This window comes from Equus przewalskii, chromosome 18, assembly GCF_037783145.1.
Source record: "Equus przewalskii isolate Varuska chromosome 18, EquPr2, whole genome shotgun sequence".
NCBI lineage: Eukaryota > Metazoa > Chordata > Mammalia > Perissodactyla > Equidae > Equus > Equus przewalskii.
Window position 1 is genome coordinate 27,459,419 of NC_091848.1, and position 1,010,438 is coordinate 28,469,856.

The 1,010,438-nt window shown below is 40.8% G+C and overlaps 1 protein-coding gene and 8 long non-coding RNA genes across 28 annotated transcripts; 3 read left to right on the forward strand and 6 right to left on the reverse strand.

The window, feature by feature from the left end:
• Nucleotides 1–27,340: 27,340 nt before the first annotated feature.
• On the reverse strand, nt 27,341–69,079 carry LOC103557271 (uncharacterized). 3 transcript variants are annotated; one of them, XR_011529136.1, is made up of 4 exons: nt 68,963–69,079; nt 52,905–53,019; nt 40,061–40,304; nt 27,341–37,722 (listed from the first exon to the last, which is right to left on the reverse strand). It is a non-coding gene; the product is annotated as an uncharacterized lncRNA (long non-coding RNA). The 3 variants fall into 3 exon arrangements; XR_546432.2 differs by having other exon boundaries at nt 52,930–53,019; nt 68,963–69,071; XR_011529137.1 differs by lacking the exon at nt 52,905–53,019 and having other exon boundaries at nt 68,963–69,071.
• On the forward strand, nt 57,032–68,013 carry LOC139077015 (uncharacterized). The gene is made up of 3 exons (XR_011529138.1): nt 57,032–57,231; nt 57,886–64,210; nt 67,599–68,013. It is a non-coding gene; the product is annotated as an uncharacterized lncRNA (long non-coding RNA).
• A 104,854-nt stretch (nt 69,080–173,933) lies between the features above and the next one.
• Nucleotides 173,934–211,874, reverse strand: LOC139077111 (uncharacterized). The gene is made up of 2 exons (XR_011529405.1): nt 211,736–211,874; nt 173,934–174,204 (listed from the first exon to the last, which is right to left on the reverse strand). It is a non-coding gene; the product is annotated as an uncharacterized lncRNA (long non-coding RNA).
• LPP (LIM domain containing preferred translocation partner in lipoma) lies at nt 210,480–847,906 on the forward strand. Of its 15 annotated transcripts, none has more exons than XM_070583403.1 (13): nt 210,528–211,100; nt 261,655–261,779; nt 282,341–282,463; nt 382,041–382,103; nt 431,496–431,697; nt 499,231–499,343; nt 527,507–527,629; nt 612,953–613,642; nt 700,628–700,754; nt 748,725–748,894; nt 838,797–838,975; nt 844,604–844,724; nt 847,568–847,906. In XM_070583403.1, the coding sequence occupies exons 5-13, from the start codon at nt 431,505–431,507 to the stop codon at nt 847,694–847,696; spliced, it is 1,845 nt and encodes a 614-aa protein (XP_070439504.1). In that variant the 5' UTR covers nt 210,528–211,100; nt 261,655–261,779; nt 282,341–282,463; nt 382,041–382,103; nt 431,496–431,504; the 3' UTR covers nt 847,697–847,906. The 15 variants fall into 15 exon arrangements, with proteins under 15 accessions (XP_070439508.1, XP_070439504.1, XP_070439509.1 ...); XM_070583404.1 differs by lacking the exon at nt 210,528–211,100 and adding an exon at nt 211,178–211,280; XM_070583405.1 differs by lacking the exon at nt 210,528–211,100 and adding an exon at nt 247,272–247,536.
• LOC139077110 (uncharacterized) lies at nt 553,070–560,569 on the reverse strand. The gene is made up of 2 exons (XR_011529404.1): nt 560,326–560,569; nt 553,070–553,343 (listed from the first exon to the last, which is right to left on the reverse strand). It is a non-coding gene; the product is annotated as an uncharacterized lncRNA (long non-coding RNA).
• LOC139077113 (uncharacterized) lies at nt 703,235–711,635 on the reverse strand. Its single transcript, XR_011529408.1, has 3 exons — nt 711,576–711,635; nt 710,242–710,419; nt 703,235–704,835 (listed from the first exon to the last, which is right to left on the reverse strand). It is a non-coding gene; the product is annotated as an uncharacterized lncRNA (long non-coding RNA).
• On the reverse strand, nt 811,064–845,669 carry LOC139077112 (uncharacterized). 2 transcript variants are annotated; one of them, XR_011529407.1, is made up of 5 exons: nt 845,451–845,669; nt 826,931–827,025; nt 820,779–820,839; nt 819,771–819,866; nt 811,064–815,693 (listed from the first exon to the last, which is right to left on the reverse strand). It is a non-coding gene; the product is annotated as an uncharacterized lncRNA (long non-coding RNA). The 2 variants fall into 2 exon arrangements; XR_011529406.1 differs by lacking the exon at nt 845,451–845,669 and having other exon boundaries at nt 826,931–827,469.
• Nucleotides 847,907–871,432: 23,526 nt separating the features above from the next.
• Nucleotides 871,433–911,678, reverse strand: LOC139077114 (uncharacterized). Of its 2 annotated transcripts, XR_011529409.1 has the most exons (6): nt 911,597–911,678; nt 910,501–910,561; nt 890,437–890,673; nt 887,747–887,879; nt 876,498–876,587; nt 871,433–874,607 (listed from the first exon to the last, which is right to left on the reverse strand). It is a non-coding gene; the product is annotated as an uncharacterized lncRNA (long non-coding RNA). The 2 variants fall into 2 exon arrangements; XR_011529410.1 differs by lacking the exons at nt 910,501–910,561; nt 911,597–911,678 and adding an exon at nt 904,587–904,767.
• A 23,463-nt stretch (nt 911,679–935,141) lies between these two features.
• On the forward strand, nt 935,142–938,019 carry LOC139077115 (uncharacterized). 2 transcript variants are annotated; one of them, XR_011529412.1, is made up of 3 exons: nt 935,142–935,329; nt 937,006–937,155; nt 937,712–938,019. It is a non-coding gene; the product is annotated as an uncharacterized lncRNA (long non-coding RNA). The 2 variants fall into 2 exon arrangements; XR_011529411.1 differs by lacking the exon at nt 937,006–937,155.
• Nucleotides 938,020–1,010,438: the final 72,419 nt, after the last annotated feature.

Below are 1,010,438 nucleotides of genomic sequence, written 5' to 3' on the forward strand. Positions count from 1 at the left end.
AGCATTCTTCTCAATGTCCTTATCTAAGTATTTGTTTTTTTAATGTGTTGGTCACATCGAAGCAAAAGGCCAACTTAGCTGTTGCTTTTCTTGCTGAGATGGTCTGCAGAAAGTCTGGAAACCACTGATTTAAGGTGTAAAGGGTCAAGCTCAAAATAGTCACTTCTAGAAGATCTGAGCTCCCTACTCTCATCCTGGGGTTCTGTGCTTCGGTTTAACTGACACATCATGTGCAACTCTGTTTGAGGTGTAAAGGGAAGATTGGAAAATATGATCGCTAACATGCTCTTCTCTTCTAAATAAGTTATTTAAAATACCTCTCCTAGGCTTCCCAGGTACCTGAGTGGTCACAGAATGCAAATCCACAGATTGTTGGGACAGTTAAGGAGAAGAACAGTTCGTTGTTTCTTGGGGCTTGTTGGTGTGAAAACAGACAATAGCCTCTACCCTCAGAGCCTCAGTGTCATTTTGCTCTCCCATGTGGGTCAGTCAACGAACCTACCTGAATGTGACTCTCATAATAAGGTAAGTGCTGTACTTGTATTTTTGTTTTCTCCCACTTCAGACCACCCACCTACCACCGACTGCAAGTTGAAGAGCTTCGAGGATAGTTTATCCAGAAGGTCCACTGCCTGTAGAACCTTCTGAGAGGTCACGTACCCTAAAAGAGACATTCATCCGACAACCTTCTCTGTGATCTCCTCCAGGTTTGGCCAGACCCAATTCTGGTTTCCCATTAGGCCTCAGATCCTGCCCACCGTCTGGGGGCTGGAGAGGCTAATCTCAAAGGGCTAGAAATGAGTCAGTTTCCACGCTCAGCTTCAGGCGTGTGGCTTCCTGAAGCACAGACGAGGAAGCTCTGAATTTCAAAGAGCAATTTTTTTTTCTTTGCATACTATATCCGGAACTGAAACCACCAATTCATTTCACTTAAGATCTCACACTACATTCAGATCATCAATAACATTCCAGAGATAAGATACCAAGGCTTCATCAACCGGGTCCTTCTGTCTGTTTCACTCTCTTTTCTTTTGGTGGTGGTGACGCGGCCTTCTTCTTCTTTTTCTTCCTTTTTTTTAGTCCTGACCACACAGAATTTGGAGGACTTTGTTTTCTTCACAGGTGTTTATGAGAATTAGGAGCCAGTATCTAAAACTCTGCTGAGGGTTTGACCCTACTTGTAACTTTGTGCCTTCCCTTGCTAGTCAGCTTGGCTGGGTGTGACTGAAAGGTCGTAGATGCGACGTCCCGTTCCAGGGGCCCAATGACTTTGCTGCAAGCTTCCACACTGGGGTAACAGGTCATCTCACTAACTCGTGAAAGTGGTTAAAAGATGGAGTCTGTGGAGAGGTTCATGCAAACCACTCTCACGAAACAGGAAAGCCACGGAGGATATACTTATCTTCCTGATGCCAGCATTAACATCGACATGTTAGGCAGAAGAAGGATCTTCACCATTTATACAGTACCTTACAATTTATAAACCAGAATTCTTGTAACTCTCATCTAACCTTATATATAATATAATATTACATCATAATCCATGAGCTAATCCTACACAGTCATTTGTTGACATTTTAAAATTTCAAGTTCTTGTAGGTCAGGGTTAATGGCCATTGGTCATTACTTTCGTATAACCCTTTCGGGCCTTTGCTTTCTTTAGTCAAAAAATTCTGCATTCTGTGGGACCCTGTGTCTGTGACTACTGAATCCATGGGATTACCCAAAAATGTTACCCAAAGGGTTCACTATGGAGCATCAGCCCCCAGAAGGATAGTAGTATTAGGTAAAAATGGTCACCATAGTCAAAGAAGTTAGAGAAACGCAGGATTATTCAAAATGAAACAGGTTTCTTTACTCCAGCCTTTCTCAGAGCCTTTACATGCAAATCTACAAGAGGATGGGGGCTATGGATGGGCAACATTCTTTCACGTTGGCCCTAGGACATGGATCTCATGGAATTAGTATTCTATGGAGCCCATTTTGCTAAAGAGTGGGACATACTTTGATGATCCCATTGGTCTTGCAAAGCAGCAGCACAAATTTCAAGAGAAATATTACAACTACTCCAGCATCACCAGCCTCCACCACACCCCACACTGGTGTGACTCTGAGAGAGAGAGAAAGACAAGTCATGCACCTGCTAGGCCATGGTGGGAGCTCCTTTAAGCCTGGTACCACCTAGCATGGAGCAATCCAGCTTCCTAATCTGGAGCACATCACTTCCGCCACAGAAGCCTTTATGCTGACAAAGCCCACTCAATCCATCTAGAAGCAAGGACTTCCACATGTTGCCTGAATATAGGGCTAGAGGCAGCTCCTTTTATTGCCTTGGAAATTAACTGTCCTTTCATTTCCCCAGAGCAGGATCCCATCATTCTCCTACTATAGAGAAGAAAGGTGAGGCCACTCAAGGATTTTCCATTCTGCTCTTGTCATTCTGACTCCTATGGCTCCTCCAGCATCCTTCCCCTTTGGAAAAATGAGTTCTAGACTCTCAGAAAGGCTCTTAGGGGTGTGGCAGACCACAAGGGGCTTTATCTGCTCTGTAGCCCCTCTTAGCTTGACTCTTCTCCTTCAGCATCCCTTCCACAGCCTCTGTCCAACAGCTTCTGGGATGAGACACTCACTTTCTCAGAGGCAGCCTGGCTCCATGTTTCAACAGTTTAGATTGTTCGAAAGTTGTCAACCACACTCTGTCTTGTGGGAACTTCCTCCTATGATTGGCTCCAAACAAGTCTGATCCTGCTTCCACAAGCATGAAATGTATCTCTGCCAGTATGGCAGGTGATTCTACTTGTCTTAAATCCATATCTTAAAAGTCCCACGAGCAGCGTGTACTTCTATTCTCAAGCCCAGCATATCTTGTGAATCACCCTACGATCATCTCTCCCAGCCTCTCTTGCTCTAGAGGGAAAGTCTTTGTGGTGCCAAAGGTATTATTGACCTGTTTAATTGGAGATCCTCCACTCAGAGTTTAGACTTCCTGCCCCGGGTCTAGGTCAGCAAATGCCGTCTTGAGTGTAGTGTTTCTGCTTTTGACCTCAGCAACACTTGTGCTTGGTTGAAGACTGCTAGCTGTATGATAGACTGAGACACATTTAGTTCTAGAATGACATGAAACTTCCTAGTATTGAACTATGCAAAGGAAACATGAGGCTGAAAGAAAGTGTATAGCTAACAGACATTTAAAATGGCCTTGGGACTTCTGTTTTATTTGCAAGAAGAAAAGAATTCTCATTTTCCCCTTGACTTGGGAAGACATTCTGCAGTCTTTATCAACCATCTAGTTAGTGCTTTAAGCCTTTACATGAATATTTCACATTCATTATCTTATTTATCCCCATAACAGCCATTTCAATTCAGATACTATTGTATCATGTCATTACACTTTATGAAAGCACTGGTGTTTCTGAGGCTGTGATTATGGGCTAGCGTTTTAATCTTTTGTTCTATTGTTAGAATCCTGGGCTGCAATTCAGAAGTCCTGGGTCCTAACCCCTGCATGACCTTAGGCGTGTCACTTTCTCTCTTTGGCTCTCAGCTTCTCCATCTGTGAAATGGAAGAGGTGTGAGGTGAACTAAATGAGCCCCAAGGACCCTTATCCTGTTCAGCCTCTTGCAACTACTTGTCCTTGTTCACAATGTAAACAGAAGAGACAAAAACACAGCCAGATCCAGGAGGGCAAACCGTCCCCACTATTTGCCACACTCACGGAAAGTGAGAAATATCATCTCGCTATCTTCACATCTAAAAGGACGATCATTCACTACAGCTGCACAGTGGTGATTATTTTTTAATGTAGAACTCCTGCTTGGTTCAAGTGAAGAAATTTTTGAGAGAAAGTTCAAGTTTTGAAACTGCTAATGTCTTCCTGTGATGGTATGTGGGACATGGTGGGGGTGGGGAACAATAGGCCAGACACTTCATCTTAGGGGTAACCTCTTTGGTTTATGTAAAATATATGACTCAAAGCAAAGTTATTCTTATAGACTGCCATGCCTGAAAGAGGACGAAGCCTCACTCAAAAAAGGCTGAGCCCTTCCTACGATTAATCAGCTACATCTCTGCGTTGAATGTTGCGATGTCTAATTTCCAGAGGAAAGATCATTTTCAAACCACATAAATGATGATGCTTTTGGAAAAAAGAAAAGCAACAAAAAGGAAAACCCACCTCTCCTAAATGTAAAAATTTCGATATGAACTTGCCTATTGTTTGTATTTCACACCCACAGTCTTGATGCCTATTATCTCTGAAATCATTTCAGTTTCCAAAAATCATTTGAAACACACCTACACCCGGGGCTTTTGATAAACAGTCCAGCTTCCACAGAGAGAAACCAGTTGTGTGTGTGTCTTTGAGATTGAGAGAGAGAGAAAGACAAGTCGTGGGGGAGAGAGAGAGAAAGCACGAGCACACTTGTGAACTACACAGCATAGACACCTGCAAAGACCTGGTAGGTTTCAGTGCAACATATAAAGAAATTCTCTGAGCATGAGTCTCCCCTCCATAGATCTCTCTTTAGAGACTGCAAGAAACTTTGGGATAATTTTATTCTGATGCTAAGAATAAAAATAATGATTAATATTGTTGAGCACTTACAATGTCCCAGGAGCTTTTCTAAGAGCTTTAATACATATGAACTCACATATTACTCACAAGTCTATGGGGTTGATACTGTTATATCCCATTCTACAGATGAAAAAATCAATTCACAAAGAAGTAAATGCCCCAATCTCTGGCTGATTACACTGAATTAAAACTCTGCCTGACCACCATCGAGCCTGAAGATGCCACTTCTCTGGGAAGCTCTTTCAGCAAGACAGAATCTATCTCTTCGGAACAACCTAGAGCTGTCTCATGACATCAAAGTCCTTGCCTTAAACAACAGAAATTTGTGCACATGCCACATCATCTCTGTAAGACCCTAAGTTCCTTATCATCAGGGTGGTATTAAAATTATCCCTTTTTTCCCACAGCCATAGCGGAGTGCCTGGCACTGCCTTGGCACTTAGGAGGTATCAGTGGAGTAAGTGAATGAAGAGACTCAAGTTTCAGACCTGAGTTCTCATGATCATGTTAGAAAAATTAATATAGGCAGATCTCCAGGGTCAAATCCATCTAAATCTTGAGACAACTATCTGTGACTTTTAAAATAAAACATCTCCTCTGTTTTTAGCCCTGTAGGGTTTTCCTCTGATTTCGTCTTCACCTCTTGGATGGTCATGGTAGGTGGCCTGGAAAGTATGTTTCAAAAGAAATATTGTCATGAGAGAGAGAAAGCTTAAGTCACGTCAAGTTCTGAAGTTTGTTGTACTCCCCACTGTTGAAGTTAACTTCATAGAGGATAAATTGATATGTTCATCTTAGCTTTCAAGGAGTTCCTTATCCTTTTAGAAACAGAGCCGAACCCTCTGAGGACACAGGACAAATCTCATCCGCAAAGCATAGCAAGACCACATAGAAAAACTGAGATGTAGCAAGATGCCTCTGATAAAGGTATAATCTTATAAGGAGCTCATTAAAACAGATAATACCCCAAAAATCACATACTTTAGCCCTATCATTTGGAAGATGGGGTTAATGCAGCTCAGAGAGAGGAAATGAGTTGCCAAAGGTGATAGATCAATCTAATAAAAGAAGTGGAGAGATACTCAGGACAGGTAATTCCCAAATGAGATTCATCTCACCGTTACATGTTGCTCCCCTTCATGACTGGATTACAAGTCAGCAATTCCTAAAATAAAGCCTATCTGGTTACATTTGGGGTAAAAGTTTCATTGGGGTTTGAGAAAGTCCTCAGATAAGATGAATCTTAAGGGACTGGATGACAGGGGGGTCTCTAATTTTGATCACTTACTAAACATTTGTACCTACCAAGCCATGGCAGGATAAATTCGTTGGTTGGCATCAAAAGAGCATGAGTCACTGTTCTCACCAGCAATAAATCCAATTGCTGGCACAGAATGGATCAAACGCAAAACGACAGCTGAGATTGGAGCATGTTGGCCTCCCTCCCTCCAGAGTCTTCAGCCCATGTCCACACTGGTAGAAAACGTTACATTGTCCTCACAGTGATGGTTGAGAGTTTTAAAGTAGTTACGATCTTTAATGTTGCTGGTGGCTAAAAAGCCAGCAAAAATGAATAATGTCAGAGCAAATGGCAATGACAAGCAGGTGAAGTCCTAGCGTTGATCCTGACTCTGTACATGACCTTGGACATGACATGTGCTTATGTGGGCTGCATTTCCCCCATCTGAAAATTGAAGGGGTAGGCCAGGAGATGTATAGAGTTCCCTCCACTTCTAGGATTCATTGAGCCTATGAATATGTCAATTCTTTTTTTCCCTAGTTTGGTTCTGTGAGTCCTTGGGCGAGCAGCAGCTCAGAAACTTGTCATTTCAGCTCATGGTCTTGACATCATCAAGGAAAGACCATTTTACTGGGGCTAGAAAAGTGCACCAATCTTAGTGTCAAAAGCACAGGCTCAGTTCCAGTGTCAGCTCTATACCTAAGGCAATCTTGAACAACCTCAGTTTCCTTTCTGAACCTGCAATTCTTCCTCTGAAAATTCTGAGTAATAATACCTATTTCAAAGAGCTGCCTTGTGGGTCAGATGAGATTATGGATGCCAAAGTGCTTGCAACCTGAAAAGCATAAGGGTTGTGTGGGAGAGGATGAAGATGAAGATGTAGGTGAGAGTTAAGAGCATCTTTTGATTTTCCATAAAGATACAAATGAGCTATAGGTTCAGGGTCAACAGACAAGCGTAGGGAGGGAGATGGTCTGTCTAAGCGCCTGTGCTCTGCCCACCCTGAGAAGTGCACCGGAAGCTCCCATGTAACCCTTTCCTCACTCACCACCATCACTCCTCTGTCCCCTCAGTCCAATAGAAAGCATCACCTGGCTTCCGTCTTGCACCTTCCCTCCCTCCTCCCTCCTCACTGCAGCCCCAGCTGGAGCGTCAAATCAAAACTTCTGTACAGATATTTCACCCTCACTTCTTCAGTCTTCTAGACCATCTAAAAGAAAACAGCAGAGGCGCTCCCTCCACCCACACATTTCCCTTTGTTTTGAGGGCTGTGGCAACTTGGCTTTGTGGCAGTTAATGCTCCTGACCAGAAAAGCTGCTCCGTCTCCAAGTCGTCTCTTGGCACCAGCGTTCTGGGTATTCAGCAGTCTACCTGGCATTTTTCCCATGGTAAATCATGATGGTATCTGATTGGAGCAACACACTAGGTAAAAAAAACACGGCTTTTCCCATGGATCCACAGCTTATGGAACTGCCAAGGACATTAGGAATGATCTGGTTCAAGCCCTCATTGTTTACAGATGCACAGACTGAGCCCTAGAGAAGAGAATCACCATGGAGTGTCTTTTAGAAGTAGAGCCAGAAAGATCTTCAGAGGACATCTAGGCCAAACTCTTCACTGGACAAATGAGTAAACTGAGTCCCAGTGGTCTTAACTGACCTGCTCCTCAGTTAAATAACTAGAAGTGAAACCCATAAGCTCTGATTCAAAGTTCAGATCCTATTTCATGACACCAAATATAAGACATAGTGTGGAAACTATGTATGTGAAATCCAGGTTCTGAGGGTATGCAATTTGGGGAAATTTATATCCATGTTTTGGAATTCCCATTTTACTCTACAAGAGATTCATCATGTATTCTTATGTATAGGATGTGATGAAGATCATAATTAAACCTGTGGTAGAGGTTTAGGATATTTGGGTATAGGCATAAAATAGCTACTAAGAATTACTTTCACTCCAAACTTGAAGTGCAAAGGAGCCTCGTAAAAGTCAACTTTCTATCATCAGGAAGCAGCTTGTCTGTGATGGTCCAAGGCTAGTCCCTACTAGGTGAAGGTTAAGCCTGGAAACAAGTCTGTGTGTGTCTTGGGCCCAAAGCCTATTACTTATTGAAGTATTGTCTGGCTTTGGGGCCAGATCAGTGGTATGCTGGTAAATGTTTAACAACTGGCTCCAAAGGGAAGGAGTGTGGTGAGAGAAAGCCCTCATTTGTTGTGTTTTCCAATATCCCTGGTATAAGTATTCCCACCATGGCCCTTTTCAAGCTAGTGGTGCAACATCGCTGAATGTGGAATTTGGAAGAGATACACAGCAGATCACCACTATATAATATTTCTAACATACAGATCCAAGAAATATTAATAACCTCAAGAACATATATAATAATAAAATTTCATAAAATAAATAGAAAGTTGTGAATTCTGAGTATTACCATCATTTCAAATATAATTTATTTATATGTTTACATGATTTAATTTTTAGTAATGGCTGTACTTTTCAACCAGTTCACAAAATTCTTGATATTTTAACAGTCAGCTCTTAGAAGGTGGGACGAGGCAGCTCCTGAGAGTCAGACCTGAATTTGAATCCTGGCCTATGGTTCTGCCAGCTATGTGACACTGGGTGAGGTTTTGAACTTCTTTGAGCTTTGGTTTTTCCAGTTGTTGAAGGTGACACAATAATTATAACTTCATGGATTTATTGATGATGCTTAAATGAGATAATGCTTAGCACAGTAGTTATAAATAATAAATGCTCGGCAAATCACTATTAATGCATTGCAAAGCCAAATTCATGCACGCCATAAACATTTTGCAGCAATGGATTTTATCAGTGCTTCCTATTGTACATTGTTTCCAGTATTAGGTACTATGGGGGTACAGAGCACCTCAAACAGGGCTCTTGCCCTGCCTGCAAAGAGTTCACAGTCTAGCACAATGGGAAATAACACATGGACACCAGTTGATGTAATCCAGAGCAAGCTATGATCAGCTCATAAAAAAGCAAAGAGCTTGGGAAGGGGGGAAAACGAGAGAAAGAAGGATTCATGGGGGTGGTTGCATTTGAGCCATATATTTCAGAATAGACTTGGACATGCAGTGATGTCCAGGAAAGGATGTCCCGCGAGGAAAGAGTGAAGAGAGCAGAGACAAAACTAAGGGAACACGGAGGCATAGGCATGTGACATTTGGTGGAGCAAAGAGTATAGAAAGGGGCGTTGAAAGGATTTTGAGAAGGTAGGCAGCTTTCAGCTCATGTTACCCTTGAATGCCGAAGAATCTGGTGTAAGTTCCCTTAGGTAATGATGAGCCCAGGGAGCTGTTTCCCTCTAATAAGTGACACACATCAGATTTTTTCTTTACCTATCATATTATTTTAAGTATTTGTTCACTGAGTAAATTTTTATGGTAACTGTTCTTCTTTCCTTTAACAGGAATAGTTAAGAGTTAACTAGGTATCAAAATATATTTTTAAACTAAGTAAATTTCCCCTGTGGAAAAAACTCCTATGTTCAGGGGTAGAAGGTGGCATTATAATTCCCAGTTGAAAACAAAGTCATTGTTTAAAGCCTTTGATAAATATTAGGAAGGCTCAAGCCAGTGGCAGTATTTCATGAGTTTTGAATTGTCTGCTGCGTCCCTCTTGCATTATGCTTCACACACAAAAAAGTCATATGACCTACATCTTTATCTGCTCCAGTCTTAAGCTTCTATATATAGGCTTCGGTTATGAATGTTTTTTCCTATGAAAAGGTCAGACCTTGCACATGCACCATCAATGCAAAGCCCTGCTTATTAAAAAGCAGGCAGGCGAGTTTGTAAAAGTCATTGAAATATGACTGATGTGGGGAAAGGCTTGGCAGTTTGCTGAAAAAAGAAATGGCCTCCAAACTTTCTCAGAGAGGAAACGGGGAAGCCTCTATCTTCTGATTACAGAAGCATTTTCCTTCTGGCTAAAGCGACCTGTAGCTGTCTGGGGCACACGCTCACAGAAGCAGGCTGGGACACTCCCACCCCCAGCTCTCTCTCTCGTGCATGGTAGTGCACACACTTGCCTCTATCAGAGAGACAACAAGCTCCGTTAACTCCTCCTCCACACCTCAAACCCCCATGGAACATCTGGAGGTGGAGCTGGGGAAGGTACCTCGGTCAGACCTATGCAAACCCAATTTGGGGTTTCCGGTTTTACGCAGAGTGCAGCAGCCACCCTTGGCCAGCATTGCAACACCAGAGAGAACTTGGGGAGAGCCGAACTCTTACTTTTAAGCCAAAAGTTCACGGGTTCAAATACCCTTCTAATGTCAGCGGCTCCCTAGGGCTAACCTTTGAGTCTGAATGCTACGAAAAGATCCAGCTGCTTCAGAAAAGAGGCCTGCTGATTCAGTTTGGATCCTTTCTCAACAAGGCCAAGCTCTGTCCCAGAATGAAATTATTTAATAACTATATAAAGTAGACTTGATACGCCCCTTCTTTAACAGATAGGAAATTGAAGTTCGAAGAGGATAAGTGACTTGCCTAAGTTCACTCAATGAGTCAGGCTCTCGTTGATTCGACATGTGGCCAAGGAACCAGCACTGGGATGGTCAGTGTTGTCATATAAAGCAGTAGGTTCCCTTGTGCTCAGTTGGTTAATATCAGCTTGCTAAGACAAGCCTCACAGAGGACCTTAAAAAATAGGGATCACCAGGTTACAGTGAGTAAAATATTAAGTTTAAGTTGGAAGAACCTCATTATGGTTTTAGAGCAGATGCTGTCAGATACTTGTTCATTCACTCACTCACTCATTTATTCATCCAATAAATATTTATTGAGAATATGCCAGGCTTCCTTCTAGGCACTGAGGATACAGTGTTGTGAAAAAAAACAGGCATGGTCCTGACCTCATGGAGCTTAGACTGGTGGCCTCCTTGTATACACTGCAGATCCTTTGTATAATTTTGGTGGGGCTTACTCCTTCATCTGCCCACTAGAGCGTGAGCCCCTCAGAGACAGAACCCACGTCTAGCCCATTCGTGACTCTCTCTGCCTGGTACCGACTAGGTACTGATTGTAGGAATAGTCTGTGAGGTTTCCCCAGTCATTCATTTAAAAGAAGTAGAGGTTTCTTAAAAGGAATTCGAGTTGGGATTCATTTGGGGTACTTCACCTCTTTCTTGACTAACAAAGTGATTCCGGAAGCCCTGCTCTTGGGCTTTGGCTGAAGAGGCCACATGGACAGTAGCTCCTTCTTAACTCCCACCTCCAAGCACCATTTCACCCACCTGGCTGGACTTCTTTCCCCTGTTCTGGCTAAATCTGTCTCACTTAAGGGTCCCCAGCCTCCCGCATCCAACCCCTTTTGACCCCTACAAAATTCCCTTGCTGACAACTAGGACAGGTTTTAAGCCTGTGAGGGTTACCAACACTGAGATACTGAGATAAAGACATTCTTAGATTTGAATAAAACAGTGCTGAGCACCTGTCATTAAATAAGAAAGAAAAGAAAAGAACAAAAACTCATCCTAGCAGTCAGAGCTGTCCAAGGATAGCAGGCTGCTTCACAGGGTAAAGGTTCCCCATCACTCTGGTGGAGGGGTTCACCAGAAACTAGGCCACCACTCCAACAGTGAAGTGGGGAAAGTCAAGCATAGGATGGGGACACGTCACTCCTGAGATCCCTTTGACCCTGTCTTCTGGGACTACCTCTCCATGCTTCACCATTTTGAGTATCAATGATGTACTAAATCCCTGAAATTTCAACTCCTTTTTTCCCTGATGAGTCCAACTTGAAAAATTAATTTTCTTCTAACTTTACCTTTACCAGTCCACAGAGTATGGTAACAATGCAGGTCCAAAATGAAGGGTTTTCTCCTATTTTATTAATTTAACTCTCTTAAATTCCACTTTTGGTGCACTACATTCTCATCTGCTCTGAAACCTTTCATAGTTTCCTAGCAAGTCCAGGCCAAACCCCAGTCACATTAGCCTGGCATTCAAGATCCTTCACCAGCAGGCTCCAACACCTTGCTGTTTCAGCCTCACCTTGAATGATTCTTTATCCACCACCCTAGTTCCCTAGTCTGTTAAATGAAGAGCATCCAGAACACTCTTCATCTTTTCCATCTCTACATTTTTCTTTACATTATTTCAATACCAATCATATTTGCAGGATCTATTTCCTTATTCCTTGGAGTGTTTCCTTGTTTGCTTATGCTCCTGTGTCTTCATCATCATGTGTCAGTGCCCAGTCCGGCTCTCAGGTTACATTTCTTGACTGAAATTAACTCAGATTAGAAAACATTTTTCCATGCAAGGAGGCAGAAGGACACGTTGCTTAAGAGCATAGATTCTGCAGCCAGCCTCTGTGGTGTGAGTCTTTGCTTTACCAGTTACTGGTTGGGGTGACCCTGGTCAAGTTACGTAAACTCCCAGCACCTCAGTTTCCTCATCTGTAGAACGGGGAAAATAATAGCCCCTGCCTCATGTCCTGAAGTTTAAATGAATTGATTTGTGTGCAGTGTTTACTTCAGTGTCTGCCAGACAGCTATCCACTTAGGTGGTGTCTATTCATTCTTTAAGGTGCCCTTTTATTTCTCCCTCCCTCACAAATATTAATTCTATTTTCCATGTATAAAGCACTTCAGAGTTTACGAAGACCTTTCATATGTGTTTCACATTTAATCATCGCAGTAATGTGTGAGGTGGGTGTTGCCATCCCCGGAGACTTTTGGTGGCACAGGTAAAAGCAGAGGGAGGGGGTTTGTGACAGGAACTCAGAGATTCTGGTTCTCTGTCCTGAGTGTGTTCAGCTACATGTCGCTCCAGTCTTCACCAGTGGGCCGGCTGTGTCCTTGTCCAGCATGGTGCCAGATAAGCCTCATCCTTGCTCTAGAGGAAGAGGCCAGAGACCCAGAACCACTTCCTGCAGTGCCTAAGCACACCTGTGTGCGTTTCTGGACCAGCCTTTATCTCACAGTCTTCTCGGGGAGCGGGGTCTACTTGTTTCACGCACTCCCCGGAGGCTGTGTGGTTTCATTTCACCTCTGCTGAAGGTGATTCTGTGACCTTTGCTCCATCTCTGTATGCAAACCTTGCTCACTGCAGGATACCAGGTGTTCCTGGTATCATTGCTGATACCATTCCTCATGTTCAGGCACCGGAGGAATAAGGACAAGACGCTTGCTTTTAGGAAATACATAGTCTAGTAAACTATGTCCTATTCAACTTTTTATCACCAGTGCCTAACGCAGTGTCTTACACACATAGAAGGTGCTCCATAAATGCTTCCTGATTAAACAAAAGAATGAATAAATGAATGTCACTGGTCAGTCACTGGCTGAGCTGGTGCTAGACCCTGGGCTCCAGATTACCAAGCTGGGACTCCCCACTGCTTGTACTTTCTGCCTCTCTCATTCAGATGCACTTCATAGTAAGGCTTGAGAAACAGCTCATAAACTTGACCAAAAGGTATTGCAAATAGTCAGTACCCATCAAGTTTATTCATGACCCTCAAGTGGATTCCCAGGCATCTGTAGAAGAGTTTGCATTCTGTCTGTCTCCTAAAGTGACAGAAGCTAAACAGGGAAGCAGAGATCCAGCAAAAGACCAACAGTGACAGCCCCGGGACCTGCCAGTGCTGTCTAAAATGTTCCCGTGTCTTTGTAGTACTGACAGAAACCAACGCGTGATGCATGTTGGTTCATGATGAATAATTTAACACATTTCAAATGTTTCCTGATTTCATTCACTTCATAGAATGTCCAAGCTGGAGGGTGCCTTGGAGATAATCGGGCTTAATAGTAATCCCTTTATGAGACAGGTGAAAAATCAGAAATCGGAGGGGAAAATTGAGTGGCTCATAGTCACACAGTGTGTCAGCAGCTCAGACTAACCTGGAACCCAGGCTTCCTAGATTCCAATTAAGAGATTCTTTTCATGCTCCTTACTGCTGGACTTGGAATTCAGTCAGCAGAGTACCCGAGGGTGAGCTTCTCCAGAGCATAGGTTCTGTGTGACTTGCCTTCCTTTCTCTCTTGCAGTGCTGCCATAGGGTTTTGCATTCACAGATACTCCTTCCCTGCTCAACACTGTGGAGCTCTCAAAGCACTTTCTTGTTCATCATAGATCAGGGAGCCGCAGGTGGCCCAAAGGGGCAAAGGGTTCATGGCCTGGGAAAAATGGTAGCAGGACTTGAACCTCTGTCTTCTGACAAGTAGTCCATGCCCTTCCTCTACACTGCATGTCCAATCCAACAACTATTTGATGACCAAGTGAATGAATGTTGATGGGATGAATGAATGATTAAAATGCTGACCAGTGTAGGACTCAAGGAATTACTCTTTAGAAACAGATTTAAAAAAATAAGTAATTCCAGATGCTCACTCTACTTGGACCCATGGTGACCTGCTTCAGCTCTCTCATCTCTGGTTTCTCTTCGCTTGACACCTCACAGGTGTGTTTACAGGAATAGGAAAAGCTAACAACACTGAGTCTCCCTGTTCTTTAAGGGGCCAATTTTTCTAATGCTTATTCTGTATAATTTGGATGATTCCAGAAAAGCACGGAGAAAGAAATTTAATCCATCCCAATGTCATCATCCAGGGATTGCCAGTAGTTAACATTTTGGTGAACATCCATCCTTTTTCAGTCTTTTTATCAGAGCCTAAATATAATTGTGTAGTGTGTTCATACTAAACAAACTGCTTAGTAATCTGTTTTTGTCGTTTAATAATAAATTCAAAATATTTAGTCAGGTCATAAGTGGATCAAATGAGAGAATGAGCATAATATTTAGACAACATTTGATCTGTTGAGTAACACATAGATGTGGAGCTTCCCAAACACTGCTTTCCGTTGACTGTTTCAAGGGCCCAACGAAAGGCTATGCCTGAACTTTTCTTAAAGTCTCTAAGACGGCCACGGCTGTAACATTGTTAGGACATGAGTAATTATAATAGCTTGGAATAACAGCTTTCAATTTGCTAACCTCTTTTACACATGTATACACACACACACGCACACACATGCCCCCACTATTACATGTCAATCAGTGTGCTCAGTAGACAGAGAGAGACATCACATATCTCATACGCTCCTTGTAACAACCTGGAAGAGAAGCACGGTTCACATCATCATTTTAAAGAGGAGAAATTGAGGATCAGGGAGATTACAAATATATACCTGGGATTTTGTTTTTTAAACAGTCTCTTCAGAAATAAAATTGAGCCGATGTTCAAAGGCGAGTTTCTTATGTTTGAAGGTTAATAGAAGGTTTAATTCGTTGGTAGTGGATTGGAGACTTGAACCCATTTTTGATCTTTCCTTCCAGACTACTCTTTATATCATGCTACACTGCCTTCCTGACTCAAAACACGTTTGAAAGTTTTGGCAATTTTATAGTTCATTTCATAGAATAGAAGGTCCATATATGAACGTGCCCCACCTCTATCAGCACGAGTGCTGACAGTGCATTCTGTGGCCTCTACAGATGGGCTGACTGCCTGTCACGTCTGTCAACGAGGTTTAATTTGATTAACGTGGGCCACTGGTCAGGACAACCTCCCCTGCTCAGTGAGGCGAGGGCCACCGGGGCATGGCTGGCTGGTGGGCCAGAGAGAGGTTGTGATTCATTTCTGCCCCAGGCATCCACCTGGCTGGCCTAGTGCAAAGGCTGTGGGACCAGGGGAAAGTGAGAGGCTGCAGGCGCCCTGCCTGTGAGCTGGGCCTTGGGAGTAATAGTGAGAAGAGGGGTGAGAGGAGCAGCTGCTGAGGTTGATATTTATATAATGACTCTCTGTGTTTGAGGCAGGAAGTGAAACCAAGGTTCTGCTGAGACACTTTCCTTCCCCCACACCACTGCCCACGGGCACATCCAAAGGGTTGACATGGGGAGAGCCTCAGCAGGTTATGCCCAAGTGTGTGCAGAGACGCAGCAGAGTCCAGGCTCCCTACTGAAGGCTCTCTGCCTCGGCCCCTTCTTTCTCTCCACCTGGTTCCCCTCCATGATGGGGAGAGTCCTACTGTTCCCCGGCAGCTTTGAAGGAATGCTGTAAGGGTACCTGAGATAATATCTATAAAATGCAGGCCACTCATGCATCTCTGCAGAACTAGCATTAAACTCTTTGTTGCTTTTCTATGACCATTTCCAACACCATCACCTGTGGTTTCAGTGGATGGTTGTTCCCTGACTTTTCTACCTGCCTCAAGCAAACTTTCTGTCTTGCTCGTCTCCATTCCTTGCAAGTATTGATATCTTTTCAGACTGTCTCAGGCTTCAGAGCAAATATCCCCATCAGTGCCCATCTTCTCCCTTGCTTAAACCTAGGCTTAGGAATTCTATCCTTCCCTCCTTACAACGAAAGAGTATTTTATATAGATGGTGTACGATCTAGAGAGGCCTTCTTATTCTGCTTCCCATCTTAGTATTGGGGACTATTTGAATCAGGGAGTGTTCACAGCCCAAAAGCACCTTAAAAATCGTCTAGCCCCTTGCTTCTCCACCAGTGAAGGACCAGCAGTGGCAGCAGCAGCAACATTAAGGAGCTTGTTAGAACTTCAGAATCTGAGGCCCCACTCCAGAATTACGGAATCAGAATCTGCATTTTACCAAGATCTCTAGATGATTCATATGCACGTTACACTTTGAGAAGCACAGCCTTAGCCCCAGACGCTCAGCAGGTGGAGGAAATAAGAGCTCAAAGAGCGAGCTAGACCTGCCCAAGGTCACACAGCAAGAGAATGCCAGCAAGATGGAACTTAGTGGGCTGTCTGGTTCAAGTCCCTTTCCTCTGCAGGAGGCCCTAATGAGGATATAGTGCCAATGCCAATGCTGTGAAACAAACAGAACAATCTCTTTCCCCTTTTTATTTTTACTCTAAATTTCATTTATGAGTCTTTTTGCAATTTCCTTGACTAATAGAAAATTAATATAAATGATTTTCCCTCATCTCCTTTGAGCTCTTATCTGGTCTAAGTGGCCATCCTAACTGCTGAGTTCCGCAGACTAGTGTGCTTCATTAGGGATGTCCACCCAGGGTTTATTTGAAGGCAAGGGAAGGGACGTATGTTATCAGATGTTTCAGGCATCCCAGCCATGCCAGGAAGAACTAAGAATGACAGCATATTTTAAAATCACAAAATGATAAAACTGGAAGGTATGTTAGAGATCATCTCATCCAACCTGTTCACATCTCCAATGGAGACGCTGAACCATAGAGAGAAATGACTTGCTCAGGTTTATCCAACAAGTTAGTATCATATTTGGGGCAAGAGTTCAGATCTCTTGCCTCTCAAGTCAGGGTTCCATGCTGTAGTAGTTCTGCTCCCCTCCAACTAAATGGAATGGACAAACTAAATAAATAAGTCACCTGGGCCAGATGGCGTTTACCGCAGGATTCTGAAGTAAGTCATGGGTAGAATTGTGGAGCTGATTTTCCAGAAGGCACATCCTCTCTTTGTAAATGGCCATTGAACCAGGGGGGATATCACACTGCCAATGGGATTCCATCCAAATGAAGGGCTACCTGGAAAGTATAAGCCACTGAATCTCACTGCCATGTCTGGAATCCACAATAAAGAGTGGGATCACAGAAATGTGAAAAACACAAGCTATTATGCAAAAAAAAACTAGAAGGACTTTAATAAACCAATGTTCTCTAAAAGACTAGGGCAAGGGTCTAAGTGGGGGACTATCGACGTACAATCCTTTCAATTTTCATAGATTTAAGATATCTGTAGCTGCATTTTTACATCAAAGAGCAGCTTGATTCCAGAATTTGCTGGCATGGTACTATGTCATCTTTGACAAGGATCCTGGAAATAATATGGTAATATTGTTGCAACCTCCCTGAATAGAGTATATTAACACAAAGACCTCCAGAAATCCTAAATCACCCTGAATTGGGTTTTACTTCCCCTTTTAATAAAAGACAGGGAAAAAGGAATACAAAACAGTGAAACCTCCACTTTTGTACATGTCACTGAACGTTTCCAGTCACCACGATGCCTCATTTTCAGACTAGCTTGATGGTTTTGCGATCACTATCTCATCAGATGCTCAAGGTGCCCCATGAGGTAAGCAAAGACAGGCTTATCATCCCCATTTGAGAGAAGAAACCCAAGCCTCAGGGAGCAGAACTTCTTTCCAAAGCTTTCATCACTTCCATTCAAGTTGGACTCCAAATCTAGTGCTCTTTCCACTACACAATGTTGTTTCCAGGTAAAGAAATACAACAAACAATAGCTTCTAATATCTGCACACCTCTTTAGAAGTTACAATGCATGTGGACAACTTGCAACAGGAAGGAATACAACTAATTGTTGAGATCCTGCTGTATGTGGCCAGGGGCTACATTAGATGCTGCACATAGCTGTCTCATTGAATTATGACAGTGACTCTCTGAGATGGGTGCTATTTTTTCTATCTGTGTATTAGGAAACTGAGCAAGGTTAAGCAACTTGTCCATGGTCAGAGAGCTACAAATTGGTAGAGCTAGGATTTGAATCTTGAGTCTATTTGAGTTCAAAGCCTGTGTTTCCAGGTTGAATATTTCTATTATCTCATTGCTACATTGGGGAAATGGACTTAGAGATGTGGATGAACCAAAATTGTAGAGCTAATAAATCATACAGAAAGGATTCAAACCAGAGTCCCCTGACTTTAAATCTCGGGGCATAAAGATCTCAGGAGAATGGGGGAAAATAAATGTAACAACTGAGCTTCATTTTGGGCAAATCTAAATCAATGCTCTTAGGTAAAATAGACTCCAATCTCTATTTATGAAATGATGAACTCTAATGTATCACAAGTCAATAAATGCGTTTATTTCGTTTCGCTCCCACAACCAGGTATGGAGCATAGACTCTGGACTATGTACCACGGAGACCACTTGCCTGGATCTTCTCTTTCTTGAGTCTTTTAACAAGTTTTTGAAGTACTATTTCCTCCATTTTATAAATGAAAATTAGACACTTGTCCAGGGTCACACAGGAATAAATGGCAGGGAAGAAATTGAGATTAGCTCGGACAAATCTGAACTCCAGTAGCTGCTTAAACTGAGGCACTCATGGGAGTGTGGGATTTCATCGGAAGAGCATGGAAGCCAAGTAGAAAGGCATGAGGCCATGGTCAAATGTAAGCAGTGCGTGGGCTCAGGAAGAATGTGGCAGTTCTATTCAGGGCCTTCAAGAAAAATTCAGTGGAACTGGGTAGGTTAGGGAAGGACAGAGAATTATTCAAATCAGCAATATGATGGAGCTTGGTTGGTATAAAGGTAAACAACAAAATTAGATTTCCTCAATCAAAAAGAGAAGACCGATGGGGGATATGACAAGGCTGGATACAATGGAACTATATACTTTAATCAGCAAATCTCAGAAAAAGCAGAACTATCCCAACCTCCCTTTACCCCAAAGTTTGCAAGAGTTAAATTTAGAGGAAATAAAAGGAAGTACTACTTTACATAGTAGGTACTAAACTTAATGAGCCCAATAGGCAGTAACTGATGGGCAGTGCAGATGCACAAATGGGTTTAAGAAGGGATTATTTAAATACCACAAATACTCATAAATTCCACATAGGTTTATTAAAGAGGTATGAGACATTCAAGATCACTTTATCCAACCTATTACCACATGGGCATCCACTTGGTCACTTCCAGTGGCAAAAAGCTTACCCTCTCTCAAGGCAGATCCTTCCACCTGTTGACAGCTCTGCATGTTAAAAAGTTCTTTCTTAGTTTAAACAAAACTTATCTATCTATCACATCCATTTTGGCTCTATCTCTGCCTTTAAGATTTTGCACAACAAATTTGAAGTCTCTTCCTTTTTATATCCCTTCAGGTATTTATCTACTTATTTACGTGTGTGTGTGTGTGTGTGTGTGTGTGTGTGTGTGAGGGAGATTGGCCCTGAGTGAACATCTGTTGCCAATCTTCCTCTACTTTATGTGGGATGCCACCACAGTGTGGCTTGATGAGCAGTGCTAGGTCTGCACCCAGGATCCAAACCCAGGAACCCCGGGCCACCGAAGTGGAGCGCCTAAACTTAACCACTATACCACCGGGCCGGCCCCTCCCTTCAGGTATTTAAATTCAGGAGCTCTTACTCCTAATTATTGAAGTCAGTGTCATGAACAGAAATCATATTTAGCCAGCAATTGTTTAAGGGGACTTTCAAAATTCTAAAAAAGAATGTAATGTGGCATTTCCAGCTGTGAGAAGGCTAAAGGAGTAAGTATTAAACTGGAAATCAGGACTCTTAGGTTCTAGTCGGGATCTGTGACTTTTTATATGAAGTCCATGTTGCTGTATCTGCCACGAGTAATCAGATGGATCTTAGATGGCAGGGACCTCACATTTCTGGACCACAGTTCTCTCTTTTTCATGTTTTTGGGGTTTTTTGTTTGTTTGTTTGTTTTTAACACATCCCTCTCTCTTTAGCCTTCAGAATCGTTTTCCAATTGCCTTTTGAATATCTTTATTTTCATATCCAGTGGGCAATTTATACTTAGTATGTCCAACACCAAATTCACTGCCTTTCACCCCTACATACACTCCTTTTTTCCAGTTTAATTGAGATATAATTGACGTATAACATTGTATAAGTTTAAGGTGTTGAACTGATGCATTTATATATTGGAAAATGATGACCACTATAGCATAAGCTGACACCTGTAGCACGTCACGTAATTACCATTTCTTTTTTATGATGAGAACATTTAAGATCTACTCTTTTAGCAACTTTCAAGTATATAATACAGTATTATTAACTATAACCACTATGCTGCACTTTAGATCCTCAGAACTTACTCGTCTTATAACTAGAAGTTTGTACTTCTTGACCAAAATCTCCCCTTTCTCCCACCCCCCAGTCCTTTTCAACCACCATTCTAGTCTCTGTTTCTATGAGCTCGGCTTTTTAAGAGTCCACATATAAGTGAGATCATACAGTATTTGTCTGTCTGTGCCTGACTTATTTCACTTAGCATAATGCCCTCAAGGTCCATCCATTTTGTCTCAAATGGCAAGATTTCTTTCGTTCTCATGGCTGAAAAATATGCCGTTGTATATATATTCTGCATCTTCTTTACCTATTCATCTATTACTGGACATTTAGGATGCTTCCATGTCATATGGTAATGAACCACAGGTCTTTTAATTGTAAGATAAAGAGGTTGAACAAACTAGAGTTTGTTTTCCTTTCTGTCCACGATTCTCTGGCTTGGACTTAGTTAACCAGCGGTGGTTCTGAGACCCAAATCCCTTTCTGAAACTCCCTTCAATATACGGTCACTGGAAAGGAATTTTACCAGTCCCCTAAGACGGACCAGCACAATTGGGTGGAAATTTCATTGACCGTGATTATTGGTCACTAACGACCCCACTCCCTTTCCCTAGGAAAGCAAGTTCATCTGAGGATAGAGCAGATTTTATCTGATTTTGTTCGTTTTCAGCTAAGCTGCTTACTAATAGCCAGAGAAAAGTTAGTAAGGAGAAAGCAAGCAAGAAACAGAACGAACTGCTAGAAATTTAGTTTCATATATTGAACATGATCCATGGGATAAGGATCATTCAATAATCATGTTTAGGGTCAATAACCCTGGTCTTGTCCCTAGACGAATGGGAGTTACATGAGCAAAGGAGTTTCCTGTCTGTGAAAACCCTATGAGACGGTAAAGCACAGGAGGGTCTCCAAGCATTTGTGCTGAAGGTCCCTCTAGCCAGGGGGCAGTGCTGGAAAGCACAGAGGCGTCCAGAGATTCCCAAGGTCTCCCAGCTGGCTAATGGCATAACTAGACTAGAGCACCTCTCTCAGCACCCAACGTTGTGAGAGCGCCAGCTTTATAGTTTATTAAGTAGCTAGTACATGCCAGGCACTGTGCTAAACTCATTAACAGATGTTATCGTGCTTAATCTCTATTATTACATAAACTCTGTGGGGGCAGGGATTTCTGCTGTCTTGTTCATGATTTTATCTCACTCTCAAGAACATCACCTGGCATGTCACAAGAGCTCAACAAACATCTCTTTGATGAATTTAAATAAATTAACTAATAAGTTAGATATTCTTAATATCCTCATCCTAATTAAGGCTCAGAGAGAGAAATTGATTTGACGAAAATAAAAAAGGTTAGGAAACAGCAAAGCTGTCATTTGACAAGCCCAGGTTTCCTGATGTCAAGGTTCGTGCTCTTCTCAGTAGAGCATAGCTGCCTCTCAGCTTAATCACTTTAAAAACCTAAAATAAAATTGAGGTTAATCTCTTCGAAACATAAAGTTAAATTTGTGGAACAAGCATAAATTTCTTAATGCTCATCTTTTTGCCATTCAAATCCTTCAGATATAATTGGTGACTGTAAATTCTCTGCCCACGAAAGCAACATTCAAGAGATTTAAAAGGTTCCACTAAACTTAAAAAAAAAAAAGCAAATGAACAAAAATAGCTTGCAAATTTCATGGAGATTGTGAATATCTTTCTTATGGAAGCATATTCCCCCCAAACTTCCTGTGACCCTGAAAGAATGATGGCTTGGAATGTGAGTGGGATAAAGACAGAAGCTGGCCTTCAGAGAACAGCTGGTCAGCAGCGAGGGCCAGCCTATCTCGTAGGGTACCAGGAACTCTTCTCCCCTAGTCATCTACCGTGCCCATCCTTCTCTTCCACCCCAGTCTTGCAATGGGACAGGATGCAGCACTAGCCCTCAAGTCAGAAGATGTGGATTCTAGCCAAGTTCCTGATAGTCATTGACTATGGGACCATGGACAAGCCCATTGCCTCTTGACTCAGGTCGCCACGTGCGAAATAAGAGGAGTTAGCTAAAATGACACTGAGGCCCCTTTCGTCTCTAGTACTTTCTCAATCTATTATTCCCTCATTTCTTCTACCTAGCCCCAAACAGTGTGGGTGCTGGTGGCCCAGAGTGGCTTCGGGGACTCCCCGCCACTGCCGCTGCCGAAGCTTCTCCATGCAGCTGCACAGCGACAGCTGCCTCATCCTGCACTGCTGACCGCTCCGATTTACCTATGCAGATGAGGCTATGAATAAACACAGTCTGCAAAAGTGAAAAGGCTCTCATTCATCATGCTCTTCTCAGCCTTTCACTTTCCCTAAGCCAAGAGTGGCCAAGATGAGGCTCCCTTTCCAACACCCTCTCCCACAGGGACTCCTGCATTCCACCTGCACAGCAGGACTAGGTTTGGATAAGGAGGAATTGATTTCCATTTTTCAGTAGGGTTTTCTATTTCGTATTTTATTTAGCGTTCCTACTCACCACACAGATACATACTCACACACATAATACACACAAAACAGAGTGGGCTTATTTAGTCATTCTAAGACATAAACACTGGCCAGTCAATACCTGCTGGTCTTGGAAAAGACAGGCCAGCATTACTGCCTAACTGGGCATTATAGTCCCCTGTGCCCTGACCCAGTCACGTTTGCCTTCCTTGGACAACCTCCCAACTTTAACTCATACCATAGCTCCCTTTCACAGGCAACTTCTGGAGATCGGTGGAAATCTGGCCCATTACTGAAGCCTCTCCTCCTCAAATATGCACTCTGTAACATCATGCCTCATCTTTGTCCTTGGGACACCCCCTTCCCTTACTTTGGATTACCTGTTGCTTCTTCCATAGTCCTATGGCACATGTTTTGTACATTCTTATGACACATTTGACGATGTGTTTTGTCATGATTATTTAGAACCATGTCATCTTTTTCCAAGTACACTGTGAACTCTTTGGGAACAAGAGTTGTGTCCTACCCATGTTGATATTCTTCACTGGCCTGACTCAAGGTAAGTACTAAATGTGGATAATTTCAATAACTCCATGCCTGCTAATGTGCCAGGCAATCCTCCTTCCTATGGCTTCTACCATGAGGAAGACACATGGAGCCAATTAAGGGTTAAATGGAAGCCTTATGATTCATCTGGTCCCGCCCTAAGATGTTTCTTCCAGCTTCTGTTGACTTCTCCTGTTACCAGGCATAAAACAAACACTGTCGTTTCCCTCCTACCTATTTTTTTGGTCCCCTGGGTTGCACTCCCATGCCAGGTTCTTTTCTTTCTGATCCACCTTTCTTTGAATGTATTTATTTGCATTTCCCTCAACACGTGCCTCAAAATGACATCGTCGGTTTAATTTTGGTTTTATGGTTAACTTTATTTGAAGATTAGATGCTAGAGCTCCTCTCTCTCCTGTCCCAACAAGCACTCATTCACTTATGTCTTCATTAATTCATCAAATAACTAAATAGCAGCCAAGACACTGAAGGATACAAACTTGAAAGTGATCCCTTTCTTGACTGCAAGGAGATCTCAGTCTAGTAGGAGAGACAAGACACACAGAAATCATTATAATATCAGGTAAATAGCAATAGAAGTAGCCTTAAAAGAGGAGACCGAACCATCAGGTATTATATACATTCAGAGGCATGAAGGATCACTCCCCTCTGGGAGAAGGGAGAGGGTAGGACCAGGAAAGACGGCATAGGGGATGTGGCATTGAAGTGGGCCTGAAAGAACGAAGTTGGATTTGCACTCACAGGGAGAGATGAGCCAGAGAGAAAAAAACACCAGCAAAGCCCGGAGATGGAAAAGTACAGGACCAGGAAGAGTGAGTAGTTCGCCCAGGCTGCAGCACTGCATGCTCAGGCAGAGCCCTGAGGAATATGGCTCAACAGGCAGATTGGGATCCATGTGGGGGTGGAATGGAGCAGGAGGAGACTGAAGCAGAGAGACTAACTGAGAGGCATTTGAATGTGTGAGAAGTGAGAGGGTAGTGGCAGTGAAAATGGAGGGAAGGAATGGGTGTGAGGGAAGTTTCCCAAGAGACGAATAAATTCTTCCAAATCTCCTTGACTACTCTCCTCAAAAACTCACACCCATTTTCAGGGCATCATACTACCTTCCCTGCCCCCTTTTTGGAAGAGTATCTTTTTATCTTCTAGGTGCATGACTTTCTGCCCAATTACTTGTCTTCAAGCCATCAGAGCAGGTCAACCGTGCAGCTCAGAAGTCTCACTGTCACACTTGGCCTAGGTTACGCCGGTGCACCGTCTCTGTCCTCAGCACTCTTCATCTGCGGACTCGGAGAACGATAGCTCTAAGTCTCTTGTGCCCTCACATGGAGGTTCAGTTGGAAAGCGAAACCTGGACAAAGACTTTAGCACAGGATGGAGGAGGAAGTGGCAGAGGGGGTGAAACGGAGCTGACTTCATCTGGTGTACCCATCCTGGACTCAACTCCACCACATCCCTCTCTTACTGGGAGGCCAAGCGAGGACTAAGAGGACAGAGTTTGAGCAGAGGAGGGAGATCAGGAGGAACCAAGAGGGGCTCATTTTGGCCCAGGGGACCAACCCAGCAGTATTACTACCACCAGTTCTGAGAGTCACTGGAAGAGAAAATCAGAACTGGGAATAAAAAGGCACGGCTTTGCCACTACTGGGCAATGTGACCTTGGGCCCTTTCTCTCTCTCAGCTTCACTTTTGATGTCTATAAAATAGGGATTATAACATCCATCTTATCTGACTTTTGTTGAGTTGTTTGTAAAGCCAGAATAAGGTAAGTGAGTGTGGACCCACTTTGAATATGTAAAACACTATTTCGTAGGCTTATTCTCATTCGGCTCAGACCACTCATTAGGATAGGTAGACATGGAGAGAAGAAAGAGAAGTATAGTTGCCTAGAGAAAAGAAGCTGAGGGGATCCCTGTTTTCCACAATAGAACTAAGGTGACTGGCCATGTGAAGCATCTAGTTCAGTCTCCTCATTTGACAGATGAGAAAACGGAGGCGCAAAGAGAGGAAATGAACGGTCCATGATCACAAGGTGAGTCAGAAGACAAACCCAGGTCCTGAGGATCGCAGGCCAGTCCTCTTTCAACCCCACATCCCTGGCTGTTCAAACTGAAGCCAGAATGGAGACCACCGGCCCAGAAGCTGGGCTTGCATAACTCTTGAGTTATTGGTGAATAGTTATAATAATAATAATAATAATAATTGGAACTAAGGAAGAATTTAGTGAGGGTTAGATCAGGCCCCATTCTTTCAAACCTTGTGTTTAGAATCCTGGATAACCATTTCCTAAGATCCAGAGCATTCATGTCTTGAAAAGAAAGACCCCAGTTCCAAATTTGGAAGTGCCTATTGACCTTCTTGCCTCTTCCTCAGACATGAGTGAGCTCCAGGCTAGGAGAAGAAAGGATGGTTCTTCCTACTAGCTGGTAGCTGACAAATAGCAAGGGCTTTGAGGTGCCAATCCTCCAATAAACATTTTACACGTACCTCACCTTATTTCAGTTTCATAACTACCCAAGGTGGTAAATAATCCCAGTATCCTCACTTTCAAGTAAAAAAAAGGAACCCTGAGGCTCAGCTAACTTAAGTATCTTGAGTCATAAGCCAGTGCCGGGTGTGTGCCTAAGACCTCTTGAAACCACAGGGAGATTTTTCATTAGGGAGCTGCAGCTTCAGCTTCAAATGTTTTTTCCATGGGCCTCTGCAAAGTATCAGAACCATCCAGTGACGTGCTGCTTACACCCGCGAAAGACCATGAGATACAGACTCTCTGCTTCATCCACTGGCTCGAATGTTTCTGTCTTTCCATTCAATCATTATTACACAAGTATTTTCTGAGGATGGCACTGTGCTGGGACTGAGGAGCTCAAACACACCCCTGCCTTCAAGATTTTGAAGGCTGGAGAAGGTAGGGCATAGGGGGAGACATATCTTCAGAAAGTGTCAATCAAAGGAGGACAGTCATGTTACCACAGAGGCACAGATGGGTGTCTGAAGGTATAGAGGTAGGCGGATAGAGAAGGGAACACGTCCACACAACTAGAGGGCCTGTGTGTTCAGGGAAGGAAGACAGGGGTGGAAGGTCTGGACTGAGAGTAGGATGTAAGACGAGGAAGAGCGAGAGTTCAGGCCAGAAAGTCTGGGGCTGGTGTTCTAAGGACTTCTTCCCAGAGTCTGTCAGTGCTAGATTAGGCCAGATGTAAGTGGCGCTCTTGTGTGGCTTCTTAGAGCCTCAGTTTCCCCTTCTGGAAAATGGAAGCCATGAATGTCGCCTGTAAAGGACCTGTGTGAGGGTGGGGCAGGGGGAGCAACAGCAGAGTGCATTGAGCTTCTCCAGGGTGGGATGTGAAGGGAATGCAAATCACAGATATTTATAATTGCAGCAAACTGAGACTGAAAAGACATTGCTGCAGGCCCGCCAAGCACTCCCTCTGGAAATCCTGAAAACCTGCTGCCGCAGGGCTGTGCCCAGATCCCAGCTGGAAGCCGACTTATCTCCTCTCAGCTCCTGCCAGGCTGTTCCTCACACAACAAACACTAAGCTCCCTGCATAATGCCACCTACAGAGGAGGAAGCTCGCACCCTTCTGCCCTCCCGTTTCAAAGAACCAAGCTGAATCCTAAACTCCCAGGTCATCACCAACTTCTGTTTCGTCATCAGTGCCTCACCAGATAGCGCTGTCAAGGCTAGACCCTCGGAGCTGGGAAAGGCATGGCCTTGGGAAACAAGCCAATGTCCCACTCGTCTCCTAACACAGCCCCTCATTTATGGTGCCTCCACTGGTGCCAGACTTGTGCTAGGCATTCAAGGAACTAATGGGAAAAGCGGGCAGTTGGTGGTGGGGTGGGGGGGGGGGCATACCTGGCCCCCGAAGGAGAGACAGGGAGCAGGGTCCTAACATCAGCAGAATTTCCTCTTCTACCAAAGGAAGGGAAAGACCACATTGATTTCAACCTTTTTTCTCTTTTTTCAAATTCAAATAGAACCCCTTTTGCAAAACTGATCTTTTATGGGACTCCAAATATATAACTCGAGAGCACCTATTAGTGACCACCTCAAATAGTTAGGCGTTCTAGAACAGTGCTTCTCAAACTTTAACGTGCATGCGAATCCACAGCGGATCTGGCTAAAATGCAGATTTTGATATAGAGGTCTGGGCTGGGACCTGAAATTCTGCATTTCTAACAAGCTCACAGTTGATGTCAATGCTGGTGATCCATGGATCAAACTTTGGCTACTTAAAAAGTCTAGAGCTCTAGGATTTTAGGTTGAAATCCACTGATCTTTAGGCTAGAGAGACCATGAGACTCCCCACTCCCCATCCCTCAAGATATTAAACCAAGTCTCCTGGGTTAGATTCTCCTTCTCTGGTTTGAAGTCAGCTTCTGCAATCAACTCCAAACCAAGATCCTAGCATTGTCTCCTTCTTAACTCCCTCTGGCTCTAGGTGTTTGTCATCTCCACTAGGCAGTCTGAGAAAATTCCTAAGAGGCTTGGCCATGAGGAAGAGCTCTAAGGTGTAGCCTTCACTTTAACAGAAAAGTTCAAAAGGTTGAGGTCAATCTTCTCCACCCCCACCCGCCACCTCCCCACACACAGAGGAGAGACAGAATGACAGAGATAGAGAGATCAAGCCAGTGTTCCCAGTGGCTCTTGAAAAGGACAGACTTGTGACAGCCACTTTCTCCCTGCCCTCTCCTAACTGCAGCTGATAAATGATGGAAGCCATTTCCCTCACACCCTCCCTTGTCCCTTAGGCCCACCCACTTCAGCACTGAGATGCTCCCACTGAGGTCAAAGATATTTTTAGCTATGCTCATGTGGGCTCATGCTTGGCCAACCCTCCCTGGACATTAATCTTGGATTCCACAAATGCCAGGTCTTCTAATCCAGGAGGCACAGAGGCGACAGGGAAATCTGAGTGCACTGGAAAATGCAGCACATGGCCTTTTGAGGATTTTGTCCACATGCCACATATGATAAAAACAACAACAGTAATACCTAATGCTCAGAAAATGCTTCAGCATTTACAGAGTACTTCCACCAGCATTGCCTCATTTGATGTGCCCAAGAGGCTTATGGGAAAGATAAGGCAAAAATGATTTTTATTTCTATTTAATGGAAGGGCCAAGTGCTTGGGAAGATGACAGAGCTAATAGGTGACAAACTTGGGTCTTCAGCCTCCAGGTCCAAACTCAGTGCCCTTTACCATACCCCAGGCAACCCCAACCTTTTGCTTCTTCCTCTAGCTTGGTTTTGTTTTCTGGTTAAACATTGCAAGGAGCAATATCTGTAGACCTTTATATTAAAAGCCTGGGGTCACAAATACTTTTAAGAAGTGGAAGACTAGAGGCAAGGAAGAATGAGGCAGCTTATATCAGTCATGGCCCTGGGAGGAAGCAGAGGACACACTCAAAAGAGGGTGACCAAAGAGAGATTAGTTAAAAGATAATTTGCAAAGGTGTGGGTGGGGTTAAGGAAAACCAAGAGATGGTGATGCACCCTGAGGCTAACAACAACTGAGAGCTGTTACCAGTCCTTGGTGTGAAAGGGCAAAGGGAGAAGCACTTACCAGAATTTGACAACAGTGCTGGTAAGCTAGGAGAGGGCTGCCCAACAGGAGCTGTGACCTTTGACAGAGGTACACAGCCACTGCCAATCTACAGCCAGCAGAGAGTGGCCTAGGGGAAGAAATATCCACCCTTCCTTCTCACACTCTCAGATTACCTAATCAGTGTTGGGCTGACTCCAACCAGAAGCCAGAGGACATGGGGACGTACCGATTTCCACAAAGGTCAGCCTCCTGGAGAGGCAGGAAAAGAAGGAGGGAGAATGGATTTGGAGGGTCACACAGCTTCTGGCAGCTACCATAGCCAAGAAATTAGGGGAAGGGGAGATGGTACAGAGTCTGAGGGGTCAGAATTTGAAGGGGAGGTCATAGCCTGGGTCCTCCTAGAGTAGAGTCACCATAGAGCCCAGCTGCAGCTCTCTGGGAGCCAATCTGGCCCTGGGTCTCAGGGGAGCATAAGAAAACCAAACCAAGAGCTCCCAAGAGACCCTACTAACCCCACAGGCAGCGTTGGCCATTCTGGGGTCTGGGTTTAATTCCCAGTTCCTCCATTTTGCCTTGTGTGACCCTAGACAATTCATTTAATCTCTCTGAGCCTCTGTGCCCTTGTCTGTGAAATGAGTATAATAATAATCATGTCTGTGCTGCCTGTCTCAGGACAGGCCAGCACTTCACACACCAGGAATCCCATAAAAATGCCACATAAGGAAGCCATGTAAGAATGCCGTAGATTCCAAACAGCCTAGACCATATAAACCTCATTTGCTCTCTGTAAAATACAGCTCCTACTACTTAGATTTGAGGAAGGCCAAACGCAAAGAAGCCCTAGAATTATCTCAACTTTCTCTCATATAAAAAGAAGAAACGAGAAAGAGGTCCCACAGTTAGTGGCAGAGCTGGGACCACACTGGTGTATTCTCACAGTCCCTTGGTGCCCCTCCTACCTGCCCTTGAACGTGACAGTCAAATGAGATAAAGGATGAGGAAGTGTTTTGTCAACTGTACCGGTGGTTGTTATATCTGTAGTTAATATCAATCTTTCCCCTACAAACCTATCCCAGGGCTCAAAAATCCCACGGTTAGCTACATCTTCACAGGCTTGGTAAAATGTGAATATTTTACCAGAGCAAAGCACATGAATACCCCAGAGCACACCAGCAGATGTGTTTATCAGAGTAGCTAAGAATAAATGTCACTTAGCAGAGGACAGGATCCTGAGGGCACAGGACACAGGACAGGTAAGTTGTGATGGGTAGCCTGGGCAGGAAAGACCGGAGCTTGGTATGTGCTCAACGAAGGAAGCAGAGCTCAGTGGGGACACAGGGGATGGGGGCTTAGTCCTGACCCCATCTGGCTGGAGGAAGAATTGGATAGAGGAGGAAAGCCCAGCCCAGAGAGGCTGGCGGGCTTTGCCAAGGCCTCCCCAAGAGCTGGCAGAACCGGGCTCTGCTCTCACGGCCCTTCTTTAGCAGCCAGACTTTACGGGATAGCCTTCAGCAGACATTTCCATACGTCAACAGAGAGTTTGTTTGTGACAAGAGGATCACATCCCACATTGCAGCTTTTAATCTGAAAGCAAACATATAAACTCTTAGCGAAGATCCCCAGCTTTCAGCCTGTCTGGACGAGTTCACACACCAATGAGCTAATTCTGTTCTGCGTCTCTCATATTTCCCAGCACTCCAATCCAACTGCTCCTCTGCCCCACCGGATGCAATCATTCTTCCACACGTTCATTCAACAAACATTCATTGAGCATCTACTACAAGTTGGGTACAGTGCTTATCACTAGGAACACAATGGTGAATCCCTGCCCACACAGAGCTGACTAACCAGAGGAGGTTAATGGAAGCCACCAAACTGCAGGGAAACAAAGATATGAGCGAAGACTGGGTCAATCCAGAGCCTAGTGCTGAGCAAAGCCATTTGCTGCTCTTGGAAGGGCCACCTTCAGCACAAATGTCCTAAACAGGATTGTACGTAGTACATCCAGAGAGCCTAACTCTCCCTCTATAAAGACAAGGGCAGTCTAATGCTGTGTCCCAGAATATGAGAGGTAGTCGGACACTCTGGGGACAATTCCCAACCCCACTGCTTAGTGTACCACCTTGGGTGAATTCTTTCTCCTCTCAGAGGCTCCCATTCCTCCTCTGGGTTACAGCAATAATTATAATGCCTCCCTCATGGAACTGCTATAGGAATTAGATACAGTAATACATGTCAAGCTCTGAGAATAGTTCCCGGTATGGCAAGTACTCAATAAATAGTCACTGCTACAGGTAAACTGAGGCTAAGGGGGGACATGACTCACCTAATGCCTCTCACCTAGTTAGGAGCAGATCTAGGTTTGGAAGCTAGATGTCCCAACACCAGGTGAGTGTTCTTTCCACTCTGCATAACTTATTCCCTTCCCACCAGGGAATCCACAATGTGAATTTAGCCATGTCCCATTCTGAATGTTTAAACAAACTAGGAAATTTGAGACTGTATTATCATATAGAGCCTTTCTTGTTTGGGCCACTGGAAAGATTATATTTCTTCCACTCAAGTAACCCCATTGCCAACAGCCAATCATCTGCCTCACCCTCCTTGCTAAGGAACCTGAAGCCTCTGACTCCATGGCCAGCACTCAGGGCCAAGTATTTCCTCCCAGCCTTATCTCGCTGAATCACTATACCCCTACAGCCCAAATCTTTAACAGTTACTTCCCCATCTCACTTCTTTGCTTAGATTGAGTGCTGTTTTCACAATCCCATTGGCTAGAGGTTTGCAAACAGGTGCAGAATCTGTGAGTCCCTGACATGACGATCAGAGGTCCTGCAATGGGTCAGCAGATCCACCCAACTCACAATCAGGGCGGCGACGAGCCATTGCCAGAACTCAGTGAAATTAACAGACGCAGGGATCTGTGTCACACCAGAGCATATTTAACAGCCCACTGACAACTTGCATTCTAAGCCCTAACCACTTAACAATTCCACGGAATCACAAGTGTTACAGCTTCATGCAACTTTAGAAATGATTGGCTCTGCTCTCCCTTTTTGTAGGAGTGCTAGAGTTTTAGAGTGGAAATTAGAATGAAGAGGAAGAGAGTGTAGGGGTTCAAAGTTTGGACCCTGTAGCCAAACTGCCCAGGTTCAATCCTGATTCTACCAATTATCATGAGGCCTTGGCCAAGTTACTTCATGTCTCTGTGCTTCTGTTTCCCCACCAGCAAAATGGGGTAAAGGTACTTACCTTACAGGATCACTATGAAAATTGAATAAGGTAATAACTTACAAAGTGCCTGGAACAGTTTCTGGCACATAACAAGCATCACGTGTTTGTAGAAGAGGTAAACTAAGATGACGGGAGACTAGGTAAGTCTCAGTGAGTCACGTGCCCACTCGGGGCACACACAGATTGCATTCAACAGTGTCTAGGGGCCCCTGATTTTCACTATCATGGTGACAGCATTCCTTGCTGGGACAGTTACGCTGGAAATCCCACCTGTGCTGCTCTCCGAGATGTCAAAGCAGCTCTTTGGAAGTGCCAAGGAAGAGGATGGTCACCTGAGGCTGAACTCATGTCTCCAAGGCAAAACCCTCTGCAACCTTCACTTTGGCCTTGGCCTTAGCCAAAGCCATTGCAGGAGGCTCCTCGGGAGGTTGGAAACGGAGAGTGTGCCCACGGCCACCTCCACAGAGCCTCTGTCAGACATCAGCACACCGAGCAGTCGCCGGGCACTCTTCCACCGCTGGTCTTCCCTCTCTGTCTCTGTCTGATCCACCTCCTGTTTGATCTCTTGAAGGTGGCTGAGGACTCAGAATCCTCTCGTGGCCCCACCCAGGTATTCTTCTTCAGACCTTGAGTCCACAAATATAACTCTATGATTTATTTGATTCTGCTGCTTTGGGTTTTTGGGAGTGAGGAGAAAAGGGTGACAATGGAGAAAAGATACAAATTGGATGTGTACAAAGAGTTCTAATTCAGCAGGTGCACTGCTCACTGAAGATGAGGAAAGAGTGCCAGCCTCACTGGTGCCTGACACAAGCCTTGAGTGACAGGAAAGCTCCCCGGAGGCCTGTGGACCCTCCCTAGAGTGCAGGCTGTCTTTACACACCTCCTCGTTTGCTCTCCCTTTGACGTCGAGAGCAGGGAGTGGATGCACAGGTGTTCAGACTCAGGGCACTCCTCTCCTTCCCCCTCAACAGCCCTGGCTCAAGCTCTCGTCACTCTCACCTTATACTCCCATCTCTCAGCCACCCCTCCGCTTCCAGTCCTCCCTGCAATCCGCCTGCATTTCCTGTAAATCACCACTCCAGGAGCCAGCTTCTTACAATGCCATTGTCCTACTCCACACTCCCGGTCTCCCTATAGCTTCCAGGACACAGTCAAACTCCTCACTGGCCCTCAGATCCCACTGGTCTTAACCCCCAGCTCTCCTACTCACCCAAAATGATGCTGTGCTTTTCCATGCCAAGCTGTCATTCTTCATCCTCCACTGAGAATACCTTACCTCCATTCCTCTTTGGAAACTGTGGGCTCTAATCATTTACCAACTGGGTGACCTGGGGAAAATTACTTAACCTCTCTGAGCCTCATGTTCTTCATCTACAAAATGATGCTATCTAAGAGGACTGCCCTTTTCCCATTCCATATTCTACGTGGTATTATGGTGGTTTTCCCACTTATCCTGTCTCCCTCTTTGGAAGCAGGGACTGTGACTGACCCACCTCAGATCCTTTGTCTCATCTAAAACTAGATCCTGGCATTTAGAAGGTGCTCAGTAAAGGTTTTCTTCATTTCGATGTCCCTCTAGACCCTGCAAGGAGGGCAAGAGAAAGTCAGTGGTGATCCTGAACTGCTCGGGAGTAATGGGTCCCTCTTCAGAAATGAGGCAGAGCATCTCACTGTGGGACTCTGCCTGCGAGGACACACAGCACAGCCTGGGCATCCAGAGGGACTAACTGGTCAGCTCTGTGAACCTTGCGCTCACGTCCCAACACCGTACTTCACAAAGCTGGGACCAGTGCTGTTCTTGGTCACCAGAAAGAACAGGGGAAGCGAGTGCAAGAAAGTGCTGCATTTAGCACTGACAGTCTGCTTGGGAAATGGGAGAAGAGGAGAGAAGAGATCCTATTCTCTGAGACTGGGGGAAGGAAAATGAGAGTGGGAGGGAAAAGAGCTGTGGCTTATGCTCTGCCAGGCTCAAATGTACATGGAATTGATTAGGGATCTCCTCCTCCTAGTTACCTGGAGCTCCACAGCTTGATGAGGGTGACCTCAGAGGGGTCCCAGCTCTCTGATTCACCTGAACCACAAGCCTTGGTTGGCAGGCGCACAGCTGCCTCTGCCCTAAGCTGACCTCATTTGAAATTCTCCAGGCTGCTGTTGTGGCCAGAGCTAAAGCATGGTCACGGGACTCAGTCGCTCTAGGCTGTAGGTCAGCTGAATCACAGTAGCTGTCTCCTCTGAATTCCAATCTGAAGAGAAAGGCTGGCCTGCCCCACACCTCCCAGGAGTCAAGATCTGAAGGGAGCCCAGGGACCATGCAGTCTAGTCTAAGCTGGGCCCGGAAAGAAAGTGTTGTACCACTGGGCAGTGATAGAGCCAGACCTGGAACACAGAGCTCAGGCTCTCAGCCCCGTGCACTTTCCACTCCCTCAAGGTGCTCCTGCTGGCTGTTCAATGCAAGGACATAACCCGTGAAGAAAGGAGGAGGTTGTGAAACGCTTCCACTAGAAGCCCGGGGGCGGCTGACAGCCAAGTGGTTCTCTCCCAACCCTCCTAACCTAGTCTCAATTCAGCACTTTTCAGCCCACTCTTTGGTGTTACCCATCTTCTCCACGAGGCCAAGGCCTGCCTTCCACCGAGCAGCCCCTGAGAACAGCTAAGTTCACTTCTGCTTGCCCCTTCCCGGACACCTTTACTGGCAAGACCTTTCTATTGAGCAATCACCTTGTGCAAACTGACTCTTCCTTGCCCTCCACAATTACTCGGCAACTCTGCAAAACAGTAACCCAACTGTTTATTTTTATTTCAAGTACAAGATTGAAAAGCTAGCTTTGTAGTTTTTTTCTTTCCCTTGAGGAAGTTACTAGGCACCTGAGGGATTTCTGGTTTTTGACTCCTGACTACCAACTCGACATGCCTCCATCTTCTGCTAGCCCTCTGTCTGTGCCAGATGACACAGGAGGGGCCAGGGAGGAAACAGGATATCCCTCTAGAGGGAAGATACCCCCCACATGGAGACTTGCCATTCACTCAACCTCTGCCCAAACCACTCGTCCCCAGGGCCACCAACCAATTCAGGCTTCCACTGCATCCCACCAGCCCGGGTCATTATCTTCTATGTTTGTTTTCCATTTTATAGTTTACAAAGAATTTTAACCTCATTGCATATGATGTCCAGGACCTCCTTGAAGGATAGACAGGGCAGATTTTCACTGTAGAGAAGAGATAATCATATATATTTATTTACGTATCTGGGACTGATCTGACCAAGTTGACCCAGTTAGAAAGCAGGACAGTCAGCCTTCTGACTCCAAGTCCAGTGCTGCTTATGATCTTTCTTCTCCTATTTACTCTCCTGATTATCTGTCTTGCATACCCAGCTAAAAGAAATTTTCTAGAACACCACTCTTTTCAGACTACTCTTGCATTCACAAAGCTTCAGAGACTCCTAAATAGCTGCAGGATAGAATTCCAATGGTTCAGTGTGACTCCAACATGTCTCCCTAATACTATTTCCAGGACTTCAGCCTGATAGGTCTATTTGAATTTCCTGCAACATCCTATGCACTTGTTAAACCTTTGGACCTTTATTCTATTGCTTTCTTAGACCTCCTCATGCTACAGTTCGGATTTACCCTGCAAGATGCCGCTTCATTAAGGGCTATCTCCTGCTAGAAGTCTCCCCTGGAAAGCCTCAGCCCACAGTGAAATTCCACAGCCTGTGTCAACCACACTACTGTCTGGGCCTAGAGAGCAAACCTGCATCAGGCAGGGATTGAAAGTTGACTCTACCTGCACTTTGCACATCAGGAAAGGGTCATCACGTGCATCTCTTGGTGACTCTCTGCTAAATATCAGGTTCAAGAAGAGTTTGGGGCAGGAATTGCCTTCTCATGACTAAACAGGAAACACTATAGAAAAAATGTTGGATCAAAAGTAAAAAAATTTCATTCCGTCACCAAAGTATTAAATGTGCCCTCCTTTGTCCAAGGAGGAGAAGGAAGAAGGGGTGGAAAGAGTACCCGAGTTCAGAGCAAAAGGGCCTGATTCCCATCTCTGGCTCCTCAGGGCCCCATAATGAACAGACAGCACTAGGAGTGGCGTCCCAGCACTGTGGGTCACTAGCGGTGTCCCTATACCATTTCACATTGGAGCCTCAGGTTTCCTAACTGGAAAATGGGGGGGGGGGGGGGTTACCCCTGCCATGCCCATCTCACTGGATAACAGATATGAATGTGTTTTGTAAGTGTAAACTCTAGACCTATGTGAGGGACTGTTAATTTCCAAAGTCCAGACCACCCTCTCCTCCCTACCCCTGCCCAACGTCTTTCCTCTGCTAACATCCAGGAGACTGTTTGGATCCACAAGAGTGAATACTCCCTTTTGTACCTATACAGTTGACTGATGGCCCTCTGATACTGGAAATGTCCCAGGATCCTTGAGCTATTATTAGAGACGGTTAAATTGGCAGAGGGAGGCTATAAACAGCCAGCATGGCCATCTCTAACATTTTGGTTTCCCATTTCAGTAACCAGTTTCAAAATAAAACCTTTCCTTTAAAGAGAGTGCATATCAGCAGTTCTTCAAACACTGAAAGGAAAGAGAATTGCATTTTGCAAGATTGGGGAATTGGTCTTCCGTGAGCTTGCTCAGCCCCGGGCCATAACCCAGGAACATCAGTTCCAAACTGCTACTTGAGCCTTGAAGTTCAGCCAAGTTGGGTGGGCTTTTGGGAGCCTCCCCTGCTGGCTTATCTGAGGTGCCGTGCCCTGTCCTGGGATAAATGTCCATGACTCCAAATGGGGCAGAACCTCAGGGGAGAGCAAGGGCATTAAAGAGGGAGGAATTTGAGGCAGAGGGTCTCCAGGGTTCTTGCTCCTGAGTCGATGCCTGCCTCTGAGCTACCCTCAGGAATTTACAATTCCCACATTTTTGTCTGAAGTACCCTTGGGTTCCAGGCTTCCATGGCCTGGCAGGCTGCTGTCAATCATCCTTAACCGCCCCCCTCCCCTAACATACATTTGCAACCTCGCTTCATTTACCATCCCTACCCCCTCTAAAGCAGCCAAGATATTTTAAAACCCTTGTTTTGATCTTCTTTGCATATCAGTTACACTATTTCTGAGCGTGTTTATTTTTATTTTTTTTTCCGGTGGTGAGCCCGTTGCTTTGAGCCCTCTGCTCACACGTTTCCACTTCCTCTCACTTTCCTGCACACAGGCTGTGGCCTCCGGGCGTGTGGCTCAGGCTAGGCTGGATGGTTCTCATGGGTCTGTGGCTTTGATGGAGCCAGGGGAGGTAGGTTCTCCTAACACTGGTGCTCCATTGCTCCTGACATCTGCAGAGGCAAGAGTGAAATTTCAGTTATGTTTTCTCTGCCTCATCTCCCAAGGAAGTAATTCTGACAATCAGTCAGGGGTGGAGGGGTGGTGGAGGGGAGGGGAGGGGAGGGGAGGGGAGGGGAGGTTAGGGGAAGGACCCTGGACGGAGCATAAGAGAGATCAGAGTTTTAGTTCCATTTTTGACACTGACCTTGAGAAAATCCTCTACTCTCTTAGAGTTGGACTTAAAATTTCTAGAGCTCCTTCTGGCTCTAACTTTCTAGGATTCTAACCAACATAGGGATGCTGCTCTATCAACATAGTAAGCAGCAAAACAACTTCTTTATTGAGGATCAGTTTAGGGCCGTGTTCTGAGATGCATGGGTTAAAGGGACAGGGATAGTTGAGGTATCCCACTCTCTGGGAATGATGGCTGAGATCTGTGGGATAAAGCAGCCCTTCGTGATAGGTTCTTGTGAAATACGTGTGATATGACTTATGAAAAGTCCATGCTGAACCCTGCTAACAAGTCATGACATATATCTAAACCCACATGCTTCCCAACATTTTTCATATCACGGCATACTTAGAAAATGATATTATTAGTATAGCACATGGTGCAAATGAACAAGGCTGCTCTTGATGGCTGGCAATCAACCGTTAATTCAGTCTGTACTGGGTCCTTTCTGACCCTCCAAGGACTGGGAAGACTATATTCAGGTCCACTGGGGTCCAGATTTGGGAAGACTTTGTTGAAAGGATTAAGACAACTCCTTGTTTAACCAGGAAAACAAGGGCATTCTGTTCTATGAAAAACCACAAAATTCTAGAAAAGGTAGAACAGGTAAAAAGGTGGGTCCTGAAACCAGACCCATATGATTCAGATAGAGAATCCACCATTTGCCAACTCTGTGCCCTCGGGAAACACTAAAGCTCAGTTTCTTCTGTCTTGGAAAGGGAAACAATATTCTCAACCTCCATAGGACTATATAAGGTAATGCACCTCAGCACATTCTAAGGACTCAATAAACTTTAGCTATTGTTATTATGGCTAGTGCTAGACAGGAAACTAAAGGTCATCTCCTCCAATCCTGTCACTGAAAGAAGAGGAAACTTTGACTTGATCAAAGTCACACAGCTAGCTAGCAACTGAGCTGGCACTAGAGCCCAAGTCTTCTAATTTCAGTTCAGTCTTGTGCTTTCACATAATAAAGGGAATGATATATCACTCTGTATTAAAAAGTTTCCAAATTCCTAAGTATTTAGGGTGGGTTCTCCTTCCCTGATGACGTTTGGAAGATAGGACTGTTCACATTTGTTTTAAATTGGTTTACCAGTGACCCTGCCTTTAGGCACGGGCATGAATGAGATGACCTCCTGGAAGTTTGCCTCGTATTACAAGTAGGTAGCCAAGGACCTGCTTCCTCGGCTTCCGAAGGCATGGGAATGGGTACAGCAGCTACACATCTACTGTTCCAGATGCCAAAGGTACTCGGTCATCAATCCAGAAGCCCCATTTTACGTGTGAACATCTTGCATCTCTGGTTCACTCAGAGCTGCACATCATATTCAACAGCAAAAAGAAGACTAGAGCTTGGATCTCAGACTTCCTGCGGGTGCTCATTCTACACAGCTCACAAAGAAAATGGGATTTAAGACTCATTGTCTGCATATACTGACCGTGTCACCCAAGTGACTTGCCCTGCAAACTCAATGACCAATTTAAACGTGTTTTCTTCCTTTCTTTGTTTCCTACCAACCACAAGGAATTAAGGCAATTTATAGGAAATAGAATAATGAATAATGAAGCATGCATAACAATAAACTCTAATATCATAGAAATAAACCATAGGATACCCAGGCCCATGCTGTCTGAGGTGGTAGCCACCAGGCACATTTGTCTATTTAAATTTAAATTAATTAAAATTAAATACAGTAAAAAATTTAGTTCCTCAGGTTTACTAGCCACATTTCAGGTGCTTAGTAGCCACATATGGCTAGTGGCTACTTATTGGACATTGCAGATACAGAGTATTTTCATGATTGCAGACAGTTCTACTGGATAGTGCTGTCTAGACAGGTAACCAGGTCCTACAGTCCCACACATTTACAATAATTCAGCCAAAATTGTGCCTCTGAGCTTTGTGTCAGCACAGCCAAAAAACCACATGAAGTTAGTTGTGCCGCAACCAGTTCCTCAAGAGAAGCAAAGCTTTTCTAGCTCTTAGACCTAAAAGAACTCCTCATATGGGGCTTTACAGAGAAGGTCACCGAGTGACACAACAAATAACGTCCTTGGAAATCACAAGGGACGAGGAAGCACAAATTTCAATGTCAAGTTTTATATTAACTCACTGTAAAAGTTGAGGGTGGGGCCGGCCCGGTGGCTCAGCTGTTAAGTTCGCACGTTCCGCTTTAGCGACCTGGGGGTCACTGGTTCGGATCCCAGGCGCAGACAGGGCACCGCTTGGCACCCATGCTGTGGTAGGCATCCCACGTATAAAGTCGAGGAAGATGGGCACGGATGTTAGCTCAGGGCCAGTCTTCCTCAGCAGAAAGAGGAGGATTGGCAGCAGATGTTAGCTCAGGGCTAATCTTCCTTAAAAAAAAAAAGTTGAGGGTGTAATTCACCTACCTTCAACTAAATGAAAGCACTTTTCCTGTGGGGGTGGGGTGGAAGTGGGATACTTATTTCCGTGGTCCTGGAGAGGAATACCTTAGCAACACTGGTCAGGGGAATGACATCTGTGCTGAGGCCTGAATGGGAAGGGGAAGCCGCCATTGGAGATCTGGAAGAAGAGCATCTAAACAGAAGAAAAAGCAAGTGCAGAGTTCCTCAAGTTGGAAAGTATTGGTAGGTTTGAGGGAGAAAAAGCCCAGTGAACACTGTGGACGGGGTTGAGAATGGAGGGAGATGCTGCTGGACAGCTAGTCAGGGGCCATGTCCTGTAGAGTTTTATAGCTCAAGTTAAGAAGGTTTAACAGAGAGATGACATTATAATTTATGGTTTTAGAAACATCATTCTGGCTACTGTGTGAAAAGCTGACTAGAGGGGGCAAAAGTCCAGACAGGAAAAACATGATGATAGTTGGAGTAAGATGGTCAGCAGGAGAGATGATGAAAAATAGTTTAAGTTGACATATATTTTAGATGTAAGGTCACTAAGACTTGATGCTGGATTAAAAGTGGTGTTTGAGGGAAATAAAGAAAACTAGGACAACTCAGTTATTTACCCCGAACAAATGGCTAGGAGGTTCAGTACCACTTACTGTGACAGCGAAGACTTGGGGGCGGGGGAAGGGTAGATCGATTGCTTGGTTCGGGTCATGGTTTGTGTGAAATGCCTACTAAATAGGCAGTTCGAGTTATCAAGTCTGGCGCTCAAGGGAGAAGTCAGACGGAGATAGAGATTTGGAGTTATCTGCATATAGATGGTCTATTAAAGCCATGGGACTCAATGAGTTCACCTAGGAAGCATACAGACAGAATAGACACAAGAACCACACAGCACTCCAAATTTGACCCAGAGGAGGGAGAGCCAGACAAGGAGACAGGAAGGTGAGGGCAAATGAGGTGAGTATAGAATTGCAGGAGTCTAGAGCAGAAAATGTTCAAAGAGGTAGGAAGGATCAGCCATGTTGACTTCTACTAATAATCCAGTTAGTTGAGTACATTTTGCCTTTGGAAACGTGTAAATCATTGGTGACCTTGATAAGGGCTATTTAAGTGGAGTGATAGGATCAGAAGAAACTTGGAGAAGAGTTGAGGAGAGAATGGGAGAGCCGACAAACGGAGACAGGAAATATAGATCTTCCTTTTTGATGTTTTTTGTGAAGACATCAGAAAAATGGGGTGGTAGCTGGAGGGACATGTAGGATCAAGGGAGACCTGTTGTTTTTTAATGATTTTTATAAAGGCATATTTGTGTCTGGATAAGATGGATGTAACCGAACAAGAGAAAAGGATGTGGCAGGAGAGAAGTACATGAAAGGGGTTAGGATCCAGACAAATGGAAGGATTGACCTTAGAAGTCCTGACAGTCCCTCCACTGTAATAGGAGGAGGCAGTACATGTGGGTAGGATGCAGGTGAGTTAAGAAGTTAGTGGTAGAAAAATGGAATAATTCTTCTCTGATAGTAAGGAAGGAAGGTCATCACCCTGGGGTATAGAGAGGGTAAAGCTTGGTGGAGATTTAAGGACGAAAGTGATGGTGTGAAAGAGCTGATCCAGAGACTGAAAAATCAAATTTTCTAGAGGTGTTATAGGGCGGTCTGGCAGGGTCCATCTGAGGTTTGTGGTCATAAATTTAAAGTGAACGCATGCAATGTTCTTCACAGCATCCTGCTGCTTAGGAGCAAGCAAAGGAGGAGGGAGAGGATGATTACAATTCACCAGGACTGGGGTTTTACCCCAAGTTAGAATAAAAGGAAAAGCAGCAAAGGAATTTAAGGTGTTGGAAAGAGTGATTATGATACATAGCAGAGAGGGTTAAGGCTGGGATAGGGGTTAATGCCAGTCGGTAATGCCGCATCACCGGGCTCCACATATTTCCAAACTATCTGCCTGGACCACCAAAATGCCAAGAGTTTTCCTTTCCCCAAAAAGGGAGCTCATTACTGACATCTCTTGATTCTCACCACATTTAAAATACCCACTTCAGAGTTATGCGTCCAATTAGAGACTCGGTGTTGGGCACCAGACTGGGAGGAAGAGCCACTCCTGAGCACAGAGGGGAACATTTTTCCTAGTAACACAGACTCTGCAGCTGAGTCTCACCACATCGCTTATACCTAGGAGACAGTGTGGCTGGTGGGAAAACACCAGATTTGCAGAAAGAAGTCCTGGGTTTCGGTCAGTGTCTGTCACACTTACAAAGTGAGAAGGTTCCCTCACACCCTGAGCCTCTCTTCCCTCTTGTCATAACTCTGGCCCTGCCTAAATTGCAGCGTGCTACACAGATCTGACGAGATGGTGAACATAAAACCATCTCAAGTGCAAGAAATTACGGAGATGTGAGAAATTACGTTAGTATTATGAGTCTGTACCTGGCACTAAATGCAAATCTAAGGCAATTACCAGTATGGGATTTTGATTTCAAATGTCTGCAAATATGGGTCACCATGGCTTATAAGCAATTTGCCTTAAAATTTGAAAATGATGAAATGCTTAAAATGAAAGGCAAGTGCATTTCAAAATAGAAGCAATGGGCAGCAAGTTTCTCTTTTTTGTGCAACATCCTCTGAACTCATGGCTCTCACAGTGCAGGATATTGCTGCAGTTGGCAGTCCCGTGTGTTTTGAACAGCACAGAACTAATGCCTGAGTCACTCTGCAATCCTGAGTGAATGACTTTACCTTTCAAAACCTCAGTCACCTTCTCTGTAAAGTGGGAAGAACTGTACCACCTCCTACTCAACTTAAGGGACAACAGGAAGATTCGATGCTTTTAAGAGAAAGAAAAGTCACTGGAAAGTACTCTTGGTTACTTTGAGAAGCGGTTGGTACAAATGTGAAGTGTCACTATTGTTGAATGTGAGCAATCCTTCCCACCCCCACCATGTCCCCGAGCTACAGTGTGAGCTGTGTTAGAGGCTATTTTTAAATTCTCATCTCTGGAAGCATATGGTCCTGCCCAGTGCCAAAAAGAGAAAACGGACCTGCTTCTGTTTGCTTGCTTATTTGTTTCGATCTGATAGAGCATTTTCTATGTTCTGGTAAAGATTATCCTTCCTACCCCAAACTTTTAAAGTGAGCCCTAAAGATTTTTGCAACACAGCCTGAAATAGACGGTGGCAATAAAACTTGCTTATGTAACAATAAAGGCCATTGGAGGGCAATGGCGTGTTTATACAGATCTCCTTCCCTCTGTATCAGTTCAGAAGTTTCAGGGTTTGCCTGGTTGTTTATTATTATTGTTATTTCTTTTGTTTTTGTGCCTTATTAACGTCAACTACTATTGCTAGAAGCCCTTTCCTGCTCCAAATATACAGTATGTCTATCATAATCTTCGGTTTTGCTGCCCCCTCTAACTGACCTGACTTCACCCTCTCTGCTTGGCTATTTGGCAAGACTGTTCTGAATCTAGTTAAACTTCCCACTCATTGAATTTGATTTCTGACAGCAAATCCCTGGAAAGATATCCAGCTGATCAGTTGAAAAAGGAAAGAGATGAAGACACCTATATCGCAGGTTCACGGGACCTGAATTTTGTGCAAGGGCAAAAAAATCCTCCAGTTGAAATAAAGAAGAAAGATAAGGATTGCATAAGTCTTTCTTTGTTTTTTACGTATTTATTTATTCTGTAAAGTCCAGAATCCAACTCTCTTGTCTCTGGGTCAAGTGATAAATAGTGAGGAGATTTCGTGGCACTTTGCTTTTCTAATGTGAAAGGTAATTTATAAATAAGGGTGATGAGGAAAACTCAGGAAGACAGGGCCTGCAACTTCAATTAAATGGCTTAATCAAGAAGATATAAGAGGATTTTAAAGTGTTCTCTATGACCCTGAAGGCCAATAAGAGAGCCAATCAGGAAAATTCACAAAAGCTCAAAATAAAAACATCGTGAAACTATAGACACATCCAACCATGGGAAGGTCTTCCTCAAGTGGTAGTGAACTCCTTTCATTAGAGAGATCCAAGTAGAGGATGGGTGAGCACTTGCTGAGGATATTGGAGCAGAGATCCTTAAATTGGCCAGACGTGTGACCAGGGGACTGTTATGTTCCTGTCCCACTCTGAAAATCTATGATTCTATGGATCAGCTTGGAACTTCAAAGTCTTTTTGATAGATAGACAAATAGACACTGTGAGATCAATTTGGGTTTTCAAGAACCTTCCAATGTACATATAAAGATGCTCCTTACTTTTGCCCCTCCTTTTCCAATTTGACTCAAACTCCAAAGATTAGACATCAAGAGAGGAGAGAGGGTTAATCACATGACTTGTCCTCCTGCCACAACAGAACTATCTTTCACTCACACATATTTCTCTCTGTTACCGTGCCCATTGGTCTAGTCCAGAACCACATCAGACCCAGTCTGGATTCCTACAGCAGCCTCTTTCCTCCTCTATCTCACCACAAGTCCATCGTTTATATACAAGTCCTCCCAAATCCTCATTTCAGCATAACTCATCATTGGTCTAAATGCTGCTCTGACTTTCCCTTACCTATAACTCTCTTCAAATTCTTAAATCTGTAACTCCAGGTTGACAGGAAGTCCTAACTCCGAGAAGTTTGGTCTACACAAAGTCTACCAAGAAAACCCTCCACTGTTGACTGAGTTGTGCTGCACCCATAAAGACCTTCTTTATCGTCTCTGTCTACCACATTACCCACTTCAAGCCACACTTCCTCCAGAGGTATCCTCAATTTCTCCAGCCCATTAACGATCTCCCCCTTCTGTGCCCTCTTAAAGGGCTCAAAGTCTTTAGACATCATTTAAGTAGTAAATACAGCCTTGAGGTATTACATATCTGTTTCGTTTGCATGTACCTTGGTTTCCCAACATGGAGCTGTAAGTTCCTGGAGGGTAGGGACCACTCCTTACATTTATTTTGTAAGCCCCTTGGTGCCTAGTACACTGCTCGGCACAGAGTAGAAGCAACAATCCTTCGCAGTCATGGCAGGCTTTAGAGTTTAAACAGCACTTCCATGTGTCATTCATCAGATACTCACAACTAGGACAACTAGGTGAGGTCTGCAAGGCTGAAAATGAATAGTATCTTATGGGTGAGGAAACTAAGGTTCAGAGAGCTTGTAATAGGTACACATGTAACAGGTTCTCGAGTCCAATACTCTCCCAATGATAACTATTAATTGAGCAAACAAATGAACAGATCTTACAGTTCAAAAATTTGTGAGGAGCCAAAGGGAAGTGGTCACATATTTGGCAACTGCCCCATTTTGTTGATATAGGTTGACCTCCAAAATAGGTCAAAGAATCCACTTTGTATGGATGGACTCAGTTTGAGAGACAAATGGTCCATGTCTCTTTGACTTTGGTCATGTTCTGCTAATGGGAAGAGATTCCAGAGAGAACCATGAGTGCACTGGGATGTGTTTGTATGGGAGCCTAGATAGAGACCAGCAACCTGAGACATTGCTCTGGGCAACAGCAGGGCCTGCCCACCTTGAGGCTTCCAGGACTCTGTGACCAAGGCAGACAGAAGGGACCTATCTGGAAGAGGGCTTAGGCACCAAATGGTCCTCAACATCCTTCATGTTTTTAACTACTAAATTCACCCAATCACATTTAAACACATTTTAAGAGCCTTGGAAATGTGTTCCTGCTCCTCCAGAAATTACCTCTGAATTTTCTAGTAAAAAGTCTGCCAGCTTTGTTCAGCCAAGTTCCTTTTCCCCCTCTTTTCTTTGACAATGAAAGCAGCTTTGGTGCCAACGCTCAGATCTAGCAGGTGTTTGATGACACATGTTCTGTGATAAATGTTTATTACATAAGTTCATTCAAGCTAGCTGCCATAGCTTTTGAGGCATCATTGCTATTAATCATAAAGCTGTCCTTGAAAACCAGAAGCTCAAGATATTCAACAAGAAGCTATTTTTTTCTTTCTTCTTTTAGGTTCTCCGTGTTCTCGCCATGTCTGGTGTAATGGAGAGAGGACACATTAGAAGTAGGAGACAGGTCCCTGAATCCCGATTCTGCCCCAAGCTGGCTGTGTGACCCTGGCAAAATCACTTCTCAGCTCTGAGTCTTAGGTTGTTCTTTTGTCCAATGAAGAGTTGGGAGCCGTGCCTGCCAGGGTCTCTGCAAGTTTTGACGTGTCCTGACGAGAGGACAAACTGGTGGGGAAAAAGCAATTTCAGTCAAGTCGAAACAAATGTTTGCCTTTCCTCACCCAGAATGTGCTTTACATAACTGAATATGCTTCCTTTTTCACTGGCTCATTCTCTAGTGAGGAGCAAGGAGAGCAAAGCTACCCACACCAGCATGGAGAGAGTGAACACAGGTACATATGCTGGGGAGGTGGGCTATGCCGATGAGTAAAGGAGGTATCACTAATTACTTCAACTTCATCACATTTGTTTCTGTGATTATATTATATTTAGAATCAAAGGGCCTTCAGGGTATTTAAACTATAAAACCCTACAGAACTATTAAGAAACTTCCAGTCCCATGACTGTTCCTGATAAGGCATTTAGAAACTCTAATTCCACAAATTAGATTATTTTTTGAAAAAGAAAATGTGAGAAAAATATTTCCTATCAAGAAGAAAAAAATATCACCTTGATCTTTGGAACAGCCTTCGGAAAGAAAGCAGTTGTCAATGTCTCTATTTTACAGGTGAGGAAACTGAGGCTCATTAGTGTATTTAAATGGCAAAGGTGAGAGTTAACCCAGATTCCTTGCCTCCTGGTCCAGAACTCTCCCTGCTACTGTGCTCTAAGGCGTTCTTCCACACTGTCCCATAAACAGCTCTTCTTGGCCTTGAGCAGAGAGGTAAATAATTATTTACAAGCCTGGATCAGGGGTTCTATCTTTTTCCTCTAAAATGCTGATGTGGAATCACAGGCTATCAGAGCAGCAAGATTCCCCCTGGAATTAGCCAAGGTTTTTTCGTCAGCTCAGTACGTCTCTGATACTCAGGTTCTCTGGGACAAGTTAGTGGCAAAATCAGCACCAAAATCCTTTAATTCCCATCTCATATTCCTCAAGAGACTTGGTCTTAAAAAGCAAAGTGATCCAGTAGCTCAATCACTAAATAGAAGATCAAGAATTATTTTTTTCAAGCCACTGAATAGTCCAGCTGGCCAGGGCTGGACAGAGTTAACTTTTACCTCAGCCTCTTCAATGATTTCCATTAACCAGCCCCACCAACATCGTATAGAGGGGCCAGAGCAGGAAGAAAAGTGACGGCCTGTGAGTCATTAATTCTTGACCTGTGGCATGTTTTGAAAATGTTATTGTGAAATGCTTACCAATCAATAATTCCATCCGCGGGCAGTAGAGAAGCTGTGAGTTGTGCAAGAGGGGAAGCAGGGCACTAATGCCGGGTCACTCAGAAGCTTCCAAACTTCTACTGAGGGCAAGACCTACAGCAGGACCCAAAGATACAAGGTCCCCATAAAAGTTCTTCAAGGAATCAAAGAGAGGAGCAAGGACGAAGGGGGAGTGGAAGTACACTCCTTTCCTTGCAAGGGCTCAATAACGTGGGGCCAGGAGTTGTCTGCAGACACTCCCAAGCTAGCATGTCTGTCCCTTTCTGTCAAGGGCTAATACAAATGCTCTTCCCAGACTGCTGCCAGGTGTTCATTCTCTATGCCCCAGCCAGTAGCCTGAGCTGCAGGTATTACAGGTGTCCTGAGTGAAAGAGGGGGCCTGGGACAAGGGAAAGGAGCACAGAACTAGGAGGCAGAAGATGCAGTTCAAGGCCCTGTCTGCCACTTGCTGGGCCTATGACTCTGGGAGTGGTCACATCATTTGTCAGATCTTCAGGCCCTTCCTCTCTACCAAGAGGAGAAAGCATCTGCCCCGCAGACCACACGAAGCTCAGAAGTGATGAGGGATGGGAAAACACTTTGCAAACTATACAAATATGAGGGACTATAAGTAGAAAGCCATCCGTCTGATTTTGCAAGCTCAGACAGAAAGAGTCTCCAGTTTAAGGAATGGCATGATCCCATGAATGGGGTATGACTTGTGGTTAGAGGCAAAATTGACACTGAAGATGATCCCATGCAGATGACAGAGGAGAACTTTTGAACTCTTAGTTTGTGTCAGTCGCTGTCAGCTGTAAGCAGTGATATGCTGGTAAATGTTTAACAACTGGCTCGACGGGACAAAAAAGCCCTGAATTGTAACGTGCTGATTTCCATGGTGTAAATTCTTGCGCCATGGCTGATTTCAAGCTACCAATGTGATATCACAAAACCGTGAAGTGAGGAAAAGATGCCCACAACTGGCTCCCACCAGTGGGTGCAAGCCAGCTCCAGCACACCACAGAAACTTTGCAGAAGGCTGACATTGGTGTAATGAACTTTGGAATCCTTCTCTATATACGGGGTACAAATTTTAATGTACAGCTACAATGTCGGATCCTCCAATAATTCAAAAACAGGAATTCTTATTTTTATTTAAATTTGTACTTGGAATTTTTATAGCAAATCATAATTGCAAATTCCGTTATGGACATTGTTGAGGCCTCAGATATAAATCTATCATCCTTAGTAACATTCCTCAGCTTTCAAATCTGATAACATAAGAGATCAGTCAGCAAGGTGGAATGGAATACAGCATGAAAACGGAGTCAGAAAATGGAGTCGGAAAATCAGGTGTTAGCAATCCCATCTGTGTGAACTTGTACAAGTCACCTGCCTTCTCTGAGTCTCAGTTTCTACAACTATAGCATGGGAACAGCTCTGGGTTGCCTGTCTCACAGGACTATCGTGAGATCAAGGGAAATAATGCAAGTGCAAGAATTTTGAGAAAGCAAAACCCTATTTGGCTTTGCATGATGATTATTTACTTCAAAAATTGATTACTGGACATTGTTATTCATAATAATTATCACTCTATGCTACATTGGTCAAGCCCTGCACAGGAGCTAGCATCCTCTATGCAGAGTGCAAGCCCCTACGGTGTCTCTGCTAACTATAGCCGTGCTCAGGTGGGGCCTGTGTGACACGAAGAGAACAGCCCCCGGGGCCTGTGGGGCAGCTTAGCTCTATTGCACTGGGCTCAGGGGCAGTGGAAACTGACTGTGTCTACACGCCTTCACACCAAATGGCCCGTGGAGGTTAAAAACAAGATCGAGTCCATGCTTAGTCAATCTAGAACTGTAACAGAACCACGGAGGAGGTAGGCAATGGGGCCTGTTTGAAAATTTTCCCCAGCCAACTTTAAGACCATCTTTGAGGCAGAGGTCTGGGGTGTGTGTGTGGGGGGGGGGGGGTGGAAGATGGGGAATCTGCGTTTGAAACAAGCGCCCCAGTTAATTCAGATGCACTTGACAAAAATTCTATATGATGTGAAACTTGATGCAGTGGAGCAAGGAAAGAATTCTCCATCCAGGCTATGCTAGGTACTTGATAGAAAGTGATATCTCTTGAGGGAAACCCGGGGTATGCAGAGAGACACCCTTAGAATTCATTTCCTGGCGGGGCTTCTTCTTTCCCTTAATATAATATTACTGGCCCTGCCCCTCGCCCCACACACACGCAGGATGGTCAGGTATACAGATTTGCCTGGTCGGGCACACAGAAAGTCAGCCACTGAGGCCTCTGCAGACCTCTGCAAAACCATTCATTGTCAGCCACCAGCTCCTACCAAAGGCCAGCACAGAGAGATGATTTCAGAGAGGTTTATCTAAAGCTCTGGCTATTCACTCACTCCTCTAGATATCTTAAAGAAAAAGTTCTGTCGATCCCTGTACCACTAGTCAACACATCCTAAACTCGACCTCACTGAGCCATGTAAAACAGTGCTCTATCTTTCTTCCACCCATTCTTTCAACAAATACTTATCAGCCTCCACGTATGTCAGGTACATGTGTAGAGTTGGAAATCTAGGATGGGTGGGATTCCATTTCTATCTTCAAGGAGTTAATATTCTTGGACAATTTAGAAACTAAGCAGTTACAGCTTCATGTGGTAAACATGCTAAGAGACACCCAGGTACCAGGGGATACAGAGGGGTGAACCTGATGCTGGTGGGTTTTGAAAGGGGATCAGAAAAGCTTCCCAGAATGGAGGTCACCAGGTTTGCAAAGAAAGAGGGATTTCTGGACAGAAGGAATAGCATGTGCAAAGCACAGGGGCATGAGCAGTGATGTGTCCTGAGGAAAAAGGAGACTCTGTTAGAAAATTTGTCGGAGGTGTGGCAGTGGCCGAGGCTGGAAACTAAGCAGGTGAAAGGACTTCTCTGCCAAGCCAGGAGTTTAGATTTCCCTTGAAGGCAAGGGGCAGCCTTTGGAAGGTGTCCAGAAGGATTAGATTTGCATTTTTTATAGACCAGTTTCTAGAGAGGCAGAGTGGAGAACAGGTTGAAATAATAAGAAGGCAAGTTAAGAGGACATTGCAATAGCCCAGGTGACAGATGGTGAGGCCTTGACCGAAAGTGGTGATGATGAGGGTGAAGACGAGAGGAGGGATTTAAACAAAACCAAGGAGACAGTCTCCAGAAGAGACTGGGTGTGGGCTGGAGGCTGGGGAAGGGGTCATCTAAACAACCTGAGATTTTTCTAACAAGAACAGCTTGTGTGTATGATGTTTTAACCAAGATAATGAACACAGGAGGATGAGCTAATTTCAGAAAGAAGTTAACAAGTTCAGTTTGGAATGTGTTCAGTTTGAGGGGACTCTAGAATATCTAGGTGAAGAAATTTAGTCAGTAGTTAATATGGGTCTGGAGTTCAAAAGGGGGAATGAGATGGAAATGTAAGAAGAAATTTCCTGCATTAGATGTAAAACTCTTCTAGGCATATTCATTACCCTTGAGAATTACTCAGTATTAAATTCATTTTCAAGACTAGTACCAGAAAAAAAAATTTAAACAATCAGGACACTCCCTTCAATCAGAAAACGAAAATTAAAAATTACGTAAGTCATCATGGGTTTTTTTTTTTGCCCTGCCTCCCAGGAAGCTCAGAGTTATATTTAATACTCAGTTGCAATATTTATATAAGCCTCATAACTAACATAGTTGCTTTCTTGCCATTTTTATCGCTTTAATTTTTGATTTACAATTTAATATCCTCAGTGTTTGTCCCATATTATAAGTTGCCTCCCCTTCTCTTTGGAAATAAAAAGTATGTATGTTTTTATCCGGTATTATTAAGTTAAGGCTGGACCCTATCCACTTTAAACATTTTTTAGGCTCCTGAGAAAGAGTTTCTCTTTACAATCTGTGAGAGTAACTATTTTTTTCCCCAGGTACAAGAGAGGAAACAAAAAAGCCCTCTTTGAAAAGGTCCGTGGGGACCAGTTAGAGCCAAGGGGGCCAGAAACTTACAGATCATTATAAAAAGCTAGATCCACTGATTCAAAGAGAGCATCCAGAAGGAATGAGGAACAGTATCTGAGCAGACGAGGCCAGCCCAGCCCCTTTCCTCCTTCTCAGCCAAGTGGCACTCTTTCCTCCCAGGTTGAGGCAGGGCCACAACATAAATAGCATCATAGATGGTTTGAGTAAATTCCTTTCAGGTTATTAAGGGCTGCTTTTAACCTTTGAGGAAAAAGAAGATGCCAGAATAATAGCGATTGTTATACTTTTAAAATGCCCTCGCGTCATCATCTCACTTAATCCTCTTCAGTGTTCCGACAGGTAGGTAGGGTGGGAACTGTGATTATGCACACTTTGTGGCTATGTGTCCTCTTGCATAACGTTCTTGGAGGCACTTTTAGGAAAAGAATGCTGGGCTGGGCTTCCTTCCCTCCTCTAAGACCGTTCATGGTTAAGGAAGTGTAATAACAAGAGTAAAAATGATGCCCCCTGATTTTCAGCTAGCACTTTCAGTTTCCAGAGCAGTGTCACTTCCATCATAATATGTGACCCTCACAACCACCCCTTGAGGTAAGCTGGGAAGGATTTATCACCTCCGTTTCATGGACACAGAAACTGAGTCTCTGAGAGGTGCACAAATTTGTTGTGCCCCCTCTGAGCTGGGTTTGCAGAATTAAAGGGAGAATCCTAAAACGCTGTGCTCCGAGATGTGCCCTCGCTGTGCCTAAAGCTTGGAGTTCGCTCTCACCTTCAGAGGGAGGCCCCACTTCAGGCTCCAACAGCCCACTTACTGGCATAGTGAGATGCTAATGATAGAAACCACCAAATGAGCAGTTCTAACTCATCTGACTTCCTTCTTCACTAATGAATGCAGTCACTTTGTCCCACAAATTCAGGAGAGGGTTAGGACCCCGTCTTTCCTTCTGAGAGAATTCACCTCCCTCCGGTTTCACCAGATAATGGGCCTAAGCAGTAGCCAGTCAATAAAGCAGCCATTTAATGAATTTTCAAAGGAATCAATGAAATTTAGAATAGTGGAGAATAAATAGGCCCCACAGAAGATCTTCTTAGCCATGTGGCCTTTTGCAAGTCACTTCACCTCTCTGCGTCTTGGTACCATCTGCAAAATGGGTCAATAATAACCTCTGTCCTGCCTCACTTCATAGGCTGGTTATGAAGATCACAGTTGTGTATTATTAGCACCTTATAAATGTATTCTCGGAATATGAGGGATACTTAACCCTGTCCATGCAGAATATTCCAAACCTGTAACTCCAGGGGCAGGGAGGTAGCCTGGGAAAAGCATGGGTCTCATGGGTCGGGTTGCAGTGGGCCTGGCCTGTGCAGCATGACGGCCTGTATCGGTGGGAAGAGAAACATGGGGTGATGTCACAGCTACACAACGCCCCCCCATCCACATACATCCAGGCTGACAAATGTTATCAGAAATACAGTCAGAAATTCCTTTCAAAGAATCAATTAATTCAATCATTTTATCCCCTGGGGAAGACAAAATGTATATACTTCTTGTAATCAATCTATCCCACAAATTTCTTGAAACTTTAGTCAGAGAATTTGCAAAATGCTAAATCATAAACATTTTTTTAAAGGTGACAGACAAGAAGTGGGAAGGAAACAGAGGGCTTGTTAGTACATGCAAATGAAACCATCTCCCTGGTCTTTAAAGAGTTCTGAGGAACTCTTAATGTTCTATCAGGAGACTAGAATTTTAAAATCATAGGCAAGAGAGCCAGAAAACCTCGTAGAGGCCGTTTTTCTCCCTTATCCTCCCCCTACCCATTGAACAGAAGAGGAAACTCAGACTCAGAGAGATGTGACCTGCGTACAGTCATACCACAAGGCAGAAGCAGATGAAAGCATGAGTTGTAACTGCTGCATCGAATCCCACACAGATTTACTGAGAACCGACTAAATTCTCGCAGTGGAAACAAAGCTTAACAAGCCAGAGAATCCATCTTCAAGAAACTCAGAGTCCATTAGGGGAGATAAACATATAAGCAGATGATTCTGGCATAAAGTGGTATGTGCAACATTAACAATGATAGAAAACTTTATGGGGACACACAGAATGCAGAGTGGCTGATTCTGCCTAGGGTTCTCAGAGAAGGCTACAGCAGATAGAGTGGAAGAGTATTCTAGGTAAAGGGAACAGAGTGAGCTAAAGCAAGGGATAGAGAAAGAAAGAACACAGCTTGCGCTGAGAGCCACACACAAATAGTTTGAAACGGCTGGAGGGTTTATAGAAAGTGCTTCAGAACAATCTCAGGGGATGTCAACAGGTCTCAGCTGCCATCCTCCACCTGATTTGGCATGTTCCCTAGGGCCGTAGCTTGCATCCACCTAATGGACCAGCACAACACCTGGCCAAGTGCCGATGGCATTGTGGAGCTTAATGAATTCCCTTTGAAGATAAAAGATTGAGCAGGAGAAAAAAATTTGCCACTCAAGTGAGTCAACTGGAACAGAAGGTGTGTCCTGGCTTCTCAGGCCCAGTACTCTGGCTGGTTGACCAGACAGCTGGGGTCACTTCCCCTGGGCCACTGGGTTCCACTTGGAAACACTGAGACTTTTTTCCACAAGTCGTTCCTAAGCCACAACACTTCTGGCTCACCCCTTGCCTTCGAGTTTTACCAGCATAATTGATCCCAGAGCTCAGTTTCCTCCATACCTGTTGGTTTCCGAGGGAATGATGGTATAGTCAGGATCCCTACAGCGCCAGCACACCTCAGCCTTGGGGTAATGGCACAGAGGGACATGTAAGAGGCAGACATAAATAGCCCTGAGTTGTGTTGTCATCCTTTTGGGTGCTCTGAGCTTCCTGTCCTGAGCTAAGCTTTTCTCTTGGGGTTAGCTGAGGCATGAGAGACAAATAAAGCTTTAAAGTGACTCTCCCTATTGGAAAGCTAAAAGCACTCCTGACACACTGCTTTTTCCTACATCCCCATGAATGTGTCCCAGCCTTCCCAACCTCACACCTTGCGAAGACTCTCCAAGGTACGTGTGGGGAGAAGAGTGACCACTTGAGTACGAAACTCCCCTCGGGTGTCCTTCTATATGTTGGGTCTACAAAATGTCAAAACAGCCAGGCAAATCAGGCCAGGATCCGTCGTGGCAGAGGAAACCAGCCACCCCTGAATTTCAGCACTGAGAAGCCCAAACAACCCTTAGTGACTAAGGGTTTTTCCACTTACACCTGGTTCTTTTGCTTTCACTACACAATTGTCCCAGCAAATGAGATCCTTGAGTAAACAAAATAGATCCTTCACAAATTCTCTTTTAAGAACACATTCCTTAGCCTACTACAGATATTTAGAGTCAGAGAACATTCATTCACACAGGCTTTTCAAAATACACCTCCAAGCCATTTTTGCCATGCAGAGGCTGTGATCTGAAAAATCAAGTGTGTGCAGAAGCAGGCTGGCTCGCAAGAGAATGAGAACTGAACAATGAACAAAATTAAAAGCAAGTCACAGATGCATTTACAACTTATGTAACTGACAAAGGATTAATACCCAGAATACAGGGAGAGAAATCTTACACATCCGCAAGAAGAAGGAAAAAACAACAGAAATAAATTGGCAGACTGTGAGAACATGCAGATCACAGAAAAGGAAATGATCCTTAGCATATGGAAAGATGCTCAACTTCACTAATAATCAAAGACCTGCAAATTTAAAACTTAAGAGATGTCATTTCACATCCATCAGATTGGCCAAAATTTTTTAAGTCTGGCAATATAAAGTGTTTCTATGAAGATACAAAGCAACAACAAAGCCCAAACACACTGATGGTAGAACTGCAGATGGGTACAACCACTTTAGAGAGAAATTTGGTGATACTAAATTTGAGGTGGCATATACCTTATAGCCCAGCAATTCCACTCTCAAGTATACAACTGAGAGAAATTCTTGCATATATACACAAAGAACTTTATAGAAAGATGTTCACTGCATCATTGTTGATAAGAGGGAAAAGAAACTTAAAAGCCCATTATTAGGGAAATGCTTAATAAATTGTAACACATTCCTAAAAAATGAATATGATATAGAAGTTAAAGTGAATAAGGTAAAACTGATGTACTCATATCAATGCAGGTAAAACAATAACAATGAATGAAAAAAGCAATTTGGAGAATACATCAATATTATATCATTTACGCAAATTTTAGAAGTGAACCAACACTATGTATTGTCCTGGACACACACTTATGGAGTAAACGTACCAAACATGGACAGGACAGAAGCTTACCATCTTTGGGTTGGTAGTTGTTCTGGGGGAAAAGGAGAAGGGTTGGGAAGAGGTCAGCTGCAAAGGAACTCAGTTATTTTTGGTGATGTTTGTTTCTTTAAAAGGCTGAAGGAGCTGTAAGGAAGTGTTAACATTCCTGAAAGTCAGGGTGGTGGGACCATGAATGTAGAGGTTGGGATAGGTTAGGTTTTGCTGCAGTAAAAAAACCCTGAATCTCAGTGGCTTCTGACAACGAAGGTTTGTTTTGTGCTGATACATGTTGGACTGGCAGAGGAGCTCTGCTTATTGTTGTCACATTGGGACAAAGGCTGACAGAGTGGTCAACACCTCCTTGCCGGTGGCCATGCAGAGGGAACGAAAGAGCAATTACATGCTCCCTCCTAGAAGCGACATGGGTAGCCTCCTCTCACAAGGAATTGGCTAGAACTAGTTATATGGTCCTACCTTGCCCAAGGGGGCCAGGAAGTGTAATCCCACCATATGCCCAGTGGGAAAGAACTGGAAATATTTGGCTGACAGCAAGAAAGTTTACCACAATGAGTGTTTATTACAGAACTTGTTTATTAGAACTTGTCATCCTCTTTTACGTGTGTGAATTATGTTTCATATTTTATAAAACAGAAAAAAAAAAACCTCTGGTTTGGGAATCAGGAGGCTTGGGCTTTGGTATGAGGAATGGGAGACAAGAGAGACAAGGTGGGTGGACAGAGGTAGCAAGGCTGTCACTCCAAGGGCCTGTTCCGGGGCCCGTCACCATGACTGTCATACCCACACTGATGCTGCAATTAACCCTTGTTCAGAAACAGATCTCCGTGTAAACGACTCTGAGCGGGTCAACCTTCCTTGCTTTTATTTGTACCCGCGGAGGCTGAAGTGGCAATAGGAAGCCTGTAACAAAGAGGTGTGGTGCCAGAGCATGGACGATAAAGTCCAAAGATTGAACTAAGTCTTAGGTCCACCACTCACACTTCCTGCCACCTTAAGCAAGTTACTCTGCCTCCAGGGTACCTTTTCCTCATCTGTAAAATGGGCACAACAATAACACTAACATCTCTGAATAGTTGTGATAAACAAATGAGGTATGTAAAGTGCTTTGTAACTGTAACGTGCTGCACAGACGTTCACTATTATTAATGACCTAAATTTTGCTGCAAGGGAAGCCTCAGGCCAGATTTACATTTCTGGCCGACGATGACTCATACAACTTCCCTCACCAGAGCCACCTGGTTGACAAAATAGGCCCCGGCATCATTCTGTGGTCCAACCGCTTGAAGAATCTATTGATTTCCTCTTGTGAAAGTGAGTCTGGGAGAAGGGATTAACTTTATTGCAGTTTCCCTGGGGAGAATAAGGGAGGAGGACTTGGAAGGGGAGCTGGCCCAGGCCTAGATTGAAGCCTGGGTCCCTGGGATTCATCAAATAATTAAGCTGGAAGAGTCTAGAAGGGAGAGAACAGCTTTTCCAATCTCTTCATTTCCCAAATGAAGAAACTGAGGACAGGAGAGACGAAAAGGATGGTCTGTCTCCAACAGCGATAGATAGAGAATCAAGAGAGCCGGCACCCACCCTGGGTTCTTCCATCAACTCAGGGTCACCAGGGCAAACCTTTTATGCCAAATCCTTCGATTTCCTCACGTGCAAAGCAAGGGGATTGAACTTGACCCCCACAGTTACTTCTAATGCTTGCTGTTTTAAGAACACTCAATTCTATCAAATATGAAATGCAGTAGAGTCCTCCTTAAAAGTGAGCTTTCTGGTTTGGGTTATTGATTTTACAGTTCTGACTCTCAGGATTTCTCTTCGTGTCTCCGCACACCCTGAATGCCACCTGTTTGCCTTGCTCACTATCTGCTGAATGACTGCTTCTTGGTGTCTTGCCTTTCTTTCTGTTAGCCCTTGCAGCCCTAAGGTTCTGGACTTGACCCTTCCCTAACAAATGTCCCTACCTTCCAGTGTTACCTGCTCTGGGCATACGGCCAGAAGGACCTTCACTGGGCAGCAGAGAACATAGGACATAAAGCAGCTCACAGGCATCTGAGTCTGGCCCCAAAAGCCACTCCCAGAGGATGCTTTGCACAGCAATATCACTGCTGATAATACTTCCCCAGAGGTCACAGGAAGTTACACAGCCAGATGCAAGGGTAAGTCTGACCCGCCAGCCGCAGGTGCATCCTGCTCTGACAGGGGAAGCAAAATCCACAGGAGGGTCTCACACCGTGTTACCTGGGGCCTTGTCCCAAGGCTGTCACAGGCCCCTCCCCCTCCTTGCTAAGTCATTCCACCAGCAATTCCCAGGAGCAGAGAAAAGATTAATGTCTCCATCTGTAGTGATTAGAGGTGGCCCTGACACCTGTAAGGCATGTCACCTGCAAGGCACTTCTCAGTCTACAAAGCACTTTCATATCCATCAGCTCATTTGACTTGTATGAAGAACTGAGAGTTAGTCGGAGAAAGGATTATTCTCCCCTGTTCTAGATGGGGAAGCTCATGGGAGGCCCAGAGAGGCTGAAGGACATAAGTTCAGAACTTCTCACTCTAATTCTACTTCTTTCTCTGTAGTACAACTAAAGTATTGTCATCTTATTATAAAACTATATTAATGACCGAGCAAGAGGGCCTGTATTTAAATCATGTTCAAATATAAAGGCACTCATTAGCTCACTTCTGCCCTTCAATAAACAGATAAGGAGGAGAAACCTTTCTGAAACCAAAACAACATTTACATTGTGGTTTGTGTTGTATCTGGTTTCTAGAATCCAGGTCTTCAGCATCTTTCTGCCCCTTGTCCACTTTCACCTTCTAACTGGATTTTTATTTTGAGTCAGTATAACTGAAGAAAGGAGGATATAAAGCAAAGCTCACACGAATCTCGCTTGCTGTACCAGTCGTGTGTGTGTGTGAGCAACCTCAAGTGTCAAAGGGATGTGTAAGGCTGGTTATAGCAGGACCTCCTTCCCTACTGTTTAAAATCCTCAGTGATTCCTTGTTGCTCGAAGTGGTCCACATCCAGCAGCAGCAGCATCACCTGAGAGTTTATTAGAAATGCAGAATTTCAGGCCCCACCCCATGCTTACTGTATCAGGAACTATATTTTAATAAAATCCCCACGGGTTTGCAGAGAAAGGTTGAGAAACACTGATGTAAAGAATCTGACCCAGATTCCTGACCCTGGTGGTGAAGTCCTTACTCATCCTGGCTGCCTGAAGACAACACTCACCAGTCCCCACATCCTCACACTTTCCCTCTCACCTTTGTTTCCGCAATGACCTCTTCTCCTGTTTTTTCCCTGGACCAAATCCTTCCCATTCTTTGAAGTCTGGCTCATAATCCACCTCCTCCAAGAAGCCAAGCCAAATCTTCCCACTGGGGAGTGATGTTTCCTTCCTCTAAATCCCAGGGCCACAGGCCCTGCACTTTCTGTCTTGGATTATAATTTTTACGAGCATGATTTATCTCGCTCTCTAAATTATGAGCCCTTCAAGCTCAAGGTCTAGGTCTGATTCATTTCTATATTTCCCAAAGTCACATGATACTTTGCAAAGTTCCTACCACAAACTGATTCCTCAATACATTTGTCTTTAATGTTTATTTCTATGTCTAATTGAGGTATCCAAAGAGATTAAGATTCAGATTATTATTCTTATTTTAGACAGCCATTACCATGTATGATTATAATCTAGACTTGGAAATGTTTATCTAAAATATTCAGTCACTGTCATCACGCATATATACAGACGTCCCCCCACCCCCAACGCACATGTACTTGGTTCATTTCATTTATTCTTCACTGTTAGAAGAGCAATTGGCCATAATTTACTGAGATCACTGCTATACACATGCCAATTCCAGACCGATTTAGAATGTTACCGAGAGAAGAAAGAACTTGATCCTATTACAGAATGTAACATAGTACCCAGATCCCGAAGTCTCTATCAGGACCTGCACTTGGGACAAGCAAAGGTCCCCTGGCCCTAGTTCAGGCACTTAATGGAGAGGACTCCAAAGACAGAATGCCACTGGTGTTCTTCCAATTATAGAGTCATCTGATTAGAATTACAGTAAATGCATAGCTCAGTTTGCATTGTCCTGAGGTGAACCGCAAACCAAGCTGCTCTGGTTGGAGTATCTGAGGGTACCGGACTCTGAAAGTCCACTGCCTCATCACAGTGGGGCATTCATGCAAGGGCTAACCTGGAAAGGAGATAGACACAGGTTGGGACACACCATTCCTGGGGACCCTGGAGCTCTGGGGGCCAGAGGTAGATGTATATTTCATCCATGTTTGGAAGAAAAACTGAAATAGCACACACCGCAGATGTTCAACCAACCCAGACCTTTGAAAAAAAGGTTTGTCTTTGGGATAATTTTAGAATTAATTATTCTAGTTTATTTCCACCCTGTCAGCACTAAGCCTTGAGTGGTGGTCTACAAAAGCACAGGGCTTTCCAGCCATGGGGTAGTATTTGGGTCCATGGCTAAATGGGTTTTCTTGGTCTGTCTGACTGTAGAAGACACGGCAGGAAGTCTATGGAAGAATCACAAACCCATCCATCCCTTTCTACCTATTCCACTTACAGCATGAAGGTTGGAATCATTAGGGTGTCAGACCAAACCTGAATGCTGTGTTGTTGTTTCTAATTTAACTACCAGACTGTTAAGCTTTACTGCCCCAAACCCAGCCGGGGGGTAGGCACCACACTTTGAAGCCACCAAGTCAAAGTGCTATTGGATGAAATTCCGCTCTACTGGACCATGAAATGGGTTTTCAAAGGGACAGAGAATGACAAACACGCAAGCCATGATGAAAACTGTCTCACCAGAGTGGTAACACACATAATGGAGCTAAAAGAAGCACCATCATGTGATGGGAATGTGCCCAAGTCCTCAGGAGAGCCAGGCCAAATAACGAAGCAGAGGACACTGTGGAGATTAGCTATGGAGCCTCTGTCTCCTCATCTACAAAACTGGATTAATATGTGCACAATGAGGGACGTGTACGGCTCCCATTACTTTTTTTAAGGTAGCAGTTGAGTTCTAGTGCTGCAGCGTGCTAGCTGGGCGACATTCCTCAACCTCTCTTTCCTCATCCAGGTCTACCCACCTCCCAGGGTTGTCATGACCATCCAAAGGAAATGATATGAGTTGCAGGTGGCTCTGATTCAAGTCGGGAGAATGAAGTCCACTTTCTTATTTTTTAAAAGTCCTTAGTATAGGAGAGACGAGAAAGCTCCTCAGTAATTGGCTTTCTTTTAGCATAATGGCTCTTGCCACTTTCCTTTCCTGGTCTGCACCAACCCCAGGAATCAAAGATGTATCAAAACCAGGGGATACAGAGAAATCAAATCATAGAATATGTATGTATGTACATGCACATACATGCACACACGTACGTACAAGCAAACTCTTAACTATCAAGGAAATCCATTCTCAGTTAGGAGTCGGGACAGAGAGCATTGGATGGTGGGGGTGAAGGGGAAAACTTTAACTACTGGTTGTTTGGGGAAAACCAATCTGCCCATCCCTACCTGGCTATTCTTGATCGTGCTATCCATCACCTTTCCCTTGGCCTACTCTGATTGATCACTGCACTGCCTGTATTAAAAATTTAATTTAATTTGGCATGAGTTCAGACTCACTGTACCCTCATCAACAGAAGATCTTGAAATTATAGAGAAGTCATCGATGAAATGCTGGTACTGAAAGGGTTGTGGAGAAACCTTGTTTGTAGCTTGGGATTAGGAGATGGGACAATAGCAAGAAAGAGAGCGGGCCCTTCCAGATAACAAACATAGGCCAATGGTGGTCCAAAACCAGGATCTCCCAGGATCTAAATAGTACCCAAGGTCTTCCAGTGATGGCTTCAAGTCCTAGAAACACAGCATGTCAGGGGCTACAAAGACTCATAACTCTTGGACCAACCACCTTGCTTTGGAGATGGGCAAACAGGGCTTCATCTTGGGGAAATCACTGTGTCCAAGGTCACACAACCAATATGTGGCAGAACTGAGGCTAGAGGCCAAACTGCCCACTGACATTCTGAGGACTATCACTGCCCTTCAAGCTCTCGGAGATGGGAATTTATTGAATAACATGAACACATTTTCTAACTTGTCTCTGAAGATTGCAGAATCTAAGTGTTCTTAGGCTCTTGTACAACAAACCAGAAAACTCTGCCAGGGCTTCAGCTCTCAGAAAGTGGCAGTTCAGTGCTGTGGAAATCTGGATTCTACTCCCAGCTCAGACACTAATCCTTGTGTCTGATGTGCTTTGGCTCCAAACTGAAGCCTCTTTGTAGCCCAGGGGAAAAAAGGGTGCTAGAAATTAAGGAAAATGAAGGCAGCTTTCTCTTTTCAGGAGCATCCCAAGAAGAACAGTGGTGGTGTCAGTACCCTGCATCTATTCAAAGCCCATCTCGTCATTTAGAGATAGGTGGACATGGAAATGAAAACCCACACCTGTCTACTAGAGGCTGACAATATTAAGTCCTAGCCTCTGTGTGTATGTGTTTAATTAACACTCCAAAGCTTTTTCCTGACTTTTAACCTCAACTCCAAATTGTTAGTCCTTGAGTGAATGTCTATAGAAAACTTATATTTTGTCATTTCTTATTGGTATCAGTATTCTGAAAGGTGCATAGGTGTGTTCTACTCCACTTTACAGATGAAGATACTGAGACACAAAGGTCCTAGTCACAGAGCAAAAGCCAGGAGTGGAAGTCACTGAAAGATCCAAGACCAGGGCTCAGCTGCTGCTTTTCAGGATGTGTACAAGGACAAGGGTTCAATAACCCAACAAAGGACCATCAGTTTCCAAACCACCGTGCACTGTTATTTTGCTGGGATGCTTGTTATATCATCTGTCTTCTCTTTGTTAATGCCCTCTTTCTGGAACAATATTCCCTCCCCCATCCCATCTCCACCACCCCTCAACACACACATGCACACACAGTCTGATTACTCCTATTCACTTCTCAGATTCAGCTTAAGTGCTGTTTCTTCAAAGAGGTCCTTCCTTCCCATCCCCACACCCCAAAACAGGTCCCCTGTCCCATGGTCTTTCATACCGTCTTTCTTTCCTTTTGAACACTCTGCAAGTTTGCAAACATCCACTGAATTGTGACCATCTGATATAGGTCTCTAACCTTGATGGCAGGGACTGTCCCTGCTCTTTACTCTCCATTGTAGCCCCAAACCCCCAGCCCAGCATCTGGTGGCAAGGACGCAATCAAGGGAATGCATGCAATAAAGACCCAAAAATGGGTCAACAGAAGAAAACACTAATACTCAAATTGTTAGTAAATCATCTCTCGTTAGTAGGGCTTTAAAAGCTTGTCTCAACAACCCAACAAATACTCAACATCTACCAACCCATACTACTCTCCCTTTACACCTCATGTTTTCTGAACTTCCTCACCACAGTGAGTTTGTGGTCCCTACAGCCCTGGCTTCCCTTCCCCAGGTTCTTTGTCTATGAAAGCCTCAACTTTTATGTCGGTCTAAAAGTAACTACAAAATCTTCCTTGAACTCTTCATAGAATATGAAATATGCCTTCCTCTGCCTGACCCCTGCATCTTATGGTCAGTGTTACAATGTGCCAGGGCTGAGACCCTGGGTTATCTATCTCCATAGCCCCCATGTGGGCTTTGCTCGCAGGTGGTGCTCAGATGATATTGAGAGAGTGAATCAAAGGATCAGGGGTTTCCAACATTAGATGTTGAGCTTCTTGAGAGCAGGATGCCTCTGTTAACCACTTCTGGGCAGTGTTTTGTACATAGTAGGTACTTAACCACAAGTTGACTTGAATGCCATCCTTCCCTAGAGATGATGTAGGGAGGCAGAGCAATATAGTGGAAATAGTGTGAGTTTTTCAGTCATTTAGATAGACCTGCTATGCGACATTGGGCTTAACCAAATGAGCCTCATGTTCCCCACCTGAGGATAACACCTTTGCCCTAAGGCCAATGTGATGGAAAGAGATTGTTAAGGCATCTGGCATTTGCCTGGCACTCCGGAGGTACTAAGTCCATATCACTCCTTTTTCCCTCTTCCTTCCTGGGAGTCACACAGACTGTCCAGCCTCGCTCCTCCCTCTGCCTCTTGGGACGCAAACAGTGGTAAAAGGATTGGAAGCCAGAGTCTGGGACCCTTCTCCTGTTCCCATCTGGCCAGCAGATGGCAATACCTATGCCCTGTGGCTCCTGCCCAACCCTTTTCCGTCCTGATGGAGGGGAAGGTGACAAGAATAGGCTCAAAGGATGACTCAGCTCCAGTGACTAAGGTGAGGAGGAGGTGGTGGTGGGAAGGGCATGGGGGCTGGAGAGGAAATGAGTGAACACTATGTCTGACGAAGGATGGCTCCCAGATAAAGGGATTTGGCCCTGGTGGGTTCCTGGCTCTGACATGGTGCACATGAGCAGGAGCCTGAGTGCTTTCTCTTGACTCCTTCTACCTCCCCTCATGGTGAACTCACTGCTGGCCCAGGGGCACCTTCCAGAGCAAACACCAGGCATCTTTCTGCCCTCTGGAGCCTTTCAGCCCAGGCACTGAGACACATCTGAATACCACCTTTGATGAACTGGTTTTTAAAAAGCATTCCTTATCATCAAAATCACTGCGCATGGGTTCTAATCCTGACAGCCACCTGATTTCCAACCTCAGCTTCTCTCCTGGACTGCTGACTGTCTTCTCCACTCACACCACCACCTTGACTTCCCCAAACATTGCACATTCAACAAGTTTAAAACTGAACACTCAATGCCCTCCCGACACCTGCCTCCCTCAGCCCCTCTCCTGGTTGGCTGTCCCAGCATCTCCCCAATCACTCAACCTAGGCCCTGAGATATCCCGGGCCCCTCCTCCACCCATATTCCCCGTCCCTCCAACATCCATGTCAACTCAAGTTCCTGAATTTCTCACATCCATTTCCTCCTTCCCTTCCCCACTGCAGCTGACTCTGACCAGACCTTCATCATTATTCACTATGATTCTTTCTGGCATCTTCTAACTGGTCTCCCTGCCTCCACTCTCTCTCCAGTCCATTTTCCAGACTGTCCTCAGAATGATATGTTCAAATCTCATTTCTAAACTTGTTATCACCCTGTTTGGCATCCTTCAATGCTTTCCCAGTTCCTACAGGAAATAGTCCAGACTCCTTAGTCTGGCATATGAAGCCCTTCACGATCCAGAGCCTGCCCACCTTCTGGTTTTGCCTGCTAACCCCACCCCACAAACTCATACATAAAGAGACACACCCTAGATTCCAGGCAGCCCACAGAGTGCTGGTATCACACTGCTCTCTTCCCACCTCTGGGTCTTTGAACATGTCGTTCCTTCTCACAGGGAAGCACTTCCCTGTCTTTGCCAAAATTGTTCGTCTTTCCAGATTTGGTTCAAGTGTCATATCTACTGTGTGGCCCTCCCAGGCACCCAGAAATGAGTCGGCAGCTCCTTCTCTGAACTCTCTCTAAACACGGTCACTATTATGAAGCACCAGTTGGCACTGTGACTTCTTGTTTATCCATGCCTGTCTCCACTAAACTGGGAGATCTTCAAAGGCAAGTCCTTCCAGAGAATGCCTACTCAACAAATGTTTTTTGAATAAATTATTAAAGGCAGGCATGAGGTAATGAAGAAAGACACTTTTGTCCTCTAATCCTCAGTGTTTCCAACCATAAAATAGGTATCTGATCCACATACCTTACAACTTGACCTGCCTCAGATTCTATACTGCATTATCATTCAAATATATAGCTCACACTTCTGGCCCACTCATTAGTAGGAGATATTGCTGAGTTATTTTTCCCAAGGAAGGAGTGGGACTGTGGATCTACCCACACTGCAAAATGGCTGGTCTCAGAAGCTCCAATTGAAGTCACAGAACTGCTCAAAGCCAGTGCTCTACATAGGGACCCAGAAAACCAGGACCCACACCACCACAGACTGGGACTTGGGCGATGTCCCCAGCATAGTCATGGGTATTGTCCACCCACATGGGTGCTCGTTTGTGGGCACTCACACAGTTATTGTCACAGTGCTCAGGCAGGCACAGAGGGTGACACATCTGTGCAAAGGAAGCCACCCACACAGTCTCACCTCCCACGGGTCACTGTCTTCGTGATCCCCGCACCTCCCAGCACCACCCACACACTCACACACCCACAGAGTGTCAGACTGTCTGTCTGCAAACCTGGTGTTTTACCCATCAGACCTCAGCATCTTTCAGCAGGTAGACAGGTGCACCTGCATTCTGATGACTCTCGTCCTCTGACTTCCCATCAGCCTGCCCCTCGGTAAACAGCTTCTGCCAGTATGCTGGCAGACACAGACCTGAGTTCACCTTGCAGCTTTCTCTGGGAAAATTATTTGATCCCCTTGAGCCTCAGTTTTCTCATCTATAAAATGGGACTAGTGGCCCTGCTTACCTTCCTTGCATAGGTATTACCAAGACGCAATGAACTAAAACATGTGAATGTACCTCGTTAACACAGCACAATGCAAACGTGCAGGATTCATAGAAGTAATAATATTGGCAGACACCAGGTTCTGTCTCTGAGCAAAACCACCTTTTCAAATACAAGGGGACAATTCAAATCCAAATATTGTTTGAGTACTTACTATGTGCCAGACACAGTGTAAGAGATTGTCACCAACCTTAACTGTAATTGTTCCGTGGCTGAATTCAGTAGTGCTCTCACTTAATATTTATAAGTCTAAAGTCAAATGTTTCATGTTTCGAGGTTTTAATTTATATGCATGTCCATGCATTTTACATATATAGGAATAGAAACAATATTTGCATATGTACAGATGTGTGTGTGTTTGAGAGAAAAGAATACTTGTCCAGGAGTCAGGAATGAAGTGTAACGAAAAAAAACATGAGTTTGGGAGTAAGACACACATACCTAGGTTCGAATCCTGACCGCGACTGACTAGATTTTTGACAAATTTTGAAGCCTCAGTTTCCCCATATTAAAAATGGAAGTAATGGGGCTGGCCCCATGGCTGAGTGGTTAAGTTCACACGCTCCGCTTCGGCAGCCCCGGGTTTCATCGGTTCAGATCCTGGGTGGGGACACGGCACTGCTCATCAGGCCATGCTGAGGTGGCGTCCCACATAACACAACCAGAGGGACCTACAACTAGAATACACAACTATGTACTGGGGGGCTTTGGGGAGAAGAAGATGGAAAAAAAAAAAGAAGATTGGCAACAGATATTAGCCCAGGTGCCAATCTTAAAAATAAATGGAAATAATGAAAACTCTCTCACCAATCTGTTGTGCAAATTAAATAAAATCATGCACACCAAATATTGAAAACTGACTAGCACAGAGAAGACTCAATAAACGTCACTGCCCCCATTCTTAATTCTGCCCCTGTGTCCTAATCGGTTCCACTCACTCACGTGCTGTGTGACCTGGGGCAAGTCACTCAGGCCCTGGCACATTCTCATCTACAGAATGAGAGGGTTGGAGCTGATGATTCCGAGGATTCCTTCCAGCCTCAGGATGCCAGGGTCGTATATCGAATATCTATTTTATGCATGTATGTGGATTTAAATAATGAGCTTCACCAAAGGAAAGCCCCATCAGCCTGGTGTTTGCTCCATTTCCAAAGCATTTCCTTTCTCCGAACGTGCCATTTGCTGGCTCTCATATTTTCAATACAGGGCCCATTGATGGCTATGAAAAGGAATGTCCAGTGCAGCTGCGGGTCCACTTGAGCCCCCCAAGCAAGCGCTCTCAAGCCCGCTGTCTTTGAGCCCAGTGTTTTCAGAGCCTGTTGCTGCAGCGATGTCTGGAATCCTCAACACCTGCACGTCAGCTTCCTGGGCATTTCCACTCCCCTCCCTCGGCCCCCACCCTCCTCTTCCATTTGCATCTGAAATGCAGCTGCTGGGGCCCTATAGAGGGGAGCCAAATGGACAGGAATCTCCTTGTTTGCTCTCCCTCCCCTGAGTCAAACAGAATCTGAAGCTCCTCTGTGCGAGGTCTTTTGTTGCCTCCTCATTATGTTTAAATGAGCCTCATCTGCAGGAGAATTTTTTTTTTAATAAAATAAAATAAAACCACCACAAAAGACCAAAGCTGATGACATCTGTTCTTTCAATGAAAGCTTTTTTGTCCTGAATTAGATTTAAAAAAGAAGAAAAGAAAAAAAGAACAAGGCTAGGCCTCATTTGTACCATTCCTCCCCCAAAACAAAACAAACACAATTAGTGTATGCTGGGGGTCAAGGGATGTGGAATGGATAAGAAGAAGAAGAGAAGACGGGAAAAGAAAAAATGAAAGGAGCCCTTCCCCCTTCTCCAGCAGTTTTGCCATCACTCCACACCAGGAATATTCAGACATCATTATTTTAAGTGCCACTTATTTTGAAAGAATATTCAAATTTATATTCTCTGTGCTCATTTCATGGGCAAAATATTTAACAACTCTTTAGCTGTTATCCCAGCCTTCTCCAGTAATCTCTATTTATCAAATACCACAGGTGGGTCTGCTGCAGGTGGTACCTAAAATACAATTTGAGAAACAATGATCTACATGCTGATAACCCCCAAATCTTTGTCTCTATCTTAGCTCTTGTCTGCGTACTAAACCCCCCAACCCAGCTCACACACTGAACTTCACCCCTTCTCTGCCAACACCTGTTTCTTGTTCTGGGTTCTGAACTCTATCCAGCACTGAATCCCTGGGTATCACCCTCAAAACCTCTGTCCTCCCCAAGCACCCCACATCCAACCCACGGCCAAGTCTTGTCAATATTCCCCTGGAGCATCTCTTGATCCCTCCTCTTCTCTCCTTCTCCATTGTCACTACCTGAGAGGCCACCTTCATATCTTGCTTGACATGTGTCTAGACATGCCCCATCCAGCAGCCAGCACTGCTGATTAGAATCACTCTTTGAGCAAAACACTCCATGGTTCAAGGATAGAATCTGCATCCCTCAGCTTGGCTTCCCAGAATGTTCAGGAGCTAATCCCCAGCTACTACCCTCTACTCCAGCCCAACCAAACTTCCTTCCGTCCTCTACCTTGCTTCACGCTCTTTCACCTGGGGCCTTTGCATGTGCTGGTTTCTCAACCTGGAACACTCTTCGGACTCTCTGCATGTAGGTTTCCTTCACTCACACTTCAGGTCTCAATTTAAATGCCACTCCTCCAGGAAGACTTCCCTGACCACACCCACTTCCCCTACCACTGCCACCAAACTAGGTTAGGTGTCCCTGCTATGTCTTCTCAGGGCACTGTGTGTTAGCCCTCTCAGAGCACTTGCTCAACTTATTGTTATTACTTATTCAATATTCTTTTTTCTCTGCTGAAAAGTCAGCTGCAACGAAGTGGGCATCTCTCTTATTTGCTCTAATATTAACATGACATGAGTCCCTTAACTGACGAACCTCCATGCTCCTGCTCCTTTGCTGAAAAGCCCACTTTCAGGAAAAAAAAAAAAAAAGAAAGTCATATATTTTTTTAAATAGAATTCTTCCTCTGGGACTTTCGGTGTATTTCAAAATAGCACCATAAATCCAGACTAGGAAATTTGTCTAGAGTTTCTATTTCATTTCCAGTCCCTGCCCAGCTAAACTTTGGTGCAAGTTCCAAAGATAAGACTCCTTCACATACAAAATTAACCTGATAAAGGGAGCTCCTCACCTCCCTCTTCAAGCCCGTGAGACCATTTCCACCTGAAATTTTTCTACTCTACCTTCCTCATAGTCCCTGATAGTTGCCAGGTTCCTTCAGCAACACAGAATATGGTGGAATATGAGGAGGTAGGGAGGTAGGAAGAGGTACCAACTAGCCTTGATTGCTGACCAAGTGCCAGGCACTCTCAGTGTCATACTTAATCTCTCATAACAACTCTGTGAGGTAAACCCCATCTTCCTCCATTTACCAACATGGAAACTGTGGCACAGATAGGTAAAGTTACTACTGTGGTTACACTGCTGTAAGTGGCAGAACTGGCACATGAACTCAGATCCACCAACTTAAATTGGCCAAATTTTCAATTCCAGGCTGGTACGTTTCAAGGAGTAGAAATCCGGGAAGAGAAATCTAGCACAGAGCTGGAAGCTGTCTCCCAGCCTCAGAACCTTAGCAGAATCCTACAGAGGAGAAAAAGAAAAAAAAAAAGCAGCAGGGCCAAAAAACTAGTTCTACTGGAAAGCACGCAGCATTGGAGAGAAATACCTGGAAACCAGGAGGTTCTCTCACTCCTTCCAAATGTTGCAGCCTAGTCCTGTCTCCCAGGCAGCCATCATATTGTCCAAGGCAGATCCTTGGTCTTCCATAAGCATCTTTCCATACCCTCTACCCACTTAGCTTCTTTGAGGTCAAGGACTCTACTGTTTTATGGGAAATGATCTTTTTAAAAAACCCTCCCTGATTGAGAACCAAGCCATTTTTCTGTAGGCAGGCAAAATAAGCTTGAAGTTCTATTTTGATGGTGGAATTTGCCAGTAGTTAAGCTACATCTTCTTTGTTTCTCTTCTGGTCATCGCACATTCTTTCTAGGATTTTCTCCCTTGGGAACTGGAAATGGAGCATGTTTGCAAAATCAGACAGTGGGGTGGTTCTACCAAAGACGGCTTTGTTCACTAGATTGCAAGTTATGAATGAGTGGGGGAAACTGAATTTGCTTACCATTAAAACCCCTCCGCATACTGGAATTCTAGAGGCTGAAATCTAGCACACATACAGAGCTGAGATGGAAAATCCAATGTGAGGTCAATGCTCCTAACTGATTCATCTTTTAGACTCAACCCACTTTTCCACTCTCTTGACAAACAGGTGAACTTACTGTAATGAAACTCTCCTCCCATCCCGGGCTGAAGAAATCACGTGGATTCTGGAATGGCCAAAAAAGAGTAGTGAGAAGTGAAAGTGGTTAATAAACAGTTGACATTTATTGAGCATTGAGTGTCAGACACTGTAAAAATACTCTTACATATGTGATTTAATCTAGTCTTAAATGCCCTGTAAGGTTGGTATCTTTAAACCTCATTTTATAGGTAAATCAAAGATCAGAGCAATTCACTGGCTTTCCTGGAGACGTGTAGCTCTTATGATTCTTCTTACTCTCACCTTCTCTCAGGTTTCTGTATCCACTCAGAAGGAAACTTGGGGGCTAGAAAGAAATCAGAGCCATGGAGTCTGTGGGAACACACCTGGAGAAAAGTCTAGGCTCTGGCATCTCAGATCTGGGAGGGATGAGGGAAGGGGAGGCCAAGCAGAAAGTAGAGGGACTGGACCTGGAGCCTTTTGAGAAGGGATTGGGAGAACAGTGGCATTTTGCACTTAGTATCTTCTCCAAGACTTTTTGAGCATCTGTTTTAGTTTCCAAGGTTATCTAGACAACAAGAAAACTCCTAAAGAAACAGGAGTGGTAAGGAGCGATTCTTGAACTGTTGAGTTACGTGTTCTCTGGTTAAAGGCAGAGACGAAGACTGAAGGGGGCTCCAGGAAAGCAGATGCAGCAGTGGCGTGGCTGCACTTGCCTGCCATGGGTTGAGGAGCAGGGGCTGTGTCTAATGCCTCCAACAGGAGCGAGTGAACTTTGAACAAGGGGAAAAAACAAAACTCTCAGTCTCACATTCCTTCCGTGTCCAACCAATATCCTAACATCTCAAAGTTCAGTGTAAAACAAATATCAAAACGAATTTCACGGCTAGCTGTAGAATAAAGATGATTATTCCCACTTTGTGGTGAAGGAATTTTAGGTATGATGAAAGTCAATAGGTTGCCCATTCTTTTCTCAACAAATATTAATTAAGCTCTTACTATATGCCCAAAAATGGATACAGTGGCAAACAAAACAGACATAAAGCTTACAGACTCATGAGTGAACAGACATTAAGTAAAAATTAAGGCTAGAAATAAATATAAAATTACAAATTATGATACAGTAAGGAGAGGGAAAGCATAGGCAGGTATGAGAAAGCATAACAGGTGTCATTTACACTGGTGAGTTAGGGAAGTCCTGCCTAAAGAGATGACGTTACACCGTGAGCCCAGAAGGAGCAGAGGGGCAAACGGGCAGCAGGAACAGCCTGTGTAAAGGTCCTGAGGCTGGAAAGAGAGCTGCCAATGTAGCAACAGGGGCAGGATAAAAGAGAAGGTGAGAAGGCAAGGCAGGGGGGCATATTACGTAGGCCCTTCTAAGCTATGGCAAGAACTTCAAACTTTGTTCTAAGTGCTAAGTGAAAAGATAAGCCACTGGAGGGTTTTAAACAGGGAAGAGATATGATCTGATTAACATTAAAAAAAAATTACCCCACTAATTGTGGAAAATGGATTGGATGACAATGAGATACTATTGCTGAAGTCCCTACAAAAGGCGATAAATAAAGCCCAGGGAAACAAAATTCTAGTCCTTGACTCAAACCAAAAAAGCCTTTTGTTTAAAAAGAAATTATTTATGATTTATAATCTAAAAAAAAGTCATTTTATTAAACAGAAACATATTTTTTCAAATTTCTTATCCACCAAAATGACCTAAAGTCCTAAGGCATTGCTTCAGGGCAATGCCACGTGTAGCTGGCTTCCCTAGTCACCCTTTTCTACTTTCCAGGTTTTCCAAGAACAGAGGTTGAGAAGAGCAATCATAATTGGGGAATAAATATATGGGTCATTTGCATCTGATTCTCCCACCCAGCCTGACCCTCATTACACAGCAGCAGCAACAAATGTCAGTGGCAGGAAGTATACAACAAGAAGAATTAACCACAATTTTTTTCAACCAACCTTAAACACACACTGTCACACACACATACAGTTGACTTGGAGTGGGGTGAGGGGAGGTAGCAGGCTTCTCACATTTTTAACCAATAGAATTTCATGTCGGTCATCAAAACAACAGGCTTGCAGTCAGTTGACCTTTCATGATGGAGACTTTTGTGAGGAGAAGGGAGAGGAAAGAGAGAGAAAACTTGGGCTTTGCATCATTTGTCATTCTAATGGTTGAACACTGAATCAGTCTTATGTTAGACACATTAATTTGATTAAGATACAATCCATGGGTCATTCAGGCATATAAAGTACTCTTGCTTAATTGCAAAATTAACAATGAAACAGGATAAATCATTACCAAACTAGAAGTTATTCTGGGACTCATGGATTCCCTCCCCCTACCCCACTCAATTCATTTTCTTCATCTAGAGTTGGTTTTGACACTTAGAAGGAAAAATCAGGGCAAAGGCAACAGCCCATGGGACACCAGCATTCAGCTCTCAAGGCGTTAGTTAAGGCAGCTTGCTCTCACTCAGACCAGGAACTGCTGGGAGACCTGTCTCACAAGAGGATCCAAGAGGCCCTCAGCCTCCAAAGTGTTCATAACCACCTCAGATGCACAGCATGAAGGAAGTTATTTATAGCCCCAAAAAATCCACTTAGAAATCTGAAGGCTGGGATCCTGGGTCCATTTTTATTATGTTACTCTTTGCCTGCCACCTCATTTCTTTTAAGGTGCAGGCTAATTTTCAGGCCCTGGGAAACTTTTTATCAAACATCTACTGTATTCCAGGCACTATGTTAAGTGATGAAAATACAAAAACAAAGACCCAATCTCAGATCTCAATAAGCTTGCTCTGTAGCTGGTCACTGGGTTCTGTCTCTGCTGTGACTCCATAAGAAACACCTGGCTACGGCTTAGAGCCCTCTGACGTGCTACAGCAGAGGCACGCAGAGCGCCATGGAGATACAGAGGAAGGAACGCATCAGAGAACGTGTGGAGAGTACGTAGGATTTGAGCTGGTCTTAAACTGAATTATGAGGTGTTGGTCATCCAGAGAGGGGAGGGGAGGTCATTCCCAGCAGAGGGAACAGAATGAATCAAGGAAAGGAAGCTTGGGTGCACATGTGGTATGTGGTCATTACTGTGGTGCAGTAAGCAACAGCCAGGTGTTTTTCCCATCTTAGGAGAAGGCATTAGTGGCCAAACATATACTCCAAATGTGGGAGAGTTAAGCACTTCGCCCATACAATACAGAGGAAAGAATTCTGGATTGGAGCTCAGGAGACCCAGTGTTCCTGTGTTCTAACATACTGTGCGACCTTAGGCTCGTTATTTCACCTGCCTGTGCCTCAGTTTGCTCATCTGAAAAACGGAAATAAAGACCCCACCTACTTCACAGGGTGCTTTTGAAGCGTAAGTGGGAAACACATGTGCAAGTTCAACTTCAAAGCTTCCAATCGTTTTTGATAAGAGTGTAAAGCACTGATAACAAGTTGAAGAAGTTACGAGTGTTATTCTAGGTGGGCATTACCATGACGTATTCAGGGACCAGCAAGCCATCCAGTGGCTGAATTATGGAGAACATGACTAAGACTAGCTTGAAGAGAGCTGTGAACGTGTGCAGACTGTACATTTCATTCAATGTAAAAATGTGAGTTCATCCATTATTTTATTCACTTAACAGATAAATGAAACTGGCTCATACAGAATATTCTAGGTGAAAAGTAGAACTGCTCATCTAAACTACTTATTCTGCGCCCTCACAAAGGACGCTGACTGTGGCTCTATCAACAGGTTCACAATCTGAGAATTTCTGAAGGCCACTGGTGAAATGAAAAACAGGTAGGACTGGACTCAGAAAATAGGAGTTTGAAATAGCCTCCAAGATCCCTTTCAACCCTAACGCTTCTTAACTATCCCAAACATGGCGGCAGCCGGACCCCAGCACGTAAAACTGTTGCCGAGTTCGGAGACGCCAGATTCTGGGCAAGCCTGTGTGTGGCTCAAAGAGACTGATGTTTATGTTATGGCTGTGAATGTAGACTACACACTCCCTAGAGACTTTGTGAGACAAGACAGGGGCATTTCTAGAAGAGCTTTCTGCTGGAACCCCAAGCTGTTTGGAGAAAACCAAGGAATGAGAGAAGCAAACTCATCACTATGTTGAAGGGAAGATTTAGGGGTGGTGACACCTAAGAGCACAAGATGATGAAAGTAGGAAAATACCAGTACAGTTTACTCTCCTCCTGAACCTTTCTTCTGAGGGGCTTAAAACATTTTATAGACATAGAAGTCCATTTTCATCATCGGCAAGTTACTTTATCTTCCAGAACGGCAAAGCTTCCCCTTCCCTCATTTTTAAGGGATATTGAGCATGTCAAATGAGAAGCCCTTTGAGAACTGCCATGCCTATAGTGAGCATCGCTCAGAGGCCGAGCCAGAGCAGGCCTTGACATTGGTTGCATTCATCCCAGACGGCAATGATAGCTCTGTGTTTCCTGCTGTTACATGGAAAAGAAAAACAGGTCCACACTGCAAGCCCAGAGGCCTGGGTAGAGGTGCAAGCTCTGCTGTGTGTCCTTGAGCAAATTAATTCATGTCTCTGGGTTTGGATCTTTTTTCATCATTATCCTCACAGGTAGACACGACCTCTAATATCCCCGCCAGTTCTGATACTTTGCAAAACTAGGATTCCTCCAATTGTGCTCTATTAACTTAGCAAGGACCAAGAACCATGAAGAGGAAGATCATAGCCAGTGCCGCTGCTTCCTCACCTCTTCAGTGAGGAGAATAACACCCACTTTGCACAGTGGCTGGAAAGATTAGATGTAATATATGCAAAGCTGCTAGCACAGTGCCTGGCAACCAGTAGGTGCCCCATAAATGGAGGTTTTTAAATCAAAATCTAATCAGTCTAAGGCTCTGCCAGCCTGATCTTTTGTTTTCACAGTCCCAGGCATCTGCGTGGCTTGAGCACTTGGCTCCTGGCTTACTGCTGGCCATCGTGAGCTCCAAGTCCAAACATTAGAACAATTCTTTAGGCTCTTCTATTCCATCCAGAGGCCCCATGGAAAGTCTGTGACGTTTTCTGTTTCTTTCAGCTGGAACCTTGTGCCCGTGAGTGCCGCTTACCTCCAGGTGTCTGTGAAAGAGCCCCAAGGAGACCCACCATTTGCTCCACCTTGCTTGAGCCTGCAAATGCTTTCTCCCCACCCTGCGATGGCAGGAGGAGGCCATGCCGGGGACTGGGAGCTTGAAGCAGGGAGCATGACGTCCTTCTGTGTCGGCTTTGCCAAGTTAAGCACCTCCCAGGGTGATAAGCACTTGAGAAGGGTAAGTCGTCATCACAACAGCGATGTCATTGCGGTCCTGTGCAGGCTGGAAGCTGTAGAAATGTGTCTCACTCGCTCAGAGTCCCCACCCGCTGCAAAACCTGAAAAAAAAATCAGAAAATTCCACTTGCTTTTTCCTATTTAATGAGGTCGAACATTCTTAAGGAATGAAAAGCACAGCTCCAGTCTAGCTTTTAATTAGCTTCAGGAGTCCTTGTTTCAAACTAGCCTTGTTCCCAAAGCTATTCTCTCTCTGCTCTGAATGAAATGGAAATTCAATTGCATTTGCCTTGTCAAGTCATAATAAGATGCCCCCCCCAAGGTCACATGGGGAAAGACACTGGGTAGCCAGACAGACTCTGTACTTTTTGACCCCAGCAGGACACCAGAACCTGAAAACGGCAGTTAAAAGAAGTCTAGTTGAGCCAAAATTGATGTTGTTTTTTTGTAACCCACCATGTGAACTTGGGCCTGTTTCTCCATGTGTACAACGGAAAAAAGATGGACTTCAGAGCCAAATGGACAGGGATCAAATCTTGCCTTCTCGTCTGAGTGCTGACACATGTTAAAAAGCACCTGCAGCTTCCATCCCCTCATTTGTGATACAGATATTGATGTCTACCACGTAGGATGACTGGGGAGACCAAATGAGATATTGTGAGTCAAGGATAATGCCCTGGACATCATCTCAATCAATGCTGTTCTTCCTCTTTCCTCCATCTGTGCAGCGGCATTCCTCACCCCACTATGTTAAAGACCCACTTCAGAGGGTATATGTATTCAGAGGCTGGGAGCCTGGCTTTTATAGTCAGAGGTCAAGGCTCCAATCCCAGTCCAGCTCCCTCCTGCCTGCACGACCTTGGGCGAGATCCAGAGCCTCCTCATTTCCTCCTGTTGAAAGTGGGGGATAATACCAGGAGCTCCTCCATCAGATTGCTGTAAGGACTGAATGGGACAGTGTACAAAAAGCCCTTGCCTAGTGCCTGGCACATGATAAGAAGGCAATAAATATTGGCTAATAACTGCAGCAGCAGCGTCTGAGAATGCGTTGTAAAATTTAAAAATCCTCTCAGATGCCCATCTCAAATCCTTTTTGGAAGGAACGTGCCAATGTTACCGGTGCTTACGTAAATGTAAGTGGTTATTATTTATGTAGGAGAACATTACTGAGCATTATGCAGGAAGAGGGAGAGAACAACATAGAGAAAGAAAAAATTTATGATGGGCTTCCAAGGGGAAAGAAGAAAAAATAACTTCTCACCCAGCACCGTAGAAGCAGCCCCATATATTAGCTCAGAGCTGCCTGTCTGAAAACATTCCATCAATAGAGTGTTCTCCGAAGAAAGAAAAAAAGGAAAGGGAAGCAATAGAAAAGAAAGGAGAAGAAAACCTCATTCTATTTCCTCTAAAATTAATCCTAAGGCTGTATTTATCCTACAGAAGCTTACTAAACACCCAGCTCAGGGGAGAGGCAGAGACACAGCAGGCCTGGCTCTGCCCTCAGGGAATTTGCAGTCTAATGAGGACCTTACGACAAGTACATAAATAACTAATTACAGGTAGAAAGTGAAGCGTCATGAATCATTATCACCATCATTATTAGGAGTCATTTTTATGGAGTTCCCTTTATTTAGTATACCATCCTTTTTTAAAAAAAGAATTGTGGAGGATTTATAACATAAAACAAGATATACAGTGAGGTATAAAAGGAACTAGAAATTGAGATTAAAGCAAAAAGCAATGGCAAAGGCTAATAGAATTGTTGGATTAAGCATCAGATTCATCAGAGCTTCCTGGAAGTCAGGGCAAAATAGGAAACACATTATGATAATTTAATATTTCTTGAATGTCGATCCTCTCTTAAGCAATATACAGAAAACTAGGCAAGGCCTAATCTGGTAATCTTGCATTATCTATTCATTTGGCAAATGCAAAAGGCAGGCAGGTCTTGGAATTTTGAGAAATTCAGGTAGGCCCTAACCATTATCAACATTTCTGACCAATATTTTGGAAAATTATCCATATGAATTACTAAACTATTTGTTGCTTTTTATTTCTGTTGGGACTGTTTCTCAGCTAGCAGCTATGCAGAATGCAAGCTGTTTCACTTCTTATGTTTATAGGAAAAAAATGTATATACTTTAAAACACTGAGCAATCTTCCTGTCATTATGCTAGACCTGCTAACTTTATTTTCAATGAGATTTCAGGGCTCCAGAGGGCTTTGATCTGTCACAGGGCTCTCTTGGGTTAATTGCTGCTATTCTCAAGTCATCCCCACTTAGACAGGTAGGTGGGAGGGAGTAGAATTAGCCAATTGCACAGAAAAATCAAAGACACTTGCTTGCAAGGGTACCTACTTCTGAGAATTACCATGAATTTTGCATGCCACTGACTAAGAAAGGAAGGAAGGAAGTGACATCTTTCAGATCCTGGGCTCGGGCGGACTGCGGTGAAGCAGACCAGCTGTTACTCTTCTTCTGGCTGGTTTCTGCCTTGTTGTGATGTCTTTTATGAACCTGGGAGAACTTGAACTTTAAAATCTGTTTTAAAAGATCATGTTTTGCCTACTTTTTTCAGGGATCCTTAAAAGGTTCATGAGCTTGATTAATGAGCAAGAATTTTTAAAAAATAAGACAAGTAGAAGAGATGCTGAATTGAAAAAAATAATGAGAATTGCAAGAGGAAGGGGAGGGAGACAGAGGGTCAGAAGGCAACGGCATGTGATGGCCTCTCTGCTCCAAGCTCTGCAGTGTCCCTGAATGGGGGTGCCCAGCCTTCGACCAGTTGAGAGAGAGCCCTGGTCCGGCACAGGGCTGGACAAGGCCTGGTAACACGTGCTGGTCAATACCACACACATCTGTTTGACTTGGCACTGCTCACTCACCAGCTGCTGGCACAGAATCAAAAGGGGCAGGTGGGAGTGCTGGGGGTGGGGAAGGAAGGGGAGAGGGGATTATGCACAGTTGTTCCAGAAAGGGGGAAAGGGAGGAGGCTGGGATGAATGAGGCTGAGAGAGGCCCTGGGGCAGGCAGGGGCAGGAAGCCCACAGCTGTGTTGATGGGCACTGGTCTACTCGCCCCCTGCAGCAGGTGAAGGCACTGAGTCAGAGCGCAGAGGCACGGGGATGTGGCTTCAGCAGAAAATCAGGCACTGGGCCAGGCGGGGGCAAACTGTCAGGAGTGCTTCATCCCTCTCCCCTTTGACCCACCCACCATCCCACTAACTGTGAGCCTTTGCAGACTGCCAAACTAGCCACCATGTTGTTTCTCTCTTTTTCCTATAAGATTAAACCTTTTACTTCCTACTTTAAACAATGTTTGTTTGTTTTCTTTCTAAACTCACAAAGACTTACTTTCCCTAAGCTATTAAGAGTCTCCCAACTGTCTAGAGAGAAAGCTGGAAAGAATAAGCCTGTCCTCTTAACGGAGGCCCTAGGAAGTGTAAGCAGTATTCCTGAAGTCATCCGGCTCAGCCAGTGGAAGAACAATTTGGGCAAATGCTGACTTTTCCACCTCAGCACCATTGGCTCTGCCAAAATGTGCTCTGGTCCAAAATTTCAACCCTGTGCCGAGAGGTTGAGTTGGTGAGTGGCGAATGTATTCACTAGGAAGAGGCTTATTATTATGTAATCTCAGCGTGAGATCTTACACAAACCTCAGTTCTTTGTTCATCATTGATTCAACACTATGTGCCTAAACCATGCTGGTTCTCTCTAGCAGCGCCCCATGTGGACAATCCCTTTCTAGGTCTCTATCCAGTGTCCATTACCTGAAGGGAAGCCATTCATGTAACTTCTGCAGGTTTGGAAATCTCGCACATTCATCACCTTGGCTCCCGAAAAAGTTCTCCCCCTGCTAACATCTCATGGGACACAATGCCGCCGAGACTGATGACCAGATCTGCTCACGGGGAGAGCAAGATCTGTTCACCTCTCGGACACTCAGCACCCAGAGGGTCAAAATAGCATGATATTCAATCTAAAAGAACGCCCATTTCATATGGTTTGCCCTAATAACATAGGTTCTGGCTTTGAAGAGTGTCTGAGACAAATATCCTCCCTCTGACACTCATTAGCAGGGTGACTTTTCCTCTCTGTGTTACAAAATGAAAACAATAGAACCCACCTCATAGGGTGATTATAGCAAATGAAATCACCCATGGGATGGCATGGACTTTGGCTACTGGTACCCAAGAGTGAAAAGGGAGGCTTGTCTTTCACACACAGGATATCCACAACCACAGCATCCCACCTTCTATCTCCCATTGGTTTTTAAAACCCTAATTTCCCACCTTGTGCCACTGAGATTCAACACACACAAATACTGACGGTCAAGAGATTCAATTAAGCTCTCCTACTCAGGGAAGGAACGTCATAACATAAACTGTCTACAGTTAAGAAATATCAGCATAGTTAAATCGGACTTCTCAGCAACTTCTCACCCCCCAGGCTTCCCTCTCAAACCAGCCCACATTAAGTCCCTGGATGCCTTTCAGGCTTTTCCCAGTCCTGGGCCTGCTCGATCCTCCACCAGGACGGTGATCTTCCTCTGGTTTTCTTTAACACAATTTCCAGGCTTCTCTTTCTCCTTCTGGATTTCCTCCTTAGGCTCTCATTTCTATCTAATTTCTGGACACTTTGTTGCATCCCTCTCCCAATACCCCACTCACAGTGACCACACAGCTCTCTCATCCAACCTTCATGCCTTACATGGTGCACGGTTGCCCAACAGCCTCAGCTCTGCTTTTGAATCATGTAGTGTCATAAGGAATTTATTCATTAAATACACATTTGTATTTTCAAACTAGTTCCCACAGACTCTATTATAGTTTTGAAGTACTGTAAATGATATATTGATACAAAATACAGATATCTATAGTCATCCTACATACAATCCTGCCTTAGAAGTCCCAACGGCCACAACGAGGACTTGGTGACTGATACCCCGGTAAGCTGGTGCTCAGAAAGTTCCCTACTTAATAATGTTCAACTCCACTCCAGGGCTGAGGGCCTTCCCTGTGACCCAGCGTCAAGTTCATCCCTTTCTGACCTTGCACCCTAGGTCCAATGACTCATCTTATCCCTGATACTGAATCCCTGATTTCATAATCCACCCAGTGCCCTCATTCCTACAGAGCTGTTGGCCCTCCCAGGAATGAGAGCTGGGCACCAGCAGCCGCATATCCTGTCTGGCACGTTTAGGAACAGGACTTGCTCCCAGCCACCCCCTGGCCTGACGGTATAGTGGAATCAGACTCCAGATTTGAATTCTCACTCTACCACTTCTTACACGACCAGCCATTTTATCTCTCTGGGCCTTCATTTCCTCATTTGTAAAATAGAAATAAAAATACCCTGGCAGAAATGCTGTGAGAATTAGCGACAACGCAGACAGTTTGACACATAGTATTGCTCAGTGAACAGCAGCTGGTTTTTTTTCAGCTGACCGTCTATTATCCGAATAGGTGGCTGGCTTGATGCTGACTGCCCCCTGGCCTGTCACCTCTTGCCTGTCCCCATGTGCTGCTGCACTGCCTACACCCAGACCTATCTAACCACCTCGTCTGGTCTCTGAGTTCCAGCTCCTCTGATGCTCTGGGTGAGTTCTGCTGTGTCTATTCTGACTGCTAGCTGGTGATGTGCTGGGCAGCTCCTACCTGTTCACGAGAGCTGATCCTTGGCCTCTCTTTCCAACTCCATGCTCAGTGACCATCATGTTGGTAACTTGAAATCAGCCATATTGGGACTATTTACACCACAGAAATCAGCAAACAATACAATAGGGCTCTTGCCTCTGGAGAGTCTCTTGTTCGACATTTACATGCATGGTAGTGGGGACCCTTCATTCTTTCTGCAACTCCTCTGGGCCTGATCATCTGACCTGAAGACTCAAGTGTAGCCCTTTCAAGGGAAGACCTCAGAAGTTTTCTTATGTACACAGACTGGCCTTGCATTTCAGAGAGAATACAGCTAAATCCATGCCAAAGTCTACAGAACAACTCTCAACTTAGCTATGGAAACAGAACACCAGGAAACAAAAAAGTCTAAAAGTATACATTAATCTCAGGACTAACCCCACCACTAATGACATCTGCTCAGCACAGCCAAAGCATTTTCTTTCTGCCAAGCTCCCTCCTGGTGATGCTGGCTCCAGGGGCCAAGGCCTTCACCTGAGCTCTCTGATGCAAATCTTCCAGACCCTAAATAACTGTGCCCTTCATGCCACTCTTTGAATGTTTCTGGCTTGGAAACACTGCTGTCCCATAGCAAGGAGAGCCTGGAAGAAAATGAGTCCCTTACAGGGACAAAAGGAAGTATTTTGAGTGCTCAAATCCTGTTCCAATTTGTGTCCCTCTGAAGCCTGAGGAACTACCCTGCCCCTCGGTGGCGTGCAGTTCAGATTTGCTGGACTTAGGACCACATTTGTGGTTTACAATGGCTGCTTAGTGCTGCTCCACACTTGCCTTTATATCCCTCTGAAGAAGGACTCATTAAGCTACTATACAGGTGGGTGAGCATGTGCGTGGTCGTGTGGAGAGAGGGATGTTTTTCCTTGTGGGGAAGCGTGTTCTCATGGATTTTAGAGGGCAAACCATATCTGCTGTAGTGGAATCCTACTATCTATGATGGCTATCGTGGGTCTCCTTTTAGCAGTGTTTTGTTCCTGCCGGTACTTGGAAGGACTTCCACAGCCCAAATGGGAATACACCTCATCTTTCAGCCCGTTAAACATTAAATCCTCTGTTCTCCCCACAGGATCCATAAATTCTATGCATTTTCCTCTCCTCCCAATTCCAGACTACCTGCAGAAAGCAAAACATTTCTCACCACCCTACTTCCTCCCATATACCCACCCCTCGACCTGCTGCCTCTAAAATAGGCATGTAGAGGGGCCAGCCCTGTGATTGAGTGGTTAAAGTTCCACGCACTCTGCTTCAGTGGCCCAGGTTCGTGGGTTCAGATTCCGCGTGCAGACCGATTCACTCATCAGCTGTGCTGTGGAGGCATCCCACGTACAAAATAGGGGAAGACTGGCACAGAATTTAGATCAGGGCTAATCTTCCTCAAGCAAAAAAAAAAAAAGAGGAAGATTGTCAACAGATATTAGCTCAGGGCAAATCTTCCTCACCAAAAAAAATAAACAAATAAAATAGGCACGTAGGCCAAGGTTTCATTTGACACCTTCAATGATAATCTTCACAGGGACACCAAATGAGTGACAAACGTAGAGAAAGGACAAAAGTTCTAGAATTCTCTCCTACATTCTCCTTACCCAGGTCTCTGGCCCCCAATAAATGTGAAATGTGAGCCATCATTCTAATCACCCTTTTTCGCCTCCCCCTTGTTCTCCACTCTGGCCTTCAGGGCAACGTCTCCTGTCACCAGATTACTACTATTGTACTTCTAGCAATGGCAGATGTCATGACCTTAATGAGGCACTTCCCAGCTTACAAAGCACTTTCTGTCCATTACTTTGGTGAACCTCAGAACTTCCTTGTGACCTAGTCACTAGTGCGACTGCCACTATTTTAATAGACCAGCGAGGCAGTACAGAGTGCGTGGGAGATGCCTTGTCTGATCGGAGCCCCTGCATCTCTCTTCCCCCGACCTATCATGCCTTACCAAGGAAATACAGTGATTACGCACTGGTTATATGTGATCCTTAGAAAGAATCTGATTCGAGAGATTTTTGGGTTTTTTTGTTTTTTTTTTCTTTCAAGGAAAAGATCTCAAATTATGTTTTAGCTCCATTTGACAAGGAAAATCCACACACGCTTTCTCTTTTCCGTTCCACTGGCAACAGCTTCTTGGCTGATGGCGAGATCCCTCCTTCTGTTTTGATGTAGTAAGGGCAGGCTGCCCCAGACTGGACATCCAGATGACCTCAGGCTATACTTCCAAAATTTAGGTTTGAGCCAGATCTGGATCAAGATGAAAAAACTGCCACTATTCCCCTACTGTTTTTTATTTCTTGATTTATCTTTCCACACTTTTTCTTCATGCCTTCCTCCCAAATTGTCAAATGCACGAGTACTCCAAACCATAGAACTTGACTCCCTTAATTTCTCATCCTACTTTCTAGTCCAAACTAACTCAGGAGCATTTAGGTTTGAACTTCAGGTATGGAATACCTACTCTTTACTCTATGTAGTAATAACACAATTTATTTTAAAATATTTATCAATTTAAACTTTTCACTAACTCTTACTGACCTTTATAATTAGATTGTTTTTTCCTCCATATAAGTCAGGTATCTGCAATGCCTTCAGCATATTGACATCAAATTATAGAACAGAGAGGACCAGGGGGCTGCTCAGTGCCCAGCTTAAGAGGTCATCTTATTAATCAACTGGATAGATTAATTTATTCATTCAACACACACTTACTAATCACTTAACCTGAACTACAGTACTTGAGCTCCAGTAGCACGTACTTATGTTATCCACGCCTTCCAATTAGACTATGAGGCCCTTAAGAAGAATCTGGTCTCAGCTTGCCATCACTTGTCTTATGACATTGGGCAACTTACTTCACTCCTCTGGGCCTCAGTTTCCCCATTATGGGAGAAGAGTAAACAGAGTCTTCTAAATCCACTGATTCACCTTCTTCCCATGCAATTCAGCATATATGGGTTAAGCACAGAACTTAAGTGCTACTAGAGGAGTTCAAAGGAGAGATCGAGTGCTGTTTAAGGGGAAGCAGGTGATTGTTGAAGCTGGGAGATGAGTACATAGAAGTTCATCATACAGCTCTGTCTACCTTTGTGTGTATTTGAAAACACCTCTACTAAAAATAAAAATAAATAAAGAAACCCAGCAGGCTTCACATAGCAGGTAACAGCTGAGCAGAATTGAAGCGTGGGTAGGATTTCAATGAGCCAACATTGGGTCAGGGGCCATTCCAGGCAGGGAACATCGTGAGCCAGAGCACACAGACTGGAAAATACAAGGTGTTGACAAAGATCTGGGAGTAGTCATGTGTAGCTACAGCACAGGGTGCAAGAATGGAGCGGTGGGAGATGAGCTGGAAAGGTATCATCGGGTCAGAGCCGAAGGACCTAGAGAGACACAGCAAGGGACCTGTGCTTAATTCAGTTCCAAGGGAAAGTGACCTCACTGGCTAAGCTAGAGCTGGCTCTACCCCTTCTCAGTCGCTCTGGGTGCAGGCCCGGGAGAAGGGCATGTGGCAGAAACTGGCAGGGGAGCACGCTGGCAGCACCACCAGGCTTGTTTCTTCACCAGGAAACAAGGTTTCCTGTAACTCAGACCCATGAATCAGCATTTCCTCTGTCAATAATACACAGCAAGAAATGCAACAGTACAGGGCTTGGGGGAATGGAAGAAAGGAAGGAATATTCCATGACACAGCTGGGCTCTGCTCTCCTTTCCCGTCATGAAACACTCCTGATAAGCTCCCAAATAACACTCAGGTTTCATAAGATAACTTTCTCAGAGAACCTCACAGTGTTTCATGAAGATTAAGTCCTACAGAACACTCAGCTCTCTTGTCCTATTATGTGTCTCTACCACCATTAGGATAAGTAAGAGGGTTTTCTGAATTCTTTCACTGCATGATGACTACACATTAATGCAACAGTGTTTTCTTCTTGCAGAGGTTTGAGAGTATGTGTGATTTGCCTTTTAGTTTTTATACTTCCGTGTCCAATATTTTATTTGATTCTCATGATAATCCTGTGGGGCACACAGGGAACATTATACCTATTTCACAAGTGTGCATGCCGAGGTAGGGAGATGAAATATTTCTTCCCAGCCAGACCTGTTTTAAAGAGGCCGGAACTGACCCCAGCTCTTCCAATCCCAGTCAAGGTTCTTTTCACAGTCACAGATCTTTAATAAACAAATAAATAAACACGGTGTTTATTTGAAATACATTTAATAATTGTTAAATTAATAAAATGAATATATTTAATCTAAAATATTAAATTTTAGTACATATGTCCTACCTAGCACCAGAAAAAAGTCCATTCACTCCCTCACTCCATTCATTCATCTATCAAATATTTATTGACTGGGGGCCGACTCCATGGCCTAGTGGTTAAGCTCTATGTGCTCTGCCTCAGTGGCCTGGGTTCGGTTCCCAGGCATGGACCTACACCACTCATCTGCAACCTTGCTGTGGCTGCAACCCCCACACAAAATAGAGGAAGATTAACACAGATGTTAGCTCAGGACGAATCTTCCTGAGAAAAACAATATATATATATATTCATTGACTGCCTGCTCTCTGCCAGGCTCTGTTCTAGACTCATTCAGTAGTGAACAAAACAGACACCAAGCCTTGCCTTCATAATGCTTACATTCTAACAGAGGAACTCAGACAGTGAATCAGATAAAAGTGAAATACAGAGTATGTTAGAGAGTTCTATGTGCTTTGAAGAATAAAGAAAGCAGAGAAGAGGGTAGCAAGTGTTGGGAGGCAGGTGATACAAATTTACATGGGATGTTCAGTGACAATCTCCCTGAAATGTGACATTGAAGTCAAAATCTGAAGAGGTGAGCAAGCATGCCATGTGGACATTCAGGGTGGGGAGGAGCCAGAAAGTGTCAAGCCCCTGAGGTAGGACCTTCCTGACGCATGCAAGGGACAGTAAGGAGTCAGGTGTGGCTGGGCTGGAGGGAGAAGGGGAAAGGGTAGCAAGGTAGCGAATGGAGGCTGGGGATACAACATGTAGACCATTATAAAAACTTTGAATTGACTAAGCAAATTTGCTATAATTTACTGAAAACCAAAATAAACAAAGACAAAACTAAAATAAAACAATACAAAAGAGTAAAATGCAAAACAAAACAACAACAACAACAAAAGCACGTAAGGCAGGTTAAGGTTGGTAAAGAAGACAGGGAAAGAAAAAATGAGAAGCGGAAGAAGAAAAGAGGCAGGAAAGAAGTGGCCATATCCCATTCACTTGTGCTCAGTCTCTGTCTCTCTCAGATCTGGAATCCTGATCCAAGATCCAAACCCTCAAGCCAACCAGCCGTGGCCTCTTCCGAGGGAGCCACTCGGCGGCAAAGTCAGGTGGAGGAGCAATTTATGACCAGCCGCTTGGGTCGGGCCCAGGGGCGACCCAGACTTCAGTTAGGCTCCCGTTGAGCTGAGCCACTAGGACTCCTCAGACCTCCTCTTGCTCAGGCTACAGGCTGAAAGCAGAACAAAACCCTTCTGAGCCTTCTTCCCCCAGGCCTTCCAAGGGACAGTCACCTTCCAAGTAGAGCCCCCTCCCAAGCAGCAGGAACAGAGCATCCAAGATCTGAGCTCAGCCCTGCAGAAGCCCCCTCCCTAATTTAGGAGCCCATAGTATCCTGGCTTTGACCTTGACTCATCCTTGAGGGTGGAGCGTACATAGGCATGCGAAAGGAGAGGGGAAAGTAACCTCAAACTCACTCTAGAAGCTAACATTCTCTCACTTTTTGTTCTTTCTCTTTATTAATCCTATGGACTTAGCAGGCAAGCTCATGTTCAATTCATACCCATCCTGCCTCCACTACCACTCCCCTGGCTTGGAGAGTTTTAGAAAATTTCTTTGTGTGACTTTTCCAAACTCTGACACTGGGACCAATGAGAGGGCAATTCGGCTGCTCAAAGCCTTTCGTGAATGTCTCTGATTTGCCTCCAGAAGTCACTGACATAAATTGGAACAGGACAATACTCCAAATCAACAATGGACATTAGGTGAAGTCCCTCACCATTCTTTTTATCAAGTAAGTGAGCAAACAAGAGAGATGCTGTCACTCCAGAGACATATGAACCCAGGTCGACCCAGAGATGTCATGATCAGGGCAGGGGAGTAACAGCTAAAATAGTTTTTCAAATTGGTTCTCTCATTCATGCCTTTCTCTATCCCCCCCCCACCACCACCCAAACCAGTCCCACTACCACCATCTGTGTCCTAGTGTGATTCACCTCAGAACTATTTTTTTAATTAACTTTTTATTTGTAAGTACTTATAGATTCATATGTAGTTGTAAGAAATAATACAGAGAAAGTCTGTGTACCCTTTACCCACTTTCCCTCAATGTTAACATCCTGCAAAACTATAGTAAATATCATAATCAATATAGCAGTGTTAATATAGTCAAGACAGAGAATATTTCCAGCGCCACAAGGATCTCTCATGTTGCCCTTTTATAATCAAATCCAGTTGCCTCCTGCCCCGACTCACTCCTTAATCCCTGGAAACCACCATTCTGTTTTCTATTTCTAAAATCTTGTCAATCAAAAACGGAATCATACCATATGTAACCTTTTGGAATTGGCTTTTCCTATCAGGAGATTCAACCAGCTTGTGTGTGTATCAAGTTGGTTCCTTCTTATTATTGAGTAGTATTCCATGTATGAATGTACCACAGTTTATTCACCCAACGAAAGACATTTGAATTGTTTCCAGTTTGGGGCTACTCTAAATAAGTTTGCTATAAATGCTCCTGTACAGGATTTTGTTCGAGCACAAATCTTCATCTCTCTGGAATAAATGCTCAAGAGTGCAATTGCTGGAAGTATGGTGTCACATGTTTACTTTTTTTTTTAAGACACTGCCAAACTACTTTCCAGAAAGAGTATGTCTTTTTACACTCCTGCCAGCAATGTAGGAGTGATCCAGTTTCTCTGCATACTTCTTAGCACTTGGTGTTGTCACTATTTTTTGTTATTTTAGCCACTCTGATAGGAATATAGTGATATCTCACGTGTTTTTAATTGGCATTTGCCCCATTGCTAATGATGTTGAATATCTTTCCATGTGTTTACTTGCCATCTGTACATACTCTTTGGTAGAATGTCTCTTCCCGTATCTTGTTGATTTCAAACTGGACTGTTTGGTTTTCATCTGATGAGTTTTGAGAGTTCTGTACATATTCTAGGTATTAGTTCTTTGTCAGACATGTGATTTGCAAATATTTTCTTCCCGGTTAATAGCTTGTCTTTTCACCCTAGTGACAGCGCCTCTTGCAGAGCAAAATGTTCTTTAATTGTGAAGAAGTCTTATTTATCAGTTTTTCCTTTTAAGGATTGTGCTTTTGGTGTCAAGTCTAAGAACTCTTTGCCTAGTTCTAGATCCTGAAAATGTTCTCATATTTTTTTTCCTAAAAGTTTTATAGTTTCATGTTTTACATTTAAGTCCATGATCCATTTTAAGTTAGTTTTTTACTAAGATGTGAGACTTGGTTTCAGGCTTGTTCTTTTGTTTATTTGCTTGTTTGTTTTTGCCTACAGATGTCAATTACTCCAGCACCATTTGTTGAAAAAGACTATCTTTCCCCCATTTAACTGCTTTTGCACCTTTGTCAAAAATAGATGGGAGGAGTCGTGTGAGTGCATTTCAGGGCTCTGTGTTCTGTTCTATTGATCTGTGCGTCTATCTCTCCGCAAATCCACAGCCTCGCTTACAGTGGCTGTATAATATGTCTTGAAATCGGGTGGACAGATTACTCTTATTTTGTTCTTTTTCAAATTATTTTAGATATTCAAGTTCCTTTGTCTTTGCATATAAATTTTAGAATACTCTTGTTCATAGCTACCAAAAATCTTACTGTGATTGTGAGAGAAATTATGACAAATCTGTACATCAGTTTGGGGAAAACTGACATATTTACTAGTATGGTAGACAGAATAAAGGCCCCTTAAAGATTCCTATGTCTTAATCCTTGGAAACTGTGAATATGTTCCTTTATATGGCAAAAAGGACTTTGCCAACATGATTAAGTTAAGGACCCAGAGATGAAAAGGTTGTGGATGATCCAAGTGGGCCCAAAGTAATCACAAGGTCCTTAGACAAGGGAGATAAAAAGGTCACAGTCAGAGGAAGAGAGATGTGACATGCAAGCAGAGATCAGAAAGAGATTGGAAGATGCTGTGCTGCTGGCTTTAAACATAGAGAAAAGGTCCATAAATCAAGGAGTGCAGGTGGCTTCTAGAAGCTGAAAAGGCAAAGAAGTGGACTCTGCTCTCTGAGCCTCCAGAAGGAACCAACCTTCACCACTTTGATTTTGATTTAAGACTCAATACCAGACTTTAGAAACCCAGAACTGTGAGAAAATAAATTCACATTGTTTTAAGCCGCTAAATTTGTGATAATTTGTTATAGCAGAAATGGGAAACTAATACAACTATGTTGAGTCTTCTAGTTAATGAATAGAGATAGTATGTTTCTCCATTTATTTAGATCTCCTTTGATTTCTTTCTTCAGCATTTTATAGTTTTCAGTGTATAAGTCCTGACATGTTTTGTTACATTTACATCTAAGTAGTTCATTTTTTGAGCAATGGTATTATTTTGTTTTTAATTTCAATGTCTTTGTGTTCAGTGCTAGTATATAGAAATACAATTGATTTTTGTATGTTTATTTTATATCCTGCAACTTTGCTGAACTCATTTATTAGTTCTAAGAGGGTTTTTTTTTTAGATTTCTTGTAATTTTCTATGTAGATGATGATGCCATCTATAAATAGGGGCAATTTTCTTTCTTTCTGATCCTTATTCCTTTTATTTCCTTTCCTTGACTTATTGCATTACTTAGAATTTCCAACACTATGAATAAGACAAGTGAGAGTAGACACCCTAGCCTCATTCCTGGTCTAAGGAGGAAAGGATTTAGTCTTTCACCATTAAATAGAATAGTAGCTGTATGGTTTTTATAAATACTATTTATCAAGTTGAGGATATTTCCCTCTACTTCTAGATTTCTTAGATATTTTGTCACAAATGAGTGTTGAATTTTGTTAAATGATTTTTCTGCCTTGACTGATATGGTTGTGTGGTTTTTCTTCTTCAGTCAATAAATATGGTAGATTAACATTAATTGATTTTTTAATATTGAACTGGACTTGCATCTCTGGAATAAACCCTACTTGGTCATGGTGTATAATTCTTTTTATAATTGCTGAATTCTATTTCATTTTCTGTTCTATTTTGTCCCATTTTTTTTAGGACTTTGCTTCTATATTCTTTAGGGATGTTAGCCTGTAGTTTTCTTTATTTATACCATGTTTGTCTGGTTTTAGTATCTGAGCAATATTACCTTCCCAAAATGGATTGGGAGTTGTTCCCTCCTCTTCTATTTTCTAGCAGATGTATTGAATTGGTGTTAACTCTGCTTTAAATGTTTGGAAGAATTCTTCTGTGAAAGCACCTGAAACTGGAGATTTCCTTTTTGAGAGTTTTTAAAATTATGAACACAATTTCCACAATAATTATGGGGCTATTCAAATTATCTATATCATATTGGGTAAACTCTGGTAGTTTTGGAGGAATTGGTCCATTTCATCCAAGTTGCCAGATTCTTGTGTGTAAAGTTACTGTGTCTGCCTGGCATTTACAGTCTTCTCATTCTAACTCTAACTCACCTCCTCAATCTCTTACTACTTCAATGCCTTCCACGGGCTCAGTCAATCTCAGTGAATCGGGATCTCTGCAAATTGGACTCCTCTCCGGGATTCCTTGCATACTCTATGCTTTCTCTCTGCCTCACCTTGCTATTTGACTTGCTACACCTGGAATACCCCAAAATTTCAAAAAATTTTTCCTTCTTATTCAAGGGCCACTCAAAAACTGCAACCTGTCTTTCCTATTTCCCTTTGAACTCTACTGGCGTATAATACCTGTGGCAATTCTGTGCTATGGACTGGATACTGCCTTGTATAGAAGTTATTCGTGAACACGAACGTATGTCCCCTACTAGACTGTGAGCTCTTTGAGGGATGAAATCTTGTATGATTCTTCTTGGCTTCCTAATAGGCCCTGGCAAAGCATATGGAGCAAAATACATCCACAAAGGACATCTGAAGAATTAACTCACGTGATAGTCCATCTAAGTAGTCTCTTAATTGCCCATCTTCAGGTATTTAGGGAGCTATTTTCCAGGACCAGCTCTTGAAACAGAGATTGACTTAGCATCTGAAGACAGCCCATTCCTTGAGCAGTTGGAAAGAAAGTGTCACTCTCAGCACCAAACCAGATCTCAAGGGAAAGACATACTGTGGCTTTCAGAGCTGTAAAGACTGTCTCATAAAACTAAAGGTTCATTATGAAGAGATGGAACACAACCAGGGATCCAGAAATCTACCAGTTTACAGAAAGAACACCTTCGCCCACCATCCAAATTAGTGGTTCAAATTCTCCTTAGCTGCACCATACTAAATGAAGATGAATTAAGGAAGCAGGATGGGAAAGTGATCTCCGTCTATTCTTAGCTCAGTAGGGCATCTGCATCCAACGGTATCTTTAAGATTGACTTTGCATTGAGAGGCCCAGGCTGGGAAAGAATATCCTCCAGGGCATCATCCCACCATCCCAAAATAGGAGAAGGTGAAATGGCTAGGAAGGGAGGCAGAGGTGGGAATGAGAGAAAGAGGAGAGAAAGGGAAACATTTTCCACTCTTGTGACTGTCAAGAACCACCTCTTGGTGATTCCAGTGTCCCTCTCTTAGTCTGGGCCTCTTTGCCTCCCATCATATCTGCTGCTGTGTTCTTTAATTTAGCTTCCCAGCATGTGTGTTTCCCTGTATCAATCCATCCTAAACACAAGCACCAAAATGATCTCCTTAAAACTTAACTCTGATTGTACCACCTATGTCTTCGAAGAAACCTTCACACATTCCCTTTTGCACAGGGATAATGTTGACATGCCTTCACCAGGCGTTCAAGGCCCTCTCTGCATGTTCTAACTTCACCTCCCACCATCCCAGTTACATACTAAGCAGGGAAAAACAGAATGGAAAGAATATAGAATCCAGAATCGGATCTGAGTTCAAATCTTACTCAGTCTCATACAGCCTCATGATCTTAGGCAACTTATTTAACCTTGATGAGCCTCAGTTTCTTACCGAAAAAGTTGCTTAAAGAATAATAACTCAAAAGGTTACTGTGAGAAATAAATGAGGTCATGAGTGTAAAGTAAATAACACATAATAGTTGCTCGATAAATGGTGACTATTTTTACTGTGCTGAAGCACACTGAGCAATTTCCCTACTGCTGTAACACCCTGAGTCTTTCCTCAGGCCTAATGGCCCTGGAAGGTTATCAAATGTCCTTGCACAGGGGTAGGGAGAAAGGACCAGCTGAAGAGGAATGGTGGGGGAGAGGCAGCATCCATGTAAGATAAGCTGCTCACTGTTAGAAAGAAACAATGGAAAGAGCTCTGAGAGGGGCTGTGTGAAGCCCTGATGAGAAAGCAGAAATTCAGAATAGCCAGGAAAGTTCCAGCAGGTTCAGCTTCTGATTTTCTTCCCTGGGCATCGGAACAAGTCCAGGCCTGCCTTTCCACAGCTGACGAGGACACCTCTCTCATCCCTTCGTGTACATGAATTGTCTGTGTTTCTTTAATAGAGACTTATTCGAATGCTGTGTCCAGCCCAGAGGAGAGGTTGACGGTGGGCAACTCAGCCTGAGGTTTAAATCTGAAGTCTATTCACTCTGGCTTGTATAACTATCATACCCATTATGTATGTGTGTTATTATAAAGGGCTCAAGGAAATAGTGTCAAGAGACCCACTTCATAAGTACGTTTATTATTATCTCCGCTGTTCAAGCCACACAAAATAAATGTCTGGCATTTCCAGAAATTGCTATCGATTCAGCAGCAGATTTTACAAGGCCAATCAATAACAGTTTCCTCCATATCCCCCTCCCCCAGTGTATATTTATTTGTAATCAAGCTCTCTCCTGTGCTTTCTAGTGCTTGTAATTGGTCCAGAATAAATGGATGATTTCATCTTTTTCCAGGAAAAAAAAAAAAAGAGGAGACAGAAACCTCTGCTATTAAAAATATCTTCCTCTCCTAACCAAAAACAAAGCTGTGTGCATATATGTATATGTGTGTGTGAGAGAGACATTGCCTGCATTCCAGCCTGCCTGCCAGGGTAAGACCCTCAGCACATAAGCCACGTGTGGACTCTTTTCCCTGAACCTAAGCCAAGCCATAATGGGAGATTAGGGACCCAGAAAGCCACAGAGACCCTTCTAGTCATGAGGTCTTCTATCATGATGGTTTTACATCTTATAGGGTCACCAGCTGTATAATAGAGGCTCAGAGCAGGCTAGGACTTTAAAGTTCACCAGCCCGACCCCTTATTCTTATAGATGAAAGTGCAAAAGTTCAAAAAAGGAAAGTGGGTCTAAACTTGGGTCTCTTAGCTCAGAATGTGACCTTATTTGGAGATAGGGTCTTTACAGAGGTCATCAAGTTAAAATGAGGTCATTAGGGTGGCCCCTAATCCAATATAATTGATGTCCCTATGAAAAGGAGAGATTTGGACGCTGAGAAAGACATACAAACAAGCAGAACATGAGCTAAAGATGAAGGAGAGATCAGGGAGATGCTTCTTTAGGCCAAGGAATGACAAAGACTGCCAGCAAATCACCAGAGGCCAGGAGAGAGGCAGGGGACAGATTCTCCCTCATGGCCCTCAGAAGGAACACCTTGGTCTCTGACTGCTAGCTTCCAGGACTGTGAGACAATAAACTGTTTTTTTTTTTTTTTTTTTTAAAGATTTTTTTTTTATTTTTCTCCCCAAAGCCCCCCGGTACATAGTTGTATATTTCGTTGTGGGTCCTTCTAGTTGTGGCATGTGGGACGCTGCCTCAGCGTGGTCTGATGAGCAGTGCCATGTCCGCGCCCAGGATTCGAACCGACGAAACACTGGGCCGCCTGCAGCAGAGCGCGCGAACTTAACCACTCGGCCACGGGGCCAGCCCCTACAATAAACTGTTTTTTAAGCAAACCAGTCTGTGGTACTTTGTTACAACAGCCCTAGCAAACTAACACAGTCCTCTTCCTCAACATCAGCTATTCACGAGGCCCAGTGGTAAGGAATCCAGAGCTGAAAGTCAGAAATACGTTAGAACTATACTAGACGCTCCGAAACCATCTTTGTTAACCCTGCTCCAAATAAATATAGCATCAGGAAAGAGGGTCTGGATGTCCATGGAGAATACGCACGCCCAACTTCTCAGACATGACAAACTTTCTCAACTGTGGAGAAAGTAAAACAACTGCTAAAACTACATAAAGTCAGTTTTTTATGTGGTAAAGGATAAGTCATGTTACAGTTTGTTCTATTATGGGGTAAAGTTCACATATTTTTCTTCAAGATAGAATATAAAAGTAAAGAAAATCCAGAGGCCAGCCCTGTGACCAAGTGGTTAAAGGTCTGCATGCTCCACTTTGGCAGCCCAGGGTTTGAGGGTTTGGATCCCTGGTGGAGACCTATACCGCTCATCAGCCACGCTGTGGAGGCATCCCACATACAAAGTAGAAGAAGATTGGCACAGATGTTAGCTCAGGGTGAATCTTCTCCACGCCCCCAAAAAAGTATAAACAATCCATGAGCACCTCAGCAAAACATAATGCTATAGGTTCGCTTATCCCTTTCTAGGGACACAGGAAGACTGATTTCTCACTCTCCTTTGCAACTAGAATGGACCATATGACTAGTCCTGACCAGTAGACAATAAGCAGAAGGGACACAAGTAGAAGCACAGGAGAATTTCTGTGAGTCTTCCATGCTCTCTTCCCCTGCCGTGGAGCCCACAGAAGCCACGTACTGACATAGGGAGGTACAAAATTAAAGCAGGCTGGATCCTTACTGATTGAAAGGGAGCTGCCTTGGAGAACCATCTGTCCTTCAATGAAGTTTCTGTGACAAAGAAACAGATATTTTTGAGATTTGGAGAGAAGAGTCTAGCATGACACCTTGGCCTAACTCAATTAATGTCAGCCTCCACCCTTGCGATCTCTATTTGATTAGTATATTACTTTTTAAAAAGCCATTTGCGGGGCTGGCCCCATAGCAGAGTGGCTAAAGTTCCGTGCACTCCACTTCTGTGGCCCGGGTTCATGGGTTCAGATCCCAGGCGAGGACCTACTCCACACATCAGCCATGCTGTGGAGGCATCCCAAACACAAAAAATAGAGGAGGACTGGTACAGATGTTAGCTCAGGGCAAATCTTCCTCATCAAAAAAAACCAAAAAGCCATTTTAAAAATATTAACTTGGAAATTTTTATGTTTCTTGTTGCTTAGTACACAGCCATTGATAGAGCAACCCACCTCAACTGTGTCCATGAGGTCCTCTCTGAAAATACAGACCCTGGGCCCCATAATTAAGGAAACGCCTCTTCAGCATTCCTGACTACTCCTCCAGTGGGAATTTGGATGCTTACAGGAGAAAGGGCATTTCCTACCTCAAAAGACAGCCATTCTTAGCACAACTTTGATTGTTAGAAATATATTCCTTAAGATCATTTATAATCAGCCTCTCTGTTACTTCCACCCATTAACCTTAGTTCTGCCCTCCAGAGTTCTGGAATAACGAAGAATAAGTCCATACTTCTCCCAAACTCCTCTCCCTCAGGCTGATGTTTTAATCAAAGGAGATTTCTTTCCAGAAGCCTTGTTAATCAAGCTATCACTAATAAGTCAAATCCCAATAGAATGTAGGCCAAAGCATTGTCCCAATTATTTTGTTGTGTTAGGATTTTACGAAATCAAAAAATGTTTCACATAGATGGAATTCCACCTGGGGCCTCACATTCTTTCAGTTATAGAAAGATTTGCATCATGGCAATATTTGTTTTATTAGGATTTAACCTGTCTATCATTCTGCTTAGTGCCTGAGTAGGAATGTGGGAAATAACTTTCTATCACCATAAGCTCGGAAAACATGTCAGTGAAATGCAGGCACATAGATTATGATTGCATCGACAGCTCTTTTCATAAGCTAATGGGCTGTCTAATCTATTCATGACTGCTGTCCCCCATAGGGTCTTGTAAGCACATTGCCAAGGAGTTTGTTGAATTTGGCAAATTGATACACTGGGCTTGTTTGTCTTCCCATTTCTATGAATGATCATTAGGTATTTTAACAATATGTGAATGTGCTTAGAACGCCTAATGGGGCATTAGTTAGGTAAATAAGCGATTCAGTTGAGAACTGTAGTGTTAACACAGACAAAAACGTACTCTCCTTTTTCTCAATAATGGGTTCCCTACATGTTTTAAGTGGAAAATTTTGAATACCTGAAATTTACGTTTCGTCATCAGGACTCCTATTGGGGAGATAACATACAATTTTAGTTGAATGACTGAAAGAATCAAATCAACATGAGAGCTAAAAAAAAAAATTGAAAATGGAAACTTACTAGTAAACAATTTTTTTTTCCAAACTAGAATATCTACTATTGGCATGGCTAGGGGAAACACTTTTATACTCTCTCGTGGGAGCATAAATTGAGACAATTCTGAAAGGCAATTCGGCAAATATATCAAAAGCCTTTAAAGTGTGCATACCGTTTGACCCAGACCCAAAGTTTCCATTTCTAGTAATTTATTCTAAGGAAATAATAGCAGCTGTGTGCAAAGATTTATTTACAAAGATGCTTATTGCAACACTATTTAAAATTGCAGTAATTGGAAAAGAACAAATAGCCAACAAAAGGAAATTGGCTTTTTAAAAACTATGATACAGGGGCTGACCTGGTGGTGTAGTGATTAAGTTTGTGTGCTCCACTTCAGCAGCCTGGGGTTCATCACTTCGGATCCTGGTTGCAGACATGTGCACCGCTCATGAAGCCATGCTGTGGAGGGGCCCCACATACAAAATAGAGGAAGATTGGCATGGATGTTTGCTCAGGGACAATCTTCCTCAAGCAAAAAGGGGAGGATTGGCAGCAGATGTTAGCCCCTGGCCAATCTTCTTCATTCCCCCCGCCCCCCCCCGCCAAAAAAAGATACATCTATTTATACAAGGTTATATTACACAGGCCTTAAACATTGTTATAGCAGAATTATTAATATGAAAAAAATATTCACAATGCATTGCTAAGATTAAAAGGCTTCAAAATAGTGTTCTTAGGATATCAATTCTGCAAAGACTTTTTAAACAAATGTAGATTAAAAACATACCAAAATTTAACAATACTTATCTCCAAAGGTTGGGATTGTGGTGGTTTTTATTTCCTTCCTTATCTCTCCTGAACTTTTCTAAATGTTTTACAATGAACACATAATAAATTTTGTACAAAAATGTTATGAGATTGAATCTTATATGTAAAAGCTTCTGATTTTTCAAGATGCCATCATTACCAGGAAACCAGGTGCATCTTTCCTACTGGTTTAACTCACAATGCTAAGTGAAACTTTCTTTGGCATATTTGACTAGTACAGAGCCAAATGTTCTTCTTCTTTTAAAGCAAGTTTGAAAACTAATGGACAATTCCACAATCAGCCAAGATATCCAACTCAGTTCCACTTGAAATAAAGAGTTCTGTGGAATTTTTAAAGCTGAGAATAGAAGATTAGTATTACCATCTAAGAGCATTAGATGGGGAATCAGAACACCTGGATTGAGTTCTAACTCTGACATTAGCTTGTGACCTTGAGCAGGTTTCTTAGTCCTTCCATGGGGCTTTCAGACTGGGACTTTATATAGATATTGATATTTTTTAAATAAGGAATTGAAAAGTCAGTTTATCCAAAATACCACCAAGGCGGTGACACGTTACATATGGCATGGCTTTAGCCACCTCTAGGCTAGAATCTCAATAACCAACAACCAATCATGGTTGGAATGACACAAAGGAAGGAACTGATTTTCTTTTCTTTTTTGGCTTTTTGTTTGTTTGTTTGATGTGTAAAACAAAACACACTCTCATGCATAAAGTGCATGAGTCATAAATGTACGCTTAACAAATTATTGCAAAGTGAACCACTGTGTAAGTTCCACCCAAGTGAAGAAATGGAACACGGCCGGCCCCTCAGAAGGCCTGCACTTTCCCCTTCCCAACCACACTGCTTTTTCCCCCCTAGCATCACTACTTTCCTGACATTATTGTGATCATTTCCTCAACTTGCTGTACCGTTTTACCACCTAAGTATGCATCTCTGAACAATATGGTTTACCTGAGTTTATTTTTGAACTTTATATAAACGAAACCATACAGAAAAAATATTGTCATGATAATGGATGTAAAAAAAATTTGTAAAATGTAATGTATACACAAGTGAATGGAATTATTATCAGTAATCCTGTTGTGTGGGGACATAGGCATTGAATTTCAACCCTCTGCAGCAGGTGGCTGGTCTTACAATTTGGGCACTGAGTCATTTCCAGTCAGATCTAGACCGGCTCATCCTTCCAGGTGGTCAGCACAAGCTCACAGGGCCCATCAGAGCTCTGTGCTTGTGACTTCATATGCCACTTGGATGGAAAAGTACTCACCTGAGGCTGAGGGGGTCTGTAAATACTTTCTTTGCCCATAAATTAGCAGGCTCCCTCTGTTTAGTGAGTTCCCCAGCTATTATCAAGGCTCTAAGGTCACATCTGGTTAATTGTTGGCTAGAAATCAATACACGGAGAGAGATGGTTTATGATAAGGGCTTATAATAAGCAAATTCAAGTTCAAGAGAGCTGGCTATCTTTTTGCTCTTAGATGCTGAAAAGAAGCTGCTAATCCCCTTTCCTATTGGAAAAAATACAACCTCACTTATGTTGCTACTTAAGTTAGGAACTATTTAATATATTTTTTTATAGATCGCCTTCCTCTCTTTTGCCAGTTCATTGTGTCCTTAGACTCAGCTGATCAAATGATACCTAAAACTTTTTTCAATCCCAAGGAAATGCATCAGCTTATTCTCTGGTATCACAGGACCTCAGGGTTACGGCTACACTTTGTCCCAGTTCTGGAACAATCCCCAGGCTCTTTGATGTTAGCGGCTACATTGTGAACTGACCCATGGTGCTCCCAGTGCCTGAGGCTTAGTATCACTGTGGGTTTCCCAGCTGGCATTTGGCCAATGCTTGCCATTCCTCCTGTGCAACCACCCATGCATGAGTACATGAGCACATGCGTATGTGAATGGGGGGGGGGGGTATGTTCAAGCGTGTGTATGCATACTATCTGCTCATTCCACAAGTAGACAGCATCACTGTGGACTGCAGCAATAACAGTAAGAATGCCTTTCATGTAGTAAATGTTGGGTAAATAAGTGAACAAATGATCAATGCTCCACCTGGCTTCCTACTCCAACATTCCTCCTCTTCTCACAACTGAGGCCACTTGAATTCCACCTTCAGGCTCAACACTGTACCATTCCTAGGACCAATTTAGGATTTAGTCAAGTAGAATTTCAGGAGCCTTAGTCCTGATCCTCAAAAGACTCAGAATTTAGTGTACCTGGCCAATCTTCCCAAAGTAATGTTGAGTTCATATTTGGATCACTGCTTAGGTCCTCTCCCATAGCCCCTGTGTGCACTCCTGGGTAGCATCTGGAGGACTTCCTACCCATCCCAGGTGCTTGCTAACTATCTCCACTCCCACTAGAGACTGGATGTCTCCCCCCTGAATCACAATAGCTAGGACCCTGCTTCTAGACCTCTTATGATGCTCAGGCCCTGCCTGAATTGGCATGTGGCATTGTCTCATCATGGCAGATTTTCTGGTGAAACCTCCACCTCTCTCTGGTACTCCTTGCTTCTGAACATCAGCCATCCCCCACTACACTCTCCAGATGCTTCTGGAGCATCTACTGGAATTCCCCACCCCACTGGCAACAGGGTCTGCCCCCAGCTCACCATGAAGGGCATCTCTAACCTCCAGTTTCAGTCTTCTCCTGATCTGCCCTGTCCATTGCCTACTGAAAGCCTTCCAATCTTTAAATTAAAGATAAAATTGATTTTAAAAATAAGACACTATCAAAGTAAGCAAATAAGCAAAAGGAAAACGATGATAATCTAAGCAAAAGATTTGTTAAAATTTTAGTGCAAATGGAGAGATATACCATGTTCGTGGATTGGAAGATTCAACACAGTTAATGTCAATTAAGTTGACATATAAAATACCAATAAGAATTCTAGCAAGTTTTTTTTTTGTAGATACAAAGAAGCTGTTCTAAAGTTTCTATGAAAGGTGAAGAAATAGAATAATCAAAACAAATTTGAAAAAGAAGAATAAAGTTGGAGGATTCACTTTATCCAATTTTAAGACCTACTATAATTAGATAGTGTGGTATTGTCAAAAGGCTAGACACAGAAATCATTGGGACAGAATAGAGTGTCCGTAAATACACTCACACAAGTATGTCCAATCAATTTTTCACAGAGACACAAGATCAATTTAATTTATTTTAAAAAAATCATAAGGAACCATTCAACATCTATAAGCAAAAATATGACTCATTTCAACCTCAACCTCAAATCTTATCAAAAAACATTAACTTAAAATGGATCTCAGAAATAAATATAAAATGTAAATCTATAAAACTTTTGGAAGTGAAATAGGAGAAAATCTACATGACCTGGGGTTAGACAAAGATTTCTTAGTTATGAAGCTAAAAGGCATAAAAGAAAAAAATAATAAATTAATCAGACTTCATAAAAATTAAAAACTTTTTCTCTATGAAAGATACTATTCAGAGAACGAAAAGACAAAGTAAAGACTGCAAGAATATAGTTGCAAATCACATATCTCACAAAGGACTTGTGTCTAGAATATGCAAAGAAGTTCAAAACTCAACCATAAGGAAACACACAATCCAATTTTTCAAAATGGACAAGAGACTTGACGGATACTTCATTACAGGGGATATGCAGAAGGCAAATAAGCACATAGGTAGATGTTCAACAACATTAGCCATTAGGAAATGAAAATGAAAACCATGGCAAGATACCAGTACATGCTTATGAGAATGGCTAAAACAGAAAAAAAATACCAATCAGATAGTAACAAGTGGTGACAAGAATGCAGAGCAACTGGGACTCTCACACATTGCTGGTGGGAAAGTATAGAGGTAAAACACTCTGTAAAACAGTTTGGTAGGTTTTGTTTTTATTGAAGTAAAATTAGTATATAACATAATATAAATTTCAGGTGTACAACATTATAATTCGATATTTGTATACACTGCAAAGTGATCACCACCATAAGTCTCGTTACTCTCCATCACCAAACAATTGATCCCCTTCATCCATTTTGCCCACCCCTCCACCTCCTTCTCCTCTGGTTACTACCAATCTGTTCTCTGTATCTAAGGTTTGTTTTTGTTTTGTTTAGTTTGTTCATTTGTTATGTTTATTAGATTCCCCATAAAAGCAAAGTCATATGGTATTTGTCTTTCTCTGTCTGACTTATTTCACTTAAGATACCACTACCTTCAAGGTCCATCTGTGTTGTAGTAAATGGTAAGATTTCCCTCCTTTTATGTCTGAATAGTATTCCATCGTGTATGTATACCACACCTTCTTTATCTATTCATCAATCAACGGACACTTGGGTTGTTTCCGTATTTTGGTTATTGTAAATAATGCTGCAATGAACATTGGAGTGTATATATCTTTTCAAATTACTGTTTTTGAATACTTCGGATAGATACCCAGAAGTGGAATGGCTGGATCGTATGGTAGTTCTATTTTTAATTTTTTGAGAAATCTCCGTAACGTTTTCCTTAGTGGCTGCATCAATTTACATTCCCACCAATATTGTACTAGGGTTCCCTTTTCTCCACATCCTCTCAAACGCTTGCTATTTTTTGTTTTGGATAATAACCATTTTAACAGGTATGAGGTGATATCTCATTTGTGGTTTTGATTTGCATTTACCTGATAATTACTGATGCTGAACATCTTTTCATGTGTCTGTTGGCCATCTGTATGTCTTATTTAGAAAAATGTCTATTCAGATTTTCTGCCAAATTTTTAATTGAGTTGTTTGGTTTTTTGTTCTTGAGTTGTATGACTTCTTTATATATTTTGGATATTAACCCCTTATCAGATATGTGATTTGAAATATCTTCTCCCATTCAGTAGGTTGCCTTTTGTTTTGTTCATGGTTTCCTTTGTTGTGCAAAAGCTTTTTAGTTTGACGTAGTCTCACTTATTTATTTCTGCTTTTATTTCCCTTGCCTTTGCAGTCAGATAAAAAAAAAGAAAACATTGCTAAAACTGATGTCAAGGAGCTTATGGCCTGTGTTTTCTTCTAGGAATTTTATGGTTTCAGGTCTTACATTCAAGTCTTTAATCCATTTTGAGTTAATTTTTGTGTATAGCATAAGATAGTGGTCTAGTTTCATTCTTTTGCATATGGCTGTCCAGTTTTCCCAATACCATTTATTGAAGAAAGTATCCTTTCCCCATTATATATTCTTGGCTCCTTTGTCATAAATTAATCATCCATATATCTGTGGATTTATTTCTGAGCTCTCTCTTCTGTTCCATTGATCTGTGTGTCTGCTTTAATGCCAATACTATACTGTTTTGATTACAATAGCTTTGTAATATAGTTTGAAATGGGGAGAATGATGCCTCCCGCTTTGTTGTTCTTTCTCAAGATTGCTTTGTTTATTCGGGGTCTTTTGCAGTTCCATTCAAATTTTAGAATTATTTGTTCTAGTTCTGTGAAAAATATCACTGAAAGTTTTTTATAAAGTAAAACATACACTTACCATATGACCCAGCAAAACATACGTTTACAGAGAAATCTGTACACAATGCTTATAGCAGCTCTATTCATAGACCCCCCCCCAAAGTGGAAACAGGCCAATGTTCTTCAACATGTGAATGAATAAACAACTGTGGTACAGCCACTCAGTGGAATACTACAGCAATAAAAAGAAAGGAACTTTTAGTGCCATGTCTCAAAGGCATTACACTGAGTGAAAGAAGTCGGTTTTTAAGCTACACACTGTATAATCCCATTTATATGACATCCCGGAAAAGGTCAAACTATAGCAACAGAGAACACATTGGTGGTTTCAGGGATTTGGGTCTAACTCCAAAGGGTAGCATGAGGTTTTTTTCAAGTAATAGAACTGTCCGTCCTTACTGTTGTGGTGGTTATACAATTCAGGCATAGTTAAAACTCATAGAACTGTATGCTACAGTATGTCAATTTCAAAACAAAAACCAGAAAAAAGTCTTAGCACACTCCACCTGAATCTTTCCCTGTATGCATGTATATTAATAGAATCATTTTGTATTAGATAATACTGTATAACCCATTTTTTCCAGTTTTACTGAGAAATAATTGACATACATTGCTGTATAAGTTTAAACCATACAGCATGATGGTTTGATTTACATATATTGTAATATTATTACAACAGTAGGTCCAGCTAGTGTCCATCTTCTCATATAGACACAAAAGCAAAAAGAAAAAAAGAGGGAAAAAATTTCGCCTTGTGATAGGAACTCACAGGATCTATTCTCTGAGCAATTTCCCCATATATCATACATCAGCGTTAGCTATAGTCGTCATGTTGTACATTACATCCCTACTACTTATTTATCTTATAACTGGAAGTTTGTACTTTTTGACCACCTTCCTCCAATTTTCCCTCCCCCCACCCTCTGCCTCTGGTAACCACAAGTGTGATCTCTTTTTCTATGAGTTTTGTTTGTTTGTTTTTTAGATTCCCCGTATAAGTGAGTTCATATAGCATTTGTCTTTCTCTGTCTGATTTATTTCACTCAGCATAATGCCTTCAAGGTCCATCCATGCTGTCACAAATGGTAGGATTTCCCAATTTTTTATGGCTGAATAATATTCCATTGCACATATATACCACAACTTCTTTATCTATTCATCCATTGATAGACACTTAGATTGTTTATTGCAACAATGCTATTGCAAACGATGCTGCTATGAACATGGCGGGTGCAGATATCTTTTCTAGTTAGCATTTGGTTTCCTTTGGATGTATTTCCAGAAGCAGAATTGCTGGAAAATAGAGTAGTTCTATTTTTAATATTTTGAGGATCGCCATACTGTTTTCCACAGTGGCCGTACCAATTTACGATTCCAGTGGTACACAAAGGTTCCATTTTCTCCACATCCACACCAGCATTTGTTATCTCTTGTCTTTTTAATAATAACCATTCTTACAGGTGTGAGGTGATATCTTACTGTGATTTTAATTTGCATTTCCCTAATGACTAGTGATGTTGAGCATCTTTTCATGTACCTGTTCCCTTTTGTATAGTTTCTTTGGAGAAATGTCTATTCAGGTCCTTTACCCAATTTTTAATTGGGTTATTTTTTTATGTTGAATTGTATGAGCTTTTTAAAATATATTTTGGATATTAACCCCTTATCAGACATATGATTTGCAAATATTTTTTCCCATTCTGTAGGTTGTCTTTTCATTTTGTTGATCATTTCTTTTGCTGGGCAGCAGCTTTTCAGTTTGATGTAGGCCCACTTGTTTACCTTTTATTTTGTTGCCTGTGCTTTAGGTGTCCTATCACTAAGACTCATGTCAAAGAGATTTGTTCCTATGTTTTCATCTAGGAGTTTCATGGTTTCAGGTTTTACACTTAAATTTTTAATTCAATTTTGAGTTAATTTTTGTGAGTGGTATAAGATATGGGTCCAGTTTCATTCTTTCAAAAGTGAATATTCAATTTTCCAAGTAACATTTATTGAAAAGACTGTCTTTGCTCCACTGAGTAGTCTTGGCTCCCTTGTCAAATATTAGTTGACTGTATATTCTTGGGCTCTCGATTCTGTTCCATATAATACATTTTAATTTTAAAATGTTATAAATAGCTTTCAATGTAATTAAATATGTATGTAGATACCAATTTTTAATGGTTGGGTTGTGTTCCATTGAATGGATACAATACATATTATATAAACAATCCCATGGTGTTGGAAATTTGAGTCGTTTCTGATTTTTCAATATTGAAAACGATGCCGTAATGATCATTCTTGTAGCAAATATTTGCACAAATCCTTAATTGTACTTTAAATAAATTTCTAGAAGTGGACTTGCTGGGTCAAGATATGAACTTTTTAAAGACCTTTGACATATTTGTCAAAATGTCCTCCAGAAAAGTGCCCAAATGCCCCACCCCCCAGAAAAGAATGAGGGTGCCCATGTCCCCATATGCTCCTCTAAATCCTCACTCACATTCTACTGTCGTATTACATAGAGTTAAAATTTCTTCAGAGTCCTTCCACACGTATTATATTCGTCTTTAAACAACAAAACAACCCACAGAGCCTAGCACATTGCTTGGCACATAGAAGTCACTAGTTAATATTTGTATTTATTTAATGTCAGGAATAAATTAATGACCAGCTCCTTCTTTCATAATGAATTTTCCTATTTACTACCAAATACTTCAGAGTTACTTCATACAACAATCATTAATTCAACGCCTAGAGCAGTGGTCCCAACCATTTTTTAATCCAACCTCAGAAACCAAAAGATTTTAAGCATTCATCTCAATGCACGTATTTATATTTTATATGTACATAGTCTTGTCAATCTATACATTAAGAAATAATAAAGTTTGATTTATTTCTTATTTGAGGTTAGAAATAAGCATTAATGAAGTTCTAATATCTTCTTCCCACTCTCCAAAAGCTTGTTCTTTATATCCCTCCAGATTCCTCACACTTGGCGGATCACGTCCCTAAGATGCCTAGACACCCAGGGTTCTGTGTTGGACACCATGAAGAATACAGCAGTGGATAACACAGCCTTGCCCTTGGGATTTCACAGGCAGTCCAAGAACAATGCCATGAGAGCCTCACAGAGGCTCATGTAAAAGCATCAGAGCATCTTGTAAAAGCAGAGAAGGGAGAGACTTCTTCCCTATGGGGAAGAGAAGAGAGTCTTCAGGGAAGAGGGAGCCCTGGAGGAGGTCACGAATGATAAGAAGAGTTTTGTGTTCTCTACCCTGAGGAAGTCCCTCCTCCACTTCTGAAAAGCCCAGGTTCTACTTCGACCTCACCAGTGTTACAGGACGGCAGGGTGGGGGAGGGCTGTAGAATGGGGAAGAGTCTGTACACCTGCTATGTATGGCTGTTGGTGGGTTTTTCTTTGTGCCTTTTTTTTCCTGTTTGTTTAATGCATATTTTTTCCTCCTGCCTTCAGGACACAGTGACCTATATTTCAGTTTTGGCAAGGGACAATGCCAGAGTGTGGGAAGGAAGAGCCCTGGGCAGAGATAGTTAAACTTTGGCAGGCTAATGTTTGATGCTGCTTCATTGCCTTCTTACTTTTAAATATAAGAACCACACCATCCAGAGAAGGAACAAAGACAGGTGACCTCTCAAGACCCTTTTCCACTACTCTGACTCTGAAGTGCCCAGGAATATATTTTTTTAAATGCATGTAAACACTAGATGCATAGGACCCCTTGAGCGTTCCTAAAATATGTCTTGGACCCTCTTACTGCTCTGCTTAACAGCTTCAATGAGTATCTCCTATCTAGAGAATAAAACTTCAAATTCCTCATGGTGGCATTCAAGACACTTCAAATTCTAGCCTCTACCTTGGCACCTGCTACTTTCCTCCGATCTCCCACCAGACATACCAAGCCATATGTTCCTCCCTGCACATACTGGCTCTATCCCCCATGACAGCTCAGCCAATTCTCTACCACCTTGCCCCATCTCTCTAAGTCCCACTCACCTTCCTGCCCCAGTTCAGAATTCATCGTCTTTGGGAAGTCTCCCCCATCCCATCTGCCACCTTCCCAGGCAAAATCAACTTCTTTCTCCTTTGAGTTTCCATTATCATTCAATTTTTTTCTGTTACACTTTTCTTAACCTGCCTTGGAATCCAGCAAGCTGTGCTCATTCCTGTCTGTTGCTAAAGACTAAAAGCTCTCTGAGGGAAGAGTAAAATATAGACTTCTCTCTTTCTGCCACATAGCATCTCACACCAAGGAAAAGGCAGGTCTTCTAACCTGCCTTAGTAAGGTGACGAAATTCTCACCTCATCTAAGAACCTGTTTAGATTTTCCTAAATTCCAGAGATTTTCTTCAAGCTAGAAGAAGAACAGGTTGGGCAGGATAAGAAGGTTTCAAAAGTTTTGTTTGTTTGTTTTTTTATGTGTGAACATTTTGATGTATTTCTTTCCATTTTTTTATTGAGTTCATAATAGTTTACATCAATGTGAGGTTTCAGTTGTACATTATTTCTTGTCTGTCACCACATAAGTGCTCCCTTTCACCCCCTGTGCCCACCCCCCATCCCCCTTCCCCTGGTAACCACTGAACTGTTTTCTTTGTCCACGTGTTTAGACATGTTCCATATATGAGTGAAATCATCCAGTGTTTGTCTTTCTCAGTCTGGCTTATTTTGTTTAGCATAATTCCCTCCAGGTCCTTCCATGTTGTTGCAAATGGAATGAATTTATCTTTTTTTATGGCTGACTAGTACTCTATTACATATATATATATATATATATACCACATCTTCTTTATCCAATCATCAGTCGATGGGCATTTGGGTTGTTTCCATATCTTGGTTAGTGTGAATAGTGCTGCAATGAACATAGGGATGCATATGTCCTTTGGATTGTTGATTTCAAGTTGTTTGGGTAGATACCCAGTAGTGGGATGGCTGGGTCATATGGTAGTTCTATTTGCAGTTTTTTGAGGAATCTCCATAGTGGCTGCACCAGTTTGCACTCCCACCAGCAATGTACGAGGGTTCTCGTTTCTCCACACCCTCTCCAACATTTGATATTTTTACTCTTAGTGATTATAGAGAAGGCTTGAAAGTTTTGTTTTGACTTCTTGTATTTGACAAGCCTGTGGGACTTTCAAGTGCCGATGTTTGGGAGTGTTTGGATATACCTGGCTGGATCTGAGAAAAGCTAACAATTTAATATTCATCAGCATACAGATGACAGTCAAAATGATGAGAGTCTATGGAACTTCTCAGATAAGGAATAAAGAGAGAAGAGAAGTACCCTGAAGATAGAACCTTAAGGAACACCAGCATTTTATAGGCAAGGAAAGAAATGCCCACAAAGGAAAGTAAGAAGCTATACTCAAAAAGATACAAAGAGAGCCTGGCCTGGTGGTACAGCGGTTAAGTTCCCATGTTCCGCTTCAGCAGCCCAGGGTTCGCGGGTTTGGACCTATGCACTGCTTGTCAAGCCATGCTGTGGTAGGCGTCCCACATACAAAGTAGAGGAAGATGGGCACAGATGTTAGCTTGGGGCCAGTCTTCCTTGGCAAAAGGAGGAGGCTTGGGAGCAGATGTTAGCTCGGGGCTAAACTTCCTCAAAAAAAAAAGTTACAAAGAAAACCAGGGATTTGAAAATTTCAAAGAGGAAGAAAGAGAGAAACTGTAGTATGCTAAAAAGTCCAACAACGTAAGGTCTGAAATGTGATCACAGAGTTTGGTAGTTGGAAAGTCCTTCATGATCTTAATGAAAGCAGTTTCCATTATGGTTCAGTTATGAACTGGTATTAAGCTAAAAAGAGGACAACCCTTTCCAAGGTTGAATAAAAATGGGAGAAAAGAGATAGAGCAGTAGCTTGGGGACATAGGGCCCATGAGGTAAGTTTGGTTGGTTCTCTGTTATTATGAGAGAAATTTGAGCATGTTTATTGGCTAAAGGAAGGAAATCAATAGAGGAAAAATATGGAAGCTATAGGAGAAACAGGGACTCCAGCAAGATATAAAAAGGATTATACACCATGGCCAAGTGTGACTTATCCCAGAGACAGAAGGTTGGTTTGACATATGAAAATCAGTGCACCATATTAATAGAATAAAGAAAAACAAATGATCATTTCAATATACACAGAAAAGGCATTTGACAGAATCCCAAACCATTTCATGATAAAAACACTCAAAAGCTACGAATAGAAGGGAACTTCTTCACCCTGATAAAGGTCATCTATAAAAACCCACAGCTAACGTTACGCTTAATGGTTGAAGAATGAAAGCTTCCTGCGTAAAATGAGGAACAAGACAAAGACTCCACTACCGCCTTCATTCAGTGCTGTACTGGAGGTTCTAGCCAAGGCAATTAGGCCAGAAAAAGAAATTGAAATATACGCAGATTGGGAAGCAAAAATAAAACGACCTCTAGTCACAGATGACATAATCTTGTATATAGAGAATCCTAAGTAATCCACTAACAACAAGTTCAGCAAAGTTGCAGGATACAAAAATCAATATACAAAAATCAATTATATTTTTATACACTAGAAATGAAAATTTTTTTAATCAAAGTAAGAAAACAAGTCCATTCACGGTAATATTAAAAAGAATAAAATAGGGGCTGGCCCAGTGGTCAAGTGGTTAAGTTCACGTGCTCCACTTCAGCTGCCCGGGTTTCGCTGGTTCGGATCCTGGGCGCAGACATGGCACCACACATCAGGCCATGCTGAGGTGGCGTCCCACATAGCACGACCAGAGGCACTCACAACTAGAATATACAACTATGTGCTGGGGGGCTTTGGGAAGAAGAAGGAGAAGAAAAGAAGATTGGCAACAGTTGTTAGCTCTGATGCCAATCTTTAAAAAAATAAAAGGAATAAAATACTTGAAAATAAATTAAACAAACCAGCCCTGATGGTCTAGTGGCTAAGATTTAGTGCTTTCACCACCATGGCCTGGTTTCACTTCCTGGTCAGGGAACCACGCTATCCATCTGTCAGTTGTCATACTGTGGTGGCTGCAGACGTCCATGATGCTAAAGCTACGCCACCAGTCTTTCAAATAACAGCAGTGTCACCAATGGTGGATAAGTTTCCGGCTGGCCACCCAACCCACTTCCAAAAAGATTGTCCATGAAACCCCTATGAACAGCAGCAGGGCATTGTCTCAGATGGTGCCAGAAGGGGAGGAGATGGAGCGAAAAGACAGGCAGGGTTCCGTTCTGCTATACACGGGGTCTCTAGGAGTCGGAATCCACTCGATGGCACTAAAAACAAAAAAAATTTACCAAAATAAGTAGAAGATTTGTTCTCCTCTACTGATAACAACAAAACATTATTAAAAGAAATGAAAGAATATCTAACTAAAGGGGAAGACATCCTATGTTCTTGGGTCAAAAGACTGACTATTAAGATGACAATACACCGCAAACTGCTCTACAGATTAAGTGCAACACCTATCAAAATCCCAGCCTTTGCAGAAATTGGTAGTTGATCCTAACATTCACAGGGAAATACAAGAGCCCCAGAAAATGCAAAACATCTCAAAAAAGAACAAAGTTGGAGAACGCTCATGTTCCAATTTCAAAACTTCCTACAAGGTTGCTGTAATCAAGACAGTGTATACTGGCATAAACAAGACATATAGACCAGTGGAATAAAACTGAGGATCCACAGATAAAGCCTGACATTTATGATCAAGTGATTTTTGACAAGAGTGTCAGGACAATGCAATGGGGGAAGGAATAGTCTTTTCAACAAATAGTGTTGGGACAACTGGATATCCACATGTGAAAGAATAAATTGAGACCCCTAATTTATACCATATGCAAAGATTAACTCAAAATAGATCTAGACCTGAATGTAAGAGGAGAGCTATAAAACTCTTAGAAGAAACAGGAGTCAGTCTTCTTGCTATTGGACTAGGCAACGGTTTCCTAGATAAGATATCAAAAGCATAAGTAATAACAACACAAGCATATAAATTGGACTCCATCAACTTTTAAAATTTCTGTGCTTTTAGAAGCACAGGAAAGCAAAAGTGAAAAGAAAGTAGAAGTGAAAGAACAATCAAGAAAGTAAAAAGATAATTCGCAGAACGGGAGGAAATATTTGCAAATCATGCATCTGATAAGGGACTAGTATCCAGAAAATATATATATATTACAAGTCAATAATAAAAAGATAAAAATCTCGATTTTAAAACAGGCAAAGCATCTGAATAGACATTTCTCCAGAGAAGGACTTACAAATAGCCAATATGCACGTGAAAAGATGTTCAATGTTATTAGTCACTAGGGAAATACAGACAAAAAGTACAATGGGATATCACCCACCAGGATGAGTATACTCAAAAAGACAGATAATAATAAATGCTGGCAAGGATGTGGAGAAATTAGAAGCTTTATACACTGCTGGTGAGAATGTAAAATGGTGTAGACACTTTGGGAGACAGTGTGGCAGTTCCTCAAATTGTTAAATATAGTGTTACCACATGATTCAGCAATTCCACTGCTAGGTATATACCCAAGAGAACAGAAAACATATGTCCACAGAAAAACTTGTGCATAAATGTTCATAGCATCATATTCATAAGAGCCAAAAAGTGGAAGCAGAAGTGGATATCCATGAAATGGATAAAAAAACATGTGGTGGGATATTATTTATCCATAAAAAGAAATGAAGTGCAGTACATGCTACAGCATAAATAAAACTTGAAAATATTACGCTAACTGAAAGAAGCCACTTGCTCATACTTATTGTATGAGTCCTTTTATATGAAATGTCCAGAACGGGAAAAACTGCAGAGACAGAAAATAGATAAGTGGTTGCCTAGAGCTGGAGGGAGGGTCAAGGGTAAGGAGGTTGGGGGAGAATGGGAATGAGGATTGACTGCTGATGGGTGCAGGGTTTCTTTTTGTGAGGCTAATGATATTCTAGAATTAGACAGTGGTGATTAATGCAAAACTTTATCAATATATTGAAAAACACTGAATTTTATACTTTAAAAGGAGGATCTTTTTGTTGTAAGAATTGTATCTCAATAAAGCTGTTATTAAAAGCCTGTGGGGGGCAAATTGATGGAAAGAAGACCTGGAGGACATAGAAAGGCTGAATCTCCTTGTCAATGGCAGAGGCAACTTTGTCTGGCTCTATGACTGAGAGAAAGGAGAAAGGATGGGTATGAAGGTAGGTTTGCAGGTGTGTGTCGGGGGTGGAGGGGGGAATTGAGGTGCCTCAATTTTCTAGAAATTGGAAGTGATCTGGACTGCTGGGAACAAGGAGTTGTGAATTGGGTAGGAACTTGAAGAAAAAGATGATAATTAACAAAAGTAGATGATGCCCCTGAGGAAAATGTAAAGGAAGCTGCCTAAGAATAAATAAAAGAAGGAAGCTAGCATTTGCTAAGACGTTCTTTGCATGGCATCTGGCCCTGGGTCGGGCACAGCTTGTTCTGTTTTCCTTTTGCACCTCCGTATTCTAAAACCAGAGGCCTGAGAAGATGGCACTGCCAGTGAACTGTTCAATAGGCAGGTCTGTAGGGTCCCCCAGGGCTGCATGCGGCTCTGCTGTCAACATCGGTGGCCTAAGTGCAGCAAGGTCCAGTACTGCAAATATTTGTGATTAGGAGGAGTCTTCCTCCAAAACTTGCTGTGAGATAGTCCTGCAGAATGTAAACATTAGAGCAGGGTGATTGACAGCAACTGAGAAGTCAAACGCAGGCCATACAGCCCAGCATCCTCCGCGGTCCCAGCAGTAGGGGAATTGTGTCACCATCCTGACAACGGCTGAGAGTGCTTCTCCCATAGGGGTAAGGCTGGGAGGGCAGGGCAGGACACAGTCCACTCTGGTGGCCCTTCTAGCTCACCGCTGGGTACGCAGAAAGCTTGGCTTCAGCCACCTCGACAACCCAGACTGCTCCCCCTCCATGCCAGCTGATAAAACAAATCATGCAGTGTAAGGGGGCGCTCCACTGTTCTTGAGCATGGTTAAGGACGCACCAGTGTCTCCAGGCCAAGTGGCCTCTTACATAGTTTAGTAGGTTGAAGAATAGCCACCGAAATAGACGAAGCCCTCATGTCTAGAATTTGTAAATGTCACCCTTTTGGAAAGAGAATCTTTGCAGATGTAATTAAATTAAGCATACTGAGATGAGGAGATTACCCTGGATTATCTGGGAGGGCCCTAAATGCCATCACAAGTGTCCCTATAAGAGAAAAGCAATGGAAGATAATGCAGCCACACAGGGGAAAGGCTTCTGAAGACTGAGCAGAGAGAGATTGACCAACGAGTCAAGGATTACAGACAACACCAGATGCTGGAAGAGGCAAGGAACCGATGCTCCCTCAGAGCCTTCAGAGGGAGCATGTCCTGCCGACACCTTGTTTCAAGACTTCTGGCCTTCAGGACTGTGAGAGAAGACGTTTCTGTTGTTTTAATCCACTCAGTTTGTGGTAATTTCTTAAGGCAGCCCTAGGAAACTAAACACCTGGCAAAACTGTTGTCTTTACTGTCATCAATCCTATCAGCACACATCGGATTTTGAACCTGTGGGAAGTGAAAGCTTGCAAAAGTCAATGGGTCAGGCCAGTCGGTGACTCAGCAGTTAAGTTTGCACATTCCGTTTCGGTGGCCCGGGTCCGCAGGTTCAAATCCCTGGTGTGGGCGTGGCGCCGCTCACCAAGCCATGCTGTGGCAGGCATCCCACATATAAAATAGAGGAAGATGGGCATCGATGTTAGCTCAGGTCCCGTCTTTCTCAGCAAAAAGAGGAGGTTTGGCAGCAGATGTTAGCTCAGGGCTGATCTTCTTCTTCAAAAAGAGTCAATGGGTCTATCATCTCAATGCATCTGCCTCCTTTCAGGAGGTTTGTCAATCTCCTTTCTAGTCACTGCTGCCCCCACGCCACCCCTAGAAGCCACCTTTACAGGAAAAGCAACAGTTCGTTGGTTCTTCTTGTAACTCTTGATGAAAACTTATATTCAAGTACAAGAAAAACACCCAATTTGGAGCCAAAACAGGTAGACTGAGCCCCGATCTACCACTTACAGTGCAGTTTTGGCCTTGGTTAGTTCCTTTTACCTATAGTTTATTCAACTGAAAAAAATTGACAGCAATAAGTCCTAACCCATAGAATGACCTTTTGTGAAAATCAATCAAATAAATTAACGCCTGTGTCCTCAACTGGGGTGTCTAGGAAAAAGAGGAAGCAAAGCTTACATAAAGTTTCCATGCTGATGCTTTCTTGAAGAGGTTGTAATCCCAGGGTGGCAAGAGCGAGGGGAAAAGAGAAGGGAGGCAGAAACAAGCTCAAGAAGGTGAGCACCATACTGGCCCCAGCATCGCCAGAAAATGCAGCCAGTGCTCCTTGGTTAGATGTCTTCAGATAGGCCTGAGGGACCTTCTGCTCTGTGCAACACTCTGTTCTTGGGGCAGGGAGGGGGTGGAGGAAGGGTGAGGGTGTAACAGTCATCTCTCTTCCACTTCTGGTCTCTCAATGGTCAAACTTCACCCCGTGGAGAATGAACTTTCCTGGACTTCTGGGTGGTATCACCCTGCTCCTCCGGGCAGCCACTGAGGATCCAAGACCTGACTCATCTGAATCTAGAAAGAGTGAAAGGGGAAAAACGCACGTGGTCCTGTCTGGTCAGTCCTGGGTCCTGAACTGCTACAGTGCAGGTCTCGTGCATTGAGTGTGGTGGAGGCCATGCCACAGCCCAGCCCTGGAATGAGGGAGATGGGGTGGCTGAGAAAGCTGGCAGTGGGAAGAGATGTAGGGGCTCACCCCTGAGCTTGTTGCGGGCCCAGGGGGACAGGGTAGGCCAAGCAAATGGAGCAGCACATAAACAGGTCCCATGCTTCGTGTGAAACAGATTTGGAAAATGTCACCTGCTGCACAAATAGTACTTTACTTTAGCTATGTTTGCTGCCTTCCTTTAACTTTAACCTTTATTGTCTTGAGTAGTTTTAAAGGAATGAGCCTCTATTCTTTCAGGTGTACCCACACGTCATTCATTTGGATATGGCTTGTCTCAACTTCAAGTACAGGAAGTAAACCTAACAAAAGGCTTTGGTGAGAAATTAGTTCTCATCTAGGCAATAGGGCAACTGATTGCGGAGGACAGAGCCGATTAGTGTTTTACACATGTCCTAAGGTTCCCTGGGAAACAGACTCCAAGATGGAACTTTGCGAGCAGAGAGTTTATTGGGAACGTGAAGGAAGTATGATGGGATAGCAGGCAAGTTTGGTCTAGAGCTGGGATGGCCCCTCAGAGCTGTCCTCTACTGAGGCAAGGGCCAGGCCTGTGTATCCCACAGCTAGATGTTGAATGTGAACTGTCCTCAGGATGGAGGTGTTACCTTGGGTAAGGCATCTCCCTTCAGCCTAGACAATTCCAATTAGAGACTCAGCTGTAATCCCAGTAGGACTGAGTGGTAGGAATGAGCACCTCTGAAGGGGGGTCAGAGAGGTGCATTACAGCATCCATGACAAAGTGCATCTCTGGAGGGAGGGGGAGATGGAGAACATTGGACTTCTCCCTCATCTTGGATTTCTTCTGTGGACTGATTCCTTTTGCAAGGAAAACCATGTCCCCTCTCTTCATAAGTAAGGAGACTTTCACTCCCCTTCCCAGTTCCCATTTCAAGGTGTGGATTGGACACTTTCAGGTTTTTCAGCATCTTTTACTCCACCCCAAACCCAAGGAGAAGAGGCAGGAGCCAATCTGAGAGAGGCTGGACAGCCTCAGGACCACGTGATTCCTGTAGGTGGGCTCTCTGGGCCACCATAGATGCTTGTGGCTCCAAGAACAGAAGATTGGCCCTTGGCCTGTTCTCTGCTCCCCTCCTGCCTCCTTGCTGCAGGTGTCCTCTAGAAGCAGGTCTGGCCCTCCAGCTCTCCCTTGTCCAGCTTCTCTCTCTGTGGCTGGGTGGGCAAATGAGCTGGCCACTGCGCCTGTGAATTGCAAGGATGGAGCTGGAGGCCCCACGGCGTCTTCACCTCTAAGCTGCCTTCTCCAGCAGCTGATCAAATGCATATTAGGGATTACCAAGGAGTTGACAAAAACTTTATTTTAATCCTGATTTTACTGGTGACCTATGTGTCTATTTTCTACAGTTTTTATTCACTTAACAAATATTCATGGAGCAAATTTTATGTGCCAGGCCCTGTGCTAAGTGCTGGGAAAGGGGAGTAAACAGGAGAAAACATCCCTGCTCTTACAGAGTTTACATTTTACTGGGTATGGAGAAACAATAAATAAGTCAGCAAACAAGCAAACAGACCATGTCAGATCTTGAAAAGTGCGTTGAAAGGGCTGAAACAAGGAGTGACTGAGCAAGGTGGGGTGGAGTGGGGTGTGAGACAGCAAGACTAGATGGTTCCCTAGGGAGAAGACATCTGAGTGAAGACCTTAATGTCTAGAGAGAGCCAGGCATGTGAAAATGTGGGGGAAGTGTTCCTGGCAGAGGTAGCAGCCAGTGCAAAGGCCCTGAGGTAGGAATGAGCTTGGCAGGTTTGAGGAACAAAAAGGTCTGTGAACCTGGAAGGTTGTGGGCAAGAGGGGAGGGGCAGAACATGAGGTCGAAGAGAAAGGCAGTGGACAGATCATGGAGGACTTTTTATAGACTATTTAGTATTTCCCCAAACATGCAATGCACGCCACCAGTATGTGGGCACATATTTGCAGTGGTATATGTGCAAATATTTTTATTGGAATAATTGCAAATTTATTTTGGAGTATATTAGGAAAAATATAATTAGCATGTCAAAACCACAATTTCCAAGATATTATTATTCAGGTGAAACTAAATTAAAAAGTGAATCGATTTAAAGAGAATATTAAGTCAATTATAGTACAGGTGTTATGAAGAGCTAGCCAAAATCTCATAGGTGGTGTTGGCAGAACTGAAGTTTAGGAAAACACACCTTGCCAATTAGAAACAAGAGGGGGCCCTATTCTCAGCCTCTCAAATGTCCCCCACGGTGGCAACTCAGAAGTGAGAGGAGGGAGAGTCACTTTGATGCGACAGAGATGGCCCGCTGCCCTCCAGATGTCCCCCGTCTCCCACTTCTGCTGCGTAAAGTCACCCCCAAGGGGCAGGAGACCAGCCAGGGACTGTTTTCCCCAGCTCATGTCAGAGTGAGATGAGGCCACAGGACTGGTTCTCACCAGTGGCATTAGAGTGGAGAGGCAAGTGTCCCTTTGAAGCAGGGCTCTCTGGGCCTTCTCTGCCCCTCTCCCTCCGTCACTGGCAGGAGATGGTGGAGATCCAAGTTAGCAGGGACCCAGGACCCTGAATCACCCCATGTAAGAGACCATCCACAGACCAGGACCAGATAGAGAAAAGAGAAATAAGCTTCCTTTGTATTACGCCACTGGCATTTCTGGTTCGTTTGCTACAGAAGCTGGTTAACTCATATCTGGAATGTTTCGGAGGCACCACATCCTATGAATACGGGAACCATATGACACAAGAGATACGATAACCTGCAGGAGAGAAAAGAGCTCAATGGGTGTAGAACATATGATCTTTTCTTCGTACACTCAAAAGACTGTCTTGCAAGAGAGGGATTTGGTATAATCTGAGAGGACCAATCATTGGGAGTTACAAGAAGGCAGTTTTCATCATTATCTGGAAGACAATTCTGAACTAGGACAGGACAAGCTGCCCTGCACAGTCACACGTGACGTGTATGAAGTGATCAAATGAAGGTTAAGAGACTAAAGGACAGGAAAGTGAAGGGGGATTCTGCACTGGCTCCAAGGTGGCCCCGAGGCCTCAGAATTCCTCACGCCTCCTCTGCATCCTGAGTCTCTCACCTCCTGCCACGTGAGAACAGGGAAGGTGAGAAGGGAGAAGAAGAGGATTTGAGAGGAAAGCACTCCTAAACTGCTTTTTCTCCTTGAGATCTGCCCCTAAGGCACCTGATCCAAGAGACTGCGATGCCCCAAGAGAGCAGGCGAGGTGGGCTCCCTCCATGCCGAGGACCTTGTCTTCACAGATCACGGGCCCCAAAGCTGTTTCCTTCCAAGAGATCATGACCAGAGTCACGCCTGGGACCAGCAGACACGTCAATGGATCCACAACGCCCGCATTTGGTGACATTGCTCACCAAAGAGAGCAAGGGAAGAGAAAGAGGCAGCCTTTCTGGACCGGAGAGGGGGTGGTGGCCCAGTGCTGGGGGGCAGCTCTAAGAGATGGTCTCCTCTACCCCGACAAGACCCGACTGCTCGGACAGCAGATGGAGAGCCTTCGGAGGAGATGTAGAGACGCCATGCCCTCAGGTCCAGGCAGATCTGTATGCACAAGTGAAGTGGGTCTGATGCAAAGCAAGAAGAAATGTCAAGGGACATAGCAAAATAAAAAGTAAAAAGCCAGAAAGCAAGAGGGGAAAATAATGAAGAAGCCCCCCATTTGCAGGCCTTTCATTTGGGGGTGAGAAGACAGAGACTCAAAGATGGGAGAGTCTTCCTGGAGGTTGCTGTTTTGAGGGCAGTGTAAGTGCAGAAGGCAGGCCTCCTCTGCCCAGCGTGATGCTCAGTCAGCAGAGGTGGGTGGAGGGCAAGGTCACAGCAAAAGGAGGGCGACCACAGTAGAAGAGAGAGCCCTGGCCACCGGGACTTAGGGAAGTGGGATCCGGCACTGATCTGCCGCCAACTCCCAAGCTTGGGCAGTAAGCACCTTGCATTCTCTTGGCCACACAGACAGTTGAGCAGGTGGTCCTAAACATCCCTCCAACTCTGACATTTGCAGGGGACAAGAAGTAGGAGTCATCATTCAGACCTTCCTTCTCTCACTCATACCTCCCATCAGAATCTAAGCCTTTGTGATTTAACTTCTACACATCCCTCGAGCCCATCCTTTACTTTCCATCCTCATGACCCAGCTTTGGTGTAATTTTCACCCTTCCTCTCCCAGATGATGGCAATGGCCTCCCTGCCAGTCTCTTTCCTCTACACTCTTCCCCATCTTATCCATCCCCAGCTGTCAAAACACCGTATCAACAACAGAGTTGATTACATCATGCTCCTGCTTACACCCTCTATGGCTCCCCATTACCTTCTAGAATAAAACCCAGACTTAACACAGTGTCTTGGGCCTTCAAGGAACGGGCCCAGTTTCATTTTCAGTTCTTCTCCAGCTCTCTTTTTCCAAATAGCCCAAGCCCCATCATACCAAATTGCTTGCCATTCCATTTATATGCTCTAAAGTTTCATACTTCTGTGCTTTTCGTACATGCTGTTCCCCTTACTTCAAATGCCATTCCCCATCTTGTGTGCCTAGTACTAGTGGGGTGAGGGAGGGGGAGAAATCCAGCCCAGTAGAGCAATAAGGGGTGCACTGTTTGTAGGAACTTAAAATCAGCAATAAAAGTAACTAAAAGTCAGTCTTCTTTTTATTGTCACCTTGCACTGGCAATTCTAAACATCAGCAGTGATAAACTACTTCTCCCCACTTGGGTAGACCACTTTAAGCATCACACTCCCGTGGAGCAGCACAGGAACGTGGAAGCTCCCATTGTCCTTCGAAGTCCATCCTAGGTGTCACTTCATTGGTAAAGATCTTCCTGACCCTCCACCCCAGCCCCTCACCTCCACCCTTCTCTCCTCCAGATGGCTTATTGTTGTGTTTATGCTTTTTTTAATTGCCCTTGTAATACTGTGTTTCCCTCTTGTTTACAAGTCTGTTTCTCCCAGGGGACATTGAATTCCTTGAAGACAGACGCTATATCTATGTCTTCCTGAAGCTTAGCACAGTGCATCGCATGTCACAGAGGCTCAGAAAAGGGTAATAAGTGAACGACTGAGCACAGTCTGAGCTCTTCTGAGCACTGATTTAAGCATGATGGGTTTCCAAGTCACAACCCAATTAAAAGCTCCAATTTGTGTTGAGAATGTTGCTGCAGGTCAAGTCTTAACGTTCTGGCTGGAGCGCCTCTCCTTGCCGGCGCACCACAGGAAGGGGTTTGAGTGATATGGAAATGACTCACTGCCCTGGCTGCTTCACAGGATTACCAAGGGGCTTGCGTTGCTCAATGAAGCGTGGTGGGAGCCCCAGCTGTGCCAGCCGGGTCAGGAGCCAAAGCTGTTATCTGTGTGACTCTTTCCCTGGTGCGTGGGGACAGAGGAAATTAAAAATCACCGCAGTCCACTAGCCAAGAAGAGAAAGGTTCAAAAGAAACTCAGAGAATGCCTCCCTCCCCTCAACTGTATTTCCTCCCCCTTTCGGCCCTCAAGCTCCCCAAAGGCTTACCTGGGAGGGATTTTGCATAAAATCTGGGACAATCGCCTCATCTTGCGGATTGGGAAGTGGAGGTATAAACAACTCAAGTATTAGCCATCGCACAGCTAAAAAGTGACAGAATTGAGAATTGACTCTGCACATTTTCATTCCCTGTCCAGGGAGGGAACATCACGACCCGGAACCGGGCAAGGAAGTATAGAGCAGAAGGCACGGAGAGTAACTTCACACCTTGTGTCTGTGTGTTGGTTTGGTTTTCCTTTTTTTAAAACAGAAGGAAAATCACATAACATAAATGAACCATTTTAAAGTCTACAATTTAATGGTATTTAGGAGATTCACAATGTGGTGCAACCATCTCCTCTAGCTAGTTTCAAGACATTTTCATCACCCCGACAGAAAACCCCATACCCATTAAGCAGTCACTCCCATTTCTTCCTCCCTCAAGACTAGCAACCACCAGTCTGCTTTCTGTCTCTATAGATTTGTCTCTTTTGGACGTTTCATGTAAATGGAATTACAGAACATGTGACCTTTTGTGCCTGGCTTCTTTCACTTAGCATAACGTTTGAGCTCCATCCCCATTGTAGCATGTGTCAGCACTTGATTCCTTTTGGTGGCTGAGTAATATTCCATTGTGGGTATATACCACATTTGGTCTATCATGCCTGGCTTTAAATAAGAATGAGCCCTGGGGTGATAAGCAGTCCCTCTCAATATTCATGCATCCTCCACTATGCACTCTTTGAAAGCAGGCACAGAGCAAGTGTCGAGAATGTTTACTGAATGGGCATTGATTGATGCCTGCCATGGTTGAAGCTCCATGAGGCACCCAACTGTCTGGCAGTGTGATACGGAAAAGGACATATACTGAGCCCGGGGGAGATCTGGGTTCTGGTTCCAGCTCATCAGATAATCAAATGAATAGCCTAAGACAGGTTTTTCGCGTCTCTGAGCCATAGTTTCCAATCTCTAAGGCAGGATAATAATCCCTGTCCAGCTGGTCACCTGCCAGGGCCACTGGGAGGCCCGACTGAGATGATATCTGCAAAGTACCCTGCAAACCACTCCTCATCATGTAGACTTTTACCTCATTTAAAAAACCAAAACTCCCCGCTAGCCACCTTCCTGTAAGGGCATGGTTATTGATAGTGGATGGAGAAATATTATCCACCAGAGTTCCTTTCAGGAAGTGACATGTATTTACTTGGGGAAAATACCTGGATGGGCACAAAAGGGGCCTGAATATAGGGGAACTCTTCTGAGGAAGACAGGGGGAAATCAGTTGCTCAGGGGAATGAAGTGCTGAAAGAGAGACAGGAGCGGATGAAAAGAAAGCAAAAGGCTGCCCAGTCTGTGATAAGACTCCTCCTCAAGACCCTGCATCTGCAGTAAAATGACCAGACTCACAAAGGCCCGGGTGCGAGTGGACTTTTGTGAAGAGCAGGGATGGAACTGGGCTTTGCTCCTTGAATTGATGCAGGGCAGCACCAGGCAGCACACTCAGACGAGAGGGTGTGATGGCAGAGCGAGGCATGACAACATACACTACGGACACTCATGGAAATGGGGGCGTGGATTCCAGGCTCTCACAAGGCTTGGCTTTGGGGTTTGGGTCAAGTTTAATCAGATCTCTGAGAGCTTTGGTTGACTTCTGGGTTGCACATAACTAAACATCTGCCATGAGGGTTGTGCCCATGGGTAGTACCACTGATGAGGGTCACGGTGTCCTCAGGCCAAGAATGTACTGACTTGCACCCTGCACCCCATGCAGCCCTCACCCCTGCAGCCACAGTACAAGAAGTGGGAAGTCAGCACTGGTTTGCTTTTGTTCCCAAACGGTTATCGGTTGACAGGCCCTTGTATGGTAGCCACAAATGAACAACATTTGCAAATCAGGCAGACCCCTGGAATGGCACCCTGTATGTTCCACTGCCAAAAGCAGAGAACTTGTGCAATAACAGATCTCCCTCAGGGCCTCGTACACCTCTGCTCTTCTACTCAGTTGCCAGGTGCCATGCTATTTACTAGCTTAGAGCACCAAGCCAGTAACACCAGTACGAGGCTTAGAGCTCTGCCCCACACAGTTAGCTCTGCACCAGAGGGAATGCTGCTCCTCATAAGGAGGTTTGTACCCTTTGCCCAAGTCATCTTCCTCCTTGAATCTGATCCTAAGAAAATCAACAAAAGCAGAAAGTTAAATATCATAATACAAAATTATCCATAACACTAAGCAGCTGGAGACATAAAATTACAACAATAGGTAAAAGCAAGAAATGTATTGTGAATCACCACAATGGCATTTCTGCAGCCATAAAATAAATATTGGAGCAATATGGCAAGCGTTTACAATATTAAGTGAAAACATAGAATATGAATAGTATTTGCAATATGATTGCAGCTACATAAAAATGTGCATCGTTTATGGACAAGGAGATTAAGCAGACTATGAAAAACAAAAATTATTGCAAAAGATGAAAACAACCGTAGGTAACTTTTTCTTTAATACTGTCTTTTATATCACCCTCTTAGCATTTCAGTAGGCTCCAACCTGTATTCTTATCCAGCTGTTTATCTACATCTGATTTGCCCCCAGGTAGATTTCATACATCTGTCTTTATCAAGACATTTATATTTCTGTTTGTGCTGACTTGTTCCTACCTCACTTGCCATGTAGATTCTTCTGTAAGTGAAACCTATATGATGCGGGGCAAGAAGTGACTAGACAATATTGTTCCAAACTGCTGTTGCTTGGGAGATGCGTAACAATACTGCACTGGAAGTGCCATCGTGCTTGCAAATGGAGGATCCATTTGCAGTTTGGACTCTGATCAGGAAGAGACTCTTCCCACTAAAGAGGCTTTAAAACCCTTCCCAGCAACCAGCATGCAGAGACCAGAGTTGCCAGGATGGTTGAATCCTGATCCTTACTGAAAAAATTGCAGCTCCAGCACCACTGGTGAAAAAGATAGTGCTCCAGCATGATCAGTGAGCAAGACAGTGCTCCAGCATGATCGGTGAACAAGGCAGTGTTCCAGCATGACTGGTGAGTAAGGCACTGCTCCAGCGTGATCAGTGAGGAAGGCAGTGCTCCAGCATGATCAGTAAGCAGCTGTGGCATTAGTGGAGCCACCGAACCTGGGGTAAGCAAGCACAGACTAAGAAGTCTCTGTGATCAGAAAGTGGCGATCTAGAACAAGTGATGCGCATTTCAGTCCAGATCAGGCCATGAGGAACCAGAGAAATATGGCCCAAACAAGAGGATGCTAACACCACAAGGACTCTTCCACTAGCCACCTGGATACCAGATCCTCCTCAGACTCTTCATAATTTGGCACCAGAACTCACAGTACAGTCTCTGTACAATTTTTTTTTCTATAGGATCATGCAGGGGATGGTATTTAAGTTTCACTCCAGAGAGCGTGCTCAGGCATCCTCAGCACATCGTTGTAAACGGCCAGGCTAAAGGACATCAGGGATCACTCTATAGGCACCTGGGTCAGAGGAAAGCGATCTGACATCTAGAATCAGGGTTCAGCACCCCAAGCAGGCATACCTGGGAGAGCAACTTCCCCTGGAGAATTTTGTTGAACAGACTGCTTCCTTCTGAATGAGTTGTGTCCACTGGATGAGGAAAGTCCTTCATAATTACTCTGATAAAAAACACCACAGAGGAGAAGGATACACAAGAAACTGGTAACATGGGCTGCTTTTAGGGAGAATATCAGGGTACTTGGGGAAAGGGTGAGAGGAAGACTTTCCTGTCTTCTCCTTACACTTCTCAATTTTTTGAACAACTCATTACCAAATAATATAAATGGGTGAATAATGAATGAATCATTAGCTAAAATTAAATAAGATGAAAATCTACATAGGAGATTTCCCAATGACATTTCCCTGAAGTGGAGGCTGAGGTTAGCGGACAGTTCAAGTAGTGGTGGTAAAAATTAAGGATACCAAGAAAACTCCTGCTTCACGTAATAGGACCCTAGCCATCATCTGAGTTTGTTATCTGAAATTCACTCTTTAGAGTTAAGATAATATCTCACTGTAAAATGCTCACATATGCCCTTAAAAGGGAAGAAATAAATTCATTTTCATCTAATACAAATTCAAAATGAACTCTATCTATTGGAGGGATAAGGCAGCGGCCAGTTCCTCCAAGACTGGAACTGTAGCTCTGTGGCCCCAAGTTCAGTGTCTGCATTGTGGAGGAAGAAAAAGTCGGTGAGAAGCACAATTTGCTACTGAAATTCACAGCATCAGCATCTCAGGTTCAGCTCTCATGGCCACGAGGCAGGAGCCAGGTGTGAGGATCGAGTTCAAGTCCTTCACAATCCTGCAGTGGAGCAGGCCATGCTGGGCAGTGGACATGGTCAGCCTGACTGGCCACAACCCAGGGCCAGAACACTGAGGAACTGCCCACGAGAGCACCTCAGGTGTTCCCCACAGGCAAGGAGTTACTCCTGCTCTCCTCCCACCGTGGCCCAAGGCACCCTGCAAAGGCCCCAAGCTCCTCAGTGTGGTGGTACCACAAAGGGGGCAGGCTCTGAAAAGAAGGGAAGGAAGCAATAGAGGGGAAAACAGGGAGGAGGCCACTGGTCTGTTATCAGCATCAAGACAAGCACAAGAGTGTGAACAGTGGAGGCCTAATGAAGGGCAGGCTGGCTGAGATGAGACAGCATCACTGTGTCTTTCCTTTACATCCTGGTGCTTTTTGATAACCTCCTGCCAAAAAGGACTGAAGATTGTGGTTCTTAACCCCATCTGAACAGAATGACTTGTGTATGAAAAACCTCAGCACAAAAAGAGAAATGAACCAAAGCGGCCAGTCCTAATCCTGTCCAGGGGAAGGGTCCTGGTTGTTCAAAAAGCACCTCTAAGACCCAGTGGCGTTTAAAATCCTGTGATTGAGGTGGCTGTCCGGAGAGCTAGGCCTCCACCCCCTGGGAAAGGGAATATGACCCATCCAGAGCTCTGCATGGAGAAGGAACACTTTTCTGACTTCACTGAAATGGGGAAAGGATGCCCCTCTCTGCAATTCTTCCTGCACGTGCTACCAGAACACACTGCCTAAATCGCAGCACTGGGCTCATCTCCCTGACACTCAGTTTTCAGTGGCTATCAGCTGTCTTTCGCATGAATCTCCTCTTCCCTTTGGCATTCAGGGACTCTAAAATTTGATGCTAATCCACTTCCCAACCATAGCTCCCTCCACTCCCAGCTGTACCCACCTAGCCATCCCCATCTCTCCCACAGGGACCAAACAAGCCCCAAGCTTTCCCACCACCACATGCTTGCTCATGCCAGCCCCTCCCCTTGGAAACCATTTCCCCACTTTCCAAACTCTCAAAACGTCCCTTTCTGAACTCTTATATCTTTTCTTCACCCCAAATGTCATCTCTTCAATAAGACTTTTACTTGTCCACTGCTCTGCACGCCTAGTTAAGAGGAATTTCTCTCTCATCTCGACTCTAAGATCATCCTCTCTGTATTTTTCTTAGGGCTCATAACCTTCTCCTTCACATTTTGTTCATTGCGTGCTTCTCGTGGCTTTGCTCTGGACAGTACCGTGGATCCATATGGCTGACACACAGGGGGTCACCTGTAGATACTGGAGGGACTGACTTGAGGGACTGAGCTCACGGCGAATGAGAGAGCACATGGCTGAAGGTCTGCCAAGCCTGCTTTAGGCAGAGAGCTAGGCTGGCTGACCTGTTTCCTTGAAACTCCAGGGTTTCATGAGTCTCTGAGTCTATGAATAGGCAAAGCAAAAGGCCACGCTAAGCATCTTTCCAGCTCCTACCCCCAATCTCAGGTTCAGGGAGCTCCCTGAGGGATCAGCGCTTTGAATCACCCCTCATGGCTCCTCGCCGTGGAAAGGCGCTCCTTCCAGGAGCTGACTAATGCTGACTGGCCCTTCCCAAGGCGCATTCTCTGTTGCTTTCCGGGCAGGCTGTTTTTCTTCTGCGCCACAGTCTTGAGACTCTCGGGCCCTCTGGCCTGCCCAGCACAGGGAAGGAGTCTGAAGAGAGTTGCCCATCTCCTAAGAATGTTCCCCTGGCCCCTGCCCTCCCCCCGGGCACCCACACGAGGCGGCCTCCTTCTCACTCTGTCTCAGGTCCTGCCTTTCGGTACCGGACAGGGCCCAGTGCTGGGCATTCCGTGCTCACAGGGAGGAGACGACAAGGGTGCGGAGTAGGGAAGGACGGCAAAGAGTGACCCCTTTACTCATGCACCCTTCAGGGAAAAGAGAGAGAATTTGACTTGAGCCTGTTTTCTGGATAATTCGGCATCAAACAGCGATGAGGCCTGGGATCTTGCCAAGCCTTTGTTTTGTTTTGTTTTTTTCCTTTCCTCCAATCAGCCCAGGGCACTGGGGAGTGGGAGGGCATGGAGGGGGTGGGGACTGCACACACAGTGGGGCTGAGAGGGAATGCTGAGCCTGCAGAAGTGGCCCATTGAGAGCTCCTGCTCACAGCAGAGGGGCAGATGGCACCCCCAGCCTACCACCACAAGGGCAGCTCTGTCCTGTGGGCACAGGGCTCCATCCCAGCCCCACTGGCTGGGAGAGAACAACATTTCCTTATAAGGCCCCGACCGCCTTGCCAAGGCTGGACGCTCCGACAGACTGTAGCTTTCCATTCTCCCTGCCGGCTCCAGTGCAGGCCTTGAATGCAGCCCTTGTTGTCAGGCTCCGCCTCCCCTCCATGGCCCCCACCCCACCCACTTCCATTCCCTGCCAGAGCCAGCCCCACTGAGCAGGATAAACAGCCCAGAGGCCTCTCCCACGCAGGGCCTGCCTCGGCTCAGGCCTGCTGGAGGCAGCACAGGGTAGCAGAAAGAGCAACAGGACACAGGGTTCCCCCGGCCCTGCGGTTCCCTTACCTGTGCATGTGGCTTCAGCAAAGGTCCTGACTTCTGTGAACCTGTTTCCTCATCTGGAAGGCAGAGATGGAATTGCCTCGGGTCCAGATTCTTTCCATTGCATTCAAAGCCCTTCCCAGTCAGGCTACCTTCCCAGCTTCACTTTTATCTGCTACCCCGTGGCCGGTTCCCCCAACTCCTCCCCTCTCCCCTACGTGTACCCTGCTTTCTCAGGCTGCCAGGGCTTCATGCATATGGAATGACCCCAGTTAAATGCCTAGGGGACTCAACCTGCCGGACCCACCTAGAGTATGCCTTCCTCCTCTCCCCAAGAAAAAGGAATCATTTTCTCTTCTCTCCTCAACATTTATACACACCTTTCTTAGAGCTTCTCTACTCTGCAATTGTAAGAATTTGTTTAAATGCCTTTTCCTTTATCAGATGATGAGCTCCTTGAGGCTCAGATGATCTCCTCTTCCTCTTTATATTCCTGAGCTTTACCAGGCATGTAATCACATCATCGGTGCTTTGTGAAAGATTGTTGTGTAAATGTCTGAATGTACAGTGTTGGGCAAGCTGAGAAGAGACAACTGATATGCAAATACTTTGTAAACTATAAAGTGCTGTGCACCTGTGAAGGATAACAACTGTATCACGCTGCCCTCCACCCCAAATTATACTCTTTGTTTCACCATCATAACCCCTCCCCGTGTCTGCCCACTTCTGTTTCCTGAATCCCAAGCTCACTGCAAGCCCTCAGGTGTTTAACATCTACCACCAAGACATGACTTGTCCTTAAAATGCCAGTGTTGGGGGCTAAAAGGGCCTTTGGAAATTATCCAATCCTTTCCATGCAGATGTCACGTGGCCACACAAGTGGATTAAATGAAGGAGCTCCTATTTCTCAGCCCCACCTCTTTTATCATTTATCTGTGCTAGGTTCCCACAGCGGTCTCAGAAAAAAGAATCTGGTGGCTTTAGAAGTTACATGCATACTGATTAATCTAATCTCAACATTTGACAGTTGAAAAAACTGAGCTCCCTAAAACAAAAGTGGCTTTCTTAACATGGCACATGTCATGCACAGAATGGGGACTGCACCTGGGGCCCCTGATGCCTGCCCACCCAAGCTCTTGGCCCTGCATAGTTGCCTGCTTGGGGCAGCGTGATGATGGATGAAGCCACGTATCTTGTAGAGCTGAGTTCTTATGGTCTGAGATGTGTCAAGTTCCAAATACAGAATTTTAGTCTCCACCAGAACAAATCTCTCTAAAATGGGGTTTCTGCAAATTATTGGGTCAGTGATTTGCAAGCACAGCACATTCAGGTACCATAGTGAGACTCTATTCCCGGTGATCCTAGCAACAATTTTAAAGAGAAAAATCTTAAGCTGGGATGAAATACCCTGTTCTTCATCCATATACTCATTTTCTCAGAGATGATGTTTGTAGGACGAAGCCCACAGTTGATCATGAACCATGTTCTAACATCATTTGCCACAGAGCCAAATTCAGGATATAAGGTGAGTCTCCCTTGGGCTCCATCCAAAAGGATTTAGTTACTTGAATATCAAAAAGATTTTATTATAATGAAGTTTCACCTAGAAGATGCCTAAGGGTAGACCTTGCAGGAAGCAAAGAGAAGTAGAAAGAATATTGAGCCGGGAGACAGGAGAGCAGGCTCTGCTCTCAACTCGGACACTTACCGTGAAACCTAAAGCAAGTCAAATGTCTTTGTAGGTCTTAGTTTTCTCAACGACAAAATAGAAATAATGGTGCCCCCAAGGTCATTTCCAAAGGCAGTAAGAATTAGATCAATCAAGATCGTGGATATGAAAGTGCTTTATGAATGATTGCAAAAAATCTGTGTGCCTAAATAAGGACTAGTTATTAATAGGCAGTGGTTCTCCCCTTGAGGATGTTCTTCTGGGTACAGAAGTGAAAAAAGCTTCCTTTCCAGGATCCTGTAATGTTTGCTCCATCCCCCAGCTCCCTCATGGCCACTGGCAGCCTCACTATTGCTGATCACTTTCCAGGAAATCGAGAGAGAGAGAGAGAGAGAGAGAGAGAGAGAGAGAGAGAGAGAGAGAGAGAGGTGGGGCTGCTCCTGCTAAGGAGCTGCTTCAGGAAGCTGGAGAGCACACAAAGAGAGCCATTCTTTCATCCTGTATTCCCCTCCCCTTTCTTCCCGTGTACAAAGAGAAGGGGCTTGCCAAGTCCAGGCTCTGGGCAAACTCTAGGTGAATTTGGGAAGTCATTTCTCTTCTCTAAACCTCCATTTTCCAATATGTAAAATGAAGAAGTTGAACAGAACGATATTTAAGTTTAGGGGTAACAATGCAATTTATTGCCAAAAAAGAGGCACTTCTGAAAATGAAAAAGTGTATTATTAGTAAGTACACTAGCATGACAGTAGCAAATAGCACTATCCCAGGCAAACTGGATGCATGGGCATTTTATTAAGCCCTATTTTAACTTGCACTATTACTAGAAAACCAAAATGGCCTTGAGAAAAAGAAATTTCAGTTCCCTCAGTGTCATCTTGGCCACGCTGAACTATTGATTGGTTCTACAGGGTCTTTTTACGCTGTTCTCAGCCACCAAGGGCAAATTCAGTATTATGTCACTTATGTAAAAGAGCCTGTGTATCATAAAACATTTCTACATCCTTTTTCTCCATGCAACAGCCCTGCGGGGGAAGCATGTGAAGGTGTTAACCCCATTTTAGAGATTTAATTAAAAGTCCTAGAGAAAGTCAAAGACTTGCCCAAGGTCATGGAGCAAAGGGAAAAATAACCATGTCCTAGACTCTTAGCCCTCTGCTGTTCCATTGTGCCGGGTTGGGAAGGAGAGCGCTTAATTTGCAAACACACACTAGTTTTAGGCCGGCCACCTCCCACACAAAAAGTTCCATCTCTATCCATAACAATGACACTCAAAGCTAAAAGCTTTTTGGACTACCCCCCACCCTAAAGCTTGAAGTTGACCAGAGTCTTAAGAATCAGCGAAATTGCAGATGAGGAACCAAAACCCAGAGAGGATGCCTTGTCCAAGATTACCCATCAAGACTCACATCCAAATAGAATTTTGATCCCCAAACCCCTCCTTGAGCACACTTTTAATATTAACTAAACACAAATACACTTAGGAAAATAAACGTAATTTATATCTTCTCATTATCTTTCAAAGACTCATAAAATACATTTTGCTTTTCTAACATTGGGGAGCTTCAGGCTATTACTTCCTTCCTTTGGCTTGGAGAAGTGAGAGTTGAGAATATTTAAGTCTAAGACATTGCAACAGCCAATTATTTCTCTTCCCTGCACTTCCAGCGAAGATCAAATTCAAGGAAGTTTCCTCGTGGGCGAAGTTTCCAGAATTCAAAGCAGTTACCGGAGTCCTGTGGGCAGAACCAAAGGGAACTTGCCATGCAGGGATGAGCATTTGGAAAATAATAAGGAGCCTTGGGTTTGAGCTCTGGTTCAGCAACTCCTTTGCACTTGACCAAGTTGCTTCCCCTCTCTGGGCCTCAGTTTCTTCACCTGTAATACGTAAGAGTTGGACTAGGTAACATCTAAACATTCTTCCAGCTCTAACAAGCTATGACTATCCAAACTGTAAGTATAGATGTTTTTGAGTGGAGGGCTGATCAATTCTTTTCTGTCCATCAGCCTCATAGCTGTCACTGCTCAGGGGAAGCTATGTCATTATATCTTGCTGGTGGATATTTCCTGCCCCTTTGCCCTCTGCCCCTTTTCCCTACTGCTGATTGGCACAAGTAATTATTTGTGTCAGCTAAAAGCAGCAAAGGGACTGGTCACCCTCTTCAGTACAAACCTTGGGTGTTGAGTTAAATCAGAGGCGTTAGCCAAGTTGCCTAATTAGCTGATTCCTCATAAATTAATATGGCTCTGGCAAACTTTGCTCAAAGCCTGATCATTTATTTCCTAATTTATTACCTGTGCTGAGATCATTGCTGTATATATTTCTCCAAGGAACTGTAACTACAAGGCAAAGTAATGACTCCATGACATTCATTGATGTCACTGTTTGGGTCCAAAAGTCCCTGAAGATGGAGGAAAACTTTCCAAAAGACATATATAGCAATGACTCGTTTCTAATACTGAAGACCAACAACACAGCTAGTGATTCTGAGCTGAAAGTTTAGACCCATGATGCCCATTCTGTCAGTCTTCCTTTTAAGTGGGAGGTGAAGCTGGTTGGAGTCAACTTCTGTGTTTCTACTTGCCCAGCATCCTCTCTCTTTCTTTCATACAGAAAGTTCTTATTCAGTGGAAAACCCATCCCATACATTATGTACCAGGCAGACTCCTCCCACATAGCCAAAGAGGCAAACCTATGTCCTGGGCCTGATCCCCATATGAAAGTGAAGGTCATGATGAAGGTAAATATGAGACCAGAATGAGTCAACCCCAGTCCTCACCATGACTTTTCTGCTTTCAGGGAAGATGATTATTTTTCCCCATTGGGTTTCCTTAGTGGATAGAATGTGAGCCTTGAAGGTAATTCTCCTGCTCATAAATAGAGAGAGCTGGAGAGAAGAAAACCTGATGATATTATCTGAGCCCCTGATACAACCAAACCTAAAGCAAGTGTGCTTTTAGGTGTTTCTATTACTGAGCTAACAAATCCCCTCTTTGGTTTGGGCTAGGTTGAGTTAGATTTCCTGTAATTCGCAACCAAAAAGAATCCTGACTCCTCTCGGCTTCTTGTTAAATCCTCTATAAAACCTGTGCATATCAGAACTGAAAGGACTTCTAACCTGTTCAAGTCCATTGTATATATAGGGAGACGGAGAGGATCCGCTCAAGATTACCCAAAGAAGTTACAGGACTAGGAGCCAGATCTCTGTATTAATTTAAAAGGTCCCTCAGAGGTCACTTAATCCAATCTTCGAGTTGATTCTCATGTCAATTCTACAATGTGAAACACAGAAAAAAAGTCTCTCCAGCAGCAAGCATCATTCTTTTTTTTTGAAGATTTTATTTTTTCCTTTTTCTCCCCAAAGCCCCCCGGTACATAGTTGTGTATTCTTCGTTGTGGGTTCTTCTAGTTGTGGCATGTGGGACGCTGTCTCAGCGCGGTCTGATGAGCAGTGCCACGTCCGCGCCCAGGATTCAAACTAATGAAACACTGGGCCGCCTGCAGCGGAGCGCACGAACTTAACCACTCGGCCACGGGGCCAGCCCCTAGCAAGCATCATTCTTTTTAAGTCCTTAGGAATGCCAATCCCTGAGCCTCCCAAAAGTGTGCTGATCATACATTTGCATCATCCTTTTATTTTTTGATAGCACTTTTATTGCTATTATAATTCCAGAATAAAATGCCTAGTTTCAAATCCCATCCACTGTTTACTCTCAGATTGTATGAACTTGGACAGGTAGGTTATAGTCTTGTGCATCAGTTTCTTCATCTATGAAGCGGAGGAGATAAAAATAGTTTTCACTTAATAGAACTATTGTAAGCATTGACAAAATCCATGCAAAGCATTTAGCCCAAGGCTGGCATACAGAACTCAATACTCTTGACTGTTACTGTTAGTTTATGGTTTTTGAAACAACACTGAGAGGTAAGATAGCTTATGGACAAGAAAGTCAAGGACCTGAGACAATAAAGGGCATGCCTAAGGCAAGCTGGTAGTTAGTGCAACAACTGAAACCAAGTCCCAACTCACGTGATTCTTACTTTAAATTGTATTCCATAAATCAGTTGCTCATTTCAAATTGTGTTCACTTGTTCGTACATCCATTGATTCTTCTGTCATTATTTCACGTACTCGTTAATTCGGCAAATATTTCCCAAGAACCATAAGTCTTTTCCAGCCCTAAGATATATTATTTAGACAGCTGGGTTCTAGTCCCAGTTCTTCACTAATTCTCACTGTTGAGGCCAAGGGCAAGTGACTTCCCTTTGGAAGGCAGTTTCTTCAAAAGACTGAGCAGGATGTCTCTGAGGATCTTTCTTTGAGGAAGATTAGCCCGGAGAAAACTGCTGCCAATCCTCCTCTTTTTGCTGAGGAAGGCTGGTCCTGAGCTAACATCCGTGCCCACCTTCCTCCACTTTATATGTGGGACACCTACCACAGCATGGATTGCCAAGCGGTGCCATGTCTGCACCCGGGATCCAAACGGGCGAACCCTGAGCCACCGAAGCGGAACGTGCACACTTAACCGCTGCACCACCAGGCCGGCCCCTCTAAGGCTCTTTCCATAGCGAGCTCCTATTTGCCATCCTCAGTACCACATGCTTGGAGGATACAAAGATGCAGTCATGGTGCTTGCCTAGAGGAGCCCACAGCCAAGTGGGAAAAACAAGTGTAACTGATGTGCACCTACTCCACCATGCTGGAGTACGACATATGTCACTGAAACTGCGTTTCTTAATCAAATGAATTTGATGTGGCTTCCACATGCCAGGTTTGACAGGAAAGTTGACTTCTGGCATATTTTGGGGGGCCCTCTCCACTCCCCGAGATGGATGACCATGTACAAGAACTTCAAATAGAGTTGCACACTGTTAGCCCTTGGGCCCGGTGAAGTCAGTGCAATGCTTTGTTTTTGTTTTCTTTCTTTGGCCCACAGTGCTCTTAAAAATGTTAAATCAACTTTTAACAGCTGGGAAGTTTCTCATTAAAACCTAGATTTCTGACTTCTCTTGCAAAAGCGTAAGATCTAACAACACTGGGCTGGAATCTTTACATCTGACATGTTAGAGTTTTACTCTTTTACAAAAGGTGCGTCTCTCCTTAATTAGAGGTGAAAGTTTGGCTTCGTCTTCAGGCAGACTGTATGAATTCACGGAAAATGTCCATCATGGCTTTTCTTCCATGTGAATTTAAAAATGTTTATGGAGTGGCGTGGCACAGCAGTTAAGTGCACACATTTCACTTCTGGCGGCCCAGGGTTCTCTGGCCCAGATCCTGGGTGCGGACATCACACCGCTTGGCACGCCATGCTGTGGCAGGCGTCCCACATATAAAGTAGAAGAAGGTGGGCATAGATGTTAGCTCAGGGCCAGCCTTCCTCAGCAAAAAGAGGAGGATTGGCAGCAGTTAGCTCAGGGCTAATCTTCCTCAAAAAAAAAAAAAAAATTATGGAGTAGGGTGAGAAGGGAACTGAATGTTTTGTAATAACCTGAGTGTGTGTGTATATATATATTTTTTTTTTATTGAAAAATTTAAGTTTCTGGACTTAATTAGGAATTAGGTTTAGCCTAGGCAGGGCCCAGCATGCTTTGATGTTTCATTGGGAGAAATGTTTCTAGACCTAGGCAAATCAATTATAAATTATCTTCTTTTCCCCAAAGGGCATTTGAGTTGGTGACCCTGGGCATGATTGTGATATACCTGGAACCTGGCTCTCTGAAGAAAAAAAAGTCCTGATTTGTAGAGTTTGCCAAATTCCATGTGTAGGTACTCCCACTATAACTAAATGCAAGGATGGTTTAACAATTGACTCACAACATTTCTGAAATTTTAGCAAGTGGGTCTTGTGAGTGGTGCAAGAAGACTCTGCACACCAGGCCATTCTAATTCCAGAACATGGGAATATGAAAATTTTGTTACTTTCCTCTCACTCTGAACTCTATGGAGGACACAGAAAACATATGAAATATAAGTCATGCCTGCCTTCAGGGGAATTTTTGTCTAGTTCAGGAGATAAAGCTAACACCTTTGAAATAGTTAGAGAGCCTTTCAAGAAGAATCAGTGCCTTATCCTACACCTCTGCTTGAATGTCCACTGAGAATATCAAACTCACCATATCCAAAATAGGTTTCTTGGATTTCCTCCCAAAGCTGTACTGTATTGCCCCAATCTTCCCATCTCAATAAATTACCTTCCACCCAGGTCTCAAGCCAAAAGAGAAGGAGTCATCCCTGATTCCTTCCTATTTCTCAACTCCTTGTCCAATCCAGAAACTAGTCTTGTGTATCCACCTCCAAAATATATTCTAACCCATCCACTTCCCTGCATCCCACTGCAACAACCCTAATCCAGCCCCTTTTTGACCCCTCTCCTCCTTCCAGGTCTCTAAACTCTCTCAGCTCTTCCTCATCACCACTAAGGTCTTACTATGGTTAGCTCCTTCTCATTCTTCAGATACCTGTGTAAATGTCACCTCCTCATAGAAATCTTTTCTACCCATCCTATCTAAAGTAGCTCTCCTTACCTGACCAGTAATTTTCCATTCCATCAACCTGTCAATTATCACATACTTTATTTACTTATTTATGGCTTGTCCCTCCCCGCCCCCCAAAAATTTAAATTCCGTGACAGCAGGAACATTTTATGCCTTGTTTTGCTCTATATCTTCTGTCTAGCACAATGCTTAACACATAGTAGGCATTAAATAAATACTTGTTAAGTAAATGAATGAATAAGCAACTGAATGAATGATAAAGATGAGGTGAGGAGATTTGATATTTCAAAGTTCCTTTTTGGCTCTAACATTTTGGGAGTCTGTGACTTTGAGAGAGTAATGCTGTACCTTCTGATGTGGATCCAGCTCATAAAGTAGAGCAGAATCCAATGGGGAGGCAAATGAATGCGGCCACCAGCAGTCAGCAGTAGTCAGGGGTGACTCCCTGGAGGAAGTGGTAAATACACTAGGCTTTTCCAGCCTTCATAATTACTTACACAAAAGACCTCTGTCACCTTACAAAAAGTTTCCCTCTGGTCTTCATTTCCACTGACTACTACTCCACTTCATTTCAGATGTGATTGTGTTTATAAAAACTTGATAGACACACTTTTGAGGAAAATGTAGCTTCTAAACTGCTGTGCCCTTAAATGTCCATGTGTGTGTGTGCACATGCACTGATTATTGGGTTTAACTTGACACAAAGAACGTGCATATTTTGCCCAGAGGCCCATGGACTCGACCCCCTGGGTTGGCTTGATATCTGAAGGAAGGATCTGTTCCACACCGCAGAGAAGACCCACTTAGGACAGGAAGTGAGTCATCTGTGTTCCACAGGGGACCTCTCATAGGTTGGACTACACTAAATGTGAAACAGATTGAACTGGAACGAAATCATGACATAGTTGTTCCCTCCCACACTGTGGGACATTTCCTAACCCCTTGGTACTTTACCCTGAAACTTGCAGAGCTGGAGAGGTCTTCAGAAATCACCTGTCCAACCCTCTTGTTCAATGGAGGGGGAAACTGAGGCCCAGAGAAGGCTGGTGCCTTGTCCAAGTTCACACAGCATATTTAGAGCAGAGCCAGCATCAGAACCCTGTCCTGAATCCCAGTCAAATGTTCCATAGAAAAATATACATATGAGCTGAATTTTTTAAGAGAAAGCCTATTTTTTCTTTTGTTTAATCCTTATTAATAACTTGGTGAACTATGTATTGACTTTTTATAACTGAAAAATAAAATTTTAGCCACTAACCTCTAGTTCCCTTGGGTTTCTACAACATCCCAAAGGAATCCGTCTGAAAATGCTCAAAGAAGTCTTTACATAACGAAATATAAGAGAACACACACCAATCTATAACAAGAGGTAAATGTTATTTTAACTTTCAGTAAAGAACTACATAATTTTAAAAACAACAGAGAGAACCAATTCTTTCCATTTTAATTCTGTAGTTAAGATTTAGAGATCATCTCCTGTGGTTTTCAGCAACTTAAGTTTGTTTGAGATGTGAAAGCCATAGGAGTGTTGGAGACTGGAGAGGAACCATTAACTTAAAAAGAGAGAAAGACGAGTTTGTGTGAGTGTTTTCATCTGTCAAATGATCAGCTGGAGTTTAGAGAGTAACAGTGTTTCAAGACACATATATTTAAACATCATGGTGCCTGAAGGCAAACAGGAGTCATTTTCTCAATTTCTTCACATCTAGTCTACAAAGATGCAATCAGGCCTTCTCAGACTGCAGGAAGAGTTAGAAACAAGACCTTACTCTTCACAGTTCCCCAATTCACCCTCCTGGGTCCATCTGTGTCCACAGTCACCAGCTCCCACAGGCCTCTGGTGTCAAAGAGAGAGCACCGAGTCTGGAGTCAGGAACCTCTCTGCAGAGCTGGTCATGAATCAGCTTTGGCACCTTAGATTAGTGCTTCTCAGACTTCAGGGGTCTAGGAATCACCTGGGGTGCTTTATAAAATGCAGACTCCTGGGTCCACTTCCAGAGCATCTGATCTCATAAGTCTGGGATGGCTCCCGAGAATCAGCATTTTAACCAGCACACCTAGTTATCTTGACACAACTAGATGGTGGAACAAGCATACCAAAACCCTGCCAGCTGTAGGCAAATCTTCCTCTTTTCTCTGAGCCTCAATTTCCCCATGTGTGGAATAAGGACATTGGACAAGGACTATTTCTAAGATCTCTTCCTGATCCAGGCAATAGAGAGCCTGTGACTTAAGACCAGGCTGGGTCCCTACCTTGCTCTAGGTTACCTCCGTAGCCCAAACAGGCCATATTACAAAGAAGCATTTAATTCAAATGCAGGTACTCATTCTCACAGAGGTCAGTGTGAACCATGGAGAGATTCAGGGGTTCTGTGCCAGTTTCTCCTCACTGCACGCCATCCACAGTGTGCTTCCCATGACTCTGTGACTGCTCTCCTCTTCACGACTGCAGGTCCTCAGATGGAGCCTCCCCAACCCACCACCCATCCTCAGGCAGGAATGTCTAGGAAGTGCCTGGCTCTCTAGACCCCTGCTCCTGGTCAGATCCACCCCCTCCAGACTACTACACAGGATGATGCCCCAGATTAATCAAATTGAACTACACAGAAAAAACAAAACCTGAAGAGAGAGTGAGTTCCTTAAAGATAACGGATGTTAGGCAGAGAAGATGTTCTTTTTTTCTTCCTTAAGATATTCTAATGCTTATATAAAGCAATTACAAAATTTTTCTTTAACTTTTGTAAATTCTCAAAATTGGAGAGCCAACTGTTGTAGCTTGGCCCCAGAAAGAGGTTACTTCCAGCTTCTGGCTCCCTTAGGCAGTGGATCTTCTGGGTCCTTCCAAAGCCCTGAAGCTATGACTTGCCCTGGCCATGACTTCTCCTACCTATAATTACAAGTTCTTCCCCACTGGGCTCACATGTGCTTACCAAGCCATCCCTAAGGTCAAAGAATTTCCACTATTGCCTAACTGCTTCAACATCTTGACTCTGGACCCTTTCTCTGAAGGCCTCTTGAGCCTTGCATTTAAAGCTCCAGTAAGTTATTCAACTTTGTTTCTTCATCTTCCTGCAACACTTATACTCCTATACCCCTTCAGGTGTAGATGCTAAAGCTGTTGACCAGAGCACAACATATACGGCAGAAAGAGTGGATCCCAGTGGGGAAAAAACACAAGCTGCCAAAGACTCTCAATTCTCAAAGTGCTATTGGAATGCCCATTGGCTGAGAGCCCCTTATAGTATAGGGCAGTGGCGATCACTGGTTGAAAGATCACAGTCAAGTTTATTCAGCAATTATTGGCTGAGAGCATGCACTAGCCCTCTAATCTCAGGTAGAATTATTTATGATATGATATGTATGATATGATATGTTTCAAGGAAAAAAAATTCATAGGAATTAGGGTTGAAATGAATCAGCATTGTTAAATGGGGTATGCCAGAAATTCACTTCCTTTTCCATTCTTTACAAGGCAAAGAGCTTCTGATCAACAAGAGATATCCAGTGTTCCCAAAATAAGATGATATAATTTGAGACAAAGGCAAAAAAAACTTGACATGTTCATTAGCCTCTATGGCTTTAACATTGGTAAATGGTCTCCTTCTGTTAGGCTTTTTGAAACACTGAAAATATTTTGAAGACATATTTTGTGGGTTTTACTGTGAGCCTCAATTCCCCTTCTTCCAGTTCTAGTGCTGACCCCCTTTCCCTTTAGGTACCCTCTCCAACCTCAGTCCCTATACCTCCCCCATCTCCAGGGGTGGTTTAGGCCAAAGTCAATAAGAGTATACTTCCCCTTTGGCTACAAGGACTGTTAACTGATAATGACCTTTGAGAAATAAGCCCAGCACTCTTTTGAAAAAGTTAGGGAAGAAATGGGATTTCATTTCTTCTGGGGTTGCAACCCGCTATATTGCCACCACGAGGTGTGTGCCTGAGCATAGAACCAACAGAGAAGGAAGCAAAGATGAGAGATGGAGAACAGAAGCTGACAAGAGCTCAAGGGCCTTGATTGCCAAACTAGAAGCCAACTCTGCCCCCTAAAATACCCTTCTTTTTGCTTTAGGCCAGCCTGAGTTGGCCTTTGGTCAACTACAACCAAATACTTCTATTTGCTCCCTCCTCACCCTCATTACCATCTAAACAGATCTCTGGGATCCAGGGATTCCTGGCTGGAAATCATTAACCAAGCACCAAGGAGATCATAGAAATGGGCTTGTCACATCTGTACAATCTAAATCCATATCTAATTCAAATCTCAATCTCAAATTCCTCAGGTCACTGATTCGTGTTTATGGAGCACCTACCATGTACAAAACTCTTCCAGAATCTACGGGAAGCCAGATGACTCTGCTGGCCCGCACCACACTTACAGACTGCTAAGAGAACTAAGAGGAGGATGGAGGGACAGAATCTTCTGGAAGGGACTCTGGGAAAGCTTCATAAAAGAGCGTTCACTGGAGATGAGCCTTGAAGAGATTAGGTGAGTCACAGCTGATCTAGACCAGAACCTGTGTTCTGCCTCCTGGTCCAATATTCAGCTTAAACCCAACAGGGGTCAGTGCTAATGCAGGATCAGGCCCTGGAGAAGCAGGGCTGCTGCTCTTGGTCCCCCAGGCCTTGCTAGTGGATATGTGGGGCCTCATGTGGAGACAGGGGCTCAGGCCACTCAGAGGTACATTGGGGGAATCATAAGGCAAAGCTACATGCCTATAAATTCACCTCAGAGTATCCAGGAATCATAAAACAGTTGGATATCATAGAATTACAAAATGTCAAAGCTGGCAGGGACTTTGGGAATGAATCAGCTTGCTCATTTGACAAATAAGAGTCTGGAAAACTGAACAGGTCAAGGACTTGTCCAGATCACTCCTGCAGAGTCATTCCCAGCCCTGGGAGTCAGACGCAGGGCTCCAGGACTCTGACTAGCTGAAAGGAGATATCTCATTACTTCAATTCCATGCAGGAGTGAGAGGAGGAGTCTGGAACTGCATTTTGATAGATGCTGTCTTTCGTCTCAGATACCTGCCTGTGCCTCACCTTGCTGCAGCTCATCCCTTTATTTCAACGTGGAATGAACCTCTTCTGGGGTGGAGTCATGCAGGCCTGGAGGACTTTCACTGGCTCTTTGGCCGATGCCTGTTGTTTTACGGGCTTTGTAGCCAATAACTATAAAATTCCCATAAGAAAACCCCTACGGGGGATGCACTTTTCCTTGAACTCCATGTGAGCGCCTCTGACATGTGGACGCGCCATATGATGGCAGTTTGGGGATCTGGTCCCACTGCTTGCCAAGCCACTCCTCTAGGGTCTCTGAAGCATAATAAATGGAAAAAATAATTATTCTAAGTACAAAAATGAAGGCAGGATGTACAGCTATGGGAAGGCTTTTTTCCAAAGCACATGAAGGGTCCTAGGGTAGGATGAAGAGGGAGCCGCCTTATTTTCCAATAATCTTTGCTTTCCCCAGTGCAATTTTACCATTCACACCCATTTTCATAAGAGTCTTTGAAAACCTTTGTGAAGAAAGCAAAACAAGAGTTATATTACCACCATTTCCCAGATGAAGAAACTGAGACTCAGAAAGAGAAAGCAACCTGTCCCCTGTCACCTATCTCAGAAGTGGCAGTCAGAATCCAGCCTGCCCCACCAGTGGCCAACACTCATTTTACAACATCCAAGGGGTCTCTCTTGTCCACAGCCAATTTCGAATCACCACTAGGACTGACAAAGGATGAGAAGCCAGGGGCCTGTGTGGGAGTGACAAGGGAGCTGAGGCAGGAGAGTCCTTTGTCCTTCTTCATGAGCCACATCTGACATTCATTGTGAAACTACTCCTTTCTTAAATCTCTGATGTCAGTAATAGGCCTGGCTAGAGGTAGTGTTATATAACAGAAATTAACAACAGACATTGGATGATGAATGAACGAATGAACAGACAAATAAATGACTTTGCTCACACATTAATTTAGTACACAAACATTGATTATGTTTCAACTGGGCCCTGAAGACGGACCTGAGACCACATCTAAGATCTGGTCTCTGCCCCAAAGGAACACACATTCTCATGGGGAAGAAACAGACACAGAGACAAATAAATGACCACACATGGTTACAGAAGCCAGGGTGCAGATAGGTAGATGTTCCCTGTAAGCCCAGAGGAGGAGGATGTGACTAAGCGTCCTTCCTGTCCTTCCCGTGTGATCAAGCTTGCAACCCTCTGTTGGCTTGCACTTCCCTGGGGTAGCGAGGACCGGCATGACTCATCTTTCTCTCCCTATCAGACATTACCCTGGGAGCATCCGAGATCACCAGTTAGTGCTTGCTGAATAAATTTTCCTGGAGGAGTCAGGAAAGAGTCTGCAGTACAGGTGACCTGGGCCATGTGACTAAGTCTGCAAAGCCCTCAAACCACATGTCCTGCAACAGGGACCCCAGCCATCACAGCCTTCCCTGAGATCTGTGCTCAGAATCAGCTGGCCCCGGAGTCCTCTCTCACCTGCTACAGATATCTTAAAAGGTGGACTAGATCAAGGCACAGTGAACATCACAGTCACAGGGGCCCTGCTCATCCATCAGGGCTAGAACACCTCACCTTGAACAAGGGAGATAAGAGAATAAAATAACACCTGACACAGCCTTATCCCCTGATAATAGAACCTCAGTTTTTCCATTAAAATAACTGAGAGCCATAGTCCTGTACTTTGGCTGATAAAGAGATCACAGGAAACAAAGCTATTAATTTTTATCTCTACTGTGCAACTGCACATCTGAGTGAATACAATATATCCAAGGGGGAAAAAAATACTTTTTCTGACGATAGAAGTTGGATATGAATTTTTTTCTCCTCCCACCTTTCATTTTTCACACCTCGTTCGTCCACTAACCTCTAGGAATTTTTAATCACAGATATGTTGAACCTAGTGGGTCTGGCTATGCCATACCATTACATAATGTTATAAATCTCTCTCTTTACCTCCATCCTTGGAGGACTTGACACAAATATTTAGATTACAATTTAAAGGATTTGAACCAATTAATTGCCTCTCTCGTCCTCAATATTGCCGTCTTTCAAATGAGGAGTTAGCAATTCGTCTCCATAATCGCCTCCAGCTTCAGTACTCCAGATCCCATGACTGAACAGGACAGAGAGCAGGTCGGTTTTGATGACAAGGGCAGCCTTTATAAGCAGGAGGATTGCCAGATAACAGAAGAACCAACGACCCACCACACCTCCCTGGGCCCCGTGCCTCAGAGTGTCCAGCTCTGGCCCTCCCCAAATGGTGGGAAGTGCATTGGGCCCACGAATGTGTGTACCTGGAGCCCACATCCCCCTTCCAGAGCAAACTCTGAATACCTGGGACCCTGAAATTTCCTGTGCAAATGGCCCAATGTCTGCTTCCAGGCCCTACTTGATCTCTCTCCCTTGGTTCCTCATCCCCAGAGCAGATCACAGCCCCAGGGTGCACACTGCTAGGACTAGGGTGTGGTCCAAGAGCGGGAGGTGTGACTGATGCTCTACCTCCACATCCCACTCTTCCCCGCCCTCGGGAAAACTTGGGCAGAGTTTGTGAAGCATTTTTCTTTGGCGTGCCACCATCCATCAATGCCAGTGTGTAGCAGAGTTGGGGGTGGAAGAGATTGGGTGGAGGAGTGTGACTGGCAGCCTCCACTGGTTCTCTTACCTGGCCTGCAAATGTTGGGGTGGGGGGGCTTGCTGCCACAGAACAATAGGCTGCAGAGGACCCATGTTGGGCGAGGTGGTGGGAAGAAGAATGGGCCACTAAGAGGCAATGCTCTTCCTAAGCAAAAACTGTGTAATTGTTCACTTCAAAGGCCCACAGGCAAACCCAGCCTTCTTCCCAAGCTTGCCTCAGGCCTCACCTCTGGAAGAATCTGATTTTATATTTTATATGTGAGTCTTAGCACCTCTTCCACTTGCTTCAGAATAAAGCTATCTCAGAATTGCTTTCCTTATCATTGATGCCCCATGTATTTCTAAAAGACCAAAAACAAAAAACTGGAAAAGGCTCATAGTAAAGATACCAGGTGGCTAAATATACAGACCTGCCACTGTATGAAAGAAAGGAGATAATCATGCCAGGAAACTCAGACACAAGTTTTACTAAATACAAGAATAAAACAGTGCTAAGCCTCCTGACTGCCAAGGTAAAAATAGAAAAGGGATGAGTTACGTGGCTTTTATTATGTGATCAAAATTACAAAAGTACAGATATCCCCCACCCCACATAAAAAAGTACAAATACCCATTCTTCAGAGGAGACAATCTTCTACTGGGAAGAAAATTTGAGGAAGAGTTTTATCACCTGCACCCTTACGTAGGAGACACTAAGGAACATAACGGACCAGATCTTCAACAGTGATTTTGCAGGCAATGCAGAATCGTTCTCCATATAACCATTTATTTTACCGACACTTGATAAAATCTAAAGACACAATATTAAAAAAAAGTTGTGAAGTTGAAACCGGGTACCTGAGGGTTACTGTAAATATTCAATAAGAACCCTTCTTGATCACCCTTGATTACCTTCTTGATTCAATGATTATCCTTCAACCTTGGTCCCAAGACAGACACAGATGAAAAGAATTTACCCTTGTTAATTTGCTGTTTTCTCCTTTAACCTGAGGGGTGATTCAAGGGCCCCAAGGATCTATGAGCTTGTTTTGCAGAAGAAAAAGAATGTCCCCAAGGAAGTTACGATCACCAGATAAAAAGCTCTCAGCTGCCATTGAGGCCCAGAAGTCTGATTGCCCAAGAGCTTATCTGGAGTGAAAGGAACATGGATTTCCCCTTTGTTTCTCTGAAACTCCTCCTCCCAAGCCCCTTAGCTCTATAAAACCCAGTGCTTTCTTCTTCTGTTAAGGAGGATTTGAGAGAAACTATCCTCCTGCCTTCTCTTTTGGCCAATTTGAATAAACCTTTCTCCATCTCCAAGAACCGATGTCTCAGTGACTGGCTTACGGCACATGGGCACACAAACTTGAGATTAAGAGGTTTGGTATCAAAGTCATTGCTTTGAGCTAATACCATCAAGTGACCAAAACTGACAGAAGAATACAACTCAGAAAAATCAAAGGAATGGATCAATTAGACAAACACTTCTCAAACTTCTCCATCCAGTATTCTTAATAGCACCCAATGACTGAGAAAAGTGAAATTCTACCCTGTGGGATTTGGAGGTAGAGGATCACTCATGCTCCCCTCCATCTCTGTGGCAAGGTGAAACTTATCTTTAAATCTATTCAATTTTAGCTTGCTACTTTATAATAAACTTGTGCTTATTTTAATATAAAATTAATTTTCCCAAAATCGTTGCTAAAGTTGATACCATTATGGCTTTCAGTGTTCCCTGGTACTATCAAGGATCCCGAATGTTTGGAAAACCATGGCTGGCTTATATGGTCTCTTATTTGTTCTTCATAACAAACTGATGAGTCAAGTATTACCCATTTTTATGAATGGGGAAATTGAAGAACAGAGAGATTAAGTAATTTTCCCAATAGCACGTGGCACCAGAACACATAATATTTGAAGAAAACCTAGATCTCCTGACTATAAGACCAGTCCTTTTTCCTGGGTTCCATAATGTCAATTTTATCACTTAGGAAATAATTAAGGAGTGAATTGAATGGTCCAACTTAGGTTGCTGAGGTTGTATTACTGAAGCACAATACCCACTGAGCCTGTAAGGCCCCTGCACCAGGCTTCCAATGTCCCCACATACTCCACTCTGGCACTGAGAAAGCTCTCCTGACCCATTGCCAGATTCCTCCAGAGGATGAGTCACCCCTTGCTCGAATTTTTCTCTATATCAGTTCATACATCATCAACTTCATGAGCCTGGAATAAGAGAGAGGAGTCTTTTCTCCCAGACATCCAGCAGATGTCTCAAAACTTTACAACAGTGATGGTAAATTGTCTCTTCTCCGTGAGGCAGGTCGTCAATCCTGAAAGCTGCATGATGCAATCAGCAGGCTGGAAAGCCAGAAGTCCGGCGGCCTGAGTCCTGGTCCTGACTCTGCCACCCGATGGTTGTGGGAAAACCACTTAACCCATTGGAGCCAGGTGTGCAGGGAATGACAATGAGAGAAAGTGAGATAATGTCTGGGAAGTCCTTTGACCCCCTCCGAAGGAGAGGCTACATAAATATAAGGTGTTATTACTTCCCAGCCTGCATCAGCCAAGGACATCACAGTTAAGGTTCCGGCAGAAACCTCCTCTCTCCTCTCACGTGAAAGGACTGGTTCATCCTTCAGTTTCTCATCCAGCTGAAATTCCCCTGCTTTGGAGGATTCGGGGGGAGTTGACCATCTGGCTAAAGATCAGGAGTGTTGTTGAAGTGAAGACTTAGATCTTAAAATCACAGACCCTCATGGCTGAAAGGATATTAGCAGTTTAGCCCACATTCCTTAGAGAAGGAGAAGCTAAGACCAGCAAGTTTCATACACAGCTCATATTCCCTGAGGGCCTGCTAGACATTAGATAGATGCTGGGGTAAGAAAATGACTTGGGTCTGGTCTTTAACATCACAGAACTCTCCATCTAATAGGGAATATGGACACATTCACAATTTGTGGACAATGTGATATAAGCATTATTGCAAAGTGCCACCAGGACTGTGACAAAGACTGAGCCAAAGTTGTCTTGCAGCCACGTGTCTTTAGGTAAATTGTTTCAACTTTGAGGCTCAGAAAATGGAAATAAGAGCAATGACATCACTCTCTTAACATTTTTGTTATGTTTGACAGCTCCCTAATAATTTCATAATTCTTACAAGAAAGAATAATTTAATTCTTATAGGAAAGTAGGGAAAGAATTATGATGATCTCTTCTCTACAGAGGCAAAACCTGAGGCTTTGGGAGATGGAGTCCCAGGCATGCGGCCCTGACCTGACTCATCTGGAAAAGAACCAGGAGGGTAACTGGACTCCAGTCCCCAGTGGTCTGCCTCTCTGGAGGTGAACATCAGTGATCTCTAAGTTCCTTGCAGCATTCAAGTTCCATAAATCTACAAACTTATCAAAGGACTGAAGGCTACCTGGTACGGAGGAGGCTTTTGATGAGAATTTGTGATGATCAGGAAACTGTGGAAGGAGTCAGCATTTTTTCCCTCTAAACTTAGCTACCAATAAAACTTTTCTTAATGCAAATGACTTATGTTTTAGTAAGAACTCCATGTTATTTTATATCTTAATATTTTAAATTACACAAATAGAATGTAAATATATTTTTACTGCCAAAAATTCAAATATCTAAAAGCAAGCATCCCTTCGACTGCCCCTCCGGATCCCATCCCTGCTCCTTGCTAACTCCCAGCTCCCAACCTCTTCCTTGTCCCCACCCCACTCCCTCAGTTAGTGTTTATCAGTATCATTTTAGTCTTTCACTCTAAGCAACTAATTACATGCACTCATGGAAATATCTCAATTTGTTTTGCAGTTTCTTATATAAATGGTCTAACGTTGTATATATTGTCCTACGATTTTTTTTTAACTTAACGCATGGTGGAGATCTAACCAGCTTAGCTGCCATAGATGTACTGTAGCCCCTTGTATTTCATAATTATCACCACGCCTCAGCTAAGCCATTCCCCCGTGAATGGATCTTCAATGGGCTTTTTTTCCCTATTACAAACAATGCTGCAATGAACATTTTTATATGTCACACCTTTGAAAGACACACGCACAAAATGCTGTATATTGCATTCTAAAAGGTAATTGCCAAATTTGACTCAGAAGGTATTGTACTGATTTGCAGACTGATCAATAGGGTATGAGAGGACCCATTTTCTTACACCCTTGCTGAAACTTGCTATCATCAATTCTTTTAATTTTTTTTTTTTTTTGCTAATCTGATAGTAAAAAGAACATGCATTGTTGATGTTAATTTGCATTTCAAATATATTTCCCTTTTAAATGAGAAATAATAAAAAATGTTAACACTGAAAATGTGTTAACCTTCTCCAGAGAAAACATGACATATTGAAAGATAGAGTTCTCTGGGGTCAAAAGGCCTGGGTTGGCTGCCTAGATCTGCCACTGACAAGCTGGGTGGCCTCTGGCAAGTTGCTCAGCCTCTCTCAGCCTTGCTTTGCTGGCTACAGAATGGAGATTGGCGGTACTTCACCTTCTTCCAGGTTGTGAAATAGTTGTCATGAAAGTGCTTCCTAAATAGTCAGGTCTGTGCAAGTATTAGATATTACCTGGCTTTTACAAGGTGAATAGCCTGATGCTCAGTGTGGTGGGTTGCACATTCCCAAGCATCAAGAAATTTCATGTAGCTACCATAGCCCCTGTCTTATGTTGGAACGTGTTTAGTCCCACTTTCTTGGGAATCTGAAAGATTAGGCTTTCGAGTTTTTGTTTATTTATTTGTTGGTTGGTTGGATTGGGGTTTTTTTTTTTTTGCTTATCTCATTTTTTATTTAATAGAAGCACATGCAGAGCCAGACCTGGGTTAGCTGGTGGACAGTAAGACATCGTGTTATCTAAACCCCAAACCTCCACTTCGCCCAGGGAAATGCTCCAGTCCCTCTTGAGTTCATTTTGACTGTCACTACTGCACTATTTACTAGACAGCAAAGCACTCCCTAATTTGAGGAGATGGAAGATTGGATAAACCTAAGACACAATCAAACTTATTATCAGACATGGGAGCATGGTGGAGGCACACAGGACATTTTTCATTTTTTGGCCCCTGAGTCATTTGCCTTTCCTAATGGCACCCTACTCTCAATCCACAGGATCTGAGCGGGGCCCAGCCCAAGCCCTGGGGGGAAGCACATGGCCCAGGCCCGCATCAACGAACATGTGGCACTCCCCCTCCCCCAGTGACTGACTTACAGCAGGCCACGTGATACAAGAAGACAATCAGCTTGAACTTTGGGACTTCTGCAGAGAAAACTAGGACAGAGAACTTTCATATTTTCCCATGGCACATTATCCTGAAAGGATTTAGCCCTGGAACCTTCTGATGGCCTTCTTGAAGGAAAAGAGAGTCTTAGAACGGAAGTAATATAAAGGAAGAGGACCTAAGAGATGGAGACAGTGAAACCAGATCCGGAGAACACTGACAAAGCCAGATGTCCTCCTGGACACCTGTTACACACGCTAACAAATCTCCCCTACACACACATACTCTTTTTTTCCCCCCGAATCTGATGTTCTATCATTTGTAATAACTGACACTGCTGGAACCACACATACACATTCATGCTTAATGTTAATTTCTGTGCACGGAAGGCAGCATGGTGTCACGGCAGAGGCCAGGCCTGGAAGGCAGGAGACCCAGGGCTGTCACTGGCTTTGTCTCTTTGGGCCTCAATTTCCACAGCTGTAAAGTGAGAGAGTTGAACAAATAAGCTCAGGACACCTTCCTGCTGCCACTCTCTGAATCTGTAAACCTGAAACTCTTGGTGCTCGTGCGACCACCGGAAGCTGAGATTGTCACATACTGAAGTATTTTATTCCTTGTGTTAAACGAGGGCATAAGTAGCCACCAGTGGAGGGGACCTGAAGAACATAAAACAATTAGGTTGTCTGTATCTCCACCAGAATTGGCTCCAGAAGAGGGTCAGGCTTTGGAAAAACACAGGACATTCTTCCCTTGGACTCCTTGGGAAAAGCTCTCAGCACCATGGAGGGTGTCTCTCTCGCTATTCATGGCTTGCCAGTGGGAACAGCCAAGAAGGAGAAGAGGTCACATGACCAGGCCTGCGGCTGGCACAGGATGTTCTATGCAGCTGATGACTGGGCAAGGAAGAGGACTGCCCAATCCCCTACTGAGGCTTCCTGTGAACGGAGGGCCCAAGAGTTGCCAAAACATATTCTGCAATAGTCTCTATAAAGGTTCCTACAAAGCAGGATTCAAATTCAACAGTTGTTGGTTGTCTCTTCTATGTGAAGCATTATGCTGAGCATTTTCATATACATTCTTTTTTCAAACTTTACAATAACCCTACTGTCCACTAATATCACCTCCAGTTTATAGTTATAGAAACTGAAGCTCAAAGACGTAAAGTTGAAGTACCTTGTTCAGGGTCTCAAAGCAACAAAACCACAGTTAATTTTACTGATTGAAGACAAGATAAAGGCAGGCATGGCTGCTTGTGTCTCACCTTCTCCTGCCCCTCCACCACAGTGTGAACAGCACCCACAAACACAAAGTCACTGCCATTCTTACAGCTGCTTTTGTAAACACTCTGGGACTGAGTGTTCTGGCCATTTACGCACGTCACTTCTTTGACAGGACTGTGAGTTCTTCACCAGGACCTGTGTGATCCAGCTCTGTGGCTCCCATAATTCCTTGTACAAAATAGGAATGTGAAAGGCAGCCCTTCTCTCTGGTCAGCCACTGACTCCCAAGGAGGGCTGGACTCAACTAAAGGTCAAAAACTGGATGCACTTAGGGCCTAGGCAGGCTATGGAAACACAAGAAATTCCAAGCCAGTTGTGAGACAGTAGGGAGTTGTAGGAGACTGAGGGAACAAAATGTGCAGGACCCACCTAAGGCATTCAGGTCCAAAAGTTTCAGAAAGAATGTACAGCCAACAAAAGTTGCAGACTGGGCCCCAGAGCCAACAGTTTACAGCCTTTACTATGACTCCACCCCTGACCATTCAGCTTGGCCTGGAATTGATGAGCATCCCTCCCACACCGTAACACCAGTCTTCCAAGATGGAGACTACATCTGAGAGGTTCCATACATGGTTCTCATTTAACGTACTGTATGGCAGACAGTAGACATTTAATAAATGTTTGCTAAATAAACTTTTTTAAAAAATCAGATTAAGGCTTACTCAAATCACTATATGCCTCACTAAGCCATTTCTGCAAAGGAAGGTATTGACTCAGTTTTCACTGCTCTAGGAATCCGAATATTGATCATACAGTGTTTGCATGGAAAACCACCAATAGCAAGTATCTATATGTACCGTGATACTTGGAAGAGCCCTCGACGACAATAAAGTGATCCATTTAGAGTATGAGTTGTCCCCATACTCTGAAATAAGAAATAAGTTCATGATTCTGTAGGATACCCAATCAATCATCCAGTCACTCAACAGTTATGGTACTGGGACCATAATGGTGAGCAAAACAGTCATAGTGCCTTCCTTCATGAAACTCAGTCTCATAATCAGCTCATCGCACAAATAAATGTAAAATCACAATGCAATAAGTGTTCAGAAATACACAGTACTTTCAGAAGCCTGGGCTGCAAGGACCAAGGAAGTGATACATGACGAGGTTGAAAAGGGGAAGAAACAGCATATGCAAAGGCCAATGGCAGAAGCGTGGCAAAGAAAAGGGTATATAAGGCCAGAGTGGCTGAGCAGAGGAGAGAGCACATAATTTTAAGAGATCAATAGAGGTCAGACCATTCCAGTCTATGGTAAGAATTTTTACCTTTATCCTATGAGCAATGTGAGTTATTTACTCTGCTAGGGAGAAAAAAAAAAAAAAACCCATTGGGTGATGCCACAACTCTCCATTCCTCTAACCTGTACCTTCTGCACAGGCAGTTTTTTGCCCATTTCTCTATGAGATCTTGGCAAGGGAGAAGAGTTTTAAACTCTTTTGGATGGGAAAAGTTATTTTACTCTTAGAGTCTGAGCTGGAAATGAGATTTCTCCTTCCAGTGCACCGTGACATTGCCACAGTAACACCATTAGACACCCTTCTGGCAGCAAGAGCTCAGATCCTATTGCTAGTTACTTCATGTCCAACATCATGTAAGCCAGCAGTTTTTCATCTTTTGGATTATGCAGACCATATTTGAACCTGAAACATATCACAGACCTCTCACTTGATACTAGTTACAGTTTCCAAATTTAATGACACAATATCATTTACATTAGCACCCAAAAAACTGAAATATTTAGGGATAAATTTAACAAAATGTATGCAAGATCTGTATGAGCAAAACCACAGAACTCTGATGAAAAAAATTAAAGCAGGTCTAAATAAATAGAGAGATACTCCACGTACAGGGATTGGAAGACTCAATATTGCCAAGATGTCAGTTCTTCTCAACTTGATCTATAAAGTCAATGCAATCTCAGTCAAGGGATTATTAATTGCAGTAAGTCATTTTGTGGACGTCAACAAAGTGATTCTGAAGTTTATATGGAAAGGCAAAAGACCCAGAATGACCAACACAATAATAAAGAAGAACAAATTTGGACAACTGACACTACCCAACTGCAGGACTTACTATAGAGCTATAGTAATCAAGACGGTGTGGCACTGGCAAAGAATAGACAAATAAACCAATGGAACAGAAGACAGAGCCTAGAAATACACTCACACAAATATAGTCAACCGATCTTTGACAAAGGAGCAAAGGCAATTCAATGGAGAAAGAATAGTCTTTTCAACAAATGGAGAAATGCTGGTACAACTGGATATTCACAAGCAAAAAAGTGAACCCAGGTACAGACTTTACACTTTTCACAAAAATTAACTCAAAATACGTCATAGACCTAAATATAACTCAAAACTATACAACTCCCAGAAGACAACATAGGAGAAAATCTTGCTGACTTTGGGTTTGGCAATGACTATTAGAAACAACACCAAAAGCACAGTCCATGAAAGAAAAAATTCGTAAGTTGGACTTCATTAAAATTAAAAACTTCTGCTCTGCGAAAGACACTGTTAAGAGAATTAAAAGATAACCAGACACTGGGAGAAAATATCTGCAAAACACATACCTGATAAAGGACTCATCCAAAACATACGAAGAACTCTCAACTCAACAATTGGAAAACAAACAATCAAATTTAAAAACGAGCAAAAGATCTGAACAAACACCTCACCAAAGAAGATATATCTATATGGCAAATAAGCATATGAAAAGATGCTCAACAACATACGTCAATAGGAAATGTCAAATTAATACAACAGTGAGATACCACTATACACCTATTAGAACGGCTAAAACCCAAAACTCTGAGAACACCAAATGCTGATGACGATGCAGAGCGACAGGAACTCCCACTCATTGCTCAGGGAATGCAAAATCATACAGCCACTTTGGAAGACAGTTTGGCATTTTCTTACAAAAATAAACGTACTTTTACCACACAACCCAGCAATCACATTCCTTGGTATTTTCTCAGATGAGTTGGAAACTTATGTTCACACAAAAACCTGCACATGAATGTTTATAGCAACCTTTTTCACAATTGCTAAAACTTGGAAGCAACCAAGATGTCCTTCAATAGGAGAATGGATCAACAAACGAGGGCACATGCACACAACGAAATATTTTTCAGCGATAAAGAGAAATAAGCTATCAAGCCATGAAAAGACACAGAGGAACCTTAAATGCATATTGCTAAGTGAAAGAAGCCAATCTGAAAAGGCTACATACTGCGCGATTCTGACTATATGACATTCTGGAAAAGGCAAAACTATAGAAGCAGTGAAAAGATCAGTGGTTCAGAGAGAGGAAAGGAGGGATGAACTGGTGGAGCACACGGAATTTTTAGAGCAGTGAAATCATTCTATATGATACTGTATTGGTGGATACACGTCATTATACATTTATCAAAACCCATAGACTATACGGCACAAAGAGTAAACCCCAATGTAAACTACGGACTCTATTTAATAATAAGGTATCAATGCCGGCTCATCAACTATAAAAATATACCACATTAATGCAAGAAGTTAATAATAGAGAAACTTGAGGGGAAGGAGCAAGGGTGTATGGGAATTCGCTGTACTTTCCACTCAACTTTTCTGTAACTCTCTGCTCAAAAAATAATGTATATTAATTAAAAATTCTAATGATTGATAAAATATGTGATGACAAAAATACCATGGTTTTGGTAGCATGGTTTTAAAAGTATATTTGATTAATCACAACAACACCCACACACACTTGAAAAATACAAGTCCATATGAGCAAAATATGCCTGTCTTTTGTGGTATCTAAACAATCTTGAGCACACATATGGATTCAGGGATTCCCTTGCACTAACTCCATAGGCGTGAAAGAATCCAGAGTTTGGGAACCATTGCTGAGGGCTTCACAAGCATTTTTTGGTTAATGGTACATGCTCCCTTGGAAGATGAGGAATGCACTAACTCTAGGTCAGTGTTGTTGATGTCAAATCTCTCTCCACTTTGGGAGATGGTAACTCTTTCTCATCACACAGAAGGGAGGATTAAGTAAGAGATTTGTGTGTAAAAGCTTCTGGCACATCATAGCTACTCAGTAAATAGTAACAGTATCAGAATCCGAGGTAATAGAGGAGATCAATCATCAGGTGCTGGACTGGACTGGCTGACATCCAATGTCTCTTCCCCTTGGATTTGTACTCAGGCTTCACCCCTTTTTTTAATGCTTTGGGACCTCATCTCTGTTGCAGGCCAAAAGTTTTGTGACTATAAGACTGAGTGTGAGAAAAAGCTACAATAGCAGTACAAGAAATCTCTGGATGGCACCTTATCTGAACCACTCTCTAATTTGCTCTCATATCTCATTTTGTTGTGTACACCTAAAGCAGGACACCCGAAGGCAGAACTTTGGAGGGAGTCAATATATCTCAGTGTTGGAGAAGAAACAAAAGTCTGTCCTGTCCCTCCATAAGGACATAGTAGCTGAAAAATTATTAACAGATACTCCAAAATCACAGTGTTCTGGAAGAATAAAAATAATACCTATTATGGACAAGAAAGCTTTCACTGCATTTATTCATTCACGGTATTTACTCATTCAGCTCCAACTGGGTGCAAGGCACTGACAATGATGGGTGCTGAGCTAGCTGGCTCTATGTGATAAAATGTCTTTTCCATGCTATTCCTTGTAACCTTGAGTACACAGGGATCCAACCATTCCCACCCTGCTCCACTGCTGTCCCCGGGCCTCTGCTTCCCCGATTTGTTGAGCAAATCACTGATCCTACCCCTGGAATGGTATAAGACCTGAAACAGCATCATGAAAAAATTAAAGGAAATGGGGAGTTTTAGTTGGTAATGAAAAAACCCAGGAGAGACATGATCCTAGATTTCACAAATCTGAAGAACCATTATAGGGAAGAAGGTTTGATTTTCTTCAACTGGAGCCAGGGACCAGAATTACAAATCTGTGCTGAAAGTGACAGAGCAACTGATGTCATATTAGTCAGAGAAAGGACTTTTTAACAGTGAGAAGCTTCCAAGTATGAAATAGACTGTATCAATAAGTAGTGAGCTCCCCATGACTGGAGGTGTTCAGAGGTCAGATGATCAACAAACAGGGAGTTTGTAGAGAAGATTCTTTCAGCAAACTTGCAAGCAATGGGGCTCATCTTAGTAACTCTACTTCTTACTCCAAATCTGTTTCTATGAGCATTGGCTGTATCCATTGATTCCTGCCTCACAGATCAAATGATACTCTACCTCAGCTCTGTATATCTATGCATCCTGTAGAGTTGACAAAGTGTTTCCCATCATAAGATCTCATTAACTCCTCAGGACAAATTTTCAAGAAAATTAATAGAATAATAAGTATACTCATTTTGTAATTGAGGAATCTAAAGAAAGGAAAGGCTGAGAGAAGCTGATCAATGATAAAATCAAAGGGTGTTATCAGACTTCAATGGGGTCCCACTCTTCCCGCTATGGAATCACAGGCCAACAATATTCATCTCATTTGCAGAATGAAGAGATGAAGAGTATCAGATTCCAGACAAGGGAGATTTGTTTTCTGAGGGGCTTAAAAGCTGTCACTGATATCCAAGATTGAGCGTCGCATTTTCTCTGTAGCTCAAAAAGCAAAAACTACTGAGTCTTTGAGTTTAATAAACTTACTACTAATGGGTCAGGTGCTTCTCATTTGTAGCATGGTCTAGGGTGAGACCATGTCGACCACTAACCAGGTATGAAGAAGCAAGGCCTTTACCTCGAGGGTGGGGAAAAAAAGAAGAGAGAAAGTGGTAGTTAGGGATGATGTTGAACTGAGAATGTCCCAGAGGATGATCAGGAATCAAGAACCACTTGTTTGTTCCTGTAAGAATGTTTTGCATCTGAAAATGCAGTCCAGTGACCCCCAAAGAAGGCACAGACTAAACAAACAGAGAACTCCCAAAGGCTGATGAAGGTATTAATTCTTCTATAATAATCATGTTGTGTTCTTCTCTAAGGTCTTTCATCTGTAGATCTCAGAAGGTTTTTCAAACATCAATTAAATGTTACAACATTCCTTTGAAGTAAGTATTATTACGTCCATTTTCCAGATGAGAAAGCTGAGAGTCTAAGGGTCTTGCCTAGAGGCTACCCAACCAAGATTCTAGGAGGCCAAGCATTTCAAACTTCAACACTGCAGAGCTCTGGGCCTCACAGAGAGAGAGAGACTGAGACAATCTGACAACGCTATTCCCAGGCTCTGAGAAGGATTCCTGAAGATGTGTTCTCCCTCCTGCTCCACAAACTCTATAAGAACCTTGGAGGGTTCTTACAACCCTCTCTATCAAAGAACCACAAGACTTGGAGATAGACTCCATGAGTCATTCCTCAGCCTTCCAGTGGGATGTCATTTCTCCCCTTCAAAGCTGTCAAAGACCATTGTTGTTACTTCTTTGATGGTCTACCTTGGGTTATAATTATTTGTGTCAGCGTCTGGTTTTTCTCTTAAGACTTCAGACAAAGCTATCTTACATTATCCCTTATGCCTGGTACATAGTACAAGGTCATAAGTAGATATATTTTGATTTTATTTGAAGTGGGGTTGGTGGGGAAGTCAGAACAGCAGACAACTTCTACAAACTGCAAGGACCAAAGGTGATAACATTTGTCCTGCCCAGAGACAACAACAAGGCTTGCCCACAATCCACATTTTCATGTGAATAAATGCACTTCTGGGTTTTCATGACTGCTGAAAATCTCTATTTTTACCGTAGGAACCAATGTTCAGTTGGGATAGTCAAGCCTGGCCAAAATTCAGTGAAGGTACTTCATGGAAAGTCACATGTATGACAAATATATTTAATAATAACAGACCATTATGTGAGCATCATCCTTTACAAATTTTACAAAGCATTCTTATAAACACTTTCAGATCTCAGCCTATTAAGATACCATGAGGTAGGCAAAAGAAATGTCATTGTCTTATTTTATTGATGAATTTTATCAAAGTTAAGTGACCTGCTCTAGGTCACACAATTATTAAATAACAGAAATATGACAGAAAACAAGAAACCTGGAGAAAGAGAAGAATAGCCTGTCTGTATTCCACCACTTCCTTTCCCTTTCCAGCCTTCCAAACCTGGAATTTTCCTTGTGCTTTCTTCTTTGCCACCTCTGTTGCTTGCAGCCAATGCCCCAGTGGGGTCCATGTTAAACTACTTTTGGTCCTTTTGAGCTCTCATCACCATGTGGGCGGTGTCTGTCCCCTGGAGATCTAGAGCTCACCCGGATGTGACTTGTCTTTCAAGGAAAAGTTGAGCAGCAGGTTTTGTTGGTTTAGGAACCCACTTCAAAGAAGACAAAAAAGAGGAACGTCTCCATAAGAGCTGTCAATTGAAAATCCATTGGACTATTTTGGTGCAGTTGTCCAAGCCCAACATGGAGAGATGGGAGACTTTGGTTACAGTCCCAGTGCCACCAACCAACTGTGGGCCCTTGTTTTCATTCCACGGATATTTATTGAGTACTTAGCATATGCTGAACATTGTGGTAGATGCCAGGGACACAGAAATGACAAAGACTTGTTTCTTGCTCTCAAGAAGCTAACAGTATATTAGACAAGACAGACAAACAAGCAATTACAAGGTAGTGCCTGCTTTTACAGAGGTGTCACACTGCTGAGAGTCTTCCCCATGGAGAAAACTAAACCAAGTGATGGCCTCTTCTGAGCACAGGGTGCTGTGTGCACAGTTTGCACGCCCCTGAAGCCAGTCCTGCCAACAGAGATCCTCTGAGTTGCATAGTTTCTTTCTTTAGGAAAGTATGAGCACAAGTGGAGACAATAAAAGAAATGAGACTCTCAGAGACCTAGGAATGAGCTGAAGCACCAGACAGGAGAAGCCAGGAGCTAGGGGAAAAGTAGAGCAAAGAGGTCAGTAGCCACTGTAGGAAGAAGCACTAAAAGCGAGGACAAGATGAGGCCTGGCAATGCCAGAGGGATGGAGGAGCAGCAAAGCGCCTCCACAGATGAGAGGCTGGCCGGACATCACGGCAGCTGTTTCTAAAATGACAGCAAACATTTTCTAATAGCCCGAGGCCAGCCTCATAGCCACAATGAAGCTTTACTTTTAGTTGTCCCCTTACACTCCACTCCTGAGGTAAAAAGCATTTCTCTGACTTATAAACTGGGCAAAACTAACCCAAATAGACAGCAGTGTTTTAGACACTTATGAAACATCCCACTTTATGCAAGGGAGACTTGCAGCTGAAGGACTCCACGAGCAGCCAAAACAAAGACAAAATTAGTCCTGCAGGTGGGAGAGGATGTAGGCACAGGCTACTCTTGACAGCGCTGTCTGCACCTTTCAGAGACTCCCCCAAAAGTGCAATCATTGTGCCCACAAGCCCGTGCCTACTTCTCAGACACTGTCTCTGCTCAAACAGAAAGCTCTGACTACTTGATAACTGGCAAGTACTTGATAATGGCAATAACTCAAGGGTTGGCCAATCCACTCTTATTCCACAATGAGCTTTCCGTGCTAGGCCTTTGGGCCAATCAGCTTTATTTTTCTCAACTCATTAGCATGCCGTCAATAATTACAGATTAAACATTAGCAGTTTTTCCCCTCTAATAACCCTAATATTCTAGCTATCTATGAAGATAATTAACTTCCTTAAAGAAAAGTGCCCTGGGAAGCTTTCCTTGACACAATAGACAATTACCTCTGGTAATCACCTTTTTCTTTCATTGGAGTATTAGTGTTCAGGTTAGTCCTCTTGTACAGAACAGTGGTGGCTGCTCCCCATGATGCTCTCCCCTCCTAAATCTCATATAATAGTCATTATCATCCCCAGCATGCTTCCAGGAAGTTGCTTTATTCTTGCTAAAATTGGCAGTCCATTCCGGAGACCTCCCAAGCAGCAAAGGGCTCACAAGCCTGTAAGGCAGATCAGATTTGCCTTTCCAGTGTCCTGATGAGAAAAGAAGGAAAGTGACCTGGCCAAGGTCTTAGAGAAAGGTGGACTTCCTCTCTTTAGAATCTGACCCACCCAATCACACTCCAAACACAAGATGACCTTACTCAGTGATTCCCTCCATGACATTTGCTGAGTGTCAGCTGTGTGCTGGTCCTCTGCTAAACCCTGGGCATTCAGACATGAAGAAGAAGAAAGAAGACCACAGCAAGTTTGTCGGACAGGGCTGGATTCAGCCAACCATGTGGCTAAAAGTAATTCTTTTGTCCATCTTTCAGGAAGTAGCTAGCAGATGCTTGTGTCAGGCCCTTTAAGGACCTGCTTAAATACCCCCTTCTCTACTGAACGCCCCTGCAAACCACCCTCATGGGAATTAAGTCCTCCTTCAACAAAGAGCCCATTCGCACTTCCGCCTTTCATTAGAATTATTTGTGGGCTGTAAGAACCTTTCTTACCCAACTCTGTATCCCCTGCAACAGTGCCTGGTGCACAGTAGGCACTGAGTCAGTGCTTGTTGAATTAAATATATGCAAGAGGTATGAGGCTCCAAATAGGGAGAGGTGGGGTTACTATTATGTATGGTCATGGCTGTTAAATGACAAGAATGATTGAAACAAACACAGCAAAAGTACTTTTTCCTAAGAGCTCTTGATGTCTGTGCATCTCCTAGGACACAGGCAGATGTGTCCCCTGTTCTCTTGGGCTCTTCTAAGCAGAGTCATGCTCCTCCTTTCATGTGTGGATAATCCCACCAACAGCTATCACATCTATCCTGTTATGTATGCCCCTTAGCAAGGCAGGAAGATAGATACGGAAAGGATGCTTATCCCAAAATTCCCAGGGTCAGATAGAGGAAGTGACTGCACAGATCCAAGAGTTAATAAATAGTAGAGGCTGCACTCAGATTCTCCATTCTTGGTTTCGAGTTCTCGGCAGTGAACATACGTACACACTCTTACAAATCCTAATAATTATAGAAAGCCAAAAATTGACAGAGCTGCAATAAAGATGGGCTTGTTTTTACCTTCAAATATTTTTTTGGTAACTCCTCTACTGTAGTTGATTTGTATAAATCTAAACTGGGCCATACATTTGTTAATAGTCTGTAATAAACAGACACAGTTGCACCACCATGCAAAGAACACAGGTGAGGAAGGGTTTACTGAGGCTCATTTGCATTCAGTTATCCAAATAAGATATGAAAAGCACCTCACGGGAGAAATCAGAACTTTTGAACACTGATAATTCACAGGTCAGTGATTCTTAATAATTCTAGAGACACCGATGCCTGTCTATATCAGCCACTGTTCTTCACGCACACTTATATTTAGTTGGAGAGGACGCTGATGGATAAATAAAAGCAAATTGCAACCGACACACAATATCAGTTCAGGTTTATGCTCCAACAGCTTGAGGACACTTTGTGGTCAAGTTTCTTTTATCGATCATGTCAAGGTTCTAATCTATTTCAGGTTAGAAGAACTTTGTTGCTCAGTTTTATAATATGCCAAAAAATTAGAACTGGATATGAGAACAGTTAAGCCATTACATTTTAAATGAAATTAGTAAATATCATTTATATCTTTTTATAATAATCTGAAACCAGGTAGATACTGGAGCAATCTTTTGATCCGCATTTAATTATTTCTTTCCCACTAGACTGTGTTGAGATTGAGGTGCATACACCACTCTTCTTGATTGGTCTTAGTCCCACTTTGCTCTCATTTCCTATCCAGTTGAGAGGACTATTATCCCCGTTGGAACTGATAAGACAGTTATGGACTAGAATCGATCTCCCTATCATGTGTCTGTTAGGAGGGGAAGACTTCCTCCCTATTCTCCATTCTGATGGTTCCTTCAGTGTAGGGAGCTACAAAACTGGGATACTCCTGGTCTCTCTGCACCCCTGCCTGGGCAGAGAAAACCAGAGCAATTTCTCTGATGGGCCATTTGGAAGTGGGGCTGTGGCTTGTCCCACTTCCCCTGCTTTTCTCTCCTGAGCCTGCATGCCCTCAGAGAGTATATGCTCTCCATTGCTCTCGTCCCAGTGTAAGTGTAGCAATCAAGGCCTTGGACACCTGGGAGACCTCTATTGGTCCACCACTGTTGGTGGCAGGATGGATAAGTCAGCATAACCCTGGGATCAGTATTAGGAAGTCCACTGCTCAGAAACACAAGCCACACTCTCCAGAGAGGTTAAGTAACACAACCACAGAACACAGCAGGTAGGGACAGCTGGTTCCTCATCTGACCCAAGCTTCTCAAGATATCAGCATCACTCTTGATCCTCCAGCACCTATCACCAGGCCTGGCACACAGCAGGCACTCATTACACATTTAGTGAACTAAAGTAAAAGTCAGGATAAGATCTTTGATCTCTCCATGTTTGGCCTCTGACACCACACTACTGCTGTGGTCACCAAGAAACACACTGCAGTCAGTCAAATACCACACGCACGCCCGCTGTGGCACATCCCCACACACAAAGCGCTAGTAGAAACCAAAATGGCTGTCAGGGGGGCTGTCTTTCCCACAAGGCTTCTTTCCCCTCAGGGGATTTTGCATTTACCAATCTTCCTCCCTTCCCCCCTCCTTTCACCACTTACCACTGAGGTGATGGCCCTCAAGCCATTTCTTCTTTACATATGCAAACACAGACCCCAGCCCTCTCCTCCTGTCTCTCTGTCTCTTTAGCTCTTTCCCATGGACCACAGGAAATCTCTCTTCTTCCTTCTCTCTCCTTCATCAAGTTGGGTGTGGACACTAAACCACTCTCTCAGACTGACAGCCCTAAGGATAGTGCTAATAATACCCCAAGTGAAAGGCTAAGGAAGACTTTCGTTTTGAGTTGAAATCAGCCTTACAAAAAACCTGTTCCGCCGCTTAAAGTCCTTGAAAATGTCCAGAAGATATTTTGAGAAATTCTGCAAAAGTCCCTATCAATACTCTCATCTTCTATTTTCTTCAAGAACAATGTGCCACCTAAAAGCTCAAACAAAAAAATTACCCTATATTTTAAATTACTAGAGTGTCTTTTACTATTTATAACACAAACATACTATGCTTCAATTATATGATGGGGCCCAGAGCCTTTAAAGAAATGGGCTGGGGCTCCGCTTACCATTAAAGCATTATCCGGTAAGCGCGCCCTGAGCCCCAAAGAACGGACTCGCAGGTAAGCGGTGCATGCTTTGTGATCCTTAGAGGATTCCTGGAGAGCCCTGGGATGGAGCTGAAAAATGGAAATGTGCAGGCTAACCATTTTGAACAATGTTGAACCTGTTTTCAAAAGAGGCTGATTTGTTGAATTCAATCAAACAATTTTTGCCAAGGTGAAGTACATATCCTGGGGCACTGTTAACATTTCCACTTTAGGCTCTGTGTTTCACTCTGATCCGGGGTGTTCTTAGTCTTCCCGTTTGACTCCAGGGCCAGGGTACCTCTAGCAGGCCTTCTGCACGGCGGTTCTCCCATCTCCCTAGTCTGAGGAGTGGCACAGTACATCTGCGCCCATGGTGGCTGTGCTTAGCAAGTCTCTTTGTTGTCACACCTGTCATGCAACATGCAACAGGGCTCAGGGCATGGTATGGGTTACAGAACAGGGCTTCTTAGGAAAACTTACAATGTAAAGGTCAGCAGTAGAAGGCATGTGAACCAGTCTCTTCCTCTTCCATGGAGAGACATGCTAGGGCCAGGACACACTGCTAGATCGGCCAGACCAGCAGGCTCTCTTTTAAAGGTCACACTTGAGAGCATACTGAAGTTGGAGGGGTGAGTGGGGGTGGACTGTGGATTGCACGGGAGTCAGGCTGTCTGGTTTTTATATGCCAGTGAGTTCTGATGTTTACAGGAGTTACCTAAAAAAGCTAACTAGTGCCTGCAAACCCTGGGGATCACAGGAAATTGGGTACGGAAGCACACCCTTCTACCTGGGAAAGGAAACCTCCTGCCAGGTCCCACTGGAGGCTGGATTGAGTGCAACTCCTTTTGCTGGGAGAAGAGGAAGGCCCTGGTCCCCAAAATTCATTGTCCTGGAAATCCAGAATGAGCTCCCAGGGACATTTCTAGGCAATCCTGCTTGTTGCACCAGAGTCGGACACTGAATACAGTCAAAAATCTATCTGCAGATCGGGGCTGGCCCCGTGGCCGAGTGGTTAAGTTAGCGCGCTCCGCTGCAGGCGGCACAGTGTTTCGTTGGTTCGAATCCTGGGCGCGGACATGACACTGCTCATCAGACCACGCTGAGGCAGCGTCCCACATGCCACAACTAGAAGAACCCACAGCGAAGAATACACAACTATGTACCGGGGGGCTTTGGGGAGAAAAAGGAAAAAATAAAATCTTTAAAAAAAAAAAAAAATCTATCTGCAGATAAATCTAATTGTTTGCCAAGTCCTGTGACTGCTCCAGTTTCAAAGTCATCTTTGAAAGTCATCAGATCTATATCTTTCACTCCATCTTCCTGGCTATTGCCCTCCTGCATATGTTCATTATCTCTCGTTTGGCCTTTTTTCACTCTCTGCTAACTCTGCTTCCTGCCTCCAGTCTCTCCTAAAGATAGCCTATCTTGCATACCACAGCAAGCTTAATACTCCTGAAGTACAACCCTGACCTGCTGCTTGGATCAATCGGTATAGGTTAGGCTATGCTGCAGTAACAGACAAACCCAACATTGCAGTGACTTAGAACAGCAAAGGCTTATTTCTCACTCACTCCACATCCATCTTTGGCAGCAGGGGATTCAGCTCCATGTCATTATTGTCCCCTCTCTGAGACCCAGGCTGATGACAGCCACTATCTGAAACATTGCTGAGGCTGTAGAAGAGAGAAGAGAGAGCTCTAGAGGGTCTCACATTGATAATTAAAGGTTTGCCTGGAGGAGGCAAAAGTTACTTTTGCTTACAGCTCACTGGGCAGAACTAATCTCATGGCCCCACCCACAGGTGGCTAGGAAGTACAATCCTATCATGTGCCCAGAAGGTGTGGACCCAGAAATATTCAGTGAACAGCATTAATGACTACTATATTACTCTTTTGCTTAAAAAGCAAGTGAGCAAACAAACTGATAACCTCCCATATTTTTCAGGATAGAGTAAAAATGTCTTAGGCTTCAAGATCTTCCGTCTTCTAATCTAACCTCAAATTACTAAATCAGCAATATCTCTCACTTTCCACATCACACTTCAAAAAGAATAAACCACTCACATTTAGCTATCCAAATGGTTCCCTGCATTGCTGCCCTGCTCTCCACACTTTCACTCCTGCTGTTCCTGCCATCAAATTCCAACCACTTCTCCAGGCCAAACTCAAATGACATCCCTTCCGTGAAGACTTCTACAACTCTCCCAGCCAGAAACAACCCCTTCTCCTCGTGATCTCTTTCTAAGGGCCCAATCTGTGCCTCTTTATGGTACTTAACACAATTTCTCTTCTTTTATAATGAAGAATATTTATAATTTAGTCATAAGGCTAAAAAGGGACTTAAGAGATCATCTAGTTCTTAAACCTTCCACACACCACTGCCAAGTCTTTCATCATCTGTTTAAAAATCCACAGTTTGGGGGGAACTCGCTACCTCCCAGGTAGTCCATTCTACCCTTCCAAACTTGAACAGCTCTGATTATTTAAAAGGCAACAATAAGAACACATTTGACAGCCCTTCACCGTATGAAGCTAGTACCTACAGGCTTCATTTCCAAACAAGGAAACCAAGGCACCATAAGAGAATAGGACACTTTTTCTTAAGTAGGAAGGAACGTTCTGGTTTAATTTATCTTACTGTGTTGCTCAGATGCTTCTCAGCTTCTGGACTGTGATGTGGGTAATCTCCTAAGAGACTGAGAAGGATGGAAAGACACCAAGGCAACCGCCCTGCCTTGTTTACCGGAGAACTCAAGGGTGCCTTTCGCACAGCTGTGCTGAGTGGAAGTGTTTAGACAGAAGGCTGTGTGGTCCCGGACAGATGTGGCTGTGCCGCCACTCACTGTCAGACTGTCAACCTGAACTGCTGGGAACACCATACAACATGCTCTGGGTGGCCTGAGCAGAGCAGCAGAGGAAGCCTGCAAAAGATACTCCCTCGTTACCAAGCCAACACGAGGACAAGAGCTACCTAGCATGCTGTGCAGGCTGACTGACTTCTGGCACCAAAAAAACACCACCTCTGTCTAGAAAGCATCCTGAGAATTGTCTGGTGCCTTGTCCAGTTGTCCATGGAAAAACACAGCTCTTGAAAAGAACACAGACTTTAGAATCACTGCTACTTGCTTGCTGTGTGGCCCTACATAAGCCACTTCACTTTCATGAGTCTCACCTGTAAAATGGGACAAGTAGTACTTTCTCAGATTGTAATAAGGATCAAACGACAAACAAAAAGGGTCTTTCCATGGCCAGGCTCAATGAATCATAGTTCCTTCTAGTCTTGCTTTGGACTAGAGCAACCCGGGCTCCCGATCTGGTTGGTCCAGCAGGACCTTGAACTTTCGAGGCCCCAGGCTGGCCCTTCTGCAGGTATTCTCCTCTCCACTGGGTGAGGAGTCCACACAGCCTAGGAGACATGTCCACCCAGAGTCATATTCAGCTTCTAGACCACCCTCCACGAGCCCAGGACTCCAGAGCTCCCTGCCCTCATGGCACTGAATCCACTGCTAGGAAGTTTCTTCCCCAGATATGTCCTGTGGAAGACAAAACTGGAGCTGATGTGTGTACCCCTACGCCAAGGGGCAGCTGCAAACATGGTATAGGGATGGGCTGGGATAGGGATTGGGTTGTGGATGTATCTTTGTCATGAGGCTGAGCCCACGTGCATACGTGTCCAGCGCTTACAATGCATTAGCAAGCATGGGTGGGAAAAGGAGACAAGCTACAAGCCAGGGGCCTCGTCTTGTACACTCACCTTGGACTTCACAAGTGTTAGGGGCAGACCTGGTTCCCTCTCTCTTCCTCACTTCTAATCCTAATATAATCTCATCTAATGCATGATTCTGAAGCTATAGTACTTCTTTCCTTTTTATGGCTGAGCAATATTCCATTGTAGGTGTATGCTGCAATTTGTTTATCCATTTATCCATTGATGCACATTTGGTTGCATGCACCTTTTGACTGTTGTGAATAATGCAGCTATGAATATTGGTGTACAAGTATCTGTTTGAGTCCCTGGTTTCAACTCTTTTGGGTATATTGCTGGATTGTATGATAATTCTGTGTTTAACTTATTGAGGAACTACCCAACTATTTTCCACAGTAGCTGCACCATTTTACATTCTCACCAGCAATATACAAAGTTTCCACTTCTCCACATCCTTGTCAACACTTGTTATTTTCTGTTTTTAAAGTATAGCCATTCTAGTGGGTGGGAAGTGGTATCACACTGTAGTTTTGATTTGCATTTCTCTAGTGACTAATAAGATGGAACATCTTCTCACGTGCTTGTTGGCTATTTGTATATCTTCTTTAGGGAAATGTCAGGGATAACTTAATGAAATAACTAACATTCTAGGCATAAAGGAAAGGGAAGAAAGCTAAGAATAGCTTAAAGTTACTGTTAATGCCCAGGGGACTTCTGGAGTATCTAACAGAGCCAGTCTCCCATCTTGCTTCTGACCTGCCTCCTTGAGGCCAGGGTGGCAAGCTCCATACCAGCAGAACCACTCAGGCATCACCATGCCTCAGAGTTTGGGCCCACTACGCACCACTCACTACACACAACCCAGTGAACACTTCTCCGCAGCCCCTCCCACACACACACACATAAACACACCGCATTCTCATTTTCATCCCAAAGATTACATACCAGCAGCTGGGACTTGAATTCCCTTTGTGGGGCAGCCCCAACCCTTGGGACGTGGTCTGGTCCAAGGTTCCAACAAATCTATTCCACAGGATGCATGCGGCACACTCCACAAAGGCTGGAATCCTCAGGGTTAGGGAAGCGAGGCGCAGCCACGTCGCCTCAGGTGGGCTGCTCCAGGCTCAGCCCTGTTCCTTTCAACCTCTCCACACATAACTTCCAATACAGAGAAAGGAGCCATAGGGAGAAAACAGCCAACACCCCTCCCCTATCCATTGACCATATGGGGGAACTGAGGCTCAGACCGTGAAGCACCAGCCCAAGGTCATCACATCCCAGGTCTAAAGCATGAGTCCTCAACTCCCCAGAGTTTGCTCCTGGAACATGATGTGATAAAACGAGTGTTTAGACATTCTTATGCCAACACCACCAATCCAGGCCATGGTTTGAGTCAAGATCAGTTTATTCTGTGCTATAATTTTCCCACTACAAAATGAGGAGGACCATCACTGATCTTCCTTTCTCCCCAGGAGAACTAATCAAGTGTGTGTGTGTGCATAGATGTGAATGAGTGTGTTTGTATATATATGTGTGCATATATATGCTTTGAGCTCACTGGAAGACAGTAGCTATATAAATATATGTGTATGTCTGTACTTACACTTTTTTTCTTCATGACCTAGTTGAAGTGGAGAACCATTTTGGGACTAGGTGAAAATGGCACGTACTAATTCTACCTGTTTCTTCCTGCACGGTCTTGTCCAATGTTCCCGGGTAAAATGAGTCCCTTTAACTCTAAAAAAGGAAATAGATTTTGTTCTGTCAGGAGCATTCAAGTCACCCTAGGGGTAAGCCCACAGCTGCAGGCCTACATTTGGGACTGGGGTTATGTCAGTGAAAGTGACAGCTGGGGGACAAAGCAAACTGCTGGCCTGCCAAGAGCCCCAGACTGGCACCCAGAGACCAGGATTCAAGGACGGATGGGCCGCCCAATCGCTGGAGTAGAACTTTGAAGAAGTCACTCCCCTTCTTGGGGCCTCAGTTTCTCCATCAGCAAAATGAAGTGGTTAGACTGGACTAGCAGATTTCAATTTTTTTAACAGTAAAAATCCTCTTTAAAGATAAATCTCATGCAGATCTCCAGTGAATAAAAGCAGTTAAAAATGGAACCGCTTTGACTGAAGGGCCCCTCCCCCCTCCCCACCTGGAAATATTTGCACAGCCTCCAGCTCACTGGAGTGAAACTCTTCTAATTAAAATAGTGTAGGGCTCTATGTCATGAGAGTAACCAGTTAGATCTAGAGAAAAAGAAGATAAGCTAAATAGAGCATGAGGGTGACAAGGACAGAGGCCTGGGGAGACAGGAGGGGCCGGAGGGCAGAGTGGGAAAGATTTTGGACTGACAGAGTTCTTAGACAGCAGGCTGCTTTCTCACCTCAGATTCCCAGAGAGGAAACTGAGGCCAGACTGCTAAAACATAAACTTTGTAACTTTTTGACCCAGGAAGTTTTGAGAATCATAATAAGGAAATGATTATAGTGTGCTTTGAGCGCTTCAGAGACAAGCAGTATTTAAATACAAGGTATTATTACCTCCACAGAGCTCTCGTTTGATTACCACTGTGCTTGAAAATGTGGGCAGACCACTTTTATTTTTCAAAACTCAGGTGTTTAAAAGAAATATTCACATGTACAATACCTACCCTCTTCCCCTTATGAGCTAATTCGCAGCTTCCTTGTCACTGGATAATTTAAATGTTCAAAGAGATATTATACTAGCTTTATCAGCTAAATTGGCAGTCCCCTATTAAAGACGTCTATCCTTTCCAGCTCATTCTCCTCCCACTATTTGAAGGCCTGCTAAATTAAAAGTGAAAATAATATCATATTGGGGATTTCAAATGTCAGTAGCAAACATCATTTAACAGATGTGCTAGGTAGGAACTTATCTATAAGAGACCCTGAATAAATCAAGCTTGCCCTGGGATATTTGGTTCCTTGAATCAAATATTCTGCTGCTGAATCTCAGAAGTCAACCCCCCAAAATTCAGAATGTCCTGCTTTCAGAACGGAGGAGCTTGAGCACTCAGCTTCTCCTGGAAGAGCACGGACGCAAAGTCAGAGGTGTGGTTCAAGTCCTCGTTTACAGAACGTGGACTGGTTGGCCTTGGCAAATCATTTCCCCTCTCTAGTTGTCCGTCCTCTTCTCTGTAAACTGAGGTAGTCTCCTCGCCCTGCCTCCTTCACAAGGCTGCTCTGAGGATCAAAATGAAGTGAAGCAGAAAGCCGTGTATGATTAGCATGGGCAAAGCCTGAGAGCACAGCCTCTGAATGGAATCTGACCGATCTTGCTTCAAATCTCACCGCTGCTACTTACTAGCTGTGTGACCTTAAACAAGTTCACTATCTGCTCTGAACCTCAGCTTCCTCATCACAGAGAGGAGGCTATTAACAGTATTTTTTTCATGGGTTGTTTTGAGGATTTAAAGCAAAGCCTGGCCCATAGTAAAGGCTCCATCAGTGCTGGCACTTATTAAAAAGCTGTAACACTCCCTCTGCCCAACGAGTTACTGTTGTTTCTCCCTAGTTCTGCTTTCAGTGCACAACAGACCTAAAGATAACCATACATCTATTGTCTCTGAACCTCCTGGGTGCTCTTACTCGAACGAAAGGAAAAAGGAAATACATTGTGGCCCAGAATGGGGCTCTAGAGAAATCCAAAATGAGCTGTGGTCTAAAAGTGACTTCTCTCCAAGCCTATTTTTAACCAGCTGTGAACTTCTCTAATACGCAAAGAGTGATGCTGGGCTCCCTGAATAGCTCTGCTGACGAGCTGCTGCCCGCTTCTGCTACTATGTGAATTTATGGAGTTCTGGTCTCACACTTCGTTAAAGAAATATACGATGGTGCTGAGACAAGGGGCCAGACACCTATAACTCTTGTCCCAGTCTCCCTGTTATAAATCTTGGTGCCTCATTCACTGAAGAGGAGCAAATGAAGAGATGTTATCACCTACTCCTTTGTAGTAGGCTCTCCTCTTTAAGCTGTTTGCAACAGACTTGATGAAGAGCTCACCAAACCAAAGGCCTGGCCCCAAGCACACTCCCAACTTTGTTAGGGATGCTTTCAGTTGCAAGGTACAGAGGACTCAACTACCATGACTTAGACAAATGAAAGTTTCTTTTTCTCATAAAATATCCAGAGGTAGATGATTGCTGGTGCCAGTTTAGAGGCTCAATGCAGTCACCACAGTTCTATTAAGTTGAAATTCTCTGGGCTTTTTCCTCATGGTTACATTCTGGCTGCAGCAGCTATGACCATTGTACATATAGTCTAGTGAGAAAAAAGAGGAAAGGAAAAGGGTGGCATCTATGTCGGGGAATCAAAATATTTCTAGGACCCCTGCAGCAATTTTCCCTTTTTACCTTATTGCCTAGAATTGGGTCAGATGACCATCCTTGTTTGAAAGGTGATTAGGAACAAATAAAAGGATTGGAAGTGAAAGTTAGATCAACGAAGAGTGTCTGCCACAGCTCCCAATAAAGGTCTTTTGCTTGAAGGAACAAAAGTAAATGATTGAAGAATGACTAAAGAAGCAGATGAATGAATGTCTGATGCCGAGAGCTACTCTTAAACTGAGTCAGCTCACCTACCATTTTTTTCTCCTCTTCTATCCAGGTGTCACACATTCCCATCCCCTTGCTAGCTCTCAATATAGTCCCATAGTACCATTTTCTTTCTATATTTATCTTCCCACTCACTTGTCTACTTTGTTGACTAATGTTGAAGCCTTTTAGTGACAAAGTCTGTCTTATTCACCCCAGCACAGAACCTACAGAATATACCAGTTAATCTACAAATAATTGTTGCCATATTTGTTGACTATACTCTCAAGAAAAATTCCAGAAAACATAAGTCGCATTCCTCAGCACACATGCATATGTAAAGCCTTTCATATTCCTCTTCTGGGTTGGTCTATCTAAAAAAATAGAGCAAGGTTGTTTGGGTGACACAGTCAATTAAACATGAGAGTATATTAGTGTAGTTTCCCTTGTAAATCAAAGAATTCACAGAAATTATTTTTATCCTGTTTAATCTAAAATATTACATATTAATTTTCTGCATTAAAGCTGTTCCTGGTTCTGAAGTCTTTGATCTAAACAAGGAGTGATGTATCAAAACCAGAGAAGTGTGTTAAAAACAAACATTAATAAGAACACTACGGGTAGGGTGTTAGAGAGAGAGGGCACCCTGTAACAGGGCAAGAGGTCCCTAAACGGGTTATTGACTGACCTCCCTGTTAGTCTTGGGATAGCTCCTGACCGCATCTCTTCAATTGCCCACTGACTCTATCCCTCATGCCTCTTAGTAAGTATCTTCATTGTGTTGGGCCTTGGAAGATAATTAGGGTTTAGATATGCACACATGTGATAGGAACAGCATGAGAAAAGATACAAGAGATTTTCACATATTGAGGTATATGGGTTAACTATTCGGGTTCAAAACTGATTCAGTGTGAACTAAAGAAGCATGAGTTATGCCCTATCAAACATACACTTTAAACCTGCTTTAACCACTAAAGAATGCACTCTCTTGCACTCCCCTCCTGCACCCTATTGGTAACATCCTATTGGCAACATCAGTATTAGCCACTTTCCTGACATCAGGGTCATGTTTACCTGCTAATTTGTGACTGAATGCCTCTTTGATGAATATGTATCCTGGGCACGTTTAATTTATGTTCTTTGTCCTAAAAAGATATCAGATTGTGCTGAAAACCATGCTTCTCCAGAACGCTTTCTTCCTCTCTGGAAAAGGCCTTCCTGGATTATAATCCTCACTCTGGTTCAAGTAAAACTCACCTTATCTCTCTTGTCTATAGAATGGGTATTGGTTATTTAGCATTGACAGGCATAACAACATGAAAGCATAGAATCAGAGGTGTTATCTGGGGTTAGAGTACATGAAACTAGAGAGGGTGTGAAGGAGGAGATAACACTGGGGAATCCAGTAGGAATCAGATCATAATTAACAAGGGCCTTATATTTGTGGCTAAAGTGTTCAGACTTCACAGCATGTGCGACGGGAAGCCCTTTTTGTGCAACGAATCACACATATCAAGCTATACTTTTATAAATTTTCATCTTGTAGTAGTTGTGAGTATGGAATGGAGAGCTGAAGAGATGAAAGCTGGAGAGATCAGTTAAAAGCCTATTGCAGTAATCAAGGCAAGAGATGAAGCAGATAGAAGCTAAGGTCATGGTAGTGTGAGTGTGGCTGAGGGGACAGCTGGAGGGCATAGTGTGATGTTAAAGTAAGTGTGTAACTGGTCACTCCACCAGGCATGCAAACCAGACCAGCTGAAGTGCAGCCCAAGGAGAGGGAAATTTAGAAAGAGTGGTTAAAGAGAGATAGAACTAATCTCAATTATGGTTTCAAGATCATCTTGGAATTGACTCTGACTGATTGAACTTTTATCTCCCCTCATAGAAAAGAATTGAGCACATCTTGTTGTCACAGAGGTTATTCCCTATTGCAGTACAAGAACCAGATAGAATAAGGACTATGAACAGATCTGCAGGGGTGCATAATAGATCTCTAATACAGTCCACCCCTTATACCAGGACAGAGCTGCTTGGATGTTTCCTATTTCAGTTTTGTGCAAATTCTGGTGAACTGTATATGTACAAACTGACAGTCTGTTGTTCACACTGAACGCTGCTCATCTCCTACTCCAGGGCTTTATAATTAACATTGCTGCAGGATCAGGTCAGCATCTCTGAATATACATGCAAAAGCTGGAAATGTAGGTGATTTAACACCCTGTAAAGTACACCTGTGACCAATGGAAGACGGAAGCCGGGGGATAAACTCCTCTTTTCTCCCCTCATTAATGGATAGTCTTTAGATGCAGTTTCTAAGGCTGTTTAGAGGTGTAGTCCCACTTATTGAGCGATCATTATTACTTAGTACTGGCCAGCTCGATGTCCATTTTTATACTGACTCTCCCTCTTTCCCTGCTTTGCTCCCTTTTACACTCATGTTGCCTGAGATGTAATTCTTTAATAAAGTAAAATGACATAATTCCTCTACTTCAATTCTGACTTCTGGGGAACCCAGGCTAAAACAAAGAACAACAGGAAAATTACTGCTCACAAAGTACAGTAGAGGGCTAGTCAAGGATGTTTACTGCAAGGTTGGTTGTAGTGGAGGGAAAAGAAGGAGGGGGAAGAGATCATTTAAATGTCAAATAATTTATTCAATAACTATACATCCATACAAACAAATACCACTCAACTATTAGAAATGACTTAGAGTGTCTTCATGTGCAAGGTAGTTTGAGCAAGAATGCAAATTGCCTAGTAGAGTGATCTCGTTTGTTTAAATAAGACAAGGATATGTACTTTAAATAAATCTTCTGCGATTAAGGGTGGCCATGCGACAACATTTGACCAATAGAATGTAAGCAGAAGTGTTGTATGGCAGCTCCTGGTGACTTTGCTTAAAAGATAATGAGTGTGCTCTTTTGTCGCTTCTGTTATCCTGATGCCTGGAATGTTAATGAGATGGTTAGAACTCTAGCCACTATCTTGGACCATGAGTATAAGGTCCATGTTTCAGGGATGGCAGAGAGGCAAGACTCCAGATGAAGGGCACACGAACTCCGAGAGCAGGGCTATTATCCAGTGAAAGTAGTCTGCATTCCAACTCACAAGATTTCATTTGCCTCTCCACAGGGTCTGGCTTCAGGTTTGGCAGCCATGCGCAAGAAGGCTGCTTATCAGGGATGACTGCAGACCTGAGCCCAACAGTGTCTTTCCAAATGTGTGTCTTCTCTCCGTATCTTGAGTACAAAATATTCCTCCTTTTACATGATAGAACTTTTTAAAAGAGCCCACATTGGGGCTCTTTCTCTTCCCTCATCTCCAAATGAGAAGAAGTCATTCCAGGCTTGGTATAGGTCCCTAGACAGGGTAGAGGGTTCCCCCAGGTTCTGCTGACAGTCCTGTGTTTCTGCAGAACTCTTCTCTAACAACCTGTGCTGGAGGGGCGGTGTGTCTGAATATATATCCCCCTGACCCAATGTCTGCTGTTGTCATTTCTCTGGGGTGGGAACTGTGGTGTGTTGAAAGGAAACTTCTGCTTCTGCCACCCAGTCCTCTCCCAGTGGAGAGGGGGAGGTATTTGTTGCTAATTCGACACGGTCTACATGTTTTCACTGGTCAGAGGCTAAGCTAGAGTTTTAAACTAGGTGTCTCCTCCACTTCTCAGTGACTCGAAAGAGACAGGTCCAGGGTGCATAATAATTCATGGTGTGGACAATGCTCCTAGAGCAGATAATCACAATTCCTCTTGGCATGCCTTGAACTGTCTTTATTTTATTTTATTTTATTTTTCATTTTTCTCCCAAAATCCCCCGGTACATAGTTGTGTATTTTTAGTTGTGGGTCCTTCTAGTTGTGGCATGCGGGGTGCCCCCTCAGCATGGCTTGATGAGCGGTGCCATGTCCACACCCAGGATCCAAACCGGCGAAACTCTGGGCTGCCGAAGTGGAGTGCGTGAACTTAATCTCTCGGCCACAGGGCCGGCCCCTTGAACTGCCTTTTAATCCAGTGTTATTCCCTAAAAAAAATAATAATAAGTTTACAATCAATGCACCAGTAGCCATGCAACCTGAACTCAGTGTTCTTTCAACGGTAGAAAGTATAAAGAAGAATATTACAATTATAAAATTATATTTTGTCCAAACGAATGGGTAAGTTCTCACTCATCCACTTTGTGCAAAATCAGTAACAAATGTTTCTTCCCAAGTCACTTTCTTTCAGACCTGAAGCCAGCTCTGCACCATGGCTTCATCAGGTGTTTATATGTGGATCTGGGATTATCCACTATTTGTTGTCACTTGTTATCATTTTGCCACCCTCCCTCTGCCCTCTCTCTGTGTGTAGAACGGTGAATTAACCATAATACTGTTTCTACCTCTCTTGTCTGTACCCCGACAGCATCCACTTCAGACTGCCACTATGAACCAGACTCTGATGCCAGAGTTGAGAAGGAGAGCCTGGAACTCTCCCTGTGATGCTAATTTAGGCAAAGCACTCCCTACTCCCACTGTAAGGTAGGTCACCTGCCCGTCACCTTCTCTGCTTTCCGTTCCTCCTCAGAGTGGCAAGAAAGAGAAAGGTCGTGGCTCTGCTCAGCTGGTTCTTGCTAAAGAGATCAGAAATGCCTTTGGAAGCTTAAGGGAGGCAGAAGAAGGGCAAGCTCCCTTCTTTGGAAGGATCGTAATAGGAAATGAAGCTAGGCATGAGAGTGTGGAGTAGTAGTAAAAAGAGATGAAAGGTGGGATGGATCAGTCTGTTCTCCAACTACAGTCTTCATCTTCAGACTCTGTTTCCCTCACGTGGCAACCTAGCAGCTGTCGTTTTTTCTCCCCTTCATTTCTCTTTCTTCTTTTCCTGAAACACGTCTTAGAAAGAGAAAGACTTTCTAATGAGGCAAGACAAGCAAGACGTTAGCCCCTAGCACCAATTTTAGCACAGGCAGTTGAAAGCATCCCAGTTAGTCAGTGAACACTACCTGCAGGGGCCATCTGCTCGACTTTTGAAATGTTTGGTCTTTGCTTTGAAACTTTTTTTAATATAACCAAGCATTCTCTTTATCAAAAGAGCTCTCTCTGGCAGAGGCAAGAGGTTGGGCTTTCTAAATATTCCTTTGCTCTGGACAAAAGAAGTAAAAGGATGTTTCCTAAATTTGCAACATGCAGTCCTTCATAGCCTCTCGTTCGTTTGGCATTCACTTCCTGAATGCATGACACGTCCAAGGTGCTGGAGGTTAGACATACAGAGATGAGTTAGACACAGTCCGGTATTTTAAGGGTTTAGTCTATGTGAGTGGAGAAAGGTACACACGCAAGCGACTTTAATACAGGATAGGAAGTGAACATCGTAGCTCTCATCAGGGGCAGGGGCAGAAGAGATGGGGGTAAGAAAGCATTCCTATTGGAATCACTTAAGGAGCTTTTCCAAAATATGTTGAACTCCTCCCCACTTGAGCTTCTTATTCAGAATGATTTTGTTATTTCTTTGTTGGTTGTTTGGTTAGTTGGTGGATGGGTGGGTATGAGGAGCCTCAGACTCTCTGTTTCTCTGTGTGTGTGTGTATGTTAAGATATCTATATATCTGGGGGCTGGCCTCGTGGCATAGTGGTTAAGTTCACGCACTCCACTTTGGCGGCCTGGGGTTTGCAGATTCAGATCCTGGACGTGGACCTACACACTGCTCATCAAGCCACGCAGTGGTGGTGTCCCACATACCAAGTAGAGGAGATGGCACAAATGTTAGCCCAGTGACAATCTTTCTCAAGCAAAAAGAGGAAAATTAGCAACAGACATTAGCTCAGGGCCAATCTTCCTCAGCAAAAAAAGAGAGACATCTGTGTATAGATATAGGCGGATATATCTATATACATCTTTATACACACACACACACATATATATATATATATGTTTATTTATATAAATGTTCAAGTGATACTGATGTGACCAGGCAACCATGGGAACTAACTCAACTGATGCATTCATTCATTCATTCAAGAAATTTTTATGGACTACCTATAATATGCCAGGCACTGTGCCCTGGTCATACAATAAGTGACCAAAAATGACATGGACCATGTCTTCATGGAACTTACCCAGGATTGGAGAAGTAGACCTTAGCCAATAATTATGCAAATAAATATAAAATTACAAATAGAAAAATAAAATTCTGGAGGATCTTAGGAGAGGAGGGGGAATTGCTCCCACCTTGGGTACATGAGGAGGAGCAGCATCAAAGAAGTTTCCACAGATAAAGTGCCATTTGTGCCAGTTTTGAAGGCTGTGTGAGATTTGACTATTGAATGGTAGTAGGCAAAGGGGACTCCATTTAAAGGTCATAGTGTGAACGAGGGCAGCCAAGCAGGAAAGGGCAGGGTTTGGACGACGTTCTGGATTAATGGAAGAGCCACTGATGTTTTCCGAGTGATGGGATGATTAGCCACATTTTAGAAAGTTAGTTTGACAGCATTGCAGGAAAGAAGAAGGAGGAACAGAGAGGAGGAAGGTTGACCCTTGAGTAGCTACTGAAATATAAAACAGAAAAGCAGTGGCCCTGGGAATGCAAGAAAGAAATGGGTAAAAGATGTGTTGCTGACTTATAATCCATAGGGTTTGGCAATAACTAGATGATGAGGGATAAGATGAAGGAGCTGGTAAGAGAAGGAGGAATAAAAGACAATCCCAACATTTCTACGTGGGAAACATAGAAATAGAAACTATCGTGACAGGGGTAGGGGGTGAGGAAGTAGATTTTTGGAGAAATTCCATTTGGGGCATACCATCATGTCAACACAGGTACTAAGAATGAGGAAGCCCACCTTATAGCCGACCCCTGTCCTTGTTTTCTATCTCTTCTTCTGCCACTCCTACTCTCTGTGCTTAGCACTCCATATTACAGGTAGTAAATTATAAATTGCCACAATTTTTGATAAGTTAGAAAACTTATTCCAGAATATGATCATTAAACTCATTTCCCATCCAGGGGCCTGGTTAGCAATGCAAAAGGACTCTGGTGCAATTAGGCAGCTACTGCTCAGCCAAGCACCTTTCAACGTTGCTCCCCTGCCATCCATCAGCTGGGACCTTGGTCAAGTCCCTTCACCTTCCTATGCTTCATTTTCCTCATCTGGAGGAAACTGGGCATAATTATACCTACTCCGTCTACCTCAAAAGAGTGCCCAATGCTTCAGAAAGAATTCAGACAGGAGGTGACGAGGCTCTGCCTGAGCAAAGACAGGGGCAATAAAGGCAGAGAGTGGTGACCTCTAAAAGGCAGCTAAGTGGAAAGGAATGCTGAGAGTATGTGTTAGGCCAAGAAGAAAGGGTTGGAAGACAAGCAAATAATGCACTGAGAGGCTACAAGCTTTTTCACTGTGCGTCAAAGCAGATTTTGAGAGTAGAACTCAGATCCTTAAATTCTGTTTTAGAGAGAGGAAAAAAGACTGTCATTATTGTGCCAGAGTCTGCTAATTGCTTCCCAACATCCAGTCCCTCCTTTCTCAGTAACTGACTGGGCACAAAATCAGTCAGCTGAATTTCCTAGGCTCTCCCAGAGCTTGATGTGCCCATATGACTAAGACCTAGTCAGTAAGAAGTCAGCAGATGTATGTGTGACTTCTAGACACTCTTCTTAGAGGGAAAACTTCTCTCCTCATCTTTTCTTCTCTTCAGACTGCATATGTAATGGTTGGAGCTTCAGCAGCCATCTTTGTCCTTGAGGTGGTCTTGCAAATGGGAGTCATACAGTAGAGCAAGAAGAGAAAAGGAGCCTGGGTCCCTGATCCCTGGGACTGTAACTCCTCAGCTCAGGCTGCCTAACTCAGATGTCTGTTAGATGATAATACTAGTGTCTGATTGCTGTGCTGACAAATTACCACAAATTTAGCGGCTTGAAACAAAACAATTTTTTCTCTTTTTCTGTCATACAGTTTTGTAGATCCGAAGTCTGACAGGGATCTCACTGGGTCAAGATCAATGTGTCAGCAGAGTATATTCCTTTCTAGAGGCTTGGGGAGAAATCTGTTTCCTTGTCTTTTCCAAATTCTAGAAGCTGCCCACATTCCATGGATCATGGCCCTCTTCTTCTGTCTGCAAAGCCAGAAACTATCTTCAAAGCCAGGCTGTCGTCTCATGCTACCATCACTCTGGTTCTCTCTTCCAAATCCCCCTTCCACTTTTAAGAGTCCTTGGGATTACATTGGGCCCACCTAGATAAGTCAGGATTATCTCTGTATTTTAAGGTCAGTTTATTAGCAACCTTAATTCCACCAGCCTCCTTAATTCCCCCTTGCCACATAACCTAACATATTCACAGGTTCTGGAGAATAGAACATGGACGTCTTTGGGAGGCCTACTACATGGTGGTAGGGTAATAAACTTCTGTCTAGCCCAAACCACTGTTTTTCAGGTCTTTATTGCCCACAGCTGAGCCAAATGCATTCCTGTAGCAGGAACTTGCTGAATACCCACTGTACATGGCACTGCTGTGCAGTAGTGGTACTGGCTGTGGTCTGATAATCCTGGATGATTCTGATACTCAAAATCCTCCAAAGGCTGTGAGACCCACCTTGCAACTGCACCTGGCCCCAGAAGCATCCACACATCCACACTGATGTCACTCCCTGCCACGGGAGCAGAAAGAGTCTGTTCATCTGGGGACTGACCACAGCTCCTGCTCCCCAACATCTGCAGACTTGCCTCAGCACAGAGAAGGAAACTAAGGCCCAAAGCTTGCCCACGTTCCCACAGCAAGTTCTTGGCATTTCAGGACTAGAATTCAGGTCTCTGAATACCACTCCTGCATCACATTCTTTTCTTTAAGCCACTCTAGTTTTTTCAAGGGAAGACTTTGGACATACTCGCATAGGTCCATAGTGCCGGGCACCCAGGTGACAAACCTTGGCATAGGCCAAAGACCATGTTTACCTCTAACGCAATGATTCTCATGACACCAAATGTTTACAGCATTTGGCTGGATTTCCTATATTCTCTCTGTCTCTTGATACGCATAGTAAAGTTTTCTGGTGTGTAGATTATCTGTTTTCCTGCCCCTCACCGACATGCTCCATTTCTCATATTTGTTATATGAGGACCTATCAAGACTTAATAGCACTTACTAGGTAACATGGACCTGAGAAGACCAACTTAAGGGCTCAGGCCAGGGAGGTTATACACTCCAGAGCCATCTCTTGCTTTGCCCTCGTCTCTTTGAGTGTCAGCACTTCCATCTTAAAAAATGAGGAAACAGCAAATGTGCTTCAAAATAATTGCAAGTAGCAGTAATAAAACTCATTGTAAAGCACATTAGCACCATATACAGTGTCATGGAACTGCTAACAATAAAACATTGAGCAACTAGGAATCTAGCTTGCCCGTTTGGCTCTGAGTCACGCTCCCTAGTGACACTGAGTAAAAGTGAGGGGGACTAGGACCAGGCCAGTATACAGAGTCAGGAGGAGCCTGCCAGCCAGCCTAGCACAGAGATGCGGCCGTAAGCCACTGGGCTAGGAAGACCTTCACAAGGCCATTTGCCACAACCTTTTGCTCTGCTGTTCCTAAAGATCTGATTTCCCAAGCTCTCTTTAGTAACTGTTTCTGGTTTACACACCCCGGATAGTTGGAAAGACCTCCCTTATGCAATTTCAGTGAGCTTGCTTTGGCTCTGTCTTCAATGGGAATGGAAAAAAGCTATTCATACTCCCCCAAACCCCTCCCCTTACACTCATATCCTTTCTGATGCCTACTGACCGGTATTGAGATAGTTCTTCCGTAGCATTTCCCAATGCTCATTGCACATAAATGCAGTGGTTTGGGGTTCTTTTTTTAATCCAAGAGCTTTTACATTGAGTTAAAAATGCTAAACTCTGAAAGTTTTAGAGCTGGATGGGATCTTAGAGATCACTTCTTCCAAACGTCTAGATTTTGCACATGAGAATTGAGACTTCGATGTATACAGTCTTGCTTCAATTTACATGGTTATGGTGTTGAGACAAAGAACTATAAACAAGGCCTAAGGAATTCTGATAATAATGTAACACTGAATAATATTTAACTTATTGTAATTTTTGCATTCTTCACATAATACCTCCTGATATTTGTACAGTACTCTGATATTTATTTTGAGCATAAGCAGTCATCTCCCTTTCTTATATAATAATTGTTTACTCCTCTTCTGTCAGAGAACTCATTTTCTCTCAATTAAGCATAATCCTGCACATTCACGTCAACTTCTCTAATTTAAGGGGTCATACTGAATTGCAATTCTACTTTACTAGCTTCACCGAACATTTATGGAGCAGCTCCTATAAGCCACACACTGTCACATAGTACCTCATTCGATTCTCAGAAAAGTCCTATCGTGAGGATGATTATTATCTGCATTTTAGAGTTGATATAAAATGAGGCACAGGCAGGTTAAGCAGCAGACCCAGGATCGTCCATCTGCTGAGACCTACATCCTCTGTTTTGTGCTCATAACAGCATGTGACCTCTCACATAATGTCAGCCATCCCACCTAATTTTCTTTCTTTCTTTTTTTTTTTTTAAAGATTGTAATTTTCCTTTTTTCTCCCCAAAGCCCCCCGGTACATAGTTGTTCATTTTTTAGTTGTAGGTCCTTCTAGTTGTGGCATGTGGGATGCCGCTTCAACATGGCCTGATGAGCGGTGCCATGTCCGCACCTGGGATTCGAACAGGCGAAACCCTGGGCCGCCGAAGCAGAGTGCGCGAACTTAACCACTGGGCCACGGGGCCGGCCCCCGACCTAATTTTCTTATACCAGAAAGTCAAGGAATAATATTTCTTTTCCAATATCTCCACTATGGGTATAAATATTAAGTAGCATAATTAGCCAAGGCTGATACATAGAGGAGGCTATGTACCGTTCAAGTTGAAGGTGAATGATAACTTCAGCACTCCCCAAAATATAGGTCAAAAAGAAGAAAGTGTGATTTTTTCCTTTTAATATATCGTCACGTGTATGCAGACAAGGCAGAAATGAAGACGGTAGACAGTAGAGCATGGCTGGAGTCTGAATGAAAGAGCAATCATTTCTGAGGGGCTCAGGAAAGTGTCTTGGAGAAAGGGCCCAGGCTTCCGAATGGGAGGACTCAAGCAAGAAGATGTTAAGGGAGAAGCAGTTGAGTCGGAGGTTAAGAGAGGAGACCTGAGGGAGGAAGAGTTTGGGGGAAGGGGTGAAATGAGGAATGCCTGAAGGAACTGGAAATAATTCATTCAAAAAAAGAGAGAATTCTGGGTTTCCACGTATCTGAAGGATGATCAAACCAAAGGCGGGTAAGACCTGCTCTGCGAAGTTCCTATTCGGAATATCGGTTAGCTGGGTCTAAGGCCACAGGGTCAGTCGCCGTCTCAGAGAACCAGGACCACGTCCAGGAAAGAGGCACATCTTTTCTAACAATTAGACCTGCTCAATAACGGCATACTTTTCCCTTGGCAAGCTGAGAAACTCATCAGGGAAAATATTCAGGTAGAGGCCAGGAGACCTCCAGCCGGAGGAGCTGGGTTGTAGAAGGTACTTCTGCACTCTGTGGGGGTGGCCTTAGATGAACTCCAAGGGAGCTTCTATTTCTGAATTTCTAAGATTCTAAAAGCGAAAGGAGCAGACTGTGGCTCCAAACAAGTAGGAATCTTTTAAACTTGAGAGCTGCCCCAAGGGAGACTGGATCTCCTCCGAGGACTGACCTGTGCCAACAATGCTCAGCCTCCCCACGGAAGGGACTTTTTTTTTTTTGAGGAAGATTAGCCCTGAGCTATCTGCTGCCAATCCTCCTCTTTTTGCTGAGGAAGACTGGCCCTGACTAACATCTATGCCCATCTTCTTCTACTTTATATGTGGGACGCCTGCCACAGCAGTGCGTGCCAAGCGGTGCATAGGTCTGTACCCGGGATCCGAACCAGTGAACCTCAGGCTGCCAAAGCGGAATGTGTGAAATTACCACTATACCACCAAGCTGGACCCTGGAAGGGACAATATTCTAGGTATCTTCCAACCCAGGTCTTAAACTAGACCTGAACAGATGTTTTTGCATCGTACATTTTTTATCTCAAAAAAATTCCTCAAGAAAAGTCTTATATTCCTTCCAATCTTCTGTTCTGAATTTTTCTGATTGTTGCACTATAGGTGAATTTTGTACCAAATATGTATGATTTGTCTAGTAAACTGTGTTTTGATTGAATATACTCCATGTGTATATTTATTAACTAATTTTTAAAATAATCACATATATGAATCAGCTAACTTTTAAATAATCTGTATAATCACATTTTGTAGTCTTGTTATAGTTTTTATTACATATTCGTGACCTCGTTTAATTCTCATGCACATCTATGATGTAGATAGTACTGTTTCTACTCTTAGAATGAGGAGAGCATGCCCACAGGTGGGGCTACAGCTACTGCGATGTCAGCCTGAGTAACCTGAAGCATGGCTCTAGAAGCCCCATCTCCTGACTCCTGCTCCAGTGCTCCCGCCCCCAGCATGGGCCTCCCACAGTGACTCAGAGCACTGCAGAATCGCCACAGTTTTCTGAGGAAGAAGCTAAGACAATGAAAGGTCAGTTGATTGGGCCTAAGGTCACAGAGTTAATCTGTGATGGAACCAGATTAGCCCTGAGTATGTAGCCACAGGATTTTTATTTTTGAAAATCACCCTTAACTCATTCCAGGTTTTTCATCTAGACAGATCTGGAGATATAAATTGACTTCTCCCAGTGCCCTAACCACAATCACTGAGTCCCCAATCTGTCACTCTCAGCACAATAGATTTCTTACTATTAATAAGAAGCCAAAGAATGAAAATTAAGATCGATTTCTTAAGAATCTCAGCCATTTCCATAAGTGTCTGCACTCTAGACTTGCAAACCACACCTTGATTGGATTATTAAATATCGACATCATCTTTCCAAGCATCTTAGTAATGGTTCTTTGTCTCTCAAATGAATATTGGGTAAAATTCTCTATTAAGAACCATAGGGTAAGTCAATTATAATGAAAGCAACTGAAAAACAAAATACACAAACAAATCGTATCTTTCTAGCCACTTCTCTGAGATCTCCCATGCTTCTGTGTTTCAGCAAAGTTGCCTACCACTACGCCCTAAAAATACCCAGACTTTCCCGCTTGCAGTCCTTTATTCATGTCATTATCTCAGCCTGGAATGCCCCGTTTTCTTCATTCTCCATCCATCACAACCTTACTCATCGTTTAAGTGCTAGTTCAACGTTACCCTGTAGGAAGCCTTGCCTAATCCCCCCGGTTGGAATAAATCCCTCCTTTTTCCAGTTCTTATTTTAATAAGTCTTGTAGAATGGCTTTTTTATTACGTCTGTCTCCTATACTAAACTGTGACTTCTTGAGGACCCAAATCAAGCGGGATTCACGTGGGCCGAGCGCACAGGCTCACACTGTGCACTTGACATATGTTTATTGAATGAATAAAATTACCATCAAATGCCATTTCCCCTTTTCCCTTTTCTTATCAGACATTCAAAGATATTCAACATCACGAGTGTCTTCCTGCTTACAATCTGTACCTTCTTTTTTACAAATATTCCATAAGGGGTGAGCAAGCTGCTACTGTTATAAAACATTTGCCAGGGATTGCTAGAAATGGTGTATAGTTCACTAGTTCTGTTAAATCTTAAAGCTTGCTTTTCTGTTTTTCTTTCTTTCCTCTTCTTCTTCTTCTTTTTTTTTTTAATTACAATTCAGCATAATCTTTTCTCTCCTTGTTAAGCACTAAGGAGAATATTCACAAATCAGAAATCACCAAATATCAGAGTCAGAGGAGAAAATCTAGTAATCTAGCCCCCCTCTTGTTATTTAGCAAAAAGGAAATTGAGCCTTAGAAAGAGTAAGTGACCTGCCCACCGTGAGATAGCAAGCTCCTAGCATGCTGAGACAAGGTTGAGATCTCCTATCTTCCAGACCAATGATCTTCCCAATTCTGGTAATTCCTTATATGGTTTACTTTTTAAAACATGGGCTGACCCCACTTCCTACTCCCAGCTGTGGATTCCATTTCTTCATTTGAGAGGAGGGAATCACAGCTTTCTGATGCATCCTCAGTTAGCCTGATGTGAGTAGGCCTGATGTTAGGCCCTCAGTGAGCAGGTCTGGCCAGCCCTGGCCAGTCCTGCCCCCCACTGCTCTTTGCCACTGCCATTGCCCAGATCAGACACCCTCTCTTCTCACTATCCTGTCACCCACACATGCACCTCACTCCAGCTTCCAGGCCTCTGCTGTGGCTCTTCTGTTACCAGGGAAGCCCTCTCACCGTGCCTTAGATCCAGCAGTTCATTCATTCCTCACAACAAACTTATGAGACATGTAGCAGTCTTATCCCCATGTGAAGTACAGAGAGGTTAAGTTATTTGCTCAAGGTCACACAGCTTGTAAATGGTAGACCTGGCAGTCTAGGTTATAAAAAGTGGAAATAAGAGATGAGCCCAGGTCTTCCATCCCAAGGAGGCCCCTGCTCTTTCACATTCATTCCATTCTCTCAGGAAGTGACATCACTAGTTTCCAAACTCTTCTTTCTTGAGTACATTTAGGGAAACTGGTTCTTACCCTAGAGAGTCACTTCCGAGGGCAATTAAGATGTGGGAGAGTTGGATCTTCTGGTTTGGGAATTTTTTTCCCGCTAGAAATGTCAAGCACAGTCATGATTAAAAAAAAAAATCTGTACATGGGATATTTGCATTTCCTCACTAGAAAAATTCACCTTTAGGGTAGAGCATTTGATGGAAAATTCCAGTAGAGAGAGGAAAATTTCTCAAAGAGTGGTGAGCAATTGCAAAGAGGAATTTCGAAACTGATAGGAGAGGCATTTGGTAACCTCTGATATTTGTTGCTGCAAATGCTAAGCCTTGCAGAGATAATAACTTCAGAACAAATGAGTGTGTTAGTCAGACTTAAGAGAGATTTTGCACTGGCTTTAGGTGTAGACTTACCCGAAGAAAAGTGTCTGATGGCCCAGTTCTCTAGAGTTGTGTTCTTAGATGGGCAAAGAAGCTGAAAGGCAGAATAGAGCATCCTTAAATTGGACCAATATGTACAAGCTCTTAGAGTGAGAACACTTATTGTTCAATTGATGAACACCTGCAGCCCTTACTTAGAAAATTCAAGTGGAAAGGAAGGAACGTGAGAGGAATGGAGAGAGGGAGCAAGGGAACGAGAGAGGGAGGAAAAGAAGGAAAGAAGGAAGGAAGAAGAAAACAGCTAAATGCTGTTTCTCTCCTCACCCCATTAAAAAACTCTCATCTATTATAAAGATAAATTCTATTCTATTCTAAATTCTATTTTCCACCCGTAATACTAACTCTGGTCTCCAACACAAATACACACAAAAAACTAACCCAGGGAAGGATTAATATGTAGAATTACCCAGAAGAAAGTTTAGTCTGTTATTTGAAAACCTCAGTAATGTGAGTTGCAGTTTATAAAACACCTGAATTTTGCTGCATCCTTGCAGAACTCTTTATGGAGCCATGGCAGCGGTGCACACCTTCCAAAGGCCCAGCTTAGAGTGAAGGTGGATCTGTGCATGACAGGGCTGGCCATCTATGAGCTCAGCTGCAGCCTCTCTCCATCCCATGGCAGAGAGTACTGTCCTTGGTGGGACAGATGGAAAGAATAGATCCTCAGTGAAAAAGAGTCGGTGACATGTGTAACCAATGAGAACACTATGCTGAGAGACAAGGGCCTGGGCTGCAGTCTCGGCCGTGACCACTCACTTGGTGATGGCAGGCAATCACTCTCTTCTCAGGTCTCAGGAGAAGGAAGGGGCATGGCCAGATGGTCCCTTAGATCCTTCTCCAACTCTAACATTTAATTATGGTAGTGATTCAAGTCACTTATTTCACTGTTTCCCCACCTATAATGTGGCCAGGTTGGACCAAATGACCTCTAAGTGCCCTCAAGCTCTGGGCATCGGTGGTTCTATGATGAAATCAGTGCTCACTAAACAGATGTAAAAGGAGGCTGTAGTTGCCAAAAGCATAAAGGGATTTCAGGCTGCTCCCAGGGTTCTAACTCAGCCTAAAGCACGAGCTTCTCCAGTACAGGTCAGAGGGCAAAAGGGTGAGGCTCTTGACCACTTGGGCACAGAGTGGGAGCTTCCCACGTCTGAGGTCACCATCTCCCACACAACTCCTGCCTCCAGATATGCTGTTCCAGTAATCCTGAGCATCAGAAGACTGGATGGGCCTGGGTTTCATAAGTCAGTATCTCTTCCAGGACCTCTGATTTCACCAACCCCAAACTTCTTGCCCTGCATTCCTGGTAAATAGTTTTCCAGCCCCTGCCTGAAGGCAGCCTGTTCCATCTTAGAGGGCTTTGACCATAAGAAGTATCTTGAGTCAAGGTGTGTGTCAAGGTCGGTCTCCCTGGAACTTCTACCATTGGCCAGATCTGCCCTCTGTGGCCTCCCATGGCCAGTCTGTCCTCTCTTTTCCCATAGAAACCCACCAGACCTTTGGAGATAGCAGGTAGGGTCTTATTAAGTCTTCTCCAGGATAAGACTCTGGTTCTTCTAATGACATGGTTTTCAGCTACCTTACTCTCCTGGTCTGTAAATTCTCCACATGGTCAAACATGACATGGGATTTTGGAGATAAAAGAATTAGGTTTGAGCTGTACATCCACCATGGGCTGTATTCCATCAACACAGATGAATTGAATTATTTATTTAGGGTAAATAAAATGTTGGACACAGAAAGCTTGTAAACAATGAAGTGCTCTATAAAAAATTATTAGTGGGGCCAGCCCAGAGGCATAGTGGTTAAGTTCGCACATTCCGCTTCGGCAGCCTGAAGTTCACCGGCTCAGATCCTGGGTGCGGACATGGCACCCATCATCAAGCCATGCTGTGGCAGGCATCCCACATATAAAGCAGAGGAAGATGGGCATGGATGTTAGCTCAGGGCCAGCCTTCCTCAGCAAAAAGAGGAGGATTGGCAGCAGCTAGCTCAGGGCTAATCTTCCTCAAAAACAAAAAATTATTGCTGCTACTATATATTACTACTAAAAATGACAATTACTACTATTGAATCAAGAACATAATCCATTTGTCTTCCAAGAGTACAGAATAGGAATGGGGGTTGTCCTCCCCTGCTCTGGACATTGCGTTCATTTGCGTCAGCCTGACACCATCATCTCTATCTTGATGGGCTGTGCCTCAGAATTAGTTCACCCTTAAGCTTACAGAAAACTAAATACTGCAGATTTATTACACATGCTGTTGTCAGCTAGGTTTTCCCAGTTCTTGTTATTGTAATGTGGAGGAGTTCACATTTGTCTGACATTTTATCTTTTGTTCATCCTTTTCAGATACTTTTGGACTATGATTCAGCCATCAAAAACAGTGCTTTCCAATCCTATCAGAATCATCGTGGAAATTTTTTGAGAATAAATATCCCTTTTAAGCTCTGTTCTCAAGATTCTGATTCATTTGTTTTAGAGAAGGACACAGGAAGCTATACCTAAAACAAGCATCTTAGGTGTTTATCAGTCAGCGTATCAGGATCCATTTGGAAATCCAGGGTATTCCACCACCTCCTCTGCTCAGTTTCACCTTCACACTTGATAAACCTGATTTTTCTAGGGAACTGCCCAGAGGGTAAGAAGATACCTACATGGAAGGACAGGCAGCGACTCTTCCCTACCTTTTGCATTCTGTTAATGTTGTTCTTTTACAAATCATTTACTTCCTCATTCTGTGAAATAATGTAGATACGGCAACCCATAAGTGAGCAGGGCGTATGGGTTATCAGACACACAAGCTTCAAAATGTCCCATTTCTTTTGTATCAGGCAGCAACCTACCTGCCTATCCCAGAAGTGTGCAATCTGTCCTGTCTGAAAAGCCAAGAGCAGTTGACCATCTCTTTGGCCCTTCTGCATCATGATTTCACAATGAAGCCCTCAGTTTGATTAACAGTTGAAAGGTCCTAGATGCATTTATCTTCTGGCTGAGAGATAACACATGCAGCAACTTGCTGCTCCAATGCCCGTAACAGACATGGCTAATCAATCACAGTCCTCTTCCTGGCTAAGCCCAGAGGCAGCCTCCAAACCCTTCTCAAACTGGAGCACAATTCAGCTACTACCAATTGATCTGAGTAGGCGTGTAAGTTGAAACCTATTTACCATCCCCCATCCAGCCAACACTTTACCCCTTCATTTTACAGGAAAGCCCCAGAGAAATGAATTTACTTCCCAAGTTCACACAGCTTTGTCTAAAGGGATCTAGAAGAATTCTTCCTGGACTACAAGGAACCCTATGTGGTCCCCATTCTGTTAAATGATTCATTCATTCGGCACACTTACTGAGTATCCTCTAGGCGTTAGGCAAGCATTGTAGGGAGAAGAAAAGGAAAGGAACAAGATATAGTTTTTTCTCTCCTGTGTGAAGTCCAGTAACATAAGACCTAGACACAAATAAAGATCCATGGGGGTTGGGGATGGAGGCCAAAGAAGCTCGAGGGAAGAAAGAATCACTTGGTGGTCATTCTAAGGAAAAGTGTTTTTCCCATCTTTCAGTTAAAAAAACCAAACAAACATGAATTTATCATAATAAGAAAACTCACTATATTAAATTCATGCCTGTGTCAGTGTGATCCCTTCAAATCTCCTGCAAGGTAGGGACCCTGTCATTTTATTATCTCAATGACGCTTCACACACTACCACGTACACCCAGAATTTCACCTCTACCCTCAGCCTAAATCTTCTTATATTTAAGTTCCGGGCATATAAGAGCACAATTGTGTTTCTAAAAACCTTTTAAAATGTTTTAGCTCTGTGACTACTGGATTTCTTCATATGTATCTACGTTAAAAGGCTTTGCCTGCATTACTAAGGCTGTGGTCTACTTCTTATATACCTCCTAGACAAGAGCCTCCTTGTTACGTTAATCCAGAGATCATTTCTCTGGCCTGCTCAGGCCCTCACAGGCCTACTCTAAACCCTTGATTCATTGTTCTCAGAAATAGGCATTTCTGAAAACAAGATGCCATTTTATTTTTGGGGTCAGAGCTCAAATCTTTCTTATTGCCTCTGGTGAGATGATATTCTGTTCCCCTTCTCCCATTAAGTCTAAAACATGCCCTAAAATATGTGCTAATTAATACATCTGTTTGTCTTACAGAGCAGTTGAAAAGCATCTATTTAAACTGTGATTCACATTTTTCCTTTCAGCCTGTCTGCAAATTTTTGTGCATGAATCAAATGAGGAGCCTGATTGCGCTACCATTTTAAAGAGCCAATTAAAAAGTTCATTAAGTGATACTGGTGTGTTTTAGCGCAGGTAATAGAAGTGTAAAGTTATACACGACATTAATAAGCTGGAAGGTACAACTGACTTGATGACAGAATTCATTTCTTCACCTTTTCAAAACTGTCTTTTGGAGGAGAACTGTGTGTCTCTACTGGAGACAGCACTGGGCACTTAGTCCGTGCAGGGCACAAAAGTAAGCCATATGTGTGTACTCAGAGGGTTCAGTGACAACAGCTTTACAGTCACCCCGTTAGAAGAAGGACTGACCTATACATCTAAATTAACGCCAAGGCCAAATGCCAAATCTAACCTACATGACTTGTGTTTGGCCAATCACAAACTTGCTCCCAGGATTTTGAATCTTTAGTGAATGAGGTGCAGATGGAGGAAACATTTGCAGGTCTGGCAGTTCAGAGCACCTACACATGGACCAGACCGTTCCTGACATATGACCTTGATGTTGACTGTAGACCCTGCCTATTGCCCACGCTTATTCTTTCAGTCTCCCACTTATTTTGTGATCCCTAATATCTCTTCCATGTAGTACCTTTTCATACGAGACAACCAGAGTCTGTTTCTGTTGCTTGTAGTCAACAATCCTGATTAGTTCTAAAGGAGATGATTCCTCCCCTAGAAAGCTTGTTACAAGTGAATGATAGAAAGATATCCTTTAAGTTACTTATGGAGAGACTGCAATTGCAGTATAATTTTCTAACTAATTGCTCTACAAGAAAGGGACCAGCCGCTGCATTAAAGCAGTACATTTCCAATTGCTAGAAAAGTTGAAACAAAGAGGAAGTAATCATTTGCCAGGGATGCTCTGGAAAGGATTCTTGGATTTGGCAGGAGAATGGACTAGAATCTAGTCAACGTCTTGGAAAATGTTTTCCAAATGCTAGAGACCTATGTTCCTTGTCCAGCTACATCTCTCAACTGGCTGTAACTCACCAAAGGCTCTCCAGCTGGAAGACTAGGGACTTGGGCTGAGCACCAGTGGGAAGGGCTAAGGTTAGCACCTTTCTCTGGTCTCCTTGAAACAGAGTTAAATCTAGATCAGTTACTTGATTTTTTGTGAGAGGCAGCCAGCCCCATTCTCAGTGATGAGTGTGTACTCTCCCCATAGCCATTTTTGTCTAATTCAAGGTCCTTCCCAGTTGGTTCTTTGAACAATCTTAATAATGCCTTTTTGCTCTATAAAGAGCAAAATCTTATTCTGTTCCTGGGGTTGGAATCTTGAAGTGGATAATCCACAAGGTAGTTAATTCACAGGCATGTCATCTGTAAGGTGGACTAGACCAGCCCAAGATGATCTATGAGGCTATAAGAGGGCCCAGAAGGCATATTTTCAAATCCAGCTCTAAAGGAGTGAAGTCTAGAACCAATGAATGAAGTTATATGACCATACACAGGCCATCTTATTAGGTTCCTTAGCCATCTGTCAGCCAAAGGGGCTGGAGAACTCTTAGAGTTGAGAAACTGGAGGCCTGGAAGAACCGTGTCTTGCCCGACATCACACTCTGAGTTGGAGTCCATGCTAGAATGGTATCTCGTGATGCCTAACACTGTGCTCTTCCCAGCTGTCTCCCACCACGTTCCCTGTCACCTCCAGCCCCGCCTGGCAGGCTGCTATCTTCTCACCAGAGGCTGAGCAGGGCTCTGCTCGCACCCCATCGGAGAGGTGTCTGTGATGCTCATGTGTGGGGGAAGCTCTCACTGAGGTTCCTGCTTATGCCAAAAACACCCTGGGAATAAATAAAGGTCCCCGCTCTGACACCTTCTACTCGTACCAAGTATGCATGTGAAAAAAGAAGTTTAAAAATAAAACTCACAGTGGTAGGGATTCTCTGCTATTGAAAGAAATTCCTTAGTACACATGACTCAGGTAATAATTTCTTTGGCTGATTCCACGGAGATTTTTTAGAGCTAGAAATATGGCCTAAGAAAGCAAGTAGTCCAAATCCCCTTATTTACGAGTGGACAAACTGGAGCTAAGACCAGAAGGGTGTTTGGTGAGTTCAGTGGGCTTTCCGCTGAGTTAGAAGAGTTTTCCCGTCCTTGGGGGCTTCCTGAGATGGTGAGAGTTTGCATGGATGACACAAATTAGTGGCTAAAGAATACTAATACATCATTCTTTTAAATTCCACTGAAGAAACTGAGCTCCTTTTACCAAAACCTTCCTATGGGGCTGCTGGGGTGAAAGGTAGGGGCTTTCAAACAAGCTTATTGCTTCTAGAAAGGTGACCTTGGACAAGTTAATGTCTCAGAGCTTCAGTTTACCTGTCTGCAAATAGAGAGAAAAAAATTGGCTGTCTCTACTGTTGGCTGGAGGATTAAGGAGGATCACTTTTGCAAAGCCCCTAGTCCAGGCCCTGGCATACCCTCAAGGATCAGTACAAATTCCTTCCTTTCCTGCCCCCTTCCCACCTGGCTTCTTCCTGCCTTGGCATGTGTGAGAGAACTGAAATAGACAAAGCCACGAGGAGCCCTTTCCTCTTGTAGAAGCCTATCTCTCCCAAACGGAAGACATTTGGGCAAGGATGTTTGAGACCCCTGAGGACCCTGCTATAAATATTTGTGGTAAAGCAGTGTGCCCCTATGAAGGGCTGGTGAATTTCAGGTGCCAGGCTAACCGGTCAGAATAAACGTTCTGTATGTTCTAAATGAGTCCTGAATAAAGAACGCCTTAAGGTTTGGGGAAACATATGCAACAGCCCTCTTCTTTGGGGACAAGATTTCTCAGAGATTCAATAAAAGCGCTAATCCTCACTTAAGACCAAGGACCTGAGTTTTTATAAGCTTCCTTATAGGAATCTTAGGCGTCAGATTATCCACCCTCCTAACCGGCCCTGGAGTCCTGTCTGCACCATTCTGGACACCTCAGGGACAGGAGCTGCCAATTTTATGACAGCAATTAGGTTCAAAACAATTTTTTTTTTTAAATGTAAGCTATTGTCTACCTCCTGTTACCTCCAACTTTTGGCTCTTCTTCTATACCTCTGGGGTCACAAGGATAAGTTTGTTCCTTTTCTGCAGGTTGCTGGAGGAAGAAAGCCTTTGCTCTTCTAACATTAGGGCACAAGGGTTTCTACAAGAATGTTAAAACATAGACTATTTCATTCTCTAAAAATTAATCACGAATTTTGGTTTCTGGGGACCATGACAAGTGGGCAATTATTATATATGGCGTATAATTTTCCTGTGGTTGAGCTTTAAGTCAACAGAGTTACCAGTTCCCAAACATCATTGGCAAGGGTGAAAGATCTGGGTTTAGAATCAGCAAACTTGTGTTAGAGCCTTACCCGGTCTAGATGATCTCAAGTAAGTATCTGAGCCCAGGCCCTCATCTGTGGAAAATGGAGATTACAATGGAGCTGTAGAGTGTGGTAAAGAAGTCTGGAAATCTGCGTTCATGTGGGGGTGGTCGGAGGGGGTTCGTTAAATTTAGTTTCTGTCTGTGAATGAGCCATTTGAGCTATGTAAGTATCATTGTACACATTTGTAGCCACTCAACTCTTTCTTCAAATGAAATCTCAATTGGGTCTTTAACATTTAAAAATTGATAAAAGGGAAAGTTGGGGGGTCAGCCCCCAGGTCGTCTCTAACTCTGTGATGCCAAGTTTGAAAACCCCTGAATATATGGTCCTGGTCAGCTCTAACAATTTCTTTATTTCAAGCCATAAGAGATATTGTAGTTGAAAGTATTTGGGAAACTATAAACTGTACTCTAAATGTAAAGTTTATTGTGAATCATTTCGAAAAGCCAATTCTTTGTAAATTCTGAGTATGTAGTTACCTCATTCCCACAAAAATCCAGAGCCTCTGCAGTAAAAACCCTGTCCCTCAAAACCACACACTGCTTATTTTTTTCTCTGTGGTGAGCTTGTGCCCATACTTTTATAGTGGCCACTTTCATTTCAGACCCCTTTAAAAGTCCCAAAAGGCCAACAACAGTCTTCAACAGTTGGAAGTCCTTGACAGTTCAAATATCTTCACTGAACTAAAGGGCAGATTTTCGTTACAATGACACACACTATGTGTATCAGTTCGTCTTTGCCGTGTAACAAACCAGTCCAAAACTTAGTGGTCTAAAATAATCATTTTTTAGCTCACAATTCTCATGGTTAGTAATCTGAGCTGGGCTCAGCTAGGTGGTCGTTCTGATGAACTCATCTGGGTACACTCCTGCAGCTACAGTCAATGAGCAGGTTGGCTTGGAGCTGATTAGTGCTGGAGTTTAGTTAGGCTGTGTGTCTCCAGCATCTAGCAGGCTAGATCAGGCTTTTTCACATGAACTTGAGTTGTAAACACAGCAAGAGAGGGGAAGAACAGAAGCTGCAAGGTTTCTAGAGGCCTAGGTTCAGAATCTGCAAAATATTACTTCTGCTGTCTTCTTCTATGGATCAAAGTTACAAGGCCAGCCTAGATTTGAAGGATGGATAAGTAAACTCTGCTTCTTTATGAGAGGAATTGCAAAAGCGAGTGCATACAGGGATGGGTGAGAGTATTGTGGCCATCTTTGGAAACATGCTACTGCCCCAACCAATGCCAGTTTTTGCTTAAAGATATTACATTTGATATTCTTGCTCCTTGATATTTAAAGAGGTATAGCATATGAAAAGTGCAGTCTGGGAACTAAAATATATACAAATTACAGAGAAAGTGAAAATAAATCTGAGTCCTTAATTTGTCTGGACCACTGTGAAGACTTATCTCCTGTCCACAGCTTCCTCATGTCTGGCCCTGTGTGCTCACTCGCCTCACTCACTGAGGCTTCTGTCAGGATTCCAGTTTGTCACATGTCACTGGGAAATGACCCGTGAAAGTTCCTCTACTGGAGGACTCTCAACTCGTGGCATGGTTAGGTCAAGGAAGTCTTGAGAAATGCCTTGTGCTTTCTAAAGAAAAAAATTATGTGGTGCACGAAGGAACTTTGCCACAGAAAGAAGAAATTAGTCAGTTGTTGTAAAAACATAAAAACAAAATAATGCCTGTACTAGTACATAGGCTTTGTAAAGATCACAGAGTGCTCTGATTTATTAACCTAAATCAATTAGTCCCCCTAAGTCTCCTGAGAAATATGTGATACAAGTATGTGCATGTAGTTGTGCTGCAGATCAGCAGGAGTGGGTGTATAGGATTTTATACATTCAATCAGACAGCATCTCCTGGGCAGAATCACCACAGGGGACAGTAACAGCTGACAGACAGAGCATATACTAAGTGCCAGGCACTCCTAGTGCTTACACAAGTTGACTCATTTAAGCTTACAATAAGCTAATGAGATGGGTACTACTATGTCCCCATTTACACTGTAAGTTCACAGTGGTTAAGTGACTTGCCGAAGGCCTAACTTGTAAGTGGAGGAGCCGGGACATGAACCCCGGGCATGCCAGCACCTGGGCTCTTAACCACTATGTTCTACTGTCTCTCAGGGGACATATGACTTATGCATGTGGTTCCTGCCCTTAATGCAGATGTCCCTGGCTCCACATGTGACTCATGAGGCTCCTTATAATCACAAATGTCCCTTAGACTCTGATTCAATGGATCTAGGGTAGGTATTCACAGAGTGGTATAGGATATAAAATATGAATAGGAAAAAAATGCAATAAATTTTTTTAAAATATAATAAAAATAAAAAGGTAATCAACGAGGTATAGGAAAAGTGCTATGTAGCCTGAAAAGGGAAGATATTTCTGGATAGAGAGGTGGAGATCTAGAAAGGCTTTACAGAGAAAGAAAATTTGATTTGAACTTGGGTGGTTGAGAGGATGTAAGGATAGAATGAATGATCACCTAAGGCTGAATGAACAAAATAGACTGTCTCCACCTCTCTCTGTGTGGCAGTGCTGACTCCTGGACTCTGCTCTGTGTGGGCCACAACAAAGAGCGGGGAGCAGGCCTCTCTTGATACTTCTTACCACACATTCGAAAGCCAACTCAACAATCATTGATATGAATTCTAGGAGATAATATGGTGCACACACATGTAGAAACCATCCATAAACTGTAAAATTGAAAATAAATGTTACGGGGCCGGCACTGCGGCCGAGTGGTTAAGTTGGCGAGTTCCGCTTTTGTGGCCCAGGATTTCGTGGGTTTGGATCCTGGGTGCGGACATGGCACCACTGATCAGGCCATGTTGAGGCGGCGTCCCACATAGCACAGCCAGAAGGACCCACAACTAGAATACACAACTATGTACTGGGGGCTTTGGAGAGAAGAAGAAGAAGAAGAAAAAAAACATTGGCGACAGATGTTAGCTCAGGTGCCAATATTGAAAAAAAAAAAGAAATGTTAGTTGTCTGGTAGGTCACGTGTTACATATCATCCACAGTTAACAAGGTATAACTGTGTATCTAGTAGATTATCAGTAACATTTCCACTGAATCTATTAAAGGTTGGTTATTTAATTGGAGCTGGAGATATACATTGTGAAGAAAGTGGTACTTGCTAACAAAGAACTAGTGCACAAGGAGATTTAATTGTTGATTGTCATGATGCTGGGCTCCTTCAGAGGCTGGGATTGCTGAGTAATGGGGGCCCAAGCACTGGCCTGGCAGCTAGGAGAAAGATTAATTGGGGACAGCTGTGGCTGCAGAAGGCGCGTCTCTACTTGAGAGGGCAAACAGATCAGAGAGGAAGCCTTTGGCTTTAGATTGTTCTAGAAAGAAAAGTAATACTATAGCAGAGACTAGATGATATGAGAATCAAGAAAGAATCAGATTGAGCACTTTGTAAATACTAAGCATTATTAATAATTATGGTACTTTGACATTATGATATTTGGAACACAATAACAGAAGTCTCTAAAAGCCAAACTTGTTTTTCTCATCACTGTAGGATTATGGGGAAGGCTAGATTTGGAAGGGACCTTAGAGAACCCTTAGTCCAACTCATTTCTTCTAATTTTAGAGCAAACAGCTCCTCTGGAGCCCAGGAAGCAAGTTGACCAAAGTAGGATAGTAAGTTGTTCTAAATAAAGAGAGATACAATATGTTCCACTGGCGTTTTTGAAAAAGAAACACATAAGTATTTTCTTGGGATTTCCACTTGTCAAGCCTAAAAAGCTACTGATACTTAAACCACTGGGTTGCTATATTGAGAGAATTCAAAGCTGTGCTACACAGCTGGCAAAAGATAAGAGAAGAAATGGCATGATGTTTCCACAATCTTTTGGACCTGCCTCAAATGCTAGGACAAATTGTTAATCTTTCACTTAAAAATCACTTATGAATGCTTACTATTAATCAAGGCATTTTCAAAACTCCAAAAGGCCTTGAAGAGCTCAAAGTATAACAAAAGCATTAGACCATTACTACCTACTACTATCACTAATAATATAATAATATGAGATATAAAGTGTTAAAGACCTGAAGAGACATACAGGAAGTTGAAGAAGGGTTAGAATACCACTGGTTCTAACGATCAGGGGTTCTAAGGATCAGGGAAGTCTTCATGAAGAAGGTGTCACCTGAACTGGCATTGAAGGACTATAGGATTTGTACCCACAGATGTATTTGGTAGGCTGGGAGAGGTGGATTCCCCAGTATGCAAACACATTGCGGTGGAAAAGAAGGAGACGGGTTTGTTAGAGCACAGAATGCAGGAAGAGGAACAGTGAGAGAGAATGCTGGACAGAAAGGCTTAAGGAAAACATCACATGTCAGTTACAATTTCCTTTCTTGATTAATTATTCTCATGATGATAGAAAATATTTTCAAAGTTTATTTTTCTTATAATAATCAGCTCATTCAAGAAAACTTGGAAAATATGGAGAGTTAAATAGAAACAACTTTTATTATTTAATAATTTGCTCTATTTCCTTCCAGTATTTTTTTTACTAGACATAGCAGCTTTGATTTTGTAAAAATATTGTTCTAATCATATTTAATTGGTTTTCTCAATAATGTTAAACCTTATGTGAGAGAGAGGTCCTGTGAGAGAAATTTCTTATGTCCAGTTACAGCATTAGTCTCAAAGAGATAAAAAGCCACGATGAATTAAACGGAAACTCTGATCCAGATGCTGCTGCGAGAGGGCACCAACCTTCCCTGCCGTTGCAGAGGCATCGTGCCCCCTGTTCAATCATGGGTGATGCTGACCATGCTCCTCAGGGATCTCCAGGCAGGGTGGGGACTCTGTTGACAGCTCGCAGAAAAGTTTGCTAATCATTTAAACCATCACCTCACCATTCCTGAGTTCTTAACTTTGGCTCCATTTTTGGTCTGTAGGGTATGTCTTAAACCAGTGTTTCTTGGACAGTAACATGCATGGGAATTACCTGGGAACCTGGTTAAAATGCAGATTCTGATTCAAGAGGTCTAGGGTGGGCTGGAGATTCTGCTATTCCAACAAGCTCCTAGAGGATGCTGATGCTGCTGTCCATAGACCACACTTTCAGAAGCAAGACAGAGTGTTTTCTTTTCTTTTTTTGAGGAAGATTAGCCCTGAGCTAACTACTGCCAATCCTCCTCTTTTTGCTGAGGAAGACTGGCCCTGAGCTAACATCCATGCCCGTCTTCCTCTACTTTATACGTGGGACACCTACCACAGCATGGCTTTTGCCAAGCGGTGCCATGTCCACACCTGGGATCTGAACCAGCGAACCCCAGGCCGCCGAGAAGCAAAACGTGCGAACTTAACCGCTGCACCACCAGGCTGGCCCCAACAGAGTGTTTTCTTTTTCATACCAAGACATCTTTTTGTTGCTTCCACCAGAGTAAAACAAATTCACTTGGCCAAAACCTTTTTCCCCACAAATCTATATAAATAGTGTTTTATTTACTTTTGATGTTTTCTTGTGGCTGAAAAAGCTGAAGCCAAGGCGATTTTGATCCCTTTCTAGGTAAACTCTTTGCCACCTGGATGTTAAAAGGATTAGTTGTTGTTGTTGTTTTGCTTTATTTCTGTGATATGAACATTTCACCCTGATGTGTCGAAGTGTGAGTCTCTTGTCTTTGATTTTGCCTTAAGCGGTGTGGGCTTTTTGGCTTTCATTGTCAGGTTAGCTCTCTGCAGCTCACAAAGCTTCCTCTAATTATGCCCCATCACTGTTTCTGACCAATGACTGTTTCTGACCAAGGTCCTGCTTTCTTCCTAAGGACTTTCCATAATTCTCAGGTTGGATCTCTGACCCCTGTCTTCTATAGACCATTTTCTCTTTTTATTTTAATCTCTTTAGGCTTTTCTCTATAATCTAGAAGAGATTCTCAAGCTTATTCTTTACATTACTGACTAGATTTTTCCTGGTCATTTCTGCTCTGGGTTCTCGCCCTGCAAAACAGCTGTTAATTCTGCTATTACACTTTTAAAATTTCCTAACAAATGTTTCCGTTTTATCCATTTCGCGTTTCAGTCATTCTGCTGTTTTTCATATTGGACTCTCTCTTTATTACTTAGGTTCATGTTTCAAAAAGGCATTGCCTTTAAACTTTTAGAGAATGCCAAAAACTTCTTTACCATTTGCTTCTGTTCCTCCAGCAAATCATTTCCAGAAGGTTGTTCTCCCATTGTATTTCCAGGATAATGTTCTCTTTTTCCTTGTTCTGTAGTGTAATGTAGTGTAATTTGTCATTCTTTTTGTGTCTCAGCATCTGAACCTCCTCCGTCTTGCTTCCAATGTTGGAAGCAAAGCATATCTTCCATATATAAACTGAAAATGCCTGAAACTCAATTTCTGGGTCTCGCGTGCAGTTAGGGCACATGGAGCAGGCTCTAGCAGTTCCATATATCTGCTCTAGGCATTGAATTAACACAAGAACAGAACTAGTCAACTCCAGTTTCCAGAGGCAGCATGACAGCAGTCCTAGAGGCAGCACCCAGTGTTAGGGATGTCAGTGGTACAAGTAGCAACGTCCATAGCCAGCTGTGGCATTAAGAATGTCACCACTGGACCAATTAAATAGCTTCATTCCTAGTTATATAGTCTCTGAAGCTGTTCTTTAGTCTCAAAGAAGACTCTGGAAGTTCCTCAACATAATTTCAATAAATTTATTATATTTTCAGAGTCCACTTTACTTATTACAACTAAGAACTCTGCCTGATACAATCCATATCTTTTAAATAGACCCTATAGTGGTCTTACTTTCTGTTTATCATTCCTCAAATGAATGGTCATCTGCTAATCTGACATGGCAGACCTTTGATTCCATTCTGTTCACCTGGGTGTTGGTCAAACCCATTCCCAGAGAGAGCTGGACGGCATACTCCATTTCTGGCCCAATTCCTGGTGTCTTCAGGTTTTCATCCTTTGCATGTCTATTGGTTGGGGATGGGATTTTCTAGCTCTGAGAAATTAGACATAGAGGTCTGACTGGGGAAAGGGATAGCTACACTGTACTCTGTCTGGTCCAGATCTTGCCCAGAGGCTCAGCTGCCTTACCTGTTACATTGGAGGATGGGATTCAGTGATTTCTAAAGGCTACATACTTGTATACACATGCAGGTTGACCCACGGGGGATGAGGCAGGCTAAAAGGGACTAGAGATAGGAACTGAACTCCCACACTGCCAGTCCCTCTGCTTAGAACAACCATCCTGAGCACAGTTCTGGGAAGCCCATCCTTTGCTCAAAAGTCCTCCATGGACTTTGGATAAAGTCAATGGCCCTGATTGATTGCCTGCTGCTCTGCCACATGCTAATGGCTTTCCCTGTTCCTTTCTCTGAATTGTGTTCCCTCCTCACTTTGGTCCAAATTTCACTAGCTTCATTGCCTTCTCCCTCATAAACTCATCTTTTCTTATTCTTCTCATATTCTTTGGAAATACGAACTATTTTTAATTCTCTGATCCTACTGTGATCTCACAATGCCCAATCTTTGCTTGTGCTGTATCATTTGCCTGGAACACTCCTTCTTGCCTTACATTTCTTCATCTAATGCTTACTCTTCTCTTGGGTCTCATCTTACCTGCTGTTTCTTTCAGCAAATCTTCTCTGTCCTCCTCCTCTGCATGACTGAGGTGTCCCTCCTATGGGTTCCCATGACACTCTGACTCATCCTTTTCTTAACCCAAGTCACTCTCTATAGCAATTGCGTGTGTGTATTTATTTATTTATTTATTTAGAACCCTAACTAGCCTTTAGCAAACCCCTTGGCTGTGTCTCATTCCCTGTTGTATCTCTAATACTTGGTCAAGTGTCTGCAGATACTTGTAGCATGTACTTGAAAATATTTGTGAAAGAATAAAATAATAATTGTCAGTACATCCCCCACAACTCTGAACATGCATAGCACTTTAGAATATAATGATTTCCTTCTTTGTGTGAAGTATTTATATACAGCTTATTAAACTTCATTCTTTTGGAGTAGAATTCATGACCGGTTAGAGTAAATGTTGTGTTCAGGGGCTTCCACATTAATAGGTACTCAAGAAATATTTATTTGAAGATGCCCTGTGCTGTAGGGTAACCAAAAAAATCAATTGTTCAAGTTGGGTGACTATTGAGAGTGAAAGGCAGTGCTATTAATAATTGCTCTGAGAGGCTGGCCTGGTGGTATAATGGTTAAGTTAGCACGCTCTGCTTCAATGGCCCAGAGTTAGCTGGTTCAGATCCTGGGTACAGACCTATGTACCACTCATCAAGCCATGCTGTGGCAGCATCCCACACAGAAGAACTAGAAGGACTTACAACTAGGATATACAACTATACACTGGGGCTTTGGGGAGAAAGAAAAAAAGAGAAAGATTGGCAACAGATGTTAGCTCAGGTCTAATCTCCCTCACCAAAAAGCATATCTTAAAAAAAAAAAGAAATGCAGATTTAAAAAGAAAAATTGCCCTGAGATAATAGATGTAAGTTGGGATTGTCCAGGGAACTGGGACAAACAATCAGCCTATTTAGATGGTGACATCCCTTTGCCAGATCACTAATAGTTGTTCTGTAGACTTTAAGATAGAAGGTGTTAGGTCAGGGAGAGCTTCTGGCATTATAGCCACTTTCTAAAAGGACAAACTGAATATGAAAGATTATCATCTCATACTCAAAGAGTAAGCAGTGAGTTAGTGACAGGGACAGATAAACTACCCAGGATTCTTGATTCTCTTTTTAATCTTTACCCCAATGAATACTACTTGCTTTTTGATTAAGAGGGTCACATGCAATGGGAGACATTGCAATTTAGATAATTTTTGAACTGCAATAATTAATCATTATAAAATAGAAGGAAACAAAATCAAATCTGTTTCTTCTACCTCTGCCACGGTGATCAAGCATAATCCTTTAATTGTAATCAAAGGAAGGAATAAAATGTCAAAGCGATGCGCTAAAGAATCTAATTGGAGATTCAGCCTTCATCCAGATGCAGAAACCACTTTTTTTCCTTAAAGGAAAAGCATTAAAGCATTTAGACATCAGTGCAGTAATCTCCAGTCAAGAGCTTGATGATGGAAACTCTACTGATCCACGTTCTATTTGGGGAAATGAAGGCTCAATAGATATTGTGTTTGAGTCAGTTTGTGGTTTAGTAGATCCCTTTTTATCAAGAGGTTAACAAATTAAGGGTCAAAAGACCAAGAGAGAACACTGGAGGCTAACTTTGAGAGGAGTGTTGAAAAGGCTGAGTGGGGATAGGAAAAGCAGTGCTAGGAATCAAGGACTCCAATAACAACAGTTTCACACATTTGTATAGTGCTTATCGTTTGTAGTGTGCATATACATTCGTTACTCTATCTGATCCATGCCATAAAGACACACAGGGAGGTGAGATAGTAGATCCTCAACTGGTAGATGACTTAATGAATGACTAAGACCCTGAGAGAGGAAACGACCTGCTCAGGGTCATGCCTTTATCAGCGGAGTTGAGACTAGAACCTACGTCTCTTCACTCCTATCTCGAGCATCCTTCCTTCTGCTCAGTTAAGAGGTTAAGTGCTTCATGTGTTCATGGTATAGGGGACCTAAAAAAAAATGTAACCTGTCCTACTTGGAATTTGCAGATACCACAAAAACCATTTGCATTGCTTATATTTCTGCTCAGGAAATCCTGAAGCATTTCGGATCTTTCCTGGCCTGTCGCTTATGCCGTGTGTTGTGGGCAAAGAGAGAACTTATAATAAATAGGCTGCTGAAAGGAAGCTAGATATTGTAGCCAGAGCTTTCGCAGTGTCCCGCAGGTATCAGAGCCTCAAGTTACACAATTGTAGCCACCTGAGTGATCTGGAACTACAGGGGCTCAGGATCTGAAGGTGAGATATTAAGGAAGTGTGGTGCTCCATGAGTCAACCTGACAAATGAAATAATACCCTGTACCTGACTGGGACTTTGTAAGGTTCAAGTGGATCAGGAAAACATCAGCCCCTTTGGTTTAAAAAATCATTCTACGGATGCAAACATGAATTACTGACCTATTGTTCTTATATGGATATCTCTTTTCATTCCTTTGCTTTTCTTTTTGGTAGAATTGAGCTAATATTGTGTAGTCAAAATGCATTTGAATTTTCCTGGTGACCATATAGTGGAGCCCCATCTCATGTTAGGCTTAGTGATTGAAATGAAAGCATATAGTGGAAATTTTTGCCTGAAAAATACTTAGGAAGATGTCATGTCGGAGCCCAACCCTGCCCATTTTTCTTTCAGCTTTGGGACTGACGGCTGTTTATTGGTTGGGCACCAGAAGCAGCAGCTGGCTTTTAACTGGGGGCCATGCTGAATAAAAAAGGAGTATCTTTAAACAGCAAAATAAGAGAGGTGAGAGAGTGCACTGTGAAAGGCTGGCAGAGATGGGGAGACAGTAGGTTCACATCTTGCATCTCCTGGACACAAGAACCCTCCCTGGTGGAGAGGACCACGAGCGGTATTTAAATTTTTACCTCTCCCTCTCTCCGCTCACATGCTGAGTTTGGGAATGTTTAATGCATAATGACGGGACTGCACTGTAATGAGAACTTAACCTCAGAGAAGGGGACAAATGGGAGAGAACTTTGTAGGGCAGAATTGGTCAGACTTGACAACTCATTGGAGAGAGGAGCTGGAGAGAGAAGTCAAGAATGATCCCAGGTTGTGATTGGAGTGGCTGGAAAGGGAGGTGCGGAGAAGGGAGGACTGAGGCATGTTCAACTTAGAGCAATGTTGAGTTTCAAGGTTCCCAAATAAAGGTTGGATAACCCATAGAGGATACTAATTTTAGTCCACAACTCAAAAACAAGAAATAAAAATTTGAAAATTGTCTGTAAATGGGAGCTTCTAATTAAAATTAAATTTACTCTGCAAAGTAGGAGGAACCTAGTCTCATTCAATTTGAAGTTTACCCTACCCTGTCTCTGGGGAAGTACTAACACACAATATCTTAGCTAACTGGGTGAGTGAAGGGTCAACGGTTAGAACTATAGGTAAAAATCTCATTAAATATTTCAAAATAATATCCTACCAAAAACCATCTGTCATGGATTACTGAGAAGATTCAAGTGTCAAGAGAGGGATTGCAGCTTTCCAAATATTTGTTGGTTTGTCTTAAAAAAAGAAGAGCTTTATTGTCTTTGTCTTATTATAGATACATAGGAAAATTTAAAGTATATGTTATTGTAAGAAAATTCAGATAAGTAAAAAGAAGAAATCATTCTAGCATTTAAGATAACCTCTTTTAAAACCTTGATTCATACCATTTCAAATCCTTTTTTATACATCTATGCTTTCTTTTCTAATTTAAAAGATCATATACCCAAGGGAAATAAAAATATAGCACTACACAGAATTGTACGTGAAATGCTCACAGCTGCATCATTCATAATAGTCCCACATATTCAGCAACTGAAGAATGGATAAGTAGAATATGGTATATCTACACAATGGAATATTATTCAGTCATAAAAAGAACAAAGTATTAATACATGCTACAACATAGACGAACCTTAAAAACATTACACTAAGTGAAAGAAGCCAGATGCAAAAGTCCACAAATTGTATGATTCTACTTAGATAAAATGTCCAGAATAGGCAAATCTATAGAGACAGAAAGTAGATTAGTGGTTGCCTGGGGCTGCAGGTAGGAACAGGGAATGACTTTAAAAGGGTGCAAAGCTTCTTTTTGGGCTGGTGGAACTGTTCTAATATTAGAATGCAGTGACAGTTATACAATTCCATAGATTTATTAAAAATCACTTGTATGCTTAAAATGAGAGAATTTTATGGTATATAAGTTATGTGTCAATTAAGCAGTCAAAATATATATGATGGACCTCTTTTCACTCACCTAAAACTGCAGTTGGAACTATAAATCTAATCAAACGCATATCATCAGGCAGAGATGCTCTCTTCTGCCCTGATGTCTGCTGTGATTCCTCAGGAGTGGGTGAGGCTGTATATGACAGTCATGAACGAGGCAAAGCACATCCTAACGCCTAGCCCCACACATCCAGGCTGCCAGCTAGCAGATCTTCTTCAGCAGTCGTGCAACTCTACGCAGCTTTGTAAAGGAGTCAGTGAGGCTGTCAAGACCAAGGCTGCAGACATGGAACCCTTGGACGTCGTCCTCTAACTCCCGCTGCTATTGTGTGAAGACAAAAACGTACACTTCATGTTTGTGTTCCCTCAACAGGCCCTGGGGTGTGTCTCTAGGCTCATCATTCTCTGCTCCATCACCATCAAAGGAGTCTTGCAGCTGAAGGAGCAGGTCCAGTCCACCCAGCGGTCCATTGGGAGGTCTCAGCCAAGTTATCTCATGGACACTTGCCCTTGGAGTTGGTATGATGCCTTATTCTCAGGTTAGCAAGTAGGATAGGGACTACGTCTATTTTTCTCAACACTGTATTCCTAGGCCTAATACAGTTAGTAGGTGCATAGTAGATACTTGTTAAAATAAAAAGGTGGTGCAGACTGTCTATACCTTTTGTGTTTGAACTGCTTTGAAATCGTTCATCGTTAGTGGACCCAAGAGGGATAAAAGCTCCATCCCTCAACATTTCTGCTACCACGACTGGCCCCCCAGACAGACTGCACTGCCTGACCTCTGAAGGCTCTTTGGTTTCCAGGCCTGGTGACAGCTCTCCTACTTCCTGGGCTTACCTGAGGTCCAAAGCCAGCTGACTTGTGCAGGGGACTGGGTTGGGACAAGCCAAAATACATGATAATCTGATCCTATGATCTGGGAAAATGCAAATAATGATCACTCTACAAGCCACAGGCTGAAAACTGGGCCTGAAAACTGGGTAAAATTGTGCAGAAATCTATGGGCAGATACAAGTCATCATCTGTTCATCATCATTATTGACTTGATTCATCTAAAACAACAAAGAAAGTAGCTTGTGACACCATTTTTCCTGTAAGAAAACACCTAGTACTCAAAAAAGGGAGGAAATATTCATTTGGGAAGTCTGATGATGTGTTCTTTTTTTACATTGAGATCACTTTTTCCAATTGTACAATGATGTGTGAAGAACAGAGAGTACACAGACCTTTTATAAGCTGCTTCATTATCTTTAGTGCCGCATTTACTGAAGGCCTCCCACTACTGTTTACCATATCAACTTTTCATCTCTTTATGAAACGCTGATGCTTATCTGACTGGGCCGGGGTCACTGTCACCCAGAGGTCTTGTTTGTATCACACACTGGTACAATAGTCTTGGGAAGAGAACTAAGCTCAACTACAGAGCAGGAGACATCAAATATTAAAACCGTCACTTGTGCTTAGTTCTTCCTGGAAAAAGATGACCTTAGATATTTTTTAAAAGAATTTATTTCATATAAAGTTGCAAAATAATGATTGCTTTAATTCTGTGTCTACTATAGCAGAACTATACTCTTAGATAATTTATAAAATTTACATATGCTGAATGTGAGAAGCCTAGAACAATGCACACAGGGCACATTATAACAGATGACAAATACTAATCCTCTTTCTCTCCCTCACCCCTTCCAGAGCCTGACCGGAGTCATGGTCTAAGATGACATGACCAATCTTCCAGAGACAGGGCATTAATTGTGTTGCTTTTCTAGCTAAGATGAAAGATTCACTCACTCACTCACTGGAGAACATTTGGTCATACGTCCCTAGTACTGCCTTGGCTGCTGGGGAGAAGAAATGAATAAGACATGAAGCCCTGTTGTAAAGGGTTTTATGTTTGAGAGGAGGAGATCAAATACACCTATGAAAAATTACAATGCAGTGAGATAATCGTGTGTACTTTTCCTAGAAGATAGAGAAATTCTCACATCAATGGAGGAGGTTTGGAGGGGATGAGCAACAGGAAAGAGATTCCTTGAGAGGGAGCTGGCAGGACATCTGCATTTGTGGAGAAAGGCCTGGGAGAGTATTTCAGGAGGAGGAAACTAAGTGAAAAAAAGCAAAGTCAGGAAGTGCAGGAAGCTCTGTGCGTGTGTGTGTGTGTGTGTGTGCACGGTGTGTGTGGTGATGGTGGAAGGTTGGAGGCGCAGTCTATAGTTGGAAAAGCCCATCAGGGCTTGATCATAGAACAAGAAAGGGGCAGCTGGAAAGCCTGGACTTAATTCGGTTTATATCATGGAAACTTTACAAGTTTTGGAGTATAATGGGGCATGCTATGCTTTGGGAAAATGAATTTGTCAACAGGTAGAAAGTAGCATCAAACTGAAGAGCTGGGAGCGTGTTGGAGAACATCAAATCTGAGAACCTAATTGTATGGATCAGGAAACTGAGAGGAGAGAGGAGGTGACTTGCCATGAGGTTACACAGCAGTTTTAGGGCAAGGAAAAGATGACCTACCTTCCTCTCCTTTGCCTCCCCATGGCAGTCCTGGTTCTACTCCCAAATGGCCAGATCCTCTGATTCTTTCTCTCCTTTCCCACTGGTCTGCTTAGAGCCAAGCCTCATCTCTTGAACAAGTTATCTGACTGTATTTAAACACCCAGGCCCATAGCTTCTCCATCTTCCTCTGCCTTCAATCAGGAAGAAGACGGAGGAGGAGGGAGGGGGAGGAGGGGAGAAGCTCCAGGAGGAGGAGATGGAGACGAAGACGAAGACCACGATGAAGACGAAAACAGTTGAATGCTGACAGTGGTCAAGGCAGGCACTAAGTTAACGACTCAGAGCAACTACACTCTCAGTTCAGTAGCAGAGAAAGACAAGGTGACAAAGACATGATCCAGAGTCGTATGGACTGAGGGTAAGTACAGAGTGACAGGCACACTCTGTAGGGGCAATGCATCCCCTGGAGGGGGTGGGGGGGGGGGCGGGAAGACCTCAGACGACGTGATATTTAAGAGGAGTCTGAATAGGCTACGTAAGGGTTGCCAGGTAGATGGGGAAGAAATGGGGCTCCCGGGAGAAAGAAGAACCTGTGTAAAGGCAGATGAGCATGGACAGGTAAGAGGTATTTGGGAAACCACTAGAACTTCAGTTGGCTGGAGGGTGAGGGCATGTGAAAGTCCAGCAGAAAGAAGGCTGAAGGGCCGTAAAAACCACATGAAGGAGTTTGGCCTGATGGGTTTGAAGCTGGGGAGAGGCAACATGAGACTGGTATTTACCTTCCATCTTCCACTCCCCTCTTGTCCTTATTATTTCTCCAGGAGCCTCTTCATATCTTTTCCTTTTGGTCAGCTGTGGCAGATTATGAGTTCTGCACATTGGAGTGTTCCGACTGAAACCAGATGGTCACTCCGCAGTGAGTGAGCAAACCTTCAGGCTGCCTGGGCTCAGGGGGGAGTCTCAGCTTACCCACGCACTGGCTGTGTGTTAAGTGCAAGATACTTAACCTCCCTGGACTTTACTTTCCTCATGGGCGAAATAGAGCAAATAACAGGTGACCTCAGGAGGGTTTTGGGAGGGTTAAATGAAATGCACATGAAAAATCCTTAGAACATTGCCTGGCATATCATCAGCACAAAGAAAGCACTGACATAAGCTAACAAAGGCCTTTGGGTAGGGGATGGTACTAAATGCAAGGGAATGGTGGACCACAGCCCAGCCCTCCTCGAAGTCTTCTGTGCCGTCACTGGACCAAAAAGCATGCTTCTATAGGCCTTCAGGCCACCAGGGTGCAATCCTCGGATCACGTGACCTCCGTCCCATCAGAAATTCCATGCTTCTTTTAGTCTCTGAATTGGGAAACCTGCATTTCTCTAGCACTGACTCTACAAATTTACACAGCCTTCCCTTCTTTCCCCAGCCCCTGCACACAGCAGGTTTTAATAGGGATGTTGAGAAAAGTGAGAAGGCAAAAGAAACCAGAGCAGCAAACGAGCGCGAGGCTTTTGGTTTGGGTTGGCACTGATGACAACACCGCCTGCGGTTTGCCACGCATCCAATTTATGACTTTGCCTCTTATCCGTCTGGTGAGTGCCTCGTCACTCGAAATTATCTTGTGTGATTAACTTTATGGAATGCCCTTGCTAACCCTATGCCCACCTGAGCAATTCATAAATATTTCAGGAGAAACTCAGTGATCTTCTCCAACACACCCATACGACAGTTTCAACATAATTAGTTAGCATTTCTGGATCCAACACAGCACTCTTATAATGTGTATGATGGAGGAAATGAATGACTCTAATTATACCTTATTAAATCTTATTAATCCTCATTAGAATCCTATTATTCTTTATAAGTAGGTTACTGGGGAAAAGAAAAGAGAGATGCTGGTCAAGTCCCGTTATATCTGATGGGGATTGGGTAAAGCCGTCCTTACTTTGGGTGATACCAGAATTTTTTCATATTAAACAGCAACACTCAGAATGTGAGTTTGTTGGAATGCTGAAGACAGAGTAAGTGAATTGTGTTGTAACAGGATCTGATGTTTCTAAAGCTCCAGAACAAAATCTCTTTAAGAGCCGATACTTCCTATTTCAAACTATATTAGTTGCAAACAGAAAAATATTTCATTACTGCACGGAATAGGTACTCCGGACCCTCTCTCTCCGCTACTATTTTCCTGTTTTTGTCTGTGTAGATGAGAAATTGAGAGTAAGAGAGATTAAGAAATTTGAACCCAGGAATATCTTAATTCAAAGACCTTGCACAAAGATGGTGCTCAATAAACGGCAAGTGCAATAATATCTAAACAAATTACTACATTTATTTCTTTAATTCTTGATCAAAAAAGTCCCGGCAAATCCCCCAAAAACCAAGTTTCGGAAGTGTCATGACGAGGTAACTCAGAGCACTCTTAACATTCATGAGTGGGAATTAGGTCCTGCTGGAGGTCAGGGTCTCCTGGTTGGGTGGAAATATCACAGGATTAGTCAGGTGACCTGGATGCGGGGAGGTGAGTTCAGGTGCTTCTGTGTGGGGTAAGTCACTTTACCTGAGTTTTTTCCTCAAATGTAAAAGAGGGACTACGATGCGTCCTACCTATCATGAAGATCTAAGAAACCGGTGAGAAAGTGCTTTTCTGATACGCTGAGGGGAGGGATTATTTCAGATATCCCTAGGACAGAAATACAAGGAAACAAAGTCCCCAGTCTGGAACCCTTCCAGGCAATGGCTGCCTCGCGCTATACGCATTATAGGTGACCCCATGACATAGTAAATAGTAGTTCTCATGGTTGCTCATATTTACAAACGTCAGAGGAAAAAAATCCGACTAAAACTTTCCAAGAACAGGCTTGCCTTTATTTAAACTCGTTCACCCAGTTCACAGATCTTTTTTGAAGCTCTAAGCAGAGTACACTTTCTCGGCTTCCGGACAGGGCTGTGAAGTAAATGAACTCCAGGGGTTTGTTTCTTTGAGTATCGGTCAGAGGAAGTTGCCCTGAAGGAACTGATTGTCATTGCTATTCAGGGTCACGGTCAATCAGAACCTTCCAGGAACTGACTCTCGGGACAAGGGAAGTCTGAAATCTCTTCACAGGGTGGTCCGCCTTGTCCGCTATCTAAGCTAGAGTGTGAAGGAGGGACTCAGGGCCCTGCCTGGCGGCGAGAACACTGGGGGGCTGAGTATCTGGGTCCTGCGCCTCCATGTGTGGCATGTATGACTCTGGACAAGTCATTTCTCTTCCGAGAGCTTCAGTGTTCTCAGAGTGAGTGGACGGGCTGGAAGCTGGTTTTTGCCAGCTCTGACAGCCAGTATGTTTTGAGTGTTGCTGGGAATCCAGGGCGGGGCTCACGATCGGAAGGGGATTCCAAGGCAGGCTCTCTTCAGCTCAGGCTCAGAGCCCTAATTTGGTGCCTTCATAGCAGACGCAGGTTTCCCCCTTGCTCCTGCAGCCCCTCCTCTCGGCCGCTTCCTCTTTCTACGTCTCCTTCCTCTTCCTCCAGTGCAGCCAGAGCCTCCACACCTCCCTCCTTCCCTTCCTTCTTTCCCAGCTCCCTGCACCCCGCGTCTCCTCCTCTTCCTCCCAGGAAATAAAATGCCCTCTGTGCGCCCACCTTTTGGCGAGGCCGCCGCCCGCTGCGGGCACCCCCTCCCCCGCCGGACGAGCGCGGCGCGGCAGCCCCGCGGGCACCCGCCTTCCCATACCTTACATGGACAAATGCGTGCAGGCAAAGTCAGGAATTCAGGCCCCTGACGTCAGCCTCCAGCTCTCAGGGCACCGCACGGGAGACCGAGGGGAGGGGGTGGGGACGGTGGGGAGGAAGGAGGGGGAAAGGCACCAACCAGCAGCCGCTCCAGCCCTGCCGAAGTTTCACTTTTTGTCTGTGGGTTCGCTCCCGGGCCCCGCGCGAGCTTTCCCGGGATAAGTAGCTTTAGCGAGCGGGGGAGAGCCGGGCGCTGCAAGGTAAGGGCTGCCTGCACGGCCCGGGGCGCGGGGCGCGGGGCGCGGTGCGGGGCGCGGGGCCGGGCCTGGCCGGGGCTGGGGACAATGGGAGGGGGAGTGCCCGGCACCTCCTCCTGCGCCTCTGCCTCCGCCTCCAGCCGCCGCCGCCGCCGCCGCTGCCCCGGCTGCCTCCTCCCCGAGGTATTGTTGCAAATCCTCCTTCCTTTCCCCCACCCTCCGCCCGCGGGCGCCGCGGGAACCCCCAGCCCTCCCCGGGCGCGGGCGCCTCCGAGGGGGCAGGACCGCGGGCGCAGGGCGCGGAGCGTGCGCCCTGCCCGGGCCGCAGGGCCCGCGGGGCGGAAGTGCCGGCCGCGGCGCAATCACGGGGTGCACGCCAGCGGGGAGGGGGCCCCCGAGTTTTTCGGGAAGCGTCGACTGTGGGCTGGGCGGGGTTGGAGACCTGCGCCGCGCGCCCCCTGCCCGGGCTTCTCTGGGCGCCCAGGGGGCGGGGCCACACCCCGACGCTTGGAGCTTTCGCGGAATCACAGTTGTCACCGTGGAAGGGGCCTAGGAACCCAGTCATCCAAGTCCCCCCAGTTTACAATTGGAGCAACTGAGGTCCAGAGAGAAGGAAGGTCTGCCCCGCAGTCACTCACCAGAGGCCCAGCCGTAATTGAGATAGATGGCTCCCGACTCCGCGTTCCCCTTCTTCCAGCATTTCTCCAGCACCCACTGTGTGCCAGGCTCCCTGCTGGGTGGTTGGGTTAGAGAGGCGGAGGAGGCCCAGTTCCTGCTCTCAGGGAGCGCTCAGTCAACCGAGGAGCCAAACCTGATCCAAGATAGGATATGCCAAGTGCTGGGGAAAAGGTGTGGATAAAGTTTTTAAGGGGCTCAGGGAGAGGAGTCTGATTTCCTGGTCCCTGGGGTGGGATCTGAGCTGGCCCTTTTGGGGGCCGCTTCATCAGGGCTTTTGAAGGATGGGGAATTTTCTGAAGCCAGACGACGACATGGAGGAAGGCCCTTTGCACGCGGGAACTGCAGGCCAGAGAAGACTAAATAAAATGCGGAGAGTGGAGATGACAGTGTAAATGTTACTGTGTTGGGGACATGATGTTGGGGGTCTGGGGTATGTTGGATGAGATAGTCAGTAGAATTGTGCTTAAGTACTGGGACAGAGCAGTGTCTTTGGGACTCCGGGGTGCTAGGGGAACTGAAAGATCTCTGGCTTCCCATCTCTTCCCAGGGATCCACGCCTTCCAGCCTTCAACACAGAATTCAAAAATGTAGGGTCATCTCTGAGTTACTTTCCAAGTACCATGCTCACTTAACTTTGCTTTCCACCACCTCCACCTTTTCTAAATTGTTCGCCTCCCAAGACAACTCATTCTTGCTAAAGTGTTAGTGACTTTGTGGCTTACCTCTGCCAGACTCGTGCATTTTAAGAAATCCTTTAAGTGGAGGACTAGAAAGCAGCTAACCCTCCCTCCCTCAGTCCTCACCCTCCCTCCCTCTTACTGAGAGGGAAGCAAAAATAAAGGCCCAGAGAAGGTGGGTGCTGGTCTTAGAACCTGCAGGAGTAATGGTGGACGGTGGGGAGCCAGAACTCCCAATAGGGTTCTCTGTACCCAGTCACCAGCCTTCCTCCATCCAGGGTTCCTGCCAGCACCAGGGGGCCAGTTGAAAGGAAGAATGTGTATCTTGCATTTAATCTGTGCAAGGCCGTCCCCCAAGCCCAACACTCAGGCCTTTCTAGTCTAGAATGTAGACTCTGGATGAGAGATAAGTAGTTGAGATTAGCTGTCTGAATGGTGGGAGGGAACCTAGGCATTCCCCCCGGGTCGTGCTCCCTGTCAGCACTGGGCACATCTAGAATTGGCTTTGCGGGTGAGCAGAGGGAGGAGTAGCTGAGCTGTACTATCACTGGGACTGAGTAGGACCCTTTTTGGGGTGGCATATTCTGGTGGAGGGGTCATTGCTCTGGGGGAGGTGGATGCTCATTTTCAGGCAGTGGTTGGTGGGAAACAAGGGTTGATTGTGAAGGGCCTTAAAAATGCCAGGCTGGGGAGTTTGGCGCTGACTTCAAGCATCCTTTGGAGGGTTTGGAGCAGGCTGAGACGTGACTAAGAGGGGAGGAACTGGCGTTGGGAAGCCTGCTGCTGCCCAGTTCCAGTGAGAGAGGCAATCATTTGGCCTACAAATATTATCAGTGGGTGTTTTCTCATTTACTTGACATATATTACTGAGTATCTATTATGCACCATTGGCAAATATAATTTTATAGCAGTTTCTTGTATTTTATTGAGACAAGTAAGTTGTATTTCATCAGTTGTGAAACACACGTTTTCAAATTTTAATATCGCTGAAATTGGGTTGTCTTGTAATCGCAGATGTGTCATAGTTGAGCGGTTTTTCTTTCTAAGTTGGTAATGGTACATCTTACAGTCCATGGTTTAGATTTGATAAAATTTGTTTATCAAACCCTTTATGAATGTGCCAAGCTTTCTTCTTTACACAACACTTTACCATCCAATATTCCATTTGAATCTCAAAAATTCCCTGAGAATTGGGCCTGGTGACACTGTCGTCTCCATTTTAACCCAAGGTTACACAGCTTATTAGAGATGTCCTTAAAATTACAAGCCAGAACTTTGACTCTTGGTTTTAATATGTGCTTTACCCTGCTGTGGAGCGAACATGGGTTAATTGGGAAGTGAGGAAGAGTCAGATTGGATTTGATTTCAGAACTGTGGCTTAAGATTTTGGAGCGATGATGGGTTTTTGGCCAAGGGCAGAGAGTAACTCAGGAGGACTGGGAAGTCCCCTTAGCCCAGAGACTTACTGTGTTAAATAGAAAATGGACAGGGAGATAGAAGATGCCAGGTCATGTGGTAAAGCCAGAGGATGGAGCCCACTGCTGTTCTCACACAGAAAAGAGAAGAGCAGTGCATGAGGCACATTAGTGTGGAGCTTACCTCCTGTGAACCAGGAACAGGCTGGCCCTGGGAGTACAAAGATAAGAAGGACATGGTCCTTATCCTTGAGGAGCACGTGGTGGGGTGTGTGGGGAGGAGGGTGCTGTTCTAGGGGTATGTTTTGGCTGCTCTGTGCTGAGGAGGGTCGACTTCAGGGAAGCCACCACAGAGGAGGGGTGTCCGAAGAGAATCTTTAGGGCTATGTAGGAGTTGCCCAAGTGGAAGAAGGCCCCGTTAGGCATATGCAGACTCAGGAAAGCAGATTTATTGTTGACGCTGTATTTGGAATGGCTGGCATGAAGGGGGCTGTGGAAAATGGAGACAAGAGAGGACTTTTATTTTTTGCTAAGTAGATTTAAATTTATCTTGTAGGCTGTAGAGCCCATTAAATGGTTCTCTAGAGACTGACAGGAGGACGAGCCTGGGCAGGGACTCTGGAACCATCTCTGGGATTAGGTATTGAGATGGTAACGCAGGAAGAAGAGCAACGCATTTAGTAACTGGTTCAGCGAACCCAAGACTTTGACCCTGGGCAATAATTAGGAGTCCTAGCTCAGAACGCACCTTGGTGGGTGGGGAGTTTTCCTGGAGTACGGCGTTGGAAGGCTGCTTCTTGCTAGAAGAAACCCAGGTGAAGAAGGGGGAGGTGAAGTTGTGCTGTATGTGGTGTGGGAAGCTACTGTCTGGGTGGAAATCCGTGGGCTTGAGGTGTGTATCAGGCCGAGGTGAGGGGAAGGGAGGAAAGAGTGGAAGTGTGCTGTGGGAGTCTGCTCTAGACTGCCTGGAGGCGTGGAGGAAATGGCTGATGCATTCCTAACTCAGGTCACAGAAAAGAGATGTATATGTGAGGATTGCACTGCTCTTGACGTTCTACAAATAGGGTGGGTGGGTGGCCAGAGGGTTAATGGCATTTGTGCTTAGTAGCAGGTAAGCCACAGAATTGAGGCTAGAAAATGTTTATCTTCCTTTCATTGTTTCTTTCTTCTTCTTTTTTTCTTTCCTGAGTAAGATTGACCCTGAGTTAACATCTGTGCCAATCTTCCTCTACTTTATATGTGGGATACTGCCACAGCGTGTCTGACAAGTTGTGTAGCTCCGTGCCTGGGATCTGAACCTGTGAACCCCAGGCTGCCGAAGCAGAGTGCACTGAACTTAACCACCAGGCTGCAGGGCTGGCCCCCCTATTATTCCTTCTTAATAGTAATAATAATAATATAATTTTGAAAACATTTTATGTGCTTATTAATTCTCATGCTGATTCATTAAAATAGATTTTCTGATTTATCAGTCTCATTTTGAAGATGAGAAAATGAGTTTGGTTAAATAAGGTTGCACAACTACTAAACGACATGGTTGAGTTTGGAACCTTTGCCTGTCTCTTCTGTGCCCACAGAATGAAAAGTGCACCTCAACATTGTTTTTCTGTGTTCTTCCTTGAAATTTAATTCATTGACCTCAGTGGGCTTGCAGTCGAGTGTTCATGTGGGCTCTCAGGCTTCTCAATTCCACCTTAGTGCTGTCCCAGCCTCTTCTCTCTTAAGATGCTACCATTCCCTCTGTTCTGTGGGTGTCTTCCCTCCCCAAACCTAACTGGAGAGGACGGAACCTCTCTAGCAAACCATCTGCCCCTCCTAACATCGTCCCTCCCCAGTCTCTTGTAGTGATACGGATTTTTTTTTTTAAAGATTGGCAACAGATGTTGTGCCAATCTGTTTTTCTTCTTCTTCTCCCCAAAGCCCCCCAGTACATAGTTGTATACTCTAGTCGTAGGTCCCTCTGGTTGTGCTCTGTGGGACGCCACCTCAGCATTGCTTGATGAGTGGTGCCATGTCCACGCCCGGGATCCAAACTGGTAAAACCTGGGGCCGCCAAAGCGGAGTGGGTGAACTTAATGACTCGGTGGCCTGGCTGGCCGCACTGATAAGGATTTGATGTATCTCTTTAGAGAGGCAGTTGGGGCAATAAAATAACACAGTAGTAAAGTGTTGGAGGGTCTTCATCTCAGTCATTGCCTTGATCTATGTATGGCTGCTGCGACAATGCTAGATGTCCTCTGGAGCTGAGCCACATAGCTTCTGTTGAATCTTGCCGTCTGCTGGGCCACCTAGACCCCTTCCTCCAAGAAGGCTTTCTGGCTCAGGACTCTGAGGGATCAACACAAGTCCTTCCTGTTGCTGCCCTGCCTCAGGTGTGTCATTTGCATTTTGATGACTCACAGATAAAGGTATTTTCTGGTGAGAGGAGACAGATCCTAGGAATGGCACCCAGCAATGTGGTAAGACCTTGGATTTTTCATCTTTGAATCCCTCTGTCTCTGGTGCCCTGAAAATGTTCAGTAACTATTTGTTAAATGAATGAACGTTTACTGACACAGTATAAGCACAAATCACCACTTGACCATATATATTTGCTAGTCTGTTTCCCCTCCACTTTCAAAGAAGCTTCATGAGGATTGCAAGGATCCCTGCTTTGTTAATGGCCATATTCCTGGTGGCCACAGGAGTGCCTGGCACATGGGAGGCACGCTGGAAATAATTGTTAGGTGAGGAAAGGGGTTGGCTTGATTTATAGCAATGATGGGGGAGGGGGACTGTTTTTGCTGACCCAGAAGCTTGGGCCTGGGGGGTCCCACGACTGGACTGAAAATCACCTATGTAGTGTCTGCCGCAGGTGGCAGTGGTGGTCCCACCTTCATGGTCAAGATTAGAGTGGCATCTGGAAACGAGACCTAAGAGTCATGCAGTTGACACTGCTTTATCTCTTTTCCCTCACACAGCCAAGTGCTTGTGCTGTCTTTGAACATTCCTCGGTTTTCTTATCCATGCCTTTGCTTCTGCTGTTTTCTCTATCTGGAGTTCCAGGCCTTTCTGTCATCTCTAACCTGTTGTAAACCTTTGATCCTTTAAGTTCAAGGTGAAAACCCACCTTGTGGCATGAAATCATTCCTTCTACCTCACATATGTGTGATCACACACCTCAATCTCTTGTGTCCGGTTCAGCACGTGTGTACTCAGACATATGAGGCTTTTTCTTCAAGGATCTTCATTCCAGGGGCTGGCCCAGTGGCGCAGTGGTTAAGTATGCAAGTTCTGCTTCTCGGCAGCCCAGGGTTTGCCAGTTCGGATCCTGGGTACAGATATGGCACCGTTTGGCAAAAGCCATGCTGTGGTAGGTGTCCCATGTATAAAGTAGAGGAAGATGGGCATGGATGTTAGCAAAAAGAGGAGGATTGGCAGCAGATAGCTCAGGGCTAATCTTCCTCAAAAAAAAAAAAATTAAGGATCTTCATGAGGGGGGGCAGGAGGGCTTTTGTTACTTTGTGAGCAAAGGAGGGTGTTGTTGGATCGCTGTGTCAGAGAGCTCTGGTGGCAGAGAGATAGCAGGTCAAGACCAGAGCCAGGGACCCCTCCTAGGAGGCTGCTGAAATGTTCCAGGGCAGGAGATGCCGGGCCTGTACCAGGTCAGCAGAGAGGGAAAAATGGATTCCAGAAGCTATTTGCTGTTACAGTCATATCAGGCAACTCACTTCCTACTCTGGTCCTTCTAATTATTTGCCAGCATTCAGCCTTGGCTGGAGAAAAGTTGTTTTATAGACACCAAAGCTTGTAGGCAACAGGAGAAGCAATGAGCTGGAGCCAGTTCCTGCCTTAGAAGTGTGGGCTGGGGCCTTGGTGGCCAGAGTGACCTGATGCTCCCTCATTGCATAGGTGAGGAAACCGAGGCCCTGGGAAATGGACAGACTTGCTTAGTCACCCTTTTGTCAGCAGAGCTGGAGTTGGACCTCAGCCCTTACTCCTCGGCCAGCCCTCTTTCAGAGGTGTTTTTGATTCAGTTTCTGCTGAGCCTAGCCTGACACATTCCTTCTCCACCCTGCCGCCCCACCCCCAGCCCCACCCCCAGGGGCTTTGCTTTGCAGAATTTGGGAGGAGATGTAACTCCGAGATCATTGTTACTGGGCATGAACCTTGTGCTTTGCACTTTGAAAACAAAGTGATTGAGACAGTTCAGTTTGAGTGTGTTTGTGGTTGGGGATTTATTTATTTTACTGCCATTCATGCCTGTTGCCTACTTGCGAGAACCAAACTTCTGACTCCAGATAGCTTCCAGATTCCTTGCCTGTGACAGCCCCCATCGTCACCCCGGCCATCCCCTTTTATTTTTACTGATTTTTGCTTGCCTGAAGGTTTTCAGGGTGCCAGTATTCAATCCATGACAGGGTAGAGCCTCCTGATTTTCCTTCCTTCTTAAACCTGCCCATCACAACCCATGTCACAGAGCCCAATAGGATTTCATAGCCCTCGTAGCACTTTTTACGTGGCGAATGCATTGTACAATTGTTTTTATTACTTAGCTCCCAATTGCAATCCATGAGAAGGGTCAGCAGGCTCAGTCTTGTCTTGCAGAGTGTGGGCAGGTATTCAGGTGTGAAGAAACCTTCCCATGGAGGTGCTCGGCCTTAAGTGGCAGCATGAGAATCAGACTCCCATCTCCAAAACTCCTGTCCTGCCCCTTAACTTCTACAGGTAAGCATGAGAAATTGATGCGAGAGTCCTTAGCCAGCCCTATCTGTAGGTGAGAAACCATTGTTCTTGTTATTCCATTGTGTGCTAATTAGTAGCGTTAGCTGCCTGTGTCTGTGACTTTGGAAGACCAGTGAGAATCAGGTTGGAGACCTAGGAACCCTAGGGTCTGGGCTTCTTCATGCTGCCATTTGTCAGTACCATCCACCAACAGTTTTTGGCTTAGGAAGAACAAAGACCTGTGTTTGAGTCACCCACTACCTCTGTGATCGAAAGCGAGTTCCAGAACACCCCTGAGTCCATTCCCTTCAAATAGAGATCATGTGATATATCACAATGCATTTATGAGAACCAGAGAAATTTCCATGACTTTATGCTTTATGGACAGTGATATAATGTGTAATGTGGCCATGTTGTGTACAAAGTCCTGGTGCCCAGCATGGTATCTAGCAAACAGTGATGACGCCCTACTCTACTGGTGGAGATCATGGGATTCAGACCTAGGTAGCTCCCAGTTCAAACCGTAGCTGTGCCACTTAGTGGAGGGTGCTCCCTGGAGTAGCCACAGGCCTGATTTGGTTTACTGATTTACTCATTTTTAGGCTTCTTATTAATGAGGGCACCACTGTTGAGAATAGTGTGCTCTGCCAAGGGAGATGAACGCCACAGACGTTCACAGCCGTTTCCAGGCTGTGCAGAGAGATGGTTAGTCACCAGTGAATGGCTGTGCAATGTCCCTTCTTCCCTTGTGACCATCTCACTCTCTCTTGGGCTTTGTCTGTGTTGTGTTTGTGTTTTTCAGCCCTCGTGGTTTGCTTCTACTGCAGTAATTCCTTGTGTCATGGCCTCACATCAAAGCCCCCTGTAGTTCAGATGGAAAGCTGGTGCTGAGGGTGGTGCTAGGCGTCCCTGAGAACCCTGTGTGGGAACCTTTCGTGGGACAGGTACGCAGGAGGGTCAGGGCAAGGCAGCGTTATTTCACTGACTTTCAAGAAGTGTGCTTTGGCCTCATTCCACCCCCAGTATAGGCAGTTTTCCTGCCATAACCATTGTCAGCATTCCTTGGTCACTCAGGCCATTAACCAGCAGATCAGCTGCCATGTTGAGATGGCTTCAGGAGGTAGAAGTCCCATCCCCCTTAAGAGAAGATGGCAGTGGACATATGTAGTGTGGGTTTCTCGGCATCTTTAGCAGACCACTTTTTGGATATTGAAGGATTCCTATCCTTAATGTCAGCCTCAGTTTTCTTGTCTGTAAAAATGGCTGTAGCAACAGATCTTGCTTCACAGGTAGAGGGACTATACTTGCTGCTTTGCCCAGCACAGCCCTGGTTTATATCTGTGTCCCAGTGTAATATTAAGAGTGTCCCCTTTCACTCAGAGGTTTTCTGATTCGGAGGAGAAATTGCCTGGCCACCCTTCTTGTTGGTGAGTATTGAGTGAGGTAGTCCAAGCAACGTGTATACCACTAGGCCTAACGTAAACACTCAACAAGCATCTGCTGTTTTTGTTAGAGGAGATGTTGGGTGCTCAATAAATGTTTGTTCAATGAACTACTTTTAGAAAGGTTGGGTTTGAGGATGTTTGAAGGGGATGTCTAGATTGTAGAAACTTAGAGTTTATTAGGGTTGATAAAAACATGTAAATACCTGTTTAGAATTTAAGAAAGTGCCATGAGAGTGGTACAGATGGAGCACTGCTGGTGCGTGCAAGTCTACTAACCCATGTGTAGAAGCCCGTTGGAAGTGCTGGGCCTTGGGTTAGACATCAAAGGGCAGGAAGGCTTAGTCCAAGATATGATGGGGCAGCTAAAATTGCTCTGGGTACTAGTACTTAAGAAATAAGATTGGGAGCCGGCCGCGTGGCCCAGTGGTTAAGTTTGCACGCTCCGCTGCGGTGGCCCAGGGTTTCGCTGGTTCGGATCCTGGGCGCGGACATGGCACTGCTCGTCGGGCCACGTTGAGGCGGTGTCCCACATGCCACAACTAGAGGGACCTGCAACTAGGATATACAACTATGTACCAGGGGGAATTTGGGGAGATAAAGCATAAAAAAAAAAAAAATTGGCAACAGTTGTTGGCTCAGGTGCCAATCTTTAAAAAAAAAAAAGAAATAAGATTGCTTCTCTGTCCATGTGTGTACTTTTGCTGGGTTTTTGAATCTATTATTTTCTATCCATTGGCCCATCTTGATAAAGGTTTCTGGCTATAACCATGAAAGCCCAGTCAGTCCTAAATTCTGTGCCCAGAGGTCACCAATGTAACCTGTACTTATTCTTCCTAATGAATTTCCACTGAAGGTGGTTCTTGTTTAGTTCCCAGAAAGAAAAAAATTTAGTTGGTGCCTGCAGCTTCTGTCTTGTTTGGTATGAAAAAGAATCATTTTCAGGAACTGCAGTAGGGAGCTGCCACCCAGAGGGCGGGGTGTGCCCTGACTCATGGGAAAGGCAAACTCTGCAGTGACCTGGAGGGTAAGTAGCACCTTTTCTTAGAATGAGGTGAAAGGTAGGTCAGCTTTCCAGTAGTCTGGTCTTTTCCAACCTGGAAATCTCTCTTCTTGTCCGCAGCCTAGCAGCTTCACTTGGAGAATATGTATTAGGGTTCCAGTAATGGCAGCTGGACAGGACCGTAAAGATACCACATATTTGACACATTTGTGTGTTCATTCATTTGACACCACATGCCAGGTGTCACTGTGAATGAATGAGTGACTCTGGCTTTGGTTTTGGGGATGAAAACATGAATGCCAAAAACATCTGCTGGCTCTGATTGGACCATGACTAACTCTGGGGACCTGGGGAAAACTTCACAGATGAAGACTGTCATTTGATTGGGCCTTGAAGGATAAGTGGGAATTTGTTTGGTGGGCTAGAGGAGGAGAGGGTAGCTCTGTCCCCATCCAAATAACACGGGTGGACATATGGAGGTGAGAAAGTGCATGGTGCCTTGGAAAACTGGAGTCATTGGGGATGGACTACATAGTAGAGAGGCCATGGGAATCACGGTGAAAAGTTGAGTTAGGGCTTATATTGCTGACTAAGGAGTTGAGGCTGCACTGTGAAAGGAGCATCAAGCAGGGAAGTGAGGTGATTGGATCTGTGCTTTAGCAAAGTAATTGGTTACAGTGTGCTGGATTGGTGGATCGGGTACTAGAGATGGTGAAATGTCTAGGACTATTGCCTGCAATCATCCAGGCAAAAGATAAAGGGAAGCTGTGTACAGGCTGAGGCAAAGGATGTGAGGGACGTTTGACAGGTAGAATAGAGGTCACCCAATCTTCTCATTGAAACAAGAGGAAATCCAGACCCTGAGCAGGTGACACTTGCAAAGTCCACAGCCCCGGTCCCAGCATAACCCCAAGGTGATCTCATCCTCTTCCCAGTCTCTTTGGAAGGGTGACAGAGACATGGTTGTTGAGATAGCTGTTTGTCAAGAGGAAGATCTCTTTTTAGGAGTTCTATGAAATCTCTTAATTCCGAATGAAATTGGCTCTTTCTAGAGTTATTGAATCTCTAATCACTGGAGATATTCAAGTGGTGGCTGGTTGGAATGTTAGAGTGAAAACTCAGACATTGCTTGAAGACTTGATCTAGAATGTCTTTGAGGTTTGTTAACCCTGCCTCTTTTTTGTTTATCCCTTCCTTCTTTCCTTCCTGCCTTCCTCCCTTCCTTCCTTCCTGGGAAAAGATACTTATAATGATCTTACCCAGGGATCTTCTGTGCATTTGGCTCCTCAAGAGCATTTTAGTCAAATTGGACAGAAGGCAGAGACAGTTAAAAATGGATGATTATGTCCTAAGAATGGAGGGCAGAGTAGTGAGGGAACATGCAAGTATCAAGGGAACAACCATTTTGGTGCCAATAAGTTAACACACACTCGCCAGGGAGATCTTTGTGGCCTGGGCCAGCCTTCATGATCCTAATCAGCATGGAACCCATCAGTATAGTTATGACACTTTCAACCAGTCGCCATTTTTATAGTGTTTTGGAGTTAATCGTGTATTTTCCTACAAATTACAGGTAAATCCTCACAGTAGTCCTCTGAGTAGTTATTATTATTGTCCAAGTTTTACTGATCAAGAACATGAATCTGAGAAAGATTAAATGACTTGCCCAGCACCCAAGCTAATTGGACATTGAAGCAGGACTTGAACTTGGGTTTTCTGTTGGTTCAGTTTCAGGTTCTTTCTGCTCCAAGACTGTGAGGATCCCCTAGACAGGCTCTAGCTTTTGTTCACATTCATATTCTTAATATCCATTGTGGATCCAGATAGGTGGTAAGAATTTAATAAATGTCTGTTGAGTGAACATATGAATGAATGAATAATGTAAATAAAGTTATAAATGACAACTTGAGTTTTAAGAATATATTTAGTAATAAAAAAAAACCTAACTGAGCTCCTTTAAACCTTATTCAGTGTGTTACCAAAAGATAATGAAAAAGAACTCATTTAGAATACATTTACTCAACTTCATTAAAAAAAAACACCAAAAATCCCCCACGAAAACTCTTTCACCTGAATACCTCTCTCTGATCTCTTACGAGACCATAACCTTAACCTTAACCCCCCAAAAGTACGTACGTACTTTTCTGTATGTGAATGATGTTTCCGTCCACTTAATATTATTACCAAAAAACTCTTTCTTGTTTTTGCCTCGGTTTTATATGTATCTTTTACATAACTAAGGGTTTGTTGAAATTGGTAAATCCTCCTTTAAATGTTACCCGTGTGGGCACTAGGATAGTTTTCAGTTTTTAAAGAAAATTAAATGCATTTCAATATGTTAAAAAATGCGGTGTAAACATCAGTGGACAAATTTCTTTCACTTCCTTCTAAATTATTTCCTAAAGACAATTATTTCCTTGGCACTTCCACTTTCCCTTTTGGTGGTTACCGTTTCGTCCCTTGTATTACGTGGTTCTGTGAATATGTATCTTATCTCCGTAGGGCTGTGGTAGAAAATGCATGGATGGTTGTAGAGTCAGGCTGGTTTGGGTTCAAATCATGGCTCTCCCATTTGTTAGCCATATAACCTTGTACTGGTTACTTAGCCTCTCTGATCCTCCAATTTCTCATCTGGAAAAGGGGGATAATAGTGTCTTCCACATGACAAGATTGCAGAAGGAGTTCTGTGGTCACGGTAGTAGAGCACCAAAGCCCATCATGTGGTGCTGCTGAAAAATGTCCTCTCTGTCCTCTTTCTCTCTGTGAACCGACCAGATGATAAGACAACCAAGACCTTTTCCGTGGTATTACTTCATAGAGTATGACCCACAGTAGGTAGACCTTAAATAAATGTTAATTGGCTGGTTAGATGAGTCTTAATTTCTTTCAAAAGAGAATTATAGGCACAGAACACTGAATATTTTTATCACTTTTCATACCAGTTGCCATTCAGCCTCCAGAAAGACCGTACTAATTTGCAGAGTCATTAGCAGTGTGAATCTACTTGTTTCTCCGTATCTTCGCCAGGATTTAATTTTTTAACTTGCATTTGTCTTTGCTAAATTAGTGTATAAGAAATGATATTTCGTTATTGTTTTAATCTGCGTTCCCTTAATTACTGAGAAAACTTCTCAAGTAGTGGTTTAGAGTTGTTTTCCCTTGTGTGAATTGTCAAGTGGCAATATTAAAAATGGTCAGGGCTGGAGATGCTTGGTATGAAAGGGCTAAAAATGTTCTTGTGATGTGCTTAAACTTTATTTACATAGTCATTCATTTGTTCTTTCAGTCAATGTTTATTGAGTACCTACTATGTGCCAGGCACTGTTCCAGGGGCTACGCATACTACCAAAAAAATAAAAAATAAATGAATAAAGTCAATGAGGTCCACTCCAACCTCCCCATTTAACATGTGTGTAGCTGAGATCTAGAAGAGTGAGGTTAATTACCTGGGGTCATATAGCTTGTTCGGTAGCGGAGCCAGCCGTCTATTGGAATAGTAACTGTGATTTCATGTTTTGTATGAGTAGCCTTTTAAACCATGGAGACATCGGGAAATTTCAGAATTGTGACATCTAAACAACATCTCCAAACGACATCTACATTGAGAAAGCAGAATCCTGATTTTTGGTTTAGAAAATATGATGACATGGTTCTTCAGCCTTGTATATAACTCCTTGCTACTCTTTCTCACATTTACTTTCATTCTTAAATGAATAAACTTATTTTTAAAGCAGGATTAGAAAACAAAATAACCCCCACCCAAGTAGTTTGGGCCAACTGTGACCATTTTTGGACATGCTTTTGGTAAATGGTAAGAAAAGATGACATATTTCTCTATCAAATAAAATAGTCAATTTCGATTTAATAAGGCAGTTATCTTCAGGTAATAAAAATTAAACTAACTTGCCATAACTACCTTGTTTAAAGTCAATTAAGAGCCTCATATTCCTTACTTGCTGGGTAAAATTTAATAGAACTTCAGTTAAGCATTTATTGCGTATTTAATTCAAAATTAAGTTAATCACCACAGTTGGTAACAACCACTGAGTATTTAATTAACATTCAGCAAACTATCTTATTAAGTCTAAATTCGATACAGACAGGTCTTGTTTATCCCCATAAGTTTGCAAACACCATTTCCCCACCTCCCACCCCAAAGGGCCTTTGGTTTTCCCATGGCTTTCCTCTTTGGATTTGTCATCTTCATTTTCTCCTGGTTGACATTCAACTTGGGCGAAGGAGGAGGAGAAGAGACAGGAGTCCATCCTGTTAAGGGAACTTCTGGCTTGGGGCATAGGTGAGAAACTTCCATTTCATTCCATTCTGTTCCATTCTTCAAGAATTATTGAGAACATTCTCTGTGTAAGATATTCTTTTGAACACTAAGCAAAATACAGAAGAGGTCATGTTGACATATTTGGTTTTATTTTCTCATCTTAGAAATGAGAGAATTGGGTTTAGTTCATTCAATTAACACATATTTATTGGCCGACAGTTTGTAAGGCTCTTTGCTGGGTGTCAGGGGTGCCCTGATGATTCGGACAAGGTCCTTGCTCTTAAGGAAGACACACAGTCTAGTATGAGAGGTGCAGGAGTAGAAATATTGGATGAGGTGCTGTTATAGGAGCACTGAGGTCCCTTAGAATGCTGTGATTCTGTGAGACAGTGTTTCCCAAAGTGTTGAGTGTTCTATGAGCAAAAGATCCTGTAGCCAAGTAAGTTTGGAAAAGTCTGAGTTAAACAAAATTAAATGGCTACCTTTACCATGGGACTTTTCTGAGCCTTTAGTAAACGAACACACACGGTGACCTCCCAAGAGATTTGTTTCTCAAAGTTATTTGCTCCTAGAATCCCTGCATCGCCACTCTCCTTTTTTCCCCTGGGACATTTCTTGGGCTTAGGGTTCCCATATACTTTGGGAAGGGCTGCTGTGAGCCATGGATTCTGTCTCCCAGCATCTCAGCCCAGGAGGGGTCCTCAGGCATGCACCCTAGTAACTGATACAAGGTTGGAAGTTCTAATTTGTATGAAAGGTGTGCGGATAGAGTGGGTGATTTCAGACCTAGGGACTTCTGGCTGGGGTTGAGGGTGTGAAATCAGAGCAGGCTTTCCTCATGGAGGAGAGCGAGGCTTGTGAGAGAGAGACACTTTTATATAAGCGGAGAGCCCTGGAGGATTGCCAGAGAGTCCTTGGGAACAGAACAACTGTGAAATTCTGACGTGACTGATTTTGGTTGAGACACCCTAACACATGGATACAACTTAGACCAGTTTTCGTGAAAGCCTAAATCTGGAGAGGTAAGAGGCAGCAGACTTTTTGGTGTAGAACTCTGCTTTAGGCCTTGTTCCAACTGAGCGACTGCCCATCTGCGGAAGTGATCACTTCTGTAAGGCATCCTGACACTTTGTCTGGGGCAGGGCCTCTATCTGGTGACTCATGATCTCTTTTAAGAGTGAGTCTTGGCTCCTTTGTGGACAGCTTCATTCTAGCGGCTCTAGTTTCCATTTACCCCATCACATACCACTTTCTCCACCTTTCCTTCTTCTCTGCCTTCCCTTGTTCTGATGAATCCCCTTTGTCTTCATTTTTCGTTCTTAGCTATCTGTATCATCCTTTTCATCTAAGGCAAACTACCCTTTTATCTTCTTCTTGAGGAGTCATCTACTTCATTTAAAATGATGCTACCAATTTTCTCCTCTCCAGTAGCAACCAGCAGATGGAATATGCTAGATGAAATGGAGGACGGTCTACAAATCTGGTCCACCATCAAATGGGAGATTTGACCTCAGGCTGTGTTCTTTCACTACCCACCTTGTTATCCACATCTGTATGTAAAGGAGTACAGGCAAGGATGGGTTCTATTTCTGAGCATGAGTTTTTCCCTGTCTGAGGCTCAGTTTAACCATCTATGAAATGTTAGGTGTAGTGTCCTTTCAACTAAAAATGTTGAGTGTTAACATTTGTTAAGTTAACATAAGCTGAAGTCAATCTGGATTGTTTGATGAGACATATATCTTTGAGCCTGGCAATACGAGGAAATGTGCAATGAGCAAAGCTCCATGCCCATACACAGTAGGCATTCAGTGAAAACTGGTTCTTCTATACCCAGCCTCCTTCTGGACTCATTTTCTTTATATTGTCACTTGCTTTTTAGTCATAGTTCCTTCTCCTCTGCCACTCAAGCTTCTCTCTTCTTTGCCTACACTCTCCCTGCTGTAAATTTTCCTCTCCATTCCCCAACTGGATAGCCCTGTCTCCCCTCATCTCTTGAGGATTCCTTTTTCCCTTCTGTCTCTGCCCATGGAGGATGTCCACTGTGGAAACTTCCAAAGACAAATGGCTGCAATGGTGGGGCAGACTGGGGAGTGGCAGTCCCGGGCAGCTGCAGATCTTTCCAGGAGACCATCTGTTCTTCAGAACCATTTCTTTATTGAACAGATATTGTTCGATGAATGAGACCAAGTCTTGCCCTTAGGGAGCCCACAGTGGAGGTAAGAAGCTGTCCGACTTCACTTTGACAGTTGGTGGAAACCACAGCTGGTGAGGAACATTATAAATGGGAGAGGCTTTTTGCTTTCTAGAGTTGGGCAATGCATTAGGTTCTCGGCATGGATTCTTGAGCATCTAGGAAAACTATTCATCTGGAAAGCTTAAGCTTGTTTTGCAGACTTTGATAAGGCAGCCTGCTTGTTTCATTTCACCATCTACCTGGACAACACTTTAGGGATGTCAGCAGGCAGCCTGGCAAGTGGCAGACCAGAGGGCTTAACGTGGGCTGTTGATGCAAATCATCAAGAATGATGTGGCAGAAAGCACAGGATACGGCACAAGCCCAGAGATGTCGTTCACGTGTGGAGAGGCCATTGGTAATGGTGGTGAGGTTTGGTTCTGTTCCAGGAAAGATTTTCAAGTTAGGAATTTACCTCGGGAGTCCTTTTGCTTCCTCTTCTTTCTATTAAATGTAATACTCAGCTTTCAGTCTTTTGGATTTGTCCTTTGGATTCTCCCAGTTCTATATGCCCAACTTGAAAAATCCAGAAACATTTCAAAAGTTTTCATCTGTGTAGTGCTTAAGAGCATGGGCTCGGAGCTGGACTGCGTCCTGGCTCTACCATTAATCCTGATGTTGCTCAATTTCTTTAGGCCTCTGTTGCCTCATCCATAAAATGGTAATAAGAAAATTACCTATCTCCTTCTTGTGAGGATTAAATAAGTTAATACATGTGAAGCCCTTAGAACAGAGCCTGGCACACGCTCAGCACCCATTAAATATTAGCCACTGTTATGTGTTGTCCTTATAGAGTCAGAAAGTTGTCATTTGGAAAAGATATTAGAGATGCATGAGGGTTTTTTTTGGTCATCTTTTTAAATAAACTTAATTTTGGGATAGTTTTAGGTTTACAGAAAACTTGTAAAGATTGTACAGACGATTTCCATACATTGCTCACCCAGTTTCTTTCATTTTTGACGTTTTAAGTTACCACAGTACTGGTGAGAAACTGACCTTGGTACATTACTGTTAGCTAAACTCCAGACTCAATGTGGATTTGACCCGTTTTTCCATTAGCGTCCTCTTTCTTTTCCCGGATGCTGTCCAGGGTACCCACTACATTTAGTTGTCTTATCTCCTAGCCTAGAATGGCTTTAAAACTTTCCTTTTTCTTTGAGTAGCTGGGGAAGGATTTGTTCTAGAAAATCCTGTTACAACCTGTAGTGGTGAAGGAATAACCTGGAGCAGCTGTAAGGATCAAGTGGGGTGGCATGGGACCCACCTTTCTTGCCCTGCCCTTTTCTTTCTTTATGAAGGGGCTTTGGCAAAGCAGGGCTCAAATGTCGCCACAGTGCAGCCTCCTTGTTTTCAAGGGAGGAGACTGAGGCCCCAAATGCGGAGTGACGGTGCTGGGCGAAGCTGGAAGTCCAGAGAAGGTCCAGAAAGCATTGTGGAAATGCCCTAGTCCTGTCGCTGTTGTTGAATGGATGAGTGGGTGACAGTCAGGGACTCTGAAAGATCTGGGTTTGGATCCAGGCTCTTCCACTCTACTCCTCAGTTTTCCTTTTCTGTAAAGTGGGTTCAGCAGTCAGCAAGCGGATTCAGCGGTCAGCAATGCCTCACAGTACTTAATGCTCAGAAAGTACTACCATGTTACCTCGTGAAGGTTAAGTGAACCAAGGTGCTTACTTTTTTTTTTTTTTGTAGGGGAAGATTTGCCCTAAGCTAACATCTGTTGCCAATCTTCCCCTCTCTCCCCGACCCCCACAAAGCCCCAGTATGTAGTTGTGTATAGTTGTAAGTTCTCTGGTTCTGTGTGAGCCTGGCTACTGACAGATGGGTGGTATGGTTCTGTGCTCAGAAACTGGACCCAGGCTGCCAAAGCAGAGTGCACCGAACTATAATCACTAGGCCATCAGGCCTGGCTCCAAGGTGCTTACTTTTAGCATAGCCTGAAACATAGTCAGTTCTCAAGAAATGCTTGGAAAAAAAAGCTTTGAAAATTAGGAAACTTTAGAACTTATTTCAACAAGACTGGGACAAACTGATGCGAAACAAAAAACAGTCATTCGTCAGAAAATCTGTGACATTCAGGAATGGAACCAGTGTTGGAGTTTGTGATAAGCAGCCTATACTGTCTGTTTTTATTCTTGGAGCCTTTATCATACAATACTACATTATGTTGCAGTCGAATTTCACACAAATTGAATCCCAAAACTTGTTACAGGAATTAAAAATACAAACTCGTGGGCAGTATGTGTTTTATAAATTACAGAAAACAGTAGTGCGAAGACATGGCATAGTGAGTACAGCAAAGCCTGTGGCAGACACGAGACCCAGGGGGAAGACTTGCGTGAGGTAGGAGAAGGCATGGGATCCGGGAACTGGATGAGGCGAGCGGGTGCGTAGCCTCGTGTTCCGTGCCAGGAGAGACGGAGGGAGGCCCTCTCTAGTGGGGAGGCTGAGGGAAGAAGCTGAGGGCAGTGTAGGCGGTGGAGAACCCAGGGAAGTTAACCCTCTGTATATCCTTAAAAGTTTTTTAAATCTTAAAGACTTTGTTTTTGAAGAACAGTTTTAGGTTCACAGCAAAATTGAGAGGAAAGTACAGAGATTTCTCATATTTCCCCTGCCCTCGCACATGCATACTAAAATACTCTGTCATCAACCTATTCTTCCCTCCCCCTGACCTCAACCACTTGCAACCACTGATCTTTTTACTGTTGTCCATGAATATAGTTTTTTTTTTTGGTGAGGAAGATTGTCCCTGAGCTAACATCTGTTCCAGTCTTCCTCTATTTTGGATGTGGGGCACTGCCACAGCATGGCTTGATGAGCAGTGCATAGGTCTGCACCCAGGATCTGAACCCTGGGCCACCAAAGCGGAGTGTGTGAACTTAATCACTACACCACTGGGTCGCCCCCATGAATATACTTTTTATCATGCCATTTTTGGTCCTGTTGAATGGGATCAGCTGACTTTTGGAACCTCATCTCCCTTGCTTTCCCTCCTCCTTGCCTTTGTCACAGCATTTCCTCAGTCTGGATTGCTGTTCTCTGCCATCATCACCTGTTTCATCTGAATTCATCTTCAAGGTCCAGCACCTCCTCCATGAAGCTGGCCTTGATTTTCACCATTTTCCCTAAGCAGGAAATAATCCTTTCTTGGATGATCTCCCATGGAGCTTTATCTGTACTGCTTGCCCAGCCCTGAGCACTTTGTACCTCTTATTGTAGTTATCCTTGTGCTCATCTTATTTGGGGCTTTTAACTTCTTTAAGACATTTAGTCCTGCCTGGAATCTGGCAGACGTGTGGCAAACACTTGTTGAATGGATGAACGGATGGATGGATGGATGGGTGGACAGGTTTGACACTGCCTGCACAACCCTAAAACTTAGTTCCTTTAGAGTAAGATTTTAACTTGCTCATCTCCACACCCCCCCTCTACCAGCACTGAGAAGTTGCCCTCTCATTCATTCATCCATTTATTCATTCATTCCGCGCTAGACTTTCAGCCAGTATTTCAGGGTTGCAGCAATGAACAGTCCATTTGTTGATAGTCTGCACAGAGAAAATGGTACTCTTTGGGATTCGTTTTCATACTTGTAAGGTTTATCTGGATTTTTTTGTCTTTTGACACATAAGGACTAATCAAGAAATGGTTTGTTTCATCTCCACGTGTCATTGATGTACAAGCAAATGCTCTCTCACTCCTTCGGCTGGCTTTGTGCAAAAGGGAGATTACTGGGTTTAGAAAGGCCCCGTCTCTTAGATTTTATGGCAGTTCTTTACTGACTTGCCTCTGGGATAAACTTTTCCAATTTTTAAAGGATGGTGCCAGGATGCCACAGTGCTCGTGGCTGGGCTTCCTTGCTAATGTTTTTACTTTTATTTTTTAATACAGTGACAGAATGCATACCGCTGAGGTGGTAAATGGAAAAAAGAAGTGCAGCGGAGTAAACTGTGTTTCTTGCGGCCTTCTGGATTAATCACAGGAGGAAGCGTCATGCATGGCCAGACGAGAGAGCCAGATGACTTAAGTTCATGCCAGATCGAAATCAGATGGGCAAAATTGGGAGAAGTTTGATGATGCTAAATTGAGAAAGCTTAAGGTTCTCAGAGTGGTAGAGCTGGAAGGATCTTAGAGATCATCTAGTCTGGTGGTTCTTGAACTCGAAGAAACATCAGAGTCATCCAGGAAGGTTTGCTGGTCCCCATCACAGAGATTCTGACATAGTAGATCATGAATTTGCATTTCTGACAATCTCATGGGTGGTGCCAATGCTGATGAGGACCACTGACCTAGTCCAACTGCTGGTTTGTTGGTTTGTGATGGATGGACAAATGAGACCCTGACATAGGTGGAAAGGTCTTGTCCAGAGTCACACAGCTGTCAGGAAAAAAGCTAGAGTCAAAACCAGGAATCCTGGCTCACAGTCTGTTCCACACCTTGACCAGAGACTGACCCAGAGAAATATTAGTTTTGGTTCTACTGTAGAGTGATAGCTAGGTTTCACCAGCTTTACTGATCTGGTCATAAACTTATTTTCCAGGGCCTTCACTGGGCTATCTCCAACTACATTTTCTTGTTCAGTTAACCTGTATTTTTGACCACTGCTATGCACTAGGAATTGCCTTTGAACTGGAGGTGGTATAGTGCTGTGGTGGTTTGAAGGGATGGACTTCAGCTAGTCAGATTTGGAGTAAATTACTTTTTCATTTTCTCAACTGAAATTGAGGACAGTAACACCTCCTAGGGCAGCCCGTAAAGCAGTGAGCATGTGCCTGGCCCTCAGTGCACACTCTGTGAGTGTTAGCTCTTGTTGCCATCATTATTATTGGAGAGGATAAGATGTGGTCCCCCACCCTCTCATGCACAAGTGGCTTCCTGAGTGTTGCAATAGAGAGAAACTGGGAATTAGTGGAACAGACACAAGGCTTAGAATTAGGAGAGCTGAGTTCAAGTCCCAGCTTTGCCACTTATTAGCTGTGTGGACTTGGGTAAGTCACCTGACCTCTCCAAGCTGTAATTGGAAGCTGGCAGACTCAGTCTAATTGGAGAGCATAGTGAGCAAGCAGAAGGATGGAAATTGGGAAGAGGTAGAAATCTGTTTACCAGGTGCAAGCTTTGGGAATGAATCCTACTGAAGGAGGAGCTGAGTGGCCTGAGGCTTAGTGTTGGAAGGGTCAGCAGGCCTGGGACTGGTCCAGTGATGGTTGACTGGGCAGGCTAGCTCAGAGAGGGGCTTGCCTGCAATCCAAGAGAGATGTCCTCATTCCCATGTTAGGGTCCCAACGCGTGGAGAACCTCCAGGACTAGGACTGGTTGAAGTGAGGTGGTTACCACTATTGGAGCATGGCTGGGGAATCTGGCCAGAGTGAGGGCATCTGCTTTGCACTGGGGCCTTGGGACACATTCGTGGTTTTGCACCCTGGACCAGCACGGGAGAGTGAAAGACAGTGTGGTGATTAGAATCTGGGATTGACCTTGGCGTCTTGATTTCTGGATTTATTTAGCAGCAAAGATATTAGATTAGAAAGGTACTAATGATGATTGTCGTATCTTTCATGATTGGTTCAGGAGCTGGGAGAGGCGTGGCTAGAATTTGGAGTAGTCCTGGGAAACATAAAGATAAGGTCTCCCACAGCCTCAGTTTCCTCATCTGTAAAATGGGAGTGATGAAAGTGATTATGCTGATGTTATCTATTCTGTCCAGATTAAGGATTAAAGTCATTGTCTGTAGGAAGGCAATTTATGATTACAAAATACCAGAAAAGTGCATAGTGATGTATTACAGGGAAGTCCCAGAGAGCTGGAGAAGAATGAGGGATGGAGAGATGGAGCTGCCCACAGGACTCAGGGAAGTCATCCCTGGGGAGGATTGTGAGAGCAGCTGCCCCAGGCAGGACAGGGATGCTGGGAGGATGTGACTGTGTGATGATTGTGTAGCGTTTGAGTCCACGAAAATGGTGCTGAGCCCGGGCTGATTCACACCCTAACTTTCACACCCATACAGCTTTTGGCGCTGGTGGGCCCGGGGGCTCTGACGGGGCGGACACTGCAGCACCCTCATTCACAAGTGTGAGAAGAGCGAGGCCCTTTTAGTCTCCCTTGGACAGGGGAGTCATGGCAGTGGAGGCAGCTCCCAGTGTGTCCAGGCTCTCTTGTCGTTTCGTAGCCAGTCTGTGCTTGGAGAGACCTCAGGATTCAGCTTATTTCACAGATGGGGAGAGCAAGCCATGCTGGGAAGTCTGTCCTCTCTCAAGTGCCCATAGGAAGTGACTCCTCCTCCTCTTCACAGCCCCTCCCTTCATGCTCCTCCTCCTTTCTCCCTCGTGGTCCTAGTTCCCCCCAGTGCTGTACCCCAGTTACTACAGTACAATGCTGTACCCGATCACTCATGTTTTCCCTTCTCCACCACCTTTGCGAGTCTCCTTTCTTTGTCGCCCAAGGACGACGTGAAGCACCTTGCTGGTTGCTGGCTCCCATTTGTTTTTCCAAGGTCTCAGACTCTCCTTTTCTTCAGATCTTAACTCAAGACAATACAGCATCATTCTTCCACTGTTTGTCTTCTGTCCACTGCGTCACACTCCTCTTCCTTGGTTGGAATTAAACCTCTAGTAATCATTTACCTCTGTGGTTCCCTTAACTGTGGCTCACACCGTTGGTTAGTCAGAGTGAGAATTCGTCAGACCTTTTGATCTTTGCAAAAGGAGGGTCATAGCTGACTTGGGCAGCAGCGAAGGACGTTTGTTGACTCCGTGTTTCTTGTTGGCCATTCCAGGGAGTGGGTGAATAAGATGAATAAGGTACCATTTCAGCTGGCTAGGAGGTTGTGGTCTACACAGGAAACAGACATGCAAACCAAACTGGGGCAGCGGGTGAAGTGTCGTCGGATGGGTGTGTATGTACAATGTGCAGAGGAAGTGTCCCAGCAGCAGGGTGGTTGAGAGAGCCCATGAGGTTGCACATCAGTGACTCTATGGACATGCAGACATGTTTGTCCACCAAGAAAGAAAAAGAGGGAGACATTTTGAAAGGACTGATGTGGGCCCTACATAGGCACATTTCTCCCCATTCCTTGTTAATCATGGAAGCATGCTGACCTCCAGGGCTTTTGAATGTGATGCAACCCCCAGGGCTTTTGACTGTGACATGCCTGAAGGGTGTGCTGGCCCTCCCACAGTGGCCTCCTTCTGCGCTGCCTCCTCCTCTCTGGCTCATCCCCGTACCTCTGACGGGCAGCCCTCCATCGGAGTGCTCCTCTGTCTGCCCAGGCTCCTGCCTCAGCTCTCCAGCTGACTTCCTGACTCAGTCCCAGTGCCATGGGGGCTTGGAGGGCTGGCCTGACTGGTTTCTCTCCCTTGGTTTCTCCTGTGCTTGCAGAGCCCCTGCCCCTGTGAAGTGCCCATATCTGGGACACGGTTGTTTGCCCAGCTCATGCTCTGCCCTCACAGTTTCCTCCCTCGCTCTCATATTTCCATTTAAAGCCCTCTTGAGCAGGTTGGAGAGTCTTTTGCCAGCAGCATTCCTACTGGTTTACCGGAACCCCATTTCTCATCCTGCCAGGAATGCAGCCATGAAGGGGACTTCAGCACAGCCTCTCTGCAGCCTCTTCTCTGAGATCATGACCCCCGGCTGGGGAAGTGACCCTCCTGGCCCTGACTTACTTCATTCTCCTTGTCCCTCTTGTGCGAGGCTTTCTTTCTCTTCCTTCTCTTCCACTCAGCCTTGTCCTGCCTTGGGCCCATTGGACAGACAATGGCACCTTCAGGCCTTGTTCTGCTTTGTGTGGCATCTGTGCCTGACGATCAGAAGTAACATCTGAAGCAACATGGAGGGTTGATTGGGTCTACTTTTAGGAGGAAGTCAGAATGGCCCTCTAGCAGTGTCTGGGACAATAAGAACCTGTTGGTTTGATTTACGAACGAATCTTACGTCTAGACAAATATGTGCACCGCCCTGTTGGGAGAAGATTAAGGAGAACCGTTTTGTGAGTGGAACCGAGTGGAAGACACTTACCAGTTCTCTTCCTGCTTTGCCCAGCATGGGCTTCCTCCATCTGACTCTGCTTCAGGGAAAGCGTTTCTCCTTCAGCTTCCCAGCTGGCCTCCTGCCTTCTCACGCACCATCTCCCATGGCCTGTGGGTAAAATCTACCCCGTGCGTGACTTCACCCTGCCATCATCTTGACAGCCTTGGTTCCAGCGTTATCTCCTGCCAGTCACACTCTGTGCTTCAGCTACCCCGAGTATGTTACTGGTCACACTGTCTTGCACACCACTGTGTCTTAATGTGTGCTTTCCTGTTGGTGTGAGGCCCCTTTGCTTCTATCTGCTGAACGCCTGCTCATCCCGCAAATGCAGCATGGCTATCTTCTGCCCCTGAACCTCCTCTCAATCCCTCAGGAAGAATTGAGAGCAAAAACAAACCCAAATTTTATTATGCGTAGTATTGTTCTAAGAGTATACATGCTGCTAATTAAATATCTCAAAAATACAGAACCAAATAAAGAAGAAAATGAGAATCACTCATAAATCCGTTAGATACAAGCACTGTTTATGTTTTTAATATTCTCGAGTAGTTCTTTTCATTACTTTTCGTGTATTTGTATTTTACTGACTTGACATCTTTCTGTATATGCAGGTTTATATATTGCCATTTCACCAAACGGTAGAGGATGAGCACCTTCTCCTGGCATTAGGAATTCTTCAGACATATAAGTTTTGATGACTGCATATTATTCCATCTTAAGACTTTACTATAATTTTTTAATTGTTTTATTTGGCAGCTGACATTTGAGTTTCTAATTATTCATCATTTAAAAAGCACTGTGATGAACACCCTTTTTACAAAATTCTTTTTTTTCTTTTGAGGAAGATTAGCCCTGAGCTAACATCTGCTGCCAGTCCTCCTCTTTTTGCTGAGGGAGACTGGCTCTGAGCTAACATCCTTGCCCATCTCCCTCTACTTTATATGTGGGATGCCTGCCCCAGCGTGGCTTGACTGCACGCTGTGCATAGGTCTGCACCCGGGAACCTCGGGCCGCTGAAGCAGAACGTGTGAACTTAACCACTGCGCCACTGGGCCCGCCCCACAAAATTCTTTATCTGCACCTCTGATTATTTTCTAAGACAGATTACTAGACATGAAATTGCTTGCACAAGGAGCAAGAATTTTTTTCACCCTTAATTTCAAAATAACTCATGGTCACTGAATAAAATTAGGAACATATGGAAAAGCACAGTGAAGAAAATAAAAACCACCTGTAGCCACTTGCAATAACCAATATGAAGCGTGGTGTATAATTGGATCTGTGTGTCTCATAGTCTTTCTAGCCCAGAGACTGGCAAACGTTTTCTGTAAAGGACCAGATACTAGATATTTTAGGCTTTGTAGGCCTCATACAGTCTCTGTCACATATTTCTTACTCTTTTTTTTTTTTTTTCTATCTTTAAAAAATATAAAACCCATTCCTGGCTAGTGGGACATATAAATATAGTTTGCCCACCTGGTTTTAGCCTCTAAAGTGGGAGCATCCTGTATGTACTATTTTGTAATTGTTTTCCTCCACAAGGCAACTACCTCCTCATTTTCCTCATGGTTTTCTGTTTCATGCTACCCAAATATTATTAATGGCTTCTTGCTGGAATGCCCATGATACCTTGGCTATGCCTCTGATAGACAATTCAAAGCACGTTTTATTGTGACTATTTGCTGAGATGTTTCTTTTCCATGGCTTTTTGTCTCTGTCTTTCCAGCCCCAGCACAGTGGTACTGTACTGAGTGGTACTTAGTAGGTGTTCAGCTAATTCGTGTGCAAGTTTGCCTCTTCAAAATGCCTGTGCTCAGAACGTTGCTGTTCATGGTTTATCTCATGGGCCAGCAGCATCAACATTACTTGAGACTTGTTAAAAATGAAGAATCCTAACCCTCCTTCAGCATCTACACCTTATGACTTCCTCCAGTGATGGGTGTGCACATTAAGGTTTGGGAAGCATTGCTCTAGAGCTCACCTCCACTCTTTGCGGCATATATTTATTTCTAGGCATCCCCTCCTCATTCTTGCCATGGGTAAGAACCTCCTGGGAATGGACCATGGGTATTCACTAATTGAGGAATTGGCCTGGTAGGCCAATACAATTGGTTTGACGTGTGGTACCAGCTGCCATCTTGCCTAGTGGCTGCCATTGCTTTTGGCTGGGGGTAGATGGGATAGCGGAAGGAGCAAACATTTAATTGTGTTCTAGGCCTTGTGCCACGCTCCTCACATACTTTCTCCCAAGGGTGAGGCATGATGGTCTCAGCGGAAGGAGACGTAGGGATCTATAAGGCTGGTGATTCTTAGCCTTCAGAATCAGCCAGAAAACTTAAAAAATACATACATGCCTGACCCCCCACCCCTAATCCTGCATCAGAATCTCAGAGGTAGGCCTGGTCACAAATACTGAGAAAAAATTCCCTAGGTATTTCCATCAGGCATCCCTGGTTATGGAACCAGCAGTCTAGGCCAGTATCCTGTTGTATATATGGGGAAAGCGAGGCTCAAAGAAGTCATTGAGGCACCCAAGGTCATACAATTTTAGGACAAAGCCAGGCCCGGATGCTGTGTCTTTTGCCCGAGGATGCACTTCTCAGCATGCGGGGCTGCTTGCTATCTTGCGATGAGGAGTAGGAAGTAGAACTGGGTGAAGAGGTTGCACTCTCCCTGGTGCTCCCAGGCAGACATGTCATACTGCGGCGAGTGACTTGTCAGCCTAAGCGTAGAGAACAGACACTGAGTCACGCATTCTTCTTCCCTTTCCCTCTCCACCTTTGCCCTCCTTCCTGGGGCCTGTTTTGGGGCTATGATTGGAGAGTGTTGAGCAATGTTGACAGCTCCAAGTGACTGAGGCAGCTGCTGCGGTGTCTCACGTCCTCCTGCACCTTTGCAGAGTGGTGGACAGCACCCTTAAAGGTGGTAGTAAAAGAAGCTACATCCCCTCAGTGCCAGGGTTTTTAATGGGAAGCCTGGTCAGTGCTTGCTTCCAGTCACTCCAACCAGCCGCCAACAGAATGGGATGTTGGCTGAGGCTTTGCAGAGACATCCTATGCAAGTGTGTACAGACATCATAGAGAGGCCAAGGGTGTGATTAGCACTCTGATTACGTGGTGGGCCGGAATGGGAAACAGGAATAGAACTAATTACCATGATAGCTGCCTTTTATCGAGTGCTCGCTGTGCCGGGCACTCTGCCTGAATTATATTTCCGTTACTGCTTTAATAGCCATGAGAGGCCTAGGGGGAGTTGATGCCTTCCCCCAAGTGGGAGGCTGGGATGCAAACCCGGTTCTGCTTGATTTCAAAGTCTACAATCTTAGTTGTCCTGCTACGCGATTCCCCAGCTGGTCTTGGGCTCGTCCCCCGTCACTTGCTGCTCCTAGGGATTTAACCAAAAAGCCCAGGGAGACAGATTGAACTCAATATTTAAGAACACATAGTAAGAGATGTCAAAACATGGAGTGGATTGCATCAAGTGGTGGAAGATTTCTGGTCGTTGGAGGTGATCAAGGAGAGATTGTGTGTCTCTTGGTGGGAGACTGTCAGATGGGGATTCGACTGGCCAAGATGTTGTGAATCTAATTGGAGGATCCAGTTATTAAACAGTAAAAAGTACATTAGGTAAAAATGTATAGATTGGGCACTAGAGAGGTGCTGAGGTTTTTGATTTTGTACAACCCACCTCCAGCTATGAGGGCTGTGCGGTGGTGGTTTCTGAGTGCCTACGATGTGCCATGACTGCTGGGGTCTGGGAGTGTCCTGAGTGTGAGGACCTGCCTGCCCACAGGGAGCTCCCCATTTTGTAGAGGTGGGAGGACATGCTCCCATGAAAAGATAAACTATCTGAGACCAGACAGTGTGGGGAAAGTGGACAAGTTGTGCCTTGGGAGCATAGAAGAAGCGTGGGTTCTATGAGCAGGGGACTGTGCTTTTAAAATAGTGGACTCGAAGGATGCATGCATCCTTCAGCTGGAGCCCACTGAGCTGCGCGCTGGGAGGGCAGGGCAGGCTCTAGAGTGGAGGGCTTTGGATGGTAAGAAGTAGAAGAATGAGTCTCTCGGGCTTTTTCTTAAAGTTAATAGGGATCTGTTAAACCCTTTGTTTTGCTGTGTGGACACTGTGGCTGGAGCGAGCTGAGCTGCCCTCTAAGGATGGATGAGCAGGAGTGAGCCAGAAAGAGGGGTAGGGCAGGGGCCCAGCAGGAAGAGGGAGCTGTGAAGGGAAAGGTGTGGGCGAGACTTGGTTCTCTCAGTGGGGTAGAGGTGCAGAAGCTTTGCACTTCTCTTTGCTCTGCTTGATCTTGACAATGCTGGCAGACCTGGATTCAGTGCCTTGGTGTGTGGAGCCAGAAAGAGCTGGGAAATTCCCAGGACTTCGGTCTCTTTCTCGTTGGTACCTTCTAGTAAGTGGAAGCCGAGGAAGAAGAGTGACTTGAAGCTCTTGGAAAAAGTTCCTTTTTATCTCTATCTTTTTTCTCCCCCGCCACCCCCCCCCTCCCCCGCCGCCGCCTTCAGCATGAAATGGATTCCACTGTGTATTACTAACCTATCAGGTGCCTTATCTTCCTCCCACTGCTTCCAGCCGGGAGAAGTGCTGGACGACTGAAGAGTAGGTTTGAACATTCTGTTGGGATAGTCCAGGAATGCTGGCTTATGGGAAATAGGCATTGCTGCCGAGAGGAGGCTGGGGACTGTGAGTAGATGGCGTGGTTTTAGCTGTGCCAACCCTTGTTTAATAATTTGCTTGTCTGTGCCTTCCTAATAGGCTGTATATTTTGAGGGCGGCTTCCATGTCACTCAGCTCTGTATCCAGGTACTTAACATAGCATAGTGTCTACGCCAACTAATTGCTCAATGCGTTTTTGCCAGATGTATGAGTGGAGGACTTTCCTTGTCTGCCTTCATATACTCGTCCCCACTGTAAGTTACCTCGTACCTTCTGTTCCAGTATAAGCCCCTTATGGATGGGTGAAAGAATGCCTGGAAAGTACCCTTAAGTTCATAAGCTGGAAAAGTTAGAAGAAATTTCATGGAAAATTCTCATGGGAGTATCTGGGTAGCTGGTAGCCAGGTGAACACTTGCTAATGTGTAGCAAACTTGGAAACATGGGCGAGGCATGCAGTACACAGCTATATTTAAGTAGCTAATCCCAGCACCAACCTTGGTTCAGGTTTCATGATATCCAAATAAAGAGCCAGGAGTGTGCATGTGTATACAAGGGCTGAGGTGAGAGAAACTGATGTAATGGAGGGAGAACAACCCTCAGGCTGTTTTTTCCGTTGAACTCCAGACTTTTTTTTTTTTTTTTTTTTAAGATTTTATTTTTTTCCTTTTTCTCCCCAAAGCCCCCTCGGTACATAGTTGTGTATTCTTCGTTGTGGGTCCTTCTAGTTGTGGTATGTGGGATGCTGCCTCAGCGTGGTTTGATGAGCAGTGCCATGTCCGCGCCCAGGATTCGAACCAACGAAACACTGGGCCGCCTGCAGCGGAGCGTGCGACCTTAACCACTCAGCCACGGGGCCAGCCCCTTTGGGTCTCTTTTTTGTACAGGATATCAAAGCCATGTCCCTGAATCGTGGCATTGCTGTGTGTAATAGGGACATTGGTCCATCCTGTAGCTGAGTTGGATCTCAAATGTTTGTTTCATGACAAGGTCATGATCCAGTCCTATTTGAAGCTGCTTTTCTGCTTCCAAAACAGAGGAAATTTGGCATCATTCCCATTGGTTTTATGAGGAAAGTTTTTGGTGGATATGGAGGGAAAATAAGCAGGCGGACACAGACTGCAACAGGCAGACCTCCCTGTGCCATGTTTTAAGAGACATGTGCCAGGCAGAGCTGCTCTCCTGGGCCACTCACCTGAGGGGCCTGGCTGTATTTGGAGGGTCTCAGGATGCTGAGATATGAGACAGGGGCGTGAAGCCAGAGCTCCTGATTTCTGAGGCTCATGGTGACAAGGCTCAGACCTCTGGGTTTTGAAGGGTCGTGCTGTGTGATGTCGTCCTACTTAACAAAGCAAGGATCCTGTGGAGTGTGAAATCCTGGGAGATGAATGCTGCATCAGTGCCCAGGTTTTGAAAGGCTCCAAACACTGAGGTGGTGACAGCTAAGGTGTTGGACATTATGAGAAGCAGGCATTAAACAGAGGCATGGGTGCAGTGTGAATTTTGGAAATCCCTAAAACCAGAAGATTTCAGAAGCATTCATGAGAATGCTGCTCTGAGCTGGGAGAAACGTGTGTACGTGGTCACTGGCCCATCTCCTCAGCCATGTTTGCAGAGATGGCTTCATTTTCTACTCCTTTTGGTGGCACAGGGAGAAAAGGCTTGGGCTTTAGAGCCAAAGCAGCCTGGTTTTGAATTTATGCTGTTACTTTACAGCTCTGTGACTTCAGGAAAGTTGTTTCTCCTCCCTGAGCTCTAGATTCTTCATCTGTAAGATAGGGGGAAAAATATTCTTACTGTGTAGTGTGGTTGCAGGGAAAGAATGTCTATCAAGAATCCGTGCTAGGGGCTGGCCCGGTGGCGCAGGGGTTAAGTGCGCATGTTTTGCTTTGGCGGCCTGGGGTTCACTGGTTCAGATCCCGGGTGTGGACATGGCACTGCTTGTCAAGCCGTGCTGTGGTAGGCATCCCACATATAAAGTAGAGGAAGATAGGCATGGATGTTAGCTCAGGGCCAGTCTTCCTCAGCAAGAAAAATAAAGGAGGAGGATTGGCAGAAGATGTTAGCTCAGGGCTAATCTTCCTCAAAAAAAAAAAAAAGAGTCTGTGCTAGCACTGGGGAGGCACCCAATTAATAAGAGTTGTGAACATTAATCTTCTTTACTTGCCCTTGTTCCATCCACAGTGGACAACTCTCTCGTCCTGTATGCCGCACAGTTTGCAGACTTTGTGCCTTCTAGAAAGCCACCTTTCTTTCATATGTTTATATTATTTCCATTTGTTCAGGTCAAGCCTTTGCATGGTTTCTAGGATGCCCTCCCCAGGCATCCCAGTAGGCAGTGGCCTCCTTCCATCCTCTCATGATGTGGATCATTTTTTTCTTTTCTTTTCTTTGGGTGAGGAATATTCTCCCTGAGCTAACATCTCCTTCCAGTCTTTCTCTTTTTGTATGTGGGTTGCTGCCACAGCACAGCCACTGATAGATGAGTGGTGTAGGTCTGTGCCTGGGAACTGAACCTGGGCCACGGAAGCGAAGCGTGCTAAATAAACTCAACCACTAGGCCACTTGGACTGGCCTGATGTGGATCATTTTTTGTCTAGTGCTGTGTGCTATGAGTTCTGTTTATGCCTGTCTCATCTGTCAGCTCCCTGAGTCAGGATTCAGGTCTGATTCATCTCTCCCCTCCTTAGCACTGAGCACATGCCTGGCACATAGTTGGTGCCTGGTAAAGGGTCTTAGGTGACTGAAAAAAAGAAGTGATGGGGCTGATGGCTGGCATTCCTCTGGCTTTAGAAACTGGTGAGGACAAGAATAAATGGTTTAGAAACGGAGTGTCAGGCCTGCGGGTTCCTATTTCCTCATTCAGGGTGCAGGTTGGGATTGCCCGGAGCCACAGTTCCTTGAGACTTACCACCTCAGGCCTAAATCTGCCTCCTTTAATTACCTCCTTTCCAGGGAACAGGAGTCCTTGTTGTCTGCCCAGAAGCAGCTAATTATAGCTCCAACCTCCAGGCCTGGGTGCACTTCTAGGCCACAGGACTGCGCAGCCTGAACTGTCTGTTGATTTTGGGGTTTCCTCAGGGATTCGGTACATTTTCAAGTTTTCAGTGGGGACTGTTTTTATTTTGAAGCCAGCGAAGAGAGATGAGGGGCATAGAGTGTTCAAAATGTTATAGGAGCATGTTAGGACAGAGTTAAAGAACTTGGAAAGACGGGGAAAAGGGGAGTTTTTAAAAGGCAGCAAGGTGACTTCAAAAGGGGACCTCATCATGCATTTAGCGACCTCCACAAGAGTGGCATTTTGTAATGAGCTTCCCAAGAAAGCTCCTTCACATTTGACTTCTGTGACTGCTGGGCCATGCTATTGTAGCTATTCCTTTCTTTGAAATATTTTATTTAAAAGATGTTAAAATAAATGCTCCCAGCAAAAATAAAATCAAATACTACAGAAACATTTATGAAAAACACAAGAATTTCTTGTCCCATCTCTCCCCAACCCAGTGCCATTCCCCGACTGGTAACCATTTTTTGTTTTTAATTCCTGTTGTCATGTCTCTGATAACATGCTTCTGCCTTTATGTTTTGAGTTAGTGTCTCTTCACTCACCATTTTGTAAGGTGAAGATGTTGCAGTTTCTCACTATCTTTCCTCGCTCACCTCTACTCTTGTAATTTGTCAGTTAGGTTTTAGGTTACCTTTTGCATCCCCAGCATTTATGATGAAAACATGTATCTATGCACTTGTCTATGGTTTGTAACCATAACTGAGTTTTCTGTGCCGTGTCAGTGGGTTGATTTCAAAAGCTGAAAACAATCAACAACATTTACATTATGATTTCTAGGTAAATATTGCTCAATGCAGGCCTTGGTCATGTGCTGTGGTTTCATTTCCTTTTCTAGGGTTCTGAGGTCACCACCTTTAAGCCACTCACAGGGGACTGAACTTTCTCTTAGCATCAAAATCTAATAGATTCTTCTAATTTTCCTCTCGTTGTTCAAAATCACCCCAGGCTTTTATTTATTTTATTTCTACAATTAGCTTCTTGTTTTTTTTAAAGAAATATTTTTGGAGTTTGAAGTTGTATTTTTTTGATTGGGAGAAGAAAATTAAGTATTTAAATTAAGACTTTTATACCGTATTTTGTATTTTCTACCCTGTGTATCTTCTGTCTTTCTAATTGTTCTCTTCTCTGCTTGGAGTATATTCTGCTTTTCTTGAAGTTCCATCAACTTTTTCTTTTATTTTGGATTGGTTTCTCCAAATTTGGGTCATGATATCGTATACAGTCTTTTGTTTTTTCTGGAGTTTCTGATTGCTTTCTTCTTTTTAAACCCCTGTGTCTTTATCACAGCTTCAGATATTTCCAGGCTATCATGGAGGAGTCCTGAGTCATGGCATTAGCTGTTAGTTATCATCATTGTTATTCAAAATAAGATATATTATTAAAATATTATCCACCAATCTTTTCTTATACATATTCTTATTAGGCAGATTTTTTGCTCTTTTCTTTCTTCATTAAATATTCATCACCATTTCTAGATTATTTTATAATTCTCATATTTTTAATGGCCACTCTCATATTCCATTGAGTGGATTATTATTTTTAAAATTTATCCATTTAAATATTTTTTCCTATGCATCATTGCCAATTATCTGCTCTTATAAATAACACTGTTATGAACATTTTAATGTATAAGACCTTTTTGATTAATTTATTTTATGACTCCTTAGTAGGGAAAGAAAACTTGGAAGCCCATGTCATCATCTTTGAGGACATATTCCAATGACTGTGCTTGTGTTAGACCCTAATAGGGATCATCTGGCATTACTTATTAAAAAAGTTTTATTTTGGAAAGGAGCAGTAGGAAGTGGGAGAGAGTTACCACTTCTGAATCAGCATGTTGGGTTTTCTTGGCAGCTTTAGGAAGGTTTTAGGAAGGTTTGCAGATTCTGCAAACGTGGTACTGCCTAGGAATCCACTGAGTATCGCCCTCTTTCACTGAGTCCTATGGGGCCAGCCGAGGCTCTGTGACTTATGCCTGTGATTCTCTTTATCACCCAAAAATTTTATGTAATTTTTTTTTGGCCAAGTATTACTCAGAATGGTCACCTCCAACTGGATCACCTCCTTTATTCACAAGAATTCTCTCTCAGTGACCGCTGAAAAAATCAAAATCATTCTCAAAAATCAAAGAGGTACTCCTATGAGGAATATTCTCTAAGATATACAACTGCTTCTACACATAGTTGATAAGGAAGGGATTTGAGTAATGGCAGGATTATTAGAACAAAGGGACCACTGTGAAGAAATACACAAGGGCTGACCCCGTGGCCGAGTGGTTAAGTTCCTGCCCTCTGCTTCAGTGGCCCAGAGTTTCACAGGTTCGGATCCTGGCCGTGGACATGGCACCGCTCATCAGGCCACGCTGAGACGGCATCCCATGTACTACAACTAGAAGGACCCACAATTAAAAATATACAACTATGTACTGGGGGGATTTGGGGAGAAAAAGCAGAAAAAAAAAAAGATGGCAACAGTTGTGAGCTCAGGTGCCAATCTTTAAAAAAAAAAAAGAAATCCACAGTCACGAGAAGGGTACATTTTGAGATAGTGAAGAGACTGTCTTATTGTTTTCTTGTCACCCAAGGGCATTGCATTACTATAAAACTTCATCAGTCTGGCAATATTTACTCTGTGGTATTTACAAAGTCTGTGTGACATAATTACATAAAAATGGGTCCCTTGTCTTTGAAACGCTTTACAATTCATTGATGAATACTTGTCGCTATATGCTAAAGGATATATATCCAGTTGCACTATGGAAAAATTCTGAGCTTAATGAGTCATAGTCTAATTATTTTGGATAGTAGGTGATAATATTGTATTGAAGGTGATGATGAGACACATAGGTCCAGAATATCACAGCCTGGAGTGGATCTGGTCCAACAGTCCCATTTTAATATGAGCGAAAGGGGACCTGGAGGGAAGAAGGGCTCACTCAAGGTCATATAAGGAGCTAGTGGCAGAACGAAGTCTAGACTCCGCATTTCCTCGTTTCTAGTCCATTGTTCTTTTCTTATGCTATCTCTTATAATTTAAAACATTTGCAATTTTGTTTCTGGCTGTGTAAACTGTACTTCATGGGGCTGGAAATTAGAGAAATTTTCCATCATATAGAGAGATGCAGAATATTTAATAATGGAGAGAATACATTTGTGTGGAATGGAATCAGAAAGAATTTAAGCTGAGACATAAAGGAATCATTTCTGAGATGAAGGAAGGTGTTAGGCAAGCTAGGGCCCTTTCGTAGAATATAATTGGAGCCATGCTGGTGTTTTTCTGATCTTTGGGGAATTTGGTGGTTTCTCTTGGCTAAGATACTTCCATTCTCTGGAACACAGATTCCACATCTAAAAAATAGGAGAGTTGGAGCTGATGGGCTGGGCTTTGTAGACCCTGGAGCTCTGAGCTCCATAAGTCCATGATTCTGCCTTATGTCACATGTCCACTATGCCTTGAAAAAAGAAAAAAAAACCTTGCTGAATCACCACCAGTATCACCTGCTCTGGTCTAGCTGGGAAGTAGGTCAGAGCTTGGCAGACATGAAAATGTGGTTGGCTCCAGCTGTGAGCTCTGCCTGGGTCCCCCTTGCAGACACCTGTCTCAGAAAGGATCTCTGAGAGGGGCTGACACTCAGAGATGGAGAAGGGCATATTTGTGGCCCCAGTGTTGCAGGCAAGGAGAAGGAGCCATTTGGGGGTGGGTGGGGGATGAAGGAAGCGCAGCTGGGGACTGATAGCGAAAGCGAGAAGCAGGCATTTATAGACTGCTTGTCTTGTGTGGAGCCCTGGCGAATATTCGTTTTTTTAACTCCTCCCAAACACACTGGGAAGTAGGTGTCATTATTTGGATTTTAAGAATGAAGAGATTGAGGCTTGGAGAGGTTTATTTATTTGTCTGTGGTTAGGCTGCTGGTAACTGATGGTGGAAAGGGTCAGTGTTGGGTCTGACTCCAAATTCCCTTTTCTTTTCACAGCCAAGTTTGCTGTGCTCTGTTCTAGGTGCTGGGGACTATTATAGTGATGAAGGAGACAGGCAGAGTCCCTGGCCTCATGTTGCTTGCAGTCTACGCATCAAGACAGACAACAAAGTAAACAAAGACCAACTTTCAGAGAGTGAGAAGTGCTGCTCAGGAGAATACACAGCATTAGGAGACAGCGAGCCAGAGTTATGTGTTGTGTTTTGACATCCCGGTCCGTAAGATTGTGCGATAATGAGATGAGCTGACCCGAGGAAACCAAACAGCTCTGGATTGCAATGCCTGAGGTGGGAATTTAGCCCCGGCCATGACGTGAACCAACTGTGTCACCTGGAGAGGTCACTTCCCCATCATTAATATCAAGGAAAATAATCTCTGTCCCTCCTACTTCACTGGATGATGAGGGAGGAGGAAGTGAATTAATTTGATGTGTGACAGGTTTTAAAACCTCAATAGGCTAAAAATACAGGGAGCTGTTTTTAACAGCTTTGGTTAACTTTTATTGGGATAACTTCTTTTCTTTATTTAACATCTTTTGTGTGCTTTGAGGAAACATGTTTCCTTGGGTCATTTCGTTATTCCTAGAGTGAGGTCAAGAGTGAGGACCCCCGTGCCAGCCTCAGGAGAGTTTGGACTGGATTTGTCAGCATCAGGGGACCAGTGGAGGGGTGGAGTAGAGAGCTGGCCTCCAGCTCGTGTCACTGGAAGGAGGGAGGGTAGACTGGAGTCGCAGCAGCTGGGATCAGGGAGATGGTCTGTGTACCTGGGGAGGCGGGAGTCAAACTGGGTCTGACTTTAGATTTGCACACAGTCAGGCTGTTGGGCAACAAATACTTATTTGAAGGCCTACTAGGTGCCAGGCCAGGGCTGAGGAGCGAGCGGTGGAGGAGACCTTGTGAATCAATGCAGCATTTCTTATGAGCTTGCTCTGTGCGGGGTGTTCTGGATGCCGAGGAGCCATGTGCTTCTGGCTGCCAAGGAGCATCCTGTCCAGTAGTTAGTATCTCTCCTGTTCCAAAAAGTCTGTGTAGCAATATTCAGTTTAGTAGGTAAGTTGTCCATGTGGATGGAGATGATGTTTAAATGTGTATAATACCCTGAACTGAACAGGCACCGGCTCTGCCGGGGGAACCTTTCCATTGCCAGATTGTGGGAGGTTCAGGGAGTCCTAAAGGAGGGATTGGGAAAATGGGGTGGTGTAAGGACACTTGGGGGCCTCGAAACAGAAGCTCTTTACCAATGGGCAAGGAAATACTTAATTACTTTAGCAACCTCTGTTGCCATATCTCTGTGTGCTGGGGAGTATCATCCTTGCATATGGTTATTCAACTATCTTTTACTGTCAACAGTGTAATGATTGATGTGCCCTTGAGGCACAGAGGCGGGAATAATTAGACAGGCTTGGTGGAGTCAGCGATGCTTGAGTTGGTCTTTGTAAGATGCATAGGAGTTTGGTAAAGAACCATCTAGGAAAAAGGGGGAACAACAGGCAGGATCACCAGTGTGTGGAAGAGCAGAGAACTTGACGATTGAGGAGTTGGGGCTTAGGGAATTTTGTGCTCAGGAGACTCTGAGGACAGCCATTGAAAGAGCAAGGAGGAAAGGACAAGAGCCGCCCATCCGTTTTATCTCACCCACAAGGGAAGGGAAAGATCCAGAGCAGGGGAAGAGGCAATTTTTATTTTTACTTTCATTTTAAATAATAACTGCCACGTGCCAGATCGTAGGCAGTTTACCAGCATTGTCTCCAATCTCCTAGGAACCCCTAATCTCCCAGGAACCCCATGAGGTGGGGATTTTATCCTTCCTTAATCTTACAGGTTGGAAATCACAACTCAGGCTGTGACTTGCATGACTTCACACAATGGCAGGAGCAGGATTTGTCTGACGGCAGAGCCTGAATGTTCCACTCCTGCGTGTGTGGCCTCTGTGTCCTGAGAATTTGTAGTGATGTCCATGAGGAACAAGGTGCTTTCCTTGCATAGAAGTGTAACTTGTAACCGAAACTGGAGGCGTCAGTATCCTCTTCTGCAAAATGGGGACCAGAGTCTTTGCTTCAAGCCTTGGCGGTGCTCAGGGAAGAAGCAGCCTTGGCTTGGGTGTCTTCCAGGCCCCTCAGCAAGACCACTTGTGGGGACATGGCTGCTTTGGTCTGTCTCTCCTATTGTCCCTGAGCCTTTGACTTACTTTCACTCTCTCAAGACCACCTCCTGCTGTGACAGAGAGAAACCACTGATCACCTGGACACTGCATATTTCTGGTGCTGTGACAGGGCTTTCTCAGAGTAAATCAGTAGCATGGCTCGTGAGTAAGACTTGGCCTCTCCTATAACTTGTCTTTAGGGAGAGAATGTGACCGTTGTGCTGAGGGTGGTGTGTTGGTCTGTGTGCCCTTCATATTTCTTACTGTACATTCATGTTGGTGTGCTGGCGCCCCTCCCCCAACAATACAAACAAGCATGACAAACAAAACCAACTGAGTGGCAGCAGAGCATGGCTGTCAAGAACGCAGACCTTGAGCCAGATTGCCTAGATTCAGTTCCTAGCTCTGCCACTGTCTAGCTGTCTCCCTGTGCCTCAGTTTCCTCATCTGTAAAATGGAAATAATGATACTGGTACCTACGTCATAGGGCTGTTGGGAAGGTTAAATGAATTAATCTTTGTAAAGTGGTTAGAATATTCACTGGCATATAACAAGTGTTTGTTAATCAATAGCAGCAAATGTCCACAGACTGGCCCTGCCTTCCCCTGCCATTTAAGATACTACATGACATGGTATGTTGGTGCCTTCTGGTTTTTCTTTAAGACCTGGCTGCTGAGGGCACAAGTCTGACTTCTGCTGTGTGAGGTCAGGCACAGAAGTGTGACATGTTTCTGTGTGTGGTCTGACAGAGACTAGTTGTGATGGCTGTTTTGTCGTAAGGACTGTACTGGGTCTGGAAAATGTGTGGCTGAGAAATACCAAGTGGAACGATAATTTATCTTTTGCTGGTAGAACGGAGTTCGGATTAAATGGCCTAACAGCTGAGTTTATCTATTTTTTATTTTCTCCTGGCGTTGTAGTCTGCAACCTGTGTATCAATAGCTTTATCTGGCTGGTCTGTCAGTGGGGGATTTTTAATTTGGCTTTTAAAAAAAAAGTCAGGAGTCACATAAAAGGAAACAGCAATGATTTGGATTCTGACCAACAGAGTTTAAGGCTCTGCCCTGCCACTCACATATTGTGACCCCATGGGTCCCCCTCCCTCACCTCTCACCTGTCTCAGGGGCTCCACTTCTTCTTCTTCTTGTTTCTTCCCCACTGAAGTTAGGTACCTGATGGTCAGATGACCTGCTTCATCTCTGGTGTCTGGGAGAGGCCCTCATTCTTGGTCAGTTAGCTGCAGAGTGTTGACGGAAAAATCAGGTCTGTTGATGGTGACCCAGGTCAGCAAAAGAAACAAATTGATCATCTGAATTTTTTTCTCTCCGCTGGACAATTGTGCTCCTTAGAAGTCCTCATTTCAGCTTCTTTTTTTTTTTTCGGTAAGGAAGATTGGCCTTGAGCTAGCATGGGTTGCCAATCTTCCTCTTTTTGCTTGAGGAAGCTTGTCACTGAGCCAACGTCTGTGCCAATCTGCCTCTATTTTTTGTATGTGAGATGCCGCCATGGCATGGCTTGATGAGCAGTGTGTATGTCTGCACCTGGGATTTGAACCTGTGAACCCCAGGCCACCGAAGTGGAGCGTGTGACCTTAACCATTACATCACTGGACCAGCCCCAACAGCTTCATACCTTTTTTAATCCCCAAAATATTTCTGTGTATCAAACTCAAAATGCGGAATGAAACCAAATAGTTATTACTATTCATCTCTTGGAAGTTAGGTGGAATGGAGATGATTTTAACTATTAAACTATAAGTGATGTCAGTCCACTACAGGACATTTTCTGTGCCCCATCTATAGAAAGGAGTTTGAGCTCTCAACCATACCGTCTCCAGGCTTGCTCATGTCCTGCCACAGAACTTCTAAGTCTCTAATTTGTAGGCAAGTTTTATCCAGTTTTGCAAACCTCAGAGTGTGGTGGCTTAGGGAAAACCTAATTGTTTTTCCCTAGGAAAATCAGAGTGACCACATCTTCTGTGGTTTTTAAAGGGAGAACAGAAGAATAGTGATGTCGCAAATTAAAATACTAGTGTTAATGTAGCCACGCAAGATTTTATTTGTTTATGCATGTGTGCATATAGACTTGTTTGAAGTTTATAATATTATAAGCTCATATAGTATATATTTATAATATAGGGAGACTTCTGAGTGGTACCTTACGTCTGTATAATACTGTAATGTTTCCACTATTTTGAGTTTTACAGTGAGTCTATGAGATATGCAGAGTTAGTTATATTTTTGTGGTAGGGAAAATGGAGACTCAGGGAGGTAAAGTGGCCTGCTTGAGATCCATGTGGGTGGTAGGTCTTCTGACTAGTGTTCGACAGCATTGTTTTGCTCTAAGAAAATTAGGGAGACTGACAACATTTGTGATTTTTGAAGGAAGAGGGGAAATTTTGAAGGAATGGAAGTTAAGCTATTTATGTTGGTATTAAGCTATACCAAGGCTCCAGTCACAGTGTGACCCAAGACTGGAAATTTAAAGTATGGTTGATACAGGGAAGTAAGTCATGGAGAGTTCACTAACTTTCTCAATGGAATGACAGTCCATCCATCCTTCCATCTGTCACCCTTCCATTCATTTCATTATTTATTTTTTTTAAATATGCAGTATGCCAGTGACTAAGCTGAGCCTGATTCCTCAAAGTTAAATCCGAATGACATGTGGCTGTTGAGTACTTAAAGTGTGGCCAGTTTGAATTGAGATGTGCTGTGAGTGTAAATTGCTCATTAGATTTCAAAGGCTTAGTATAAAAAAGTAAAATATCTTATTAATAAGTTTTATGTCCATTAGTTATGAAATGGATATTTTGGATATATTGGGTTAGATAAAATGTATTATTAAAATTAATTTCTCCGTGTTTCTTCTTGCTTTTTAAAAACGTGGCTGCTAGAAAATGAGGAATTACGTTTGTGCGTTATACGTCTGTTAGGCAGCACTGCTTGAAGCTTGTTGTCTGGTAGGGGAAGTAAGAGATATACCCATACGCGCTTCTCTGACAACGTGCCAGCCCTCGTCTTTCCTTCTCTGCCTTTACTCTTGTCTCTGCTTCCTTGCCCTCTTTTGGCTTCTTAGCCCGTTTCATTCAGAAAGAAGGTCTGACTCAGGTCTCTCTCAGGTCAGGGGGACCGAAATTCATTGCTTTCTAGCACTGCTCTGATCTGGCCTCTGTGGTATTCCAACTGTTGACCACTCTTGCTTCCTTGGCTTCCTTCATTCTTCCCCCACCTTTCTGACCTCTCCTCAAGGTTCCTTGGCTGGCTTTCATTCCTCCTTACCACCCGTAAGTGCCGAGATGGTAGAACTTTGTCTGCACCTTCTATATCTTTGTGCTCATGACGCCTAGGGTGTTTTTTTTTTTGGTTTGGAACTCTTGTGCTCCAGACCCATATATGTAAGTGCGTTTTGGACACTCCATTTAGAAATCTTCAAGTTACCTTAGACTTACTGTGCCTTAGAATTGTCACCTTGGCCAATGATACGACCATCTGTCTACTCAATCACTCAAGCCTGGACATCGAGACTCATTCTGAATACCTCTTCCTTTTCCCTCACCTTCTATCTAGTCATCCTCAGCTCTTAGCGAGTCACTATGGTAGCTCCGCTTCCCCACCCCTCCCCCACGTTCACTGTCCTGCTTCCATTCAGACCCTCAGCATCTCTCTTCTGCACTATTTCAATAATTGTCAGCTGGCCTTCGTTTTCTATTCTCAACTTCCTCCATTCTATTCTCTGTTCTTCTTCCAGAACAATTTTCTAAAAATGCAAATCCGTTCATGCCACATCTCTGTTTTTAAAATCCTTCAGTGATTTCTTCATTCAGGGTAAAAATCCAAAATCTTTTGCATAAGTTAGAAAACTCTTGACAATTTGGCTCCTGCCTCTTTCCATCCTCATTTTACTAATCCAGAGACAGATTCTATACTCCAGGAACATAGATGGGATTCTCTGTAGCCTCCATGACTTAATACATACACTCCCTTGTTGCAACCGCCCCTCTCCCCACCTTATCACAGTAGCTCCCATGTGCCTTTCAAGACTTTGCTCTGATATCACTTCTGCTTGAAACATACCTCTGACTTCTGATATCTCCACTTCCCTCATTTTCAGCTGTTTATTGAAGTTAGTTGCATTTTCTTGAGAGCGAGGGTCATTTCTTTCATTTCTGTATCCTCAAGTCCAAAATAAGTATGCAAGAGATAAAGGCTAAATAATAAAGAGTAGAGATAAAGCATGGGGGAAATTGTGATGGAAATTCTAGCTAAGTAGGGATGGGAGCAGGAAAGGCCCCAGGATAGGTGGCGTTTGAGCTCTGTCTTCAAGTCTGCTGGCATTGGGTTGGGAGGATGCAGAGGAGACCCTCGTGTCATCATCAGTGTGCTATGTTCTACAGGACGCAAGAATATAGAATAGGCCCTTCTCCTGGTCAATACCATCATCGCCAGAGTAAAATAAGGAGGGTAATCTCAGAAGTCCATCTGGCCAGTGTCTGTTTTTGGTCCTGAGCTGGGTTATATAACTCAGCAGAGCTTCCTTCCCCCAGTATACAGCTGGCCTGGCAGGCAGGCACCCCATCCTCGCTCGTGAGCTGCCCCGGAGGAAAAGGATGCGGAACAGTTGCTTGCATTTTCATCTTTACTTCTCCTTTGGAGCTGCCTTTCTGGATGGCAGAGAGGTGACCTCAGCAGCCAGAGACAGGAAAGAGCAAAATGAGTCATCTCAGGTCCTAATGAGGTGCATGAGGGACCCTTCCTGGGAGTGAGGGTCAGGTGAGGTCGTGCTGTGCCCGGGGTGAGTTTTGCCTCAGGGCTCCAGGCAGCACTGGAGCAGAGCTGAGCTAATTTTACCCAGAGGAGCTGACTGTGCTGAAGGGCAGGGCTCATGACATTGGCCTTATCATCCTCTGATGCCCAGAGAGCTCCCAAGGTACAGCCCCGTTAATGTCTGGGTTGTTTTTCCTCCTCAGTTTAATACGTTTTTCCATTAGGTGTGCATGTCAGCAAGCAGGATGCAGAGGTGCAAAGAGCTTCGGACTTGGTGGAAGGCCATGGAGCTGGATTGGGATCCCTCCTCCTGTCTGACCTTGGGCAAGTTATATAATCTCTCTGAGGCTCAGTTTCCTCATTTGTAAAATAGGGCTTATACCTGGATCCTAAGATTGCTCCTGGGTTTACACACAAGGTGACACTTAGCAAGCAATCACTGTGTGCCAGTCACTGTTGTAGCGGCTTTATTTATAGTTCTTCACCCAATCCTATAAACGAACCTCTGAGGAAGGTACTACTGCTCTCCCTATTTTACAAATAAGGAAACAAGGACAGGAACAGACATTTCTGGAGGCCTGCTCTGTGGGGCTGCACAGAGCAGATGGCTAGGTGTGCAGCTGGCGTGGCTTGGAGGCACTGAAGTATTCAGTGGCAAATCTGGAAAATGAAGAGGTCAAGCCAAGAAGTCTCAGGAAAGAGTCAGTAATGATGCTATAACCATGCTTCATTTTGTGTGAACTGGAGTTTACATAGACCATAAGCTAGTCTGTGTATTCTATTTGCTTATGACATCTGGTATTTATGTCTGTTAGGTCTGTTTGGCTCGTGACAGTCGTCTGAGATATTTTTCTTCCCTTCGCAGAGGCCAGGGAGAAGGTCTTTTGTATAGATACACATAGGTCTTGAGCAGATCAAGAAATAGAGGAATGGAGCCCAGCCCTGTGGCCAAGTGGTTAAAATTTCATGTGCTCTGCTTCAGTGGTCCTGGTTTGCAGGTTGGGATCCTGGGCACGGACCTACTTCACTCACCCCCCATGCTGTGCAAGTGTCCTACATACAAAAAAATAGTGGAGGATTGGCACAGATGTTAGCTCAGGGCTAATATTCCTCAAGCAATAAAAGAGGAGGATTGGCAGTGGATGTTACCTCAGGCCGAGTCTTCCTCAGCAAAAAAAAAAAAAAAAAAGAAAAAGAAAAAAATGAAATAAAGAAATAGTCATTTAATTGATCTATTGTTTTTGTTTTTGTTTTTGCCCTTTTGCGTCTATCAGGCTTAAGTGCAGGAAAGACATCCCACATAATTTAAGTGGAAAGAGATTGATTCATGGGAAGAGATGCTAACAAAATTGTTGGAGAGGCTGGAACAGCCGAAGCCAAGAGGCTACATCTGGAGCTATTGAGTTTAAGAATTTATTCCAGAGCCACACTTCAGGGATGAGGAAGATGGCATTAGGAAGTCACTGCTGGGGTCTTTAAAACTTTTCTCAACATCCTCATGGTTGGTGGTGGGGTGTTAGATTGCCAAATGGAGCTGCATTTGACTCCTAGGGTCCCACAGTGTTGCTTGCCAGTAAAGATAGCTGCAGGAGGATGTAGCTTCACTTTTACCTTCTGAGTCTCACACAAGTGCGTCTTATTGCTGGAACCTAATTTACTAGCTTCAAGGGAGTGTGGGAAATGTAGTCTTTAGCAGTCTGTTTCTGCCATGCAGGAGGGCACTTTAGCGGGTGGAAAGGAACCCTGGGCCACATCAAGAGAATCTGTCTACCACCAACATGTCCATTTAAAAATGTGCAGGAGTTATTATCCCAAAGCAGTTAATATGTATAATTAATTCTAGTTTTATAATATAATTAGATATAATATTCTATTTAATATTTGTTTATTTACATAAAATATATAACGTTAATATACTTAATATCCCCAAAAAGCAGACCATTTGCCCAATTTCAGATTCTGAATTGGGTTCTCCTGAGTTTTGACAACAGTGGTTGATTTGCAATTTTCCAGTTCAGTTTAATCTCCTCCTGGGAGTCATGCCCTGGGCAGTTGTCTTGTTTACATAATTTGTTCACAACTGTTTATTAAACACTTACTATGAGCCTGACGCTGTGCTAGATTTGCCACTATGGGCTGAGGAAAGTCATGAATTCTTCCACTGGGAGTCGTCTCTGGAAAGGGAGTAAGTCAAGTATATAGGAAGAATAGTATAAGGAAGGTGGTGATTGATGTCCTGGAGAGCAGGCTGAGCAAATTCAAAGAGAGGTATTCCAACCGGACTGAGAAGCAAGGGAGGTGTCGTGTAGGGTGACAGTGGTCGGGTGATTTTCAGTTGGGGGCAGCGTCATCTCTTTAAGGGGCATTTGCAAATGTGGTGGAGTGTTTTTGGTTGTCTCAATGCTGGAGACCAGACCGCCATCGTCATTTAGTGGTCAGGGCCAGAGGTGCTAGGTATCCTCTCATATATAAGACACTGCAGAAATAAATGCCTGTCTTCAAAGAGCGACCTCATTCCTGTTGAGAACTACCAGTAGACCCTGAAGGATGTGTAGGATATCCATATTTGATGTTGGGATGGGAGAGGAAATAGGACAAGCAAAGGGAGTAATGTGAGCTAAGAGTTCAGTCTGAATAAAGCAAAGAATGTGTGCTGAGTGGCAGTGGGAGGGGATTTATGGTGAGAATGGAAGGGTGAGTCCAAGTTATTGAGAAACTTGAGATATTAGATAAAGCACTTGGCCTTATTCTCTTGCCATTGGGAAGCCACTTAAGATATCAGCGCAGGGTCCTTGAGAGTAGAAACCTAGCCTCGTGTTATCACTGTGCATCAAGTAGACATCAGTGATGTTTTTTGAATGAATGAATGCCCCAGGCAAGTCATTTGCAAGAGTTGGACCAGTTGGTACCTGAGTTTTGCCATATCTAGGATCCTATGGTCCTAGCAGATCCTGGCAGTCAGCATTTGGACTGTAGGAGAATAGGCGAAGAGGGCACGACAGCCTGCCACACAGATACTGTCTCCAAATCCAGGTGAAAGTGCGTGCTCACTAGTAGTTGCCTACACTAAAGAGAGAAGCGAATGTCTTAAGAATCTTGAAGGAAAGAGAGATTCTTCCATTGCCCTCCCTCGTGGAGCCCACAGGCCTTGAGGTATGTAAGGTGCATACTGTGCAGTCTGCATTAATGCTCTTGCATTTTGAGCTTATTAAAAATTGCCAATCAAAGTAGCAATTTGCTGACAAGGTTCATGGGCTGTGGCCATGACTGCAGTGCTTCTTGGGGAACGGCTTGCTGGTCTGTATGGTGATGCTGTCACATAGTGTTCCCTGTGCCATCTGTAGAGTCATGGTGGCTTTTGTTGTTTGTAGTTGGTGAGGAAGATTGACTCTGAGCTAACATCCGTTACCAGTCTTCCTCTTTTTGCTTGAGGCTTCATGAGCGGTGTGTAGGTCCACAACCGGGATCCAAACCTCTGAACCCTGGGCCAGTGAAGCAGAGCATGCGAACTTAACCACTATGCCACTGGGTTGGCATGGTGGCTTTTTGACACTTGGGTGGATCCTTCCTTTTTTTAGCAAAGTTCGGGTGGAACTGACCAAACACATATGTAAGACATTACCTTGTTTGTTCCTCTCTAAGGTTTCATTTCTGAAATCTTTCAGGAGGAGAGAGAAAGGGGTGTGTAGATGTATGGCATGACCCCAGAGTCCTCATTTTATGGCTCAGAGAAAGAAAGTGATTTGGGCAGGGTCACAGTAAGCTAGCCGCAAGGCCAGCACCTTCTATAGCAGGGTTTCAGTTGCGCTCTGCTGCTGCAGGAGAGACTGTAGTGTGCACGGGCTCTGGAGCCAAGAGCCTGCACTGGCTGCTGGCTCAGCTACTTCTTATATTATAGACCCTCAGGTTCTTCATTTGTAAAATAGATGTCATGGTCATATCTGACATTATGCATTTAAAAAGGTGGGGCATGTGAAAAGATTGATCAATGACACAGAAATACAGAAATGTCTATTTATCATGATGTGCCTGTTTATGGACCAATAATTGTTGGGACCATCTTTAGAGAAAGGATGGGGCAGTGAAGACACTGCTGACCGCACCCCAAGCACAGAAGACTCCTAACAGGTCCGCTTCTCCACTGCACAGTAAAGAAATTTTGTGCTCAGATTCAGAGGCACAGCATGGGGTGGGGGGTGGGGGATCATGGCCAAATCTTGGAATTGTAAGGAATTGGGGGTATGCTCTTGCCTGGAGCCAGGGGTTCACGTAGCAATATAATGGGAGATGTGGCTGGAAAGATGGGTTGGGGCCCATTCTGGAGGCCCTGAGTGCTGGCCTGAGGGCAGCTGGGCAGTATTTTTTGTGCAGTTCAGGCCACTGGTGAGGAGTCAGCTAGGAGAGTGGTGATGAAATGGGGGTTAACCCAGCAGCACCTTCAGGATGTCCGGGGAACCTATGGCAAAGCTCAGATGAGAGACAGAGAATCTTGAAGTTGGAACAGGGGCCTCAACACGGGGGGATTCCCAAGTTTTGGTCACATTCTAAGTTATTTTTTGCAGTGGTTCAACTTTTTGCTTGAGGTTATAATAAAAATGATAATATTTTATAGAGGTATAGAGCAGTGAAGTTTTCAAGAGCTTTCGCAGTTGTTAATTTCTTGGTCCTACTCAGCATCATGGGGAGGTAGAAGGTGGATTGTTCTTATCCCTGTTTTACAGAAAAGGAAATCGAGGCCCAGAGAGCAGATGGCATTTCTCAGCCACTCAGCTGGTGGGTGTGGAAGCCGGGAGCTGGGATAGCAACTCTAACACTTCCTCCTGTGCTACTGACCTGGAACACTGTTTTTCTCAAACTCACTTTCTGCACGCTTGACATCCTTGGAAGCCTAAAACGGCCATGAGTGTCAAAGATTCCAGAGACAAGCTGTAAGAGTTTTCAAAGATGAGCTGTAGGGAATTTGGGACACAAAATATGTTCCTCCCTCCAGCTTATTATTGCCATCATATTGTTTGTTCAGGTTGAAAATGTCCATGAGAGCAAGGAAGGAAAGAAATGGGCCCCTATCCTTTATCGAGTATCTTCTTTGCCTTCAACACAATGCTACCTACTTCTCTACCTGTGGACTTAGATAAGTTTAGCGATGTGGTGATCGTAACACAGTGTTTATTGTGGGCATTGTACAAGGTAACTTATGCATATTAAATTAGTTAACTTTTATGAAAACTTATTAGGTGGATAACAGTATTATTTCCTATTTTACAGATGAGAAAACTGAGGCTTAGCAAGATTTAAATAACTTGCTTGTGAGAACACAGGGCCTAAATAGATTATAATGCAAGCTTTCTAATTTGAGAACTCTTTCTTCCCTGTTACACCATGTATTGCCCATTTCACTGGTAAAAGTGCAGAGCTGCTTATGAAGGAGGTACTTCTCAGACAGAGGTTACTGGAATCAGAGCTGGAAGGTACTATGAAGAGCTCAGAGGGCTGGTGGTTTTCAAGCAGTGCTCCCCTGAGCCTGGGAGACTCCAGGGGTGGCCTTGGGGTTGGGGTGCTGAGTGTGGGAGATGACAAGTGGTGAGAAGAGTACGAGCGGACAGGAACTCAAGTTCAGCCTGAGCAGCTCTGCTGTTACCTAATTTACAATCTGAGCATCTGCAAAGCACTTTGTTCAAAGCAGAAAAAAAGTTTGAAAACCACTGTGCTAGCCCAGGCTGGCCTTTTACCAAGGCTGAGAGACAGAGTGGCTTAGCACAAGTCACAGTTGTGAGGGATCCCGGAGCTTCTCCCCTTTTTCTAGGAAATGTGCATTCTGCCCACCTCTCTCTGAGGCTTTTGGAACGCCAGCTGCAGTTTCATGGTCATGCAGCCTCTGAGTAGCTGCAGAACCTGAGGCTGCCCCATGTGCGCCATCCTTGACCTGTATCTTTCAACTTAGCTGTGTGTCCCTTTGGACCTTGAGACCTTGCTTGAGATTAGTTCAATTTCTGTGCAGAAGAGAGTGGAAATTACAGCCAGTATTGTGTGACCTTGCTGGCCCAACCTTCAGAGACATTGTTCAACTGAAAACATGTAATTATTGAGTGTCCACTGTTTGCACAGTGCTGAGAACACAGGCAAGGTTTCTGACTCCAAGGGTCTGGTGGGGAGACAAACAAATAAGGAATTTTGCCAACTGTTTTTGGAGATAGTTATGTTTGTTCTATACGATTATTATGTGTGATAGTTCTGTGGGGATGAGTTCATCTTATATGAATAGGACAGGGAGAGTGGGCAATGGGAAAGAGGGTTAGAAATTGGAGAGCACGTTCTAGAAGTGCAAAGGGTTGAGTTGGCATTGTGAGTTAGTTAATCCAGTTACTTCCAGTTACTCTGCAGTTAATTCTCTTCCAGTTATTCTCTCTGAGACTTGCCAGGTTTACTTTTTCTTTAATACTTCATTTCCTCATCTGTAATGGGGGATGGGACTGCCTAGCTCACAGGGTTCTTGATGGGATTCAATGGGATAATATATGCAACCTGCTTAGTACGATGCTCCGCAATGGAGTAAACGCTCATTAAATTGTAGTTGTTATTGTTGTTGTTATTATTATTTGGCAGTGAGCAGCCAAAGAAACTACTTTTTTAAGTTGATCAATGGTGTGATCAGAGCTTTACTTCTCAGAAAAATCATTCTGCTTTTAGAAATAGAATCTCCCCAAATCCCCCCAGTACATAGTTGTATATTTTAGTTGTGAGTCCTTCTAGTTGTGGCATGTGGGACGCTGCCTCAACATGGTCTAAAGAGCAGTGCCACGTCTGCACCCAGGATCCAAACCCTGGGTCGCCGGAAGCGGAGCGTGCGAACTTAACCACTCGGCCACGGGGCCAGCCCCTAGAAATAGAATCTAATCACCTTAGCCTACAACAATTATTTGGCTTCAGGTTACCTTTCTGAGTTACCTCTGTTTTGTCTCCAGCCATCTGCCCACTTCTCCCACTAGTGGCTCACACATCTTCCAAACTTGCTCTTCACTGGACATAGCTCCTCATTGCCTTCAAATCTTTCCTTTCACCTGGAAAGTCTATGCTCCCTCACCCCCTCCTCTCCCTGTCCCATTCTCTTTTAATACCTAGCCTAGAAGTCCATCCCTCTCATTGAGGGAGAGACCCTACTGAAGTCTGAACTCATGGAGTCTACTACGTCTTGTCCTGCGTTATGATCAGCCTCTCTCTCCTACTGTGCCTGCGAGCTCCTTGAAGTTGTCTGCATCTCACAGCCCTTTACTGTGGCATCCCTGGGGGTGCTGGCACACACTCTTATTAGGTGCCCAAACATCTATGCAACAAATTAATTTCGTGCCTTTCTTCAGCGTTAAGCACAAGGAAGTAGATGATAAAATGTAAACCAGAAAGCAATCATCTTTGAGCTGTGTGCTCATCAGCCTTGGGAATGGATTTTTGGGGAAGATCCGGCCCCTCCATAAATGACATCAATGACTTGGATCTTTGCAGAAATTGAAGAGAATCCTGATGACCAGTGTATTGGGAGAGGCCTGAAGGAAGATAGACCAACGGCTGCACTCTCAGAGCTTCTTGGGTGACCTCTGGCTCCCAGGTGATCTGCCGCAGGACCTCTGGTATGTAAATGGTCGTCTCTGCTGCCTGGGATGCCCAGAATTCCAGGTTGAGCCTCTGTGAGCTGGGCTGGGAGGCTTAACGGGTTGGAGATTTCTATCTTTTTGGTATCTGCAACGTGAAATATCCTGTGCCCTTGATTAATTCATGCTTGGTAGCTCCCTTCGTGCTCTCTGGTAAATAGCTCCTTTACTGTACGTTTATTTCCCCGTGGATTAATTGCAGAGAAACTGGAGCCTGTGTTTCTAACAGCTTCTCCAAGGAAAACATCACAGGTCACGTTTCCAGAACTGAGGCTCTCAGGGGGTCTTGCAAACGTCCTTCTCTCTTACCTCCTTTTGGCCCGGCATTTGCTTGTAGCTGAAAAGGGAGACTTTGTCTGGAGCAGTCCTGTAGACATATGTGACTTGGCGGTTGAAAATCTGACAGTTGCTGCTGAACTTCAACTGCAAGAGTGAGTAGCATATAGACAGAACCCTGTAGAACCTCAAATCGTTTCCTTTTAATTCCCAGAGCCTTAATGTTTCTTTGTCTTGAGAATGACCTCACTGCTTTTTGTATTTGTAATGGAATGCACAGTCATTTACAAGTAATCACACAATAATCCCATACGCGCTTGTAAAGCCTTCTCCGTTTTCCAGAGGGCTTTCACTCCCATTATCTCATTTGATCCTCATTACTGCTCTGAGAGGTAGACAGAGGGGCTATTTTAATCTCTAATTTTCAGGTGTAGAAGCCGATGTTTGGAAAAGTGAAACAGTTGGCCAGAGGTCATATAGTTAGTATGCAGCAGAACTGGAACTGGGAGCTCCAGTGGTCTACATCCTAAACCAGAGTCCTTTTTACTACTTACTGTTGGGGTGACCTTGGGAAGATAACCTCTCTGAGCCTCAGTTTCCCTATCACTAAATTGGGTATAACACTACCTCTAGGGGTGATGGCCAGTAGAGATGAAATGAGACTGTCTGGGAAAGCATTTACTGAACAGTAAAGCGTGCTTCTAATGTGAGGCATCAGTACCTTGTGTACCTTGAATCTAAATAGTGCCATCAGAATTGTGGCAGAAAAGAACATTTTCTTCCCCCTTTTTGTAAAGATCCAGAATGGTGCTAGAGTTGTCAGGGATCACAAGCTCCCAGCCCTGGGATCAGCAAATTGGCCCTGCTGTCCTGCCGGCAGGTCACTTTGTTGTTCTGAGAGCTCTTGTCCTGGCAAGGCCCGCTCTTCCTACACAGCTCTCTCTTAATGTCCCTTGGAACAGCCTTGTATCCTGGAGACAGTTGTAGGTCTGGCAGGGCCCGAGAGCAGGAGTGGGGAGCTGGGAATTGGATCTGCATCCCTGAGCTTTGTCCATAAAGAATGGGAACCTGGCGTGGACGATGGGGTAGAGTTGGATGGAGAACTGGTCTCAAAGGTTTATCTTCTCTTGTTTCTCAATGACTGGGATTTAATAGGGTATATCCTGTGAATCCACAAGGCTAGAGGTACATGTGCAGAATGGGTTGCTTGGCAGTAACGCTTATGGAAAAACCCAGAAAGGATGGATTTCAAGTTGGCAACAGATGCATTAGGACTTAGCAATGTGGCATGGTCAGGAAACAGCCCAAGTGACCAAGGGATGAGATGTCACACAGCTTCATTTCTGTATCCATATTCACTTTCAAAAATTCTAAACCAGTGAGACAGGTATAGGTTATTTCTATGGTTCCAAGAGGCAGAATTGGGAGCAGGAGGTTGATGGCTAGGGAGCCAGATTCTGTTTCAAGATAAGGAAGAACTTTGTTGGGAAGACGGAATTTACAGCTTTAGGAGATGATGATCTCCACCTCACTAGAGACCTCAGAGATATCACGGGGGCGGTTGATAAACAGGAGGGACATTGGGCCTCAGTGGCCTTTATGATCTTTTCTCTTCTTGGCATCCCAGAGCCAGTGGTTCTCCATGGTCAAGAGGAGGAGAGGCCCATCCACATTAAGGAATGAAGGGCCCTTTGGGGATATGGAAACTGGTCTTCAAATGCTATTTGCGAAGTGGAGGGTGGATATGGGCCCTTCAGTTCTGGATTTCATACTTATCCCTGTAGCTCCTTCCTTGGTCCTTGGCTTTCAGACTTCTCGGGTCATCCTGGGCAGCTATTTTCCATGGAATATCTCTTTCCTATGCTGAAATGCTCCTGTTAGGATATTAGAAGGGATCCATCCTTGATAGGATGACAATCTTTCTACAGAACCACCAAGGCTGATGGCCGGCTAGTCTTCTCAGTTACAAATGAGGAGCATCCCTTTACCTTCTTTTGGCCCACCTCTAGGATCTCCTGGGAGTACTGCAGTGGCAAGAATTCTGTACTGAGTTCTGGTTCTGGCATATGGTGGAAGATTCTTGGATCCTGTTTCCTTATGTCATTTAATGGTCACTTATATTGGTGCCCATTTATTAAACATGCAGTAAATAATTGTTTGCTTTTTTTCAAGTACTTGTGGCATGCTTGCAAAAATATAAAACAAGTAATCAAAATAAATGTTACGACTATTTGGATAGACCAAGTAGAAGCTGCTTTTAGAGCTCACAGTTGGACAATTTGGGGATATCTATCCAGTTTGTAGATGAGAGAATATAAGCTAGAAGAGGAAAACTGATTTGTCCAAAATCTTAAGGAGTGCCTCTTCTGGGCTTAGGGCTTGGGTCCCCTCACACTCTGACCAGTGCTGTTGATTGCTTGAAGATTCCCTGAGAATGAGAACCAGCAGCCTCATGGGGCAAGCCCAAAAGTCAGGAAGTAGGTGATGATTCTGAAAAATGGCTCATCTGACCTATAGAAGCCTTTATAGCCTACAGTAGAACAAGATCACGCTAAGAAATTAGAACATTGGGAAGCCAAGATGTGCTTTCCCTTCTCTGAGCAGATCCCTCCTTCCCACTTTGCTATTTTCCTCAGCTGCTCATCTCTCTTCTTTCTCATCCTCTAATTCAGTCTGGAGTCATTTATGTTTTTATTTTTATTATTATTATTTTATTTTTTATTTATTTTTATTTTGAGGAAGATTAACCCTGAGCTAACATCTGCTGCCAATCCTCCTCTTTTTGCTGAGGAAGACTTGCCCTGAGCTAACATTCGTGCCCATCTTCCTCTACTTTCTATGTGGGACACCTGCCACAGCATGGCTTGATGAGCAGTACCATGTCTGCACCCGGGTTCTGAACTGGTGAACCCCAGGCTGCCGAAGAAGAACATGCGAACTTAACTGCTGAGCCACTGGGCCCACCCCTATTTTTAAAATTTTTTTGTGAGGAAGATTGGCCCTGAGCTAACATCTGTTGCCAATCTTCCTCCTTTTGCTTGAGGAAGATTGTCATTGAGCTAAGACCTATGCCAATCTTCCTCTGTTTTATGTGAGATACTGCCACAGCGTGGCTTGACGAGTGGTGCTAGGTCCACGCCTGGGATCCAAACCTGCAAACCCCGGGCTGCTGAAGTGGAGCACGTGAACTTGACCATGACACCACCAGGCTGGCCCTGGGAGTCATTTTAGACCAGATTCATTCCTGACTGACTTCACTGGTCCTCCTTCACTTCACAGGACCTTCGGATTGGAATTAATCTTATAAATTAAATTAGACATTCCACCCTCCTACCCCTGAACCCTCTAATGCTGTCCTGAAAGTCTGCTCTTATTCTGGGTCTTCCTGCTTCGTGTCTGTCCTATGAAGAACTCACCCGAAACTAAGTTCCCAGGAGGACTCTTGGGCAAAGAGTCGGGCATTGGAGTCCGAGGGTGGAGATTGCTTTAGGACTCGTCTGCCACCCAAAGAACTGCCGCCTGGCTTCTTGGTGACCTCTTCAGGTGCATCCCCCCAAACACCTTCCCCAAATTAATAGACTGACTTCATAAATGTAGTTGCATTCTAGGTGGCCTCATTCCTAAAGTGAATTTAAATCCTTTCAAACCAGTTGCTTCCTTGTTTGGGCGGGAGAGACTTTTCTCTGTAACAGGGGGGCATGTGGCAGAGTTAAGACTCCACTTCTTTTGGGGTTAATCATTTACTCCGAGTAAGGAATTCTGTCTTAAGTGGGGCATGTTCTTCAAGGGCCAGAGGAGAGAAGGGTGATTTTTCCGACATCCTCCAGCCTGCCTCTCCATATATGGAAATGTTTACCCACCACGCTGATCTATTGGAAGGGAAGGAGGTGACTCAGGGTTTAGAAGCAGGATTTGAATTCTTGTTTCCAGAAACAAAGTCGCCCCCCCACCCCCGCCACCACCCCCTCCCCCTCCATTCCTTTGCCCCTAGTTCTGGAAGCCGAGGGTAGAATATCTCAGTGCTGTTCCCCTCGGGCCTCAGGACCACCTCCTTGCAGTGGGACTCAGGGTGGATGAGAGGGAGTGAGGGCCAGCGGAGGGCCAGCTGCCTGTGGGGCCTGACATCGCGTGAGTACATCATTATTGCCGGAGCGAATGGCATTTCTGCTCGCAGACCCGGGGCTTACAGCCCTGAGGGCCGGCTTGCCTGCATGGTAATGGGACACGTTGCTGAGAGCACTGGCCGCTTTAATTTGGGGTGTGGACAGCTGCTTTCCCAGGGGAGTACTTGAGTTCTCCAGTGGGATTTAGAGAGGGGCTCTGCCTGGGGAAAAATTCTATTTGTATATAAAAAAATGAGACAGATTTCCTCCTACCTGAGGCCTAGAGTTGGCCAGAGAGATGGTTTGGGAGTGTTGTCATCTGTCTGATTCCTCCGGCTAAAGCAACAAGCCAGAAGGGATGTTCGTGGACACTGGGGAGGGATAGGTTTAGCTTAAAAAGCGGAGTTATGGTTGAACGTAAGAGTATGCAAAGTGTTGCAGTATAGCGTTTAGACGGCATCCACAGGCTGGAATCAATACCTGGTGTGTGGGACATTGTGTAGATCTGATGGACTGTCAGAGTTGGAGGGAGTCTCAGATTATTCAGTTCATCTGTCTCATTTTACAGCGTGATAATGGGCAGTGGGCGCCAGAGAGTGCAACTAATTTGCCTTGCAGATACATTGCTAATTAGGAGGCATTAGGACCCAGATCTTGTCCCTCCCAATCATTCCTCCTTCCACTACACTTCAGCTGCCCCTTCAGGCAGGCAGGGAAGATGCCCATTTTGCAGAGGAGGAAATTGAGACTCAGAGATGCCCCAGTTGCCCACACTTACTGATCTGCTTGGTGAGAAATCGAGAACGGGAGCAAAATTCTCCCAGGTCAGACCTTTTTCTGTCATGTTACCTGGACTCAGATGCTTGAACGCATTGTTTTTAAAATTTTACTTTTTCTCCCCTTTTGGTTCCTCCTCACCTTTTTCTGCTTTCAGTTATGTGAATGTTGTTTGAATGTGAGCTGCTACCTTCTGATGTGCTTTGCTACCTGTATCTTTTCTTTTCCTGAAATGGATGATAGCTTGTCCAAAAGGCAGAACTGAATAGTGGAGACCTTTATTTCAGTTTCATCGATGGCGGTAGAAATTATGCACGGGCTTTGAAAGAAATTGATCAGGGCTTTCCATCTGAGCCTCAACTGATATTCTTGAAGCTGCAAGAATTCTGGGGTATTATGCCCTCTCATTCAAAGGTGAGCGCTGATTCTGAATAGATTTTACACACACACACACACCCCTTTAGCTTTCTTTGATGCAATGGCAGCATTCAGCACAGACTGAGAGGGCTCCACCTTATTACAGTCCACCAGATGTTATATGACCATAACGAGTGACTCTCTTGTCAATTCAGTTTCCGATCAACATGGGGGGCCCTTTTGCCAATGCAGGGAAGACAATGGAGATGTGTTTTGGGGAAGCACTTTGATGCCAGTGGCATTAGGTGGCAGATTTTAATAGAGTAAAGTGCTCTCAGACCTGCATTTCTCCTGGTCAGTGTGGCAGGGCAGGGAAGCAGCTTTCTAAGCTGCTGTGTGGAGGCAGGAACCTGCTCAGGACTCCCAGGAACCTCCATGCAGCCTGTCTCCTCCTCCGTGACCTGTGGCTGGGCCGTGATTGTATGCCCTGCCCACGAGGCGGGAGGAGGCTGCCTGGAAGCATGATGGCTTGGGATGTTTTCCTGCTGTGGTGCTGACAGACACGGGTACTGAGAGGTGAGGGTTGGTAGTACCAATGTGAATGCTGCTCCTGTTTATAAGGACAACTGACGTCAATTGATTGTTTCCTGGGCACCGAGCAATGGGCTAAGCACGTGACCTAAATCATCTAGTTGCTACTACAGCTACCTGTGAATAGGTAGTATTTTTTTAAAAATTTTATTTTAAATTTTGGTAAAATATACATAACATTTACCAACTTAACCATTTTTAAGTGTATGACTCAGTAATGCTAAGTACAGTCACATGTGCAATCCATCTCAAGAACTCTTTTCATCTTGTGAAACTGAAACTGTGCCTATTTAAGCAACTCCCCATGCTCCCCTCCCCCCAGCCATGGCAACCTCCATTCTCCTTCTGTCTGTATGAATGTGACTACTCTAGGTACCTCATATAAGTGGAATCATACAGTATCTGTCCTTTTGTGACTGACTCACGTATTTCACTTAGCATAACGTTCTCAAGGTTCATCCATGTTGTAGCATGTGTCAGAATTTCATTCCTTTTTAAGGCTGAATAATATTCCCTTGTTTGTATATACCATACTTTACTTACCCATCCAGGTACTATTTTTCACCTTCACATTATAGAGGAAGAACCTGAGGCTTCGAGGGGTTAAGTAAGTTGCCCGAAGTCACACAGTCAGTAATGGAGCTGGAATTTGAACCCAGATAGTCTGACTTAGTGTGCATGTGATCAGGAGTAAGCAGGTATTGGATTTTAGCTGGCAAGAGTGTGACAAGCCAGGGTGATTCTGAACTGGATTGTGACACCTCCTCACACGTGGCTGTGACATTTCATTAACGTGTGTTCCAAAGGACCATACACAGGTTTTTTCCTCTATTTTGTATTGGCCTCTGGAAAGCTTAAATTGGAAGCCCACCTCTAGCAAATGGCTCTTATTTTTTCCTCCCTTTCTTTCACTTTATTTTTCCATCTCCCTCCCCAAATTTCTCACTTAAAAGATGCACGCAGTTCATGATTTTGTTTTTGTTAGGTACTTTAGATCCTTTCTGGAACAAGGCAGGAAATATATAAATCAGTGGTGTGATATCAAGTATTTTCATTATTATGTCTAAGAAACAGCTGGTCTGCAGAGCAGTGGGCAGAGGCTGAAGATGGAATTTCTGACCTGGCTCTGCTGCTAAGTCACTGTTTAATGTGGGTGATGATGCATTACTCCTTTCTGAGTCTCAGTTTTTCCACCTGGAAGATGGGGTTGCTGTTGATGACAGTGAACATTTCATCTGTGCTGAACCCTACACTAGGCGTCTCCGTGATTTAACTCCTTCAGTTCTCCTTGCACTCCCAGAAGGCACGTGCTGTTATCCCCATTTTACTTGAGAAAAGGAAAGTCTAGAGAAGTGGGAGAATGTGCCCAAACTCCTCCAGCTCCTGAGTGCAAGCTGTAGTGATCCATGTCTGAGTCAATGCCCAGGATGTTAGCCATGGTGCTGGGCTACTGGCCCTTAGGCGGGCTGGAAGGTTTCTTCCATTTGTGGCATGTATTCACCTGATATTATTAAATCTTTATCGGATTCCCATTTATGTGCCTTGTCGTGTTCTGGGCGCTGGTCCAGCACTGGGGTTAGAGCAAAGAAAAAGACACAGGAAATGGTGATCCCTTGGAACTTGCATTCTGGTAGTGGTGTGTGGAGGAGGCAGATAGTAAATGAACATGTAAATAGGAGAGAATGATAAGTGACACTCCTAAGCAATGATAAGTGACACTTAGGAGGATTCACATAGGGCACTCAGATGGTGAGCAAATGGAGGAAGGGCTTGGGGAGGTGATGTTGAAGCTGAGATCGGAATGACAAGGAGCCAGCCATGTACAAGTCACAGGGAAGAGCATTGCAGGCGGAAGGTATGGTCAATGCCAGGGCTGTGGAGTGGGAACGAGTTTGTGTTTGAGGAACAGCCGGAGCCCAGTGTGCTAGGAGTTTGTGGGCTGCAGGGGGAGAAGCATGAAGGGAGAGCAGGGCAGGGCTAGCAGGTGTTAGTGAGCTAGGGAAAGGGCTTGGACCCGAGTCTAGGTGTGATGGGAAGCATCTGAGCTGTTTTGCTTGCATCATGCTGGCTGCTGCGGTGGGGAATGGATTGCAAGGAGGTGGGCAAGAGTAAAAGAGGCAAGAGGGTTAGGAGGAGACTCTGGCAATAATCTGGTTGAGAGGTGGTGGGACCTTTGATTAGGGCGATAGAAGTCAGGCCAGAGAGAAGCAGATGGGTTCATGACATGTTTTGGAGGGATTGTGTACAGGATGTCAAGTGCTGTTTCCTTCAGAGCAATGTCAAGCTCAGTGGGCCGGAATCTGGGAGACCTGACGGAGGTGAAAACACATGCATTGGGGGGTGCACAGACTTGCAGCTGATCTGAACTAACGAGTCTGTGTGCTCCCCGCTTTGGTTTCTAACCTTGAGCTTCTGGCCAAGGAACGGAGGGCAGTGGCTTCCTGCCTCTGACTTCCTGGCTGAGAGCTGCTGGAACGCCCCAAAATAAGCCCTGCAGAACGTGCTGCTTCCTTTGCTCTCCCTCGGTATTTGTGTGAAGCATTCTTTCCCACCAAGAAGACAGAACATTCAGAGTGATGTTGACATTATGGGCCATATTTAACATATTGTTTTTCCTTGATGTGTCCTCTGTTCTTGTACAGAGATTTCCTGCCTCCCGTAAACTCCCTGGTGAGGAGCCTTCCACCACCCTGTGAGATGGGTCTAGAAGGCTCAGAGAGAGCCTAGAAGAGCTGTGGCTTCAAAGCCCCATCTTGACTTGAGGACCCTGGTCCCAGGGCACCTCCCAGCCCTTCTGTTTCATTTACATTTGAATTCATACTTGCTGGCTCTTGCCTGCCCCCTGTAATTCCTTTTAATGGGCTAGGCTTTCTTGTAAATGCTCCCTGTTTCAGCGAAGAAATAGGTCTCAAAGAAGTTAGACGATTTAGTCAATGGGAGGTGGTGGCTGAGTCAGGTTGGGAACCCAAGATTCCAGATCGAACTTTGTGCTCTGGCCACCAGGCCAAAGTGACCTCACATATGACCGCATGCTCTTGGATGTCTCATGGCTGTCTTATACTACACTTGGCCTAAGCCTAGAGATGCTCAGAGATCATAAATTAAATCATAAATCATAAATATAGATCATAAAGTAGGTCATAAATTCCCTCCTGAGGCTTCCTCATGTTTCTCTTCAATAGTTTGCAGTCTATATAGTTACTAGTTTTTTTTTCAAACTCTTTAACATCATCTCTTAAAAACAATGTTTTGTTTTTGTTCATTTCGAATTTCTTTTAAAATTTCTTTCATGTTACCCATTCATTTAGTCAGCGAACATTTATTGAGTTCTTACTGTATGCCAGGCATTGTGCTAGGCGCTGGGGATTGATTCAAAGATAATTTGGAGGCGTATGGAAGGGGAGTGGATAATTACAGCACAGTGAGATAAGTGCTATAATAGAGGGATATATAAAAAGCTAGAAATAGCACTATGAATAACATCTCCGAACAAATTGCCTTCTTTTTTCCTTTTGGATTATTCCCTTATGTATATTGCCCAAAGTGGGATTACTGGGTCATTTAAAAGATGAAAACAATTTGGCACAAAAAGATGTAACGACTTGCCTGGGAAATACAGCTCAATTTTCAGCAGTGGGGTGGAGGGGAAATTGTTGACAACTCCAGATTTAGAGACTTCACCAGGAGAGTTGGGCAGTTTTCATATTATTCCTATCAAAGTGGTGGCTGTCCGGGGGAGCACCTATTCGAAACGTGTGTCGGCCTGCATGTAGGAACACATATCCTTATGCTTAATCTCACAAATTCTTTGTTAATTCTCACAAGAACCTCGCGTTATAAGAATGATTATTTTGTTTCCATTTTACAAATGAGGAAACTGTGCTTTTGTTAAGAGGAAGTGACTTGCTCAGGATTCCAAAGTTAATTAATGGAGAATCCAAGAATCAAGTGCAGGTCTTTTGATAATGTGACTTTTCTCCTGTTCTCCATGCTCTGCTCGCCCATTGTGGGTACTCATGCTCCAGCTCGGGCCTGCAATTTATTCAGTGAGCTGTAGGGATTCTTCTCAAATAGGTCAGGATCTACGAAATAGGTCTAGAAGTCCTAACCTCCAGGTTCCAGTGTCCCTCTGTACATTGACCTGAAAGGACCTGAAGGCCCATTATGCCTGACCCTGACCCTGGCCCAGGCCCTGAAAGGTTAATGCACGGCTTTAGCACTGGAAGACAGAATTCTCAGTAAAGCTGAAACATGCACGGTTCTGCTTTGAAACGTTTATTAGTTTCCCAGTATATTCAGCTGTATGTTCCCGACTGTAAATTCATGTATTTTGTCATTCATAATATTTTCCTAGTATTTTTGGCATTAAGCAAAAACTCCTGCCCCTGGTATCCAGGGCTCATCACAACCAGACAGCAGTATCTGTCCACCGTGAACTTCCTTGATGCGTGCTCATCCCTGAGTCAGCCACGTTCCCTGCCATTCCCCGACATGCACCTGCATGTTCTCGCCTTCGTGTTTTAGTTCATGTTTTCACCTTCATGCTTTAGTTCCTTTAGCCTGAGGTGACCTCTGCCATCTTCATCCGTAGAACTCTTGCTCCTCCTATAAACTTCTGTGCACATGAAGTAATCTTGTGAATGAAGTAATCTCCGATCACCATCCGCTCCCCACCATCTGCGCTCCACCACCCTACAAGTGGTCTCTTTGTTCTCTGTTCTGCTAACTCACACGACAGTGGGCTGTGGGGCCATAATCGAGTATTAGTGTGTGGTGCATATGGGCATGGCATCTGGGTTCAAATCTTGGCTTTGATGCTTCCTAGCTGTGTGATCTGTCAGGTCAGTTAACCTGCTTGAGCCCAAGTTTCCTCACCTGTCAAATGGGTTCAAACACTCACACCAAGTCACAGGGTTGTTACGAGGATCTGTGTTGTTATCTCTGCTTCTTCTATGGCACTTACCAACTCCTACTTCGTTTCTGTCTTCTCTCTCCTTCTAGACCGGCAGCTCCTTAAGAGCAGGAAGGGAATCACATCTTGCCTGTGCCTCTGATATATGGGACCTGCTGCAAAGGCTTCTTTAAAGGAAAGGGTTCCATACACACTAACTGATGACACCAGTGCAGGCTCATTACTTGTCGAAGGCCCTGGTCATGCAGTGCCAGGCCTGGCCAGGAGCTCTGTGATATGGAGCTTTGGGCACACATGGTATGGGTTAGGGTTAGGGTTCCTGCTCCTGCTTCTTGAGTAACTGGAAAGAAGGTAGAGCCTGTGTGCAGCCTCTGTTCTTCTGATTCGTCAAGTTGGGTAGTTCTGGCATTTCCCTGAGGCAGAGTGGGAATCCTGCTTGGAGCATGAGATTTGGTCTCTTTCCTGGCTTTTCCATGGGTGAGAGTTCTAGATTAGAGGAAAGGGTCAAGGGAGGTATGAGTTTGGGGCAAGTGTGAAAGCCACCTACCTGTCTGACTTCTCGTGGGTGGGGCTACAGAGAAAGGGTCCCTGCAGAGGAGCTCTCCTGTAGACACTCCCATCCCTGCTAGGCTTGGAAGCTGACCATGAAAGGGGATTCAATTCTTAAAGGGACAGCATTTAGCTTTCTCTTGTGTCATTTCCCCAAATGCAATACCCACAAGTCTCAAGATTCAAGTATTTTAGCCTGGCACACAAAGTCCTCCATGTTCTGGCCGCAACATTCCTTTCCAGCCTCATGTCCCACCGCGTCCCTCCATGTTCTTTGCCACTGGCCTCACCAGATTAGTCACTTTTCCCAGGAACACCCTGAACTCATCCTCCTTAAGGCCTTAGCACATCGTGTTCCCTGGGCCTATTTTCCTCCTCTTTATACATGGAAATCCTCTTGGGTATTCAGGCTCAGTTTAGAAGTCATCATCTGCAGAGCTCTTCCAGACCCTTAAAAGGACATTGCATGTACTTGTGCTTTGCACACTTTTCATTCTGTCTTGTGTATTTGAGTGGGTCTCCAGTAAGCTTATGAGCTCTTTGAGAGCTCAAGGCATTTCTAACTCGGCGCCTACACCTGCTAGGTCCATATACTGTGCCTTATTAAGGACAGGAGGTGCTAGCAAATGTCTGTTTGTGCACCTCTGAATACAGGGCACATGACATCGTGTCAGCTAACAGTTGCACCAGAAGAGTGTTCAGAAGCTCATACTAGGGTTACCCACGATCGTTTGATCTTGAGCCCAGCCTTTTGAACTCTGTTTTTGAATTGGCCTGATATCAGCTCATTGCTAACCTTTCTCAGGCCTGTTTCCCACATCCCCAGCAGATTTCTGTATAGTGTCTGGGCTCTGAGCTTTTTCTTTTGCTTAAGAACATAATAGCAAGGTGGAGTTCAGGAAGGATCTGCCCGCTTCTAATATGCACAGTTTTTTAGTTTGAAAATTTAGGCTTGGTTTTTTTATCCTAAAGCTCCTTAAAATGTGAAAATAATAGAAGAGTTTCTTAGGTGTATTTTTGCCTCTAGCAGAATAGCTATCCATAGTATAGTTAAAACTGAAAAGTAATAACCTGGTTTGTGGAGCTTGATTTTGAAGACTTGGGTTCAAGTCCTGGCTTTACCATTTACTAACCCCAAAACCTTGAGCAGCTGCTTGACCTCCTTGACCATCAGTTTCCTCAGTGGACGACTGGGAAATCTTTTTCATAGGATTGATGGAAAGTTTAAATGAGGTTTTGGACATTAAATTTGGATTTATACTACTATCTGGTTCATAAACTGGATTGGAAGTCCATTTTAATTTAATTTAATTTTTTTTATTGAGGTAACGTAGGTTTATAACATTATATAAATTCCAGGCATAGAACATTTTATTTCGACTTCTGTGTAGACTACATTGTGTTCATCACCAAAAGTCTAGTTGTCATCTGTCATCACACATGTGCCTCTTTACCCCTTTTGCCTTCTCCTCACCCCACACTCCCCCCTTACTCTCTGGTAACCACCAATCTGTTCTCTGTGTCTATGTGTTTGTTTGTTGTTTTTTTATCTTCTACACATGAGTGAAATCTTAGGATGTTTGGCTTTCTCCATCTGACTGCTTTCACTTAGCTAAATATCTTCAAGGTCCATCCATGTTGTCACAAATGGTAAGATTTATGACTGAGTGGTATTCCATTGTATATATGTACCACCTCTTCTTTATCCTTTCATTTATTGATGGGCACTTAGGTGGCTTCCAAATCTTGGCTATTGTGAATAATGCTGCAATGAACATAGGGATGCATATATCTTTTTGAATTAGTGTTTTCATGTTTTTTGGATAAATATCCAGAATTGGAATAGCTGGATCACATGGTGGTTCTGTTTTTAATTTTGAGGAATCTCCATACTGTTTCCTATAGTGGCTGCACCAATTTACATTCCCACCGGCAGTGTATGAGGATTCCCTTTTCTCCACATCCTCTCCAACACTTGTTATTTCTTGTCTTTTTAATAATAGCTATTCTGACAAGTGTGAGGTGATTTGCATTTCCCTAATAATTAGTGATGTTGAATACCTTTTCATGTGCCTGTTGGCCATCTGTATATCTTCTTTGGAAAAATGTCTGTTCAGATCCTCTGCCTATTTTTTAATCTGGTTGGTTGTTTGTTTATTGTTGAGTTGTATGAGTTCTTTATATATTTTGGATATTAAACCCTTATTAGATATATGATTTGCAAATATCTTTTCCCAAGTGATAGGCTGTCTTTTTGTTTTGTTGATGTTTTATTCTGCCAGGTAGAAGCTTTTTAGTTTGATGTAGTCCCATTTGTTTATTTTTTCTTGTTTCCCTTGCTTGGTGAGACATGGTGTTCAAAGAGATACTGCTAAGACTGGTGTCAAAGAGCTTACTGCCTATGTTTTCTTCTACGGATTTTATGCTTTCAGGTTTTATATTCAAGTCTTATTCCATTTTGAGTTAATTTTGGTGTATGGTTGTAACATAGTAGGCTGCTTTCATTCTTTTGCATGTGGCTGTCCAGTTTTACCAGCACTATTTATTGAAGAGACTTTTCTTTCTCCATTGTATGTTCTTGGCTCCCTTGTCAAAAATTAGCTGTCCGTAGATATGTGGGTTTATTTCTGGGCTTTCAGTTTTGTTCCATTGATCGGTGTGTTTGTTTTTCTGCCAGTACCATGCTGTTTTGATTACTATAGCTTTGTAGTGTACTTTGAAATCAGGGAGTGTGATGCCTCTAGCTTTCTTCTTTTTTCTCAAGATTGCTTTGGCTATTCGGGGTCTTTTGTTGTTCCATATAAGCTTTAGAATTCTTGGTTCTATTTCCATGAGAAATGTTCTTGGGACTTTGATAGAGATTGCATTGAATCTGTAGATTGCTTTAGGTAGTATGGATATTTTTACTATTTTAATTCTTCTAAATAATGAGGATGAAATAATTTTCCATTTTTGTGTCTTATTTGATTTCTTTCAGTAATGTTTATAGTTTTCAGTGTACAGGTCTCTCACCATCTTGGTTAAATGTATTCCTCGGTATTTTCTTTTTGTTGTGATTGTAGTTTTGATTTCTCTTTCTGATATTTCATTGTTAGTGTATAGAAATACAACTGATTTTTGTATGTTGATTTTGTACCTTGTAACTTTGCTGTATTCATTTATTATTCCTAATAGTTTTTTGGTGGATCCTTTAGGGTTTTCTATATATAAAATCATGTCCTCTGCAAACAGTGACAGTTTTACTTCTTCCTTTCCAATTTGGATCCATTTTATTTCTTTTTCTTGCCTAATTGTTCTGGCTAGGACTTTCAATGCTCTGTTGAATAAGAGTGGTGAGAGTGGGCATCCTTGTCTTGTTCCTGTTCTTAGAGGGATAGCTTTCAGTTTTTCATGGTTGAGTATGATGTTGGCTGTGGGTTTGTCATATATGACCTTTATTATGTTGAGATTACTTTCCTTCTCTACCCATTTTATTCAGAGTTTTTATTGTAAATGGATGCTGAATCTTGTCACATGCATTCTCTGCATCTATTGAGATGATCATGTGATTTTTATTCTTAATGTGGTATTTCACATTGATTGATTTGCAGATGTTAAACCATCCTTGCATCCTGGAATAAATTTCACTTGATTGTGGTGTATGATCTTTTTAATGTATTGTTGTATTTTATTTTCTAATATTTTGTTGAGAATTTTTGCATCTATTTTCACCAGTGGTATTGGCCTATAATTTTCCCTTTTTGTGTTGCTCTTCTCTGGTTTTGGTATCAGGGTAATGTTGGCTTCATAGAATGAGTTAGGAAACCTCCCCTCCTCTTCAATTTTTTGGAAGAGTTTGAGAAGGATAGGTATTAAATCTTCTTTGAATGGTTAGTAGAATTCACCAGGGAAGCCATCTGGTCCTAGACTCTTGCTTTTTAGGAGGTTTTTGATTACTGTTTCAATCTGCTTACTAGTGATCAGTCTAGATACTCTGTTTCTTCTTGATTAAGTTTTGGAAGGCTGTATGAGTAAAAAGAATTTATCCATTTTTTCTAAGTTATCCAATGTGTTGGCATTTAGCTTTTCATATTATTCACTTGTAATCCTTTGTATTTCTGTGGTATCCATTGTAATTTCTCTTTCATTTCTGATTTCATTTATTTGAACCTTCTCTCTTTATTCTTAGTGAGTCTGGCTAAAGGTTTGTCAACTTTGTTTATCTTTTCGAAGAACTAGCTCTTAGTTTCACTGATCTTTTCTATTGTCTTTTTAGTCTCTTATTTCATTTATTTCGACTCTGACTTTTACTATTTCTTTTCTTCTACTGATTTTGGGCTTTGTTTGTTCTTCTTTTTCTAGTTCCTTTTAGGTGTAATCTTACATTCTTTATTTGAAATTTTTCTTGTTTTTTGTGGTAGGCCTATATTGCTAAAACTTCTCCCTTAGTACCACTTTTGTTGTAACCCATAGATTTTGGTATGTTGTATTTTCATTTTCGTTTGTCTCCAGGTAACTTTTGATTTCTCCTTTGATTTCTTTGTTGACTCAATAGTTGTTCAATAGTATTTTGTTTAAGCTCCATATATTTATGACTTTCCAGTTTTCATCTTGTAGTTGATTTCTAGTTTCTAGCTTGATATTATTTCAGTCTTCTTAAATTTATTGAGACTTGTTTGTGACCTAATGTGATTTATCCTGGAGAATGTTCCATGTGCATTTGAAAAGAATGTGTATTATGGTGTTTTTGGTTGGAGTGCTCTGTATATATCTCTTCAGTCCATCTGGTCTAATGTGCCAGTATTTCCTTATTGATCTTCTGTCTGGATGATCTATCCATTGATGTAAATGGGGTGTTTAAATCCCCTAGTATTATCATGTTACTGCTAGTATCTCATTTTATGTCTGCTAATACTTGCCTTATATATTTACGTGGTCCTATGTTGGGTGCATAGATATTTACAAGTGTTATATCCTCTTGTTGGATTGTTCTCTTTATCAAAGGTAACGCCCCTCTTTGTCTCTTGTTACAGTTTTTGCTTTTAAAGTCTATTTTGTCTGATATAAGTATTGCTACCCCCAGCTTTCTTTTTGTTTCCATTTGCACGGAATATCTTTTTCTATCTGTTCACTTTTAGTCCATAAGCGTCTTTAGATCTAAAGTGTGTCTCTTGTAGGCAGCATACATATAGGTCTTTTGTTTTTTTTATCCATTCGGCTACCCTATGTCTTTTTTTTTGAGGAAGATTGGCCCTGAGCTAACATCTGTGCCCGTCTTCCTGTATTTTATATGTGGGACACCTGCCACAGCATAGCTTGATAAGCAGTGTGTAGGTTTGTGCCTAGGATCCGAACCAGCAAAATCTGGGCTGCTGAAGTGGAGTGTGCAGACTTAACTGCTATGCCACTGGGCCAGCCCCCATCCTGTATCTTTTTATTGGAGCATTTAGTCCATTTACATCTAAAGTAACTATAAGTATGTACTTATTGGCATTTTGTTGCCTTTTTTCTGGATGTTTTTGTAGTTCTTATGTGTTTCTTTCTTCTCTTACTCTTTTCTCTTGTGATTTGATGACTTTAGTGTTATGTTTGGTTTCCTTTCTCTTTATTATGGATTTTTGGTTTGTGGTTACCATGAGGTTCATATATAACAACCTATGTGTATGGCAATCTATGTAAGTTGATGGTCACTTAAGTTTGACCTCATACTATAAGCCCTACATTTTTACTACCCCTCCCCCCATGTTTATGTTTTTGACATCATATTTTACCTCTTTTAATTTTGTGTATCCCTTAACCTCTTATTGTAGATATAGGTGATTTTAGTTCTTTTGTCTTTTGACCTCCATACGAGCTTTATAAGTGGTTGATCTGCTACTTATACTAATATATTTGTGAAGGTCATTTTTAAATAGCGGTTTCAAATGTTTGCTTTTGAAGAAAAATGCTTGGATGTGTAAGTTTTCATGCACATGTTTTATTTCATTTTATTTTTTGAATGACAAAATAATTGAATTTATAGTCAGGGGACATAACAGCATCTAAGAAACTTAGGGAACACACATGGCTTATAAGAGTCAGTTATAGGGGCCGGCCCCATGGCCGAGTGGTTAAGTTTGCGCACTCTGCTTCGGCGCCCCGGGGTTTCGCCGGTTTGAATCCTGGGCGTGGACATGGCACCGCTCATCAAGCCATGCTGAGGCAGTGTCCCATATGCCACAACTAGAAGGACTCACAACTAAAAATACACAACTATGTACTGGGGGACTTTGGGAGAAAAAGGAAAAATAAAGTCTTTAAAAAAAAAGAAAAGACTCAGTTACAGTCCAGATAAATTAGAACCGCAGAACTACAGGCTTTGAGAAATTATAGAAACCTTGGAAGATAGGGGGATAAGCATTAATTAATGTATACTGTGGGCAGACTGTGCTGCGTATGCTGGATATGGTATCCCAGGAAATGATTGCATACACCCTGATGGGTAGGTGGTATTAACCCTGTTTTACAGACAGAGAAGCTTGAGCTCAGGGAGGTTAAATAATTTGTACAAGTCCAATGTCAAAGCCTTGAACTTCATTCGTACTCATGATGGCTTCTAGAAATTCTTTCCATTTACAGATGTGACAACACCTGCCTTTACTTTGTTGGTACTTTATCATCTGACTCCACTCATTCTGGACCAGATAAAGCAGTGAAAGTCAACGTTCTAGATGTTCCATAACTTGTTTAATGAATCTAGAAGCGTGTCTTGACTTTTACTGCTAAGAGTCTGCTCATTTTGAGCCCCTTTGACTATACTCATTCATCAGCCTTTACATCTTTTTCTCTTTTTTGGGGAGATATTTGCCATTGCCCGTCTCTGCTTTGAGATCCGGAGTGTATTTGAAGAGGACGTCATATTTTCTTTTAAAAAATTAAAGGTGGAAAATAAAATTCATTGAGAATTTCCCATCATCTCCTCTAACAATGTGGTGGTGGGAAGGGGTAGCACGGGACTGGGAGTTAGGAGCCATAATTCTCGTCCTGAATCTGTCACTGACCAGTGAGGGGACTTTGAAGCAACCCCTCCTGTGTCTTCATCTGTAAAGAGTGAGAGCACTACAAAGTGATTCCAAAGATTTTAAAATTTTGCATGTTTTGTGGTGTCAAAACCATCAATTTCTGCTGAGCTGCGTAATCCTGCAGCTGTTTCTCTGATAGTTTTCAATCTTTAGATTTAATCTATTCAACAATGTATAATTTTTTAAAGGGAAGCTTTTATAGACACTTCTGAAATATAAGAGTGGTGGGGGGATAAATGGATGTTAAAAAATAGAAAACAACCAATTAAATAGTATATAGCATGTAATTCTCCTTGGAAACTTACCATGAAATTGAGGAGCACTTTAACAACTGGTAATTTAAATTGCATTTGAACTCTGCTAATGGTTTGTTTGCATGGGAACTTCAATCATTTCACATCAGTTCTTTAGCAAAGCTGCTTGTTCTCTTTATGGAAAAGAAGAAAAAAAACTATTAAAAGAAAAGTTGACTATGGAAAAGGGAGACCACTTTGATTTATGCATAGAGGGAAGCTGGCAAGTATATGAGAGATTCCCCCAGGGCCAAAGGTGGAGGGGTTTGTCTTTCAACGAAGTTTAGAAATCTGGGAAGTCAGATACGCTTTGCTACTGTTGTTGAAACTATTCTGATTTATATCTCCTTCTGCAAGGAGAAGCTTAGGTTTCCTGGGCTTGGGGTTGGGGGCTGTCTTTTTGTTTTCTATGAGATTACACTGTCCCCAGGTCCAGTATTGGCCTTCTAATACTCCATTCCTCAGCAAGTTTGAAATTATGCCTTTCGCTCATTTCAGTGGAATGGCTTTGAGAGTTTGAATGTCCTTGAGACCCACTAGCTCTCAGGAAACTCATTGCTTTCTGGATTCATCTTGATTATTCTCCATTTTCCTAACTGAATTTCTTTCTACTATTGGCTATACTTTGAGAGCTTTGAAGCAGGTGTTCAGAGTTCTCAGTGTGTAAGTCTTGGTTTGCTCCAAAGCTGATTGTGTGACCGAGGGCAAGTCCCTCTGCCCCAGCGAGTGTCAGCGGCCGTTTCTGGGTACATTGGAGCAAGCCCTAGACTGGAGCCCTGGACTGCCTACCACCAGTGGTGACTCCTGGAGTGGCCATCTCCCTGCTCTGGCTCCAGCTTCTCCTCCTGTCGGTTGGAAGAGTTGAGGTGGGTCATTTTTAAGGTCCCTCCCAACTTGGAGCTTATATGGGTATTTGAAGACTGAATGAGATAATATACAAGCAATTGTATGATTGGTTAAATAATGTTTAAAATGACGAAATGAAAATAGGTGTTGTAGTTTTTCTGGCATGTGGATTTCTCCTGTATACACAAAACACATATTTTATGACAGCCCACTGCCTTGGCATTCCTATCTCTTGGTATATATATATATTGCATAGTCCTTAGCAAGATGGTAATAGCTCTTAATGAAATAAAAGCTGTAATGAGGGGGTACCAGGAAGTCTCAAGATTGTCCAACTCTGCTGTTCACTGGCTCTTATTTTTCAGGTGGGAAAACTGAGGTTCACAGAAGTTAGAAATTTGTCTGCAAACTTATATTCCATGTCTCTTTTTATATGTTGTAGCTCAGATTTTGCTGTTAATTTTTTTCTTGGCTGAAATGTGAAGATTTAACTAACTGATTTATCTCTTTCTCCTCTGCTATTATGATGAAGCTTTTTTCCCAGGAGAGCTGAGATATGAACACTGGGGTACCAGCATCCTCTTTCCCCATCATTCTGAGGCTACTTAGTAAAATAGAAGTGCCAGGAGCTGACTGAGGGCTTAGGAAGTGTAGAAGGAAGTTACTAGATTTGTGGGTTTCAAGTCTGGCATTATTCCCGGGATAGCCTAACCAGTGAGTTCATAAATCTGGGAACTTCTAAAGCTGGTAAGATTCTAGAGATTCATAAGCAACCTCCTTCTCCCATTTTCCACAGGTAGGAACATTGAGACTCAGAAACAGAACTGAAGACAGAATCCAGTCACCTGATTCGCAGTCTAGTGCCCTTTTCATTGTTCTGTTGTGTGCTCATTGGAGGGAAGATATTTTTCCTCGATTGGTGAGTCCTATGCAGAAAAGAAGACTTTCCCTTTTATGACCAATGTGCATGTTTTAATGAGTTTTAAAAATCATGTCTTACAAGTGTGGGGACTAGTAACTGGGATGGACTAAGAACTGGAGAAGAACTGAAATGTTCTTCCTTTTTTTCTTGAGTAGACTTTGTTGGCAATGGACAAAATATAATAATGCTAATAAAACGTGTGGCAAAGCAAAGGCAGGACTCAACTCTTGGAAGGTGGCATCAAGAGATATTGGAAGAAAACTTGGAGTAACAATGATTTCGGGTTGCCAATAAATGTATCGCTTCCTTCTCTCTCCTTTGGCATGGTGCAAAGTGTTCTTGAAATTGAAAGACCAAAATGAGAATGTCGATGAACAGCGTAATGGGTATTTGCGAGGAAAGAAAGTAATATTTCTGAGTGGCTCTTGTTTATCCCTGTGCAAGGTGCTTCCTCTTCTGTGATCTCATTTTATTTTCACAGCAACCTTTGAGGTAGGGGAGGCTAAATTTGCTTAGGCAAAGGGTGTGAGCTTGTATGTTAAGGAGACTGCTAGAGTTCCATTGAGATCTGAGTTTGAATCCCATTGCACAGGCAGAAAGGGGAATGGTGACCAGGTGAGATAAGCTTTTCTTTGTGTTTTGAAATTCCTCTGTGTTTAGCAGGTACAATAGAACATTATGTCCTCAAAAATGGGGGTGATGAAAAGAATCAATGGTGTGGGCTATCCTGGGCTGTGGGGAGATCTGAGGAAAATAGCTGGGGAATTCTGAGACAGGCTTCCGTTTAGAATTCTAGATCTGTGGTCTTCATCCTGAAGGCCAGTCCACATGTGCGCCAAGCACTGGCTTTATACTGAATAAACAATATGCCTTCCATGTTTGTAGTGTTAGTTTTCCAAAATGGACCAGGTGCTTTTGTGATCGATAAAACCTAATTTCATTTAAAAGTATGGCTGAGTTTATGGTTACATTTTGTCACCCCTTTTTTTCTTAATCAATGTTATCTTAAAAGAACAACTGACTTTCTGTGCATCTGTGGATCTGCATGAGATAAAAGGCTGGAAACCACAGCTTTGACTCTTGAAGATTTTTGTTTATTAAAATTTCAAATATGGGCTTGGACATTTTGCCCCTAGCAAGTACGTTATCTAGAACAAATTGGGTGGGGGATCCTGCTGGAAATAGGCAGGTCCTGAGGTAAGGTGGGCTTCGGGCCCAGTTTGAGAAGCACTCTGGCTCTGTTTCTCTGAGGTGTTCCATGCTCTGCCTTCTTCTGTGTGTTGGTTTCATCCTCAGGATGTTTCACCTCGTGGTTATGAGATGGCTGCCCACTGCAACCTGGCCTGTAGGCTGCCTCCTTCCCATTTGGTGGAAGAGAGCATTGTGTGCCATATCCCCATAGACTTAGGTTACAGCACCAGTGTCCTGCACCAGACACTGATGCCACAAGGAGGAGACTGTGCTCATTGGCATGTATGAATTGGGGCTCTCTTCTGAATTTGGAAATAATCCCACTGAAACCTCACGGCAGCTACGCAGTGAAGAGGTAGGCCCTCAGAAGAATATCTAGGTGCTGTTAGGAGAGGGACTAAGGACTAAAGGTAGGTGGATGACCATAACCCTATGCTCCCCTCCTGTCAGAGTGCCCCTAGAGTGTCAGACTTTAGTCCTTGCCTCGTCCTTGGAAAGAGACCTTAGGCAGCTGGGCTCTCCACATGAGGATGCTGGAAATGGAGAGGACTGGAAATGATGCCCCACCAGGAACTGTAATGGGAATGAGACCCTGGAGAAGGCAGGATGCAGGGCACACATGGTTATGGCATTCAAGAATATAAAACCTGGTCAGAAGAGGGGCAGCATCTCTTGTCATGTGGGTATCCCCAGAAGCTAGTGGGATCTCTGGCACACAAGAGGTGCACAGTGCATTTTCATGGATAGAAAGAATAAATCCAAAGGTGGTGAGTGTCTCTTTCCCTGAGGGTGTTCCATCAGGCACTAGCCAATTCTCTGTTGGAGAGTTTTAGGAATTCTAGTACGGGTGAGGCTGGACTGCATGGTTTTATGAGAATAAAACAAAAGACTGGACAGAAAGAGGCTTCAGGGACCAGTATGGCTTAAGACGTTTGTGAATGCATAAAAAGGCAGTGAGTATGGTGGGATGGGGTATCAGAAGGTCTGCCAGTTATGAGATGTGCAACCCTAGAAAAACAACGTCCCTCTGCCCTCATTTCCCTGATCTGATAATTAGGAATTATCATCACTGCCCTGCCTAACTCTCACGTTTGTTTAGAGTAAATGGGTTGGTAGGTGCCCACTTGTTTTTCAAACTGTAAAGTATGATCCATGCATGATAGGTTATTACAGTTGTTTTCTTCTTTAAAGACTCATCTTGAATATAAAGGAAAACAAGACAATGTAAGGTGCCGTCCCCAGCTTCGTGCCTTTGCATAGTGTGTGCTCAGAGTATGTCCTTCCTCCCAACTCTGCACCCTCATCCCAGGATTGGATGGACACTAATTTGTTCTCAATCTTGGAAAGGAGCTAGATCTGGAAATTTGCTTGACGATGGTGGTTGAAGTTGAAATGAAATTGCGTATTATTATTACTTTTCACATTTGCTTTTGCTCTAGGCAGCAGGAGGTGGAAGGAGGTGCATTTGGAGACTGAGGATGTCTCAGTGCTTGAAAAATCCCCTAGAAGCTACGTCTAGCCGATTGGCTCTTGCTTTGTTTGATTAGATAATCACACCTTCTGCTCCAGGCTTGACTGGCCCAGTGGGAGTCAGGAAGGAAATTATTTCCCTCAGTTGATACTGGTGTACAATTGTTGACGGTAGCCAAGGGCTTTCAGTTTTAATATTTCCTCTTTGGTCCTCAGAAGAATCAGGTATTAGTCTCGGCCGGAAGAAAAGCATTGGTCACTTCCACTTCACTTTCAGAGGTGAATATCTTGGCTCCCTACAATCACTTGGTCAGGTGGTTTCTGGGCATCTGTGACCATCTGCTTAGCCAGCTTGTATTGCATTTATATTATTGCTTTGAAAATTACAAAAGGACTTGCTGAGTCTGATCAGGGACCCATCCAGTCTCCTGAGGCTCAGTGGCTCTTCTGTAACCCAGGGATGTCTTGTAAGAGATCCATGCTGTCCATGAAGGTAAAAATATCTCCCTTTCTCTCTTTGGCTTTCTTCCTCCTAATTCCACATTCTTCTATTTCCTGACCTCAACACAGTGCAGAAACCTCTGCTCTACCTTGGGGAGGGCTCTAGGAGGTCAGAGGAATTTTCAGTTTCTCCCTCCTAGATTACTGTGTGGTAGAAGGGGTCTGATGTCAGATGGATGGAGAGCCCCATGAGTTCTTTGTAGACTGCTGCCAAACGTTGACCCTTGGTTAACAGAGAGTGTGCTTGTTCTCTGCCCTGATCCCAGTATTCATCTGGAAGTCAGTGAACCTCAAGATCTTTTAGATACCATGGTGAATTAGGCATAGTCTTTGACCTTGAGAAACTATAGTCTAGTTGGAGAGAAAAACACACACAAGAGAACTACTAGTTAGAAAGGTATTGTTTACAACACACATTTATCAATCACTAGATATGTTTCAGGCCTCCTGCTAAGTGCTTGGGAAATTGAGGTAAGATAGAGCCCCCTATCTCACCGGGATTAGAGGAAAGTTTTGGAGAATGGAAAGAATTGGGAACATTGGGGGAGGTTTCCTGGGGAAGGGGATTTGATCTTAACTTCTCAGTGAGCCATGGAGCCAACCCCTTAGGCTTGGTAATGTGGGCCTGTGGACATAGTTTGGCCCACTAGGGATGGACAGCTTCTGAGGGCGGATGTAGCTCTTAGCAGAATACGGCTGGGCAGGTAAGGAGTCTCTCACCTTCCATGTGTGGTTCAGTCTCCAGTTCATTTCCCATCAATATGCTGCCACTGAAAGCGCTGTGTTGCTTTGAGCTACATTATTTCCATGGTCATCTCTGTGTGGCCAGAGCATGCCTGAGTATATGTGACCAAGCTGGAAAGCATCTCCGCATCCTGGGAAACAAGTGTTCTTTTCAAGAGTTCCTGATAGGGAATCTCTTTTAGTCTCCTTCCTAGGCCTTGTGAAAAATGGTGGCGTGGGGTAGGGGTCATTAAAATAATCCGGGACTGGACCTCTCAAACTTGGATGCTGTCTTCGTTATCTATTGCTGCATAAGAGATTACCCCAACTGTAGCACCTTAAAACAAGAAATGTTTATTATCTCACAGTTTCTATGAGTCAAGAATCTGGGAGCAGCTTCCATGGGTGCCTCAAGGTGTCTCCTGAGGTTGTAGTCCAGGTGTCTGCTGGAGCTAGGGAGGATCCACTACCAATCTCACTCACATGATTGTTGGCAGGATTCAGTTCCTCGTGGGTGTTGGACTGAGGGCTTCAGTTCCTTGCTGACTGTTGGCTGGAGGCTGTGCTCAGTTCCTTGCCATGTGGGCCTCTGCATGGGGCAGCTCACAGCATGGCGGCTGGCTTCCCTCAGAGCAAGTGAGCAAGAGAGAGCCCCCAGATACAAGCCACAGCCTTTTTGTAACCTAATCTGGAAGTGACACACCATTCTCTCTGCCTCATTCTGTTTGCTAAAAGCAAGTCACTAAATCCAGCCTGCACTCAAGGGGAGGGATTGCATAAGGGCATGAATACCAAGAGATGAAGTTAAAGGGGGCCATCTTAGGGGCTGCCTATCACAGATACCCTAGGTTACGTGTCATTTGCTAAGGTGGGAGTAGGAATTACATAGAGCCACTGAATAAACTCAGCACATCTCTGTGGATCAATTTTACTTGAAGGCTTTTTTGGGGGAAAACTCCATTTAAAATCTGAATATAAACATTGATGTATAATTGTGCAGAAGGCAAAATTGGCATGGCCTTCAGAGGAGAAACACAAGTTTTCAACTGCTGCTGTGTTCCCATACTCTACATTTTACCTTCCTTCGCAGTTAGAGGTGCTTTGGTGGAGATGTCTAAATGTTCTTGCTTGAGTTCTTTGCTTGTACAGGTGAGACACCGAGACCTGGAGAGGAGACAGACTCTTCCAGGGCCGTGGAGCCCTGGGAGGAACCATCCAGGACACCTTTGACTCTGGTCCCGTGCTTCCTCTTCACCTCTTCTCCCAGTCTCTGCTTCAGAATCGGTCTGCACAGCTTTTAGGCATTTCTTTTCTGCTTTTTGCAATCTCTATCCTGTCCCAAAAACAGATTGGGGAAAATAGGTCAAAATTTGGAGTCCTGAACCTTGATATGGTCCCTTTAGTTAAATTTCAGGGTCTGCATCTCCTGTTGGGTCACACTGTGTCCTGAAAAGTTGTATAAATCAGTATTACTTGGCTCAGACAGTGTCTCTCTGCAATAATGAATAACATTTGTATTAAGAACAGTGAGCCAATACACAACATTACTGTGAGACTGACAGGATCAGACATAAAACCTCAGTTAGTACCTTCTGTCTGGGAGAAAGTTCTTTTCCAGAGCATCCGTCTCTTCCCCCCACCAAAATAGTCTTTTTATAAAACCAGGCTTGCAATACATTTTATAGAAGATGACAAGTTGCCTTAGAGTCTACCTTAACATTCTTAAAAAATTAATGGAAATGGGAGATATAGTTATGGTCAAGCTCTTTATTAACCCTACAGCCAAAATCAGGAAAGCCAGCTTTGGTCACTCAGACTGTCACTGGCCAGAATGTTAATACTATCCCTGCTCCATTGCCCCTTTTTTTATAATCTTTTTTTTAAAATTTAATTTTCAAATTTTTCCTTTTTCTCCCCAAAGCCCCCAGTACATAGTTGTGTATTTTAATTGTGGGTCCTTCTAGTTGTGGCATGTGGGACATCGCCTCACCATGGCCTGATGGGCAGTGCTATGTCCGCGCCCAGGATCCGAACCGGCAAAACCCTGGGCCGCTGAAGCGGAGCGCGCGAACTTAACCACTTGACCATGGGGTCGGTCCCTCCATTGCCCCTTTGACTCTCAATATTTTTGTACTTTTAGTGCTTTCAAAGCATTTTCTTATTAATTATTTAATTCTTATTGAATGTCCATAGTAGGGAATAGTTTTAATTGGGTGAAGGCAACATGGTAAATTGGAATTTGGAGTAGGAAGACTATTACGTATTAGTTGCATAATCTTACCAGTCATTTAATCATTTTTAAACCGATTTCCATAACTGAAAAAAAATGGGAGGAATAGTGCCCACCTCACAGATTCCTTTGTGCTCACAAAGCAGTGTAATATTTATAAAGTGCCTACTGAGTGTGGTACTTAGTATGTAGTTGGTGCCCATTAAAGCTGGTTCCCAATCACCTTAATAGTCTCTAACTCTTCACTAGAAACCACTCTCAGTTCTTTTCTTTGTCAGGTCATTATCTCAATGTCCCCATTTTGTATTCGCTGGGACCAGACCTGCAATATTTCCGTATCTGTCATCCAGATTTCATGTTTTCCTGAATAACTAAAAGCCTTAACATTTATAATTTTGCTCAATGGCTCCCAAGACATAAATACAGACATCATAATATGCTCACGTTGTCTGGTATTTGGGAATACAGTAGTTCTGGGAACAAAATATTCACGCACTGTGTTTCATGAAGAAGGCCTTTTGGGCATCGCTGCTTGAACGGTTTTGGTTTTCATGACAAGATGGTCTAGTCCAGAGGGTGAGCTTCATTCAGCGCCATCAGCCACCTCGTCCTTTGTAAATGGAAGCTTCTCTGGGATGTGTCCAGCACTGACCCTCTTTGGTTCCTCTTTGGACTTCTTTAGGATGACATCACCTCACCCTGCTTCAATGGCGACTGGCTTGAGTTATATCAGTTATTAAAAATGATCTAATATTTTCCTTTTACATCTAGGGCCCTGGCTCATTCTATGATTAAGCTAGTGATTTATTTATACTATGGTACGAGACGGCTGCAGCCGCTCTATGATGTAATCTAAGAATGACATGAAAACAAAATAGGCTTTTACATAATGAAAGTGTTCCTGTAATAGAGTTTATAGGAAGGCTTTTTTTTCATTGAGGATGGAGATATATTCTTTACTTTCTCTCCACTCCTTTCTTGTCTTCTTTTCCCATTTATGAGTCCTAAGGCCTTTAAGTCAATTAGAAAAAAAAAAAACGCAGCCCTTAAAACACCACAAAGACTCTGGGTTACTCTTCTAATCTTGTCTTGTCGTCGTCTTCGTCTGCCCTGCCCCCACCGTGCTCCCTGGCTTCTGTTATGGCTACTGCTCTGCTCGGCAGCCCACAGCCTCCTCTCAGCACGCAACAGCCTTCACTATTCCTTTGCTTATGCTGTTCCTTCTACTGGAAATGCTTCCTGATCCTGAATTTTCTTCTGCTAAAGACAAATGTCCTTCGCTAGTTCCTACAGATAGCAAGCTTCTTCAGACCAGCTCAGATGCACTTCTTCCTCTGGGCCTTCTCTGAAGCTTCTGCCCCCTACTTAGAAACCTTTGTCTGTATTTCTTATAGAACTTAATACAATTGCAAGCCCCCCATCCCCACTCCAAGGAACATTTATAGAATATCAGAGTTAGAAGAGGAGAAGTGACTTAGGAGAATGGGGGAAAGAGCTTTAGTAGTTCTGGTTCTGCTCCTAACACTGAGGCATGGGAGGGTCATGGCCCATCTTTGAGCTTCAGTTTTCCTCCTCTGAAGAATGAGTGGCTTGGATTTCAGTTAGTGTGGCCACGTACTGTGTTGGTAGTGGCTCCTTGAGATGCTGTGTTGAGAAGGATTCTGAAGCTGTATCCTGATGGAGTAGGAAAGAGTCCATGATCATTTAGCCATATCTGCCATGGGCGTGGGTGGGTAAGGGAGGGTGGAGGTATACAAGAGGTCTCTTGGCTATTTTTGGACTAGATGATTTAGAGATCTCTTTTTGTTTTACCTTCTGGGATGCTTTGATTTGCTGACTTTAAGTGTCTTGCCCAAGGTTATACAGCCAGTAGTGTCTAGAACCCAATTCTCAGGTATAGAGATGGTTAAAAAATACCTATTCAATTGTCACATTTATCCATGCAAGCTTGCTTTGGGCGATGAGAAGCTGCCACAAACAGGACTAGAGGGGCCATGGTTTATTGGAGGCACAAGACTCCTTGAGGTGGCGTGGAGTCAGGTGATGTCTCTCACCCCTCTTTGTCTTCTTTGCTTTTAAGGAGTTAAAATGTCTCCACTACTCTAATTTATGTCAAAGATGGCATTTCAAGGTCAAGGTCAGAAAGTTAAGCAACTCTGCAAGGGTCTAATTGAGTGAGGGCTCACAGAGTTAACCCATAAATCCTTTTATCCTCTAGACCCCTCCCCTTGACCCCAAACAAAATGCTTAGCTCTCAGCAGAATGCTAAATTGCTTGAGCACTAGCTCAGCTCCAAAAAAAAAAAAGATCCTGGAACAGTGAGAGAGAGAGATAGAGAAGGGAAAGAAAGAGGGCAGTTTCAATGGCACTGGAAGCCGGAGCCTTTGAAGGGTGAAAGAAGGAACTGGAAGTGGTTAGTGTGGAGAAGAGAGAAAGAGGATGGAGAAGGAGAGAGCAGAGTGGGACTCTGCCGTGGAAGGGGACACAAACTTGTTCTTTGTGAGCTCAGAAGGAGTTCTGGGAGCAGGGGGTAAAAGCAGGAGGAAGACAGCATGAGGAAGAACTTTTTAATATTAAGAGCAGACCACAAGTGAAATGTTCCATTTTGGGGGGTTCTGAGTTCTCCATCACTGCAGGTATTAGGGAGGGGCTGGTACTGATGGGTCCTTTGTAGAAGGGATCAGAAGTTGGACTGGATGCCCTTTAAGGTCCTCCTTGTCGAGTCTGGAATTTTCTGAAGACATGTTTTGTGTGCATTTAAATAATTTCTATTTTAAAATGAAGGCTTTGTGGAGGAAAGTGATTCTTTCTTTCTCCGTGGTCTTGGCATACATAACTGCTGACTTATCTTGGGCAATCTTTTGTTCTACTTAGCATTATTGATGAAGGAATGGAGGCTAACTGAGGATGTCTTAGTGCATTTTTGTACTGAATGTATTTTTGAAGATGATTTCTGTGCTGCTTCTCAAGATAGTTCCAGAGAATTCTGTTCTGTTGGCCTCCCTCAATCCCCCCAGCCCATTGTCAGCAGTTTGCTTTTTCTGTACTCTCAGAGTGCTTCGTTTATACATGCAGTAGAACATTCCTGTCACTTTGTTCTGCTATATAACCAGATTTTCAGCCTTCCTTCTCCACTAGATTGTAGAAGCTTCTTAAGAGCATGAATCCTGTCTTATTCCACAAGAGGACCTATGGTGCTTAGTGTAGTGGTTTGCAAATAATGATGACTCATTAAGTTAACAGCTGTTTATTGAGCACCTACTGTGTGCTGGACACTCAGAAGTAGAACTGTGAACAAAATCACACAAACCTTTTATTTGATGGTGACAGACAAAACACAAATTAATGAGTAAATATATAATATATAGGTTGTAGTCTATTTTCAGAAGAAAAATAAAGCAGCTTAAAGGCACAGAGGTCACGGAAGACTCAGATTTAAATTCATTGGTCTGAGAAGGTCTTACTGAGAAGAGTACCTGTGAGTGGGGACCTGAATGAAGTGAGGCAGTCAGCTGGAGATAAGAAGGGCAAGAATGTTTCAGGCTTTGAGAAAGCATTTGCAAGGGCCCTGAGGCCGAAGCGAGCTTGGTACATTCCAGAAAAGTGACAAGGCCAGTGTGGCTGGAGTTGAGTGACCCAGGTGAAGAGTGTAGGAGAGGAGGTCACTCAACGCTCATAAAAATAGTTGCAACAACAAAGATTTGTTAAGCACACGTTGAAGATGCTCAGGAGAAAAAAAATTGCCTTCGTGATTTAAAGAATCCACAGAAATCTAACAAAAGGATGACAAAAGGTATTTCTGGTTTTTGGTTTAAGATATGGGGCAGTGGATGGGGAGCTGGGACAGGAGCTGTGGGCAGCTCAGAACAAGTCCAGTTGCGCAGGGTGCTGGTTTCTCTCCTATCTGTTGCCCTTCATAACTGAGGACTCTCCTTGCCCTTGCTCTGCTCCTGTGACAGTCACACCTGCAGGGCGGCTGGGGCCCTGGGCGCAGATGGGCAATTGCATGCCTAATCACCCATTCAGGCACCCACTTATTTGTTTTCCACATGCAAATATGGGTTTTTTGCAGATGGATTTAATATATTTGTTGCTTCCCCATTTTATTTAAAACAAAACAAAACGACCAACCATGTCAGTTGAGGGCAACAAATAGAAACATGAGTATTACAGTCTTTGCTGTTCGTGCCGATGACACGGCTGAGAGGGATCCTAGGCAAATCAGTCTTTTCTGCGCTCGATTTTATTTTTACTTTATATTACCCCTTCTTACTATCATTATTGGTTAAAAAAAAGGTTTTAAAGAAGGATGTGGTATTATTTTCTTTAAATCATTTTCTCAATATTTCAGGCTCCATATTTTTACCATGTGGTTTCCACTTTCACCGTTTTAGTTTCTGAACTTTTGGCCCATTGTAGAAAAGAAAAAAAAGGGCATCATGGAATCTCCAAGGCCTTGGCAGGTGGTACCTGCAACTTCTTTAGCCTGGAACTAAACAAATAAACAAACACAAATTAGAACTATGTGCCCCTATTGATACGCTATTATTATTTATTGTGCAAGATCATGCAAAAAGTCACTTCCATTTATCTGGGAGCCCGTAGGTAAACACCAGTGCCAGATGGAGGGTTTCGGTGGGTGTTTGCTTTGTTTCCAATGACATCTCAGAGCTCTAGAGGAGGATGTCAGAATTGGTAGACACCGTGGCATTTATTTTATCTCAAATGCCTCCCTTTACAGTTAGGGAACCTGAGGCCCAGAAAGGTAAAATGACTTGTTCAAGGTCTCAGAGATTAAGAGGTAGAGATTGGACTTGAGCAGCTGGAACCCTGGCAGATGGCTGCCTCTGTGGCTTGGGGTGATGAAGACATTGCTGAAACCAAAGAGGATCTCATCGCAAGGTGAGGTCTGTGTGTCAGTGGTGTCTGTGTGTCTCATTTTTCTCTCGTAAACGAATTTAAAAGTCTTTCTGGTGTCAAATCTTAAGCAGAGAAGCAATGATGAGGAATATGGGTAGGAATTGCTGGTTGCTTGTGTAACAAGGTTGTAGACTGGATTAGAGTGAGTGTTTGGGGTGAGAGTGTGTGTGTGTGTGCAGGAGACAGAGAAGGTGAAGGGGAAACGAACAAACTAAAGGGGGAGAGGGCAGACCACTTGGCAGAAGGGACTTCATAATTAGGTGCAGAATTTGAGCCAGAAGGAAGTCTAATGCTAACTGAATTTGCTTGCTTTATTTTGGAGAAAAGGAAACTGATGTTCAGAGTGTTTGAAGTCCTTTCCCCAAATCGTCCAACTTTAATTGAGTAGTTAGAATATCAAACCAGCAAAATCCTTCGATAGAAACTTATTTGGAAAAGTACAAATCAGCACTATTAAATTGTATTTACTGGTCAGCCTATGTGGTTGCTCATGTGAGATGAAGCGTCTGCCTTCTTTGGGGTTCTTGGCTCAGACGTGGTTTTGTCAGAGGGAGACGTCAAGGGCTGTGAGAGCTTGCGAGCACAGGCTTTCTCTGTCCTAGCAGACACGACAGACACATAATCAGACAGGAGATGAACACTTAGGTAACTGGCTTCACCAAATGCTAGCTTACAAATGATCCTCTGAAAAAGCTAGGTTTGGAGATCAAGGCCTGTTAAGTTAACATTTTGTGGATCTGTTATATGTTTTTTTTTAAACTTTAAAAACAAAATATTTATTTATTTATTCATTTTGAGGAAGATTAGCCCTGAGCTAACTACTGCCAATCCTCCTCTTTTCACTGAGGAAGACTGGCCCTGAGCTAACATCCATGCCCGTCTTCCTCTACTTTATATGTGGGATGCCTACCACAGCATGGTGTGCCAAGCAGTGCCATGTCCGCACCCGGGATCCGAACAGGTGAACCCTGGGCTGCTGAAGCCGAATGTTCGAACTTCGTTGCTGAGCCACCGGGCTGGCCCCTGTTATATGTTCTTAAATGTTCTTTCACTTTTAAACGTAAAACATTAAGATGCTGAATTATGGGGGATGTTTGCAAAGTCCAAGGGTTATTTTTGGAGGTAGCCTGAGAACAGGAAGGTCCATGTGTATGAAATGGGCAAACTTTTGTCAGAAACATATTGGGAGAGGGTTACCATTCTGTGTAGTGGCTGCAAGAATGATAAATGGTCCCGGAGACAGCCTTGATGCTGCATGCCTCGGGGAGCAGAGAGTGGTGAGTGAGGACAGGATTATTATAGCGTGAATTCAACCTGCTGTGTCTGCTCTCTGTGCAGGGGGCCTCGCTGCCACTGTTTGCCCTAAAGTACATGCTGTCCGTTTCTCCTGCTGATACAGCATGGCTTGATATAAATGCTTCCCATGGTGTGCTGGACAATCCCAGACACCAGTGGCAGCCTCTGTGTCTGTGTCAGACACAGCATGTTAGGGGTTTGTGTCTACGTACTTGTTTGCTGTGATTTTTTTTTCTCCTCCCCTCCCATCCTCACCCACCTACCCCTTTGACCAAAAAATCATCTGAAGTATTTGAAGGTTCATTTATGTTGATTTGTTTCTATTTTGTAACTAATTCGTTTCCTGTTCATATCTGTAATTAATTCACTTTGTGCAAGACTACATTATAATATACTTGAGTTCTTTTTAGCTCTAGGATTTCTTTTCTTTTTTCTTTTACTTAAAGAAAATATTATTCTTGTCTCCTCGGACCTCCAGCTTTCTCGTCTAGGCAGGCGATCTATTTTTGAAGAATCTTTAGGGAGCTATTGACTTTGTTAGAACTACTACTGTGGAAGCAATTCAGATGACAGAATCCCACATTTAACTTGCTTTTCTAGAAACAATTTATTATTCATTTAGCTTCAAGGAAGTAGTAGTGGTGAATAGGGCATTCTGAAAATAAGAAAAACACGCCAAACGAGTTGCTGATTTCCAGCTAGGCACGTGGAAAAAAGGTTTTTATTTCAGTGACATCTCTACTCGTTGGAAAACTCTGGGCCGGTGGATTTCATGATCCCGAGATTGTGAGTGCTCTCGAGTTACAGTGAGAGATGAGGGTAAGCCTCACGGTGGAGGCTGCTGCCCTAGTGGGCTCAGGGGTGTTATGAACACATGCTATCCTTTGGCACTAAGACACAGCATTTCTTCCAGTTGGGTAATATTGAAGGACCAGCTCCATCAGATCCCCAAATGTGTCGAGCATGTAAAGAATGCAGAACTTTTAGAGAGTCAACTGAACCTGGGTTAAGTTTTAACATGGCCAATGGCCAAACTTGGTGATTCCTACTGGATTTCTTCAATACATTTCTTGCCTATATACACAGCCCTATATCTTAGCCGTTCTTGCCCAATCCTAACACTTTTTTGGAGGCGTCTCTGTTTAATTCTTCTTGCATTCAGGTCCCTGGGGTGTTATTAAAAATAACGCTCTCAATAAGAGGCTAGGAGAGCTGAGCTCAGCCGACCCCAGCTCTGCCACAACCACCTGTGGAACTATTCGCAAACATTTTCATTTATTCAACCAATATTTAAATGAGCCCTTTTTACACATGAGGTCCCAGAGATACAAAAGTATAGAAGACACGGTTCTTACCTTCGCTGCTTACAGTCAGGGGTAGACAGCTAACTACGCAAATAGATCACAACGTGACTTCTCCTTTCTGGGTCTCCCTTTTACATATGTACGAGCTGGAACTGGGCTAGATGATGGCCAGGGTCCCTTCTGATGCCAATATGCAATCATTCGTACAAAATTCGTTAAACATCCAAAAATCACTTACCTAACTGAAAATTGGCCAACATTTCCCCTTTCTCCAGGGTTTGTAGGGGGTGATGTTGAAGATGAATGAGGCAATATCTAAAAAAATGCTTTAATAAGCAAGTTGGAGAAAGATTTGATATAAGTTTGAGGTATTATTATGGGAAAAATGAAAACAAGGGCCGATGTTTTTAGAAAGAGAACAGATGGTTCCTTTGTTTAGAATTTGAGTATAAAGGAGAGAGAAAAAGAGATATTTGCCATATTGTTTAGGCCCCGATGTGAGTGACTTTAAAATGCCAAAACAATCTGGTTAGGAAAGTCCCATGGATTCAAAATAGCTCCTACACTGATCAAACTATAATTAATGTAACAAAAAAATGACAGTAAGAAGAATCCTAATAAAAAATGCCACGGTGACAATTGACACAACCTTACAAAAACTCCTATTTTGACGTCAACTCTAGAAACTTAATTTTTTCTGTCTTCAGGAGTTATACCACACAGCGGAACAAATTAGTGGGAACGGATTTAAAACTGTGTTTCTTTCTAAAGTCATCCCGCCTCCCGAGTTATTTCAGTTTTCCGTGACTCATAAAGGAAATCTTCAGGATTCACAAGAAATTGGCAGTCCTCTGCCACCTTTGCTGTTGGATACTGATAGAAAAATGGTGCGAGTCGGGGCAGGTTAAATAGAGGGCACACCTCAAAGGACGGGGGTAGTGTTGCAGAAGGCTGGATCTGGGAAGGACCTTTGAGAAGCTTGTGAGAGAAGAGTTGTGAGATGGTTTCTTTCTCTCTCTTCCTTTATCCCTTAATTTCCTATCATCTGTCTCTGCCATGCATTGTCTATTAATGTATCCCTTGGCACCATCCTTTCCTCCTGGTGTCTATCACTCTTGTGGGCTGTGTGACTGAGGTCATAGGCCACCAAGCTGGGAGCATTTAGTAAAACATGCTTGATCCTTAGTTCAGGTGCTGTCTCATCTGTGATGTGATTGGGCAGAGAGATCTCAGTCTCACCGGGTCTCAGTTTCCCCACTGTGGAGAAAGGAGGTTAACCAGAATGTTCATTCTGACTAAGCTGAGTTCAGATCCATATCTTATATAGAGCTGTAGGAATGCTGGGAATGGCTTTCATTTGGGACTGTTTATGTACGAGCATGTCTCCTTAAGACAACAATAACAAAAGGTCCACATTGCCGAGGTGGGAACTTCTCAACCACAATCTGAGCCTCTTGCTAAAATGGTTCCTCACCCCCTGCTAGCCTGGGATGGCCATGTGGCCTAGCTGGGGGTGACCAACTCTTTCACAGATCCAGAGGAGGCTGGTGGGCTTGGGCAGGAGCACCATCTGGTCGTCTGGAGTTCTGCATTCTGATCCTACTTTTGCTGCTCGCCATGTGCCACTTTCTCTAAAGTTTCTCCCAGCTCTGACCCACTGGCTGGTTTGTGAGTCATCGAAGCAATTAGAAGACTTTCTGCCCTGCCTTCAAGGCTCAGGCTTTGCTCAGAATACTCCTAGGGGTCCTCTCATGGTGTGTGGCATGTATTCGAGTCAGAAGTACAATCATTAGTTGTAGAGGTGCCCTTCCCATGTCGTCCCTGATAACCAACCCCCTCCCTTCCCAGGAGCCGCTTCTCCTAAAGCTCCTGGTGCACATACCTCTCCTTTGCCCTCAGCATACTGCGTGGTGCTTACTTGGTATTGTGCTGTCTTCTGCCCTGGACTGTGAACTCAGCTGTGTCCTGCTCATTTCTGAAGCCTCAGCATGTCCTTCGATACCTGATGTATAGTAAATTTTCAATCAATGTCAGTTGAATGAATGCCCAGTGGATGGATTCTTCTGTATTTCCTCACCAGATCGTGAGTTCCTTGAGGGCATGGACCGTGTCTAATGAGTTTCTTTCTTCCACCGAGTGTCCAGCCCAGGGCTTTGAATGCAGTATGTGAACAACTGCTGTTTGTTGAATTGCGTGAGGAGAGGGGGAGATGGATCTGGAGCAGGGAAGGCACATTTAGGTATAAATTGTTTAGCTTGATCACATTCAGTATCTTGGAAAACTGGGCTGACAGAGGTCATAGAGCATTTGTGGGTCTCTGATTGAGCCCAATGGGGTGGGGGTCAGTGCTCCTCCTGATTTCCTCCCTGTCTGTCACGCTGGGCCCCCTTGAAACTATTGGTTTCTTATCCGGGGTCTGTTGCCGGTGTTAATTTTTTTCCTCTTTTTTACGCTCATCACTCAAGGCTTGAATTAGGGTAAATTGTTTGCATAATTCTGCCTCTTTTGATTTTAATCAGGTTGTGGGCAGGGATGGTGTTTTCTCATAATTGTGTTCCCCCCGGGTTCTGGCACAGAGCTGTCCACAGAGGAAATACTCGGTAAAGGTTTGTGGACTTGAATTTCATTCCACCACCAGCTTGTGTAATAATGCTACCCGTACAATGAAGATTGCAAAGTTTACTTAATAATCAAATAACAGAGCACATTTCCTTCTCCAGCCTCTGTATTTTTTATACATCAGAATAACGTTGCTTTTGGGTGTGCCCTGATTTAAAATAATCTGATAATGGTAAATTCATTGTGCCACCCATACTGTTCTTCTTGGTCCATGGAATCTTAATTTATTAGGAAAACAAAATCATTGCCGTTTCTTGGCTGAAATTGTTGAAATATATATTCAAAGTTTTCCATTTTATTTTTTGGCTGGTACTATAAAATAGTGTGACATGATGTGAGCATTTTCTAGTGGAGAAATGACTAGAATATCCCTGGGATGTTCTATCTGCTTCTTAATTGTTTAGTCATTTGAGCAAGTTTTTTTTATCCCTTGTTATTTCTTTTTCTCTAAAATGAGGTTATTGAACAAGATGATCTCCACAACTTTCTTTTTTCATTAACATTAAATCCGTGAAACATGAGGGCTTCAGCAACAGACAGATATTTCCGGGCATCTGTTTCATTTTCTGCCCTTGAGGTGGGAATGGTGACCCATCAATCCATGCAATCAACTCAGTAACTTTAAGAAGCCTCTGGAAAGCAGACACCTGCAATTCGTTGCGTGAATTTGTTTGTGATTAGCACCCCGTGCCCCTTTTCATATCCTAAGCCCAGATTTTGGTATTTATTTATAGAGAATTCTTCCCCTCTTCTACTAAATATCTTGCTGAACGTTACTAATCCATTGAGCAACTTAATTTATTGATATCTAAGGCTTTTCTTTCATTTTACAGCCTCAGATGAGAGCTTATCGGGTCACAACCTCCTTTGCTAGAGGTGAGTGAACCATGGCCCAGAGAGGCGACCGTGGTTGTCCCAAGTCACCCAGGTGAACTAGAACGGGAACTATATTCAGTGTGTATTTAAAGGCTCAACAGGAAAGTCTCTGACCTTCAGAAGTCAGAGAGGTGAGTCAGTGTGGAGACCTGAGTGTGACTGAGCTGAAATCCCTTGAGCTTTCTGAGCCTCACTTGACCTGTCTGTGAAATGGGGCACCGACCTCTTTTCTGCATGAAGGCAGGAAGCTCTTCCTACCCTGGGATCTATGATTCTGTGAGCGAGTACAATCCACACCCAAGGTACTAGTTGCCAGGTACTTTGATAAGGAGAAAAAGGTTGAGGCTATTTTTAGAGCCTTGAACTCTATCTAGATGAGTTGAGCAATAGCAAAATAATATCTTTGAAAAGTAGAGGGAATAGTTTTATATATTATTTAAGGAAGTTGATAAAAACTGATATTCACATATGCAAAGTACTTTAAAATTTATTAATACTTTTTTCTATAGACTGGTGAAATTGGTTTGTCATTTTTGCCACTTTGTGGGAATAAAATGATGCTATCAGTGTCACTCTTAAGGACAGTCTAAAGCAGCAGATGGTTGAAGCTTTTCCTAGAGCTGAGGAGCTGCAAAAGAGCATAGAATCTTCTAGTCCAGTGGTTTGCAAACTTGGCCATCTATAAAAATCTCCAGAGGAGCTTTAAAAAAATGCTCTGTCCCTAAGTGGCTCACCTCAGTCACAATGTCTGTGGGTGGGGCCTGAGCTCCAGGCTTTTTTTCAAGCTCCTGGGAGAACCATTGATCTGATCTTTGATCTGCATCTTTGATGGTATCTTGGTTAACATCTTACTCCGTGGGCTGCCCTTCTGGGCTGGTGCCCTCCCTGACACCTAAGCGAAAACTGCTGGATGACAAGAAATGCAAACTCAACTGCTGGATGACAAGAAATGCAAACTCGACTGAAAAGACTCATAAGTTCTGTGGGGCCATGAAGCAAATGTGTAAAGGGAGAGAAGGAGTTAACATTTTTTCACATCGAGACGTGCCTTCTTTTTCTGCTTCTAAGAACGTTTAAAAATGATAGCAAGGAATATATTTCATTGCTTTAATTATTCAAGGTCTTTTTAAAGTATGTGCAATAAAATACCATTCAAGCTAACTGACCTTTATATTTTAGTGCTTTTTGGAAGGGAACAATACCTAGTATTCAGCTGCAGTATAATTTTTAATTTTATATATATATAGTCAGTCAGCAGAACCTGTTTTGCAATCAGAGGGCTGAGAGTTTTGCTGCCTTCCCAGATATTTTACCTGTTTCTGTTAAATATCAAATTCCATTTGGTTGATGGTTCTTGACCTCATAATGTCTAACCTTCATATCTTCTTTTTTTAATTCTCCAAACTTATCCAGGAAGGAAACTTCAAGGCCTGATTCACTAATGTTTCCTTCTGCTGGAAGTTCAGGTGTGTAGTGGAAGGCAGCACACGTGACCTGTTCCATGTTTTGACCAGAAGAGTGCTCTCTGTCCCACGCCACCCCCATCCATTTGGTAAATCTTAACCTCAAAGGCCACTGTGGATAGATTTTTAAAAATTGATGCTAGCTATTACCTGTTTAGATATAGCTCATCTTCCAGCTCTAAACTTGCTCTTTCTAGAAGGGATGTAGCACTCAGATGGCATATGTGGTGAACTGGAATTTCAGAGGCTTGAATTGACCTACAAATCTTGTAATTGTAGCCTTGGTTACATATCCACTGTGGCCTTGGACATCTTAGGTGTTTTCACCCCTAGGAGTTTTAGAAGAAGAAATTATAGAATCTTTTTCTATGTTAAGAAATTAAAATATACAAATTTTTTTTTTTTTTGTATCTGTGAAATATATGTACACATAAATGTTACAGGGAATGAAGTAGCTTGGGCTTCATTTATTTATTATTTTTAAATCCTATTAGAAAATAGAGCTGATTCTTAGTTATGTTTTTCCCCTTCTCTTTCTCAATGGTTATTTTTTCTTTAATTTTTTACTGTAAATGATTTCAAATTCATTAAAATGTTTCAAGAATGAGAATAGTTGTCCAAATAATATCCATATGCTTTTATCCAGATTCAATTATTGCTAATATGTTATTCCATTTGCATTCTCCCCCCTGTGTGTATATGTACATATAATATATTAATATTATATAAGATATATATTTTTTCCTAAAGTATTTGAGAATAAGTTGGATATATCATGGCCCCTAACCCCTAAATAGAATCTGGATTTCTTAAGATTAAGGGGAGTTTTTTCATATTCACAATATAGTTATCAGCTTTAGTACACTTAACACTGATTCAATACTTAATCTACCCTCTGTACTCCTGTTTTGTCAGTTTACCCAGTTCAGTTCTTGATAGCGTCTTTCCCCTCAGTAGAGAATCCAGGCTAGGATCGAGTAGTACATTTAGTTGTCATGTCTCTTTAGTCTCTTTTAATCTGGAACATTTACAGAGTCTTTATCTTTCATGGCGTTAACATTTTTAAAGAATACAGTGCTCCTTCGGTGGCCCAGGTTCATGGGTTCAGATCCTGGGCACAGACCTATAACACTCATCAGCCATGCTGCGGTGGTGACCCACATAACATATAAAGTGGAGGAAGATTGGTACAGATGTTAGCTCAGGGCTAATCTTCCTCAGCAAAATAAAATAAAATAAAATATAAATATAAATAAAATAAAATAAAATAAAGAAATATATATATATAAATATATATAATATTCCTCATTGTCTTAGTCAATTGTTTCTTCATGTTTAGATTCAGTTATGCGTTCTCCGTTAGAATACTGCATCGGTGATGTTGTGTCCTCTTCAGGTATTACATCCGGAGGCTCATGTTGTTGATCTTGATCACCCGGTCAAGGTGTTGTCCAATTTCTCCACTATATAGTTACTAACTTTTCCTTTGCAAATATTAAGCAATCCAAGAGGAGATACTTTACTCCTTCTCCTCATCACCATTTTCCCCTAAATTCTTACCTACATCAATCTTTACTATGATGGTTGTGAAATGTGATTTCCCATCTGTAGCACTTCCTTCATGCTTATCATTCAGTATTCTGCATTCTACTCTAGGCCAGAGTCCCTGCCTTCTCTCTTCTCTCTTTGTGTTCATGAGATAATGACCTGACAAAGAAAAGAACTGAGAGTGGTTTCTAGCAAAGAGTTAGAGACTATTAAGGAGATTGGGAACCAGCTTTAATGGGCACCAACTACATACTAAGTACCACACTCAGTAGGCACTTTATAAATATTACACTGCTTTGTGAGCACAAAGGAATCTGTGAGGTAGGCACTATTCCTCCCATTTTTTTTCACTTATGGAAATCAGTTTAAAAAATGATTAAATGACTGGTAAGATTATGCAACTAATACGTAATAGTCTTCCTACTCCAAATTCCAATTTACCATGTTGCCTTCACCCAATTAAAACTATTCCCTACTATGGATGTTCAATAAAAATTAAATAATTAATAAGAAACATGTCCCCATCTTTGTTGTGGTTGTTATCACTTATTTACCTGTTAGAATAAAAAGATGTTCTCGTTTCCTCTTGTATCTTCTCTGCCGGAGCCCTGAAATCAACATTTCTTTGATATGTCCTGGTTCTTTTTAGTGGGAAATGGTATTAGGGATCAATATTTGAGTGCTAAACGTGCTTGTTGCTTCTCTGGTGCCTTTGCTCATAGCCTTTCAATGTCCAGAGCCAGGAAATTTTACACATGAAAGTATATGGCATGCATATATATGTAACACACCTGCATATATGCATACCTGTGACTATATGGATGTGTCTACATGTATGAGTACACAAGTAATAATCATGATTTTTTTGCCCATGCTGCTACACAAAACAAACCTGCTATAAAGAGTTTGGGATTTGCTTGTAATGCCCCTCCTCTAACTTTAACTCTGTCCAAGACTGACAGCATATTGTCAAGTGCTGTGCTCAGGAATTACCTGGATGGTTCTTTTTTTCTTTATGAACCCTCCCCCAACCCCCCAGTGTCATTCCGTTGTTCATTTTAAATATATCTGGATTCCATTGTTTCAGTTTGCTTTTAGTTTTCCTCCTTCCTACCCTTACCTTGTTGATTTAATTTTTTTTGAATATGTAAAATATTACCATATGCTTCCAGATGTCAACTCTATACAAAAAGCTATGCTCAGAGAAGTGCCCCTCCCCCCAATATTCCTTCCACCCCATGACTCCCTGCATCTCTTGTAGGTAACTAACCTCATTGTTTTCTTGGTTATCCTTCTTGAGTTTCTTTGTTTTGTTTTTTGGTGAGGAAGATTGTTCCTAAGCTAAGATCCGCGCCAATCTTCCTCTATTTTGTATATGGGATGCCACCACAGCATGGCTTGGTAAGCAGTGTGTAGATCCGCACCTGGGATCCAAGCTCGCGAACCCTGGGCAGCTGAAGTAGAGCATGTGAACTTGACCACTACACCACTGGGCCACCCCTCTGTGTTTCTTTTTAAACCTGATATATGTATGTTTTCCTAGTTCGTCTTCTTTCTTACACAAAAGGTAACGTGTTATATATATATATTTGCACTCTCCTTTTTAAAAAAATTTTTTCTTCTTTCTTTTTATGTCTTCCCTCTTCCCTTCCTTCCCTCCTTCCTTCCTTCCCTTCCTTCCTTTTCTCTGTCTATCTGTCTGTCTCTTATTTAACCAACTGATTTCCTATACTTGGACAGTTGACTAGTTTTCTGCAGTGAATACTGTTCTGCATATTTATTTTCATATCATTGGAGGTATATCTGCAGGCTGTATTCCTAAAAGTGGGAATGCTGGGTCAAGGCTCAGTGTCTTGTAAGGTAGTGCCAAATTCCTCTCTATGGGGCTGTCCTGTCCGCATTCTCAAACGCAGAGAGTTATTATCAAACTTTTGAATTTTTGCCAATCTGATGGTGAGAAATGATATCTCAGTTTAGTTTTAATTTGTATATCGTGTTGTGAATGAAGCTGAACATTTTTTTATGTGTTTAAAGACTATATTTGTTAATTTTATAAATTTCATTTTTGTGAATTGTCTTTTCCTGTGTTTTGCCCATTTTTTCTGTTGGATTTTTGGTCTTTTTTTCCTCAAAAAAGTCTTTGGATGTTAGCCCTTCATCTATGAAATATATTACAGATTTTTTCCAATTCATTGTCTTTTGACTTTGTTTACAGTGTTTTTTCTTTTTATTATCGTGGAAAATGTTTTATGTTTATATAGACAGATTTTATGATCTTTTATTGCTTCTGGACTTTGATCTTAGTTAGAAAGCATTTTATAACACCTGTCTTCACTCACGTTATCTTCCAGTATCTGTGTAGTTTCATTTTTCACATTTAGATCTCTGATTCATTTGCAGTCTATTCTTGTGTATGATGTGATGAATGGATCTAATTTTATCTTTTTTCCAAATGGCTATCTAGTGTCCCAGTACCATTTAGTGGGAGAACTCTTTGCTTCTGTAATTTGAGGTTGGTGGTTACTTTTTAACTTACACCGTGACTAGATGTGAAGGAGGATGAATGATGGTGAACAGCAGAGCAGGCTGATCAGAGGAAAATGAGGTTCTGGCTAGATAATGACTGAGACCAAGTTTGAACCTAAATCTCCTGACTGTCAGCCCAGAACTCTGTCTCTTTGCAAGTCAACCTCTCTGATCCATTTCTCCGGTCCATAAATTGATGAACATATTTAACAGGAAAAGTGTTTAAAAGAAAAGAGAGATTTAGGCATTATCTGGCCTTTCCCTCTTAATGTCTGTAACCCTTCCTCCTCCCTGAAATAGATCATGAGAACTTGGCTGTATACATTTTTGTGAGCACCTGTGACTCTGTGTCTGCTGTCTCTAGCACCTGGGCACATGTTGATTACACACTGTGCTCTCTTCTGCCAACTGCTGGGGTTTCAGTGATGTCATAGCTACACTGGGTGAGAATTAGACTTTGGAGGTTTTGGGGTTAGGGGGTGCCTAGCTTTCCAGGTCCTTAATTCTCTGGCAAGTTGGGAAGAATTCCAAATAAATAAGTTTTCATACCTTCAAAACTTAAAAATGTATTAGTTTTTATAGAAAGCATCATAAACGTTCCCGTCTCTTTTAAAGGAACTCATTTGATGATAATTTAATATTGATGGCACAACCGTTACTGTGTATTTTGCAAGCTAAGTTTTGCTAAATGTTAGTCTTCTCTGAGCTGTTGATAGATATCCCATGAAAAGGGGGATTTTTGTGGTCAAACATGTTTAGGAAATGCCAGCTTAAGCAAATTTAGCCATGTTTCTTTGCTGTAGGACTTTTCTGAGCTCTTAGTATGAATTTTTCAAATTTATTTGATCAGGAACAAAAATCTGCTCCCCACTCCTACATCCATTGATAGCTTCGGTACTCTGATCTGCAAGGTCCACTTTATTAGTGTTGCAACATTATATCATATAGTATCAGGATTCTGCATTTACATTTTGGTTTTATAGCTTCCTCCTAAATTCTTCTAAAGTTAAGCTCTGTGAAGGCAGGAACTGTGCCTGTTTTATTCATTACCGTGATACGAACACCTCCCCCAGTACCTGGCATTTGGTAGGTTCTCCTGAAGTGTTTCTGAGCTTGAAGTTGCCAGCTCTCACTTAGCTTGTTGCAGTGTTCCTGGTTTGGTTCCCCTTCCAAATGTATGTTTTTAACAGCAGTTTCTTCCTTTTCAGTCTAAAAAATTAGATAAACATATTTGCAGAGAATTATGTGTATAACTCCCTGGCTTGTCTAGAGGTGTAAAGCTTAATCATGAATGATTATTAAATAAATGATTGAATCGTTGCTGCTTGTCACCCAGGAATAGGCACATAGAATTGACCGTGGGGGGAAGCAGCTAGTTCAGAAGCTCATGCCTGCAGTTGGGAGCTCTGCCTTACTGCTTTCAGTTTAGGGGTCACACTGGAAATCACTGTTGGTTTTCTCCATCCCGTGCATCTTCTATGTTTGAATAGCTTTTCTGATCAGGAGACACTCTGTTGTGCTCCAGTTTCAGCCTCTCTGAGAGATCACTGACTATCTCCTGGAGCTTGTCCAGTCTTCCCTGCACCCACTCTCATCCCAACGGGAACCCACATTTTAGGTTAGTCTTAGCCATGCATGTGTGCTCAGGCATGCACATGCGCGTGCGCACACATACACACACGGATCTTCTGAGTAGGGACTGGGTGTCAGATGTCTAGGTTTAATACAGGAGCTCGTTGGGAGCTCAGAATTCTGAGTCTATTAGTTTCTTTTTCTTTTATTCCCAGTTCCTGTCTCTAGAATGCTACTATATTTTATTTCCAACATTTTATTGGTGCTCTTTTTGAATATACAAGTAATTAATTTTTGTTGTAGAAAATTTGGAAAACATAAAGTATAAGAAAAAAAGATCTAGATTGCCTGTGATCCTATTACTCCAAAATACATTCTAGTGAATAATGTTCTATCGTGTGTGTGTGTGTGTGTGTGTGTGTATACATTGCAGACTGCTGTTCTGGGACTTGCTTTTTAAACTAGTCCTTTATTGTTAAATAGGTTCTTTACTTTTAACATTAACATTAATATTTATAATATTTACCTATTGCAACATTCAACAGTTAACCTTTACTTAGTGCCTGCAAGGAACATCATTGTGCTGCCTGAGTCAATGATTGTATCTTAATTCACCTTTGTACTTCCAGGGTCTTTCTCAGGGCCATCTGTGCACATGGTTTTTGCTCAAGAAATGCCTGATGAATTTAAGTTACTAGACATTAAATTAGATCTGCGCGTTTGTTCTCATGAAGTTCAATTCTACAAATGATATATTCCAAAACTATGAAAGAAGGTGAGAGCCAAAACAAATGGAGCTGCCCTTGTAAGGGCAGGAAGAGTTCAGTAAGATTCTACAAGTCACTCGGTATCGCCCTTGGGGATTTAGAAGTGTCTGCCAGTTACAACATAGGGCCTCACTTGATTGTGTGCATCTTGTCCTCATCATTTTAGACCTGGAACTCCCCACCCCCTTTTTTAAAATAGCAAGTCAGGCTTTCAGTGGTGGGATGGGGAGGAAATTGGCTTGCCTTAGTCAGATGCATAAGGCAGCCCAGGATCAACTCAATGCCACTTTCCTATATGCCTTGGAGCAAGAGCTTTGCATTAATTGGCTTGCCGGTGTCTGTGCTCTGCTTTGGATGCTGTGGAAATGGAACTCCTTGTCAGAGGCATTGCCTGGTGAAGGAAGAATCAGAGCAAAGGGTCTGAAGGATCTAAAGGAGAATATTCCCTGTTCCACAGGCATCTTCCTCTTTGGGGCACCAACAACCTCATGTCCACCAGACGCAGTGGATAGAATTCCTTCAACGCTTCTCAGGTGAAAGATGTGGCATGTGTAGCTGAATAATCAAAAATCACCCAGGGCAGCTGTTACAGAAGGATTGTCACCTTCCTGCAGTGTCATCTCCTAACAAGACTTCTAATAGAAACTGATACCTAAATATTTAGACCCTGTGAGGCCTTGTCTTTCTCAGCCATACTCACCAGTCACATCACAGTGTCACTCTTCTCTGAGCAGTGCTGGATAAACACAGATAAATTCTCATGTCCTGACTTACTCCTGCCTCATGCCAGGGAAGTTATCAAATGTTGGAGTGGCTTACTTAAGTATTATTCCTGTCATGGATTCTTGGGAAAGTATCCTCTGCGTTGATGGAGGTATGGAAAGCATCGTGGTTGCTTCAGAAACAAGGTTCTGAATGATTTTGTAGGGCAAGGTACTTCTCTAGTTGGCTGAGCTCATCTACTGTGTGTGGATTCTCACTGTGGAAGAAGCAAAGAGGATGGGGAATGCCGTGTCCACGGCCGATGACTGTGCTGGGTGATTTTGCTGGATGCCTCATACAGTCTTTCCCACACCCACTCAAAACATAGATGCTACTCCATTTTGTAGAGGAGGAAGCTGAGGCTCAAAGAACTTATGTTACTCTCCCAAGTCACCGAGGTAGTCGTCATAGAACTGAGTCTCAAAACTAGCTCTGAAAAACCGTGAAATTGTGGCCTTTCCTGTACACCCTGCCACCTGACATGTGATTCCAGAGCATCACTCTTTCTCTCATCTTGTTCTTGGATTCTGGGCATGCAGCCTCCATTTGGGGCTTGAATGTCCTATTTTGTGAAGCCTTTCCTGAACCTTGTCTCCCATAACACATGCTTCCTATATAGACCTCTAGGAACACTGTAATGGTTAATTGTGTACTTATTTGTCTCCACTGCTGGACTGTGAGTTCTTCTAGAGGTCTTACTTAGCATAATGTCTGATTCGTGGCAGGCTTTTGATGTATATGTATTGAACATGCCAGTTTTTGTCCCACGTTGTGTTTCCATGCTAAGACACTGAAAAACTAGATGTGCCGTCTTGGAATTAGGCGACTCAATTTCCTTTAAGGACGCACTGACTTTCTGTTTTGCTTTAATATTTGCCCGAAAGCTGCTCTTCGGCTTAGATCTCTGCTTCAGGCTTTGGAAGGGTAGGGTAGCCACACGCCTGCTTCATTAATATTTTGGGCATCTCTGAGTTTGTGCAGGATAATGATTGATTCCATGATCAATGATGCTAACATCACACAGGTTAGTGTCATATCAGCATAAAGACGTTAGTAACATGAACAAACATGTATTTCAGATTTGTTGTTTATATCCAGATATTAGCTGCAAAGTAATATAAAGTAATAAAAACTAAGTTAACGTCCAGATATTTATTTTCAAAAATAAGTGAACCTTTTGCATGTAAGTTGGAGAGAAAAGTCTTCTCAAAATGCTTTATATCTTGATATTCTACAAACCAACTGAAATATAAAGTTATATATTATAAGAGTAAAATGCTAAAATATTTGATGATGATTGTGAAAGCTATCACTTTTATGGGTAAAACAATTATTAAGAATGTTTGAATAGCTCAACAATTAGGAAATAAATTGATAGTTAATACCAATATTAGATTAGTTAAATCTTAGTTAACAGAGCACATGAGGTAACTTTGAGAAGAACATCATATTCATTCTTAGCTAACAAATGTTTATAAAAATGTGAATTGTAACAGAGATATTATTGTGAGATTAGATTATATCATAATTCTAATTATTATAGGATTGCTTGGTGAATGCATTTATAACATTAAACAGTATGACCATTAAGAACTGTTTTAAGTTTTAGTTATTTAATTTTATTTAAGACCATGAATCTTTCCAGAAAAGACTTATTTAAGAATTTTTCATATTTTGTAAAGATAATTAAAAGTAAGATGCCAACTTTGTCCCCTTAACATTTCCTAATCAGAAAAATATCCAAAGGCATGTACAGCAACATCAATGATAAATTATCTTCAACACAAGAGAAATTTCATATTTATTTTTGTATCCAGGAAGTTCAGGTGATGATGGTAAGTGATTTCAGTCTCAGCTTTGGCTTGATATTGATTTTAACACTCTGCTATTTGGCATTTGGTCAAAATGGGTAATGGGTGCAAATCTTCTATCAGTGGATCTCTATGGTTTTGTACCTGGAGGCAACATGTGGGTGTCTCCAGTTCAGACTAGAACAAATCCCTCACATTTATCTACTTTTAATTTGTTTTCAAATTGTTTCCATGGTCACCATCCACTAATTCTCCAGTAATCCTTAAAGGAAGTCTAGGAGTATTATCTCGCTAGAGAGAGGGAACCTGTGGCTTAGAGAAGTGAAGGGCATTAGTTGTCCGAGGGTACCAGGCAGTGCTGGAGCCTGAGCGTCTGACCCCATCTCCATCCCAGGGCTCGGAATCCACAGACTTGGCTTTTAGTTCTGGCCCTAGAGCTGTCTGTTCCTGGCACACATATAGAGTAAGGCATTTCATTTCCATACTGCCTGTCTTATGAGAAGAAGTGTTGGTAAACTCATTAATGAGGGTTGTGTTTATAGTTTCCTTGAACTGCTAGTGTCTTCTTGGTGTAATTAAAATTGACCACCTTCTTGAGGATGGCCGTGCTTCCCATGCATCGTGTGGCCCCATTAAGCCTGGGCTTCTTCTCTTACCTGCACAGTGGAGGAGATGGTCATGTCACCTGCAGAGACCTTTCGTCTTTGTCATTCTCTTGTGTGATAAGGGCTGAATAGAGGAAAGGCAAGACCTGATGACTTGAAGTCTAAGTCAGTTTGTGTTTGCTGAGAGGCACGACTGAGGGCAAGGAATTGATATCTAGATTTAAACAGGCTGGTTTTTAGTCGACATTGCACGGGTAAATAATACTTCTTCCTGGTTTCTGAGATATGAAATTGGTTGTCTACCGCATGTATTTCTCATTTTTGTCTTAAGTTCACGCTTTGGTCATGGAGTGCCATTTTGGAGACAATTTCAGTTTGGTTTATTTGCTTAATAATAATAATAACAACAATGTATTCCTGTCATTTTTTGAGCACCTGGTATGTGCCAGACTGTGTACACACATCATTCCTAATCTGAAAAGAAAAACAACATGCAAAGAGTATATTCTAATTCCCACTTTGCAAATAAGGAAACTTGGGCTCAGAGAGATGAAAGGACTTGCTTAAGTTTACTTGGAAGGTGGCAGAACTAACTGCAAAACCTGTGTCCTACTTACACCCCCTCACTGCCATGGCATTGAGGCTAGAAATTGAGATCCCCATCTTCTCCTTCCTCCTGTCCTATCACAGTGATGAGCAGGACTTGGAATGGGCCATGGCTGGCTCCTACTGCCTCGGTGTCCTTGACTTGTGTTCTGATGCCAGGACACACTTTCATTGATTACGTGATGCTGATGACCCTTCCTGGTATCTGTTGACAGGCCCAGGGCAACCTGACACCCCTCCTACAAAGAGCTTACCCTGGACTCCCCAGCCAGAGGGAAAGAGGCCTTGAAAAGGAATAGGTCCGTGATTAACGATTACTGTGATGTGTGAGCTGAACAGTCTGTCCGTTCTTCTCATTTGACATCTTGCTTTCTTTTGAGCATTTTATCTAAACTTCCAAGAGTGACTCGCAGCCCTGTCTACACATTAAAATCACCTCAGGAGCTTTTTAATAATTATGCCTGGGTCCCCCCTCAGAACATTCTGATTCCAATGGGCTGGAGTAGAGTCCTGGGTATCGCATTTTTTAAAAACAAGTACTCCAGGAGATTCTATTGTCTGGTCAGGGAGGAGAACCAATGCTTTAGGGGCAGAAAGCCCTCCTTTTACTCTTTTGTTAGTGTGGCATAGTTTTTTTTTTTCTGACCCCAGTGAACTCTTAATTTTAAGATATTATCATTCCACTGAGAGGTAGAATTTACTCACCAAGAGCATTCATGCTTTTTTGAGGTGGCGTCGGCTGTGGAGAGGGTGTTACAAGAATGGACACAGGTGCTGAATTTAGTGGCCCAAGAGGAGGGGAAAGTGCCACTTTGTATTAGATCACTGGAAACAAGGAAAAGACAGAGCTGTGACTTTGGCCATCCTCCCTCTTAATTCATTCTCCTCATCCTCACCAGATTTTCCACATTGAAGGGGCGTGTTCTTTAGTTTCTGGGGCATTCACAATAATTTCCAATGATTTTACTCCAAAACATATTATGGCTTATTTGCAATAGCTTGGATATTTGTTGTAGTCTCTTTACTTTCTGTTTACTAATTTAATTTACTACTACGTATAAAAGAGTGGCTTCAATTGAAATAAACACTATGGCGCACAGTGTGCATACAGAGACACTATGCTCTGGTGGAAGTACACCCACACTCTCCAGCCTGGCATTCAGCATTCTCTCCGCCCTCTCATGCCAGTCTTTCTCTCCAGAATTAAGGCCACTCTTTACTGTCCCTGGGCTCCAGCAAGCTGAACTGTACCCTGGACCAGGGTTTGTCCCATCCCTCCCTGTGTTCCCGTCTCATCCTGCTGAAACATTACCTCTGTCCTGGAGCCGTCTCTCATCCCGGCAGCTAGAAATAACCTTTCTTTTCCTAGAACCTCCACACTGCTCAGAGCGCGAGCACTTTTAGAACTTATCACTTTGTACCTCGAGCTATTCTTGTTTATGCGTGTGTATAATTCCTCTCCTTCTGTACGCTTCTGGAGGATGGGGCAGCCTCTTAATTTTGGTGTCTCCTGCTGTGCCAAGAATATTAGAGGCATTCCCTAAATGTTTTTTGAATAAATGTGTTCCTTTTAGTTCAACTCAGCGGTTGTCCAAAATTAACCTCGTGAGAGATGGGTGGCTTCGGTGAACATTTGGAGAGGTCTACCGTGATGGATGAAATCCGGTGACCTAGTTACAGGATATCCCTGCAGGCTCACTGTGAGGAAGGCTCAGGTTTAAACTCTGAAAGGAGAGCCTGGCTTATTTAGGTTGGCGGTTGTTTACATGTCTTTTAAAATGACCCACCCTTTTTTTTTTTTCAAAGTATAAAAAAATGCATCGTCATGTAGGCAGTTCAGAAAATGTAGATGAGGGCTAAAGAAGAAAATAAAAATCGTCTTTAAATATTAATAAAACATTAATAAAACCTGTCCTATTTTAACAGTATCTGATAATGTACGGTTTCTTGTGCTTGGAGAAGGGAATTTGTTTCTTTATATTTTTTTTTTTTAAAGATTGGCACCTGAGCTAACAACTGTTGCCAATCTTCTTTTTTTTTTCTGCTTTCTCTCCCCAAGTCCCCCCAGTACATAGTTGTATATTTTTTAGTTGTGGGTCCTTCTAGTTGTGGCACGTGGGATGCCACCTCAGCGTGGCCTCACGAGCAGTGCCATGTGCGTGTCCAGGATCTGAACCAGTGAAACCCTGGGCCTCCGAAGCAGAGCGCCACGAACTTAACCACTCGGCCATGGGGCCGGCCCCATCTTTGTATTTTTAATAACTGGTAGCAAGTCCAGTGTGTCCAGTGGGTGTGCTCTTATTATTATTATTGATTTTTATTATTGTGGGTGGGCTGTTTTTATTATTATCGTCATCATCATCATCATTGTCATCACTGAAACTAAACCAAAGTAGATATTGTCACCATTGCTACAGCCCCAGGAAGGACTTCACGGGCTGTGCTATGGTTAAGCACCTTATATTTACAAAATGCTTATAGTCTTTTGTTAGCAACTGTGCCTGAACAACAGCTGTGTGAGGGAAGCCACATCGCAGATGAAATCGGTGGAGCCACTGTTGAAATGGGCATTGTTTCTGGAGGAGGGTGGTAGTGTGCTGGGCTGGGGCCCTGGAGGGATCCAAGTGAGGCCTGACTGAGGGCACTGAGGGGCCCAGGAGGGAAATGGCTCCTGGGAGAGGCCCCCAGGCTCTTGCTTCTCTCTGGAAGGTGCCGCCAGCCTGCTGCAGTTGCTTCCACCTTAGCATCCACTGTCCTCACAGTACTTTTCACCACAGACCAATGGATTTCAGCTAATTAGGAAAAAAGAGGTGATTTTAAAGAATAAGGGACCCCCTCCCACAGTGTATCATTTATATACGAGATCTGGCTGGGGTGGGCAGTAAGATTTGTGTTGAGAAAATATGTCTGGGCAAATGCGTAGGGCTGGTGGGTATGTTTTTATTTTTAAGTTTTCTTCTTTTTGGTGTAGCCTTGTTCCCTTTTATTTTAAAATAGTTTTATTATTAAAAAAATATTTTCCAAGCACTCAAGAGAATTTGAAGAATGCAGAAAAGCACAAAGAAGAGAGTAAAAATTTCGCCAAATCCATTCTTCAGTGAAAATCATTGTTAAAGTTTTAGAGAACACCTTTTCTTTTTTTTTTTGAGGAACATTAGCCCTGAGCTAACACCTGCTGCGAATCCTCCTGTTTTTGCTGAGGCAGTTTGGCCCTGAGCTAATATCCCTGCCCATCTTCATCTACTTTATATGTCGCCTGCCACAGCATGGCCTGACAAGCAGTGTGTAGGTCCATGCCCAGGATCTGAACTGGTGAACCCTAGGCCACTGAAGCAGAGCGTGAGAACTTGACTGCTAACCCACTGGCCCGGACCCTGGAAAAGACCTTTTAAAGCCTCTCCCTCACTCTGTCTGTCTGTCTGTCTGTCTCTATAGATAAATACGTATTATATATATGTGTGTGTCTGTGTGTGTAGATACATACACACATGCACACACATGACATTTACAGGAATGACTGCATTTACAATTACATGTATTACTGCAGGCTTTTCTATGATGTACCTTTTCACTCAACAACATGGCTTGAAAAAACTTTTATATCAATAAATATGTATCTCTCAGACTCATATAGTGTAATCTTTTTTTTTTTTTTTTTTTTTTTTTTTTTTAAAGATTTTATTTTTTCCTTTTTCTCCCCAAAGCCCCCGGTACATAGTTGTGTATTCTTCGTTGTGGGTTCTTCTAGTTGTGGCATGTGGGACGCCGCCTCAGCGTGGTCTGATGAGCAGTGCCATGTCCGCGCCCAGGATTCGAACCAACGAAACACTGGGCCGCCTGCAGCGGAGCGCGCGAACTTAACCACTCGGCCACGGGGCCAGCCCCTAGTGTAATCTTTTTTAAGGACTGGTGGTGATCTTTTAAATCATTTATTTATATTTTTTTTTTTCTTAAGGACTGGTGGTAATATTTTAAATCATGTATGTATATGGCTTCATGAATAAAAAACCTTTTCTTCAGATATAGTTGGATATTATCTGCGTCTACAACTGTAGTAGTTCTTAGCAAGGTTGTTTGTTAATTTAGGAAGTATTGACTAAGCGTGGAGAATGGGGCAGCACTGAGCGAGGCGCAGGGATTAACAGGAGCATAAGATGTGCTTGTGTCCTCGCGGACTCAGCCTGGGGGGAGGCGGGCACACCAAGAAGCCTCATGTGCTGCGGGCCATGCATGGGAGCACAGCGGTGGTGATGACGGTCTCCATTCTGTTCTTCCTTTATGAAAATGAGGAGACTGCTTCTCACACTGCTAGGGAGCTACTTGTCTCTCCTGATGTTTCCTGTCAAGCACAATTCTGGGTATTATGAAAATTAATTAATAATAAGATTAATATTAAAAAGTATTTCTTTTTTTAACAGTCAAGGTAATATGTGCTCATGTTATAAATTTAGAATGTACAGGAAAGTATAAAAAGAAAGTGAAAATCTCCTGTGATCTCACCTTTTACAGGTAACTTCCATAACATTTTATTTGTCTGACTATGTGACCCGAGGCTTTTTACCTGAACTCACCCTCTACAACCTAGTTCTCAGCTCTACTTTATATACCACTTTTAAAGGATTCAAGATTAAAAAAAAAATCCTGTCTCAACCAAAATGCACTTGGGTCTGTTTTGATGCCCCCATTCCCCCTTGAACCTGAACTTCACACACACACGAAGGGGAACCGGCATTGTAGTTGACAACTAACCTCTCATTTTACAGATAGAAAAACTGAGGCCTAGAGCTTGTCCAAGATCATGTACAAAAAAAAAAGAGGCAATCAACATTCGAACCCAGGTCTCCTGAATTCTGTGCCAGTGCTTTTTCTCTTGACAAGTGATACCTCCTTACTAGGTCACAGAAGCAGTGGTAGAGAGAGAAAAGGAAAGCCACGTCAGTTCTAAAGAGTGCAGTTTTTTCCTTGTGTCCTTTAGCTGAGCTATTTTTGTGACTATTCAGTGCATGGACTGAATTTTGTGACTTGGAGCATTCTGGCTAGACTGAGGCCATTCACACTGACTGCAGCCATGCTGTCCCTCCATGGCAGGCTCCATGGAATCCTTGGCCTGGAAATCAGATGGGAACAGACTATTCCAATATAAAAATCAAATTTCAGGGTCTGAGCGTACACAGAAAAAAATTACTGTGTATCCTGTTGGACCATGTACATAACAATGAAAGAGTGATTTATGAGTATGTGACTGGCTGGCCCGGGGAGGAGGTAGTGTTGGGGTTGATTCATCTCTGAGTCTGTAATCCATTCATAAGCTCCCATAAATCTTATACACAAATGCAAATTACTCATTCTCCCTAAAGGTGACCCTGTAGTCTAGCTCTCACAACCTTAAGTTGTTTCTTTTGGCATGTAGAACAAAGCATAGACTCCTCTTTCTGGCATTTAAGGCCCTCTATAATCTGTCCAGCAGACATTGATATAATATGGAGATGTAATAATGTAGCACTTAAGAGCCAAACTTTGCAGCCGGGCTGCTCCACCATGAACTAGGACTTTTTCCTGGCAGGTTTCTGAACCTCCTCTGTTTCGGTTTCCTCATATGTGAAATGGAAATAGTTGTTAGGAGGATTAAATGAGTTAGTATTTGTAAAGGTGTAACAGTGACTATGTCATAATTCATCACATAGAAAGTGCATATTAGTTTATTAAATGAATATCTTTCCAGCTCCTCCCCTGATAACATTCCCCTTTGCACTGGATTTCTGGTCATTCTTGAGATGGTCCTTTCATTTTCCTGCCTCTGTGCAGCTATGACCCTCACCTATAAAATGTTGGCTCTCCCCTTGCTGCCTGTCCAAATCTTCCTCATCCTTTTAAGGCCGGGCTCGATGCGTCTCCATCCATTTATTCACATAATCCTTCATTCCTTCAACAAGGTTTGGGAGAGGGTCTGCTCTGTGCCAGGTCCAGTATCTAGGAGGCTTCCACAGTGTCCGGGCTAGGAGAGGTCTTCCACGTATGCCTCTCTTGTGACATCACCATCCGTGTCACTTTACAGTTTCTGATGGGTTCGTTTGATCTCCCTTACTAGCATATTAGCTGTTTGAGAGTAGGGTGCTTATTAGTAGCTGCTTATTAAGCTCTACTTAAAATGAATAAATGAATGAATAAACAGTTACCCTTTGTGGTTATTTATTACTTGCTAATAGAGGGAAGAAAATAGGAACAAAACTGTGTGTGTGTGTGTGTGTGTGTGAGAGAGAGAGGAGAGACTTTGGATGACAAGAAGGATGAGGCTGGGTCTGAGAGCAAAGAGCCACTTCCAAGTAGAAGCGAGGCAAGAAGACAGGCGAGAGTGGAAGTGCGGAGGTAGAGAGGAACGGGAGGAGACGGTAGGTTATTCTCTGAACCGTAAAGCGTTCGCTCTAAGAAATGGTTTTCCTTAAGTGGTATAAAATGTGAAGTGAATTGGGTCTCACTTTTTCTTTCCCTCTTTAGGAGGTTGGAGCTGATTTTTAAAATGAGGTGGGGGAGGGAGGTGGGGTTTGGAGAAGGAAAGTAAAAATTGTTTTCTGAAGCTCTCTTTGCCAAATAACTCTCTGGAGAGAAAGTTTAGAGGGCGGGCCTGCCAGAGCGGACCAGCAGTCCGCTGGCCGACTCACTATTTCATTTGTCCTCATCCTGGTCACTCGCCCATCCCCATTCTCCACTTCCAAACACCTCTTTTTTTTCCTTCACTTTCTTCCTTCCTTCCTTCCTTCCTTCCTCCCTCCCTCCCTCCCTTCCTCCCTCCCTTCCTCCCTCCCTTCTTTCCTTCCTTCTTACAATTAAGAAGCTGGAGGAAAAAAAATCAAAACAGAAGGCAAAGTAAGCAGATGATTTCAACCTGCAATTATTTGCCAGGTTATAAAAATGCTGTGTTTTAGATTTAATCTACCTGATCACCTCATCTGTTTTCCACTGAAACCCTCCCCTCCTGCTTCCCCTCTTCATTTTGTCTCCTAACCTTTTACCCACCTTCTGACTCAAAGCATGAGAGGAGACTTGAACAACACAGCCAGATTTGAGAAGGGAGAAGGGCAGCTTTCAAGAGCTGACTCGAAGAGTTTAGCATGAGCAAATTCCTGACCTTTTTCTTCTGAAGGTTTTTCAGCTGTTTTTTTACATCTCTCGAGTGTACTGCTAAAGCACTGTGCTGTGGAAGGCACAAGGGTTCAATGATGGACATGCATTCACGGAGTGCTTGATGGACGCAGGCCTCCAGCTACTTCAGGGGATGACAAGATAGAAATAGAGGCCCTCTGACTGCAAAGTGCTCAGTGTTTGTGTGTGCACGCTGTGGGTGCCATGGGGAGACTGGTTTCTGGGGAGAGGGAGGGAGGAAGGGAGGGCTAGGGACTAGGTAGATAGGTGTGCCAACACCTGATGAGGACATGGAGGCAGGCTGCAAGGTGATCAGTGTTAGAGTTCCGAGCACCCACTGGGGAAGGCTTCACTGGGGGTGGAGGTGCGGCTTGGTGTTCTGGGCCTTGAAAGATAGCTAGGACTTTAATAAGCAAGGAGGGGAAGAGATGAGTCTTCAAGACAAGGGGACAGCGAGGCATGAGACTACGTAGAGGAGTGGGAAGTGGCAGGCCGAGTCTGGAAAGTACATGAGGCGAGGCATCTGTATCAAATCGTAAAAGTTTTAAATGTCCCCCTGTTGTGTTGGGGCTTTTTTTCTGTAAGCAGTAGGGAGCTGTTAGGGGTTTTGGAAAGAGCTGTGATAGGATTATTCTGGTGTCTCTGTGTGTGCGTGTGTCTGTGTTGTTTTGCTTTTACTTTTTAATTTTCCGAGTCTTTTTAGGAACTGTTAGGCAACCTTAACTCTGGGAAGTGTGCACTGCCTGTCTTTATATGTCATTTCTCCTCTCTTCCGGCCTGGCTCCGCTCCTTCTCAGGCTTCTGAGAAGGAAGTGTGGCAGTGCCAGCTCCTCGGAGCTGATATGAGGTCTCTGAGCAGACCCTGCGCCTGGTCTTCACTGCTCTCCAGCCCGTCCCCCCTCCTTTTCTCTTCCTCCTCCTCTTTCTCCATCACCACCCCCACCAGCAGCAGCAGCACTTCCCTCCCTAAAATAAATAAACCGGTCGCTCCAAAAGGTTCCAAGCACATTAGTCACATATCCCAGAAGTTTAATACAGAATTATTTTGACAGCGAGAACAAGAAGTGTTTTCTACTTGAACGCACAGAACTTGCTTATTCCAACTGGGCTTTCTGCCGCACAGACAGATGATATGTTTTTTAGATGGATCGGCCACGCAGGAGACTGCGTCGCTTCCCTTGGATACATGACAAACTGCTCACTACCAAAAGTGGTTGGGGAAAAGATGTGAAATGAGAGGGAGAGTGGGAGAGAGAGAGAGAAGAATGAAATCGTGTCCTTATTGCAAACAGAACTTTCTCCCTAATAACTTCAGTAAGCCACTGAGAGATTTCTATGTGTTTATTTATTTATTTGGCTGCCTCTGGAACTGTGAAGTTCTTTTTTAAACCCGGGCTTATGCGTGTTCTAAGAGATGAGGACAGATCGAGTTATTGCAATGCGGGTGGCTCTCCAAGCATTCCAGTTGAATAGCTCTTCCAGAAATATTTCTTGACTCACTTATTTAGCACTTTCTATTGCTGTTACTAAGCAGATTGAAGAGTCCTCCGTGTGCTTTCGCCAGACTACTCTTGGGTTGATGTGGATCCCCTTATCCCTATTTGGCATGTGGAAAGATGGAGCAATGAAAAGCTGAAGTGCGTTGTCACCCAAGAGGGATTTTTACCTGGGGTGTCAGAGCAGCATCTGAAGAGTCAGAGAAAGAATAAAAGCCTGTGCTCACCTCTTTCTGGCTTTGTCCTTCTCCTTCAGGGTCCCACCGCTAAGCAGGAAGACCTTATTCTGAGGCAGGTCACCTGGGTGTGAAGACCCAGAGATAAGCATGTTGGAGAGAAGCTAAAGGAGTTCCAGACCTGGGATGATCACTGCTTCTGGCTCCCATGATTTTGTTCCATTCTGGCTCCTATGATCTTCTGGCTACTGTGATCCTTTACTTCTTCCTTCTCAAATCCTTCGAGAGATTTCCAGCCATTTGGGGAGCTGGGCTGACCTTTCTAATTGCAGCGCCTGCTCGCTGGAACTTTCTTAACCTCCTCTACTTGTTTCTTATTAGCCCCTCATTCCCAGGCCTTCCTCCAAGAAACCTCTTTGTGGTCTAGACATTAAATGGCTTATGACCTTGGACAGTAGACTCTTTGGGCCTTGATGTTTTCAGATATTTTCCCTTCACAGAATTCTTTTTTAAATCTCTCATGAAATGTAATGTGGAATCCCAATATGTAAAATAACCAAAATGTAGTCATATGAGGTGCTGTCATTAGATGGTAGAAGACTGACTAGGCTTCCACCTAAGGCCAAGTTCTTTTTCCAGAACTCTCTGCCTCTGTGGAACCCATTTTGAAAACCGCTGTATTGGAGGTACTTCAAGCCCCTGTCAGGCAGCTCTGATGACCATGCTTCTGCTTTCTTTAAACTTTCTGCCTTTCTGTACATCTCTCAAGTGGCATCTGTACAGGTGAGGAAGATGAGCCCAGTGGGAGACATGACCCTTGCTGGTTTCCTCACAGTGGCTTTGCAGTTCCATGTGACAAAGACCTTTTAGTTTGTCCTCTTCAGGTGATTCTTCTCACGGGGGGCTTGTCAAGCCCCAAGCCTCCTCAGGCCACTACACCTGTGCCTGGACTTGCGCGCCTGGGCATCCCTTGGGCAGCACTTCCTTATTATTCATTACACTGTGCTGAGTGGTACTTGAGTATCAATTCTTGCCACTGTTGCTGGGGCTCTGGGCCTACAGCCTCTCTCTCAGGAACATTTGTTAGAGGTGTAACATGGCGCTCAAGCTATTTTTGAGGAAACTTTTTCTTTTAAAGTGCTGAGTTTACTTTTTATGAGGAAAGTAAAGCATGGACCATCTCCCATTCCTCCACCACTCTTTATGTAGCACCTACATTCACATGACACTCTACTATTCCCCAAAGAAGTCCTGACCTTTACGGTCATACTTTACAGTTTCACATGGCAAGGCAGTTTCTAAAGAGCTTTTCCCAGCTAAGATCTCACTTGAGCTTCACGACAACTCCAGGGCAAAGGAGACTCAACAAGACGATGCACTTGTAATTGCTGTAAGGCTCACAGGTCACAGGTTGAGAAGAAGTGTGGGGATTTGAACCTTAGGCTCCTGGCTCATACCACCGCCCCAAACCATTCGTTCTCCTTGTAGCAGGCATTATGAATGAATAAGCTATTAACAGGTACTATTTATTAAGTGCTCACTCGTAGGTCAAACATCGCTAGGTTGACACTTTGTAAAAAGCCCATTTAATCTTTTCAGCTACCTATAAGGTAGAAATGGTTATGTCCAGTTTGTAGGTGTATCACTAGAGATATTGAAGGGATAAATAACTTGCTTACGGTTCTTCTTCACAGAATTGGTGGACCTCAGATTCTAACCAGGACTGTTGGCCTCCAGAGGCCTTTTGAGTATAGGATGTGATCCTGCCCATCCTTCGTCCCCATCCTTCGTCCTCACTAGGGAGACAAAAAGTGCCCTCTTGAAAATAACAAAGTTAGGGGCCGGCCCGGTGGTGCAGCGGTTAAGTTCTCATGTTCTGCTTCTCGGCAGCTGGGGGTTCGCCGGTTTGGATCCCGGGTGCGGACATGGCACCGCTTGGCAAAAGCCATGCTGTGGTAGGCGTCCCACATATAAAGTAGAGGAAGATGGGCATGGATGTTAGCTCAGGGCCAGTCTTCCTCAGCGAAAAGAGGAGGATTGGCAGTAGTTAGCTTCAGGGCTAATCTTCCTCAAAAAAAAAAAAAAAGAAAATAACAAAGTTAGTTTGTGGATGACCACATGGGATAGTGATTGCTATATACTGTTAAGGGTTAACAGGGGGCAGTTTTCTCTCCTTGCTCTTGGAGGTCATAATATCATTATACACTCCCCTCTGCTTTCTTTTTAGATTTTATGTGCTCCACATTGACATTATGAGTCCTCCATTCTCCTGGTTTCCCCCTCTATCAAAATACCTATCCTTTCCTGCTCTGATCATTCTATCCTTCTAAATTTCACACACCTAGGGAACGTGTTTGTTGAATTCTCTTTGTATAATTCCCTTCCACAACATTGTTTGGAATGATGGATACTTAATTCTTGTTTTAAATGGGAATGACAATTAGAGATTATCCCTGTTTTCAAAGAGATTTTCTGCTTCTGAAATGTACTTTGTAAAAGTTTGAAAGTCAGACACCACATGAAGAGATACCCAAGTCATATCAAGAAAGATGAATGCCTAATGAATGTTCTGATTGGCTAGCTGGCCATGTCTTGCTTTTTCAATGTCAATTTTAACTTTCTAACTCTCGTGTTAGATAGCTCTCCTCCCCTCCCCCCAACCCACGCGTGAGCATGCGTCCGCACACAACACACACACACAAACATGCAATTCTTGAGAAGGAAACCCTCCTACATTTGGTAAACTTGCCGCTTTCTCCTCAGAATCTGGTTAGCGTACCTTTGGGTGAGCAAAGGAAAAATCTTTTTCTCCGTGCCAAGTTCAGGGTGTGAATCAATTCTCCCTGCCGTTCGCATTTTAGTAAATGTTTCCTAGATGGATTCCTCAGATTTCCAGTAAAGACAAACAGCTCAGAAAGCAAATTGCATTCATACCCCAGGCCTGAGTTCTGTGACCCAGGCACAGGAGCTCAGTTCCATATATGGCCAAAAGCCGGACTGGGAGAGGGAGTTGAGGGAGAGTACCAGACATACAATGCATTCCTAAGAAATGTGCATTCACAACTGACAAAACAGGACCCTCATTGATTTCTATCTTGTGCAGAACATGAACTGCGAAGTTTTGAGAAAGAAGCCAATGTTCTAAGCATCTGCCACTGGGTACAGTTTATTTTCCCTTTCCCTTTCGGTCACATGTAGGTTGAATTTGGAGTCAGTGTTCAAGTCAATGCTAGCATGGAATGAAGACTGAGAAATTATTCTTGGAGTCAGCAGATGTGGGTTCTCAGCCCAATTCGACCACCATCCAGCTGTGAAACTCTCTCTCTGGCCTGTTTTTTTCAGTGTCAAAGTGGCAGGGCTGGATTTGATGATCTCCAAGATCTCTACTATTTCTGTTTTCTTTGGTTCTAATTTTGCCTGAGATTTTCCAGTTCCTGTGGAATTCCCCGCAGAAAGTAGTTTCTAATTCTCCCAAAGACTTTCTGTGGTTTGAACTTAAAAAGGCAAAATAAAACCCTGGTCTTGAATTTTTCTTTTTGATTTCCTTAAATATGTTTTGGACACATTATTAGCCTTCACTTGGCAGAGAACTTCTTGCTGAGGGTGGAGAGGAATGCATTCAGCGCATCTTCATGGTCTTTCCCCTCTGCCTTCCCCTCTTGCCGTTGGAGAAGAAATGAGGGTATCCCAAATAGAAAATTGTAGAAACAGGTATGCACTTAGCAAATCCAGCCTTTTAATGGCCCTTTTAATTATCTGCTTCTCTTATAAATTCTGCCTTCTCTGTGGGAGTAGTGGGACCAGCAGGAGGCAGTTCCCATAGCTTCCTCACACCTTAGGAAATGGAACTAGGGATGTGAAACTGAAGTGTTGGCTTTCCAGTCAGTAACTGGATGAGTCACTTGGCTGTCACAGATGTTAAGAAGGTTAACAAGAAATAGAAATGCAAAACTCTGGCCATAGAGAGGACTACAGTCATTTCTACTTTATGAGGCAAGGCATGCTTTCTAATGCTCTTTGTCTTTTTGGGTCTGTAGTCTATTGTCAACAGACTAAGATAGTCATGTTGCAGAAGTTTGCAATTTTCTGCTCCTTTTGGAAGGGGTTCTAGCCAAAGTTGAACTCTTCTCTTTCTTTTCTAAAAGCAGGGCATTAGTTTCTCTGCTGAGATAAAGGGAGATTTCTTTGTTCCTTGACGAAATGTTTTGTTCAGTCCTTGAGCTCTAATGTCGTGACGGTAGCCGTGTGCCTCACCGGCACATCGATCAGTTGTAGAGAGTGATTGCTCTGAGGAAGACGTGGTGGTTCAGCAGGCACCCAGAGAAGTTCCCCTTCCTCCCCGTGAGGCTGAAGACCCAGGTGTAACTCTGTCTTGCCTTGCTGCACTGGACCCTTTGCTGGGAGCTGGCCATTGCACAGCCACCAAGTCCTGGGAGGAAGAGAAGGAGGCAAGCGAGCACGGAGAAAGCAGAGAGCAATTGCTCCAGAGAGAGCGGGAGCTAAGACGTGTGTGTCCTTGATCAAGATGCTTCAAGTCTCTGGGCCTTCATTTCTCCATCTGGAAAGTGAAATGCTAGTGGGCCTTGAAGGTCTCTTCTAGCTCCTAAAGGATGAATGTAATATATTTCCAAATTGTCTCTTCATGTCTCCTATTGCTCCTCCTTGGTATCCCCAGTAATATTGAGCTCGTCGACTTGTACAAAGTTCTGACCATGTTATAATCCTCCTTAACGTCAACCAGAACCAAAACAAGATGCCACCTCTGTGCGCTGCTGCTCACCACAATATTATGACCAAATTGCTTAGCTCAGCGTTCAACTCTCTTCACAGTTGAGTTCCAACTGATGGTTCTAGTTTTAGGGAGTGGGGGCTTCAAAAGCCTTCCCTTCCATGTGTGGCCTTCATCTTGACTTTGAGCTCGCTGTGCCCCTTTAGTACCACGGAGGAAGGTGTGCGTATAAAAAGAGGAAACTGTGCACGATGACATGGCAGCATTACTCGATTAGGAGTGGATCAGAGAAGAGTAAATCAGGATTCTGGGGTTCTGTGATAGACTCTACCAATAATTTAGGGGAGATTTAGGGAAACTGAACACAGTGTATCTTCTGCTTTGGTAAAAAGCATACATTTTAATGATTACAAGTTCTTGGTGCTATTATGAGAAAACCACAGGGAAGACCAATCATAAACAGTAATAATTTATTAACCATGACTAATGCTTTGGGGAGTATGATATGTGATGTAGGTTTATGCTGGGCTTTACAGTAGACCGACCCCTTTCAAAACCCATTAACTCATCAGATCCTCACAACAGGTCCATGAGAGTGGCAGCCTAAGGAATATTACCCTCCTTTTACTTAAGAGCAAAGTGATGCTTGAATAAAGTGAAGAGGCTGCTTAGCATCACGTGGTAAATAGATGGCATAGCAAACTTCTCTAGTGCTCTTATGCCTGTACCGTGTTTCCTGACTTTTAAAGCTTCAGCTGAGCCAGTAAAACAGGATAAGCACATATGCACCCCTTATTCCCCCATCAGAGGATGGTAGAGGATGGTATTTAATTACTGGTGAATTGTGTGAGCCATAATATTTCGTGAATCAGTGTTGGTGATTATTGGGATGATGTGTCAGTCGGTTCACTTTCATAGCTGAATTATTAACTAGGGCACCATGACGGATAACAGAATCGAGGATTTCTAGTTTCCGACTGTTCATTCTTGCATGTGTACTTTCATTTATTTAAGGCAACCAAGAACTAACAATTACTGAACATTTACTATGTGCCAGGCTTTGTGCTAGGTGCTGATTCATAGAAATGAATCATAAAGCAAGGGTTGGAAAGGACTTTAAAATTTATGTAGAATACCCCATCTTCCCTCTCATCCTCAGTCCCTTCCCTGATATTCTTGCCAGATGTTAAGTCCAGCTGTACTTGACCATTTTATGTGATGTCATATAGTAGAGGGTAGTTGCTCCAAAGGCTGTAATCTCTCATGTTTAGAATTATACACAAACTATTTGTAACTTCCATCAATGGTAATTCATGCATCTATTAAAATGGCTCTATGAAACCCTTCTCTTAAATTTATGTTTTCTTCTTAGAAGAATGAGTTTCCTGGTTGGCTCTCTGTTCTTGAGAGAGATTATTAACTCTCATTTATCTTAAAATTCCCTTTTATGTGATTTGGAGCTGCCTATCTTGATTCTGGAAACTGAAAATAGGGGAAATAAGCCCATACTGTATTCTTTCATTTCAATTCCATTTTTGGGACTAGAATTATATCTATATAATTGCTCAGATTTTGAGTCATGTAGAAACATGTTCCTGCATATGATATTTGAAACCTATTTATACTTTCTTAGAACCACAAAATTTTCAAGTTGGAAGGGACCATAAAAGTCTTCTCAAATAGCTCTAGACTATAAATTCCTTGAGGTCAGGAGCTGTCTGTGTCAGATTTATTTCTGTACCTCCTCTTGCTGCAACTCCAAACACCTAGCCCAGTGCCAGGTGGCCTCAATAAATGCGTGTTGGGTTGCATTGGATTTCTCATTCTTAGTGCTTTCTTTGCCTCTTCCTCAACTTGTCCAGTCATTGGGAGGAGGTGTGTGGACCTGCTGAGTGTGATGAAAAGTAAATCATGGGGTTGCCTCCCTCTACTAGGACTTTAGCTGTGTTTAGATTTAAGAATGCTGAGTAACTAATAAAAAGTGATTCCAGAGCACTCTGCAGATGGAAAGTGCTTCATGTGTAATAAATAATAACAGTCTCTCAAGATTAGGTACAGCCACAGAAAGAAGTGCTGACTTGCGGGATATAGAAACTTCTGATAGACCTTCCAGGGGAAGAGTGAATTGGTTGACATTGACTCCTTTCATCATTTCGTAATTAGTACTTTTATCTCCAAGTCACTGTGTATTCCTCATGATGGCCAAAGTTTGCTTTCTGTTTAGGAATTAATCCTTCTCACTATCATTAGGAGAGAGACTGAACAAACACCATGAAAACTGATAGACAAGTCTTCTAGGCAAGACTTAAATTCAGTCCTTTAATTGAGTGCTTACATCCAGTCCTTTCTAGATTCTGTCCTCTTCCTCAACTGTTATTTCCTTTAAGGAGTCTGTGGTCACCTCTATTTTAGTTCCAGAGTGTTGGTATTCTCAAGAGGTGGAAATTGGCACCTTTCTCCAAAGGAAAGAGTGGAATGGCCAGGCCCCCTCCTGGCTTCAAACCATCAGTTTCAGAGTAAAACATCATTTGCCTGTGTAGACTGCATTTTTCTTCAGATACCCTTTCTGTTTTCACAGATCAGCCCTGCTTTTTCTCTTGGGGTTTCATCCAGGGACTGGCCTGCCTTTCTTTTGTCCTGGAGTGTGGGTCCGTCTGATTGAAATTTGGTGACTGCATGGCGACTGCCCACCAGGAGCCATGAACTATGTTTTCACCTGTATTATCCCATCTTAGGAAAGTGCATGGACTGAAGTATAGACGGAATCTTGCTATTTTTCTTGGTGACTTTAAAAGCCTCTTTCTTCTCAGTAAGAGTGACCTCCTATAGCTGGGCATTATTCACTCAATCAATAAATATTTATCGAGCACCTACTATATTCCAGGAACTCTTCTTGGTGCTGGTCAGTGAACAAAACAAAGTCCTCTCAAGCTGGCATTTGAAGGATTTAACTGAGGTATGATTAAAAATAAAATGGTTTCACAGAAGTATGCTTAAGGATACAAACACAGCAAATGAAAAACACAACAGTACTTTCCTCCTGGCCTTTCCTCCTCCTGTTTCTTTTCTCTCCCGTTTCTTTTTCTCTTCATAACCTGACTCAACAGCCTGTGTTATTCTGTCACCCTACCTTGCCAACATGCCTGGATTTTCTTCTCATTCCCTTCTTTGTCTCCTTTTTGCTTCTGCTCGTGTTTTGCGTGTGGGGATGAAGCAGTTGGGGCTTGATCCCAGCTTCATATTCATTCCTAGCTGCTCCTTTGCTCCTTCTTCACCTCCAGGCATGGTGTGGTGGGTAGACACCCATGTTGTGAATCAGAACCTGGAGTTGAGGGTGGCCAGTGGCCCTGGGGCTTTTGGGTGCCCATCCAGCAGCACTACATTGCCGGGATCCTGCTGAAGAAATGGATGTGGCCCAAAAGCCTAGGTACCCCAGCATATTGTCAGCTTCAAGGGGCTTCTCTCAGGAGGTCTTCCCTGATGCTCTCGTTTCTCTTACGTTTTATAATGCATCTATGTGAGAGTAGGAGCTCAGTAAATTTCAGTTTGTTTTCTTCTCTGAGGTCTCATGTCTCTTTATCTGGGCTTGACTTAATGAGACTAACTCTTGAATTTCATGGTTATTGTGCCCATTTCTTACCTCCCTAGGAGGCATGGACTATGTCCATGTGTTTTAAAGTGCGTTAAATGAACCGGGGGTGCGAGGAGCATTTTTCTCCTATGAAAAGTAGTTCCTTGTTCTGGGATGAGGACCTTGGATCCACATCCAGTATTTAGTCCTAGATTTTAGTGGCTTAAATGCAGAGAGCTGACCTCTATATTGACCAAGTGGTTGGATTTCCAAGTGCCCCTGGATTTCCACTCAAGCCTGAAGTTTGCAGGTGCCTCCATTCCTGGGCTATTGTCATCTCCCCCAAACTAAATATTTGGGAATGGGACCAGTGATGACTCCTTAGTAGATACAAAGTAGAACTTGTGGGATAGATCTTTTCCTCTCTGCCCCCATGACCTATGCCTCTAACGTCATGCTCTACTTCTCATTTTCTATTTCTGTGTTGGACTCCAGCCTCCAGACTCTCTGTAAATCATGCCTGGTTACCATAATTATCGTTATTGCACGTGTACTAAATGTCAGGCCCTGAGTAAATGGCTTTTCATGCTCATTTCATTTAATCCTCAAAGCCGACCTGTGTAGTAGATACTAGTATTATCCATATTGAATGGATGAGGAAAGTGAGGCTTAGAGAGGTTTAAATAACTTGCCCAGTGTCATACAACTTGTAATGACAGGGTCAGGGTTACAAGCCAGATCTCTCTGACACCAGCTTTTGATTTCTGAAGGACTCTACTTATCCCTGGCTTCCTCTTCTGCCCTTCTCTGCTTACCTTGCTTGGAGTGGGTTCTTGTCCGCATATGAGAAACTGGGACCATGTAGGTGGCTGGAAGGAGTCCTCCATCCTCACCTCTTTCTCCTGTTGGCACCTGTAGCCGGAGCCCTTGAGTGTGTGCTCTACTCTTCCGACCTCTCACCAGATTCTAAATTGGCTCTCAAGGCTAAATTCGCCAACAAGCACCTTCTAATGGGTTCATTGTTTTTCATGGTTTACTTGGTTTATCACCAGCTGGGGACAGCTTGACATTTGCTTTCCTATGTGTTGGATTCAGATCTCCTCTCAGTGATTCTCCCCGCTTAGCAAAGACTCCATGACCGTATGAACTGACAGCAGGTACGTTTCTACATATCCATCATAATACAATATGTTACAATAAAATCCAGAGGCATATTGAGGATTTGGGAGCAGTCTAAGAAACGAGACTGAGGTCTGGAGAGAGGGGTGGGCTTCACGTCTTCTGGTGGATGATGGTGGGCACAGCCTAGCCACTTGAAATCATCATGCTCTCCAGGGAACTGCCTCAGCCTGGGGCACTTATGTTATTGGTGCTTAGCATTTTTGTATTACTTTACGTTTGCAAAGTGCTTTCCAGTGATTTATTGGCTGTTCTTGTTTTTAATAGCCCCTGGAGGTAAGTTGATATTCAGCCTTCTGAGAACATAAATGCATAGAGAAAACTCATCTCATCAGATATTATTGGACCTGGGGTCAGGACTCTGAACTCCTGGGATGAGGCTGTTTGGGGTCATTGCCTCATGAGGATTAATAGGAGATCAAGTGGACTTAACTTCAGCTCCCAGAGTCTCTAAGGCAGAGGTAGAATGATGGCAGCTATTTAAGGAAATCACATAGAAGCTATTATCAAAAGACGTGAATTCCAGTTCTGAGTCTGCTGTTGACCAACTGTATTGACCTTGAGCAATTGCTTTGTGTATCTAAGTATTAGATTCACCCTCAGGAAAAACAAAGATCATCTCTCAAGTCCATTTAGATCTAACATTGTGTTAAATATAATTCTATGACTTTGGACCCCTTCTCTGGAACGGGTAGCCAATGCATTATATGACAGGGAACATGGATATAGATCTAAGTCATTATGGGATATGTCATAACAAGGTGCTCATCTTCTTTTTTCCAGGATGCAAGGACTAACTGACAATGTTATGCCTTCAGATTCCTTTCAAGAAGCATATAAGCCTCATTCACTATAAAACTGAGATAGTGAGTGGAGCTGCTAGAGGAAAGTCAGACTGGAGCCAAGACCATCAATCCTGTCTCTTATGGGTGTTGTAGAAAGTAATTAGCAGGCTTGATTATCTCACTGGTTTAACACACGTTTTAGGGATGTGATGTAATGCGAGGAAACATTTAGTTGTCAGATTTTAGGGCCGTATCAAATTTATTCTTTCAGGAAAAGTCTAGTTGTCCTGGCAACCTGAAATTGATTTTCTTTTTGCTCTTGTCAGCTGAAACTGGTCCCCTTTGAATCATTCCTCTAATTTAATATAGAGAACTGTATGTCCCCACCTGGTGACCAAATCGTTCTTAATGACAGGTAACCCCAGCAAATCCTTCTCTTTTTCTACCTGAGCCAGAAGCTATATTTTATTACTGCCCTCACCCTATGTTGTTCTCTCTGTGGTTATTTATTTGTCCGTGGAGTCAGGTGTACAAGTAAAGTGGCATTCAATTAATTAAGAGTTTAATCAGGCTTGTAAAGCAATGATGTAATTGGCAGCCAATCACGGCCTTCCTTTTTCAGTTACTGCCTGGGCAGGGGTGGGATTAGAATGGGCTCAAGGAGAGGAGTCCTTTTGTGGGGATGCCTGGCATTCTGTAACCTGGCGACTGTGATGTCATGGCCCAGATGCCAGAGAAACTACAGAGCTGCATGGCTGTTTTCTCCCTTTGTCAGTCATCTCTTTCAAGGGAAAGGGGATGATTTTTAAAGTAGGGAGGGTAGAATTGACATCATTAAGAAGAAATTGATGTTCACAACAGATGAGGAGGTTGTTAGAGAGCAATTCGCTCTACTAAATAATTGCAAAGTTCGTGGGCCGCACCTACTGCATCTCAGGATACGGAGTAAAACTTCTGATGGTGTCCGTGGAACTGCTGCCAGTAATTTTGAGGAAACCTGGAAATCAGCAGAAATGCCAGAAGTGAGAGATGAGGAAGTAGATATCAGTTATCGAAAAAACAGGTATCCGGAGTCTAGAATCTGCTGACTTTATTGTGATTCCTGGTATATTTCTAGACCGGCTTATTAGACAGGTGATTTATGAGTCTTTGAAAGGAAGTTGTGTTCACCAGGAGCCGGAACAGGGTCACTTAGCCATTTCCCTTTTTGTTTGGTTTAACCAGCTGGTGGATTAGAGTGACATCACAGACACAGTGTGGACAGTGCAGACTTTGGAGTCAGATTGTCTGGGTTTAAATCTAAGGTCCTCTGCTTGTAGCCACATGACCTTAGGCAAGTTATGTAATTTCTGTGACTCAGCTTCCTCTACTATGAAATGGGGCTAATGATGGCACTGACAAAGGATGCTGTGAAGAGTAAGTGAAATAATATTTGTGAAGTGCTTAAGAGAACACCTTGCACATATTAAGCATTCAATAAATATTGCTATCATTACTCTTAGCAGGAAGGCATTGGAGTTTCGTAAAACATTTAACAATATTTTACATATTTATGGATAAGTTAGAGACATGTAGGCTGGATTATGGAATAGCCAGTGGGTGAGTTTATGGGTCCATGAACGAATACATACTCCTTAGCGGGTGGGGAAAGAGTCTACTTCTTGGTGAGAGAGGATTCAAAGTTATATTGGAAGGGTGAGGATGCAGGGAGGGGGAGAGTTTGTGACCATTTTTGCAACTTTACCAAACCTCTTTCTACTCCCTCATTCTTTTTTCTCCCAAGAAGTAACCGTCATTAACAATTTGGTATGTGTCTAGCTTTTCCTTATACATTTACATTCCTATAAATATATATTTATTTTTTAGTTAAAAAAACTCAAAAATTATTTGTGCAAAGTTTTCATTCTTTATTCCTTCATAAAATACAAGGACTATCAAAATTGAAACAGTCACTTGGAGCTGGAGCACCATGTTTGACTTATAAGTAATTGTCCTTATATCCATAGACCGAGTGGTACCTGTGTTGTTTTCCCTTCTTCTCACCGTGGCCCTTGGGAAACTTTTTTTTGTTTCTTCCTTTGTACCTTCCTTCCTTGTACCTTCCCTTCCCTTCCTTTCCCTTCTCATCTGTCCCCTCTCCTTCTTCCCTCCCTCCTTTGCTTGCATCCACATGCATGTTCCTTGGGCTTGTGGAGGGCTAGGTCTCATTTTGGTGGGGTGCCCCTGAGAGCACTGAACTCAGCACCTCTGTCATGAGACTGGCCCTGGTGTTTTCTGGCTTCCCAGTGTCCTTAACATAAATGATATCCTTGCACAGGGCCCTACCTGATCTGACTTCAGGCCACTTCTCCTCCTGTTCTCTGACTCCTCCCTGTGCACCACATACTCATGCTCTTCGTCCCATGTAGAGGGCCATCCTGCATGGCTGGCTCTGCCAGGCAGCATCCTTCCATACCCAGCTCAAATTCTACCTTCTCAGAAACGTCAGCCTTCCCATTTGGAGTCAGTCTCCCCACTCCTACATTCCCCATTACGTGGTTTGTACTTTCAGAAACACTTTCACAGACCACCTTGTGTTTTAGTGGGTGGTATCTATTTCTGATCTCTGATCTCCAGAAGGCAGGCATCCCTGAGCCTTTGGAGCCTAGCTCAGTGGCTGGCATTTATAGGCACTCTGTAAATGTGTGTTAAATGGAATTACTAAGAAGGTCTGAGGGGTTGGAAGGTTAACTACAGTTAACCCAAGGAATTAAACCAAGGGCCCCTGGAGACTGGTTTAGGAGCATATAGCTTTTAGGAGCAGCTAACAGCTTTTCCTAGGCTCTTTCTTTCTTTCTTTCTTTCTTTTTTTGTTTTTGCTGAGGAAGATTTGCCCTGAGCTAACATCTGTTGCCAATTTTCGTCTGTTTTTGCTTGTGGAAGATTAGTCCTGAGCTAACATCTGTGCCAGTCTTCCTCCACTTCATATGTGGGTTGCTGCCACAGCATGGCTGACAGGTGGCGTAGGTCCATGCTGGGGATCCGAACCCATGAACCTGGGATGCCGAAGCAGAGCATGCTAAACTTAACTACTATGCCGTGGGGCCAGCCTCCTAGGCTCGTTCTTAATCCTGTTTCTCTAGAGGCAGAGGGAAAGGTGGTGTCTGTTTAAGAAGCTGGTGATGTTCCCAGTGAGATTAGGTCAGAATGCACCATCTCTTCTCCTGGCTCTCAAGTTTTAGAGTATCGACCCTCCTTCTATGGGAAAAGCTTAGCTTTTGACGATGAGGAAATGCTTTACACAATGACCTCTGAATTTCTGACTTTATGAACATTCTTGAAGAAGACTTTGCCGTTGCCCCTCTAACAACAGAGGTGGACCTGCCAAGGTGCTACGTTTGTGAAACTGAGTGAAATTCCAGCCTCATTTTGTGATTCCATCCTTTGAGAACAATCTGGGGTCAGGCAGTGCTCACACAATGTGCTCAATAGATCCACTTTCCACCATTGCTCTTGGGATCTTAACTCAATTGCTGCTGCAAAACACCTTTTCCTGACTTGCAGTTCAGATTCTATATGTACTGCTGAATGTTGCTTCCAGTGACTCGTGCACAGAGAAACTCTTTACGTTTTTTTATTTTTGTTTTTTGGGTGTTTTTTTTTTTTTGCTGTTGAGGAAGATTCAGCTTGAGCTAACATCTGCTGCCAATCTTCCTCTTTTTTTGCTTGAGGAAGGTTAGCCCTGAGCTAACATCTGTGCCAGTCTTATTCTATTTTCTATGTGGGTTGCCACCACAGCTTGGCTGACAAGTGGTGCAGGTCTGCGCCTGGGATCCAAACCCGTGAACCTGGGCCACTGAAGCAGAGCATGCTGAACTTAACCACTGAGCCACGAGGCTGGCCTCAGAAACTCTTTATGTTTAACATGCTACAGACAGAGATTTTAGGTGGAAAGAAGATATGCATAATGCAGAGGAAAGAGAAAAAGGGCACCCCCAGGACACCTGGTTTCAGTCCTAAATGTGCTAGAGATATATTGTATGACATGGGGCCTTTGTTTCCAGATCTGTAAAATGGGGACACTAATAATTATTAGGAAAGGTCATTATGTAAAGTAACTGAGATTATTTAGGTACTGCATCTGGCAGAACACCTGACACTTTGCAACGAAGAGTATCCCTATGAAGTTGCATGGACTTGGTTATAAGCCCTGCTTCCAACAGCTGGTTGAATGGGAGGACGTACATAACTTCAGTGAGGCTGAGTTACTAAACTGGTCTGAATCCCTGTTTACATGGATTTTATTTGGGATTAAATATACCTTGCACACTAAACTGTAAATATTAGAGAATGTTTGTCGAGGGCCTAGCCTAGTGGTGTTTCTCAGCATCTGGCCTAGGACTGATACTCACACTACCCCAGCTTCTCTGGAGTGGTGATATGCTCTGGGGTGATGTGCCTCACAGGGGTTGACTGAAGTCCCCCTCCATGGCCATATTTCCTTCCTGGATCATGGGCACAAAACCTTTCTCTCCAGCAACCAGACCCATAGAATAGTAGTTATGGAGATGCTGATTTTAGAAGGATACACACCATAGCATGTATGGAGAAGTGCAGCTGGTATAGTGGAGCATGTTCTAAGAGCTTTCATATGAAGAGCCATTGAAGAGCTGGCAGTATTTTACCCAGAGAAAGATGGATTTGGGGTGGGAGAGGAAGGTTGGGATTGATAATGGAGAGATAGTTAGTGCTTGTCCACAGTGGAGGTGAGCAGACCTAACCTAAGACAGTGGCAGGTGAGGATGGAGACGCGTGGCTGGAAGGAGGGGCTGGGCAGAAGAAGGGGGATGGGAACTAGGAGGCTTAAGGCAGAGGTGGAAGGTTCCGGTCAGAACATTGGGTGCAGAGGTTGGAGACACTATATGAACAACTAGGGTATAGCTGCAGTGCTTGGCAGGATAAGAAGAATAGGGGCTTTCTGTTGTCACCATCCCGCTGGTAAATGAAGGGATGCTCCTAGGTGTGTATGTATATCTTTGTGTGCATCTGTGTATGTGCATGTGCATGCGTGCATGAGTGTGTGTTAGTAACAGGACCAAAGAGGTCGGGGACTTACCCAAGGCCATAAAGCTAGGAAACATCTTTCATTTGCTTAAAGTGCTGAGTTTAGTAATGACTGTGAGTGACAGAAATGGGCATGGGGAGCGAGTAGGGAAAGGGCCTCGGCCCCGTTTCCTGCTCTCTCCCAGGCGGGTAGTGAGTAGGAGTTTTAAGTTTCACTGTTTGATAGCATCACCTCCTCTGCTTTCCCAGAAATTATTCCTCGAAGTATGACTCGAATCGTTACTCTGTTGGGAGATGTCTCAGTTCAGAGCTGACTTTCTGCTCTGGTTGTTTACTAAAGAAATGGTGGCACTGGCTAGTCAGAGACGGCGTAATCAAGTGGAAAGAACAGGGCATTCAGGGTTAGGGGCCCTGGATCTGAGTCCTGACCCTGCTTTGAGAGACCTATGAGAACTAGGCAAGTGAAACTACTTCTTAGCGCCTCTGCTCTTCCTCCTGTAAACTGGGGGATAAGGATTCCTCCTTGATAATTTCTTGTGTCAGTTCTTTGCAGTGTTGGTCATAGTACAATAGAGATAAAGGGGTATCTGGACTTGGGTTCTGTTTCTACGTGCGTGAAGGAGTAGGGGGAGGGGGTGAATCAGTCAGCAGCTGTGGGTGTTGCCGATCTCTAATATTATGGTAATACCAGCATCTTCTTTTTTTAGGGGAGGTTCTTGGAACATTGTGATTAACAACTGTAGAATCTATTGACTACTTGGTTCTACCCTGCCCTGGGCAGACCACCAGTACCAGCATACCTCCCACCCCCTACCGGGCCCTGCCATGGGTTGAGGATCTCCTAGCTCCTGTGTTGTCTTGGGAGAATTTCTGAACTTCTAGGCCTTCATTTCTTCATCTGCAAAATGGGACTAATAATCAACTCACCTTTGCCTGCATTGTGAGGATGAGCTGAAGAAAGGGATATGAAGACCCTTTGTAAGCTCTAGTGAACTCTTCGTATTTTTGGAGCCCATTTTCTCTCTCTTCTCCCTTATGCTAATGGCCAAGGAACATCCTTGGTCTTGAAAAGATGAACTGATTCAGAGGAAGAAATGAGGGCTAATAGAGGAAGGTGACTTCCAAAGGCCTAAGAGTGAATTGGAGTCTTGGGATCCATGCTCAGTTTTGTCACAACATGTCAAATTCCACCATTCAGTGCAAGTCTGATTTGTTCATACCTAAGACCTACCCAGGGGGAGATAGAAACTTCTAGAAGGGGTATCAGTTCTTTGAAGCCTTGAAGAGGGTGGGAGAAGTCTGGCGTGGCTGCTGCTGTGGGTGTTGAAGTTCCTCTTCACTGCTCCCCGTGTCCAGCAGTGACTAGTTACTTGAGTATTTGGGTTTTCGGTGAGTCAACAGGCCCGTGACCCAGAGGACTTGTGGTGTGCTTGGCAGCAGGCTAGGATTAGTCAGGAGGCAAAACTGCTTGTCCTGACCCCAGAACCCACGTACTGTGGATGGATGAGAAAGTCCTCTCTGATCTTCAGTTGCTCTATCTACGGCAACTTCTGGAGGATAGGATTTTCTATCTTACTGCTTCATGAGGTTCATATGGAAATCAAAGAAGAGAAGAATTTTTTTTGTAAATAATATTGCAATATGCAGATATCATTAGTTTTCGCTGCTTAAAACAGGTGACTGACTTCTCTTCTTTGCTCCCTCCCAAAGTAAATGTATTGATACCAGAAAGGAAAACCAGTTAATTTCCTGAAGACAGTTGGTAAACAATCTAGTCTTTTTAAATTTGGTGTCTGAGGTCTCTGACTTTAATCCTGGATCATTTCAAATATATATTTGGGTAAGAAGGGATCATGTCATGTAAATCAAAGCACAAGTTCGAGAATCTCTGGTTCCCACTTGGCTTATATCTGCCTTGGCTTATGATATTCAATTCTGGGGCCTTGGCCTCATTTTTTATGTAACCTGCAGAGATTCGCTTCTCATAGAGACTCGATCCTTGGGCTCCAGAAGGTCCCTATTTAGGAAACTGAGGGCTGGCAAGGCCACATGTTGAAGAAATAGCAAAATGAAGACGAGAAGCCAGCTCTTTGGATCCTCGATTCTCTGCTCTTTCTGACACATCATTCTTGCCTCCTGTCAGGTGAAGAGAGAAGCCAGATGGTTTGACAAATGGTTCTTGTTGCTGTCAAATCTGCCTTCTCTTTCTGCTCAGACAGGCAGTTCTTACCTTCCGTTTTTTGGGGGATTAAATGGGGTGGGCAGAAAGGGAGGGAGGTGGATGAAGGAAGAAAAACATTTTATTGCCTGATTCTTTATGTGGCGGAGATGACCAACAGGCTCTTGTTTCTCCATCAAGAAGCAAAGCTAAAGGCAAAGAGTAATCGTCACCTTGAATTCAAAGCACATAGAGGCCTAGAAATGGCAGGCTGTATTAGGAGACAACATTGATTTCATATATATTCATCTTAAAAAACATGTTTAAGATGCCATATCCATAAATACTAATAAGGCTGTCTGATTCCAATTTTCAGGTGAGATTAGCATTTTATTGAGTATTTTATCTGTCAGATTCAATACTCGATGTACCATCCTCCCAGGCTTATTAGCATAATTGCTGTGCTTAAGCAACAATAAAAAATTCAGCAGTAAAATAGCAGTTAGTGCAGGCAATTTGTTATCAAAAGCTTTTACTTAAGGACAGCTCCAGCCTGCATTTATTAGCAAGTTAGGGTTATAATTTATTTTTATTTGGAAAAACAAAACGGGGGGGAAAAGATTTTGCTCTTTTGTTTTGGAAATAATAGAGAAATTAAAAAGCATTGCCTCTCTGGAAAATTGTCCGCGTCTCTTCTTCCTTTGCCGAGAGCAGCCTGTGAGAGGAACAGACTCTGCTTTTGAGGCACCATGGCTCAGAAAAAGTCGCCATCCTTGGCATTGGAATAAATGATAGTAATGCCCAGTTGTGTTTGTACAGGTGTTTCCAAACACTTTCACGTCTCTTTTGTTGCTTAACCAGTCCCGTGAGGATTGAGAATAGAAGAGTGAGTTGAAGTGACTTGTTCTGGATGAGGCAGTTGAGTGGCAGAGCTGAGCTACAAGACCTGGTCTTCCAGCCCCCAGGCCCATCTAAGAATTGGACCCTTCACTTCCTTGTCCAGAAATCCTTGTGTGGGCACTGTTTCTCTTGCCCTATGGTGGATGGTTTTCATTTTAGCTCTTACCATATATATGTGTGTGCACGCGCACACACACATCTATATGCACACAAATACATGTATATTTTTTCCCCTCAAATTTAATGATTTACTCTTCGCAACTGTTTTTTCCTTGATGTCATGGTTGAAGCAATTCTGACATATGAATTTTCTCTTGATATCAAATGTCTTCCATTTCTTGCATTTACAATCTCTCTGTCTCTCTCTAGCTACTGACTGACTCAGGAAAGACTCGTGATTACCATCTGTGAAGGACCCAGTGCAAAATAAATGATTTTATGAGTAACGTGGCAGCCTTTGTAGAGAAGACAGATAAGATTTAAAAATGTAGAGATTGGGAAATCATTTTTCTTCTTTATTTCTTGAGAAATGTATCAAGGAATAAATAAGAACATTAAATGGAGGCTTTTTAGTGTGTTTTAGGCTTCAATTATGGGTAATAATTTTCAAATTGAAGATAAAATTTTTGGTGAAAATGGACAACTGAAGCTGCCAGACTTTCAGAGAATTTGTCTTAGTGTCTTGAATTTTCTTTCCTCAGTAAATTCAGAGAAAGATCATATAATCATTAACTCTGAACATCCCTAATATGCAAGATACTGTGCTGGCCACTGAGGGGTTTACAGACTAGATCAGACAGGGCCATGAGACTCGAGATGTGTTTAGACTATGAAAGAGGATATTCACAATAAATGAATATCGTTTTGGTTTTTGAGCAGCTATTCTGTGACAGGAACTCTAATAGGAATTTTTCTTACATTATGCCATTTAATCTTAATGTTTCACCCAGTTATTTATTGAATTAATTTTTATTGTGTACTTATTGTGTACCGGTCACTGTCGTAGTGTTTTACATGCATCATCTCATTTAATTTTTATAACAATTCTCTGACATAGTGGCAGGTACTGTTATTGTTCTCATTGGTTAGACAGAGAAACTGAGGCACAGAGGGGCTGAGGGGTGGGACCTCTTTGGTCTCCCCGTCTCCTAAACACATGTTCTTTCCACTGCACCACTTGGCAAAAAATGAATGAATATGTAGATAGGTAGACAGTGCTAATGAGGAGTAGAGAACTGCGTAGTTTATTGATGTCAGAGCTGGTGTAGAATCTGGATGTTTACAAAGAGCACTAAACTTGAAATTAGACAGAGGTTCAAATCCTAGTCTGCTTCTTAGTGTTTGTAAACACCTCGGTTAAATTATGTCTTAGAGTCTCAGTGTCTTCCCTTGAATCAGGGACAATGAAACCTCTCTTCCAGTGTTAATGTGAGAGTAAACTGGGAAGTGTATGTGAGGGTCTCCACAGGTTCCTGGTTTAATGTGGGTGTTCAGCTGGTGTCAGGAGTCCCACGAACAGGCAGTTTTACGTACTGGTTAGAACATCTGTTCCACCACATGACATTGTATGACCTTAGGCAAACAACTTCATCTTTTGTGCCTCAATTTCCTCATCTATGAAATGGACTTACCTCATAGGGTTGTTGTGGGAGTTCAGTAAAATATGTGAAACACATAGAACAGTGCCTGGCACAGCAAACCCTATATGTGTTTAGCTTTTATTATTCTGTCATACTTCAGTGATGAAGGACAGGTACAAAGTGAACTGTTTAGGACTGTTTCAGGACCTTGGCCTATCACTCAAGGACATTGAACCAGTTTAGCCTTGGAGGCAGGAGTTGCATTTGTATAACCAGCCATGACCTTGGAAAAGTTCTTGACTTCTCTGTCCTTGACCTTTGCTTATCTGTACGTGGTAGCTGAGAGAGTTAACTTCAGAGGATAGAGTGTGTGGGGAGTGGAATGCGTCCACATCCTTGATAAGTGGCTTAGTGCAGAGTTGCCATGTGGCCACTGAGGGTCAGTTTGCCAGTCAAAGATGGCCTGTGGGATGGTATTTTTTCTATGTCATCCAGGCAGGTTCTGTCTTCCCTCAGTCCGCCCGAGCCTGGCTCCTGTCCTCAGAGCTGCTCCCATTTTCCTCCTCACTAGAAGGCATGATATACTGGGGCCACCTCTTCCTCTGACCATTTCTCTGGCACCAGAGGGAGGTGGGTGGGAATTGTGGCGTACCATCTTTTGAAAGGTGATTCAAAAAATAAGAATACACTGAAAGACATTTAATTATAAAGTTGTGCTGCTGAGGATAGCTCAAAGATGGAAGATTCTTCATGATCTTGTGCTTTCTTGGGCTTATTGTCCTAAACAATAATTATCTTTACAAAGCTTGTGTGTGTGTGTGTGTGTGTGTGAGTGAGTGAGAGAGAGAGAGAGAGAAGCTTCCTGGAATCAGTAGTGTTTATTTTGAGGGTGTTTCTTTAGCTTATTCAGAATAGAAACAGAAAGGGAAAGTGTTGTTCATGTCATTTAAAAATGTCTTTATAGGAAAGGACATTAAGATAATACGTTACATTGTATATGGGGCTTTGTGGTTTTCAAAGCACTTAAATACACATTTTCTTATGTGCATCTTATAGCATCCTATGAGGCAGGCAAGGCAGAACTTATTATTATTTCCCTTTTAGAGATGATGTAACTGAGGTGCAGAGAGATGAAGCGAGTTTTCTTAAAGCGGTGTTGGATGCAAACCATTTAACTCTGGTTCTCTGCTTTAACACCCTGATTTGGGTGTAATGAGGTCATTCTTACCAAGTGCTACCCAGGCTATATAGAGTTGTAATAAATCTAAAAAATGCTTGCCTTTATTTTCCTTTATTCAAATCATAAAAGTTAATTATGATTTGATATTAACTTGTTTCTCCCCAAGTATAAACAGCAATGAATTTCTAGGACTTTCTGTTAATCCAGCGTGTGTTTTTCTAAAATTAAGAGTCGAGTATTTCCTGAAACTTGTTTTAATGAACAAGAGTGGTAAAGGGAAAATTCCTTTTTTTGCATGAGGTAATTGGGAAACAGGGTGTGCAAACTTGCTATAGGAATTTAAAGGAGAACACTTGTCCTGATGTGCAAACTGGATGAGTATATTACAGAGGGTTTCATGCCGGCGGAAATTTTAAGTGGAAGAAGTTCTCATTAAGCGTAGCAATTGTTTTTAGTTTGCATGAAAACTTAATCTTTTCCGGGAGTTGGAGCCAAGCGGGGTATACATCTCTACACTTCATAAAACAGAAGCAGGAACTGGACTTCTAGTTTTGACTGCCAGTTGCCTTTGTCTGGAAGCTCAGGTGTGTCCTCAGAATCCAGAACAGAGGAATGGAAGATGCTCTTGCGCTTCCTAATGACCAGGAGGCTGCACTGTGCTTGCTTAGGGGGTGGGAAGGACTGAGTTCTCTTTGGCAAACGTCTTTGAGTCCCTCAGACACATGGCACCAAGTAAGCCCAGTGCTGTACTTTTAGCCTCGTGTACTGGAGTATGGGTTAGATTGCATGGATTTTGGAAGCTTATTTCTTTCCTTCACGCTACATGATTTCTTAGGTGGCAACTTCTGAGCGAATTGCCATCTTCCTGACATTGTCTTGAAAAGCCGTCTTTAGAAGGAGACAAAAAGTGTTTCAGTTTGGACAGATTACTCCCTTGACTTTCCATCTTTGATGTTTTCCTAAGTCTACATTATGTGGTAATGTAAGCTATGTGGGTGCTGAAACTGGCTCTGACTTATGCCCCAGATAGAGACCAGCATGCAGTTTTTCAGGACATACCTAGCTCTGAATTTTCTATCTCCATGAAAATCTATGTACCATCTATGTTTGTCATGTAATAATTAGTTGCAACTCTACAAACAATGTTAGAAATGAAATCACTAGTGTGACAGATGAGATGTAGCAACCTGAAGATTCCTGTCTCTGAGTTCCTCTCAAGCCCTAATTCTATTTAATCTGGCATTGATTTGTCCTGTGTGCGTTAGTTTGGTCTCTTCTGCTAGAGTTTGAACTCCTGGAGGGCAGGAATTCTATCTTATTAATCACCATGATGATGCCTGACACATAATAGGTGCTTATTACTAAGTAGTTGGGTCATATGTTAAGAAGCTGAAAAAGATGGTTTTCCTTTTGGTTCCTTTTCGCAACCAAAGAGATGGTTGCGAGTGTTGCTCCTTCAGTGCACTCCAAGCTATGCTGGGCACCTTGGAGAAGTCAGAGATGCAGACACCAGGGCTCCTTCTTAGCGAATCACAGTCTAGCTATGTCATGTCATTGAGAGTGCTTTGTAAAGTGTGAAACGATCTCAGATGGGTCATCCTGATGAGTGTTAAGTTTAGAATGGCTTAGGCTACAAGGCTCTGCCACCTCCTCCCACATTTGAGAGATCCCTAACACAGCCTCACTTTCTTCATATGTGTTACTGGATAATCATGAATGGATCATTGAGGGGATAAGCAAACTTGCTGTCAAACTGAGTGCTAAGTAATTTGCTATTCTTTGGTAGATGGGGGTCTGTTTTATTTTAAAAAGGTAGATTGCTGAATGGATAAGTAGAATGTGATGTACCTAAAAAATGGAATATTATTCAGCAATAAAAAAGGAATAAAGCACTGATATATGCTACAACATGAATGAATCTTGAAAACATTACGGCAAGTGAAAGAAGCCAGTCACAAAATACCTCATATTATATGATTCCATTTATATGAAAAGTCCATAATAGGCAAATTCATATAGTCTGCAGAGACAAAAAGTAGCTTAGTGGTTGCTGGCAGGGATGGGAGAGGGGATAAGGAGTGACTGCTAATGGGTATGGGTTTCTTTTTGGGGCTCTGAAAATGTTCTTAAATTAGATTGTGGCGATGGTTGCATAACTCTGTGAATATACTAAAAACTGAATTGTAGACTTTTAAGTGGGTGAATTGTGTGGTGTGTGAATTATATCTCAATAAAGCTGTTTAAAAAGAAAAAGGAAAATTGCCTTTCAATCTACAGTCTCTGAGGGTTATTTCAGCAAATCAAATTGTGTATAGTGCCAAGTTTTTAACTCATCTTGATTTGTTTTGGGCCAAGAAGTCATGCATACTTAACAGTGATGACCACACCTAAGGAAACCCAATTTTCCTTTGCCTTAAGCAACCAGAGCTACCAAACTTGAAATCTCTTTCCTCCCTACTTCATGCACTATCTTTTCAGAAGCTTTAAAATTTTATACTTCCAGAATGTTGATTAGTGAGATATCCGATAAGAAATAACAGGGTACTGACAGCCCTGATTGTATAAATAGGCGTTTGGGATTGTGTTCATGGTTTGCTTGTCAGTACAAGAGAAATGTGTGATTATATTGAATGATGGTTAATTTCCTTATCCACCTATTTTAAAAATAAAGATGTATGACTGGAACAAGGTGCCCAGAGAAGAAGGGAACCTTGCTGCTTTGGTAATGAACCCCAGAAAGGAACAAGTTCCTATTTAGGAGTTGGCATTGGAGTCCTGGCTGATTTCTGGTTATAGCTGATCAGTTAGGGAACTGTGGCTAGTGCCTCACAAAGGATTTTTATGTCTTTTGTTTTGTGTTTATCTGGACAGCTTTTTCCCTTCCTCCTTCAAGATCATTGTTCCACTCTTTCTGACTAACTTACTATGTCAACAGAGTTAGAAGAACAGCCAGTGGATTGTGTAGAGTTGGTAGGAAAGTTGTGCTTTCTAGCTTTACATGTGAATAGTTCATACACAAACTCTTCGCTTTGATTAAGTATCCGGTGAAACCAATTCACATGAACTCCAATTAAACTTTAATGAACAAGTGGGTGTATTAATATCAGCTGAGTAATGCAGGCAGCACGGATTCCAGTAAGTGACTCACTTCTCTGAGCAGCTCATTCCCCATGCACGGTTAGAGTTACTAGAAAGCTTCCAGCTATATTCGAGTGGATCTGGTCTGGGCCTTGTAATTCTAGCGATCCTTGGGGCTTGTTATTCATCTAGTGACATAACCACAGTTACCCAGACCTCTGTTTTCAGAGGAAGGATTAGTGATGGGGAGACATTCATATTGAGCAATTAGGCCCTTCATGGAGCAGTGACCATATGGACTTTTATTTTCTCCATCTTCCTTTTTATTTTTATAGCGAGAATTCTTTTTCTTCTTCAACCCAGGGGCAGTGTAGGTAAAGTCAAGGCAGTGAAGGTGGAACCCTCAGTTTTGAACTGAACTTAGCCCCCCTGAGTCACTTCTCATCCCTGTCTGCTGTTCTGCCTCGAGTCTACAAGCCTCTCCATAGTTACCCCAGAGACAGCAAGATGTGCTAGGAATGGTGAGCTTTCTTGATCACAGACCCTATTCCTTCTAGAGAATGATAACTATACTTACTTCCTAGGGAAGATTCAACAAGATCATGAATATAATGCTCTTAGTTTCATTATGCCTTAGGTGCATAATAAGTTCTCAAGGAAATGTTAGTTAACTTGTGCCACTGGACGAGGGCCAGGGAGGAGGACATGGAGATAAATGGAGCTCAGTCCTTGACAAGGAAGGAACTTAGACTCTCCTAGAGATTTGACTTATACTTAAAAACATCTGTAATTACAGATTGTAAAAGACCAAAAGCTTGGGAGAGATAATAAGCAGTGAAGATTCAGGGAATGGAGAGATCCTTGAGGTTGGCTGCTTCTGAGAAGGCTGGGTGATCTTGGCCTGTGGGTCAAGGTAGGGCAAGGTAAGGGTTTGGGAAGGTGATTTGAGGATGAACGAAGAGCATAAACAAAGGCAGAGGCCCTGTTGTACCCAGGTACAAGGTAGGGTCCATTCAGCGTGGTTAGAGTAGACGATATGTCGGGGCTTGAGGGGACTAATTAAGATTGAAATTAGCCTCTGCCTTGGGCCCCACGCCCCAGTCCCAGCTCCGTTCGCTGTTCTGCCTCCTCTTCTTTTGCACTCATCTAGAAACCAGTTGAAAGTAATGCAGCAGACAGGCAGCTGGGGAGATAAGACTTAGGTTGTAGAATTGGCTTTAGGTCAGTTGGCTCAGTGGGCTTGCTAACAGAGCATACCTGAATCAAAGTTTCTCTCTTCCTCTCAGATACCTCCTCTATTTGACAGCTCCCCCTTAGGGAACTGTGCCTGTGAAACTCCTTACCTTGAGCAACAGGGAGTGTATGCTTCCAGCAGTCAGGTAAATACCAAGACAGCGAGGAATGGGCTATGATGCATGTGCCCAGTTCCTTTTCCAAATTCAATAACTGAGTAACTCACCCACTCATCACCTGTGGACAAAGAGGGTGGAGGGAGGCCACCGTGAGAAGGCAAAAAAGCAAGATAGAAAGGAGATTTTCTGTGGCTGCCAGGCTCCTCGCCCCCATCTCTTACCCAAATCTCAACGTAATACCTTTAGGGAAAAAATGGGAGGCTGGAAGGTAGGACAGGGCCAAATTGTGGAAGCGAGGGACAGTATTTTGAGCAGAGAATGATGTAATTCAAACACACTTAGACAACTCAAACTGGCGTACATGGGTCTTGTGTAAGGCTATTAAGGTTGGTGGTGCAAGACTCAGCCCCTATTTCAGAAATAGCAACCACCCCTCAGTGTTAAACTTCAGACATTGTATGTGAGTATAAGACTCTGCTTCGCTCCCAGACATCTTTTTAGAGAATGTCATAAGATAAAGAAATGCACAGGGTAAAGGCATAAATTCCGTATTAATAACTGAGGTGGGAGAATCCAGTTGAATAAATAAATTCTATTTTTGGAATTTTGGATAAAGCAGAAGGGATTCTTGCAAATCGGGAAATAAATCGATTGATCATGCAAATCAGGAACTATATGTTGCTTAGAGAAAACAAAGGAAAGTAAATTACGTTTTAAAAATGTAAGCCAACAGTTTATTTAGCAATTACAGCCAGGTGTTGCATTATTTAACAACTACCCAGGGCAGTATTTCTTTTTGTATACTGCTGAGAAAAGTCTGTTATTCCCATTTTATAGATGAAGAAACAATAGACAAATATAAAGGTCATTATCCAAGGACCCTTGGACTAGGTTTTATTAGCCAGTTTAATCCTGTTTTATATTGGGGATTTCACATTGAAGTGAAATAATAGGATTTGTTTATAGAGATTCACAAGACAACTGAATTGGCCTTGGTTTTGACATTCAAAGGAATCAGGAGGTATAATTAGCTAAGGTCTCTACCTTGTTTTGGCTGAAGAGATTTGTCATAGAAATTTAGTAGCCATGATGGATTATACATCCTTGATCTGGGGACCTGTGACACGTTCTTCTAATTCAAGGTTTCTCTGGAGCCTGATGTTGCTTCAACAATATTTAATGCAAAATGTAGAGGATATGCTCATCTACTTCCCCTCTGTCATCTTTTTCAAGGTAATAAACTGAATATATTATGTAGTTTGATTAATTAGCCTTCTTAAGGTGAGTACCTCTTGCAAACCCATCCCTGCAAACCTGCCCCAATTTCCCGATTTCCCTTACTCCGGAGCTCCTAAGTGGATTCTCCTTTCTGGAAAACTTTGACATCATACTGCTCTTCTCTTGGGGGCAGCTTTCTGTCGCCTTGAGGACACTTCTCTGTTATCCAGTTGCTCTCTGGTCCTCCTTTTCTCCATTTGTCCACAATGAACATAGGTTACTTACTGGTCACTTGATCTTCCTGGGGACACTAGCTTGGGTACTCCATTGCTTTTCTTACCTTTGGTTTGCTTGAATACCTGTGTTGATGATTGCTTCATACAACGAGAGTTCTCACCTGAGTTTGAGGATCAGCTTCGCTTGGGGAAGTTTTACAAGAACTCAGATTTTCTGTCTGCATCCCTAAATCTTTGGGTGTGGGCCTGGACCTTTGCTTCTTGAAAACCTTGTCAGGTAATTCCTCTGGGCACCTCTGCTTAAAATCTACTGTTAACAGTTTACTTATGGTGTGCAGTACTTAGAGCAAAAGCTTTTTAAAAGACATTTAATCCATTGGTTTCAGGATGAGAAAGACACACTCAGGGCGAGAAAACAGAGTGAGAAGATCTCACAAAGGGTGTGGTCTCAGCTGGAGAGGAAGCTGGATGGTGCCACAAGGGAACAAAGGCTCAATGTCCTGACCATCTGCTTCTTTTATACCTCAGGCTCATTCTCATAATGAGTATTTATCCTGCCCAGCCACACTCTTGTTCCTGTATGTATATGCTATGGGTTCTGTTCTAGAAGTTTCTACAGGAGGGGGATTGAGGGCAGGAATTTTTAGCTCACCCCTGCTAAAGGTAAGGCCAATCATGAGACTCTATCATTCTCTGGGTTCCAACCTTTCCACAAAGACTCAACTTCTCTTCTTGCCCCCAAGCCCTAAGCAGACCCAGCCTTTTTCTATATATATTCTCTACGTAATTAATCTGTCTTATACCTTTACTAATGCACCAGATTTGTCAGAATTAGTTAACTCTTTAGTAAAAAATGTGGAATAGACAGACTGTGGTTTGCTCACTGGTGGAGGTGTAATGGAGGCCAGTGTTCCTTCAACCTGCATCACCTTCTCCCTGGGCTTTTTGAGTGTACTATGTGGAATCAGTGTTTGTCATATCTTCCCTATTTTAAAACTGCAGAATTGATCTTACCACCTTACTGGGGAACCCATCATCAGTAAATTCTAATGGAAAAACCTGTCTGATGAATAGGGCAGGAAGGCGTCACAGCCGTACCCGTGAGTCATCCCAAGACCAGCTAGATTTGAGCTGTGGTCCTTCTGCGACGCTGACTCTAAACCTCCCTCAGTGTTCTGTCGTGTTAAGCAGCTTTCGAATCTTTGTCTCTGATTTCCTTATCTAGGTCAGACTGTCTTTTTAAAAATTGTACCTGGACACCCCTTTAATAGATTGGACTGGTCCCGTTAGGATAATTGGCTTTATACGTTTATGAAAATAGCAGCAGTGGGAAGTTTTGTGGTTCCTGAACAGAGACTCCCCCTCCCAGTGTGGGGTGAAGTGTTGAGGGGCCCAGGCAGGCTTATTTGGGTAGTGTTGTTTGTTTTAAAGTAGGATATTGGTACTTTGGGGTGAGAGGAAAGCAAAACAGTTTTGGAGCCCCTTTAGAAAAAATAACAAAAAGCAAAACTTTTTTCCTGAGATAAATGAATAGAAACTGTAAACAAGGCAATAGGACACCAGGAAACCATGAGTCAGTCTGCTCTGTCCCATTTTGCTGTATGAGGTTGACTGCTTGGCTGTAGGTGGGGATCCTTGAACTCAACTCTCCAAATTGTTGAAAGGATCAAATGAGTTAATGCCAATGAAAACACTCTGTAAACGGAAAACAAACAAACAGATAAACTCTTCCTATTTGTTATCTTAGCACAGGTGCTGGCATTTTTCCTAAAACAAAATAAACCTTTCTTTTTCAATTATAAAAGTTATATATACTCATTTTAGAACGTTAAAATGCACAAAAGTACAAAGAAGAAAATTAAAACACCCACAACCCATCATCCAGAGATAACCACTGTTCTATTTTACACATATAACCACTCCATTCTTTTTTTTAAAGGGGGAGTCGTGTTCTACATATTTAGTTTTATATGTTTTCTTTATATAATATTATATTGTAAACACTTCCCATGGCATTAAACATTCGTCAAAAGTATACATTTTAATCACTGCATAATATGCATTATGTGAATGATGTATTTGCATGTATTGTGACATATTTGACCATTGTTTCCATTATTAAGTGCTGACTGTTTATCGAGAAGGGAACTTGCTTTAAAACAAGACTGGGACATTTGACACTGCTTTTACAGAAGAGGAATTTAATGTGTTTTGTTTCATCATAAATTAATATATATTAGGCTGGAGATCTTTTAGTTAAGATCTGAGTCAAGGTAAAATTCGACCTGTAGAATTTTTAATTTCGAGAAAATTCTGACTATAACAAAGTCTGTTAGGCCATGTTCTCTTAATTAACATAACATTAATTAGAGAAATATTGAAAAATATTACGGTTAGTCTCATGAATGTACTGCATTAGATAAGTTGCCTTATGCCTTCTGAAAGACTTTTCATTTTCTCTTATAGGAGGATGCAGTAAATTTGTTTTGCCCAAAGCGTTCATTTTCTGTTGCTGGGCATATACATATTACTATAGTTACCACATTTTGGGATGTGATGACATAATGATGAAGAGAGACCTTTGGATATTTTTTTAAATGGAGATTTAAGGAGTAACAGGCTAGGAGAGGGAATTGTGCTAGTATTTCAGTCCTGAGAATGAGCTTTTTGTCATGGATTTACCTCTTTGCCTCTTTTTATGCATTTATTTGTGTCTGCTTAGCATCTTGTCATCTCCCTGAGTTCCGTCCCTCTATTTGTCCGTATGCCAACCCATCCATCCAATAGTCTGTCCTCTGGCCTTCCTTAACTACCTCTCTCATTTATCTCTCTCCATCTTCTTCTGTCACTCAAATCCATCTATTTGCCCATCCATATCTATCTGTAAAGTGAATGGAGACTACTTTGATGGGAGCATATGAATTTTTTTGTTGCCTTTTACAAAGGAGATTGCAGCAGCCAAGGGCCTTAGAAGCAGAAAGTGAAAATGACTAGAACGTGACCACTTTTGTTTCACTTCAAAGTCAGGAGGGATATTCAGAACCCACCTGGTTACCCATTCTATGATGCTCATTGGGATGTTCTTAATATAATGCCTTTTGGGGAATATTGTTTCAACTAATATTTGGCTAGAAATCAGTCACCCAGAGGTAGAATAAACAAGAACTATTGTTTGTATGTAGCTTCTGAGTAGTAAATTCAGAAGGGAAAAGAATTTTCTTGAGTTTGGACTAAGAAAGTCAAAGAAGTACAAATGCCATCTCTCCAAATTTATTAACTTCAAAAAAGTATGTTTTGACATTTTCGGAGAGTTTAGGTATATCACACAAAGGTATTTTTGAGGTGTGGGGACCTGTGTTGTACTTTTATTGGACAAAATGGAAGGAGAGGAACCAACTGTTATTGAAAACCTATTTTCTTCTGATTCTGAGAAAGCTGCTTTCTGCTTACTATTTTATTTAATTCTCACATCGGCCCTGGGATGTAATTTGTATTATTTCCATTCTGTAGATAAAAGGCAGAGACTCAAAGAGGCTAAATGATTTGCCCAAGTTTACATGGTTAACGAGCAGCATAGCTTTCGTGGAATCAAGACTTGATTCTAAAACTGTTACTCTTTGCTGTAAACCATACTGACACTGTGCAGAAAACCTGTAAGATCTTAGCTGTATATCAGCTCGCCACTTTAAATTTTACAGTAACTCAGCCTCTGAAAAGGATGCTGCAAATAGCAGTTTTCACTTCTTGTCTTGAAAGATGAGCGGGTTATCATGTAGATGTGATAAAGAAGACAGTTCTTAGGATATGGATATAAGCTTGAATCTATAAACTTGACTTTGGTATTTGATGGAATGGGGTTTTCCTCATGTGCAGCTGTGTGTTTGTGTTTGACTTAACCCGAGTCTCATTAGTCAGCTTGATACAAAAGACACAAAGGTCCGGTCCGCAAGAGGCATCTAATGAAGGCAGACAAACGCATGAAATACAATAACAACTCCCCCCAAGTGTTTGTAAGCTCTAGAAAGCCAGAAAAGATAGCTGTTGTAATCTATTTTGCCAGGCCAGCTATTATAATCACAAATGAGCCTGAAATAGTAATGGCTTTTGAAGACACAGCAAATTTATTTAGTTCTTAACTTTTCCATAGATTTGAAAGCCCCCCTCCCCCCCCCGCCCTTTATATCACGCTAAACTGTAGCATTGCTAATCATCTTCTACCTGAGTGGAAATTAGTTTTGGCATAATTAAGAATAAAGATGGACACTGGGTAAAGGAGGTTCTGCCATGGGACCTGCCTTGTATGAACTTATTCTCACTTTCTATCTTTATTTTATTCTCTAAACATTTATTAATTGCCTACTGCCCAACAGGCACTGTGCTATGTGGGAAGAATATGCTAGAATGGAGGTCAGCAAACTTTTCTGTAAAGGGACAGATGGTAAATATTTTAGCCTTTGTGGTCCATATGGTCTCTGTTGTAGCTACTCATTCTCCTGTTAGACAATACCTAAAATATTCAACTCTGCCATAGACAATATGTAAACAATTGAGTATGTCTGTGTTTCAATAAAATTTTTTGCTATAACATGGAGTGAGTCAGATTTGGTCTGTGGGCCACAGGTTGCACACTTGTACTAAAACATCCATGACAATAGTGAACTTTGTCTTGTTTGTTGCTATGTCTGCAATGCTCAGAGCAGTGCCTGGCCATATGGTAGATGCTCAATAATTATTTGACGAATGAGTGAACTAGTGAAGGAATGAATGAATGAGACTTCTTCCCTGATCTTTAAGAATTCATAATTCAGTAGGGGGATAAAAAGCATGTGTATGAGAGTGTGGAGAAGAGTGGAATCAGGTGGTCTATTAACTGGATCCTGAATGATAGATAAGTATATGTCACCAGCCAGGGATGGGAGAAGGACACTGCAGAAACACACAAAAGGGACAAGAAGCAGCACATTTGTAGTGAATAATGAGTAGGATTTCCCTTACTTGCCTGATTATCAAAATTGCTCTTTATTGATAATACAGATTCCCTTTACCCTCCCTGGAGATTCTGATTTTCAGGCAAGTTTGGCCAATACTTGTTTATAAAATAAAGATTTGAAAGGAAGTAGTAGTGGGAAATGACACTGAAAGGTATACTGGGGTCATTTCTGATGGGAAATAAAGTTCTTACTTTTCCTACTAACAGAACCAGTATTGACTGATGGCAGCTGGACCCAGAATTACCTTGTGCCTTCTGTGCCGAAGAATAGAGGGGGACCTGGTGGAAATCCACCCTACTTAACTGCCTGCCTTCGTAGATCCCCTGTTGATCTTGGAGGAATACTCCAGCCTTTATGATGAAGTGGCATGTAATTTAGTCAGTTGTGTAAATTACAATGAAAATATCAAGTTCTGTGTAGCTACTAGATTTATTGCTTTTGAATCTCTTGGTTGGTAAATGTTTAAGAGGGCAAATGGATTCAAACAACACAGGAGAAAACTTGCTTTATCCTGCTGTAACGCCACTTCAGAAGGCAGTTTAATTTAATACCCAGAATTGTAGACTGTCACCATTGGGAGGGCTGTGTGTCGCCTTTTTCATGACAGGGGAAACTGGAAGTCTAAAACGTAGGCAATCTCTTGCTCAAGTTCTGTCACCAAATTATTGGCAGAACCAGAAATATAATGCAAACGCCAAGTTATGCAATTTAGTTTTCTTTTCATAGCGCTATGCCATATTTATCAATAAAGTTCCTAATTTACATAATTGCTCTCCCCCTTGAATCTCATAGCCTTTTGCTCACACCTCTTCTATGCTGCTTGTCACAAAGTTACATCTTAATGTCATCTCCTGGACCAGTATCCCACTGTTATCCCAAATAAAGACTGAGCTCTGTTTCCCTGGAGAGCTTAACATATTTCCTGGCACTTAGCATGTATTCAGCAAATAATTGTAGACTTGAAATATCTTGAGCATCTTTTCTTTTCTTGTGTGTTTTGACTCAAGTTTCTTTGCAGTTATCTTGTCAGAAAAGTCAAGCTCTTCCAGAAGTGCTAAAATACAAAAATACTTTCTCTTAAACTACCTTAATAAAAACACAAAGTTGAATTCCCTGTTATAGCTAAGACCTTTCTTAACAGCTCTTTTGATAGTTAAATGTCAGCAACTTCAAAAAAGAAATGTCAGTAAATTATCAGAGAAAGAAATTGCATATTTATTTGGTAGATGTATTTTAATTGACCACTTAAAATAAAGATTACAGCAGAATCTTGAGAAATTTCATATCTTGCACATTTCTCTCAACTGCCAGAATTTTTTTTTGTTTATATCTCTTAGGAGACTTAATTTTTGTCTCTTCTGCGTTCTGGTTATATACGTACGTTTGTCTCTTCCAGTCAGTGGTGAGCATCTTGAAATCAAAGCACTTAAACAAATTAATCTCTGCATCTCCACAAAGCCTAGCTTTGTAGGTACTAATACTAAATATACATTTACTTAAAGAAACGTAGTTAGAAAGTGGTCAATCTTATCTTCAGTTATTCACTTAATTCGCTCTTATTTTGCATCTGACTTTGTGCCGTGCTTTGTGTTTAACACTCTTGGTAGGGCTGGATTGGGGCAGGTGTTTAAAAGGGAAGAAAACATAGTTGCCTCTTTCAGGAAACTGTAGTTTGGTGGGGATGTTGACACATAGCACATAAATATAATGTGATAAAGAAATCTGAGATAGGTACAAATAAGCTGTATAGAATCTGGAGGCAGGTTTGTTCTGACAAGCTGAATTAAGGGAGGCGTCAGCAAAGAAACAATGTTTGAGGTGAACCTGAATGTGTCTTGTTCTTCCATTTTGGTTATTGGTTTTGATCGTTGTCAACACAACACACACAAACACACACACATACAAAGTCATAGTTTTTTCTTTTTGCCATCTGTTTGGCTGTAGATTTAAGAGTAGAACTATGTTTATGTGGGACAAAAGGAAGAGAGGAGCAGGTTTCATGGTGTAATCTGCAGGTTTCTCAACGTCTCAAGTTATTGGGATGTTCTTCGTCATCAGTGACATAAACAGCAAGTATATTGGCCAGAGAGAGATATAGTATACTGTTCTGAACTAATGGTGTTCTTTCCAAGAATTTTCCCATCTAATTGTTGCTCTTCTCAATAGTTAAATTACATGAAATTGCTCCCTGGGTGGAGGAAGCATAGTATGGTGGAAGAAGTTTCAACTTTGACGTCAGCCAGTTCTGGTTCCATACCGAACTTTGCCATTTATTATTTACGTGACCCAAGACTGTTACTTATCCTTTCCAAGGTTCAGTTTCCTCATCCTTGAAAATGATGATAATGGAAAATACCCAACAGAGTTGTGGGATTAAAGGAGCTAATGTTTGCCAAGATCCTATTTCAGTGCCCAGGACACGATAGGTCATACGCCTACAGGGCCAGGTAAGTTATATAAAAGAGTGAGCAGGTGACATATTAGTTTTATGCTATTGACACAGACACACTGCCTTTGCACAATTAATATAAAGAGATATTCTTGACTTCTGCAGAGAAATCCTTCCAGGCTTGTTTCTTGAAACACAAAAAGCCCTTTCTCTAGCTTCCCCTTACCCACTTTAGAGTCTTGGGTACAAGAAGTATTTTGTTTTCCTCTTTAGGGAAGATAACAGCGCGAGTATGCTGATGAAATGCTACCGGTTGCTGGCCACAGTCTGAGCATACTTTGGGGACAGAGCTGTAGGGCATGGTTGAGGACGTGGAGAGCTTGAGAGGGCTTTCTCTGAAGAAGGTGGCAGCTGCCTGGCACTAATCAGTTTTGCCACGTGGGAATGCATTGTCAGGTTTTTATGTGAAATCTTTAGGCTTTGAAATGTTCGCAACTCACTCAAATATTTTAAAAACACTGTAAGAGATATTTCCTCATGGAAGGAGAAAAATGTAATTTATGATCTGACTCAATAATGTCAACTTTGGCTCAAAACAACAACAAAGTGCTTTCAAAGTCCACACTGTACATGGCAAACAGAACTCATCTAACAAGCAGATTTGATCTGCAGCCCTCCAGTTTGCATCTTCTGTGCATATATATTTTTTTTTAGGAAGATTACCCCTGAGCTAACATCTGCTATCAATCCTCCTCTTTTTGCTGAGGAATAGTGGCCCTAAGCTAACATTGTGCCCATCTTCCTCTACTTTATATGTGGGACTCCTGCCACAGCATGGCTTCATAAGCAGTCAGTAGGTCCGCGCCTGGGATCTGAACCGGGAAACCTCAGGCCGCCAAAGTGGAGTGTGTGCATTTAACCACTACGCCACCAGACCAGCCCCTTCTGTGCATATTTTTAACTGATAAAGATAATAGTAAATGATGGACAACACTTACTGAGTCCTTTCCATGTGCTAGGCACTCTGCTCTGGGCTTTACATACATCATTTAATTCTTATAATAACCTGAAGAGGTACGCATTAATATTATTATCTCAATTTACACACAAGGACACTGAGGATCAGAGAGATTAAATATCTTTCCTGAGATCACACAGATGCTATGCAACATTTCAAACCTAGGCCTGTTCACCTTCAAGACCAAGTGTACCAGTGGTTCTCAACCCTGATGATCTGTTAGAATCACTGGAATACTCTTAAAAATACTATTGCCCAAGCCCACCTCCAAACTAATGAAATTAGAATATCTGGGAGTGGGACCAAGGCATGGATATTTATTTATTTATTTTTTTCCTTTTCCTCCCCAAAGCCCCCCGGTACATAGTTGTATATTCTTCGTTGTGGGTCCTTCTGGTTGTGGCATGTGGGATGCTGCCTCAGTGTGGTTTGATGAGCAGTGCCATGTCCGAGCCCAGGATTCGAACCAACGAAACACTGGGCAGCCTGCAGTGGAGCGCGCAAACTTAACCACTCGGCCATGGGGCCAGCCCCGGCATGGGTATCTTTTAAAAAGCTGAATCATTGGTTAGAAGAAGTAATATGGGTAACGACTCCAACTTCCCCCTCCACATCAAGCACTCCCTATCTCCTGTACCTTATTTTATTTTTCTTAAAGCATTTATTGCTCTCTGAAAATTATGTGTTTATTTGCCCTTTTGAATTTTCTGCATTGACTTCTGGGATGTAAGCTCCAGGAGTGCAGGAATTTAGTCTTTTTTCATTCTTTGCTGTATCCCCACCATCTACATTAGTGCCTGACACAAAGCAGGTGCTTAGTAAATATTTATTTGAATGAATAATTGGTCCATCACTGCGGGGAACTCACATTCTAGTGAGGGAGACAGATATACTTGGTCCTGTGAGATAAGCTGATAACAGTGATGGTCAAGCTGACCTCATTGAAACTTGGGATACTGTTGTTTATCTCTTAAATGTTAGGATGAATTGTCTTGATGTGTGCCGAATGGACTGTGGGGCAGTTTTAGTTTTCTACAGTACTAGACTGGATCCATTCTGTGCTCTGGGGGGGGTGTGTGTGTATGTATAAACTGAGTAATATGTGACACATGCATGTTATCTCTGTTTGGGCACAATCTTTTAGTGAGACAGCTAGGGATTACAAACAGGGCATTCTAAGTTTTGTTTCTCAAACATCAGGCCATAAAACAAATTCAGTACTGATGGTAGAGGTTTACTCAGCCTAGAGAGAATTCAGATATTCTCCTCTTTCTAGGAAAGCCAACTTCTGTCAGCCACTCTGCTCCCGCCCATACAGCAGTATTTCTCAGCCTTTATTCATCACAGATTCTTATGATGGATAATGTTCTTATAACAGGACACTATGGGCTCTGACCAAGAGAAGGTAGGCTGAGGTTAAGTGGAATAACTGGAGACCTATCTATAACTCTGCCTCTTGTTCTCCCATTTAAGGACGTAAATGGACGTGTGAGTGACAATATCTTAGGGATAACCTTGAAAGAGCGCTTGTTTCTATATAAAAACAATTCATTTGGAACTTTCGGACTTTACCAATAACTAGCAACAGATTGCTTAAGACATATCTGACAACTGGTGTTCTCTGGTGATAGTGACAATACTTAACCACTGGTATGGCCCAGGCACTGAACAATCAAAACTGACCCTGATGTAAACAGTTGTGCCATCAAGTACAAGCTGATGGGCAGTCTGGCTGATGGAGTCTTAGTGTGTTGTGATGAAGCAGCTAAGAGCCAGTGATGTACAGACGATCCAGGGAAACTCTAAGTCGCTCTCCTTAGGCAGAGCAGAGAGTGGAAAGAGCCCTTGCTCTAGAATGATAACACCTGGGTTGAGGACCTGTTCTCGCCACTTATTGCTGGGGGCTCCTGAGCACTTCACTTGCCGATCTTGACCCTAAGTTTCTTCTAATTCATATTGAGGGAGAGCAATTTTGGCATCCCCCTATTTCCCAGGCTTGATAGGATGAGTAGGCATCTCCGAAGGAACTTTTCAAGATGAAGCACTGGAACCAAGGTAAGGATGATGATGAAGGGAACAATGACAGTGATGATTTTTCTCCTGTTATAGACTGACCACTCCTGATTTATCTATTCAGATTAAGCCAAACATGAAGGTTGAGAGGACTTTGGGGGAAAGGAGAGATCAGCAGAGGCAGAACTTGGCTTTCTTCTGTGCTTCTCCAGAATGGTTATGTTTTGCGTAGTCCAAAGATAAAATCTGGGTAATCTGTTTCATAGTTTAGATTACTTAATGCAATAGCTGGGCCTGAATAGGTTCATGCCTCTATGATATTCATGAAAAATGCCATGTCTGAAGTGACCTGGTTGTTTTGAAAATGGGCTGATTTTGACAAAGGGGAAAAATTGGGATTCATTTACTGTAAATTGCAAGTAAGAAACAACAGAAAGTTGAATATTAGAAGAACTTGGCTATCGCAAAAACCACACACTTTCACATCAGTAAAACATGGAGTTCTGATCTGAGTGATATGTGAAACTCCTTGCAGACCACAGAGAGTAAAAAGGAGCACTTTTGTTTCGTTATTAATACCATTGTCCTTGTTTCTTTAAATGAGAATTGATAGCAACCATAATAGAATCTTTCTCAAAGACCAAACACAGAAAGAAAGAAAAATAAAACAAAATAAACACAAAAACCTCATCACCACCATCACCACTAACAAAACCCAGTGCTCTAAGGATGCATAGCCTCTAACTATCCATTGTTAAGTCATCAGGCTCTAGAGAAAGGGGCCCACATTTCTTTCTATCAGGATATAGTCTTCATTAATTTTCTTTTTACTTTTTTCTTTTTTCACTATTTCTGGAAGACTGACAAAGTTGGCCTCTTATTGCTGCAAAAAGAGCAATTTTGTCTTCTAATGGGCATGAGCTTTGGAAGTGATGAGTTTGCATGTATTGTGACTATCTGTGTTCACCAAGAGAGAGAGGCCAGGGTGCCTGATTGAGGGGTGCTTTAGGTAGATGCTATAGAGTAAAAACGGGGCTCTGTGGAAGTAAACTAAAGTAACCTTTACAAATGAGGAGGGGGCCAGTGGAGTTGAGTGAAAGAGGCCCATTCTTTGCCAACTCATGAAATGTGGTGACAAGTCTGTGGCATGGAGGACAATAGACTTGAGATTTCATCTCTTTGGCTAGCCATTTAACTACAGCTGACCCTTCCTCATTTCTCAGTGAAATGTGGCAGTTGAAATAGATGTTTTCCAGTCATTCTCCTGACTCCTATTTGGAATGGTGATTAGTTATTCAACTCTTGCTTCATGGCATCTTGGAGTGTTGTGGCAATGGGAGGGGAAGCTGAGGCCAGAGGAGTTGGGGTGGGTGTTGAATGCACCCATATGGTTGAGCAGAACTGTATTATTATTATTATTATTATTATTATTATTATTATTTCAGGAACAGTCCTTATAGTAGTAGGAGCTAACATTTATTGAACATATGTTCCTTGCCAGGCCTTGGGCAAGGTGCCTTATATATGCTATCTTATTTAATTTTCACAGCAACCTGTTGAGATGTAAATTTTAGCTTTCTGTTTCATAGCAATGGAAACTGAGACACTGCAAGAATAAACTTCCAAAAAGTCAAAGCTATTTAAATAGCTACATTAGGCTTCCAAACCTGATATCTTCGTCATTCTCATTCCAATATGCCGTATTAAATTGCAGAGTTGGAAAGTTTCAGGCCTTCTAGCCAGCTTCCTTCCTCTGGATTTGAAGGTCTCACTGATGCATTGTTGTCTAACCTTCCTTTAGAGAAAACTAAAAATTATTTGAATGAAGCAGCACAAAAGTATATCACAAAATTAAAAAGTTACAAAAAGACTTATAATGAAAAATAAATCTTTCTCCTATCAATGTCTCATCTTTCCACTTTTCCTACCCAGAGGCAAAAACTTGTATCAGTTCCTTATATCCTCTTTTAGAAATAAACTGGGTATACACAAGCATATGTATGTATTTATATTCCTTTATATTCCAGCATATAAAGAGTATTTACACAAAAGGGAGCATACTACACACATTATTTTGCATCTTACTTTTTTCGTATAATCATATATCTAGATGATCATTTCTGTATCAGCATCTTATGTCTGGTATCTTGTAGTTATAACTTGCATTTCGTTTGTTAGTGACTTTGGACATCAATTTAAATAGGCTATATCCATTTGTATTTTCTTTTTGTGACTACCCTCTGCCTCCTTTTCTGTTGGATTCTTGGACTTTTGCTTATTGATTTACTACAGTTAAAAAAAATTAACCCTTAGTCTGTGATAGTAGGAGCAATACCCCATCATTTTGCATTTGTCTTTTTAACTTGCAGATCAAGAAAAAAAATTTTTATGTAGTCAATTCAATCTTTCGGTTTTATGGTTTTTGGGTTTCGTGTAACACTTAGAAATGCCTTCTCCACTTTGTGATGTTTTTTTAAAAAAATCTTCCAATTTTCCTTCTAGTTATTTCGTCTGGGTCTCTCTCTCTCTTTCGCTCTCTCTTTCTCTTTATTTCTGTTTCTGTCTCACATCACTGATCCATTGAAATTATATTTTGGCAAAAGATGTGAGGTAGGAATCCATTTTGATATTTTTCCAGAACCAACTGTCCAGACACTATTTATTGAATAGTCTACCTTTTCCACACTGATTTGAAAAGATAGCTTTATTGTCTATTAAATTTCTTAATGCTTATTTACTTACGTACTTAATGCTTAGGAATTTACATCATTTTGGGAACCTGCTGTTCCATTCATCTGCAACGTCATGCACCATTATCGTGCTTTCAATTATTGTAGCTGTATAATGTATTCCATTATCTGATGGGGCTACTCCACTCTCATTAGTTCCTCTTTTTCTGAATTTTTCTGTCTTTTAGCACTTGTTTATTTTTCCATGAACTTTGGAATGAACTTGTCCAGCTCTAAAAATAATGTTCTGTTGATATTTTTAAGGTGATTACTCTAAATTTATTCATTAATATTATACATTATGCATTGTAAAGACGTTATTTCTTTTTCTTAACACTATGCCTTTCCATTTGTTAAAGTCTTCTCTTACGTCCGCAGGAGCATTTAAATTTTTCTTCCGGTAGACCGTGCGTGCTTCTTAGAGGTTTATTTTCCTAGGTATTTTCTGCTTGCTCTCGTTAATGGAATTATTTCTTATATTATACCATCTAACTAGTTGAACGTGTGTGTGTAGCCTCTTGATTTCAGTATATTCATTTTCTACCCAGCCACTTAACTCAATTCTCTCATTATTTGAATAATTTTTAGATGGATTTCTTTGAGTTTCTAGTTAAGTAATCATATCATCTGCCAATAACTATCACTTTTTTCTTTTTAATTTTTATAACTCTCACAGCTTTCTTCTAATTATATTGTCTCCTACCTCCAGAAGAGTAAATATTAAATAGCTGAGTGAGCATCCTCCTCTTTTTCCTGACTTCAGTGGGGATGCTTATAATGTTCCCTGTGAATTGTGATGTTAAGTTTTGGTTGGAGAAATATATTGTCTTAAAAACTATCCATCCCTACTCTGAGAGTGTTTTCTTATTTTTATTTTTTGAAATAGAGGGTGGTTGTTAAATGCTTATCTAATGCCTTTTTAGAAATTATGGAAATAATCGTACATTGTCTCCTTTTCTCTTTTCTAAGAAAATATCTTACATTTTTCTCTTTTGTCCTATAAGTTTGGTGATATATATAAATACATTATTCAAACAAGAAATCATGCTAGTGTTCTTGGAATAATATCCGCTTGGTCATAGTTTGTGCATTATTTTTTTAGTGTCATTGGGATCTAGACACCAGTAATTTATTAACAATTTTTGCATCAATTTTCACAAGTGAGATTATTTGAAAGTTATGTATGTGTGTGTATTAGCATTGTCTGTGTTATGCTTCAATCATTGTAAAAATAATTTGGAAGCCTTTCTTTTTCTTTGTTTCTTTTTGAAATAGTTTGAATAGCATTTATATCATCTATTTCTTAAAAATGTGATAGAATTCCCCTGTGAAACTGCCTTGACTTGGTGCCTTTTTGGTGGGGGGAAGTGTTTATTCTTTAACAATTTTTTCTTTCTTTTATACTAATTGGACTAATTTGCTTTTATATCTCTTCTATGGCTACTTTTGTTAATTGTCTTTTAGGAAAGTCACCTATTTCAAATTGATCTGCATGAAGTTAAATAATTTATTATAATTATATTCATTTAATCTGTGTTTATGGTTATTTCCAGATTATTATTTAAAGTTTTGTGCTTTATCTATCCCTCCTTTTGATTAATCAAAATTTTATTTATTATTTATTCAAAAAAACAGTTCTTGCATGTATTTTTTAGCTCTACCATTCTTTATTTTCTTATTAAAATCTTCAATAATACATTTTTTTCTTTCCCTAGAATTATTTTGTTTTTCTAGTTGTTTGAGCTTGACTCTCAATTCACATATTTTCATTTCTGCTTTTTTATTAATACAGATAAAGGTATATATTTTCCTGTAAGGATTGCTTTAGCTGTACGCCACGCATTTTGTTAAGTAGTATATTTGATTTAGTTATTTGACTAGGTACAGTTTTTTAGAAATGCCAAATCCAGTTATAATGTAAGCCTCATGGAGATAGAAATCTCATCTGTTTATTCATTTTGAGCCTACCATAGTGCTTATCACATAGCAGGTGCTTGAGAAATATTTTTGTATGAATAAATAAAGCCCTATGAAATAATTATGGGGTTTGTGGCAGGTTCCCATCTGTTACTCTGGTTCCTTTCTGCCATCTTTGGACATTCTCTCTAGGTATCTACTAATGTGGAGGCATAAAAAAATATTAGACATGCTTCATATTACGTTTTCAGAGTATGTTATTAATAGATTTATTTTTAAAGTCTACCAATACAATTTCCCTTAAATCAAGTAAACCTGGTTAAAAAGACTTTTGTAAAGATTAGCCCAGAGGAAACACATTTGATTAGAACCAGAATGTTAGAGCTGACGAGTTATTAGAGATCATGCCCATGATTTTTGTGTTCCTGGACCCTTTGTTCCAGCTAAATCTTGCAGAGAGGTCCAGGTCCAGAGTGTAAAATGATAAAACAGGCCTGCTGTAGTGGGGGGAGGGTGCAGAGCCAGGGGAAGCCCAAACCCTGCTGTGGGCTGTCTTCCCTCCTGACCTCCTCCCATGTCTCATGTGAAAACCAAGAGTGATAGTTCAGAAACTTTCAATGTTCGGATGAGAAGGAAAACAAAAATGCAAAGAAGGCAAATGATTCATTCAAAGTTACTCAGTGAATTAGAGGCTTAACGTGGGAATACAACTCCGGCCTTCTGTCTCTGCATCTAGTGGTATTTCCAGGCTCCCGGGAAGCCTCCTGTACCTTGCTCTAGTGTGCATTTTTTGATGGACCTGATATTTGATCGCCTCCCTCGGCAGGCCCAACAATCTTTGCTAAGGCACAGACTGCATATTTGCTAATCCTTGAGGGGAAAGCTGTGATTCAGGCTCTGAGGTCTAAGAATTGCAGACTTAGTTTCTAGTCTCTTGGTGAAACTGCTAATCTCGGTGCCAATGGTGTTTCTGCTACACGGACACCTGCCCACACAGCATGATTAGAAATTATAATGATGATGACGATGAGTCTTCCAGGACACCCACGTTCTTTGCAAGATATTTCTGCTAATCGTCTCTACCAGAATCAGTTGGAAAACTTTTTTTTTCTTTGAGTTTTTTTTTCCCCCTTTCTAAGTCAACTGAAAATGCTGGTCTAATTCTGGTGTAGGTTAAAGATTTGTCCTCAGCATTACTGGTGTGTCATTTTTTGTGCAGGGGATCCTAGAATCTTGGGAGCATGGGGTAAATGGAAAGCACACAGGGCCAGGTCTGAGGAGTTTGGGTTCAAGTTCCAGCGGTGCCAAAAATTTCCTGTGAGCCCTTGGTAGAGGTTACTTTCCATCTCTTCAACGTTGCTTTCCTTTCTGTTAAATGGACATCCAATTCTGTTGTACTTAATTCACTAGAGGGGTGGGAATCAAATGATTAATGAGTAAGGAAATACTTCATTAATTCTATACTATAACTTGAGAGGGTTTTTATTGAAGTTATTGTTGCTATCTTAGTCTGTTAAGGCTCTATTTAGTGTAGTACAATCAAAGAGTGTAGGTGTGAGGGCTGGGTAGGCAGATTGTTATATTAATCCAACATTGGGATGGGTCAGGGCAGATAAAGGACCAAATAATGCCTGAAATGTTGTAGTATACGGGCTCTGCCTTGAACTTGGAAAAAATGTTGCCATGACGGATGGCACAGAGGGAAAATAGAGAGGATCTCAGGAACTAGAAGTCTCAATGGAGAAGTAAAAATAAAACTTAGAGGTGAGAGAATAGGAAGCTAAAGTCAGGGTGTGTAATAGTGGAGTAATGGTCTAGAGGTGACAAGAGATAATTAGAAAAACACCAGCAATGGCTTTGGACCTTGTGCATCTGGAGTGTAGGAGGACAGGCAGACACAAATAGAGAGGCTACAGAGAGAAAACAGCATCCTCAGAGAAGAGCCGGCTCCAAGAAAGCCCTCCAAATGCCCTCCAAGGAGGGTAGGAGTGGTTCCAAAGCTCCATGGGGTTAGGAAGAGTCTTATCTTTATTTGTGCTTTGTTCACAGTACTTGCCTTTTTTTAAAGTTGTTTTGGGCCTTGCTTTTTAATTTAAGGTTTGAGTATCGGAAGGACTGGTTGGGGAGGGGTTCTGATAGGGAAGAGCTGAGTTGGTTTATTCCATTTCTCTTTTTAATTCACTGTTTCCTCATCCAAAAAGTGTTGGGCTCCATGACTTGGTTTCTATAACTCTCACTACCTTTGTTGAAGGAAAAACAGTTTTCTAAAACTAGGACTAAAACTCAGTGAATATGTTGATATTTTTGTTAATGGTGCTTAGGGTTCGGGAAGGAGTAAAATGTTTCCAAAAGTCCTTTTCCTTTAGCAGAGGAGTTCAGCTTGTACACTGGGCTCAAATAATTTTAGTTTTTATTCTTATGTATGTATGTATGTATGTATGTATGTATGTATGTATGTATCTCTATCTCTCCAAACATCCATCCACCCATCCATCCATCTATCCATCCATCTTTCTGCCCACCTAGCTTACCTGCTTATTTATGGAAGATGGTAGAATTTGATTTCTCTTATTCTTTAGTCTTTGGTTGATTTGATTAATCAAGTAAACTGAGTTGAAGAAAAACTGACTTCTGAAAGAAAAACTTGAAAAAAAAAGGTATCATGATTCTTTGCAAAGCATTTTTTCCAGGCTAGATTATATAATTTCCCAGACACTTGTGATGGGACTAAGAAGTGTGCACAAACTGAATCTCTGAAAGCCCTGTGAAGGTGTTGGCTAAGCTTTTTTCCTTCTTAGCGTAGAAGGAGACAGACTTTTTTTCAGTAAAACAAAGATGGTATAATCTTTGAAACCTAAGGTGATTCTCTCTATAATGTCAGTCCAAATATAAAATAAAAATTTTCAACAATTAGCAAAAATATGAATTTTTCAATTACCAATTTCTTTTTTGGCAAAGTTGGCCTTTCTCATTCTACTCCTTTATTCATTTATTTATAATTTTTAAAAAATCAGCTAATTTCTAGCTTCCAGTGAGCCTTTTACCTAATCAAATGCATTGGAAATGCTTTTTAATTTATTATGAGAACAACAAAAAGCGAGAAGTCACTTTATGTAATGTCTTTTCTTGTAGTTCGGTGTTGTCAGCTCTTTTCCTGATTGAGTTTTGGTTTGGCTGGAAGCAGACTGAGGGTTTTCATCTCCCAGTACTGTTTAGCTGTTGTTGCTGGTGAGTTACAAAAATAGAAGAAGCTTCCGTAATACTGTTCACCTAACTTCCTCTAATGTTCATATTTTACGTTTATCAAAGCTAAGAAATTATCATTATTCAACATGAGTAATTAAAATACGGATTTTATTTGGGTTTCCCCAGTTTTTCCAATAATGCTTTTCGTCTTTTCCACAATCCGATTCAAGGTACTACTCTGCGTTTCGTCATCATGTCTTCTTAGTCTCCTCCCGTCTGTAACTGTTTCTCAGACTTTCCTCGTTTTTCATGACCTTGACACTTTTTAAGTGTATGAGGCAGATATTTTGTAGAATGTCCCTCAATTTGAATTTATCTGATATTTTCTCATGATTAGACTGGGATTGTGGATATTTGGGAAGACCACCATAGATGTGAAGCCTTTCTCTTGGCTTCCTGTCAGGGAGTACATGATATCAACATCACCTGTTATTGGGATGTTAACATTGCTGCCGATCAGTTTTGTTTTATTGTTTTAACTAAAGACCAGTTGTCTGGGACTATTGACACTGTGATGCCTTTACAAATTAGCAGTGACAGTCACTGACAAGTCTTCAAACTGCTAGCTTCATTCTAATGGAAGGCCAAAACTCCCAAAGCGGGTGGCTTCCAAAGCTCAATTAGAAAATGTGGTTTGGACCTGAGGCCCATGTTGGGGCTTGCTACAGTTTCTCCTCCAGTCCCAACCCTGGGCCTGCTTGAGGGGAAAGTTGAGCGACCATGCTGGTTTTGTGTATTCCTACCCAGTGAACCATACAGGGATTGGGGCCCACCTCAGAAACCAAATCTCCAACAGAAAGGAGGACATTAAGGAAAGCAGGAGGGAGCGAGAGATGGATTCCGCCCATTCTTCCAGATGATTCTGAAGATGATCCTTCCCCTTGATTAATATGGCTTAAAGGATGTCAGCCATTATCATCCCCCCTGCTATCCTGGAGGACCAAGTGATGGAAGGAGAGCTCTTTGTTATTTGACAAGGGAACAGAATGTTCCATATCCATGGGCAAAACCAGAAGGTGTGAAAGGTGAAGAGTTTCTTTCCTCTTTTTTTTGGGTAGCTTCTTGCATTAATGCATTGCAGGTTTCCTGAATTTTTACTTACCCTGTGTTATTTTCAGAGGATGCACAGTGAGGTTGGGAAGCAAAAGCACTGATGGCTAGAGTTGGAAAATGAACCTTGATTCAAGCCAAAACAGATATGAGGGTAGATCTCACATCCTGTATGTGATGATATCAGTATCCTAATGGGTAGAGTGGCTAAGTTGCCATTTTGTTTGTGGTAATCCTTCTCCTATTTGATTTTCCTCATCTTCACATATGGGACGGAGCCATTTTTCCTCTCCAGCATTTGCTGTCACTGTGTCCTGCAGTCTCTTGGTCTTGAGTATAGGATTGAGAGAAGTATTTTACAATATTGGGTGGGTTGGGTCAGCCTTTGGGTGTCCATGTATCTTGACAACTATTGTAAAACTTAGCGCCTTTCTCCAACAAACGTTTCACTCTGTTCACTTACTAGAAGTGAATGTTTGGGAGAGATTAGAGATGTGCTGTCCAATATGATAGCCACTAGCCACATGTGGCCATTGAACATTTGAAATAGGGCTAGTGCCACATGTCTAAAGGATAATATTTTGCATATATTTGTAAACCAAATTTCTTTTTACTATTCTTTATAAATGTGGTGACTAGAAAATTTAAAATTGCATATGTGGCTCAACTTATTTTTTTATTGGTCAGTGGTTAGAGCCTGAGAAGAATATGAAGCACAGTAAATTGACCTTGTGTTCTCCTCTGAGTTCTAATAATGTTGGCATTAAAGGGAAAAGCTTCAACAGTCATAATTTTCATTAAAAAAAGTCTGATTCAGGAGAGTTGGCTCATTTTAGAATATTGCTTGGACTGGAGAAGAATCTGACATTTGGTATTTTCATAATTGAGAACATAACTTGCAGACTTAAAAAAAATCACAACATTTTGTGCTTGGCCTTAGGTACCAGACTTTGAGCTCTTTGAAAATAGGGATTGTGTCCTTTTCTCTTTCTACCATTTTTCCCCCCAAAACCACACACTAACTAACACATAGAAGGTGGTTAACTGGCATGTGTTGAGAAACAAAATCACTTTTAAAAAAGAGAAAACCTTGTGAAGCTACCCTATATTTATGGTTGGAAGAGATAAATATCCACCTTTATAAGTCAACCCTTGTTTTAAAGTCAGCCACCAAAAGTAAAGAACATTGATCCCAGTGTTTATTTACTTCTTGATTTAGTTATTCCCATCAGGTGTCCCTGTCAGCTTTGCTTATGATAAAGAATCTTTTCAAAATGCTTGACCTCACCACCCCTCTGGGTAATGGGAGACAGAAAAGGATGCTGCTTACACATATTAATCCTCACCTTGTTCAGATACCATGTCTAAGGGCCTGAAGACTGGATTGTTCCTATTTTTGCCTTTGTTTGATCCTTTCCAGCATCTATGTATACTATAGAGGAGTAGGAATAGTAATGAAAGATGAGTTTAATCTTGGACTATATTAACTTTTCATTTGGTTTTTTAATTTTATTCTACTTCGTAATGAGCCAGAGCTTCTGTGAACACTTGACTTATAGGCCCTCGGTCTTCCATTATGTCCACTCCTCTGATTCTCCCTTCTTCAGTACAGCCCTGGGGCTGGGGAGGAAGGAGGCTTTGTGTGATGTTGTTATTTGGTCAGAGCCCTGTGCTCGGAAATTCAAGAGCCTCAGTGATTCCATAGCAGGCATGGTGCAGACTCTGAGTGATCCCTGAATCCAGATATAGTCAAGAACTTATTGCCTTGGTCAGAGGCAAGCCTTATAGAATCTACAATGGCTCTGTTGTTCACTATTCCTAGAAAAGGCCCCTTGGAAGAGACCTTTTGGTTATGTATAGCCTTATTTCTAAGAAATATTTGAAGCTTTGATTCTTCTGCAGAACAGAATGGAAGATTGTGGATTCTCTTGGGAGTGTGTATAGGGCGGCTATAATGAGTGGAGAAAGTATTGGCTTTGGAGTCAGAAGACCTATGTTTACTTCTTGGCTCTACCATTTTCTAGTTGTTGAACTCTAGACAAATAACGTATCATCTCTGAGCGTTAATTTCTCTATCTGTCCAAATTGGACAATATCTACTTCACAAGGTTGTCATATGTTAATGTATGTGGAGTACCTGTTAGGGTCCAATACTTAGGCTTTGTAAACACTAAATGAATTGGTTTTCTCACACATCTTATGATTTTGCTGGTGATAGACCAATCGTCATCTTGTGTCTTCATTTTGGAGGTGGGGAGGATGGCATTGGTGTGATTGTGTGGTAAAATCCACTTTAATTCTAGCTGTGAGAAAAAGAGCAGGGAAAATGTGGTAAGCAATTGCTTCTAAAAAGCTCGGACTAAAAGCACTTGATGGATTTGTGCTGGCTTCCCGGTAGACTCATCTCTCTACTGCCCGCATAGCACAATTAATAGTTATTACTCAAGAAGGAACAAATAAAAAAAAAGAGAGCAGGCATAAAAACATCCTTTCATCTTCCTGAAGACGGTCCCCTTTGTCAGGTCTGTGGAGCCATACCTGTGAATCATCCTGGGAAAGCACAGTGTGGGTGACTAGAAGGAAGATCTTGTGGTTCATTTCTTACCCACTTCCTGGGCTGGGGAAATGTCTAAGCTCATCTTTCTTATCTACTGATGCCTTGTCAATATCCACTACCGTTCACCATGCATCTTCACAAAGGAGGGCCTCTTTCTCACATCCTCACTCCAAATGCATCACTGTGTAGAGAGCTGGTTACTCTCTGGGCAGAAAAAGTTGTGAAGCAAAAGCAGAATAAAGTTGAGAGGCTGAGCATAGGGCTGTGGAAAAGCATTGCAGTAGGAGTATAGAGACGTGAGTCTGAGCATGAGCACAGAAACGCTCAGTCCATGTTTATTTTGTGAGGGTATGAAGTGAGTCATAGTCCTGCTACAGGCTGGCCACTTAACCTTGGGTATTTCACTTCTATGCTACTAGGGTCCACGGATTAAGTTTTGCCACTTGCCCTCTTGAAGCTTAGTCAGAGTAGAGGAAAACCCTGACTTTGAGGATGAATGTCCCAAGTAGGCATCTAATTTTTCTATAGATTCAACTTCTTGGGCAGAATGGAGGTGAAGGTCATGGATTTTAGGGTCTATTCCTGTGTTTGAATCCAGCTGTAGCAGGAGTGATTCTGGACAAGCTATATATGTCTCCCAGGTTGAGTTTTGTCATCTGTGAAATAGGAACAGGGTTGTTGTCAGAACTGCAGATAGTACATGTTATAATGTGCCTGGCACAGAATAAACTGTCAATATACAAATAATAAATAATAATAAACAAATATACCGATCTCAAATGATTGTTATTGTTATTATTATTACCTGTAACCACAATCATTTTCCCTGGCCCTATCTTATAGGGATAGACTGTGGCTATAGGAAATGTTAGTTGTGAAAGTGCTTTGCATTAATAGATAAAAACTATCTATATATTGAACAATGCCATTAAAGAAAGCTCGGAATCAATTTCACCATCTTCTTCTTTATTTTTACTCATGGATTATTTGTCCTCAAGTCTTAGATAGTTTCTTTCTTGCTACATCTCTTGGATTTTTCCCCTTTTGTCTATGTCACCTATTATTACCCTCTGCCTGGCTCTCATGGCCTCCTGCTCTACAGGTGTTCCTGTCTCCAGACTCTCCTCGAGCCCTAGTTCTCAAAGTGTGGTTCATGGAGCAGCAGCATCACCATCAAGCCTCACAGCTTGCTGGAAATTCAGCATCTCAAGCCCCACCCAGAGCTACTGAATCATGGGGCATATTCCTCACTGTTTGTAGAGCCTACATCCAACTCATTTTGCTACCACTCTTGCTCAGAGTACCTGCGTGGCTAGTGCGTGTTTGCTCTGTCTCCAGAATATTTCCTGATTCTGATTGCTTTCACTCTCTCTTTTGCAAGTTGAGAGGGTAAGCATGGAGCCATGGAAAAGCACTGGAGTAGGAGAATAGTGACTCAATCCAAGTCATCATCCATTACCTTGACTTGGCAATGGAGTCTCTGAAACAGTCTCTGTGCTTTTATGCTTTCCCTTTGTCGCTCTTCATACCGCACAGAGAGATCTTCTAGAATTGTTAATTGGATCGTATCAACTCCACAACCGCCCCCTCCTGCCCCCCGCCTCCCCTTAAACCATACAGTGGTTTCCAAGTATCTAGAAACATTCGAAAAACCTTTCTGTGGCCTGCAAGGCCCTGTGAGGTGGGCTCTGTCTTCTCCTTTACCTCCCACTCTCAACCACTTCACTCAGTAAGCTACAGACACTCTGGCCTTCCTTTTGCCCGTGTATAAGCCAAGTTTGTTCCCACCCTACCTTTCTCTGATTCTGTATGTGGCTGGCTTGGAGCCATCATTCAAGGCTCAGTACCAATGTCATCTCCTCAGAGAGATCTTCGTTTATCTCTAGCTAAAGTAGCACACCTTTCCCCTCCCCACGGCTTTCTCCCATTATCTTGTTTTATATTCTACATAGCCAGTAGTCATTGTTCTCTGAAAATAGGGTTGTATGTCTTTGTCTTCTTTATGTTCATTGCAAACTGTTTTGGTGAAAGATATCTTAGTTATAATAATAATAATGATGAAGATTTGCTGAGTGCTTACTGTATGCTAGGCAGTAAGCTCTGATGGGTCAGTTCATTTGGATGATTTCATTCTTTTTAATGGATTATTTATTTGTATTTTTTTCTTTCTCTTGTCTTAGAATGTCAGTTCCCTAAAAATGGGACCAAATCTGGTGGTTGCCACTCTATTCCCAGCCTGTAGAAGGTTGCCTGACCTAGGAGAAGTGCTCAGAAAATGGTTGGTTAGGGAATGAATGAGTCCCAGAAGGTTGTCATTTGAGAACAAGTCCACGTGGAAGAAAAGAAGAGAGAGTCTGTCTCACCCTCTATTCCAGATATGTTCCAGGAGGAAATTAACCTTAGGTTCATCTTTATCTTTAGCTAAGACAGGGAGCAAGAACCTCTAGGAGAGAGGTTCTTGAGTAGTACCTTAACGAGAACAAGTTTTTTCTAAAGCCTTATTAAGTTTGGCATTTGGCGTGGCTGGAAATACAAGGCCTTCCGACTTTTACATTCTTTGTGCGCACGTTCTCGATGTGCGCATGTGAACCTTTGATTATTATGGACTCAAGTCGGCAGTAACCATGGTGAGTAGACCTATCACACAGCATTTTTCTGAGTCAGTTTAAAATGCTGACAATTAAATATACCGTACTCTTTTAAGCGATCCATCAGTCTCCCTTGTTGTCATGGTGACCGGAGTATATTTAGAATTGTGACAAGTACACTGAGTTCAATTGCACTTTTGCCAAAACATAGTTTTGCAGCTAAAATTGAATTTCCTGATTGAAGATCCAAGTGCTGTTAAGGGGGCATGATCATTTCTATACATTATTCTGGAAGCATAGCTTACATCATTCTATTAAATCAGCAGTTAAAGTCTTATCAGGCTAGTAAGATATTGATATTTGAAGTGGTGGTACTTAGAGTTGATGAAATAAAGTGAAATAAAGGTGGCACCATGTTTTCTCCTTTAAAAATGAACCTGGCCCCACCAATATAACTAGTTTAATGATTATTTCCTTTATATAAAGAAATTATAGATAAGTGTGCATGTGTCCGTTCCTCCAGATATTTTTAATTTGAAGAAATTTATCAAGGACCTGCTCTCTCCTACTTGTAATCTATTCTTAGCAATATGAGGGCATCCTTTTTTCTTTTGGTCTGACCTCAGATTGACAAGCATCTTTACTTTTACCCAACCTCATTCCTTCTGGGTTTCTAATGAAGTGGAGTAAAGAGATAAAATGAATATGACTTTTTGCCTGAAGAAAGGAAAAGTCAAAGTCTTCTCTCTTGTCTAACTAGGAACTTGGTTTGACTCCTCACTCCCCTGTTGTCTCTGTCCTGTCAACACAGTGATGAGAGTGATGTTGAATATGAACTGCTTGCTCGTTTGACCTCGGAAAGTTTAGGAATTTATGCAGTGGCTGGGTCGCTATTACAACCCTGATTTCATTCATTCCTGACCAAAAACAGATTCTCTGCTCTTGAGGTGAGAAACAAGGACTCCTGGAAGCTTTTGCTTCTCTGCTTTCATGGAACTGAATGCTTCAGCAACTGGGGTGGATTCTGAGCCCCTCATAGTCTACGGTTAAACTCTTTATATCTTTCATGTACGTTACAAACAGTCTGTTCTGGTAAGAGACATTCTGGTTATAATAACAATGGGTAAGATTTACTGAGTTGTTACTATATGCTAGGCACTGTGTATAGTAAGCTCTTTAATGGATCATTTCATTGGAGGTACACGTGAAATAGGTCCTATTGTCATTCTTATTTTACATTTAAGAGACAAGTTTAGAGAGATTTTGTATCTTGACCAGGAGTATACCTCGAGTAATAGTAGAGTCTGGATTCTGATCCAGGTGTCCTGTGTGCCCCATAGAAGGCACACAATGAATATTTGTTACTGATGAATGGCTACTCCGTGATGAAGTCATACAGATGTTTCAATGTTTCCAGTTGCTCACTGAAGTGGCAGCTACATAAAAGTGAACAGATAGCTGGATCTGAAAGTCGAGCTGAGCCACTCTGTATCTTCCCTCATGATTGAGAACCAAAGGAGATGAGTACTGAGCAGGCAGGGAGCATGCAGAAATGCCATCTAGGCCAGGGATGTGGTGTCAGGACCCCCTTACACTCTTCCACATGAGTTTTTGTGTATGTGAGTTGTAGCTCATAACATTCATCATATTAGAAATTAAAACAGGAATAAAAAAGATATTTTAAAGAAAAATATCTGTGTGAAAATAAGTACATTTTCCTAAACAAAGAAACTAGTGAGGAAAGTGGCAACTGAATTTTTACTTCTGCATTTAATTTGTTGTGATATGTGTTTTGACTAAAGTTTATGAAGAAAATATAGATAAGATTTATAGGAAGGATGGGAAAAGGAAGTAAAAAGGAGGCAATTGTGACTTTTCTTCTTTGATAGTACACCAAAACTTGACAAGTAGTAGTTCCCTAAAGTTTAGTTACAAAATGTAATCTGAAATCATATCAATAAACTTTTGTATACTCTGTTATATTAAAATCTATTGGTCTAATTTTCACTTTGAGTTGATAATCATCTATGATTGTGTAACATCACACATTGGGCATTTGGAAAATATTGGTTCACCAAGTTATGTGTATCTTCCAAATGTTGACATGTTTCATTCTATAACATAAAAAGACCACATTCATTAATATCATCACTGATTTGATCAAAAAAGTATTTTAAATATTAAGAAGATGTCAAGTGTACAATAGTAGATGCGAGATTTTCAGAATTCGAATATTCACTTTAAAACTTGTGTTTTATCCTTAGCAATGATTATGGTTAGTTGTTTTCCTTGGAATGATAGGTTCTCTTGGTTTATTTTTGAGAAAATGTCTGGCATGACCCAGTCGGAATGGCCACAGCTTGTCAATCATTCTTTCCGATAAAAACGGTGTCCCATGCAAAGAGCTGCTAGTTCAGCTCTCAATTCAAACAATCAACAAGTATATTTCCTGGGGACAATCATTGTAGCCTGGGATTCAGCAGAAGTGCTTCATGCATACTTCCTATTTCGTCACATGGAATATTTAAAAGGTCTTTACTCAAGGATGAGCTTTAATAAAATTAATAATTTTTAATTAATAATTTTTAATGCATTAAGGACAGGCTTAAGTGAAACTAGTCTCCCTTCCTCCCTTTACTGTGGGTGCCTAGTTTGGTACCACTGCCTTGATTTGTGTTGAAACTTCAGCCATTTTTACCCACCATTGCTTTTGCACCTTTGGTGCAAATGTCAACACAGTGAAAAAGGTTCATCACATCTTAGTATTATGAACTTGCAGACCCCTGAATAGGTCTGGAGGACCTGCTACCTGTTTGTGGACTGCATATTGAGAGCCGCTGAACTAATCCAGTCCTTTGACCTTATGGGCGAGGAGAGCTGGAAGAGACCTCTCAAGACAACAGCACTAGTAAGTGGTGGAGCTAGGACAAGGACCCAACTGTTAGTGCATTGCTCTTTTTTTTTCTTTTGATTTCCCGTTTTGGTTTCAGGAGTTTTAAGGTAGATGTTTCTGGACTTCTTTCATAAACATAGTGATGCCAAATATATGTACAGTTATTGAACGAATTTGGGAAGATTTCTATATCTTTTGCGTATTAAGCCATTTGCATATTTTCACCACTGCTCGCTCTTCTGCTTTTCAATAGTAACCGCTGCTGCCCCTTTAAACAGAAGTTTGTCTTTGCCAAGACTGAGAGAGAACTTGAAGGAGTAGTTGACTACTTGTTCATTTTCTGGTTTAGAATTCCAGCTTTGTGGGGAAAAAAGAATCAGTGAATCTGAGTTGAAGGAACCACTCTTTTCTTCACCTAGATTAGTTAAGTCACAGGAAAGGAAATTGTACACACAGCTATTATCTTTATATCACTGCAAACTATCTCACTGGGCACCTGCTCTCCCACCTGCCTATTCTTTAGTAAACCTTCTCTCTCTCTCTCTCTTTTTTCCTTCCTGCAGGAAGGAGGTTGTCCAATAAAAATTACTCTTAACTTAGCTTTTGCTTATGCTAATATTTTATGTGATCTATTTTCTTCAATAAAAACTGGCCAGGCTGTGAAATTGTAATGAAGAATGCTGAGAAAGGCTACAGAACCAGACCCAGATATTATGTTTTCTCTTGAATACCTCCTTCCTGTTTTAGAGTAGCTTTGTTTTTGGGGGGGGGGGGGGGGTGGTGGGTCTTGAGAGAGGTTGCCGTGTATGGAAATGAGTAAATTTGGCAAATCCTGAAAGTAGGCTTTCAGACTCTCAAATGAATTGTTATCTCATTTTCAAATAAATTGCATGTTCTTTTGCAAGATCTCACTTTTTCCTATTTCTCATCCAACATTTGACTGCTTTCCCTCACCTGTGAGCTTTTTGAATTAAACTCTGTTTTCTAACATTCTTCTGATTCTTTCTCCATGTCTCTCTCGGTTACCCAAAAGTGAGATCTGATTTGACCTTTGGTCACCCCTGTGAATTAGCTCTTCCCTAAATCTAGGCCTTTGGTGACTTCCTTTCTTTCCACAAAACTGATGTTTCCTGCCTTTAGTTACTTGCAAACCATTTAGTCTTTCTTCTTTCTTCCTTAGACTTCTAGTTATGGTTTTTCGCAGCCATTTATTAGGCTCACAGATTGCCTGACAGCAGTTCTGTTTTAACTCTTTAAAATGTGTTTTCTGCCTCCTTGTCTAAACTTCCTGAGCATGGAGACTGTCTTGTGCTTGGCATATTGTCGGCGCTCCATGGATGTATTGAATGAATGTTATTTTTATTCAGGGGTCACTTCTTCAAAAGGCACTCTTCAAAACTGTATTTAGAGATCTGAGCTGTTGTTTCTCTCTCAATATTGGGCAGCTAAATCTCTGAAACACAGAACTGCATTGGCCCATCTTTTAATGCAGACTCTCTCCCACTGTCAGGATGTGACACATGCTTTCCCTGACGGATGGCCATTTAGCCTCTACTTGAACACTTCCAGTTCTTTGTGAGGCAATTTGTTCTACTGCTGGACAGCTTCATGTTTAAAGTTCTCCTTTGCATTGCTCATCCATGACAGTCCTCAGATACTCAAAGGTAGCTTCAATTCCCCCATCCACCCTCTCTCCTCCTTCAGTCTTTTTCTTGCTACTTACCTCCCAGGACTTAAAAAGGTGTGGATGCTCATGTTCTTTATGCTTTCTCTCTTTACACATCACTTTCTAGATTGCCATCATGCATCCAACTCTAAAGTCCTCTTTCAAGCCCACTTCTTTTGTCTGTTAGATACTAGGAACAGTATGAGTTTGTGGGTCTAAAAGCTGGGATATAAATTCTAGTGCCACAATTTACTAGCTGTGTGAACTTGATCAGATTACTGAATCTTTCTAAACCTTGGTTTACTTAGTTACAAAATGGATATAATAATGACTTCTAAGAATATTTTTGAGAATTAAAGTATGTAAAATGCTTAGCTCAGTTACAGAAAAATACTGTGTTTAATAAATACTACTTTTAGCTTGAGTAACTCTTTTGTCTTGATCTATCCAATGATTTCTTTCTTTTTCTGTTTAAAACACATGATTTAGTTTTTAGAATTCATTATTTCAAGAATTTCTCCCTCCCTCTCCTTTTTCTTCTCCATTCCTTGTTTTTTTGACTTTATTTATACTTACATTCCTAAAAAAAATTCTATTATCTTTAGATTTGTTTTCCCTTTTATTTTGTAATTTTCTATCTAGAACTTAACATGATTTTCTTGACAAATACTGTTTTTCTCTACATGAATTTTCTCAACTCCTGCCTACATTTTTACTCATGTGTTCAGCCTTTATTATTCTTCCTGTGAAAAACATTTCTTCACCCCTTTAGTGGATTATTGATGACTGGGTCATTGCAGATTACTTATCTCCTCACTGAACCCCTCAGTTACTCAGTAGCTTTTAAAATCATTTAGTTGAATATTTTACTTTTTAAATTAAGTGTTCAATTAATTTCAATTCAGCCAACATTTACTAAGCCCATATGCCTTACATTGAGCTAGGTGCTACAGGAATTACATAGGATGCTTTTTTCATTTGTTCATGCATTCATTCAATAAATATTTGTTGAGCTACCAACCAAGGACCAGAATCTTGACTTGGGGTTCAGATTCAAGAAACTGAATTAGGCAAGATTTTTCTCTTCAAGGCACACAATCGAAAAAAGTGATACGACGATGTGGTAATTTTAATGATCCAGATATGGAACCCGGCATTATGGTGGTCTTCAGAAAGGCTGTTTCACCAAACTTTCTACGTCAGGAAAAACTTCACATCAGGAGAGACACTTAAGGGTTAAGTAGGGGCTCAGAGTCCACTGGAAAGATAAGACCCTACTAGAGTTTTTTTATGTCTAGTTATAAAGCCATTTTTGTGAAAATCAACCTCTAAATTCTATGTTTTACCCTTGACTTCCCCGCCCCCCAATTTGCATGCATGCAGCCTTTTTCATTCTTCTGTTCAATTTAAGGGCCTTAGAACCAACAGAATAACTGAAAGATAGGCGTGATGATATCATTATAGGCTCACTTTTGGGACCTAATTACTGCATGAATACATATTTCCATATTCCAAAGTAGGAATGATTACATAAATGAAAAAAATAATCTCATGATGGTAGGACACGTTATGAAGTATTTCTCTATCCATCATTTCATTCACTTCTTATAGAACAGCTTAGTGCTTCTGAATTTCCTGACTGTCTTAAGCACTGTTACTGATAGATATTAGCACAAGAATTAGCACTGAATAATTATGTATGGAGGATTTGCAAAGAATTTTTTCTCTCTTTATTCCAAAGCAATCATGCTGCATTTTCTGATTTTATTTAGATCACAAGACCAGGTCTGCTCATAATCAGTTGTCTAGGGAAGAATCGCTTTACCACTCTTTGCCTCCAGTTTGTCAGTTGTCAAATGGGAATATTGCTACTGTTATTAACAATAACACCAATTTCACCTCACTGGATTGAGGTGAAGAGTAAAATGATTAACTGTGTGAAAGCATAATGTATGTAACTGGTCACAATTATAAATAGAAAATGCACCTTTTGAGTGGCCAGATTGTCAGCTACTTTAGTCAAGGTGAGTTCAGCTTAATTAATTAATTTTTACCTGATTCTCCAAACTTCTGAGGTAGCTTCATATTTTACTCTTCTGTTTACCCAAAATGACTGCTCACAAATGCTATATGTTCAGTAAGCACTTGTTAGTTGCATTTTTTTGAATTCCTGATCTTTTAAAAGTCCAGTGCTGGAAATTTTCAAACTACTTATATTTCTACTTAGGATTCCTAAAACCTCTCATTTCATTTCAAGATTATAAGTTCCATTGATAGAAACCTTATAAATATCACATGAAGAAGTTGAGCGTTACCTTTAGGCCAAAGCAATTTACTTTTTAAAAATCTGATTAATTTCAACACAATCAGCCAGGATGTCAGAAGATCTCAGTGCCTCTGATAAATGCTGACAGGTGAGGAAATTAAAATCAGGGAGGGAAGCAATTAAATACTGGCAAATATTACTTTAATGAGACAACCAAGTCATTCATAAGCCATGGAATATGTTGTATTCTTGATAGGTATCTTAGCTTGGCAGGTGAGAGAGTGCATTTAAAAATGTTCTTCCTACGGGATTTGATGATGGTGGTGGAGGACATTCCATGTTTGTCATCTAATGCCTTTGCCCTAATCTAACATTTCAACTGCTTTTGGGAACAGACTTGCTAATAATCATGTTTAAGATAATGACACTGTTTAATTTAAACAAATCTTAGGAAAGGTAATCCTCTCACCACTACTTCCACCACCACACAAAACTTACCAAAGGGCACAAAGTGTAGACAAAATAATTCCTAGCCTTTTCACAGTGGTTTAGAGACAACCATCCTCAAGACCTGTGAAAAGAGAAACACAAAAGTGTATATTTCATAGAACTTCTAATTCAAAAGATTTGGGAATTGTAGTGCTAACAGCAGAACCCAGGTCCTCAGTGCTCATGTGGGTGTTCTTTTCAAGATAACACCCCCTGTTCAGAAAGAACATCTGGGATCACAGGGCTAAAGAGTTACCCATTTATGGCCTTAGTGGGAGTTATATTGCCCATTTGTACTGTTGCACTTGTAAAGTATCAAGTATTAAGAGACATCTTTACATTGGTCCTAGCATTTCTGATGCCAGTGAGTTGGAATTTTTGTTCATCATGTTAGAATCATCATCTAGATGATTGCATAAAAATTGTCCTCAGGATGCTGGCCCGGTGGCATGGCGGTTAAGTTCACATGTTCCACTTTGACAGCCCAGGGTTCTCTGGTTCAGATCCTGCGTGTGGATCTACACACCACTTGTCAAGCCATGCTGTGGCAGGCATTCCACATGTAAAGTAGCGGAAGATGAGCATGCATATTAGCCCAGGGCCAGTCTTCCTCAGCAAAAAGAGGAGTACTGGTGGCAGATGTTAGCTCAGGGCTAATCTTCCTCAAAAGAAAAAAAAATTGTCCTAGGGTACAGCCGTTGATTCAAAAGATACCATGGTTTGTGAAAAACCTGTCAAAACAGGTCTCTCTGCTCTCTTCATTTCTCATGTCCTTCCAGTTTTCTTTGCTTTTTTTCCTTACTCCCTATCATTTTTCTTCCCCCCTCCTCTTTTTTCTTGACTTTATTTGTTCCCTCCTGTTTTTCCCAAAATTCGGTAGAAATTATCAATTATTCTGTCCTAATCCCAAGTAGGTTTGGTGAGTCTTGCTTTTGCATAGATTCTAATTAATAGGTTGAGGTTTTATAAGTTAGAGGTTGATTATGTAGGTTTCTTTATTTTTGGTTGAAATTGCTTCTGGAGATGAGAACATTTTTCTTGGGAGAGGATGGGTGGTTTGACAAAGGATGCAGACCAGCCAGGTTCTGGGTCAGCAGTCATAACACACAGAGTTAGCCAAGGATACCTGGCATCCTTACCAAGATGCTAGAGTGGGATTTGTCAGTTGTCCCAGATGTCTTAATAGGTCCAGTGGAGAACTCCATTCCATTAGGAAATACGAATTACTGAGGACACATGGCACTCAAACCATGTGAAGAGGGCTTGTGAACTTCCTAGCTAGAAGGCTTCAGCTTTTCTCCTGCATAACGTGAGACTTATTGATGAAGGCCCCTTCACAAAAATTCAGCGGTGCCGACTTCTGTTGTTTCTGTGGCTTGTGTTTCGATAGCTTGCCCAAGGATGTTGCATCTCTGAAACTTCACTGGGGAGAGCTGAGAAAGTGTTGATGGTAAACCTGCATCGAGCACTCCTTCTGCCTCAGCATAGTAATGTGTCACCTTCTGGTTAGACCACAGATGTGAAGTCTTCTCTTTCTCTTTTCACTTGCTAGTGAAGTGGGACTTGATATTAAATGTGCTTTGGTGCCTTGACAATTGACTTTATATGATCTATGCTCATTTTCCCTTACCCTCCACATAGAGTGCTCCCAAATGGGAGGCTGCATATGAGTACGAGGGTCCTTACTGATTTTGGTATCCAGATAAAAGGTTGAATTTTTATCTGCTCCATATTAACTGTGTGATCTTGGAAGTTTGGTTTCATTATTGGTAAAATTGGGGTAATAAGGTTTCATTGGGGTTATAATGAGTATAATTTAAAATATGATGGTCATGAAATAGTTTTCAAACTATAACATATAATGTTAAGAGATGATTCATGATTTGATTTTGATGGCATGTGACAAGAATTTCTTGTAGGGTGTCCTATGAACTGTGCTCTTTTCTTAATCGGATTTGAGTCCTATGTGAAAATGGTGTATTATAATAAAACTTTCAGGAGTTCTTAGACTTCTTCATCAATCTAGCCATTGTATTGAAACTAATTCCCTTGTTCTTGCAGTTCCGTTCGAAGCTCCATCTCTCGGATCCTAAGGCACCATATGGGCACAAACTTTCAAGTAGCATGTGACACACCTGCAGTTCTTTCACCCAAAGCAGTATCTCTTGCTTTTGGGGGTTGAGGGGACACTTGAGTTTTAAATTTTGCGACTTTGTCTTTTGGAACAAAAGTTCTTTGTGTTGTTTGTTTAGGTGAGGCCATATGAGATTGACCTACATAAATGTTGTGGTATTTTAAAACGAAGGGCATGAATCCAAGAGATGGCAATAAAAAGAAAAGCCATACTTGATGCTTATAACATCATTCTTTGATCATATAAACGTGGCTTAGAAAGAAATGGTATTGTTTTGTATACCACTGCTGTCCATATCTGTGGATATGAAATAATGGAGGAAAATCTTCCAAAGTTTAACTGAGCTTTGGCTAGGAACTAAGTGTTATAATCCTCATTTACACATAAGGAAATTGACAGTCAGAGAGTTTAAGTAACTTGCCTAAGGCCATTGGTAAGAGGAAGACAAGTCTGACTGGCTCTAAATCCCATATGTTTTTCCTACTTCCTCACATCAGTCAAATAGCTGGTTTTATTTTATTATTCCCTCCTCTACTAAGCCTAGTGGATCAGTGAGTTGTTTGTCTTTGTATTTTCCTAACCCTGATATCCTATGAGGGGCTGAGATATAAAGGAAAGACCAGTGGACCAACAGCAGAGCCCAGAGGGTCCAGACGCACACCCTGCCATGTACTGTACTGTGTAGTCTTGGGCAAGTTATCTGCCTTTTCTGAACTTCAGTTTCCACATCTGTAAAATGAAGACAATGATGCGGTATTTGTGAAGTTAATCATGAGAGAGATGTTAGTTCCCGTCCTGTCCTCCCTGCCCCTCTGCCAGCTTCTGTTTCCTCACCTATGAAGTGAGCAGAATAATCTCTTCCTGCTTCTCCACCAGGTTGTTGTGGGGTGAATTGAGATAATGAATGTGAAAATATTTTTCAAAACAAGAAACTGCTATATAGACATGAGTTTATGATGATGATTGAATAAATATAGCTTAGTACCTAAGGGTAACTTTTCCCTATTTCATTTACAGACCTTGCACTGCAGTTGGCTGAACCTTGTGTCTACTGACCATTCTAAGAGCTAGCTATCTGAGGTAAGAGAGGATTGACACCTTCATATTTATGAAATGCTAATAGCCGTCTTAGCCAATAATGATTGTTTGCTTTTACTCCCAACAGAAGAAATACAAAGATATTTCATGAGCACCAAAACCTGAAAAATGGCTGAGACAGAGAACTGCCCTCCTTTTATGTCTTCTTGGTTTAATTTTCCCTTTCACTTCTTAGCCCTTAATGTTTGATACCAAAAACACAAAAATCTGGGTGACACAAAAGATTCAGATTTAACGAGTCTTTAAGAGTCCATAATGTGCATGTACTAGGATGTTCTTGTCCATTGCCTTCTTGTATTTCCAGCTAGTATGTGGCAGGAGGGCTTTCTCTCCAGCTTTCTGGCCCTTGGTTGAGTGCATTTTTCACCACACTATGCTGCCAGTGTTACCTGGCTCTGAAGGGGTAAACTTTACTAGTTGCATCCATCACTGTCTCTTAGCTGCCCCCCAAAATCTCAAAAAGACATAATCCAAGGCTGAACAACAACAAAAAATCCTGAGAATAGGGAAAATGAGTTAGACTTTTTTGAAACCCAGGACTGTATCTGCATGCTACTCTCCTGGGGCACCAGTGTGAAGGAGATAGATCTTTGGCAGAAGAACGCATTCTTTTTGAGTTTGTCAAGAAAACAGAGGTAAATAAAAAAAAATTAAAGTATGATAGTTGTAAAATTTGCAAAATGTGAGTTTTCTCCTATAGCTCACCAGCTGATATTTGCACTTCCCACTTAGCTTTGCTGTGCTCAGTGTCATCTTTTAGAAGACTTAGCAAAGAGTAGTGAAGTAGCCCATATGGTGTCTTGACTACAGGCCCTGTAGAATAGCAACTTTGTGAAAGATTTGATGTCAGCATTGAAAGTACTGTAAACATTTGTTCTTACTGAGTATTTTCATAATTCCTTTGGTAAGTTATTTCCATGATCTTGAACTATAAACATGACTTTAGTTATACAGACCTCTGAAAGAATTGAAATTTGTTGGTACTGCCCCATATTTGTAGGAGTTAGCATTTTAGAATTAAGTAGAGATTATGGTCTTCCATTAATTTGGTTTTCAAAGCTCATATTCACCATACACATGGAATAAGAACACGTCATGTGCAAACAAGGTGGGTGAAGTATAGACTGTGAAACTCATCTATATCTGGATCAGACATAGCAACCAGTTGTGTGTTGTTGGATTTTATTCTCATTCCTACAAAAGATAGGATTATTCAAAAAAGTAGTGACCAAAAATACAGGAATGGCTCCTGCTCATCATTTTCTAGTCCATAAAATGCCCCTGCAAGAACTTCTTTCTCATATATTTCATGTATTTTTGTGGATAAATATATCAGACGAGAATGTACTGTAGATGTGTAGTATCATAGTTTTTGATAGCTCTGCTAGGCAGAGATCTAACTTATTCATTTAGAAACTGCAGTTGTTAACTTTTCTCTAAATGCTGATTGTCTTTTTCTTTTTTTTTGTAAGATTGGCGCCTGAGCTAACAGCTGTTGCCAATCTTTTTTTTTCTTCTTCTTCTTCTCCCCAAAGTCCCCCAGTACATAGTTGTATATTCTAGTTGTAGGTCCTTCTGGTTGTGCTGTGTGGGACACTGCCTCAGCATGGCCTGGTGAGCAATGCCGTGTCCATGCCCAGGATCCGAGCTGGCAAAACCCTGGGTCACCAAAGCAGAGCGCGAGAACTTAACCACTCGGCCATGGGGCCGGCCCCATAATTGTTAAATATGAATAGAATAAGCTTTGAAAAGTGGTTAACTATGCCCCTCTTCCCCACTGGAACCCATCTTGAAACTACAAAGAGGAGTTTAAGCGAGCCTTGAAAAGTTATGAAAAATTGTTCTCGGGAAAGGTATTTCATCTGTTTCTATCTATCTTCTATCTATCTATCTATCTATCCATCCTCTATATTTTGGAGGTGGGGGCTGATGGGGTGGGAAGGATAAAAACTTCTCGAATAACATTTGGAAGGTGGAAGAGTAAATATTCTGGGGTCATGCTGTAGAAATTTAAAATAATCTTGTAGTCATCATTAGTATCAGTGGCAGAAATGAAGAAAGAATAACAGTTTTAATAAATAATTGGAGTTGACAGTAGATATGTCAACAGGTACCCCTTTAATGAGTATAATCATTGTTTTTCTCTTCTTTCAATGTTGATCCACTGACTGTGGTGTGTTCCCTGTCCCGTTTCCAAACCAAATCTATTTAAAGCTGCGCTTCATGGAATCTGAAATGGTATACCCTGTTTACTATTTAGAGTTGATACCCAATGTTCTTTAATAGGCAAGATCTGTACTTGAACAAGAACAGGCTTCTGACCTCCTGCAGACTGTTGATTATCTGTTTTCCACAGGGTGATTCATTAGCAAGCCTGAATAATACCCAACTACTTCCCATGGACATGTCTATATTGCTAGAGTGAATGGTTTATTAGAATTTGATGGAAACAGCCCTAGACTGCCTTAAATCAAATTAATAAGTTATTGTTTTTTGAGGTGGAGGTGGAGGCAGTAGTTATAAATGAAATTATTTTCTTAGTTACCTGGATAGAATCCCATTGTTTTAGGGAGTGAAGCAGTTTGTTTTATGTTATGTGAACCAGAAGCCACAAGAATCTAATTCTAATTCCAGCTCTGGCTGAGTCACCTTGGGCAAGTCACTTTCCTTCTCCAGGCTCCATGTCAGCATCTAACAACAGGTGGAGTCCGACCAGTTGATTATAACATTACTTTGAGTCAAATGTCTTATTAGCTGTGATTTTATTTCATATCTAGTCCTTTCTCCCTCCCATACTGCCACTTTTCCAGAGTCATAGGAAAGTCCTATGACTCTTCTACAGAACCAGGGTGGGAAAATGGTTATTCTTTTATTTAGGCTCTGATTCTTTCACATACCAGAAGAGCAGTTGGAATTTGAATTGTATATATACAGTAGTTGGCCCATTTAGGCATTGGTCATCTCCTCCCTCCAGCAACACTCAGTTTCTGATTAGAAAGGAAAAAAAAATCCACCTTCCCCCATGTTTCTCTACTCCGTCATCTGGGTCTCATTTTTAGGGGATCTGGTCAACTTATCCACTGGCAACATTGATGGGTTCCTGTTCTGTTGTTTGACCTTTTGAGGATGAGTCATTGATCTGTAAGGAGAGGTCAGAATCTTAAAGTCAGAGGGGACTTTAAGAACCAATCTAACCAAATTCTTTCATTTCAGAGATGGAGATTTTGGGATCAGGGAAGGAATTTGCTTTGTCTATGGTATTAGTGGCATATCCTGGTCTAGAATAATTTCTTCTGACTCCATAGTTGTATCTCTGTTTTAGGAGAGAAATTTCTTTCTATAAACTATTGTTTCTTTTCCCAATAGTTAAAGGACCATTGTCTTTCAGGCAAAATCAATCTCACTGTCAATGCAGTTGTGACATGCCCTTAAGACATACATGGATGCCAGCCTTCTTCGTTAATTCCATGGGGCAGTGGAATAGAGAATTCTGGCTGGCTTCTGCTATCTGTGCTTATTAGTAGACTGTGGATTCCCCTGCAGTCCTTCCTGTAAGAGATTACTTGACCCTGACATCACCACTGTTTCCTCCACCTGCCTCCTGCCCTTTTCTTATCCAGTGAATTATAGGAAACTAAGGATGAGTTCCTAGCTGCCTGTGTACTGCTCATAGTTGGGAACATTAATAAAGAGAAGACAGATGAAGGATTAATAAGCAAGAAGACAGGAGAGTAATAGCCAACACAGTGAAATGTAGTTCAAGGCCTGCAGTTTCCAGTCGCTGTGCTACACAAGATTAATAGCAGCGTCTCTTGCTCTTTCAGACTTCTTTCCTCATTCTTGTGGGACTGGCTGGGATTGAGAAGCAGCTGGAATAATCTTTGCCAAAACCAAACTCATGTTTTCATGAGATTTCCAGGTCCAGGAAAGAGAGTAGTAATTATGTATCAGTTAGAAGATAACTTAAAGGCCACTGAGTTTAAACCCTTATCTTGGACGTCATGATACTGAGGTACAAACTGTGGAAATCATTTTACTGAGTCTGAGGTTCAAATCTTGGCTTTGTATAATTTGCTATGACTTTGGTGAAGGCATGACCCTTTCTGAACCCCAGTTTCTCCATCTATGACATGGGAAGAGGAGGAGGGGGGTAGAGGAGATGATGTCAGAGGTTCCATTGACCCTGATTTTCATGGGTCTCTGATTTGCCCAAGGTCCTACAGCAAGTATGCAGCGAAGCCAAGTCTTGAATTCAGAGCCCTTTCTCTGGTTTGGAGTACTCATTGTGGATAACTTCTACTATCTGTACTTTCTAAATAGCATGTTTGTATAGCTCAGCCTTGTTTTATTAAATAAACTTTTTTCTCTCTCAGTTGATAGATCCCTTTCTGTCAAGGGACTTGCCTAAGGCAGTAGTTCGTAATTTGTGTGTGTGTGTGTGTGTATGTGTGTGTGTTGGGGGTAAAGGAGAGGATTATGGAATGTTTGGAAACTCAGATCAATCTATGAAGTAGTTAGAAAGTGCACGTCTGCATGGAACGTTGTCTACAATGTCAGGAGGTTTGTAGACCTTCTGGAGGCCATACATAGGTTCTAGGCTAAGCAAAAGTTGTTTTCAGCTTGGCAAGTCTGAGATGACATTTGGGTAACATACATTTCCTGTTGCTATTGGACTTTTCCCAGAGTTCACCAGTTGTTCTATTCTGAGTGTCAGACTCATTTACCAGTGTGACTCTGGACACTTATGTCTCAAACTGTCGAGTGATGTTTTAATATTGAAACTCTTATTCTGCTCGCTACATTCATTCATTCACTCACTCACTCACTGAAATGTACTTTTAACCCAGAAAATGCTAAATGCTATCCATTTTAATATATTATTTTGTTTAATCTCATACAATAGAAGATTGTTTTTTCACATTCAGAAACTGAGCTCAGAGAGGTTGAGTAATATGCCCAAAGTCATACAGCTAGCAAATACTAAAGTTGGATTTAAATCCAGATCTGCCCCAAAATGTGTGAATTCCCTCAGCAATAACACTGAATATGAATAGGGACAATAAAACAATTCTGTAAACTGTACAAATCCCTGGTAGAAAATGCCCACTGCGCCCGAGGAGTGCAGCGAGTGTGTGCTGTGGGAGTTCAGAGAGGGACAAGATCACATATCCTGTATCATTTATGTGATAAGGTCATTAATTAAATGCTTATTTGGTACCTTAAGGCAGAATAAGAAATGTTGGGCAGTTGTATAAAATGCATTATAAATAATTCATATTTTTTCTTTTTTTCAAACTTCTAACAGGTTAGTGGTCTCAGTTTCTCCATTTTTGTAGGTCAGATGAGGAGGAGACAGTGATTAAGGTCATCACACCCTGATCATACTGTGAGTTATCAACTGACTTGGAATTTCAATGCTTTGGGGAATCCCTTTGTTGTTTTCTCCCTGTTATAGTGAGCGTGGGATTTTTAAGAGAGAGACTTCTGACCGTGCACAGATCAGCACAAATGCAGATGTGAGCAGCTGGGATTTGGATGGTGCCAAGATGTAATGACTGCCACATGTGTGGAGTTAGTGCTCAGCGCTTGGTGACCCGCTGTGACTCTACGTGGGAGCCATGAGAGGGAAAGCTGGTGTTAGAGATGGAAGAGGACTTGGAGATTGTCAGGGGCAACACATTTACCTTACAGATGGGGAAGCAGAGGCTCTGGGAAGTGGCGCGGCTTCCCAAAATTCAGGCAGCGGGTTGATGGCAGAACAAGAACCAGCCTCTATACCAGCACTCTACAGTAGCATCTACTTATATTTTCCCTCTTCCATCCGCTTATCACACTTGACTGGTAGATGCATCTGGATCGGAAACCTGGTGCTACTAGCTGTGTGACTTTGGATCCATTGCTTGATTTCTTTGGGTCTCAGTTTTGTTGTCTGTAAAATGGAAGCCATACTCTCTTGACAGGACTGTTGTGCAGATAAGTGAAATACCATTGTGCTGTACAAACACACAGACATGTTATTGTCAATAGAATTAATAATCCTCATCATAACCTAATGAGACGGCCACACTTAACCCTGTTTTTACAGATTCTACTTCCTAACTTCGTCTTGATAGTTTTGAGGTCTTTGCTTCTCAAAGTTTGGTCTGAAGATCAGGAACATGAGCATCACCTGGGAGCTTGTTAGAACTGCAGACCTGAGGCCACACTCCAGCACTCCTGGATCAGAATTTGCATTTTAATAAGATCCCTAGGTAGTTCTTTTGCTCATTAGAGTTTGAGAAGCATTGTTTTAGGCCCAAGACCGATTTCAAGGCTGTTGGCCATGGCCTGCTGACAGTGACTGGCACACTGCCAGCATTCTGGGGCAGGCCTTACCCCTGCCTTGAGATAGCAGGAAGGAGCCCTGTGAGGTCCCTCCTGGGGAATAATGGAAGGCTGGGTTGAAGGAATCCAGCAGACTTTATCTTTTCAGCGCCCTTCGTTCCCTCAGAAGTACTATTCACCAGGGGTCCAACTGGGATTGGATCCCAAGGCTGCTGCTCCCAAAGTCCATGTTCTTTTTATTAAACCATGATGTCTCAGTCAAGAGGAATGCTGGGCTGTGTGTATGGTAACTCTTCGTTCCCCATAGTGCGAATATTTCCACACTGCCTGTTTTACTCTATTACTCAATTCCTAGAGGGGAAGAATTAAAAAAAAAAAAAAAAAATTGAAAAAACTTGAGTTGAAAGCCAGGATCCTGCCGCTTAATCAGTTATTTTCGTTTTTTAATGAGGGAGACTATTGTGAAATAAGTAATTATTAATTACTCAAAACTAATGAAATATTTTAGTTTCCTTGCTAAAAAAGCATATGGAAGCTAAAAGAAAGCATATGGGTGTTTTTCGGGAAGCATATTGGTGAATGGACAAATTACAGTGGTGCCAATATGCCTTTGCTGTCTGGCTGGGGCCATCCCTGCGTGTGCTGGCATCTGAGTCCTTGTGTGTTTAAAGGGATTTTTTTAAATTCCCATCTGATGTGTGCCTTGAGTTGCCTCTGGAGTTACACAGCTCTGCCTCATAAATCTTTCTGCCATGCTTTCACTCCAGTATTACTGGTTGAGTGTTACTTCCGTATAAAACCTTTGCTATAGATGGCTGCCATGCTTGTCCATTCTGAATGTCTGTCATCCTCTGCATTTGACTGAATGGGCCTGCCCAGCTGATGGTTAGGTATTGAGACTTTGTCCATCTGACAGTTTACCGCCGTGGTCATATCTGTATCCTTTTTGACTGCAGAACTGGACCTGCTTGCTCCAGGGGACTATATGTGAGAACCTGGGTCTGCCGTTGAATCTCTGCACTGCAGATTTCTTCCTCATAAACCTGGAATGATAATACTAGTGCTCCTCAGCTCATAGGCATGGCTGTTTACCCAACTTGTAGTCCATGCCCTTTGCTTCTTGTCTCCTTTCCTTTATGTCTCTTCCCTCTTGCCACATATTTAGTCAGTCTGGTAAATAGTTTGATGGATTTGGAGGTGGTTGAAACGATTCTGGCTGTCCTGGGGATTGCACACATTTAGGCTTGTCAGGATCAGAGGCAGTATGAGATGTTTGAGAAGGTACTTGGATGAGTGTCAGAAAACCGAGGTTCAAACCAAGCTGACTTAATAAGCATTAACTTAGCAACTACCATGCAAGGTTGCTTGCTAGGAAGTTGAAGGAGGCTGCTGGCAGGTGTGTGGAGGTGAGTTTGGTTCAAAGCCAGCCAAGAGTCAGTGTGCTGTGTAGGCTCAGGAATTATACTTTGTGAGTGAGAGAATTTGGGGAACACTTTCTACCTGGAGATTTCTTATAGAACCAGGTACTGGAGTAAGCTTTGAAAGATGATTAAATGGAATTTGATGGGATATTACAGGGAGTTGAGTGGAAATCTCTGGCCGGCAAGAATCAGCTTGAGGCAAGACCCAGAAGCAGGTGAATACTAACCATGTCCAGAGAACTGAGCATAGATGACAGAAATGTATAGCAGAGAGAAATCACTTATTGTTTGGTGGGCCTTAGTCTCCTCAGCTGTAAAACATGAGTTCAGGACAAGATGGTTCTCAAGAAGCCTCGACAACTCCGACTGGAATTCTATAAGATCTCCTATTCCACAGGCAGATAAGCCGCTTAGCTAAAATCTGGCAGCTGAGCGTGGCAACAGAGCAGGGCCCAGAACCCAGGTGTCTTGTCCCTGTCTCGGTGCTCTTGCTCCCACCCAGAGTATTCATGATGATTGATGGGTGGGTAGGGGGACCATTGTCATTCTAGCTTTTAATGGATGAAGCATGGAATGTTAAAATGATCTAAAACATGAAACAAATAAGATATTTAATATCTTAGATACTGATGATCCTTCCGCTGGAGAGGACCAGCTCTTAAATGTCACCTCCCTCCATTTTGCCTTTGTGGGCCTTGCCTCCCTGTCTGAAGGACCGACACATATCCCTCCTCCTAGGGAAGACTTCCCCTCTCACCCCTTGGCTCTGAAGTATAGTCTTAGCATGGGACTTTGTTTTAGAATTAAACTTTATTTTGGATTGCCATCTTTTCATGTTTCCTCACACGGTCCTCTTCCCCGGCCCCCGCCTCTTCCTGTGCATGCCTGTGCGCATGTGCGCGCACACACACAGACACACACATACACACGCACGCACACATTATAAGGTTTCTGAATCTAAAGACTACTTTCTGTTTCTCTGAATTCCATTTCGCTCCTGGCACAGTGCCCTAGATATTATACTCAATAAAGAAGCTCATAACTATGTTCTTCAACAGTTTTTCCTTCTGCTTATTGCTTGTTTCTAAGATGGATATGAGACTTATAGGCTTATAGAATTTCAGAACTGTGAAGAAAGTTAAATACTCTCTGTCTAGTTGAACCCCCTCCTAAGGGAGAAATGAGTTACCCTAGTTTACCTGATCCGCTAGCGGCAGGTCTGAGAATGGCGCCCCCATGTGACCAAGTGGTAGAGGGATGGTTGGGCCCTCAGCTCCTGCCTAACACTCAGCAGGCATTGGTTGGGTTCCTCCCTCCTTTGAAGACCATTGGTGATAGAGGTGGTACACATGGTGCTGCTGCTTATGAAACAGATGGAAACAGACGTTTCTTCAGTATCTACTATGCGACAGGCCCTGTGACAGGTGCCTTCACATAGTTTAGCTTGGTCAATTGTCATAAACTAAAGTTCCCACTCCTACATGTGGGAGACAGGTTGTGAACAAGACGTTTAGCAAAAGCCACTTCCTCTAAGCTCACCTCAGTGGATAGGTGCTTCCCTCCCAGAGCATGGGCACAGTGCTCTGCAGAGTGGCATGCGTGACTGCTCCAAAGGGAACGGACTGTGGAGACAAGTGAACTTAAGCAAGCTGGTGTTCGAAACTGAAGTTGGAGGACCTGTGTTCATCTGAATATAAGAGTGGACTCAGCTGTCGCATTCTCTCCTCCACACGTACATCTCTGAATCTTTGGAGAGTTGGGACTTGAGTGCTTTGCACTTGAGTGTTAGTAGTGTGGGCTTGTACTTGCTCTTATTACATCTTACTCCCTCTTCTCCCCTGGCCTTCAACCCTACTGAGTATATTTCTTTCCCTCCTATTCATTTTTCTTCTCCCCCTCCCTTTTTCTCCTGAGTTAACCCTGGGTGGCCTAAGGTCCTGAAGGCTCTCCAATGGCAGAGTCCTCTGTACTGGACAGTGAAAATGCTGGCAGGGAAGACGATATACAAATCTGTTAAATACACTGTAAAAATAGCTTATGATCTATGGGACTCGGTATTAAGCAAGATGATATTAACGAGGTTTGAGTGCTGTTCTGAAATGTGGCAGCTGCACGCGCATATTGGCTGCTTTTCCTCCCTACCTCTGGCAGCTTGCAAGCGGTGTTGCCATGACACTCCTTGGGCTCTGTTTAGACCGGCTATTTTCTGAAAGAGTCCCTGACCTTCCCCATAATAGAAACCGTTGATGTGGTCATGTCAATGCTGCTTCAGGAGCTATGTGACTGGTGAGCCCCCAGTCGTCACTTGCAAGCTGTTGGGGACTGTAGGTCAGGACAGACATGGAATGTTTAGGAGCAAGAAAGGCTTTTACATGTCCTCAGCTCTCCTTTGATGGTGAGGATACTGGAGCCCTTTGAGTGGAAGTGACTTGCTCAAGGTCACAGAGTGAAGTTGCGACAAGGCTGGGACAGGAATGCAGGTCTCCTGATTCCCATCCTGTAATGTTCCAATTGTGCCACACTTATCCCTACCCAAGGGCCCTTTTCAGCCCAGAAGGCTGTGGATGGAGATGAGTCGGGCCCAGGGGCATCTCTCTCCCTAGGAATGGGCAGAGGAGGTAAAGAGAAAGGAGGCGCTCAGTGCAGAGGAAGGAATGAGGAAATGAGGGGGGGTAATGGATAGTGCAGGGGTGATAGATGCCCGAGGTGCCGCTCAGTAATGCCCATCCATAGAGATGCTTTCCAATCGTATTCCCCAGACTGGTTCATTGAGAAGTAGGTGCTTAAAGGTGCAGGGGAAAAATCATGTCGTGTTCTCTATTGCTCTGAACCCTTTTCTGACCTCACGTCGGACCTCACAGAAAACTACCATAAGAGCCATTGTCAGCACCAACCTTTCTTTTGTACTTTATTGTGTAAAGTTAAGTATCCTTCAGATAGTTCATATGTGAAACAGTGTGTCTTCCATAAGGTACAGGGTTCTAGGGAACAGAAATCATGACTTAGATGGACCTCCCAGCCACCGACCCTGCCCCAGCCCCTTGCCAGCCTTTCAGTCATGGCACCTGGCATAGACCTAAATCATGTGTGATAAGCATCCAGTAAATTTTTTTTCTGTTTTGTTTTTTTTGGTGAGGAAGACTGGCCCCGAGCTAACATCTGTACCAACCTTCCCCTATTTTGTATTTGGGATGCTACCACAACATGGCCTGATGAGCAGTGTGTAGGTCTGCTCCTGGAGTCCAAACCCATGAACCCCAGGCCACTGAAATGGAGCCTGTAAACTTAACCACTACGCCACTGGGCTGGGCCCTGGTAAATTTTTGTCGAGTTGAATTTAGTTAAATTCCGATGATTTCATAAAATATTTTTAATTGATGGAGAAAGTTGGCAGATTATAATTTCGGGGAATAGTGTTCTCACCAATTTGGATTCCCGTAAGACTTCTTGTATACTCTTAGTTTTTGTAAAACCTAGTATGTTGCCCAATATTATCCTCATTTTATGATGAAGAAATGAAAGTCAAGTGACCTGCTCAAACTCACTTCAGGTAATAAATGGCGGAGATTTGATTTACATCTAGATCTTCTGTCTCCAAATGTTGTAATGTTAGTTTAAGTCTTCCCTGGTACTTACGGAGGGGGCATGGTTCCATAGGCAGTGATGCAGCCTACTATTGAGGAGTCTCCACCGTCTTTAGGTTGTAAGCTAACCCTTAAGAGTTTGGGAAGATAGTTCTGAGGTCAGGTTCAAACGGTGGTTTATTATAATGCCTTGGATAACACTTTAGCTGCTGTTTTTTTTTTTTTTCCCCAGTAAGCCAAGGGAAAAATAGTCCATTTCTGTATTTTTTCATTTGCTTAGTTTGAAATAAACCTCGAAATAGTGTATAAGACTCTTTTAACTTTTAATAAATTTGGATACATCCAGAATATGGGGAAAAAAGGCCTTCTGCCCTAAATGAATTGACTAATTTAGCTAAGAACAAAATTAGACCACTTCTTTTGGTTTTTACAAAAGAAGGATGCAAGAATTTTTGAATGCTGCAGCTAAAGCCTAGATTTTGGTTGACATTGATGTTTTGTAGATTTTCTCAATATTTGATTTCTTAGTTGATATCCATTATACTTTTCTAACTATTCTAAGATTTGGATGAGTTTGATTGGTAATATTCTGCATTCTTTCTGAAAAAGCATAAATGTGGAACAGTATTCTTTTTTTGTGTATGTGCTCAGGAAGAACACCGTTGCCTAATTTAAATTTCGGAACAGAGGCAAAGCTGATTTGTAGTGAGTATAATATCTTGGTATATATAGATCTCATGTTTTCTTTTTGTATCTGACTTTCCAGGTTCTTAAGGAGGAGGATGAGTTGAATAATAATGGCATAATGTCCACAGAGAAAGTTGAATACCTAAGACAAATATGCTCGTGTGTCTATTTTTGAATTTTGTGTGTGTATGTACTTTGAAATTACATAATAACTTTGGAATTACCAAAGAAAAAATTGGTATTGAACTATGGATGTTCAAGGGGAATGAATGTTTTATCTTTTGTTTTAGAGTTGTAGGTAAAGTGAATAGTTAGAAAATTGTATTGTTTGGTGTTAGATGGAAATCAAACACTATCTTTATATTATCTTTTCTTTTTTTCTTTTGTGAGGAAGATTCACCTTGAGCTAACATCGGTTGCCAATCCTCCTCTTCTTTTGCTTGAGAGGAAGATTAGCCCTGAGCTAACATCTGTGCCAACCTTCCTTTACTTTGTATGTGGGATGCCTCCACAGCATGGCTGATGAGTCGGGTAGGCCCACGCCTGGGATCCGAACCTGTGAACCCTGGCCGCTGAAGCAGAGGGCATAGAACTTTAACTGCTAGGCCATGGGGCTGGCCCCCTTTATATTATCTTTGAGAAGAAAGCGTGCCTTGGGAATCTGAGTGTTCTTCCAAGCTTTCTAAATTTCTTCAGTCCCCAGTGATGCTCATGCTTTAATTGAATTGCATCGGTTTACTCTGAACAGTGGCTTAGGGAACATGTTATTTACTATAAACAGTGCACATATACACAAATAAAGACAAGAAAAAAAGAAAAATTAAAAAAAAAGCAGCACTTTGCACCTTTCTTCCATGGTTGAAGCAGTCTGCATTACTTTAACACTGCATGTGTACGTGTCTGCCTCTCCAGAAAACAGATTGTGAATTGGGAGCCCACTGAAGACAAGAGAAGTGTTTATGTACATTTGTGACAATGATTTTGTGAACTCAGGTGCAGTGAATTAAAACTTTTATAACATCCTTTGCTTGGAGTTGGTAGGCTTATTCAGACTCTCTTTAGAAGTCATCCTATTACTTTTGAAATCCCTCTGCTTCTTAGACTTTCTGTGGAAGGAAGAAATATTGTCCATCTGCCTACTTGCAAGAGAAATGGGTAGTTGAGGAGTGCAATAGTCTGTTTACACACTGGCCCAAACTGTCATTGTAAGAAAAGGTTTCGTATATTCTAAAATGTCAGAGAGCTAGGAAAAATATACACATCTAATATATAGAGTGCATATACATATATATATATATATGATCTGTTCCTTGTCACAATATTTAAACCAACGCGCTATTTACAGTAATGAATCAAAATGTCAGTTTTAAAAATATGAAGTGTCAAAGTGTTCCCACGTTGCGGGAAAGTTTGATGTGACAGTTTGTTAATCATATGACTATTATATCAAATGTGTCTCACAATGTGTTTTGCTCAGTGCTCTTTCTTGTAGGCTCCTCACACTTTTTTAGTGAATTCCTGGTTCAAGTTACTAACCCGAGGAGCACATTTCGGTTACGTGTCTCCCACACCTCACACAAACGCTGCTATGTTTGCTGTACTGAAAACTGAATGGATTTAACATCATTTGAGAGTGGTTTGATTTTGTGTCTGACATATTTATGTATAGTAGCTAGAAAAAAAAATTCCCTACTATAATTTTGTTGTTTTCACTGCAGAACCATCACATGAAACTTTAACTTATAGAATGAATGTTTTGTGTTTCTCTAAGTTGGGTTTCCCCAGGGGTAATTTACATATTCTTATTTGCTATTGTCCGCTCTTTGACCTTGGGCACATTTTTGAATTTTGCTTGGCACATCGATTACACCAACTTCTTCATCCTACTAAAAGGGCAGAATCATAGGACATAAATATTATATATTTGGAAAAAGGCGACATGGTTTCTTTCAGGAGAATTATGGCTGTGCTACTTACTAGTTCTGTATATACACGGGCCACACTTAATCTCTGGTCTTCAGTTTCCTCTGAGGAATTGTTAAGGTTGAAATTAGGTTCCATCAGTGAATTTTTACACTTATGCTCTAAGGAGTCCCAGAGTTCTGGGTAGATGTACAGCCTCGGATGATGAGGTGTGGAACAAGTGGTGAGGATTCTAGGTCCTTCTATCCAAGCGGCTCCATTCTTAGATTTGGTTTAAATTTTGTATGCTATTTTATTTAAATAAAAGGTTCTACTGCTTAAATGACCAACTTGCCTACCTGTTGGCAACCATTCTACTAGATGATCTAGGTTCAGTGTTCTCTGACTCTCTGGCTCATTTCCTGAGAGTTTTCGGTGGGCAACCATGCCAACAGATCTTGGCTAATCGGGCCTCATCTTCTGCCTGTGCATCCATGAGTCCTCCATGGAAGTCCTTCCGGTGGCAAAGGATTCTCCATACTGAGATCTGAGGGAAGGGCCACTAACTGAGGTCACATCTATGTCTGATTTTGATTGTTGCATCTTTCTAGTCTTAATAAACTTACTTTCCAATTTAGCCAATTTTTCAGGTCAGCAAAGACCATTATTTAGAACAAGTACAGACAGAGAAAGGTGTAGAAGCTTTGGCAGGTATTTCATCTGCTTCTGGTCAAGGATATGAATGTTACTGCTCATGTTAGAAAGTTTTAGCCAGTTTAGGGAGGTGGGTGGGCACTCACAGCTTGAAACTTTAATTCATCCATCACTTTCTCTTTCCCTCCATCCCATACACTTGCAACCGCCACCACCTCGATCCACTGTGCAGGCCATATCCCCATATATAATCCCCAGAATGGTGGGATAGGCAAATAAAAAGTTGTGAATTACAGGGGCTGGCCCGGTGGTGCAGCAGTTAAGTGTGCACATTCCGCTTTGGCGGCCCGGGTTTCACCTGTTCAGATCCCGGGTGTGGACATGGCACCTCTTGGCACGCCATGCTGTGGTAGGCGTCCCACACATAAAGTAGAGGAAGATGGGCATGGATGTTAGCTCAGGGCCAGTCTTCCTCAGCAAAAAGAGGAGGGCTGGTGGCAGATGTTAGCTCAGGGCTAATCTTCCTCAAATAAAAAAAAATTAACAAAAAAGTTGTGAATTACAAATCAAGGCAGAGACTGTAAGAATGGCAAATGATCAACGGACATGAATTAGTAACACTACGGAAAAGCCTTTAAGTGTGAATGTAATGAAATCAAATTGGAGAAAATATTTCTCATAGATGAAAAACATGTCCTAATGATGGGAGAGAGGATGAAGGTCTAGATGCAGAAGCATCATTTTCAAAAAATGTTCCTCAGGAGTCAAATTATGGGATTAGTTTGATTTAACTCTTTTAATAGCTGAAATCCTGAAGGGAGAGATTGGTCAAGTCTACAGTTTTGTACATGACACTTTCTTCTAGTGAAATGCCCTCTGGTAACAAATCTCATAAAAACAGTGTGAGCCAGAACCAGCAGCTGAGCATCAAGACAGAATGTTCTTTTATTGAGTCACCTATCAGCAACTGGGGATGCGCTTGGGTTTATTGGGGTGGGGCACAGGGGGGATGACCCAAAATACATGTATAGGATAATTAGGAAAAACCCAGGAGTGATTTCTTGCTCATTCCCTGAAGAAACTGGTGAGATGAGGCAAAACGTTCTAAACAAATGCTGAACTCTAGAAAATATATTTTTAAATCAAACAAGAAGCATCACGTATAGTTTGGTCAAAGTAGAGTGTTCGAATGGATTGTTGGGATGGAGGGGTTGAGATGAGGGCAAACCAAAACAAAAAACAATATTTTCTATCTAGTCTGTTTAGTTCTTTTACTTCTGCATTGACTCCCTTCTGCCTCCTTTTCCTCTTTGTTAGAGTGTACATTTCTTGGTTGCCTAGAGTCACACCTGGGTCGTCAATGAGCTCAATAAATATTTACTGAATGGATGAGCGAGACTGAAAGATAGCGTTGTTGAGGAAAGAAACATGATATAAATCTGGAAAATTGTGACCTGACCACTTCTAAACTCTCTGGGACTTTTGCTAAATGCTTTTTGAGTTAGGCATTATTCTGAGCACTTTGTATCATTAACTCACTTAATCCTCACAGCCAGCCTCTGAGGAAGGTACTGTTGTTCCCACCATTTCACAGATGAAAAATTGAGAACCAGAGAAGTTACACAACTTGCTCGAGGTCACATAGTTCATAAAAGATAAAGCCAGGACTTGAACTCAGGTAGCCTGGCTCCATCAGCTGCTCTCAACCACTAAGCTACATTGTTCTCCATACTATGAATATAATTATACCTGCCAGTTCTGCCTCCCAGCATGTTAGGGGCGTAAGACAAGATGATAGGTGTGAAAGTATTAGGGAAGGAGGTGAACTTACTGGTGAGGGTGACCCAGCACACAAAGTATAATTTAAAGTAGAAAGTTGGAACTTGCAGACGAAGTTCTGAGAAGAGAAAAGAATGATCACTTCTAATTAGGGTGGAGGGCAGGGTATCAAGAAGTCTTCATGGGAGAAATGACATTGGGTTGGTCTTGAATGAGTGGGAGTTTTGTAAAGGAAGATGCTTTCTAAGTGAAGGGAATGAATGATGGAATAGAGGTACCAGTATGAAGGGTGGTGAAAAAAAAGGTGTTAGTTCATCGAATACTGATTAGTTTAGCAGATCCTTTCCAAGACAGTGTGCAGTGAGGAGTGGGGAACAGAAGGGGCTTGTGGAGGAAGAGGAGGATACAGTCAGTAGGTCTTGAATGAGAAGATGAAAAAGCACAACAAAAAAACTTAGCCATCTTCACAGTCTTTCTGGGAGTTGATTATAGGCAAATAGATGATCCCCGCCTTAACCTGTATCATGCTTTAACTCATCATTTTGTCATGCATGGTCCATGAATACTAGTCCAAGGAGATACAACTCTCAAAAGAGTGGTCATGTAAGTCTGAAAAATGTTGCATACTCTGGCGCCCTCTTAGGTATTGACATTGTACATTAGCATACTAAATCTCTTAGGAAGTCCTGTGGGCTTCAACAGTCAGCTTGCTTTCGCTTGACTCTGAAACTTTGTTTTTTCCTTCGGGCAACACTACTTAATATCCCCTGGCCTACTGAGGAATCTTCCTCCAGCCAGCCAGTCGGACTGATTTGTGTCTACTTTCCAATAGACCATCGAAGAGTAGAACTAGATCATTCTCAGGGCAGCCAAAAGTACCATTCTGAAAGAAGAAGTTAGACCGAGCACTTTTGCCTGTAGAACTTGTTATGCGTCATTTAGAAAGAAAGCTGTGCTCAAGATAAACTTGAGAACCTGCAGCCCCTCTGAAAAAGTAAGAGTGAGAAGCAGGAAGTGAAGGAGCCTCCGGTCTTGAAATGGAATGTGCCTGAGAACCAGTTACCAACCACGGGAACTCCCCTAGCAGGCTGCCCTGTGAACATTTTATGAGAAAACATCCTTAAAGTCAGTCGCTTACCGGCTAGCCCCAGAGAGGCTCAAAGCCTGTATCAGTCTTTCACCCTGCATTGGCCTGGATGGGAAAGAAAGGCAGTGGCTGTATTGAGTGTCTGCTCCAGGCTGGACACTATGCTAGGAGCTGTCATGTAAAATTACCTCGCTTAATCCCCTCAACAGTCTGATTGTTAATCTCTTGCTTTATAGGTGAGGATGCCGAATTCCAGCCTGCCTCATTGATGCTGAATAGAATATGTTTTACTTCTCAGAACTTTGCCACATTCCTTTCCTGGTGACCTCTTGTACCTCCAGGTTGTACAAGAGATTGTCCCCTGAAGAGCCTCACGTGACCTCTTGTCCTGAATTGCATGATGATGATGATCTTGTTCCCCATGTGGCCTCCAGTCCAGATCTTGTTCCTTGTGTCTGCACACTTTCTTTTCTTAAGATTCAAAACTTTGAGTGACTCCAGGCTCCATGTGCTCATGGGCACTGCTCTACCTTCGTTCAGCATTCTCTATAGTACTATTTCATCATAACTCTCTAGACCCAGTCCTTCACAGGACACCTCCTCTCCGGCCCATCGTTTTAGACCTTCTTTGTTTGGATATTTTGAGTTTTCTGGATTCTGGGCCTCCTTATTGTTAATGTTATCCCCCCGCCCCCCCCCCCCCCCCCCGGAACATACCTGTTATCTTCTTGTTATTTGCCCACATCCTACCTTAAGTTCCAAGCCACACTTTTTAAACTATGCCCTGGAATCACCTAGGGAGTCTCGCTCTCAGAGATTATGGTCGAGTAGGTCTGAGAACTTAGTGTGGGAGAATTTGTACTTCTAACGAACTCCTAGATGCTTCTGAAACTGTCAGTTTGTGGCCTTTCTTTGATTCGTATGCCTTTAAAATATAGTTCAGTACCCTTGTTTTCTAGGAAATTTAACTATCTTAACCCAAAGTGGTTTCTTCCTTCCTTTTTCCTCCCTCCCTCCCATATTCATATTCCCATGGGACTCATCTGATGCCCTATCTGAATTACATAACTTTTCATTCATGTAAGTCTCAGGGGCTCCATTATTGCCTTCTTGTGCCTGGTTAAACACTTTAGATAAGAGAGACAACTTTGTATAAACACACACAAGTCTGGATGGGGAATCTTGAATTCTGAATTTACACCTTGTCATAGCCTCTTCCGAGCTGTGTATTTTGGGGCAAATCACATCTTGTGGGGTTGTTTCCTCCTCTCAAGAGTAATTATTCCATTTCCTCCTGCTGCAGAAGCTCATGGAAAAGATCAAATGCGATAGTGGTTATAGATAAAGCCCTATACAAATGCAATGATGTGTATAGGATATTATTTTTGATGTTTTGTTTCTTTTGTGCAGTTGACTCATTTACTTTATCATTAATGGTGAGGCATAAAGGAAGAAATGCTGTTGGTTTTCAGTGAGACGTGGAGTGGAGGGTGGGGCTGAAAGGATTCTGAGAGTTCAGGAAAGCTCCTTTAGATTCCTGGAAATGATTTTCACACCAACAGTTGTGAGCCTGTGCTTGGGTCAGAAAAGCTATGTTACATTTATATTGTACTTTTTCTTCAGGTAGACCATGATTATATTATGGAAATTGTGTTTATATTCTGAACTTCTCATGTGAACTTGAGTATAGCAATGAAATATTAGTAATGGTTGTCATTTACAAGGGTTTGTAGGGTGTTTGCTAGTGGGTAAATTTATAAATATTTAAAATTCTGTTTCCTATAGCAAGAATACCTATAAAAGGAATTATCCTCTTCTAGTTTTTCTTAAGAAAGCACATTCATTCCTTAAGTGCCTACTATTCAAAGCCTAGCTCTGGCACTAAGGAATAACAATATGGTTAAAGGTAATTTCTTCTTTGAATCCAGTGGGAGACACAGACGTAAATAACTAGTCATTTTACAAAGCAAAATGACCTAGGAGACAAAGCAGAGGTACAGACAGTACTTGTGGGAACCTGGAGGAGGGTTTCAGTGGGTGTGCAAATGGGGAGGGACTCCCCGAAGGAGGTGGTATTTGAACACACGTTTAAGAACCGTGAAGGGATTTCAGCAAATGAACTTTAGATAAGAACATGCCAGGTGAAGAGACGGGATGTTGGTACTCCAGGCATTTCCTATAGTGTTTCCCAGCCAAGGTTATAGGAAAAGTATCGATACATAGAACTATGAGAATATCTCCTTTGAAGATCCTCTGCTGATATTCTGGTCCATATGACCATGCTCATTTTATTTCTTTTAGAATATTTGGCCCCTCCTTTACAGGATATTTCTTTCTGCCGCTCCTTGAGTTTTCTTTCCTGGTCATTAGCCTTTCTCTTCTGCAAAGTTGGCTCACTCTTGCTGCTGTACTGCTTTGGACCTCCTCTTTCTCTTGTTCCCAAATGTTTTAAACCCCCTCTCCATCCTTTGCTCCTTGGCTCTTGTTTCGATTTGCAGCATTAATGATAGCCTCTCTTTTCTTTCCCCATATTGATTAGATCAATGTGTCTGCGATAGGGAGACACTGATTTTCTCTTCTCCAGGCTCTGGATCATGAAGCTCATAATGCCAAGTCTAGTCAGTACTTATATGTGTATAGTGCGTATTGTGGCCAAGGGGAGATAAGGTCACAGTGAAAGGAAACAGGTTGTTAAAATCTGTTGGAATGAAACCTCAGGTGTCAGGCTTGTCTGAGAACGCGATGTAGACTTTACATTCTGCGGCTGGCGTGTCAGAAGCATTTGATGTTCACAGCCTTACATTTTGATACTTAGAATAATGTAATATACGTTTACATCTACTGAATCCAGGCAATTTCACCATCCAATACATTATTAATTCCAGATGGGAAAATTCATTAGGGCTCAAGTTTTGTTTGAGGCCCAACTGTTTCTTAAATTATTATTACAATTATTATCTATTTACTTTTTTACAACTGATGGGAAGGGAAATTTAACAGCTGTGTGATTAGCAGGGCATGAAATTAAAAATGTTTTGCACAGAATCAAGAGGTTGTTTACTACAGAATTCCTCATCTGAGAATTAAGTATCATTAAGATTGGCCACAAGATGCTCTCTTTCACCATTGAGGTTCAAGTTTTCACATCTAGTTCTTTGCTAAAAGGGCTTTAACCTTTTCTGGAAGGAAAATGCTGGCCACATCATCGCAGAGCATTTCTAATGTTAACAGTCGCGGTAACCACATTTCTATCACTCACAAAATAATAGTGCAACTAGAAGTTGAGGCTCACGACTCTCGGCAAAGAATGAGTAAGTTCCAGTTTGAGGAAGTCAGGTAAATTAGAAAAGGCTGCAGCCCGATTAGTGGCTTTAGTCTTTCCCTCTCAAACTCCAAGAGTGTTGCCTTTCAGTGAATGCAGGTGCAGACGTCTAGAATGTGATGTTAATCCTTACCTTTTCCTTTACTTGTGTGATGTCACTTCTTGGCCCCTTTTGCAAAAATCCCTCCTTTGCCTGGGTTATGGAAAGTACCACATCCCTCTTCATTGTGCAGGATGTTGGCCATCTTCTGCAGAAGCAGTAGAGCGTGGTGATCAAGCACATTTGCTGGAGTCTCTTTGCTGAAATTTGAAGCCAATTCTTCTCTTTGCTTAGAACAGGTGGCCTGAGTTCTTTGCAGTTCATTTGCCTCATCCCTTTATTTAATGGAGGTAAAAACAGTACCTACCTCCAGGGTTACTTTGAGGATTATAAGAGTTAATACCTGGAAAATGTTTAAGGCTCTGCCTGACTCATAGCATGCTCAGTTGATGTTAGCTGCCTCCATTTTTTTAGGGCAACGTATGGTTCTGTGTCTGAATGTCTTATTACACATCTGACACAGACTTGCTCAACTTCCAGCCTGGAATCCTTCACTTATTCTACTTGTCTTTAATAGAGTCTTTTTTGTATGACGAGTATTTATATACTTGCCTTAATTCTTTCTTTAGACAGATTTTATGTTTATATTTGATGAGGTCAACCAGATCCAGTCTCTGCTCTTAAGGGATTTTTAGGGTGGGGAGACTGGTGTTGGTGAAAGTTAATGCAGATAACTCTTATCGGAGATAGACTAGAGAGAGCTCCGTTAAGAGTTAAGATATTTAGATAGTATCTCAAAATAGTCAGAGGTATAGTTAAGGGGTTTGTGGTCTTTAGAGGAGAGAGACATTAGTTTTGCTTGGGACTGGAGACAAATGTAGAGAAAATGAAGGAAGTCTTCCTGGAGGAGGAGGGATTTGCTCTGGCACGCGAGGGCTGGGTAGAATTTAATCCAGTAGAGAGGGGGAAAGGACTTCCCAAGCTAAGTGAGGGGGGTGAGTTGCACCCCTTTTTTTCCACATTTCCCTCATCCTGCCCTCTGGCCACCATCCAGGCCCCGGGAGAACTGTTATTGCAGGTGGGACCTTGGGTGGAAAGCCAGTAAGTGTGTGCGTGAGAGTCTCCAGGTCCTGTGTACAAGAATGAGTGGACGAACCAGCCCCCTCTGCTTCTGGTGCATTCGAATAAATGTCTTTTAAAGGGGATTTGCTTTTCTGTAGGGTGTGAGAGAGGAAGAACAGGAGAGACAAAGGTGGGAAATGTTGGATGTTTGTGGAGGGATTATCAGGAAGAATCTTAAGTGCTTTTTATCTTTCTCAGATCACTTGTAGGGGTGATAGGAGTACTTTTGCGCTTTTTTTCATTTTAGTATCAAAGTGTTACTTTTTTCTTGTTATCTCTTCTTTTTCTTAGGAGCCAGTACTAAAATCACTCTTGCCCTCTGTCCTTAAAAATAAATCTGGGTAGGGTCAGGCAAGAGAATATTTCCTGGGACACATTATATGCTGGGCAGTAGATCTGGGTGTTTAAATACCTTTTCCTCAGAAGAAAACCATTAAAAGTCAAGATGACACCAGCATCCCTGTGGTGGTTGATGAGTGTGTTTCAACCTGGTGGCTACCCCATCTCAACTCTCTGCCACATCAAGGTGGTTTTAAATTTACTATTGCTTTTAGCAAGCAACCTGATGAGGCACCGTGATGTGCCTGTTGCTGGCCAACATTGCAGGGCATGGTTGCAAAATACCGAGAGTGGAGTTTTAGCCAACACCCTGGAATGTGTCCTTGCAAGCAGTAGAGTTATTCAAGCAGCACTCTTTGTAGGGGTGTCATTCTGGCACAGGGAGCACTTGTTCCTAAGTTGCTGCCATTGCTCAAAACATCCTTGGATTTGCCTTCAGGATAATGATGAGCCACCCCCAAAAGTCTTAGAATCATGAGATGTGAGACCATGAAATCCAGGTACCTCATTCTGAATGTGAGAAAACAGAGGCCCCAGACAAATACTGATGTGTACAGCAGTCTTTCATTTAGATAGGGGAAGCATCAGTTCTCACTTACTTTGTTAGCCCTCTGCCTGATATTGTCTCATTGTCTTTTTGCCTTAAAGAAAATTGATTCTGAGTTAAGCCTTTGAATAATTAGAAAGAAAAAGAGAGAAAGAGAGAGGAGGTGGTGGGGGGGTACTCCCCTTAGCATTGCCTAATATCACGGAGTGTATCTAGCATAGGGAAAACCCAGCCTTCCTGGGATGGGGCTCCTTCTGTATTACAAGAAAGCCTCAAGAAATAGAAATGACTTTTACTGTCAAAGTTTTTAGTTGGTTGTTTTTGTATCTACTTAAAATCTGATGTAGATAAAGATAGAGTTAAACATGCAAGTTCTTTATTGGATTGTAGGCTTTACCTTTCATGGGCGGGGATGCTGTCAGGGATAAAGCTATGTCCTTGTCATAATCCATGGTCATTTTCATGGCAGCATTTCCTAAAATGTGCTCCATGGAATACTAGCTCCACAAATGGTCAAATCCATTTGGGAATCAGTTGCTCTTAGAACCATCCGTTTTGGAGATTCTCCATGCATCTTTAGCAAAATTAACTCTGAGAAATCCTATAGGTAAAAACAATAACCACAACATTCCTTTCTGTTATGTTAAATTCAGGTTTTGTCAAATTTATTTTATAATGGAACCATTTTGTGGACGATTTCCCAGACTTGTGTTTTGTGGAACATTCTTTGGATAGCATGACTTTATTGTTGAAATTCTTAAGGTTCACATCTGTCATCTTGTAATAATCTTGTGTGAAATATAAAGTCATTTGGGCTAAACTACAGACCTCCATGTGCCCTCCTTTCTCCATAGGAGAAGTTACAGGTTTATTCCAGGATCAAACACTTTTCAGATGAAATGTTGTTAGGAGGAAAAGAAAAAAAAACAACCATTTTAGAGCCTAATAATTGCAGAAAGAAGACAGTGTTATACCAGCCAAACCCAATTTTGTGAATTAGGGCTTTAACTCAGAGAGTTGTTCCTGAAAATAGCTTGTTTTTAAGCAAAACTTTGTTGGCTTTTGGTGGTGGACTTTTTCACCCTCAAAGGCACGAATATGGATGATTTTAAACTGTGACATGTTTCTTATGTTCAAAACCACGGCTTCTGGAGGAAACAACACTTTCTTTAACTTTTCTGAAACAGTTGGCTTGACCATCATGGCATTTTCTTCTGTTTATTAGGATATCAGCTTTTTTTTTTTTTTTTGAGCTGGAAGGGTCCTTGTCGATGTTGTCCAAGCCTGCACTTGACAGATGAGGAAATAGAGGCCCAGAAGGCTTTCGAAACATTTCCAAGTCCCTCTACTAGTTACTAACAAAACCAGAAGTAAAGTCACTTACCTGTTGAGTACCTTTGTTCTTCAATTGTATGCTCCGTTAAAAAGAAAGGAGTTAGTTGCTTCTCTTGATTAGATAGTACGTAGATAGACAGATACATCCATCCATACAGAGATACACACACACAGAAGTGATAGATAGAAAGCCGTGATTAGAAATTCTTTTACCCTCGTGGTAAGACGACCCTCCCCAGTCTTTGGCTGACTCCTCTTTAGATGGGCTTCACGCACCTCAGGCCAGCCCTTTGTTACTGCTCACTTGAAAAATTGATTCACTTCGACAGAAGAGATGTGTGTGAGAGAGGGGGTCGTGCCCCACATTTGATCTCTCTGTCTTATTTCAGGCTGAGAGATTCAGTACAGCAAGGCGGTGTTGAAAGTTTTCGACATAAGGAAAAGAACTGGCTCATCACCAAGCGCTTGAGGGATATGGCTTAGTTATAAATCATGGTGTGGTTAGTTCTCTGCTCTTCCCCTCCCCTTCTCCCTATCCCAGCCTCTCCCCGCTTTCTCCATTGCCCATGTCTTCAGCAGGAGGGCTATCTCGTCCCTAGACGGGAAAGCAAGCTCACATCCAGAGAAGATTTTCCTTCTAGATTTAGCCCAGCCGTAGCAAAAGCAAAGTTCTCAGGCCTTTGAATTTCTTCCTTTAGGTAGAAGGATTAGATAGGTTAGAGATCGTGGGAAACTCCCATTAAAAAGTTTCTCCAGAATCTGTAGTCTGGTGCTAGCTCTATCTGTGACGAAGGGAAGCGCGTTAAACTCAGTGATGGAAAATGTGGGTTCTGGGCTGCCCTTCTCTGCCAACTAGCTATGAGATCCTGGGAAAACCAAGAAACCTCTCTGAGCCTCATTTGACCCCATCTCTTCATGTGGGCTTGGGGGGTTGTGATTCCTGAAGTTGTTGTGAGGACTAAATGAGATAATGCATATGAAAAGGCTTTGTAAATTACAAGGCAGCCTATAAATATGCGTAAGGCATTATTATTATCAGCAATAATAGCAAACACATACACATCCTGCCTTTGAGCCAGGTACCATTTTGACCATTGTGCATCTATTAGCTCACAATTCTGACAGCAGCTCTTTGTGGTAGTGGACAGCACCAGGTGTCATAAGTTGCCAGGCCTGGCTGTTTACCTGGATCAGATGGTGATTTACTTCCGGGTCGTGGGCACACCCCTTCCCTTGCTTGGGCCTGAGTTTTACTCTTAGGAAAGAAGCACTTGGCCTCTGGGTGAACGTCAGGCCCCATTCTGGCATTTGTAATTCTGTTAGGCAGTTTTTTGGCCTTCATAGGATCAGTCACTGATTATTAATCAGAGCTCACATTTAAGTGAGGGCTGTCATAACCTTCATTTCACAGATGAGGACACGCATAAGCACAGAGAGCTCATGTAACTTTCTCAAGGCTGCACAGCCAGTGAGTGGTGGAGCCAGGATTCAAACCCCACTGTAGTGCACCAGCATGATGGCAGCTAGATAGATTTGCAGAACTCTCCAGAGATCCCAGGTGTGTCATGTTGTCAGACTCCTCATCTAATCAGCTTCGTGATTATCATTTAGCTCTGTAGGCTTTTGGTTGCTGTTGTCATTTAACTCCAGAATTAGGTTCCCAGCGTCTTGATTGCAGGTTTTCAGTACCAGAAGGTATATTTCCAGTGTCTGATGCAGGGTTTGGTATACGGGAGTGCCTGCCTGTATACACCTGGTTTGTTTTCTGCCTAACCTTCAGATTCTTTGAATGCTGCAGGGAGGCTTGCCATTGGCATCTACCAAAACTGTGTTGGGCAGAAAGACCTTTTCCCATCAAAAGCCACTTGAGGCTGCTGTGGTGTGACTCTGGACAAGTCTCCACAGGAGAGACATGTTTCAAGTTGTGGCCCGTTTGTTTTCTGCATGGCGTGGGCACTCTAATTTTCTCATGGCTGCTTAACTCTACCAGAGCTGTGGCTGCTTCCGCTTAGTTTTTGCTTGGCTGTTATTTTATTTTTCTAAAGGCCTGTTTTTGGGGCTATGCTTGCATACAACATAAGATTTGTAGCCCGGTTGCATCTGGGAAAGAGTCACACCCATTGAAACTGAGAGAAAATTGACTCTTAGAGCCCAAGAAAATTGACATAAATCTTAGACTGCGGACATCCCATCTCTGACTCTGCCTTTCTTCTTTGTGTGGTGCTGTTCCAAGACCTCTTATTGGGACCAGCTTTCTTGGAGAGTTGCCTTTAACTCCTAATACACTCAGCATGCTTATTTTACTACTAACACACCGTGAATAACCTCTCCAGTCCCCATAAGAGACCCACTATGGAATTCATTTATTCTTTTATCTACATGTGAATTATGTGGTATTATCTACCTGTTGACATGGAAACAGGTACAATAAGTGATACCAAAATTAATTAGACACAACCCCTGTTTTCCAGGACCTCACACTTTGAATGGAGGAGATTCATTAATTCTATCAACAACTAGTTCTTGAGGGCCTACCATGACTGGTGGCCCTTACCCGGAACTGTGGCCACCAGGAAGATACCAGCCCTCTCCTCCCAGGGTTTGTGGTCCAGGAGCGACAACCACCACATTCATAATTTTGCAGATAAATATGTAATTATGGTTGTGAAGGTGGCACAAAGGAAAGGTACAGGGTCTTGTGGGAAGATTGAACAGTTTTTTTGTTTTTTCCTGGCCTAGTTTGTGGGGTGAGGTATGCTTCCTCCAAGAAGCTGTAGTTAGCCAGGTGGAGATGGGCACAGGAGGGGAGCTTGGACATAGCCACCTCTTGTAGAAGGTAGAAAATGGTCAGTGCTCAGTGCAAGTGTTGTGGAAGTTGAGAGGAGGAAGAACATTTTACAAACTAGGGTTGATAATAAAACTGCTTTTGGTATATAGTTTTGCTATTCCCTTGAAACATGGTGGGCTTTTGTAGTATCATAACCTATTTTAGCAACTATAAATTGACTTAAGGAAAAAACTTCTCTCTCTTTCCTCTCTCTCTTTTTTTTTTTTTGGGTGAGGAAGATTGGCTCTGAGCTAATGTTCCTGTTGCCAATCTTCCTCTTTTTGCTTGAGCAAGATTGTCTCTGAGCTTACATCTAGGCCAGTCTTCCTCTATTTTATATGTGGGGCGCCGCCACAGCATGACTTGATGAGCCATGTGTAGGTCCCCAACCAGGATCCAAACCTGCGAACCCTGGGCTGCCAAAGTGGAGCATGTGAACTTAACCACTAAGCCACTGGGCCGACCCCCAAAACTTTTCTGTTTTTCCTTACTACCTAAATGTGTTAAAATAATTCATTATATTTGATATATACACCCAAAGTTCTTAAATCCAATTAGTAAGAAAAATATGTTTTATGTCATTGTTCAGTAATGCAAAAATAAACAACTGGTAACAAAAACCCCAAATATGAATGCTTTGAGCTTTCTGCTGGAATCTGGGAGTGTCTTGTTGTAAGACATGGTTTTGACTTGTCATTTTCATTCCTCATGTATTTATTTATTTATTTACAGAGAGTGCTTCCCGTGGGTTAAGTATTTTACTGGACTGTTGGAGGGGTAGAGCAGAAGGGTATAGGCAGAGCTGCTGTTCACTGCCCTTCACGTTATGTCCTGCTCTAGGGCAGGAGGGCAAGTGGGACTCAGATCCTGCCCTCCCTCTGTTTGCCAAGCTAAGCACAAGTGCGTTTTTCTAACGTGCACAAAAGAACCTAGCGGTTAGCAGAGGCCTAGGTGTGGAAATGTCTGACGCAGGTTTGCTTTTCTCTGAAAGCACTCACGGTGTGGTGGGGGAGGCAGACATAGGAATAACTAAACGTAATTATATTGCCATCCAGAATGAAGTACGTTAACCAGAGGTACAAATTACATACTGAGGGGGCTCGATTGAAGGATTTTAACTCTGACAGGATGGGGAGAATGAATTTTTATAACATTTGAAGAGCCTAGTTGGATGACTAAGTTTTCTTTTCCTTTCTTTCTCTCTTCTTATCTCCTTTTCTTCTTTCCTCTCCCTCTCCTCACTCCCTTTTTCTTTTTCTTCCTTCAGCAATCATTATTGAGCACTTACCTCATTCAGAGCTAAGATAGAATTATTAGCAATTGAGTGTTTTCATGTTTCTAAAATGGTTTTATGGTCAGGGGACCTGGGGACTGTCCTACTCCTTTGTGGCCGACACCTCTTTACTCGAGAAGGTCTCGGTGGAGCTGCCACACATGAAACAATGTTGAGGGAAAGCAGACTACCTGAAGTAATGCCTTACCCTAATACAGAGTAGGCTTCTGGTGTCTGATTTCGGGGACTGAATGGTGCCATTCACTGACACAGGCAAAGCTGAAGGAAGCTCCAGTTTTACGTGGGTATGGGCTAGAATAGGAGTTCTTTTCGCTTTTCAGATTTGAGAGTTTTGCAAATGAATTGCTGGATGTTCAAGGCTGGTGTTTAGAAGAAAGGTCAGGACTAGAGATGGGAACTGTCAGGATACTATGAAAGCACACACTAGATGAGGTGAGTCAAGGAACTTTTGAAGAGAGAGAAAAAAGCCCTTCCTCCACAGGGTGGCACCTATCTCAAGTCCCGTTTGCTCTGATAGCCCTTCCTAATTCTAACCCAGGCAATGTCCACCATTCTGTGAACTCCTGTAAATCTCCTTTGTCATTTAATCACGTGTTCATCCAGGTCACTTACCTATCTACTAAAGCTGGAAGGGAGGTGGCACGATGCAGTGGAATTCATGTTTCTTTAGAAATCGGTAGACCTGTTCTTGAAGTCTAGGCTTTGTTTTTTGTGTGTAATTTGTGTGATTGATTGACTGATTGATTTTCTCTCAACATCAAATTCCAAGTCTATAAAGTAAGGTTGATAGTAATGTCTACCCTGCCAATCTCAGAATTGGTGTTTACTTCTGCCTATGATAATGGATATGAAAGCCCTTTAAAAGGAGTCTTTAAAGAAGCCACCTTTTCCCACATTTACATACAATAATGATGATGTTGTTGTTTTCATGCTCTGGGTAAACTCTAAGTTCCTTTGGGTTTATATACCCCGTCTGTTTTTTTAGTCTCCTCAGTACCTAAAACGATGCTATGTGTATTAGATGTTCATATGTACGATGATAATTAAGGTCTTATTTCTTTCCTTTTGCTTTTTTTTGGGTTGTTGTTGTTACTGTTATAGTAGTTTTTGCAGTTTTTCCTGGAAGTTAGTGAGATGTTAACTTCTCCTTGAGGAGCTTATTCTTTGATTTTCCTGGCTCTCTCTTGTGTCTTACCCTCTGCTTGTGTGCAATCCTCTCACCCTCTAAGATGGGTGTGCCCTGATATCCTCTGCCCCAGTAATGATGCCATTAGAGTGTCTGCTGACACTTAAAACCCTGTAGGGACATAGGGTCCAACTGCTTCCTAGAACATTAAGGCCTAGAGAGGGTTTCTCTGTATTTGATTCGAGTCAATATGGGGGCAGGTTTATGAAGATGCCCATTCTGTGCTTTCCACTGAGGCATACTGATGTTTAGCTTCTTGCTTTTCTTTTCTTTCTTTCTTTTTTTTTTTTTGGTTTTTAGGATGAAATTACTGACTTTTGTCACATATTAAAATTTTATGAGGATTCTATTTTTGAAGCCAATTTCATTCCTTTCTATCCTAGCTCAAATTGCATTCTTTTTCACCCTGTTGTGGTACAGTTGTTCTGAACATAATCAGGGATGACACCAGACACAGAAAATATTTTGCCATGTATTCATGGAAAGTATAGTATGTTTGTGTTATCACGTTGAATGTGGACGCTGTGAACACATATAATCCATTTTAGTTGATTTTTTTGTTAAACGTCACTCTCAATTTTCTCTACTTTCTCCTCTCCTCCTCAACATTGTTTGGCACAAATAGATATATGCTTTATTTAATAAAATGTATTTACCAGGCACTGTGTAAGATGCTTTATGACTTGAAAAGATAATTAAGGTATAGTTCCTGCCCTCCAGAAGCTTTACATTTGGTGGAAGAGACAGACATTTTAATAAGAAGGCTCTGATCCTAGCTGGGCTAGGACACTTCCAACATTAAAGGCACAAAGGTGTGTATTAGAAGACTGACAAGAAAAGATTGAACTTGAGTGGGGCCTCTCATAAAGTTGCCAGTATACTCTTCTTTCATTGTATATTTAACCTCAAAATTCAAAATACTTTCTCTCTGCTGAGAAGATTCTTCTGTATATATAACATAAAATTATGTACATATATAAAATATTTCATTATATAAAATTTCACCTGACTTCTGCCTTACCCAAACTCCCAGTCCTCCAATTTTTATTTTATCGTGATTTGAACAATATCAAAGTGGTATGAAAGATTTAGGCTTTTTTTCAGAAGGTGAATAAAAGAAAGCAACAAAAGCAAAAATAAACGTGTGGGACTACATCAAATTAAAAAGCTTCTGCACAGCAAAGGAAACCATAAAATGAAAAGGCATCCTATGGGATGGGAGAAAATATTTGCAAATCATATATCTGTTAAAGGGCTAATATGCCAAATATATAAAGAACTCGTACAACTCAATAGCAGAAAAACAATCTGGTTAAAAAATGGTGAGATCTGAATAGACATTTTTCCAAAGAAGACATACAGATGGCCAACAGGCGCTTGAAAAGATGCTCTACATCATTAATCATCAGGGAAATGCAAATCAAAACCACAATGAGATATCACCTCACACCTGTGGCTATTTTCAAAAAGACTAGAAATAACAAATGTTGATGAGGATGTGGAGAAAAGGGAACCCTTGTTCGCTGTTGGTGGGAATGTAAATTGATGCAGCCACTATGGAAGAGAGTCTGGAGATTCCTCAGAAAATTAAGGATAGAACTACCATATGATCCTGCAATCCCACTTCTGGGTATTTATCTGAAGAAAACAAAAACACTAACTCGAAAAGATAAGCACCCCCATGTTCATTGTAGCATTATTTGAAATATCCAAGATATGGAAACAACCTAAGTGTCCATCGATGAGTGAATCAGTAAAGAAATATTGAGATACACACACACACACACACACACACACACACACAGGAATATTATCCAGCCATAGAAAAGAATGAAATCCTGCTATTTGTGACAACATGGATGGACCTCCAGGGCATTGTGCTAAGTGAAATAAGTCAGATAAAGAAAGTCAAATACCATATGATATCTCTCATATATGGAATCTGTGAGCTATGAACAGGCTCATAGATACAAAGAACAGATTGATGGTTGCCAGAGGCACGGGTAGGGGGTGGGGGATGGGAGAAATGGGTGAACTGTTTTTGTTTTACTTTTTTTGCTTTAAATAAAGTGAGTAATTAGAAAAGAGGTATGAGAGATGATTGATGTGTATCTCAAGGTTTGGAAAAGCATAGGAATTAAGGAGAAAGGTCTGTAGCATATCAGGAAATAGGAAACTATCTCACCAGTTGCCGAAGGAGGTTGCTCAAACTCTTGAAAAGTATGCCTTCAGTAGATAATGCTTGAATCACAGCATATGCGTGTATACACATGCAGTCTCTTTGCCTTATTAACCATTTATTCTTGACTGTCTTTTGTTTGATGAATTCTTTTACCTTGTTCCTTTCTAAATATTACTACCACTAGGACCTAATTCGAACACTTCAAAATTCACAGACATTAGAATACATGTGTGCTCCAAATGTTATCTTTAGGCATTACAGAATATTAGAAACTGATCATGGTTATCCATGGTGTGCACAGGTATATAAACACCTCTTCTGGCAACTTTGTTGTCAGGCTGTGGTGAGAAATATCAAGATAATAGTTCTCATTATCTTTTGAATTTCGAAGGCATTTTTTTTCTCCTAGAGTGATAATACTGTAGGTTGAAACTTCTTAGGTTCTAAAGTAAATGTCCACAGCCAAAGTTTACCTTTGTATTAAGTTAATGCTTAATATAGCACTGAAATTATTTTGTGACTTCATGAGGAAAGGACTATTTCTACAGAAGCAAAGACACACTTTGATGTCCTGTACTCTGTTGAATAGTTGTATTTAGAAAAGAAGTTTAATTCAAACTCCAGCACATCAAAGCATTTGTAGGATTCTTAAAGCGATTGCTCTCTTAGAGAGGAAATTGAACATTGTTATTTTCATTTACTTATTTATAATATATAAAAATATTAAAATAACCTCAGAGTTGGTCTTCCCTCAATGACACAAAATGTTGTATAGGAATGGTTACTACCTCTCAAGTCTGGAGACCTAGATTCTAGTCTTAATTCTACCTATGGCTTGATCTGTGGGCCTTAAAAACGTCGGTTCACACGCCTGAGCCTCATTTTTCCGCCTTTAATAATGGAGGAATTGCGCAACTTAGATCTGGAAGGCACCTAAAAATTGTTCCCCTCTTTTTTTAATCATATAAGTGAGATTGCAACATTATATCAAGTCAGAACACTTACAGGGAAAAATATCACCCATAATTTCATCACCTCAATGCACGTACAATTTAACATTTTTGTGTATTCACTTCCAATCTTTAGCTGTTGCCATAAATTACCTATAGTGCTTGGTGTCACTTGGCATCATACATTAAGCATTTTCTTTATTACTGCATATTCTTGAATAATTGCAATTTTAATATCTGTGTAATATTTCATTGAGTAGTTATACCACATCATAATTAATTATTCCATTATTTTTATATATTGCTGTGATTAACATTTTTATGCATGAAATATAGCTTGGTCCCTCAAAAATCTTACACATGATGTCAGAATTTTGAGATATCAGGGTCAGAAGGGAACATTTTACGGTTATTCAAATCCTCTGATGACTTGTGTTCTAAGAGAGATGTTTCTGGGACTCTGCAGCAGGAATGTGTGAGTGAGTCAGTATCTCCCCAGTTGTGCCAGGATTAGATACGTTGTTTTTTTGGTGTTAGCATTTCTTTGGTTATTGCAAGGTTCAACATGTCTCCTCATGTCTGATTTCCAGTTATATTTTATATATGGCATTTGTAAAGGAATACTTTACGATCTTTGGGAACCTATTCACAGCAAAACAAAGCGTAAATATTTTAATGAGAAGTGTGCTTGGCTTGTATAAAGGGGTTCTAGAATTTTCTGAGTCATATTATGGAGACTTTGAATAAATTGAAAGGCATACCTTATTACTAAATGGAAATATAAAGGTTAAGTAGTTATTTTCTTCTACATCTCATGTAATCTCAGCACAACTTTCAAGGTAATTATTCTTGATTCTTAACAAAAATGTCTAAATTGCCCTGATAATAAACAGGCAAATTAGCTGAGAGAAACTTGAAAAACAAGAGTTATAAAGAACAGAGACCAGCCTGGACAGATGCTAAAGCACATCATAGGCAACCCTAATTGAAATGGTGAAGTGTTGGAGCTGGAATAGATGGAGAATTTTACTGTGACATAACCCACTCAGAATCAGAGCAACTGCATGTGGCATTGAACATGTAATAGATGGACCACTTCAAAACATTCTGAAAAGGAAAGATTATTCTAATGGCATTGGGATAATTGGTAGGCCTTAATGAAAAACATATATCATGAGCATATATCAAAATAGACCCTGATATGAATTAGAGATCATGTTAAAAAATTGCAGAAGACCTAAGAAAAAAAAATAGATTTATTATATCTGTAGTAATTGGAAACAATAACTTTTTGTAGTTTAGAACTGGGGTTTGCAACATTTTTCAGTAAAGGACCAAGGAGTAAATATTTAGACTTCGAGGGCCAGATGGTCTCTCTGACATCCATTCAACTCTGCCATTGTGGCACCAAAACAGCTATAGATAAGCTGTACATCTAATCAATAAGTAGAGAATATGTCTGTTTATAAGAAGAAACATGACATTGTCTCATTTTCCCCACACATCCATTTCCAAAGCGAATTTTATGAATCTTTTAACTTCTTGCCAAACTGCGTGAAAAGTAATGTCTCTTTGCTCTTTTAATTTGCGTGTCCCTGACTACTGTTGAAGTTGTGTGTGTGTGAGTGTGTATTTTATTTTTATTTATTTATTTATTTATGTAGTTAGTTAGTTATGCTATACTTGTTTGCCATTGAGGCCTCCTCTTCCATGAATTGTAGGTAGGGTTAATTTATCTCACTTATTTGATCTCCTTGTCACCAGATGTCCCAAGGCTCTGGAGACCTCTGTGGTATCTCCAGCCCATTGCAGACCAACGAGGTACCATTGTGCTACATGAACTATAACTCTTCCTGTGACTTAGCTCCCAAGGACCTGGGAATTGATTTTCCGGTCACATCTTACCTGTGCGCTAGGATCACTCTGCCTCTCTCAGCCTTGAGTGGTTTTGGCTGTGCTGACCTACTTCTTTGGCTGCCTCCAGCTCCTTTAGAGTTAACTATCGCCTGAATGTTACCCGAGCCTGCCTATGCCCTTTGGGTCCTGAAACCCAGTTGTGGGCAGAATCTGCCTTATCATTTCCATCCATCCAGGTGAGCAGACCTAGAGCTGAGCCTCTCTTCCTCCAGTCGCACTACTTTAAAGAACTGTCAGCATTACGTTTCACTCCTAAGTGATGGTAATCCTGTTTTCCAACAGATATGACTGAGAAAGTAGTGAGGTCACTTCATAGAGCCACCCAAAATTCTTCGAGGGCACATATTATGAGATTATTCTAATTACTGAGGTGGAAATATCATTTTCTTGGTCCACTGTCTCCATGATCTTGGTGTGCTGCAGTCACTAAGGCTGCTCCTGCCCCTCCCTGCGATCTTTCCATTGTTGTGTATGCTACAGGAACTGAGACAATTATGACAGAGCTGAGCTGGTTTCTCTTCTCTTTTGGACATCGTTGTTTTTCACAATTCTGATCACCCTTTCTTCCCCCAGAATATAAAATTGTAAAATTACTGCTATATTTATATTTCCTTTTGTTACCTGGGCTTGAGAAGTACCATTCTTAGTTTTCCTTAGAAATTCCTTTATTAACAATCCTTCTTCTTATATATATCATCTGCTGTTTATGAAACGCTTTTGTGTTCAGTATATCACTTGATCCCCATAAGCAAACCTCACTTACCTATGAAGTAAGCCAAGGGGAAATGTTGTCACCATTTTATACATGAGGAAATTAAGGCCTAGCAGGGTCTGCAAGGCCCTGACCTGAGGTCACCCTTGGAGCTGGTATCAGAACTGCCATTAGATGTATGACCTTGTCTCTCTTGATATTTTTCTTCTTGTCCACGAAACTGCTTCTGTTTTATGAGTTTCAGGGATTTTCTTGTCTGAGACATGAAGAAATGAGTGACTTCTCTTGAGAGATGTAAGCATTATTGCATTTGCCTAATATTTCTTTGTCTTGTTATTGGTCTGAGTACTTTCAGAGAAGACAGTACATGTGCATACTCCCCTTTTCTTCAGACAGTGAGGTAGACATTTTCAAAGAAGACAGAGACCCTGAGGAAACTGTTTGTTCTCTGGTATTCTTAAGAACCACTGCAGCCACGATTTTGGATTTTTCTCCCTGAGGCTTTCCAACTGTAGGCTGCCGCAACACATAACATTTAGGGGTCACCAATTCCTGTTCCTATTTTAACTATATGAGGTTTCTGTGTTATGTGACCTTTGTGTTCTGACCTTCAGATTTAGGGAACTGGAAATTTAGGAAGTTTTGTTAGGACTTGAATCCAAGTAAATTCCCTCATGATTACAAAGACTCATAGAGTTGTGGAATGTTCGAGTTTAAAGGGACTTTCATCCACTTTAGCCTCCTTGATTAGAAAACGTGGCCAGTTAGTGATAGAGCCAAGGCAGAATGCTGAGATTAGATTAGGTTTCCCAACGGCTCGCTCCATGTCGCTTAGTACTTCCGCTGTTGTAGCAGGCCTCTTCCCGTCAGACGGGGGCTCTGAGAGGGGATCACTGTGTCTGCTCTGTGCATGGCTCTGCTCCCCACGGATGATGAGAGCACTTAGCATAGCACTCAGGATTTGTTTGCACAATGAATGATTTGAACCTGTCTCTTGTTGATAATATGTCATTATTGTTATTGGCAAACGAAATTTTAAGGATATCGAGGGGGATTTAGTTAGGGTTTACTATGGCAAACAAACCTCTCTAGATATTTTAAGCAGAAAAGATTTAATACAGGGTGTTAAGTGCTTCGAAATAAATGGAAGGATTGTACAGAGCAGGCTCATGGCTGAGGTCCCGCTAACGAATTCCGGAACCACGCAAAGTCACTACCTTTTCCACAGTCGGGACGGCAGAGACGCATGAGGCTGTCATAGAACTGTTGAGTTCAATACAGCACAGGACTTGTGAACCAGAGATTCAGAAGCTGCAATAAGGAAGGTGGTAATTGGACCCTCAGACATGGAGTCCAGCCCCCACACCCTGCCGCAGCTGCTTCTTGACAACCACAAGACTGAAAACGGAATATGGGAATGTGGATGCAGAAAAATCCCTGTCTCCATGACTGCGCTTCCAGCAGAGAACAAGCCAAAGCAGCGAAAAATGGCCTCTGTCTTAACTTTTGTCTTCCAAATCTCAAGCCGGTACATATATTTTGGCAGAATCTCTTTTGTAATCAAACCCTACCTGTAAGGCAGCCTCTGCAATATGTCAAGTTTGAGTGCTGACCCACCATATCCAACAGAGTAAGGGTTATGATTTTCATATTTTGGGCATATCTTCCATAGGCGCTTTGTGTAGTAGATACTAAATTCAGGATAGATAATGATTATGTTCTATTATATCTATTTGTCAGTGTAATTATTTGTGCAACAGAAGGGAATGTGACAGTTTTACTTTAGGAAATCCCTAAGGGGAATTCCTATTTATCAGAAAAAATGCCATAAGGAGGGAAGATCCTGAGCTGAGAGAGTATTCTAAACTTTTGGTTTCAAACATCTTGGAAAGTACTACAGGAGACATACAGTATTATGATATAACATTGCTTACCATGTCTGGGGGAAGTTCCATCTTTGGCAAGGGTTGTCAACTTTCCATCTTGAGGCTTCCCTACCCCACACCCCCCATTGCGAAATACACATTTAGAATTTGCAATGGAAATCAATATAAAATGGTTTTAAAAAATAGATTAAATAGACATGACGCCTATGGGCCTGCATTGAATTCTTTTGACTTCGTCTCCCTTAACTCTCATGAAACTCCTACTTAGAAATGTAAAACAATTATAAGTAATCCCCTCCACCTTTACTCTTGTACCCTAGTGAATAACACATTTTATTTATTTATTTTTGTTCACTCCCTTATTTTTCCTCTTCCAAATTAAGAATCAGACAAACCTGTCGTCCTTCTATTTGAACCCAAGTAGACATGACAAAATTGCTAATATTATTGATGAGGGTACGGGACAGGAGTAGGCAATGGTGAAGACATAACTGAAATAAATAATTTGATTTTCTTAGATGATATTCTTTGCTTCAGGAGAAAGAGGCTGAGTGAGTGGGGTAGTTGATACTAGCTTCTTCTAGATTTCTGCAGTATCTTGCATTCATCTACTCCTGCAGAATCGTCCCAGTACATTCTTCCCTTCTTTACTGAGAAGCACTTGCTTCTGAAGCAGGGATGCCCCCAAAGCTTCATTTACTTCCCACTGCTAATTGCTCTGCCCTCTTAGCAAGTTCAGTAATAAACTCAGAGAATGGGAGGTCTTTGTCCATATGGACCTTTGGAAGAAGACCCTGTCATATACAGAATTTTCTTGGACTCTGACTAAAACCCCATTATCACAATGTTATAAGTAAAGTGACGATATATGTAAGATATCATTTTAACTGGGACACTTTTGAGAGTGAAAAGGGGCACTGTTAATAATTAGACTGAAACAGCAGGCATAAATTGGATGTATGGTCACCTTAATTATAAGGAACTGCAGAGAACAGTTTTTGAAATGTGAACTAACATGATTCAAAAGCAGAGCTTAACTCTTTGTATTCCCAAATCTTTAAGTTTGCCTTCTCTTTTATATAATAATCACTTGCTGAGCACTGATGATGAGACAATCTCTGTAACGGGCACTCGGAGAATAAAGGAAGACACCATCTTTGTTCTTTATTTACTTACAATCACTGTTGTAATATTTAGAGCAGTGGATTTTCATCCTGGCTCACTGCATAGCCCTCATAGGAAGGCTAGGAAAGTAATGCATTTTATACTTCTCCCCCACTGAAGTATATTCTTCCCAAGGATGAGGATGAAGATTTAAATAAAGTCCAAAGAACTCTTTTGTTTTTAAAGGTATGCTTTTCTTTGGTGAGATAGATTGGTCCTCCGCTAACATCTGTTGCCAATCTTCCTCTTTTTGTTTCCTCCCCAAATTCCCAGTACATAGTTGTATATCCTAGTGGTAAGTCATTCTAGTTCTTCTGTGTGGGATGCTGCCACAGCATGGCTTGATGAGCGGAGTGTAGGTCCGCGCCCAGGATCCAATCTGGTGAATCCCGGGCCGCTGAAGTGGAGCGCGTGAACTTAACCACTCGACCATTGGCCAGCCTCCCAACAACTCTTTTATCTCAATTCATCTACTTTCTTGGGTATTTCTTAAAGATTTGGCATGAGGAAGCAATTTTTTGCTAAGGAAAAGTTTGAAAACTACTAGTTTGAGATTTTAAATTTTATATTATTGTTCTAAAGCTGTAAGGCTAGTTGGAAAAGGGAGAAATGGACTTTTTAAACTTGAAACAAGGAAAAAATAAACAGAATAGGAAACTAAAAAATTATTTTAAGTATCTGGAGGGCTGCCACGTCTAAGAGGGCTTACACAGCAAAGGACAAACAAAAGGCAAAGGATGGACCTATAGGTGGTTCTTTGGGAATACAGGTTTCAGCCACGTGTAACTTTCTAGCAGTTGGAACTTTTCTGCCATGGAAAGGGCTGCCTTGGGAGGTAATGAGTTCCCAGTCATTGGATATGTACAAGCAAGCTCACAGATGGTGGCTATGTTTCAACTTCAGCTCCACGTTAGAAGAAATATCTACATTAACAACTTCATGCTTCTTGGATATTAAACTTCTATATCGGTGAATGTTCTGTCATTAACTATTACTTTACAAACATCTAAAGAGTGTGTGTGTGTGTTATTTCCCCAGAATAATAGCCAAATTAGTACATTCTTCATGCATTATGTTGTCTTTTTTTGCGTGGTGGTTAATAATTGATAAAAATGCAGAAGGCACAACACCAACCCTCTCATCGAGAGAAATTTAAAAGGGAATAACATCCACTCACGTCATTCTGAAACTGATCCGAAACTGCCTGGCTCATTTTTACTCTGCTGCCATTGGTCAACGCTTCCACAGATTTTTGTCTCTGTTTCAAAATTTTGAAATAAAAGTGGAACAACTTCCAACATGACTTAGGAAAAGGTCACCAGTTGAAAATGGTTTCAATTGTTTTGGTATTAAATGTGAAATTGCAAAACTAGTCTCTCTTACATAATTTGAATTTATAACACATTCTAATGAGAAGCCTATCTGTTTTTCATACCATTTCAAATGCTGAGAAATTTCTCCAGGCTCTTGGGATTGGTGTTAAACAAAATTATTATTTCAGAGCATATAATGCATGAAGTAGAGTCTTTCAGTTTTCTAAAACTGTATCTTATGGTTCTTGAAAGTTGACAATTTGTACCTCTCCTCCCCCTCCTTTATTTTTCCAATATCTAAGCATTTTTATTTAATTTAGCAATCTCCTTATATTTTAATCTTAGAATGAAATAAATTTTCTGCTTTACAGAAATTTAAGATGAAAATTAAATACTAGAGAAACAAAGATTAAATTGGAAACTTTATAATAATAATATTGTGTAAATTCAATAATATTAATTCAAATTATAGTGTCCAAACTCTATGCATAAGCTCTAAGCTAGTTTACAACCAGCGATTCTGACAATATACAAACAGCACAGTTGACAGGTGACAGTTTTGTGAACAATATAATGTTCAGAAGGCTGAAGTGTAACAGTTAACTCTATATCTTGTTGCTATGATTACTCTTAGCAGGTTATGAATAACCTGAATAAACATTAGTTCACAGGGTCACATGTGGTATTGTCAGATGTAAATATAGCCTGAGATTTGTCAGTAGTGGACTCATATTCACTGAAGACAAAATTAAATATTTCTACTTTTTCAAGTTATATCTAAAATAGAATGTTTTCCTATTATTCTATTTACTTTTATTGGAATATCAAAGTTAATTTGAAATAAAGGAAAAATAAACAAAATTGTTAAAAAAATTAAAACATCTCTCAAATGCTAGTAAAATTCTGTGGCCTGACTAATGGGCACAACAGACTTGTAAACAGATAACTAAAACACTGTGTTTGTGTGTTTTCGTACAAGTTTGAACAGGCTGTCACTGGAATGCAGAAAAGTGAGCAGCAATTAACTTGTGGACCTACCCACTTAGCAGTGGGTTTGGAATGAGAAGATACCACCAAAGAGATTGCTAGGCCTCATTAGAGATTACATTGGTGATTTTTCCCATCATCACTTTTTCATCCTAGTGGAAGGGCAAGATATAAACCAGGACTTTTAAAACTCTTATGAGTTGGGCACTCAGAATCTTGTCTTTATAAATCCAGATTTCCACTTTTAGAAGTAGATTTATCGAGCTCAAAGGGCTCAAGGTATTATTTGCCCCTTTCTCTCAGTCTTGTAGAGAAAAAGTCTGTTCTTAGAATCAGAGAGTTAGAAGAAGCCTCCTTCAGAGCACATTTTATGCAAGCACAGCACACTCCACAAACGAGCTATACCATTACAGAACATAAAACGTTGTGGCAAGAGGAGATTTTGGTGATCATCTTCTTAATGCTTATTATTTTAGAGCTGGAGAAATTGAGGTCCAGAGAGGGTAAATATTTTCTTGATCACTTAGCCAAGTAGAAACATTGCTATTAAACGTGACCTAGAGTGCAAGTTTGGGGTCACATGACTTCTGTGCTAATTTTCAATGGCGTGGGTGCTGACTCTTTTGGAAGACAAATTCTTTACTCTTTTGTCCATTCCAGTGCCTTTTACCCCCTCTTTCTAGTTATCATCCAACAGTCCATAGCATTATTAGCTTGTTTTGTGAAACTTTTCCACCAGAAATGCGTTTTGGAAGCAGAACAACTGGGTTTGAATCCAGTCTCTGATATGTACTAGCTGCTGCATTACCCTGGAGAAGTCACTTCAGCTTCTCTAAATCTTGGTTTTTGAATATTCACATTAGAAGGAACAGATGAGTTCCGAAGATTTCTCCCAGCTGGGACTCTTGATGACCTCTTCGCCATTGAATAGCCTGTCCTGGCTGTTGTCAGCCCATGACTGATGGGAGTTGCGGCAAATAAAGACCAGTCAATTAGTAATGGATTTGGTTCCATTCTCTCCTTTGCCTTCTCCTGCGAGTCCTGGTCTCTTAGGGCTGTTGTTTCCCTATCAGGGTGGATTGTTCCCTTTTCATGTGACATTCTGAATCTGAAGTGAAAGTGCATTGTGGGGCTAGGTCTCTATTCTGCCTCACTTCTTTATCAGAGACCAATGTTTATTTATCTGGACTGATGCTTCTCTCCCATGCTGCTTCTTCATCTACTTGGGATCTACAACGGCATTTGAGTTTTTCTTGCCACCAACAGTGTCACCATTAATAAGGATTACACCTTTACCATTGATTTGTATTCATACTAACTCTGTGCAAGGCAGGTTGACATTTAATGTGTTGATTCCTAGCCTACCTCCTTTCACTCTACACTCCCTGGTCAGTGGAACTCATAGGAATTAAGACAGTTTTGTAAGAAACCTCAGCTTACTCAATTTGCAGACTTGGAGGAGGAATCAGGAGCATGAGAGTTGGAGGGACTGGTTGCAGACATCTAATCTTTGGTTTACAGAGGCGAGAGACTTGGAGGTTCAAGGAGGTCAAGGGACTAAAGTCATAGAGCCAATTAGTGACTGAGCTAGAAATTATACCAAGTCCACTACATCTAAGTCCAGTGCTTTTTCCACTATTTCCAACTGACTCTCAGATGGCCTATATAAAGGTTTGGCATTTCTGTAGAGTGTTCTCGTCACCCCTTCCGAGTAATGCCAGCTGTCCATGCAGAGAGTGGGGCACTTAGCCAGTGCTGGGCCAAAGCTGCCTGTAAAGAGAAGTTGAGTGAATACATTGACATTTTCAGCCCCTGGTAGATCCTGCTCTGGCCTTCCGGCTCTCATCTGACCCGATGCTTCAGAGGAAGAGTGATTGCATTTGCTGTTCAGCTAACAATTGTGTGTAATTTTCAGCCTGCCTTATTCTTTAACGTTCTCTTCCCACGCTTCCATCACATGCCACAGCATATCTGCTTCGTAATTACACTGGTAGGGACTTACCTACATCGTTTGGAAAAGGTTTGCCTAAAGTACTTATTTACTTGTGCATAATAAATCTTGATTGATACCTTGGTAATCTGTGAGATCAATCTAAGATTCCCTCCCACAACGGTGAAGATTGAAGAGTCAGGGAAACGGGTGATAAGAAAAAGAAGAAAAAAAAAAAGAGAGCTGAGCTTCCTCACTGATGAGCTAAGAGGAGAATTATAGATGATTCGGAATCTCCATGGCTGACTTTTGTTTGCTTTTGGCTAGTTCTAGAGTCCGGATCTTGCATAGAATCGTAAGAGTTTGTGAAGAGTTGTCATTAGCAGTCATCTAATCCAATCACCTCATTTTCAGAGGAGGACACTGCGGTCCCTGAGAGAGCAAAGGTTGCACTATGAGCTCATGGCATAGCTAAGACTGGAAACTGGGTCTGAATTCAGGAGATCCATCCAGTATCCTCCAGCTGAATACCAAGATGTAGAAAAAGCTGATCAGCAGTAGCCTGGAAGGTGAAGCACGTTGTGCCATTTTAATAGATCATTAAGAAAGCAGTTTTGAAATTCTAGGATGGTGGTGACTTTTACATAAAGAGGAAAGATAGTGAAAAACCTCCAAAGTTATAGGAAAGTGTTATTTAAATCTTAATTGCTTGTTTAAATGAAGAAAATGTGGCTAAGGGACATGAATCCTAAACTTTAGTTTGCCATCAACTACATCTGATAAGTTACACAGCACCTCAATGTCTTTATTCTTCTACCACTAAAATAGTGATGTTAGTAATCTGTCTCTTCCTTCAGTATCATTCATTTATTCAGCAAACATTGACCAAGAGCCAGGCCTTGGGTTAATTGCCAAGGGAGATTAGGGACTAATGCAATGTGATTTAAAGATTATTATAAATGCTGTTGGTCAATTCTTCTCAACCCTTGAATCAGAATATGTACATAAAGAGTCCCAGATGAGTCTAGTGTGCAGACAGTTTTGAAAACCAATTCTGTAAGCTTACAGCACTTGGTGTTAGATAATACCGTGCAATGATTGGTTGATTGTTTTTAAATTTGGTGATCTATGTAAATGTTTAAAGAAGAGTACAATGTTGATTTTAGAATAGAAAAACAACTTGAGCAAACACTAGTTAGTTCTGTTTTTATGGATGACAGTGACTTGTCATTCACGTGGTCTCTTTAGAGAGGCTTAGTAGCTTTTTTTAGTGTTAAATGTCACTTTCCCTGTAGCTCTGTTTTCCCACCTGCAGAGGAAGGTCTTAGTCATCATAGGAACTTTGTAGTTATTTGAGTTATGTTGTGCCTTGATTAGTTTGGTCAGACTTTTGACTTCTTCAGTTTGTGATCCTGCGGCTCATGATGGTTAGGTCTGATGGAACACAATAGAGAAGATCCAGGAGCTAGGAATGGAGATACGAATAAAATCTGCTGTTTCAAAGTGATGATTTCCTTTGGACTGTGGTATTTTCCTTTTGCCTCCAACCAGAGAAGTGGTTCCGTGGTGAAGACCATGGATTTGGGGTCAAAGACCTTTGTCTAAGCTTCAGCTTTGCTATTTGTTAACTGTGTATCCTTGAGTAAGTTATTTAACTCTTACAGTCTTACCATCTTGATCTGCTAAATGTGGAGAATGATAATCCTACCTCATATAATAGTCAGAATATGTAGCCATTAGAAAATAGCTTGGCATATGGTAAGTCCTTAATAGACGCTTGCTATTTATTGTCAGCCTGTGGCTTTCTTGTACCCACTTAACAGCTAGAAGAAGAGGACAGAAGATCAAGAAAGAGGGTGTAAGTGAAACCTCTTAGGTTCTTAATTGCTTTGCATTTGACGACAGTTCCTGAAAGACCAGTGCTTAGGGAGCCCCAGCTCTCTAATTCCCTTCATTAGTAGGCATTTTGCTTAGACGAGGGCCATTTCTCTTGTTTGCCTCTCTTCTGATGGTGTTTGTGTATCTTCAGAGCCTCTGTGGGGATCTTCCCTTTCACTTCTTGCTTTCGTGATCGTTGTAACCTTAGAGTGAAACCGATCTAGAACCAGAGGAAGTAAGAGCAGAGTAAGTTTTGGTCCAGCAAAACCAACTCTCTTCACTGATTATCTTTGTGTTTACATTGGTCTCTCTGAGAAGCTGAGAAACCCCAACTGACATGTTCTAGTTCATCTGTTCACTACACTTGTGAGGTTTCCTCAAACCCGTTTATCAAAATGAAGGGCTGTAATTAAGATCTCAGAGAAGGAAAGCACTGTAGAGTATTAGAGCTGACTGGGACTTTACAGACATTCCTTCTGCAAACGAGTATTCTCTCTGGTTAAAGGTCACACTGGCAAAGTTGAGACTAGAACTTGGGCTACAGGGACTCTGTGTCTATGTGTTGTATTTATTGCCTTCCTTGGATCTATCCTGCATGGATTAATTTTTCTTACATAGAGTTTTCACTCCTGTCAGATTACTGGTCAAAGATAAAAGTTCTAGTCCTTATTTCTCTATATAAGTTCTTTAAAAAGCAAAGCTTACTTTATCTTTGAAACCTTTTCCCTAAGTATTTTCCCTGAGTCCCTCATTTCAGTACAAGTGGTCTGCTCCTGTCCCACAGAAATTTCTTGCTTCTTCCTTGAGCTCACCGTGTTTCCAGCCATCATGCTTATTGCTCCCTTTATCCTTCACAGCCACCCAGCTTTCAAAGTCTTTGTTAAGGCCTACCCCTGCCAAGCCTGTGCTAGCTCCTGTGATGTACTCCAGGTTTTTTTTGTATGCTTTGTGTTGCTCTCTCTCTCTTTTCACAGATACAGATATATCTGCCCACAGGTAGGTTTCAAGCTCCTTGAGTACAAGATGAGAATCTGATTCATCTGGAGCTCCCCTGCTAGGCAAATCAATTTATTCATTCATTAAACTAACAGATATTTTTATTGAGTGCCTATTATGTATTAGGCCCTGGGATTAGAGAATAATTACTTCCACTCTCAAAGCTTCAAGAGTTTAGTTTGGGATACAGACAAGCAGAGAGGCAGAGTGACACATGATGAGTGTAAGGATGGCAGTACTCCAGGTGCTGTGGAAGTGTACTAAAGGGTATGCAACTTGAACTGGAGGATAGAGAACACGAATTATGTCTTTAAGGGCTAGAAGGAAGTGATAGTCAGCATCTAAATCATGCAGAGTAGATGAGAGATCATTTTTAGTTGAGAGGTAACTTGGTTGAAAGGGGGCGGAGATAAAACCTAGAGGAAATGGATGAAATTTCAGCAGAATATAAATGCTGAAAAATAACCTCAATACAAGCATAAAACTACTACATTTATCATAGAAGTTATTGGAAATATGATTAGGATCTATTATTAAAGTATCATATCTATATGACTTTACACTGAATTCTGATAAACTTTTAAAGGTCAGGTAATTCCAATCTCGTTATTAAACTAATCCAAACAGTAGAAAAGGATACAGAACCCTCATATCAAAACCTAATAATGATAAGTAAAACAAGTAGGGAAAAAACATTACAGAATGATCAGTCTTATGATTACATGTACAAAAATTCTATATAAAATAGCATATTTAATTCATCAATATATCAAACAAAACACTACAATTGTGACTGAGTGGGATTCTTTTTAGAAATGCAAAGATGGTTCAATATCTGGAAATCTGTCAACATGATTCATTACATTGCTAAATTAAGGAAGGGAAAAAGAGATGATTATATCAATGGATGCTAAGGAGGGAGATATAGAGATTCTAGAAAGGGATGAGTAGCCAAAGAGATCAGCATTCATTCATTCACTCCTTCATGCATAACACAGTTTTCAAAGGGTTCCTAGCCAAGCATTGTGCTGGTATAGTGAGACCACTCAGGAGCTTCCAGCTTATTGGGGGAGACAAGCAGGTGAATAAATAGCTTCCGTGTGGACTGTTATAAGTATGAAACAAGTACTAAAAGAGCCCAGAATTAAGCTACTCTTTTTTTGGGGGAGTTAGGGAAATGTTCACAGCATCAGAGACATTTGAGCTGGGTCAAGATAAAAAAAATAGGACTTGATGGAAAATGAAGGGAGGGAAATGGCATTGTAGATTGTGGGCACAGCATGAGCAAGGGTTTGGGTCATGAAAATTCATTACAAATCCTGAGAATGGTGTCACTGAGCCACTGTTAACATACAGAAGAATGGTATGAGAGGATGCTGTTAAGGTCATCTGCAAACTGGCACTCTCAGGAAGTAGAGCTAGAAGTCTCTCCATGGGAAAGGCAGTGTTAGGGTAATAGATGGTGCTGAAGACAACTGAAAAGATGATGGAGTCAATGATTTGCATATCGATGCTTAAGTTTTTGTTTTTCATACTCTCCCAGAACTTGCCTGTTCCTTTATATCTATGGCATATCTGAAAAGGTCAGGATTCCACAGTTAATTGGCAATGTGAGATTGCTCTGGAAATGTGGCTCTTTGGTTTAGAAATCACTGCATCCTACATTAACTCATTTTTTAAAGTTTCTGCTTTGGAATAACGTTTGATTTACAGAAAAGTTGCAAGGATAATATTAACCCATTTTTTAAAGTGTACAAATAACATTTATACTACAAATGTGCACAGTGCATTAGAATTTTCAAACCTTTATTTTATCCTACTTGTTCCCCACTTAGACTCGCTTCGGTTATGTTGAAAGCAGAACAGACCCTTTTATCCCCTTTTAGTAGAAGACTGAGACTCAATTAAAAAAAAAAAAAAAAAAGCACGAAACCAAAATTAGTGTTTCTCAACCCTGAGAGATGGGCTTGGTTTTGGTATTAAAAAAAAATCTTCTCAAATGATTCTCATGTACAGCCAAGTTTAAGAACCATGAGTAAACCAGACATTCATGGTTGTTTTTCTGTATTGGTTTTGTGCTGGGCCTTATCATGGTGGTTTAGGGATGTGTAGATATCTCCCTGCCCTTTCAAGGAACTCACAGTTTATCAGGTGGATATGTACATAGCATGTGCACAAGGTATAGTGGGGAAAGAGGAAAAGAAGGGGCCTGCAACCATAGTGAAAAGCCAATGTCACTACTGGCTTCAGTGACAGAAACCTCATGGTTCCCAATTCAGAGTCCTCTTCATTGATTCATGTCATCCTCTCTTATAGAGAAAACTACACCTCTAACAATTTTCCTCCTCTCTCTTTGCATAGCGCTTTACTGTATATAAAGCACTCTAATGTTATTGTCTCGTTGGTTGTCATAAAAACTCTGTGAGTTAAAGAGGACAGGGCTTTGATCTTAATTTTGAGGGACTGGAGGTACCTGAGGACCAGACGGGGAGAGGGGGCTGCTCAAGGTCGTGTCACTCATACTGGTGTGGCCTGATACTAATACTCAGGCAACACTGTGCCGGGGCCCTACCCCTTCCCCTCCAACTCTTCATTGTCATGGCACGTGCTAAGGTTTTTATTTTTTCCTGCATTTCCAGTCTTCTTTGTCTCTAAAGACATCTGGAGATAATCATGTAGCTCTCTCAATTAATTCAGTTCAATTAATAAATTACTGGGTGGATTTGGGGCTGGGAGCGGGTGCAGGGTGCCTTCCGGGCCTCCCCGTGCTGGAGAGCTCTTGCAATCAGGCTTGGAGAGCCCTCCTCAGCAGCAGTCTGTGAGGCTCAGCCCCAGCCTGCAGGCTGCCTGGAGTGGTGATTGGCTTACCTTGACACGCTAGACATCCTTTTGCTTTCCTCACATAGTGTATTGTAATCTGATGAGAACCGCACCTGGGCTGGGCTGGTTTGTCCCCCTCCCAGTTAAGTTTTGCGTAAAGGTCCAATATCCTATCAGTTCAGCATAGCTCCTAATGCTGCATTTCTTTGACATGTGGGGCTGACCTGTGCATTACAGGTGTTGAATATTCTAGTCCCTGGCTACTAAGTGCCAGTAATTGTCCCGCATTGTGCAAACAAATGTCCCCATTCCCCCAATTTGCAAGTGCCCCTTGATGGGGGCATAGCTTCTCCAACCAGAGGGATGGTTTTCAAGTGTCCTGACATTCACTTATAATGTCCTGGTTTCAAGAGTAAACTTTTGGTGGTTCCTTGATGCCTACCGACTAAATTCAAACTCCTCAAGCTTGCATGCAAAGCTGTTTGGGTTTTGGTTCCATCCCACGTTTTAGTTCTTTGCTAGCTACTTTTCCTTGTTCCCCCTCCAGCCACGCTAAACATAAATTGCCTGTGCAATTTTGCTACATTGTTAAGGCCTGACCTCTACTCAGCACTCCAGGCCCAGTCTGAAGGTCAACTCATTAACAAGGTCTTCCTTCTGCTCCCAGCAAGAGGTGAACTTGTCTTTTTCTGCATCCCAGCAACACTTTTTTTTTTTACCTCAGTTAGATAATATCACCTCATTTAGGTAAGTTACCACCGTTTAATTGGTGTGGTAATCATTTTAATAAATTATTAATGAAATTGAAGATTTTTTCCAACTTTGCTGGTATAAGATTCTCCTACCATATGAACTTCTTCAGGTTAGGGAGCATCTCTTATTTATATTTATTTCCTGAATGGTGCTGGGCACTAAAATAGATAAGTGTTGAAAGAGGTGGTCAAGATTGGTTTAAGGAGTGTTTAATTTTTCTCCTTCTCCAGTTAAGGTAAGCTTTCCTCACTGTCCTCTGCCTCCTTCTTCTTTCTGCCTTCTTCCATCTTTTCTCTTTCTTCTTTCTTCTTCTCAGGCAGCTTCATCAAGTCTTCATTAAGTATGGATTAAGATGAAATAATAATGAAGTGAGGTATGTCGCCTCCATTTTCATGCTTCTGTAAAAACAATTGTGTTAATTTCTTTTCAATTCCAGATTCCAACCATGTCTCACCCATCTTGGCTGCCACCGAAAAGCACTGGTGAGCCCTTTGGCCATGTGCCTGCACGGATGGAGACCACCCATTCCTTTGGGACCCCCAGCATTTCAGTGTCCACACAACAGCCGCCCAAGAAGTTTGCACCAGTGGTTGCTCCAAAGCCCAAGTACAACCCCTACAAGCAATCTGGAGGTGAAGGTCAGTGTGGGGACATCAGGGTTGGGTGCCCAAAGTGGGACAGTTCAATATAATAAAAGTGGCTTACAGCACAATGTTGTGTCAGAAAAAGCTAGCTCAAGAATTCATAATGTGGTTATCACAGTTTATAGACTATCAAAGATTAAAGAAACCTAGAAACCATCTAGGCCACCCCTTCTCGTAGGGATAAAGAGATTGAGACCTTTTAGGGGTTATATGGCTATGTTTATACTGTGAGTTAGAGGTGGAGCCAAAACTAGAACCCTCGTCCCTTCATTCATAGCTCAGTGCCCTTCTACTGCATCATCCTCCATCTCCTTCCATTGTCTTCTAGAGATATGTCTACCACCCAGTTTTCCCTCCCTATTGCCCTTGGTCAAGTGCCCCAAAATGCTGCCAAGCAGTGATCTGAAGGGAAACCCATACAAAGTGAACCTAATAAGGCACTTGGAATCGTTTTGCCTTCTCTGGCTATTTTTCCTTCTGTAGGCTGCTGTAGGGTAAAATGGTCTAGAGAGTTCTGTGAGGTCTGCTTTTGTGGAAGCTCACGGACAAATTTGAGTGAAGCCTAGTGTTAGGCATTTTGGATAGCAGTCCATTCAGTTTACATCAAGTGGAGTTTGAAGATCTGCATGAGCTCAGCATCGCAGGTGTGTAAGGACGTGCCCACTCACACAGTAAACCCATAGGCAGCGTGAAGAGCACTGTGCTTTTTGTTGAAGAAGTCTATATTTTTACCAATCAATGTCAGCAGCTCATCCAAATCCATGAACACTAATGCATAACTAGCAAACAGAAAAACGTTAGGCTTCCGGGAGCTGAGAGAAAAGGGGCAGTGAAAGGAGATTCAGCACCCCTTTTTTTATTTCTCCCTCATGTCTGCCTCCTCCCCATCCTGCTTTTAAAAAAAAATCATGTTACCCTCTCCACGATATTTCTAATTGCTTCTTGCATGACATTAGTGTGTTCGTTTAGACAATATTGCATGAGACTCTTTCACATTCTCTGACACAGTTCAGTTTTTCTCGTTTCCTCCTAGTCCTCTCACTGCCCCCAGTACACACTTTACTGGTCTATTGGTACTTTAATTAGTATCTAATGACTTCTGAAGTCAGAAGCCTAGACCAGTTGTCTAGCTTATGTAAGGTGGCTGGCTGCTTAGGCAGGTGATAGGGAGGTCAGGCATCAGCATGCACACCTGAGCTGTGGCTGTGGATCTTTGGGTATCCTTTCTCCAGAAAGGGCAAGAGCAAGACCATTAGAAAGCTGCTCTGGAAAAATAATAAATGACATCCTTGGTGGTCTCCTAATCTCCACGGCAGTGTCTGGAGTTTTATTGGCCTTGAAGGAGACTACATCATTGCTGTTAATCAAGGACTTAGTGGAACTGGTTTTCCTTGGCTCATCATTCTTTAGTGGTTGCAGGATTTGGGAATGGGATTTGGAAGAGAATCCCTCTTTCTAAGGACAGGAGGAATCATGTGTTGGCTTTCTCGATGTTTCCCATTGTCTGCTTACTAGGTGGATTGTTATTTTCTCTCCTAACTTTAGGGGAGAGATAAAACGGACTCCCCTACAATATGAAGGGAGTAAGACGGGTTCCCTGCTAGAGTAGGAGGCAAACATGTGAGGAAGGCTTAGGAAGTATGACAGTCGATGCACACCCAAGGGTTAGCATGGGGGCAGGTCCTGTGTTAAGTAGGCTAGTAGGTGATGTGTATGAAAGGAAGGAGAGAAGCATGTAATGGTCTCTTCAGACCCCTTCACTTCAAATGCTATGAATTATGTGCATTGGCCCCTTGGGTGCCTCTCCTTACGTTGAGATGCCCCATTCTCTTCACTGCACTGTGTGATGTTTGCCCACTGTCTGTCTTGTTCTCTAGGGACACAGACATAATCTCTACTACTCTGCAGCTCAAACTCTTTGTTCTTTCTCAACATGCCATCCCACACCCTTTTGTCACCTGTCAAAATCCTTCTTATATCACCTTCTCCAGAATATCTAGGCATGGCCTAGATCAGAAGTGATCACTCCCTTCCCTGGGTTGCCACATACATCTTATTCTGACTATCAAATTTCTGCGTCTTTTGTTATTCCTCCTGCTCTTCCTCTGTCATGTATTGGACATGTACTCTATATAAGGCACTATGTTTTTTCATTATCATTTTACTGTCTTCTCATATAGCCCTATGAAACAAGTGGTTTTTTACATAAAGAAATGGAAGCTCAGAGAGGAGAGGTGACATTCTCAATGGTTTTGTGGCCAATGGTTTCCACACTGAGGCTGTTGTCCTTACCCAGCATGCTCTACTGCCTGTCCTTCTATTCATGGCATATGTGGCACTCAGGCCCCATATGATGATGATACTTCCCTACTTCCTTGTAAGAATGTAAGCTTTGTTTCCGCATTTAAGCAACAAGACATGGTTTCTCGCTCGTCCTTATGTTCCTCTTGGCTCTTATTACGTGACTGTGTTTTTAGTAGGAATGATTGTGTATGGTCAAATGTATGTCTGTATGTTCTTATGTATATATATATTTGGATGGATGGCGGATGGCTGGATGGGTGAGTGCACTGCTCAGTAATTCTTCTCTTGCAATAAACAGTTTGGAATATGGCATCCTCATTTGAAGCAATTCAGTCTCATTTAATTTCTGAAGTCTTGATTCTTTCTTGCAATTCTGCCAATCTCTCTCTCTTTTTTAATGTAACCTTTTTTGAATATGTGAAAGAAGAAATTTCCCTTGCATACATACATTTTAAAGACAAATATGGGGAAAAGTTCGTGGATATTCAGACTTCTTGTTTAAATGAAGCTGCATCTCTTCATCTGCTATATATTATGACACGATACTTGTTAGAAGTGTAAGATTTGCTTTACTTTGTATTTAATTTACATGTTAGTACATTCTCTGGTATTCTAAACATTTTTATAATTCATGTCATTTTTTGTTTAAATTTTTATACATTTTTAAAATTTATATCTATTTCCTTTTTCTCTTTTTGTACATTTAGAATGTTCTATACCATTAGTGAAATCCCCAGATAATAGGTAACACAGTTTTTATTTGCAGCATGAGTTGGTGATGCCAGAGTCCTGTGCCTCAGCTCACCCTCTTCTTTGCTTTCAGCCCACACTATCCCTCAATTTCTAGTCCATAAAGTCTTTTCATTCATAGCTTAATTCAGAGCCTGACCTCCAAGAACCTTGGCTGCGAAGACAGAAAGTTGGAACTAATAGAAATCACACAGTCCACCTTTTTCTGGTATAAATGTGAGAACTGTAGTGTGGAGAGTGTAAGTTATTTGCTTAGATATGTGTGGCCTGCTGAGGGCCGAGTTGGCACTGGACCTCAGGTACCCTCTGTCTGAGTCCAGGGTTTGTCCAGGACCTTGTATTGTATTCTACTGAGGACTCTTTTTCACTGTGCCATAACCTCTTTATGCGTCTCGTATGATTTTTATCACAATGTGCCTTAGACTAGATTTACTTGCATAAGAGCCTATCTCCTTCAATGGACTCAGAACTTTTGGAGCAGGGCCTGTCTGACTCACGCCTTTACTCCCAACAGCAGCCAGCAGGATACCTGACACATGATAGATATTCCGTGTCATATTTGAGGTAGTAGTTAAACCACAGCAATATAAACCTGCTTATCCAGGCGCAGGTTCTAGCTTCTCAACTACTTATTACGCTTTATGGTTCTGCAACTCAACCTACGTGTTTGAATTCTTTTACCCTCCCATACCCATTCCTTGAGCTTTTAAGCCCAGGAGTTGTTTAACCACTGTTCCCTCGAAGTTACTGATTACATTTCTCACCTTGGTATTATGTCTGTATTCTCTGGGGTGTGCTTTCTCATTTTTTAATTCTGACTGTGAAAATGGAAAAGTACTCACATGTTTTCCACATCAACTTATGTTTATGTGATACCATGTGTTATAATTTTCTTTTATAAGGTATTTTTCTAATAACCCTTCTCTAAAGGGCTTTGGCACACTTAAAAGTGAGGTGTGCTTTTTCCCCAGTTAGCTCTTTCGGCCTTAGGCTCCTTTTATTCTGCTACCATTGTTCTTATATTTTTTACTGATTGTTTTTTTAAGAACTTGTGTTTCCGCACCTGTCTTGGAATACCCCTACATTTCCAAATGGCTTTTTGTGTCCTGTACTATATGCTTAAGAGCTCGTATATATTTTTTTATTAAGTTTTGTCTTTGAATTTTACCATGTTAAGTGTCTATATCATTTTTAGTGGAATGATTCTTGTATGTTCACTTGGTTTTGTCCCATCACCTTCTATTCTCGACTGATGAGGGCAACAAGATGATGTGATTTTTCTTCTGGTCTTTAAAGTACTAGCCAGTAGTGTTCTTTAACCTATAATCTGAGTCCCCTCTCTGCTTCAAATTTGCAGAAAACCACAAAGCCTTAGACTTTGATGGCAGACAGAGTATAAATCTTTCTTTTTCTGTTCTTGGTAGATACCAAAGTAAGTGAGCTTTCCTACTTTACTAATACAGTATTTTCTTGAGATGGTTTTGAAATTTTCCTGTTATTACAACTCTGGGAATTGGAAACGTTCTCTATCTCTTAATAGTTTGGCTGAATGAAATTTAATAATATTTCTAATGCATTATTACAAGAGATTATCATACAGAATGATTTGTAAAGTTTGCAAGTTTGTAAAGTTGGAGTTGTCTTGTGGCTTAGAATTGACTTTTTCCAATCTCTGAAGTTTCTCTTAAAACCATTTTTTATGTAAGATTTTTGAAAAAGTGAATCCATAGGGTACAAATTCAAGGTGACCTTTTTGGTGGAATCTCTTTATATTTGTACAATCCTTTATAGTTTATCCAGCACTACCATATTCATTGTCATTTAATTCTCGAAAGAGGATTCTTACTGTAGTTGTGTGAATTAGGTAGAACAGATGTTATTGCCATTTTACTGGATGGTAAATTACCAGAAGTGAAATAACTTATTCAGTAATCATGTAGCTAGCAAAATAGTAGAACTAGGCTCTGCTCTTCATATCTAGGGCTCTTGCTGATTTTAAAGGGTTCTGTTTATTGGAGAATGGGCTAAACAGCCTTTTCTGTTCTAACTCCATTGTTTTATTATTTCGTGGTTCTTCTTTAAAATTAATTTCAAAATGATTACTCTTTCCACAAATATTCCTACATATATTACGTTATACACTTCTATGTAATATAAATAAGGCCTCTGTTATCAAACTTTGCCTGTCTTGCTTCACTCTGACTTGTAAAGTCATATCAGAATGGGTGAAATGAATTCTATTCAGTGACAGTCCTAAACCTGGAAATTTTTTATTAGATCTCTTTGTGCTTTCTGCTACCCTGAGGTTATTAATCCATTCCATGGAGAGGGACTAGTTATAGGTGATTGCTAATGTGGGGTAGACCTAGTAACTAGAACCAAATACCATCGTAAACAATGGAGTCTCCCATGATGGAGATGACAGCCAAGCTTCTTTCCTTTCTGCTGGCATGCTAGAGCCATTCTTCATGCCTTTATCACAAAGTCTCTGAGCAGCAGAACTGGAAAAGAGTTTGAAGGTTCTCTAGTCCAGTTCTTTCATTTGTCAGATGTGAAAACTTGAGTCTGAGAGGGAAGAGAATGGATTCCTGAGGTTAATCAAGAGTTTTGGGCTGAACTGGATTCAGAACCCGGGTTTCCTAATTGTGCTCATTCCACTGCATCTCCACCGTCTTGGATTGGAAGAGGCAAGATTGGGCGTGGTTCCTAGGAATTGTTGAGTCCTGGGTTATTGATACTTGGTGGAGAACTAGCCTTAGTGATGTGAGGTCATGTAATATGGTTAGGCAAGGCATATTTGTTTTATCAACATATAGCTAAAATTTGATGGAAATGGATGGCCACTTATGGAAATATATTTAAAGAAATAATTTAAAATGGATTTTCCCTACCATTTTAATATTGAGTATATAGACTGGTTTGGTGCTGCTTCTTTTCTTACAGTTAGTAAAACTTTTTTGTTTTTTTTAACCTGGAATAATTGGTGGTAGAAAATATATGATGGGGGCCGGCCCCATGGCCGAGTGGTTAAGTTCACGCGCTCCGCTTCAGCAGCCCAGGGTTTCGCTCGTTTGGATCCTGGGTGCGGACATGACACCACTCATCAGACCACGCTGAGGCGGCGTCCCACTTGCCACAACTAGAAGGACCCACAACTTAAATATACAACCATGTACTGGGGAGATTTGGGGAGAAAAAGCAGAAAGCAAAAAAGAAACAAAAAAGAAAATGTATAAGGACTGATTGTGAACTCTGAACAATGATATCTAAATATTTACACTAGCAGTGTGCTCTCCTGTATCTGGAGTCCTGTAGTCTCTGTTCCCGACCACGAAAGGTAAATCAGGCCTGTGACTTTGGAGGTACAAATGGGAAATATCTTCTATTATGTAGTCCTGACAGTCCTGTGAAGTTGCCGGCAATCACAGAAGAGCAATTGCAACTTCTCAAGACGTTTGTTATAATTATGCATGGTCTATCCTGAGGATAGTCACAAATTCACTGAGAAATCAGGGACTCTAAGGAGACTCAGGTTTGACTGGCATGCCCCTTTTCTGGTTCAGGGTAAGCATCTTGAGCTCATCTTTCACTGTGGAGTGCAGTACATGAGTTTTAATTTTCAGAACCCTCAGGGGGAAAAGAGGACAAGCTGTTCATTCATTAAAGGGTCAGATAATAATTGTATTAATTTGATCTTTACATTGCATCTTCCTGAAGAGAAAAGAACTTGTAATTCTTTGGCTAGCATCAGATCTTATCAAATATTCGTAGGCCTTATTGACACTCACAGGAGCCAAGTTTCAGTGCTGCTTTGATGGTCAGGGCATTTACGAACAAGCTTCAGTTTCACCACTTGACCTTGGGCATGACAATCTTCTATTTCATGTTTCCTTAATTTACAAAATTAGCTGGTAATATTAATTGTCTTATAAGATTGTTTTGAGGATCAAATATAACAGTGAGTGTGTAAATGTTTTATAAACCATAAAATAACTTACACCTCTAAGGAATTACTATCGCTTACTTTCTCAACAATTATTTACTTGATACTTAGATTTTGTCCCAGAAACGCTAGGGGCTAAAGTAATGGCAATGAGCAAAACAGAAATCAATCCCTGCCCTTGTGGTATGTATGTACTGCTTGCTATAATAAAAATAGCGAATTGTTTTTATTAATGGTGAATAATATTGTTAAAATTATAAAATAGTAAATGCATTTCATATTCTAACACATACTGTTACTAATACTTATTCTAAATTATACTAGTACTATAAGACTAACAAATGTGTAGTAGTATGAATACAACTATTACTAATAAAAGTATTCATAAATACTGATGAACATTATTCTAATAGTGATAGCAATCACAATGCCTCAATATTACATAAGCTATAAAATTCTAGAACCAAGGTGAATCTTAAAAATTATCTAATACAACCCGTTCATTTCCTAGATGAGGATAGTTAATTTACTAATACGTTTCTAGGGGGTATTGGGCCTTTACCCTAGGAACGCTGTAAATAACAAATCAAAATTGTTGAATACCGGCAGGGGTTATTATCCCAGGTTTGAGGCTCAGAGAGGTCAGGTGGCTAGTTCAATATTACAGAACAGTAAGTGGTAAAGCTGAGCCTTCATCCTGTGGATTCCTTCCGTGGTTCCCACAGTTCTGTGTCACCAATGTGTTTTGGGTGACTTACATAGAAGCTACAGTGATAGAATTAATATATATGGATAGAGTGGACTAGGTGTTTTAGAACAAAAAGAAGTTCATGTATTGTTACAAAATTTATTTTATTTTGTAACCTGTCAGCTTAATTAACTGCTGAAATGAATTCCTTAATAAGGTTAAGAAGGTAGTAGATTCCTCATCCTTGTCTGACTTCCAAAACTGTGAATAATACAAAGTTGTGTGGTGAGGTGCTCTTTAATCTTCTTTATTTTTAAATTATATAAATGGGTAATACTAGTGGCACTCCATATATTAAATCTGAGCAAAGCTCAATTTGTTTTTTGAGAATAAAATTAAATGTAAAACCACAATAAGGTATGACCACACTCCTGTTAGAACAGCTAAAATGAAAAATCATATCATATGTGGTGAGGATGTGGAGAAACTGAGTCTCTCATACATTGCTGGTAGGAGTGTGTAAGACGGTATAACCACTCTGGAAAACTGTGTGGCAGTTTTTCACCAAAGTGAATATGTGCTAACCACATGATTCAGCAGGGTACCCTTGGGCATTTAATCCCAAGACATGAAAAGTTATGTTCACACAAAAACCTATACATGAACGTCCTTACCAACTTTTATCATAATGGTAAAATGCTGGAAAGAACCCAAGTGTCCTTCGAAGGGTAAATGTTTAAACAGCCTCTGGTACATCCATGCAATAGAATAATTTATTCATCAATGAAAAGGAATGAACTAGTGATACATGCAATAGCCTGGGTTGACTTCAAGGGAATTATGGTTAATGAACAAAGAAAAAAGTTAATCTTGAAAGGTTGCGTATACTGTGTGATTCCAATTATAAGACATTCTTGAGATGACAAGACTCTAGAGATGGAGAGCAGATTAGTGGTTGCTAAGGGACAGGAATGGGGGATGGAGTGGGGCAGGGTGTCGGTGTTCATACCAAGGAAAAGCAACAGGGAGTCTTTTTGTGGTGGTGGAACAATTCTGTATCTCGCTATGGTGGTGGTTACATGAATCTATACATGGGATAAAATTGTGTAGAACTATATACCCTCACAAATGAATGCAGGTTATAAAATGATGAAAACCAAATAAGGGCTAGTTAACAGTAATGCAACAATGTCAGTTTCTTGGCTTTGTTTTGTCTTATTTCCTTATTAGATGTTACCATTGCCAGAAGCTGGGTGAGTGGTACATGGGACTCTATAGTATTTTTATAGCTTTCTGTGAGTCTATATTTCAAAATAGAAAGTTTAGTAATAATAAGATAAATACATGCATATAGATTTCTTAATGTTTTCTTCTCTTTTTCAAGGTGCCATCTTGCATGCATGCTGAATTGCCTGCCCCACACTTTGAAGATCATCGTTAGAATGTATGGTTTAAATCAGTGGTTTTCAAAGCTGGCCAGTCATCAGAAAGACTTGGGGAACATTTTAAAAAAAGGAAAAACACAGTCCCTGGGGCTCATATCAGTTCTACACAATCAGAATCTCAGGTCATGAGCCCCAGGAATCTGTATTAAAACAAAAGAAGATAAAATATAACTCCCCAGATAATTCTGACTGATGCTCAATCCGAGTTTGGGAACCATTCATTTATTTTAGTAACTCCAGGGGCCAATGTTTTGATGCCCTTTGAAACTTCTCCAGGCCCTATGAGTGCAAACTCTCTCTTTGGCTAATGACAGTGGCTTTTGAAATCTTAATACATCTTTTATCAATGAACAATGTAGAGATTCTGGGACTCAAATCATCCTTCATATTGCTATGCTTTTCCTTCTGCGCTTTTATCATAAACACCAGTTTCCTGCATATGTTGTCCTAAGGAATTTTAATTGGGTCCCAAACACAGAAAAAGAGGCAAAAAAAAAAAAAAGAAAAGAAACGGATTCTTCTAGAGTGCCTCAGCAATGCCCGAGCTTCTGCATTGTAGAGCTCTTGCTATTATGTAACTTCAGGTTGCAATGCCTGAAATCTCAGAGGATTTTGGGTCATGACAGGCCTATGTAAATCATCTATAAATGGATTCATTATGGATATTATAAAAATAGATCCGACATCTGAGCCTTTGGGCAAATATACCATATAAAGAAATCATACCCTGGGACAATGATTGACCCTAGGAGCTGTAAAATAAAAAAAAAAAATCGTGGCGCTATATTTTTATCATCCTTCCCTAAATTTTCTGTAGCCAGAGACTGGACGGCTGAGGACAGCACCAGGGACAGAGGATACAGGTCCCTGAGTGACTCCTTGAGCCTTCTAGCACTTTGACCTTCCAGCATTCTCTCTTATTATCCATTCTTTACATTGTTCTATATGTTGCTGTTTTCAGACAGAATAGACAGTCTGCTAGTCAAGATAGATATTTAATAGCCACCATATACCCACAAAGTTGCATTCTGTAAATTCAATGCCATAAAAGAATATAAAGGATATGTTAAAGGAGGAATTGGGGAAAGCTTCACAGAGGAGGGGATATCTGAGTTGAGTCTTGGAAAATGAGTTAGTTGTTAACCAGGCAGAAGAGGGTGGTGGGCAGGATAACACACCAAGCAAAGGGAACAGCACGTGCAAAAGCAGAGAAAGGCAACCATTCTGACTCTTGTAATTTTGGCGGCTCTTTACTGATGTCCTTAGGCAGTGTATCTGGGCTCCTGGGAGTCGCTTTACAATATGAGCAGAGTACCTTCACTATGGCTAGACTCAAACATCTAGTATGCTCTGAAACATACCTCTAGGAATAGCTCCAGGAAGTTGGGTAGTTGCAGGGATGAAGCACCAAGAAACACGAGCATAGGGATCTTATCATACCATGGGCAAGAAGCACCTTCCTGGTGATGCTGCCCAGAAGAGTCATGCCCTTTCTCCCCAAGCATCTAAAGCATCTATCATACCTGAGAATGAAATGTTTCTGTATATACAGGTGCTAAGACAAAAAAGAAGGGGAAAAAAACAGTTCTCACTCTTAATTCTCCCAAAACTAGGTCTAAGCAGCCTTTTTACCTAGTCAAGCACACACTCTTAAGAACGTGAGATGTGAGCCAACTAGAAACTTTTTTTGTCGTTCTGTTTTACTCTCTTACTTATCTCCACTTTGGGATCTCCTGAGAAAACAGGAAGCAATGAAAGGAGGACTTTATTATGAAATATTTATTACAACTTCCAACTTTACAGATGTGTGTGTGTGTGTGTATGAGTGTGAGAATAGATTTTGAAGCACTTTCCCACATAATATCTAGTTTAATCACCACAATGTGCTGTAACATTATTATGGTTCTTACATTATTGTGGTTCCTAGAGACAAATGAAAAATCCAAGATTCAGAGGACCCATGCTGAAGTTTGTAGAAGCCACATTTGACTGAATTTTAGTATCTTCCCTTGAGTCAAGTATCAGTAATATAGCATAACCACTATATAATAATCATTGATTATTACTATTGCTAAAACAATTTCTGTAGCAGAACATTGTCATAAGGATGTGAAAAGCTTTTTAGTGGATTTATTAGTTTATTTTATCTAAATCCATTCGCTTTATTGTTAACCTAATCTTTTCAGCTACACTGTAAAAGGTAGATATCATCAGTCTCTATCTGAAGAGAATATAACGCAAAGTGAAACAATCAGCACAGGGGAAAGCTGGGACTTGATCCCTTGGCTTCTAACTCTAAGTCCATGCCTTTTCCTCAGCACCACACTGCCTCTCATGTTAATGCTATTATTATTTTTTATTAAAAGAAGAAAACATTTTCAGTGTTATTTTCCCCTATCATTACCATTCAGAGCTGTTTGAAAACGGAATTCATCTAAATAACATGTAAAATTACTTAGAATCACCTGTGTATGGATATGTACAAGATGATGTATGAAAGTATAAAACAGCCAACGTAATCTCTAGAAGTCATTACCAGGAAGGCATTATTTCAGAAGGCCTTTGAAATAACCATTTGAAATATCCATTAATTCGGGTGAATTGTGTCATCTTGCTTAAACTTGTTAGATATGATTGAGAATTTTATTGACATTAGAATGAAATTAAAATGACATTTAAATTTGCTGACGTTTTTCTTATTGATTTGTTCATATATGTTATAATGACTTGGCTTTTATTTAGTGCTTCCTTCGTAAAGATTATTTACTGAGAAAAAAATATCTAAGTTATATGATGCATATCTAGAAATATCATCTTGACGTTTCATACATGCCCACCCAATGTGGTCCCCAGTAGATGGATTTTACTTTTTCATATCTCACCCTCTCCATTTATTTCAGTTCCTCTACTGGGCCCAATTCAGATGTATCCCATCCCATTTTTATTGAACAGAGCTCTATCATAGATGGGAAAAAGAGTAAAAACTCATCCTAACCGGTTCTTAAGCAGTTTATATTTTCGCTAGAAATTTGACATCTGAAAATAACCAGTTAACTAAAACTATAAAGCTGTAAATTCTGTTTGTAAAGTGGCCTATGGTTAACTTCTTAGAGGACTCACAAAGAACAGTTGACTTGGGGGCGGTACAGGGCTGGACAGATGAAAGAGGGAAGACTCATGGGGAGGCAGTGGCTAAGCACATAGACTCCAGCATCAGATAGATCTGGGTCCAACTTTTGATTTTTGCCCCTTACTTCTCCAGGAACTTGGGCTAACTAGGTTAAGTAGATACTTAAACTCTCTCAATTTGTTCTTACGTTAAAACAGAGATATATGTATCTCAGAGTTGTTTTCAAAATTAAGTGAATAAATTGGCACAGTATCTGGCACAAAAAATGGCTAAGCCAATGGAAGCTGCCATTATTATTGTAGATATTATTATTATTATAATTAAAGTCTGAACCTTTGCTCTGGGAATCATAAGCTGTAGTTTTTTCTTCTATAGATTTTTAATCATAATTGTCCAAATATAACTCATGCTGGCCAATTTTTAAAATAACCTTAGTTTTATCCTTTTTTGTTCTATGGCAATGTTTTGCTAATTGATATTTTAGGATTGGCTTGTTTTGCCCTTTTCTCTGCTAGAATTATGATGTGTTGATATGTCCATTTTTGAATTTGTATAACACCTTTCTCAGAGAGAGACTTTTCTTGAACTACGCAATGTGGAGAAAAGTAAGATTCATTTTTTTATGATATCTCTTTAAGAAGGAGATTTTTACTATTGAACTATTATTACAGAAAATAATGTGAGCAAACATTGTATAAAGCAAACTATATAAAGTAAACCAGTGATTTTTATTAATTTTTAAAATCTTTCGTTCTCCAAAATATCCAGTGAAGCAGGAAGATTTTAGAGATGTTATTAATTATATCATCATGGGAAAATAATTAATTAATTTAGCTGGGAATTTTATCTTGGGTTCTCTTTATCACTGGGATTCGCACTTGGAATTTAGCCAGTCTCCTGCAATTGCATTTAAACTTGGTCCATGTGTATGTCTTTTTCAGGGAAAGGGTCCATATGTCATCAAACCCTCAAAGAGATGCCTAAGTCACTCATTAAGAAAGATTAAGATTCCCTGCCTAAGAGGTCACCAGTCTCCCAAGTCAGTTCTATTGATGTTGCTTAAATAAAAGCCAGGTTTTCATTTTCCTCTCACCAAATTTAGGAGGCAGCGTCAGAAGAGAGCACTGAGTATTTCGTAGTGATGGTGGTGGGGGTTCTAGCAATTATATTCGAAAATATAATGTATATACAATATAATATATAGTATATATACGTAATTATATCATGATATATGGTTTCAGTACGCCTTAATATGTATTTGCACCTCTCCTCTGAGCAGTGCATGTGCAAGATGAGGTGGGGAGATGGACAAGGCGTGGGTTCTTTGCTCTGAAACGGAGGCCACACTGAGATACTCATCCCCATTTGCCAGTTGAGGAGCTGGAGACTTAGTGATGAGACTGCTCCGTACCTGGTCCTACAGGTAGAAGGTAGTCAGTAGGAGATTCTCAAGTTCTTTACACGGCAGTATACTTTCTGTTGCTTAGCATATAATTATTACCCATACATTTTTACTTATTTCTCTAATATGTGAATTTAAAATGTCATATTTGTTCTGCTTCCATTATTGCAGTTTTGAATGGTGATTCATCAGTGCAGTGGCCTATTTTAGTGAACCACAATAGCTTGGGTAGAAAGAAAAAAAAGATTCAACATACTCAGGAATGGAAAGCAGCCATCTTTTTATAGCTAAAATTGCTAACATCTGGCAATTACTCTATTCTACCTCCCTTCAAAAAAGAAGAATCGTCCCTTCAACTGGAGCCTGCTGCTGTGTTTAATCAAGGAGCTATGCAAGCCTCAAGGAGCAATAGGTTTTGATTCAAGGAGGCCATTGCTTCACCCAGTTGGCCAGAGTCTCTTTGGAAAGTACACCATTTAATGCTCCCCATATGCTACTGTGTTATATAATGATAATAATGGTAATATGGCAATTAATGGCTGTAGAAAATCCCCTTTTGCTTTTCTGCCCTGGCTCATTTGTGGCTCTTCTGGCAGCTTTTATAGTTTGCAAGTTAACTGTTCGGGTCACGTTCGCCTCTCTCCATTCTCTGAAGCTTTTTGGACTCCTGAGCAGACTACATTGATACAACCAACAGTTACTGACTTGCCTTTGTTATAAACTGGTCTAGTAAAATGTTGAAGGAACAAGTCAAATTTCTTTTTAAAGCCTGACAGTGATCTTATAGTCAGAATCAACCCAATCCCTTCATACCCCACCCTTGTTTCTTATTGTGATAATTGTTTGTGAAACTAGTTCTTCCCTCCCTGGCAAAAGTCAGCTCTGTTGGCGGGGGAAGTGAGAATGGCTGGTGGTTGCAATAAGGGCTGAGAGTCAGAACTTCTGCATTTTTCTCTTGGGGCCAATGCCAACTTTCACTCTGTCCTGGACCAATGCGTTTACCTCTCTATTCCGCATTTACCTTTCTCTTCCTCTGAGCCACTGAAGGGTAGAGTGGACCTTTCCCTTCCCAAGTCCTGCCAATCTTGTTACCATTGTTCCTTTTCCCAGTGTGGTGTCTTGGTCAATAATTTTCAGTAATTGTGAAGGAATGGAAAAGATGTAGTAGGAAAAAAAACCCAAGTTTCAATGGCATGGTGATTTTCAAAAACAACCTCAAGGACTAAAAATAGGCTATTTTCTACTGTTAGCACATTATGATGCTTGGAAATCGCAGACATTCAGTGGAGGCCTTGACCTTATTTTTCAGGCCTGCTTTTTGCTTTTCTGCCTTTAGTAGAACTGTGTTCAATACCCAAAGCCACAGCTTTACCCTTGATATAATAATTTTGCTAAGTTGTCTCTCCTGCCAGTCTACCCAAAATTCCAGTGAATTTTGCAAACATCTCATTAACCTAAATGCAGCTTTGGAAGAGGTGAGATTGTGACTAAGGAGTTTTATGGTTAAAAAAATAAATAAGGGAAAGAAAAGGAACAGGAGCTCCTAACAACCGAAAATTCACGTCTTACTCAATACGGTTATTCCATGCAGAGCCAGATAGAGCAGCGGTCTCTGGAATCTCAAACTGTGTGTGCCTCCTTTTCTCCGTCTGCATTCGATGGATTATTGATAGTTCTGGCTTTTCTTCCTCATGAGCACCTCTTAGAACTTTAACTCCTTTATTATAGCCCATGCTGTTGCTCATTTGCTTGTCTTGTTGATGACCTTGCTAAAGAGGAAAAGGTTATGCCAATGGCCCTTACCATATTTTCCTTTTACTTTAAGGTTCTACAAACTTTCTAGAATACAGCCAATGCTGTACTGTGAAGTGCTTTAAACGTCTCTCAGTGGTTCTCCACCCTTATTATATTATTATATATTATATTATTATATTATATTATTATTATATTATATTAATTAATATTATATTATATTATTATATTATATTAATTATATTATATTATTATTATGAGAATCACCTGGGAGCTTCAGAAAATATCAAGACTTCCATCTCCCCCTCAGATATTGTAATATACTTGGTCTGAAATAGGCACCTTTTTTTTTTTTAATACATCCCAAATTTTAGAAGTACTAGGGTAGTCCAATCTCTCATCTGATATTTGAGTTCCTACCATCTCTGACAAGGTGTTTTTCGGCCTCTTTTGAATATTTCTAGTGCAGGAAACTGAAACTGCCCTTTCTGTCTTTGGACAACTCTCATTTTTTTGAAGGTTTGTCTTTATTTTGATTTGAAAGCTGGCTTGGTAAAGTGTAGGCATATCTCTTCGTCTTATAAATTTAAAATGTCTAGCCATGGAGTTTAGTTAGTACTTAAAGTTTCAAGCACCTGCCCTCCAGAAAAGAAAACAAAAAGCTATAAAGATCTGAAAACATCTCCTTAATTGTGATCCAGTCCTCATTAAATGGGATCTCTCCCTTCACTACTTTTGAGTTATTAATCTCTGGCAAAGGAACGGTGAAGAGCCAACAGACAAACAAATAAAACAGGTAGTTTAGTGAGATGACATCAGAGTTTCCTTGTCAACTAGACAATTTGGCCTTAGGAGCAGGAACTCTGTGCTGGTCACCATTAAATTCTCAGTGCCTAACATGTTTGAGGCACAGAGGAAGCATTCAATGAATATTTATTGAATAAATAATAATTACGAAATTTACTAAGGTGGCTCAGTTCAAATTAAATATACAAAAAGTGATAGTTTTAAATATAACAATACTTTAGAAAATATAGTGAGGAGAAGGTCCCTTTTGCAGAGAGAATAAAGCATAAGATATCTAGGTGCAAATTTAATAAGACATATGAGGCTTGTATATCCAAACAACAAAATCAAAATAACAACCTTCACGCTCTCTGGGAGGACTTACGGCTTAGTAGCAATCCCCCTGGTGCACATATGTCCTCTTAGGGAATCTTAAGTTTGCTTTGGCTTGAATATATGGTGGAGGAAGGAGCAAATTTTATTTATACGGTTGCACATGTTCCTTTTGAATTAAAGGGTATTTCCCCATATTTAGATGAAACTGACCTCCAAATCTACCTTTGGCCCCAGTTCTGCCCTTGCAGATTACAAAGAACAGGTCCTCTTCCTTGTATGAGCCCTTCAAGCCTTGCAAAACAGTGAATGTCCTTCACCCATCTCTCCTCCCCTTTTTCAAGCGGAGCAGTTCCATTGCAGGGTTTCAAAATCTTTTAGTGATTTTATCCATCCTATCCTAAAATCCTATCCTCATTTATCAGGACCCAGAACTGAACATAATGCCATCAAGTGCACATGGAAAATGGCAAAATTCTCTAAGAGAATTCCTTTTCCTAAGAAAAGGTGCAAGTACCAGGAGTTGCCTTTCCAATTTCTGCCCAGTTTGTCAGGCTCACTTTATAGGACTGTTCCATGTGGTATTATTATAGTTGACTTTTTTAAAATCGTGGATATATTTTTGAAAATACTTTTTTTCCTTCACTATAAGTGGAAAAGAATACAGGGTCTTGGAGGGTAGGAAGGTCAACAGGTGAATTTAGACGTTTCCTGTGATTAGATTCAGTGACTTGATTAGGACAAATAAGATTTATAGTTGAATAAAAAAGCTGGTGTTCTGGGAACCCAAGAGAATCTAAATTTTGAGAAACAAATTGGAAAAGCTAGAGTTAGAATGAGTAATAGTAAAGGCAAAACTAAGATCATTAAGAAAATCATCAGAATTACCTATGTGATTGTTTTTTGCAACCACTTTCTTGGGCTTATCTTGTTTGTGGGTTTAAGTTGCTTTACAGCTATTTCATTTTTCTTTATTTGTTTATTCTTTTAAGGAGGAAGAATAATCTGTTGTTTTCCCTCTGCCTTTGGCAGTGATTTGTTATTTGGGTGCTACAGTTCACTGCTTCCCCTACCTGGTTGTAGTGTGCCTAAAGCAGAGGTTAGTTGCAAAGGTGAACAAAAATCTTAAAACTCAACCTATACAATTAAGGTGATGATGTGGCAACAGTCATTCCACACTTATTCCTTCCTTCGTGATTTATTATTCCATGCGTTTGTGTGGAATGTATAGAACACATAAAGTAATAGAGGCAGGTGATTCAACACCCATAGACATCTGGAGAGGAAGCGCCGGCAAGATCCTCCCTGAAACTTCTAAAAACCTTTCTGTGGCAACCTGAGAAGGCACAGGCGTAATTCAAAGCCCAACAGATAAAGCCAAGTTCAATAAAATTGAAAACAGTTTTACACCATCACTGATGACTTTGAGCCCTTCAACGCCCACCCGCCACCTAACCACAAATGATATTTTTTGGCGTATATAGATTTTATTTGTTCTGATATTTTTCTTTCAATTCCTTGAACCGTGTCATAATTAAGTTTTATTTTCTTTCAAGTTTCTTGGATTCCACATAGTTTTATTGTTTCGGAGAGTTACAGCCATAGTTCCCTTTAAAGATAGGTCTTTTCGAGGCATCCTGTTTTGCTAGTGATGAATCTATAACATTCTTATGCAGTTTATCTCATGCAGTTTACTCTATCTTGAATATAGCTCACATAGAAATTAACCTGTATGAAAATATTGTCAGTTCTAGACTGAAATTGTCCTCGGGAATTCCTACCTCTTATTCTGGAAAACAGTGTCGGTCCGAGGCTGAGGAAAGAGACATCTTAGGATCTGTACCCATTTTGGGGACTACCAGGGAATTGTCCTCCTCTGGAACAGCTGCCAGGGCAGTTGTTTGTGTGACTGGTGCATTAGTTGGGCATTTTGCTGGAAGTAGAGGAAGGACAAAGCTGAAGTCACAGAAGGAATCTCAGCACAAAAGCCTTGTAGTTAGAATCTGGGCACCATGATTGAAGTGCCCTTCAAACATCCTGTTTTCAGAAATAAACCCAATGTTAGTAGCACTTGTTATTTTTTCCCCAGATGGAGTATAAAGAACCAGGATTCTTAGTTAATAGCTAGGACCTTTTGCAAAGTTTGACTTTGTTATGAACACAATCTTAGGACTGTGAGTGGATACTCAGTTGAAAAGGAGAACAAAAGGGCCTGCTGGAATAAAGGTAATTTTTCCTTCCCTGCACTGAAAAGGAGGCGGCAGCCAGTCAGGAAGGCGACCATCACGTGGTCCACATGACGAGAGGTAACAGAGGGAAGTGCAGTCCAAAGGAAGCGACGCTTCCCCGCTGTGCACTTGTGGCCTGTGTACATCTCCAGACCACCCTGGGTTGGCTTCCCCGATTGTAAAACAATGAGATTGAACAATATTGTCTCTTCACTTCCTTCCTGCTCTAAAATTGTATGAAAGTATGATTCAGCTACAGAGATTACGTAAAACTGGTGACTCCTGAAAGGCGTGGAGTAAAATGGTTCCCATGGAGTATCACGAATTTAGTGAGGCTGTGAGGTGGGCCACAGGCTGTCCATTTTGTATGCCCTAATGTGTTCCTCTGCCGCCCCAAGGCCCTCTCAACTCTTCCATTCTCGGCTAATATCCTCAAATGTTCTTTTCCCTACACCAGAATAGAATATAAATTCATGTTCTTAACTACACATAGTTCATGAGGGAGCTAACATTTTATTTGTTCCTACTATCTGATGTATCATCTTTACAGCATTATTTGAAATTTGGTTCATTAATGTTTCGAATATTCAAATAATCAAATTGAGACTTAGATTTATTAGTTACCTGATGTCTCGTGGCTAATAAATAAAGAACCTTTGATTTGGATCCAGCTATCTCTAAATCCAAATTTCATGATCTTTTTATTATATTTTGTATGCTGACTCCCCAAATCTATATAAGAAATATTTGTTAAAAGTTCTCACTTTAAGATACAGATATATATCTAGGTCTACCTATGTCTGTATATCCATATTTATCTAGCTAGCCAGCTATCAAAAAGAGAGAGGTCTACGTCTTTGAGAGCATGCCAAAGTGGCACCTTGCCAGAAGGACTTCTATTTTTAATAGAAATCAGAACCTTAAGCTGTGAAGTGAAGCTTAAGTTAAGCATGTGAAGCGTGCTTAAGTGAAGCATGAAGATCTAATGAGAAAAGTTCAGATCTCAATTAGGGGGAGAATCTAGGGGGAATGATGTCTTTGGATATGTGCTATAGATGATATGTGAACTTGACCTTGTGGTAAGATGAGTGTTAAAATAATAAAAGTTCTTCCAAGTTAACCTTATGGTGGGGAAAGCAGTAAAATAAATACATGAATGAATGGCTGGCTGGCTACCTGAATCTTCCAGGTAATATAAGGGAAATACAAACTAGGAAGATACAGTGGATAAACATCCAGAATCTTTGTTACTTTCTTACATTGGCTTTTGAAAAAAAATTCTAGTCTGTTTTTAGGACATCAAAACCTTTAAAAAGGTATCTATAACGATTGCTTTTTCCTTTTACTGAAATGTGTGGGTTGGGGGAGTGGATAAGCTGTTCAAAGGATAGGAAGAAGAGCTTAATCTGAACACTCAGTCATTTATTCATTCAGCAAACATCCATTGAGCACTTAGGACATTTAAGGTGTTCTGCCAAGAGCTGTGTAGGATGAGAGATAAACCAAGTGTGAACTTTACTTTGGCTGTGTACTCTGGAAAAAGGAAGGTAGATGGAGGACTCTGGCTAAGAAGCTATGTAAGAGTTCCCTTGCAGACTTGTCCTTACTCAGGCTAGAGATGATCTCAGAACATTTTTTGGTCTATTTATTTATGTATGGGAAAAATATAACATTAAAAATAAAGAGGTGACATGGAGCCTTTATTGAAATGTATTTCATTTTGAGTATTAGCTACTATAGTGATGAATACGGTTAATGCATCATGACCATGTAAACGAAGATGGGTAAATCCTTAGACTCTTGTGAAAAAGAACTTTGGAAATCTGATGGTTGTGAGAGGGTTAAGAGAGTCCATCCTTTTGTAACCAGGCCCTGTGATCTTGTATGAGCCGTGTCAGGATGTTGTCTGTATGCCGTCTTTGCTGATCGCAGTAATCGGGTCATAAGAGAAAGAGAAGTAATAGAGTGTCTCTTAGCAACCAACCCCAGGAGAAAGAGAAAATTACTCAAACCCAGCCATCCAGCCAGGGAAGTAGAAAGAAAAAATATTCTGAAGATCTGCTGAAAGCGCTCAGGGACGTGACTCTATGTGGTAGCTCCTATAGGCTGGTTTGAGTCTCCTGTAAAAAAGAAAAAAAAAAGAAAGGAGAATGACAGAAATAAGCAAACAAACAAAAATCTCCAAAACCGAAGCCTTTCTTTTCTCTGCTTTCCTTCCTCTCTCTTTTGGTGATTTATTTTTTTATTTGTTTGACTTACTTCAGAAAGTAGGAGAAAGAGGTGAAGGGTGAGCAGGGAGCTAAGAATGCTTGCCTCCTAAAACAGGAACTTGGTCATCCAAAGCATGAGAGGATGTGGGGGAGGGAAGTGGTGTCACTTCATTTGCCGAGTATTTCCAATTGAGATCTGGATTGCTCTCCCAACGAACACAAATTTTAAGTCTAGATGTGGTATTATTAGTTTTATAAGACCTGCTCTTGCCCGCCCTGCTTGTTAACTGCGAAGTAGTGAGCTCTGTAGCTATTAATATTTATCACTACAGACTTTGGTCCAAGGTAGTGGCTTTAAAACTTTTTTTTGGACACAAATGGCAAGAAGAAATAAATTGTACATTGATAATTCCATGCACGCACACACACACGCATATATATATTTGTATAAAGATATGAAAGAAAATTTCTTTTAGCAGGATGTGCTCTTACTTTACGTGATGTGCATTGATTTTTTTCTATCTCAGTTTTTAAAAATACTTTTGGAGATTCAGTACATTGATTTTATGACCCATTAATGAGTTGCTTTCTACAATTTGAAAAACACTAGTCTAGGGTCAGCATTTGCCTTCCATTTTAATTTTGTAAAATGGTGCCAAGCAGCAAGTTCAGCCATGGTGACAAGCCCTTGGCCAGCATTGTGATGTTCAGAATAACAGTTGTTTAAGCTAAAGATTTTCTTGTAGTCTGATAAGTAGATGTATCGTAAGATCCTGGCTTGAAATTTAGAGAAATAAACCTGAGGCCGTTGGACTGTCAAGAGTTTAGAAAGGTGGCGTAGTGTGGCCAAGAAGCACTGGGCTGGACCCGGGACACTTGCTTCCACTTGAACACATCCTTTTCTCACCTGCAGCCCCTCGCTAAATGATGTGATTGAATTAGTTAATGTCATAAATTCTTTTTGACTGTAACATCTTGGAATTTATAGCTGGAAGGGGCCCCAGAAATCATCTAGTCAAATCTCTTCATTTGCAAGATTCAGTTCTACAAAAGACCCGTGATAGACTCTCCTTCCTTTAAGGCTCTGTGTTAGGAAGAAATGTATATGAGAGAATGAATCCTAGTTCTTCATTGCAAATATCTCAGTTTGGTGTAGGAGTAAAGATATGTACACAATGAAGTTCAAGAAAAGACACGATCTGTTAAATATTACAGTTAGGGTAGAATTAAAATGTAAAAACTTAGAAGAAAGGATAATTTAATCTGACTGGGAAGATAAAGACTGAAGGCTACACTAATATAGAAGGAAGAAGCTTTTGGGCTGGACTTGGAGGGAAGGAAAAGACTCATGCATGGAGAGGTTGATGATGGTAGGACATTCCAGGTAGACTAAACATTGTAAGTAATGGAAGAATGGAGTCTTAATTACCTCCTCTGAGTTATGTTTTTTGACCTCACTGAACACCCCGGAGTTGATTGTTTTTCCCCCTGAAATTTTCTATATTTTATGAGTTTTTTTTCTTAATTCTCAACTAACATGACCCCTTAATTAATAATGACTGATTGCTCACTGCCTAGTGATAAGGTGAAGGGTGATTAAATAATGTCTGTGTAGTACTCTCTACTGCTAGGAGACACACGCTTATATAAATACAAGGTGTTATTACACATTTCTTTCTCCCCTAGGAGGAGAAAAAATAAATAAGGAAATACCAATTAATACATGTGATCTTTTCAGAACAAATAATGCTTGAATGTTTTTCTTTTCCTTTTTTTTCCCTTTAGACAGGACTTTATTTAGTTTGATCTGATCTTTTAGCAGTTTATAAACCATGGAAATACCCTGCATTATTGGGGATATTGGAAATAATGTTCTCAATGATGTCACTTTCTGACGAGACTGATTTGGTTATTAAGTCAATTAAGGGAAATAAGTGCAAAAACCAGAATGAATCTGGGGACTTTTTGGTTCTAATTTTGCTTCCATTTGTGCCTTTCCTCGAGGAGGCTCCAGGCACTCACATATCTTACTCAACCATCCAATTCTTTTCTTTTTTTTTTTTTTTTTTTAAAGATTTTATTTTTTCCTTTTTCTCCCCAAAGCCCCCCAGTACATAGTTGTATATTCTTCGTTGTGGGTCCTTCTAGTTGTGGCATGTGGGACACTGCCTCAGCTTGGCTTGATGAGCAGTGCCATGTCCGCGCCCAGGATTCGAACCAACGAAACACTGGGCCGCTTGCAGCGGAGCGCGCGAACTTAACCACTCGGCCACGGGGCCAGCCCCTCAACCATCCAATTCTTTAAAGCTTTCCTGTCTGCATAACAAGACAGAAGGTTGTATTGGTCTCTTAAGGTTCATTTACTGACCATCTTCCTCTCCACAGGCTTCTTTTAGAGAATGTTGTCACAGATTATACTCCGAATACTTCCTCTTTCCCAAACCTAATATTAGCACTGATGGGAGTAAATAAAATTCCGTAATATTACATGGTATTTTACATTCCAAGCACACATTCATAGCCATTATTTTATTTGATCCTCAGAACTCTCCTTTGATAGGTAAATGGCAGGGGTTACTATTCTCATTTTGTGGATGACTAAGCTGAAGTATCTAGAGGTGATGTCACCCTGTATCAATCACCTATAGAGTCATGGTGCCAAAACCAAAATAATAAGGCTCTTGACTTCTGACTCAAGGGAGTTTAGGTGGATCATGGAGGGTCATTGCTGATGTCCAGTTCACATGATCTGATAGAATACTTTTCATTTTAGATAAAGAAATTAAGGCTGAGAGAAATGGAGCTACTAGTGTTTTGGAGGTCAGTATGCAGAAGCAGATCTTCTATTCCCTGTCTCAAGTGTTGAACATAGTTCCTCAGAGAGTTAACACTCCCCAGATCCCCTTTTCTGATCATAGCAATGTGCAGTGCCAGTATCACTTGAGAAATGTGTGTGCATTTCATAAATACCTCTTGTTTATTTTTGCTATCTTCTATGTATAATTTATGTTCTTTTAAGCACATATTTACTTAGGACCCAATATTTACTATTAATTGCCTTGGGGATTTATATTTAAAAGGCTCAAAAGTGCTTTAGGGGAGATTTAAAAATAATGAACCAATTAGAAAATAATCCAGACTTGAAGTTCAGGAGGAATTTTGAGAAAGAGTATATAGTTTTAGGCCTGGATAGTCAAAAGCAGGTAGGTTCTGAAGGTTGGATGAATACAGATTAACTTAGGGGTGATGGACAGGGAGAGGGGTGGTAGGTGGCAAGCAGGCAGAGTTGGGAAGGTGGGCAGCTGGAATAGAGACATGAGACTCTGATGGGAGTACGAGATGAGGTCCATAGGCCAACAGGGAGTGCTAGGTCTCCTAGGTGTGGAATGGGTGAGCAAAGAGAGGGAAGGGTAAAGACTTTCATCCTGGAGCCTAGAATCAAGTGTGAGTTCAGGATGTACACTCCTTGGAATTAGGGGCCACACGTCATGTAGCCATTTATGTAGCTGCACACAGGGTAATAATTAGAAATTAAGATGATGCTCTTTGATGTGAGCAACCTTCCTAAATAGCACTTGATGCTGCTGATGAATGAGACTTAGGCTCATTGCTTCTTCTGTGAGCTTCAGGCCTAAATGGGTCTGGGAGGATGTGAGAGCTTCCGTTCCGAAGTGCCTGCCTTTGAATGACGTGCTAAGTAATACCTGGATATAATTTGGGGAGTACTTGTGTATCCTTCAGGAGGAAAAGTTCCTGCTATTAGGATAATTTGTTATACACTTGAAGTTTTCTAATATATTTCAATCATATAAATCCTTCTTGGATATGTTTTTCTTTGCGAACTTAGATAAATTTGAAGATTTTCCATACATCTAAAAACGTACACAAGCTGTTTTATAGCAACAAGAAAACAAATTCATTTAAAAAATATACCCATAATCCTATCTCCCCAACACATCACCTCCATTTTCTATGTACTGATTCTGTCCTCAGCGATATGCATCTATAGTTTTTTTTAATTTTTAAAATTTATTTTATTTTACTTCTTTTAGGAAGATTAGCTCTGAGCTAACATCCATGCTCATCTTCCTCTACTTTATATGTGGGACTCCTGCCACAGCATGGCTTGATAAGTGGTGTGTAGGTCCATACCCGGGATCCAATCTGGCGAACCCTGGGCAAACCCCAGGCCGCTGAAGCAGAGCGTGCAAACTTAACTGCTATGCCACCTGGCCTGCCCCACATCTATAGTTTTTATAATATGCAATCAAGAAGAGAGATAATTTTGCATTGTTTTTTGTTTAATGTTATAGAATAAGAATTTCTTCCATCGCATTTAGCAGTGGCATTATAGTCCTTGGAGTAGATATACCAGAATTTATGTAACTGTTGTCATCTTGGTGGTCATACGTGTTGCTTCCAGTGTTTTTTGTTAGAAAACATAGTGAAGGTCTTCATGGGTATAGCTTTTTGAGGAGATAGCATGTTGAAGACATTAGGAGCATGTTTATTACCAGCTTATTACTGGTACTTCCCAAAATATCCTTTTAATTAAATTCCGTTCTGCAGTAAGTACAGCAGCTGTGGTGATGTTTCAACTGGTTGGGGCCAGAAAGGATGTTTCAGCTGGTTAGGTTAGAAGATTTTTATGTGTTTGAGGTGGGTGAGGATGGGATGGGCAGGCTATTTCCTTAGCCACAGCCATTGAATTGAGATAGGCAATGGAGGCAGGTCAGCTGCCATGAGGGAGAGGTGGTCCAACTGGATTGCCTGGAGGTACGATCCTTTTCAGCTGGATCATATAGTTTCATTGCAGTTGGGACAGCCGAGCACGGTGATGGATCATAAGTGAGCAAGCAGACAGAGATCAGTTGGCATGCGTGACCAGAGTCGTAGCTGTGCAAGTAGGAGGAACTGATTCTATTCCTGTGAAGAATAATGAAAAACCCTAATCTTGGACTAACTGGGGTAATAATAATAATGAGAAAAGTAGTAAAATTTTCTTAAGTGTTAACTGTGTTCCAAATACTCTTGCAAGCATTTTTTAATATATATATATAATTATTATAGAAATATATTAAATTATACATAATAATATATAATTTATATAATATATAATTTAATGTAGTTATGTATAATGTATATGCAATATATAATATATAGCTTGATATATAATATATATACATTTTTATATAAATATGTCCTAATTTAATATACATATGCTCTTTAAATCCTCATAATAATCTTATGAAATAGTGCTATTATTAATTTCCATTTGATGGATGAGGAAACTGAGGCACAGAGGAGTCACATAGCTCTTATGTAGTAGAATTGGACTTTGAACCCAGACAATCTGGTCCCAGAACTTAAACACATAGGGGCCACACTATGCTGTCAGGTTTTGAGGAGATGAAGCCATGAAGGCAGACTTCGCATACCTTTAGAGTAGGACTAAAATCTCTTAGGTTTTTAGATCTATTAGATTGACCTGAGTTTCCTTGCACTTTTTGAGACTGCAGAACAGAATTAATTGCTTAGCCCTAATGTCAGTATATACTACAAACAACGTGAAGAGATTTAGCCACAACAATGAACAGAGATCAAAACATTTATTGTAGCTGTTACCTCTTTTATTAGTTCTTTGTTTCTTTGTTTCTTTTTTTTTGGTGAGGAAGGTTGGCCCTGAGCTAACATCTGTTGCCAGTCCTCCTCTTTTTGCCTGACGAAGATTGTCCTTGAGCTAACTTCTGTGCCAATCTTCCTCTATTTTGTATGTGGGATGCTGCCACAGCATGGCATGACAAGCGGTGTGTAGGTCTGTGTCCGGGATGCGAACCCTGGGCCATTGAAGTGGAGCGCACAAACTTAACCACTACATCCCCGGGCTGGCCCCAGTTCGTTGTTTCTTAGGAGTGTGAACCTGAAATACAGCGATAGGTGCCTATTAAATACCTGTTTATTTAAGGTTTAAAGGAAAGAATGAATGGATGATTGAGTCACTTAATGCATATGTCAATCTCTTGGAGGTCTGATCTTGACCTCAGAACGTTTGTTCCACTATAATTAGAGTGGAGTATGTATGGTCATTTTGGTAAAGCAAAATCTTAGTGTAGGATTAAAAGATAACTGTACAGACTGTGAAAGGATGCTGTTAACTAGTTTCAAAATGTATTAGTTTGATTTATTGTTGTCTTTTTCTGATAAAGAAAGGGAGTAGTCTCCCTTAAAGTTGAGTGATTAAGTCACCAGCCACCTTTTCTATTTTGATAGTTGTGGTAATTGATGTTTCCTGGAAATTTTCCCCCTGTTCTATTAATACTGTCAAAGGGGGTTACAGCCGTGACTCACTCCAGGAAGTCAACCATCATTCGCTTCCTCAATCTCACCAAACACTCCTCGTGTACAAAATCAACGACTTCTGCAAATGAGTTACTTTATAGCTCTCAAGAAAGTTCTAGATAATACAGCTTTTGTGGTTCGCTCTGTGCTTCCTGCCATGATGGGGAATATAGCAAAAGTTCATGTTTTGCTTCTTGGTATTCTTGAAATCAGTGACCGGTTCGGTCACCAGTGTGGTATCTTGATTAAGAGAACTCCCACCTGCTGTCTAGCAAAAAAGTCCCTTGGCAGTCATCTTTGCAAAGTTACACCTGGGGACGGGGGCTTTAGCAGTCAGGGGACTTGAGTTCATGAACTCTGGTATAGTCTACACTTCTTAATAGTGTTCACCTGGCTTTATGTTTCTGTATTCATTTGTTCACTTTTTAATTAATTAATTAACACATTACTTCATTCAACGCCTAAGTCTATATCTCTTGAACACCACTATGTACCAGACACTGTCCTAGGCAGCGAGGATACCGTACAGAGTACCTGCCCTCAGGAAGCATCTAGTTACTGTGAACTGTATTGCTGAATTACCCACCAGGAAAACAGATTCAGAGAATACTTAGCCCATAGGCTTATCCTAAAGGAATCAAGCCCCAACTGAAATATGTAAGGTTGTGAAGAATATGGTTATTCATGTTAATTCTATAATTTTTTCTGCCTGGAATTCATCTCATCTGTGACCCATCCCCCTCCTCTACCCGCGTACACGTAAACACTGAAATGGAACTGTGTATTTCGTGTGATACTTAAAATTTTTTACCTTAGATTATAGTAATTTATGTTCATATCTTAACTTTTCTGTAAATTATTTGGGTAGAACCAGGGTGTGGCTCATTTCTGAATCAGGGATGTCTCCTTTTTGACCTTTCCCCTCCCCACCTCTCCCGGCCTCCTAGCATAGTGCCAGATAAATGGTAGCAGTTCAGTATGTTTGATAAATGCTAGCTGTGTGATCTTAGGCAAGTTAGTGAATATCTCTGAGTCTCAGTGTGCTCTTCTGTAAAAAAGAGTATAATAACAGTTCCCACTTCCCAGGCTGTTGTGAAATTTAGTTATTATATTAAAAGTTCTTTTCATGGTGTCTGGCACTTAGTAAGCACTTTCCTATCATTAATAAATGATTTTACTGCTGCTTATGAAGGGTAGCGTTTCCTTCTAGGATTTTCTTGTAGTTCTTTATGATTGATAGAGAAGAGACATGCAGTCTAGGATTTCGTATTACCCTTCCTTATATAGGAAACTAGATGTAAATATGCTGTTTCAGTTGTATACATTTCATATTCTTGTATGGTTGCTGACAAAACATTAAGTCAAATTTATGCTACCGTTTCCCCTCAATGTCAACTCATGGTATCATTAAGGTCTCAGAATTTTTCTTGATACTTATTGCTGACACCAATTTTACCAGAGGTTATGTTAATCAGTGTCATCATTGAGTGGTGCAGCTTGACCTTTGGGGTTTGACTCAGGTCCTTGGTCCTTTGTCCTTTGTTTATTCTGCCTGTGAGCAGAGGAGTCAGGCAAAAAGATTCTGATATCTTCTTACTTCCCTCTTCCATCTTCCACTGGCAGAGAAAAACATCGGGTAAAGAAGGACAACAGAGTGACTGAGAAATTTCTGTGATAAAAAAATGACAACATAATGAGAAATCCAACATTATATATATATATATATGAATATATGTGTATATGTCTATATATATATATATCAGACATTTGGGTTGACATATTTTTGTGTACAAACAATATGGACCTTTCAAAATGTGTTTATATTCTACCGACATTGAATCCTTACACATCAACCCTGTCTAGTGTCACAGCAAAGATTTATGGTCTCCATTTTACAGTAGGGGAAGTTCAGTGTCAACAACTAGTGTGTTCTAGAGCAAGGACTGAATCCAGATTTTGAAAGTCCTAAGGCAGTTACAATCTTTGACCATGGTATATATCAGAATATACCCGAAGATAATTTAGAAGCATGGATATGGGTTGAAGTTGAACATTCACTTCTTCTTTTGTAATGTTGCTTAAGTTCCTAATAAAAGTAAAACTACAGCAAAGCTGCACTTGTCATCATTTAGGAGCCTTCCTACTCCTCTCCTTCATGTTATCACAAATGCCTCTGTCTATGTTCTGATAACTGGTCCCTGGAAGGTGCAGTCTTAGAGTTGAATGGATGTTCTCAAATCCTCCTAAACTTATTCCCTGCAGTACTCATCACAGTTTCTAATTGCATATGTGTGTAATTCTTTAATCACTGCCTTCCTCCCAAACTCAGCTGTAATCTCCATGGGGGCACCATAGAGTACTCACTCACCTAGTGAGGACTGATGTCAGGCTCAGAGTGACTATGCAAAGTTAAATATGCTCATCATTCTTTCTCCTTTTCCACCAATTATTGTTTCTTTAACTCCTCTCTCAACTGTCCATGCCACCATTTTCCTTTACTCCTCTCTCTCTGTTTTTCTTGCCAGAATCTGATACTTAGATAGTGAATAGTTGGTTGCAAAAACTTCCATTGTTCATACATTAATGGACAGATGGGCAACCTGGGCGACAACATACTTTCTATAATCTGTAGCATCAGGCCAAGTAGGGACTTCCTGAAGTAGGTTTCTTTTGCTTTTCTTGCTCAGATTGTTATGTGACCATGGCTTCAGTTCATACTTTCACTGTGGAAAGTTTTCTAAACTTAAGAATCAAGCTCTGTGTATGGGTTGTTTTATATAAATCCCTTTTGATGGAAACTACTCTTTCAAGGTGCCCAGTGATTTTTACTGTCCTGTCTCAGACTGAGGTGTTTTGTCCTGAGAAAGTCAACTGGTTTTACACAGCAGCGGAGCATCGGAGTGACCCAGTGGAGTTCTGATTGGCTCCTAGGGCTCTTCTCTTATGAACATACTGAAGGGGTTTATGTCTCTATTTGTAAAACCAGTTAGGGGATGACAAAAGCACTGTAAGAAATACACATTTTTCTTTTATTTCAAAGGCAGGATGGAGGCAGATGGACAAGTCAGTTAAGGCATGTTTGTGGTCTGTCCTCTCAGAACTTGATTTTCGCTGCTTGAACTTCGTTTTCCATGCTTTTATGACCGACACACCTATGCAGAGGAACACAGAATATTTACTGAAGGTAGACGAAGCCATTTCTGTACTTGGGCTCCATTTAATGGTTCATTCATTTACCACTATCCCGCAATCCCTGTCTGTTACTGAAAATAATGCAAAGTAAAAGAGCAGACGGCAAGTTCCTGCCTATGTAGCTGCGGTTTAATGCTGTATTGTATAGTGACAAAGTACTGGCCTGCTTTCGAGGCTTGGCTTCATCACTTGCAGGCTCTGTGACATGGGAGAGGTCACTTATCCTGTGGAACTCAGTCTCTCCATTTGTCAAAAGGGGATAAACAGTACTGGCCTGTAGTTCTACTTCAAATCGTAATTGTGTGCAAAAGGGAATTGTAAATTGCAAGTGCTGAACTAATATGAAGAGCTGTTATTATTTCACACCGTGGCTAAGGAGAAAATGGTAGCATGAGTCTTCTTTACCTTTCTTTGCTATTTTGACTCCCGCAGCACAGAGGACTTCAGAACTTCTTTTGCTGACGTTCCTAATCAGCAATGCTGAATCTCCGTGTTGTGTCAGTCCTCCCCAGTCCTTAAGATGGAAACAAGTGTGCCTGTTATAGCTCTACCATGTGCATGACAGGAAAGAATCATGTTGCCATCAGAACCTTAATTTATCAATCTTGCTGACTTAAATTTTAAATTTGCAAGCTTAAGATGATTCATTAACAAAGTATTTTTCGTGCCTTAGCTTTTCTCCAGGGAACAAAAGAAAAGGGCTCACACTCGCGCTTCTCAGAAGCTCTCATTCAGCAAAGGATGGTATGCCCTTAATTTTGTCAGCATGTGTATAAAGAATGTACTTTAAGCAGAGAGTCTTCTCTCTGCAAATACAGTGCATAATTTTCAAATACGCCTTGAAATCTGCCGCAAACCTGTTCAGAATCTCTGTTTTTCTTCCCTTCATTAAAATGTTCCAACCTGGAAATTTCATCTTTGGATATCCAGACATTTTTCACTTCTTGCGAAGAGAACAACTAAATGATTTCAACACTTGAACTACAGGGATGATATCTTTTCAGCCTGCACAGCATTGATACGGTTGAGTTGTATTCTTCTTCTAATAATACAAATAGTCTATGTGTATCTCTGTATGTTTGTATCTATGCATGTATATTTTGAAAAGATAAGAGGTATAGAAATAAATTGGGAGAAGTTAAAAGACAAACATGGGTAAAGTAGTCTTACAACTTTAGCTATGCATCTAAATTCTAAACTTGAAATCAAAAGATTGCATCTGCTTCTTTGATTGCGTACTAACTAGGAAAACATAGCTCTTATACCTGAACTAGATTGTTCTCAGGACTTTGTGAAAGAAAAGATGCAAGCATAAATTAGTTATAGAAAAAGGAAAAGAGACACTAATTCGTTTATTTGTTCATTCATTCATTTAGTCAAGCAATGTTTGAGAACCCATGATGTGTCAGACACTGTTTTAGCACTAAGAATAAACAATGACCAAAGTCTTTGCCCTGCTGGATTTTATGTTGTAAAAAGGAGGAGAATACACTATAAAGAAATAAATATGTAATGGCAAAAATCACACACACACTCACTCACGCGACAGGGTTACGGGATACAGAATTCCCGGTTATTTGTGATATAGAATAGATGTAATTATTTGCTATCAGTTCGTCACTCTTAAAGACCTCTGTTGTTATAATAAATTCTTTACTTCATTTACTCCTTCTGCGTCCCATCTGGTGGGGAGTGGGAGTTGTCTGCACCTAACGCTTTTACTTTTCAGAAAAAACAACTTTCTCATCCTCTGCTTGAAGGTAGTGTCTGCACACGTGTGTTTTGTGCTTAATAATCTCAGGAGAGTCCTGTCCACAATTACCTTAAAAAGGCTTCTGGGGCCCCACTGAAATGACTAGAAACAGCTCTCTTTAGTAAGCACACTGGAATTGTCTCATCATTTGAAGTGAGTCTACAGGTTCGGCTTCCTTTTGCCACTCAAATCTCACATGGCCTTTATGAACCAGTGAAAGTAGCAGGTGGCGTTTGGCTTTTGATTTTTCTTAACTCTGTCTCTTTCTGCCCCTCTCCAGGCTCTGTGCCAGTGGGCTATCAAGGTCAACACTTCATGAAACAGACTACAGATCATTCCAGCTCTTTCTTTGTGAAGGCTTCTGTTGGTTACTGTGAATGACGTTTAACCTCTCTGTCTTTAACTCCTAAAGTGACTGCTTTTATAATGCCATCTGAAAGCTTCTGTGGCTTTTCTTTTTCTCGGTTATTTTTATTTAATTTTTAATAATCTAGCCCCTCCCTGCTTTTTTAACCTCATATCCCTGAGTTTTCTTAATTTTTCACTGACTGATTAAATTACCGTACTTATTCCAAAACTCGTCAGCCTCCCTTTGGTGCATTGCTCTCCTTGCCATTTCCTGAGTCCCAGCTCTCAGAACTTTGCTTGCTAACATGTATGTTTTCAAAATATCAATGAAGTAAAGTTGTCTGTAGTAGAATTAGACAGCTTTTATTACTCTGTTTACCTTTTCTGTGTGTCTTTTTCAGCCTTATTTCTCATTTCTAAGCTTTCTAGAAATGTTATGTTTACCATGGAACTGCTGTTTTCATCGTTCTTTTCTAAACTGCAGATGCTGGTGACCACATGACTATTGCAAGAGGAGATAATATCTCTCCTTCAGTTGTTGGCATTAAAGAGATTTTCCAAAGCGTGGAAGCTTCAGGAAGCCTAAGTGGGAGCTGTGGCCTGAGTGGTCTAACTCTTTGATGCTTTTGGGTAGAGAACCTTAGAAAGTCTTGAGAAAAACCTCAAAGATCATCTGGGCTGACTGTACCCTGGCTATACCTAAGAATCAGGAGTGGCGCTTTCATAAAATACAAATGTCAGGGCTTCATCCTCCAGAGGTTATGATGTAGTTGTTCTGCAGTGGGCCTGTACATCAGCACTTTATGAAAGCTTCCCGTATGAACCACTGACTTCATCTCACCACCTGATTTTACAAGAAGAAAATTAGATCCAAAGCAAAAGTGACTTGCCCAGGCTCTCATAGCTACTGCTGGAGAATAGAGACAAGAACACGTCTCCTCATTTCTGGTCAGCACTGTTTCCAGCGCATTCCTTAGCATTTACTCTCATTTGTTGTGTCAGCTTGTCTACTCTGGTGCTGAGTGGTGGGGAGAATTCCTGAGTCTGAACCACACAGGAGAGTAGACCAGAGATTGTTCAGTGCTCAAACTATTCAATGTTTTAAACGTGTTGAGTTTATAAGCTGTTGACTCAAGATATAAGGGGAATCTGCATAACCGGTGTATCTGGTTAATCTGATGTAGATAGGTTTCCAAGGAAAGGGTTATAGGATTTAGGTTTAGGACTTAATACATCAAAATGTGGGATGTGTTCATAAGAGGTATTTGTGGCATGTTGTATAGCATCATATTTGTTGGCAAATATCTCAGGTTCAAGTGATGATTCTGTCTTTATGTGGTTTGAGACCTTGGAGAGACTCTGTTCCTTTTGAGCTTTCTTTCCTTTGTCTTTATAATGAAGATATTATTCCCATCTGCCTGCGTTTTAGGAGGGTTCCTTGAGATGACGTGTGTGAAAGCTCACAAATGATAGATACTCAATAAATGTTAGTGGGTTTTGGAGTAAGGCAAGTCTATTTAACATTTGCTACAGCAATAAGATAGGACTAAGTATGTGGACAAATGAAAAGGGTAATTTCTGTCAGTTTTGCCTAGGACATTCAGAAGGAGTAGGTGACAGACTGTGGACAAGTCTCACCTCATGAATCTTGCATGGCCTGTGGTACCAATGAGAGGAAATGTTTGAGCCCCTAGGGAAAATGCTAGTCTTCCCCTCCAACATTAGTATCAAAAATGCATTTTGTACTATTTCTTAGTATACCTGAGGCTTTTTATGTTCATGAATATCTTAGTGAGTCCCAGAATCATACATTCCTGAAAACCCTTGGAAATTAACTAGTTCAGCCTCCCATCCAGAACTTGCATCCTGGATAAATGATTGTGTAGACTCTGCTTGCACATCCAAAGTGATAAATGATTCATTACTCACTGGAGCTTGTTTATTTGTTGGGTAAACCAAGTGTTTGAAACATGTTTCTTATACTGGATTCTGACTTCTTAAATCTTTTGCCTTCTGAGTTAACACATAGCAAGTCTAATCTTTTTTTCCACTTGAGGGCTTTTCTTGGTTGCAAGAAACAGAAACTAACTCACACTGGCCAAGTGAAGGTTGGTTTGCTGTAAGTTGGAAAATCCGAGAGGTCAAAAGCCATGAAGGTGGGAACCACAGTAGCTCTTGGGTCCTTGAAACTAAGAGTTTCAAGACTTTCACTCTGTTGCACTTCCATCGCATGAGTCCATGAACATCCTTGCTCTTTCCTCCTTGTGCACATAAGATCCATTAGACTCTATGACTCCAAGGATGGTAAATTTTCGTTACTGGTCCTCGCAGAGCTTCTGTTTTGTTTTTGTTTTTATTTTTCTTTGCCTCATCCTTTAACCTCATTCCAATTTCCCTTCCACCCAACAGATTCCTGCTGTAATGTGTTTGGAATAGTCTTTATATATCTATGAATCTTTGGAAATATATAATATTTTAATTTACATTATAACAATATCTAACATTTATCATCCACTTCCCATGTGCTAAGTTCTGTTTCAAGTCCTTTAAATGTGTTAATTCCAATAATTCTCATAACAAACTCTATGACACAGGGGCTGTTAACTTACGTGTTTAATAAATTAGAAAAGTGAGGTGCAGAAAGTCACTTTCCTGAGGTCACATAGCTGATGAGTTAGTAGCTGAGCCAAGATTCGAATCCAAGCAGTCTGACTCTGGACATCTCACTCTTGGCTCTTTTGCCTATAGATCACTGGACTGTGCTGTAGACCTGGTCCTGTTTCTTATCTTTTTCCCTCTTATTGTGGCTCAGCATAGCCTTTTTTGGTTCCCAAATTAAATAATACAAGTATTATTAATTATAAGACATAGATAACATTTGTAGACGGTTTAGATTGTATCAGACATTAAATATATGGATTAGACTGTTTAATTTGAATAGTATTAATTTTTTTCCACAGATGAAAAAAGTTGCCTACACTTTAAAACTGGTCAAGCATGTATGAGACATGTTTAATCATTTACACAAAGAATGCTCCGTGAACATATAACGGTTACTGTACGTATGGTATCTCCGAGACACACTTTGCCTACAGAATGGGAACTACTGCTCTACTCTTGCTAATGGGTTTAAACAACTATATTAATTTGCATTTGTTTATATGATCAGCATGGTCTTTTAAAGATCTGTTCACATTGCAGGCCTCCAAGGAGTTTACTGCTTCTGACACTGCAGAGTATTCCAGAGTGTGTATCCACTGCGTTTCATGGATCCGCTTCCCTAGTGATATACCTCAAAGGTGTCTCCAACTCCCTGTTCCCACAAATTTGGCTGTGATGAACATTTTTGTACAAGTGTTCTCAATGATTGGTAGAAGTTAGCTCAAGGTTTGTGGCTAGGAGTGGGATGCTTGGTCCTACTGCATTTTCATACTCAATTTCACTAGGTCTGCCAACAGTTTTTAATATATAGGCTACACTAAGGTCCATTTCCCCCAGCCAAGCAATAGGGTTTTCCTTTTCTCCAAGCTTTCCTTTTCATCCGCGCTACATGGTATCATGACACTTTATAATTTTTGCCGGTGTGATGGATGTAGAGTGGTAACTCCTGGTTTCTGCTTCTGTCCCATGCATGATAAGCTGACTCAGTCTCTCAAAATTACTGGGGAGAAAAGTGACTTGTCTCATAATAGTAGAGTGTCCATTTCTGATCAAATATATATCTAGGATTGCAGTCATAGAGAGGCATGTTGCCTACTCAGTGGTTTCTGTGGGTGGGAATAGATTCTCTGAGAAAGTGTTGTTGCCAGGGTAGGCCATTCTACTGATATTACTGAGGGGTCCTTCTTTCTCCCCTTCATTTTTTCAGTATTTATTGAGTGACACCCACATCCTAGGGATTTTTCTAAGTACAGGTACTTGCGACACAATTCTGAGCAAAAGAGACACGGCCTTTGGTTTTTTGGAACCTCTAGTCTAGTTGGGGGGATAGCTGTTGATCAGGTACCCATGCAAACATGTAACCACAGCAAGTGCTATGAAAGGGAAGCAGAAGGAGCTATGGTTTATAATAGGGGTAGGTGATCTATTTATGATGATATTTTTCAAGGATGTGGGAATGCTGACTGCTGGGAAAGTTATGCATAAGGCAAAGAATATTCAGACAAAGAGATTAATCTGTGCAGGGAGCCAAAGGCAAGAGGGAATCTGATATCTTCAAGGACTGGAAAGACCAGCGTTATTTTGAGGGTTTGGATTCACTTATTTAACACATTTTTATTGAGCACTTACTAGGGTCCAGAATCTGGCAGTGAACAAGACATAGCACTAGGCGGTGAGTGAGATGGAGCTGGGAAGGGAGGCAAGGAGCTCTACCATGCGCTCGTCTCCCTCAAGTTTTCTCTAATTCAGGTAGCCCACGTTCCAATGATAGTTCTTTTTTTATGATCTGGTTTCAGAGCTCTCTTAACCTTCTGTTTACCCTCATCAAAATGTGGTTCAGTTTGTCTGGGACGCTCTTCAACAGGGGCCTGTAGAACTAAGTGTAAGATTTTAAGTCTTACTGTCAAGAAGAGATGTATTGTTGACATTAGTTAAGTTTCCTTGCTGTTATCAGCAAATATCACTCCTTATTTTTCTTCTTTTGCCATAAGCCCAGCAATATATTATGTGTGGTTCAAGGGCACACATTCTGTGCAAAATTGCTATAAAAATAGATCTCTTTTGGGCTCTGAGCTTGGTGTTTAACTGACTGATCTCCACACCTCTTGTTTCTTCTTTTTCCCAGAAAGACTACACTTGCTACATGACAAAGATAGGCTGTTTCTCCTCAGTGTTGTCAGACAAAATGCTTAGTTCTGGGAGTTTATTTTGCTTTTGTCTGGGGTTGATGGAGTCTCCTTTTCTTTTAATTGACTTGTGATGAAAAGGGAAAACAACAATTAAGAAAAGACCTTGGACAATTTCCACCCATTCCTGACTCCCTGACCTTGCAACCTTTACACCTACCGCTTTTGCCCCCTGTGCTCAAAGCCTGTGAGAGGAAAATGGCTGATATTGAGGGGAGAGTTTGTTTTTTTTTTATTGGCCCTTGCTTCATTTTCTAAGGGATCAAGTGGACGTATCACATAATGCAAGTGGTCCGTATCAGGGGATAGAGACACCAGACTGGTTTTGCCTTGTCTGTTTGATGGAGTCAGTTTGAGTCCTATGAAGAAGACCTGCTTTGTCGCATCTTGTTCATTCTTTGTATTTCATGCATCTCTCTTCTCCAAATACTCCCCTACTCTGAATTCTGTTCCTTTCTTGATGCTAGACCTTTTAGCTCCAAACTCACCTCTAACACTGTCAGCTGAGAGAGCCATACGTGAGCATGGTTCTCATTTGTGCATGGTGGCCTGCAGGGCGTAGATTTTAGTTGGTTGCTTAAGATTCTTCCTTAGGTGGACCTCTGTTCTGGGTTCTTTGGTTTCATCTCTTTTAAATCTGTTCCTCCTCAGGCGTCTGTTTCTGACACTGTACAGTCCTGTCATTTCTCTTTGACTCTTCCTTCTTCCACAGGTATTGAGATCCACCTGTTCTACTTCCCCATCATCTCTGCCTTCTCTTGACATCACGCCCCTCCTCTCTTTGGCAACTGGCTTAGTTTTGGCCCCTTAAAGGAATCTGGAACTTCTTATCTCCAGGCCCTTGGCCTCCAACCACTTTGCACATTGCTCTTAATTCTTTCTGAATTCCTTCTGTCTAGAATACACTTTTCATTTTGACCTGATCCTGTTACTGGCCTATTGCCACCTTTACTATATTGACAGTGCCTGTGGGAATAAGTCCCAGTGTGGCCAGGAATCTGTGATCCATTGCTGATTGAATCTGCTTGTTTAACTTCAACTCCAGTTGCATCCCTTTATGCCCTTTGCTCTGGCAAGATTGCACCATGCACTATTGCCTGAAAACAGCACATGAACACCTTCCTTGTGTCTTTACTTGAATTGTTACCTCTGTCTAGAACACTCTTTTTAATGTTTTTACCTTTGCATATCTATTGTACAATCTTTATTAAAATACTGCCTTCTGTAATAAGCCTCCTCTGATTCCTTAGCTGAAGTTTATTTTGATTTCCTTCAAGTTTCTGTTACACTTTATGGGAACTTCTTTTGCATTTCGTAGCATCCTACAGATGAGGAAACGGGGCTCAGTTTAAATAATTCCAAGTCATAAATATAGCAAGTAGAATTAGGGAGGTTCGAACTCACATTTCAACTAAAAATGCCATATTCTTTCCACCATACCATCTTCTCATTCTATATAGTTCTGCCTTATGTAGTATAGTTGAGGGCATGTTACTGGCATCATGGCTACCGTTTTTGGGTGCTTAGTATATTTCAGGCACTGCTTTGCATATCTTGTGTTTATTTAATTTAATAGTCATAAAAATTATTTGAGGCAATCCCCACTTTACGTATGAGGAAGTGAGCCACAGAAAGGTTGAGTAACTTGTCCAAGTTTATGCAGCCAGCAGGTGACAGCCAGAATTCGAACCCAGGCAGTCTGGCTCCATACCTATGCTCCTAACTGCCCAGCAATGCTATAGTGAGTAGGAGCTCAAAATAGAAGCCCAAAGTCATCATTCTCAGTTGACAATATTTGAGAGTTGTGGGCTGGGATATTCCTCAGTAAATTTTCTCAGTGGAAAACCAGCATATCTCTTTGATGTGTGTTTCAAGACCTGAATATTATCCACGATTTCTCAGTAGTGGATATTTGAGAGTTTTAATTTGAGATAAACTAATTGTGAGAACTTTCTTACCTGGAAAGAATTCCACTGTAAAATCTTTATTTGTATTATTTGAAAATAACTCTAGTTTTATGCTTTATACACAAGGATGAGCTAACTGCTCATGTTATGTTCTAGAAGGGATTCACAGTATGTTATTGGAAGAACAGCTTTTAGTAGTGAGCATTTGGAGAAGTATCCCTTATACGAGTGGGATGACACACATTGTTAATATCCTGTTTTTATGTTCATCTTCACAAGAGCTGAGCTTGAATGGAATCATAGTTCTAGGGCCAGACAATTAGAGTGAAAGAAAATTTAATCAACGACATAGGTGCTACTTTGTCAAGTTGTATGGTTTCAAGGCAGTTTACATAGACATAATTTTTAATTGGGAGCCTGATGAAATCTCAAGACTATTATTAATAGTAACACTTGTTGACAAGCAGTGCTAACGTGACAAACCTGACAAGGAGGGAAAATGAGGTACTGACCAGCTATACTGACTTCTGTTCCTAGAAGGATTCTTAAATAGTTTATGTAAAATGAATTCTACAGACTCCCAGAAGAATGTGATTTTCTTGAAACCGAAGACTAGGTTCTATACATTCCTTGTAATAGGGCTCAGTTAATGTTTGGAATGAATAAAACACACTCAGAGGGAGAGTGCTCAAATCTTTGGTTTCCTTGATTAGTGAACTAATTGATATCACATTTGAAATTTAAGTCAGTGAAATTTTATCATTCATTTGCTCTATGAATGACATGAGCCATGGCTGGAAACAGTAGATATGTGTACTAGATTTAAAAATGAGGCATAAAGTGAACTCTTTATCATAATATACTGACTGGAGAATGAGAAGGGCAGTGTTGGTGAATTTTTTGGGGAAAAAAAATTAAAATAAATGGGACCTGCTTTGGATATGGTAAAACCAGTTCTCAGTGCCTAACCTGTAAAGAGGATGGTAGTTTTGTCCCGGATTTTGCAAAGGATCTTTTAATTAAAGGAGCAAAGAAAACTATGGTTGACAAATATGATTATGAAGAAGTAAATCTGCTTTTGTGGGCTCGCTGATTCATGCATGCAGCATTTATTGACACTGTGTCAGAAACCGTGTGCTAAGTACTACTGAGAGTGTTATCAAAGTGGGTCACCACCAATTAGTAGTGATGAATCAAATCAGTGGGTTGTGATAATGACCAGTGAAAACAAACACTTCAGTTATGCATGCATGTGTGTCTGTGTGTATGCATGTACTTACTGTGTATGTGCTGGATCTCGGTGCAAAATGCATCTTTTATTCTGGGTCATGGTCAAAAATATGTGAAAAACCGCTCTGGGGGACATAGAAATCAACCATAATTTTCACCAACAGGGAGCTTACAGGTGAGTAGATATGGATATAATTATAAAACAGAAAGTGATAATGCTATAAGGGAGACACAGGTAATCTACTATGAGAATGCAGTGAAAACAGAAAATAATTTGAATGAAGAAATCAGCAAAGGCTTAGTGGAGGAGACGACTTTTGTGCTGGACTTGAACTGTTGGTTAATTTTGAATGGGATTTGGCAGATGGGCGTCAGGCTGGGGATTGGTGCATGTGGATATGCTGAAAGGTGTGAAGACATTCCATGATATTTCAAAGAAGCGTTGCGTCTATTTTGGCCACTGATAACAGAGCCACCCTTGACTCTCGAGTTTAAGAAGAATCTGAGCACATTGAACAAATAAATAAGCTAAAAAAATGGAACTCGGGTGTTAGGAAATTCCTGTTGATTTATGAGAAAAGAAACTAAGTCCAACGAAGAAAAGTGCATGGAGTGACGTGATAATAGTCCATAATTACTTTGCTTTTAAGATTGCTTATATAGTGATGTAGCAGTCCCTTAGTTCCTGAATCCTTTGAGGAAAGGGCAAGAGGTAACTAGCCAGAGCTGGAGTTAGTCCGTGTAGAAAATTAGGCAGCTCTAGTATTTGCTTTCACTCTTCAGAAACTCTGGCACTACCTTTGGCTATCTAAAGCAGAAATTTACTAAAGAATCGTAGAATTTTACAGTGGAAGAGAATCATTTTGAGAACCATTAAAAGAAGCATTCAGTTTTCTCTGAACATTCAGAATGCCTACGAGCGGTAGATGTGGAATGATGGAATCTTCCCCAGAGTTTGGTCCTATTGAAAAACGGAGCAGGCTTCCTCAAAAGGTACTGAAGTCTTTGAGTTGAATCTGGACAATACTGTTCCTGAGAGATCTGGGAGAGGAGAGACTTCAGTAAGGTAGGAGGTTCGTGCCATGGCAGTAAGATCTTTTCCTAGTCTACAACCTCCCCTTTCTAAACTTGCCGTCTTGTTGTACAGTTAAATAATGGAATTTTAAAAAGTTCCTAGTGCATAGGAAAAATGTACTGGGATATTGGGACATTTGGGTGCCAATCTAATTCTAATTATGTCTTGTTTTTCAAAGAGAGGAAAAGCCGTTAAACTGCTGGAATTTGTCTCAATAGAGTTTCCCCACTGAGAGTGGAATATTAGCTTTTCGCTGTGATGGGTCTAAGCATGTGAAATGCTCCCATGTTTGGAATCACATTAAGTGTCAGTTCTCCCAACACTTGTATTCCTCAGGGCAATGATTTGAGAATTAAAATCCGGTAGTGTTCCCCTTATCTTTTGAGGTCACTGGATTGGTGCTATCCAAATAATAATGACATTATTAATGATAGTTGTGTGCAGCATATTGGTATTAAGCCATGAGCTGATATATGAAGCAGTAGGTTTTGTATTTTTAGTTCATTTCCTTAGGCAAATGCAAATATTGTACTTGCACAGTTACCTCAGGCGTTCACAAGTTAGATTTCCAGTGCAAACAGTTTCCAGTAAATATGAACCAAGTGGTACTATTAGTTTTTCATCCACTAGGCGCCTTTTTAAGCTTCTGAAGAGATAATTGAAGGGGAACTCGGATATGGGGTAAATTGTGGATGTGTATAAAAGATTCAGCAGAGATTTAAGGCACTTCCAACCCACATGAAACATTAAATATAGTGACTGAGACTAGCTTGAAGATGGGCTTTTTCTTGATCCTGAAGAGTTGTCTACTTTTTTATTTTATAAAACAAGATGAGGGCAGTGCGTTTAAATAAGAAATGAAGTGAACACAGTTAAGCTGCTTTACCTTTCTTAGCTTTAAGATTGTGGGGCTTGCTATCATAACTTTTAAAAAACATAGACTTTTCATCTTTTAAACATTTTACTATGGAAAAATTCAAGCATATACAAAAGTAATAAGAATACTATTGTGAACCTCTATGAATATATTATCCAACTCGGGCAATGATTTGACTTAGGTCTCTGTTGCTCCATCTATATACCTATCCTTCTCCTCCACCTAAGATTATTTTGAAGGTAATCTCAGATATCATATCAGCTAATTGCTATTGTAAATTTTCATCTTTAGTAAGCGTGTCTAAAAGATTCCTTTCAATCAACCATGAAGAACGTGTTAGGAGGCCTCTTTTGAAAGGTATTTATTGATCTTGTGGCTTTTGCATGAGCATAGGTGTGGCTGTGTTATAGTAGAGGGGACTAGAAAATGCATTCTTTTGGTTTGCCTGTTTCTCTGTTTCTGGAGGTAGGCTTAGCTTTGGTGGCACGATATGGGAGTGTTATTGGATAAGCGTTTAAACTCTAAGTGGCATATTTGGTTGGGCGAGACCCCAGGTTGGTCTGAGTTTACTGTAGTTACCTAGTCAGGTAATCTAGTGCCATCATTTTGCACTGAAAGCAAACAACTAGCATTCTTAAATTATGTAGAATATCTTTTAGTATTCTATTTATAGCAGAGTTGTGGTTTTATTTTAAAAAGTACTGTAAGTAAAGATACTGAAATGAGCCCAGGTTGAACACACTCTCTAAAAACCCTTTATTATGCTGATTTTTTCCCATTCCCTAAGTGGAGGAAGTGGTCTTTGTGTACCAAGTGCAGTGCAAAGTAAGTGTTTGTCTTAGACAGATTACCTAGAAAACAGAGCCTGAGGCAAAAGTGGTTGTTGCTTGACTGGAACAAGCAGACTCAAGGAAGCAGGAGTGAGGGAAAAAGACGAGTGGGACTTGGAAGGAGGACAAGCATATATAAAGGGGTATGTTACGAAGCCGACCACAGCTCCCTAATAGGTGCACCTGATTGCTTGGTTTTACAGCACATCTTCACAAAGGCCTCAGGCACTAGTGTGCCTCAGAACACTCCATTAATAGGAGGAAGGGAGAAGAATGTCTGTGCTGGTTCCTGATTCCCATTGCTCAAAGCGTGTTCCTTCCTGTTCAGTACTGAGTTTTCCAGCAAACCTGCTTTATTAGCTCCATTTTCCAAAATAATTCTCTTAAGTATAGTTTTACATTTTACAATAAAAACCATGGGAAAGAAAATTCTGGGAATCTATTTTCACGAGAACCTGTCTAGTCTAATGTGACCTCAAGGGAGAGATAGGGTTTCATAATATTCCACACCAAACCTAGTTCTGAACTTTAATGTCTGATTATTATCAATAGAATCAGATTAAGAGCATACTTTTCATTTGGGAGCCTTCACTCTGAGATCAAGAGAATGCCTCAGTTACATCATGTTCTGTTTTAGTCAATAGTTTTTACTTTTCTTGTATTCATGAATCTTTTGCTTAAAATTGGAATGTCTACATTCAAGGAAAGATTGCCAGAGAGATGGTTGACAGTTTCACAGCAGCAGTTTGATGAAATCATTTCCTGCACATTGAGAAGTTAGTCAAATGTGTAAAAATTCTAGCTTTAGTTTTGTCTGCCTTATGATGAAAGTTTTTAGAAAGTAAACAGTTGCTTCATTAATTTTAAGACATCTTTCTATTCATCAATGCTAACACCAACTTTTTTGGGTATGTGCCTTTCTTGTTTTTGAATCTGAACAAGATCCATAGAAAAAGGGTACATAGTTCTTAGACTTTGGCTGGGGTTGGAGTGTAGATTTCAAGGCTGTTTAGAGCTCTCCTCACAAATTATCCATATACCCTTGAGAATGGCAGTCTACTTTAGACTGAGTTTCATCCATTCTATACAAAGAGATTGAATGAGATGGTCCTTAGGTATTCTCTCTGCTTTGTCCTTTGAAAATTTTAAATGACTGATCTCCAGGTGAACCTTCTCATCCTTGAGAGAATGGGACTTGAAAACCAAGCTTTGTTTGTTGCAGAAATCTTGACTTGTTCCAGGGCCAGGTACTGTTGCAACAGCATCCTCCTTAATCCATTGGCCTCATTATCAGCAGTGATTTTGTTCCTGGAGAGGGAAAATAGACTATTCCACCTTCTTCATTTACGACTTATAAACATGGTAAAATTTCAGGACACCATGTTCTTAGTTTTTAAAACCATATGTGTAAATTTCACTTCTCAACTTTTATTTGTGAAGAACATTGGTAAAGTGTTGAAAACAAGGAGCATGATTAAGATGGTGAAGAACCAGTTGGTGATTTCTGAACTTGTGTGATTGGGTATGTGTTCCTTGGATAAACTTAATGTGAATTAGCGATAGAGAGCAAAGAGTGTCCATTAGTGGAGTAACGCTCACCTCATGTCTAAGTTTACTCCCCTCTAGCCACACCTCAACGGGGAGACTTGGTATTCAATTCTGAGCACTCTGTTTTAAAACAGATAATGCCATCCAAAGAAAATCAGCCAAAATGGAGAGAGTGCTTGACACTATGTCTTATGAGGAACTGTTGAAAGAAGTTGCAATGTAACTTCAAGAAGACAGTGGTCAGGGGTCCCAGAGTGAGATTTGGAGGGCTCCACAGGATAGAGACAAACCAGAAGGCAGAAATAGGAGAGGAGCAGATTTCCATTCAATATAGGGCAAAACAGCTTCTGACAGAGTAATCCAAAGATAGAATGGGCTATCTTAGGAAGGGGTGAGCTCCTTCCCACTGAAGAATTTTTAAGCTCCAACCTAAAGATCCAAGGATGAGTTTGTGGTTTAACGAGCTGGTCTTCTCCTCCAACCCGAAGACTCTTGAGGTGCTACTATGCATTTCTCACTTCCCATAGTCCTCTTAACATAAAAGTATACAGATGATACAAGATGTTTCATAAAAGAAATTACAAACCATACTCTCATCACTCAATAATGAACGTACTGGTATGGTTCCTTCAAGTATTTTTTTTACATTTTATAAAATATAGTACACATATAGAAAAGTTCACATATCATAAATGTACCGTTCAATGATTTTCCTAAATTGAGCTCTTTTGTGTAAAAAACACCCAGATCAAGAAGAGAGTTTTACCAATATCCCAGACTACCCTACTTCCTCAAGAAAATTACTATTGTGGTTTCTAACAGCATAGATTAGTTTTGCCTATTTTTGTAATTGATATAAAAGGGACAATACATGTTTTTCATTTATTGAGTCAGATTTAAATAGCTATACCCTTATTGTTGATAATTTTTATATATACCTAGCCTTATAACAAATGTATTAGAGGTAGGATTTTAATGTCCATGACACCAATATTCTAACATGGGAAATTTAGGTTGTTTTCAGTTTTTCTCTATTAAAGTGTTGTGTATGTAGCTTCCCCATCCCCTCCACCCCCATCTCTCCACTCCTATCGTCCCAAACAGTATATCAGATTGATTCTCATATACGGAATTATTAGATCAAGTGGTATGATGGATTTTTAAAGCTCTGGATTTATTTTACCAAATTTTTATCCTAAAGTTATCAAATTATACTTCCATTAGTAATACATGATAATGCCTATTTAACCGTATGCTGATAATTTTTTAAAAACATGCCAATTTTATGAGAAAATACTTTTTCATTTCTTAAATTATTAATATGGCAACTTTTTCCACATATTTGTAAACCAGTTTTATATTTGGGACATTTGGTCAGCCATTGTGCTAAATTCTCTTTACACATTACCTCTTCTACTTCTTTAAACTAACTTTTAAAATAGATATTATTATTATTATTATTAAAATTATTCTCATTTTTCAGATGGGGAAACTAGTGGAGACACTAAGTAATATGCCTAATGTATTGAAGCTAATGAGTGGCATGTTCGCGGTTTACTCTAAATTCCAGTGTTCAGCCTAATGCCCTTCTGCCTCTCACATGGATCTCCTTTTCATTGAAATGTTTTTCTTAACTCACTTGTGTATTATTGTATTAGCATCTTTACAAAATTTATATGAGCTTTATCTAAAAGTGTATGTGTATATTACCTTACTGGGCGTTTATTTTCCATTTTGTTCCAATGTGGAAACATGTACAAGTTAGTTTCAATTATTTTTTTTGTTAATATTCAGCTTTTAACCAAACTGGAACTAAATTTGGTTTAAGGTGAGGATCTAAATCAATTTTTTAAATGACTTATGTGTTTTTCCAGTTCTAGTTAATGAATAAGATTACATTTACTCATTAATTTTATCTTTTACTATATATTTATTGTGTACGCATGCATGTTTTGTTCCATTAGTGTCTATCTATTCTGTGTAAACACCTCCCGCCCGCCAATTTCATTTTAGATTTTCTCAGCCACCTTTGCAATATCCTTAAAAAGAGGACTTGCGTGAGTCCTGTTCTGGCTAACTTAATTTTGTGAAATGCTCTCTTCTGTGTCGGAAGACTTGAGCAGCATGCTAGCTCGCCATGGCTGGGATAAGATCTGAGTAGAAACGTTGCCAGCTGTACAGACGTCTTGCTCATCCACCTTTTGGTGAGATGGAGAATAGCTTTAACCAACTTTTGCTCATTGCCTATTCTGTGTTAGACTTTACTGAGAAACTTTTGCCTCATTTCTGTAATTTGGTCATCGTACCGTCCTTATGAAGCATGAGAACTGTCTTGTGTAGGGATTTTTCCCAGGTTTACATCAAGCCCATGGAAGAGCCAGCACTGGCGCCTGGGTCCGTTCAGTGTGTTGCTTTTTACTTTGCATTTTCCGGTGCACACTAAGAAAACTGTTCCCATTCACAGTCTCTCATTTGTAAGTGGTCTTCACACAGTATTGGAGTTTTGAAAGAAAGCAAGGCATAATTCTTCTTCCCAAAGGTATTACTTTATTTAAATAAGTGGAAATGCAGCTGTGTGTTCATCTTTCTAGCTCTTAATCTAAAATCTTTAATAAAGTTTAAGTTATTTGTTATTGAAATCTTGAGTCAGACAGAAAAGTTGGATATCTTGCTTTTATAGAAGAATATTTTTGAGGGGATAGGGAGTGGAAGGAATCATTTTAAGTATAATATGACTAAATCTGCAAGGTCTGATGTGGTCGCTACAAATTGGAATTTGAATGTAAATTAATTAAACAAATAAAATTTAAAAATTTAGTCTTTCAATCACTAGACACATTTCAAACTCTCAACAGCCACACATAATAAGTATTGGCACAATATAGAACACTTCCAAAACTGCAGAAATTTCTGTTGCACAACGTTGGTCTACACAAGTCTACAACTGGATGATTTAGGAAAAAGGAAGAGCAACTATCGAGGTGTACTTTATCAGTTTCTGTACGTTTTAGAGCAAAAAATCCTTTCTTTAAAATATTGGTGATTGATGAAACATTGAAGTATCATGATTTCAAATGATTTCATAGACAATAATCAACAAAGCAGCAAGACAGATAAATCACTGACTACAGGGATAGACCAATAACTATTATACTATCTTATAACTGAGGCGATTAAGGGGTATGCCACAGCCCAGCACCTTAATTATCAGAGGAACAAAGGCAGCAGGTGTTTGAACGAAGTGTCAGAAGTCCTTCTGTTTCTAGACACAAGTGGTCTTCTTACATTTATACCTCTGTTGGTTTGGGATGAGCTGCCATTCAGCGTCCTTTAAATGTTAAGGAAGCTTAAAATGAGACTTTGAATTCCACACCCTGGTCTAATTTCAGACCCAATTCAAGGCTGAGAAAACCTTACAATGAAAACAAACAAACAAAAACAAACTAGAATCCAGAGAGTTGCCATGATCTTTTATCCAGTTAAGAAAGTATGGAATCAGAACATGTAGTGTGATATGTTCTGAGAATTTATTATTTTAAGAATATTCCTGACTGAAATTTAAATAAAAATAAGGCCAAGAGTATATCTTTCCCTTTAGTGACGGATAGAAATGAAACCTAGTTGAATTCCATTTCTGGAATACTCTGCTTTCATTTTCATCCATGGGCAGTTAGGATCTTGTATTTGGTTTGTGACTAAGACGAGTGGGTGGGGATTAACATGAGAAATTCCACAGTGAATGAGTTGGAACCATTTGGTGTTATGTCCAAGAAAGCTCACATGTCCTGGTTAAGGCTGTGTGAAGTGAACTGGACTCTCTTATGTGGTGACCCCAAAGATTGGGTTTAATCCTCTGGTGTGACGGCTTTCACAAGTCTTTTCAAGAGCCTAAGTACCACAAAATACTCTCACAAAAGCCTTCCTTCCAAAGAATGTGTGTGTCGGCTCATGTCAAGAGCTCTTAGCGAAGAACAATGTGCCTAAAGCCATAATCTAATAAACAAACAGATAATCCAGTTCATTTTTGTCTAAGTAATATAATGTCTCTATCAAACTATTTCCTGCACCTTTAGCTCTATTCACAAGGAAAGGGTTCTGCGTGGGAACGTGTGTACCTTTTCTCTTAAGAGGAGGGTGTTTAGTTCCTGTGACTGAATGGCTTGTTTTTCTCTTCTGGGTAGCTCTAGTTGTTTTCGGTGGGAATTTTCCGTCTTGGTAATTTGGTATTTTCCTTGGTTTTTATTGTAAAGGGTGGAAATGTGTACACCTTAATTTAAGAAATATTGTTGCATCAACTCCATCTCAGTTAACAAGGGCCAGGTCAGAAAGTTCTCACATGTTTTGAAACCTTTCTGCCAGATCTTTATATACCTATTAAGTCAAAGGGAATAGGCTATTTCCGTGAAGCAAGTTGATAGAATCCTGGGGGGTAGGCTTTGCAAGGATTAACAGCCTAGGTGCTCCCCTTCACCCCGCTGCGTGAGCACTCATTTGTCCTTCGTAGAATTATGGCCTGAGACTGAGTAGAATATAACTTTTTGGGAAATTCTGAATATAAATAGCTTCATTTTTAATGGGGCAGTGAGACATGGGAATCAAGGCCAGGCATAGGTATTGTCCACATTACAAGTTGCTTTTTGCCTGGTCTTGCCTAGAGAATTATTTTTATGTGCTCTCCCTGGTAAGCACCTACTTGCAGTTAGGGTAACTGTCGTGTCATGGCATCAAGGGACATTTTCTGACTATTCCTGTTAAAAAGAATCCTGAGTCTCTTTTTGCCATTAATTGGCCCTTGTACTTTGAGCCTTGGAATCATAAACATATCCGTGTTGAAAGGGCTTTTAAAGGCCATTTACTGGGTTTCTTGGATTTATAAAGCTCGGATCTCCTTTATAATATTCATGTCAAGTCGTCTTCTTGCCTCTACTTGAATACTTCTAGTTATTTGGCACTCGTACATTCTCAAACCAGGCAATTTCTCTTCAGTTTTCGCTGTTATGCCTCAGCATTTGTAAGTGCAGCTCCGTCCTATTGATATACCTTTGTTAATGTTTCTGTGAAACTCTTCATATTTTTCTAAACAAACTTGTAATTTTTCTTTCAGATCGTAATAACAGTAAAGGCACATTTTTTTGTGTGTCTTTTAGTCTCAGTTATATTTTTGTCTAAAGAGCTAAATATGCTTGAAAACAAATGTTTCCATCATTTCAAGTATATGCTGTAGATATCTCCACCTTTTTGCTAAATCATAACATTCACTTTTCTCAGTGTAATAGATTTTATCATCCCCTTTTTAAGGCATTGCCATATACCTCATCACAAAAATGCTGCACTACCATTTTTTATTCTGTTTGTGAAGTTCAGAGAGGTGAAGTCACTTTCTCTAGGTCTTAGCTGTCGTCTGTGTGGGTGGGTTCCTAGTCTTTCTGAGTTTCCTTATCGGCAAAATGGACCTAAGACAAGCAATCCCACAGGGAGAGTATGTAACTGGTTTTGCTGAAATTCTAGCTCAAACGTGCTCCTAAAACTCCTCAATGTAATATCTAACAGGGTGTTTCTTTTCTTAAATGTGATATCAAGATGATAGTTGCAAAAAGAAAAGAACAATGTGTATGGAACCAAATGGAACTAATTTAAATAATATATTTGAATTTAAAAATTTGTTGAAATAGCCAAGACTTGGAAGCCTATCAAGGGAGGAATGGATAAAGAAGATGTGGTATTTATACTTTATGGGATACCACTCAGCCATAAGAAAGGATGAAATCCGGCCATTTGTGACAACATGGATGGACCTTCAGGATATTATGCTAAGTGAAATAAGTCAGAGGGAGAAAGTCAAATACTGTATGATCTCACTCATAAGTACAAGATAAAAATGACAAACAAACACATAGCAACAGAGATTGGATTGGTGGTTACCAGAGGGGAAGGGTGAGGAGGGCAAAAGGGGTGATTAGGCTCACATGTGAGGTGATGGACTATAATTAGTTTTTAGGTGGTGAACATGATGTAATCTACACAGAATTCGAAATATATTATGATGTACATCTGAAAGCTATATAATGTTGTAATCCAATGTTACTGCAATAAAAAAAATAAAAATAAAAATTTGTTGAAATATGGTGAAATTTTCAGAAAACTGGGAAACTCCAGAAAATTTGTACCATGAAAGAGCTTTGGCTCTTGTCTTGGCTTTGCCCCTGTTTTGATGTTTTGAGTCCACTTTGTGCACTCTTCCCTTCTTATGGCACTTGTTGTTAGCACAATAATTTGTTCCCTCTGCCCTCAAAAATGTCCACATCCTGATCTCTGGAACCTGTGGATATGTTGGGTTACAGGACAAAGGGGAATTAAGATTGAAGATGGAATTAAAGAAAGTTGCTAATCAGGTAACCTTAAGATAGAGAAATTTTCCTAGATTATCTGGGTGGGCCCACTGTTACCACAAAGATGGTAGAAGTGGATGGTGGAGTGATGTGATATGAGAAAGCACTCAATAGCCTTTGCTGGTTTTGAAGATGGAGGAAGAGGGCCACAAGACTAGGAATGAAGGTGACCTCTAGATGCTGGAAAACCAAGGGAGTGAACTCTTCTTAGAGACTCTAGTAGGGAATGCAACCCTGCTGACACCTTGATTTTAACCCCACAATATCCATGACAGCCTTCTTGTGTATAGAACTTTAAGATAATAAATTTGTGTTGTTTTAAACAACTATTTGTGATAATTTGTTGCAGCAACAATAGAAAACATACACACAACGCTATGTTGAAATTATCTATTTATATGTCTTTTCTCTCCTCTAGACAATGAATTTCTCAAGGGCAACAATATTGTCTTAAAAAAGAATCCTCTTAGCGCTGTTCCACATTAAACGAACATAAAATTTCCTGTCAGACACTGGAGAGAACTAGTATTTACTCAGTGTGCATGCACCATATGCCCAGCACTGCCCTAGTTATTGTGCTTTGAAAATTTTACTTACACCCTTGGAACATTGTTTAAGCTTACTGAATCATAATCTTCTCATCTGTAAAATGAGCTCAAGGACTAGACCAAGGATGGCAAACTTTTCTGTAAGTCCAGATAGAAAATATTTTAAATGTTACTGGCCATAAGGTCTTTGTCTCAACTACTCACTTCTACCCACAAAACACAAAAGCAGCACAAGATGATAAGTAAAAGTGACTTTAGCTGTGTTCCAGTAAAACTTTATTTACAAAAACAGGAGATGGGCTGGATTTTGCCATTGTTTGCTGATCTGTAGACTTGCAGACTTCCTTATTCCATTCTAATTCCCTTCTAATATGATGACTTTTTGAGTTTCTAAAGTTGTACCATTAATGCCAGTTAAACCATGAAAGCACCAGTAGGACTTGGAGAGGTAACGCAAGTGATGGGATGGGTCTGTTTGTAAGAAGAAACATAATATTGCAGACTCAAGTGCCAGGAAGGGAACTGCCACCATGTCCTTGGCAAACGTACCTGAGACAAATGCTCTTAAGGATGAGACATAGGCAAACTTTGAATGCCAAGGCTGAGCTCACTGAACTTGAAGCTCAGAGAAGTGGAACTACCGTTGGAGGAATAAAAGGGAGCAATAAATCCATTGCCCTCCGCAATGAAAGACCTTCCGAGGCGGCTGGCCAAATGAAGCAGGAGGAGGAGACGAGTTCCTCCCTCAGCTAAATTATGTCTTTGGGAAGCCAGACCAGGTCTGCTAAAATAACAAGGTGCCTGAATTTCTGCCCAGAACACGTCACCAAGCTTTGCATTTGGGACTTCCGTCACATGACTTCCTAATCTGAGGGAGTGAAGAAAGCAGAGTGAATGAAATACAAGGAATGGGGCTTTTCTTGGAGTGCCTCCCTAGAGACAAAACTTGATTTTTCAAGTGATTATTTTTAAAATTCTCTATTCTAATTCAAAAAAAAACCATGAGTTCGTAAATGATAAGCATCTAGTAGATTTTGGAGGCCTTTTGAAGTTTGCTACTGATGTGGGTCTTGCCCGTTGTTAATGTGGGAGTGTGGGTTTATAGATTCAAAGTGGGCCAAGAAGAACCTATCCAGAACTAAGCAAAGAGCTTTGGGATTTGGGGAGGATCTTTTTTGTCTGACTGCCTGGTTGTGGTGGTGGTTGTTGTTTTGACTTGGCTATTTCACTGGATTTTCAGGATCAAACTGACCTCTTTGATTGATTTGTCACAATGCTTGTTTATGTCTTGCAAATTGTTCAAGAACAGTTTGTCCATTCAAAAAAAAAAACTGACCTAGTAATACTCCCAGACCCGAGGAAATGCCGAGTTAATCGGTTGCAGGAGCTTTTGATGTGCCAAGTTAGTGCCACCTCAGGGCTCCTTCCATGGTTCCTTTCCAAGATTTTTAAACATTCCAGAGAGAGCACAGTATTTGTTTATTTGGCTGCTAGGACTTCATTTTGCTGTTGTTTTAGTTACACTCTTATGCCCTCAACCCTGCACTTTCTTTCCCTCTCTGCCTTTACCCTTAGCTCTTTGGAACCACTGTATGAAGAACCATGTTAAGAGTGTAGAATATACTCAGTAAATAATTACACTTTGTATTTGAGTTTCTAAATATGAAGAAAACGTTTATGGTCACATTGCATAGATAATCACATCACAATAAAAACAATTTATATTTGTGTAGGACATTTGTGGTTTTAAAAGTGTTCTTAAAATTATCTACCTGGGGCTATAGAACCCTGGGTGGCATAGAAGATAAGTGCTGGTACTCTCATTTTACTAATAAAGAATTGAGACACAGAAGTTTCATAATTTGCCCAAGTTCACACAGCTAGTAAATGGTTCAGATGTGACTGGAAGTGAAGTATTTTAATACCACAGTGATATTTTTATATATATCTATCTCTAAGTCACCTAACTGAGTCACTGATCAAGTCAAGAGCAGGTTCCGTTTGTAGAAATCATCCCCATGGGGATGTTCACTTGAGTCTCTTTCAGTCTTTCAACCTCTCTTTCATTCTCTCTCACTGTCTCTCTCTCTCGCACACACACACACACACACGCACACACATCCCACATACATACACATATTTTGAGAGTGATAGGCACTCAAGTTCTTCCTTTAAATAATAGTTGATTTGGCTGGGATGCAACTTGTAGTTGTCAACCATTCATGCATATACCTGCTTGGCAAATCTTTCTTAACTCTTCTCTATCTCATCTCTGTGAAACATGGGAAAAGATGCTATTGAGCTAGAGTGATGAATCGTACATGCTGTGTGCCCTCACGGAACACGAGGTTCAGTAAAGGAAATGGCTCCTGTATTATCAACAAGATGCACCATGAATGTGCTCCAGAAGTGCTCCAGAGAGTGAGCGTTGGGAAGGTGCCTTTGTCTGGGGGCAGCGAGGAAGGATGTATAGGGTTGGCAGATGACCTTGGCCTCCAAGAATAGCTTGGGTTCCAATATGAAGAAATAGTGGCAAGGGACGTCTTGATGGAGAGAAAGGAATGAGCAAATTCTTGGAGTCAAGGAAGCTAGTTAGGCAGATCACTGGGTACGTGGCTTAGCAAAAGTGAATATTCTGAAGTGCAAAACTTTGAGAGCTCCTGTTTGCAGCAGTAATTTCAGAGAATGCATACTCACCAGAGCATGCTAGGGAGGTATATGGTGAACTGAGCTTCTAAGTTGCTCTCCATTTTCTCATAAGAGGCCCATCCTGTTTCAGGATTATCCTTGTCCAGGATGAGGTCTTGTCAGATCTTGGGAAGCCTGGAGCAGGGGCTTTACCAAGCACTAGTATTCCCGAGCCATCACTGTCTCAAACTCCAACACAGTTGCCATGGAATTAATTGGCCATATATATGAGAGTTTATTTCTGGGCTCTCTATTCTATGTCGTTGCTCTTTATGTCTGTCCTTATGCCAGCACCACGATGTTTTGATTACTGTAACTTTGTGGTGAGTTTTGAAATCAGGAAGGGAGAATCCTCCAACTAGGTCCTTTTTTCAAGATTGTTTTGGCTATTTGAGGGCCAATGTAAGTTTTTAATCTGGCAACAGTATATAAGATTAGTTGGAAAGGACTAGATTAGGAATTATGGAAACCATTTAGAGTATTTCTTAAGTCTAGAGATGAGGTAACTGGGCATTAAATATTTTAGTGGCTGTAGAAATGCAGAGCAGTAAATGGATTTGAAAATTTCGAAATAATTTAATATAGCTTTCTATATTCAGTGTGGATGGGTGGGACAAAAAAAAGAGAAAAAGAGTTTTCTCTTAGACTTTGTGATTGGGAGAATTGTAATGAAGTAAGTAGAAAAATAGAGGACACAAGTGGAGGTAAGTAGAACTGTTGGTTAGAGTACCCTAATTTAGTTTTGAGCAATGAGCTAGAAATTCAGATGGAGATGCCCAGCCGTCAATTAGAGATGCAGACATGGCATAAATGAGTACTCTGATTATTTTGGGTCTTACGTTGCTTATAAATGGTATATCTATGTAGAATTACTTTTCTAATGTAATGCATTTATGGTTACCATGGTGCGAGAGCCAAATGGAGGGAAGTGGTTGGAGACGAGAAAAGTTGGAGATCTGGTTGAAAGTAATGACGTGAAGCTTCTGTGCCTTGTTTTAGCTAAGAGTAAATAGAATGCTGGATGCTGCTGACATGTGTTTTATTTTGAAGTGACTGTTATTACTAGGGTCTGAAATCCTTAGCCTTGATCTCTTGAAGCCAAATGTTCCTGTTCTCCAGCTGAGAGAGACTAATTCACCATCTTGTGTTGTAAACACTCACTCATTTTAACTGATTACACCTCCAATGATTCTCAAATCACTAAAATTACTAATTGCTATTCCTTACACATCAAAGAGTGAATCCTGAATAATTAACCCCAAATAAAATTAGATGAATTGGCCCTTTTAATTAGAGTCCCTGCTGCTGTTTGTTCTGGGCTTCCTTTTCTTACTGTTAAGAGACTTTTAGTATGATTAAAACTGTTTAAGACTTAAACAGCCAGTGACCTTTTAATACAATATAAATCCAGGAAAGCAATATTTCAGCTAGCAGGTGGTGAAGTAAATTTTTAGAGCAAGTACCTGTCAGCTCCAGTATTCCTTTGGAAAAGAAAAAAAAAAAATCATGCCAAAAAACAACCACCTTGCAATGAAATGAGTGTCTCTATTTGATTATTTTTAAAGCATTTATGCGTTTCCTAAGCCTCAGTCTGGATGAAATGGCAGGGTTGAAGGAGAGTGAGTAATGGTTGGCATCATTTTATATAAATAGTAACAAGAATTTCTCAGTGCGAAGAATTCGAAGTCATTTGTGCATGAAAGAGGAAGACTGGAGAAATCACAGAAGGCCCCTGGGCTCCTGTAGCCATTCTTATCCTCAAGGAGTCTCCTGAATTAGGGGAATGGGCTCCAACAGTGGGGGAAAGGAAGCTTTATGGGATTTCATTGCTGCTGATCTTTAAGCTAGGCTTACTGGCCTATCCATGCTGCCGTCAGCCTGGATTTTATTGAAGATGTTTCATGTGTTCCTGATCAACTTTCCCATCTCCTAAATAGTAAGACCCTCTTCCGTGCTTCCTAGTCTTCTGAAGCTGTAGGGGCAAAGCCAGTTTCCTCCCCCTTCCTAAGAAGTCCCAGTTCTCACACTGAATTTGCCATGTGCTGTGGTAAATGTATCCTCAGCTAGAAGTAGGAGATGGGGGTCACAGTGGGTTTCTTGATATGGTTCTACACCATGTGTTTCTCTTTACCACACTGGTTGAAAATTTCTCCATCTATGAAGTGCAGTTATTGGACTAGGCCAATGACTTTTTTTTTCCTTAAAATTTAAAAATAAAGTTTTACTTTTTGTTCTGAACTCATTTCAGACTTTGCACAAACACTGAAAAACGGTGTAAAGGATTTAGCTTTTATCTAGTGTCCCCCAATGTTGATGTCTTATATAATCACAGTACTGTTACCAAACCCAGGTGATTACACACTGACACAATACTACTTATTAGTGTATAGACTTTATCCAGATTTCATCAATTGTCTCAATACCCCTGTTCTGGTCTATGATCCTATCTGGAATCACAATTTGGATTTAGTTGCTGTGTCTCTTTAGTCTTCTTTAATCCAGGATAGTTCCTCAGTCTGACTTTGTTTTTCATGGAGGTCAATGACTCTTATCCAGCGCTACACGTCAGAATTATCCAGGGAACTTCCCAAGATGTTTGTGTCTGGCTCCCAATCCCAAAGATTCTTTTTTTTTTAAATTTTTTGTTTGGTGAGGAAGATTGGCCCTAAGCTAGCATCCTTTGCCAATCTTCCTCTATTTTATATGTGGGATGCTGCCACAGCATGGCTTGATGAGTGATGTGCAGGTCTGCACCTGGGATCCAAACCCACTAACCCTGGGTCACTGAAGTGGAGTGCGTGAACTTAACCACTACGCCTTGGGGCCAGCCCCACAACCCCAAAGATTCCAATTTAAGAATTCTAAAGTGGGGCCTGATATATGTAGTAGAAGATAATGCCCTATGAGATTCTGATGCACACCCTTGGTTAAAAGTCAGATTTGTTTCAACACCTTAAGCACTAACATTTTGAGATTCTGTCCATATGACATCTCTCCTTCCCCTTCCTTCATTTCCCTGATGCTCTTCCATTCCCATCTCTCCTTTTGGGGGAAGAGATTTGCCTCTCCAAAATTCCTGGAGGATTTGAAGGGGTTTCTAGATAGATTGTGGGGTATAGATGCTTTTAAGACCTGTCTACAGATCTTTTATTGCAGAAGAAAGATCAAGTACAGTACACAGGGTTGCAATGTTTCTGGAGGTAAGATGCTCCCATTACCAGGTGGTGACTTAGGGATGAGGACTCAGTCCCTGTGTCTTGAAGACATGCTCTGAGTAATATATTGTGTAAAAACAACAATGACAACAGCAAAATGAGGTGGCTTCTTTAAGATTGATATTATTAACTTAACTCTTCAACTAGTGACATCATGCAGGATCTATGATCCACCAGTACTGCAGTGTCTTGACGTTATGTCGATAATTGGAAAGGGGCAAAGTTGTCCATGGTAAAAATACATATGCTCATTCTTTCAGAGTTTAGTATAGATTTGTGTTTGTATTTAATATAGATTTAATATGTTGATTTGTAATAATAATTTATAATAATATTGTTACTATTAAGCATCTCCTATATGCTTTATGTAGAGATTAGTAAAATAATCTCCCCTCAAGGAACTTATAGTCTTGTAGGAGAAACCAATAGATGTGCAATTAAACAGGCAAAGAGCACATGATATGCCATATTTGAGCTAAATCAGGAAGGAGCGATGTGTTGTCATTGGAAGTGAGGGTAGTTCACTCTTTTCAGACAGAGGAGTGATGAAATAAGTGAAAAGAGCGATTTAAAGTGTTTTTATTGTGAAACCACACTCCCTCAGCTTCATCACCAGTTTTGGAGGGAAGGTAAGCTTCTGGCCTTAATGGCCACCACAGGGTGATGTCCCATCCCTAAGGAAAGGGGTATTTTTGGAATAGTCTCTCAGCACACTGATATTTGTTTGCCAGCTTCCCTTTGCAGTGGTAAATCAAAATTTTTTGTTTCTCTTGACTGTTGCCTCATTCTTTGTCCACAACATGAATAGTTTATTTTTCTTTCACTTTTAAACTGAGAAAATTTCACTTTTTGGTGTTGTGGCTGCAGATATTAGAATAGCTGCTAGAAGATTGATGCTTAGGCTTCACTCATTGCCCTATTTATTTTGAAGGCCCATCTTTGGAAGTCAAAATATATGGTGTGGTTTGTTGTTTGGGTAGCAATTACTATGTTTTTGTAAGACAAATGACACTTGGTAGATTCAAAAATGCTATTTGGTTTCTAGTCCATTTGCAGAACCAGACTGTCTTCCTAATTTCATATTATTTGAAAATCATTCAATGTTTTTGACTAAGAAGTTGAATTCCTTTTTCAACAAATGGAAACCTCTATGTGATGGAGAAATGCAGTATGCTTAGACGTGAGGCTGTGAGGTGTTCCACCTTCATACAGACCATTTATGTGCAGTTAAACATGAGCACTTTTGAACTCAAAGAAGACCCAGGGATTCTCTTTTAGCTAAATGTAGATTGAAACTGTCCCTTTGAAAATCAGGGCGACTTCATCTGCTTTAGGATAATAATTCTTCTTGCTTTTAATTTGAGAATCTCAAAAAGCATTTCAAGCTAAGTTATTTAGAAAGATGACGGAGACATTACATTTTGGCTTGGGTAAATATAGTGGTGCATTAAAATTAAACACTGGGTTTGAGTAGATTCTGCGATTCATTTCAAAATATCTTCCTTTTGATTTTTTAAAAATACATGCCTGTAATTCACATTTATTGTATAACAATTAAACCAAAAGGAGAAGGAATTAAAAAAACCCAACGCTTGCCATCCCATGAGCTATAGACAACCATTGTTAACATATAGGTTTATATAAAAATAGGACCATATTATAAACCCTATTCAGTAGCCCACTTTTTTCCTCACACGATAATATGTCAGAAGCAGTTTTTCATGTTCTTCTCCCAGATACTCCATGACTCACTCCCTCACTAGATTTAAGTCTTTGTTCAAATACCACATCAGTGAGGCATTTCCCAACCTTTCTGTTTAAAATTGTTACATTCCACTGCCACCCTAACAGTCCCTTCCCCCTTCCTTACTCTATATTTCCATATAGTTCTTATCACCATTTGATATTAAATGTTTAATTTATTTTTATTATTATTATCACTTTTTGCTGAGGAAGATTCGCTCTGAGCTAACATCCATGACAATCTTCCTCTTATTTTTCAGTATGTGGGCGGCCAGCACAGCATGACCACTAACAGAACGGTGTAGGGAACCAAACCTGGGCCACCGAAGCAGAGTCGCCAAACTTAACCACTAGGCCACTGGGGCTGGGCCTAATTTAATTTTTCAAGTTTTCTTCTCCTCCTGATAAAGTCTATGAATCCAACACTTTTTGTTTGTTTTATATATTTGTTTGCTTGATTTTTACCCTGGTGTCTAGAATAATACTTGACACATAGAAGACACTCAAACAGTGAATAAATAGGTGTCAGATCTAAATCAGCATCATCATTTTGATGACTACACAATTTGTGTGTGTTACTGACTACAACTGATTTTTTTGTTGTTGGTGGTGAGAAAGATTGGCCCTAACAGCTGTTGTCAATCTTCCTCTTTTAGCTTGAGGAAAATTGTCCCTGAGCTAACATCTGTGCCAATCCTCCTCCGTTTTGCATGTGGGATGCTGCCATAACATTGCTTGACAAGCAGTGGATAGGTCCACGTGTGGGATCCGAACCTGTGAACCCTGGGCCACCAAAGCAGAGCATGTGAAGTTAACCACTATGCCACCAGGCTGACCCCAGCAACTGATTTTTTTTCACCAATATGTTATTGATGAACATTCTGATTATTTCCATTATGTTTTGTTGTGATGAAGATTCTTTCACATGCTTCTCTGTATATTCTTCAGTTACTTCTTTTAAAAGTGGTATTGCTGCATCAAAGACTATAAATGTTTATAAGGCTTTTGATACCTGTTGCCAAATTTCCTTGAGAAAAGTTTTATCTTTAACACTCCTATTTATATACGAGTAACACACAAGAATGCTGATTTTTCTATATCATCATCAATATTGTGTTTTGTCACTATTTTTAATCTTATTCCTTCCATTTAAATGGCATTGCTTAGAAAATTAAGTACAATCAGAATCAATAATTTGTTTTTTAGTTAAGCAGCAGGAAATAAAATGGAAGAAAAATAGAGAGGCTGATTTTCTAATGTATAATAATATCTAGTGTGAGAACTAAAGAATTGAAGTTACTTGGTCAAAGTCACATATCTACTCACTTACAGATGAAGATGTGTTCTTTAAGCAGGAGTGTGTTGCTGCTATTTTGATGACAATGAGAACAGGGAACCAGGACTGCCCAGCCTTGCCCTGATAATTATCAGTTCTCCCAGAGAGTCCTCAAAGGGGTTGTATACTCAAGGAATAGGAGCAAACTGGGAATCCAGGAGCTGCTTTATTAATAGCTGCATGAGTGTTTAATCTCTCTCCAGGACAGAAGTCTGTGGTCACACAGTGATGCTGCCCAGGCTTTAGCTCTAGGAATAAGCAGACTTTTTGTCCTGTCTCTACTAGGAACAACACATTGAGTACATCAGGACAATCCCTTTCATATTTTTGGTAAGAACAAATAGATAGTAAATAGGTTGAGAAGACTGAGAGGTGATGCATGGAATGGGGCTTTACTGCAATGGCTTTTTGACCTCTTCCATATCCTACTATTTCCTGGTGGTTTTTAAAACCATATTCAGCTTAACATTTGCAGATGACCCATTTCTAGGTACTGAAAATTTCTCTTTTGTTTTATATATATGTGTTATTTTAAAATTATAAGTGGGTAAAATATGATGGGTAAAAAAATTGTATAATGAAAAGTAAGTTTCTCTTCCACTCTTGTTCTCCAGTTGCAAAAGTCAGCTGCTTCTTAGAGGCAACTTGCTGTTAACAATTTCTTGGGAATCCATTCAAAAGATACTCCATGATAATATAGGCATAGATGTATATATGTTTTCACACAAATGATAACATTATACATGCTTTCCTAAATCTGAGTGCTTCAGTTTTAAAATATTTCAACCATCATGCTTTCTGGTGCAGTTTTCTTGGTGGCACTTGTGTTTTCATGTATACTGAAGATGAAGTTGAGGGTGCAATTGTAAATAAAGTCATCAGTTACTTGGTTTAAGTACTTGGTACTTAAGTACTTGGTTCCATTAGCTGGTTTAAATTGCCTGTCATCTATGAGGAGAATGCTATAGCTGTGACATAACTCAGTCACCTTATGGAGATTGTTATTTCTGTTATATTTGATTCATCTTCTTGCTTGCTCCTTTTACTCAACTTTTTTCAGAGAGCTTCACCTTCTCAGATTTGGTCTCCTCTACTAAGTGGTCAGGTTTAGACTCAGTTGCCCACTTTTTCATTAGTGAAAAGAAAGAATTGTCATCTGTCATGTAGACATTACACAAATCACTTTTATACAGTTTAACTCAGTAATGTTCAAACTGTGGATTGAGCCTCATTTATGGGTTGCAATCACTTTAGTGGGTCACAACCAACATTTTTAAAATAAATAGATATAACATAGAAAATGTCAACGCGAGTTTGTAAGTATGGGTTCATGAATCCCGTGTTTCAGATATACATGTCCTTATAGATGTCCAGATAGTAGTATAGCATCATGATTGAAAAGGTGATTTCTTCACTCTGGGCTGTGGTCAGAAAAGAGCCAAAGTCTGTTTTAGCTGCTTTGATCTGCAGAGTGACACTGAAGTGGATACTGTTATCCTCATTCAATAGGTGAGGGAAACGGAACCTGAGATGGTAGCATTGCCTTTTGTGAAGTAAAGGGAAGAGCTGGGGTTTGTGTAGTTTTTGGGTTTGAAATTTTGTACTGTTTTCTTTCGAACACATTTCCTTTCTCTATTAGTTACTAATAATGCAAATGAGTGGTGTCTTTTCTTGAAGCTTATGATTTAGTTATCATGATTAATTGTTTTCACCTTTGTGTGAGTGTGTCTGTATCTGTATGTTTCAACCTAAGCTCTTTTGACTACATAATTTAAATTCTTAATTTGAGGATCCCCTAAGTGATTTTGTTTATACTTACCTCAAAGTTTAGATTTTCCTTAAACTACCAAAAATTCTCCACATAAGGAAGCTGGAGAAGCAGCAACTGTCAGCCAGAAGAACCCTAGAGCCATGCCACTCCATGTGCAGTCCATGGATCTGCGTCACATTCCTGGGAGCGTGTTAGAAATGCCGGATCTCAGGCCTTCCCCAAGACGCAGCAAATCAGAGGCTGCAGTTTATCTGGATCCCTCTGTTGATTTGCCCACTGACGTTTGAAAAGAATCTGAGGCGTCAGGTCATTTTTTAAAAACATCAATTGAGTGATTAAATGGCTTTTTATTTAGTTAGTTATTCAACTACATTTACTGAGAGTGACCCATGGCCCAAACCTTATGCCAGGTGGTGGGAATATAAAGATAAATTGTGATTGGGCTCCACTCCTTAGAAGCTTCAGTTCTAACCAGGAGAGAGTGACCCTAAACAGTAAATGCAATCAGGTATTAAAGAGGCTATGATAGAACTGTGTAAGAGCACAAAGGGCTACTATCTAAATCCCTCAAATGGGTATAGGTTTACATGGATATTTGGATGAAAAAGAAAGAGAATTATGCTTTGTTTTTTAATTAATTAATTAGTTAGTTTATTTATTTATTTTTTAACCATAGAAAATGAATCCAGACTTTATTGATGATCTGAGTTTAATTACTCCCTTATGTTTTTCACTACAATTATGCACAAACAGTAACATCACCTTCTTTGCTGGTAAATTCTTGTTATTTTTTCCTTCTCATAGAAGCCCTTATGTCAGGAAAGGATAAACAAGCTCTGCCTTCAGGTAGACGCTGTGCATATATTCCCTACTCATGTTGCTAGGATAAGTATAGTGGTGATAACTCAGCTGCTGCCAGGTAGCCACATCTGCTTCTCAATGCCACCTTATGCTAGAAGGGGGTACCTTGGGAAAACTCCTTGGGAGTTTTTCTTCACTCTCTTTTCAAGTTAGGAATATACGTAACAGGCTATTTTCTGAAGTAAATTGGCATAAAGTAGTGTTTGGGAATCTGGCATGTAATACTTTATTTGACCACTCACCCTTTAACTGCCTCATGGTGCTACCTCTGACGCAAAACAAAAGGCCTTTGAATCCTAGCTGAATGATTTGGAACAAATTAAGTGAGATCTTCGTAGCTTCTCTCCAAGGCAGAGTGAGGATCCATTTCCAGCTCTGTATTTTATTACCTGTGTAACTTTGAGTAAGCCCTGTTACCTGGGGACTGAGGGATGAATGTATTCCACATGTTGATAGGCTTTGGATGGTGAGGAAAGGGCAAGGTGGGAGCCAGGTTTGTAGGCATGTGTCTGTGGCCACTCCCCTTCTTCTAACACCAGATGTTTCCATCTTAGATTTTCTGTACCACCGCGCTGCCCCAATTGTCTGATGGTGTGTTCTTTTTTGGCTGCCTGCTTGCTTTATTCAATGCCCCTGTAATTCACATGGTCTGAGAGTTGCGTTGGGATTTCCCTGGCGAGCAGAGAGGACAGGACATGCCATGATGTGAAGCTCTGCAGCTCAGACTTGCTAGTTGGAAGGCACTGCAGCTGAAAAGCTCAGATGCTTTTCTCAAGGAGGGTCACCACCTAGCCATCTAAGCCAGATGCTCTTTGACTGTTTTAAAAATTCTAGAATGGAAAGGATCTCCTCCCCACGTCCCCTACCCCTGCCACACACGCACGCATATTTTGTACCTTCCATTTTGCCATCTTCCTTAAAAATTGAAGTTTTGCCTTCTCTCTTAAGCTGAACTTATTTTTACTCCAACTTATTAACATTTTTCTTTTTTTTCTTGCCTATTAAAATGGTGAGCTATAGTGTGAGTTCTCACAATAGTTCTTAGTCTGGTTTACGACAGTTGTTAAGAGTTTTTCATTCCAACTATCTTAAGTCATTATGCTTTCCTCTAAAGTTCCCATTTTCTGTCCTTTATCGTGTGTGTGTCTGTTTTTTAGACATTTACCCATTCCTCCACATCATTTTAAAGTGTGAACTCCACTCAAAAGAATGCAGCAGGTATCCTATGATGGTTGAGCTTGAAAAATGGAAAACTTTGGTCTAACTTCATAACTGATGAAAATAAAGCAGATAATTATTATGAGGTTATCATTACAACATTTAAAAATCTGCCTAATCTTACCTAGAATATATAATCTTACCTAGAATTTATATTCATGTTGTTTTCAAGTTATTTCTTTAAAAAAATACATTCCATTTTCCTTTTCTATTCCTTTTCACTCTCCTAGGATTGTCGTCAACCTGTGCCTCACTATGTTTAATTTTTATTACACAAATAGAGTCAAGAAGAATATCATTGGAAGGGACCTCAAAGACAGGCAGTGTACTTTTTAGTCTAAAACTAATTTGCTGTGAGAATTTGGACTATTCTTGTGGCTTTTGGGGACTCCTGTTTTTGCCTTTATAATATGATGTCTAAGATTTCATTCGGTTCGGATACTGTTTAATGCCCTGACAATTCTCTAAGACATAACAGAATCTGATGAAGTATAAGGTGCTCACAAATCCTCATTTATATTGGGTATGAAGATGACATAGGTCCAGATATAACATTTCAACCTGAAAACTAGGCTGTGCACTAGAATTTGTTAGGTCTCCATCAACCTGGACCTCGTTTACTGATCACTTGAGATCTTCTTGTGAGCATTCTTCTCCTACGCTATGACTTGTAAAGGCAGAAAAGAAACTGGGTGACAGTTTTTTTTAGTAACAGATGTTAAATATTTTTTAGTGCAGTATTTGACCAAATGAAGGCCAAATGAGTTGCTCAATTGTGGCTGCGCATTAGAATTACCTGGGTTTTAAAGGAATACTGGCATCTGACTCCTCCTCTCACTCCCTTTCCTTCATCCCAAGATCCTGACTAAATTGGTTTGAGATGAAGTTTGGCATCAGCATTTTTAGATAAGCTTCCTTGGTGATTATAATATGTAGACAATGCTTAGAACTATTGGGTAAAGTTGATAAAGGTTTATGGGACTTATAATCCTAATAGGGATATGGACAAAATATGTCTCCAGATGTGCATACCCAGAGGGTAAGAGAAGTACAAATGTTTCTATATGACATAAATAATTGACCCTTTCTAATCGTATGGGGTCTAAAATAGGTATGATACAGTACTTTGCTTAATGCAGTGGTTCTCAAAGTGTGGTGCCAGGACCAATAGTGTCAACATCACCTGGGAATTTATTGGAAATGCAAATTATCGGTCTCCCCCGAGACCTACTGAATCGGGAGCTTTGGGGTAAGACCCAGCAATCTGTGTTGCAAAGACCTTCCTGAGATCCTGATGAACTCTAAAGTTTGAGAACCATCAGCACAGAGAGTTGTTGTAGGAATAAGAGGTAGCCTATGAACGATCTAAGCACAGTGCCTGGTGCATTGTTAGAGTCCCAAAAGCAGAGTACTCTACAGATAATGTTTGCTTGGTGGTGTGAATATGGCTGGGAGCTGTACTTGACAGCCATTAGCTATGATTCCAGTTCTAAGACTGTTATTTGTAAGGCAAATGGAGCCCAATGAACCATCTCAAAGGTGTATCAGAACAACCAGTCCAGCTCAGCATCCTTGCACTGTGCAATGTAGACTCTTCTTTTTCTGAAGACCTAAGTTGTGATGTTTTGGTCCTATCCGAAAGCAATTCATTGAGTGACAGAGACTCTTTCCCTACCAGTAAGTGTCAAACAGCTGAAATACAAGGAAAATTTACTTATCCTCTATTTATAGAGAACATTTCCTCAACGTATCTAAAATATTTTTAAAAGGAGAAGGACAAATAGAGAAAAGTTTAAAAAAAATGGGAGTTTCCTTTTCCTACTAGAATTTCTTACAGAGAGTATTGAAAAAGTTTCCATACCATACCCCTTAGAGCTCTTGGATAAATGTCTACACCTCAGGTCTCAGGGACGAGGTGTGCTCTCCCAACAACTCTAACTTCAGTGGTGCTGCTCTTGATGGTCAGCGATGCCTGGGGTTCTTGATATCCTAAACCCTCATTACTTCCTGCCTGGATTGTATATATATTTCCAAACCAGATGTTTCTTACTCCAGTTTCTCCTAATCTGTCCTGCATGTACTTTTAGATCAGTCTTTAGTAAATCATATGGCATCTAAGTGTTCCCTTCTCAGAAATGCTTGGTGGATCCCCACTGCACACATGATAAAATTCAAACTCTTTGCTAGATACGCGACACACTTAAAAGGTGATTTTCATCACTGCTCTAACTTTTATAACCCATTAGTGTTATTATACATTCCTATATTATGCTATATTGTAAGTTGTTCTTTATTCTGTATGCTTTTATTCCCCTGTTTTTCTGCCTACAGTAGACTTACTGTCTACATCATAATGTTCGGGGGCCATTTAAGTGCTTTAATAAGGCCTTCCTTGTTCCTCCACCTGGACATGAGCTTTCCTTTATCCTTACTTTCAGAAGAGTTTGTTTGTCCATCTTAATAAATCGTGTCTTGTACTATCCTTACTTGTGTACACAGTTTATTCCTCCTCAAGTTGATTGCAACTTTACTGAAGGCAAGCACCAAGTCTTTATATTTCATTTAATCCACCACCCCAGGCACTTCCCTTGTCTAGCTAAATGTATCCAATCCCTCTAGACTATTTTATGTCACTTCTAAATAAAATCTGGTCTTCATTTTTCTGAAAGTTAATGCGACTAATTAAACTGAGCAGAACTAAGATAGGGAATGACTGCTGTGCTAGACAAAAAATTGTTGAAGCCAATTACAAAGCACTAAAATGCCAGGAAATCTGTATTTTTTAGGAGTGCTGTAACATTGCATCCATATTAACTGCATGTGTGTATTTCCTCTCTGTAGGTGATTTTCTCCCACCCCCACCTCCACCTCTAGAAGATCCCGGTGTTCTTCCATCTGGCTCTGGAAACTTCCCTCCTCCACCACCCCTCGATGAAGGTGCTTTCAGGGCACAGGTAAGCCCTGTGGTTGAAGTCATGTTTATAAGCCATGAGAGGGAGCTCATGAATTCTGCTGTTATTTCTGTAGTGGATAAACATTTATCCAGAGCCTAAAGAAAGCTTTACAACTCACAAAGAACTAAGGTTCTTTAATGCAAAATGCCCAACCCAAGCTTCTCAAAGTTCTGCTGGCTTGCACTCTGAAGCCCTAGAAATCCTTGTACCTACTAATTTTTTTGAAATTGAAATCCATTTTTTAGGAATACCATTTGAGAAGTCCACATTTTTTGGTTGTCCTGGGGACACACAACCATGCTTTCTTATTGCCTTTTTTCTCTATCCACAAACATTGAGTTCTACATTAGTAGGGTTGATATTTTCAGGCTCTGGTTGGTCACTGTAGGTCCTAATTTGTAACCAACATCTTTCTAGCAAAAACAACAACAGACATCCTTAGGGTTTGCTCTTCTGGGTGAGGTCAAGGAAGCATATTATAGTGTGTATGGTTACATACAACTATTGTGCTCCTGAGAGTGTTGACTGCAAAGTAGGTCAGGGCTGAGGTCAGAAGCAATGATAGAAGCAGTTCTCAGGGGCCTTCCTGGTGGCGCAGCGGTTAAGTTCCCATGTTCCGCTTTGGTGGTCTGCGGTTGGCTGGTTTGGATCCCAAGTGCAGACATGGCACTGCTTGGCAAGCCATGCTGTGGTAGGCGTCCCACATATAAAGTAGAGCAAGATGGGCACGGATGTTAGCTCAGGGCCAGTCTTCCTCAGCATAAAGAGGAGGATTAGCGGCAGATGTTAGCTTAGGGCTAATCTTCCTCTAAAAACAAAAAAGAAGTAGTTCTCAGCCTGTGATCCTGTTGGGGCGCTGGTGACCAGCTGATACCATTTAGGCAGCTAAATGCCATTCATGTCAGGAAGGAACACTAGATAACAAAGTCATAGAATTATTGTTATTGGAGTGAAAATGTTACTATAGATATGTTGAGAAAAAAAATAGTCCTTATCTTTTAGAGAAACATCATAAATATTTGTGGATGAAATGGAATGGTGTCTGGTATTTGCTTGAAAATAATAAGCGTAGGGAGCTGCTGAGTGAGAAAATAGATGAAAAAAGATTATTAGTTGATAATTGTTCGGTGCATGGAGGTTTATTCTTTTATTTGGTGTATGTTTATATATGTTTAAAATTTCTCTATATAATACGTTGTAAAGAGGAATAGCCATAGGAAATAACTGCTGAAATAGTTCAGTCCATTGTCTCTGGCTTTCTTTCTCCTAAATTTCAGCTTGGCAGAGACAAAGGAAGAAATGATTCATTCATTCATTCATTCATTCAACACTATTCTGTGTGCCTGTGTGTGTACCCTTATAGCACTAGGAATTCTGTAGCAAAAAGCCAGACTGGGTTCTGCTCTCATGAAACTTATATGTTAGTAAAACTAGTGGAAGTAAACAGAATATATATATATATATACATATATATATATATATATATATATATATACATTACAAAGTACCTTAGAATGAGACCACTGCCCTGGCTCGGGGAAAAGGGAAGGGGATATGCCCTACATGGGGCTGGCATGGTCAAGAAGACCTCACAGAGAAGGTGACCCCTAAGAAAAGCAGTGGAGCGGGAGAGGAAGGAATCAGCCGTGTGGATTTCTTACCGAGTATGTTTTCATATACTAGACCTTAAGGAATACAAGAAGCTTTTTATGTAATTGATCAGTTGAAATTAGTAAGTTGTAGTTATAACCAGTGAGCTCCAATTCAGTTTGGAGACTAGATCTTATAAGGTGATTGAAAATTTTATGTCTTAGACGTATATGTCACAAATTTCCTACATTTTATCTTGTGGTAAGCTTGTAAAATCAAAGATCAGGTGTCGGTAGTGGACAGGACTTTTACAAAGTTTATTTTATGCAACAGATAGATCCCTTAGCAAATAAAAGTAATATGATTGATTTTCCTTATTTTTAGTCATTTTTTCTTAACACTGAAAAAAAGTTTAAAGTTTGCCTTTTATATATGTTTACTCATTTTTTGGGGGGTGGTTCTTTGCATATTATTTAATTTACACAATTAAAACCTTCACTCGGTCTATTTGTTTACTTGGCTTGTTATGGAAACTGTTTTGTTGCATTTAAAATCTTTAATTCCAAAAAATTTGTTTGATCTTGTGACAGAAGACTTGTGTTTGAATACTAGTTGAGGAATAATTCTGGTTATGTGATCCTGAGCAGGTCACAGTAAGTCCCAGTTTCCTCGTAATCAAAAATAAAGCAACTATATCTACCTCTCACAATTCAATGAAATACAGATGGATTTGAAATTGCTAAACTATCATAGCTATACAGATAGTTCGATGTTATAATTATTACTATATAAAAATAACAACAGCAAGAATAATAATAAGCCTTTGCCAAAGGATTTCATTAAGAAAAATTCAAACATGGGGCTTTCATAAAATTACAAAAAGACTTTTTCTGTGTGGACCTTGTCCTCATAGCTTTCCTGAAACCATGGCTTTGTTTTTGAAAAGGAAGGAAATAAACAAAAAGTCTGTTGCCATGTTGGCTTACGTTCTCTGCAAAACAGAAGGATAAAAAACGAAATAGAGTTTGCCAAATGGAAAAGGACAAATCTGGTAGGAGAGGCATGTTATTCTCGAATATATGGAAGATTGTTGGCAAGTTCAAAAGAAAACAGGCATGCCTTTCCCTGGGGTGGCAGGGATGTGATGTGCTAGGGGCTTGGCCCCGCTCTGGCCATATTCGTACCACTTTTAGATATGAGCTATAAAGGAACCCAAAGTAATACAATCATGGAGAAAATTTTGCACTTTTTCCTCTCAGCCATGGTGAAACCTCATGTTGCCAAGTCCAAATTATAGCTGGTAAATGTGTGTTTTTACGGAGAAGTCTGTTTATGTTTCCAGCCAAACTTTCAGGTCATAGCCAAAAGAACGTCTCCTAAGTGTGACTATGAGAATTATAAGATTTTCAGGGCTGGAAGGGACCTTACAGATTATTCCGTCCAGCCCTGGCGCCAGGCATCTAGTTATAGCCTTTTCAAGCAGTTGCGAAATGAATTAATTTTCGGTCTTTGCAAATGGGGAAAATGAGACCCAACAAGGTAGGGATCCTGTAGTTGCTGAGAGAACTCTTACTGAATATGAGAAATCTCAACTCCTGGATTTGTCCTTCTTCTCACTGAACCAAATGGCCTGTGCACGTGCCTTTGCTTTACTTCTGTATCAGCTTGTAGGGCTGTGGTTCAGACAAGGGCGTTACATGCTTTGATTTGGAAAGCCCAGGAGTTTTGCTTGGCTTTCTGAATTTTTGATATATGCGATACACTTTTTTTTCTTTACAAAAGGCAGATAAATACTTACTGTCAGGAATTCTTATTTTGAGAATCTCATTTTTATGGGGAAAAAATGAATCTTCGAAAACAAATGAGGGCTTTGTCTTTTTTTTTTTTTTTTCTGTCGGGATCAGTTTGACTTCGGTGCCTGCGAGGTTTGGAGTGACCACTGAGCAGTCACTTCATTCATTCCTTTGTTCTTCATTATAAATTGAATACTTTCTATAAGTCAGGCACATATGCTAGGGATTATAGTCTTAGAATTTGGCATCCTGGGTCTAGTGCCCTGAGTCTCAACCTGGGGACTGTTAGCTTGGTTCTGATCCGATGCTATTGTTGGTGATTTCTTCCTATTTTTCCAGCTAATGGGAAAATATATAGCATTGCGTGGTTTCAAAGGGGAAGAATGTCTCATAGAATTTCAGGTTTGCAAGGAAATTAGAGATCATAACTCAAGTCCCTTTCTTTTGTTTGAATCTGCTGATTTTTGTCAATATAACAAAATATTTATAATATAGTGACTATAATAGGTGAGGCAATGTTGAAGGATAAGGAGATGGATCAGATGTAGTACCTCCAAGTCAAGTTTGGGAGATGCATATATACTCAGCTTTTAAGTGAAGATGTTTCATGGTAAATTTTGCCTTAGTCATCATGCTGTAATCTGAAGCGCAGTCTAAGTTCTATGTTGTGGTGGAGGGTGGGGGGGGGATAAATGTACTATGACTGGAGATCAATAGAACTGAACTTTGGATCACTGGGTAGGACGTTAATTTTCAGGTGGGGAAATAAACTTTTCAGCAATAAAGTAATAATAGAGAAAGGAAAGCATAAAGTAGATGTGATAGGCGTGCCTTTCCAGAAGGGCTGTGGAATTTGCCCTTTATTCTGAAACCATTGACAATGTGTTGCAGGTGTTTGTTATTATTTTAAGTAGAAGGGTGACATCTCCAGATTTGTTGTTGGGATGCCAAGTGGTGCTGTTAACACACCAGAAGGGAAAAATATGTTGCACTTGTGGGAAACCCCATGCAAATAGCTCTGAGTTGTCTGGTAGACTTCCTTGAGCTCCACAGAGACTTATCTGCTCACTCCTCATGGCTTTGAGTTCAGGTGCCTGATATTTAGCTTCCTCTTTTCATGCCATCTTTGCTCGCCTTTTCTTCATGACCGCCCGATGATATCTCCTAACTCTGCTTCTGTCACTGTGCCCCAGTCCTGTGGCTTGCTTTTACTTGACGACTATCCAGTGATTGTATGCTGCCACTTTCCCTCTCTCCTTTTCCACTCATTCAGGCAGGATGGTCTCATTTGCTACTGTAACTCCAACCCTTCCACCTCAGAAAACAGACCATTTTGTACTTTACTGGTTACTCCAGATGTTAAAGACTTCCTTCTCTTATTGAAATGAAATTTGTCCCTTTGTGATTTCCTCACAGTGATTTTCTTCCTACCCTCTTACAAAATGATGCGCATTCACAGGAACTGTCAGGGCGGGAGAGAGAGGTGGTGTCTACCACCATGAGTTGATCAGTAAAACTACAGAAAGAGGTGACGTTGCTGAGGAGAGAGCGAGAACAGTTGAACAGTATGCACTGAACTTCAGGGGAAATGCCCAGAGTTAGCTGAAAACAGAAACAAGGAGAGAAACCTCCAAACTCATTTATGGTCTTGTCTTAAAATCAGTCTCCAAAAGTTTGTAGGCTGACTCATTTCTGTTCTTGTGAAAACATTCAAAGCTCATATATGTGTATGGTGAATGGTGGATTATAGTTATTTATCCACTTACCCATTTTGTGCATTTTATTTATCAATAATAATTATAAAATCTACTGTAGTTTTAGCAGAACTGGCACTGGAATCTGTGTCTTTCGACCCTTAGTCTAGTACCATCATGGTTACAGGGGTGGAATGACAGAATTTTACTTGTAGACATGCAGGACTCAGGCCCACAGTCATGGCCACATCCACTCGTGAACTCACAGAAATAGGCAGCAGGACTTGCTTTATATGGTTTGGACACAGACTCTCATCGAGGTCATCCCTTCTGCTGCCTGGTAGTGGGTGAGGAAAGAAAAGCCTGGGTAAAAGAGGAGATCGGGGCTCTAAAAGTAAAGAGTAGAAGTAATGTGCAGTGTTGCCAGAGGAAAACCAAAACGGTCAGCAAAGCTTTCATCCACTCTGAAGTGCCTGTCGTTTCTGTGCAGCGAGAATACAAGAATATCTTCATCCACGGATATATACCCAAGGAGTGATTGAGATGCTTATTTCTTCCTGGTCCTTCTTGTTCCGTTGGGCCTTGGGTTAGCAAGCCCAAGTTGATCTGTAGGGTTGTTTATGAGCCTGGCAACAGCAGCGGCCGCAGCAGCTCGCTTCGCGATTGCCTTCTCCGTTTACGGTCTGTGTATGTAGGTCAGTGCATGTTTAGCAGGCTGGTGGCTTCTTAGGCATGTTGCTGGCTCTGGTCAATGTGACTTTCTAGAAGCGAATGTCAAAGTTTTCCTGTTTGTCTTTCGCTCTGAATCATCCTGATTAGGTATTCAAATGAGAAAAGAGAGATATTTTGGGTGTCTAGACTTACAAAAACTTCTTTGAAAGTAGCAGGCCTAGAGCTGATAGGGAGCATTCCAGTGTTTCATTTAGCAGTTTGAACCTTTTTCATGGAATGTCATAGTTTCCTCTCACTTAGTTTTTAAGCTTCTATTGAAAGAGATAAACCTCTTCCCTGGGCTCAGTAGTGGAGTACATGTGAACACACACACTCGTTCACCCTCATCGACGCAATTGCCACGGCCGCCACCACCTTGAAATGATCTCACACTCATGCTCTCGGCAGTGAGTGATGAGTTAATCGCTGGACAAGAAAAGTCTTATGGGAAATTGGTTGTGGTCAGTTCTGCTCTATGTTGGGATAACCAATGAGGTTAGGTTTGCTTTGGCTCCTGAGTTTCTTTATAGGGAGTAATTTACAATATTTGCATATTTCAGAAAATTTCCTTTGCTCAAAGTTAAGTGAAACTGTAGTTGGTTCTCTCTGAGTCAGTGGAAGTTTTTATCCCATTTTGTGTCTCCCGTCAAGAATCCTAGTGGTTTCTTCAAAGCTGAAATATGTTTATTTTTTCTATGTCTAAAACGTGCATATTTTTTCTAGTAATGTAAATAAATCAAAATATAGATGAAATATTTTCAAACATGTTTATCAAGGAAAAATTAAGATATGCATATATACCCCACCCCATATGAAATTTGAGTATTCTTTTCCTCTCTGCTTCATCAAAGTGTTATTAAAACAGTTCGGAGTATGTGTGGTAATATTTTAAGCTTTCTAACAATTGTTTTGTAAGAATCATTTCTCACATTACATTGTACCACCACATTATTAATAAACTATAACTTTTACTTGTTTGTTGCACTGCTTCTTGTTTGCTATTTTTTTCTTTGCTTGAATTCATCATCCTGATTCTTTTCTTTTCTGACACAGTACTTTATCAAGTAATTCTTTTTGGAAAGGCTACGTGGATGATGCATTTCCTGAGTCCTCATATATCTGAAAATGGCTTATTTTTGCCTTTATAGTTAAGTAAAAGTTTGACTGCAAGTAGAATTCTAGGGCTCAAATCTTTTTACCTCAATATTCAACAAAGATTTCCATAGTATCATTTAGTATTTAGTGTTGCAGATGAGAAATCTGATGCCAGTCTGATTGTTTTTCCAATGGAGTAGATTTTTCTGGTTTGAGCTCTCAGCTTTATTTGTGGGAGTCAGCAATCTTACACTACGTCTATGTCTAGATACAGGTCCCCTCACACTCACCCCAATATTTCTACTCAGCATTCAGTGCATCTGTGTGATATGAGGAATCAAGTTTTTATTTAGCTAAGGGGGATTTTTTTGTGTTTTTGGGAAAAAGCATTTTAATTTTTCATTTGCCCTTTTCTTCCTTGTGGAGCTCCTATTTTATGATTTTGGATTTTTGCTCCATCCTTCATATTGGTGTTATTTTTAAATAATTCTACCATATAGAAGAATCCCTATTGCTTGCTTCCTTTATTTTATTTTTTTGCTGAGGAAGATTTGTCCTGAGCTAACATCCATGCCAGTCTTCCTCTGTTTTTCAGTATGTGGACCACCAGCACAGGATGGCTGCTAACAGAGCAGTGTAGTCCTGTGCCTGAAAGCAGACCCAGGCCGCTGAAGCAGAGCATGCCGAACTTAACCACTAGGCCACCAGGGCTGGCCCTACTTTCTTTATTTTTAATTTTTTTGGTGATGGTCTGCTCTTGACTTATATCCCCCTTTATTTGGGGGGGAAATGTGGTTGGAGTGGCTCTGGATCTGCCGTTCTGATAGACCTACCCAGATTGTACTGCAAATTTTATCTTTTATCTAGATCAGGAACGTACAGTCCTTTAAATAGCAGGTTATAGGATAGCTATAGGATAGTATCTGCATCCAGCCTTCAGCCTATGTTTGTAATAAGGGGAGGCAGGCCAGCCTAAGGGTTTCCCTTAGTACGCAGACTGAGAGCAGACTAGCAAGATTTACCCCAGCCCTCAAGGCTACATATCAGTTGTAAGGATCCATAAGCAGGTAGCAAAGGCCCCATTTCACATGCCCCATGTTTATACCAAGGGAGCACAACAGCAGGCTGTGGCCAGCCCTTCTGTGAGATGCTCGCTGGTTGGGTTCTCCAGCCTTTTCAGTTTCTTCCTTCACTCTTTCCCCATCCATGCCTGTTAATAACTATGTGACCGGGAGTGACCATGTCACCAGGAGTGTCAGGGAATGTAGCAAAACACTTTTTATTAGAAAGGATGAACTCATTTAGTGATTTTACTGCTGTTTTGACATTCTATACCCCAACCATCCTTTCCTAAGTGGCTTCTCCAACCCCCTCACCCTTTGTGTTGTGGCAGCTTAAAGTCAGCTCAGGTATTGCTACTTTTTGCTATTTCCCTCAAGGTCATTCTCCTGCCTTTGAGGGCTCCACCACAGAAAAACTCTCCCTGGTTGCATCATCCAAGCCAGTAAAGCTTCAGGGACAACGTAGTGTGATGGCTGACACTGTAGGTGCTCGACCCAGGCTGTCTGGGTTCACACCTGGCTCCCCACTCACTAGCTGTGTGACTATGGCCATATTCTTTTAACCTTTCCATGCCCTAGTTTGCTCATCTGTAAATGGTCATAATTATTTTACTGACCTCCTTGGGTTGTTGTGAGGTTTCAAAGAGATAATGCACATAGAGAAAATTGTATGTACCTGGCATACGCTAAGGTTTAGTAAATCTTTACTGGTGATGCTAATACCGCTGGGCTCTTCTTAGCTAGTCTCTGTGCTGAGTTCTGGCAAAGTTATCACTGTCCTTTGGTTTGTGCCACACCTCCCCAAGGTTCACCAATGGTCCCATCCCTTGCTCTTATATGGTTGGGAATTTTAAGTCTTTTTGCTAAAGAAATATTCCCACAAACTTCCTTTGCAAAATGAATGATTGAATTAAATAATCTTTTCCATCTCTTACAGCTGTAAAATTCAAGACCTTGGTAATAAAATATCACCTCTTTATAACTTCATAGTGATTTGCAAATTGTAAAATCCTTTATATGACCTTATTTGATCTTCACAAATAAGAACAGCCCAGATATAATTTAACAAATAAAAAAAAAAATTAAGGCCCAAAGAGTCAAGGCAACTTGTTTAGATCTCACAGCAAGCGTCATCGAAGCAGTGATTTATTTTTAAATGGACAAAAACAAAACGAAAATGTATTTGGGGGACTTTTAAGCCTCTTGGCTCAGTATCAATTCTCTTACAAATGAGGGAAGGCAGATCATTTTAAATTCTAAAAAAGCAGCCAAAGTCATCAACAATATGTGTTCATGGCTGGTGGCCAGGGGCCACCGAGATAGTTTTGTCTCTAATTCTTTAGTGGAAATAAGCACATCTTCCATCGCAGCCTCTGGCATATTCTCTGACAATCCCCTCACAGATTGTACCATGTTCTTCTTATCCATGGATTTGGGAAGGAAGCCCTGTTGGGCTCACAAATCCTTCAGTTCCTTTGTAATTTACATAATCCACTCAACATGAGCACAAAACAATTTGATCTGAAAGAAGGGGTAAAAGAGCGAATAGAGGATGCCAAGACCAAAACCCAGGGCATTAACTCATTTTTTATTTTTGAAACCCTAATGTTTTTGGGAGATTTTCTGTACATGGGTGAATGTGCTTGATCCATTCAAAAGTCAAGTATTTACGAACTTCCTACTAGATAACAAAATATATTATTGCATATAATACTTATACCAACCCTGGAGGGGTTAAGCTATTATTGGCAGTGTTTTATTATTAGCTTTTGTGGGTTTGACCTGTCCAAGGCTCCTGCCCCGTAAATTCCAAAATTGACATTGAGATTTTTTTTTTTTAACAGAAGACTTTCATTTACTTTATCTCACTTTAGCCTTTGAATAACTTATGAAAACGAAAGGATGGGGATAATTCTCTATCTTGTGCTAGCTAAGGGACTGAGGCTCAGAGAGGTTAAGTAATATTCCAGGTTTTCATGGTATGAAGTGTCCCAGGCAAGGATCAAACTCTACAGTCTTCTGAGTCATGCTTGTCCATTTCTCTCTCTTTTGTCATCACTGTTTTATTGTTATTCTTCCTTTATATTCTTTTTCAAGGAAGGACACAAAGCACCAATTGTCATGTTTCTCTCCAAGTATTCTCATTATTTGGAAACTCTTGCTCTTGAGAGTTCTGTTGTAGAATTCTCTATTACAATGTTGTCTTTGGCTTCTTTTTTTTTTATTTTAATTGTCTGTATCTTTACAGATTGGAAGAATGTACTTTGGTATTAAAATAGCGGAAAGCTGTTTATAGACCTTTAAAACGGAATTCTTTCTATAACTTTTGTTTATTTTAATATTTATTTTACCAATAAACTTTAGTGAAGATGCCAATTTTTATTACTATCAAAAACAAGTAAAATTGGTGGTACCTGGTAGGAAAAATGTTGCTGTGGCACTTTTTTAAAAGGAGGCTGGGGGTAACACAAGACAGAGAAGAGTCACATTATAAGAAATATAATTTTACTGTTATTTGTGGAAGTAAAGGATTTGGTTTATCAGAACCTCCCACTCCCCCAAAAAAAGATAAAGAGAGAGAGAGACATAGGAGGAATTCAGAAATTCTCTTCTTTCCCCAAGTTTATCTCATTCCCTTTAGCGCTTAAAGGAGTCTGTGCCTGTCCTGTAACCACCTTCTGTCTTGAACTGTAGATGATACATCAAGATGATAGGTGAATTGGGGCAGACCATCCCGAAGAGCCAAATCTCAGTTTCTTCAGTGATAGAACTAGTATGATAATCCTATTTCTCCTGTCTTCTGGGTTTTTGTGACGATCAGATGGAAATTACCCATTTGGTAGCACATTCTACATCAGTAAGTAAGTAAAGGATTTACCTTCAAAATAATTGTTTTGTAATATTATTTCGACATCCTTGAGCTTTCTTTCTATTAGAAATTATATCACCTCCATATTTAGAGCAATAAATAATTACATGGTCTTTAAATGGTATATTTGATGGTATTGTGTGTATTGGAAAGAGAATGATGAACTTTCCCTTGAACAGAGCTTTATGGATTCAAGCCATAGCTTACTACAGCATGTGCATGTCAGAGTAAGGGTCCTGACTTTGGAAGACCTGTCTCTGAACTTCCTAGAGTACCTGGCTGGCTCAGACTCAGGTATTCCATGAAGAGATGGTCAAACAATTGAATACAAAATATGACAACCAGAGGAGTATTTCATGGTGCACATTCAGGAGATTTCATCATTTTTATCACCATTTCACATCAGGCCATTTTCTAAGTTGAAATGTGCTTAGAAGATGGTTTTCATTTCCTTTTAGCTCATTGAGAATCATGCAGTGTCACTTTAGTAATTCTCTTCTGACCCAGTGGGGATAGAAACCACTTTTGGGCCATGGCAACTACAGAGAAGTATTTTCATAGTTACAGATTCAGTGAACGAGACTCTTTTCCTTCCCCTCCCCTCCCTGCCCCACCATGTTTCTCTCTGTGAACTGGGATTTAAGCCACAGTCCTAACATGAACTTAGCTCATTTCAACTCTACTGAAATGGCTCTTGTGTGTGTTTGCCACCTCCTCTGATGCCCCGATGACTGTTGTTTTTCCGACATCTTCTTCTGCCTCTTTCAGGCAGGTAAGACTCTTGATGATTTGAGCTTCCTTGCTTCCTCCTTCAATGTTCACTACACAGAACTTCCTTGGTTCCTCTGCTGTATCTGCAAGTATTCCTTTTCTCTCTTCTTTACCAGATCCCCCTTCTTCCTTTTTCCTGAACTTAAATTTAGGTGTTCACTCAGTATACTCCCTTTTGACCTTCTGTTTTCTCTCAGTAGAAGTCGCCTTCCATCTCTATTTATTTAATGTTTTGAACTCGTTATGACTCTTGGCACTGTGCTTTTCTTTGACACCTGCTGTGCCATTTAGCCATAGGATCTTTCCACAGGGAAAACTGTCAGTCTCTTCGCATTGAACATGTCCCAAAGTCTGCTCATCGTCCTCCCCAAGGCTTCCATTCTGTTAGAGGTACCACCATATTTTCCATTCTTCCAAATTCTAAACTCTGTGGTCATTGTTGATATGACTTTTTAAATATATCTATCACCAACATTAGACATTTTTTGGTTTAAAAATGACTCTCAAGTTTGTTTTAATCTCTTCATTTTCCCGTTCATTGTTCTAGCTCATTCTTTCTCCATATCACAATAGACTCATTACTTTGATTCTGTTTTTTTTTTTTTTTTTTCCATTCCAGCTGCATATCCCTAACCAATTAGTCTTCAAAAAATACTGTTTTCTTCCTATGGCTTTTATTGCCTGCCACATTAGGTTTTCTCTCTTGGTTGATTTTCAGAGTTCTTCACGACCTACCTCTTCCTTTAAAGCACACCTTATCTCTCACTATGTTCTTTACAGTCTTTGCTCTTGTGAGGCTGATGTCCTCATTGGCAGCTTCCCATGCTGAGTTAATTTTCCTTGTGTCTTTCCTACTGCCTGAAGCATCCTCCTCTCTCAGCTGATCAGAAATCCTTTCCATTTTTATTTTTATTTAATTAGTTAATTAATTAATTTTGCTGGGGAAGATTCACCCTGAGCTAACATCTGTGCTAGTCTTCCTCTATTTTATATGTGGGTCACTGCCACAGAATGGCTGCTGATGAGTGGTGTAGGTCCATGCCTGGGAACCAAACCTGGCCCACCAAAATGGAGTGCACCAAACTTAACAACTAGGCCATGGGGCTGGCCCCTCCTTCCCATTTTAAAAAGCCTAACTCAGATCCCACTTTCTTCCTCATAACCTCTGACACCACCAGCTCATCCCGATCTCTCCCTTCTCTGCATCCTGACTCTGTTGACTGGGTGGTGTGCTGTGGTGACATGAGCCTAGGGTTTAGTGCCAGGAAGCCCTGCCCTATTTCTTACTGGTTGCATTATCCATCTTCACATGCAAAATAGGAATGATAACTTAGATAGTTATTTTAACGATTAAGATAAAGAGTATAGAGAATGCAGTAGTGTCTGGTTCACAGTAAAGGCTACAATGAATTGGTTAATGAGTAAATCAGTTAATTATGTTTTATTTCTCTGCTCCTTAATATATGCCTTTTTGTGGACTGATGTAATTATATCATATACCTCCAAACTATCTATCATAAAGCCAGAATCAAATATGACATGGGGGATACCTGTAGAAATCACTTAATATCACACGTTGTAGAGCCTCAGATTTGAATGGATCATAATCCAGCCCATCTTTCTTGTGATGTGGAAATGAGGTACTCAGATTTTTTAAGTGAATTCCCAAAGTGACGCACTTAGTGGAGAGCTGGCCCCAACCCTAAGTGGAGGTTTTTGGACTCATAGGCCTGAATTATTTGTATTCTCCTCTTGTTTGTTCCCCTTTTAGAAACTATCTGAAGGCTAAATCACAACTCACATTCTTACATCACCCATAGTCTTTATCTCATTGATGGATACTTGGTTGATATTTGTGGATTGATTGATTCATTCTTTGACTAGGCAGTAGGAATTCTCTGGAAACATCTATGGAGCACATACTATGGATAGGCTTATCACCCTTTTGATGCTGTTGTAAACATGCTAACGGTTTACCATGTACCACTTCTGTGCACTGACTCAGGATGGTGGGGAAAGGAAATGGGAGAGGAAGTTATATACATCTTGAGCAAATCAAGCTTTTCTATTTTTAGTCCTCGTTACTGTTTGGAAAGTACAGCCCCTGTTCATGGCAGTCTGGCATGTGTTTCCTTAGGGCCATTTCAAAAAAGAGGAAAAATAAATATGGGAATTTTTTGTAGTGAAAATAGTTACTCAGTGAAATCGCATAAGTTCCTTCTTTTTCTCTTGATGAAACCTCAAACCCACTAGGCACAGATTCCTCAACCTCAACTATGCATGTCAAAGGCTCCTGCAGAGTGGGAGACTGGAGTCAGCAAAGCCTAGAACAGTAAGATGTGCCCTTGTTCCTGAGATGGCAAGGCAAGGAAGGCAGGCGGAGGGAATGGAGGCACTCTTTCTTGATCAGTGGATGGACAGCTTGCCCAGCTACCAGATTGTTGCCCCCTGGAGAAAACTGAACATGGACTACGCAGATAGAGAGGCATACAGCTTATAACCCTTTGCTTAAGCTGTTCCTTCTGCCCGAGTATCTTTCTCTCTTTCTGCTGTCTGTGTCTGGTAAAAATTCCCCTGAATGACTTACAGCCACTCCCTCAATTCAAGTAAATGAATTACTTCTCTTTAGTAGTTTTGATGACAGTTTTGGGATTTTCTCAATCTGAGGCTGTATTAGTTACCATTAGGGAACAATAAAGAACTTTATGAAGGAGAATAAAATTACCTGATCTCTATGTAGATGGATTTCTACCATAGATCAGGACTTGACTGGTCCGAATTGGTGATGGTAGAATGGCTTGGGGTCGACTGCAGGAGTCTAGTGAGGCAGAAAAGGGCTTGAGCTGGAGCTATGGCCATGACCATGGTGAAGGGGAGCTGGGGTCCAGAGCAATTTGGAACAAGAGGGCTACAGGAAATGGACGAGTCCAGGATGCTTTGCAGGATCCTGACTTTTTTCAGGGGAGAAGTATTTGCTTCCTGTCCTAGTGTTTGACAAGTAGAATGATCCTTTGAAAAATCAGAACTTTGAGGCAAGTGTGATGTGAACTTTACTAGAGGAAATTTTGATATCACTGAGCAAAGATTCCCCCTCATTAATGAGAGAGACTGTACAGTCTCCAGACGTAAACAGCTCTGCCTAGATAACATTGTGGCGGTAGGGTGAGAATAATACATTGCTATAATTAATGCTAATTTGTGGTTATTGCTGTATTGTTGTCATTGTTTTTTAATTGAATATGTATTAAGCTCCAACAGGGTGCTATGAATAATGCCAACTTATAATTGATTTATCAGATCGCTCAGAAGACTTTATAAACACCAATAAGTGGAAACTCACAGCACCCCTTCGAGGTGGTAAACATTGTTGCCGTTTCTACAAATGAGGAGAAGTGAAGTAGGTTGTGTTTGTTCTGCTGGCATTGTGGGTGAGAACACAGAACTGTTGAACAAGAGAAAAGTGTTTTCCCTGTTCCTGGGAATTGGGTTAGAATATATTAGTAAAGAATTCTCCTTAAATGCATTCAGAGTTGTGGGATTTTAATTAAATTGTTCCAGTTATTGTTAGCGCTTGCATTAGTACCAGGCAACCAAATCCTAGACCAGCAGATTTCAGATTTAGTGTGGGAAAGAACTGGGCGAGGGATGAAGGGCTTGTTAAAGGCAAATTACTAAGCCTTGCTCCCAAAGGTTCAGATTTGGTAAATCTGGGAGCGAGATTAAGTCAGAAGTTTCCCTTTCATGGCCATCTGAGGTGCTTCTGTCCTGAGAGGAGGCTCAGCTTCCCTTCAAAACCCCAGCCTTTTCTTTCTTATGGGACCTGTCTTTGGCCACCAAGATGTAGCCTCACCCTGAGACCAAGACTTTTCATTTCATAGTTGTAGGGTCTCCTAGAACTCACCTAGGACGTCCTGTAATCCTCTCGTTTATAGAGCATACTAGCCAACATGTATAGAAGACCTACTGTATACTTTGCATTCTACTGGACACATGTTTCCCAGGTTGGAACCTTATCCCGCCTGGTTTTCAAAATGTCCCTGTGTGGTTTCTATTATTATTCCTCTATTTCATAGGAGGACACTAAAACCTGAGAGGTGCCATGACTTGGTCAAACACCTCACTACTTTACATCCTTTCAATTTAAATCCAGATGGGGGCCCGGTTTCCACTTTGAGTTTGAGCCACAGATGGGACAAAGCCTCTAGACCTGGTTTAAGTGGAATAGATCATAAAGAAAAAAGTTCACACTGGAACAGGGGAGAGGAAGGAAGGGAAGGGAGTAGTGACCGACTCAGGTTTTCTTTCTTCCTCTGTTATTTGTCTGGTTCTTTAATATAGACGAGGTAGTATTGCTAGGTAAATAGTAGTCATTTAATTATCGCTTGACTCTGAAAATTCTATGAAAAAGGAAACATTTCTCGGGAAAGGCTGAAGTGAGGTATGAGCAGAATTCTGAGCTGGAGAAAGGATTTTTAAGTTGTGATAAGAATAGCGAGGCTGGAGACCGATCATTCCTTGCCTCCTTTAGGTTTTCTTCAGCCTCTACCTAGGGAAATGACAGTCTTTTCAAAGCAGTCTGTTAGTTTGTATTTCTGAGGTCAAAGGCAGAAATGTTTGTCATCTTGTGGATTCACATTCACTCCCAATTAAGGTGAGATCAGTAGCTTTCTGATATGGTCCCGTACTCACTTTTTATCAATGGTAACCTTTTTCATAAAAATAGGAATTCCTGCTGGGAGTGTTGTTAATGTAAATTGTGCGCTGCCTAGAATATATGTGATTCACACCATGTGTTTGTTCCCACATCAACACTAAGTCCCAAGATACAATTACCCTGCCCACTCTCTCCTTCGTCATGGGGACCGTGTTTGTCCTTTAGATATCTGTACTCTGGATGCCAGCCAAGCTCCTTCTCTGCCTAGGGTTTGCACACCTGCGTAATCTGACCACAGCTGACCCTTTGAGTCTGATCTTCCTCTATTTTTACTTAAAAGAACACTTGCATTTGCCAAGTGTTAGTGCACATTGCAGCATTCCTCCTATATCTTTATGCTCATATGGTAAATATCTTAAATTTTTTTTCTCCATCCGAGATCTTCTTAATTCTTAGTGCATCCATGCAGCTCTCTCTGAGTTTTCTATTTAGCTACTCTCTCTCTCTCTCTCTCTCTCTCTCGTGTATGTGTGTGTGTGTGTGTGTGTGTGTGTGTCTGTGTGTCTGTGTGTGTCCTCTAGCATCTTGTGTTTCATATACTTTAATATTGACCTGTCTGTTTTGAGCCCTACGATATGGTTATTTTTGCATTACCGAACCTCTTTAATGCAATTGTAAGCACTTGGAGGGCAGAGAACCACTGATTTTCCTTCCTTCCATCCATCCATCCATCTTCCCTTTCCTTCCTTCCTTCCTTCTTTCCTTCCTTCCTTTCTTCCTTCCTTCCTCCCTCCCATCCTATCCTTTCTTTCTTTTAATGATTCCTGTCCTTCATATCAATGTGTCCTAAATATTTGATAAATGTTTATGGAAAAGTGAATGAAAACTGCTAAATGAGAAAGGAGAAGGCAAAAGAGAGGATGGGGGCTTAGCTTTTAACTGTAGTCACAGCCATGACCTATTCTGTGGTAATCTAATAGGTCTAGATAATCTCCCTTTGATGCTTGAAGGCAAGACCTTTCCCCTTCTACATTTCCAGCCTAGTGTCATGGAAAGTACAAGAGCTAGAGCTTTGGAGTGAAACATTTGAGTCCCAAATTCCGGTTCTTCTCATCACTACTTGAGTGACTTGGAAAAGTCTCTTTTTCTTTGAACTTTAGCATCCTCTTTTGTAAAATACGAATAATATTACCTACTACTTTCCAGGATTGCTGGGAGAATCCAGTGAGATAATATTTATGAAAGTGCTTTTCTAGACTGAGGCACTTCTCTGTTGACAGTGGCATGCAGACGGAGCCATGATTTTCTTTTCCCATGTTCTCGGAAGGAGTTGTGTCCCAGGCTGTGTATACTAGACTAGGTAACTGACTAGTAATGCTACTGGCACATAACATATTGCCCAGAGTGTGTTGGGACAACAGTTTCAACCAAGAGAAAATGATGAACAGATTTAGGATGATTATTAGTGAGCTAATGCATCTTTTATTGTTAGAAGATATGATTCCTACCGTTTTAGATAATTTCCCCCTCATCTTTTTCATTCTTAGCCATTGAGATAAGACATGACGTGTGTTTTGTCTTTTCCCCTCCTGCCTGCTTGCTAGGATGTTGTCACTCTCACTTATCTTTTTCCATTTCCATTAATCAGCTAGTGACTCTCAAAACAATGTAACCGAATGCAGCTTCCTCTATAAAGTTGTTATTGGTGACCATTTTTTGAAACGGGTATTTCAAATTATATCTTGTTAGTATCTGATCTGTATCTTCTGTATTTTCAACTATCAAAGAAACACTTACACTAAATAGAAACAGGTTAATCTGGTTCCAGTAAGTGGCTATAAGTGAAAAAAATATCATCACCACCAACAGAAAATTTTAAGCTCCTTATAATGTTACATAGGTTACATTTATGCGACCTTGTTAGAATAACAGAACTTTTAAACTAGAAGAAAACATAAAGATTAAGTCTAAACCCCTCATTTTGCTGTTGGAAAAAAACAAGCTTAGAAAGAAAAAGGGATTTGCCCCGGTCACGCTACTGAATTATGGCAGAACCAGGGCAAAATGCCCAGTTTATTGTTTCTCTACTGTCCTTACTTATGCGTCCACCTCCGTGTTCACTAAAAAGAATTCTGTGGTCGCACTGGATAGGTAATAAGTATCACTTTTTTGGGGTCAATCTTTCTAAGTTTTCAGAGTTCTCTTCTGACATTAACATACTTATAGGTTTATTGGAGAAAAATGCCAATACTGTCTTCTGTTACTTGACGGTGAGTTTTGAACAGGAGGACTGGGACTACGAAACATTGATTCAAGTCTTCTTGTTGCATCCTTATCACTTGGCTCTTTGACCATTAGCAAATCACTTCAGCTTTCTGGTCCTTTGTTTCCTTTTGGTACAATCATGGGATCGTAATAGATGCCAGCAAAGATTCTTCCTGTCTCCAGTGTCTGTGACTCTAAGCGTCTCCACCTGTCCTGACTTTACTGTAGCACTTGTTTGCACCAGTGTGTCCGTGTAGCATTCTGAGCTGGCTTGAGGATGGACTCTGCTCCGTGTCTAACTTGTTGATCTTGTCCCACCAGTGAGACTGGAAATCCTCTGACAGCGCCTGTGTTCCTTTTTCCTATAAAGTTTCCTCATCTGGAAGGTGGGACACGAGTAACTTTCCACTTATTTCATAGGTTCTTAAAAAGAACAGTTGAAATGATGTATGAGATATTGCTTTGGAGAAGATGTTTCACAGTATAAGGTGTTCAGGTTTTAGTTCTATTTCAGCCCCCTCCCTGAATTATTACCCCAGATAGCTAAATAACCTCTTTGGGGGAATTTTATTACCTTGAAATGAAAGTGTTGGATTAGCTGCTTAAATTCCCCTTCCAGCTCTAATAGGTCTAACTCGTGAGCCTGAGTTACCTTTGCTATGCTTACCATCTATAATCTATTCATACTTTCCGAAACATCGTTTATCTGCAAGTCCTGATTGATGCTGCTTAGCACATAGAATCAGAGCCACAAATGTTTAAAGGAATTTCTCACCCCTTATCCACTTCGATGGCATGACCCTTTGCTTTATAACTCTGACTACCTGACGTGAAATTCTTGACATGGGAAGTGAACACTTTCTTAGGTTTTCAATTTTGGTAACATTTTAGCAGGTCACGAAAAGATGCAAGGAGAAAAAGTTTGAGGATGATAAGCCAATGTATAAGTTAACATCGAATTTCTAAGTATTCAAACCTTTGTTTCTGTTTATTTCTATTGAGTTGTTGAACAACGTGAGAAAGTGGCTTCTGAAATTTATTAGGCCCCGACTCATCGGCCCTGTATTATCATAACGCAAAATAAGAAAACTATTTTACTTGAGATTTTAAAACAAAATCAATAGCAAAAATACCTGGCATGGTCTATTTTCTACTGCATGCTACAGTGGGGACCAAAAATTATTTTAGTCAGTCTATTTAATTCATAGGTTCAAACAATTATTGTTCTTCTCTCCCCTTCCCCCAAATTAATATTTCCTTACTGGAAGACCAAACTATTTTTTTCTCTGCCTTTTAAAACTTGTGGTACTTATATTATTTTGTGTTAATTGTATTGTGCAAAGCATTCCTGGGAAAGTTTCCATGATCCTAGATGATTTTGTGGATATCTTTATAGATATTTCACTTGGATGGTACCCTCTATTTACATACACACAGGCACACACAGAGTGCAGAAAAGGCAGCTTGCTATAGTGTTTACTAAACTATGTATGTGGACTGACTGACAAGGTGGCTCCTGTTTCTCCATCTATCGCTTGCCTAGAAAATCTGCAACAATAATTTTCAAACTATCTTTTGTAGAAGTGCTTCAGGGGACATTGCTGAAGGCAATGGGGAGGACCCAGTGAGTGGAACCCTAGGCTTCCCCTGCTTGTACTTGAACCTGAGCAGCTCTGTGTTTATCTCTTTTAAATAACGGGGTTCCAGGTAGGATTTCCTTTTCACCAGAGGCTTCTGCTGCTTTAAGAAAGACATACCACGGGCCAGCTCCATGGTATATTAAGTTCCCCGAGCTCCGCTTCAGTGGCCCAGGTTTGTCAGTTCAGATCCTGGGCACAAACCTACACCACTCATCAGCTGTATTGTGATGGTAACCCACATACAAAATAGAGGAAGATTGGCAACAAATGTTAGCTCAGGACCAATCTTCCTCAGCGCACACACACAAAAAAGGCATACCAGATGTCTATTTTACTGTCAAATAATTAATATTCTTGTGGTTATACTTATAGTTCTTATTTTATCAATGGATAGATGGGTAATATATGTATTTTTTCATGTTACTGTGTAGCCATTCTCATTCAAAATGACTTTTATTTTAATCGTAAGGGGCTACTTTAAGAGTACATTATCAATATTATTTATATTTTATAAAGATTAGAATAAAGCTACTATTCTACTTCGAATAGTAAAAATATTGTCTCAATTTTGAATGCTACGGTGTTTGCTCCCAAGGTGGCTTTTGGAGGCACCGTTCCACTGCCCTTGACCTGTGGGGTCAATGAATCTTCTAAGATAATAAGGAGACTCAGGTTTTACCCTGGTTTTGCACATTAGAAAAGTTGAGTTGTATTTCTCTCAGCCATTAGATAATAAGCATCTTAGAGAAGGGAATTGTTTTTGTTTTTAAGTCATGATTTTACAGAGAATCTCAAAGAACATGGTATATTTTGTATCACTAGGCAGATGTGAAGGTAATGTATACAGTAGACTGTAAACCTCATGCCTTCTTTAGACTGCATGCTACTTGGCACAAACTGTTTCCCAGAGCAGCGTAGGAGAAGAGCCATTCACACAAACCAACAGGAGAGTTCTCCTCTGAGCATTGCTATCCTAGAGAATTAGACAAAGAAGACTCAGTTATCAGATCAGCTGGGTTATCAGTAACGTTTTCATGGAGGAGAATGCATTTGGTCAGATAGATGACTGGAACGGCATGTCCTTCACCTAAATGATTGGGAAGGAGAGTGCACAACTCAACATGAACAAAAGCATTTTTTTTCTCTTCCAACATATTGGGTCTCATTCAATAAAGTGACATTTCTATTAGACAAAATAGGCCATATTTTCTATAATTCCCACTACTGAATGCTGCCTTTCTCAGCCTGACGTTAACTGAATCAGTGTGATGCAGGTGCTCATATTATATAGCATGGGGGATTATATTAAGCAGCAATGCTACTGTTTCCATCTTTATTTTTAGCCAGATCTCTCTTACCCATTATTTGGATTGTCTGTTGGTATTTTCGTGGCATCATTAACCATGTAACATGACGTAGATTGCTTTTAAGATAAAAGTTTATAAATTCACTTCTGTTCACACACACACATACACACATTCACACACTTACTCTTTTGAATGTTCATTGTGTTAGAAATCTACTTAGAGCAGTGATTCTCTAAGTGTAATCCTCAGACCAGCCCCATCAGCATTACCTGGGAACTTGTTAGAAATATAAGTTCTTGGGCCACACCCAAGATCTAAGGAATCTGAAACTCTGGGTGGGGTCCAGTGATCTGTGTTTTAACAAGCGCTCCAGGTGGTTCTATACAGGCTAAAGTTTGAGAACCTCTGATCTAGAGTTATGTTCTTCACAATTAATTCATAGCGTCATCACATGTGTTAAGAAGTACAAGAGCCTCATAACTGAAGCCCCCAGCAGTGAGTTTTACTTTGAGTCAAAATATTTTTAGAAATTATATAGTCAATTGTATGTCAGCCAAAGCATTTATTTTGAGGCTATGGTCAAGGTAATAATTGTGTAGTTAACATTTATTGAATACTTATGATGTGAGCAGTACTTGACATGTATGAACTTGTTTAATCTTTACAACTGCAAGATGAACTGAGACCCAGAGAGTTTAGGTAATTTGCCTAAGGTCACAGAACTGGCGAGTGGCAGATCCAGATTTCAAAGCCCTACAGTCTTACTCCAGAGACTTCACCACTAGCCTGTTTGTGTTAGGATAGCTTTGGGAGGAAAATTTAATTTAAATGATCACAAACAAAAAAATCCGTTGATTATATACTTATCCTCATCAAAGATAGAAAGATGATAGATAAACAAAAAACAGATCCTTAATTTTGTTGTTTATAGATAGTATAGCTTTTTTTAATCCCTTTTGTTATCGCCAACTGTTGTTTTTCTTACTGATATTAGACATAAAGGAATAAAGAACTTAACTGACCATAAAAGAAAATAAAAATGAAATGAAATTCATGCTGCGTTCTTAATGCTTAAGTAATACCATTGAAAAGAAAATCAAAATTGTATGCAAAAAAATGTACTGTTTTGGGTTGTAACCTTCTAGGTTTCCTTAAGATGAAATAGTTTTATATTCCTAAGCTATCAGGGCAAGCTTTTGTTTTCTAATGAATCACAAAACAAAGCCCAGGCTTGGGTAGGAGCTGGCAGTCCCTTGGTGTTACACCTGGAGTCTGGAGGAAATTGTTGAGCTTGTGAAACACGATTTAAAAATCAAGGGTTTAGTATTTCTACCATCAGGTTTTCTCGCTGATTATTTGGTTTCTTTCTCAGGTCTGTTTTGAGCAGTCACATACAAATCTTGGCTCTTCAGATCCCCCTTCTGTGCTGTGTCAGTGAGATTGCTTGGCCACATCAAAGATTCCGGAGGTTGTTGCTGATTCGGTCAGGCTCATGCATATTTTGAGTCTGACACTGGGTATTGGCTCTAATTCTAGGATGTAAACGTCTTAGAGGAAAGACTGGTTCTTAATTAACTAGACAATTCCCTTTGATTGTTTGTTTTTCTTAACAGCTTGAACAAGAATTCCCTTTTAACAATGTTGATTTGATCTTCAGGTTCCTGATGTTTTTAATAGCAGAGGACTTTGCAATTAGTCCTGTTCCCCTACCTCAAAATGGAAATGAATACTTAATAAATAAATTGTTATTATGCTATGCAGGATCCATTTATTTCCATTCATTAATAATGAAGACTCTCACCATTTTGCAACGACCAATGCAATAATCAATTCAAGTAGGGTCATCTCTGGATGGTAAAACCATTGGGTGAAAGGTTCTTGATGAGCAGAAGATTAGCAGAGTCTCAAAGTATTATCTCACAGATGGTTTATTGATTTAAAAGGGAAGAGGCGCTTTTACAGTGGAGAAATATGGTGGACACCACCTTAGTCAAGTCATCAAACTTAGCATCACCAAACTGGGCCGAACTGATGTTGTGAGTTTCCTGATGTGATGCAGTGGGAAAGATACAGTATTAAGCATGTGATATCCCCACGAAACTTGTTTAATCTGAATGTAATCATTAGACAAAGGCAGATTGTTGAACGTTTTATAAGACACTTGGCCTGAATTCTTAAAAAAAAAAAGTCAGTTTCATGAAAGACAAAAATAGGCTAGGGACCTGTTTTAAATTAAAAGAGACTAAAAAGACATGTCACTTCCATGTGTGATCTCTGGTTGGATTCTGGATGGACATCAACAACAACAGATAAAAGGACATTGTTGTGACTGCTGGTGAAACGTGAGCACGCATGTATATTAGATAGTACTGCACCCATGTTAAACTCCTTAGGCGTGATAAAGGTATTGAAAAATTAGGCATTCTTAGGATATGCAAACTGACGTATATGGAGGGGAAGTTTCTGCTACTTTCAAATGGTTTAACTGCAATAACAAACATCTCTATGTATTCTGTTTATTATTAGAGAGAGAGTGAGCACAAGTACGGCAAAGTGTTGGGCGTTGATGAATCTGGGTGAAGGGTTTGTGGGTGGAGTTCATTACGCTACTTGTTCAACTTTTATAAAAATATTTTTTAAAATAAGATATTTAGATATAAAGAAAAAATGAATAAATAAATAAATACAAATGAATACTCTTCATAACTCACTACTGGTACTCCTTGTCTATCACCTGTAGTTAGTGGATTAGCAATATTTGAGTACAAGCACGACCTATCTAAAGTCAGACTTTTGAAAATGGCCTCATATGCTGTACATTTTGGTTCTGGGTTCTGTTTTACAGTCAATTCCTATATATTTACAATGGGGGAGTCATCACCCTGTAATTCTACTAGTGATGCTAAGAATTATGATTTTCCAAGTTATAATAAGCCCCAGTTCTGGTTTGAATAGTTTTTGTTACCTACATATTTATTGAATGAATGAAAATAAGTTTCTTACAGAAAACAATATCTTATGAATGGCTTATTCATGCAGGTGTTGTAATTGTTAGTAGAAGGACACAGTCACTGGACACCTTTTATTCTCCACCTCTCATCCTCTCGTCCCATTTTCATGCACTAGCTGTTGCTGCAACAACCACTTCTGCATAGATATGACCTGGCAGCACCTTGCCTCTGCTGCAATACCTTTCTCCAACTTTCTGTCCTGGGGCTTCTCTGCCACCATCTACTTCTTGGGACAAATGTGAGGGAGTTTATAACCCCATAGGCAATTCCCAGCCAATGGAGAACTGGAGCCTGAGGATGGATACTCTCCAGTCCTTCAATACTGTTTCTTGGGATTGATTCCCCAAATAAATGACCTGCATTTAAGCTTTTGTCTCTGGCTTTGCTTTTTGGAAGAACCTGGACTAAGACAGTGGAATCTCTCTAGTTATGTTTGAAGAGTATGAGAATTGTTATTATTACTATGACTGCTTTATAGCTGTTCATGTGGTATCTAGAAAAAGCATTAAGCAAAGAGTCAGGAGAATCTTCTTCATTGTTATTTGGGCTCAGGCAGGTCATTGAGCCATCAGGTGACTGGTAAAGCTACAGTGAGAGAGAGTTAAGGAGAAGACTTGTAGGTATGTATGTAGGATTCTGTCAGCTGGTTATAGGACTGCGGCTTCTGGTATCTAGTATAAAGTGTGGAGAGTAGCAAGAGAGTTCCTGAATCTAAAGGTGCTGAGAGAATAGATGAGAGTACTGAGAGAAGGATTGGTGGTGGGACTTGGGCACGACTTCAGTTATTTGAACTGAGACATAAAATAGACACTCCATGGTAAGAAAGAGGCCTCTTCTATTCCATAATGGAGATAAAAATGGAAGGAACAAAGCTCTTATCAGAAGGTCAAGTAGAGCAGCAAAGGGAATCTTCGTGCAAAATCCCACAGTATTAGGCTGGAGCTTACTAAATTGCATCAACCTAATAAGAGAAACTAAAATAGGGGATAGTTCCAACTCAGAGGGAAGGGTAAATAAGGAGCTGGATACCAGTTGAAGTCTTACCTGCACAGGCTGGTTGCGCACGATAATTACGTGTTTCACTGCATAGCTCAGGGTAATTCTGTGACTTTTGAGTCTCTGTAGTTAGATATCCCAGTGACTTAGGGCAGGGGCCGTTGAAGTGCTTTCTGCTAGAGTAAAGTACAGATTTTGAAGACCTGATTAAATCCTGTCTCTTTACTCATACCCCAAGGGAACACTTAATGAATGATGCTCCCCTTAAAAAGAAGAATAATTAACAATAGCTATATTATTCATATTAATTTATAGTTACTGGTTGCTATAATTAATGCTATTTATGAAAATCATCATAATTATAGCACTTTACAATTTACAAAGTATTTTCCCATCCATTTTCTTATCTGAATCTTGTAACATCCCTCTGGCTTGGGGAGGGCAAGGTATGTTCTCCTAGTTTTATGGATGAGGAAACCATGGCCCAGGGAAAAAATTAACCAGACTCCAATCCCCCATCCCTACCAACATGTGGTGTTAGCTATGGGTATATGGAAAAACGCCTGCAAATTCATGTTTATTATAATGTTTTATATCTGCATGTGAGAGAATCAGGTGCATACACTTCTCAGTTGCCTTCCAACACTATAATGTCCTGCTTTGCCTTGTTGTACTAGGACCCATTGCCAGAATGTTCAGGTGAATTTTAAATGTTAGCAGGATTTTTTTCTTTAAAACACCACAATATTTTATAGTTATTAATATGCATTGGAATAAGGATGAGATCACCTCTGATAGAGAGATTAGCACTTTGAAAACATGTGTTCCTAGGACAAAGACCCACTGGCCTTATAGGGCTTGGTCAAACGGGAAATTCAGACTCTGAGAAAACATAACCAACCTGTCATTTCAGTTTTTCCATTTTTGGCTATGGCTGGGGAACTGAGGAAAATGTCTCAATTTTTGCAAAGTCAGCCTTCAAATGTGGGCCTTACAGTGTGAAATACACAGACACATACTCGTGTGCACACACGCACACTGAGCCTTTTGGTTCTCTATTTCCCACTGTGTACTTTGTATGTTAGAGCGTCTCCTGTTCCTGTTGTACCTCCAGGTGCTTTTACCCAAAAGATATTGATATGAAAAAGGTTACTGGCTAGACCTGTTGCAGAGTCTGTCATTATTTATTCATTTATTTACTCAAAATATTTATTGAACACTTCCGTGGATCAGGCCCTGAGCAAGATTCTGGGGAAACAGCAAGGTGTGAAACAAAGTCCTTGCCCTCATGAAGCTTACATTCTCCTGGAGAAACTGAAGATAGACAGCCAAATATGCATAAAAGATAATGTTGGACAGTGATAGATATTATGAGAAAAAATAAACAAAACTGGGTGAGGGGTTAGAGTGCCAAAGCAGGGTCATACAAATATATCCAGAGTGAGAAAACGAAGAGGAGGCTGCTTTAGATTAAATAGGTTCTAGGACTCAAGAAAGGTAGTTTGGGGAGCAAGCTACCAGGGGAATAGGAACAAGTGGTATTAATGGGCGATTCTATTATGCTATCATTGCCTGATGCTGCATAGTCACTAAAAAGATAAATTTACCTAGAGAATTGTAAGATTTAATGCTGGCTTGTCAGAGTACCCTATTTTTTGTTGTTGCAGAGGATATTCTGGTTTCTTGGCTCATGCTTTTTCTAAACTATTCCAGACCGTATCCTGATATTTAACTTCCTTAGACAAGTTCAGTGGAGTTGATTAGATTACGCTGACTTTCCATTATTTCATTCGGGTAGGGTCTTGCTGCAGATACAGTTTTGTTTCTTGGTGGAGTTTTATGAGACATCCCCATTACAATCCATGATCATCATTACTGTGTTACCTTAAAATATTATTGTAATTCACCCTGCTTCCAAATCTTAGGATCCCCTCACTTTATATTTCCTTGCCTTTCACTTCAGGAAAACTGTTTATCTTGGTTTTCCCAAGCCTGCTCACAGTTCTTGGGAATGCCCTGTGGCGGTGTTATTGCCTTCTACTTGCCCGATATTGATTCTGAGTGAAGGTGGAGGTCAGTGCTTCTGATAACACTAGGAATTGACATATGCAATCCATAGATGGCCAGCTTCATAATCAGTGGTCACCACCCCATGCTTCCTCTGCAGCCACATGGCTAGAACCCTGAGCAGCCTCATTCTAGTTCACTTTTGGGCATATCACTTAGGACTTGTCATCTCTCTTTCACATGGACACACCTAATATCCACTGATCCCGCTCCTGGACTGTAAGCTTCCTACCCCTTCCCCTTCCTGCGCCGAGTAGGATGTCGTCATTCTGTGCAATGGTTCCTGAACACAAAGAACTTGCAATGTCTCCCCAGCTGGATCTGAATCTTGACTACAAGGCTGGAGGCATTTATTTCCTTTTACTTGTATATTCATCAAAAAAAAAAAAAAAGCCACTGAATAAGTGTGCGACATTAAGGAAAATCACCTCATCTCTTTCAGTTTTCTTACTTGTCTAAAAGGGATAATTCTACTCTGGACTACTTCACCAAGATTTTATAAAAGCTAAAAAAACCAAAAAATAAGATGCAGGAAAGCTTGGATGAAGCCACAGTCTAACTTGAGAAATGTGATCTCAGACTGATATCAATGGAAACTGGAAATTTCCTTTTTTAACACGTCTGTGTTCCTTCCAACAGGGAAATCCTGGAGGCAAGACACTTGAGGAGAGACGCTCCAGCCTGGATGCTGAGATAGACTCGTTGACGAGCATCCTGGCTGATCTTGAGTGCAGCTCCCCCTACAAGCCTCGGCCCCCACAGGTAAGAGTTGGCCGTGATGGTCTCTGCATTGCCAGCCACAGGTACTCTACAAGTTTCACAAACAAGCTGCTTCATATAGCCCTTTCATTCTTTTTTGTTCTTCTCAGAGTCAACAGTCTACCTTGTCTTTTTGTTTAATATCAACATGTATTTGTTAACAGACAGAAACTTCTTAAATGATTTTATTAGTATTTGCTTTAAAATAACATAACAGCGTTATACAAAAATGCTATGAAAATTAAATCTCTTCTTATTCCATTGGCCCGCTCTCTTTCTGGTTTTGCCCATATGGATGTTTTGTTCCATGTTGGTATAGTCTTCACCAATGTGGTTCAACATGGCCATGTTCAAGTTAAGGTGAAGTTATGTCTTTTGTAAAGAAATTCCTTATGTGTTGGATATCAAGGTGGCATCCATTTTTGGGCTGTTTTTCATAAGTAATGCTGTGAGGGACATGTTCGTGTCTATTTTCTTTGGAGCTCTTTCCCTGGCTCAGATCCTCAGAGTGGGATTTCTACCTTGAGGAGTATGACCACCTTCGTTACTTTCTTTCCAAAGGTTGTGAATAGCTTATACTGGCACCAACAGTTTGAATGTACCAGTTTCTCCTCAGCCTCACCGGAATTTGGTGATAGCAATGAATCTGTGTTTTTCAAGTGCAAGTAGTGACTCACTGTCCATTTTTCTGTGCATTTTTTTTTTTTTTTTGCTTACTTTGGAACTTGGCTATTTTTCTGCATCTTAGTTTGTTATCTACCTTTCAGAAGCCGATTTTCCTCTGCTAGTAGTCATTCGCTGCCTTGCTCAGGTCTTGAGAAGGTAATGGCAACTTGATTTCAGGGCTTCCAAGTCCTCAGGGACAGCCAGCAGAACTCTAGATGCAAACATTGCCGTGGCACTGTTGTCGCTGTGTTGTTTGACTCTTGCATGATGCCTGACTGACTAAGTGACAGTGCACACGGCACTCTGAGTCTCGCTCCTGTTCTTAAACAGCAGTTCCTATATTCACAATGTTCCTTTCACAAATTAAAAACCAATCTTGCTTCTCTGCTGTCAGTCATTTCAACACAGAACTGCACGTAAGGTGGCAGTGCTTTCCTCTTTAGACATATTCCCATTACCTTTCCTAGACACATAATGGAACTGTCATCTACTTGGAGGCACAAGGCAAAACAGACTAGAGTTTAGGGCTTCCTTAGCTATCTACAGACTTGCCAGTGGTGAAAATGCACTTCGTTTCTGAAAACATGCACTGAGCTGCAGGTATGTAGCAGACACTCTGGTCTTTTGGGGGAACTGTTAGGAGAAGGAAAGTGGATGGTTGAAAGGGGGAAAAATAGGACCCAAGACCCAGAAGCCCATAATATTGTAAGTTAAACTATGTCAGATATTGTAGAAGTGCAAGAAAGGGAGTGAAACATTCTTTTGAAGGTGGCAGAATCTGAGAAGCTTTATCAGAAGACTTGCATGTTCAGCTGGAGGGATGGGTGCAATTGTAATATGTTGCAGGCAAGAGGGGAGAGCAGCCTAAGCCATAGGGCAGGGAGGTCCAGGCTGCCTTTGGAGAACTGCAGAGAGCCAGGTGGCTGCAGATGAGGCCATCGCAGGCTTGAAGTGGGCTGTAGGACGGGAGGTTTCCTACTGACAGCCTGTGGACTAGTTTAAATGCCAGAGTAAGATTTTGGCCTGCCTTTTGTAGATATCGGGGAATACTTGAAGGTTTTCAAGCTGTGGAAAGCTAAAATTCATTCTGAAAAAGGAACATAGGAAAGAAGACCAACTCTGGAAAGCTGAAGGAGGATGGGCCCAGGTCTGAGAAATATTCTCCAGCAAACTTTGTGTACTTCATGGTTTCTGACCATTGTTTGATGTTAAGCATATTTCCCATTCCATACAAGCAATTACCTCAAGCCCAGTTTTTCAGGACAGCAAGGCCGCTGACTTTGCACCTGGACTCACCCATCTTGCGTTCAGATACCTCTATGGCACCCCCTCCCTTTTTCATTAACAGAGTTTTTGTTTAGTCTTTTTTTTGCCTCCTAAATTCTCATACCCTAATATATGTTGGGGAGATTCTGCTTAGAGGTTTTTGCTTAATATAGCCTTCATTCTTTAAGGCTGTGTCTCCACATGCCTGCCATAAACCGCTGCATTTTAATGGGTTTATTCAGCAGCTATGTTTTTGCTTGAGCAATCTTACTCTGCACACAAACTCATGATCACTGATACTTGGACTGTACTTGACTGCCTGTGAAGCACTTTCACACATATTCTCACTTGAGTGAGATATAAATATCTCACCTCTGAGGTATAGATGGTGTGCTTATTTTGTGGGCGAGGAAACTAAGACTGAGCAGATAAGTGACTTGTCTTGGGACACGTGACTACAGTACGAGCACAACTGGACTGTGAATTCAGGGCTATGTTTGATTTTTAAGTTCTGGAACCAGATTGAGAATATCAGGATTTTCTTTTTTGATGTTTTTACCAATGACAAAAATTATGAAATCAGTCATATGAGTAACAGTGTCCATTGAATATGGCTTTTTCATAAAAAGAAGAACATTCAGAGGGTTAAAAAACAATAATGATAACCTTTAAGTAGAATAAGTTGAGAATTAAGGTCAAATCTACTTCTGATTTGCCTGTTCCATTTAGAAATTAAAGAGCGATCCATTCTAACTTTTTAAAAAATTTTTTTTAAAGATTGGCACCTGAGCTAACATCTGTTGCCAATCTTTTTTTTTTCTCCGTCTTCTCCCCAAAGCCCCCCAGTACATTGTTGATATTCTAGTCGTAGGTCCTTCTGGTTGTGCTATGTGGGACGCCACGTCAGCATGGCCTGACCAGCGGTGCTCTGTATACACCCAGCATCTGAAGTGGTAAAACCCTGGGCCGCTGAAGCAGAGCACGTAAACTTAACCACTTGGCCACAGGCCCCGCACCCATTCTAACTTTTCTTATTCTAACTTAGGAAAGCAAGAGTTAATTGGGAGATACAGCTCAGTCTTCTGAATTATCTTCCCTCTGATGGAACTGAATTAGATATGTTAGTATTTATTGGTTAACATAATTATATGCTGTGAGAACAATAATCACACACTTAAAATATTAAAAACATGTGCCAAGAGAAGATGTTGTCTGCAGTAGACTGTGTTGTATTGTAATTAAAAGGTACTTGAGAAGTCTTAGAAATGTAGACTGTTAATGCCCAACTTTGATGTTTCCATTTTGGAGCCAAAGCAAATTGCGACACTTGTTGAGTCCCCTGACGACTTAGAGTAGGCTAGTGGGTCTGCACTTTCTCGTTGTTTAAGCACATTGTGTGCCTTCCCGAACCCACCTCTGAATCACCTTAGTGAGGCTGCTTTGACTCATGGATCGGGGTGGGGGGCGGGGGGATGATCGTATATGTGGAATTTTCGCACAGTAAGAGGCCCAAAGGAGCCCTACTCACATACAACTTTGAAAAACGTCTAGCTCTTAAAAATAGATTTTGTGGGGCATTTTCCTCCTTTTTCCAAAGGAGCATTTCCCACTCACGGATTTTCCAACTTTAGTTCTGTTCGCTTATTTATCCATAATTCTATTTGGGAAATATGGCTTAATTTTCCAGTTTCACTCATTCATCTAACATTTATTGAGATCCCACTGTGGATTAGGCATGTGAGATGTCAAGATTAGCATCAACATGTCCTAGAGTAATTCCTAGTCTTACAGATGAGATAAGCACACAAACAATTTAAGAGGACACAGAAGAAAGGCTTCAGTGTGCTACTTTAAGTTGTCATGTGACAAACCAGATGTTGAACTTGTTGAAAAATCAAAAATTTAGGAATATCAGCATTATACTTTATACCTTTCTAAGGACGTGTCAGGGAGCACGGCACAGAGCAGGTAGCATTTGAGTCCACTTGGCTGTGTATGTCATGGGAAGGGCATGTGATTCAAGGGATGGCAAAGTCAAGGAATGTTGAAAGTGAATGCCTTATTTGAAGAATAAGATAGTTCAATTGCAATATAGGACATGTGGAGTGCAAAGGGGACTGGCAGATGCAATCACATGCACTCGGTGTCTGAGAAGCCCTCTGGATGCCCAAGGACTTTTATAGTAAGGGGTGGAATTTAGGGGGTATAGCAACAGTGCTTCTGGCTACAGTAGGTTTGGGGAGAGCTCCTTTAGCAAATTTTACATAACATGTAAAAATATATATCCGTGCCACTGCACAGAGTTATGCAATTATACTACCTTAGTTTTTGGAACTAAGATTTGTAATTATTTTAAAATGTGTGAATAGTTTTAGAAGAACAGATATGGGAAGTTTGGAGGTGGTTGTGGGGTGAATTACAGACTCATATCATCACAGATTATCAGAGTTTAGGTGGGCCTTCAAGGTCACGTAGCCAAACTCTTACTTTACAGAAGGAAAGTTTTTGCCCAGAGAGGGAAAGAATATTGCTCAATGAGGCTCAGTTAGAGGCAGGATGAATGATTCTTTCAATTTTTCCTGAACCATGACATAATGGTTCTCTGTGGATAATAACAACAACCAAGGGACAGTTTGGTTCCTTTTAGCATTTCAATTAGTTTATTCCAAAATATCTCTGTTTTGTGGTACTTTCTCTAAAATATGTCTTGGAAACATAATAAAGGAGTAGACAAATCAAAAATGTAACTCAAAGGTAAATAGGAAATTGATGACAGTGTAGCGTCTTTGAGTTAGTGGATGTCTGGACCCCACCCATCTGGCATCATTTATTAGTAGAAGTGCAGCTTAGACTCTGAAAGAGCTACACAGGGGGTCAGAGGGAAATTCTCTTGATTTCTTAGAAGACAAAGGATAAATCATGGACTTTTTATGATTTGTTTTCCTTCTCTTGGCAGAGCCAGAGCTAGAATGCTGGTCTTCTAATTCCTAGTACAAAGCTGCCTTTTCTTCCTCACTGTGAGTTGGTAGGGTTGGAGCTGGTGCCTAGGTGACTTGGAAGAACTTTCAGATATTTTATATTAATATTTAATGGTAACTGAGGATTTAGTAATTTTTGAATCAAGTTGCTTTTGAATTGGTTAAATGCAATTTCACTATCCTCATTTAGACTGGTGTGAAAAAATTTGGAGAGATTTTGGGGATAAGGATAGAGTTGGGTATCGTTTGACAGTCTAGACTCCAAGTTTGCCAATAGGAAGAATATTGTCTTCTCAGTTCCATATGATCACTTCTCCAGAAACAGCTCCATTTGTGTGAACTGTCCACATCACCAATCTGAGCTTCTTTTTCTTTATTTCTAACACGGGCATGGTAACTACAATTATTCCCCTTTTGCGGAGATAACCATATTGTTCTAGAGTTACAAGAAATAAATGTTGGCTTTCAGCAACAGTCCACTCAATCCCTCCCATTTTGTTTTGGGATTGTTAGTTTGTGTCTGGAGCTTCCTTTAAAGCTTCGGGTCTTTGAAGGTTTGGGGCTTATCCTTTCTAAATGCTGGTTACCCTGTAAATGATATATTTATCTTTCTCATTTAAAGCATTTAAAAAATATTGTAATTTCTTAGTCTGTTTGGGAACTGAGCACATAAATGCTATTTGGTCACATGAACACATCTTTAATTACCATCCCTGCGCTCCCACACTGAGTTCCTTTCATAGAGCAATAATCTATGAGGCAACCTGAGGAATTATTTCAGGTGTGTGTGTGTGTTGTATGGAAGGCTTTTTATTAGGAATTCATGTGGCCTGAGGGCTTGCAGGCAGCATAATGAGGGTGGAGTCTGGTGGTGCCATGAATCTTCTATTCTCTTGTGCTCCGTGTTCTAGCTTGCAAAAGCCATGAACAGCTGCAGGGGAGATTAATTAGTAATTAAATTTTTAATATTTCATATTATTTAGTGCAACCCAAACATGTAGGCTCCTGGGAGATGAAAGCTGCGGCAGGCTAATACTGTGTGATGCGATGTGGACGCTCCTAGCCGAACGGGGCCTTGCTGGTTTTTGTTTGGCTTCTTGGGATTTGAGACCAGAACTGGGCCTTCTGCTGTAAAAATAATAATAGGTGTGGATGGTGTCATCTTCTTCCTCCCATATTTTCCCGAGAAAAATCTAGAAGCATACTGTGATTTGCTGGAAGACAAGATTTGTCTATGGATCTGTATTGTCTGCTTACTATGAGCTTTCTTTGAGAACTATGGTAAAAGTTGAAACATTGTGGAAACCTCGTATATAAGATACTAACTGGAGTACAGTAAAATAAATGTGCAAAAATACCATTTTCAAAGAAGAAGGGATCTAATTCTTTGCAATGCCCATATTTAGAAGATCTGGGTTATTTTGAATTAGTCTGTACCTGCCAGAAAACTTCAACAGTTAAATAACAATGAGGTGAGGGTGGAGGGGTGGTTAGCTGACTCAGAGTTTCACGCCGTGAGTTTGATGATGGGCAATTAATTTTTAGATTGTGTATAATTGCATCTCAATAACATTTATACCTCCTCCTTCTTTTTCAGAAGATGATGTTTGTGTTTGTGTCATATGTGATGAGCATAATAAAGTTAGCTTTTTGATCTTTGTTTTGAGTGGCGTGAAAATGTAACATTTTCAGAGTAGAAATTTAAGCTGAAAATCTTCCTTGGATTGCACATTTACAAAACTTTTGTACAAAAATGTCCATTTTGCATGTCCCAGTGTAAGAGAGTGCTCCGAGTGTGTGGCATAGGTTAGCTCCCAACAGTGATATAGGAGGAAGCTGAGCAGGCAGCTGCTGCAGAGTACCATGGAGAAGCCAGCTCTGCTGAAGCGTGGGGTGGGGTGAGGGGAATCGTCTATGGTACCCTGGCCATGGTCCCTGTGGTCACCTTTAGCTGTGATTTGTTTGCGAGACCTTGGCTCAGAGATGATTGTGTTATATTTCACTGAATCACTCAATCCAGGCATTGCTTTAAAAAGAAACACACAAAGCTGCCTGTTGAGCTTCTCCATTTTACAACAGCATCTTAGTGGAAATAATTAGCCCTATGTCCATGCAGAAGCACACATCACATTTGCAAAATTAAAGGGCTTTCTTGTCAGAACTGGTTTCCCTTTTTCTTTCTTCCTCTCCCACTGTTTAAATATCTATTTTGGTAGTAGCCTTGGTCTGGAACCCCATGGTCCCATTTTTTTTTTCTTTTTTTTTAATTTAAAAAGCAAATAAACAACCAAATACAAAGCCAGCTATATTTTTTGCTCAAGATGATTAGACTTGACCATGGCAAATACATAGGAGTGTTGTGTTTTAGGAGGAAAAGCCATACCTCAGATAAGATATTGTCACTGTTTTGTCCATTTTGACACCCGTCTTTTTTTTAATATGCTTTATAGCTAAACTAAAGCATAATGATGATGAAGGTGATCTCCCTAGACAGAAGGGTGGAGGTGGTTCATAACCCGTCCTACATACCACCATTTATCATGGTGAGTAACTGGTCTGTCCTCCACACAAAATATCACAGTGGAATATAACTGCTAAGGTTCTTTTCACACTGTGGAAAACCTACCAGGAAGGTCATACATTACCTTTCAGTGAATACATTAATTATAAATATGAAACTTGAATTTGTTAGTTACATAATTTGAGCATTCATATTTTCTTATAAAACTGTAAACTGGAATTTTATTGAAAGAAAAGATACAAATTGGGCACATACTGCTGGTGATCCAGCAGATATAGTTTTCATTTGTAAGTTCAGACAGGGCCACTTGTGAATTTTTAAATTTGTCTCTGCTTTGGTCCCTGGGCCCTACCCAAATATGCACCTTAGCTATGCTGTCATAGTGGGGTTCAGGACCACAGAAGGGAGTTGGGTTGTGTTTTGTTGTTCTGAGTCACAAAGTACTCAAATGTAAAGTAAAAATTCTAGTAATTTTGCCTCACAGAGTAAACCTTGTAGAGATAATATATGTGTATAATGCCTTAAACTTGAACAGCAAAGAAATGATTGTGATAAATACCAGACTGTGAAGTTCTTGAGGTAAGATTATCTTTTTTGTCCTGGCACACAAAAGGCATACAAATTCATCTTTGCTGAATAAATAAGTAAATGTTGTCCTCAAATCCTGTAATGGTATAAGTATCCATACCCTAGAAATCTGCTAGAGAATCCTATCTGGAATTGACATTGAGTTAGTGCATGACCAAGTTATGGCTGCTTTCTGATTTTTCCATAATTAACATGTATTCGCACCAATGAAAAATAAGTACAGCTGAGGCAAATGAGTTTTGTAGGGACAACTTAATGGTAGCCATTGAGTCAGCTAATTTTTCTCTTTATCCCTACATTCCCTTATATCACTTGAAGGCAATGTACTTGGTTGAGAGATGACGTTATCTTGGGTTATAATTCAATGCTATACTCATTCTCTTATTATTGGGATGATATGAAAATAAACATCAAGTTCTTTTCTGTATCCTCTACAGAACTACTGAAAATAGAGGACCATTCTGTTACTCAGTGTTTCTTAATACAAAGATCAGTGTCATAAATTCTTTGGATTCAGTGGTACGAGACAAAAAGTTATCTGACTGATGAACTGATATATACTTCCTTTTTCAAAAAAAAAGGGGAAAAAGTCACAGAATTATCTATGCTAACTCTTTTGTTTGAGCTTCTATGCGTCATCTCCTCCTTCCTTTACATTGCTTCTGATACCTCCTGACCCGATATTTGAAGCGTCATAAGTAAATGCCAATTACAAGCCATTTCAAAACTAATTAATTGCTTAAATCTAACTTGTGCTTTTTAAAATGGAAATAAATTTTCTATCTATATGTGCTGTGACTATCCTTAAAAATCCGTCAGACTTTTTTTTAAAGAAATAATTTAATTCTAAATAAATTCTTTGCTTATATTGATGGTAAGCAATGGATCCACTGAAGTAACATATTCTGCTGGTATAAACAAAATGTAAGACTTAAAGGGGGCTAAAGAGATAGAATATTTATTTATTCCTTTAAGAAATGTGTTTCAAAAAGCTTGAAGTACCAGTAGTCAGATGCACGAGCCCATTATTTGAATCATTTGTGAAATGTCTTGGACTCTTTCTAACTCCATCTTGATATTGTACTACTTAGATGAAAATATTGGAAAATGTTGCTTCTTTTAGGTACTGCTAGAGGTGCCAAGCTCCTTAGCAATAAGGAATTTTCTTGGCTCTCTTTACCACCCAACCTAAAGTAAAGTTTTATTTCCCAAATGGCCAACTTATGTTAAATTGATCCTTACAGGGCATTCAAAGCCCGGGAACAGGTTTTATAAACAGCATCCTGTATGACTTAATATTCTATGTAGTACTAATTTTAGGGCTCCTTTTCTCATCAGCAGCCTAGCATAGCTAAAACTTATGATGTTTAACTTTGTTTATGGGGAAGTCTACTTTTACAGTCACTTGTAGATCAGACCTCACAACGAAGAGGAGAAAGAAGAGAGAGAATCAGGGTGGTCTGTTGGCAGCTGTGTTAGAACAACTAGAGTACTTTCTGGAGGAAGGATATGGATGAACATATGTCCTTTAGGCCATTGCCTCTCTGCTTTTATGCATCATATTGCATGGGCAAGGGAGAAAGAAACACTAGAATTTATGGCTGAAAATGTGAGAAAAAGATTGAAATATATCTTGAAAACTGGGACAAGTAAAGGGTGGCTCTCCAAGAAGGGAAATGGGATTCAAGAAATTTGCCATTGTGTATATTGTTTCAAGAGCTGGTTGGATTATTTCTCTTTCTTATTCATTGGTTGGTTTGTTCACTCATTTATTCATTTTTTCTGTTATTCACTCACTATAATTGAACATAAAATCTGTGTTGAATTGGTTAAAGATATTAAGGAAGACCTAAATAAGCAGAAAGATATCCTGTGTTTATTGCTTGGAAGATATAATATTGTTAAGATGGCATGCTTCCCAAACTGATCTGCAGGTTCAAAGCAAACCCTATCAGAATTCTAACTTCCTTCTTTATAGAAATTGACAGGCAAATTATAAAATTCACGTGGAAATTCAAGAGACCCAGAATAGCCAAAACAATCTTGAAAAAAAGTGGCAAAGACTCACACTTCTCAATTTCAAAACTTATTACAAAGCTACAAGAATCTAGCAGTATGTTACTAGCACAACATATACATATATATTGATGGAATAGAATCAAAAATCCAAAAATAAACCATGACATTTATGGCCAATTGATTTTCAACAAGGGTGCAAGATCCTCAATGAGGAAACAATAGTTTCTTCAACAAATAATACTGGGACAACTGGATATACACATGGAAAAGAATGAAATTGGACCCCTACCTCATATCATATACAAAAATTAACTAAAAATGGATCAAAGACATAAATATAAAAGGTAAACCTATACAACTTTTCAATGAAAACATAGGAGCAGTCTTCATAACCTTGGATTAGTCAGTGACACCAAAAGCACAAACAGCTAAAGAAAAAATTGATGTACTGGAATTCTTCAAAATTAAACATGTTGCGCTTCAAATGGCACCATCAAGAAAGTGAACGAGCAACTCATGGACTGAGAGAATATGTTTACATATCAAATATCTGATAAAGTATTTGAGTCTAAAATATATTGACTTAATAAGAAACATACAAATAATCCAATTAAAAAATTGACAAAGGATCTGAATAGACATTTCTTCAAAAATATACAAGAGGCTAATACGCATAGGAAAAGATGCTTGACATCGTTAGTTATCTGAGAAATGATTAAATCAGAACTATAGTGAGATACGATTTCATACACATTAAGGTGATTATAATACAAAAGACAGACAATAACATGTGCTGGCAAGGATGTAATGAAACTGGAATTGCCATACATTGCTAGTTGATGGTAAAATGATGTAGCCACTTTGGAAGAAGTCTAGTGATTCCTCAAAAAGATTAGACATAAAGTTATCAGATGATCAAGCAATTCTCTCTCTCTCTCTCTCTCTCTCTCTCTCTCTCTCTCTATATATATATATATCTCCAAGAGAATTAAAACATATAGTCACTCAGAAACCTCTACGTGAATGTGCATAGCAGCATTATTCATAATAGCCAAAAAGGGAAAACAAACTAAATATTCATCAGTTGATGAATGAATAAACAAAATGTGATAGATCCATAAAATTGTATATCATTTAGCTATAAAATGGAATGAAATACTGATGCATGCTATAACATGTATGAATCTTCAAAATTATGCTATATGAAAGAACCTAGACACAAAAGAATTTATATTGTATAATTCATTTATACGAATAGGCTAATCGATAGACACGGAAAGATTAGTGGTTACCAGTGGCTGGCAGGAGGAGAGACTACAGAGTGAATACTAATGGGTACAAGGGTTATTGTGGGAATGATTAAAATACTCTGAAATTAGATAGTGATATTGATTGCACAATTCCTTGTATATACTAAGAACCACTGATTGTACCTTTTTTCCTTAAAGATTAGCACCTGAACTAACATCTGTTTCCAATCTTTTTTTTTTCTTCTTCTTCTTCTCTCCAAAGTCCTGCAGTACACAGTTGTATATTGTAGTTGTGAGTGCCTCTGGTTGTGCTATGGGGGACGCCACCACAGCATGGCTTGATGAGCCGTGCCGTGTCTGTGCCTGAGATCTGAACTACGGAAACTCCGGGCCGCCGAAGCAGAGAGCACAAAAAACCACTCGGCCACGGGGCCGGCCTCTGACTGTACATTTTTAAAGGGTGATTTTTGGGGCCGGCCCCGTGGCCGAGTGGTTAAGTTTGCATGCTCCGCTGCAGGCAGCCCAGTGTTTCGTTGGTTCGAATCCTGGGCGCAGACATGGCACTGCTCATCAAACCATGCTGAGGCAGCGTCCCACATGCCACAACTAGAAAGACCCACAATGAAGAATATACAACTATATACTGGGGGGCTTTGGGGAGATAAAGGAAAAAAATTAAAAAATCTAAAAAAAAAATAAAGGGTGATTTTATGGTATATGAATTATATCGCAATTAAAAATTTTTTTAAAAAGCTCTTTATTGAGCAGTGTGCCTGGAATAAGCAGATAAAATTGTGTATGGTCCCCTTTGTTAACTTAAAGAAGCTCATGCTCTATGGGGAGAATACAAACTGACAATTACAGCTCACAGTATACATCATAAGGAAGATGTTGCTTGAAGCAGAAGAGGTAGAACTCAGCGTGGATGTCATGGAAGCTGTCTCTGCCTTCTATCCTTACTTGGTTAGGAATCTCTGCAGGTGGTATCAGACTCTATGCAGCTCCAGAGAGCAGAACAAAGATCAGTATTTAGAAGCCAAGAAAGGCAGCCAACAGTATAAGGACAGCACCTTTCTAACAGTGGGGGCCGTTGAAGTTCAACGTAGGCTGCCTTAGAAGATAGCAAGTTTGCCTTGAGTGGAGGCATTTGAAATGATACTCTGGCAACTACCAAGTGAGTTATTTAAACTCTCTAAACCTCAGTTATTAAACTGAGCTAATAACACATCTCACAGTTGACATGAGGACCACATGAAATAATGGTGTGTGTAATGTGTGAATATACTAACTTGCACATAATAACACTATTATAACTGTTGCTCTCACTAGCATCATCATTGTCAAATGAATGTTGGTTATAATGCTGGAATAGGAATTCAGGCAACAGATGGGAGAATTGATTTAAATGATGCTAGGATTTCATGGTACTCTCCTTCTTGGTTACAGGGCTTAGAGTTTTCTGTTCCCTGATATAAAACTTGGAAGGAAAAATAAAAGACCTTGATTCTATTCCAGGCCCCCAAATTGACTATTTCTGTGCCTAAGGCATACTACTCAGCCTCAATAATGGCTTTGCGCTGTTTGCTGTGATAGCTAGCATAGATGTGTGATTTACTAGAATTGTTACTGACAAGAACCTCCAATGACCTTGGAAGATGATCTTTATGAATATCAATAGGACTCTGGTGAACACCAAGAAGGTTATAAGTGACACAGTATGAGGGTCAAGTAGAGGGAGATTACTTCCTCAACCTTGCAGAGAACATGACATCTCTTAACAACAAACAACTGAAACAACTTGATTAGATCACTGGAAACAATTATTTAAGATTTCTTAAGAGGTCCAGAATTTCGATGATTGGCCAAGATATCTAGTGAGTAGTCTCTACCTCTCTCTGGTCTATTTCAATATCTGCAAATTGAACTAGAGGAATGAGATGATCTCGTATAATGATTCTAGCTTTGAGTTGGTATAGCTTTTATCTTGTATAAAGGAAAAACTATATTGATTTTCCTTTCTGTCCTTTTATGATTTCACTGTAGAAGATTTTTCTTTAAGACTGGGTTGAAGTTCATGGGAGTCATTATGTGCAACTAGAGTGAAGTATCTGCAAACTGAAGGACCAAGTTCATGTTTTTCAAGATAATGTGAACCCAGATTCATGGTGCTCAGGATGGTTGGGAACCAACCTTATAGAATTTAAGACTGTTTGAAAGGCAACATATTTTAGTGATTAAAATAATCGATTCTAGGACCAGACTGCCTTGCATTCAAATCCCAGCTCTACCACTTTCTAACTGTGTGACCTGGGATCAGTCACTTAAACATCTTGTATCTCAGATTTTTTCATCTCTATAATGAAGATAATTATAGTATCTACCTCATAGGATTATAATGAGGAATAAATGAGTTACCATGTATAAAGCACTTAAAACAGTGTTTGGCATATAGTTAGCACTATTTGCGTTAGCAGATCTTATTATTGGGAATTAGATGCTTGTTCTTAAATTGTCTAAATTACTGCTTTTATGCAAAAAGATTGATTTATAAATTTGGCCTGTGATATCCATCCAATTCCCTAAAACAGATTATCTGTCTCATATAAACTGGGCATCGTTCTTTCAATACTCCGAAGACTGTGGGTCTGGCTGTCCTTGAGCCTTTGTCCAGTCCTTTTGGTTATTTCAGTGGCTTCTAATGCATGGACTCTAAAGCCAAAGCTAGAATGATAACCAGTCTTGTCCTTTCATCTGATGTATGCATGAATCTTCAACATCTATTTCCGTGGATTACAAGGTAATCTCTTCGATAACTGAATAAGGTTCGCTTTAAAAACCAAAATCATGACTCATAGATTATGAATTTGTCACAGTTTAATAAGCCTAACATTGGACTATTGGTATAATTTATTCTCATTATTTCTCACCTGCACAGAAACTACAGCATGTAAAACTATGGTTCAAGCCACTGTTCTTCAGAATGCCCTGGAGGGCTTGTTAAGCACAGAGTGCTGGGCTCCAATCCCTGAGGTTCTCATTCCATACGTCTGCAGTGGGGCTCAACAATTTATATTTCTAAGAAATGCTCAAATGGTGCTGATGTTGGGGCCACACTTTGAGAACCCTTCAAAGGTGCTTGTCAATCAAATGTTTTGTAAGCAGTACCCTCTTCCCCCGTTCTCTCATCTCCACAGCTGTATACTCTTAAGGCTTGCTGTAGTGTCACCGACAGACACTAGTCTAATGTCTTCATTTTTTAGAAGTGGAAGCCCTAACTTAGAGATGTGTATTTCCCTGGTTATAAGGTAAATTGACAGAATCTGGAAGGTTGGTTTTTTCTCTTTTTAATTGAGAATGATTTGCACCTGCAATTGTTGGACTAAGCATTTTGATTTAGAAAATTAGAATTCCAGTTCCAGCTCTGTATGTTTGGAAGTGTGAATTTCAGCTGTTTTGTCTTTCCAAACTTCATTTTCCTCATCCGTGATATGAATACACCCTCTGCTTACCATATATGGTTTTGGGGGAAGTTAATGATATACTGTGCATTTAAGTGCTTTGTCAATTATGAAGCACTATACAAATATTTTTCAAAGTCATCCCAGTTATCAGATGCAATATCATGTTAAACAAGATACATTTTACCTTAGGCACATCCTTTCCCCACTCAGCTAAGGTAAATATTGACTTTTCTAACTGTTTTCGGGAGGAAGTAGTGCATTATAAACTTGTCACCTTTTGCATAGAATCCTTTCATTTCCTTCCTACATTGATTTCTCTCCCAAGCTGCTTTTAAAAATAAGCAATTAAAACTTGTCATTTGGTTATTTATGCATGTGAATACCTACGTATATGTGCAATGTGGTCACACATATATGCACATATTATGAATTTTCTCCTAGTATCCTTTTATGTAAGATGCCCTACAAGACACATTTATTAAGAATGAAGTAGTGAGTTATTTTGCTTGAAATTTAATCTTTTCTTTTGGCATTTGCATTGGAGAGAGAACTGGGTTGAGCCAAGAGAAATAGATTCTCCTCCCAGTTCTGCAATTAACAGGCTGTGTAAAATAAGTCAGTTCCTCTCTCTAAGTTCAGGTCCCTGTTTATAAATGAGGCTGGTTTTTACTTATTCCTTCCACTCTCAATGTCTACATATTAGAGTTATAAGGTGGCTTTTAAATGACATCTCTTACCTTTTTGAGAAACTCGGAACAGAGGCTCCACTTGGAACAGACCTACATCTATTGTAGTAAGATATTTTCCCTTTCTTGCCTCAGGCCCAACTGCTGTACATTTCATCCCAGTAGAGGAAAACTTCTCCATACCTTTCCTTCAGAATATGGCTAGTCCCTGTGGGGACCTCTTTGGGTTTTTTAGGGCTGTGTTTCAGTTGGTATCATTGACAATGTAAGAAGACTCTGTCCTGTTTTTGATTCCCTGGGATAGAGATGTTGGGTGGTGGGGGTTGGGGCAGGCTTTCACGTTTTTTATTGAATTTTTCCCTTTAGTGATATTCAGAGGATCTACTTTATTATTTCATGGTAAAAAAAAGTCTTAGTTTTCTAGTGCTGTGTAACAAATTGTTTAAAAACCTAGCAGCTTGAAAATACATTATTATATTGTTTTGTGGGCCAGGAATCCGGGCACAGCTTATCTGAACCATCAGTTCACAGTTTCTCACAAGCATGAAATCAGGATATTAGCCCAGAGTCTACAGTCTCATCTAAAGGCTTGACTGGGGAATGAGCTGCTTCCAAGCTCAGGTGGTTGTTGTCAGGGTTCAGTTTCTCCTGGGTTGTTGGACTGAGGGTTGGTTTCTGTCTGACTATCAGCTATGGACTGCCCTCAGCTCCTTGTCATGTGGACGTCATCAGCATGGCAGCTCATTACATCAAAGCATGGAAGCTGAGAAGGCAATAGGTTGACCCTGCCCACAGATGTAAGTCATAATCATTTGTAACCTAATCATGGAAGTGACACCTCATCATATTTACCATAATCTGTTGATTAGAAGTGGGGAACTAAGATCAGACCACACTCGGGGTGAGGGAATTGTGCAATGTTGTGACTACCAGGAGGTGGGGATTATCGGGGGCAATCTTAGAAACCTGCCTACCACAGAAGAGGGTGAAGTTAGATTTATTGTCACAGAGATTTAGCGAAAACGTGAATTTGCTTGTGGAATCTGGTGGATGTATTAAGTCAAGGAGTGGAGGAGACAGGTGGGATATCAAGAGAAGATTATGGTCTGGAAGGAACAAGAGGTAATGGAAGGCTTTAACAGATGTAGGAGATATTCCACTCTCTGAGATTAGAGCTGGATGGGGTTTTAGAGGTCTTTTGATCTAACCACCCCATTTTCTCAAGGAATCTAAAGTATATAAAGGCCTTACTCAGGCCACAGTGATTGTAGCTGAGCCAAGAGTTGGACCAAAGTCATCAGATTTTGTCCAGTTTGTTAACTTGGTATAATGGCAACAGCTTTGGATTTGAAGTAAAAAGATCTGGCTTTGTGACTTTTGATTTGTCTCTGAGTAGCTGTGTGACCTTGATCAAGTTACTTCCTTGAGATATGGTTACTCAGTCTATAACGTGGAGTTATCTATCATTTGTCATTGTATATTTATTTATGTTGGGTGAAGAATACATTAGTTCTTTATAGACTATAACAGCAATTAGAATAAAGAATGACTTTGTTGAAATTAATGATGTGTAATTTGAGGCAAAGCATGCACCTCCTTTTGTCAGAAAGGATGAGTATCAGTTCATAAAGATATAGATTATTTTATCTATCTCTATATCTGTATCAGTCATCCATTGGTATATGATGAGCTACCCCCAAACATAGTACTGTTTTTTTTGCTCACAAATGTACAATTTTGGTAGTGCTCCGTGAGGATGGCTTATCTCTATTCTGCAGTCATCTCGGATGGCTTGACTTGGGTGCAGAGGATTCACTTTCACCATAAATAGCTTATGGCTGGCAGGTTGGTGCTGGGAGCTTGGCTAGAGCTGTGCATCAGGAACTAGGGTTTCTCTGCATGTGGATCTCTCCACAGGCCATGAGGGCTTCCTTATAACATTGTGCCTTAGTTCCAAGAGCAAATATCCCAAGAGAATACGTTGGAAATGCATGCATTTTTGTGACCTAGTTTTAAAAGTCACATATGGTGTCATTTCCACTGTACACTGTTGGTTGAGGTAGTCCCAAGACTTGCCCAGGTTCAAGGGCAAGGAACATAGACTCCACCTTTTGATGGGGTTGTGGCAAGGTTCTAGAAGAGCATGTGTGTGAAAGATACTGTCGTAACCATCTTTGGAAAATACAATCTGTCATTGTATTATAGTGTATATTTTATATTGTATTGTATCATGTTGTATCATGTCATAGTTTATCATATCATACTATAATCATTTATGTTATATTATATTGGTTTCCATTGTTGAGTACTTACTAAGTGCCAGACATGTTGTAAGTTCTGTAATTCTCTTAGGGTTCACTTAATTCATGCAACCATCCTGTGAGGTAGTCATTATTATCGTTTCAGCAGATCAGAGAACCGAAGCACAAAGATGTTAAGTAAGTTACCTAAGGTCAAATCAGTTCATAAGTGGCAGAGTTCAGATTCGAATCCAGGTGATCTAATTCTGGAGCCCATAGTATTAGCCCCTCTGCCATATTGCTCCTGTGTTTTTATCTATATCTCAAATCGTGTCCATACCATTCTCTTACCCACACCTTTCCCATTCCCATCTCCATCTGTCTATTTTAGAGTGTGGATGGAGAAGCAGACTGAATAGGGGGGAATCACATGCAGGAGTAGTATTACCTTTGAAAGTGATGGGTCTGAGCCTGTCCCCATGCACGCCAGGGGCCAATGCTAGGAGGTTCTCAGGAGAAAAACCACTTAACATCTCACTGGTTCCGTACAGAGTTTGGGGTGGCCATGATGATTTTGCCTTTAATTTAATAAGACTTATGGGAGTCTGGGGAAATCCAGGGAGAGCAGTTGAGTAAGAAGAGATAGATCAAAAAAGGAAAATGGGAAACGGGCCAATATTTCAAAACCAGAAAAATGAAGAGACATCTATTCTTGTTCTTCCAAAGTTCAGCTACCTGGTGTCTACCTGGTGGTATATCTGGTAAGTTAAATCCTACTAGTTTCTATATTGGGGTTTTTATAGAGTCCAGCCCATATATTGAGAAACCACAGTCAATTATGGGCTAGTTTGTGTCGATTTTTTAAAAATTTATTTATTCATTGAATCATTTACTTTTATGTTCAACCAGCAATTGTTAGGCCCCTATTGAATGCAGAGCACTGCAGATTAAAATCAAAGGAGCACAGTTCCTACCTTTCCCCATCCCACAAGGAAGTTGTAATGTAGGAAACAGATGTATAAACAGATGATAGTGGTACATGATAAATACAATGGAATGTGCTCCAGTATCCTCCTGGAGAGGTCAGAGGAAGATTTTCAAAGGTGGCATTTAAGTAGATATATTAAGGAACTGGAAATAGTTCAGCCCACTTGGAGCTCAAGGTATGTAGGGCAAGCGCTATGAGATAAACTGGGAAGGAAGGTAAGTAGAGATGTTTCTGCAAATGCATTTCCTCCTTCTGTCTTCCTTTCTGCCTTATATACACAGTGATGACTCAGTACCAGAAATTTCAGGCAACAAACAACAAACATACATAATATTACATTTCTCTGCAATTCCTCCTATCTGTCCTCAGTGCAGTTACCTCGATGACAGTAATTCATCTGAAAAACTGTCAGGATGGGGTCTAGAAAGTCCTGTGTGCCATCCTGGTAAAATCACACCAATCATAAGTCTCTAGCGATACTAGGGTCAGCCTTCTGTCCTCCAGCATCCCCTCTTTGTAAAGCTGCTGAGCCTGTCCATAGCAGTAATATGGTGACACGTCATTAGGAAGAACTTTACTGCACGCAAAGCACATTTACAATACATTGTCCCTTGTATTACTTGTCACATATGAATTAGTTGTTAATCCGTCTGATATATGATGAAATCGAAGCCCAGAAATGTGAAATGACTTGCCTTAATTCTCACAAAAATAAAACTAGAGAACCCAGTGCTTAAATTCACATCTTCTGTCTCCAAATCCCAACATATTTGTAGTACATCAGTGGTCCTCTATAGCTGGGAGTGCTGTTTAAATGAACTCTTAATTGGAAGCTTGATATATAAAATGGCTAAAGTGGAACAGATCTGTGCTTGAAATATGGAGCTGGGGCTCTGGAGCGTTGCTGAGCATCATCTTACTCTCTCTGCAGGCTACTCTGAGACATCTCCATCTCTAGTGTGAAAACTCGCCCCATTACACTGTGCTAATTCTTCATGTCCTTCCTTGGAACTCTCAGGAAGGACATGATGATATTTTGCTGCCCAGGTTGGGATTCATGTGGGAAGTGAGCCACTGTCCATGTGGGGTCAGCCACACCATTCTCCCACTGATCTTCCTATGACTTCCTGCGGGTCAAGGCCCAGCCCATGAGAGAATAATGGGGAGAATAAAAAAAACAGAAGATGATGAAAGCAATTTGGTACAGTGCACAGAACATGTGAATTCTCCTCCTAATTCTGCCCCTAACTTACTGTGTGATTTTTGTCAGGCAAGCTACTTCTCTTCTCTTGTGCCAGTGTTTCAGTTCACGAACTATAGATATCAACTCCAGGTCCCCCCAGGTTCTCATAGAAATATTCCATGAGGCCTTCATTCCTTGAGGAAGAACATAGCTTCTGCCACTTCGCACCCCAAAACGAGGATCAGCCCTGGTGTTTCACACTTCCTTTCATGACCTCCTGTGGTAGATGTTTTGAAAGTGTCATATTTCATGGATAGAGGGAACTTCACCTGGTGAGTTGGACAAGTTATCATCATGCAGGAATTCAAGTTCTTACTCACTTTTTATCCATGAATTGGTTCAGCATTTCATTAGACTCCCTGCTTTATTTTGCTGTCTTGAATATGGGGATAATGAATGAGGAAATCCTTGGGGTGAAGAAGAGGGAGGGAAAAGGCAGGAAAGGAGGAGGGCTCTGAGTGTAAAAATTGTTAACCATGGGGTCTCTTGTCCTAGAAGAATCAGAATAGATTTGATTCAAGTCTAAAAGTAGGAAGAAGAAAAACATAGAAACCAGGAGGGGCAGAGACGGTATTGATGGCAGAGCCCTTTGAAAAGGCTACATGGTTCAATTTTTGTCTTTCCAACACTGCACTGTGGGAAGGGTCATTGGAGATTTTCTGGATCAAGACCCTCAGTCTTACGGAGGAGGACAACGAGGCCTGGGCAGGGTACTGACTTGCCTGCTCACACTGCTTCTGCACATCCCTTCCATAGGGTAGTTCCTGGAGAGTGTACTCCTTTGGGAAGCAGTGGGTGCAGGGGTGGGGTGGTCCTAAGATGCCCCAGTACTGGTTTGACCTCTATGGGTGCACCTAAATAGTCACCAACAGTCACTGGCACTAGGAGTCAGAGCTAGTTGAGAAGAAACCAAGACTTCTACTGGAATGACAGGTAAAGGAAACCAAGGGCACAGTATTTTGATAACAGTAGGCTCCACTGTCACGCCTGCAATATACTTGATGTGTTTAGAGGCCTTGAATTTATGAAAATAATTATAACATGCTCCAATACAAAGCATTTCGCCATGTAAGCTGGATGTTGGCCGACCTTTTAAGAGAAATCTCTATTTCTCAGTTTTGTTTTGTTTTACTCATTGATTCCTTTTTTTGGCCTGGAACATATTAAAATATGATTGCAGTACTGGACCATATTATCTCCTCTTGCATATTAAAGTTCTATATTATTATTATTATTTTTTTTAAGATTTTATTTTTCCTTTTTCTTCCCAAAGCCCCCCGGTACATAGCTGTGCATTTTTAGTGGTGAGTCCTTCCAGTTGTGGCATGTGGGATGCTGCCTCAGCATGGCCTAGTGAGCAGTGCCATGTCCGCGCCCAGGATTCGAACCAGTGAAATCCTGAGCCGCCAAAGCAGAGCACACGAACTTAAACACTCGGCCACAGGGCCGGCCCCCAAAGCTCCATATAATTTTTTAAAAATCCAAGAAAGATATAAAGGGAGCCTCATTGTGGTGCTTTTTCCTCTCCAAATGTTTTTTCTGGTGCCATGGACACTGTCTAAGGAGATTAAAGGACGTTGGTTTGACTGATAGCTCAGATACCTGAAAAAGGTGATTTTTTAAAAAATGGTTTTACGTAGTTCATGTATTTTTGATATCTCAGAGCCTGGTTACCAGAAAATTCTACTTTATAGTAATACTTTGGCTTTACCGCTGAAGGGTGTAGCATTGTGCTTTATCTCATTATCTCTAGCATGCAGCATCTGAGATGCAGAAAAGACTGATAAACCCAATAAATATAAATTCAGCTTGCCTGAGACTGAGTAGCACAGAGGCCACCATTACCACCCATTTCCCTTTCTGCACAGGGGAATGTGGTTTTTCATTAAAAATAGAGTTTGCACTCTTATGACCACCTTGCACCCTTTCTTGAAGTGGGTAAGAAACAATAAACATGCGCAGGCTCACACATCCATTCTCGTTCCATGTTCAGCACCATTTGGGAAGAGAAGGCCTTAGAATGGGAAACTTAATCAAAAGATTTGTCACTGTTTTGATGTGAAATATCTAATTGCCTTTCTGCTTGGCAGGATATGTGTTTGTAAAGCTATTATCTGTCAAGACCTTTATTTTTATTTGTAAACTAGCTTCCTGAGTTCTCTAAATTTCCCTTCTCCTCTTACCTAGCTCTCCCCAACTCCACATGCCCATGAGCATACACGCACACACACACTCACACACACACATTCACTTATACATGCATACTCACACACTTGTACACACACATGTATACACATGTGCACACGTGTAATGCACGTATACATATATACATGTGCACACACCTACACATATGACATATATACACACACAGAGACTCATACTTTCTGAACATTCGCTGGCGGTACAGTCTTTAGTGTCTGAGGACGTAATAGTCATAGTTGGTATCGCTCAAGTTCCTGTTTTTTCTCAGGATCTCTGCTAAATGTTTTGCATGCATTATTTTATTTAATGTTTACACTTAAGAAGTGATACTCGTAGTATCCCCGTGGAACAGATGAGGAAACTGAGGCATGGGGCAGGTAAGTAGGTTTCCCAAGATCACACAGCTTGTGACTAAGTGGGAATTACAGCTGTGGCTGTCTGATTCCAAAGTCCATGCTCCTATCCTCTACACAATGGTACTCTGAAATAGTACTCGAAAAGATTTGGCCCCCTCCAAGGAAAAATCTTCAAAATAAATCAGAATTCTTGCACATTGAGATTCATCACTTGTAACTTTTCTACACAGGGCCGTGACCTATTGTGGTAGAAATAGGTCTGGACTAGAAATCACATCTATGGGCCTTATCACTTTCTCTGTCTCTTTCTGGTGATTTTGGGCAGGTACATAAATGGAGAAAATAATCTAGTTCATACCCTCATAGAGGTATAATTAAGCTCTGTTGAGATGATGCCAAAAAAGTTCTGTTAGAAAACATGCAGAGCTATCTGTGTTTGAGGTATGACTACTCTGGTCCTATTACCTCTTACGCCATCTTCCACTCTTGCCACATTTACCTGGTTGTTTGCTTAGGGAGGGGAAGAGATCTCAGGTCTCTTCAGTGGCCTCTTGTTTATTTTAGCAAACAGTTGGAATGACTTCGCTATTACCTCATTGCCTGGACAGTCAGAACCAAGACACAGACTCTTAGTTGATGTGTACGATTCCATTCACTGCAAGAACTAGTGTTGTAGGCCTACCCAGCGTTATCTTTTCCAAAGCACTGCCACATATATGTTGTGCTTATTGTAAATGAGAAAACTGAGACATACGACTGATTTAAAGTTATAGAGTTAATGTTTAGAAGATAGGGAATTTAGAAAATAGGACTTAAAATTAAGTTCTCTTTTCATTAGATCATCATTCCTCCTTGGAAGTTGATGGACACAGGGAGGTTCAAGGTTGTAGTGTATTAACATATTAGTGCTAAGTGTTAATTTTTACTTTCATGGAAAGTAGTGTTTGTGTTCTCTCTTAGTATATTTACAACATCAGTTTGCACAGTGGTTGTGAAGCTTTCCCAAACTTCCTGTAAGTCTCAGATGATGTAGTATTTTGACAAGACACTTTTTTGGTAAGAGAAAAAGGATTCTGTTTTGGTGTTAATGGGACCAAGGTACTTCAAAGGCAATCTTACTTTATCAGAATCCCCCTATTCAACACTCTCCACTTTAATTGAACAAAACCCCTGTGTTATAAATAGCAATTTGTGCAACACTTAAAAAGTGTAATTCAAGAGAGAGCAGAATAATAAATCAAATAAAGCAGCAGCTAGCAACACAACAGTTTCTGAAAAATAAAGTGAATAAAACAAGTCTTTGGATATTAATCATGGTGGCCATACCCTAAGCACTCATTTATTTTTGGTAATTGAGATCTTTGAAAAGCACAAATTTGCTGGTCCGTTGCACTTACAGGCTTCAGGTTACCAGTGAGTTGACTGGAAAGGCTGTTGGTTAGAGGTGGTAGGGCACATAGGTCCTGGTGAGAAATGTTGAATGAACAGATATCCCTATTTCCTGAGTGGAGACAGTGGTAGCTGTGCTGCCTAACTCCTGGGGCTATGTATTAAATTCGATGATATCAATGAAAGTGCTGTTTACGTCTCCAAACATTAGTTGGTGTCCATGTCTCTTTTGGCAAAACGGCCCCTTGTGAGCCTCAGGGAGCTTATTGTATCTACAGAAAGGAACTAGGTCATCAGATATTTTCAGTAAGAATTGCATAAATTTCTATATAATGTCATCCAAACTATGAGCTCTTGGAGAGAGTTAATAATCTATTATTAAACTTAGTAAACTTAATTGCATATAAAGTATCTAATATTTCCAAATATTTTGGCATCTCATCAAACTAGTAGGTATATATGGGACAGATGCTATGTTAGTCGCCAGGAACTTACCTTTTAATAGGAAACTATAACGTATACATGAATAGAGAACATAGAGGAAGAACTTTGATCTATGAGAGAATGGAGACTGTATGGCTTGGTGTGTGTTTGGGAGTGGGAGGGATGGTGGTGGCTGTTGAGGAGTCACTTTCTTCCCAGGAGATTGTTCTCCATTGAAAAAAGTCATGTCTGAGCCTGGCCTTTATTAACTGGTCAGTTGTGGGCGTTTGATAGCATGGTTGGAGTGATGCTCCAGGAGAAGAGATCTCTAGCATAGACCCTTTCAGGAACCTGAGCAATTTAGTTTTGTCTTGGAAGTAGAGTATGAGAAGGGAGGGATGGTAAAGGCCCAAATTAGAAAGATGTGATACCATCTTGGAGGTCCTTGAAAGACAGATGGAAAAGCTTGTGAAAATGCAGTTACGCACCACATAATGACGTTTTGGTCCACATATACAAACGTGGTCCCATAAAATTAGTACCATATAACCTAGGTGTGTAGCAGGCTATACCATTTAGGTTTGTGTAATTTTACTCTATGATGTCCTACAATGACAAATTCACCTCATGATGCTCAGAACGTATCCCCATTGTTAAGTGGCACATGAATATAGTTTGAATATTCACTGATCAACTGAAAGAGAATTACATTGTGTCCGTGGGATCTTTCCATTGGGACCTTCAATTTCGCCATCTATCAAATGAGGGTGTTTACTTTCTAATCTCTAAAGTTGTGACTCTAATCTCTGATGTTTCATAATTCTTTGAATTATTATATCTTAAACTCCCGCTGAAAATTATTTATTCAATACATATTTGTGGTACAACTGCAGTTGGTTTTTCAGTAGATCTACAGCACCATGTGCTAAATACTAGGGACCCAGCATTGAATAAGCTCAAGGCATGAGAAGTCCAGTGGGAAATAGGTTTGGGAGATCAATCATGTGTTGCTGAGTTAAATATGATCTGGAAAACTCTGTGAGGATACTGTAGGGACCATTATCTGCTCATGAAGCATCATGAGCAAAAGCCAGAAGGTAGGAGTGAGCTTGATGTATGTATTAGTTTTCTATTATTGCTGTAACAAAATGCTACCAACTCGGTGACTTCATGCAGCACATTTATTTATTGTCTTACAGTTGTGTAGGTCAGAAGTCAGTACCAGTTTCATCAGCTAAAATGAAGGTGTTAACAGAGCTGCATTCTTTCTGGAGGCTCTAGGGAAGAATCAGTTTCCTTGCATTTTCCAGCTTGTAGAGGTCGCCCATATTCCTTGGCTTGTGGTCTCTTCCTCTGAATTCAAAGCCAGCAACATTACCTCTCTCTGACCATTCTTCTTTAGTCATGTCTCCCTCTGACCACAGCTGGGAAAGGTTCTCTGCTTTTAAGAAGTCATGTGATTAGATTAGGCCCACCTAGATAATCCAGAATAATCTCTCCATTTCAAGATCTTTAACCTTAATCACATCTGCAAAGTCCCTTTTACCGAATAAAGTAACATACTTACATGTGCCAGAAATTAGAGTATGGCCATCTATTGGGGCCAGTATCCTGCCTACCACAGCCTGTTTATAGGAATATAAATAACTTCATATTGTTGATGCATAGAGAGTGAGAATGCAAGTGAGTAGACATGGAGTAGCCAGATCATGAAGTATGTTTTGTGCTTTATGTACAGTTTTGAAATTATCCCGATGGCAATAGGGAGCTATTCAAGTCTTTTTAGCACAGGGATATTTAATCTATAATGAAGTTCAACTGTTGGAGTAAGTAGCTCTATGGTCCCCAACAATCCTCTGCATTTATTTTATGGGAAAATTAAGTCTCTTTTTGACTCAGTGTTCTTGGGACACATTTCAGTGCTATGTGTGTATCATTAATGTTCTCATCCCTTTTTTTGTGTTCTTTTCTACCCTCTCCCCTGACTTGGTTTTTCTGGAGCCTGAGGTCCATTCATGGTCTGTGACTTGTTGGGTACAAACTTCAGGAAGGCTTTCATTGGGCAGAGGTGTCTCAGATTTTGTAAACTAGTACTTGGCAGCAGCAAAGGATACTTAAGAGGACAAAGAGATGCCTTTTCCTTGGAACAGCAACACATTGAACTTGTGTTTCCTGGGGCTGCAATAGCCTGAGTTAGGAGGTGGATGGGCTCTTCATATATTCAACCCAGGAACAACACCCAGCTTTCTCTGGGGTCCCCAAGGAACAGATCTAGGAAGTCTGATGAAAGAATTGGCCCTGCTTCACTGTGACTTTAATGTAAGAGTGGGAAGTAAATTTGTGTGCTTGTTCAGGAATGACTCGGAATACAGAGGAGGAACTGGTGAATAGAAGGAATCTAGTAAATTAAAAGATTCTCATGATGGAATAGGGAAATTGAGATTTATTGTTCAGTCAGTTCCAATTACACCATTAGGTTGCATAGGAAAGCAGCTAAACAGGATGTTGGCTTGTAACACCACCAAGGTGGAATCAACCTCAAAGGAGATGGTGTCAGAGCAGTGTTCAATGCCTGAGCTTCTACCAAGTGAGTCACTTGTGTGAAAATATCTTGACACAGATAGAATCGAGGTGCCCACATTATATCTGATCACAGAAATGTTAATGCAGAATAGCACACTGGCTTTGATCTTCATGGGATCGCAGGCTGGGGAATAAAGAGGGGGGTGTATTTTTAAAGGTCATCTCTGCTAGTTATGAGAAAACACATCCCATGCATCTGTGAGACTGCCTATCAAGAATGGGAAATGAAAACATTTGAAGGAAAACTGCAAGTTGTTTTTCATGTGTGAATTTCTTCTCTTTCAGTTTTTTTTTATGTTTTTCTGGAATAGTTAAACATCCTGAATACTTGTTCCTTCTGTGTTATAGTTGATAATATCTGACACCCATTGTGGGTGCATGGAGAGGAAGAACCTTCCATCTCCTACTTTAGATGTTAATGGTGTGACATAATTTTTCAGAAAAAGCACACAATTTCAAATGTGACTTCTTTCCTAACTTGCAAGTAGAGTTGACAACAGTGAAATCATCTCATCTATACAAACTGAGAAAGAGTATCTTTTGAATAAGTGGTGGTTGAATTCATACCAAACCATAGAATGTTGGAGATTTGAAGTGAATTGTTCTTTATTTAGTTGAAGTAGGAAAGCCCATATGGATGAAGCTGCTTGTCTGTGGTCGTGCAGTAGATCAGTGGCATTACCAGGACTGGAGCCATCATCACCTGACTTCCAGTTACTTACTTTCTAGTCCAGCACAGCTGCCTCCTGACTTTATTAGTCTATGACTCACAGTCCAAATCTATGATGACATATAATATTTTACTCTGATTCTAAATCAACAAACCACTTTTAGAAGTGCTTACACTGCTGCTTTACTTTTTTACATTATTGGATTTTTCAGATTGATTCTTATTTCTAGAACTCCAATAAGAGTAACTAGAGGAGCCATTTATTCATTATTATGACAAATACTTATTGAACACTTGTTGGGCGGCAAGCTATCTTCGAGAGGGTGAGGGTACAGCTATGAATTAGACAAAGTGTATTTCCTTAAACAGTTCATATTCTTCTGGGGAGAGGCATAATAAGTAGATAAATAAGTAAACATTTAAGTTTGATGGAGTTAAGTGCCGTAGAGAAAAAATAGAGCACGATAAAGAGGAGAGGGAGTGCTTTGGTTGGAATGGAGAAATAGTTGCTTTTTGACATAGGGTGGTTAGAGAAGGCCTTATAAGGAGGCAAGATTTGAGCAGGAATCAAGCAGGTGAGTGAGTGAGCCACGCAGATATTTGGGACAGAGGGAAGCATGTTCCAGACAAGAAAGCACAAATGTGAAATCCCTAGGATAGGAACCTGGCTGGCAACTGGGTATTTAAGAAAGAGTAAAGTAGTCAAGGGTATTTGGAGCTGAGTGATCTTAAGGGGAGAGAGAAAAGATGAGATCATCTAGGTAACAGGGACCTTGACCATCACATAGGGCCATGTGGGCTGTCATAAGGGCTTTGGCTCTTACTCTGAGTGAGATGGGGAGCATTTGGAGTCATGTGATCACTCTGGCAGCTTTGTGGACAATAGAATGTAGGCTTTAGTGGTAATCCAAACTACAAATGATGATTGGTAAGTGGATGGGGCCAGTGCTAAGAAGTGGGTTTCTGGATATATTTTAATGGTAGCATCAACAAGTTTTGTGAACAAATTAATGTAGAATATGAGAGCAAAAGAAGAATCAAGAATGGCTGTTAGGTTTTTAGCCTGAGTAATGAAAAGAATGAACATGCCATTCAGTGAAATGTGAGGACAGCAAGAGTTAGTTTTGTTTTGTTTCTTCAAGAGGAAAAGAGAAGGGATGATTAAGAATTTGATTTCGGTTATGTTAAGTTTGAGCTATCTGTTAGACTTCCAAGTAGTGATTGAGTAGACAAGTGTATGTTCAACTCTGGGGTTCAAGGACAAAGTCTTGATTTGATACAGATTTAGGAGTCAGCAGATATAAATTTAAAACCTTGAGACTAAGTGACTTCATCTAAGATGATGGGCTAAGTCCTGGGGCCAATATTGTGATGTTTCAGAGAGACACAGAGGAACCATGAAAGGATGTCGTGAATAGAGGAACCTTAAAAGATGTCGTGAGCAGGGACATTGAAGTTGGAGGGAAATCAAGGGACAACGCTGTCCAGAAATAAAGTGAAAAAAGTGCTTCAAGAGTGAGTGAGCTAGTTGTCTGCACTGGTGGATCAAATGTGTAAGGATTAAAAATGGGAGTCCTGGATTTAGACCTTTGATGGGGAATGCCTTGACAAAAATGGCTCTCACCACTCTTCTGAGCTGTTGGCTCACACGTGCTTTATTTTTCTTTTGTCCAGGTGGAGCCCACACTAAATAATGGCTCCAGAGTTAGTTCTCGTTCCACATTTACTAGTTAGTTAAGCGTACACAACTTATCTCACCTTACTCTGTGCTTCTTTTTAAAGGGAAGGAATTATATTATCCACCTGAGGTTATTGGGCTGACTGAATGAAGTAAACACTTAGCACACTCTGTCACATAGTAAAGGATCAATAAATGTTAGCTCTAATGATTAGGAATAAAAAATCCATAAAATGAACGAAAATAAGCCCACTTTATATTTTCTTCTTATCTTGGAAATCATATAACCTCTGTCTAGAATGGAGCCTGAACTGGTTGTCCTATTTTACGTTCTCTGGGTCTTTTTTTTTTTGGTTTTGCTTTTGGTGCATTTTCTCATTATGACGTGAATTGACCGCATTGTAATCTAGTTACTTCCACATAGTTCTTCCCTCTAGATTGTGAGCTCCCTGAGAAGCTTATAGCCTGCTCATATCTCAGACCTTAACACAGGGCTCAGCACTTTGGGCACTGCAGGCTTGAAATTAAAATGGTTTCTGAATGTTCTGGTGATTGATCAGGGTGTCACCTGCAGGGTCATTCCAATACTCAATGTAGTAATGCGGGGATAGAGTCTTAATTACTGTAATTTCTTATAAATGAATTTTAATTCCTAAAACAATTCTTTAGTGTCTTTTTAAATCTATCTTTCCTTTCTTCTATAGATTATTTCAGAAATAAACCCTTGTAATTTTCTTAACCCCTGCAAGGGCTCCTGAGCTGTTATTCAGGACACTTGACCTTTGGAGTTGGTGGTCTTACTCTATGGTGGGTAATTCTGTGGAGACTGCCCTTTCTAATACATAGAACTTAAAATAGGCCCTCCCTTTGAATTCTTCCCATTAATAATTCCAGAAGCTCAAATATTGATATGTTTAACAGTTTTGAAAACGTCTTTATTAATTAGGAAAAAACAAAGGGTTTGATATTTGTTTTCTTTCTCTTCTTTAAAATACGTGAGTAAAGGCAACTCTTACAAATCTGAAATATAGCAAAACTGTGTTTTATTGGATTCTTAAAGCAGGTTTTCAAATCTACATCAACACTGGGCCAGGAGAAGTGCATTAAGCAACACCTCCAGGAACGAGTGATATATTTTAAGAACTGTGCCTATGGACCAAATGAGATTTCATGAGCAAATGTCTGCACCAACTGCTGTGCTTTCATTTACCAGTTCAGAAAATGGCAAGAGGTATTTCTGGCCTGTCTCACATAGATGTAGTCTAGGTGGTAAAGGTAATTCCTTCAGCTCCTCAGTTTGCTTCATGAAGTGTAATAAGTTTCTAGTGAGGAGTCTATATCCATACTTCCCACTGGCCTGTCCTTCCTCAGAACACTATTAGCCTGTGCCACAACCACAGTACATTGGCTAACATGTTTTTGTGAGTAAGGGTTAAGAGTCAAGAGGAACCTGAGGGAAATTAGAGGTTGTAAAAGTCAAATCCTATTGTTGCTAATGCTGTAATTTATTCAAGATATTGTCAGGTCCCTCAAATGTGCTTGTGAATGTTCTGGTATCTTTTTTTCTGTTCTTGTAATTACACAATAAGCAAAACGTCAGAGGACATAAGAGTTGAGATGGCCCAATTTTAATACTTCATGTTGTAGATCAAACAGGCTCAGAGAAGTGAACTGACGTGTACAATATACCACAAACCAACAGAGAATGGATATTATCAATATTCTTGAGCGGAAAACATGCAAATGTGTATGTACACATGCTTGTTCACCCCTAGATCGACACTCAGATAAAATAGTATCTCCAGTCCCGGCCAGTGAGTTCCTTGTTTGTCTCTCTTTTGCCCTTCTATAGAAACACAAGCTTTTCCCTTAATTAATTAATTGGGGTAAACTATTACATGCTAAAAACACCACGATAAAAACCCTTATCTTCACACTTTATCCTTCCACCTCACTGTGATGTAATTTAATCCGTTCATAGTCTCTCGTGGCACACCTCTCCAATGGGCTCCATAATTTTCCAGCTCTTGGTCTTTTCTCTATAGTGTTTTCTGCCTGTAATGCCACTCAGCACTATCTACCTGCCACTCTCATCCTTTGCCCTTTACCTTGGGACTTGCCGTTTGACTCGATGCACGCATTTCTTCTGGCACTTGTCTCATTCTATGCTGTATTACATTGATGGTCACCTGTGTACATTCTACTTCTCTGACTGGAAACTTCTTAAGTGTGGGGATGGTATTTTTCTGTGCTTCCATTTCTGGGTTTTCCAGTGTATCTAACACTTAAGCTCTTGGTATGGGTTAGGCACCCAGTGGATGCTTGCTGAACAAATGAAGACAAATGGAGAAAAAAGATCCATATTCTTCGAAACAGTTCAGTGACTAGAGTTACCTCTACTGCCAGACCATAGTTATTTTGCCTCCCACTTGCTGTTCTAAATAAAAGCAAAATAAAACCACAGGTTCCCCAAAGGTCAAAAATGAATGTAATGATCTAAAGGACAAGGGGATTATACTAATTACACTTATTAACTTTCTGTCTACTGAGAGACATGTGTATGTGACTCTGTTTTTCTCAGAGCAGCAGTGTCTTTGTTGTATTCCAGATTCATGGGGGAAAAGAGGAGTTAGTGATAGAACAAAGATCTTAACTTTTTGTCTCAAACAGGAGACAAGAAAGTATTATAGAGATTAGAAAGCAAAATCTCTGGATGCTAGTAAGTGCTCTGCTTTTGCCCCTGTCTAGCTATGTGACCTTCAACATGTCCCTGCCCCCGTCTGGGCCTTAGTCTCCCCAGATGTGACATGAGGGAACTGATGTAGTTAATTGCCAGTGCTTCCTCCAGCCTGGAATTCTAGGTTGGGATTCAGGAGTAATTCCTTCCATTGACATATGGCCCAACCGTCAGCTCTTAATTGGCCCACCCACATGATCACAATCACCTGATTATTCACACATTTTTGAATATATGCATTGCATAAAGCTGTTCAATGATGGTGAAAATTGAGTCCTAAATATTCTGTCAGATGTATATGTAATGTAACCTATTCAGGATCTCCTTAAGGTGTAAAATGATATGTGAAATATGCACTGAGTGGGAAAGACTTAGAACATTATGATGGGGGTAATACAATTTGATTTTTATGAGTTAAGGATGATGATATAATAAGAACTCCAGTTATATGAAACCTGGAGCTGAAGTATGTAGAACTGTGTCAAGTAAGGAAAACTAATGAGAATGTGTGGTTTTCATTCTTGTGTTTCTGTGTCCACAGGATCAACTATTTTGCTCGAAGCTGGAAAACAAAGCTTCCTATGAGCCCCTTTGTCCAAGTCATTCTGACTCGTTACCCACACAAGTTATATTTATATTTATGCATATTTTATTATTCTTTTACCATGCCAGTACCACAAAGAGAAATATTTTTAGTTTGAAAGAGGTACCCAGAATTCCCTTAATTTCTCATCAGAGAAAATGAAAACACTTACCTCACATAAACTCACTTCAGAAAATGTGAATGTAACACTGTTCCCCAAACCACTTTCTCCTTTAAATGCCAGCTGTCCACACAGCAGCTCTCCAGCCCTCCGCCTGCCAGCACCTCAGACAACTTCCGCCTGCTGGGCTGGGACATGGTACGGGGCTGTGCATCGGGTGAAGCAGAAAGCCCCTGGTCTTACACTGGTATCTGGGCCCTAGATTCTTCTTCTACCACTCAGCAGCTCTGTGAGTGTTAGGAGGATATTTAACTTCTCTAGATTTGAATTTCCTCATCGGTTAGGGAGGAATAATTATATTTGCATTTTGACGTGGCTAGAATTATGAGAGAGAATTCAGAGACAGCACTCAACCCAGAGACTGACACCTAGTAGGTGCAGGTTCAGTTCCCCTCCTGTAGATGGCCTGGGGTCCCTATTTCTTCACCTGGTGTTTCTCTGTGTTGTGCTACCCCCAAGGGGTCTTTCACTGCCTAGGTAAGGAGGGAAAAATGGCCTGCAGGCATCCTTCAGGATCCCATTCCATTTAATGGGGCCTTAAATCACTACCCAGCAATCTCGGCAGCACTGTGACGTCAGTTTTCTTAGGTGTTTTCAGCCTTCTGTTGTTTGCTAGTCTCCTACAAAATGTAGTGTGGGATCCAGCAGACCCAGGTCCCAGTCCTAATTCTCAGATTAACCTACACTGTGACCCATTCCAAGCCATTTCTTTCTGCATATTTGAATGACAGTCCTATCCCTCAGGTTTCTCCATTGCTGATTTGATTATTCATGTTCATTCATTTATGTTTTACTTTACTGGATATTCAAGTTTTGAGGGCCATCCTCTTCCATGTTTCTTTCCTTTCCCAGGATTCAAACTTTATATGCCCCCATCAGTACCCTGGAAATAGTCACTAGGTAACATTTCTCAACCTGGTTGATCTAGAGGGCCTTCAAGGGCTAGTCTTCCTTCTTGATAATGATAATTCAGCTCTTTCACCTGATATCTTAGGATTTACAAAGTATCTTCATTTATTCATTATTATTGAAATCTCACAATAGGTCCTGAAGATGGGGATTCTTCCCCACATTTCAGAGATGAGGAAACAGGCTGAGAGATGAAATGATTTGCTCAGGAGCCCTGTAGTAAGTGCTACATATCCTAGATTTCAAGCAGCATCCTTGTTCTCCCAGACCAATGTCCTGGCCTCTGTTCTGAATGCAAATATGACTCCCAACCCAAGTTAGGATGTCTGTGTGCTCATTAGTCCGTAAGCAAATCTGCCTTTTCTTGCATGAGAATCAAATGAAACTTTCAACATTTTCTTAAGCCTATAGGATCTACATTTTTTCTCCTTTTTTCTAATATTTTCCTAACCTTAAATGTCTTGTTAAGCTCAAAGAACGTTTTACTCCAGTGTAGAAATTCACTGTTACCGTTGGATTCTGCAGAGCTTAGTCGTACACATTTCTTCATTGTGATCAGTAAGAGAGGTCCAGTCGGTACCTGAGTGTACATTGTCTTGGGTATGCCTCGAGAAGCAGTCACTGTAAAAGAAAATACCCTTGTTTTAATAAGCACCCTTGATTTTTCTCCTCTCTGTTTGATGGAATGCCATCCCATACTTACTAATCCATGGAGCTTGTCAGTACACGCCCTTCTCATTACTCAAAAATGTAAGGGACCAGCATGGTGTAGAAAGAATACTGGACTAAAACGTCAGAAGAGCAGATTCCAGACCCTCCTCTTCCACTCATTATTTGAGTTTGGCAAATCACTTTACTTCTCTGAAAATGTAGTTCTTCTTTGCTAAAGTATTGAACTACGTCATTTCTAAGGTCAACTCTAATGTTTGGTAAATTCTCCAGCATGTTGTTCCCCTTCCTAATTTATTGGAATACTAGCGTGGATTTTTTTTTTTTTTTTTTTTGAGAAAGATTACCCCTGAGCTAACATCTGCTGCCAATCCTCCTCTTTTTGCTTAGGAAGACTGGCCCTGAGCTAACATCTGTGCCCATCTTCCTCTATTTTATTTGTGGGACGCCTACCACAGCGTGCCCTGCCAAGCCATGCCATGTCTGCATCTGGGATCTGAACCTTCAAACCCCCGGCCACCAAAGTGGAATGTGCGCACTTAACCGCTGCGCCACCGGGCCGGCCCCCAGCCTGGATTTTTTTTATTTTTTTTCATTTTGCAAAGAAATGCTTCTTGCATATAAAGTTAAGAGGCTTTCCTTATTCCACAGCTATTTATTGAATATTGACTATGTGAAGTATTATTAAAGCATATAGAAGTTTGGAGGAAGGAGACACACAGAAGAGGAGACTGTGTGAGTAAAGATGTAGCAGTTTGAAAGTGCAGGTTTTAATGAGAATGGGACATCACCGAGAATCTATCATACATGGAGGGGAGCAGTTAGAGATATAGTTGCAAGAAAAGTGGTTTGGCCTGAGTTTAGAGGATCTCTGCAGTATGTACTATATGCACGTGCACACGTGCGCGCACACACACACACTCACACCCTTTTCAGGGTCTCCTAACTGCCTATTGGTCTTTTTACTTTAGCAAGCAGATAAACTGCCAAGATTAAGTAGATTTGTCCATTTTAGAAGGAACTCTTTAAAAAAGCTTGGAAAAATCAAGTGTCTTTGATCCATTTGAGTGTCATTTTGAGTTGTAAGAATTTCTCTCTCCTCTTGGCTCTGACTTCCTGCAGGACAGGATTCCTTATATATTCTTTCTTGAATTTCCAACACCAGGCATGGTTCCACCATAGCTGGTGCTCAGTCATAAATGCTTGTTGCACTGAATTTCTGTCTGCTTAAATTCCTAGGAAGGAAGGAAAGTAGGTAGTTTCTCTTTCATAGAGTAACTAGGGGATTTTTTTTTTTTAATGAGCTACCAATAACAAAATAAAACTACAATGAAAGAATTGACAGCCTGGATCTGTAATCTGCCTGACCTGACAATTAAAAGAACTTTTTACTGTGTCAGCCTGCCAGATGGGGCTTCTCCTTGAAATGTAACGTGCAGCGCTTCTGAACATGATTCAAGTGCAGGCTTCATTTTCTCCCTGCTTCGTGTTTGTTGAGTTTGGGTAAGAAGCAGTTTTATTTGAACTAAACCCACTCATCTCAAGTGTGTTTAATGACAGCAGTATGTGACAGATAAAATAAAATCCTACAGCCTCATTTGATGTTTATTTTAATTTCAGACCTTAGTGAAAAGAGGCAGAGAGGATACATCAGTGTGGCTCCCACGGAGAGTTTATACCAAATTATTATCACAAACTTACAATTCCTCTCCAGGGAAATTTGAGAGGTCAAATACTACAGACAATAGTAGTAGTAGTGGTGGTTGAGAGTTATGTAGAGTGGCTTTCATGTTCATTATCTCGTCCCTCTGTCACGTGAAGTCTGTGTCTTTGCCTGGCCAGAAACTATTACCCCAGTATTACACACAACCTTGAATGAAGTGCCCCAAATCCTATTTCTAAAGTGGAAGAGCTGGGCCTCATGCTTGATCTTGTTATTTGAATCCAGTGAGTCCTCCATTGTTCTGTGCCGGCCCACCACCACCACCACCAGCACTAACACCACCACCACCACCACCACCACCACCAGCATCATCACCACCACCACCACCACCACCAGCACCAACACCACCAGCACCAACACCACCACCGCCATCACCACCACCATCATCACCACCACCAGCACCAGCACCACCATCACCACCAGCACCACCACCACCACCAGCACTACCACCAGCACCACCACTGCTGCTACCAACACCGTGCAGTATGTTGGAGGTATCCTGTTCCTGAACTTTATTGAAATACTTATATGCATGGAGTATGCAAATAAATTCTCTTCACAACAGATTCTAGCAGTGAGAAGTATATAGAGTCAAACCTAAAAGCTTTCCCTCACTGTCCACTCTGTTGATTTCTCCTCTACACCCTCAACTCCACTGTTTTTCAGAAAGTAATTGCCACCATCTGTTTGTTGTGTATTTTTTCAATCTTTTAGCAATACATTCATAGAGATAGGTATTTATTTTAAACTTGAATGGTATGATGATATTATCTGTTATCTTCAATTTGCTCTTTCCTTCTAGATCTTTTCATGTCAGTAAACAGGGATTTGCCATCTTGCTTTTGATACTTGTCCAGTACTCCATGGTATGAGTCAGTGCTCTGTAGTATGAGGGTACCATCATGTAACCTCTTCCACACTGATGGGCATTATCATAAATAACGTTAAGATGTGCTTCCTTGTATGTGTATCTTTGTGTTTGTGTGATCCAGTCTTACATGTCCAGAATTGGAATTGCTTGGTTTTTTAAGGTTTATCAAAAGTCAGTTTCAACTACTATCCCAAATATTAGAATCCCCATATTAGCTCATGTTATCGACTTGAGCTTCCCCGTAGTTGCTTGGGGATGTGTTGTTCAGACCAATGCAGACACTTCTCTAAACAGACCCTGTGGCCAGGAGAGTAAATGTTGGGGAGGTTATTTTCCATGACTCTGTGGTTTGGATAGAGGCACTCACCATGGAAGAAGAGTAGGGTATTCTTGAGACAGTTTTGTTTATTTAAAACAGCCACACTCTTCACTTGGCTAGAATAAGGTACAATGCAATAAAAATATCTACCATAATTAAAAATGCAAATGATGCAGTGCACTAAAAAATACCTTTAGCTTATTCTTTGTTAAGAAACAAGTGTTTTGCATAATCAGCCTTTTAAAAAATATGATTAAACTTTCTGTACTGATTATATAATATGAAGGTCCAAAGAGTCAATTCTACTTCTGAAGCCATCCTGCCTTTTTCCACATTTCCCAGCTGCTTTGTATTTATACGAAGGTAATTAATAGGGGCTAACATCTGAAAATGCGGGTACGGAATAGAACAGAGCTAATCTGAATGGCTTGTATGATATTTCGATTGCAGAAGAGCATTCTCATGGAGATTTCTAAATCATGGATAATGTGTTGCAAATAGAGAGACACAAAATACCCTCTCCCTCCATCCTTCAATTTTTTTCATTATGTTAAAAAAGCTTAATTATTTTTTAAACTGTAATATGTCAGTGTGGGTCAGAATCCTGTTTGTGTAAGTTCTTTTAGGATAAAGAAATTGTTTCTCAGGTCTGTTATACTTAGGTCCTTTCAGGTTGCAGGAAGCCAAGATGTGCTTGACGTTACCTTGGGTGACTTTAGATGGTGAGAATTTATGGTAAGGATACAAAGAGAAGGAAAGAAGTCCAAAAAACCATGTCAGCAGCCAGACAACCCAGCCTCATGGAAACTTGGAAGGTCATTGAGGACACAACAGTAGCTGATTTTGTCATCCCCTCGAAAGTAAACACCCAGTGTTTCCTCATCCAGTGGGTCTCCATTCCTATGACTTCGCTTCTCTCAGTTTTTCTTTCTGTCGCCTATTGCTCCTGCTTTAGGTGATTCTATTTAGTCTTCTTCTGGACACCGTTTTACTATATAATGTCCTCTTCTGCCTCAGTCGTCTTCATACTACTCTGTATATCCCTAACTTTTGTTCCATTCTATTTCTGCTACCAGCTGTTCTTTCTCTGTATGCCTTGCGCTTAAATGCTCGAAGCAATATGATCCGTTATTTTAGCTGGTTCTTCTCCAGTACAAATTGGGAAGGAATTCTTCCTCCAAAACATCTCATGGATCTGGTTTTGGTTCAATCTCTGATCCAATTAGTTGTGGCGAGAATTCAGAATTACCTGTTACAAAGCTGTGGTGATGTATTTATTAAAAACAAACAAACGACTTTTTGAGGCTCTTTCCTTAAACAGAGCTGTGGATGTGGTAGAGACTCAACATTTTATGCACTCCTGTCTCACAGTGAGTTTTTAATTCAGCCAAATGGAAGGTTTTGCGGATGCAGCATTCAAGACCACATGCTCAAGAAATATTCAGAAGACTTCGATTCTGGTTCTGACATTACTCTAACTAGCAGTGGAACTTGCTTTGAGTTTAGTTCTCCTCTCTTAGCTTCAGTTTTTCCATCTTCCCACAAAGTTTGCTGTGAAAAAGGCTAAGGGTAGTTTAAAAGAAGAGGAAGACTGAAGTGTAGTGCCCACTCTCCTCCAAGTGAAAGTGAGACCTGTGTTCAGGTACTGAAGGGAAGGCCCTTGTAGAGTGGGAGCCACAGAAGATACTGAGTGTGGAGAAGGAAGTAAATGAGGGAACAAGTTTCTGAAGGAGGCCGTAGGGACTGGAAGCAAGAACGTGATTGGAAAGATTTGCTTTGCAAGAAGGTTGGGCATCTCTTCCTCTTTTCCTTCAGAGAGAGGAAAGAGAACATCAGTGGAAACAGAGAGAGGTTGATGAGAAGAGAGTAACTAGAGGAGACAATTTACGCTAAATAGCCTTACTCTTCTCAAAAGTAGGAAGGGAAGTTACGTGTGATTCACTTCAGGGGATGCAAGAAATAGTACTCCCTTCTTTACCCATGTCAGAAGCCATTGAGAAATAGAGGAGTCAGAGAGATGGAGACCAAAATGTCAGCTTTGTGACTGAGAAGAGTACCTTGGGTGGTTGGCGTTAGCTTTAGGTCAAGGGAAATTACTGCTGTTTTACCTCTGAATAGACAAATTTGCCCTCTTGATAGGGGTCAGCATGCAGGCTCCTCCTGAGGTGCCCCCTTCCAAACAAATTAGAGTCTGAAAAAGCAGAGAAAAGAAAAGCATGGTCTGGCAGGCAGCAGATTCTGAGTGGAACTCCAAAAGAGGCTGAACCATACGTGCCCTGTTTCTTTCCTCAATGTCACCAATCAGTTAAATCACTGTTCCTCCTCAGGAGAACAGTGAGGCACGGACAGATGTTGTGAATGTTTCTCCACAGAAGGTCCCTCCAAATGGAAAACTCAAGGAGTAGGGAATGAACTTTCCCCTTCATTTAATGCCAACAGTATTCAAAGTGTTGCTAATGGGATCTAGCCTCCAGCCTGGTGTTACCAAGTAGGGTTTCAGGGACTAGATAAAAGTAGAGTGATTTGATGTCTTATGAAGGCAAAGAGACTCCAGATGGCTAAGGCGAGTGTGATTAAAAAGGGAACATATTCCGGATGTAGTGTGGTGATATGTGGAGGTGAGGTCTGGAATGTAGCTAGATGGCAGGTATTGCTGAGTGGACATGAATGGTCAGTGGGGTAGGAAAGAGGGAGGAATTATGAAGTGAGGGTGAACTGTATATCTGAGGTGGGATTTCTCTCCCAATGCTTGCAGGTTAACAAATGCTATAACTTAGAGATCTGCTCCTCTCATTTTTCACCTGCCTCTGCCTTGGATTCTAGATCCATGTTCCACTAGTACTTAGTTTTTACTATGGTTTCAAAAGCTGTTTATCTGTAACACTGTTGGTTAGCACTCTCGCCAGTTTTATGTTAGCTGAAAGGCAGTGTAGACCATACGATTATTCCTAATGTTCAAGTTTATACAAAAGCTCATGTGGGCTTTCCTCCAGTGGAAGTATCACAGCACAGCCTTGTTCCTTTATCTACAACAAGATATGCCTACTTTGATAGATTTTACAGTGAGTTTGTAAAATAATCATTTTGGCTGATCCAGACATTAAAAGGAATGCTTCATTTTCTGATGTGTAGTCTTCGTAAAATTTGTTTAGCATCTCAATTGGAAAACTTCTTATAAAAGTGTGGTTAGTACAGAAAATTACTGTCAGTACTAAAAGTTTGTATTTCAAGTAATGTTCACATCTTAATGGCTCTTTAAGGTATACCAAAACAACTTTTTGTATTTGCCTTTTTTTTTTTTCTTGTAAGGATAGTTGACCCTGAGCTAACATCTGTCGCTAGTCTTCCTCATTTTTCTTAAGGGAGATTGTCACTAAACCAACATCTGTGCCAGTCCTCCTCTATTCTGTATGTGGGATGCTGCCACAGCGTGGCTTGACAAGTGGTGTGTAGGTCCACGCCCAGGATTTGAACCTGTGAACCCCAGGCCACCAAAGCAGAGTGTGGGAACCTAACCGCTATACCACCAGGCTGGCCCCCCTGTATTTGCCTTTTTTATAGATGATAAAACTAACAGCCAAAGAGGTTTAGTTGAAGCTTATAGAGTAAAATCCTTGCAGGAGAAACTGACTCCCTTGACACTTCTACATTGCTTATTCCATCAGGTCAAATGCCAAGTTCCCCACAGATAGGGCATGCCCCTTCATATACAAGCACACCTATGAGTATAGGGCAGGTAAGCTCTTGTCCAAGTAAACATTCCTTCAAAGTGCCAATATTCCTCAAAAGGGACAAATTAATAATACACACACATACTTTACAAATTTCTGATAAGCAGAATTAACACATCAATGAGCCCGTTGAAAAACAATTGTGAGATGTTATTTGAGCTTTGATAACTTTTAAAAGGTTTTGTTGTATTTCTCTCCATTCAAAGCTAGTATTTCCAATAGTTTTTTAAAATTCTGAAGGATTTTTATTTGTTCATAAATATGTTAAGTGTATATAGTGTCTTACGGATTGTGGGGAAAGAATTTGAAGAATCAAATAGAATAAAACATATTTGATATTAAAATAATTGAAAGCGTTTAACATTTAATGACTCAGAAGGGACTTTTACTATGCCTCAAGGTTATTTTTATAAGCATGTATGGTTGGAAAATGTATAGAAGTTCCTTTACTCACAAATTTTCAAAGTTTTACAGATATGGACAAAGCCGTTCGCCAGAATTTGCAAGTCATCTCTATCTGCCACTACGAGATGGTGTGGGTGGAGAATTTGGGTACTTTCGCTTGGGGTTTAGAGACAAAGAGATTTGGGAACAGCCTCTAGTTCTTAACCTGTATGTGAGGAAGGAAGCTTTTAGAGTGTAGTTAACAGAAACTTTCATATTATAGAAAAATGGATGAATAAGATTTAACTTTGTATTCTCAGTAGCTTCTCAACTAGTCAAGATCTTTGATGAGGAGCAATTAGAAAAAGTATACAATTGTGTTTCTTTTCAATCTTCTTGTGCATGATTATAAGACATTATAATACAGCTTATCCCTTGATTGCTTTTCTTAATAAGTATGTTAAAATTTCGCAGATCTTGAATGTCACATGTCTTGACTTTACATATGTGGGAGCAGGATTCTGCAAACAACTTTTCTGTGCTTTGATGTATTTTATACATAAAGGAATATTGTTTTGAAAATGAGCATTGATAAGGTCGCTGCTCTTTTTAATCTGTGTCATATTTCATATGTTAGTTTCATTAGCTATTTCTTATAACCTGGCTGAATAACTCAGAAGTTTGTTTTGTTTTATTTTAGTCTCAGCTATGATCAGTCTAAGCACTCTATTCAATGATCAGGTCTTGGCAATATCATAGTCACATCTCTGAATGTGTTGTATGTGTTGCTTTTGACACCCCCCTCTATATCCCCTGCCAGCATACACACCGTACCCCCGGATTTTCTGCTTAGTTCAAAAAGCGATGCCCTCTCTTTATGTAAATTACACTAAGATTGCCACTACTCATATGCCAGAAGCTAACGATAATATATGCTTGAATTATGTTTTTTTTAATATCATACTGTGGGATATGATGCCAAATCAGATCTCTTTTTCTTTTAATTAGTCAGCAACATTTATTTAATGCCTACTAAGCTAAGAGTAAGGAGAGTGGAGAGTGGAGAAGGACAGAAAGTAGATCTAAACACAAATAGACTCTCATCTCTAGAATAACTCCCAGTATCTTTATGAATACAGAAGACAGATAAATGAAAGGATTAAGAAAACTTAAAAGTGAAATCTAAATGAGTGCAAATTGGTCTGGTAAAAAGTGAATTATATAAATGCAAAGAAGATGCAAATTAAGAAAACTTGAAGTTCAGTGTTTAAAACTGCTATCTTTCTACTTTTATTTTTATAATACTTTACCATGAGAATTGTTAGAATTGAGAACACCATATACTTCAGTGAGGAAAATTTCCTGGTTCAACTGTATCATTTAGAGAAGCAAAACTAACTCTTGATATTTTATGGAGAGATGAAGCTATGGAGCTTCATGAGTCCCTGTTAATCTTTTCTCATCATCATTAAAGCTTGTTGTGTAACCTTGAACAAGTTACTTAACCTCTCTGTGCCTCAGTTTCCACAGCTGTAAAATGGGGATGGTAACAGGACCTATATCATAGGAATGTTAGAAGTATTAAATGTATAGTACTACTGTATTTTTTCTATTTTATAAAGCACCTTTTTTTCATGCTTTAATTTCTTTGAGATTGAAATGCATCCTATAATTTATATGATAAGAAATCAACGTGTTACAGATTAACTGGCACCAGTTATTTGTTTCTTGGTCATAAAAATAAATTATACTCTTAGAATCAAAGGCATCATATTGCATGTGTAAAGTGCTTATTAGAACAGAGCCTGGCACGCAATAGATCTGAAAGAGTGATACTGTTATCGTTCTCTGAATACTGTATTTGTGGTGTGTAAGACATTTGCATCTCATCTCATTGACTTCTGCACTATGAGGCAGAAATGCTTAATGATTCCTGATCTTTATTTGAGTAAAAAGAGCCTGGAAGACTTTCCAGAGATCACGCAACTGGTAAATGAAAGACCTAGGCTGTTTTACGTATGCTTCATTCATCACACTTTTATTGAGTCCTACTATATTGTATGAAGTCTGAGTATTAGGGATGAGGGATAACGAAGGCAGATGAGGTTCTTTCTCTGACTGACCTTAAATGCTGAAGAGAGGTTAAGGGAATGCAAAGACATAAACAATAAGCCAGTAAACAAATCCAGATAGTGAAACAGGATAAAAGTTGCAGATGGGGGTACCTGGAATGATGTTTGCTGAGAAGGTCAGGCAGTGCTTCTCTGGGGACTTGACTTGTCAAGTGACACCTCAGTGTCAAGGTGAGAACTTGTACTTGCAGAACAAGGCATGTGCCCCAAGGCAGGAATGAGTTTAGATCTTGTAAGGAAGTGGAATGAGCCAGAGTGGGCCAGGTGAATAGATGCCTACAGTCCTAAGAGAGGGCGGTAGATAGCTGTGATTTTAGGCTTCAGATAGCAGGTGCTGAGTTATATGTCTCAGGAGCAAAAGAGGTGAGTATTCTTGACTACACCTTATAAGCTTATGTTTTTTGGGTGCTTTAGGGAAATTCTTGCCTTCTGCAGACAGATGTGAGCACATGGATTGTTTTATCCTCTTTTCTAGATGAGCATGCTAAAGAACAAAGATATGAGGTGATTTTCCCTAGTTAGTTTTTAATGTCGTATAGTGCTAATTGTATCTAGCTGAGTCACATACTTACTCCTAGATGTCAGTTTTGGAGGGTTTTTCAAAAGCTTAAAATCTCCCAAGCGGAAATTTCCAATACTACAAATCCATAAGTGGTAACTTTTCATAGTCTATGGAATTGTTTTTTTTTTCCCACTGCTGTGGCTCTTTGGTATTCCCTCTCTTGCTATCAGCTGTTTAGAAATATCAATTCTGTCTTAAAATAGCCCATCAAGTAATGACTCATGTCAAACCAAGAGTTTATTTATTCCTCTTTTCATGATTATCAGCACCTGTTTAATCTGATCATATTAAAAAAAAAAAACTGATGATATATTTATTTCCAAATATAGCTTTTAGCACCAGTATTCGATGCTTGCATAGTCCATACTTATAATGCTAAATCTGACTTCAGCAATGACATGAATCTTTCTAAGTCTGATACCACTGATAATATTTATTTGGGAGGAGGCATTCTTCTGGGATCCTATCTGCGTGATCTTGGGTAATTCATTTCTTTTCCTGAGCCTGATTCCTTGTGGATTTTGAAATAAATGAATTTTCTAACTGTATGATTTGTGATCTCATTATCAATTTACCTGCTGAGGAGCATCGCATAAATTGATCATTTGTAGAAAATGGTTCAATGGCTTAGACTCTGTCATAACATTTCGTTTTTATTAAATCACAGCTAATATAATTGAGCATTTATAGGTACGAGGCTCCACAATAGGGATGCAAGCATATAAGACCTCTGTCCAGCAACTGAGGGGTTAAACTACAATGAAAAACATAGATTAGTGACTCAGATTGTTTTTTAAATTTTTTTTCCTTTTTCTTTCTTTTTTTTTCTCTTTTGAGGAAGATTAGCCCTGAGCTAACATCCAGTGCCAATCCTCCTTTTTTGCTGAGGACGACTAGTCCTGAGCTAACATTCGTGCTCATCTTCCTCTACTTTATATGTGGGACACCTGCCACTGCATGGCTTGACAAGTGGTGTGTAGGTCTGCACCCGGGATCTGAACCAGCGAACCCTGGGCCACTGAAGTGGAACTTGTGCACTTAACCACTGCGTCACCAGGCTGGCCCCTCAGATTTTTTTAATAACAGATTTTTTTGAGATGTAATTCGCTTATCATACTATTCACCGACTCATTATTTTCAAAAGAGATGATTAATACATTCACTCAACAAGTATTTTATGAGCATTTGTCATGTGGCAGGGGTTTTCTAGATGCTGGGGTTTCAGAGATTGACAATAGTTCTACAAAACCTAGCCTTTCAAAAAATGTCCATCAACAGACTCTTTTTCCATGTGGTGTTAGAGACCAATATTCAGGGTCAGCAGGGTTACTCTGGGAACACATCAGAGAGACAAGGAAAAACCAGACTTAGGAGTCCTGGGGAGGATTCTGAGAGGTGGTCATCTCTAAACAGAGGTGTGAGAAACCTGTGGGAGTGTGCTAGGTTGATGGCATGGAGAAAACAGAGAGCGGAGAGTTTTTCAGGAAGAAGAAAGAAAATGTGCCAAGGCACTGAGGTGAGACGTAAGTAAACCACAGTAGCTCGGTAAGGTTAGAGCATGGGGGACAGTGTGGGAAGGCCAGTTTCTACTGAGTCTGAAGGGCAGAGAGTCTGTGAATGTGTGCTTTCATAGAGAATGCATATGTCTTACTGTGAGGTCACAAAGAAGGATGAGGCCAGCTAAAGGATGTGACATTTGAGTTAGGTCACAAAGGCTGTCTAGGAGATTTTTGAAGCAGACTACAGTTAGTCCAGGCAGAAGGACTGCAACTGCAGAAAAAAAATGTGCATAAAAGAATAATGTTTGCAGCTGGGTAAGGAATTTGAAGTATTTGGAGGATGAGGTAAGTGAAACAGAAAAAGAATATAGCCAAAATAATACATTGGTGAGAGTTGGAAGAACAGCTTATCATTCTGTGCAATGCAATGAATTTCTACATTGTGCTCTTCATCCTGTAGGCAGCTGGGGGTGTAAAGGCACAGTTTGGGACAAGATTGAAGCATTGAAGGTTTGAGAGAAGAAATCAGAAGTGTGCTTTAGAAAGATAACTCTGGATATACTTGAAGGAGCCCTGGATTGTGGGTGAAATGAGTATGTCTTCTATATTGTTTAGGATAGTGCTTATAGAGCCAACATTTATATAAAATTCTACCTGTTCATTACTCTTCGCAGCAATGGTTAATTGTTTCCAATATTAGGAAATTATAATTAAATAAAAGATATGGAATGAGAACCAACATTCATTGAGAACTTACTATCTAAGTCATTTCCATGCATTAATTCACTTGATCCTCACAGCCAGCCAAAGAGTTAGTCTGTCATTTCTCCCATTTTACAGATAAGGAGATTGTGGCCCAGGGCAAGGTGACTTGGAGCTAGTGAGTGGCAGAGCTGGCATTGAAGCCAAGACAGTCTAGCGCCTAAGCCTAAACATGTGAACTGATGACTGAATGCACAATAAAAAATACTAACGGTAATTGTGTTGATGAAGAGGGATGTTGGGGAAACAGGTTTTTGTTTTGTTTTTTACAACTCAATAATTCAGTGATTTTGCAACCTTTACCCCAATCTAATTTTAGAACGTTTCTTCCACTCCTAAAAGAAACCTCATCGTATCTGTTAGTAGTCACTCGCTATTCTCTTCTCCAACCCTAGGTAACCTCGAATCTACTTTAGTGCTCATCAGTCTTTAAATGAATGTGACTTCAGTTTAGTGATAGTTTGTTTTGAATAGTAGAAATCTGATAGCCTTACTCAGTAATTCAGGAGTATAACATCATTTGAACTTCTAATTTCTAACATCTGCACACAATTAATGTCCTCTATTCATAATGTGAGGCAGAGAAGGGTAGAAGTGCCAGGCCCTGTGTCAGTCACTGGTCATATGCACATGAGTAAGCCTGCCCCAGGCCCCTCCCTTGAGTTCTCTGTCTTTCAAAGAGGCAGAAATGTAAATAGACACATTGAACCACATTGAAGAATGAAATTCTTCTAGAAATCTTGATGTATTTGTTGAAGGACTTGTGTTAAACTTCTTTCTGCTAGAAGCCATTGCATTGTTTTTAAAAATCTAGTATGTATGAGGCATTTGGAATGCTCGGCATTTTCAGAATAAAATCCACATCAATTTTAAATAAAATAAAACTCTCCATCCAGAATAGAGTAGTAATTGCCAGGCGTAAAACAGCCCAGCTGTGGAGTGGCTTAAAGGACAATTGGTCTCAGGCAGAGAGTACCAAATACGACACCACTACACAAGTAGCTGTAATGCCTGAATTACTCTACCTATTTGGTAGCGCATATATCCAAAATGGCTTAAAATAAAAATTGCAAATGCACCAGATTTGATCAATCTTAGTATTTCTTTCTCTTGTTCTCTCAGTCCCAAGTTAAAAATAAAATCCGCCTGCCTCATTTTCCTGTGTGCTAGTTAGTAGGATTAACTGGAGTTCTCAACAGGAAAGCAATAGATAGAGTAGACGACATTGTATAGTGGGTGAGAGCCCGGGAGATAATTATACAGTCACTCCCACTGTATTACCCTTCAAAGAAACTGAGCCTAATGTTCTCCTCCTAAGCAATTTAACCAACTTCTAAAAAAAAAAAGTATGAGATATTATTTAGAAAATGAAATAGCTACTATATATAATCAGGAGGGAGAATTATAGCAAATTATGATACTCACTTGATAAGTGTATAAAGAGCTACGCTCAAAGCTTTGTAGTGTACCTCCTAAGTAATTGTTCAGTTGTGCTAACTGTCCTTAAAAAAGGAGAAGAGATAAAGAACTGCTGGGAAAAAAACACAAAACAATTGTTATACTTGTTTAGTAAGGTTTTCCCTTCTGGGCATAGATTAACTCTAATTTCACGCTCCATGAGGATCAAGCACACATTTGGTCTTCAAATATTTAACAGCAGTGATTTCTTTGCTTTTCCAAAGATAAAGTCCATGTAGAAACATAGACACCAATGAAACTAAATGTGATAAAAAAAGTGTTTAAAGATCTACCACATGTGTGTACGTGTAGGTATAGAAGTTACGTCTATATATGTGTTCACTGCATGTACATCCCACTATTTTCAAAAGAGAGGCCTGTGCAGATCTTCCAACAATTCTTTCAAGATAACCAAACAGAAGCCCCAGATGTCTACTGAATTGTCCATTTATATCAAAAAGGAGTTGGCAGTAATACAAGGGTCAATTTCCCTTTGGTTTGCTTTGAACAAAATAAAATAAACAGCCCAATGAGTAAACTTTAAGGGACTAAGTTTTTGAGCACTTTTCTTGGAGTTTGTAATTCTTGTGTCCCCACTGTCCAAAAGACAAAAGAACAAAAAAGCGCTGATCTAATTGCTATTATGAATATTCATACTGCAGAGTCACTAAGAGAGTACTCTAACGATGTCAGCTACCTTAGAGAGAAATCTCTGCATCTTCCGCTCACTAGCTGTGTGACCTTCAGCAGGCAACGTAATCTCTCCATGCCTCAGTTTCTGTTTTCAAAATGGCTATAATAATACAATGGCTACCTCATGTACTTATTACGAGGAATAAATCGTACTATCCATACAGCAGTAAGGCCACTGTGTCTCTCACAGACTTACATTTTGTCAGTCTAAGACCCCTATTTATTCACATCCTGACTATTTCTGACTAATTACTGTTAGTGAGGTGGCACTCATGAGATAGTTGTCATTGTTGCAAATGCTCATCAAAACTTGCTTGGAAGAAAATCCTAGAGATCATGATGGACCCCTCTTTTATCATTGCTCTTAATGGCCCAGAGGTAAGGATTATGGGAAAAAACATAGAATTCCCATGATTTTCAGTTGAAAAGTGGTTCAACGGGTTGAACTCTAAATATGAAGAAGCTTCAGGAATGCTTCAATTTGTTTCATTTATATATTTTTTTTGTATGTATGTAGTGGAGTGACCTGATTAAAAAAACTGTCTAAATAATTTTTTTTTTTTTTTTTAAAGATTTTATTTTTTCCTTTTTCTCCCCAAAGCCCCCCGGTACATAGTTGTGTATTCTTCATTGTGGGTTCCTCTAGTTGTGGCATGTGGGACGCTGCCTCAGCGTGGTCCGACGAGCAGTGCCATGTCCGCGCCCAGGATTCGAACCGACGAAACACTGGGCCGCCTGCAGCGGAGCGTGCGAACTTAACCACTCGGCCACGGGGCCAGCCCGAAATAAATAATTTTGACATTTCTTTCAATAAGCATATAATAAAAATTCTGCATAATAACAAAATACTATGTCATAATTTAAATGGCAGTGTTTTTTGTTTCTAATAGTGCAATATCTGATGGTGTATTTTATAATTTGGCATCTTATTTTGATGAAGATTCTCTCTGAGCTAACATCCATTGCCAGTCTTCCTCTTTTTGCTTGAGGAAGATTAGCCCTGAGTTAACATCTATGCCAGTCTTCTTCTATTTTGTATGTAGGTTGCTGCCACAGCATGGCTGGTGAGTAGAGTAGGTCCACACCTGGAATCCGAACCTACGAACCTGGGCCACTGAAGTGGAGCACACAGAACCTTAATCACTTGGCCACAGGGCCGGCCCCCAGATTTGACATCTTTTGAAATGGGATATTGTAGTAAGCACTCGGTAAATATGAGCAGTTCTAATTAGTGTTTGGGTTGGGGTTAATGTGGGTAGGTGCATAGTCATAGTTAAGGGTTCTAAGGACTTTGAATCTGAGAGCGTTAAAAGAATACCTTGGATTTACCAAAAGTCTAGAGAACTTGATTTGCAGCTAAATCAGCATGACTTGCCTAAGTTTATTCAGTGGATATGGCACTAACTTGGGCTGGAATCCCCGTCTGCTAAATACATATACACTGCCCTTTTCTCTTGATTAGAGAGTTAAATTGAATAATAGACGTGAAGGCACTTTGTAAACCACAGTAAGAAGTATCAGTCAGGATAATCCAGGCAATGCTGTGGTAACAAATATTCTCCAAATCTCAGTGCTTAAAAGAAGGATTTATTTTTTTGCTTATGCTACTTGTTCATTGTGTGTCAAAAGGGTTTGTTTGCAGGCTGATGGAATAACCACCATCTCAAACCTTGCTGGCCCCCTTTCCAGAGTGAAAGAGCTTTGAGGGTCTTGGCCTGGCACTTGTATGCTTTGGTCTGTACGTAACACATGTGGACTTCTGCTCACAACTCATTAGTCAAAACTATTCATATGTCTCCACCTAACCCTAAGGGTGCCAGAAAGCAGAGAGCTGGAAATATTTGGAGAGCAGTATTGATGACTACCACCAAGTTTGTAATAATAATGATGGTGAGCAATCAATGAGTGCTTCCTGTATACCAGGCACTGTTATAAATGCTTTACATGTGTGGAATCCTTTAGCCCTCTTGAAGTAGGTGCACTCATCATGTCCATCGTACAGCAGGGAAACCATGGCACAAATAGGAGAGGCGATTTTGCATCGATTGCATTGATATGTGTATCAAACTATAATGGATTTGAATGCATTTTTTTAATCTGTAAAAGGAAGATAGAAATATAGTTGAGAATTCTTCTGAAAAACAAGAGAGTGGACTAAAGTGATCCCTAAGGCTCCCTAAAATTTCACCTGGGTCAGCCTAAAATGACCTGCCGAAAAGATGACTCCTGTGTTTCTTTTGCAGCTTGAGTTCCTCAAGTCTGTGGGACTGAGAGAACAGGACTCAAAAAACAGAGCTAGTGACCAGCTATGAGTGTTGGGCTGAAGAGGGTTTGAGGAGACATGTGGAGGAAAGGACTGAAAAATTTGAGCTTGAAGAGAGAGCATCATTAATCAACACTTTAGGCAAGTTTTCAGGCTGAGGTTAAATGATATGACAGTGTTTAATTATTCATGGCATGCTCTTTCAAGGTAAAAGGTGAAAGGAGAGATTTGTTGTCAATGTGTATCAAAATCATTGCCTTTCTCCCTAGCTAAGACTGTAATCTTGCCCGCCACTGAGGTAGTTCATAAACAGAGAGAGCTTGACATCTGAGGTTTGTTATCCAACTGTGGCGGGAGAGCTCTGTGTTCCAGGCCCTACCACCACGCAGAGAAGGGGCTGAACTGGAAACCACACTGCCTTCAGCACCTGGGGCTTCCAAGTCAGTAACATCCAGAGGGCCCTGGGTCAATGAACCTTCCTGCCTCCTTTTGAAAGACGTGTATCCTAACCGTCTGGGTGCCTCGCAAACCTATTATAGCATTTAATTAACAAATGTTCCTCAAATGCTCTGAGCTCCCCGTTCAGATGGATGTGACTGAAATGTAAAGTACCTTTCACTGCCTTATTTATTGCTCCAGCAAACACGCTATATGTTGGCACCGTTTATCTTCATTTTAATTTTATCTCCAACAAATATAGGCATTAATTTAAATCACATACAGAACATAACAGTTTTTATAGAGGCAAACTTATTCCAGTGTGCTGCATTTTAATATCGCACTTTACCATCTTTTCTCACTTGATTCAAGAATAGTATCTCTTCCTGCCTCAGCATTTAATCTTAGGACAACAGAAACTTTTTTTGTGTGTGCATGTTCTTGCTCTCAAACTTTATTTCTCTCACTGCCTTGCTGTTGGTTGCCTGGACGTAGTTTTGCGAGTGTGAGCACGGGCATATATTAGTAGCTCTCTCTCTCTTTTGCCAGCGTAATTTCCTGTGGGGAGGACCCGGCATGATGGGTTTTATATGTGAAGGTATTTATAGATGAAAGTGTTGGTATCCATCTTCACATACCTGTTCTAATAGTAATAGACAGAAAGAAAGTTCTTCCCCGCCTCCTGGAATTCATACATTGTAGAATCTTTGAAAGTGCTCATTTTTTCTGGTCTTTTTTTCATTCAAAAGGAAAATTCCCCTTTTTCTTCATAACTGCTACTTTTGCAGCAGCTGAGTCTTTCTCTTGAGGGGAAGCATGTTAAATGGGCCTGCTGTATTTATGGCTATGAAACATTCCAGTTAACTGTTACACCCTAAGCAAGGAGGATTTCCCAATCCTTAATTTGTGGCCTGAAAAGCTGTGTCCCTCCTCAATTAAGACTTGCCGAATTGCCTCTGACATGGCAATGTGTTCCCAGAAGTCAGGACCGTGGGGGCAGTAATAACATGAGCACGACCGTAAGACAACGTGGTTGTGTAAGCCATTCCAGGCCCCTTTCAGAATCTCTCAGGGTGCTTTCCCTCCAAAGTGGTAAGTTAAAAAGGAAACAAAACTTATTTTCTAGTTTTCCAGACCTCTGAGTCTCTAGATTTAAGGCCATCTATCATAGCCTTTTAAAAAAAAAACACATTTTGTCAGGGTTTAAAATGTACCAATTACGATATCAGTTCTCAAGTTCCCTGTTTTATCCTTGTGACAACCCTATGAGACACAGACCACGGTTATGCTCATTTTACAGATGAGGAAACAAGGCCTAGTCCAGTTAAATGTTTTTTTCTGAAATCATACAGCTAGTACGTGGCAGGGCTGGGATTTTGAATCCAGTCCACTGTAAGTATTTTGCTTTTGGTGTAGCTCTCTTCAGCCTGAATTCTTGACCTCTTGTTTGATGCCAAACTTCCCAAACTCTTAATCTTTGTGCTACTAGGTGAATTTTGTCTGTGGCAGAACACGGTTACCCTGGAAACCCACTAGCTAGAATGGCAATCCAATTATAGCACCACCACTCTGCTTTTATTAAATTAGCGTTGCTGATGACGTGGACGTCTCGATTGAAGGATGCCCAGAAATGGGTTCTCACCAGTTGTCTTGCCTCTCAGGACCACTTGGTTTATTCTCTCCTTCTCCACCAAACAAAACGAAAAGGTGCATCTTTGAGTGACTGATTGGATTTGGGGGATAAGCTGGGATTGTCTTTTTGGATTATGGGCTTTCAGCAGTGGTTGGAGATGCGTGCAAAGAAGCCTGACTGCATCCTGCCTGCCCTTAGAGTAGCCACCCCTACCCCCAATGGTCTGTTGATTTAGGGCCCTGATCTGAATGGCTGAGGCCATGATGGTCTGTTTGAGTGGTTCTTCCACTTCTGGCCATTGGTTTATATCCAGTTCAGGAAAAGTTGCAGCTCTTTGATATTCTTTGGCCCTTTACAGACTTCTGGTAAACCAAGAATTTGATTTGGTCAAGCTGATTGGTGAGTTTCCTTTAAATAGAATTGGATGAGTGTAATCAGTGCTTAGTCTAGTGGAGGAAATGGCATTCTTCATGCTAGTTAGTTTTCAGCTTGCTCCTTGAGATGGTGACTGGTAGGCTGGTAGAAGGTTGCATTAGTTCCTTCTACATATTATGCTCTGTACCAGGCACGTTGCCTATTACCTAGTTACTTTCATCGGCTCTATTATTAGTTCCATTTTGTAGAGGAGGTAAAGGTAAAGCTGGAAGAGATGGCTTGCTCCTTTACAGGGCTTTTCAGTGAGGATGAGTTTTGAGTATGGCTTCCTAACTTGCAGTCCAGTGTTCGTTACTCATTACTGTAATGTCTCAAGTCTTCTGTATCTCAGAAAACAAAACAAGTATTAAAAACACTGAATCTGGGGGCTGGCCTGGTGGCACAGCAGTTAAGTGCGCACATTCCGCTTTGACAGTCCGGGGTTCGCTGCTTCAGATCCCAGGTGTGGACATGGCACCGCTTGGAAAGCCATGCTGTGGTAGGCATCCCACATATAAAGTAGAGGAAGATGGGCACAGATGTTAGCTCAGGGCCAGTCTTCCTCAGCAAAAAGAGGAGGATTGGCAGCAGATGTTAGCTCAGGGCTAATCTTCCTCAAAAAAAAAAAAAAAAACCCAAACACTGAATCTGAATTATTGAAGTTCTAGCATCAGAACTATTTTGTCTTAAAAAAATTATTGTAGGCCTGATCTATCTAGAATGATAATAAGCAGGAGGAGAAGGGACTGCATCTTACTCTGTACCCCTGGAGAGGTGATATTTCCATGACAATCTGTCACCAGGGAGCAGATTTCTGGAAGCAGAAATTCGAAATGGCAAAGAGACTTCTACATCTTCGTGAAACATAAGACATTCTGTGTTAGCTTTTCTACTTGTAAATAATTTAAGGCATTCATTGAAGTCCTGGCTCCACCATTTACTCTTGGTAACCTTAACCAGTGTAGTCGACATCTTTAAGTGTCATGTCCTCATGAGAAACATGGAACAACAATAATATCGGATAAAAATGTTGTGAAGAAATGAGTGAGAAACATTTTATCAGCTGCAAAACGGTGATCTCACGTGAGTTAGTAGTGTTATTCTTAGGATCACCCAGCTCTCTCTCTCACATTCTCCTCTCTCTCTACCCCAAGAATTTCTGGTTGTACAAAACTTAATCTGGGAATATCTTTGATATTCCTCATGTATAATTGTAGAGTCCTAGATTTAAAAATCCTAATTTTGTTTTTAATTCCCTGATAGTAGCAAATTCTTCTTATCTAATTTTCTCTATTTGAAATGGGAAATAACACCCTGGTTACTTCCACATCTACTAAATTTTTCTCTTACTTAGATATAAATCTATATATTACATGAATTGTGACATATATTTGCAGTACACATAAGTGCATATGAATATTTTAAAACATTTAAAAGAATATATACACTAACAGTTATTTCTAGGGTTAGAAGAGGTAAGACTTCTTTCTTAGACTTTTCTACATATTTTTGAAGTTTTTATAATGAGCCTGCGTTGCTTTTATTTTACATGTATATTTTAATTTATGTATTTTTATAAATGTATATATAATATAATGTGTATATTTTTTTATTAAGGTTATGAAAGTTAACATCCTTGTGAAATTACAGTTGTACATCATTATTAGTCATGTTGTAGGTACACCACTTCACCCCTAATGCCCTTCCCCCACCCCCCTTTCCCCTGGCAACCACTGATCAGTTCTCTTTGTCCGTATGTTAACTACCACCTATGAGTGGAGTCATACAGAGTTCGTCTTTCTCTGTCTGGCTTATTTCACTCAACATAGTACCCTCAAGGTCTATCCATGTTGTTGTGAATGGGGCAACTTTGTCCTTTTTTATGGCTGAGTAGTATTCCATTGTATATATATACACACCACATCTTCTTTATCCAATCATCGTTGCTGGGCACTTAGGTTGGTTCCATGACTTGGCTATTGTGAGTAATGCTGCGATGAACATAGGGGTGCATGGAACTTTTGGAATTGCTGATTTCAGGTTCTTAGGATAGATACCCAGTAGTGGGATGGCTGGGTCATAAGGTATTTCGATTCTTAACTTTTTGAGGAATCTCCATACTGTTTTCCATAGTGGCTGCACCAGTTTGCATTCCTACCAACAGTGTATGAGGGTTCCCTTTTCTCCACAGCCTCTCCAACATTTGTCACTCTTGGTTTTGGATATTTTTGACATTCTAACAGGTGTAATGTGTATATTTTTATAAATTTGTATAAACATCTGTATGTATGTGTGTTTGTATATTTGCATGCTACAGTATTTTGGCAAAGTAAAACCCCTTTAGCCATAAACATCTACAAGAGCAAATTTTAAAACTATTAAATGTTTTCCTCCCTCCTTTCCTCTTCTTTCCCCTCTCTCTCTCTTCTTTCTCTCTTTCATCTCTCTCTCTCTATCTAACCTCTCTTTCTCTCTCTTTCTTTTGTCACTGCCCATCATCTTTCAGAATAGAAACTGAGACAATCTTGACCTTAAATATAGTGTGTTAGAAAAATAGAATGAGTTTTTAAGAGGAGATGGCTTGTCCTTGTATCATTGTGATACTTGAACCTATCTCAAAACAAAAGTATAACTATGATTTTTAACACTAGTTTCAATATTTAATGAGTAGAGTGATCCTCCTTCCCAGCCACCTTGATGAGAGAGAGAACAGAGCACCAAAATATGTCTGCTGGTTACAGTAACCCACTTCGAAGTTGAGTGACCTTCATGGTTCCCAGCAACCGTTGTGATTTCTTTTCTTTTCTTTTCAAGTTGTGTGTAAGATCTTCATTGATTAGCTTTGTAGCAGCCAGGAGTTTGGGTCTTAGTAACTAAACCTTACGTACTTTATTTTCTCTCTCCACATGTCTGCTCTGGGTATGTATTTGAGTCCCTCTTCATGGGACCACTTCTGCTCTACTTAGACCTTTTTCTTTGTATGATATTTTCCTCATCAGTCCATGTCATGCCATTAATTTTACCTATTATGATCCTAATTTAATCCAGAGTGATGGGAGCAAGTGTTTGTGTGTCTCTCTGAACTTTTTAAGGGGAAATATTATTTTTCACTTGAAGGAGACTGACTTTAGCAGTCCATCCTCTCACTTTTTTCTTTTTTCAATTTGATCTGTCCAGCTAAGGAGATCACATTTAGTACTTGCTAGTTGAGACTTACGTTCTCCAATTCTGAGTTGGTTCCTCATCTGGCCCTCTCTCCCCATGGTGCCCTGAGTCACAATGCGACCACCAGCTGCTTGTGCTGCTCTGCACACAGCAAGTTAGATAGTGGAGTAGCCAAGATTGAGCTTGGGAAGTATTTTCAGGAAAAGGTGGAGACCCTTTCTCCATGCCAATCATCTTTGAATGGCTTAGTATAGCTGGTATTGATGTTATAAATGATCATCCCTAAGTCTGTCTCCGTTCCAGCCCAGATGGAGTTTTGATTTTAGAAAATCATTCAGTGAAATGTATTTCCTGTGCCTGGTAGTCAATGATCACTTACCAAAAAAAGGGGGTGGTGGGAGAATAAAAATAAACTTATGATAACTCATATACACTTAACCTTTACGGAGTGAGTAATACCAAAAAGGGAGTGAAGCAGGCTCTGCTGACCAGCATTTGCAAATGGATTCCAGGAATGTGGTTAGAGTTGCCAAAGCAATCTCTGAATCCTGCCAAAAGCATCCTGTGGGATTTTGCTAAGGGTAGGGAAAGCAGGGGATGTGGAGGTGTGTATGCAGAATATGTTTTTAAGTTTTCTTACCCAGCATCGTGTAGTGGAAAGAACACAGGCAAAAAGCTGGGAAACCTACATTCTAGACTTGGTTGCCCCTAATCTCTGTGACACTGGAAAAGTTGCCTACCTTCCCTGGAACTTCAATTATCATGTGTAAAATAAAGAGTTCAGACTGAGATCTTTCGTCATTGGTATTCTGTGCTTCAAATTATTCCAACACAGAAGGATCATGCATGTTCATCACATCTCTGTGTTAACAAAATAAAACTAAACCAAACTAAAAAACAACAAAAGCAATCACATTTTAAAAAGTGGAAAAAGAAATATATGGTACTTCCAGTTATTCATGATCTAACTTTATTAATAATTCTGAATCTAACTATACTTTTAAAGACCCTATTGAGTTAAGAGGTCAGGTTTAAACCATGGCTTATGAAAACTATTATACTGTATGCAATACTTATTGACAAGGTACCAAGAGCTGTTTTGACAAAAGGTAAAACCATTTGTCATATTTCCCTTGAGAGTAATACTACTGAAATTAAGTATGTTTCTCCATAGATCACTCCTTTTCCAATTTTTAAAAATATGACCCAAAGCTTTGAATATTAGTTATAATTATAGACAGATATAACCTATAAAGGATTGATGTATCAGTAATGTCTAGGACCTCTGCCTCTTTAATCATTATGTATTTATCCATGGTTATTACTACTTTTGTTCTTCTCTTTCTGATTTTAGCTTTCTGTGTCAGATAATTGCTTCCCCTCTCCTGTGGGACAGCTAAAACTTTCCAGGGGACCCAGGAAGTCCTCATCTTGTTGAAAGGCCTTTGGGGAGATATATTCCTAGTATTTTCAGCTTATAATAGGAAGGCATCTTTCTTCAGAAGCAACCTTACAGTTTTGTTGAGGTTGGAACTCATAATGCAGCAAGAATGGTCTGCCCAGATTCTTGCAGCAACATTGGCAGGCCTTATGAATGGTTTGCTTTCTGCCAAAAGTCAAAGATCAGCTGGTGTGACTGATGATGCTCATAGAAGGTATATTAGTCAATGTTTTACCAGAACCAGTAGAATATAAATATTAAGAAATTTATCACAAAGAATTAGCTTATGTGATTGTGTGGGCTGGCTAGACAATCCAACAACCACAGGGTAGGTCGTTAGGAAGGTCAGGCTGGAGCTTTGCTACAGGAGCGGACACTACTGTCCACAGGCAGAATTTCTTCTATTTTAAAGATTCCCCGGGACCAGCCCCGTGGGCGAGTGGTTAAGTTTGCGCGCTCTGCTTTGGCGGCCCAGGGTTTCACCAGTTCGGATCCTGGGCATGGACATGGCACCACTCATCAGGCCATGCTGAGGTGGCGTCCCACATGCCACAACTAGAAGGACCCACAACTAGAAATATGCAACTATGTACCTGGGGGTTTTGGGGAGAAAAAGGAAAGATAAAATCTTTAAAGATGCCCAACTCTGCTCTCAAAGCCTTTCAACTTTTAGTCAGGCTGACCCTGGTTATCTACAGTAATCTCCCTTAAGGTCAATTGATTATGGCTTTTAATTACATCCACAAAATACCTCGACAGCTGTGCCTAGATTAGTGTTTGACTGAATAACTAGGACTGTAGCCAAGCAAAATTGACACATAAAACTGACCATCACAGAAGGCTAGCCATTTGCTACAAAAGATCAATCTGGTGGAGAAGCCATGGGCACTTGGAGGCAAGAATCAGGAAAAGCAGAAAAGGTGCAGGAGGAACTGTGAGAATGTAGCATCATCATCGGGATTGATGGCTGGAAGTGATGATAGACGTAGGGGACAGTAAATGTAGACAAACTAGTGTTCTACCTCAGGCATGTTGAAACCTGAAGAGCCTTCACCCACCTGCTCTGGGAATAGAACTCTTGTTTGTCAAATATCACCTTTGTGTTAGTTCTAAGTTACAAACAGCAGAGTTGATTGTAGTTTCTCTTGCATTCTTAATTTGAGTTACAATTTAGTAATATGTTTATATGCTTATTCAAGGTTCACAGCATTTGACTAAAATACTTTTTCCTCCACATTGCCATCATCCCCAAATCTCCCAGTCCCAACTGTTACTCACTGACCACTTGGCAAATGGGTCACTATCTCTCCTCTGTGTCCAGGCTTTCGGTCTTATGGGAAGATGTCAGGGTTCAACTCCCTGGCTTCTCAGTCCCTTGACCTCTTGTCTCCTGTGACTTATCTCTTCTCAGCTGTAGCCACCATTCCCAGGGTTACACCTTGGATCTTGTTATTGCTTGGTTCATTAATCATGAAATTTAAAAAAAAAAAAAACCTCCCTCTGAACACAACCCTGTGTTCTTTCAGCTCTCATTCAGACAACTCCTACTCTCCTCTTCTTCAGCATCTTTGCAATCCATTACCTTTAATTCTATTTCCCCATCAGTTTCTGTCTGTATTTCCTTTCTTATCTAACTTAGATTCTATGGTTTAATTCTTCAGCCCACTCTTGCCACTGTTGACCTTCTTTCACTAGGCTTTTTCCAGAGTTTCACTTTGTGCATCTGCCCTGTTTAAGCCTGTGGCACACTCAGTCCATCTTGCCAACTTCTCTAGGTTTTTCTATAACTGTACTCTCTTGGTTTTCTTCCTACTTTTCTAACCAATTCCCCTTTCAGGGATCTCCTTAGCTCCTCTTCTTCTGTGTCCCCTTAGATCTTGGTTTTCTTTGGTGGCGGTGATGGGGGCATCTTTCCTAGAGTCTTGGTCTTGTTCTACTTTCCATATTTGGTTTGGAGACTCTTATTTCTGTGGCCTCAACTACCAGTGTTGTAATGTGGTTGTATAAATCTGTTTCAGCAAGCTTCCTTGTACTTCAGATCCAGATCTTTCTAAATGCTTATTGCCCAAGTACATTTGAATATTTTGGGGAAAGCATAGCCTCAATTTGTCCAAAATAAATTCATCAACTTCTCCCTGGAATTCTCTCTACTCCTGTGTTGTTAAATTGATTTGTATCACCATCTAACCAGTTTCCTAAGCCAGAAATATGGGTATTATTTCTACACTCTTCTCTCCCTTATTGTCAATTTTTCCTCCTAAATATTTCACCAGCCTTTCTACTTCTCCCCGTCTCCACTGCCTCTAAACAATTTCAGATCACCATCATCTCCCATGCACTATTGGTAATGCCCTCCTAACTGATTTCCTTATAGATACTTACCCCCAAAATTTGTCCACTCAATTGTTCCTAAAATGCAAATCTCACTGTACTACTCCCTGTCTAATAACCTTATCTCCTTAGCCCAGTAGTATAACAGAGTAATTAAGAAAACAAGCTCTGAAATCAAATAGAAATGGGTTTGAATCTCACTTACATGTTCTAGATCTCAGACAAGTAACCATTTTTGCTTCATTCCCATATTTAAAATAGAAATAATAATAGCGTTTTTCTTTTTAGATATATTATGCCTCTTTTTGCTTCTTAATACTGCCCTTTTTATGATCCGTGCTCTAGCCACACTGGACTTCTCTGAGATCCCCAGAGGCATTGAGCTGCCACTGGACAGTCACATGCTATTCTTTCTGCCTGGAACACTGACAGCACTCCAAGCCCTTGATTGCCGTGTCTCAACAGAGATGCCATTTCCCTTGAGAAATGTTCAGCAACCTCCTCTGATCTTACTTAATTTAGGTGCCCTTGCTATGTACTCCTATATTTTCCTCCTTGAACTTCCTAATCCCTACACTTTCCACCCTGTCCTGTAAAAGCTCATTTACTCACTGCCTCCTTCTCCTACATGATCACCTACTCTCCGCCCATTTCGAGTTCCATGAGGACATTGATCATTGACCTTGACCATCTTGTAAAGCTTCCTGCCCCTGCTGCCCAGTGCTTAACACATTGTCTAGCAAAGATGGGGCATTCAGTAAATAATTGATGAATGTTTATAAATGAGACCATCTCACTAGTTTATATACATTTCCAATAAAGTGATCACATCTTTCTTTCTGTAGGAAAAAATGTGTTATAAAATATAGTTCTCCTACCTCTGTAATGGCTCCCTTGGAAGCTTGCTGCTTCTAGAGAGCTGTTTGCACAATCAAATCAAGTGGTATTTTACTAGGAGGGAAAGCCCCAGGACAAGTCCCTTCTCTTGACCACAAAGTTCTATGTTTTCTTTCTTTCTTCTTGAAATCTTGGTTTCAGCAAAGCAGGATTTTTGTCATATAAATGCAATATAGAAATGTGTATACACTAAATCCCCAATAGATTATAACCTTAGGCCTAGGATTGGGGGCAAACAACAAACCTTTTTTTAGCATTACTTGGAAGGAACCTTCTAAGTACTAACCAGCAAGCATTCATGGAGAACTGCTTTACTTTTCTATGGAGCTATTGGGGGATTTCTCTTTTTTTAACAGTTCTGCATGCTGAAGAAAGTTCACAAATTTTAAAAGGAAATGTGGCCCTTTTCATTAGCTCCTTTTACCTCATGCTGAGTCATGGATGAGAGAGAATTTGTAGGCGGCTGAGCTGCAGGAAAAGTAATACTGTCATTTACACTTGCAGGCTGTTATGCTTTCCAGAAAACTTTTTCCGTAGGTTGCGAAAGTGATTAATCTGCTGTTAAAACTGACAAAGAAGGTCCTCAGATAAGAACAAGAATTAAATGAGGGATTTTTTTCTTTAAAAAGTAAGCTCCCATTGCCAGTTTTAGACTAGAAAAAAATAGATTTGGATTTTTTTCTTTTACTTTTGGTCTTTTTGTGTGTGTATGAATTTGGTCATGAGTTAAAACAATCACAGAACATTTTTTATTTAAGTTAGATCTATTTATTGGTGGTTCATTCCTCATGTTTGATATCTAAATTATTCATTTCTATATCTGTTCCCTCCCTGGTTTTTTTCTTCATATTTCTGTATTTGGGTCTTATTTTTTGATACTTTCTACATCATCTTACTTCTCAATCCCCGATCTCTTCAATTTAGTTTTTCCCATTAAAACTGAGGAAGATGGTCTAAGTTCCTTCTGTGATATAAATTCCTCCCTCTGAAAAATTCCATTCAGATAACAATTCTCAACACTTTTAAAAACTTGAACAAAAGTTATTTGGTACAAATGAAATGAAACATCATTGACTGAGGAGTTTAGAAAATATGTTTTAATTTTTTATGTAAAAAATGACTGAGAAGTAAAGCTTTTCCACTGTGTTCTGGGAAATATACATGTAATTTGAACTTTTCTCCAGGGACCCCACATTTCAGCTGGCAACCTAAAGGAACAGATAAATAAATAAGTCACATGGCATAACTTAACTTTTTTATAATTCCGCAGGGAGCCAGTGACTCATTTAGAGGCTTCAGAGTCCTCAAAAGGTAGAATAACATGTTAGAAGCTTATTAAACTTGCCTTCAGCATTTTAATGCTTGGTTTTTATAACAAGTTCATATGGGTTGTTGAAATGTGCTAGCTTGACCCTCTTCCTTTTTACATTTTTCTGCTCCTAAGCCTCACCATTCTATGTTAGGGTATGTCAGGTTAATTTACTTTTTTTCTTCTTCCTCTCCCTAGTTTTGAAGACTGTCCTCTGAGTTTGGGCCATTCCCTTGGCAACTGAATGGATTCATGGGAGTATGATAGAGAGAAGGGGCTCTCACAAGTCTGACAGCAATGCCTCCCAGTGAGGAAGGGAAGAGACAAAGAGAAATGGCCCCTTCTTTAACTGAATGGACCAGCCTGGGGGACTGGCATTCTTCGTTCAGTCCTAAAGTTTAGATATATATACTGCTTTTGCCCCTGGGCCACAAATCCAGGTTTTAACATTCTACAGTCAAAAACGTCAAAACCATTTACAATTGAAAACCTGCTAACTATTACTGTATACTTATATGGGTATTTCATAGGAGAAAAACTAGGGAGCGTGTAAATGGACTTGTTTTATAACTGAATTGCCAGAATTATTCCTGTTCCTTCATTAAATCTGTATGAAATATATGTAAACACACACATAAACACGTCTTTATTTATCTACATCTGTATATCCAAATAGAAAGCATATATTAGACAACGCTGTTGTGTAATTTCTTCATCCATCTTCAAGGTGGTATCACATACAATCCATGGCTGCATCTTGTAATTAAAGATTGTGGTTTTTTGGAGGGGGTCTCCTTGGGCCAGGATGAGGTGTCGGGATCCTTTACATTCCGCTTTTAAGTAGAGCAAGTTTCATTGCTGCCTACAGAAGTGTCTACATGCAGGTTTGTCTCAATTTTCATAGCAACATGGAATGAGTTTTAAACCAGAAGAAAATAACCCTCTTTCGTTGTTGTTTTCCTGGTTGTTGTTGAGATTAGCTGTCTTAATTTGACTGCAGTCTTTTAAAGTTAGGAATACTTTGATTTGACATTTTTAAAAGGAAAAGGTTCTATAGATATTATGGAAAAGTCTCCTTCTTAACTAAATGCCAGCGACAAAATTTAGACCAGAAAGTAGTTGTGAAGCAACAGTAATGAGGTTTGATTGAGGTTTAGTGGGAGAAAAAATGCCCTGCAGGGAATAGTACAAGTGCAGTAAATTATGAATCGCTCCTAAATAAGGCTCATTAGTCCACCGTTGACTATGTTTAATTGACATTAGAAAAAAATCTAGAAAACTTTGGGGGAATATATACAAGAAAACTTGGTGTTAAACTAAGAAAAGTCATTAGAGTGTCTATTTTAAAAATTAGAAACAGTGGATTGTGTGTGAGGGTCCACGAGCAGCAGCCATGTCACTAACACATGCTTATAGGAAAGCTGTTTATATCTCCTAAGAGAAATGGGCCCTCCGAATGCTGGGTGATGTAATATGTGACAATTGTAGATGAGTTTCTCCCCTCGTCCTAGATGTTTCCCCAAAATATAGACCTTAAATATTGTTCTAAAGTTGACTCTGCTGGGGACTGGAACTCAGGAGAGCATTTGTAGTGATTATTTTCATGTTTGTTACTCTACACGTCTGCAAATCCCGAGTGCCAGATGTTAAATCCTATCAACATAATATATCTTTAATTAAATATTATATTTGCAATACAATTAATAATGTGACCTGTTTCCATAACTTTATTAAAAAATTACCATAATTTCTGTATAACAGGCTAATAAAAAGGCAGTGTGTTTTGAAACAGCCTTTCCTAAAGTGGTTATGTGCTTTGTGTCTGTTGAATTTTGAATTTAGATTAAGAGATTGATGGCCAAAATTATCTGATGCAATGTACTCAGGACTTTAAATTAGGAAGGACTCTTGAAGCGTCTAGTATTATTTTGTTTCCTTTAAAATAAAATAGATTTCTTTCTTTTCGGTGGACTTACCATTTCAGAGGTTTAGGGAATAATTCACCTATTTGCTTTGTGCTGCCTCTTTCCTCTAACTCCCTTGGGTTTTAAAAACCCAAGCAATACAAAAAAATGTTAATTTCGAGGATACAGTACATTGGACTGTGATGGTTCCTAATGAATGGGAGGTCATGCTTCTGGTTCTGTGACTATCATTGATGTCGTTTTAATTTTCACAATGTGTTAACATAATAATTAAATTTCCCTCGTTGTCCTGTGAGGAAAGAATTTTAAATGGCACCACACATGGAGAGAAAACTTTGATATTTAAAAATGTTATCTTTTAAACTGAGATCATATGTGGATACAGACTAATGTATAAAGCTATGACAATAGGGCTTTAATAAAAAAAACATTTTGTAAGCTGCCTTTTTCCAGACTGTTTGAAAATGTCACCCTCAGCTGAATAGAAGTAATTTGCATCAGAGATGTGTGTGTCCTTACTCTAATGAAACAACAGTCCCCCTCTTCGGAGAGTAATTGTTCTCCTTGTCATGTATTTTTTTTCTGGGCATTCAGTGTCCCTTTCCTGCCCTTCTTATACCCTAATATTTGTCCCTTAATTCTATCAGATTAGTTGTCAACTAAAATTAAAGGCAGATGTTACCCTTCACAATCTGTCCTGATCCAATTTCACAGGCTTGCTGTAGGTCGTTGCTTTTAGCGTAAAAGTGGCTAATAGAACAACTTTGGAACCGCAGAGTCTAGATTCAGATCCCAGCATTAGATTGTTCTGTGACCTTGGACAAGTTACTTCAGCTCGCTGGACCTCAGTTTCCTTGTCTATGAACTGGGAACAATAATAAGCGCTTCCTCAGTTATAAGTAAAGCACTTAGATAAGGATGGCACACAATGTGAATCAGCTATTATTAAATTCTTACCACCTCGTTCTCCCTATGTTCCCTATCCTTTTGTCTGTACCACTGCTCACATCATTTGCTTGAACCAGAATCCACCCACCTCCTGCAATCCAGGCACGAGCAAGCACATAACACGAAGCCATCTTTGTGTTCTAATTTACCCCACAAGATAGAACTCAGGGAGCTACTCTCTTCCTGCCAGTTTGGAAATAACCCATTGGGAACCTTAATAACTTCTCTGGTGTTGCTTAGCATTCTCGACTGTTATGTGACAGGCATTTACTAGTGTTGTTTTGTCTCTTTTGCTGGTATGTGAACTCCTTGAACCCAGGGAAATCCTGTGATAAATTTCTCTCTACTCCAAAGAGCCCAGCACCTTGTGATCTGCTATGTTTATTTAATTAGCAAAGAGCACTTTTCTTAATATATCTCTTATTTGAGACACTTTTGAATGCACATGCTGTGTTCCCTTATTTTTGCATTAATCCTATCACTTCTGGGCATTGGCAAAGATCAGAAAATTAGGAGGAACAAAAGTAAATATATTTAGTCCATTTAAGCAATATGTGAGTTCCTCTTGGGTTTCCTTCCCTCATGTAGTTCTCAATAGTTTTGCAAAAGAATGACAAATTCCTTATTTAAAGGAAAATGAAATCAGATCCCTTATTTCTATCATATGAATGACACTTTTTATCAATGTATAGATAAGTAGATTATTTAACTACGTATGGTTTATGCACATTTATACTGAATTTATGACAGTTGTGCAAGAAACTCTCAGTGCCCGTATAATTTTTTTTGGTCATTTTTACATGGGTTATAAACCATTCTGAAAACTCTAATGCTGTTAAGTCTTTAAAAATATTATAGTCTGAAAAATAAGGTTTTAACACTCTATATTCCACAATACAAGTTATGTTGCATTATTTCTTCACCACTGAAAACTTGTGAGGCTCAAAATGCTTTAATCTTTATACATGGATCTCCATACTTGGCCATATTTTAAAAATAAATCACAAAATCATCAAACATGATAATTTCACTAATTGTATTGGGGGTATTTTATTATTGGACTTTTTAAAGACTGTAGAATTTATTTAAGAAAATAAATTTTGAAATAAAGACATGAAATGTATCATTTATATAGCTCCATTTAAAAATATGAAAGTTTTACTATTGGTGTTTACATTTTTGCTTGATTTTGTTTTGTTTTTGCTTGCTGTTGTTGTCATTGTTTTGTTTGTTTTTGTAGTGTTGTGGGCATGTATGATTCTTGTTTCTGTTAACATCACACAGCACTCTTTTCTACAGACTTAAATAACCTCTATGCTTCTCCAGTGAGGACTGATAATTCATTTATTCTAGGTGGTTATTGCAGTGGTGGATCCAGGTAGGTGATCGAAACCAAGCAAACATATGGTTTGCTTTAGAATTATATTTTAGGTTATGTTCTTTCTTTATAGATGCTTCTTGTTTACGTAGAGGATACCTAAGCATAATCTACATTTTCTTCCATATTTCCTAAAGCAAATATTCTTTCCATTTTTTTAAATAGACAAGTTATTACGAAAGAAATATTTCCCTTTACACTTCATTAGAGGACAAACCATAGGGTAAGCAAAGAGACAAATGATTCATTGATACTTGGCCTCTGGTTGGGGAACACTAGGGAGTGGTGAGGAGTGTGGTGGCTTTAACCCAGGCTCTATGTAGGAATGCAAACTCCATGTTTCTAGACCCCTGGGAGTGAGTTCTATTTAGTGACCCATGACCTCTGAGGACTTCACTTTGTGAGATTCAGCACTCCTGGGGAACAGTTTAGTGCTTTATTTGACAAAGCCAAATTGGCAGTTCTTTTGTAACCCCAAATCCCAATTTTAGTTAAACTATTTAGACAAAGTTTAATAAGTATGTGAGATAAATAGAGTATAATTTGGGGGATTTTGCTGTTTGTTTCTCCCCTCCCCCTGAGGAATCTCCACAGCCAGATGATGACTTTCAGAATCAGAGGCAAGATTATATCTTTGAATTTTGGCCAGAAGTAAAATCATTTAGGTCGCTTGTAAACATACATCGTGCTTCCCCACAAAATTGTCTAGCCCCACTGTTAAGACTTCTGTGTGACGGCTCTGCTACTTGGATTTCCGAAAAGAAACAAATCACCGTCCCTCTTAAAGGAACCATAGACTACTAAATGTGAAATAATGTCACTTAATTTTTACTGCCAGAATTGAGGCCTTCAGTTTTAACATAGCTTTATTCCATGATTTTGTTTCTCTTTGGTCTGACACCCCAGTTTAGTATGTGTCTTAACAATGATCATTTCAAGCATATTTTCTTGGTTTCCGTCAAATCAGCCACACCCGTGGATCTTATTTGCTTCATATCTATTCATGGTTAGAAAGGTCGTTGTATAAAGTAAAAGATGCTAAGAAAAAATATGCTGGGACAGACCTTATGCAGGTATCAGCTCTCTAATTAATGTTCTAGGAGCTTTTTCCTTCCAACTCTCTGTCCCTCATTCGGGCCTCATCTTTCTTTTCTTTCCTGGACTTTTGTTGCCGTAGCTTGTTGTCTGGCTCCCTTTATGCTCTTCATAAACATGTGGCTTCCAGATTAGTATTTCTTCAGCACAGCCCTGCTCCTGTCCTTCTATATTTGGCTTCTTAACAATCTACCTGTTACAAAGAGAGAAGGATTGTGATAATAATGATAATAAAATGATAACAAACAAATGCTCTTAGATGCACCATCTGCAATATCAAATGTTGAGACAGCAAGGCTTTTAGAATTCAGTACCACAGAGTTGAACACTGAGGTATTTGGCACGGATCTGGGTCTGAATTGCATGTGAACAGTGTGGCTGATTGAGAGAAGATCATCTGATATACATGAGACGTAAGTAGGTGGGGAGTTGACATTTTGTTAGATGTGTGTGCCTGGTATTTAGATGTACCATCAGGCCTCCTTAAATCCTTGTTATCAGAAACAAATTACTTTATGAGGAGAGTGTAGCATAACTTAGGACCGTGGGGACATCTTAATGCGTTGCTTCCTGGTCTTGGTTTTGCAGTTAAATATGAATGATAAACGGTAGCTTATTGCATTTAAGTCTTCGTATCTGTTAAGGCACATTGACCACTTGGTTGCCACACTGCAAACAGCTTTTTTGAAAATTTTAAATTTGTAATCTGTCTTGATACACTAAATGAAAAAATTGATATAAAATTGCATACAAACAGGGTTCATATTTAAACACCAACACCCATACCTATCACACGCATGTACACATACACACACACACACACACAAACATATGTGTAAATGCATAAGGAAAAAAAGCTTGGAAACATACCAAAATTTAACAGTTATTATCTCTAAGGTTTTGAATTATGGGTGTTTTCCATCTTCTTTATTAATCTTATTAATATTTCCCGTATTTTCTACAATAAGTATTATTGTTTTAATGAAGTAATATGTCTTACGTGAGAACTCACCCAGCACTCTCATTCACAGGGCTAAGAAACAGTGAGTGATACCATGTTGTTCAAACATCGTTAAAAATCTATGAAATGACAAAGAAATAAATGCAGTCAATGTTAAACTACTTTTTTTTATAATAACAAAATATTTTCTTGAATAATTCTGTTGCCTACCATGTATGGATGATATCCCTGGGAAATTGTATGTTTTGCTGTTTTTTTTTTTACCTGCTGTGGAATTGAGTGAAGAAATCTATCAATAAATGGATAGCTCTGTAGATTATACCTCTGATGCCTGGGATCACTTGTGTTTTTTTTTTTTTTTTTTACTTTTTTTCTTGTGATTTCTCCTTTTCTCACCAAATAATATTATAGTTGATGCTGCTTATCTTTTTTTTTTTTTTTTTTTTTTGTGAGGAAGACCAGCCCTGAGCTAACTGCTGCCAATCCTTCTCTTTTTGCTGAGGAAGACTGGCCCTGAGCTGGCATCCATGCCCATCTTCCTCTACTTTATACGTCGGAAGCCTACCACAGCATGGCTTTTGCCAGGCGGTGCCATGTCCGCACCCTGGATCCAAACCGGTGAACCCAGGGCTGCCAAGAATCGGAATGTGTAAACTTAACCACAGTGCCACCAGGCTGGCCCCGATGCTGTTTATCTTGTTCCTATACTTCTATAATGCCAATCATCCTGGAAGCCACAATGGATATCACACACACACACTAACTAAAGTGAGAAAATCAGTGATAACTTCATATTTGAATATATCCATTTATTGATGCATTCATTCCTCAATGATGGGGTGTTTTTTTTTTTTTTGAGGAAGATTAGCCCTGAGCTAACATCCACCACCAATCCTCCTCTTTTTGCTGAGGAATAGTGACCCTGAGCTAACATCTGTGCCCATCTTCCTCTATTTTATATGTGGGACACCTGCCGCAGCGTGGCTTGATAAGCAGTGCATAGGTCCGTGCCTGGGATCAGAACCAGTGAACCCCGGGCTGCCAAGGTGGAGTGTGTGAACTTAACCTCTATGCCATTGGACCCGGCCCCTCAATCATCTTTTGATAGCCTACTGTAGCTTAATCTTTGTGCTACCATGTTCTAAGTGTCATGAAAGGATGAACTGGCGAATATTAGAACATGGTCCCTACTCTTGAGTTTTATAATTTAGAATAACAATTCTCAAACTTGAGAGTGCATAAGAATTACCTAAATGATGGCATTTATCTGAGATACATGGGATATCAGAGGAAGAGCAGGCTAGGGGAAGATGTTGGAATTCAACTTCCCGTGTGAAGTATGAAGAAATATTTTTAACCAGCCCCTTGGAGGGAAGGAGTTGAGTAACAGAGAAGACAGGAACTTGCCTGATATCATCCATAGTTACAGATTAGAATGAGGGACTCTGGTCCTTGGCCCTTTAAACCACTGGTCTTTGGTGGGCTGGAACTCAACTCTATGTTTAAAACACTCCTGGGTTGCAGTAGAGCACTGTGTTCCAAGTAGAGTTTGTCAGACTTCTGGGAATCTGAGAAGTTTCCCCTGGTTTTCTGCCTGTTTCCCCGACTGTAGTTGAATTCATTGAGGCCAGGAACTGGAGCTTGTTACCCAGCAGCTGGCGAAATCCCTGGTATTTAGAAAGTGGTCAGTTAATGGTCGATGACTGTATGAATGACACCATTTTTCAAAAAGAAATTCTAAAGTCATATATTTGAAGGAAACTAATATCATATTTCTTTGCTTTTGGGTGGTTTTAGAAAATGCAATGTATTCTCTGAAAGGAAAAGATGTTTGGAGATACGATTGTTTTTCTCTGTAAACAAAGCAATTTTGTTTTCAATATAAATATACTTGCTCATTTTATAAAAGAAAGTGAAGGAAGAAAAAAAGAGCAAAATACCTATATTCCTAATAGTAACCACTCAAGGTTTTTTTAAATTCTTATTAGATATTAGACTTTAATCATACTATCTATACAAGTTTATATCCTGTTATTTTCATATAGCATTGTAGCATAAGGGGAGTAAGCATTTTGTAACATATATGGATCTTGAGATTTATCAAAATGAATCTTGAAAATAGTATCAGAATGAGAAGGGTCTCAGCTTACGTGTCATTCCACAGGACCTCAGGTATCAGAATTTATCTAAGATCAAAGGCATTCCTTGGACACTTTAGGCTACCAGAGATCTTTGAATTCTTCTGATCAAATCCCCTTATCATATAAAGAGGAAATTGAGACCCAAAGAACAACATAAGTGAATTTGTTTTGATCCAGGGCTTTCAGACCTTGTTGTCCCGATTTAAAATTGTGTCCCAAAGAATATTTATCTTTGAATTTTTTAATGTCTGCTGTGTTGTAATTCTAAAAAGAAAGAAAAAAATAAATAAAATGACTCTTCATTTTACCTTCTGAAGGAAGTTCTACTGGAGGAATAAGTCCCAAGTAATTGAACTCTGGCAGCCCTTTGTACTTCTCAGCTGATGAAGAGTTTCAGTCGTGGTACTAATTAATACCCTGATCTTGGCCTGGTCACCATACCCTTTCTGTCTCATAGAGCTTGGTCACCAGGTACCGTGGTCAAAATAATGGTGATCTCTCCCACAAGCCTTCCTCAAATTTCCAGCTGACAGTGGCTATCTAGAAAAGGGAAAACGTAAATACTTTACTACTCCAAATTCTAGCATACTTACCGCACTCCATCATCTAAAATAGCAAAGAGACTCTAGCAGCAAAGCTTTCAATAATATACATGGACAAAATAGCAAGGGGTAGCTTGAGGGACCATTCAGACCAGGGCTGTTGTTGCTCTTGTCATTGTTATTTTTAAGAAGCCTATGCATATCTCGCAAAACATTGCCAATTTCCCTTTACCTCTGAGGATATAAACTCCATCCTATTATTTAAATAGTTGCCCAGAGAAAGCAAGAAAGAATCTACCTCAATTGTGCTCTCAGTGATTGAGTGACAAAGACAGGCATGAGAGAAACGTTTGCTTCCAGATCGACTCTTTCATCGCCTCACCCTTCTCAGACCACACCAACTACCAGAAATGAATCTACCCCATGTGGTCAGTGCAGGATTTATCTGGGCATTTGCTGAACCTGCTTGCAATTTATTTTTATTTCTTCCGATAGACGTGGATTTGGCACAGGAGAGTGAATTCTTTCTGAAACAGCAGATGTGCCCAGTACACTCGTTTGCTATAACCATTTGTGCTGTGGTTGAAAAAAAATTTTTTAAGAGTGCAGAGTTGTTGAAGGGGGAGGGTTAAAAAACCAGAACCATTTTAGCGATTATGCAAAGTTAGAATGGGAGTAATTTTGCTTCGGTTAGTCATTATGTGCTTTCATAGCCTGTTTTACAAGGATAAAGGGATATGTACAGGTTTGGTGAATAGAGCTCTTATTTGTCCCTAATAGTCCCTTTTTATGAAAACATTTTCTACCCTTTCTCCTACTCATTGGCAAAAGTGCTCTCTCCTTAGAAATTATACCCTTCTGTGATTCAGCCCTTTATCTGTCTACAGTAAGTAGACAAACAGCCTCCATTTCTGAGAACAAATACGTGCAGAGATGAGAAACTTTTTTTCCGCATACAATATATAATGTGGATAATGTCCACTCAAATCATAATAATACAGTGATCGTTTAAAAATGAACATGTTTTCTGCAAAAAGAAAAAAAAAAACTGAGCAAACATCTAGTGACTTTGCTATGAGCTTTATGTGCTGTAAATATGATGTTCTTTCAGTATTTTCTTTGAAATATTTGATAGGTCTTAGCAAATTTTGCTCACAGAATTCTCTAAGGACTATAACGCACCAACTATTCCTTTTTTGCTTTGCTTTCGGTCACCCAAATTCCTTTGGAAATATGTGAACGAAGGTCTGTTTGTTTCCACTGGGGCAAATATAGCCACTTGCTCACACTGGTGGCTTCCCTTACTGAATTCCACTACTATTTTGGAAACTCCTGTATGAAAACACAGCAACCCAACTTGTCCCCATTGAGCCTTGTTGGTGATTTCCATGCAATGCTGTTTGGTGTCTATATGCTGAATTTCACCTTTGTTGGAAAACAAAACTGGAATTCTTGCCTTTTTGTAAGTCTTATTACTAAGTTATTACTTATTAATTATTCCTTACTTATTACTAAGTCTGCACATTCTGATGTGATGGCAGGATCACTGGTCTTAGAGTCTGGAAAACTGAATTTCAACTCTGACCCTGTCAAGGCCTTATCACTTTGGCTGAATCTTCCCTCAGCCTTGTTTCCTTGAGGAGAAGGTAGAAATTTATGACCTTTTAATTCCTTCCAGTTCTAATACTCTATGATTCTCTAAAGAATATTGTGTATTTTAATGATGCACAAATAAGTCAACGTTATTTCTTCTTTCACAAGAATTCCTTTGTGCCTACATCTGCCCCAGATAACTCTTTTCAGACTGTGTGTCAAAGGTGTCACATTTTAACTTTTACCACTGACACGCAAATTTCAGCAATGAGAATCCCCCTAGGACTTGGGGGTTTCCTGAGAGAAGGAATCCCACTCTTTTAGTCATCTTTTTGTCTTTTAATGGCTTCTGAGTAGCAGTGATAGACTGGAATGGTTGGCCTATTACAGTAGTTGGTGGTAACCAAAAACTACTGAACCATGCTCCTCACCACATTTCCTGTTACCTACAGCTAAGAAACCTAAAATGCATAAACTAACTCAGAATATTTTTTTAAAATTAGATTGAATTACAGAACCCTCTATCATACTCAAATGCTTCTTAGATGGATAACTAAGGGTTTAGCTGAACAAAACTGATGGGGAAAGGAGAAGAGTGTGGAGCAGTTATAATTTAGCCAACTACTGTGATTATTTTATTTTATTAACCATGTCTCATAGCATTTGCCAATAATGCTTTATTGAAATAACTTTCATTCATTGAATAAATATGTGTGGAGTATACGTTTGCTAGTCATTGAGGATGGAATGTTGGATGAGAAAGACAAAGTCTTCGCCCATGTGAAGCTTAGAGGGGAAGAGAACGTTAATGAAAGAAATACAAAACATTGGACAAGGGTTGTCATAAGGGAAGTACAGTCTGTTAGAGAGACACCCGTGATGGACACTTTACTTAGACTTGAAGACTCAAGACTGGCTCTCCAGAAGAAGTGTCTTTCATTTGAAACTGAAGGATGAACACTACTTAGAGATTGGGAAGTTGGAGCAGGTTGGAAAGTGTTCAAGTCGGGCGACCATAGGGTGGCTGGAGTATAGGGTTCCAGGGAGAGAGAGGTAGAGAGGAGGCTACAAAGCAAAGCAGTGGCTCTATTGGGAAAGAATGGGACTTCATCCTAAGAGCAATGAGAACCTTCGGGAGATTTTAACAACAAAAAGCAATGATCTGAATGGGTTTTAGAAATATTCTGGGTGCAGCATAAAGCTTGTACTAGAGGTCAATAAGAGGCCAGTTTTTAAAAGATATATATATATATATAATCATAAGTGTATATGTATGAAATATATATATATAATGCAGTAAACTTTAGGGCATCAAGGATAGTGGACTGAACTAGGGTATCAATAAGTTGACGTTGAGAACTGGAAAGATTGGAGGTAATTAGGAGATAGATAGAATCAACAATCTTTACAGTACCAAGGGAAGAAAAAATAGGATGGCCATATTTATAACATTCAATCACATTGCTCTAAGTCTTTGAGATAACTACTAACCTTAAAATATTACTGGTTTAAAAATTTTTGTCAGTATACATATGCACTCATTTTGCTTTTCTTTATAGACTATTGTTTTGAATACATGTTCCCTTGCTTACCAGCTGCATGGCATTCCATCAGATCACTGTACCATGATTTCCCCAACCATCCTCTAATTTTTAAAAAGTAAACAAGAAAGCATAAGTTACAGGCATTTTAATGGCTCTTCATTGCCAGTTTACCCACAAAAATTATTATTCCAACTTCCAGTACTACCAGTCATGTAAAACTACACCTGTGCTATCATATTCTCACCAAGATTGTGTTTTATTATTTCTTGGCTAATTGGTTCAACTCCCAATGGTTTTCACTAAACCACCAGCCTGATTGAAGGAAAGTACATAGGCCCTTGAGATGATGATTCAGTGTATGAGGTCGTTTGCTGTGAAAATAGACTCTTCTCTCACTACATTCCTAGATTATAGAACACACTCAGATTGACTTAACCCTCATCACAATGACATTTTATCCAGTGCCAGCCACATGCATACTAGAGACTAAGTGTACTGTATTATATAGGTATTTATATAAATAGGAGCCTTGGAGACCTCTCAGGTTCAAAACTGATGACTTACCATCTTGTTGGACAGTTATTTGATGGGGGGAAACACTCCTTCAAATGCTGGCTTTCTTGGTTTTAATTTGATGACATGATAGTTTTATGAACAGGTGAGTGCAGGGTCTCACCTGGATCTTTGTTTCTCTGTTTAATCGTTAGGGATTAAGAAATGAGGACCTTCAAGGTAGCATCTTGGTGCTCCCAAATGACTTGATTTTGTTTGCGAAAAAACAAGCTGACATACTGACATTGGTGTCTTCAGTAGTCCAGGGAGAGCTTTTTGTCTTCAAAGTATCTTATACCCATTCTGAAGTGTTGCGAGAATTAATTAAATGGAACAGCTTCTAAGACAAAAACTCCGGAGTGCACACCAGACCATACCGATTTTGCTGTCTCTCCCTCTGACACTATTAAGAATAGCCCCTTGCTACCTGCAGTACGTGTTCACAGAGCGCTGCGCTGTGAAATGAACAAGTGCTGATGCAATGCACAGAAGTAGGTCATTTATGTCTGCATCTCTCCGACAAGACTCTGGGGGACTTGTAAGGTGTGTGTGTGTGTGTGTGTGTGTGATTTAAGTGTCCATCAGTGACTGAAAATTAGTGTATTAGTAGTGTCCCTGTATTGGCAATGATGTTTTGAACTCAGTGGCACCAATTAAAATCCTGTGATTTTAATTTCAAAAGTAATTTTTGAGATCATTTTAACCATTTACCACTTTTCAGCTATCATTTATGAGGTAACTTTTTTCTTTAATGTGGAAAATACAGAAAAATATGAGGATGAAAATTAAAATTTCTATTGATTGCATCAGCTGATACAATTTTAACCTTTTGCAAATATGTTTAAGCCATTTAAAATTTTTTACTCTATTCCTTTTTTTCTGTGTATACACACACACCAGTTGGGATACTACAGTATTATTTTTTTGGTATGTGTTGACTATTAAAGTAATGTATATATGTAATACATTATTAAAAAAGTATATATAGATATATAAATCTTCCACTGATTAAAATAATAGTTAGAAACTTTGGAAAATAGGAAAAATATATAGAACACCCAAAAATCACTCCCTTAAAATAACCAGTGTTATAAGCTTGAGAATAAATCCTTCTGGCTATGTATATTAAGGGCTTGGAGAAAAGGATGAAGTAATTTTTTTATTGAACAAAAAACAAATAGCAAATAAGGAATGCATGGCATTTTAACTGAAATAGGTAAGCTGTGTTTGAATTGTATCTCGTTGTACAAACTCAGAAACCAAGTCTATCCATTCATCCATCAAGCCTTTATTTACTAAGGACCTACTTGGCCATTAAAACTCATTGGAAATATTCAGAATTTCCTCTTGGAATCACTGTATTTTGAATGTCATTATGTCTTCTTTAATAGAGGAGTAAAAGAACAGCAAACATGTGGACAGGCTCCCCTCAACCCTGTGCCTCATCCAGCTAAGCTCATCTTTTATCTGGATTACAGAGAGACTTTTATTTGAAGAAAAAGATAGACTACTCATTTAAAATGGAGAAGGAGAAAATAACAGTATTCCTATGTCGTCTTCATTATTCAGATGAGGAGTCAATCTCGAGAAGTAATGTGACTTTTTCAGTGTCACTCCACTCTAAACAGTGGCAAAACTGCAATTTTTCCCCCTCAGTTCTAGTGCAAGACACTTCAATAGAATTGATCATCCTCCCTGGTTATATTTATCTTTGCTAGCATCCTTAACTTAGAATGGCAGTTGCAAACTGCACCTCATGCATTACATTTGGCCTATGGAAATTCTTTGTTTGGCTTCCCAGCATTTGCAAAAAAAGTAAGCAAAACTTTAAAGTCAGAAGAGGAACATTGGGTCCATATTTCACACAGCGGTAATCAGCTGGCACAGTATAGCAGCTGCCTTTAGACAGAGTATGAACTCTTTAGCTTTACACAGTCCACGTCACTCTTTGTTTCCCAGATACAGACAGTGAGTATCTTTTACTGTCTCTTGTCCCATTTACTCCATTATTTTTCTTCTAGGAGAGAGGTATTTTTCTGTATCCACATCTGGATTGCATGTCTCTTAAAAATAGGAAAACTATAGGTAGACTGAGGAGGCTTCTTGTTTTTTGTTTTTTGTTTTTTTTACATGAGTCCACTTTACTGTTTCTTTACCTGAGAGAGGTAGGATGGTTTTTAAAACCCCAAATTATGGGCCCAGGCTACCTGGGTTTGAATCCTGGATCTGCCACCTGCTAGCTGTGTAACCTTAGGCAATTACTTAGTTCCTCTGTGCTTCAGTATCTTCATCTGGAAAATAGGGATAATAATAGTTTCTGTCTCAAGGTTGCTTTTGAGGATTAAGTACAAACTGTATTCACCACATAATGTTTACACAAAGTAAATCCTACATGAATGTTTTCTATTATTATACATTTTTTCGATACCGATAGTATTTTAGTTTGTTTTTCCTGCCAGGAAGGATTTACAGACAAAGTAGGTAACTGCAAGGGAAAAACTGTTCATCAGGTCTTGTTCAAATAACTTTAAACCATTGTCATGAGAGTAAAACTGAAGTTGAAATACCAATAATCCTTTCTAACAAATCAACCATCTCCCTTTCCACAGTTTGTCTATTCTTTGTCCACATGGAAATATGATTCTATGTAGCTTCAGTTGTGTTGCACATGTACTTGATTTCACATTCTGTGTTTTTCATTTAACATTTACATTTTCATTTAACATCATAAGTATTTCTCAATGTCATTATAATAGCTGAAATCAGAATGTGATGAAGGGACATTGAGTTTCATATTGCCGTTTATATGTAGGGCCTTAGTTTTTATATACTTTCTCCTTCTGTTACCTTCAATGTTTCCTTTCTAAGCAGAAATCATTTCTGCTCGTCACACTAAATTTTGTCCAAAAAATTGAATTAGCTAAGAATTCTGTGAGTACAGTGACTCTGATTCCATTTGTTTTGTTGTGGCTTTAGCAGCTAGCTTGGTGCCTGACATACAATAGAATTTCAATAAATTTTTAAGGAATAAATAATTTGGGTTAATTAAATGTCTAGATGTCGGGATATTATTTGTGAATAAAAATGCAGAGTGCTATTCCTCAACGTGGCTGTAGAAAAATTTATTTGGATGAAGTGCAGTAATTGAGATTAGGCAAGACTGCGGTAAATGCGTACTCACCATAACAACTATAATTTAGTCCAAAAAGAGAGAACCGTCCTCTTCCCAAAGTCTAACAGTAAATGAAGATAGAATGGGAAAGCTGGTAATCTGTGTGTTTTACCTTGTTTTTAATATAGGGAGGATAATGCATTCTTTAGATTATCCACATTAAATATGCGTTAGTAACAAAATTCTGCTTGATATTTTGGCAAACCCACCCTACATTCCTTAGATTAATTTTTACATTACTAGTCATTGTATTGTTATAGCTAAATCAACTAAATATTACTAGGGTTTGGGATATAGTTGATTCAAAATGTATTTTGTTTCAGTACATGTTGTTAAAGATTATTTTAAAATGCATTAGTATCTTTCCTTTCATGGTAAGTTTATTTAAAATTTATCCCTTGACTATTTCTGTAAGAGACTCGAGCCAGCATGAAGTAGAACTTAACATATACAATATGATCATTAAAATGAAAATAAGCAGCTCAAATGCTTCTTTGAAAGATAGTAGTATTAATCAATTCAAAAAGTAAAGTCATTAAGGGGCTGGCCCCGTGGCCGAGTGGTTAAGTTCGCGCGCTCCGCTGCAGGCGGCCCAGTGTTTCGTTGGTTCAAATCCTGGGCGCGGACATGGCACTGCTCATCGGACCACGCTGAGGCAGCGTCCCACATGCCACAACTAGAAGGACCCACAACAAAGAATATACAACTATGTGCCGGGGGCTTTGGGGAGAAAAAGGGGAAAAAATAAAATCTTTAAAAAAAAAAAAAAAGTAAAGTCATTAAACTATTTAGAGGAAGAGGGAGACTAATGAGATTACTGTAATTAAGCCTGCTTTAAATATATCGCAGAGTTTCTTGATTGTCAAGTAATAAGAGAAATGAGATAGCTCGATTTTGTACATTTGGTTATAATCTGACAAGAAAAATGCATTTTTCTTGGAAGACCATTATTCATTCATTCAAATATTTGCTAAATGTCTGCCATGCGCTACGATATGAAAAAGGCATGGGAAAGCAACAGCAAATGAAAGGGACAGTCTCTAACCCTATGAAAACAGATATATACAAGTGTGATATGTGTAGAAGAAGAAGAGTAAAAAGCGTGCTCACTGTGAGGATTCCAGAGGATTTGGGCAAAGTTTCACTGAGGAACCTGACACTCAGATTGAGACTTACAGAGTTCTTAGGAATTAGCTAGACATAGAATTCAGAGAGAGGTGAGGAAGCACATGAGTATAATCCCTGAGATGGGAGAGAGTCTGGCGCACTGGATGTGAAAGTAAGTCAATGTCAGAGAGTCATAGAACGTGTAACTCTCAAGGAGAAGCAGAAGAGATATATTGTATCCAAATCATTCCCCTAAGCTATTGAAGACTTTTAAGCAGAAAAATTATGTGATTAGATCTGCACTTGAGAGAAATCACTCTGTCTACAGAATGATTCATTGAAGGGGGAACAAGAGTAGACACTGGGAGACCAGTTTGGATTCTGTTGGAGAATTCTTGATGAGAGGTGGTGGCATCTTGGAATAGAGTTACGACAGAGTAAATAGTGAAATGTGGATATATTTGAGAGTTATAGAATTCCCTATTTAGGGAATAAGATCAACAGGATTTAGTACACGAATGGGATGTGATGGAGGGGCTCAAGAAGGACTCCTAGTGTTCTCTTTTGAGCATCCACCTGGGTGGGTGAGAAAACCATACAAAAAGCATGAGAAGCAGATTCAAGGAAAATGATGAAGCAGTTTTTAACGTGCTGAGCCTGAAGAGCATATGAGACATCTGAGTAGACACATGAAATAGACAATTCGATACCTGGGGCTGGCATTCAGAGTACAAATGAATTCTAGGACTAAAAATTCAAGAGAGTCTTCATAACGTAAAAGGTATCTCAAGTTGTGGGTGTGGTTCTAGAGAGAGTTAATAGGAAGAAGAAAGGAGGTCCTATGTCCGATAAAGAGGATCATTATTCTGGGACCTTTGGGCAATATGTTGACCAATGTCATCAGTAACAATTTTATACAAAGATTAGAAAAGTACTTCTAGCAGAAAGCTGGAAAGATCCTCAGTCCCTGCTCTCACTGTTGAGCAGACATACTAGTTCTTAGCTGCCTATCCCTGGATATGTCTATTTGACAAAAAACAAATCTCTCTCTGTTTAAGACCATGATAATTTGATTTTTCTGTAGTTTACAGTCTGACTTCTTCCCAAGACATAAAACATGCAAGTCAATTATTAAAACATTGTAAGGTAATTGTTTTAATGGAGATATGTCCAAACTCAATTAGGAGTATAACTGAAGGACCATAAAAAGAACCTCTAGGTTCTTCTAAGGCAGTGAAGAAAGACATTGCAGAAGAGGCATCATTTGATCTGAGACTTGAAGAATATGCAGACGATTGCAAGGCAGAAGTGGCTATGTTTGAGCAACAGGGGGGAAACATGGTAGAGAGTCAGATAGAATGGATCAGAGATTGTAGAAGGGGGTTCTACCTGACAGATATAAGTGTATGGTCTATTCCAGTCCCTACATAAGCTTCATATTGTTGGAGTGTATGCTGTGTGTGACGGAGGAGAAAAGGAGGGGGCTAGGCAGGAAGGCAAGGACTAGATTGGAACGACTTTGTAAGGTATATTTTAAAGAAACACACAGAAAGAGAGAGCAGCATAATAAAAAGAGTTCAATACAAGGCAGAGTCATTGGCGATTTGGATCAGCAAAGAGCCAGGGTCAGATGTCCATGTTAGAGAGATCACTGTTGACCATATTGAGGAGGAGAGAGGAGAGGGAAGTGAGGTTAGATGATGGCAATAAATAGCTTGGGGAAGTGATGATGCAGACCAAAACTAGGGAAGAGAAAGTGAGACCGGGATATGAGAAATAATCAGGATTATAAAAAAGATACAGTAGTAGATTAAGTTAGGAGTGTGTGTGTGTGTGTGTGTGTGTGTTTATACATGCGGGTGTGTTCAGGGAATAGATAGGCAGGGGAAAGGGAGAGAGAGAGGCCTGAAAGGTGTTATCCTGACATGGGCAAAAGAAAGTTGAGGGCCTGCTCCCAAAGATGAGTACAAGAGGAGCTCTCGCCCCTTATCTGTTCTTGTCTCATGGCCACAGCCAATTCTGCCTGGTGATGGAGACACCCATTCAACAGTTATTGATTATGTATTAGGCCCTCTACCAGACCATAAACCCCTGGGACACAAGAGACACACACTGTTCATCCCAGGATACATCATCGATTAACCTCACAGAGCTTTACACGTTGAAGGTGCTTAGAAAATAACTAATGGAAAAATAACCACATAAAAAGACTGCTACAGAGATTTAAGTCTCAGAAAAAAAAAGATATATTTATATATCTGTATGAGTGTAATTTTTAAATGTGCTTGATTTTCAAAATGAAAATGTTAAATCATGATAAAGCTTCAAGGATTCCTGCAAAAACAAAAAGAAATGAAATGCCAAAAATAAATACTTGGAAGCGCCAACTAATCCTGTAAGTAGAAAAGATTCACTATGTATTTAGTTGAATATGTGGGCCAGGAAAGTGTTGCCATAGCTTTCTTTAACCATGAAGAACATAAATAAATATGCTTTAAAATGGTTTCTGTTCTTTACCCCTTCCACCTCCAGTGAGGTAGAGGATGTAAAATTGCAGGGGAAAAAATATAGCTAACTGTGCTATTTTCACACACATAGTCAGAAACTTGCAGGCACATACACAGCAGAATTCTTAATAAAGTTATGAGAACCCTCGCATCCCCCGAAGAGAGCTCTACTAGTGAGATGTTTCCTAGAAGAAAGCGATGGCTTCTCAAATCGTGCCCTCATGCCTTTCTTCAAAGACTTTAAGAATGTTTGAAGTGTACGTGTGTGTTCATTCTCCAAGAAAGAGAAATAGAGAAATTTGTTGAAAAGAGTTGCTTCTAAGGAGTCAGTTCTCTATTAATTCTTTTTGGTTTGCTCTATGAATGTGATTAGTTTTCATTTTCAAAACATGTGACTTTTCAAGTATCTGTTTTGGGGGCAGAATTCTTTGCAGCTGCACAGTCTGCCTGTCATTAGCCCAGTTGCCCAGTCACTGTCTCCATTTATAGTTGGGTTTGTAAAGTGTTCAAAATAGGAACTCTGGGTTTCTGCTGATCTTGAGTCATCAAGGAAATGCAAAGCTTTATTTCTTCTTGTATTCAATTCATCCGTGCTGACATTGTTGAAGACTGACATGGTTGGCTAGAGAAATCTGACCGTACATTTTTTTCTAAGTTTGGGCTGACTCTGCCATGCTCTCTACTACAGAATGTCAGGGTCTTAACTGAATATTTATTTAGGAATTTCTTCAGGATATATATTTTAATAAGTTGCTTAATGAGGAAACGTTTCTTTCTAGTGGGTGCTATTGGGGCCACCTTCATGCTGAAAGGAAAGCCTATTACACCAAGACAAGAATCTTCAGGTTGCTTAAATTACAGAAGTAAATGGCAGGTTTGCCCCCTGAAAGGCTAGTATCAAAAAGGAAAAATAGATAACTGTGTTCAACAGCCTCCTGTAACTTAACCGAGAACTAAATCTAGAATTACAAAATCCCTAGGAGACTACAGTTGAAACAAATGATATGTGAAAAAAGTAGCTGTAACAGTCAGGATCCCAACAGAAATGATAGCACCCTGAAACCATTTCCTCCCAAGAAGCTGATTTATAAATGCGTTGTGTAAACAGGCTCATTTGGGCACAGAGAAGCCGTAAGGGACTGAGAGATAATCTGAGGCTAGCAGGGTCAGAGCTCTAGGCTCCAGGGAACCAGGGGAGAGAGTAGGTTTTTGAACCAGGAAGGAGAGAGTGTTGTAGAGGAGAGATCCAGTAGTAGGATCCTACGCTGATCCTAGAGGACCAGTGACCTCCTAGGCTGACAGCTGGGAACTTCACAATCAGATTGACAGAAGAAATGTGACCCAAGAGTGTATCAGTGTCTCCCAAGAGTGTATCAGTGCCATCTTGGATCTGATAATCATGTGTTTTGCCCCCTACCTATTCAATGATAATAGCATCCCCTAGTCACTTTGACAATAAAAAATATCCGTACTCATTTCCAAACTCCCCTGGTCAGTATTTGGTTTCCTCTCTAACTGAGAACCACTGTATGTTAACCAAATGTCCCTGGCAATGTTGTAATCTTAATCTCTGGATCAACCTAGATCACTGTTAGAAAGCTATATATTTAAATCAGTAGACTTGTATATTGCGGTGGGGGCAAGATGGCTACACACTGTCTACAGCCCCCCGTCCACATTCCAGGCAGAAAAGAAGAAAAAGACAAAGTAGGAATGGATGATGCTTGTGTCAGGAGAGCCCTGCTTTTCCCAGAAATGCTAAGTGGACATCTCCTTGGCCAGAACAGTGTCACCTGGCAAGTCCTACCTACAAAGTAGTCTAGGGAAGTATTTTAAGTGAGTGCACTGCTGGCCTGAACAAAATTGAAGTTCTTTGAGTAATGAGGAAGGGGAGTGGGTACAAGGAAGCAGTCAGCAGCATCCGTCCCGCAGGTATACATCTATAGTGGCTTGCTGTAGATAAATGAGACTAGAGTAATATAAAGTCTTGCATCCTTTCTTCCTATACATACTAGTATTTGCTTGGAAATCAATAAACAGCAAAATTAGGGTGTAGTCATTCATTTGTTGTATCAACAAATATAATCATAGTAACACAGAGCAAAATTAAAGCATTCTGTTACTGGTATATATGCAGATCCCTAATAGACTAATGCCTGAGGATGAACATTTGAATCACCAAGCCTTCCCTAAGCCTTTACTTATCTCCAGCCTAACCAAGGCCTCGTAGTTTGGCAGCAAGGTCTTTACGTCTTTGTGTCCTCAGGACTTTGTTAAGACTTTCAGTAAGTATTTCTGAGTTGAAGGAATGAATGGAACAGAAATCAGGAAGCTATAAAAGGAGGAAGAGGCTGCATTTGAGTTATCACTGGTAAATCACTCTCTGATGGGAATCTTTGATCTAAAACTTAGCTCTCTTTGGTTTTGCCAGAGATGTTTGTTTCTCTCAACACCCTACTTGGCTTTTTTTGTTCCTTCTACTCAGTCCTCCAGCTCTCTTTCTCTAGTTCCTCCTTTTAGCAGTATGGTGAGTAAGTCTTTCGATAGTTTGATTGAGATAGAATTTTTCAATTTATCTATTTTCTTTTATTGCTAGTGATTTTGGTGTTATATGAAAAAAATCATTGTCAAATCTAATGTCACGAAGTTTTTCCACTATGTTTTCTTCTAAGAGTGTTATAGTTTTAGCTCTTATATTTAGAGCTAAAATTTTGGATGACTTTTTGTATATGGTATAAAGTAAGGGTTCAACTTCATTCTTCAACATGTGGATATCCAATTTTCCTAGGACCATTTGTTGAAAAGACTGTCTTTTTCTCATCAAATGGTTGTGGCACCCTTGTCAAAAATCAGTTGATCACAGATATGAGGCTTTGTTTCTCGGTTCTCTGTTCTGTTCCATTGGTCAGTGTGTCTGACTTTATGCCACTACCACACCGTTTTGATTATTGTAGCTTTATAATAAGTTTTGAAATTGCAATGTGAGTCCTGCAATTTTGTTCTTCTTTTTCAAGATTGTTTTGGCTATTTAGAGTCTCTTGAGATTCCATATGAATTTTAGGCTAGATTTTTCTATTTTTGCAAAAAAGTGCCATTGGGATTTTGATTGGGATTGCATTAAATCTGTAGATTGCTCTGGGTACTGTTAACATCTTTACAATAGTAAGTCTTCCAACCCATGAATGTGAGCTGTCTTTCCATTTATTGTGTCTTCTTTATTTATGCAAACTTTTATAATTTTCAGTGTACAAGTCTTTCACTTTTTTGGTTAAGTTTATTCCTAAGTATTTCTTTTTTCTTTTTGATGTTATTGTAAATTGGTTTGTTTCCTTAATTTCTTTTCCTGGTTTTTCATTGCTAGTACACAGAAACAGAACTGATTTTTGTGTTAGTCTGTGAACTCTTAGAGGGCAGGAACCGTGCCTTATTTGTATTTTGCAAAGTTAATACAAAAATAATAATAGCACTTACTAATATTTGTTCATTTACGTATTTTTATTTTTCATTGGCAGTAATCTTTGTCCTTTTTTTTCTCTCTCTCCCACCTTAGGGCTCTACTAGTTCAACAGCCTCTCCTCCAGTCTCCACCCCTGTCACGGGACACAAGAGAATGGTCATACCAAACCAACCTCCTCTAACAGCAACCAAAAAGTCTACATTGAAACCACAGCCTGCACCCCAGGCTGGGCCCATCCCCGTGGCTCCAATTGGAACCCTAAAACCCCAGCCTCAGCCAGTCCCAGCCTCCTACACTACGGCATCCACCCCTTCAAGGCCTACCTTCAATGTGCAAGTGAAGTCTGCCCAGCCCAGTTCTCATTACATGGCTGCCCCTTCACCAGGACAATTTTATGGTCCAGGGCCAGGGCCCCAGGGCTATAACACTCAACAAGTTCCTATCTCTGGGCAGGGCCCACCTCCTTCAACCCGGGGAGGCATGGATTATACATATATTCCACCACCAGGACTTCAGCCTGAGCCTGGGTATGGGTATGCCCCTAACCAAGGGCGCTATTATGAAGCCTATTCCCCAGCAGGGCCTGGCTATGGGGGCAAAAATGACTCTGATCCTGCCTATGGTCAACAAGGTCACCCAAATACCTGGAAGCGGGAACAAGGCTACACTCCTTCTGGAACAGGGAACCAGAACCCTGCTGGGATGTATCCAGTTGCTGGTCCTAAGAAGACCTATATTACAGATCCTGTTTCAGCCCCCTCTGCACCACCACTGCAAGCAAAGGTAAGAAACTCATTAACATAGTGTTAGAAATAAAGGGACACCTGTCTTGGCCTGTGTTCCCCAGAAATCAGAGGCTAAGGCAAAAGCATATGTGCTACTTTTATTTTATAGAAAGTGTAATCCCGTGGAAACATGAGTGAAGCTGGAAAAGGGGGAGATCCTATTTGGGGATCTGGGGCTATGTTACCAATATGTCCACTCTTTAGTATCAAGTGCAACTAATTGTTCAATCTTGAAGGATCATCTTCCAAAAGACTATGTAAATCGTAGCAGCTCAGGACAGTCTTGTTCGGGGGGAGGAAGGGAACATAAAGTATCATGCAGTTCTTGTCTCCTATTGGTCAAAGCTTCCCTCTGTGGATCAGAAACTTACTCACACTTAGATAGTGTATTTACTTGGTGCTAAATAGATCTGTAGCATCTCATGCCTCAGCAGGGACAGGAAATCCGCAAATCTGGAGGTGAGAGGTGTGCAGGGCAACATGAGGTGAGCTGCTGTCAGGTTCGGCTCGTGTGAAGGTGGTCAGAACCCAAGCAAAGTTGGTACCACAGGGGCTGCTGGGGCAGAACAAGTGGCCAGGGCCCAGGAGACACATGAACAAGGGGACCTAAGAAAATACAGGCACCTTGTCTAGTTCTTTGGTGAAGGGGCCACAGTATGATGGCACTTGTTTATTACCCCTTGTTTATCCACATTAGTGATCCTCCAGGAAGAATCTTATTCTCCAGGCTTTAACCTGGAGGGGCAATCATTAAAATTATTAGGCAATTTAAAAAACACTTTTATGAGAGTTATCTTTTTTGTTGTTTGATTTCATTGCAAGCATGTATGTCTTTGAAGTCAACACATTCAGTTACTTCCTATGAATAGGTAAGATATAATACTACACAGACCTACTCACTTATGACTTAGATTTTCCATGACAGTAATAGAACCAATATGATAATCTTTTCTCCTACCATGACAAGAAGAACCAAGGAGAGTTACTTGCAAAGGGTGAGATGGAGAAACCAAGCTAGTTTCCAGCCATTGGTTTGGAACTGAGTCCTCCTTGCCTTTTAGTTAGAGCTGTGAGAAATCAAAGATTGAGGAACACTTGATTAGCTAGAAGTTGAGGGGTAATTTGGGGAGATGGGTTGGATAGAAGGTTGGGCTACACACTTTTTTTTAATCCTTTACACATTTGAAATTGTCAGTTTACAGACATATCCATTCACATTTTCAGCATTTTAACAAAAATTTGTCAGGTCCTTGCTCTCTGAATAAGGTGTTTACTAAACCACTATTCTCACATGAAAGCATCTGCTCTGTTAATGGTACTCCAAATGAGTTTTGGTTCCTTAGAGGAAAAGAACCCTTCCCAGCAAGTGGGGCCCATGAGTAGGTGGAGGCATCCATCAACCTTATGAACGCCCAGTACATGAAAGTGGGCTCGCCATGATCATTTCCAACATAGAAATTCCAAGTTAAAGTGTTGTGTTTTCGAAACATTACTCTTAGAAGGCCTTTCTTTCCAAAATCTCTTTCTGAAAAGAAATATTATTAAGGGTTTTTTTGTTTTGTTTTGTTTTGTTTTTAAATAAAGTGTCTCCAAAACAGCTAAGCTGGACAGTTTTGCCGTTTGTTAACATTATAGTATATTTTCATTAGTCCCTCCTGGCCCCAAAAACAACCAGTTCAGAAAAAATGGAGTTAGTCAACTTTTTCTTACTTTGCTACAACCGCAACAAATTCCCCTACTTAAATTAGATTAAAAGTTTAGTTTGGGATAATTGCCATCAACGCAACTTCAAAGAGGTATGCAGTTTTGCCCTTTCCAAAGCAGCCTGACTGACAGGATGGCTGAGTGATGTTCCTAAGGGAAAGAGATGGGCCCTGAGTTGTTTTAAGGATCCCGTCACCCCACCTGGGGAAACAGACATGGGACAGTGCAAACGAGCGTCTAGGTGGAGGGAATAATATGGTGAGAAGTACTGAGACAGTCTTTGTGTTTCTTGTTTTCCCATCAAGTCACTGGGCACTCTGGATGGTCTCTCTTCAACATTTGGAACCAATCTAGTGGTGCAGGAAAAAGAATTAGCAAGACCTAGATCTAAGATGTTAGGTCCAGCCACATCTCTAGCATTTGGTCTGTCTTCACCAACCTACTCAGGGTGATGAATGAACTTTTATTAACCACTCACCAGAAAGCATGAAACTTTATCTTCCTTTTTATTAGAGTAATTATCCAAGATGATCGATTATATTTTTAAGGATTCTGGATATCAGTGAATTTCATGTCATTTTTTAAAAATTTTGAAATATTTGTTTCTCCACAGCGTCATGTGTTTTAACATCATATTGTGCATTTTAAAAATGAAAATCAAATCATGTACTTTTCACTGCAGATATTAAGGAGAGTGGTTAGAGGTTGATATTTAGCCATCTGTCTGTGTTTGGGGAAAGGGGAAAGAGGCTGACGAAGCTACAGATTGTGTGTGTGTTGTGGAGGCATTGGTGGATGAAGGGGTGGGCTCTTCCACAGTTGGTCTTTGAGCAGAACAATGCCGTATTCAACTGCACCTGTGCACAGAGGACCTTATTGTCCCAATATTGACTCTGCGTGGCTTAATGATGTGACTACTGGCTTGAGAAATGAGCTCCTAATTCTAAGCCCAGTTCCGCCATTGACATTCCTCTTTCAGCTTGAGGAAAGCCTCTCGACCTCTTTCTGTCACGTTTCTAGCCTCAGTAAAGTGTAATGTCATCCTTGCTAATTAATTAATGATTGCAAAGAGCTTGGAAATTTCCAAGGGCTGAGTAATTGCCAAGTGAGGACTATTCAGCTTTTTCACTGGCTTCCATTTATTTCCAATCTTTTAGTCACTGATGGAAAACTTACCTTCGTGCCTTAAAACAATTATCTTTTGTTACATTGAGATGTTCTAAGGAATTTGGCATTTAACCCATGAAGGAAAAAGTTTTAAAAAAATGAAACAAATGAATCTCCCCTATATTTGAGATGAGCTGCTTTCATTTTCCCACATCATGGGGGGCTCGTGATTGTATTTGTCTCCCATGATGTGCTGAGCAGGGAATTTGCATGCTAATTGACCATAATATGTTTCCTGTACCATCTGAGCTGAGTTCCTTGAAACATATTGTTAAAAGCAAGTCTTTATAAGAGAGAAATGTTCTCTTCTTACTGGAAATCCACTTAAAGACACAGTAGAATCTTTCCTCTTTGCTATTTATATAAAAGCTAATATCTGCTAGTTGCTGTGCAGTTCACAGAACTCTTGTCTTTTGTGTTATCTTCCCATCCCTGTGAGGTGGGATATGTATTTTCTCCAATATTCAGATGAGGTGAGTTAGCTTGAAAGCCCCAGAGCCAGGACCTGGAGGCCAGTCCTCACCCTCATGTCCACAATGGCAGGGCAGTTTTAGCACTCATGTCTTTGTCATGAACCTAATCTATGTCAGCCTCAGTTCCATTGAAGAGACAGGTGTTTGCTCTGTAGTGTGTGAAGAGCACAGGTGCTGTGATCTCAAGAAACCTGTAGAGGCCCACCTAGTGTAGGGGTTAGGTTAAATTTTAAAATCATCTGTTATTAAAATTTCCTTGGAAAATCCTTCAGGAAGGTGAGACCTTGGAGATCAACAAAACACCTTTCAATAAATCTAACACAAAGCTTTTCTTATCCAAAGTTAGAACAGATCACTGCTTTTCATTTAGTTTTTGAATCTGGGGGATATTTAATGGGTCAGAGAAGAGAGTAAAAGTAATGAACTGCCGGAGTCAGTGTTGAAGGGTCCCCAAGACCTGTAAATTGTTATGATTAAGAAAATATTTGAGAATGTTGACATAGTAGCATTTCAAACATTCAAGTAATATCAAAATGTTTAAATTTTTTATTGTGGAAAAGAGAGGGGTGTATTTATTAGGTGTACTGCAGAGAATTGGTGGCATTTTGGAGAGAACTATCTGTGGTAATCCTTGTGCCAAATATCTCTCAATTTCAGAATCAGAGAAACAAAAGAGAAGAGATGGTTAGAGTGGGGAGAGAGATGGATGCAGTTGTAGCCTCCGGTCAGGTGCTAAAACCTGAGTATGTGTAAAGATGAGAATGGAAGAAATTACTTGAGAAGACCAGTGACAGTAATATTAGTAATTCCCCTTTGTACGAAGTTTTTCTGTTTCTAGAGTGCTTTGTGGAGCTCATAAAATCCGTGAGCGTTAAGCACAGATAGAGGTTTTTGTCTCTCTTTTACTGATGAGAGTTCAAAAGCTCAGTAATGAGAGTCGCTCACCTAGGTCAGGTTCATGGGAGAGCCACAATTCCAAGTCAGGTCTTCTGACGATTGTCCTCATGCTTTCTCCCTTGTCAACCATGGATGTTGGCATGCTTTGGTGTTTGAGTGGTGGGAGAGCCATGTCAGCATCACCAACCACTGAACATGGCTCCACTATGGCCCACATCACAGGCACGTATATAAGTGGGCTCCGGCTGTCATTGTGCACTGTCATGAGATCAGCAGTTGGAGGGGAAGCACCCGTTAAATTCCTGCTGGACACCCAGTCTTGGGGCCATGGGGCTATACTTCCTCTTCCCCATCATCTGTGTACGGTTTGTTCCCCTTCTTTTTACCTTCACAATATCTCAAATCTATTTTCTTGTCTAAATCCCCATGCTACTGTCCTAGTTTAGGTGTCCTCGTTTCTCACCTGAGCCATTGCAATAGCCCCTTAATGGGCATCTCCATGTCTAGTTTCTCTTCACACCCGTTCATTTTACACATACGAACAGTAATCTCTCTACCATACAGCTCTCCCCTTGTCATTAATTGCCCTTTTTAAAAACCTTCAGGAGTTCCCAGCCAGTTATGGAATGAGCTAAAACTTTAACTGGATTTCCAGTTTTATCTCCCCCTTTAAGCATCCTGGCTGCCAGCCGAGAAGTTATTTTCTAGTTACTTCTCATCTCTATAGCTTTTCTCATGGATTCCTTCTTCCTGGAATGCCTTCCCAGATCTCCTCCAAATAAATAAAATATTTGCACATCTAATGTGACCCATTAAGACCAAGCTAAAGTGTTACTCTCTCTTGAGAAGCCTTCTCCTCTTTCTAAAATCAAGTTGTACATAGTGTCATCCTCTTTTGTAGAAGTTTTCACTCTTACTATACAGTCATGCACCCTATAGCAAGGTTTCAGTCAACAACAGATAGCACATGTGAATGTGGTCCCATAAGATTAGTACCATACAGCCTAGGTACGTGGTAGGCTATACCATCTAGGTTTGTGTAAGTACACTCTATGATGTTCACACAACGATGAAATCATCTACTGACACATTTCTCAGAATGTATCTCTGTCGAGTGACACATGACTGTACTAGAGTCATTTACGTACCTGTCTTCCACTAAGCCGTGCCCCAGCATATATTAGGCTCTAAGATTTAGAGGATAGAGATGGTATCTGCACAACTCTGTTTCTTCCAGAGTAACTAACAGTATATAATATATCCTGAGGAAACTTCTTGTATCCTACTAAAATAAGGAGCAAGCTCTGCTTTGGAACTTAAGAGGTTTAGCAAAATGCTGAAACCCAAACCTACTCCACAAATCAGTTTAGGAAACCTGAGTAACACAAACATTGTCACGTTAGCAACTCAGTATCCAAAGTAGCTAGATAATTTCTCATGTTCACTGTTGCCCTATCATTTGTCTGGGATACACGCGTGTGTATGTGTGTGCTGTTATGTACACAATCTTTTTTACTTTCTTCATTTGCCAGTCATCCGTGGAATTTATTGATTTATATTCTTTAATTGACTTTTTGAGGTTTAATTTACAAACAGTAAAATGTGCCTATTTTAAATGCAGAAGGCAGTGAATCATTCAGAAATGTATGCACCTGTGTAGCCACCATCACAAACAAGATAGAGAACATTCCAAATACTCAACAGAGATCCCTCATGCCCTGTAGCAGTCTATCCCCTTTACCCTCAGCCCTAGGCTCTAACATAGATTATTTGTACCGTTTTTAGAATTCCGTATAAATAGGATTACATAGTATGCACTCTTGTCTCCGAGCTTCTTTTACTCATTATAATTTTTTTAGATTCATTTATGTTGTTGTGTGTTTCAATAGTTCATTCATTTTTATTGCTAAGTAGTGTTCCATTCTATGGATATGCTACAATTTGTTTATCCATTCACCTGTTTTGGGGCATTTAATTTTTTTTCCATTTTGAATTATGAATAAATCTACTATGAACATTTATGTACCAGTCTTTGTATGGATATAATTTTCATTTTTCTTGGATAAATACCTAGCAGAGGAATTGCTGGGTCATGTGGTAGCTATTTAACTTCATAGGAAACCGCCAAAATTTTTTCATAAATGTACCATTTTACATTTTCTTCAGCTGTATATGAAAGGTGCAGTTGCTCTCCAATCTCGGCAACACTTGATGTTGTCAATCTTAGTTTTAGCCAGTTTCCTGCTGCATAGATGTATCTGATTGTGGTTTATATTTACATTTTCCTTTTGACTAACAATGTGGAACACTTACTGTTCTTGCACTATTGACCATTTGTATCTCTTCTTTTGGGAAGTGTCATCAAGTTTTTGGCCCATTTTTTAATTGGATTGTTTCTTTTTATTGAGAGGGGTAAGAGTACATTATATATTCTGAATAAATCCTTAGATGTATGCATTGCCAATATTTCTTCCTAGTTTGTGACTTTACTTTTCATTTTCTTAATGTTGTTTTCTGAAGAGCAGAATTTGTAATTTTGATGAAGGTCAATTTATCACTTTGATCTTCTATGGTTTATGCTTTCTGTTTCCTTACATATTTTTGCCTCCTCAGAGTCACAAAAATTTTATTCTATGCTTTCTTTTAGATGTTTTACAAGTATATTTAGGAGTATAATTCACTTCAATTTAATTTTTATGTATTGTGTGAGATAAGGGTCAAAGTTCATTTTTCCCCCATTGGGATATCCAGTTTTTCCCAGCATGATTTGATAAAAAGACTCCTTTCTTTCATTGAAATACCTAAACACCTTTGACAACAATCAAATATATGTGGGTCTATTAGGACTCTATTCTATTCCATTAATTTATATATCTATCTTTAAGCCAGTGACTTTCATAGAAGATCTTGAAATCAGGCAGTGTAAGTTTTATGTCTTTGTTCTTCTTCAAACGTGTTTTAATTATTCCAAGTCCTTTCTATTTCCATATAAATTTTAGCATCAGCTTGTAAATTCCCACACAGTAGCCTACTGTGATTTTGATTGAGATTTTGTTGAATCTATAGCTCAATTTAAAAAGAACTCATTATCTTAACAATATTGACCCTTCCAATCCATGAACATGATATCTCTCTCATTTTCTTTATGTTTTCATTAATTTCTCTCAACAGTGTATTGTAGTTTTACACATATTTTGTTAAATTATCCCTAAGCATTTCATGTTCTGGATGCTATTGTAAATGGTATTTTAAAAAATTTCAGTTTGTCGTTGTTTGCCATTAGTATATGGAATATAATTGATTTTTGAATGTTGACCATGTATCTCACGATCTTGTTAAATTTAGCAATTTTACTACCTTCTTTAAGACTCCTTAGTCTTTTCTACCTTACCATTTCATCTGCAAATAAATTCTTGATTCAGTTTTTATTTTTTTTATGGATATGAGTCTATCCATCAACTTCCTGTGTCTGGAAGATTTGCTTCTTGATTGAGGAAGAAGCAGTTTCCTACAAATTTAAACAATGTAAATTGGAAAAAAATAAATCTGTACTCTCTGCTTCTCTAGACTAGCCTGTTGAAACTGTCAGACATAGAAGTCACCTTCAGAATCATTAGGCCATACCCCTTAAATTTATGGATGAGAGAACTGAAGAGTTACAGTGACTTGAAGAGTTAGCTATACAATTAGAAAGTGGCACATTTGAGTAGAAAACGAATGCTTTTTTCTATACCACAATTCCTGTCTGCATTGGTTAAGGAACGGTGAGATGGGAAGTATAAAGGACCTTTAAAAGGTTTAATAACCGTAGCCCAAAGGAGCTTATCTCCTAGCTTTAGACCTCCACAACAGTTTGTAGGGCCTCTTAATGGTAGAAAATGGCTATCATTCTAGTTCTCCTTGTTCTGTCTCACAGTTGTTCCTGTGGAAAACTTGTACTTCGGGTCTATCTGACTTTGACTCAGTCCATATTTTTCCTTGCCTTGATTTTAAAAGTTATCATTAGGATGGACACTAAAATGTCTGTGAATATTATTTATTCATCTTACTCATCTAATCTTTTTCGTAGATTTAGATATTTAAAAATATCACAGGTCCCTAATCTTTTTGGAATATTAAATAAATCATTTTAAACAAGTGATTCTAGCTTTCTGTATTTCTTTTTGTTTTTATAAAACGAGAGAACTCACTTCAATTTCCCAGTGTCTTGTCTTTGTTTTCTTTCAGTTCTATTGTAAAACAAATACCCAACTGATGGATACATCCTTCTAGGAATCTCACTTCCTTCTTGGCCAGCTGCAAATACTCATACCATCCTATATCAGAGGAGAGATGATAGTTGTTTTCTTCCCCAACAAACAAAGAAGCTTGACCATTATTGATCTATAATGATTACTGGTAAATATTAAAACTTTGAAAGATTCTGCACACAAAATATTAGGAATTATCCCATAGTGAAAGTCAAATAATTGGTTTTCCAAAAGTTCCATCATCCCAGTAGTAAAAATTAACTTGATATTTTAGCTCTTTGATTTTCTGGAATACAGAAAACCCATCTTTTAGATACACTCTTAGCAAATGATAGAGTTTGCTCTATTTCGTCCTTGGAATTCAGTGAATGTTCTTCAGAAAATAAATGTGGTTTATTTCTGAAGGTTACTTACTTACAATAACATTTTGAAATATACAATAATAACATGTAACATTTTTATAACCCCTTACAAAATTTTCCAAACACTTTCCTATATGGGGAAAACTCTATAACGTCCATAGACAACTTGCCTAGTGTCCTACCAATACTGAATGCCAGAGGGAGGATGAGAACTTAGGTCTCTGAATGCCAGCCCAGTGTTTTTGCCTCTCCATGACACTTGCCTCCATTCAAAGCTATCTGTGTTTATATGTATTAGCTTAGTGTACAGTTTTCCAAACATCAGATATTCCTTGGACTCAGCAGTTTAGAGAATAAAACTTTAGAGTTATGTTTCTTGGACATAGCATATATTTAACACTATTTGAAACCCAAGATTCAGTCAACATTATATCCAGAGTCAAGGAGTTGAAACTATACCCTAAATCTAAGTTCAAGATAATCGGCCCCCTTTTCTTCAGTGTTTATAAATATTTGGTACATTTATATCTCCTCAACCATAGATACCTCATTTATTTTTGAGGTACCTTCAGGGATTCCTGTGAAAAAGGTAGAATAAGAGGGTGTAGGTATGCTAGTTGTATTCTTTCTGGAACTGTTAGCTATTATGCTTATTTTTCAAGGTGCATACCTGCAATCTTTAACAAAAAATTGTGTAGAGTTACTATAAAGATATTCGTAATTTTCACCAGAGGAAACCCCATTTTTCATCCTGCTATCCAATCCATCCAAAGGACACAAAGTATTAGTTAAGCAGGCTCTTTAGGAGACAAATGATGCTAGTGATCCCTGCAGAGGTAGGGAAATTGCTAATGACCAGCAGAAAACTGGAGAAGAGTTCAGAAAGGCAGGCTGAGGAATCTGGACCTGGGCCCAGCAAACTGCAGCCCATGGGCCAGATCTCACCCACCACCTAGTTTCATAAATGATGTTTTATTGAAATAACAGCTATGTTCACTTGTTCCTGTGTTATCTACGGCTGCTTTCACACTTCAACAATAGAGTTAAGAAGGTTGCAGCAGAGGCTGTGTGTTCTTCAAAGCCCAAAATATTTCCTGTATGTTCCTTTACAGAAGAAGTTTACTAACCCCTTATCTAAAATATGGGAAGGACTTTGCAAAATTTACATTCTCATGAAAATTACTTGAATATTCCTCAACTTGTCTCTGTCCCATACAGCATAGTGTTATGTGTAAAGCTAATGAAGCTTTTTTCCTCATTGAGGGAAACATCACCTTGATCTCCTCCCTGTCCAGGCCCACTCCTCCCGCACACAGTTGTTACCCTTTTCAGTAATGATTCTGCTCTTCCAGGAGTTCGAGCCTAAAACCTGAAGTTGTTCTTGACTCCTCTCTTTCTCTCACACAGCAAACGCTTTCATTTCCACCTTTAAAGTATGTCTAAACTCTGATCACTTCTCACCGTCTCCACTGCCTGTACCATGGTCTAAGCCCCATCGCATCTTGCCTGGGTCATCACAGCCACCTCCTGCTGCTCTGCTCTTTCCACCCTTGTACAGTGCAATCATATATAAGTCCTATTATTTCACTTCCCTGCTCAAAACCCTGCAACAGCTTTCCGTCTCAGCCTGAGAAAAAGCCAGAACCGTGCCTACAAGGCCCAACTCTGTCCACCCATTCTATCCACGCCCCTCCTTCACTCTATTCCAGCCACACTACATCCAGGTGCACTCCGGTTTCAGGGCCTTTGTTTTGCTGTACCCTCTGCCCGGAATGCCTTTCTACTGGTATCCACAGGACTCCTGCAGGACATTATGCAAATGTTACTTTGTTGGAGAAGTCTTCTTTGACCACCCTGTCTAAAATACCTCCCCTGCCCCAAAGTGTCCCTGTACACCTTTATTTCATTTCTCCTGTGATATTTATCACCATCTAACATATTATATATTTTAATCATTGATTCTTTGTGTCTCTCCCCCTGAAATGTGTCACAAGAGCAGAGATTTGTGTCTATTTTGTTAACTACTATCCAGCGAACAGTACCTGGCAAGTAGTAAGTCCTCTGCGAAAATGTGTTAATAAATGAATGAGCAAGTGCTGGGCACAGAGTCATTCCCTCTGATAACTTTTTATCCAAATAACTATTATGTGGGAAAGGGCACAAAGCCCTGAGGTCCTCCCATGTATGACACCCACTTTATGTATGATTTCCCCAAATTTTGTGTTCTCCATCCCACCCACCTTCCACTACCTAAGCTTCTCAGCCCTCCCTTTCCCAACATGTGTGGTCTATTTTGATAATGTCCACATGGTAGAAAGACCCTAGTATTTGAAATCAAATCTGAGTTTGAGTTCCAAACTACAGGGATAGTTATGTGTGATGATAGATGCAGAGGTACTTTTTGACTGTAAAATGCCACACCCATGCAAGAGATTGTTACTATACTTTGAAAGGCTTAAGCTAAAGGAGGGAGACTAAAAGTCTAAGTGATAAACGGGACTGCTGAATATTTTAAAGCAGTATGGATTAATAGCTGCTAGTATTGATTGGGCATTTGTAGCAGGTACTATGCTAAGCATCTTCCATGGATTGGCTCATGCCATCTTCTCAGTAACACTTTTGGGTAGATAGTGTTATTATTTTCATTTTGCAGATCAAAATTGAGTCTTAAAGAGATTAAGTAGTTTACCCAATCCAGAATCTCTTTTATAAACTTTCATGAATATAAACAAAGCTAAATGTTAAAGCAAATGAGATCAATTTTATGAATACCAATAAATATGGCTTCATTTGTTCATTCATTAAAAGGTATCCAATGTTTATTTTTTACTACTGAGGTTAGAGTCAGAAACGGGATGATTGCTTTCCTCTTAAAGCTTGTATTCTAATTGTGTTTTCAGAAGAAAAGCAATAAGACGTAATTTTAGACAGTGATACTTGCTCTAAATAAAATAAAAGAAAGATCTTAATATTGGGATAGAGAGTGACTGATTTAGATAGCCTACTCAGGAAAGTCGTTGAATACATGACATTTGAGCCAAAACCTGAATAATGTAGAGGAGCCAGGTCTTCTAAGTTCTGGGTGAAGAATATTACAAGCAGAGAACAGCAAGGATAAGTCCTCTGAGCTTGGCCTTTACGGGGATAGAAAGAAAGCCAAGGTGGCTGGAACATAGTCAGTGGAAGAGAATGAAATAAAATGAGGTGGGAGGGGAGAGCAGGGTCCAGTTCTTATGGGCCTTGGTAAGGAGTTTGTCCTTATTCTAAGAAAAATGGAAATCCACTGGAGCATTTTTAGCAAGGGAGTGATAGGCTCTGCTTTTGTTGTAAGATAATCCCAGCCACTGTGTAAGATCAGAGTGGATGTAGCAACATTTGTTAGGCTCTGGTGCTTCTGTGTTTTCCCTTAAAATTGTTGAAAAGATGGGCTTATGCACTTTCTTATTCATAAATAGAAGAGCTTTTATATTAAGAAATGTGAAGGCGTGGGACACCTTATTGGTATAGAATTTCTATCTACAGATTCCTGTAGTTGTATACTTAAGCAGACTCACAGCCTCTGGCTCCAGGGGCAGGGAAGGGCCTTGGTTGTTGAATGAGAAGTGAAAATACAAAAGATACACCACCTATTCTCTCACAAGTAGCAGGGAAAGTTTTCCTGACACAGGCAGTAATGGAAGCAGTAATGGTTTGAGACTTAGGAGTTTGGGGGATGAACTACAGTTGCCTGTTTTTAAAAATCTTCAAATTTTAATTGCTTAGCCAAAAAATATGTAGTGTGACACCATTATTTTATTTTATTTTATTTTTGGTGAGGAAGATTGTCACTGAACTAATATCAGTTGTGGATCCTCCTCTTTTAGCTTGAGGAAGATTGTCACTGAGCTAACATCTGTGCTAATCCCCCTCTATTTTGTATGTGGGATGCTGCCACAGCATGGCTTAATGAGTGGTGTGTAAGTCTGTGCCCAGGATCAGAACCCTCAAACCCCGGGCCGCTGAAGCAGAGCACGTGAACTTAACCACTATACCACTGGGCTGGCCCCACATTTTTTTTTTTTTAATGGCAGTTGAGCAGTTAAAAATTGAATACTTTAAAGTCAGGGAACATGGACACAGATGAGGGATGAAAGTTTCACCTACTTCTATTTTTATGACAAGGTCAATAGGTTAATGGGAGCATTCTTCTAAGCAGCCAGCAATCTTTCTGGTCTGCTCATCCAGTCTCTACCCTTGGTGGCAATATAACCAATAAAAGGCAAATAGTGACATCTGTTCTTTGAGACTTCCTGTTCACACCAAAAGTGTCATTCACCTTGAGATGTGCCTCTCATCAGCTTGATTTTCCTTCACCGTCCTCTCTCTTCCCTTTTCAAATTATCTCTTTGCCTTAAAAAGACTTCTGCAATACTTTGGAGTCGCCATAATAGTTCTTTGTGTAAATGGTCCACAGAGTATTATCAAAAGGGGGCTGCTTTCTCAGCACCAATATTGGGACATCTTAAGGGCTTTCGCTGCAGCTCATGAACTGCTACCAAGTAATTCTGTCTAGACAGGGGCATATGTAGGTTAGCCACATTATTTATTCCATTAGCATCACCAAGCATATATGAATTATATAGTAATTTTTAGGAAAAAATGTTGACGATATATGTAGTTTTAGTTATAATTCCAATGTTACACTATATGGCTGCATAGAACTATTCTGAAAATTTTACTTTCAATTAGTAACACCTTCCATCTAGATGCTATTGTTCTAGATGCCAAAGAACATACAAAAATCAACTAAAACTTAGGTCATCCTCAGAGAGCTTAAAATCTAATAGGGAAGATCAAATGTGTATTACTGGTGACACTGACTCTGACCACTTACCTTCTTATTCATCAGTGTGAAGTATTATAGAAAATAGAACTAACATCACCACTTTTTGAGAGAACAGAGCGTCTCCCCACATGATCAGATACATATGAGCAAATAGTTCATAAAAAACAAGAATTATAAAAGCTAAAGGAAAGGCCCTAAGAAAGTTCTAGTGATATTCAGAGAAGGCAGAGAGAGTGGATCAGTTTTGCAAGGCTTCGTGTGGGATTTGCCGTCTAGTAGTCTTGAATCAATGGAGATGAGCCGTGGGAAAGTAGGCAAGATTAGATTGTGTAATTGTCCAGAGCCTCTAATGTCTGGAGGATCAAAAGATCTTTCTCAACTTAGATTTATTTTGATATTACTTGACTGCCTTTGTGATTCTTCATGTTTCTAGCCATCTACCTCTAAAAATAAGATCAATTTCCAAGCTGGCTCGCCATTTATATCTTTGCATCTGATAACACAAAGATAAGCATGTATAGTGAAGATCTTAACGTAACTTTTTGTTACTGGCCAAAGTTAGTGGGTAAGTAACACCTAACCCAATGTTGTATATTCTACGGTAGTGATTCTTAACTACTGCGAGCCCGTGGCCCCTTAGGAAGCACATTCAAATCACTTGGGGAAGTTCAAGCTTAAAACACTATAGTGGTAAAATGTCCAAGTGTTCTGAAATTTAAAACCTGCTGTCAAGTATGAATGCTGGAAATCACTCAAGATGAGTTATTGTTTCTCTTTGTGCTGCCTTCATGTGCATAGACTCATTTAGTCCCCCCCCCCAAAAAAAATATTATTAATATCTTGTTTTTTTTTACGGAGTGGGAAACTGAGATAGAGAGGGATGAGGTTATTTGCCCAAGACCACGTGGCTCAGGCTGTTTGCCATTATACTACACTGCCTCTTTGTAAAGGGATGTTAACAAAAATCCTCACTGATGTGCAGCAACCCAGCTTTAAACCTTAAATCAATTTCTCTTCTGATCTGGAGCAGGTCTTATATGCCAAGCTGCTGAAGATCCCTCTTCTTAGCATGAGGCTGTTGGGAGGTTATCTGTCAGGAGAGCTTCCTAATTGTTTTTCTAATAGAGGACTTAAGCTCATCTCTTCATTTTTTATCTACCAGTCTGCCTTACCAGACTATGAAGCAAGTGGCAGCATGAGGGATGTGATTGGTGGGCTGTGGAATGGAGCTAAGCAGAATGTCCTAGAGGAGAATCTAGCCAATAACCTTGAACCTTAAAGAGGGAAGTGGTACTGAGCTCTGAGATGCAAGACAAGCCAGAAACAACCTCAGAGCTAATGTACTGCATCAGCACAATGTCTCCCAGTGAGAAGGAAAGACTCGTGGCAAAACCAACAATGACCAGTTTTTAAGAGTGGGATAATTTCCTCCAAACATGTAAACTGCTTGCCAAATGCCAGGACTAACTTTGTTTTGTACATTTGCATGAATAATTTGCATCGTCGTTGAAGAGCTGATCGGAAAATGGTAGGGGGAAAAGAAAATGTTAAAACAAGCTGTAAAATCCAGCCTATTTTTATCTGAAGTTTAGAGTTAGACAAAGCAAATGTTCTATTTACTGCTCACATTTCCGATTGATTCAAAATGAGCCTGTCCTGAAGAGGATTAAATAAATAAATAAATATCCAAAACTGTCATTCTTGAAACCTTTGGGTAGAACATTGAGTTGCATTCCTAGAGAAATGCCAAATGAATGAGCCCAGGCCAAGTTTGTTTGGAAAGCCTTATTTGGAGAACCATGCAAGTGTGAACTTGATCACGTGAAAAGTCCAGGCCTGTTCAGCCTTCTGTGGCAGTTCTATGAGTTCTGGTACCAGGCTATTAATAGGGAGTCAAGCACAAGTGTGCTGCTGCTTGCTTGCTTGCTTGCTTTTTTTTTAACTTCATGGATCATATTTACAAAGGACCCTTTCCTTTAGCAAGAGGCTATCAGGTGAGGAAGTCATTGGTTTCCGTTTTATATCTACTTACTCCATGTTTTATCCATGCTCAGTGTTAGAATTCTATTTTAAAAAACAGAAGTCTGATTTTTTTCTGTTTTGAGTATTAACCAATTACAAAGTCAAATAGAAGTCCTAGAAATTAAAACAAACTTTCCCAATAGTCTTCTGGAACATAACAATTAGCACAACAAATATACTCAGTGCTGAGGAGTTTGTAAATGTTTCAGCCATCAGAGATGGAATAAGGGGGTTGCCTTTGCTTCTCTAAGAAGCCATCTTGTTCATTCACAAGAAATTAAAACTCAGAAAATGACTGACCAAGATCTCACAGCAGAGGTCAGACTTTAAAACAATTCTGAAACCTCTAAATTTGGGACATTGAAGACTATTGTATGTCTTCATTGTTAAGTACTTTATCATTGCTTTTGATAAAATAACTGAACATTTTAATGCAACACATTTTCATATCTGTTGTCTCATTTGCTCCTCAAAAAAAAAAATCTTCTTGAGATGGACAGAGAATGAATAATCATCCTCTTTTACAGATAATGACACAATTTCAGAGAAATCAAGTCACTTCCCCAATTTTGCACACTGCATAAATCATAGAATCCTTGTTCCTTGTCTATAAAATCTATAGCATGAAACATGTGGAGCTAAAAGAAATTGCAATTACCAGCTTTTCTGTTTACAGAATGCCTCTTGCAGTTGCTTAACATTTAGATTGAAGAATAGGATATTCATTAAACAGGACACTGAATAAAAAGCTTGGGCTGATATCTAGTGCTATCTAGGTGTTCTTCAGTCCTCCATCTGAGAAAAGTCTGTGGACAGTGACTTTATAGATGACAAGGTTACACAAACCTCAGAAGCCAAATAACCCTTTGATTATATGATGGAATTCTATTTACCAATTGGTCATTAGTACAATAGAAATGACTGTTCAAAATGGAAGGCGTTTGTAAAGCAGTATGTATAAGAAGTAAAGGTCTCTGACAAAATGACATTGGCCTTAGCTACTACATAATTGATATGACCAACAGTGAATAGTGAGATTATTGTGTGCGTGTGTGTATGTGCATGCGTTTGCATGTGTTTGTTTATTGAGATATATTCAGATTTTGTGGGACCTATAGCTTTGAAGCTTATGAATTTGGGGAGACTTCTTTAAAAAATTTAAAATTGTGACCAGAAAATTATTGTATTAGTATGCTAGGGCTGCTCTAACAATGTACCACAGACTGAATGGCTTCTACCACAAAGATTTATTTTCTCACATTTCTGGAGGCTAGAATTCTGAGTTTAAGGTGTTGGCAGAGTTGGCTTTTCCTGAGGTCTCTCTCTTTGGCTTACAGATGTGTGGTCTTCTCCTATCTTCACTTGGTCTTTCCTCTGTGTATGTGTCTGTCCTGATCTTCTCTTCTTATAAGGACATCGATTATATTGCATTAGGCCCAACGTAATGATCTCATTTTGCCTGACTTGTCTCTTTGAAGGCCTTCTCTCCAAATATAATCACACTCTCAGGTACTAGAGGTTAGCACTTTAACATGTGAATTTTGGGGAGACATAATTCATTCCATAACAATTATATTTAAAAATGAATATTTATTTCAAATGAGAAAAGCAAATACAACACATTTGAAATTGATAAAAAGCTGTGAAATATGACAAAAATCCAGAAAAATATTCTTTTAGTTAGTTCACTAATTAAATGCCCGATGACTTTTTCTTAAGTTTTGTGGCTACATGCTTTCTGGTTACCTCTCCATGCAACCTAATTTTGTAATATTTTCTATACGGAGAATAGAAAGATAATTTCAGTGTTTCCTCTAGCATGGTCAATAGAAATTTATTAGTATTGTTATAAGTTTGGAAAACTTCCTTTAATCTGCACTACCTTTTATCAGTAATATCCTAAAACTTGAGATGATTGTTGAATTTGAGGAAACTTCTATCAAGTTGTTGTTTTTATTTGTAAGCTGTTACAAAAAAGTTCTTAACACTGATAAATTCTATTTTGTGAAATTTACATCAAAAAAGAAAATCAAATCAGCGGTGCATTTATCATTGCTTCCAGTTGTTGCGCACATTCCTGATAAGAGAAAGCATCTCCATTTCCATCATTGAGTACGGAATCCTCCCTATGTGTATTCTTTTATACATTTGACAATTGATAGAATGTTTGGCTGACTTAGCTTCGGACTTCATACGTTTTACACCCTGCTTCTCTCCTCCACCAGCATAATCCATGTGCTGGGCGTTGTAGGACACATTCGTGTCACAGGATTTCTGGCTCCATATCTCTGAGTCCCAGAGCTAGGAGAGTAGTGGACCCAGTGGCCTTTAAAGTATTCCAGGACAATGATAACTGGTGATGGCTTAAGCACACACCACAGTGACTGCAAACTTTATAAATGTATCCCACTATGCTCAACCACATGTATCCGCGACTCAGCTTCTCCTGGCCAAACCTCCCAATTCCTGAGGCCATTCCAACACTGCCCTACTCATGCCAGAGGGCAGTCAGAGTGGGAAGAGACAGCAGTAGACACACAGCTTGGGCCACTCCCAGGACCGTAGAAGTGAGGAAGTGGCATTTGGTCTGGCATAAAGGATGGATAGGATTGGTATTGGTGATACTGGGAAGAGAGAAGGGCCTTCCAGAGGGCTGATGCTACACATGGCTGCACCTATGTCTGTAACATTTAAAGTTTTGTTTGCTTACGTGGCCAAAACAAATGAACTAAAGGAAGTCCCTGCTTTCGTGGCCACCTCAGTTCTGTTGAGCAATGTCCTCCAGAGTTTAAGGCCTCTTTCAAGGCTCAAGGTTCAGGACATCTGATCACATCTCTGTTCTGGGATGCCGTAAGTAGTTTCTGTGACAACGTCTGAAGGAATTAAGCTAGTAGCTTTAGCCGCTTCACCAGAAATAGATTTCAGGCAACCCTTTCACTGAGACCCCATGCTTCAGTACTAGCCCCTGTGGACGAGTGGAATTCGTTCTTCAGTGATATTTGATAGCAGCATTGATGTTACACTTTTGACTTGCTCCTTTTCTCTCTCACTAGTCCTCAACTCTCTCCCAAATTTGGTATTTGCTTTTGCTGTCTCTTTTTCCCATTTCCTGTTTGCTCCTTTGTGTTGTTTATGCCAGTGACTCTCCTCTCTCCTAAGGAAGACAGTCGAGGCGTAACCTTCTTTCTGAACTTTCCTTGGCCCAGAGAAGAGTCTAGCAAAGTGTCTTATTCTTATGCAAACTAGGGCAAGTGGTTAACCCAGTGTCACCCAGTGTGACCTGTGACAGAACCGGTAGGGCCATTTGAATGTTCAATCTTTGCATGATTCTGCCAAGTCATCTAGATCTATTGGTTGTTTTAATCTTTGTGAAAGAGGTATTTTGTCTCCGACACACTGGGTTGTGAGCCTTTTGAGAGGAAGGTACTGCGTAGTAAAATACACACTACCTTGATGACTGACAGTGCACAGGCACCAACCAATCTAAACAGAACTCAGCCAGGTACCTCCCTCTTCGTGCTGAAACACAGTTATTTGCACAGATCACATGTTCAGTAAATATTGTATTGATTTTTTCATGGCTTTCTTAACTGTTCTTACTGTAACTTGAGGAATAGAGGTAGTGATAAATTAGTGGCTGACATAGCTGGTATTATAAGGTTTACTGGTGGCAGACAGCAGCCCTGTGGGTACTATTACTACTAGTCTCTGGTGGGAATGGCTGTCTGTATACCGAGTTTTTAGGACTAATAATAGGAAAGACCATTCAAAGACTACTCTTCCATTTATAGTGAATGAATATGCTTGTCTCAAACACATTTAGATCTCACATCATTTTGCTCCCTGTTGTGATTTTTTCCAGATAACTTATTCCAATGGCACGAGTATATTAAAATAAAATTGGATGGGGTGAGGGGAACATGCCAATAAGAAGAATCAGTCACTCTTGTGACAAATGACAGATAATACAGTCACAATATTTACAAGTAAAATGACAGGGAAATAACTGAAAAATATATCTGTATAGCATTCATACAGTGATTCTTCAAGCTATCACAGGTCTATGCTTGACTGATCCCTTGTCAATATGCTATATAATGTTATAGAGTGCTCTTCCTTTTTGCTCTTTTGCTTTCGGTCGTGGGAATTAATTTGAAGGCTTTTAGCGTTCCGATCTCATTTTCTACTGTGTCCCAGACATGGCTCGTTCTGTCTGCCATGGAACTATCAGATAAACCACAGGGCTTGATTAGACCAGAACCGCACTACCTGTTTCAGTCAGTCCAGTGATTCAGCACAAGATAGATTTTCAGGGGGTCTGTGCAAAAGGCTGAATGAAAATGTTCCATATAAAGTGTAGTTACATAAACCTTAATAAAAAGAAAGTACCAGGAAGCACTTAGTGCCTCAGACTCTGGAATCAAAGTTTTCTTCCTTTTTATCCCTTTTCTTAGACATTCAAGTGACCACCGTGATATTTTCTTGGCTGAACTAAACTTGAGCGCTAGAGAGGGATTTATAGAACTGCTGGTTCAAGCCTTTATTCTTCTCATTTGTCCACAAACACTTCTTGGGCACTTACCGTGTGCCAGACCCTATACTAGGTGTTGCCTATGCCCAGATGGAGACAATATAGTCCCTGCTCTCAAACATTTCAGTGGAGGAAGAAATAGGTGAGGAACGAAGGCCTGGGGCCATTTGCTGAAGACCCTGTAGGCATGGAAGATAGGACAGAGGCTAGAAAGAAGATCTCCGGCCCACTATTTGGTTCTGATTATCCTCAACCACTCCATCTCCCTAACTCAGGACACAGCAGAGAATTTATAGCTGGATTGAAATAATTAAAGTTCCTGGTTACAAACTTCATGGACTTTGTGTTGAAACTTTATGCTTAAAATATGCATTTTGTACTCAATATTATCTGGAGTATTATCTGGAAGGAGAAAGGTAGATTTCTGACTTCTCTAAGCTTTCAGAAGCCTCTGATCTCACATTCTGGGTTGTTAGAAAGCTTTCATTTTGGGATAGTGCATCTTGGGACATCAGCGGCAGTTTAGAAAGCCTGCCATTGCATCTAGACAGACACAGAGTTTGGATGTGTTTCTCAAGCCCTTTTGTTTGAATTGTGGAGCATAAATCTCACAAGACAGCTTGTTCTCAAGAGGTTACCGGTACGTTTGGTTCTAGACCCCCCACAAATACTGTGAGAACAGGCTTTGTCAGACTATTTTGACATGCTCAGACGGGGCGTTCTGAACCGTGTGAGAGCTGAACATTTGTGTACAAGGGAAACACAGGCAGTGCTGCTTGATTCTCTAGGCTGCTCCACTTCAGATATCGAGGAAGTGGGCATTGCCTCAATAAACCAACGTCTCATATACCATTTCTGATATATCAGAGTCTGAAAGTTCTCTTTTTTGTAATTTGCTGCCATGAGAAATGAGAGGATCTCCTGGAGAGTAGGAGAATGATGAGTACGTCCCTTGAAATAATGAACATTTATTCCTTAACTTAGAATCTCGCAGATGGCACAGTAAGCACTCAGTAAATGTTTAAGTGAACTTTAATATCTGATTTGAGTTTGGTGTTACAGGAGTTTCAGTGACCAAGCTGATAAAAAAGAAGGGGTGTGGGACACAGGAAAGAGACCTAAGCTGGATCAAGAGTCCCGGTCTCTAGTTCTAGTTAATAATAATCCATAAGTAATTTTAGACAAGTCCTCTATCTTTCTTTTCCTGTTTTGTAAAATAAGGAAATTGGACTATCATTTTTTTTTTTTGTAAGGCTTTTTAGGCCCTTACAAAATGTCAAAATGGCAAATGGCAAGTTAGTCCATAGTCCTTATCTTCTTTTAGCCAAACTCTAGGTTTATATCTCATTCCCTTTGTGTTTCTAGTTAACACCTAGCATATTTCTGAGCACCTAGCCAGTGCGCAGTAAGCATTTATTAAATGACGACCGTGGAATGAGATAATTGTGATTGTGATCTGCTTCTATTTCCTAAACACAGGCCTATATGTTTAGAAGCTACTTGAAAGTGATAGTCTTTTTTTTTTTTTTTTTTTTTTGAGATAATATGCTACTAGTCACCTTCTCTGCCCAGGGTTTGGTGTAGATCTTTGAAATGAGAGTTGAACGGTATCACTCATTGAAAACTAGATCCCTAATGACATCCCATAGTAGTCACCTTAAAGGTGAAAATCCAACCCATTCAATGTGGTTACCTCTTTTATAGCATAAATGATTTACCCGAGCACACTGCCGGTGGCAGGATTCTCATTGCCTTACCACGTATCTCTTTTGAGCAACTCCAATCAGTCAGAATGACAGTAACTGGCAGAAGACAAGAGCAAAAGGTCTAACCTCAGGTCAAAGACCATGTCTATCCCATGTCTTCATTTCTATCCCATGTCTTCATGTCTATCCCATGCCAGGGATTATTGATAGCCAGCGATTTTTTTCCAACCACACCTTTCCACCCAGAAGTTACTGTCCATTTATGTTATTCCTGAAAAAACAAAGTCTAATGCCATAATGTGCTCTTTCAGAAACAGTAGAACATACTGTTAAAATGACGTGAGTGCATACTCGATCTCATCCCAGTTTGTTCTAAATGAGTAATCTGAAGTGAGTTTTCTAAATGTCACCAGTCTCTAGGGAGGAGGGTACATTTGCAGTGGATTTTTCTCAGTAGGGTAAATCTAAAGAAGTAATTAAGACTCCACATTTCTGATTTGCAGGAAACATTATTATGCATTTCCCTTGGATGAGAATAAGTAAGGAGGATAAAGGAAGACTCTCAGATTGCAGTCTGTGTGACCTGTTTTTGAATAAACATCATCATATTCCACAGTCAATTATCTCCAAAGTACATTGTGTTCTCTAGCCAGAGAGAGAGAGCGAGCGAGCACGAGAGACTGTCAGTTAGAAGTGTTTAGAGAAAAGGACACATGCACTGGAGTGTACATTAATCTATTGTCCTCTGAATAATTTTATACAATTTGGGAGGGGGTAATCAGAAGGATTATACATTATTTTTATGTGATTTCATAAATATCGAATTGCAGTCATCAGTGAAAGAGACAAGCATGGCTAGGAAAATAAAATGAGGTATGTTATGTTCAGCTCAGTAATAGGGCTCCTAATACCCAAAGAAAAACAAGTCATTAGTTACAACTATTGAATGGAAGTGGTTTAATCGGAGCAGCAGGATAAGTATCCCATTTTATTATGGCTTCGTTATGTGTTTTGCAAGACTCTGGCTCCCCATTAAAATTATTTTCTACAGCGACACTGTGAGGGTTCAGAACCCAGGAGTGTAACTATTATTTTTGTTTACACCACACTGCTCTGCTGGCAGAGTAAATAGTATTTTGAGTTTTGTTTTCTTTTATCCTTTCCTTTCTCTTCACCTATGAAAAGATCAAAATTGCAGAGAAATATTTGCTGGAGAACGATCTTAAAAGAAGTTTAGGTTTGATCAAAATAGCGTTGGCCACAGTGAAGGCAGGTATATTACCATTGCCTCTATAATCGTTTGGGGCTGTTTTCTTTTTCTTTTTCTTCTTGTTTTTTTCTTTTGAGGTACAGTTGGCAGCAAAAGAAGGTTTCAGATGGACAAATTACAGACACAACTCTTCTCTTCATTCACTTGGGGACCGGGCAGCCTCCCACAATAGCTGTGACATTTGGCCTGTTCTGATAGAAACGTGTTTCTTTCTGTGTGACCTGGGATTTGAATCTGGAGGCCTTTGGTCCTTGTCCTCTCTCTTTACTGGTTGCTGGGTAGAGTGGCCCTGATCATTCATCCTCCCAAGGAGGCCTATTACCATCAGAAGCAAACCGCATCCTTGCTTTTACAGTAGTTAGACTTGATAATTATCGGTGATACTGACCTCTGCTCACTCTTACTTTCTTATTCCTAAACCGGAAGTATTATTTAAAAAAGAAATTAACCTCCCATTTTTGGGGGGAAGAGAGCATTTCTCCCTTGTTAACCCTGAGGCTTACTACAGAACACCAGCAGAGGAATACCCTCCTTCTCATTGTGCCAACAAATCCTCACAAATTATTTATTTCCCATTTTAGACACTGGACAGTGACTCAGTGTGCCCTGGAAATACTATCACTGTAGTAATTTTCTTGTGTGGCTCAGCTTAATGTTAGAGAAATGGGTAGTTACAAGTCCAGACACTATAAAGATGGGGCTAAATATTCTTCTAAAAATAGGATGTTTGGTTAACGTTTAGTAGTCAACAACTTTCCTGCAGCCACACACAGTGCAGGACTAAGAAATGGAATAAATGTCCTCATGCACTGTTTGGTAAGGTCTCCCTTTAAGAGATTAACTTTTAGTGTTAAGGATTCAGGACATGTTGGCTTCATCTAGGAGGCTTGTTATATAGTGTTATGGTGTCTTTAACTCAAGGGATCAACAACTGGGAGGAAATGCTGTGCTTATGGGTGATGGATGGCATCAAACTGACTATAGCAGATTCATTAACTCAACAAAAGGACAACCAGTTCTTCTGAACCTTATAACTGTTGGAAATATTTATTCCTAAGTGGCTGTGACCTGGCGTGGGATGCAAAGAAGGAAAGGAACGGGAAGAAAGGGGTTATTATAAATTTTGAAATCAGGCAAGACTGGGCTCAAAATTTGTCTCTGACTTCTATTAGCTATGTGAGGTTAAGTGTGCTACTGAATCTCTAAGCTTCAGCTTTTTTATTTGCAAAATGGTATAATAGCATTTACCTACAGGATTGTGGTAAAGAGTAAATGAGAAAATACATGTCAGGGCCCGTCCGCTGGCGCAGCAGTTGAGTGCACACGTTCCACTTCGGCGGCCCGGGGTTCACCGGTTCGGATGCCGGGTGTGGACATGGCACTGCTTGGCAAGCCATGCTGTGGTGGGCGTCCCACGTATAAAGTAGAGGAAGGTGGGCACGGATGTTAGCTCAGGGCCAGTCTTCCTCAGCAAAAACAGGAGGATTGGCAGCAGTTAGCTCAGGGCTAATCTTCCTCAAACAAAAAAAAGAGAAAATACTTGTAGACAGTTAGCCCAGTTTGACACATACTATGTACTCAGGTAAGGTTATGTTAATTACTATAAGCTTAATCATTCCCAGTGATGAGTTGCTTCTACCTTTCCAAAGCAAATCTTCCCATCTTTGAATAATCTATTCTACTTTTATTAAGCTAAAGGTTTTTTCCTCGTTATTTCTAAACCCTGGCCCCACTTCTAAGATCTGGAACTTTTTTTTCTGATATTGGAGGAAGGGAGGAAGGGCATACCTGTCTACATGGCTTTCTTTTAGTACATTGAAGACAATACTCACAAATGCCTTCAATATTCTCTCCCTCTGGGTGTCCATTGCTAGTCCCTAAACAATTCTTCATTAACACGGATTTGAGGACCATCTGTATTCAGGTTATTGCCGTCATTCCTGTTAAGAGATGATCTCACTCATAAGTAGAAGATAAAAACAATGACAAACAAACACATAGCAATGGAGATTGGATTGGTGGTTAGCATAGGGGAAGGGGGAGGGCAAAAGGGGTGATTAGGCTCACATGTGAGGGGATGGACTATAATGAGTTTTTGGGTGGTGAACATGATGTAATCTACACAGAATTCGAAACGTATTACAATGTACATCTGAAAGTTATATAATGTTATAATCCAATGTTACTGAATTAAAAAAAAAATTAGATGTCGTCCTTGAGGTGTGGACTCATCAGTGAAGTACACTGTCACCTTCTTTTTATTAGATGACAGGTGCCCAATAACAGCTGCTATGTGGGAACCTGGATCCCTTCCCTTTAACATCAGTTTTGCCATGTGGTCCTTTTAACCATGGGCAGCTTCACAGAAATCTACTGAGCCCTTCTTTGCTTGCTCATAGGAAAACATTTATGAGGGAATAGTACATTTAGTAGAAATGTATTGTATGCTTCTTTTACCCTGAGAGGATTATATAGTTCACCTTGCCCGGAACGCCAAATATCATTCCTTGAACAACAAAAATAGGGAAGGAATTCCCTCAAAATATCTTTAGATATTTTAGATAAAACGAATGAATGTGGTTCTAAACAAAATTTGCGGGGTCGGGGGGAGGAAATGTTTCCAACCCTTAGGAAAATGTTGAGTACCAAACTTTATATCTTGTTTAAAATATATAAAATTATATATATATATACATATGTATGAAATATATCTTGTTTATATCTTGTTGATGTTATAAAACCTGTTGATGTATAAAAAACAAGCATCAACATGTTTGTTGATGTTTTATATCCTATGCTTATACAACACATCTTTATATCCTGTACTTCTGCCCTCATCTCCCAAAACTTTGATTTCAGTTTTCCTAAATTTAAACAAAGTAAAACTAAATCACTTCTAATATTTCTTCTGATTTTGACATTATATATCTTTCCTCGCCTGTAAAGTAGAAAAAATGTTCTTTCCTTATATCAGAGGGTTGCTGTCAGGAAGGAATGATATTATTGATATGATAAGGCATTTTACTGGGGAAATATTCTATAATAGCTTCAGTCATTTACCCTAGTATCCTAGTTATCGATCTGCCCTCCATCTTCCTTCAGAATTTACCCAGGGGAGCAGCCAAGAATGGCGGTCAGACCCTCAGGTGGTCACCTGGAACGGCAGTTGCTTAGACAGAACCACACCCAATGTTCCGCATATTGAGGCAATGATGGCTGTCAGTGAATGATCAGGAAGCCTACAAGCTAACCCTTGGAGGAGGAGGAGGAATGCTGATAATATTTGCAAAATAATTCTTTGTATACCAAGTGCTGGAAACTCATTTGACCCTCCCTGAAAATGTGTAAGTTAGTTAAGGCAGGATTATTACTGTCTCCATTTTACTAATGAGGCAACTGAAGCCCATGGATATAACGTCGCTCATTAAAGTAAGGATATCCAAGTAGAGTTACTCATGGTAAGCTGGTATGTTGTGGAGCTCAACCTCAAAACCACTGGTATCTTGCCACATTTAGGTTCAGAAAGTCCCTAGAGTTCCATAGAATTGGAACATTACCAGATCTGAAAATGTTCCTTAGAAATCGTTTCAACTGCCCCCATTTGGCAGAACAAGGCCAAAAAGCTTCTGAGCTGGGAACAAAAGACAACTTTCTTTTATATCAAGTTGTACTGAAGGTTAGATATATAAACTCAAGAAATCATCAGTTTACTGTAAAAGGACCAAGTGCAGTCTCTGGAATCATTGTGACCTCAGTGAAATCTCTTTGTCACTTCCTGGGAATTTCTGTCTAGCCACGTTACTTTCCCTCTTTGAGCCTCATTGTGAATAATACGTGCCAAGCAGGCTGCTGGCATTTTTTAAGCAAGATAACATGGCAGTGCATGGCATAATATTTGGCCCATGATGGATGCTCAACTAATATTTACTTCCGTTCGTCCACTCACTCCTCCTCTTATGTTATTGGGACTGCTGTTTTGAACTATTTATTTCTACTCTGGATTTCCCTGTGTAACCTCACTTGTAGATGAGCACAATGCACCCCACCCCCACCACCAGCACCCACCATGACAAGTCTGGGCCTGTCTTGTGCAGGACGCTACCTACCTTGGGATGCTCGCAGTGGGCCTCATACAGTGCTTACTGTATCAGGGGACCTGGCCTGATCTGGCTAAGGGGCTTCTGCTGCACTGTGTGGTTGAAAGCGCCTTAGGAGATAGGCCTTCATGAATGGATCTTTCACTAGTAACAAAATATTTGCCAGGAAGGACTGTAAACAGAAGAGAAGACTTGATTCACTTGCTCCTTTTCTCTTGCCCTCTCTTAGTTTTTGTTTAATTTAGTGTGTTTACACCTCAGGACACAGCTGGTGCTAAGGTTCTTCCAAGGTTAGGTGAAAGCTTTCTCTGCCATTCCTCCTGTTCCCCCTTGGGCATTTTTAAGAGACAATAAAGGGGTATAGGTAGGAGACAGAGCATGCATTCAGATGGGTCCTGGTTATCATGGGGACCTCAGAACAAGCACTTCACTCTGTCCACAGGGATTTAATAGAGACCATCTGAGCACCCAAGCTTACCTCGAGCACATTCTTTCAAAAAAAGGGTCACTGCTGTCCTGACCTGATCCTTCTCTGCTTTACCTTGGCTACCCTAACATATTTATCCCTTCTCAAAAAATGTCCCTCTTTCATATAGACGAGGCACCACCGGGTGAAGCGAGCTGCATGGTTTGATGCCAGCTCACAGGTTCTGCAGACAGAAGATAGGACTTCAGTTAAGTCTTTTGGTCTTACTGGGCTTCCATGTTTTGCTTAGGAAATCTGAGATAATTATATTTGACCTATCTATTCCACTCTGCTATTGTGAGGTTCCACTGTTACTCAGTGAGAAAGAACTTCATAGACAATAGAGCATTGTGTAAATAGGAAAGTTTTATTTGACTCCCCTCATGGTCCATCAATAAATTGCCACTCTGCATTATAGTGGTAGTTGATCTGAGCACATGATGCAGTTGACTTGAGATTAAATTTTACCTGAGGGTTACTTGGAGAAAAAGAGCTATTGGTGTGATTCTGTGGGCTTTGCAGGCTGCATGAAGAATGATGAGTTCTTTGCACCACCAGCATAAGCTCGCAATTTCCAGTCTATAGAGAATGAACTCAGGGAATTCATTGAGCTCACAGTGGTTTACATAATGCCAAATCAGGATGGGAAGTTAGATCCTGGTTAGTGCTCTTGACTGGTCTATGGGTCTGTCTTTCAGATAATGGATACTCACTAGGGAAGATTGGTGGGGAACCACGAGATGTTTGTTTATAGGCCTGACTCAGCTCTCGTCAAGATCACCTTTGGCCTATTGCAGTGAAAGCTTTGTCTTCTATCATACTGAAGTCCTTCCTTCATTCCTTCTATTGCTCTCTCCAGCCCCCACACTTCTTCAACCATTTTAAGCATGGTACCCTTATTTTAAATAAATGGTACTCTTCTTTGGATATTTGTTTCCAGTATTCCTGAGGCTGGGAGATTTCTCCAGTTTACTGATGACTCTGGTGCTAAAGCACCGAGAAAATTTCCACTTGAGGTGGATCTGGCACTGGAGGTTTATTTTTTCCCCTTTCTATTTTATTGTTGGCCAGTTTGGGCCAGCATGTTGCTAGGTTGTGTTGGTTTCTTAGCTCTTGTAACCAAGCTAAGATGCACATGTCAAAAAATATTTTTTCTTTCTCTCTGAAAAGGTCTTTCCTCTTTCCTATAATGCTTCAGGATGGGGAAAGAGTTTGCTTGATTCTGATTCTGGTATATGAAGTGTTTGCTGCAAAATGTTTACATCATTGTGTTATCAAAGTGCTATCATTGTCATTTTCAGCTTAATAGCAGGAATGTTATATTTGTACCAAGGATATTCCATATTTTAAGTAAATTCAACAAAGGAAATTTCAAATGCAAAAAAAAAAAATTGATAGTGAGAAGCTAGTTTTACATTTCTCGAAACTCTGAGGTGAAAATAGCTTTAAGTTTCCAGTACCTCATGCTCTGACAGTACCATTTACAGGTAATACATGGTGCTTAACCTAGACTATTGTTACACTGTAATTACTCAAGCAAAAAAAAGTGTCCTTGGAGGAGAAGGATAGGCTATTTGCCAGCACGGCCTCCAGGTTTTGGATGACACTGGAAACACTTTGATTTAATGCTTCTCTAGTTTCAGCAGTTACAACCAAACCAGGCCTCATCTCAACCTCTCCTATATGGGAAGTGATAACCACAGGTGGAATTGTGAGCTAGATAAAGACCATCTTTCTAGAACTGCAGAGACAGCAAAATCCCTGCATTTGTCTCTTAGGCATCCAGAATCTTTCAGTCCTTAAATAGTTATGGAGGCTTTCACTATATCAGGCCTTGCAATGAGCCACAGAAGAGATGAAGTGGGGTCTGAGGCAGAGAAAGAGAGATGAATGAACCATGATTCCTGAGTCAATTATGATACCTGTTGTCAAGGGACTCGTAATTGAAGAATGGAGACAGATGTGTAAATAGCGATTTCCAAATTTGTAAACTAAGTATCATGAACAGGATATCAAGAAAACGCATAGGGGGCTTTGATGAATTCTTCCTGAGGGAATTTGCCTCAGCCATAGGTAATAATTATTAATTTGGCTTTTACCTTGTCCAGTTTCTATATCTCTATTGCCATTTAATATTTATAGCTTGCTCTATCTTCTATCTATCTATCTATCTATCCATCCATCTACCCACTTACCTATCTATCTATCTATCTATCTATCCATCCATCCATCTACCCACTTACCTATCTAGCTATCTATCTAGCTGTCTATTGAATTTCCACCTAATGGTATATTTCAGATTGGGAAAGATTCCTCACATGATAACACAGTCTAACTGGTACTTTGCCTCCATCCACCCATCCATCTATCCATTTATCCATCTATTCATTCTACAAAAGCTCATGCCTTCTATATGACAGACATTTTGCTATATCCTAAAGAAAATACAGAATGGTTAGGCAGTAACATGTAAATTAGTAATGGAGACAAAAACAGCTGAGAAAATATTATAGAACCATAAAAGATTTAAAGAAAACACGTGGAGAGTTGCTTGAAGGTGATGTTATTATAATCGTAAACACAGGCAGTCCTTGCTGAATATGATGCCTGTGAGCTGGAATCACATTTTCTTATCATTTATTCTGTGAGTGTTTACTGAGCATTCATTCCATGTCAGACACTATACTAGCACAGAGTGAGGGCATATGAGCTTCTGATATCTTTAGACCTTTTTTCTAACCCTGAATGCTTCTTATTGTGATTGGGCCTCTGCTTCTGCCCGTCAAAGGATGTACACATTGGCTCCACTGTTCACCTTTCTATTATCTTCTGTCCTTGTGGCTGGGTTTCAATGGACTTATACCAGGTGGTGTCAGAAGATGAGAGACTAAAACTCAGGATACACAAGCATTTTCAGAAGTGTTAAGCACCTGGTTGCAACTTAGGATTGGTTGTCAGAGCAATAGGGCATTTGATGCATAGCATTTCACATTAAGTGACTTGAAACTGTTGGAAATTTAGAAAAAGAGATTTGTGTTATGTATCTAGGACAGTCATCAGCAAACTAAGACCCATGGGCGAAATCCAGTCCACTACCTGTGTTTGTAAATAAAGTTTGTCAGAACTCAGTCATGTGCATTTGTTTATGTGTTGTCTATAGCTGATTTCTCTCTGCAGAAATTGAGTAGTTGTGAGAGACCAAATGGCCCACAAACCCTACAATATTTGCTATCTGGCTCTTTCCAGAAAAAGTTTGCCAAACTAGGAAAACTTGTGAATCTCTGGAGGAGAGCAGACAAAGAAAAATAATTCTGGTGTCCCTAATCATATTTTTCAAATTATATAACATGTGGTTCTAAAACTCTCAGTCAATAAATCTCAGAACAGTTAAAAAAAAAATCTGGACTAAGAGATGATGGAGAAGATAACCATAGAATATAATTCCCCCTCTACTTTAGCCAACTCCTTCTGAGGGTATTGTATGTTTTAGGAATTTCTGCCAGATGCTGGATATTCAGGCAAATACAACACAATCTGAGCTCCCAGTCTGTTAGCAAAGATGGACATGCAAATCAGCAAATGCTTCTCCCAGCAATAGATGCTATCCAGGAGATAGAATCAAGAAGCAGAGAGGAGGCATGGCATAGGAGTGGCCTGCCTTCTTGGAATTCTGGGAAAGATGTCATAGTGTTGTTGAATTTTGACCTATGTCAGAAAGGATGAGTCTTGATGGATGAACAAGGGTAGAAACAAATGTTTTATTTCTAGAAGCTTCACCTCTACCTTGAAATAGTTTGGTATTCTAATAACTGCATCACAGTTTATGAAATACTGTTTCATCTATTATCTCTTTGGCCTTTACTGAGGAGGTTGGTTATAATCATCTTCTCCATTTTATTAAAAACTAAGGCTTGCTCAGGGTAGTTATGTTACTTTCTCAAAGTGCCCCTACTTGTAAACCGTAAAAATGATCTGACCCTACTTCTTTGACTCCAAAGCCACAGAAGTGTCCCCCTGAGTCAAACTTCCCTGGCCTAAGTCTACAAATGTTCCTTGGAACTTTTAATTGGTCTGAAATATAGGAGAAAAGAGCCTTTGACTATTCCTGCACTAGAGTAACCTGCCTTATTTCAGACATCACCCAGAAATGTTTTTTTGCACCTGACATTATTTCACATGCTGCTAGTTGAAGTAATAGTGGTCTGGACTCCATATGCTTTCCTCTTATATATGTACAAGTGCCCTCATTAGATTGTGATAGGACTCTCTTCTAGTCTCAACTTTCCTTGGCAATTTCTCTATTTTCTGTTCTCCTTTTCCCCTTCCTTGTTGCGCATACCAGCTCATAGACACTCTACACCAGTTGTACCCCCTCATCACAGATTTCCCTCCTTCACTAACAGACTCTTGGGCAGAGGGAGGGGAATCTGTTTAAATGCCAGCATCCTCTGGTATGTGAGAGAAAAGGAGGGGCCTCAAGTCCCAACATTCACCAAGTTCCATTATCCGCAGTGCTGGTAACCATAGGCCTCCATCTCATTCTCCCTGCACTTGCTAAATGCTAGTCCAGATGCCTCTTCCACCTGTATGCGTTCAGTCTTCTCTCCAGATCCCTAGCACTAAATGTTCAGGCTCTTCACCCCCAAACCTCGGTTTTCTCCTTAGTTCTCTGTCTTGGGCCACAGAAACCTGTAACACTGTGCTAGAAATGTGTGTTGGAAATGCTTCTTTTCCCACTGTCCCCCTGCAGCTAGGGGAAGAACAGGTTCTACTGTCAATTTTTACCCCAACAAGAATGGTCTTGAAAAAACTAAGTTGGAGCTTTCAGTACACTTTTTCTTAGCCAGAAGCCATAAAGCATAGAGGTTAAGAGGTGGGCTCTGGAATCAGACTGCCAGGATTCCGATCTTGCTGCTTCCCTTAGTAGCCCTGGACCTTGAGCACCTCTCCTAACCTCTTTGGGCTAGAATGCTCCATAATGGGCTGTTGTAAGGATTAAATGAGCACATGTTAAGTTCTTAGAACAGTTTCTGGCTGAGCAAGTTTTAGTTGTTATTATCATTTTTCAAAGTACTCGAGCTCTTTGTACCATGTCTCTGTTTTGGGTTCAGAAAATATGGTGAATATAATCACAGGTTTAATAGAATTTTGGGATTAGCTGTGGAACCTAACATTCAATTATAGAACTGTTTTTACGAGAGAATGCATTCTTGAGTCTCAAAAAGGTGGGTTGCAAAGAAACTTTTGGACTGACGGCACTCATCTATAAGACATGGTCCAACTTGAAGAAGGAGCTTGATGGTGAAAGATAATTGAAAGCTGGCAAAAATGTTTTTACTAAAGGTACAGTTCTTTTGAATTTGCATTCGTAAGCATTTCTAATGAACCTGCCCCAGTGCGACCAATCAGGGTCATGTACACAGTCCTCAGTCATTTTGTTTATGAAGTACATTTATTTTCCTTGTTGGTGTTTACTTCTTTGCATTTTTATCTTGTCTGTTTCTTCATTCGTTAAATAAGAAATGACAGTCAGTAGTTGAATGGCATCTGCTCATGGGTCTTAGATGTAAAATTGACAAATCTTTAATTGCTTGTCCTATCATATCTGTCCTAAGGTTTGTGAACTGAGCTCAGTTGGTGATTTCCCACCATCACCATTGCTTGGTAGTAGAATGGGGTGACAGATTACCATACCAGCATCTCCTGTGCTCTGTGAGCTCAGTCTTAATGAAGGTATTCCATTGCTTGCCTTATAAAATGTCCATGACCCCTATTTTATACTTTGGAAATAAAGTCTTAAAAGATTTTCTGAGGACCCCATCATATGCCCTGAACTGGGAAAAGTACTATGGTTTATGCAAAGATAAATCCAATTTGATTTCTAGCAATACACAAATAGAAAGCAGAGTATATTAAGTACTAGGAAGAGGGACAATGTCCTTTGGGAGTTGACAGGAGGTTCAGGTGGAAAGTAGTGTTGATTGGGTCTTGCCAACTGAACTTGGACAATCAGTGACCTCAGAGTGGGAAGTCTTAGGAGAGTGACATTCCTGATAGAGGAAATAATATGAGTAAATGTGGAGAGAGAGGAAATTCTGGAGACTAAATCTGTTTGTGTTTGTTAGTGTGCCTTAAAAATGGCACATCTTATTAATGTAGCCACATTTTACTTCAAGATTCCTATGTACCTTAGGGTGAAAAATCAACAAAACCCTTAAAACGCAGACAATCAAACTCTTTCTCTCTGAATTGCCTGTGCACACATTTCCACACACAAACTCCACGTTTCCACAAATCAATGACAATATCAAATGGAGCAATTTTCCACAATTTTCTGCAAATAACTGCGTGCTTAAGCACTGCGTTCAGCAAAATGATGTCGTCCATCAATACTTCTCCGTCCTGCTGAGTTTCTACATGGTCTCCAATCCCTTAGCCAGTCCTTTTCCTGAATTAGTTGAAGATAAGAGATTCTGCATCTGCAAGTACAAGGAGCACTTGGCATATAAATTCCAGACCCCACCAACCTGCTGTACCTGTTGTCAGTCTGGAATTAGAAAGATAGCTTCCACTTGGTTACACCAGCAGGGAGGAAACAATCCTAATTATACCCAGAGAACAGACCAATAGAATGATTTCAGGCCAGGAGTTTCATGGAGTTGGGCTGGTATCCTGAAAATTGTCCTGGGGTGGGGTGGAGGGAGGCAGATGATTTATATGGAAAAAACATATATATGTATAAAATAAAATGGTAGAAGATATTAATGAGATAGAGGCACTTATATTATTGGGAAGCCAACTATGAACAGAAGATGCAAAATGAACTGTTCTTAGGCTCCTGTATTGTTTTGCAGTGAAGGGTATAATATACTATTCCCTTAGCCTTAGTTGACATATCTGCATGATCGAGTCACTCAGTGTCGGTGTAGGTCTAAAATATGGCCCTGTTCCTCTCTTAGCTGCAGAGTAGGAAGGTGCCCAGAAGAGAAGGTCCAGTTCCTAGCAGCACCTAGGAAAGAACCCAGAACTTGGTAGTCAATAAGCGCTATCAGATTCACCATGAGGGAAGGGACTGCAGAAAGGGCAGAATAGTCCTGCTGGGCTTCAAGGAAGAAATGAAGCTTGAGGTGGGTTTTAGAAAATGAATAAGACAAAATTGGCAGACAGACTTAGGGAGATTGCTTAATAAGCATCACAGTAGAATAGTGAGAGAGACTGCTTAATAAACATCACAATAGAATAGGGAGAAGTGGAAGGTGCATGGATTAGCTCTCAATGACAGGAAAACCAAAACGTGTCTGTCTGAAAGCAGACTCCATTGCCTTTTAAAGTACCACGTTTGCCATGCCTGGAGAGGCTGGAAGATTGCAGTGGGAATTCAGTCATCAAATGAAGCAGAGTTTGGGGTTTGAATAGATCACCAGGGAGGTTGTTTCCAACCTTAAGATTCTAAAGTTCTAGTGGTTCAAATGAGTTCTTCTCAAAGGATAGAGGAAGGTACTTATGAGAGATTAGAGAGAATTGGTCAATCTACAAGTTTATTTAAGTTAGGTAATCCTGACATTGCTCTGAACTTTTCAAGCAAAACCTACTGTATGCAGCTTTTCACTATGACTTCCGAAGACATCAACCTGTGATGTTGATGTTTCCTTGTGCAAATAGCAAGCAGTGAAAATCTCACATTTGGAAAACACTTTGATTTTAAGAAGAGGACCCATGCCAAGGAGTACCCAGGCGCTGCCAAGGCCTCCAAGTGAGGGTCCTGAAGGCAAACCTGAGCACTCCTTCCACTTGCAATGCCTGCAAATATTGGCTGCTTTTAATGCTCACAGTCTGTGACAGCTCGTTGGTTTCGTTTCTTAAAGCTGATCCTCAAAGCCGTGAAGCAATAGCAAACTGTCTGAGATCCCAAATCAAAGAACAGATTGTGTAGACTCAGAAAAAGCAAACAAACAATTACATTTAAAAACAAAGTGTTGGAAAAAAACAGCGACAACCTTTTTGCTCACCTGCCAAGGCCTCGTGGCTACTAAGCTTCTGTTTTTGCCAAATTATAGCAAATGACATCAGACAATGTCCTCTTGACAGGTGAACCATTTCTAGTAATTAAATCTGGAAGGGTTTGGGAGCCCTCCCTCTCAATGTAACTTTCTCACTGGCTAGAGTTGTGATATTGAGCAAATCAAGCTGATCATGTCCATTCAGAGTAATGGTTCCATGAAAGCTCTCTGCTTGAGGAAATAATGGGGAATAATAACTAACATTGGAATTGTACGCTTGCTAGAAGTATGCCACCGGGGGTTCACAACAGCTCTGTGAAATAGGCGAGGAAACTGGGGAGTAGAGAAGAGACTTGCTCCACATCACAGGACCAGTGGAATATGAAGCGAGAATTCAAGCCCCAGCTTTCCAATATCACATCACTTGCCCTTTCTACCACCTGATCCCGCTTCTAGCTAACTACCCATTCAATAGCTCTTGAAGAGGAGATTCTGTTACCTCCTTTGAAGATAATACCAGATCCTTGCTTTCTCACAGGGCTTTCCAAACAGAGTACATATTGGCCCATTTCCATGGCATATTTTGCAAGTTTTCAGGTATTTTATTAATTGACTAGTTGTTTGAGAGGTTTAAGTTGTCCCAGGACATCATATCTGAATTCAGTTATTTTCTCCTCTTTCCCTTCCAATGTGCACATTCTCCCTAATACTGTAGTGATACGCAGTTTCCCAGAGCTGACAAGGAATGTATGCCCCAAAACAGAGTACAAGACATGTATAAGAGTTGTTTTACTTTAATCTGGGTAAGAAATAATATAAAAAGGCAAAGAGTGGCCGGCGTGGTGGTGCAGTGGTTAAGTTCGCACATTCCGTTCTTGGTGGCCCGGGGTTCACTGGTTCAGATCCCAGGTGCAGACATGGCACCGCTTGGCAAGCCATGCTGTAGTAGGCATCCCACATAAAGAGTAGAGGAGGATGGGCATGGATGTTAGCTCAGGGCCAGTCTTCCTCAGCAAAAAGAGGAGGATTGGCAGTAGTTAGCTCAGGGCTAATCTTCCTCAGGAGAAAAAAAAAAAGCAAAGAATTTTTTTTTTATTTTTGAGGATGATTAGCCTTGAGCTAACAGCTGCTACAAATCCTCCTCTTTTTGCTGAGGAAGATTGGCCCTGAGCTAACATCTGTGGCAATCTTCCTCTATTTTATATGTGGGATGTCTGCTACAGCATGGCTTGATGAGTGGTGCATAGGTCTATGCCCGGGATCTGGGTGAGCGAACCCTGGGCCACCAAAACGGAACATGTGAACTTAACCACTATGCCACCAGGCTGGCCCCAAGAAGGCAAAGAATTTTGTGACTATGACTCCAACCTAATTTCAGAACTTTTTGTCCTTAGATTATTTGCTATACTTGGCCAACCTGTAAGCATTGATCACAGGTTGGGATAAACTTAGCTTTACTACTGGTTTCCTTATATTTTATAGGCTTTTTCATTTTGTTTCCATCACTTTGCTGCTCATTAATTTAGCTTGGAACAGCTCCCCATGACTATGGGATCAAGCCTGTACTCTTGATATCCATGGACGTTTTTTTTTTTACCTCTCCAGTCTTGTTTCCCAATATTCCTTCATAATCCCCCCAGTTTACCCAAACCAAGCAAAGAGCTGGTCCCTATGCATACTAACCCATTTTGTTCATTCCTCTGCTTTTAATGAAATTGTTCCTTTGTGAAGAATGCTTTTTTTTTTTTTTTAATGTAGGTTAGCTAGGCTCAAAGACGTCACCTCTGTGACACCTTCACAGATTCCTCCAGAAAAATAATTTCCTCATCTGTGTAACCACAGCATGTTATTGAACCTCTCTTATGGCCCTATGAGAGTGTGTTCTATAAACTGAGCAGCGGCATATAAAAATATATAATGGTGCAGCTTAAATGAGTACAATCTTAATATCCCTGCTAAACTTTGATCTCCTTGACCTCCTCAGGGTTATCCAATATATGTGTTTATTAATCAACACAGTGACAATGATGATGAATGAGCAACCAATGTTTTTGTCATTTAAACATATGGATAAATGTTCCATATTTCTCATCTTTTTAAAATTATTTTATTAAAGTAATACATACTCCTATCTTAAGAAGTTTGATAGGACCAATAGGTGTAAAACACACAATATCCTTTTTCTTCCTCACCCCTGTCCATTGTCCCAATGCAACTTCGCAAAAGACACTCCTAGCTACTTCTCTCTGGCGGTTATACTGCTTCATGTTTCAAAAAAAGGCATGTTTTCTATCTGCGGATTCATGAATTTTAGACATTATCTGTGGGTTAACAATACAAAAGATATGATATGCCATTCATATGTGTATGTTCAACTTTTTAGAGCCTCCTACTTTTGGGGGCATTCGCCTTTCTCCCTCTAAAACCAGGAAACTGTGATAATCGGATCCTTTCTTGCTGCTAGCTTCATGGCTAACCCAGTGTTTTAGGTTGATTATGTTGCCTTTGAGCCAAAAGAGTTACTTGATGATCCTCTAGGGCCCCATTTCCACACAACACTTAGGCTTGAAAGTTGCAGGAGTGGATTTAGAGAAATAATGATAGAACGACTTCGAAATTGTTAATGTCCTTACAGGAAATACAGGGTGCTCTTAGTGACCACAGAGCTGACAGCTTGTCCTATATCTCAACTTTGTTGTTAACAGATAGAGTCTAGACACAGTAAGTGTTAACAAATCATAGCATGTCTTGATGGATTCTTTGTGGTGTAAAACAACTTATTAGGTATCGGGAATGATTTTTTCTCCAGCATTAGATTGGTTATATATGATTTATTTCTCTGCCTCACAGGGACTAACAACCATTGTATAGAGGTGACTGGAATATGATACAGTAGATAGGACGTTACTATCAAAGTCCAGAGACCTGGGTTCAGCTGCTTTCTAGCAAGGCAGTCTTCATGTGTTACATCTTCTTTCAGTGCCTCAGTTTTCGCATCTGTAAAATAGGATTACTAATCCTTACCCTGGAATCACTTTTGTGTAACAGTCAAGAAAGCTAGTGTATTTGGTTATCTGCGTAGCTCACAAGTTGCTAGCAAGAGAATCTGGGGTGGCTTTTAATATATTATTTTGCCATTCATGTATTCGACAAATGTTTCCTCAGTTGTTCCGCAAAGTTCAATTTATACTAAACAAGCATCTGACAGGCAAGCAGGTGAGTTGGGAACTTGGGGTAAGATCGTGCTAGAGCTCAGAAGTGCAGCCAGAGTCTTGCTCCTCGGGTCCCAAGGATTGTTCCAGATCCTTGCTCCATCTCACCGCTTGGCAAAAGTTTTCACTGTGAGGCTTCTTGCATGGAATGCCTTGTGCAGATAAATATTTGATTAGTTTATTCAGTTTTAATTTTGTTACTAGTTCCACTTATGGATTGGATCCTACATACACCCCCTGCCTCCACAGACACACACAGTCTCCCCAACTATCAACATCTCAACACCAGAGTGGTACACTTGTTACAGTCAATGAACCTACATTGACACAGCATCATGACCCAAATTCATGTAAGGTTCACTCTGATGTTGTACACTCTATGGGTTTGGACAAATATATAATGACATGTTTCCACCATTATAGTATCATACAGAATAGTCTTACTGCTAAAAGTCTTCACTAAAAATCCACTCTCCTCTGCCTATTCATCCCTTCTTCCCCCTCAGCTCTGGCAACCACTCATCTTTTTACAGTCTCTATAGTTTTTGCCTTTTCCAGAATGTCATATAGTTGGAATCGTATAGTATTGTAGCCATTTCAGACTGGCTTTTTTCACTTCGTAGTAGACATTTACATTTCTTTCATGTCTTTTCATGGCTTGATAGCTCATTTCTTTTTAGCACTGAATAATATTCCATTGCTGGATGTACCACAGTTTATCCATGCACCTACTGAAGGACATCTTAGTTGTGTCCAAGTTTTGGCAATTATGGATAAAGCTGCTACAAACATCCATGTGCAGGTTTTTGTGTGGACATAAATTTTCAGATCATTTGGGTAGATACCAAAGAGTATGATTGTTGGATCTTATGATAAGAGTATGTTTATTTTTGTAAGAAACTGTCAAACTGTCTTCTGCAGTGGCTGTACCATTTTGCATTTCCACAGCAATGAATGAGAATTCCCGTTGCTTTACATCCTGGACAGATTTGGGGTTGTCAGTGTTCTGGATTTTGGCCATTCTAATGGATATGTAGTGTATCTTGATATTTTAATTTGCAATTCCCTAATAACATTAGATGTTTAGCATCTTTTTATATGCTTATTTGCCATCTGTCTATCTTCTTTGGTGAAGTGTCTGTTCAGGTCTTTTCCGATCTTTTAATCAGGTTGTTCTTTTTCTTATTGTCAAGTTTTTTATATATTTTTGGATAGTAGTCCTTTATCAGATATCTCTTTGCAAGTATTTTCTTGCCAACTGTGGCTTGTCTTCTCATTCTCTTGACACAAATATGTTTTTGACGAGTTGTATTTGCTCCAATGTACCCTCCCTCATCTGTAGCCTATCTTGAAATAGGTTTAAAATTTACCTTAAAAGCAGCTGATTTTTCTTAGAGAACTCTGTGTGGTCTTTTTTTCTCTTTTATGTAATAGAAAGTAGCTTTGTGGGGGGCATACGAGAATATTATGATGCTCAGTGGGTGCTTAATCTCTTTTTTTTAACTCTTAAGTAAAACTTTTGACTATTGTTGCAATGCATTTGTACACATGTGCTGACATTTCAACACCTGCTATTAGTGTGGCCAGAAAGAGATAGGGGAGAGAGAAAGGAAAAGAAGGAAGAATTATTGGCTCAATTCTCTGCTTATGTGAAACAATAACAGTATTTACATAATTTCTCTCAGTTATATAGACATGGTACTTGTTTCTTCCAAAACTTGAGCTCCCTAAGAGTAAGGGATTTATCTCATAGAATCTAAGAGTCCCCAGCAGGTAGTAAGCATTTAATGTTTCTTGAGTTAAACTGGCCAGCCTTATTTATTCTGAAGTGGCATGGCCTCATTGGGCTTCTTCTTACCGTCTTATCTCAATGTGTTCAATTGACACAAAAGGTTATAAAGGTTTGAGGGAGCCAGCTGGGTGGTAGACACTATGCACGTCTCTGAGTTTTGGTTCTTTCATTGCGTGTACTTGGAAATCCTTCCTGCTGGGGAGGCTATGTAAGTGACAGAACTGATGGATCAATTAATATTTGTTTCATTCATGTTTGTTTTTATTCTTCAGAAAAGCATAACAGAAAAATCCTGCTTGATGAGATAACAAATAGAGAAAAAAACTTTCAGAATTGCACTTACTATTTAAATTTAAAGGTTAATGTTATTGTAGCTGTTAATAAACTCAAACATCTTATTAAAAACCCAAAGCTTAATTACATAAAAAGTTTCTTGTTGCCTCTCCTCTGCCCCCCTCGTTTTCCATCTCCCACAGTGCATACACAAAACTCAAAGCTATTTAGGGGTGTATGAATCAACGTATTGCCTGTATCTTTGCGCAATGCACACATCCCTGAATTTCTCAAAGGCATGTGACTTTCAAGAATTCTTTAAATATGTAAATAATCTTATAAAGCCTCTGATGAATTCCAGACACACTGCATTATTCTAGGTGTCTGAGTAATGCAAAGAAAGGCTCAAATTCCTGGCTGAATTACCCGTTTCACAAGTTACATTAATAAACATCAGTCAGCTTGCAAGAGTGGTGTGTTATCTGAATTTAATGAACTTCTGAACTGAATGGAATGCATCTAATTGACAAGGTGTCATCAAACAGAACAGGAAACCATACAAGTCCCTGAAAAACCAAAGGAACAAGAAGTAGGAGGGGAGGAAAAAACGAAGACAAGCTGTGGCAGGGTGTCAGCGGGGAGGGCAATATGAAAATCCCTGAAGGGTGTCTCTACCTGAACGTGAACCTGAGCAGTGTCTGTATGTGCCTGGATGTCCCATTCCTGTTTCAAGAGTAGGCGTCTCAGATCTGGATGCTTAAAGAGCCCTGATATCTCTGGCTGTTAGGCTTTGTATCCCCTTTAGTTGCAGTATACAAACTCCAAAAAGAGGTGGGGGAGCCTCTCATAAAAAATCAGCCATAGTCCAGATTTCAAGCTGTTAGGTAAATGAAATGTTTCCACAGGAGGCTCTGTTTTTTGTCTTCTAAATCTCTTTGTGCTCAATAAATTAAACTCTTTCAAAGAAGTTTTTGCTATTCCCTTCTCCACTTTATTTTGTCATATTAAGTATCAAGCATGTTGCTGCTTAAGACTGCAGCAAATGGGGTGGCTATTGTATGTGGTATGAGTTCCCATGGTAATTACCCATATATTCAGAACACAAAGCTATGACACTGTTTTCTGATTCAATAAGAAAAGCTATTGTAAATGAGAAAAAACAAAATATTGTCATTTGTGTCTGCAGGATGATTTTTTGAAGAATGTAACTGGGACATATGATTTTGTGAAGTACTGTAATGAAATTGGCTGTAAACTTATATCGTTAATATTACCTATATACACACTAGATCCATGACAAGCCACCTGTTGCGACATGCCATACTCAGACCTTGTGGCAGGGAGGGTAGAGCAGAAATCTTTTGTTTTCAGGGGCCACCTTTCCTGTGAGCCTTTCAGATCCTTGAGCTAAGAGTGAATGTCCCCTCTCTGAATTCCCATTGCCCTTAACCATTTCATGGAAGCTTTAATGGAAGTTTTAATTTTCTGCTTCATATTAGAGTTATTGTCTGTACATCTTAGCACCCCTCTTAGATGTAAAGCTCTGTGAAATGAGCTTTTACTGACTCATTTTGGTATGCTGCTAAGTGCATAAAACCTAGAAGGAGTCCCATAACTTTTTTTGAAAGAATAAACAAAACACACAAAGTGTTTCAAGTTGACCTATTTCTGTGACTATCAAAAGACTTCTGTTTTTATTAAAACAACTGTGAAGTTCAAGTACTGTGTATTCTAACATTTTCATATACTCAGTGGGCTGATCAAGACAATTTTTAAAATTTTACTTACCCTTACCATTCGAGAGAGAGAGAGAGAGACAATGTGTGCGTGTGAGAGAATCCCATTGACCCCTTGGCTCAGACCTCTCTGTATGTGAAACAAAAAATTATTAAATAATTTTGAAACTGTCACTGTCTTCTGTTTCATATTCTGTGTTAGTGATCTTTTTGATCAAAGATTGTTTTTTTTTATGTGAAAGGTGTGTTAGTCCGGGTTTTCCAGAGAAACGGAACCAATGATGATGATGCTGCTGCTGATGATGATATATAATAGGAATTGGCTCAAGCAATTTCAGAGGCTGAGGAGTCCCACAGTCTGCCGCCTGCAAGCTGTAGAACAGGAAAGTTGGTAGTGTAATTCAGTCAGAGCACAAAGGCCTGAGGATTAGTGTGGAGAGTGGTGGTAAGGGGTGGGAGTGGGGCACTGATGGTGCAAGTCCTTGTCTGAGTCCCAAGGCCTGGAAACCAGGAGCACTGTTGCTGGAGGGCAGGAGAAGATGGATGTCCCAGCTCAAGCACAGAGCACATTCACCCTCTTGCACAGTCTTGTCCTATTCAGGCCCTCAATGGATTGGATGATGCCCACCTACATTGGTGAGGGCAGATCTTCTTTACTCGGTCTACTAATTCAAATGCTAATCTATTCCAGAGACACCTTCATAGACATACCCAGAAGTAATGTTTCATCAGCTATCTGGGTATCCCTTAGCCAGTCAAGGTGACACATAAAATTAACCACCAAAATAGCTGTAGAAATATTACCAGGGATCAAAATTTTGGAAAACTGGTGAGTAAATTAGGGTAGAGTCTGGTGTTTTTCAGCTGTTGCTATTCACAATTAGGGCAAGAAAGTTCTTCAATTTTTAGCAACGTCCAATGCATGGCAAGATATTAGCATGCCTGCTCTCTACCCACTAACTGCCAGTAGCACCTCACCACACACATACATTCGTTGTGACAACCAAAAACACTCCCAGTGTCTTAAGTCCCCTGAAAGAATATATCCTCTCACTCTCGCGTCTTTTGAGAACATTGTCTAGATTTGTGCGCTAAGAATGTGATTAATTGTTGCCTGAGGATCGTGTGCTCTTTTTATCTTTCCTGCAGCCACTCTCAAATTCAGAATTTGTTGTTATGTGCCCTACTTGACCTATGTAACTATCATTTTAATGGAATTGAGTGTGTTGAATATTGTTGTAAATTGTATGTGCCCCTTTTCTGTGCTGAATATTGTTAATTTCTAGAAAATGTTAAATTTCCAGAATTCCAGAAAGATCCTAGCCTATCGGAAGGAGTAGGATTTTAGGACAAAAGAAAGAAGTGTTCTGGTAAATCATTTTATTTCATCATAGTTTCTACAACTCATGTTTGAGTAGTTACTGTTTTATTAGAAAATTATAATTTCCTCTCCAAACATAGCTAACATATTATTTTGTTCCTAAATACAATTTTAAAAATACATGTCTTGAGGCCAACTTGTCTTTTCCTTTGTAACGTGAATCAGTTTTGTTGAAAAAGTAGATGGAGAACTATGAATTTTGCATTTAGTGCATAATTTTATCTTAGCCTCTGCCTTATTAGGCAGGCTGTGACCCATCCGGTAATTCTACAATTAATGTTTTTGCAGAAATGCAGCCATTTACATTTATCCCTGTAAGATTTCATCACTCTTATTCATTTAGCCAGTCATTCAATCTCAGAATGCCAACTTTGCCTGAGACTATTTATCAAGTGCTGGCCAGTTCATTCATAAATGGATGAATAAGATAAGTGCCCTGACTCAACAAGCTTATAAAGTAAGAATCATAATGTTAGTAACTATTAATATTTCTGTAGTGTTTTATAACTTACAAAGCAAAATCACTCATTCCTATTAATCCCCAAGAGACTTGAGAATACATTCTTTTTTCATCATTGACTCACTTGTGACGCAATCTCATTTGCTCCAAGGACTCTCTGAAGTATGCTGTTATCAACTCATTCTTACAGGTGTGGAACTTGCAAGGACAGAAGGATTCACAGCCTTATCCATGGTCAAATGAGTTGACCCGGTGCCTTTTACTTGCAAGGTTCATCAAGGCAGTATGGCTTAGTAGAAAGAATAGGAAACTGTGAGTCGGGATGGGATCCTGCTTCAGGCACTCTCTGGAAATGTAAATTTAGGTAGGATGCTTAATTCTGAACACAGTTCTTTTCTTATTTGGGAAAGACAGCATACCTTACAGGTCTTTTTAGAACAAAGATTTTTCAGGAAGAGGGAAAGCAATTTACTTGAATGGATCTGTCATTTATTCAAGTCATCCAGAAAATATTTTTGAGTGCCTAGTATGTGCCAGTCACTCTGCTAGACACTGGGGATACAGTATTGAATTCAATAATCAAAAATGCCTGCCTCCTGAGTGCTTGCATTCCGACTGTATTATATTGAAGGCCCCAGCTTTTCAAAGGAAGTGGTACCTAATACGTTGCCAAAAACCCTAAAACCTTTGCTCTACACTTCCAACCCACCCATCCTATTTGAGAAGTCTTGCTTTAAAGGAAGCCACTGTTTGTAGTGTTATATCCCTCAGGTATACACAGAAAAAGCACTGGTGCAAGTTATCATCTCAAGGCTTTCTTAAGATTTTCTTAAGATTGATGTACATTATTTGTGAACGAACAATATGAAAATTTTGTTCTGATTACACAGGATTCTTTTTAAATGCATAAAATAGTTTGAAATTGAACTTGAAGTTCAGTAAGACTGTTGGCTCCATTTTATCATAGAGTGAACTAGGCTCAGGCACAAGAAGGAAAGGCTGGGAACCTTGAAAGTATTGTAGGTGCTTTATTTGCTTTTGACACCCCCCACCCCAGCAGTTCTGTACAGTAGTGATTGGTAGGCACATCTTCCAGTTCTGGAAATTGAGGCTCAGACATGCTATGGAACCAATTAGTATGGGAGCTGAAATGAAAACTAGGGCTTTCAACCACCATCCAGTCCTTTGTGTTTTTCTCCTGGGACACATATCATTTGTGGCCTGTTGATAGAGATCGAGTTCGTCCACTATGTTAACTAGAGAAGTTTTCATGTTTTCCGTGTCAATTTGAAACATGTACAAGAATCTGAAAAGAGAGTTTCTGAGAAATTGTGTGCAGCTCCTGTTTGAAAGAAAAGATAGACTTCTCTCGATGAAGCCTTGACGACAGCAAATTTAGACAAGAACTGAAAGCAAAACAGCCTCCTCAAGGTTAGAGAGTGACTCCAGTCATCTTATGCACTGAAACAATATTTAGGATGACCCTATGTAAACTCACATTATCACTTAAAAGCCAGTATAAAAATACTACCCATCTGCTGTGCTAGTCCTGCTGTTTCTTGCCACATTTCTCTGACAAGCTGTTACCTCAGTATATAGAGTATACATTTTGGAATCCGGAGTTTGAGTTTGAAAAAAAAATGGTATCTGGTACATATGGACTAGATTCTGTTCTTCCAAATGTAGATGTGTAACCTCATTTATTCTTAAAGATGATGTGTTAAATTGAGGGTTTTTTTTTTTTCTATTTCCTCTTTTTTTTGACTCTGAAGATGGAAACTCTTATAATTTTAGCCTGTGACATGAACAATGTACAATGGGAAGTCATTTAGTTTACACCCGCCATGCAATATGCAGAGTGGGTGTTGGGAGGTGTTTATAGCAAACACCATAACTAAGTTTGAAGCCACCTTCAGTGGGATGGCTTCTCTGTGAACTATTAACTGTTCAGGTATTAAAAAGTTGTTAGATGACTTAAGAAGCGCAGTATGTGTAATCACTTCCAAACAAGTAATTTTCAGTTCTGAACAAATCTTAATTCCAGGATTACCAGTGGTACTGACACAACCATGATGTAATCGGCCTCCTTAATAGGTATTTGAGCATAAGAGGCAAGACTGGAAGTTAAATCCTCAGGGCTCATACTTCTCTCACCAATGTGTGAATCTGTGGGTGCAGCCGTTAGCTAGGAATCACAGTCTGGCACAGAAGTGCAAGATGGCTAAATCATTCGCTGTTTTTCCATGGGACAATTGCTTCCTCTTTTTGTGCCAATTTCCTAAGGAATATCCAAAAGTAAAAAATAACAGGAGCAGCGATGTGTGATCCTCCTTGATATTTATTGTTAACACTTCCTCCAAGATTTTTCTGGAAATTCTCTTTGATGAATGTAACCTGCTACATTACTCAAAAACTCTGGCATTTCATTCATCTTTCACTCCACAAATATTTATTGAATGAGCATTATTTGTAAGACCCTGGACTCGGGGCTCTAGCAAAGACAAACGTGAGTCCAGCAGAATGTTAAAGTGGTATATAGACTAGTAGAGAAGGAGCACATGAAGATATAATTTTAGGAAAGGTGAGAAAGGAAGTAGGGAGCCTTTTGATACTGGGCAGCAACAATGGGATCATGATACAGAAGAAGCCATTTCACATTCTGTGTCCAGCCTGAGGTGGTTGTAGAGTCTTACCTACTCAGAGTATACAGCATGTGAAGTCAGATTATTGAAGCTGAAAGACATGCTCTAAATCTTCTAGTCAAAGCTCCTTGCTTACAGATGAGAAAAGCAAGGGTCTTGGTAAAGAAGAGATTTTCCAATGGTCACATAGATATTTAACACTAATAAAAAACCCGGATGAGAATCCAGCTTTCTCATCATTCAAGTCTTTCCACTCTTTTAGTTTTGTATTTGTGTTCACTGTTACCCAAGGCTACTTCAGGCTGGCCATTGGGGTTTGAACCAATTCCAAATGAGGGCATTTTTGAGACAGGGATCTCCTGTTGAACTAAACTCACCTCTGTGTTGGCACACACCTCACTTCCTCTTCTCCTTTATAATTTTGCTATTAGATTTAATACATGTGGTTGGTGCTAAGTTTTGACCACAAACATATTTGAAGATTATACTTATTTTTGGATACAGCCTCCATTGCCTCCAAACTGGAGAGCTGAAAGGGGTGGAGTGGGGGACAAAATGAAGTCAAGCGATTCTGAACTGTCACATCTCTTGGCCTCAGGCTTTTTATTTTCTTCAATTGGTGATTAATGTTGTCCCCAATGCCATCCTAAGCCTTCCATAATTGTCTGTCACTGCCTTTTTGTCCTTGACTCCCATTGCTACTTCTTGGCACTTATTTGTTTCTAACCTGATGGACCAGTTTCAGTTTCCTCCACATATTCCACCTAAGTTGTCTTTTCTCCACATATTTCTTCATGCAATTTAGCTTTTCCTGGATTGCTCTCTCTACCTTTTAAAATCCTTTCAATTTTTAAGTCTCAGATCAAGTACCACCCAGCCTAAAACGTGCCTCTGCCTCTTTTATGGCATTTATTAAAGTCTACTTTGGATTATAGTTCTTATTTTGACCCTAGATATTGAACGCTTGAAAAGAGAAATAGTTTATATTCATAGTTACTATCCCCATAGGACCTAATTGCCTCTTTCACTTAATAAATATATGAGGAATAAATTATTTTGACATAGTATCCCTTATCCTTAAAAATTTCACATGACTTCCTTTGCAATCAAGTTAAAAACTATAAAAGTTGACATCTGGATGTGTTGGCAGAGCTGTCAGCATTTCCTTCAGTTTATCACATTTCAATATTTACTTGATTGAAATTGAAACAAATTCAGCCATTTTCTCCACAAAAAGCACAAATCCAGTTGATTAATGTCTTCCCCTTGCCTTTCGCTTCACAACAGCAGTAGGAGGAATTACATCTTGATGTAATCAAAGGAGATAATTTTTTGTTAATATTGAGTTGTCCCATTGCCCCCATTCACCTGCAAATTCATGATTTCTAAGAATCTGGCCTAGATCACTCCTCAAACCTGAGTGACGCTGGAGTGAAATGGGTCAGGGCAGCTCTATCCAGTGTTGCCTCTCACAGCTTCTCCTTAGAACTGCCTGATTAGGTATAGGAAGTAAAGTGATGTGTTCTGAAAATACAGCTTTCATGCCACCTGAAATAAAGGTTGGTCAAGAGGGTCACTGAGGTTCCATGCAGCTCTAGTATCATAAGGAAGTAGAATAGTGAGGTTATGGAATTGACGTCACTGTTAGTTAATAAATCAAGTGCTCTTAGCATTCCCCTTGTAGGTGATAGCTAACATTTTAGACCTTATGTGTCTAGATCCTTTTATCCTTTAAGGACCTACCTAGAATTTTTTGAGTGCCTACCATGTCGTAGGCATTGTCCTAGGTGTTGAGGTATTCACCCCATCGGTGAACAAAATAAAAACTGCCTGCTTTGATGGAGCTTAAATTCTGTAGGATATAGAAGGACAATAAATAATATAATACACACACTAGGTTCGATGATAATAAATGCTAAGAAGCAAAATAAAGAATGAGGTCAAGTATGGATGCCATTGGGTAGATTGTGGAAGTGCTTTTTCAATTAGGTGCCATTTATATTGAGACTTGAATGAAGTGTAGGTTGTGTGAAGGATCTGAGGAAGAGCTTGCCAGGCAGAGGGAACAGAAATACAAAACTCTGAGGCACAAGCATGTTTGAAATATTCAGGAACAGGGAAGTTCAGGTGCCTGGAGCACAGTGATAGAGGTGAGTGGCAGGAGATGAGATCAGAGAAGCAGCAAAGAACTAGATGCTGTACAGTCTTATAAGCCATGCTAAGGACTTGGATTTTATGCTGAATGAATTAAGAAGGCCTAGGCAGATTTTGAGCTGAGGCGTGACATGAACTGACCAACTTTTTAAAGGGATGACTCTGGCTGCTGTGTGGAGATAGACTGTAGGGGTAAAGGCCAGAAGCAGGAGAGCAGTTAAGAGGCTATTACAATAGATTGGGCAGGAGCTGATGGTGTCTTGGACTAAGGTAGGTGGTAGCTGAGATGCTCAGTTAGTGGATATATTTTAAAGGTAGAGTTGATGGGATTTGCTACTGGATTTGGTGTGGGGTAGGAGAAGCAGAGAAGAGTCAAAGATGTCATCATTTTCTGTGTGAGACTGACAGAGTGCCTTCTTTTTCTGAACTTCTATAGTATTTCTATAGATGTTTAAGATTACTTACCATTTTACATCTAGTATTACCAGTAATAACTGAGTTTTGAGAAAACCCCTCGAGCTAAAATATAGGTGTAGCACACAAATGTTAAAAGTTGTATGAGTGTCTTGTCCCTGTACTTGTACACTTCTGCATGGACTGGTGGCACTTGTATCTTTTGATTCTCCACACAGTATAGAGCACAATGTCTTTTGCACGTCAACATGCAGTAAATTATTTCATGAATGAGTGAATTAGTTTCAATACCCATGTATCATCGATTTTTCAAAAGAATTGCCTAATGCTCTGCCCCATTCTAAACATGATTTTCCTTCTGAAGAGAAGATAACCTAATTAACACTTTTATTGAGCATATGTGTGCACGTGTGTGTGTATGCACATGTGTGTTTGTGTGTGGGTTTAAATAAAGAAGAAGATTTACTGAAAAGCAATCAAGAGGCAGTTACATATGTTAATGTTTTGGAAAAAAAACTTCTACTTAATTCTCTGCTGTTCCTTATTTGCATTTTTAAATGTAACTGGTGTAGAGGGGTTGACCCATTCTCTCCTGAAAGCAAGGAGTCTGTTTTAGACAAATTACTGCATTCAGTGGAAGCACAGAGCCCTTCAGGCCCAGAATGGCTGTAATACCAGAGGTAGCATTTGAGTGTAATATCGACTAATTATTTAACTGTAAGCGACAGCTCCGAACATTGTGTTCTTTTTGCATCATTTACTGCATTTGTGGGACATCTAATTATGAAAAAAATAAGTAGTCTTCAGTGGTCTCTAGCAACACTGCCGCAGAAGAGTGAGAACACATTCTGTGCAAAACATTGTTTAAATAGAAGTGCTTGAAAAATCCTCCATTAATCTTCATTTTTGCATTTTGAATGCTTTCCTGCTCGCACTTTAGGTATCAAGGGACTGAACGAGCCTGAACTGACTGTACAAGAATTTAAGTACGAACTGGGAGGAGCAGAAATGAGGCAGCTATTTGCATTCCTGGAAGGCAGAACTCAGGTTTATTATAATCTTACATGGTCCTAATAAAAGATGGCTCATTTTCCAAATGCTGTTTAGAGTGAGCTTTTTGTCTTTAACTTTAAATTGTTATAAAAGATGTTATTTTTTAAAAAATCATTCAGTGCAGAAATATATGAAAGAAAAAGTGTCAGGGCACCCATATTCCCCTTCACTCCCCAGGGCTCACCCCGTTGAGTTTGGTACATTGTCTCCTAGGCTCTTGTTTTGTTTTAATATGTGCAACTTTTTTTGATTAGTAATTTTGTTGTTGTTGTCATTGTATAGAGATAGTTAAAAGACCCAAGTAAAAACACTATTTGTCTTTGCCCCCTCCTCACATCTAGTGTACTTACCTGTGTGGTGTGAAGAGAGAATGAATTACAGACATCATTTTCTTCCTATTTGATGCTGCCAGCCATGTCCCTAACTCTGGGAGCTGCAGGCAGGTGCAGAATAGCTGTCTATGCCCTCCCCACTACCCCCTGCCTTTGTAGATTTGTACCTTCACTGCTCTCGAATCGTTCTTTCCATAAAAACGTTGTTCATTCTCTTCTCTGCTTTGGCAACACCTTTTAGGGTTGTTCCCTGAGCCACTGCTAAAGGAATAGCATGTTTCTCTTCTACATGTCTGGACCCTCGAAGGAGAAGAGCTGGAGGAACTGAGTCGATACAGTATAAAATCGCATTATACTTCATTACGTCAAATTTAACTTACAAGTTCTGTATCCAAGGATAAAACTGTCTCCTTTTTTTTTTTTTTTAATTTTGGTTTTTGTTTTGCTTCCATTCAGCACTCATTTACTGCAAGTCCCCAAGCTGTCTTAAGTCCCATTTGGGACACTAATATGGATGCAACATGGTCTGTCTGTTCAGGTAGAGGAAATGTAATAACATATAAATAACTTTTCTGCAAGTGATGAGTAGGTGCTTAGGGAGGTTCAAATGAAACAACCTTTGGAGGTTTAAGTAAGAAAGAGCTTATTTCTTGCCAAGAAAAGTTCAGTTTGACCTTGGCAAATTTGTGATAAAGAATGCCGTCTTTCCTTACTTTTACTCTGAGGGCCCCTGTGACCTTGGTCAGTTTACATCTTCTCTTGAATGACTGAGGGCCCTACATGTGAAAACAAACAAACAAACAAGAAACAACTACAGAATAATGTCAAAGAAAGAAGAAGGTGTGTTCACCCATATCAACATTTGTATATGTTACTAAATGTTTATAAAATGGCATGATAATATACAGGCTCTATAATTAATGGACATAGCACTTTCTCTACTCCACGTCCCCATTTTAAATTAGTATCAACAATATCGATGATAATTAGATTCATGTTTTCTGTCTCTCTGAGGCTTTTAAAACATCATGGGGGAAGATTTGGCAGAGTACACTTCATCAGCTAAGGGTTAATTTAGCTCACTGATCTTGACCATTCTCCTCTCTCTGAAGCTATGGTTCTGGATTCTGTGCATCTTCCCTGCCCCTCTTGGAAAAGAAGAAATGGACCAGGTTGCTGCTTCTCCATGCTGAGGACAGGAAATGAAAATTTAGCATGCTCTGCTGAAACTGAAGCAGGGTTTTTTAGTGGTGGAGTGAATGAAAAGAAGCAAATTGGAATATGACCAAGACCAACACCCAATCTCTTGAGGAAAATTAGAGCCCTTTTTTTTTTAGTAATTATTTTTTTTTTCCTTTGTCTTGTCTTCAAAGAAGATTGAGTAAGAGTCAGTCTCTCCAGGAGATGACTGATGAAATATACCCCTTGGGTCATTTGCATCTCATTCCTGTATAATGTGGGGAAGAACATTCTCAACCCATTATAGCTATGGGCATGTCATAACAAACACAGCAGCTTCCTGGAATATATTATTGAACTCTTGGTTTACTGAATTTGCCTTAAAAGCGCTCTTTATTGAATTGCCCCCATCATACTTAGTTAAGTGTCCATATAGTACATTCTGGGACCCTAGGAATACAACAGTTTACATAAGTGTAGTTGGCCAATGTTTAACCCCTAATTTTGACGCAAAGGATTTCCCAACTTTGAAGTTTCTAATAATCTTTATTCCTACTACTCTTCAACTCATTGTTTCTCAGTTTCTTTTCTGTGAACACTTAGGGTAAATTGTTACTGTTTTATGCTTGATTTCTTTCCCTTCTCTCTTCTCACTTTTCATCACAGCAGAAATGGCTTGGCTTTCCTCCCTCTTCTCCATCCTGCCTTGGAAACACAGTGATGCATTTAAATCTTTTAGCATACCACAATATAATTTAGATTAGGAAACTTCTTCCTGTACAATTTCTCATTTAATCTTCATGAGAACCCCTCTAAGTGTGGATTACCATTCCACTTTGCAGTGTGGAATCTGAAGCTCAGGCATAGTAAATGCCTTGCCTGAGGATAGGTGGCAAAGCTGAGCTTTGAACCCAGAGGTCTGTGACTTCAAAGTCCACACTCTTTCCACCTCATGGGAAACCATATGGAAAACCAAGAGAGGGAGCCATCAGAGGTTATGACATATTCATTACTTCAACATTTAAAACCCCATAGCATGCATGCTGCCTTAGCAACTAGAGGTGTGTGAATGAAATATTAGTGTTGTGTTGTATGAGTCATTGACAAAATGCCCTTTGATGCCATTCTAATCCTGAGCTGTTTAGAATGATTATGATTATAAGGCCATAGGAGTAATGCAGAAATATTTTTAAGCAATTTCTACATGCCCACCATTAGGCTTAGTTATTTGTATAATATAAAAGAAGAGGAATAATCCTTCTGGATGGTAGATAAAAAGAAGGAATAATTGAAACAATTAAATAACAAGTGTTCAGACTTGTGGCACTGATTATTAGATTCATTTATAGAGATGAGGCAGTGTGTCAAGTCAGTGTTGGCTGGGGTATACTGAGAAGGCCTCACAGAAGGAGAGGGTGGGTTCACCAGTCCTGAGGAATGGTAAGAGCTGAGCAGGTAGCCTGGATCTCTATTTCCATATTTGCCTTCCTTACCTATTCAAAGTCAACAAAAAAAAAACACAAGAAGGAAGGATGGAAGAGATAGGGGAAGGAAGGCAGGAAGGGAGAGAGGGAAGAAGGAAAGAAGGAAAAAAGGAGAGAAAGAAAGAGAGAAATTATGAATCATTCAAGCAAACTAGAGAAATAACTTCAAGTTTATATTTTCTGCATCTTGTTTGTGTGTCAAAGACAGCAAGTCAAGAAGTGGTGGTGGTAAAACATGCTAAGTTTAGAAGCCACTAGACTGTAATTCTACTTCTGGCTCCACGATCGAGTTATGATACGGCCTTAGGCTAATCGTCTAACATCTCAGGCCCCCAGTGTCCTCCTGGAATTGTAGGGATTAGGCTGGATGGTCATCAAGTTCTATTTCGACTCTAGCATTTAATGAAACTCAAGTTCTTTGTGTGCTTGGATTGCCCATTGCATTACTTGGACACATATTAACTCCTTTCGTATGCATCAGAAGAGGTGTGTTCTTTCTCCTCAAAAATGCTAAAGGCTCCCCTTGTTGTAGAAAACACTCTGGAATCATACATTCAGAGTTCCTAATTTTAGGTTCTTCTCTTTGTATTTTAATGTCACTGCTTCTGTGTTCCTCTGTCTTATGTTGGAGGCCAGTTTTAAGTTTTGATGATTGGAATCCCCATTTTTACTAAAGAGAAAGAGTACTAGGAGTAAAAGATTACTCATCCCTTGTTCAGAATTTATTTTGAGATAAACTGAATAAAAAAGATAATATTTTTAAGAGGAAAGCATTAGAAAAGGGAACATGTTGGAGAAAAAATAGGTAGCAGTCACTTCCATGTTCTGGCAGAATCTGATCCTTGAATATTTGTGTATTCGTGAATCACTCTAGATAAAATCCTGCTGTATAGTTTTTTTCTTTTTTTTCTTGCTGATGAAGATTTGCCCTGAGCTAAGATCCATCAGCAATCTTCCTCTTTTTTGTATGTTAGTCACCACCACAGCATGGCCACCCATGAGCAGTGTAGGTCCACACCCAGGAACCTAACCTGGGCCGCTGAAGCAGAGCACACCAAACTTAACCACTAGGCCACCGGGCTGGCCCCCTGCATTATACTTTTTGAGAGGATACAAGTCATTGAAACAGGATCACTTTATCCCAAGGGCAGATTGTACCAGCTCTCAATTAAGTGTTCTCGATCATCTACCCTGCGTGTCCCCACTTCTTAAGTGATTTAAGGTAGGTATAGGATGGACCATTAGCATTGAAGTTGAGTACAGGGCTAGACTTCAGAACAGGAGTAATGCATCTCAACAAAAACCCCTGAATTTTCTAACTCTGTCCAGGGCTTATATTGTAAATGATTTAAAAACAACAGCAACAAAAGTGTTTTCTCCATTCTTTTTTTTTTTTTCTTTTTTTTGAGAAAGATTAGCCCTGAGCTAGCATCTGCCACCAATCCTCCTCTTTTTTTGCAGAAGTCTGGCCCTGAGCTGACATCTGTGCCCATCTTCCTCTACTTTATATGTGTCATGCCTGCCACAGCATGACTTGACAAGCGGTGTATAGGTCCACACCTGGGATCCGAACCGGTGAACCCTGGGCCCCCAAAGCAGAATGTGTGAACTTAAGTGCTGCACCACTGGGTCTGCCCCTTGTTTTCTCCATTCTTTGTAGGACTTTGTGCTTGACAGAGAAAAACATGCACTCTGTTTCAAACAAATCCTAACAGGGTAAAATCTGCATCAACACCTAAAGTTCCTTCTCAATCACAAAATGAAAACTCCTCTCTTGGATTTTAGACCAATGTGGCCTCATAGACAGGTATGGATGCAGAAGGCAGAAAATGGCATGAAGGCAGACAGACTTTAAGGTGGCTCCCAGTTATCGCCACCTCCTGGGATTAATGCCTTTGTGTATGGCCCCTCCGTTGAGCGTGAGCAGGCCCTGACTTGCTTCTAACCAATAGAATAAAGCGAAGGTGATGGGATGTACGTGATGACTTGTAAAGGATTAGGTTACATAAGGTTGTTACATCCATCCTGTGAAGGGACTCCCTCCCTTGGTGGCTTTGAAGAAACAGGTTGCCATGTTGTAAGCTACGATATGGAGAGGGCCATGTGGCAAGGAGCTCAGGGCAGCCAGTAGCTAGAAAGAAACTGAAGCCTTCAATCTAGCGGTCTGCAGGAACTAAATGTTGCCAACAACCTTGTAAACTCGAAAGCAGATGCTTCCCCAGTGGAGCCTAATGGTGAGACCACAACCCTGGCCGACTTCTTGCTGACAGTCTGTGAGATCCTAAGGCAGAGGACCCGGCTAAGCCATGACTGTGCTCATGACGCACAGAAACTGAGATAATAAATGTACGTTGTTTTACTCCACTAAATTTTTATTCTTATGCAGCAATAGTTAATACAATCATGTTGTTTTTAGAATTTACCATTTTCTTTATTTTTCATTCTATACAGAGTAGTTACTAAGTGAAAGTGGCTCGTTATTCTATCCTCAAGATCGTTAAGGGTATTTTATTTAAGAGTTGATTTATCTGTGGCTTTGTGTAGGTCATAAATATGGCCTTCCATTTCTGGTATCTCTTCAACTGAGATGCCCCGTGACTCTAATTTATAAGGAAGATGGGTAAGGTTGAAAATCAATGATAAATACTTGTTGAATCCAGTTGAATTATATGAAAATGAATTTCTCTGAAAGCTATTTTTAAATCTTCCTGTGGCTATGTCATGGATGGTGTATCAGAATTTCTCCTGCTGGGAAATGGGGTGGGGAGATCTTCTCTGAACTTCTCTGTCATTTGCATACTAGTGAAATTAAGTTAGAAATCACATTAAGAGGAGCCTTAAAGTGAAGCAGCTAATTTACAAGGTCACTCTTCAGCTTAAAGAATGTTGGAGAAGTGGAGCAGGCACCCAAACTGGCCAAATGATGGATGTGTCTACATCGATGCTACCTCTTTCACCTCCCCCAGGCCTAGGTGACCCCCCCAACCCTGCCTCTGAGTGCAGTTTGCTGGAAGACAGGAGCTTGACAATTTGGAAATGACAGAGGATCCTAATACTCTGAAACAAGTTGTAGCCCTGGAGTAGCCCAGACATGGCCCCAGTGTGGTCATGCCACTTCTGACTTACGTGGAAAACTGCCAAACCCTCGACTGTACTCTCTAGCATTTCTTTACTCGCCCAGCCAACTAGAAGATAAAGAGCTATTTGGAAAATTCCCAGAAATAGCACTTGTACTGCTTTCTTTATGACTCATCATATCATTCTAGCTTCTGTTGCAGTATCAGCAAAGCCCCTCTTCTTGGGTGCCTCAGTTTCCATCATGGTACTGTCTTACAGCAGGTTTCCCTCAGTCCTGAATGAATAAGTGAATGAGTGAATGAATGAGCAGGTGAGGATGCTTAAATGGTATTATAACAAACAAATCTCTTCTTCCCTTGAGGGACATTACTTTTGGTGTAGCTATCTGTAGCTCAGATTTATTTTTATAGGTTAAGCATTTTGTTAAACTGTTCCCAAAACATTTCTGAATGGATCACCCAAAAGAATGTGGGGAAATCAATTGGGCTGTAACTGAATCGGGAAAGTATTGATTATTTCCTAGGCTCAGAATAAGTCATACAGTTCTGCCGTACTAGTGAGCAGAGAGCTCCTAAAGGTTATGAAGACTTGCCCAAGGACACATTGCTCAAAAGTAGTAGGGAAGCGATACAAATTCTAATCTTTCTGATTATAAACTTTATACTCTTTCCAATATACATGTACATATGTTTAGCTAACATTTGCTGTGCACCCACTATGTCCTATGTACCATGTTACATATGATGAGGGATATGCAAATGAATAAGGACTAGAACTTGCCCTTATGAAGAAAATGATAATTAAATAGGCTAAATCCTGAGTTTTGTGAGAAGAAAGAAAAAGATGCAAAAGCAGAAGGCCAGACTCGGGGCCAGCCCAGTGGTGTAGTGGTTAAGTTCACATACTCTGCTTCCGTGGCCCAGGGTTCTCAGGTTCAAATCCCGGGTGTGGACCTAGTGCCGCCCATCAGGCCACCCTGTGGCGGCATCCCACATAACGTGGAGGAAGATTGGCAACAGATGTTAGCTCAAGATTGGCCCTTCGCTAACTTCTGTTGCCAGTCTTCCTCACAAAAAGAAAAAGAAAAGAAAGAAAAGAAAAGAAAAGGAAAAGAAGGCCAGGCTCGAGTGCAATTAGAGTATAAATCTGCTGATGTAGGGAGGTAACTTGACCTTTCTGAGAACCGTTTCCTCATGTGAAGAATGGGGATTAACAACCTCTGCTTTACAGTTTGGTCAGGAAGATTGAATGAGAAAACATGGGAAGTGGCTGGCATTTAGCAGGCCGTCCATAGCTGGAGTAACACCGTGAGCTTTTGGGTGTCTTTGGTAGAGAAGCCGCTGACTAGGGGAGGAGTAGAGCTGGGCAGAGGAAGGCATGTGGGGTTGGAACTCAGTGGACCTGGACTCCAGTCACCCAGCAACCTTGTGACTCTGGGCCAACCACTAACTGCATGGACGCCTCAGACTCCTCAGGTGTAAAATGGAGACTATTGGAAAACCTCACAGAGCAGTTAGAAAAAATGCAGATAACAACACAGGTGTGGTTGTAAATGGCGAAAATATACGAGAAAACTCACCCATTATTGTTTTTTACAGTGAAGAATATAATAGCAGCCACTTTCTTTAAAATTCTATCCTTCCACCTGTTTTAAAAATCCTGGGTTTTTTTTGTTTTGTTTTGTTTTGTTTCCATTGCTGTGTCCACTCTAGTCAAGCAAAGGAGCATTTTAGTCTTTGTCGTCTTGCTTTATCTTGCCAAGACTTTGAATACTGTGTGTGTGTATATGTGAGTGTGTGTGTGATGTGTTTAATTAGTTTTAAAAATATTTGGCCTCCGTGGGGAACTAGTGAATTTACATGTACTCGTGAAAGTGTTATATGGATGCTCTCTACAGTTGCTTTGTACCTTACGCCTGACTTTTCCACAAAGCTTAAGCTTCTCCTCCATCAAAGGCAAAATTAATAATAATAAAACAATTTTAATGATTTTGGATGAAAACCTTATTAAAATGCATTTCATATTTCTCTCCTCCCATAGAGGCCATTCTAAGCATTTGAAAGCTTGATGATTCAAGGTCGTCATCATGACCATCTATTATTGTGCTCTGCTGAAATTCAGTAGTTTCTGTCTCCTGTCCCCTCAGGCTGTCAGCTGCCATTTCTGCTGTCACTGTGCTGCCTTTCACAGTCTTTCCCACCACTTTACAATTTCTTTATTGGTTCTAATCTCCTCTGGTATGAGGAAAAAGTAGCAAAATGGTCATTAGAATTGTTGGTGAATATGAGTCAATAAGTACCAAATGCTTATTGCTCCCAAGGGAGCATCTATCAGAGGAAGGAATCATTGTATTCTGGCATTTTCTTAAGTCACTATTTTATAAACACGGAGCTGAGGCTGCTCCTCCTTCTCCTTCCATCTTCATCTTTTTCTTTTCTTCTCCAACTCTTAGGGAAATCAGGAAGGGGGCTATGACTATATGCTTTCTTACCCTCTACTCGGGTTTTGTTCTTAAATCTTAACAATTAGAGGAGTGTTTCTAAATTGGATCATTTCAAATTGTCTCAGTTCTTTGCGGCTTCAAGAACAAGCTGAATCGAAGCCACATACTGTTGGCAGCTTTCATCCATTTATTTGGACTATCAAGCAAGAAGGCTCACAATCTTTCAGATGAAAGAAGACATCTTTATTTCCAGTTCACACCCTTCATAATAAGAAGGGTATCTGAAATAAAGCCAAAAAAGCAAAACTTCTCTAACTTCATATTACGGATGCCTGTAATAATGGAAGAACATTTCCTTACTATCAAACCTTATCCCCAAATCAGCAGCGGAAAATGACAGTGATACATTCCGACTCAAACAGCAAAAAGAAAAAAAGAACCATTTGCTTAAATTGGTAGGCCTCCGCTGTCCTGAAAGTCTGTTAGGAAGGAAGAAGAGCTACAGACCCAATAGACGAAGATGCCTTTACTTAGCGTTTTACTTAGAAGTTATCTTTGAAAGGATCATTTTTGTGTCACTGTTACTGAAAAGGACCCTGTGTAATTGCTTCCAAAAACTTTGAAATTAGGGAAAATCTCATTATGAAACACAGATCTCATTTCATTCTGGTTAAGACCAGAACTTGGAGGCTGGAAAACTGAGTTTCCCGGCAGAGGTGAGGACTTTCTGTTACGGAGTAAATGGAGTGAGAACATAAGTGGGCCAATTCTCCTCTGCGGGGAGCTGACAGATCCCCTCCTCCGTCTTCCCAGGTTCATTTTCTTTTTGTATACTGGCAGCCAACCAGTGTCACCAGTCCCTGTTAGGATACGCTCCTGTTGCTTACTCCTTCCTTTCTGCCTGGGACAGCCCATGCCGCCCCCAGGCTCGGCATTCCATTCACCTCCAGCAGGGGCTTCCTGAGATTTCGCCCTCCCAAGTGGAAAATGATCTCTCTGTGGAGGAATTTCCGTGGCATTACAGCTACTCTTCTCTGAGATGGCATTTATTACGATGTACCTAGGACGACAGTAGTTTTTATAATGCCTTATCGTTATGCCATCTGTAAGCTTCCTGAGGGTAGGCTCTGCTTCTAAGTTATCTGCTTTCCTTATGGATCTGCAGCCCAATGGGATTCACAGCTGCACCCTGATGCAGTTTTCAAAGTATGCTCTTAACCAGCATATATGGAAGAAAGGATGGGAGGGGAGAGTGATGGAGGGAAGAAGGGAGGGAAAGTTACAACTACAGAAATCTTATATCTAGGGCCCTAATTTAATATTAAATAATGCTTTAGACTTCTATGCTATTTTACTATTTAGAGTTTTTTCCACATGTATTTATGTAGCATTATATCACAATCCTGATATTGTGTGTGTTGCTTCTCTCTTCTCTCTCTCTGTCTCTCTCTCTCTCACACACACACACACACAAATACACCAACACACACACATACATGTACACATGCCTGTGAGGGCAGGGACATTGTTATGCTCAGAACTGTATCCCCAGCTCTTTGAAAAGTGCCTGGCAAAGAGGGAAAGCTGAATAAATCTTTGCTAAATGAATGAAGCTATTACCTCATTTGATCTTCACCATAAACTTGTGAAGTTAATACAGTATCCATCCTATATCCTCTTTTTTGGCAAATACCAAAACTGAGGCCTTGAGACCTGCTCAAGGTCACGGAGCTAGTTATTGGCCAAACCAAGACTTGAACTTAGTTTTTCCATTTCTATATTCTTTTCTTTCTGTCTTCTGGGAATCTACTATATTAATAGCAAAGCAAGAAATGTCACACCAGGAAAATTTGTTTCCAAATTTAAATCCATGATGCGTACACAAGAAATTACTGACTCTTCAATCCAGTGGTAACACAGATTGTGTGATTTTTAGGAGGAAAAGCCTTTCTTTCCCATCCTCTTGCCTTTATTAGCATATGTGTCAATGCACACCACGCATGCTACGCAGCTCTCAGCTTGTACTTTTCCAGTCTCTTGTTAATTCCTCTTGTAGGCTCTCCCTGCCCACACTGTCCCTGGTACCTGTCCGGGCTGTTGCTTTGTCAGGCCAAGGCCAAGTGACATGCAGCAGGGTTTGTTATGGTTACTTTGGCAAGTGCAAAGGGCTTGAGGGAAGCAGGACAGCAGGCGTTTCAAGAGTGGGACTAGGCTGGGTTGTTATTGTAAAAAGTTTATATTCACCCTAATTGTAGCTCACATTGGCACACAGAGAAAACACCCATGCAAATTACTAAGTTGTGTTGAATGTCCAAGGATGTCAATAATCACCTTGAAATCCACATGAAATATTTTTTGCTGAAACAGAAGCCAGGCACCACATGCAGTCTCTCTCTGTCATTGCAGACAGATCTGGTACATACACAACAGCCAGGAAAGGGCACCCCATAAGGCCCTAATGCATGGAAGGGACTGGGGACATGTATGTCGTACTTGGCAGCAAAATTGAGCTGGAGCAACAGTCACTTTCTATTGTCTGGCATCTCTCTGCTTTCTTTTATCTTAGAACAGGATGAGTATGAAGGGGAGTAAGGTATACAGTGGTATAGGATCCTACATTAAAGTACAAAAGAAAACAAGCATTCGTTTTTATCTAAAGCCCATTCGAGTAGGGATGAGTCAGTGAAAAACTGTACAAAGGCGATCTTAAGTTACACATTGTCACAGACTCTAGCAATGGCAGAGTAGTCCGGGAACTCTGCAAGGCCTCTTTTCATATCCACTCAGACACAGCATGATGACGTAAAAGGGCTGCCTGTACAAATGCATGAATCTGATTCTCCACTTGACCACGAGTCAGGCTGTAGTCCATGCACTTGGGCTTCTCAGTGGTGGTAGGACTCAGTTCCTTCCCTGTTCCTTTCTCATAAATGACTGAGGAGACTCCGTGCAGAACCATGTGTGCTTCTCTTCCCAGAATATCATTGTGGAAGTGCATGTCCTCTAAGCTGACTGGATTCACCCAATGAAACATGCCTCTACTTTGATTTCACCTCCTGTGTGTGGTTTGCAGAGATGGGCTGTTGGGGTTTCCCATCAGTCCACGACTTGAAAGTTTCAATTTCCACATTTTGACTGCCAGTTCTATATTTGGTCAAAATCCTGCTTTTTGCCTGGTTTCCTAGGGAAACAGTTTGTAAAAGCTGCTGCTTTTTTTCCATCTGCCTCGCCTGCCTGGGTTTTTGATTGTGCACTCTGGTTATTTCCTAATCTCACAGAAAGGCACAAGACCCCAAATGAGGGGAAACCCCTTGAAATTTGTTAAAAATAAGTTTATGAAAATGAATGGTCAATTAGGAAATCACAGTTGTGTGTGGGAGTGGGGAGGGTGGTTTGTATTTGTGGTTGTGTGTTTCTAGCTATCTGTCTGTTTATAGCCTACTATAATAAGAAAGCCAGTGTAGGTGAACAGTGGGAGGGTCAAGAGATCTTATCCGATAGACGCCGAGGCATTACATGTAAAATATGAACATAGACACAGTAACATCCCTGCAAGGACCTTCCAGTCAGAAGTCTTAGCTGTGACGTTGTTAAAGAAACACTAGACTTGATGTCAGGAAACCTGAATTGTTGCATCATGTAAACCTCAGGCCGGATCTCTTCCATCAACAAGAAGGTCTCATTTTATTTTTGGATTTTGGACCCCTTGTGCTGAAGATTCTATACAGCAGACTGCATTTATTGAATAAATATGCTTTCCTTTTTCCAGTTTTTATACCCCAGGGCATACACCCATTGACCAATCAGAACTGCCTAACCAACATCATGGCACCGAGTTGATAATCTGTCAATAAACAGCCGAATTCCAGGTAAATGCTTGTATACTTTAGGGTTTCTTTAAAGTTGAAATCAACCCCTGAATCTTCATTATATAAGTATCATGGACACACCAGCTTCCAGGGGCAACAGGTGGACGACGATTAACCTAGACAATTTCTAAAGTCTTCTCTAGGTTTTCAGTTGCTAAATTCTATCTTGAACTTTTTTGGGGAGAGAAAGTTGGCAGAGAAGGAGAAGGAAGTATGCTTCCTTACAGTATGAAACACCTGTGTTCACCTTGCCCATGGAGTTGTAAGAGTGAATCCAATGCCTGTTAGGTCCAGGCATATTCCTAAAATATTCCTGTATTCCAGAAGTCATAGGTGAGCCAGGTCCTTCACTGTGGCTCATGGATAGACACTGTCTGGGGGGAGCAGCTGTCCAGGTCTCACTTCGGGACATCGTCACACACCTAGTGTTGGGAACAGAACCCTCAGTAGATAGAATCTGTTGTTTCATCTAATTACTTTTCAAGATGCCGTTACCAGAAATTTTTATGTAAATACATATTTTATTCCCTGAGGCATGTTAATATGAGACCAAAATTATACAACACTGAAAGGAAAACAAAATTTCCTTTTTGCTAGTTCTCTCTGTGTGTTATTGGGAACATGCTATAAGGTAACGAAGGTGCTCAAACTCAGCCAAAGCCTCTTTCTTTGGTGTTCAGTTTGCAGAATCATAGGAATGTGGTAATGATGTTCAAGTTCAACATAATTCAATTCAATGAGCATTTCCTTTTTGCCTTCTCTGGATCAGGTGCTAAACCCATGCTCTGGAAAGTACGTACACTATTAATGAAACAAACACTTAAGAGTCCCCATGATGTGGTAAAAGCATATAACTACACTACTGGCTGGACAGTAATTCGTGCCTCAGAAGAGGTACTTATGTATTTATCAAGTACTTATATTGCACTTATTACATGTCAAGCACTTGCTCCACGTACTTTATTAACCCATGTCATCCTCAAAACAGCCGTTTGAAATGTGAGTATTATCATTATCTCCATTTGGATTGGGGAAGCTGAGGCACAGAGAGGGTAAGTAATCTGCCCAGGGTCACACAGTCAATAGCAGTGGGTCCAGGCAGTAGGCTCTGGTGTATGTGCTCTTAACCACTATGCTATGTTCTGAGGGGCAAGAGGACGAAAAAATTGCTTTGGACTCAGTGGATGAAGAAACGAGGCATCTGAACCAGGATTTGAAGACTAATAGTACTGACCCTACAGAGGACGTCTAGGAATGTCTGGCTCTTGGCATTCATAGCAGTGGACATAATGTGAGCAGTGGGCTTGCCGTGGAAAATGGCCTCTGTGGTTGTGTTGAGAGAATAGTAAGTGGACTGGTCTGCAATGGGGACTATAGCTAAGTAGAAGATAAGATTGAAAACAAAGCTTAGTGCCAGAATATGAGGGGCTTTGAAAGTCAAACAGGTAGCCCATTCACCTCATTTAATTTGTCTAAGTGGTACCTATAAGTGGCACTAGACAATTACAGGTCTGATACCAACATGGCAAGAAGAGCGTGCCTTGTGTTCGCAGCAGCTCTCTGCATCAGGTCCGGAAGTTAACTGCTAAAACCTGCTGTCCTGAGAGAGAACACCCTCTGATGTATAAACTCAATTAAGCAAGCTGCACCATTTTCCTAAGAAGTACTCCTGACTCTATGGGTGAAGGAAACTTCCCACATTCACCCATTTGCTTTAGTGCAACCTTGTGTCCCATTAGATCCAAAGAATTCTGAGTTGTATACATTTTTTTGCTCCCTTGGTCAACCTTCTCTGCTCTTCTCAAAGGAAATAATTTCTGGCTTATCCCTTCCTAGATAGGGATAAATCTCCACTGAGAAGAGGATAGCCAGAAATAAAGAGCCCACTGAAGGGGGCGCCCTTTAGTAGGACACAGTGCTGACGAAAGCATCTTTGCACTCCCTGGTGTCAGTTCTAACCACTCACACACAGCTGTAGCTCCTCTTCCTTTCTTCATGGAACTTGCTTGATCAACCAGCAAGATAAGCCCGCTGCCTGGGAGCTGCACAGCTCACATTTTCAGATGCCATTTGAATCTTTTGGAAAAACATTTGATATCACGCACAGCCTGTGTTGAGTTTAGCTGCCAACTCTATCACCTATGCTTAAAAAATTTCTCAATTTGCAAACTACTTTTCCTCTAAAGATTTTTAGAGTCTCTTGCCTCCACCACCCCTTTTTTCCCTACTTAGTTTGGCTTTTATTTAGCCCAATGTCAGGGGTATTATCAGGCACATAAACCGGTCCAAAGGATGACTTCTTACTCTTGGAGTCAAATGTTCACATCCTGAGAACTTCATTTTCCCTCCATCTTTGTGAAGACAGTGATGCAGTCAGGGTATCACCATGGCCTAATGTGTAGGATTACAGGCTTTGGGATCAGGCAGCCTGGGCCAGAGTGTGTCCTGCACACTCACTGAACTTCAGTTTCCTCATCTGTGTAATGGGTATATTAACTGTACTTACCTCAAAGGGATTTTTGGATTACTGAGGGCAGTAATCTATGTGAAATACTTAGCCTGGTGCCCTGCACATAATAATTGGCCAATAAGTGTAGCCATTATTTTTATTGATAACAGCATGAAGCTTTGAGGATGAACCATGCCAGTCAAAATGCATGACTCTTCCCCTGGATGATTTTATTCTGTGTAGCCACAGGCTTATACCAAAGGCAGTGATGATAAGGGGAAGGTACAGAAAGTTCTAGGGTCCTTTAAACTAGGGTGAGTGGCTCCAACTTGTCCCCACAGCCTCTCTTGCAACTCTTACTCTGATAGCTGTCTCCCTCTTCTCGCTGTCTCTGGGGAGAAATGGAATGGGCATGATGGAGGCAGGTTAGATGGACGACTCCCCAGAGAAATGCCAGACTGTAAAAAGGATCGAGAAGTTAAAATAGTGTATGACTTCCAATGTTTAAACTAGCACTTGTTCTTGTCCCCATTTGCTCATCAGAATTATCTGAGGAGTGTTCTAACCACATCAGTTCCTGAGCTTCACTCCCAGAGATACTGGTTTAATTGTTCTTGGGTGGGGAGTGGGAGGGAGGGCATTATTATTTTTTAAGCTCCCCAAGTGATTCTGATGGGCAGCAGGGATTAAAACCCATAAATGAGATAGAGGATGGGCAAGGTGCGGGAGGAAATGGAAATGCTCTGACGGCAACCATGAGAAGAATCGAGGTAAAACAAACTCACCAGTGTTCATCTAGCTGAAGCCTTGCTTCTGCTCTATCTCTTATCTCAGTGTGGCATTTGCAGGCGGTACGGAAGAAAAGGAGGGGGGCCTCAACATCAAGGAGGTGAAGGCTGCTTCTAATCTTCAAATAGATATTAGGCGGGGGCTTTAAGACGTTAGCTTGGGGAACAGCAAAGGCACCTGGTGTATGCGTGCTGAGGTGAAATCTGTGTACTGATATGAGAGCTGCAATGTCAGGTTCTCTGAAAGGACAGAGATTTTCTTAGCTTTGCTTGCTGTCAAAATAATAAAGGAATTCTGTGGCTTTCTTATGAGTCTGTAGATTTATATGCTTGGTTACAGCTGTTCTCTTTTCTCCATGCTTTCTCATTTCCAGTTTCCAAATTATGAGAGATCATCTAGTTCAGTTCCAGCTGCGTCATTTTACAGATGAGAAAACTGAGCGATACCTGACATGTCACAGTATGATAGAGGCAGATCTCCTGCCTCCTGTGTAGTACACCATGCTCTACTCAATACTGAGTTCAAGGTGGAAGGACTAACTTTGGAGTGTCTCCGGTTTTCATCCTGACTTTCTGATTTCTTGACCTGAATATTTCTATCCCATCCTGGCTAACCAGGTGTCTTATTTTCAAAGTTTCTCCTTTTTGAAAACATAGTTCTTACCTTAACTGCCCCTGACACCACTGCAGAAGAACCATGACCTTGCTGAGAGCCGCTGCATGCCAGACAAGACTTCATTTTCCCTAAGTACTTAGGAGAAGCAAAACAATAATGTGTATGATGGGCTTTTGGCCTGTACCCATATCCTTTAGGAGAAGATAGAATTTGGCACAGTTTATATTCTGATTTAAAGAAAAATGTTTTGTTCTGATGTCATTTGTATAATTAATAGTAAAAAAGGATTGAATTTTTCCTATGCAATGTCATCTAGCCTTTGAGATTTTAGAGTTAGATGGCCCAAATCAATGGTCTTGTCTTCTGTGAAGCTTCCTAATGGATAAATTAAACTTTGGTGGTCACAAGGCATTATTATATCCATGGCTCATTTATAGCTTAGATCTATCGCTTCTCATATTTGTTTGTTCATTCAGTGAACATTTGTTGAATACCCCCCCGTATGCCAAGGTGGTTGGAAGATATGGAGGTGGTGCACAGGAGATGTGGAAGGGAATGAATCGAGGAAGTTGTGGCTATGAAGACAAGACTGTAAAGAACTTTTTAAGGTAATTCTCAGAGAATAACAAAGAGCAGCCAGCAGAAGTTTGTGAGCATAGAGGAGTAATATAATTAGATTTGTATTTTAAGAGGGAAAACATCTGATTATGGTTTACCCATTCAGCAAACACTGATTGAGGACCCTCTGCATGGCAGACACCATGCTTGGCTCTGAAGATACAAGAAAGAATAAAAAATGGTCCTTGCCCTCAAGGAGCTCACAGTCTATTGAGTTGCCTTTCTGACTTTCCCACTAGATTGTGAGCTCCTGGAGGGCAGGCACTTTTGTTCAACTGAAAAAAAATTGCAAGTTTCAGAGTTCAACCTGGATTACAATCCCAGCTCTATTGTTTTGACCATATTCACCTCAAGTTAACTGATCTGTACATCAGGGCTAATAGAGGATTAGTCATTGAGGATGTAGAAAGATTAAATGAGAGAAGGATAGGTTGCACTTGACACAGCAGGAGCTCTGTCGAGCTATTTCTTTCCATATCACAGTGCCTGGCACATGGTAGACATTCAGTGTACTTCTGCTGCCTGGCTGGTTGGAGAGCCTGTGTACTCTAGTGCCTCCGCGTTGAGAGGATTTCACCCTGGGGTCTGTAGCTAGCAGACTCCTTCTCAGCTCAGTCAGTGGTCAAATGGCTTACTCCAGGCTATGAACTATAGGCTGGACCAATGTTGGGTTCTGGATGCTCAGTTCCTGAATCCCAGGCATGCATCTTGCAAAAGTCAGAACCAAAGTCAAAAGAAAATGACGAAATTTCCTCTCTGGCCAAAATGCTATTATTTCACCAAGGGCAACAAATATTTTTGGCAAGAGAAGTTGATTTACTTGTGCTTGTGTAATCAATTGCATTTGCAAGTGACAGAGTCCTTCCCACAGTGGCTTAAAGAGGAGGTGTTTGCTGTCCCTGGCCTTTGTTGGACATTTTATTGTTTTCAGAGTGTTTTCACAATTCATGATCTCACTCACTCCTAATAAAGTCTCTCTGAGCCCACATGGTAGGAATTTGTACCCTTCACTCTATTCATTCAATCCCTGGGGAGTTTGAGACCCACAGAAGTAAAGTGACTTGCCCAGAGTCTTATAGCTCCTTGTGCTGGCTGTTTGTAAGAGTTTTTGCTGTTATCTGAGAAACTGTCAGAAAGACATTCGTCCTTTTTGTCTGGTTGGCACATGATGGCATATCAGGAGATCTGAGCTCATTTTTTGGCTCAGTGGATAAGCTTAGGAAATTCAGAATGGAATTCCTAAGACTGATATGCTTCTGTGACCTATGAAATCACTGTGTCTCTTCCCCTGACTAATCGCAAAGTGAACCTTCTCCAGCATAAGCCATGTCTTCTGTTCAAGATATTGTCAGTATTTAATTTGACAAACTCTAAAAGATTATATAATGCTTCCAAGGGTTGTCATCTTCAAACCTACCTTGTAAAGTGTAGGGAGAACCCACCTGGTCCAGAATAGGCAAGTGAAGTCTAGAGAGATGATATGACATATGCTAGGGCATGTGACTAGGATCTGGCAAATTTACGGCTTAAATCCTAGTCCTCCAGCTTCTGAATCTGGTGTTTGTTAGAGTGCGTGACATCCAGTCTCAATCTGACCTCTTTGCTATTTGCTGTGTGTTACGCTTTCCCTTTGGAAGTGAGAGCTTGGTAAACCTAACCTATAAGCTTCGAAGTTTGCTATAGTGATGCTATTGTAAAATACCCTTTGAAGTGAAAAATAATGCATTGCTTCAAAGCGACTGCTCCACTTGTTTAAAGAGAAGTTTTCATTTATTTCCCAATTTTACCTCTAATTTTTCTAATGTCCCAAAAAAATGTTTCAAGTTCCTTTAATCTACAAGTTGGAAGTGAGAGGTTGGCCTAATTTTTATGTTCCCTTCAAACACAAGCAATAACACATTTTAAAGGATGATAAATAGCAGTGAGAAATATAGATGGGTTCTATAAATACTCACCAAAAGTCCCTGTAGTCAGAACCAGGTAGAATAAAAGAATAGTCAAGGCATTCTTCTCTCCTTCCATATCATTCTCCCTCTTCTAGAGGTAGTCTGGTGGTGAAGAACACAAACGCTAGAGCCATACAGACCTAGATTTGAGTCCTGGCTCTTCCTGTACTACCTGCAAGACTTCAGGCAACCTATTTAACTTTCCTGGGCCTCTGCTTCCTCATTTGGAGAAGGAGGTTTAAAGATATTACTTGTAATTTGTAGAATATTCATTTAGTACAACGCCAGCACGTTTTTAGTTGTTAATTATCGTTACCTCTTACCACTGCTTTCATCTTCACCTAAAACCCTCTCTTTTACTTTTTAGGATACTCTATCCATGTCTTTTTTCCATAGAGAGGAAATAGCATCAGCTATGTTGAATGTCAATTTAAGTGACTGTGTCATGGAGTATTTTGCATTTCTAATTTTATCCTTACCTTTATAATCAAAGTGCTGACTAATGCAGTATCCGCCACTGTGTGCCTGCTCAGTAAATACGATTTGGATTAATGAATTTTAATTTTTAGTTATGAAAGCAACATAATATAGCCAAAAATTTATAAAGTAGAGAAGAGAAAACCAATACCCACACTGTGACAGTTATAATACCACATATGGTATAGCAGTTAAGGCCATGGACTGTAGTTCTCTTTGGATTCTAGCTGCAATTCTTTGAGCATTATGCTTACAACTCCAGGCTTCAATTTCTTCATCATTGAGTGAGGGCAGTAAGGGTAACTACCTAAGCAGGAGGTTGGGAGGATGAGGTGCATTTGAGACATTTAAAATAGGGCCTGGCTTGATAAATTTTAGCTATGATGATGATGAGGTTGATGATGATGAGGATGATGATGAGGAGGAGGAGTTGTGTGTCCCCTTTATTCATGTTCCTGTTCACAAATTACTTGAATGATGTGATTTTTTTCTCCCTTTATTTGTCGCAAGAAATGTGCACTAGGAGATTAAAGGTTATACCCATTTGAGGGAACCAGGCTCGGAGGGAGTAAGTGATTGTCTAGATAGCACTCAGCAAGTCTATGGTCAAGAGGGACCTAAAACTCCTCACAACCAGGCTACTCTGTCCTTATTTTCTATAGACGTTTCTTAGTTGGAAAAAGAAATTCTTGACTCCTAGTTACTATCTGAGATTATAGCTTAAGTTACAGAGACAGTAAAGTACGTTGAGTTGTTTCAGTCTGGCTTTTAGGATAATGCTGGCTTTGTGTGATAGTGCTTCATATCCACTGGACCGTAGATGCCTCAGGAGCAATGGAGAAGACTCCTGGAAACTTACAGCCATGCTTTTATGTAAAAACAGCGCATAACTCCATGGAACCTGCAGAATTAAACAAAGAAACAGAAACAGCTTCCATCATGATATTCACCCCCTATGTATCAGTATAGCCCTTGCAGCAAAATCCCAGGGCTCCCGTGTTTCTCCATCCTGGCCTTCCTTTAAGCATTGAGTTGTTAGCATCAGATGCCATCACAGCCACTTTGTTGCTCATTTTCTTCAGCATCGCATTAAAGCAATCATTTTTTAAGATCAGCAGCAAAAAGCATACATTGCAATGTGCAGCGTTTGTCTGAGTCTGGAACAGCTGACTTGCTGTGCTGGGGTCCTGCTGATCTGCAGACATCTTCCCCCATCCAGCTTCATATATGGGCTGACTGTACCAGCAGACAGTTCCATCACTTTCACTAAAATATTACTGATGTCTTCATGCACAGCACAGACAATGAAACAAACAAAAAGGAACACAGAGGGACATCAGAGCTGGAGGTCAGTTACGTGTGTTTTTACCTGAAATGAAAGGTGGTAACTTGTCAACTTGGCTGTCTGATGCATACCTCTTGGGATCTTCACCTGGAATGTCATTCTTCTGTAGCTCTGGATCTCCAAATTCTATCTTCATCCAAAACCTGATTAAAGTGCCACCTTCTCTTGTGTCTTTTCATCTCCCCACCTTGAGCCATCTCCTCTTTCTCTGTGTCCTGATAGCAATGATTAAAACATTTTACTTTGGATATTTTATTTTTGGATATTTTACTTTGGAATATTTCCAAACATCTAATATTTCCTACTGTATCTCCTAGAGGGCAGGACCCATTTTTCAATTCTTTCTTTAGCACTAGCATTTACTATACACTCAGCAAATGTACATTGAGTAAACATATTATTTATAATCATCTCCTCAGGTATGTTTAGTTTTTGTGTTTTTAGACACTTGGCTAGGTTGCATCTCAGACATGAAACAACGAGGTCCTTAACATGCTAAATGTACTGTGGCATCTAATAACCTGTTCTTCACCAAAAGACTTTCTTTATTTTCAAGAAGCATTGGAGGCTGAGTCTATGACATTAAGCATTGTCATGAGGGTTGAGGCACTGCTGAAAGACCTGGATTGGTCACTGTGTTACATTTCTTAATTAGAAAAAGAGTAAAATCAGTCATAACTTGCTTCCTACCTATTACCCGGGATAGTTAGAATGAGAGCGATGGTGAAGTGTGTAGAGCATTTGATGATATTCACAGTGGTGTTATAATAATAGCCCTTTGTATGTTTATGGCACTTAATTATATGAAACCCATTTCATTCTGATTAGAATGACACTCTGGACCTTGTTCTTCTGGATCCTAATTTTTAGTCACTAGAACTTGGGAGGCAGTTCCTAGAATCAGTGTGGTTGGGTACAAACCCTAACTCCTTCTCATACCAGCTCTGTGACTTTGAGCAAGTTATTTAGCTTCCCTGTGCCTGGTTCCTCATCTTTAAAGGGAGGCAGCAAAAGTACTTATGTCACTGGATTCTTTCAAAGGTTAAAGGAGATAATACACATACAGAGTTTTGACTCCATAAATGTTATTATTGTAATCCCAACACATTGTATAAGGCCCTAGATCAAGAAAATGCTCAGCGTGTAACAGGAGTATTTCTTTGTGAAAGGCATGTGATTAGGAAAGAGTGGTTAAGACAAAAGGAGAGAGGAAAGATTGAGGCCAGCTTGATCAGGACTCTCGACTCACCTGTCACAACAAGAAGCTCACAGGGTCTGCATAAACTGAGGAGAAACGTCCTATGTTAAGTCGAGGAAAAGGAGACTTGCATAGGTATGGCACCAGCACAGCCTGACAGAATCCTCTGGGGACCACATCTGTTTGTGCCAGCTGTTGTCAGTCTGTGCAGGCTCGCCGAGAATAACAGCATTGATTTTCACTTTGCAGCAACTTCCATCTCGGGATCTCAGAATGCTGCATAAATGTAGATGAAGGCTCTCAAAATTTTTGCCAAGAACGAGAATACTTTATAGGGCATCAAGAACGCATCGCTGTTCTGAATGAATCTTTCGTGGTGGAAAGAGAACTAACTAGTTTCAAATCAGGCGTGCTCTCCTGATTTGAGCCTTCTTCTTGAGTCTAGCACTCATTTTCTAGGTGACCTTGAACAACTCACTTCCCTCCTTGACTCTTAGTGTTCTTGTTATAAATGAAGGGATTCATCCACCTCTCAATGATCTCCAGCGTGTCTTCTGTTTCTGAAATTTGCAGAGTGCAGAGGATCTAGTGGGACATCCAAAATGGACTACTGCTTGGCACGTTTGGAAAGGCCCAAGTTCTTGTAGAAGAGAATATTTTCATAGCATTTTATTCATGGTTAGGCCATAGCCCAGCAGAAAAAAATTATTACTTTGGTTACTAGGAAATGGCATTATCATAATTTTTCATAAGAAAGAGTAAGAGTGTCTTTTACATGGTTTTCCCTTTGCCCACCTCTACGTATAGTGCTGTTTATCATTTCCTTTTACTGTTTTAAGATTTAGCATCAACCCACCAGCTTGTATCAGAGGTTGATAAAGGAAGCAGTCTTCTGAAGAGCCAGTCTACTTCTCTTGCTGAATCGTGAGTGAAGACATCAAAAACAGCCATGTCTCTCCACGATCTCTTGTACTCAGTCCATCTACATCAAAATTACCTGAATGTTTGTTATTTTCTGGTTACCATCTTTCTACATAAAAGAGATATTATACCATAAAATGTAGTATTTGTCCCTAAGAAATCTTCCTTTAATAGTTCAGGACTTTGTAATATATGATTAAATTCCCCTAAACACAAGCAGATAGGTCATAAAATCCTACCGAAAAAATGCAGAGGGGTTGAGAGGTTGGGGCAGTTGGTATGTGAGTTAAGTGCGCTCTTTCTGGAGTTGACGACTGGATTCAAATCCTGTTTCCAGTTACTGTCAAGGTGGTCTCAGTGCCTCAGCTTTCTCATTTGTAAAATCAGAGTAGTAAATATCTGATGGGATTGCTGTAGTGAGAAAATGAGCTAGTGTAAAATATTTTGAACGTCGGCCCCTGCTAAATACTCAGTATACCCTAGTTATTTTCAATCTCGTAAATTACAAATCAATAAATATATAAAAACTTACATATTTCTACCTTTCAGAGTTTATGGAAAGAGCTATTCCTTCAATAGAATTACTATTATCTGAATCATGGTTGATGGTCAGTTAGAAATCTTGAATGCTACTGGTCTTCAGATTCAGCGTCAGAGCATGATCTTTTTTCCCCTCTGCTGCAGTGCTGATGAATGACACTGAGTCATTCATAGTCCCTCATCCACCTTCCTGCCACACTTGAAAGACATCCATAGCTCAGACTTGACAGACTGTTTGTGAGCATTTAATACAAGTCATGAGCCCTATTAAATATTAGCACATGCCATGTATCATCTCAGGTACTACTCACAGAGTCCCTGAAATGGAGGCATTCCTTCTACCCTGCCTACCCCCCAACTCCATATATAGATGAAGAAGCTAATGCTAAGAGAAATTTTAAAAAACTTGTGAAATGTTACCCAAAATAAGTAGTATAACTTAGTGTTTGAACCAGAGTTTTGTGCTTCCGAAGCCCACACTTTCTCCATTACACCACAATCAGTGTTTCTGAAAGTAAAAGGGGCCACATTGGTCTCCAACCTCTGGTATAATTAGCACCATGCTTTAATCAGTGAGGTTGACTGTCTTGATTAACCTTTATGATAGATCATGTAAGTTTCGTATTTCTAAATGAATATATAGAGGCAGCTGTAAATTAGTGGAAAAACACTGTGCTTGGATCAGAAGACTCATGGTTAACTCCTGGCTCTGCCACTTACTATGGGTGTGATTTTAGCTAAGTCAACTTAACGTTGTCACTTAACAAACCACTAACTTGGTTTATTTCTTTATACAAAAAACACACACTGGAAAGTATTAAATGATATCTAGCGTGTGTGAATCTAGCAGTGAGGATCCTTATTGCCTGTGAAGGAGCACAGAAAAGTGAAGAGTTTTCTCTCCTTCCTTCAAGTCCTATTCGAGCCCCTCATCTCTTTGGCTTGTTGTTGGTATGCTCCAGTCCACTGTAACCTCTCTCACCTCTGAATCCATATCGTCCGTTGATATGTTCACATGCTATCTATACAGCATAGCTTATCTTTAAGCATGTTTTTAAGGATAATAATAATTTCTTAATCAGTACAGCCAGTAAATGGTTTACATGAACCATCTCATTTAACTCACAAGGTAAATCCTATTGACCCCATTTTATGGTTTAGGCAGCAAATATTTAGTAAAATGAAGCATCTTGCCCTGGGTCACACAATTGGTAAGGAGTGGATGTGGGATTTGAACCTACACAGATAACCCCTAGAGCCTGCGCTCATAGGTGTCTAAGCCATGCTCATCCATCTGTCCATGTTTGACTTCGTTCTATTTCTCGCTCACATGCCTTGATTTCCTGACTGGATTATAAATTCCTCGAACAGGATGTTATCACACTTATTTTGATGACTGCCTTCATGCCTAATTACTAGTATTTGTGGCACATTTAATGTAGATTACGCCAGAGGCTACAGTTTTCCATACTTCTCGAATATCCTGGAAGCAGAGAATTTTGACTTCTTCCTCTTCTTTGTCTCTGGTCAGGAGCGAATCTCCCCACCATGTTGAACTACAGTGATTTGATTTTCACAGGTCAAGCAAAAGACCTTTTCTCTGTTATTCTCACTGAGACACTTTGCCTGCCTCCCCAGTGAGGCCCAGAAATCCACAGTGATCAGTGTGTCTGTCAGAGGCTGGACTTGTTTGCCGCGGGTGGCATTGTCACTGAACAAAACACATGCCCTTTCTTTGCATCTGAAGTGCCTTGGATCGCTGAGCAAGGACCTGTCTGACTCAAATGAAAACCACCTTGTGTTAGGTGAAATATGAGGAGTTAACTATTTGTTGGCTAGTGTGCATTTCCCACGAAAAACTCAAAAACAGAAATTTACCTCAGCCATGGAAAGTGATGTGCCAAGCGTCATATTTGCATATTAAAACCGAAAACTGATTTGCATGTTATTTCAGTGTCTTGTGTCACGTTCAGGCATCTGTCGAGCCCACTAGATAGAAACAGCTTGTACAGTAGGAAAGTGTTTCTGTGCATATCAGACTGAAAATCTAGGTGCCTTTATTTTTTTCAACAAATTGTCCCCACTTTAGGTTCTTCATTCTCTCCTGGCTTCATACCTGAAAATACCAAAGAGAAGACTGAAATCCCCTGTTTTATAAAGTATATTATTATTTCCTAAGGGCTATCCATTTTTTACCATATTTATTTAGATAATTTAAAACTCATAAAAAATTTAAATTACTCATAATCCCACCATCGTAACATGAGCTATTAACATTTTGGTATGTTTCTTCTTAGTATCTGGTTTTCTATACCTACATAGACACACACATTGGCACTCTTGCATATATATTTTTATACATTTATAATAATCAGATGCACTATTTTAATATCCTCCCTCTTTTTAGCATGATAATGGCAAGAATTATGAGACAATCTAAGTATCTAACAATAAGGAATTGGTAAAACCCCATTTTGAACACAGTGAGTTAGAACCATGGTCAGAGCTGGAGCCCTGGCAAGAGAAACTCTCTGTCTGTTTAATAGAGCTTTATTAAAAGTGTAGCCTCTGGTTGAGGATAGCTTTCCTATGGGACAATGTGTAGAAAGCAGTGCATTGTAAAACCTTTCTTCCCAATGTTGGAGCAACTAGCCTTTTCATTGCACCAGGCAACCAAAGAAAGATGAAACTTCTTCTCAGAGGTCACTGCTGGGCACTAGTGGGGCACAGCAAAGACCAAGACCTGGTTTAGTTTAAAAACACAACTTTGAGCAACAGTTCACTCCATTCATCGAACTTTTGTATCTTGAGTCTTGTTGAGGTGAAACTTACCAATGGAAATAATGTCTTGTAATTATCTTGGTTTGGTTATGTCAGATCCCTTCTGCATAACAGGCATAAAGGCTAACGATTAGGGGGGAAGCACATGTAGATTTTGGCTATAGTATTGTGGAAACAGCTTCTTTTAGTCTCATTTAGGAACAAGGTAAGGTGGTATAGAAAAGGGGGGAAGATTGAGAGAAATCTTATCACCCCACAGAGGCAACTCATTTTCTGTTACTCATCTTTCCATCAGAAACCCCAGAATCTCAGGGCCAGGAGAAGCTAGGTCAAAGATCTCTTGCCAACCACTTGCCCACCAGGTGGGAGAGCATCCATGGTTGTGCCTTTTCTGCCTGGAGTTCATCAGGTGGGAAAGCATAAAGAAGGCTAATTTCCTCTGAATAGCCAAACATGAGCCCTGCTTTATTATTTATCTTCTGGTGCCAAAAACTACACCATAGAAAGGTTAACAATTTGGAAAGCCAGCAAAGCTTATATTCACCAAATGTCGTGTATGTCAAGATTTATAGTTAAAAGAACTCAGTCATTACATCTCTTGATAAAACAATTAATATAAAATTCAGGTATCCTACACTAACGTATTTATAGGCAAATAGGAAAGTAGAGAGCTACTGGAGACACATTATTACTCTGCAAACATTCCACTTCCACTGCAAACATTCCAAAGAAAGAAATCATTTTTGTTCGTAGTTTGTAAGTGTCCCTCCTGGTAATCAAAACTGCCATGTATTTGATGTTTAAGGTTTTACAAAGCTTCTTCATGTGAATTAGATATTATTGTCTTCCACTTTATGGATGAGAAAATGAATAATAGAGAAACAAACCCTTGGGGAACTGAAGTGGTTCCCTAGACATCAGGCCTAGGAATAAGCATGCTCCAAACCAGGGCACCCTGGAGGTTACAGGAACATGAGGAGACCAAGAGTGGTGGGTGGGGAGGGAGGCCACTTTTCCTCAGCTCAGCCTATATCACCATAACACCCTGTTGTTTGCATACCATGGGCCCCCTTAGTGGACACCCAACACGTTCGTCTGTCAGTATAACATCCAGCAACTCCACCATACTGTAATTCAGAATCATTGCTCCTTCGCCATGGCGCTGAATTGTCTTAAGAAAGCTGATTTTGAGGCAATACACGGCATGAAAAAGAGGTTGTAAGAAAATCAGGCTTTTGAAAGTGAAGATTAATTGGAATGGGTTAGAATCCAACTTTTAAAGTCAAAATTTCTGGGTCTTCTACCATTCATTCTCCAAGGAAATGGAACTTATGAATAGAAGAACTAAGAGCCCGCTTTTCTACCCCCATAAAGCTGTGAGGAACATTCATTTATGGGTTTCTCATTGTTAACAAATGGTTCTCTCCTGCCCGTTCCTTCTGTGTGGCCCATTGCTTTAACTGGAAGCAGAGTGAATGTCCAGAAAATCTTCTGCCCTTGGCTCCATTCAACAGTGAGACGTTGAAAGTAGAGTGTGATAATTCAGTGAGAGTCAGAAAGTAGAAGCAGCCTCAGGAAATTGCAAACTGCAAACTTGACACAGTTAAATAGGGGGCGAAAAAAAGAACAAAAATATCAGAAATATATTTTTTCTGGCAGGCTTTCAGCTCCAAAATGGGGCTAATTCTACCTTTTGAAAGAAGATAATTTCAATGTTTCTTTTTTCAAGAACACATAATTGAAGTTATTTTCCCTCTGAGAGAAGGAACCTCTTGTACATCATTACAAACGGACAAGAAAAATGAGCAGCTCTGGTAGCCGAGTGATAGAGTATTCATTATCCTGTAATCTGTGAATATCTTGGCTGTTTTCTCCTGTGCCTGGGCGGTGCTTTTCTGGTAAGGTTCAGATGCGCCCTAGGTTCAAGTTATCCAGCACTATGGAACTAGGAGATCAACAGCAGGTGAGGACTAACAGGAGAAAAATGACGCATACTGAGGTCAATATCAGAGTAACTCAAGAGGTTGACACGATGACAGGTATTGGGTAGCCATTTTGTCAAGTGGAGACTTAGCACGTATATTTAAATAATTAAATTGGTGGTAACAAAGATTAAGGTTGTGAGTGTTCTCCTGCGGGGGCTCTTTGCTTTTTGCACCTTAGTGCAGCTATTTACCCTGCTTCCTTTTCTCTTTAGTAGGGACAGTGGAAGTCTTTCTCCATCCAGGGAGGGGTGGCGGTAGGGTAGGGTGCTTAACCTTTTGTCTTCTTGATTTCATGCCCTATGTGTAGTGAAAGTTCAGTAGGCTGCAGAAACCCTGTGACCTGCCAGCTGCTTACTCAGATTCAGAATGCTGAGTGAACTTCTAGATTGTTTCAGGGGATGCTGACAAGTGGTTTAAGTCCTCCTGTAAATGGAAATCTCTGTAATAATGAGGTTTCCACTTACTCAATGTGTGTCTGTTTTTATAGACTACAAAGTATCCATAAATATGAATATCTGTGATTTCACTATAAATATCTGTAATGATATGCACCCTGCATATTATGGGCACAAAAATATGATAGAATAGAATCAAAGGAATCTTTGAAAACACCATTTTATACATAAAGATACTGGGCTCAGGGAATAGAAATGATTTAATTAAAACTCCTGGACAAGTTAAATGCAGAACTAGGATTAGAGAGATAAATAGGTCTCTGTACTTACGGATTCCTATGTAAGAATATATAAAACACTTCAAATACCGTGAAGTATTATAGAAACATGGCAGATATTGTTATTTGTGTTATTCTTAATCTGGCAGTTTTCTTACTCACCAAGGATTCTATCCATATATATTTTCTTTGCAGAAACATTCCTCATCTTTGCACAGTCTCATTCATAACCTTTACCACGGACCTAGATCCAAATTTGGCTGCAGTATTCATATTTAGCCATTCCTGGAATGATTTTTGGCTGGACCCAGAGCAAGGAAATAACCGTGGCAGAGAAGAACCAGTTGCAGATACCTGGACATTTTCTATCTTCTGACACTTTCATGTCAGGAAAAAAATGACGTATAAAGAAACAAGAATATATGCCATTCTCTCATCACTTTCCACCATTCACCTTTTCTTTCTTTCCAGTCTCCCTTCTGTAGCAGATTGAGACAGGCCAGCCTAGTCAGTGGATGGCTGCCCTCCACAGAGTAAGCTCCTTCCTTCTTGTGCCTCATATGGTCACATCTAACTGCAAGGGAGAATGGAAAATGAAGTCCAGCTGTGTGCTCAGAAAGAAGGAGACAGATTTTGGTGAGCAGTTAGCTGCCTCTGCCTCACTTAGTAAATATCAGAGTCCTTCTTAAGTATGTCAGCTGTTAAATTGCTCAGAAATACCATGATATCTGGTTGCATCTTTTAAGGCATCGTGAGCCGTGGTTGAAGATGTTGCCAATATGCTTATTTCGGAAGCATGACTTTCATAAAATCAATCCCCATTTTTAAATCTCCTAATGATTCCCTGTTGCCTAAAACAAAATGTAACATTGACCACAGCCTATTTCTCTAGCCTCATCCTAATCCGTTCCTTCTCTTTCTTAACATTTTTTTTTTTTTAATATACATGTTCGTTTATACATACTGTTCTTGGAATGTCTTGACTTTTTTTTTCTCTTTTTCTTTCCTCCCCTCTCTTCCTTCCTTCCTTCCGTCCTTACTTCCTCCCTCTCTCCCTCCCTTCCTTCCTTCCCTTTTCTTTCTTTCCTTCTTCCTTCCTTCCTTTCTTCCTTTCTTTTCTTTCCTTTCTTTATCTCTTCCCCTCTCTCTTCCTCTCTCTGCCTCTCTCTCTCTCATCCTCTCTCCCTCCCTCCCTCCCTCTCTCCCTTCCTCCCTCTCTCCTTCCCTTCCTCCATTCCTTCCGCCCTTTCTTCTTTCCTTCCTTTCTTTCTCCTGGTGAAATCCGATTTATCCTTCAAGATCAAACTAAGAGGTCATCTCCTTTCTGACAGCTTTCTCACATCTCAGAACTCTGAGTGCATACCTGTGTCTTAGTACTTACACTTTATTATAATTATCTATTTTCACGTCTCTTTCTTCCTAAACTGTGAGTTGTCAAAGGCAGGAATCCTGAATAATTTTACTTCATAATAACAGTGCTTGGCACTTGGCAGTTCCTTAGGAAAGATATGTTGAGAGAATTTTGAAGGCGTCCTCTGAAATCTATTTCTAAGTCATCTGTAGGTCCTATAATACTTGCCTTTACTAAGAGGTACAGCCATTTCAAAGAATACGCATATTAGTGATTAATATTGATACTCGTAAGAATGTCTCTTTCTTAGAAAAGTCTAGAGGCTTTGCTTATATTTGTTTTGCAGTGTTTTTGTGTCACTATTTAGCAGAAGACCTCCACTCTGAAAAAGTCTTTGCTTAGATAATAGACTGTAGATTAAAATCCACATTGCTACAGGTGATTAGAGCTAGAAGGGCTTGGAGACGACGATGTTGGAACCCTGAGAGGCATCGAGGTGTAGCAGGAGCATGCCCAACTCAGCACCCTTGGTTTCAGTCAGGGCTCTGCGGTCTTCGGGGAGGTACTTCACTCAGGTTGCTCACTTCTCTTCTGAACCTCAATTTCCTCATCTGTAAAATGGGACTACGGATGGTACAGGGTATAAACACTTGAGATTGCGTGTGTGTGAAAGCAGGCACTTTGAAAAGGGTCATACAAATATGAAGAATTATGTCACAGTGAATATACTGCTGATGCTATTCACATGTCTACTTTTGAAGAAATAAAAAACAAAATAATGCAACTCATCTCCATCCAACCCCTCACTCCACAAATTTCCTGTTATGTTCTATTATTCAAATGCAATGCTGGAAGCTGTTTATTAAGAAATGAGTTAGGGGCCGGCTCAGTGGCACAGAGGTTAAGTGCGCACATTCCGCTTCGGCGACCCAGGGTTCGCCAGTTCAGATCCCGGGTGCGGACATGGCACCGCTTGTCAAGCCATGCTGTGGCAGGCGTCCCACATATAAAGTAGAGAAAGATGGGCACAGATGTTAGCTCAGGGCCAGTCTTCCTCAGTAAAAAGAGGAGAATTGGCAGCAGATGTTAGCTCAGGGCTAATCTTCCTCAAAACAAAAAAAGAAATGGATGCAGTTGTTAATTTTTCTTGGCATGTGTTCAGTCCTAAGCACTACTGAAAGAGAGAAATTAAAAGGTGTTTCTTCATCCCAGTGAGAAAAGTAGTCAGCTACCATCTATGGGGCTTGAACCCCGAAGAAAGTCCTGGGCTATATCTTCCTCAGTGTGAGAGACAACTGGAAACTGAGGAACCTGTGTTTTTACCAATATGTATTCCCCAGATGTTAAATATTATGTCCTGGGTGTGGGGAGGGGGGAACGTAGGGGAGTTTGTAGCCGGATAAGGTTCAGAAACACTGGAAGAAATGATCTCTGGGGCTCTTTCCTCATAAGAAATACCAGGAATCCAAGATTAGCATTATATGAGATTAGAATCTCAAAGAAAAGAAAGTAGCTTTTTCAAATGTGTTGTTTCAAAAACAGTATTGCTAGCAAATAGGAAGGAATATTTGGAGATTAAAAGGAATGATGTGTTTGTTTTAAAATCTGTGAAATATTAACAAAATAAGTACTTTGAAGTTAAACCTCTGCTTGAAATGTAAGCGCTGAGAGCAGAATGTGAATTGCTGGCTTAAAGTTGTAGAGGACAGACTTGGCCTTCTTCCTGCCTCTGTTTATGTTAAAAGGGAAGCAGATATTGGGTGTAAACAATAATAAATTGTGTCCATTCCCTGAGGATCCACCCTAAGACTAGACGCAGGAATTAACAGGTTTTGCTTTAGTGGTTGTTGATTTAAATTAAAACAGCCAGCACCATTAATATCAGAGGTAGTATTTCATAATTCTCTCCACTTTCTCTATGGGAAGCAATGTTTGGTTGGAAAAAAATGCGTGGAATTAGGAGTCACATGACACCATAATTTGGACACAAGCTCTTGAACTCAAGCTCAAGCTCTCTATTGCAAACCTAGAAAAAAAGGTGTAGGTCATTTTTCCATCTTTGTCTTCAATTTTGTCACCTGAACTGGGATGATCCCGTCCCTCAGAGGCAAAGTGAGAGATCCAAAGAGAGTCCCTTTGTTAGCATGGTTTGAAAGTAGTTAAGCTCTGCATAGCATGAGATGCAAGCTGTTTCATTTTAATTCTCACAAAGACTGTGAGGTGGCCCTGGCAAGCCCATTTCACAGAGGGAGCCTGAAGTTAGGAGAGGTTCACGAGCTCACCGAAGGACACCAGGTTAGTATCAGAGTTAAGCCTGTCTCCAGCCATCGTGTCACTGCCACGTGGGATATCCCTTCACTCTCGTGGGCCACAAATACATTACAATAAATTCGCCATTCACTCTAGTCTCATGGCTGTCCCATCCACTCTCCATTCCAGAGACAGCTTTCTAAATCTGATTAGCTCACTCCCCTGCTGAAAATCCCTCCTGCTGTTTCTATTGCCTGGGTGTTCCTATCTGAGGGTCTTTGGATATGTTTCCTGTGGTCTGTGAATCTCCTGAAATTGTGAGTAAATTTTATGTGCATTTTTATGAGTGCCATTCTCTGCCAAAAGGGAGTTTAGCTCATCAGATTTTCAGAGTTGTCCACGGTCTCACACAAGGCCTGGAGCCTCAGGCCCAGAGAGAAGCCCTAAGCACCTCAGTCTGGTGTGGCAGTTATCAGTTGACCCTTCCTATCTCCAACTTCTCCCGTCTTAAACTCAGAACCACCTACCGTTTTCCCCACTCACCCCTAACTGCTTCTCAACTCTGACCTTTTGCTCCTCTCTGAGTCCCCCGCTTGACCTGGGTCAAAAGCCTCCTCTAGGGTTTTGTTAGTATCCAGTGTATCTTTATCACTTGAATTCATCACATTAAAAACATTGTACTTCATGGATTACAGAAGTAGAATTACAAACTGTAACAGAAACAAATTTAGAAAGCGAAAGCCCTCCAAGACTCCAACCCCAGAGATAATCCCCTTTCACACTAGAATATGTGTCCTTTAAGGCTTTTTTTCCCTATCTATGTATAGATCTGAGGATAATTAAACTATTTACTTTACGAAAATGACACTATCATTTAGATTTCCCATTCTATAACTGGATCTGTTCATTTGATAACATGGCTAGGTCATCTTTTTCATATTTGTACATATGGATTTACACTGTACTCTTTTTTGTGTGTGTGAAGAAGATTGGCCCTGAGCTAACATCTGTTGCCAGTCCTCCCCTTTTTGCTTGAGGGAGACTGTCGCTGAGCTAACATCTGTGGCAATCTTTATCTATTTTATGTGGGATGCCATCACAGTGTGGCTTGACGAGCGATGCTAGGTCCACACCCAGGATCCGAATCTGCAAACCCCAGACCACCTAAGCAGAACACACTAACTTAACCGCTACACCACCAGGCCGGCCCCTACCGTGTACTCTTTTATGACCTGTTCATATTCCATTTTAGGTATCTATCATTGTCTATTTAGGTGATGCCTTACCCACAGATGGATAGTTTATTATCCCTTTTCATTCCTCCTTCTCTCAAATATAGTTCCTGTGACCTGACCAGCCTTGGTCATATAATTTTATGAGTTTGTTGTTAGGGCTGTCGAGTTGATTCCTACTCCTAGGACCCTGGGTAGAGCAGAGTGGAACCCTGCCTGGTCTTTTTGCACCATCCTCTCACCCTCCAGCGCTGTATCAGACAATGCTCTGCTGCTATTCATAGGGTTTTCATGGCCAATTTTTTCAGAAGTGAGTGACTAGTTCCTTCTTCCTAGTCTGTCTAGTCTGGAAGCTCTGCTGAAACCTGTCCACCATGGGTGACCCTCCTGGTATTTGAAATACCACTGGCATAGCTTTCAGCATCAGAGCAACTTTTATTAGTATTTCTGTAAAATTTTCCCAGAAGCAGATAGCATATGTGCAGTTTAAGCTTTAATAATACTGGCAAATCACTCCTCCAATGTCCACGTCTACATCCCCTCCCATCAATATCCTGTGCTTTTTATAATTAATCATTTATGCATGTTTCTCACCCAAGCCAGACTCCAATTCTCTCAAAGGCAAAGACTGTGACTAATACATCTTTGTGTCCCTCCTTGATGCATGCAGAGGCTACACAAAATAGACACTGCAAGAATGAGCGGAGAAACTGATAAGCGAAAGAATAAATGAATGATTCAAGAGTTCCTTTAACCCTCACACCAACCCTATAGGGCAGGCATTATTTGCAGTTTAGAGGAGGCCCTAAGTTTAACATTTAATGTTTATTGAATAAAGGAGTGATTCTAGGAAGGGCTCATGTCCTGGCTTTATCATAACTAGCTCTGCCCTAATCTTTTTGAGTGTCTATTTCCTCATCTCACAATGAGCAGATTGAGGTAATGATTCTTCAGGTCCCAGCATGCAGCTCTATTTTTTGTCTCTGTCTCCTGCCACATGCCATGATTTATTCACTGCTTTCCTGTCCCCAATCCAAATTGTCCAACAATGGAATAAAATCCCAGGGGTAAGATTAGTGATCAACATAAAACATTTGTGGGCTTTTCAGCCTTTTGCATGTCTGTCCTCCAACTTTCCGTACATTTCTAAAATGGAAAATAATTATAGAGAAGAGGCCAAATAGATACCAGTCAACAATTTTGCTTATGTTTAGAAGGCATTTCATGCCATAGACATCACACAAATAATTAATACCCATCTTGGAGTTGTTGAAATAAATGTTGGTAGTAAGAATGAGACATTGGTACTTTATAGCATTTTAACACCCAAGAACTTATTTGGTATAGTGAAGATAACAGGTGAATGAATATGCAACTTCAAGTTTTGTTGAAGCAATTCTTTATAAACTATTCATGAAAGGAGAAACTCTTGGTCAACGATTTTAAGAACACGTAAAGATCAAGGAATCTCATCTCTTCCCATTAGCCATAGTCGACATCATCATTGTTTCTAAAACTTTTGTAGCAGTCTTTCTATTTTTAACGTTTTAATTATGGATGTTGGGGTGTGATATTGGAAATAGTCAAGTTTATAGTCTACGCAAAGAAAAATATAATAAAGTCCCTTTTATTTACATAGCGCCATGCTATCTTACATCTGGCATCTGGCCTTTCTTCTTTCTCTCTGTACTTTGGATTCTTGGTTGATCATGTCACGTGCTCTTTCACCTGACACTCAGTTTCTTTGTATTGCCAGAATATTTCTGGGTCACTCACCTATTTAAACACCAACCCAGTGTCAATGCTGCTGATTTACCTCCCCCATATGATATCAGGCTGTTTGCAGTGCTGGGGGAAACAAAATTACTCAGCCTCCTTAACCGGATCACAAGGCCCTTCACTTTCTGGATCCCTGTACCTGATAAGATTCCTATTTCCTATCTCAAACTATGTGCATGCTCCAGAAATACACAACTGCCACCTGGCTTATACTACCTGGCTTTTTCCTCACCTGAATGTGAGAAACCTCAGTGTACATGTTTCCTCTCCTTTAGCTGAATAAGGCCTCATCTGTGCCGCCGCCTCTCCTGTTGAATTCTTCCTCTCAGGCTCCAAGAGAAGTCCCATTTGCACCCGTTGATTGTGCATTTGCTACAGTTGCTTTATCTTTAATTATTAGTGTGCCTGTATCTCTCACTTGACTGCAAGCTCCATAAGGGGGGAGGCTCTATTTATTTTTCTTTTGTGTAAATATACAACTGGTGTATAGTGACTACTTAGCAATTGATGAATGAAATGGCGTCCTACTGTTCTAAACATTGATTTCTAAAGCCTGGTATATGACTCATCTACATAAGTCAGGGGAATAAAATGGTGGCTCCAAGGTAGACCCTGGATAACTGATAAAACTGATTCTAAAACGTGGGATTCCTAATAGCCGCCCACGTCCAGTGCTTTTTCCTCTACACTGTGAACACCACTTGATTGCCTTCGTTGATGTCTAGATTGCATTTAAAAGACTATGCATCTTCTGCCTTTCAGGGTGGACAAACAGGATCACTGGGGCCTCCGGCTGCTCCTTCCTCATTCCGCCCTGAGGATGAGCTCGAGCACCTGACCAAGAAGATGCTGTACGACATGGAAAATCCACCTTCTGATGAATACTTCGGTGAGTGGGTCTAGAGCCGACTTCTGAAGTCAGTGTCTTGTTCTGTTTTCCCTAATTAGTAATTAGGAGTATTGTCAGCTCCACTGGTAAAGGATTTGAGTCTGGGTACATCGGAGTTTGGTATGCATGCACACGTAACTTAGTGTTCTGGAAATTGCTTTGTGAGACTGTCGTAAATGTGGAATCTGTTTAGCTTGTCCTGAAATCTCAGGAGTACTTTTGTGTTTCTTGAGATACAAGTTTGATTTTAAAACTTAATTTTTGACAATTTATTAGCTTCTCATTAGGGAGAAAGATGGTGTCTGCATATGTTCAAGTTTCTTACTAATGTAAATATTCGTATACAAAATGTGGAATTGGGTAAGGTCTAAACTCTGTACTCTCAATTCTTTCCCTCTCCGAGTTCAGGAAAAGATGTCCTCTCTATTTTTTTGGACTTCTCTCCAAACCTGTGACTAATTATGAGCAGTTAATCCATCTCATCCATTAGTGTAACGTGAGTTATGAATTATATGCCAATTATGAAGTGTTACAGATATATAACCGGTCCTCAGGAAGGTTGTAATTATTCGGAAGAGAGAAGAAAAACACACAAATAATTACTAGTCTAAGTAGAAAGTTATAAGAGGCATACGAGAGGCTGAGGTCAAACTTTATAAAATTTAACAGCTCTGTTCATCAGGAACATGAGGAATGCTTTACAGAAGAATTGATGGCGCTTGAACCTGGACCCTGTAAAGCAGGGCCTCTCAAATTTTCTGTGATGAAAACTGTCTCCTCTCCAATCTGTTGGAGACCAATATTTTTATAGAGTACAATTAAAATTACTTACTAAGAAAATGAAATAAAAAGAATACAAAATGGAACACCAAGTTTTACCATTATTAGATTTAGCAGGAATAAATTGCTCTATTAAATTGCTATAATATTTTCTAAGTACTCACTCTCTGTTTCTGTGCTGTTTCATCACAAGGTGATAAACCTTCCTTAGTCAGACACCCATCTGTGGACCATATTTTGAGTGGCACTGCTTTAAGGACATGTAGAGAAAGGACATTACCTCTAGGGAGCAGTGGGAGCAAAGGCACAGAGGTAGAAAAATTGCACAGGGCTTTTACTTCTTCAAATATTTCCTATTTTCATGTCTTCCCCCCTGCTTCCTATTGGAGAATATATAATGGCAAGTAAACTGAGGGCACTGGTCCAAAGCCACACCATAGATGGACAGGGTTAGGATATGAAAAATATTGCATTTATTTGTATGCAGGAGGAGTGTAGCATAGCTAAAAGAACACAATAGTTGGAATAAAGTCTTCTGGTTCTGGTCCCTTCTCTGCCCCTTGCTGGCTAAGCAATATTGGCATGTTCTCCATCTGCCTGAGCCCATTTCCCACCTTGGTAAATCAAAGGTGTGGAGCAAGTCTTCTCTAGCCTTTCTTTCAACACTAGTAAGTTCACTGTAGGAACAGCATTAATCCAAAGAAGAATAACAAAGCTGAAAACCAAACATAAGCTGATGGAGATTAGCACAAAGCATGGAAAATAGTAAAAAAAAAAAAAAAAGAAAAAAGTCCTAGTTAATATTAGAATGTTCTAAAAGTATATCATGCTCTTGTCATTGACGTAGCAGAGGAGTTTATGTTGGAGTCTAAGATAAACTTTTTTTAAAAAGCATGTTAAAAGTGAAAAATAAGTTCTCCATATTAAAATAAATTAAAAATGAAAAGCTAGGCGCCCGCCCAGTGGCATAAGTGGTTAAGTTCAGCATGATCCACTTCGGCAGCCTGGGGTTTGCAGATTCAGATCCCAGGCATGGACCTATACCACTCATCAAGCCATGCTATGGCAGCAACCTACATACAAAATAGAGGAAGATTGGCACAGATTTTAGCTCAAGGCCAATCTTCCTCAAGTAAAAAGAGGAGGATTGGCAACAGGTGTTAGCTCGGGGCCAATCTTCCCTGCAAAACAAAAGAAAAGCTAACATACCAAGGATATATACTTCATATATCATAGCAACAAAATGCATAGCAATAAAGAAAATTGAACATAGATAATAATTGTGTTAATGCATGTATATTAGGCATTCTCAGAAACAGATACAAATTGAGTATTATTTTTGCCTTCAAGTATTGTCCTAGCTCTACTACTTACTAACTTAGACGACTTGAACAAATTGCTCCCTCTCTCTAAATCTGTTTTTGTTTTGCTCCATCTATAATATGGAAATAATAGCTAGCTTATACTGTTATTGTGAGTATTGAATGAAATATTTATAGAAAGCACTTAGCCAAGTTCTGGGCATGTAGAATATGCTCAATAATCAAAGTTATCTCATCTTTTGTTTAAGAAAACAAGATATGCCCATTAAAAATCCACTAATAAGACAATTTAAATATAGCAAAAATAGAACATATCACCAACTGGTAAATAATCATTACCAAATGAGGATTATAAACCATGAGAGAGAACCAGAGAATGTGGAATAATGATTAACTTTTATTGAGTGTTTATGATATGGAAGTACTATTTTATATGCTTTATAGGAATTAACTCATTTCATCCTTACAGAAAAAATATAACACTGTGAAATAAATGCTATTATTATTTAAGATTAGGAAATCTAGCTGAGTGAAATAAGTCAGAGGGAGAAAGTCAGATGCCATATGATCTCAATCATAAGTAGAAGATAAAAATGACAAACAAACACATAGCATTGGAGACTGGACTGGTGGTTACCATAGGGGAAGGGGCGGGGGAGGGCAAAAGGGGCGATTAGGTTCACTTGTGAGGAGATGGACTATAATTAGTGTTCGGGTGGTGAACATGATGTAATGTACACAGAATTCGAAATATGATGTACATCCGAAAATAAAAAGAAAAATAAGATTAGGAAATCGAGGCACAGAAATGTTAAGTAATCTGCCCAATATCAACAGCTAATAAATTTTAGGACTGGATTAGAATCTAGACTCCAGGTCTATGCATTTTTCTTTCTTCTAAAAGCTTTTTCCCAAGCTTTATTGAGGTATACAAAAAACTGCATATAATTATAATGGATACAATTTGGTAGGTTTAGACAGATGTATACACTTGTATTGCCATCATCACAATCCAGGTAATAAACATATCCATCACCTCCAAAAGTTTAGACTGGATATTTAGAAAAGGTTTTATAGAGGAGATCAGCTTTGGATAGATGGAAAATAATTGAAGGGTATTCTCTTCTAAGTAGGTAGAATGAACAAAACTTGAGTTGAGGCCAGGATTATTCAAGGAATATTTACTTTATGTGAAAACATCCACCAAGTGCCTCTTACGTGCAGGCTACTCTGCTAGGTGTTGGAGGCATATGGAGATAGACAGACATGGGTCTTACCGTTAAAAGTACTTATAGTCTAATTAAGGGGATGTGTGCAGAGTTATGGGGTTTCATCATAACACAAGACGGAAAATGAGAAGTGTCTTAATTGAAGTTCAGCCAAAGTTCTTTGAGAATTCAGAAAAAGGAGAGAGGACATCCTGAGGCAGGAATGGAAAAGTGTTTATGGAGTAGTTAGCCTTTGAGTTACGTCTTTAAAAGTATGCTAATAGGGATTTGGAAGTGGGATAATAGTAAAGAAGTGATGTCATTTCTAATGAGGGGACTTTTAACATTAGGGAATAAAGTCATTGGAGTGAAGCGCCTATGTGGGAAGGAATAAATATTGGGAAATGAGGTTGGGGAATTAGGTTGGGACCAATGTGGAGAGGACTTTTAATGCCTAACTAAAGGCTAGGGACTTTATCTTATGTAATGAGAGCCCTTGCATGTTGAGATCAAATGCTATGGGAACTGTTTCATGAACAGTATCTAAGAATTTGGGCTCCAAAGCCAGAATGTGTTGGTTTGAATACCAGCTCTACCTCTTACTGGCTAGGTAAAAGCAGGAAACAAAGGATGCGTTAACAGAACTGTTGTTCACTGTTCCACACTTTAAACATCAAACATTTCCCCAGCTCGTTCTCCATGCCTGCTGCTGTGCTGGGTGTTAGAGACACTCAGATGCAGAGGCTGTGTCCTCACCGAATTCACCAGTTCCTGGGAAGAACAAGAGAGAGGCAGACATGTAAAGGATGTCAGTGCAGATGTCAGCACTGCGTTGGGTCTGCCTGAGGCACTCTGTGAGTGTAGAAGTCCATAAGTCTGCCTGGAGAGGACAGAAGAAAGGCTACACATCAGTGTGTTTGCAACAGGAGGGTCTGACCCAAGAAAGATGGATGAGTCCTCTCTTGCTGCCCATCAGATTTTTACTGTAGTTCCATTTGGCTGGAAATAGCACTGCCAAGCACCACCCTAAAAGAACTTCACTCTCTTGAATTAACGTCCCCAGCCCTACCACAACCCATCGCCTATTCTCTTTTTCCATCATTTTGCCTATTTAATGCTGGAATTTTCATTGATGCTATAAGTGATTTTCTGAAGGTCATTGAGTGCTGTCATGTCAAAGATCTCCTAGATTCCAAGCTGCAACAGGGAGTGAAAGGGAATAAAATGTAAGTATATTCTGTCAACAGAGTCGGTTCCCCTGTGGTCACATTGCTTTATTTCCATGCAGCCCCCTTTTTCTTTTTTTTTCCTTAAGTGGAATGATTCATGAATACATTTTTGTGTGTTTGTTTTCATTATGGAGCTTCTCATCACTTTTAACATTTAGTGTTTTATAATTAAAGATCTATAATTGTGGTATGCTTAAAAGTATTGGGAGGGATATCAAAAGATCACTTTATGGATGACAAGTAAAAAGGAGAAGAGATACCTTTACAGTGAAGAGGTCTGGAGGAAACCTTCTTAATCTAAGTGACAAAATTTAGCATCACCCATAATGGGACAAATTGACATGTGCCTGCTGATATGAGGAAGTAAGAAATACAGAACATCACCTATGTAGTAGTCTTGCTAAAATATTTAACTTAAATCCAACCATTGGAAATAGACAAATCTAGATGATGTGACATTCTTCAAGACAATTGTCCTGACTTCTTTAAAAATGTCAATGTTATAAGAGACTATGCTAGGTTAAAGAAAATTAAAAGAGACATGCTATTCAAATGCAAGGCATCAGTCTTGATTGGATTCTAGATCCAATAAAACACTATAAAGGATTTGGGGCAAGGTTAGAGAAATTTGAATATGACATTTATATTGGATAATACATTAATGTTAATTTCTTGAGGAAGATAATAGCATTGTGATTATATAGAACAATAGTATTATTTTTAGGAGCAACATGTTGAAGTATTTAGGGTGAAGTAGCATGATGTCTACAACTTACTTTGAAACAGTCTAGATGAATGATTGATAGACATAGATATGGACATCGATATAGATATTGTGGGGAGGGCAGAATCACTTCAGATTAAAGCAGGTAGAGATGCTACCACTGCACAGCTACCCAGAACACCCTTCTTCCCAAAAGAGTATGGAAGCCTGTCGCAAATGAATTATCCTGACTCCTTTCTTGGATGGCAGAAGTAGAGAGAGTCACATTCCTGTGCCTTCTAAACTTGACTGTTTTAAAAACTACAGTGGATCTTTGAAATTTCCCTTTCTTGTGTATGTTTATTTATTTTACATACCCTTTTTATTATTGGTGAGATGATAACCATTATGTTGGTGACGATAAAAGCTGATATTTACCTAAAGCTCTACAAGTTTAAAAACTTATATTCACAGCCATGGTCTGACTGACAGATCTGGTGATGATGTCTTCATTTTTCAGGTGAGGAAACAGAAATTCAGAGAGGCTCAATGTGTTGTTCAAGGTCACATAGCTAATAAGTTTCAGAGTTGGATTTATTTTTCTGACCTGAAGTCCATTCTGATTCATAACTACTAGAGAAAGGCGTCTGTTGTTCCTCCAGCTTGTCAATAGTTGGCTCTCCCTGCCTCATGTCATCCTTTCCCTCCTGAAGTTATGATATTCAAGTGAGAGAGACCACCTGTGCCCAGAGCCATGTGTTTTGTAGCCTGGACTCCAATGTCACTGACTATGTATTTTAACTATCTATAATTCCTGAATTAACTGATGTGACGCTAAGCACAGCCCACGGCTCAGATACTCACTTTAGGAAGATAGCACATCTGGTACCTCCCTATCAACCATGGTAGCTGACCTTGAGGGGAGGCAAATCACTGATAACTACAGCTCATCTTGTTTTCTGAAGTGAGTCCTTGATAAAAGATTGCAAGCAGGAACCTTCAACTGAATCCCAGCTGCATATTTTTTTTAATGATTTCTTCTAAAAAGGTGCTAGTTTGTGTCCATGCTCTCCTTCTTCCATCTTCATCAAAAATTGTGACTTTTGCATTATTTTATTATGTAAATGCCACAAAGAACCATAATATAGCAGTTGGGTAAGTCCATATCTCGAAGGGAAGATAAAGTCTCTCCTGCTTGTGAACGTTTTCCATCTACTTGGGCTCAAGTTTGGACGATAGCAGATTCCCAAGTGTCTTTGCATTGGCAATGGGGTCCTTCACTAGGCCTCGAAACACTAGCCAGTAGGGGGAACAAAGGAAACATAGAAGAAAGTTGGAGGTAGGATAAAATTCTAATCTAATTCAATTAACCAGGCAGTGGGTTGTTAGCCTAAATCATTTGCAACAAGGCTGCATGCCCTGGTTCAAATGCCTGCATCTTGGAGCAACCTGTTTCTCTGGGCAAGTAGGAGAATATGTTTATACTAGAGGAGACTCTCAGTTCCAGGGGTAGATGCATAGAAAGAAAGAGTTGGTGAACTATAAATTATACTAAGTTAGGGTAAACTTCAGAACTTAAGAGAGGAAGAATATTAAAATTAGCTATTAAAATGAGTTGAGGAGAAAGGTATCTTTGCTAGAAAATTGGAGAGCTTACAGGGCTAGTTGCCAGCATTGGAGCTTACATTTTTCAGATAGTTTTGAGGAAGAAAAGAAAGTTGTTTGCCTCTGGATATCCTTGAAACATGTCTGATTTTATCCAAGAATTTTCCATTTTGGTTGATAAACCCACAGCCTCTAAGTTTTGTGCTTTCATTCATTTTGAAAGAGAAAGAATGTTTGTATGTGAGAGATTCCACATGTCTGTGTCTGTGACCATAGCATGATTCCAAAATGAGTGTTCTGGCTATGTGGACCCTACGGCTGAAGACAACGCTGTTGGAATATAATATCTCTAGAAATGGATACTGTATTATATCTGAGGATGGACTGAAAATACTTCCAGCTTATTTTTAAGCATGAAGTTGTAATTATCTTGGCATTGTTTACATGGTGTTGTCTTATTCTTTCTTTTCAAAAAACTGAAGTGTGAGTCTTAAAATTGTTTAGTGAGCTATTTGAAGAATTCCTGTGCCTTCAGAGCAGCAGTAGATACATTCTCTTCACAAAACTTGACGTTTGTCTAAGAATTTTTTGTTTATCTCTTGTTAGTGAGGTATATTAAGAAAGGTTGCATAAAGCCAGAAGTATGTTCTGGAGGAGCTAGTCTTGACTGCTTAAAGGACTGTTGGACAGAACTGGAAGATGTGAGGCAGTGGGGACCTGGCACATGGTAAGCCTCAAGAGAAGAAAGGCATGGATGGGCATGTGCTATGATTCCTTTATCAATAGAACCAGCTCACCATACATGGTGCTACGTATCTTCTCATTTGAGAGCAAAATGGAGGTCCAACAAATGTTCATGATTAGAAGCAAAGTGCCCCAAGTGGTGGGGGTGTAGTCCATTTCTTTTCTATACTAGTAAGACCATTGATAAGTGAGCATGTCTAGAGGATTTGGACTAAGATACTTAGGAAACTGGAAACCACTATTTGAGGTACGGTTGAAGGTGTGGAGAAAAGAAAACCTGGAACTTTGATAGCTATTGGAGGACTGCCATGTGAGAAAGAAGCTAAACTTAATATTTGTGATTCCAAAGTTAGCAACAAAGGCAAGTCAGAGGAAGCTGGCAAATTCCCATTCAGTATAATGAATTAAATTTTTTAACAAACAGAAGTAAGTTCTTGGAAGAGTCCAAGCCAAAGCTCAATAACCCCTGGTTGGGGAAATGGTCATAGGATTCAAGCATCTCATGGACTATGAGATTAAATTTCAAAAGTACTGTCCAACTCTGATCATCAATGAATTAGGCGTCAAACTTGTCTGGGAATCAGCTGCTTGCATCCAATTTCTAGTTCTACCCCTAGATTATCATTATTATGACATGATTACGACTAACATTTATATAATGTTTTGGACAGCACTTTTATACTTCTTATATCATTTGAACTAGACAGCAGCCCCGCAAAACAGCCAGTATGTTTATTTCCATTTGGCATATGAAGACACAGAGGATCTGAGTGATTATGGGACTCTCCACTCTCCAGAGCCACCACCACCCCTACAAGTCATACATCCCATAAGCAGCGGAATTCCCTGGGACCCAAGGCTACTGACTCAGATCCTATTCTCTTTCCACCCCATCATGCTCCCTTAGCACCACGTTGCTATGTTGGTAATGGAATATAAGATACATCAGTTAACGTGCTCTGTGCTTTAGCTTTTTCATCGGTACAAGGAACAATGTGATTGCTTTGAAAAGTGCTTAGGGGGTCTCAACTGAGAGGTGCTAAGTAATTTGTATGTCATTGTTTTTATTATTCTGTGTCAAGAAAATGTTTTCCAAAGTGTTCCTATCAATTACAAATTTGGAAATGACACTAGGTGGGCAGCTGCCTTTAGTACGGGTGGAAGCTAAGGCCTTAAGGATCTTATTTTCACAGAAAAATGACCTAATTAATTAAAAACCCCAAAACCACAAGGGAAGAAAAATTAGAAAATGAGTGGTTTAGAGAAAAGGTATATCGATTTGGGAAAAAATGGATTTCTTGGTTTTGTTCCTCTCCAGCTTTTTGTTTAAGGTATTGTGGGTCATGGGAACAGAATGTTTTCTAGTTAATGAGACCTCTTAAATATATTTCCTTTTGTGGTAGTGATTTCTGGTAAAGAGTTTGCTCAGGGCAAGATATGTTTACAGCACTAAATAAATAATAATCCGAAGCATTTTATGTGTTCCATCTTAGCACACGTTAATTTTTAATTAATTTGGCTATATAGTGTTTTTTAAGCATCGATTTAGAAACCTAGACTTATAGTATCATAAAGAAGAATTTAATCTTAGAAACTATCTAGGACAACCTTTCACTTTCCAGAAAACTGAAGCCCAAATGACTCATTCAAGGTCGTACAGCTGGGAGTGTTTTGAACTCTATAGCCAAAATTTCCTTTCTGAGTAAAGAGTAGAAATTAGTGTGCTGGCGGGAAGGCGAATGTCAGGGCTGTTTGCAAATGTGAGGAAGTAGGTGGGCCTGCTAATTTTGTCAACTCAGACCTGGAGACTCCTTATTCAAACTTGGATGAAGAACACATTGCTCTTAAAAATAATAAAATAAAACCAGTAACCTGTTAGGGCCTAGGTATACCTACCATCCTGAGCGCCTTGATTTTCAAATACAAAAGAACTGAAGAGATCCCCAGGATCTTTTTCTCTCATCCTCATCAGATTATTCACTTGTAATATTTATTGTCTATCTTCCTCACTAGAACGGAAGTCTGATTGAAGACAATTCTTGTTTAGTTCACTGCTGAGTCCCCATCTTCGGTCCTAGGACAATGCCAGGAACATAGGAGATGTGTAATATTTGTTTAATTAATTAATGTACCTATACATGAAAATCATAAGCAGACATTCCATATTCCCTGTGGCAGGACATGGTGTACAGCAAATACTGGGGAAAAATACCTCATTCACTTAACAGATATTTATTTAGCACCTTATGGAATCGTAAAATGTTAGAGATAGAAGGAATCTTAGAGACTATCTAGGAAAATCCCCTCATTTTTAGAGATGATGAAAATGAGTGAATTTTCTAGGTTTCCAAACTAGTTAGTGACAGAGCCATGGATTATAACTCAGATTTTCTTATTTCTTTTTTTTTTAATCACTTAAAGGCACTGGAGAATGTATACTGTAGAGTAAAACATAGTTGCTACGTTCATTGAACTTCAAATAAAAGTTAAATTGACATCCTTGAATTTGGATTTCTTTTGCACATGTTTTCTGTGATAATTAAGGATTGAAATTGGTCAATGGATAGTTTACACAGATTTCCTTTTTTAGGTTCTAGATCACATTTTCCCTCACTCCAGGGTTCCTTCATAGTCCTTGGTTCCTAAGACAATCTCTTACATCCTCAATTTTCTTCTGTTCTAATCTAATTGGGTCAGATGGGCAGGGTATCACATTGAAAGCAACGTTTTTTCCTATGTTTACATGTGTTTTCCATAGCAACCAGTTGTGAAAGGTCATTCACTTAAACTAGGCCCCTTCAAGGCTGTGAAACACTACCCACGGGTGGCGTTTCATAATGTCTTAATAGAAGCAGCAGACACCCACTCATTCAGTTGCGTTGGGATCACCATTCCTTTTATCAGAGAATGAAAAGAAAAGTAGAAAATTATTACTTCATTATCAAACATCCTTTGTCTAATAACTGTGGAGGCAAACTTGACATTCTGGGAGAGAAAGAGCTGGTGGAGCACACATTGTGTGTGGAAAAACCGTCTCAGTTCGTAGGTTGCCTATGGTTGTGTACCGAGACGTGGTGGAGTTAAGACCTGAACCTACAAGTGCTAATTATGCATTTTCTGATCTTAAACACACAAATACAGATAACTGTGAACTCAATTCTCTTTCCCTTCCAAACAACCCCTTCTTCCCCCCCACCTGCACTTTCCCCACAACTTTCTCTAAAACTCACAGATAATCATCTCCTTCCAGACTTTGAAGTGACATTAGAATTGTCAGTTTAGAATGTCACAAGGCATAATTAATTGCCTGTCAGCAAAGCCATTGTTTGAACATCTGTGGAGTTCTACTTGGTAGGCATCTGTTGTACTTTTAATTGAGTGGATTCATTCATCTACAAATATTTATTGAGTGCCTACTATACACCAGTCATAGTAGTGTGTACTATAGGAGATAACAGAAATGAGGTAACATAATAGGCAAGGAGAGAAAACATTTATTAAATCCTTTAGCACCAAGGGCTTTGATGGAGAACAGAATCTATGCCTGGCAGTGGAAAATACGTTATTTTTCTTCCAGGTTCAGGGGCTTTTGCCACTATTACCAGCTGACCTGTGCCAGGTAAAATGCCAAAGGAGTTCACATGAAGAGATACCCATTGCTGGAGAGTAAAGACTGGTTGGCAATACACTCTCTGTGGTCAGAGATCTCAGCAAAGACATTTGAATGCTTTTAAAGGAAAACAAGCAGAAAGTATCCAAGGCCGATAAACTAGGAAGTCTCAGAAGCAGGTCCAAATTAATGACCTTATCCCAATTCTATTCCTAACTCTGACTCTGACGTCAGTCACGTTGCATTAAGTAATCCCAGATTCATTACAGCACTGCACAGCTCTGATCTCAGTCTTCCTTTGATTCTCTGACCATCAAACCTTCAATTTATATGGGTCCTGAACCCAGCTCCACTCCTACCTGGAAGTGAGCATCATTTGTTAAAATTCAACAAGAACAGACACACTGTACTGGAGTGACTTTTTGAAGAAGCCTAAGAGGATGCATTAGGCAGGAGGTAATGGAAAACAGTTATTAACGTCCACTGCCTCTCTTTCTGCCCTATTCAGCCTTAGGATCATGACACAGTTAAAGTAGTACTTAGAAATCATGTATCTTGAGAGCTTTCCATTCTTTGGTCATTAGAAGGCACCCTCATAATTTTTTACCATATATGTAAACTCTGTACTATTATTTGCCTGATATTTTGGTTTAAATCAATTAACTTTTAAAACTACTTTATCTTCATCTATGTCAGTAATATCCATAGTTTGATTTTATAGGTTGAAGAACTAGTTGCTTTTTTCCCCTAAAAGACATTAAACTAATGTTTATCCATGAACTCTCTAATGTTTAAAATATTGAGAAATGTGGATATAATTCAATGAGAAGACAAACTGATGGAATGTCATAGACAAATGATGTCAAGTTTACCCACTGAGTTAGGTTTTATAAAATAAACAGTTTTTTTACACCCAAAGTCCTCATGTTATTGTGAGAGGGCGGGAAGTGATGTAAAGAGCCAGACATCAAGCATTCAGAGGCCTAACATTGTCCTGCTGACTTGCTGTGACATCTTAGGCCAGCCCCTTTTCCATGGGCCTCATCTCTTATATTAGGAGATTGGACTACATGGTCTATTGGGATCCTTTAGCCTCTTAATTTCTTTGCCTCAAACACTTTTCATATATTGTGCTCTATACACCATTAAAATGTAGGTGAATAGGAAAACAGCTGCTCTGTGTAAAATTACAACATTGCTTACTTCAGAGTTCTGCAGAAGAATTGGAAAAGAAACTCAAGAATTATATTTCCTAGACTATTTTATATTCTGCCCAGTGCTGTTGCTCATTTCTTAAGGTTTATGAGAAGATTCCCTGTGTTTAAAGTAGCTTTAAGTGTCAGTTAATAAAAATAAAACAGGATTGTAGAATATAAGGAATACTGTGTACTGAGTTGGATGCCCTAGCATCATTGTTTAAGGATTTTCCTGGGTCAATAATGTTGTTCACTAATGGTACTTGGCATGCAAAAGTGATATTGATATCAGTAACCATTAATGCGACAGTAGTCTTCAGTGTAGATAATACAGCGCTCCCATAAAAATGAATAATTCATCTTTTATTACCTGTCATAGTGAAACAAGCACTGGATTTTGGAGTCAAGAAATCCAAGTGTAATTCCTGTATCTTCTTTGTGTGGCATTGGTGACATTGGACATTTGTAAAGTGCTTCAGAACATATTGGTATGCATTATTTAAAAACACTATTTTAGCAGTGTTAAGATTAGAGTTATCATTTTACAAGAGAAACCAACCTATCTAAGGACAGGTTAAGAGATGGAACCAAATTCTTGATTTACGTTTTCTGGATTAAATTACATGTACTTTAAGCAATTTTATACAATCTCATAACCTTCCTGAGTTTCAGTTATTTCACCTATTTAAAAAGATCTTTATCTCTATTTTATATGTTTATTGTGAGGATCAAGTTAAATAAACAGATGTGAAAATGCATTGTAAATGATAACAGATCAAAAATGTCAAAGATGTTAGTATCACTTCCCAGTGTAGCCTCTGACTTGATTTATGCCGTTTATGATTAGTGTGTAATAATCAACCCCTCTGAATTTTTAATGTTAGTGTTTGTCTCTATTTGAATTAACATGTTGTGTTTTCTTATGGTGTTCTCTTGTTATTGGAATATCATTAGAGAATACAAAAAAATGTTTTCAGTCATTGTGTGTGAGAAAGCAACACACAAAGACATACCACAGTATTCTCATTTGCTGAGCAAACTACTCTTGCTTTTTAATGTGGAATGCAGGAGAACTAATTGAAAAGACACAAAAATGAATTTTGACTCAGATTGTGCAGGATGAATCATAACCCACTTTCTCGTCTGAGATGTGAATAAAAAATCTAAAGAAAACCAGCCACCACACAGCTTACTGTCAGTGTCAGCATAATCAATATAGAGTGTTTTTCAGCAGAATAAAGACTGTATTACTACTAGACTGAGAATTGCAGGTAGTAGAAAACCCAGTTAATTTTCCTTTGTCTATGGTTTGCTGAAATCATCTTTCTTTTTCTGCCCTGGTTAAAGCATTGCAATCAGGAGAGTTTGAAACCCATCAGCAATTGTTGCCCAAACCATTCGGAAATGTACCTGTGATCTCTATTGAACAATGAAAGACCAGTCAGAGGCTGGACAAGCTTGGACCATATCTGATCCTAGTGTCCTCTTGTCAGACAGTAGAGATCAGGGAGACAGCAAAGTAACAGAAACCAGGCTAGGGTGGAATTGCTGCTTTTGAATGTAACTTACTTGTGTTACTGATGTGAATGATTAAAGAAAAGTGAAGACTTTATCCTGCTGGGGTCCAGGATCCAGATGTATAATATACTTCACTTGCAAATGTAGCTAATTTTTTTTTTAAAAAAAAAGGGGGTCTGGTTATACAAATAGAGAGATACTATAAACCACCCTGGGACTTAGTCTGCAATTCCTAAGTCAGAATTAATTTCTTTCTAATTCTTGTCACTGTTGTGTTTTATTCAAACTTTGATGGCCTTTATTTTTCATCTATATACAAATAGACACACACACATATATATGTTATATATACTATTTAATATGCATATTATATATTATATATAATATATATGTTTATATGTCTATATCTCCTACTTTACTGTAAGATCGCTGAGAGAGACCACATCTTCCTTATGTTGCTCTTTCCCAAGGAGTAAAGTAAGTAGTGAGAGCCAGATGAGTCCTTAAATCTCTGCATGCCGCTCCACCAAGACTTTTACTGGCAATAGAAATTCTCTAGTCTGACTTGATCCTAAATGTTCCCACTAATGGTTTTGTTTAAAATAAGACTAACACGTATTGAGCACTTACTATATACTATCAGTTTTATTTACATTACTCACATTTTTGAACTATAAACCTATGAGGTAGGTATTGGTCTTTTACAGATGAAGAAATTGAAGCAAAGAGGAGTTAAATAGTTTGCCTAGGGTCTAGTACTTATTGGAGTCGCAATTTGAACCCAGAGCCTGGCTCTTAACCCCGCTACATATACTACGCCTCTGACGATAGCTTGCAGAAGGTCAGCTAACTAGACTTGGCAGAAGATTGGGCCCACAAAATTTCTGCTTATCATATGGCTTTCCTGCCAAATCCCATTCTCTTTCTCCCCCTGCTTCTCTCGGGGGATTTTTTTGGTGTGATTTGATTTCCTCTGATTGAAGGTCCCATCACTGACCAGGCAGCGGGGAGAAATCCAGATGCACCATCTCTCTGTTCGCGCTACATCAGATACCTGCTTGGACACTGTCTTGGCTCCCCTACAAGAATAATAGTGCCCAGCTGGGCCATTTACTCCAGATGATATAAGACAAGTGCTGAATGTAATTCTATTTCTGTTAACAGCACTTGAGATGTATATCTCTATTCCTCTGTTCCCACTTGAAACCTGGTTCTTGTGATTTTAGCAATACCTACATCCAGAAACCCCCTTTCCCCAGTGCTCATCCCAATCCAGTGCTGCCTTGTTTCCTATATGGAAATAGTTATTTTAAATTTTTATCAATCCATCTGCAGTGGCATCTTCTAGTCTAGTGAGCCTTAGAAAAAGCCAAATCTAGTCTCACCGCTGAAGTGGAAATGAGAGAGAGCAGGGAGAAGGGAACTCATCTTGAAAATAAGGTCACCCTATTGACATGTCATCAAGCAGAAGAGTTCAATGCAATAGCTAGCAATTGGCTCGCTCGGTCGGAAGTTGATGCTATTTTAGGCTGTCAGCAGGAGTGTCAATGTATCTGCGAATTTTGGCATTTTATTTCATTAAGGTGGTTCAGGAAGCCAGACACTGATTAACTGATTCTTCGACTTAGTTCCCACTCCTAATTTTGGATATGTGGTGTCTTCAGGCAGCTGTTGTGACACCCTGATTCTCAAGAAAACTTCTCTTGTGCTTCTAAAGCAATTCTGGAAACAGTCTACCCCACATCCTACTATCCTGGAATCTCCCAGGCGCTACATCTCTGGTCACAGGTGGCGTGGGGATACTACTGCTTCCGGTTCTCCTCTGGCAGATCAAGGAAATACAACTCAGGTGTGTACATCCGGTTGCCATCCAAATTTGTCTGTAATAGCAGCATTCTCCCTGATGCATTGGGCTCAAGGTGGATTTTCATTTGAAGATCACGTAAGAAGATAACCTGTGGAAGGAATGGCCTCAGCATTGCAGTTACTTTCCAACTCAAGAGATACATACCCTAGACAGGCCACAAGATTCGTTTAGGTAAGACTAGGAAAATTCTAAATGTGTTTTTGTTAAGGATTTGGGATCTGATTTCATTTATAAACATGCTTTAAATGAGAATGCTAAAGATTTCTAGATAGGATATTATATGGTATTCGTTTGTTCTTTCCTTTATTTATTTAATTGTTATTGAAGGCCTACTGTGTGCCAAGCACTGTCCTAGATATTTCCGTTAAGCAGTAGTCTACAAAATAGAGTCAGGCATGTTTACAAATAACTCCATTACAATATGATAAATGAATTGCTGGAGTTAGGTAAAAAGTACTGTGGAGGAGGACAATTAAAGTGGCTTACTATGATTGGAAAAGTGGAAAAAGGTTTTCTAACATTGATCTTGTTGGGACTGAATGGGAATGGAATTTTCCAGGTAAACCATGAATTTAAGGGTGTCTCAGACGAACAATTCAGTGGGTACAAAGAGACCAAACAGAGAATTGTAAAAAGTACAGTATGACTAGAGAATAGTGTCTAGGAGGGGAAATGAGACTAAAAGGACGATCACCAGTGAGATCAGAAGGGCTTCTTGTTTCCTAAAGAGTCTAGAGTTTGTCCTGAAGGCCCTGAGGACCCATGAAGGGTTTAAACAGGGGAATGATGTGACTGGTAGTTACTGATTAAAGATCACTCGGGTGCTGTTGAGGGGCCAGGCGTTGAACAGGGGAGGATTTAGGAGACCAGAGGTCAGTCTGGGTGTCATTTGCATTAGTCTAAGGGGAATGATGAGAGCCTGAACCAAGGCAGCCATGTTGTGACCATTCACGGGAGAGTAAAAGAGGAGGATGAGACTTGTTCCAGGGCTTCTGTCTTAGGTTGATGATGATATCATTAAGCAGAGTGAGAAAACAGAAGCTCAATAGTGACATCCCATCAGTCCCCAGAGATCCTTCTTATCGGGAAGCAATTTAGTTCCATTTGTCAATGCCTATTGAACACCTACTGTGTGCAGGTACTGTTGTAGACATTGGCACAACAGCAGTGAGTAAATCACACAAAGAGCCTCTGTTACGGGACTTCCGTTCTAGTAAGGACAGACAACACATAAATGAATCAAATCTCTAGTATGTCAGATGGTGGTATGTCCTATAGAGAAAAATTAAGCGGAAAAGGGAGATGGTGAGTGATACAGTGCAGGTCGTGGTGGAAATTCACAGAAAATAATGGGACAAATGTAATTGTAAGGTTCCTCTTTTTGGTGAAATATGGTCTGCCTAATTTTGTTTCCTTTCCATTTGTGTTTATTTTATAAATTATTGTTTCCCCAAACAAAGGAAATAAACACCAAATAGCAACATAAACATTTATAAACACATAGATGTATGCACAGTGCTTGTGTTGCCAACATAACACATGCCAGGAAAAACAAAAGAAAACAGCAACTAAAACAATAAATATAAAAAAAGGGACAAAATGGAGATTCCCTCAGACACTAATCCTTGTCATTCAAATCACTGGATAGTTTGAATTAGAAAGTCACAGAAAGAAGAGAGAGAATCAGTATTTGAACCAGGGTAGTAATTCTGATTTTCATGGTACTGGGAGACCTTAGATTTAATCCACATCCCTTAGTTTAGACAGAGAAACTTGGGCCTAGTGAGGAAGTAGCTTATTCAAGGGGACCCAGGTAGGTCTAGAATTCAGGTTTCCTGATGGCTCATCTGGGGATCCTACCATTATCCACCATACCAAAGAGGCCAGAAGCTTGGGATCTGGGATCTGACCTCCTGGATTTGAATTTCTACTTTGCCACAGTGACCTTGAGCAAATTTCCCCTCTCTTTGAACCATTTTCCTCATTTGCAAAATAGAGATGTTTATAATAGTATTTATGGTAGTGTTTTTGAGGTTTAAAGAAGTTAACAGTAATACATATAAATTACTTACAGCAGTGCCTGACACGTAGTTTGTGTTCAGAAAATGTTCACCACATTATTGCAATACCAAGGGTGTTGGAACATCATAATGTAGATTACTTGGGCTTTGTGTGTTTGGGCATAAACTTGAAACCAGTCTCTGATGATAGCCACACATAAGATCTTCTGGAATTTCCAGTTAAGATATTAAAATATTAGCCAGTTCGTTTGGGTCATTGAGTAGATATAAAACACATTAAAATAACTTTGATATGCATTTTATTCAAAGAAGTTCTAGACAATCCATTCTAGAGGTGAGTTATGTGAGATTCTAAACCAGAAGTGAGACCCTGGCCTTTAAAGACAGAGACACGTCTTACTCGTTTCTGTACCTCTAGCACAGATTGGCCTCATAATTGTTGGCAGTACTCATTTATTGAGTACTGACTACGTGCCAAGCACCATGCTGAATGCTTTACACGGCTGACCATACTTACTCCTCACTGCAGGGAGGCATTCATATCTGGATTTTACAGATGAGAAAATTGAGTCCGAGGCAGTTCAGTACCTTGTCCAAGGTCACACAGATAAGATAGGAAGAGGCACAGCCTAGATTTTCATAAACCAATCCCTGTTTCTCAGCATGTCTGTTTTTAATGATGATACTTTTCTCAACTGTCTACTATATTCTGCGATTAGTCTACATTTTATGCTACTGTCCTTTCTGTGTCATTCCTACTACTCATTCAGAGAATGATAAAATTATAGATTGTTTTTTACTGGAGGGAGTTTCCTGGTTCTCAACTTGAAAACTAAGAATCACCTGAGGGAACTTTATCACTATACTTACACAGCCATGCACACCTACCCGGTACATACATCTGATTCTGGCGTAACCCTGGGCCCACCTCCACTGAGAAAATGCTGTCACTCTGAGAAAATTTAGCTGATGCAGTATACCATATTCCGCAGGTGTGATGAAAAAGAAAAAATAAAAAGGTTTGAAAGTTACTAATCAATTTTCAGGTCGTGAAAATTGAGAACCAGCCAGTGGCAATGACTTCCCCAGAGAGTGGCTAATATGTGACATCTACATGTAGAACCTGGGTCCTTCTGAACTCAGTGTTGGGTAATTGTCTTGTTTATTCCTCAGAACTACCCTTGTGGAATGCACTGTGTTCTCCTTGATGGTTCTTGAAGAAAGCAAGACGGAAAGAAGGATGTGATTAATTTGCCTGGAATCCTATAATAAATCAGTTGGTCCAGGGAAGACAAGCTTATTATATTATGCTGTTCTATAACTAGTCACTTGGTTCTAGTTAAGTAACAGCTCATCAATATGGAATGTACATTTTCATAATAGTAAGTTTGTGGGTTGCATAGCTTTTTTGTGTCTGTTTTCAATTTCTGTTCCTTTGATAACTGAACAAATAGCAGAGCTGGTGAAACTCAGCAGGAGAATGATCTCCTCGATTTTCTGTGATCTCTCTTCTCTAGTGAGTCAGTATGTCTAGTAATGACGTAGGATATTATAAGGTTATTTGGTTTGTTTGTTAACCAAACATTTGTTGAGAGCCTACTATATATCATCACTGACCTAGGTGAGATGAATCTAGAGTTGCTGTAAATCCTTTCTGGAAAAAAAATGTGCTATAAATAATTAAATTCAGAGGTCTTTGCTCCCAAGAAACTCATAGACTGTTAGAGGTTAAGGAATCAAAAATACGTAATAATCCCTTTACCATGGGATGAATGTTATAAAGGAGTTGTGTACATATGGCTGTGAGAAAGAATGTCTGGAGACTCTGTGGTGACTGGGGTTATTAAGGGGTGATATCTGAGCCACATCTTCAAAGAGGAGCAGAATGTTTCTAAATAAAGGAGAGAAAGATGTTACATAGAGAAGAAATAGCACATGCAAAAGAACAGAGGTAGGAAAGCAAGATGTATTGCAAAACAGTAAGACACTGCAGACATCATAGCAGAAGTTCTCTGGGACTGAAGCAAAGTTGAGTTGAAGGAAAAGTAGGACATGGGAGGATAGAGAACCCAATGATGAAAGATCTGATGTGATATATAACAGAAAGAATCTTTTTCTGTGCAAATGGATGTTAAACAGATGGTAACATCAGATTAGTGAAAAAATAGAGGGGATAACTACTTTTATTCCCATGTAACACTACTAATACCTTGGATAACTTTATGAAACCACTTCACAGGGTATAATGGAGCTGGAAATTTCATGAGAACAAATTTAAGAGACTTGTCGGGTAAGAAAAGACATGTTGCTATCTTTTTTCTCATAGTTCAAAACAGGAAGTGCCTAGGTACGCAGAAATGCAAGTCAAGTCAACTATGTTTTTGGTGTGTTTTGTGTGTATTTTGATTTTCACACATCAGCAATACTACTGCTGAATACTACCATGTGAATAATCCACCAGATTCAATTGAAAGAGGACTGTCAGATTTTAAAAGTGCATCATTTGAACAAACAGATTTAAAGATTGCTTTCAGTTTTCAAAAAATAAGCAGATCCTCAGAAAATCATCGTGTGTGCAATGTGTGTGTGTGTGTGTGTGTGTGTGTGTGGTTAGTGCTGGTCCCACCTTCCAGTATTAAATGTTTCAAGGTCTTGGTGCCTACTTAAGAATTTATATGTGTTTAGAGTGAAAAGTACCTTAAAGTCATCTCCTAATTCTGTCATTTCTTGGATGAAGAAAATAATGGCCAGAGAGAAACAGTTGTCTAAGCCCCAGCCACCAACTGGCAGTGCCAAGGTTAAAATTGGTTCTTTCCATTATCCCTGGAAACCTCATTTCCTTTTTGCATTACTTATTTGCAAAGTGTTTTGTAGTTATGAATTGAGTGAATTCTCCCAAGGTAATAGATATTTTGGTACTCAATTGTAAATGTAGAGACAATAAGAAAGGAATGTTTGGGGAATTTGGTAAGGAAATATGATTGGATTTATCATATGTAACCTTAGTTCAAATCATCTTTCAAAAGAGGAAGGGGTAGGGCATTGGTGGGCAAAACACGAGAATACCTTAGGCTTTCTCGTCCATTCTTTACTCTTGAAGTGGTTTGATATGATATGAGGGTATTTTACCAACCTTAAAGGATTGTGTCAGTATTAGTTTATGATGGTTGTATTCGTTTTCTGTTGCTGCTGTGACAAATTACCAAAAGTTTAGTGGCTTAAAACAATACAAATTTATTATCTTACACTTCTGTGGGTCAGAAATTCAACGTGGTCTCAATGGGCTAAAATCACGGTGTTAGCAGATCTGCATTCCTTCTGGAAAGAATCCATTTCTTTGCCTTTTCCAACTTCTGGAGGCTGCCTGCATTCCTTAGCTTGTGGCCCTCTTCTTCCATCTTCAAAGCCTGCAACATAGCATCAGTGACCATTTCTCCATAGTCATGTCTCCCTCTGACCACAGCTTGGAAAGGTTCTCTGATATTAACCACCTATGTGATTAGATTGGGCCCACTTGGATAATCTCTGATAATGTCCCTATCTCAAGATCCTTAACTTAAACACATCTGAAAAGTCCCTTTTGTCATATACAGTAACATATTCACTGGTTCTGGGGATTAAGACCTGGTCGTTTGGGGGACATCATTATGCTGCCTACCACAATGCCCTTCTGGTAAATTTCCAATGGTCTTCTAGAGATAACAATGCCAGGCTGGTCCTTGGGACATGCATGGGGGTGCCCCCCAAAAGCCTGACTCTTAAGGAACCGAACTCTTCCTGTGGATTCTAATCTTGGATTAAAGGAAAGCTTATAATTTGCCTACAGTGTTTATGGTGCTGATAGCTCCACTGTGGGAAAGGTCATTCTGACTTAACAACCACATGAGGGTTCTGGAGCATGTAGAACAAATTTGCTGATGCCCAAGTAAGCTTGATCCTTTTAATGGAACATTTAAGCTCATAGGTTATTAGAATCTAAGCTATGGTTTCCCTTGACATTGGTCATCCTTGTCCACTCCTTCACTTAATGCGTCTAGGCTCCTTCCTTCCTTTCTTTTTTTCCTTCTTTCTTTCCTTCCTTCATCCATTGTTTTCTTCCTCTCTCCCTCCCTATCTCCCTTCCTTTCCTTCTTTACATTTACAGAAAAGTGCTGGAAGAAATGAAGGAGAGGAGTGAGGGAAGAAGGACGAGAAAATAAATGTGTTAAAGAGTATATGGGTAAAGAGAAGAGGTCAGGAGGAAAAGTGTTCTATCCTCAACCCCTACCAATCTCAGGTAGTCTTATAAAACGGTTTTGTTTTCCGAAAATAGTTAAGACAGGAGTTCCAGAATTGAGTAGTAGAAAACTCCATGAAAGACACTAAAGGGAATTAAGGAATGTTGTGACTGATATTATGGGACAGGCTGTGTTCATCAAAGCATAGGGTGTTTCTGAATTAGAAAACAAACATGACTCCTGAGTGGAAATGTTAATTTCCAACAATGAGAACCAGGTCAGACCCAATTCAGAAATGAATAAAGTTATTCTAAGATCTGGATAGGAGGAGAAATAAAGGAATGTGTTCTAATAGTTCTAAAGATACACTTGCATTGACGTTCCAAAGTTCCCTCTTCCAAGAACCACTGTGCACTGTAAATTTCCATATTAATGCTGATTATGATGATTAAATTAATATTGATCATAAAAGGATATCCTACTAAAGAGAGAAAAGACAAAAATTTCTAACGTGTCAGATTCAAATTTCGTCTTTATAAAATGAAGGTGAAAAATATATTTCCAACAGTACTGGGATATAAAACAAGCTGAATAATGTCAGTGAGAATGCTCTCTAAACTGTTGGAGTTGTAAAAGTTCTTCTTTGTGCCCCTCTTCATTCTCTTATCTCATCTTAAAGGTAATTTATTTTCTCTTACTTGGGCCAGAGAGAAAAGTTGGATCAGCCACTACTTTGGCTGCAGGTATCAAAGTGGAAGAATCCCAAGAGGAAGGCGAATTCTGAAAAGTGCTAGGACTGGTTGTCCTTGACCTCCTGCTGCCACAGTCCCCCACAGATGGTTTGAACTTTGCTACTTTAGAGATGGTTACCTTGACAGCGGTCCTAATTCTAATCCAAGTCTCATTGTACTATGTATAGGTGGAATCTAAGGGAAACATCCTTATATTTCTGTGCTGCAGAGTGGCTATGTCTATAGTAAAGAATTCTCAACCTATCTTAGGAATTTTATTTTCTTTCGCCAAAAAAATCTATGTATATGTGTGTATATATACATATATACATGCTAGTATGCTTCAATTAAGATACAAAAACCTCTGTAGAAAAACTGAAGAATTCTGTAATACTTCTGAAATGGAATTTACTGTTTGCTTGTTGCCCCGTAAATCTGTACTAAGGTCATTTTTTAAAAAACTAGGCTTCACTGTGTTATTCTCTCCCTTAACTTAAGTTGTATTTCACGCCCTTCAATATATTTTTATAATTTTCTTCATCTGAGTCATATGTCTTTTCACAATAACTTTATTCCAAGATAAATCAGGTTTTGTTGCTATTGTATAATCTTTTGGTTTGTTTCCATTTCTAAGTGGTTATTGCTTCTATAAAAGGAAGCTCTTGACTTTGCTTACCTATCCAAATGCCTTACTAAATTTTGTTACCAGTTCTATAACTGTTGTTGAGGTTATTTGCATTCTGCAGCTTGCAGTGTTAAATAACCCATGTTTATATTGCTTATCTCATTTTCTTGTCTTATGGCTTTACTACAATTTTTGGAAATATTATTGAATGATAGCGATGGTATTGGACATCCCTTCTCATTACTCATTCTAATAACAATGCCTTTAGTATTTTATTTTGATAGAATGTTCATTGTTTCAGTTAAATACTTTTTTAATAGGAGATTTTATTCTACTTCTCTTTTGGATTTTTAAAATTAGAAATAGCCATTAAATTTTATTGTTTTCAGGTTTACTCAATGTTTTTTTTCTCATTTTACTTGTTCATGTAAATGAATTGTTAGTAGACTTCCTACAGTTGATCCATCCTTACATTGGTGGTATAGATCCTATTTTATAATATGTGCTACTTAATAATCTGGTAGCTTCAAGTTGTTAATGCTATTCATTTAGAATCCTTGTACCTATATTCATAAATTAGAATTGGCCTATATTTTTCTTTTTGCACAATATCATGGTTTGGTGTTAAGCATAGGCTAATCTTCTAAAATCAGTTTGAAACTGTCCCACTTTTTCCCCCGTTGGTGAGGAAGATTGGCCCTCGGCTAACATCTGTGCCAGTCTTCCTCTATTTTGTATGTAGGACACTGCCACAGCATGGCTTGATGAGCGGTGTGTAGCTCCGCACTCGGGATCCAAACGGGCAATCCCCAGGCCACCAAAGCAGAGTGGTTGAACTTAACCACTACTCCACCGGGCCAGCCACCCCATTTTCTTTATATGATCTAGAATAATTTGAGTAATTTAGAAACGATGTATTCCTTAAACATTAGGATGAACTGACCTTCAAAGCTCTATCAGTCTTCTTTATTAGTAGATCTCTAACAAACTTTTAAATTTTTTCAGTGATTATTGGGCTGCTGAAATTTCTTTTTTAATTTCTATTGGAATCCATTTGGTAGTTTAAATTTTGCTAGAAAATCATCTATTTCCTCAAGATTTTTAACTGTGTTAGCATGATGTGGGCATGTTACTTACTTATAATTTTTAAAATATATTTGTGTTTATATCTTTTTATTTTGTCTATTTTTTCTATTTTTTTTTAAAGATTTTATTTTTTCCCTTTTTCTCCCCAAAGCCCCCCGGTACATAGTTGTATATTCTTCGTTGTGGGTCCTTCCAGTTGTGGCATGTGGGATGCTGCCTCAGCGTGGTTTGATGAGCAGTGCCATGTCCGCGCCCAGGATTCGAACCAACGAAACACTGGGCCGCCTGCAGCAGAGCGCGCGAACTTAACCACTCAGCCATGAGGCCAGCCCCTTTATTTTTTCTATTTTGCCTTTAGCTAAGCTTTCCTAAGAGTTTTCTTGTGTGTATATGTTTATGAGTGTAGAGTTTGAGTATTTTCTAACTTATTACTTTAGTCTTCAGCTTTATTAATTTCTACGTCCTACTTTTAGTTTATTTAGTTATTCGTTTTTGTTGCTTCTTGATCTGAATGTTAGTTCATTCATTCTCCATTTTTTTGTTGATGTTTAATAACAAAAGCATTTAAGTTATAAATATCCATTTGACATGGTCTGGATCCCATGGGTTTTGATGTGTCTTTTTAAATTTGTGATGAATATTTTATAATTCAGTGTTCTTCCATCTAAGAATTATTTAGAAATTTATTTCCAAGTCATTTTTATCTTTTTTTATTATTTCTCTAATTTTTGAAATGCAAAGAAATGAAGCCTTGAAATTTATTACTGACCTGTAAATTCCTGACTGAGCATTATAAAGCTTGCCCAGCTCATTGCTGAATTTGGTATTTTGTCAGCTGGGAACACTAAATACCCCCACTTAACTTGGTATTTGTAAAGCTCAGAGCAGCATTGGGTTCCTTTGCACTTTGGCAATTGCCCCATGGCTAATTTGGCCAATTTCCAATTCCTCAGGGAGAAACAAAGAATTGTCTCATTGCCACCTGCTATTAACTAAATGCTTAGGATTCAGTGTCCTAGGGGTGACTGGGAGACATGGGAATGGATTATTATGGCAGCCTGTGGAACCTCCTTCCCTGGGGAATTTTGAGAACAGCAAAGAACCATCTGTTTAGGGTGGTTTAAGAGCAGCCCTGCCTAAAGGCAGGTGCACGGATTAGATGACCTGTGAAGATTGTCATCCATCCCAGTGACTTCAATGGAAGGGATGCATTTGGTGAGTTTGAAAAGAGTCCAGGAGGAGCACTGATAGGTTTGGGGAGCATATGGTCAAGAGCCTGGGTATTCAGCCCTTCTTGAAATTGGAGCTACTTAGTGTCACCCTGTGCCTTGACTTTACGAATGCCACCCTCTACGTGTGAACCTGGCAATCAGTTATTCCACCCTTGAAAGTTATATGAAAATGTAGTTCAAACTTGGAGAAGTTCAAATCTTTCATCATAAGCAGAATTCTTTTTTCACAGAAAGCTCAACCAATCCCTACCTAGACATTAAAATACACTGTTGAGTCTGATTCTTTTGGTTAAGTCAGATCATTATGCACTGACCCACTGGTCTCGACTTTTCTAACTTTGGTCCTCGGAGGTGATTCTGTGTTTGTTACAGGCAATTAAATGGCTCAATTAATCCTTCAGAAGAGCTGTCCTAAGTATACCAACAATAAATTTATTGCAGGTACAAAGACAAAATGAGCCAGCAATGAAGTCTAATGGTTAAGATTCACTGCACCTCCTGCCACAGCCTGGGTTCATTACCCAGTCAGGGAACCACAGCACCCATCTGTCGGTTGTCATACTGTGGCAGCTGCATGTTGCTGTGATGCTGAAAGCTATGCCACCAGTATTTCAAATACCAGCAGGGTCACCCATGGTGGACAGGTTTCGGTGGAGCTTCCAGACTAGACAGACGAGGAATAAGGACCTGGCTACCCACTTCCAAAAAAAACGGCCATGAAAACCCTATGAATAGCAGCAGAGCATTGTCTGATAGAGCGCCAGAAGGGAAGAGGATGGTGCAGAAAGACTGGGCAGAGTTCCACTCTGCTGTACACAGGGTCACTAGGAATCAGAATCAACTGAGCAGCACTAACAATAACAAAGATGAAATACTTAAATGAATTAACCAAGTTAAATCACCTTTATTGTGATCAAATTTCCATTGTATGTAATAATCTATTTTAAAGTCATGGAGGAAAAGAAATGTCGCCAAATATTTTCACAATGATGTGTCAGAGGTAAGAATTGGAGTTACAGCCCAACAGTTGGAAAATCATTGGTTGTCTATACAGGTATCGAAGTAGCCAGATAGCAAAGGTGGGCATGGAATAAGCCACCTGATTCATTTGACCATCCCAGCAGATTAGTGGGATTATGATTTAGGGGAGCCCTGAGGGGAGAGGTGGTTTTGATGAGCAGAATGGGGAGAGTAGACTAATTAGGAGAGGTTAACAGGGCCAGCCACAAACCTCTCCTGAAGTTTAAACTTCTTTAAAAATAAAGATTGTATCTTATCAAAAAAGTAGTACTTTCAGGGGCCGGCCCGGTTGCGTAGTGGTTAATTTTGCACAGTCTGCGTCGGAGGGCCAGGGTTCACAGACTCAGATCCCAGCACGGACCTCCACACTGTTCATCAAGCCGTGCTGTGGCAGCATCCCACATACAAAATAGGGGAAGATTGGCACAGATGTTAGCTCAGGGACAATCTTCCTCACCAAAAAGAAAAGAAAAGAAAAGTAGTGCTTTCAGAAAAAGAAAGATAGATCCTTAACCCACACTATCTACCCAATCCAAACAGATTAAAGAATTCAATGTTTAAAAACTAACAACAACTGTTTCAAAAACGTAGTGTGAAATATAAATATTGATCTGATCTAGTATTCAGGATTTTCTTTATGCTTTAAGTTTATAAAGTAATAAGGAACAATCACAAAAGAAATATCAATAGATTTGACAAAAATTTAAAAGTATATGTAAATGTCAGAGATAAAATTAATAAACAAATAAATAGGAAATATATTTGCAATAAATATGATACAGAGTTAATATCCATATGCAAATTTTCATGCAATTGCAAAAGTCCCAATAGGGAAAGGCAAAGGATGTAGACATTCTTAAAGGAGTAAATAAAATGGATAAGTAAGTTAAAAGAAATCTCATTCTCACTGGTATGTAATGAAAATTAAGACCCCTGAAGTCTAGTTTTTCATCTATGAAATTAGCAAAGATTTAGGAAAACTGCTGTCATTTGCAGTTGATGGGAGTGTAAATTTGCCCTATCCTTCTGGAAAATTATTTGGCAATATTCCTCAGGAACTTTAAATATTTCATATCTCTCAATCCAGATAGAAAGATAGATAGACAGATAGACATACATGTAAGAAGATATATCTATCCTAAGGAAATAGAAATTTGAACAAAATCTATTTACAAAAATATTCACTGAGGAACAATTTGTAGTGACAAATTAAAAGTCTAAATGACCAAAAATAGGGGATTTGCTTTATAAAATATTGTGGATCCCAAATGATGAGATATTATTAAATACTATACAGGTATTTGAAGAATTTAATATATTTAGGAAAACTCTCCTTTAGGGAGGAAAATAGGTCAAACTTGTGTCTTTAGTATGATCAAACTTATATAAAAATTATATACCAAAAGTCATTAAGGAAATACATTAAAATGTAAGCAGCCTATTTCTCAGTAAACAGATTATATATGATTATTCTTTTCTATGTAATTTTCCTTAATTTTTAAGCTATCTACAGTGAACATGTGTTACTTTTGTAATCATAAAAGACTTTTAAAAAGCAGAAATAAATAGAACTAACTAGCAAAGTAAAAATACATGGAAAAGCAAGTCAGGGAAGTTGTGTGTAGGATAGTGAAGAGATCCTTAGATTGAGAGTCAGGGGACCTGGATTCTAAAATCCAGAGAGATTCGTTGAGTTTGTCTCTTCCGGCTCAAAGATTCTATAAGCCAACATTTTACCGAGGAACCTTTCCTAGTAGACCCGGGGGTCTGACGACCCTGGTAGACAGGGAAGCAGCCCAGATTAAACTTTCCGTGGGTGAATTTCAGAACTCCTCCTCATCAATCACCCTTTTTCACTCTTCTGGAAGAGAGCTAAGAAATGACTGATGCCATTTAGCCCCTTCCCTCTTCACCTCAGCGATGAGATGGGGGAAGCGAATATTCAGCAATGCTTTCAGTCTTAGGCAGTTTTACGCCCAGGCACCACTTTAACACCAGAGCGATTTGGGGCTGACTTTGGCTATGATTTCTTGCTGAATATGCCCCTTATGGAATATTTTGAAATGTTTGGTAGTCTTAGGAAATGTGGCAGTGCCCTCTAGGTATGGACTGTGGAAGCCTTAGTCTATCTTTTCCCACCCTGTGATCAGATTGAAATTGTAGTCACTATGTCTAGGAAACCGTTAGTTGAGAAAAATCTGTCTTACTTGAATGGTCTCCAGTTCAACCTTCATTTTACCTCCTTCTCAACTCCAACCTACCTTATTCTAAGGTGTGACTTGTTCCAATTAATTAACCTGTTTTCATTTGCTTGTTTTTATTCTGGACGTAAATTGAAATATCTTATCTGTTGTAACCTCCCTGCTCCACATAATTCTTTTTCTCCCGTCTCTCTTTTTGCTGTTATTATTTTTCATAGCTGTATGCTTTTATTTCAAGAGAGTCTTGGAATGCAATTGCCCTCCTAGTCCACCACCTTGATGTTTTATGACAAGGAAATAAAATTTTATAGCAAACAAGTCCTCAGCAGTGTTATTTCCAAATGATAAGGTTGGTCATGTAGGTAATCTGTGGCTTCTTTGGCAATAATAATAACAATAAAGGTGGTATTTACATTTGTGCCAGGTGCTACCCAACATTCTTTTTGTGCATTGACTTATATAATTCCCACAGCAATTCTCATTAAGTAGGTATGATTATATTCATGTTTTACAGATAAGGAAACTTATAGCTCAGACAGGTTAAGTGACTTACCCAAGGACACTGAACCACTAAGTGACAGAGTTAAGTTTTAAAGGCAGAGAATGACTTCAGAAATTTCTAATTGTTCTTTTTTAAGTATAGTAATATGACTTGGACTGTTTGGAGGATTTTATTCTCCCTTAATGGTGAATTTAAAGTTCTTTATTTCACCATAGGGATATTTATATAGGTGCAAGGGAGCCCCATTTCCAAACATAGTCACTTGATAAAATGCGGATTGTTTTTAATCACAGTTATAAATAGTTTCTTAGTTGCTACACTGAGCTTTCGGTGTTGCCTAACTCTTAACTGTGAACATATAACTGGATCCCTGGTGCTATGTGTATTTGACTCTTGTTGTGAAAGTTACATTTGTTTTATTCCTTCATTTAACATTGGCAAGACATAATTCCTATAAACCGATTAGCGATGTGCCTTTCAACTCTTAATATAAGAATATTAGCTGGCATAAATATAAAACTATTTTCTTGCAAAAAGACTTTCAGTCCTGATTAAGTTTTTAAAATTTCTTTCAAAAAGTGATGGCTTGCGCATACTTATTTGAAGTCTTTCTGATGTCAGCATTGGTTGAGTCCTCATGGGGCACATATACAAATAAGCATCATTTTTGCCATAAAGATTTCTCAAGATAATGTAGGGGAGAGAGGCAATTGTATAAATGCCTGTAGCACAAAAATGGATTCATATGATTGCCTGAAAAGATTTAAAATCCCTACAGTAATTTGAAAAAGGGAAACATCACAGTGTCTTTGGGGGTTTAAAGAAAGGCTTCATGAGCAACCCAATAGAAAAATGGGCCAAAGATGTAAGCAGACAATTGACAGAAGAGGAAACATTGCAGTATGCATTAGAAAGAGAGAAGGAAGTGAAAAATGGAAGGAGGAAAGAAAGAAGAAAAGGACTGATTTCTTGCCTGGCTTCTTGGAGGAGGCAGCATTTGAGATAGGCATTGGATAATAATGTATGTATATTATTGTTGAAAATGGGATTCAGGGCATCAGGAAGGTAGGAATAACTTAAGCAAAGGCATAGAGATTGGAAAACATGGAGCACTTGAGAAACAGAAGTTATGAAGGCAACTCATGAAATTCTCTGTAAGACTAAAGAATCTGTGGTAGTTCTTAGGATATGGGTAGGGATCACATTTTATAGAGCTATAATGGAGGGCCTTAAATTTCAAATAGTGTGTCATTGCATAATTTTTTAGGAGATGAAATTCTGGGGAAACTAGGAAAGAGGTGATAAGATAAATCTAGAAGTTCTTGAAAATTGGTTCCCATCCAAGAGACTGAGCTAACTCCTAACTAACGATGGGAGTTAGTTACTTCAGGATCACAAGTATCCTTAATAAACCACCTCTGCGTGGATGTAGCAGTGTTATCTATGAGGCTGCTGAAGACCAGAATTTGCAATAACCCTTTAAATTGCAGTCTTTATCACCTGCTGAAGGCCAGAATTTGAAGTAATCCCTTACGTTTACTTGATAATAACACAATTGCATGACAACAGTGTCATTTTATAATAATCTCTGAAAATTATTTCTTAGGTTTTCTGTATCTCACATTTCATGCAAGTAAATAATCAATGACTATCATTCAATGGCCATCGTTGGCTTGAGTTTGTTGATACTAAAGAGTTATAAAAAATTTGCCTTTTGCTTCTCAGACTGAATGTCCACAGAAATCAGCAATGGTGTATCCATGTCAACCCAAGGCCAAAATGTATCCCCATATATTCTAACAGACTCTGTAAGACAGTTTCCTCCAGGTTGTCAATATTAGAACTAATGTGGACATTAGCACAGGCATCATCAAGCCAGTTACTCTGTTGCTATAGTTCACTAAATGTTGCTTTTGCAATGGGGACGATGTTGCCTAATGGGCTCTGAACTTTAATTTGCTCCTGATAATAACAATGAGTAAATGGATCTACCTGTGGACTTCAGACTATACACTTGCTTTATTGGTCTGGAAGAAAAACGTAATATGTTTTATGCTGTGCTACATTCATATTTTCTGTTAGAGCATACCTATCCAAACCCAATATCTGACATCAATTTTCATAAAGAGAAATTACATTTAATTGTGTCCCTATCCTTTCACATTAATCCATTATGAATATTTTATGCCACAGTTAGAGAAATTACATTCACTTATTAGTGAAGAACATTCTTTTATAAGGAGTGCTTTATACTTTACGACCTCATAACTTACTTTAAATATTTCAGGCACGATAAATGGTAAGAAATGAAAAATAAGCCTGAATTCATAGGGTAAGGACCATTTACAAGTCTTTTGTCTTCAGATTGTGATTGTACAGTTAAACTTATTTGATGTGCTCAGCAGGTTGTAAAATTCATATCTTTTCTGTAGCGATCCATGAGAGATGACTTCATCATAATGAAACACTTTTAAATTTGGTTCTTGTGAGCTGCAAAATGATTATCATCTTTCCCCTACCAGGACGAAAAGGGTGTGTGCTTTTTTTGTTCGATAGTTTATCAACAACCGGGGACTAATTCCTATTTCTTGGCAAAATGTAAAATCTCTCTGCGGATCCTCGCCCTCTTCTCAGTTTCCATGACCATGCACAATTGTTGTTTTTGGCAAATAAACAAATTTGAGACAGACATTAATTTATTTGATATGATACATATAAATTCCCTTCTGGAGGAGAAAATAAATAAAAAGGCATTGGTATGTTCCACTGCTATGCACCATTAAAAATAAAATCAAAACACTAGTTTTTAATGTCTTCCTAGAGGAAACGAGTAAAGGAAGCATGGTGTTTTCTTGAACATGTTATTTAAACTAAAACTTGGAAATTTTATGGAAAAACTTTGTGGGAAAAACATACAACAGAACCTTGTTTAGTGCATTTGGGTCCACTGAGCTCCTCAAAATGCACTTCGAATTGGGGAATCCCAATTGAGAGAGAGAGAGAGATTACAATACTTAATTGTAATATATCTTTATGTCTATCCTTGTCAGTACCCCCGCTGTATTAATTATGGTAGCTTTAGAGAAAATCTTGATATTAGGTAATATAAGTCCTCCAATTTTGTTGTTCTTTTTCAAAATTGTTTGTACTATTCTGCATTCTTTACGTTTCCATATAGATTTTACAATCAGTTTGCCAATTTATACCAATAAAATATGGCTGGATTTATGTTTAAGAAATCAAACGGGGGAGAAATAACACCTTAATAATATCGTCTTCCAGTCCATGAACAAGGTATATCGCTCCCTGTATTCAGATCTTCTTTAATTTCTCTCAGCAATGCTTTGCGGTTCTTGTTGTAAACGTCTTGCACATATTTTGGATCGTCGATCTAAATGTAAAAGCTAAATTACAAAACTTTTACAAGAAAACAGGAAATCCTTATGATGTTGGGGGAGGCAAAGATTTCCTAGAGAGGATGGAAAAAGACACAAGCCAAAAAAGAGGAAAAAAGGATAAATTGGATTTCATAAAAATTTAAAACTTCTGCTTCCCAAAGGTACCATTTAAAAAGCAAAATGACGTACACTGGGAGAAAATAAGTGCAATTTATATGTATCTGACAAAGGACTTGTGTCCAGAATACAGAAAGAACTCTTACAACTCAAAAAGAAGGCAAACAATTCAATTTAAAAATTGGCAAAATATTTGAACAGACGCTTCTCTAAATAAAATATACAAATAACCTTGGGGCTGGCCGGTGGCTTAGTGACTGAGTTCGTGCACTCTGCTTTGGTGGCCCAGGGTTTGCTGGTTCAGATCCCAGGCACAGACCTATGCACTGCTTATTAAGCCATGCTGTGGCAGGCGTCCTACATATAAAATAGAGGAAGATGGGCACAGAAGTTAGCTCAGGGCCAATCTTCCTCAAAAAACAACAAAAAAATAATATATATACATACAAATAACCAATAAGCAATTAGTCTTTGGAGAAGTAAAAATTAAAACTCCATGAAGTACCTCTACACGTTGATGAGAATGGCTAAGATTTAAAAGAAGGATATTACTAAGTGTTAACTAGAAGATGGAGCAAGTGGAATTCTCATACATTGCTGTGACAATGTAAAATGGTACAACCACTTTGGACAACAATTTGGTAGTGTCTTAAAAAGTTAAACATATATTTGCCATATGACCCAGAATTTCTTCTCCCATATATTGACCCAAGAGAAATGAGTCCAGACAAAAAAAAAAAGATTCTTTTCATACAAAGACTTGTACACAAAAGTTCATAGGAGCTTTATTTGCCCTAGCCAAAAACTGGAAACAACTCAGATATCAATCAACAGGTGAAAGGACAAATTGTGCTATATTTTTGCAGTGGAATGCTACCCATTAGTAATAAGGACATGAACTACCCATAAGTATAGCAACATGGGTAAACCTCACAAACATTACACTGAGTGAAAGCATCCAGACCCCTTTTCTGCCCCCTCCCCCCAAAAAGAGTATATAGTATATAATTCCATTTTTATGAAATTCTAGAAAAGGCAAATTTAATCTACAGTGACAGAAAACAATCAGTGATTTTTCTGAGGCTGAGGGAGAGGATTGACTCTAATGGGGCACAAGGGAACTTTTTGAGGTTTGGGAATGCTCTTGAACTTGATCATGGTGGTATTTACAGGGCCTGTGAATTTCTTAAAATTTATCAAATTTATCAAAATTTCTTAAAATTATAAAATGGGTTCATGTATTACATGTAAATTATACCTCAATAAAATTTATTTTAATAAATAAACAATGAAAAGCACATATCACCTTTTTTTTTTTTGGTAATATGGCCAAAGGTATTTGAGTGAAGGCTGCCTTGTGTCTGGTGTGAGTCACAGCGCATAATGTCATAATGGTTCCTCTACAATTTCCAGTTTGTGTTCCTTCAAAGGAGAGCAAGAACCTAAAGACACTTGTAAAACTGTGTGTGCAGAATGCTTGGAGATTTTTAAGATTATTTTCCCCTAATATTTTTAAGTTGCTTATTCATACTTAATTGAACAATTTATCTTTTTTTTTCCTAAATGTCTTTATGGAACTTTTCCAAAGCATTCTACTTAGATATTATTTTTAAAAATTAAAACATTTTTACTAATTTTAATAAATTTTTATTAATTTACCTAACAGTTAATTAAATAGCATAATTACAGTAAGTTCAAATGGTATGAATAGGTTTGGGATCAAATACAACTGACTCTAGTAGCACCTTGGAGTAGGAGTCAGGCTGTGCTTATAGCTGTGTTAGTTGGTTGTGCACAAAGACACGTGACCGAGGGGCGACTGGGATAGAAATTGAAGATTCCTAGTCTGACACACAGTGCCTGACATGCAGTAAGCGCTCAATATCTGTTTAATGTGAATGTTCAACCTCTACATTATTGATCTTGAGTCATAAGGGTTGATAGCTGCTCAATAAATGTTAAATTGAATTAATTATTTTCAATCTTACAGGGAATTACAGGAGTTATTCCTCTATTCATTTATGAATTTTTGGCAATCCTATAGAAAAGTTGTGTTTGGAATGTGCGTTCCACAAGGGCATATCTGTCTTTCTTCTGTATCTGCTATGTTGGCCCATAGTAGGTACTCAATTAACATTTTGTGAAAGTGTAACATTGATGAGTCTTCTGCCTTCTCAAGAGTCTTTTGAACAGGAATGAGTCTAAAACTGATCTTTCTTAAATTTGAAGCTTGTAAATTTCTTGTGCAAACTTTTTTTGTCGGTAAATTCCTGGAAAATTATTTTGAGGGAGTTGGTGGTATAGAGATGAAACTCATAAAGGGGCTCTCATCAGTCACACTCCCCTCCTCTCTTCTTCCCATCCCAAGGATCCAGTACAGCTGAATCCTTAGAACCCTTAGGGTTCTTTGGAGCACACTTTAAAAATCTCTAATTCTGGTTCACACTTTAATTTACAAAGGAGGGATTGGAGGCCCATGGTGGTTAAATGACCTTTCAAGGCCACACAGCTATATAGGGTAAAGTCAACCCATAAGCTCATGTCTTCTGACTCCTATTCCATTGCTTTCTCAACTACCCTTCTGTTCCAATTTTGCTGTATCCCATCCATAACATTGTATACATTTAAAATGTTTTCTTTAATAGAGATCTTCCCTTTTCTTTAAGGTGCACCATCACTCCCAGTTGTACCACCTGCACCAAGCTAAATTATCACTCGGTGTTTACACCTTTCGAGTATTTATAGACCATCCTCACGGCACTCCTTAGTCATCCTTCAGCCTCGTTTTATGTGCATATGCAGCTCCTTTAATCTTTCTGTAGCAGCCAGTCTCTCCAGTCCCTTCATTGTTTGCACTGTTCTACTCTCTAGTGCCTATAAGAGAACAGTTTGAGTATATTCCAGATGGGAAAAAATAACCCCAACATGTTGTAACAGGGGGGAGAAAAGCACACTGAATAGATGAAAGGAACAATCTACAGGTTAATTAGTAGTATGGCCACAAATATGTGCACAGTTTTGTTTCAGAAATAAAGCAAGCTGTATTTGTTGTAACTCTCTCTTCTTTGAACTTAACAGAATGCTGATAATGCCAAGCTGTGTTTACAGTCCAAATTTTTGCTAAAGACCTTCAACTTTGCACTCCCCTCATGTGGTATCTCTTGCCCAAGACAGAACTACAAATAAAAGCATGCAGCAGGAACTGATGCAAGAACCCATTACTGCACTTATCTGTTTTTGTGCAGTTTCTGTGAATTTACATAGTTTCTGGGAGCTCCCTATAAGCCTTAGTAAGAGAGAGCCCTTGACTTATCTAACTAGTTATTAGGCACTTGGGTATTAGTCATCCTGTAAAAATTAAGTGTATTTACCGAATATGATAATCTAAAAATGGAAACTACGTTGGTACAAGAGGAATTGCCCAGAAATACTCTGCTGACATAAATAGAACATGCCTATTGCCTGGTTTTCTTGTTTCTTATTTCCTAACTTTTATAGCGTTTCAACAAATTTGGGATCTTGAAGGGCTGTCTAAAGATCACCATTGGGCAGATTCTCTTTACCCTCAGGCAGCCATAATCTAACTTCAATTGCATGCTCATCGTATAAAATCTGTCTTAGAAGGAAAAGTTGAAAACTGGGAAGGTGCTTAGAAAAATGCTTGATTCAGTGTATTCCTTTTATAAGAGAAGAAAGAAAATATATGCCCAGCCCAGGTACATGGCTTCTAAAGGAACTGTTCCGTTTTTCCAAACTCTCATATGGTCCAGAAAGAGTTCCTTTAATCCCAACCAAATCCTTCCTGTAGAACTTTCTATGCCTTTCTTCTGCAGCGCTCTCCTGGTCTCATAGCCCTATAAGCTCCTACCAAGTAGAAATGCGATTTCTTGCTCTCTTCTTATTATAAAACATTGTGCTACGTGGTAGAAATAATAAAAGCTAGTAGAGTTTATTAGAATGGAATTTAAACTCTTCTACTTTTAAATCCAGTGATTCTGCTAATCTGGAGGTGGCAAAGAAGGGTGGCTATTTATTTCCTCTCTCACACAAAGCAAGATTGTGAAGGGACTTATTCTCTGAATGAAAGGGGAGAGGGGAAATGTAGGAACCTTCTCATGTTTTATTCAGATGTTAACAAAGAAAATTGAGAAGTGTGTTTCCTTAAAATTGACACCATTTTTATCCCAAACATTCTGGTAAGTCATAGCAGACGACTGTGGAAGCTTCTTGAGAGAGAGAGGAATTTTTCCAGGAGCATAGTCCCGGTGGAGAAGTATTACCTAAAAGTAATACACTAATCGCTTTCAATCTTGCATATTTTCACATACTGTGTGCATACATACGTGTATTAATAACTGTTCCCAAGACGTCACTTCAGCGCTCAGAGAGCTCAGTGTTGCTATGCAAGTGCCAGAAATGGAATCGATGCAGATTGCAGTTTAGCAACAAGGATTTTATAGACACCCAAGGGCGAAGATGGCCTGAGGTCTAAGACTCTGTGCCTGGGTCTCCCTCTGAGCTCTGATGTAGCATCATGTATCAAACATTCATGGCATCCATCTGCCCACTCCACTGAGAAAATAAACAGCATCACCAGCATTTCCAAGATGCTTAGAGCCTCAAAATCTATCCACGCACATCCAGTACTGCAATCCATCTTGTAGCTTTTGCATAGGAACTCCTTAGACTGTGATCTCTGACGGAAGGCCCAGATATATAGTACCTTCTGCTCTATTGTGCATGTGATTTATATCAATATTCATAACAAAATTTATCTTGTAGTGATGTGTCTTAAAGGAATTCCTTACATTTTATTGTCATTTATAATTCAATACATGTATTCTTCCCAGTAACGCTTTGAGTCTCCTAGGGCTGGGATTGCTATCAAGGTACCTAGCACTGTCTCAGATGAATCAAGTAGTTTGCCTAAAGTCACAGAGCATATATATAGTAGAGCTAGGATTAGAACCCAGTTCTTCAAACCACAAATCTACCACTTATTCCATTCAAGTTTTTTTATTCTTACAAAAAACAAGTAACAAAATAAAACTGGAAACCTTCTACCCAGTAAATATTAAACATAACTCCACTGTACAAAACAAATCAGTTCAGACCAGCTAAGGTCAAACAGGGACCAGAGCCTGGCCTTCTTGGGCTCTGAGGTACCTCTGCAAACCCCACTCCCCCACATCCTGCTGCCATTCCTTTGATTTTCAGACACAGATGTACAAATCCAGAACATACCAGGGTGTCTCAGATAGAAATGGAATGGTTGTGCTGGTTCAGATGGTAATGGAGTTAACCTTGTTCTGCAGTGGTGTAGGAGTCATCCTTGTGGACTGCAGTGTCCTACGCAATACTCCCATTTACAACGAAATTTTACCATATATAGAGGGAGAAATTCCTTGTGCTCAGGCAGCAGCGCCTACTAGTGGAAAGAAACGAATATTTGAGGGAGCACGCTTGGGAGAGAGTTCTGTGTAGCTTGAAGACCACTCTACTAAGAGCCTGAACGCCTGGATTCAGGTCTCATCAATGCTGTCGGCTTGCCATTGCATCTTAATTAAGGCACTGCCTCTCTCTGAGCCTGTGCTTTTGCATCTGTAAATGAGGTTGGACTGGATGCTTTCTAAGTTTTCCACATGCTCTTACATTCCAGGACTTTTTAAATCCTGTTAATAATGTATTATGGGCATTTCAGCACTAAGTAGAAAAGGGAAAACCCAAGTAAGACTAATTGGCTTCCCCGGGATGTAGTGTCAGGTGAGAATATCATCCATCTCCGGGTCCAGCACCACATGTGCAGGTAATGTGGTCCAGCTCAAAGACTGCTAGACTTGGGGCCGGATGAACTGAGCTTAAGTTCGAGTGCTGCTTATCTACCTCCCAAGTCACACAGACGGTTATTCCTAGGTTAACTCATTTGCTAAATGAGTATAATTGTCTTATCTAGCTTTTAATTACTGTAAGGTTCAAATGAGAACATGGAAATGATGAAGCAGCTCATGACTGTTGTTGGGCGTTGAACTGCAACAGCGTTAGAAACACCCTCTTGCATTACCTCAGCATTAGGTTTGCTTTTAAATAACTAGAATAAATTCGGAGATTTCCCACCAAAAGAACCTAAAAGTAACGGGGCAAATTTAAAGCTTCTTCAGCTTTGAGTGGAGCTTGAGGGAGACACAAATTCCCATGAGAGCTATCACAGAGCAGATTCGAATCCTAAGTCAGAAATAAGTGTTGCAGTAGCAGTTGTAACAGTACTAGTAAATATTGATTCTTTCTGTTAACAGATAATCATGAAATGAATTTTAAATATAGTAGAATAGATTAAAAATTGAGTGGGAATATGAAAATACCTATGTATAAAAATTAACTTGAAGAGAATTCTTGCTTTAGCCAAAATTGATACTGATATTCCTGTCGGGGATGTTGTAAGGTTTATATAAACTGCCTGCCAGCCCGGATGTTTATAGGAATTTTAGAGTTCTAAAGTGAAAGAAAAAAAAAGCCAGGTTAGAGGGCAAGTTAAGTGGGCTCTAAGCCGGACTGCCTGGGCCGCAATTCTAGCTTCAGTATTTAACTGTGGCCTTGGGCGAGTTGTCTCTTCTCTCTAGGGTGCCATTCCTTCAACTATGATGGAGATAATGATATGAGCCATGGCCTCCGATTCGTGGAAGGATTACATGAGATAATACATTTAAATACTTCAAACAATGTTTGGCAGACCATAAGTGTTGAATAAAATATTGACAATTATCATCACCCTGGGGTCCACAAATTTTTTCAGGATTGGGATTGAATTTCTAACGAAATTCTATTAGTAAACATATTGGTAAATATAAATCTTGCAGAACTGCCTCACAGTTGCAGCTGCCTCTTTTATCCCCACACTGACCGTCATCTTTAGAGGGTCCAGAGCATACATCTCTGATCCTCGTCGTAATGCTTCATTTTGAAGTTGTCCTATACCTCCTGTGGTTGGAGGGAGAAAGAAGCATTTTTGTAGCTGTAAGTTTCATTGAATTTCATGGCCAGGGAGTTAAGGCAGTCATCGTCATCTCCTTTCTACAGAGGCTGAGAAAAGGTTACTACCATGCAATACTTGGCACACAATAGGCACTCAGTAAGTGTGTTTGTTGAGGGGTTGACAGAATGGCAGGATAGATGACTCAGCTAGGACCACCTGTCCTTTGAGGGAGTCTACTTAGTTGCTTGTTTTGAAAACAAGGACCTCGGGCTCAAAAAATTTAGGAAACTTGTCTAGGCTCCCATATCTAGGGAGTAACACAGGCAAGACTCGCAGTTCTGTCTGATTGCCTTTGCACCATGTGATATATAACTTTGTTTAAAAGGTACCATGTATTATATCCCAAACGGCAAAGCCATGTTGTTTTTCATTTTGCTTTTGTTGTTGTTGTTATTGTTGGTTTTATTTGTGCTGGTTTTCCTCAAAATAGAAGTTGTCACAAAGTCGTTGACCTGACTACTGTGCATGTGTATGTTGATTAGTTTAGTGAAGGCTGGGGCCAGGGTACACGGTGCCCAACTCACTGCCTCCGTCAGCCCAGCAAAGTGCCCTTTCCTAGGAGATAGCTCTGGAGGGCCAGGGCTTTTGGTCCTAGCTGTCATTGCTTTCTAAGAACACTCCAGGACGAACTACACTCGGTGCAACGCATAAACAGACAGTTCCATTTTAGAGCCATGGTTCTCAAACCCTTTGCACGTTAGCATTGTTATTTCAAGGCCCCACCCCAGACCAAACAGATCAGAATCTCTAGAAGTGGAGCATGGGTGTCAGTATTTTTTTTTAAAGATTTCCTGGTGGGAAGCCAGGGTTTGAGGTTCAACACTTCCAGATCCTCTCCCAAGGACGCTCACCTGTACTGACTTCCCCACCTATAGCACATCCTGACGTTCACTGAGCGCTCCTGAGGCTGGGAGACTTGGGGGATTGGAGAGGCGATGCTGTGCTGGCTCTCCTCCTTTCCCTGGGAGTGAGAATGGGCCCCACGCCTAAGCAATGCTGAAAACATCAGAGCTATGATTGAATGATAAAATGTATTCATAGGAAAACACATGCTGAATCAGAAGATGGGCTTTAGAAGTCTAACCTGTTTCCCATTCCAGCTCTACCTCTTTCTCCCTTTGAGACCTTGGCCGGCCGAGTGACTTAATCTCAGGTTTCTTATCTGTCTAAGAATAGATATGGGTTGATGGGACTAAAGGAGAGAATGTATGTAGATTGCTTAGGTCAGTGCCTGTCACAGAGAAGAAAACTCAATAATTTTCTTTTATGTTTTTGTTATGCTTCTTCACAATGCAGTATATTTAAATCAGTGAAACATGCTTGCTTTGCAACCCTATGTGGGACTCCCCCTCCCAGGTTACCTCCTTACTTGAAGGTCCAACCTAAGCAAATATATATCTATAAATGAATCACCTCCTGTTAGACTTCCTTTTATCAGTAGTCACCTCAGCCTTCCCTCCTCCTCGTGAGGGTTATTGCCCAGGCCTTTGTCCATTCAGTCCTGAACTGTGCTGGCAATTTTGGGGATTTGTTTGTTCTATTTGGCTTTCTGTTGTTGTTGTTACCCTAGCTTAATTTCTTATTTTGTACTAAAACGTTTCTTACTTTGTCTCTTTCAGAAAGCTTCATATGTCTAGCACTGGTCCTAGTACTGGAGCAGCCATTGCTCGTTTTCCTGTTGTCTGTCTGTGCACATGTGTGTGTGAGACAGAGAGAAAGTATAGAGAAGAGAAGGCGGGGGACAGCCACCTGCCTGCCACCTCCTTCTCCCTGACATCCATGTGCCCTTTGAATCTGCAAGCACCGTCTAAGCAATAACATAGTGAAGGAGTATAATGCAGCTATGTAGACACAAGCACAGTGACTGAACTGATGTATCCTACGATCTAGCTTTTAAGATAGGATAAGGATTACAGAACTAAATTGCAGTCACCACAGGAGACTGAATATTGCTACGTTATTTAAAGGCAGAGTCCAAGAAAACAAAGCTCAATTTGATGTATGATGTAATATGTGATATCACACCTCACGTAGCTCTCAGTTGACATTCTTTGTGGGTTCTGTATTGTCTGAGACCATCCAGCTATACCATATGATAAATTCATTTATGACTCAAGGAAGCCTCTTCTATAGGAGCTCTTCTAATTAATATAAGTGAACAGCTTTCTCTGGCTTAATGCCAGCAAAATATTTTATGAGAAAACTTAACGGATTCTGTTCATATGTGTTATCAGTGGGCGGAAAGCCATCAAAAACTCTCTAAACTAAGACATAAAGGAACAGCATTAGGAAGATTACTCTTGTTGGTGAAAAGCAATGTATATTATGATGCCACAGAAATTTCTTTTTTTCAGCCAACTCATTGTTAACAGTCTTCCCTGAACTGTTTTTCATGCAGATGAAACTGGGCGATACTAGTCAGCTGTTATCCTGACAAGCGGTACAGAAATAGGCACCCCTTGGAACAGTGGCTCAACTTGGCTGAACGTTAAAATTACCTGGAGAGCTTTTAAACGTTCCAGTCCCAAGACCTCCCACCTCAAACCCGTGAAATCAGAATCTCTGGAGCTGAGACCCAGAGATCATACTTTTTTAAAGTTCCTCCAGGTGATTCCAACATACAGGCAAGGTTGAGAATCACTGTCCTAGGACTTAAGCAATTTAAAGAACAATTTATAAAAATAATGTCTATTATTACATGCGTTAATACTACAGGGTTCCATAAAATAAAAGCTTTGGTGATTAGAAAATGCCATCATCCTAGAACCCTCAGTGAATGTCATGTGGACCTGTGAGATAAAGAATGCAAACTTGTTCCATTATCTTTTTGTACCTTCAATGGAAGATAATTTCTGAATCAGCTTAATGGAGGCTGTCCTCTAGGAAGATAACTCCAGTGGCCATATGTAGGATAAAATAGAGCAAGCCTTGATTCTAGGAATATTTTACCATCATTTCACTGCCCTGCTATAACCTTATTGATTCAACTTTTAGAACAGGACTTTGTTCAGAATATATTTTAAAAGGTGCTTAATGAGAAAGCTGATATATCAAAAAATGGCATATAGAGTTTCAATTTGTTATCATATTTAAAGATAGAGTATTAATTTTGCTTATGCCTAAAATTTCTATTTAAAAGCAAGGAGAACCTGAAGACAAATGTGAGCTGGTTTGGTGTCTGCATAAATTTACTATTTTACTTTTTTTTAAGGAAGACTAGCCCTGAGCTAACATCTGCTGCCAATCCTCCTCTTTTTGCTGAGGAAGACTGGCCGTGAGCTAACATCCGTGCCCATATTTCTCTATTTTATGTGTGGGACACCTGCTACAGCATGTTTTGACAAGGATCCAAACCGGCGAACCCGGGGCCTCTGAAGCAGAATGTGTGAACTTAACCGCTGCACCACTGGGCAAGCCCCGTATTTTACTTTTGTTGTTGAATAATACTCAGGTTTGGGAGTATGTCACCCCTGATCAGCATGTCACCAACTCTTAAAGTGGTTATGGACGTTTTTGGTCCCACCTCAAAAACAATCAGTATTTGCTAAAGAGTCTTTATGGCCTGTTGTATTAATGGTGTAATGATAACAAGGAAAATATTTTTTAATGAAATGTTTTCACATTCTAAAGGAAAGAAATTCACATTATGAAAAGAGAAAGCTGGAACCATTAAATACGAGGGCCCATATCTCGCTACTCCACCTCCCTTCTCAACCTGTTGATTTACCTCGAATGTCACCGTCCCCCCATGCCATTCCTAAAAACAGCTTGTTCAAAAACTGTGTAACCTTCCAGACTTAGCTCAAGTACTTAGACTTCCTTAAAGCCTTTCCATCTGTCAGAGGAAGTAAATCAGAGATAGTAGAACCATCAAGAAGCCATTGCAATGGCCCATGAAAGATGAAAGATAATGAAGTTCTATTTAAGCAGTAGGCTCTGGCAGAAAGGAAGTGTTTCAGAGACATTGCAGAGGTTGCTATAGTTGGGGGGGCAGGTGGGGAAGCAGGGTAGAGAAGAATCCATGACTAGCTTTACAGTCTATGTAAAGCAATAGATATATAATAAATAATGATATATAAACAAGCTTTGTTTTTGGTTCAGTTATCTCAGGTCACTGACAAAATTCTCCCCAGGCTGTCTGATCCTCTGTCATTGGAATTTTTAACTTACTGGACTAAGCTTTGCCAACAAGCTCCTCTTACCGGCCCTGGTCTGAACTGGACCCTGGGCTTCCTACTGTCCCCAAATCAACTATGTTTCCTTCCTGCTCTGGTGCCTTCAAGTCTTGTACCGCCCTCGTTTTTCTCATTTCAAAGTGCTGAGATACGTGTCTAAAAGATAGGCTTAAGATTGTGATGTGCTGTCAGTAATGTGCAGTGTAAGCCCCTTTGGGGGCAAGGATGTGCTACACTTGAGTAACTTTCTTTCCATTGTCAATGCCTCCCTAAAAGGCACAGTTTGTAAATTTTTGTTAATCTGAAAAGGGAACATTCGGGCACCTTTTCTATCCTGCTGATGTGTAAGACTATTTTTAATTTTTGTTCTTTGCTCTTTTTCTGTGCTTGTGATTTTCAAGGTGCCAGACTGACTGCCCTCGAGCCTGGTGTCCCCAATTTCTCCCAAGAATAGGAAAAATATGGGAGGCAGCAGAGCTGGTCATGTCTGGGTCCAGCCTATTAGCCTGACCCTCTCTGGAAGAATATTCTCCAAAACATAAAGGAGAAGATTGTTCCTTGTGAATACGGTCCATCTGCTTTCGTAACTGAGGAGACAAAATCTTGTTGTGCCAGTACCAGGTCACTGCAGAGTTTTTAGACCCAGTAAGCCCAGCCACTCATTTTCTCTTGGGAGAAACTAGAATGGTTTTGTCTCTTCCATCCCCACCTGTCAAAATTCTGTCCTTTAAGATTGGGTTTAAATGCCTATTTCTCCACAAAACCTTTCTTGAGTCGCCTCAGATATGATTTTCCTCTCTCTTCTCCATAGCACTTTCTCATACAACACTCTGCACATTTTGTCATGTGATTGTGGGATATATAGAGCCTCATAATGACGGTAAAGGGCACTGACATTGTCTGATCCATTTCTGTATATCATACATAAGCAGAATATAGTACTGGGCAAAGAGTAAATACCTGGGGAATGTCAGTTGAATACAATGAGAATTCCAAAGCTTATCTTTTCAGCCTGACCTTTAGGGCTCTGCTCTGACCTTTCCCTCTAAGCAGTGATTGAAATTCTCTCCCGCATCCTCATGGGTAGCTTTCAAACTCTCCATAAACCATCTAGGCTCAGGCTCTTGATTCCAGATATTACACTTTGGGCAGCCCTAGTCTGGATCAGAATTGCTACCTCTGCCTGCCTCATAGACCACCATGACCAATAGTCGGTAACATTTGGCCAGAATAATTTTTTCCCCAAGTGTGGTCCACAGATCACTGGTAGTCCCTGAAAGACCATCAAAGAGTACAATTTGGCATCTAGAAAGGGAAAGAAGAATAAATAAAAATATTTTTGTTGACCTGCATTTAATAAGTTTAAAATGTAAAACTACGGTTTTCACAGGAACCCAATATGCTCTTAGATAATCATCACATTCTTAAAGATTGCACCTGTACCGCAAAACCTGTGTTGATTTGTGATGTTTAACCACTGTTAAGTAACAGTGCTGTTCAACTCAGATTATTTTCATGTCATTAGTATATTTTTTCTGCTGCTGCTAAACCTACATTTTTCATTATTACTGTTGTATTGCATTATTTCTTCAGTTCAGCAAAATAGATCAGTGATTTGAATATGATTCGTTGAAGGTGGAAAAAAATAGTAATAAAGATAATACCATAAATGCCACTTCAGATTAATATTACCAATGTAAATTTTAGTGAACAAGATTCCAATATAAATATTGGAAATGAATCTGTATATACTGAGATGAATGTGATGATTTGCACAAGCGGTTGAAAAGGAAAGGTTTGAATACTAAATATGATGACGACTCTTTAAAAATTAGACCTTATGGATTGATGATCCATTTGCCTATAAACCCCAAAATCTGTTCGGCAATGAAGTGTTGTCAGATGGTGGCATGAAGCTCTCAGAATTTTAGCATCATTTTCAAATACAGTCCAGTGAATTTTCTAGTAAACCAATGAAGTTTTTTTTACCATGTGAAATAACCTAATTTTATTCCTAAAGGCAATGAAAGTCCAAAATTTTAAAGGCACCTTTCTAAGATTATACATCTTATAATAAAAACAGGTACAAGTTAACTCTTGGATAGAAGTTTGTAAATCAAGTCAAAGTTTATTACAAATATTATACAAAAGTTTTTATCGGATGCCAAGAGTATGATATCAAGACTTCATAATAATAGCAACTATAGTGGAGGCTGCTCAATTTCCAAGAATTTAACTCTTTTTCTGGCACTTGATATTTCTTATTCCTTAGAGGGGAAAAACGCTGTATACTTTGGGCTGTATTTTAAAGATAGATTCAAATCCTGCAAGAGAATATAAAGAAATATTTTCTAGGGCCAATGCAACGAGAGAGGATTAGAAATATATTTGCCTCTTTTCTCCCAAGTTGAGACATTTAGCCCTCCCATTTTTAGGTGTGAAGTGGTTGTCAATCCACTGTGATGGAGTGCTGAAAGCAGTGTTCAGTGAGAAGTCTGTCCATCATGTCAGCTCTGTGTTCAATCCAGAACTAGGCAGAGCTGAGAGCACAGTGCTTAAGATCCTGAAGCCAGACTGCTTGGATGTGAAGTTAATTAATCATTTTTGTGACTCAGTTTCCTCATCTGTAAAATAGGGATGATAACAGTACCTATCACATGGGTGGTTGTGAATATGCAATGAGTTAATGTATATAAATTGCCTTGCAAATGCCTGACGCAATGAAGCACTAGATTTCCTATAGTTTACCTGTAAAAGCCTGCAGATTACTGTTGCCATTCCCAGTGACCCGTGATTACTTAAGACTTTTTTTAGCTTGGTAGAAATAAAGAATAAGAAAGGAAACTGGATGTGGCGCTCACCTCTGGCTCAGGATTCCCATGACAGAGCCAGTTACAGATACAGATTGCAACCAGCACAATGCCTCAAACTAACATAAGCATTTTTCTTAAATTATGTTTTATTGTTATCATTTAAAACAACGTGAATTTTTTTAAAGCTAAACCTAATGTCTGTATGTGGTCCAGATGCCCTACGGATCAATTTAAGAATGCTAAAAGTTTGCAGAACCCAGAGCCATGAGGGACTCAAAACCCTACAGTTTGTGGGACTGTTGCAGGGTTTAGGGATGTTCAAACTAAGAACAGACTTTGAGGCAATGCTTACTGAATTGTAATATCTTAAGGGATCAAGTATAAGAGACGAGACTTGTTTCACGAGGCCCTAGAAGACAGAACTGGAACTGTTGGCAGCCGTTAGAATGAGGAAGCGTTCCGACTCAATATGAGAAAGAACTTTCTAGCAGTCAGAGCTGTCTGAAAATAAAAGGGACTACTTTTTCATCTGCCTGATGCCAAGGGCTGGATGCAGAGGTTTTACAACCCAGGCTTTTGTGAAAGGAGTTGAAGTTTGAGTTTGGACCCGGTTCCTTCACAGTCTAATGGGACATGTAGACTGTCCGAGGAGAAGATTTTCCTAGACTGTGCCTTCTCCTACCGTCCTGAATCGTGTTGCTCTTACACTTGAGTGTGAGATTAGAGGCAGGGTACTGGCCTCGATATCAGGAGGCCTGAGTTCTACTCTCTCACTTGTGTGACCTTGGCTATGGGGTCAGCACCTCAACTGACTCAAGTAAAATTCCCATCATTCCTGCCTTACGTGGGCTAGAAGTGGCTAATCCTGGTGATCCTACTTGTGATGGTGATGGCAATAGTGGTGGTCCTATTGCTGCTGCTGACATTACAAATCTGCTGTCTCCCCCAAAGTGGCTTCTTTAGAAGTACTAAAGGTGTCCCTTGGTGTGCTCTCAACAGTCAATCCGTTTTTTCTTCTAGGCCGCTGTGCTCGCTGTGGGGAAAACGTAGTTGGGGAAGGTACAGGATGCACCGCCATGGATCAGGTCTTCCACGTGGATTGTTTTACCTGCATCATCTGCAGCAACAAGCTCCGAGGGCAGCCCTTCTATGCAGTGGAGAAGAAAGCCTACTGCGAACCCTGCTACATTGTAAGTTCAGATTTGGCCCTCAGGTGCTTTGCAAACATGTCTTCTTTGGCAAAATGCCAATCACTCCAGCTAGAATGTAGCCATGAGATCTTTGCTTCTTGCCAGACTGCAAAATATGTGTGTGTGTAAATTGGCATATCTCAATTTTCTCCATATGTCCATAGGAAGTCAGAAAGGTGCGTTGGGATGGGGCTGCCATTCAGTTAGTGGTCTGCTGGGAAGATCATCACCCAGTGGCTTGTAAGCATGTATGTGCAAGTTAGCATCTTTTATCCCGAAGGATCAGAATGTTTCCCAAGTAGCAGCGTCACACCTCTTGTTACTAGGTCTCACTGTGTTTGTAGAGAAATGTTGCAGGGCCTCTGGACGTGTCAGTGCTCTTCCAAATTCCTGGGCCCTTTGAATCACCTCTTTTCTACCCAGATGATTTCTTACCTGTCATACCCAGTAGGTTTTCAATGATGCAAACAGAGAAATCCTTTATGATGGAGCACCTTAAAGGGAAAAGAATGGTAATGCTGACTGAACTAAAAGTGGTTTTCTTTTTTTTTTAAGAACGTAACTGTATTTTAATAACATAGCTGAGTGACTCAAAAATGCTATGGTCACATTATCTTAGCGTTTTACCAGGCTACTTAAATCTACATATTAAGCTGTCTTCTGATAGAGCAATTTGATGAACAATCATAAATTTTTTTATAATCTGAAGTAACTTTCTTTGCAATCCTTCTGCATGATTTTAAATCTTTGTTTAATAATTGTTAGTGGAAAAAGTAGTGCCTTTTTGCAAACTCTCAGTGGAGGCATGATTTGGCCCTCAGTGGCCGGGCATTTCAACATAAAAGAAGGCTTGGGTGCAAAGTATTGGGAGTTATACATAGCTTTTCAGATCCCCAAGTTCAAGTTTATTGCGGAAGTTTCTGGCCTCATTGGTATTTTCCCATAACCTGACAGGTCTAACTCATTGCCGCCCTGGGGTCTGTAGCACAGATCTGAAAGTTAAAGATTAAGATCTGGCAGGACTAAATATTGTTTTGCATCTCTTAGGTTCAATTTTATTTCATTTTTCTCCCCAAAAGCAACTTAAACGCATAAAGCATTATAGTGCCACACAATGTTGGAGCTGGGAAAAAAAAGTCTTAAGATCATTTGTCTAACTCCTCTCCTCACAAGTGAGAATACAGAGACATGGAGAGGAGAAAAGTAATGTCTTATGTTCTATTATTAGTGTCAGCCAGGGCTACATCCAGTTGTTCACATTCCTAGACTCACATTCTTTGCCGACACCAAATGGTTTTAGTTTGTCCAAAACATGAACACAAACACAGTAATGTCCTGTTGATGGGGGGAGCAATTGCATATCAGGAAAAGTCTAGTGGACAAAAGCTTACCTCTTTAATAAATAAGAATATTTCAAATATCACTCTTTGAAATCTTTGTTGAAAAGAGAAAAATATAAAATTCCCTGCCTCTGTAAACAGACTGTGCAGACGGTCATTCACAATGACTTAGGACCATCACTATGAAATTACTCATTGCAGGAAGCTCTGTGCCAGTGATGTCAGCAGAGCCTGTGGAAGCACCTATGGCTGTTTGTCCTTACACTAAGTGACCACAGACTACTGTATTTTTTGTAGTTCCTGTGTCTATTTTTCATCCTTTTTTGACTTTTTTGACTGCATTGTTGATTCTTGCTACTTTGATGCTCCTGTGGCAGCATCCTTCTGTTTTTCTTTTAACTCTTATGTGTAGGAATCGTATGAACAATATTGGAACATAACATAACATGGTGTGAAGATCATAGGTTTGAATTTGGTTTCATCACTTAATGCTTTGTCTCCTTGGGAGAATTACTTGATCTGTCTAAGCCTCAATTTCCTCATCTATACAATGGGGATGATAGCAGGATTTTCCCCAAAGGCTTGTGAAGACGAAATGAGGCAATCCATATAAAGCACACTTGGCTTGCTCAGGGAATGGTAGTGGGATGAATGTTACTCTGAGATTAATTTTGATAAGATTTCTGGCCTATTTAGTATTTCTGAAGATAAGGACCTTACATGTACAGTGAGATTTTTTGGATTTTAGTAAATTATTTAGACATCTCAGACATGCCCCTCTTCCATTTTTAAATGCTTTGCTTACTCTCCTCAGTGTGTAATAAGACCAAAGAGAGTCTAATCCGACTAAATTACAGGTTTCTACAGTGTGTGGGCTCAAGTTTCGATTTCCATTCCAGGCATAAGAGCTCGGTGATTCTTTAAGATGTAGCTCCTCTGCTTTGGTTGACTGATAACTACATTATACTTATGACAAGGAAAACCATATGGGAGATATTCCGTTACATCCTTGGAAGACCTGGGTGAATTCAAATAATGGAAATTCTTACCATCGTTTTTGGCTTCTCTCCTTCATAAGAACCTTTAATCAAGATTTTTCTTTAACGAGATCTATCCATGGTGACTCTAAGATGTAGTTTAATTCTTATCAGAATTCAGCTAAGCTTTATTCAAAGGCCCTTGCTCAATATTGATTTCAGAGTTCTGCGCAGCCCTCACGCCCTCAGATGGATGCTTTCACATTTTAATTTCTTCTGAACTTTCGTAAGTCCAATAAGCTGCCACACTAGAAATGTAAAGAGTTTTCTTTTAGGGAAGCTGGGGAAGCTGGGAGAATAAAATGAAACCAGTTTGTTTTGAAGATAGAGTTTGTATTAAGGAGGACCCTAGGGATGTGTGTCTCTCTCTTGGAGCCAAAGTCCTTAGAACAGGAAGCACCTACGATGTCATCCAGTCTAGTTGCTTCTTGTTCCATTGGTGGAAACTGAAGTCTGAAGGACATCCTGTACAAAGCAGAGAAAACCCAGGCCCTGGGCCTCAGTCTGTGCCTCTTTTTTAACTGATGGAATAAGATATTGAAGATGGTAGTTTAATTATTTCTGTGTAACAACCACCATGTTTGATGCTTGAAACCAGGAAGGAGACCAGTCTAATATAAATTTAATTTATTCTTACCTAAATTGATCAAGTTTAAATCATATTTAAATTAAAAATTTACATAATTTTGAGAGAAAATATACCAATAATGTCTTCATCTTTGCTTCAATGATTATTCCTGTTTTCCTATAGTCTCTTAAATCCTTAATCCTTACACCTACATAGCTGTAATTAAACAAATTTGATTCTCTAAGGCATTGCAGTTCTCTTCATCATTTTATGCATGCTTTGTTTTGTATTTTATTGATTGACTTAATATAAATAGGTATATAGCTTTCCATTGTTAATAATCTTCATTTTTAGCTTTTTGTCTGTTTAGTTTTACATTATTTTTACACACTATATTTTAAAACCATTTGCCACTAGAAAAGTATTGGGTATTTTCCAATCTTTCAGTATTATAAATAACATACCTATAAATAACTTAGTGAAATTTTTGTATTTTTTTGTTTTAAATTACTTCCTGAGCATAAATTCTTTGATTTATATTACCAAGTTTACTTTATGGCACTTTGGAGAACTTTAGCTAGATTTCTTTGGAAATATTTTTCCGATTTACAGAACTGTCAGCAATAATGAGACTATATGTTAAAACTATAACCTATCCACTATTGAAGAGGTTTATTTATATTTATTTTGAACCAATTTAATAAGTGCCTTATATAATAGTTACTTTAATTTGTTTGTGTTATCATTAGCAAAACCAACAAGATGCTTTTCTACTTTGGTGATAGATCTTTTGGAATCTCAGTTTTGATTATTCTTATGGATTTATGTAAATGAACAGATTAAAATTAAGAGTCCTAAGCTTCCTTGGAAAGTAAAGTGATGTAAATAGAATATATTGGTTCTAGTCCTTGCTTTTCTGGTGTGACCTTAGGTAAGTCATTTAATTTCTGAATGTTGGTATCCTCATTTATTAAAGGGAGATATTGACTTCCCCCCTTTCTTTAAAAAGAAGGAAGGAATAAGTGTGAAATTTTATAAATCATGCAATTGTTTACTATTAGAAGGGCTTAATCTGATTAATAACATTATTACCCTTGCTTTCTTTCTTAGCATAATCTGATACAATTTAGAAATCCTCTAAGTTTGGGGCAATTTCATAGCTGTGGTTGCTATGGAAATACTGAAATAAATAGATGTCATAGAAGGAATATGAGGACATATATGAGAAGAAGACATTCATGCTTTACTTAAGAAGATTTTAATCTTGGTCTGAGTATGAAAGACAGCAACAGTGCCTCCCACTTACATGTCCTCTGCCTTTCATGAGACAGGTTTACCCACAAGTGTAGATTTACTAAAGAATTGCTGTGTCTTAGCATCACCAAGGACTCTGGGCCTACAGACACAGCGCATCAAAGATTCTCAGCAAGTCTGTTTATGAAATGGCGGCCAAGGATCTTCCGCTAAACCAGAGCTCTCAAATCCGACTCCTAACTCTCCAGCAGTGGAAGTTGGGACAGACATTTTTATGAGAGTTAAAATCCAAGTGATTAAAAAGTCTCAGGAAACAGGAGGCCAACTCCACAGGAGACTAAACACTGTCAGGTTCCTGCATTTGACGCATTAGTGCCCAACACACTAGCGGCCTTTTGCTCCCTTATGTTGCTAAATGGCTACAGTTAAAACATTCTAACTTTTCAACCTACATTAAGAGGTAGGTTTTGTACCGCTGCGGGAAAGTTGTCCTTTTATACGCTCAATTGCTCCTAATAAAATGTTTTAAAAGCAGTTACGGCCAGTGCTTTATGTGAGTGTTGGGAGAGGAACTGAGAGTTTGGACTAAACCGGGGAAATCCACATGAATTTCTCTCTTTCTCTTTTCTTAGTTGCCCGCTTCTGCTCTCTCATCTCCAAGGAGTGTCTGTCTGTCTTTCTCACACCACACACACACACTTTCTTCTTGATGTTACATCATCATCCCACAAGCACTCTCCCAAAAAGGAGAAAAATGGTTCAGGAAAGAGGAAAGTTTGTCAAGTATTCCCATAAGAGATTTAACCCATGCTAACTCCTACAAATAGTTATCTCTTCCATTCATACAGTCCCTTATTTTTCACCATGCTCCTGACCATCTATTATTGCCCATTATCATACCTATTAGAACCTTGTGAAATAGACAAAGGGGAGATTATTAGTCCTATTTTATAGTTGCTTTGATGTTTTTGAAGTAAAAGACAAAGACTAGGAACAGATCTTCTAAACTTGCACTTTATTGCTGGGTCCATACTACCACCCTGATACTAATGTTTAGCTTCCTAAGAACATACAGATGCTGACAGCCCCCTGTGATTATGGCCTTCTATTACCATGATTTTAATTGATGACCACATGAATCATGACTTCCAGTATTACAGAACCTGAAATGCTGAATTTCTACCAATGAAAAACCATAAGCCCCTGTCTTTTCTTGAGCATTTACATGTGGCTCTCCCTGAAATGCCTCAGGTTTTAAGGCAAAAGTCCTTTTTTTATGGTCAAAAATAAGGATAATAATAACTAACATTTGTTTAGTGCTTTAACTTTTACAGAGCACTTTTCCTTTATCTCATGTCACTCTCTAATTATCCTAGAAAATAGGTACAATTATTACTGCCTTTATTTTCACTAGTCAGAAACTGAGTTTTAAAAAAAAAGTCAGCCTGTTGGGGTCCATAGAGCATGAGTGTTAGATCCAAGCCTTGATCTTCACCTTTGATTCTCAAGTCCAGCTTTTTCCTCATATCCGACAAATTATTGGACGTCTCATTTGTTATTACTGGGTTTCCTCTTTCCTAACTAATTTTCTCTCTATTACCATTTCTTCATAATGTCAAATTAAAAGAAATATAGTTATCCCAAACTCTTTTGCCTTATTTTTAGACATGTTAGAATATCAGAATATTCTTTCTTATGGTAGTAATTCTTTTTTTAAAAAAAACTTTATTTTTAAGTATTACATGCTTACTAGAGAAAAATTAGAAAATATATTTAAAAAGTAATAGCCCTCCCCTTTAAATACTATAACAGTTTACATTTTAGCACATACCTTTTCTATTTCAATATACTTGCTTATAGATATATGTTTATCAATGTAACCACACATCGTGATACATGTGTTTTACACACACACACAATGGGGTCATACCATTCCTTCTAATTAGCAACTTGCTTTTGTTACATAACAATACATCAAACTTTGCCTTCTACAAAAGTAGTTTCTTTTAAATATTCTATGAGCATTCAGAAAGAATGTATATCCCCTACATACCCTTTCTGAAAAAAATGACTCAAAGAAATATTCCAGCATACAAATAAATTAATCAAAATAAAGTGTGTTGGAAATCCAGAGCAAATAAAATGGTGATAATCAATGAACCACTAAAACAAATAGTTAAAAATAGATAGGAAAAGATGTAATAGCAAATTCAGACCAAAAGAAAATAATATTAGTTACCTACTAACTGCAATATTAATAGCAAAGTACAATTCAGGATAAAACTATTAAATAGGCCAAAGTGCATTATTTTATTGATAAATGTCACAGTTCCTGAAGAACAGCCCTGAGCCTTTCTTCATTAAATATCATTACATTGAAATATATAATACAAAAATATTGATGAAATATGAGATGAAAACGGTGAAACCATATTCTTTATAAAACTTTAACACATTTCTTGCAGTCTTTGACAGACCAATTATAGAAGTTGAATAATATGATTAATATGATTGATTTAATCCATACAACCAAAGAGATTATCTCTTCTTTCCAAATCTCCATGGAAGACTTAGAAAAGCCTCAGATTTTGTCTAAAAGGAAAATGTAGACAATTCCTACTTTAGCTGGCAGAGTTGCCCATGGCAGTACAGTAAGACAAGAAATCTATAAAAGGATAAACAAATAAACACACTCTTGGGTTAAAGAATTCTTGGGTAGTAGTGATAGTGATAAGACTGCATGACAACGAAAATGCGATGCAGCCAAAGTTGAATTCTAAGTAAAGCTAGGGTCATTAATTGCAATTAATTGATTCTTTGAGAAGAGTATATCTAGTGAAGATAGTCAAAAGAGAAAGAGAGAAACAAAAATTGCGGAAAACTAGGAATGACAAAGAAGCTTTTAGCCTAGGTATGGAAGACCTTTAAAACTTATTGCACTTAAATTTTTGTATAAAAGAGGCTGTTATCTGTGCAAATCTGAAATACAGGGGAAGAAAACCTGAAAAACCTCATAACCATGGATGAAATGCAGAGTTACTACCTGAGAAAGAACCAAGAAATTTCACTAACTGGATCTTTCAGATCTTTAAGAAACAGCTAATTCCTGTGCTATTTCAATTTTCAGAGCCTAGCACAGGAAGAGAAGCCTGCCTAATTATTTATAAAGCTAGCCTGGTCCCAATTAATAATACCTAACCTAGATTGCCCCAAAAGAAAACTCTATCCTTATCTAGCTTTCACAAATGCAGAAATCCTCAATGAAATATTAGCAAATTGAATGCCACATAGTAAAACATCCCAGGTTATTCCATGACTGCCATGTTAGGACAATATTTGGAACCTTTTAACATAATTCCTTGTATAACTCTAGTCATCTCCATAGATGCCAAAAGGGCATTTAATGAAATTTATCACACACTCTTGTTTGAAGATAAAAACAATTGCAATAACACAAAACATGCTCTAAGTAAAACAGAAGAAAAAAGGAGACGTGTTTAATAGGATAAAATAAACTAATGGCCAGCCCTCTTCCTGGATCTTCCTAGGTATGCACAGCATCACCACTTTTAACGTTTTTCTTAAGATTCTAGCCTTTGTAATGAAAATTAGGAAACAAAGGAAAAGTCAGATATATGTGTGTTTCATGTATATAACTTTTTCTTTGCTGTATATAAATATTTCAATTTATTATGTAATATTTCTAACACAGATAAGATATAAAGTATAATATGATGACATTACTTGTATCAATTACTCAATTTAAGAAAAAAACAGGGGCCGGCTCTGTGGCCAAGTGGTTAAGTTCGCGCGCTCCGCTGTGGTGGCCCGGGGTTCGGATCCTGGGCGCGGACATGGCGCTGCTCGTCAGGCCACGTTGAGGCGGCGTCCCACATCTCACAACTGGAAGGATCTGCAACTAAGATAGACAACTATGTACTGGGGGGTTTGGGGAGATAAACCAGAAAAAAAAAAAAAAGATTGGCAACAGTTGTTAGCCCAGGTGCCAATCCTTAACAAAAAAGAGAAAAAGAAAAAAGAAAAAAACATTAGAAATTTAGTTGAAATCCCTTAGGTTCTTCTCCCTAATTACATTATCAAAACTCCTGTACAGAGGTAAGCATTATGCTAAGTTTTAAATTGGCCCTGAGCTAACATCTGTTACCAATCTTCCTCTTTTTCCTTGAGGAAGATTAGCCCTGAGCTAACATCTGTGCCAACCCTCCTCTATTTTGTGCAGGGGATGTTGCCACAGCACGACTTGATGAGTGGTGTATAGGTCTGCACCCAGGATCCGAACCCCGGGCCACCAAAGCAGAGAGCACAAACTTAACCACTATGCCACCAGGCCAGCCTCTTCTTAAATGCATTTTTAAATGCTAATATCTATGCCTTTCTTTATATTTTTACTACATATTGCTAAAAAAAATATAGTGTTGTTTGCATATAGTGTTTCTTAATTTTAAATGAATGGCATTGTATCATACCTCTTTTTCTGAGACTTTTTCACTCAAAATTATAAGACTAGGATGTATAAATATTTAGATGATAGGATTATTCTTCTAGAAAATTTAAAGTGTTAGAATAATGAAAGTTTAGTAACCTGACAAAATAAAAATAATAAATTTAGGTTTATTAAGATATCACAGGAAAAAATCTTTATAGAGAAGCAGCAAAAAGTATAAAATAGCTAGGTAAACCTTTAAAAGCATAAATGATGTAAGTGAAGAGTGCTATAAAGTTTACGGGGATAATTAACTCCTGAGCAAAATGATTTGGGGGCTGAATATGCTTTGGAAAGCACCTCTCACTTTTAACAGGCATTCGTATTATCACCCTGTAATTACACAACAGCAGGCCTTTCAGTGGGGGAAGAATAGTTACCACACTGTCCTTTGCTAATAGTTTTTATTTAGCCCTTTTCCCCAAATAGCCCCCAGCCCTTGGCTGGGCTTGGTTACTGCTCACCGCATCCCTGCAGGCTCCAAGGGGCCCCTCGCTAGGGATGTGAGGCACAGAACTTTAAGCAGACTACCCAGAGCAAGAAAGAGACCTAGCTGAACAGACCCTTTTCCTCCAGTCCCTATCCCAAACCGTGTTAATTTCCATTGTCATAGAATTAAAATGCTTTTTAAGGGCCAGGAGGAACCTTAGAAATCCAATAACATCATTTTATAGCTCAGAAAACCTAAAGCCCAAGAAAGATGACTGATTTGCCAGAGGTTATATGGTTTATTAATGACAGAGGCAGGAATAGAAACCATGGGCCTTGATGATGCCTTCAAAGAAGTGCTTTCTTTGGGACTAACATGAAGAAGTTTACCCATGTGTGGCTACAGGCCCCAGAGAAACATCCCTAGAAAATGTTGGATTCCATAAATTTTGTCTGGAGAGTGTAGAAATAGGACAGCGTTTGCTTCAGCCTCAACCAAGATGGAGAGTCTCGGATTTCCAGGTTAAGTGCCTCTGAAACTTTATGCTAGAACGTTCCTGCTGCCCTAGTTTGTTTATTTTTAAGTCAAGCATGAACTCACCACTCTGTATTTGCCAGAGCTTGGATGAATGTCAGCATCAGGCCACTGTAATAATGGTTTAAGATTATTTAATCTTATTACTTATACACTTCATTAGGCTGAGTGAATTGTTGGCAGTGATTCAGTAAACTTCCTACTTTAGAGATAAAAGGATGGAAAGAAAATAGGAAAGGAGTCTGTTCCTCATTTTCTTTCATATTTATCTGATATCTCTTAAAGGATAAAGGAATGATAATTACCCTCCTACAGCAAGGAATCTGTGTTAGTAGGGTCTTCTGAAGTGCTCCATACTCTCAGAAGAGAAAAATGTCTATAACCTTACATTCAAATTAGAAGAGAAAGGACTAGGGCAGAGATAGGGGTGTGTGTGCGTGCGTGCGTGTGATTATGCTTTAAAGTTGATCTTAAAAGTAATAAAATGACGATTATATTATATATTTTTAATAATTATTATTAATGTATTATTATAAAATAATAATTTAAAATAACCTGAAAATAAGTTGAAGAGTCCTAGGTAAGATATTCAGTCTTTTACTTAGGAGGCCTGATGAGAAGCAGCAAATGATTTTAAAGAATGAATATGGAATTTAAAGTCAGACCTGGTCCACGCCCAGCTTGACCAGCTACTATCCTGCATTCATTTCGTTTCTTTTAAATTTCCCCATAAATAGAACGAAAGTAGTATTTCTTACCTTGTAGCTAAATGAGGGTTCAGAGAGGCTGGCAGGGCTGAGCAAAAATCAAACTGTGGGGGCTTTGAGCAGCAAATAACTGCACAAGACCAAGCCCCAGGGACGTACATACAAAATCTGCAAAGAAGGATTTTTACTAACTTGAATCACCAAAGGACAACTATTAGTCTGCATTTCAGTCTGGAATGCTACCTGCACATTGCTGGCTTGAGAGCTTGCAGAGTCTGAGGGGCAGCAGCAAGTCATGAGACTCTGGAAGCTTGGTTTTCCCAAAATGTGTCAAAGGTCACTTGCTTTGGGATGGCCTTGCAGTCCTCATTAAAAAAGTAATGTTCTGGACCACTCCCCAGAATTTCTGCACAAGGAGCCAGGAAATGTGCATCTTTTACAAGGCTCTTGGGGAGGATTCTTAATGCACACTCAGCTTTAAGATCCTTGTGTCTGTACTTCCAGCCCAGCTCATTAAGAAGTAGTCCCAAAATACTTAACTTTTATTTTGCATCTCTCTCCTACACATTCTTTTGACAGCACTTAGGCAAACTGGACTGTCTTTTCTGGACATTGATATCTTAGGCTTCTCTGTCTGTGCCCTTGTGCCTTTCCCCATCTCCTCGTGCCTTTCCCCATCTCCATCTTTAGAAAATCTGCATCCAACAACCTTAAAAAGCTTTCCTGGAACTTCCCCAAATTAGATGTAGCCTTTCCTGCACTTGCAAGGCTTTTGTTTCTACCTCTCTCATAGGATTTAACCCTCTCCAACTGGTGTTATAGTCATTTGACACATTCTCTTACAGGATTTGAAACCCTCAGAGTGTGTATGTGTTGTGGTGGGGGGGTGTCACATTTTATTCCTCTTTGTTTTTTTTGTAGTTCTTGTCACAACAGATGAGCCTGTTGCTGCTTTGATATTTACAAGGAGGTGAGGCTGGAAGGTTTCACTCTAGACCCCAATGTCTTCCCAGAGTCTTTGCCTCTTTGCCCTTTGGTGTACCTTGCATTTGAGACTCTTACGTGTATATAAAAAGCAAAGAGGAGAACTCGGCTCTGGGAGCCCGGGAGCAGTCATCGCTGAAATGTAAATATAAAAGATTGAAGGGAAAGATGTGCGAGTGAAGCCAGCTGTCTAGCTTCCAGCCGTGGAATTATCACAAGAGCTGCCGTGCTCAAGGTCAAACACACAAACCCGACTGGCAGATGAAAACTGCCAGAGAGTGTGAGTGGAAGTTCTCTGATGTTCTGATGACTTTGAATGGGACATGGTAATTCCTCTCACAGCCAGGCTTACTTAAAAAAAAATCCGCTCCCTGGATCTCTCTTTTACTCACCTCCCTGCAGAATCAGAGGATGCCAGCCGAGGTTGGCGTCATCATTACACAAGCGAGTTCTCTTTCTGAATACTTCATAGTGACAAGGGCCTAGTGGTATATTGTGGGTCTTCAAAAAATATTTGTTTACTTTTTTAACTTACAGATTATTTAATAATTCGGTTTCTGTGTTTACAATATGGGAAAATAGGATGCCAAGAGAAGGGAAAAGACTTGGTTAGGGGTGTCACAATTGAATGGATGCCCTGAGAACTCTTTAAGCAATCTGAAAATCATAAATGCACATCTGTAATGAGATTTTAAATTATATCAATTTTTTTTGAAAGGAAAGTAAACATCTTCCACGGAAGTTATTTTTACTTTATGAGTTCTTTAATAATGCTAAAAGATATTTGAGGTAATTTAGATTAATAAAGCTATTGGGACACGCTAGTTAAAATAAAACTGGATGCTGGCCTGGTGGCGGAGCAGTTAAGTTCCCACGTTCCACTTCTCAGCAGCCCGGGGTTCACCGGTTCGGATCCCGGGTGCAGACATGGTACTGGTTGGCAAAAGCCATGGTGTGGTAGCCATCCCACATATAAAGTAAAGGAAGATGGTCATGGATGTTAAGCTCAGGGCCAGTCTTCCTCAGCAAAAAGAGGAAGATTGGCAGTAGTTAGCTCAGGGCTAATCTTCCTTAATAAAATAAAATAAAATAAAACTGAACATTCTAAAACTTATCCACAAAAAAGTGAAAAATTATGGGGCTGGCCTGGTGGCACAGCAGTTAAGTGTGCACATTCCGCTTTGGCAGCCTGGGGTTTGCCGGTTTGAATCCCGGGTACGGACATGTCACCACTCGTCAAGCCATGCTGTGGTAGCCATCTCACATATAAAGTAGAGGAAGATGGGCACAGATGTTAGCTCAGGGCCAGTCTTCCTCAGCTAAAAGAGGAGGACTGGCGACAGATGTTAGCTCAGGGCTAATCTTCCTCAAAAAAAAAAAAATAAGTGAAAATTTATATTTTTAGTCTAGTTTAGGCAAAGACTCTAAATTCTATTATAAAGCATAGCAAATATACAAATAATTTTCCACAAAATGAATAATACTAAATGTGTTGGGACCTCAGGAAAGAACTAGGGGAAGAGTAGGGACATTTGTGAGCAAAAATGGAATTCAACAAGAGGTCTTCATGGAGGAGGGGCCTGTACCTGTAAATCTTATTTTCTCCTATGCCACATATTTATTCCTTTTCCACTCATGAAAGATGAGTGGAAACTGTTACTATTCCTTTTTACAAATTAACAAAATCAAGGCTTAGAAAACCAAGAGCTTTGGAAAATGGGGAATTAGGATAGGATTAGAGCAGAACTTTGAGCTCCTGCGCTCTAAATCTTAGCTTCTACCTTTCTCTTAGATAAATTCAAGCTAACAGATGGCCTGCCATCAGATAGGACTTGTTTTAATCAGCAAGGCTCTTTTTTACAGCCCTCAGGTCCCAGTTTGGTTACCACTGCTTTGAGAATCCTTCCCTATGCCCTTCCAGCTGAAGACAAGCACTCCCTCTCCTGTATCCCCAGAGCGGTTATCTGGACCTTTGTTTTCATCTTTTGCTTTTGGTTTAACCCTTTACTGTCCCCACCCATTATTGGCAGACCGTGTATACAGACTGTGAGCTCCTTAGGAGCGGCTCATTTTTCCTCTTGTTCTTTGTTTCTCTTTTCCATATTCACCCCCCACACTTTACTTAACATCTCCCAAAATAGTGCCCAGAGCAATACCTCTCATCCTTGGGGGGTATTTAGCATTTTTTTAAGAAAATGAGTGTCTTAGTCAGCTCAGACTGCCATAATAAAATACCATAAACTGAATGGCTTAAACGACAGAAATCTATTTCTCGCAGTTCTGAAGGCTGGGAGTCGAAGGAGGTGCCAGCATAGTGGGCTTCTGGTGAGAGGTCTCTTCCTGGCTTGCAGAAGGTCACCTTCTCACTCTGTCTACACAAGGCAGGGGGAGAGAGGGACCAAGCTTTCTGTTATCTCCTTTTATAAGGCCACTAATCTCATCCTGAGGGCCCCACCCTCATAACCTCAGTTAAACCTAATTGCCCTCCAAAGGCCCCATCCACACATGCTTTCATACTGGGAGTTAAGGCTTCTAAATATCATTTTTGGAGGCACACAGTTCAATCCATAGCAATGAGTACACCTTTTGGCTGCAGGTCTGTGAATGCATTATTGGCACTGGTTGATGGAGTGGCGATTAGAATATCCTGTGTTTCTAGGTACAGAAGCTACATACTTAGGTATCTAACAGGTGTTTATTGAGCATCCTGTTGCCTTTAAAGAATTTTGCTAGACACTCAGTAGGGCCCTGTTCATGTTTAAAATATTGTGTAGCCTCACTGCATTTTAATTCAAGGATGCTCTTTTACCCACTAGATCTTAACTCATTTTTAAGACCAGAGAAAAGAGAAAGACTTGGTGCTTTGGAGGGTTGTTGCACATTCCTATTAGATCATTAGGAAATTGGCACAAGTGGCAGGAAGCCAGACTGGCCTGAGTCTGGCTTAGGCAGTGTCTGCAGGTCATTCCAGCAAAGTTGCTGGAATAACAATGTGTTCTCCTATAAAGTGCCTTTTGTCAAAGTCCCTTTTGGAATTAACTCCTCATGCATGGATCAATAAACCTCACCAACTTGCCAATGTAATTAAGATGTGGCAGGTTAAGCATTACTATTAATTAAATTCAAAGTAAAATAAAACAAAGAAGGTTGTTTTTGTGAAATTGTGCTGTCAGACTTTGCTCAAAGGTGCCTCTGAGTTCTTATAGAGGAGAATCTAGGAAATGGAGGGGATTGCTGTCTTCATTGCCTTGAGAAAAATGTGCATTTAAACGTATGTCTCTTGAATATTTTTAACTGAAGAGTAAATGCTTTGCTAATTGTAAGAGCCATTGAATGAGCATTTTCTGTGTACAACGGGCTGAGTTCAGTGCCGTGGGAGATACAGAGCAAGCTGAGACTCAGTCCATGCCCTCATGGGACCCTTAGATAAATGAGAAACACCAGACATGCACACAAATATAATACAAGGCAAAATCTATCTGTGAGAGTGATCCGGGCAGTGGTGAGAGCTCAGAGAAAAGGGTCAGGGGACGAGGGGAGGACCAGCACCAAGAAAGATCCCCCAGATGATGCAGCATTTGAGCCAGGCCCTGAAAATAGAGTAGGATTTGATAGGAGAAAAGAAGGAACCAGACAAGTCCGATTTCTAAACATTTATTTTCCATGTTGAACTCCTTTACAACTTCTGAGGTCAAAGGAAAAGAAATCAGCCTGTTGCTAAGTAAGGATTTATTGAGCATTCATTATATATGCATTATTCTGCAGAAAATTTGGGAGTGGAGAAGGTCAAAAATACCTTCAGGTTCATAGGTTTTTCTCTGTACGTGACAGATAGTCTTGGACTCATCACCTTCCTCTGATGTCATCTTAACGGGGTTCATTACAAAGGCCAAATTCCATTGTCTTGAGACCATAAGAAGCAACAGCCAAGGGAAAACCCATGTTGATGCTATCCTTCCTTTTCTGAAAAGATGGATACTTAAAAGCTAGGAAAGAAGCTCTACTGTACTTCTATCCAGTTTAAGTCCATTTCACTGGTAGAATTGAGTGAAAAATCCATGTTGATGCCACTGAAGCTGGAAATGACCTTGAAGATCCTCTAACCCAAGCTCCTTTTGCAGATGAATAAACTGAAACCTGGTAAGAGTACAGTTTTTCCAGGTAAAAAAGAGCCATGTGAGTTTCTTAAATCACATAACAAGCAGTTTGTTATTTGACATTTATGTTAGCTTCACATGGAAGAGAATGATTAATTAGGCTTTTTCAGGAAAGAATAACTTGATTCCCACTTCCCTGAGTTACCGCTGGACGGTATTAGACAACTTCACTTAATAGTCTACCTGTTTTCCAGCTATGTTAATTATATATCTTTTAACATTAACCACCTGTACCAACTGCTTAGCATAATAATAGCTTAGACTTACATGCATGTGCCCAAAGTACTTTTATAGTTGTTTTTCACTTGATGTTCACAACAATCCCACAAGGCAGGTGTTATTCCTGGATTAAACATAAGAAAACTGAGGCTCAGAGAAGGTACCCATAGTGCTAAGAAACTGAGGGCTCTAACATCCATTTTCTGACTGCAAGTCTTGTTTTCTTACCTCTGCATCTCAGTTGCCTGCCTAAATGGTCTTCAGTCATTTATCCATCCAGTGAATATTTATTAAGCACCCTCTATGTTTCAGATATTGTAATGGGCACTGGGGATACCAAGTTGAGAAACACACACTCCCCAGACCGTGGGCAACTCACCATTTGAAAGAGATAGCCATCCAAACAGACAAACAAGTAGAATGTTAAGTGTATAATGGGTATATGAACTAAATGTTACTGTTACATTGAAGTTTTAAGTGGTATCAAACACTCCAACTGTTTTCCACAGGAAGAGGGTGGATTTCAGTGACGAAGAACACCCATATTTTCAAAAATTATGGGAAAATTTTTCCTCGCAGCAAAGCTGTGATTAAATTTGTGAATTGCACAAGCTGGGAATTCTGCTGCACAGTGCCTGTCTTCTGTATTGCTTTATTTTGGCCATATATTACAAACAGAATATTTCCCAGCACATTTATATACATTTCCTGGTTTCTGAATCTTACTGGCAAGATTTTTGAACAAATATTAATTTTCAAAGATACTAGAAATAAAGTGAAAATGAGGTATTTTCTCTCATATATCTAAAAGAACTTCCTTTAATCATTAAATTCCCAAGATGTAATTAGTCCAATTCTGCTATAGATAGGAGCTCGTTATAAAGATTCTAGGTGAGCATTCTCTCTAGCGGAAGTGACCTTTTTGATTCAGTCTCCCAGCATTTCCTAAAAATGCCAGTATACAGAGTGAATTGGAAGGTAGATGAGTAAATTTCCTAAGAACTCTAGTGTATGGAGTGAATTGCAAGGTAAATGAGTAAATCAGACTTCATTACCAAACACCAAGAATACAACCATGTGTGCATACAAACACAAGCACAAACTCACACAAAAGCCGAGAACCCTACAAGAAAACAAAGCTCCATTTACTCTTAGGAGAAATAAAAATTTATGCCTGCCACAAAATTATTTTCTTGAAAAATAATGTGGAAATTTATAAGCAGACACTATAGCGCTAATTTATTAACCAAGCAACAATTTAAATGGGACGAGAAAGGAGAAACTAATTTAAAGATTTTTGAGTGCACTACTTTGTGTGTGTGTGTGTGTGTATGTGTGCAGGCATGTATTGAATTTGAGAGTAATTTATGGAAAGTGCTGCCAGCATGGTATTTCAAATGCTCCACAATTTGAATTTAAACTGCTCAATGGGATCATTAAGATTATTATGCATGTTTTCCAAAGAGTTTGAATTCAAATGACAACTTAAAAAAAAAAAGGAAAGATGCCCTTTAAAAACTGAGAAATGTTATTGCACTTATAGAAATTCATGCAGTTTGAAGTAATTTGCCACCCCTCTTCTGAAAAAGTACCTGATGATAACGTACTCAAAAGGTAGGGATGTTGGAGAAAGTGCATATTGCAGACACATTCCGTTGATGAGTAAAACTGGATTGTAAAGCAGACTTTATAGACAATGAATTATTTCATTTAGTACAATTGACATCAGGAAATCAGGAAGGGATGTGGATCCATGTGGCTGGAGCACAGACATCTGATGATGGCAGAGGCTCACTGACTGCTATATAAAAGGCCCCTTTAAACCCATCAAGTGTGCCATGTGGTTCTCTTTCCATGGGTGGGTCTTGGAATATGGAAGTCTACTTTCAGATGGTGCCAGTTAGCCAAGTGAACAACTTACAAAAGAAACAGAGAAGTGCTTACTCACTTCTCAAAAGGAGCCTTTTTGCAATGGATTTTGCAAAGTTGTTTTGCAATGGATTCATCATTATATTCCTTTAAGTAAGTGTAGTTCCAGTGATGGGAAATTTACTAGCTCTCAAAGCAACTTTTTCCTTTGTTGAATTCTCTAAAGGTTATAAAGTCACTTCTTATTTTGGACGGAAGTTTATTTCCTTACACCATCTACTCATCAGTCCACAGAGAAGACTGCTAATACAGCTTCCACTTGAAAGCCTTTTAGGCACTTGAAGAAAGTTCTCAAGTCCATCTGACTCTTCTCTTGTTCTGGCTAAATTCTAGTTCTTCCATCTATTTGTTGTCTGTCCTGATATCAAGGCCTCTTAACCATCCTGACCACATCTGGATTCATCCAGCATGTCAATATCATTCTTCTAGTGTAGTGCTTAGAATTTCCATTGCCGTAAATAAAGAAATTGACCTAATAGGACATGTAGAACTGCATTTAAAAGACAAATAGCAACAACAAAAAGAAACAGGAAGATTCTGAGTTATGTCACACTTTTTAAATTGAAGGAAAATCTTATAATCCACTTCCCACTTCTAGTAGAGTAAAGTAAGATCGCTCTTCAATCTATTTTAAGCATGACAAATGAGATATATGGCATTTATCATTTTCTAACATATTAAAGGATATGTTTCATCTCCATCCAGAGGTAACTTACTCATTTCTTTATACCTGTAGCATTCAGTGTTTCTTAGAATATGTGATGTTCATTAACTGTTGAATTAAGGAGCAATAATAATAACCATTTAGTGCTTTGCAGTTTATAAAACATTTCCAACCTAAATTTGGTGTGCAGGCATCTTTTTTTTTTTTAGTATAAGGAAATCAAGGCTCCTAGGGCTTAAAGGACTTGCCCAAGAACAGAGAGCTGGTCAGAGGATTTGAATGCAAGGTATTGTGGCTCTAAACCCTGTCATGTCAACTAGAACATCTGTAAGTCAGTTTCCCGTCACTTCCTTGGTTTCTGCCTGGATAGGATGTATTTGTAAATGGTTTGGAGGGAGGGGGAGTTTAGATTTTTATACCTTTGTCAGAGGCGTTATTCAAATTCAAGGACTTTTGGTAAATTTGAAAGCGATCCTTTGGGTTTCTAGGAGGTATTAGAGCAGCGTTTCTTTGGAGCATTGAAATCTCTCTCTCCGAAATGAATCTGCAATAATGTGTGAGCAGCGGTAGTCTGTGAGGGCCAGAACTAAGGCAGCAAAATGAAACCTCTCAGCTATGGAGTCAGGGAAAGCGCTCAAGTTTGGAGCTCCTAGTCTCCAGCCAGTTTCTCCAGCCAGTTGGACACAGTCCTACAGAAGCCCAAGCTTGTGCTTAGTCTGGACTTTTAGTGAAAATCCAATGTTTCTACTTGTTTTTCCCTCCTAGTGAAAAACCTCTTCCTCATGCATCCCTGACCTCACCACCATCTCTCCACACCCAACCTGCCTCAGTATTGCTCCTGCGCCTTCTCCTCACATCATTCTGTTTCCACATCTGTGTCCTTATCAAATGGAGCCCACTGTCTCTTTCAGAATGCTCCTGAAAATTTGCGTATTTGATTAAGTGTCCCAGTCATAACAGCCCTTTCCAGTAATCTCAGTACTGGGAAGCCAATTCCAGTAATGGAGGAGACATTTTCTGCTGTTAGGCAATGGGTTACACTTTCAAAGGAGATTGAGCAATCCTCCTTTCAAGTATTTAAAACATAAATCTGGATGCTGAAAGGCTTTTCTGGACCCAGACAACAGCACTGGAGAGCTTTTGGGTGAAAGGGTAGTTAGACTGATCCTGTGTGTGTTTATTGGACAGAACCCACTGGGAGAGGTAAACAGGGTTTTCAGTTTCTTCATTTTGTAAAATGGCTGTAACAATATTTATAAGGTTTTGTGAATATCAAATAAAACTTCTTGGGGCAGTGGCTAGTGCCGTTTGTGGGACATATTCAGCTCTCAGCAATATGTACTGCATGAAAAGGAACGTAGACACTTGAGAGATATCCAAAGAAATTGGATACACCGTATGAAACAGGTGTGTCCTCCCACTGGAAGGAAAGGGATAGAGACTATATGACCACTCATCAGAGATGTGGTGGACAGGACTCTTGTCAAAGATGGGGGAGTGGAGAAAATGACATATACCAAGGTTTCCAATATGAAAGTGGAACACAGAAAAAGGACATGTTTCTACATGAATCCCCTGACATGCTCTCACCAACAGCCCATATGTTATATCTTATCTTCTTGAAAGAGTAGCATAGTTATTCATGTGCCCTGGATGGATATAATATGGTAATGTCAGTCACTTCCTTTTGCAATTAAAGAGTTCTTGGCTTCACCTGCAATTGCAAAATCATATCAAGAAATATCAAGATGCAAAAATCCCAACTCGGTTATTTCATGACGTTCAAGACCATCCTTGCCACTTGGCTCAGTTTCCACATGCCTGAAGCCTGCAAGGCAATGCACAAAACTCAGCCTTTGAATCAAAGAGACATTGATTTGAATCCAGACCCTACCACTTTCTACTTCATGACAAGGGTCAAAGTTCTTTGGTTCTCTAAAGCAAGGGTTTCTTATCTATAGTACTCACCATGTGGGACTACCGGGAAGATTCAATAAGTTCATGTGAGTTAAATGCCAAACCAGTGCCTGTTTCCCAGTAGATGTTTAATAAATACTAGCCTGTTATTATTGAGGTTCACCCTGAAGACTTACCCTACCATATCTTTTCTATCAAATAGATTATAAATACACCATAAGAATATATATTATAAGGTATTCCCTCAATCCTTTGATTTTCTCTCCTATCACACTCTCCTGGCAATATTACAATCTGGATGAAACCCAACCACTTGTCTTTTGCTCACCAAAGCAGCTGAATGTTGCTGAAGGAAAACACACAACCAGGGATGTTGATGTCATTATAAATTGTGACCAACCTTGACCACGCTCATGGCCTGTGTTCTTACACTCTGCTCTCAACTGTTGCATACTTTCTCCACTCTACCGCGATTTCTGATTGCCCCCATCCCCAACCCCTCCTCCTCAAGTGATGACTGCCTCATTCTTTGCAGTGAAAATGGAAACCACCAGAAGACACTCCCTCAGCTTCTGCCATCAAATATGTGCCCATCCTCTTTGTTCCTTCTGTTAGAATAGCAGAAGCGCCATCAGATTATCAAATGCCAGTTGGTCTACACATATGTGCTGATCCCATCCTCCTCCCCCTTTCAGGGCCCTCACTCACATAGGTCATCTGTTCTTAATCCTGCATCTTCTGCCTTTCCCTCTTGATTGAATTCTTCTCATCAGCACCCAGTTGTGTTTTAGCATGGCCTATATCTCCCTCCTTTGACTGCACAGCTTTCTCTCCTCCTTACAGCCAGGCTCTAGAAGTTGTTTATTACATATGCTCCCTCTATTTCCTTACCTCACACACTGTATTTCCTTCTTCCTGGCCCCTCTCACCACCACTCCTACCTCAACTACCATAGCTGAGGACATCTGTGATTTCTGACTCCCATATTGCCAAAACCATAGGCCAATATCAGTCTTCCTTTGACATGATATCTCAGCAGGGGATGGTCATTTCATCCTTAAGAAGCTCTGCTCCCAACTTCCTTGGCATCTCCAGCCTTCTGATGTTCTATTTATCTACTTCTCAGTTTCCTTTGCTGTCTTGCCCCCTGTTCCGTGACTCCTAAATTGTCTAGTTTTTCTAAGCTACTTTTCTCCCTCAATTCTCCGTTTAGTCAATTTGAGACAAAGCTCTCACAATCACTCTCATTTCCTCCAAAGCTTTCAATACCATCAATATGCTGACATGTTTCAAATAGGTATCTTGATAGTGTTGTTACAATTTTTTATTTTAGCCATTCTGATAGGTGTGTAGTAATATCTCATTGTATTTCTAATTTCCATTTCCCTAATGGCTAATAATGTTGAGCATCAATACTGGAAAGGATGTGGAGAAACTTGATCGCTCATACTTTGCTGGTAGGAGTGTAAAATGGTATAGCCATGCTGGAAAATATTTTTGGAGTTTCTTTAAAAACTGAACATGCAGCTACCATATCACCCTGCAATTGACTCTTGGGCATTTATCCCAGAAAAATGAAGACGTGTTCACTCAAAAATCTGTTCATAGCAACTATATTTGTAATATCCCCAAACTGGAAACAATCCAGATGCTCTTCAACAGATGAGTGATTAAACTGTGGTACATTCTTACTCTGGAATACTATTCAGCAATAAAAAGGAATGTATTATTGATATACACAACTTGGATGAATCTCAAGAGAATTGTGCTTAGTGGAAAAAGGCAATTCCCTAAGGATACATACTATATGATTTTTTTTTATTCTAGAAATGACATTCTAGAAATGGAAACCACAGATGAGTGGTTGTCAGGGGTAGGGTCGAGGGGAGGAGCCAGAGGTTAAGGATGGGGGGAGTGGATGTGGTTATAAAAGGGCAACAGGACGGATCCTTGTGGTAAGGGAACTGTTCTGTATCTTGGCTGTGATGGTGGATACATGAATCCTCACATGTAATAAAGTTGTCTAGAATTAAATACGTGTATGCGCATGTGTGTGCTCCAGTACACACACGTGCACTACTAAGCTTTGTTCTCTCTGCTCTCTCACCTCCTACTCACAAGTCAGCTCCCTGCAATCTGGCTTTTGTTCCACCTCTCCACTTACACTCTACTCCTCAACATCACCAGTGGCCTCTTTGATGCTAAATGCACTGAGGGCTTTGCAGTCCCTATCTTTCTTGAGCCCTCTGCAGCATTTAAAGCTGTTGACACTCTCTCCTTGAAACATTTTCTTCCTCTGGCTTCTGTGAAACCATCCACCCTGGGTTTTCCTCCTACCTTTCTACTCACAACTTCCCACTCTTTTTAATAGATTTCCCTTCCTCTCTTCATTACTTAAATTCAGTGTTTTTCTGAGTTCTGCCCTAATCCCTCTTCTGGTCTCACTCTACACTCTCCTGAGTGATTTCATCTGCTCTCGTGACTACAGATATTATCTATGTGCTGAAAACTCTCTGGCCAGGATCTGCAGCCAAGATGTGTCTCTGAGCTCCAGACTACGTATCTGTCAGCTTACCAGACAGTCTTCATAAACAGGCTTGTAGGCCCACAGATTCAACCCTTTCAAAACAGAACTCACAATCTTCCCTTTTATAACCTGCTCCTCCCTGTGTTCCTGTTTGGTGAGGGGCACCACCTGGTTGCCCTAACCAAAGACAGGGATGCTCTCCTGGATTCCTGCCCTTCTTTGACTCTCTCCTCTTGTCCACTTATTCACCAAATTCAAATGTAATGCTCTGGATTCCTTTATATCTACCTTCATTTATATGGCAAGTTCCTTCAAAATCCTTCAATGACTTTTCATTCCCTTTAAGGTAAACTTCAGACTCCTCAGACTGGCATATAAAACCCTATAGCCACATGCACATACATGCGCATGCCCATACACACACATACATACACATACATTTCCAAAACAGAGAGATCATCTCTTACCTCTGGGGTGGGACAAACGCTTTCCCTTCTTGGAATGCACAAATTTTTCACTTCCATCTCCATCGTCTAGCCAAGAATTTTCCTCCTTCCAGCCTCAATTTAGACATCACTTTTCCCTCAAGAGTGATTGTGGTTCTTGTACCTTATTCTCCCAGCATGCTGTGATAGCATCTCCTGCTTCACTCCTGTCATACCACTTAGAAGATGTATTTAAATTGCCTATGTATTTCTCGTGTACCCCATTAGCTGTAAACTCTCCCTAAGGGCAGGGATGGTATCTTCTCCTTCGTTCCATCCTGTAGTAAGCACTCAATAAATGTTTCTTGACTGATGGATTGTACTGAATTGAACAAAGATGAGATCACTGACTACAAAGCCATATGCATAAGTACTAAAGGGTGGCTATGGGGTAAGTGATCATGTGCTGGACAAATGATGGTAGTTTCTATAACTCTGCTGCACAGCCCCCGATTTCCAAACCGTTTAGTCATTTCCTCTGAATCTTGCCAGCACTCTTTTCAATTGTTTTTTCAAGTTCTCTCCTACACTGTATAGACCAGAATGACTCAGGGTCCAAACAATCCTGACTGTAAGTGTTGCATCATCAGCCTTTGTAGCCCCTTCTAAGGTTGTGTGGCTGCTGCTCTGCTGGCCGGCTCGTCGCAGTAGGAGCTTGCTGATCCTCCCAGTCTGTGGTCCCTCTGACCTCGGCTGTTTTCACCTAAGGCGGTAGATCCACAGTGAGCCGTTTTTTGTTTTGTAACAGTTATTCTAACATGGCTGGATTAAGGGAAAGTACATTGAACTGGAAATCAATAAAGCTGAACCCACCTGACTTAGGGGGCGGCCCTGGAGCAATTGACCAGGCCTGTCCATTTAATTCACAAAGAACTATTCAGAATGCCTTTAAAGGGTCTTTTTATTTTATAGCCATAAGCGCTTATCTCATTCTGTCCCACTGTGTGGCCAGATTATCTATGTGCATTGATTTAAAATACTCCAGTGAAGAAATCTTTATAAAATACAAAAATTATGTGTCTTGAGGGCTTGGCAGTTCTCAAAGTGCTTTCACATCCGTTATCTCATTTAGTCCTTACACATTTGGAAACTGAGGCTCAGTGACTTGATCAAAAATAAGAAACAATGGAGCCAATAACTTCAATAAAAATAAGAAACAATGGAGCCAATAATTTTCATTATAAAGATCTCATGAAAATTGAATTAAAAAGCACCCTCCATTAGACAAAAAATGAGAACATCAACAAGAAATTCATAGAAAAGGTAAGAAAAATAGCTAATAAACCTATGAAAAGTTGTTCTACTTTACTTTTTAAAGAAATGTAGTTTAAAATACCATTTTTCCCTTATTAGAATGGCTATGGTTTACAAGTTTGATGCTTGGTTTTGGGAAAGGTGTGGGGAGACATGTATTCTCGTGTACTTTTGACTAGAAAACAAATTAATAAAAACCTTTTGGGAATAAAATTTTGACACTATGATTTAATTTCAAACAGTAAAATGCTGTTTGATAGATTTGCTCAAGAGCACAGCAATACCTGTTCAAGAATACAAATTGTGGCATTGTTCGCAATAGTGTAAAGTGACTAGTTAAATAAAATTACAAAATACATAGGATATGGCAGATTCATGCAATAACATGGAGGCTATTAAAAAAATAAGGTGAATCTGTATGTACTATAAAAGACACTCAAGAAAAACTAGTTTAAGAAAAAAACAGTTACAGAACAGTACATAAAGTATCTCATTTGTGTTTAAAGAAAAACTTTGAAAATGCATGTTCATGTGTGCATGTACGTGTGTGTGTGCATCTCACTTACACACACACACACATATACAGGTATAGAAAAATTATAGGAATAGTTAACTTCTTGGTGGTTACCTCTGGGAAGGAGTGTTACTTTTCACTTTATATCCTTCTGTGCCAGTTCAGTTTCTAAGTGAATACACATATGTATGCATAAGTTGGCATCCAGCCTTTCTTATTCCAGTGAGCTACAGTGGTTTTCACTGGTTTGCCCAACTTCATTGACCGAAGGTTTAAAATAAACCTTAAAGAGAAAGAAAAAAAAAACCGCTTTGGAAGCGTTAGATTTATCTAACTTTTAAAGTTAAAAACAAAAACCTAATAATTCCACTCAGTAAGTCAGAATTCCCACCTTTGGCCCCAAAACAATAGCAAGCAGGTGACGAGTCTTTGGCCTTTTCTGCACCTTGTCATCTGTTAGCTGTCTTGGAAGGTCAGCCTCAGAATGGAAGGGCCCAGAGGCCCCCCCATCAGCTCTCAACAACAGTCCCATTCTGCAGATCAAGGCCCTGCCTCTGAGAGAAATGAGTGCCCATACACTCTTTGCTCCCTCAGGCCCCTTTGTCACCTAGATTCATGCACTTGCCTCCTACGTCTAAATATCTTCCTCAAGGAAAAATGAATGATCATTCTGAAACTCAAACCTCATTGTGTTGCTCGTCTATTTCAAACCCTTCAGTAGGTTCCTCTTCCCAGTGCTCCCTATTGCCCGTTTTTCTGTATATAAAAGCAATGCTTCTTAATGTATTTTAATATGTCCTTGTTTATGTGACCTTTTTCACTGGCCTTGAGCTGGTGGTGAATGTACTGAATGAATGAGCTCCTGCCACAAAGTGGCTGAGATAAGACAGACCTTTTGTATCCCTGCAACCTCATCTCTTCCCTCCGCGTTTGCTCTGATCACATTGAGCTACTTTCAGTTTTCCAGTTGCACCATGATTGGTCTACCCACGGCCCTTTGTGCAGAATCCCTCTCTGCCTAGAACACTCTTTCCTGGGCTTCTGCCTGGCCATCACGTTCCCATCCTTCAGGTGTCAGCTGAGTTTTCACTTCCTCCATGGAGCCTCCCTGGCTGTTTTGTCCTCGTGATAATTGCTGCTCACAGTGCTCTGTGGGTCTCCCATCAGAGCACCCGCTACTTTGTAGTATGGATTTGGGTCTTGTTTGTCTGCATCCACTCTGTGAGGACAGGAAAGTTTCTGTCCTCCAGTTGTCCTGAGGACACTATTAATCCCTTGCTGTAGCCTGGCGCCTGACACATAGAAGATGCTGTATTAGTGTTTACTGAATGAATGAGCTGTAGACAAGACAGACCCCATGTCTCTGAGCCCAAGCACCTGCTTTTGCTCTGATACCAGGCTCTCTTCCCACCACCATCCTCTTGCTCTGTTCCCTCAGCCGGGCACTGTGTGCAGGCCAATCGTGTATATCCTTTTCTCAGAGTTCGTAGGACAGGGTAGGAGTTAACAGTTTCATGTCCTTCAAGATTTTGTTTAACGGGGAAAGGATAGAATACCTGGAATGATTCTTGCTTTGAGAATTGTTTTCCATCTCTCCTAGTTTCAGCTCCAGTCAAATGGATTCAACCTGTGCCTGTCAACATTGACTGCTTTGGGGAGTAGCATCATAATAACTCTTCCCCTCCTGCCTCATGCACGCTCGCTGCCTCACCTCAGATTGTGCCGGGCATTGCCGGTTTTGCTACGGGTGAGAAGTGGGGCCTTGCTCCCAATTTATATATGCCTAGATTCATATTAGAAGGCAAGAGACCTTTTTAAACCCAATTCTTTAAGTGTTTGAAGAATAAGTCATTGGAAAAAGCCATGGAGGAGATTTGGGGCTCAGCACAAGAAATAATTTTATAACAATTAATACAGGCTGAAAAGAGCTGCCTCAAGGGGTCCTCGTGCTATCTCCCCTACAAAGGTCTCAGGCTGAGGCTGTTGATGACCTGCACTGACGAGCCTTGCTTTCTGCCTTTCTGTTTAGGGTCTCGGTAAACTTCTCATTAGAAGTCTTAAGAATTCAAATTTGCACTGACACAATTTTAGAATTGCTCCTTCCTTCTTCTTCTGAAGAGGCCTGTTAAGCTCCTCTAGCAGGGCCAACTTGTCTGACGCAGTGCAGTGCAGTGGAAACCATCTAAAAGTATACAGATTTCTTCTAGGAGTAAATAAACCTACCTGGCCAACTCAGGCAGAGGAGAAAGAGCAAAAAGCAAGAGAGAATGGATAAGATTAATTTGTCCTGCCTCTTCCCCACTCCTCATAATGTGTGCTGAAATCAGAAAGAAAGGAAGTAAAATCTAAGTGCATTCCTCTGCTCAGTAACCCCACCCTGCTAATAAGACTTTTGGGATACATGAGGCACTGCATTCAAGCCTCAGCTGTATGGATAGTAACATAAAGACGATGCTACATTTAGTTTAAAACTTCCTCACTTTTTGGCATGAGGGAAGATTTTTATACAAGTAGAAGCAATAGCATCTTGAAGCTTCCGTGGAGGGGAAGAAGTCAGGGCTGTGGATTGTGAGTGAGTGTGCCTCTAGTCCCTCTGGTGGGCACTGGTCCACATCACAGGGAGCCCAGCTGTGGTGGCTGTTAGTGTCAGAGGCACAGAGAAGTTTCTTTTTCTTTAGAAGTATATAAGGAAGAGATCATAAAGCTAATGGAATCAAGTCTCTCTTTCCCATTGTACTGATGGTGAAATTGAGGCCCAGATGAGGGATGTAACCAATCATTTCACTGATGTTCTGAAGCCAGGGTAACCACCAGCCTGCACTTTAAGTGAAGCCTGCTCATCTAGGGGCATGTGAGGTTTATTAATTAGCAAAGGGGTATCCAGGACCTCTTGGAAGCCATCCCTTACCCACTGTGGGTGAGCTGGCAGCTTTGCAGTCTCCCATCCAACTGGGTTCAATATCATTCAAAGAATATTCAAGGAGAACTTGCATCCTTAGGTGCTGGGGCCAGTATTATAGGTGTTAGATAGAGCCAGGAGCAAGGTACACTGGTCCCCGCCCTAATAGTGCTCACATTTCATGTCTAAAAAGGGCTTTGGGGGGCTGGCCCCGTGGCTGAGCGGTTAAGTTCGCGCGCTCCGCTGCAGGCGGCCCACTGTTTCGTTGGTTCGAATCCTGGGTGCGGACATGGCACCGCTCCTCAAACCACGCTGAGGCAGCGTCCCACATGCCACAACTAGAAGGACCCACAACAAAGAATATACAACTATGTACTGGGGGGCTTTGGGGAGAAAAAAGAAAAAAAAGAAAATCTTTAAAAAAAAAAGGGCTTTGGGTTTCTCCTGTGCAATAAATAAGGTGATTCGTTGGCATAATTTCCTCTGGAGGTGGTTTACAAGACATAAGTCCTTGTCCTAGTTGAGCTCCAGCCAGGCCTTTCTCACCAAAACTCTTCAGCAGCCTCCAACCTGGGGTGCCCAAATAACGAGAGAAAATCATGGCAAGAAAAGATACTTTTCTTTTCTTCAGGCAATGAATTTAGCTTGATTTTAGGGATGATTTTAGACAGATATCTTTGTAAACAATATTGCGTTTCATTCCCTGTGGTATTCCTATATGGATAATTTATATTGATAGTTTATAGTTACAGACAGGTACATCTCACTGTTTCTCAACTCTGGCTGCACGTTAGAATCACCAGAAAATTTTTTTGTGAAACTCTGATGCCCAAATCCCCACCCTAGAACAATAAAATCAGAATCTTTAAAAGTAAGGCTTGGACATTGGCAATATATTACGTCAAACCATTTAATAATCAAATAGCACAGAAAAGTCTGAGTTTTAATGGCTCATTTTTAGGGAAGATAAGTGCCCAGTCCCCAAGTAACACCTGCATAACAAGTGAATTTAGATTTATTTTCTCAAATTTTCTGGGATATTTTGCAACTATAGTTTTAAGTGACTCTGTGGTTGTCCCCCACCACTCTATCTTGCTCCCATTTATATACACCTAGATTCATATTAGAAGGCAAGAGACCTTTTAAACCCAATTCTTTAAGTGTTTGAAGAATAATTCATTGGAAAAAGCCATGGAGGAGATTTGGGGTTCAACACAAGAAATAATTTTATAACAGTTAATACAGGCTGAGAAGAGCTACTCAAGGGGTCCTCGTGCTTTCTCTCCTACGAAGGTCTCAGGCTGAGGCTGTTGTTGATCTGCACTGACAAGTCTTGCTTCCTACATTGGCCAGAAGCTAGACAAAATGGCCCCACGATCCTGCCCAGCCCTGAGAATCTACAACTGCTGAAAAAAATGGAGTAGACCTGGGCCGAAAAGCTGTGTTAGAAGTAGATTTGATTCATCTAATCTACCCTTATGCTTTCACCTCAAGAATTATCAAGAAAGAGAGCTTAAAAAATAAATATAATTTTCTTAATGTCTTACCTTATGTGTTATTTAAGCAAATAATGCTGTTGTAGCAAACAATAAACAAACCCCAAATCTCAGTGATTTAACACAATAGTTTATTTCTTGCTGATAAAATTCAATTGGATATTTGGCAGGTGCTTCTACTTGGGGAATCAAAGGCTCTGGATTATTCCATCCACTGGCTCCAGCATTCCCTAGAGCCTGGGGGTTCTGTGCTAGATTCTCTGCATCTGCACTGAGGATCTCTTGAGGTCATGGTGGGGATGGTTATAAGCCAGATTGGGAAATGTGGCGTAGTGTTCTTTCTATTCATATTCCATTAGCTGGGACTCAGTTACTTGGCCATAGTCACAAAGAATGCTTGGAAATGTAGCTACACTGTGTGCCCCAAAAGAAGAAGAAGTGGTTTAGTGTACATCTATCTAGTCTCTGCCATGCTTTAATCATCATCATAGCCCAATTTGAATCAGTGTACTTTCCTGGAGTTTTCCAAATCAAACTGTTTGGGTTATTTAGCATAATAAAATATGTAAAAGACACTTTTCCTACATGATATAACTTATTTCTATTCTTAATGTGTTTTCTATCTTGGTCTGATTTAAAATAATGACTAACAGGGGCCGGCCTGGTGGTGCAGCGGTTAAGTTTGCACGTTCCGCTTCTCAGCGGCCTGGGGTTTGCTGGTTCGGATCCCGGGTGCGGACATGGCACTGCTTGGCAAAAGCCATGCTGTGGTAGGTGTCCCATGTATAAAGTAGAGGAAGATGGGCATGGATGTCAGCTCAGGGCCAGTCTTCCTCAGCAAAAAGAGGATTGGCAGTAGGTAGCTCGGGGCTAATCTTCCTCAAAAAAAAAAATAATGACTAACAGATAGATTCAATCTGCCCCAACTAGATAATTTAACCTCTAACTCCTCCATGTCCACCATTGAGGGTGTACCTTATTTTTGAGGAGGAAAATGTTTATTCAGTAATTGAAGAAATACTAGTTGAGAACCTATCACATGCCAGTGCCTGTATATTCAGTGGTGAGCAGAAACAGACAAGTGGCCTGCCCTCGGGAAGTTTGTGTTCTATTAAGGGAGATGGACAGAGTGTTTTAAAAGAAAACACTACTGTCTTAAAAGAATTAAAGGAAGCTAACCTAGACATAGGGGTCAAGAAAGCATTCCTGAGGAAGTGCAGCTTCACTGAGCTATGAGGAATGAGTAGGAGTTGAGACATCTCAGACAGTGGAGCATGTTGATTTGAGGAACTGAAAGAAGGTCAGTGTGGTTAGAGCTCAGAGGGTGAGGGAGAAGCATGATGCAAGATGAGTTTTCAGAGATAGACCATGAAGGACTTAGGCCATACTAAGGACGTTGGCCTTGCTCCCAAAAGTAAAGGAAAACCCAGCCATTTCGTTACTTCTTACACCACCCATCCATCACAGGCTTTTCCTGAAAGGTCTTTGGCAATGGGGGAGGTATGGAAGCAACATCATGACTAAGTGAATGGCGGAACCTTTTCCCTAAGTGTTGTGGTTTTTAGCCACACACCATGTGTTCCACATCTCTCCAACTCTCCTCATTGTTTCCTAGAGCTAGAAGTAAGATGAGCTTGAAGGAAACATGGCTTAGTTGAGAACACAACCTGAAGAGTGAAAGGTTTTTCCTGTTCCAAATGTGAGCCACGTTGCGTATTTTCCACTACGTGATTTAGTAGAAAGACACATTGGGTTTGGAGTCAAATTTCCAGGCCATTTCTCTGCTAGCCAATTCCATCTTATCAGCAACTTTCCAGCAGTTATTTTCAGAAATGGGTCTAAATTACCGCCTTCTGACCCCTAGTCCAGTATACTTTGCACTTTTCCACACAGATCCAATTGTAGTTCTCGCTTATCCATAAACTCTAAAACATCCCTTCTGATCAAACCAGGTCACTTATTCTTCATCCCTTTTTCTCCCCACTGAGATGACCTTTCTTTTTCTTTTAAAATTCGAACTAACTTTAAAATTAGAGTTCAAGACTCTCATATCCACAAAATCTGCCCTGACAACAAATTTGTTGATTTTACTCCCTTCTCACAGAATAGAAAGGCTGCTTGAGGGAATTGTCTTCAGCTGTTTCTCATGGAGACACAACACCGGGCTCTGGACTGCTAAGTGAGGGCTCTGGTGACTTAAAGCAGGGGCAGGCAGAAACTAACAGGACGCGAAGTCTGTCTTTGTCGTGGATTTGCTAGAAAATCATGGTCAAGTTATTGAGTGCTCTTCTTTTTATTAATACATGGGCTCGTACATCCCATGCATTATGATACACATGTAGTTATACTTCCCATGCAAGAGGGTTGAAATTCGTAATGATTAAAATTGTGGTAAGGCATTTTGCAGTTAATCGAGTCCATCCTGTCTATGCTGCCTAATGAGTATTCATTCCTACAAATTAAATGTTGCCTACAGATTAAAATCATGGAATCTTCTAGACTTCTAGATATAGAGGAGTTGAAGAGAACGAAGACTTGCATATGACCCGAATTATCTGATCTCATCTCATTTCACATATCCTACACACCAACCATCCTGACCTGCTTTGTATTCCCCAAAAAGTCCCACCCTTTTCTGACCCTCTGCTTTTGCTCGTTCTGTGCCCTGCATTGAAATGCCTTTCCCCACATTTTTATGTCTAAATCTTGCATGGCCAACTCCACTGCCACCTCATCCCTAAAGCTTCCCTTTGTCTCACCGATTGGAAGTAAACGTTACCTCTCCTGCTCACTTTATGATGTACATTATCTTTATTTATATACTTATGCATCTCTCTCTGTATATGTCTTACGTTCTCTATAAGAGCAGCTTTTGAAAGAAGGGCCTGTAACTTATCTTTGTATTTGTGTTTCCTCGAGCTCCTTCTAGTGGGAAAAAGTCTTTTGAGGTCAGTAAGAATTAAGTTCAATTTGAGCTCTGTGAGTAAACCATTTATTTATGACCTTGGACAAGTTTCTTAACCTATCTAAACCTCCTAAATTCTTCAACAGGAGAATGGGAGTATCTCCTTGGTAAGGAATAAATGAGAAAACTTATAACTCGTCATTTGGGGCTTTACTTATGGTTGATAATCAGAAAGAGTAGCTTATAGCCTGCTGACATTTACATCTGCAGTTGGTATTTAATTTTTATGTGAAATACAAAATATCTTACAAGTAATAATGATAATTTTAATATTCAGCAAATATTTATGTGGTGCATTTCATCCCATGAGACGGGTACTCTAATCTATCTTATTTTTTTAAGATTTTTTTTTTTTTTTTACTTTTCCTTTTTCTCCCAAAGCCCCCTGGTACATAGTTGTGTATTTTTAGTTTGGATCCTTCTAGTTGTGGCATGTGGGATGCCACCTCAGCATGGCCTGATGAGCGGTGCCATGTCCGCACCCAGGATTCAAACCAGCGAAATCCTGGGCCCCCGAAGCCGAGCACGTGAACTTCACCACTCGGCCATGGGGCCGGCCCCTATCTTATTTTATAGAAGAGAAAACTGAGACCTAGAGAAGCTTAGTGATTTGTCCAGGTTGGCACAGATATTACAGGATCTGGAACTTGAATTCAGGCAGTCAGACTTTCGGACCTGTGCTCTTGACACTGTTTTCTTGACACTTTGTCCATATTGAACTATCACTTAATGCAACTCATCAATCTAGCCCTGTCCAGGGACATAATGAAGTCTGTTCACTCTCCCAGATATTCGAAGATAAATCTCCGTTCTCCCCTAAGCTGCTTTCTCTGCAAGGTAAACCTTGCAAGTCCAGTCTATCTTTCCTCACAGGTCAGATTTTCAGCTCTCTCCCTGTGTTCATTTTGGTCTCTCTGCCTTGGATAGGCCCCAATTCTTTCAGGTGCCTCTTAAAGTGTAAGATATGGTTGCTTTGAAATGCTACTCAGAGAGGTAGGATAAATGCATGGAAGATATAGTTCCTGGTGTCAGGGAACACTTTAGTGAGATCCTAATGTAGCCACTTGTTGACTTGAGTCAAGCACTTGTAATAACTGGGAAAACCCAAGCTGGGATCATGCTGAATAGAAATAAGGGAATGATGCCTCAGAGAAGGGAGATTTCACCCTCTGTGAAGCCTCTACATGTTTAGATTTTACGAACTCTGTCACTTGCTGGTGAATTTTCTTGCTCAGGATCGTAAAATACAGCTGCAGGTTGGGTTCCACCCTCTACACTTAAAAGAGTGATTAACTATTTGTGATGAATAATTATTTAATTGCCGGTTCAGCTACATGTGTGTAGTTGTTTTGCTTCTTTCCCCTTCGATGTAAGCCAAGTCTTTCTCAATAGTGAAAATAATCCAGAATTAGTCAACTGCCTTTTAACAGGTTTTCCTTCAGTCTGGCACAGCGAGAAGGTTCCAATTTTACAACATCACCTTTAGTTTAAAATAAATAAATAAATACAAGCTCCCACTCAGCCAGTTAGATCTTTAACTCTCACGGCATCTCCTCTAACTGTTAATAAAGTCTTTACCTCATTTTGGACATTTTACTCTCTATCTTTGGATAAAAATTTAATCACAAAGAATTAGTGCTCTTTTAATACCCATTTCACCTTTCTATTTGCAACAGATCAAAACTACTTAAAAATTAAACCTCTCTTTTTAGGGCCTTGTATGCTGATCCACTTTTACTCAGAGAGATTTTTTGCAAGAGTTGTGGGAGCCTGACATGGGGGTCAGTGCGAGCTTCCAGACTCCGCTATTCTCTGCTTTCCATTTCCATGTCCTCTCGCTCTATTAATTATTTTAACAGTGACTTGCTGTTTTAAGGAGGTTCTTTATTCACGCCGCCAAATCCTGTTTTATTGTTGTTGAAATCCTTTTCCTTTCCATCATTAAAAATATCTAATGTTTTCTCTCTTCAGAATGTGTAAGTGCTGAACTCCCCATAAAGTATGCCAGCTTCATTTTGAAGGCTTTACCAGCCAGAGTATGTAAGTGGGGTCAGAATACTGTCTTGCACTTCATGTGTAACTTAACCTTAAGTTTCCTCATTCAAGCAATTTATGTGTAGAGAGGCAGGATGCTATACAGTACAGTTATTTTTTAATTATAAAAGTAATTTCATCTTCTAATAAAAAATCAAATTATGTAGAAGCATCTTAAATTATAAGTGAAGTTCTTCTCAACTTCTCTTCCTAGAGAAAGCCATTGTCAACAGTTCTGTGTGTCTTTTTCCAGCATCTAGAATTTTTTATGCATTATAAACACATATATGCACATATGTATACACACAGACGGTAGTATACATATTGTTCTGCCTCTCTCTTTTGTTTTTCCCCTAAGAATGTATGCTTGATATCTTTCTGAAAATGATAGTACATATGGCTGTACCTTTGTCTTTTTAATGGTGCCAGAGTATTCCATAGGATTCAGGAACCATAACTTAGTCCTCTCTCTACTGATGGGTATTTACATTGTTTCCATTTTTTGCCATTATCTTTGTGCAAATATCTTTATGCAGTTTTGAGACTTTCTGTGGATAGATTTGTAGAATGAGGTTGCTGAGTCAAAAGTGTATATGCATTTCCATTTCGATGCCTACTGAAACAGCCCTCCAAAACGGGAGGCTCAGCTTATTCTTCTCAACGGCGGGTAAGAATATCTGATTCCACATACTCTAGGATAGAGTTGGAGCGACAATGAATGTTCTTACCTTTTGTGAATAGCATAGTACCTTACAAAAACATGAGGAATAATCCAGGTATCTATTGCCCTTTATTATGGTTTTAAAAATTAAATTGCTAGTTTTGGCAGTAACTGCAATAATTAAACGTGCTTTGTTTTTAGCATATTCCCATATCATGTACACCAGTGTTGATATTTTAGCTCTAGTCCCTTCTGAAATGGATTTGATTTTTCCAAGTTTCATTTTTTAGACTTGAAAGAAAAAAAGAAATAATGTGGCTATGGCTCTCATTCTTTCGTTCTCTCTGAAAAAAGAATGGAGTAATAACTCTAAATGGTCAAGGTGTAGCCTGAGGGCTTTGAATGCTGCTTTCTGTGTTCGTTCATTTAAAAAAGGCCTAATTTCTGCAGTTGCTTCCAGGACTCTGTTATACCAGTTTAATCGTTAAATAAGACTTAGAGCAGATTTACTCAGATTTATTCAAAACAGATTTTTCTTTTTTACTTTTTATTTAGGTTATGATAATTTACAACCTTGTGAAATTTCAGTTGTACATTATTATTTGTCAGTCATATTGTAGGTGCACCACTTCACCCTTTGTGCCCATCCCCCACACCCCCTTTCCCCTGGTAACCACTAATCTCTTCTCTTTGTCAACGTGTTTAACTTCCACATATGAGTGGAGTCATGCAGAGATTGTCTTTCTCTATCTGGCTTATTTCACTTAACATAATACCCTCAAGGTTCATCCATGTTGTTGTGAATGGGACAATTTTATCCCTTTTTATGGCTGAGTAGTATTCCATTGTATATATATACCATATCTTCTTTATCCAATCATCAGTTGATGGGCACTTAGGTTGCTTCCATGTCTTGGCTATTGTGAATAATGCTGCAATGAACATGGGCATGCATGGGTCTTTTTGAATTGCTGATTTCAAGTTCTTTGGATAGATACCAAGTAGTGGGATGGCTAGTCATATGGTATTTCTATTTTTAGTTTTTTGAGAAATCTCCATACTGTTTTCCATAGTGGCTGCACCAGTTTGCATTCCCACCAGCAGTATATGAGGGTTCCTTTTTCTCCACAACCTCTCCAACATTTGTTACTTTTTGTGTTGGTTATTTTAGCCATTCTAACAGGTGTAAGGTGATATCTTAGTGTAGTTTTGTTTCACATTTCCCTGATGATCAGTGATAATGAGCATCTTTTCATGTGCCTATTGGCCATCCATATTCTTCCTTGGAGAAATGTCTGTTCATATCCCCTGCCCATTTTTTCATCAGGTTGTTTGATTTTTTGTTGTTGAGTTGTGTGAGTTCTTTACATATTATGGAGATTAACCCTTTGTCGGATATATGATTTGCAAATATTTTTTCCCAATTGGTGGGTTGTCAAAACAGATTTTTAAAAGGAGAAAGTAGTGGATATTTATATTACAAGGTAATTTACTTGTGCATACTCAAAAATCTTCATTATTCCTTTAAAAAAACATAGTTATCTGGAGTTATTTCACAATTACTCATTAAGTTCTTTCAGCAAGCATCCCAGGGCCTTTGGATGCATCAGAGAACAAAACAGCAGAAACCTCTGCCTTCCTGGTGCTTACGTTCTAGCAGGGGAAGACATACCATAAACACTAAACCTAACACAAAAGTAAATCCAACAGCATATTTGAAGGTGATATATGCAATGGAAAGCAAATAAGCAGGTAAACAGAATCAAGAGTGCAGTACAGGTGAGGATTGCAATTTTTAATTGGGTGGTTAGGGTAGACTTCTTCAAGAAGATGATCTTTGAGCAGTCAGTTGAAAGTGGTGAGGGAGGGTGCCATGTGCTAAAGACCCTAAGTCAAGAGTGTGCCTTCAGTGTTCGAGGAACATCAAAGGATCCACGGTAACCATGGAGAAATGAGCAAGCTGGGGAGCAGTAGGAGATCATATCAGAGGGGTAACATGGGGAAAAGAGCACTGATCTTTTAGAACCTTGTAGGCTCTTTTAAGGATCCATTTAAGGACCATATTACTTATATTATATGAGGTTTAACTCTTCATCTCAGGTTGTGGAATCAGTGCTAGAAATTTAAATTATTTTTTTCCATCAATCCTGAGGATATAGTATTAAATTCACCTAAGAAACATTGATCAAGCTACCATTTTGTTCAAAACAAGGAACCAAGATGGTCTAGTTGAAACTCCTTATTTTATATATGAAGAACTGAGTCTCAAGGGAAAAGACTATCAAACAGCATTCGTGGAGCAACCAATGAGGGTCTTTCCAAAAAATACTAATAAACAGTGTTACTGATGTACTGATGTAACTTACAGATAAGTTAACTCACAAGTGTGTAGTTGTTTGAATTATCGCCAGAGGGGAAGAGGGGGAACATTTGCAGTGCACCATACCTCAGAAGCTCCCCTCATGCCAACCCAACACTAGCCCTTCCTTCCTTCTCAAAGATCACCACTATTCTACCTTATAGTGCTACATATTAGTTTTGTCTACTTTTTTATTTTTTTAAAGATTTTATTTTTTTTCCTTTTTCTCCCCAAAGCCCCCCGGTACATAGTTGTGTATTCTTCGTTGTGGGTCCTTCTAGTTGTGGCATGTGGGACGCTGCCTCAGCGTGGGCCGATGAGCAGCGCCATGTCCGCACCCAGGATTCAAACCAACGAAACACTGGACCGCCTGCAGCGGAGCGCGCGAACCCAACCACTCGGCCACGGGGCCAGCCCCTATCTACTTTTTTTTTAACAAAGTGCCGAAGCTTGCTTTTTATCCCTGTGGAATGTAATCTTTTCTTTTCTTTTCCTTTTTTTTGGTGAGGAAGATTGGCCCTGACCTAACATCTGTGCCCGTCTTCCTCTACTCTACATGTGGGACACCTGCCACAGCATGGCTTAACAAGCAATGTGTAGGTCCACACCCAGGATCTGAACCGGCGAACCCCGGGCTGCCAAAGTGGAACATGCACACTTAACTGCTGATCCACTGGGCTGGCCCCACAGTTTGTCAATTTTTAAGAAAAATCCTACTGGGTTTTTGATTGGAATTGTCTTGAATCTGTGGATCACTACGAGTATAAATAGCATCTTAATAGTGAATCTTGGAATACATGAATACAGTGTATCTATCTATTTATTTAGCTTTTTAATTTAATCAGTGTCTTTCAATTTTCAGCATAGAAATCTTGGACGTATTTTATAAGATTTATAATGAGGGTTTTCATTGCTTTCGTAAATGATAATTGTTTGTAGATTACTACTAGCCTCATAAAAGGAATTGACAAGCGTTTTCTCCTCTCTTATATTCTGAAAGAATTTGTGGGAATTGGTGTTACTCCTTAAATGTTTGGTAGAATTTGCCAGTGAAACCATCTGGACCTGGAGTTTTCTCTGTTAGAAGGCTTTTAGCTACAAATTTAATTTATTCTTAAGTGAACTTTAACAGTTTGCATATCTCAAGAAATTGTTCTAGTTAATTTAAGTGACTGAATTTATAGGCACAGTGGTGTTTACAGTATTCTCTTATTATCATTTTAATGTCTGTGCATACTGTGGTGTTGCTCCTTCTCTCATTCATGATATTTATAATTTATTTCTTATCTATTTTTTCCCCTTGGTCAGTCTGGTTAGAGTTTATCAACTTTATTTTTTTTTTTTCTCAAAAGAATCATCTTTTGGTTCCATCAATATTTCCTCTATTGTTCTTCTGCTCTCCGTTGCATTGATTTCTGCTCTATTATTCTGTTCCTTTTTCTTTCACCTTGAGTTTAATTTGCTCTTCTCTGTTTCCTTAACGTTATAGCTTCGTTGATTTGAGATCTTCTGTCTTTTCTAATTTAAACATTTAATTAATAAGCACTGCTTTAGCTACATCCTACAAATTTTGATATGTTGTGTTTTGATTTTCATTCAAAATGTTTTCTAATTTCCCCCGTGATTTCCTTTTGACCCAAAGGTTATTTGGAAGTATGTTGTTTAATTTCCAAATATTTGGAATTTTTTCTATGCCTTTCTGTTATTGACTTCTACTTCATTTCCTTATGATCTGTGAACGTATGTTGTATAACTTCAGTTCTTTTAAATTTGTTAAGATTTGTTTTATGTAATCTATCTTGGTGAATGTTCCAAGCATTTCAAAAGTATATGTATTCTGTCATTGTTGGGTGGAGTGTTGTATAAATGTCAATTACATTAAGTTGGCTGATAGTATCATTCAGTTTTCTCTATCCTTACTGATTTTCTATCTGCTTGTTCTATCAAGAACTGAGAGAGGAGTACTGAAACCCCCACCTGTAATTATAAATTTGTCTATTTCTCTGTTTAGTTGTATAGTTTTTGTTTGCTTTAATGTATTTTGAAGCCCTGCTGTTAAATGCATATATAGACATAGGAGTGGAATTAATGAGTCATAGAGTACATGTGAGTTATAAGGTATATATGTATAGTTTTTGTAAGTTTTTTTAAAAAGATTTTCAATGAAGTATAACTTATAGAAAAGTACACCCATCTTAAATGACCACAGGACATCTTTTAAACTGTAACAGGATAGATCTATGGATATTCACATACTCAAACGTTAACTGAGAACCTGTTGCATAATAGGCACTTAGGAAATGAAAGATGAAGTCACTACCGTTAAGGAGCTTGAAAGAATAGGATGTGATCAAGTGCTGTACCAAAAAAAAATGAGGAGAGAGAAATCATGACTGGGAAAATCAGGAAAAGCACATTGGAGAAGATGTCATTGAATTTGGACCTTCAAGTCTAGCAGTGTAGAGAGCTGCTAAGAACTAGAATCTGGAGATTTGGGCTTGAATCCTAGTCCGCACATACTAGCTGGGTAAAACTCAGTCCTTCTTTCTCTAAGATGTGAATAATAGTAATAGCAACTTAAATTAGGTAATGCACCATCATGCACATCTTACATGGTCAAGAAATGTTAGCTGCCATCAGCAGCAGCAACCTACATCAGTTTTATCTTAGTCATCTTCTTCAGAGGTTTCATAGAACTTAGAGTCATTATGTCAGGAAAGAAACATATAGCTTTGTTTATAGAAATTGCTGAGGATATCTGGGTCTTTTGCCCTGGAATAAATAATCTTACAACCATTCATTAGAAATGGCAGACCCTTAGATCATTGGGTCCAAAACTCTCAATTACAGATGCTAAAACTGAGGCTCAGGGAGAGGAAAGGTTTGCCAGGGTTGCACTCTGCTAAGATGTGTACTTGATTAAATCCCTCGGCTATACTCAAAGCTCAGCGTGGTGGAACGACGTCTTACTCATCTCCTAATTCTCCACAAAACCCTGTGTAGTGTACTCTGTGGAAATAAAGAAAGAATTCTTATTCCCTTACTTTCCTCGTGGCCTGTTCGAGGGCAAGGGTGAGCAAGTTTGTAGATATTCTGTAAATATTTTCTGTTTTTCAAAATCAAGTGTAGTTTATACAGATGATGATGTAGGCAATAGGGAAGAAAATAAAATCTGGAGAATCCTGGTTAGTCTGTTTCCCTCTGTGTGTGTCAGCTTCAAAATTCTTCATTCTAATACTTCCCAATTCCTTTTATTGGTACTTGCCTTGTGAGTGGCCAAACAGCATTCTTGACCAACCAGAGAATTCTGAAAGCTCATTTCTTGCAGCTAGCATAAAGCTCTGATTCCACAATGGTAGCAATGATGGATTTTACCCAGGTTTTTAATGGTGAATGTAATCAGAACATAAAAAGGTCTAAATGCATACTTTGAAGGAATTTGCAAAAATGGCTAGGAGAACCAAAAAAAGCACAATTCAGTTTGTTTCTTTCGCATCTGTGTTTATTTTTCCCCTTCTCTTGTGCATATTGAGGATTTTTTAAGATTATATTTTAAAAACCAAGTAAATAGTTTCCTAAATGTTCACTGATGGAGTAGATTAGTGTGTTCTTTGTAGTTGTAATTATTAAATAATTCAAAGGCTAACCCCAGAGTGACATTTTTTCCCTTATTCATGGATAATGTTTTAGAATTCCCTCCACCCCTAGGAGCTAATTATATTTTACTACTTTTTTGTATTGTATCTAATAAACTTTACTCCAGACATCTCATGTTACAGGTTTGACTCAAGAGAAAAACCTACACTTCTCCTAGTGTCCTTTATGTTCTCTCTTTAATAGTGTATCAGTCAGTGAGGGTAGGGGAAGGAGAGGAGAATGAACCCAGACAAATAGGGGAATTGATGGGTGTTTATGAACAAAACATAGCTTCATCAGTGTGAAATTTTCTGTTGTTGCCCCCAATTTCTAGAGCTAGTCCTGGCAATAGATGTACCATTTAGAGTTCACAGAATTTTCCCACACAGATATTTACAGAATTCATGAATTGGATTGAAAATGGTCTTTGAATAATAGAAATTAGACGCTGCAGATAATCTCATATGCGTGAATTTATTAGTCTCCAGTGAGATTAACAAATACCTTGGCTATTTAACTGTAGTATCGTTAACACCCATTTATTCACTCATGCATGTCCCTCTGAATTCTTCTGTAATATCACTTAATGCATGCTTTCTTCTGTGCTGGTTTTTGTGCTGAGTATTTTGCATCCCTGATCTTATTTAATCATATCAGTAATCTATTAAATCAGTACCATTATTATGATTGTTTACTTGATATCTAAAGAGGAAAGTAGGTTAATATTAAGTTAAAAGACTAGATAGGTAGCCATAGAATTTAATTCCAAGCAGTGCCTACATAATGTGAATTCTTAATCGGTACTCATTTGTTCATTCATTTGATGTATCATTTGACGACTACTATGTGTCAGGCCAGAGTTCTAGGCCCTCTTCTAGTTGTATTCTTAAGCTCCCAGCCAGAAAAGACTAGACACCACACAAAGGCTACACTCTGCCCTTTGGAACTGCCAGGCTCCACAAGGTTAATGCTGTTGCAGAGCTCAGGATCCCCTTGAGCAAAATCTACCTTATTTTAAAGGAACTAGTTCCCCAAGGGAATTTGGTTAACGAAGCATTCATTTAGTGTCTGTCATAGGCAGTGCATCCCAATGTCACCTTAGGAGTTGTTAACAGGCCTTTAGTTGGGAGCACATCTGGTGTAGCTCTCTCACTGAGTAGAATGAGAAGCTTGCCCAAAAATATACACTGAGATAGTCACTGAGAAGACAAGCCAGAATAAGGAGTCAGTTTGGGAGCAAGTTTGCAACCTCACTTCGCCGGTATCGTTTATGTGGCACTGCCTCAGTTCAGAAGTAGAGGTGAAGATCATTAGTACTCCAGCAGTAAATTTAAAATCTCTCCTCCCCCATTCTTTCTTATACCCTTGCAGTATTATAGTCCACTCTCATGGAAATGGCTCTGGATTAGAGGATTAAGCTTTTCTACTGACTTTTAGTCATTGAAATTTCACTCAACTGCCCCCTCACCTGGATCCCATGTATTCCTCTCAGGTAAATTAAATGGCTTCCTCCAGGTCAAGTGGGATTAGAATTCCTCTTTGTTGTTCCCCAACTTCTTCTTTCCACTCTTGAGCATCAGATTAATTCTGGCTTGGATGAGAGTTGTTTGGACATGTGTGTATTCTCCACCCCTCTTTTGCTCTCATGCACACATACACACATACGCACTTAAATGCAGACCATTTTGTAAGTGCTTAGAAGATAGAAACAATGTGTGATTCATCTGTTCCTTGCAGGACATTAGGTCCTGTCCAAAATGTCCATAAGACATTTAGTTCATGCCAGAAGGTCCTTGACATTTGGTCCCATCCAAAACGTCCATGAGCATAGTCAATGCCAAATGGTTTTCAACAGGACCAAATATCAAGGACCTTTTGGCATGGACCCAATGTCTCCATGGACGTTTGGACAGGACCAAGTATGACCAGATATCAAGGACCTTTTGGTGGGGACCAAATGTCTGATGGACGTTTTAGACAGGACCAAATATGAAGGAGCTTTTGATGTGAACCAAATGTCTTATGGATGTTCCAGACAGGGCAGAATGTCTGTTAATCCGTCTGTCACCCACTGTGGGAAGTTGGACCTTGCATTGCTTCAGTCTCTCAGCATTGAGAGGCAGTATAGTAGAATGGTTAGAGGCAGGCCCTAAGGAGACAGGCTTCCCTGCCTGTGAGCTGTGGAGCATTGGGCAAGTTACCTTATCCCTCTCCAAGACTCAGTGCTCATATCTGCAAAAGGGGGACAGTGATAGTATATCCTCCTCCCTTTGGGTAATTGTGATGATTAAATGAGAAAACGTATGCCAAGCAGCCAACTCAGTGCCTTGCATATAGTAAGAGCTTAATACACACTAGTTATTATTATCCTTAGCCAACATATATTAAACATCTACCAAGATCCAGACGTTAAATAAGTACTTGTTCAATGGACTAGAATTTAGTGCCCCAACACATCATTCTGATGTCTACCATATGGATAACAAAGCTTTGTCATACCGCTTGGATTTAGTTCCAAACCCAGCCCTATCCCTTGCATTCAAGCCAGCTCCTAGGCCACCTGGATAACTTTTCTGGCATTTTGGTAAACACACAGATGTGATATAGGCATAATTAGACTTTGCATCTATTCCCAAGATTATTTTGTGAGGAGAGCCAAGATGTTCAAGACTACAGAGCCAGGTATAGGTTTGCTATTAAAGCACTGCGACATAGACTCATTTCCTTTCTGGCTGATGTTGGTTAAAATAATGCAAGTCTGGGCTTAAGATTATATCTCTGAATGAGACAAAATAACAGGGGATTCTAACTGCTTTAAAAAAAAAAGAAGAAGAAGAAGCAGTAATTGACTTTTATGTTTAGGCCAGGGCTCCACAATGGATTTGTTGAAAAAAGCACTTGTTTTCATGGTTGTATGTGTTGGTTTGGCTTTTCCGTTGTTGTGCGCGTGTTTTGAAAGAAGACTTTGGATAATCATTGTGATTTTCCAAGCAGCTGGTCCTCTCCTGGCATTGTTACAGGGTCAGTCTATTTCCCCCTAATCTGACCATAATGTCATAAAATGCTGGCTGTTCCCTTGGCAACTGTTCAGGGTAGGCTAGCTGCTTTCTCTGCCTCAAGCCAACGGTAGGCTGCAGGCAGGCTCCTACAGGCCACGGGGAAGCATATTTCATTACTAAAGGCCTTCGCATCAACAGCTCACTTATGTTATTTTCATTCTGTTCAGAGAGATCCAAAAGTAAGTTTCATAAGAAAAAAAAGAAGATATATCTCACCCATAGGATTTTTTAGTTTTTTTGAGGTTTTTTTCTTTTTGGTTGACTAAAGTTTCTGCCCACTTTTGACCTTATCTTCAAATGAGATAATTGATATGAAATCAGAAACTATAATTGATAAACTATAAGATGCTCCATAGGTACTTTTGTACCTCATACTCATCGCTTTTACTCTCTTTATCTAAGCCAGAACTCAAAGGTCTCCTTCTCATCCGCTGGGAAGTTTCTCTGACTTGCTCTCCCAATTCTACTTCCTAAATCAGTCAGAGCTTATACCTCCCTCCGTATATGTTAAAATCAATATTAATGAAACCTTTCCTGTGCTCTTCTCTCTTATGCATCCTCCCCCTTTTCTGAAATCCTATGCCATTTGGATTCAGAGCCAAACAATTTTTTCTTTTTTTAAGGAAGATTGTTACTGAGCTAACATCCATGCCAATCTTCCTCTGTTTTGTATATGGGATGCCACCAGAGCATGGCTTGACTGGTGTTGTAGGCCCACACCCAGGATCCAAACCGGCAAACCTCGGGCCGCAGAAGTGGAGCACACAAAGATAACCACTAGGCCATCAGGCCAGCCCCCAAATTAATGTTTTTTATTTGGTTGCTGGGGAGTGAACAGAACCTGTATGTGCTTGGGAAGCCAAGACCAACTTATATGAAATAACTAATCTTGTGTTCCTAAATAATGTAAACATCTTATATGTAATCCCCAGTAGGGGTACTAAAAATATTGCAATAATCTGAATTACTTATAAGACATTCGTAACAACTCCTTCATCAATAGTGGAAAAGCTACTTCTGATCTTTTCCCTTTGTCCCTCAAGACTAAGCAGTGAGAAGCAGGCAGCATCTTGCTGCTCCTTTTGCCTCTGTGATTGCTGCATGGAAACAGGCATTCGTAAATAGAGAAGGGAAAATTTGGCTCCTTGAAAAGAAAAGACTGTGCAAATAAGTTTGAAATGAACTAACCTAGAAGCCAACATAAAGTTTTTGGGGCAGATGGGTCCATTTCCTGTCATCTCTTCATTATTTGTAGTTATTTGTAAGAACAGCCTGTGTCATGGGTGCTGGCTACCAGGGTGGTGGGGCTGGAGTAGACGTGGGTGCATTCTCCGGACCCTCCCAGCAGCACTAAGCCTGTTTTCACAGACCTTTATTGAAGTTTGATGTAGACTCCAGCGTACAATGGGCAGGGACCTGCCAGATGACCTTTCTGAACAAGAGCTTGTTTGAGCCAATGTATAGCTCTGAATGAATGGAAAACCCATTTTCAGATTTTGAAAGGGCTGCTAAAGCGCTTAACTCTGTAGTATGGAGATACACACGTGAATATAACAAACTGGATGCCTCTTCTGCAGCTGTTTCAGTTAGGATGCCAGGTTTTCACATCCTTGCTGCTCCTGGCGCTTCATCCCTTTTCAGCAGCATATCGCACCTTCTTCCATCTTAGAAGTATTTTCACTGCGACTGACACTCCCCACCCCAAAACAAAACCCAGCCCTGTTAGAATTCTTGTGGGCTGTGGAATGGAGCGGAGTTCTGCTTGAATTTGAAATCGTTGTAACGTCGCCGTGTATATAGAACAAAAATGGAAAACCAGAACCTGTGTTTGTCTCAAAACTGAAATTCCAAATCCTAACCCAAAGTGAGGAAACAGATGCTACACAGCAGTGAGATGTCTGGGCTGACTTCAAAGGAAAGCAGCGAGGGAATCGCCTTCAGACACCCATCTAAAGAGTTTACATTTCTCTTCTTCCTCCTGATTCTTGGCTTAGTATCTTCAACGAGCTTTAAATACTTTTAGGAAAGTGGTGTGGATCATAATTTGATGCACCTCAAATAATGTGCAGAGCGCAGGCACGAACACTCTCTCTTCATTGTGAGTGTGATCTTGTGGATCTATCGGTTAGTAACCTCTAGGTTATAGAATGTTAAAAGTAAAGGGCACATTGAAAATCATATGATCAGCCCCTTTATTGAGCAAACAGGCAAAGACAACAACCCAATGAAGGAAGTGACTTGCTCGAGATACTACAGCCAGTCTATGGTTTTCTGTACTGAAATCCAAGTTTCGTGACTTCTAATCAGTATTCTTTTTCTGGTACATCTTCTGATGCTTTTTTGTGAATATTAACGCAATGTGCGTAATCTAACAACTATTTAATAGCTGATAGAAGTATGCATCCTCATTTTAATAATTTTCAAGCTCTTCTGAGTGCTATACTCGTTTCTATTGCTATTTTCTGTCTTGAGCTATTTCTTCCCTTAAGTGCCTAAGCAATTGCCAGGGTTTTGCAGTTCCATGTCAGTTGGACAGGTGTTATTCTAACGCCCTGCAAAAATATAAGCTGGTATGAGAATCACTGTCTTTTTAATCTTCAGGTAAATTCTTCACTATGCATGTGTGAGAGGCTTGGTGGGGTGGAAAGCGTATAGATTTTTTAGTACTACAGCCCAGAGTTTATACTATTTTTTAGCAATGTGGCCCTGGGCAAATTTTCAACCTTTCTGAGACTTAGTTTCTTCAAATAAAAAAGTGGGGTAAGTCTTTCCCTTACAGTGTTACTGTTGGATTATACGTGTGAGGTACCTTACTCCTTGTAAACACATAATTCATGCCAACTTCCTTCCAGCATTCTATGGTCAGCATCTGTTTTCATTCCAGCTTGGGTCGTAGGAAAATGAGAAGGTGAGTTGTCATGAAGATAATCGTCTGATAATTGTCATGAGAATTGAGTTGATGATAATTTAAAGATTTGTTTTCCCTTACCTCTAAAGAGTTGCAACACATATGTTATTTGCATATGTATATAATTCATGAAGTTTTTACCATCCTTGTTTTTCCTGTATGACTATTTGATTGGCCTGGTCTTAAAAATCCAAATGCATTTTTAGAACTATGTGATGACTACCTATGTTAATGCCTCGCTATAGGGGTTCCAAAGACTCACCCCACAAGGCTCTGCCCTCTGGGAGTTTGTAAAAGGAAGGAAAAAAGTAGTTTGCAAAAAAAAAAAAAAAAAAGTTGAATTTGAAGGGCGTTATAATAGAGGCATAAAATTGGGTGAAAAAGGGATTCATTGCCGGGTCTTAAAAGATTGAAGAGCCTGAGCCAAGTACCAGACGTAGAAAAGATCAACATGTGGGTGATGGTCATTGGCCCGTGGGACGGGAATGCGGAAGGTAAGAGTAGAAAATAATGGTAGAAAGATCCTTTAGGGCTGGTTCAAGGAGGGTCCTAAATGGTGTACTCACCTCTGGTGGTCACCAGAAAGGTTTGTGAGCACCGGCTTAGGTGGACCAAACCTGAATTTTAAGCAACGAACTCTGCCAGCCACCAATTTAAAAGCCTAAAGAGATTAAATTGTAAAAATAAATATTTATCTTTGGCCATCTTATCTGAAAAGGAAGCTTTGTGTCCTAACTTGAAGCAGACTGGAAGTTTCAAAAGGTTACATCGTGTCTGTGACTTCAGCTACACATGCGTTGTCCACAAGACGCTGGAATTATTTTCACTGTTGTGTAATCGGGTCAGTTTTGTTTTTAGCAGATTCTCCCAAGGAAGTGTGGTAAGCATATTTTCTAAAGTCATCACGTTAAGTACTGTTAGCAATAAATCATAGCTTCTGTATTAAAGGTCAAAAATTCCCCCTTAAAACTTCTTTAGTCTACTCCCCACTGTGTTTTGCAGTCCTGTAAACCTGTGTGTGTGTGTGTGTGCACGTGTATGTGTGCACACGGGGGTGTGTACAATTGAGTAAGGATCAGAGGAGATTCAAGTTGAAAATTTCAAGTTATTTCACACCAAATGTTTATAAATATACTTTGGAAGTTATCTCTATAAACAAAAGTGTGTGCATATCTTTGTTTAAGTCTGTGTGAAAATGTGTGGCTAATTAGGGTAAAGGGTGTGGAAAGCAGTTCTCAAAAGTTCACATCAAATATTCTTCCCCAAATCTCTACTTTCCTATTTGCTGATATGAATTACTACATTCTCTGTTTGCGTTTTCTTCTCCCCTCTACACTCCCCACCCCCCGACATATCCCCAAATTAAATTTCCTAAATCTGGTCAATTTATGTATCAGAAAGTGCTAAACTGAGAAATCAACTTCTGTGTTACAGGTATCTAGAAGTTCAATGAAAAGGATACACATTTTAGTTTTCAATGTTCTTGTATTTTATTATAAATAAATACAGTATCACCTATAGTAAACCCAGATCATTTATTTCAGTTCACCACTGACATGTTTTCACAAAGGTAAAATCCAACACTTAGATTTTGCTTTTATTTTTACCTTTGGCTTTTGTGAGAAGGCAGTGTAAGAAACTTCTCTAAGAAAAGATGTCTCTGTATTTTTTGTGAAACTATTGTTAAAGACATTTTCCAATATGTCAATGGCACTTTTTAAATGTACAAGATGATTTCCTCTTAGAATTTAGTTCTAGGCTTCTTTAACAGGAATTATTTTTGGTTCATCTTGTTTCCTTCTTTGTCCTTACTGCCAGGAAGCTCAAGCCTGTAGATTCTAATTTTTTTTTTTTTTTAAAGATTGGCACCTGGGCTAACAACTGTTGCCAATCTATTTTTTTTTTTTCTGCTTTATCTCCCCAAACCACCCCGCCCCCATACACAGTTGTATATCTTAGTTGGATGTCCTTCTAGTTGTGGGATGTGGGATGCCGCCTCAACGTGGCCTGACAAGCGGTGCCACGTCCATGCCCAGGATCCGAACCCTGGGCCCCCGCAGCGGAGCACAGGAACTTAACCACTCGGCCACGGAGCTGGCCCCTGTAGTCTCTAATTTTTTTTTTTTTTTCAGATTTAGTTGCAACAATCCTAATGAATGTGACTTTTAATCGTAATACAAGTCATTCTGTTTTGAATGTGTATATTTAAAATAAAGTATATGATTGAAAAGAAACAATTTTAAAACTGTGGTTCTCACTTACACTAAACATGAGAATTGCTTCTGCTACCCAAGCAGTACCCTACACCACTTAGAATATCTGAACGTGGGTCCCAGGCATCAGTATTTTTAAAGCTCTTTAAATGATTCCAATATTGAGAATTATTGGTTTAAATCTTTTTCATTGTGGTGTTCATCATTTTTACGGAAACACATTCTTAAAAAGATAAGGAAATTTAGGGCAGGCCCAGTGGCATAGTGCTTAGATTCATATTCTCCCCTTCAGCAGCCCAGGGTTCGCATGTTTGGATTCCAGGTGCACACCTACGCACCACTCATCAAGCGGCATCCCACATACAAAATAGAGGAAGATTGGCACCAATATTAGCTCAGAGACAGTCTTCCTCAAACAAAAAGAGGAAGATTGGCAATAGATGTTAGCTCAGGGCCAATCTTATTCACCAAAAAAAAAAGAGAAAAGAAAAGAAAAGGAAATTTCAAATAACCTGTAATCCCTTAATCTGCTATTTAATCACTATAAACATTTTGTAATAGCTAAGCTGCTAATCTTTATTTTTTAACACAATTGCAATCATATATATAATCATATGTTTATATATTATATAAAATTTGTATATTTATGCTTATATATTTGACATCTATTTACATATTTGTGTGTAAGTTGATTATAGTATGTGTGTGTGTTCTTATTCCAAATCCAGGCACATTTTCCTATATACTTCCAAAAATGGTCTCTAAGAACCTAGTTCTTAATACTTGTATAACATTTATACTACATGATTACACCGTGATTTACTTATTCCTCTGTTCTTACACATTAAGATTGCAGGAAACACCCTTAAACAACTTTTAGAGTATTAATGCAATTTTTACCTTGGGAATAAATTAAATGATCTATTGATTCCTTTCTATATGGGCTGTTTCTTTCATGGGAAGGAGAGCAGTTGCTCCCTAAGAGATCCCTGGTGCCCCATGTCTTCCTGGCATTTGAAGGAATGGCTATTTTCTGCTCCTCCAGACTCAGAACTTAATGCAGAACTGCCCTAGCTTTTAGAAGCATTGAATCTTGGCATCGAAGGAGTCCCTACTAACTGACAACATTGTCTTGGAAATAATTGGGTACACTTCCTCCTCTGAGACAGGAAGGACATGTCATGAAATGACAACGAGGACTCTTTGGGGTGGAGTGGAAAAATATTGGGGAGTGTGGCATGTGAACACTATCTTCTCTGCTACCGAAAGCTGAGGGCATCTGCTTAGGCTAGGGGAAGTGAGCCTAAATTTGGAGGCTTGAGACATCAGGAAGCTCTGGGACAAACTGTGGGAGGAATGGGTCAAGAGTGATAGAGGAAGCAGCAGATTGATGGGAGCACTGAAATCCCATTGGAACTTAGGTCACCTAAGTCTGACACGGCCTCTGTTCACAGGATGCTGATAGTCTGCTTGGAAAGTAAGGCAGAAATAAAACATCTGTGTCAGGGCGTGGGGTAATATATGATTAAATTCCAAACTCAGTGGTCCAAAGGATGTCCTCGAGGTCCCCACTCTTCACCACTCCACTGCTCTGCTCATTTGACACTGCCTGATAAACACTTATTTCTGCTCTTACTGCCTTACCCATTCTGATGCTTGGATCATTTTTAGGCCATGTAAATGGGACAGAGCTTGTCATTGTGCCTGGGACATAGTGGGCATTCAGTAGATGTTTGTTGAATGAAAGAAGCCGGCACAATCACAGCTTTCCCTTCTGGTGATCTGCTTTACGATACAATTTCCAGGAATGCATTGTGTCTAAAATTGGGGACCATATGTACAGGAAATTCTTTCTTATGTCAATGTGAAATCCCTCCAAAGTAAATCCCCCTTCATAATTGTTTTTTTATATATAGATATACAGAAAACTGTAAACCTTACACTAGAGTAGTTTTTTAAGGAAGGGAACAGTCCTGCACCAAGGCTTGAGTCCAGGTTAGACAGCTTATCTGCTTCTGTAAAGGTCTCACTTGGACATTTTCTGATTCAATTACTTTCTTCTTTACAATTCCTGTTTAGAATTCCAGCTAATCTGTGAGCCAAAGAGGAGCAAGCCAGGATAATAATTGAGATAATGTGGCAAAGAGGTGTGAAATTTCTAGAAGAGATGGGTGAGCATAAATGTCTTCAGGATAATAAGCAACTTTGCCTAGTAGCCAGAAAGGTAGCATCACTGACCTTGCTGAAGCTGGCCCTTTTCCCTTGAAGAACCCCCTCCCAGTGCCATCAGGCCTGGAGGGCTCCTCAGATGGCCACAGGATGACTTATCTCACTGTTGCAACAGTAAATCCATCCAAGCTTCAGTGTAAATCTTTGCTTTAAAGAGGGTTCACCCAGGGATATAAAATAAAATAGTATTTGAATGGAAACTTGGCATCCCAGTTTGGAAACATTTTTTATTAGGTACAGATTTGCACGGGGGGAGGAAAAAAACAAACAAAATGTCTATGTTGTAAATGTTAATAAAAAAAGAACAAGTAAAACAAATTAAAATGTTTTGTTTTGATGAGGCTTTTTTGCATTCCCATGACTCCAAAATACTTTTGGATTTTATGACAATCTGTAACTGCTTTAGTATAGAAAGACGAAGGATAAATGAAGTTAAATAAAGTCAGCGAATAACAGAGGTAAGATGTGGAATTATAGTAGTTGGTGAGCAAAGATTCTCATGGGTTTTTTTTAGCATATTTTTATTAGTCCAAAAAGATTATGCTTTTAATAATAATTTTTAATATAGGATTTTCAAATTATGTCTTCAACTTGCCAATTCTGTTATTTGTTAGTCATAAACTTTTATATTCTGCCCTGTGTGTATCTACCTAGTCTCTGAGGCTGACTTCTTTTGTTGTTGTTGTTGTGGTTGCTAATTCTTAAAAACAGATCTTAAGTATACTCTACTACCAAAGTCATTAATTTTAAGGAGAAAATAGGAGATTAGCAGTCGTGATATGACTCACAACCATCTATTTATTTGTATCATAATTTCATCTCAGAAATATGTATTTAACTGGAAGAAGAACCAGAGTAATCAAGAGGTTTATATTGTAATCCTGGCTCTACTGTGGAATGACTGTGTGATTTTGAGCAAGTAATTTATCCTCTGCAGTCCAGTGTCATTCTCTGAAAAGCATACATTCACTCATTTGGGTGCTGTGAGGTTTAAAAGGGATGACTTATGGTAGGAATAAAATGAATATGCTGGTCTAGGGACCCAGAATTGCACTGTCCAATGTGGTAGCCACTAGCCACATGTGGCTTATTTAAAGTTAAATAAAATTTTAACTTTTCAAATTAAGAATTCAACTTCTCGGTGGCACTAGCCACATTTTAAAAGCTCAACAATCGCATATAACTAGTGGCTACCATATTGGACAGTACAGAAGAACTATTTTATCATCACAGAGAGTTCTGTTGGACAGCCCTGATCTAGAATGACAGCCCCTTCCAAAGTTCTGGGAATTACTGTTTGAGTTTGCATGGTATCTCTTTGAGTTGCTCTGTGAGCTGCTGGGAATGGTGCAGTCCTCAAAGAGCTCTGTCTCTCCTTGAACCACATGCAAGATCGTGAACCCGGCATGCACGAGGGAGTGGTTACTTTGTGCTGAACAGCACGTCAGCTGCATTACCACAGATGTGGAATCAGTGGGCATGCTTATTCTGAATTCTGTCAGAATCATTTTTAAGTACCATATGTCCAGCGTCATCTTTGGCACATTTCTCTGGCTTCATCTGAGTTCCAAAATGAAACCTCACAGTCCCCTTCATAAATTTAGCCATCAAAGGCCAAGGTGATGATGACATACTGAGCTTAGAAGGCTGAAATAGAGTGGGATAGTGGTGCTGGGAATGAGGACGAGGGGACATCTGAGAATCGTGTTGCTATTATGGATTGGCAGAAACTCATCTTAAGTGACCAGAAGCAGCTGCATAATAAGCAGAAAACATTTGCCTCTTCTGTTTATGGTTTTCTACCTCACCACATTCTATGTTAATGTCTGATTTTGAAAGTTGTTTATGAAGTATAAGACCATATGCCAAAGTTAGTACTGATTATTAATATCATCAATGATTTTTTTTTATAACTTTGTGATAAAGTCGTAGAGTGATGATCATCTATGTTGCCTTTATAGTCTGAAGTTCGTTTCTGTAGAGGTGCAGTGGTATCTGACTTTCTCTGAGTGTTCATATGTGTGTGCATGTGTATGTGTGTGTGCATACTTACACTGGAGCTCACATGTGTGTGAAAGTACACTTTCTCGTTATGTTTGGCAGATGCACCTGTTTTTTTTCCAGCATGGACATTGAGGCTGTCTATGTTCAAAATCCCAGTTCCACCATAAACTAGTTAGTCGATCTTGGCAAAGATTCTTACCTCCTTTGTGTTTTAGTTTTCAAATCTAAAATGAAGGTAGTAAGAGTTCCTGTAACAGGCTTGGTATGGGGATTAAATGAGAATGTGTGTAAGTGTGTATATACAAATATATACATATATTCATACATGTATACCATTTACATATATATTCATACATATGTAAATACATATATATGTGTACATGCATATACATATATCTCAGTACAGTTCCTGGCACATTATAAGTGCCCTTCTTAAGTATTAGCTATAAATTAGCCATAATTCTTAGGACACTGATATGCTAATTTGTGGACATACAAAGGCCATTACTCTGTCTCCCCAGAACCCTGTGGTCTGCCAAACTGAGGATGATAGCAAGATGTCTTCATGTTCTCTCTTTGGAGAGTGTGGGTTGAGCCCTTCCCTTGCAGGATATCTACCCAACCCTTGAGTTGATTGGATGCTGCCTTCAGAACTAGTGAACCCCAATGCTCTGGGGCCTTCACAAGACCTCCCTCTAAACTTCTGCACTGTGAGAGCTTTCTTCACCACCATACTCCAGTACAACCCTCCACTACACACACACACACACTCCAACTCTGTGCGTTTCTTTTCTTGCCAGATGCTTAAGATTTAAAGGCCTTGGAAATCTCTGCTCCCACCTTGACTGAGGTACAGAGATGTCCTGTTCCCATGCTGTTGATGTTGACAGAAGTAGGGCACATTTTTCCTCCATGTGCCACTGAACTCCCAGGCAGAATGTACAAGATGTTTTCTGGTTACCTAGGATACCCGGTGAGCCTTTCTTTCCTCTCTCCACCCCCTCAGCCTCTCCCCTCACCCTCTCCTCCCCTAGGTCTTTATGTGCCGCTCTACGTGGAGTACAGCGTGTACTCTATAGCCTCTCACTTATTTTGGTTCAGAAGCAGCTGCCAGAGGACTGGCTGGAGAGAAGAGTACACTTGCAAACACTTCCAGACTCCAGTGGACAGGTTACCTCTTGAGAGAGAGCAGCAGCTCATGCTTTCTTATACACTGAGGTGTTTTTTTTTTGCCATTTGTGAACACATCCAGTTTATGTTTGGTTTGGGTAAGAGGGCTAACAAAATACTCTCTGGTTTCTGCAGATTTACTTATTGGAGACATCCTGCCATCCTCAGTGTACATTCTTGCCCCGTTAACTTTTACCAGTAATTAGGTGAAGGTCTCATCTGGAAAGTTCTGCCCTATTAATCTTGTATGGTCAGTGTGTCTTAGGATAGACATTCTACATTTTAAAAGGCAGAAGACTTCCTACAAACAGGAATGTGGCTTAATGTGCAGTATCAAATAATATCCATCACATAATCTCTAGATATCTTAGACTGGTGTTCCAGGTCCTCTGTCATCTGACTTCTAACTCCATTTCCCCTGACTTCCTCATTCTTCCCTCACATTAGCATAGGTTTTCTCATCACCATGTCTTTGCTTGTATTGCTGTCTCTGCCTGGAATTCCTTCACCACCATCACCATCACCACCACGACCACCACCATAGCCATCACCACGACCACCACTACCATTATCACCACCACCACCACCGTTACCACCACCAGCATGTGCGTATACTATCCTGTGAGGCCCAACTCAATTACCTCTTCCTCTGAAAAGATAGTGCCCTAATCACCCTGGCTGAAAGTGACAGTCCTCTCCTCTGAACTCCCACTGTCGTCTCTGTAGCTCTCCCCTGTGATATCCTCAATCACGTTGGTCTTGTGTTATTTGCTATTTAGTTGAATATACCTTGGCTCTACTACTAGATATGAAATCCCATGATGATGGTAGAGTCTTATCTTATCTCCTTCTGCCCCTTCCCTAGTCAGATTTGGGGCAGGTTTAGTTCCTCACACACTGTAGCTGTTCAAAGAATACTTACTGAATAGGTGAATGAATAAATGGCAGAAACCATATGTAGACTGCTGATGCAAGCATTTCCATTGACTAGGGCTATTGAAAAGAGATTGATTATATAGGAGATTTGAGAAATTTTAATATTAATAAAATTTTAATATTAATGGCAGAAACTTCAAAACAATCTAACAACTACCTCCCCTCTCATACCATCTTTATTTTCAAATGAGGAAACAAGATTTGTATGTGACTGGTCCACATCACTCCATATCACATAAAGGAATAGTAGAACTAGAGCTTGTCGCTCCAATCTGGCATTCTTTTGAAACAAAGCTAGAATAATAGTGACATAAACATACTACTGCCCACATGCATGCTTGTGGGGAGATAATTTCCCACCCCGCAGCACATCACCCCATACATTTATTTCCTTGCTGATATAAATAGTACAAACAAAATAGCAGTAACTTAAGAGGGAAACATGACTACTTCCATCATATGGTGGTTCTGCACAGCTGAATCAGAAACCCGGGTAAGAGATAAGACATCTTACTCAATTTCCTACTTGGTGAAAGACTTAATGACTGCATTTCAGGCTGTCGGGTCATTGACAGCACGAAAGGAAGTGGAAGTTGAGCTGACTGACATTCCCACAACGGGCAGAGGAGTGGAGAGGAAGAAAATATTGGGAGTCCTGCACTTCAGCAGTAGGAGGGGTTGAGGGCAAGAGCCAAATGGTAGGGCGGGGGAAAGATTCCTTTCTTCAACTATGTGAAAGAGCAATACGTGAGTGAATTCAGAGCTCCGAGTGTGTTCCGAGCTGAGTGCCTGCTGGAATGTGGACTGTAAATCTCTCTCATACTCCTTCTCCTCACCGACCTGCAAACAACCTCTCTTCCTCCCATCTGCTTCCCAACCACCTGCGTTTCAGTCTTTCTGTGTCTACATTACTTTTTCCATTCTTCTATTTTCCTCTCTGTCTACCTTTTCATGGTGCATCTCATTTCTCTTCCAGGTGTTTCCATCTGGCCACGTTTCCCTAGGCAGGAGACCCACAATAGGATAAGGTGATTTCTTAACATTTATTCATTTATCTGATCAACAAATTTTATTGAGCACATACTGTGTCTCAGGTACTGTTCTGGTTGTTGAGGATACAGCAGTAAGCAAGACAGTGAGAAACAGACAAAATTCCTGCCCTTGTGGAGCTTCCATTCAAATGGGCAGGCAATAAACAAAATCATTGGTAAGTTGGGTAGAATATTAGAAGGTAATAAGTGCTGGGGGAGAAATAAGCTGGGAGAGAAAAGAAAGTTCTGGGGAGAGGGGACCAAAGTTCTCAGCACAGAGCCAGACAGATGGGGCTGGAATTAGAGTCTCAGCTCCCTCCTTCCCAGTCGCAGGGCCTGGGCAGGTTTATAGACCTCCCTGGGCCTCAGTGTCCTCGTCTGTGTATCAGGAATCTTAAGGGACACCAGCATCTTCTCGGGTTGTTGTGGATATTAAATGAGGTGATATATGTAAAGTGCTCAAAACAGGGCCCGGTCCCCTCATAACACTTCATGGCTGTTAGCTTGTATTATCATTAATACGATGGCATATATTGTATTGTATGTATTACATATAATATATATTGTGTATATATGTATATGTTATGTGTATAGTATTATGATCTAACTTTGTGCCTGTAATATTCCATTTTTCTCAAAATACCTATATTTTCCTCTGTCTCTTTCTCCCACTGGGCTATGAACTTTTGAAGGCAAGGACCACATCTTGTTGGTCCCCATATCCCCCCTAGTGGCCAGCACATAGAGGATTCTATATTGCCTTGCTAAATTAAAAACAAATGGGATACCCCTTTCCTAGGCACAAGAATCTTCTGTGAAAGCCAGTTGTTAGAACCCTTCTCTAGTTCTCATCATTCTTGTGTGATCTGAACAAGAGCTTCACTCTCTCCACCTCCTCTCTCTACCTTCTAATCACCATTCCTTCCCACCTCTTACAGAATGCCAAACTCATGGTCCTTGTCTCGCTGAGTCACACACTCCTCTGCTCCTTCCCAGGAGCTTTTCATAGACTACTTTGTGCTGTGGATCCAGCCAGTTCCTATAGCCTCGTTCCACCTTGATACAACCTCAACCATTTCTGGCCATTGGGAGTTACCCACTTCCCCTCCCCAAATCTACATGCATGCCCTATACCTCTAGTAAAATGCTCTTCTACAGCTGTTTAACACTTTCTAGTAGAAGACCCAATTCCATGCCTTTTCTCATTTTATCCTTGGAACAACTGTGTGAGGTACAAACTTCAGATATTACCAGCTATATGTTCCTAATAAGGAAACAGTAGCTCAGAGAGGTGACGAGAATAATCCGAATACATGGCTAAAAATGGCAGAGTCGACACCTGAATTCTTATGATCTGAGGCAATAACACTGAGTTGAAAAAGTTCATGGTTGGCACAAGAATGACCTTAATTCTCACCCCAGCTTTGCTGTGTACCTACCATCTGACCCTGGAAAATGCTGTAAAGCCTCAGTTTTCACTTCTGTAAAATAAAATTAACTCTTGCCGTCTCTGACTCAGAAGAATATTTTGAAGATTAAAAGACATGTTAAGAAATTTCACCAAGTATAAATTGCCATGTATAAATGTCAGGGATATGAATAAGCTCTGTAAAAATATAATGACTGATGTATGCAAAGGGAAGAAATGGACACTTTTTGTAATTTCCACACACACCAGAAAAAACAGAAGCTCTTTATCATTTTCAGGCATATCTAAGCTTTGACACTGATGGTAAAAAATATAGAACTCAGGAAAGCTTTTTTAAACTTATATGATGAAAAAATAGAATATGCACCATCCCCAGAGTCTAAATATTGTTTAAAAATAGCCCTGCTGCCAACAAACACACACACTTGAGAAACAGCGAAGGAGATTTTTTCTGGGCAACTTCCAGTGCACTCAGCAAACCCCAGAGGTCTCTATATGTACCTGTACAATTCTGAGTGACGTGTTGATCTGTCTTGTTATATATAGTAAGAGGCTCAGCATTATGGGCCAAGATCATTGCAGAGTCTGGGAACCTATTCAAATTCCATGGTTATCCTGGATTGTTGAACTGACTGTTGCATCACAAATCAACCATCCTTTGGGACATGGAAATATTGAAGTTGTGTCAAGATTTTTGTGAAATCTCAAACCTACAGTGTTTTATATTTTGTAATAGATGGGCAATAGATTTAAGTAAGATTTGCAGCAAGGGTCTGTGGCCTGGATTATGAAAGTAATCTGTGCGAGGATGCTGAGATTTCTTTATCATCATTCTGTTACGCTCCCCAAAATGCACAAGGGGCTACTAGGAGATGGGGCCAGGCAAGAGCTCCATATTTTAATGGACTTTGGTTGAGATCATCTGAGTTGGCAAGGGATGGAGAGGAGGGAGATGAGCAGCACATTCCTACAGCATGGCAACATCCCTATAGCTTTGAAAGCAGCGATAGTGCAAAGACCGAGAGTGTCATGGGGTACTATGGATAGGATCATCTAGATATCTGTCTGGAGAGCAAAATTAGGGATTAGAGCTCAAGGATTTGAGGCCGGACAGCCAGGGGAGAGGGGAGTTCCTGGTAGTAGTTGTCTCAACAGCTGCTGGAGATTCCTGATTATTTTAGGCTTGAGCAGCCATACCTCATCCCAGTCCCACTTGCCTGGATTTAAAGTGACATTTTTGGTCTCTAGCTGGGCACATATCCAGTCTGTACTATCTGACCAGGGTACACTTTCTAAGGAGGGAGCCTGGACAGCAAGCAGAGAACCCTGTGGGCCTGATCCCCCAGTCCCTCTTGGTATTAGATGTACACAGTATGGATTGGGTGGGGACCTGGGTCAGAGAGATCTCTCAGAATTTACGGGGTTTTTCTCAACATAATGTTAGAATCATAACATTTTGGATGTGGCTTGTCCAAGATCACAACGAGTCCTTGGGAAAACTGGATGAGAAACCAAGTCTTTTGACTCTCAATCTAGATCTCCATGATAAAGCAGTACCTCCTTCATTATGATAATGTATCAAGCTACATGTACTTACTATGTATCATCAGGATGACTGTTGTTGGCCATATGAGCTAAGCACTCCACTCTCTGGATATGCATTACCACCTGCTCCCCTCAGAACAATAAAGGAGGGTCTCATAAGGATGATGTTAAATATGTGTCTCCTGGATTTCAGTGAGGCTCCAGTAGATGGAAAGTTGCAGTATTTATTCTGAGAGATTAGAAAAGAAAGTTGCAAAAGATCTTATATTTTCTACATAGACACTTGTGGGGGACAGGTTCTAATGTGACAGCCGTTATTAACATCTTTGTGTAATTCCCTCTCCTTGAGTACAGGTGGGGTCTGTAACTTGCTTCTGATCAATAGAAGATGGCAAAGGTATTGCAATAACTACCATGATTACAGTACATTATATCAAAGCCCATCTTAACAGACTGGAGTGAGAGACTCTTCTTGTACGCTTGAGGAAGTAAGTGATCATGTTGGAGAAACCCATGAAGTGAGAAACTGTGAGTGGCCTCTAGGAACTGTGGGCACCCTTTAGGACCTAAGGGTGGCCTCCTGCTAATAGCCAACAAAAAGCCAGGGCCCTGAGTCATAGAACTAAAAGAAAATGAATTTGGCCAACAACCTAAATGAGTTTGGGAACATATTCTTCCCCAGTCAAGCCTCCAGATGAGAATGCATCTCAGCCATCTTGATTGCAGCCTATGAGACTCAGAGCAGAGGACCCAGCAAAACTATGCACGGACTGTCAGAAACTATGAGATAATAAATGTATGTTGTTTTAAGCCACTAAGATTGTTAGGCAGCAATTAAAAGCTAATACTCTTCACAATTTTCTAAACAGAGATTATTTTGAAAAGCCTCACTCAATAAAGGAGTCCCCTCTACAGTTGTCCAGGTCGGTGATTATCAACGTTCTGCTTAAGCATCTTCAGTGGCAGGGAGCTACCATTTCAAGGGCAGCCCATTTCAGCATTAAATAGGTTTGCATGTTGTCAAAGTCAGCTCTTCTGAAGGTAATACACTGCAGAGATAGCTTAGGTTATACCATGGATTCCTAGGTAGGCTGGTGAGGGGGTCCTGGTTCTCTTGCCTCTGAACTATCTCAAGTGGCTAACAGTCCAGAGTCATCCTCCTTCATAAAAGAAGGACTAGAGGGGAAAGCATGTGACAGATCAATAACACTGGATCTCCTGCTCTAAGTTTTACCACTCGGCAGCAGTGTAAACTTTCATCCAGTTAAATAAATTAATGAGCCCTACTCTGCGTATTTTCCTCACAGACATGTAGCCATCAAGTGAGATAGCGTCTATGAAAGTGTTGTTGGCTGTAAATCAGCAAATGATGGCAAATGATTATTACTATTAAAATAATAGTCATTTGTCAGTAAATATTTGTCAAAGCTGGCCTACACTTATGGAGACAGGCTCTCCAGGGAAGCTGATGATGTGAAGATAAGGAGGAGACAAGCCCCAGTTTGGAATTGCATCACTGATTCTGGATTCCCAGCAGCACATTTCAAGTCTTGCTTCAGGAATTTGGTTTTTGTTTTGTTTGGAAAGAACAAGAAGCCCCTGGAGCCAGTTATACTGTCATCAAACTTAGTTGGTAATTAGGCTGCAAAGCAAACCTGTGGCAGTGAGACAGAGTTGAAACTTGCATTCCTTTCCACAGGTGGAGAGTTGGATCCTAGAGGCAGTGTATACAGCTTGGCTATTTTTATGCTTCTGCATGCAAGAAGGTTCAAGAGAATCTGGGTAAAGCAATTAGCATCCTTCTGTCTGCAGGCAAAACTGGTTTGAACACGTTTGTCTGTTCTTGAAGGGCTGGTGGAGCCTTGGCAGTTTATCTGATGAAAGATTTCACTAAGCAAAATGTCTTCACTTACAAATCCAGCCACTTTACACTCTCAGCCAGCCCCAAGTTCACTTATTTTCTTTAGAATCTTTCCTACAACCAAGAACCACAAAGAAGTAAATTAATCCCTAGGTGCCCAAGAAATTATGAGGATGTTTAACCTGTCTTTTCGAGGATACCCCCAGCAAGCACTGTTAATTCTTTTTGTATAGACTATTGATGTATTGTGATTCTCCTCATTCGGAAGAGAAAAATATGTTTAGACATATATTTTTCAGGGTATATTCCATGTTTATATGTTTATATTGTACTGTTCACATTACTATTAAAAGGATCGCTATTTTATCGTAGGTTAGTTTTGCCCACTTCAGGAAGAACAAGACTGAGATTTCATTATTAAACCAAAATCCTCCACAAACCCCTCCTTTTAAAAACTTAGATTAAAAAATGGTCAGTCCATCAAATGTCTATATAACCTGTATATTCGGTCCCACAAAAATGTTTCCTACCTTGGGTCTGAAGTTTCACCTGTCTCTGTACACACCCTGTTCTCTTGTCAGCATGCTGATGCATGTTGTGGTATCAAGTGGCTGGAACATAAAGAAATGTTCTCTCAGGCTGCATCTTGTATTTTCATCCTTCATCAAACGTAGTTTTTGTCCATGGTTTCAGTTTTCGTTTTTCGGTTATTTCTTTTGCTTGTTTGTTTTGAGTTTGTCTGGGTTCTTTTGGTTTTTTATTTGTTTGCTTTCCTATATAGGCCTGAGGTCCAGTGCTAATTTGAATGCTAGTATAAAATATTTGAGCCTGGTTCCATGGAGTTCCTCTGGCTGATTATCCCAGCAGTTCAGATGTCATGCCATCAGCCTTCCCCACCGGGGAAGTTACCTGCTTTCTCATCTTTGACCCTAAAGAACTTTTCACCATCCAACCATAAAATGCACCATTGAAATTTTAATTTATCTGTTTATTTCCTCAGTTTCTCCCACCAGGTGGTGAGCTCTTGCAATGCAGAGAACCTGTTTGTCTAGTTCATTATAACAGTGCCTAGCACAAGCCCTTACAGAAAGCTGATGTTCCATAACTGTTTATTTCATAAATGGATGAATGTTCATAGGTTACGTTTTTCCCATGGACCAGATAATGCAATCCTAGATCTTGCCATAGCATCTGGGACACCAAGTGAGAAGAGCTGAATGATCAGTGAAAATACATGTGGGCAGCTCCCAAATTACAGATGGATTGTGTCCCAGTAGTTCAGAGATGAATGAGTATAACAATTCATAGAGCTTAACAGAATCCATTTCAGCCTTCTCGTTTCACCGAAGGGGCGACTCCATCCTGAGAAGGAGTATTGTCTCACTGAAAGTCCTGGGAAGAGTTCGTTGGCAGAACTAACTCCTACCTGGTTCAGTATATTTTCCTTCCTGCCTGTCCTCATTGTATCACAGACACATACAAATTAGTTGCATCCTTTAACCCAAAAGGAAGCACATTTAATTCAGTGTTAGATAAAATAATTATTCACAGAGTCCTGACACTACTAGAGAATAAGCTATGAGGCAAGTGAGAAATAACTCCAGCAACCATCACTAGTGGCAGAAAGAAAGGACATTCACTACTGTAAGGAAAGGCTGTATCTTATGCGTGGGCAAGGTGACTATGCTCATTCCTACCTAACAGAAGAGTGTCCATAATAATAAGGTAGCAGTTCTTGAATCAAGGACAAGGCTTCTGCCCAGTCTTCATAGGCAAGGACAATAGTTTGTTTCAGGGAAACCATTACAATTGTCTCATCTGCATCTTGTTCCTGTACATGTCTTTGAATTTTTGATAAGGAAACAAATGCTTTGTTACATATAGTGTGAACACCTGTCTGCTAGGATTTAGAACAAATGCTTTCAGGCAATTTTGCCTTTTATTTCAGATAAATTTCATATATTACTTCTGTCTAGAACTGTAGGGTCATGTTAGGTTTTTCAAAACTCTGGGAAATGTTTATTTTAATTTTCTTTAAAGAAGAGGGAGAATAAAGAAAAATGTATCAAAAGCTTCTACTGCCAAACTACTGTTTTGATTTCTCTTTGTTTGAGCTTTGGCTTCCCCACATCTTGAGCCTTAAACTCTTTGATGTTGTCCCTTTAAGCATAAAATAAAAGCTTATTCTCTTTAGTCTACAGACTTGGAGGAGGGCATGCACAAAACATTCCTGTGTGTTCATATGTCTATAGCAATAATTGACGCTGGTCTTAGGGTGGTCATATTTGCCCTCACCTTCTACAATAAGCATTGGGTGTTCCATGACTTTTCAGCTTTGTCAACTTTCCAATCCTGTATGGAGTTTCTTCTTATTGTTTCTGTGTGAGCAACTTGACAAGGGCGGCATCCATGATCTATCCCTGAAGGGCTTATAATTATACCTTGTACACAATAGGGGCTCAGGGCACGAATGAATGCATGGATGAATTTTCCAGTTTGATTCCATGAGCTGCTTAATTCTATTGGAAGCACTACCTAGGTTTTCATAAAACATTTAATTGATGCATATTTCTTATTGCTTGTTAATACTCAATAAATGGTTTGTATTACTTGCAGTAGAGCCCAAATGAATAGAAATTAAAATATTTCCAGTTACGGAGTTAATCTTTTCCATATCTTTCCATAAAAGGGCCTTGGACTCATGAGACTCGATTCGTGGGTTTTTTGGCCAGCTTGGTTGCCTAACTTTGTGTTTATGTGGCATAAAATCCTAACCTCTCAGAGCTTCACAGGCTTTTCAAGATACTTTCTAAATCCTTATGATTTAAAGATGAGGAAGCTGACATGTTTGCCTTCTTTATGGTTAATGAATGAAGTAGGAATTTGCACTATCCTTAATCAAGACACTATGTGTATATTCACGATATTTTTTCAATAAAAACATAATATTATTCTGTTTTCTGACTGTTCCTAGACTGATGGGTTCTAGAGGTAGAGAAGAGCTGAGAAATAATCTGGGATCCCTGCCTAATTTCCAGCCTAAGACATCTGTTCTTTGTGTTCATAGCTACATGGGGTTGCTTTTGGCCAGGGGAAAGGAGAACAATAGTCACCCTCATAGCCAACTGAAAAATTCAGTCTGAGCTGCTGACCTTGTCCATGGTTTGTGATAAATCTTGAAAGTGCCCCTATTTCAAGTTTGATGGCCAGTGATTAAGCATTTAAGCCGTCTTTTGCTTTTTCTGCGCCTGCAGCCCTGCTTTCTGGAATCTTTTCCACCTTAGAGGTCTGTCTAAGTATTGTCATTACTTTAAGAGTAAAAGAAAAACTTAACAAGAATAAGTTAGGAAATATAAAGGGGTCATTGCTCGAGTCAAGAAAGGGAGGCAGAATGGTAATGAAATAAGGAGAGCCTTGCCCTTGGTTTTATAAGATCTGGGTCTGAATCCTAGCACTGCGTCTTTTTAGCTTTATGACTTTAAGAAAGTCAGGAGCCTTGGAAACCTTGTTTCTCTATCTGTCTAGTATGGGAAAGTGTGGAACAGCTTCGGGCCAGAGATTAATCTATGTTAACTCGTATTATTAAAAAGCGCTATCTCTAGTGACGTAAATTTGCTTCTAAATAATGGGGGAGATTCAAACCCACATTTGGAAACTCTAAACCCATGTTCTTTCCTAAGGCTCTGTAGGTACTAAGCATTTGACATGGTCAGGGTCACGTAGAAAAGCTGGGTTTATCCCGCCCCTCACCCCTCACTGTCTCCTCTTTCTCTCAAAATACTCTAGAAAGAACTTTGCCCCTTGAAAATAGACAGCCTCAGGTTAGGAGCAGTTTCATTTCACATGAGTAGTTTTCATTCCCTATTTGAAAATCTGAAATGCAATTTCTTATAAGACTTTGGAAGTTAAAACCAGGGGACAGGAGTCACAATTTGCAGTCGTATCTCCTACACGTCTATCTTCTCACAACTTGATAAGAATCACCAAAGAGGATTCCTTCCTTTACCTAAAATTCTCTAGGAAAAAGAGGCCTCTGACTGCACCTACCAGTAGGGAAAGGCATTTGGCCTATACAAGGCTGCTTTAAACTCTGAAACTGGCAGACAGTCTGGTGTATAAACAGGGAGATGGATTTATTAGTGCTTTTAATAGAGTCTTATCTAAATATCTAAGAGCCATCTGCAAGTGTCGATTGTTACTCTAGGTTAGATTTCAAGGCCCAGAACTCCCTTATGAGGTCGACAAGGATAACTGATGTTTACTCTATAGTTAGAGCCCCCAAGATTCCAGCAAACATTTTGCACATCTCTTCTAAGACGAGCAGTAAATGTGGTAATCATTGCCAAGACTGGGCGAACACATCTGCTAAAAGGGTAATTTGTTTGAGGAAACAGCAAGAGAGAGGAGGAGAAGCCATCAGGTTGAATCAGATAGGCCTGAGTGTAAACCCACTTTCACCACTTCAATGTTATACAGCCCATCGAGGATATGTACTTTTCTGAACTTGAGTTTTAGTATCCACAACTAGTAAATTATAAATGTCTCCTTTACATGTAAGATATGAGAAAAATGCACCAACCAATCAACTTAATTTAGGGTAATTGGTATTGTTCCAGTCCTAGTTCCTAGAATACCCAAGGACATAAAGATTTAACACTAGACAGAGGTAGTTTTTCCCAGCCCTGTGTTTTCTTATTCCTTCATATTCTCGGAAACTCAAGGTTGCCTTCTTTTTTTTTCCAGCTGTTGGTGGGGGCAGGGAGTGGTAGTTCAGTTGCACCCCTTATCTGTTTGGGAACCAGTATGTGTAAATTCAGGGGATAGTTGGGGTCACTTGAGGCTGAGTTTGAACTGCATCCACCACATCTTCCTCAGACCTAAAGGACCAGATATTGACCATGGGGAAGGAAGCCATATTGCTATTCTCAAGGCGAGGGGAAGACATTCTGTCACCTCTTACCACAGTGAATCCATGGATTTGTAGAGGGCTGGACTTGGACTTCCACTGTGTCATTGAGTTTTCTCAACCCCACAAAGAGATATTATCCTCATTTTATACATGAGGAAAGTATAGCGAAGTGACTTGCCCATGATATGAAATGGCATGAGCCATACTTCTCTCCCGGCCTGTTCTGAAATGCAGTACCATTCTTGTCCCCGTCCAGCCTTGTTTCTGGCTCCCTCCGGCCTCCAGAGCAAGCTCAGGCTCATTTTGTGCAAAGGTGTACCTCTCTGATGTGGCAGGCATCCAGGGTGCTCTGTTGGGGATTTGCTTTTCTTCCTCTCAGGTCCCAATGCAGAGGTTGCTGTGGGCTGTGGGGTCGTCAGACTGTCCCTGACCTGTCAGGGGATTTAGGAGAGCACCAGGACTATGGTTATATGATCCTTCATTAAGACCAGCCCAGCGATAAAATGTGTTCATGAGTCACAATCTTTGTGGATTCTTTTTGTCAGCCACATGAAGACACTTTAGAAAAACAATCTCTGTAATCTGTACCTTAATGCTTTTAGTGTTCTCAGTGATAGTGCTCTATAAAGTTGGATGTCTAAATGTGGGCTAGCTTTAGGGCATCTCCCAAGGCTGTGGGACAGTGTGGTACACTGAAAACTGCTCATCCTGAAACCTTAGAAAACTAACTACTAGTCCTGCCTCTTCCAGTAAAGTCACCTGCCCTTTCTGAATCTGATTTCTCAACTACCCGGTTATATGCTTGAACCAGATGATTTCAAATATCCCTTCCTCCTCTAAAATTGTTGTTTAACTTTTCTCTGTAAAGGGTTGATTGAAAGAGATGATTGAAAGAGCTACAGATCTCATTATGAAAAAAAGGTTAAGTTATGAATAGGAGCTATTTAAGGCAGCAAAGAAATAGAGCATCCCTTTCTAATGATGTCCTTCCTTAAAAAAGAAAAAAACATAATTTTGGATTTTTTGTTTTTTTCTTTTTTTGAGGAAGATTAGCCCTGAGCTAACTACGGCCAATCCTCCTCTTTTTGCTGAGGAAGACTGGCCCTGAGCTAACATCCGTACCCATCTTCCTCTACTTTATACGTGGGGCGCCTACCACAGCATGGCTTGCCAAGCGATGCCATGTCCACACCAGGGATCCGAACGGGCGCACCCCGGGCCACTGAAGCGGAGCATGCGAACTTAACCACTGCACCACTGGACCGGCCCCTAGATTGTTCTTTTGCGTTTGAGAGTTAAACCCTTGCCTAGCTAAGACATTCGTTATGTTAAATGAGGTATAAAGTTAATGTTTTTCCTTGTATTTATTTATTTTATTTATATTTTATCCATTACATATTAGCATATTGTAATATATTTATTTATAATATCACTTATTAATATGCTTTCTTCTTTTTTCTCATTTTTAAATGAGACATAATTTACATGCAATGAAATGCTTAGATCCTGAGCATCTCTGGTGAGGCCTCTAAACTCCTGAGGAGATTTGACAATTGTATATATCACCCTACAAATTTTCCTCATGACTCTTTCTAACCAGTTCCCACCTGCCACCCTCGGAGGCAGCTACTTTCTGACTCCTGTCACTGTAAATTATTTCTGTCTGTTCTTTGAATTCAGGTAAGTAGAGTCATACCATATTTATTTTTGTATCTGGCTTCTTTCATTCAACATGCAGTTTGGGGGGATTCATCCATTCATCTACTCTGTTGTATAAGCGATCTGTTCCTTTTTGTTATTGAGCACTATTCTGTTGTATGAATATACCCCCAAACTCGTTTATCCATTCTCCTCGTTTTTGATTTGGTCTTGAATTTATATAAGTGGAAAACATGGAGAAATAAGTATTGAGTCTTTGGGCCAAATCCCTCTTCTCTTCAGTCCCAAGGGCCTCAAGTATTTGTCACAAAGGGCCCTGACACCAACCTGAACTATTAGGCATACACCTTGACTTCTCGTGATAGCCGTGTATTACCCCATTGTTTCCACTAGTGTCTTGTGGAAGTGAGAAGAACACTGGTCTGAAAGCCAAGAGACCTGGGTTCAAACAGCAGCTCTGACTCCACTCAGCAGTGTAACTGGCCACTTCATCACCAGGCTGCAATTTCTCACCAGTAAAATGGTCTGGTTGGACTGGTTAATCCCCCAGCTCTTTCGTCTCAGGCATCCTATGGTCCTTTGTAAATCCCTCCTCTGGGCTCTGAACATCTCATCCTTCTCAGTGAATCCTGGGATCTCACTCATTTGCCTCTCTATGTTGAAGTATCCAAAGCATCAGATTATTTGAGAAAATATCTCTGGTCCCTCTTCTTCTCCCACATCCCACACTTCCCTTTTCTAGATTTGGAGCACAGAGAAGAAGTATTGTCTAAAGAAAGACTTCCCTAAAAAGTGTTAGATCTTAAATTTTCACCTCTTGGGCTGACCCCATGGCCACGTGGTTAAAGCTCCACGCACTCCACTTTGGTGCCCCAAGGTTTGCAGGTTCAGATCCTGGGCGCGGACCTACTCCACTCATCAGCCATGCTGTGGCAGCATCCCACATGTAAAATAGAGGAAGATCAGCACAGATGACAGCTCAGGGCTAATCTTCCTCAAGCAAAAAAAGAGGAGGATTGGCAGTGGATGTTAGCTCATGGTGAATCTTCCTCACAAAAAATAAAAAGAATTTTCACCTCTCTGTCAACTTCTTAGAATACTATTAATTTGCAAAGCTAATCAGAGATATCATATTTCTTATCATACTTCAAAACTACGTTATGTATTTGTTCTTTCTGTCTCCCTCCTGTGTTTAACCATTGTCTCTGATGGTAGCTTCTAAACTATTGCCTTATGTGCATTCCTCCTGATGTGTAATAGTTGCGTGATCTGAGTTTAGGCACCAGATGGTCAAAGCATTGGCCTGCCTATATTTCAACTATTCTTTGGCTAATATTATTCATTTGGCAATGTCAATTTTACTTTAAAACTCAACTTATTAATATTTCCTCTTCTTCTCTTCAGAATTCATTGAAAAACGGCGTTCAAAACACAATCCAACTCCCTATGGGAAAGGCTTTCTATGAATTTTTATTTTAAAGACAAACTCTGTTATGCTTTAAGAAATAGTATCTGTCCCTAGTATGAAATAAACTGCAGGGAGTTGATCAGTGAAGGAGGATATTTTTCCAGCTTCTCTTTAGTCAATAAGGTAATTATTTTGGATACCAAGGGAGTTTAGAGGTTAGTATATTTATCCATATATAGTGGAAAATTCAAAATTCCATCTCTAAGCAAAAATGAATTTGGGAAGTATGTATCATTTTTATTATCCATCTCCTTGGATATGTTCTTTGCAGCACAGTGGGCTGGAAAAAGTGTGGACTTTCAGAATCAAAAAGGCTAATTTTTGCATCTTGACCCAGCTACATGCCAATTAATAACACTGGGAAAATCATTTAACCTCTTTCAGCCTTAGTGTTCTTATCTGTAAATTGGGAATAATGATGTCTATTTTTCAAGGTTGTTTTGAGGATCTTGGATAATACATATAAAATCCATGTCACATAGGATATGAACCCAATAAAGGTGGCAATGCAACACTTTGGGGTTGTCACTTCTGCTGCTTCTCATTGTAACATCAAAATTAAAGTCCCAAGTTTTAAACTCTAACTTTGGAACTTCCAAAATGAAGCGTAAACTTTATTTTCATACTCACTGAGTCTGAGGCCTTTCACTATTGCCTTATATCTTACCAAACTGTAATTAAACCCCAAAAATCATATTTTAAAGGCGTGGTGCCTGCTGTTTTCCAGTGAAGGACCCAGAGGGACATAATCAGAGTGTTATTAAGTGACCGCACTCTGTGCTGCATTGCAGACATGAGACCTCTGTATGGGGGGATGTGTCTCCTGATTGTACAGTGAGGCTGAGATAGCCTCAGAACCCGGAAGTCATCCCCCTGTCACTAGAAAGTGTGGGGGAGGATGGCAAAAATCTTGAGAAATAAAAAATTCAGTGGGCTTGAGGGAGGATTAGTGAGTTACCAAAAAATTCATACCATGAAGTGAATTTTCACTTGCAAGAAACACATTATTTATCTAGAATTTTGGAATGGTCCTCTCTCCAGGTAACTGTTTGGAGTGTCTGTGATGTGTTCTCCTTGATGGAACATGAGTGAGTGAGAAGCATATTTAAGCGGGTCTTGCAGCCAACTTCTTTCATAAACTTCCTCTGATGTATATGCCGTGTACCCTTGACAAGGAGAACACTGATGATGGAGACAGTATGCTCTGGAACTCAGAGCACTGACGTGGAAATTGAGAGCTCTCATGTCTATTGTTTCTGCCAAACATTGACTCTGTGAACTTGAAGCAAATTGATACACACACAAGGTGAAGGAAATCCTATCTGCCATGGGCTGAGAACTCAACCAAGAAAGATGCTACATGTGTATTATTATTGCTTACCTCGAGTAAGGAAAATGGTTATAATTGCTGCGCAAACATCCAGGCTATTTCCTTTGTCTTCTAAACCCAGCTTTCCTCTAAGAAGTGTAGTTTCACCTAAACCAGATGAGGATTCACAATGTTAACCTCAACAAAATCAACTTAAAAGCTTTTTGGAATTTTTGCTTTCATTTAATTGTCCACTAGTCAAGGAACACTTACTGCATGCCTACTGTTTTGTACCAGACACTGTGCTAGGGGATGCAAAAGGTGAGTAAGACTTGGTCCCTTCTCAAGGAGCTCAAAATAGGGTGGAAGAGACAGACATGTACACAAAACCAGAACACAGGGTAGCAAATGCTGCAAGAGGACACCAGTAAAAGTTTTATGGATGAAGAAAGAGGTAGCAATGAGTCCTGCCTGAGAGGGACTCACTCAGGGCAGGTGTCAGAGAATAGGCCAAAAATAGCTGGAGTCTGGAGTTGGCCAGTGAAAGATGAAGTGGGAAGAGTAATGTGAAGAGAGACATCAAGGGAGAAAGTATAGGACGTAGTCAGGGAAATACCAGCAATTTGAATTGGCTGGAATATAGGGTACATAAGAGGAATGGTTGTGTATCCACAGAGTTGTGAACATTCTTACTAGACTGCCAAGGAGTTGGATTTCTCCTATAGGCATAGGGGGATATTTTTATGGCTTCCAGGCAAGGCAGAGATCTGATGCTGTCTCTATTTTAGAAATAAGCTCTGACAGAGTGATCAACTAGAGTAGGGCAGAGGTCACACACTGGCTGCTTTCACACCAGATATCTTCAAATGTATTTTGTTTGATATTCAAACGATTCTTAAATTATTTAAACTAGTTTGAAACTTAAAATTTGGGAGAATCTAGATTTCCGGCTTCTGCTGAAAAGTGGAGTTCTCAATTTCTGCCTGGCAACAATCAACTAGAACTGAGAATTACCTTCCACCTTTGGGTGGGGCATACATTCTGCAGTTTGCCACAGTGCTCCCACTGTTTATTACTTACACACAAAGCATGTCACTCCTTGATGCTGTTTTTCAGAATCTTCCATTTGAGTATGAGACTTCTGGAATAAAGCAAATCTGGTGTCAGAAAGATTGCTGATGAATGATGTTGCAGCTGTACTGCCAGGAATGATGAGAACCTGAACTAGGGTGCAAGCTGTGGGGATGGAGAGGCGGGCAAGGATGGATTGGTTGATTCCTTAGATGTGTAAGGGATGAAAGAGATGGAGAAGTCAAAGAAGACTCTTGAGTTTTTATTTCAGATGATAAGTGGGTAGGATTACCATAAAATTAGAAGAGAAAGCTTTCGAAAGATGGCAGTATATTCAGTGTGGCCCTTTGTAGTTCAAGGCTTTGGAAAATAATGATAAGACTGTTGAAAATATACTTGTAGGTTAGTAGCCTAGTTGGTTAGAAAGTACTGTGCTAAAGGATGAAAGCTTATCATTATGACCTGAGCAATTGTATACTTTCTTTTCATTGTCTGTTTCATATGCTTTATCTTGAACTCTAACAAGTTGTCAGCAAATATCTGTTCTTGAAACCAGGAAAACATGTAAGGCAATGAGGATGTATGAAATGCCTAGAATGGGCTTGTAACTGTGAATGATATTTCACAATGGGAACAGCAGAAATAGTCGTTAGTTCAGTTGATGTGAAATAAATGGGTAATGTTAAAATGCAGATTTAAAATGAGTCATAGCCATTAGGTAGAATTTCTTTGGGAGAAAAAAATAGTTAATACAAAAGATGAAACAGGGCTAGGAAATGAGGCTCCTGAGGAACCAAACTGAAGGACAAGCTAAGGAACTTGCAGGATCCTGAAAGTGGGCGCCTCCTTAAATTTTGCTCCCTGAGTACCTTAGTTGCTTTATCATAGTCCTGGCCCTGATGGGGAGTGTTTGCAAATAAACAAGTCATAAATGTTCATGATCATAGATCATAAAATGTTATTCACCATCCCAAGAAATTCCATGGGCATGATTACAATTAATCATTTGAGATTTATAATGTTATCTAATTCCCACGCCTGTCTCCACCGTGGGGTGATATAGGCAGAACAAGCTTTGAGTTGAGACTTGTGGATACTATCAAAGCCTCAAGCTTTGTCTCATGAGCTTCTAGGTAGGGCTGAGCTGACCGGAATATCACTGGAATATCCAGCGATAGGTGCTTCCTTGATAGCTGTTCATACTGGCAATCTGGACAGGATGGATCCCTCTCTCTTCCTGTAGCTTCTACTGATACTGATCTAGCATACTTACAGATTTTGAGACCAGTCACTACTAGCAGGTCAGCCAAGCTGCTGGAGGAAGGAAGTTTCTGGTTTATTTATTAATTTTATTTAACAGCTTTACTGAGATGTAATTGATATACAAAGAACTATACATGTTTAATGTGTTCAGTTTGATGAGTTGAACATATGCAAACACCCAGGACACCATCACCACAATCAAGGTAATAGATATATCCAGCACCTCCCAGAGTTTCCTTGTGTCCCTTTGGGTTTTTTTGTTTTGTTTTGTTTTTGTTTTTTGTGGTAAGAACACTTAACATAAGGTCTACCCTCCTAACAAATTTCAAAGTGTACAATACCGTATTGTTGACTATAAGCACTGTGTTGTACAGCAGATCTCTAGAACTTACTCATGTGCCCTAACTGAAGCTTTATACCCATTGAAAAATAGCTCCCCATTTCCCTCTCCCCCCAGCTCCTGGCAACCGCTGTTGTATTCTCTGCTTCTATGAATTTGACTATTTTAGATATCTCATGTAAGAGGAATCGCAGTATTTGTCCTTCTGTGACTGACTTATTTCACTTAGCTTAATATCCTCCAGGTTCATCTATGTTGTTGTGAACAACAGGATTTCCTTCTTTTTTAAGGCTATGTAATATGCCATTGTTTGTATATACCACGTTCTCTTTTTTCATTCATCTGTCAAGGGACACTTGGGTTCTTTCCATATGTTGCCTATTGTGAATAGTGCTGGAGTGAACATGGGAGTGTGGATCTCTCTTTGAGATCCTGATTTCAATTCAGAATCTTTTCCTAATGGCATGTCATTCAATCATAGAGAATGTGAGACCTGAAATGGACCTTAATGTCATCTAGTCCAGCCTCTTTGTTATATAAATAAGAAAACTGAGGCACAGAGAAGGAGAATAACTGGACTTGAATCACAAAGCAAGTATATTAAGTTCAAGTGAAGTGACAGAAAACAGTAATAGCGGTGAAATGAGACAATGTTCATTTCTCTATCACCGAAGAAAGTAGGAGTTCCAGGAAGTGGTAGGCAAGGACCCAGTCTCCTGCTGCGTTCCTCTGCCATGCTCAGCTTGTGGCTTCTACTGAGTGATCCAAGATGGCTGCTCCTGCATTCCAGTGGATGAGGTTGTCCCCTTTCTCTCTGAGGACGTTTCCATTCCACCTTCAACCCTTTGGCCAGAACTCAGTCTCATGGCCAAATTTAGCTGTAGGGAAGGCTGAAAAATATAATATTTGTTCTGGGCAGCTGTGTACCCAGCTAAAGTTTGGAAGTTCTAAAGAAAGAGGGGAAGAGCAGCTATAGGAAAACAGCCATCAAGGCGTCCCACAGCAAATCAGTGGCATGGCAGGACTAGTATTGTTTCCTGACTTCCAGTCGAAGGCTCTTTCTACTACACTATAGATTTTTCTCATAGAAGTATGATCTTTAATTAAAGCCTATAAGACCACTTTGAATATGTGCAAATTCATCATTTTATATGTCCGTACAAGATGCAGTGTTTCTCCTTTGCTTAAGAAATTTTTGTATTTATTAATCCCTAGACCTTGTAGATAGGAGTCAGGCAGACCCATGTTTAATTCCTATGTGCCAATTTGTGACTTTGGGTGCATATAAATCAAAAATCTAAACTTCAGTTTCTTCTTCTCTAAAATAGTAATAAAATTATCATACTGGCATTATTTTAAGGATTAAATGGGACAATATGCGTGAAAGAGCCCAGCACAGTGCTTGGTACCCAATAGGTATCTAGTGCTGGAAATGTCAATTCCCATCTCCTTTCTCCTTCCTTCCTTAGGTTTCCTCCAACCCTAAGATGACCTAGGTTTCCAGAAAGTAATTGAAAGGAATCAAAATCCTTGACAAAACTATTCTCCAGATACCTATAGTAAATTCATTTGGTTGCATAGTTTTGCTCTTTTTTGCTTTATAAAAATTCAAATGCTAGCCAATCTGGATGAAGAAGCTCTGGCACAACCACAGAACTTTCTTAAAGTTGTGGATTCCTGAGCCCCAACCCCAGAGATTATGATTACATAGGTCTGGGGGTAACCCAAGAATATTTACTTTTTACAATTTCCTGATGAGTCTGATGTGCTGTTGTGTTGTAGGCAGATCAATATGGTGGAAGACTGGAGAAGAGAAAAATGGAGAGGCTAAGAGGCCAGTTAGGAGGCTACTGTAATTACCTAGGTGAGAGATGATGGAATAATATAGTAGAGATAGAGAATAATGGATGGAATTAAAATATTTAGTGGGGAAAATTAATAGGTCTTGATGCCTGATGGGATGTAGGAAAAGGAGAGTTGATGCTGACTCTGATGGCAAACATCTTTCAACAGTAGCAAAATTGTAGCTCTTGAAATTTATCTGACCTGAACTTCCTGATCTGAGGTAAAGGATGAGAGGAATTGTAATATGCAAAATATGGTCACTAATATTGTGAAAATTCTCAATTATCTGGAAGAATGACCCAAATCCGACAAGATAAAATCTAAGAGAGACAAAAGTCAAATCCTTTTCTTAGCTTAAAAAATTCACTATACAAGTCCATGAGAGGGTCATTTAATTTGACAGATGTTCATTTAAAAAAAAAAAAAAGACTTGAGGGGAGAGAATTTGACCCCAAGATCAATAGTAATACCTAGGAGCACAGAAAAGTAAATACACTCTTTGGATGCTCTCATAAAGAGGAGTGTGCAGAACAGAGGCAGCAGTAGCTCGTAAAATTATGTGTTCATTTCTGGGCACCACACATTGAAGGGAATCTGACAAACTAGAACTTCTGCAGAGGAGGATGATCAGAAGGATAAGATGACAGAAGTCATGTCTCATAAGGAATTGTTGAAGGAATCTAAGTGTTTATCCCAATAAAGAGAAGACTAAGCAGGGAACAATATTTTCAATGCTCTTTAGGGCTGTTACATAGAAAAGGCAAGAAATTTGTCCTTAGAGGACAGATGCAAGGCTAATGAGGTAGAAGGCATTTAAATCAAAATAAAGAATGTTTTAACAATTAGACCAACCAGTAGAATGCACACCTTCCAAGAAAGTCTGCTCTGATTGGATATGTTGCAGGCAGTCCTAGGGGCTGCACAAGCACTGACTGACTAACTGGGGATTCCATAGAGGGAATTTACAGATCAGATTGACTGGGCCAAATGACCCTAAGATCATCCTCACTCTGATGTTACTCTTTAATTCTATGTAAAATTCTAACTCCTTAATTTCTTTGTACAATTAAATAGACAATTTGCCTTTATTAACTGATGCCCACAATGAAAGAAAGCTTTTGTCTTTTCACCTGTAATGATGTTAAGAATAGTACTGAATACTTTTGGAGAAAAGGAATTATACATATATTCCTGTATCAATTTATTCTCATGTTTTTTACTTGGAATAACAATAGCTTGCAGAATTTGAAAGCTACATTGCCCCCTGTATGAAGGAGAAAGGTCTATTTTGCATTCATATCATTTGGGCATTATTGTTGCTCAAAATACCCTAGCTAAATAAAGCTAACTAGCCTCATGACGTTAAAATGCATTAATTTTATGCAGCTATGTCCAAAAGTTAATATTCATTCATTCATTCAAGCATTTATTCAACAAACAATCTCTTCTGTATTTCATTCACACTCTTCAGTGCTAGAAACATATATATTTTTTAATTCCTTGCCTTTGAAGATCTCCTAGTGAAATATGGAAGCTGTGCCTATATTTCAGTTACTATGGGCTACATGCCTAACCCCTCCAAAACTTAGTGGCTGAAAAGAATGATTTATGAAAAGAAGAATCAGATTGGTGGGTCAGGAATTTGATAGCATCTCAACTAAGCAATTCTGGTTGGGGTCCCTCATGAGATTTCTGGGTCTGAGATCTCTCAAAGACTTCACCTACATGTCTGGTGCCTGGGCTGGGAATACATGAACAGCTGTTCTGGAACAACTGGGATTCTTCAGGCATCTCCCTCAATCTGCCTGCAATCTCTCCAGCTTGGCACCTTCATGATAGCCCAACTCTAACGTGGCAACTCAAGGCTTCAAAGATATGTGTCTCAAGAGAAAACCATATCACATTTTATGAATGGCATCCAGGAGTCATATAGCATCACTTCTACCAACATTCCATTGTCCAGGCAATTACGAATGTCCTCCCAGGCCCTCACCTCTTCCAGGTGGACTGTCAGGATCACATTGGAAGAAGACTGTGTGGGATGAGATATGTGTTGGTGTCGTCAGCTTTGGAAAGTGCACTTTGTCATAGCATTTCCCATAGCGTACAAACATGATACACGGGGTCCTTGCTATAATGAATGTATGAACAGTGCTGTGAAAGAAGAGAAGGCTGGGGAAATGCTTAATAAAAGAGGTAACACTCACATGTCCTAAAAGTTGAGCCATCTAACTTGTTAAGAAAAATTTCCAAGGCAGAGACAAGAGTAGATGTAAAAGCATGCAAGAACAAGCAGCAGGAAGTCTTAAAAAGTTTGGGTTGACAGGAGTGAAGAGTGCATTGGGGGAATGGTGGGAGTGGTGCCTGGAAAGGGGAGGTAAGACAATATCCTGAAGGGCCTTGAGTGTCAAGTTAAAAAGTTTAGCACTGGGGAGCAGTCCCTGGCTTTAGAGCACCAGCATAGAGAAGGAGCCTCTTGTGTAATCTCTTCCATCTACATTCTCTCCTGCCTTTGATAGTAAACATATCGTCTCTGTGAAAGTTTGCTTCCTAGCTGAAACTGAACGCAGAATCTAAACCATCAAATCACTTTAGATTTTTTTTTTCCCCCACCGCAAACAACTCTAGGATGGCATGCATTTGAACAAACCGAGTGATTTCGCTCTTGTAATTTTCAGAGCTTTTGGCTAGATGCTGAGTGAGAAATTCATACCTTTTTCAAGGAGCGTGGGTTCTTTTTTCCCAATTCCTCTCATCCATCTGGTTCTCTGGAGGTCTTGGAATCCAGGAAAGTGTTAGTTCACTGTGCTGAAATCCAAAAAAGACTGCTAAACTGTGAAAGAAAATTTGCATTCCAGAGATACCGAAAGAGTTAGTCCGCCACCCTTTTGCAGCAGCAAAGAGAAAACATCTGTATGTTCTGTCCCCTTTGTCTTTCAACAGTTACAGAATGGAAAACCCTGTACTCATCGTCTGTGCCTTTCATACCTACTTAATGTTAACCATGTTTGACACGGTGGGGGTGGAGAGAGGACCAAAACATGGAATTATCTTCTTTCTAGTGTCAGAAACTAGTACAGCCAAGATACAGTTTAAGGGAAGCAAATCACTTCACCCACTTCCCTTTGTGCTCCTCAGAAGGTCACATTCTCGTGAATGGGTTCCAGAGCTGAGTGTTTGACGTACGTGTCAACAGTGCTCTGCTCAGAAGGAAACTACACAGTTGCAGCCATGATATTGGCATGTCATTACGGTCTTTCTAAGCTGTGGTGCTGTCTTTTGTCTTCCACTGGCAGAAGTATAATTAGAAGGGCTTGTTTTCCACAGAAGCCAAATCATTGCCAAATCTGTTCCACTGATCTCCAGAGAATGGAAGTTAGCTCATGGCCCTCTGGCTGTTCTCTTTGCCACTCCCAGGAGTTAGAGGCTTAAAGTTTACCCTTTCCTCTGAAAGAAGATCAAGTTTGGTTCAAACAAGCTTTTCTATCATCCCCAGGAGTACAAGGAGACCTCCCGTGACCCTGGTTGTTTGGCTCAGACCACTTGTGCCTTGTCATAATTTAGGAAGTAATTGCAATTCATAAACCCAGGTAGAAAATAAACACGTTGGCAGAGCTGAGTTTCAGGCAACTCTGAAGGGAACCGACACATGAGCAGAATGGTACTGGGAACATTTCTAGTCTCTGCTTGCAGATCTTGATTCTAATGGATGATTCACAATGGATTTGATTCTGATCTGAAATGTACAGGCAGGCAGTCATTCCTATCTATACACAAAGGTGAAAACATCATTGCTTACTCAGTTTTAGATTTTGCCCCTGGATGGATCAGTTACTTATAGACAAATACTACAAGTAAAAAGAGCATTGTCCTACCTACTATGTGGAGCAATTAACTTGAGATCATTTATATTCTTAGCAAAATTTGTAGCACTAATTTTTTGGAGAAATATACTCTTGCTGAGATAGAATCAAAGAACACAAGAGTTTGAAGAGAACTTAGTTTAATGTCATTTACTTTTTTCATTCAACAAATACTTGTCAAGTGCCAAATTAAGCACTGTTCCAGAGGCTGTGAATGCAGCAGTGTCTCAAACAGACTGATGGGGAGATAAGCAACAAGCACGTCAGCAAATAGTGCACGAAGTGATATCCGATAATGATAATGTCTGTGCAGAAAGTAACAGGGTAATGAGATAGAATCTGGCTCAGGAGAGGAGACAGCTTAAAAAGGCTGGTGATGGAAGGCCATCTGGGATGGTGATGAAATTTTGGGTATGTCTATGGGAGTAGGTGCTATTGGATGACTCTTTGCAGTATTCATTCTCAATCATTCATTCACCTACTTAATAAAATATTTATTGAGTTCCTTTTATGTGCCAAGCATTGTTCAGTGAACTGAGGATGAAGTAGTGAACAAGACAAAGAGCCCTGCCCTATTGAAACTTTTGTTCAGTCTGCAAATCAATCACAGAGCTTCAAAGGACCAAGAGGTCTATTAACTTCAGTCTCTTATTTTATAGGTGAAGGGATTTAGGCCAAAAGAAGCAAATGCCAGTGACCAGCCTTCCCAAGACTAGAGCACGGCCCTTGGCTTAGGGTCATTCCTCTTTGTCACTGTACCATGCAGGGTCTCCAAAAACATCTGTTTCAACAATTATAGTTTCCAATAGTGCTAAGATTAGCATTGTGGCCCAAAGATAAGTCATTTTCCCCACTGGGGCTTCCTGTCCACTCTATATTGAAAATAACATGATTGAGAATTGTCAAAATGGTGCCTCACAGGCACCGGCATCAGGGGCTTAGTTGGGGACCCTGCCAAGTATATCCGCAGCAAACTATATGTTCCATGAGACTTCTCTGTATGCAACTTAAATACGTGCTATGTAACTCCTCCATCACTTATTAGGTGTCCCAGTTATGTAAACTAAAGGAAAATATAGTAAGAAAAAAATATCTGTTGGAAAGAAAACAACAAAAACAAAAGAAGAAAACCACTACATTTTCCCAAACTTAATATCATAGGATTGTAGGTATCTATGTGTACATCTCATATTGTCTGCTTCTCTAGTAATAAGAGTAATGGAAAGTAGGCTCAGTTGATTAGTCAAAGACTGAAGAACCAAGAGTTAGGGTCAGTCCTCACATGGAACAATAATTTTGCCCAGAGAAAAGAACTTTTTAACAACCTCTTTCCATCTCTTTACATTCTTAAGGAGTGCATCTTACATTTATTATCTCATTTATTTCTCACAACTCTGGGAGGTAGACAGGGCAGAATAATTAGTATCCCATTCTACAGAGGAGACAATTGGCACTCAGATTATGAAATTTTGTTCAAAATGCTGTGAAATTCCAGCTACTCTGAAAAGTGACGGCCTGAGTGGACTGGTCTTAGTGTCTATTAACGACCCCTATTTACAAGTTACTGGTAGCAGGAATTATGAAAGTGGGACCTAAGGCATCATACCATGAGGCTGAGGAAAGACTCAGCTCCTCAGAGTTCTTGGCCAAAGGGCCTTCATATTTATAAGTGTGCAACAGCCTTGTTTTGACAGTGGCAAAAACCCAAGTAATGTAGTATAATCAGCCTAATAATTTTTCATTGGTGATGTAAATAATTATGTCAATAACTAATGAGCATTAGCTGTCACATTCTTACTGTTAACAAGGACTAGAACACCAAAGAGAAGTTTTGGTATTCCATAAAGGATCTATTGTGGGGTTTGGGGAAGATCCCCATATAGAAACCAGGGCATCTCTATCCTGAACTCAGTTCTTTCACTAGTTTACAACATTAGGCAATCGACTTTCCTGAATGCAGTGTCCTTGTATATAAGAGGAGCGAGTAGGACAAGATGATTTTGGTAATTTTTTCAAGTTCAAGCAAACTATATGTTTGTGAAAGCCTGTGGCACAGCAGTTTGCTAAAGATTAATAACTGCATTCAGTATAATTGCCATTATGTGGAACCAGATGGAAAGATATGGAGAAAATTGTTAGTTGGAGGATAGAGTGAAGGAGACAGTTTTGTCTTTGGACTTAGAAGACATGGATTCAAATCCTGACCACATCTGTAGTCCTGTGGCATGTAATGGGGATTAGAATTCTTATCTTCTCCTTACTCTAACAGATTGTTGTGGAGATTAAATGAGGTCCCATTTGTGTACACTTAGTAAACTCTGAAGACTCTCCAGGGCAAGCTGTCAATTTTTGTTTTGAGAGTATAAAATAATGTAAATTATTTTTAGAAAGAACTGAGAAATGTATGAGTTTGAGGTATGATAATGCTTACTTAGAAGTAAGAACAGCTTTCCCACAAAATTCTCAGAGAAGCAAGGGGGGCAATCTCTTAGGAATCCAGAAGCCCATTTTATGTTATGACTTTATTCAGTTGTCCCAGAGTATCATACATTTAAATAATCCATTAAAAGACCAAAGTAGAGCTCTAAAATGTAGGAAAATCCATGATAAAGGAAAAAATTAAAAATGTAGTGCTTAAATATAGTAATTCAATGAAATGATCAAAGAATGCCAAGTTAATTAAATATCTGCCCTACCCCCCTTAGAATTTGTAAGAATTACCCAACACTAACATTTATTATACAGCCAGACCCAGAGTACTTGCGTTCATATATGTGATCTCATTTAGTGTTCACAACAACACACTGTAGACATTTCCAATCTTGTTTAGTAGATGAGGAAACCAAAGGCCAGAGAGGTCAAGAAAATTGCCTAGACTTTCAAACCCAAGTTTCTTGTATCTATCACTAATTCTCTCACTGTATATGACCGACTCTGCTCTGGTTCCTGGTTAACAAGTCCCGACAGACTGTACCTTGAAGATGTTGTAAAGGCAAATCCATGATCTGACTGGGCTTGGAAGGAAAAGAATTCTATTCTTTTTTTCCCCTCTCGCAATAGTCTCAATGGAGTTGTAATCTTTTCATTTTTCTCCTGGCATGAAGGTTTGACACGCTCATACAGCCCCCCAACACCATCATATTTCTCAAGGGTTAGGAGACATTCAAGAGAAGTGTTTTGGAAGAACTAGGGTACCACAAAGGCTGCACATTTTAAGGTAAAATAGCACCTCTCTGGGCCCTAAGGTATAGACAAGCTAAATGTCCTTTAATGGTTTTTTTTTTTTTAATTTAATAAAGCTCAGATCATAATCCCAACCCAAGTGCTTCAGAATAAACAACAGGGCATTATTTATTTAGTGAAGAGTGTCATTTGTGGCTCATGGCAAAATTGAATAAAGTGACCTAATTGTCCTGATCTTTTTATCCTTTCTGTTGGCTTTTTTCCTTGTGGTTTTAGGATCTATTCCTTAATTTTAATTCCAGTTTATTTAGTGCAAATATAAACAGAAAATCTTGTGAGAATTTTTTTTCTAAATTCTGTGTTAATAGTCCTACATGTGTTTTGTGTTAATATGACACATAAATGTTCATCTCTGGCAAAGTTGAATTATTCTTCTTCAATGCTGCCCGATACACTGATTTTGTTACAATATTCTTCCTAAGAAATGAATTTTGTTTCAATGTAGGCACATCTGGGACTTAGATAATGAAGACCCTTGTTATAGCATTAATTCCAAAGAGTGTTCTAATGTGTTTTGTTTTCAAGAGCTAATTCAAATCCCACCTAGAATAGGTTCCCAGAATCATATGCCACCATCACATTGCCTGCTCCCTCACCTTCAGAAGTAATTACTTAATTCTCTGTGTTCCCATCACACATTATTCAAGCCTCTATAACAGCAATTTGTTGTGCCCGTTGCCTCTGGTCAGTTATCTCTAGAAGTGTCTACTTCTCTCACCACGCTGGGAATCTCTGAGGCAGGGATGGGGTCTTTGTCTTTTCTCTTGTCCTCTGTACCTACCAAAATGCTGAACACTTGGTTCTAGTCTTTAGACTTTCTGCAATGCTAGTGGGGAGGCAGCTCAGCTCATTAGAAAAGCATATGAAAAGTTCCTTTCAAGGGGGTTTATAAGAACACTAGGGCAATATAGGCCTTGGATGCAAAGGGTTGTGCTCAAAAATGTTAGCAGAAGTGAATAAAAAACAAGAAAGTACTCTTACTGATTTTTCAGTTGTGTGTTTCATAGCTGTCTTCTTTTGTAGGTCATAACATCAAAAGAAAATATATTTTAAGGGTTTGATGCCATCTGATAAATTGACTCAAACATTTTCCTATCTTGAAAAATTAGAATTCTCATCCATAAAGTAGGAATTTTAATTTGGATGAGAAAATCATAGTCTTAGAGATGGGATAACTCTAGGCTTACTGTTATTACTTTCAGTCTGCTTGAAACACATGTTACATATAGACGTAGAGACAGATACAGATATAGATAAAGATACAGACGTAGGGGAAGGACACCTGGAAAGTGCAAGAAAACTTTTACTGAGAAATGCTTGCTTCACTGGGAGGCAGAGCTGTTGGGACCTTTTGTAATGCAGGCTCATTAGGAGACTTACCAAGGTAAGATGATGTCTTCATCTACAAAGGAAACCCCAAGGTACTGCCATCATTTGGGAAGCCTTCTTGATTACCAGAATCAAGAATAAGTTTGTCTTCTAAAATTAAGCTAGGTAATATAATTATTTGGCACTGGCATTTCAATGAAGGTTTGCTGAATCATAGCCTTGTTCTCTTTTTACTGTACCATATTCCTATTCCGTGGGGAACACCTACACTTGAGCTGTGCTTCCCAACCCTTTTTACATCGTGATTCATGTGGAAACTGATGGCATGCATTCAGCACAGTGGAGTAAGTGGATGAGGCTTCTCCAGGCCCACGGTGACCACCCAGGGGCTATGGAAACCTCTGGCCCCTTCCTGCCCGTCCAAATGTGGTACACCGGGAACCGCTTGAGTCACACTGTGTCTTAGCCTGCCAGTTGAGAAGCTCTGAATTAGAGAATTGTTTTGCATGGTTAAATAGAATAATTTTATTTTATGTAAAGTACTTATCCAGAGTTTATTAATTCATCATCTAACCAATATTTATGGAGCACCTATTTTATGCAAGGACACTGTTAGAGAGATGCTGGGAATCCAACAATGAGTTTTCTGTCTTATCCTGTGGGAGCCAATGAAATTGACAGTAGACAAAGTGTCTTAAGATCTCAACATGTTTTCACTATTTATATGCGTTTAACTTGCAGGTGGTCAGCGTGAATGGCTTATATTTGCAAATGGAGTGTGTCTACTGAAATATGGAATAGGTATAGTATGATATAGCAGAGAAATTCTCCACTGGATGGAGAATTAGGAAACCTAAATTCTAACTCCACATCTGCCACGAGCTGTTTTCTCTCTCTGTACCTTAGTTTCTTGAATCTGGTAATTGGATTAGAATCATGGTTTTTAAACTGTGCAATGTGGATTCCCCCACAGGCTCCATCCTTTCATGCCCTTCATCCAGAAGTGGTTTGTGGCTCTTTTGGCTGTGCTTCCTTGATGAATTGTTTCCCCAGTAAAAGGATTATGGGAGAGGGAGGCAAGTGAAGGGAGCTGAAAACTCCTGAACTAGAGTAAACTCTAAAGACTTTTTGAAGTCTAATACTTTCTAACTCTCCTATTTTTTCTTTCTATTCTTATCCCAACAAGACCAAAACTGCATCTAAAACATAAGATGTCACTCTTATCTTTCCAAGAGTCTTTCCTGTTTCAATACTGCTTTTGTACCTAAAAAAGAAAACAATGAAGACTGAAGATAAGATCACATTTTAATTTTATGAAATGAAAATTTTAACATTTCTAAATGGCAACACTTTATAGTTCCCTGAATCTGCAAATACTTATGTCTCTTGATTTAAAATACTCAACCTTAAACACATATATACCTATGCAATATATAAATTTTAGAAATACTATGTTCTTTCTCATCTAACTAGTAGTTAAAACTTATGTTACCTATATGCTTCATTTATATTCAGATGATTCTTCCAGCTCTTCTGCCTGTGAATTAGAGAAGTTATTTATACAATATCCAAGGATAGAAAGGATACAACCAGATTGTATCTCTAATTTAAAAACAGGTACATTTGGAAGTTTTGTGTACAAGATTTGTTTGTGCTTTTATTTTTATTTTCACTTAACTTTTTGGTTTTAATCACAATTATATTGCCATCATTTCAGAAAAGTTTATGAGCTGTGTCTTTTAGCAGGTGACTAATTTCATGTTTTTCCTGCCACTCTATCTTCCTTTAACCATACTTTCATTGGAGTAACTCCTAAAATGTTTTCTAAAAGTCCTAAAAAATCGTCAAACAATACCTAGAATTTTAAGAAAAGAATAAAATCTAGACTCTTCAATCAGCTTAAGCTATAAGGGGTTTCACAACTGGTTATCGCTTGCCTACTGTGTTTCATGGACTATGTAGGCCCTGGGCAAGGATGGTTACTGTCATGGATGCTGCAGTGCACAGCCCAGATCTCCCTTCAGGACTGAAGCTCTCATTCCTCTAGCTGCCAGGAGTTCCTAGCTGAGTCCCTCTCTGGTAATTACTTTCAACTGAAGGGAACCTCTTCACTCAAGATCACTCCTCCTTCTTGGGAGCAGCTGGTGTCCATTGACTGGTATGTGCAGGGAGATAAAGGCCCTCTCCCCGAGCTTCAAGGAAGGACCACTCTGCAGGGCCATCCCAACTCCACACTTTGTGGAACCATTAAAAGCTTTTGTTGTAACTGCATCATAGTTCAACTCCTCCCTCTGCCCAGGAACTTTCTGCACTCTCCCACATGTATGGACCTCAAAGACACTCTTCAATAACTTCCTGCATGCAAATCTGTTTCCTAGGAAACTCAACCTATGACTATGGCTCCATGTTGGGAAAGAGGGATGGTCACAGTTTGGTTGTGGAGGTTGACATAAACCATTAAATCAAGTACTTTCTAGTTAGTGTCATAGGAGAAGCATCATACAATCTTACGAGAGTGGAAGAAATTACTAATTTTGTTTGGAGTATAGCAGAGGAAAAATTAGGAAAGACTTTGCAGAAGAGGTGAACATTTAGCTTAACTTTGAAGAGTGAGTAGATATTTTCTAAGCAGAAAAGGATTTGAGTAGTCTGGCCTTGTAAAAGAACATAGTTTATCAAAGATGTGGCAGAGAGCTCAGTGGGGCAGGGTGAGAGCAGTAGAGATGGACGAAAACGAGGTTACAAAGCACACTACTGGTTTTGAAAGTTCTTCTGCTGGAGTGTGCTCTTCCCTCCTCCTGCCTCCCCATCTATCAAACAGGGCACCCCTACTCCACGTACAAGATGTAATTTGAGTAGAGTAGATATACTTAGAGACATCCTTCTTCCACTTATTTGCTTTAAAACTTATTTCTCTTTTTTATTTTCTTATAAACTATTTTATTTATTAACCATTTCATTTTAACCTACTTTAAAAAAGCTTCATGTTTATCTGAAGAGTGCATCTTTCAATCTAGCTTGAAAATAAGCTGTAAGAAGACACAAAGATCATCTCTGGTGCTTGAAATTCCACCATTAGCAATTTCTGGAATTGCAAGTGAGAAGACATTGTAAAGGTTCTGTAGTCCAGGTTTCTGGCACATGAACCCTCCTTTCAAGGCTCAGAAGAGGGGTTATCCAGTTGTTTTTAATATAGCTCTAGTAATGGAAACATTGGCCTTTTCCTACTGTTGTTTACACTGATATATCACAGAGTAATAAAATTGCAGAGTTGAAATTTATCGTTATTGTACAATGAGAAAACTGAGATCTACACAGAAGAAATTACTTACTCAGAGTCATCCAGTGAATGTTGACAAAGCCAGAAGGACAGCTCATATTCTTCATCTACCAACTTTCCCTCTCTATGGTTACATAATAAATTCGTCAGATCCCTCTATGAATTATTGTGAGTCAGGAACCTGGGGTAGTCCCACCTCTGCCCCTAGTGAACTCCATGACTCAGGTCCTCAGCACTGTATCAGTGCTCCAGGTCCATTTTCTCACCTGTGAAATCAGAGACCTGGACTAGAGAAAATCCCAGGGCCTTCCTTCCTGACATTGTAAGTCTGTCTTTTTTCTAAGAGAAGATATGTCTAAGGGTCCTAGTGGACCAACTGGAAACTGAAAGGAGAAGAGTACAGTAAAGGGAGCTGGCTAGAGAAGGTTAATATATCTTCCTCCACCATTTGCTAGCCTAAGCTTCCAGTCAGCTGCATTCTTGGAAACTTTATTTTCTCTTTTGGGGGCATTTTACAATAGACTCACTTTAAGCATATTTTACACTATTTTTCCTTTGTAGTGGAAATGTTCAGATTACCTGTCCTTGCATGATGCTTCTGTAGACCATAAAGTCTTTCCTTAGAAACTGACTCAAGCTTATATGTTGCTGCTGCTGGTTTGAGTAAATGGGCTGAATCTTGCAGCCAAGCCTCAATGCAAACAAAAACATTTTCTGGTCAAGCATTTTCTGGTTTGTTCAACTCCATTACAGGGCTGGCTTAAAAAAAAAAAAAAAGTAAAACCCACAGAGAAGCAAAACACAAGCCCTGAGAAGACAGTTTCCAGCCACATTAGCTCAGATCACCAGGGTAGAAAAGAAGCAGGGCCCTCATTGTCCAGACCATCGTCATCACCAGACTCTCATCTTATGTTCTTCTGCTATTTTAATTTCACCACTTCAAAATGGGGGAAAAAAATAGGTTAATAGTTTCCATGAGTTTAGACTGTGACCAGAGGCGTACTAAGCAATTTCAGAACCGCCGGCAACCGCAGCTTTGGGGAGCGCACGATGATGGATTTACCACTTCATCTTGGGATAGGTTCCAGAGGCAGGGTTGTTGGGCCAGCAATGTGCTGCCAGGGTAGGATGTAAACAATATTCTTTCATTCATTCTTTTTGCACACATTCATCCTGGGCTTATTTTTATTCCAGGTGGTATGTCAGATATAGTATGGGACAGAGAAATACATTCTTAAGACATAGTCCCTGCCCTTAAAGAAATTGCAGTCTAGTAGAGGAAATAGACTTATGCACAAATAATGTTAGAGAGAAAGAAACAATTTATTCCAACTGAGGGCATCGAGGAATGCTTCACTGTAGAGTTGCCTTCTGACCTCTACCTTGAAAGGTCAGAATGGCAAATTGCAATTCATTCCAGGCATTGGCCAATGCACAGAAGTATGGAAGTTTCTCATAGCTTTGAACAAGAGTAAGCAGTCGAAGTCTTTAGGGGAATCTGAGCCTAGAGAGGGAGGTTGAATGATGTCAGGTAAGGAACTAGCTCATTCACATTGTGGAGCCATATAAGTTTTTGATAGCAGGAAAGTTATTTGGTCACATCTGTGTTTTGGGAAGGAAACTGGAAGTCACTTTGGGGATGGGGAAGTATGACAGAAGAAGAGAGATGCAAATAAGGAAGCCCGTCAGAAGCCATTGCTGTAGTTAAGACATCAGCACACTAGTTAACTATCCACAGGCACTTCTTGCCTCATAGCCATTTAAAGGTTCTTATGGTAAGAGGGCAATTACTCCTTAATTTCCACATCCCTTCCAGTTTGCATCTTTCTAATCAGATCCCCACCCCAGGTTTATTCTAGATTGTGAACTCAGTGAGTCAGCCCAGACATCTCGGTTGGAATATAGCATATTACATGTTAATCAAGGTTGTTTGGTAAGACAGCATGGGACTCTAGGAAAGGATGGAAAGTTAACAGCTGATTTTATCAATCTTCCTGAGTCCTGACTCCATAAATGATATCCCTATCAAGGGGGGGTATGTATTTTTAAAGCTCAGCATATTTTTAATGCCAGATAAATTAACTTTTTTAATTCACTTCTTAAAACTAGAGCCTCTCTAGGTTCAACATTTCCATAAATATTTTACAACACTAAACTTGGAGATGATGTTTGAATCAGGCTTTAAATGATCAAAAGCCTTACTCATTATGCTGAGTTCTGATTGGGTTCTGCAGCTGGCATGCTCTGCGAGTGTCTGTCATCAGACAGACCACGCTCTAAGATGTTAGAGTCCAAGGTGATCCCACCAGGTCTTTGATGATGAAGCAAGTTTTAGAAGTAGTAGTGAAGTGTTCTTCAAGTGGAGATCCTGAGTTGTATAGTTCAGGAGTCATCAAACCCCAGCCACGAGCCAAATCCAGCCCACTACCTGCTTTGTAAATAAAGTTTTATTAGAACACAACCATGCTTATTTGCTTATGTACTGTCTACAGCTCCCTATACACTACAATGGCAAAATTGAACTGTTGCAAGAAAGCCAGAACTATTTCCTGTATAGGCCTTTACACAAAAGTTTGCCATCGTCCCTGCTATAGTAGAAAGGAACAAGGATAGAAGCCAGAATTTATGTGCTCTAAATTCTGGATTTGTTGCTTACCTGAGTGACCTTAAAAAAGCCTCTTGATCCATCTAATTGTGTTTCTTTCTTTCTACAATAAAGATGTAGACTCTGCCTTCCTCCAAGTACTGTGAGAAGCACATGAGCCAATGTGTTCTGTAAAAGTGCTTGTCATGCTGTAAGTTCCTACATAAATGGAACTCCTCAAGTTCTAGCCTAACACTGGCCTTTTTCTTTCCCTCCACAGAATACCCTGGAGCAGTGCAGCGTATGCTCCAAGCCTATCATGGAGCGGATTCTCCGAGCCACTGGGAAGGCCTATCATCCTCACTGCTTTACTTGCGTCATGTGCCACCGCAGCCTGGATGGGATCCCGTTCACTGTGGATGCTGGCGGCCTCATCCACTGCATTGAAGACTTCCACAAGTAGGCAGTCTACTCTCCCTCCCCAGTCTGCCGGCCCTCTTGGAGTCTTTGCTTACTGCCTGGCCTCTGGGCCACACGTTCTTCTCTCTCAGAGCTATAGAATCTCAGGATTTGGTGGGACCTTAAAAAGAGCTTATTTATCCCCTCATCAGACACAGGAATTGATATCTGGTAATCCATGTGGTCCTCCATCCTAGCCTCTGCTTCAAGGCTTCCCTGAGATTTGTCCCTCGCATCTTTGTGTGGCTCTAATTTTGACAAAGTTGACTCAGCTGTGAAGTATGTGTATTGGAAAGAGACAGGATCCTAGGGAGCCCTCCCTGGCCTAAACATGAACAAGATTTGTGACATTGGACAAATTGCTCAATTTCTTTGAGCTCTTCAGTGTAGTCAGTAGACCAGACCCTGTCTTAAAACTCCCAGCTTTGACAGCCCAGAATTCTCTCTATAGCTGACCTCTACATCCCTGTCACTCTACAAATAGGAGATTATGGGGAGATGGACACAGAGAACAATTCAGTTCCTGTTACTGATGGAAGCCTCTCACAGTTAGAGGCAGTTTCATGCCATTATTGACATATTCACACCCTCCCATTACTTCTTCCAGCACCCAGGTCTTCTCTTCCTCAGGATATTTGCTAATAAAATTAATTAATGCGGCATCATGCAGTGTTTTGAGGAGGATTAGAAAGTAGAGCCTCAAGGTTAAGACCACTTACTCGTGGACCTGGAAAAATATGTCCATACTTCCTCAATTCTCTCATTTGTAGGTCCCTCTTTCCTCTGTTATAGCAGGAGTTTTCACGAAAATTCTATAGTTTTGTGTTTTGTTTATTTTTATTTGGCCAGTTTGTTAGTTGGTAGATTGGTAGATCCCATTTGTTACATATTTTTAAGAACTGTGTGAAAGCCATGGGTGTGATTTGTAAATGGTAGACACAAACGTTTTCTGCCTTGTTTCGGCTGGGCAGTGTCTTTGAGGACAGTCTGAGGCTCTCAAAGGGCTGAAGTTCACATGGCTCACCAGTTTGGGTATCCATTCTACAGCCTCCAGATGTTCAGTCTTGTGGGTTAATTTTCACCGCTCTGTTGATTGTCAACAAGCAGGAGGTACTTGCCACAAGCAGTCTGGGGACCTGAGACTCAATATTTTAAAAATGAATTTCCTGACCACTTTCCTAGTAGCAAAGAAAGTGAAAACCTCACCAAAAGACATGGGGCTGAATGAATTAAAAAACCCCAGAGGCAGAAATTCTCAACCTGAATTAGACAAGGAAGGGCTCACTTTGAAAGGGCAGTCACAGCATAAATTGCACTTCACGTTATTGATATTTTTAGCTTGTAATTACACATGAAAAAAAACCTGCATCTATTTAAGGGAAGTGAAAAAATACCAATGGGGAGTGTGTTTCTGTCACTGCTTCTCTCCTTTCTTACACTTACCCTAACCCAAGAGAGGCTGATAGATAGAATCAGAGCACACATGTTTCTGTTGCTAGAAAAGACTGATGATATATTACACCCCTCAATTAAAACAGGAAATCAATTCTGACAAATGTAAGTTTATATCTATGCCATTTATCTTTCATTTCTAAGAGTGGGGAGCATAATTAGAGACTTGAGACTGGTGACATAAGTGTGTGGGTCTGAGCGCTTCAGAAAAGCAGACTTGAGCAACTAAAAAGGAAAAATCATTTCCAATCCCCAGTTCCCTCCCAATAATTCAATGGCATGTTAAAACAAATTATTTTTTAAAAAATAATGTTGTCTGCATGACTGGCAAGGAGAAGCTTTTTGATCTTTTCCTCATTTCCCAAAGGAAAATATGACAAAATTTTACAGAACTATGTTTCAGAACAAGGAAGGTACTAGAACACAGTTAGCTAGAAATCCAACCCAAGGCAGGCATTGCGAGGCTAAGGAGAGGGTAGACAGGGGGATACAGGTTCCCTCTGCTGAAAATTTTGGGGGACCTTGTTCTTGGTCATTCTGCCTAGGTCTCCCTTTGTGAGCTTTTAGGAAACGTGCTTCAATTCAGTTCAACCATATCTACACAGAGCTTTCTGTGTGCCAATTACTGTGCTAAGTGCTAAAGAAGAGGGACACAAGGAGAGAACTTGCTTAGGTAGAAATTGCACAGATACAAACACAGAAGCTGCTGTCAGCAAGGAGCTTTCCAGGAGGAGGGGCGAGAATGGGTGCAGAATCTGTGATATCAGGCAGAAAGGGGTTTATAAACGCCATGAGATAAGCACAGGCAAAGCCTTGAGCTGTAGAATCAGAAGAGATTGCTTGGCCCTGGGATCTTGGTAGGCTTCCGGAAGCAGAATTTGAAGAGTGTTTTAAGTGGGAAACAAGGAGATTCCTGGCAGAAGGAACAAAATCTCAGGCAAAAATCAGGGGTGCGGAGTTAGGAAAGGCTTCTCTACATTCAAGGAGGATTTGCTTGATGTAACTAGAGCAGCCTGGGAGTGTAAGTTACAGGAGACCCATGAGAAGGGATTTATCTTGCCTGCTTAGTATCCTATCTTTTAAACCACTGCTTCCCAAATCTTAATGTGCTTGCAAGTCATCTAGGGATCTTTTAAACTGCAGACTCTAATTCAGTGGGTCTGGGGTAGGGCCCAAGATTCTGCATTTCTGACAAGCTCCCAGGTGACCTTGGACTGCACTTTGAGTAACAGGGTTCTGAAGAACTGCTTTTGAGGCCTCGATAGTGGGCCAGCCCCCTTCAGTCACCTTCAGTCAGGGTTGGTCCAAGTCCTCCAGCCTATTAGGTAGGAACTTTTCCCCATGTGTCATTTCAGATGACTGCTCAAACTCAGCTCCCTGGCCAACTGACTGTATCTCACCCCAACACGCACACACACGCACACACAAACGCGCACACATGCACTCTTTCCCATTTCACCCAAATGGCCGTCTTTCAAGGCCCAACTCAATTACCATCTCCTCTAAGAAGTCTTCTCTGATCTCAGCCCCTCTCTCTCCCCATGTTTGAATTCATATCTCCTCTATATTTTATTGAGTTTTGTAAATCGGCTATAGGCAGCTCTTAGCATAGACGGTCTAACTAGTAATGAAGAATACACACGCACGCATGCACACAGACACACACACATAAAATTTTAGAGTAACCACCTTAAATCATTTTTGCAATACTATAGGCTATGTATATATAAATTAATAGAACACATGCAAAAATATGTAGAACTCCCACCAGTCTGACTGCTGGAAGCCTAGTTTATTTCTGTTATTTCCAGTGCCAGGACAGTGGGCTCAGAAAAGCAGGCTTATTTAACTGACCCTTTCATTATGTTGAGCCTTTATTCCACTATCTGTGCTTTCTTATCAGGGATACTACACTCATCTGTTTATTTGTTTAATCAACATCCATTTTTTGATTGCCAGAAATGTGCCAGGACACAAGATGATGATGACCATCCTTCTCTGAGCCTTGGCTCCCATGACTATAAAGTAGAAATGATGAAAATATTTCTTCATAATGTTGCTGTCGGTAAAAAATAAGGTCAAGTGTACAGAGTGCTTAACAAGGCTTGGCACATAATAAGCACACAATAAATGGGGCTATTTTAACTATCAAAGGTGTTTTTATCAAATTTATTTTTATTATTATTATTGTCTGCTTAGTGAGCTGAGCCTTGAAATAGACCACCTGGGATTTCAAACAATCCTCGAAATGCCGGCCAAAGAACACTGCAGGGACGGTGGAAACCACTTCCTGTCTCTTTAATTTGCTTTTTCCCATCATAGAAATGAGGCCAATTGGTAGGGAGGAGACATTACTCAGCAAAAATACAGTTTATGCCTTTCCAAAGAGGAAGGACCTTGAGATTGAACATGAGGACCCAAGTAACATCTTTTTATAGAGAAACATGGCAGATACTTCGTTTCAATCAATGAAGCCTGAATTTCTACTCTGTGCACCAGTCACAGTAGCTGTTTCTGGAGACTCAGACAGAAAAAGGGCAAATCCTTCCTTTGGAAGCTCACAGTTTAGTGATCCCCCAAAATATGCAAATAATTACTACTAAAATAGGCAAATTCAATGAAAGTTATTTATCCTAGAGGAGTAAATGATCCTACTTGGGGAAATTGGGGAAGGCTCACAGATACAGTGATAGGCAAGACACACTCCTGACCTCACAGAGTGTGTAGTCCCAAAGGGTTTGGGGAAAGGAAATTTTGCAGTTGATTCCAGAAGCCTGCTTGTTTCACTACTGATGACCCAGATTCAAAAATAATCAGGTAGTCCAAAGCAAGTTTTTTGCCGCTGAGTATAAATTTCTTGCATAAAATACCAATTATAACAACTCTGATTACTGCTGCAGTTGTACCATGATCCTTTTAATTTTTCTTTCATAGCAATCAATTGATCTGCTGCTTAATTCATATTTATTTAGATTGCAGCCATACAGATGCCTTTTGGGTGCTGCCAGGAAATTAATATGTACATATAGAGTATAATGTATGTAAAAATGCTTTGACAACCATAAAGTGCTCTGCAAAGTATTAGATTACGATCGTTATTTCTTTTTAAGTCTTACTACAAATAGATAAATTTTAACGTCATTAATCTTAAAATCATAGCTGTGAAAAAACTAAGTTGCACAGTCTGTTTTTCTTATTAATCTTTTCAGTTCTGATCCATGTCCATTTCAAATCATGTGTCATTTCACACCTTCACAAATGCCACCCCTAATTTCCAAAAGATACAGATGGATGCATGGCCTGTATTTGTAGCCTGTTAATCCTTTATGAGAAAGAAATGTTAGAGTCATTGGTCATATTAAGGAATATTAAGAGATTAGGAAATAAAATTCCTCACCAACAGTTAACCTCAAAAACATAAGTATATATGTATGTATATGTATGCATATATGTATTCATATACACATACCCTTTGGGAGTGCTAAAACCCTTCAAAAAGTAAAGAACTTGAGACCTTTTTAACTTTTTCTTTACACAACCAAAATGTAAGAAGTGCAGACTTGATTACGTAAATTTGGTATAAAGAGTATTTAAACGTGCTAACCTCTGCTGTTTTGAAAAGATATGTTTTTAAGGTTTCCTGTGTTAATTCCTAGAATTCAAGACACATTTCAAAGAAAGAGGCTCCAATAAGTGGGAATGAGGCAAAGTTACCAACATCAGAATATTTGGGTAGGGCCTGGGGAGCATATACGAAAGTCTGGAAGCTAAAGTCAGAAACAAGTAGGGGCCACTAGGACCTTGTTTTCCCCTGTGGCTAGCCTGCCCAAGCCCAGGGTTTGTGTTTGCAATCTATCCCCAGGTGAATTTCATGCCACGTACCGAGTGGCCAGTAGCTCCTAGATGCTCTTCGTGCATAAACAGTTCACACACTCACCCCCCCCACCTCAACACATATCACAATATTTATAATCTAGAAGGACCTCAACAGTCACCTAGTCTAAATTCCTTCTTTTCCAATTGAGGAAGCAGACCCAGAGAAGGAAAGTGACTTGCTCAAGTTCACAAGAGATGACAGACCAGATGTCCTGACATCTTTTCTTTCTACCTCTGAGTCTCACCTGTTTGACAGTGTCTGTGCTCAGTATATAACCAGAACTCTCTCTCCCTTTTCAGGAAATTTGCCCCCCGATGTTCTGTGTGCAAGGAGCCTATCATGCCAGCCCCAGGCCAGGAGGAGACTGTCCGGATTGTGGCTCTGGATCGTGATTTCCATGTTCACTGCTACCGGTGTGAGGTCTGTGGTCAGCGCCCCTACACCCTGCCAGTGCATGGCAGGCCCATTAGATCCATAAATATAGCAACTATATTAAATCTGGGAAAGCCCGTAGTGCCTGTGTTCACAGGACCTGGGTTTTGGATCTGACACAAGTGTTTAACGCTAGTGATGTTGGATAAGTCACTTTACCTCTTTCAGTCTCAATTTCCCCACCAGCAAAAATGACTCAAATTCTTATTAACTCTTTCAAACATGCTGTGTGACTAAAATGCAAAATTATATATTAGAGGACATTGTAAATCATAAGGTGTTAAACTAGTGAGAAATGGTATTGTTATTATTATCATCATTGTCATTATACGGAATTTTTAACTTTGGCTCTGATGCTCCTATGGGACAGAGATGCCACTGTCAGCCATTGAGAAGGATAAGAATTCATTCCTGTAGGAAGGGTTGGCACTTCATGTTCAAAGTCATGGAGATTCGGTAATTTAGCAAGCCCTGACTTAGCACTTAAGGCAAGAGATCAGATGAGTACTGAGCTACAGGAGAGCTAGGCACAAGGTGCCTTGGGGATATATAGAAGAGACCTGCCATCTGGGCTGGAAGCAACATGGAAGGCTTCTTGCCCAGGGGAAATATAGTCATTTATACAGCAAAGGGCTCTATAATCTTGGGATCAAAAGGTCACCACTTGCAGAAAATGATGTGGACCCATTTTCTTATCCTGGTTCTGTAACTTACCCAGAACCCCTCTTTGGAAGTTTTCTTGTTTTTACCAGCCCTTCAGTATGCAGCCGCTCCCAGCTCCTTCTTCTCCCTGTGGGATAAGATGAACTTCCTTATTATCACGTCCTCACGAAATCGGCTCCTCTAGTCCCACGAGGAGATGTTCCCAAGACACAGGCTGGCTCTCTGGGACTGCGTGCCTCCTAGTCACTGCCTTAGCTGTGACTGACCTCCTGTTTTATGCTGTGTGCTTTGTTTTGCCCTAGAGCCAAGTTGCATGCCTTTCTTTGGCCTTAACATGAGAAAAGATAATAAAAAAAAATTACTGGCTTTTACATAAGGATTTTATGACTAAAGAGGAGCAACAATGTTCATTCCTAAAATTGCCCTAAATCATAAGGGTGAAAGAGCTAACAGACACCTTAGAGATCATTTTGCAGTTGGGGAAACTGAGGACCAAAGAAGAAAGGCTTCCCAAAATTCCTCACACACTTGCCATTTATACCGATATACTTTGACTTTCAATGGTTTTGTTTTTTGTGCTAAGAGTTGCATGAAATGTGGTTTTCCTCTCCCAGGTTAAATCATAGCAGCACAAATTAAGTTGGCTTTAAAATGCTGTGAAGTTTTTTAGAAGCAATATTATACGAACACTGAATTTGGAAGAGGGCAGACCATTGTACTAGTCCTGCCACGGACGCTGCATAACACTGGACAAATCCCTCCCCTCCCTCACTTGCTCATCTATAAAAGGAGGAAGTTGTACTGGATGCCTCATGGCTCCTTTTCCTTCTAAGATTCAAGGCAGTGATGGTTCCATCACTGCGACCGACTCTGGGCTCTTTAGGGTGCCCAGGTGACTGTAGATGGTAGCTCATTAAATGCTTAAAACCTTGTCATTTCTGAAATTATCTTCTTTCTTTTTATTGTGATGAACAGATTTCATTGAGTTCCATTGCTCAGTTTCCCAAATGCCTCCATAGCTGCAAAATTATCTGCTTGTCCATTTTGGTAAAGTCGACTTTCCTGGGAAGCCTTGCTATTGCTGCTGTTGCTGCTGCTGTGGTGTTCTGAGCGACACCGTTTTTGAACTTAAATTTCATTATTTGTCAAATGCAGACAGGAGACTCAATGACCTCCTTGCTGTCGTGGTAGACAGCGGAGGCGAGGCATGCAGCAGTTGTGGCCTTTTAGAAGAGTTTCTACTGAAAGTAGAAGAGCACACGCCACTAGAGGAAGTACTGTATTTTTGTTTTCCAAAGAAACTTCTGTTTTCTCCAAGATAAGGGCCAGCATTTTACTGTTATGTAACACTTTCCAAATTGGCCCCTCAGAGGTGCTATCAACAGAAGGATAATCCTCTACAGTTATGTAGCTCTTTGCGTTTTTTTCAAAGTACATTCACATTATCCTCTTTGATCCTCCCAACAGCTTGGTAAGGTAGGAAATGCAGGAATTATTTTCAGAGTGACAACTGGCCTTGCCTGCAGTGACAGAACTGAGGGTGATTTCCAGGGGCCCTGTCTCCCAGGCCTGCACTCATTCCTCTCCACCATGCTTCCTTCTTTAGAAAGTACAAATCATTACTCTCCAGGAACCTTAGCAATTTATTTTCTTACTACAGCTGGAGTAAGTAGGCAGAGCCGTTGGTGGCCCTTCTGCTTAGCTTTTGCCCAGAAATTACCAAGAAATTCCATCCCTGCCCTTGTAGATTCCTTTTGAGAAATCCTGAAACTAATGATAAGGGTAAAGATGAATTAGTGATTAGAGATCCATTCTGGTTTTAGTTTCTCTTGTTCTTGCTGTTGTTGTTGTTGCTGAGTGAGGGGGGCAACACTACTTGGAGCCTAGAAACTTGGGATCTCCTTGTACCTCTATTTCCTGTGAAGTGACCTTAGCACGGTCATTTCACCATGTTTGTATTTATGCCCCCAATCTCTAATTCAATCTAATTTGACACCTACTATGTTATATCCTGGGGAAGGACTGGAGGGGACTGATGGAATATGAAGAGGGAAGGTGGTAAGTGGGCACATTATGGAGGCCTTGAATGGAAAGCTAAAGAATTTGGTCTTCGTGCATGTACTTGACATTTTCACTTACGTCCTTTCCATCTGTCTTCATTTTTCCAGGATTGTGGTGGTCTCCTGTCTGAAGGAGATAACCAAGGCTGCTACCCTTTGGATGGGCATATCCTCTGCAAGGCCTGCAACTCCGCCCGCATCAGGGTGCTGACCGCCAAGGCCAGCACCGACCTTTAAATTCACTCACCTGTGTAGCTGGTTAACTGGTGGCGCGGCGAAGAATGAAACACAAGAAAAAGATAAGAAAAGAAATAGGAAAATAGAGGAAAGGCTGCCAAGCTACGGGATGGGCTCTCTTCTTCATGTACTATTAACCTTTCTTTAGAAACACATAGATTATGAGATTTTTTTTTTCAAGTTCTTACCAAATACACATTTCACATTTAATCATGTAGGACCTTGATGGGCCTTTGTTCCCAAGGAATTCCACATTTTTGCACGGATTATGCTCCATCCCATTCACTTCTGCATTCCTGTAACTTTTAATCCCTATGTTTGTCTCACTTTTCATCTGGTTCAATGGCTTTTTTTAGCGTGGTATTTGCTGTCACACAGTTTTTCCTGGGTGAGTATGCCAACTCACAGGTGCTTTTAGGCATGAAGGCTCCATCCTATCACTTCCATGTTGCCTGTGATCATAAAGAATAGCCATTCTTTTTCTGTGTATTGAAAAGTATATCTTTCTGTTGTTTTAAATTAGAATGTCCCTTGGGAAAAAAATGCACAATTTATATGTTAGGCTATAAAGAATTTAAGCTGTAAATTACAAGGTTAAAACAAGCCCAAATTTAATTTGCAACCATCCAAATTCAAAAATCCATAGTGACCAGTGGTCGGGGCTCATGTGAAAACACATATTGGTGAGAGATCCAAAGTTCAATCTATTTCTAAAGACATTGTAGGTGAGACATGCTGGAAAAAGCATTTTGGGGCTATGTTTGAAAAGCCCATTATTATCCCACAAAATTGTCTTAAGATTTTCCTTTTCCGTACTACCTGGACATAATAGTGCAGACAAACTTGATTTTCTCTAAAATATAACATTTCCAATACTGTCCCGCTTTTCATCTCAGAAGTGTTGCCGTGTTTTTTCTAATATCCAAACACAACTACCAAAATTGACTTTTCTCTAGAGGAAAGACCTATAAAAGAACAGTTCAAATTCCTTTTTTTTCCTTAGGCCCAGGTCCTTTTGCCTGACAATCACAAATCAGAGCACGCAAAATAAAATTGTGTAGTTTTGTTTAGTTTACTTTAAAAAGACAGGAAAACTTGAAAAGATTGTAAAACCACAGCTTCATTATTCTCATAATCCTTCTGCAATTCAAATTACATATTGCAGGAGACATTTTCATATCATCGATGTGACATTTACACCACACTTTCAAAGACAATCACTGAAAAAACTTGCCTTTCTGAGCTAAAAATATGCAGAGTTTCTGCCTGGAATCTTTATTCAAACTCTTATTGGGCAGTGAAACACTTGCTTTCCAGCTGCAGAACCATCCTCCATTAGGCTCAAATGTGTTTCTTTTAAGGGGAGACACTGATCTTAGTAGCGGCAGGTTGCCGTTTTGTAAATTAATTATATTGGATTGAGATTTCTTAAACCTTTCTTCAAGTCTTCCACAAATATATACCTTTTTAAATTATGAAGTATTTTAAATATACACAAAAGTATAAATAATAATATAATGAATGCCTGTATACGTAACACCCAGTTTAAGAAATCAAATATAGCAAATATAGCTACATTCCCCTCTATACCTTTCCCTGAGCCACAAATACCTTTTGTATGATGATAAACTGATCAAGTCGGTTTTCTAGTCTGACTTTTTTTTTTCTAATTTTTAATTTTAACACTCAGAACAGAAATGAAAAATTACTAGTGGATGTTTTGAATTGCAACCCCTGCCTCAGGAATTCCAATTCAACTGGTTTTACTTTAGTAGGAATAATCATAAAAGTGGTTCAATTTTTTTTTAATAAGAAATTCTTAAGCCTGTGTTCACTATAGATCATCTAAGTTAATTTGTGGCTCAGTTGCTTTGGCCACCTAAGAGTTTTGTTTTAGAACCACCAAAGTTACAGGTTTTCAAAGTGTCCTTTGACGGCTGTCCTTCCCTAACCTTGCTGCTCTCGTCCTTGATCTGATATTTCTCACAATGTGAAATACAATGGAATTCACTTTGGGCAGCATGTGAATTTTAGGATACAATAGCAACTGTACTGCTGAATTTCTGTCTTCCAAATTAAAGGCCAAACCATGCTGATGACCTCAATGCGCACTGACTATTAAACAATTGGGGTGATAATATAATCTGCTTGAATTGCTTCAGGAACTTGTTTTCTATGAAATAGCGGGGAGAAATTGTCTTTAGGCCAAAAGCCCAATTTATTGAGAGATGGATTTTCTCTCTTGAAGTGCAGTCATATTATTATAAATTTTCCCAAAAGAGGAAGCATTTATGAAATATTTATACTATAAAAATGCAATAACATTCTATTTGTTTGTTACATTTACACTCTTATGTAACTGAATGTTTACATGCAAAAAAAAAAAGAGTTATAAGAAAATGCTGTCACTGTGGCATCACCAGAATACTGCTTGCTTACAATCTTTAGAGTGCATTTTTATCACATAACCTCAGAGTATCTCTACCAAAGATTTTTAAAGTAAATCTCTTTTTAATATAGACTTATTATACTTTTATAATAATGAATGTGCACACATACATATGTAGAAATATTTAGATTTAGATTTTTTTCTTTCACATGGTATAATAAGGAAAGGATCCTACAATATTTTATTCCAGGATTTCTTAAATATATGATTTATATTGCTTTCTTTTCTTTTCTATTAATCATTTGGTTTAAACAACGCCAAATCACTCTTTACTGTTTTAGTTACATGAAATTTTGCCTATAACAGAGATATATAGATCATATTACCTTAATGATTGTAATTCTATTGTCTTTTGATAAGTTGTCTTGATTGTTATCATTTAAACTCATAAATAATAGAAATAATCATAGAGTGTAAGAGAAAGTTTGTAAAAATATACTGTTTTAAAAAAATTGTCAAGAACACATATATTTGGTAATTCTGTGTAACATGAGAGACATGGAAAAGGGAAAAAAAACCCACTATGTCATGGGCTTTGCAGACCATTTCAAAATCAGATTTCTTTATTACCTGGATCCCCAGCTCATGCACGCTAAGTGTGGAGTCTCATCTGTAAAAAAAAATCGCCTTTAAAACTCAAAAATAAGTCATGTGTCCCAGCATAAGGCATTAAGGCTTTGAGATGCTGGACATCTCTGCAGCTCAAAGATGTGGCTTCTTTTTCCTGTCGTTAACAAATTGTTCCTGTAGGAGCAACTTCTCTGATCGAAATGACTTCATTGAGTATATGCTGGTTAATGCAGTAGAGTTAACAACACTATCATTGTTTTCTCACTACAAAAGATTCTGCAAAGATGTTTATGATGATGTTTAAAGTCTATAAAACTCTAACTACATTTAAACAAGTATCTTATATTTGGGTCCAGAGGAAAAAAGAGAACACTTTTATCATGGGGCTGTAGTAGAGGGTTTATGGAATAAAGACAGGACTCTGAAGACACAACTTCCAACAGTTTTCCTAGTTAGTAAAAATCCTATTAATGTGAACCAGCCGGGAATAACAGTGTTATTTCTATTTGATATGGTTTGGTCTTCTCTTGTCAAATCTGTGTCGGCTGCCCTCTGATCCCTCCATTATCAAGTTTTGAAAGGTGTTGGGGAAATTATGGCAGCTGCTAGGGAGATCAGGGAAACACTGATGTAACCTCACAGCCTCTCACCATTCCTCTTGGCTTGGAAAGGCTGTTTTTTCCATATACATTTCTAGAAATATTGCTATTCTACCTTAGTATTTCACATTTGTAGTTTAAACAAGCGATTGTCCATCTGTTGCCTAGAGCTACAGTACATGTGTGTTATGAATGAAATATGACAGCATGTTCCATACCCTGCTTTAGCCATCTGTAGGAACCCAGTAGGCTGAAAAAGATATACCTCTGCAAAATGTGTCTCAAGTCCGTTTCCTGAGATAGCTCTTTTGGTGCACTTTCATAGGAAACAGTCAGAGAGCAGTATATTTGTGCCTTATCTTGAAAGCATCTTTACACTACTATGAATACTTCCCTGAAGAGTCTAGAACATAAATATCAATCCCCAGATCTCAAAGATGTACTCATCATCAAAAAGTCAAACAAAATCCAGAGAAGTCTGAACTCTTCATCTTAATGCATTCTAATAGGATTTCTTTTCTCCTGGTCTCTTGGAAGTACCTTATTAATTCTTAAATTAGGAAAACATTCTTATGCCACAAGATGACGTATTGAATGTTGGTGGTGGTTACGTTTGGTCTTACGCTGGTTTTAGTCAGATAATGAAGACAGAGACTTCCACCTGAGCCTCTAACACACATCCAGCACATCCACCTCTTTTAATTGCCATCGTTTTTTGGTTTGTCTTTTTTTTAATCTAATAGTGGACAGAATAAGTTGAGAATCCTGGTTCTGAGTCTTTATTATGGTGCAGCCATGAACATTTCAGGTTGAGTTATTTCCTTGACAGATAACTTTTCTCATGAGGCTGTTGTTTGGTTAGCATGTTATTCAAACCTTTGAAAAATGATCTGATTAAAGCTGCGTGACTAGGTGAGAATTCTTTCTCTTTCTTTCCCTCCTTTTCTCCCTCCTTCCTTTCTTACCCTCTTTCCTCCCTCCCTTTGTTCCTTCTTTCCATCCTACCTATTAGTGCGATCCTGCTTGTGCTTTTCATAAATAAATTAAATCAATGCATTATGATCCTTATGGAACTATGATCATATAACAGAAGAAGGCTACTGCAAAATACATGCAGCATCCATAAATCCTTCCTTTAAAAGGGCATATTTTCCAGATTGTGTTTATTCATAAAGTGAGATGAGATAATAGGGTTTTTCAGTTTCATTTTAATGAGTTTTCATCAGGGACTCAGATTATAGAGTTCTTGGCAAATTCATTTATGACTGTCCTACTTTTCCCCACTATATGCAAAGTGATCTTTCTAAGACTAGGTTAAGATTCTTTTTTTAAATCCAAAGCATTTTGACCAACAAAACAATCATATATTTAAGTGGTGGCATTTTATTTTATTCCAGTGAAACTTGGTAATTTTCCTTATGGCAAAGAAAAACTATTATCTTTCCAAAATTTTTACACATATCAGCATTTTGCCCACGGCAGTAATGTTAAATTCTAATGCTTGAATTACAGTATTTTACACGGGGTAGATTAGCATCAGGGTTTTTCCTGGAGAACTGGTTACAAGCCTCTAGTCTGTTTATAAAAAGCAACTTGAGAAAAACAAGTCTCTCAGTAAAGCATTTTGTTAAAATTTGGGTCTGAGATTCTTTTGAACTCTGGCTAATACTGATAAAAATATGCCATCTGTGTCCATTTTTTAAAATTTGTCTGAAAAACACTTATAATTCTAGGAATATATTTACATTTTTGGTTTCTATTCTCACTTCCATTTTCTATAAGTTTCACGGGGTTGACACTGACTTTCCTTTCTGGGAGGGTCACGTATGAGGAGAGTAAAACATCCTTACTGATATATCCTTAATTCAATACAGAAATGCATTTGCCAAGAATTAATGCTCGTCTCAGTGAGTTTGGGATTTGGTATTCAGACAGTTTTTCTTTTTAACCTGTCTCCAAGAAGAGTGGGCTTCCGGAGGGAAAGGAGGAATTTGAGAGAAGGGGCAGTCTGCAATGAAAACAACTGCAGGGGAGTCCTTATAAAGTGTAACTCTGAGAAGTTTCATAGAGGTTTTAGGGATCAGCAATTGTAGTTGTTTAAACAAGTAAAATATTTATATTTCCAAGTTTATCAGGTGTTTAAAAATCACTGTGGATAATGATATAGTTTTCCCTTGTCTGAGAGGTAAAGTAAGAGCTGCCGCTGGGCCCCATGGCATGGCCATGACTACACCAGAACTTTTCTAATGCATGTCCTTTCATCCCCTCTGGGAGAGGGGCATAGCTCATTCTCTTTGTGACAGACAGTGATACATGTTCTCACATATTCTTACACAAGCTGCACTACACCCTAAGCATCTCGGAGGGTTAGAGGTTTTCATTTTCACACATCCAGTGTTTTCTCTCTTTCCAATGTACTTACCTGGTGAGCACAGTAAGGAAGAGATTTTTTGGTCTGCAGTTCTCTTGTTTAAATTCAGTCATCCACTTTCTGTAATGTCTTGCCTAAATAATTATTCTATAATTGATCTGTACTAGTTTTCTCTTTTTTAGTTGCAAGCACAGCAAACTAACTTTATCTTACTAAGTTTAAAGAAAAATAAATATGAAATGGAAAAGTTTTCCTTCGGTATAGAAAGGAATGATATTTTTTCCTTTCTCTATATTCCTTTCCTGGTCCTTGTACAAAAAATTGTAGACTTAACTTTAGTTATCCAACATGCATGTGGCTTATTTTGTGGAAAGTTCTGTGAAAGATGTGTTTGTATTAAACTCATGGACGTTTCCTCCTTGAAGTTTTAAAAAAAGTTGCTAAAAATCTTTGCTGTTTTTTCCTGATTGTTATTTAATTAGCAGCAGTATCTAACCACACTAATAAATATCTCTATTTCCAGCCTTTGTTATAAACAAAATTAATGTTCTGCAAGCAAAGAGTTATATACTAGAAAGAGGAAGAAACCTTACAACTAATTCCTTTGTAGTACTTTAAGGTGCTTGTCTTAATCCTTCCTTACTGTATGTCTTCATTAATTTTTCCAAGATCCATCTACTTAGGGCAAGAGAAAAACTTAATCATCTAACTCTGATAGATATTTAACCAATTTACTCAAACAAAAGCTTTACTAAACAACTCACAAATACATTCAGTCAACTTGGCACTGAACGTAGCTTCTAATTCAGTTCTCAACCCCAGGAGGAGAATGATGTACCAAGAATGAGACAGGTATTGTTATGCCATCTTGTGTTCTACACCAGTGTAGAGGTGCTCTTCCTAGACAAACATAGAATCAGAGGCCCTTTAAGGATCTGGATCTCCTCCGTTATTTTCCTGACAAGTCACCATCCCACATCTTAGACTTGGCCGATCTGTTGTACTGTTCACAGCAGTCCGTTCTACCACTGGGCAGCTCTTTCTATGAAAGTTCTTCCTCATGTTAAACAAAAATCTGGCTCTACAGCTACATAAAACTAGTCTAATGTCTAAATCTTTGCCTCTAGGTCAGCTGTCTCTAACTCTTTCAACTTTTCCTCACTTACTGACGTAGTTCAAGTCCAATCATCCTTCTGCTGCTTCTTTGAACAGCTGGACCCAAAAATATTTTCTAATTTTATTTCAATCTACTTGCTGAAACTTAGCAATCGCTTTGGGTCAGGCTAGGTGAAAACACATTCTTGGGGCTGAAAGTAAATGGAATTGGAATCACCCAAAGGAAACTGATGTTCAATGTAGAAATTTTCCCCGAGGACTCACATCCAGAAGGGTGAAAGTTAGATGAAGACAGATCTCCTGTGTGTACAAAACAGTCCTCCTACCTTGTGTCCTGTGCTGTTTTTGATGTTGCCAAAATCAGTCATTCTGAAAACAGGAAGCAAGCTAATACATATACCATCCATTAGATTCCCACTTCTTGGTAAATGTTCTTAAAGTCTCTTCAACCTTTCCCCTTTGTCCCTCTCTTCTCAAGAATAAGACATTTCTTGTGCTGTTTCCATACTGAATATGCAAAAAGAGTCATGCCTGGGCACTTTATAGGTTCTGTATAAATATTTACTGGCTGATTGGTTTTGAGATTCACTTCCATTTTCCTGTGCTCAAATGTTTGTACCTAGAGATCTTGCGCTTTAGACCAAGTGAGCAGCTTCCCTACATGATCAATTAGGAACTATCCTTAGGAGTCCATATTTTCTATTTTGTTGTTCTAACATTTTTATCCTTTACTCATCACTTCAATTTAACAATTGCTGTAAGAGAATCAGCCTCTAAGTAACCTTGATTCAGGCCAACTGCAATAAGATTAAACAGGCTTAATCTGTACTCTATAGAAAGGAATATGTCATTGGGAAGAGGAATTCTTTCCAGTAGCGTCAGTAAAGGCTTCATGGAGGAGTGAAATTTGCTAAGAAATCTTGAAGTGACTAATTGAAGTTGAAGGAAAATATTTAAGGCACCAAAGACAACAGGAAACACACTATATTCAGAGAAGACTCTCTGCTTTAAGTATCACAGATCCTGGCATTTCCTTAACAGGAGAAAAGGCTTCCAGATATTCAGAGTCAATGGGAAGGAAAAGGCATAGGAAAAGGCTAATTCAATTATTTGCTTTCTCATCTCTTTATAACTGGACAATAAGATGAGCTTCCAAAATATAATCCAACACATACAATATGAACAAGAAACTTTATTTATAACATACAAAACATACATTCTTATTGACTTATAGCTACATACTCTACTCTTGGAATAAACACACTAGTCTTTTGAACCCCTACAAGAGACCAGCACGGTACTCTTATTTTCCTATTACTTCCAGGTCCACAATTGGAAAGGACTCCACCGTCATCTATTCCACTTGGTGTTAAAATTCTCTTGCAGATTCATTGATAAGTAAAAAAATCCAGACTCTGCTTAAACATCACCTGCATCAAGGAGCTCATTACTTCTTAACGTCTTCCGTTTTCTCCATCACACTTTGTTCTAAGCCTCCCCTGACTTTGAAACAGAACCAGCCTTTGAGCCTTATGTTTTCCTTGGTGCCACACAAAACCAGTCTTTAGAACATGATAAAATGTTGCTTCCTCCCTCCACTTTCCTTCCAAATACATTTGTTTCATTTTTGACAACACATTTCTTTAAAAGAAAACTTTGATTTTTAGCTGAAGATTATAAAAATCTTTAAACATCCTTAAAAATTGAAGGATTTTCTGAGGGGCACATTTTAGAGTTCATGCGTTTTTTATAGTTGTTTTTACTTTCTTACTCAAAAGACGAACTGTTCTGACAGTTGCTACATAGCTTTATGCCTTCCCCCAGTAACTAACCCATGAACAGTACACTCCAGTTATCTGGCTTGCTGATAATGACCTTAAAATGTTGGGAAATGTCAGTGTGTGATCTCCCCCGCTAACAAGGGAAAAGTCAAAAGGAAAAGGTAGTGGTTCTGTTGAAACTCATTCCTTCTGGCCAGTTTTTCAGTGCAAAAGGAAATCATTCTTCAGGGAAAGGGTTATGTTATGGTTTTATGTAGAAATGTGTAGATCCTTTTATTATTGCCCTAGGTTACTAGTTAGTACCAATACTATTCCTTGGTCTTTGGGAGGACAAGTCTTGTGGCTTCTTCCACCCCCGCTTTGAATTAGAGAGCACTCTGCTCAGAACGTGTCATCATTCTCCTGGGCAGGACCTGGGAGTAGCTTTCTAAGCTCTAAAATAATAATTCCTAAGAGAGCTTAAAAACTGCTTTCGCACATAAAACAGCCCTGGGAGGAAGGTTATTAATAGCCCTATCCTAGAAGAGAAAGCTGAGGCCCAGAATCGTTAAGTGACTTGCCAAAAGCGATACAGCTGGTAAGTGGCAGATTTGGGGATGCACCCAGGTCTTGCAAGTATAGTGCTCTCTCCAGTGGCCATTGTCAGGGCACAAAATACCTCAGAGCACAATGTCTGCTTCTCACAGAATAAAGTGCCCCTGTCCAAAGGTATCCGGGGAAATTCGCATAGACCATTTAGCAATCAGGTGGCAAATCCGTGTGTGCACTGCGGTGCAGAGATCATTTGGAACCTGCATGCATCTTCTGTGTCCTCTTGTGGAAAACTACAAGGTATTCTGTCTGATCAGAATGTGGTGGGGATGAAGTCGGTGAGGAAAGGCCACCACTAAGAACAAACAACTGTGGCACTGAAGCACACTGCCACGGATTTCCCCAGAGACACTTGATTTACTTTACATTAACTGAAAAAGTCTGGAACTGTGAAGTTCAGAATATCAACTGAGATCATATCATTTAGAATGCGGTGGAGTGCAAGGTGACTTGATCTTTAAGACAAGACTCTCTCCTGTGGGCTATGATTTATGCCCCACAGAGGCAGAAACAGCTATAGGTAAACAATGCATAGTATTTTCTCTCTCTCAGTTCACATTTATTGAGGCCCACTAAGTGTATGTCACTGCCTCAGGCTTTTCCAAACCAACAACCAGTCCATGACCTTGAAATGTCTGTGAACAAATGCTTTGGGACTGATTGCCATTCTGGTCTTTGCCATTGGCTAGACTGGCTTCCTGGGCTGTTGTAGTTTTGTGATTTGTGTATGCCTATTACAGGGAGTATGCCTATCACTGTGTTGTTTCCAGGATACTTGGAAGTCTCGTATATTCTAGAAGCTGCTCTACAGGGCAGTTCAACAACTGGGCATTCTTTCTCTTGAGCTGCATCCTTCAGGAGGCTGTGCCTTTTGATGTGTGCTCTTGGGTTTTTATTTCCCCCAATTTCTCATTATGGTTGTTGGCTTTAAGTTAAAATCTGTGAACTGATTGAAAAATATTCTTTCTTCATCTGAGTTCAATCTACTTCAGGAGACCTTTAAAATTATCTCAACTAGTAAGCTTTCTAAGCATTTTCCCTCCCTAGAGTGTGCCATCCATCAAGCCCATCTCATCATCCATCTGCTTATTCCCTGGGATTAATGAGGGCCAAGTTAAATAACAAATAGCCTCCCACCCCTTTCCCATCTTTACACCTGGGAAACACAAAAAGTGCCAACGGGGCCAGCAGAGTAGTAATCTTGGCTGAGATAGCTACTTCAGAGACTGGAAAGGTGCCTTATCTTCCTGTGAGGTTTGATAAATGTTATGGCTGTTGGAATAGAAGACAGTTTTGTAGAATAGATGGAGTACCACCACCGAGGAATGGATTAATAGAAGCAGCATTTTGAGAACTTTTCAGAATTATTAGGTGAGTACACCTGAGTAAAGACTGACTTGGGTGGAATCTGTAACATCTTATTAGAAGGAATAAAAGACAGTGAATATGAAAAAGAAGCCCTTTCAAAAAATGGGAGCCACAAACCCTGATTTATCTTTACATATGTAAAGAAAATTATTAGTAAAAATTTTCCTCCTCCATTTTACACAAGATAGTCCCCCATATTTAAGGAAAATACAATTGTGTTGTCTTTAAAATACACACCCGTGCACGTGCATGCACACATGCTCGCACGTACACACACAAACATCTTCCAAGAAAGCTGATCCTTCAAAAAAGAAATCTTATTTTAAAACACTTGGGTTTTTTCAGGCCAGGAAACAAATAATTCCTAGACCTGACCCATTTTTGTGGCTGCCAAAGAGGGAAAGAAAAAGCTGTTTAAATTTCATATGGATCCATTTATCTCTTAAAATATGCCAAAGCAATTTGAGGTGGGGGTGGAAACTAAGGTATTTCTCTCTCCTGCTTACTTCTCTCTTTATATTTCTATCTGTGGGTTTCGAAAAGGGAAAGAACTATTGTTGAGCCGTTATTATTGATGCATTGTTTCACCACTTTGTACAGTGCCTGCTGCTTCATGCTGAGGCACAGGAATCACAGTTGCTTTCTCAACTCCATTTCTCCATCGTGAGGGAGTAAATATTGAACCTGAATGTCTTTCCTCACCAAATTATTCAACTTCATTTCTGAACTAGTTTAAAAAACGTGAAATGAGGAGAGCTAGCTTTTCGTGGATATGTTTCTCCCTTCTTTCTTGGGAGACAAATGTGAAGGGGAAAAAAATTCAGTTCCTTTTCATCTTTCTCTCTCTGGGTAACAGCTTATGATCACTTAGTAATTAATGATAAACCAGAAGTAAGAGAATCGCTCAGCCAGGTTATGATGCATCTGCCAATGTGTTCCATTCATTCAAACACAGACTTTGAGAGGAAAAGAGATCTCTATGATTTAAATACCAACAGTGGGAATGGCCTCATGTTTTAACTTTCAAATAGTAAAAGACAAGATGATATTTGGACAGTGTCTGCTTTTTACTAATCTTATATACCTCCGGCTTAGTTTTTAAGTATATCAACATATCAGGGTAAAATTGCCAAAAAGAGTTAAAGTGCCTTAGACCTCCCTCACTAGCAAATTGAAATTGATATAGACCATTCCAGTCTTCTAACTCAACTGAGGTGTATCTTTGATGAAAGAGTTAGGGACCTGGAAACTAAATCTTAATCACCAATATTGTGTCACGAAGTAGTTGCAAAATCATTTTTAAATGACTTTCTTCGTTTTACTACCCATTATTCTCTTGGGAAAGCTGATGAGCAAATTATCCAAAATTATTTCCTTATTAAACAAAGTCAGAATAATTCTCCCCCTAAAAATCTGAATTATGCCCTTGTTCTTTTTCAGGAAACATATCAAAGATCAAATAGAATTGAAGATGACACTTGATTATCTGATTCTTTAGAATGAATAAAATTATCATGTGATTTAATGTGCCTTAAGCAAAAATTTAAACTTAGATGCAAAACTTTCACAGCTGGCAATTGCATGGAACTTTTCCACGTGATCTATGCAATGAATTACTTTGTTTTTTGTTTTGTCTTTTAAACTTCACCTTTATCATTAGTTTAACAAATTTGGGGGTCTGTCTCTCCACTGGGAATATGTGCAATTATGAAACGCACCAAAAAAAGGAAGGGAAAGAACTTTGAGTAGCAAATCGGTCCCATGAAGTAGACGTGACACGAAGATGCAGAGGCTGAGGATAGTAATTTTCTCAGAGCCGCACACACGAGCTTTCATTTCATGGCTTTGTCACAGGCTTTTCTCCTTCTGTGCTGTCACCTTTGAGAAAAACGATTGCACCTTCTCCAAGTCTGCCTTTTTAGCAGCTACACTTGAGTTGGCAAGACTTCCCCCGTTCTGAATATAGCCATTTGCCGACTCCGGCCTCTTTGCGAGACTGACTCAAATCTGTGATCTTCTCTTCAGCATACACATCAGCAAAGTGAGAAGATGAGCACTAAATATAGGCTCTATTAACTTTACTTTTAGATTTACTGCCTTCAAAAAGTGCCTATTCTGAGAAACATAGACGTTATTCCTACATATGTATGTACACACGGTACCCAGAGTCACACTGTGCAGCCTTCAAAAACATACCATCGAAAAGAGTAGGTGCAGAGATAAAGAAACCTTGCCAAATGGAAGAAAGTCACTCATTTCCAATATCCCCTCTCGAGTGGCACCGTGAAACGGGCTGCAAACACATTCCCTGAGCATTCCTTGCTGATACAGCCACTTTATATTTATATCCTACCGGATGGTGGCATATTGCTGAGGTTTCCTGTATTCTGCTTCAAAGGAATATATGGTTTATGAAATTGGAACATTTAGTCAGGAAAAAGATTGTCTAAGAGGATTAATAGAGCCAGAGTCTGTATTAGGATATATGTCATATGTATGTTTTATAAACTGAGCATTGGTGGGTTTCGAATGTCAGCACATTTCTTCTCCTTTTATCTCTCAAGCTAACATCAGTGAACACTGAAGAGAAGTCTTGGCTATGACGATTGGTGCCTCAGGGGGCCAAATGTCCTGGGCAGATCCTTAGAGCATCTTTTGTTTGACTTCTAAAAAGGGGCACATGTTATTTAATGGCTTTTGTTATCATAGTTCTGTCACTGACATTGTAACTATAGATACTGTTGATGGAGCAGCAGCACAGCCTAGAAAGAGGGATTCTTACTGAAGTGTGGCAATAGGAGAGGGTCCATGTAGAAAGGACAAGGTAGACAGTGCATGATTTTAGGAAAAGGGTTGAAGGGAGGACGTGCTTCCAAAAAAGATCTTTCTCAATGTGTCGTCTGACTCAACCAGCTGGCAAATTACACTTGCCAATTCGTTCTCTTTCCTTCTAAGTCAGTTGGCTCCATATTCACTTGAATAATGCCTCTGCTTTGGGAAAGCAAGATACCTCCAGTTATCCTTTCTCCAAAGAAGCTCTTGATGTCCCCTTGGTCACAAAGTTGTCTCCTACCCCAGCCAGTTTCACCAAATGGAAGTACAGGGGCATAATCTATAGAAGATACCAGTGCAGTCAGCCACCACTGTGCCTTCCATATAAAGAGCCCAACTACATAAACTAGGGATGAGGTGGAACAGATTACTATTTCATAATTCCAAGAGTGTTGACCACGCGACGTTAGTTGTCATCATTTTATGAGACCAGTTGGCTCCTTGGAGAAAGAGTGATACTCTTCACCAAAATTATCTACTCTTCCTACTGATGTTCTTTTCCTGGCTTTACCGTCTTCAATTTCAACACTAGTCACTTTCTGTTATTTAGACAATCAGATTTTAATGCTGGATAAGAGTTCAAAAATCTCTGTGCAATGTCAGAAGGCACATTGGGGTACAGAGGATTTCCTCCTTGGAAACCAGATGGACTGGGGAAGAGATAACATGGCTTTGCTCCAGGTTTCAATCTGACGATCGTGACTATGAGAGAGAGTTTTATATAAATATTAAATAGTATTTATAGGTGAATAGATCAAGGAGAAGGGACAGGGAAGAGCCAGGTTTTTCTATGCTGAATGTGCCTACTTAGAGCAAGAACTTCCCACCAAGTACAGTCATAGCCCCGCCACGATCAGCTGCTAGTCTGAATAACCTTCCCTGATTTAGGGAAAGCCACACAAAATCATAGCAGGAATATGCCCTTTTTCACACATGTCATCCTGACAGATCCAGGATATTCATAAAAATAAAGGTTTCCCTTTGTTATTTGATTCTTAGCAAATTGCATTTCTCCACTACATCATGAACCATCACTGACATATTCCCAAATAGGCCACGTGGCTCCTTATGAAAATAAGAGAATAAAACCTGTTATAAGCAAGTGATTTGGATATTTTCTTTTGTATTTATGCATTATCCAACTATATTAAAACATGTTTCTATTTACCTTCTATCAATTTTTTCTATCAATTATGTTTTTCCAATAAATATGAAAATCATATTCTTTTCTGTAAAAGAACTGCAACTACTTTATTATATTTAGAAATCCAATAAACTTAGTACCTTTACTTGCCTTTGTGTGGAATTCTTTTTGAGTTGGATAATCTCCGTTTCCTTTTCTTCTGACCCCTTTTACTATGATTCATTTTTTACATCATTTGCTTTCCATATGGTCTTCTGAGGAAGGGAATGTCTCTCAAAGCAAATACGATGGCAACAAGAGCATGAAGGCACCCACTCTCTTCCACTGTTAGCACAGAAGATCTTAAGCTTGGCTGTGTTCCACAATTACTTGATTACTCTGTGTCTTAACCTCGCAAGTAAAGAATTTTTTAAAGTTGGATCCAAGTAAATGGGTCCCTAGGGGTGGGAGTGGGAGGTTCTCCGCTCTCATAACCAACAACGAGCTGACTTTTTCACACTTATATTCATCTGTACTATGCATATTTTTTGAACGTTGAGAATCTGCTCTGTACTAGGCACCTTGAGGACTGCAGACATGAATCAGTTCCTGCTCTCAAGGAGTCATTCATCTAGTAGAGCTGATAGACATGGATACAAATAACTGGAGAAAGGACAGGAGGACTCAAGACGCAGGGCAGAATGTAACAGCGTTTTCAAAGCTTTCACTGTTCATTATATCATTTTTAATAGACCTGTGATATGGAATTATTTTACCATGATTTTATAGATGAAAATGGTGAGAATGCAAGAATTAATAACCCAAGATCACCATTCATTCGCTAAACACTTTTTTTCCGTTATTCTAAGTAACATATCTGCTGTAGAACCCAGTACTCCTGATACCCAGTTCGGTGATCTGTCTACTAAACCTTAAGAGTGACCAGAAGTGACATGTACAAAGTACATGAAACCCCTTCCACGAAATTCAGAAATGAACATCCCTCTTCCTTCCCACTTAGGCCTTGGGTTTTATCTCTCCAACATCACATCTCAGCCTACTAACACTAAGGGCTCTGAGAACTACAGGTGCAAGGACTTTGAGAGGCCACCATTTTTGAAGGCGCCAGACACAAGAGACATCTTTGAATAAGCAAATGATAGAGAAATCCCTGTAACTCAGGGTATTCATAACTTGCTAGAAAGTTGTAGACAAACAAGGGCATCTAACATGGAATTTTGTCTTTCCCTGTTTTTTTCAAATTACTCTCTGTTCTTTGGCCGCTTTTGTTGTCTGTACCCTAACACTGCTAACATTCACGTGTTCCTATTCATGCAGTTTGAGGGCTAGAGGGGCCCACAGAGAGCATTTACTCTGAGGTTGTGAGGGAATACTAAGTCCCAGAAACATGAAAGGATTTATCCAAGGTCACAGAATAATGACAAGGCTGGATCTTGAGTCCTGGCCCCCAACTGTCTGTAGAGTGCTATTGTACTGATGACTTTAATAATGTGGAAGAGACTGGAAAACAAGTTCTATCTATAATTTCCACTTCTTGGAAAAATAAACAAATTTAAAAATGAACAAAAACTGAGAAGGCTTAATGTCCACAGATCCTAACTAAAAGGAATTTTCAAAGATAGATTTCAGGAAGAAAGGAAATAAACTAAGATGGAATATCAGTGATGCAACAAGGGATGGTGAGCAAAGAAAATGGCAATCACATAGTTCAATCTCAAACAAGTTGAGTTTATCCCAGGAATGTAAGAGTAGCTGAACATTAGAAAGTCTATTAATGTAATTCGCCACTTTCACAGAACAAAATAAAAAAGTCTTGTGATCAAAATATCTCAGTAAATGAAGAAAAAGTCTAATACAATAAAACATTCATTAAAAAAACAACCTTTAGCAAACAAGAAATGAAACTTCCTTGATTGAACAAAGGCTATCTATGCAAAAACCACCTGAAATGGTGAAACATTAGAAGTAATTATTTTCAATCATAAGCAAGAGAAGGACACCCACTATCACCACTTCTATTCAAATTTGTACTGAAGACTCCAGCCAGTGCAGTTATAGAAATATGAATAAAATATACAAAAAATGGAATATGAGAAACCGAACTGCCATGAATCATAGATGATATAATTATAGAAAACTTTATATAGAAACCCAAAATAATATGAAAATTAGCATTAAAAGTTAAGCAAGTTCACTAGATATAACATTGATATATCAAAATATCCATCTTATTTCTGTGCAACAGCCGCAAAGAGTTTGATAATTTATTTTTGAATAAACCTATATAATAGTAACAAAAAACATAAAGTATCTAAGAATATCTTCTTTAAAAGGTAAAAGACCTTAATGAAGAAAATCATAAAACTTTGCTGAAAGACATTAAAGCAGAAAAAAATAAGTGGAAAGATGTACCAAAGCGAAACTAGGAAATAATAGCAGAGAAATGTAAATTCTCCCTAAATTGGTCCATATTTTTAATGAAATTCTAATTTAAATCTCACCAGAATTTTTTATGGACTTTGATAAGCTAACTCTAAAATTTACTTGGAAAAGCAAATGCAAAAATACCCAAGACGTTTTTGAAGAACAAAGAAGGATAATTTTCTTTACCAGGTAAGATTTTCTATAAAGCTATAGTAATTAGGGCAACATATTATTTGTATTAAAAAAAGTCAAATATACAGATGGACCATAGTTAAGAATCTTCGAACAAAACCATCTATTTATAGCAACTTAATATATGACATGAATGATATTGCAGACCACTGTGGAAAGGGTAGCAGCTGAGATCATTGGTTTTCATGTGGAAAAAAATAACGTCCAATGCCTACCTCATGTAGGCAAAACTTTAAGACCTATTAAAAAATCTTTTTGACCTTTAGGACATGAAGGATTTCTTGAACAAAATTAAAAACATGAAAATTACAAATAAAAGAATTGATCATTTAGACTTCATTAAAATTAAGAAATATGGTTAATCAAAAGACTCCCAATAGCTTCAGGCTGGGAAAAGCTATTTGCCAGACACAAAACTGACAAAGGATTACTATCCAGAATACACAAAAAATTCCTAACAAAAGGAAAATTCAATAGAAAAATGGGCACAAGAACAGGCATTTCATGGAAAAGGAAATGCACATGGCCAACTGACGTATGAAAGAATGCTTAAGTTAGTCATTAGGGAAATGCAAATTAAAACCAATATGAATTACCACTTCACACCAACCACATCAGCAAAAATCTAAAAGTCTATGTCAAATATTGGAGATGATATGAAGCAATGGGTATTTATATACAATAGTGGTGGGAGTGTAAATTGCTAAAATCACTTTGGAAAATAATTTAGCATTATCTAATAACGAGGAAGACATGCAAATCCTGTGACCAGTAATTGTGCTCTTGCCTATGTGCTCCAGAGGCATTCATCAAGATACAGAACTTTATTATTTGTAATGGCAAAAAGTCGACAATAACACAAATGTTCATCCAAGGAAAATTGATAAGTAAATAATAGTATATTTCTGCAATAGAATAATGTATAACAGTGAAAATTAATGAACTATAGTTAAATAAATCAATATGGTGAATTATCAGAAACATAATATTAGAGGAAAAAGCAGTCATAAAAGAATAAATACATCATTTACATAAAATTTTAAAACAAGCAAAACTAATTATGTTGTCTAAGGATATATATATGTCCTTATATATATCCTTATATATATCCTGGGGATATAGGATAAAAGAAGGGAGATGCGATTGGTGAAAGGCCTATGGGAAGCTTCAGTGGTGTTATTAATATTCTATTTCTTTAGAAGGATTGTAGGTTCATAAGCATTTATTTTATTATTTTACATCATAGTATGTGATCTACATCTATCATATGTTTCATAATATAATAGTTAAAAAAGAAAAGAAGGAAAAAGTGCTCCCTGATAACTCCACTTTGCATTCCAGTGTAGAGACAAGTGCACAATACATCCTTCATGACCAGGACATCTGAGATCAAGGCTGCCTTGGGAGACTGCTAAGGAAAGCCCCAGTATTTCTCAACACTTTTTAAAACAAAATCCTGGAAGTAACTCCTTTAGTAAATATAGATGAGGATGAGTAGAAAATGGAAACTGAGGAACAAAGCTCTCACTGGTGGTCATGCAATTATAGGACATTTCCCCTCTCTCTTCCCACACTTCTCTGCTTCTGGCACCTTCTATAAAGACTTTTCTTCTATGAAATTTTCATTGCTTACTTTATTGAAACTGATTACTTCCTCTTCCGGGTTCCCATTACAGTGCAAACTAACATATCCTCATTCCTCACTTGTGTACAACAATTATTAAGATTTTTTCCAGGGAGGGAATGGTCTTATTAACTTAGGTGTCCCCAAAGTATCTAGCATAGCCTGGCCCATCACAGATCCTTAAAAAAAATCCAATGGAATTAAATTGATCCTCTTTCAACTTCACCTCAGATTTATTTCCAAAGCAAAGCATTTTACCTCTTTTCTGCCTTGACTCTTATGCTCAGGAAGTAAATGAAATACTCATTACTTCCATATGATGATGTACAACTGGCAATGGTAGAGAGTTCCGCATGAAGTACCACAAGCAAGATTCCTAAATTCAGGTCAGAGACTCCTCCCTCTCAACTCTCTTATAAAGGGAATGAGCTGGGTAAATAGGAAGAAGGAAGAAATAAACACAGGATGGTCGTGTCAATAGTCTGCCATGTCCTTTGGATCACCCAAGGCCCAAACCTCAATTTTGTCCCAAATCCCTCCCATTTCCTCATCTAATGGCTCCCCACATCCTGTCCCATCCTTCTCCTTAACACCCGTCTCCCTTACTTTGTCCACCCAGGTTTTCATTCCTCTAGGAAATCATTCCACAGAGTCCACACTTATCTCCTTGTCTCAGTCTTTCTGAACTTAGCACTTCACTCCACCTCTAAACCATTCTCCATGATGCCCAGCCTATTTCCAAGCCACAAATCAGACCACACTGTTCCCTTGATCCTAACCTTTACTTACTCTCCCTTGCCCTTAGGATACAACCCAAATTCCTTGGCATGACCTTGAAGACTCAGCTATCTTTCCAGACTTATCTAGTCCCACTCCACCCCCAACATACCCACCATTAAACTATGCCACATTTCCAAATCACGCCTTCTCGCTTCTCCATGCCTTTGTACTCACTTCTTTGTGTATATGCTGTCCCTTCCGCTTCCCGTCTGGCACCCAGTGACGACTACAAAAGAGCTCTGGCACATAAGGACTCCATCCAAACTCCTGCACTAAGAGACTTGACCAACCCTAGCATGGCTGCTGGCAGCCTAAGGCCACATCCCTGGGACAACCAAGCCTCACATTGAGTTTCTGTCTGAAAAAGCTAAAAGCTATCAAAGAATTTACCATTTCTTCTGACCAAGACCTGACAATAGGCCCCTGACGGCACCACCCCCCCACCTCCACCCCACCCTTTCTTTGAGCATTTGCTTTAAAAAACTTACAGTTGTGAATCTTTCCTCGGTAACTTTGAGATAAATACCTATGTATCTCCTACAGCCCAGGAATGTCTTTCAAGGACCTAAAAGCCATTTCTTTGAAATGCAATCATCAGGAAGCATAGGCCTCTGTCTCCCAGTCTGTGGGAGGATAGAATCCTAACTTCACGATAGCCAGCTGGCAATACAGCTGGCCTGGTCGCATTTACACTAACCAACCCTCTGACTCGCTTTTTGTAATTTTTCACTTCCCTAACTCTACTTGAGCCCCCAGTCCACTGCCTGCCCTACTACCTCATTCTCCCTTTAAAATGCCCAATAACCCCTGCACAAATGGAAATGGAGCTCAATTCTTTCCCCTCCCATCAGTAGTTACAGAATAAAAATCCATTTTCTCCACTTTAACTAATGTCTGGCTTTATTTAACTTTGATGCTACTCATACTCCAAGACCTGGCCCCAATGTTACCTCCTCCAGAAATTTTCTTTCCTTGACTCCCAGGATGGTGTTTGTCACTATTATATATATAAGCCCATACAACTTCTAGCAGACATATACAAGGATACTTACTATATTAAGCTAAAATTTACTTTTCTTCTAGTCAAACTTCCAGCTAGACTAAAACCTTGAAGGTTGGAAATTGTGTTTTACTCATTTCCATATGCACTGAGCCAGGTATGTAACAGACTTTGAATAAACGCATATTGAGTGGAGATGGAATGAATAAGTGCATGAGTGCATCTCTGTGGGATGGTAAGGGTTAAGATGTGCTCTCTTTCCAGAGCTGTCCTTAAAGGAAGTGGAGACAGATGGAGAAGTGTGGTTGCAAAGTAAGGGGAAGGCAATTCCATTTCTCCAGGAGGAGATGAAGACCAGCCAGTAGAGACTTGTCCTTTCTTGCCGCTGAGAGATTTTCCACTCCCTTTTCTCCTTCGCAAATCTTTCTAAGTTTGTATGTGAAACCTTTCTCCCATAGGAACTGTGAAGAACCATTTTATATTCTTTATTGTAATACAGGGGTGAGGAAGAACTCTAATCCCTTCAAACAGCAGACAAAACTTGCCAACTGAAAAGGCTTCGCCTTGGCCAAAACCAGATGTAAATGTGTGATGTCAAGCCAATCTAAACTGTCCCATTGTTTTCAAGTGTGACTAAGTACTGACTAATATTACTTCCTCTGGCACTTTTTTTTTTTTTTTTGACTCAATAGAATGGAAAAGTTCCAGGCCGTTGTTATACTTTGCTGTCTGGACAGAATGACTTCCTGCACATCATAACCACTTGAGAGGAAAAAAAAAATGGAAGGGGGAAAAAATCTCCCAAGAGGTCCCTTAAGTTTAGCAATGGCTTTTTGTTCTTGTATTTTTTGGGGTTTTCTTGTTGTTGTCCTGTATTATTTACAAAAGCAACAAAGAAAATTGAAATCCAAGTTGGAAAGGACCCTGCCCAGGCCATCTAGCGGGGAGCCAACACTTTCCCTGCCCATCATGAGATCTGTGGCATCACCACAACATCCCCGCTAATCTTTTCAGGCTCAATGTAAACATTCTCTTTCTTCGGGAGCTCTGTTCCTTCCAAAACAAGTCCTCACGCCTTTGGGTTGCCAGCAGTTTCTTCTGCCTCCCTGTAGACTATTCCTCTTAGTTCTGCCTTCTGGGAAACAAGTGGTGTTTTGAATGAGTAAAGAGATTCAGAGCCTTGTTCCATGTGGACTACACCACTGGAGACAAGATTGGTAATGACTTCTCTCAGAGAGAAAATGGAGAAATGAACAGAACTGAAGCCCTGGGAATGTCTTCAAAGAGAGCAAACAGAGAAGAAGGACAGTCATTAAATGTGCCATTGGAAAATCAGAGGGGTTCCTTCTCCCACATCAGTGGCAGATGATAGACAGCCAAAATTGTCTAATCCAAGCCTTCAGACCAAATGAAGTCCAAATATTTCCTCCACTCCTTCTCTCCTTCCAAAATCTTGGAAGATGCTAGCCCCTGCTTCACCCAACTCCTCCTGACTGCAGTCTCTATTAGTTTCCACATTTAGTCTTAGTTCTGAAAATCAGCAGCCTCAACTTCTCCTCTTTCCCAACCAATCCGGTGGCAGAGGGAATGACTGTCCCATCCTACATTCCAGAGAAAGTCTGCTATCCCTGGGTAAAGAGGAAAATCTCCCCTCTCTGAGATTTTGCTCCTTTCCTTGCAAGAAGCTAGATACACTCACAAAGAGGCACAGTGCCCTTCCAAAAATCAACCAAAGCCCCTTCCAGATGTAGGATTCACTTTTCTCAGGGTGTGAGTCATTTCTATAACCATTGAGTTTCCACCAGTTTTAGGGTCAAATGAAAAGCCAGCCCCGACAGGGCCTTTCAGCTCCCTGGGAATTAGGAAGAAGTGTTCATTACCTGGCAGAGCTGATTGCCTTTTTCTTTTCAACTGTGATTGGTGGCCCAGAAACCACAGCCATCAAATACAGAGGCTCTGCTAAATCATCACTATTTCAGCTACTAATTAGGTCTAATGTTCACAGCAGAGGAGTCTGTGGGGGCAATAAACCACTCCTTTAAGTGATTAAACTTCCAAGTGAACACACTTTGATTACCACAAGAACCATTCCCTGGCAAAGGTTCTCTGAGGCAACAGCATCCCCAAGATACAGCTTTGTAAATGGAGGATCAGAAGCCTGAAATTCTGTGTGTGCAGGGGCACCCCGTCTCCTCTGACCAGACTCCTCTGGTTCTGTTGAGATGCTTCAGGGGACTACTTATGTGACAAAGTTAAAGAAGTTTCAGTGAATAGCAAGTTCACTGGCTCACCGACAAGTGCCCAAAGGCTTGGGCCATCGCAGGGAGAATGACTAGAAGCACAGCTGGGAAGACAGTCATCTGCTACTTCTGAGGGATTGGGTCCCCTGCCCCTTGGTTCCACTTTAAAGGAGTGGGTTTAGAGAAAGGCACCATGGTGGTGAGGAAACATGGTGGTGAGTGAGCACTGTGCTAAGTACTTCCAAGTGAGTTATCTTACGGCAAAAACATAGGCATTTGCTCCAGATCTTCTTCAGAAGTATTCACTTAATGTGCATTAAAAAAGAACTACACATGAGTTGCATGCTCATTGTAGAAAAATTGGAAAATGTGAACAAGCAAAAAAGAAAGTTGTAGTATTCCATAAACCCACATCTAAAGAAGGATTTCTTAACCTCAGCACCCTGACATTTTGAGCTGGGTAATCCTTTGTTGTGAGGGCTGTCCGGTGCATTGTAGGATGTTTTGCAGCATCTCTAGCCTCTACCCACTAGATGCCATTAGTACGCTGTCCCCCACATTTGGAAGAAGCAAAAATATCACCATATATTGCCATATGCCCCCAGCAGTGAAGTCACTCCCACTGAGAACCACTGCTCTGGAGATTACTGGTAATGTCATTTTCTAGTCTTTATTCCTGTATACATACAAGTGAATGCATATTTTTAAATGGAGTTGTAGTATATCCATTGTTTTGTATTTTCATTTTTCACTGAACTATAGATCCTGAACATTTTCCCATGTTGATACCTGTTCCACAACCTCATCCTAACCTCTCTTTTATGCTCCATGGCATAGCTGTGCCATGACTTATTTCATTCTGGTTGTAGGACATTAACAGTATCTCCAAGAGCAATGAGAGTATTAAAACAAAAACAAAACAAAAATATTGTGCCTCTTTTGCCTTCGAAAATGGGAAGAGGGTGGAATAATGCATATGAAGGGGAAAATAAATCCTACTGTGTCCTTCCACTTACAGAGGCCACTGGGGGAGCAAAAAAGGGAGAGAAACCTTAAGACTTTTTTGTGCTGTTACCGGGTAAGATCCTGAGTTGAATCCATTCATGAGTCTCTGGTTAGGATGGGGTAGCAATTGAGGAGCAGAGAGCCAGGTGAATTTGAAAAATATAACGGAAGGGAAATAACTGAGGGATGAATAGGCAAGGAGGAGACCAAGAACAAGGGATCCTGGAAAACAGAGATGAGTAGATGGAAAGAGGTTGAGACTGGAGGTTGCTAAAAAATGTAGTTGTCTGCTGAAGGTCAACCCCTTCATTGTCCAAATCCTTAGTGAAAGTTGATCACACTGCTTCTTTGTGTCCAAGGTATCTGGGGGAGTGAAGGCTATTTGGAGTGGATTGTATTGTACAGAGTGGTATTATTCAGAAAAGGGACATGTGCAAAATACACGATGGGGACAGAGAATTAAACAGATTTTGGAGGCATAGGCAACTCAAAGAACAAGAATCACCAGAGATATTGGGATTGTGGTCGCAGGGTTTCCCCAGCACATGAGATGAGCATCTGAGCCAATCTTGGTTAAATGTTAAAGGCCAAGTTGACCTCAGCAGGATAAAGGATTTAAAGACTATCCAATCAGCAAAGACTTAAATTACACCTTTTTTTTTTTTACTCTTATAAACAACACTACATTGAATACCATTGTGGTTAAATATTTGCAAACAACTTAATTTTTTTCTTTAGGCTAATATTAGAAATGGAATTTCTGGGCCCAAGAGAATGCACATTCTTAAGGTTTCTAGTACATATTGTCAAACGCTTGTCGAGCCTGAGAAGGTTTTAGTAATAATTTACAATTTAACTATACCACCAACAGGTTATGACAGTTCCCTTTTCCCCTTTATTTCACCAACATTGGTATATGTTCTTCCCATTTTACAGGAGAGAGAAATGAGGCCTGCCCATGTTCATAGAGTGGTGGAGCCAAGAACCAGAGCCCACAGCTTTCTGACTCCGAGTCCTGAGCTTTATCCACCACATTGCCTCCTTTATCAGAACTGGGAGTACTTAACTTTTGGGGGACTGAGTCTGTTACTCCTCTGTTTAACCTCATTTCTCTTAGGCTAAAGTCCAAACTCTCAGTGGCTTGGAAAGCCCTTCACAATCTAGTCCCTATTCACTTGTCTGCCTTTTCATTACCTTGAATTTTTTAAGCTCTCATCATACAAAATTTCTTTAAGTTCTCAAATGTACTTTGCTTTCTTTCTTGCCTCAGAGCCTCTGCCCCTGCTCTTTCCTCTCTCCCCACCCATCTTTGCCTGGCTAATTTCTGCCCATCCTTCGTATTAAACCTAAAGATCAGTCCCTTCATGACCTTGAAATTCTGGGGTATGCACCCTTATCACTCCCATGTGCTTCTAAGCACTTTTTACTTCCCTGGGATAGTACCTATTAGGTGAGTTGTAATTCCTGTCTAATTATCTGACTTCCTTATTAGTCTTTAAGCTACTTGGACAAGATCCATGTTTATAAAACCCAAGATCAATTCTTGCTGAGCGGTGCATTCCCCTTTAGACTAGGCAGCTACATGCCACGTTACCAGAGTCCCAACCACTTTTGAGGGTTAAGCAGCTTGCCTCACTCCTCTGTGTTCCCTGCTTGGCATCTATAGGCATTTGAGTACACCCTTCTTTCAATAGACAGATGTATTTCATGTTAATGTCAGGAAGAACCTTCCAATATTAAGAGCTGTTCAACAACAGAGTAGACCCTCTCTTTTTTATGTTGTAAGATGGTCTTCATTGCTTCTGAGTAACACCCAGTCCTCCCAATATGACTGAAGAGGCCAGAGGTCAGGAATGAGCCTGCCACCCTCCCAACCAGGCCACCCTACATGTGCCAGGTGGTCTCTGAGTGGGTGTGGAGCCAAATCAAACTAAATGACTGTCTTGGCAACAGATAACTTTCTAAGACTCCAACTTGCTTTCAGCCCAGCCAAAGGCTTGCCGCTCTGAGGCAAATGTCACTGTGGTGGAGTTGTCTTAATGAGAAGGCATGCTTGCCTCTCTTCTGGGGGAGTTTCCTAGAGCGATGCTCTTAGAAACTCCTTGGCAGGAATCCTGAGCCAGGCTTGGCATTGACAGCGTCCTCCTGCTGGCATTAACAAGCCTCTTATTTAAATGTAAATGAGCTCTCAGTGCCAGTTTGTGAGCGAAACACATCGCTTGTGTTAAACCAGAGATGGGAATGCTACAACACACCAAATGTCGGCTCGGTTTCCACTTCCCCACCACATCCGTAGTTCTGAGTGGAGCTCTCTGTGCCTTGTCTTCTGCAAAGTTGGGAGTCCTCAGACAACAGGGAGAATTTGTGGAGTCTGGGGCCCTATTTATAGCCCTAAATCTTCTTTGATGTGACCTTGATCACATTAGATGCCACTTCCCACTCCCCCAGTCCCAGTCCCCACCAGTGTCCCTTCATAGACTTTGTTGGGGGCTTGTGCTAGGGAAGATGATCCAGGGTACCAATGGTGCCTGCTGTCCCTAACTGGTCCTTAGACTGGTTTGGGACTCCTATGGAGAGAAGGGTTTGAGGCTGATAGGATCTGGAGGATTTGCACAAGCCTTTGTGAGACTGAACACCGAGAACTGCACATAAGGCAGGGGGAAGGAGGAGATGCTGTCCTGCCTTCTTCAGGAAACCAGTGACTGTCTTGCATCCTGCAGATTAGAAACCTTGGCGACAGAAGCCTTGAAACCAGACCTGATGTTCTCACAGGGGTGGGTGGAAGCAGTAAGGTGTCTATCATTCTGCGGGAATCAGATACGGACCTGTGAAAGTAGAGGAGAAAGATTAGGGCAGTGGTGGTTGTTGCTGACACTCTGCTTTGTGGGTCCATGTGGATCTCCTCTTTGAGGGCTTCCAACTATAGATGGGAGATATCTTAACGGAAGCTAATTTCTGGCAACCAGGCCAGTAGGAGTTTGTATTATCATAGTTTCAGTGAAAAGAATCTTCTTTGCTCTTTTTTTTGGTAGTCACAGACTGGTAATGCCTGAGGCATTTCAACTACACTCCAAAAATAAAAGAAGAGGGTCCTGCCTGGTGCTGCAGCAGTTAAGTTTGCGTGCTTCACTTTGGAGGCCCAGGGTTCGCCGGTTCGGATCCTGGGTGCGGACCTAAGCATAGCTTGTAAAGCCATGATGTGGCAGGTGTCCCACATATAAAGTAGAGGAAGATGGGCAGTGGTATTATCTCAGGGCCAGTCTTCCTCAGCAAAAAGAAAAGGATTGGCAGCAGATGTTAGCTCAGGGCTAATCTTCCTCAAGAGCAAAAAAAAAAAAAGAAGAAGAAGAACAGCATGGAAATAACGCTAGATTCTTTCCCCAGAGTCAGGAAATCTGTTGTTTAGTTCTGGCTCAGCCTCTAAGCCATAGTGTGAAGTTGAGCAAATTTCTTTCCCTCAGGAATTCAGTCTTCTCATCTGTAAAATGAGGCAATTGGGCTAAATAAGCCCAAAGAAGAATATATTGAAGAGCAGAGTAGAAACCAAATGTTCATTAATTCATTCTTTTAACAAATATTAAGTTCTTGCTCCTGCTGTGTATCAGGTAGTGTGCTAGGCTCTGCAGAGAGGATGGTGGAGAAGAACAGATGTGAGCCTTGTCTATATGGAAGTTTTGGTCAAGCAGGTGAGACAGCCATAATTAAAGGGGAAAAATAAATATAAAATTATAACTGTGATAATGCTATGAAGGTGAGAGAAATGGCTCTTTGGGAGTATAAATAGAAAAATTTGGGGACTCTAATCAATGCGTGTACTTTGTAGTTCAAGACAGCAAGAATATAGAAAGTAGCATGAGAGGGAGAGTGTCTAAGTGTGTACAGTGGATGATGCATGTGCAGGAAAAGATAAGACTAGGGGTGGGGGCCAGGCAGGGCATGATTATAGAGAAGGAAAATGGCGCCACACAAGCCAAGAAAGGAGAGCGTTAAGAATTAAGTAGTAGGTAAGAACTTGATAGAAAAGGCTGTGCTTTGCTTATCTCCTTTCTCCCCCTTTGCCTACACACACAACAATTAGCATAGAGCCTGGTACTGACTGGATGCTCCATGTATGCTTGTGGAATGAGTGAGTACATTTTTCTTAACTATGCAAAAGAGCAAGACTCAAAGGGCTGAATGAATTATACAAGGTCACTTAATTTGTTGGTGGCCAGAGATAAGATTGAGATCCAACTTTAAGATCATACAGTTCTTGAAAACAGAATTATTTTCATAACTGCAACCTCAGAACCTACTCCTAAGCAACAATTTCGACTCCAAGAGGGGTCTGAAGAGGAAGGGATCATCAGAAAGACAGCGCTTCAAGAGACACACTCATCCTCCTTCAACGCCTCATTAATGTCACGCTACAACCATTTGCCTTGTTCACAGAGACAAAGAAGGAAAAGGACCTTGCCTGAGACAATCTCTCTCTCTCTCCCCTGGTGCACTTTTTCTTCCCCTAAAGGAGCATTGGAGAGAAATGCTGTCTGGAAGGCTGACAGCTGGGCAGTCATCAGATTTACAGCAGCAGTAGAAGAGGTCAGAGGCTAAGTGGAAAACAGTGTAGATATAAAACATCCACTTCCTTGAAATATTGTCTTCCTCTGTGAAATGGACATAGGAAGTGATCTATCGTTCTTTGGTTCTCTTCATTTATGAAGTTTCTGCATTACCTTCTAAGTGTAAAACCTCCAAGCAGAATGCTTCCGACATTCGCCAGGTGCTGCTGGGCAGTTGGTCTGGTGAGGCACCTCTGAGTGCTTCTGCAAATGAGAGCAAAAGAAGACTACAGAACTCGCCTCGAGAAGTCTGAGTACCGCTGGGGCTCAGGCAGCCCCATTAGCCTTTGGCTTGAGCACTTGAATTACGGAAATGGTTTTCACATCGGTGGCATTCATACTTGGAAGAATATAGTGCAACCTGATGTCCATTCCATGTCCCTGGAACTGACTGTGCTTCTTGCACTTTTCAAAGTCAGAGAGGAAGCAGCCTTGGCCTCACAGTCTAAAAATCTACCCCAGAGTTAGCTGTATCCAACTAAGTTGTATTCTCTAGTTGCCTGTATGGCACAATTGAACAATTTATTTTCTGTGGATTGTATTTACATATGTAATGTGGACACCTGTGATGTGGGGAGTGTTGATGTGCAGCTAGGCTGAGTTCCTCCTAAGATGGAGAGCTGTCTGCAGAGGACTGAAATATCTATGGGGTAGGTCAGCAGGTGACTACTGGCAGTGGTGACCAAGAAACCTGCTAGGAAGGAACGTTTCTAAGGGACGAGAGCCAGTGGAGGCCTCTAACAAAGGTCCACAGAATATGGGCCTTGGGGAAAGGAGAGGGGTCATTCTCAGGGTATTGTACCCGTTAGACTCTGGTCTGTCTGCCTCCTCAACTCATGCCAGAGCTCAGGAAAATGGGTACTCATAATAAATTCATAACGATGGTTTTATTAAAGCCTGTAAAGATTAGGAGCACCAGGCAGCTCCAAATTGGAGCTGGAAGTTCCATGGAATATCACCTTACAAAACATAGAGGGAGGCAGCAGGAAGCAGCTGTGATGCTTTGAGGGTGAAACTATGAGTGGTGTCTGTACCTTTGAAGGCTACATGCACTTGAATTTGGGACAGCGGCATGGAGAGTTTGCCTCAGTCAGTGGCCAGAGTCAACAGAAGGAACTGGAAGGAGCAAAATGAAATATTCCAAATGATGCTGTGTATGGTAGCACACATGAGTCACTCCCTCAGGCTGCTCAGAAATAGCTTGAGAGAACTTTACAGAGGACCGTTGATGTTCAGGTGTGGATAAGGACCAGGAAAGGACTGTTTGGGAACTAAAATCATGCCCCCACACTTACTGCCAGGCTAGTGTGGCATATGGAAAACATGTGATTTGCTAGTGTTATTAATACATGCTTCAGTAATAATACTTCAGTACATTGCCTAGCTTATAATAGTCAATAAATGTTACATACTTCTATAAAAATTTCTAATACTGACACATAAACAAAATAAATTGATTATCCACAACTATAAGACACTACCTTCATTTAGGAATTATTTATGTTGTCTGCATGTAAAATTTTCATAGATATATATTTTTTCGCATATTATTTTTCACACATACATATTCTCTAACTGTTCATTGTTTCTGGAATACCTGTTGTATGTCCTCCAACTAGAGTAAGAATCAGGGCTCTTTCACATGATCTACTAGGAAGATCAGGCATGTTATCTTGTATTCCCTTTTGAAAGACTGATTGAAGCTCATAAACTTTAAAAATTGATGAGCCTCACAGAATCCCAGCTCCCATGTGCCTTCGCCTGACATCTTTCCACCATTTTCCCTTTAATAATATTTAGGGAGAAGGGCAAGAAAGGATGGTTTTCATGTCAGCCATGTGGTTGTCACCATATGGAGGTATGGATATCCTTTTAACCAACATCTGCCTCTGGTTTAGAGGAATGAAGGGGGTGTAAACCTTTCCAGTACATCAGAGATGTTCTCTGCACATGTTTAGAAAGATTTCTAGCATCTTCCCTTCTGTTTCCCACATATCACCCAAAACAGCAGGAGACCATTGTGTAGAAAGAGAACTTCACAAGAAGTAAGGGCTGAGTTATCACTCAAGAACCACATTTTACTAACTTTGGCCATAGCCCCATCACTCAGCCTCTCCAAGCTTTAGCTTCTTCTCCTGTAAAATGAGAATAATGACACCAGCCCTGACTACTTTACAGGATTGTTGTGAAGATCAAACTAAATGGTGAATGTGCAAGTCCTTTGAAAACTATAGATCAATGCAAATAAGTCCTTTGAAAGCTACTGATCCATGCAAATGTAAGGTATCATTACTGCTGTTAAAGAAGGTGCTTCCAAAACACTTGTTGATTGTCTAGGATTATGGGGGTTTGCTGCTTTCTCTCCTATGAGAGGAGCTCCTGCCTGGTCGTCTGGGTCCTCTGCCAGTCTGACCAGTGCAACATTTAAAATCTGATGACTGAGGCACCATCCCTTACACCCTCTCCTACAGCAGAGGTCTTAAAGCTGGGCCCAAGAATTCTGAAGTGTGTGATACATTCTCAGGGGTGGAGAGCCCAGTGCTTCCAAGAATCCGAGGACCGGGCTTTCCCTCTTATTTTTCATTTTTGCCAGTTCCTTCATGCTTTCCTGGCTCAGTGGGAAAAAGTCTCAGTTTTGATCCTGCCATTGTGTGTTCCCAAATGAGTCACTTCCTAACGTGATGGCTTCAGTTCCTCAGCTGGTCAACTGGCTTTCTACCTACATGCACCAGAGCAGCTCCACATTTTCCCCTTTTTACATAAGCTTGGTGTTATGTAAGACATCACAAAAAAAATGCATTGCTAATTTCTCTAGACAACTTGGACTAGATCTTTTTTTGTAAACCATAGGTGATCTCTGATACTCTTGGCTCTTACATGTGGATTCTATAATCCTTTCTTGGGAAAGTGATGTAATCAACTCTAAAACAGGAATATTCATACATTTTTAATTGACAGAGTTTTGAAGCAATGACTGTGTAAGTACCTGCGTGAAGGATTATTCTTGTCAATGGTTCTCCCATCATATGCTTAGGATGAATTTCAGCCTGACTGAATCTTGCCAAGAAACTCATAGGAAAAGCTCTGCTTTCCCCACAAATGTTAAGATGTCTTGACCTCAGAGTGTTTGTTAAACTTTCTATTTCACTCAAAGTTGGGTATCAAATCCATTTAGTTTTATGAGGCTTACCCATTAAAGACACTTGGCAGGTTTTACTGACTACTATGGCAAAGGCATAGTCTCTCCCAGAGCATGCAGAATTTGGGATAAGGAGTAGAAGCTTCCTTATTGATGTCCACACCCAAGAAATGACTTATCTTCCAGGGAACAACCAAGTAAATAAAATATGAGTAAAGCCAATATCTCACTGTGAATAGTTATGGGGGCCTTTCAGATTGTATTTTGCATGAAAAGGCCTAGGAGGCCGTGAGGCCCACTCCTTTGCCTTTAGTCTAAACTTGACCTAAGATTCTCTGTGCCAGTCTCCTGGAAATCATAGCCTAGGGACAGAATGAGATGCTGTTTGTATTAACCCAATGCATAGCAGTAATGCTAAAGGAGGAAGGCCAGGATCTTAAAAGTTAATACATCTGAGCTCATTCTCCTTGGGGCAGAGACAAGCCCTTGCGAATGAACTATTGGTCTTTCCTTCATACTGCAATAGGAAAGTGGCCACAGTCAGAATTATGGAATCTCAGCTTTGGAAAAGACCTAAGAGGTCAAGTTGTTCAACTTTTACTGGCAGCTGGAATCCCCTCTAAATTATCTCTTCCAAATAGTTGTTGAGCCAGTGCTTGATTATCTCCAGTGACAAGAAACTCACCCTCTGAGGGGCTCTACTGTTGAACAGTTCTATAAAAAGTCATTTTTTTTAATGCTGAGCTATCATTGACTTGAATTTCTCCCCACTGATTCTAGTTACATCCTCTGGTGCCACAGAAAAGAAGTTAGTTGAACAAATCTGTCCCCTTCTCCCAATGGCAATCCTTCCTTGATGTGAGCATAGTGAACATTCTCTCTTTTGAAAGGGAACGAACTTTTCATTTAGCTCCACCACATGCTAGCTCCTACTGTTACCTCCCATCAGCCTCACTATTATTGTATTGGGATGGGAATTACCCAGTGTTCATTAGCCCATTAAAGCTCAGAGAGATGGAATTCTACAGGGCCACCCAACTTGAAGGTGCCACATCAGGAATTCAGTACCAGCCCTAGAAAACCAATGCACTTTCAATTATTTTCTGCTGCTTTCCAGCACAATGGATCCTGGCAAGACCACTGGATGCTCCTATTCACATTTCCTACCTTAAAACAAACAAAGAAAATTAGAAAAGACATCTAAAATTAAATGGTGGCTATGACTGCCTATCTTGGTGCTGGAGATCCTCAAGTGTGAGGTTACCTCTGAAATCTGAAGGTCTAGAACTCGGCAGGAAACTCAGATACAAAATACTCCTTTGAGACCAGCTCAGAGAGTTGCGGTTCAGAGCCACGTTGCTGCTCTCCAAGGCAGCAATCATTGCGTGGCAATATATTCAAGAGACAGTTAAAAAATATCTCTTCCCCATTTAGTGCTTTAGAAACAGAATCTACTGCCTAATTGAGAATCCTTTCTGCCTAATTACTCCGTTCCCAATTTTTTTTAAGCATCAGAGTTTCTGTGGAATTACGTACTGTATAATTTCATCATTTAGCAATATGTAAATCAGGAGAAGAAAGGAAGAGGGAGAGAGCGACAGGAGAGGGCTCATCCTTTGAATTTCTGTGCAGAAATGGCCAATGAGGTATGTGTCGACAAGGGAAGAGCCCCATGCTACATGGCAGAGCTGGGTGTGAGTTCCAGTTCCTCCAATGAATAGCTCTGTACTCTTCGGGAAAATCACATCGTCTTCCTGAGCCTCAGTTTCCCCTTCTGTCACATTGTGCACGTTTGTTCCCAGCACCTAGTCTAGAGCCCGGCACAGAGTAAAGTCTTGATAATTGCCTGGTAACTACCCAGTGAATGAATGAGTACCTGGTTTGCCTCCCTCAAAGAGTCATTAGCAGGGTGAAATGATATGATGGATGTGAAAACATTTAATAAACTGCAAAATGCTGATAAGGTATAGAGTGCTTTAAGCACTGAGAAAATACAGTTATAGCCCTAAATCAGAAAACACCTTTTTCTTACCTTGCTTGTTGATAAAGTGTTCTGCTTCTTTAGAAGTAAAGATAAAACGATAATGATCCAATGTGCTAGCATCTGTTACAGATGAAATCCACTTTTAATTCCCCTGGCTGTCCTGCCACGCTCGGCAGAGGAGAAAATGGTGGACTTGAGCTTGTCTTTTTCAGTGTGTTTAGGGAAACTCAAGTCCTGCATTCTGTGTCCCCTGGAGGCCCCTGGGGTAGGTGCTCCCCAGGGGGCACCACTCAGGTTCAACTATGGGCCTGGTTTGTTTCCAGCCCACCTGTTCAGGTAGAGGCAGCATGTGGCTAGCGGCAGAGAGCCTCGGGCTGTCACACTCACTCTTCAAGAGACAGTGGCTTCAAGTCCTCTTGCTGTGAGGTTTGCTCTGAGGACCGAGGATTGCACTCTTCTTCAATCCCTGAGAAAGGGGCTCTTACTCCTTGTTGCCTCATCAATTCAATCTTCCCCACCATGTCAGGGAAAATGCAGAGCAGGCTCATCCCTCTCTAAAGTAGAAAATCCAATTTGGATCGTCCCTGTGTCTTCATGAGACACTAAGTAGGTAAGGTTCAATGACTTAAATGTCTGCACTCAGGAGAACTGGGAAGCCACTCCCCTTCTAGGCCTCAGTTTCTCCTTTTCTTTGCAAAAAAGCTAAAAGTAAGTGATATCCAGCTATTCTTCAACTTTCCACTGCAACACACTCTCTCTGTGACCAGAGTCCCTGGGCCTCCCAGTTCAGTGTTTTGGCACAGGTGGACTGACCTTGCATTGGCAGAGAGAAGAATTAAATGGCCCAGTGAACCCACCTGCTTATGCCAGCATGGAAGAGTCAGCAAATGCAGACTGGAGAGTTCGTCTTCTGAACACTATTTTTCATACAGTGTAGGGCCTTGTCTTAATGGTGGTTGAGATGCAATGAGGTCTAGTGGGAAAGCACAGGGCTTGGGATCAAGAGACCTGGAGCCTCTCCCACAGCCATGCTGTATGACCCTGGGCAAATCACTTCACCCCTCCCAGCTTTGAGTTTTCTCACTTGTAAAATAAGATAACAATACCTTCCCCCACAGGTGGTTGTAAGATCAAGTGAGAAAATGCATTTTAAATTACAATCCTCAACAAAAACAAAGGATATTATTGATATAATTTCCAAGAGCTTTGAGAAAGGATTAGACCGCCAACCATATATCAAAGAGCAGGCCATTTTAGTGGTGGAGACTTAAATTTATATTTCGTTTCAGAATTTCCAAGGGCATCAGATGTACACAGAACGAAACGGACAACTGTACAGTTAGGAGAAGCATAACTTTCTTAGAAATCATCTCTTCCTACTCCCCAAACTTTCTCTATCTTATAGATAGCCAACCCCGAGCAAATATTGAGCTCCTAGAATACGGCAAACTCAAAGTATGGGGCTACTGATACGAACCAGCTAGGTAGAGTTCCTGCCCTCAATCTGTTTGTGTTCTAGCTGGGGAAGCAGGAAGTAGGCACATAAACAAACATAATAATTTCATGTATTCTATTGGTGTTACAACAAATCAAAAATAAGGTGACGGGGGTGAGAGGCTTGAATAGCCGGTGAAGGCCGCCATGAGAAGGTGATGTGTAGTTGGAAGTTTGAATGATAAGAAGGAGGTAGTCATGGAAAAATTTGTTCAAGGTCACAGAGCTAATCAGAAATGGACCCAGGCAGGCCTAGCATCCAGGGCTCGAGACTTCCTTTGCTGTGCTCACTGACCCATGCCGGTTTTCCTCCTGAATCCTGAGTCTACACATTTGCTCACTCAGCCAAGATCCACCCGTTTTGGGCCCAGAGCCTCTTTTCTCCAGGGTCTAAGATGCCTTGCCTCTCCCACCCCTGGGCCAAGGCTGAACTGTCCTTAAGTTCTCACGGCATATTGATTCAACATAATCATATCCCAGGCCTTGTTATCCCAAGTCTCTCTGCTGTAAGTCACAAGTCATCAACACAACAGAGTTCAGCAGTGATCGACTGCATTCCAGTCATTTGAAAGCTATTTGTGGGAGGTACTTTGGGAGTTTCTTAAGAACTGACCCCCGCCCACAAGAAGGTCACACAAAGTCTATTTAATAAAGGGTAGGAGAGAGAGGAAAGGATAACATAAGTGTTCAAACAACTATTTTTATCCATTCATTCTGCGTTAATGGAGCACTGACAGTGTGCAAGGCATTATGTAAGGTGCTAGAATGCTCACAGAAATAGATCAGGCAGAATCTGCACTCTCAAGAAATTCTGAGTTTGGTGAGAAAGAGAAGCTTAGATACACATATGATTATAATACAAGTATTAGATACTACAGGCAGAGAATCATAAAAGAAATACGACCAGTGGTAGGCAAAGAGCACTATTTCCTTTGAGGTGAACCATGGAAGGCTTCCCAAAGGAGATGGCATTTGAGCTGAGCCTTAAGGGGAAGGAGGAAAAAGCAATCTAAGTAGAAGGAGAGGTAATAAGTCACAGAATCAGCAAAGTAGAAGGAGGGTTTGGCTGGGATACATACATACGGTGGAGAGTAAGGCCGTGCCCTAGAGAACTCTGTCTTCTTACCCACTCTTCTCTGCCTCTGCTCACAAGCTTGAACCCCACACAGGCTGTCTTTGATCACAGGTACATAGGGCACTGTTCTTTTTTCTTTGAAGACAGCACCCACAACAGCTTCCTCACTGTGTCATGTGGAAATGTCCTATCTGAGAATCACTAGCCTGGGGACAGTGCCGGGTCTTCTTGTCATGCTTCCTTCAATCTTAAGAACTGGAACTTCTGCCATGCAATGACAATTCTCAGCAACTCATTTTAAAAACTTATGTTAGAGACAGCCCTGACAGTCTAGTGGTTAAAGTTCAGCGCCCTCACCACTTCAGTGGCCCCAGTTTGCTTCCTGGTCATGGAACCACACCACCTGTCTGTCAGTTGCTATGCTATGGCAGCAGCTCACATAGAAGAACTACAAGGACTTACAATTAGGATAAACAACCGTGAGCTGGGGCTTTGGGGAGAAAAAAAAAGAGGAAGATTGGCAACAGATGTTAGCTTAGGGCAAATCCCTCCCCGCAAAAAAAATAAAACCAACAAAAAACTTACGTTAGCTGTGACCTTTATAACTGAAAAATTGGTGGCAGACAGATGTAAGGGGTCCTGGTCTCTCAGTTAAGACTATTTCTGAAACTCCGGCTACTTGTCAGCATCTCCATCTGGAAGCCTCAGAGGTACCCTGGACTCCTAACCTGAACTCATCCTCTTTCTTCCCCAAATCTGCTCCTTTTCTCATACACATTTTGGCTACTTGTTCACCTAATTAACAGTCGATACAAGGGTATCAATTCAAGTTATTGCATTTATAGCTCGGTCTCTTCCAGGTTTCTCATCTTCTATGCATAATTAGTTAACCAAATCCTGATAAATTTACTTCTTCAGTGTCTGAATTTTCCCCTTTTCGAGCCCCATTACCAATGGTTTAAGTCATCATTTACTGGTTTGGCTGCTGCGATAACTCCAAATTGGTCACCTTGCCTTTAGCCTCCTGCCTCTCTTGTACATCTGCTGTGCTGTTGCTATAATGATCTTTCAGAAGGATAGAACATTTCTCAAAAATATTCATGGTCTCTACTTGCATAAGGAACACAAACGGTTTTACACGGCATTCACGGTCCTCCTCAGTTTGGCTTCAACAATATCATCAGCCTCTTCTTCCAGTGCTTCTCTGCCACATATATCTCATATTCCACTCTCACCAGATTATTTGTCACCATTTTCTCCACCATCTTGTCCTATAAAATCCTATCTATCTTTCAAGATCAATCCACATGCTGTCTCTTTTATGATGCCCTTCCTAACCCTCATGCTTCTTGCTGGATTCACCACAGCTTCCTTTGTACTCCTGAAGCTTCTGATTTTTCTGTCATGTGGCCAACAGAATAATGGCCCCCAGTGATGCCCATGTCCTAATCCCCAGAACCTATGACCTTGTTACCTTACATGGCAAAAGGAACTTTGCAGATGCAATTAACTTAAGGATCTTGAAATGGGAGAGTTATCCTGGATTATCCAAGTGGACCACTGTCATCAAAAAGGTCCTTATACAAAGAAGGCAGGAGGTTGGAGAGGAGAAAAGATGCTATACTTCTAGCTTTGAAGATGGAGGAGGGGGCCAAGAGCCAAGGAGTGCAGGTGGCCTCTAGAAGCTGGAAAATGTAAAGAAAGAGATTTTCCCCTAAAGCCTTCAGAAGGAATGCATCCCTGTGAACCCCTTTTAAACTTCTGACCTCCAGAACTGTGTGATAATAAGTTTGTATCATTTTAAGTCACAAAATTTCTGTAATTTGTTAAAGCTACAATAGGAAACTAATAAATTTACTGAGCAATTTTTTTTTTTTTTTTTTTTTTTGCCTGGTACTATCTTGTCTTTCCTAATATTGTAAACTCCTTGAAAGCAAAGACCAATCAGATTAATTGTCTTATCCCCTGGGTACTTAACACAGGGCTTTGCACATGTAGATGCCAAATATGTATGAATTTAAACCAAATGCCTTCTTTTGGGTATCTGAATTTAAATAAAATGGTCTTTCGGGTGAAGTCCCAGAACTAGATTAAAACTGTTGTGTATGTGAATCCAGATAGGCTGGAACTGATACACGGGCATCATTTCAGGTGGCTGGTTTTTTATCAGGTTAGTGATGCTGCCAGGCCTGATGTGGGGGAAGGCATCTGTGTGGCACTCACTAAGCAGCCCGTCTCAGCGGTGCCTGGGGGCTTGTGCTGCTGTTTAGCCTTTTGTCATTTAGACTCCACATTCTGTTTGTTTTCACTGAACTTTCCAAGGGAATAAATATTAGAGGTCTAACAGGGAAAGACACACAGAGACCAAGTTTTCGGCACTAAGGAGCAGGTTATCTCAGTTAGGAGTTGCATTGAATGTATCCCCAGGCCCAAAGTCAGTTACCTCTTGATGTATTCATCTATTCCTTTTTGCATATATGCATTTAACACGTATTACACAACATTTTTCTGTGCTTGGTAATGTAATAGGCACCAAGGACAGAGAAAAGAAAAGATAAAGTCCTGGACACCAAGGAGCTCACATCAGCAGAGGGAAGGGATAGACAGGGCAGAGATGTAAGCATGACCTTTAAGAGTGATGCTAGAAGGGTGTGAATATATGCAACTGCTTATTAATTCTTTCCCTCTATTGGTTCTGTGGCTTCTGCCATGTAGATGAGGCCAAGGCACCTGTGAATGTTGTCCACTCAAGACCCAGAGACCGGAATCTCCCTTTTAAAAGCAACCCTCTTAAGTCACAGCTGCATCTCTGGGATTCTTGACTCATCCAACAGTACAGCCTTCAGTGTCACCGTGCCCAGAAAGATGAACAACGTGCATCCCTTCCAAAGAGAAGTCAGCATCCTTCTTCATTGGGCCCTAGCAAGTCCAAATTATTAAACTTTCTCCTTCACTCTCCCACCCCCAAATCCTCACTGCTCTGCCACTAATTTACCCTGTGATTTGGGTAACCCACTCCTTGTCTCTGGGCCTCAGTTTCTTCTTCTGTAAAATGAGTGTTGTCACCATCCTGCCCTGCCTACCCTCTATGGGTTTTATGACAAGCAAACGCAACAACAAACAGTAAACAATGTTGTAGACTAAAAACTGTCTATGTCTGTTAGCTGTCCTTAAAGTAATAGCAGTTATTTTAATGCAATATTTATACTAATAATTATTGCTGCTATTCTTATTATTTTTATCACTGTTATTATTGTGGGAGAGTTGTTAGCCTCTTCCAAGAATCAGGCAGCTGTCATTGCCAAGTGCCTCAATATGACTAAAAATGAGCTAAATCAGAATGCATTTGAAGCCCCCTTCCATAAAAAGCTGTGACTCCGCTTATAGCTGCATTTTTCACTGCTTTTTTCTCCCTCTCAGGATCACTATAGCCAGATTTTATGACAGTGTTCATGGACGGAGGGGATGACCCAGTCTTGAGCATCCCCTAGGCATGGTGCTCTCTCTCCCATCCATGTAGAGGATGTGCCTCGGGCCCACGGATGACCAGGGTCTTCCAGGAGCACCTCCTTGGGCCCTTGGTGTCCAGTCTTACCTGCCTTGCAGACCTTAGCACCTGTCAGACAGCATTGCCTTAGTCCTTTTGGCAGGGCTGGTCTGGACATACTTACCTTCTCAGCACCTGGGGGTGCAGTGGGGCAAAGATGGGGCTTCATGGTATTGTGCGACTTTCAGAAGGGAGACTTCTCTCTTTGCTTCACTGAGACGTCCACTTGCTGCTGGTTCAAGATGCTTTTGCTCCTCCTAGTTAATTACAAGTCCCAGATTGGTCTCCTTAATGACTTCCATCTCCCTTGTTGATGAACTACCATCAAGGAAGTTGCAATGTTGTTTGTAATGATGCAGCTTAGCAACAGGGGCTCTCTGTTATTCACCACTGGCACTCAGTCCACAAAAGGCAGCTAACTAGAGTGTGGGTTCTCTCAGGATGCGCAAGAGCTAGTCATGTGCCACATAATGACGTTTTGGTCAATGAGAGACTGCATATATGGCAGTGATCCCATAAGATTAGTACCACATCACCTAGGTGTATAGTAAGCTATACCATCTAGGTTTGTGTAAGTACACATTCTACGATGTTCACACAACAATGAAATCGCCTAATGATGCATCTCTCAGGAGATATTCCCATCGTTGAGCTGTGCACAGCTCAGGGGGACTGGGGTCCCTAGATGGGGGTTGGAAAACCGAGACAGCTGGGTCTTAGCCCTCCCACTTACTGACTGTGTGGCAAGTCACTTCTCTTTTCTCTGTATCTTCTGTAAAATGGGCATCCCTGACATTCTTCACAGTGAAAATGGAATTATATATGTGAATGTGAATAAATAATTAGAAAATGCCACACAACAATTAAGTAATACTAAAAGAGTCTGTTCTGAAAGATTCTAGGGCTTGCTATAAGACAGATACAGATTCCTTACGGAACCCTCCTCCTCTCTGTCCCTACAATGGCGCAGCAGCAGTGAGAGGCACCTGGGCTTGTTGTAAAGACCAACTTAAGATAATGGATGTAGAACATGTGCTCGGGTTAGAAGAGCTTGGTCCTAATGTATTTCGTCACTTATTCATTATGTCATCTTTTCCAAATGCTCCCCTTTCAGAGCCTCAATTTTATCATCTGAAAAAGGCTCTGCTACTAAAACAAAACAAAACAAAACAAAAGCAAATAAACAAATACTAGTGAGAAACACCATTGGACTAGATTATTTCTAAAGTCTTTTCCGGCTAGATAACAGAGTAACTTAAATTAAAAATTTCTATGAAATCGACAGGTTCAATGCACAATTTCATCCTACAGTTAAGCCATGTCACTTCCAGTTAGTGGATAGTTTGAGCAAATCTGTGCAGGGGATCACACTGGTCAGCTCATGACTTTAGAGGCTCAGTCCCCAGCTTCACACCTTACCCACCTACAAAGGGCAGAGGACAGATCAGGAGACCTGGCCATGGGCTCTGAGTGTAACCCTGGGCATGTCTGGGCCTTCTTTTCCTCTCCGTCAAACCAAAGTGCGTCGACTCGATGTTCTCTGAGCGAGTTTCAGTTTAAAATCTTAAGAATCTAACTTCTTTGAGTCTCACTTCTAACAAATCTTGGGTGCAGGGAATTGGGCTGGCCTCATGTGTGCACTGAGACGTGCCTTGTTAGAGCAGATGGAGTGTGTCTATCATGGTGGCGGTGTAACCAGTCTGGTCACTTCAGATGTCTCTCCAATTAACACTCATGGCGGCGGCCAACTGCTCAGGCAGCAGAACATGCTGGTGGAGAAGATGGCGGGACCGCCTGGGCCGGCTGCCACACCTATTATCCAAGCCTGGGAGTGGGAGGGGCCAGCCAGACTTTGGAGTGTGTGGGAGGTGGGAGGAGGGGTGGATAAAAATGGGAGGTGAAATGTGTGCAGGGAGATTTCTTTAGCTGTAGAGTCCTAGAAAGTTAGAAATGGAAAATGCTCTTCTAGTCCTGGCCCTCACTAGATGCTGTGATTTCACTTCCCTCTTTCCACTGCCATTGTGCCCACACCATCACCTCTTGCTCTTGCTTCCTGAGTGATATCCCTGCCTTCCATTTCTTTTTCTCTCCAACCACCCCCTACAAGACAGTCAGAGAGAGATTTCTAAAATTTAAATGTGATTATGTTATTCCCCTGCATTGCAGTTTTCCCCCAGTGCCTTCAGGAAAAAAATTTTAAAAACTGAACCCCGTACCTTGGCATACACACAGCCTGATGTACACAGATCCCTGGAGGTCAGATTTACCTAACCTTTTACTTCCTCTTCCCTTCTCACCCCATAATGGCATTGGGGAATTACTTGAAATTCTTCAACCCACCAAACTCTCTCCTTTGCCTGTTCTTCCCTCGCCTCCCTTCCCTTCTTTGTCTGGTGATCAGCCTTTGAAATTCAACTTAGCTGTCACCTCTCTGAGACACACTCTAGGACCACCCCCTCTGTATCTCACAAAAGCCTGGTAACCGCTATGAAAGTGATAAAAATCACGCTGCTAGGTGATTGTCCTCGGACATGTCACTCTCCTTCACTACACTGTGAGCTTTCAGGGGAATGAGAATGTGTCTAATCCATTTCCTTTATGGAGGGAAAACTGACTTTGCCTTGGAATACCCTACTGATCTCCAGCGTTAAATTTGTCTGGAGTGCCTTTTGTGCCATTCCTTGAGCTGTGACCTTGATCAAGGCGAACCACTTCACCAGAGAGCAGGCATGTGGTAAATGTCGGTTGAGAGAGAGAAGGATCTCGCTCATTTCACAGACCAAGAAACAAGCCTGGAAAGAAGAAGTGACTCACCTGAGCTCAACAGAGAGGGTCAGTCAGTGCTGACTCTAGGGCATTCCTCTCTTGACTCCTCATCCAGTGCTCTTTTCACTGTCCTGCACTCGCAGAGTGTTTCAACTCGTTCTCCTCTTGTGTGAGAGAGCAGCAGACTGCTCTCACTGGATGGTGTGCATGTACATAAAGGAAATCCTCAACTCAGTCTGGATTTGCCACACCTCCAGGCTTGTATAGAATTCCTGGACCTGTGGGCTGGGTATTAAGAGATGTGCAGCAACACAGTTAGCTTGGGGAATGGTAGAGCAAAACGATTGAAAATATGTGAGGAAGCCCAGAGACTTGGCAAGAGTGAGAAGTGTTTAGAGTAAAAAGTGACAGCAATTATGAACCTTGCATACTGATTCAGGTATGGATGTTATCTGTGGTCTCACTGGCCAGGCAATGGCATGGAGCCATGCAAAGCCTTCATCTCCCAAGCACATCGAAAATCCCAGCCTGTGTTGTTCTTGGGAGGGAAGGTTTGGCTTTGAGCAGTTTTTCCTGAAAAATCAAAACAACTCCTGAGAGTGGGCCCAGCTTTCACGGGCAGCCTGGGAGCTGGGCACGCTTCCCTCAGTCTGGGTGTTAGTGCGCTGGTTTCTGGAGTGGAGAAGGGCATCTGAAGGTCACACAGCGGGGAATCCAAACCTCTGAGCTTGATTTACAGCTCGGGGCCTCAGATCTCCTCCCTCCCAGCCCACATAACCCCCCGTTTCCTCCTTTGTGAGCCAGCACTCTGCAGAGCTGGGAAATGAGATCTAACCAGTGGCTTTTTCTGGGCGTATGTATGGATTCTTCCCTGAGAGGACAGCAGGAAGGAACAGAAGTGGTTCTTGAAAATGTGGGCAGGAGAGCATCCTGGTGACTCAGAGAACAAAGGGACCTGAAACAGCCCACAGAGCATCTAGCCCAGCATTTTTCTTTGTTTTTTCTTTTATCTTTCCTTTTTTTTTTTTTTCTATTCTTTTTCCCCATTTCCTTTCCTTTTCATTCCCTTTCTTGTTGTGGTTTCCACCTGAAATCTTATATGGAAACCCAATATTTTAAAATTAAAAATGGAAGTGCTCTAGGCGATTGGGGGTAGTGGGGCTTCCGGTCTCCCTTTCTGATCTTGCTTCTTCTTTGACACCCGCAGAGGCCCAGGAGGTCCCTCCTCAGATGGCTGAGCTACACACACAGCAGTTTGGAAACTTCTGCTGTGATCCAACACCCTCATTTCACACGTGAGGTCCTAGCGCCCGAGAAGGTGATTGGATTCATTAAAAGTCAAACAAGGATTTCAGAATGGAGTTGGGCTCTAGGGGGCCCCTCTTGGCTCTCTAGCCTCCTTCTGGGAACCTGTACCTGACTGCATGTAGGCTTTGGAAAAGCTCAGCCTGGCCCTAGGTTCTGCAGTGGGAAGTTCTTGTCTTTATTAAGGAAAAAATCAGTTAGAATTGCAGAAGCCCAGGATCAGGAGCTCTGGGAAATAAATGCCAGGTTAGTCTGGCTGCTCATCCCCTTTGGCCCTGGGCTGCGAATCCACTGCCTGCATGTAGAACGTGAGTCCAACCTTGCTCTTCCTCTGCCTGAGGCCCTGCCTTTATACACTCTTGGAATGGCATCTTAGTTTCTTGCTAACATCCTTGACTTCCTTCTCCTGTTCCCAACCCTAATAGGACCCAGCCTGCCCCAGAGTCTGGCCCAGGTGTGGGAGGGTGTACCTGCTCCTAGGTCCCCCAGCCCTAATCACTACTGTATCTCTGTTCACTGCTTGTCCCTCACCACGCTTCCCTGCTCTGCTTGCCACGCAGGACCCTCCTAGGACTTTCCCGACTTAGCACCTGGCCTGGAAGCCTTCTCTCTTTGCCTAGACTTATGTTCTCCCATCAAGTTTCTTATGGCCACAAACCTGGCCTTTCCATAGCCCAGGTTTAGGGGAGTGGATGTGAAGGTGGTAGGAAGTGACTGAACTGGAACCTTCCAGGCTCTCCCAATCTGGCCAGGACAGCCACTCTAAACCACACTCTCACAACCTAGTCCTTCCCCTCTGTGAGCTCCTGGATTTGTGCCAGAAGTATTTGGCTAGACCCTGCCCAGCAGTCGCCTCTCCTACTTGACCCAGAAAGTCCAGAAGGAGAGACCCACAGGCTTATTCCAGAGACTGCAGGAAGAAAATTCATCCTTCCTGCAGCCCTCCAACCAAGCCCAATCATATTCCCTGCATTATCAGATGCTTTCCCTTTTGGTGGGTGCAAGAAGATACACAAATTCTTCCTGAACCACCTGCAGTTAAGGTTGGTGCCCAGAACCTTCAAGACACCTTGGACTCTGAGCCCTGTAATTCTGTGACTTCCCCTTTTTCTGCCCCAAACCCATGGCCTTCACCACGCTAAGTTCCTGCCCATTTCCAGCCCCTGAGATCTCTTTCATGGCCTGCCTATGGAGGCCCGTCAGGATCCCTGCCTGCCCTGGCTGCATCCAGCTGCTCTTTCAGAATGCAGGTGTCAGGATAGATCCCTACTAGCCCATTGCCACGGGCCAGAGAAGCCAACTTGCATCTTCCCTGGAGGCCTAGAGGCCGAAGGGGCCTATGCAGTAGCTTCCACCTGTCTTCCTCCACAGAAGCCCTGAGCTGGTCTCCTTATACCCTCAGCCCTCCTGGAGCCCCTCCCAACAGTGCCTGGCCCCAGGCCATGAGTCCAAGTCTGCATGCTTTTCTGCCTCTCAGGACCAGAATCAGGCTGGCCTATGGGCCTAACGCTTCTGCAGCTAAGGAGCCTGACTCCCCTACGCCCAGACCAGGAGGCCCCAGGCCATGGTCAGAGAGGCTCGCTGAGGCCCACATTTCTCCCTATGCCCCAAAGTGAGAACTGTGGCCCAGAGTGGGAGCTGGAGGGCCCAGGGACTATTCTGAAGCACAGCTGTAAGAGGTGGAGCTACCTGAAGAGAGGAACACAGCTTCCTGTTAGGCCTGTGGGAGCACCCATACCCACCACCAGCAGAGAGGCGTATTCCATCTGGGATAACAGCCTTGGCTCCAGAGCTTCCTCCAGATCCAGAGATTCAGTGAAATTCCTGGTTTAAGGGTACCCTAGAGCCAGTATCCCCTAATCTTGAACTGGAACCTGTATCATCAAGGGCTGAGGTAGAGAGAACAAACTCTGAGACAAAGATCACAGGGCCTCTTGGGGCCGGCCCGATGTCATAGTGGTTAAATTTGCACACTCTGTTTTGGCAGCCATGGGTTCACAGGTTCATATCCCAGGCATGGACCTGGCGTTGTTCATCAAGCCACACTGTGGCAGCATCCCACATAAAATAGAGGAAGATTGGCACAGATGTTGGCTCAGCAATGATCTTCCTCAAGCAAAAAGAGGAAGATTGGCAACAAATGTTAGCTCAGAGCCGATCTTCCTCACACACACACACCAAAGATCACAAGGCCTCCCAAGATTCTTAGAGAATAAAACAGTGCCCCACCTTCAGGATAACATCCTGGGTCCTGTCTTGACCAGGGACCAAGAAACCCCTCTGGAACCTTCTGTAGGTGTCCCCAGATGCCTACATGGAATCAGGATGCTCTTAGATGAGGCCATGGCTGACTGGAAATCTATGCAAGCTGTGCCCACTCAACCTGAGTGAGATTGAGGTGGGCATGCCACCTGGAGAGGGTCCCCTGCCATAGGGAGCCCCCGGCGATTTGTCATGTCTATGACAGTCCCTGTCAAGGGCCTCCTAGAGTGGAGAAGCCAGGAACAGACCTAAGAAGGCAAAGCTTCTCCACATCTCCCTCCAGGCTGGCAGCACTATTATTGCCAGCTTAGAGACACCCCTGCTTGAAACCTCTAGAACCTCCCTGGAGAGTAAGTGCTTTATGGGGGGGAGGGGGGTGTGTCCACCCACCTCTGGCCCAGCCTAGCCTAGAGCTCAGGTTCTGACACCCCACCAGCTGGTTACCTGGCCCCACATCTGGTCACCACAAAGGCCAGGAGCTCAGACTGAGTATATCTGGGCCTTCAAATCTGTGCAGGCTCAAGTAACTCACTTCATCTTTCCCTCCTCAGTGCCCATCTTGAAAATGGGAGCAACGTAGCACCTGCCTCACAGGATTGTTGGGATTCAGCGAAATGCATGAAATTTCCCCAGAAACAGTGGTCCCTCAATGCCTGTTTTCTGAATCTGCCTCTGAAAGGTTAAGCCTGGGGAGAAAGGACAGGTTGCAGAGAATCAGCATGACTGTCCTCCGGGGTCCTGTGGGGAGGGCCTAGAGACCAGCATGTGGGTCCCTCTGTGTTTGCTTTGAAAGCTTACATCTAGATGATGCCTTCTATTCTAGAGCGATGTGCTGGATTTTAACAACTAGGACAGCAGGCAAGAGGCCAGAATTCCTCCCCTAGGTCTGCCTCAGAGTGCTGAGTTAGCTGCTTTGTGACTCAAAGTTCCAGACCAGGGGAAAAAAAAACAGTTTCTCCTTCTCTTGCCAGCCCAATGTATGATCACAAAAATCTTTCAAAATATACAGAGTCTTTTAGCTCCCAAAACTTTTGAACACCAGGGATCTCCTCCCATTGTCACAACCACCCGATGATGCTGACAAGGCAGGATTTTATCCTCTTCTTGTGGGAGAGCAGCCTGTGGTCCAGAGAAGTGACTTGGTCAGGGACCCACAGCAGCTTGGTGGCAGAGGCGGGCCCAGAGCACACATTTCCTTCCTTCCACCCACTGCTCTCTGTCTCTCTTCTTTAATTTCAGGCTTAAACATTTATTTTGAGCTTTTGCTTAAGTTGTGTCACATCCAGTATGGTACGCTGTCCTCACTCAGCCTCAGTGTCAGGCTAATCAGCGGTCACATGGAAATGTCCTGTGCTCTTTCTGTTAGACCAGCCCGGAGGGACACCCCCTCTACTGTCTGCACGGTGGGGCTGCCTGAGACTCAGCATGGGCAGCAGCAGATGGAGAGAGGGTGATCTGGGGCTCCGGTGTACTCTGGGCACAGGCTCATGAGAGAACTGATAGGGAGAGGGCTTGGCAAAGCATTCTGAAAGGAACAGTCTTGAGTGTATGGAAGGGCTATGTACCCCCTGTTGGTGTTTATTTCTTCCAGTTGACTGCAGGAAGGAGAATGGAAGGAAGGTCTCTTGCTAGAGGCTTTGGGTCCTTTGTTTATACAACCCAGAAACCAGAAGTCACGAAGAGTCTGAATGGACTGATTTGTAAAAGATATTAAATGTTTGAAGTTTTAGTAAAGTAATACAGCCTCATGGTTAAAACAGGTGCAGACATGGGCCTTTGTGCTCCCCAGGGCCCGGTTTTCAGTTTTCAGGTGGGCAGGGTAGTTTGCAGGCAGAAAGGCCAAGAAAAGGCTGCAGTTTGGATTAGGCTGACTCCTCCTCCAACTCAAATACTCCAGGAGGCATGAAGAGTCTCCTGACTCAGGCCCTTCCCACCATGAGTCATCTTACTCAGAGGCAATGACTTCTATCCATCCTTGCTCTAGTTTTTCTTGTGATTACCTCCACAGCTCTAAATAATATGCTTATTAATATTATTATTTCATGTTTTATTTACTTTATTCAACAATAAAAAGGTATTGAGCATCTTCTGTGTGTCAAGCTCTGTTCTAGGCAACCAGGGAGCTTATATTGTGAATTAATGTTTCACTAAAATAGATGAAGATTTAGCTCTCTTAGAACAACCCCTCCTCTGAGTACAGTTATGTCACCAATTTCATTTTGAAAGAAGGTATTTGAACGAGTAAGGCGGTTTATTGGGCAGGGTGAAGCTTACAGGGAGAAGGCACCATATAGAGAGTTAAGACATGGGTTTTTTCCTGAAGGCAGCAGACTTAGATGAAAGCATTGAAAGGAAGTCTCTGATATGTCATCATAGAACCATTGACACCCTGGAGTGAGCAGTTCCACTGCACTGAGACACCTAAAGTGTGCTCCACCAAGTGTGGCTGGGGTGGCACAAACATACACACAAGCCTCCAACAAGGACCCCTGATGCCTGGAGAGGAAGCTGCTCACCTGGAAACCTTACCCTCAGGAGGTTCCGTAGACCCTTGGTAATGTGTCTTAGTCCGTTCAAGCTACTACAACAAACATACCATAGACTAGGTAGCTTAAACAACAAACATTTACTTCTCAAAGTTCCAGAGGCTGGGAAGGCCAAGAACAAGGCACTAGCAGAGTCACTGTCTGGCAAGGGCCCACTTCCTGTTTCACAGAGAGCTGTCTTGTCTCTGTGTCCTCCCATGGCAGAAGGGGTGAGGGAGCTCTCTGGGGTCTCTTTCATAGGGGCACTAATGCCATTCACGAGGGCTCCATCCTCATAACCTAATCACTTCCCAAAGTTACACCTCCAAATACCATCACATTGTGGATTAGGTTTCAACATATGAATTTTGGAGCAATACAAACATTCAGTCTACAGCATAATGCCTGGGAGAAGAGAACTCAGGATCTAGTCAGGTGTCCTGAGTTTAAGATCCAACTACAGCATGAAATAATTGTTTGTCTCTTTGCCTGCCTGGAACTTGGTTTTCTTATCTGTAACTTGGCAATGAGTCCAGCTTCTCTGTGTTGATATGAGGATGAAATCATATGTTGACATACCAATTGTAAGTACTATAAAGTGAATTCTTATTATTACAGAGTATGTCAAAGAATGCCTGAATGAGAGTCTATAAATTCAATTTTATTGTGCATCAGTAATTTTCCTTTCTGAAAATCAATGACTCCTGCCACTAATTTATCATTATAATGATTTTTATTCATACTCTGGATAATAAGAGAAATCATGACCATGCTTTCTGGTAGAATGACTCCTTTAGTTAAGTCAATCTACAGATGCTTAAAGCTGAGTTTTCCCTCAGCTTGATGGCCTGTGATGTATTACAGTCACTGTGGGAAAAGTTCATTGGCTGGTTTAGCCTTTGGGAGTGGGCTCTCAACTCAATGCATAGTTGCAAAGTGATTCCACTCTGCTGTGTGAGAAGCTGAATTCAAGCACTGAACCTAAATTTATTGAAAGCATCCTTTCACCAGGAATTGTATTGATGAAGGACTGTGGGCGTGTTCAGGGATGACTGTGACCTTCACTCTGCCAATTAGGGGCTCACTCTGTGGATGGAGCAGAAATACACACAAAATATAACACAAGATGATCAGTGATCGATTCTAAAATAGAAGTACAAGTCTATGTAGGGGAAAACTCAAGCAAGAAAAGATTAATTCTGAATTGGGGGTATCTGGGACATACATGTGGGGAAGGTGCAGTTTAAAGAGCTTTGAAAACTTACTAGAACATTGGCAGAGTGAAAGGGGGAGGGACCCCTCCCTGAGCAAAAGCCCAGGGGAGGGAGGGCTCAGAGAATGATTGGGGAAGAACAGAGTCTGAAGCTGGTGGAATTGAGCCTTGCAGAAGTGATCTGAAGCTAGACAAGGGTGGAGGACCCTTGAGGCCCAGCTGAGGTTTGGTTTTATTCTGTAGACAACAGCATCTTTGGAGGTGTCAGAGTACATCAGATCAGAGTGCAGCTTTCATGTGAAAAGTGAATCAGCCATCAGCAAATGCAGACACAGTGCTTTCCTTTCCTGCTCCATAGTGGGGTGGTTTTGCGAAAGGCAAGGCAAGCAAAGGCTTCTGGAACAGATCTGACTGGCGCCTCCCAGAAACTGCACCTGACCTTCTTCTGGAAAGACCCAACTACCTGTTCATTTCCTCAATTACCTCATCAGTGAAATCAAATCAATCACGGTTAATTCTAACCTTAACAAACATTCTTCAGTTTCCATATATGACGCTCTTCCTCAAACCATAAATACCTGCGTGATGTCTGTGAACTCTGCAAAGGTAGTTTAGGTGGGGAAAAAAATAACCTTCCCTTAAGAAGCTTGTCAGAAGCTGAATCATTACAAATGACAGGAAGGCACATTTGTGACATGGAAAAAAAACTAGATAGAATATATATTTTCTAGAAAGCCATTCCATATCAATAAGAGGAAAAAAGCCTATGAATCAAATCTCAGAATAAAGCTGAAAGGACCCTTGTGGGTTAATACCCATAATCCCAGGAAGCACTATAGCATGGTGGGTAAATGGTGTGCTTTGAGTGTGGGACTGCCTGCTTAAGCTCTGCTTTGCCCCTGTGAGCTACACGACCTCAGGGAAGGACTTCCTCTCCCTGAGCTTCAGCTCTTCCACCTATGGCATGAGGATGAAAACAGTTGCTGTGAAGACTAAATGAGTCAATATAAGCAGAGCTCCTAGAACAGTGCCTTCTACATCATCAGTGCTATATAAACATTAGCTCTTATTACTATTATTACCATTACTTCTTTCCTCTGTGAGGAAGGAAGGAAACCCATATGTCTGGGGACTTACCATGTGACAGACACTTTCATAATCATTACCTCATTTAATCTAATATTGACAACTCTTTTCATATATTGTTGTTATTGGGCCACATTATATTGATAAGGAAATTGTGTGAATTTAGGTGATCTTGTTGGGGTCACCCAGCCAGGAATTGGCCCACTGAGACCGGAACCCAGGACTATCTGGCCTCAAGTTCCCATCTGTCAGAATGAACTCCCTTATTTTGAGAATGTTCCAAGTAAGATTGTTTGATCCAGTTTTCTCGGAACAGCTCGGCTATGCTTTGTTATGGATTATTAATGGTAGGAAGAAGTCTGCTTTCTTTTCCTGTCTTGCTTGCTCTAACATAAGCAGTGCAAGCAGCTCTCACAGACTGGAGGTGCTGAGTAGCCATAGACATGTCACTTTCATTGTAGACAGAGAGAGAAAACGCAGCCCAAGAAGACAAGTGACAGCCTCTAACCATACCTCATGACCCTCAGGGAAAATGGAGCAGCAACTGAGGTAGAGGAAAATCCACCTGACAAGTTTAGTCAGTGCATGATTACAATCTCTGATGTGTGGAGAGTTAAAGAGCACGAAACCCTTTCCCATGTACACATATTACCTATTCTTCATAACAACCTGAGAATGCTCAGGCAGGGATTGGCCCCTTGTTTTGACACTTGATGAAACTGAGGCCCAGGGGAACCAAGAGGCCTGTAAATAGCAGAGTAGGGTTTCGAACTTGGGCTTTTCCCACCCAGATCTGCTGCCTCCCATCATAAGGAAAAGAATATCAACATCATAGGCTAAATAAATAATTTTGAAATTGAGGTGAAAATTATAGGCGTCCTTTAGAGAGGTGGAGGAGGGGTCTGTGGTCCTGTCCTAGGGCCAGGTTTGCCTTGCAGTAATGTACTTGTTCCCATAGAAAGGCTAAAGCTAAACATTTTGGGGCATTGAAAGAACAGATGACTTGTACTGATTGTCACCACTAGGCAGGATGTCCCTTCACTTCCAGAGGTAGTCAAGTTCTCCAGGGGGTCAGAGTGTGGGCCAGGGCTCAAAATCACTCATTTCTGACAGCAATCCCCTCTCGCCCCTGTGCTTCTTTGACTCAGGTAGGAAGTAATTCTAGGAACTTCTGACCCTGTGTCTTCATCAGTAGTAATTTAAAAGCTTCATTCTTGGCAGATCTGTGAGGGGCTACTTCTGCTACAGCAGGTCTCCTGAAGGAAGCAGCTTGTTGAGTTCTCATCCTGCCTTTGTTTTTCTCTTTCAAGGAAAAACTCCTTGAGAGCTGAGCATGTCTGCATTAATCTCTCCTCATTCGTCTCCACACCTGACCCCGGAGGACTGGTGAGAAACAATGGTCTATCCATTGTCATGACCAACTCACTTTGTGGTACCCCTCACCTTGGGAAATTCCTTCATACCAGTCTGACACTTGGTGGGTTTCCTCATTACTTAGGTTTGGAAACAATTAGGTGTGTAATCTTTCTATCAGTCAAAGCTAAAGCTTTTACTATTGGGAAATTTTTTTCTAGCTCTGTGTGGGTTTTCTTTTCTCTGAAGTCCATCATATTCTTGATGAGGACACAGGGCTCAACTTGACCAGGGGGAATTTAGCTTTGGCCACTTGGAGTGTGGGATGGGAGAGAGTTAAGGTAGGGTGAGCTCATGCTATGTGCAATGGTTGGAAGGACATAGCAGGAGAGATAGTCAGGAGGTCTTCAAGGGAGAAAGGTAATTTTCCAGGATCCAAGAGCCATGCCTACATTTGTGTCAACAATGGAATGACATGTAAAGTGTGCCTCTGTTGCCCAGAATCCAGCAGAAACAAGGTTCCAGCAGCCTAGAGGAGTCTGCAACCCCTCTTCTAGGGTAATTGTCTGAGGCTCAGGCTGAGCTGCTGTGCAGGAAAAATCAAAGGGGTGTTCTCATCTAACGCTCACCAACTCCAGTACCCACTCTGGGCCAATGTTGCCTAAATCCACATCTTAGTCCTGATTTCCTTCTTTTTGCCTGGGAAGTCCCAACTGCTGGCTCTTCAACACCTCAAACACCAGACATCCATGTTAGGCTCTCTCACTTCATTCTCAACTCCTCCTCCTTTTGCTGTGTCTGCAATCTCTGCTCACATCGCCACTCCCTTCACTCACTCTCCCAGGTAGAAACTCAAGGGTCATTGCTGAATTCTCCTTCTCCCTTCTCCTCACATATAATTCCATTCAATCCTTCTGCAGCCATGTCTTTGATCTTTTCATTCCTACTAGAGCTGCCCTCGTCAGACCCCCATCACTTTTCCACGGATCACTTTAGCAGGCTCCTAATAGTTCTTTCTCTCCAGTTTCTCTTTCTACCAATCAGCCCTTTATAGATCTTCTTGAGCCACTTCTCTAAGTCTGAGCTCTGGTAATTTTACTTCTCTTCCTCAAAAACCACTGATGGTCCCCACTGCTATCCTTTAGCATATCATTTGTGGTGAACACTGGTCTGCTCCTCGTGACCATTTCAGCCACTCCTATCTGCACTTTTCCGTGTCTTTGCTTCTGGTTATGCTGTTCCATCCTCCTGGAATTCTCTTCTCATATATCTCTCTTGGTCAGAATCTTTCTCAGGGTCCTTCTCAAATCCTACTTCTTTTGTAAAAATTTATTCATGTATTCCACGAACAGCTTAAAACTCTACACCCTTGGGCATCAGGCTCTGTGCTAGGGGTTGGTGATGTAGCCATGAACAAGACACAGGCTGTTGCTCTTAGTTTATTGCAGTAGACTTTACACAAATAAACATATAAAAAATATTAATAGTGAGTTGTGCTATGTGTTTTGAAGAAAAATAACATGGTGCCATGAGGCAGAATGATACAAGGGGGAGGGGGAGGAGGTATTGATTTACCTCTATGAAGCCAGGGAAGGCTCTTCTGGAAGTGATGTTAGGAAGATAAATAGGATTTAGGCAGAGTAGCAATGGGGAAATGGGTGTGTGAGGCCCCTGCAGCAGAATGGGAAGGGTCTCGCCAATCCCTAAGATCAGAATTGACCGCTCTATCTCCTCTGCACTCACGGAGCCCTGGGCACCTTGGTGATCACTGCTCTGTATTAGAGAGAACTGTACAGTTTTATGTCAACCACCAGTCCCAGGATTCTGTTTGGGTGAGGATAGTGTGTTACTCATTTCACTCAACAATTCATTGGTCCAACAAGTATTTCTGCACACCAAGTGTGTAGGTACCAGAGGCAGAAGTAGGCACCAGATATACAGTGGTGAGTGAGGTACCCTCATGCCTCTTAGAGAGATCCAGTCTCTGTATCTCCAGGACTTGGCATAGTACTAATCACACAGCAGAGACTCAGGAAAAATGTGGATTTGAGGGCTCAGGAATATGTGCTTGCATGATAACAAGATGAACTTGACTTTCCATTGAAACCCTTAATACAAATGCCCCAGATAGTCTCTACTCTTCCAGGTCATTGTGGAGACCAAGGCACCTCTCAGAGATTGCCGGAACATGCATCCAACCCTCCATCCCATTTCCTTGGATGCTTGGGCACAAACGGTCTCCCTCTGGTAGGAGACTTTCTGCCAGTTTCCAGTCCTTTGACCGTGTTCTAGTCTGAGCTAATTTTGTAAGTCAAATTGCTTAAGAGTGAATATGAAATCTTTGACTGAAGCCCAAATATATAAATACCCATCACATTTCCTTCCTCCCCAATTTTGCAATCATCCAAAAAAGCTGTTCATGTTGTCCAGCGTAATTAGTTATTTATACACCCTCATGTGGTCCATTGTTCAGAATAAATTGTCTGGTATACAGAATTTCTCTTGCAAGGCTTGTTTTGCCATTTTGCTGCTTTTTGGAAGCTGTTTGTAAATATGTCCTTGTGGAACCCTTTGAGATACTTCTGAGCATATCCAGGATTGGTGTGTGAGGGGGGGCACAGATGAGCCAGTCCACGTAAGCAGATATGCCCTCTGAGTTCTCACACTGTCCCCTGCTTTTTGAATACAAAAATTACTGAGAATTATTCATCATTTCCTTGAAGACCCAGGGCAATTAGAATGAACACAAAAATAGTCACAGACAGGTAGAAGTGGAAATCATCTTGGAGATCTAGTCACTAGATTCTGGTGACTCCATTTTGCCCAAGAGGAAGTTAGTTCCGAGAAAGAAGAAGTGAGAGGGACTGGCTCACAGCCTCTTGTGGGTTAGTGACACAGCCAGGACCAAACCCTCTTCAGCTGTCTCCCATACTCTTTCTACTAAACCACCGAGGGTACTAGTGCAGGAGTGCCTCAGGCAGTTCTGAGCTTGGTACACTTTGCCCCTGAACTAGATGGCCCCAGACTGCTGTGCTCTGGGCCTTGTGTCCATGTTTTATAGCTCTTTTGTCTCCTCCCAAATGGCTTGGCAGCCAGCTATTACTGATGAGCATTGCCTATCATGTAGCAATTCTGCTTTCTCTTCTGTCATGCTGTGGTCAGAGACTCCAGATGGTCCATCAATTTTATGTAAAATAAGACTCGTTTCTGAGTGAGGGTCTGAAGGTCTTTGTTTCATGGGAGACATCCATAAGGTTTATGACCCAAGATATCGTCTACCTTGGTGAATGTTCCATGTGCACTTGAAAAGCATGTGCATTCTGCTCTTGTTGAGCAGAGTGTTCTATAAATGTCAATTAGATTCAGCGGTTGATGGTATTGTTCTGTTCTTCCATATCCTTGCTGGGTTTCTATCCATGAATTTTACTTTGTGAAATTTGTAAATTAGCTTTGATTGTTCAGAAGTGTTTTAAGGTTTGCTTCCCATATGAGAGTGTAAGATCCTGGCTCTTATCTTAAAATGAGACTTTCTGGGCAGCCAGGTTAGAGGGCAATAGTTAAGCATTTCTGGAATGGTTGGCCAGATGGTATGACTTGAAGAATCTTGAAATCTTCCTCCTAACACACATACATGGACCGTCAGCATGCAAACTTACCACAAAGATCTTATAAGAGTTCTCACTGGAGTAAGACCCATTGTTATTCCTGAGAAATATCACATCAGCTAGCCAACATCGTAGCATTTAAAACTCATTATTTTCCTATGTTATTATTGATAAAATCCACAGATTTTCTAAAATGACCACATATTAATATAATACAATTTATTAGATTTCAAATATATTTATTACTTTATATTTTAAACTATTAAATATGTAACCATACAGGAAAGATATAACAGATGTCATGTACTCATCATCAGAATTAACAGATGCTAACATTTTGCCATATTCACTTCAGATCTCTTTTCTTAAAAGAAATTAAACGTAACACACATAAAATCCTCACCCTCTATTCCATTTCCTCTTCCTCCCTCCTTCTTCCCCTCTCACTCTCTACAGAGGAAGACACTATTCTGAATTTGGTGGGTATCATTCTCATGAATGTTTTGGTACTTTCACTCTAAGTGAATGTGTCCACAAACAATTTATGGCCAAGACAATTAGTTTTTATAATTAGAAGAGAAAAAAAGACTCATCCGTCATGTTCAGAAGCCCTTGGTCCATTTGAATCTCTATTCCTTCCAACTGGATTTTGCTTTAATCATGGTTTTTATGTTCTTTTTCTGGTGATCTTCCTATCCAGCTTTATTTCCTCCTAGCTAAAGTCTTTGCCAGAAAGCATAGTTTGGACCTTGCTTCCATGATTTGGCCTTTCTGAAGCTGAGGTCTGCCTGCCTTAGGCATTGTCCACCCCAAATCACTGTACTCTGGTCCCTAGTGAGGACAACCCACCAGGTTCCTGTACCTGGATACACTGTTGCCTGATGCTCGTCTGGTCTGTGAGTGGATGTGGCTGCTGTTGTCAGACCTGACCTGTCTGTTCAGCATTCCAGCACCAGTAGGCAGGTTCAGTTGCCGTCATGCCTTACTTGTTCTCTTAGATCTTCCATGTTTGGAAGCCAACCCCTTGAAAGGACACATCAGGGGAAACCTGAGCCTGGGAGGGTGGAGGCTGATGAGTATGGTAATGATGATTGATAACAGCTGAGATAATATAATCAAAACGGTAAGACCTAAGATGTAACAATATTCAAAATGTGTTGTTCAAAATAATAATAGCTGCTGTTTACAGAGCACCTACTATATGTCAAGTACTGTGCCAGACACTTTACATCTCATTTATTCTTTAAAATAATCCCATATTTTATAGATGAAAGAGCTGAGGCATAGAGAAGCAGCATGCTGCAAGGAAAAATTATGTGATTTAGAGTAAGACAGGCTTGGGTTCAAACTCTTGGGCTCAAACTAACTTACACTGCTTTGGACTAATTTCTTAACTTTTCTAATCTTGGCTCAAAATACATGCTCAGCAACGATGGCCTCCGCTATTGTAAAAGATCTGGCTTCTTGCCTAAGGAGACACACTAGTCTACAGTGGAACTGGCATTCACACCCAGGTCTGCTTCTCTCAAAGCTGCCCTCTTTTCAGGGAAATGTGAATGTTGTATGTTATAATACGAATGTTCCTCCATTAAAGATGTGTCACGGAGTTTGGAAAGAGCACTAAACTTGAAATTAGAAGTCCTGGGTCCTGTTCTCCATCACAGATGAGCTGGGTGACCTTGTGGCACTCATTTCCTCTCTCTTTTTCCTTGGTTTTCTCATTTATAACATAAAGGGGTTGCACTGGATAACCTCTATGTTCTGTTTGTTCCACCTCTGGCATTCTGCGCCTCTGATCCAGAAACATAGCACCAAATTGCCTTCCCAAGAGAGATGAAGAAAGACAATGGCATTGCTATTTTGAAGAAGGCTAGGATAGGAGAGCAGGAAAGCTTCTATCAGCTAGCCGCTTGTCCCAAATCCTTAACATTGAAACCAGTCGGATTTCTTCTCTGCTTCCCAACTTGAGCTGGGAAGGCATCCACACCATAGAGGGTTATAGAAGACAATACAACCAGTTGCCCAGACTCACAGCTTTCTTGGCTAACTTCTTTTCTTCCCTTCCTTCCTTCTTTTCTTTTCTTTTTCCTTTCTTTAGAAGGAGAGGACTGAAAAGAGAAGATGGCTAAGTAACGTAACTAAATAAGAGATGGACAATTACCGGAGGAATTTTATTTCTGATCCAGGTTTCTTCTTCTTCCTTTTTCCCCGATTTTATTTTCTAAAAATAGATCTATTTGAGGGATAAGGAAACAAGTCCTGCACTCCTGTTCAGTGAATTTTAAATTCTTCTCTGTGACTTGGGGCCAGCTGTTTGCCGAAGTTAAAGGTAGGAGAAACCTCCCTGGAGACTCCGGTGACCACATCTAGACCACTTTGGTGGTCCTCTTGGTCTTGGGATCAAGGAAACATCCACTTGCTCAGTGAGTCTTCATGGAGCTCCCACTATGTTCCAGTCACTGTGGCAGGCCCTAGGGATAAGGGAGGAAGGAAAGACTCCCTTCCCACCTCTTACGGAGCATACATGTCAACGTAAAGAATGAAACACAAAAGTAAATATGCAATTATGAAGTGTGAGAGGTGTTGTGAAGGAGCTAGGAAAACACCCCAGTTTCTGTCGCTTCAGCTCTGGCCCTGGAGAAACATTCGTCCACTCTGTCTCCACTTCCTCTACGTGAAGTTCTGCAGTTTGACCATGAATCATCATCCAGAGACTATCCCCAGCACATCTGCCCTCCATATCATCAGTGAGGACCACAGGGCCCTCCTGGGCTTGCCCTGGCTCCCTGGGACTCCATGGCCTGGCCTCCTAGTTCACCTTCTGGGCTGTTCTCTGCTGGGCCATGTTCTCTGAATGCTGGTGTGCTTGCACTTCTTCAAACACTCCTTTTCCAGTCCTGCTTTGGGGCCCTTGCTCTTGCTGATTCTTTTACCAGGAATGTCTTTCGCTCACTTCTATCTCCACTTTTTCAAATCCTGCTCATTCTTCCAGGCTCTGTTCATGCTTCTTTATCCTTGCTTGCAGCCATTCCTGAACTCGTCTCTCCACCTCGGAGTATCTCCTTGCCCTTCCTTGATGCCTCATGGTATTTGGTTTATTGTGCTAATCAGAGTGCTCATGACCCTCTGCCAGTTGATATACAGTTATTTGTACATTCATTCTAGGCTTTACCTACTTATTCCCACCTTGAAGGCATGGATATTATTTACCTCTGAATCTCAAATAGGAGGCACAGTTAACACACAACAATGTTTGTTGAATCTTTGCCCCAATGATAATGTTAATAATAAAACATGCTAACAGTCCTATATAGTTTTACAAAGAGTGTTCATGTGTATTATTTAAATTAATCCTCAGAACAACTCTGCGTGAGAGGAACTATCATAATCCCATTTGATAGGTAATAATAATAACTTGCCGAGTGCTGACTCTCTGCTAGGCCTTATGCTAGGAACTCTACACATTACATCATTCAATCCTTATCCAATTCCAATAAAAACAATAGTCATCCATACTGAGCACTTACTGTGCCAGGCATTATTTTCAGCCCTTTACGTCTATTAACTCATTTCATTCCCACAACACTATAAGGTAGGTATTCTTATTATCTTCATTTTATACATGAGGAAATTGAAGCATGCGGAGGTCAAAAAACTTACCTAAGTCCCATAGCTAAATTTGGATTTCAAATTAGGTCATGATTATAGACTTACCCATTCACCTATGAGCATTCCCCTCCTTTCCGGGCAAGCACCGCCAGCACTGCTCAGTACTGCCTCTATGAGGTATACTTATACCCATTTTACAGATGAGAAAACCGAGACCCAAAGAGAGTAAGCAACTTGCTAATGTTGTACAACTGATCAGGTCACAGCTTGGTCTTGTACATGCAAAGCCCGTCTTCTGAATCACTCATCTGTGTTCTTAGAGAGATGTGACAATTGCCAGCCTAGATATATACAAATTTCCTCAGCCACGTGAAAGTTTCATGATTCTTTAACATTTCTGTGTGTCTGTCATGCTCCGTGTGTGGGGCTGAACCCTGTGTATGCTGGGCAGGATGGGGACTTACAAAGACTAAGTATATAGTCCTTCCTTCCAGGAGGCAAATAAAAATCAATTAGAATATCCTTCATAGCTATTCCCTGGGACTTGACGCTTTTATCCAATTGCCCTGTCAGAGATATTGAGGGGACAGGAATAGCCAGGGGAGACAGTGGAAAGAGTGACGTTCTGAGTGGTCAGCAAAGATGAGGGGATGCAGACAGGCACAGGAGGTGAGTGGGATTGGCCTTGTTATATAGAGTCAGCAGCAGTGAGTGGGCTTGGAGACTTCTGGCCCTAGCGAAGACAGCAGCTGTTCCTGCCCAGTTTCATACCGTGGACTAGGATGGAAGTGGGGGCGTGGGAGTGGTGGTTCAAGGCCCAGGGGAGAGGAGGCCAGTGGCCGGGTTGGAAATATCTAGGTCACTTAGAGCAGCCCTCTCTTTGACTAGGTGGATCCCTGCTCCCCCTTGCAGGCCCCAGCATGAGTACTGGCCACAGCCCAGGATGGGGGTGGAGTCTTGGGTTTGGCTCCCAACTTGACCACTCACCAGCAGATGATTGTGAGCAAGCCACTTCCCCCTTCCAAGACTCCATTTCTACAGGGGCTTCGTAAAATGGGCATATGACTTTTTACTGTGCTTGTGAAGCCTGGATTAGGTCATGATGTTCATGAGACCACTTGGCTAACTTTGAGTGCTAGGTGCATGTGAGATGCTAAGGAGGAAGAAAAGTCTAGGTTTTGCCTCCTCTGTGGTTCCTCTTAACAGGATTAAGTGGATGGAGGGCACATCAGGTTGACTCACACATAACTGACAGGAAAAGGGGCATAGTTTTCAGGTTACCCAGTTTCCAGGCCTAATGGAAATCAGGTGGCATTAGTAAGAATCTGTGTGGGAGTGGGGTGGGGGTGGGAGGTGGGGGGGGAGGGGGGAGGATGGGGAGGAGCTGAACCAGGGAAAGACGGGGATGCTCATATGGGCAGGATCCATGCCTGTAAATTAATGTTACTGAAGGGAAACCTGCTTCAGGTTCCAACCTGGTAAAGCAAAGGGAGAGGCTGTCAGGAGACCAGTCTCACCCAGCTTTGAGTGGACTCACCATGTGCCCTGAGGCACGCCCTAGCTTCTCTCCCAGCCTGTTTCTCCATCTGTAAAACAAGATACTGCTTTCCAAGAGCTTGAAAGGCCTGGAGTTCTCATCCGCGAGGAGAGTTCTAAGGAGGGCTTGAGAGGGATAGGAAAAGCCCTCCAGTCTCTCTGCCCCAGGTCCCCAGGCCCAGGCCTCTTAAACCAATTCTGGAATCCACCTCGGGGAGGTGATAGGAGAGAGCGAGAGGATTCGTGTACTTCGGTGACTGTGCGTGCGAGCCAGGGGGTTTTAAATGAATCACTTTGTATCTAGCAGGGCAGCACCTGCGCCTCAGCCTCCAAAGGCAGAGCGAGCAACAAGATCATTCAAAAGCTGCCGCTTTCCATTCACGTCTATAATTAGCGCGCAGACTGCGGCGGCAGCCGGCTCTGCCGGGGAAGGGCCTGGAGGCGGGGCCTAACCCCTTAGCTCCTCCCCCTTCTCCTTCCCCTCCCTAACCCTCCCCACCCAGACTCTCGGGCGGTCCCCACCCCCACCTCCGAACCCCGGTCAGGGACTTGGCTCTCTGCCGCAAGATGCCTTCAGTTACTGCCTGGACGCCAGGGCCCTCCGGAACCTTACTTTGAGATCGCTCTCGCGCAGTAAATAAGCACCGTGGCGGATGCGATTGCAGGAGGGCAGCTATATTTAGAGTGGCATCCCCCTGGCCCCGCCCCGCCGCTCCCGCGTCCCGCCCTCTCCCCTCCCGCCCGCTCGCCCCGCCCGCTCCCCGCCGCCTCTCCCGCTTTGTCGCATTACATAGTAATCTGAGATGCATTGGATGAGCTCCAGGGAACAGAATGTACTTGGCAGAGACGCGGGGCTTGATGTCTGCAAAATGTCGGAAACGCAGCCAAGAGCTGCTAACTGGGTCATTAACCTCCAAAAGCAAAGCGAGGACTGTAGGCCCGCTCTGCCTCCCTTCATCTCGCCAATAAAAGTGCCTCAGTGTGAAGGGAAGAAAAAGCCCAAGGTTGGCTGCTTTGATTTCTAGGCACCAAAGGCAGGCCGGGCCCCTCCTCCTGGCCCGGGTCCTCTGCCGCCCCTGCGCCGCGTCCCAGGGCACAAGTGGCCTTTGAAAGGCCCAGCAACCGCGCGGGGCCGCGCTCGCGCCGCTGCAGAGACGTTACCCGGCAGCCCTTCCCTACCGCACGGCCTCGGGCCCATTCTCTGGGGTCCGGTGGAAACGGGGGAGCGGGGAGAGAAGGGATTAAGGGAGAAGGTTCTAGGTCCATCCTAGACCCCACAAGTAGAGTGAAGGGTTTTGCCATTCCTCTCCCGTTCTCCTCCTCTCCTCTGCCTCCTCTTCCCCCCTCCCCTCCTCTTCCTCTCTCGTTTCCTTTTGGAGAGCAGGCTGTGGGGTTGGTGCATGCGTACATGGCCTGGCTCCAGGAGACTTGAGCTCTGTCACTTGCTGTGTGACCTTGGATGAGTCACCCATTTGTCTGCTCCTTAATTCCCTTATATGTCAATTGTTTGCAGTAATAACACCTTCCTGATCTATCTCACAAAATCGTGAGGCCCAAGTGTGAAAGTCTTAGAAACGGCAAATGTTTGCTCAGTGTCGGAGAGATTCTCACTGGTTACCTTGACCTCCACGCCTCTGAAAGCCCCAAGGTCCAAACTTCCGCTGGATTTGTGTGTATTCCTGGAAAATAAGAATCTAAGTGGTCTCACCATGAAGCTTGAAGGTTTGAATATTCACAAGGGGATAGCCCCTAAAATCCACCTCCCTCAAGCTGTCTGGCCCTGCTGGATTGCTAAACAGACACTTCCTGCTAATGTCCAAACCCCCTTCTCCAGCGGCCGGATGGAGAGGGAAAGTGCTTGGTACTGAAGCCAGAAGAGGTCGTGTAGATCCTCAAATAATGAGACTCCCTTACTTGTCACAGAGAGGACAGCCAGCCTGGTGAGACCGGCAGCAGCCTATGCCATGTGAGTCTGGACATCTGGGTAGTCTTAACCGAAGTCCAAGACAGGAAAGCTGATCTGTGCAACCCACTGATGAAAGGAAGACAGCTCATCCCTGGTGCTGTCTGCAGGATTAGAAGCAAGTCCCATCAGCACCCTTCCTGCCGCATGCCTCCCTGCTCTCACCATGTCTTCCACTGCAGCCACATCAGATCTCTCCTGCCTCCTCACCCTGCCCCACAGAGACCCCATGCTCGCCTGCCACTGGGTGGCAGGCTTTTTTTGGCTGAGCCTTTTTTTTTTTTTTTAAAAATCACCTGGATTTAAAAAAAAATCCCATTGCCACACATTCAAATTCTTTGTGTCCCTCAAAACTCAGCTCAAGCGCCAACTCCCCTCTCTAGATATGATATCTTTCTCCTTCAACTCTTCCTTGGGATTTCTTGATAATGTCTCAGTATAACCAGCCAGCTTTGGATTATGCCATCTTTGTGCGTATTATATCCTCTGATGGAGCGGAGATATCTCTATGGATAAGGGCCTCTTTGCTGTTGGTCTCATCCCTGAAGCCTAAGGCAACCAAATATCCCAGTTTGCCTTCCCAGTTTACGCTCGTGGTCTTGGTATAATCTTTCACCTTGAAGTGTCTGGTCTGGATCATAAAATATATGGTCACCTTACTGAGGATCTCTATCCGAGTACCTGGCACATTAGCAGGGACACAGTAAATGTGATGAACTACCTTGAAGAACATGTCAGAGCTGTTTCTTACCTGATTCCCTGGGACTCTCGGCTCTCCCCTTTTCACGAGCCTGGAGGCATGCTACCATCTGTTCCTCTTCCTCTTCCCTAGAGAAGACCTGCGGAAGGACCTCGTAACACTTTCATTCTGACAAGCCTTTCCAGGATTTCAAAATCATCTGACCCAACAAGAATTTGCTTAGCCCAAGTCTTCCCGTCCTTCTCGGCCCCTAAACAATACGATGGCCATCGGATATTGGACGTGGGTATCAAACACAAGAGAAGGTCAGGACCTGGTCTGTGGGATGAAACCGTCATTTCCAACCCAAACTGGATTTTCAGGCTTGCCCAATTTTTTTTGACAGTCCCACTCTTCAGAATTACCTTCATTTATGTGGCTGTCTTAGGAGGAGGTCACAATTTGGAAAGCTCAGAGCTGCTTTATTATAAAATATGTAGTTATCCTACAGCTCAGAGGTTAGGAAAGACAAAGTACTATGCCTTTTTGCATCATAATGAAAAGTTTTCACGAAAGTAAACCTGTAGGAATGAGTGTTTGTTGACTTATTTTTAAAGATACCAAGCATTTGGAAGTAGCAGCAGGCAAGATGCCTGGCCTTGTGAATGGAGCACCAGCGTCAGGAAGCCTGGGTCTTCTTTCTCCTTCTCCCTGACTCACTGCTTTCTGGAGGATGAATCATATGCCCTTTCTCAGCATTGGGTCTCACTTCCTTCATCTCCACTATAAAATGGGTGTACTTGCCATTCCTACCACACAGGAGGGGGCTGAGGATTTACAAGGGCTTGGTAATTATGCAAAAAAATATTATTAGAAGTAAAACTGTGCTGTGAGTGTGTTTTTTACTTTCTGGAGAGGCACACATAGAGAGTATGTGAAGCCATTTTATGATGCTGCTTTAGTTTCTGCGACACCTCAGTTCATTGAAAACTGTCTCTCAGAAACTGGACAGGAAGGAGAATCAGCCCCAAGATGGAGGTGGGAATGAATCTGGTCTGTTTGAGTGGGAGCAAGAGTCACATGAGCACTGAAGAAGAAAGACAAGAATAACAGGCAAACAGGAGTATTCTGTGGAGGTCTTCAATGTCAGGATGAGATATTGGCACTCTCTCCTGAGGGCCATGGGAGGTCAATGGAGCTGACCAAGCAGGGCATGGCAGGACCTGCAGTGTGTTTCAATGAGATGCATTTATTAGATGGAGGGCAGGCTCTAGCGCTGGCATCTCTCACATCCCAGTTTGGTCTTAAGCAAATGACGGCTCCTTTCCGTCTGAGCTTCAGTTTTCCTCTCTGTAAAATAAGTGGGTAAAATGGCCCTGAATAGCTCTAACACACTGTGATTCTATAGTAAAAACCATGAGGAAATAGCTTGTGTGTGTATGTGCATGTGTGTGTGTGTTTGGGTGAGGAAAAGAGGCGGGAATGAGGTAATTCCTCTGTTAGATGTAAAGCCAAGTCCAGCAGCCCTGTTCTTCAGGGAGGAGGCCTGACCAGTCTCGAGATCTCAGGCAGGTCTGAAGGACTCCCTGTGTATCCAGAGCCCAAAGCCTTTCTTAAGGTCTCAACACAGCACATCTGTACTTTAGGGCCTGATCAGCAACCTATGTTTAGACTTGTCTGCTATCTACTTCCTAGTCCAGCTGAGACAGCTGATATTTTAGAAGATTGCATTGAGGTTCATGTTAACCAGCTGTTCATCAAGATGCGTCAGACCTCTCCCTATTCTGTCTCAGTTTTCCAGGAAGTCTATACCATCTAGGACTGCACGGCTTGGGGCCTCAAAATTCTGCCTTAAGAGTACAACTTGACAGTATGCCTATGACCTTTTCCAAGGTCAGCTATAAGACTGGCATGTAGAAGTTTCTTTATTATGAAGGTGCTATTGAGATATAATCTTTTAAGTTATTTAATGGGTCTTAGGTGAAGACCCCCATAGAAAATCCCTCAGTGAACTCACATAGGAAAAAAAGAAAATATCACTAAAAAACTTTGGGGGATCATTTTGGGGTTTGCAATAGTTCTCTTAGGTTCAGAGATAATTGCATTTATCCTCCTGTTTTGTAGTTGAGTTTAGAGGTATTTATGCTTTTTATTGTAACCTTCCTCAAGTGTTTTTCTCAAGTGGGTTTACATAAATAAGTAAATAAACAAATAAGGGTTCAGTTGGACCCAAATCAATGTGCGAAGTGGAGAAATGAGCCCACTTATGAACAGCGAATTGACCAAAGACCTCCCAACTTTAGCTGAAGCAAAATATCCAGATATCAGAGCATCACAGGTGAAAACAGCTTTCACATAAACTATTGACTTCATGCTCCATGTTTGAGTTGTAGTTTTGTGTGAGAAGGTGAAGGAACTGTAAGTAGTACAAGGATCCAGTGATAATTAGAAGGAGAAAATCTAAATGGTTCTGGTATGGTTATGGGGTTAGCAAGTGAGCAGGTTAGATGGTAGAAGTTAAATTTAGCTTATGAGGACACCATAATCTGGGTTTATTCTACTAAGTACTGTGTGGCCTTGAGATCTGTGTCTCAGCATTTACTAAATGATAAGGAAATGCAGTTGACATCTGAGGTCTCTTCTGGTGCTCATGTTCTATTTGCCTGAAAGTCAGAGTCTACATAGCTAGGCTGATCAAACTCCACCAACTCACGTTGGAGTTCATAACCGGCTAAGAAACTGATGCCCTCTTCCTTACCTGCAGTCCCCACACCACACCTCCACTGCAGGTGGCTGAAGGACGTATATGGATGGGAGAGGGGATGTGGCTGAAGGTTTCTGACACAAGCTCTTCTCCCTGCTGAAGGACATATGTGTTCACTGAATAATGACTGAATGAAACAGACAGCTATTCTTAACCTGCCTTATGTGGATTCCCTAAAGAAAACTTCTTTTAATCCTAAGATGCCAGAAACCCATAGACTCAGAATATAAAATATGAATCTGACCTATTGTGTGGTTCAACTCCCTCACTTGATAGACAAGGAAACTGAGGCTTAAAGAGAATTGCCCAAGGGACTTGGCCCAAGACACAGAGCCAAGAAGTCTCAGAGCCAGGGCTAGAGCTCAGATCTGCACTGCTCCTCGGTGCTCATTTTTTGCTACTAGCTGGAGCTGTCTCTGGGTTGCAATGGATAAATCTTTTGCTGGGTGACCTAGCCGCTAAACTTTGATTACATCATTCTTGGGCTCAGAAACTTTTGTGGATTCCTGTTACCTGTTCCTAGTTCAAGGTTCATTTTGTGTCATTATTTGGGCTCTGTCCATGATATCTACCAGTACTTTAAAAAAATTTATTAATTCCCTTGTGAATGGTGAGGTAGAGAGAGGGGGACAAGTGATCTTGCTTAAACCGATTTGACTGTCTCTGACATACACCTGACCTGGTTAACTTTTTCCTGATTTCTCAGTTCTCAGCAGCCTTTCCTTGCAATTGCTTGGATGTCACATTTTTCCACTCACTTCCTATCTCTTGAGGGTCAGTTAGTCATTTTTTTCTTGGTAGTAGCAAGAGAGGTAGAGCTGGAAAACAGGGTCTTCAGCAGAGTTTAATTGAACTATGAGCAGAATTCTATAAGGCAAGGAAAGAAGGGCCAATGATCTGTCTTTCAGGTCAGCACAGAAGGCTCTCATAAAGCCAAACCAGCCCTCTGGTGAGGAGGTGGAAGTTGTCCTCCCAGAGTTTCCCACCACTGTCCCCAATTCTGCTCCAAGAGCGCCCTCTGCTGGATTGGAGCAGGACCCAGTGGTCTCAACCATCTTGGAAGGAGGGCCAACAGGAACTCTGAAAGGGTGAAAAAGAAGATTTGGGTTTCCTTGAGACCTGGGTTCCCACTCAGGGAAGCCTTGAGCTGCCCCTATTTAAACACAAGCTCAAAATAGGATGGATCCATCCCATGAAGTTCTCTTGCCTCTCCATTTCTCATTCCCTCTGTTTCAACTTCTTTCTTTTGTCTCATCTTGCTGATTAGTATTTGGGGAAAGAATTCGCTGTGGCAATTCACCTAAAAGATCATCTTGAGATGAAAAAACAGAATTTAAAGAGGAGAAATTGGGTTTAGTGAAATGGACATAAAATTATGAATTCTACCTTCTTCTTGAGGCCTAATGGCTGGGTTACCAAGAGAAGTTTCTTGGAATAACTCAATTTCCAATCTCAGATTTTATTACTTCTTCAGTTAAAAATTTTCATCAGCCTTTCATTGCCTTCTAGATTAAGTCACCATTCTTTACCTTAGCATTCAAGGTGTATTTGCAAATTCATAATGCATTATTTTGTTTGCATTTCATTTATCGAAGCTAATAGCATGCTTATTTTAAATGAGAACTTTACTTTGATCTAGTTTTTAGGAAATGAAAGTGTATCGAAATTTTTAAAAGTATATTTAAATATCAAAGTCATACATTTCACATTAAAAATCAGGCTCAGCAAATACTTAATCTGCTTAGAATTTTGAACAAGGTAGAAGACCCTGCTTAAATAATTAGCTTTTTCAACAGAGGTATAATTGATAGATTGCATCCTATCTTTAGCATTGAGGTTAGTCCTGACATGTTCTTTAGGAGGGAAAAACGGTGAAATTTATTTGACTTAAAAAATTTGGGGGGTTGATAACCTTTGAAGTACCACGTGGACAATGGGAAAGGCAGTGCCTAGGAACATACTTTTGGAATAAACAGACAATAATAAGGTAACTACTAAAATTATGCAGAAAATTTGAAGAGTAAAACTGGATGAATCCTTAGAGAGGACTCCATCTTCTTATAACTCAAATGATAAAATGAGACCTAGAAAGAAAAACTTTCCCAAAAGTTCGCGCACAGTTACTGGAGGAGCCCGAACTGGAATCTGGGTCATCTCATTCTCAATCCAGAGGTCTTAGCACTCCCCGACACTACCTCCCTATGATGGCGTGAAAAAGGACTAAATCCTAAAGTGCCTTTGGAAACTGCCACCCAAATCCCAATGGGATTATAAAGGGTTGCCTAATTCAGACTCTGTCCCATTTGAGTCTATCCTCAAGAGGCTGAGAAACGGGGCATTCAGCCCTTTCCTCGTGCTGACCCTTCATTCTGTTTACACATGAGCCGGCCAGATGTTAGAGAAATAAACAAACGTTTGCAGCTGTTATGGGGGAGAGGTAGGGTGGAGCCCACGGAGTTCCCAGGTTTTGATGCAACACATCAGAACGCATTTGACTTTTATTGTTGGCTTAGGGTTTACTGCCTTTAGCTCCCTCTATAAAGCCTGAAGTTTGCCAATTCATGTCAAAGACTACACTGAGAGATGCCAAGGGTTTCTGGAGCTAACTTCAGCCTATCACCACAGTAGTCCAGGGGACCAAGGCAGCTACTGCTCCACTATGACTTTGGGGAGCCCTCTGTCTTCATCTGCTGTGTTCCTTGATGCAGAATTGGTGGTTCTCCCTAGTAGGCAGAGGCCAGGAGGGGCACCTTGTGAGCGAGCGTAGTCTAGGGATGTGAAAAACAGTTTATTCTAGTGAGCAGAACATGGGGTTGGAGTTATATAAGACCCAGTTTTAATCTTGGCCCAGCCACTCACTGGCCATGTGATTTTGAGTTAGTTGCTTAACTCTGAGCCTTATTATCCTTTCTTTTCCTTAAAATAGGGATAATAACACGTTTTTCAAAGTGAAAGGATTTAGTGAAATATTGTATTTGGAGTTTATAGTATGCAGGAGTGTCTAATAAACTGTAGCTAGTCCTTTTATTTCCTAAGGGCTTTTTCTTCTTCCTGGAGCCGATTTAAATGTTGTAGCTGCTAATTTGTGAGGATCTAGGGGAAAACGTTAGAACTCTTTCCCTTATGATGTTTCTTAAGGGCTCAAATATGTGATGACTTATTGTTATTATTAATAATAGTCTATTCTACTTATATGTATTTAAAATTTTTCAAAGCATTCTTTTTTCTATTTTATTGTGAAAAATTTCAAATCTATAGCAAGGATGAAATAATTTTACAACACTCACATACCCACTTCTTAGATTCTACCATGTACATTTCACCAAAATCGTTTCCTCATTTATCCATCCATTTATCCATTCATCAATCCACCTTTTTATGTATTTCACAGTAATCTGCAGATGTGAGTACACTTCCCCTTAAATGCTTTAGCATGAATATCATTAGAGTTCAATATTAATTTACTGTTTCTTCTTTTAATATACATTTATTACAATGAAATGCACAGTCTTAATTATACATTCACTGAGTTTTGACAAATGTGCACATCTATGTGTCCCAAACCTGCATTAGGATCTATAGCCCGTTAACATCACCCTGTGAAGTTTCTCTCATGTCTCCTCCCAGTCAATCCCTGTCTTCCCCAACTAGAGGGAAACTGTCTTGATTTTTTTTCCCCATAGATGGGTTTGGCCTGTTCTAGAACTTCATCTAAACGGAGTAATATAGTGTGTACTTGTCTGGATAAGTCTTCTTTCACTCAGTATAATGTTTTTGACACTCATCCTTGTTCCTGTATATATTGGCAGTTTGTTCATTCCCACTAGAAAGCTAAGTTTAGTGAGTGGCGCACGTACCTCCTTGAGAATACTGAATGGGTAAAAACAAAAAGCTTGTGTGTGTGTCCAAAAAGAAAAAATCTGAAAGGAGAATCACCAAAATATGTCTATCCTTCACCTCAGAGGTATGCAATTGGGGCACCAGGAGGAAATGAGGAACTTTATTCTTGAATGTACACACTTTTATATTGTTTGGATTGTTTACACATATATATAGGTTTTAAAATATAGAAAGCAAAGAAAAATATTTTTAGAACAAAACAAAACAAAACAACAACTAAACTAAGCTCTTTGTGGGATGGAAGGAGGGCGGCCCTGAGCCAAGGAGCCCATCTCTTGGCTCCCCGTCTGACAGAGCTACTGGATAAACAGAGCTCGGAAAGTGAGTGGCAATGGCAAGCTCTGGATGAGAAGAAGACTTAGAGAAACGATATGTCAGAGGGATAAAATATGGGCTATTTTTGATGGGAAAAAAGGTATAAAGAATAATTAAAATGGTTGAAAGAAAGAATTCTGACAGAAGGCTAATAGAACTAGGCTAGCCCAGCAAGTGGAGCCGTAGAATCCTACAGCCATAGATGTGTAAGCTGTTTTAAGAGACAGTTATTGATTCCTGTATTTTGAAAAGTACAGAATGAGGTCCTACTTAAGAAAATGGTGTGTAATCTCATTTAATAATTGAACTTTAGAACTGACACCAGGGGTCTCAGAGATTGTCAAAGCTCCTTGAGTCCTGGCCCATGTCTGTGTTTCTGTGAACAGTACCAGGTACTTAGGTGCTATTTATTGACCAAGTGAATCTGATCACGGGCCCCTATTTTACAGATATGGACACTGAGACATGAACTGACGCTTGCTCAGAAGAACTCATATCTTACACAGAGGTTAATAGCCAATGATTACCTGTCTGCACTGAGACACCACACAAGAAATACATTGAAATTACATTTGCGGGATCTAGGTTTAATACAAGGAAGACTTTCTTGGAAGACAGGGTTGTGAAACTTCTGTTTCTAAGAAACCTTTAAGAATATAGTAGAGTCTCACATGTTGAAAGAGTTTAAATGTGGCACTCCTTGCCAGGCTAGATCTCGCCTTTCCGTCCAAAAGAACATGCAAGACTTGGGTTCCTCCTTGGAAGTCTGACCCCTGGTGGTCGCCATCACTGGGTTGGACTGAAAGCAAAAAAAGCCAAGAAAATGAGGACAACCCAGACTTTGTTTTTGGAATGGGAAATGAAACTCAGAAATTTCCTAGTCAAATTATCTAATTTCACAAACAAGAGGACTTAGATCACATGAATAGCAGTGATTCTCCAACGTCAGTGACTTTGTAGGAAAGCTTGAAGTGACGCCCAGGACCTTTTGCTGGTGCTCCAGGTTCAAGATCCACTTCCTGCATCTTCCAGAGGTTCTCCTTCAGTGAATCTGGAGGCTGGAACCTGGCCAGATATTTTGGCTTCAAATATGGCTGTGGTCCTGTTCACTAGCCATTAAAAAGAAGTTATCTTCTTAAGCTAATGGAGTATAGAAAAATAATCTATTCCAGTCTGAGCACTGTATCATGGACACATACCCTCCAACAAATTGCTGCCCTCTCTGAGCCTCAATTTATTACAATGGGGAAATGACGTGGTCTCTAAGGGCTTGCCTAGTGCAAGTGTGCAAGGCTTTCAAGCAGACACTGTGTCTTGGCTCAGAATTACTAGTGGATGATGAACCTGTTACCATTACAAGAGCACTCCTCCCTTTTAGAAAAGGGACCCCTGATCTGGGATCAACAGAATCCTGTAGGATCAGGCTTCATGAGAAAACCTATGAGCTCTCTGAAGTTGCATATAGTTGTTAATGCATCTGTGCGTTTTCTTGGAGAAAAACTCTAGATTTCACCAGAAGGGTCTAGGATCACCTCAAAATTTATAAAAATCACTGAGTTAAATGGACAGTGGAATGAGGTTTCTAAGAAAGTGAAGAACACAAGCTCTGACACTTAGCTCTAATTCCATAGAGTTAGACTTAGTGTCCCTTCGGCCCACTGTTGACATAGAGACAGCAGACGTACACTGCTTTTGCATTCAGAGTACAAGGATTGGGTTCTCGTTCTCTCCTTCTCTTCCGGGTTGAGGTATACTGATTATTCAGTAGATGTAATTCCCACATAACTGACAGACGCCCTCCATTCCCTTTGTAAAGCATTCTGACAGATGGCCCACTGCATGCTAAATACTATAGATGTTCGTCTACGCTCTAGTGTCCTGGTACCCACCTCCTCCCACCAGATGAGTGGTATGCCTACCAAGGGTCAGTTGATTTTTCCCCCAAAACCTGTTTATGCCAATTGTTATTAGTTAATATAATTATATAATTTAAATTTATGCAAACAGATGAAGTATGAGTGTGAGACTTGTTTTGATGAAAACTAAATTAATTGCTTTGGAAAGGCTCAAAGGAGATGAGTTGCTGAAACATACTCAAAATTAGTTTGTCAGTGAGGCAACCATAAAAGAGTGACAAAAAATTAAAATCTAGAATTCTGCCAGTTTTTAAAGTTTTCCTCCATTAAGATAGACAAAACAAAAGCAGACGAAATAAAAAACAAAAACACTTGCAACTGGAAATAATGGAGGATACATTGTGGGAATGGTTTAGTCAAGAAAAACAAGAAGGATCTCGAATTGGAAAATGCGTGTGTAAAGAAAAGACTTGGCCAACTGACTGGCAAAAGAAGGTCTTAAGTTAAAATATATGCATTCGTATGATTCCCAGCTTTTACCAACTTTTCTGATGAGCTGACATTGGTGACAGTGTTTCTTTGGTATTAAGATTAAAATAGCAAAGTGAGGTCCAAGAGAACTGGTGTACTGTGTCTTCTGAGTGCTGATCTCTTGAGGGTTTAGTCTTTTAAAATTCCCGTAAGATCTCCTTCTATTCCTGTAAGTCTATTTCTTGTAGGCATTCCGTATGGACCTTCCCCCTTAATCGTAAGTAAGCTTTGCGTTGGAGTCAGGTACCAAGAATTCAGCATTCGAAATCTCTGTTAAATTCGTGTTTATTCACCTTAGCAAACTGGTCCTATTCACTCAAAATCTGGAACCAGATTCACTGTTCAATGTCTTGAGGTTTCAACAGTGGAGGACCATTCGTGGTCACCATCAATATGACATGCTCCCTTTTCAGAGTGTATGAGCCATACACATGGACACACCCTTTGCCTCAGCCTTGCCTTCTGGGGAATGTATGCTGTAGAAACAATATGACATAAAAAAATGAACTGTGCAAAGATGTTTCTTGTATCATTACATATAATAGTAAATACACCAAAAGTTACTTAAATATTTAGCAACAGGGTAATCATTTTATTATGATAATTTGACCAAATATCTTTTCATAGTTGTTGCTGGTTGTTTATAGTCATGAAAATGATAATTATGAATTTTAGCAATAATTATTGGAAAGATGTTCATGATAGCATGTTAAGTGAAGAAAGAAAAATGAAAAATGGAATGAACCTCATGATTACAAGTGTAATAAATGTGTATATGAAATAGATGGGCTGGGGGAAGTTTGATGTATTTATCTTTTGTCAATTTTTCACTTATGTTTCATTCTTGCAATGATTAGAAAATCCCACATTATGAAACGATTCACCAGGTTTTCAACCTTGTATCCTGGGAGGCCTTGAGATGTCTGAGGTTTGTGGTAGAGTTGCCCAGAACCACAGGATTACCCCTCAGAGGAGTGAGGATTAGGCAAGAGCTCACTCAATTTTAGATGGACCGGGTTGGAAAGTGCCTTTCAGGTCATGCTTGTCCAATCCCCTCATTCTACAAATAAGATTTATTATAGTACTTACCAGCAATTTGACCTGAACAAGTTACTTAGCCACTCTGTACCTCAGTTTCCTCATCTGCAAAATGGAATAATAAAAGTGTCTATGCCCATGGTTTGTTGTGAGGTTTAAATGATATAAATTGTTAGTTATTAATATCACAAAAATTAATCGTTGAAAGAGGGCCAGAATTCAGGTTTCCTGAGTTCCTCTCTGGGGCTATTTCCACCACACCACATCGCAGACTTTTCATCTTAATCCAGGCTAGAATCTTCTGCCTTCCTGAGTACTGGGCAAGAAAAAGTCTATTCCAATAATACTGAGGATACTCTGACTTTACGTAACTCTTGCCTGTCAGGTGACCAACACATACACTGTGGTCGGGACCGCACATGAAAACTATCAGGGATATCATAAGAAGACAGTACCTAATGAACTGAAAATATGCCTTAAATAAGACAGAACTGGGCTCCAGTCCCAGGACCACTTATGTCCTGCTCGTCGTCTTCATCTGCACCTGCTTTTATGAGCCTCGGTTTTCTTATTGGCAAGATGGGGATTGCTGGGGATAATCCTTCCTGTGCGTATGTGAGGTGAGTTGCCATATGTGAAAGGACTTTGTAAAATGTAAAGTGGAATACAATTCAAAGTGGTGATTTTATTTTTTTAAATTATTTTTATTTTAAAAACACTTACATAGTGCGTTGTATGTGCCAGGCACTATTCCAAGGACTTTGCAAGGATTAGTTAATTGAATGGACTCTACATAGCAGTCCTATAACGCAGGTGCTACTATTATCCTAGCTTTATTCAGGGAGGCACATGGAAGTTAAGGAATTTACCCTCCATCACGGAGCGTGTAAGTGGTGGTGCTGAGGTTTGAACCTAGGACTCTGTAGTCTGGCCACAGGGTCCATGCACAGATCTCATGCTGCTTTATTCTCACAGAAAGTGCCTTGGCCTGAAAGTAAAGACACATAGGTTCTAGAGTCTGTTCTCCTTCCTTATAAGACTCAATTCAATATAGTCCAGTCTGATGCAATGCAGTCCAATGCAATCCCATTCAATCCTATTCAGTTTAATTCAATTCAACGCAAGAAATGCTCTTTTGAATGTTTAGTTTGTGCTAGCAGTCACTGCACTAAGCAGTGTGAGGGCTAACGGAAGAGCAAGACCCAAGAAACTCGGGTTTTGATGGGGAAGAGTAAGTCACGTACAAAAATGATGGTACAATGCAGAATGAATACGGCAATCGCATGAAAGAATGTCAAATCTGGAACTGTGAGGGTCAGAATAAAGGTGCTTTGTAAAATCTCTCCTCTCCACTGCTCATTGAATACAAAGTGGCCCAGCCAGGAGAGCAGATAAGGGTTTCCTGGAACCACAGATTCTGGGTGGGGGAAGAGTTGAAAAATAGGTACTTGGACAGCTGAAAAGTAAATAGTCTTTGACTGGGTTTATGTCTTCAGCACTGGGCCCATTGCCCTCTGTCTGGTTCCAGACTGAGTGGCCAGCAGCCTTTGGCTGCCATTTTAAGCCAAGATGAAGTCATCTCAGTGGCCTAGTGTGTATGATTTCTTGTTCTTCCTCTCCCACTAAGCATTCCAAGGGAAACCTGCATATTGGTACAATTTTCTATCTTTTGAGTATAAAAGAGAGAGTCTATACAGAGCACCTGGCGCAGTGTCTGGCCCATAGTTGGTGCTCATAAGGTGGCAAATACTACCATCACTAACCTAAACCTTTGTAATCTGACCACTTTTCCATAGTTCCCACTGAGAGAGAGTTTTAATGGCCCCACAGCCCCGACTGCATAAGACAATCATTTGTTTCTTTAAGGGAGTTCTATCTATCTCTCTGTTCCAAGATGAAAAGTGGGACAAACCAGGCTAAGCATTAGAGATCATGCCCCTACTTGTCCCGTGGTCACATTGCATGGAATATGAGTGTTCCCCATGGGTAAACTGTTCCCTTACACAACTCTTTTGACATTACACAATTAAAAAGGCTTGCATATTAAAATTTGAGGCATGTGTAAATACCTCATAATTAACTGCTGTCTATTTAACCAGACAGCGCTAGCAAGTTAATTTGATGTCTGTTACGAGACTTAATAATTGTCAGTGATTTTTAAAAACAATTTACTGGTATAATCATTAACTACCCCTAGATTATCTTGTCAAATTGATAATTAAATGCCTCAAAAATTCATTACAGAGTCCATGTATTAATGGGAATGTAATTAAGTAATGTTTGCTTATGTAATCTAGAGTTTAGTACTTGTACACTTATTTACCTTTTCTATACTTGTCAGATCTTCCTAGGGTACTCTTCAGAATCAATAGAAAACCCAGAGTCAATAAATGTCTTCTTAGATCCAAGTGAGCAACTTACTTGAGAGGCTGTGAAATAAATATGAATTCTCCACATTTGTGAAGAGGGAGGAGGGATTATTCTTATTTCACAATGGGATTATCAGTTGGGGAAACAGAGATCCTTTCATTCCTTCTTCCATTTCCTCCTGCATCCTTCTTTCTTCTTGCTTTGCCTGCCTTCCACCTTCTCCTTCTTTTCCTTTCTTCGTTCTTTCTTCCCTCTCTCTTCCTTTTTTCTCTTTTCTTTCTTTCATCAAACATTTAAGTGCCTGCTATGTGCCAGTCATTTGTGAGACACTGAGGATATTATAAGGTATGTTTCTAGTCTAGCATAGTGAAGGAGAGAGACCTGTAAAAAATTGCAATGCAGCATATTTAACTCTACCCTAGAGGTATGTGCAAAGTGCTAAAGCAACACAGAAGAAGGAACAACTGACTCTCCTGGTAGTCAAGGAAGGTTTCTCAGAGGAAGTGACATCTGAGCTTGCCAGAGATCAGGATGTAGGAATTTTCCAGGGAGAAAAAGTATGAAAGGGATATTCCAGATAGAAGCAATAGCATGTGCAACAGCTTGAGGACAGAGAAGAACATGGACCACCCAGGAGTTAGATGCAAAGGGGTGCATTTTAAATGGCTAAGTATCATGATCAGAGCGGTGTTTCAAAGGATAACTTTGGAGAATAGAGTTGGGGTTTGAGTAGCTATCATTTACACAATTATGATGTCCCTGGCTTTCCCTGCTGTCCTTGAGTTCTCAGGATATGCATTCAAGCTGCAGTCTGGCTGGCCCTTCTCTTCCACACTCTATCTTCCAAGAGACCATCATATGCCCAGGGATTTATAGGTTGCATAGGATTTCTGCTTTGTCATCACTGTAAAGATATCCATACTTTTCAAATCGCATATTCAAATTTTGAGCTTGATAAAGAAGATTACAACATATTTCAACTTGAGCCTCCTAAAAAAAAAAATCCATAGTTCAGTTTGGTTATTCCCAGAAACTCTCCAACATACCCAGGAGCAATAGAAATCAAATTCAGGGTTGTTTATTTATACAAACAACCCTGGATAAAATTTAGAAGGGAATGGACCTTAAATTTAAATTAACAGTTTTCAAACCTCCACATAGAACCTAGTCTTTCAAAACCTTCTTATCCTTCATAACCACTGAGACACAGAAGAGTCAGTTGTAACAATTTATGTCCCTTACCAAGTGTCAATCACTATAAAAGTACTTGCCTGTGTGGAGTTTCCCCTGGATGGATGGCTGGGTGCCTGTTGGTGAAGAAGGGAAAGAGGGAGAGAGAGTTGGAAGTAAAAAAACGTATTCTGATATTTAAAATTGTAATGGCAAGTAGAAAATATGTTCAAAGTCTCTTCAGACTCTTTTTCATGATGCTTGGAAATCAATTTCGTATCCTAATGCTATTCTGAAGCTCAGGCTCGTGGAAGAATCTGCTTGGAGGGCTTTCCTTGCCCCAGGAAATAAGTGCGGTGCATTTCTGATGCCAATATACTCTGCATGTGCCAGGCCTCCCTGAGTGTTATGTACTGTGACCAGAAATGTTTTAAAATGACCAGAATGATCACATTAGATGATCACATTAGACAGGGTCAGGGGGTATCAATGTCAATGGCTGAGTAACCCCCAGGGGTACAAAATTCTCTAAACTCTGAGCCTGAGAGTGTTTAGAAGCAAATGACAAAAGGCACTCTATAAATACAAAATAGCTTTCATTAAAAAAATTTGTATGTTTATGGAAAGCAGAACTTCAAAACCCTACTTTGAGATCTTTTATGACACATCTGCAGGTTGACCAGAGAGGTAATTCAGTTTGTCAAAGCTTCTGGACCAAGATGCTAGATGATGTTTTCTTGAGGCCAGATGTTAGTGAAGCCTGGATCTGAGTCTGATGATCTGATTTGAAGTCCTTGGTCTGCCACTTTTAAGTGTACGACTCCTGACTAGTAGTCTTCTCTCTCAGGGCCTCAGTTTCCTCATGTGTAGAATGGGAATAATTGTCCCAGGCCCACCCATCTCACATCACTGTTGGGAGGATCCAATGAAATCATGAGTGTAAAATATCTTGTAAACAGGTCATAAAATCCTACAGAAACGTGAGAGATAGTATTACAATTAGATCTAAAAGGTCTGAAAGAAAATCTTTCAGAGGAAAATATTCAATACTCAACGCATATGTTGGACGTCAGCACTGCCTTGTGCATCAGATTCTGGCTCCCAGGCACTGATCGACAGGTTTATGTATTCCCATTCTCCAAGAGGAGTTGTTCTCCCAAGGTGCTCCCTCATGGAGGGGTTATTGTAACTGCCTGTTGACCTGTCTGCATCCTCGATTTGCCTGCAAGTTCAGTGAGAGTAAAGCTCCTGCCCACTGTGGCAGTCTAGCACAGTGGTTAATGCACAGGATTTAGAGACAGGCAACCTGGGGCAGGGCTAGTTCTAGCCCTGACTTTACCACTTAGTTACTGTGTGACTTTGGCCAAATTACTGAACCTCTTCAAGTCTTAGTTTTCTCATCTATGATCTGAAGTTAATAAATATGCCTACCTTACAGTGACATTACAAAGCTTAAATAAGTTAATACATGTCAAATTCTTAATATAAAAACCTGGAGCATAGAAAGTGCTCAAGGAATGCTGGGTATTTATTATCATTAGCATTATTATTGCTGCTGTTCTTCCATTCATATCTCCAGTGATTAGAACGATGGTTAGCATATAACAGGATTTCAATAAATAGTTTAGTGAAAGAATACAAAAGAAAGTCCCTACCCTAGCAGATACTTACACTGAGATTAATAAGTCCTAAAGGTCAGCAAAAAAAAAAAAAAAAAAAAAAAAGGAAAAGGATTGAATTATGTGGGCTGAGGTTTGGAATTTAGAGCTATTTCCACCTTTGATCTCTACTGGTAACAAGAGCGTTTCTACCATGCTGGAAATTTGTAGTATTGATAAAGCACTTTAGAGCATATGAATATTTTTTTTTTTCAGAGAAAGATTTGCCCTGAGCTAACAACTGTTGAAAATCTTCCTCTTTTTTTTCCCTCCCAAAGCCCCAGTACCAAGTTGCATATCCTAGTTGTAAGTCATTCTAGTTCTTCTATGTGAGCCACCACTACAGCATGGCAACTGGCAGAGAGATGGTGTGATTCTGCCCCCAGGAAGTGAACCCCAGACCACTGAAGCAGTGAGCACTGAACTTCAGCCACTAGGCCATCAGGGATGGCTCCACAGATAATTTTTAAGGCCAGTATCTTATAGGATTCCCACACCAACTCTGTGGGGAAGGTATCATTATACTACCCACATCAAGGATAAGAACATTGAGGTTCAGAGACGGGAAAAGTCTTGCTCAGTCATCACATATCTGATAAGTAGAAGCACTGAAATTAGGCCTTCTGGTTCATTGTTCTCCCCCCACCATGGGAAGAGACCCAAGGCTCACCCGCTCATGACTTGGTCTCTGATAGTGGCCAGGGAGAGCATTCTGGAGAAGAGCCTGGTTTGTCTCCCTGACTGCAACAACCAAAATTAAGGAGTATCCCCTAGATTTCTTATAGTAATCCATTAAGAATCTCTCACCTATGTGTTTAATTAAACCCTTGTGAAGCTTATTATCAGTTCAGCTGTGCTTTGGTTTTGAATCCTAATTTCCTTAGCATATGAAATATGCTTCACCATCATTGTGCTGGGTTTTCCCCTTTGTGAGCTATGTTGTTACAATCAGTCGCTGCTCTGAGGATGGAAACTGGAAGCCCTGGAAGTCTTTCAACCTAGGTCATTTAAGCAAACCAGACCTAAAAGTATAATTACACCATTGATCAACTTCATAAATCTTCCGGATTGCCTACAGAGGAAAGCATTTCTCTCACTAAATCTGAAATCTCTGATAATTTCCTCTGAGGTATTACCAGCAGGTTGCCAAACCAGGATGCTTATCCACTGCCTGAACTTTTCTCCAGTCCCATTCTCTTGTATCTCTCTACAGCATTGCATACTTTTGACAATCTTTCCTTCAGTGTTTCCTGAGACACCACATTCCTCTGGTTCTTCTCTAACACCTCCATCCTGGCCTTCTCCAGTTCTTTCACAGCCTCATAACTTTGCACATTTCCCTAAATCTAAGCCTGTATCCTCTGTTTTCTCTTCTCTCTTTCTCTCACTCCTCTCATCAGCTCAGGTGCCAGCTTTTAAGCTAAGCACTGGGACTACAAAGACAAGTAAAACAAAGTATCTAACTTCAAGGACCCCACAGTCTGGTAGAGGGGAGATGAATGTATGAACAAAGACCTCTAAGTCTAATGAAGTGTTGTGCTTTGATAGGGCTGGTTGGGGCTCAAGTGCAGGGAGAGAACAGCAACGGGTGAAGGGCAAAAAAGTCTCTACGGGAGGGGTCTTCAGGGATGTCTTAGAAGATAAGGAGGTGCCCATACACCAAAATTATCTCAAAATGGATTAAAGATTTGGATGTAAGACCTGAAACCACAAAACTCCTAGAAGAAAATACAGGCAGTACGCTCTTTGACGTTGGTCTTAGCAACATCTTTTCGAATACCATGTCTACTTGGGAAAGGGAAACAAAAGAAAAAGTTAAAAAATGGGACTGTATCAGACTAAAAAGCTTCTGCAAAGCAAAGGAAATCGTGAACAAAACAGAAAGACGACCCATCAACTGGGAGAAAATATTCTCAAATCATTTATCAGTCAAGGAGTTGATCTCAAAAGTATATAAAGAACTCATACAACTCAACAAAAAGAAACAAACAACTAGATCAAAAAATAGGTAGAGGAAATGAACAGACATTTTTCCAAGGAAGATACACAGATGGTCAACACACACATGAAAAGATGCTCAACATCACTAATTATTAGGGAAATGCAAATCAAAACTACACTGAGATATCACCTTACACCGGTCAGAGTGGCTATAATTACCAAGACAAAAACCAACAAATGTTGGAGAGGATGTGGAGAAAAGGGAACACTCATACACTACTGGTGGGAACACAAACTGGTGCAGCCACTATGGAGAACAGTATGGAGATTTCTCAAAAAATTAAAAATAGAAGTACCATATGATCCGGCTGTGTCACTACTGGGTATTTATCCAAAGAATTTGAAAGCATATGATCCAAGGAGATTTATGCACCCCTATGTTCATTGCAGCAAAATTCATAATAGTCAGGGTGTGGAAACAACCCAAGTGCCCTTCTACAGGTGAATGGATAAAGAAAACGTATATATACACACAATGTAATACTACTCAGCCATAAAAAAGACAAAATTGTTCTATTTGCAACAACATGGATGGACCTGGAGGGTGTGATGTTAAGCGAAATAAGCCAGACAGAGAAAGACAAATACTGCGTGATTTCACTCACATGTGGAAGATAACAAATACGTGGATAAAGAGAACAGATTAGTGGTTACCAGAGGGGAAGGGGGTTGGGAGGTGGGCGAAAGGGACCAAGGGGCACATATGTATAGTGATGGATAAAAATTACACTACTGGGGGTGAGCACGATAGTACTGAGGAATTGATAAACAATAATGTACACCTGAAATTATACAATGTTATAAACCATTATAATCCCAATAAAATTACTTAAAAAAAAAGAAGATATCGAGGTGTCTCTCCTTTAGATACGAAAAGGAAGGGCACTTGAGATAAGAGCACAGTTTATGCAAAAGAGCCAAGAGAAGAAACTGAGTTTCGTTTTCCAAATCTGAAAAATGGGGATAATAATACTTAACCTTCAATGTTGATGTGAGAATTGGTGATAATGTACATAAATAGAGCCTGGAACTTAGTAGACAATGAGTGGTCAATAATAATAACAAGCCCCTTTCTCTTACGAGTCCTATTTCCCGTTTTTTTTTTTTTTTTTTTTTGGTAAAAAGTAGGGATTGGACTAGAAGATTTTTAAAGGCCTTTCTGGATCTGACATCTGAAAATGCCTTAAAATCTTCTAGAAAAATTTTTTTTTTGAAGAAGAAGATTAGCCCTGAGCTTACTACTGCCAGTCCTCCTCTTTTTTTTGCTGAGGAAGCCTGGCCCTGAGCTAACATCCATGCCCATCTTCCTCCACTTTATATGTGGGACACCTACCACAGCATGGCGTGCCAAGCGGTGCCATGTCCGCACCCAGGATCTGAACCGGTGAACCCCAGGCCACTGAGAAGCGGAACATGCGAACTTAACTGCTGCGCCAGCGGGTTGGCCCATAGAAAAATTTAACAACAGTTCAGTCCCTTCTCCTCTGTGCATTCCACTAATGCTGGCCAAGCACTCTCTCCCCTCTAAACACATAAATCATTTACTCTAAGGACCATCAGTTTTACTACAAACAAATCCTTCTTTATTAGGTATATTTCACCATTGCATGGACTAGCTAGTTTTATGTTATTTAATTTTATACATGAACCCCACTTGTCTTCCATTCTTGATAGTGAACTCCCTGAAATAAGGATGGGTACCACTAGATTCAGAGCAGAAACACAAGATTCCAGTGCTGGCTTTGGTACCTACTGGCTACCAGAGCTTGGGCAATTTAGTTAACCTCCATTTTCTCATGTGTTAAAAAGAGAGCATGATAATGGCCAACTTTCAGAATTTTTATAATATTTAAATGAGATAATGCATATAATAGTACTTTGCAAACTATAAAACATTATAAAGATAGGAATTTTATATTACATTTGTCTCTGCCCCTGTATTAATCAGGATTCTTTCAGTTGCAACTAACAGAAACTCAACTCAAAGTAAACTAAGTGAAAAATCACATTTTGAGCACATAACTGAGTAATTGCAACAGGTATCAAGTAAGAAAATCAGAACTATGCTTCTCTTCTTCTATCAACTATGATTGTCTCTGTGTTGGGTTCTTTATCAGGCATCTCTTTTTCTTAGTGTTTGTCAGCAGCTGCATGTTTATATCCTATCAGTTTAAAAACCCAACCGAAAGTTTTTCTGTTTTTCCCCCAGGTAATTTTGGCAAAAATTCCATAATCAGCTCTCAATGGACTGACATGGGCGTGTGTCCATATCTAATTCAGTTACTGTGGCCAGTGAGGTTAGATATGCTGATTGGCTAAGCCTGGGTCAACGCCACCATGGGACTCTAGAAGAGTAAGGTCAGTTCCTCATAAGCCACATGGCCTGAGAGTGGAGGGATGGTTCTCTAAAGGAAAAGGTAAGTGCTGTTGCCAGAATAGGAGAAAGTAGGTACTGGGAAGGTCAAAACAACAGAGATGCTGTGCAGTACCCACCACAGCAGGCTTCTCCATCAAAGCCATGAGAGCTTAGAAGGGCAATCATTCTGTGGCAAGACCATGCTGCACCCATTAGGACGATACTGCGATGAATCAGAATCCAAGTCACCTGATGTGCATCAGTTCATTCAACAACAAATCCAAAAGAAGATAGGTTGTGGAAAGTTCCAAAGCAGGGATATTCATAGGGCATATATTGGGAGTCCAACCAATGTTTAATTGCTTTGATTTTGTTGATTTCAAACTGGCCCAGTTTTCTTATCCTGGCATTGGTGAGCCTGAGAGCAAGAGGAACAGAGAAAGTTCTGAAACCATATTTTCAAACAAAGTCTTTTAAAATAAAACATTTACTCATTTGAATACCTGTCTGAAAGCAAGAGGGCCTCTGATGAGTTCACTCCAGGACAGGCTCAGCGCTATGGAGCCAGGCTGCCGGGAGGCAGGAAAGGGCAGAGCCCACAGCGACAGGAGTATATTGTCTCCTGCCAGCTGGGGCTGCTCCCTCCTCCCACCAACCTCCAGGCAGTGGGGCCTCCTGGCCTTTGATATCCTTTCTGGTGGGCATGGTTGAGGACTCATCTGGGTGTCCTTGTTCAGTCCGTCAGTCCTATATCTGGTGGCAGCTGGCCATATCTGTTGGCAGTTACTGGACAGACTCAGGAAATGCCAGAAGTGGCCCCTGACTTTGTGATACTGATACTTTGTTTGGGAAAGTGGACTAAGCTAAGGGACTAAAGGGTCTTCCACCTCCCCTTTCTCTTTCTCTCCTTTCCCACCTCCCTCCTCATCTTCCTTCCCCACCAACATTTTCTCCTTTCTCCTCCTCCCATTTGCCCCTTCTACTAGGATCAAATCCCCTTGAGGACAACATTTATGTCTTACTTATGGACAAAGTCCTCGTTGGGAGAAGATGTTAAGACAAATAAAATGCAAATTCTGTCTTTAAACTTATATTGTAATAGAGGGAGCAACCCACTGACAACAAACCCAAGGTAGGCAGTGGTGACCACCCACCTACCCCCTGAAAGTTTGAGAGTTCAGAGGCAGAAGTCATTTCTGCTGGGAACTCACGGGGTGTTTTCTGAAGGAGGTTTTACTTGAGCTAGGTCTTGAAGGCCACTCATTGAGAAAACACAAATAAACCTGGGAAATAAGCAAAGGACTGGGGCACGGCCACAAGAAGGACTCAAGCTTAATGCACCAATAGTGCAGAGTCTGCTGATGGGCTGTACAACTTCACTCAGAGCTTGATTAATTTTAGTTTATACAAACTGCTAATACATTTGGTTACCTACAAATACATGAGACCAAACTCAGCAAATCAGAAGTGGGAGCAGGGGCTGCCACAGGCAGGCTACTGAAAACGGAGAGAAGTCCGAGGTTGATGGCTTCATAAGAAGAGAGAAGACAGAAAAACAAAACAAAGCCCTACCACAAATCCTCAAGAATGAAAAATCATAGTGATCTGAATTGTGTGTGGAAGTCAAGCAGTCCTTTAAATTTAGAGAGTCCCCAGACTGCCATCATACATTAGAGTTCAAATGAACAAAGTGACAGCCTATAGCGCCCCCCACCAAAAGACTAGATTATATTCTTCATGCTTGGTATTAGAATATAGATAAACACATAATGAATTTTAGAAAGAGTTTCATCCCAATTGAGTTACAATAAAATTTGTATTAAAACCATAAATCTTCATCATTGGAATGCTACGTCCTAGAGAAAAAATAATTTGGTTTGACATTTAATGAGTCCAAAAGTACTGTGGTCATTTTACTCCATACACCCCTCTTCCAGTCTCCTTCTTATCATCTCTGCGCCTCCCGCATTACTAAGGTTTCCATTCCTTCTTCCCCGACTGTGGCTTTCAACAGTTCCCTCTGGAGTCTGGCACACTGAGTGGCTGTTGGTCCCTCTTGGATAGCATTTCCAATATGGTGGTGAGGGCACCAGGGAGGAGCCCTGAGGCAGCGCCTGGGAACTGGGGCACTGGGCTTGGCTTCTAACATGAGAATGGGAGCTTTTAGAAAAATCACTTTACTTCTTTGAACCTCTGTTTCTCCATTTGGAAAATGGGGATAATAACTTTTATTCATGGAGTTGTGATAACCAAAGATGTTAATGGACGTGAGATTGGTAAACTGACTAGCGGTTCCATTCGCAGTGCACACACTGCACTTATCATTTGCATATTCATCTATCTCCCTCATTTGATTAACTTATTTGAGGCTGTGTCTTTCCTTTAGTTTTTTTTTTTTTCTTTTTGTACCTCCTTGAAGAAAGGCTCTCTTAAATGGCTCTACAGATCATGTGCACTACACAACACTGGGGGAGGAGCCTATTCATGTGACCATGATGTGAGTAGGGTCCTCAAAGGTTGTATGATGCAGGGGCCCTGACCACAGTGCCGAACCTGCTGTTGTCTCCGTATATATTAATCATCAGGAGCTCTCTTTTCCATTAGCAATACTTAAGCCCTGTCCTGGGGCATAAAATATTGTTGAATACTAGATTCTGGGCTCTGAGTTGAAAACGTTGCACTCTTTCACTCGATTTCAGGCCCAGCTTTCAGCCTCCCTTTCACCTTTAATGGGACTGTACTGGGCATACACTTGGCAAGATCCTTCAGCCACTGCGGACTTCTGGTGAAGAGGAGTTTTCAGCTATCAAGATTTCAAAGTAAAAGTGAGTGAAAAAGTTTGGCAAGCCTGGTGTTTCGACTTTGGTGTTTTAATCCCCAAATCTTTGTAAATGAAGACATCCGAACAGCCAGGCTTGAAAGTAGGGGGGGGGGGAAATCACACATATCTCTCCTATGCTCCCTCACCCCGCTCCCATCATTATGGAGATTTCACAGCAGCTGTGAAATCTTGTAGTTTGACCGCTGCTTGTTTCTTGAGGGGCTTCAGTTTGCTCATGTGCATTTTGGGACTAATCATACCCATTTCCCAGGCTTCCTAAGAGATGTCACGTGAACGCATCCAGGCGCAGAGCCTGACTCCTATTATGTGCTCAAAAATGGTACATGAATCTGAAACAGTGGTGGCAAGAAGCCTACCTCTCTCACTCTCTGATAATGTTTTTCATTATTGAATAGCTTTATCATAGAACTATCTACCTCACAATGAGGAAAAAATCCATCTCGGTGTAACTTCCACCCATGAGACCCCTGGGAAAGGATGAAATGTCTTCCCATTTTCCTGGCCTCCCTGCTACTGAGGACAGACAGCAAAGGGCCGCTGTGGTCAGAGAGCCGAGGAGCCAGACAAGCCTCTGTGGTTATGCACTTATTTATTTCCTTATTTATTACTTTTGCAGCTAACGTTTTTACAATCATGTTATTTTGTGGTTTATTTGCAAAATGCATTGTGAGCCAAGTTTTCTTCCAATGTGCTCTGAGTTGGAAAAGGGTTGCACAGCGGAGCCCACTGAGAGGTGAGGGGAGGGCAAGAGAGCAGTTGCAAAAAGGTTATATAATTGATATATCTCTTAATGATCCTTTCTTTGTAATCAGGCTGCCCAAGGCAGATGGAGGAATGGAAACTGAGAAAGCATCATAGGCTCATGTCTAACAACATGAACAGACTCTGGAACCTCAGAAGTAAAATGCAAAGGCGAGGACAGCCCAGGAGGAAGCTCCACTCCTGCCTAAGGACCCCAAAGCACTCAAACGCTATCTTCTGAAGGACTTTGGGAGACAATAGAGGTTGGTTATAGAGGAATGATAGATAATGAATTAATTCATAAATATTATTATTAAGGAGCTTATTATAATTACTTTTTGAAGATTTTTATAAAAACAAAAACCCAGTTTTCAGAGATGAGCTGAAATGGGGCTCAAGAGACATTCTGCCAGAAGCTGCTTTTCGCTTTATATTTTTCCTTCTTCACCCCCCTAGGCAATAGTAGATTCCTGAGAGGATGCCCTGTTGTTGGTGAAGCCCGTTTTAACTGTATTCAGGTTTGTTCTTGTATTATTCCATCTGGTGGCTCCCCAAACCACTTTCCTTTTTTACTCTCCTTGTAAATATTTACATAAGAAGGTTCTTCCAATGGCAGGATCCTATATTGGTGGACTGGCGCAAAGCAAAGAGTCTTGATGCATTTTATTTCTTTTACGAACAATTGGGTTAAGTGGATTCTCTCTCAGCTCATTAAAAAAAAATCCTTTCATTTCAGTAACGTCATCAGAAACTAAGTAGCATCAGAGGGAAAAATAAGTTTGCAATGTACAGCCTCCAGTGGTAATCTCTGAGCTGCTCCATAGCTGTTAGTGGTTAATACAAGAACTGGCGATTGTAGTTAATGGCTGGAATGCAGTGTGCATTTAAGGGCTTCATCCCCCTAGACAGGACAAGGATCTGGTGTGTTTGCTGGGTTGGCTGGATGGATGAGACAAGACAACTAAATCATGAGATCAAGATATGGTTCCCAGACTTCAGACAGCAGCTCATCTTGCCACCCTCCCTAAAGCTCTGTCTCTGCTTTCTCTTCTCTGCCCTCCCTCCTTGACAAGTCCACTCTTGTCCATGACTTTAACTGACACCTCTCTACAGATAAAATCCAATCTTTCTCTTTAGCTTTGACCTCTTTTCTGAGCCTCGATTTTGTATTTTCAGCTTTTTAGATTTTTCAGCGAGATAGCCATCAGTACCCTAACTCAACAGGACAAAAGCCAGCCTCATCTCCATCTGGACCTGGTCCCACTGTTGCTCCTGTGACTGTAGCCTCCCACCCTCACCCAAAGCAGCATCGTTCTCTCAGACACTCACTTCCTAAATCTGTCACCTTTGACTCCTCCCTCTCTCTTGCCCCAAATCTAATCAGTTACCAAGTGCTGTCGATTTTAGCACCTCATGAAGACTTGCGTGGATGTATCTCTGTTTCTATGCCAGCAGTCATTGCCCTAGTCTTCTTTACATTTTATATATTTATTTATCCATATGCTCATGCATTCAATACACATATAGATTGGATATATGCTATATTCTACAGGCTAGACACTTAGCAGTTGCTGAGGATACAGAAGTGGACAAGACAAAAAAGAATCTGTACCTGCTATTGAGGGTGAAGATACACATTTAAAAATTTTAAATATTAAGTAGCATGTTTAGTGTGACAGTAGGGGAAAAACAGGGGATGTCACAGGTCTCTGTATCCTCTGATTCTCCCAAGATCCTGCAACATACTGTTGCCATATTCATTTACCTGACCACATCACTTTCCTTCTCAAATGCCATCAATGTTCTTTACTATTACCTACTCATTTCATGCCACTTATTTATTCATTCATTCATCATTCATGTATTCTTGTGCTTCTCTCTCACACTGTGCTGTTTATTGTCTCCACGTCCTTGCTAATGTGAATCTTTCTTCCTGCAGTACCCAATCTTTGCCTCACCCCACCCAGCCATTCTTCACTTGGTTAATTGAAGAGACACCACCATTAATGCGGATATTAACACTTCTAGGAAGACCTCTGCACTCCTGATGCTCACCAGCTTCTTCTCTATCCCCTCATCCACCCATTAGGTACCTGTTCACTCTTCATATCTTTAGGAGAACATCACTGCAGTTGATACGGATTAATTTGGCTATGAACTCATGGTTCTGTGACACTAGCCTTGACCTAAACTTGCTGTTTGTAGCAAGTCTTCCATGAGTTAAAACCCCTGCTTTCCAAACACACGGTCTTTGATTTGGCTGATTCTTCCTGGCCTTGGTCACTCTTGCCTGGGGTAGAGCCTGCCTCCTATAAGCTGCAGTCCACAGAAGCTGCTATTAACCTGGGCTCTTTGGTCAGTACCAGGCCATGCCAGATTTAGAATATGCAGAAGAGACAGTTTCCATATGATCATTTATTATGTGACCTAAAATAAAAGGGCAGTGCATTATAAAGCTGGGCAGCAGCATCTTCATGCGAAATATTACTGCTGTATGTTCCTTCTTTGTCTTTGCCTGATTTGCAGCTGGGGAAAGACAAGGTTTAAAGAACAGTATCTTATATGTATTATAATAAATTAGAAGAAATGATAGAGATGTGAGAAATCAGATTTATGAACACAAATTTCTGTATTTGTTCTCCTAGGTTTGCATGGCTGCAATGAAAATTGGTTAGATGGTATGACATTTTGTCCAGTCAGTCTACTATGTTTTGATTCCTTTATATTTAGTGTCCCTTCACCCCACTTCTTTTCAAAAGAAGACTAGCTTTCTTGAGAACACAGAGCATCTGCCATGGAGATGTTGTGAGCACCAGAGCAGCCCAAGGCTGTTGAGTAACACCTGCCTGCAGCTGGACTCAAGATGGGACTGGGTTCTGAGAAAGACTGCACACTCTCCCTATTGGAAAGACAGACATCATTTCGGGAAATATTCAATAAAAAGTTTCTGAGACACAGAGTCCCATTCATGGTGGGAGGGATTGAAGGGAGCTGTTTTCCCTCTTAAGGCTTGGCTCAGTCTGGAAGGATGCTATTTAATGTAACCCAGAACTGATGATTTTGTTGATCATGTTTCAAAACCCCTGCCCTTTAAACGAGTTCCCAGAGTAAATTGAGTGCAATTGTGGGAAATTGAAGTTTTTTTTAAAAAAGTCATTATTATTTTTTTGAGATTTGAGGGAGAAGATGACAGGAGACGCTGAATGGAAACCTGCCCAAGGACAGAAAAATAAAAGAGGCTGGGGGAGGTGGGGATGAATAGAGCAAAGAAAGACGAGAATTCTGGGTCGGAAACTCTTGCTGAATGAGTCATTCTGCAGGACAAATAAAACCTCACTCATCACCCTGTCTTCCTTCTCTGTAGCGACAGAAGCAAACAGGGGGGCCCTGGAAAAACATCAGCAACTTCTTGTAGCATCTGTAGGTGGGGAAGGTTTCCAAGCCACAGAGAGGGCTGTGAACGCGCTTACCGGGGCTCCAGTTTTTCTCAGCCAAATAGGAAGAACCTCCAAATTGACCTTGGAAAAACATACGCACTGAAGGAAAAAATATTCTAAGCTCCCCCTGTGTATTTGTATTAAGAGATTTTTAAAAAAAGAAACAAATAGATTGCTTTCCAGTTTTCCATGAAAAGAGTTTGAATGCTCTCAGATTTGCAGTGGCAGAATCCTTAAAGTGGGTTTTGAAAGGCTGTAGAGAGGACTTAAGCCTTGTCCCTCTTTAATGAATACAAGGTCATCCACATAGTGCAACCATATTCATATTAAAAAGCCTAAGGGGGAAAGCATTCTTGCCACTCCTTTCTGCAAAGATTGCAATTAGCATTTTTATGAAGAACATAAACTCTCTGTGTATCAAAGATGCACTTTTATTACTCTGAAACTGGCTCGAATAAGCATCCCGCAAATGTTTGGCTCTTTCCCTTCCAGGAGGAGGCCAATTAAAACACAGTCTGTCTCACTGCCAGCCCCTACCCACCCTGCAGTGGAGCAACAACAATACCGAGATGGTAGCGTTGGCGCCCTCAAAAGTGGCTTTTCAGTTATTGGGCACCTGGAAGGAAAATAATGATTTCTTGGCTGTCATCACACACATACACACAAAAACAAAAACCCAAGGCTTATTTTGCTTTCCCCTCCTCACTCCAGTTATGAATTGCTTGGTTCAGAAGGATGCTTTAACTTGCCACCAATTGTGTCAGCTGTTCTCCCACCTCTGGAGCAGCAAGGCTCCAGGGAGAGTGGCAGTTGACCACGTCTTAATGGCTCAGCATGCTTTTACAAACTGTACTGCCCTCTTGGACAGCAGCCTGTGCCAGTGGGCTGCTTTCTGGAGGAGAGGCACAGCTACGCAGTCCCCCTGTGGCTAACAACTGACTGTGCCATTTGACTTCGTTTTCTTAGGTATTGTCTGACATGGCCAGTGGTTTTTCTATTATAGGGGGCTCTCTATCATGATATGGGGTAGAGAGTGGAAACGATAGTGTCTGCCTGCTTTTGGAGCCAAAGGCAACAGGCCAAGTTTTACTTCATTCATTTGATTCTATTCGTGAGCCAAATGGGTCTTGCTAAAATATTTAGTCTCCATATACACAATAAATAATCTTGAACCAGTCAGGCAAAAGTATAAATAAGCTCAATATCTCTTTCCGTGGAAATGGCACCACACACAATGTAAGCAAATGATGCTCAGTAAATGTTTCTTGAATGAAGGAATTAATATGCCAAGGCTGGGGGGAGTCCTTTCTACCAAATGACTTTAGATACAATTTAATAATATTTTCCCAGTGTACCTCTATTCATTTTCCTCCGCTTTCTGTTGTGATGAAATTCATTCTTGTGATTGCTATACTAATATTACCTCTGACAATGAATCTTCCAGATTTCAGACAAAGAATTGGACTGACTTCATATGAAATCACTTAATGCAATACTGGGAAGTGTAACAGTTTTGATGCTTTTAACTGCAAATAAGAGAGTACTTGTCAAAACTAATTCAAACAGTTCAGATTTATTAATAAAACTTACAAAATAAGATGTCCAGAGATTAGCAGTTCTGGGTTTGGATCAGCAACTCATCGATGTCAAAGGGTAAGATCAGCGTCTCTGGAATTTTCTTTTTCTTTTTTTCATGCTTTCAAGATGGCTGTTACAGTTCCAAGCATCATGTTTTCATAGAATAATGTCTAAAACACGACATAAGAGACTTTTTCAAAAGACCTAAAACACTTCCATTATGTCTGATTTTCCATAACTTGGCCATATGCAAAGTAAAAAATTTCCGTGATTAACTTAGACCCATTGTATTAGTTTCATAAGGCTGCCATAACAAAGTACCACCGACTCAGTGGCTTAAATAACAGATATTTATTTTCTCACAATTCTGAGGCTAGAAGTCCAAGGTTGGGTTAATTTTTTTCTGAAGTCTCTGTTCTTGGCTTGTAGATGACTGTGCCTACCTGTGTCTTCACATGGTCATAAGGACACCAGTCATAACGGATTAGGCCCACCCTAGCGACTTTAAATTGATTATCTCTTTAAAGATCCTATCATCAAATATAGTCAAATTCTGAGGTAATGGGGGTTAGGACTTCAATATATGAGATGTGGGAGGGATAGAATTCAGTCCATGGTATCAATTATGATTGATGCTGTGGGATTTGGCATATTACTGCTCAGGCAACATTGGGGTTTGGTTAATAAGAAAGAAGGAAGAATGTCACAGATATCCTTACTTATTGTCATAATTATTTTTTCATGTAATGATTGTTGAGATGCCTTTTTTCCCCAAACATAACCAGTTTTGAAGAGGTCAGTGTTACAAATGATTCAGAGAAATCAAAGATCAAGGTAATCGATCACATCTGTCTCTAGATATGTCCCTTAACAAATGGCCAGCCTGTACCCAGTGTCAGCGTATTCTTTTAGTAACAAGTGCACAAGTAAGGAAAATAAGGGGATTTTCTTAACAAATGGCACAAGTCTTTCTCTTAAGGAAAAGATGTCTTGGTTTAGAAAATTTCTTGAAAACTGCCTGGTGGGAAAGCGGTACTCAGAGGCTGTGGCTTATCAGGAGCCAAGATAACAAAGAGAAGAATAAACTTCTTTGAATGAATCATGAACAGGAATTTCAGAGTGTAGGGAGAAAAGTGAGAGGAAACAAGGCTGAAAATCTTGGGAGGAAAGTGGACAGTAACAATACATGATTGTGGACAAATCAAAGGCTTCCTAGAACACAGAAATCTGGTGTTCAGTTTGAATATATTTTTGCTGGTGTGAGGTAGCCCTCTCCTCAGCCACCTTCCTTTGCTCATCTCTAAAACATACTAAATGCATGCCTAGCTCAGGAGAATTGAGTTTTAGGGAAGGGACTGGGCTGCAATGGCATTGATATGTCACGAGCAGAATTGGCAGATGATTCACAAATGGAATTGATTCAACCAAAGCAGGATTTCGGAAACACAGGTAGCTATGAGTTGTAGTCACTTCTTACTTCTACCTCCAGGCAAGAATAGAAATCTCGGAAGACTATTTCAAATTTTATAGGACACTCAAAGGGAGATGAGAGTAAAGACGTATTTGATTCAATCTTACCTATACTTTAAGGGGCAAAGTGATCCCAGATGTCATCCAGGTTACATATGTATTATAACACTATTACTTTTTAGAAATAACAGTCCAACTTTATGTTAGATTATAAATAATTTTAAAGTGTTTCTCCATGTATTATTCTTTATTCTCTAAGTCTTCTGCTTTTATCTTACATGATTATTGTAATCTGGGAAAACCAGCACAAACTTTTTTTTAACATCTTATTTATCTATTTTAAAAGCTTACTTTAAGGTAATTTTAAATTGACATGCAGTCATAAGAAATAGCACAGACAGATCCCATGTACCCTTTACCCAGTTTCTACCACAGTAACATCTTGCAAAACTGTAGTACAATATCATGACCAGGATATTGATTTTCATACATTCAAGATACAGAACATTCCACCACGACAAGGACCCCTCTTGTTGCCCTTTTATAGCCACACCCACTTCCCTTCTACCCTATCCCCCCTTAACCTCTGGCAGACACGAATCTGTTTTTATTTCCATAATTTAGTCATTTCAAGAATGTTGTGTAAATGGAATCATACAGTATATAACCTTTTAGGATTGGCTTTTTTCACTTAGCATAATTTCCTGGGGAGTCATCCAGCTTGTTGCATGTATCAACAGTCTTTCCTTTTTATTGCTGAGTAATATTCATGGTACAGATGTACCACAGTTTTTAAAAAAATATTTGCCCATTGAAAGACATCTGGGTTGTTTCCAGTTGTGGGATTTTACAAATAAAGGTGCTTGTTACTAATTGCATTGTGTCCCCCACCACCACCCCAGAATTCTTATGCTGAAGTCCTAACCCCCAGTATCTCGGACTATGACTGTATTTGGAGATAGGGTCTTTACACAAGTAATCAAGTTAACGTGAAGTCATAAAGATGGGTCCCGATCCAATATGACTGGTGTTCTTGTTAAGAGGGTAAATTGGACACAGACACAGAGAGACCACCATGTGAAAATGACATCATGGACTGGGGTGATGCTTTGATAAGTCAAGGAGCACCAAGAATTGCCAGCAAAACACCAGAAGCTAGATGAGAAGCATGGAACAGTCTATCTCACAACTGTCGAAAGGAAACAACCCCGCTAACACATTGATCTTGGACTTCTAGCCTCCAAAGCTATGAGACAATAAATTTCTGTTCTTTAAGCCACTCAGTTTTGGTACTTCGTTACAGCAGCACTAGTAAACTAATGCAGTGCCATAAGCATTTGTGTATAAGTTTCTGAATAAATAAAACTCTTCATTTCTTTGGGATAAATGCCAGGGAGTACAATTGCTGGTTTGTATGGCAATTGCATGTTTAGTTTTTAAAGAAATAGCCAAACTGTTTTGCAGAGTATCTGTACCATTTAAATTCCCACCAGGAATGTATGAGTGATCCAGTTTCTCTGTAGCCTCACCAGCACTTGGTGTTGTCACTATATTTCATTTTAGTCACTCTAATAGGTGTGTAGTGCTATCTCATTACAGTATCAATTTGTATTTCTCTAATGGCAAATGACAGTGGGCATCTTTCCTGTGCTTGAATGTTCATTTGTTTTTACTGTTGAGTTGTGAGAGCTTTTACATATTCTAGATAATAGTCCCTCATTGTATATGTGATTTGCAAATATTTTTTCCCAGTCTGTAGCTTATTCTATCATCTCCTAAATAGGGTCTTTCCTGGAGCAGAAGTTTGTAATTTTTATATAGTTCACTTTATCATTTGTTTCCTCTTATGGATCATGCTTTTAGTGTCAATTATAAAAATTCTTGCCTAGCCCAAGATACTAAAGACTTTCCCTATGTTTTTAATAAAAGTTTTATAGTTTGCATTTTACATTTGAGTCTATAATCCATTTGAGATAATTCTTGTATAAGATGTAAGGATTAGATTGATATTTACTCTAGCACCATTTGTTGAAAAGGATCTCTTTCCTCCCTGTTCTGGTGTCTTTGTCAAAAATCAGTTGACAATATTTTTGTGAATTTATTTCTGGGTTCTCTATCCTGTTACATTGAGCTATGTGTCTATTCCTCCGCCAATACCAAATTGTATTGATTGCTATAGGTACATGGTAAACCTTAATATCAGGTAGAGTGATTCCTACCACCTTCTTCTTTTCTCCTTTGTCAATCTCTGTCTTTTAGTTGATGTATTTAGATCATTTACATTTAATATAATTATTGATATTTTAGGGAGTTAAGTTGCCATTTTACCTTTTGCTTTATATTTATTCCATATTTTGTTTCTCTTTCTTCCTATCATCCTTTAAGTTACTTGAACATTTTTTAAAATCTCATTTTTATTTTTCTATAGCTTTTTTGAATGTTATCTCTTTGTACAGCTATTTTAGTTGTTGCTCTAGGTTTTACATTATATGTTCATAACTTATCACTGCTTACTGCTGTCATTTTATCAGTTTGAGTGAAGTATGAAAATTTTACCTCCCTTACATTTCTTAACCTTCCTTCATTTAAAAGATAATTTTATTAAATATTTTCTCTACATACATTTAGATCCACATCAGATAGCATGATTATTTTTGCTTCAATAGTCAAAAATAATTTAGAAAACTTGAGAAGAAGGAAAGTCTATTTATCCATAATTTTGCTTACCGTATACTTCCTTCCTGATGTTACAAGAGTCCTTCTTTTATCATTTCTTTTTTATTTAGAGAGCTTTCTTAGCCATTCTGTTATGCTAGGTTTTCTGATGACAAATTCTCTTAATTTTCCTGTTTCTGAGAATGTCTGGCTTCCCTTTCACTTCTGAAGGATATTTTCAATGGAAATTGGATTCTGGGTCAACAGTTTTTTAATTTAAGAAGTTGGAAATGTTGTGCCACTTCCTTCTAGCCTCTGTGATTTCTGATGAGAAACACTGTCATTTGAATGGTGTTTTTCATATAGGTATAGTTTATTTCACTTTTGCTGCTTTCAATATTTTTCTTTGTCTTTAGTTTTCAGAACCCTGATTATGATACATCTTGGCATGAATTTCTTTGGATTTTCCCTCTGTGGAGTTCACTCAGCTTCTTCAATCTGTAGGTTTTTGTGTTATTTTGTGTTTGTTTTGCCAAATTTGGGAAGTTTTTAGGCATTATTTCTTCAAGTGCTTTTTCAGCCCCACTCTTTTTCTCTCTTTTTTCCAGCACTCTCTAACACAACTGTTAGATCTTTTGTTACATTCCCACCAATCCTGGAGGCTTTGCTCACTTTTTCTCTGATGTTTAGATTGGGTAATTTCTATTGTTTTTAAAGTACCTTAATTACTCTGTTGCAATTCTTGAGTCTTAGAGAAAATTCCCAATCAGCTATCTTGGTTAGCCATGTAACTCACCTCTTGCCACCTGGGGGGCCACTTTGACCTCCAAAATTACTTCTGCCTTCCAAAATGTCATGTGGGTTTCTCTTATTGACAAACTCTAATTTAGAATCATACAACAAAGGGGTTTCTGGAAAACGTAGTTAAATGGTTTTTGGTTTATCTACACCTCCCCGGTGAGTGAATGGTGCCCTATAATAGGAGAGGTAATGGACGCGAAAACATCCAGCTGGCCCAGGCAATCTGTCTTTCTGGAAAATTACTCAAATAGTTAGAAATACATTGCTAAATTCTGCCACTGGACCCATGATAGAGATAATTGGTTCTCCTTTTCCCAACAGAATGTTGAATTTGTTTTTGTTTTCATCACTTTTCCCAACTCATTCACCTTAAGTTACTATCTAAAGAGGACATCTGTAGTATTGTCTAACCAATACCCTTCATTTCTTTTGAAAACTGTTTCTTCTCCCATTCCAACCAATTATTTTCAGTTGAGGCTACCATGATTTTCCATGACCCTGATCCCATCTTTGGCCAGAGTTTATTTGGTCTATGGATGGCATATTACTCAAGTTGGACAAATCAGTGTTTTGTTCTCTGAAAATAGTTTATTGGTCTTGTAGAGGTGGAAAAAACTTCCCTTCTTCCCTTCTAGGTTCTTTGGCTGGTCTAATGATTAAGTTGACATGAGACAGATTAACAGTAGAAAAACAAGTTTAATTTCATATGTCCCACAGAAGCCCATAAAAACATGAGACTCAAGGAAGTGACCCAAACAGGAAACTTTTGTACCTTTTAGACAAAGAAATGATAAATTTGCGAAGAATTGACAAGACAAGGGGTTTGGACTTGGGGTAGTAAATTAGTGAGGAAGTAACAAGGTTTGTTTATACAGCCTTCTCAACCCTAAATTCCCTATCTCTGGTGATAAGTATCTTTTTCTACCTTCTACCTTCTACCCTCCTGGTACAAGGAGGGTACCTTTCACATAGGAGATTTATCTCCTGCTTTCAGGGAGACAAAGGAAGGTCTGAGTGTCCTTTTTGTGCTGGCTGTTTCTCAAGTACCTTTTATTCCAAATATTCAATATGCCGAAGTGGCATATTTTGGGGTGGCATATTCTGCTTCCCTTCAGTCTAAGTGTGGGTCCTTGATCAGAGTAGGCAATCAGAATTATTTCTAGAACTTCTTGAAATATAATTGAGAAAGAGTTAGTCTTTGTCTTTTGGTGGAAAACTGAGCAACTCTTGGCAGCTATGTTTCCTATTATCTGAAAGAAGCCAGTTTGCAGTGAAAGGAAAGGAACATGATACATAAAGAGAAAAAGAGCAAAAAAGAAAAGGACATGGAAAGAGAGAGAGAAGTGATCATGTTCAAGTCCCTGATTCTAGTTGTTACAAAGTTCATCTCTCCTCATGATTTGCTTACTCAAATATGTTTTATTTATTATTTGCATGTGAACCAATTACTATTTTCTCTTCTTTACTAAACTAGTTCACACCAGATTTCTGTCGCTTGGAAACACATGTTATGATAATCGGGAACAAGTGCAATATAACTTACACTTGTGAAGCTTCCCAAACCACTTATTTTGGAAAAAGATCTTTTGTCCTACTCACAAACATTACCTGCACATTTACTGATGGAGTCTTTCAATAATCAAAGTTGATAGTTCATGTTTGAGTGCTATTGCTCTACGTTGTGGACACTGTATATGTACTTCTATGTATCTCATTCAATTTAAATCTCCTCACAACCAAAGCGGTAAAGATTTTGGTTCATATTTTAAAGATGAAAAAAAGAGAAGATTTAGAGAAGTTAAGTGATAACTCATAAGTCATCCAAAAAGTGAGATCTGAGTTCAGGGACTCAGCTTTCACATAAGGCACTTTTATATAAATTAGAAAAAAGTACCCCACTGTTTGGCACAGCTTGGTGAACAAAACATGGATTAATTTCAGACTTCACTCATCTTTACCAGATGGTTGTCCTTGTGCAGCGAAAACCCTTGGTAACCATTACATGGTACCTGGAAGAGTTCATGTCTTAGAGTGGATTTGAACTTTTGATTTAAGTTCAGTTATTTCTTTTTTCATTCAGCCATGCTGCATCTATTTTTCATCTCCACAAGTGGCTTAATTTTATGATACATCTAGAGCAAATGAAATGCATATCAGTCAGTATAGACTAGGATATGCTGTGGTAATAAACACCTCCAAAATCTTAAAATTTAGCGTAACAAAATTTTTACTAGTGCTCATTCAAATTCTATTGAAAAGCAACTGTCCAGGGCACCTGTGCCCCATATGCTAACTCTTTATTGCAGGCTGCTTAGATCTTATGGTATGTCCATGTGGATACATGCTTCTGCAATTCCTGTAGCAAGAGAAGCCAAGGTATAGATTTAAGCATCTGCAATTAAATGGTTCCACATGGAAATTACACATATCACTTCCACTCACATTTCATTGTCAAATCAAAGTCATGTGGCTATGCCCCACTTCAAGAGGTAGATTAGTGCAATCCTCCATGTACTCAAAAGTAGAGGATACTAGATATTGGTGAATAATAGTAATGGTACCATATGGACTTATGACTATTCAGTCTGGATTAATGATTAAGGCAGCTAAGTATGATGTCCCTGTAGTCTTAGATCAGACTACTCTGGGTCACTTCTAAAGAAAATATATTCTCTCTCTCTCTCCGCTTTTGCCATTACTTTGATCCCTAAGCTTGGGGGAGTCAAACGTAAATAATACTATTGCTTTATATTTTGCCCAGCATTATAGATAACCTATTTGTCTTTTATACAATACCTCTTCTGAGTTAGAAACCTAGTGTTGAAGCTAATGGTTGAATACCACTTATGCAGCCCACCACACAGGGTTGTAAACCTCAAATGAAACAATGCTTACAAAATGGCTGGGTATGCTTTAACATATTTGGCAAATGTTTTAAGGCATTTTTATTGTTTTCTCTTTGGACTTTCACTAGGAGCATCTGTGGATGACTTTTCAGCTGAAAGCTGATTGGTGATTCTTCAGAGGGCATAAATCCCCATTTCTAGACAATCTAAAGGTCTTTCTTGGCAACAGACTCTCATATGCATGTATTTATTCAATAAAGACCTAGTTAAGGGTGGCAGGGTGGAATAGGCCTGGGGTTGAAGGTAAGGGTGATTAGGACAAGTTAGTGCTAAGGATGTGGCTCAGATGGAAAAATAAAGCATCCTATAGTCTAAATGTGAGCCTGCTAAGTTCTGCTCTCTGATTCTCTTTAATAACAGAGTTGAGAGGTGTTAATGAGCATGACACAGGGCACACAGCCATCAAGTGAATTAGTCATAGCTTGATTCTTTTATGTGCCTTGTCTAATGGCAAACATTACCCAGCAATCACAGCAGCAGCACTCTCAGATGGAGCAGAAGGTGTGGAAGGGAGTAATGAGGCTGCCTGAAAACTGTTTTACAGAGCCCTGCACCAATTCACAACAGATAATAGAGCACAAAGCCAGACAGATAATAGAAGCGACAGCCATTTATTGCTAAGAGACTGTCTGAATATTTGTGTGTAGAACAGCGCACTACAAGCTCTTTAATCACATTTCCTGAGAAAAAGTGGGAAGAAAGAAAGCCACGTGGCAGGCTACTTCCATTAGTATATTCTAAATGAGTATAAAGAAGAGGAATGCATATAAACGAAAAAAAAGAATACTGAAAGAGACTGCAGATCAGGAACAGAGGCTGGCTGTTTGAATCCAGCAAATTGGGACATGTTCTCCTTATGGGTAGGATAGGTTATTGGAAAAAGATCTCATCCTGAGATAGCTGATATTCAGGATGGTTGAAAGAACCTTAGTTTACAATTCTTCTTTGATTCCTGAAAGAGAGGATGGCTTACCCAGACCCCATTCTCTCTTACTTCATGCCTAGACTTTGGCACATTTGTGATACTGTGGATTGTGAATGGGGACAGATGTGTTTGGTATAAGACTGGGGGATGGAACGCAAAATTTTTAGTGTTTTTATAAAGACTGACAGTCTTGTATTTTGCCAAAAGGACAACAAAAAGAAACCTATATTACAAGATGCCTCCTAATATGATGTAAAATTTAGAAGCTTGTTTTCATATTTTTCCCCACTCCATCTGGCAGTCATGTGTTCTGTTCTGGTGCCACATTTTAAGAAGGACATTAACCAGATGAAGTTCAGCCCAAAGAAGATGCCCAAAATGTTACTGGAATGTGAAACTATATCATTTAAAAAATAGTTGGGAGGCCTGAAGAAGAATTTGACATGGGGAGGATTGGAAGTGGGTAGCTTGACAACGGTATTCAAATAACTGATTGCTTTCCTGTGAAAGAGGAATTTGATATGTTCTGTAGGACTTTAGAGAGTAGAAAAGGAGTTAGAATAGATTGATCTTAACCTGATCATAGGGAATGATTTGGCAATGATTAGAGCTGTCCAGGAATTGAACGGATGTCTGGAGGAGTAGTGAGCTCTGTGTCAGTGGGTATGTTTGAGCAGAAGCCAAATAACCACTTGCCATGGATATTGTAAAGAAAAGTTAAACTGGAGAGTTGTCCTAATTGATGTGAAGTCCACTTAAACTCAGTGATTCTGTGATATTTTTCTTGTTATTAGTCTCCACAGGGAAGTTTTTGGTGCACTATAACCTGGAGCCCAGGAGTTGAGAAAGGATGGAAAAATGGGAAATTTAAAGACTGTAATTGCAATGCATTTTCTTCTCTTCTGAAGTCAGAAAGGCTTCAGTGTTTACATTATTACGGTTATAAAAGCAAGGTCTATAGTTGAGACAAATAGTAAATCATGATTGCTTGAGTTTCTGTACAATTGTTTGTTTTTCCCGGAGTTAATAATTGCCGTGTTTGTTAACTTTCTTTATTTTTAAGTACATATTACTAATTAATCCCCAGATGCTTTAACAGTTTCATAAAATACTCTGCATTATTATTTTATGCACAGTCAAATGCACTAGGTCATCCATCAAGTCCGCATGCAACAATTTAGTACCCAACACTGTTACTTGTGTATCCAAAATCATTCTCCCTTTCTGTTTTATTAATGGAAGCCTGATATTTGTTTAGGATTTGTTTAGGATAGCAATATCTGTAGCTTCAAAAATTCATTTACTAGCCTCTCTTGCAGCAAATATTCTCCATAAGATACTCGTAAGACCCACAGGTACTTCTCTTTCTTTTTATTCTCCTTAACTTCTCTTTTTCTCTTCCTTACTTCTTGAATGTGCTAGTTTTATGTGAGGGGTAAAGCAGCCTTTATATGACATGAGGCAACCATGAGAATAAAAGATATAAGGAGCAGAATAGAAGGAGACTGGGATGTTAACGACATTACAAAACCAAGTCCCTAACTTTATATCTTCAGATTTCTGGTAAAATGTGGGGGAAAAATCTACTTGATTCAATCACTTTGATCAAGTTTCTAAGATATTTAGCCAAATGTAACCCTAATTGATACCAATGACATTTAATATCAATAAATTTCTCAATAAATTATGTTGGGACAAGTATCTAGCTATTTGAGAAAAAACTAAATAGACTCTTTACCTCAGCTTTTACACCAAAATTAGTTTCAGATGGGCTAGAATACAAAAAATATATATATGCAAATGTTTTAGGAAAAATGCAGCATTTTATAAAGTACAATTTTGAATTATGAAAGGCTTGCCTCAATAAAACATCTGAAATAAAATGATCAATAAATTTAACTACATAAAATTAAAATTTTCTAGACAGATGCTCAAATAAGACATGTGAGTAATTGGTAGAAAAACAGTTGCCACACAGAACTATAGAGCCAGTCTTCTTAATATATAAAGAATTCTTCAATAGCAACAAGAAAAATTTCTCAGACTAATAGAAAGTTTGACAAAGGAAACAGACAAACAATTGGAAGAAAAAAGAGACATCTGAGAAAAGTTTCTCACAAAACAGACTAAATAGATAAACAAGCAAATAAATAAAAAGGAACTTGAAAAAAGCAGTCATCATAAAGCCAATTAAAATATAAATAATTTCCTCAGAGAGAGAAGAGAAAATAGAACATCCTGGAAATACGGAAAAGATGTTTCATACATTTAAAGACAAAGCAAACAAAAACAACTGGAGAACAAGAGAGCTTTTGGGGAAATTGATAATAAGGTAATAAAAATATCTGAATAATAGTTGGAATATAAAATTAAAGAAGTAACCCAGTAATTGGAATAAAAATACAAAGAGATGGTCAATAATAGAGAAAAGAAAAAAAACTTGAAAGATCAAAACATAAGCTCCAATATCCAACTACTAGGAGCTCCAGAAAGAAAGACCAGAGTGAACAGTTTGTAACCACAGGACCAGTTTAAACTGACCTATCTCATCAATGACAAGATGTCAAAGTGGTCTTGCAGGGGCATTGAGCCAAAACTGTAAGTCACGTAGCTAGAGCATGCAGAGAGGAGAAAATCTTGACCTGAGATAACACCCAGAACCAAAGATTCTCTCTCTACTCTGTCCATGGAAGGACCAGGACATGACTGGAACTCGAAAGCTGGATGCTCTTCAGAAGCGAGGGGTGCATTGTCCAGGAAGATCCAGTGTTAAAACTCCTTTTCACACTTTACCATACATGTTCAAAGTCCTTCCAATAGAAACCTGTCCTGCTAGCACTTTCACATACCAGCCTGCCTTCCCTGATACCTTAAATTTTAACTCAAACCCCAGATAAGGGAGACAGATTTGAGAGCCTTGCCTCCCATCTCCTTGCTGGTCAACCTTGCAATAAAACCTTTTCTTTTCTCAAAAGCTGGTGCCATAGTATTGGCTTTTTATGTGCATCAGGCAGCGGGCTCCCTTGCTCGGTAACAAGTGGAGAAGAAATTATCCAAGCAATAATTTTGTCAAATTTCCTAAATCCAAATGATATGACTCTTCAGATTGAAAGTATACATGTGGTGTCTATCATAATGAATTTAAAAAGACCCAGAACAACACGGACAAACAGAAGTTTTTAAAAGCTACTAAAAGAGAGAAAATGTCACGTACAAAAGATCAGAAATCAAAATGGCATGTCCATCTATTCCTACTTCCTATTTTATTATAATTTTTATTCTGGAAAGAATTTATCAAATACATTTTCTACTGAAGTTGCATCTTAAATTGTGAAAGGTGGTCTTGCTGATATCTCTTAGCTATGAGCAACATGACCACAAGATAGACTTGGTATGAGAGGGCAGATGAATTGGCCTAAATTCCATCATCACTGCTGGAAAAACAACTCAGAGATTGAGGTTCATCAGTACCAGTTTGATGTGTTTTTTAAAAATTTAAATCACTTATGTTTTCCTCCCTCTCTCCTTCTCTCTATTCGTTTTTTCCTTTGGCAAATGTCATCAAGATTTGGCACAGATAGGAGAGTCCCTAGGCTGAGAATCACCAATTCTGTTCCCTTATATGTCACTTTTCCCCTGGGGCTCTCTCACTGTAATCCCAGTGACGTCATCAAGTGTCCCCTTTAAATACTCTTACCTTCTGTAAGTGAAGAAAATTGTTCCTAGGATTTTTAAATATATCAAACTCTGAGGAAAGCTATAGGGAAATAAAGTCAAAGATAAGAAAAATATAGTTTTGCTTACTAAGTACAGTGCCAAGTTCTGATCTTGTAGGATGACCAACTATCTTAGTTTGCCAGGGGAGAAGGAGGTTTCTGGGATATAGGAATTTCAGTTCTAAGATCAGGACAGTCCCAGGTAAAGCAGTATGAGCTGATTACCCTAGATCTTACCCAAGTAGCCCATAGTCTAAGATACCTACCCTCCAGCATCAAAGAACTAGCACAACCACTCAGGTTCCTGAAAAAAGGTCTTATCTTTCTGTCTCCTGGAAATATCTCCAGGGAAGGCATATCTGAACAACCACGATCCAGGAGTTATCTCCTGTGCATCCTGATGCCTATACCACCAACAGCGAGGAGAGAGACTTCCTCATTTGCAGTTAGTTCATCCACACTCTTCCTCCTTATCCCCTCTCCCCCATTTCTGTTTCTGGTTCAAGACATGTGGCTCTTCTTCGTCCCCAGTTTGGCTTTACCTAAGAGATGGACCCTTCTTCTACACACTGGGATTTAATTTTACTCTTAGGGGCTGTGATATAATATAAAAATATATTTGGTCTTTGTCTTAGTTCCTGGCGCGGAGCTCCTAAAATCCTTGGAATTTCATAAGCTATAGGAGTATCTTTTGCTATTCATTAACAAGCTCCTTTTGATCATATGCGAGTTCACGCTAATGAAGTGATTTAGTGTGGGGTCCCTAGAAGGCTTAAAGATGGGGCTGGTTCCCAGAAAGACCAAGTGAATAGAGGGGTGGAACTTTCAGCTCCACCCATGAACTTCCAGAGAAAGGGGGACTGCTGGAGATTGAATTCTATAAAAAGTTTTGAACAATGAGATTCAGAGGACTTTCAGGTTGGTTAACACATCAAGGTGCTGGCAGAGTGATGTGTCTGGAGAGGACATGGAAGCTCTGCCCTCCTGTCACCCAGGGAAGTCCCTAAAACATTTTCCATGTCTTATGCTTTGTTCATAAGTTGTGCTTGCTTATAGGAACCAAGGCAGAACATTGCCAGATGACCAAACTGTAGAACCTCTCCAAACCAGAAAGGCCCAAGATGGTGATGGGTTGCCATGTGCAAAAGGAAATGTGTGCAAAAGGTGCTGTGTACAAGGGAAGATGTACACATGCTCCAAATGCCCCGGCGCTGAGCGATGACACAGAGACACCTACCCCTCATATCCCATAAAAACTTATTCACCTTTCCTTCAGGGAGAAGGTGTTTGAGAGCATACGCTCTGCCTCTTCCATTCATTGATCAACGAATAAAGTTTCTGCTCAGCTATTCCCAACCTGGTCTTGTTCTATTGGCGCAAGCAACTCCAGGCGAAAGGACCCATTTGCGGGTCACTGGCCCCTTAGGGCTCGGTAACACTCCTGCCCCCAACACTTTGTCCAACACATCTCTTCCATTTGACTGTTCCTAAGTTACAGCCTTTATAATAAACTGGTAACAGTAAGTAAAGAATTATCCTGAGTGCTGTAAGTTGTTCTAGCAACTTATCAAACCTTGTGAAAGGGAGGGGGTGTTATGGGAACCCTCAAACTTGTAGCCACATCAGATAGAGGTGTGGGTAACCTGAGGATCCAATACTTATCACTGGCATCTGAAGTGGGGACAGTCTTGTGGGACTGAACCATTAAACCTGTAGAATTTGACACTAACTTCCAGTAGTTAGTGTCAGAATTTGATTGAATTGCAAGACACCCACTTGGTGTCAGAATTGGTTAGCATGAGGAAAAAAATCACACATTTGGTGTCATAAGTATTGTAAATATAAATAGTTCAGGGGAAAATTTAAAAAATCCATATTCATTCATTTGTACACTCACTCATTTGTTCAATTAAAAATGTTCGGAGTTTTTACTATGTGCCAGGCACTATTTTAGGTGTTGGGGATTTAGTGGTAAGCAAAAAATATTCTTGCTGCTATGGAACTTATGTTCTTATGGGAATAGACAATAAACAAACACATAAGTACAGGGGCAACATAATTTAGATGTGAATAAAATAAAATGGTATGATGGGGTAAAGATTAATGGGGTGTGTTTTAAATTGGGTGTTAAGGAAAGACCTTTATGAGGAGATAGAATGTGAGCTGTGGCTGGAAATATGAGAAGGAGCCAGTCTTGAGAAGATTTAGCGAAAGGAAGAGTGAGTATATAAAGACTCTCAAGTGGGAAGGAGTTTGGCTTGTTTGAAAAACATCTAAAAGCCTGAAATGGCTGGAAATTAAGAAACAAATATGTTATTATATGATATTATAAAATTAGAAGGGACCAGAGCATGCTAGAGCTTTTAAGGCCAGTGTAAAGAATTTGGGTGAAGACACTAGATAATTTTGAGTAAGAGAGTGATGTGATCTGAACTGTATTAAAAATATATATCCTTTTGACTGCTGTGTGGGAAAGATCGTAGGACTTAAGAGTAGAGGTAGTGAGACCAATTAGGGAGGTATTGAGATTGTTCAGACGAATGTGAAAGCTGGTTTGTTCTAGGGTAGGAGCAGTGGAAGAAGGAAGTAGTTGTATGGGGGACACATTTTGGTGGTAGAGATAATAGGACTTGCTTTTGGACTGGATGGGGTGAGGGCGAAGGAAAAAGAATTAGAGATGTCTCCTTTTTTGACTTTTAGTGTGGGCAAAAAGTGGCTGTTGGTGTCCGAACAGGATTCATTGATCATAGCACTCATGGCATGCCTATTATAAGAACTACAGAAAAAGATACAATTCTAAAGTGAGCAAAGCATTTCTGAATGGTATTAAATATTCCTCCACCACAACAGGGGCATTATGCCTAGTGTTTAGGAGCAGTGGCTATGGAGCCATGCTACTTGACTTTGTATTTCATCCTGCCACCTACTCGCTACGGATCTAGGTCAAATTAACTTCCTTGTTTCCTCATGGAAGTTTCCTCATGGAAGGTAATAAGTAACACAGTCACTTGTCACTTGATGGAGATACGTTCTGAGAAATGCGTCGTTAGGCAATTTCATCATTGTTCAAACATCATAGAGTGTACTTACACAAACCTGGGTGGAATAGCCTACTACACTCCTAGGCTATATGCTACTAATCTTATGGGATCACTGTCGTATATGTGGTCCATTGTTGAATGAAAGTCATTGTGCAGCACATGATTGCAGATATCTCATAGGATTTTGTGAGGATTAAATTAGTTAACACATGTAGATCACTTAGAAAAATGGCAAAAAATGATAGCTATTATATTAAGTAAATACTTTTAATGGCAGTATTCCATTATATGTATGTATTATAGTTTATATCGCTGATCTTCTCCTTTGTTGGACATTTAGATTTTCAACAGGCTCTATTAGCTATAGTTCTATAATGAACAATTTTCACATACACACATGTATGTCCATTATTATAATTATTTATTTAGGATAAAGTCCTACTGTTGGATTTGCTGGCTCAGATAATCTGAAAGATGCAAGATTTAAGGATTTTGCTGCACATAGGTAAAGGTTATACTAATTTGTTCTCTCACTAGCTGTGTATTTCCTTATAAACTAACCAAATTTGGATATTATCATTAAAAAAAACCATCTTTACCAGTTTGATAGGAAAAAGTAGCATGTTATTGATTGATGTTAAAAGGTTGTTGAATAGACTGAAAGCTTTATATATAAATTAGCTGTTGGTCATATTTCTATTGGAGTATTTGGCTTTTTGATTTCAATTTATGACAACTGTTTACTTGCTGCCTATGCTTCAATCTAATTTAGTTGATCAGTTGGTTGTTGTTGAATTCACTGTATATGTCTTTTGCCATGTTGCATCTGCCTTCCTCACACTGATGTCATATAAATAGAACCATATTTTTAAAGGGTAAATTAAACTGAAATTTACTTTATTGTATGATATAACTTTAATATCTAGGTATTTGTTTTTCAAAATAGTTAAGTTGCTCTATACACTTTACTTAACTATTAAATTTTTTGTTTCCTCTCTAATTTAAAATATTTCCCCTAAAAGTTATTGAGATATACCTACAGAAATTCATATATAAGTGTACTGATGAACGCATTTTTAAAAATGGAACAAATGCACTTTTTAATGTAAAAATTATTGTATGTGCTTGTCTCTGTTTTGAGTTTTCTACTCTATTCCATTTACCCATGTCTGTGTTCCTGTACCACTATTTAAATAATTGTAGCTCTTTAATCCCATTTAATATATGGGTATGCAAGTCTTCCCAATTCTCATTTCAAAAAGCCATTTGAGTTTTGACTGGAATGATGTTAAATATAAAAATGAATTTTGGAGATTGTTAACAACATAATACGCCAAATCTTCCCAACCAGGGCCATGTATTGATTCATTCAAGTGTTCCTCAGTTTCAGCATCTTTGCAATATTTAAGCTAGAAAGACAACCAAATCACAACAAAAATGAAGCAAAGAAACAAGAAGGAAAAGGAGGAGAAGAAAGAGAATATTTTCCCTTGAGGAAATTTTTTTAAATTGAGATAAAAAATATATCACATAAAATTTATCACCTTAACCATTTTTAAGTGTGCACCACAGTGGTATTAAATACATTCATGATGTTGTACAACCATTACCACCATCAATCTCTATAATCCTTTTCATCTTGTAAAATCGAAATTCTATATCCAGTAAACAATAACTGCCCATGTTCCCTTAATAAACACCATTCTACTGTGTGTCGCTATAATTTTGACTACTTTAAGTACCTCATATAAGTGGAATTAAATAGTATTTGTCCTTCTGTGAGTGGCTTATTTCTCTTAGCATAACGTCCTCAAGCTTCATCCATATTATAGCATATTGCAGGCAGCTTTCATTCCTTTTTAAAGCTGAATAATATTTCATTGTATACATATACCCCATTTTGCTTATCCATTCATTTATTGATGGACACTCAAGTTGCTTCCACTTTTTAGCTACAGTGAATAATGCTGTTATAAACATGAGTATACAAATACCTCATCAAAACCCTGCTTTCAATTCTTTGGGGCATATATCCAGAAGTAGAATTGCTGGATCATGTGTCCATTCTCTTTTTAACTTTTTGAGGAACCGCCATACTATTTTCCATAGCAGCTATACCGTTATACCTTTCCATCAAAAGGGAACAAGTGTACCAATTTTTCCACACCATCGTCAACACTTATTTTTGTTCTTTTGATAGTAGCCACTCTAATGGGTATGAGGTGGTATCTCATTGTTGTTTTGATTTGTATTTCTCTAATGATTACTGATATTGAGCGTCTTTTCATGTGCTTATTGGTCATTTATGTATCTTCCTTGCAGAAATGTCTATTCAAGTTCTTCGCCCATTTTTGAATTGGGTTGTTTTTGTTGTCATTGTTGAGTCTTAGGAGTTATCAATACATTCTGGATATTAATTCCTTATCAAATGTATGAATTACAAATACTTTATCCTATTCTCTTGATATTGTCTTTTAGTGCATAAAATTTTAAAATTTTAATGAAGTCCAGTTTGTCTGTTGTTTTCTTTGTTGCCCGGGCCTTTGGTGTCATCCAAGAACTCATTGCCAAATCCAATGTCATGAAGCTTTTGCCCTATGCTTTCTTCTAAGAGGTCTTACATTTAGGTCTTTGATCAATTTTGAATTAATTTTTGTATATAGTGTTAGATAAGGGTCCAACTTCATTCTTTTGCATGTGGATATCTGGTTTTCCCAGAACCAATTGTTGAAAAGACTGTCCTTTCCCTATGGAATGGCCTAGGCAGCCTTGTCAAAATTCGTTTGACCATGTATGTGAGAATTCTTTCTTGGGCTGTCTATTCTAGTCCATTGATTTATGTATCTGTCTTTATACCAGTACCATACTATTTGGTTACTGTAGCTTTGTAGTAAGCGTGAAATCAGGAAGTGTGAGTGTTGCATTTTTGTTCTTCTTTTTCAAGATTCTTGTGGCTTTTTGGGGTCCCCTGAGATTCCATATGAATTTTAAAGTGGGTTTTTCTATTCCTGCAAAAAAAATCATCAGGATTTTGATAGGGATTGCATTGAATCTGTAGGTCACTTTGGGTACTACTGATAACAATATTGTTTTCCAATTCAAGAACATGGAATGTGTTTCCATTGATTTGTCTTGTTTATTTTCTTTCATCAATGTTTGTACTTCTCATTGTACAAGTCTTTCACCTCCTGGGTTAAGTTAATCCCAAAGTATTTTATTCTTTGTGATGTTATGATAAATGGATTTGTCTTTATAACTTTCTTTTCAGATTGCTCATTGCTAGTATATAGAAATACAACTCATTTTTGCATGTTAACTTTGCTGAATTCATTTATCAGTTCTAACAGTTTTTTTTGTGTGTGCAATCTTTAGGGTTTGACACATGTAAGATTATATCATCTGAGAACAGAGATAATTTTATTTCTTGCTTCCCAATTTGGATGTCTTTTATCTTCCTTTTTTGTCTGCTTGCACTGGTTGGACTGCCAGTACTATGTTGTTAGAAGTGGTGACAGTGGACATTCTTGCCTTGTTTTCTAATTTTAGAGGAAAAGCTTCCAATGCTTCACCATTGACTATAAGGTGTACTGTAAGTTTTTCATAGATAGTTTTATTATGTTGAGATAATTTCCTTCTATTTCTAGTTTGCTGAGTGTTTTCATCATGAAAGGGTGTTGAATTTTGTCAAATGTTTATTCTGCATCAATTGAGATGATCATGTGTGTTTTTCCCTTTATTCTGTTAATGTGGCATAGTATATTGATTGATTTTCATCTATGGAAGCATCCTTACACTGCAAGAATAAATACTGCTTGATTATGGTATATAATTCTTTTAATATGCTGCTGAATTCAGTTTGCTAGTAATTTATTGGGGATTTTTTGCATCAGTGTTTATAAAGGACATTAGTCTGTAGCTTTCTTTTCTTGTAGTATCTTTGTTTGGCTTTGGTATCAGGGTAACGCTGGCTTCAAAGAATGAATTAGGAAGTATTCCTTCAATTTTTTGGAAAATTTTGAGAAGGATTGATATTACTTTTTTTAATGTTTAGCAGAATTCACCAATGAAGCCCTCGTATCTAGGGATTTTCTTTGTTGGGAAATTTCTTATTACTGATTCAATCTCCTTAGTAGTTACAAATCTACTTAGATTTTCTATTTCTGCGTGATTTAGTATTGGTAGATTTTGTGTTTCTAGAGGTTTTTTTGTTTCATCTAGGTCATCAAATTTGTTAGCATACAATTGTTCCTAGTACTCTTTTATAATCCCTTTTATTTCTATAAAATCAGTAGTAATGTCTCCACTTTCATTTCTAATTTTAGTAATTTGAGTTTGTTTTTTTTTTAACACATATATCATAAGACAGTCTTTTTTTGTTGTTGTTAGGAAAGATTCACTCTGAGGTAACGTCTGTTGCCAATCTTCCTCTCTCTTCTTTTTCTTCATCTCAAAGCCCCAGTACACAGTTGTATATTCTAGTTGTAAGTCCTTCTAGTTCTGCTATGTGAGTTACCACCACAGCATGTCTATAGACAGATGAGTGGTGTGGTTCTGTGCCCAGGCTGCCAAAGTGGGGAACCCTGAACTTTAACTGCTAGGCAATCAGGGCTGGCTGTTGTCTCTTTTTTTCTTAGTCCAGCTAGCTAAAGGTTTGTTACTTTTGTTAAAGTATTCAAAGAATCAACTTTTGGTTTCATTGCTTTTCTGTTTTTTTTTTGTTGTTGTCTATTTCATCCATCTCTATTCTAATCTTTATTATTACCTTCCTCCTGCTAGCTTTAGGTTTAGTTTGTTCTCATTTTTTTAGTTCCTTAAGTTGTAAAGTTGGGTGGTTGATTTGAAATCTTTCTTACTTTTTAATGTTAGTACTTACAGCTATAAATTTCTCCTTAGCACTGCTTTCACCGTGTCCCACAAGTTTTGGTGTGTTATGTTTTTATTTTCATTCATTTCTAAGTATTTTTAAATTTCCCTTGTGATTTCTTCTTTGATCCATTGGTTGTTTAAGAGACTGTTACTTATTTTCCACAGCTCTGTGAATTTTTCAGTTTTACTTCTGTTATTGATTTCTAACTTCATCTTCATCTTGTTGTGGTTGTAGTGGATACTTGTGTGATATCTATCTTTCAAAATTTATTAAGACTTAATTTGTGGCCTAACATAGGGTTTATCCAGAAAAGTGTCTCTTGTATACTTGATAAGAGGTGTTGCTGTTGCTGTTGGATAGTGTTCTATATAATATTGTGAAATTTCAGTTGTACATTGTTATGTCAGTCACCATATATGTGTGCCCCTTTATCCCTTATGCCCACCCCCCAACCCCATTCCCTCTGGTAACCACTAATCTGTTCTCTTTGTTCATGTGTTTGTTTCTTTCACATATGAATGAAATCATGTGGTGTTTGTCTTTGTCTGGCTTATTTCGCTTAACATAATACCCTCAAAGTCCATCAATGTTGTTGCAAATGGGATGATTTTGTCTTTTTTATGGCTGAGTAGTATTCCATTGTGTATATGTGTATGTGTGTGTGTGTGTGTGTGTGTGTATACACATCTTCTTTATCCATTCATCAGTTGATGGGCACTGGGGCTGCTTCCATGTCTTGGCTATTGTGAATAATGCTTCAATGAACATAGGGGTGCATAAGTCTCTTTGAAATGTTGATTTCAAGTTCTTTGGATAAATACCTAGTAGTGGGATAGCTGGGTCATATGATATTTCTATTTTTAATTTTTTGAGACATCTCCATGTTGTTTTCCATAGTGATTACACCAGCTTTCATTCCCACCAGCAGTGTAAGAGGGTTCCCATTTCTCCACAAACCTCTCCGACATTTGTTATTTTTTTTGTCTTGGTAATTATAGACATTCTAACAGGTATAAGCTGATGTTTCACTGTAGTTTCAACTTGCATTTCCCTAATATTGGTGATGTTGAACTTCTTTTAATGTGCCTGTGGCCATCTGTATATCTTCTTTGGGAAAATGTCTATTCATATCCTCTACCCATTTTTAAATTTTTTTTGTCTTTTTGTTGTTGAGTTGTACGAGTTCTTTATATATTTTGGAGATTAACCTCTTGTCAGATATATGATTTGCAACTATTTTCTCCCAGTTGGTTTGTTTTGTATTCATTTTGTTCCTGGTTTCATTTGCCTTGAAGAAGCTCTTTAGTCTGATGTCATCCCATTTGTTTATTTTTTCTTTTGTTTCCCTTGCCTGAGTAGACATGATATTAGAAAAGATGCTTCTAAGACTGATGACAAGAGTATACAGCCTATATTTTCTTCTGGGAGTTTTATGGTTTCAGGTTTTACCTTCAAGTCTTCAATCTATTTTGAGTTATTTTTTGTGTATGCAAAAAATAATAATCTACTTTCATTCTTTTGCTTGTGGCTGTCCAGTTTTCCCAACATCATTTGTTTGAAGAGATTTGCCTTTTTCCATTGTATGTTCTTAGCTCCTTTGTCAAAGATTAGCTGTCCATAGATGTGTGGTTTTATTTCTGGGCTTTCAATTCTGTTCCATTGATCTATGTGTCTGTTTTTGTACCAGTATCATGCTGTTTTGATTACAATAGTTTTGTAGTATACTTTGAAGTCAGGGATTGTGATACATCGAGCTTTGTTCTCTTTTCTCAGGATGCTTTAGCTATTTTGCCCCATATGAATTTTATGATTCTTTTTTCTATCTTCATGGAGAATGTCATTGGGATTCTGATTGACATTGCATTGAATTTGTAGATTGCTTTAGGTAGTATGGACATTTTAACTATATTTATCCTTCCAACCGATGTGCATGGAATATCATTCCATTTGGTTTATGTCATCATTGATGAAATCTCCAAATCTCATAGAACTGTCATTTTTTCCCCTAAATTCTGTCAGTTTGTGATTCACATATTTTTACGATCTACCATTAGATGCATAAATATTTATAATTGTTATATCTTCTTGCTGGATTGAACATTTTTTAATTTATAATGTCCTTCTTTGTCTCTTGTAAACTTTCTTGATTTAAAGTCTATTTTTGTCTTACATAGTATAGCCATCCCTGCTCTCTTTTGGTTACTATGTGCACGGAATATCTTTTTTCCATCCTTTTGCTTTCAAGCTATTTGTGTCTTTGGATCTAAAGTGAGTCTGTTGTAGACAGCTTATAGTTGGACAAGGTGTTTTTATTTATTCTGATACTCTCTGTCTTTTGATTGGATAATTTAATCCATTTGCATTTAGAATAATCACTGATAAGAAAGGACTAACTTCTGTCATTTTGCTATTTTTTTATATACCTTATATGTTTTCCCCCCTCATTTTCTGCATTTCTCTCTTATTTTGTGTTTAATTATTTTTCACAATGAAATGTTTAAATTTCTTTCTCATTTCCTTTTGTGTATAGTCTATAGCTATTCTCTTTGTGGTTATCTTGGAGATTACATTTAACATCCTAAAGTTATAACATTCTTACTTGAATTTATACCAGTTTAACTTCAATAACATACAAAAACTCTGCTCTTTGACAGCTCTTTCCTCCTTCCATTTGGTTATTGATGTCACAAACTTACATCCTTACACATTGTATTCCCCAAAACATAAACTAATAATCTTTTAAACTCACTAGTCTAGTCCCTTAAATTATGGAGAAAACAAAATGTGGAATTATGCACCAAAGTTTCAATAAAACTAGATTTTAGACTAATAACTCTTTTTTAAAAATGTTTTAGTCTCTTAAATCATGTAAAAAACAAAAAGGGGAGTTACAAACCATTGTTACAATAATACTATCTTTTATAATTGTCCATATGTTTACCTTTATTGAGGTCTATATTTCTTCATATGGCTTAAAGTTACTGTCTAGTGTCCTTTCATTTCACCTTGCAGGATTCCCATGAACATTTCTTGCAGGGCAGATCTAGTGGTGACGAACTCCCTAAGCTTTTGATTATTTGAGAATTTATTAATTTCTCCCTCACTTTTGAAGGACAATTTTGTAAGTTATAAGATTTTTGGTTGATTTCTTTTTTTAGCACTTTGAATATATGGGCCCACAGCGTTATGGTCTCCAAAGTTTCTGATGAGAAGATCTCTTGTGTGTTACAAGTCATTTCTCTCTTACTGCTTTCAAGATCCTCCCTTTGTCTTTGTCCTTCAAAAGTTTGATTATAACGTGTCTCAGTGTGGATCTCTTTGAGTTCATCTTACTTGGAGTTTGCTAAACTTCTTTAATGTTTATATTCATGTTGTTTATCCAATTTGGGAAGTTTTTAACCATAATTTCTTCAAATATTCCTTTTCCCTTTTCTCATTCTGAAACTCCTGCAATGTGTAGGTTGGTCCACTTGATGGAGTCCCACATGTCTCTTAGGCTCTATTTACTTTTCTTCAACATTTTTCCTTGCTGTTCCTCAGACTCAATAATTTCCATTGTTCTATCTTCAAGTTTGCTGGTTCTTTCTTCTTCCTGCTCAGATCTGCATTTGAATCCCTCTATTGAATTTTTTATTTCAGTCATTGTACTTTTCAGTTCCAGAATTTATTTTTGGTTTCTTTTTAGGTTTTCTATCTCTTTATTGATATTTCTGTTTTATTCATACATCATTTTCTTGACTTCTCCACATCACCCTTTATTTCTTTGAGCATCTTTAAGAAAATTGTTTTAAAGTCTCTGTCTATTATATCTACCATCAGATCTTTCTCAGGGACAGTTTTTGTCTACTTACTTTTTTTCCTTTGAATGTACCATACTTTCCTGTTTCTCTATATACCTTGGGCTTTTTTTTTAAATCAAAAACTGTACATTCTAATCTAGTAATGTGGTAACTTTGGAAATCAGATTCTACCCCTCCTCCTGGGTCTGATGATTTTTGTTATTGCTTTTATTTATTGTTTCTGTTGTTTTGATTGTTGTAGGTTATCTCTGTGCCAAGGATAAGCACGAGATGTAAACTTAATGTCTTCTCATGTCTTTTCTGAGTCTGTGCATTTCCTTGGGCATACATGGTCATTTTTTAATTTTCCCCATACGTGAAATTATTTTTGAATGTCCTAGTCTTTAATGTCTGGCTCCCAAAATGGTAAAAAGAGAAAAATGAAGGGAGGGAGAAAAGGACACTAGACCTTTAGATCCTCTGAAAGTCACTTCAGCCAGAGGAATTGCAACAACAATGCTCACTCACCTCTTTATCTACAGGATGGTGATCAGAAGTAGCAATCAGTGATCAGAGCACAGATTCCAGACATATGGAGGACAGAGCCCTTTTTGGTCCACCGTGGCTTCTTTAAATTGTGTGCAAGCTGCTCCAGGGACATATTCATGGCGCCTGCTGCTGAGCTGAGAGTGGAAGATGGGTGGCTGCTACTGTGTTAAGATTTAAATTGATTGAAATTGGCTGTGCTTTACCTTCCAAGACTTCCTCTGGAAATTGCAAGCCTTCAATAGACTCCAGAGTTCCAAAATAGTTACATCAGACAGATTCTGCCAGTGCAATTGTCTTGGTGGGGGAAAAAGACTCCTGGTGCTTCCTACTCCATCAACTTCCCAGAATCTTCTCTCCCTTGAGGAAATTTGACCTTTGTTTTATTGAAGGATGCTAAAGATAATATGACCCCAAAGACTAAGGATCCTTTCTGACTGTGGGGATTGGAAATACAGAAATGACAAAAATATATTCCATGTATGTGTTGTTATTTTACCTATCAAAGTGCTTTGTATCCACATGTCACTTCATTTTCCCAGTATCGTTTGAAAGGAGGCAGGGAAATTGCTAACATGTCCATTTTACAGAAGAGACATTTACCTCAGAAAGTCCAAATTGCCTTGCCTGACACAGCTAGTTGATGCAGCCCTTGGCTCAAGACTAGATATTTTGAATTCTAGCACTTGCTTTATGATACTTCTCAGCTTAGTGGGTTCTGGTTATGAAGAATAGGATGGGTTTTGATTGAAGAGCATTAAATGTGAAGCTCTCTGCCTCATGTACCCAGGCCTCCCTGGTGCATATATGTGATTCAGGGAAATTTGTTTTCCACATTTTAAACCCTTTTCTCTTCTACAGAGGTGGGAGTTCTTATGCTTTTTTCCTTGTTACTTTCCTCCTCCAAAGCCCATTCTTGTGAAAAGAACTGATATATCTGTAAATTTCACAGGTATTTCCTTGTATTGCAGCTATTGACAGATCTGAAGTCTACATCATGGAACAGAAATGTGACACTGTGGATACCAGAGAGCTGGATTGTAAGTGCAAGGTTTTAATCAGGATAAATTTTTCACTTTGTGCATTCATATGGTATGGGTAGGGCTTTCCTGTTCTGCCTGGCCACCGGGCAGATTCCATATAATATATGGACTCATAGACATAGAAGAGCTCTTATATTCAGTGCCCTCATTTTATAGATTGAAAACTGAAGCCCAAGGAGGTAAACTAATTTTTCAAGATCACTCCATGAAAATTTGACATTTGCTTTATTCAAAGATGATGCAGGTAAGGCCTAGTGATTAAGTGACCTGGGGAAGGTTGAGTTCTCTGGGAAGCAGACATTGATACATTGATGAATATGCAGAATGTTTGCTAGGGAGTACCCTTGAGATCAGCCTCTGTCAGGGGATGAATGCAGGAGTGGGCAGAGGGAGAAGTGGAGGTGACACATGGGAACTTAGTTACCTGGTCACTTCAAGTAACAACACAAGGAGCTTGGAAGCTAAGATGTTCCATCAGAATTGTCCCACTTTGACTGCAATGGCCAGGCCTTTACAGTCCAGCCTCCATCAGTTCTTATGTATGTGCCACACCAGAAAGGCAGTCATCGTGGGCAAGGCAACTCTGCATCTGAGAAAATCCCTGAAGAGCTGACAGCTGAAGGCTGTCTGTGACAGCAATCCAAGCAGCTGGGGCAAGAAGACCTACCCTGAAGAGAGATCAAAGCCATGCCTCTCCACCTCCACCACAAGAGACTTGCTGAATGTGAGGACTGGAGATTGTGTCCAAGTGTCATCAACACTTGCGGCAAAACTTGGACTTGAAATTAGGATTCCCTGGCTTCTAGCCCCTGTCTTACCAAACTCCTTTGCTGTTAGAGTCCAGACTCTTTCTTAGGAGTTTGTGATTTAGAGTTACTTGTGATTCTTAGATATGAGCTATTGAACTGTGGACAGTCTTGTCAATCTGGTTGGCTCAATCTCTTTATCTTCATGCTCAATCACCATGACAAAAACATTTAAGTCTATCCCTGAATGTTTAACTGCTCCAGTTATAGAACAGAATACTTAATACCAAGCTCTCTGAATGTCTCTCTAAACTTCATAACTTAGAAAAAAATCTGCTTACTCCATTCTCCCTGGAGCTGCATGTTAATAGATGACTACCCTAAGGAGTTTTCTGAATCTACATCTTTCATGTCTGCAGACTTCACCCTTCCTCTGATGAATACTGAACAAGAATTTTCCAGTACCATAGAGGATTGGAGGACATTATTGGGATCTTGCTCTGAACCAGCATGGGCTTCACCCAGGACCTGAGCTCAGTCATTATATTCTACCTGCCCACTGTATTGACATGTCAGTGTCTTGTTTACTTTTTAAGCAATTGCTCAAAGGCCACCTCCTCCAAGAGAATTAAATGACTTAATGCATGAAAAACACTTAATCATATATGTGCAAGAATTCAATAAATATTAGCTATTATTATTATCTTTTTAATGGCTTTTGAATCTTCCAAATGAAATTCTGTAATGTATGCCCTACAGCTTATCCCCTTAGCTGTGTTAAAAAGCAAAACAAATGTATTTTTTTTCACATGACATTGTCACCTGCAGCTGTGGTTTCAGAGATAATGATTGTGTTTGAGTCCTGCTTACTACTTGGTCCACACCATGTCCCATGCATAGTGGGTAAGCAGTGGCACAGAGAGGGAGAGAATGAGAGAGACTGAGAGCACCAAAGCCACCCATAAGGCACTGAGTTGCAGGCTTCAGGGGTTGGAATGGACCATCTGGCCCCAAGGGCTCCTACAGTTACTCAAGCTAGTGGACCCCTAAGCCTCTGTGACACTCCTTCCTCAAAGTGGCAAAGCAGTCCTTCCCATTTCTGGACAACTGTTTAAAATCCTTCTTAATTGGGGACAAAATTTAACTTTGGAACTTTCATCCAGGCTTCTAGTTCTGTTCTGTGGGACCATACAGACCGAGTTTCTTCTCCCTTCTTTAAGACTTCCCTTCAAAATTTAAAGAGACCAGGGGGCTGGCCCTGTGGCTGATTGGTTAAGTTCGCATGTTCCAGCTTTGGCGGCCCAGGGTTTCACCAGTTCAGATCCTGGGCGCAGACATGGCACCACTCATCAGGCCATGCTGAGGTGGCATCCCACATGCCACAACTAGAACGACCCACAACTAAAAATACACAACTATGTACCAGGGGGCTTTGGGGAGAAAAAGGGAAAATAAAATTTTTTAAAAAAAATCTATAGATACCTATGGCAGCTGATCATTCTAGAATGTAGTTGTAGATCTGAGCCTTGTCTGTTGACTGATTTCAAAGGCCAATTTGTATTGCTTAGTGTCCTGCTTAATTTTTGGTGGCCAGCTATGAACTAGAGATTTAGTTTGATCCTTGGATTGGTTGGTTTCACAGTTCTCTCTTGCAGGTGGGTTTGAGAAGTCCTTCCTCATTCCTTCTACTTGCCCAAATGTGACCCTTCCCCCCTTTTTTTGGCAAGGAAGATTGGCTCTGAGCTAATATCTGTTGCCAATCTTCCTCTTTTTGCTTGAGGAAGATTGTCCCTGAGCTAACATCCATGCCAATCTCCCTCTAGTTTGTATGTGGGACGCTGCCTCAGCATGACTTGATGAGCGGTGTGTAGGTCCATGCCTGGGATCTGAACCCATGAACCCTGCGACACTGAAGCAGAGCATGTGAACGTAACCACTACACTACCAGGCAGACCCTTAAATGTGACCCTTTTTAAAGACCCTTCATGTATGCCAGAGAATGCCATGGCTCAATATTCATCTTCATTCCTTCCTTAGAGTTGTCCTTGCTGTGATCTCTTTTTAGGGATACCAAAACTGTATGCCTGCTTCTTGCCATCCGTCCTCTGGGGAGTAGAAGAGAATTATACTATTAGGCTGAGGATTTAGGAGTGAATCTTGCCATGTGGCTCTTGCCCCTGATTTGGCTTGCTCACATTTTTGTCCAAGTAAATTTGGTGAAAATAAACATTATCAGTGAAGCCCACGGAGATAACTGATGCTGAAAGGCTAAAGGAAGACAGGCTTTTGGAATGCATGTGAGCACCAGGTTTTCTTTATGTTCATTTCAAAAGTTGCTATTTTTTGGAAATGGTCATACATTTTTTGGTAATGGCAATAAGGTGGTTATGTGTTTCATAAATTCAAACAATGTTAACAGATATAAACTGAAAATCTGGCTCCCATTTTGTCTCTACTCGTTCTGTTTTCCCTTGCTCACTGTATTTATCATTCTACTGTTTATTTTTAAAATGAGAAGCAAATATAAATGCACATTCTTATTTCCCCCTTTTTTCACACAATGGATAGTTATAGCAGAAACTCACCAATATTCATGCTCTTCTCTAAGAAAGACTTTGAGTGTGTATTTGCATGAGGAACTGACAAGAAGCAAATTGATCATAAACCTACTAAATTTTCTAGTGCATTATAATGTCAAAGAAACTATGATACAGGGTTGAAAATGCTATTCTATTTTCTTCAAGTCCTTATATTTGTACCAGCAGGAAGTTGGCTGTGAAATCTGGATTCTCGCAAAAGAGCACAAACATTCACTTCAGATGTGGCTGAAGGACAGTGGAAAAAGAAGAACTTCCCAGAAAGAGAGCCAGTGGCCATAGAAACAAATGGACAAGAGGCTGTATCAACAACTAGTCAGCTGACCTTCTCCGCCATAGTAGGAGGCCTTCAAAATGCCTTCTCAGAGTGATTAAGAATTAATATGGATTGATCCCTTCTGCATGTCTCCCATTCTTTTCTGAATGAGCATTTCTGTTTTAGTAATCCTTCCTTATTCCCAATTTTATATTCCATGTAGCTTGTAGGTTATTGGGCCATAAGGAGACATATCCAGACTGGACAGACAGGACAGATTCAGACATCCTGAACTTTGAGTTTGGGGCGGTGACTGGATGGGACATTGTGTTGCGTCCTTTGGGGAGGAAGTAAGTGTGTTCAATATGTTGGAAAAAGAGTGAACGACAAGTTTGATGGCCACAACAGCACACTGTGGCGAAAGCTGCTAGTACTCTTTAATATTGATTTATTCTCTTCTTCCTGAGCATACCTTGTGGTTCAGGATGACCACATCACAGACAGAATTCTGACCCATGGAATAAGGACAGAGGTGATGTGCCCACTTCCAGGCTTAACCCATAAATACCTTCCTCGTGTGATCCTTTCTCTCTTAGCACTTACCTTCTGGCTGAATGGTAAGTACTCCAAGGACTTAGAGGAGGGGAGACTCAAAAGATAGTGCGGACCCGCAATGACTGCATAGAGCAGAACTCTTCAGAAACTTGCTCTTCAGATCTCCTTTTGAGCCATTACCTCCTCGAATGTCTGCCCAGATGCTAGTACTCAATACAAATACATGTACCACTAGAAGTCTGAAGCTGGGAAGTTGCCCTCAGAAGCTTTCTCCACCTATGCTGGTCATGCTCCTCTCTTTTTCTCTAGAATTTGAAGTGAACACCCCATAGCATATTTTAGAGTCTGTTTCAGAATTGTACATCTATTCTTACTCATCAAATCATAAACTGCTTGAACTCATAGACCTCATCTTTGCTTCTTTCATCACCTCAGTGCCCAGGAAAGTGTTGGATCCATAGTAGGTTCTCAGTATGTCTTAATGGATTCACTGCTTTCCCAGTGGAACAGATGAGAGGCGACCGAGGAGCTTGAATGAGGTATCTTCAAACCAAGCTCTGAAGCTGAAATTTTGACCATCTTCAGAGCTCTCCAGGAGTGTTTTGGAGTGTCTTCCAAGAAATATTCTAAGTCAACAGGAATTTATCATTTTTACTGATGATTCAGCAAGAGTGAGGCATCTACTAATACAGAAAATCCTTTTTTTTTTTTTTTTGAGGAAGATTAGCCCTGAGCTAACTGCTGTCAATCCTCCTCTTTTTGGTGAGGAAGACTGGCCCTGAGCTAACATCTGTGCCCATCTTCCTCTACTTTATATGTGTGATGCCTACCACAGCATGGCGTGCCAAGCGGTGCCATGTCCGTACCCGTGATCCGAACCTGTGGACCCCGGGCCGCCGAAGTGGAACGTGTGCACTTAACTGCTGTGCCACCACTCCAGCCCTGTAATACAGAAAATCCTGCTGACACTTTTGCTTTTGTTGGCTTATAAGCATTAACCATTCCATTAGGAAGAGAAAATTAGTTGAGGGATTATGTTCCCTTATTTTAAGTAGCTAACAGAAGTGTTTCTGGGCATGTACACTGGACTAAGGAGATTCACTTTGAGTTGGGAAGGAAATTCCCTTTATATATTGTCTTTTTAAAAAGGACTTATGTAATTTTCCTCTACCTTTGGGGATATTTTTGTTACTTTTAAAAGGCTTATGGTGGAAGAAACTTTTAAATATATGCCCATATAACCAAGTCATTAGTAAACTAACTAATTAATTAATTACATTCATTTAATATTAATTGAACACCTATTAAGTTAAAGGCACTGTACCAAATACAATGAAGCATGTAACAGTGAATGGAAGCATGTGCAAAACGGAAAGGTCCCTGGATAAGCAGCAACAACAATATTAGTGGTAGTAGAAATGGTAGCTGTCGTTATTGAGCACTTATTAATTCTAGGAACATAATCAGATTGTCTCTAATTCTCAAAATAACCCAGAACAGTAAGTATTCACTGGTATCCATATTTTTATTGTTGAATAAACAAAAATTCTGAGACTGAATGATGTGCTCTGGATTACAAAGCTACCAATTGAATTTCTTTTTACAAGTTAAAAATATTTACATTTAGAATTTGCCAGCTGGAGTCAGTTTAGATGATCCCAATTTTGCGGGCAATATCTGAAGCATCATAGTCACGAGCCAGTCAAATATATGCCTTTTCCTCTCCATGAGGTCTGATCAGGGAGAGTGTTGACCTTGCTCACATCAAGATCATAGAGCTTCTTCACAGCCTGTTGGATCTGGGGCTCATTGGCCTTGACATTCACAGAGAATGCAAGTATGTTGTCTTACGTTGTCTTCCATTGTCTACCCAGTGAATTTGAACATAGATTTCTCTGAATCCATATGCAGTTTCCCCACTTCCACTAAACACAATTTCTTGCAATCATGAGATCTGGATTCAAGTTTTGACTCTGCCTCTTAATGCTCAGTAATCTTGTTGAGTCTTTGTTTTCTCATCTTAACATCTGGGTGATGATCTTAATTGCTCCATTCATCTCCCAGGGTGCTTGTCATAATTTAAAGGCCTAGTGGATGTGAAAGGGACTCTGAGCTGTAAATCACCATGTATATGCAAATGAAAACAATAATAATAATTAGTAGTAGTGTTACTGTAACCATCCTCCAGTTGATCTATCCTCCTTATGGTCTACAATGAGAAATAGAACATGTAAAATAATAGTGTGAAAAGTGATAAGTGATGCAAAGTAGGTATAGAGAAGGAACTGCTGGTGTACAGAGGGAGAGACTTCCCTGTTGGGATATCAGGGACGTGCTAAACATTTGTGGATATGGGCTCTTGGGGAGCAGCCATGGCCTCTGCTCTGAAAAAGTGGCTCTATTCAATCACAGGAATATGTGTAGAAGGATTCTGCAACAAATCTTTCCTTTAGGCAGGCAAATACACTCCAACAACTGTAATGGAATTCTAAAGACCACTGGCATCAGAATCATTGCAGCTTCAGGTACAAAAATATGTAATAATTGCTTTATCTGCCTTAGAGACTCTAAACTGGAGGTCAGTAAACTATACCCTGTGGACTGGCTGCCTGTTTTTATAAGTAGAGTTTTATTGAAATACAGTCATGCCCATTATTTACATGTTTCCTATGGCTTCTTTCTTGCTACAGTGGCAGAGTTGAGTATTTTCTACATACATACATACAAATATACAGAGACCGTATGACTCACAAAGTCTGAATATTTACTACTGGGCCCTTTAAGAAAGTATTTAAAGAATCCTGCTCCAAAAGGTGACAGCAGCCATTGGTTAAATAAACAACTCATTATGCTAAGTATGTATCTGTACGTGTGTCAATAAGGAGAAAGGGCAAGGAGGGGAGGCTGGAGTGAACAATGTGGGTGCCATCTATTCCTTTGTTCGCTGTCCATGGGACACAGCTGGTTGGCCATTAGTCATTAGGAGAGGCAGCACATTGTGATCAGTGGTTTGCAAGCTCAGCTGCATATTAGAGTCACCTGGGGATCTTTAAAAACTCTTTCATGTGCAGGCCATACTCCAGACCAATTAAATCAGAATCTCTTGGGGTGTGACTGGACATCAGTAATTATTAAAGCTTTATAGGTGATTCCAATGTGCAGCCAAGGTTGAGAATCATTAAGGCAGTGGAAATAATCCTGGCTTGGGTTTTTGAAATATAGTTCTAACTCAAGTTCTGGCACTATTTTGTTTTAACTAAACAGTGGAATGTCTCAATGAGAAATTAATTGGTATTCTGTGCTTTCTTCTTTCTAAAGCAAGAATTTTTACTGTCTTCCTTGGACTGAGAAGATGCCTGGAAGGCTCTAAAGTAATGGCATTCTGATTTTGGATTTGCTCTTTGCTGTCAGAGATTGTTCTTGCTCCACGCGCAATGAATTGCAGAGTTTATGGACTCTGAAAGCATCAGCTGAGTATGGAAAACAGAACAATCGTGGGGCAAGTCCATTTGGAATTTAAGATATGCTAAGTAAAGCAAAACAAAATAAAGTCTGTTTGAATAGAGTCCTTAAGCGTTACACTAAGTTGTCTCCCAATAGAGTAAGGCATAGGCATCATAATACTTACTTTCTCTTAGTTCTCCAAGGCCTCTGGACTCTTCCAGATTGAGAGTGAGGGAGTCAGCAAAGGTGGTTAAGATAGAGGTGTGAGAATAAACAAGGGCTTTGCAATTTGAGGTGGTACTGTGGCTGTCCATTTGCTACCACAAGACTAATTATTTGCTTCAGCACAGAGTAGGGCTACTGAATCAGCAACCACATTCTGATTAGTGATTGGAAGGCTGGTCCAGCCCTGCCCACACTTTCATGGACCACTGGCTAGCACCAAGGCTGAAGGGTCCAAATTTGGGGGATGTTTTCTCAAGGCATCATCAAAATTCAAATCCATTAATTAGGGTTGTAGAACACTTAACCCTATTAACTCATTAGCTTCTATTAATGTGGTTAATTCATTTGACTGACCTGAGGGAAAATACATCGGCCTGGTGAATGTAGATGATGCTAAAGTGTGGATGCTAGATCAAGGAGCAGGGCAAGAATGGTGCTAATTGGGGAAGGCAGCTCTATTGAAGAAGGACCCATGGGATTGGATAGCTAGGAATTCTATTCAGTGAGAATTTTGCTCCTTTTTTCTGATTCTAAAAGTAACCTGATCATCAGAGAAAATTTGGAGATGCAGAGAAACATAAAAAAAAAAAAAACTAAACTAAAGTCACCCTTCAATCTTTCCTGTGAACTACTAACACTTTCTGGTCCTTTGTTTCTATCCATTTATTAATGCAAAGTCCTTTTCCAACAGAAATAAATTTAACGTTCATTTCTAATATTTACCTACAGTGTTATCCTATGACTCTCAGATGGTCAGTGCCCAAGTGCAATAATTCTCAACTGGTTTGCTGATCTGTCTTCTCAGGGGTGCTGATGAAATGCGAACAGTGTGTTAAACTAAACTGTGGTATGATTAAGTGAACACACTACGATGGTTGACATCTCTCCCAAAATGAGGGGGAGAGTGGGGAATAGCTTAATGACGGTGAGAGGGAAGAGACATGGCATAATCAAGCCCATGCTTGCTCTTTGGTGCATTCTCTAGAATATGCAAGAATGTTGTCTTTCAAATATTTAAGAAAGCACTATCAAATCAGTTGATATGACTATAATAAAAAATAATAACACAGTGCTGTACAATGATCCAGAAAAAAATGCAATAACAGTGGGTGATTTTTAAAATTGAGAGACACTGTTCTTCCTTAGAAGTGATGGTATTGTCATTAATAGTGATTTTTTCAATGTTTCCTTTTCAATTTTTCAGTCCCTTATTAGTGCATTACCAAAATTTATAGGGCTCAAAAACAGTCACTGAACTCAACATTGAGAATCCCTACCCTGGGGAGTGCAGGAGATTGTGCTAGTAAGCTCGGGCTGCTGTTATAAAATGCCACAGATTGGGTGGCTTAAAGAGCAGAAATTTATTTTCTTACAGATCTGGAAGTTGGAAGTCCATGATCAAGATGCCAACAGGGTTGGTATCTGGCGAAACCTCTCTTCCTGGCTTGTAAAAGCTGTCTCTTCACCATGTCCTCAAATGGCCTTTCTTCTGTGCATGCATCCCTGGCGTCTCTTCCTCTTCTTATAAGGACACCAGTCATATTGAATTAGGACCCCCCCTTATGACCTGATTTAGCCTTAAGAACCTCCTTAAAGGCCCTGTCTCCAAATACAGTCACATTGGGGGTTAGGGCTTCAACAAACATGAATTTTAGGGGGACTTAATTTGGTCCATAACAAAGAGCGTGTGATTTTGGACATTAAGGGCAGGTGAGGTTTATATTAGTCTTGGTATTGAGGAGGGTTTTCCACACCCTTGGGACAAGACTATGGACACAGGAACAGCAAAATCATGTTTTAAGAATGGCAAGTAGGATTTAAGTTTAGCTGGAATGTAAGATTTGTAGAGGGAGAGATTTAGGAAATAGATTGGGGAGAGGCCAGGTGAGAATGTGTCACTTGATTTGGGAGGATTGCTGTAAGCCAGTGAAGAGTTTTGAGCTGGGAATGGCACGAATCAAAGCCACACTGTGCCGATAGACCATGCTGGTGAAGGATGGGTTGGAAGATAGAGGTATAAGATGGGAGGCAAGGAGGCCAGTTAGGAGGCTACTGAAATAATCAAGGACAGATGACTTCAGAGGCAGCTTGGTGTGGTGTCGTTGTGAAAAGCATTGACTCAAGAGCCAGCCTGTCTGGTTTCAAGCCTGATTTATGCCACTTTAATAACTTCAGGCAAATGACTTTACTTCTCTGGGCTTTTGTTTCTTTGTAAGTAATATGGAGCTGATGAAAGTGTTATGAGTTTTAGATGAGTCACTATATGTAAGGTGCTCAGAAAAGCACCTGGCATGCAATGCTGTGGAACTGTTTGCTTATATCCTGAAGGTGGGAAAGCACTGGACAAAAATCCCAAATCAACACTTTCTTTTTTTCTTTGACTAAACTTAAAATAAAAGTTTTTCACTTAATGACTCCTGTGGTTTCTACTACATTTATATCTCAAGCCTACTTTTGTAAACAAGTAGATTTCCGCTCTGCCTCCCCTGATCCTGCCAAAAGAAACCCAAAACATACTCCACCAGGATTCGCAATGCCTATAAGAAACCAATAGATCCTTTGCAGCTAAGGGATGCAGCTGTTCTAAAAGTTTACATCTGGACTAAGTAAGGTATGTAAATAGAACTATGCTAAAAAAAACCCCTCATTTTTCTGCATTCACTTGAACAACCAGACTATAATGAACTAAAACACTATAAACTCTGCTTAGGAATATAAACACATGCATAGTGTATGCAGGACAAGCCCACAGAGGCAAGATCATTGTGATTAAAAATATTGTCAGGTTGAAATTCCTCTCTAGGTTTTCAAAGGCAGACAGAGTCAAGCTTTTTACATCCAATGCAATGCTCTGTGCTGCTGGTAAATGGTACTTGGACTCAGTTTGAGTTAGTCTATGTTTAGGATGAATTATGTAAAATCCCCAAATCATCTGTTTTGTAAACATAAGAAAGGAAGTGATTCCAATGAATGGGAAAAGTTGTTCCAAATTGGGAAAATGGAAAATCAGGGCCAGATGGAAGTGTGTTGGAAAGCTTAAAAGCGCTAACATTGAGAACAGTGAGCTTGCATCCTCTCTCATGCCTTGAAGTAAAGAGAAATCTTATCTACAATTGTTGGGGACTGAAGTCAGGGTCGTATTTTTGTTGTTCATTCATTTATTCATTATTTCATGAAAGTATTTATTATTGAGAACTTACTGTGTGCCAGGTGCTGGATTTCTCAAGAAATTCATATTCCAGTGGATTATAAGAAGATACCAGTAGAGGGAAACTTTTTTTTTTTGATTGTATGGATATATCGCATTTTTATTATCCATTTATCAGTCGATGAACATTTCAGTTATTTGCACTTTTTGACTATCATAAACAATGTCAAGTTTTTTTCTGAATATGTTTTCAATTTTCTTGGGAGTATACCTAGGAGTGGAATGCTCGGTCATACGGCAGCTGTGTGATGAACAATTTTCAGGCCTGATAAACTGTTTTCCAAATCAGCTGTACCATTTTATATTCCCACCAACATTGAGTGAGGGTTCCAATGTCTCCACATCCTTGTCAACACTTATTTTCAACTTTTTGATTCAAAAATACAAATAGCCTGTGTCAAGTGGGTATGGAGTGTTATCTCAATGTAGTTTTTTTCTTATTGAGTTAATGATAGGTTACAATCTTGTGAAATTTCAGTTGTACATTAATGTTTGTCATTCGTGTTGTAGGTACACCACTTCACCCTTTGTGCCCAGCCCCCACCCCACCTTTCCCCTGGTAGCCACTAAACTGTTCTTAGTCCACATTTTTAAATTCCTTGTATGAGTGGAGTCATACACAGATTATCCTTCTCTAGCTGGCTTATTTCACTTAGCATAATTCCGATACCAGTAGAGGGAAACTTTGATTATATAGTTCAACCTCAAGACTTTACAGATGGAGAAACTCTAGTAAATCATAGTGTCAGCACTAAACTTCCAGCTCCCTGATACCTATCCCGGTACCCTACTTGCCACATAACACTGGTGCTTAACGTAGACCTTAGGCATTCTTCACATTGTTAACTGTGTAAAAGTGGGGAAAACAATGAAAGGACAGATAATCAAGCTTTGGAAGATAACCAATGGTGTCACTCAATGGTCTCTTCTCCAGTGCCATGGAATGCTGCCTTTGGAATAGCTTGCATTGCTATGCATTCCTCCATACTAAGTAGGGGACGGAGAAGGATCACCTCATGGTCTGTCACATCTGAGATCTTTACCTGTTATAGCTAACGGCTAAGAAAATAAGGGACTTCCAGTGCAAAGAGATCTAGATTTAAATTCCCACTCTAGCATTTTCTGGCTGTTTTTAATTACCCCTTTCCTCAATCATTTTTTTAAACCTGTAAATGAAGTGTGCTAACATTTCTTACTACTCAGTATTGTTGTGGTGCACTGGAGGTAAGATGCTGGGCACATTGCCTGAAGTGTGGTAAACTCAATAAATGGTAGTTAGTGTGATCATCTGTCTCTGAAAACAGTGAAGGGCTTGACAAACATAGTAATTTATTATCACAGTATGTGTTACTGTTCAACATAGCCCTGACCTCAGGGAGCTCCCAATCCAGCAGACAAGGCAGACGCATGCATAAATAATCTGCCTACAGAACAGATCATGATAAGCATTTTAATGAAAACACCAAGGGTCTTGGAATAGAGGAGCAATGGAGACTAATTTAACTTTCTCCCTGTCCTTAATCATGGTCTATTTCCTATCGAAGATAGAATTGAATAAGTGTTTTCAATGAAAAAAACAAAGTGATTTAGTGGGTTGCATGTGAGAATTTATTTTAGGTAAATTGAACAGTTTGGGAAGAGGTTCAATGAAAATTGAGCCTTTTTTCTATCCTGAAATTGTTAATATGATAATATCCACTATCCTGTGCTAAGGGAGCCAGAGAAAATAATACGTTTTTATTGAAATTTAAATTTGTTCAAGGAGGAAAAAAAGAGAATCAGTTTATGTGTGAGATGTGACTTCCATAGCCGAAAGCAGGCAGGTGGAAATGGGGTTCATTTAGAAGTGCAGTGTTTTATGACGCTGCCGCTTCTGATCAAAAGAGCAAGGAATAAACAGTTTAAAATGTTGATGTTATGAAACTTTCCATGTGAACTAACATCAATAGAGATGAATAGGGCTTTAACGTAATTAATGCCAACCTGCTTCTGTGCTGTTGTTTATTGTAGAAGAGACAAAAGCAATTCAATAAGCTTTTCCAGTGCAGGCCCACGCGATTTTAATGAATGGGTTAATGATTTTAGGAACAACAAGAAAAAGGTAATGTAGTACACGGCTTCACAAATGACTTGGAGGCTGGATCCAAAATTTAAGAAAGATATTTTTTTGGTAACTGTGTCAGGGGTAGAAACCAGAGATATTTCCTCCCCTTTCACTGGCATTTTTAGAAATACGCCTGACGTTCTTGTGCTTCACTTAAGAAAAGATGTTGTAAGACCTGGGTTTGACTCTTGAGTCCCATTCACTATATGTAGGAGACTCTATTTCGTCACCCATTTCACAGTTTCCCCATCACAAAATGAGAGAATTGAGTGGGATGATTATAGAATTTGTGAGTAGAGTGGTCAGATTTAGCAAAAGACAAAAACAAAAATGAAACAAAACAAAATGAACAAACAGTTAAATTTAAATTCATATTTAATTGGGCAGCCGGTATTTTATCTTGCAACACTATCTCTGAGGTATCAATCAAACCCCTTTCTCATATAAGTTTTGAACAGTCACTGGACTCAGGAATACACTGGAGTCAGCTTTTTATTTTCTCTAGTAAATCTGGATTGGCTAATTTGGATTTGAATTAAAACCAGATACAGTTTCCCAGTCTTCCTACTATTAATCCCAATTAAATGTGCTGAAAATTAAATGCAGGCAATCCCCTTGCAGGGGAAGAGGTGGAGAGGAATGGAAGTGTTACTCCAGTCCTGGTCCCCGACCCCACCCCACCCTATTCCAGCCCAGGTAGTGCAGTGGACCGTCTCTCCTGGAAGAATGAAGGGCTTATAGAAGATCACCAAGTACGAGCACCTCTCTCAGGATGGAATGGATTTCATTTTGCTGCTGCTCATACAAACTTGACAAGAAAGCATAAAGAAAAGAAGATTTAATTCATTCATTTAATCTTGATTGAAGGCTTCACAAATGCCATCTTTTTGGATAACAGCACATATTACTGTTTGCCGGAAACTATTTAAGCGCTTTATGTTTATTAGATCACTCAAACCACTCATCAATCCTATGAATTAGCTTCTATCATCATCATCTCATTTTACAGATGAGGAAACTAAGGCACAGAAATGTTAACTAGTTTGTTTAAGATCACACAGCTAGTAAAAGACAAAGTCAGCACGTGAACCTAGCCTGCACTCCATCACGCATTGCTGGAGAAAATGTTTAAAAAAAATTAGAAGAGACACTGAAAATGGTGTAAAGTTGAAAAGTGAGCAAGACAGTTCTGATCTACCTTACAAGATATATAGTACACATATACCTGATATATGCATGATTGATGTTGTATATATTTATACATTTATATGAAGCCTAGTTTAGATAGATGCAGATATCTCTGGAAGTCGAGACCTGCAAGATTGCATGGCAGATGAACATTTTCTCTAGTGTCTTTCTTGCCACATTCCTTATGTTGTCAGCTTTTTCTTTTTTGCTGTGGCTGTCACATAAAGACCAATTCAATGCTTCATTCAGCAAACTTTTGCTGAGTGAATACTGTGTTCTGGTGCTGTTTTTTGGCCCATGGAATATAAATATGTACAAGACAGGGTTTTTTAATAATACCATTGATGATTGGCTGTGTGGAGGAGTGGCTGTGACAAAGAGAAGAAATTTCAGATGACCTTTGTGTAAGAAGTGAGGAGGTAGAGAGTGTATATGACATATTACACAAAGACCTTCTTTGCAAGCACTCTTAGAAGAAGTATCTCAACAAGAAAAGAAGCAATAAAAATAACAATTCTAAACAATGAAATAATAAAAGAGGTTGAGGTGCCTAAATCATTTTCTGAGGCTAGTGTAGCATTGGTGTTTGACTGTATAAAAATATAATCTGTAAAGAAAATTATAGGCCAGTTTTACTTATAATCATAGATGTAAAAATCCTAAGGTAATCATTAGGTCACAAATTACGTTATTTTTTAAAAACAATATATCATGATTTTGTATGGTTTATCTCAGTACTACAAGGAGTTTTCCACATCAGAAAATTTATCAATGTAACATAGCACATTCATTTACTAAGGAAACAAATCACATGCTTACTTCAATAGACATAGAAAATTATTATAAAATTCAATTCCTGTTAATAACACAATTCTTCACAAAACCAAGCATAGAAGAGAAACTCATTATCTAATAAAGACTATATGAAAAATTTTCAGCAAACGTTGTTTAAAGAAGAAACTTTAAATATATTTCATGTAAGACAAGAAAGCCTTATGTCACATTACTAGTTAAACTAGTGCTACAGAATATAACCAATATAATAAAACAAAAAGCATAATGAAGTATCAACATTGGAAGGGAAAAGAGTTTCAGATGATATAATCATTTATGGAAACTAACACAATCTTTGACGCTATTTGCTGTAGAACTCTAGTTCTGGATAAAAGATGATCCTATAACAACACACAGTATTCTTCTCATCAATAATAAATAAGTTAGATATAGTCATCATTCACAATATATCAATAAAACTTTTAAAGATATAAATATATTAACCTAATAAAAAGTGTACAAGATGATTTTGGAGAAATCAATATCTCTATCAAAAGGCATACAAGGAGCTCTGAATAACTCTAGAGATAAACCATGTTCATGGATGGGACAGTTTAACATTTTTAAAATGTCCAATTTTTCCTAGTTAAATAAACAATGCATGGAATTCCAATAAAAATTTCTGCAGAGAAACCTGAAACACTGAGTCTAAAATATATTTTGAAAAGTAGAAGTAAATGACAATTTTTTCAAAAAAGAGCAAACTGGAATATTTGCTCTACCCTACATTAATATATAACCACAAAAAAAACCAAAACAAAACAAAACAAAAAACCACAATGTGGCCTGTAACATGAACAGACAAATAGAACGGTGGAACAGATTAAAGAGCCATAAACTGTCCTATATGGAAAAAGGTATAAAATTAAGGTGACTGTCTATTCCAATTGGCCTGGGAAAGTTCTACTTTATGCCTGTTGATCTAGGAAAATTACAGATAACGTCCCCTGTTACTATCAAATCTCTCCCAGTTTGGATTATAAATTTTATGTCTTTATAAATAATAGATTGACATAATAATTCAGTGGAAGAAAGATGAATTTTTGTAACATATAGTATTATAAAAAGGGGCTTAATAAATGGAGAAAAATGAAAATTGATAAATTTCTAAGGCATTAAACACCTAAGTTTACAGATAAATTATATGCTAGTAATAAAGTGAGGGAAAACACTTTGGTGACTTTGGGATGAGGAACGACTTCTTGAATCATACCCAAAAAGTCAAAACCGTAATGGGAAAAATGGATGGATCTGATTACATAAAAATTAAGAATTTCTGTTCAGTCAAGGACACTGTAGGTAAAGGTAACAGATGGGAGACAGACTGGGAGAAGATAATTACAACATTTAAAACTGACAAGGGATTAATATCTAGAATAATTAAGCAATTCCCGCAAATCAACAAGAAAAAGAGAGGAACTGGCAAAGAATACGAATAGGCAATTCACAGAAGGGGAAACCCAAATTACCTACATGCTCATGATGAGATCCCAACATCACAAGCAATCAGAGAGATTATAAATTGAAACTACAATGAGACTCATTTAACATCCATCAGATCGATAAAAACTAAAAAGTCAGATGGGACCATTCTTGGTACAGATGTGGGGAAATGAGAATCCTCACGCACTGCTGGTTGGAGTGCAGATGGGTGAGCCATCCTGGAGAGCAATCTGTCAGGAAATTGAGTATATGTGTACCCCATGACCCAGAATTCCTCTCCTGATTTGTACAGTAGAGAAACTTACACAGGACCATGGGTGACATATACAAGGATAGAGCATTACATTTTGGGTAGAGGGATGTTGCTTTATAGAAGCATCCAGAGAGAAACAGAGCATAGTAAAGCTAGAGCTGGCTCTTTGTGTCTGCAGGCTTGTATTCCTGGCTGAATCTTCATTAAGTAGGAAGCAATGATTGCCCAATTCCACCTTAGTCCTAGTGCAGCGTTAAGGTCCAGGTACACCCCTATCCCTGGCAGTCTCCAAAATTTCAGTGTCGTGTTGTGAAATGTGTTCAGAATTCAGTGGAACATTTTAAAAAGGAGATGTTACCACAGGATGAGGGCAATTCTTAACCTGCAGGGGGTAGGGAGGGGATGAGAGAATATAGGTTTCAGTGACAACCAAATATGAAATCCATGACATCCATGAGTGCAGACAGTTGGAAGCCCCATGGAAGTTTGGAAGCCTCTTCTGCTCTTTCTCTTCACATAGTGAAAAGGAAGCAACTCCATAAGTGAATGTGGTGGTGAAAACATGTACCAAGAGTCACAAAGTTTTTTGTAATTTTAGCAGCATTCTAGTTTTGAACACCAAGGTATTACTAGAGAATGTTCATTTGTTTTCCTGTTATTTCTGGAAAGCCAGGAGAACAGATAAAGCTTCTCCTGATCCAGATGTCACCTCAGAAAGGAGATCATTCTCAGATATGTCCCTCTCATCCCAGATTTCTTGACTTTTTAAAGAACCACAGATTAGAGTTGGAAGTGGCTTCCTAAACTCTAGCCCGCTATGGAATTCTCTCTACAAAGTATCCATTCTCTAATAAGTTAACCTCAAGAATCTACTGCAACCAGGCCATGGATCCATTACTTTAAGATGCATCATTTCATCCTCAAGAGAACTATGCAAACTCTTCCTGACAGAGGCGATGAGTGGAAAGCTGCCTTCCTGCCACTCTGGGGCCAGGTTAGAGTTCTTGAATCTTACCTCCCTCCATGAAACTCAGAAGTGAGAGATCACGTTCCTTATAAATCTTGTCTTCTTAGGATGTCCTCATTGTGGTAAATGAATGAAATGAATTTTAATGAAGGTGAATTAATTTCAAGAAAAATTAAATAAACATCTCTCTCCTCCTTGAAATTCAAGAAAAGAATGAAATATTGGACCTCTATGTCTCTCTAACCATCCCCCCAGTTATTTTCAGGGGTCCCCAGAGGTACACTGATGGATGCACAAATAAGCCACCTCAGTCTTGGTTACCAAAGTGCCTGTTTCCCTGGTAGTTTCATCACTGTCTCTGCTTCTGGTGTGCCCTGTGGATGATGCCAAAAGAGTTATACCAAGGGTTCTGTCTTCTCTTGCTCTCTTAATCCCACCTCAGGCAGCTTCTTTTCTTCTTTCTGTGGCTAAGATCCTTGGCATCTGCCAATAGAATCACAATACCATTTCGTCCACCATTAAGAACACTGCCATGCCTGCCTGCTACAGCTGGTACCACTGCTGATACTGGTGCTACTGCTGCTGATGTCTGCAAAATGGGGAGAATCTCTTTATTTCACCTTTGCTCCATTGTCTGTTACACTGGTCCCACAGTTGTGTGATCTCTTACTCTCAAAGCCTTAAAGAGACGATGGGTGAAACCACCCCATTCAGCTCTTACTTGCAGGTCTTCTTTCCCTAGGATTTGGATGCAAGTCCCTAGGGACTGAGTGGGGTGGAATCTAATGGGAAGACGTTGTGTGCTCCTCAGTATCATTCCTCCTCTCCAGCTCTGAGGTAGTTTCAGGCATCTCTGCCAGGGCTTTGGCAATTATTTCTTAGACCGATTTATTTCTCAGTAGACTCCTCAGGTCTGTTCAGTCCTGAGCACCCCATCTACAAGTCCTCCAGGCTTCCTGGAATTGTCTCAATTCTAGGCTTTGAGCAGCTGCAGCTCACACTGGGACCCCTTTGCTCTTTCTCTGGATAATATCACAGCTCTAGATACCATGGAAGAAAACAGAATTGGGGACTACTTGAAGTGTAGACCAGCTACAGCTATTTTAGGATAACACTGGGCTCCTCGACTTCCTCTCCCTTCCTTCTCTCCTCTTTTATGCTCCCTTCTCTCTTAATTAAGGAGGATCCCACTTGCCCCTAGAAATTGGATCATTTCACAAGCTGGATTCTCACTTAGCCTGGTCCTTCCATTCTCTAAACTCACTGCCGGGCCCAAGATGATGGACCTAAAAGCTGCTCCAGTTATCCAAGTAACAGGGAAAAGATAGCATTATGGCTAAGAATTTGAACTTTGAAATAAGAGATTCTCTGGTTCAGATCCTGACTCCGTCCCTTTCTGGCTGAGCAATTTGGATAAATTGTTTCACTACTCTTAGTCTCACTTACCTTATCTGTAAAATGAGAACAGAAACAGTACCTACTTCACAGGACGATTGTGAGGATTAAGTAAGTAATACGTGTTATGTAGCATACAATATGTTATTGGGAGATAACACTGTTATTAATTAGGGAGGAAACCAAAACCACATGCAGGGCATGAGTGAGGTGCTCATGGCTTCAATTGCCACCTTCAAGTGAGAAGGCAGAAGCTTCCTAGTCTGAACCATTCACTCAGATGACAATTTTCTGCCCTATGACCTGGTGGTGGGGCCCTCTGGTGGCAGAGCAGAGTTTAATTTCTTTTGGACAACCTGAGTATACTCTGATGGGTTTTCAAATGGGGAAGAAGCCAGCTGATTCTGCATGGACCCCTCAGATCCATACACTGAACCGTCCTCTTCTTGTTTCTGGAAGTCTGTGTTTCTTTAGGATGCTGAATGTCAAATATAAAACCAGACACAAATTTCAAGCCTAATAATTTGGATTCTGATGTATAAATCAACCTCTCGTCTCCCAAGGTTGAGATCCTTCTGGGTCATTAATATCAACTTTAGAGGGCTATTTCTGAACCGATGAGGTGCTCAATAAACAAATATTGAAGTGAATGGAGTTACCTGCTGGATATCAGGGCTGGTTAAGTGCTTAAGAGCCCCTAAGTGTTGAAAAACTAAAATACTCTCATCTTTAGGAATTGGAAAAAATCTTAAGTTATAAAATAAGTATCAGAAAGTTGAAGGAAGATGAACTTTTCCCCATGATGACAACTTTAATGTATTTTTTGAACCATCAAGAATAAATTTCTTTGCCGATTCACTGCTTTTTGGTTGTATTTGTTTTTCTACTGTTCTAGCAGGTGTTTTATCCCCTTTTGGGTCATCTGAGTCTGCTAGACATACAAGAAGTTTTAAGTTAGAGGTGAATAAAATATTGGTAATATTTTCCATCTATGAGGTGTTTCATAATTTATAGGTTGCTTAGATAGCTGTTACATCTCAAAAACCTCATGCCAACTCTTGTCCATTGTAGATTTTTGATAAATGGGTTTTTAGTGAAGAGCAAGGAGGAAGGTGTTATCTTATGTCTGCAGGTGAGCAGACAGAGTCCCAGAGACATTAGTTAAATCACTGGATGAGCAGGTGTCAGAGCTGGCCGTCATGTCCAGGATTTCTGACTGCTTCTTTATACTGTATCTCAGCTGCTTGGGGCACACTTGATGATCCCTGGTGAAAATGAACTCAGTCTTGCTCAAAAAAAAAAAGTGTGCAACACAATAGAAAATGAAATAGTGTCTGTAGGCATTTGATAAAGTACCACATCAAAAATGTAATCTACTAAGGCTGGGAGGAACATTTTTCTACTGAGGAGGCAACTCACATTCAGAGTTCTGGAGAGTTACTTGCATGAGATGCATGGTGGCTCACCAGTAGGACTGGAACTGGAAGCCCGTTCTCAGCCCAAAGACCTCAAGAAAGGGGAGAGCTGAAACAAGCCAGAGCAGGCCTGGTTCCCATCACCACTTGTGACTAGAGACACTGACCATTATTGTTCACCCATTGTTTATTCTCCAAATATTTAGTAAAGCAAAGAAGAATACTGTGGCATCTTTCTACTTCACTTGGCTTCTAAGGTCACAATTAAATGGGTCCTGTTTAGAAAACAGAAGAAAGAATACATGCAGGCTAAATCCACACCAAGTGATAAGGTAAGTCTGAAGCACAAAATACTGGCTTAAATATAGGGCCCAATGGTGGCTGAGTTTTTAAGAACATAAGATTCTTGCTTTGAGGGAAAAATATGGAGAGGGTACAGATTAAAAGGGGCAGAAAAGTGGTACTGCAAAGACCCTGAGACTGGGAATTAGGGGTGTCGAGTTCCAGAAAGTCTCCCAACATTTCCACTGGCTTTTTTTGTGACCTGGTGCAAGCAGTTTCTTTCCGAGCCTCAGTTTTTCCATCTACCAAAATGAGAAGGTTGGACCACATATCACACAGGCCTTTTATGGAATTTGACCTTCTGTGACATTAAGTGTTCTCTTTATTTTTCATATTTTCACCCCAGGTGAAAGAACAATTTGTTGATTTACTAAGAAGCAGACCGTCACAGAAGTCAATTCTCTGCTTAGCCCATTGAAATTTTTTGGGCGACAACTGCCTCCAGGGACTGGGCTTGTGTATATTGAGAGGATGCCATTTACCACCTCAATTTCAGCGCTGGAATGGCACTGGAATCCTATGACGCCCACTCTTTTGAATTGGAGAAGGGCATGGTGACATTGGCATTTCTGCTTGGGGCTAGTGGTTGAATCACCCTTTAAAACTAGCAGTTGGGTTGTGATCCAAAGATGGCTACTGACTGGAGCCAAAAGTTTCCACAAAGATGTCATTAAGAGAAGTGACTTTCATTACCAGAGGAGAAAGCCGGCTCTCTGAAAATAATGAGGTCTGTGAAAGACAACTGCCATCTGCAGCGTTTGAGCTATACGCAGTAGTGAGGACTTGCACAACGAACTTAATTTTTTTTTCAAGTCTCATTTTTCTAATGATCCAATATCAATGTTTTACTGGTATCTATGTTTGCTATAAATAGTCGGCACAAGGCAGATATCCTGGAAATATTTGATAAATATTTGATAAATATTTGATAAATAGATGAATCTTGCTGTCTAAAATCAGTCCATCTCCTCAAAGAATTAATAAATTAACAAATTAAATACAAATATACATAAATTAATAAATACAAGGTAGCCTGCAACCTGTGCTATAAGAAATAGATAAGTCAAGTATCACAGGGTCTTCAGAGCTGGAGAGATTAGATGGACATCACGAAATGGAAGGAATTTGAGCTGAGCCTTGAAGCACAGGTGTGTTTTCAGTATGTAAGGGTGGTAATGAGTAGAGAGAGGATACCTAGGTTAAGGAGGGCATAAGCAAAGACAGGGAAGAAATCTTGTGTGCAGAAAAGAGCAGTGGTCTAGGATGCTTGAAGTAGGGAAGATCTTGGAAAGGTCAGTTACTGGTCCTCTTGGGAAGAAACTAGAATGACAGAATCTCTGAACTTCTGCAGAAAATGCGAAGTCACTGGATGTTTTTGAGAAGGGACATGACATGATCAGAGCAAAGGATTAGAGTTAATTCATTTAAACCTATAATAACAGTATACCGTGGAAGGGCCATCGTATTATATTTTACGTCAACGTGTGATTTGCTCTTTGAAGTTATAATGCTCATCCTGGGTGAAGAAAATGAACTCTTTCAGGCGATCAGAGTATTCATTAATATTCCTGGAAAATGACCAAATAAAACTCTGCTACCCTGGAAGATCTAATTTATCTAGCATAAGCAGAAATGTACCCTTGGAGAGTTTATTTAACTGTGCCCTTCATTGGCCAATGTCTATTTTTAATCAGTGCTCATATATTTTTTTTAAGCACTACACTAAAAATAAACATCCTGTGTGGCAAACATGATAGGATTTCAGTTCTAAGAACACTAAAGGACTTCCCAAACAAATATAATTTCATTTTCAGCATTAATACAATCATTGCCAACTGCATAATGCTCTATTGCAAGAGCTACAGGAGATTCATCTCTGTCTAGGTCCAATTTCCCATTTCATCTGCATAGGGGACTGACTTGTGGAATTGCTATTCATCACTAGGGGCAAAGAAGAAATATAAGTCTCAAAAATGTTCTTCTATATAATACCAGGATTTACACATTTTATGGTATGATAAAAGTGGAAAAGAAGACAGATATTGGAATTAGATGTTCAGATTCAATTTTTACTCTGTCAGGTAGTAGTAGTGATACTGGAATGGGTTACCTGACCTCTGTAAATCTCAGTTCTAAATCTGTAAAATGGGAAAACATCTGTATAGTGTATGGAATAGAAGCTGGCACAGAGTAAATATCTGATAACCTGTAGCTATTTTAGTTATTATCATTGTCGTTAATATTATATATTCACCCCAGATTGCATATCTGCACAGTAACAAATTATTTTTAGCATTACTGAAACAATGTTGGGTTCCTGGGTATACTTGGATCATAGCAACGTGGACTGCAGTGGAAGGGCCAAGCCTGGGACTGAATGAGTTAGAGGCTGAGGAAACTTGCCTGCTGCAAGAGCTTGGCATCTGGGCAGGCTGTGGTCTACATTCAAGGGTCTAATATTCACTAAGCTTGGGAGGGGCTGGAACCAGAAAGGGAAGTCTAAGAGGGTGGGGAAGAATAAGGGAAAATCCAGCAACAGGAGGATGCTGCCCAAAGTCAGGGGGAGGGGCAGGCTCCACAAAGTGCAGGGCCTGGCTAGGGGGACAGCTCCTGGTAATGGAGCTGACAAGAGTTCAGCAGATTTCAGGGGCCTCATAAGAGGCAGGGTGTGGGGATCAGGGAGTTGAGAAAATCAAGGCAAAAGTGCAGTTGAGTCTTGGTTGGGGATCAATGGTTCATCCTGTGCACGTGGAATTTATAGGTCAGTGACTGCAAGATTTAATTTCAGGGTCCACTGGTGGATAGGTAGAGATTATTGGCAAACCTTCTGCACGTCTTGGGGACTGAGTTACTTCACAGCATGCGTGGACTCAGAGAATACAGTGCAATTCAGTGAGGCTGATGGTCAGGTTCGCTTCTGAGGATTCTTGCAAAGATCCAATGATTAAATATGTGAGGCAGAGCTTACTATTTCTCTGGGAAGTATCTAGGAAAACTTTCCTGGCCTGAGTTGTAGGGAATAGTTATGCAGGGAATTCTTTAAGTCAAAAACCCAACAGGGAAATACAGTGAAAGGGGAATGATTCATCCGACAAACAGGGAAAATTGAAAGATTGTGTAACAGAAACATCACAACAGGGTTCTTAAGGCTTTGCTAAAAGATTTACTGGTTTCTTTTTTAAAAAGTCTTAAGATTTAAGACATTTTCCATTATGCTTTTCCTGCAGTGGAGACGGCCCAGGGAAGGCAATTTTTGTTTTATGGCTATTAGTCAACTCAACTGCCTCCCTCTCCACTACCACCAAGAAAAACGGATACAAAAGCCCGTGAGTCTTCATTGAGCCTAGAGGGGGAGAGGAATAGTATTGGAACAAGCAAGTCCCCCGTTTAAGACACAGAAAGATCTTGGAATGCAGGCAGTTTTATTTTTTTTCTGAAAATACAGATATGGCTCTTTCTGCCATGGCCAAGTAGATGGAGAAAGATGCTATGAAAATTGAGATCAAAGTAAAAGATTTAACACGTGTATTCCTAAGATGTGTGTATGTGTAGCCTTTTAAAAATATATATTTGCCTTAACTAAACTGTGTTTTCAAATGAAATCTTACTAGATATTCAGTTATATGGTTCCTCTGGACCAAATTTTAAGTTTTATGTACAGACACTTAGGCTGGAAATAGAAGGTGCTTTTCCAAGGTTACCAATTAGCTGTGGGATAACATCTCCTAATTCCCAGCCTAAAGGCATCACTGCCACAGTAGGCTGCCTTACTTTTGGTGTCATCTCACATTCTTTCTTCTTTTTCTAAAATCTTTCTAATGTTCCTGACTTAGGTTGGAGATCCCCAAAGCAGACCCTGAGGAAAGAACTCATGTGGAAGCCAGTTTCAAGGAAGTGTTCCCTGGAAGAGAAGTGGGACCCAAAAGGGGAGGAAGCCCAGCCAGGGTACTTCATGCTTACTTCCATCATTGTATTATCAGAGGTATTCTTTTTTTTCTTTCTTTCTTTTTTTTTGGTGAGAAAGATTGCTCCTGAGCTAACATCTGTGCCAATCTTCCTCTATTTTGTACGTGGGACTTTGCGACAGCTTAGCTTGGTGAGTGGTGAGTAGGTTCTCGTCTGAGATCCAAACCTGCAAAACCTGGGTCACTGAAGTGGAGCATGTGATTTTAACCCACTGTGCCCCTGGGCTTGCCTCTACTGGAGCGATTCCTGCTCTTTGTTCTCTCTCTCCCTCATGACTCCTTCAGGGAGAGCTGGGCCCAATGAAGAAGCCATAGTAAATGCTGAGTACATGAGTGAATAGAGCTTCAATGTTCCTTCCAGTTGAAATAATCTCTCTCTCCTATGAAATCTCTGTGATTACATCATTTTCCATTGGATCATAATTATTTATATACATGTGCTAAATCCCCCACTGGTTTGTAAGCTCCTGGAGGTCAAAAATCATGTTGAATTCCCCATGACAGAGCCTCTGTGGGTTTTTGAACATGGTCAGGGTCCAGACAATGCTAATTGGAATGGTTGAAACATTATCTCAGTGCTGACAAATGAACAGCTTGAATATATAGTCCTGGACCAGGGCAGGATTTTTAGTTTTTATTCTTGTTCACACCTACTCCTCTGGGTCTACACTGCCTTGGACTACTAGTCAAAATGACAGTAGAACCTTTGGACAGCATCAGTGCCACAGAAAGCATCATGTTAATATCAAAGAAGACATACAATCCCAAGTGCCTGAGATTTTTTTTTACCCTCCCTCATTCTTTACTCTTCCTCCAGCATCTTGAGATTTTATTTTATTTTTTTCCACAGGGAGATAATTTCTGAAGTTTAAGAATTAATCACTCTTGCTTCCTCCTTGAAGCATTGCTAAATTAATGGCTTGACATCACATCTATCATGCTTTCCCTAAGTTCTCTAAGGCCCATTAGGATTGGGGAGTTGCTGGGAACACGGTACAGTCTGAGTAAGAAAATATTCCTGGGGAATCAGTGAGTGAATCCAAAAATGTTCCATACGCAGTGGTTCTTGAGGCCCTGGGCTTATTACTGTTTGTGTTGCCAGCCCATGATGTATGCTTCAGCCACAAGGTGCTTGCTTGTGTTTGCATGGGTACCAGATTTCTTCAGGTCTAAACCATTAAAGTGGAAAATACTCCCTTTGGGCTGTAACATGAAAAAGGTTTTTGGATTGGAAATCATTTTGTAAATCTCCAGCAGTTTTATTTTGTCTAGACACAAGGCAGTAAAAACAAGGAAAATTATCAGAGATGTTTATAAGATGGCACATGCAAGAGGATGCACTTCCTACAGAGTCATGATTGTTTTTTGACATATTCTGCAGCCTCATCTCTACAAGCCCATCACTTTCTGAAAATTCTGTAACCACTCTCATGTGTTTCACTCCTGGCCCCAGGAAGAAAGTGTTAACAGCTATGGGCAAACCGTTTGCTGAAAAAACAAACAAAAATTACATAAAAGCCCAGAAGAAAATGACCCACTGAAAGAAGGCAAGTGGGGGTTATTCTCATTTTTGAAGCACAGTTCATATTTCTACAGTCATGCATTGCTTAACAATGAGGCTACATTCTGGGAAATGCGCTGTTAGGTGATATCATCAATATGTGAACATCATATAGTGTACTTACACAAACCTAGATGGTATAGCCTGCTCCACACCTAGTCTATATTGTACTAATCTTGTGGGATCGCTATCATATATTTGGTCCATCATTGACAGAAACATTATTATGCAGTGCATGGCTGCATACGTGTGTTAACATAAGAATATATGTACGTCAGGAATTTCTTCTGGACCTCCAAAGTCTTCCTTTGCATTGTGTGTTAATTGAAGCCAACTTGATTTGTGCTCTCCATTACCTGGATAGTGAGTTCTGTACCTACAGACTTTTGGCCAGAAAGAAGCCTTAGAGATTGTCTACTACACCTCCACCTACACATCCTATACAAGAAGAATGGAGCCCCAGAGATGACAAGTAATTTAAATATTTGCTAGAGCCAAGGTTTTAACCTAGCACCTTGGGATCTTTCCACTACCCTGTGTTCTGCTCTCCTTGAAGCCATCTCTGACTAGTTTACCAATGGATCCCTTCTGTGTGATCAAGGAGTGCAATCTTGGGACACAGAAGATCTCCACAATGTAGTTTGGCCTCAATTGATAATGTAACAGCCAAGCAGAAAGTGAGAAATTTAGCTGGTTATTATAACATGGCACCAAACCCCCAGCCTAACTGAGTATCTTTTATTCTGTATAGTTATAACTGTGTATGTACCCCTTTGTGGTGCCTGCAAAGCATCCCATTGGATCAATGGATTTACAAGGGTCAAGCCACTGTTAGGATTAATAGTCTCTGCAAATAAGGAGCCCCAACAAAGAGTCATGCATCATGAAACTGTTTCAAGAAAAAGAATCCTTAATGCTGGTTTCTTAAAGCTGATGCTTCCTTGGGAAAGCAGTAGGTTGTCTGTAAAGGTGATTTACCCAGGATGTGGTTAACTTACAACAGCTGTATTCACAACACACACTCGGCCTTTATCCCTGAGGCTGGGGGATAGATGGATGGTTTATGCTTTTACTGCTCAGGCTGAATTGGTGAAATGGACCTCAAAATACATTAATTAGAAGGCACACTCAGAGGCATTGAGGAAGGCCCAATACTCACAGAGACCAGTTCACAAGCAAGAAGTAGCAAACTCAGACTGAGGAAGCCTCATTTAGACAATATTCTTTCTGTGAGTGTATCTAGTTTTGCCCCTCTGAGTACTAGCTTTGATACTCTAAGTGTCATCAGGGTGCCACAGTGCAGTTGCGCACCAGTTTTAGCTCCATCACTTACCAGCTCTGTTATCCTGGGCAAGTTATTTAATCTCTCCAAGCCTCTGTTTCTTAATGTATAAAATGTGGATAATGACATTATCTAATTCATGGGATTTTTGTGAGGATTACATGATGTAGTCCCAAGTGTCTAGCACATAAGGAGGTCTCAACACTAGCAATAAGAATGATTAATACTTCCTAAGCACTTTCTATGCGCTAGGCACAGTTCTAAGCATTTCACATGAATTTACTTAGTTAAATACTGACAACAACTCTGTAGGATAGATAATATTACGTTTCAATTTTACAGATGAGCGAATTGAGGCACAGAGAGGTTACATGATTTGCCTAAGGTTATACAGTCAGTAAGTAGTCAAGTAGCTGGGATTCAAACTTTGATAGTCTGGCTCCAGGGATGTTGCTCTTATGCATTATCTATTATTGTTATTGTATTCTCAGAACAATACAAAATGACAGATTAAGACATTGTGTAAATTGCATACAGAGTAACTAATAATGTAACAAACCTACATTGAGGAAAAGGAGAGGGTCTGAGGAGCTTGTAGCGAAGGGTTGAGTTGAGTACAGTGTTGCAGGCTCTGTGTATTTGGGGTAGATAGGAAGATTAGGCTGCCAGTATCTGAAGTCAGAGTCACAGAATGCAAGAGATGAGGCTAGAGAAGTACCAGGTCATGGAGATCTTGTGATAGGAGCCAAATCTTATCCTATAGATTGAAGAAGAGTCAACGAAAGGTGAGATTTGGAGAGGAGAGGCTGGGTCCCATTCACATCATTTGAACTCCTAGATTCAACCATGGTTGAGGTCTTCCTCCAACTTCCTGGTTATGTAAGTTAATGCCTTTTCTTTGTATGCTGTGCTAGTCTGAGCTGGATTTCTGTCACTTGTAATATAAAGAATCTTGACAAGAACAATCAACTCAAAGACTATATTATTTTAGGTAAGAAAATGTGAAGGCAGGATTTAGAGCAGTGGTGGTATAGACCAAGAGAAGACTACAAGCTGGAGAACTAGTTAGTGAATATAAGGGGCTGAGGGAGCACTGGGAAACTCTTTGGGGGAATTCTCTCTCCTCCATCATGTACTGTCTTGGAAAGACTGTTAAAGACCTCTGCCTTCTTTTGGCAAAGGGATGGATCTGTGGCAAATGTAGGCAAAGAGGCCCTTTATTCTGGTAATTTAAGTCTTAATAGTATAACCTGAGGATGGAAAAAATGTTTCCTGTCCATTCATTTTAGTGGCGAGATGGATGAGGTTCTCAGGATGATTCTCCTCCTGGGGCTTCTGGGGTTTCCTGTTCATAACCTATCAAGACTGATTCTTTCACCTGCCCCCTTTCAAGTCTGTGGTGATCCCTCTCCTTACAATAAGATCTTTTAAAAATTTTAGTTAGTAAAAAGCAATTTAGTCAATTTGTTTTGCTTAAAGTCAATGATCCCAAGGGATATAGAAATTGATCCAGGAAGTGAGGTATTGCAAGGGACTGGGCCAAAAAATGTAGAACTGACTGAAGTGGATGAAAGGCAAAGACAGCTCCTTTACTCTTTTGGGAGGTATGAAATACTTTTCTTGATATTTAGAGTCTACTAGCTATTTCTGTCTTTGTTTTTTTTTTTTCTTTTTTAAAGATTGGCACCTGATCTAACAACTATTGCCAATCTTCTCCTTCTCTTCCCCAACCCCCCCAAGTACATAGTTGTATATTCTAGTTCTGAGTGCTTCTGGTTGTGCTATGTGTGGGATGCCGCCTCAGCATGGCCTGATGAGTGGTACCATGTCCACACCCAGGATCGGAACTGGTGAAACCCTGGGTTGCTGAAACAGAGCATGTGAACTTAGCCATTCAGCCATGGTACTGTACTGTACTAATAGGCCCCTGTACTGGCTATTTCTTGTGGCCTTCAGCAAAGCTGTATAAGAAAGAGATGAGTTAAGCTTAAAGCTGGACTATTGGTGAAAAGAGAATGATACCTGGAAAAGATGGCATAGATTCTGTTCCTCTTCACAAAGCATGATTATAAGCTTTATGAATAATGTAAGAGGCAACCAAAAGGAGAGCTCTTAGAGGTGATAAGAAAAAGACAAACTGGTTTAGGACCCCAGGACTGGAGGGAAAACACAGTGGCAAGATACCTTATATCCCTCCACCAAACAGAAACAGGAGACCTAGAATTTCCTGACCCCCAACTTAACCACAGAAGGTAGCCCAGATAGGATCACTCCTTCCCAGATTAAATTGGAGTCTCTCTGACAACAATAGGTAAGCCACACACCACTAGCAAGGGGGATTAATCCAGAGAAGCCGAGGGAAGTGTTTTTCCTAGTGGTACTTAAGACTATCCTCTCCTGCCCAGAGACATCAGGGTGGGTGGGTGGAACCAGCAAGAAAGACTTAACCAAAAGAAGAAGCTTGCACTGAAAAGCTTATTTGACCCTAAGACACTTTCTGCCCAGAGACACTGAGGTTGCTGGGGAGCATGGGTAGGAGGATCCTACCACAACAATGCCTTGCCAGGGAACCTCTTTGTGCCCACAGGCCTGAGACTCCCCTCTGCCACCAGGAGACACTCAGTAGCCCAGCCTGGTGAATCTTCTACCACCTCAGGCAGCACCACTAGGCACCAGTGGGAGCTCCAGTGACCTCACATAAACCAAACAGACAAAAATAACACTAAAAAATGCTCTGAAAATTAAACTATTATTGAAATCACAGCCCCCAAAAAGTAATCCAGGAACTACCTGCATGCTTAATCTAAATGGAGTCATAAAATAAAAGGATTTATATAGGACCTAGGTTCTCCTAACGTAATAGACACAATATCCAGAATACAGTAGGAAATCTCTCAACATACCTACAATTAAGAAAATCACAATGAATGAATGAGAAAAGACAATCAACTGATGCCAACACTGAGATGAATCTGATATTGGATTTATCTGTGAAAGATTTTAAAGCAGCCACATAAAAATGATTCAACAATCAATTAAAAATTCATCTGAAGCAAATGAAAAAATAGAAAACTTCAGCAAAAAATATAATTTACAAAAAAAGAATCAAATGGAAATTATAGAACTGAAAAATACAATATCAGACATTAAAAAAATTGAATGGGCTCAATAGGAGTGGGGAAGAGATGAAGAATAGAATCAGTGAACTTGAGGACAGAGTGATAGAATTCACCCTATCTGAACAACAGAAAACAGATGACTGAAAAAACAGAAACCAAGGCTCAGGACTCTGTATGACAATATAAAACAAAAGAACCAACATTCACATCATCAAATTTCAGAGGCAAGGAAAAGAGAATGTGGCTGAAAGAGTATACAAAGAAGTTTTGGGTAAAAACTCCCCAAATTTGGAAAATACAGAAACATACATATTCAAGAAACTGAGCAAGTGCAAATGGGATAAATCCCTCAAAATCTACACTGATACATCATAGTTAAACTTCTGAAAACTAAAGAAAAAATCTTTTTTCTTTAGTTTTTAAAATGCTTTCAAAATCTTGAAAGCAGCCAGAGAGAAATGAGGCATTACTTATGGGGAACACTAATTTAAATGACAATAAATTTCTCATATGAAGTCATGGAGGTCAGAAGGAAAAGGCGTGTTTTTCAAGTGCTAAAAAGGAGAACAGTCTTAAATGGAAGGAAAGTTTCTACACCTCACTTGAGGTGGTAAAATGTTGATGCCAGGAGAATGTGATATGTCATGTATGTTTGTTGTAATACCAAAGAAACCACCAGAAAACTGTAAAAATAAATACTCTAAAAAATGCTATAAGTAAATCAAGATGGAATTATAAGGAACGTTCATGTAACCCATAGGAAGGCAAGAAAAGAGAAACAGAGGAACAAAACCCAGAAGAAACAAACAGAAGGCAAATAATAAAATGGCAGGCGTGGGTACAAACATATCAATAATTATCTTAAATGTAAATGGTCTAAAGACACCAATCAAAGGCAAAGATTGGCAGAGTGGATTACAAAAAAAAAAAACCCCAAGTAAATACTGTTTATAAGAAATACACTTCAAATCCAATGACATAGGTATATTGAAAGTAACAGGAGGGAAAAAGACATCCTATGCAAACATTAAGGAAAAAAAAGCAGGAGTGGTGTATTTATATCTGGTAAGCAGAAAAAAAGTCATGTTACATCTAAAAGGATCAAACCACCAGGAAGACATAATGATTTTAAATGTGTACACACCAAACAACAGAGCTTCAACATACATGAAGCAAAAACTGATGGAGCTGAAAGGAGAAATAGACAAATCCAGAATTATATTTCAGGACTCCAATACCTCCTCTCAGCAACTGATAGAACTCCTAGACAGAAAATTAGAAAATATATAAAAGATGTGAATAACACTATCAATCAATAGTATATAATTGACATATAAAACAACTCCACCCAACAGCAGCAGAATAAACATTTTTTCAAATGTCCATGGAACATTTGCCAAGATAGATGATATCCTGGGCTGTAAAACAGACCTCAATAAATTGACAAGAATTGATATCTTACAGCACGTGTTCTTTGACCATAATGGAATCAAACTAGAAATAAATAACAGGAAGGCAATAGGAAAATCTCTAAATAAGTAATTAAATAATGCACTTCTAAATAATTCATTGGTCAAAAGGAAATCTCAAAGTAAATAAAAAATACATAGAATCAAATTATATTTATCCAATTATTTAAATAATTTATATATAATGGATATATAAATATACAATTTATTTATACAGTTACCAAATTATATAAAATCCAATCTATGAAAATACGTGAGATGCATCTAAAGCAGTCCTGAAAGTAAAATTCATAGCACTAAGTGTTTACATTAGAAACGAGGTATCTTGGAGGTTCCAGAGATCACACCAGGTTTGACGATCCATTAAAAGCACTCATAGAACTCAGAAGTTATTAAATTCATGGTTCCTGTTTATTACACTGAAGGGATAAAAAGCAAAATTAACAAAGTGAAAAAGGTGTATGGGGCGAAGTCTGGAGGCAACCAGGCACAAGCTTCCAAGAGTCTCCTAGTGGAGTCACACAAGCTACACTTAATTCTTCCAGGAATGACTTGTGACTGCATGTGTAAAATGTTGTCTACTGAGGAAACTTGCCTGAGGCTAAAAGTCTAAGGTTCTCATTGGGTATTGCCATTTAAAATCACTCCAAAGAAAATGAAACGGTTATGTACACATTTAACAAAACAGGTTGTTTTCCCCAGTTTTATTGAGATATTGATGTATAACACTGTATAAGTTTAAGGTGTACAACATAATGACTTGATGTACATATATACTGCTAAATGATTACCACAGTAAGTTTAGTTAACATCTATTACCTCACATAGTGGCACATTTTTGTTTTACATACAGAATACATATGCTGAAAGTTACAAAATGTTCATTAAGGAAATCAAATAAGACCTAAATACACGGAGAGGGATACTATGTTCATGGATTAGATGACTCAACATCTTAAAGATGTCAGTTTTCCCCAAATCGATCTATAGTTTTAATATAATTTCTATAAATATCCCAGCAATGTCTTTTGTAGTCATAGACAAGCTAACTATAAAATTATATGGAAAGCCACAGGCTCTAGAATAGACAAAAAATTTAAAAAGAAGAATAAAGTGAGAGGAATCACTCTACCTAATATTAAGGTGTATAGCTATAGTAATCAGGACAGTGTGGTATTGGTGGAGGATTAGACATATAGATCAATGGAACAGAATTGAGAATCTGGAAATAGACCCACACAAATATGCTTAACTAATTTTTAAAAAATAGACTTTATTTTTTAGAGCAAGTTTAGGTAACGGCAAAATTGAACAGAAAGAAGAGAGGACACCTGCATACTCCCTCTCCCCACAAAAACCCTCTCTCACTATCAAAATCTTTCATCAGAATGATCCATTTGTTATAATAAATGAAGCTATATTGACACATTGTTATCACCCAAAGTCTATAGTTTACATTAGGGTTCACTCTTGGAGTTGTACATTCTATGGGTTTTGACAAATGAATAATGATGTGCTTCTACCTTATTATAGTATCATATGGATTAGTTTCACTGCTTAAAAAATCCTCGGTACTCTGCCTATTTATGTCTCTATCCCCTCAAACCCTGGCAACCACTGATATTTTTGTTTCCCTAGCCTATCCTTTTCCATAATATCTTATAGTTGCTATCATGAAGTATATAGCCCTTCAAATTGGCTTCGTTCACTTAGTAATATGCATTTAAGTTTCCTCCATGTCTTTTCATGGCTTGAAAGGTCATTTCTTTTTAGGGCTGAATAATATTCTCTTGTATAGATGTACCACAGTTTGTTTTCCCATTCATCTACTGAAAGACGTCTTGCTTGTTTCTAAGCTTTGACAATTATGAATAAAGCTGCTATAACCATCTGTATACAGGTTTTTTGAGGACAGGGCTTTCAACTCATTTGTTAAGTACTAGGGAGCATGATTGCTAGATTGTATAGTAAGAGTATGTTCGGCTTGTAAGAAACTGCCAAACTGTCTTCCAAAGTGGCTGTACCATTTTGCTTTTCCACTAGCAATGAATGAAAGTCCCCATTGCTCCACATCCTCACCAGCATTTGGTGTTGTTAGTGTTTTAAATTTTGGCCATTCTAATAGGTGTACAGTGGTTTCTCATTGTTGTTTTAATTTGCAATTCCTTGAGGATACATGACGTTGAGCATATTTTCATACACACCACACACACACTCCCCCCAAAAATAATCACAACAAAAACTGGGAAAATATGAATAAGATTGGTAGATTGCATCAATGTCAATATCCTGGTTGTAATATTATGATATAATTTTGCAAACTGTTATCACTGGGGGAAATGGGAAAAGTATCTGAGGGATATCTTTTGTTATTTCTTACCACTGCATGTGAATCAACAATTTCAATAAAAATTTAAATTATAAAAACATATAGTAAAAAAGAGAGAGAATGACAATGCAATTTTGCTAAGGAAGTCCTTTCTGTCTAGACCCTAAGATCTAAGACAGCTGAGCCCTAGGTATCCCAGAGTCTTCAGTGTTGGAAAACAGATTTTTTGCCCCGATCTACAGTTAGTGTGAGCAAAGGCAGTGACCCAAGAAACACAGCTGGAGATTGAATTAGGGGTTGAGAGAAGTTTGATTCCCTAGGAGGCCATTGTTTCATATCTGATCAAGATACAGAACACAAAGCTGAGGGTGGAGGGGATGAAGAGAGGTCTGTTGCCAGGAAACAAATTCCCAGGCCAGTTTCTGAGTTCAAATATGGTGACTTGATAGGGCTTCTGGCTTTCTATTTGTCCCAGGAATTGCCTGGAAGCAAAGAGACTATAAATCAAAAAAGGAGAGTGCCTTGGGGAGAGCTCGGTGGAGTTTTCCAGATCAACTGACCAAAGCAAGGACTCCAGGTCTTGGAATCCTGGGCATTCCTGCTCAGCAGCTTTGACATGTGCTGAGGATCAGTCACCGCTATGAGTGGTTCCCCAAGTCCCCCTTCCCCAGATGGGAATTTAAAGCTAACCCTGGACAATTCAGTTAAATAAGCCAATTAATTTCCTTTTTGCTTAAGCCGTTTTTAATTTATTTAAATGTAACTTGCAATTTAGAGATCCTTAACAGATATATTGTTCATATATCTTATACTCAGTAGTGTGGAAGCTATATACATGTACACACAGAAGTATAGCAATGCAGAGGCATTTGTGCACACAGGGATATCCAAACATCTGCAAAGAGGCATAAACCTATACCTACAGGCACTGATGTGCATCTGGACACACACACACACACACACACACACATGCACGCTACTGAAAGAGGGAAGCACACAGGTACAGAAAAATTCATTCACGGTGGCATGTGTGTGTGCATACAGAGTAATCTCACTAGAAGAAAAGCTATTATGAGTCATCCTCTGCCTCACACCTTTGGGCATATCATTAGCCTCAGAGTATTCAAAGGCAGAACTGATGCACTTATTGCAATAAATTAATGAACAGGGCTACAGTTTTTTTTTTGAGCTTCAAAAGATGATGTGGAATTATAACCTAATGAAGGTTTCTAAGGTTCAAAATGGGCTAATTACGTTGTGTGCTCAATTCCATACAACTTTGGTGCCTACAAAAACAATCAGGACCTGGATTTCTACGAAGGAATCTCCATGGAGCTGAGTTCAGGATGACTGCAGACTGTTAGTGCCCGGTATCATCTTTCTCCTCCTTGGCATATTCATGAAAAGTGAAGCTAAACATCAATTAGCTGAGGAGTAGTGATCAGGGAATGTGAAATGTTGTTCATACTGGGCCGTATCAGGCAGACTGGATACTAATGAAGGGGGAAATAGAAATACTTTAATATTCTTACTGAACTTGGATTCTAAAATACATGGAAGAAGAGGCATAACGAATGGGCCTGTCACTCAAGGATTTCCCTTCTTTCATCAATGTCTTGAGGAAATTTAACATTGATACAATACTTTTATCTGCATATCATATTCCAGAATTGTCAATTGCCCTATAATGTCCTTTATAACTGCTATTTTCCCCCAGTTGAGGATCCAATCTAGGGTCATGCATTACATTTGGTTGTCATGTCTCTTTATTTTCCTTTAATCAGAAACAGATCTTCAGCCATTCTTTGTTTTTCACGTCGTTGATAATTTTGAAAATTATAGGCCTGCTGTTTTAAAGATCATCCCTTGGTGTGGGTTTGTCTGATTCCTAGTGATAAAATGTAGATATTCATTTTTGGCTTGTTTACTCCATAAATGATACTGTGTCTTTCTTGGGACATCACATCCAGAGCCACATGATATCTGTTTACCCTTCATTGGTGATGTTTATTTCAATCACTTGGTTAAAGTGTTTGCTTTCTCCTGTTTTTTCCTTTTGTAATTTATAAGCAATTTGTACGATATACTTCTAGACTTTGTAAATATCTTGTTCCTCGTGAAACTACCTTCCTCTAACCAAGGTTCATTGTTGTTTTTGCCTAAATTTAACTTTTACTATAATGATTGCAAATTGTTGTTTTTCTAATTTCATCATTTTTTCTATCTTTATTAGTTGGCATTCATCTACAAGGAAGTATTTCTACTATCTATCCATCCATCTGTAACTATCTATCCATTTACCTATTTATTATTAGTATGGACTCGTAGATTCACATTATATTCAACTGGTTATAATCCACAACAGTCTTTATTAATTTTGACACTCAAATGTTCTTAGATTTTAAAGTGGGAGACCTTTCAAGCAGGCTTTTGTGTATTGGCATATGCCTCCATATTTTTTAAGACACTTTTTTACTTTCTGGCACAGCAAGATGTTCCATAATTATCTTATGCCTTCCCTGCCCCAGTTCTTGAATCAGTTATTTTCCCAAGGAGCATTGGTTTCTTTAGTGGGAATGGTATTTAGAAATCAAGATATGGGCACTTGACATGTTCATTGCTGTGGGATTGTCATTGTTTTAAGACCTTTCAGTGGATAGATCTAGGAAATAGGTACTTGTATAAAATTATGAGTCTAAACTGATTCCTCCAATTCCATTCCACTCCCAGAGTTCTTCGTTGCCTGCCTCCGTTTCATATTTGTATTCTCTTCTTCCAAATAAGAAGCTAACTCCAACATCAATATATTTACTCTTTTGTTCAATTCTGCAACATACACACAAAATCTTTCAATATTGCTATGCTCATAACACTATAAAACAAAGCAACTAAAAAGAACTCAAGATTTGCATGTAATTCTTTTTCTTTTCTATACATGAAAAGTAAATAGACAAAGTACAGCATCACAAGTGACTTGAATAGTTCTTTTTCTCTCTGATTTGAAGTGGTTGTGTTATTCATTTGATATACACTTATGTTCATTTGTTTCTGTTTGCACTTGGTTTTAGTGTTTTTTCCTCCATCCTTGTTGATTTAATTTTATGATTTGGATTTGTAGATAATTAACACAATCCCATTTGTTAAAACATTACAAAAGAGTGTGCTCAGAGAAGTGTCACATTCTCCCCTATCCTTTACATCCCTTGTGAGGTAAGCGATTTCATTATTTTCTTGTTTATCTTCCAATGTTTCTTTTAGGAAAAATAAGCACAAATACTCCATAATAAAACAAAATAGGTTCATCACCATGAGCAGCTGGTTAGTAAGTGGTTTAATGGTTCCATATGGAACTTTGCTGTTAAGCCCTGGGCTTAATGGTCTCTCCTTCCCTGTTTTTAAATACATAGATTATTACTGGGAGTGATAAGGTAATCTAACTAAGCAAAACAGGAAATGATAGATGAATGCCTGAGCCAACAAATTAATAATCAAATATTGTGAGTTATTAGATGAGTTTGGAAAAGAAGTTAAATTATTCGATGTAGACAAATGAGCAAACATTTCACAAAAGAATATTTATGAATAGCCAACAAGCACATGAGAAAGTGCTTACTGCAAGTTAAAACCACAATGAGATAAACTATAAATGGCAAAAATCAAGAAGACTGACACTAAATGTCAGTGACGATGTGGAGCAACTGGAATTCTCATACGTTGCTGATGGGAGTGTAAAATGCTACATGGCTATGGAGAAGTGTTCCGTGATTTCTTATAAAGTTAAACATGGATGTATCCCATGACTGAGCAGTTCTGCCCCTGTGTCTTTACTCAAGATGTATGAAGACATAAGTCCACAAAAGATTTAGACAACAATGTTCCTAGTAAATGCTGTTTAAAAAGCCAAAATCTAGGGACAATGCAAATGTCCCTTGCAGGATAATAAAAAAAAATCAAGGTATATTAATTCAATGGAATACTACTTAGCAGTAAAAAATAATGAACTACTCTTACACGTAACACATGGATGGATCTCAAAAATGTTGTTAACTGAAAGAAGCTACATGCAGAAAAAAAATACACACTATCTAATTCAATTTATTCAAAATCCAAGAAGAGAAAAACTCATCTATGATGATAGCAGTCAGAAAGTCATTGCCTTCGCAGAAAGGATTGACTGGAAAAGGATACAAGGAATTTTCTGGGATGATGAAGATATTCAATATGTTGCTTAGGGGAGTAATTATACAGGTACGTAAAACTGTAAAAACTCATTGAACTGAACCCTTAAGATTTGTGCATTTTATAGTATGTGAATTAAAAAGTGACTATGGAGAAATTGATATATTCCAGGCTCTGAACCCATTCAGAGATTATATCTATTGCTAGGAAATATTTACACCTCACAGTTTTCTAGCATTCAATATGGGCTAGATAATTATCAATCTGCATTGAAATGCAAGTGATCTCTTATTTACTAGATATTCTCTTTTATTTGGAGGATTGAGAAATTGCACTATCAGTTTTGCATCTGAACAGAACCAAATATACAGTGGTTCAAATTTAATGTAGTGTGTCTCAAGTAAAGCCATTGCCTCTTCCCAATTAAGAGTCACACTGCCATTCACCAACTAATCAGTGCTGTTGGTCTCATTATGTTTCTCCTGAAACCCCTTTCCTTAAAAATGTGTTTCTGGGGGCCGGCGCCGTGGGCGAGTGGTTAAGTTTGCGCACTTCGCTTCTACGGCCCAGGGTTTTGCTGGGTCGAATCCTGGGCGCGGACATGGCACCACTCGTCAGGCCACGTTGAGGCGGCGTCCCACATGCTACAACTAGGAGGACCTACAACTAAAAATACACAACTATGTGCAGGGGGGATTTGAGGAGGCAATAAACAGAAAAAAATACGTGTTTCTGTAGTTAGAATATCCTGAATATGCATTCTAGATTCATTATATATCTCTTAGTGAATGAAGGGATCAGAGAAAAAATGAAAAGCTCTTACTTCTAGCTAGGTTGCTGTCTAAACTCTTGTCTTACTAAGTTCTATAATCTCTCTACTGCTGTATAAATTCAGGGATGTATGGGGACAATGATCTGGTGGGGATGGAACTATTAGGCTGCACTATGTAGTTAGTAATTCATGGCTCTGAATTTAGGCATACTTGGGTTTAAATATCTTGACTCTACCACACACTAGCTGTGTCACTTTAAACAAGATTTCAACATCTCTGAATCTATGTTTTTATTTATTTATTTTTGTATGACAATAATATGTGATATATGATAAATAATACCTACCTAAAAGATTTTGTTTCTATAGTTTAAGTAAAGCAACAATGTAATATTTGGTACATAGTAGGTAGCTGTTATTATCATCATCATGCTGTGCTATTTTTGTGTGCATCCCATACTAGATTATACACTTTCAAGGGCAGAGACCATGACCTATATTTCTTTTCACCAGCACTCTGCATAGTTCAACAATAAAGGTCGAGTAAATGATTTATTTTTCATTTTAGGAAACTCTTCTCAGTGGTAATCCAATATCAATGTATATTAACAATAATTAAGAAAAAACTTTTGGTGTTTGACTCTTGGTCTTAAAATTCTTTTTGTTTCTCTTGGTTTTGATTGACATTCTATACTCTCCATGCCCCAGCATTACCATAAATAATTACTGCAGTGAAAAAATAAATCAGCACATATTTATTGACCTTCTGGACATGAACTCAGTCCTCTAAGCATATATTTAAGACTTCATCTCTGAGGCAGAAAAGTTTAAACACAGAAGAGCAAGCATTTTCTGTGGCATTCACCTGGTCCTTAACCAAGTACTCCCTTATGTTGGTGCTTGATTTGTTTAGGGATACCTTTTCCTACCACCAAGATTATAAATACCTTGTGCCCGACATTTTTTTGTGCCCTCCCTTCAATCTCCAACACCTAATGTGATTGAATGTACATTGGATAGCTAAGTAGACACCTGTTGAATGAATAAATAAATGAGAAAAATCATTGCACAATTCCAGCCAGTATATAGTAAGGGGGTACTTTGTAGGGTAGTGGACAAAGGCTGTTAGAGCTGGAAAGGATGTTTAAAATGGTCTAGGTCAACCTCCTTATGTCTGGACAGAGAAACAGAAACCGTGCTAGATCTCTAAACAGAGGGAATTTTAATGTAGGGAACTGATCATACCTGTGATAGAAGAGCTGAGAAATTAAATAGTTCAAGCAACCCAGAGAGTAGGAACCACCCTAGACTGGAAGGACCAAAGGGAGGAGGTACTATTTCCAGAGCTCAGAAGCTGGGATTTGTCCATAGGAGCTGGAGCCATGGAGGGGGCCTAACCATTGCTGGAGACACTACAGGAAGCATAGAAAAACGAAAAGAAAACCACTGATTAGTCTTCCTCTTCTCCTTGAATCACTTTCCATGCATTCTGGGGGCCAAAGCTACCTAAAAGTTAGAGGGCAAGAGGGCCTATTTCCCTAATAGTGATAGAGAGAGAGCAAAGGAAGGGAAGAGATGGATCTGAGAGCAAACTAGCAGTTGACCAGCAGAGGAGCCTAAAGAAAGAGGAACACGGGCTAGGTTTTGAAGGATAAGTTGAATTTTAAGACTTGAGGAGACAAGAGTGTGGCACTTTTGGAAAATGGGACCCATATGAGTAAAAACAAAGAGGTCTGAGGCACATTTATGGCAGCGTAGGGGGGCCACGCTGGGTAGATCAGGAAGTGCGTGTTGAGTAGGATTAGGATTAACCTACTCAAACAGGGTGAGATCATGACATGGTATGCTTTGAAAACCAGACAGAGAGCTTCAGAGTTGTTAAGCCAAAAAGAGAATCATTAAAGACATTTGAATAGGAAAGTGACATGATGAAAATGGTATTGAAGGAAGAATTTCTGGCATGGTCACACAAGGTGGATTGGAGTGTGGAGAGACCAGAGACAGCAAAGCTACAAAGGAAACCCTTACAGTTATTCACATATGGACTAGCAAGTCTTGTCAAGGCAACAGCGGCAGATATAGAGAAGAATAAGGAGACTTAAGTGCTTAGCAAAATTTGCAAATTATAGGAGGTGAAGATGAAGAACAAGTTAAAAATGATGCCAATTTTTCAGCCTGGATAACTGGAAGACTAGCTGTAATTGAGAGGAGCTTGTGAGAGGAAGATGGTTAATCCTCCTCTAGATGAGTTGTATTTGAGATAATGGCAAGACATGACCAGTCAAATCTAGGAATAAAATGAAGACAGATTGCTGGAAGATGGTTGAAAGAACAGAAGTTGGCTATGTGGTTGGCTCTGAGGTCATCAGCCAGCCATGAGAATGAATGGGGAAGAAGAATGCATGGGAGAGGGATTGTTGTGAGAGCAAAGGACTAGCCTTGGCAAATGTCATGGGAGAGGCAAGAGGCAAAAGGAAGAGAATTCAGTGAAGGGAACAGAATGCAATGAAAAAGGTAGGAAGACAGGTAGAATTTCAGGAAGGAGATTGAAAAGACAAGTCGGGGCAGATCAGGGAGTCAATATTGTGTAGGGACAGGAAATATGGTTCGTTTGGCAAGGTGCACGGACATAACGGGCAATCCAAAATTCGTGCTTCAGTGAAAGAATAGAAAAAAAAATATGGTCTAAAGTATTGAATGACGCAGAAAAGTTGATGAAAATACAGACCAAGAAACACCTCACTAGGTTCACTCTGTATCATTTAATAACAGAGATTATCTCTGTATGCTAAAGTTTTGTTAAAATGTAATGATGCATTTCTTTCCATTAAAAAATTCACCACACACACATTCAGTATAACTATCTTCTCTTCCGCTCTTTCTCTCCTTGTGAAAACTGTATGTCACAATTTACAAAACGTCGTAGAACATTAATGGTGTTAGATTTTTTAGGTTTCCTCCACTGTAATTGCATACTGATGAAACTTTCCTTTTTGTAGCAGTATTTGTCTGTAGAGGTTAGAATTTGCCTGGCAGTCATCTAGGTTCAACTCATTTCTATTTTGAGCTCAAAAGAGATTTAGGAAGGTGTTAAAGTCATTTGTAAAGAGTTGGAGGAGATTTGATCATAAGCTGTTGACCTGGCCTCATCCCAGTGGGCAACAGTAGACCATGTATCTATCTCTCAGGGAGGAGCCTGTCAGTGGTGAGTGATGAGACCGGGGACACACAAGTTGAAAACATGAGAGGATGTGTCTTCTCACATGTGGAAAGATGGTCTGGAAGTAAGTGTGCGTGCTGGAAAGCCATGCTATTTGAAATGAGAAGACCTGGGTTTTTGCCTGGCTCTGCCACCCTTGGCTGCACGATTTTGGACAGCTCATTAATTAACCTCTTTGGACCTTACATAGATTTTGACAAGACTAAGCAAGGGAAGACGAATGGTGGATCATGATTCTTGGCTCAATGTAGACCTGTTTGAATTTTTGTTTTCTTTAATATACTTCATCCAGGAAGAAAAAAACCTAGAAGCATGTTAGGGTTCCTATCGGAAGACCAGACCACAGTTGGTGACTTCTGTCATCTAACTCCTCGAGGCTGCGGGTAGTCTTCTGGTCTTTATCTGTACCCATCCCTGTTAATGGAGTTCCCACAACCAATTCCACATCCAATTCAAGACTTGTGACACCTTACACTTGAGCAACAGAGACAGGAACTCTCAGGTGCCCTGCCACTCACTGCGATTTGGTTGGAGTGATTCTGTTTCAAGCTTTACAATTTATCTTGAATTTCTTGAGCTATGAGCGGTAAATTCCAGTGGCTAGAACTTTTATAAATGCAGCTGTAGCAGCCATTAACTGTGTGACTGACACTTCAAAAGGCCAGCGCCTTAATGCCTTAATTCCAAGCACAGCAGAATATTTGACTGCTTACAATATCCCTGTTGCATTTACACACACACACACACACACACACACACACACATAGCAAATATTTACCTGCATTTGTGTCCAGTCACACGCATCACTGGGGGAAAAGAGATAAAGTTTTGGTGAGGACAGAGCCTGGGAAAAAAAATGACAAGAAAAAGTGAGAAGATGACATGGCTCATTTCTTATATTTTTCCGTTGACTGGATTTGAGTGCCTATAATTAGCGTGGACTGTGGGGGGAAAGGGCAGGCGGAAGCTGGCAGATCTGTTTAAAAAATATTTTGTGAGATTCTTGGCACAAGCAGAACCACGGGGGCCCGGGTGACCAAGGGTGGCACTGAGCTGGGGAGGAGGCACTTCTCACTGACGCTGCCTGGAAGCCAGCACAGCCATGGAGCCAGGGGCCTGGAAACTTTGATGTCTCTGGCTGGACGTTTGGTTCTGAGGCCAGGCTAGGTGCCTCATGGTCACTGTAGCTGTCTGACTGGGCCAAGAACTTGCTTTGTGGTCTGTCCAAGGACCCTCAGGAACAGCTGGAGCAGGGTCAGGAGACAAAGTTTAACATCATCTTGTACAAACTCACTCTGTTGCCTTGGACAAGTCGTTTTCTCTCTCGAGATCTAAGTTTGCAGTCTGGGAAATGAGGATTTTGGATTTGATCCGAAAGATCCTCCTAGGTCTAACATTACTCATCTCTTAAATGTATTATTCTATTGTCAGTTAATTAAACAAATATTTTGCAAGTGCCTGTGTCAAGTTTCTATCGACAAATTCTAGACTTGGAATTATAAGCATGTCATTACTTATGATGCTGGGCAGGTCCAGCTGCAAATCCTCCTTTTATCCTTCACTGGCTATGTGACTTTGAAAGAGTTTCTTCACCTCTATCAGCCTCAATGTCCTCATCTCTATAGTGAAGATAGTAACACCTCCTATCAGGTTCAGTAAAGACAAACATAATGCATTGGACACATAGTAGGCACTCAGGAAATGAAGCCGACTGTTAATGTATTATTAATTAGATATTCT

Excerpts from the sequence above, each read along its gene's own strand:
- LPP (XM_070583407.1), top strand. The coding sequence starts at position 431,505 with ATGTCTCACCCATCTTGGCTGCCACCGAAAAGCACTGGTGAGCCCTTT. Across the intron at positions 748,895-838,796 it reads ACTGCGAACCCTGCTACATT|AATACCCTGGAGCAGTGCAG; the intron begins GTAAGTTCAGAT and ends TTCCCTCCACAG. Across the intron at positions 844,725-847,567 it reads TTCACTGCTACCGGTGTGAG|GATTGTGGTGGTCTCCTGTC; the intron begins GTCTGTGGTCAG and ends TCATTTTTCCAG.